The sequence below is a fragment of the Bufo bufo genome, chromosome 6, assembly GCF_905171765.1.
Source record: "Bufo bufo chromosome 6, aBufBuf1.1, whole genome shotgun sequence".
NCBI classification, from domain to species: Eukaryota; Metazoa; Chordata; class Amphibia; order Anura; family Bufonidae; genus Bufo; species Bufo bufo.
The window spans coordinates 390,006,343-391,159,775 of NC_053394.1; the positions used below are offsets into that span (position 1 = coordinate 390,006,343).

Below are 1,153,433 nucleotides of genomic sequence, written 5' to 3' on the forward strand. Positions count from 1 at the left end.
TCACCATAGTATCAAGGAAGCTCACCTTATGATTGTCACAGACTAACGTAAATTGTAACCCTTCATGTATATGGTTCAAGTGGTCGAGGAATGCCAATAGGGTCTCATGTGGCCCCGCCCATATGCAAAAAATGTCATCAATGAATCTTTTCCATAAGAGGACATTATTCTGATACCAAGTGGTATTAAATACATGTAAATCCTCAAAATCCGACATATACACTTTTGCATAGGGTGGGGCCACATTCGACCCCCATCGCGGTCCCACGCCGTTGCAGATAGAAGTTATCTTCAAACATGAAGTAATTTTCATATAACACAATTTTTTAATAGGTGTAGAAAAAAAAATCCTGTTTATTCTTAGTGTACTTACTTCTATCCAACAGGGATCTAACCGCCTGAATGCCTCCTATGTGGTCAATAGAGGTGTTACCAGAAGACTATCAGGAGGAATGGATTTCAAACTAACAATTGTATTGAGAAAGTGTTGTGTATCAGACAAAAAGGATTTAGTATCCTTGATTAAAGGCGTCAGTGCCTTCTCCAATACAATCGCTAGAGGTGATAATATTGACCCTACAGAGGCCACAATGGGTCACCCTGGGGGATCAATTAAGATCTTGTGCACCTATTGAAGGTTTTTTCACTTGTGAACCACTAATGTGATCTATTTGATAAAATGCCCTTGTGGTTTGCTGTATATCAGAGAGACAACACAAACAATTAGGGATCGCATTGGGAAGCATAAATCTACAATTAGAACAAAAAATCTAATGTTACCCATTCCGTTCCATTTTGATCAGTGCAAACATAGCATAGCCCAGCTTAGGTTCCAGGTATTGGAACAGGTTAAAAGACCTAGGAGAGGTGAAGATATAAAGAAATTATTATTACGTAGAGAGGCTTATTGGATCCATATGTTGGACACTCTGCATCCGAGGGGCCTCAAGGGGGATTATGAGATCATGCGTATTTGACATGTGACTTATTTATATACTTTATTATTTCTTTCAGACATCTAATATCCATTGAGGGATCCCACACCTGAAAATATGGTCTCTGTTATGTTTAATTGAGATATTTCCAAACTTGTATTCTGTTTGTTTGCTTCTGATGCATTATTTAACATTGGTTAATTTTGTGACACTTTGGTTGGGTGGGTGACGTCATGATGGGCGGTATTATCTCTATATATACCTGTTTCTTTGAGTATACCTTCACCTGTTGATAAAGGCATGTTTGCCGAAACGCGTCCTGGTTGTAGGACATATTGATTTGATGCAATAAAACATCACGACTATACAAGTCACGACTGCTGGGATTTATTTTGGATTTTAAGTGGAGATTGCTTCCTATCCCGTGCGGCGTGCACTGAGTGAGTGCCGGCTGATTTCTCTTTTGCTATTTTAAATAAACAGGCAGGGTGGCAGCATCAGCTGGTGCAGATATTTATCTCACTTATTACAAACTTATGAAAGGTCCTCTTTAAGTCTCGTCTTCCCTATTTGTATTTTGTTTGTTAAATCTCCCTATCTTTTGATATTAGGCCTGAGGTAGACTCCTGTTCCTTCACCTGGGAAGGCCTGAGGTAGACACCCTGTCCCTATCTTCAGGGTCCTTCAGGGTGATCTAGGGTCCGGCGGATAAACATTCCTACCTGTTGAGGTCTGTTCATTCTGACAACAGTCAGGGCTGGGATTAGGGTTTCATTAGGTGGTGACCTTTCCCCTTTCCCTAGTTTTCAGGCCTGATACCTTCTCCCTCCCTCTTGTGTTTGGTGTGGAGTTTACCTTACACACCACGCCGTGACATTCCCGTTGTCTCTCTGGTGACGCTCGTGGCACTGCTAGTATTTCTGAAAACACAACCTTGAAGGTCGTGGACTTGAGCTTCTTTCCTGGTTCCCTAAAATCATTTTTAAGGACCTTCCATCTCCCCCTGACTTTGTCGTTGGTGCCAATGTGTACCATGACCGCCAGGTGTTCCCCAGCCCCACCCAGCAATCTGTCAATCCGATCCGCAATATGCCGAACCCGAGCACCAGGAAGAAAACACGCTGTTCAGCATTCACGGTCTCGGCGACAGATGACCCTGTCTGTCTTCCTAATAATAGAGTCCCCTATTGCATTGTGGGTCATGACGGATCTGTTTTGCTACGCATACCATGATGGAAAGCAAACTGCAGCATGCTTCGGTTTCCAGTATGAGAACGCAACCAAATGAAACGGAATGCATTTTGCAGCACTCGTTTCTGTTCAGTTACTTTTTGTCCCCATTGACAATGAATGGGGACAAAACGGAAGTGTTTTTTTTTTTTTCTGGTATTGAGTCCCTATGAATGATCTTAATACCGGAAAATATTAATGCTAGTGTGAAAGTAGCCTTAGACCTGCGTTAAAGAGATCTGGCAAGGAGCAGCCTTCAGGATCTTCCATCCAGCCGCACTCTGGCAAATATGCAGAGAAGTGGACAGACAAATCCCATTGAGATCAGTGGTTTTCGTCCGGCCACTACTCTGCATGTTTGCCGGGTTGTGTCCTGATCTCTGCCGCTCCCCATTATAGTGAATGGGGCTGGTGGGTGTCTGGCAGCTTCTGGCAGTGTCATATTTTGACATCTCCGAGAGGAGAACAGCCGGAGACAGGAAATGCTACTGTGAAACAGCCGGAAAGATCCGCAGCTCCACAGCCGGAAATCAACAGATTCTTGAGAACATTAACCAGGAAGGAAACATGCAGGCTTCTGGGGCAGGACATGGCCTTAAAGATAATATAATAAAATACAATTCACAAGAGATCGCTTCAGATGTACAATGCGTTTCAAGGACGGGCCGTCCCCTTCTTCAGGTACAGGAAAAGATGTTATGGGGGTGCTGTGGATGTCTCTGTTGTGGGGGGTGGGGGGGGGGGGCGTCGGTGATGTCCCTGTTGTGGGGTCTGAGTCCGCATCTTGAACCTCCAGAAGGCTTCTGAGGCTTCTCCACCGATCAGCTGTGCAGACCCATCTCCACACCATGTAGGTATTTGCATCAAACAGCCATCTTTATTATGTGTGATGGTGAAATGACAGCTAAAGTCCAAGCAACAGAGGAGAAATCACTGTTAGAAATCGAGTCGGGAATAATTACAGGTAAAACCTGTTTTAACTTTTACTTTCAGCTGCATTCACAGTATGCCGATTTCTATCTGATATCTCCCCCTGTACTGAACATATTACTGTCATTCTGGTATTGTCTGAAAGCTGGGAATGTCAGCTTTTAAACAAGACCAGTTGCATTAAGGAGATAGCAGCATCTAAAGCATCCCCCCCCCCTCCAGTTAGCTACTTTTCCCACTGCTGGAGATGTACTGGGGCAAAGCATGGGGTTAAAAAGTGACTAATACACCGCCTTGCGTGGCGTATAGAAAGGGCAGGCGGTGGTGGAGGGCAGCCTTAAATAATCGTTGTGTAAATAGCAAATTTCTAGATCACTTCATTTATCCACCAGAAAAAGCTGTAACATCTTGCACACTGGGTTCTCACTTCCACATAAGTTGCCGTTCGCTGCCTGTTATCAGAGAAGTTCCGTCCCTAGTAACATAGACTTACAAGATGGCGAACATGAACCGGGGGGGGGGGGGGGGGGGATGGTCAAAGCTAGCTGAGATCCTAAGAAGCTGCTTCTACACTGCTTCTGAAGATCATAGGAGCCTTCTGCCCAGGGGTGTCACAAAAGGAGCCTTCTGCCCACTGGGGTCACAAAAGATTCGGGGCCCAAGCCCTAATGAATATGGCCCAATTCTCTAAGTCGACCCTCACCCGCACACCGCATTTTACTGTATTAGTTATACAGCAGCACATGCCGCTCACATCCAGGGCCTCCCAGGTGACGTCCCCTCTGATGTAGATCTTCTCATCTTCTCCAATTCTTTCAGCCGCGCCTTATCTCTGCAGAGTGTGACACACGGACATCTTAGGTTCCTCACTTTTCTATCATCCACCCAACCTAGAGCCCCAAGAGTGTTATCCTGCTGGTTGTTGTGCCCCCCAATAACCCCAAATAATATCCTGATAAAATATCAGTGCCCTCCATAGTAATAGTGCTCCTCCAAGTCCCACCAATAGTAATGCCCTCAGTAGTAATACTGCCCCCTACAGGAATAATGCTCCCCGAGAGTGCCTCCATTAGTAGAAGAGCCCTCCAGTATTAATAATGCCCTCACAGAGCCCCCAGTATATATACTGCCCCCTACTGTTAATGCTCTCCCTGAAGTGTCACCAGTATTTATACTGCCCCTACTGTTAATGCTCTCCCTGAAGTGCCCCCAGTATTTATACTGCCCCCTACTGTTAATGCTCTCCCTGAAGTGCCCCAGTATTAAAATGCTCTCCCTGAAGTGCCCCCAGTATTTATACTGCCCCCTACTGTTAATGCTCTCCCTGAAGTGCCCCCAGTATTTATACTGCCCCCTACTGTTATAATGCTCTCCTTGCAGTGCCCCCATTATTTATACTGCCCGTACTCTTATAATACCCCTGCAGTTCCCCCAGTAGTTATATTCGTCACTTTAGTGTCAACACCACCCCCTCAAAATACAATCCCATGTAAATAACCTCTTCCCCCTCAGCGTTCTGTTCCATATAAATAACATCCCTCGCTTCAGCCCTAACAAACAGTCCCAGTTAAATAACCACAACCCCCAGCATTCCTCTGGCTCTCACACTGATTCCTTCTCTTCACTTACCTCTCCTCATGTAGCAGACCTCGCCACTGCTTCTTCCTCAGGACTTCTCTTCACTGCAGAGCGCCATCCTCTCCTACACTGGTCACATGATGGTGACATCATCGCAGGTCCTCAACCTCTGCCTTCAGCACTGATCACATGGACTGTGATGTCATCACAGATCCTTCAGCTCTTCCAATGCATTAGATTCAATTGTATTGCCGTCCTGAGGATGGGAATACAGTTGTTACGCTTTACAAGACCGCGTTGATTTGGAGAAAACCTCTTTAAGTTTAAACCATCCACTACGATATATATAGGTGAGGCATCAGGTTCACAAGTATCCTCTTCCTCCAGACACCCTGTGAAATATCAGAAATCGCACTGATTGTGAAGTACTATATTTGCTGTTCCTATGCACTCGTGTGAATATACTCACAGCCACAGATGAACATGCAGGCACATCAGACAGGTGCAACCTCTTTGCTCTCTTTCTATTTTCTTTTTCTCTCTTCTATGGGCTATTCTGGGGAATATTACAATCCACTCCCATAGTGAAGTACAGTTTACAAAGTTAGCATAAAATTAATTTTATTATACTCACAAACGTCCATAAAAACAGGCACATAAATAAAAACGACCGTCCCATGATTCTGCCAGACTCGGGTTTCGCTCCAAGCTTTGTCAGGAGCGTACACCTGAAATTCTATCCTCCATCTTTAAATACCCTTACAAACCCCCTCTCCCATTTGGCTTGTTAACTCTTCATTTCGCTCATACTGAATACCTTAAAACCTTCACAAAATGACCACTACCTAATCCACTGAAAAACAACGTAAATGTATACTATTTTCATCCAATATTCTTTTTCAGTTTTTTCATACATCCTTTGTTACTCGTCTCCATTCATACATGAAAGTTTTCATTCAGAAATGCTAAGAAGTCTCACGTGGTGTCAGAACTGCCTGCCTGATTAGTCCAAGGCGATTCATGCCCCATCCTTCCCTCTGAATCGCACCTACTCCACCAAGCACGGCTTTAGATCTAGCTCCACATTCAGACCCTGCGGTTGTATGGTATCCATTTTGTATATTCATTTGACCTCACACCGATCTATCTTTGCAACCATATTGCCTCGCCAATTTTCCTTCACTAGCTCCATTCCAGCAAATTTCAATCCCTTTGAATTTTTCTGATTTGACATTTTTAAAGTGCATGGAGACACCATGTGTCTCCCAAGCCTTTTTTAATGTTTCTTATATGTTCTTGTATGCTGGCAGGCAGTACATTTGGGACCTGAGACAAAACATCTGGGGCCCAGGCCCCGAATGTTTGTTTTAATCTAGCAACTCCCCTGCCTTTCTTAAGTATGATTAAGTGTGGTCCGGAGCTGAAAACAAACATAGTGTGAAGTAAGGAAATGGTCATCACAGCAATACAGTAGTGGCAGATTTCACAGAAGTGATAAGTTCCCTGCTTCTGAGTGAAATGCATCTAGTTGTGCAGCTGAAACTGAATAATATGATAAAAAATTCATTAGGGAAACCCCAAAAAGAAGCACAGCGATTATAGAAACTTTATTGCAAACATTCTACACATGGATCTGTATTACTTTCATATTAGCATGTAATAAACATTTTTGTCTAACCACATATACATGTATCTGTATAAGCGCCACCTGCTGTTCAGGGGTGTTGGGAGTTGGACCCTTATATTGATCTTTTATTGAAGACCTATCCTGAGTACATGATGAAGAAACCCTTTACGGACCACTGTATTTACCCCTCACCCACGACAGCTCCACGAGAGAGGATGGATCCGCCCCCAAAGACAGGAAACCTGCGGCACAAAAAGGCAGAGACTCCTCTCTGCACTCAGTATGGTTTCTTGTCTTTGAGGGGAAGCCTGTGGTTCATCCTCCTCTCCCTAGGCTGCCCTGTTACCTGCGGTCCCCTGTTCTTGTGCGGCACGCTGTGCGTGGGGGAAGGGGAGGATGAGCAGAGGCGTGATGGCTCAGCGTTCCTGAGCACAGGAGGGCACGATGCTTCGGTGCGATAGCAAGCACCAGTAAGCATCCGTCGGTGCAGATGACAGAAGATCCGGCCAGGGGGAGGAGTCTTGGCTCCGCTCACATGATCCACCACTTCCAGGTTGAGATATGGCCTGGAACGCACGGATGCGCGGGCGCATCACGTGCAGAGGGGGAGTGGTCAGAAAGTCACTGGAACCTGGCGTTTGAGACACGTGAGGGCTGACAGTGTGTCTGGAGACAAGAGCTGCAGCATGGAGGAAGAAAGAAAAGAGGCTATGGAGGAACCAGCGGCCAATCTGACCTTGGTACCAGGGAGGAGTGAGAGGCTTGTGTAGCCACATGTTTTATGACCATCTTTTGATGTACAAATGTGTATGTGTCTTTGCAGGAAAAACCTAAAAAAACATTATCTAAGAGGCGTCACAAAGAATGTGCCTTATGCAAATGTTCTCGGGCTTCTGACTATAGCAAGAGGTTAAGCCAGCAATGCATAGACAAAACGGTGGCTGAGGAAACTCCATCCTTTTATAGTTGTCTGCAAAATTTTGTAAGAGCTGAGATTAACGCTTCTTTATCCTCCAAGAAGCCTGATAGTTCCAAAGAAGCTAAATCTAAGAAAAAGGAAAAAGTGTTTAAGGCGGTTTCGTCGGGCTCAGATGAGGGGGAGCCGGGGGGGAGGTCCAGTCTTTCTGTTTGGACTCTGACACTTCGTCCCTCTCTTCAGATTCCGATAATAATGAAATTAAGAGAGCTTTCCCGCGGAGGATGTGGATAAACTCTTGAAAGCAATCAAAGCAATCATGGGAATTGAAGACGTAAAAGAGGCTAAATCTGTACAGGATATTATATTTGGGGGGCTGCAGACAAAACAGTCTAGGTCTTTCCCTTTGCATAAAAATTTATCAGCCTTAATTAATGAAGAATGTCGTAAACCAAACAAGTGTTTATTTTAAAAAAATTAAAGAGGAAATATCCTTTTTCAGACGACGTAGCCGCTATCTGGAATAAAGCGCCAAAGATTGACGTAGCCATATCTAAGGAAGCTAGTAAGTCGGCTCTTACATTCGAAGACATGGGGTCCTTAAAGGATCCCTTAGATAAAAAAGCTGAGGGGTTCCTGAAAGGAGCTTGGGAGGCCTAGATGTCTTCCTTCAGACCTTCCATCGCTTCAACCTGTACTGACAGATCCCTTATGTGGTTATCAGATCTAGAGGAACAGATAAAGAACAAGAGCCCTAGAGAGGACATTTTAGCTAGTCTTCCTACTATTAAAAAGGCAGTAGATTTTTTAGCGGATGCATCTGCGGACGCTATTAGATTGTCCGCTCGTGCGGCAGGACTAGCTAACTCCGCTCACAGGGCCTTATGGCTAAAAAATTGGAAGGGTGACCTACAGTCTAAGAAAAGACTATGTGCAGTGCCTTGCGAAGGAGAGTATCTATTCGGATCAGCTCTGGATGACCTGCTAGATAAGGCTGCTGACAAAAAGAAAACATTTCCTACACAGGGCGCCTTTTTTTCCAGGGAAAGGTCCAACCGATCCTTTCGCTCCTTCCATTCCTTTCGGAATAACAGAGAAAATGCTAAAGAAGAAAAGTCTTACAAACCAAGATCCCAGAGAGAAGGAGCAAGAGGGTTTTTCTTCAACAAACAAACCAGAGGAGATAAGAAATCTGAACAGCAATGACGCCAGGGACCATGTAGAGGGAAGGTTAAAACACTTTCTTCCTGCATGGACCCAGATTTCCAGCAGCCCTTGGATTCTGGACACATTAAAAGAGGGATTAAAGCTGGAATTTCGTTTAAATCCTCCTTCAAAATTCGTGGTTACGGAAGCAGCGCAAAAAGATGGAGGGGCGATCAGGTCAGAAGTTCAGTCGTTAATAGAAAAGAAGGTCCTAGGGGCAGTTCCAAAGCATCAAGAAGGAGAGGGGTTTTATTTCGCTCTTTTTAGTAAAAAAAAGCCAGATGGTTCCTACAGAACCATAATCAATTTAAAGAAACTAAACCACTTTCTCTTAGAGAAAAAGTTCAGAATAGAGACCATCAATTCAACTATAAATCTACTCTTCCCAGGGTGCTTCATGGCGGTTCTGGACTTGAAGAACGCCTATCTTCATGTTCCAATCCATCAGGATTATCAGAAATACCTGAGATTTGCAGTTCAGATGGAAGGGGTATTGAAACACTGGCAGTTCCACGCGCTCCCATTTGGATTAGCAATGGCCCCCAGAGTCTTCACCAAAGTGATAGCGGAAATGTCAGCTCACATCCGGGAAAAGGATATTATTTATACCTTATCTCGACGATTTCTTGATTGTGGCAGAAACAGAAAAAGCTTGCGAGTAGGAAGTAATCCGCATCTTGAAGAAGCTGGGTTGGATTCTGAACGACAAGAAGTCAAGGCCAAGGCTTATTCAACGTCAGCAGTTCCTGGGCCTAATCTTGGACTCCAGACACCAGAAGTGTTTTTCGACAGAAGAGAAGATAGCCGGTATACGACGGAAGATCCAAAATTTTATAGATCATCCCTGGATCACCTTGAGAAAAGGGGAAAAAACAAAGGACATCAGGCCTCAAAGAAGACTCTGGCAAGATGGATCACGTCAGCTATTTCTCTGGCATACTCTTCCTCGGGGAGGTAACCTCCTGAGGATCTGCGTGCGCACTCCACAAGGGCTGTATCAACGTCATAGGCTGAAAGAGCGGTGGTCTCTATCGAGGACATCTGTAAAGCTGCAGTTTGGTCTACCTTCTTTAACCACTACCGGTTACAATTGAACTCTCCTTCTGATTTATTCTTTGGAGCTTTGGTGCTATCTGCTGTCTTCCCACCCTAGTTTCCTTGGCTCTCTCTCTCGTGGTGCTGTCGTGGGTGAGGGGTAAAATAAAAATTACTTACGGGTAATTGGATTTTCCTGAACTCACGACAGAACCCTTATTTTTTCCCTCCCTTCTTTCTTTTATCCTGGGTGGTGGAGTGTTTAAAAAAAAATAAGAGTAGAAAAGTAAACTTACTTATACGGCAGAATTCCTCAAATCTGTGGAAAAAAATCATACTGAGGGCAGAGATGAGTCTCTGCCTTTTTGTGCCGCAGGTTTCCTGTCTTTGGGGGCGGATCCATCCTCTCTCGTGGTGCTGTCGTGGGTTCAGGAAAATCCAATTACCCGTAAGTAATTTTCATTTTCGTCATGCTGCTTGTTAAAAATAAATCTATTAAACTATAACATCTGAGTGGTCGTGAGGACCTGTCAAAAAACAAATCCGCAAACCCAATGTCTGTCTAGATAGTAATAATAATCTTTATTTATGTATCGCCAACATATTCCGCAGCGTTTTACAATTACCTGAATAACATAGGACCTGTAGAATCCTCCACTGCTCCAGCACTGAGGCTCCTGTGGTCTTCTTCAGTCTGTTTACATAACTGCAGAGACAATATTGGTTGTAGCTCTGATGGCAGTATGTATGTCACCTGACTATTGAGGCCTATGATGGTCTACGGTGGTCACGTGCTGTTCATACTGGCATCACTGATGACGTCTTCTATTGGCTGTAGGGTCATGTGAAGGTGTGACAAACCATAAAACTGCCTTGACCTCACACATGTTTCGATCACTATAAAAAGAGAGAACACAACATCTACACTTTATTATCTCCTCCGATGTCTCCTCTTATTATCTCCAGTAATTGTATATTACATAGTCTCATCTTCTTTCCATTTAGGTTCCTACAATTTAGGATCCGCTCAGTGGATATCTTCTATATAAGATTCTTCTCCTGATTGACCCGACAAGGATGGATAGGGACAGGGACAAGATGGCGGAGAGTATAATAAATCTCACCTTAGAGATCCTCTTTCGACTTACTGGAGAGGTGAGAGATTCTGATGATGTCACATTACATCATCTTATCTATGTTACTAACAGATGAACATGACTGGAGAGGTGAGGGACTCTGGAAATGTATGAAGTAATATTTATTACTGTGTCTCTCCATAACCAGGACTACACAGTAGTGAAGAAGACCTCTAGTGAGCGCTGTCAGGCCCCTGTGTCTGAAGGATGGGGAAGAACCCTGAGCCCAATTACGGGGCCTCCACCTCACCCCCTAATATATGAGGAAATCAATACAAAGAAGATCCTAGAACTCGCCAACAAGATGATTGAGCTGCTGACTGGAGAGGTGACACTGCTCGGAGTGCTGGGACATTATACAGGAATGCTATAAAGGGATCTGGGTGATGACTGCATTATTGTGTTGTCAGGTTCCTATAAGGTGTCAGGATGTCACCGTCTATTTCTCCATGGAGGAGTGGGAATATTTAGAAGGACACAAAGATCTGTACAAGGACATCATGATGGAGGATCACCGGCCCCTCACATCACCAGGTAATAGACATGACTAAATACACACGTCTTCTCATTATCTAAATGTAAGGAATGAATTCAGTCACTGGATGTGTTTCCTACAGTTAAGGAAGAGAGAAGAACACCGGACAGATGTCCCAGTCCTCATCTTCTACAAGATGATTCAGAAGAACATCACAATGTCCCACAGGATGATCAGGTAGATGGAGATATGGTCACACAAAATGTTATTTCTGATTTGTAGAAGTCTGTGAAGATCTTGTGCTCAGTCTTGTTTTATCCACCAGTATTATATGTTTTCTCCTTGTCTATGGTCAACTGTAGTCCTGCCACCCCCACCTTACTTATTATACAATACATGTTGTCTGGTTCTTCTCACAATTTTCTGCCTGTACAGACTTATAAGATGGCCTCCTCTGTGAACTGCTGCAGATCTTTTTTGGTTGCACAAGAGTGGCACAACAGTTTTCTGAGAGGTCCTCAGCTGGGACCATGCAATAATATAAATTGTCAACCAAAGTTTTGCTCGGATTGTCAGCTTGAACAAGAACATCAGTTAATAAATGGGAGAACTTTAAATTCACATTGAGTAATTGCACTACAAAATGTATTCCTTTAGGGAACAAGTAAAAAACAGCTAAAATTAAACCTCCCATGCCCATGGCTTATAGCTACTGTAAAAAGGGCAATGAATAACAAAAAAAGGCATTTAAAAAATACAAATCTGAGGGGTCAGCTGTAGCCTTTCAAGTTTACAAAGGGCTTAATAAAATCTGTAAAAGAGATAAAATTAGCAAAAATACAAAACGATCCGCAGGTGGCAAATGAGAGCAAAGCAAATCACAAAACATTCTTTAATTATATAAATGTGCTGAAAAACCAAGGTCTGAGCAGGTAGGTCCCCTAAATAATGGGGGGTTGGTCACTAAAGATAAGGAAAAGGCAGAGTTACTAAATGTGTTTTTTTTTAGCTCTGTATATACAAAAGAAGAGAAAGGAGCTGATACCTGTGGTGCTGGGGCTATTAGTACATCCAGTAATGTACTCAATTAGCTTGCACCATATCTACAGTTAGCCAAGTTAAATAAGGTAAATGTGAACAAGGCTACAGGTCCAGATGGATTGCACCCAAGAGTGCTTAATGAGCTCAGTTCTGTCATTGCTGTGCCCCTGTTTATAATTTTTAAAGATTCTCTAAGTACTGGTAGAGTGCCAAGTGATTGGCGCAAGGCAAATGTGGTGCCCATATTCAAAAAAGGATGTAGGTTCTCCACAGGTAATTATAGACCAGTTAGTTTAACTTATGTTGTGGAAAAAATGTTTGAAGGATGTCACCGTGCAATTCACCGTGACGTGTTTGGCCTTGTAGGCTGGCTGCAGTCTTCCTGGCATACTGGCTGCAGGTCATCTCCCTGTAAATGCTGGTTGCTAGGGGCTGTGTGCTTGCTGCGGTGTCTGGTGTGAACCCTGCCCGTGTTGTGGGTACACCCTTTGACTGGTTCTGAATCTGTTTATGTTTGCCGGTTGCCATAGGCAATGTCCAGTGCTTCTGCCTGTTTCGGTTCTGTTAGGGCAGGGGTCTGCAACCTTTAAGACATAAAGAGCCACTTGGACCCGTTTCCGAAGGGAAAAAAAAACTGGGAGCCGCAAAACCATTGCGACATTTAAAACAAATATAACACTGCATATATTGTTTCTTACCTTAAGGAGGACCTTTCACCGATTCTTACCCTATGAACTAACTATACAGATATGTAGAGCGGCGCCCGGGGATCTCACTGCACTTACTATTATCCCCGGGCGCCGCTCCGTTCTCCTGCTATGCCCTCCGGTATCTCCGCTCACTAAGTTATAGTAGGCGGAGATACCAGTCCCTAAGTTATGGTAGGCGGAGTCTGCCCTAGCGCTGGCCAATCGCAGCGCAGAGCTCACAGCCTGGGAGGTTATTTTCTCCCAGGCTGTGAGCTCTGCAATGCGATTGGTCAGCGCTAGGGCAGACTCCGCCTACCATAACTTAGGGAACGGAGATACCGGAGGACATAGCAGGAGAACGGAGCGGCGCCCGGGGATAATAGTAAGTGCAGAGAGATCCCCGGGCGCCGCTCCACATGTATGTATACTTAGTTCATAGGGTAAGAATCGGTGAAAGGTCCTCTTTAATGTTATATACAGGATCGTGCAGTCAGCTGTCAATCTGAAGAAAAAAAGGACTTTTTCACTTAACAATGTAAAATATATTTTTGCAAATTAATAGCTAATTAAAATATTTAATTTACCTTTACCAGACCACCCCCAATCATGTGCCAGTAATACCAGACCCCCCCAATCATGTGCCAGTAATACCAGACCCCCCTCCAATCATGTGCCAGTAATACCAGACCCCCCAATCATGTGCCAATAATACCAGACCCCCCTCCAATCATGTGCCAGTAATACCAGACCCCCCTCCAATCATGTGCCAGTAATACCAGACCTCCCCAATCATGTGCCAGTAGTAATACCAGACCCCCCCAATCATGTGCCAGTAGTAATACCAGACCCCCCCCCAATCATGTGCCAGTAGTAATACCAGACCCCCCCCCCAATCATGTGCCAGTAGTAATACCAGACCCCCCCAATCATGTGCCAGTAATTCCAGGGGCCCCCCCAAATTCCCCAATCATGTGCCAGTATAATACCATTATGTGCCAGACTGCCAGTTAAAAAAAATAATAATTAACACTTATACTTACCTCTTTGGAGCGATGCGATGCAGGCCTCTTCCGGCCTGTGTCCCGACTCCAGCGCTGTACGGCTCAGGTGGCGCGATGAAGTCATCGCGCCGCCTACGCCGGCCTCTGATAGGCTGCCGGCCTAGTAGTGCCGGCAGCCTATCAGAGGAACAGGAAAGGGACACACCTCCCTGCCCTGCTCATCCGCACAGCCTCCTTTTGTATCGCTGTCCTGAGGACGGCGATGCAAACAGATCACTATGGAGAGTTCAACATATGGCTTGGTAAATGGTGTCAAGAGCAAGGATTTGGCTTTGTTTCTCATGATAGCTCTACTTGGAATAGAAAGGAACTGTACAAAAAAGATGGTTTGCATCTTTCTCTCAAAGGAACAAATGTACTTAGTGAACAGCTCCAAGAATTTGCGAAAGAGTATTTAAACTAGGAAGGGGGGGCAAAAGAGTGAAAATAAAAGAGTCCAATTGCCCCCCGAAACAATGCCAGAACAGGTCAGAAGCACAGAGGTTAAGAAATGATAAGCTCAGAGTCCTGTCTACAAATGCTCGCAGTTTAGGTAAAAAAATCAATGAACTTGGGTCAATAATGGCATCTGAGAATGTAGATTTAGTGGCTGTTACGGAGACATGGTTTAATGAAAGAAATGACTGGGACATAACCATACCAGGGTACTCTTTATACAGAAGAGACAGAGAAGGCAAGAAAGGAGGAGGAGTGGCCCTGTATGTGAAAGATAGCATTAAATCTAACCAAATACAAGTTGGTGAGGCCAACATAGAGTCAGTTTGGGTTACGTTGCAGTTTGCTAACCATGCAGTAACTCGTGTAGGTGTGATATATAGACCACCTGGTCAAGTTAAAGAACTAGATGATCTACTAGTTGAAGAAATAGCTAAAATGACAATGAAAGGAGAAGTTATCATTATGGGAGATTTCAATCTTCCAGATATAAACTGGAAAACCAAAATAGCTAGTTCTGCCAGGAGTACAGATATTCTAAATTCCCTACTGGGGTTATCTCTACAACAAGTGGTTGAGGAGCCAACCCGGAGGGAGGCCATTTTGGATTTGGTATTCACAAACGGGGATTCGGTATATGATGTCATTGTAGGCGAAACCTTGGGATCTAGTGATCACCAGTCAGTGTGGTTTAATATAAGAACTGTGAAAGAGTCCCACCACACAAAAACAAAAGTTTTAGATTTTAGAAAAACAGACTTTTCAAAAATGAAATTAGTCATAAATGAGTCCTTATCAGACTGGAACGGATTACATGGAGTCCAGGAGAAATGGGACTACTTAAAAGGTGCATTATTGAAGGCAACAGAAAATTGCATTAGACTCGTCAGTAAAAGCAAAAAAAGGAGGAGACCAATGTGGTACTCAGCAGAAGTGGCCCAAATCATTAAAAATAAAAAGCTAGCATTTTGTAATTATAAAAAAACCCAGAGCAATGAAGATAAGGAAATCTACAAGATTAGGCAGAGAGAGGCCAAGCAAGTTATAAGAACTTCTAAAGCGCAGGCAGAAGAAAAACTAGCTCAGTCTATGAAAAAAGGGGATAAGACATTCTTCAGATATATAAATGAAAAAAGGAAATTAAAACAAGGAATAACTAAATTAAAAACAAAGGACGGAAGGTATGTAGAAGAGAATAAAGGGCTAGCCGACTGCCTTAATGAATACTTCTGTTCAGTTTTTACAAAAGAAAAAGGAGAAGGACCTCCACTAGAAAGAATGACTATTAAATCGTTTGATGCATGTATCTTTACAGAGGAAGATGTTCTAAGTTTGCTGTCTAAGGTGAAGACAGATAAGTCACAGGGGCCTGATGAGATACACCCAAAATTATTAAAAGAGCTTAGTGGTGAGCTGGCAAAACCGTTAACAGATTTATTTAACCAATCATTAGTAACAGGAGTCGTCCCGGAAGATTGGAAATTGGCAAATGTCGTGCCCATTCACAAGAAAGGTAGTAGGGAGGAATCGAGCAACTATAGACCAGTGAGTCTGACATCAATAGTAGGCAAATTAATGGAAACCCTATTAAAGGATAGGATTGTGGAACATCTAAAATCCTATGGATTGCAAGATGAAAAACAACATGGGTTTACTTCAGGGAGATCATGTCAAACAAATCTTATAGATTTTTTTGACTGGGTGAATAAAATAATAGACGGTGGAGGTGCAGTAGACATCGCATATCTAGATTTTAGTAAGGCTTTTGACACTGTCCCACATAGAAGACTTATCAATAAACTGCAGTCATTGAGCATGGACTCCCATATTGTTGAGTGGATTAGGCAGTGGCTGAGTGACAGACAACAGAGGGTTGTAGTCAATGGAGAACATTCAAAACAAGGTCATGTTACCAGTGGGGTTCCACAGGGATCTGTACTGGGACCGATTTTGTTTAATATCTTCATAAGTGATATTGCAAAAGGCCTCGCTGGTAAGGTTTGTCTTTTTGCTGATGACACAAAGATATGTAACAGGGTTGATGTTCCTGGAGGGAAACGCCAAATGGAAAAGGATTTAGGAAAACTAGAAGAATGGTCAGAACTCTGGAAACTGAAATTTAATGTGGATAAGTGCAAGATAATGCACCTGGGGCGTAAAAACCCAAGGGCAGAATATAGAATATTTGACACAGTCCTGACCTCAGTATCTGAGGAAAGGGATTTAGGAGTAATTATTTCAGAAGACTTAAAGGTGGGAAGACAATGTAATAGAGCAGCACGAAATGCCAGCAGAATGCTTGGATGTATAGGGAGAGGTATAAGCAGTAGAAAGAGTGAAGTGCTTATGCCGCTGTACAGAACACTGGTGAGACCTCACTTGGAGTATTGTGCGCAGTACTGGAGGCTATATCTCCAGAAGGATATAGATACTCTAGAGAGAGTTCAGAGAAGAGCTACTAAACTAGTACATGGATTGCAGGATAAAACTTACCAGGAAAGGTTAAAGGACCTTAATATGTATAGCTTGGAAGAAAGAAGAGACAGAGGGGATATGATAGAAACTTTTAAATACATAAAGGGAATCAACTCGGTAAAGGAAGAGAGCATATTTAAAAGAAGAAAAACTACCACAAGAGGACACAGTTTTAAATTAGAGGGGCAAAGGTTTAAAAGTAATATAAGGAAGTATTACTTTACTGAGAGAGTAGTGGATGCATGGAATAGCCTTCCTGCAGAAGTGGTAGCTGCAAATACAGTGAAGGGGTTTAAGCATGCATGGGATAGGCATAAGGCCATCCTTCATATAAGATAGGGCCGGGGGCTATCCATAGTATTCAGTATATTGGGCAGACTAGATGGGCCAAATAGTTCTTATCTGCCGACACATTCTATGTTTCTATGTTTCTATGAGATGAGCGCTTCGCTTCCACAATGGAAGCGCTCATCTCAGTGCCTGCCCAGCCGCTGCCGCACAGTGTCTGCCCCGCCGCCGCCGCACACACACTGCTCATGCCCATGCCAGAGCCGCGGCAAAGGTTCAAAAGAGCCGCATGCGGCTCCAGAGCCGCAGGTTGCTGACCACTGTGTTAGGGTTAAAGGGAACCTGTCACCTCCAACAAACATCCCAAGCGGGCAGCAGTACCTTAGAGTAGCCAGCACAGGTTACCAAGCCCCACTCTAGACAGCAGAGACACAGAGCATTAAAGGGGTTGTCAGAGTTATATATGCTGTATATCTCACATACAAACCGGATTCCAAAAAAGTTGGGACACTATACAAATCGTGAATAAAAACTGAATGCAATGATGTGGAGGTGCCAACTTCTAATATTTTATTCAGAATAGAACATACCGTATTTTTCGCCCTATAAGACGCACCGGCCCATAAGACGCACCTAGGTTTTTGGGTAGGAAAATAAGAAAAAAATTTTTTTTAACCGATAGGTGTGCTTTTGGTGGGTTTGGAACTAATGGTGGTCTGTGGATGACGGACACTGTTATGGGGGGATCTGTGGCTGACGGACACTTATGGGAGGATCTGTGGATGACGGACACTGTTATGGGGGGGATCTGTGGATGACGGACACTGTTATGGGGGGATCTGTGGATGACGGACACTTATGGGGGGATCTGTGGATGACGGACACTTATGGGGGGGATCTGTGGATGACGGACACTTATGGGGGGATCTGTGGATGATGGACACTTATGGGGGGATCTGTGGATGACGGACACTTATGGGGGGATCTGTGGATGACGGACACTTATGGGGGGATCTGTGGATGACGGACACTTATGGGGGGATCTGTGGATGACAGACACTTATGGGGGGATCTGTGGATGACGGACACTTATGGGGGGATCTGTGGATGATGGACACTGTTACAGGGGGGGGATCTGTGGATGGCACTGTTACAGGGGGGGGATCTGTGGATGGCACTGTTATATATGTGCCATCCACAGACCCCCCAGCCCATAACAGTGCCATCCACAGTGCCCCCCCAGCCCATAACAGTGCCATCCACAGACCCCCACCCCTTAACTGTGCCATCCACAGATTTCCCCCCCCCCCCCCCCCCCCCCAGTATACAAATATAAAATGTATTATTGAATTAAAAGTTATTACACATGCCCCCTCACTCCTAATAGTACCGTATATCCAAATTTCTTCTGTATAATGCAGGCAGGCAGGCCGGGCGGCCGGCGCGTCACTCACTGACGTCACTTGTCTGCGCCGCCTGCTTCATTCATAAAGCAGGCGGCGCAGGCACGTGACATCAGGGAGTTCCGCTGCCGCCTGCCGGCATTATACAGAAGAAATTCGGATATACGGTACTATTAGGAGTGAGGGGGGCATGTTTAATAACTTTTAATTCAATAATACATTTTATATTAGAATACCGGAGCGGTGGGGCGGGGCTATAGTACAGTGACCGCACCGCCCCACCGCTATTGCCGGCCCCCAGCTCCTCCTCCCAGTCCCTCCCCCGGCCCCCGCTCCGTACATCGCATCCAGCGATGTTAAACTGACAGCATTCGCCCCATAAGACGCAGGGGCATTTTCCTCCCATTTTTGGGGAGGAAAAAGTGCGTCTTATGGGGCGAAAAATACTTAGGAGTGTACATACCAGCGAACTTGACACATGTTTTTAAGCTTAACTATTTGCCCTTGCTTAGATCCATTGAATCCAGTATCCATAAATGGACTCCGCTCCAGATCTCCTGGTTTGGGAGGATTAATGTGGTGGAAATTGACATTTTACCGCGTCTCCTATATTTGTTCCAGACGATCCCATGTAAAATTCCCTTAACCTATTTTGCCAGGATCAGGAGAATAGTTTCGGTCTTTGTATGGAAAGCGCCCAGGGCTAGACTTAGTTACAGTCTGATATCTCGTTCTAAAGCTTTAGGAGGTACGGGACTGCCAAACTTCATCTCATATTATAGAGCGACAATCATGAATTGTGTGCTTGATCTGTGTCACAACCGCTCTACTAAACTATGGGTGGAAATTGAACATGAAATGGCACCGCATTTGGCCACTGGAATCTTTTGGTTATCCCCTACTTCCTTAAACACATTGCCTAACTCGCAATCTTCGATGCTTTTCTATACTTTAGCTAGGCTTTGGACAAAATTTGCGGTCAAACTTGGCCTTATACAGTCTCCTGGTCCTCTCACAATACTCACGGGCCATGCAGATCTTCCCATAGGTTTGAACCAGCTCCCAGCCCTGGGATACCGAAACAGACATCCAACTAAATTGATGGATGTCTATAAACAGAATGGCCTACTCCCTCTTGAAGACCTCTCCCACATTATACCTTCGTGTCCTGGACGCTGGCTCCTCTATTTTCAGCTACGGAGCTTTATGAAGTCCCTGATGCCTGGATTGCAGTCATGTCCCCCCTTAACTGAATTTGAGAAAATGAGTACAGCAAGCTCTGCTCCTGACCATGCTATATCTCTACTATATGCCATGTTGAACTCTGGGGAGAAAGGGGACTCTTCCACAAGTACTCAAGGAGCTAAATCTAAATTCATGTCTGATTGGGAATCGGAACTGGGATCCACCTTCTCGGCAGACCAATGGTCTAGATCACTCCTCTTCACTCATAAGTTAACTGTGTCCTGTAATTTACAGGAACTTAACTACAAAATCCTTACCAGATGGTATAGGACCCCAGTACGATTACGCCAATTCTACCCCCAGGTGCCAGATGTATGCTGGAGGTGTCTTGCTGCAAAGGGCTCAATGACACATATCTGGTGGGACTGCCCGGGTGTAGCCCCCCTGTGGCGAGATGTCTTTATCTTATATAATTACTTATACAAGGCTACTGTTACGCCTTCACCAGCGATGGCTCTCCTATCCATGTTCCCAGGGCGGATTTCGCAGACTAAGAAGGGTGCCCTTCGCTTGTTTATCCTAGCTATGAGACAGATAATCCCCCGTCAATGGAGGTCTACGGAGAGTCTTTTGAGAGTGACCTGGTCTAACGCCCTAGACACGCTAGTTCATATGGAGGAGCTAAGTACTGTGAACACAGAGTCTGCTTCGGCTTTCTGGAGGATTTGGGACCCATGGAGCCCGTTTCGTACCTCCACGATCTTCCATGATTGGTTGACAAAGGGTATCATTCCGGGTAGCGGTTCCTGAAGTAATACCCACGGTAGGGCCCTTCCATTCTATACCCCTCCTCTCCCCTTCCTTTTGTCTATGTCATGTCTTGGTCTGTCACGTCTTGTGATGTTCGTCCTCGTCTTATGTGGTTGTTTGTCTAGGAACTAGAGAATTTATACCATATGTGCTCTTATCCTCAATTCCAGAAGTCCCCATTGGCTTGTTACTTGCCAGTCATGTTTTGTATAGCTATTTATAGACTGTACTACTACCTCTGATTCATTTGTATGGCCAGTTGTCGGCCTCTGCATTTCCTTTGTACATGTATTGGATATACTTATTCATTAATATGCTTCAATAAAATAATGATTGAACCGTAAAAAGAGAGTTCTTCGCAGCAGAGCAGGGGACAGAAAAGCTTGTTAAGAAGCTTATGACCAGATGGAGAGGTTTTATTACTAATGTGATGGAGCTCTCTGAGATTAAAGAGCTCATGGATCCATTGAAACATACATCCTGGTATCTGATGGAACAGCTGAAGGGTACTGTCGGTAAGCTAGAGCAGTAAGTTTTTTTCCGGCCCTAGTATTGAGTCGCTCACCAGGGGATTTCTCGAGATTTAGAGAGTTTTGGCACATGATCTTCTTAGATTCCTTTAAGGTTGGGGGGAAATGGGAAGGGGGGGGGAGGGGGGTAGATACTGTGGTGTTTTTAAAAAAAATACTACTGTTATACTTGTGGCACTGATACGACTTGAAAGTTGTCCATTATAACATATGACAATGTAATTAAGAAAAATGCTTTTACGATCTTGGACAAATGTGTTTTTATACCTTTCTCTGCTGAAAGACAAATTGAATAAAATATAGTTAAAAAAAAAAAAAAAGAACTTTGGCTTACCGGCTTCACAGCCCTGGGGCAGCCAGCAAGGGCAACAGGTGCACCAACAATGTAATGTTATATACACACAATGTAATGTTTGGGATGGAATATAAGGGCTACTCTCCCTGCATTGCAAACTGGTTGGAATAATGAAGCAATCAGATTGGATTTATACAGGAGACCTGCAGATATTTGGGTCAGATAACTCCTGCTGTCCGGTCATTTTTGGTCGTCTTTTCAGGTCATATAAAACCTCCCACGCGACTTCTCCAACCGTCTGATGACTTCTACAATATTTCTTTCACAGCTTGTGAATCCGGGTGAAGATCTGAACAATATTAATCCTACAGAGACATATGTGAGGGGTGATGAGCAGAGTACAGAGGACATTCCTACAGATAACCGCCCAGGTGAGTAGTGACCACTAAGTAAAGCAGAAAACGGAAGGCAGGAGCAGCACACAATAGGCTTTCCAGAGCTTTAGTCGAAGGAATGCAGCAGCTGAACTGAAGACCCCAGATCCAGGGTGGTCAAGGTGAAGGCAGTAGAAAATGTAGGCTACAGCAGCATCTCCAAACAAATTTCCTTTTTATTTAGAACTCCATGGCACAGTGTACAAAAAATGCAACGTTTCGGCTACATCTAGCCTTTGTCAAGCATACAATATAAGTGATGATACCCACATATAAATAGTTAAAAACATGCACTCCCACAAAGTTATTCACCCAATCAAAGGACAAAATTAATGAAGCAAATCTGATTGAAACCAATAATGAAAGGATCGCAATGCAGTACCTATTTAACATAATGTATATACGCCCCTCTAGCTCACCTGTATGGGCTTTCCATAATCGCGGCCATGCAGACCTCGGCGTGCCTGTCGAGTAACTGCGCATGTCCATACACGTAATTGGTCCGCGACAGAGCGAGGGCAGATCAAATCTCGCGGGCTTAGCAGTGATCCCGCCTCGCCTAGAGATCACAATAGGAATAAACCAGCGGCGCCAACAACCAATGAAAGGCGCCCGCACCGACGACATCATAGTCGACGTGCAAGTCACGTGACCGATAGTCTCGATCACATGACCGCTATTTGTATATACGCTGTTACTAGCCACGCTATGATGCGATTGCAAAATGTCACCGCCCAGGACATGCGCATCTTCACGAGAGGGACCACGGAGTATATGAAGTACTTGCCCACTAACATGAGGAGAGATGGAGAGATGATCACAATGTTATGAAAAGTAATAATAATTGGCACACTAATCCTATATTAAAAGGTGCCCCGCAATGATAGGGCATGGCAATCATTGTATGGAAATACCTCAATCAATGCTGTGATTAACCAGGGGGTGCATTTAAACATCTCATATAAAAACATATCCATACTTGTAACGGATGAAGACCTAACTGATCCCTGCAACATTGAACTCCAGATTGAGTCCATAAGGTTGCAGGGACCTTAGGGTATATATCCATTTGAGTTCTTTTTTCCTAAGAACAGCATCTCTGTCTCCACCCCTACGTAAAACACCCACACTATCAATCACCCTGAAGCGCAATTGATTGACAGAGTGTCCTGCCTCCACAAAATGTTTGCTAATGGGTTGTCCAAGTTGGCCTTGCGGATTGTACTTTTATGTTTGTTGATCCACTCACGAATCTCCATCGTAGTCTCACCAACATAGATGAGACTTCAAGGACATTGTATGACGTACACAACATCTCGGGATCTACATATGTAGTAGCCATTGATCTTATATTTCTTACCACTGTAAGGATGAGAAAAATTATCCCCTTTTAGAATGTTACCGCAATTTGTTACCTCAATATGTGGCAAACCTCTTTGTAGTATATGCCACTCTTTTCTAAGGATATGAGCAATATCTCCACTGTCCCGACCATACACAGACACAAAAGGAACTCTACTCGTGACCTTGGCTCTCGATGATTTGTGGAGTGCAGAATCTCTGTCAATCAATGTAACCCTCTTTTTTGTTCCTGGGATAACCCCGTTCAGTAAATCTGTCACACATGGCGTCCACCCTCTGTGTAAAATTAACATCATCGGATACAATCCTTCTGACTCCTAATGTCACTCCTATGTTATACATACTCCCCAAGATACATAAAAGGCTAGACAATCCGCCAGGCCGACCCATTGTATCAGGCAGAAATTCGGTCTTTAACTCTATTTCGATATTCCTTGACAGGCTTTTGCAGATCCACGTCCATTGATCATACATACAGTCTGAATGTCGTCGATGTGGCCCTGGCCGACATGGGACTCTCCCTGGGGGTGTGCCGGTTTGTCCTCCGCCTCTTGGAGGTGGTCCTGAGGAGGAATTACTTTCTCTTCGGGGACACCTTTTACCAGCAGAGGTGGGGTGTGGCCATGGGGTCCAATGTGGCCCCCACCTACGCCAACATCTTTATGGCCGAGGTGGAGGACAGATTGGTATACCAATCCCAACATTTTGGGAGGGTCCTATGTTGGTGGCGCTACATCGACGACATCTTCATGATCTGGACTGGTGCAACTGAGGAGTTGGATGATTTTCACCTACACCTGAATTCAGGTATACCTGGGTTACAGTTCACCGTCACGTCTTCTGAAAGTGAACTTCACTTCTTGGATGTGTGAGTCTATGTAGTGGGGGGTGAAATTAAAACAGACTTCCATCAGAAACCTACTGATAGGAATACCCTTCTCACAGAGGACAGTTACCACCCACGTCGGATGTTAGATTCCTTACCTTGGAGCCAACTATTAAGAGTCAGAAGGATTGTATCCGATGACGTTAATTTTACACAGAGGATGGACGCCATATGTGACAGATTTACTGAACGGGGTTATCCCAGGAAGCTCCTAGACAGGACAAAAAAGAGGGTTACATTGATTGACAGAGATTCTGCACTCCACAAATCATCGAGAGCCAAGGTCACGAGTAGAGTTCCTTTTGTGTCTGTGTATGGTCGGGACAGTGGAGATATTGCTCATATCCTTAGAAAAGAGTGGCATATACTACAAAGAGGTTTGCCAGATATTGAGGAATTGAGTGCCCCTCCATTAATGGCGTACAAGAGGAACTCTAATTTGCATGACAGGCTGGTAAAGACAGACGTTGGAGGTTCAGGTTTGGGCACAAAAGATCTTGGCCCCACGTAGAAATGGAACCTTTCCTTGCTTGTCCTGTTGCAATTGTGGTAACATTCTAAAAGGGGATCATTTTTCTCATCCTTACAGTGGTAAGAAATATAAGATCAATGGCTACAACACATGTAGATCCCGAGATGTCGTGTACGTCATACAATGTCCTTGTAGTCTCATCTATGTTGGTGAGACTACGATGGAGATTCGTGAGTGGATCAACAAACATAAAAGTACAATCCGCAAGGCCAACTTGGACAACCCATTAGCAAACATTTTGTGGAGGCAGGACACTCTGTCAATCAATTGCGCTTCAGGGTGATAGATAGTGTGGGTGTTTTACGTAGGGGTGGAGACAGAGATGCTGTTCTTAGGAAAAAAGAACTCAAATGGATATATACCCTAAGGTCCCTGCAACCTTATGGACTCAATCTGGAGTTCAATGTTGCAGGGATCAGTTAGGTCTTCATCCGTTACAAGTATGGATATGTTTTTATATGAGATGTTTAAATGCACCCCCTGGTTAATCACAGCATTGATTGAGGCATTTCCATACAATGATTGCCATGCCCTATCATTGCGGGGCACCTTTAACCACCTCAGCCCCCCTAGCTTAAACACCCTTAATGACCAGACCACTTTTTACAATTCTGCACTACACTACTTTCACGGTTTATTGCTCGGTCATGCAACTTACCACCCAAATGAATTTTACCTCCTTTTCTTCTCACTAATAGAGCTTTCATTTGGTGGTATTTCATTGCTGCTGACATTTTAACTTTTTTTTGTTATTAATCGAAATTTTACGAAAATTTTGCAAAAAAATGACATTTTTCACTTTCAGTTATAATTTTTTTTTTTAAAAACGACATCTATATATACATTTTTCTCTAAATTTATTGTTCTATATGTCTTTGATAAAAAAAAAAAAAAGTTTGGGTAAAAAAAAAAATGCTTTGGGTAAAAGTTATAGCGTTTACAAACTATGATACAAAAATGTGAATTTCCGCTTTTTGAAGCAGCTCTGACTTTCTGAGCACCTGTCATGTTTCCTGAGGTTCTACAATGCCCAGACAGTAGAAAAACCCCACAAATGACCCCATTTCGGAAAGTAGACACCCTAAGGTATTCGCTGATGGGCATAGTGAGTTCATAGAACTTTTTTATTTTTTGTCACAAGTTAGCGGAAAATTATGATTTATTTTTATTTTTTTCCCTTACAAAGTCTCATATTCCACTAACTTGTGACAAAAAATAAAAACTTCCATGAACTCACTATGCCCATCACGAAATACCTTGGGGTGTCTTCTTTCCAAAATGGGGTCACTTGTGGGGTAGTTATACTGCCATGGCATTTTAGGGGCCCTAATGTGTGGGAAGTAGTTTGAAATCAAAATGTGTAAAGAAAATGCCCTGTGAAATCCTAAAGGTGCTCTTTGGAATGTGGGCCCCTTTGCCCACCTAGGCTGCAAAAAAGTGTCACACATCTGGTATCGCCGTACTCAGGAGAAGTTGGGAAATGTGTTTTGGGGTGTCATTTTACATATACCCAAGCTGGGTGAGATAAATATCTCGGTCAAATGCCAACTTTGTATAAAAATAAAAATGTGAAAAGTTGTCTTTTGCCGAGATATTTCTCTCACCCAGCATGGGTATATGTAAAAAGACACCCCAAAACACATTGCCCTACTTCTTCTGAGTACGGCGATACCACATGTGTGACACTTTTTTGCAGCCTAGGTGGGCAAATGGGCCCACATTCCAAAGAGCACCTTTCGGATTTCACAGGGCATTTTTTACACATTTTGATTTCAAACTACTTCTCACACATTAGGGCCCCTAAAATGCCAGGGCAGTATAACTACCCCACAAGTGACCCCATTTTGGAAAGAAGACACCCCAAGGTATTCCGTGAGGGGCATGGCGAGTTCCTAGAATTTTTTATTTTTTGGCACAAGTTAGCGGAAAATGATGATTTTTTTCTTTTTTCTTTTTTTCTTACAAAGTCTCATATTCCACTAACTTGTGACAAAAAATAAAAACTTCCATGAACTCACTATGCCAATCACGAAATACCTTGGGGTGTCTTCTTTCCAAAATGGGGTCACTTGTGGGGTAGTTATACTGCCGTGGCATTTTAGGGGCCCTAATGTGTGAGAAGTAGTTTGAAATCAAAATGTGTAAAAAATGCCCTGTGAAATCCGAAAGGTGCTCTTTGGAATGTGGGCCCATTTGCCCACCTAGGCTGCAAAAAAGTGTCACACATGTGGTATCGCCGTACTCAGAAGAAGTAGGGCAATGTGTTTTGGGGTGTCTTTTTACATATACCCATGCTGGGTGAGAGAAATATCGTGGCAAAAGACAACTTTTCCCATTGTTTTATACAAAGTTGGCATTTGACCAAGATATTTATCTCACCCAGCATGGGTATATGTAAAATGACACCCCAAAACACATTCCCCAACTTCTCCTGAGTACGGCGATACCACATGTGTGACACTTTTTTGCAGCCTAGATGCGCAAAGGGGCCCAAATTCCTTTTAGGAGGGCATTTTTAGACATTTGGATCCCAGACTTCTTCTCACGCTTTAGGGCCCCTAAAATGCCAGGGCAGTATAAATACCCCACATGTGACCCTATTTTGGAAAGAAGACACCCCAAGGTATTCAATGAGGGGCATGGCGAGTTCATAGAATTTTTTTTTTTTTTTGGCACAAGTTAGCGGAAATTGATTTTTTTTTTTTTTTCTCACAAAGTCTCCCTTTCCGCTAACTTGGGACAAAAATTTCAATCTTTCATGGACTCAATATGCCCCTCAGCGAATACCTTGGGGTGTCTACTTTCCGAAATGGGGTCACATGTGGGGTATTTATACTGCCCTGGCATTTTAGGGGCCCTAAAGCGTAAGAAGAAGTCTGGAATATAAATGTCTAAAAAATTTTACGCATTTGGATTCCGTGAGGGGTATGGTGAGTTCATGTAAGATTTTATTTTTTGTCACAAGTTAGAAAATCAAATTAAAAATCAATTTCCACTAACTTGTGCCAAAAAAAATGTCTGAATGGAGCCTTACAGGGGGGTGATCAATGACAGGGGGGTGATCAGGGAGTCTATATGGGGTGATCACCCCCCTGTCATTGATCGCCCCCCTGTAAGGCTCCATTCAGACATCCGTATGTGTTTTGCGGATCCGATCCATGGATCCGTGGATCCATAAAACACATACGGACATCTGAATGGAGCCTTACAGGGGGGTGATCAATGACAGGGGGGTGATCAGGGAGTCTATATGGGGTGATCAGGGGTTAATAAGGGGTTAATAAGTGACAGGAGGGGGGTGTAGTGTAGTGTGGTGCTTGGTGCTACTTATTACAGAGCTGCCTGTGGCCTCTGGTGGTCGATCCAAGCAAAGGGGACCACCAGAGGACCAGGTAGCAGGTATATTAGACGCTGTTATCAAAACAGCGTCTAATATACCTGTTAGGGGTTAAAAAAATCGCATCTACAGCCTGCCAGCGAACGATCGCCGCTGGAAGGCTGCAGATCCACTCGCTTACCTTCGGTTCCTGTGAACGCGCGCTCCTGTGTGCGCGCGTTCACAGGAAATCTCGCGTCTCGCGAGATGACGCGTATATGCGCCTAGGAGGAATGAATCGACCGCCGCCAGGACGCATCCCTGCGTTAGGCGGTCGGTAAGCGGTTAATATAGGATTAGTGTGCCAATTATTATTACTTTTCATAACATTGTAATCATCTCTCCTCATGTTAGTAAGTACTTCATATACTCCGTGGTCCCTCTCGTGAAGATGCGCATGTCCTGGGCGGTGACATTTTGCAATCGCATCATAGCGTGGCTAGTAACAGCGTATATACAAATAGCGGTCATGTGATCGAGACTATCGGTCACGTGACTTGCACGTCGACTATGACGTTGTCGGTGCGGGCGCCTTTCATTGGCTGTTGGCGCCGCTGGTTTATTCCTATTGTGATCTCTAGGCGAGGCGGGATCACTGCTAAGCCCGCGAGATTTGATCTGCCCTCGCTCTGTCGCGGACCAATTACGTGTATGGACATGCGCAGTTACTCGACAGGCACGCCGAGGTCTGCATGGCCGCTATTATGGAAAGCCCATACAGGTGAGCTAGAGGGGCGTATATACATTATGTTAAATAGGTACTGCATTGCGATCCTTTCATTATTGGTTTCAATCAGATTTGCTTCATTAATTTTGTCCTTTGATTGGGTGAATAACTGTGGGAGTGCATGTTTTTAGCTATTTATATGTGGGTATCATCACTTATATTGTATGCTTGACAAAGGCTAGATATAGCCGAAACGTTGCATTTTTTGTACACTGTGCCATGGAGTTCTAAATAAAGAGGAAATTTGTTTGGAGATGCTGCTGTAGCCTACATTTTCTACTGAATCTAACTATTGAGCTGAGTGTGCCTTATTGTAGTTATTTAAAACATAACTTTTATTTTATCCATATTTAGAATATTGTGACACTTATATTAAAACAATGCTGGTGTTGCACTGCTTAATTGGAAGTGTGTCAGGTGTAAATAGCAGCTCTGGTCTCTTTGTTCAAGCAACAACTATATCAGAGGGGTCGCCTTCAGAACGATATTTCAGCAGATTGCTCGGCCTAGGTTCTGTCCTTACATAAACTAGTCATGGTGAGCTGGGAGAACCCTAACAGGCTGTATTCCGGGCACCCGCCCTTAAAAGGGCGACCCACAGCCGCTGGAACCTCGGATCTATTGCTGCTAAACCCTGACCATAAAATTCTTCCTCAAAAATGTCCGACGCGTTTCACCACAAAGAGTAGTGGTTCTTCAGGGACACAGAATGAAACGCCGGGGCGCCTGGTGCAGTGGCAGCGCTCCCGCACGTATATAAAGGCAGTGGCAACTAACTGATTCAAAGTGTCTCTTTTTATGGCGTCTCAACCCTGCCCACTTGGTTAATTAACCAATGGTTGCTGGGTGAGCGCTTTTGGAGCACCTCCCTCTCATGCGTCATGTCATCCAGGACAGACGCGCACATGCATTGGGCCGTTACCTTGTATCTCGCCCAGTCAGCAGCGCTCTGTCTCAAACCGGAAGTGACGTTGGTGGGTGGCGTCTCAGTTGCTACGGGGATCTATCACCGCGTCCCCGGGAGGTCCTTGCAGGGTAAAAGTAAACACACTTGGTACATGTGTCCACAGAAGCGAGCAAAGAGATCGACAATCAAAATGTACATTATGTGTAGTCTGCAGGGTGCGCACAAGCACTCACTGCCAGAACTTCCATTCAAACGATTCCAGGAAAAAACACTGTAGGCTTCAGGATGTTTAGACCATGCAAGATTTAAGGTCCTTGCAGGTCACAGGTTCCTTTTTATATATACTGGTCACTTACTGCATTTACAGTGCTCTAAAGTGCTTGAGGGATGAAATGTACTGTCAAGTGGACAGCGAGATGCCACAACTTAGCCAGCAAATATCAATTATAGCCCTTGGGGGGGCAAATTTAGATCAAGCTTCTGCCTTCAATGCACCCTGGTTTGGCAGAATGGGGTATTTGAGAGATCCAGGCACATCCTGGCAGGAACAAATAAGGAATTATGGCAGGTATTTACAAAAAAGGCTTATATGAAATGAATTCATTTAAACCTTGCGGTGTCACAGAGTTTAATCTATATGTCCATTTTGTTTCGGCTCGCAGTATCATCTTGTCCCAATCGCCACCGCTCTTAGGTTTGGGGACATGTTGTATTCCTATAAATTTAAGGCAGTTGGTGTGGCCTCCATGGTGTTGTACAATGCGGCGTGCCACTGATGTGTCTTTTTCATTCAAAACATCATTCACGTGGTCCCTTATGCGTCTCCTGAATTCCCATTTTGTCTTGCCCACATAAACTAGTGGTTAATAGCCATTTTCAACCACCAGAGAGACCAGGAAACTGGCTCTCTAGAAAGCCTATATGAACCTTTAAATGTGGCAGCTGCACAGCATGTGGCCAGATTAAAAAAACAAAAACATTCACGTGCTCCCACAATAACAAAGAATACACCATCAGAGACTTTATAAACTGTCTCACTACTGGTGTGGTGTACCTGGCCCAATGTACTTGCCCACTAGATTATGTGGGCAAGACAAAATGGGAATTCAGGAGACGCATAAGGGACCACGTGAATGATGTTTTGAATGAAAAAGACACATCAGTGGCACGCCGCATTGTACAACACCATGGAGGCCACACCAACTGCCTTAAATTTATAGGAATACAACACGTCCCCAAACCTAAGAGCGGTGGCGATTGGGACAAGATGATCCTACGAGCCGAAACAAAATGGACACATAGATTAAACTCTGTGACACCGCAAGGTTTAAATGAATTCATTTCATATAAGCCTTTTTTGTAAATACCTGCCATAATTCCTTATTTGTTCCTGCCAGGATGTGCCTGGATCTCTCAAATACCCCATTCTGCCAAACCAGGGTGCATTGAAGGCAGAAGCTTGATCTAAATTTGCCCCCCCAAGGGCTATAATTGATATTTGCTGTCTAAGTTGTGGCATCTCGCTGTCCACTTGACAGTACATTTCATCCCTCAAGCACTTTAGAGCACTGTAAATGCAGTAAGTGACCAGTATATATAAAACCTGTGACCTGCAAGGACCTTAAATCTTGCATGGTCTAAACATCCTGAAGCCTACAGTGTTTTTTCCTGGAATCGTTTGAATGGAAGTTCTGGCAGTGAGTGCTTGTGCGCACCCTGCAGACTACACATAATGTACATTTTGATTGTCGATCTCTTTGCTCGCTTCTGTGGACACATGTACCAAGTGTGTTTACTTTTACCCTGCAAGGACCTCCCGGGGACGCGGTGATAGATCCCTGTAGCAACTGAGACGCCACCCACCAACGTCACTTCCGGTTTGAGACAGAGCGCTGCTGACTGGGCGAGATACAAGGTAACGGCCCAATGCATGTGCGCGTCTGTCCTGGATGACATGACGCATGAGAGGGAGGTGCTCCAAAAGCGCTCACCCAGAAACCATTGGTTAATTAACCAAGTGGGCAGGGTTGAGACGCCATAAAAAGAGACACTTTGAATCAGTTAGTTGCCACTGCCTTTATATACGTGCGGGAGCGCTGCCACTGCACCAGGCGCCCCCGCGTTTCATTCTGTGTCCCTGAAGAACCACTACTCTTTGTGGTGAAACGCGTCAGACATTTTTGAGGAAGAATTTTATGGTCAGGGTTTAGCAGCAATAGATCCGAGGTTCCAGCGGCTGTGGGTCGCCCTTTTAAGGGCGGGTGCCCGGAATACAGCCTGTTAGGGTTCTCCCAGCTCACCATGACTAGTGTATGTAAGGACAGAACCTAGGCCGAGCAATCTGCTGAAATATCGTTCTGAAGGCGACCCCTCTGATATAGTTGTTGCTTGAACAAAGAGACCAGAGCTGCTATTTACACCTGACACACTTCCGATAAAGCAGTGCAACACCAGCATTGTTTTAATATAAGTGTCACAATATTCTAAATATGGATAAAATAAAAGTTATGTTTTAAATACCTACAATAAGGCACACTCAGCTCAATAGTTAGATTCAAAGACCCCTCGGAGTAATCATACACTGGGCCACGACCATTGATCTCCTGACCCTGAGTATTCTTTTCAATACATTTTCTACTGCCTTCACTAAGTAAAGCAGAGAGGTTTCTAAGATTCTGCTCCTTCACTGGATGATTTTGTGTAACAATTTAATGTTACATTTTTAGGTTCTGTCTTCTATCCGTTTTTTCAGCGTTATATTCACCGATTCAGCTAAAATTCTAATTAAATATGGATGGAAATGTGACAGTGTTATAGGTAATATACAGTATATATATGATACATATGATAGAAATGGCTGCAGCTCTCACCTCTGACTTTAATCCACGAAGCACGGAAGAAAGGCCAGAACTGGGCCTAATAGAATATCCAATAGAAAGCGAGAATCCAGCTTCTTGTGGAGTAAAAAATAGTTCTTTATTGGCTCATCGTTTAAAATCCACCAAAATCATAGGAAAAAGGTGTACAGTAACATGTTTCGGGCTACAGAATCCAGCCCTTCATCAAGACATAACACACATATTAAAACCATTCCTTTTTATGTAGCACAAGGTCCAACCCCCTCTAATCAGCAAAGTGTCCGCACCTGGAGCCTGAAATGGGAACCATTCAGCGGTCCAGGGGAGGAGATCCAGTATCACAGGTGATGCATACATACACATAATGAACATATCTTAGGCCACTTTCCCACCTGCGTTAGGTGCGGATCCGTCTGCCATCCGCACAGACGGATCCGCACTTATAAATGCAAACGATGGCATCCGTTCAGAACGGATCCGTCCGCATTCTATGTAGAAAAGTCTAAGTCCAATTGTTAGTTAGACGGATCCATTTCGACCCCACACCGAAAGCCAACAGGGGACGGATTCGCCTGCAATTGCACCATATTATGTCAACGCCAAACGGATCCGACCCACACTGCAAGTCAGGACGGATCCGCCTGGCTCTGCACGGCCAGGCGGACACCAAAATGCTGCAAGCAGCGCCCCGGTGTCCGCCTCCAGAGCGGAATGAAGGCGGAACGGAGTTAAACTGATGCACTCCGAACGGATCCGCATCCATCCAGAATGCATTGGGGCCAAACCGATCCACCCGGGGCTGCCCGTGAGAGCCCCGAAACGGACCTCACAGGCGGACACCGAAATGCCAGTGCGAAAGTAGCCCTAGCTGTATTGCAGAGTGACGTCATGTTTTCTATTTAACCCCTTTGGCATGCAGGTATCAAGTGAAAACATCCAAAAGGTCTCCCTGCTAAGGAGTTTTTGTCTGCGGTCCCCTCCTCTCATGGGCAATGAAACCACTTCAATCCCCTGTGCACAAAACGCAGATGCGTCACCTCTGTGAACAGTGGCGAAGTGGAAAGTCGCTGCCGATATATTGCGAGTCTGAAAATGAGGAATATCACTAAGATGTTCTCTGATACGTATTTTCAGCTCATTTTCTTTTGTATAATTGTCTTTTTATTGAAGATAAAAGTACAATAATAAAAGTGCATTTTTACAAAAAAAAATTTCCATGTAAACAATTAAATGTCAGGCATTTTAGACAACTGAAACATCAGAGTTATCAATATAGTTATAGCTTCCTAATGCTAACCTTAGCAAGCCATAATAGGACCCGGGAACCGGGCATATGAATCTCACTTTCTAAAATGATGATATATACTTACAAAAATAAATAAAAAATGGAGGAGACACGACAAGACACAAAAGGGCAAACATACAGAAAGAGGAAAAGAATATTAGTCGCTCTTATCAAAGAAAGTATCCCAAGGTTGCCAAACCTTATTAAACTTATCTACTGTGTTGTTAATAACTGCTGTCAGGTACTCCATTCTTCTAATTTCCGTAATACTAGTAATCAAATCTAGTTTAGTAGGTATGTCCTGTCTCTTCCAAAACTGGGCGATGAGGCGCTTTGTCGCTGACAGGACATGTAGCACTAAGCAAAGCACCGGTTTCTTGAGCACCATTGGAGGCATGTTCAATAGGACAATATAGGGATCTAATGAAAACTTGATATTATGAAGCTGAAATAAAAGGCACTGAGCCTCCCTCCACAAGGGGAAGATGAATGAACAGTCCCAAAAAATGTGGAATAAAGATCCAGGACCTGAATCACACCTCCAACAAGTACCTGAAACCGTAGGGTTTAAGTGTCTAAGCATCTGGGGAGTATGATACCAAAACATTAATATCTTGTAGGAATTCTCTCTGAAGGACACACAAGTGGATGACATTGCGGCCCTACGCCAGATAAGCTGCCACTCACTTGGCAAGATGTCCCGCTCAAGGTATCTCTCCCATTTAGACATATACGCATGCCGTAGGACCTGAGGTGGCTCCGGGGATGAGAGGAGGACATAAATATCTGAAATAAGACCCCTAGTAGAGGTCGAGAGTTTGCATAGTTTTTCAAACTGTGTCGGAATGGACACTTTCGTATATCTCTAAACTGAGAGCTAAGCAGATGTTTTATTTGCACATGCTGCCATCTAGAGGACTCAGGAAGACTATATCTCTCCTTGAGCAAATCAAAAGATATAATCTCCAGAGTTCTATAGTCCACTATATCAGCAAATCTAAATAGCTTATTAGAGAACCATGGCTTAAAGAGCATACCCTGCATTCCTATCGTGAACACAGGGTTGAATAAAAATGAGGTCAGAGAGGGTCTATCGGAAACCAATGGAAATTTCCGTTTACAACATTTCCGAATGGTATATGTGTGTGACATAGGGCCTAGCAACTGGACAGAGCAATCATTTGGTAGAGGAGACCACAGGAGGGCATTGGGATGAATGGGGGATAGCTAAAGCTTTTCAATCTCCATCCATCTAGAGAAAGCTGGAAGGGAGGATCACGCCGGGATCCGACGCAAATGCGTCGCCCAATAATATTTCACTACATCAGGCAGCCCTAATCCCCCCTGCGTTTTAAGAGCAGTTAGGGTGTTGCATGCAATTCTATGTCTCTTCCATTCTAGACAAATCGGAGGATAGAAGACTGCAACGCTCTCAGCTCTTTTTTAGGTATCAGGACCGGAATAGTCTCCATAGCATACAGAAGCTTAGGTAATATAGTCATTTTGACCGCAGCGATACGCCCCAACAAAGAAATAGGCAAGGACATCCACTTAATCATAAGTGTGTTAAGTTCCTGAAAAAGTGGAACAAAATTATGGGTATACAGGGTACCATATGTTTTTGGAAGTTTTACTCCTAAGTAGTTAAGGGCGATTTCATTCCATTTAAAATTATAATTATTTTGTAAGTTGTTCAAAACATCTGGAGGGAGATTTATAGGCAATGCTTCTGTTTTTGTCCTATTTATCTTTTATCCAGACAACCTCCCATATTCCTCTATAACCTGAAATAGATTTGGTAATGAGATATGCAAGTTTGTTAGCGTTAGGAGAATGTCATCTGCAAAGAGTGACAACTTAAAGTCTACTCTGTTCACATCTACCCCTTGAATGTCAGGATGGGCTCTTATTAGCGCTGCCAGCGGCTCTATGCATAATACAAAGAGTAGTGGTGATAACGGGCAGCCCTGCCTCGTGCCATTGTGTATGGGAATCCTCCCTGATTGAGCGTGTGTCATTTTTACATAAGCCGAAGGACAGGTGTAAAGGGCTCGTATAGCATTCAGGAAGGGCCCCCCTATACCAAAACACTGCAACGTAGAGAACATGAACGGCCAACTCAGGCGATCAAAGGACTTTTCTGCGTCTAGGCCTAATATTAATGCTTGCTGTTTCCTCCTATTAAGAACATCTATCAGATCTATAGTTCTCCTTGTATTGTCACCCCCTTGGCGATGTAACACAAAGCCAACCTGATCTTTGTCTATCAAACTCGGAAGTAGATTAACAAGCCTATTTGCCAATAGCTTTGTAAATATTTTTAGATCCGAATTAAGGAGGGCTATAGGACGATAGTTCGCACAATCCATATGATCTTTGTTTGGCTTGGGTATGAGAGTAATAAAAGATTGCAGCATCGTGTCAGGTATAGAGGAGCCCCCCAAGAAGGAGTTAAAGATTTTAACCATGTGTGGGATCAGAATGTCTATATATGTTTTATAGTAAAGATATGATAGACCATCCGGTCCAGGGGACTTGCGGTTTGGCAAATTATTAATCGCTTCAGTGATTTCTTCCACTGTGATTTGAGCACTAGATAATTTAGGTAGCTTACATTTTTTAAGAAAAGCAGAGAACTGATCTCGCTGCTGTATAGGATCCCTAGTTCCCTGCAATGGAAGAGAGTACAAATTTTTATAATATTCTTGGAACAGAACCATTATTTTAATGGGGTCATATGTAACTGTACCATCAGCCTGTCTCATGGCCGTCGGGGCATTCACTAAGGTGGAGTCCCGTAATTGCTTTGCTAGAAGTGTATGTGACTTATTCCCCCAGGCATAGTATCGTTGTCTGGAGTACAAGAGTAATTTGTCCGTCTTTACTAACGCCAGGTCTCTCAACTTAGCTCTCAGCAGGACTATATGTCTTAAAAGGTGACGGGAACTACGGGATCCCAATTGACCCTCTAGATTTTCCAGGTCTCTTTTAATACTGCAATATTGCAAGTTCCTGTCTCTTTTTATTTTAGAACCAATAGCTATGCAGTTGCCCCTAAAGACAGCTTTATGCGCCTCCCATAGGGTGGATACATTAGAAACTGATTGTTTATTGATACGGAAATATTCCAATAGACCCTCTCGTAACTCCTGTTTAGGTACAGGATTAGAAAGCAGGTTTTCATTCAACCGCCAATGACAGATCTTAGTGATAGGATGTTCAGTATTCAGCTTCAAAAAAATTGGTGCATGATCTGACCATGAAATAGAACCTATGTCCGCATCAATCATTAAGCGCATTGTAGGAACGTTACCTAAGAAGTAATCAATACGAGAATGCATACTATGAGGATGCGAGTAGAATGTGTATGTTTTAGCTGTAGGATAGTTTACTCTCCATAGGTCAAATAACCCAAATCGTCTCACCAAGCGTCTAAAAAGACGAGAAAGCCTAGCTTGTTCTCTAGAGGGAGGTTTTCCTGATAGTATCTGCCTGTCAAGTGTTTCAGAGAAAGAGACATTAAAGTCACCCCCCACAATGAGAGCAGCTGGTAATAACCTAGATATTTTAGTGAATACCTTAGTAATAAAAGGAATTTGCTTGGCATTGGGAGCGTAGAGGTTACATAATACTATAGGAGGGCCATACATTGTGGCCTGTAATATTACATATCGTCCTAGAGGATCAGAAATCTGGTTGGTCACCTGGAGTGGACAATTAGCAGATAGAAGGATCGCTACCCCTGCCTTTTTCTGTCCACTAGAAGCCGAGTAGGCCCTTGGGAACAATCCCATAGCAAACTTAAACGTTCCATTATTATCAAAGTGCGTCTCCTGGAGGAAGACTATATCCGCTCTCTGAGCACGACATTCCGTTAAGACCAGTCTCCGTTTTACATTGGAGTTCAGGCCTTTAACGTTTAAGGACATACACTTAACCATAGCGGAAATATTGGCTGCGCCATATACTTGCTATTTAGGCAGAAGGTGTCATTCCTCCAGGAGACCACATCCCGACCCTTCCAAGTGAGAATCTGGAATAAATCATCAGCAGTAACATTAGATAGGTTAAACAAAAAGTGTGACACATGAAACATGAGGATATAAGGGAACATACGAGACACATACATGTACAAAATAAAAACAGGAATTATCCAAACATTGGACTTTAAAGTCCAGATGAGGGTAATCAAGAAAGGCATAAAACACATATTATAGCCCATTCTCTTCTCTCCCACTCTATAGAGAGCTGAGAAAAGGAAAAGAGCCAACAACAACATTCCCCCCTGTGGTGACATGGTTGAACCCATCCGACATGGATGCTCAAACATTCTGTAAACAATACTTGGAACTATTGAACTCCTCCTGAGCTCAAAACTACCAGTTTCCTGAACAATTAGATATCAGAAATATATGAAGAACAACAACCGCCCAATATAGCGACGTAAACTGTAAGAAGCGAGCGTCATTTTATGACTCAGGACATATCTAATCAGGTCAGTTCGTCTCTTGCATTCGTTCCCCTGGATTCTTCTCTCGACGGGGACCTGCGGTTCTTGCTTCTCACTTGACTCCAAATTGGAAGGGGCGCCATCTGTGGGTCTGGGATCTCCCAGTCATCTATAGGAGGCTCCGAGAGTCCCAAGGTAGCACAAAAAGCAGGTAAATCTGCGTGAGCCCGCATTGGTACAGCTTTCCCATTTTTATTAGCAATAAGTGCAAACGGATAACCCCAGCGGTAGGGAATTTTCTTCTGCCTCATGGACTGTAACAGGGGCTGAAGGTGGCGTCTTTTTTGCAGGGTGAGCCACGATAAGTCCTGATATAGTTGCACTTGCGCCCCTTGAAAATCAATAGCCCTCAGAGCACGGGCCTTAGCCATTATAGCCTCTTTCACTTGGTAGTCCGTGACTCGGCAAATAACATCTCGAGGCTGTGCTGACATATTTTTAGGTCACAGTGCCCTGTGAGCGCGGTCCATTTTGATAATATGAGTCGCCGGAGCCTCTAAGATGGAATTAAATAATCCATTCAGGATCTCATGCAGATTTTCCTCTGATTCTGGCTCAGGCAAGCCCCTCACTCTAATATTATGTCTGCGACCCCTGTTGTCCAGGTCCTCTAAGTGCTTTGTGTTTTCTCGGACCACCATGGTACATTTCTCTACAGTAGATTGGAGATGAGCAATGTATTTGCGTGTAGTACCGTGCTCAATTTCCAGGGAGTCTACCCTGTCTGTAACTTGTTGAAAGTCCTGGTGCAGGGACGAAATCTCAGCTTTAAATGCATCCCTAACTTCAACTATTAAGTTTTTGAAGTCCTCTTTAGTAGGGAGGTGTTGCAGCGACTGCCTCAAGGAAGCTGAGGCCTGCGACAATTGTGGAGCGCTATCTTCCAAATCTTCATTTATATCTGACTGTGAGTCCCAGGGTACATCTTCCCCCATACCTTTCTCCTTGCCAATGTGACCATGGTCCTCTGAGGCTTCTGCCCAATCTCTTCTGCGCTGCGTTGGTGTAGCAGGGGGGTTATTGCGCTTTGGCGCCATTTTGGGTGGCATGTTTGCTAGAAGATTCACCCCTATACTTTCTGACTGCCTCTGCCCCCTCGGCTTATATGCAAACTCCTCCGCTAATGGAGACAGAGGAGATGGACTCACTGTGAGAGGGTCGCTTCGAGCAGTGCGCTGTGTCAGGAGCGCTTTACTACTTTCCCCTCCAGCGAAGTTTCCCGCCGCAGGTTCGCGCCACAGACCTCCCGACGCAGACGGAGCGGCAATGCGGCGATCCAGGAAGACGGTAATGTCCTGGGACTTCAAAAGGGGTGCCGGGTTTCCTCTCGCTCTTTTGGTGGCTAGCGATTTCCCCATGGGACCCGACCACTGTGCTTGAGAGGCTTCTATGTGGTGGCTGGGCAGCGGAGCTCCTCACTCACACGTCCATCTTGCCGGACGGTCAAGCCACGCCCCCATTTTCAGCTCATTTACAGTGCGTCCAACATATTGAACTTTACAGATTCTGCATGTAATAACGTACACAACAAACTCCGTATTACAGTTGATGTATTGTTTTAGAGCGTATCTGTTGTTATTCACTGTAGATGTGACCTCCTTAGTGACACACATGTATCGGCAGCAAATGCATTTCTTACTTCCACATTTATAATTGCCAGTAGTTTTTGGCCAGGAACATGCCCGGGGAATGGTATCAGTAAACAAGCTGGGGCTGAGTTTTTTTCCGACCGTAGGTGCTTTCTTGGATATGCACCTGATACCCGCAGACACCACATCTCTCCACTCCTCATCGTAATTGAGGACAGGGAGATGTTTACGGATAATTCTGCATATGTGTGGATATTCTCTACTGTAGTTAGTAATAAAAACAGTAGGTTTTTTGTCCTCCTCAGCAAGGTCTTCACCTTTTTGACTTTTTTGACATCTATAGGATTTTCAAGGTCTCAGGAAAGATCAGAGATTCCCTATCTTTCAATCTGGCAAACTCAACGCCTTTATTAATGTTCTGGAGTGTATAGCCTCTGCTCAGGAGTCTCTGTGTAATAATCTCTGTTTCTTTTAGCTCCTTAGCAGGGAGACCTTTTGGATGTTTTCACTTGATACCTGGATGCCAAAGGGGTTAAATAGAAAACATGACCTCACTCTGCAATACAGCTAGGGCTACTTTCGCACCAGCGTTTCGGCTACTGGATAGCCATACTTTTAGATTATTGCAATCAAAGCAAAAAGGGGAGAATGTTTTACAGATACCGGTCACCTGTATTTCTGTCCAGGAGTCCCATCTCCAATCTGGCTGAGTCAGAGACCTCCCGCCCTCTCTGGTGGTGCTCCCCCTACAATAAGTCTCAGAAGGCACAGCAGCAGCAGCAGCCAATTTAGTTTTCTTAATGTGATAGAAGTTTTTTTAAGTGCTGGTGCCAACCTGACACATATCAGCAAAAGGATAAGCATTGCCTGAACAACCGGGTTCAGTCGTACCTGGACTGTGCCCTTTCTTCAGCACATAGCCTGTCCTCTGACTCCATGTACTTCTGGGAGGGAGATTGGAACAGTGGCTGGAACTGGCCCAGTTTGATATGTGTACTGTCTTGTCCAGCCTCCAGTGCAGGGTATTCAGTGTGGCAGGTGGCATCGTCACACACTTCCAGCTGATGCCAAGGACTAGATCTGCCAGAGAGGCATACACAGATTGTCAGGCCAATGGGAACAGATTCAATTCTGTTCAAATGTATTTGTTCTCTCTTCTGACTGATTTCAGAATTACACCTGAAATGTATTTCAAGAAATTGGTTCCTCTCTAGTGATATACTTTTCATAATCTTTGGATGGTGTGTACAGTATATATAAGTCACAAGCACTTAAAGGAGTTGTCTCATCTGAGACAATGGGGGCACATAAGATATGCCCCTATTGTCTGATAGGTGCGCGTCCAATCTCTGTGACCCGCACCTATACCGAGAACAGAGCGGGCCAAAGTGGTGGCTGGAGGACTCTGGTCCGGCCACCACCAAGCGCTCTCCTCATATAAGTGAATGGGAGCGAACCGCGCATAACCGGCCACTGTTTCCATTCACTTCTATGGGCCTGACGGAAATAGCCGAGCCAGTGCTGCGCATGCACAGTGCACACTCCACCATTTTCGGGGCTCCGTTTAGGAGATAGGTGCAGGGCCCATTGCCAACATTGTCTCAGATGAGACAACCCCTTTAATATAAATGCATGAAAAAATGAAGATGTTATGGTGTGGGCCATGCAGTTTGTTTACTTGACAGTGACAGGACTGAGATATGGAGAGATCTCGGTGTGCACAATGTCCTAGCTGCAGTGATGATGTTCGGGTCACAGGATTAGTCTTTGGCTCTATATGTAGTTTAAGTAATCGGTAAAGGCTCAAGATAAGGCTACATTCACACAACAGTAAAAAATGGCACACAGCTGTTTATAGAATGAATTTAACTCAGTGGCGCTGTTCACGTGGCCATTTTTTTTTTAGGCTAGGTTGTGAAAAATGGGACATGTCCTATTTGTGGCCACTTTCACTGCCAGATGGACCCCATTTAAATTAATGGGACTGTTTTAATGGCCACTAGCCAGGAGTGCATCCATGTACATGTCGTTTAAAATGGGTACACTAGTGGAAAATGGCCTTTTAATAAAAATACATTGCCTTACCTGCTTGCACGCACAGAGGCAGTCATTCCTCTCTTGGTGCTGAACGACCTGAGCTACCAATGTGATGACATCATCCCGCTGAGAGTGTAGGTCCTTTAGCACCAAATGAAGCTAGACTGTCTCTGCGTGTGCAAGTGGATGATTAAATATTACTGATGGGGTCCACCCTTGGGAATATTTTTACAAACTGGTGCCACTAATGGGGGACATTATACTGTAGGGGTTGGTAATTAACCCCTTAAGGACTCGGCCCTATTTCACCTTCTGGACTTGGCCATTTTTTGCAAATCTGACCAGTTATTTTAAGTGCTGATAACTTTAAAACGCTTTGACTTATGCAGGCCATTCTGAGATTGTTTTTTCGTCACATATTGTACTTCATGACACTGGTAAAATGAAGTAAAAAAAATTCATTTTTATTTATAAAAAAATACCAAATTTACCAAAAATTTGTAAATAAAATTGCAAATTTCCAAGTTTCAATAACTTTACATTCCCCATATGTCTACTTCATGTTTGGATCATTTTGGGAATGATATTTTATTTTTTGGGGATGTTACAATGCTTAGAAGTTTAGAAAATTTTCAAAAACCCAATTTTTAGGGACCAGTTCAGGTCTGAAGTCACTTTGCGAGGCTTACATAACAGAAACCACCCAAAAATGACCCATTCTATAAACTACACCCCTCAAGGTATTCAAAACAGATTTCACAAACTTTGTTAACCCTTTAGGTGTTCCACAAGAATTAATGGAAAATAGAGATACCAATTTCAAAATTTCACTTTTTTGGCAGATTTTACATTTTAATAATTATTTTTTTCCAGTTACAAAGCAGGGTTAACAGCCAAACAAACTCAATATTTATGGCCCCTGATTCTGTAGTTTACAGAACAACCCATAAGTGGTTCGTAAACTACTGTACGGGCACACAGCAGGGCGCAGAAGGGAAAGGAAAGCCATACAGTTTTTGGAAGGCAGATTTTGCTGGACTGGTTTTTTTGACACCATGTCCCATTTGAAGCCCCCCTGATGCACCCCTAGAGTAGAAAACTCCATAAAAGTGACCGCATCTAAGAAACTACACCCTCAAGGTATTCAAAAGTGATTTTACAAACGTCGTTAACCCTTTAGGTGTTCCACAAGAATTCATGGAAAATAGAGATATAAATTCTAAATTCACTTTTTTGACAGATTTTCCATTTTAATTTTTTTTTTTAACTTTTACAAAGCAAGGGTTAACAGCCAAACAAAACTCTAGATTTATGGCCCTGATTCTGTAGTTTACAGAAACACCCCATATGTGGTCGTAAACTACTGTACGGGCACACGGCAGGGCGCAGAAGGAAAGGAATGCCATGCGGTTTTTGGAAGGCAGATTTTGCTGGACTGTTTTGTTTTTTGACACCATGTAGAAACTCAAAAAAAGTGGCCCCATTTAGAAACTACGGGATAGGGTGGCAGTATTGTTGGTACTAGTTTAGGGTACATATGATTTTTGGTTGCTCTATATTACACTTTTTGTGAGGCAAGATAACAAGAAATAGTTGTTTTGGCACCGTTTTTATTTTTTGTTATTTACAACATTCATCTGACAGGTTAGATCATGTGATATTTGTATAGACCAGGTTGTCACGGATGCGGTGATACCTAATATGTATACTTTTTTTTTATTTATGTAAGTTTTACACAATAATTAAATTTTTGAAGCAAAAAAAAAATCATGTTTTAGTGTTTCCATAGTCTGAGAGCCATAATTTTTTCAGTTTTTGGGTGATTACCTTGGGTAGGGTATGATTTTTGTGGGATGAGATGACGGTTTTATTGGCACTATTTTGGGGTGCATATGACTTTTTGATCGCTTGCTATTACACTTTTTGTGATGTAAGATGACAAAAAATTGTTTATTTACCACAGTTTTTATTTTTTATGGTGTTCATCTGAGGGGTTAGGTCATGTGATATTTTTATAGAGCCGGTCGATACGAACGCAGCGATACCAAATATGTATACTTTACTTTTTTTTTTATGCAAAAAAAATGTTTTAGTGTCTCCATATTCTGAGCCATAGTTTTCGTTTTTTTTGGGCGATTGTCTCAGGTAGGGGCTCATTTTTTGCGGGATGAGGTGACGGTTAGATTGGTACTATTTTGGTGGGCAAGCGCCTTTTTGATCGCTTGCTGTTGTACTTTTTGTGATGTGAGGTGACAAAAAAATTGTTTATTTAGCACAGTGTTCATCTGAGGGGTTAGGTCATGTGATATGTTTATAGAGCCGGTCGATATGGACGCGGCGATACCTAATATGTATACTTTTTTTTCCCCCTATCTTTTACCAATTTTTTTTAACTTTATTTGGGGAAAATGCCGTTTTTGTTTATTGTTACTTAAAACTTTTAATTTTTTTGGGGGGAAAACTTTATTTTTTAAACTTTTTTTTCACTTTATTTTTGTCCCACTTTGGGACTTGAACTTTTGGGTGTCTAATCCTTTACAATGCTTTCCAATATTTCTGTATTGGAATGCATTGGCTGTATGAGTAATACAGTGTGTATTACTCATACAGCTTCCCGGCCTGTGAGATCCAGGCTTGTCACGGAAGGGCATCGCGCTGCCTTCCATGCTATCGGGTCCCCCCACAGCCCCATGGGACCCGATGGCACCACCGCCGCCGCACCAGGTAAAAGCTGCAAACCGCAGGTCTGAATTGACCTGCGGTTTGCGGTGATCGCCGACACCCCCCCCCCCCCCCCCTCACCGCGCATTTAGCCGAGGTGCCTGCTGATTTGAGGCGACGATCGGAACAACACATCATGGGTCCTTAAGGACTCCGGAACCAGGCCGTACCGATACGTCATGGGTCCCTAAGGGGTTAAATAAAATAAAAAAATTTAAATCATGTAAAGCATCATTACATAATGTTCGTTAAAAATTAATGCAAAACGTCCAGACGACCAAGAAAATGATGCAGAAAAGGTTAAAAAATGGCCATTTGGCCATTTTTCATAGCCTTTTTTTCACTGTTGTGTGAATGTAGTCTTAAGAGGTCATACAAAAACGTCTCACCACTGAACACCAGATATTTTCTACCTGCCGGTCAATAAAGACCCCAAGATATCAGGACCCAGGTAACTGACTCTGCATATTATCAATAGTAATTGTATCTCAAGGAAAATAACATGTTTAGGAGCTCCCCAATGGTCAGTGACAGCTTACTTTGCTTCCTACTGTCCATTCTACTTTCCTCCCTCCCGCTGAGGCCAGCTGCTGTATCTGTCATCCATTATAGCCCAGGTCTCATTCCCCGGCCTGCACTCTCCCCAGCAGCAGGTGTGATACAGTGATGTCATTGTACCTGCTGGGCTAAGTGGGAGAGCGCACAGACCTGAGATAACCCCCCGGCCTGTGCGCTCTCCTCAGCTCAGCAGGAGAGCATGACTTCTGCTTGGAAGAGCATGATGTGCTCCATTTATCAGGGGAACAGAGCTAGGCATTAAATTTTTTAACATTTTATTCACACTACAGAAGTTTCACGACAGTAAGCTAAGGGGCAGCACTACTGCAGGGGGGGCACAAAGGGGACATAACTACTGTGTGGGGCCACTAAAATTCAGAATTATTCTCAGTGGGGCACTAAGGAAGCATAACTACTGTGTAGGGACACACTATTGTGTGGAGACGTCAAGGGGACATTCTACTGAGTGGGGGCACTTTTTCAGCATCAGTACTGTGAAGAAGACACTAAGGGGGAATTCCACTGTGTAAGGGACACTGAAAGGAGATAACTATTGTGTGGGAAACTAAGGGGACATTCAGCGCCTCTTCTTCAACGCTAGTGAATGTTTTATTTATATACTTTTAAATGACTGATTGGGTGGGGTGGTTGCAGAGAAGTTGCTCAAGAAGAGAGCCGACCATTTCTAGTTATGCTCCTTGATCTACTATTAGATTGTGGTCTGTTTGGCCACCACTGTTTTAGTTAATTGTACTCCAAATTTTGTGCCATGCCTTGTAATGTCTTGGATTTTTTTAATATGGAAATGTTATCAAATTACAGTACAATTTAATGGTATATTAATTTATCAATAATAAATGTGTTTATTCTTGGCAGATAACTGTACCAGGAACTTAGAGAAACATCTGGAATTTTCTGTTTTTGAAGTAGATGATTGTGGTATCACACGAGATAGAGGAGCATAGCAATATCCCAAAATATACCCTCCTCCAATCACAGCCACAATGTATCATTTGATCATTTTAAAAAGGTCCAATCTTCTGATTTATCACAACTGTAAACACAAAAATTAAGTCACCGAAGCGGGGCTAAACATCAAACAGCTCATGTAAGAGAGAAGACATTATCATGTTTAAAATGTGGAAAATGTTTTAGCTGTAAATCAAAACTTGCTAGACATGAAGAAAATGCACACAGGGGAGAAGGCCAGTTTTCATGTTCAGAAAGTAAGAAATCTTTAAATATAAATCGTCTCTTGTCACACATCAGAGAAATCACACTGGGGAGAAGCCATATTCATGTTCAGAATGTGGGAATTTTTTTTACGGAGAAATCATCTCTTGTCACACATCAGAGAATTCACACTGGAGAGAGGCCAATTTTCATGTTCAGAATAGTGGGAAATGTTTAAGGAGAAAGCTGTTCTTGTTACACATCAAGAATTCACACAGGGAAAAGCCATATTCATGTTCAGAATGTGGGAAATGTTTCTACCATAAACCACATCTTGTTACACATCAGAGAATTCACACAGGGAGAAGCCATATTCATGTCAAATGTGGGGAAATGTTTTAAGGGAGAAAGCTGTTCTTGTTACACATCAGAGAATTCACACAGGGGAGAAGCCATATTCAAGTTCAGATATGTGGGAAATGTTTTAACAATAAATCAGCTCTTGTTAGACATCAAAAACTCACACTGAAAAGAAGCCATCTTCATGCTTAGCCCATTAGTGACCGCCGTTTCGTGTTTTTTTTTTTGTTGTTTTTTTTTTGTGGTCCCTAACTGGCTTTATTTCATCAGATACTCCTTTTTACCAAGGAGATAAAACAGCACTTTGCTTTCAGTTACCAAAGGTAGCTGAGGGCTTTGAGCGATGATTGGGACCGCTGTGGAAAGCTCCCCAAAGGCACGTGGTCTCCTGTATTGAATGAATACTAGTAATCAAAGCACAGATTCAGTTAAAGTCTAAAAATATATACTTAATCACCAGTCCGCAAAAACTGCTGCAGTCCGAGAGAGTGTTGAGGGGTCGATCACACTTTCAAAGAATGTACATAAAAGGTTCGGACACGCGCGTATCATAAATATAAGGTATAAAACAGATTATTTTCTCTTCCTCCCTTCAAAAAGGTACCGAGGTCTGCAGATCTCCTACTGATGGATTTCCTGCAACTTACAAAGAAAAACAATAGGGTAGAACCGTATGGTTGTACTGCCCTGTGATGCAACAGATTGTACTTACACGGCACTCCACCAATCACAAGCGTATCACCAGATTCCTCTGCAAACTAGTTGGTTCTCCGCAGTGAAAATGCACGCTCACACTCTGGTACACAGGGCTCAAACACGGACTTGATTACAGCATACACCTGGTGAGTCTGCTGGGATTCCCACTTCTTTTGGTTCAAAATTTTCTGTGGATACAAGTAGCTCCCACCATAGTGAAGCTCCGATAACAACTAATGACCCTTCACCACGTCATCTCCGTGAGCGGAAAGGAAACGATTTATATTACGTATGGAAGGAGTTGATAGCAAACGAGCAAGAAAGAGCTGAATCCTTTGCATGTAGCTGTGACCCCCCTACTCCAGTTTCTGGACTCATCGGAATTGTTGATTTACTAGGAGCGTAATGAATTTTAGAACTTCTCTCAATGTCGATTTCCCCTCCATCCCCCTCCTTCCTTACGTCTCTTTGTTCCTCCCCATGTTTTATTTTACTAAATGGTGATATTACCAGTGAGATAAACGTATAGCCACAAGGAATATACTGAGACTTAACATGGATACAATGATGCAAGAAAGTCTATATCTGTATTCACTTTTGTTAATGTATACATTCTTTATATTTGTTATATTAATAACAACTTGCTCATTGTTACTTTATGCGCTGGACCATAATGGTTCCATTGTAATATTCTTGTACATCAGTTGTCGCTATTCATTTTTGAAACTGGTAATTCCAATAAACTCAGAGTAAACATAAACTGTATCATTGATTTCATGCGTTCTGTTTTTTTTTATAGGAGTTTATTGTGTTTTACAGGCATGTGTGCTTATTGAGCTGAGAAAGTTGCAATACATGGAAATTGTCCTCTATTGGCTTGGCTTGCTCCTTTATTTTTGGGTTTTACACATATAGCCCCACATTACTGTATAGACTTTTTAGTTCACCTGACCTGAATTCTAATAGAACAACTCCAGCTGCTGCTCCAGCCTCCAGGTTTCCTCTTGGGCTCCGCTCGGCTATCGGCTATGATGTCCTGAATCTTCTTCTGCAGGCTGCAGCTGCGCCTGCTGATCCGCTCCGCCCCCTGTGTCCTCCGAGACAAGTCCTGGCTGAGAGTCTGTGCACTGCCTGTTGTGCGGCGTGCGCAACTGTACTCACGCGCCGCACGGCGCGTACGCGCACAGAAGCTCAGCCTGGAGAGACCGCGAGAGGGCAGCAAGCAGCAGCGCTGCACAAGTCAGTATGTAAAAATTTTAAAGGAGTCGCACCGCGGAAACGAGTGGGCCCCCTAACTTACAGTGGGCCCCGGCACTTGCCGGGTTCTGACGCCGGCCCTGCCTATAAGTATTTGTAACACTAAAAAAACTGTCAGCTCTGGTCTTACTGGGCACATTTCATCAGTAATGTGCAAGTTCTCCTAAAAGTAACCCCGGCTAGGATTGCCTCGTTACATAGAAGCCATTACTCCTCTTCCTAGAGAAATATCTTCTAAGGCCGAGTTCACACGAACGTGTGTGACCCGTGCCTGTGCTGCGGCCCGCAAATAGCGGGCTGCAATGCACGATCGCCGGCCGTAGGTCAGCCGCATCGGATCGCGGACCCATTCACTTTAATGGGTCCGCGATCCGGCCGTTCCGCTAAAAGATAGGACTTGTTCTATCTTTTAGCGGAACGGAAGTACGGGACGTAACCCCACGGAGGCACTCCGTAGTGCTTCCGAGGGGTCCCGTCCCGTGCGGCCATTCCGCGATTCCGGATTTGCGGACCCATTGAAGTGAATGGGTCCGCATCCGTGATGCGGAATTCACACGGAACTGTGGCCGTGTATTGCGGCCTGCGATTTGCGGGCCGCAATACGGCCACAGATCACACATGTTCGTGTGAACTTAGCCTTACTCTGTACACCCTGACAGAAATGTACCTGTAGATAAACCCAACAAGTGGGGTCCCCGCCACCCCTGTATTTGTAGAAATCATATGGTTCACTCATCTCATATGAATTTACCAGTGGGGGAAACGTTGATTATTTTTTATTGAAAGGGTGCTTTGTCAGACCCAAAATAAGTCTATGGGATTCTGGCGTATGGACCCAAGTTAACGTGACCCTGCTTCACCATTGTAGAGCATGGTCTGAGGTCCTGTATCTGTTTGTGTGTTAATGTTTGCAGGGGGTTTTCTTCTTGTTTTTTTTTTACTTAGTAATATTAAAAGTTTAGTTTTATTATGTTACTGACCCTCCATTGATTTTCTGTGTCCCCGCCACCCCTGTATTTGTAGAAGTCATGTGGTTCACTCATCTCACATGAATTTACCAGTGGGGGAATCCTTGGTTATTTTTTATTGTATGTCCCACCAGCTCTGGATTGTTTAGTTTTATAATTGAAGACTTCAATTCATTGCATATGTTACATGTTTCATCATTTTGTTTCCTATGACTATTTCTATTCCTATTATTGTATGGTGATACGGAGATGATATGTTTTATTTGGAGGATCTCTAATAATAAGGCGGTTCCATGAGCTCCATGGACGCAGTTAGTTTTGTTTGGGTTTTTAATTGGAAGTCTTACACCTAACAATACTTCTAGAAGTAATGACAATACCTTGGGGGGTACTAGTGATCCTTTACTGTTCCTATGAATGGTTTTGGACGCTGCCCCTTAATATATTATGTCGGTGATTGCTTGTTTTGTGCACATAGTGGTTTCTACCTTGCCAGGCAGGGCCGTTATGCCACACAAGCATCACTTGCCACATGTGGATGTTAAACCACCACATGCTCTAAATGACAATAATGCGTATGTCATTAAAGGGGTTTTCCAGTAATGTGATCTCGATGGCCTGTTGTCAGGATAGGCCATAAGTATCAGATAGGTGGGGGGTCTGACACCTGGCACCCCCACCAATCAGCTAGTCTACAGTAGCTTTGGAACCAGAACTCCACAGATCCATCCATTGTGCCTTAGGGTCCATTCACACGTCCGCAAAATGGGTCCGCATCCATTCCGCAATTTTACGGAACGGGTGCAGAACCAATCATTTTCAATCGGGCCGGAATGTGCTATCCGCATTTGTGGATCCATGCTTCCATTTCCACAAAAAAATAGAACATGTCCTATTCTTGTCTGCAATTGCGGACAAGATTAGGCATTTTCTATTATAGTGCCGGTGATGTGCGGTCCGCAAATTGCGGAATGCACATTGCCAGTGTCCATGGCAATTTGTGGATCCGCAGAACACTTACGGACGTGTGAATGGACCCTTAGACAGGTGGTGACCAATCTCTTCAGTGGGAGCTGCTCAGACATAACCGGATTCATCCACTACACTATGTTGGAAAAGTTTTTAAAATTCAATTCATTTTAAGGGTTAACAAAGATATATTTTTGTGAAGACTGTTGACTTGGGTAATAAAGCACAACTGCAGAGAACATTTTTGTCAACAGTTTATAGAACATCCTGCCATATTCTATAGAAACATGCTGTTATACAGTGGGGAAAATAATTATTTGATACACTGGCAATTTTGCATGTTTTCCCACCTACAAAGAATGGAGAGGACTGTAATTTTTATCGTAGGTCGGTCTACTTTAACTGTGAGAGACAGAATAAAAGAAAAATAATCACATTGTATGATTTTTAAATAATACATTTTATCGCATGAAATAAGTATTTGATACAAAACAGAACCTAATATTTGGTACAGAAACCTTTGTTTGCAATTACAGAGGTCAGACATTTCCTGTAGTTCTTGACCAAGTTTGCACACTGCAGCAGGGATTTTTGCCCACTCCTCCATACAGATCTGCTTCAGATATGTCAGGTTTTGGGGCTGTCGCTGGGCTACATTGAGTTTCAGCTCCTTCCAAAGATTTTCAATTGGGTCCAGGTCTGGAGACTGGCTAGGCCACTCCAGGACCTTGAAATGCCTCTCACGGAGCCACTCCTAATTGCCCTGGCAGTGTGTTTGGGGTCATTGTCATGCTGGAAGACCCAGCCATGACCCATCATCAATGCTCTTACTCAGGGAAGGAGGTTGTTGGGCAAAATCTCCCGATACATGGCCCTATCCATTCTTCCAAAGTATGATGTTTCCACCCCCATGCTTCATGGTTGGGATGGGATTCTTGAGGTTGTACTCATTCTTCTTCTTCCCCAAACACGGAGAGTGGAGTTGATACCAAAAAGTTCTATTTTGGTCTTATATGACCACATGACCTTGTCCCATGCCTCCTCTGGATCATCCAGATGGTCATTGGTGAACTTCAAACGGGCCTGGACATGTGCTGGCATGAGCAGGGGGACCTTGCGTGCCCTGCAGGATTTTAATCCATGACGGCGCAGTGTGTAACTAATGGTAATCTTTGAGACTGGGCCCAGCTCTCTTTAGGTCATTGGCTAGGTCCTCCCATATAATTCTGGGATGATTCCTGACCTTTCTCAGAATCATCCTTACCTCACGAGGTGAGATCTTGCATGGATCCCCAGACCGAGTAAGATTCACAGTCATCTTGTGTTATTTTCCATTTTCTAATAATTGTGCCAACAGTTGTTGCCTTCTCACCAAGCTGCTGGCCTATTGTCCTGTAGCCCATCCCAGCCTTGTTCAGGTCGACAAATTTGTCCCTGGCGTCCTTAGACAGCTCTTTGGTCTTGGCCATAGTGGAGAGGTTGGTGTGTGATTGAGTGTGTGGACAGGTGTCTTTTATACAGTTAAGAAGTTCAAACAGGTGCAATTAATACAGGTAATGAGTGCAGAGTAGGAGGGCTTCTTAAAGAAAAACTAATAGGTCTGTGAGAGCCAGAATTTTTGCTGGTTGGTAGGTGATCAAATATTTATTTCATGCAATAAAATGTAAACAATGTGCAGCCGCAACTGAACAGGCACTTTAGTTCACAACCACCAGATCGAACATTTTGACCTGATATTAGTCAATGTGTACTCTCTACATATATTGATCCATTCTTCCATTCTAAGTATCGGCACATGTTTCACGCTGCAGGAACAATATAGGTGTACTGCAATTACTATTGAATGTTTTTAATCCATCGCTATTAATTGATTTTAAATTTATTGTGTTTGTGCCATTGATGTACTATTTTTTACACTTTTATACATTATATAATAAATTTACAATTATTTATACCTAAACCTCTCAGTGTGGTTTCAGAAGTTGAGTGCCTGTCACTCTTCATCTAGTGTTCTACACAATCCTCACCCTGATCCTCCTTCCTTCCACCATGGAGAGTCTTGGCAAACAAGGGATCCCACACTGGAATATTCTGAGCTCTTTTCAGCGCCATTCTTTCATTTGAGCCTCTCGACAAGCCCCCTTGAAGAGGGATATGATTCCTAAACTCTTGGGCATCCACAGTCACAAGAAGATGACGGTGGGGAACGGCAATTAGTGTTTCACGAGGTTGATGATGAGGATGAGACACAGTTGTCAATAACTGAGGTTGTTCTTAGGTCACCAAGACAGGAGGGAGGATGAGCAGAGTTAGGAAGTGGAAGAGGAGGTGGCAGATGATTAAGTCACGACCCAAAAGGTAGAAGGTGGGCCACACCAAACAGGCCCGCAAATGTTCCCCGGAGCACACCCTTGCGGAAATATCCCTTGCCAAGGGGTAGGTGTTCTGCAGTCTGGCGCTTTTTTGAGGAAAGTGCGGACGACAAAAGAATTGCAATTTGCAACCTGTGCCATACAAAAATTAGCAGGGGCGTGAACACTAGCAACCTCACCACCACCAGCATTATCCGCCACATGGCATCAAAGCACCGTAATCGGTGGGCCGAACGCCTGGGTCAACAATCTGTGTCTGCTGGTCACACCACTGCCTCCTCTTCCCGTGTTAAGTGCTGGCTAATCCCCTGTTGAAGGCGCAGGCCTGGATGCCTCCCGCCCTGCACCTGGACCTTTGCAAGCACTATCAGCGACCACATCCACTTCCATGTCCCAGCGCAGTGTACAAATGTCCTTACCCCAGGCATTTGAACGCAAGCGCAAATACCCATCTACCCACCCACAGGCCATAGCACTAAATGCACATCTTTCCAAATTACTGGCCCTAGAAATGTTGCCATTTAGGCTTGTAGACACTGCCTCATGTCAGCTGCCGTCCCTTGTTACGCAGTCCCCTATTTTCACTGTGTGCCGTGCACTCCTTACACCGGCATGTGTCCCGTAACATTAACCGTGCCCTGACCAATGCAATTACTGTAAGGTCCACTTAACCACTGACACATAGACAAGTGCTTGTGGCCAGGGACGCTACATTTCCCTGACGGCACACTGGATGAACGTTGTGGAGGCCGGGAGCAAGTCGTACCCTGGGATGGCACAAGTGCTACAGACGCCAAGGATTGCGGGCCCTAATTCTATCAGGTTTTCCGCCACCACCTATGTTAGTGGCTCCAACCCCCACTTCTCCGCCTCCTCCACTTCCACCTCAGAATTATCCTCTTGAAGCACCAGTCAGCCATCAGTCAGTAGCTGGAAGTAGTGTAGCACTGCAGTGGGTAAGCGTCAACAGGCCGTGCTTAAGCTGATCTGCTTAGGTGACAAACAGCACACCGCCGCAGAGCTGTGGCAGGAGATAAGAGACCAGACTGAGCTGTGGCTCTCGTCACTCATACTAGAACCAGGCATGGTTGTGTCTGATAATGGCCATAACTTGGTGGCGGCTTTGGAGCTCGGGAAGCTCACACACATCCCAGTTTCACACATCCCAGCGGTTTCTCAAAACGTACCCTAATTTGCTAGCTCACCAACTGTTGTGCGACGTTCCACATATTGGCCAGGCTTTGTGAGCAGCAAAGGGCAGTAGTGGAATACCAGCTGCAACATGGTCGTCGCCTTTCCAGTCAGCTTCCGCTTTTCACAAGCGAGGAGTGGGCATTGATGTCTTGAATGAATGTTTTAAGAAACTTTGAGGAATCAACACAGATGGTGAGCGGCAATAACGCTATTATCAGCATCATCATCCGACTTCTGTGTCTACTCAAACGCTCGTTGCTCACAATTAAGGACGACGCTTTGCATGTGGAAGAGGTGGAAATGGGGGAAGACATTACACATTGTAATAGCCAGACCACCCTCAGTTCGTCTTCTCAGCGCAAATTGGAGGAGGAGGAGCATTAGACGGTTGCCTCCGCTACAGAGGGTAGTACCCATGGAAGTTTAATTTCATCAGTTCAGTGTGGATGGGCAGAAGAGGAGGAAGAGGATGAGGAGATTGAGAGTCATCCTCCTGATGATAACAGCGTAGTCTTTCCTGTTGGGACTCATGGCTGACTTTATATTAGGCTGCCTTTCCCGTGACCCACGCGTTTTTCGCATTTTGGACTACACCAATTACTGGTTGTTCACCCTTCTCGACCCCCGTTACAAAAACAACTACTCATCTCTCATTCCTGTGGTGGAGAGGATGAGCAAAATGGTGCAATACCAGAAGGTCCTTATGGAAAAATTGCTCCAAAAATTTCCAGCTGACAACGCTGGCAGCAGAGTACGTAGTTCCTTGGGCAACCGAGGAGAGGAGACAAGGGGAACACACAGCAGTTCCAACAGAGGCGAGGCAACACTCTCCAAGGCCTGTGACAGATTCATGACACCCCGCCAGTACCCCACCCTGATGCGCGGCCTAGTGTCACAAGGAGAGAAAAGTTTTGGAAGATGGTGAAGGAGTACACAGCAGACCATGTCAGCGTACTCAATGATCCCTCAGTGCCTTACAAATACTGGGTGTCCAAGCTGGACACGTGGCACGAACTTGCGCTCTACGCCTTGGAGGTGCTGGCCTGCCCTGCCGCCAGCGTTTTGTCAGAGCGGGTATTTAGTGCTGCTCGGGGCATAATAACTGATAAGCGCATCCGCCTGTCCCTTAAAAATGCTGACAGGTTGACTCTTATCAAAATGAACAAGGCCTGGATTGCCCCTGACTTCTCGACTCCACCAGAGGAAAGCAGCTGAACATAAATGCACTTTAAATGTGTTTTTATAATCTACTGAATACACTGTATTCCCATGCACCCCTTCCACCACAAAAAAGAGTATATGGTTCAATCTTCCTTTTCTCGTCCTCCTCCTCCTCTTCCATCATGACAACATGCTTATTCATTTGCCCTCACTCCTAATGTTGTAGAGGGTCAGCTCAGCTGCAGGCCCTTGCATATAATATTTTACAGGGTCGGCACACCTGCAGGCCCGCGCATATATTGTTTTAGAGGGTCAGCTCACCAGCAGGCCCTCACCTACAATCTTTTAGAGGGTCAGCTCAGCTTCAGGCCCTTGCATATAATGTTTTAGAGGGTCAGCTCAGCTGCAGACCCTTACATATAATGTTTTAGAGGGTTAGCTCAGCTGCAGGCCCTCGCCAATAATTTTTTCAATGGTCAGCTCAGCAGCAGGCACTCACCCATAACTTTTTTGATGCTCAGATCAGCAACAGGCACTCGCCCCTAATGTTTTAGTTGGTCAGCTCAGCAGCAGGCCCTCACCCGTAATGTTTTAGAGGGTCACCAGCAGGCCCTTGCTCCTAATGTTTTTGAAGGTCACCAGCAGGCCATCAAACATAATTTTTCAAGGGTGTATGATGCCCTCCTTTATGTGTAATAAAGGGTGTATTGGAGTGTCGGTTCCTTGCATTTTTGGAAGCCCTTTCACTTAGTGCATAGGCTTTATGAGTGTAGGAGTCCGCCTACCTGAACTATTGTAACACAATGTGAATGAGGCCCTCCATTATGTGATATACAGGTTGTATCGGAGTGCCTATTTCTTGTAATTTTTGGCAGCACTTGCACTTTATATACAAGTAAATATACAGGAAAGAATGTTTCCTAACCATTTCTCTTCTAAAATCGATTTAATCTTCAGTTTGTTGCGTATTAGTGTCGGTCTGTAAAAGTGGCATACTACTCTGACAACATCGTTTCCAGCAGCGACCTGGGAGTCCAAGATGCATCCAGACATCCTCCCCATGCTGTTCCAGAACCATTTCGGTGGTTGTTAAGGGAAATATGTCTTTCAGCCAGAACCTCATCCTGATGACCACACAAATATGCCTAATAATTGGACCCAGTGGTATTCACCCATTCAGTATGTCCAGTAGCAGTGTGTCCCTTGTTAGCATATCTAAGGCAGGAAGGGCACATTGTGAAAGCAGTTGGACAACATCCTCTTGACCAAGAGATGGGGGAAGATATTTTGGTGGTCACAGGGTGGAGTCTACGGGGGGGCTGGGACACAGCAACATATAGGTGAAAGTTGGGAGTGGGACTGGGGCTTCTCTTCCTGGACACCGATGGATGAATAGAATTTCAGGAGCAAGCTAAGTTATATGTGTGCTTATGTGGGTATGTATATAAGTATAATATCCCAGTAGACTTTATATGTGTACAGTCGTGGCCAAAAGTTTTGAGAATGACTAAAATATTAGTTTTCACAAAGTTTGCTGCTAAACTGCTTTTAGATCTTTGTTTCAGTTGTTTCTGTGATGTAGTGAAATATAATTACACGCACTTCATACGTTTCAAAGGTTTTTATCGACAATTACATGACATTTATGCAAAGAGTCAGTATTTGCAGTGTTGGCCCTTCTTTTTCAGGACCTCTGCAATTCGACTGGGCATGCTCTCAATCAACTTCTGGGCCAATTCCTGACTGATAGCAACCCATTCTTTCATAATCACTTCTTGGAGTTTGTCAGAATTGGTGGGTTTTTGTTTGTCCACCCGCCTCTTGAGGATTGACCACAAGTTCTCAATGGGATTAAGATCTGGGGAGTTTCCAGGCCATGGACTTAAAATGTGAACGTTTTGGTCCCCGAGCCACTTAGTTATCACTTTTGCCTTATGGCACGGTGCTCCATCGTGCTGGAAAATGCATTGTTCTTCACCAAACTGTTGTTTGATTGTTGGAAGAAGTTGCTGTTGGAGGGTGTTTTGGTACCATTCTGTCACGGAACCATGAACCAGACGTACAACAAGAGATAAGTGAAAATAAGAAGGCTTTATTGAAAATAAAGCTGTAAAGCAAAAGTCCAAACGAATGGTGAAACCGAAGCAGAGTCTTGAGAGGCCAGAGATCAGGAACCAGAAGGGTAGTCAGACGAAGCCAGGATCAGGAACCAGCAGGGTAGTCAGACGAAGCCAGGATCAGGAACCAGCAGGGTAGTCAGACGAAGCCAGGATCAGGAACCAGAAGCAGCAGCAGTCTTAGAAGCATGTGAACACAGGAGGACCAAGCAAGGAACTGAAGCCACAGACCTCCTATATATATGAGCTAGGCATCCAGCTCCTCCCAGTGGGAAGGAGGAGCCGCAGGGTGGAAGGCTACAAGAAACCCAGAAACCAAGATGGCCGCCAGCACATGTCAAACGAAGGAGAACAGCAAGAAGGTAAGACCATGACAGTACCTCCCCCTCAAGGGCCCCTCCTCCGCGGAGCAAAAAACGGTTTCTGAGGGAAGCGTGCGTGGAAGGCTCGGAGCAAGGCAGGAGCATGGACATCTGCGGAGGGAACCCAGGAACGCTCCTCTGGACCATAACCACGCCAATGGACCAAAAACTGCACCCGACCGCGGACCAGGCGTGAGTCCAGGATATTGCTCACCTCATACTCCTCATGATTGCCCACTCGGACCGGACGAGGCCGAGGAACCGAGGAAGTGAAACGATTACACACCAGTGGCTTCAACAGGGAGACATGAAACACGTTAGAGATCCGCATGCCAGGAGGAAGCGCAAGGGCATAGGCTACCGGGTTTACCCTGCGAAGCACTCGGAAGGGAACCAACAAAGCGAGGCGCCAGCTTGGGAGTGGGCACTCGTAGGTTGAGGTTGAGGTGCGGTGGACAACCATACACGGTCTCCGACCATGATACGAAGGAGCAGGCGCTCGTCTGCGATCAGCCTGGAGTCTCTGGCCTGCCGCAGAGGCCTCAAGGGACTTCTGGATCTGTACCCAAGAAGCACGTAGGACGGAAAAGGTGATCCTCCACAGCCGGAATATCCTGGGGAGAGAATACCTCCGGTAACACGGCAGGTTGAACCCATAATTGGCCATGAAGGGAGACGTCCCCAGAGGAAGAGTTCACCGCCGTGTTCCTGGCAAACTCAGCCCAAGGCAGAAGGTCAACCCAATTGTCTTGGTGATCGGAGACATAGCAACGAAGGAATTGCTCCAAGGCCTGATTGGATCGTTCTGCGGCCCCATTGGACTGAGGGTGGTAGGCCGAGGAGAAGGAGAGATGAATCCCCAACTGGGAGCAAAAGGCGCGCCAGAACCTGGACACAAACTGACTCCCCCGATCCGACACAATCTCCTTGGGCAAACCGTGCAACCGGAAGACCTCCCTGGCAAAAATCGTGGCCAACTCTTGTGCAGAGGGTAACTTCTTGAGAGGAACACAGTGGCACATTTTGGAAAACCGATCCACAATCATGAGAATGACCATATGGCCTCGGGATGCAGGGAGGTCCACAATGAAATCCATCCCCAGGTGTGACCATGGGCGCTCCCCGGTGGCTATGGGTTGCAGAAGGCCTAACGGAAGGTGCCGAGGGGACTTACTCTGGGCACAAACGGAGCATGCCGCTACATATGCGGCGATGTCGGAACATAGGGAAGGCCACCAGAACAGACGTGAAACAGCCCAGGACAGCTGATTCTTTCCAGGATGCCCCGCGGTCTTGGAGTTATGGTAGGTTCGCAACAACCGAGTGCGCAACTCCTCAGGCACAAAACATCTGCCGTTGGGTCTCCCAGAGGGAGCACCAGATTGAGCCGCCAAAATCTGCTCACCCAGGGGAGAGGTCAGGCTGGTGCGAATGGCGGCCAGGATCTGATTCGGAGGTATGACCGAAGTCGGAATCGACTCCTCCCTGGACAGCTCGGAGTACTGCCGTGATAGGGCATCCGCCCTGATGTTCTTGGAACCGGGTAGGTAGGAGACCACGTAATTAAAACGTGACAAGAACAGAGCCCATCTGGCCTGACGTGGTGTCAATCTCTTGGCCTCAGAAAGGTAGGTCAGATTCTTATGGTCCGTCAGGATGAGAACCGGAACCACCGAACCCTCGAGCAAGTGCCTCCATTCTTTAAGGGCCTGCACGATGGCCAATAACTCCCTGTCACCAATCTGATAGTTGCACTCCGCGGAAGACAGTTTCCGGGAGTAAAACCCACAAGGAAGCAGAGGACCCTCTGGTGTTCTACGCTGAGACAGAAGGGCGCCTACTCCCGTCTCAGACGCGTCCACCTCGAGGACAAAGGGCAACCCAGGGTTGGGATGCGACAGAATCGGAGCCGACACAAAAGCGGACTTTAGGGCCTCAAAAGCTCGGATGGCCTCGAGCGGCCAGACCTGGGAATTACTGCCCTTCCTGGTCAGATCCGTGAGAGGCTTGGCCAGCATGGAAAAGTCCCTGATGAACTTCCGATAATAATTGGCGAAGCCCAAAAAGCGCTGCAGGGAACGAAGACCACTGGGCTGGGGCCACTGTAAGACAGCCGAAACCTTCTCAGGATCCATGGAGAACCCCTCAGCGGAAATGATGTAACCTAAGAAGGTTACCTGGGATCGGTGAAATTCGCATTTCTCAAGCTTACCGAACAGCTTGTTCTCTCGTAACCGTTGCAACACTCGTCTGACATCCAGAATGTGGGCCTCCATGGATTCAGAATATACCAAGATGTCATCCAAATAGACCACCACACACTGCTGCAACAGGTCACGGAAAACATCGTTGATGAATTCCTGAAAGACTGCGGGCGCATTGCACAACCCAAAGGGCATAACCAAGGATTCATAATGACCGGTCCTGGTGTTAAACGCGGTCTTCCACTCATCGCCCGCCTTGATCCTTACCAGGTTATATGCCGCCCTCAGGTCGAGTTTGGTATAGACCGTGGCCCCTTTAAGGCGATCGAACAGCTCGGAAATCAAGGGTATCGGGTAAGCGTTCTTGATCGTGATGCGATTGAGACCCCTGTAATCGATGCAAGGCCTCAACTCACCGCCCTTCTTTTTCACAAAGAAAAATCCAGCCCCTGCCGGGGACGAGGATTTGCGAATGTGTCCGCGTGAAAGCGCCTCCCTCACGTACTCCTCCATGGCCTCATTCTCCGCTACCGACAGTGGATAGACTTTGCCACGAGGAGGAACGGCACCAGGTTGTAACTCTATGGCACAATCGTATGGGCGGTGCGGAGGTAGGGCAACCGCGCGCACCTTATCGAATACATCCCGGTACTCCTCGTATTCAGGAGGCAACAGAGAGTCCGACGAAGTACACAGCAACTTGACAGGCCCATGGATGCAACTAGCCCCACACTGCGGTGACCACGAGAGGATCTCGGCCGATCTCCAATCGAAAGTCGGATTATGCTTCTGGAGCCAGGGGTACCCCAAGACCACCGAGTAGTGTGGAGACGAAATAACCTGGAGGCAGACCGACTCTCTGTGAACGGCACCAATGGCTATCCCCACTGGAAGGGTCTCATGAGTCACGTGTGACGACAGAAGGGGTCTGCCGTCTATCGCCTCAAGAGCCAGTGGGGAACCTCGAGCCTGCAGAGGAATGGAATTGGCGGCAGCGAACACACTATCAATGAACAAACCACCAGCACCAAAGTCCACCAATGCCTGGGTCGTCACCGAGCCCCCGACCCAGGAGAGGACAACAGTAATCAGTGGTTTGTCAACACGGGAAACCGGGGACGAGGAGACTCCACCCAAGATCTGCCCCCGACAGGATCTAAGGTACGAGCGTTCCCGGACGGTTCGGACATGCCAACCGAAAATGCCCACCGAGACCACAGTACATGCATCGACCCTCGCGTCTCCGGAGTACCCTCTCCCCCTCGGACAGGCGAGCAAACCCCAGCTGCATGGGTTCACCCCCAGACAAGTCATCCCCAGGAGGCGTGGGAGGAGAGGGAGGCACGGGTGGGACAGCAAACGTAGGCGCCAATCTGTTAGAAGACCTCCGCAGGCTCTCCTTAAAGGAAGGTCTCTCCCTGAGTCTGGTGTCAATCAAAATCAGGAAAGAAATAAGAGACTCGAGCTCCACTGGTAGGTCCTTAGCTGCAACCTCATCCTTCAAGGCATCCGAGAGACCATGAGAGAAAGCAGCGACCAGAGCCTCATTATTCCAGCCCACCTCTGCTGCCAGGGTACGAAACTCAATGGCGTATTCAGCTACGGATCGTGAACCCTGTCTGATGGACATAAGGAGCTTCGCAGCAGAGGCAGCACGAGCCGGCACATCGAATACCTTCCGAAGAGAAGCAACAAAACCGGAAAACTCGGCAACCACCGGATTGTTGTTCTCCCATAAAGGGCTGGCCCAGGCCAAGGCCTTGTCCGAGAGCAGCGAGATCAAGAAGCCCACCTTTGATCTCTCAGTAGGAAAGGCATGTGGCAGCAACTCGAAATAAATGCCCACCTGTTTAAGGAAACCTCGGCACTGAGTTGGCTCTCCCCCAAAGCGCTGTGGAAGAGGGGCAGAACCGGTCATACCCCGAAACACCGCAGGCGCAACAACAGGTGTCGGGGTAGACTCTGGCGCAACAACCGGAGCGGCAGTAGGAGCGACAACCGACTCATCGGCAACGGGAGCGAAATGAGCCGTGCGTTCAAGCAGGGTTTGCAACGCCACAGCGAACCGACCCAACAGGTGATCCTGCTGATCAAGTCTGGCAACCAGCATGGGTAGCGAGGATGGCCCTGTACCGTCAGAACTCATGGCTTGGTCCTAATGTCACGGAACCATGAACCAGACGTACAACAAGAGATAAGTGAAAATAAGAAGGCTTTATTGAAAATAAAGCTGTAAAGCAAAAGTCCAAACGAATGGTGAAACCGAAGCAGAGTCTTGAGAGGCCAGAGATCAGGAACCAGAAGGGTAGTCAGACGAAGCCAGGATCAGGAACCAGCAGGGTAGTCAGACGAAGCCAGGATCAGGAACCAGCAGGGTAGTCGGACGAAGCCAGGATCAGGAACCAGAAGCAGCAGCAGTCTTAGAAGCATGTGAACACAGGAGGACCAAGCAAGGAACTGAAGCCACAGACCTCCTATATATATGAGCTAGGCATCCAGCTCCTCCCAGTGGGAAGGAGGAGCCGCAGGGTGGAAGGCTACAAGAAACCCAGAAACCAAGATGGCCGCCAGCACATGTCAAACGAAGGAGAACAGCAAGAAGGTAAGACCATGACACATTCTTTATTCATGGCTGTGTTTTTGGGCAAAATTGTGAGTGAGCCCACTCCCTTGGATGAGAAGCAACCCCAGACATGAATGGTCTCAGCATGCTTTACTGTTGGCATGACACAGGACTGATGGTAGCGCTCACCTTTTCTTCTCCGGACAAGCCTTTTTCCAGATGCCCCAAACAATCGGAAAGAGGCTTCATCGGAGAATATGGCTTTGCCCCAGTCCTCAGCAGTCCATTCATCATACTTTCTGCAGAAGATCAATTTGTCCCTTATGTTTTTTTTGGAGAGAAGTGGCTTCTTTGCTGGCCTTCTTGACACCAGGCCATCTTCCAAAAGTCTTTGCTTCACTGTGCGTGCAGATGCGCTCACACCTGCCTGCTGCCATTCCTGAGCAAGCTCTGCACTGGTGGCACTCCGATCCCGCAGCTGAATACTCTTTAGGAGACGATCCTGGCGGTTGCTGGACTTTCTTGGACGCCCTGAAGCCTTCTTAACAAGAATTGAACCTCTTTCCTTGAAGTTCTTGATGATCCTATAAATTGTTGATTGAGGTGCAATCTTAGTAGCCATATCCATAGCCAATATCCTTGCCTGTGAAGTCATTTTTATGCAACGCAATGATGGCTGCACGCGTTTCTTTGCAGGTCACCATGGTTAACAATGGAAGAACAATGATTTCGAACATCACCCTCCTTTTAACATGTCAAGTCTGCCATTTTACCCAATCAGCCTGACATAATGATCTCCAGCCTTGTGCGCATCAACATTCTCACCTGAGTTAACAAGACGATTACTGAAATGATCTCAGCAGGTCCTTTAATGACAGCAATGAAATGCAGTGGAAAGGTTTTTTGGGGATTAAGTTAATTTTCATGGCAAAGAAGGACTATGCAATTCATCTGATCACTCTTCATAACATTCTGGAGTATATGCAAATTGCCATTATAAAAACTTAAGCAGCAACTTTTCCAATTTCCAATATTTATGTAATTCTCAAAACTTTTGGCCACGACTGTACATATAGATATTTGCAGTCTGTTTATGCATGAGTCTCTATATGTACATGTACTAATGGTCAGGTACTGGATGTGAGTTGGTTAGAAGAGTAGATCCAGTAGACTGTATATTGGTGGACTCTGGATATACTGTATATACATGCACATTATTAGCCACATTTGCTTAGCATCCAGGGTGCGCAGGAACGGAGGCGGCTGTGTGTGGTGGTGTCCTCTATGTATTGTGTTATCTGTATCTTTATGTATAATGTCCATTGCTTTGTCATCTCTATGTTATCAGTAAACTATTTTTATATATAAGTATCTGCGAGGGTTGTGTGTTGCTCTTGGGGAATATGAAGGACTGGAAGAGGTGTAATTATACACAGAATAATTGGGTTGTATGGGAAACAAGGGCAACATGCTAGGAATAGAATAGAAGGGATGGAAAACGGAGATATACATAAATTTCCAAATTCCAAGAAGCAAAAACACCTCATCAGTGGTGTATCCATCAATTTCTGAACTTTTCCTAAGAAATAGACCCCCATCCTCTTCAGAGCAGGGGCAGCCTGGTTTAATGCTTGGGTTCTCCCTTTTGGTGCTCGATCAACACTATTGCCTACCTTTTGATTCAGATGACTTTGTGCCTCAATTGATACATATTTAACATAAAACTAAGCAGATGGGAATATATTTCTGATAAAGATTTTGAAATATATACAGTACAGACCAAAAGTTTGGACACACCTTCTCATTCAAAGAGTTTTCTTTATTTTCATGACTATGAAAATTGTAGATTCACACTGAAGGCATCAAAACTATGAATTAACACATGTGGAATTATATACATAACAAACAAGTGTGAAACAACTGAAAATATGTCATATTCTAGGTTCTTCAAAGTAGCCACCTTTTGCTTTGATTACTGCTTTGCACACTCTTGACATTCTCTTGATGAGCTTCAAGAGGTAGACTCCTGAAATGGTTTTCACTTCACAGGAGTGCCCTGTCAGGTTTAATAAGTGGGATTTCTTGCCTTATAAATGGGGTTGGGACCATCAGTTGCGTTGAGGAGAAGTCAGGTGGATACACAGCTGATAGTCCTACTGAATAGACTGTTAGAATTTGTATTATGGCAAGAAAAAAGCAGCTAAGTAAAGAAAAACGAGAGGCCATCATTACTTTAAGAAATGAAGGTCAGTCAGTCACCCGGAAAATTGGGAAAACTTTGAAAGTAAGGGCTATTTGACCATGAAGGAGAGTGATGGGGTGCTGCGCCAGATGACCTGGCCTCCACAGTCACCGGACCTGAACCCAATCGAGATGGTTTGGGGTGAGCTGGATCGCAGAGGGAAGGCAAAAGGGCCAACAAGTGCTAAGCATCTCTGGGAACTCCTTCAAGACTGTTGGAAGACCATTTCAGGGGACTATCTCTTGAAGCTCATCAAGAGAATGCCAAGAGTGTGCAAAGCAGTAATCAAAGCAAAAGGTGGCTACTTTGAAGAACCTAGAATATGACATATTTTCAGTTGTTTCACACTTGTTTGTTATGTATATAATTCCACATGTGTTAATTCATAGTTTTGATGCCTTCAAAGTCATTAAAATAAAGAAAACTCTTTGAATGAGAAGGTGTGTCCAAACTTTTGGTCTGTACTGTATATATATATAAATATATATATATATATATATATATATACACACACACACACACAGGGTGGGCCATTTATATGGATACACCTTAATAAAATGGGAATGGTTGGTGATATTAACTTCCTGTTTGTGACACATTAGTATATGTGAGGGGGGAAACTTTTCAAGATGGGTGGTGACTATGGCGGCCATTTTGATGTTGGCCATTTTGAATCCAACTTTTGTTTTTTCTATAGGAAGAGGGTCATGTGACACATCAAACTTATTGGGAATTTCACAAGAAAAACAATGGTGTGCTTGGTTTTAACATAACTTTATTCTTTCATGAGTTATTTACAAGTTTCTGACCACTTATAAAATGTGTTCAATGTGCTGCCCATTGTGTTGGGTTGTCAATGCAACCCTCTTCTCCCACTTTTCATACACTGATAGCAACACCGCAGGATAAATGCTAGCACAGGCTTCCAGTATCCGTAGTTTCAGGTTCTGCATATCTCGTATCTTCACAGCATAGACAATTGCCTTCAGATGACCCCAAAGATAAAAGTCTAAGGGGGTCACTGGATATGCGAAATTGCTACATGATGATGTGTTTCCCTCTTTATTCACTGAAGCTGGCACACTCCCTGACTTTTCCAGCAAGATGTGCACCACCACATTATGGGTGTCAGGTCCGAGCATTCCTAGATGAACAGTTTCCTGGAAAGTGATTGGTCGTCGTGGCCAGTTGAATGGCCCCCAAGGTCTCCCGATCTGACCCCCGTAGGACTTTTATCTTTGGGGTCATCTGAAGGCAATTGTCTATGCAGTGAAGATACGAGATGTGCAGCACCTGAACGACGATACTGGAAGCCTGTGCTAGCCATTCTCCAGAGTATTGCTATCAGTGTGTGAAGAGTGGGAGAAGAGGGTTGCATTGACAATCCAACACAATGGGCAGCACATTGATCACATTTTACAAGTGGTCAGAAACTTGTAAATAACTCATGAAAGAATAAAGTTACGTTAAAACCAAGCACACCATTGTTTTTCTTGTGAAATTCCCAATAAGTTTGATGTGTCACATGACCCTCTTCCTATTGAAAAAACAAAAGTTGGATTCAAAATGGCCAACTTCAAAATGGCCGCCATGGTCACCACCCATCTTGAAAAGTTTCCCCCTCACATATACTAATGTGCCACAAACAAGAAGTTAATATCACTAACCATTCCCATTTATTAAGGTGTATCCATATAAATGGCCCACCCTGTATATTGTAAGGGATCGTCTCTTTTCAGGAGGTCGCCATCACAGATTACTTCACCAGACAAGGGTAGAATGTCCAAACTCGCGTTTTATTCCGGACGTTTCAGCAAAACAGGTTATGAAGTCGCAGCTTCAACTTATCATGTGTGATATCCACACAAAATAACAAACCCTTGCCCGGCTAGGCTCTAACTAAACACATAAGCGTATCCCTGACTCACCTAGAGAGCCCTGTTCACACATGGAACACAAATGCGGCTTTCCTCAGCCATTCAGTCCAGCAACCTCCAGGCTGTGACACTTCAATACCTTTAGTAGTCCACAGCAGGCTTTAGGGGGCCTGTTTCCCCAGCGTGCGGTTCTCAGCCCTCCAGCACGGCACAAAGCCTAAGATCCCAAAAAACAGAGACCTCTCTGCTGAGCCCAGCTGCCTATTAAGGCCAGCCAGGTGCTGCCAAAACCCGGACCGGTATTTGACCTCACCTGGCTGGAAACCGGCCCAGCCGCACATGCTGGGAGGAGAATACCTGCCTTGCCAAACACAACCCCTCACTGTGTCACATCCCTCCCCCTTTGTACAACCCTGATGGGGTGGGCACACGCCAGACAATGCACCCGGGATGGGGTATCCGCATTTCCCTGCAACTGGCCCGCTCTGTGTTCTACCGAGAACTTAAAGTTCTGCAGAGACAAAAACCAACTGGTGACCCGGGTATTCCTGTCTTTGGCCTGACTCATCCATTTGAGAGGGATGTGGTCGGTCACCAGGCGGAACTTTCTCCCCAACAAATAGTAGCGGAGAGACTCGAGTGCTCACTTGATAGCCAGGCACTCTTTCTCCACTATATTGTCCCTGGTTTTGGCTGGGGTGAGCTTGCGGCTTAGGAAGACAATGGGATATTCCTCCCCGTTGACTTCCTGAGACAGTACTGCACCAAGGCCTACTTCGGAGGCATCCGTTTGTACCATGAACTCCCTCTTGAAGTCAGGCGTCACCAAAACCGGTGACCCACACAGAGCCGACTTCAAAGCGGCAAAATCCTCTTCTGTCATCCAAGGGAACCATGACTGATTTTCGTCCTTTCAAGAGCCCTGTCAAAGGCACGGCTATAGTAGCAAAGTGGGGAACAAACCTCATGTAATAGCCCACCAATCTCAGGAATGACTTTATTTGCCTAGCTGTGACAGGTCGGGGCCAATTCCGTATCGCCTCTATTTTGTTCACTTGGAGTTTGATGACTCCGTGCCCAATGACATACCATAGGTACCTAGTCTCTTCTAACCCTATTGCACATTTTTTTGGGGTTAGCGGTTAGGCCAGCTTTCCAAAGGGAGTCCACTACAGCCTGCACTTTGGGTAGGTGACTTTTCCAGTCGGTACTGTGGATGACAAAATCATCCTGGTAAGCCGAAGCGTACCAATGATGTGGATGAAGCACAATGTCCATTAGTCGCTGAAAAGTGGCAGGGGCGCCATGCAGACCAAAGGGTAAGACCTTATATTGATACAGCCCCTCAGGCGTGATGAAGGCAGTTTTCTCTTTGGCAGCCTCCGTTAAGTGCACCTGCCAGTACCCTTTCGTGAGGTCCAAAACAGAAAAATACCGGGCTTTTCCTAACCTCTCGATGAGCTCATCCACCTGGGGCATGGGATACGCATCGAATTTGGAAACCTCGTTAAGTTTTCGAAAGTCGTTACAAAACTGCAACGTCCCGTCCGGCTTGGGTATCAATACTATAGGACTGGCCAACTCACTTTTTGACTCCTCAATGACGTCTAACTGCAACATTAGCTGCATCTCCTCGGGTACCCGATATGGTTTTAATCAGACTTTTTCCTGAGGCTCAGTGACAATGTCATGCTGGATTATGAAAGTGCGCCCAGGGAGGTCCGAGAACACATCTGTGTTCCGACTAACAAACTCCCTGGCCTTCAGAGTCTGTTTATCCACATCTCTTGCATCAGACAGAGGGGCCGGTACCTCTTTTCCTAGAAAACCCCGCCGCGGGCTGTCTTCTGTACAGGTTTCCCTATCTTTCCACGGTTTGAGTAAATTCACATGATAAACCTGCTTCGGCTTTCGCCGCCCTGGCTGGTATACCTTGTAGTTTACATCTCCATCTCTCAAGTACCTCGTAGGGCCCCTGCCACCTAGCCAGGAACTTACTGTCCATGGCCTGCCGGCACCAGAACCAAAACCCGATCACCCGGGTTAAAGATCCGGATCCGAGCCTGCCGATTATATACCCGACTATGGGCTCGCATGAGCTGCCTTCAATGCTCCTAACAAAAGGCAACACTGATCTTGAATCTGGGTAACGTACTCAATGGCCCTTTTATGTGGAGTGGGTTTGTTGTTCCTACTCCTCTTTGGCCACGTCGAAGAGACCACGAGGGTGTCTGCCATATAGCAGTTCAAAGGGCGAGAACCCAGTAGAGGCCTAGGGTACCTCTCGCACTGTAAACATGAGTTAGGGCAGAAGGAGGTCCCAGTCCTTCCCATCTTTAGCCACTACCTTTTTCAACATATTTTTTTTATGTTTGGTTAAACCGTTCTACCAGACCGTCCGTTTGCAGATGGTAAACGGGCGTCCGTAGTTGTTTTATGTGCAGCAACTTACAGAGTTTCCTCATCACCTTGGACGTAAAAGGGGTCCCTTGGTCGGTCAGAACCTCTTTAAGTAGTCCTTCTCGGGAAAACATCTCCATTAACTCCTTAGCTATGAGTTTGGCCGAGGTTTGTTGCAGTGGCACCGCCTCTGGGTACCGAGTGCCATAGTCTAGAATGACTAAAATGTGTTGATGCCCTCTGGCAGACTTCGGTACTGGGTGTGGCAGGCGCAGCACTATGAAGTGCCTTTTGCTCTGTGGCATTAGAAGAATTTTGATATCTCTGACTTTTTAGGTTAACCAGACTGTCTATTACTGTGTAATTCGTCTAGCGCCGTTCTATGGAAGTAGTAGGTTTAAAGAGCACACCAAATGCTTGAAATAACTTCTTTATTAACTTCAACTTTTCTTCATATATAACATTGCCTCCTCCGCAGCAGATAGTCCATATACAAAACACGTGTTGAATAAAATATCTATCACGTCCGGCGTGCCGATCACTTACGTGACGCAAAGGGAGGGAAAAGGAAGGCCCTGTCCAATGGAGAGGGAAAGATAGTGACCCCTAACTCACCTCCTTGAGGCTGGCACCTGACTGCCCTGACGTCCCTAGACGGGTTTCTCACCCGTATGCCAATCACGTGCCTAAACCCTGGCTTTCCCTAAGATGAGCCCTACGTAGTAAATAGGGCGGTGGGAAAACTAGTCCACACCACTAACACTAAAGGGAAACACTAGGGAGAGGACAGACAATACTGACAAAACATATAGTCCCAGGTGGGCGACAACAAACAACCAACAGGGATCCGGAGGGTAATGCTCTGGTACGACAACCAGGGATAACAGCAACTCAGCTCCAGTGGGTCAGTATAGAAGTCCAGGCAGGAAGCTCTATATCTGGCAACCAGATAAGTGGGAGAGGGGAATATAAGGAGGTTGGAAGTGCTGGACAAGGAACAGCTGAGGAGAAGGAGCTACGGATCCCTGAGTGAGACAAAAGGGATTGCAAGGCAAACCCAGAAAGCTACCATTAAGTAACACCGCTATCTTTAGACATAGAGCGCGCAGCCACCCGCTGCGACTTCTTGACCCCGGGTATAACGGAGTCAGACGTGGCTCTTGACACCCTCGTGACAATATCATAAAATGGCGGTATGCATAAGATGGTGGTTCAACTGTTCAATCTTGTCCCTTCAACATAAATGGTGGATATATTTCTCTCTTCAGTATCTGTAATCTCACTTTAAGTTATTTAAGCACTTTATGATCTCTCTGAGAGGTATATCTGAGGTTTAACCAATAGTTCTACTTGCTTTGCAGTTTGCTCTATACAATTGCTTTTATGGCTCAGTATGATCTGGTATGAGCAACTCGTTTGCAATTTGCAGTTTGTTTTGCAATTTGTTTGGTGGAACTTTAAACAAACATAAACTGGTACAGTATAGAGTTCTAAACCGCTACATTAACAATAGGAACATTATATAACTTGTTCTAAATACCTATTTTGGCCTCTTGCTTCCATAAAACACAGCTCTTAGTGGAGTGAATGTCTGTTCAGCTCCTCTCCTCTTGTGTAATGTTTCTAGCAGCTCCTGCTAGGGGAATTTCCAACACAGGCTGTGTGTGAGGCTGAGTGTGATTTGGTCAAGACTCCTGCTGTGTGTGAGGCTGGCTGTGATTGATCAAGACTCCTGGCAGTGACAACCGCTTAACCTCTATGATTTCTGGTTTTAATTCTGCTGTGTCATTGAGCTTACCTTACATCCATTTAATGAATCTTAAAGGCATATTATCTTTTCTGCTTCTGTGAACACAATATATAACTGTTATATGACATCCAAAACATGAAGTCACAGTAAATAACTCTGCTTTTGTCTTTAACATATAAACATAGGAACTGTATTAAGGTTATTGGCAGGTCTAGCTGTATAAACATATAAGCTATATTAGCAACCTAAGACAGGTCTTAGCTGGCCAGCTACACTAGGCCTATGAGGTCCATAGCTATTCAGTCAAACAGTACTTCAATAATCGGGATAGGTACTAGGAGACTACGGAAATGTGGCTGGGGGCTAGTTATCTGGCAGGTCTTCCACTTCTTTGAATATGCTGGGCCTGTAAAACCACTGTAGAATACGATCCTGTTTTCTGCAGCCCCAGGTGACCCCCAAGAATGTGTTGGTGGGCTAGATCTAACCACAAGCTTGCGCTAAAGACACTGGGTCTTGCCACAAGAGGGCTTAAAAGTCTTTCCCACGCTGCTCTATAAAAAGGTTCTCAGAGGCTACTTTTGGGTTGTGTACCTTTTGGTGAGATATCGCTGACTGCTAGACATACCTCTACAATGCACCCAGTTTACAGACTTTCAGAGGGTGCACATGATTGGACTAAGAAAAGCAGGATGCTTTTTTATTTCTTGCCAGCCATCTAGGCTGGTCCTGACCTAGGCTGTTAGGAGGTGTTGGGAGCAGTGGCTACATGAGGGCTCTGGACAACGAAGACAGACTACTAGCAGAGAGGATTGTTTGATCTGCCAATAGCATGAGGAGCTCCCACAATTGTTTTCCACCATCCAGATACAGTCGGCTCCTTCAGTACACACCCTTTTTTGCCCAAACTATTTCCGGGTGCTTAGGAGAAGTACATTTGGTGTCACAGAGCACATTAGGTGTCCTGCCATTGCCAGCCATCGTCCCCTTTGTATGCAGTGATGTCATGAATGAGAAACCTGAACTAGAACAGACTATCATCTTTAGTGACAAATCCAGGTTCAATTTGGGATCCCATGACAGTTACGCAAGAGTATGGAAGCTGTGGGAGACACTTCAATCCTGCCTTTGCTGTGCAGCAACACACTGCCCCAACTGCTGGTGTGATGATTTAGGGAGGCATCGCATGTGACAGTCGGTCACCCCTAGTAGTGACATGAGGGGCACTAACAGCTCAGCAATATGTTCAAGACCTCCGGTGGCCACATGTGTTCCTCTTATGACAGGGCTTCTAACAGGTATTTTTCATCAGGATAATGCTCGCTTACAAACAGCAAGGGTTTCTCAAGGATAAGACACAAATGCAATGGCACTCTGCAACCAGCATTCTGCCCTGCCTCTATGCTGGATGAGGCATTGGTGTATATTTTGGCCAAAGCGTAATAAGCCACTCACCATGTCAAGGTCGCCTCTATGGAGTGGTCCCTAACACTAGTTCCTACCTGTTTGTGGGCCATGACAGCCACACAAAGTCCAGGGAGCGCAGGTACAGCATGCACGCCAAGCACACTCTGCTTTTAACCCCGTCCGGTGCCATTACAGCTTTCATCGCATCCAGGGATGCAAGTACCAACATGCATGCCGAGCCCACTATATACTTCTCCTGGAGCCAAATGGCTACTGGTAGGCGCTATATATGCAGACTCAGTTTTATACTGACTTTAAAACCAGCCTCCAGGACAGATTGACTGGTCAGGTGTGCATGACTGCATGGAGATCGCCACGCCTCCAATATATACTACAAAGAAAAAATGTGGGTGATTGAGTCAGCACAACCCTATATGTAGGTGCACATCGCTATGGCAGAATGCTGGTTGTAGAGTGCTATTGCATTTGTGTATTTTCCTTGTATATGTATTTCGCCATAGTGGAAAAAACACACTACAGGCTGATCCAACTTTGATGTAATGTCCTTAAAACAAGTCAAAATGAGGCTCAGTAGTGTGTGTGGCCTCCACGTGCCTGTATGACCCCCCTACAATGCCTGTGCATGCTCCTGATGAGGTGGCGGACGGTCTCCTGAGGGATCTCCTCCAGACCTGGACTAAAGCATCTGCCAACTCCTGGACAGTCTGTGGTGCAACGTGACGTTGGTGGATAGAGCGAGACATGATGTCCCAGATGTGCTCAATTGGATTTCAGGTCTGGGGAACGGGCGGGGCCAGTCCATAGCATCAATGCCTTCGTCTTGCAGGAACTGCTGACACACTCCAGCCACATGAGGTCTAGCTATTGTCTTGCATTAGGAGGAACCCAGGCCCAACTGCACCAGCATATGGTCTCACAAGGGGTCTGAGGATCTCATCTCCGTACCTAATGGCAGTCAGGCTACCTCTGGCAAGCACATGGAGGGCTGTGCGGCCCTCCAAAGAAATGCCACCCCACACCATTACTGACCCAATGCCAAACCGGTCATGCTGGAGGATGTTGCAGGCAGCAGAACGTTCTCCACGGCGCCTCCAGACTCTGTAATGTCTGTCACATGTGCTCAGTGTGAACCTGCTTTCATCTGTGAAGAGCACAGGGCGCCAGTGGCGAATTTGCCAATCTTGGTGTTCTCTGGCAAATGCCAAACGTCCTGCACGGTGTTGGGCTGTAACCACAACCCCCCACTTGTGGACGTCGGGCCCTCATATCACCCTCATGGAGTCTGTTTCTGACCGTTTGAGCAGACACAATGCACATTTGTGGCCTGCTGGAGGTCATTTTGCAGGGCTCTGGCAGTGCTCCTCCTGTTCCTCCTTGCACAAAGGCGGAGGTAGCGGTCCTGCTGCTGGGTTGTTGCCCTCCTACGGCCTCCTCCATGTCTCCTGATGTACTGGCCTGTCTCCTGGTAGCGCCTCCATGCTCTGAACACCACGCTGACAGACACAGCAAACCTTCTTGCCACAGCTCGCATTGATGTGCCATCCTGGATAAGCTGCACTACCTGAGCCATTTGTGTGGGTTGTAGACTCCGTCTCATGCTACCACTAGAGTGAAAGCACCGCCGGCATTCAAAAGTGACCAAAACATCAGACAGGAAGCATAGGAACTGAGAAGTGGTCTGTGGTCACCACCTGCAGAACCACTCCTTTATTGGGGGTGTCTTGCTAATTGCTTATAATTTCCACCTGTTGTCTATCCCATTTGCACAACAGCATGTGAAATTGATTGTCACTCAGTGTTGCTTCCTAAGCGGACAGTTTGATTTCACAGAAGTGTGATGACTTGGAGTTACATTGTGTTGTTTAAGTGTTCCCTTTATTTTTTTAGAGGACAGGGTCAGAATATATCCAACCTTCTTACCAAAGGTTAGTTCTACGTTCCATCCTAAATCAGGAAATTATGCTGCCTACTTTTTGTGCAGATCCCAAAAATGACAGGGAAAAAAAGCTTCCACTTGTTAGATGTCAGACGTTCTCTTCTTATCTATTTAGAAGCTACCAGACGGGACTCTAATCTGTTCATACAATTTGCCGGCCAAAACAAGGGCAAGAAAACTTCAAAGACAACGTTAGCCAGGTGGATAAAATTGGCAATTAGGGACTCCTACCAGCTGAAGGGAATGTCCTGTCCTCAAGATATCAAAGCCCATTCCACCAGAGTAGTTGCAGCTTCATGGGCAGAACACGCAGAAGCTTCTATTGACCAGATTTGCAAGGCAGCTACATGGTCAAATTCTTATACCTTTTGCAAACACTATAGAATAGATATTGCAGGAAACCATGACCAGAGGTTGGGACAGAAAGTTCTCCAAGCCGTGGTCCCTCCCTAGGTCTGTAGATTAATCTGGTATTACTCCATGTGGTGCTGTCATGGAGGACGTCCTGGAAAGTAAGAATTAGTCTTACCGGTAATTGTATTTCCAGGAGTCCGACATGACAGCACCCGGAGTTCCCTCCCTATTTTTCCCCTTAATATTATTATTCTACTATTATTTCGTTTAAGGGGTTAATGTAAGATATCCATTATTGTGTGATAACTTAGCAAAACACTGTTGTGTGGGGTGGGGGGTGACTTTTAACCTCTCTGTTTCCTGTCCCAATAGTGGGCGAGGAGACATCCTCAATGTGGTGCTGTCATGTTGGACTCCTGGAAATACAATTACCGGTAAGACTAATTCTTACTTTGTCACCTTAGATCACTAGAAGTGCAACACCAAGCGATCAAAAAGGCATATGACCCCCAAAATAGTACCAATCTAACCATCACCTCATCCCCAAAAAAATGAGTCCCTTCCTAAGACAATTGCCCCAAAAATTTTAAAAATATGTCTCTCAGACTATGGAGACACTAAAACATGTTTTTTTTTTTTTCAAAATGCTTTTATTGTGTTAAATGTAAATTTGTTTTTAAAAAGTAGACATATTAGGTATCGCCACATCCGTAACAGCCTACTCTATAAAAATACCACATGACCTAACCCGTCAGGTTAGGGAACACTGTAAAAAGAATTAAAGAATTAAATAAAAATGGTGTCAAAAAAGCCTTTTTTTTGTCACCTTACATCACAAAAAGTGTAATAGCAAGCGATCAAAAAGTCATATGCACCCTAAAATAGTACCAATCAAACCGTCATCTCATCCCGCAAAATAGATACTCTACCTAAGACAATCGCCCAAAAAATAAAAATAAATATGGCTTTCAGACTATGGAGACACTAAAACATTATTTATTTACATTTATTATTTTTTGTTTAAAAAATGATATTATTGTGTAAAACAAATAAACTTAAAAAAAGTATACATATTAGTTATTGCCACGTCCATAACGACCTGTTCTATAAAAATATCACATGACCTAACCGTAACAGCCTCCTCTATAAAAATACCACATGACCTAACCCCTCAAGTGAACCTTACATCACAAAAAGTGTAATAAAAAGCGATCAAAAAGCACCCCTGTACCAATCATGGAGACACAAAAACATGATTTTTTTTGTTTCAAAAATGCTGTTACTGTGTAAAACTTAAATAAATTTAAAAAGTATACATATTAGGCATCGTCGCGTCCATAAGAACCTGCTGTATAAAAATATCACATGAAGTAATCCCTCATGTGAACACCGTAAAAAAAAAATCAAATAGAAAGAGTGTAAAAAAAGGCATTTTTTGTCACCTTACATCACTAAAAGTGTGATACCAAGCGATCAAAAGTCGTATGCACCCTAAGGCTCCATTCACACGTCCGCAAATGGGTCCGCATCCGTTCCGCAATTTTGCGGAACGGGTGCGGACCTATTCATTTTCTATGGGGACGGAATGGTTGCGGACAGCACACAGTGTGCTGTCAGCATCCGCATTTGCGGAGCGCTGCCCCAATCTTCAGGTCCGCAGCTCCGCAAAAGATAGGACATGTCCTATTCTTGTCCACAGCTTGCGGACAAGAATAGGCATTTCTATAAGGGTGCCGGGCGGGTGTGTTGCGGATCTGCAATTTGCGGGTCCGCAACACACCACGGACATGTGAATGGAGCCTAAAATAGTACCAATCAAACCGTCATACTGAAAAAAAATGAGCCCCTACATAAGACAAAAATCTGGCAAAAAAGTGAAATTCTGAAATTTCATCTCCATTTTCGGCTTCATGCACATGGCTTTGCCGTTTTTTGCGGTCCGCAAACCGCGGAGCCGCAAAAAAACGGAAGCCGTCTGTGTGCCTTCCGCAATTTGCGGAACGTAACAGGCGGCCCATTGTAGACATGCCTATTCTTGTCCGCAAAACAGACAAGAATAGGACATGCTATATTTTTTTTGCGGGGCCTCGGAACGGAGAAACAGATGCAGACAGCACACGGAGTACTGTCTGCATCTTTTGCGGCCCCATTGAAGTGAATGGGTCCCCATCCGAGCCGCAAAAACTTCGGCTCGGATGCAGAGCATAACTACAGTCGTGAGCATGTGGCCTTCCTTAAATTCCTTAAGTTTTTAATAGCTTGTTTGGTGTAGTTTCTAAAATTGGGTAATTTTTGGGTGGTTTCTATTATGTAAGCCTCACAAAGTGACTTCAGACCTGAACTGGTCCTTAAAAAGTGGGTTTTGGAAATTTTCAGAAAAATTTCAAGATTTGCTTCTAAACTTCTAAGCCTTCTAACGTCCCCAAAAAATAAAATATCATTCACAAAATGATCCAAACATGAAGTAGACATATGGGGAATGTAAAGTAAACTATTAACATTATTATAAAAGTAGAGAAATAGAAATTTGGAAATTTGCTAATTTTTCAAAATTTTTGGTAAATTGGGTATTTTTTTTATAACTAAAAATGAAATTTTTGGACTCAATTTTACCACTGTCATGAAGTACAATATGTGACGAGAAAATAATCTCAGAATAGCCTGGATAAGTAAAAGTGTTTTAAAGTTATTACTATATAAAGTGACACATGTCAGATTTGCTAAAAATGGCCTGGTTCTTAAGGGGTTAAAAGGGAGTTGTTGATAAGAATAAGCTAGATGATTATGCTCGTTAGAGATGAGCGAAGTTTTCAAAAATTCAATTTGGATGCTTCACCAAATTTTTCCCCAAAATTTGCTTAGTTCCAAATTAATTAGTCACAAAGCCTGTTAAATCAGCTATATTCCGGCGTGCAGGGAGAGTGTATCTCAGTGGATATCACTGTGCATTGCAGCAACATGCATAGCTAGTCCTTTCTGGTAGTGAAACAGTTACTGTGCATCAGTATGACAAGCAGGTGACAGGCGCAGTGGCGTACACACAATCCATGGGGCCCCGATGCAAAATTGATCCATGGGCCCCCCCCAACCCGCCGCCACACTCACCCCCACTACCGCCCCTACCATTCAGGTCATTGTTCTAAGCAGCAGGCCAGGGCCCCCTACTCAAGTAGTCAGACTCTGTAAAGCAGCTGGCCTGCTGCTGAGAACAATGACCTGCAGCAGTGGGGCCCTGGGGGGGCAGCCTGAATTTATTGATGGGATTGCCAGATTGGGGCCTGGGCTGATCTGATCATCTGAGGGGGTCTTTGAAAGCAAAGACTGTCTTTGCTTTCAAAGACCCCCTCACATGATCAGATCAGCCCAGAAAAGCCCGCAACAGGGCACACTGAGGCCCCCAGGCATCCCCCCTGGCAGGGGGTATAGGGTTTACAGTCAGACTCAGTGTGCCCTGTTGCAGGCTTTTCCTGCCAGAGACAAGTCCCGGTGACTGTAGACCCTCCCCCCTCCCACTGTCATCTGCCAGGGGGGATGCCTGGGGGCCTTAGTGTGCCCTGTTGCGGGCTTTTCCTGCCAGAGACGAGTGGCAGTGACTGTAGTCTGTAAACCCTCCCCCCCCTTCGGTCATCTGCCAGGGGGGATGCCTAGGGGGCTGGGGGCCTCAGTGTGCCCTGTTGCGGGCTTTTCCTGTCAGAGACGAGTCTCCCCCGTCATCTGCCAGGGGGGGAGGCCTGGGGGCCTCAGTGTGCCCTGTTGCTGCAGGCTTTTCCTGCCAGAGACGAGTTTCCCCCCCCCCCCCATCTGCCAGGGGGGGGATGCCTGGGGGCCTCAGTGTGCCCTGTTGCTGCGGGCTTTTCCTGCCAGAGACGAGTTCCCCCCCCCCCATCATCTGCTGGGGGGGATGCCTGGGGGGCTTGGGGCTCAGTGTGCCAGTGTGCGGGCTTTTCCTGCCAGAGACGACGACGAGTGCCAGCCTGGGACTGCCAGGGTCCGGTCCGCTCCGCTCCCCCCCCCCCCCGGGCTTTTACTTACTTACCGTCGAGTTACCGGCTGGCAGGGCCGTCTGAGTTCAAGCGCGCGCCGCGTGCGCATGTTCCCACGAGACCTGCACAGGAGTTCACACAGGTCTCGCGGGAGTTCACGGGCCCGGCGCCAGCGCTGACCGCAAGGAGGAGGGCGGGGGCAACTTAACTGGGATTGGGAATCGGATGCCAGACGCAGCTGCATGGGGTGTCGGGCCCGGTCGCAACTGCGACCCCTGCGACCCCTATATGTACGCCACTGGACAGGCGTCACTCTTAGGCTCAGTTCAAAAGTCACTTATTTGGTCAGTTACGGACCAAATACACAGAACAGGTGAAGATCTTTTTTATGATACCTTATCTGACAGTAGGATTGGCTCCTGATTTTGGCTCACCATACAGTAAGTGCTGGAATTAACTGACCAAATAACTGAAGTGTGAACTCAGCCTTACAGGTCAATGTTTGCATCAGGTATAATGTACTTAACCGTGCAGTCTACTATAGAGTGAAAGAGCAGTCTCATTTTACACCGTCTGCTGTTTCCACATAGATTGCTGGAGAACCTGTTCTGTTACAGCCGGTTCAGACCTGAGCGCTTTACAGCGCGTTCCTATGCGTTGTAAAACGCTCAACAAGCAAAAACCAATGCTTACCTATCGGCATGGTTCTCACGCCCGACGCCCCAAGAAGTACAGGAGCTTCTTTGGGGCGTCTTGTCGCGCGTTCCCATACATAGACTTCCGGGAACGCGCGACAATGGGCGTTTGCATACTTCCTGAGCCGTGTATGTGAGACGCCGGAGAATCGCGCATACAGAGCGCTCAGGTCAGTACGCTCAGGTCTGAACCGGCTGTTAGTAAATGATACAAGTAGTGATCCCATGACAGAGTGGAGAGGGTGTCAACAGTAAGGCTACTTTCACACTGGCGTTTTGAATTCCGTTTGTGAGATCCGTTTCATGGATCTCACAAACGGTTCAAAATGGATCAGTTCAGCCCCATTGCATTCTGAATGGATAAGGATCTGCTCAGAATGCATCAGTTCCGCTCTGGAGGCGGACACCAAAACGCTGCTTGCCTGGCGATGCGGAGACAAACGGATCCGTCCTGACTTACAATGTAAGTCAATGGGGACGGATCAGTTTTCACTGACACATATCCGTTTTGACTTCGACTTTTTTTAAAAAGAATAATGCAAACGGATCCGTTCTGAACGGATACAAGCGTTTGCATTATAGGTGTGGATCAGTCTGTGCAGATACAAGACTGATCCGCACAACGCAGGTGTGGAAGTAGCCTAACTTAAGTTTGTGTTGACATCACTGTTTATTTTTCCCTTTTTCTGATCCGTTAGAACAGCCCCACATAAAACAGATCCTGTGCGTTGAACATCCGCCTTCACACGGTCAGTATTTGGTCAGTAAATGATCAGTATTGATAAGGCAAAAACAGGAGTGGGTCCAAAACAGAGATAGCTTGATAGCCACAGGCAATATAAAGACCAAGTGGCCACACCCAGCCAGTTAGTTAACCCCTCAAGAACCAGACAGGGAATGAAACAGGATAAAAGGGGCAGTGCACACACATCCTGAATAAGCAACACGTTGCCACAGGCAACCAGCATGCACGGCAACCGAGTCACGGCGAACACCACCGAGACCGTGACATCAGAAGGGTAAAATCGACATTGGTCACAAGTCCAAACAGGGACACTAGTGGCCCCATCACAGAGTGGTGAGGGTGGCAACAACAAAAGGAGTCAATATAGTGGCCCAGTCACAGAATGGTGAGGGTGGCAACCGCAGGAGGAGTCAGCATAGTGTTCTGGTGGCAGTCAGAAGATTACTGCGAGAATGATCTACTCTGATGCATCAGGCACTGGTGTGTGAAAATCCTGGCTGATCCACACATGATTCATCTTTATAAAGGTTAATATCTCAACATTTTCTGATTAAAGGCGAGTTTTCTTTAGGGTAACTATGCCTAACCGCTCCCCCTTCCCTGAAAAAGGGCCCCCATTTTGGCCCGGTAGCGAGGGAACAAAATCGTGGAGAGCTAGTAGTCATCCCTCTTCCACATAGTGATAATGCAACTGTCACTACTCAAGCAACTCAGCATGCATCCGGCCATTTTCACAATGGAATTGAAGGGAATCCCAGCCTCCATCTCCACTGCATACTGCCACGGTCTGTCGGGTCATCTGCCTGGTCTTCCACACACTTCCTGTGTGTTTATGTCCTCATCCTCCTCCTTTGCCAGTTCAGCCCCCACAGGGCTCAGGTGGCCATGAAATGTAAGTACCATGTCTCCTGTTCCCTCGGGAACAATTTATGATATGGGGGCACACCAAATAAGTGAATATTATAGAGTGCCTGCCGTGGTATCAACAAGAAATCACGCACAACCACAAAAGAAAGAAATAGCACATCATAGTAAAAGATATATAATTTATTTAGACACAAAAACCAAAAATTTAAATCATTGTATACAATTACAGAACTGTCCAACACACCACTGCAACTATCAGGTTCAAGATTGGAACAAGTATATGCCGCCAAAGTGATACAAAGGTAGTGAATAAGACATCAAAAATATAATACACAATACTTATTGGATGATGTAGTAGGCGGGCATGGTATGCAGACCGCCTACTACATCATCTGATAAGTATTGTGTATTATATTTTTGATGTCTTATTCGCTACCTTTGTATCACTTTGGCGGCATATACTTGTTCCAATCTTGAACCTGATGGTTGCAGTGGTGTGTTGGACAAGATGTATAGTCCACGCACAGTTTTGTAATTGTATACAATGATTTTAATTTTTGTTTTTTGTGTCGTGTCTAAATAAATTTAATATATTTTACTATGATGTGCGGCTTTATATGTGGTATTTCTTTCTTTTGTGGTTGTGCACGTCTCCTGTCCCCTCGCCATCCAGATTTATCAGCATCTGTTCCAGGAGGTGAAGGAGTGTAATGGCATAATTCATCCCATAGTCCTGGCAACTGTCAAATAAAGTGGCCTCCTCAAAGGGCCTGAGCAAATGGCGGGGTGTCGCGCATGAGCTGTCACTGGCTAACGTCGAACTTCCACTGGAGAGTACCGCTGTCCGCTTGCATCATCATTGATGACCTTCCTCTGCTCATATAGTCAGTCCAAAATGTGGAGGGTGAAGTTCCAACGTGTGAAAAAGTCACATATGAGGCGATGTTCTGGAACATTATTCTGCCTTTGCAGCTCAAGGAGGTGTGTTTTGCACGGTAAGAGTGGCTGAAGTGCATGCACAGTTTCCTGGCCGTTTTCAAGACATCTTGCAGTTACGTGGAAGACTTCAGGAACCGGGTTACAACCAGATTAAAGATGTGCGCCATGCAGGGCGCATGGTTAATTTTCCTTGATGCAGCACCGATAGAATGTTCTTCCCGTTATCGGTGACCATGGTTGCAATCTTCAGTTGGTGAGGAGACAGCCAGGATTTGATTTCTTGGTTAATAACTTAGAGCAGATCCTCCCCAGTGTGACTCCGTTGCCAGGCTGGCCAGGTGCAGAACAGTGCGACACCGCCATGCTCTGCATAGGTGGTATGCTGGAGGACCACTTCGAACTGTGCCTACAGTGGAGGCTGAGGATAAGGTGGAAGATGAGGCGGATATTGGCGCTGAAATTACTGCTTGAGAAGAAGGAGGCGGCATTGCGATCCTCTGGCCAAGTTGTTGGTGTGTCTAGTATGAAGCCACATTTACCCAGTGGGCTGTAAAGGACATATATTGTCCTTGACCACAGTTACAGCTCCACACATCTGCGCTGCCATGAACTGTACCAGACACCAACAGGATGAAGGACTGGCCCACCTTCTGCTGTATGTACGTATGCAGGGCTGGTACAGCTTTTTTAGAGAAATAGTGATGGCTTGGGTTTTTCCACCTTGGCTCGGCACAACCCACCAGTTCTCTGAAATGTGCAGCGTTAACCACATGGAAAGGGAGGGATTGTAGTACCAACAACTTGGCCAGGAACACTTTCAGCTTCTGCGCTGTTGGTTGAACACATACTGTTGTCTTTTTGCAATCGCCTCGGTGATCAATTGCTGACGAAACGCATGACAAGGAGGAGGAGCAATCAGAGCCAGTAGACGATGGGAAGGAAACACAGCTTCCTTCTGCTGAGGTGGTGGAGCTCTGACGACCAGAGAAGGGGTGCGGACCGCTTGGAGATGTGTCAGGCTGTACCACTACATTAGCGCCATCGTTTTCCCAGGCCACTTTATGATGATGCTCCATGTGTTGACCCAGTACCGTGGTTACAACATTGGCACACTGGCCGCGCTTCACCTTCTGCCCATAGAGCCTACATATGGCCATGCTGACATCCTCCAGTGACTTGATGAAAAATTTCCGAGTATGGCATTTTACCCCCGCCACACTTGCACTATGATGGCTCAGCCGCACACTGTCACCCTGCCACTGTCTCAAGGACAAGCTGCCACCCTCACTTCCTGATGATGATGATGAAGCCCCCTCTTTGCCAGACTCCCACGTGCTATCGGCTAAATCATCATCCACTACTGTCTGCTCATCATTAATATCACACTCACCAGTCTCATGGCCGCATCCTTGATCCTGCGCAGGAGAAGGGAGAGCATCGGAGCATGAAATGAACCCAGACAACCCCTTTAAATATGCCTTGAAGTCAGGTATAGTTGTACCCGTCATATCCTTAGGTCTCTGAGAGGTTATTATACAAAGGTTGGGCCAACACTAAGAAGGTATATGCAGGCGGTACACAGATGAAATCCAAACTATTTCGGCTGCTCGAAGGCAAACTCTAAAGAATGTATGCAGCACATGCTAACAATGATTAAAAGCAGAAAAACTAGTATTAAGGCTGGTTACAGCCTGTATTTGTGGGTGGGGCTGCTGGCAATATCTGCTCACGTGACCTCACCCTGAAGACAGTCGCTTCATGCTCCTTTCGTCAGTCCGTTCCGTCACTCCCGGTTCCCTGCCTTCGTCACTTCCGGGTAAGTCACGGCTCTCCAAGCTCCCTCGGCCGGGGGCAGCGTTCGTCCGGAATGCCTGGCTGGGTTCGGCCGGTCTTCTTCCCTCCTTCAGCCCCTGGGGGAGCCTCCTCACAACGTGCGTTTTTTCTTGTCTGCGGTTTAGGGTTTGGCAGGACCAGCATCCTCGGCATTTCAGGTAGCGCTGACCGTTCTCGCTGGGCTCGGTTTGCGGCCTCAAGTATATACCACTACTGTATTATACCGCCCTCCCCTGCATATGTATATCACACCGCGGTATTATGCTGCCCTCCCGTGCCCATGTACATAACACCGCTGTCTCTGCCCGCCTGTGCATGCATATAACACCGCTGTGTTATACCGCCCTTCTGTGCATTTATTTATGGCACAGCCGTGTTACACTTCCCTTCCGTTCGCATGTGTATTGCACCACGGTATTCCACCACCCTCCTGTCCGCATGGGTTTGGCTCCCCTGTGTTGTGCCGCCCCTCTGGGCACATCAATGTAACAAAGCTGTATTTTATCGCCCTGGTGTATGGCACCGCTGTATTATACCGCCCTCCTGTGCCCATGTATATAACACAACCATGTTATACCGCCCTCCTGTGCACCTCTGTATATCTCCGCCGTGTTATACCGCCCTCCCGCGCACATGTTTATAACACCACTGTGTTGTACCGCCCCCGACACGTGTGTGTGGGGGAGGGCGGGATGTCACTTAAACGGGTCCTTCCCTTCCCAGGTGGAGATGCTGTTTGTCTGGCGTACCATTTCGGGCTCAGGGCTTACTGCATGAGCTTGTTGTCTATACCTGGGTACTGATAAATTTTTTCCAAAACGAACAGGGCTGCAGTACCGTCTGATATCCAGGCTTCCCGTTCAGCCAAGTAGCTGCTCTTCAGCTTCTGAATTTCTTCAGGTATCACGCATACGTCATTTTTTCTGTTTTCCATGTTTTTGTCTCGCTCTTACACATCATCTATAGTTCTCCCTGGATCGCCTAGGCTCGCTTTGTCGCTGTCTTCCTGGATCGCCCAGGCTCGCTTTGTCTCTGTCATCCTGGAACGCCCAGGCTTGCTCTGTCTCTGTCATCCTGGATCGCCCAGGCTCGCTCTGTCTCTGTCATCCTGGATCGCCCAGGCTCGCTCTGTCTCTGTCATCCTGGATCGCCCAGGCTCGCTCTGTCTCTGTCATCCTGGATCGCCCAGGCTCGCTCTGTCTCTGTCATCCTGGATCGCCCAGGCTCGCTCTGTCTCTGTCATCCTGGTTCATCCACTCTCGTTCAAAAAAAAAAAAAAGAGAAGTCCGTCCAGGCCTTCCTGAGCCGTTGGGTCCACTTACACGGACACTTTCTCCAATTTGTCTTCTACCTGCACCTCCAGGGTTAATTTTCAGCCTGATTCACTCGGGTATTCTTGTTGGCCAGTGTCCACCTGAATCGCTCAGGTCCACGTACTGGCTGTCTTTTCCTAAAATCACTCAGACGTCAGCCACAATCAGGGTCCATCTTAGTTTCCACCCCATACCTTTCCGGTGCCTTTCCTGAAATCTCTCAGGACATTTAACAGCCTGGCACCTGCCTGAATCGCTCAGGCCCATGTCTCCACCATATCGCTCGGGTCTTCCTTTTCTATCACGGCACGTACACGTCCAGGATCGCCCAGGGTCAGGTACTTCATACTGAGTCACTCAGGACCTCACTCGATTCACTCAGGTCCATTCGGCTTGTCACCAGATTCGTTTTAGTTCCTCTAGTCACCAAATCACCCGACCCCGTCCTCGGCACATTCCGGCCCTCTTTTCCCGGCAATCCGCATCTTCGGGTCGGGTCCTCCCTCTTGTTCATTTTTTCGCCACTCTCATCCTTCCTTGCTCCCCGTCCACGGTCCTCCGTTCCCTCATCTTCCTTCTCTTCCCGGCTCTCCTAAAGCGGTGTTTTTAAAAAAAAATAATAATAAATAAAATCTAATTGGTACAAGTACTTTCAGTACGCCTGACCTGGGGGTATCTACAACTGTAATTAGTTATAATTGCATGTATTGTTATGTATTTCATTTGTGGTCAGGACCTAAACGAGTGGAAGATGCCCAACCACCACCCCCCTACCTAATTGGCCTGAGGTGTGCCTTGGCCTCACTAGGTCGGTATGCCTGAAAAAGGGGGCAAAACCCACCAGTGAGGGAAGGATTGGCCTGAGGTGCTACTCTGCCAATGTACTGAATGCTTGGACCAGCTCCGCTTGTGGCTCCGGGATATACCGTACAAAGCACCCCGAGCGCCAGCGCCCCAAGTGTTTAATGATATGCACAGGGACTCCATGCTTGGACGCTGCGGATGCCGCACCGATGCGGAAAGAATTCCCCGAGAATTGGATTCAATCCTACACTGGTCAACAGGATGCGAATATGTTTGATGAACTGGCTGGACGTCAGTGGACCAACAGGGAATGGAAGTAATGGGTCGTGGGGCTGTGAAGACTAAGGGCCAGCAAGAGGTTGTCCAAGACTGTCACTGGACACCATGCGTTTGTGGTCTGGAAGAACTTAACTACATGGCCGGGACCTACCTGCCTTGTTTTGTTGTGAGGCAACTGCAAATGAGTTACTGCCCATCCTGACTAAATCTCCCTTGCGGAGAGCCACCGCCCCTTGTCTGGCCTGTGTCACTTCACCTGGTCTTAAAAACCTGTAAAACGCCAAGTACATCGCCGCCTTGATCACCAGGCTGGGAAGGACTCCGAATGGTGACAATGTGAGAACTTCCGACAGGCTACGAAACGTGTCCCCCTTAATAGGTCGACGGACCGACTTGACCGTGACCTGGCTTTTTTGAATGCCTCTGAGGATGGCCTTGATCGGGTGAGCTGAAAATATAGAGGGTCTGTCTGGCTCTTGAAGTGCCAAAAAATGCTGCACCCCAGCCAAATATAGCCTAATGGTGTTGTAGGATAAAGCCAATACCGAATGACAATAAGACACGAAAGCCACCATATACTTGACCTGACCTGTGTCACCTCTAGGATATGCCAACTTAAAGTTCGAAAAAACCACCCACGCTCGGCGGTACGACCGCAACGTACTGGCCGACAAAGACTTGGTAATGAGTGAACTGGCGACCACCATCAGAGAGTCTAATCCAAGACCAGCAGCCGCCAGTCCGGTACCGGGGTGCCCACTGAGTCTGCTTCTGGGTTCTGTAAGAAAAAGCGAGAAAAATCAAAACAAGATAAAGCATCAGCTGCAACGTTGCTGACCCCGTCCAAAAACAGGGCATGAAAATGAAACCCCTGTTCCAGAGCTATCCAGGTCAATCTACGCATGAAAGACATGATGAGTAACGATTTAGATCTGCCCTTGTTAATGATCTGTGCGGTCGCCATGTTGTCAGTGTGGAAAACCACCGTGTGACCCGACCACCTATGCCCCCAGACTATAGCAGCTGCTACGATAGGATAGATCTCGAACAATGCCGACATCTGAGAAAACCCCGGCAACTGTAGCACGTGTGTGGGCCATGAGCCGGCGAACCAATGTGAGCCAAATATGGCCGCGAAACCTACCGAGGCAGCCGCGTCTGAAAATACGTGTGGAGAATCAGAAGTGGCCCTCGGAATAAACATGGAAATGCCGTTCCACCCACTGAGAAATCTGTCCCACATGAACAGATCTGCTCGGGCGTTCGCATTAAGATGCACTGATGCGTCCAAATCACTGGTCTGTTGTAATAAGACTAGCAATCTTGAAATGAATGATCTACCCTGAGGAATGATCCTCATGGCAAAGTATAACATGCCCAACAGAGACTGCAATTCTCTCTTGGTGCAAACCTGAGACATGAGCAAGGAACGGACACCTGATTTGATTCTGTCGAGTTTGTCTTGTGGCAGACTGGCTGACATGGCACGTGAATCCAGAGAGATCCCCAAGAACGTGACAACCTGCGCAGGCCCTTCTGTTTTGTGTTCGGCCACTGGAATGTTTAACTCCTTGAAGACCTGCAAGTCAACAGGTGCCTGTGAGGGTTCTTCGATCAACAGAAAATCATCCAGGTAGTGAATGACATTCTGGCAACCCTGTTCCAACAAAATCCATTCCAGTGCCTGCGCTAACCTGTCAAACAGACTGGGGCTGCTCTAGGAACCAAACGTCAACTTGGTGGCAAAATAGTACGCATCTCTCCATTTGATGCCATGCCACTGCCAGAGAGATGGGCTAATGGGCAGCAGTTTGAACGCATCAGAGACATCTGCTTTGGACAGCCAAGCCCCCATGCCTGTCTGAAGAATGACCTGGATAGCCTGGTCTACGGAAGTATACTTCAAGGAAAATTCCTCGGACGGAATCAACGAGTTGAGACTAGGAACGTGGGAAGAATGTGGAGCAGACAAATCATAAATCAAACGAAATTTATTGGAATATTTTCCCTGCACCACCCCCACCGGGCTCACCCTCCAAGTGCAGAAAGGAGGGGACTGGAAAGGACCAATGATGAAACCCTTGTCCAGCTTAACTGCCAAGAGTGAATCCACCAGACCAGCATGTTTAGAAGCCGACTGCAAGTTGGGGCATTCATGAGTCTGCTGGGGCAAGGTGATGAGCCCAGTGTGAAACCCCCGTGAAAACCCTTCCACCAGGAATGTACGGAACGGCTGAACCGGATGAAGCCGCAGCAGCTGGTCTAGTGCCTCCACATTCACCCGGCTCAGTCACGCCGGCTTCAATGTGCAGACCGTGACCGGATGTGCCCTAAAACATGTGGCACAGACATGCAGGAGCCTGCACTGGCTGAAGTTGCAGATGGTGTAGACCACTGCAAACAACACAACAAACACCACAAAACAACAACAACAAAAAAAAAACAAAGAAAGAAAAAGAGAAGAGAAAAAAAACAACAACCTGTTAACCCTACGACCTGCTGCCCGTAAGCTGACAAACAAGATGACGGAATCTAAGCCCCTCCCCTCCCCCCCCTTCAGCAGCGTGAAACGATTGAACGAAAAGCCTTCGAGGCTGACAGGGAGTATGATAGTCGTTTCCACTGACGTATGAAGCGAGCCCGAGTTTGTGTGAATCTGTGACGTGGCAGATTAATTAAAAACGAATACTGCGGGCTAAAGAACCTACAGACGCGGTAGGTGATGTATGTAAGTATAGGATTTGTGGAAAACAGACCGTATGACGTATGACACTAGTCTACGAGATGAAACGGGGTGTGTATGTCGTGCGAGCGTGTAGCTGTATTGGCGGATGTACCTATGCTAGAGGTGCATGGATGAAGCTTGGTGGATAAAGTTTTTTTTTTTTTTTTAAATCCCAAAAAATTCACTTTTTTTTATTTTTTTTTTATTTGAACAACCCACACTTTTTTATTTTATTTTATTTTTTACTTTATTTAACAATCCACTTGTACCCTTTTTTTTTTTTTTTTTTTTTACTTTATTTAACAATCCACTTGTACCCTTTTTTTTTTTTTTTTTTTTTCGTCAAACTGCCTGATGTGCGAACTATGTGTCTAAGGTATGTATGTAGTGTATGTGATGAGTGTCAAACATGTGCACAAGCAGCAACCTTGTAAGTAATCAACTCAGTAATGGCACCAGGACCCAGCTGCCAGAGTTTAACCTGCTGAGCCCAGATGACTCGCAGCCCCTGTATGAACTTAGATACAGGTTATGCTGAGACAGGCAATGAGCTCCAACTATGTGACAATGCTGCCCATTGGTGCCAAAACTTGAATTGCATGTGCCTGAACGCAGTGAGGAGAAGCGATCCTCCGGCACACTTCCCCCTCTCTACACACCCTCCTACCCTCCTCCACATTGCCACGCTCCCCAAACAAACCAGTTATCTTGAGATCCGACTCGTGCAGGACGCTTGCTGATGACGTCACACCCGGAAGTAGCAGACGTCCGAATGCCGACGTGCTGCCTGGGAGAGCCAGACTGCTTAAGACAGGTACCGGCCCCCCCTGGCCTGCGGCCAGCCTTAACACTTATTTGGCAGTACATTCCAGCCGAGAAGGTGTGGTTGGCATTGGTTGTCAGGAACAGGGCTGGCCGGCCTGTTTCTCCATTCTTGGTGGGAGTGGGCTGGTCCTGCTTCTTGCTAGGGGGGGAGTTCAAGTATGGAGACAGAGAGGGGAGGAAGCACATGCCAGAGCTTCTATTCCTGGGAACAAAAGATGAGACCAAAAAAAAAAAAAAAAAAGAGCTTCAAGAAAGCAGCTGAGAGACCAGACACCGGTGTGATTAGTAAGGTGCTGCCTTGCGGACACTGCTGCGGGGGCAGGGACTGCCGCTCTGATTCCCATCACCTATACTACCACTAGCCCAGGTCAAGTTTAAGTCTGAACCTCCGGTGGACCCCTATACCCACAAGTGCCAATCAATTGCTGCACAATCGCTCTATGCCCCTTCTCGACTGGTGCCAGAAACTGTACTTTCCATTGCTGCTACTAGATGTAACTCAAGTTATCCGTGTAGCTGACTCCATGAATGTTGTCTTGGTAGTGGGGTTGGTTGCCGTGCTATTTTCCGGTTTCCTAATGTACCATTTTTGGCAATCTTTTCTTAAAACAAATAGGGCTGCGGTACTGTCTGATATTCAGTCCTCCCGATCAGCCTAGTAGCTGCTCAACAGCTTCCTGAATTCTTCAGGTATCACGCATACGTCTTTTGTCTGTCTTCCCCGCTTCTTGTCGCACTCTCACATAATCTGATGTCTCCCTGGGTCACCCAGGCCCACGCTGCCTCTATCATCCTGGATCGCCCAGGCTCACTCTGCCTCTGTCATCCTGGTTCGCCCAGGCTCGCTCTGCCTCTGTCTTCCTGGATCGCCCAGGCTCGCTCTGTTCCTGTCATCCTGGATTGCTCAGGCTCGCTCGGTCTCTATCATCCTAGATCGCCCAGGCTCGCTCTGCCTCTGTCATCCTGGATCGCCCAGGCTCGCTCTGCCTCTGTCATCCTGGATCGCCCAGGCTCGCTCTGCCTCTGTCTTCCTGGATCGCCCAGGCTCGCTCTGCTCCTGTCATCCTGGATCGCCCAGGCTCGCTCTGCTCCTGTCATCCTGGATCGCCCAGGCTCGCTCTGCTCCTGTCATCCTGGATCGCCCAGGCTCGCTCTGCTCCTGTCATCCTGGATCGCCCAGGCTCGCCCTGTCTCTGTCATCCTGGATCGCCCGGGCTCGTTCTGTCTCTATCATTCGGCATCGCCCAGGCTCACTCTGCCTCTGTCATCCTGGTTCGCCCAGGCTCGCTCTGCCTCTGTCATCCAGGATCTCCCAGGCTCACCCTACCTCAGTGATCCTGGATCGCCCAGGCTCGCTCTGCTCCTGTCATCCTGGATCGCCCAGGCTCGCTCTGCTGCTGTCATCCTGGATCGCCCAGGCTCGCTCAGCCTCTGTCATCCAGGATCTCCCAGGCTCACCCTACCTCGGTCATTCTGGATCGCCCAGGCTCGCTCTGCCTCTGTCTTCCTGGATTGCCCAGGCTTGCTCTGTTTCGGTTATTCTGGATCGCCCAGGCTCGCTCTGTCATTCTGGATCGTCCAGGCTCGCTCTGCCTCTGTCATCCTGGATCACCCAGGCTCGCCCTGCCTCAGTCATCCTGGATCGCCCAGGCCCACGTTGCCTCTCTCATCCTGGATCGCCCAGGCCCACGTTGCCTCTCTCATCCTGGATCGCCCAGGCTCGCTCTTCCTCTGTCATCCTGGACCCTCACTTTACTAATTACCCAGTGCCTTCCCGAATCGCTCAGGTCATTTAACAGCCCAGCTCCTGCCTGAATCGCTCAGGCCCTTGTTACCTCCCGTGTCGTTCGGTTCAAATAACTATTTCCCTACTAACAGTGTGGGTAGTCTTTTTGCCCACTTATTCAGGCCTATCCCGCACTGGCTCCGGGCACAGTTCAGCCAGATAGGTCATGGAGGGTGATAGGCATCCCTCCCAACTCCACGCCAATGTACACCTCAGCCCCTACCACAAATACAATATATTTTAAAAAACATCCTAAAAAATATTCTTATCGTTTCAAACTAATAGACTATTTCTGACTTATAACATGATCTCATAATACAGTGGAGGCTCCTTGAAGTGTACCTGTACTTCGCTCCCAGGGCCCAAACAGCTTCCCTGACTAAAGATCTGGGATAACGTTCCTTCTCATTAATGGCCTCAGTCTTTCTGGAAAAAAAACAAGATTCGTATAGCTGTAGTTCTTATGCAGACCTGCAGGTTGCAGGGCTCCATAAGAACATAGAGAATGTACTATTAATTGCAATGCTAATTCATTGCAATCTGTAGATAGCATATTCAAGTTCCCCAAGGAGACTTTAAAAAGTTTTAAAAAAAAAGTTTAAAAAATAAAAAATAAAAAAAAAATTCAAATTAGACCATTTTCTAAAGAAGCCACCAAGTGCCAAAACACCAGTACCATTAAAATATTTATGTATTTAACCCATACTACACTGTAAGGAGAAAAAAAAAGTCAAAATGGCTAATTTGCATCATCTCCCTAGAAAATTTTTTATAAAAAGTGATTAAAAAGTCATAAACGCTCCAAAATAGTATTAATAAAAACTACAGATCGCCCCAAAAAAATGATCCCTCACATGTGAATCAGAATGTGAAGAAAATATATATATATTTTTCAGTATTAAAACACAAGAAAAACTATATAAATGTGGTATCACTTTGCAGTGACCGGACTGCAGGTGTACTGAGTAAGTGTCAGTGCCGAATCGGTGCAGTAGTCATACCACTGGCGGATCCAGGGGGGGCAACGGGGCAATTGTCCCCCCCCCCCCCGAGCTGCTCAGAAGTGGGGGGCCGCGGCCGCAGGGCACAGGGAGATCAGCGCTTCCATTGTGGCCTCTTGTTACTGACACATTAGGGGGGCCTCTTGTTACTGACACATTAGGGGGGCCTCTTGTTACTGACACATTAGGGGGGCCTCTTGTTACTGACACATTAGGGGGGCCTCTTGTTACTGACACATTAGGGGGGCCTCTTGTTACTGACACATTAGAGGGGCCTCTTGTTACTGACACATTAGGGGGGCCTCTTGTTACTGACACATTAGGGGGGGCCTCTTGTTACTGGCACATTGGGGGGGTCTCTTGTTACTGGCACATTAGGGGGCCTCTTGTTACTGGCACGTGATGGGGGTGCTCTTGTTACTGGCACATGATATGGGGGCACATTTTACTGGTACATGATTGGGGGCACTTATTACTGACACATTATTGGGGGCACTTATTACTGACACATTATTGGTGGGCACTATAGGGGCATCTACTGAGGCCACAAAGAAGGGGTATTTTATATATGGGGTCTCTGTACAGTAGCATTTTATACTGGGACACATTATGGTGGGTACTATGGGGAAAGGGGAGAGGAGTACTATGGGGTCATCTACGAGGGGCACTAAGAAGGGGTATTTCTTACTTGCAAATTATGAGGGACACTGAGGGCATCTACTGGGGCACTATATATGGGGCATTTTATACTGGTATATTACGGGGGGGCACTAGGAGGAAGGGGGGAGAGGAGCACTATGGGGGCATTTACTGGGGCACTATATAGGGGTATTTTATACTGCCACATTATGGGGGCACTATGGGAGCATTAGCTCAACTGGGGGCATTACAAAGGGGTATTTTTTGCACTGTCTATTATAAGGAGAATTATTTCTACTGGGGGGGCATTATGGTGGGCTTTATTACTCCCCATGGTATGACCCCCTAGTAGGAGCACCAGCCTCTCCCTGCTATCCCTCTGCCCCTTCTCCAAATCCTTATTATGAAATCTTTCTCATTAGGATAAAACACATCAGCTCCGCCGAGCCCCCGGCCAAAGTGGTGAAGTGGTGTCCGAGATCCCCAAGGGCCAAGCCAAGTAGTTGTAAGTTTGCATGTGAAATATGTTTGTTATACACATATAGCCTACACTGTGCCACACAATATACAGTATACCGCTACACTGTGCCACACAATATACAGTATACCGCTACACTGTGCAGTCTTGTGATGGCAGACAGAAAATAATCTGGAAGTGCCCCTCCTGAGACCAGGCTCTGGATCCGCCACTGAGTCATACTTATGGTTTTGTGAAGCTCCCTGGGCTGGCATGCAGTGACAGGAAGGGCGCATTGGTTCTTCTCTTTGGGGCAAATGAATACAGTCTCTGAACAGGGGCGCCTTCCTGTCTATTGGTTACGGTGGGCAGTTTGTAGCTTACAGTGTTTTCACCACATGTAGAGGAGGCTATAGACAGATTAGTGGTGTTTGCCTTACTTCCTAAAGTCTGCAATCCCTTTGTGTCAGTAAACCTTCTGTATATCTTCTCCCTTCTAAGGCTGGTACATAAACTGCTTTCAGACTGTAGGGGACTTGGATCTTCCCACAGGATCTGCAGCCATAGGCTCCAGAATCTTCCTGTCTAGCCACATGGGACCTTTCACTACCTATACAACCTTATGCGAGTTGTAGTACATTGACATAATATATAAAATGCAGTGATATTAACACTTTCAGTGCTTTGCAGTGTATTTCAGGACACTGCATCTTGTCCTATTGCCCCACAGAATGAGCCTGACAGGTCAGTTTTACCACAGAGGGAACACCGTAAAATCAAAACCCATAAAACTGCAGTGAATTTTTTTTTACCTTCCCACTATATCATAAATGGTGGCATTAGAAAGTACTAAGTATCCCGCAAAAAAACTAGTGCTCATGCGCAGGGCTGTTTCATCCCGCCTCAGGCGGCAGTTTGTGGTGTTATGATAGGGCGGCATCTCTATCAGCGCAGCCGACTTGTGATCCCATCACCAGATATCGCTGTGCAGGAGGAGGGCAGAAAGCAGGATCTAGGTTGCTGCTATCAAGACTTCACTGCCGCTCTTCCTGCAAGTGAAGACCGATGCCGGTATACGGACTCCTCCTCTCCTGGCTCCTCTTCCAGCGCTAGTGGGGCAGAGCCCAACCCCCACTCACTTCAGATTGGTGCAGCCAACTTCACTAAGGAAAGCAGACCTTCTTCTGCTCAAAGCAGAGGCCGCACCCACCAGTCTCTTCTCATGTAGAACAGTGGGAAATGGCTGCTCCTGTCGGCCTGTAAGTAGTTAATGTGCTCCCTTCCCCCACTCCTGTTCCCATGGGCTGATACAAAGACTGGGGTTTCCTCCCTCCCCTGCCTCTCAGAGATAGTAGTCAGGCAGGCAGTGGAGATATTGTAACGCCCCGAGTGGCTATAACACGCCTACGCCCTGTTTCTATCTGGATATGCAATCTCAATGGCATTTTGTACATTTATTTCAGGTCCCATATATTGTGCATTTCCTGTTATGCATCTGTTTATGTTCAAATGTAATGTGCCTGGTTCACAAGCAGGTGGCAGCAAATATGGCACAGCAGTATGTAGAATAGAATGGAACCTTCCATTCCATTGTAACCACCCCTTCCCCTTCCTCCCTGTGGAGGGGTGGGCGAGTCCCAGTTCCTGCAGGAAGGGTGGGGACCAGTTAGTTCCAGTTAGTTCTAGCTCAACCCCTGCTAAGGTAGCTGGCCTGCAATTCTGCGTCCCTCCTGGACGTGTGCTGCCCACACCAGCCAGAACACCTTCAGCTCTGCTGGATCAGAGAGACCACCTCTAGAAGTCTCATTAGTCGGGAAGAAGTTGCCCTGTGCCTTACCATAGAGTCAGACAAAAAGAGAGAAGTTGCAGCAGAAAGCAAAAGGAAAAATTTCCTATTTAATCCTAAAAGATGTAGCAGAGCCGAGAGTGTTTGCCTGCCATTTTCATACTAAAACTTGCTGGAAACCAAGGCCAAGTCTGTAAACTGTTGGAAGAAACGTTTCCGCAAAGTAAAGCTGCAGTTGAACCATATACAAAGTCGGGACTCAATCTCTTTCATCATCCTCTCCATCACCTATTCACCCTATTTGCTCTGATTCGTCCGGCGACGTCTGGGATCCAAAGATATCCAGGTAGGAGCACCGTGACACGTGCATACAACACCTTCAGGGAGATTATAGGTCACTCTACATCACTCTGGCAATCCTACACCTGGGTACCAACACCACTATACTTAAGGGGTATCCGTTCCCTGTTGCTGAACTGCAACTGGCATCACGAAAAATTACATTTACCACATACTAAAAGGAACCTTATCGCGCGTTCGGATACTGCAATATCAGCACAGGAGACTGTAATAAACCTGATCTGACATGTTCTATCTTTGAACAGAACGGAAATACGGAAATGGAAGGCATACAGAGTACCTTCCGTTTTTTTTGCGGATCCATTGAAATGAATGGTTCCGTATACGGTCCATATACGGAACGCAAAAAAAGGAATTTAAACGGAAAAATAAACGTTCGTATGCGAGAGGCCTAATACATAGGCACATTTACAAATATCTGTGCCCAGCAAATATTGCCCCTGAAAGTTATAGTGCAGTAAACGTAGTGCTAAGCTGATATTGTGCCAGGGTGCCTCCCAATGTAACTGTGATTTTGAAAGATTTGAGAATGAATAAGCTTACACAGGCTGTGAATGAATATATTTCCTAAGTGAGTAAATATAATATAACACAAACAACTCACATACAGAATAATAAAAAGTAAATAAACATCACTAGCCTAAATGGAGACTCAGTCGATCAAAACTAATCAGTATTTAAAAATACCCTCCCAAACAGTCCTCCCAAAAGTCCCACCAATAGTAATAGTTCTCTGCCAGAGTGCACTATGTGGTAACAGTGCACCCAATAGTAATAATGTCCCTCATTTTGCGCCCAGAAGTAATAATGCCTCCATAGTGCCCCTAGTAGTAATAAACCCCCTTATAATGTGTGCCAGCACAAAAAATGACACCTTATAATGTTTGCTAGTAAAATAATTCCCTCTTGCAATGTGTGCCAGTACAAAAATGCTCCCAAATATGTAGCAGTACAAAAATACCCTCCTATGTGTGCCAATATAAGAAATGCTCCTTTATGAAGTATGCCAGTACAAAAAAAAAAAATTTGTGCTCCATGTATAAGAAATGTCCCCATAGTGGCCTCCTTAAAATGTGTGCCAGTACAAAAAATGCTCCCTTATAACATATGCCAGTACAAAAAATGCTCCCTTATAACATATGCCAGTACAAAAAACAACCCCCTTTTAGTGCCCACAGTACAACGAATGTTCCCATAGTGGCCCCCTTATAATGTGTGCCGGTACAAAAATGCTCCTTTTTACAGCCACAATGTCCCCATAGGGCTTTCTCCAATTACAAAATAATGACCCCCGACCCCAATGTGGCCAAAGACCATGCTGCCAAATAAAAATAATAAACTCAAATACTTACCTCCATTCTGCTGTCAGCGATGCAGTGCAAGACACGGACCTCTTCTAGTCTGTGCCCTGAGCTCTACGCAGCCCGGCTCAGGCAGCGTGATAATGATGATACCGGCCTCTGATAGGCTTTAGTCCTAGTTCCTGCCTATTAGAGAAAATGGTGGGCTAGGGAGACACTCATTGTCCATGACCATTCGACCATTCGCCCTACCTGGTGCTGCCTGAGGCGATCGCCTCACCTCGCCTCATTGGTGGTGCACCCCTGGCCACAGCTGTCACTGTCATTCAGTGGTCGTGTTTTTACCAACAATCCAGCTGTACTGGAATGGTTGACTCGGTCTTCAACATCATCTCAGGTAACAACAGATACACACAGCCAGGAATCGGTAGGTTCCTCTGACACCACATTTAGTTGTAATGGCCCAGGAACAACCTCTGTGCCCTCACCTGTCCTGCAACTACCTCTTCCTTTTGCTTCTCCTCCTGCTCGGGAAGTAATGCATGCTGCTGGCTCTGCTCCACTTTTCAGCGAGGACAAGCTTAGAGAGGACAGTCAGCAGCTACAGGCCAGCACAGACTTGTGAGGGTGCCATAAGTGGCGAACAGACATTAGTGGACGATGACGTAGCCGATTGCACGTGGGAGCCGGGTGAAGAGTGGACCTCATCATCAGCAGGGTCGGACTAGGGATAAAAACCAGCCCTGGTAAAAGTTGCACACCAGCCCCCGAGCATTGCGTCATTATTTACTTGTTTATAAAAGGGGAAAGCATTCATTTTAAAACACGTGTGTAAACACGAAAATGAACTTTGCCCCACAATAGATATTTAGAGGAATTCTGTTGATCCACTGTTAATAGGGTTGTCTGGGTTCTGACTTTGCTTCAAGGTCCCTTTTGAACCAGATTAATTTGGTGAGGTTGCCTGTAGTACTTACTGGTATGCTTAGTCCTATTGTTTCTGTATCTTCCAAGCCCTTGAACAGGTAGCTAATCTGTCATCTATAATGTATGGTGAGGCTGCTTGTAGCTAGATTGTCCTCCACCATGTGCAAAGGTGCCCATTAAGCCTTAGGTAGTGTAGCTTGGATTTCTTCCAGGGACGCAACACTATTATCTGGTTGTAGGAGGTAAGGAAACTAAGAGGATCACAGGAGGAAAACGCTCTCCTGCCCCTCATAACTTGGCTCTACCTCATTTCTGCATCAGACTTCACCCACTACTCTGTGGTGTGTAGCCTCAGCTTAACAACTGACTCTGCTCCTCTCTTCTCTCTACCCTCTTCTCTTTCCTTTTTTTTCCTTTTACACTAGGCCTGACCTAATTATTTATATAACCTAAGTGCTATCCCTATCTAGTGGTGGGATGTATAAAATGCATCTAACCAGCCTATGAACAGAAATACAACAGGTGATGTAATGCAGAATGACATGCAACACCGTAATGCAGTTTTAAAGCTATTTTACAGTTCCCACATGTCCTGAGAGGGACGCTGCACCAGTAAGTGTCCCCATTGATGCCCCCCCCCCATCATGTGCCAGTATCAAGTGCCTCTCTCCTCCCCCCCACATGTCCCAGTATCATAGTGCCACCCCCCCCCAATGTGCCAGTATCAAGTGCCTCTCTCCTTCCCACCCCCTATGTGTCAGTTACATAGTGCCAAACCCCCGCCCCATGTGCCAGTATCAAGTGCCAAACGCCACCATGTGCCAGTATCAAGTGCCTCTCTCCTCCCCCTATGTCCCAGTATCATAGGGCCATCTCGCTCCCCCCCAAAGTGCCAGCATCAAGTGCATCTCTCTCCCCCACGTGCCAGTATCATAGTGCCATCTCCCCCCCATGTGCCAGTATCAAGTGCCTCACTCCTTCACCCCCCATGTGCCAGTATCATAGTTCCAACCCCCCCATGTGACAGTATCAAGTGCCTCTCTCCTTCCCCTCCATGTGCTAGCATCATAGTGCCAACCCCCCCATGTGCCAGTATCAAGTGCCTTACTCCTTCCCCTCCATGTGCCAGCATCATAGTGCCAACCCCCCCCCATGTGCCAGTATCAGGTGCCCCCCCCCCCCCCATGTGCCAGTATCAAGTGCCTCCCGCTCCTCCCATGTGGCAGTAACAGTAGGGTATTTAAAAAACAAACAAAAAAAACCCACTTATACTTACCTCCATGTCAGCGATGCGATGCAGCCTCTTCCGGCCTGTGTCCCGCGCTGTATGTCCATATATGGAGTCCATATATGTATATTTCAGAAAAGTTCCTGCTGGGATTTGAACCCATTACCTTCTGTATCAGAGGCAAGACACTTAACCACTCAGCTATAAGAGCTGCATAGCCACTGATGGAAAAAATATGAGACTTCTACTGTAGACTCGTTTATAGCTTTGATAGCTAGTGTACATCCATCCACATGACAGCTGCCCCAGTGCACTCAGCTCTGCTATATCTTTATATATGATAGCTGCCCAAGCACACCCAGCTCTGCTACATCTATACACATAACATTTGCCCCAGCTCTGCTACATCTATACACATGACAGCTGCCCCAGTGCACTCAGCTCTGCTATATCTCTATATATGACAGCTGCCCCAGCACACCCAGCTCTGTAACATCTATACACATGACAGCTGCCCCAGGATACTCAGCTTTGTTATATCTCTATATAGCTATCCACTGTATAGTAATACTTAGAGATATATAGATATAGCAAAGCTGAGTGTGCAGGGGCAGCTGTCGTGTGTATAGATGTAGCAGAGCTGGGTGTTCTGGGGCAGCTGTCATGTGTATAGATGTACACTGTCAGTTGCTGCATAGCTCTTATAGCTGTGTGGATAAGTGCTTTGCCTCTGATACAGAAGGTCGTGGGTTTGAATCCCAGCAGACACATCTATCCCTCTCTTGCTGCCTGGGATTCGTTGGATTTGAATCTCCAACGAAATGAGAAGCATGCAAGTTGTGACACAGGCAGGGTGTCTATACAGTAGTAAGGGCGCTGCCGGGAGGTGAGAGAAGGCAGTCGTCATCCTGCATGTTGTTACAGTGTGTGGTGTTTGTGGCAGTCGCGACGCCCACCGTGCGGCAGTCAAGGCTACCGGCCCAATAGGAATTTTCCTGGTAGTCCAGTCCGGCCCTGATCATCAGGGGCTGAGGGTGGCAGCAGGCCCACAAAACAGCAGCATGGTGGAGCCAAACGCGCCCGGGGTAGACTGTCTGCTACTCAGGAGTCTACCTGTCAGGAAACAACTAGCGATGCACATGTTTATAAAGGTAGCGGCAGGAAGTCAGCAGAATGTTAGGCATAAAATGCCATACTTCGCAGTGTGGGAATTTTTTTTATCAAGTTGCTGTAGGACATTAGCATGGCACTAATGTAGTGGTACAGCCTGATGCAGCAACCGCTACATCTTCCAAAGACCCGCACCCCTTCTCCAGCAGTCAGGGCTCCTCAACCTCAGCAGAAGAAAGCTGTCGTTCCTTCCCTTTGTCCATAGCTCCTGATGCTCCTCCTCATGTGTTTCGCCAGCAATCTATCACCAAGGCAATTGCAAAGAGACAACAGTATGCGTGCACTCATCCAATGGCGCAGAAGCTGAACATGCACTTGGCCCAGTTGCTGGTAATACAGTCCCTCCTTTTCCATATCATGTATTCTGAACATTTTAGAGATCTGATGGCTTGTGCCCACCCAAGCCCAAGCGTCACTACTTCTCTAAAAAAGCTGGATCAGCCCTGAACACATATGTTGACCTGAAGGTGGGCCAGTCCTTGAGGCTGTTGGCATCTGGTACAGTTCATGCCAGCGCTGCTGTGTGGAGCTGTAACTATGGTCAAGGACAATATACTGTATGTCCTTTACAACCCACTGGGTAAATGTGGCAACTTGAGCAGGTGATGACAATGCCGCCTCCGCGTTGTAATTGTGGGATTTCTGTGCCAAATTCCTCCTCATCCTCCACTATAGGCACAGTTCAGAATGATCCTCCAGTATACCTCCTTTACAAAGCACGGTGTTGTCACGTGGTTCTGCACCTGGTCAGTCTGGGTGTACAGAGTCACACCGAGAAGGGACTCCTCCACATCATCAACCAAGTAATCGAATCCTGGCAGTCTCCTTGCCAACTAGAGATAAAAACCATGGTACCGATAACGGGAAGCACATTCTGTCCCCGTTGCATCAGGAGGGCTGACTCACGCGCCTGCACTGTGTACGCACTTCAGCCACTCTTACCGTGAAAAATAAATCCTACTTCAGCTGCAAAGGCAGAATGATGTTCCTCTACATTGCGTCATATGCAAGGTTTCCACATGTTGGAACTCCACCCTCCACATGTTGGGCCAATTATATGAGCAGAGGAAACCTATGACTGATTTCTTGATGATACAGATGGACAGGACTACTCCCGGTGTAACTTTGACAATAGACAGTGACAGCTCATGGTGGAACCTGCCATTTGCTCAGGCCCTTTCAGGAGGCCACTTTATTTGTCAGTCGCCAGGAATGTGGGATAAATGATATTATTCCACTCCTTCATGTCCTGGAGAGGATGCTGATAAATCTGACTGGTGAAGGGACAGAAGATGTGGCGCCTACATCTCATGGCCACCTGAGCCCTGTAGAGGCTAAACTGGCACAGGAGGAGGTCGAGGAGGACAGAAGTCCCAGGGATTCTAAACAGAAATAGGTGGTTTATCTGCCTAAGGCTTCATGCACACGAACGTTGTCTGTTTCCGTGTCTGTTCCGTTTTTTTTTTTTTGCGGATAGGATGCGGACCCATTCATTTCAATGGGTCCGCAAAAAATGCGGACAGCACACCATGTGCTATCCGCATGAGTATGTCCGTTCCGTAGCCCCGCCAAAAAAATAGAACAGGTCCTATTCTTGTCCGTTTTAGGCATTGTTACAATGGATCTGCAAAAAAAAACGGATGGCACACGGATGCAATTTGCGGATCGCAAAACACATACGGTCATGTGCATGTAGCCTAAGAGATAGGAGAGGAGCATGAGGAGTGAGAGGGCGACGATGCAGATGACCCTGACAGACCGTGGCAGTAGAGATGGAGGCAGGAAGTCCCTTCGAGTCCCTTGCGCAAATGGCCAGATACATGCTGAGTTGCTTGCGTAGCGACAGCCACATTATCACCATTCGGCACAGAGATGACTGCTGTCTCTCCACAATGTTAGACCCTCACTACCACTCCAAAATGGGTGCCTTTTTTTTACACTCTGAGGATTAAAAACGAAACTACCATCGAGACATTCTTTGTAGTTGGTTGGTTGCTGTCTATGTGCGCCATCGCCCATCCTCACGAAGGTCTAACCGGGAGGACCCTCAGAGCTCATGCCCTGACTGCTGGAGGGAATAGCAGCACCAGCTCTATCAGCAGCAACTTAAGTCTTGAGTCTCTGATGAGAACTTTTCTTCACCCACCTACTGAATAAACCACCCAGCAGCAGCAGAACATGGAGCAGAACCAAACCAGCACGTGGTAGCATACTTGGACTGCACCCTGTCACCCCAGATCCAAGATCCCCTGGACTACTGGGCAGCCAAACTTGAATTGTGGCTTCATCTGGTCGAATTTGCCCTGGGCAAATTTTCCTGCTCAGCCAGTAGCGGGGCATCAGAGCGGGTGTTTAGTGTGGCAGAGGGCATAGTTACCCCAAAGAGTACTCGTCTTACAACATAAAATGTTGAGAGACTAACCTTTATAAAGATGAATCAGGCCTGGATCAGCCAGGATTTCCAGACACTGGTGACTGATACAACAGACTAAGGCTACATGCAGACGACTGTGCCATTTTTTGCGGTCCGGAAACCGCGTATCTGCAAAAAACGTAAGCCGCCCGTGTGCCTTCCGCAATTTGCGGAACAGAACGGGCGGCCATTGATATTAACTGCCTATTCTTGTCCATTTTGCGGACAAGAATAGGACATATTATATTTTTTTTGCGGGGCTGCGGAACGGAGCAATGGATGCGGACAGCACACGGAGTGCTGTCCGCATCTTTTGCGGCCCCATTGAAGTGAATGGGTCCGCATCCGAGCCGCCAAAACGGCGGCTCGGATGCGGACCCAAATAACAGCCGTGTGCATGAGGCCTAAGTCATCTGACTGTAATGTGCTGCTACACTGGAACATTGTGACAAATGGCCCATTACTTCTGGCCACGTGCTTCAGCCACTCTTCTGATGCTGCCACCAGCCTGATGCCACACACCTGCTGCCTCTACTGCCATCTTCTCCTACTGTGATCTGCCACAGCTGTTGCCTCCCCTCCCCACTCTGTCCCAGGGCCACTATAGTGACTCTTGATGCTGTTGCCACCCTCACCAGTCTGTTACGGTGGGAACATTAATGTCCCTGTTTGGCTGTGTTGACATCACCGTTTATTTTTCCGTTCTTCCATCCATCCCTCTGTGCTCCCCAATACTATACTGCAGAAACAGATAAACCTCCTGAGAATATGAGCACCACACAGATAGTGCCCCCTCCAATAATTATTGGCAAACAGTGCAGAAAACAACAGCTTCGCCGAGCAAATAGAGTCCCTGACACTAATAGTGTAAACAGAATGTCCGTAGGTCCAGCAGAGAAATCTAACTCTTAAAATTACATAGTTTATTTAGTATTATTAAAAATGGGATAAAGTCCCAATGATCCATATGCAAGGGTGGCCAATAGTGTATGAATCTTATAGACCAGACATACAAACACAAATTGGGACCTCACAGGTGCATGCAGGATGAGGAATGGGGGGAGATAGGTGCGGATAAGGGGTTGGACCTAAACGGCCCTTTGCTACCCCTATCTATCCCTTTGCCCAGGGAAGACCCTGGATGGAAGGGCCCCCCTGTCCTCGTACCTAAACTATATGTGCCATGGTTGTCCCTATGCTATATTTAACTCAATAATATCCTAATTGTGCTGGTAGGGTCCCCGCCAAGTGATTCTGATGTTGGCTAACCAACACAGATAGGTAATACCTCAACGCGTTTCACCCTGTATGAAGGGCTCCTCAGGAGGTCGTGCTAATGAGTCACTAAAAAGCAACAAAAATAATGATAGATAGATTGATATCACAGAATCATGTTAGTTGTGGCAATGACAATGATGAATTCCACAACATCGCAGCAATGACAATCATGCATTGTACAGACGCCTTCCACAGATTACTCCAAATATCTAGCCCTCCATGTGCTGTCAGATGAAAGGCCCTGGTATGAACCATTCAATAATGGTTCCCCAGTATCACACTCAAATGCCCACAGAGTGTGGTTCAGAGTAGATTATGGTGTTGTCAATGAAGGATCTGCAATCAGTAAAGGACACCACGTCCTAAATTCACCACTCATCCAGAATGTGAGCTGCAGAAATGGTAATCAAGCATCCAGACGTGCCTCCTCCATAGGATACGCCAGGAACACGTATTTCCTTGTGCTTTGACAACCTATAGATAGAAACCACACCGTGACCTAGGGATTCACAAACAACAGGATACTAGTCCCCCCCTAAACATAGGCCAACACAGCCTCACATACCCATCAGATAACGGTCCTGCTCAAAATGCGGTCACCTTCCACAATATACTTCGTGTAGATGAGAAAACTGCGGTCCTAGAGATTAACCACAAAAACAACATTGATTTGCTAAACAGATATAGAATAACATCACATGGAGGTGATGCGGAAATTACCTACAGTGGAAGACGCTAGATCCAATATGTCAATTGTGCTGCTGTCCCAATCGACTAGCTAGTCTGATGCCTGTTAGCCATTTAAACAGGACGCCCGATTCCCGCCCTAAGGGTAGCTCCACCCCGCCGTCCGAGCGTCCAATTATATGCCACTCTATTGGTGGTGAATTTCCGCCCTGCTCCGGTCAGGTGATGCGTATCTCTGTCTATGGAACGCACTTCGTCCATTGCGTGTCAGCCGAGACTTCCTGCCACTGGAGCGCATGACATACATCCGCTGCGTGTCAGCGGTGCGTCCGGATCATGTGACATACCGGACGGCCCGCTCCCACTTCCTGTCTGTGGAACGCAGGCATCGGTAATAATACATATGTAAAGGGATCATATAGCCATCCCATGAGCCATCTGATGTTCGTCCTAAGCATGTCAAGAGGGGTACAGTTTGCAGATACACCTCAGAAGTCTAGTAATTAGAGACGAGACAAGGAATGCCACGCTTGGGAATGCAATCTCCTTATGTGGGGTAATCCTAAAGAAATTAAGGGGCTATGCCTCCACATTAAGGAAGCGACGAATAATAACCCCAAAGTAGTGTGCACCCCAAAAACCTCCCAATGTCATAAGGCAATAAACCTCTGGCGTCCCATAGGTGATGATGTAGGGCATGTTGGGCGTTAGTCTAGAACGGGCAAGATTTTATACATTTCTGGCAATAAATCCAACAGATAAGAAAAAGAGGAAAAATAACCTTCCCCACTACAAATAATAAATATTCGGATGCTTCTCGCATCCAGGACACAGTTCTAGGGATATGATTCACTAAAGGGAAGACAAATCAAACAAAAGACAACCAAGGTAATCAAACAGTGAACCATATTAAATCCCCGTCTTATAGAAAGCACCCAACGGTAAGCCTCTCATTCAGGCCAAGGGGGGACTGGGATCGAAAGCAATATATCCATTCGCATTGCTTTTGCAGAATTTTTCGATCCCGGTCCCCCCTCCCTAGGAGATGGGGGTACCAACTCAAGCACCGAAAATCGGAGGCATCTGGGATCACCATTGTGTGCTTCCAATACATGGGATGCCACCGGGGTGACGTTTTTCTTCAGGACATCGTTGACATGTTCGCAAATCCTTCTGCCTAACTCTCTAATTGTTTTCCCAATATAATCCATCGGGCAGGGACATTGGCAAATGTATACTGCACCATTGCTTCTACAGTTGATGAAGTCCCTGATCATCATAACCTGACCAGTTGCTGAGCCCACAATGAATTTGGACGTTGAAATGAATTCACAGGCTTTGCATGACCCACATCTGAACATACCGATTGGCCTCCGGTCTAACCATGTTCCTGCCGCACTCGGTGGTATGTAGTCACTGCGGACCAACCTGTCTCTGAGGCTTCTGCCTTTATGGTACGTTATTCGTTATACGGACCCGGAGGTATTGCCCTTTAGGTATGCCCCTTTTCTGTGGTGTAGGATGGTGACTATTCCAATGAAGGATAGAGTTGGTGGCTGTATCCTTCCGGAAAATGGTTGATCTTAAGCTATCGCCACACTTATATATCCTCACATCCAAAAAACTGATAGCCTCCTGTTGAAGCTCATAGGTAAATTTCATGCCTATTGTGTTGTTATTGAGTACCTGGACAAACTCTACAAACTCTTCCTTGGTTCCTTTCCAGACAATAAACACATTGTCTATGTAACGCATCCAGAACGTGATTTTATCCTCCCACCAGACCGGGTATCCCGGAAACACATTAGTGTCTTCCCACCAGCCCAGGAAGAGGTTGGCATAAGTTGGGGCGCAAGGGCTCCCCATAGCCATCCCCCTGAGCTGGTGGTAGAAACGTGTGTTGAAAAGGAAGAAATTGTGATTTAAAGTGAACTTCAATAAGTCAAGAACAAAGATGTTATGTCTCCCACACTGTATACCCCTTGACTTAAGATAATACGCAATTGACGTGAGTCCCTTATCATGAGGAATGGAGATATATAGTGACTCTACGTCAATGCTAGCCAGCAAACAGTGGGAGTCTATACTAATGGTCTCTATTTTATTAAGTAGATCCATGGTATCCCTAGTGTAGGATTGTAAAGATGTCACAAATGGTTGAAGCACTCTATCAAGGTATATACCACAATTTTGGATGAGGGAACCTACCCCCAAAACAATTGGACGCCCTTTTAAGGGGGATGTCCCCTTATGGACTTTAGGGAGTCCATAAAAGGTTGCTGTACAGGGATTTTTTTGGCCATAAAAAATTATACTCCGTAGAGCTAATTACTCGATTATTCAAACCATCAATGAGAATGTTCTTAAGGTCCTGAAGAAAGATATCCGTTGGATCTGAGGTTAAAACCCCGTATCCATCGCTATCCTTCAGCAATTCCATGCACATACTGTATGTTGATACTAGCATGTCCCATTACGACCAGGTTGCCACCCTTATCCGCAGGTTTAATTATTATGGACTCTCTGTCTCTAATTTTTTAAAGGCATCAACCTCAACCCTGGAAAGATTGAAATATCCAGGGCAGATTTTCCCTAGATTTTAAACATAATGTTCCCCAAAATAATGCTGCTAAGCTGATACTGTGCCAGGGTGCCCCCCACAGTACTAGTGCTCCCAAATGTCCCACCAGTAGAAATAATTATCTGCCAGAGTGCACTTAGCAGTACTAGTGCCCCCAACAGTAATAATGTCCCCATTGTGCCCCAGACATCATAATGCTCCCCTAGTATTCATGTTTCCCATAGTCTCCCAGTTTTAATAAAGCTCAGCATAATGCCCCCGGTAGTAATAATTCTCTTTGTAATGTGTGACAGTACAAAAAGTACCCCTTATAATGTGCGCCAGTACAAAAAGTACCCCTTATAATGTGTGCCAGTACAAAAATACCCACTTATAATGTGTGCCAGTACAAAAAGTACCCCTTATAATGTGTGACAGTACAAAAAGTACCCCTTATAATGTGCGCCAGTACAAAAAGTATCCCTTATAATGTGTGCCAGTACAAAAATACCCACTTATAATGTGTGACAGTACAAAAAGTACCCCTTATAATGTGTGCCAGTACAAAAAATACCCCTTATAATGTGTGCCAGTACAAAAAGTACCCCTTATAATGTGTGACAGTACAAAAAGTACCCCTTATAATGTGCGCCAGTACAAAAAGTACCCCTTATAATGTGCGCCAGTACAAAAATACCCACTTATGTGTGCCAGTACAAAAAGTACCCCTTATAATGTGTGACAGTACAAAAAGTACCCCTTATAATGTGCGCCAGTACAAAAAGTACCCCTTATAATGTGTGCCAGTACAAAAATACCCACTTATAATGTGCGCCAGTAAAAATAATGCCCCGTTGTGTGGCAGTAAATAAATGACCTCCTCTTAGTGCCTGTAGTAGAGACAATGTTCCCATAATGTGTGCCAATGCCCCCTATTATGTGCCAGTACAAAAATAAATTTCTTAGTGCCCCCAATTGAGCTAATGTCCCCATTGTGCCCCCATAATTTGTGCCAGTATAAAATGCCCCCATAGAGTGCCCCAAGTAGATATCCTCTCCCCCCTTCTCTATAGAACCAGAATAATATGTGCCAGTATAAAATGCCCCTATATAATGTCCCCCAGTAGATGCTCCCATAGTGCTCCTCTCCCACACCTCTCCATAGTGCCCCCCATGACGTATACCAGTATATAATGCCAATATATAGGCCCCCCAGTAGATGCCCCCAACCCTGCCTTCTCAAACAGCTGATCGGTGGAGGTCCTGAGTGTCGGCCCCCGCCGATCAGATGCTGATGGTCTATCCAGAGGACAGATCAGTAAAAACACCTGCAGAACCCCTTTAAGTGAAATATTCAGTGCCCCCCCCCCAGTCCATACACTAGAGCTCCCTTGTAGGAACACCGAGGTCTCGAACGCTCTGTGACTCCTCTACCGCTCTCCACTATATCTTCCCTCACGATGCAGCCGCTCTCTTCTAGAACACCACAAGCTCTCGCCCCTCTCACACACATATGAGATGAATGGAGGGCGGCCGGGCCTGCACGGTGAGCTCTGGGTTAGAGACAGCTGCGGGTCCTGGAGGTGGGTCTGACATTGGGGTGATATCCGGGCGATAGAGTTACCCCTAAACATCTCCTGAGCGCACACAGAGCCCCGATACCAGCAGATTACATCGCCGACTCTGCTACATGGACATGACAAAGACTCCCCTGTAGACTAGTACATGAACATTACACATACACAGCTCTGCTGCACACACTGATAGAACTCTTTAGAGGCATATTACACAGCTAGCTTGCAAATACATACAGCTCCGCTATACAGCCATTACACACATACAGCACTGCTACATAAACATTACACTGATACAGCTCATCCATATAAACACCACACACATACAGCACTGCTACATAAACATTACACTGATACAGCTCATCCATATAAACATCACACACATACAGCACTGCTACATAAACATTACACTGATACAGCTCATCCATATAAACATCACACACATACAGCACTGCTACATACAGACTGGAATTACAAACTGCACAGCAGAGCCCTGCATACACAGAGTAGATAAACCTGGTCATGTGATCTCCATGACTCCGCCCACACATAATCACATGATCATGACCTCATCACAGGTCCTTTACTTCCTCCTGCAGCACAGCCTAGAGCCTGACTCCTCCCACACATGATCACATGGTCATGACAGCATCACAGGTATTTACTTCCTCCTTAAGCACAACCTGGAGCCTGACTCCTCCCACACATGATCACATGGTCATGACATCATCACAGGTCCTTTACTTCCTGGAGCCTGACTCCTCCCACACATGATCACATGGTCATGACATCATCACAGGTCCTTTACTTCCTCCTTAAGCACAACCTGGAGCCTGACTCCTCCCACACATGATCACATGGTCATGACATCATCACAGGTCCTTTACTTCCTGGAGCCTGACTCCTCCCACACATGATCACATGGTCATGACATCATCACAGGTCCTTTACTTCCTCCTGCAGCACAACCTGGAGCCTGACTCCTGCACTTGGTGATAGAAATAAAAACACCCGACCGTCCATGGTGAAGGATTGTCAGAGGAAGAGGAGGACACGCGCTGCCTCAGTAAGTGGAACACTCTCCAGCTCCACACCCTTAAAGGGGTCCTCTCACTTCAGCAAGTGGCATTTGTCAGGGAGAGAAAGTTTATACAAGGCATTACTAATGTATTCTTATTATCTATATTGCCTCCCTTGCTGGCTGGATTCAGTTTTCTATCACATTATACACTGCTTGTTTCCATGGTTATGACCACCCTGCAATCCATCAGCGGTGGCCGTGCTTGCACACTATAGGAAAAAGCACCATCCTATGTGCGCTTCCATGGTCCTGGCCACCAGAAAGGACTGTGCTTTTTCCTACAGTGTGCAAGCATGACCACCACTGATGGATTACAGGCTGGTCGTAACCATGGAAACAAGCAGTGTATAATGTGATAGAAAGATGAATCCAGAAAGCAAAGGAGGCGATATGGACAATCACAATACATTAGTAAGTGTCTTGTATTAACCTTCTCTACATAATAAAGGCCATTTACTGAAGTGATGCAACCCCTTTAACCTCCTCAGGACCGCCGTACGCAGGATTGCGTCTTTGCGGCGGCCCTGCTCTTCTGGGTGGACGCGCCGGTGCGTCCTCTCGCGAGACGCGAGATTTCCTGTGAACGCGCGCACACAGGCGCGCGCGTTCACAGGATCGGAAGGTAAGCGAGTGGATCTCCAGCCTGCCAGCGGCGATCGTTCGCTGGCAGGCTGGAGATGTGATTTTTTTTTAACCCCTAACAGGTATATTAGACGCTGTTTTGATAACAGCGTCTAATATACCTGCTACCTGGTCCTCTGGTGGTCCCTTTTGTTTGGATCGACCACCAGAGGACACAGACAGCTCTGTAATATGTAGCACCAAGCACCACACTACACTACACCCCCCCTGTCACTTATTAACCCCTTATTAGCCCCTGATCACCCCATATAGACTCCCTGATCACCCCCCTGTCATTGATTACCCCCCTGTCATTGATTACCCCCCTGTCATTGATTACCCCCCTGTCATTGATCACCCCCCTGTAAAGCTCCATTCAGACGTCCGCATGATTTTTACGGATCCACTGATAGATGGATCGGATCCGCAAAACGCATCCGGACGTCTGAATGGAGCCTTACAGGGGCGTGATCAATGACTGTAGTGATCACCCCATATAGACTCCCTGATCACCCCCCTGTCATTGATCACCCCTCTGTCGTTGATCACCCCCCCCTGTCAGGCTGCATTCAGATGTCCGTATGATTTTTACGGATACATGGATCGGATCCGCAAAACACATACGGACATCTGAATGGAGCCTTATAGGGGCGTGATCAATGACAGGGGGGTGATCACCCCATATAGACTCCCTGATCACCCCCCTGTCATTGATCACCCCCCTGTCATTGATCACCCCTCTGTAAGGCTCCATTCAGACATTTTTTTGGCCCAAGTTAGCGGAAATTATTTTTTTTTTCTTACAAAGTCTCATATTCCACTAACTTGTGTCAAAAAATTAAATCTCACATGAACTCACCATACCCCTCACGGAATCCAAATGCGTAAAAATTTTTAGACATTTATATTCCAGACTTCTTCTCACGCTTTAGGGCCCCTAGAATGCCAGGGCAGTATAAATACCCCACATGTGACCCCATTTCGGAAAGAAGACACCCCCAGGTATTCCGTGAGGGGCATATTGAGTCCATGAAAGATTGAAATTTTTGTCCCAAGTTAGCGGAAAGGGAGACTTTGTGAGAAAAAAATAAATAAAATCAATTTCCGCTAACTTGTGACAAAAAAAAAAAAATTTCTATGAACTCGCCATGCCCCTCATTGAATACCTTGGGGTGTCTTCTTTCCAAAATGGGGTCACATGTGGGGTATTTATACTGCCCTGGCATTTTAGGGGCCCTAAAGCGTGAGAAGAAGTCTGGGATCCAAATGTCTAAAAATGCCCTCATAAAAGAGAAATATCTTGGCAAAAGACAACTTTTCCCATTTTTTTATACAAAGTTGGCATTTGACCAAGATATTTATCTCACCCAGCATGGGTATATGTAAAATGACACCCCAAAACACATTGCCCAACTTCTCTTGAGTACAGCGATACCACATGTGTGACACTTTTTTGCAGCCTAGGTGGGCAAAGGGGCCCATATTCCAAAGAGCACCTTTCGGATTTCACAGGTCATTTACCTACTTACCACACATTAGGGCCCCTGGAAAATGCCAGGGCAGTATAACTACCCCACAAGTGACCCCATTTTGGAAAGAAGACACCCCAAGGTATTCGCTGATGGGCATAGTGAGTTCATAGAAGTTTTTATTTTTTGTCACAAGTTAGTGGAAAATGATGATTTTTTTTTTTGATTTTTTTTTTCTTACAAAGTCTCATATTCCACTAACTTGTGACAAAAAATAAAAACTTCTATGAACTCACTATGCTCATCAGCGAATACCTTAGGGTGTCTACTTTCCGAAATGGGGTCATTTGTGGGGTTTTTCTACTGTCTGGCCATTGTAGAACCTCAGGAAACATGACAGGTGCTCAGAAAGTCAGAGCTGCTTCAAAAAGCGGAAATTCACATTTTTGTACCATAGTTTGTAAACGCTATAACTTTTACCCAAACCATTTTTTTTTTATCAAAGACATGTAGAACAATAAATTTAGAGCAAAATTTATATATGGATGTCGTTTTTTTTTGCAAAATTTTACAACTGAAAGTGAAAAATGTCATTTTTTTGCAAAAAAATCGTTCAATTTCGATTAATAACAAAAAAAAGTAAAAATGTCAGCAGCAATGAAATACCACCAAATGAAAGCTCTATTAGTGAGAAGAAAAGGAGGTAAAATTCATTTGGGTGGTAAGTTGCATGACCGAGCAATAAACGGTGAAAGTAGTGTAGTGCAGAAGTGTAAAAAGTGGCCTGGTCATTAAGGGGGTTTAAGCTAAGGGGGCTGAGGTGGTTAATGAGATCCGGCACGGAGCAGCCTTCAGGATTTTGAAGCATTCTGGTGGGATCCAGCCGCACCCTGACAAATGTGCAGAGAAGTGGTCGGACAAATCCCATTGGGATCAGCGGTTTTCGTCCGGCCGCTTCTCTGCATGTTTTCCGGGTTGTGTCCTGATCTCTGCCGCTCCCCATTATAGTGAATGGGGCTGGTGGGTGTCTGGCAGCTTCTGGCAGTGTCAGATCTGGACATCTCCGACAGGAGAACAGCCGGAGACAGGAAATGCTGCTGTGAAACAGCCTCAGGCTCCACGGGCGGAGAGATCGGCATCTCCACGGGCGGAAATCAGCAGATTCCTGAGAACATGAACCAGGAAGGAAACACGCAGGACATGATGTCCCTGTTGTGGGGGACGCTGTGGATGTCCCTGTTGTGGGGGACGCTGTGGATGTCCCTGTTGTGGGGGACGCTGTGGATGTCCCTGTTGTGGGGGACGCTGTGGATGTCCCTGTTGTGGGGGACGCTGTGGATGTCCCTGTTGTGGGGGACACTGTGGATGTCCCTATTGTGGGGGGACGCTGTGGATGTCCCTGTTGTCCCTTTTTTGTTATAATGCTCTCCCTGAAGTGCCCCCGGTATTTATACTTCCCCCTACTGTTATAATGCTCTCCCTGAAGTGCCCCCAGTATTTATACTGCCCCTACTGTTATAATGCTCTCCCTGAAGTGCCCCCAGTATTTATACTTCCCCCTACTGTTATAATGCTCTCCCTGAAATGCTTTCAATATTTATTCTGCCCCTACTGTTATAATGCTCATGTCATCACAGGTCCTTCAGCTCTTCCAGTGCATTAGATTCAATTCTATATATAAATAAAACTTACCAGGAAAGATTAAAGGACCTTAATATGTATAGCTTGGAAGAAAGACGAGACAGAGTGGATATGATAGAAACTTTTAAATACATAAAGGGAATCAACAAGGTAAAAGAGGAGAGAATATTTAAAAGAAGAAAAACTGCTACAAGAGGACATGTTTTAAATTAGAGGGGCAAAGGTTTAAAAGTAATATCAGGAAGTATTACTTTACTGAGAGAGTTGTGGATGCATGGAATAGCCTTCCTGCAGAAGTGGTAGCTGCAAATGCAGTGAAGGAGTTTAAGCATGCATGGGATTGGCATAAGGCCATCCTTCATATAAGATAGGGCCAGGGGCTATCCATAGTATTCAGTATATTGGGCAGACTAGATGGGCCAAATGGTTCTTATCTGCCGACACATATGTTTCTATATATGACACACCATGAAACTGCCTTGACCTCACACATGTTTCGATCACTATAAAAAGAGATAACACAACACTTCACTGCAGAACGCCATCCTCTCCTGCACTGGTGACATCATTGCAGGTCCTCAACTACTCCCTTCAGCACTGATCACAAGGACTGTGATGTCATCACAGGTCCTTCAGCTCTTCCATTGCATTAGATTCAATTGTATTACCATCCTGAGGACAGCAATACAGTTGTATCTATCTGGCAGTCAGTACATTTGGGACCTGAGACAAAACATCAGTGGCCCAGGCCCCGAATGTTTTAACCTAGAAATGCCTCTGCCCCTGCCTTTCTGTAAGTGTGATTTACTTCTCCTTTTCTGTAAGCTCCGGAGCTGAAAACAAACATAGTGTGAAGTAAGGAAAAAGACATTACAGCAATACAGTGATGGCAGATTTCACAGAAGTGATATGTCCCCTGCTTCTTAGTCAAATGCACCTAGCTGTGCAGCAGAAACAGGGAATATGTCCGAAAAATACAATAGGGAGGTCCAAAAAAGCACAGAAATGATACAAACTTTATTGGAAACATTGTACATTTTTCAAACCAGCACCTGGATCTGAATACTTTCATATTAGCATGTTATTAAGAATTTTGTGTAACCGTATATTTATCTGTATAAAACCTACCTGCTGATTATTCAGGGGTGTTTGGAGTTGGACCTCTACATTGAGCTCATATTGAAGACCTATCCTGAGTACATGCCGGAGAAACCCTTTAAGGACCGCTGTATTTTGTCATGCTGCTTGTTCTAAATAAATCTATTAAACTACACCATCTGTGAGGTCGTGAGGAGCTGCCAAAAACCAAATCTGCCAACACAATGTCTGTCTAGATAGTAATAATAATCTTTATTTATGTATCGCCAACATATTCCGCAGCGTTTTACAATTACCCGGATTGGACCTGTAGAATCCTCCACTGCTCCAGCACTGAGGCTCCTGTGGTCTCCTTCAGTCTGTTTATATCACTGCAGAGACAATAATGGTTGTAGCTCTGATGACGGTATGTAAGTCACCTGACCATTGAGGCCTATGATGGTCTATGGTGGTCACGTGCTGTGGCATCACTGATGACGTCTTCTATTGGCTGTAGGGTCATGTGAAGGTGTGACATACCATGAAACTGCCTTGACCTCACACATGTTTCGATCCATATAAAAAGGGAGAACACAACATCTACACTTTATTATGTCCTTCGATGTCTCCTCTTATCTCCAGTTATTATATTTTACATTGTCTCATCTTTTCTCCATTCAGGTTCCTACAATATAGGATCCGCGCAGTGAAGATCTTCTATATAAGATCCTTCTCCTGATTGACCCGACAAGGATGGACAGGGACAAGATGGCAGAGAGTATAATAAATCTCACCCTAGAGATCCTCTTCCGGCTTACTGGAGAGGTGAGAGATTCTGATGATGTCACATTACATCATCTTATCTATGTTACTAACAGATAGACATGACTGGAGAGGTGAGGGACTCTGGAGATGTATGGAGTGATATTTATTACTGTGTCTCTCCATAACCAGGACTACACAGTAGTGAAGAAGACCTCTAGTGAGCGCTGTCAGGCCCCTGTGTCTGAAGGAAGGGGAAGAACCCTGAGCCCAATCATGGAGCCTCCACCTCACCCTCTGATACATGATGAAATCAATAGAGAGAAGATCCTAGAACTCACCAACAAGATGACTGAGCTGCTGACTGGAGAGGTGACACTGCTGGGAATGCTGGGACATTATACAGGAACGCTATGAAGGGATCTGGGTGATGACTGTATCATTGTGTTGTCAGGTTCCTATAAGGTGTCAGGATGTCACCGTCTATTTCTCCATGGAGGAGTGGGAGTATTTAGAAGGACACAAAGATCTGTACAAGGGCATCATGATGGAGGATCACCGGCCCCTCACATCACCAGGTAATAGACATGACTAAATACACACGTCCTCTCATTATCTGTATGTAAGGAATGAATTCAGTCACTGGATGTGTTTCCTACTGTTAATGAAGAGAGAAGAACACCGGAGAGATGTCCCAGTCCTCTTCTTCCACAGGATGGTTCAGAAGAACATCACAGTGTACCACAGGATGATCAGGTAGATCTATGTTTTCTCCTTGTTTAATATGAAAGGTGGAGATGGCAGGATTACAGCTGACCATAGACATTACATGTTATCTGGATCTTCTCACTATTTTCTGCCTGTACAGACTTTTAAGATGGCCTCATCTGTGAACTGCTGCAGATCTTTTGTGGTTGCATAAGAGTGGCACAACAGTTTGCCCTGGGGCCCTTAGAACTCTAGTACTAAACATAAGCAGGGTGTTCTAGTGGTGATAGATAATCAGTTCTCACCTCTCCTGTGTTCTCCCCTGTCCCTTATACTAGGTACAGTATCTTCATGCCTGCAGTCATCCCAAAACTTCTAGATAGAACTGGAAGACAGCATTAAAGGGTTTGTTCAGGAATAAGTAACGTTTTACATGTGTCCGCAGCCTCTACTATGGAAAGAGTCATACGTACCTGCTACCCTTAGCTCCGGTTATGTGTGCCAGCTCGTGTGTGTCCATCTTCCAGTAAATGTTGTTTGCTCCCTCGCTGGCACAGCCATGGTCACCTGCTTTACTGCAGCCAATGACTGGCTTTAGTGGTGATGTGTTTCTTGTGGACATGTTACCCCTGAATCCAGTCATTGGCTGCAGCAGAGCAGGTGATTATGCCTATTCCTAGGAGGTAAACAAGCCATGGATCGAAAGAACTTTGGCTTACTGGCTTCACAGCCCTGGGACGGCCAGCAAGGGCAACAGGTGCACACACAATGTAATGTTATATACACACAATGTAATGTTAGGGATGGAATATACAGTCTACTCTCTCTGCATTGCAAACTGGTTGGAATAATGAAGCAATCAGATTGGATTTATACAGGAGACCTGCAGATATTTGGGTCAGATAACTCCTGCTGTCCGGTCATTTTTGGTCGTCTTTTCAGGTCATATAAAACCTTCCACGCGACTTCTCCAACCGTCTGATGACTTCTACAATATTTCTTTCACAGCTTGTGAATCCGGGTGAAGATCTGAACAATATTAATCCTACAGAGACATATGTGAGGGGCGATGAGAAGAGTACAGAGGACATTCCTACAGATAACCGCCCAGGTGAGTAGTGACCACTAAGTAAAGCAGAGAAGACTCACAGATTATACTCCTTCACTGGATGATACAATTTTATGTTACATTTTTAGGTTCTGTCTTCTGTCAGTTTTTTCAGTGTTATATTCACCGATTCAGCTAAAATTCTAATTAAATATGGATGGAAATGTGACAGCGTTATAGGTGATATACAGTATGTATATGATGTATATAGTCCATCCTCAGGAGAGGTCATTAATATCAGATCGGAGGCGGATTCAACTCCCAGCAGCCTTGTCGGTCAGATGTATGGAGAGGACACAGTGGTCTGTGCGCTCTTAGGCCTCTTCCTGGCCATGCAATGTGACGTTCATCGGTCATATGGCCTAGGCACAGATTAGTCCAATTCCAGTGAATGGGTCTGAGCTGCAATGCCAAGCACAGCTACTATTCAACAGACGGCGCTGTGCCCGGTAAGCTGTGAGGAGGCTTTGTATTCACTGGAGCTCCGGTGAGCACTGAGGCTTCCTCAGACGGTGGGGGTGCAGGGACCGGACCTCTGCTGATCTCATATTGATGACCTATGCTGAGGAAAATCTTGGAGAACCCCTTTAATGATTTGCAAATGATAAAAAATGGAAACAAAAGATGCAAAACATCTCGCTTTATTCAGTATTTAGTATAAGAGCCACAAGCATAAATACATTCACTTACAGGCCTTGGCATCCTACCAATGAGGTTACTAGTGATTGTCTGAGGAATGTTCTGCCATGCTGAATGCATTTGGGCAAGCAAATCATCAAGATCTGTTGCTGGTGCCTACAGTATCTCACATTTTTGTAAATATTTTATTCTATCTTTTCATGGAACAACTCTGAACATCTGACACTTTGATACAATGTAAAGTAGTCAGTGTACGGCTTGTATAACGGTGTAAATGTGATGTGCCCTCAAAATAACTCAACACACAGCCACTAATGTCTAAACTGCTGGTAACAAACGTGATTACACCCCTAAGTGAGAATGGCCAAATGGTTCCCAAAGTGTCAATATTTAGTGTGACCACCATTATTTTCCAGCACTGCCTTAACTCTCTTGGGCATGGAGTTCACTAGAGCTTCACAGGTTGCCACTTCAATCCTCTTCCAATCCTCCATGACGACATACGTCTATTTTGAAAAGACAACCTCTGGATATGACGCTGAGCATGTGCACTCAACTTCTTCGGCCGACCATGAAGAGGCCTGTTCTGAGTGGAACCTGTCTTGAACCACTGTATGGTCTTGGCCAACGTGCTGCAGCTCAGTTTCAGGGTGTTGGCAATCTTTTATGGCCTAGGCCAGTGTTTCCCAACCAGTGTGCCTCCAGCTGTTGCAAAACTACAACTCCCAGCATGCCTGGACAGCCTTTGGCTGTGCGGGCATGCTGGGAGTTGTAGTTTTGCAACAGCTGGAGGCACACTGGTTGGGAAACACTGGCCTAGGCCATCTTTATGTAGAGCAACAATTCTTATTTTCAGATCCTCAGAGATTTCTTTGCCATGAGGTGCTATGTTGAACTTCCAGTGACAAATACAGTCCTGTGATTAAAAGTTTAAGACCACTTGAAAAATGGCAAAAAATCATATTTAGCATGGCTGGATCTTACCAAGGTTCCAAGTAGAGCTTCAACATGCAACAAGAAGAAATGGGAGTGAGACAAAACATTTTTTGAGCATTCAATTTAATGAAAATAACGAATAAACTGAAACAGGCTGTTTTTCAGCTGATCAAAAGTTTAGGACCACACCCCCCAAAACAGAAATCCAACTTCCAAACATGAACTCAGTAAAGAGTAGCTCCACCGTTATTGTTTATCACTTCAAAAATTAGTTTCGGCATGCTTGATGCAAGTGTTTCCATGAGGTGAGTGGGAACTTTTCTCCAAGTGGTGAAGATGGCCGCACGAAGGCCATCTACTGTCTGGAACTGTTGTCCATTTTTGTAAACTTCCCTTGCCATCCATCCCCAAAGGTTCTCAATTGGATTTAGATCAGGGGAACACGCAGGATGGGCCAAAAGAGTGATGTTATTCTCCTGGAAGAAGTCCCTTGTCCTGCGGGCATTGTGTACTGTATCCTGTTGAAAAACCCAGTCATTACCACACAGACGAGGGCTTTCAGTCATGAGGAATGCTCTCTGCAACATCTGGACATAGCCAGCGGCCGTTTGACGCCCCTGCACTTCCTGAAGCTCCATTGTTCCACTGAAGGAAAAAACACCCCAGACCATTATGGCGCCCCCTCCACTGTGGCGCGTAGAAAACATCTCAGGTGGGATCTGCTTGTCATGCCAGTAATGTTGGAAACCATCAGGACCACCAAGGTTACATTTTTTCTCATCAGAGAATAAAACTTTCTTCCACCTTTGAATGTCCCATGTTTGGTGCTCTCTTGTAAAGTCCAAACGAGCAGTTCTGTGGCGTTCAAGGAGACGAGGTCTTTGAAGACGTTTTTTGTTTTTGAAGCCCTTCAGTCTCAGATGCCGTCTGATGGTTATGGGGCTGCAGTCAGCACCAGTAAGGGCCTTAATTTGGGTCGAGGATCGTCCAGTGTCTTGACGGACAGCCAATTGGATCCTCCGTCTCAGTGCTGGTGAAATTTTTTTGGGTCTTCCACTTGACTTTTTTGTTCAATAACCCTCAGGATCATTTAAGAAATTCCAAATGACTGTCTTACTGCGTCCCACCTCAGCAGCGATGGCGCGCTGTGAGAGACCCTGCTTATGCAGTTCAACAACCTGACCACGTTCAAAAAGGGAGAGTTTTTTTGCCTTTGCCATCACAACGTGTGACTACCTGACAGAAAATGACAATGAATCCACATCTTTGCACCGATTTGGCCTTTTAAAGGGATGTGGTCCTAAAATTTTAATCCGCAGAAAAACAGCCTGTTTCAGTTTAATTGTTATTTTCAATTAATTGAATGCTCAAAAATGTTTTGTCTCACTCTCATTTCTTCTTGCATGTTGAAGCTCTACTTGGAACCTTGTTAAGATCCAACTATGTAAAATATGATTTTTTTGCCATTTTTCAAGTGGTCTTAAACTTTTGTACAGGACTGTATGAGAAAGTGCGAGGCCGAGTGTGAGAGTGGAACCTGTCTTCTTAAACCACTGTATGGTCTTGGCCACCATGCTGTAGCTTGCAGTTGCTGATTATCTGGTCCCCTACACCAGGTGCTTATCCACGTCCTCCTCAATGGACATCTTCCTATCCCTAACAAAAACAGAGCAGATTGTTGCTTCTACTTCTTCTACCTCCTTTTATATGTGCAAACTGAAGCATTGCCATGTTGTCTTAAAGCTGATGAGCTTGGGCAAGAGAAGCTACATAGATCAGTTGGTAATCTGCATCAAGCAGCAAGTTTCCTTCTGGATTTCTCTCCTCCATCTACAGGGTGGGCCATTTATATGGATACACCTTAATAAAATGGGAATGGTTGGTGATATTAACTTCCTGTTTGTGACACATTAGTATATGTGAGGGGGGAAACTTTTCAAGATGGGTGGTGACCATGGCGGCCATTTTGAAGTTGGCCATTTTGAATCCAACTTTTGATTTTTCAAACTTATTGGGAATTTCACAAGAAAAACAATGCTGCACATCTCGTATCTTCACAGCATAGACAATTGCCTTCAGATGACCCCAAAGATAAAAGTCTAAGGGGGTCACTGGATATGTGAAATTGCTACATGATGATGTGTTTCCCTCTTTATGCACTGAAGCTGGCACGTTCCCTCAGTTTTTCCAACAAGATGGTGCACCACCACATTATGGGTGTCAGGTCCGAGCATTCCTAGATGAACCGTTTCCTGAAAAGTGGATTAGTCGTCGTGGGCCAGTTGAATGGCCCCCAAGGTCTCCCGATCTGACCCCCTTAGTCATCTGAAGTACATTTATGGTGCATCAATTTTTTTTTAAAATAATGTGGCTTGCAGATGGTGTTGGTCATGTCCAGGGGACTGTCCAGACATTTTTATATGGCTAAAAAGACCCTTCTGAACTTGAAGTGACAAAATGGTCTGCCTTTGTACAGTTTGAATTCCACCTTACATATGCTCCTACAATAGAATATAACGCAGTGCTACACAAGTATCAAAATATATTATTTTTATTAGTTCAAATAAATATTAAAACAGTAAATGGTGGTGGCAGACAAGTACAGACAGATAAAACACACAGTCAGCAAATAAATATCGCAACCTACTGGAATGGTTATAGCAGTAATTATACCCTGAGTCTAATGTATCCTGTATAGCATAGTAAAGTGCATAGTGCCAAACACAATAAACCCAATACTACATAAGATCAGGGAAAAGTAATACAGTTAACAGTGTCAACCAACAGACCAGCAAAAAGTAACATAAATTTATACCAACCAGTGATCATATCCCCCGACGTGCGTTTCGCATCTCGCCTCTTCAGCAGTGTAAAGAGATTAATGATTTACATGATGCATGAGACCACCACAGCAGAGCATATGTTATTTTGAGCGCCAGCGGTGGCAGCTCATCAGGGCCATGTGTAGCATACGCAGTGCTTGGCTATTTTCGGCGGCCCCATAGAGATGAATGGAGAGCAGCTGCGCATGCGCAGTGCGCCCTCTGTTCATTTCCCTGGTCCGTTCTCATTGTAGGTGCGGGTCCCAGCTGTGGGACCCACACCTATCAGACAATAGGGGCATATCCTAGCGAATTGCCCCCATTGTCTCAGATAAAACAACCCCTTTAATATAAATGCATGAAAAAAGGAAGATGTTATGGTGTGGGCCATGCAGTTTGTTTACTTGACAGTGACAGGACTGAGATTAGGACAGACCTCGGTATGCACAGTGTCCTAGCTGCAGTGATGATGTTCGGGTCACAGGATTACTCTTTGGCGCTGTATGTAGTTTGTGTAATCGGGAAAGGCTGCAGGATAAGGCCTCATGCATACGACCGTTGTGTGCATCCGTGGCCGTTGTGCCGTTTTCCGTTTTTTTTTCGCTGACCCATTGACTTTCAATGGGTCCGTGGAAAAATTGGAAAATGCACCGTTTTGCAGCCGCATCCGTGATCCGTGTTTCCTGTCCGTCAAAAAAATATGACCTGTCCTATTTTTTTGACGGACAACGGTTCACGGACCCATTCAAGTCAATGGGTCCGTGAAAAAACACGGATGCACACAAGATTGGCATCCGCGTCCGTGGTCCGTGGCCGTAGGCTACTTTCACACAGACGGATCCGCAGATCCGTCTGCATAAAAGCTTTTTCAGAGCTGAGTTTTCACTTCGTGAAAACTCAGATCAGACAGTATATTCTAACACAGAGGCGTTCCCATAGTGATGGGGACGCTTCAAGTTAGAATATATTTTGAACTGTGTACATGACTGCCCCTTGCTGCCTGGCAGCACCCGATCTCTTACAGGGGGCTGTGTTTCGCACAATTAACCCCTCAGGTGCAGCACCTGAGGGGTTAATTAATTGTGCGTATCATAGCCCCCTGTAAGAGATCATGTGCTGCCAGGCAGGAGGGGGCACCCCCCCTCCCTCCCCAGTTTTAAATTCATTGGTGGCCAGTGCGGCCGGCCCCCCCTCCCTCCCCTGTAGTTAACACGTTGGTGGCCAGTGCGGCCGGCCCCCCTCCCTCCCCTGTAGTACTGTAGATTCATTGGTGGCCAGTGGGCCCCCCCCGCTCCCTCCCCCTCCTAATTAAAATCTCCACCCCCCTAATATTGGTGGCAGCGGAGAGTACTGATCGGAGTCCTAGTTTAATCACTCCTCCTACTGGTAACTGACAGGTCTGTACTATAAGCACTGCGCCGCACAGACCTTTCACTTACTAGTAGGAGGAGCGCCTACTGGTTGCCAATGGTTACCGATCGGAGCCCCAGCGATTAAACTGGGACTCCGATCGGTACTCTCCGCTGCCACCAATGATAGGGGGGGAGATTTTAATTAGGAGGGTGAGGGAGGGGGGGCCCACTGGCCACCAATGAATCTACAGTACTACAGGGGAGGGAGGGGGCGCCGGCCGCACTGGCCACCAATGTATTAACTACAGGGGAGGGAGGGGGGGCCGGCCGCACTGGCCACTAATGTGTTAAATACAAGGGAGGGAGGGGGGCCGCACTGGCCACCAATGAGTTAAATACAAGGGAGGGAGGGGGGGCCGCACTGGCCACCAATGAGTTAAATACAAGGGAGGGAGGGGGGGCCGCACTGGCCACCAATGAGTTAAATACAGGGGAGGGAGGGGGGGCCGCACTGGCCACCAATGAGTTAAATACAGGGGGGGGTCGTCTGCCCCCTGCTGCCTGACAGCACCTGTTAGGCAGCAGGGGGCAGTCATGTACACAGTTCTTTTAGTATATTCTAACCTGAAGTGTCCCCATCACCATGGGAACGCCTCTGTGTTAGAATATACTGTCGGATCTGAGTTTCACGATCTAACTCAAATCCGATGGTATATTCTAACATAGAGGCGTTCCCATGGTGATGGGGACGCTTCAAGTTAAAATATACCATCGGATTGGAGAAAACTCTGATCCGATGGTATATTAATAGGGACTCCTGACTTTACATTGAAAGTCAATGGGGTACGGATCCGTTTGCAATTGCACCATATTGTGTCAACGTCAAACGGATCCGTCCCCATTGACTTGCATTGTAATTCAGGATGGATCCGTTTGGCTCCGCACAGCCAGGCGGACACCAAAATGACTTTTTTTTCATGTCCGTGGATCCTCCAAAAATCAAGGAAGACCCACGGACGAAAAAACAGTCAAGGATCACGGACCTACGGACCCCGTTTTTGCGGACCTTAAAAAAAAAAAACGGTCGTGTGCATGAGGCCTAAGGCTACATTCACACAACAGTGAAAAATGGCACACAGCTGATTTTAGAATGAATTGAAGTCAATAGCGCTATTCACGTGGCCAGTGAATAGTGGTTGTGAAAAATAGGACATGTCCTATTTGTGGCTTTTTTCACTGCCAGATGGACCCCATGTAAATCAATGGGACTATTTTTAATGGCCATTTAGACAGGAGAGCATCCATGTAATGGCCGTTTAAAATGGGTACACTAATGGAAAATGGCCTTTTAGGGGTTAAAATAAATATAATATAAAATAAATTGCCTTATCTGCTTGCACACACAAGGCAGTCGTTCCTCTATTGGTGCTGAAGGACCTGTGCTACCAACGTGATGACATCACCATGCTCTCCCAGCATTATTGCTTAGGAGCACATGGTGACATCATCCCACTGAGAGTGTAGGTCCTTTAGCACCAAATGAAGAGCGACTGTCTCTGCGCTTGCAAGTGGATGATTAATTATTACTGATGGGGACCACCCTGGGGAACATTATTACTAACAGCGGCCACTATGGGGGACATTATGTATACTGCAGGGGTTGGTAATTAAATACAAAAAGCAAATAAAAATAATGTAAAGCATCATCAAATAATGACCGTTAAAAATGGATGCAAAATGTCCAGATGACCAGGAAAGGGATGCAAAAATGGTTGAAAAATGGCCATGAAAAACTGTGTCCGTGTTTCGTGGCTTTTTTCACTGTTGTGTGAATGTAGCCTTAAGAGGTCATACAAAAAAGTCTCACCACTGAACACCAGATTTCCTAACAATAAAGACCCCAAGTGACTGACTCTGCATATTATCAATAGTAATTATATCTACAGGAAAAAGACATGTTGAGGAGCTCCCCAATGGTCAGTGACAGGACTGTGCTTCCTACTGTCCATTCTACTCTCCTCCCTCCGAGTCCAGCTGCTGTATCTGTCATCCATTATAGCCCAGGTCTCATTCCACGGCCTGCACTCTCCCCAGCAGCAGGTGTGATACAGTGATGTCATTGTACCTGCTGGGCTGAGAGGGAGAGCGCACAGACCTGAGATAATCCCCCGGCCTGTGCGCTCTCCTCAGCTCAGCAGGAGAGATGACGTCATCACATCACGTCTGCTGCTGGAAGGAGCATGATGTGCTCGGTATTACTTTATTAATTTTATTCATAGTACGGGAGCTTCACTAATGTAAAGGGGACACTAAGGGACAGCACTACTGCAGGGGGCGCACAAAGGGGGCATAACTACTCTGTGGGGGCACTAAAGGGGCAGCATTATTGTAAGGGGATATACAGTCAGGTCCATAAATATTGGGACATGGACACAATTCTAACATTTTTGGCTCTATACACCACCACAATGGATTTGAAATGAAACGAACAAGATGTGCTTTACCTGCAGACTGTCAGCTTTAATTTGAGGGTATTTACATCCAAATCAGGTGAACGGTGTAGGAATTACAGCAGTTTGCATATGTGCCTCCCACTTGTTAAGGGACCAAAAGTAATGGGACAATTGGCTTCTCAGCTGTTCCATGGCTAGGTGTGTGTTATTCCCTCATTATCCCAATTACAATGCAGATAAAAGGTCCAGAGTTCATTACTAGTGGGCCATTTGCAATTGGAACACTTTAAACAGAATTCTGAGCGGCACACTCCACGTCTCCCCTCTAACTTTAACCCGGAATAGCAGATCCCACATGGCTCTCCTCCCGTACCACGATCTCGGCGGTGCACGAGCCCAAACATGAGTTAGTCCAGGACAATAATCTTCTTTGTAGATAGAAAACGGGCGGCACTCACCATCGTGAAGATATAGATATTCCTTTATTGCCACATATAGCAAGACACAAGCGGCACCGGAGCTAGGAGTCACTTCCCTGCACACTGGATGCAGCGACGGCCGTTTCGCGCAGTATGCGCTTGGTCAGGCTGCTACAGGTGTATGCACCTGCACTCCACCTCTTAAAGCACTTCACGTCAAAGCATCAGCTGTGCAATCAGTGACGATCTCCTGGTGCTGATACACATTGGTTACATTAAAAGCAAACTGCTACATTCAACATATTTGTCATAGAGCATTTATGGAAGTCACCAAAAAAACACTGTAATCCAGTCTATCATTTAGAACCGTATTTCTTTTAAAAGGTGCCATACTATAAAAGATAAAATAGTGAGAAGCAGATTTGTTACTCCCCCAAACACCACTTGGCTCACTAGAAATGTCCCAGTAGGAAATATCGGGGGCTGCATGTTTATAAGGATCCAGCACAGTTTGAACAAGATCCTATATTTATGAAAGAATGGCAGCATTTGCATAATGAATTTTCCATGCGTGTGTTGGAACTGGTTCTGAAACGTAATTCTGTGGAATATGAGAAAGTGAAAGAGGACCTGGGGTGTGCAAAATCTGACTTAACACTTTGTATGGCAGAAACACAACTTGTGAACTTTGGGAAAAAGCTAAATAAAAAATTGGTGATCATTCAAGCAGAGGTGAAGGATAAAAAACGTGACAAGTTTGTAAGAGATAAATTTGATTATGACACGGGACATGTGTTTGATTGGAATATGAGTAGGAGGAGACTTCAAAGGCGGAGACCAATGAGACGCCAAAGAAGTGATTTATTGGACTAGTGAATCCGATTCAAGTCAGTCAGACGATATGAATCAAACAAAATCTCTGATCAGGATGGGACGGTATATTTCCCTTTAGACAACGGATTAGAAGAGGCTGGCGAAAGAACGCTGCCCAAAAGCGTCAGGAAATCGGGAAGAATGAGAAAACAGGTTTTGTGGAAAAATTAACTGACTCTGGTACCAATAAGACTACTCGCATGTTTGATAATTTGGTGGTGAATCTTACGGGGGACGAGTTGCCCTCGGGCTGTATAAGGGCCCTCAGTCAGGGGCTCGGATACAGCTTGACTGAGCAATTCGACCCCGTGGGATTTGAGGTAGATTTATTTTAAGCGATTAGAAAAATTTAACTTCATAAAATGTTTAAGAGGGTCCCTCAGGTTGAGACACCGTGTCTGGAAGGGAAAATACCTGTCTGTCCTGACCCTGTGGGCTTTAATGTATCCACCAGGTTTGATGAAATGGAAATGAAATGTTTAGAGTTTCTAGTGTGGATGATAACCCAGTGGAAGGAAAGAGTTCAGAATTGTTCACCGGATGTGTGAAGTCCACGTTTTGTCCCCCCATGCCCGCAGGCTGCAGCATCGATATATTTCAGCAACAAGTGATGAGAGATGTCCGTGCGATAATATATCCCGAGGCACCATTTAATATCAGTCGAGAAGAGCGTCAGGCTCTTGACTGGTTACGGATTCGGGATGACGTCGTGGTGAAGCCTGCGGACAAGGGGGGCAATGTGGTACTCATGTTAAGATCATATTATGTGGAGGAGGCGATGAGGCAGCTAACAGACCCTGAGGTCTATGAAGGAATAGAGGGTAACCCAGTGATAAGTATCCAGATGCAATTAAGGGAGCTGATTCAAGGCTTTATAGACAAAGGTTTTCTGAGGAAAAACATGCTGGAAAAATTGTTTCCTGTCTATCCTACCCAGCCTTGTTGGTACTTCCTCCCTAAAATCCACAAGTCGCTGAGCCACCCCCTGGGACGTCCTATCGTCTCGGGGGTTGGCTCAGTAACGGAGCCCCTGTCAAAATACATAGATTGGCTGCTCAGACCACTGTTACCTTGTGCTCCGGCGTACCTGAAAGACATCAATGAATTTTTGCTTGCGTTGAAGGAGATTCACTGGCAGAAAGGTGACCATTTAGTGTCCCTGGATGTAGAGAGCATCTACACCCGCATCCCTCATGATGCGGGTGTGGAGGCGATCCAATCCATACTTATGAATGTAGGAAGGAGTGAGCTTTTTTGTAGATTTGTTGGTGAGGGGTTGACATTCATACTCACTAACAATGTCTTCAAGTTTGACAATAAATGGTTCAGGAAGAAGTTAGGGACGCCCATGGGGACCCCGGTCTCCTGTACGTTTGCCAACATGTATTTGGCTAGGTTAGAAGACAGATATGTGTTTTCTCTATCCAATCCATATCTAAAATACATCAAGGTATTCCTCCGTTTCGTGGACGATGTCTTTTTGATATGGTCAGGAAGGGAAGAGATGTGTGGTGTATTTGAACAATAGTGAAATGGGAATGAAATTTACATTGACTTTTGGGGGCACGTACTTGGAATTTTTGCGTACTCTTTGCTCCACCATGGCAGCTACCATCCTAACTGGGTGAAAAAGTCCCTTCCATATGGACAGTTTATTAGATTGCGGAGAATCAATAGTCATACAAGTGGTTACCTCCGCCAAGCCACAGAGTTGAAGCAGCGTTTGGTGTCTAGAGGGTACCCGGAGCATGAGGTGAGTGCAGGAATGCATAAAGTGCTGAATGATTTTTTTTTTTCAGCATGATTTATTGAAAAAACCGAGAGGTAAAAAAACAATTGATGAGCAGGGGACATGGAAAAGAGGATGAAGAACTGGACAGGTTTACTTTTACCTTTAGGTTCAGCCCGATGGCTGAAAAAATACGGTCTGTCATTTTTCATAATTTGAATATCTTGGAGAGGGATCCATCCCTAGCAATGATCACTAACAATAAGCCCCGTATTTCTTTTAGAAGGTGCCATACCATAAAAGATAAAATAGTGAGAAGCAGATTTGTTACTCCCCCAAACACCACTTGGCTCACTAGAAATGTCCCTGTAGGAAATTTCAGATGTGGGGGCTGCTCCCTGTGTGGATGGAACTCTCAGTCCAAATTCATCAGTGTGGCTGGTTTGCTCTATAGAGTTTGCAGCTTTATGAACTGCCGCAGCACATATGTTGTGTACATGGTGACCTGCGGTTGTGGCCGATTTTATATTGGCAAGACGATTCGCTGCATGTTTGAGCGTGTGAGAGAACATTTGAGTTCCGTGAACACAGGGAAGGGATCCCCCAGACTCATTGAACACTTTAGGGAAGTGCACGCTGGAGATGTAAGTTCATTAAGATTTGCAGGGATTGAGTCTGTCCCTCCCCCTTTGAATGGAGGAGATAGACATCGCCAACTGTTGCAGTGTGAAGCGCGATGGATATTACGGACGCAGGCAGCAGGAACCTCAGGTCTAAATGATAGACTGGATTACAGTGTTTTTTTGTAACTTACATAAATGCTTTGTGACAAATATGTTGAATGTAGCAGTTTGTTTTTAATGTAACCAATGTGTATTAGCACCAGGAGATTGTCACTGATTGCACAGCTGATGCTTTGACGTGAAGTGCTTTAAGAGGTGGAGTGCAGGTGCATACACCTGTAGCAGCCTGACGAAGCGCATACTGCGCGAAACGGCCGTCGCTGCATCCAGTGTGCAGGGAAGTGACTCCTAGCTCCGGTGCCGCGTGTGTCTTGCTATATGTGGCAATAAAGGAATATCTATATCTTCACGATGGTGAGTGCCGCCCGTTTTCTATCTACAAAAAAGACTATTTGCATTCGGAATCTGTTGCTGTCAACTCTCAAGGTGAGATCCAAAGAGCTGTCACTATCAGTCAAGCAAGCCATTATTAGGCTGAAAAAACACAACAAACCCATCAGAGAGATAGCAAAAACATTAGGCGTGGCCAAAACAACTGTTTGAAACATTCTTAAAAAGAAGGAACGCATCGGTGAGCTCAGCAACACCAAAAGACCCGGAAGGCCACGGAAAACAACTGTTGTGGATGACTGAAGAATTATTTCCCTGGTGAAGAAAACACCCTTCACAACAGTTGGCCAGATCAAGAACACTCTCCAGGAGGTAGGTGTATGTGTGTCAAAGTCAACAATCAAGGGAAGACTTCACCAGAGTGAATACAGAGGGTTCACCACAAGATGTAAACCATTGGTGGGCCTCAAAAACAGGAAGACCAGATTAGAGTTTGCCAAACGACGTCTAAAAAAGCCTTCACAGTTCTGGAACAACATCCTATGGACAAATGAGACCAAGATCAACTTGTACCAGAGTGATGGGAAGAGAAGAGTATGGAGAAGGAAAGGAACTGCTCATGATCCTAAGCATACCACCTAATCAGTGAAGCATGGTGGTGGTAGTGTCACGGCGTGGGCATGTATGGCTGCCAATGGAACTGGTTTTCTTGTATTTATTGATGATGTGACTGCTGACAAAAGCGGAGGGATGAATTATGAAGTGTTTTGGGCAATATTATCTGCTCATATTCAGCCAAATGCTTCAGAACTCATTGGATGGCGCTTCACAGTGCAGATGGACAATGACCCAAAGCATGCTGCAAAAGCAACCAAAGAGTTTTTTAAGGAAAAGAAGTGGAATGTTATGCAATGGCCAAGTCAATCACTTGACCTGAATCAGATTGAGCATGCATTTCAGTTGCTGAAGACAAAACTGAAGGGAAAATGCCCCAAGAACAAGCAGGAACGGAAGACAGTTGCAGTAGAGGCCTGGCAGAGCATCACCAGGGATGAAACCCAGCGTCTGGTGATGTCTATGCGTTCTAGACTTCAGGCTGTAATTGACTGCAAAGGATTTGCAACCAAGTATTAAAAAGTGAAAGTTTGATTTATGATTAGTATTCTGTCCCATAACTTTTGGTCCCCTAACAAGTGGGAGGCGCATATGCAAACTGTTGTAATTCCTACACCGTTCACCTGATTTCGATGTAAATACCCTCAAATTAAAGCTAACAGTCTACAGTTAAAGCACCTTGTTCGTTTCATTTTAAATCCATTGTGGTGGTGTATAGAGCCAAAAATTTTACAATTGTGTCGATGTCCCAATATTTATGAACCTGACTAACTACTGTTTGGAGACATAAAGGGTACATTCTACTGAGTGGGGGCACTTGGTGAGCATCAGTTCTGTGAAAAGGGCACTGAGGGGGAATTCCACTGTGAAAGGGACACTGAGCGGAGATAACTATTGTGTGGGGCACTAAGGGGGCATTCAGCGCCTCTTGTTCAGCGCTAGGAAATGTTTTATTTATAAATAACTGATTGGGTGGGGGTTACATGGAAGTTGCTCAAGGTGGGGGCCAACCATTTCTAGTTATGCTCCTTGGTCTACTATTAGATTGTGGTCTGTTTGGCCACCACAATTTTAGTCCATTCATACTTTAATTTTACGCCATGCCTTGTTCTTTCTCTGGATTTTTTTTTATATGGAAAAGTTATAAAATTTCAATAGAATATTTTGGTATATTATTCATCAATAATAAAATGTGCTTTATTCTTGGCAGATGACTGTACCAGGAACTTAGAGAAACAACTGGTATCTTCAGATTTTGAAGTAGATGATTGTGGTATCACACGAGATACATTTAAAAGCATGCCAATATCCAAGATATACCCTCATTCAATCACAGCAACAATTTATCATTTGATTCTTTCAAACAAGTCCGATCTTCTGATTCATCAGAGACTGTAACACCGAATAAAAGTCGCAGAAGAGGTGCTAAACATCAAACAGCTCACGTAAGAGGAAGGCCATTTTCATGTTCAGAATGTGGAAAATGTTTTCGATTTAAATCGGATATTGTTAGACATGAGAAAATTCACACAGGAGAGAAGCCAGTTTCATGTTCAGAATGTAGGAAATGTTTTAGAGATAAATCAGATCTTGTCATACATCAGAGAATTCATACAGGGGAGACGCCATTTTCATGTTCAGAATGTGGGAAATGTTTTCACTATAATTCACATCTTCTTAAACATCAAAAAATTCACACAGGGGTAAAGCCATGTTCATGTTCAGAATGTGGGAAATGTTTTAGCCAAAAACCAGAACTTGTCACACATCAGAGAATTCACACAGGGGAGAAGCCATTTTCATGTTCAGAATGTGGGGAATGTTTTCACTGTAATTCATCCTTTCTTAAACATCAGAAAAATCACACAGAGGAGAAGCCGTTTTCATGTTCAGAATGTGGGAAATGTTTTAAGCATAAATCAGCTCTTGTTATACATCAGAGAATTCACACAGGGTTGAATCCATTTCCATGTTCAGAATGTGGGAAATGTTTTAAGTATAAATCAGCTCTTGTTGTACATCAGAGAATTCACACAGGGGAGAAGCCATTTTCATGTTCAGAATGTGGGAAATGTTTTCACTGTAATTCATCGCTTCTTAAACATCAGAGAATTCACACAGTAGAGAAGCCATATTCATGTTCAGAATGTGGGAAATGTTTCAACCATAAATCAGATCTTGTTGTTCATCAGAGAATTCACACAGGAGAGAAGCCATATTCATGTTCAGAATGTGGGAAATGTTTTCACTGTAATTCATCGCTTCATAAACATCAGAGAATTCACACAGGAGAGAAGCCATTTTCATGTTCAGAATGTGGGAAATGTTTTCACTGTAATTCATCGCTTCTTAAACATCAGAGAATTCACACAGTAGAGAAGCCATATTCATGTTCAGAATGTGGGAAATGTTTCAAACATAAATCAGATCTTGTTGTTCATCAGAGAATTCACACAGGAGAGAAGCCATATTCATGTTCAGAATGTGGGAAATGTTTTCACTATAATTCATCGCTTCATAAACATCAGAGAATTCACACAGGAGAGAAGCCATATTCATGTTCAGAATGTGGGAAATGTTTCAATCATAAATCAGATCTTGTTGTTCATCAGACCATTCACATAGAAGCGAAGTGATCTTCATGCTTAGCCCACTAGTGAATACCGTTACATGTCTTTTTTGGTGGTCACTGGCTTTATTCCATCAGATACTCCTTTTTACAGGGAGATAAAACAGCACCTTGCTTTCAGTTAGCTGAGGGCTTGGATTGATGATTGGGACCACTGTAAGAGCTCCCCAAACACACATGGTTTCCTGTATTGAATGAATACTGGTAATATTTTTTTATTTATCTTCTTTAAACACAAATGTTTGGTGAGAGGAAAAAAAACTAGTTTCCTAAAGGTATCAACCAGCCTGTGATCAGTATGGGGGCCCTCCATTCCTGTAAAACTACAAATACAGGGGCCTACAGGAAAGTTCAAAAAATAGAGCTGGATTCCCACAAGAGCTGGTGTCCAGACATGTGGAATAATCGTTAATTTCTAACGATAATTTGTTTTCCCTTAGTCCTAACAGTGGCACAAATGGGGTATTCTGCCCCTGTGGACTGGTTAGGACAGGTGGAAGTTTAATGAACAATAAAAAAACACTGGCATGCACACGCCCTCCCTGCCCCAATAAAGAGGGGTGTGACCCTCCAAAGCATGTGTAATTACAAGTAGACAAACATAATCACAATTAATAACATAGGGGGGGAAATTTGTGTGCCACTGTTAGGACTAAGGGAAAACAAATTATCGTTAGAAATTAACGATTCCCTTACGTCCTAACCAGTGGCACAAATGGGGATTTAGCAAGTAGAAACACTGTCCGGCCAAATGAGGAATAACTATGTATTCTGGTATCCACTCTATAGTGTGAGATAAAAGTGGAGTGAGAACTCCAAGAAGCTGACTTACAGATCACGTCCAATGGGATCGAGCTTCTCTCTGCAAAAGAAGTGGCCACTGCTCGAGTAGAGTGGGCCCTTACAAATTCAGGGGGCTCCGAGCCCTGAGACATACAAGACTCCTGAATTGCCTCTTTAATACAGCGACTGATGGAGGGCTTAGAGGCTTTCCTCCCCTTATGGGTACCGGAAAAAAGGATAAGGAGGTTTTCATCCTTCCTAAATACCTTGGAGCGTTCCAGGTAAATCCTAAGACATCTCGCAATATCGAGGGTATGGAGCCCTCTTTCCTCAGAGGAGGGGGGTGGAGCCAATGTTGGTAGGGAGATCACCTGATTGATATTGTCAAAGGAAGGAACCTTTGGGATAAAGGTAGGTAAAATTTTTAGAAGTACCTGATCCTGTAGGAACTTCGTATATGGCTCAAAGGCAGAAAAAGCCTGGAGTTCCCCAACTCGCTTTGCAGAGGTCACAGCTAACAAGAAGGTGATCTTCCAGGTCAGGAAGCTGAATCCTGCCTCCTCTAGGGGCTCAAAGGGGGGAGATGATAACCCCCTGAGCACGACCGACAAATCCCAAGCCGGGATAGGTCTGATTACTGTAGGCTTTAATCTTGAGGCTCCCTTCAGGAACCTCTTGATAAGGGGGTCTTGAGAAATAGCTCTGTTGAGACAAGCAGAGATAGCTGAAATCTGCACTTTAAGGGTAGCTGGTGATAGCCCCCTGTCCAGACCGTCCTGAAGAAATTGGAGGATCATCGGGATGGAAGCTTCAGCGGATCTTTGCTGATGTCTTGTGCACCAGGATGAAAAGATCTTCCAGATTCTGGAGTAGGCCTTATTGGTAGCTTCTGATCTGGAGTGCTCCAGGGTTCTCAAGACAGACCCCGATAGCCCTTCTATCCCTGGAAGGGACTGATCAACCTCCAGGCCGTCAGGTTGAACATTTGAAGATTTGAGGAGACCTGGGTGCCCCCCGACACCAGTACTCTCTCTGGGGGAAGCCTCAGAAATTGACCCCGACTCATCTGTAAGAGTTGGGTAAACCAAGCTCTTTTCGGCCAGTATGGGATAATGGCGATAACTGACGCTTGGTCCTGCCTGATTTTCATCAAGACCCTTGGTATCAAGGAAATTGGAGGGAAGATGTAGGCCAGCCTGAACCTCCATGGGATTGACAGTGCATCTATTGCCACTGGGTTGTCCTCCCTGTAAAGGGAGCAATACTTCTACTTCTCCACCTGGCATGCCCCACCTGAGCGTTATCTCCTTGAAGACCTCTGAATGAAGTGACCATTCTCCGGTTGGAAGACCTCGGCTCAGACGATCCGCAATCACATTGTGAACTCCGCGAATGTGAACGGCTGATAAGTGGGTGAGGTTCAGTTCTGCCCAATCCAAAATCACCCCTATCTCTCTCAGGAGACTTTGTGACCTCGTGCCTCCCTGCTTGTTGATATACAGTACAGCGGTCATGCTGTCTGACTGTACCTTCACTGCCTTCCCTCGAATGATGGGAACAAAATGAAGAAGAGCTAGTCTGATTGCTCTGATCTCCAGGAGATTCGATGACAATAACCTCTCCTGAGGTGTCCAAAGTTCCCTGGACTGTTTTGTCCTGAAGATGCGCACCCCAGCCTACTAGGGATGCGTCTGAAGTAAGTATGATCCAAGAGGGTTGGATCAGGGACTTGCCGTCCGTGAGGTGGGACCACCACCTCAGAGAGGATCGGACTTTGTAAGGCAGGGAGAGCACGGAATTGAGTCCTACCGGACTGTGATTCCACTTGGCTAATACTTCCGACTGGAGCGGACGTAGGTGCCATAATGCCCGAGGTACCGCCTCTGCGGTTGAAGACATTAGTCCCAACATCCTCATCCACGTTCGAATCGTTACCTGTTTTGGTACAGAGAGAGAACGGGCTGTCTGTTGCACGGATTGCCTTCTTTCGGGAGTGAGATGAATTGTCATCCTGATTGAATCCACCAGGAACCTTACCGAGGTGGCTGGTTGAAGTTGGGATTTGTCCCAATTGATTATCCATCCTAACTGATGTAGGAATGTAACAGCCTGTTGGATGTGTTGGGACAGGATGGCTTGGGAAGGAGCTCTGAGGAGCCAGTCGTCCAGGTATGGAACTATGCTCAGGCCCTGGAGCTTTAGTGCGGCCACCACAGAGACCACTACTTTGGTGAAAGTGTGTGGGGCTGAAGAAATCCCAAATGGGAGGGCCACAAACTGAAAATGTTTTAGGACCCCCCCCCCCCCCGATGTTTACCGCGATCCTTAAGAATCTTCTGGACCCAGGATGGATGGGAATATGGAGATAAGCATCCTTGAGGTCTAAGGTTGCCAAGAAATCTCCCGGCATAAGAAGATTGGTCACTGACTGGATAGTTTCCATACGGAACTTCTTTTGTTTTATGAAACGGTTGAAGAACCTCAGATCTATAATCATCCTCCAACCACCGGTACTCTTGGGTACCAGGACAACTGGGGAGTAGTTACCTGTTCCCCTCTCTTGGAGAGGAACCTCTTCTAAGGCCCCCTTCTGGAAGTATTCTAGCACGTAGCTTTCTAGAATCTTCTGCTTGTTGCTGGGAAGAAGCCTTGTCTGGACAAACTTGTCCAGAGGCAAACTGCTCAAGTCTACAAGGTAGCCATGAGAAATTACACGCAGGACCCAACTGTCCTGGATATGATCCTGCCAACAAGGTAGAAAGTGCTGTAGGCAGCCGCCTACGGGAATGTAGGGAGAAGGGAGCCCGAGATCTCCAGTCAGACCGGCTAAATACCAAGAGCCTCGAGGAGGCCCGCAATCAGAGCGCCGAGGACTTCTTGGGGGGTCTAGAACCCCGAGAGGATCTTCCTCCTCTACGGGAACCCCAATTCCTCTGGGGTCTGGGTTGCGGTTCCGCTCTGGAACTATACCCCTTGCCCCGACCACGAAAGGACTGCTGGGGAAGGGACTTGCCCTTCTTGTCCGACAGCCCCTCCATTATGTGGTCAAGCTCTGCACCAAAGAGTTTGCCGGGTTCATATGCCATGGCACAGAGGTTATGTTTTGAGGTCGTATCGGCCTTCCAAGGTTTCAACCAAAGCGGACGCCTGCCCGCGGTTGAAAGAGCCATGGTCTTGGATGCCAGCTTCAGTTGTTGTGGAGCTGCGTCACACAAGAAGTCAATGGCTAGGCTGGCCGTCTTACATGAGGCCAGAATGTCGTCCCTAGAGACCCCTTGGTCCAGGTCAGACTGGATTTGAGAAAATCTAGATTTTAGAAAATTCGCCACTTCGGACGAGGAAATTGCGACTGAGGCGGAAGCGGAGGCCGAGGAGTAAGCGCGCCTAAGGGCGCAGTCCGCCTTCCGGTCCATTGGGTCCAGCAAACTTGACCCGTCGTCTGAAGGGATCAGGGTCCTTCTGGATAATTTTGCTATCGCCATGTCCACTTTGGGGACAGGCCCCCAGGATGATACCTGATCCTCTTTAACCGGGAACACCGCCTTGAACCTTTTGGTCAACACTGGACCTTTCTCTGGCTTTCTCCACTCTGTTTTCATCAGAGACAGGAGAGAATCATCCGCTTTAAAGGCCCTAGGCCCCCTAGAGGCAGAGGATGAGGCTTCCCCCGGATCAACGTCCTGGTCCCCCGACCGGACGGATTTTAGTAGCCGCTGGGCCTTCTCCAGCGGAAAAAAATATGTGAATCCATCCTCATCATCCGAGGAGGAAGAGGCTGAACCCTCTCTCGCCTCCTGACCCCCCGAGACCTCCATCGCACGGTGGGGGGAGGAGGGACGATGACGTTTGGAGACCAGGGTACTTTTCAGCTCCTGTATGGAGGCGTTGACCTGGCTCATGTTGGACTCCATGTACCCCTTCACCCAATCGACCACGTCGTGGACAGATGGCTCCAGCTGGGGGAGTGTCTTGGCCCTACAGGATGGGCAGTGGGAGAAATCGTAAGAGTCCTCCAGGACGATCTGACAGTCATGGCACTGCAGGTGGCGCCTCTTGCCCGCGGACTTCCTGCTGGGCTCTCGCTCACCGTCACCGGTAGACGACATGGCTGAAAATTAAAAAGAGACATGAATTTAGCAAAATTCAAGAAAACAGAGCTTAATCGCAAGCTTCAGGATCTTTACCCAGAAGATCCTAGCAAGCTCTATATAATCAGCACAAAGAAGATTTTCAGCACAAAGAGGTAGCAACACTCTAGCACCAAACCACACTCAAGGTTAACAGCAAGCTGCGCTCTAGGAGACTGAACCTGGAGCTTCATCCAGTTTAAATAGGGTTGTTGGCGCCAAAAAGAAAGCCCCGCCCGCAAAGGGGGCGGGGTAAACCTCTGAGTTTATATCTTTAAACTAAAAGAAAAACTAAAAGAGAAAACTTTATATTCTGGACCCAGAGAGGGACCCTGAAACATTTAAAGGCCCCCCACGGCCCTATAACATGAAAATACACCTCCGGCCGACGATCCGATCGGCCGGAGCGACAACCCGGAAGTGAAGTCACCTGACGTCACTTCCGCAGGAAGGCGCTGCCACCGCCACTCCAGCTCAGTAAATGAGGTAAGCCCCACAGTAGCAGGGCTCTAACAAGGGAGGCAACAGCGGCATAAACCGGAGGACATCCTCAGCCGCATCGGCGGAGCGGCGCAGTTCCCAAGGGAACATATAAGACCCCTGAGATTTAAATAAAAAAAGGGGGAAAAAAGCACTCTCTCCACCGCAGGGATGGAGGAGTGCACCACCCGTTCCGTCCTGTCCGCAGGACAGAAAAAAACACATGCTTTGGAGGGTCACACCCCTCTTTATTGGGGCAGGGAGGGCGTGTGCATGCCAGTGTTTTTTTATTGTTCATTAAACTTCCACCTGTCCTAACCAGTCCACAGGGGCAGAATACCCCATTTGTGCCACTGGTTAGGACGTAAGGGAAGGGGCATCATTCACACTTGTAAATCGTCAGTTACTTGCAGTCAAGTGGAATGACAGATAGGATGTCTGCAGGCTATCCACTGAGCATGAGGACAGCACAGGGGTAGTAATAGAAAGAGGGGCTACCACTGATGAGAGTAAGCCTGTCTGCGTGACACATTGTAAATCTATGGAACTTGCTTGCGGATGCTTGCGATTTTCACGCATCCCCATTCTCTTCTATGGGGCCTGCGTTGCGTGGAAAACACACAAAGAGGAGCATGCTGCGATTTTCACGCAACGCACAAGTGATGCGTGAAAATCACCGCTCATCTGCACAGCCCCATAAAAATGAATGGGTCCGGATTCAGTGCGGGTGCAATACGTTCACCTCACGCATTGTACCCGTGCGGAAATCTCGCCCGTGTGAAAGGGGCCTTAATGTTTCTATGGATGGTTTTGGACGCTGCCCCTTAATATATATACTGTCGGTGATTGCTTGTTTTGTGCACATAGTGGTTTCTACATTGCCAGGCAGGGCCGTTATGCCGCACAAGCATCACTTGCCACATTTGGATGCCCCAGTTATAAAGAAAATTGCAAAATAAAAAATATGTGTAAATGTCCCACCTGCCAAAATATATTTTAAAAGTATCAAAATATATAATAAAATACAAGTGAGAATGAAATAGAAAAGCAGTCCACACATGCCAAAATCGTCAGCGTTATTGCCCTTTTTCACATGAAACAAAAAAAAAATATTAAAATGACCATAATCAAACCAATTTTAGCCATTGTTGTCAATTTGCGTATTTAAAGAATAGGCAGCTGGAGTTTGAAATAAAATGACTTTCTTCCCTCAAATAAAAGTAAAAAACATTAAAAAAAAAAAAAACATTTAAAAAAACATTAATAAAGAACCCCTATGTGACATGTAAAAATAATAGCAAAAAATTGGTGGGTTGCACAAGAAGTAAAAATGATGCTTGGACCATTAAACCACCACATGCTCTAAATGACTATAATGAGTATGTCATTAAAGGGGTTTTCCAGTAATGTGATCTCGATGGCCTGTTGTCAGGATAGGCCATAAGTATCAGATAGGTGGGGGGTCTGACACCTGGCACCCCCACCAATCAGCTGGTCTACAGTAGCTCTGGCACCAGAACTCCACAGATCCATCCATTGTGCCTTAGACAGAGGTGGTGAGAAATCTCTTCAGTGGGAGCTGCTCAGACATAACCGGTTCCATCCACTACACCATGTTGGAAAAGTTTTTGAAATTCAATTCATTTTAAGGGTTAACAAAGTGATTTTTGTAAATACTGCTGACTTGGGTATTAAAGCACAACTGCAGAGAACATCTGGGTCAACAGTTTATGACATGATATTCTATAGAAACATCCTGTTATACAGTGGGGAAAATAATGTGGTGATGTCTCTCATACAGTGGGGGAAATAATTATTTGACCCCTCACTGATTTTGTAAGTTTGTCCAATGACAAAGAAATGAAAAGTCTCAGAACAGTATCATTTCAATGGTAGATTTATTGTAACAGTGGCAGATAGCACATCAAAAGGAAAATCGAAAAAATAACTTTAAATAAAAGATAGCAACTGATTTGCATTTCATTGAGTGAAATAAGTATTTGAACCCTCTAACAAAAAAAGACTTAATACTTGGTGGAAAAACCCTTGTTTGCAAGCACAGAGGTCAAACGTTTCTTGTAATTGATGACCAAGTTTGCGCACATTTTAGGAGGAATGTTGGTCCACTCCTCTTTGCAGATCATCTCTAAATCCCTAAGGTTTCGAGGCTGTCTCTGTGCAACTCTGAGCTTGAGCTCCCTCCATAGGTTTTCGATTGGATTAAGGTCCGGAGACTGACTAGGCCACTCCATGACCTTAATGTGCTTCTTCTTGAGCCACTCCTTTGTTGCCTTTGCTGTATGTTTTGGGTCATTGTCGTGCTGGAACACCCATCCACGACCCATTTTCAGTTTCCTGGCAGAGGGAAGGAGGTTGTCGCTCAGGATTTCACGATACATGGCTCCGTCCATTTTCCCGTTTATGCGAATAAGTTGTCCTGTGCCCTTAGCAGAAAAACACCCCCAAAGCAAAATGTTTCCACCCCCATGCTTGACGGTGGGGACGGTGTTTTGGGGGTCATAGGCAGCATTTTTCTTCCTCCAAACACAGCGAGTTGAGTTAATGCCAAAGAGCTCTATTTTGGTCTCATCAGACCACAGCACCTTCTCCCAGTCACTCTCTGAATCATTCAGGTGTTCATTGGCAAACTTCAGACGGGCCTGCACATGTGCCTTCCTGAGCAGGGGGACCTTGCGAGCCCTGCAGGATTTTAATCCATTGCGGTGTAATGTGTTTCCAATGGTTTTCTTGGTGACTGTGGTCCCTGCTAATTTGAGGTCATTAACTAACTCCTCCCGTGTAGTTCTAGGATGCTTTTTCACCTTTCTCAGAACCATTGACACCCCACGAGGTGAGATCTTGCGTGGAGCCCCAGAGCGAGGTCGATTGATGGTCATTTTGTGCTCCTTCCATTTTCGAACAATCGCACCAACAGTTGTCACCTTCTCTCCCAGCTTCTTGCTAATGGTTTTGTAGCCCATTCCAGCCTTGTGCAGGTCTACAATTTTGTCTCTGACATCCTTGGACAGCTCTTTGGTCTTTCCCATGTTGGAGAGTTTGGAGTCTGCTTGATTGATTGATTCTGTGGACAGGTGTCTTTTATACAGGTGACTAGTTAAGACAGGTGTCCTTAATGAGGGTGACTAATTGAGTAGAAGTGTCTAACCACTCTGTGGGAGCCAGAACTCTTAATGGTTGGTAGGGGTTCAAATACTTATTTCACTCAATGAAATGCAAATCAGTTGCTATCTTTTATTTAAAGTTTTTTTTTTCGATTTTCCTTTTGATGTGCTATCTGCCACTGTTACAATAAACCTACCATTGAAATGATACTGTTCTGAGACTTTTCATTTCTTTGTCATTGGACAAACTTACAAAATCAGTGAGGGGTCAAATAATTATTTCCCCCACTGTATGTCAGTACAAGGTATTGAAAAAGTTAAAAAACCAATAAGAGGTGGTGACAGAAAACGGAAACTTTTAAACAGAGAATCTTACTGGATCTTCCGTTTGGAAAGCCGCCAGCCTCATGGTTTAAATAAAAGACTGGACCTTATTTTACAGTATTAACCATAAATTCATTCTCCATTTATTTCTCCTTTCTTTCTCCTCCCCGCTTTTTTCCTCTATATCTTTTTGAATGTATTGTTTTAATGAACTATATGAAATGTAACTTTGGTATGTTTTTACCTATGTGCACACTTGTAGTAGGGAGGGGTTGACTCTCAGTCTGATTACTTCAGCTGGAAGAGCTCTTCCCCTCTCCTCTATAAGAACAACTCACAGTGTATTTGAAATTGTCATGAGTAAGGGCTGAAATTGCATTGTGCCCGAAACATGTAGACTCTGCTTTCTGTACCTGGATTTTACTGATTATTGAATAAAAGCCTTCGGATTGCCACAAATACAAGCTGGACAAAATTCACTTTTTCTTCAGTGGGGAAAATAAGTATTTGATACACTTATGATTCTCCATGTTTTCTCCTTACAAAGAATGGAAAGGTCGGTCATTTTATTGTAGGTACATTTCAACTGTGAGAGACAGAATCTGGAAAAACAAATCCAGAAAATCACAGCTGGTGACCTGTCGTCCTGTAGCCCATCCCAGCCTTGTGCAGGTCTACAATTTTGTCCCTAGTGTCCTTAGATATTTGGTCGTGGCCATGGTGGAGAGTTTGGAGTGTGATTGAGGCTACTTTCACACTAGCGTTCGGGTGTCCGCTCGTGCGCTCCGTTTGAAGGGGCTCACAAGCGGCCCCGAACGCATCCGTCCAGCCCCAATGCATTCTCAGTGGAGGCGGATCCACTGAGAATGCATCCGCCTGCCAGCACTCAGCCTCCGCTCCGCTCAGTGAGCGGACACCTGAACGCTGCTTGCAGCGTTTGGGTGTCCGCCTGGCCGTGCGGAGGCGAGCGGATCCGTCCACACTTACAATGTAAGTCAATGGGGACGGATCCGCTTGAAGATGACACCATATGGCTCAATCTTCAAGCGGATCCGTTCCCCATTGACTTTCAATGTAAAGTCTGAACGGATCCGCTCAGGCTACTTTCAGACTTAGAAAATTTTCTAAGTTATAATGCAGACGGATCCGTTCTGAACGGATGCAAACGTCTGCATTATAGGAGCGGATCCGTCTGATGTGATCCGCTCCGAACGCTAGTGTAAAAGTAGCCTTATTTGAGTCTGTCGACAGGTGTCTGTTATACGGGTAACGAGTTCAAACAGGTGCACTTAATACAGGTACTGAGTGCAGAGTAAGAGGGCTTCTTAAAGAGAAACTAACAGGTCTGTGAGAGCCAGAATTCTTGCTGGTTGGTAGGTGATCAAATACTTATTTTATGCAATAAAATGCAAATTAATTATTTAAAAATAAAACAATCTGATTTTCTGGATTTTTTTTTTTCTTAGAATCTGTCTCTCTCAGTTGAAGTGTACCTACGGTATAAATGACAGACCTCTCCATTCTTTGTAGGGGGGAAAACTTGCAAAATCGCCAGTGTATCAAATACTTCTTTTCCCCACTGTATGTTCTATGCAAAGTATCGACTAAACTGCCTAGTTATAGAGATTATTATTATATAGCTTATTTCTTTTTTGCTTACATAAGGAACCTTATATAAAGCCTGGACTCCTAGTATAATCAGACAGCTGCTTAGCAGAGCTTGACAACATTGTATTGTGTGTTATTTGGTTGTCTCACTGTCGGCAGGAAATAAAGATTGCCTACCTTCTGATTCAGATGACTTCGTTCCTTAATTGATAGATATTTAACATAAAACTAAGAACATGGAAATATATTTCTGATAAAGATATATACTGACCAAAAATATAAACACAACACTTTCGGTTTTGCTCCCATTTTGCATGAGCTGAACTCAAAGATCTGAAACATTTTCTACATCCACAAAAGACCGATTACTCCTAAATATTGTTCACAAATCTGTCTAAATCTGTGTTAGTGGGTGGGGGGGGGGGGGGGGGTCAGAAAACCAGTCAGTATCTGGTGTGGCCACCATTTGCCTCACGCAGTGCAGCACATCTGTCGCATAGAGTTGATCAGGTTGTTGATTGTGGCCTGTGGGATGTTGGTCCACTCCTTCAATAGCTGTGGGAAGTTGCAGAATATTGGCAGGAACTGGAACACCCTGCCGTATACGCCGATCCAGAGCATCCCAAACATGCTCAATGGGTGACATGTCCGGTGAGTATGCTGGCCATGCAAGAACTGGGATGTTTTCAGCTTCCAGGAATTGTGTACAGATCCTTGTAATATGGGGCCGTGCATTATCATGCTGCAACATGAGGTGATGGTCGTGGATGAATGGCACAACAATGGGCCCCAGGATCTCGATGAACATAAAACATAGGATCTACATAAACATTACACACATACAGCTCAACTACATAAACATTACAGCTCTACAGCACTGCTACATACAGACTGGAATTACAAACTGCACAGCAGAGCCCTGCATACACAGAGCAGATAAACCTGGTCATGTGATTTCTGTGACCGCCCACACATAATCACATGGTCATGACATCACCACAGGTCCTTTACTTACTCTTGCAGCACAGTCTGGTGCCTGACTCCGCCCACACATGATCACATGGTCATGACATCATCACAGGTCCTTTACTTCCTCTTGCAACACAGTCTGGTGCCTGACTCCGCCCACACATGATCACATGGTCATGACATCACTACAGGTCCTGTACTTCCTCATGCAGCACAGCCTGGAGCCTGATTCCTGTACATGGTGGTAGAAAAATAAAATCCCCGGATGCTCCTGGTGAAGGATTGTCAGAGGAACAGGAGGACACGGCCCGGCCAGGTAAGAGGAGCACTCACCAGCTCCACACCAGTTCAGACCTGCGTTATAGATGCAGCACGGAGCAGCCTTCAGGACCTTTATACCTTCCCCGACCTCCCAACTGTGTAAAGCAACAAGGAGGGACAGATTGTTCAGCACGCAAAACGCGTGGCAGCAACTTTTTTTCTGCACTAGGCCACGCCTCTAACTCTGCCCAAAACATACCTGTACACTGAATCCCAACCAGTCCCCTTAATGCCCCCACATAGTAATTATTCCCCCTTTATGCCACAGTATTTATGCCCACATTGTCCCCCCCCTGTAATATGCCCACATTGTCCCCCCCCCCGTAATATGCCCACATTGTACCCCCCCGTAATATGCCCACATTGCCCCCCCCCGTAATATGCCCACATTGTCCCCCCCCCGTAATATGCCCACATTGTCCCCCCCCCGTAATATGCCCACATTGTTCCCCCCCGTAATATGCCCACATTGCCCCCCCCGTAATATGCCCACATTGTCCCCCCCCGTAATATGCCCACATTGTTCCCCTGTAATATGCCCACATTGTTCCCCCCCGTAATATGCCCGCATTGTTCCCCCGCGTAATATGCCCGCATTGTTCCCCCCCCCCTTCTTTCTAGCACAGGACATCGGCTGCTCTAGTCTGTGAAGGAGGCGGAGCTGAGGCTAACGGCCGGCCCCGCCCCCCGCACAGGCCAGAGGTGTGGAGAGCCGGGAGGGATGATGAAGCAGGGAGCCGATGCCGGCGAAGGTTCTCTGCTTCATTATGGCAACGCTTTCTATGGTTGCAGGGACAGTGTCACGACTATGCTGTGGTCGTGACTCTTAGAGTCCGCATGCAGTTGTCAGCGGTCGTTTGGTTGTTCACCGCAGCTGTGAGTGTTTTGCCTCACGTGCGGTTGCCGCTGGCAACATGGTGTTCTTGGCAGTGTAGCAGCCTGAGCTTGTTGCTGGGCTGCTCACTGTCTATGCATGTGGTTGCCTATGGCAATTTCTGTTTATATGTGTGCACTTTTCCTGTTAGGTGTGCACGGGGTATATGTGTGTCTGCACTTCCCCTTTAAGTGGCTTCACTACCCTGTTTGGTGATGGAAGGGTTAACTCCTTTCCTAGTGTGTGTGTGGGTGTGGCTGCTTGGCCTATTTAGTTCCTGCTGGAAGCCAGAGGTCTGAGGGGTACTCCAGGCATGTTGCTGGAGTCATCCTCCTGGTAGCCTTATGCCATCTCTCCAGTGAGGGCCACCCTTGCGTCATAAAGAATGTTCTGGTGATGTTATGCTTTATGTTGGTGTTATTCTTTCTGCAGCTATGGATCTGGGTTCCTGTGTGTTTAGGTGTGTGTGCTGTGTCCATTTATGTTTGGTGTGGACATCAGCTTGTGAGCACGGGATCCAGTCAGTGTGTCTGTGGCAGGTAGGTGTGGAAGTAGTTTCACTCACCTGCCATATCTATATGCTGTATCTGTTCCCCATTCCTTGCAGCTCGGTCTGTGAGACTCCTGTTCCTCCGTCTCTAGGAGGAACAGGTCGTCTTACTCTGCTCCTAGTTCAGGGCCACCCTGAGGGCTAATAGGGACCCCAGGTTCTGGAGTATAAGCCCTCCTACCATCAGGGTCGGCTCATACAGCTAGGAGTCAGGGTCAGAGTTAGGGACGCTGTAGGAGGTGACCTGCTCCCTAATTCTGTTGTGCTGGCCTAGTAGCTTCAGCTTTCCTTTAACATCGCACGGCTGAGGGTTTTCCCCATCCTCAGCCGTGACAGACAGCTGCCAGAAAGTGGGACATACCTCCCTTGTATTGGGACAGCCACTAAAATCCGGAAAAGATTTGCGTCTCCGCGGCCGGTAATCAACAGATGCCTGAGAACATCAACCAGGAAGGAAACATGCAGGCTTCTGGGGCACTTTGTGGGATCACAGTGGTTGTCACTAGGGATGAGCGAATCGACTTGTGTTGGCCCTGCCTTCCATCAATTTGGACCCAACTTCAAAACGGGGACACTTTTAGAATTCCTCCTCGTCTATGACCGCACCCTTGGATAGTGTTATATACCAACAGCGGCTGAAGACAGCCAGTATGTGTACCGCACGGCCACAAATTATATAACTCCTATAAATGCACAACACACCAGCGGTAATGTTCATACAAATCTTTATTAAACATATATGCAAACACAATAAATTATTAATACATGATTAAAACCCAGTAGGGAATTACAGAAAAGTGTGGATGAAAATACCCCCCATAGCCAATATATGTATCAGTACATTATTGTTGTAACAGGTCGCCACTGCCTATGTGGTGCACCGGAAACCGTCTCAAGTGTGCTGTGATAATCAATGTGCTCCAGAGTCAGTCACCTCAGTGGAGGTACAACCTCTCCCAGGTTAGTATTACCACCCTGGGAGGCTGAGGAGACCAAGGAGCATATGTTGAATAAAGGACAGTTAAATCACGGTGAACCCACAAGCAGTAATACAGGCATACTAAGTATATAACAATTGAATAACCAACCTGGCTGGGGAGCGGCCCGACGACCGTTTCGCTCACTGGCTTTATCACAGGGCATAATGACCTACCATATGTCCCACCCTTTATACCCAGACTCTCTCTGTGTAAACCAATCAGGTGCGGCCATCGCTTTCATAACATGCCACACCTGCGGGATGCGGACGTCTGTCCCCTTGGATAGTGTCCCCCCCCCTCTTCAGGACAGGAAACAGGAACCACAACCACTGTAAAAGGAGGGACCAACCCCCTACATGCCAGTTCTGTTTCCTGTCCTAAGGGACAGGGTTGGATAAACCACAGCTACGAAGACCCAAAGAGTTGCGTGCGCCCCGTGTATTTAATTATGAGGAGGGCTTACCTGGCGGTGTAAGTCTACCGAGGGAGCCGCTGCAGAGCCTGAACCTGTGACTCTTCCTCCCGCTCCGATCCCTTCTCGGTTGGGGAGGTGTGCATGCCTCCAGGACGCGCGGACCTCTGCGGCTCTGTCCGCATGTTCGTCTGCCGGCGTTTGAAGCACTTCCGGTTTCGCAGTAGGAGGAAGCGCGAGGCTGTAGACCGCAAGTGGGGGGAGCCGATGCGCGCCCGGCAGAGTTTAAGTTCAGCCAGCTCTTACTGCTAGCGGGAGAAGAAGCTAGCAGTCTGTTTCTCCATTTTCTGCTGCTACAGCGTGTGACCATGGAGCAGACACAACGCGCAGATCCCACTGAAACCACCAATGAATCTTCGGTACCATAGTGGGGTAAGAGGGTTGGATACCCCATAAGCTCTAAGGTTGCAATTTCTTATGGGGCTATTCTCTGTGTTTAGGTCTCCAAGGAGAGTAGAAGGGTCTCCAGATCTAAAGATAGAGGGTGTGCTATGTGTAAGGCTTTCCCCAGCCCAAGGGTAACTTTTTCTATCTGTCAAGCCTGTGTAAGCAAGTTATTAGAGGATGAGACCCCATCTCTTTTGACCAGTCTAAGACAGATGATCCGGAATGAAGTTAAGGAGTCAGTGAAGGAGTCTGTTAACAGCCACTTGGAAGGTTGCCCCAGCACCTCTGCAGTCGCCTCTATCCCCACCTCCAGCGATCAAGAATTACTGTCAGGATTGGAGGAAGATGGAGAAAGACTGTCATCGGATTAATCCTTTGATGATCATGTAGCGGGAAAACAGCTTTTTCAGCCGAGAATATTGGCTCTCTGCTCAGAGTTGTCAGAGCCACTATGGGGTTAGATGATTATAAAGCGCCACAATCTGTACGAGTCTCCATGTTTGAGGGCCTGGGTCCAAGAAAAATGAAGGGCTTTGATGTGCATGAAAATACATATTAGGTATCGCCGCATCCGTATCGACCGGCTCTATAAAAATATCACATGACCTAACCCCTCAGATGACCACCGTAAAAAAATAAAAACGGTGTAAAAAAAAGCAATTTTTTGTCATCTTACATCACAAAAAGTGTAATAGCAAGCGATCAAAAAGTCATGTGCACCCCAAAATAGTGCAAATCAAACCGTCATCTCATCCCGCAAAAAATGAGACCCTACTTAAGATAATCGCCCAAAAACTGAAAAAACTATGGCTCTTAGACTATGGAGACACTAAAACATTTTTTTTGTTTTAAAAATGAAATCATTGTGTAAAACTTACATAAATAAAAAAAATTGTATACATATTAGGTATCGCCGCGTCCGTGACAACCTGCTCTATAAAATTACCACATGATCTAGCCAGATGAATGTTGTAAATAACAAAAAAAAAACGGTGCCAAAAAATCTATTTCTTGTTACCTTGCCGCACAAAAAAGTGTAATATAGAGCAACCAAAAATCATATGTACCCTAAACTAGTACCAACAAAACTGCCACCCTATCCCGTAGTTTCTAAAATGGGGTCACTTTTTTGGAGTTTCTACTCTGGGGGTGCAGCAGGGGAGCTTCAAATGGGACATGGTGTCAAAAAAAACAGTCCAGCAAAATCTGCCTTCCAAAAACCATATGGCATTCCTTTCCTTCTGCGCCCTGCCATGTGCCCGTACAGCAGTTTACGACCACATATGGGGTGTTTCTGTAAACTACAGAATCAGGGCCATAAATAATGAGTTTTGTTTGGCTGTTAACCCTTGCTTTGTAACTGGAAAAAAAATATTAAAATGGAAAATCTGCCAAAAAAGTGAAATTTTGAAATTGTATCTCTATTTTCCATTAAATTTTGTGCAACACCTAAAGGGTTAACAAAGTTTGTAAAATCAGTTTTGAATACCTTGAGGGTGTAGTTTCTTAGATGGGGTCACTTTTATGGAGTTTCTACTCTAGGGGTGCATCAGGGGGGCTTCAAATGGGACATGGTGTCAAAAAACCAGTCCAGCAAAATCTGGCTTCCAAAAACCATACGGCGCACCTTTCCCTCTACGCCCTACTGTGTGCCCGTACAGTAGTTTACGGCCATATATGGGGTGTTTCTGTAAACGGCAGAGTCAGGGCAATAAAGATACAGTCTTGTTTGGCTGTTAACCCTTGCTTTGTTAGTGGAAAAAATGGGTTAAAATGGAAAATTAGGCAAAAAAATGAAATTCTCAAATTTCATCCCCATTTGCCAATAACTCTTGTGCAACACCTAAAGGGTTAACGAAGTTTGTAAAATCAGTTTTGAATACCTTGAGGGGTGTAGTTTATAGAATGGGGTCATTTTTGGGCGGTTTCTATTATGTAAGCCTCGCAAAGTGACTTCAGACCTGTAGTGGTCCCTAAAAATTGGGTTTTTGTAAATTTCTGAAAAATTTCAAGATTTGCTTCTAAACTTCTGAGCCTTGTAACATCCCCAAAAAATAAAATATCATTCCCAAAATGCTACAAACATGAAGTAGACATATGGGGAATGTAAAGTCATCACAATTTTTGGGGGTATTACTATGTATTACAGAAGTAGAGAAACTGAAACTTTGAAATTTGCAAATTTTTCTAAATTTTTGGTAAACTTTTTTGACCAAATTTTAGCAGTGTCATGAAGTACAATATGTGACGAAAAAAACAATCTCAGAACGGCCTGGGTAAGTCAAAGCGTTTTAAAGTTATCAGCACTTAAAGTGACACTGGTCAGATTTGCAAAAAATGGCCAAGTCCTTAAGGTGAAATAGGGCTTAAGCGGTTAAACTTAATATTTTACGGTACTTTCACACTAGCGTTTTTCATTTCCGGCACAAAGTTCCATCCTTGGGGCTCTATACCAGAAAAGAACTGATCAGGCATATCCCCATACATTCTGAATGGAGAGTAATCCGTTCAGGATGTCTTCAGTTCAGTCATTTTGACTGATCAGGCAAAAGATAAAACCGCAGCATGCTACGGTTTTATCTCCGGCGAAAAAAAACTGAAGATTTGCCTGAATGCCGGATCCGGCATTTTTCCCCAAAGGAATGTATTAGTGCCAGATCCGGCATTCAAAATACCGGAATGCACCCGCACTGAATCCGGACCCATTCACTTCTATGGGGCTGTGCACATGAGCAGTGATTTTCACGCATCACGTGTGCGTTGCTCGAAAATCGCAGCATGCTCTATGTTGTGCATTTTTCACGCAACGCAGGCCCCATAGAAGTTAATGGGGCTGCGTGAAAATCGCAAGCAAGTGCGGATGCGGTGCGATTTTCATGCATGGTTGCTAAGATGAAAGTCTATTCACTGTATTATTTTCCCTTATAACATGGTTATAAGGGAAAATAATAGCATTCTTTAATACAGAATGCTTAGTAGAAGGTCAATATAATAAACATTATATACACCTCAGTATAATAAACATTTGTGGCGCAGTGCGACCCCACCCCCAACACCCCAGTATAATAAACATTGGTGGCGCAGTGGGCAGTGCCAATGAGGGTTAAAAAATAAAAAAAGAATTAACTCGCCTCCTCCAATTTATCGCGTAGCAGCCGGTCTCCTGTTCTTTCTTCAGGACCTGTCAAAGGACCTCTGGTGACATCACTTTGCTCATCACATGATCCATCACCATGGTAATGGACCATGTGATGAGCTCAGTGAGGTCACCACAGGTCCTGAAGAAAGAACAGGAGACCGGCAGCTACGCGATCAATTGGAAGAGGTGAGTTAATATTTTTTTTCTTTTTTAAACCTCATTGACAGTTTCCACTGTGCCACCAATGTTTATTATATTGAGGAAGGGGGGGCGCACTGCGCCACCAATGTTTATTATACTGGGGGGCGCACTGTGCCACCAATGAAGATAACTGACCTGTTAATACAAATACAGGAGGCGGGTGCCGGAATCAAATAGCCGGCACCCGACCTCTATGACAGGGAGCTGCGATCCGCTGCAGTTAACCCCTCAGGTACCACACCTGAATCTAAACAAGTAAGATTTGTTTGTCCAAACAAAAAAAAAATTCCCCTGTTTGCAATTGCAGACCTGGTTCTGTGCAGGAATTGTTGTGCTTTTATTTCAGGTTCCACTCTTCAGAGGTTTGGATACTGTCTGATCTGTAGACAGCTCTCCATAATGCAACAGCAAATTACCTTTTTGAAATATGAGATTTGTAAATTAACCATTAAACAAACTCGGGCTGAGAACATTGCAATGCCACTGCCACAGAGGCCCCCTAGAAATGGAAGATGGGTTACTGTAGGTTCTGGCAGACTGAGAGTTGTGGATAGAAGACATGTCCCACAGTCTGTGGCTCTCCATAATTCATTTGCAGCACTTTCAGAGTGCAAGAGCAACATGGTGGATGGCTCAAGCACAGTGGGTGAGAAACAATCATCTCCTATGCCTAAAGTATGCAAGACTGCAGCCAAAGACAAAAAGGAGAAGGTGAGGACTGATAGTAAGCAGCTGTTGGTGGGCGATTCCATCATAAGAGGTGTGAAGTATGAGGAGAATGGTGTTGTGAGATGTCTCCCTGGTGCTACCGCTAGCAGGGATAGACGACGGATCCTTAATATTGTTAGGCAAGCAAAGCAGGAAAGGGAAGTGGATGTTATTGTCCATCTTGGGACAAACGATCTGGCTTGTAATGAGGTTTCAAAGGTGAAAGAAGCTTTTCACACACTTGGAAAGGATATACGGGAGGTTGCATCAACTGTTTCATTCTCTGCAGTTTTGCCTGTGCATAACCTTCAGCGTGGCAGGAAGATGCTGTGACAGGAATTCAATGTATGGCTTGGTGAATGGTGTCGGAACCAAGGGTTTGACTTTGTGTCTCATGTTAGGTCTTGTTGGAATGGAAAAGAACTGTACAAGAAAGATGGTTTGCATCTTTCTCTCAAAGGAACGAATGTCCTCGGTGAACAGTTCCAAGTATTTCCTAAGGAGCATTTAAACTAGGAAAGGGGGGAAAAAGAGTGATAATCCAGCAGTCTGACTGCTCCCCGGAACAATGCCAGCAGATGCCAGTAGCACAAAGGTTAAGAAATGACAAGCTCAGATTCTTATCTACAAATGCTCGCAGTTTAGGAAATAAGATCAATGAACTTGAGGCTATAATGGCATCTGAGAATATAGATGTAGTGGCTGTTACTGGGACGTGGTTCAAGGGGAATAATTACTGGGATATATCAATACCAGGGTTCTCTCTATACAGGAAAGACAGAGAAGGCAAGAAGGGGGAGGGGTGGCCCTGTATGTGAAAGCATAAAATCTAATTTGATACAAGTTAGCGAGAACAATTTAGAGTCAGTTTGGGTTACCTTGCAGCTTGATAATCATAAGGTAACTCATGTAGGTGTGATATATAGACCACCTAGCCAAGTCAAAGAATTAGATGATCTACTAGTTGAGGAAATAGCTAAAATGACATTGAAGGGGGAAGTTATCATTATGGGAGACTTCAATCTTCCAGATGTAAACTGGAAAACCAAAATAGCTAGTTCTGCCAGGAGTACAGATATTCTAAATTCCCTACTGGGATTATCTCTACAGCAAGTAGTTGAGGAGCCAACCCGGAAGGAGGCCATTTTAGATTTAGTATTCACAAATGGGAATTTGGTATATGATATTACTGTAGGGGAAAGCTTGGGATCTAGTGATCACCAGTCAGTGTGGTTTACTATAAGTACAGTGACTGAGTCACACCACACAAAAACAAAAGTTTTAGATTTTAGAAAAACTGACTTTTCTAAAATTAGATTAGTGGTATACGAGTCCCTATCAGATTGGAACAGTTTCATTGGAGTCCAGGAGAAATGGGACTACTGAAAAGAGGCACTATTGAAGGCAACAGAAAATTGCCAGTAAAAGCAAAAAAAGGAAGAGACCACTGTGGTACTCAGCAGAAGTGGCCAAAATCATTAAAAACAAAAAGATAGCATTTAGGAATTATAAAAAAAAAAAAACGAGGATGACAGGCAAATTTATAAGATTAGGCAGAGAGAGGCCAAACAAGTTATAAGAGCTTCTAAAGCACAGGCAGAAGAGAAATTAGCTCAGTCAGGGAAAAAGGCGATAAGGCATTCTTCAGATACATAAATGAAAAAAGAAAACTAAAACAAGGAATTACAAAATTAAAAACAAAAGGAAGGAAAGAAGACTAATGAATCTTTTGATGCATGTGTCTTTACAGAGGAAGAGGTTCTAAGTCAGCTGTCTAAAATCAATACAAATAAGTCACAGGGGCCTGATGGGATACACCCAAAGCTATTAAAAGAGCTCAGCGGTGAACTAGCAAAACCATTAACAGATTTATTTAACCATCACTGGCAACAGGAGTCGTCCCAGAAGATTGGAAATTAGCAAATGTTGTGCCCATTCACAAGAAAGGTAGTAGGGAGGAATCGGGCAACTATAGGCCAGTAAGCCTGACATCAATAGTGGGGAAATGAATGGAAACCATACTTAAGGAGAGGATTGTGGAACATCTAAAATCCCATGGATTGAAAGATGAAAAACAGCATGGGTTTACTTCAGGAAGATCATGTCAAACTAATCTTATTGATTTTTTTTGATGGGGTGACTAAAATAATAGATGGAGGAGGTGCAGTAGACATCGCTTATCTAGACTTCAGTAAGGCTTTTGATACTGTCCCACACAGAGGGCTTATCAATAAATTGCAGTTTTTGGGCTTGGACTCCCATATTGTTGAATGGATTAGGCAGTGGCTGAGGGACAGGCAACAGAGGGTTGTAGTCAATGCAGTATATTCAGACCAAGGTATTGTTACCAGTGGGGTACCTCAGGGATCTGTTCTGGGACCCATATTGTTTAATATCTTTATCAGCGAAATTGCAGAAGGCCTCGCTGGTAAGGTGTGTCTTTTTGCTGATGTCACAAAGATTTGTAACAGGGTTGATGTTCCTGGAGGGATACACCAAATGGAAAAGGATTTAGGAAAACTAGAGGAATGGTCAAAAATCTGGCAACTAAAATGTAATGTTGATAAGTGCAAGATAATGCACCTGGGGTGTAAAAACCCAAGAGCAGAATATAAAATCAGTGATACAGTCCTAACCTCAGTACCTGAGGAAAGGGATTTAGGGGTCATTATTTCAGAAGACTTAAAGGTAGGCAGACAATGTCCTAGAGCAGCAGGAAATGCTAGCAGAATGCTTGGGTGTATAGGGAGAGGGATTGCCAGTAGAAAGAGGGAGGTGCTCATGCCGCTCTACAGAGCACTAGTGAGACCTCATTTGGAGTATTGTGCGCAGTACTGGAGACCATATCTCCAGAAGGATATTGATACTTTGGAGAGAGTTCAGAGAAGAGCTACTAAACTAGTACATGGATTGCAGAATAAAACTTACCAGGAAAGATTAAAGGACCTTAACATGTATAGCTTGGAAGAAAGACGAGACAGAGGGGATATGATAGAAACTTTTAAATACATAAAGGGAATCAACAAGGCAAAAGAGACTCCTTCTCCACTGCGCTGCTAAGAAGAACATCGGCGGCGGGGCAGAGAACTATCAGCTCCTGTGCCCTGCCGCTGTATTCAACTGCAGAGCTGCGGCGGCGGGTCTAGTCGCAAATGGCGACAAGACTAAAGTCTTGTCGTCATTTGTAAATTCTAAGTCGCATTGGCGACCATTTTGGTCGCCATCTGGAGCCCTGCCTCTCTTCAGCCCTAACATAGAGTCCCAGATAAATAACCATAACCCCCAGCATTCATCTGGCTCTCACACTGAATCCTTCCCCTTCACTTAACTCTCCTCATGTAGCAGACCTCACCACAGCTTCTTCCCCAGGACTTCTCTTCACTGCAGAGCACCATCCTCTCCTGCACTGGTCACATGATGGTGACATCATTGCAGGTCCTTAACCACTGCCTTCAGCACTGATTACATAGACTGTCATGTCATCACAGGTCCTTCAGCTCTTCCAATACATTAGATTCAATTGTATTGCCATCCTGAGGACAGCAATACAGTTTAAACTATCTGGCATGCAGTACATTCGGAACCTGAGACAAAACATCTGGGGTCCAGGCCCTGAATGTTTTAACCTAGCAACGCCTCTTCCCCTGACTTTTTGTAAGTGTGATTTACTCCTCCTTATCTTTTCTGTGAGGTCCGGAGCTGAAAACAAACAGAGTGAAGTAAGGAAATGGACATCAGAGGAATACAGTGATAGCAGATTTCACAGAAGTCATATGTTCCCTGCTTATTAGTGAAATGCATCTAGCTGTGCAGCTGAAACAGACTAGTATGTCTGAAAAATACATTATGGTAGCCCCCAAAAAAAGCACAGCGATTATACAAACTTTATTGGAAGCATTCTACACCTGGATCTGAATACTTTCATATTACCATGTAATAAATTTTTTTTTTTTTAACCACATATACATGTATCTGTATAAGCGCCACCTGCTGATTGTTCAGGGGTGTTGGGAGTTGGACCCCTATATTGATCTTTTATTGAAGACCTATCCTGAGTACATGCCGGAGAAAACCTTTAATGACGGCTGTATTTCGTCATGCTGCTTGTTAAAAGTAAATCTTTTAAACTACAACATCTGTGAGGAGCTGCCAAAAACCAAATCTGCCAACCCAATGTCTGTCTAGATAGTAGTAATAATAATCTTTATGTATCACCAACATATTCCGCAGCGTTTTACAATTACCCGGGTAACATAGGACCTGTAGAATCCTCATGAAAAAGAAAAAAGGCTCCAGCACCAATTGTAGACGTTTTTCCGGTCCTGATCTTTATTCACCAAATTGTTTAGAATATATACAAAATACAGTGGCACTGATTACCACTCTTCCCCTGTTGATTTACGCGTTTCGAACGATGAAGTTCTTAGTCATAATCTCCTTCAATCTGTTTACATCACTGCACCGACAATATTGGTTGGAGCTCTGATGACGGTATGTATATCACCTGACCATTGAGGCCTATGATGGTCTATGGTGGTCACGTGCTATGGCATCACTGATGACGTCTTCTATTGACTGTGAAGGTGTGACATGCCATGAAAGTGCCTTTACCTTACACGTTTCGATCCATATAAAAACAGAGAACACAACATCTACACTTTATTATCTCCTCCGATGTCTCCTCTTATTATCTCCAGTAATTGTATTTTACATGGGATTTTGAAGGATTTTCTATCGTCTCATCTTCTTTCCATTCAGGTTCCTACAATATAGGGTCCGTTCAGTGGATATCTTCTATATAAGATCCTTCTCCTGATTGACACGTCAAGGATGGATAGGAACAGGGACAAGATGGCAGAGAGTATAATAAATCTCACCCTAGAGATCCTCTTCCGGCTTACTGGAGAGGTGAGAGATTCTGATGATGTCACATTACATCATCTTATCTATGTTACTAACAGATGGACATGACTGGAGAGGTGAGGGACTCTGGAGATGTATGACGTGATATTAATTACTGTGTCTCTCTCTCTCCATAACCAGGACTACACAGTAGTGAAGAACACCTTTAGTGAGCGCTGTCAGGCCCCTGTGTCTGAGGAATGGGGAAGAACCCTGAGCTCAATCATGGGGCATCCACCTCATCCCCTGATACATGAGGAAATCAATAAAGAGAAGATCCTAGAACTCGCCAACAAGATGATTCAGCTGCTGACTGGAGAGGTGATAATGCTGGGGCATTGTACAGGAACTCTAAGAAGGGATCTGGGTAATGACTGTATTATTGTGTTGTCAGGTTCCTATAAGGTGTCAGGATGTCACCGTCTATTTCTCCATGGAGGAGTGGGAGTATTTTGAAGAACACAAAGATCAGTACAAGGACATCATGATGGAGGATCACCGGCCTCTCACATCACCAGGTAATAGACATGACTAAATACACACGTCCTCTTATTATCTGTATGTAAGGGATGAATTCAGTCACTGGGTTTGTTTCCTACAGAAAAGGAGAAGAGAAGAACATTGGAGAGATGTCCCAGTCCTCTTCTTCCACAGAAAGGTTCAGAAGAGCATCACAATGTCCCACATGATGATCAGGTAGATGGAGATAAGGTCTCATGAAATATTCCCTATGATCTGTAGAAGGCTGTGAAGATCTTGTGTTCAGTTTTGTTTTATCCACCAGTATTATATGTTTTATCCTGGTATAACGAGAAAGGTGGAGATGGCAGGATTACAGCTGATATAAATCAAAAAATGCACCAAACGGATATGCCACTGACTATACTGGCTAGTCATAAATACAGATATTAAAAGCTGAGACTTTCGCCAATATATTCCTGTCAGGAAAATATCGGAGCCCTTCATGCACCACGTCACGGTCACTCAGCATGGCAAAGGGTCCTACCACTACGCTAACTATGGTGTGAACAAGGTCTGAAGGTGATGTAATCCAGCTCACAGCCAGGCTTCCACACAAACGCCTAGCAGGACAACTAGTGCAATGTGAACAAAGCCAGTCTGCAAGCCACACCCATATCAGACCCTGTGATGGAGGTCACCACCAGGTGCAAAAGAGTGTTTGAATGCCAGGTAGAGGCATATACACTACATATAAAACAAGACAAAAACACAGAAATATAGTGGCATCAGGCCGGCAGCGCACGTCACTTACTCAGTCACGCTCTGGCCCCGCACACTTCATTAATGAATGGCGAGTACTACAAAGCAGTACTGCTAGGGGCTGCTGTATACACTTTATATGTGATGGCTGCTATGACTAGGGCCCAATGTTATGGGGTCAGATACCCCCATAAAAGAGTCCTCCACAGATCTCCCCCTGTACCCCACTGCCCTTCACAGATCCTCCCCCTTTACCCCACTGCCCTCCACAGATCCTCCCCCTGTACCACTGCCCTCCACAGATCCTCCCCCTGTACCACTGCCCTCCACAGATCTCTTCCCCCCGCCCCGTAACACTGCCCTCCACAGATCTCTCCCCCCCCCCCCGTAACACCGCCCTCCACAGATCTCTCCCCCCCCCCCCGTAACACTGCCCTCCACAGATCTCCCCCCCCACCCGTAACACTGCCCTCCACAGATCTCCCCCCTCCCCCCGTAACACTGCCCTCTACAGATCTGCCATTAGTTCAAAACCGACCAAAAGCACATCATTTAGTTAAAAATATTTTATGTTCTTAATTTCCTCCTAAAAAACCTAGGTGCGTCTTCTTATCAGTTATGTCGTATAAAGCGAAAAATATGGTAATTCTAACTCCCCAGCAGTTTTCTAAAGTTGCCCACACACACACTTCCATCAGGAGGTAGATTCTGTAGGTTTGTTTGTTAGCAAGCACTATCCCTTGCCAGAGGTAGAATAGCGGTTCCCTGCCTAAAAAATATGTCCAATGAGCAAACCCTCCCTACATGTTTCACCAGGGCACTGGCTTCATCAGGGGAGTTTGGGTTGTGCTAAGGGGAAGCTCAAGGACCTGCCACATTTTATTGTAATCCTGCGGCCGCCTTTTGTTTTCACAGCCAATAGTGAAGCCCCCCAGGGCCAGGGAATCATTGGAAAAGCAGTTTAGAAATATTTTCATCAGCACAAATCAACTCAACTCACCAGCAATTTTCTAGATGCTCAGATGCATCCATACATTTTGATTATAGACACCTGGCCATGTGATCTCCAGTCTGACCACCAGTCCGAGGCTTGCTGTCCTGTCAGACAGGAGATCAGTCTGTCCTGTGTGGCTGACGTCCTGTGAACTACAAGATTACAGCATCATTTATCAGATCCCTCTGGAGAGCTCCCTCCCCACCAGCTACTCCTCCTTGTCTTCTGTATGTCCCTAAACATAGCATGCTGCTGAAGATATCATTCCTACATTATCCAATAAACTGAGAAAGCACATATTTACAGGATAAGTCCCTGAAATGATTACAAATCGGATTCAGTAAGAATTTCGCAAAAATTCGTCTGCTTAGGGGTGTAGGAAAAGAGCAAGGTGAGACTCCAGCAGTGGAGGAGATCTCTCTCCACACCTAGGTTCTGATAGGAGTATGTATGTGTGATCTGAACGTACCTACTTCTCTCTCCTTCCCCCGCTTAGTGGTGTGAGAAAGGAGTAAGGGGAGACCTCAGGAGCGGTCACTCCCCACACCTATGTATGACTGCTCACTAAAGCGAGTATTCACAAAATCGAGTGCTCCTCTGCTATTTTGGAAGAATCCAGTAGGTAACCTGCAGCCAGACCACATAGAGACCACTAGACCTGGGACATATTGGGTAATCTAGATACCTATAGATTCACCCTAAAATACTTATGGATCAACCCCCGACCAGAATTCATGTGCACTTTGAGCCAACACCTCACTCCAATATCCTATCAGATGATAGACGTGATCTGTACACCATAACATAATAGAGACAGCGGGACCCCCATAGTTTAATGGATCACACTTGTATTTCCTTTTAGCATAAATAGTAAATGTTATGTTTTATCTCCAATAAGGGTGACCCTGTACAGGGACTTTTTTGTGGGTTATCAATCCTCTCATTCAGTTTTTGTCTAGATCCCCTCTACTGTGGAGGGCGTGTCCCCTCTACGGTCACATGGTATACCTGGACTGCTTCACCTGTATCTATACCATGTGACCGCATGGAACTGGAAACATGTGACCATAGCGGGGACAAGCGCTCCATGGTAAAGCCACCAACACTAGTTTAAAAAACGTCTACAGAGTCCTTGGCGACAAAGACGAAATGTATTTGGGCACGGGCAGTGGATAACAAGTTTAGGGACTGGACCACATTATTATGGGGAGGGGGGCACCCTATCCAAAGTTTGCCCTGGGGCCCTTAGAACTCTAGTTAAGACACTGTGTCCTTATACTATAAACAGTGAGAATCAGGATGATCTAGTGATGATAGATAATCAGTTCTCACCTCTCCTGTGTTCTCCCCTGGCCTTATACTATAAACAGTGATAAACATGGCGTTCTAGTGGTGATAGATAATCAGTCCAGGCCCTCCCTCTGTTGCTAACTTTGCTAACTTCTCCTTTGCCACACACAGAAACCCAAAAAATCTTATTAATGTTTACTCCACATCCTCTCCAGTCTCTTTTTTTTTTTTTTTTTATATTGTTTATTGTTGTTATACCATAAACAATCATCATACATGAACAGAATTCCGAAACAAAAGATTACATCATATACATAATCGAAATATGGCAAACATTTTCTTTCTTTTGTTTTTCCCACCCTCCCCCTGGCTCCCCCTCCCCTAACTACCCTCCCTCACCTCTCTGAACGACTAGAATCGTCTCCATGTGTTACCAAAATCCCCTATCAGACACACATCCCTTTTAACATAGTGAGTAGAATGTCCTCAGTCTCGGGCCTTCAACTTGCCCAACCGTCCTCTCAAGTCCTCCTGTAGATACCAAGCAGTTAACTTGAACGGTTCCATCAGGTCACCATATTCTGATTCAGATTTATAAGCTAGAATAAACTTTCTCCAGGTCTTATATAGTTTTTTCCTTAGTGTTTCTTTTCTGGTGATGGCATCTCGCCATTCTAACTGAAAAATGTGTCGTAGACGTCCCAACAAATTATCTATACTGGGCACGTCAGGAGATAGCCAACTTGCCAACAGACACCTCTTGGCTTCCAACACCACTTTATGCTCTATCGTGGTCAGTTTCATTTCATCTCTACCTCCCCTAACATTAGAATCCTCCACCCTGTCAGCCTGGAGCACCACTAGCTCCTGAGTTAGCGCCAAACTTCTGCCACTACTTCGTTTCAGAAGTTCAGAGACCTTGTGCCAAAAGTCTCCAAGTTTGGGGCATTGCCAAAGACCATGAAACAGGTCCGTCTTTGGGGTACTACATTTGGGACATGCTGTAATTCTGCCTGGCCTAGCTGTCGAAGCTGATAGATTAAACCCATAAATTGCATGATGAAGAATCTTAAATTGGGTTTCCCTCATTTTTTCGTTTGAGACTGCCCTATATACACCTTGAAGGCCGGAACAGGCTACTGGCCCGATCTCCAACACTCCCAGTTGATCTCCCCACTTTTTAAATAGACTTGCAGATATTTGATCCTCCCAAGTGCTTCTGAGTGAGTCGTATAACCAGGATATGGATATTTTACCCATCCTTTTTATGAAGGCATCGAATTTATTCCGCTGCCATTCTCTGGATAAGTCCTTTACTAGACTCTTACCATAACTCCTCACCTGCATATAAGGGAACAAATTCGATCCCTGAAGATTCCACTTCTTCTCCAGTTCGCTTAGAGTCAACCAACGAGCTTCCCGCTCATGAAACAAGTCTCCTATCTTTTCAATACCTTTTACCGCCCATGATTTGAAGTATTTATCCCCATTCCCAGGGGTAAAGTTGGGATTGCCCTGCAACGGCAGGTGTTTAGAGAACTGGTGGGAGAGACCATATAATTTCCTGATGTTTTTCCAGGCGATAATTGTGTCACGCAGAATTAATGATCTCCTTGCTATACCGGGGAGTTTCGATATCCCAGTATGCAAGAGGGCCATCAAGTCCCATGGAGCAGCGAGTTGCCTTTCTATATCTAAATTGGAGTAGTAGGATTTATCATTAGCCCAATCTATTATGTGCCTACTGAGGCATGCTAAGTTGTAACCTCGTAGATCCGGGAAATTAAGTCCGCCTTGTCACTTACGTAACTTCAGTTTCTTTAAAGCGATTCTAGCCCTCCCTCCTCCCCAAAGAAAACGGACAAATTTTTTCTACAATTCCTTCACGTCAGCATGTCGCAAAAGCAACGGGATAGTTTGTAGAGGGTACATCAGCTTCGCCGCCCCCATCATTTTGATCAGATAACAACGCCCCATCAGAGAAAGGGGCAAGTTTTGCCACCTCTCTAAATCCCCCTTTATCTTTGTTATCAATGGAGGGTAATTTAGCTGATAAATAGAGTGAGGAGATCGTCCAATTTTGATCCCGAGATACGTAATTTGTGATGAGGCCCTGGCAATGCCCAATCCCAGGGATCCTACATAGCCTCCGTCATCACCCTGAGTCAGAGGCAGCAGCTCACATTTGGATATATTGATCTTATACCCAGAGTAGTTTCCAAAATCCTTCAACAGGTCCATCACTTTTCTCAGGTGCTCTTTTGGGTTGGAAAAAAATAAAATCACATCGTCTGCAAATAACGCCGCTTTCACCTGAGACTCCCCAACTCTAATTCCCTCAAAAACATTAGAGCTACACAGTACCCTTGCTAGCGGTTCTAGAGCTAAATTAAACAAAAGGGGTGAAAGGGGCAACCCTGTCTCGTCCCCTTATGGAGATTAAAGGGAGCAGATAAAAAACCTTGGGTGTAGACTCTTGCCTTCGGATTTTGGTATATCTGGGATAGGTACGCCCTAAAGGCCCCAGAAAACCCCATCTTGTCCAAAACTGCTCCCAGCCATGCCCAACGGACGTTATCAAACGCTTTCTCGGCGTCCAGGGTGAGCATGGCCGGGAACTCCCCCCTCACAGGCAAATTATAAATCCTATCCAGGACTGTCAACACTGTCCTAATATTAGTTACTGCGGACCTGCCCTGTACAAATCCCACTTGTTCCTTCCCTATCAGCTGGGGCATTAAAGTGGCTAGGCGATCCGCTACAATCTTAGCCAGAAGCTTGGCATCAACATTAATCAGGGATATGGGCCTATAAGACCCTGGAAGTAAGGGATCCTTTCCCGGCTTTGACAATAATTTTATATATGACATATTCTCGCTATCCAGTGCCATTTTCCCTTGAAAAACTCAGTTAAACAGTTCCCTAACAACTGGGGAAATCTGAGTGATTAGTGCCTTTTAATACTCCCCGGTAAATCCATCTGGCCCTGGTGCTTTAGAGTTACCTAACTGTTTAATAGCCCCCTACAATTCCTGTAAGGATATTTCTGAGTTTAATTTCTGGAGTTGTTCGTCCGTGAGTCTAGGGAGTTTAGCCTTGGCAAGGAGAGATCCCGACATATCACAATGAGTCTCGTCTTGATATAAAGATTCATAGTACAAGCCCAACATATCATTCATCTTTGCCGGGTCACAGGTTATACCACCCCTAGGCTCCCTCAAACTCGCTATATGTTGAGAAGGTCTCATCCCTTTTGCTAAATTAGCCAGAAGCTTCCCTGACTTATTTCCGTATTTGAACAATTTGGTTTCCATTTCAGTAAGCCGCAGAGCCTCCCTATCCTTCAAACAGTTCTCAAATAAGTGCCTCTCTTCAACCCATCTATTTTTGTTAATCAACGACGGGTTCTCAGTATAGACCCCATAAGCCTCTCTAACTTTGAAACTTGCCTGATTAAAGGAGACCTGAGCTTTTTTCCTGATGCCATTCACATAGCCCATTATTTTCCCCCGCATTACCGCCTTGGATGTGTTCCAAAACAGGGCCGGAGTATCAATATGAGCTTCATTATCAGTTCTATATTCCTCCCACCATATATTAAGCTTTTCCACAAACTCCTCCCTTGAGCACAAGTTGGAGGGGAATCGCCAAATATAATCTGGCCCCCTAGGATATCTATCCTGTAAAGTCAGGGAAACCGGTGCATGGTCAGAAATGACGATGTCTCCAATTTCCGCCAATTCCACCCTGTGCATCAAGGAGTGAGGCAGAAGAATATAGTCTATTCTAGACCACGAGGATTGCGGGTTTGAATAAAACGAGAAACTACGATCATCAGGGTAGAGTAGTCTCCAAGGATCTATCAGGCCCGTGTTTTTCATCAGTGGTGCCAGAACTTTGTCCTGAGGTCCGTTCTCCCCCCACCCTGTCATCTACTCGTCTCCGATCCTCCCTCCCTTTAACCACAGAGTTGAAGTCACCTCCAATAATCTTGTTTACACACGTGTCACCTAGTAAAGACTTCTCCAGGTCCCTGAAAAATACTCCATTGTTTGAGTTAGGACCGTATATGTTATAAATGCTGTATTGTATATCCTGGATCTGTAGAAGTACCTGTACCCATCTGCCCTGTGTATCCATAGATTGCTGGACAACATTACAATTCAATTGCCTATCTATCAAAATCAGAACTCCCGCCTTCCTGTTGTTCGCCGGAGAACCAATTACTGAGCCCACCCACATCTTCTTCATTCTAGCAAGATCATTCTCTCCCAGGTGGGTTTCCTGCAGGAGAGCAACATCAGGTTTGAGCTTTTTGAGATGCCTGAGTACCATCCCTCTTTTATGGGGTGATCTCAGACCCTTGACATTCCAAGATACAATCTTCATCTTGCGATTCTTATAACACACCCACTATTAAGTTGACAATCCCAGTACAATCAGAGAGGTAAAAAAAAAGGCAGTGGTAAAATACTTCCTTACTACTATGATAATCCTTCCCCTTTACCCGCCCTAAATAATTTCCCCTGAAGTTAGAGCAGCAACTAACTTCAATTTCTGGTATGTAACTTCCTTTTTTCTGGGTTACGACCCTCGCCCACCTTTTACCGTTGTATCTATAGAGCTGAGATACCCGCAACCCTACTGACATTTATAAAATAACTATAAAAACTGAACCGTAGAAACCCCTAACCTATCATCTGATAGTAGCGTTAGACCCCCCATCATTCAGGCCAGCAGGATAAAACACTCTATCAAGAAAATAACATTTGAGTCCTTCTTTAAGTGAAGAAAGAACAATCATATCTCACACTGACTTCTGCCAAACATCAAACGATCATCTCCTCGGGCCCGAGGAGTCACTTCTCCTAGGAGATCTTTTACGCCCAGTCCCAGGTCCACGTGGCTTATCTTGACTGGACTCAATTCTGCGTCGTTCCTCTTGATGCTCATCCTGACCAGGTGAATCAGCTCTCCTTGTCTGCTCCAACCGTCCTGTACGACTCCGGTTCTGCAGTGAGTCTATCATCTCCTCCGCTGCCGACGGTTCATGAAAAATGATCGTAGAGCCATCTGTATGAGTGACACGGAGTTTGGCAGGGTATAAAAGCTGAAATTTTATCTGCCTCTTATGTAGTATAGAGCAAACATGGCTGAATTCTCTCCTCCTCTCTGCCACCGCCGAAGAATAATCAGCAAATAGTAAAACGGCATATCCTAGGATCTTTAGTGGCCCCTTCCTGGTTCTGAAAGCTCTAAGGATTGCCTCTTTATCCCCATAGTCCAGGAATTTCATTATCACCTGGCGTGGCCTCTGCGCATCTCGATTTTCAGGCACAGGTCCAATCCTGTGTGCCCGCTCCACCTTGTGGCGCCCCTCCAGCCCCAACGCCCGTGGGAGGTCTAATTCGCATATTCCTTTCAGAGCCTGCGGTTTAATAGATTCAGGAAGGCCCAAGAGGCGCAAATTACTTCGCCTTGACCTGTTTTCCAAATCTTCCACCCGGTCCCACAGTATGTCATTTTGTTTGGCCTGTTCATTCACTTTATGGGCACACTTGGCATTATCTGCTTCAAGAGATAGAGTTCTCTGCTCCAACTCCTCTAGTTTTGCATCATGCTGCACAATGGCCTCCTGTATCTGTTGTAGTGAGGCCGACAGCGTTTTAGCCAGGGTCTCTCTAATGTCTGGAGCCAGCTGTATGGCCACTTCAATGGCCAGGGCTTTGTAATCAATGCTAGGGGTAGCGGGAGGCACTGGAGGCACCGAAGCCAGCACCGATGACTCACCCCTTTCCTGCGTCTCCAGCACTGGCTCCGGTGGAAGAAGGCGCGCTTCCGCCATCTTGCCCTGCACTTCTCCTGTACTGTTGGTGGAGGTAAGACTCTGGTTACTGCTCCGCAGTAGATAGCGATCCATGTAGTCACTGCGACGGTAGGTCGGGTGTTCCGGTCTCTCAGTAGCTAACCCCACCGGTAACTGTTGGGGAAATAGCAGGTACAGTATATGCAGGCGGGCGAGAGTCGGAGCTCCTTCACTCCGCTGCTCGCATCCCAGCGCCGGAACCGGAAGTCCCTCCAGTCTCTTTTAACTGCACACTCTGGAATGCATGGTCGGTTCGTAACAAACTACCCACAATCCACGATTTCTTCCTCTTACACTCTCTGAACTTGCTAGCCCTTACAGAAACCTGGCTTCAATCCACTGAAACTGCTTCCCCTGCTGCCCTATCCTATGGTGGACTTCAATTTTCCCATACCACCAGACCTGATGACAGGCGCGGTGGAGGAGTAGGCATACTACTTTCTCCAGAGTGCACGTTTCAGGTCATTCCCCCTGTACCCCCTCTCACATTCTCCTCTTTTAAGGTTCACACCATTAGACTCTTCCATCCATTCCCCTTGAGAGTTGCAGTTGTCTATCGTCCCCCAGGCTCCCCTACCAATTTCTGGATCACTTTGCAGCTTGGCTTCCTCACTTCCTATCTTTTGAATCACCAACTCGTATTATAGGTGATTTTAATATCCCCATTGATGATCTCCCCATCAGCCACTCACCTTCTTTCTTTAACCTCCTCTCTTAGCCTATCACAACTTACTTCCTCTGCCACGCATGAACAGGGCAATATACTTGATCTAGTCTTCTTCCGTCACTGCTCAGTCTCAAACTTTAGTAACTTATCCTTCCCACTTTCCGACCACAATCTTCTTTCATTTACCATAAAGACCTCTCACTTTTCTCATGGCAATCCTACTTTTCACACTTACAGAAACCTACACACCATTAACTGCCAGCAACTTATTAACACCCTACAACTAGCTCTTACCCCAATCACTTCCCTCCCCTGTCCAGACTAGGCTGCCAATCATGACAACCAGACCTTCAAAACCACCCTAGATGAAGTTGCTCCAATATCAATCCGACCCTCTCGACATAGAACACGACAACCCTGGCACACACCTGAAACACGTTTTCTCCAGCGCTGCTCCAGATCTGCAGAACGCTTATGGAGAAAATCGCAAATATCAGCAGACTTCCTCCATTATAAATTTATGCTCAAAACATACAATTCGGCTCTCAACATTGCCAAACAAAAGTACTTCACCTCTCTCATCTCCTCTCTCAAATAACCCAAAATGACTCTTTGACACTTTTTCATTCCCTTCTAAGCCCTAAAGTTCCAGAACCTGTCGCTGACCTCTGTGCGATGGCATGGCCACTTACTTCAGAGACAAGATTGGCAGTATCTGGCAGGAAATAATCTCCCAGTCCCCAAATAATTTCAATCCTCCCTGCTCCAATTCATCTACATGCTCTCTCTCCTCTTTTGACCCTATAACAGAGGAAGAAGTCTCCAGGCTTCTTTTTTCTTCACGACCTGTAGCAGTAATCCTATTCCATCACACCTCCTCCAGTCCCTCTCCCTGGCTGTCATCACTCACCTAACTACAATTTTTAATCTCTCTCTCTCTCTCTCTCTGTCTCTCTCTGTCTCTCTCTGTCTCTCATCTTTCCCTCCTCTATTATAACCCCACTACTAAAGAAACCAACTCTTGACCCGACCTGTGCTGCTAACTACCGACCTGTTTCTAACCTCCCCTTCATCTCTAAACTCCTTGAATGTCTTGTCTACTCCTGCTTAATAAGCTATCTCTCTGCAAACTCTCTTCTTGACCCCTTTCAATCTGCCTTCCGCCCTCTTCACTCTACAGAAACTGCCCTTACTAAAGTGTCTAACGATCTCCTAACAGCAAAAAGAAATGGTGACTATTCGCTACTGATTCTGCTGGATCTCTCTGCAGCGTTTGATACCGTAGACCATAAACTCCTCCTCACCATGCTCCACTCAATTGGCCTTAAGGACACTGCTCTCTCTTGGTTCTCTTCCTATCTCTCTGGCCGCTCCTTTAGCGTATCATTCGCTGGCTCTTCTTCTTCTCCTCTTCCTCTTGATGTTGGCGTTCCTCAGGGCTCGGTACTAGGTCCTCTACTCTTCTCCCTCTATATAGCCCCCATCAGACCGACTATCAGTACATTTGGCTTTCGATACCATCTCTATGCTGACGACACCCAACTATACACTTCATCCCCTGACATCACCCCTGCTTTACTCCAAAACACCAGTCATTGTCAGCTGTCTCTAACATCGTGTCCTCTCTGTATCTGTAACTGAACCTCTCAAAAACTGAACTTTTTGTCTTTTCCCCCATCTACTAACTCACCTAAACTTGATATTTCAATTTCGGTCTGCTGCACTATCATAACTCCTGTGCAACATGCCCGCTGTCTTGGGGCCACATTTGACTCTGATCTTTCTTTTGTTCCCCATATTCAATCACTTACACGCTCTTGTCGTCTGCACCTCAAGAATATCGCCAGAATCCGCCCTTTTCTTACGGTGGAAACGGCAAAACTCTTGTTGTTGCCTTTATTCATTCTCGTCTTGACTACTGCAACGCATTACTAATCGGTCTCCCTCTCACTAAACTCTCCCACCTTCAGTCTGTTCTAAATGCTGCAGCCAGGTTCATCTATCCATCCAACCGCTACACTGATGCTACTAGTCTGTGCCAGTCATTTCACTGGTTGCCCATCCACCACAGAATACAGTTCAAACTTCTCACCTTCACTCACAAAGCTCTCCACAGTGCTGCACCTCCATATATCTCCTCCCTCATCTCCATCTACCACCCTACTCCTGCTCACTGATCTGTTAGGGACCTAAGATTAATAACCTCTATAATTCGTACCTCTCACTCCCGTCTTAATGTTCTCCAGCTGCACCTACTCTCTGGAATACTCTACCTCGGAATATTAGCTCAATTCACAACTTCTCCACCTTCAAACGTGCCTTAAAAACACATCTTTTCAGGCAGGCTTATCAAGCTACCTAAAATGTCTTTTCCCCGGCTAAACCTCTCCCCCACCAACTCCTCTGGCCTAAACTCCATCCTCTTGTAGCCCCAAACCCGAAGAAAATCGTCCGGTACCACTCCTGTCAGTTCAATAATGGCTTGAATCCTATTTTTCACAATCAACTACCTTATGTGTCACCCCCAATTCCTCATAGATTGTAAGCGCTTGCGAGCAGGGCCCTGACTCCTAGTGTTTCAGTTGTATATTAGCCAGTTACTTTTGTTTTGTACATGAACCCTATGAATTTGTAAAGCGCTGCGGAATATGGTGGCACTATATAAGCAAATTTTATTATTTTATCATTCTTATTAGTTCTCGCTTCTCCTGTGTTCTCCCCTGTTCTCCCCTGTCCTTATACCATAATCAGTGATAAGCAGGGTGTTCTAGTGGTAATAATCAGTTCTCTCCTGTCCCCTATACTAGGTACAGTATCTTCATGCCTGCAGTCATCCCCAAACTGGTAGACAGAACAGGAAGACAGCATTAAAGGGTTTGTTCAGGAATAAGTAACTTTTTACATGTGTCCGCAGCCTCTACTATGGAAAGAGTCATACGTACCTGCTCCCCTTAGCACCTTTATGCACGCTGGCTCCATTATGTCCATCTTCCAGTAAATGTTGTTCGCTTCTTCGCCGGCACAGGCATGGTCACCTGCTTCCAGTCATTGGCTGCAGCAGAGCAGTTGATTATGCCCATTCCGAGGAGGTAAACAAGCCATGGATCAAAATAACTTTTTCTTACCGACTTCACAGCCCTGGGACGGGCAGCAAGGGCAACAGGTGCACAAACAATGTAATGTTATATACACACAATGTAATGTTAGGGATGGAATATAAGGACTACTCTCCCTGCATTGCAAACTGGTTGGAATAATGAAGCAATCAGATTGGATTTATACAGGAGACCTTCTGATATTTGGGTCAGATAACTCCTGCTGTCCGGTCATTTTCGGTCATATTTTCAGGCCATATAAAACCTTCTACACGACTTCTCCAACCGTCTGATGACTTCTACAATATTTCTTTCACAGCTTGTGAATCCGGGTGAAGATCTGAACAATATTAATCCTACAGAGACATATGTGAGGGGTGATGAGCAGAGTATAGAGGACATTCCTACAGATAACCACCCAGGTGAGTAGTGACCACTAAGTAAAGCAGAGAGGTCTCTAAGATTCTACTCCTTCACCGGATGATACAATTTTATGTTATATTTTTAGGTTCTCTCTTCTGTCAGTTTTTTCAGCGTTATATTCACCAATTCAGCTAAAATTAAATATGGATGGAAATGTGACAGTGTTATAGGTGATATACAGTATGTATATGATACATATAGTCCATCCTCAGGAGAGGTCATTAATATCAGATCGGCGGTGCATTCAACTCCCGGCAGCCTTGTCGGTCAGATGTATGGAGAGGACACCGTGCTCTGCGCGCTCTTAGGCCTCTTCCTGGCCATGCAATGTGACGTTCATCAGTCATATGGCCTAGGCACAGATTAGTCCCATTTGATTGAATGGGTCTGAACTGCAATGCCAAGCACAGCTACTATTCAACAGACGGCGCTGTGCCCGGTAAGCTGTGAGGAGGCTTTGTATTACCTGGAGCTCCGGTGAGCACTGAGGCTTCCTCAGACAGCTGATTGGTGGGGGTGCAGGGTGTCTGGCCCCCAGTGATCTCATATTAAAGACCTATGCTGAGGAAAATCTTGGAGAACCCCTTTTAATGATTTGCAAATGATAAAAAAACAGAAACAAAATATGCAAAACATCTTGCTTTATTCAGTATTGAGTATGAGAGACCCGTGCATAAATACATTCACTTAACCCCTCAGGTGCCGCAACTGAGGGGTTAACTGCCGCTGATCGCAGCTCCCTGTCATAGAGGTCGGGTGCCGGCATTGTGTTTTTACCGCCGGCTGTATTTGAATTAAATGTTAATTATCATTGGTTGGTGGCGCAGTGCGCCCTCCCCAGTATTAAAATCATTGTTGGCACAGTGCGCCCTCCCCTCCCCCCCAGTATTAAGTCATTGGTGGTGCAGTGCATGCCCCCCCCCCAGTATTAAAATCATTGGTGGCAGTGGCCACAGGGTCCCCTCCTCCTCATTGCTGGTGCAGTGGCAGTTGTGATCGGAGCCCCAGCAGTGTAATCCTGGGGCTCCGATCGGTTACCATGGCAGCCAGGACGCTACTGAAGCCCTGGCTCCCATAGTCAGCTCCCTGCTGCAGGGAGAGTGTGAAGTCCTATTCACTCTAACAGAGCTCTATATGGGTAAATAGGACAAGGGATTAAAAGATCCCAGGTTCTAGTCCCTAGGGGGGGGAAATAGTTATTAAATAAAAAGTAAAAAAAATAAAAATATTAAGTATAAATCAGCCCCTTTCCCAATTTTACATAAACAATAAATAAACATATTATATATTGCCACGTCCGAAAAGTCCAAACTATTTAAATATTTAAAAAATCTCCTATGTGGTGAATGCCGTAAAAGAAAAACCGCTCGATTCGGCATTTTTTTTTTTGTCACCTTGTCCCCCCCCAAAAAATAGAATAGGACTGTTCGACTATGGGCCGGACGTTCCATAAAATGCGGAATGCACACGTTTTTTTTTGGGCGGTTTTTTATTTTTTTCGCGTGGTATCGAGTATCGCAATTTTTTTTTATGGTCTTGAAACCGAATCAAAATTTTGGTATCGAAACCCTAGACCACCATTATTTTCCAGCACTGCCTTAACTCTCTTGGGCATGGAGTTCATTAGAGCTTCACAGGTTGCCACTTGAATCCTGTTCCACTCCTCTATGACGACATACGTCTATTTTGAAAAGACCACCTCTGGATATGGAGCGGAGCATGTGCACTTACCTTCTCCAATGCCAGCGTAGAGCATCACAGCCAAGGAGAAGGAGACGCCCATTGAGAAACCCTGGCGCCACCTCCTCCCTGTACGCATGCTGAGTATTAACATCCAGAGCGTAAAAACTGCAAGGGGGCACAGTGGGGAGTAGGAGCAATATTTGAAAAAAACAGAGGAGCATCAGTGGGGGGGGGGGGGGGGGGGGGGTACTCCACAAGGAAAGGTATTTATCTAAACTAAAACAAAAAAACATGAAGGGTCTTGTGTAAAGCTGATGAGCTTGGGCGAGAGAAGCTACATAGATCAGTTGGTAATCTATAAAAAGAGATGATTGATTTACATGATGCATGAGATCACCACAGCAGAGAGCATATGTTGAGCGCAGGCAGTGGCAGCTCATCAGGGACATATGTCGCATACTCAACCCCTTTGAAGAGACCACCAGAGTAGGGACCAGCATTAACATGGCATCACCCTGATATTTATATTTGTACTAATGCTCATGCTGATGCAACAAGGACTAGAGGAAGAACAACAACCTTCACAGCTTGCTGGGGATGCTGTAGCTGATAGGAACCTAGAAGGACAAAGTCACATAAAGGAGGAAGTGGAGGAGGAGAAGTTTGTGGTACAGGGAGACATGGAGTTTTCCCAGGCACAGTTAGGGAAGGAGGTTGGCGCTCGGTATGATAGATATGACGATGATGATGATGATGACGACGATGACATTGGCCATGACCAACCATTGAGAGGGGTCTTAAAGAACTGGGTCCTCAGGCATGCTAGTGAGCATGACAAACTGTTTGCTTGGTTGACTACATGCTGGCAAGCATATGGTTAGCATTAAGCAAAGTGATGACTACTGGATAGCCATACTTTTAGATCATTGCATTCAAAACAAAAAGGGGAAATTGTTTTTAATGATACCTGTCACCTGCATTTCTGTCCAGGAGTCCCATCTCCAACCTGACGCATATCAGCAAAAATTGCCTTATCCGCTTGCACGCACAGAGGCAGTCGTTCCTCTATTGGTGCTGAAGGACCTGTGCTACCAATGTGATGACATCACCATGCTCTCCCAGCATTAGTGCTTAGTAGCGCATGGTGACATCATCCCACTGAGAGTGTAGGTCCTTTAGCACCAAATGAAGAGCGACTTTTCTCTACGTGTGCAAGTGGATGAGAGGAGTAATTGTCCCCCCCCCCCCTTCCCCATTAAAAACAAAAACCTGCACATTATTAACATTATTAATTATTACTGATGGGGGCCACCCTAGGAAACATTATTACTAACTGGGGCCACTATGGGGGACATTATATATACTGCAGGGATTGGTAATGAAATAAAAATCATCTAAATCATCCTCAAAAAATGGCTGTTAAAAATGAATGCAAAACGTACAGACGACCAAGAAAGGGACAGGGCTCCAGATGGCGACCAAAATGGTCGCCAATGCGACTTAGAATTTACAAATGGCGACAAGACTTTTTAGTCTTGTCGCCATTTGCGACTAGACCCGCCACCGCAGCTCTGCAGTTGAATACAGCGGCGGGGCACAGGAGCTGATAGTTCTCTGCCCCGCCATCGATGTTCTTCTCAGCAGCGCAGTGGAGAAGGAGTCTCTCCCACGCCCCTGTGCTGCTGCCGCTGCCGCCAATTAGAAGGGAGACGGGAGGAGGAGGGCAGGGGCTGTGGCCACTGCGCCACCAATGAAGATAACTGACCTGTTAATACAAATACAGGAGGCGGGTGACGGAATCAAATAGCCGGCACCCGACCTCTATGACAGGGAGCTGCGAGCAGCGGCAGTTAACCCCTCAGGTGCGGTACCTGAGGGGTTAACCGCAGCGGATTGCAGCTCCCTGTCATAGAGGTCGGGTGCCGGCTATTTGATTCCAGCACCTGCCTCCTGTATTCGTATTAACAAGTCAGTTATCTTCATTGGTGGCGCAGTGCGCCCCCCAAACACCCCAGTATAATAAACCTTGGTGGCGCAGTGCGCCCCCCAAACACCCCAGTATAATAAACCTTGGTGGCGCAGTGCGCCCCCTGAACACCCCAGTATAAAAAATATTGGTGGCGCAGTGCGCCCCCCCCAACACCCCAGTATAATAAACCTTGGTGGCGCAGTGCGCCCGACCCCCCAAACACCCCAGTATAATAAAAATTGGTGGCGCAGTGCGCCCCCCCCCCCCCCCAGCACCCCAGTATAATAAACATTGGTGGTGCAGTGCCAATGAGGGTTCAAAAATAAAAAATAAATTCCCCCCCCCTCTCCAATTGAACGCGTAGCTGCCGGTCTCCTGTTCTTTCTTCAGGACCTGTCAAAGGACCTGTGGTGACGTCACTGAGCTCATCACATTGTCCATTACCATGGTCATGGATCATGTGATGTACCATGTGATGAGGACAGTGATGTCACCACAGGTCCTTTGACAGGTACTGAAGAAAGAACAGGAGACCGGCAGCTACGCGATCAATTGGAGGAGGTGAGTTTAATTTTTATTTTTATTTTTTTTAACCCTCAATTGACCTTCTACTAAGCATTATCTATTAAAGAATGCTATTATTTTCCCTTATAACCTTGTTATAAGGGAAAATAACACAGTGAATAGACTTTCATCCTAGCAACCATGCTTGAAAATGGCACCGCATCCGCACTTGCTTGCGGATGCTTGCGATTTTCACGCAGCCCCATTAACTTCTATGGGGCCTGTGTTGCGTGAAAAACGCACAACATAGAGCATGCTGTGATTTTCACGCAACGCACAAGTGATGAAGAAATATCGCCCATGTGAAAGGGGTCTAAGGGTGAATAGGACAAGGGTTCCAGCCCCTAAGGCCCCTTTCACACGGGCGAGTATTCCGCGCGGATGCGATGTGTGAGGTGAACGCATTGCACCCGCACTGAATACCGACCCATTCATTTCTATGGGGCTGTTCACATGAGCGGTGATTTTCACGCATCACTTGTGCGTTGCGTGAAAATCGCAGCATGCTCTTTCACGCAACGCAGGCCCCATAGAAGTGAATGGGGTTGCGTGAAAATCGCAAGCATCCGCAAGCAAGTGCGGATGCGGTGCGATTTTCACGCACGGTTGCTAGGAGACGATCGGGATGGAGACCCGATCATTATTATTTTCCCTTATAACATGGTTATAAGGAAAAATAATAGCATTCTGAATACAGAATGCATAGTAAAACATAGTAATTATTTAACTCACCTTAGTCCACTTGATCGCGTAGCGCGGCATCTCCTTCTGTCTCCTTTGTTGAATAGGACCTGTGGTGAGCATTAAATACAGGAACAGGACCTTTGATGACGTCACTCCGGTCATCACATGGTACGTCACATGATCTTTTATCATGGTGATGGATCATGTGATGACCGGAGTGACGTCATCAAAGGTCCTGTTCCTGTTATTAATGCTCACCACAGGTCCTATTCAACAAAGGAGACAGAAGGAGATGCCGGGCCGCGATCAAGTGGATTAAGGTGAGTTAAATTATTATTATTATTATTTTTATTTTTTTTAACCCCTCCAGCGCTGTATTACTATGCATTCTGTATTCAGAATGCTATTATTTTCCCTTATAACCATGTTATAAGGGAAAATAATACAATCTACAGAACACCGATCCCAAGCCCGAACTTCTGTGAAGAAGTTCGGGTTTGGGTACCAAACATGCGCGATTTTTCTCACGCGAGTGCAAAATGCATTACAATGTTTTGCACTCGCGCGGAAAAATCGCGGGTGTTCCCGCAACGCACCCGCACATTTTCCCGCAATGCCCGTGTGAACCCAGCCTAAGGCTACTTTCACACTTGCGGAAGTGTGATCCAGCAAGCAGTTCCGTCGTCGGAACTGCCTGCTGGATCTGCCGATCTGGATGGGACTGAAAGCATTTGTGAGACGCATCCGGATGCGGATCTATCTCACAAATGCATTGCAAGAACGAATCCATCTCTCCGCTTGTCATGCGGACAGACGGATCCGTCTTGTATCTTTTTACACATTTTGGACTGATCCGGCATTCAGGTATTTTGAATGCCGGATCTGGCACTAATATATTCCTATGGGGAAAAATGCCGGATCCGGCATTCAGGCAAGTCTTCCGTTTTTTTTCGCCGGAGATAAAACTGTAGCATACTACGGTTTTATATTTTGCCTGATCAGTCAAAATGACTGAACTGAAGACATCCTGATGCATCCTGAACGGATTACTCTCCATTCAGAATGCATGGGGATATGCCTGATTAGTTCTTTTCTGGTATAGAGCCCCTAGGACGGAACTCTATGCTGGAAATGAAAAACGCTAGTGTGAAAGTACCCTAAAATATTAAGTTTAAATCCCTCCATTCCCTATTTTACATATAAAATATATAAACAATAAATAAATAAACATATTACATAGCGCTGCCTGCGTCCGAAAAGTCCAAACTATTAAATTATTAAAAAATATCTCCTATGCGGTGAGCATTCGCCATTTTTTTGTCACCTTGTCACCCCAAAAAATAAGATAGGACTGTGATATAATGGGCTGAACGTTGCATAAAAAGCGAAATGCGCGCAGCTTTTTTTGGTTTGTGTGTTTTTTTGTTTTTTTTTGCGTGGTATTGAGTATTGCAATACTTTTTTATAATGACGAAAGCAAATCAAAATTTTGGTATCGAAACAACCCTACACCGATCTGATCGGCGTATACCAACATTTTGATTCGGTTTCGATTTGGCTCCTAAATTTTTCAGTTCAAGAGCCAATGGCTACTAGGTATTTTTTTTAGTTTGGAGTACTGAGGGATGCAAAAAATTATTGAAAAATGACCATGTGTCCGTTTTTTTGGGCTTTTTTTTTCACATGTCAATGTAGCCTTAAGAGGTCATACAAAAAAGTCTCACCACTGAACACCATATATTTGCCTGCTGCTGGGAGGAGCATGATGTGCTCGGTATTACTTTAACTTTATTCACAGTACAGGAGCTTCACTGATGTAAATGGGACACTAAGGAACAGCACTACTGCAGGGGGCCCACAAAGGGGGCATAACTACTGTGTGGGGGCACTTAGGGGGCATAGCTACTGTTTGGAGACATTAAGAGGACATTCTACTGAGTGGGGGCACTTAGGGAGCATCAGTACTGTGAAGAGGCCACTAAAGGGGAATTCCACTGTTGAAAGGGACACTGAATGAAGTTAACTATTGTGTGGGGCGCTAAGAGGGGATTTGTCGCCTTTTGTCCAGTGCTAGGAAATTAAATGTTTTATTTATATATCTTTTGAATGACTGATTGGGTGGGGGTTGCAGGGAAGTTGCTCAAGGTGGAAGCCAGCATTTTCTAGTTAGGCCCCTCTGTCTACTATTAGATTGTGGTCTGTTTGGCCACCACTGTTTTAGTTAATTGATACTTGAATTTTGTGCCATGCCTTGTAATTTCTGTGGATTATTTTTTTTTTTGTGGAAAAGTTATAAAACTTCAATACAATTTGAATGTTATTCATCAATAATAACGTGTTTTATTCTTGGCAGATGACTGTACCAGGAACTTAGAGAAACATCTGGTATCTTCAGATTTTGAAGTAGATGATTGTGGTATCACACGAGATACATTTGAAGAGCATGCCAATATGCAAGATATACCCTCATCCATTCACAGCAACAATGCATCATTTGATTCTTTTAAACAGGTCCGATCTTCTGATTCATCACAGACTGTAACCCAGAATAAAAGTCACAGAAGGGGTGCTAAACATCAAATAGCTCACGTAAAAGAGAAGCCATTTTCATGTTTAGAATGTGGAAAATGTTTTAGATATAAATCAGGTTTTGTTAGACATGAGATAATTCACACAGGGGAGAAGCCATTTTCATGTTCAGAATGTGGTAAATGTTTTAATCGGAAATCAGTTCTTGTTATACATCAGAGAAATCACACAGGGGAGAGGCCATTTTCATGTTCAGAATGTGGTAAATGTTTTAAGAAGAAAGGGGCTCTTGTTGAACATCAGCGAAATCACACAGGAGAGAAACCATTTTCATGTTCAGAATGTGGGAAATGTTTTACTCAGAAATCGTCTCTTGTTGTACATAAGAGAAATCACACAGGAGAGAAGCCATTTTCATGTACAGAATGTGGAAAATGTTTTAAGCAGAAATCTGCTCTTTTTGAACATCAGAGAAATCACACTGGAGAGAAGCCATTTTCATGTTCAGAATGTGAGAAATGTTTTAAGCAGAAATCAGCTCTTGTTATACATCAGAGAAATCACACAGGAGAAAAGCCATTTTCATGTACAGAATGTGGAAAATGTTTTAAGCAGACATCAGCTCTTGTTGTACATCAGAGAAATCACACAGGAGAAAAGCCATTTTCATGTACAGAATGTGGAAAATGTTTTAAGCAGAAACCAGCTCTTTTTGATCATCAGAGAAATCACACAGGGGAGAAGCCATTTTCATGTTCAGAATGTGGGAAATGTTTTAAGGATAAATCATGTCTTGTTATACATCAAAGAAATCACACAGGAGAGAAGCCATTTTCATGTTCAGAATGTGGGAAATGTTTTAAGGATAAATCAGGTCTTGTTATACATCAAAGAAATCACACAGGAGAGAAGCCATTTTCATGTTCAGAATGTGGGAAATGTTTTAAGGATAAATCAGGTCTTGTTATACATCAAAGAAATCACACAGGAGAGAAGCCATTTTCATGTTCAGGATGTGAGAAATGTTTTAACAATAAATCATCTCTATTTAAACATCAGAAAATTCACACAGGGGAGAAGCCGTTTTCATGTTCAGAATGTGATATGTGTTTCAACCGTAAATCATCTCTTGTTAAACATTTAAAAAAAAAACACCTATAAGAGAAGCCATGTTAATGCTTAGCCCATTAGTGACCTCCCTTATGTGTTTTTATGGTGGTCACTAACTGGCTTTATTCCTTCAGATATAGTGATGGATGAACACCTGCCGGGACGGTTCGCTAACACGGACATCGGCAATGTGCATTCCGCAATTTGCGGACCGCACATTGCCTGCACTATAATAGAAAATGCCTAATCTTGTCTGCAATTGCGGACAAGAATAGGATATGTTCTATTTTTTTGCAGAAACGGAAGCACGGATGCGGAAGTGCGAATCTGCAAATGCGGATGCGGACAGCACATTCCGGCCTAATTGAAAATGAATGGGTCTGCACCCGTTCCGCAAAATTTCGGAACAGATGCGGACCCATTTTGCGGACGTGTGAATGAAAAAGATATCCCTCAAAATGAAAATAAATTAAATTATTTTTCAATAAAAATAAATTTTATTTTCTACAAGCGTCAACTTTCTTATCTTCACATGTTGTTAATTTATTTTATTTTTTTATCGGATAATTTTTATTAACAATTTTCTGTAAATTGCAAAAATAAAGAGAAAGAAAATTGTCTGTACAATATACATGTAACAACCAATAAAGGTATTACCAAAGCATTACATGATCAGTCACAGTATTAATTTTGTGAATACAATATGTAACGTCCAGCATAGTAAAAGACATACATGAAATCAAGTAATATTGTTACAGAATATCCATTGTACAAACCACGTTTCCCACCTCTTTTGATTAATAAACAAAATACCATCCCTCCCTACACAACTAAACCCTATCCCCCCCCCCCCCCCCCCCCCCCTTCACCCGAGCGATGGAACGGGCCCGACCTCCTAAATCAGTTACATTATCTATACTTTCAGAGAATAGCCAATGGTGTACTTCTCTTATCTGTTTTAACAGGCCACTTCACACCCATCTTATGTCATTCTGATCCCTTTCAACCAGCACAGATCCAAAGCTAACTGGAGATAGAAAGGAGATAGAAAGCAAGGAGAAACAAGGTCTACTTCCCACCACACAACACATTTAGGAAAGGAAGCTAATCCGGACACTGTATCCTATATTTCTCCCAATTTCCCCATATTTTATTAAACTTCGTTACACATTGTCTTTTAATATATACACCTTTTTCTAAGTGCAATATATCTGACAAGGTTCCAGCATAGAGAAAAAAAAACGTAAAATCACGAATTTAATGATATACCTATATATCTGACATATACTTCACAGTGAATGGGTAGCTTATTAAGTTTAAAACATAACATTTATTAATGTATTGAGATAAAATAATGGGCCCTTCTATACTAGACACTTCTTTTTTATAACCACTAGTTACACTAATCTCCTATAAAAAATGGGCGGAGATGGGAAAGGACCATATATAGGGATAGCAAAAATTATTGAGAGACAGGGTGAAAGGTAGCCAGGTACCAAGGCAGAAAGACACAGCGCTGGGTCAAAACCCTAAATAGCCCTGCCCCTATCTATCCTCCCTCCTATCTAATGCAATATCCCTATTGTCACCCTCCCTAATTGTGGACTGCCCAGCTTTGCCCGATAGATAGAAATAGGTCCTATAGATAATGACACTAACAAAGGGGGCATAAGAACTGGCAATGAAGATGTGGTGGACAAGGTCAGGTGTAGTCACAGCATGGCTGTAAATCACCTGTAATGCCTGATCTAATTCACACACACAAAAGGATGTGTATTATCAGATGATCATGATGTCCCAAGGATGTAAATAATCAGATGATCATGAAGTCCCGACGCGTTTCCTCAGTAATACCTGATTCGTCAGGGGACAAAGTTATATCCAGAAGGCCCCTAAACTGGGGTTACTTCTCCAGCCAAAAAGAGGGATCACAGAGAACACATTAATATGCCATACCTGATAAGCTAACACAGTCCATGTTGTAATGGACAACTGTGCAGCAGTTAAAATACACAGGTGGGTTTTAATGTGGGCTCCAGCCGACCAAACGTTGTGATAATAAAGGTGTATGGCCGAATTACCCTCTAATTCACGTGGCCTGTGGTAATTCCTGGTATTTAGTCTCTAATCATATAGAGAACAAAATAGTGTAGTCAGTATTTGATATACACTATTATCCAGGTATGGGTGCCAAGACCTGGGGAATAGACCAGGAATAACCGGAGGTCACCAGTCTCAGCTGCACAAGAGGTATATTTGTCAGTGAGGCTCTAATCCAAACATAGTGAACCAATAGTGGTCAGATCATAAATGCACCACATTAGTTAAAAGTATCTATTTGGTACACCTAACCAATCATAAATGCATCACATTAGTTGAAAGTATCTATTTAGTACACATTTTAACCGACCTCCCACTAGTAATATCACTAGCAGACGTTAGAGACCAGTTCAATGCTCTGTGCTTATCAAATGCTGTAACAATATGATATGAAAGCATGTAAGCATTAACGGCTTATCTGTCCAGTTGTCGATGGTAACTGTTCCCAGATAGGAATAGGTGGAGGGTGCTCCTCAGCGTCCCGCGTGTAGCAGTGGCAATGAAGCCATGTTCGCGGGTCATTTAAAAAGCCGAGAAGCCCCACCCCCATTCAACGCCCCCTCAGTGTCATGCAGCGTTCATGCATCAGCTGTTCTGCTTATAATCACGTGACCCTACTTCTTCCTATGACGCTTAGCGTGGAGGCGTGTTCCTACTGCCAGGTAACCAAGACGGAACTCAGCCTTCGTAGTGAAACCGAGGTCCAGACATTTAAAGTGACCATGCAAAGCGCTGCCTTCACTTGTTATGTGTTAGACGGCAAACGCTCTCCACTGCGCATGTATGAAGTGGGTGTATTGTGGTGCAGAGGTGAAGTCAAAGGGCAAGTAAGCTCGACCTCTGCTCCCACTTAGATCTAAAATATTTTCCATTGGTCTGCCTGGTCTGCAGATCACCTAATGGAATATCAGAGTTTTTAAGGTGATTCCTCAGATAACTGTTGTTTCCAATCAATCGCTTCGGCGCAACTACAATTCAAAGTTCATCTTATATCAGTATCCCAACAAAATGTATAATAGTATGGCTCAGTGTATCACTCCAAAAAGTTATTATACCAATGTTTAGCATGTCTCAGGAGTGGCGGAGGGGATCGGATCATACCGCTGAGATACAGAGTGATGTATTAAGGTTCAATATAGCAACCAAATGACAATTGCTCATTTAGACCCATAGGTGCCACGGTCTGAAGGTGAAATATCCACCAAGTCTCTCTCTGCAATATCCTCCAGTCCCAATCCCCTCCCCTTTTTGGTCTTGCAACTGCCTCGATGCCCATAAATTTCAACTCCGATGCATTGCCACCATGTATCATGTTGACATGTTTGGCAATAGGTGTGTCTCTATCATTCCTAATGTCACCCAAATGTTCACCTATCCGTCGTCGCAACTCACGGGTAGTTTTCCCAATGTATTCAAGACCACATTTGCAGTTGGCCCTGTAGATCACTCCCCTGGTGCGACAATTTATGAAATGTCTAATTTGGTAACATTTGCCGGTGACATTAGCATAGAACGACCGTCCCTGTAAAATATGTCCACACGCCACACAGCCACTACAGTGAAAACAACCGATTGGACGTTGGAGCCATGTCTCTTTGGAATCACGTGTATCACTGTAGTGACTGTGTACCAGGCGATCCCTAAGACTGAGGCCCCTCCGATAAGTGACCTGTGCTGTTTCGGGGATCACCTTTCTAATGTCTGGATCAATGAGGAGGACCTCCCAATGTTTCCTTAATATCTGTTTGACCTCTTCCGAAAAATCGTCAAAAGTGCCTATAAGGCGTATCAGGCCAGTCTCCGGTTTTTTAGGTTTAGGATAAAGAAGGTTATCGCTCTTGCTCCCACATGCTCTTTTAAAGGCACTCTTAAGGACCGCATCTGGGTAGCCCCTTTCCCGAAATCGACCTCTAAGATCATCAGCCTCTGCTTTAAATGTATCCCAGGTGGAACAGTTCCTCCTGATGCGCAGGTACTGTCCCACTGGTATTCCCCTTTTCAGGGGGAAGGGATGGTGGCTACTCCAGTATAGAAGTGAGTTCGTGGAAGTGGGCTTCCTGAAGATGTCTGTTTGTATCAGGTCATCCTTGCCCCTTGAAATCAAAATGTCAAGAAAAGGCAAGGTATTTGTTTCAAAGACCGAAGTAAACTTCATGTTGATACAATTAACATTCAAATCCTTAACAAAATCAGAGAATTCTATTTCTCCCCCTTTCCAGACAACAAAGACGTCGTCTATGAATCTTGCCCAAGTAACAATGCATGGAATATGTCTACTGGGTACATCGCCAAAGACCAGTGTCCTCTCCCACCAGCCCAGGAACAAATTAGCATACGACGGGGCACAAGAACTCCCCATCGCAGTGCCCCTGAGCTGGTGGTAGAGGACACCGTCAAACAGGAAATAATTCCTTGTAAGAACAAAGTCAAGCAATCGCAAGACAAATACATTATGTGGGTAGAACTGTTGTCCCCTAGTGAAGAGGAATGATTCCACTGCCCTCATACCCAAGTGATGGGGTATAGACGAGTAGAGAGCCTCAACATCAATTGAGGCTAGGGATGTCCCCTCCTCCAAGCTGATTCCCTCAAGGCGACCAAGAAGGTCACTCGTGTCTCTCAGGTATGAGGGCAGTGTTTTGACTAATGGTGCCAAGATATGGTCCAAATAAATCCCCAAATTCTGGGTCAAACTGTTTACACCCGAAACAATCGGGCGTCCTGTAACAGGGATACCACCAGTGTGGACTTTAGGTAAGCTATAAAAAGTAGCTACAGTGGGGTGTCTTTTATACAGAAAATCAAATTCATCCCCAGAAATGAGGCTATCAGTCTTTGCCAATCGCAATATATCAATTAACTCCTTCTGGTATTTAACAGTAGGGTCACAGCTCAATTTCTCATATGTGTCCCTGTCATCGAGCAAGACATGACACATGTTTGTATAGTCATTGGTGTTCATCAAAACGATGCTACCCCCCTTGTCCGAGGGTTTGATGATTAAGTTTTTCTTTTTCTCCAAATCCAGCAATGCTTTGTACTCGCTTTTACTGCAATTGAAACCACCATGACGGGACATAAGATTAGACAAATCCCGACAAACTTGATTGACAAAAACATCAATGCACGTAGGATCCCCCAAAGGAGGCATTTTAAGGCTCTTGTTTTTAAGTGAAGTAAATAGGCCTTTACCTTCCTGAGGGATGCTGTCACTCAAACTGTATAGAAGGCGGACATCTTGAAGGATGTCGGGTGAGATACCCATCTCTTTGCTCTCTCGTTTTGCGACAAGCGCAAAATGTTTTCGCCATCTGAGTTTTCTAGCAAAGAGGTGGATATCTCTAACCCAGTTAAAGAGGCTGACATCCTGATTAGAAATTCTCCCCTAGACGGAGACTGGGGTCTAAACCAGTATCTGGCTATCAGTTTCCTAGCTTGAAATGGCAAACGCTGTACTCCCAGACAATGATGGCTGTTTTTAATGTCCAATATTCCGACCACACATGCTCTTGGCCCAGGTGGAACTGTAATATTTTATGCATTTTTTATAGAGGCCAGAACCGCGGTCCAGAAGCTCCGGAGCTCCGCACAATCCCAGAACATGTGTAACAAGGATGCAGGACCTCTACCGCATCTAGGACAATCCGCACCTGCCCGAACACCTATCCGGCATAAAAACTCTGGAGTCCTATACACCCGGTGTAATAAAAACATCTGGGACATACGTTGCCCCTCACAAATTGCGGTGTAAGCGCTAAAAGCGATTTCCATTGCTCTTCTGAAATCGGCCCGACCTCATTTTCCCATTTAGATTTAACTGCTAAAACATCTTGTTTCAGTGATTTCACATACAAGTTCCTGTAAGTGGATGATATCAGACCGCTCGAGGAACTGTTTGTGAGAAGCTGCTGAAACAGCGGGATTGTAGTACATTTCAGCGATAAGGATTTAGCCTGTGTCTGAAAGGCATGCCGTAGTTGCAGAAATTGATAAAAGGCCGTATGTGGGAGACCAAATTCATTTCTTAAATGAGCAAAGGACTTAAAGACATCAGCACTCTGTAGCTGACATAGATACCTCACTCCTTTGCGCTCACAAGGTGAGAAGCCCTCTAAATGGAACAGTTCAGGCAGGTGCGGATTTTTCCATATAGGGGAAAACTGCGTAAACCCTTGTATTGACAGCAGCGCCCGACATTTCTGCCAGACCTTATGTATCATGAAAAGTGTGGGATGCCCTGTCAGCTTGCCAGCAAGTCCACTATTTTCCAATAAAGCAACCGGAGAGTTATGACCAATAATATGTGCCACCAATCTGGCTGAAGCAACATCCCCAGGAGTCCTCCCCATCCCCTCAACTGTTGCAATTGAGACAAAATGTAGTAGAGCCATGCATTCGGGACTGAAAGCCCTTCCTCCTCTTTCCCTCTCTGCAGTGTCTAGTCTAATCCGAGCTCTTTTATGGCACCAAATCAGATCCCTAAATAATCTATCAATTTTTATAAATATCCTGCGAGGTATCCATACCGGGGAATTATGTAGAACATACATGAGTTTGGGCATGAAAATCATTTTGAGAAGGTTACTCCTCCCAATTTCAGCCAACGGCAATTTGCACCAAGCCTTAATCTTAGTCGACATTGTGATTAAGAGCAGTTTTATATTAAGTTTAATATAACTGTTAGGGTTTGCGGTTGCTAAGATCCCCAAATACTTGACCTGATGCACAATCTGTAATGGACTGGACTGTGGGAGGAGAGTCATAGCAACGGTAAGAGAGTGGACTTATCCCAGTTGATATGGAGACCAGACCTATCTCCAAACTCCCGTATAAGTGTCATGACAGGACCTAAGGACCGTTCCACATCACCCATATATATTAGCATGTCATCCACATATAAGGACACCCTCTCCTCCCAGGTCCCACAGGGAAATCCTATGATCCTATTAGATGAGCGCAACACGCAGGCAAGCGGCTCGATTGCGATAGCAAACAGAAGGGGGGATAACGGGCATCCCTGACGGGTTCCTCTGCCCAATCTAAACGACTCCGAAGTTCCCCCATTAGCCCGTATCCTAGCCGTGGGGCCATTATATAATAACTGGACCCAGGAGATAAAGGTCTTCCCAAACCCCATGACTCGCAACACCTCCCAAAGATAACTCTATTCAACACTATCAAAGGCCTTAGCCGCGTCCAGTGAAAGGATGGCTCGACCTCCGACAGGCTCAACCCTTCTCTGGATATTAAGAAAAAGTCGTCTAAGATTTACCGAAGTAGATTTGTCAGGCATGAAACCCGCCTGATCACTATGAATAATAGTGGAGATGACGGACTGTAGACGATTCGCTAAAACTTTCGCCAAGATCTTAATATCAGAGGTCAACAGTGAAATTGGTCTGTACGAGTCAGGGGATCTGGGATCCTTACCAGGTTTGGGCAGGACCACTACGATAGCCTCTTTCATAGAAGCAGGAAGGCTTCCTGATTGAAGGGAATCATTAAAAACCGACATTAGATGGGGCAACAGGACACTACTATATTTTTTTTAAAACTCTATCGGTAGTCCATCTATCCCCGGGGCTTTCTCATTGGGAAATGCTTGTAGCGCCAATTCCAACTCAGTAAGTGTTAAAGGGCCATCTAGACATGCCACACTTTCTGCCGACAATCGCGGAATCCCAATCTCTGCAAGACAAGTAGCTATATTAGGAGAGTCCACCTCTAGTTTAGTCCTATATAGGGATTCATAATAGGTGTGGAATACTGCCAAAATCTCCTTATCTGTCGTGGCAAAAGAACCATCTGTCCTCTGAATAGACAAGATTTTGGACGGGCCCTCCTGGGCTCTAATAACCCTTGCTAGTAGCTTTCCAGAACTTTCCCCTGCAATGTATGCAAGAGATGCTGCTTCAACCCCACCTGTGCTTTAAGGGAATCCTCATTTGCCCTGTCGGGTGAATTTACAAACCTTTCCTCCGCCTCCACTACTAAAGCTTGCAGCTTTTTCTGGGCGTCCCTAGTTTTGGTTTTATGTCGAATAATCTTTTGAATGTAAAGGCCTCTAACGTACGCTTTACAAGTATCCCACACCACCCCCATAGCCGCCGACCCAACATTTTGCACAAAGAACTCCTTCAATTCCTCCACCATACAATTCTCCCCATCTACCAGCTGTAGCCAGAATGGATTAAGTTTCCATGTACCAATCCCAGGGGGACGTCTAGTGCCCAATTGCATTTCTACATAAATCGAGGAATGGTCAGATAGACTTTTAGGTAAGTTTTTGATCTCAGCCACTAGCGACAGCACTTCAGGCGAACCTATAGCTAAATAAGTCCGAGACAGCGAATGGTGAGAGCTAGAGAAACATGAGAACTGACGCAAATTCGGATTCCTCACCCGCCAAATGTTATGCAGGTCCAATTCCCGCAACACACTGGCGAAATTAGAGTCCCTACTTGCTCCCGACATCCCTCCCCTATCCAATGTTGCAGAAGGACAAGTATTAAAATCTCCTACTATCACTATAGGGCATTGGGGTAGATCCTCAACATATCTCATAATTTCCTTTATCACCTCACTACTATAGGGAGGGGGAATGTACACTGCTACCAATATAAAGGACCAATGATAACAAGTACAGTGGAGACAAACATAACGTCCATTATCGTCTATGTGAGACGAATGACACATAAATGGCAATGATTTATGCACCAGAACACTTATACCCCTAGAATGTGAAGAGAACATGGAATGAAATGCATGACCAATCCACGGCCTTTGTAATACCGAGGTAGTGTTAGTAGATAAATGAGTCTCTGACAGACAGATTATAGCAGGGTGAAAGCGTTGCAGCGCCACAAACACTGCAGTACGTTTAGTCGATTCACCTAAACTCCTAACATTCCACCCTATTATCTTATGACTATTCGCCATAAGAACTTATAGTACAGTTAGTAGCCAAGCACACCACAGCAGTCATACATGTTACCTCCATGCTCCCTACATACCACAGAAGATCACGGATCCCAGTCCATCACTCAACCCACCCATTCCCAGACCCAAAAACTAACCCAATACCAGAATAGCTTCCGGCAAGGATAAGATCCCTACCCTGAAAAACCCAACAAAAAGGGCGAAAAAATTTCCCTACAGTCGGCCACATTTATGGCGGAATAACTGCCACAGGAAAACCCGTGAAAGAATACAAACATAAATCGGGTTACTTTTGCTGACCCGCTAATATGCAAGTGAATCTGCAGCGTAATGTGTATGATCGAAGTACAAAGACATATTCAAGCATCTTTAGGTGACACCCGCAACTCGTCACCAAGATAACACACGGGCCTATGGACCCTACATATAGAACACATATAAAATAAACAAAAGATCATAAGACCGTTAGACAGAAAGGAAGTACATCCTATACGTAAAGCATTAATATGCATAACATATCAGACGTGTCCCTTAGTATTTTCAACAAATCTCACGTGACCCAACACTGGGATAGGCGGGACACTCATCCCATGGATGCCGAGTTCTTGAGCGATGGTTCGTTGGCGCCAATCCACTGTGCCGCCTCTACACGAAGCTTGGCGGGATACAACATAGAGTACGGAATTTGTAGATTCCGGAGGCAGCGCTTCACATCCAGGAACTTGACTCTCTTCCGTTGGACCTCTGCGGAGAAATCCGGATAAATCGCAGTTTTATTTCCATTAATCAGTAGCTCAGGATGGTCTCTTTCTTTCCTAAGTATAGCATCCCTGTCCCTGAAGTGTAGCAACTTCATTAAAACTGGACGGGGTGGGGCCCCTGGTGGTGGAGCGCGGAATGGCACTCTGTGCGCCCTTTCAATAGCAAACATCCTGGATAGCAAGTCCTTGCCAAATTTAAGTGTAAGCTAATCTTCAAAAAAGGACACTGGGTCAGAACCTTCTGCTTCTCGGGGACCCCCACCAAACGGAGGTTGTTCCTCCTTGAGCGATTCTCTAAGTCATATGTTTTTGACATCAACAGAGTTACATTGTGAATAATCCTGCCCAGATCTCTTTTAACAGAGGGCAATTGGTCCTCCAAGGTGCTCACTCTGACTTCAACCTCAGCCATCCTATCTGTGACTTTTTTAAGGTCTTGACGGAGAAAGGACATGTTTTCTTGCAAGCTGCCCATGTTAGTAGTGAGAAGAGCAAGCGAGGTATTATATTGCTGAACCGCCTTAAAGATATCCTTAGAAGTGGGCTGGCCAGTATCATTATCAGGCTGTCCATGGGCCACTAGGTGGAACTAGAAGAACAGAGGCCGCAGCTCCAGCCATCTCCCCTGTCAGTGAGTCCTCATATTTAGGCCCCATTGCTGATGACGCCGAGGCTGTCTGACTCACAGATGTTTCCCCAGATACAACAAGGGATGGAGCAGGCACTTCAGAGGGAGGTATATTAGAGGCTGTGCGGGCATATTTACCTCCGATGCGGCGCCATATTGTTTGACCGGCATGGATGTTCCGGCTTCTCTCTGCTCCCTCTCCTTCTTACCAGTGCAGGTCATAGTGATCTTTGCTGGATCCGCACACTCCCCGGTGTCTCTCAGCGGTGCCCAGAGCAGCGGCGTTTACTGCAGATGGAGGATTCCTCAGGATAGCAGACGGCAGGTCAGGAGCTCCCCGCAAGCACGTCCGCTCACATGCCCAACCAGGCCACGCCCTCAATAAATTTAATTATTAAAGTTAAGCAAAAAGCATAGATGTGGTAGGCAATAATAAGTGCTCTGCGTCACTAAATCGGGTGCTCGGCGGCACCAAATCAGAAACCATATGTCCTACCACAATCCGGGGGGTTCCAGTGCACATCGATAAATCCCGGAGGGAATGCCAAAAACATCTATCCCTACAGAGGGGTGCTATTCTGGCCCTGATAGCCTAACCACAGACCACCCGCCCTGATAAGAGCGACCCCGTCCGGAACCTTAGCCTATATAAAATGGCCCTAGTAAGCCCCTAGGCCCCTGACTTCCAGGTGATCACTATATAGATATATGTGTTTTTGACTCATTATAAAAGTATATTATAAGTATATCGCACCCCTCTGTGTATCACACCTATTGATAGCACACCTATAATAGTCCTTAAAAGAACTTTTGTTGCCCTGTTAGCTAGCTAACAATGTAAAAGAATATGGCGGGCGCAAATATCTCCATATGTTCGTATGTTTGGCGAATGGCGAACACGCAAAGTTTACCGCAAAATGACCGCCGGGCGAACTGCATGGCCATCTCTATTTCAGATACTCCTTTTTACAGGGAGATAAAACAGAACCTTGCTTTCAGTTACCAGAGGTAGCTGAGGGCTTGGAGCGATGATTGGGACCGCTGTGAGAGCTCCCCAAACACACATGGTCTCCCGTATTGAATGAATATTGGTAATCAAAGGACAAATGTTTGGTGAGAGAGAATTTAAAAAAATAATATTTCCAAAAGGTACCACCCTGCCTGTAATCAGTATGGGGACCCTCCATTCCTGTAAAACTGCAGATACAGGGGCCTATATGTGAAAGTCCAAAAAATAGAGCTGGATTCCCACAAGAACTGGTGTCCAGACATGTGGAAAAAGGGGCGTCATTCACACTTGTAAATGGACAGTTATTTGTAGTCAAGTGGAATGACAGATAGGATGTAACATAGATTATAAGGCTGAAAAAAGCCATCTGTCCATCCAGTTACCTACAGTGGAAACCTTCAAAAGAAACCTAAAAACCCACCTCTTCAGACAAGCCTACAACCAATGACCCTGCTGCCTCTATACCGCCATGACCAGCTTCACCCTCACCTACTATGTCCTTCTCCCATACCGTGTAGATTGTAAGCCCTTACGGGCAGAGCCCTCTCTCCTTCTGTACCAGTTTATAACTTGTCTTGTTCATGCTTAGTGCAATTGTCTGTATTATGTATGTATACCCCTTTTCATCTGTACAGCGCTATGGAATGAATGGCGCTTTAATAATAAATAATAATAATTCAGTTGAGCCTGTTATCCTGCAAGTTGATCCAGAAGAAGGCAAAAAAAAGTGTGAGGTACAAGCGAATTTTCCCCACTTTAGGAGGAAAAAATTTGTTCCCGACTCCAATCAGGCAATCAGAATAACTCCCTGGATCAACGACCCCTCTCTAGTAGCTATAGCCTGTAATATTATTACGCTCCAGAAACACATCCAGGCCCCTCTTGAATTCCTTTATTGTACTCACCATCACCACCTCCTCAGGCAGAGAGTTCCATAGTCTCACTGCTCTTACCGTAAAGAATCCTTTTCTATGTTTGTGTACAAACCTTCTTTCCTCCAGATGCAGAGGGTGTCCCCTCGTCACAGTCACAGTCCTGGGAATAAATAGATCTCTGTAATGACCCCTGATATATTTATACATAGTAATCGTCTTTTTTTCTAAAGTAAATAACCCTAATTTTGATAATCTTTGAGGGTACTGTAGTCCACCCATTCCAGTTATTACTTTAGTTACCCTCCTCTGAACCCTCCTTAGCTCTGCTATGTCTGCCTTGTTCACAGGAGCACAGAACTGTACACAGTCCTCCATGTGTGGTCTGACTAGTGGCTTGTAAAGTGGCAGGACTATGTTCTCATCATGCAACCATTCTCTAATTGCCCCTGGTAGCAGCTGCCTGACACTGGTTTCTACAGCTTAGTTTGCTGTTCACTAAAATTCCTACGTCCTTTTCTATGTCAGTGTTACCTAGTGTTTTACCATTTAGTATGTACTGGTGACTTGCATTATTCCTTCCCATGTGCAAAACCTTACAATTGTCAGTGTTAAACCTCATCTGCCACTTCTCTGCCCAAGCCTCCAATCTATCCAGATCCCTCTGTAGTAGTATACTGTTCTCTTCCATTTTAATTACTTTACACAGTTTAGTGTCATCTGCAAAAATTGATATTTTACTGTGCAAGCCTTCTACAAGATCATTAATAAATATATTGAAGATAATAAGGCACAATACTGACCCCTGTGGTACCCCACTAGTGACAGTGACCCAATCTCAGTGTGTACCATTAATAGCCACCTTCTGTTTTCTATCACTGAGCCAGTTACTTACCCACTTACAGACGTTTTCTCCCAGTCCGAGCATTCTCATTTTATATACTAACCTTCTATGTAGTACAATGTCAAATGCTTTGGAGAAGTCCAGATATACGACATCCATTGATTCGCCGCTGTCAAGTCTTAAACTTACCTCATAGAAACTGATTAAATTAGTTTGACATGACCGATCCCTCATGAAGCCATGCTGATATGGCGTTATTTGCTTATTTTCATTGAGGTGCTCCAAGATAGCATCTCTTAGAAAACCTTCAAACAGTTTACCCAAGACAAATGTTAAACTTATCGGCCTATAGTTTCTGGGCTCTGTTTTTGGACCCTTTTTGAATATTGGCACCACATTTGCTTTGTGCCAATCCTGTGGAACACCTCTTGTCAGTATACAGGTGAAATTAAAAAAATTAGAATATCGTGCAAAGTTTATTTATTTCAGTAATGCAATACATGCAAAGCGAGATATTTCAAGCCTTTATTTGTTATAATTTGGATGATTATGGCTTACAGCTTATGAAAACCCCAAAGTCACAATTTCAGGTACCCTTTGCTCAGGGGGTATGGATTAATTAGCTGACTAGAGTGTGACACTTTGACCCTAGAATATTGAACCTTTTCACAAAATTCGAATTTTAAGTTGCATTACTGAATCAATGAACTTTTGTTGAATATCCGATGTTCTTGAGCAAAAAAAAAAAACTGTGATAGTTAAATCAAAGACATCCTGGTATGATAAGGTGATCACATTTTTATTTTATTTTTTTGCTCAAGAACATCGGATATTCAACTATCCATATTGATACCTGCAACATATGATGATTTTCCTGCAACTACCAGAATCTAAGAGTTATCATCGGTCCCCTAATGAACCAGGGTTTACGGACACTGGGGAAATGCGTCGGGACAAGCAATTAAGAAGGGACAAGTATTTTACCTTTACTTCCATTGGCAGGGTTCAAGTAGGTGACAGTGAGGGCTTAGCCACCGAGAGGTGGGGTCGCCCTTTTTGGGGGAGGGGTGCTCCACCTGTAGGCAGGGGTATATTGAGGGACATATTAGGGTCCCCCTGTCCTGACTTCACCTCTCGTTTATCTTTTGGCCAGGTCCACGGTCATCAAACTGTAAGTTGCCGTTATTTTCTTTATTTGATTGTACTATCCTGAATACGTCCTAAGTAAGGCTTTGTCAAAATATCTGACATTGTTTATTACTATTTACATTTATATGGGGTATTATTTTAACAATCGATAGTAAAAGTTAAGTTTTATATGAAAAGTCATTGCTCTCTGTGATATTCTGGCATTAGTATACATACAATTAAGAAGTTTATGTATATTTTTTACCCTACACCTTTCCTTTTAAACTGTTCTACTCCCTCCTTCCATTCCTCCCCAGTTCTATTACCTTGCCCCATGTCTCTATCTGCACTATCTTCCCCTCCTATAACGTAATGATCCTCCCTTTAGTCCCTAGTTTAAACACTTCTTCAACCTTCTAGCCATATTCTCCCCCAAAACAGCTGCTCCTTCCCCATTGAGGTGCAGCCCATCCCTACGATAGAGCCCGTAGCCGACAGAGAAGTCGGCCCAGTTCTCCAGGAACCCAAACCACTCCTTCCTACACCAGTTCTTGAGCCACTTGTAAACCTCCCTAATCTCCCGTTGCCTTTCTTGTGTGGCTCGTGGTAGAGGTAGTATTTTGGAAAACACTACGTTTGAGGACCTTACCCTAAGCTTGTGACCTAAATCCCTAAACTCCTTTTTAAGGACGCTCCACCTACCTTTAACTGAGCATGGGGCACAAAGGGGTAGTAATAGAGAGAGGGGCTACCACTGATCAGAGAAACCTGTCTGACACATCATAAATCTATTGGTGTAATGTATCTTTCAACCATACCTGGTGAAGCACAAAACCAGGGCCTGATATAAAAGGATAACAATCTGCCTATTCCAGCCCCAGTCTGTTCTACCCCAATAAGTATTTGTAACATTAAAAAAACTTTCATTTTTGGTCTTCCTGGACACATTTTATCAGTAATGTGCAAGTTCTCCCAAAAAGTGACCCCGGCTAGGATCGCCTAATTACATAGAAGCCATTACTTGCCCTCCTAAAGGTATACCATCTTAATATGTACACCTGACCAAAATGTACCTGTAGATAAACCCAACAAGTGGGGTCCCCGCCAACCCAGTATTTGTAGAAGTCATGTGGTTCACTTATCTCACATGAATTTACCAGTAGGGGAATCCTTGATTATTTTTTATTGTATGTCCCACCAGCTCTGGATTTTTTTAGTTTTATAATTGAAGATGTCATGATATAAAATATATTCATTGGGTATGTTGCATTTGTGAGTTGTGACCATTTTTAGTTAAGAGTTTGTGCGTTAACCTGGCTAAATCTGTACTTCTAGAAGTAATGACAATAGCTCGGATGGGAAGGGGGGGTAGTAGTGATCCTTTATTGTTTTTATGGATGGTTTTGGACGCTGCCCCTTAATATATTCTGTCTGTGATTGCTTGTTTTGTGCACATAGTGGTTTCTACATTGCCAGGCAGTGCCATTATGCCGCACAAGAATCACTTGTCACATTTTGATGCCCCAGTTATAAAGAAAATTGCTAAATAAAAAAGAAATGCGTAAATGTCCCACCTGCCAAAATGTATTTTAAAAGTATCAAAATATATCATAAAATACAAATGAGAATAAAATAAAAAAAACAGTCCACACCTGCTGAACCCGTCAGCATAGTCGGCCTTTTTACATTAAACAAACAAAAAAAACAACTTAATATGACCAAAACAGGAAACCAAATTTAACCATTTATTTTGGTGTCAATTTGCATATTTAAAGAATAAGCAGCTGGAGTTTGAAATAAAACGACTTTTCCCCTCAAATAAAACCAAATAAAGATGAAAAAAAATCTCTAAAAACAAATTAATAAAGAACCGCTATGTGACATGTAAAAACAATAGAAAATATTTGGTGGGTTGCACAAGAATTCAAGGATGCTTGGACCATTAAATCACCTTAAATCACTCTAAATTACTATAATGCATATGTCATTAAAGGGGTTTTTCCAGTAATGTGATCTCGATGGCCTGTTGTCAGGATAAGCCATAAGTATCAGATTGGTAGGGTGTCTGACACCTGGCACCCCCACCAATCAGCTGGTCTACAGTAGCTTTGGCACCAGAACTCAACAGATCCATCCATTGTGCCTTAGACAGAGGTGGTGACCAATCTCTTCAGTTAAAGCAGATCCAACATAACCGGATTCATCCACTACTAGTTTTTGAAATTCATATCATTTTAAGGGTTAACAAAGTAATGTTTGTAAAGACTGTTGACTTGGGTAATAAAGCACAACTGCAGAGAACATCTGGGTCAACAGTTTATAGACCATCCTGCCTCATCATCCTGTCATATTCTAAAGAAACATCCTGTTATATGTTCTATGCAAAGTATCAACTAACCTGCCTAGTTATAGCGATTATTATTATATAGCTTATTTCTTTATTGCTTACATAAAGAACCTTATATAAAGCCTGGACTCCTAGTATAATCAGACAGCTGCTTAGCAGAGCTTGACAACATTGTATTGTGTGTTACCTTCTGATTCAGATGACTTCGTGCCTCAATTGATAGATAATTAAAATAAAACTAAGCAGAAGGAAATATATTTCTGATGAAGATTTTGAATACATATATACAGTCAGGTCCATAAATATTGAGACATTGACACAATTCTAAAATTTTTGGCTCTATACACCACCACAATGGATTTAAAGTTAAACAAACAAGATGTGCTTTAACTGCAGACTGTCAGCTTTAATTTGAGGGTATTTACATCCAAATCAGGTGAACGGTGTAGGAATTACAACAGTTTGCATATGTGCCTCCCACTTGTTGAGGGGCCAAAAGTAATGGGACAGAATAATAATCATAAATCAAACTTTCACTTTTTAATACTTGGTTGCAAATCCTTTGCAGTCAATTACAGCCTGAAGTCTGGAACGCATAGACATCACCAGACACTGGGTTTCATCCCTGCTCTGCCAGGCCTCTACTGCAACTGTCTTCAGTTCCTGCTTGTTCTTGGGGCATTTTCCCTTCAGTTTTGTCTTCAGCAAGTGAAATGCATGCTTAATCGGATTCAGGTCAGGTGATTGACTTGGCCCTTGCATAACATTCTATCTACTTCTTTCCCTTAAAAAACTCTTTGGTTGCTTTTGCAGTATGCTTTGGGTCATTGTCCATCTGCACTGTGAAGTGCTGTCCAATGAGTTCTGAAGCATTTGGCTGAATATGAGCAGATAATATTGCCCGAAACACTTCAGATTTCATCCTGCTGCTTTTGTCAGCAGTCACATCATCAATAAATACAAGAGAACCAGTTCCATTGGCAGCCATACATGCCCACGCTGTGACACTACCACCACCATGCTTCACTGATGAGGTGGTATGCTTAGGATCATGAGCAGTTCCTTTTCTTTTCCATACTCTTCCCATCACTCTGGTACAAGTTGATCTTGGTCTCATCTGTCCATAGGATGTTGTTCCAGAACTGTGAAGGCTTTTTTAGATCTCGTTGGCAAACTCTAATCTGGCCTTCCTGTTTTTGAGGCTCACCAATGGTTTACATCTTGTGGTGAACCCTTTGTATTCACTCTGGTGAAGTCTTCTCTTGATTGTTGACTTTGACACACATACACCTACCTCCTGGAGAGTGTTCTTGATCTGGCCAACTGTTGTGAGGGGTGTTTTCTTCACCAGGGAAAGAATTCTTCGGTCATCCACCACAGTTGTTTTCCGTGGTCTTCCGGGTTTTTTGGTGTTGCTGAGCTCACCGGTGTGTTCCTTCTTTTTAAGAATGTTCCAAACAGTTGTTATGGCCACGCCTAATGTTTTTGCTATCTCTCTGATGGGTTTGTTTTGTTTTGTTCTATTCAGCCTAATGATGGCTTGCTTCACTGATAGTGACAGCTCTTTGGACCTCATCTTGAGAGTTGACAGCAACATTTTCCAAATGCAAATAGCACACTTGAAATTAACTCTGGACCTTTTATCTGCTCATTGTAATTGGGATAATGAGGGAATAACACACACCTGGCCATGGAACAGGTGAGAAACCAATTGTCCCATTACTTTTGGCCCCTTAACAATTGGGAAGCACATATGGTGTCCCAATATTTATGGACCTGACTGTATATATATGAAATATGTGGAGTTAGGATTTAATGCCTGCCTCTTTGCTCAGGCGAAGGGAATTGGCAGAGGAAACAGGCTCCAAAGGTGGTCCTGCTTCAAAGCGGTCCCTGTGTTTACATGTCACACTCGGCTCAGACAAGCTGACAGCTCAGCTCCAGTGATGGGGGGCTGAGTTGGTTAACAACTATAAAGAAACTCCCCAGACATCATGGAACCGGGAGTTTATAAGAAATGATGAACTGCCCATACATCTCATAAATACACCCTTTTTTATGTTAGCGCTCACTGTACCATCACCTGTATTTGCATAGCTGACTATTGTATATAATCTGTGTATATAGTGTTATGTCTAGTGTGCCCTTAAAGGAGTTGTCTCACTTCAGAAATGGCATTTATCATGTAGAGAAAGTTAATACAAGGCACTTACTAATGTATTAATATTATCCGTATTGCTTCCTTTGCTGGCTAGACTAATTTTTCCATCACATTTTACATGTCTCGTTTCTATGGTTACGACCACCCTTCAATCCAGTTTGCACATTATAGAATAAAGTGTTGGCCTATGTGCGTTCCTATGGTCTCGGCGACCAGAGAAGCCAGTGCTTTTTTTCTTTAGTGTGCACGCACGGCCACCGATGCTGGATTGCAGGTGTCTACTCCACTGCAGCTCGTGCTTTGCCCTTAGATGTCTGGTCATGCAGGCTGTGCTCAGGTTGAGAACGTTTATGCCTCGCTTCAGGCTCTGATTGCACAACGTTCAAACCACTCGTGTCTTGTCATCAGCACATTGTCTGAAGAACCGCCACGCCAGGGAACTCCTTGGAGCTGGCTTTGGTGTGCTCGGTCCCTTGCTGCGGTGGGCAGTAGCAGGCGTACTGTCTAGGGGACGGCCGCTCCGCTTTTGCACCCTGCTCCCTCTTCTGCTGTGCTGGTGGCTCTGTGCGGCCGACCACCGCCTCTTCCTCCAAACTACACAGGTCACTCGCATAACTTTGATTCCATGTGGGGTCGAGGACCTCATTGTCCTCCACATCATCTTCCACCCAGTCTTCACCCCTGCCCTCCTTGTCAGTCTGCACACTTTCAAAAGCCCCAGCAGTTGGCACCTGTGCTTTGTCATCATCCGAGACGTGCTGCGATGGTCCTCCCATGTACTCATCTTGAAACATAAGTGGTTGGGCATCTGTGCACTCAATCTCTTCCACTTCTGGGGCAGGGCTAGGTGGATGGCCCTGGGAAACCCTGTTAACAGAGTCATCAAAAAGCAGAAGAGACTGCTGCATGACTTGGGGCTCAGACTGCTTGGCTGATTTGCAAGGGGGTGAGGTGCAAGACTGATGGACATCGGCTGCAGGTGCCAACTTTGATCTTTCAGCAGGAGACTGGGTGGGAGATAATGTGAAGGAACTAGAGGCACTGTCAGCAACCCAATCTACTATCGCCTGCCTCACCATTCGTGGAGCCGTATTAGGCCCGACCGCTGCAGGTTCTGTCGCCTACTCGCACCTGAGGAAGGTGTTTCACTTGTGCGTGTAGCTGGCACAGATCGACCACGTCCTCTTCCTGCAACAGGAGCTCCACCTGCAACACCACGACCGGGGCCATGTCCCTTATTTGACGCTCTCCTCATATTTCTCAAATTTAGAATCTTGCCCTAAATGGGTGTTTTTCTAATAGCAGAATAGAACCACAGTATGTAAAGGATGTATCTCACATGTACAGATGCAGATTAGGACGCAATTAAAGATTTTTGCCCAAAATGGGTGTTTTTTTAATAGCAGAATAGAACCACAGTATCTAAAGGGTGTATCTCACAATGACATATGCAGCAAAGGCTGCAAAATTAATTTTTCTGTCCAAATTGGGTGTTTTTTTAATAGCAGAATAGAACCACAGTATCTAAAGGGTGTATCTCACACGTACAGATGCAGACTAGGCCACAATTAAAGATTTTTCCCCAAAATGGGTGTTTTATTAATAGCAGAATAGAGCCACATTATGTAAAGGGTGTATCTCACACGTACAGATGCAGACTAGGCCACAATTAAAGATTTTTGCCCAAAATGGGTGTTTTATTAATAGCAGAATAGAACCACATTATGTAAAGGTTATATCTCCCACGTACAGATGTAGACTAGGCCGCAATTAAAGATTTTTGCCCAAAATGGGTGGGTTTTTTTTATAGCAGAATAGAACCACAGTATCCAAAGGGTGTATCTCACAATGACATATGCAGCAAAGGCCGCAATTAAAGATTTTTGCCCAAAATGGGTGTTTTGTTAATAGCAGAATAGAACCACAGTATCTAAAGGGTGTATCTCACAATGACATATGCAGCAAAGGCTGCAAAATTTAGTTTTTTGCCCAAAATGGGTGTTTTTTTACTAACAGAATATGACAGCAGTATATAACGCTTGAATTTCACATGTGCAGATGCAGCAAGGGCTGTGAAATTGTGTTTTTCCCCCCAAAAAGTATGTTTTTAAAACCCAGAAAATTATAGCTGTATTTCTAGCTTAAATTGCACACTGACTAATGCGGCAGAGGCCCAAGATGGAGGGTATTGCTAAAAATGGGTGTTTTTTCAAAGCCAGAAAATTATTGAAATATTTCAAACCTGTTTTTAACAATCACAGATGCAACAAGGGCTACAATATTAAGTATTTTGCCCAAAATGGGTGTTTTTTTAATAACAGAATATGAAATCTGTATATAACGCTTGATTTTCACACGTGCAGATGCAGCAAGGGCTGTAAAATTGTGTATTTTGCCCAAAAATGTTGTTTTTAAAAACCCAGAAAATTATAGCTGTATTTCTAGCTTAAATTGCACACTGACTAATGCTGCAAAGGCACCAGATGTAGGATATTGCCAAAAAAGAGAGTATTTTTTAAACCCAGATTATTATTGGAGTATTTCAAGCTTGGATTTCAATGTCACAAAAGCTCAGATGCAGTGCTGGTGCACTGAGCTTGCATAAAATGGCCGCCGCCACCCACTTAACCACCTCAGCCCCTATAGCTTAAACACCCTTAATGACCAGGCCACTTTTTACACTTCTGACCTACAGTACTTTCACCGTTTATTGCTCGGTCATGCAACTTACCACCCAAATGAATTTTACCTCCTTTTCTTCTCACTAATAGAGCTTTCATTTGGTGGTATTTCATTGCTGCTGTCATTTTTTACTTTTTTTGTTATTAATCGAAATTTTATTTAATTTGAAGCAGCTCTGACTTTCTGAGCACCTGTCATGTTTCCTGAGGTTCTACAATGCCCAGACAGTACAAACCCCCCACAAATGACCCCATTTCGGAAAGTAGAGACCCTAAGGTATTCGCTGATGGGCATAGTGAGTTCATAGAACTTTTTATTTTTTGTCACAAGTTAGTGGAAAATGATGATTTTTTTTTTTTCTTACAAAGTCTCATATTCCACTAAACTTGTGACAAAAAATAAAAACTTCTATGAACTCACTATGCCCATCAGCGAATACCTTGGGGTGTCTTCTTTCCAAAATGGGGTCACTTGTGGGGTAGTTATACTGCCCTGGCATTCTAGGGGCCCAAATGTGTGGTAAGTAGTTTGAAATCAAAATGTGTAAAAAATGGCCGGTGAAATCCGAAAGGTGCTCTTTGGAATGTGGGCCCCTTTGCCCACCTAGACTGCAAAAAAGTGTCACACATGTGGTATTTCCGTACTCAGGAGAAGTTGGGCAATGTGTTTTGGGGTGTCATTTTACATATACCCATGCTGGGTGAGATAAATATCTCGGTCAAATGCCAACTTTGTATAAAAAAATGGGAAAAGTTGTCTTTTGCCAAGATATTTCTCTCACCCAGCATGGGTATATGTAAAATGACACCCCAAAACACATTGCCCAACTTCTCCTGAGTACGAGATACCAGATGTGTGACACTTTTTTGCAGCCTAGGTGGGCAAAGGGGCCCACATTCCAAAGAGCACCTTTCGGATTTCACCGGCCATTTTGTACAGATTTTGATTTCAAACCACTTCTCACGCATTCGGCCCCTAAAATGCCAGGGCAGTATAACTACCCCACAAGTGACACCATTTTGGAAAGAAAACACCCCAAGGTATTTCATGATGGGCATAGTGAGTTCATGGAAGTTTTTATTTTTTGTCACAAGTTAGTGGAATATGAGACTTTGTAAGGAAAAAAAAAAAATCATCATTTTCCGCTAACTTGTGACAGAAAATATAAAATTATAGGAACTCGCCATGCCCCTCACGGAATACCTTGGGGTGTCTTCTTTCCAAAATGGGGTCACTCGTGGGGTAGTTATACTGCCCTGGCATTCTAGGGGCCATAATGTGTGGTAAGTAGGTAAATGACCTGTGAAATCCGAAAGGTGCTCTTTGGAATGTGGGCCCCTTTGCCCACCTAGGCTGCAAAAAAGTGTCACACATGTGGTATCGCCGTATTCAGGAGAAGTTGGGCAATGTGTTTTGGGGTGTCTTTTTACATATACTCATGCTGGGTGAGAGAAATATCTCGGCAAAAGACAACTTTTCCCATTTTTTATACAAAGTTGGCATTTGACCAAGATATTTATCTCACCCAGCATGGGTATATGTAAAATGACACCCCAAAACACATTGCCCAACTTCTCCTGAGTACGGCGATACCAGATGTGTGACACTTTTTTGCAGCCTAGATGCGCAAAGGGGCCCACATTCCTTTTATGAGGGCATTTTTAGACATTTGGATCCCAGACTTCTTCTCACGCTTTAGGGCCCCTAGAATGCCAGGGCAGTATAAATACCCCACATGTGACCCCATTTTGGAAAGAAGACACCCCAAGGTATTCAATGAGGGGCATGGCGAGTTCATAGAATTTTTTTTTTTTTTTGGCACAAGTTAGCGGAAATTCTTTATTTTTTTTTTCAATCAGGGAGTCTATATGGGGTGATCACCCCCCTGTAAGGCTCCATTCAGACGCCTGTATGTGTTTTGCGGATCCGATCCATGTATCCGTGGATCCGTAAAAAACATACGGACATCTGAATGCAGCCTTACAGGGGGGTGATCAATGACAGGGGGGTAATCAATGACCGGGGGGTGATCAGGGAGTCTATATGGGGTGATCACCCCCGTCATTGATCACCCCCCTGTAAGGCTCCATTCAGACGTCCGTATGCGTTTTGCGGATCCGATCCATGTATCAGTGGATCTGTAAAAATCATATGGACATCTGAATGGAGCCTTACAGGGGGGTGATCAATGACAGGGGGGTGATCAGGGAGTCTATATGGGGTGAACAGGGGTGATCAGGGGTTCATAAGGGGTTAATAAGTGACGGGGGGGTGTAGTGTAGTGGTGTTTGGTGCTACTTTACTGAGCTGCCTGTGTCCTCTGGTGGTCGATCCAAACAAAAGGGACCACCAGAGGACCAGGTAGCAGGTATATTAGACGCTGTTATCAAAACAGCGTCTAATATACCTGTTAGGGGTTAAAAAAATCACATCTCCAGCCTGCCAGCGAACGATCGCCACTGGCAGGCTGGAGATCCACTCGCTTACCTTCCGATCCTGTGAACGCGCGCGCCTGTGTGCACGCGTTCACAGGAAATCTCGCGTCTCGCGAGATGACGCGTAGATGCGTGAATGTGCGCAGGGCTGCCGCCTCCGGAACGCGATCCTGCATTAGGCGGTCCGGAGGCGGTTAACTAACAGACGGATAAAAGTTATTTTTCTCTGTCACTGGGCTTAGGGCAGGGTAAAAATATTGTGCACTTGCAGTAAGCCGGATTGTGACTGATGCACACTGGCGCAAAATTAATGGTTTTTAGTTTGTGACGCCAATTGCAATGTGCGCAGGTTATAGTCTCAGGGCCCTTTAAGATGTTATAACTCACGTACCAGGTGAGGAATGCCAGAGGGGGATAATGTCTCTGTGTAATGTCAACGGTGTCTCCTACCTGGGTACGGCTGGACTCCTGGATCCTGGCTCACTTGCAATAAAATTGAGTGTGGTCAGTAGGGGTAATTGAGGAATGAATGAGATCCAGACAGGAAATATGATCCAACTTGTCTTTACTGAAGGGGTGCAGCATAAATCCATATGAGTACAGCAATAGTCCTTAGGTCCCAGCAGGTATTGGCAATGTATGGCAGGGGTTAATGCCTCTTCTGCTCCTATACTATATGCCTGGAGAATCTTGCCAGGTATTTATCTTCTGCTCTGTCTTGGTTTGGGCCTTACTAGCTGAGGAGGAATTTGGCTTCTCCTGGTCTCTGGATATGTACTCACAGCTTGGCTCACAGGGAATGCTTCTTCCTGGAGGCTGGAGATGGCTGCTTTTCTTGTCAACCAGCTGAGGCTGATGGCTCAGGCTGGGAAGAGTGATCTTGGCCTCAGCCGAGGCTCGATCCTGTCTTGGGATCCCTGTTTCTGGGAGCTCCTACTAACACAGCCTTCCCCTAGCCGGGGTGGCTGGTACACTGACTAGTGATGTCCGGTTCATGAACGAATCGTTCATTTGAATCGATTCAGTTCAGTGAACCGGAGGAGTCGATCACTTGAATGATCCGATCTGTTTGAAACGGCTCTTCTCAGTCACAGCAGACAGAGACCTCACGCTGGCAGCAGGTCAGGAGCCTGAGGGAGGGACTCGGGAGTGGTCAGTAATATGATCTTAGAGTGGAAGCTGCTTCTGCCAGCCCCACCCCTCCCCGCCCACCAACCAATCACCGACCAGAGCTGAGGGGGCGAGGCCAGCACAGCACACTAGCAGCTCTGACGCGAGTCCTCGGAGTAGTGCAGGGTCAGGGAGTCTAAATGAATGGAATGAGTCACAAGAATCTAAAGATCCGACTCAGTCAGTGACTCATTCGATTCATTGAGTTAGAAGAGCCGAGAGTCACTAGAACAGGTTACATTACACTGAGGCTGTCGGCTCTTGTTGCAGCAGTGATAAGATTAAGGGACAGGAGCAGAGAGATAAGAGAAGGGACAGATGACAGTTTAGATTACAGGTTGAATTAAATTAACCCTTTAGAATCAAATTGGCTTCTCAGGAGATATATATGTTAAAGGCATCTCATTCAGTAGCTATATAACTAAGGGTGGGTTCACATGAGATGCCTTTAACATATATATCTCCTGAGAAGCCAATTTGATTCTAAAGGGTTAATGTAATTCATCCTGTAATCTAAACTCTGTGTCATCTGTCCCTTCTCTTATCTCTCTGCTCCTGTCCCTTAACCTTATCACTGCTGCAACAAGAGCCGACAGCCTCAGTGTAAACTGCTCTACAGTCTGACTCCCGGCTCTTCTAACTCAATGAATGGAATGAGTCACTGACTGAGTCGGATCTTTAGATTCTTGTGACTCATTCCATTCATTTAGACTCCCTGACCCTGCACTACTCCGAGGAGTCGAGTCAGAGCTGCTACTGTGCTGTGCTGGCCTCGCCCCCTCAGCTCTGGTCGGTGATTGGTTGGTGGGCGGGGCTAGCACTTGCGAGTCAGCTCAGCAGTCTGACTCACCAAGTGAACCGAAGATCCGATTCATGAATCGGTTCATTTGAATGAGCTGATCCAAATGAACCGATTCACCTAAAAGATCCGAACTTCCCATCACTAACACTGACTAGAACTTTCTTTCCTCCCCATGAGGCAGGATGTGGGAACATTCCACACCTCCTCAAAGAGGGGGGGGGGGGGGAGTTAGATTGAAATGAACTATTCCAGTCTAGCAATACAGTCTAGCTGCCACCTGCTGGTGTACATGGAAATTACAGCATAATATGAAACAGGCATAGAAAATACATATAATGGAAAATGCAATGTTAGACTACACAAGATGACAATACATATGCACCTGACATGTTATAGCGGGGAGAAAGAGTTTAGTGACACACTCTGGGATGTTACACACTGCACCCACACAACTATATCTATGTAGATCGCTGAGTTCAATTAGAGTTCTAATAACAGATTTAGTCCTATTCTCTCCCTGAAATCACCAGCAGCATCCTCCCTACACTAGTATCAGCAGAGTGACGTGCAGCGCTATGTGACTCCAGCTTATATAGAGTCTGGGTCACATACTGCACTGGCCAATCAGATGGCTGCTAATGGCACACAGTTAAACGCTTGTTGATTGGCTGCTCTGCAGCCTTTCAAAAAGCGCTAAGAAACCCGAACTTTTACAGAAATGTTCGGGTTCGGGGTCCAAAAATCCTAAAGTTCGGTATGAACCCGAACTTTACAGTTCGTGTTCGCTCAACCCTACTTATCATAAATAGATTTCTACTGTAAAAAATAAATAAATCCCGAACTCGGGTTCGGTTCCAAGTGGTACGTACAGTAATGAAAATGACGTTTTATGCAAATCGACTTCGGAAATTTCACCCGAAGTCGATTCGCTCATCCCTAGTATTCATGTTTCCCATAGTCTCCCAGTTGTAATAAAGCTCACCATATGTGACAGTAGAAAAATGTCCCTTACAATGTGCGCCAGTACAAAAAGTAACCCTTATAATGTGCGCCAGTACAAAAATACCACTTATAATGTGTGCCAGTACTCTTAGTGCCTCTAGTAGAGACAATGTCCCCATAGTGCACCCAATAATAATGTGTGCCAATGCCCCCTACTATGTGTCAGTACAAAAAAAGCTTTCTTACTGCACCCAATTGAGCTAAGGTCCCCATTGTGCCCCCATAATTTGTGCTAGTATAAAATACTCCTATATAGTGCCCCAAGTAGATGCTCCTACCCCCATCCCCATTGTGCCCCCCATAATGTGCCAGTATAAAATGCCCCCCATAGAGTGCCCCAAGTAGATATCCTCTCCCCCTTCCCTATAGAACCCGAATAATGTGTGCCAAAATAAAATGCCCCTATATAATGTCCCCATAGTGCTTCTCTCCCACACCTCTCCATAGTGGCCCCCATAATGTATGCCAGTATATAATGCCAATATATATGGCCCCCAGTAGATGCTCCCAACTGCTGCCTTCTCAAACAGCTGATCGGTGGAGGTCCTGAGTGTCGGCCCCCGCCGATCAGATGCTGATGATCTATCCAGAGGACAGATTATCAGTAAAAAAAAAAACTTTAAGTGAAATATACAGCGCCCCCCCCCCCCCCCCCCCCCCCCCCGTCCATCCACTAGAGCTCCCTCGTAGGAACACCGACGTCTGGAACGCTCTGTGACTCCTCTACCGCTCTCCACTATATCTTCCCTCACGATGCAGCCGCTGTCTTCTAGGACACCACAAGCTCTCGCCCCTCTCTCACACATATGAGATGAATGGAGGGCGGCCGGGCCTGCACGGTGCGCTCTGGGTTAGAGACAGCTGCGGGTCCTGGAGGTGGGTCTGACAATGGGGTGATATCCGGGCGATAGAGTTACCCCTAAACATCTCCTGAGCACACACCAGGGGCGGACTGACCATTCGGGCACTCGGTCCATTGTGGAAGCGCTCTTATCTATATTCATCTGTACAGATGAACGGTGGGGGCAGGGGAGAGGCGTCTCCCTTGCCCGTTCCTCTGATAGGCTACATCAGAGGCCGATGCAGACGGCGTGATGACGACATTGCGCCGCCTGAGCTGTGCAGAGCGGGACACAGGCCGGAAGAGGCCTGCATCGCATAACTGAGAGTGTCATGGAGGTAAGTACAAGTGTTTATTGTTTTAATTATTTTTTGTATAGTATGGCAGAAGGGGGGTGGGGGCCCTATGGGGGAGGAGCACTATGGGGGAATTTATTGGGGGCCCCTATATTCAGCCACATTATGGGGGGCACTATGGGGGCATCTATTGGGGGCCCTATATACTGGCACATTATGGGGGTGCACTATGGAGATGGGGGGAAGGAGCACTATGGGGGCATCTATTGAGGGCCCCTATATACTGGCACATTATGGGGGGCACTATGGGGGCATCTATTGGGGGGCCCTATATACTGGCACATTAGGGGGGGGGGCACTATGGAGATGGGGGAAGGAGCACTATGGGGGCATCTATTGGGGGCCCATATATACTGGCACATTATGGGGGGGCACTATGGGGGCATCTATTGGGGCCCCCTATATACTGGCACATTATGGGGGTGCACTATGGAGAAGGGGGGAGGAGCACTATGGGGGCATCTATTGAGGGCCCCTATATCCTGACACATTATGGGGAGCACTATGAGGGCATCTATTGGGGGCCCCTATATACTGGCATATTATGGGGGGGGGGGGCACTATGGGGGCATCTATTGGGGGCCCCTATATACTGGCACATTATGGGGGGGGCACTATGGGGGCATCTATTGGGGGCCCCTATATACTGACACATTATGGGGGCACTATGGAGAAGGAGGGGAAGGAGCACTATCGGGGCATCTATTTGGGGCCCCTATATATTGATATATTATGGGGGGCCCTATGGAGAAGGGGCAGGGGAAGAGCACTATGAGGGCATCTATTGGGGGCCCCTATATACTGGCACATTATGGGGGTGCACTATGGAGAAGGGGGGAGGAGCACTATGGGGGCATCTATTGAGGGCCCCTATATCCTGACACATTATGGGGAGCACTATGGGGGCATCTATTGGGGGCCCCTATATACTGGCACATTATGGGGGGGGGGCACTATGGGGGCATCTATTGGGGGCCCCTATATACTGGCACATTATGGGGGGGCACTATGGGGGCATCTATTGGGGGCCCCTATATACTGACACATTATGGGGGCACTATGGAGAAGGGGGGGAAGGAGCACTATCGGGGCATCTATTTGGGGCCCCTATATATTGATATATTATGGGGGGCCCTATGGAGAAGGGGCAGGGGAAGAGCACTATGAGGGCATCTATTGGGGGCCCCTATATACTGGCACATTATGGGGGGGCACTATGGGGGCATCTATTGGGGCCCCAATATACTGGCACATTATGGGGGTGCACTATGGTGAACTGTGGGAAAGAGCACTATGGGGGCATCTATTGGGGGCCCCTATATACTGACATATTATGGTGGGCCCTATGGAGATGGGGGAGGGGAAGGAGCACTATGAGGGCATCTATTAGGGGCCCCTATATACTGGCACATTATCGGGGGCACTATGGGACATCTATTGGGGCCCCTATATACTGGCATATTATGGGGGTGCACTATGGAGAAGGGGCGGGAAAAGAGCACTATGGGGGCATCTATTGGGGACCCCTATATATTGGCACATTATGGGGGGCACTATGGGGCATCTATTTGGCCCCCTATATATTGGCACATTATGGGTGTGCACTATGGAGAAAGGGGAGGGAAAGAGCACTATGGGGGCATCCATTGAGGACCCCTATATACTATGGAGAAGGGGGGAAGGAGCACTATGGGGGCATCTAATGAGGGCATCTACTGGTGGTTCAATATATTGGCACATTATGGGGGGCACTATGGAGAAGGGGGGAAGGATCACAATGGGGGCATCTACTAGGGGCACTATATACTGGCAAATATTATGGGGGGGCACTATGGGGGCTTCTACTGGGGGCCCTATATACTGGCACACATTATGGGGGCACTATGGAGAAGTGTGGGTGAAAGGAGCACTATGGGGCATCTACTAGGGCCCTATATACTGGCACACATTATGGGGGCACTATGGAGAAGTGGAGGAGAAGAGCACTATGGGGCAGTCTATGGGGGCATTTAATACTGGCACATTATGAAGGGCACTATGGGGACGGGGGAGGAGCACTATGGGGGAATCTTCTGGGGGCACTATATAGGAGTATTTTATACTGGCACAAATTATAGGGGCACTATGGGCACCTGGGGGCACTAAGTATTTTTGTAGTGGCACACAGTACGGGTCATTTGATCACATGAGGGCACTCTGGGGACATTGGCTCTACTGGGGGCACTAAGAGGAGTTTTTTTTCTTTACTGCCACACAACAGGGCATTTTTTGTACTGGCGCACATTATAAGGGGGCTTTATTACTACTGGGGGACTATGGGAGCATTATTACTTCTGGGACACAATTACTGTTGGGAGCACTGTAGGAGCACTATTACTACTAAGTGCACTCTAGCACAGAATTATTACTATTGCTGGGGTTTTGGGGAGCAGTATTACTGTGGGGGGCACCCTGGCACAGTATCAGCTTAGCACAGTTATTTTTTGGGGACATTATGGTTACACTATTAGTGTCAGGGACACTATTTGCTCGGTGCAGTTAATTTTTAAAGCATTGTGTTCCAATAATTATTGAAGGGGGCGCTATCTGTGTGTAACTAGTATTTTCAGGGGGTTTATCTGTTTTTGCAGTATAGTTTGGGGGGCACAGCGTCTCAGTATTGGGGGTGCATGATGGGATGTGGAGAAGGTGGGAGGAAAAATAGGAAACTAAGATGTCTGTCTGTCAAACTCTGCAGAGATGAGGGGTGGCTGAAAGAAATCATCATGGCGGTCTAGTCTGAATGGAGAAGATGAAGAAAGAGAACATCTACATCAGAGGAGACGTCACTGGATGTAAGAGGTATGTGGCGCTGTATTAGGCTGCCTTCACATAGGCGTTAGTGATTCTGGCGGGCTGTTCCAGCTGAGAACAGCCTGATGGAATTTACTGCATCCGCCACTGCTGGATGCAGACAGAATGCCCGCCAGCCCCATTAACTATAATGAACTTTTATTTTAAACATAGTGAAGAGAAATTCTGTAACAAGTGTAGGTGATGTGGGCGGCGCTTAAGGGTGGGCAGGGACACAGGGGCCCCATAATCTCCTATTGCCCGGGGGCCCCATGAGTTGTCAGTCCGCCCCTGGCACACAAAGATGCCTGATACCAGCAGATTACATCGCCGGCTCTGCTACATGGACATGACAAAGACTCCGCTGTAGTAACTGAACATTACACATACACAGCTCTGCTACATGGACATGACAAAGACTCAGCTGTAGTAACTGAACATTACACATACACAGCTCTGCTGCACACACTGATAGAACTCTTTAGAGGCATATTACACAGCTAGCTTGCAAATACATACAACTCAGCTATACAGCCATTATACACATACAACACTGCTACATAAACATTACACACATACAGCTCAACTACATAAACATTACAGCTCTACAGCACTGCTACATACACACTGGAATAACAAACTGCACAGCAGAGCCCTGCATACACAGAGCAGATAAACCTGGTCATGTGATTTCTGCGACTCCGCCCACACATAATCACATGGTCATGACATCGCCACAGGTTCTTTACTTCCTCTTGCAGCGGAGCCTGGAGTCTGACTCCTCCTACACATGATCACATGGTCATGACATCATCACAGGTCCTTTACTTCCTCTTGCAACACAGCCTGGTGCCTGACTCCGCCCACACATAATCACATGGTCATGACATCATCACAGGTCCTTGACTTGCTCTTGCAACACAGCCTGGTGCCTGACTCCGCCCACACATGATCACATGGTCATGACATCACTACAGGTCCTGCAGCACAGCCTGGAGCCCGACTCCTGTACATGGTAGTAGAAAAAAAAATCCCCGGATGCTCCTGGTGAAGGCTTGTCAGAGGAAGAGGAGGACACGGCCCGGCCAGGTAAGAGGAGCGCTCACCAGCTCCGCACCTGTAAGGCCTGTTCAGACCTGCGTTATAGATGCAGCACGGAGCAGCCTTCAGGACCTTTATACGTTATTATTATTATTTATTATTAAAGCGCCATTCATTCCATAGCGCTGTACATGTGATAAGCGGTGCACATACATAATACAGACAATAAACATAAACAAGACAAGTTATAAACTGGTACAGAAGGAGAGAGGGCTCTGCCCGTGAGGGCTTACAATCTACATGGTATGGGAGAAGGACACAGTAGGTGCGGGTGAAGTTAGTCATGGTGGTATAGAGGCAGCAGGGTCACTGGTTGTAGGCTTGTCTGAAGAGGTGGGTTTTCAGGTTTCTTTTGAAGGATTCCACTGTAGGTGAGAGTCTGATATGTTGGGGTAGCGAGTTCCAGAGTGTGGGGGATGCACGGGAGAAATCTTGGAGTCTATTGTGGGACGAGGTGATAGGAGAGGAGAGAAGGAGGTCTTGTGAGGATCGGAGAGTGCGTGTGGGGATGTATCGGGAAAGTAGCTCAGAGATGTAGGGAGGGGACAGGTTATGGACGGCCTTGTATGTATTTGTTAGTACTTTGAAGTGAATTCGCTGGGCAATGGGGAGCCAGTGAAGGGATTGGCAGAGGGGAGAGGCAGACGAGTAATAGGGTGAGAGGTGGATTAGTCGGGCAGCAGAGTTGAGGATAGATTGGAGGGGTGCAAGAGTGCTAGATGGAAGGCCACAGAGGAGAATGTTGCAGTAGTCTAGGCGGGAGATGATGAGGGCATGTACAAGAATTTTCACAGATTTAAAGTTAAGGAAAGCATGGATGCGGGAGATGTTTTTGAGTTGGAGGCGGCAGGTGGTGGAAAGAGCTTGGATTTGCGGTCGGAAGGAAAGTGCAGAATCCAAGGTCACTCCAAGGCAGCAGACTTTGTTGATCAGGGAGAGTGTGCAGCCATTGATCATGATAGGTAGGTCTGTTGAGGGGGTTGAACAAGATGGGGGAAAGATTATGAATTCTGTCTTATCCATGTTAAGTTTTAGAAAGCGAGAGGCGAAGAAGGATGATATAGAATATAGACATTGTGGGATTCTTGATAGTAAGGTGGTGATGTCTGGACCAGAGAGGTAGATTTGTGTGTCGTCGGCGTAGGAGTGATACTGAAAGCCATGGGACTCTATGAGCTGTCCCAGGCCAAAAGTGTAGATGGAGAAGAGCAGGGGTCCAAGGACAGAGCCTTGCGGGACACCAACAGAGAGGGAATGAGACGAGGAGGCGGTGCGAGAGTGGGAGACGCTAAACGTCCGGTCTGTGAGGTATGATGTGATCCAGAAGAGGGCCAGGTCGGTGATGCCAAGAGATGAGAGTTTGCTACAGAAGGGAGTGGTCAACAGTGTCGAAGGCAGAGGACAGGTCAAGGAGAAGGAGGACAGAGTATTGTCATACCTCCCAACTGTGTAAACCAACAAAGAGGGACAGATTGTTCAGCACGCAAAGCGCGTGGCAGCAACTTTTTTTCTGCACTAGGCCACGCCTCTAACTCTGCCCAAAACATACCTATACACCGAATCCCAACCAGTCCCCTTAATGCCCCCACATAGTAATTATTCCCCCTTTATGCCACAGTATTTATGCCCACATTGTCCCCCCCGTAATATGCCCACATTGTACCCCCCCCGTAATATGCCCACATTGTACCCCCCCCGTAATATGCCCACATTGTCCCCCCCGTAATATGCCCACATTGTCCCCCCCGTAATATGCCCACATTGTCCCCCCCGTAATATGCCCACATTGTCCCCCCCGTAATATGCCCACATTGTCCCCCCCGTAATATGCCCACATTGTCCCCCCCCGTAATATGCCCACATTGTCCCCCCCCGTAATATGCCCACATTGTCCCCCCCTGTAATGTGCCCACATTGTCCCCCCCCTGTAATGTGCCCACATTGTCGTCGTCCCCGTAATGTGCCCACATTGTCGTCGTCCCCGTAATGTGCCCACATTGTCGTCGTCCCCGTAATGTGCCCACATTGTCGTCGTCCCCGTAATGTGCCCACATTGTCGTCGTCCCCGTAATGTGCCCACATTGTCGTCGTCCCCGTAATGTGCCCACATTGTCGTCGTCCCCGTAATGTGCCCACATTGTCGTCGTCCCCGTAATGTGCCCACATTGTCGTCGTCCCCGTAATGTGCCCACATTGTCGTCGTCCCCGTAATGTGCCCACATTGTCGTCGTCCCCGTAATGTGCCCACATTGTCGTCGTCCCCGTAATGTGCCCACATTGTCGTCGTCCCCGTAATGTGCCCACATTGTCGTCGTCCCCGTAATGTGCCCACATTGTCGTCGTCCCCGTAATGTGCCCACATTGTCGTCGTCCCCGTAATGTGCCCACATTGTCGTCGTCCCCGTAATGTGCCCACATTGTCGTCGTCCCCGTAATGTGCCCACATTGTCGTCGTCCCCGTAATGTGCCCACATTGTCGTCGTCCCCGTAATGTGCCCACATTGTCGTCGTCCCCGTAATGTGCCCACATTGTCGTCGTCCCCGTAATGTGCCCACATTGTCGTCGTCCCCGTAATGTGCCCACATTGTCGTCGTCCCCGTAATGTGCCCACATTGTCGTCGTCCCCGTAATGTGCCCACATTGTCGTCGCCCCCGTAATGTGCCCACATTGTCGTCGCCCCCGTAATGTGCCCACATTGTCGTCGCCCCCGTAATGTGCCCACATTGTCGTCGTCCCCGTAATGTGCCCACATTGTCGTCGTCCCCGTAATGTGCCCACATTGTCGTCGTCCCCGTAATGTGCCCACATTGTCGTCGTCCCCGTAATGTGCCCACATTGTCGTCGTCCCCGTAATGTGCCCACATTGTCGTCGTCCCCGTAATGTGCCCACATTGTCGTCGTCCCCGTAATGTGCCCACATTGTCCCCCCCTCCCCCCCGTAATATGCCCCTCACAGAATGTAAAAAAAATAAACCCCACATACTTACCTTCTTTCTAGCAGCAGCAGGACATCGGTTGCTATAGTCTGTGAAGGAGGCGGAGCTGAGGCTAACGGCCAGCCCCGCCCCCCGCACAGGCCAGAGGTGTGGAGAGCCGGGAGGGATGATGAAGCAGGGAGCCGATGCCGGCGATGGTTCTCTGCTTTATTATGGCAACTGTCTCTGCTTTCTATGGATGCAGGGACAGCTGCCAGAAAGTGGGACATACCTCCCCCGTATCGGGACAGCCACTAAAATCCGGAAAAGATTTGCGTCTCCACGGCCGGAAAGATCCGCAGCTCCACGGCCGGTAATCAACAGATGCCTGAGAACATCAACCAGGAAGGAAACATGCAGGCTTCTGGGGCACTTTGTGGGGGCGCCGTGGTTGTCACTAGGGATGAGCGAATCGACTTCGGATGAAACATCCGAAGGCTATTCGCATAATACTTTGTTTGAATACTGTATAGAGCGAGCGCTCCATACAGTATTAGAATGTATTGGCTCAGATGAGCCGAAGTTATTACTTCTCAAATTCTCACGAGACTTCGCATAATAAATTCAGAAATTGATCTATACAGTTCCAAGGTACCACTCCTCTGAGCCAATACATTCTAATACTGTACGTACCTCTTGGAACTGATTCAGAGTACGGGAAATGGTTTTTTACAGTAGTAATTAATTTATGAAGTTATTACCCAGTATTCAAACAAAGTATTATGCGAATCGACTTCGGATGTTTCTACCGAAGTCAATTCGGCCATCTCTAGTTGTCACTGTTGTGGGGGAACGCCGCGGATGTCACTGTTGTCCCCTTTATTATTGTAATACTCTCCCTCAAGTTCCCCCAGTATTTATACTGCCCCCTACTGTTATAATGCCCCCATTAGTTATTCCTACCTTTAGTGTCCTCAAAAATTATAATTCCTCAGCCCCTTAATTTACAGTGCAATGTAAATAACATCACTCCCTCCCCAGCCGCTTCCAACATGCAATCTCATGTAAACAACATCATCCCCTCCCCAGCCACCAGGGGCGGATTGGCCATAGACCTTACAGGGAAATTTCCCATTGGGCTGATGCCCAAGTGGCTCCCTGAGCCCTCCTCAGGCCGGACAGGGGAAGTTTTATGGGATGTGTTTTGTGCTGATGGGGGCAGTATTTTGTGAGGGACTATGGTATTTGGGTGGCATAACGTGCCATAATGTGGTATTGCCGACCCTGCCTTCCATCAATTTGGACCCAACTTCAAAATGACCGCACCCTTGGATAGTGTCTGCCCCCTCCTCAGGACAGGAAACAGGAACCACAACCACTGTAAAAGGAGGGACCAACCCCCTACACGCCAGTTCTGTTTCCTGTCCTAAGGGACAGGGTTGGATAAACCACAGCTACGACGACCCAAAGAGTTGCGTGCGCCCCGTGTATTTAATTATGAGGAGGGCTTACCTGGCGGCGTAAATCTTCTGAGGGAGGCGCTGCAGAGCCTGAACCTCTGTGCATGCCTCCAGGACGCGCGGACCTCTGCGGCTCTGTCCGCATGTTCGTCTGTCGGCGTTTTGAAGCACTTCCGGTTTCGCAGTAGGAGGAAGCGCGAGGCTGTAGACCGCAAGTGGGGGAGCCGGTGCGCGCCCGGCAGAGTTTAAGTTCAGCCAGCTCATACTGCTAGCGGGAGAAGAAGCTAGCAGTCTGTTTCTCTATTTTCTGCTGCTACAGCGTGTGACCATGGAGCAGACACAGCGCCCACTGAAACCACCAATGAATCTTCGGTACCATAGTGGGGTAAGAGGGTTGGATACCCCATAAACTCTAAGGTTGCAATTTCTTATGGGGCTATTTCTCTGTGTTTAGGTTTTCAAGGAGAGTAGAAGGGTCTCCAGATCTAAAGATAGAGGGTGTACTATGTGTAAGGCTTTCCCCAACTGGAGGGTAACTTTTTCTATCTGTCAAGCCTGTGTAAGCAAGTTATTAGAGGATGAGGCCCCATCTCTTTTGACCAGTCTAAGACAGATGATCCGGAATGAAATTAAGGAGTCAGTGAAGGAGTCTGTTAACAGCCACTTGGAGGGTTGCCCCAGCACCTCTGCAGCCGCCTCTATCCCCACCTCCAGCGATCAAGAATTACTGTCAGGATTGGAGGAAGATGGAGAAAGACTGTCATCGGATTAATCCTTTGATAATCATGTAGCGGGAAAACAGCTTTTTCAGCCGAGAATATTGGCTCTCTGCTCAGAGTTGTCAGAGCCACTATGGGGTTAGATGATTATAAAGCTCCACAATCTGTACGAGACTCCATGTTTGAGGGCCTGGGTCCAAGAAAAATGAAGGGCTTTGATGTGCATGAAAATATTGCTGCTGTTATCAATAGGGAATGGAGTAATCCAGATAGAAATTTTTTCATTCCCTCTTCCATTAAATGTAAATATTCATTTGATGAGGAAGTATCTGCTTGTTGGGATAGGGCCCCGAAACTAGATGCCCCAGTCGCCAAGATTTCCAAAAAAGCGGCTTCCCTTTGAAGGTACAGGTTCCCTAAAAGACCCCATGGATGGAAGGGTGGAAATGTATTTAAAAAAGAGCTGGGAAGCTACGGCGGGAGCTTTTAGATCTGCCATTGCAGCCACTTCTGTGGCTAGATCCCTAAAAATTTGGGTGAAAGATTTAGAGAATCATATAAAGGAGGGAACCCCTAGAGAGCAGCTGCTGTCTTCCTTTCCCACTAGTTTTAATGCCATTGATTTTCTGGCAGATGCGTTTGCAGATTTGTTAAAATTTTCTACTAGAGCTTCCGCCCTATCTAACTCAGCACGTAGAGCCATTTGGTTGAAGGATTGGAAGGGAGATTCTACCTCCAATGCCAAACTATGTGCTATTCTATGTCGGGGAGAATTTTTGTTTGGCAGGGTCTTGGATGATTTGCTTGAGAAGGCCTCAGACAGAAAGATAGGGTTCCCTTCCACTAGTCAGCAACCTCCTAAGAAACCCTTCTGTTCTCAGTCTAATAGGGTTAGTTATAGGAGAAAGGAGTCTAGGCAAACTTCAGGTTGTCACGACCGCTACCCCAGCAGCAGTCGTGTCGCACCAGACGGAGGGGAAGGGGGACCCTTATCTACGGATGGGAAATAGAATGGCCACCCCTGACTAACCCTAAGCTGGCACCTGTCTGCCCTGATACCCTAGACGGGGTGTGAACCCGTGCGGCGAGCAGGATGCCTAAACCCTCAGTCACCCTAAAGCCTAGAGTGGGGAAAGGCCGATGGGAGCACTAGTCACCATCACTCATGTCTAGGAAAACAGCAGGGGAAGACAGCAACAAACAAACTATAACAGAGATAGACTTATCCAGTCACGAGCAGAGAAGGCGATCCCAATCACGACAGTCCACGCTGGACAAGAGCTCCACAGCAACAACATCAAACGATCTCCTTCAAAGGTCAGAATAGAACTGGAAGTAAGGACTATATCTGGCAATGACTGCAAGTGAAAGTGAAACTAATATAGTAGCTGGGAGTGGCAGACAGGACTCACCTGAGAAGGATGCCTACAAACTCCCAGTCAGGACAAAAAGGTTCACAAGGCAAAACCCAGATGACATACCCTGAACCACGGAGCAAACTCACAAGCTATCGCGAGTAGCAAGTCGCTGCGACCTTCTCCTCCCAGACCTGTCTGGATCAGTCAGTCGTGACACAGGTACTACCAGAAGGTCCAAAGGATATCTTTTTTTTCCGGAGCAGAGGCCTCAAAAAAGCAGCCACAATGACGCCAGGGCCCCGGTAGGAGGTCGGCTTTCTCACTTCGCAGAACAGTGGCAAAAGATATCAAACAGCCCATGGATAATCTCCATCCTAAGAGAGGGCTACAAGATAAATTTTCAGAGGTTGCCGTTAGAAAGATTCATTATAACAGATTATCGTTCAAGTCCTCAGAAACAGGCGGCCATAGTTTCAGAGGTATCTTCCCTATTAGAAAAGAATGTTCTGTTGGAAGTCCCAGTTCAAGAAAGAACAAAGGGGTTTTATTCAACCCTCATTTTTGTAAAGAAGCCAAACAGCTTACCGTACAATAATACATTTTAAACTTCTGAACCAGTTTCTAGTGTACGAAAGATTGCGTATGGAAACGATCAAGTCAGTGATTTTAAATGTGTTTCCAAATTGTTTTAGGACATCCCTGGATCCCAGGGATGCCTACTACCATGTCCCTATACATCCCAGTCATCAAAAGTACCTATCGGTAGCAGTTCAGTTGGAGGAAAGAGTCCTGCATGTACAATTTCGGGTGCTCCCCTTCGGGTTGTCGCAGGCCCCCATTGTATTTACTAGGGCTGCACAATATATCGAAAAAATAATCAAATCGCGATAATCGCCAAATGCGATATGGCGATTTGGCTCACCCGAAAATGCTGCGATTATATATGAAGGGGCCCCCGCGCACATAACTGGCTTTGTGTGTAAAGTATTTTACTACTGTCTGAACCAAGCTCTCTCCTATTGATAAAATGGCCAGCCTCTGTACTCACTTTCACTATGAATGCACTGCAGCGACCGGCCCCGCCGGCGCGTGAATGACGTCACTTAGTCACGCTCCTGCTTCCTGAATTAAGTGGGAGGAGTGTGAGTAAGTGACGTCAGTCATGTGCCGGCCGGCCTGCTCGCTGCAGTGCATTCATAGTGAAAGTGAGTACAGAGGCTGGCCATTTTATCAATGGGAGAGAGCTTGTTTCAGACAGTAGTAAAATACTTTACACACAAAGCCAGTTATGTGCGCAGTTTAGGACACATAGGGCCATGAGGGGGACCAGCATAAGATGCTATATGTGTGTCTTATGCTGGCCCCCCTCATGGCCCTATGTGTCATAGCACACATCCCCTATAACAGCGTCATCCACAGATCCCCCATAACACTGTCCTCCACAGATCCCCCATAACACTGTCCTCCACAGATCCCCCATAACACTGTCCTCCACAGATCCCCCATAACACTGTCCTCCACAGATCCCCCATTACACTGTCCTCCACAGATCCCCCATAACACTGTCCTCCACAGATCCCCCACATAACACTGTCCTCCACAGATCCCCCACATAACAGTGCATCCTCCACAGATCCCCCACATAACAGTGCATCCTCCACAGATCCCCCACATAACAGTGCATCCTCCACAGATCCCCCACATAACAGTGCATCCTCCACAGATCCCCCACATAACAGTGCATCCTCCACAGATCCCCCACATAACAGTGCATCCTCCACAGATCCCCCACATAACAGTGCATCCTCCACAGATCCCCCACATAACAGTGCATCCTCCACAGATCCCCCACATAACAGTGCATCCTCCACAGATCCCCCACATAACAGTGCATCCTCCACAGATCCCCCACATAACAGTGCATCCTCCACAGATCCCCCACATAACAGTGCATCCTCCACAGATCCCCCACATAACAGTGCATCCTCCACAGATCCCACACATAACAGTGCATCCTCCACAGATCCCCCACATAACAGTGCATCCTCCACAGATCCCCCACATAACTGTGTCATACCCAGCCGCGTCAGCGGCTCATATGGGAAAATCCAAGCAAATAGACCTCTAGCACAATTCCCTTAATATATCGTTATCACAATTTTTAGGGCCCTAATCGCAATCGCACAAAATTCCCATATCGTGCAGCCCTAGTATTTACAAAGATTAGAGCAGAGATGATGGCCCATTTGAGAGAAAAGGATTTAGTAGTTATTCCATATTTGGACGACTTTCTCCTTCCCTCTCAGACATTCCCACAGCTAGAGGAGCAGATTTAATGGTTCAGGGAAGTATTGGACAGATTAGGATGGGATCTAAACATAGAAAAGTCCAGTTTAATTCCGAGTCAGGTGTGCACCTTTTTATTATTGATTCCACGTCACAGATGTGCCTGCTTCCCCTTCACAAAGCCTGTCTGATCAGATCCAGAGTTCAGTACCTGTTTTTCCACCAGTCCGTTTCCTTAAGACACGCCATGTCAGTTTTGGGGCTCATGACAGCTGCCATTCTGGTGGTGGAGTGGGCCCAGTTCCACTCGAGACCACTCCAACTGCAGATTCTGGAAGTCTGGGACAGGAGTCCTTTGTCTCTGGACTCAGAGATTCGTTTATCGCCCCAGACGCTCTCCTCGCTGGAGTGGAGGATGAATCTATCGAACCTGCAGGGGGGAGTTCCGTGGCAGAGACAAGATGTCTTGCGCCTGAACACAGATGCAAGTCCTTAGGCCTCTTTCACACGGGCATCGCGTGTAAGGGCCGGAGCGGATGCGGGTGCGTCGCAGGAAAATGCGTGATTTTTCCGCGCGAGTGCAAAGCGTTTTAATGCGTTTTGCACACGCGTGAGAAAATCGGCATGATTGGTACCCAGACCTGAACCCGAACTTCTTCACAGAAGTTCGGGTTTGAGTTATGTGTTGTGTAAATTTTATTATTTGCCCTTATAACATGGTTATAAGGGAAAATAGCATTCTTAATACAGAATGCAAAGTAAATTAGTGATGGAGGGGTTAAAAAATTCTGTGTGAAAGAGGCCTTACGGTTGGGGGGGCCCATATAGAATCCCTCCTTCTTCAGGGATCTTGGGATCTAGAGATTCAGTCCCAATCTCACAATTTCAGTGAGCTATACGCCATCTGGATAGCCTTGAAGGAGAGTCTCCAAGTAATAAGAGGCAGGAATGTCAAAATTTATTCAGACAACATGACTGCGGTGGCATACATCAACAGACAGGGAGGTACCAGATCCCCGAGTCTAATGTCCCTCAGTCAAAAGATCTTTTGTCTGGCAGAGGATTCTCTTTTGTCAATTTCTGCAGTACATCTGAGAGGAAGGGACAATGTGACAGCAGACTTCTTAAGTCGCCATCATCTTCATCAAGGAGAATGGTCTTTGGACCAGCAGATATTCAGCAAGATAGTTGCCTTATGGGGTCTTCCAGTGACAGACCTCTTTGCCACCAGGGTCAACAGGAAGGTAAAGAGGTTCTTCTCTCTGTTTCCACAAGACCATCCAACAGCTGTGGATGCTCTAACTCAATCATGGAGAAAGGGACTTCTTTATGCATTTCCCCTATTAAAATTATTGCCAAGAGTCCTAAAGAAGATAAGGGAGGAGAGTGCTCTAGTCATCATGATAGCTCCATTCTGGCCCAGGAGGGTTTGGTTTTCTTGGCTCCGCAGATTGTCAGTTGCCTCCCCTTGGGTTCTTCCAGTCTTCCCGGGACTTCTAGCTCAGGGTCCCATCCTTCACCCAGCGGTAGAAAATCTTCATTTGACTGCCTGGCTTTTAAAAGATTTTAAGGAAGAAAGGGTTATCAGAGGAGGTAGTCAACACTCTATTGGCAAGTCGCAAGAGAGTCAAGTCCAATATCTATTTACGTGTTTGGAGGGCCTTTTGTATATTCGCAAATAAACCAGTAAATGTACTTGAAGCGCCCGATTTACCTCTAGTGTTAGATTTTCTACAAAAAGGCTGGAAGAGGAAGCTTAGGCCTAGTACTTTAAGGGTACAGATTTCAGGCTTAAGTGCTCTTTTTGAGTTCAAGCTGGCTGAGCTCCCTTGGATAAAAAGCTTGAGTGAGATTTCGGCCTTTTCTATTGAAAAGCCGTATTTAAATATTTTGGAGGATCGGGTGATAATTTCACCAGAACCTTCATTTTTACCGAAGGTGTCTTCTTCCTATCATCGTTCTCAGGGCATCATCTTACCTTCATACTGTACCTCTCCAAAAAAATAGGAAGGAGTCAGAATTCCACTGTCTAGATGTTAGGAGGTGTCTATTACAGTACCTAGAGATCACTCAACCTTGGAGATCGTCCTCTAAGCTTCTAATTTCCTTTCAGGGCAAGAGAAATTTTGGCCACTTCCTCCCAGACTATAGCCAGGTGGATAAGACAGGCTATTCATTTAGCGTATTCCACCAAAGTTGTGAGCATTTCACATTTATCTACTGAGGAAGGAACTTTGTTCCGAAACGCGTCTAGTGTGAATTAGACCTGGCTATTGGTGCGGTTTTATAAATCCTGCAAGAAAAGGACTTTTTCTTTTTTTTCTTATCTATTGGAGTCCGATATCAACTTTAAGTGGTCTCAGCTGCAAACTATCGTCAAGGTGGACTAACCTATATTGGTACATCGAAAATAGCAAAAGAACTCTGCTAAGTAAAAACCAAACTATATACTGAGCGAACTCCGCTGCACCAGCTTCCGACATCCCGACAAACCCAAACGACTACGACATCAGCCAACGTATTACCATCTAGTTGGTCACATGGGACGCTACGCAGAACGTGGCAAGAGCTCACTCCTCAAAAGGAGAGAGTGAACTACCAGCAGTTGGAGGCGGTGTAATAATCAGCAGCAAACGGGACTTTGGATGCAGAGCTCCGTTCACCAGAGACCACAGAAAGGACATTGCTAGAACCTCTCTGGTTCCAACAACTCGTAAAACCAGCACATAATATATATACATTTGAGTTGTTTAATTGAATAAATCTTGCAGTGAGACGACAACACTGTTAGCCAAAAGGTCTTATTTAATTGCTTATTTATTTGGAGTACTCCAGTCGTATAGGTTTGTGCGTGAGCTCCGCACTCTATTTATATCTATACTTACATGTATGCTGAAATGTGGACACTAAATTAAGTTTTATCTAATTTTTAATGAGTCAATAAATTTTATATATGCAAAAATACTGTGAGCCAGCCTAAATTATTATTAATAAACAGAAAAGGCAACAAGCACTTAGCTTTGGGGTGTCTGGAGAAGCAGGAGATCCAAAACAAACAAGCTCTAGCAACTCCAACAGGAAATATAAACCGCATGGTCAGCATTATAAGGCGGACCTAAATAGAGCCTCATCATTAATAACGAGCAGAACCTGAGAGGTGCGATCCTGCCAAACAACAACATGCTAAGGGGAAAACGGAGAGACCTGTCAGATAGCCTCACATGCAGCAAGTCTATCCAATCTTCTCACCTCTGTCATGTGAGGGACCGTGACAGTACCCCTCCCTTCTATGGGTGACCCTCAGACACCCAGGATGTGACCTGTGAAAGGCCTTCACAAGGCGACTGGCATTCACGTCGGTCGCAGGAACCCACATTCTTTTCTTTGGACCTTAACCCTTCCAGTGCACGAGATACTGAAGAGATCCACGAAGAATACGCGAGTTCACTATTCTGGCAATCTGAAACTCAAGATTACCATCCATCATGACAGGAGGGGGTGGCAGGGAGGACGTTTCAGCAGGTTTGACATATATCTTTTCAGCAATGACTTGTGAAACACATTATGAATTTTCAAAGCCTGCGGAAGTTCAAGGCGAAAAGCAACCGGATTAATAATGGCAGAGATATTGTATGGCCCATAAACCTTGGCCCCAACTTCCAAGAGGGTACCTTCAACCTAATGTTTCTTGTGGACAGCAACACAGAATCACCCACTCTCAGGTCCGGACCACTCACACGTGTCTTGTCAGCCATACTTTTACACTTTTTTGCCCATTTTTTTAATTTTTTTTTAAAGTTGTTTTTGAATCTTCTGCCAAATAGATGACAATGAAGAGGAGAATCTTTCCTCTTCAGGTGTACCAGAAAATGTGCCAAACTGAGGATGGAACCCATATGCACCAAAAAGCGGGCGACTTATCAGTGGACTCTGAGAGACAAAACATCTCAAATAAGTTTCCAGATTCTGGTTAGTGCACTCCATCTGTCCATTCGAAAGAGGATGAAAGGCCGAAGAGAAGGGGAATTGGACCCCCTGGTGAGTACAGACACCACATCAGAGGGAATGCCGTGTAGTTTAACAATGTTATCGATAAACACTTGAGCAAGAGTTTTGGGATTAGATAAACCTGATAATGGTATAAAGTGCGCCATCTTGCTGAAGCGGTCAACAACCACCAGAATCACAGTTTTCCCTGAGGAGTTAGGCAAATCTGTGATAATGTCCATGGACAAATGAGTCCAGGGTCGGGATGGGATAGACAAGGGAAGTAGAGATCCTGAAGGCCGAGTATGAGTCACCTTGGCACGCGCACAAGTCTCGCAAGCTGACACATTTACATAACCCTAGCCACCAAAATCTCCGGGAAATGAGTTACACAGTGGATCTGCTCTCAGGGTGTCCCGTAAGAACAGTACCGTGATGTTCCTTAAACACCTTGTGCCGTAGTTCCGAAGGGACAAACAACTTCCCTGGAGGACAGGAATCAGGTGCCTCTCCCTGGGCCTCCAACACCTCTGCCTCAAGTTCTGAATAAAGGATGGATACAACCAGCCCATCAGCCAATATCTGACCAGGATCCTCCGGATAACCCCCCCTCCCCTCCCGGGAAAGCTACCCAACAAACCATCTGCTTTGACGTTTTTAATCCCCGGGGCGATAAGTGTCGATGAAATTAAATCTAGTAAAAAAACAACGACATCCAGGTAAGCCAGATTTTGGTGATATGTAATTATTGTAATGGGATGAATCGCTCCTTCCAACCAATGACGCCATTCCTCAAAAGCCAACTTAATGGTCAGCAACTCTCTATTACCTACATCATAATTTCTTTCGGCAGTAGAGAATTTTTTAGAGTAAAAACACAAGGGCACTAATTGCTAGGAGAAGGACCCTGCAACAAGACTGCTCCAACCCCTACCTCTGATGCATCAACTTCCACAATGCATGGTTGTGACACATCAGGTTGCATCAGACTAGGAGAAGAGGCAAAACATTCCTTTATTGCTGAAAAAGTATGTAATGCTTCTTCAGACCAGACTGAGAAATCCGCGTCTTTCTTAGTCATATCAGTTGAAGGTTTAACAACAGTTGAGTAATTCAAGATAAATTTACGGTAATAGTTGGTGAAACCCAAAAATCGCATGAGTGCCTTCAGATCTTCGGGTCGATCCCAGTCCAACACAGCACAAACTTTTTCCGGATCCATACGAAAACCGAAGAGGAGAGTAGGTACCCCAGGAATTGCACTTCCGGGACCGAAAACACACACTTCTCCATCTTGGCATACAATTTATCCTCTCTTAGGATCTGTAAGACCTGTCTCACGTGTTCCTCATGCCTCCATATCAGGGGAATAAATTAAAATATCATCCAGATAAACCACCACAAACCTGCCCACCAGATGATGAAAGATGTCATCAATGAAGTGTTGAAAAACAGCAGGAGCATTGGTCAAACCAAATGGCATGATCAGATTCTCAAAATGATCCTCAGGAGTATTAAACGTTGTTTTCCATTCGTCCCCTTCCTTGACTCTTATCAGATTATATGCCCCCCTCAAATCCAATTTAGAGAACACCTTGGCGCCAACAATCTGATTGAATAAATCTGTGATCAAAGGAAGGGGATATAGGAAACACGGACAGTGATGCGATTAAGCTCACGGAAGTTATTCTGCCACAGATGTACGTTAGAGAAAATCCCCTGATTGGTTGTGAGTGATAGCCCCTGTACAAGCAATGGTAGATAGCTGAACTCGCTAATATCTCCAGATATAGGCACCAGTTGCATGTGATAACCCAGTGAGGAGAATACAATGGTGAAGCTTTGATAATTTATTGATTTGCCTTGAAAACAAATGCAGGGAAATGAGGGTATGCTAGAGGACATTAGAGGTCAAAAAAAATTGGTCTCACCAGGTTGAAGTCTGCCACAAAGAGGAAGGACGAAGGACCTTACAGAGGATGTGATGTCACAAAAGAGGGAGGAGAGCAATGCAATGGATAATTTACATAACACACTATAAGAAGTATTATAAGAATAACCACAGGGTGGCAGCGTTACACAACATAGTAAAAGATAATGCAAACACAGCAATTAGTAGAATAGAAGAATAAAGGCTGGAACAGCACACTCCCCGTCTGAAATCCTTGGATTTCACTATATATGCAACTACAAAATGTCCATGAAATGTTGAAACCTGAAACAAAAAACAAACAAAAGGAACACACTGGAAATGGTGGACTGGAACAGTCCAACGCCTTGAGTCTTCTGGATCCCAGGAATAAAGTAAAAGAATCATTCCTCTACGGGTAAGAGGAAAACAATCTCAGATGCAGGCCTGATAAAGGATTTGGGATGGCCTTGTTTTGCGATGGTCACTTCCACCTTGCGAACTTTGCCATCTTCACTGATGAAGACTTTTGAGATGAGTCCCATGGGCCAGGAGTTTCTTTCCACCTTCTGGTCTTTCATGAGTACAAGATCTCCTATCTGTAAATTTGGCTTGACCTGTTGCCACTTTCTACGTGCTTGCAGAAGCGTTAAGTACTCTTTTTTCCACCTGCTCCAGAAACAGTTGGCCATATGTTGAACGTGCTTCCACTGTTTCAGACATATGTTACTAGAAGAAGACTCTTCAGGTGGATTAGGAACAGATCCAAACTTTTGAGTGAGAAGAGTTGCTGGAGTGAGAATGGCAGGGGATTCTGGATCCATAGATACAGGTACAAGAGGTCTTGAGTTGACAATAGCGGATACCTCAGCCAGGAAGGTAGTCAAAGTCTCATGGGTAAGCCTTGAGAAGTTTGAGTCCATCAGCATACAGTCCAATATTTTGCGGGTGATGCCTATCATTCTTTCCCATGAACCACCCATATGAGAGGAATGCATGTTAAAGATCCATGTACAACCATTATTGGCTAAGTAGTCTTGAACTGGTTTAGAGTCAATTTGCAACTCTCGACAGGCTCCTATGAAGTTGTTTCCACAGTCAGATCTTATTTGCTTTACTGGTCCTCTGATGGCGAGGAATCGTCTTAAAGCATTGATGAAGCTAGAAGCGTTCATGGATTCTATTGCTTCAATGTGTATATCACGTACACTTAAGCATGTAAACAACACTGCCCATCGTTTGCTTTCTGCATGACCACCTCTGGTCTTACGTGCAGTGACTGTCCATGGCCCAAAAACATCCAGACCAACATAAGTGAACGGTGGTTCGGTGTTTGTCCTATCAACTGGCAAATCAGACATTTGTTGATGTTGTAATTTTCCTCTCGCCTTGCGACATTTAATGCAATGGTGAATAATATGAGCAACCTGTCTTTTTGCTCCCACTATCCAAAGACCTGCGGCTCTTAAAGCGCCCTCAGTGAAATGTCAGCCTTGATGCTGGACTCTTTTATGATAATGCCGTATCAGCAGTGTAGTAACGTGGTGTTTGGCAGGAATAATGAGGGGATTCATTTCTGCAATCTCTAGCTTAGCCTTGTTTAGGCGACCACCAACTCTCAGCATGCCACGATCATCAATTACTGGTTTTAAGTTGACAATGGGGCTGCCTCTTGGTATATCTTGCTTGTCATGTATACATTTCAGTTCCATTTTAAAGGCACTCTGCTGTACGTTACGTATCACAAGCAATTCACTTAATAATGTCTTCTGCCGTTAGAGGTTTATGGCACAGGTGCCAACTGCGACAGTCATTGTTATGCTTCTCAGCATTAAAACAATGAACAATGTGGACTAACCTTGCAATGATGTGAATGAGTCTTGACCATCTAGAGAAGCGTTCAAAGCGATGACAGCCCAAGCCAGCCCTCCTTTCAGACTTGGTGACGAAGGTACTAACTTCAGGCCGAATCTCTGAAACTTCATGAGGGTCCTGGAGACTGAAGACGTCTTGGGTAGGAGTTTCTTCATTCTGGTTCAGCAGAAACTCTGGACCTGTCAACCAAGAAGAAGTTGCAGAGACTCTTCCAGATGCCGGTCTGGTAGCGCAATCTTGTGTCCTTTTGAGCAGATCTATGGCCTCCTCCGCTGTAGGGAAGGATTTAAGTGCGTCGTCCACATAGAAGTCTCTCACGACAAAGTTTCTGTCATGTTCCCCAAATTCTGACTCGCCATCTAAGGCAGCCCTACGTAGGCCATATGTAGCAACAGCAGGTGAAGGACTGTTACCAAACACGTGCACCTTCATGCGGCATTCAACCATTTCTTTGCTGGTGTCATTGTCTCTGTGCCAAAGAAACCTGAGGTAGTTTCTATGATCTTGCCACACGATAAAGCAATGGAACATTTGTTCAATGTCAGCAGTAATGGCTACTGGCTCCTTTCTGAATCTCATGAGCACTCCCACCAGATTATTGGTCAGGTTCGGACCGGTGAGAAGGACGTCGTTCAGAGATACGCTGTTAAGTTTGGCACTTGAATCGAATACCACTCTTATTTGGTTTGGCTTCCGTGGGTGATATACCCAAAGGATGGAAGGTACCAGCATTCTTCATGCTCTTGTAAGGGTGGAGCCAGCTCTGCATGATCATTGCAAAATATCTTTTCCATGAAGGCCACAAAATGACTTTTCATTTCTGGTTTGTTTTTTAACGTACGTTGCAAGGAGATGAATCTGGAGAGTGCTTGTTCCCGGTTGTCAGGGAGTCTGGCTCTTACAGCACGGAAAGGTAAAGGTGCAACCCAGTGGTCTTTGAAGAATTCATTGTCCATTATTTTAATAAACTCTTTGTCATCCATGGACAAGGCCAGTTTGTCGTCGTCTGGTGTTGTACAAAACACAGTTTTTCCTAAGTTGTCATAACTGGTAGGAATGATGTCTGGTGTCTTTAAGAGGTTAGAAAGCCTTTCCTTCACCTCATAATGATGAATACATGGCTTAAAGGGAACCTGTCACCGGGATTTTGTGTAGAGAGCTGAGGACATGGGCTGCTAGAAAAACTATTTGATACATATGCAAATTAACCTGAGATGAGTCCTGTCCCTGACTCATCTCAGGGACAGGACTCATCTCAGGTTAATTTGTATATGTATCAAATCTTTTTTTTTTTTACACAATAAAAGCACATAGAGCTATGGGGACTGGGTATTGCAGATGTGCTAGCAGTGATCTAGCAGCCCATGGCCTCAGCTCTGTACATAAAATCCTGGTGACAGGTCCCCTTTAAAATGAGATGTGCGACCATTGTTGAGCACAAAGGTTTTGAAGGAGTTCACTTGAGATGGTTTGTGGCTCTTATTTATACATACATCGCCCACAATTACCCAGCCTAAATCGAGTCTCTGTGCATATGGGGCATTATCAGGACCGTTGCATTGTTGACGCACCTTGTGGACCCTCAGAATGTCTCTCCCAAGCAGAAGAAGGATGTCAGCATTCATGTCCATAGGGGGAATCTCACTAGCTAGATGTTTCAAGTGGGAATGATGATATGCAGCTTCTGGAGTAGGAATTTCATCTCTTTCATCTGGTATTTGGTCGCATTCAATTAACGTTGGCAAGGGTATATGAACGTTCCCTTTAATGGAGGAGATAAGGTATCCAGTGGCTCTTCTGCCAGAAGTCTCTACACGACCAGAACAAGTGTTGAGGGTATATGGTGATGCTTCTTCTGCTATGCCGAAAATCTCAAAGAATTTAGGTTTTGCCAGAGACCTATTGCTTTGTTCATCAATAATTGCGTACATTCTGATGGCCCTTTCAGATTGCCCTTCTGGGTAGACGTTGACCAAACACACCTTTGCACAGCACTTAGAATCAGCTTCCTTGCCACATATCGCCATACAGGAAGAGGAAATAGTAGTTGTAGCTAATTCTTGAGCCAGTGGCTCCCCGCCATGAAGTGCGACGGTATTGATCGCAGCTTGAGATGGTGCGTTGTCTGAAGGCAAGGTAGGATGCATTGCTGTAACGTGCTTGTCACTGCTGCATTCTGCACACTTGATAATAACCTTAGTCTTTCGCCATATGATTAGATAAGGCACAACACTTGTAACACACTCCAAGCTCTTTGAGTATCTCTCTGCGTTCTTGCAAGGTCTTTGCCCTGAGCCCACGACACTCCTTTAAAGGATGAGGTCTTTTATGGATGGGGCACATGCGGTTAGGGTCCTTTTCTTTGAGGACAGGGTATTCCTTCCTAGTATTGCCGGTTGAAATGAGTGGAACATTGGTTTTCCTAACGGATACTGTCCCCCTTAAGTCTCTACGTTTATTTGTGGTGTTGTCATACCTTGAACATGAGGATGAAGCAGGTAGAGTGGATTCAGTGAAGTCAAAGCTGGGGTCATTCTTCTTTCGAGCTTGGTCACTGATGAATCTGGTAAAATAAGAGAAAGAGGGAAAAGACACATTGTGTTCTCTCTTGTATCTGGAGCCCTGGTCTGCCCATTTCTCTTGCATGCCATGTGGTAGTTTCGACACTATTGGATTGACGCCATGGGCGGTATCAAGGTAACTCAGTCCTGGCAGACGTGGGTCCATTTTTGCCAATTCAAGTTCTTTTAGTAGGTCGCTCAGATCCTGGAGTTTGCGATTGTCTTTGCCAGTTATCCTTAGGAAGGCTTGAAGTCTCCTGAATAAGGCACTTTCTATATCTTCTGGACTGCCATAGGTCTGTTCAAGTCTCTCCCATGCTGCAGCGAGACCTTCCTCTGAGTGGCCTGCATGAACCACTCTTAATGTCTTTATGTGTTCTGCAGATTCTGGGCCTAACCATTTGATGAGCAAGTCAAGTTCCTCCATGGCAGTGAGGTTTATATCACCGATTACTGGTTTAACCGCCTCTGGACCGCCTAACGCAGGATCGCGTTCCGGAGGCGGCAGCCGCAGGCAGAGTCACGCATATACGCGTCATCTCGCGAGACGCGAGATTTCCTGTGAACGCGCGCACACAGGATCGGAAGGTGAGCGAGTGGATCTACAGCCTGCCAGCGGCGATCGTTCGCTAACAGGCTGTAGATGCGTTTTTTTTTTTTTTTTAACCCCTAACAGGTATATTAGATGCTGTTTTGATAACAGCGTCTAATATACCTGCTACCTGGTCCTCTGGTGGTCCCTTTTGCTTGGATCGACCACCAGAGGACACAGGCAGCTCAGTAATAAGTAGCACCAAACACCACTACACTACACCCCCCCCTGTCACTTATTAACCCCTTATTAACCCCTGATCACCCCATATAGACTCCCTGTTCACCCCCCTGTCATTGATCACCACCTTGTAAGGCTGGCTCTATTCAGAGGTCCGTATGTGTTTTGCGGATCCACGGATCGGATCCGCAAAACACATACGGACGTCTGAATGGAGCCTTACAGGGGGGTGATCAATGACAGGGGGGTGATCACCCCATATAGACTCCCTGATCACCCCCCTGTCATTGATCACCCCCCTGTAAGGCTCCATTCAGACGTCCATATGTTTTTTACGGATCCACGGATACATGGATCAGATCCGCAAAACACATACGGACGTCTGAATGGAGCCTTACGGGGGGTGATCAATGACAGGGGGGTGATCACCCCATATAGACTCCCTGATCACCCCCCTGTCATTGATCACCCCCCTGTAAGGCTCCATTCAGACGTCCGTATGTGTTTTGTGGATCCGCAAAACACGGACACCGCGGATCCGCATAAAACATACGGACGTCTGAATGGAGCCTTACAAGGGGGTGATCAATGACAGGGGGGTGATTACCCCATATACACTCCCTGATCACCCCCCTGTCATTCATCACCCCCCTGTAAGGCTCCATTCAGACGTCCATATGTTTTTTACGGATCCACGGATACATGGATCGGATTCGCAAAACACATACGGACGTCTGAATGGAGCCTTACAGGGGGGTGATCAATGACAGGGGGGTGATCACCCCATATAGACTCCCTGATCACCCCCCTGTCACTGATCACCCCCCTGTCATTGATCACCCCCCTGTAAGGCTCCATTCAGATGTCCGTATGTGTGTTGCGGATCCGTGGATCCGCAAAACACGGACACCGCGGATCCGCATAAAACATACGGACGTCTGCATGGAGCCTTACAAGGGGGTGATTAATGACAGGGGGGTGATCAATGACAGGGGGGTGATCACCCCATATACGCTCCCTGATCACCCCCCTGTCATTGATCACCCCCCTGTAAGGCTTCATTCAGACATTTTTTTCGCCCAAGTTACAGGAAATTTTTTTTTTTTTTTTTTTTTTTCTTCTTACAAAGTCTCATATTCCACTAACTTGTGTCAAAAAATAAAATCTCATATGAACTCACCATACTCCTCACGGAATCCAAATGCATAACATTTTTTAGACATTTATATTCCAGACTTCTTCTCACGCTTTAGGGCCCCTAAAATGCCAGGGCAGTATAAATACCCCACATGTGACCCCATTTTGGAAAGAAGACACCCCAAGGTATTCCGCGAGGGGCATATTGAGTCCATGAAAGATTGAAATTTTTGTCCCAAGTTAGCGGAAAGGGAGACTTTGGGAGAAAAATAAATAAATAAATAATTTCCGCTAACTTGTGCCAAAAATAAATAAATTCTATGAACTCTCCATGCCCCTCATTGAATACCTTGGGGTGTCTTCTTTCCAAAATGAGGTCACATGTAGGGTATTTATACTGCCTTGGCACTTTAGGGGCCCTAAAGCGTGAGAAGAAGTCTGGGATCCAAATGTCTAAAAATGCCCTCCTAAAAGGAATTTGGGCCCCTTTGCGCATCTTGGCTGCAAAAAAGTGTCACATGTGGTATCTCCGTACTCAGGAGAAGTTGGGCAATGTGTTTTGGGGTGTCATTTTACATATACCCATGCTGGGTGAGATAAATATCTTGGTCAAATGCCAACTTTGTATAAAAAAATGGGAAAAGTTGTCTTTTGCCGAGATATTTCTCTCACCCAGCATGGGTACATGTAAAATGACACCCCAAAACACATTGCCCAACTTCTCCTGAGTACGGCGATACCAGATGTGTGACACTTTTTTGCAGCCTAGGTGGGCAAAGGGGCCCACATTCCAAAGAGCACCTTTAGGATTTCACAGGTCATTTTTTACACATTTTGATTTCAAACTACTTCCCACACATTAGGGCCCCTAAATTGCCAGGGCAGTATAACTACCCCACAAGTGACCCCATTTTGGAAAGAAGACACCCCAAGGTATTTCGTGAGGGGCATGGTGAGTTCCTAGAATTTTTTATTTTTTGTCACATGTTAGCGGAAAATGATAATTTTTTTTTTTCTTTCAAAGTCTCATATTCCGCTAACTTGTGACAAAAAATAAAAACTTCCATGAACTCACTATGCCCATCACGAAATACCTTGGGGTGTCTTCTTTCCAAAATGGGGTCACTTGTGGGGTAGTTATACTGCCCTGGCAATTTAGGGGCCCTAATGTGTGGGAAGTAGTTTGAAATCAAAATGTGTAAAAAATGACCTGTGAAATCCTAAAGGTGCTCTTTGGAATGTGGGCCCATTTGCCCACCTAGGCTGCAAAAAAGTGTCACACATCTGGTATCGCCGTACTCAGGAATAGTTGGGCAATGTGTTTTGGGGTGTCATTTTACATATACCCATGCTGGGTGAGAGAAATATCTCGGCAAAAGACAACTTTTCCCATTTTTTTTTATACAAAGTTGGCATTTGACCGAGATATTGCTCTCATCCAGCATGGGTATATGTAAAATGACACCCCAAAACACATTGCCCAACTTCTCCTGAGTACAGCAATACCAGATGTGGGACACTTTTTTGCTCAGAAAGTCAGAGCTGCTTCAAAAAGCGGAAATTCACATTTTTGTACCATAGTTTGTAAACGCTATAGCTTTTACCCAAACCATTTTTTTTTTTTATCCAAACATTTTTTTTTTTATCAAAGACATGTAGAACAATAAATTTAGAGAAAAATTTATATATGGATGTTGTTTTTTTTGAAAAATTTTACAACTGAAAGTGAAAAATATACAAACGGAAAATGCAAATGTGATCGCACACTACATCCAGCACTCTGCCCTCCATGCTGGATGAGACATTGGTGTACATTTTGGCCAAAGCATAATTAAGCCACTCACTGCGTCAAGGTCGTCTCACTTAAGTGGTCCCTAACTCTTGTTCCTACCTGTTTATGGGCCATGACAGCCACATAAAGTCCAGGGAATGCAGGTCAGCATGCAAGCCAAGTACACTCTGCTTTTAACCCCGTCCGGTGCCATTACAGCTTTCATCGGATCCAGGGATGCAAGTACCAACATGCATGCTGAACCCACCATATACTTCTCCTGGAGCCAAATGGCTAATGGTAGGTTCTATATAAGCAGACTCAGTTTTATACTGACTTTAAAACCAGCCTCCAGGACAGATTGACTGGTCAGGTGTGCTTGACTCAAAGGAGATCGCCACGCCTCCAATATATGCTACAAAGAAAAAATGTGGGGGGTTGAGCCCGCACAACCTGCCTGTAGGTGCAGATCACTATGGCAAAATACATATACAAACGGAAAATGGAGCATGGATGGGCAGAGTGCTGGATGTAGTGTGCGATCACATTTGGATTTTCCGTTTGTATATGTATTTCGCCATAGTGATCTGCACCTACAGGCAGGTTGTGCGGGCTCAACCCCCCACATTTTTTCTTTGAAAGTGAAAAAAGTCATTTTTTTTACAAAAAAATCAGTAAATTTCGATTAATAACAAAAAAAGTAAAAATGTCAGCAGCAATGAAATACCACCAAATGAAAGCTCTATTAGTGAGAAGAAAAGGAGGTAAAATTCATTTGGGTGGTAAGTTGCATGACCGAGCAATAAACGGTGAAAGTAGTGTAGTGCAGAAGTGTAAAAAGTAGCCTGGTCATTAAGGGTGTTTAAGCTAGGGGGGCTGAAGTGGTTAAAGGTCGATTTCCAGGCCCTGTAGTTTTCGGCACGGTCATCAAACCTTGAGAGACTAATGTTAATCAGCTCCCTGCGCATCATGTATCTGGCAAAGTCTGACATGTCTGATCTTCCATTCCATATTGCTGTATTGCATTGTGGTGTCTCTAGAGCATGTAGGGGCTCTGGCAGATAAGGTTGAGATTGATCAGGATGGAATGATGTGGCATAAGAATTAAGCTGCAGTTTAGTCTCTGGATGGTCAGCCTGCTTGGTGCTAGATATTACCTTATTACTGAGGTGTGACGATTTCTGGTACACTGTGGGTTTGCCCAGTTGGTGAGTTAGAAGTGGCGTTGGTGCATGCGATTTAGCAGGAAGAGTAGGCGATGGTTGCCTTAGCACATACCTGGCAGTGCGGTCGGCTGGGTCTTCCTCTTCTCCTGGAACGAAACAGTCTGGGCCGGTACCTTGGCCTAATGCTTGCTCGAGGACCTTTTAGTTTAGCTAAGGTAGCTGCTTCTTCCCTTTCTGTCTGGAGGATCTTTAGCTGGGCTTCTGGCTCAGCCTCCATTTCTGCTTTCTTCTTCGTAATCTCCGCCTCCTTCTTAGCAAAGGAACTTCTTACGCTAGCCTCCTCTGCTTCTGCCCGGACTTCTATAAGCTTGTCATGCAAGGCTGACCTTCCGGAACGAGAGGTTTTGGAAGATGAAAGCGTATATTTTGTATGTTTACTTGAAGTTGATCGATGGGATCTCGTCTCCTGTAAATGTGCGATGCTGAGTTCTGCCTTGCTTTTAGCATCTTGTACTAGGGCATCCTTCTCTTCAAGGAGATTCTTTCTCTCACTCAGCTCCTCTGAGGCTTCGTCAAAATCAGAGTCGCTCAGGAAAGTGATGTACTTAGCAGAGAGTCGCTGATAGCGGACATAGGAGTTAGTAAGGCGATTCAACGTTGTGGTTAACTTTGTTGGGTCGTTGTTATATCGTAAAAGAGCTGCTATATAGTGTTCAGTTCTCTGCCATAAATTGTTTAAATTGTCACTGAACTCTTCTTTGGTCGTCTCAAAGTTCTCTCTAATCTTTTGTTTTGGCTTGATAACACGTTTAGATCGTACTGCTTGTTCTTCAGTTAACATGGACTCTGCTTCCTGCATATCTGAGTTTTCGGGAGCAGGGTGACTTTCTGTATGTTCAGTTACTGAGAGATCCACTAAGCCTCTTGTGGACATGTTATTCCTGTTTAAGCGGTACTGTCTCTTTAAGAGGGTATTCCAGCTTGTGCACTGTGCTTATGAAGCCACCTGCGTGTCACGACTGTGACTGATCCAGACAGGTCTGGGAGGAGAAGGTCGCAGTGACTTGCTACTCGCGATAGCTTGTGAGTTTGCTCCGTGGTTCAGGGTATGTCATCTGGGTTTTGCCTTGTGAACCTTTTTGTCCTGACTGGGAGTTTGTAGGCATCCTTCTCAGGTGAGTCCTGTCTGCCACTCCCAGCTACTATATTAGTTTCACTTTCACTTGCAGTCATTGCCAGATATAGTCCTTACTTCCAGTTCTATTCTGACCTTTGAAGGAGATCGTTTGATGGTGTTGCTGTGGAGCTCTTGTCCGGCGTGGACTGTCGTGATTGGGATCGCCTTCTCTGCTCGTGACTGGATAAGTCTATCTCTGTTATAGTTTGTTTGTTGCTGTCTTCCCCTGCTGTTCTCCTAGACATGAGTGATGGTGACTAGTGCTCCCATCGGCCTCTCCCCACTCTAGGCTTTAGGGTGACTGAGGGTTTAGGCATCCTGCTCGCCGCACGGGTTCACACCCCGTCTAGGGTATCAGGGCAGACAGGTGCCAGCTTAGGGTTAGTCAGGGGTGGCCATTCTATTTCCCATCCGTAGATAAGGGTCCCCCTTCCCCTCTGTCTGGTGCGACATGACTGCTGCTGGGGTAGCGGTCGTGACAGTATATCTGGCCTTTAAAAAAAAAAAAAAAAAAAGTGACATTTCTTTTTTTTTTTTTTGCTTGCTGTTTTGCTTTGTATTTTTCTGTTCCACTATGGATCCGGTTACGGTTTTGGCGAAACAATTACAGGGATTATCCCTTGAAGTGGCAGGATTAAAAGCAACAGTGCTGCAGCAGCAGCCATCCTTGGGTTCCACCGTTGCTACGGGAAACCAAGGTACTCCTGAGCCAAAAGTGGCTTTACCTGATAGGTTCTCAGGAGGGAGAGACCAATTTGTAACCTTCAGAGAAGCTTGCAAATTGTTCTTCAGGTTACGCCCTAGATCCTCCGGCGGTGAGGAACAACGGGTGGGCATTGTAATTTCTCTCCTGCAAAGAGATCCGCAGGCTTGGGCTTTCTCCCTACCATCAGACTCTCTGGCCTTACGATCAGTGGAGGAGTTTTTTGAAGCCCTGGGTCTCGTATATGATGACCCGGACAGGGTCTCACTGGCTGAGTCTAAGCTACGTGGACTTCGGCAGGAGAACCGGTCTGCTGAACTATATTGTTCCGAATTCCGTATGTGGGCTACTGATACGTTATGGAACGACTCGGCCCTTAGGAGTCAGTTCTGCCAGGGGTTGTCTGAAAAATTAAAAGACGCGCTGGCGGTATACGAGGTCCCTGGGTCTCTGGATGCTGCTATGTCTCTGTCCATAAGAATAGACAGACGACTCAGGGAGAGACTATTAAATTTTACGGAGGCCTCTATAGGGCAGGGATCAGTTTGTTATGATCCAGTCGAACCAATGCAAATAGGGGGCGCCACTAGACGGGTGAATCCTCCTAAGTTCCGCTGTAGGTCAGAGGTTTGTTTTCGTTGTGGGGGGAGGGGTCATTTTGTAAAGGTTTGTCCCTCAGAACCCAAGAGACCACAAACAAAGGAGCCGCCGGGAAAACTAGAGTCCCCAGATTGTGCGGAGGATAACAGTCTGGGCGTATTCGTTTCCTCCATACGCATGTCTCAGTTTTTGTTTTCCGCTACCGTTGAGGCGGGCAATAAGACTGAGATCTGTTCCGTCTTTTTGGACAGTGGGGCGGGGGTCAACTTGGTGGATTCACGGTTTGCTCAGGCTCTGGGTTTTACTCCAGAACCGATACGCAGAACTATTCCTGTTTTTGCCATCGACTCCTCCCCTCTTACTCAGAAAGAGTTAACTCAGATCATTCATAATATCTATCTGCAGGTAGGGGACCTCCATAAAGAGCATATCTCGTGTTATGTCCTGGACGGTCTTCCGGCTCCTATGGTATTGGGGCTTCCCTGGCTGGTGACTCACAATCCAGTGGTGGATTGGCAGGCCGGGGCGATTGTGGAGTGGAGTGAACATTGTAAGGACAACTGCTTGAGTAGTAGGTGCTCTACACTCTCTGTAACATCTTTACCTGCCTTTCTGTCAGATTTTATGGATGTGTTCTCTGAGAAGGGTTGTCAGGGGTTACCACCTCATCGTCCATATGATTGCCCGATTAATCTACTACCTGGGGCCAAACTACCTAAAACCCGGTTATACAATCTTTCCGGCCCGGAGAGGAAGGCTATGAAAGATTATATTTCGGAGAGTTTGGCTAAGGGACACATCAGACCCTCTTCTTCACCTGTGGCTGCAGGGTTCTTTTTCGTTAAAAAGAAAGATGGGGGCCTACGTCCTTGCCTGGATTTCCGGGAATTAAACCGGATAACTATCCGAGATCCCTATCCTCTTCCTCTCATTCCCGACCTCTTTAATCAGGTTGCTGGTGCTAAATTGTTCTCCAAAATGGATCTCAGAGGAGCCTATAACCTGGTTCGCATCAAAGAGGGGGATGAGTGGAAGACGGCTTTTAATACTCCGGAAGGGCATTATGAAAATCTGGTCATGCCATTTGGTCTTACTAATGCGCCTGCGGTATTCCAACATTTTGTCAACGATATTTTTAGTCACCTTATCGGGAGATTTGTTGTGATATATCTTGATGACATCCTGGTCTATTCCCCGGATCTGGATACACATAAGATCCATGTGAGACAAGTGCTGCAGATATTAAGGGCCAACAAATTGTTTGCTAAGTTAGAAAAATGTGTGTTTGCCGTAAAAGAACTGCCATTTCTGGGGTATGTGTTGTCAGATTCAGGTTTCCGCATGGATCCAGAGAAAGTCCGGGCGATTATAGACTGGGATCTGCCTGAGAACCTGAAGGCATTGCAACGCTTCCTGGGGTTTGCCAATTTTTATAGAAAGTTTATAAAAAACTATTCCTTGGTGGTCAAACCACTGACGGACATGACCCGAAAGGGATCCGATTTTTCCAAATGGTCACATGCAGCCAAAACTGCCTTTGCATCTCTGAAGGAGAGATTCACCTCGGCCCCTATTCTCGTACAGCCAGATGTCTCGCTTCCTTTTATTGTAGAGGTTGACGCATCAGAGGTGGGGGTGGGAGCGGTACTATCTCAGGGCCCGTCCCCTGGTGAATGGCGTCCGTGTGCTTTCTTTTCGAAGAAATTGTCTACTGCAGAAAGGAACTATGATATTGGCAACAGGGAACTTTTGGCTATTAAGTTGGCTTTTGAGGAGTGGCGTCATTTTTTGGAGGGGGCGGTTCATCCCGTCACGGTGATTACTGATCACAAAAACTTATTATATCTGGATTTTTGCTAAACGTCTCACCCCTAGACAGGCTCGGTGGTCGTTATTTTTTACTAAGTTTAATTTTGTAATAACCTATCGCCCGGGGGCAAAAAATACTAAGGCGGATGCATTGTCTCGAAGTTTTCCTGGAGAGGGTGATGTTGAGGTACCAGAGCCCATTTTGCAAAAGGGGGTGGTGGTCTCTGCATTACACTCAGGTTTGGAGGGGAGGGTGTTGGAAGCTCAGGGGGACGCCCCGGCCTCCTGCCCCTCGGGTAAACTATTTGTGCCAGAAAATTTACGAATGGAGATACTAAAAGAACACCATAACTCCACACTGGCAGGACACCCAGGTAGTAGGGCAACCTCTGAGTTAGTGTCTCGTCGGTTCTGGTGGGCTAAATGGCGCCAGGAGGTGTTGAATTTTGTCTCTGCATGTGCTACCTGTGCTCGTTCTAAGGTAGATCATACTCGTCCGGCAGGGCGTCTTTTACCTCTGGCCATCCCCAACAGGCCTTGGATGCACCTGTCAATGGATTTCATTACGGATCTACCAGTATCAGCGGGGAAGACTGTTATCCTTGTAGTTGTTGACAGATTCAGTAAAATGGTGCACTTTATTGCTCTTGCCGCATTGCCTAATGCTAACACACTGGCTCAGGTTTTTATTGACCACATCGTGAAGCTTCACGGGGTCCCTTCCGATATTGTTTCGGATCGTGGTACCCAATTCGTTTCAAAATTTTGGAAAGCTTTTTGTTCTCGTTTAGGGGTTCATCTGTCGTTTTCTTCATCTTTCCATCCACAGTCCAACGGTCAGACTGAACGTACCAATCAAAAACTAGAGACATATTTGAGATGCTTTGTTTCCGAAAATCAGGAGGAATGGTCATCTTATTTACCGTTAGCCGAGTTTGCCATTAATAATCGTCGTCAAGAATCCACGGATAAGTCACCATTTTTTGGTGCGTATGGTTTCCATCCTCAGTTTTGTACGTTTAGTGAGGGGGGGCCCATCTGGGATTCCCGAGGAGGAACGATTTGCGTCTTCACTTTCTTCAGTGTGGCAGAGTGTGCAAGAAAGTTTGAAGAGAATTGGTGGTAGATACAAACGTGCGGCTGATAGGAAGCGTTCTGAAGGTCCGGACCTTGGGGTGAATGACTTGGTGTGGTTGTCTACCAGAAATATCAAGTTGAAGGTTCCCTCGTGGAAATTAGGTCCGAGATTTATTGGTCCTTATAGGGTAATTAAGATCATTAACCCGGTGGCTTTTCGTCTGGAGCTACCTCAGACTCTAAGGATCCATAATGTCTTCCACAGGTCTCTGCTTAAGAGATATGTAGAACCTCCTGAACCATTGCCACTACCGCCTCCACCGGTGGTTGTTGATGGCAGTCTTGAGTTTCAGGTAGAAAAGATTGTTGATTCACGATATGTACGCCGCTCTCTTCAGTACCTGGTGCACTGGAAAGGTTATGGTTCCGAAGAGAGAATGTGGGTTCCAGCATCAGAGATAAAAGCGGACAGACTCATTCGGAATTTTCATAGCTCCCATCCGGAGAGGCCTGGTCTTGAGGGTCCAGGGGCCCCTCGTAGAAAGGGGGGTACTGTCACGACTGTGACTGATCCAGACAGGTCTGGGAGGAGAAGGTCGCAGCGACTTGCTACTCGCGATAGCTTGTGAGTTTGCTCCGTGGTTCAGGGTATGTCATCTGGGTTTTGCCTTGTGAACCTTTTTGTCCTGACTGGGAGTTTGTAGGCATCCTTCTCAGGTGAGTCCTGTCTGCCACTCCCAGCTACTATATTAGTTTCACTTTCACTTGCAGTCATTGCCAGATATAGTCCTTACTTCCAGTTCTATTCTGACCTTTGAAGGAGATCGTTTGATGGTGTTGCTGTGGAGCTCTTGTCCGGCGTGGACTGTCGTGATTGGGATCGCCTTCTCTGATCGTGACTGGATAAGTCTATCTCTGTTATAGTTTGTTTGTTGCTGTCTTCCCCTGCTGTTCTCCTAGACATGAGTGATGGTGACTAGTGCTCCCATCGGCCTCTCCCCACTCTAGGCTTTAGGGTGACTGAGGGTTTAGGCATCCTGCTCGCCGCACGGGTTCACACCCCGTCTAGGGTATCGGGGCAGACAGGTGCCAGCTTAGGGTTAGTCAGGGGTGGCCATTCTATTTCCCATCCGTAGATAAGGGTCCCCCTTCCGCTCCGTCTGGTGCGACACGACTGCTGCTGGGGTAGCGGTCGTGACACTGCGTGTAAGATGGCGGACAGCTCTAAGCTCGCTGGCAGACTGTGTGTAGACATGCAAGACTGTAGATTTAAGCCTCTTTTTGACTATTCTGCCACAGATGTACGTTAGAGAAAATCCCCTGATTGGTTGTGAGTGATAGCCCCTGTACAAGCAATGGTAAATAGCTGAACTCACTAATATCTCCAGATATAGGCACCAGATGCATGTGATAATCCAGTGAGGAGAATACAATGGTGAAGCTTTGATAATTTATTGATTTGCCTTGAAAACAAATGCAGGGAAATGAGGGAATGCTAGCGGATATTAGAGGTCAAAAATAATTGCTCTCACCAGGTTGAAGTCTGCCACAAAGAGGAAGGACAAAGGACCTTACAGAGGATGTGATGTCACAAAAGAGGGAGGAGAGCAATGCAATGGATAATTTACATAACACACTATAAGAAGTATTATAAGAATAACCACAGGGTGGCAGCGTTACACAACATGGTAAAAGATAAGATAATGCAAACACAACAATTAGTAGAATAGAAGAATAAAGGCTGGAACAGCACAGAAGTCCAAACATGGCCTAAGAGTTTCATCAAGAAGAACCCTGCTTCCACTGGTGATTTGGATGGTCTAATATGACCTTTAGCCATACTCTCAGTGATATACTCTCGCATGGCTACTCTTTGGGGTTCAGAAAGATTATACAACTGAGACTTGGGCAATCTAGCTCCGGGAATAAGGTTGACGGGGCAATCGTACTCCCGATGAGGAGGCAACTCCTGCTTTCCACTCTCAGAGAATACATCAGAAAAATCTGAAAGAAAAGAAGGTAACATTTTAGTAGTTACAGCAGAAAGCGACGTGCTGAGACAGTTGTCAGTGCAGTAATCACTCCAATCGAGAATCTGTCTCGCTCGCCAATCGATGGTAGGGTTATATTTGGTTAACCATGGTAAACCTAGCACCAGAGGAGCAGGCAAGCCCTCCAGCACAAAACATGAAATGGATTCAATATGAGAATCTCCCACCTTTTAGGCGAATGTCCTGCGCCATTTGAGACAGACACTTTTGAAAGAGAGGGGCGGAATCAATCGCAAACACAGAAATATCTTTGTCTACTGCGCTTGTTGTCAAACCATGCATACGGACAAACTGACCATCCACTAGGTTAACCCCTGCGCCACTGTCAATAAATACTTTAATTTCCACAGTTTTGGAGTCTAGCGCCACCTTGGCAGGCAGGAGAAATCGGGTACTACCGGTAAATGACAAAAGTACATTCTCAGATGCCCCACCCACACTACCAAGAGTGAGAAGAGGACTAAACACATTAGACTTTTTTTTTTCCCGCTTTTCGAGTGTCTTTTTACCCAGAGTGTTAGAAGCGGCCTCTTCCCCATATGATATTATGTTCCGGGCGAGAGGAACTTTAGATTTCTCCCTCAGGCGTCTATCAATACGTACAGCTAGACACATGGCCGCCTCCAATGATTCAGGATTTTCATGAAATGCCAAGGCGTCCTTCAGGTTTTCAGACAGCTCTTGACGGAATTGACTACAGAGAGCTGGGTTATTCCACTCCCTATCAGTTGCCAACCTCCTAATTTCAGAGCAATAGGACTCTGCAGAACACTCTCCCTGCTGCAAACCACGCAACTTAGATTCGGCCAGGAAAACTCGATCTGGGTCATTGTAGATAAGCCCCAGAGCTCTGAAAAATGAATCTACAGACCGGAGGGATTGTGATCCGGTTGGCAAAGAGAAAGCCCAAGACTGAGCGTCACCTTTCAGTAATGAAATAATAATCCCCACTCTTTGACTCTCGTCCCCAGAAGAGTTAGGACGTAGACTAAAATATAATTTGCACAACTCCCTGAACCGAACAAAGTTGTCACTTCCCCCGGAAAACCTATCTGTGAGAGCGGCATTAGGTTCAAGGCAGGCCTGGTTCCCTCTGCCGAAACCCACCGCCTGTGGTCTCTGAAACTGCAACGGCCGTGCGTAGGTCAGCCACCTCCAAAGACAGCCCCTGCATACGATCGACCAGTGCAGAAACAGTATCCATAGCTGCACTGACAAAACAAAGGATAACGGTTTTTTTGGGCAGTTGATAATGTCACGGGTAATGGGGAAGGGGAAAACACCAGATATCAGTGTAGGCCTCCAAAGCTAAGGAAGAGGGATGGTGACCTCATAGTAATCCCTAGGCCTTTCCCTAACTCCTGCCAGTATGAGCAGATCCTGATGGTGGAAATGCTCATACGCTGGATACCTAGGCCCTGCTGAAACTGATGATCCCTAGGATAGGTAGCAGGAGACGAGACAGCTGGTTCTTTCCCAGATGAAGGAACCCGCATCTCCCTGAGGCCTGGAACACACCAGCGAACAATAAACAGAAAAGGCAACAAGCTCTTAGCTTTGGGATGTCTGGAGAAGCATAAGATCCAAAACAAACAAGCTCTAGCAACTCCAACAGGAAATATAAACCGCATGGTCAGCATTGTGAGGCGGACCTAAATAGAGCCTCATCATTAATAACGAGCAGAACCTGAGGTGAGGTGAGATCCTTCTAAACAACAACATGCTAAGAGGAAAACGGAGAGACCTGTCAGCCTCACATGCATCAAGTCTATTTGATCTTCTCACCTCTGTCATGGGAGGGACCGTGACAGCAGTCCCATGTAAATAACATCACCCCCTCAACATTCAGTCCCATGTAAATAGCATAACTCCACCCCTCTCCAACATGCATTCTCATGTAAATAACATCCCTCTCAGTGCTCCAGACTAAAAAAAAATACCTAGTAGCCATTGGCTCCTGAACTGAAAAATTTAGGAGCCAAATCAAATTTTTAGTCGCCAAATCGAAACCGAATCCAAATTTTGGTATCGTGACAACGCTATGCCGATCAGATCGGCGTAGGGTTGTTTCGGTACCAAAATTTGGAATCGCTTCCGTTACCATAAAAAAGTATTGCGATACTCAAAACCGCGCAAAAAAAACAAAACAAAAAAAACCCCGCGTGCATTTCACATTTTATGAAACGTTCGGCCCATAATAGAACAGTCCTATCCTATTTTTTAGGGTGACAAGGTGACAAAAAAATGGCAAATGCTCACCACATAGGAGATATTTTTTAATAATTTAATAGTTTGGAGTTTTCGGACGCAGCGCTGTGTAATATGTATGTTTATTTATTTATTGTTTATATATTTTATATGTAAAATTGGGAAAGGGGGGATTTAAACTTAATATTTTAGGGTACTTTCACACTAGCGTTTTTCATTTCCGGCATAGAGTTCCGTCCTTGGGGCTCTATACCAGAAAAGAACTGATCAGGCATATCCCCATGCATTCTGAATGCAGAGTAATCCGTTCAGGATGTCTTCAGTTCAGTCATTTTGATTGATCAGGCAAAAGATAAAACCACAGCATGCTACGGTTTAATCTCCGGCAAAAAAAACTGAAGATTTGCCTGAATGCCGGATCCGGCATTTTTCCCCAAAGTAATGTATTAGTGCCAGATCCGGCATTCAAAATACCGGAATGCACCCGCACTGAACCCGGACCCATTCACTTCTATGGGGTTGTGCACATGAGCTGTGATTTTCATGCATCACTTGTGCGTTGCGTGAAAATTGCAGCATTCTCTATGTTGTGCGTTTTTCACGCAACGCAGGCCCCATAGAAGTTAATGGGGCTGCGTGAAAATCGCAAGCATCCGCAAGCAAGTACGGATGCGGTGCGATTTTCACGCATGGTTGCTAGGATGAAAGTCTATTCACTGTATTATTTTCCCTTATAACATGGTTATAAGGGAAAATAATAGCATTCTTTAATACAGAATACTTAGAAGAAGGTCAATATAATAAACATTATATACACCCCAGTATAATAAACATTGGTGGTGCAGTGCGACCCCCCCAACACCCCAGTATAATAAACATTGCTGGCGCAGTGCCCCCCCCCCCCCCCCAACACCCCAGTATAATAAACATTGGTGGCGCAGTGTGCCCCCCCAACACCCCAGTATAATAAACATTGGTGGCGCAGTGCACCCCCCCCAACACCCCAGTATAATAAACATTGGTGGTGCAGTGCGCCCCTCCCAACACCCCAGTATAATAAACATTGGTGGTGCAGTGCGCCCCTCCCCCCAACACCCCAGTATAATAAACATTGGTGGTGCAGTGCGCCCCGCCCCCCCAACACCCCAGTATAATAAACATTGGTGGTGCAGTGCGCCCCTCCCCCCAACACCCCAGTATAATAAACATTGGTGGCGCAGTGCGCCCCCCCAACACCCCAATATAATAAACATTGGTGGCGCAGTGCGCCCCCCCCAACACCCCAGTATAATAAACATTGGTGGCGCAGTGCGCCCCTCCCCCCAACACCCCAGTATAATAAACATTGGTGGTGCAATGCGCCCCTCTTCCCAACACCCCAGTATAATAAACATTGGTGGCGCAGTGCGCCCCCCCGCCAACACCCCAGTATAATAAACATAGGTGGCGCAGTGCGCCTCCCCCCCCAAATATAATAAACATTGGTGGCGCAGTGGGCAGTGCCAATGAGGATTAAAAAATAAAAAAATAATTAACTCTCCTCCTCCAATTGATCGCGTAGCAGCCGGTCTCCTGTTCTTTCTTCAGGACCTGTCAAAGGACCTGTGGTGACATCACTGTGCTCATCACATGGTACATCACATGATCCATCACCATGGTAATGGACCATGTAATGAGCTCAGTGACGTCACCACAGGTCCTGAAGAAAGAACAGGAGACCGTCAGCTACGCGATCAATTGGAGGAGGTGAGTTAATTTTTCTTTTTTAAACCTCATTGACACTTTCCACTGCGCCACCAATGTTTATTATATTGGGGGGGGGGGCGCACTGCACCACCAATGTTTCGCCATCTGGAGCCCTGCCTCTTTTCAGCCCTAACATAGAATCCGAGTTAAATAACCATAATCCCCAGCATCCCCAGCTCTCACACTGAATCCTTCCCCTTCACTTAACTCTCCTCATGTAGCAGACCTCACCACAGCTTCTTCCCCAGGACTTCTCTTCACTGCAGAGCACCATCCTCTCCTGCACTGGTCACATGATGGTGACATCATTGCAGGTCCTTAACCACTGCCTTCAGCACTGATCACATAGACTGTGATGTCATCACAGGTCCTTCAGCTCTTCCAATACATTAGATTCAATTGTATTGCCATCCTGAGGACAGCAATACAGTTTGATCTATCTGGCATGCAGTACATTCGGAACCTGAGACAAAACATCTGGGGCCCAGGCCCCGAATGTTTTAACCTAGCAACGCCTCTGCCCCTGCCTTTTTGTAAGTGTGATTTACTACTCCTTATGTTTTCTGTGAGGTCCGGAGCTAAAAACAAACATAGAGTGAAGTAAGGAAATGGACACCAGAGGAATACAGTGATGGCAGATTTCACAGAAGTCATATGTTCCCTGCTTATTAGTGAAGTGCATCTAGCTGTGCAGCTGAAACAGAATAGTATGTCTGAAAAATACATTAGGGAAGCCCCCAAAATAGCACAGCGATTATACAAACTTTATTGGAAACATTCTACACCTGGATCTGAATACTTTCATATTACCATGTAATAAAAAAAAAATTGTAACCACATATACATGTATCTGTATAAGCGCCACCTGCTAATTGTTCAGGTGTGTTGGGAGTTGGACCCCTATATTGATCTTTTATTGAAGACCTATCCTGAGTACATGCCGGAGAAAACCTTTAATGACGGCTGTATTTCGTCATGCTGCTTGTTAAAAGTAAATCTTTTAAACTACAACATCTGTGAGGTCGTGAGGAGCTGCCAAAAACCAAATCTGCCAACCCAATGTCTGTCTAGATAGTAGTAATAATAATCTTTATGTATCACCAACATATTCCGCAGCATTTTACAATTACCCGGGTAACACAGGACCTGTAGAATCCTCCACTGCTCCAGCACTGAGGCTCCTGTGGTCTCCTTCAATCTGTTTAGATCACTGCACCGACAATATTGGTTGGAGCTCTGATGACGGTATGTATATCACCTGACCATTGAGGCCTATGATGGTCTATGGTGGTCACATGCTATGGCATCATTGATGACGTCTGTAGGGTCATGTGAAGGTGTGACATACCATGAAAGTGCCTTTTAACTTACGCGTTTCGATCCATATAAAAACAGAGAACACAACATCTACACTTTATTATCTCCTCCGATGTCTCCTCTTATTATCTCCAGTAATTGTATTTTACATGGGATTTTGAAGGATTTTCCATCGTCTCATCTTCTTTCCATTCAGGTTCCTACAATATAGGGTCCGTTCAGTGGATATCTTCTATATAAGATCCTTCTCCTGATTGACACGTCAAGGATGGATAGGGACAGGGACAAGATGGCAGAGAGTATAATAAATCTCACCCTAGAGATCCTCTTCCGGCTTACTGGAGAGGTGAGAGATTCTGATGATGTCACATTACATCATCTTATCTATGTTACTAACAGATGGACATGACTGGAGAGGTGAAGGACTCTGGAGATGTATGACGTGATATTTATTACTGTGTCTCTCTCTCCATAACCAGGACTACACAGTACTGAAAAAGACCTCTAGTGAGCGCTGTCCGGCCCCTGTGTCTGAGGAATGGGGAAGAACCCTGAGCTCAATCATGCATCCACCTCACCCCCTGATACATGAGGAAATCAATAGAGAGAAGATCCTAGAACTCACCAACAAGATGATTGAGCTGCTGACTGGAGAGGTGACACTGCTGGGAATGCTGGGGCATTATACAGGAACTCTAAGAAGGGATCTGGGTAATGACTGTATTATTGTGTTGTCAGGTTCCTATAAGGTGTCAGGATGTCACCGTTTATTTCTCCATGGAGGAGTGGGAGTATTTTGAAGAACACAAAGATCAGTACAAGGACATCATGATGGAGGATCACCGGCCTCTCACATCACCAGGTAATAGACATGACTAAATACACACGTCCTCTCATTATCTGTATGTAAGGGATGAATTCAGTCACTGGGTTTGTTTCCTACAGAAAAGGAGAAGAGAAGAACATCGGAGAGATGTCCCAGTCCTCTTCTTCCACAGGAAGGTTCAGAAGAGCATCACAATGTCCCACAGGATGATCAGGTAGATTGAGAGAAGGTCTCATGAAATATTCCCTATGATCTGTAGAAGGCTGTGAAGATCTTGTGTTCAGTTTTGTTTTATCCACCAGTATTATATGTTTTATCCTTGTATAACGAGAAAGGTGGAGATGGCAGGATTACAGCTGACCATACTATAGACATTACATGTTTTCTGGTTCTTCTCATAATTTTCTGCCTATGGAGACTATTAAGATGGCCTCCTCTGTGAACTGCTGCAGATCTTTTGTGGCTGCACAAGAGTGGCACAACAGTTTTCTGAGAGGTCTTAGGCCGGGACCATTGAATAATAATAATAATGGTCAACCATAGTTGTGCTTGGATTGTCAGCTTGAACATGAACATCAGGAGATAAATTCATCATTATCTTTAAGGGTTTTATAGTCTAGGGTGGCAGTACCAAGGTCATATCACTGATTTCATTCTAGCACATCTAGATACAAGTCACCCTTCTTACTTGCATAGAGTATAATATAATATTGGCAGTTGATTATTGGAAAAGCTATATATAATTATTTTCATCAGCACATATACCGTATTTTTTGCTTTATAAGACACACTTTCTTTCCCCCCAGAAGTTTGGGGAAAATGGCTGTGCATCTTATAAAGCGAATACATTGCAGGCCGTGCTGTGCTGCATAGGTATAGCGGCCTGCGATCTACCAGTGACATGTAAACAGGGGCGTTATCAGGGTAAGAGCAGCCATCACATATAAAGTGTATACAGCAGCCCCTAGCAGTGCTGCTTTGCTGAACTAGCAGTAATCACTTATCTGTAAGCAGTATTTGCCTTTCACACAGCGGGCAGGCCGGCAGCGCACGTCACTTACTCAGTCACGCTCCGGCCCCGCACACTTCATTACAGATAAGTGATTACTGCAACTTTAACAAAGCAGTACTGCTAGGGGCTGCTGTATACACTTTATATGTGATGGCTGCTATGACAAGGGCCCAATGTTATGGGGTCAGATACCCCCATAAAAGAGTCCTCCACAGTACCCCCTGTAACACTGCCCTCCACAGTACCCCTTGTAACACTGCCCTCCACAGTACCCCTTGTAACACTGCCCTCCACAGATCTCCCCCTGTACCACTGCCCTCCACAGATCCACCCTCCCCCTGTAACACTGCCCTCCACAGATTCACCCTCCCCCTGTAACACTGCCCTCCACAGATCCACCCTCCCCCTGTAACACTGCCCTCCACAGATCCACCATTAGTTCAAAACCCACCAAAAGCACAAAATTTAGTTAAAACTATTTTATTTTCTTAATTTCCTTCTTAAAAACATACGTGCGTCTTATCATCAGTTATGTTGTATAAAGCGAAAAATATGGTAATTCTAACTCGCCAGCAGTTTTCCCTTCACCCATGACGGCACCCCATGCGACCAGGGACCTCCCATCCGGGACAGGAAACCTGAGAAGATAAAAGGTTCACACCCCCACCAAGCACCAGTTCAGGTTTCCTGTCCTCCGGATAGGAAGTTCCTGGGAAGACTCTTAAAGAATGGTTCTCACCTGCAGCTGGGGGGAGGCCCAGGTTTTTTATCCGGTAGGTGGCCTCCCCCAGGCGGCTGAAGGCTCTCAGGGGCCGCTGCCTATAGTCTGCCTTTCCCCCGCATTCTGGCGCCGATCCCGAGGGAGCCGCTGTGGCCGTGTTCAGGCGGCTTCCCTCATAGCCTAGGCGCGTCTTTTAAAATATAAATGTGGCTGCGGGGGGAATCCAGCCAGCTGATGTAGCACACAGTGCTGTGCTGAAGAGGCTCATTTTCCAGCAAAAATGTCTGAGCCAGTAGATGGACGCGCCGAACCCCTGGAACCCTCGAGGCCTGCCAGTCCGGTACCAGTCCTGAGGAGTGGGGACAAAAGATCAGTGGTGAGGTGGATCTTTTTTTTTATTAATGGGGTGTTGTTTGTTGGTTGTTGTAGGTTGCAAAGACCCTAAAAAAGCGGCTTCAAAGACGAAACATAAGGAGTGTGCGGGATGCAAAGTGGCCCTGGCATCCTCCTATTCTAAACCGTTATGCACGCCGTGCATTGATAAATTGGTGGCGGAGGAATCTCAGAGTCTCTCCAAGAATATGAGGTCCTTAATAAGATCCGAGGTCAAGGCCTCCTTAAGGTCTTTGAATAAAGGCCGCCATAGGTCACCAGAGAAATCCCAGGAAGTTAGGGATTCTGATTTAGACCTCTCCGACATGGAGGAAAAAGAAGCGGGTCAGTTATTTTCTGACGACGCTACATCGTCAGAAAATGAGGAAGCAGGGAGCCCCTTTTTTTCACCTGAGGACACCCAAAACCTTCTTAAAGCAGTCAGAGCGACAATGGAGCTAGAGGATGTGAAACAGGCTAAGTCAACAGCAGATCTAGCTTTTCAGGGTTTAGGCCCCAGGAAGCATAGGGTTTTTACCATTCACGAAAACGTACAAGCATTAATTAGAAAGGAATGGAAAAATCCTGATAGGAAATTTTTTATTCCAAATTCAGTTAAAAGGAAATATCCCTTTGATGAGAAAGTAGCAGCTATTTGGGACAAGGCCCCTACAATAGACGCCCCGGTAGCAAAGATCGCCAAGAAGTCTGCTCTACCGTTTGATGACTTGGGTAGCCTATCTGACCCTTTAGACAAAAAAGGCAGATTTTTATTTAAAGAAGGCGTGGGAATCGTCCTCTACCAGCCTGAGACCTGCTGTTGCTGCATTATGGGTTTCAAGATCACTGCATATCTGGCTGGAACAGTTAGAACAGCATCTCAGGGAAAAAAAGCCAAGAGAAGAAGTTTTGGCCTCCCTTCCTACCTTTTTTAAGGCCGCCGACTTTTTAGCAGATGCCTCCACAGATGTGATTAGGTTTTCAGCCACATCATCCGCCATGACCAATGCGGCGAGGAGAGCGATCTGGCTGAAATCCTGGAAAGCAGATCAGGGCTCGAAGGCCAGACTGTGCTCCATCCCTTGTGAGGTTGACAGGCTTTTTGGGTCATCTCTTGACGACATACTTGAAAAAGCCTCAGACAAAAAGAAGGGCTTTCCGGTTTCTCAACGCCCCCCCTTTTTTCGTAGATACCAGAATAAAAAACAAAGTGGTAGACAGTATGACAGAAGGGAAAAAGATAGATTCCCTAAAAAATCCGGCGGCTTCCTTTTTAAGCCCCAGGACCAAAGGCCTAAGGATAAACAATGACGCCGAATCCCAAGTAGGGGGAAGATTATCTCTTTTTCTCCCAGCCTGGAAGACGGTAACCAAAAACGGGTGGATCCTGGGAGGGATCGAAGAAGGGTTCCGGTTGGAGTTTCTGACCCATTCCCGGGATTAATTTGTTCAGACAGACTGCCCCAAGGACCAAATCAAGAGACAGGCCTTAGAGTCAGAGGTGTTGCTTCTTCTACGAAAGGGGGTAGTAGTCCCGGTTCCACAGGCAGAGAGAGGCAAGGGAATTTACTCCCCTCTTTTTTTAGTAAAAAAACCCAATGGCTCCTTCCGAGTGATCCTAAACTTAAAGAAGCTAAACAGGTTCCTCAGATACAAGAAGTTTCGCATGGAGACCATAAGATAAACCATAGATCTCCTAGCAAGAGACTGCTGGATGGCGACTCTGGACTTAGAGGACGCATATTACCATGTGCCAATTCATGTGTCCTCCCCAAAAATTTTAAGGACAGCGGTCTGGGTTCAGGGAGAGTGTCTACACCTGCAGTACAAAGCCCTACCCTTTGGGGTTTCACAAGCCCCCAGAATATTTACAAAAGTGATTGCGGAGGTGGCTTCCTTTCTAAGATTGTCAGGGGTTCCATTGCTGCCATATCTAGACGACTTTCTGTTTATTTCCCAGACCAAAGAAAAGTTAATCCAGAACATCGGTGTTTCCTGCTCCCTGTTGAAAAACCTGGGCTGGAAAATAAATTGGAAAAAGTCTTGCCTGTCACCATCTCAGACTTGTGTGTTTTTAGGCATCCTGTTAGATTCCCGGGTAGAAAAAACTTTCCTCCCGTCCACCAAGATAATCTCCATCAGGGAACATGTCTGGGATCTTTTCAGGTCTTACCTCTGCTCGTTCAGAAGGGCGATGGCGGGACTGGGCCACCTGACAGCAACAATTACGGCGGTCCCATATGCGCAGGCCCATACGAGGAAGCTTCAGTCCTGCGCCAATGGGACGGCTGCAAACAGTCGTTAGACCAGTCTTTCCATTTATCCGCGGAAGCGAGGATGTCTCTTCTTTGGTGGACAGTGCCAGAGAATCTTTCAGCAGGGGTGCCCTGGTCCTTTCGGGATCCGATACTAATAACTACGGATGCCAGCCCATAGGGGTGGGGGGCTCACTCGGAGAACAAAGGCTGGCAAGGGAGGTGGGATTTGAACACCAGGAAAGCCACCTCAAACTTCAAAGAACTAAAGGCAGTGGAAATGGCGTTAAAAGCGATAGTTCCGGATATATCCCACAAGAAAGTAATTCTATACTCTGACAACTCAACAACAGTCGCATACGTCAACCATCAAGGTGGAACAAGGGTACCTTCTCTGGCAATACTCTGTCACCAGATTTTCCAGTTAGCAGAACAGAAACATCTATTCCTGTCGGCAGTTCACATAAAAGGGAAGGAGAATGTAGTGGCCGATTTTCTGAGCCGCGTCCAGCTAAGACAGGGAGATTGGTGTCTAAACCCAGAGGTATTCTCCCAGTTAACTCAGAAATTTGGCCTCCCCACAGTAGACCTGTTTGCCTCCAGGAAGAACAAGAAAGTGGAAAGATTCTTCTCCCTAAATCGTTTGGACAATCCAACAGCCCTAGACGGATTGGCACAGGACTGGTCTCAGGAGGAGGGTTATGCCTTCCCTCCTTTTTCCCTAATTCCGCAGGTCCTGAAGAAAGTCCAGAGGGAGAAAGCGATAATTACCCTAGTTGCCCCAGTATGGCCGAAAAGGTCCTGGTACTCCTGCCTCCTAGACTTAGCGATAGCCCCTCCATGGATTCTGCCTCCCTGGGAGGATCTATTGCATCAAGGCCCAATCCTGCATCCCAATCCAAAAATTTTGCACCTGGCAGTGTGGAGACTGAAAGGGGGATTTGGTTAGGTCGGGGTCTGTCCCAATCAGTAGTGACCACCATTCTGGGAAGTAGGAAAGCTACTACAGCTAGGAAATATAATAAGATCTGGGAGGTATTCTCCTCCTTCTTAGGAGGCAATCCTGACCCCTTCTCTCCTCCAAACATCTCAAGAGTCCTAGACTTTCTTCAAGCTGGTCTCGATAAAGGGCTTAGGGCTTCCACCCTGAGGGTGCATGTGGCAGCTTTAGGTTACTTTTTCGATACACAGCTGGCCCTTCATCCTTGGTTTAAGAGGTTTCTTTCAGCGGCCTCCAGGATCCACCCTTCGATAAGACCTTTGTCCCCTCCTTGGGATTTAAACCCGGTCTTGACGGCCCTGTCGCAGAAACCTTTTGAACCTCTGTCAGAAATCCCCATAGATATGCTCTCCTTTAAAATGTCCTTTTTATTGGCCATTACTTCAGCTAGAAGGATTTCAGAGATTCAAGCCTTCTCGGCTTTTCCACCGTATACCCAGATCTTAGATGACAAAGTTATTATTAGGCCTCTCCCGTCCTTCCAGCCAAAAATGGTTACGGACTTCCACAGAAGTCAAGATGTTATTTTTCCATCTTTCTGCACAAATCCTTCCAATAATTTAGAAAGGGAATATCATTGCCTGGACGTCAAAAGATGTCTGTTAGCTTATTTGGAGTCTACCTCGGCCTGGAGGTTGGACGAAAACCTCCTTATTCAGTTTTGGGGTAGAAATAAGGGGCGGAAAGTGTCCACTGCAGTCATTGCTAGATGGGTCAAAAGGGCCATTTCCGAAGCCTACCTAGCAGAGGTCTCTCGCCCCCTTCGGGATTTGGAGCTCACTCCACCCGTGCGGTGGCTACGTCCTGGGCCCAGAAGGCGGATGCCTCTCTGGCTCAAATTTGTAGAGCAGCAACGTGGAGTTCTCCACACACGTTCTTGAAGCATTACAGGCTCCAACTTCACGCTGATACCGCCTTTGGTAGGAAGGTGCTTCAGGCGGTGGTCCCTCCCTAATTTACTTATTAATAGTCTATCTCGCATGGGGTGCCGTCATGGGTGAAGGGAAAACAATATTGCTTACCGGTAATTGGTTTTCTTGATACCCATGATGGCACCCCCAAGATTTTCCCTTCCCCCCCCAAAAAATAAGATTTATAGGTATTATAGTTACCCTAATAGGTTTAGTATGGAGTAGCCTGCTACTACTCGACAGGATTCTTAGGGAAGCTCCCTAATGAGCAGTATCGTTCAGAAGAGATATAATGTACCGTATTGGATCTCTCTCTCTCTTTTCTTATATGTGTTCACCTCCAGAGTACTGTTTATTACTATCACTGGTGCTTGGTGGGGGTGTGAACCTTTTATCTTCTCAGGTTTCCTGTCCCGGATGGGAGGTCCCTGGTCGCATGGGGTGCCGTCATGGGTATCAAGAAAACCAATTACCGGTAAGCAATATTGTTTTCTAAAGTTGCCCACACACACACTTCCATCAGGAGGTAGATTACGAAGGTTTGTTTGTTAGCAAGCACTATCCCGTGCCAGAGGTAGCATAGAGGTTCCCTGCCTAAAAAAGATGCCCAGGAGCAAACCCTCCCTACATGTTTCACCAGGGCACTGGCTTCATCAGGGGAGTTTGAGTTGTGCTAAGGGGAAGCTCAAGGACCTGCCACAATTTATTGTAATCCTGCGCCCGCCTTTTTGTTTTCCCAGCCAATAGTGAAGCCCCCCAGGGCCAGGGAACCATTGGAAAAGCAGTATGGGATTATTTTCATCAGCACATATCAACTCAACTCACCAGCAATTTTCTAGATGCTCAGATGCATCCATACATTTTGATTATAGACACCTGGCCATGTGATCTCCAGTCTGACCACCAGTCCGAGGCTTTCTGTCCTGTCAGACAGTAGATCAGTCTGTCCTGTGTGGCTGACGTCCTGTGAACTACAAGATTACAGCATCATTTATCAGATCCCTCTGGAGAGCTCCCTCCCCACCAGCTACTCCTCCTTGTCTTCTCTATGTCCCTAAACATAGCATGCTGCTGAAGATATCATTCCTACATTATCCAATAAACTGAGAAAGCACATATTTAAAGGATAAGTCCCTGAAATGATTACAAATTGGATTCAGTAAGAATTTCTCAAAAATTTGTCTTCCTAGGGGTGTAGGAAAAGAGCAAGGGGAGACTCCAGCAGTGGAGGAGATCTCTCTCCACACCCAGGTTCTGATAGGAGTGTGTATGTTTGATCTGAACGTACCTACTCTCCTTCCATCGCTTAGGGGTGTAATAAAGGAGTAAGGGGAGACCTCAGGAGTGGACACTCCCCACACCTATGTATGACTGCTCACTAAAGTGAGTATTCACAAAATCGAGTGCTCCTCTGCTATTTTGGAAGAATCCAGTAGGTAGCCTGCAGCCAGACCACACAGAGACCACTAGACCTGGGACATATTGGGTAATCTAGATACCTATAGATTCACCCTAAAATACTTGTGGATCAACCCCCCACCAGAATTCATGTGCACTTTGAGCCAACACCTCACTCCAATATCCTACGAGATGATAGACGTGATCTGTACACCATAACATAATAGTGACAGCGGGACCCCCATAGTTTTAATGGATCACACTTGTATTTCCTTTTAGCATAAATAGTAAAAGTTATGTTTTATCTCAATAAGGGTGACCCTGTACAGGGACTATTTTGTGGGTTATCAATCCTCTCATTCAGTTTTTGTCTAGATCCCCTCTACCGTGGAGGGTGTGTCCCCTCTACGGACACATGGTATACCTGGACTGCTTCACCTGTATCTATACAATGTGACCGCATGGAACTGGAAACATGTGAGCATAGCGGGGACGAGCGCTCCATGGTAAAGCCACCAACACTAGTTTAAAAAACGTCTACAGAGTCCTTGGCGACAAAGACAAAATGTATTTGGGCACGGGCAGTGGATGACAAGTTTAGGGACTGGACCACATGATCTTTGTGTAGCACTTACGCAGGGAAGAGAACAGAACCTGTGAATGAAGTACATTAGTGAGTTACATGAATATATGGCCCTTCCAATAATGTGCAATTGCTCAGCATAGCAGCAGAATGCTCTTTGGGGTGCTGTGCTGGCAATAGGCCTATGTAGCAACTTGAGGATTTGAAAAAGAAAAGCTGTAAAAAAATATAAAAAAAACAGTTATAACTATGCACTTACACAGTCCATCTGAGTGAAAGAAAGTTTAGTTGCTCTATAATTGTGCCTCTGTCTTTAAATTACAGAAAACACACTTGCAATTTTGCTAGTACCGTTTAATAATCTGTGTATCAAACCCCTGACTATTCAGTTATATGTCTCATAATAAAATGTCTGGAAAATGGGAGAGTACAAAACGAAAGACCCATGCCTCGTCCTCCCAGAGTTAGAATGTGGATGGTAGTAGTGGTATCAGTACTGGCCAGGAGTAGTAGTAGTTGGCCACAGTTCTCCCTGGCTCATGAAAACTGCAAAATTATTATTGAGGACAAAGAGGATGGGATTGTGGACTGGGGGAAGTATGGGGGGTATTACTATTACTGAAGGCATTGTCAGAGGTATTTTTAATACTGGTAACACAACCAGGGCATTGTTATTGCTGGGTCCACTATAAGGGGACATTTACCTACTAGGACACCGTAGGGGGCCTTATAGGGGCTTTATAGCTATAGGGGTTTAGACGCTGTGAGTTTGTGTAGTGATCAGCGGCAGTGTACTACAACCCATTCAAACTTATTATGGGAGGGGGAACCCTAACCAAAGTTCGCCCTGGGGTCCTTAGAACTCTAGTTAACCACCTCAGCCCCCATAGCTTAAACACCCTGAAAGACCAGGCCACTTTTTACACTTCTGACCTACACTACTTTCACCGTTTATTGCTCGGTCATGCAACTTACCACCCAAATGAATTTTACCTCCTTTTCTTCTCACTAATAGAGCTTTCATTTGGTGGTATTTCATTGCTGCTGACATTTTTACTTTTTTTGTTATTAATCGAAATTTAACGATTTTTTTGCAAAAAAATGACATTTTTCACTTTCAGTTGTAAAATTTTGCAAAAAAAACAAGATCCATATATAAATTTTGCTCTAAATTTATTGTTCTACATGTCTTTGATAAAAAAAAAATGTTTGGGTAAAAAAAAAATGGTTTGGGTAAAAGTTATAGCGTTTACAAACTATGGTACAAAAATGTGAATTTCCGATTTTTGAAGCAGCTCTGACTTTCTGAGCACCTATCATGTTTCCTGAGGTTCTACAATGCCCAGACAGTACAAACACCCCACAAATGACCCCATTTCGGAAAGTAGACACCCTAAGGTATTCGCTGATAGGCATAGTGAGTTCATAGAACTTTTTATTTTTTGTCACAAGTTAGCGGAAAATGATGATTTTTTTTTTTTCTTTTTTTTTTTTTCTTACAAAGTCTCATATTCCACTAACTTGTGACAAAAAATAAAAACTTCTATGAACTCACTATGCCCATCAGCGAATACCTTGGGGTGTCTTCTTTCCAAAATTGGGTCACTTGTGGGGTAGTTATACTGCCCTGGCATTCTAGGGGCCCAAATGTGTGGTAAGGAGTTTGAAATCAAATTCTGTAATAAATGGCCGGTGAAATCCGAAAGGTGCTCTTTGGAATGTGGGCCCCTTTGCCCACCTAGGCTGCAAAAAAGTGTCACACATGTGGTATCTCCGTATTCAGGAGAAGTTGGGGAATGTGTTTTGGGGTGTCATTTTACATATACCCATGCTGGGTGAGATAAATATCTTGGTCAAATGCCAACTTTGTATAAAAAAATGGGAAAAGTTGTCTTTTGCCAAGATATTTCTCTCACCCAGCATGGGTATATGTAAAATGACACCCCAAAACACATTGCCCAACTTCTCCTGAATACGGAGATACCAGATGTGTGACACTTTTTTGCAGCCTAGGTGGGCAAAGGGGCCCATATTCCAAAGAGCACCTTTCGGATTTCACTGGTCATTTTTTACAGAATTTGATTTCAAACTCCTTACCACACATTTGGGCCCCTAGAATGCCAGGGCAGTATAACTACCCCACAAGTGACCCCATTTTGGAAAGAAGACACCCCAAGGTATTCGCTGATGGGCATAGTGAGTTCATGGAAGTTTTTATTTTTTGTCACAAGTTAGTGGAATATGAGACTTTGTATAGACTTTGTATGAAAAAAAAAATAATAATAAAAATCATCATTTTCCACTAACTTGTGACAAAAAATAAAAAATTCTAGGAACTCGCCATGCCCCTCACGGAATACCTTGGGGTGTCTTCTTTCCAAAATGGGGTCACTTGTGCGGTAGTTATACTGCCCTGGCATTCTAGGGGCCCAAATGTGTGGTAAGTAGGTAAATGACCTGTGAAATCCGAAAGGTGCTCTTTGGAATGTGGGCCCCTTTGCCCACCTAGGCTGCAAAAAAGTGTCACACATGTGGTATCTCCGTATTCAGGAGAAGTTGGGGAATGTGTTTTGGGGTGTCATTTTACATATACCCATGCTGGGTGAGATAAATATCTTGGTCAAATGCCAACTTTGTATAAAAAAATGGGAAAAGTTGTCTTTTGCCAAGATATTTCTCTCACCCAGCATGGGTATATGTAAAATGACACCCCAAAACACATTGCCCAACTTCTCCTGAATACGGAGATACCAGATGTGTGACACTTTTTTGCAGCCTAGGTGGGCAAAGGGGCCCATATTCCAAAGAGCACCTTTCGGATTTCACTGGTCATTTTTTACAGAATTTGATTTCAAACTCCTTACCACACATTTGGGCCCCTAGAATGCCAGGGCAGTATAACTACCCCACAAGTGACCCCATTTTGGAAAGAAGACACCCCAAGGTATTCGCTGATGGGCATAGTGAGTTCATGGAAGTTTTTATTTTTTGTCACAAGTTAGTGGAATATGAGACTTTGTATAGACTTTGTATGAAAAAAAAAAAAAAAAAAAAAAAAAATCATCATTTTCCACTAACTTGTGACAAAAAATAAAAAATTCTAGGAACTCGCCATGCCCCTCACGGAATACCTTGGGGTGTCTTCTTTCCAAAATGGGGTCACTTGTGGGGTAGTTATACTGCCCTGGCATTCTAGGGGCCCAAATGTGTGGTAAGTAGGTAAATAATGAATATTAAACCGCGGCACTCGAATTGAGTAGTAAATTATTTTTTAATCCATCCACAAAAATGAGACTTAAGGCCAACGTTTCGGTCTCATCCCGAGACCTTGTTCACGGCCTGGAAGCAGGAAACGTCTGGTGTGGAGGATGGCTTTTAGCGTTTCCTGCTTCCAGGCCGTGAACAAGGTCTCGGGATGAGACCGAAACGTTGGCCTTAAGTCTCATTTTTGTGGATGGATTAAAAAATAATTTACTACTCAATTCGAGTGCCGCGGTTTAATATTCATTATATACTGACTGTCTACCGCTGAGCACCGGACCACTGGTAAAGGAGTGCCGTCCAAACAACCTCTACATTGTAAGTAGGTAAATGACCTGTGAAATCCGAAAGGTGCTCTTTGGAATGTGGGCCCCTTTGCCCACCTAGGCTGCAAAAAAGTGTCACACATGTGGTATCTCCGTATTCAGGAGGAGTTGGGGAATGTGTTTTGGGGTGTCATTTTACATATACCCATGCTGGGTGAGAGAAATATCTTGGCAAAAGACAACTTTTCCCATTTTTTAATAGATATTTCTCTCACCCAGCATGGGTATATGTAAAATGACACCCCAAAACACATTCCCCAACTTCTCCTGAATACGGAGATACCACATGTGTGACACTTTTTTGCAGCCTAGGTGGGCAAAGGGGCCCAAATTCCTTTTAGGAGGGCATTTTTAGACATTTGGATACCAGACTTCTTCTCACGCTTTGGGGCCCCTAAAATGCCAGGGCAGTATAAATACCCCACATGTGACCCCATTTTGGAAAGAAGACACCCCAAGGTATTCAATGAGGGGCATGGCGAGTTCATAGAAAAAAAAATAATTTTGGCACAAGTTAGCGGAAATTGATTTTTTTGATTTTTTTTCTCACAAAGTCTCCCTTTCCGCTAACTTGGGACAAAAATTTCAATCTTTCATGGACTCAATATGCCCCTCAGCGAATACCTTGGGGTGTCTTCTTTCCAAAATGGTGTTATTTGTGGGGTGTTTGTACTGCCCTGGCATTTGAGGGTCTCCACAATCATTACATGTATGGCCAGCATTAGGAGTTTCTGCTATTAATAGAGAATAGAAACATAGAAACATGTTTCTATGTTTCTATGTTTCTATTCTCCTTATATTGAGCATACGGGTAATGAGATTTTTTTTTTTCCGTTCAGCCTCTAGGCTGAAAGAAAAAAATGAACGGCACAGATTTCTTCATTCGCATCGATCAATGTGGATGAAAAAATCTCTGCCAAAAAAAAAAAGGAGGGGAAAGGCGTCTGCCAGGACATAGGAGCTCCGCCCAACATCCATACCCACTTAGCTCGTATGCCCTGGCAAACCAGATTTCTCCATTCACATCAATCGATGTGGATGAATAAATCATTGCCGGGATTTTTTTATTTTTTTTTATATACAAAGTGTTTGACAAAGCATAGGAACACCGCCACCTCCTCAGCTCATATGCCTCGGCAAACGTATCTTTTACTGCAGAGGAGAAATCTCGTCTTGCAGCGCCTCATACACCGACTTGCGTGTAATCTGACAGCAGCGCAATGCTTCTGTCAGAATGCACATCAGTGCTGCAGCTAGTCGATCGGTTGGTCCACCTGGAAGGTAAAAAAAAACAGGCCGCAACACAATAATTTTATTGACTTTGGAAGAGAACATATAAACTTTAACTTTTTGAACTGAACATTAACCTTTTTGCTTACTGGTGTTTTTTTTTTTTGTTTTTTTTTTACCTTTATAGAACAAACCTCTCCTTCCCCATGGGTCAATGTGCAAAGCGCAAATCGCCCAAAGATGTGGCGAAGTACGTTATGCACTTTGTTCCATGTGAAAGGAGACGTTTGCAGCAGCTGTGAGTGAATGGGCCCTAATAGCCCTGTGTGCCTGTCTTGGTGAGATGTGATCCCTATGCTAGGTGTACCTGTGTGTGGTACTTCCGGAAACACTCTCCTAAGCATAGGGCAGGGTGGTCAGGACAGTCAGGACAGAAATAGTGGGTGTCACGCCTTATTCCACTCCTGCTACAGACACGACATCTTTTTCGGGGTGACGGTTGGGTTGAGGTACCAGCAACGACATTGGGGAAATGTCGCTCGTGTAGACGGCTAACTACACTGGTGGATGGGGCCACGGAACCTTCTGGATACAGGAGGTTCTCGATGATCTCTTCCTGGAATTTGAGGAAGGATCGTGTTCTCCCAGCCTTACTGTAGAGAACAAAACTATTATACAGAGCCAATTGAATCAAATATACAGACACCTTCTTATAACAGCGTCTGGTTCTGCGGGAAACTAAATACGGAGACAACATCTGGTCATTGAAGTCCACCCCTCCCATGAGCAAATTATAGTCGTGGACTGAGAGGGGCTTTTCAATGACACGGGTTGCTCGCTCAATTTGGATTGTCGTGTCTGCGTGAATGGAGGAGAGCTTGTCTCTCCATTTCACCGCGAGTAGTTCTTCGTTACACAAGGCAGCCCTCTCCCCCCTTGCAAGACGGGTGGTAACGAGCCGTTGGGGGAAGCCCCGGCGACTAGGTCGCACGGTGCCACAGGCGCAAATCCGTTCTAGAAACAAATGCCTAAAGAGGGCCACACTTGTGTAGAAATTGTCCACATAAAGATGGTACCCCTTGCCGAATAAGGGTGACACCAAGTCCCAGACTGTCTTCCCACTGCTCCCCAGGTAGTCAGGGCAACCGACCGGCTCCAGGGTCTGATCTTTTCCCTCATAGACATGAAATTTGTGGGTATAGCCTGTGGCCCTTTCACAGAGCTTATACAATTTGACCCCATACCGGGCACGCTTGCTTGGGATGTATTGTTTGAAGCCAAGGCGCCCGGTAAAATGTATTAGGGACTCGTCTATGCAGATGTTTTGCTCGGGGGTATACAAATCTGCAAATTTCTGGTTGAAATGGTCTATGAGGGGCTAAATTTTGTGGTCAAAAGCTGGGTGGCCTCTGGGACGGGAGGTGGTGTTGTCGCTAAAATGCAGAAAACGCAGGATGGTCTCAAATCGTGTCCTGGACATAGCAGCAGAGAACATGGGCATGTGATGAATTGGGTTCGTGGACCAATATGACCGCAATTCATGCTTTTTAGTTAGACCCATGTTGAGGAGAAGGCCCAGAAAAATTTTAATTTCGGAAACTTGGACTGGTTTCCACCAGAAAGGCTGGGCATAAAAGCTTCCCGGGTTTGCGGTTATAAATTGTGTGGCATACCGGTTTGTTTCTGCCACAACTAAGTCTAAGAGCTCCGCAGTCAAGAACAGCTCAAAAAATCCCAGGGCCGAACCGATATGAGCCGTCTCAACCCGAACTCCAGACTGGGCGGTGAAAGGGGGAACTAATGGTCAGCACCTCAGGGATTCTAGGGGCTCTACGGGCCTGTCTGTGCGGTGGCTGCGACGGGGTAACTACTGCACGTGCCACCGTACCAGCTTCAACTGCCCTTCTGGTGCTCGCTACTTCACCATGTTGTACGGCAGTGCTGGTACTAGGTCCAGGAAGGGCTGCGCTGCTGGTGTATGCCTCACCACGTGATCCGGCAGCGACAGCCCCACTCTGCTGCTCTTGAAGCGGATCCTGCGTAACCTGTGGTCTAGCGACACTGGGCCGGGTACGCCTGATGCTATCAGGGACCTCCACCTCCTCGTCCGAACTTTGGGTCAGAGAGCCACTGCTTTCTACAGGTTCATATTCTGACCCGCTAGATTCGTCAGATGAGGGTTCCCACTCCTCATCCGACTGGGTCAGAATCCTGTAGGCCTCTTCAGAAGAATACCCCCTGTTTGACATTTTGGACTACTAAATTTAGGGGTATTCCCTGAGACTACCCAAGAAAAAAAGCAAACCTGTCTTACAAAGGGGAGGCTAGCGAAGTACCGGAGGCCGCTGCGGTTGCTAAAAAATATCAAAACTGTTTTTTTTTATCGCCGCATCGCGTGTAAAGTGAATGTGCAGTGATCAAAAAATATATATTTTTTGTCACTGCGGCGGGGGGGCGTGGGTGAACGCACGTGTGGGCGACCGATCAGGCCTGATCGGGCAAACACTGCGTTTTGGGTGGAGGGCGAGCTAAGGTGACACTAATACAATTATAGATCTGACCGTGATCAGTTTTGATCACTTACAGATACTATAAAAGTACAAATGCTGATTAGCGATACGCTAAACAGCGAATAAGTGACTGCGGTGCGGTGGGCTGGGCGCTAACTCACGCTAAACTACCTAACCAAGGGGCCTAAACTATCCCTAAAACCTAACAGTCAATACCAGTGAAAAAAAATAAGTGACAGTTTACACTGATCACTTTTTTTCCTTTCACTAGTGATTGACAGGGGCGATCAAAGGGGTGATCAAAGGGTTAATTGGGGTGCAGGGGGGTGATCTGGGGCTACAGTGTAGTGTTGGTGCTACTCACAGTTCAGTCTGCTCCTCTGCTGGATCCAACCGACGAAAAGGACCAGCACAGGAGCAGAGAAGCCATATAACAGATCATATTTACTAATATGATCTGTTATATGGCTTGTGATTGGATTTTTTGAAAATCGCCAGCCTGCCAGCCAATGATCGTTGCTGGCAGGCTGGTGACGAACTTGTTCTTTAACTTTTGCCGACCCGCGATGCGCATGCGCAGGCCGGCTCTGACCGAAATCTCGCGTCTCGCGAGATGACGCACGGATGCGTCCAGGAGGAATGAATCAACCACCTTCCGGACGCATCCGTGCGTTAGGCGGTCGGGAGGTGGTTAAGACACTGTGTCCTTATACTATAAACAGTGATAATCAGGATGATCTAGTGGTGATAGATAATCAGTTCTCACCTCTCCTGTGTTCTCCCCTGGCCTTATACTATAAACCGTGATAAACATGGCGTTCTAGTGGTGATAGATAATAAGTCCAGGCCCTCCCTCTGTTGCTAACTTCTCCTTTGCCACACACAGAAACCCCAAAAATCTTATTAATGTTTACTCCACATCCTCTCCAGTCTCTTTTAACTGCACACTCTGGAATGCATGGTCGGTTCGTAACAAACTACCCACAATCTACAATTTCTTTCTCTCACACTCTCTGAACTTGCCAGCCCTTACAGAAACCTGGCTTCAATCCTCTGAAACTGCTTCCCCTGCTGCCCTATCCTATGGTGGACTTCAATTTTCCCATACCCCCTGACCTGATGACAGGCGCGGTGGAGGAGTAGGCAGAGATCGCGCTACATTTTTTCTGGAAGAGTAAAAAAAATTCTGGAAGAGTAAAAATACTCCATTTTTGAGGAGTATTTTCAGCCGATGAGGAGTACGAAAGTTACAGTAATTCAAATAGTTAATACGAAGGCCTGTATAACATTAAGGGGTTGCTGTTTATGCAGGGAAACCATTACTAGTACTCTAGAACTCTCTTCCATGCATAAATAGCAAATTTAGACAATTTTTAATGTAGCTGAGGTCACTGTTGGGCTGAGGGGGTCGGTACCACTAAGGACACTGTTGGGCTGAGGGGGTCGGTACCACTAAGGACACTGTTGGGCTGAGGGGGTCGGCACCACTAAGGACACTGTTGGGCTGAGGGGGTCGGCACCACTAAGGACACTGTTGGGCTGAGGGGGTCGGCACCACTGAGGTCACTGTTGCTCTGAGGGGGTCGGCACCACTAAGGACACTGTTGGGCTGAGGGGGTTGGCACCACTAAGGACACTGTTGGGCTGAGGGGGTCGGCACCACTGAGGTCACTGTTGCTCTGAGGGGGTCGGCACCACTTAGGTCACTGTTGCTCTGAGGGGGTCGGCACCACTGAGGTCACTGTTGCTCTGAGGGGGTCGGCACCACTGAGGTCACTATTGCTCTGAGGGGGTCGGCACCACTGAGGTCACTGTTGCAGTGATTTTATGAGGTTTAAAGGGTTTGTCCTAAGATCGATATTTAAAGAGGACCCCGCACCTCTCCGGATTTCTCTGTTTTGGAAACTACTTGCACCCCCCATGTTATAACAATCCTGGAGCATCTATTCTTATGACTTTATGTTGCACAATTCCTCTTATTTCTGCTATTAGTTATGAATGACTTGCTAGCAGTTTTCAGTGAAGGTCCAGATGGGGGTGTCACTGCACAGCCTGATATTCAATCAGTGCTGTCAACTGGTAACCCCCCACTGGACCTTTATTGCAGACTACTCGCAATTTTTTCATAAGTTCTAGTAGGAATAATAGAGGAATGGTACAAGAATTGATTCCCCAGAATGGTTATTGCATGGGAAACGCAAGACGTTACTAAAACAGACATGTCCCCTTCAAGTACATGATCGCTGGGGGCCCCACCCTGGTTACCATATTCTAGTGTTCTCTGGGTCAAGTATGGATAGGTAAATAAGTGTTGATCTTGGGACAATCCCTTTAATTTTTGCTACTGTTTCTGTGCCGCTGGTCTCTGGGGGGGTATGCCATCCATCACGTGGCCATTGCTGCCCTCCAAAGTTACGTCCTTGTAGATGAGCTCGGTGCCACCGGGGCTGTTGGTAGACTCTGAAGAGACCTGAGGCACTGGCGGAGCAGGACACAGGCACAATGGATGGTGGTGCATGCTGGTGCCAAGGGCACAATCGAAAGACCCGGGCCGGGCACATACCTTGCACCACCACAGTCACATGTGGATCTGGATGATGTCACTGATCTAGGGTGCAGCAACCTTTGGCACTCCAGCTCTGCTGTGAAACTACAACACCCAGCATGCACACTTGCTCAGCTGTTCTTGTAACTCCCAAAGAAGTGAAAGGAGGATACTGGGAGTTGTAGTTTCAGCACAGCTGGAGTTCCAAAGGTTGCTTATCCCTGATCTGGAGGCTGTCATTTTGTTATGCTTGATCTTGCTATAAAGGAGAGTTCGTCTTCCATGACCCTGTTGCCCTATCTCATGCCACAAAATTGCCACCACCGCTGTGGTTATTAGATTATACAATTTTATATCAAAGACTTCATGCACTTGGCAGAGGGACTGTATGTCCTGGACTGGAGGCTGTAAATGGCCACATGCAGTCTTGTTGTAGCACCATGTGCCGCCATGCGGCTCCGCATTACAGAAGAAATCCTTATAGCAAACAATATCCCTAGTTCACCGTCTGATGGAACATGTTGCAATAAATCCTTGATGGATTCATAAGCTGACAAGTGACATAGGTAGAGCAGGAGCCAGAGGTCTACAGGTGACAGGTCTCCTGTCAGTTATGGAGGTTGTATGGAGGTCTGTTGAGTTCTATAAGCAGGAGTCTGAAGCGCTCAGCCACTGAGTGAAGACGGTCCCGTAGACCTTCTATTGAGGCCGTCTTCACTTCGGTACCGCACCCAGCAGGGAGGAGAGACAGCGCTCAGCTGAGCGCTTCAGACTCATCATTAGAGAGGAAAACAAGGCGCTCAGATCCGGGACCCCCACTACACAGCAAGGCCACTTACCCCGCCACTCCGCGAGTAAGGATCGCGCGCCTCCTTCCTTCCTCCCTTCGGAGCGTGGTGTGCCATAAGCGCCGGCAGCCGCTCAAACGGACCAATAACAAAGCTCCTCACTGTAAGGAGCCTTGTTAGTGGTTGTTTCAGGCAGCAGCAGCATCGCTGTGCTGCCTGTGCCGTTCACTGCGCTCACTGCGCTGATGAATAGCAGGGAAAAGTCTAAGGCGTATCGGTACGCCTTAGACTTTTTCCAGGGAGTAAAATGGCCTGAACAGGCGTCTATGACGCTTGTACAGGCGTTATTGCGACCTCTGGGAGTAGGCATACTACTTTCTCCAGAGTGCACTTTTCAGGTCATTCCCCCTGTACTCCCTCTCACATTCTCCTCTTTTAAGGTTCACACAATTAGACTCTTCCATTCATTCCCCTTGAGAGTTGCAGTTGTCTATCGTCCCCCAGGCTCCCCTACCAATTTCTGGATCACTTTGCAGCTTGGCTTCCTCACTTCCTATCTTCTGAATCACCAGCTCGTATTATGGGTGATTTTAATATCCCCATTGATGATCCTATCTCCCCATCAGCCAATCACTTTCTTTCTTTAACCTCCTCTCTTAGCCTATCACAACTTACTTCCTCTGCCACGCATGAACAGGGCAATATACTTGATCTAGTCTTCTTCTGTCTCTGCTCAACCTCAAACTTTAGTAACTTATCCTTCCCACTTTCCGACCACAATCTTCTTTCATTTACCATAAAGACCTCTCACTTTTCTCATGGCAATCCTACTTTTCACACTTACAGAAACCTACACACCATTAACTGCCAGCAACTTATTAACACCCTACAACTAGCTCTTACCCCAATCACTTCCCTCCCCTGTCCAGACTTGGCTGCCAATCATTACAACCAGACCCTCAAAACCACCCTAGACGAGGTTCCTCCAATATCAATCCGTCCCTCCCGACACAGAACACGGCAACCCTGGCACACACCTGAAACACGTTTTCTACAGCGCTGCTTCAGATGTGCAGAACGCTTTATGGAGAAAATCGTGAATATCAGCAGACTTCCTCCATTATAAATTTATGCTCAAAACATACAATTCGGCTCTCAACATTGCCAAACAAAAGTACTTCACCTCTCTCATCTCCTCACTCTCTAATAACCCAAAACGACTTTTTGACACTTTTCACTCCCTTCTAAGCCCTAAAGTTCCAGAACCTATCACTGACCTCTGCGCTGATGGCATGGCCACTTACTTCAGAGACAAGATTGGCAGTATCCGGCAGGAAATAATCTCCCAGTCCCCAAATAATTTCAATCCTCCTCCCTCCAATTCCTCCACATGCTCTCTCTCCTCTTTTGACCCTATAACAGAGGAAGAAGTCTCCAGGCTTCTTTTTTCTTCTATATCTCTCTTTATATCTCTCTCTCTATATATATATCTCTCTCTATATATATCTCTCTCTATATATCTCTCTCTCTCTCTATATCTCTCTCTCTCTCTATATCTCTCTCTCTATATATCTCTCTCTATATATATATCTCTCTCTCTTTATCTCTCTCTATATCTCTCTCTCTCTATATATCTCTATATATCTCTTTCCCTCCTCTTTTATAACCCTACTACTAAAGAAACCATCTCTTGACCCGACCTGTGCTGCTAACTACCGACCTGTTTCTAACCTCCCCTTCATCTCTAAACTCCTTGAATGTCTTGTCTACTCTCGCTTAACCACCTCAGCTCCCCTAGCTTAAACACCCTTAATGACCAGACCACTTTTTACACTTCTGCACTACACTACTTTCACAGTTTATTGCTCGGTCATACAACTTACCACCCAAATGAATTTTACCTCCTTTTCTTCTCACTAATAGAGCTTTTATTTGGTGGTATTTCATTGCTGCTGACATTTTTACTTTTTTTGTTATTAATCGAAATTGACCGAAATTTTTGCAAAAAATGAAATTTTTCACTTTCAGTTGTAAATTTTTTCAAATAAAACTACATTTCTATATACATTTTTATCTAAAATTATTGTTCTACATGTCTTTGATAAAAAAAATGCAATAAGTGTATATTTATTGGTTTACGCAAAAGTTATAGCGTTTACAAACTATGGTACAAAAATGTGAATTTCCGCATTTTGAAGCAGCTCTGACTTTCTGAGCACCTGTCATGTTTCCTGAGGTTCTACAATGCCCAGACAGTAGAAACACCCCACAAATGACCCCATTTCGGACACCCTAAGGTATTCGCTGATGGGCATAGTGAGTTCATAGAAGTTTTTATTTTTTGTCACAAGTTAGCGGAAAATGATGATTTTTTTTTTTTTCTTACAAAGTCTCATATTCCACTAACTTGTGACAAAAACTTCCATGAACTCACTATGCCCATCACGAAATACCTTGGGGTGTCTTCTTTCCAAAATGGGGTCACTTGTGGGGTATTTATATTGCCCTGGCATTTTAGGGGACCTAAAGCGTGAGAAGAAGTCTGGAATCCCCATTTTGGAAAGAAGACACCCCAAGGTATTCCGTGAGGCGCATGGCGAGTTCCTAGAATATTTTTTTTTTGGCACAATTTAGCGGAAAATTATGATTTTTTTTTTTCTTACAAAGTCTCATATTCCACTAACTTGTGACAAAAAATACAATTTTACATGAACTCGCCATGCCCCTCACGAAATACCTTGGGGTGTCTTCTTTCCAAAATGGGGTCACATGTGGGGTATTTATACTGCCCTGGCATTTTAGGGTCCCTAAAGCGTGAGAAGAAGTCTGGAATATAAATGTCTAAAAATTTTTACGCATTTGGATTCCGTGAGGGGTATGGTGAGTTCATGTGAGATTTTATTTTTTGTCACAAGTTAGTGGAATATGAGACTTTGTAAAAAACTTGTAAAAAAAAATAAAAAATCTTCTATGAACTCGCCATGCCCCTCAAAAGTGATCTTTTTTATAGCGCCGCAGAGATTCTACGGTGTTTTTGCAGTGATCAGAAAAAAAAAATATTTCTGTCACTGCGGTGGGGCGGACTGAACGCAAGTGTGCGCACAAGATCAGGCCTGATCGGGCGAACACTGCGTTTTTTGTAGAGCCTATAGAACATTGTGGACAAGAAAAGGCATTTTGTATATAGTTCTGGCAATGTGGTTCTGGCAATGTGCGGATCCGAAAAATGCGGAAAGCAAATTGCCGGTGTCCGTGTTTTGCGGATCCGCGGTGTCCCTGTTTTCTGGATCCGCGGATCCGTAAAACACATACGGACGTCTGAATGGAGCCTTACAGGGGGTGATCAATGACAGGGGGGTGATCAGGGAGTCTATATGGGGTGATCACCCCCCTGTAAGGCTCCACTCAGACATCCGTATGTGTTTTGCGGATCCGCAAAACACATACGGATGTCTGAATGGAGCCTTACAGGGGGGTGATCAATGACAGGGGGGTGATCAGGGAGTCTATATCAGGTGATCAGAGGTTAATAAGTGACAGGGGGGGTGTGGTGTAGTGGTGTTTGGTGCTACTTTACAGAGCTGCCTGTGTCCTCTGGTGGTCGATCCAAGCAAAAGGGACCACCAGAGGACCAGGTAGCAGGTATATTAGACGCTGTTATCAAAACAGCATCTAATATACCTTTTTGGGGTTAAAAAGATCGCATCTACAGCCTGCCTGCGAATGATCACCGCTGGCAGGCTGCAGATCCACTCGTTTACCTCCGGTTCCTGTGAACGCGCGCTCCTGTGTGTGCGCGTTCACAGGAAATCACGCCTCTCGCGAGAGGACGCATCGGCGCGTCCAGGAGGAATAACAGGGCCGCCGCCAGGACGCAATCCTGCGTGCGGCGGTCCTGAGGAGGTTAATAAGCTATCTCTCTGCAAACTCTCTTCTTGACCCCTTACAATCTGCCTTCCGCCCTCTTCACTCTACAGAAACTGCCCTTACTAAAGTGTCTAACAATCTCCTAACAGCAAAAAGAAATGGTGACTATTCTCTACTGATTCTTCTGGATCTCTCTGCAGCGTTTGATACCATAGACCATAAACTGCTCCTCACTATGCTCCACTCAATTGGCCTTAAGGACACTGCTCTCTCTTGGTTCTCTTCCTATTTCTCTGGCCGCTCCTTTAGTGTATCATTTGCTGGCTCTTCTTCTTCTCCTCTTCCTCTTGATGTCGGAGTTCGTCAGGGCTCGGTACTAGGTCGTCCACTCTTCTCCCTCTATATAGCCCCCATCGGACAAACTATCAGTAGATTTGGCTTTTGATACCATCGCTATGCTGACAACACCCAACTATACACTTCATCCCCTGACATCACCCCTGCTTTACTCCAAAACACCAGTCATTGTCAGCTGTCTCTAACATCGTGTCCTCTCTGTATCTGTAACTGAACCTCTCAACTTTTTGTCTTTTCCCCCATCTACTAACTCACCTAAACTTGATATTTCAATTTCGCAGCACTATCATAACTCCTGTGCAACATGCCCGCTGTCTTGGAGCCACATTTGACTCTGATCTTTCTTTTGTTCCCCATATTCAATCACTTACACGCTCTTGTCGTCTGCACCTCAAGAATATCGCCAGAATCCACCCTTTTCTTACGGTGGAAACTGCAAAACTCTTGTTGTTGCCTTTATTCATTCTCGTCTTAACTACTGCAACGCATTACTAATCGGTCTCCCTCTCACTAAACTCTCCCCCCTTCAGTCTGTTCTAAATGCTGCAGCCAGGTTCATCTATCCATCCAACCGCTACACTGATGCTACTAGTCTGTGCCAGTCATTTCACTGGTTGCCCATCCACCACAGAATACAGTTCAAACTTCTCACCCTCACTCACAAAGCTCTCCACAGTGCTGCACCTCCATATATCTCCTCCCTCATCTCCATCTACCACCCTACTCGTGCTCACTGATCTGTTAGGGACCTAAGATTAATAACCTCTATAATTCGTACCTCTCACTCCCGTCTTAAAGTTCTCGAGCTGCACCTACTCTCTGGAATACTCTACCTCGGAATATTAGCTCAATTGACAACTTCTCCACCTTCAAACGTGCCTTAAAAACACATCTTTTCAGGCAGGCTTATCAAGCTACCTAAAATGACTTTTCCCCGGCTAAACCTTTCCCCCACCAACTCCTCTGGCCTAAACTCCATCCTCTTGTAGCCCCAAACCAGAAGAAAATCGGCCGGTACCACTCCTGTCAGTTCAATAATGGCTTGAATCCTATTTTTCACAATCAACTACCTTATGTGTCACCCCCAATTCCTCATAGATTGTAAGCGCTTGCGAGCAGGGCCCTGACTCCTAGTGTTTCAGTTGTATATTAGTCAGTTACTTTTGTTTTGTACATGAACCCTATGAATTTGTAAAGCGCTGCGGAATATGGTGGCGCTATATAAGCAAATTTTATTATTTTATCATTCTTATTAGTACTCGCTTCTGTGTTCTCCCATGTCCTTATACCATAATCAGTGATAAGCAGGGTGTTCTAGTGGTAATAATCAGTTCTCTCCTGTCCCCTATACTAGGTACAGTATCTTCATGCCTGCAGTCATCCCCAAACTGGTAGACAGAACAGGAAGACAGCATTAAAGGGTTTGTTCAGGAATAAGTAACTTTTTACATGTGTCCGCAGCCTCTACTATGGAAAGAGTCATACGTACCTGCTACCCTTAGCACCTTTATGCACGCTGGCTCCATTATGTCCATCTTCCAGTAAATGTTGTTTGCTTCCTCGTCGGCACAGGCATGGTCACCAGTTTCCAGTCATTGGCTGCAGCAGAGCAGTTGATTATGCCCATTCCGAGGAGGTAAACAAGCCATGGATCAAAAGAACTTTTTCTTACCGGCTTCACAGTCCTGGGACGGCCAGCAAGGGCAACAAGTGCACAAACAATGTAATGTTATATACACACAATGTAATGTTAGGGATGGAATATAAGGGCCACTCTCCCTGCATTGCAAACTGGTTGGAATAACAAAGCAATCAGATTGGATTTATACAGGAGACCTGCAGATATTTGGGTCAGATAACTCCTGCTGTCCGGTCATTTTTGGTCATTTTTTCAGGTCATATAAAACCTTCCACACGACTTCTCCAACCGTTTGATGACTTCTACAATATTTGTTTTACAGCTTGTGAATCCGGCTGAAGATCTGAACATTATTAATCCTACAGAGACATATGTGAGGGGCGATGAGCAGAGTACAGAGGACATTCCTGCAGATAACCGCCCAGGTGAGTAGTGACCACTAAGTAAAGCAGAGAGGTCTCTAAGATTCTACTCCTTCACTGGATGATACAATTTATGTTATATTTTTAGGTTCTGTCTTCTGTCAGTTTTTTCAGCGTTATATTCACCAATTCAGCTAAAATTAAATATGGATGTAAATGTGACAGCGTTATAGGTGATATACAGTATGTATATGATACATATAGTCCATCCTCAGGAGAGGTCATTAATATCAGATCGGCGGTGGATTCAACTCCCGGCAGCCTTGTCGGTCAGATGTATGGAGAGGACACAGTGCTCTGCGCGCTCTTAGACCTCTTCCTGGCCATGCAATGTGACGCTCATCGGTCATATGGCCTAGGCACAGATTAGTCCCATTCGACTGAATGGGTCTGAGCTACAATGCCAAGCACAGCTACTATTCAACAGACGGCGCTGTGCCCGGTAAGCTGTGAGGAGGCTTTGTATTAACTGGAGCTCCGGTGAGCACTGAAGTTTCCTCAGACAGCTGATTGGTGGGGGTGCAGGGACCGGACCCCCGCTGATCTCATATTGAAGACCTATGCTGAGGAAAATCTTGGAGAACCCCTTTTAATGATTTGCAAATGATAAAAAAACTGAAACAAAATATGCAAAACATCTCGATTTATTCAGTTTTGAGTATGAGAGACACGTGCATAAATACATTCACTTAACTTCTCAGGTGCCGCAACTGAGGGGTTAACTGCCGCTGATCGCAGCTCCCTGTCATAGAGGTCGGGTGCCGGCATTGTGTTTTTGCCGCCGACTGTATTTGAATTAAACGTTAATTATCATTGGTTGTTGGCACATTGCGCCCTCCCCTCCCCCCCAGTATTAAGTCACTGGTGGTGCAGTGCGCGCCCTCCCCCTAGTATTAAAATCATTGGTGGCAGTGGCCACAGGGTCCCCTCCTCCTCATTGGTGGTGCAGTGGCAGTTGTGATCGGAGCCCCAGCAGTGTAATCCTGGGGCTCTGATCGGTTACCATGGCAGCCAGGACGCTACTGAAGCCCTGGCTGCCATAGTCAGCTCCCAGAGCAGCATCAGCGCGGGGGGGTGGGTGGCTACTCCGCAAGGAAAGGTATTTATCATTTATCTAAACTAAAACAAAAAAACATGAAGGGTCCTGTTTAAAGCTGATGAGCTTGGGCGAGAGAAGCTACATAGATCAGTTGGTAGTCTATGAAAAGAGATGAATGATTTACATGATGCATGAGATCACCACAGCAGAGAGCATATGTTGAGCGCAGGCAGTGGCAGCTCATCAGGGACATATGTCGCATACTCAACCCCTTTGAAGAGACCACCAGAGTAGGGACCAGCATTAACATGGCATCACCCTGATATTTATATTTGTACTAATTCTCATGCTGATGCAACAAGGACTAGAGGAAGAACAACAACCTTCACAGCTTGCTGGGGATCCTGTAGCTGATAGGAACCTAGAAGGACAAAGTCGCATAAAGGAGGAAGTGGAGGAGGAGACGTTTGTGGTACAGGGAGACATGGAGTTTTCCCAGGCACAGTTAGGGAAGGAGGTTGGCGCTCGGTATGATAGATATGACAATGATGATGATGACGACGACAATGACATTGGCCATGACCAACCATTGAGTGGGGTCTTAAAGAACTTGGTCCACAGGCATGCTAGTGAGCATGACAAACTGCTTGCTTGGTTGCCTACATGCTGGCAAGCATATGGTTAGCATTAAGCAAAGTGATGACTACTGGATAGCCATACTTTTAGATCATTGCATTCAAAACAAAAAGGGGAAATTTTTTTTAATGATACCTGCCACCTGCATTTCTGTCCAGGAGTCCCATCTCCAACCTGACGCATATCAGCAAAAATTGCCTTATCCGCTTGCACGCACAGAGGCAGTCGTTCCTCTATTGGTGCTGAAGGACCTGTGCTACCAATGTGATGACATCACCATGCTCTCCCAGCATTAGTGCTTAGTAGCGCATGGTGACATCATCCCACTGAGAGTGTAGGTCCTTTAGCACCAAATGAAGAGCGACTTTTCTCTACGTGTGCAAGTGGATGAGAGGAGTAATTGTCCCCCCCTTCCCCATTAAAAACAAAACCCTGCACATTATTAACATTATTAATTATTACTGATGGGGGCCACCCTAGGAAACATTATTACTAACTGGGGCCACTATGGGGGACATTATATATACTGCAGGGATTGGTAATGAAATAAAAATCATCTAAATCATCCTCAAATAATGGCTGTTAAAAATGAATGCAAAACGTACAGACGACCAAGAAAGGGACAGGGTTCCAGATGGCGACCAAAATTGTCGCCAATGCGACTTAGAATTTACAAATGGCGACAAGACTTTTTAGTCTTGTCGCCATTTGCGACTAGACCCGCCACCGCAGCTCTGCAGTTGAATACAGCGGCGGGGCACAGGAGCTGATAGTTCTCTGCCCCGCCGTCGATGTTCTTCTCAGCAGCGCAGTGGAGAAGGAGTCTCTACCACCCCCCTGTGCTGCTGCTGCTGCTGCTGCTGCCGCTGCCGCCAATTAGAAGAGAGACGGGAGGAGGAGGGGAGGGGCTGTGGCCACTGCACCACCAATGAAGATAACTGACCTGTTAATACAAATACAGGAGGCGGGTGCCGAAATCAAATAGCCGGCACCCGACCTCTATGACACGGAGCTGCAATCAGCGGCAGTTAACCCCTCAGGTGCGGTACCTGAGGGGTTAACCGCAGCGGATTGCAGCTCCCTGTCATAGAGGTCGGGTGCCGGCTATTTGATTCCAGCACCTGCCTCCTGTATTCATATTAACAGGTCAGTTATCTTCATTGGTGGCGCAGTGCGCCCCCCCCAAACACCCCAGTATAATAAACCTTGGTGGCGCAGTGCGCCCCCCCCAAACACCCCAGTATAATAAACCTTGGTGGCGCACTGCGCCCCCCCTAAACACCCCAGTATAATAAACATTGGTGGTGCAGTGCCAATTAGGGATAAAAAATAAATTGACTCACCTCCTCCAATTGAACGCGTAGCTGCCGATCTCCTGTTCTTTCTTCAGGACCTGTCAAAGGACCTGTGGTGACGTCACTGAGCTCATCACATGGTCCATTACCATGGTCATGGATCATGTGATGTACCATGTGATGAGGACAGTGATGTCACCACAGGTCCTTTAACAGGTCCTGAAGAAAGAACAGGAGACCGGCAGCTACGCGTTCAATTGGAGGAGGTGAGTCAATTTATTTTTTTATTTATTTTTTTTAACCCTCAATTGACCTTCTACTAAGCATTATGTATTAAATATTGCTATTATTTTCCCTTATAACCATGTTATAAGGGAAAATAACACAGTGAATAGACTTTGATCCTAGCAACCATGCGTGAAAATCACACTACATCCGCACTTGCTTGCGGATGCTTGCGATTCTCACGCAGCCCCATTAACTTCTATGGGGCCTGTGTTGCGTGAAAAACGCACAACATAGAGCATGCTGTGATTTTCACGCAACGCACAAGTGATGCGTGAAAATCACTGCTCATGTGCACAGCCCCATAGAAGTGAATGGGTCCGGATTCAGTGCGGGTGCAATGCGTTCACATTGCACCCGCGCAGAAATCTCGCCCATGTGAAAGGGGCCTGAGGGTGAATTGGACAAGGGTTCCAAGCCCCTAAGGGAGCTATTAGTAAGTAAAAAAAAACACAAACACTAAGGCTACTTTCACACTTGCGGAAGTGTGATCCAGCAAGCGGTTCCGTCGTCGGAACTGCCTGCTGGATCTGCCGATCTGGATGTGACTGAAAGCATTTGTGAGACGCATCCGGATGCGGATCCATCTCACAAATGCATTGCAAGAACGAATCCATCTCTCCGCTTGTCATGCGGACAGACGGATCCGTCTTGTATCTTTTTACACATTTTTACCGGTCTTCAGTTTTTTTCGCCAGAGATAAAACTGTAGCATACTATGGTTTTATATTTTGCCTGATCAGTCAAAATGACTGAACTGAAGACCTCCTGATGCATCCTGAACGGATTACTCTCCATTCAGAATGCATGGGGATATGCCTGATCAGTTCTTTTCCGGTATAGAGCCCCTGTGACGGAACTCTATGTCGGAAATGAAAAACGCTAATGTGAAAGTACCCTAAAATATTAAGTTTAAATCCCCCTTTCCTAATTTTACACATAAAATATATAAACAATAAATAAATAAACATATTACATAGCGCTGCGTCCGAAAAGTCCAAACTATTAAATTATTAAAAAATATCTCCTATGCGGTGAGCGCCATAACAGAAATAAATAAAAACCATGCGATTCGCCATTTTTTAGTCACCTTGTCACCCTAAAAAATAGGATAGGACTGTGATATAATGGGCTGAACGTTTCATAAAATGCGAAATGCACGCAGTTTTTTTTGGTGTGTGTGTGTGGTTTTTTTTTGCGTGGTATTGAGTATCGCAATACTTTTTTATGGTGATGAAAGCGAATCAAAATTTTGGTATCCAAACAACCCTACACTGATCTGATCGGCGTAGCGTTGTCACGATACCAAAATTTTGATTCGGTTTCGTTTTGGCGACTAAAAATTTTATTTGGCTCCTAAATTTTTCAGTTCAGGAGCCAATGGCTACTAGGTATTTTTTTGGGTCTGGAATACTGAGGGATGTAAAAAATTATTGAAAAATGACCATGTGTCCGTTTTTTTTGGCCTTTTTTTTCACGTGTCAATGTAGCCTTAAGAGGTCATACAAAAGTCTCACCACTGAACACCAGATATTTGCCTGCTGCTGGGAGGAGCATGATGTGCTCGGTAATACTTTAACTTTATTCACAGTACGGGAGCTTCACAGATGTAAATGGGACACTAAGGAACAGCACTACTGCAGGGGGCCCACAAAGGGGGCATAACTACTGCGTGGGGGCACTTAGGGGGCATAGCTACTGTTTGGAGACATTAAGAGGACATTCTACTGAGTGGGGGCACTTAGGGAGCATCAGTACTGTGAAGAGGCCACTAAAGGGGAATTCCACTGTTGAAAGGGACACTGAATGAAGATAACTATTGTGTGGGGCGCTAAGAGGGGATTTGTCGCCTTTTGTCCAGCGCTAGGAAATGTTTTATTTATATATCTTTTAAATGACTGATTGGGTGGGGGTTGCAGGGGAAGTTGCTCAAGGTGGAAGCCAGCATTTTCTAGTTAGGCCCCTCTGTCTACTATTAGATTGTGGTTAATTGATACTTGAATTTTGTGCCATGCCTTGTAATTTCTGTAGATTATTTTTTTTGTGTGTGGAAAAGTTATAAAACTTCAATACAATTTTAATGTTATTCATCAATAATAACGTGTTTTATTCTTGGCAGATGACTGTACCAGGAACTTAGAGAAACATCTGGTATCTTCAGATTTTGAAGTAGATGATTGTGGTATTACACGAGATACATTTGAAGAGCATGCCAATATGCAAGATATACCCTCATCCATTCACAGCAACAATGCATCATTTGATTCTTTTAAACAGGTCCGATCTTCTGATTCATCACAGACTGTAACCCAGAATAAAAGTCACAGAAGGGGTGCTAAACATCAAATAGCTCACGTGAAAGAGAAGCCATTTCCATGTTCAGAATGTGGAAAATGTTTTAGATATAAATCAGGTATTGTTAGACATGAGAGAATTCACACAGGGGAGAAGCCATTTTCATGTTCAGAATGTGGTAAATGTTTTAATCGGAAATCAGTTCTTGTTATACATCAGAGAAATCACACAGGGGAGAAGCCATTTTCATGTTCAGAATGTGGTAAATGTTTTAAGAAGAAAGGGGCTCTTGTTGGACATCAGCGAAATCACACAGGAGAGAAACCATTTTCATGTTCAGAATGTGGGAAATGTTTTACTCAGAAATCGTCTCTTGTTGTACATAAGAGAAATCACACAGGAGAGAAGCCATTTTCATGTACAGAATGTGGAAAATGTTTTAAGCAGACATCAGCTCTTTTTGAACATCAGAGAAATCACACAGGAGAGAAGCCATTTTCATGTTCAGAATGTGAGAAATGTTTTAAGCAGAAATCGTCTCTTGTTATACATCAGAGAAATCACACAGGAGAGAAGCCATTTTCATGTACAGAATGTGGAAAATGTTTTAAGCAGACATCAGCTCTTGTTGTACATCAGAGAACTCACACAGGAGAGAAGCCATTTTCATGTACAGAATGTGGAAAATGTTTTAAGCAGAAACCAGCTCTTTTTGAACATCAGAGAAATCACACAGGGGAGAAGCCATTTTCATGTTCAGAATGTGGGAAATGTTTTAACAAAAAATCATCTCTATTTAAACATCAGAAAATTCACACAAGGGAGAAGCCATTTTCATGTTCAGAATGTGATGTGTTTCAACCGTAAATCATCTCTTGTTAAACATTTAAAAAAAAAACACCTATAAGAGAAGCCATGTTAATGCTTAGCCCATTAGTGACCTCCCTTATGTGTTTTTATGGTGGTCACTAACTGGCTTTATTCCTTCAGATATAGTGATGGATGAACACATGCCGGGACGGTTCGCTAACACGGACATCGGCAATGTGCATTCCGCAATTTGCGGACCGCACATTGCCTGCACTATAATAGAAAATGCCTAATCTTGTCTGCAATTGCGGACAAGAATAGGATATGTTCTATTTTTTTGCAGAAACGGAAGCACGGATGCGGAAGTGCGAATCCGCAAATGCGAATGCGGACAGCACATTCCGGCCTAATTGAAAATGAATGGGTCTGCACCCGTTCTGCAAAATTGCGGAACAGATGCGGACCCATTTTGCGGACGTGTGAATGGAAAAGATATCCCTCAAAATGAAAATAAATTAAATTATTTTTTAATAAAAATAAATTTTATTTTCTACAAGCGTCAACTTTCTTATCTTCACATGTACTTAAAAAATTTTTTATTAACTATTTTCTGTAAATTGCAAAAATAAAGAAAAAGAAAATTGTCTGTACAATATACATGTAACAACCAATAAAGGTATTACCAAAGCATTACGTGATCAGTCACAGTATTAATTTCGTGAATACAATATTTAACGTCCAGCATAGTAAAAGACATACATGAAATCAAGTAATATTGTTACAGAATATCCATTGTACAAACCACGTTTCCCACCTTTTTATTTATAAACAAAAGACCATCCCTCCCTACACAACTAAACCCTACCCCCCCCCCCCCCCTTCACCCGAGCGATGGAACGGGCCCGACCTCCTAAATCAGTTAAATTATCTATACTTCCAGAGAATAGCCAATGGTGTACTTCTCTTATCTGTTTTAACAGGCCACTTCTCACCCATCTTATGTCATTCTGATCCCTTTCAACCAGCACAGATCCAAAGCTAACTGGAATAAAGCAGATAGAAAGCAAGGAGAAACAAGGTCTTTGCTACTTCCCACCACACAACACATTTCACATTTAGGAAAGAAAGCTAATCCAGACACCGTATCCTATATTTCACCCAATTTTCCCATATTTTATTAAACTTCGTTACACATTGTCTTTTAATACACTGCTCAAAAAAATAAAGGGAACACTTAAACAACACAATGTAACTGCAAGTGAATCACACTTCTGTGAAATCAAACTGTCCACTTAGGAAGCAACACTGAGTGACAATCAATTTCACATGCTGTTGTGCAAATGGGATAGACAACAGGTGGAAATTATAGGCAATTAGCAAGACACCCCCAATAAAGGAGTGGTTCTGCAGGTGGTGACCACAGACCACTTCTCAGTTCCTATGCTTCCTGGCTGATGTTTTGGTCACTTTTGAATGCTGGCGCGGTGCTTTCACTCTAGTGGTAGCATGAGACGGAGTCTAAAACCCACACAAGTGGCTCAGGTAGTGCAGCTTATCCAGGATGGCACATCAATGCGAGCTGTGGCAAGAAGGTTTGCTGTGTCTGTCAGCGTAGTGTGAAATAAAGAAAATAGAAATGTCAGTCCTGTGTCCCAGAACACGGACAGTTACTTGCGCTGCTGGTTCCGATATGGTGTGGTGGGTAATTCACACTCGGGAGTCATGCAATGAAAAGGTTTGAAACCGCGCTGCTTAAGATTCAGTCGAACGCTGCACAGGTGAAAGAATCAGGGTACTAGCCTCCATCCTCCTCTCTCAAGGGGTTCAATCCTCCTCCGACCGCCGCCTCTGTAGGATTAAATGACCGGCATATAGTGAAGTACCCTCTTAGTTGTTGGTAAAAAAGGTTTTATTCTACTCACAGACAATAGTAGATAACAGGCATGTCACAATAAAATCAATTCAAACTCCTGCCCGACCCGGGTTTCGCTCTCTGGCTTCCTCAGGGGCGACAACTGCGCATGTCCACAGCTGGGCCCTTTAAATAGCCCAATCTCCCATTCTCAAGCTGTGGGAGCCATAGCCCAATCAGGACATATTAAAATACATCAGTGAAATACAATACATTTAACATATCATTAGTATGAAAAATCCTCTCCCCATAAAACAATATCAACCGTACGCCAAATATATCCAAAAGTCAATTAGATCTTTTTCAATTGTACGGTAAGCTTTTCACTATCATGTCGCCGCAGCCTTGTAGTATATACAACCTCATCTAAATATTTTGTTTTCCCTATTATCTGGACCGCATTTGTATATAAAGTATACCTTCTTTTTCAGCTTTTGTTCCACATTTTTCAGAAAACTTCTTAGTTCAAACTATTCATATCGCTCTTATACGTTTCCTCCCGCACTCACCTAAATCCCTCTCCACCCACTATTAGTCACGTTGCTCCAAACAAACTCAACCCCGCCCCTACCCATTCATCAAATTCTTATCACATGATCCGACTGTCCAATCAACAGTCACTTCGCATGACACTTCCTGGAAGGTCCTCAACACAAGGTAAAAACTTTTACTAGTTGATTCTCTGTAGACAAAACTTCTTATTTTATACTTTACACTAGACACGGCTTCAGGTCGAACTCAATATTCAGACCACTCGGTTGCAAGGTCCCCAATTGGTAGATCCATTGTACTTCTTTTCGATTGATTTGCAACAGCGAGTCACCTCCTCGCCAGTGTGGTTTAACCACTTCCACCCCAGCAAACTTCAAGCCCCGCGGGTTCTTCCCATGTATGAGTTTGAAGTGAGCTGACACGCTGTGGCTCATCAATCCTCTCTTAATGTTTCCTATATGCTCCTGGATCCTCACTTTCAATTTCCTTACTGTTCTACCTACGTATTGGAGTCCACAAGGGCACTCCAATACGTAGATAATACCCTAATTTTCAAAAGAACAGTTTCCTTTTATCCGAAACTCTCCTCCATTTTTATTGGATACAATGCAGTTAAGTGTTCTTCACTTAGTATTCCGATTTCTACACCCGGTACAGAACCCACACCATGTAAACTTCCCTCCCTCCTTGCCCCGCTTTTTATCCACTGGGGGAATGGAACTATGCACCAGCTTGGTTCTAATACTTGGAGCCCTTCTGAAGATGAATGAAGGGTTCTCAGGTATGACCTTCCCTAGTATTGGGTCATTTTTGAGTGTTCCCCAGTTCTTTCTAACTGCTTTTTTGACGGTATTCGACATCGAGCTATACCTTGTTATAAAGGAGAATCTGTAATCCTTCTCACTCTTTTTTTTCTTTCATTTTCCTCTTTTTTCTCTTTTTCTACAGTCTGGATGCACGCATCCAGGCTGTCTTCTTCATATCCCCGTTCAAGGAATCGATCTTTAAGCACCTTACACTGTAGTCTATAATCCTCCACCGTAGTGCAGTTTCGGGCCATTCTTTTAAATTGCCCTTTTGGTATATTTTTAAGCCATGGTTGATAATGGCAGCTTTTCATGTCAATATATGAATTGACATCCGTCTCTTTGAAAAAGGAGCTGGTCCTGAAGCTATTTTTTTATTTTTGTGTGATTTTGTTATCAGCACATTTAACTATGTAAAGAACAAAGTATTTCAGAAGAATATTTAATTAACTCAGATCTAGGATGTGTTATTTTTGTGTTCCCTTTATTTTTTTGAGCAGTGTATATACACCTTTTTCTAAGTGCAACATATCTGACATCCTGATTCGAAATTCTCCCCTAGATGGAGACTGGGGTCTAAGCCAGTATCTGGCTATCAGTTTCCTAGCTTGAAATAGCAAACGCTGTACTCCCAGACAATGATGGCTGTTTTTAATGTCCAATATCCCGACCACACATGCTCTTGGCCCAGGTGGAACCGTAATATTTTATGCATTTTTTATAGAGGCCAGAACCGCGGTCCAGAAGCTCCGGAGCTCTGCACAATCCCAGAACATTTGTAACAAGGATGCAGGACTTATACCACATCTAGGACAATCCGCACCTGCCTGAACACCTATCCGGCATAAAAACTCTGGAGTCCTATACACCTGGTGTAATAAAAACATCTGGGACATACGTTGCCCCTCACAAATTGCGGTGTAAGCGCTAAAAGCGATTTCCATTGCTATTCTGAAATCAGCCCGACCTCATTTTCCCATTTAGATTTAACTGCTAAAACATCTTGTTTCAGTGATTTCACATACAAGTTCCTGTAAGTGGATGATATCAGACCGCTCGAGGAACTGTTTGTGAGAAGCTGCTCAAACAGCGGGATTGTAGTACATTTCAGCGATAAGGATTTAGCCTGTGTCTGAAAGGCATGCCGTAGTTGCAGAAATTGATAAAAGGCCGTATGTGGGAGACCAAATTCATTTCTTAAATGAGCAAAGGACTTAAAGACATCAGCACTCTGTAGCTGACATAGATACCTCACTCCTTTGCGCTCCCAAGGTGAGAAGCCCTCTAAATGGAACAGTTCAGGCAGGTGCAGATTTTTCCATATAGGGGAAAACTGCGTAAACCCTTGTATTGACAGCAGCGCCCGACATTTCTGCCAGACCTTATGTATCATGAAAAGTGTGGGATGCCCTGTCAGCTTGTCAGCAAGTCCACTATTTTCCAATAAAGCAACCGGAGAGTTATGACCAATAATATGTGCCACCAATCTGGCTGAAGCAACATCCCCAGGAGTCCTCCCCATCCCCTCAACTGTTGCAATTGAGACAAAATGTAGTAGAGCCATGCATTCGGGACTAAAAGCCCTTCCTTCCTCTTTCCCTCTCTTCAGAGTGCCTAGTCTAATCCGAGCTCTTTTATGGCGCCAAATCAGATCCCTATATAATCTATCAATTTTTATAAATATCCTGCAAGGTATCCATACCGGGCAATTATGTAGAACATACATGAGTTTGGGCATGAGAATCATTTTGAGAAGGTTACTCCTCCCAATTTCAGACAACGGCAATGTGCACCAAGCCTTAATCTTAGTCGACATTCTGATCAAGAGCGGTTCTATATTAAGTTTAATATAACTGTTAGGGTTTGTGGTTACTAAGATCCCCAAATACTTGACCTGATGCGCAATCTGTAATGGACTGGACTGTGGGAGGAGAGTCATAACAGAATCATCTAACGGTAAGAGAGTGTACTTATCCCAGTTGATATGGAGACCAGACCTATCTCCAAACTCCCGTATAAGTGTCATGACAGGACCTAAGGACGGTTCCACATCACCCATATATATTAGCATGTCATCCGCATATAAGGACACCCTCTCCTCCCAGGTCCCACAGGGAAATCCTATGATCCTATTAGATGAGCGCAACACGCAGGCAAGCGGCTCGATTGCGATAGCAAACAGAAGGGGGGATAACGGGCATCCCTGACGGGTTCCTCTGCCCAATCTAAACGACTCCGAAGTTCCCCCATTAGCCCGTATCCTAGCCGTGGGGCCATTATATAATAACTGGACCCAGGAGATAAAGGTCTTCCCAAACCCCATGACTCGCAACACCTCCCAAAGATAACTCTATTCAACGCTATCAAAGGCCTTAGCCGCATCCAGTGAAAGGATGGCTCGACCTCCGACAGGCTCAACCCTTCTCTGGATATTAAGAAAAAGTCGTCTAAGATTTACCGAAGTAGATTTGTCAGGCATGAAACCCGCCTGATCACTATGAATAATAGTGGAGATGACGGACTGTAGACGATTCACTAAAACTTTCGCCAAGATCTTAATATCAGAGGTCAACAGTGAAATTGGTCTGTACGAGTCAGGGGATCTGGGATCCTTACCAGGTTTGGGCAGGACCACTACGATAGCCTCTTTCATAGAAGCAGGAAGGCTTCCTGATTGAAGGGAATCATTAAAAACCGACATTAGATGGGGCAACAGGACACTACTATATTTTAAAAAAAACTCTATCGGTAGTCCATCTATCCCCGGGGCTTTCTCATTGGGAAATGCTTGTAGCGCCAATTTCAACTCAGTAAGTCTTAAAGGGCCATCTAGACATGCCACACTTTCTGCCGACAATCGCGGAATCCCAATCTCTGCAAGACAAGTAGCTATATTAGGAGAGTCCACCTCTAGTTTAGTCCTATATAAGGATTCATAATAGGTGTGGAATACTGCCAAAATCTCCTCATCTGTCGTGGCAAGAGAACCATCTGTCCTCTGAATAGACAAGATTTTGGACGGCCCTCCTGGGCTCTAATATCCCTTGCTAGTAGCTTTCCAGAACTTTCCCCTGCAATGTATGCAAGAGAATTTGCTTCAACCCCACCTGTGCTGCTATAAGGGAATCCTCACTTGCCCTGTCGGGTGAATTTACAAACCTTTCCTCCGCCTCCACTACTAAAGCTTGCAGCTTTTTCTGGGCGTCCCTAGTTTTGGTTTTATGTCGACTAATCTTTTGAATGTAAAGGCCTCTAACGTACGCTTTACAAGTATCCCACACCACCCCCATAGCCGCCGACCCAACATTTTGCACAAAGAACTCCTTCAATTCCTCCACCATACCATTCTCCCCATCTACCAGCTGTAGCCAGAATGGATTAAGTTTCCATGTACCAATCCCAGGGGGACGTCTAGTGCCCAATTGCATTTCTACATCAATCGAGGAATTGTCAGATAGACTTCTAGGTAAGTATTTGATCTCAGCCACTAGCGACAGCACTTCAGGCGAACCTATAGCTAAATCAGTCCGAGACAGCGAATGGTGAGAGCTAGAGAAACATGAGAACTGACGCAAATTCGGATTCCTCACCCGCCAAATGTCATGTAGGTCCAATTCCCGCGACACACTGGCGAAATTGGAGTCCCTACTTGCTTCCGACATCCCTCCCCTATCCAATGTTGCAGAAGGACAAGTATTAAAATCTCCTACTATCAGTATAGGGCATTGGGGTAGATCCTCAACATATCTCATAATTTCCTTTATCACCTCACTTCTATAGGGAGGGGGAATGTACACTGCTACCAATATAAAGGACCAATGATAACAAGTACAGTGGAGACAAACATAACGTCCATTATCGTCTATGTGAGACGAATGACACATAAATGGCAATGATTTATGCACCAGAACACTTACACCCCTAGAATGTGAAGAGAACATGGAATGAAATGCATGACCAATCCACGGCCTTTGTAATACCGAGGTAGTGTTAGTAGATAAATGAGTCTCTGACAGACAGATTATAGCAGGGTGAAAGCGTTGCAGCGCCACAAACACCGCAGTACGTTTAGTCGATTCACCTAAACCCCTAACATTCCACCCTATTATCTTAAGAGTATTCGCCATAAGAACTCATAGTACAGTTAGTAGCCAAGCACACCACAGCAGTCATACATGTTACCTCCATGCTCCCTACATACCACAGAAGATCACGGATCCCAGTCCATCACTCAACCCACCCATTCCCAGACCCAAAAACTAACCCAATACCAGAACAGCTTCCAGCAAGGATAAGATCCCTACCCTGAAAAACCCAACAAAAAGGGCGAAAAAATTTCCCTACAGTCGGCCACATATATGGCGGAATAACTGCCACAGGAAAACCCGTGAAAGAATACAAACATAAATCGGGTTACTTTTGCTGACCCACCAATATGCAAGTGAATCTGCAGTGTAATGTGTATGATCAAAGTACAAAGACATATTCAAGCATCTTTAGGTGACACCCGCAACTCGTCACCAAGATAACACGGGCCTATGGACCCTACATATAGAACACATATAAAATAAACAAAAGATTATAAGAACCTTAGACAGAAAGGAAGTACATCCTATACCTAAAGCATTAATATGCATAACATATCAGACGTGTCCCTTAGTATTTTCAACAAATCTCACGTGACCCAACACTGGGATAGGCGGGACACTCATCCCACCGATGCCGAGTTCTTGAGCGATGGTTCGTTGGCGTCAATCCACTGCGCCGCCTCTAGAGGAGTGTCAAAGAAACAAGACTTCTCCGTGCGCCACTACACGAAGCTTGGCGGGATACAACATAGAGTACGGAATTTGTAGATTCCGGAGGCAGCGCTTCACATCCAGGAACTTGACTCTCTTCCGTTGGAGCTCTGCGGAGAAATCCGGCTAAATCGCAGTTTTATTTCCATTAATCAGTAGCTCAGGATGGTCTCTTGCTTTCCTAAGTATAGCATCCCTGTCCCTGAAGTGTAGCAACTTCATTAAAACTGGACAGGGTGAGGCCCCTGGTGGTGGAGCGCGGAATGGCACTCTGTGCACCCTTTCAATAGCAAACATCCTGGATAGCAAGTCCTTGCCAAATTTAAGTGTAAGCTAATCTTCAAAAAAGGACACTGGGTCAGAACCTTCTGCCTTCTCGGGGACCCCCACCAAACGGAGGTTGTTCCTCCTTGAGCGATTCTCTAAGTCATCTGTTTTTGACATCAACAGAGTTACATTGTGAATAATCCTGCCCAGATCTCTTTTAACAGGGGGCAATTGGTCCTCCAAGGTGCTCACTCTGACTTCAACCTTAGCCATCCTATCGGTGACTTTTTTAAGGTCTTGATGGAGAAAGGACATGTTTTCTTGCAAGCTGCCCATGTTAGTAGTGAGAAGAGCAAGCGAGGTATTATATTGCTGAACCGCCTTAAAGATATCCTTAGAAGTGGGCTCGCCAATATCATTATTAGGTTGTCCATGGGCCACTAGGTGGAGCTAGAGGAACAGAGCTCGCAGCTCCAGCCATCTCCCCTGTCAGTGAGTCCTCATAATTAGGCCCCATTGCTGGTGACGCCGAGGCTGTCTGACTCACAGATGTTTCCCCAGATACAACAAGGGATGGAGCAGGCACTTCAGAGGGAGGTATATTAGAGGCTGTGCGGGCATATTTACCTCCGATGCGGCGCCATCTTGTTTGACCGGCGCCATCTTGATGTTCCGGCTTCTCTCAGCTCTCTCTCCTTCTTACCAGTGCAGGTCATAGTGATCTTTGCAGGATCCACACACTCCCCGGTGTCTCTCAGCGGTGCCCAGAGCAGCGGCATTTACTGCAGATGGAGGATTCCTCAGGATAGGAGACGGCAGGTCAGGAGCTCCCCGCAAGCACGTCCGCTCACATGCCCAACCAGGCCACGCTCTCAATAAATTAAATTATTAAAGTTAAGCAAAAAGCATAGATGTGATAGGCAATAATAAGTGCTCTGCGTCACTAAATCAGGTGCTCGGCGGCACCAAATCAGAAACCATATGTCCTACCACAATCCGGGGGGGTTCCAGTGCACATCGATAAATCCCGGAGGGAATGCCAAAAACATCTATCCCTACAGGGGGGGTGCTATTCTGGCCCTGATAGCCTAACCACAGACCACCCGCCCTGATAAGAGCGACCCCGTCCGGAACCTTACCCTATATAAAATGGCCCTAATAAGCCCCTGACTTCCAGGTGATCACTATATAGATATATGTGTTTTTGACTCATTATAAAATTATATTATAAGTATATCGCACCCCTCTGTGTATCACACCTATCGATAGCACACATATAACAGTCCTTAAAAGAACTTTTGTTGCCCTGTTAGCTAGCTAACAATGTAAAAGAATATGGCGGGTGCGAATATCTCCATATGTTCGCATGTTTGGCGAATGGCGAACACGCAAAGTTCACCGCAAAATGACCGCCGGGCGAACTGCATGGCCATCTCTATTTCAGATACTCCTTTTTACAGGGAGATAAAACAGAACCTTGCTTTCAGTTACCAGAGGTAGCTGAGGGCTTGGAGCGATGATTGGGACCGCTGTGAGAGCTCCCCTAACACACATGGTCTCTCGTATTGAATGAATATTGGTAATCAAAGGACAAATGTTTGGTGAGAGAGAATTTTAAAAAATAATATTTCCAAAAGGTACCACCCTGTCTGTTATCAGTATGGGAACCCTCCTTTCCTGTAAAACTGCAGATACAGGGGCCTATATGTGAAAGTCCAAAAAATAGAGCTGGATTCCCACAAGAGCTGGTGTCCAGACATGTGGAAAATGGGGCGTCATTCACACTTGTAAATGGACAGTTATTTGTAGTCAAGTAGAATGACAGATAGGATGTAACATAGATTATAAGGCTGAAAAAAGACATCTGTCCATCCAGTTACCTACAGTGGAATCCTTCAAAAGAAACCTAAAAACCCACCTCTTCAGACAAGCCTACAACCAATGACCCTGCTGCCTCTATACCGCCATGACCAGCTTCACCCTCACCTACTATGTCCTTCTCCCATACCGTGTAGATTGTAAGCCCTTACGGGCAGAGCCCTCTCTCCTTCTGTACCAGTTTATAACTTGTCTTGTTCATGCTTAGTGCAATTGTCTGTATTATGTATGTATACCCCTTTTCATCAGTACAGCGCTATGGAATGAATGGCGCTTTAATAATAAATAATAATAATAATAATAATCCAGTTGAGCCTGTTATCCTGCAAGCTGATCCAGAAGAAGGCAAAAAAAAGTGTGAGGTACAAGCGAATTTTCCCCACTTTAGGAGGAAAAAATTTGTTCCCGACTCCAATCAGGCAATCAGAATAACTCCCTGGATCAACAACCCCTCTCTAGTAGCTATAGCCTGTAATATTATTACACTCCAGAAATACATCCAGGCCCCTCTTGAATTCCTTTATTGTACTCACCATCACCACCTCCTCAGGCAGAGAGTTCCATAGTCTCACTGCTCTTACCGTAAAGAATCCTCTTCTATGTTTGTGTACAAACCTTCTTTCCTCCAGACGCAGAGGGTGTCCCCTCATCACAGTCACAGTCCTGGGAATAAATATATCTCTGTAATGACCCCTGATATATTTATACATAGTAATCGTCTTTTTTTCTAAAGTAAATAACCCTAATTTTGATAATCTTTGAGGGTCCACCCATTCCAGTTATTACTTTAGTTACCCTCCTCTGAACCCTCTTCAGCTCTGCTATGTCTGCCTTGTTCACAGGAGCCCAGAACTGTACACAGTCCCCCATGTGTGGTCTGACTAGTGGCTTGTAAAGTGGCAGGACTATGTTCTTATCATGCAACCATTCTCTAATTGCCCTTGGCAGCAGCTGTCTGACACTGGTTTCTACAGCTTAGTTTGCTGTTCACTAAAATTCCTACGTCCTTTTCTATGTCAGTGTTACCTAGTATTTTACCATTTAGTATGTACTGGTGACTTGCATTATTCCTTCCCATGTGCATAACCTTACAATTGTCAGTGTTAAATCTCATCTGCCACTTATCTGCCCAAGCCTCCAATCTATCCAGATCCCTCTGTAGTAGTATACTGTTCTCTTCCATTTTAATTACTTTACACAGTTTAGTGTCATCTGCAAAAATTGATATTTTACTATGCAAGCCTTCTACAAGATCATTAATAAATATATTGAAGAGAATAGGGCCCAATACTGACCCCTGAGGTAAACCACTAGTGACAGTGACCCCATGAGTGTGTACCATTAATAACCACCCTGTGTTTTCTATCACTGAGCCAGTTACTTACCCACATACAGACGTTTTCTCCCGGTCCAAGCATTCTCATTTTATATACTAACCTTTTATGTGGTACAATGTCAAATGCTTTGGAGAAGTCCAGATATACGACATCCATAGATTTGCCGCTGTCAAGTCTTAAACTTACCTCCTCATAGAAACTGATTAAATTAGTTTGACATGACCGATCCCTCATGAAGCCATGCTGATATGGCGTTATTTGCTTATTTTCATTGAGGTGCTCCAAGATAGCATCTCTTAGAAAACCTTCAAACAGTTTACCCACGACAAATGTTAAACTTATCGGCCTTAATTATTATTTTTTTGCTCAAGAACATCGGATATTCAACTATCCATATTGATACCTGTGCAGTAAGCCAGATTGGGACTAATGCACACTGGCGCAATATTAATAGTTTTTAGTTCATGATGCCAATTGCAGCTTGTGCAGGTACTGTAACAGGGCCCTTTAAGATGGTATAGCTCACGTACCAGGTGAGGAATGCCAGAGGGGGATAATGTCTCTGTGTAGTAGGTATTGTGTCAACAATGTCTCCTACCTTGGTACGGCTGTACTCCTGTATCCTGGCTCACTTGCAATAAATTTAGTGTGTGGTCAGTAGGAGTAATTGAGGAACTTTGATAGCAGTAAATGAGATCCAAACAGGTTATATGATCCAACTTGTCTTTACTTAATGGGTGCAGCATAAATCCATATGATTTACAGCAATAGTCCTTTAGGTCCCAGCAGGTATTGGCAATATGGGGCAGGAATTTATATGTATTCTGCTTCTTGTCATATGCCTAATAGAACTGTCAGGTATCTATCTTCTGCTCTGTCTGTAATCTGCTTGGTTTGGGCCTGACTAGCTGAAGGAGGTATTTGGCTTCTCCTGGTCTTTGGATAAGTACTCACAGGACTGCTCGCAGGGAATGATGGCTTCTTCCTGGAGATCTTTAGTTCTGGAGATGGCTGCTTGCTTGTCAACCAGCACTGAGGTAGATGACTCAGGCTGGGAAGAGGATCTTTGGTTGGGATCCCTGTGTCTGGGAGCTCCTACCAACGCAGCCTTCCCCAAGAGGGGGGCTGGTACACACTGGATCTAACTGGTTTCTTCCCTCCCTTGCAGCAGGGCGTGGGACCAGCCCACTTCTGCAACTAGAAAAGGGGGAGCTAAACACTGGAATGAACTATTCCAGTCTAGCTATGCTAAACTGAACTAAACACATTGCTGCCACCTGCTGGTGCACATGGATATTACAGCATAATATGAAACAGGCATAGAAAATACATATAATGGAAAATGCAATGTTAGACTACACAAGATAACAATACATATGCACCTGACATGTTGTAGCAGGGAGAAAGAGTTTAGTGACATACTCCAGGATGTTACACCTGCAACAAATGATGATTTTCCTGCAACTACCAGAATCTAAGAGTTATCATCGGTCCCCTAATGAACCAGGGTTTACGGACACTGGGGAAATGCGTCGGGACAAGCAATTAAGAAGGGACAAGTACTTTACTTTACTTCCATTGGCAGGGTTCAAGTAGGTGACAGTGAGGGCTCAGCCACCGAGAGGTGGGGTCGCCCCTTTTTGGGGGGAGGGGTGCTCCACCTGTAGGCAGGGGTATATTGAGGGACATATTAGGGTCCCCCTGTCCTGACTTCACCTCTCGTTTATCCTTTGGCCAGGTCCACGGTCATCAAACTGTAAGTTGCCGTTATTTTCTTTATTTGATTGTATTATCCTGAATACGTCCTAAGTAAGGCTTTGTCAAAATATCTGACATTGTTTATTACTATTTACATTTATATGGGGTATTATTTTAACAATCGATAGTAAAAGTTAAGTTTTATATGAAAAGTCATTGCTCTCTGTGATATTCTGGCATTAGTATACATACAATTAAGAAGTTTATGTATATTTTTTACCCTACACCTTTCCTTTTAAACTGTTCTACTCCCTCCTTCCATTCCTCCCCAGTTCTATTACCTTGCCACATGTCTCTATCTGCACTATCTTCCCCTCCTATAACGTAATGATCCTCCCTTTAGTCCCTAGTCTAAACACTTCTTCAACCTTCTAGCCATATTCTCCCCCAAAACAGCTGCTCCTTCCCCATTGAGGTGCAGCCCATCCCTACGATAGAGCCCGTAGCCGACAGAGAAGTCGGCCCAGTTCTCCAGGAACCCAAACCACTCCTTCCTACACCAGTTCTTGAGCCACTTGTAAACCTCCCTAATCTCCTGCTGACTTTCTTGTGTGGCTCGTGGTACAGGTAGTATTTTGGAAAACACTACGTTTGAGGGCCTTACCCTAAGCTTGTGACCTAAATCCCTAAACTCATTTTTAAGGACGCTCCACCTACCTTTAACTGAGCATGGGGCAGCAAAGGGGTAGTAATAGAGAGAGGGGCTACCACTGATAAGAGAAACCTGTCTGACACATCATAAATCTATTGGTGTAATGTATCTTTCAACCATACCTGGTGAAGCACAAAACCAGGGCCTGATATAAAAGGATAACAATCTGCCTATTCCAGTGCCGGTCTGTTCAACCCCTATAAGTATTTGTAACATTAAAAAAACTTTCATTTTTGGTCTTCCTGGACACATTTTATCAGTAATGTGCAAGTTCTCCCAAAAAGTGACCCCGGCTAGGATCGCCTAATTACATAGAAGCCATTACTTGCCCTCCTAAAAGGTATACCATCTTAATATGTACACCTGACCAAAATGTACCTGTAGATAAACCCAACAAGTGGGGTCCCCGCCAACCCAGTATTTGTAGAAGTCATGTGGTTCACTTATCTCACATGAATTTACCAGTAGGGGAATCCTTGATTATTTTTTATTGTATGTCCCACCAGCTCTGGATTTTTTTAGTTTTATAATTGAAGACTTGATATAAAATATATTCATTGTGTATGTTGCATTTGTGACCATTTTTAGTTAAGAGTTTGTGCGTTAACCTGGCTAAATCTGTACTTCTAGAAGTAATGACAATAGCTCGGATGGGAAGGGGGGGGGGGGGTAGTAGTGATCCTTTATTATTTTTATGGATGGTTTTGGACACTGCCCCTTAATATATTCTGTCTGTGATTGCTTGTTTTGTGCACATAGTGGTTTCTACATTGCCAGGCAGGGCCATTATGCCGCACAAGCATCACTTGTCACATTTTGATGCCCCAGTTATAAAGAAAATTGCTAAATAAAAAAGAAATGCATAAATGTCCCACCTGCCAAAATGTATTTTAAAAGTATCAAAATACACTGCTCAAAAAAATAAAGGGAACACTTAAACAACACAATGTAACTCCAAGTCAATCACACTTCTGTGAAATCAAACTGTCCACTTAGGAAGCAACACTGAGTGACAATCAATTTCACATGCTGTTGTGCAAATGGGATAGACAACAGGTGGAAATTATAGGCAATTAGCAAGACACCCCTAATAAAGGAGTGGTTCTGCAGGTGGTGACCACAGACCACTTCTCAGTTCCTATGCTTCCTGGCTGATGTTTTGGTCACTTTTGAATGCTGGCGGTGCTTTCACTCTAGTGGTAGCATGAGATGGAGTCTACAACCCACACAAGTGGCTCAGGTAGTGCAGCTTATCCAGGATGGCACATCAATGCGAGCTGTGGCAAGAAGGTTTGCTGTGTCTGTCAGCATAGTGTCCAGAGCATGGAGGCGCTACCAGGAGACAGGCCAGTACATCAGGAGACGTGGAGGAGGCCGTAGGAGCGCAACAACCCAGCAGCAGGACCGCTACCACCGCTTTTGTGCAAGGAGGAACAGGAGGAGCACTGCCAGAGCCCTGCAAAATGACCTCCAGCAGGCCACAAATGTGCATGTGTCTGCTCAAACGGTCAGAAACAGACTCCATGAGGGTGATATGAGGGCCCGACGTCCACAGATGGGGGTTGTGCTTACAGCCCAACACCGTGCAGGACGTTTGGCATTTGCCAGAGAACACCAAGATTGGCAAATTCGCCACTGGCGCCCTGTGCTCTTCACAGATAAAAGCAGGTTCACACTGAGCACATGTGACAGACGTGACAGAGTCTGGAGACGCCGTGGAGAACGTTCTGCTGACTGCAACATCCTCCAGCATGACTGGTTTGGCATTGGGTCAGTAATGGTGTGGGGTGGCATTTCTTTGGAGGGCCGCACAGCCCTCCATGTGCTCGCCAGAGGTAGCCTGACTGCCATTAGGTACCGAGATGAGATACTCAGACCCCTTGTGAGACCATATGCTGGTGCGGTTGGCCCTGGGTTCCTCCTAATGCAAGACAATGCTAGACCTCATGTGGCTGGAGTGTGTCAGGAGTTCCTGCAAGACGAAGGCATTGATGCTATGGACTGGCCCGCCCGTTCCCCAGACCTGAATCCAATTGAGCACATCTGGGACATCATGTCTCGCTCTATCCACCAACGTCACGTTGCACCACAGACTGTCCAGGAGTTGGCAGATGCTTTAGTCCAGGTCTGGGAGGAGATCCCTCAGGAGACCGTCCGCCACCTCATCAGGAGCATGCACAGGCGTTGTAGGGAGGTCATACAGGCTCGTGGAGGCCACACACACTACTGAGCCTCATTTTGACTTGTTTTAAGGACATTACATCAAAGTTGGATCAGCCTGTAGTGTGTTTTTCCACTTTAATTTTGAGTGTGACTCCAAATCCAGACCTCCATGGGTTGAAAAATTTGATTTCCATTTTTTTATTTTTGTGTGATTTTGTTGTCAGCACATTCAACTATGTAAGAACAAAGTATTTCAGAAGAATATTTAATTAACTCAGATCTAGGATGTGTTTTTTTTGTGTTCCCTTTATTTTTTTGAGCAGTTTATATCATAAAATACAAATGAGAATAAAATAAAAAAACAGTCCACACCTGCCGAAAACGTCAGCATAGTCGGCCTTTTTACATTAAACAAAAAAAAACAACAACTTAATATGACCAAAACAGGGAACCAATTTTAACCATTTATTTTGGTGTAAATTTGCATATTTAAAGAATAATCAGCTGGAGTTTGAAATAAAATGACCTTTCCCCTCAAATAAAACTAAATAAAGATGAAAAAAAATCTCTAAAAACAAATTAATAAAGAACCGCTATGTGACATGTAAAAACAATAGAAAATATTTGGTGGGTTGCACAAGAATTCAAGGATGCTTGGACCATTAAATCACTTTAAATCACTCTAAATAACTATAATGCGTATGTCATTAAAGGGGGTTTTCCAGTAATGTGATCTCGATGGCCTGTTGTCAGGATAGGCCATAAGTATCAGATAGGTGTGGGGTCTGACACCTGGCACCCCCACCAATCAGCTGGTCTACAGTAGCTCTGACACCAGAACTCAACAGATCCATCCATTGTGCCTTAGACAGAGGTGGTGACCAATCTCTTCAGTTAAAGCAGCTCCAACATAACCGGATTCATTGACTACTAGTTTTTGAAATTCATATCATTTTAAGGGTTAACAAAGTGATATTTGTAAAGACTGTTGACTTTGGTAATAAAGCACAACTGCAGAGAACATCTGGGTCAACAGTTTATAGAACATCCTGCCTCATCATCCTGTCATATTCTATAGAAACATCCTGTTATATGTTCTATGCAAAGTATCGACTTGGGCTACTTTCACACTTGCGTTCAGAGCGGATCCATCTGGTGTCTGCACAGACGGATCCGCTCCTATAATGCAGACGTTTGGATCCGTTCAGAACGGATCCGTCTGCATTATAGTTTAGAAAAAATTCTAAGTGTGAAAGTAGCTTCAGACGGATCCGTCCAGACTTTACATTGAAAGTCAATGGTGGACGGATCCGTTTGAAAATTGAGCCATATTGTGTCAACTTCAAACGGATCCGTCCCCATTGACTTACATTGTAAGTCTGGACGGATCCGTTTGCCTCCGCACGGCCAGGCGGACACCCCTAACGCTGCAAGTGAAAGTAGCCTAACCTGCCTAGTTATAGCGATTATTATTATATAGCTTATTTCTTTATTGCTTACATAAAGAACCTTATATAAAGCCTGGACTCCTAGTATAATCAGACAGCTGCTTAGCAGAGCTTGACAACATTGTATCGTGTGTTATTTGGTTGTCTCACTGTCGGCAGGAAATAAAGATTGCCGACCTTCTGATTCAGATGACTTCGTGCCTCAATTGATAGATAATTAAAATAAAACTAAGCAGAAGGAAATATATTTCTGATAAAGATTTTGAATACATTTATACAGTCAGGTCCATAAATATTGGGACATGGACACAATTCTAACATTTTTGGCTCTGTACACCACCACAATGGATTTGAAATGAAACAAACAAGATGTGCTTTAACTGCAGACTTTCAGCTTTAATTCGAGGGTATTTACATCCAAATCAGGTGAACGGTGTAGGAATTACAACAGTTTGCATATGTGCCTCCCACTTGTTAAGGGGCCAAAAGTAATGGGACAGAATAATAATCATAAATTAAACTTTCCCTTTTTAATACTTGGTTGCAAATCCTTTGCAGTCAATTACAGCCTGAAGTCTGGAACGCATAGACATCACCAGACGCTGGGTTTCATCCCTGGTGATGCTCTGCCAGGCCTCTACTGCAACTGTCTTCAGTTCCTGCTTGTTCTTGGGGCATTTTCCCCTACAGTTTTGTCTTCAGAAAGTGAAATGCATTCTCAATCGGATTCAGGTCAGGTGATTGACTTGGCCATTGCATAACATTCCACTTCTTTCCCTTAAAAAAAACTTTTTGGTTGCTTTTGCAGTATGCTTTGGGTCATTGTCCATCTGCACTGTGAAGTGCCATCCAATGAGTTCTGAAGCATTTGGCTGAATATGAGCAGATAATATTGCCCGAAACACTTCAGAATTCATCCTGCTGCTTTTGTCAGCAGTCACATCAATAAATACAAGAGAACCAGTTCCATTGCCAGCCATACATGCCCACGCCATGACACTACCACCACCATGCTTCACTGATGATGGTGGTATGCTTAGGATCATGAGCAGTTCCTTTTCTTTTCCATACTCTTCTCTTCCCATCACTCTGGTACAAGTTGATCTTGGTCTCATCTGTCCATAGGATGTTGTTCCAGAACTGTAAAGGCTTTTTTAGATCTCGTTGGCAAACTCTAATCCGGCCTTCCTGTTTTTGAGGCTCACCAATGGTTTACATCTTGTGGTGAACCCTTTGTATTCACTCTGGTGAAGTCTTCTCTTGATTGTTGACTTTGACACACATACACCTACCTCCTGGAGAGTGTTCTTGATCTGGCCAACTGTTGTGAAGGGTGTTTTCTTCACCAGGAAAAGAATTCTTTGGTCATCCACCACAGTTGTTTTCCGTGGTCTTCCAGGTTTTTTGGTGTTTCTGAGCTCACCGGTGTGTTCCTTCTTTTTAAGAATGTTCCAAACAGTTTTTATGGCCACGCCTAATGTTTTTGCTATCTCTCTGATGGGTTTGTTTTGTTTTATTCAGCCTAATGATGGCTTGCTTCACTGATAGTGACAGCTCTTTGGATCTCATCTTGAGAGTTGACAGCAACAGATTCCAAATGCAAATAGCACACTTGAAATGAACTCTGGACCTTTTATCTGCTCATTGTAATTGGGATAATGAGGGAATAACACACACCTGGCCATTGACCAGGTGAGAAGCCAATTGTCCCATTACTTTTGTCCCCTTAACAATTGGGAGGCACATATGCAAACTGTTGTAATTCCTACACCGTTCACCTGATTTGGATGTAAATACCCTCAAATTAAAGCTGACAGTCTGCAGTTAAAGCACATCTTGTTTGTTTCATTTCAAATCCATTGTGGTGGTGTATGGAGCCACAAATGTTATAATTGTGTCGGTGTCCCAATATTTATGGACCTGACTGTATATATATGAAATATGTGGAGTTAGGATTTAATGCCTGCCCCTTTGCTCAGGCAAAGGGAATTGGCAGAGGAAACAGGCTCCAAAGGTGGTCCTGCTTCAAAGCGGTCCCTGCGTTTACATGTCACACTCGGCTCAGACAAGCTGACAGCTCAGCTCCACTGATGGGGGGCTGAGTTGGTTAACAACTATAAAGAAACTCCCCAGACATAATGGAAGCGGGAGTTCAGAAGAAATTATGAACTGCCCATACATCTCATAAATACAAACCGGATTCCCAAAAAGTTGGGACACTAAACAAATTGTGAATAAAAACTGAATGCAATGATGTGGAGATGGCAAATGTCAATATTTTATTTGTAATAGAACGTAGATGACAGATCAAATGTTTAATCCGAGTAAATGTATCATTTTAAAGGAAAAATACGTTGATTCCAATTTTCACGGTGTCAACAAATCCCCAAAAAGTTGGGACAAGTAGCAATAAGAGGCTGGAAAAAGTAAATTTGAGCATAACGAAGAGCTGGAAGACCAATTAACACTAATTAGATCAATTGGCAACATGATTGGGTATAAAAAGAGCTTCTCAGAGTGGCAGTGTCTCTCAGAAGCCAAGATGGGTAGAGGATCACCAATTCCCACAATGTTGCGCAGAAAGATAGTGGAGCAATATCAGAAAGGTGTTACCCAGCGAAAAATTGCAAAGACTTTGCATCTATAATCATCAACTGTGCATAACATCATCCGAAGATTCAGAGATTCTGGAACAATCTCTGTGCGTAAGGGTCAAGGCCATAAAACCATACTGGATGCCCGTGATCTCCGGGCCCTTAAACGACACTGCACCACAAACAGGAATGCTACTGTAAAGGAAATCACAGAATGGGCTCAGGAATACTTCCAGAAACCATTGTCAGTGAACACAATCCACCGTGCCATCCGCCGTTGCCAGCTGAAACTCTACAGTGCAAAGAAGAAGCCATTTCTAAGCAAGATCCACAAGCTCAGGCGTTTTCACTGGGCCAGGGATCATTTAAAATGGAGTGTGGCAAAATGGAAGACTGTTCTGTGGTCAGACGAGTCACGATTCGAAGTTCTTTTTGGAAATCTGGGATGCCATGTCATCCGGACCAAAGAGGACAAGGACAACCCAAGTTGTTATCAACGCTCAGTTCAGAAGCCTGCATCTCTGATGGTATGGGGTTGCATGAGTGCGTGTGGCATGGGCAGCTTGCATGTCTGGAAAGGCACCATCAATGCAGAAAAATATATTCAGGTTCTAGAACAACATATGCTCCCATCCAGACGTCATCTCTTTCAGGGAAGACCCTGCATTTTTCAACAAGATAATGCCAGACCACATTCTGCATCAATCACAACATCATGGCTGCGTAGGAGAAGGATCCGGGTACTGAAATGGCCAGTCTGCAGTCCAGATCTTTCACCTATAGAGAACATTTGGCGCATCATAAAGAGGAAGGTGCAACAAAGAAGGCCCAAGACGATTGAACAGTTAGAGGCCTGTATTAGACAAGAATGGGAGAGCATTCCTATTTCTAAACTTGAGAAACTGGTCTCCTCGGTCCCCAGACGTCTGTTGAGTGTTGTAAGAAGAAGGGGAGATGCCACACAGTGGTGAAAATGGCCTTGTCCCAACTTTTTTGGGATTTATTGACACCAGGAAATTCAGATTCAACATATTTTTCCCTTAAAATGGTAAATTTTCTCAGTTTAAACTTTTGTTCCGTGATTTATGTTCTATTCTGAATAAAATATTAGAAGTTGGCACCTCCACATCATTGCATTCAGTTTTTATTCACGATTTGTATAGTGTCCCAACTTTTTTGGAATCCGGTTTGTACACCGTTGACGTCTTTGAGACCCTGGGACCGAGACGGACATTCTACCGGTGTTCGTTTGCCTGTGGGACATAGGGAAGGGGAGATCTGGAGAACTCCTTCCAGTGAGGAGCTAGGATCCATAATGAGTTTTTGGATCTCTGGCTGCCAAGCCAAAAGGAGGCAGAGTGGGATCCTCCTAGAGCGCCTAAAGTTTAAGTGCCCGTGCAGGACAGAGGTTATTGTCTTCCTCTGAAAGGAGGTCACGGGCTGTCATGTTTGGAGAGACCTAGAAACTCGCTGTCCTCACTGAACATAATCCAAGAATTCTACAAGATTACAACTTTAATGGACCTCATATGTATCTAGTAACCAACTTTTTTCTGTTAACGCTCACTGTACCATCACCTGTATTTGCATAGCTGACTATTGTATATAATCTGTGTATATAGTGTTATGTCTAGTGTGCCCTTAAAGGAGTTGTCTCTCTTCAGAAATGGCATTTATCATGTAGAGAAAGTTAATACAAGGCACTTACTAATGTATTATTATTATCCGTATTGCTTCCTTTGCTGGCTAGACTAATTTTTCCATCACATTATACATGTCTCCTTTCCATGGTTACGACCACCCTTCAATCCAGTTTGCACACTATAGAATAAAGTGTTGGCCTATGTGCGTTCCTATGGTCTCGGCCACCAGAGAAGCCAGTGCTTTTTTTCTTTAGTGTGCAAGCACGGCCACCGATGCTGGATTGCAGGGTGGTCGTAACCATGGAAATGAGACGTGTATAATGTGATAGAAGAATGAGTCTAGCCACCAAAGGAAGCAATATGGACAATAACAATATATTAGTAAATAATTTGTATTAAGTTTCTATACATGTGTGAGATTGTGAAACAGCTATTTCTGCATAATGTCTGTACTTAAACATTTGGCATTCCGGGCACTAGAGGCCACTGTTTTGCAGCTACAGCAGCACACTCTGAGATTTGAATATGCAAAACAGATGATGACTGATGCTGCTGCCTGTGAGTGAACCAGGAAATGTGTTGATGTGGCATGGTGGAAGGATTGTGCTGTGAGGGACTGAATCCGATTCCATCCTGGCTTGCAGATGTCCGGCAGTTAATGGACACTCAGAAGAAGGAGAGTAGCTGTAATATCCTTTCTGTAACCAGCTCTTTTGAAAGAGAGGTTGTCCCAGGAAGACCAGTCCAGTGTGTGGACAGAAGGCCTCACTATCAAGCAAGGCCGCACGGTTGCTGAGAAGTTGGTGGCCATCTCTGGTAGGCTGCATCCTCGGGCCCAGAACGGACACAGGTCAGTACACCGGGTTACTGATTGCAATATATTGTGTGGCGCCTGAAGTTACAGAGACTAGCCTAGGCCTAGCATTAGTTAGTCAGTTAGGATTTATATCATTTTGCTAGGCTGTACTGTACTGGACTGCAGCGCAGTTCTTGACTTGCAGGCTCTGCTGTGTTTGACACCGGCTAGGGGTGTTTTCTGTAGCGTCACAGCACGACTTGCTGGCTCTGCTGTGTCCGCCATCGGCTAGGCCTGTCCATTGGGCAGGGACATTTACTGTGGGTCCGGGATATAGCGTTTCTATGCATGTTTGTATTGCTTTGGTGATGCTTATGTTATTACTTGTTGTTTAAGTTTTCTGTTCTTGCATATTAAGCTGGTGTCAGTGTCGCTTTCCTTGTCTGTGACTTCGCTGTAATCTGGGGAGCCCACCCCGGTACACGGCTTACACATTATAAATGTAATTTGCAGAAGTGAGACAACCCCTTTAAGGCAATTAAAGGGAACCTGTCACCAGTTTTATGGTGTCCTAACTAAGGGCAGCATAAATAAGTGACTGATTCTCTTAGCACAATGCTGGGTCACTTGCTTTAAATGACCCAGTCAATCTGCCAACATCTTGTATTGAAAAGCTCCAGCTGATAATGATGAGTCTGTTTCCATAGGAATCAGCAGCAGGTTGGCAGGGGAGTGGCTATAGCTCTGAATTAAATATACGCTGGACTCAATGACATCACGCCGGACTCCAATCAGCTCATTAGCATGCAGCATCTTTGTGTGTATATTATGAGATAACCATCTGTCACACCAGTAAGTGAATACATCTAAGGTACTTTTTAGTAGTTAATGATTGCATATAATTAGTTAGATTATAATCAAATATCCACATGACAGGTTCCCTTTAAATATATAATTTATTCTTGTGCTGTTCTGTTGTCTTGATCCACGAATCCACATGTCCGTGTTTTGGTATTACGTTACATGCTACCTGGGTTGGTTTCTGATCCAATATAACTCTGTTAATGGGCTTATAACTAACGAGGAACTGGTGGCAGTTTACTGGGCTAGCAGGGCTCTTTCTCACTGGGGCTGTGAAAGTGCTCTATTAGCCTGTCAGGGTTGTGAGCGAGTGTTGTACCATGCCGGAGTTAGCGTGGGCCACCCTCTCTCACTCCCTGTGCCCGTGTGGACAGGGGGTGTCTGTGTAAAACTGTGCCAAGCTGACCTTTTGTACTCCCAAGGATGGCGTAACATCAAGTCTTGGTAACCAGTGCAGAAAACATACCACGTGATCCCGACATACAGTGATGTCAAGCGGGGCTGCGATGTGCCGTACGTCACTATACATATACAGTACAGACCAAAAGTTTGGACACACCTTCTCATTCAAAGAGTTTTCTTTATTTTTATGACTATGAAAATTGTAGATTCACACTGAAGGCATCAAAACTATGAATTAACACATGTGGAATTATATACATAACAAACAAGTGTGAAACAACTGAAAATATGTCATATTCTAGGTTCTTCAAAGTAGCCACCTTTTGCTTTGATTACTGTTTTGCACACTCTTGGCATTCTCTTGATGAGCTTCAAGAGGTAGTCCCCTGAAAGGGTTTTCACTTCACAGGTGTGCCCTATCAGGTTTAATAAGTGGGATTTCTTGCCTTATAAATGGGGTTGGGACCATCAGTGGTGTTGAGGAGAAGTCAGGTAGATACACAGCTGATAGTCCTACTGAATAGACTGTTAGAATTTGTATTATGGCAAGAAAAAAGCAGCTAAGTAAAGAAAAACTAGTGGCCATCATTACTTTAAGAAATGAAGGTCAGTCAGTCAGCCGAAAAATTGGGAAAACTTTGAAAGTAAGGGCTATTTGACCATGAAGGAGAGTGATGGGGTGCTGCGCCAGATGACCTGGCCTCCACAGTCACCGGACCTGAACCCAATCGAGATGGTTTGGGGTGATCTGGACCGCAGAGTGAAGGCAAAAGGGCCAACAAGTGCTAAGCATCTCTGGGAACTCCTTCAAGACTGTTGGAAGACCATTTCAGGGGACTACCTCTTGAAGCTCATCAAGAGAATGCCAAGAGTGTGCAAAGCAGTAATCAAAGCAAAAGGTGGCTACTTTGAGGAACCTACAGTCGTGGCCAAAAGTTTTGAGAATTAGATAAATATTGGAAATTGGAAAAGTTGCTACTTAAGTTTTTATAATAGCAATTTGCATATACTCTAGAATGTTATGAAGAGTAATCAGATGAATTGCATAGTCCTTCTTTGCCATGAAAATTAACTTAATCCCAAAAAAAACTTTCCACTGCATTTCATTGCTGTCATTAAAGGGCCTGCTGAGATCATTTCAGTAATCGTCTTGTTAACTCAGGTGAGAATGTTGACGAGCACAAGGCTGGAGATCATTATGTCAGGCTGATTGGGTTAAAATGGCAGACTTGACATGTTAAAAGGAGGGTGATGCTTGAAATCATTGTTCTTCCATTGTTAACCATGGTGACCTGCAAAGAAACGCGTGCAGCCATCATTGCGTTGCATAAAAATGGCTTCACAGGCAAGGATATTGTGGCTACTAAGATTGCACCTCAATCAACAATTTATAGGATCATCAAGAACTTCAAGGAAAGAAGTTCAATTCTTGTTAAGAAGGCTTCAGGGAGTCCAAGAAAGTCCAGCAAGCGCCAGGATCGTCTCCTAAAGAGGATTCAGCTGCGGGAACAGAGTGCCACCAGTGCAGAGCTTGCTCAGGAATGGCAGCAGGCAGCTGTGAGTGCATCTGCACGCACAGTGAGGCGAAAACTTTTGGAAGATGGCCTGGTGTCAAGAAGGCCAGCAAAGAAGCCACTTCTCTACAAAAAAAACATCAGGGACAGATTGATCTTCTGCAGAAAGTATGGTGAATGGACTGCTGAGGACTGGGGCAAAGTCATATTCTCCGATGAAGCCTCTTTCCGATTGTTTGGGGCATCTGGAAAAAGCCTTGTCCGGAGAAGAAAAGGTGAGCGCTACCATCAGTCCTGTGTCATGCCAACAGTAAAGCATCCTGAAACCATTCATGTGTGGGGTTGCTTCTCATCCAAGGGAGTGGGCTCACTCACAATTTTGCCCAAAAACACAGCCATGAATAAAGAATGGTACCAAAACACCCTCCAACAGCAACTTCTTCCAACAATCCAACAACAGTTTGGTGAAGAACAATGCATTTTCCAGCACGATGGAGCACCGTGCCATAAGGTGGGTCCATGGCCTGGAAACTCCCCAGATCTTAATCCAATTGAGAACTTGTGGTCAATCCTCAAGAGGCGGGTGGACAAACAAAAACCCACTAATTCTGACAAACTCCAAGAAGTGATTATGAAAGAATAGGTTGCTATCAGTCAGGAATTGGCCCAGAAGTTGATTGAAAGCATGCCCAGTCGAATTGCAGAGGTCCTGAAAAAGAAGGGCCAACACTGAAAATACTGACTCTTTGCATAAATGTCATGTAATTGTCGATAAAAGCCTTTGAAACGTATGAAGTGCGTGTAATTATATTTCACTACATCACAAAAACAACTGAAACAAAGATCTAAAAGCAGTTTAGCAGCAAACTTTGTGAAAACTAATATTTGTGTCTTTCTCAAAACTTTTGGCCACGTCTGTAGAATATTACATATTTTCAGTTGTTTCACACTTGTTTGTTATGTACACTGCTCAAAAAAATAAAGGGAACACAAAAATAACACATCCTAGATCTGAATTAATTAAATATTCTTCTGAAATACTTTGTTCTTTACATAGTTGAATGTGCTGACAACAAAATCACACAAAAATGAAAAATGGAAATCAAATTTTTCAACTCATGGAGGTCTGGATTTGGAGTCACACTCAAAATTAAAGTGGAAAAACACACTACAGGCTGATCCAACTTTGATGTAATGTCCTTAAAACAAGTCAAAATGAGGCTCAGTAGTGTGTGTGGCCTCCACGTGCCTGTATGACCTCCCTACAACGCCTGTGCATGCTCCTGATGAGGTGGCGGACGGTCTCCTGAGGGATCTCCTCCCAGACCTGGACTAAAGCATCTGCCAACTCCTGGACAGTCTGTGGTGCAACGTGACGTTGGTGGACAGAGCGAAACATGATGTGCCAGATGTGCTCAATTGGATTCAGGTCTGGGGAACGGGCGGGCCAGTCCATAGCATCAATGCCTTCGTCTTGCAGGAACTGCTGACACACTCCAGCCACATGAGGTCTAGCATTGTCTTGCATTAGGAGGAACCCAGGGCCAACCGCACCAGCATATGGTCTCACAAGGGGTCTGAGGATCTCATATCGGTACCTAATGGCAGTCAGGCTACCTCTGGCGAGCTCATGGAGGGCTGTGCAGCCCTCCAAAGAAATGCCACCCCACACTATTACTGACCCAATGCCAAACCGGTCATGCTGGAGGATGTTGCAGGCAGCAGAACATTCTCCACGGCGTCTACAGACTGTCACGTCTGTCACATGTGCTCAGTGTGAACCTGCTTTCATCTGTAAAGAGCACAGGGCGCAAGTGGCGAATTTGCCAATCTTGGTGTTCTCTGGCAAATGCCAAACGTCCTGCACGGTGTTGGGCTGTAGGCACAACCCCCACCTGTGGACGTCGGGCCCTCATATCACCCTCATGGAGTCTGTTTCTGACCGTTTGAGCAGACACATGCACATTTGTGGCCTGCTGAGGTCATTTTGCAGGGCTCTGGCAGTGCTCCTCCTGTTCCTCCTTGCACAAAGGCGGAGGTAGCAGTCCTGCTGCTGGGTTGTTGCCCTCCTATGGCCTCCTCTACGTCTCCTGATGTACTGGCCTGTCTCCTGGTAGCACCTCCATGCTCTGGACACTACGCTGACAGACACAGCAAACCTTCTTGCCACAGCTCGCATTGATGTGCCATCCTGGATAAGCTGCACTACCTGAGCCACTTGTGTGGGTTGTAGACTCCGTCTCATGCTACCACTAGAGTGAAAGCACCGCCAGCATTCAAAGGTGACCAAAACATCAGCCAGGAAGCATAGGAACTGAGAAGTGGTCTGTGATCACCACCTGCAGAACCACTTCTTTATTGGGGGTGTCTTGCTAATTGCCTATAACTTCCACCTGTTGTCTATCCCATTTTCACAACAGCATGTGAAATTGATTGTCACTCAGTGTTGCTTGGACAGTTTGATTTCACAGAAGTGTGATTGACTTGGAGTTACATTGTGTTGTTTAAGTGTTCCCTTTATTTTTTTGAGCAGTGTATATAATTCCACATGTGTAAATTCATAGTTTTGATGTCTTCATAGTCATGAAAATAAAGAAAACTCTTTGAATGAGAAGGTGTGTCCAAACTTTTGGTCTGTACTGTATGTGAAGGAATTTCTTATAGTAGCCTACTGGCAGGCCATCTGGACCTGGGCTTTTGCCTAGAGACATCGATTTTATAATCTTAGCCACTTCATCTTCCGTGACTGGTTGCGTTAAAAATGAGCTATTTTCTAAACTGAGTGTTTTGAGCGACACCCGACCTAGAAAGTTATCAATGGCCTTACAATTTTCCCATGCTTCAGCCTCCCGGTCTCCTCTTAAGTTATAAAGCTAGACATAAAACTCCTAAAAAGCCGTGGCAATCTCATAAGTTCTCGTGACCCTGTTTCCATCAGTTTTTTTAATTGCCTGGATGTGGGTAGCGTTTTAACGTTTTTTGATGAGACGAGTCATGGGTGTAGTACCTTTATCCCCATGTGCGTAAAATTTTAATTTAGCGAATTTGTAGGCTTTGGCCGACTGGATATTAAGTAAATCCTTCAGCTGTCTCCTTAGGTGAGTCAGTTCTGTCTGTGCCCTCGTAACCCCAGACCTCTTGTGTAAAGTTTCTATTGTGCTTTTTTGAGATAGTAGAGAGTTCAGTAGTTTTTTCCTCTCCTTTTTGATTCTGCATCCTAATGCTATTAGTTCCACTCTGATGAACGCTTTGTGTGTCTGCCACACTGTTACAGTTGATGTATCTTCAGGTAAGTTTTCTTTAAAGAAGAGAGAGAGTTTCTGCTGCAGCGCCCACAACTCTTATTCTTTATCTAATAGCGTCTCATTCAGCCACCAGGTCCATATTTTTGAGGCAGAAAGCTACCCTTACAATGGAGTGATCCGAAATGGTTATTGGCTCTATAGTGGCTGACTGTAGTAATTCTATGTGTCTTTCGGTTATGAAAATTTAATTCAACCTCTGAAATGTGTTGTGCACATTGGAGAAAAAAGTATAGTGTTTGGTAGTTGGATATAGGAGGCGCCATGTATCGACTAGGCAAGCATCCTTAAGTGCTCTGTGGATTCTCCCCAAGGATACCTGGAATTGTGCTGAGGTGCCAGAGGAGGTATCAATCAACGGTAATAATGCCACATTGATATCTCCTCCCACTATTCGTATGCCCTCCGCAAAATTGTGAAATTTGGATAGTGTGTCTTTGAGTCACTGTTGTTGGCCTCTATTTGGTGCATATAATCTTGCGAGCGTAACAACGTCCACATTTTAAAGTATGTCTGCGGTAGCAATGGAATTTGCCCCACCTTAAAATGTGTTTCTTGGATGAAGCATATATCTGTTTTGGACTTACTCAGTAAACAGAACAGCTGAGATCTTTTTTTGTGGTGATGCAGTTAAAAGTAGCCATCTGGATCCTTTATTTGTGGATGACTGTTGCTGATGTTCTGGAATCTGGAGGATAGCCGCAAAGGGAAAGGGGAGGGAGGAAAGGGTAGGAGAGAGGGGTAGGTAATGGAAAACAAGAACATTTAAACAAGGTTCACGGTAATTGGTAATACATATGACTTTACATGGTGATGTGGTTTCATTTAGACATAAATATATCCCTAGCAGTGACAAAATCACGTGACATACCGTTTCACTTGCTACTAATGAGATGTTCCCATAGAAGGGGGGTATTAACTCAACATCACTTCTTCTAGACATATGAGCCTGATTAAAACTCACCAGGCCTGTACTGGTAACTATGAGCTGTTATATAATAAGACGATAGCTCACTTTGAATGTAAAAAATAAAAATAAAAACATTAGGAACAGGTAACATATCAATCTGCAGGTATGCGGTTGGAGCATGAGCAGAGATAGAACAGAAAGAAGAGAAACATCTTGAAGAGTACATTTTAACCTAACCCAAAGTCTTCCCTTTAGATTAGCAAAAAGTGACTATACTGGAAAGTCTGCTTATGTAGTTATAGTGGCTGGAGTGTGCCCGTGGTATACTTTACCACTTTATTAATAGCTGCGGCACTGCTCTCTCATTCCCCGGCTCGTGGTGCAGGCCTCCTGGGGCTGGACGCTTTCTTCTCTGCTGTTGTCCACAGGCTCAAATCTGGTAGTGCAGGTAATTGATCTTGCTGTGGATCCACACTTAACCAGGAGGGTATGTTCATTGGAGGCACTTGGAGAAGCGCCCATACTGAAGGTAGGTCAGTCGGCGTCCTGATTGTGCACCGTTTCCTGGTTCTGGTGAAGGTGAGTCCAAAAGGAAATAACCACCTGAAGGTCACATGGTTAGCTTTCAGATAGTCCGTGAGAGGACGCAACAGCCTCCTTTTGTAGAAGGTTGAAGGAGCTAGATCTTGGAATAGAAGAATCCTCTTTCCTGCAAATTGGAGGTCTGCTTTCTCTCTGGCTGTCCTTAGCAGTGTGGTCGTGCCACAGATTATGTCCCGAGGGGGATCATTTTGCTTTGGGACCAGTTTCACCTATGACCTATCCACCACTATAGACATGGCTCTGTCTTCTCCTAGCAGGTTGGTAAATATGGCCACCATTGAGACCGGAATTTGATCTTGTGAGACAGTCTCAGGGACCCCACGTATTTGGACATTTTTTCTGCCTGCTGCGATTTTCTTGATCCTCTATTAAAGCAGATGCTGCATTGAGAGAGTCAACCTGTTGAGAGCTTCTCTTACCCAGAACATTGTTATACGATATAATAGCTGCCTCAGTAGTCTCCAGGGACTCCACTCTGTGTCCCAGGTGCTTGATGTCACTTCCAGTATCTCAGCTAGTTCGCTCATGACTGGCTGTATAGCTTGAGCCAGTGCTTGTTTTAGAAACTTCTTAGAGATCTGTGGGTGCTCTGCTGTCGCACTGGCCACTCTGGAGTCATATAAGCTGTCTGATTCTGAGTCTATTGAGCGCTCCTCCCTCCCCTCAAGCGCCATTTTACACACGCAGGCTCCCGATTTGGCCGCTGGCTTGGTGAAGAATTTCTGCATGTCGGAGCTTCTGTGGTCTGGTCTCGCGGCGTGCCTCTGGTCTTTGGCTTTATCCCTGCCTATCTTGACCATTTTGAAGCGGTGTAAGCTATTTTAAAAGCTTCGGTACAGGCCCGTGTGGTGGGAGCACACTAGTGCACGCCCACCATGATCTGCCGTCAGGCCCACATTTTTCAATTTCACAAGGGGTAACAGGACAAAATGCACCCCACATTTTGTTCCCCATTTCCCCCCGAATACCCCAACACCCCATATATGCTCAAAAAATTATGTATGGGCGCATGACAGGGTCCAAAAGGGATAAAGCGCCATAGGGCTTTTGGAGGACAAATTTTGCAGGATTGGCTTTTGGGAGCTATGTCGAATATAAAGACACCCTGAGGTACCCCTAGAGTGGAAATCCCCAAAAAGTGACCATATTCTGGAAACTACACCTCTCAAGGAATATTTCAAGATGTGTAGTGAGAACTTTTACCCATCGGGTGCTTCACAGAATTAGGTCAAATTGTGGGTCATTTGGGGGGGGGGGGGGGGAGTTTGCATTATCATTATAATGTAGGAATTTCAAAATGGATTCAAACCTTGAGCGGGACATGGCCATATTGTAAATTGGAGTGTTGTACAAGTCATCCGAACTCAACTATTGTCTCATTTTATAATTTTTTTTTACTAGGCCCATATGCAGCAAGAGCCCCCAAAACGTCATAATGTCAGCTGCATTTACTGGGGTCCAACCTAGGGGTCTAGCATATGAGGATGTCGGGTTTTGAGCAATAAACTGCTGGGCGTATAAATTTGTTTGGGTCACCAAAAAATTTATAAAATCGTCAGAGAAAAAGATTAAAAAAAAAATCTATTTCTGTGAAGCCCATGCAGTCAATCTAGATTCCAGAGTTTCCCACAAACTCTGGAATTTGGAAGATCATAATCCTCAAACTGTGTGGTCCATAGGGGATCACTGGGGGGTCTACTTCATCTCTCCTGGTGCGTCTCCTTGAGGGTCCCTCATCACCGGATGACGATGAAGTAGTGGAGGAGTAGAGGAATGTGGCATCCTCTTCTCCATCACTTGCAGACTCCATTTCAGAGGCAAGGATGGCGTATGCCTCTTCAGCGGAGTACATTCTCTGGGATGAATGGGACATTTTTATTTTTATTGGTGTGTGTAAAGTGAAAAGTGTCAGGGGGTGTATGTAGTGATTTAACACGTGAGGGGGCTTGTAATGAATTCAAAATAAAATTTATGATAAAAAAAAAAAGAGAAAGAAAGCAAAGAGAAAAAGATAAGTGAAAGAATAAGATAAAAATTTTGAAAAAAAAGGCTCCAAAAAAAAAAGGAATGAAACCTAGCACTGATTTCTTTTTTTACACAAAAAAAAAAGCAGCACAGAAACCTGAGCAGACGCTGTCAGTAATTTACAGTACTGACTGAAGCTCAGCAGGTGCAGGACCCACGCACGCAGACAGCACGTGCGTGGGTTTAAAAATCTAAACTAGTACTAACTAAAATTTATATATATATATATATATATATATATATATATATATAGTTTCCAAAGATGAGGCAGCACTCCAATAGACGTAAAAAGTGGATCCTTTATTCCCCTCTGTGCAACGTTTCAACCGTCTCAATGCGGTCTTTCTCAAGCATAACAAAATGGTGTCATCAAGGGGTATATATACCCACAATACATTGCAAATAATAAATGTGACAATTATACAATCTTAAGACAATATAGCATAAACAGTACATTATATAGTGTAAAAAACCCCACATATTGTATAGCTAAGTGATCTATGTTGCATAATATTTATCATAGTACAATACAGTGTACAAACACATTTGATCATTATGATAACAATCAAATAAGTTAATTGACCAATATCCAATTCATCAAAAAAGTGTAACATCACCTGTGCATATAAATAAGTGCATATAGTTTAAAAACAAACTCACACCGGATCGTATGGGTCGGCGCGCCAAACTTCCGCGTCCTCACCGTCAAAGTGCGCATGTCCAAACTCCCTGCCACGTCACCAGAAAGACGCCCCAAGCCGAGGAGCCAGGCGTCATCACCATGGAAACGTGTAAACACATGACCAGAGCGATAGACTCGTGACTCCTCAGGAGGGCGCGCCGGGTAGAACCACGCCCACAAGGCCGGACCCGCGTCGCCAGGCAACAGTGAAACACTGCTCCCCCGGCACCAGCAGTCCCGCAATGTGCATCGCGGTCCACCCACAGGTCACATGACAGGTACAGGCACCCGGGCACAAAAACGGCAGAAGAGGGGGGAAATAACAGACGAGAGGAGAGAAAAGGGACACTGGCATCGCAACAATGAGCTATGTGGGTAGAAGGACCAAAAAAGGTCACTGTAATTTGTATATATATATAAACCAGAGTGAACGTGGCTTGCATAAAGTATATCAGCACTGGAAAGAATAACCTGTGCCATACTTCCATAATAGGACAACAGGCCGGGGACCAAAAGGTCCCGCCGTTGTCACGGCAGAAACCCCGGTCCATGGAGGGCAAGGGATCAGAGACACGTCCATGCCACAGGTCCCAAACCCAAACACCGACCCTTCAGTCCAAGATAAGATAAACAGACCACCACTCCAGGTAGACAACATGATTATAGTAAACCCACACATTACATAGCAAAGCCAATATAGATGCGTCCAGGGATCTCTCCCATCATCATAATCCCAACATGGAGAAGCAGAAGAAGGCGCATACCGTCCACAAAAACCACCAGCGGAGCACCAATGATCTAAAGAAAGAAAAAGAGTAGAATATAAGCAATAAGACAGAGAACTATACATCTGTATGTAACAAATTGGTTATATATTAAATGACACCAATATAGAATTCACATACACCAGGACATGACATAAAGAGGGACAACAGGGAATAGCAAAAGGCCCCATCCTATACTACACTCCACTTAAAATCAACATTGAGACCATGAGGTCTCAGTGTGTTGAGACGATGGATCCATCTAAGCTCGCGTTGTTTGAGAGCCAATGTCCTGTCTCCTCCCCTTCTAGACAGAGTAATGTGGTCCACTAACATAAATTTCAAATCCTTCCCCCTGTGATTGGCCTCGACAAAGTGTTTAGGCACGGGCAGATCTTTTCTTTTTTGTCTGATGGAAAAACGATGATTGTTCAAACGTGCCTTCATGTCACAAGTGGTCTCCCCAACATAGAGGAGGCCACAAGGACAGGAGAGCACGTAGATCACATATGAACTATTGCATGTCAAGAAATGTCCAATCCCATACTGGGTCCCCGTAATAGGATGAGTAAACTTCTCCCCCTTGGTCATATAAGCGCAATTGACGCAGCCAAGGCAGGGATAGGAACCTACCCTACGAGGGCCAATATTAGACTGTACTAAAGTCTTGACAGGAATGTCCGCTCGGACCAACTTGTCCCGGAAGTTGGCAGGACGTCTGTAGGAAAGCAGAGGTGGCACTGTCAAAGGCATAACATTATAAAAATTGCTCTTAAGTATTGCCCAGTGCTTACGGACAATCTGAGCAATCTGAACACTTTGTTCCGAATAGGTTGATATAAAAGGTATCCTCTCAACTTTATTTTGTGTAGCACCTAGAGATATCTGTGGATCTTTCACTTTATTAAGGTGTTTGTTGATCACCCGAGTAGGGTAACCACGTTCCCTAAACTTGTGCATCATCTGAGAGAAACGAGTCGGGAGTAAATCTGGATCCTGCACCACCCTCTTAACCCTGAGTAGTTGACTGTAGGGTACAGAATTAATGATAGATTTTGGGTGACAGCTGCCATAATGCAGCAATGTATTACAATCGGTGGGCTTCGTGAAGATGTCAGTGGATAAATGGTCACCCACTATGGTAACTGTCATGTCTAGAAATTGGACATGTGAACTCGAGTGTACAAGGGTAAACCTGATATTTGGGTCCATGCGGTTCAAAAAATCATGAAAGCTCCCGAGAGAGAGAGAGTCACCAGACCAGATGAGGAAGACGTCATCTATGTATCGCCACCACCCCAGCACATGGCTGAAGTGGTGGGACACATAGATAAGGTCCTCCTCGAGGGCCGCCATGAAGACATTGGCATAAGTCGGTGCCACATTAGACCCCATGGCGGTCCCTCGTAACTGGAGATAGAAGCTATCCATGAAAAGGAAATAGTTGTTCCTCAAAATCAAATCCAATAGCTGGACAAAAAAATCCTGACAAGATAGTGAATAGTTGCTGCCAGATAGCTGTCTCCGAACCGCAGCCAACCCCCTGTCATGGTCAATGGAGGTATATAGGCTAGTGACATCAAAGGATGCCAGGAGACAACCATCTGGCAGCACAATGTCAGAGATCCTGTCCAAAAAGTCGCCAGTGTCCCTAATGTAGGACCTGGCGCTTATCGCATAGTGTCGAAGTACTCGATCTAAGAAAATTGAGATGTTAGAAAAAATGGATCCGGTGCCCGCAACAATGGGGCGACCTGGTGGGTCCAACAATGACTTGTGAATTTTGGGAAGAACATATATAACTGGTGTGCGTGGCTGAGATACAGTTAGGAAGGAATAGAGCTCACCATCAATAATGTCCCGACTCAAAGCTGTGTCAAGGACACCCTTGATGCGTCTAACTATATCAAACCTAGGATCCCCAGTTAATACACTCGAATCGCCCAATTGTCTTCTAATCTCCTGAATGTATTTGGGGGTGTCCATGACAACAACCGCACCACCCTTATCCGCCGGTTTGATGGTGAGGCTGCTGTCATGGCACAAACCCTCCAAAGTAACCATCTCAGAAGTAGTCATGTTAGGATGTCTAAGGGGCACATTGGTAACCTTATCACGTAGGGCGGCTATATCAATGGAGACAGCCTTCCTAAATGTGTCCAATGCAGATGAATTATTATGAGGTGAAAAATCACTCCTATTAAAAAGCCCAAAAGCTTTAAGTCTCAATTCAGTGTCAAAAGATCCTACAGTCGACTGCTCCACTGGAGGGCGACCTGCAAACCATACCTTAAGTTCGATGTTCCTGTATAGGCGCTGCAGGTCGACCTCCAGGTGGAACCAGTCAACCTTGGTAGATGGACAAAATGAAAGGCCCTTGGACAGTACATTAATTTGCACATCAGATAAAGGTACAGAAGAAATATTTACCACAGTAGAAACATTACTATTCATCATAGGGCCTGATTCCCCTTTCTGCGCAGTGCCATAGGTTTGGTCACTTTTGGAGACCTGGGATTTCCGCCATCTGTGGTGTCTTCTGCCACCCCGTCTGGTTCTCTGACTGTCACAGGGCCTATCCCTAAAAAAGACTTAGTAGATACCGGATTGTTGGTGGCCACTGGCCCAGGCTGTCCCGACTGGAGGTGTTTTTTGTTATTCGGACGGTGTGGAGGAAACTGTCTCTGAGGTGTATCATTTTGCCATGTATAGATTTTGCCTTTAGCATAATCATCGGCGTCCCGCTGCCATTTCTTCCTTTTAGTTGACTCCTGATCCTTGATGAATTTGGACAAGTGTTCCATGCAGTTATCATTATATTTAAGAAATTCATCTGGTCCCAACATCGCTTCCAAAGCGATCTTAGTCTGGTCCTGCCGTGTTCTGCTGTCAGCCAGTTCCTGTTGCAAATACTCCAAATTCAAAAGAATAATATCATATGCATATTTATTTGATATTTGAGTAAATTTCTGTGCATATGAAGAGTCACTAGGAAAGAGATTTGGTTTAAGCTGTGACCGAATCCCCCTAGGAATTCTGTGCTCCTTGAAATATTGACCGAGGGTCATCATATGAAGGTCAGTGGACGCTATTTTCTTGGCATCTGCCTCGAAGTTTCTTTTCAGGTCAATTAAAGTGGGTGTAGACAGAAATGCAGGCTCACTCACCAAACCCTGTAGAATCCTCTCCTCATCAGCCCTGGTGTATGTGAAGACGTCAGGGGTATCCATAGCGTAAAAAAGGTGAACAAATGAATAACGGTGCAAGCTGGAAAAGTCCAATATAGACAGAAACCAAAAACGAAACTCAGCAGCACAAGACCAAAAACAGTGGGTGCAAGTCCTCTCAGCCGCAGGCTAAGACGGCTATGAATAAGTATAGTTTCCAAAGATGAGGCAGCACTCCAATAGACGTAAAAAGTGGATCCTTTATTCCCCTCTGTGCAACGTTTCAACCGTCTCAATGCGGTCTTTCTAAGGATCAGGAGTCAACTAAAAGGAAGAAATGGCAGCGGGACGCCGATGATTATGCTAAAGGCAAAATCTATACATGGCAAAATGATACACCTCGGAGACAGTTTCCTCCACACCGTCCGAATAACAAAAAACACCTCCAGTCGGGACAGCCTGGGCCAGTGGCCACCAACAATCCGGTATCTACTAAGTCTTTTTTAGGGATAGGCCCTGTGACAGTCAGAGAACCAGACGGGGTGGCAGAAGACACCACAGATGGCGGAAATCCCAGGTCTCCAAAAGTGACCAAACCTATGGCACTGCGCAGAAAGGGGAATCAGGCCCTATGATGAATAGTAATGTTTCTACTGTGGTAAATATTTCTTCTGTACCTTTATCTGATGTGCAAATTAATGTACTGTCCAAGGGCCTTTTATTTTGTCCATCTACCAAGGTTGACTGGTTCCACCTGGAGGTCGACCTGCAGCGCCTATACAGGAACATCGAACTTAAGGTATGGTTTGCAGGTCGCCCTCCAGTGGAGCAGTCGACTGTAGGATCTTTTGACACTGAATTGAGACTTAAAGCTTTTGGGCTTTTTAATAGGAGTGATTTTTCACCTCATAATAATTCATCTGCAATGGACACATTTAGGAAGGCTGTCTCCATTGATATAGCCGCCCTACGTGATAAGGTTACCAATGTGCCCCTTAGACATCCTAACATGACTACTTCTGAGATGGTTACTTTGGAGGGTTTGTGCCATGACAGCAGCCTCACCATCAAACCGGCGGATAAGGGTGGTGCGGTTGTTGTCATGGACACCCCCAAATACATTCAGGAGATTAGAAGACAATTGGGCGATTCGAGTGTATACAGGGTATTAACTGGGGATCCTAGGTTTGATATAGTTAGACGCATCAAGGGTGTCCTTGACACAGCTTTGAGTCGGGACATTATTGATGGTGAGCTCTATTCCTTCCTAACTGTATCTCAGCCACGCACACCAGTTATATATGTTCTTCCCAAAATTCACAAGTCATTGTTGGACCCACCAGGTCGCCCCATTGTTGCGGGCACCGGATCCATTTTTTCTAACATCTTAATTTTCTTAGATCGAGTACTTCGACACTATGCGATAAGCGCCAGGTCCTACATTAGGGACACTGGCGACTTTTTGGACAGGATCTCTGACATTGTGCTGCCAGATGGTTGTCTCCTGGCATCCTTTGATGTCACTAGCCTATATACCTCCATTGACCATGACAGGGGGTTGGCTGCGGTTCGGAGACAGCTATCTGGCAGCAACTATTCACTATCTTGTCAGGATTTTTTTGTCCAGCTATTGGATTTGATTTTGAGGAACAACTATTTCCTTTTCATGGATAGCTTCTATCTCCAGTTACGAGGGACCGCCATGGGGTCTAATGTGGCACCGACTTATGCCAATGTCTTCATGGTGGCCCTCGAGGAGGACCTTATCTATGTGTCCCACCACTTCAGCCATGTGCTGGGGTGGTGGCGATACATAGATGACGTCTTCCTCATCTGGTCTGGTGACTCTCTCTCTCTCGGGAGCTTTCATGATTTTTTGAACCGCATGGACCCAAATATCAGGTTTACCCTTGTACACTCGAGTTCACATGTCCAATTTCTAGACATGACAGTTACCATAGTGGGTGACCATTTATCCACTGACATCTTCACGAAGCCCACCGATTGTAATACATTGCTGCATTATGGCAGCTGTCACCCAAGATCTATCATTAATTCTGTACCCTACAGTCAACTACTCAGGGTTAAGAGGGTGGTGCAGGATCCAGATTTACTCCCGACTCGTTTCTCTCAGATGATGCACAAGTTTAGGGAACGTGGTTACCCTACTCGGGTGATCAACAAACACCTTAATAAAGTGAAAGATCCACAGATATCTCTAGGTGCTACACAAAATAAAGTTGAGAGGATACCTTTTATATCAACCTATTCGGAACAAAGTGTTCAGATTGCTCAGATTGTCCGTAAGCACTGGGCAATACTTAAGAGCAATTTTTATAATGTTATGCCTTTGACAGTGCCACCTCTGCTTTCCTACAGACGTCCTGCCAACTTCCGGGACAAGTTGGTCCGAGCGGACATTCCTGTCAAGACTTTAGTACAGTCTCATATTGGCCCTCGTAGGGTAGGTTCCTATCCCTGCCTTGGCTGCGTCAATTGCGCTTATATGACCAAGGGGGAGAAGTTTACTCATCCTATTACGGGGACCCAGTATGGGATTGGACATTTCTTGACATGCAATAGTTCATATGTGATCTACGTGCTCTCCTGTCCTTGTGGCCTCCTCTATGTTGGGGAGACCACTTGTGACATGAAGGCACGTTTGAACAATCATCGTTTTTCCATCAGACAAAAAAGAAAAGATCTGCCCGTGCCTAAACACTTTGTCGAGGCCAATCACAGGGGGAAGGATTTGAAATTTATGTTAGTGGACCACATTACTCTGTCTAGAAGGGGAGGAGACAGGACATTGGCTCTCAAACAACGCGAGCTTAGATGGATCCATCGTCTCAACACACTGAGACCTCATGGTCTCAATGTTGATTTTAAGTGGAGTGTAGTATAGGATGGGGCCTTTTGCTATTCCCTGTTGTCCCTCTTTATGTCATGTCCTGGTGTATGTGAATTCTATATTGGTGTCATTTAATATATAACCAATTTGTTACATACAGATGTATAGTTCTCTGTCTTATTGCTTATATTCTACTCTTTTTCTTTCTTTAGATCATTGGTGCTCCGCTGGTGGTTTTTGTGGACGGTATGCGCCTTCTTCTGCTTCTCCATGTTGGGATTATGATGATGGGAGAGATCCCTGGACGCATCTATATTGGCTTTGCTATGTAATGTGTGGGTTTACTATAATCATGTTGTCTACCTGGAGTGGTGGTCTGTTTATCTTATCTTGGACTGAAGGGTCGGTGTTTGGGTTTGGGACCTGTGGCATGGACGTGTCTCTGATCCCTTGCCCTCCATGGACCGGGGTTTCTGCCGTGACAACGGCGGGACCTTTTGGTCCCCGGCCTGTTGTCCTATTATGGAAGTATGGCACAGGTTATTCTTTCCAGTGCTGATATACTTTATGCAAGCCACGTTCACTCTGGTTTATATATATATACAAATTACAGTGACCTTTTTTGGTCCTTCTACCCACATAGCTCATTGTTGCGATGCCAGTGTCCCTTTTCTCTCCTCTCGTCTGTTATTTCCCCCTCTTCTGCCGTTTTTGTGCCCGGGTGCCTGTACCTGTCATGTGACCTGTGGGTGGACCGCGATGCACATTGCGGGACTGCTGGTGCCGGGGGAGCAGTGTTTCACTGTTGCCTGGCGACGCGGGTCCGGCCTTGTGGGCGTGGTTCTACCCGGCGCGCCCTCCTGAGGAGTCACGAGTCTATCGCTCTGGTCATGTGTTTACACGTTTCCATGGTGATGACGCCTGGCTCCTCGGCTTGGGGCGTCTTTCTGGTGACGTGGCAGGGAGTTTGGACATGCGCACTTTGACGGTGAGGACGCGGAAGTTTGGCGCGCCGACCCATACGATCTGGTGTGAGTTTGTTTTTAAACTATATGCACTTATTTATATGCACTGGTGATGTTACACTTTTTTGATGAATTGGATATTGGTCAATTAACTTATTTGATTGTTATCATAATGATCAAATGTGTTTGTACACTGTATTGTACTATGATAAATATTATGCAACATAGATCACTTAGCTATACAATATGTGGGGTTTTTTACACTATATAATGTACTGTTTATGCTATATTGTCTTAAGATTGTATAATTGTCACATTTATTATTTGCAATGTATTGTGGGTATATATACCCCTTGATGACACCATTTTGTTATGCTTGAGAAAGACCGCATTGAGACGGTTGAAACGTTGCACAGAGGGGAATAAAGGATCCACTTTTTACGTCTATTGGAGTGCTGCCTCATCTTTGGAAACTATACTTATTCATAGCCGTCTTAGCCTGCGGCTGAGAGGACTTGCACCCACTGTTTTTGGTCTTGTGCTGCTGAGTTTCGTTTTTGGTTTCTATATATATATATATATATATATATATACACACACTCACCTAAAGAAATATTAGGAACACATGTTCTATTTCTTATTAATGCAATTATCTAGTCAACCAATCACATGGCAGTTGCGTCAATGCATTTAGGGTTGTGGTCCTGGTCAAGACAATCTCCTGAACTCCAAACTGAATGTCAGAATGGGAAAGAAAGGTGATTTAAGCAATTTTGAGCGTGGCATGGTTGTTGGTGCCAGACGGGCCGGTCTGAGTATTTCACAATCTGCTCAGTTACTGGGATTTTCACGCACAACCATTTCTAGGGTTTACAAAGAATGGTGTGAAAAGGGAAAAACATCCAGTATGCGGCAGTCCTGTGGGCAAAAATGCCTTGTGGATGCTAGAGGTCAGAGGAGAATGGGCCGACTGATTCAAGCTGATAGAAGAGCAACGTTGACTGAAATAACCACTCGTTACAACCGAGGTATGCAGCAAAGCATTTGTGAAGCCACAACACGCACAACCTTGAGGCGGATGGGCTACAACAGCAGAAGACCCCACCGGGTACCACTCATCTCTACTACAAATAGAAAAAAGAGGCTACAATTTGCACGAGCTCACCAAAATTGGACTGTTGAAGACTGGAAAAATGTTGCCTGGTCTGATGAGTCTCGATTTCTGTTGAGTCCGAATTTGGCGTAAACAGAATGAGAACATGTATCCATCATGCCTTGTTACCACTGTGCAGGCTGGTGGTGGTGGTGTAATGGTGTGGGGGTTGTTTTCTGGGCACACTTTAGGCCCCCTAGTGCCAATTGGGCATCGTTTAAATGCCACGGGCTACCTGAGCATTGTTTCTGACCATGTCCATCCCTTCATGACCACCATGTACCCATCCTCTGATGGCTACTTCCAGCAGGATAATGCACCATGTCACAAAGCTCGAATCACTTCAAATTGGTTTCTTGAACATGACAATGATTTCACTGTACTAAAATGGCCCCCACAGTCACCAGATCTCAACCCAATAGAGCATCTTTGGGATGTGGTGGAACGGGAGCTTCGTGCCCTGGATGTGCATCCCTCAAATCTCCATCAACTGCAAGATGCTATCCAATCAATATGGGCCAACATTTCTAAAGAATGCTATCAGCACCTTGTGGAATCAATGCCACGTAGAATTAAGGCAGTTCTGAAGGAAAAAGGGGGTCCAACACCGTATTAGTATGGTGTTCCTAATAATTCTTTAGGCGAGTATATATATATATATATATCTAGTTCAAAATCTTATATATATATATATATATATATATATGTGTGTGTAAATATATTTCCATGCGCTTAGTTTTATTTCAAATATCTATCAATTGAGGCACGAAGTCATCTGAATCAGAAGGTAGCAATCTTTATTTCCTGCCGACAGTGAGACAACCAAATAACACACGATACAATGTTGTCAAGCTCTGCTAAACAGCTGTCTGATTATACTAGGAGTCCAGGCTTTATATACGGTTCCTTATGTTAGCAATAAAGAAGTAAGCTATATCAAAAATAATCACTGTAACTAGGCAGTTTAGTCGATACTTTGCATAGAACATACAGTGGGGAAAATAAGTATTTGATACACTGGCGATTTTGCAAGTTTTCCCACCTACAAAGAATGGAGAGGTCTGTCATTTTTACCGTAGGTACACTTCAACTGAGAGACAGAATAAATAAAAAAAATCCCAAAAACCGCATTGTATGATTTTTTTTATAATTTATGAAATTAATTCAAAGTATTTGATCTCCTACCAACCAGCAAGAATTCTGGCTCTCACAGACCTGTTAGTTTCTCTTTAAGAAGCCCTCCTACTCTGCACTCATTACCTGTATTAATTGCACCTGTTTGAACTCGTTACCTGTATAAAAGACACCTGTCCACACACTCAATCAATCACACGCCAACCTCTCCACCATGGCCACGACCAAATAGCTGTCTAAGGACACTAGGGACAAAATTATAGACCTACACAAGGGTGGGATGTGATACAGGACAATAAGCCAGCAGCTTGGTGGAAGGCAGCAACTGTTGGCACAATTATTAGAAAATGGAAGAAGCACATGATGACTGTCAATCTTCCTCGGTCTGGGGCTCCATGCAAGATCTCACCTCGTGGGGTAAGGATGATTCTGAGAAAGGTCAGGAATCAGCCAAGAACTACACAGGAGGACCTGGTCAATGACCTGAAGAGAGCTGGGACCACAGTCTCAAAGAATAATAACACACTACACCATTATGGATTAAAATCCGGCAGGGCACGGAAGGTCCCCCAACTCACGCCAGCACATGTCCAGGCCCATTCGAAGTTCGCCAATGACCATCTGGATGATCCAGAGGAGGCATGGAAGAAGGTCATGTGGTCACATGAGACCAAAATAGAACTTTTTGGTATGAACTCCACTCGCCGTCTTTGGAGGAAGAAGAAAGAGTGCAACCCCAAGAACACCATCCCAACTGTGAAGCATAGGAGTGGAAACATCTTACTTTGGGGGTGCTTTTCTGCAAAGGGGACAGGACGACTGCACCATATTGAAGGAAGGATGGATGGGGCCATGTATTGTGAGATTTTGGCAAACAACCTCCTTCCCTCAGTAAGAGCATTGAAGATGGGTAGTGGCTGGTTCTTCCAGCATCACAAAGACCCCCGAAACATACATATTGCGTGGAGCTCACCGGAATAAAGCTCGGCCAGCTATAACCACCTAGCCCTAGCTGTAATACTGAAACATTCAATCAATGGCCAGCTCGTTTGTTACAAAAGACAATGTATGCAACAACTATGCAATAAAAATATAAATTGATAAAAGAACAAAACCTATGTATAAAAGCATATGCTACATTAATATGTGTGCTCTAACAAACTATAATCGCAGTCCCCTTTTTATTTCCTGCTGCAGAGCTCTTGCAGCCTTGGAAATTATTCACACCTAGCCGTCTTATGGAGATAAAATAGTATAGTCCTCTTTCCTATCTCCATAAGACGGCTAGGTCTGAATAATTTCCAAGGCTGCAAGAGCTCTGCAGCAGGAAATACAAAGGGGACTGCGATTATAGTTTGTTAGAGCAAACATATTAATGTAGCATATGCTTTTATATATAGGTTTTGTTCTTTTATCAAGTTATATTTTTATTGCATAGTTGTTGCATACATTGTCTTTTGTAATAAATGAGAAGTATTTATAGAGGATTGCAGCTGGCCATTGATTGAAAGACCCGAAACACACAGGACAACTAAGGAGTGGGTCCGTAAGAAGCATTTCAAGGTCTTGGAGTGACCTAGCCAGTCTCCAGACCTGAACCCAATCGATAATCTTTGGAAGGAGCTGAAAGGCATTGTAGCCCAGCCACAGCCCCAAAACCTGAAAGATCTAGAGAAAATCTGTATGGAAGAGTGAGACAAAATCCCTGCTGCAGCATATGCAAACTTGGTCAAGAACTACAGGAAGCGTCTGGACTCTGTAATTGCAAATAAAGGTTTCTGTTCCAAATATTAAGTTCTGGTTTTCTATTGTATCACTTATTTTATTCAATAAAATGAAAATTAATTATTTAAAAATCATACAATGTTATTTTCTTATTTTTTTTCTGTCTCTCACAGTTGCAGTGGACCTACGATAAAAATTACAGTCCTCTCCATTCTTTGTAGGTGGGAAAACTTGCAAAATCTCCAGTGTATCAAATTCTTATTTTCCCCACTGTATACCTGTAACGGGGCGCCGAAGGCACACTCAGTCCCTCATCAGACCTGCTGAAAAACACCCTCTGGGCACAGACGTCGCACCTGGATGCGGAAATATATATTGTCCAGCAAGAAATATAGTCCAGCTCAGCTCGGGTGAAACGTTTTACTCCTTTATTCCAGCGGTTTTAAAATTTCCATATAACAAGATGTATACAGTGACGCGTTTCAGACCTCTAAGACATATGGGTCCTTCTTCATGACAAACACACTTTAATGACATACGCATTGGTTTAATGGTCCAAGCATAAATTTTACTTCTTGTGCTAGCCGCCAAATTTTTGCTATTGTGTTCCCGATTGAGGTCATGTTGAAAGGAGCGACCATGATGACAGTTTTGGCTGTTTTTCAATTTTTTTTCACTTATATTTTATCATATATTTTGATACTTTTAAAATATATTTTGGCCTATGGGACATTTACACATCACTGTAACTGGGGCATCCAGATGTGGCAAGTGATCAGTGTTCCCTCTAAGCTGCGCGGGTGGGCAGCCGCGCAGCAATTATTGTGGCCCCGCTCACAATTTTATAATGCCCGCTCACTCAGCTGTGCCGGGTGTGCCTGGGCACACCCTAATAGGTTCGTCACCTCCGTGCGCACTGCCCCCCAGCTGATTCCCCTGTCTGTTTTGCTGGCTGACGCCGCCCGCCGCACGGTCAGTTCATTTACAATACCTGGCTGTGGGCTGCCGGTGGGCGGTGGCAAGTATTCAAATAGGGGGACGGAGTCCTGGACCCGGTGGAGGCAGAGAGGGAGTGCGTGCTATGTGCGGCGCAGGCTGAGTTGACGTCACGTCACGCTGCATCTGAGTACCCTGCGCGCCTGGCCGCCTGCTAGCTGGTGAGGTGAGGGCATATAAAAAAAGAAGTATGTACCCCCCCCTGTCCCACAGTGCTACGAATCCTCTGTTGTCCCCTGTATTACCCTGATACCCCTCAGTTATATAATATATCTGAGGGGTATCAGGGTAAATTATACAGGGGGTAATATAACTAGGGGTATCAGGGTACATGAGGGGTAATATAACTGAGGAGGGCTAGGCTACTATCAGACATTATACAGGGGTAATATAACTTATCTTACCCCTCACCCCTGTATTATGTCCCTGATAGCCCTCCTCACTTATATTACCCCTGTATAATGTACCCTGATAGATACCCCTTAGTTATATTACCCCCTGTATAATGTACCCTGATACCCCTCAGTTATATAATATAACTGAGGGGTATCAGGTTAAATTATACAGGGCGGGGTAATATAACTAAGGTGTATCAGTGTACATTATTATACAGGGGTAATATAACTAAGGGGTATCAGGGGACATTATTATACTGGGGTAATATAACTAAGGGGTATCAGGGGACATTATTATACAGGGGTAATTTAACTTAGGAGGGCTATCAGGGGACATTATACAGGAGTAATATAACTTATATTACCCCTGTATAATGTCCTTGATAGCCCTACTCAGTTATATTACCCCTGTATAGTGTACCCTGATACCCCTTAGTTATATTACCCCCTGTATAATGTACCCTGATACCCCTCAGTTATATAATATAACTGAGGGGTATCAGGTTAAAATATACAGGGCGGGGTAATATAACTAAGGGTCATCAGTGTACATTATTATACAAGGGTAATATAACTAAGGGGTATCAGTGTACATTATTATACAGGGGTAATATAACTAAGGGGTATCAGGGGACATTATTATAGAGGGGTAATATAACTTAGGAGGGCTATCAGGGGACATTATACAGAGGTAATATAACTTATATTACCCCTGTATAGTGTACCCTGATACCCCTCCTAAGTTATATTACCCCTGTATAATTTACCTGATGGCCCTCAGTTATATTACCCCTGTATAATGTCCCCCATAACAGTGTGTTATCCACAGGTCCCCCATAACAGTGTGTCATCCACAGGTCCCCCATAACAGTGTGTCCTCCACAGGTCCCCCATAACAATGTGTCATCCACAGATCCCCCATAACAATGTGTCATCCACAGATCCCCCATAACAATGTGTCATCCACAGATCCCCCATAACAATGTGTCATCCACAGATCTCCCATAACAATGTGTCATCCACAGATCCCCCATAACAATGTGTCATCCACAGATCCCCCATAACAATGTGTCATCCACATATCGCCCATAACAATGTGTCATCCACATATCGCCCATAACAATGTGTCATCCACATATCCCCCATAACAATGTGTCATCCACAGATCCCCCATAACAATGTGTCATCCACAGATCCCCCATAAGTGTGTCATCCACAGATCCCCCATAAAAATGTGTCATCCACAGATCCCCATAACAATACCCAAAGGAAAAAAAAAATATTTTAAAAACCTGCTGTTTCTCTAGATGACCTTATGTTTATGGTAGTGGTAATAGAGTCTCAAGGGTCTATAAAAGCAGCTACACTATTTTTACAGACCTTTGAGACTCTATTAACACTACTATTAACTATTAACATAAGGTCATCTAGAGAAAAAGCAGGTTTTTAAAATTCTTATTTTTCCCATTTAGGTGTTAGAGCAATCTAATTAAAGTTATGTTTTAACAGCTAAAGAGAAAGAAAAAATAAATAAAAACCTACGGTTTCTCTAGATGACCTTATGTTGATAGTAGTGTTAATAGAGTTTCAATGGTTTGTAAAAATAGTGTAGCTGCTTTTATAGACCCTTGAGACTCTATTACCACTACTATCAACATAAGGTCACCTAGAGAAACAGCAGCTTTTTTTAAATTATTTTTTTCCTTTAGGTATTAAAGCAATCAAATGAAAGTTATGTTTTAACATAAGGGTCAGAAACAGGGTTTTGCTTAACCTCTTGGTTATTAGTTTTTCTATGTAAGTTCTCTGGATCAAAGATTTTTTTTTCCCCGTATGGTTTATATATGGAGAGCAATGTCCAGTGATAACAGAGAGGACTATACTGTATATTGTACGGGATGGTGCAGGGGTTATACTGTATTGTACGGGATGGTGCAGGGGTTATACTGTATTGTAAGGGATGGTGCAGGGGTTATACTGTATTGTATGGGATGATGCAGGGGTTATACTGTATATTGTACGGGATGGTGCAGGGGTTATACTGTATATTGTACGGGATGGTGCAGGGGTCATACTGTATTGTATGGGATGGTGCAGTGGTTTTTATGCTCTTTGAAGTGACAATTATCTTAGGTTTTCCTATCGCCCACCTTTGATGGCGCTGTGCCCAGCTCTGAGCCGATCCCGCTCAGCAGCTGCGAAGGCTTAGAGGGAACACTGCAAGTGATGCTTGTGCAGCATAACGGCCCTGCCTGGAAAAGTATAAACACTATGTGCACAAAACAAGGAATCACCGACATAATATATTAAAGGGCAACGTCCAAAACCATCCATAGAAGCAGTAAAGGATCACTACCCCCCCAAAGTATTGTAATTTCTTCTAGAAATATTGTCAGGTGTAAGACATTCTATTAAAAACCCAGATAAAACTGTAATTGCGTCCATGGAACAGCCTGAATATTAGAGATCCTCCAAATAAAAAATCATCTCCGTATCACCATACAATAATAGGAATGGGAATAGTCATAGGAAACAAAATGATCAAAAATGCAACATATCCAATAAATACATTTTATATCAAGTCATCTTCAATTATAAAACTTAAAAAAATCGAGAGCTGGTGGGACATACAAAGAATTGCTATCTTGTTTAAGATGTCTATTGTGGTACTTGTGGTCCGCCGCCGGCATCCTCCACTGTATGTATTTTTGCTGGGGATCGCCATTAGCAACGGGCCACAAGTGCAGGATTTGCTCCCCTGTATATATATTGTAAGCATCCAAGGGGTGGGGTTATTGATGGTAAGTATGTGTCACTGAGGCTGCTGCTCTCAGTCAGTGGCGACTCTAGGAACAATATATAGGGGGGGGGGCACAAAGATACCACAGTCAAAAATGGGGGGGGGGCAAAAACAAAATAAGTATATATAAATAAGATTACAAAATACGAGAGAATTGCGGTCTGCAGGGATACATTTATAATAAAACAATTTACTTACAAAAGAAGCTGTTCAGTCGTCTGCGGTGCCGTCCTCTTCTTGCTTCCGCGGATTCTTTCCCCTTCTTTCTGTCTCTCATCAGAGCGCAGGCGCACTGTTATGATGGATCTGTGGAAGACACTTATTATGCCTCTCATTAGCCCTCATTATGCCTCTCATCACACCCATATCAGCCCCCATGCCTCTCATTAGCCCCCATATCAGCCCTTATGCCTCATTAGCCGCCATTATAAGCCCTTATGCCTCATTAGCCCCCATTATTCCTCTTATTAGCCCCCATTATGCCTCTTATCACCCCCATATCAGCCCCCATGCCTCTCATTAGCCCCCATATCAGCCCTTATGCCTCATTAGCCCCCATTATAAGCCATTATGCCTCATTAGCCCACATTATGCCTCTTATTAGCCCCCATATGCCTCATTAGTCCCCATATGCCTAATTAGCTCCCATATGCCTCATTAGCCCCCATTATAAGCCATTATGCCTCATTAGCCCACATTATGCCTCTTATTAGCCCCCATATGCCTAATTAGCCCCCATTATGTCTCTAATTAGCCCCCATTATGCCTCTTATTAGCGCCCATATGCCTCATTAGCCCCCATATGCCTCATTAGCCCCCATATGCCTCATTAGCCCCCATATGCCTCTAATAGTCTAATTAGCCCCCATTATGCATCATTAGCCCACATATGTCTAATTAGCCCCCATTATGCATCATTAGCCCCCATATGCCTCATTAGCCCCCATATGCCTCATTAGCCCCCATATGCCTCTAATTAGCCCCCATTATGCTTCTAATTAGCCCCCATTATGCCTCTCATGATTAGCCCCTATTATGCCCCCAGCAGCCACATTTTTTATAAACACTTACCTCTCCTGCTCCTGGACGCCGCCTGCAATTTTCTCTCTCCTCAGTCGACTGTGCTCTGAACTGGCACGCACAGCGTGAGGTCACAGAGCGCCCTCACGCTGTGCACAGCCCTTCACAGCCGACAGCCGAGGACCAGGAAGTGGTAAGTACAGAGCGCTTACCACTTCCTGGTCCTTCGGTTCCTGTTGGAACAATTTGTGTTGTGTTTTTTACAATAAAACCCTTATGTTGCATCCAATCCTGCCGACTGCCTACCATTTGTACAGCTAACCTCCACAATATGCACAACTGCATGTGGGTTTGAGCATTTCCTGCCTGTTTAATACCACGCCATTCTATATATAGAGATGCCTGGAGGTGTATAAACTCCAATTTAAATGTGCCTGCTTTTCATCCACAGGCTACATATAGGTGCACCTGTGAGGTCCTGGGCCATATCAGCCAGTCTTGAGTGGGACTCGCAGACTCCTCCCTCCTCCCATTGCTAGCATGGTTACATGCTGGAGGTAACTGGTGAGTTGTTTGTGAGTCGGACCTCAAGCTCCTGTAATTTGCCCACTGGCCCCTGGTATTGCTCATATGGCACAGGTAGGTGAGTGTTAGGTCCCGAGCTACTTGAGAAACCTTGGCGCGGTGCTCGGGCTCAGACATGTCCTACACCGTAGGACATGTTGGCTAATCTCTCAATTTTAAAATCAGTTTGAGGGTTTAGTAAGACTGCAGAGTGCACCTGTCTATATTGATTATCACATTCACATAATTGCTATCTTGTGTAGGATGTCTATTGTGGTACTTGTGGTTAGCTGCGGGCACCCTCTACTGTATGCATTTTTACTGGGGATTGCCATTAGCAACGGGCCACAAGTGCAGGATTTGCTCCACTGTATATATATGCACAACTGCATATGGGTTTGAGCACTTCCTGCCTGTTTAATACCACGCCATTCTTTTCAGTTTGGACATACAAAGAAGAAAACAATCAAGGATTCACCCACTGGTAAATTCATGTGAGATGAGTGAAGCACATGACTTCTACAAATATAGCGGTGGCGGGGACCCCACTTGTTGGATTTATCTACAGGTACATTTTGGTCAGGGTGCACAGATTAAGATGGTATTCCTTTAGGAGGGCGAGTAATGGCTTCTATGTAATAAGGCAATCCTCACCTGGGTCCCTTTTTGGGAGAACTTGCACATTACTGATGAAATGTTCCCAGTAAGACCAGAGCTGCAGTGGCGTCTCTAGTTTTCAAATTTTGGGGGGGGGGGGGCCACACTGGGGGCCAGGACAAAAGTAGGGGGGGCAGCTATAACAACGATACATTTACGCAAGTATGCTTAGAAAGGCTGCGATACTTTACCCAATACCTAAAACCGCAACAGGGAAAAAAAGTCCTGCTGTCTGTGGTTAAAAAAACCAAAACAATCACTCAGATTTCAACATGTCCTAGTTGCCTGTGGATGACACTTTTATAGGGAGGGGGATCTGTGGATGACACTGCTATGGGGGGTATCTGTGGATGACACATACCGTATAGAGCATCTTATGCTATATGCGTCATCCACAGATCTACCCCATGACAGTGTCATCCCCATTTACCCCTCCATAACAGTGTCATCCACAGATCCCCCTCCCTATAACAGTGTCATCCACAGATCCCCCTCCCTATAACAGTATCATCCACAGATCCACCCCATGACAGTGTCATCCCCATTTCCCCCTCCCTATAACAGTGTCATCCACAGATCCCCCTCTCTATAACCGTGTCATCCACAGATCCCCCTCCCTATAACAGTGTCATCCACAGATCTCCCTCCCCGCCTCTCACAGGAGTGTACATTTGACATTTCTAAACTGTAATCCATATCCTGCAGTAACTTTAACTTTAAATCAGGATAAAGCGGACGCTCATCTCTACTAGTACCTTAACCTTACACCACTCGGCTAGCTTCGGTAACAGGGCCAGGCTACAGCCTACAGGCACTGCCTGTTAGTTGTTACCGAGCGAGTGCTGATTTATGCAGGTCAGAGGATACGGATTACAGTTTAGAAGAAATTTACACTCCTGTGAGCAGTCCAGACCAGTGGCGGATCCAGAGCCTGGTCTTGGGAGGGGCACTTCCAGATTAATTTCTGTCCGCCGCCACAGAACAAGGGTTCTTATAGAACAGACTACACAGTGTAGAGGTATACTGTATATTGTGTGGCACAGTGTAGAGGTATACTGTACATTGTGGGGCACAGTGTAGAGGTATACTGTACATTGTGGGGCACAGTGTAGAGGTATACTGTACATTGTGGGGCACAGTGTAGAGGTATACTGTACATTGTGGGGCACAGTGTAGAGGTATACTGTATATTGTGGGGAACAGTGTAGAGGTATACTGTATATTGTGGGGCACAGTGTAGAGATATACTGTACATTGTGGGGCACAGTGTAGAGGTATACTGTACATTGTGGGGCACAGTGTAGAGGTATACTGTACATTGTGGGGCACAGTGTAGCGGTATACTGTTTATTGTGTGGCACAGTGTATGCTATATGTGTATAACAAACATATTTCACATGAAAACTTACAGTTACTTGGATTGGCCCTTGGGGATCTCGGGCACCACTTCACCACTTTGGCTGGGGGGCTCGATAGAGCTGATGTTATGCTTTATCCTAATGAGAAAGATTTCATAATAAGGATTTGGAGAAGGGGCAGTGGGACAGCAGAGCAGGGAGAGGCTGGTGCTGTTACTAGGGGGTCATACCATGGGGGAGTAATAAAGCCCACCATAATGCCCCCCCCCAGTAGAAATAATTCTCCTTATAATGTGACAATGCAAAAAATACCCCCTTGCAATGCTTCCAGTTGAGCTAATGTCCCCATAATGTGCCAGTATAAAATACCCCTATATAGTGCCCCCAGTAAATGTCCCCATAGTGCTCCTCTCCTTCCTTCCTCCTACTGCCCCCCATAATGTACCAGTATAAAATGCCCCATATATCGTGACCCAGTAGATGCCCTCAGTGTCCCCCATAATTTGCAAGTATAAAATACCCCTTCTTAGTGCCCCCGTAGATGACTCCATAGTACTCATCTCCGCCTTCCCCATAGTACCCACCATAATGTGTCCCAGTATAAAATACTACTGTACAGAGCCCCCCATATAAAATACCCCTTCTTTGTGGCCTCAGTAGATGCCCCTATAGTGCCCACCAATAATGTGCCAGTAATAAGTCCCCCTAATAACGTGCCAGTAATAAGTGCCCCCATCACATGCCAGTAACAAGAGCCCCACAATGTGCCAGTAATAAGAGGCCAGCCCCCCATAAAGTTCCAGTAACAAGAGCCCCCCCAATGTTCCAGTAACAAGAGCCCCCATCATGTGCCAGTAATAAGCCCCCCATCATGTGCCAGTAATAAGCCCCCCATCATGTGCCAGTAATAAGCTGTCACGGCGGTATAGGATCTCAGATACACAGATAAACCAACAAACAATTACAATGCGAGCAGCTGGGAAAGGGTCACCTCCTAGCGAATCCCTGGCTTCTCTCCCTACACTGCTAAGCCCACATTCAGACCTTAATGGTAGGAATAATGTGTCCTCGTGCCTGGGCTGCAAATACCCTAGAATCCCTGAGATGGTGAAAGGGGAAATAGGGGAAGCCTGCTCCCACAGAACCTGGAGGAGACAGATGACATACAAACAATTTAGACAGCAAGCAACAAACACAGAAACCAAACTTATCTTATCTGAGCTGGAAAAGACAATCCTTCCTTCCTTGACTCCAAGGCCAGACTGATTTCTATAACCCGCCCAGAACCCTGGGATTGACTGATATTTAAACCAATGACCCCACCCAGTGCACCTGAAGGAAGGCGGAACCAGCACGACTCCAAAACAAAACAAAAAACTAAACACGTGCTGCTATTCTGGCCGACCTCCGCACATAGTCAGAGCAGGGCATGACAGTACCCCCCTTCTACAGGTGACCTCCGGGCCGTATCCCCTCCAGTGTACCAGATACTGAAGGGAACCCCGAAGAACTCTAGAGTCGAGAACCCTGGAGATCTCGAACTCCAAATTTCCATCGACCAAAACAGGAGGGGAAGGCAATGGTGATGGTTCCACCGGTTTCACGTATTTTTTCAGTAAAGACCTGTGGAACACGTCATGGATCCTCCAAGTCTGCGGAAGATCCAGCCGTAACGCCACTGGATTGATCACCGCAGATATTTTGTACGGACCAATAAATCTTGGACCCAGTTTCCAAGATGGCACACTCAATTTAATATTTTTAGTGGACAACCACACCAGATCACCCGCACACAGGTCCGTACCAGTCACACGTCTGCTGTCAGCCATACGCTTATACCTCTCACCCATCTTCTCCAAATTCCCTTGGATCCTCCGCCAGATAGAAGACAAGGCGGAAGAAAATCTCTCATCCTCTGGCATCCCAGAGGAACCAGTCCCAGAAAAGTTACCAAACTGAGGATGAAAACCGTATGCGCCACAAAATGGCGACTTACCTGTGGACTCCTGCCTACGGTTATTCAAAGCAAATTCTGCTAGGGACAAGAATGAGGACCAGTCCTCCTGATTCTCAACCATAAAGCACCTCAAGTAGGTCTCCAGGTTTTGATTAGTACGCTCTGTCTGTCCATTCGACTGCGGATGAAAAGCCGAAGAGAACAAAAGTTGAATGCCAAGTCGAGAACAGAACGCCCTCCAAAACCTGGAGACAAACTGCATGCCCCTATCAGAGACCACATCCGAAGGAATACCATGCAATCTCACAATATTATCAACAAAAATCTGCGCAAGAGTCTTGGCGTTAGGCAGACTAGTTAATGATATAAAGTGAGCCATTTTACTGAAACGATCAACTACCACCAAAATTACTGTTCTCCCGGAGGAACTCGGCAGATCCGTAATAAAATCCATAGACAAGTGCGTCCAAGGACGAGACGGAATAGACAATGGAAGCAGTGAACCAGCCGGTCGAGTATGAGCAACCTTTGACCGAGCACAGGTTTCACAAGCTTCCAAGTAAACCTCAATAGTGTTACGTAACCCTGGCCACCAGGTCACAGGTGGACTTACCACCAGGATGTCCAGCAAGGACAGTATCGTGATGTTCCTTGAATACCTTGTATCTCAGACCTTCAGGAACAAACAACCTCGCTGGGGGACAAGAACCAGGAGCCCTCTTCTGGGCTCCCAATACCTCCATCTCCAATTCGGGGTACAGAGCGGAGACCACCACCCCATCAACCAAAATCGGAGCAGGATCCTCTGAATCACCTCCCCCAGGAAAGCTGCGAGACAAGGCATCTGCCTTGACGTTCTTAATGCCCGGGCGAAAGGTAACTACATAATCGAACCTGGAAAAAAAAAGTGACCATCTGGCCTGTCTAGGGTTGAGACGCTTGGCAGATTGCAGGTAAGCCAAATTCTTATGATCTGTATATACTGTAACGGGGTGAGACGCCCCCTCCAACCAGTGACGCCATTCCTCAAAGGCCAACTTGATAGCCAGCAACTCTCTATCCCCAACATCATAATTCCTCTTGGCGACCGAGAGCTTCTTGGAGAAAAAAGCACACGGGACCCACCTGTCAGGAGATGAACCCTGCGACAGCACTGCTCCAACCCCCACCTCCGATGCATCAACCTCAACCACGAATGGCTGAGACACATCGGCCTGCACCAGAATGGGAGCAGACTTAAAACACTCCTTAATAGCCGAAAAGGCCTGCAATGCCTCTTCTGACCAGACAGAGACGTTGGCGCCCTTCTTAGTCATATCAGTGAGAGGTCTTACAACGGTAGAATAGTTCAAAATAAATTTTCTATAATAATTCGTAAACCCCAAAAACCGCATCAAAGCTTTCTGATTCTCTGGTCGGTCCCATTCCAGAACCGCCCGGACCTTTTCGGGGTCCATACGGAAAACCAGAGTCAGAAAGCATATATCCCAAAAACGGAAGCTCCTGCACCGAAAACACACATTTCTCCAATTTGGCATACAATTTATTCTCCCGAAGGATCGTCAAAACCTGTCTCAAATAATCCTGATGGGTCTTCAGATCAGGAGAGTAAACTAAAATGTCATCCAAGTAAACCACCACGAACCTCCCCACAAAATGATGGAAAATGTCATTGACTAATCGCTGAAATACCGCTGGCGCGTTCGTCAACCCAAAAGGCATCACCAGATTCTCAAAATCTCCCTTATGTGTATTGAAGGCCGTTTTCCATTCATCCCCCTCCTTGATTCTGGCCGATCAGATTGTAGGCCCCTCTCAAATCCAGCTTGGAGAACACCTTGGCACCAACAATCTGATCAAAAAGGTCAGAGATCAAAGGCAGGGGATATGGATCCCGGACCGTAATACGGTTCAATTCCCGGAAATCCAAACAAGGTCTCAGTGATCCATCCTTTTTTTTTTTACAAAGAACAAACCCACTGCCACCGGAGACTTAGATGGCCTAATATGACCTTTTGCCAAACTCTCGGCGACATACTTTCGCATGACCTCTCTTTCGGGTTGAGAAAGATTGTAAAGCCGAGACTTCGGCAACTTAGCCCCTGGAATGAGATTAACTGGGCAATCATAGTCACGATGAGGGGGAAATTCCTGAGCCCCACCCTCCGAAAAGACATCCGCAAAATCTGAGAGATACTGAGGTAAAGTCGTAGTGGACACACCAGAGATAGATGTGCCAAGACAATTATCCGAACAAAACTCACTCCAACCAATAATTTGTCTCGCTTGCCAATCTATATTTGGGTTATGTTTAATCAACCATGGTAACCCCAAAACTATAGGAGCCGGCAAATCCTTCATGACGAAACAAGACATAATCTCAACATGTGAATCACCCACCCTTAAGTGAATACCATGAGCAATATGAGTGAGACTCCTTTGAGAAAGAGGGGAAGAATCAATTGCAAAAACCGGAATCTCTCTCTCTAAAGTGCAAGTACTAAGACCCAGATTTTGAAGAAAAAGAAAGTCAATAAGGTTTACTCCAGCACCACAGTCAAGGAATACTTCAACAAAAAATTATTTTGAGTCTAGCGCCACCATAGCTGGAAGGAGAAAACGGGTATTACAGGGAGCTTGCATTCCAGCCTGCTCCACCACACCATTCACGCTACCAAGAGTCAGGAAAGTTTTTTTTTTCTTTTTCTCTTCCACCTGCGGTTTAACAAAAGGACAAGCAAAAATAAAATGACCACTTTTCCCACAGTAGTAACATAGTTTGTGCAATCTCCTAAAGTCTCTACTACCAGAACGTAAAGAAACCAGACCCAGCTGCATGGGTTCCTCCCCTACCCCAGAGCCACCTGCAACATCACCCTGGGAAGCAGTAGAGACAAAACCACTCACAGAAGGGATCCCTTGCACGGAGGGAGCCTTACACCTCTCTCTAAGGCGTCTATCCAACCGCACTGCCAAAGAATGCAATCATTCTCCAAAGAATCCGGGTAATCATGAAAAGCAAGGGCATCCTTCAATCCTTCAGACAACCCCTGACAAAACTGACTACGTAACGCGGGATCATTCCACTCTGACTCGGTAGCCCATCTCCTAAACTCAATACAGTAAGCCTCTGCAGTATGTTCACCCTGAAATAAATTACGCAATCTCGATTCCGCCATCGAGACCCGATCTGGATCATCGTAAATTAAACCCAGGGCCTTAAAAAATTCCTCCACTATCAGGGAGAGCGACTCTCGGCTCCCCACAAATTTGATCTGCACCTGATGCCAGGGCGCTCTGACACCGTATGACCGAACCACGTAGCTCCGCAACCTCTAGGGATAGCCCCTGCATGCGGTCAACTAACGCTTCAATTGATGCCATCAAAAAACTGCTGAGCAATGACAGTCAAAGTATGGCGGGCGGGTTATAATGTCACGGCGGTATAGGATCTCAGATACACAGATAAACCAACAAACAATTACAATGCGAGCAGCTGCGAAAGGGTCACCTCCTAGCGAATCCCTGGCTTCTCTCCCTACACTGCTAAGCACACTTTCAGACCTTAATGGTAGGAATAATGTATCCTCGTGCCTGGGCTGCAAATACCCTAGAATCCCTGAGATGGTGAAAGGGGAAATAGGGGAAGCCTGCTCCCACAGAACCTGGAGGAGACAGATGACATACAAACAATTTAGACAGCAAGCAACAAACACAGAAACCAAACTTATCTTATCTGAGCTGGAAAAGACAATCCTTCCTTCCTTGACTCCAAGGCCAGACTGATTTCTATAACCCGCCCAGAACCCTGGGATTGACTGATATTTAAACCAATGACCCCACCCAGTGCACCTGAAGGAAGGCGGAACCAGCACGACTCCAAAACAAAACAAAAAACTAAAAACGTGCTGCTATTCTGGCCGACCTCCGCACATAGTCAGAGCAGGGCATGACATAAGCCCCCCATCATGTGGCGGTAATAAGCCCCCCCATCATGTGGCAGTAATAAGCCCCCCCATCATGTGCCAGTAATAAGCCCCCCCATCATGTGCCAGTAATAAGCCCCCCCATCATGTGGCAGTAATAAGCCCCCCCATCATGTGGCAGTAATAAGCCCCCCCCCCCCCCAATGTGCCTGTAAAACTATTGTAAAAAAAAAAACACTTATACTTACTTCCATGTCAGCGATGCGATGCAGGCCTTTTCCGGCCTGTGTCCCGCGCTGTATGGCTCAGGCGGCGCGATGACATCATCGCGCCGCCTGCACCGGCCTCTGATAGGCTGCCGGCCTAGTGCCTGCAGCCTATCAGAGGAAGGGGAAGGGACACGCCTCTCCCTCCCCTGCCCCGCCGCAGCACAGGCAGATGACTATGGAGATGAGCGCAATGGAAGCGCTCATCTCCCTGTGCCCGGCTGCAGCCGCTCAATTGGTGGGGCATTTTAGTTGGGGGGGGGCACAAAGTGATGTAGGGGGGTCTGTGGCCCCCCCTGGCGACGCCACTGCAGAGCTGACAGTTTCCTGAGAAGCCCATATTTATTTTTAATGTTATAAATACTTATAGAGGTAGAACAGACCGGGGCTGGAATAGGTAGATCGTTATCTTTTTATATCAGGCCCTGGATTTGTGCTTTCCCAGGTATGGCTGAAAGATACACTACTCCCATAGATTTACAATGTGTCACGCAGACAGACTTACTCTTATCAGTGGTGGCCCCTCTCTCAATTACCACCCCTCTGCTGTCCTCCTGCTCAGTGGAAAGCATGCAGACACCCTTTCTATCATTCCACTTGACTGCAAATAACTGGCAATTTACAAGTGTGAATGACGCCCTTTTTCCCACATATCTGGATACCAGCTCTTGTAGGAATCCTGTTTTATGAAGATGGCCTCTCTTATGTGTGAATTCTCTGATGTGTAACAAGATGTGATTTTTGGTGAAAACATTTCCCACATTCTGAACGTGAAAATGGCTTCTCTCCTGTGTGATATCTCTGATGTGCAACAAGATGTGATTTGCGCTTAAAACATTTGTCACATTCTGAACATGAATATGGCTTCTCTCCTGTGTGAATTATTTGATGATAAAGAAGAGATGATTTATTGTTAAAACATTTACCACATTCTGAACATGAATATGGCTTCTCTCCTGTGTGATTTCGCTGATGTATAACAAGAGCTGATTTACGGTTAAAACATTTCCTACATTCTGAACATGAATATGGCTTCTCTCCTGTGTGATTTCGCTGATGTATAACAAGAGCTGATTTCTGCCTAAAACATTCACCACATTCTGAACATGAATATGTCTTCTCTCTTATGTGATTACCTCTTCTGTGACTTTTATTTTGTGTTACAGTATGTGATGAATCAGAAGATCGGACCTGTTTAAAATGATCAAATGATAAATTTTTCTTGTGAACGGATGAGGGTATATCTTGGATATTGGCATGCTTTTCAAATGTATCTCGTGTGATAAAACAATGATCTACTTCAAAATCTGAAGATATCAGATGTTTCTCTAAGTTCCTGGTACAGTCATCTGCCAAGAATAAAACACATTTTATTATTGATCATTAATATACCAAAATATTCAAAAGAAATTTTATAAAATTTCCATATAAAAAAATCCACAGAAATTACAAGGCATGGCGCAAAATTCAAGTATCAATTGACTAAAACTGTGGTGGCCAAACAGATCACAATCTAATTGTAGACCAAGAGGCATAACTATAAAAGGTTGACCCTCACCTTGAGCAACGTCCCTGCAACCCCCACCCAATCAGTCATTTAAAAGATATATAAATGAAACATTTCCTAGCGCTGGAGAAGAGGCCACGAAGGTCCTCTTAGTGCCACACACACTATTTATCTCCCCTCAGTGTCCCTTTCACAGTGGAATTCCCCCTTAGTGCCCTCTTCACAGTACTGATGTTCTCCAAGTGCCCCCACTCAGTAGAATGTCCCCTTGTTGTCTCAAAACATTAGTTCTGCCACCTTAATGCCCCTCTAGAATAACTATGGCCCCTTTGTGTGCCAGCTGCAGTAGTGCTGTCCCTTAGTGCCCCCATTGACAGCAGTGAAGCTCCTGTACTCAGGGATCTTCTGTACTAGGCTCTCCACACAACAGCCTCCCTGTGTCACAAAAGGTATATCAGCAGGGAAATAACCAAACACAGGGAAAACAAACAGAACAATAGACTAGGCCCAAAAGCTAGGGAGAAAGGGTCACCTCCTAGCGATCCCTGAAGCTTTCCCTATACTACTGTGCACATGTGCATACCCTTATGGTGGATATGCACATGCCCTCGTGCCTACGTCTATATACCCTGGGACAACCCTGAGCAGAAGGTAAAGGGGAAGAGGCGACCTGCTTCCTCAAGCAGGAGGAAGCAAGCGTCTCCCTAGAGGCCTAGACAAAAGACAACAAGGGAAGAAACAGAGGACTTATCTAGCTGAGCTGGAGCAGACAATCCACAACACATCCAAAGCCCACAGGAATGAACTATAAGCCGCACAGACCACTGGGAGAAGGAGGAATAAATAGCCTTGCTAACAATCAACCCAGTACACCTGAGGGAAGGTGGATCCAGCTCAACTCAAACCAAAACAAAGAGACAAGTCAAACATGTGCAGCCAGCCTGGCAGATCTCCGCACATTCACTCCGCATCTATCGGCATAGAACGCTAGGGCCAGATCACAGACTCCTAAGCCCAATATGGTGCCCGTTACATGTGTTTCCCCCACCCTCTACCTCCATCCGATTCACCTCACAGGCAGCTCCCCCAGTCACTGCAGGACTCTCGAAGTATCACCTGATGGAAACACCAAGCAGGTAGATATATTACTGCTACTTCTATGTAGCGCTGCTCCCTATTCTGCTCTGGTCTCCTAGAAGCCGCGCTGGTCCCCAGTGGTCTATCTTGCTCCCCCAAGTCCAGGCAGACTAGGACATGGGAGAGGTAGATTTTAAAATATGAATGGCTGGGTGAATACAGGATTTTTGCAGGATACCGCCGGAGCACGTACAATAGCTTCCTCATACCATTCAAGCTAGGCCACGCCCCCATGAATAGCGCCATTTACTTAAATTTATTCTAAAAACAGCTGTGCGCCATTGTTCACTGTTGTGTGAATGAAGCCTTATCCTGCAGCCTTTCCCAATTACACAAACTACATATAGCGCCAAAGAATAATTCTGTGACCCGATCATCATCACTGCCGCTAGGACACTGTGCACACCGAGGTCTCTCCAAATCTCAGTCCTGTCACTCTCAAGTAAACAAATTGCATCGCCCACACCATAAAATCTTCCTTTTTTCATGCATTTATATTAAAGGGGTTGTCTCATCTGAGACAATGGGGGCATTTTGCTAGTATATGCCCCTATTGTCTGGTAAGTCCGGGTCCCAGCGCACCTATCTCCTAAACAAAGCCCCGAAAGTGGTGGAGGGTACAGTGTGCATGCACAGCTGCCCTCCATTCATTTCTATGGGGCTGCCAAAAATAGACGAGTCCTGGCTCGGCTATTTCCATCAGGCCCATAAAAGAGAATAGGAGCGGAGGCCGGTCATGCGTGGTGCACTCCCATACACTTCTATGGAAAAGCTCTTGGTGATGGCCGGACCAGAGTCCTTCAGCCACCACTTTGGCCAGCTCCCTTTTTAGATATAGGTGGGGGTCCCAGCGGTTGGACCCGCACCTATCAGACAATGGGGGCATATCCTAGTGATATGCCCCCATTGTCTCAGATGAGACAACCCCTCTAAGTACTTGTGACTCATATATACTCTACACACCATCCAAAGATAATGAAAAGTATATCACTAGAGAGAGACCAATTTCTTAAAATTCAATTCAGGTGTAATTCTGAAGAATCAGTCAGAAGAGGGAACAAATAAATTTGACCAGAATTGAATCTGCTTCCATTGGCCTGATAATCTGTGTATGACTCTCTGGCAGATCTACTCCTTGGCATCAGCTGGAGGTGTGTGACGATGCCACCTGCCACACTGAATACCCTGCACTGGAGGCTGGACAAGACAGTACACATATCAAACTGGTTACAGACACTGTTCCAATCTCCCTCCCAGAAGTCCATGGAGTCAGGGGACAGGCTATGTGCAGAAGAAAGGGCACAGTCCAGGAACGACTGAACCCGGTTGTTCAGGCAATGCTTTTCCTTCTGCTGATATGCCTCAGGTTGGCATAGCACTTAAAAAAACTTCCATCCCATTAAAACTAAATTGGCTGCTGCTGCTGTGCCTTCTGAGACTTATTGTAGGGGTAGCACCACCAGAGAGGGCTGGAGGTCTCTGACTCAGCCAGGTTGGAGATGGGACTCCTAGACAGAAATGCAGGTGACCGGTATCTGTAAAACATTCTCCCCTTTTTGCTTTGATTGCAATGATCTAAAAGTATCCAGTAGTCATCACTTTGCTTGATGCTAAACCACATGCTTGCCAGCAGGTAGGCAACCAAGGATGCAGTTTGTCATGCTCACCAGCATGCCTGAGGACCCAGTACGTTAAGACTCCACTGAATATGAAACAGGGAAAGTAAAGCAGCTCTCACCCACCGTCCACCTGCCTTGAGCACGGATGGCAACCTCCGGACTTGATTGCTGTGAATATTCAAGACCAAGAAAAATCCAGCTTCCAAGATGCAAAAGGTGGAATCTTTATTGTGCGTTTATAATCCAATGCAAGACATCACAGGTTACAGTAACGCGTTTCAGACCGCAAGTAAATCAGGGTCCTTCATCATGACAAAAAACTTGTGTACAAAACTCAGTTTAAAAAGACTTGTCCACACCTGACACCCCAATCATTGAGTCACATGTCCTGATTAGATTGACTCAGAACATATGTCAACCATGAAGGGAGGGGAGGGAGGAAAGAATACACATGAAATATATAGAAAACATAATAACAATGCATAAAATTGGCAATGTATAAAAAACATCAATGGCAGGCAAACACAAAGTTAATATTGTAATATGAGATCATGTCTCTTGTTCAGACCTTCAGGATATCGCGTGGCAAGTAAAAACATCCAATAAGCCTCTCTATTAAGCAGCTTTCTCCTCAGGTCGCCACCTCTGGCTGGAATAAAGACCCTTTCTATACCTTGAGCTCTCAAATGTGTCACTTCACCACCGTGTACAACTGCGAAATGTCCACTAACTGCAGATACGTTGCGATTTCTATAATGGGGAATATCCGATATATGCTTACGGATTCGCGATTTTATTTGGTTGGAAGTGCAACCTACATATTGCAACTTGCACATTTGGCAGGTCACTAAGTAGATGGCATTTTTTGTGTTGCAATTCAAGTAGCTATTGATACTGAATTTTTTGCCATTAGCCATAGAATGAAAGAACTGGCTAACTTTAAAAAATAATCACAACAAATGCATCTACTATGCCCGCACTTATAGCTCCCCTTCTTGAGAGCCAGGTCGGTGTCACATTTCTTTTCTCTTTGTATAAACTGGGACTGATGAGACCAGCACATCTAATGCATTTTGCAGCACATCTAATGCCTCCCGCTATTATTTCCGACCACTTTTCATCAAAGCTGAGGACCGGTAGATGTTTTTTAATAATTTTACATATTTCCCTGTATTCGCCACTGTACTGAGTGACAAACGTAATGGGAGTGTGGCTATTCACTTTGCTGTTGCCCGCTGTGGCTGTAGAGTTCGTATCAGGAAAGATCAAAGATTTGCGGTCCAAACTCTGAACCGTTTTTTTTGCTGTTTAACATATGATTCCGTGAATAGGCTCTAAGAGCCAATCTATTCACAATCTTATTACTTTCCTGTTCAAAGGACGAAATGTCCGAACAGTTACGCTTGGTATGGATCAGCTCGCCTTTTGGAATATTGTATATTACATGTGGCGGATGACATGATGATGCATGCAAAATAGTATTGCCAGCTAGTTCTTTCCTAAAAGTGGAGGTGTTCACACTAGAACTAACAAAATCACCGCTCAATTTTAAATCCAAAAAGGAAACCGACCTGGTTTCAAAGTGCAACGTGAAAGAAATAGAGGGTACACATGAATTCATGTATTCGCCAAACAGTGGTATGGACGCCACATCACCAGACCATACGAACCACAGGTCATCGATGTAGCGCCCATACCACTGCAGGCGATCGCAGAAAGGGTGGGTGTCGATGAGGAGGAAGCTCCTCTCCCACCATGCCTCCAAAGACTCCACTGCAATGGTTGGTCATGGCTAGGGTTGCCACATTTTCTTCAAGCCAAACCCGAACACTTTAGCATCTTGCGGCAATTTTTTGGTAAAGTATGTACTATAACTATCAGGACGGCGGGTGGAGGATCATGACCCATCGCCTGGCTTCCTGCTTTCCCGTGAAGATGGCCTTCAAGTGAAATAACACTGGCTTCAGAGGCAACCTAGCTTCCTGACCAATCAAGAAGAGGGGTGGCGAGTCATGATTTTAATCCGCTTCGTGATTGACTAGGAAGCCGGATTCACTTTTTTGTAGGCAGCGTACCTTCCTGACTAATCAGGGGGCCAGGATGCGAGTCATGACATACTGCCCAGCTTGCTGATTGGTTAGGAAGCCAGGCTGCCTAGCAACAAGTGAAGCAGGCTTCCTAGCCAATCAGGAAGCCAGGAGGCAGATGATAACCCACCTCCCGGCTTCCTGATTGGAAAGGAAGTCGGCTATATGCTCCCTTGGCGCTGCCAGTCAGAGGGACATCTCCCTCCGACAAGAAGTTCCAATATTGGGGAAGGTATCGGAGCATTTGGGGGAGTACAAGTACTCGCCCAAATACTCTGTATCAGCAGCGATATTAGTATCGGTAGTTTGGCGGTACATCTATAGTGCAAATCCATTTTATTGATAGTTGTCATTGAAAAGACAAGCGCATTTCTGGGCCTGATGAAGGGGACCCTGCACGTTCCCAAAAGCACTTGCCGATTGGATGACAACTATCAATAAAATGGATTTTGCACTAACATGAAATTTGGATGTCTGTATTTGAACGATATGTATTATTGCACATAAAAGATGCCCCCACAAAACATGTCACTGGTTACCTGTGGCATTTTTTTATGGTGGCATGTTTTATGTGCAATACTAACAAGTGCCGTGCCCGCCCCCTCCTTCCAATTAATATTTTTTTATTAGAAAACTGTCTTCAAATGTTTTAAATACCTTTTTTACTGACTGTCTCCCGCCCAGACGAAAAGAAGAAGAAAGTACTGCTGCTGGAGTGGAGCAGCTCCACGCGCAGGCGGCTGCCGGAGAATGATTTCTCCTCTCCCACGCTCCCTCCCCCTCTGATGTCACTTCCTCTAGTACTCACTAGCAGAGAAAAGGAGAGGGAGGGAGAGGAGTGAGTGTCTGGAGAGTCTAGACAGCGCCGCCCGCCCTGCTAGCAAGCACAGCCTGTGAGCAGCAGCAGCAGCCGCATGTGAAGTTTTACGATCGTGCCCGCGGCCGCCTGATGTGATCTGAATTGATGCTCTTCCACAATCCACACTAGCTTGCAGCTCCAGCCTCCAGTGATGAGGTCACAGGCACTGAATATCCTATTCCTGCACACAGCGGCTCGCTCAGCTGATCGCTGCGCCGCCAGTTTAACAGACTCAGTCAGCTGACGTCCTCTGCTGACAGTCCTGTCCTCATCGCCAGACGCGACCGCCGACGCCGCTGTCTTAACAGTCACACGCCGGCTGCTTACTCACCGCCCGCCGCACCGCCAGCTGTCAGGTAAGGGCAGGCAAGTGTAGAAGACGTCTCTGCAGTTTGAAATGAATCTTCCTGTGCCCGGGTCTGAGAAAGGCTTGTACCCGGGCACAGGATTACAAACCCGGACTGTCCGGGTCAATCCCGTACGGGTGGCAACCCTAGTCATGGCCAATGTCGTCGACATCATCATCAGCATATCTATCATACCGAGCGCCAACCTCCTTCCCTAGCTGTGCCTGGAAAACTCCATGTCCCCCTGCACCACAAACCTCCTCCTCCACTTCCTCCTTTATGCGACTTGGTCTGTACATGTCACGAGGGTGTCAAGACCTATCACTGACCCTGTTGTGTCTGGGGTCAGAAGGTCGCAGAGGGTGGCTCTTCGCTCGGTTTCTAAAGAGATTACTCCATGACCTAGTGGTAGGAATGGATTCTGGTCCAGGTTTTCCTGCTTAGGTTTGCGATCCTTTTTGTCCCATTTAGGAATCTGTAGCTTTTCCTTTCAGCTGTTCTCTGTCAGCCACTCCCAGCTACTTTATATTCTCCCTTTCTGCTTCCCTTGTTGCCAGATATAGACCTTCCTTCCAGGTTATCTATTCTGACCTCTGGTGGAGTTGGAGTTGCTGTGGAGTTGCTGGAGCGGGTGCTGTCGGATCTCTGGTTCTCTCTTATCTGTTGTCTCCCTTCAAGGATTGTTTATTGTGTTTGTGTAGTTTGTCCATTCCCTGTTGTTACCCTAGGTGTCAGTGGTGAAGACTAGTGCTCCCACCGCCCTACTCACTACCTAGGGCTTATTTCAGGGTAAGCCAGGGACGAGGCACGTGATCGGTGTACGGGTTAGCAGCCCCTCTAGGGACGTTTGTTACCTGCCTAATCAGACGTGATAGTACAGGTCCCTACCAGATACATGATCCCCAGCAAGCTGTGGAGGTTGTTGTTCTTCCTCTAGTCCTTGTTGCATCAATGTAAGCATTAGTACAAATATAAATATCAGGGTGATGCCATGTTAATGCTGGTCCCTACTCTGGTGGCCTCTTCGAAGGGGTTGAGTATGCTACACATGGCCCTGATGAGCTGCCTGCGCTCAAAATAACATATGCTCTCTGCTGTGGTGGTCTCATACATCATGTAAATCATTAACCCCTTAAGAACCCTGACATATTTCACCTTAAGGACCAGGCCATTTTTTGAAAATCTGACATGTGTCACTTTATGTGGTGATAACTTTAAAACGCTTTTACTTATCCAGGCCATTCTGAGATTGTTTTCTCGTCACATATTGTACTTCATGACACTGGTAAAATGGAGTAAATTTTTTTTTTTTCATTTACAAAATTTACCAAAAATTTGCAAATTTCCAAATATAAATTTCTCTATTTTTATAACAGATAGTAATACCTCCAAAAATAGTTATTACTTTACATTCTCCATATGTTTACTACATGTTTGGATCATTTTGTGAATGCCATTTTATTTTTTGGGGACATTAGAAGGCTTAGAAGTTTAGAAGCAAATCTTGAAATTTTTCAAAACCCACTTTTTATGGACCAGTTCAGGTCTGAAATCACTTTGTGAGGCTTACATAATAGAAACCACCCAAAAATGACCCCATTTTAGACACTACACCACTCAAGGTATTCAAAAATGATTTTACAAACTTTGTTAACCCTTCCACAAGAATTAATAAAAAATGGAGATGAAATTTTAGAATTTCACTTTTTTGGCAGATTTTCCATTTTAATCATTTTTTTTTTCACTAACAAAGCAAGGGTTAACAGCAAAAAAAAACCTCAATATTTATTGCCCTGATTCTGTGGTTTATAGAAACACAGAAAAAAATGCACCAAACACATATGCCACTGACTATACTAGCTAGTCATACAAGCAGATATTAAAAGCTGAGACTTTTGCCAATATATTCCTGTCAGGAACAAATCGGAGCCCATCATTGCATTAGTTGTCCTGCTATGCGGTTGTGTGGAAGCTTGGTTGAGAGCTGGATTTCATCACCTTCAGACCGTGTTCAGACCATAGTTAGCGTAGTGGTAGGACCCTTGCCATGCTGAGAGACCGTGACGTGGTGCATGATGGGCGCCGATGTGTTCCTGACAGGAATATATTGGCAAAAGTCTCAGCTTTTAATATCTGCTTGTATGACTAGCTAGTATAGTCAGTGGCATATTTGTTTGGTGCATTTTTTTCCGTGATTTATACAATTATATTGTCATCCGCACAATGCTCTGTTTTGTGTAGGATGCCTTTGTGGTGCATGTGGACCGCGCCGGCATCCTCCATTGTACGCATTTTTTGCTGGGGATGGTCGTTTGCTGCGGTCCACATGCGGTGGGACTGCTCCTCCAATGAGAAACACACTACAGTGTTTGGGGTTTGAGCAGTTCCCCCATATTTGCCACTATATTTCAGTGATTTTGGTTTATAGAAACACCCTATATGTGGTCGTAAACTGCTGTACAGGCACACGGCATTGCACAGAAGGAAAGGAACGCCATATGGTTTTTGGAAAGCACATTTCACTGGGATAATTTTAAGCTGCCATGTCACATTTGAAGCCCCCCTGATGCACCAAAACAGTGGCCCCATTTTGGAAACTACGGGATAAGGTGGCAGTTTTGTTGGTACTATTTTAGGGTACATATGATTTTTGGTTACTCTATATTACACTTTTTGTGAGGCAAGGTAACAAAAAATAGCTGTTTTGGCACCGTTTTTATTCTTTGTTATTTACAACATTCATCTGACAGGTTATATCATGTGGTATTTTTTGTAGAGCAGGTTGTTACGGACGCAAAAACCAAATATCACTACTTTTTGGTTGTTTGTTTCAGTTTTACATAACAAAGCATTTTTGGAAAAAAAAAGGATTTTTTAGTGTCTGAAAGTCATAGTTTTTAGATCATGTGATATTTTTATACAGCAGGTTGTTACGGACACAGTAATACACAATAACAGCATTTCTGAGCCTTAGTTATTTTTATTTTTTGGGCGATTGTCTTAGGTAGAGGCTCATTTTTTTCAGGATTATGTGTTGGTTAGATTAGTACTATTTTGGGGGGTATACACCTTTTTTGTCGCTTGGTGTTGCACTTTTAGTGATGTAAGGTGACATAAAAATGGTTTATTTGCAGTTTTTATTGTTCATCTGAGGGGTTAGGTCATGTGACAGTTTTATAGAGCCAGTCGGTACGGACGCAGTGATATCTAATATGTCTACTTTTCTTTTTTCCCCTATTTTTTACAATTTTTTTCCCTTTATTTTGGCAAAAGGATATTTTTTTTTATTGAAACTTTGAAAGAAAAAAAATAATTTTATTTTTCTTTTTACTTTATTTTTTGTCCCACTCTGGGACTTCAACTTTTGGGGGTCTGATCCCCTTTACAATGCATTACAATGCTTCTGAATTTCATGCATTGGCTGTAAGTGTATTACACACTGTAATACAGGGGGCTGGATCTCACAGGCTCTCCCGGGAGGTAGCCACGATGCCTAAGGAAGGCATCGTGCTGCTTTCCATGCCATCGGGTCCCCATCACAGCAGTGCGGGGACCCGATGGCTGCTTTCTCCCTGCACGGACATCGCACGTGCCACGGTCAGGCTGTGCAGGGGTTAATGCTCCGGCATCGGTGCCGACACATGCAGTAGGGGTCCAGCTATCAGAGACTGCCGGACCCCTGCCGCTGATCGGGCGCAGCTCCTGCACCCGCCTGATCACTATGACGTACATGTAAGACACAGCCAGAGATGAGATACATGTACGTCATGGGTCCTTAAGGGGTTAATCTCTTTATGCTGCTCGTAGCAATGCTTTAGCATATGAAAGGTGGAATTCAAACTGTACAAAGGCAGATCATTTTGTCACTTCAAGTTCAGAAGGGCCTTTTTAGCCACATAAGAATGGCTGGACAGTCACCTGGACATGACCAACACCATCTGCAAGCCACGTTACTTTAAAAAAAAATTGATGCACCATAAATTTATGATGTGTGCCATGCAGGGAACTGTGTTATTTCCCCCAAATAAAGTGCAGCCACAATGTTCCTGCCATTGTCACCAACCATGTTGTCCAGTTGTAGATGGAGGAGAGAAATCCAGCAGGAAACTTGCTGCTTGATGCAGATTACCAACTGGTCTATGTAGCTTCTCTCGCCCAAGCTCATCAGCTTTAAAGGGGTTCTGCACTTTCATTTAACTGATGATCTATCCTCTGGATAGATCATCAGCTTCTGATCGGCGGGGGTCCGACACCTGGGACCCCCGCCGATCAGCTGTTTCAGAAGGCAGCGGCGCTCCAGCAGCGCCACGGCCTTCTCACTGTTTACCGCCGGCCCACTGACGTCACGACTAGTATCAACTAGCGTGGGTGGGGCTAAGCTGTGTTCACTTGAATGGAGCTTATCCCCGCCCACGCTAGTTGATACTAGTCGTGACGTCAGTGGGCCGGCGGTAAACAGTGAGAAGGCCGCGCCACTGCTGGAGCGCCGCTGCCTTCTCAAACAGCTGATCGGGTGTCGGACCCCCGCCGATCAGAAGCCAATGATCTATCCAGAAGATAAATCATCAGTTAAATGGAAGTGCAGAACCCCTTTAAGACAACATGGCAATGCTTCAGTTTGCACATATAAAAGGAGAAGTGGGAGAAATACTCTGCTCTGTTTTTGTTGGAGATAGAAGGATGTCCATTGAGGAGGACGTGAATAAGCACCTGGTGTAGGGTACAAGATAATCAGCAATTGCAGCTCAGTTTCAGGGTGTTGGCAATATTTTATAGCCTAGGCCATCTTTATGTAGAGCAACAATTCTTTTTTTTTCAGACCCTCAGAGATTTCTTTGCCATGAGGTGCCATGGTGAACTTCCAGTGACCAGTATCCGAGAGTGTGAGAGCGATAACACAGAATTTAACACACCTGCTCGCCATTCACACCTGAGACCTTGTAAGGGTATTTTCACACTTGCGGCAGGACGGATCCGACAGGCTGTTCACCATGTCGGATCCGTCCTGCGGCTGTTTCGCCGTGCCCCCGGGCCGCCGCTCCGTCCCCATTGACTATAATGGGGATGGGGGCGGAGCTCCGGCGCAGCACGGCGCAGCACGGCGGTGCACGGCGAACAGCCACAGGACGGATCCGACATGGTAAACAGCATGTCGGATCCGTCCTGCCGCAAGTGTGAAACTAGCCTAACACTAACGAGTCACATGACACTGGGGAGTGAAAATGGCTAATTGGGCACAATTTGGTCATTATCACTTAGGGGTGTACTCACTTTTGTTGCTAGTGGTTTAGACGTTAGTGGCTGTGTGTTGAGTTATTTTGAGGGCACACCAAATTTACAGTTATACAAACCGTACACTGACTACTTTACATTGTATCAAAGTGTCAGATCTTCAGGGTTGTCCCATGAAAAGATAGAATAAAATATTTACCCAAAGTGAGGAGTGGACTCACGTTTGTGAGATACTGTAGGTACCAGCAACAGATCTTGATGATTTGCTTGTCCAAATGCATTCAGCATGGCAGAACATTCCTCAGACAATCACTAGTAACCTCATTGGTATGATGCCAAGGCGTGTAAGTGAATGTATTTATGCACGTGGCTCTCATACTTAATACTGAATAAAGCAAGATGTTTTGCATATTTTGTTTCTGTTTTTTTATCATTTGCAAATCATTAAAGGGGCTCTCCAAGATTTTCCTCAGCATAGATCATCAATATGAGGTCAGGAGAGGTCCGGTCCCTGCACCACCACCAATCAGCTGTCTGAGGAAGCCTCAGTGCTCACCGGAGCTCCAGTTAATACAAAGCCCGCTCGATTCTCGAAACATGTTTGTTTGAATGAAGTTAACGTTGAGCTGACCTGGCTTTTCCGTTGCACGACTGAATTGGTGAGCTGGCTTTCTACTCATGTATACAAGGACTGATATTATTGACCTCTCCTGAGGATGGACTATATATATCATATACATACTGTATATCACCTATAACGCTGTCAAGTTTCCATTTATATTTAATTTGAGTTTTAGCTGAATCAGTGAATATAACGCTGAAAAAACTGACAGCAGACAGAGCCTAAAATGTAACATAAAATTGTATCATCCAGTGAAGAAGTAGAATCTGTGAGTCTTCTCTGCTTTAATTAGTGGTTACTACTCACCTGGGCGGTTATCTGTAGGAATGTCCTCTGTACTTATCACCCCTCACATATGTCTCTGTAGGATTAATATTGTTCAGATCTTCACCCGGATCCACAAGCTGTGAAACAAATATTATACAAGTCATCTGTCACTCCTGTGACAGGTCTTAGAAGGTCTGAAAGATTATCTGCACATTAGGGATTTGACAGCCTCTTTTCGTTTCACTTTGTCTGTGTGTTGCTGGTATGTCCACACCTCCTGTTCAGGTGTGGATCATGTGACCTTTACCCATCCCTATTTAGTCTGACTTTACCCATCACTCCTTGCTCTGGATAGCTTTATTTGGTTTTGGAAGAGCTGGAGGGTGGTTCATGTTGAAGTCCTGTTCATCCATCATCCTCAGAAGTTAAGTGTTCCGCTTGTTGTGTTTTGTATTCCCCCCCCTGGTTGTTTTCTAGGCCTCAGCGAGACGCTGGCTCCTTCACCAGGGAAGGAACGGGTTGTTTCTGCCCTGTCATTACCTTTAGGGCATCCGAGGGTCACCAGGGTTTTCCAGGTTCCTGTGTATGGGCATCTCTACCATCGAGAGGTCCCCAAACGGATAGGAGTTAGGGCTAGGAGCAGGGTTTTATAGGTGGTGACCCTTTTCCTTCCCTAGCGGTGAGACCTAGTGTCTTTCCCCTTCCTTCTTGCTGTCTTTTGGTGTTCTCCTCTATTACATCCGTGACATTATCCAGAGTCAATACCGCCATTTTTGTTCTGATCTGTGCAGCTATGGATACTAGGTCTGCACTGGTCGAACAGCTGCAGAATCTGACTTTGGAGGTAGCAGACCTCCGCGCGACGGTCTTGCAGATTCAGAGTCTACAGGCTGCTGGTTCCGGTGGAGGGTCCCAGGCCTCCCCTGAACCGAAGGTGGCTCTCCCGGACAGGTTTTCCTGGGGTAGTGATAATTTCATCCGGTTCAGGAAGTCATGTAAATTATACTTTAGGCTACGTCCATACTCTTCTGGGGTTAAGTGTCAACGTGTGGGTATGATTATTTCAGAAGCACAGAGGTTAAGAAATGATAAGCTCAGAGTCCTGTCTACAAATGCTCGCAGTTTAGGTAAAAAAATCAATGAACTTGGGTCAATAATGGCATCTGAGAATGTAGATTTAGTGGCTGTTACGGAGACATGGTTTAATGAAAGAAATGACTGGGACATAACCATACCAGGGTACTCTTTATACAGAAGAGACAGAGAAGGCAAGAAAGGAGGAGGAGTGGCCCTGTATGTGAAAGATAGCATTAAATCTAACCTAATACAAGTTGGTGAGGCCAACATAGAGTCAGTTTGGGTTACGTTGCAGTTTGCTAACCATGCAGTAACTCGTGTAGGTGTGATATATAGACCACCTGGTCAAGTTAAAGAACTAGATGATCTACTAGTTGAAGAAATAGCTAAAATGACAATGAAAGGAGAAGTTATCATTATGGGAGATTTCAATCTTCCAGATATAAACTGGAAAACCAAAATAGCAAGTTCTACCAGGAGTACAGATATTCTAAATTCCCTACTGGGGTTATCTCTACAACAAGTGGTTGAGGAGCCAACCCGGAGGGAGGCCATTTTGGATTTGGTATTCACAAATGGGGATTCGGTATATGATGTCATTGTAGGCGAAACCTTGGGATCTAGTGATCACCAGTCAGTGTGGTTTAATATAAGAACTGTGAAAGAGTCCCACCACACAAAAACAAAAGTTTTAGATTTTAGAAAAACAGACTTTTCAAAAATGAAATTAGTCATAAATGAGTCCTTATCAGACTGGAACGGATTACATGGAGTCCAGGAGAAATGGAACTACTTAAAAGGTGCATTATTGAAGGCAACAGAAAATTGCATTAGACTTGTCAGTAAAAGCAAAAAAAGGAAGAGACCACTGTGGTACTCAGCAGAAGTGGCCCAAATCATTAAAAATAAAAAGCTAGCATTTTGTAATTATAAAAAAAAAACAGAGCAATGAAGATAAGGAAATCTACAAGATTAGGCAGAAAGAGGCCAAGCAAGTTATAAGATCTTCTAAAGCGCAGGCAGAAGAAAAACTAGCTCAGTCTATGAAAAAAGGGGATAAGACATTCTTCAGATATATAAATGAAAAAAGGAAATTAAAACAAGGAATAACTAAATTAAAAACAAAGGACGGAAGGTATGTAGCTAGCCGACTGCCTTAATGAATACTTCTGTTCAGTTTTTACAAAAGAAAAAGGAGAAGGACCTCCACTAGAAAGGATGACTAATAAATCGTTTGATGCATGTATCTTTACAGAGGAAGATGTTCTAAGTTTGCTGTCTAAAGTGAAGACAAATAAGTCACAGGGGCCTGATGAGATACACCCAAAATTATTAAAAGAGCTTAGTGGTGAGCTGGCAAAACCGTTAACAGATTTATTTAACCAATCATTAGTAACAGGAGTCGTCCCGGAAGATTGGAAATTGGCAAATGTCGTGCCCATTCACAAGAAAGGTAGTAGGGAGGAATCGAGCAACTATAGACCAGTGAGTCTGACATCAATAGTAGGCAAATTAATGAAAACCCTATTAAAGGATAGGATTGTGGAACATCTAAAATCCCATGGATTGCAAGATGAAAAACAACATGGGTTTACTTCAGGGAGATCATGTCAAACAAATCTTATAGATTTTTTTGACTGGGTGACTAAAATAATAGACGGTGGAGGTGCAGTAGACATCGCATATCTAGATTTTAGTAAGGCTTTTGACACTGTCCCACATAAAAGACTTATCAATAAACTGCAGTCATTGAGCATGGACTCCCATATTGTTGAGTGGATTAGGCAGTGGCTGAGTGACAGACAACAGAGGGTTGTAGTCAATGGAGAACATTCAAAACAAGGTCATGTTACCAGTGGGGTTCCACAGGGATCTGTACTGGGACCAATTTTGTTTAATATCTTCATAAGTGATATTGCAAAAGGCCTCGATGGTAAGGTTTGTCTTTTTGCTGATGACACAAAGATATGTAACAGGGTTGATGTTCCTGGAGGGAAACGCCAAATGGAAAAGGATTTAGGAAAACTAGAAGAATGGTCAGAACTCTGGCAACTGAAATTTAATGTGGATAAGTGCAAGATAATGCACCTGGGGCGTAAAAACCCAAGGGCAGAATATAGAATATTTGACACAGTCCTGACCTCAGTATCTGAGGAAAGGGATTTAGGAGTAATTATTTCAGAAGACTTAAAGGTGGGAAGACAATGTAATAGAGCAGCACGAAATGCCAGCAGAATGCTTGGATGTATAGGGAGAGGTATAAGCAGTAGAAAGAGGGAAGTGCTTATGCCGCTGTACAGAACACTGGTGAGACCTCACTTGGAGTATTGTGCGCAGTACTGGAGGCCATATCTCCAGAAGGATATAGATACTCTAGAGAGAGTTCAGAGAAGAGCTACTAAACTAGTACATGGATTGCAGGATAAAACTTACCAGGAAAGGTTAAAGGACCTTAATATGTATAGCTTGGAAGAAAGAAGAGACAGAGGGGATATGATAGAAACTTTTAAATACATAAAGGGAATCAACTCGGTAAAGGAGGAGAGCATATTTAAAAGAAGAAAAACTACCACAAGAGGACACAGTTTTAAATTAGAGGGGCAAAGGTTTAAAAGTAATATAAGGAAGTATTACTTTACTGAGAGAGTAGTGGATGCATGGAATAGCCTTCCTGCAGAAGTGGTAGCTGAAAATACAGTGAAGGGGTTTAAGCATGCATGGGATAGGCATAAGGCTATCCTTCATATAAGATAGGGCCAGGGACTATTCATAGGATTCAGATATATTGGGCAGACTAGATGGGCCAAATGGTTCTTATCTGCCGACACATTCTATGTTTCTATGTTTCTATTGCTTACAGAGGACGCCCAATCTTGGGCTTTTTGTCTGCCGACCGGATCACCGTCCCTCTGGTCAGTAGATGAATTCTTTAGAGCCTTGGGTCTTATCTACGATGACCCGGATCGGATCTCTCAGGCCGAGACCAAGTTACGGGGTTTGCGGCAGGGAGAACGTTCCGCGGAAAACTATTGCTCTGAATTTAAGAGATGGGCTACCGATACAGAGTGGAACGATCCTGCTCTCCGTAGCCAATTCTGTCAGGGTCTCTTTGAGAGACTGCAGGACACATTGGCTTTTCATGAAAATCCTGAGTCATTGGAAGCAGCTATGTCCCTTGCTATACGTCTTGAAGGAGAGATCTAGGGGACCTCACCTTCAGGAAGTACTATCCAATAAGGGTACTGCTTCCTTTGACACTTATGGTGGAGAGACACTGGTGGTTGCGCCTTGCGAGGAGCCTATGCAGGTAGTTAGAGCTACTCCTGGAACTTCTGGCAAAAGTTTTGGTCATATGAAAGGAGTCTGCTTTTGTTGTGGCAAGAAGGGACATTTTGTGAATATTTGTCCGTACTTGCAGCATCAAGGTGTAAACAAAAAGGAAAAAACTTTTAATCCCCAAATTACTATTGGTGGTGTGGGTGGGGAGCAAGAAAACCTACTTTTGTCTTGTCTTTTACTGGTAGTATCTTTTTTCTCCTGTCTGCCGAGATGGCGCTAGAGTCCAAAACTGTGAAAATCAAAGCATTTATCGATAGTGGGGCAGGAGTTAACTTGATTGATGGACAGTTTGTATGCATTCACGGGTTGACTACTAATGCATTAGAGAAAAGTATTTCTGTCTTTGCAACTGACTCAACACCCTCATCCAAAAATGCCTGTCGCAGGTAGTGAATGACATTCATTTAAGAGTGGGTGATTTGCATCAGGAATCTATCTCCTGTTATGTGTTGGAGGGTCTGCCTGCTCCGTTGGTGTTGGGTTTACCATGGTTAAGCAAACATAACCCTAACATCGACTGGCAAGCGAGACAGATTCTCGATTGGAGTGATTTTTGCATGGACAACTGCCTTAATGCATCGTTCTCTGTGGCTACCACTAAAACTGTACCCTCGTTCATTTCTGAATTTTCTGATATGTTCTCTGAGAGTGGTAATCAGGAGTATGACCGGGAGTATGACTGTCTCGTCAATCTTATTCCTGGAGCTAAATTGCCCAAATCTCGGTTGTATAATCTTTCGGAACCCGAAAGAAATGCCATGTGAGAGTATATTATCCGAAAGTTTGGCAAAGGGACATATTAGACTATCCAAGTCCCCAGTGGATGCTGGATTTTTCTTTGTAAAGAAAAAGGATGATACCCTGAGACCATGTATGGACTTCCGTGAGCTCAATCGTATTACCGTCCGTGATTCTTAGCCCCTTCCTTTGATTCCAGATTTGTTTAGTCAGATTGTCGGTGCCAAGGTGTTCTCTAAATTGGATCTGAGGGGGGCATATAATCTGGTAAGGATCAAGAAGGGGGATGAGTAAGCTTGTTCTCCCAACAGGGGGGGGGGGAAAGAGGACTGATATCACAGGTGTACGCTCTTCTACTTGATAAATTCTTAGAGGGGTTTCCGCTCTCAAGAATGAAGAAATGGGAGGCTGACTTGGGGGATATATCTAAGGATAAGTGGGATGATATACTGGAAGGAGTCCCCAAGGTGTCCTTGAGTGAACAGGGCAAACTGTCCCAACTATTTATCATACATAGAGTATACAAAACACCGGTGTTCCTAAAAAAGGTTGGAGTAAGAATTGATGACAAGTGTCCAAAGTGTATGGAAGATGGTGCGGATTTGTTACATATGCTGTGGTCTTGTCCAGTAATTGGTAATTATTGGGAAGAAGTAAGGAATATGATTAATAGTAAAATGACGTTGAAAATTCAAAATGATCCCAAGGTGTGTGTATTGGGGTATGTGTCTGAGATTGGAGGGACTGAATCGGTTAAGGTTGCAGTGGCGAGGTTGATGTATGTGGCCAGGAAGCTGGTGGCTATGAGGTGGATCCAGGGGAGTCCGCCTACACTGGGAGAGTTTGAGCGGAAGGTGCATGATATGCTGATATTGGAAAAAGGGGTGTATGTGAAGATTGGAGTGATTTTTGCATGGACAACTGTCTTAATGCATCGTTCTCTGTGGCTACCACTAAAACTGTACCCTCGTTCATTTCTGAATTATCTGATATGTTCTCTGAGAGTGGTAATCAGAAGTATGACCGGGAGTATGACTGTCTCGTCAATCTTATTCCTGGAGCTAAATTGCCCAAATCTCGGTTGTATAATCTTTCGGAACTCGAAAGAAATGCCATGTGAGAGTATATTATCCGAAAGTTTGGCAAAAGGACATATTAGACCATCCAAGTCCCCAGTGGATGCTGGATTTTTCTTTGTAAAGAAAAAGGATGATACCCTGAGACCATGTATGGACTTCCGTGAGCTCAATCGTATTACCGTCCGTGATTCTTAGCCCCTTCCTTTGATTCCAGATTTGTTTAGTCAGATTGTCGGTGCCAAGGTGTTCTCTAAATTGGATCTGAGGGGGGCATATAATCTGGTAAGGATCAAGAAGGGGGATGAGTAAGCTTGTTCTCCCGACAGGGGGGGGGGGGGAGAGGACTGATATCACAGGTGTACGCTCTTCTACTTGATAAATTCTTAGAGGGGTTTCCGCTCTCAAGAATGAAGAAATGGGAGGCTGACTTGGGGGATATATCTAAGGATAAGTGGGATGATATACTGGAAGGAGTCCCCAAGGTGTCCTTGAGTGAACAGGGCAAACTGTCCCAACTATTTATCATACATAGAGTATACAAAACACCGGTGTTCCTAAAAAAGGTTGGAGTAAGAATTGATGACAAGTGTCCAAAGTGTATGGAAGATGGTGCGGATTTGTTACATATGCTGTGGTCTTGTCCAGTAATTGGTAATTATTGGGAAGAAGTAAGGAATATCATTAATAGTAAAAGGACGTTGAAAATTCAAAATGATCCCAAGGTGTGTGTATTGGGGTATGTGTCTGAGATTGGAGGGACTGAATCGGTTAAGGTTGCAGTGGCGAGGTTGATGTATGTGGCCAGGAAGCTGGTGGCTATGAGGTGGATCCAGGGGAGTCCGCCTACACTGGGAGAGTTTGAGCGGAAGGTGCATGATATGCTGATATTGGAAAAAGGGGTGTATGTGAAAAGAGGGTGTCCTCAGAAGTTTGAAAAACTGTGGAGTGATTGGCTATCTCATACTCACGTGGTTATATAGGCTCGTTAAGGTTCATGACTAGTTAACAGGGTGGGGAGGTGGTAGGGAAGGGTGGGGAGGGGGATGGGAGGGGATCTGAGATTGTTAGGACATATAGAATTCTTTGTCTCAATATTTGTTTCTACATGTGTACACGCTATGTACAGATACATGATATAAATGTGTGTTGGTATTTCACCGGATACTGCTGTACACCGATTCCACAAGGTGGATAAAGAAAGAAAAGACAATGTATTGTTTTTGTAATATCCTGCATTTATTGGTTCAATAAAAACTATTTGATTAAAAAAAAAAGAAGGGGGATGAGTGGAAGACCGCATTAAATACCCCTGAGGGTCATTTTGAAAACCTGGTCATGCACTTTGGGTTAACCAATGCTCCTGCGGTTTTTCGACACTTGTCAATGACATCTTTCATCATCTGGTGGGGAGGTTTGTCGTTGTATACCTTGATGACATACTAATTTATTTGCCTAATATGGAGACTCATCAGGATCATGTTAGACAGGTGTTACAGATCCTAAGAGAGAATAAGTTGTATGCTAAGATGGAAAAGTATGTATTTGCTGTACAGGAAGTGCAATTGCTAGGTTACCTGCTCTCATCCTCAGGTTTTCGTATGGATCCCGAGAAGGTCCGCGCCGTGTTGGACTGGGATCGACCCGAAAATCTGAAAGCGCTTATGCAGTTTTTAGGATTTACCAACTACTACCGTAAATTTATCTTGAACTATTCATCGGTGGTTAAACCTTTAACAGACATGACTAAGAAGGGTGCTGATATTTCTATCTGGTCTGGTCTGATACGGCATTATAGGCCTTTTCTGCTGTGAAAGAATGTTTTGCTTCGGCCCCTATTCTGGTGCAATCGGACGTGTCTCAGCCATTTATTGTTGAGGTTGATGCATCCGAGGTAGGAGCAATCTTGTCGCAGGGTCCTTCACCCAGTAAATGGCACCCACGTGCATTTTTCTCTAAAAAAACTCTTGACTGTTGAAAGGAATTATGGTGTGGGGAACAGGGAATTGCTAACCATTAAGTTGGCATTCGAGGAATGGCGGCATTGGTTGGAAGGAGCAATTCATCCTATTACGGTAATTACGGATCACAAGAATCTGGCCTACCTGGAGTCGGCTAAGCGACTGAACCCAAGGCAGGCCAGATGGTCATTGTTTTTCACCAGATTAAACTTTATCGTCACTTACCGCCCTGTAGTTAAGAACGTCAAGGCGGATGCTTTGTCGCGTAGCTTTCCTGGGGGGTGAGTCTAATGACCCCAGTCCCATTTTATCTAAAGGGGTAGTCATATCCGCTCTTTATCCTGATCTCGAAGCCAATGTGTTAGAGGCACAGGAGGATGCTCCGGACTCTTGTCCTCTGGGGAAATAGTTTGTTCCCTCCGAATTGCATCACAAGGTGTTCGAGGAACATCACTGTACGGTGCTTGCTGGGAACCCTGGGAGCAGATCAACTGTCGATCTCATCTCTCACAGATTCTGGTGGCCGGGGTTGCATAAGTGTGTTGAGGACTATGTGTCAGCCTGTGGTACCTGTGCACATGCTAAGGTGACACATACTCGGCCTTCCGGATCTTTGCTTCCATTGCCCATCGCGTCCAGAGCTTGGACCCATTGTCCATGAATTTTATCACAGATTTACCGAATTCTTTGGGAAAAAGCGTGATTCTGGTGGTAGTTGATCATTTTAGTAAAATGGCACACTTTATTGCATTACCTAGTCTACCTAATGCTAAAACTCTTGCACAAGTGTTTGTCGACAACATTGTGAAACTACATGGCATTCCCTCTGATGTGGTGTCCGATAGATGGACTCAGTTTGTTTCCAGATTCTGGAAAGCGTTCTGTACTCGTCTGGGTGTACAATTGTCCTTCTCTTCGGCTTTTCAACCTCAGTCGAACGGACAGAGCGCACTAATCAGAATCTGGACACTTACTTGAGATGTTTTGTTTCAGAGAATCAGGAAGAGTGGTATTCATTTTTGTCGTTGGCTGAGTTTGCTATAAATAACCGTAGACAGGAATCCACTGATAAGTCGCCGTTTTTTGGGGCATATGGGTTCCATCCACAGTTTGGTACATTTTATGGTGCTCATAATTCTGGCATTCCTGAGGAGGAACGATTTTCCTCCTCTTTGTCTTCTATTTGGTGGAAAATAACCTGGAAAAGATGGGCACAGGTATAAGCGTGCTGCTGACAGGAGACGTATGAGTGGTCCGGACCTGAGAGTGGGTGATTCTGTGTGGTTGTCTACAAGAAACATTAAACTTAAGGTACCTTCTTGGAAGTTGGGCCCAAGATTTATTGGTCCATATAAGATCACTGCCATTGTTAACCCTGTAGCCTTCCGTCTTGAACTTCCTCAGGCATTAAAAAACCATAACGTATTTCATAAATTGTTGTTAAAGAAATGTGTTGAACCTGTTGAGCCGTCTTCCTTACCTCCCGCTCCTGTCATGGTGGACGGCAATTTAGAATTTCAGATCAGAAGGATTGTGGACTCCCGAGTTCTCCGGAGATCCCTCCAGTATCTCGTACATTGGAGAGGGTACGGACCAGAGCAGAGAATGTGGGTTCCAGCGACCGATGTTAATGCTAGTCGTCTGGTGAGAGCATTCCACAGAGCTCATCCTGATAAGGTCGGTCCTGGGTGCCCGGAGGTCACCCGTAGAAGGGGGGGTACTGTCACTCCTGTGACAGGTCTTAGAAGGTCTGAAAGATTATCTGCACATTAGTGATCTGACAGCCTCTTTTCGTTTCACTTTGGGTGTTGCTGGTATGTCCACACCTCCTGTTCAGGTGTGGATCATGTGACCTTTACCTATCCATATTTAGTCTGACTTTACCCATCACTCCTTGCTCTGGATAGCTTCATTTGGTTTTGGAAGAGCTGGAGTGTGGTTCTTGTTAAAGTCCTGTTCATCCATTATCCTCAGAAGTTAAGTGTTCCGCTTGTTGTTTTGTATCCCCCCCCCCCCCCCACGGTTGTTTTCTAGGCCTCAGCGAGACGCTGGTTCCTTCACCAGGGAAGGAACAGGTTGTCTCTGCCCTGTCATTACCTTTAGGGCATCCGAGGGTCACCAGGGTTTTCTAGGTTCCTGTGTATGGGCATCTCTACCATCGAGAGGTGCCCATATGGATAGAAGTTAGGGCCAGGAGCAGGGTTTTATAGGTGGTGACCCTTTTCATTCCCTAGCGGTGAGGGCTAGTGTCTTTCCCCTTCCTTCTTGTTGTTTTTTGGTGTTCTCCCCTATTACATCCGTGACATCATCAGACGGTTGGAGAAGGTTTTATATGACCTGAAAAGACGACCAAAAATGACCGGAAAGCAGGAGTTATCTGACCCAAATATCTGCAGGTCTCCTGTATAAATCCAATCTAATTGCTTTGTTATTCCAACCAGTTTGAAATGCATGGAGAGTAGCCCTTATATTCCATCTCTAACATTACATTGTGTGTATATAACATTACATTGTTTGTGCACATGTTGCCCTTGTCTTTTGGTCCATAGCTTGTTTACCTCCTCGGAATGGGCATAATCATCTGCTCTGCTGAAGCCAATGACTGGAAGCAGGGGACCATGCCTGTTACGGCGAGGAAGCAAACAACATTTACTAGAAGATGGACATAATAGAGCCAGCGTGCATAACTGGTGCTAGGGGTAGCAGGTACATATGACTCTTTACATAGTAGAGGCTGCGGGCACATGTAAAAATTTACTTATTTCTGAACAAATCTTTTAATGCTGTCTTCCTGTTCTATCTACCTGTTTTGGGATGACTGCAGGCATGAATATACTGTACCTAATATAATGGACATTAGAGAACACAGGAGAGTTGAGAACTGATTATCTATCACCACTAGAACACCCTGCTTATCACTGATTATTGATTATTATGACTGTAGCGAGGACGAGCGCTCCACGGTAAAGAGGATCTTGACAAAAAATTATGAGGGGATTGATAACTCAAAAAATAGTCCCTGTACAGGGTCACCCTTATTTAGATAAAATGTAACTTTTACTATTTATGCTAAAAGGAAATACAAGTGTGATCCATTAAAACTATGGGGGTCCCATTGTCACTATTATGTTATGGTGTACAGATCACGTCTATCATCTGATAGGATATTGGAGTGAGGTGTTGGCTCAAAGTGCACATGAAATTCTGGTGGGGGGGGTTGATCCACAAGTATTTTGGGGTGAATCTATAGTCATCTAGGTTACCTAATATGTCCCAGGTCTAGTGGTCTCTGTGGATTCTTCCAAAATAGCAGAGGAGCACTAGATTTTGTGAATACTCGCTTTAGTCAGCAGTCGTACATAAATGTGGAGAGTGTCCACTCCTAAGGTCTCCCCTTACTCCTTTTTTACACCCCTAAGCGGGGGAAGGAGAGAGGGGGAGTAGGTACGTTCAGTTCACACATACACACTCCTATCAGAAACTAGGTGTGGGGAGAGATCTCCTCCACTGCTGGGGTCTTACTGAATCTGATTAGTTTAGACTTGATTTGCTCATCTTTATTCCGAAGGTGATCATAGGGACTTATTTAAATATATGATTTCCCAGTTTATTGGATAATGTAGAGATGATATCTTCAGCAGCATGCTATGTTTAGGGACATACAGAAGACAAGAAGGAGTAGCTGGTGGGGAGGGAGCTCTCAAGAGTGATCTGATAAATGATGCTGTAATCTTGTAGTTCACAGGAAGTCAGCCACACAGGACAGACTGACCTCCTCTCTGACAGGACAGCAAGCCTCGGACTGCTGGTCAGACTGGAGATCACATGGCCAGGTGTCCATAATCAAAGGTTCTAAAATGTATGGATGCATCTGAGCATCTAGAAAATTGCTGGTAAGTTGACATCAGTTGTGCTGATGAAAATAATCCTATACTGCTTTTCCAATAGTTCCCTGGCCCTGGGAGGCTTCACTATTGGCTGGGAAAACCCTAACTCCCCTGATGAAGCCAGTGCCCTGGTGAAACATGTAGAGAGGGTTTGCTCATGGGCATCTTTTTTAGGCAGGGAACAGCTATTCTACCTCTGGCATGGGATAGCGCTTACTAACTAACAGACCTATAGTATCTACCTCCTGATGGAAGTGTGTGTGGGGGCAACTTTAGAAAACTGCAGGTGAGTTAGAATTATATGTGTTGATGAAAATAATTCTACATAGCTTTTCCAATAATCAACTGCCAATATTATATTATACTCTATGCAAGTAAGAGTTGTATCTAGATGTTCTAGAATATAATCCGTGATATGGCCTTGGTACTGCCACCCTAGACTACAAAACCCTTAAAGATAATGATGCATTTATCTCGTGATGTTCATGTTCAAGCTGACAATCCAAGCACAACTATGGTTGACCATTTGTATTGTTGTATGGTCCCGGACGAGGACCTCTCAGAAAACTGTTGTGCCACTTTTGTGCAGCCACAAAAGATCTGCAGAAGTTCACAGAGAAGGCCATCTTAAAAATCTGTACAGGTGGAAAATTGTGAGAAGAACCAGACAACATGTAATGTCTATGGTCAGTTGTAATCCTGCCATCTCCACCTTTTTCATTACACAAGGAGAAAACATATAATACTGGTGGATAAAACAAGACTGAACACAAGATCTTCACAGCCTTATACAGATCATAGGTGACATTTTATGAGATATTATTACCATCTACCTGATCATCCTGTGGGACATTGTGATGTTCTTCTGAGCCATCCTGTGGAAGAAGAGGACTGGGACATCTCTCCGGCGTTCTTCTCTCTTCCTTAACTGTAGGAAGTACATCCAGTGACTGAATTCATTCCTTACATACAGTGGATATAAAACGTCTACACACCCCTGTTAAAATGTCAGTTTTCTGTGATATAAAAAAATTAGACAAAGATAAATAATTTCAGAACTTTTTCCACCTTTAATGTGACCTATAAACTGTACCACTCAATTGAAAAACAAACTGAAATCTTTTAGGTACAGGGAAAAATATAAAAATAAAATAATATGGTTGCATAAGTGTGCACACCCTTAAACTAATACATTGTTGAAGCACCTTTTGATTTTATTACATCACTCAGTCTTTTTGGGTATGAGTCTATCAGCATGGCACATTTTGACGGCAAGATTTACCCACTCTTCTTGGCAAAAACACTTCAAATCTGTCAGATCTCCTGTGCACAGCCCTCTTCAGATCACCCCACAGATTTTCAATTGGATTCAGGTCTGGGCTCTGGGTAGGCCATTCTAAAACTTTAATTTTCTTCTGGTGAAGCCATTCCTTTGTTGATTTGGATGTATGCTTTGGGTCGTTGTCATGCTGAAAGATCCTCTTCACGTTCAGCTTTCTAGCAGAAGCCAGAAGGTTTTGTGCCAATATTGACATATGGAACTGTTCATAATTCCCTTTAGCTTAACTAAGGCCCCAGTTCCAGCTGAAGAAAAACAGCCCCAAAGCATGATGCTGCCACCACCATGATTTACTGTGGGTATGGTGTTCTTTTGGTGATGTGCAGTGTTGCTTTTGCACCAAACATATCTTTTGGAATTATGGCCAAAAAGTTCAACCTTGGTTTCATCAGACCATAACACCTTTTCCCACATGCTTTTGGGAGACTTCAGATGTGTTTTTGCAAAATGTAGCCTGGCTTGGATGTTTTTTTTTTTGTTAGATAAGGCTTTCGTCTTGCCAAACTACCCCATAGCTCAGACATATGAAGAATACGGGAGATTGTTGTCACATGTACCACACAGCCAGTACTTGCCAGATATTCCTACAGCTCCTTTAAAGGAGTTCTGCAGTTTGTTTAAACTGATGATCTATCCTCTGGATAGATCATCAGCATCTGACCGGCGGGGGTCCGACACACGGGACCCCCGCCGATCAGCTGTTTGAGAAGGCAGCGGCGCTGGCAGTAGAGCCGCGGCCTTCTCGCTGTTTACCGCAGGCCCAGTGACGTCACGACTAGTATCAACTGGGCTGGGCTGGAGCTTAGCCCCCCACCCAGGCCAGTTAAAACTAGTCGTGACATCACTGGGCCAGCAGTAAACAGTGAGAAGGCCGCGGCGCTGCTATCCATCCTTGCGAGGTGAATCAGAAGGATGTTATATAGAAGATCTCCACTGACAGGATCCTATATTGTAAGAACCTGAATGAAAAGAAGAGGTGATGGAAAATACTTCTAAATCCCATGTAAAATACAATTACTGGAGATTATAAAAAGAGACAACGGAGGAGATAATAAAGTGTAGATGTTGTTTTCTCTCTTTTTATAGTGATCGAAACATGTGTGAGGTCAAGGCAGTTTCATGGTATGTCACACCTTCACATAACCCTACAGCCAATAGAAGACATCATCAGTGATGCCAGTATGAACAGCTCGTGACCACCATAGACCATCATAGGCCTCAATGGTCAGGTGATATATACTGCGTGCAGAATTATTAGGCAAATGAGTATTTTGACCACTTCATCCTCTTTATGCATGTTGTCTTACTCCAAGCTGTATAGGCTCGAAAGCCTACTACCAATTAAGCATATTAGGTGATGTGCATCTCTGTAATGAGAAGGGGTGTGGTCTAATGACATCAACACCCTATATTAAGTGTGCATAATTATTAGGCAACTTCCTTTCCTTTGGCAAAATGGGTCAAAAGAAGGACTTGACAGGCTCAGAAAAGTCAAAAATAGTGAGATATCTTGCAGAGGGATGCAGCACTCTTAAAATTGCAAAGCTTCTGAAGCGTGATCATCGAACAATCAAGCGTTTCATTCAAAATAGTCAACAGGGTCGCAAGAAGCGTGTGGAAAAACCAAGGCGCAAAATAACTGCCCATGAACTGAGAAAAGTCAAGCGTGCAGCTGCCAAGATGCCACTTGCCACCAGTTTGGTCATATTTCAGAGCTGCAACATCACTGGAGTGCCCAAAAGCACAAGGTGTGCAATACTCAGAGACATGGCCAAGGTAAGAAAGGCTGAAAGAAGACCACCACTGAACAAGACACACAAGCTGAAACGTCAAGACTGGGCCAAGAAATATCTCAAGACTGATTTTTCTAAGGTTTTATGGACTGATGAAATGAGAGTGAGTCTTGATGGGCCAGATGGATGGGCCCGTGGCTGGATTGGTGAAGGGCAGAGAGCTCCAGTCCGACTCAGACGCCAGCAAGGTGGAGGTGGAGTACTGGTTTGGGCTGGTATCATCAAAGATGAGCTTGTGGGGCCTTTTCGGGTTGAGGATGGAGTCGAGCTCAACTCCCAGTCCTATTGCCAGTTTCTGGAAGACACCTTCTTCAAGCAGTGGTACAGGAAGAAGTCTGCATCCTTCAAGAAAAACATGATTTTCATGCAGGACAATGCTCCATCACACGCGTCCAAGTACTCCACAGCGTGGCTGGCAAGAAAGGGTATAAAAGAAGAAAATCTAATGACATGGCCTCCTTGTTCACCTGATCTGAACCCCATTCAGAATCTGTGGTCCATCATCAAATGTGAGATTTACAAGGAGGGAAAACAGTACACCTCTCTGAACAGTGTCTGGGAGGCTGTGGTTGCTGCTGCACGCAATGTTGATGGTGAACAGATCAAAACACTGACAGAATCCATGGATGGCAGGCTTTTGAGTGTCCTTGCAAAGAAAGGTGGCTATATTGGTCACTGATTTGTTTTTGTTTTGTTTTTGAATGTCAGAAATGTATATTTGTGAATGTTGAGATGTTATATTGGTTTCACTGGTAAAAATAAATAATTTAAATGGGTATATATTTGTTTTTTGTTAAGTTGCCTAATAATTATGCACAGTAATAGTCACCTGCACACACAGATATCCCCCTAAAATAGCTAAAACTAAAAACAAACTAAAAACTACTTCCAAAAATATTCAGCTTTGATATTAATGAGTTTTTTGGGTTCATTGAGAACATGGTTGTTGTTCAATAATAAAATTAATCCTCAAAAATACAACTTGCCTAATAATTCTGCACTCCCTGTACATACAGCCATCAGAGTTCCAACCAATATTGTCATTGCAGTGATATAAACAGACTGAAGGAGACCACAGGAGCCTCAGTGCTGGAGCAGTGGAGGATTCTACAGGTCCAATCAGGGTAATTGTAAAATGCTGCAGGATATGTTGGTGATACATAAAGATTATTATTACTATCTAGACAGACATTGGGTTCGCAGATTTTGTTTTTGGCAGCTCCTTACGACCACACAGATGTTGTAGTTTAATAAATTTATTTATATCAAGCAGCATGACAAAATACAGCGGTCCTTAAAGCATTTCTCCGGCATGTTCTCAGGATAGGTCTTCAATATGAGCTCAATGTAGAGGTCCAACTCCCAACACCCCTGAACAATCATCAGGTGGTGCTTATACAGATACATATACATATATGGTTACACAAAATTTTTAATGACATTCTAATATGAAAGTATTCAGATCCAGATTCTGGTTTGAAAAATGTAGAATGTTTCCAATAAAGTTTGTATAATTTCTGTGCTTTTTTGGACCTCCCTATTGTATTTTTCAGACATATTATTCCCTGCTCCTGCTGCACAGCTAGATGCATTTCACTAAGAAGCAGGGAACATATCACTGTATTGCTGTGATGTCCATTTCCTTACTTCACACTATGTTTGTTTTCAGCTCCGGAGCTTACAGAAAAGGAGGAGTAAATCACACTTACAGAAAGGCAGGGGCAGAGGCGTTTCTAGGTTAAAACATTCGGGGCCTGTACCCCAGATGTCTTGTCTCAGGTCCCAAATATACTGCCTGTCAGATAGATACAACTGTATTGCCGTCCTCGGGACGGCAATGCAAATGAATCTTATGCATTGGAAGGGCTGAAGGACCTGTGATGACATCACAGTCCATGTGATCAGTGCTGAAGGGAGTGGTTGGGGACCTGCAATGATGTCACCATCATGTGACCACTAGTGCAAGAGAGGATGGCGTTCTACAGTGAAGAGAAGTCCTAGGGGAAAAAGCAGTGGCGAGGTCTGCTACATGAGGAGAGGTAAGTGAAGAATTCGGTGTAAGAGCCAGAGGAATGTTGGGGGTTGTGGTTATTTTACTGGAACTGTTTGTTAGGGCTGAAGGGAGGGAAGTTATTTACATAGGACTGCATGTTGGAGAGGGTTGGAGTGATGCTATTTACATGGGACTGAATGTTGGAGGTGGCTGGGGCAGGGTGATGTTATTTACATGGGTCTGTATGTTGGAGAGGGTGAGAAATTATAATTTCTGAGGACACTAAAAGGGGGAATATAACTACTGGGGGCACTGCAGGGGGCATTATAACAGTAGGGGCAGTATAAATACGGGAGGGCTATTCTTCTAATAGAGGCACTCTTAGGGAGCATTATTCCTGTAGGGGGCAGTATTACTACTGAGGGCACTCTAGAAGGGAATTACTATTGGTGGGACTTTGAGGAGCACTAATACTATGGGGGGCACTGATATTTCTTCAGGATAGTATTTGGGAGTATTGGGGGGCATAGCGAGCAGTTTCCTGTTCGCCATCTTGTGAGTCTATGTTACTAGGGACGGATCTTGTCTGATAACAAGCAGCGGACGGCAACTTATGTGGAAGTGAGAACCCAGTGTGCGAGATGTTACATCTTTTCCAGGTGGATAAATGAAGTGATCTAGAAATTTCCTATTTACACCACGATTATATGAAATTGTGTGAAAGTGCAGGGAGTATTTAAGGCTGCCCTCCACCACCACCTGCCCTTTCTATACACCAAGCACGGCGGTGCACTAGGCACTGTATAAGGAACCGCTCTGCACCTTCGTGGGTTATGGCGGTCACTAACTTTTACGGATCTCAGCCTCCTTCAGCTACAAGCATACAATGTGCACCTCGTGCTGCAAACAGCGTCAAATACAGTTCTAGTCTGAACAAGTCTGTGAGGATCGCTCAGAAATAACTGCAGCTGCAACAGACACAACCATAAAATCCCACCACTTTATCAGCGCTCCAATACAAAAACGTGTTATGTCCGTATAAACCCACGTATCTAAAGAAATGTATCTATAACATGATGGGCAGTGCACCTACCGTTATATGGTGCACCTCGCTGGATACTGCCGCCTGCTCCCGCTCAGTATAATGGGGTCCGGCAGAGATCCGGCCTCTACACAACAAATACCGCTGCACGTAGAATATTCTGTTTGGCCGATTCCTGGCATTCTCTGGTGTGAACGTGGCCTTACTCGATCCCTTGTCCCTGCACTCTGCAGTACCTCCGCCGCACTGCGCAGCCGATGGAATAAAGACTCCGCAGACAGAGGTGGAATATTAATGTGGGGAAATCTAACCGCAGTTTGTCCGTCATTTCACCATCACACATAATAAAGATGGCGGTTTGATACCTACATGGTGTAGAGATGGGTCTGCACGGCTGATCGGTGGAGAAGTCTTCTGGAGGTTTAGGATGAGGACTCGGCCCCCACAACAGGGAGATCCACGGCACCCCCCCACAACAGGGACATTCACGGCGCCTCCCCCCCACAACAGGGACATTCAAGGCGCCTCCCCACCCCCCACCCCCCAACAACAGGGACATTCACGGTGCCTCCCCCCCACAACAGGGACATCCCCGGTGCCCCCATAACAGGGGCATCATGTCCTGCATGTTTTCTTCCTGGTTCACGTTCTCAGGAATCTGTTGATTTCCGTCCGTGGAGCTGCGCATTTTTCCGGCTGGTGGAGCGGCGCATCTTTCCGGCCGTGGAGCGGCGCATCTTTCCGGCCGTGGAGCGGCGCATCTTTCCGGCCGTGGAGCGGCGCATCTTTCCGGCCGTGGAGCGGCGCATCTTTCCGGCCGTGGAGCTGAGCATCTTTCCGGCCGTGGAGCTGAGCATCTTTCCGGACTTGGAGCTGAGCATCTTTCCGGCCGTGGAGCTGAGCATCTTTCCGGCCGTGGAGCTGCCGATCTTTCCGGCCGTGGAGCTGCCGATCTTTCCGGCCGTGGAGCTGCGGATCTTTCCGGCCGTGGAGCTGCGGATCTTTCCGGCCGTGGAGATGCGGATCTTTCCGGCCGTGGAGATGCGGATCTTTCCGGCCGTGGAGCTGCGGATCTTTCCGGCCGTGGAGCTGCGGATCTTTCCGGCCGTGGAGCTGCGGATCTTTCCGGCCGTGGAGATGCGGATCTTTCCGGCCGTGGAGATGCGGATCTTTCCGGCCGTGGAGCTGCGGATCTTTCAGGCCGTGGAGCTGCGGATCTTTCCGGCCGTGGAGATGCGGATCTTTCCGGCCGTGGAGATGCGGATCTTTCCGGCCGTGGAGCTGCGGATCTTTCCGGCCGTGGAGCTGCGGATCTTTCCGGCCGTGGAGCTGCGGATCCTGAAGGCTGCTCCATGCTGCATATCTAACGCAGGTCTTAAACAGGCCTTACATGTGTGGAGCTGGTGAGTGTTTCACTTACTCAGGCAGGGCGTGTACTCCTCTTCCTCTGACAATCCTTCACCATGGAGCATCCGGGGATTTTATTTCTACCACCATGTGCAGGGTAAAGGCTAATACTATACTCCGTAAGGATCTCCTGACGTCACAATATCACGTGACATCCTTAGGTCACGTGGGTCGGCAGCCAGTGATCTCTGCAGAGTAGGAAGGTCAGGGATGGCTGCTCAGCAGCGTCTGTAGCACTGAGAGGGGAGAGAGTCTGACAGAGCTGGAGAGGGGGATGTGACTGCTGGGGAGGGGCTGAGGATTGTATGTGTAATATTGTATACTGGGGGAGGGGGCTGCTGTGTGAGATTGTATACTGGGGGAGGGGGCTGCTGTGTGAGATTGTATACTGGGGGAAGGGGCTTCTGTGTGAGATTGTATACTGGGGGAGGGGGCTGCTGTGTGAGATTGTATACTGGGGAGGGGGCTGCTGTGTGAGATTGTATACTGGGGGAGGGGGCTGCTGTGTGAGATTGTATACTGGGGGAGGGGGCTGCTGTGTGAGATTATATACTGGGGGAGGGGGCTGCTGTGTGAGATTGTATACTGGGGGAAGGGGCTTCTGTGTGAGATTGTATACTGGGGGAGGGGGCTGCTGTGTGAGATTGTATACTGGGGAGGGGGCTGCTGTGTGAGATTGTATACTGGGGGAAGGGGGCTGCTGTGTGAGATTGTATACTGGGGAGAGGGGGCTGCTGTGTGAGATTGTATACTGGGGGAGGGGGCTTCTGTGTGAGATTGTATACTGGGGGAGGGGGCTGCTGTGTGAGATTATATACTGGGGGAGGGGGCTGCTGTGTAATATTGTATACTGGGGGAAGGGGGCTGCTGTGTAATATTGTATACTGGGGGAGGGGGCTGCTGTGTGAAATTGTATACTGGGGGAAGGGGGCTGCTGTGTGAGATTGTATACTGGGGGTAGGGGGCTGCTGTGTGGGATTATATACTGGGGAGGGGGATTCTGTGTGGGATTATATACTGGGGGAGGGGGCTGCTGTGTGAGATTGTATACTGGGGGAGGGGGCTGCTGTGTGAGATTGTATACTGGGGGAGGGGGCTGCTGTGTGAGATTGTATACTGGGGGAGGGGGCTGCTGTGTGAGATTGTATACTGGGGGAGGGGGCTGCTGTGTGAGATTGTATACTGGGGAGGGGGCTGCTGTGTGAGATTGTATACTGGGGAGGGGGCTGCTGTGTGAGATTGTATACTGGGGAGGGGGCTGCTGTGTGAGATTGTATACTGGGGGAGGGGGATTCTGTGTGGGATTATATACTGGGGGAGGGGGCTGCTGTGTGAGATTGTATACTGGGGGAGGGGGCTGCTGTGTGAGATTGTATACTGGGGAGGGGGATTCTGTGTGGGATTGTATACTGGGGGAGGGGGCTGCTGTGTGAGATTGTATACTGGGGGAGGGGGCTGCTGTGTGAGATTGTATACTGGGGGAGGGGGCTGCTGTGTGAGATTGTATACTGGGGGAGGGGGCTGCTGTGTGAGATTGTATACTGGGGGAGGGGGCTGCTGTGTGAGATTATATACTGGGGGGAGGGGGCTGCTGTGTGAGATTGTATACTGGGGGAGGGGGCTGCTGTGTGAGATTATATACCGTAGCCAAAGGTTTAGTTCCTGCTCTTAGGGCATTGTTAGCCCAATTAGACCCCGGCTCTTCCCTTCCACAGCCCGCTCCCGCGGCTGCTCAGTCCAGTAAGTCCAGACCTAGCGACCATAAAGAATCCTTATTTTGTGGTTTAACGCCGTTAGGGGCCCATCTAGATGATGAAACCAAAAACAAGATATGGGCTAACCAGTACATAGACATTTGGTCCTTAATTTCTGTGGATCAGCACACCCCAACGTTGAATGGTTTATAGACCGCAGGCCAAAGGTAGCTCGCACCGCTCTCCCTACATTTTCAGATAATTTTAAATCGGCAAAGGATAATCCAGACCACTTGAGAAGCAAGTTAGCTAAAGAAGTTACTTTGGGTCGTATAATGGGCCCATTTACGTCGTCCCCCCCCCTTTAAGAACATACGTATTTCCCCTTTAGGCCTTATCCCTAAAAAAGAGCCAGGCTCATTTCGCTTGATCCATCACTTGTCCTTTCCAAAAGGTTCCTCGGTGAATGATAGTATCTCCAAGGAGGAGGCCTCGGTGTCCTATGTGTCATTTGATAGGGCAGTCGCTTTAGTTAGCCGGTCTGGAATTGGCGCTTTGCTGGCCAAATCGGACATTGAAGCGGCTTTTCGTCTACTCCCAGTACATCCCGATTGTTACCCCCCACTGGGCTGTATGGTGGACGACGCCTATTATTATGACACATGCCTACCGATGGGCTGCTCTATATCGTGCCATTATTTTGAATTGTTTAGCACCTTTTTGGAATGGGTCATACGTTTTGAAACTGGCTCACAAAATATTATTCATTACTTAGACGATTTCCTATTCGTTTCCACGGGGAATTCTACTAAATGTCAATTTCTCCTGGATACATTTCGTTTTTTCATGTCCTGTTTTGGAGTCCCCCTCTCTGATGATAAGATTATCGGTCCGGCGACGATTATCACATTTTTAGGTATCGAAATCGATACCAACTTGATGGTTTTTCGCCTACCGAGCGATAAATTACAAAAATTAACCGGCATGATTGCAGGTTTCCTCGCAGTTAAATCGGTTACTCTACGTCAAATGCAGGCTTTAATGGGCTTATTGGTATTTGCATGTCGCATCATGCCAATGGCTCACGTTTTTTTCCGTCGACTATCTCTGTCGACTTGCGGTGCGAAAAAGCCCTCACACCACATCCGGTTGACCAAGCAGCTGAAATTGGATTTACATGTCTGGAACGCTTTTTTGGCCCAGTATAATGGCCATACTTGTTACCAATCTTTGGAAATTTCTTCTCCAGATTTGTCATTATTCACGGACGCTGCTGGGTCTACCGGTTTTGGTGCCATATTTGGCTATGAGTGGTGCTCCGCAACGTGGCCGGACTCCTGGCGTGTCCTGGGCCTGTGTTCTAATATCACCCTGTTGGAGTTGTTTCCTATTATTGTGGCCATCAATTTATGGGGCGCCTGTTTCCAAAACAGACGTGTCTGTTTTTACACGGACAACATGGCTGTAGTCTGTTGTATTAATTCTTTAACATCCTCTTCCCTCCCAGTCCTCTCGCTATTGCGCCATCTTGTCCTTCGCTGCCTAGAGTTCAATGTTTGGTTCCGGGCCCGTCATGTGCCAGGAGTAGACAACTCCGTAGTTGATGCTCTATCTTGCTTTCGTTGGCAGGAATTCAGGCACCTTTTGCCGGGGGCAATCCAGGAAGGAATACCATGCCCGCCGACGCTATGGGATTTGCCGATCAACGACTGATGTCTATGGTACGAGCTTCAGTGACTCCCGCAACGTGGTCGGCACATGGTAAGGCGTGGGCGGTGGCGGTTAACTCTGCGAATTCTATTTTGCCAGCTGCGTGCTTACAGGTGACCATTTCTTATCTCTTGAGCCTGAAAACCAGTTACTGCGTTGGTTGCGCAGCGTAGAATGTGGGGAGTTGGTTTTTACCTGAAAATGCGCGGTTGGCAGGATGTGACTCAACATTTTCTAATTAGGCAAGCCATTAGGGGTTGGCGCAAGGAGCATATTCGTTGCGAATGTCGCCGCCCTGTCTCTTTTTCCTTATTGTCGCGCATATGTCAGTTACTCCCCTCTATCTGCGCATCTCCTTATGAGGTGCGTTTATTTAGGGCGGCTTTTTGTTTAGCCTTTTTCGCCGCCCTTCGTATAGGGGAGTTGGTTTCCCCTTCACTCACTCGCCCAGGAGGTTTAGGTGTTAGTGATGTATTCATCAACGACTCTGCTCTCCGAGTCTTCATCATGCGCTCCAAAACAGATGCTTTTGCGCGAGGTGCTTGGCTCCCTTTGCATAAGATTGGTGGCCCAGCTTGCCCCCATGCTGCGGTTGCTCAGTTCTTGTCTACTCTACCAATAGGTTCCCCCTTCCTGGTACATGCTGACGGCACCCCCCTTACCCGTTTCCAATTTAGGTCCATATTTCGCCGTTGCCTTCTTGCAGTTCACTTACTAGTTGCTGAATTTGGTACACACTCTTTCAGGATTGGGGCTGCCACTGAGGCGGCTCGAGCTGGGTTGTCAGAGTCCGATGTGCAGCGGATCGGAAATCTGCCTGTTTTGCTTCATATGTTCGCCCTCATTTATTTATTTTATTTTCTTTTAGATGCGGTCCAGCCTACAGTATGTTTCATCGGCCACTCGTACATCTTCTGGGCAGGCCAGAGGGCTCGGTTTTCGGAATATTCAAGTCCGTTGGCGGGGTGTCCGGGGCTTGCGCTGGTCACAGGTCCTCCCGGAAGGAGTGGAATTTAGCCATTCAGTGCGATCTCCTGTTATATTAGTGATTCATGCGGGTGGCAATGACCTTTGCCTCTTAAAAATCGCGGAGTTGATCACGTTAATACGGGCTGATTTGGAGAGACCCCCCTCTTTCTTCCACGAGGCAATTATGTGGTCAGAAATTATCCCCCGGGTTACGTGGCAAGGGGCTAGGGATTCCACAGCGATCGAACGGGCCAGGCGTACTGTCAATAACCGTATTTCTCGATTTATACGCTCCAGAGCTGGGGTGGTTGTACGTCATCGCCAGTTGGAAGGGGATAACGGGTGCCTTATGCGGCCTGACGGTGTCCATTTGAACGACATCGGTTTGGATATTTTCTTGTCTGGTTTACAGGATGGTGTGGAGCAGGCTTTGTTCTTGTTGGGTGGGGGTCGGAGCGCCGTGTAGGAGTACACTGGCTCTCAGTGGAGGTCGGTGATCAAAATCAAGATGGAGAAGAAGGCAGACTTGCCCACAGAGGGAGTCTGTGGGGCATACCGCTTCTTGAGACTCCAAGTTGTTGATGTTGGTTTTGAGATATAAAAGTTGGTTTGATAAATAAAATAATTAATAAAGCTGTGACCGACTCGCACCCAAAAAAGAGTAGTGTTCTGTCGTTTATTCCTAGCTGCTAAGTACAAGGTGGGGTTATAGGGTTACATTATAGGCAGTCATATTCTGCAGGGAAGGGGCTGCTGTGTGAGATTGTATACTAGGGGGAGGGGGCTGCTGTGTGAGATTATATACTGAGGGAGGGAGCTGTTGTGTGAGATTGTATACTGGGCGAAGGGGCTGCTGTGTGAGATTGTATACTGGGGGAGGGGGCTTCTGTGTGAGATTGTATACTGGGGGGAGGGGGCTGCTGTGTGAGATTGTATACTGGGGGAGGGGGCTGCTGTGTGAGATTGTATACTGGGGGATGGGGCTGCTGTGTGAGATTATATACTGGGGGGATGGGGCTGCTGTGTGAGATTATATACTGGGGGAGGGGGCTGCTGTGTGAGATTGTATACTGGGGGGATGGGGCTGCTGTGTGAGATTATATACTGGGGGGATGGGACTGCTGTGTGAGATTATATACTGGGGGATGGGGCTGCTGTGTGAGATTATATACTGGGGGGATGGGGCTGCTGTGTGAGATTATATACTGGGGGGATGGGGCTGCTGTGTGAGATTATATACTGGGGGGATGGGGCTGCTGTGTGAGATTATATACTGGGGGGATGGGGCTGCTGTGTGAGATTATATACTGGGGGGATGGGGCTGCTGTGTGAGATTATATACTGGGGGATGGGGCTGCTGTGTGAGATTATATACTGGGGCATCGGCGTCCGCAAGGGGGGGCAAGCTGCTCAGAAGTGGGGGGAGGGGGGCGGCGGCGGGGCACAGGGAGATGAACGCTTCCATTGTGGAAGCGTTCATCTCCATAGTCATTTGTATCGCCGTCCTCAGGACAGCGATACAGATGACTGTGCTGAGGCAGGGGAGGGAGAGGCGTGTCCCTTTCCCTTCCTCTCATAGGCTGCAGGCACTAGGCCGGCAGCCTATCAGAGGCCGGCGCAGGCGGCGCAATGACGTCATCACGCCGCCTGAGCCGTACAGCGCGGGACACAGGCCGGAAGAGGCCTGCATCGCATCGCTGCCAAGGAGGTAAGTATAAGTGTTTATTTATTTTTTGTGTACAATACTGGTGGCTACTGGCACATAATGGGGGTCTCTGGCTACTGGCACATAATGGGGGTCTCTGGCTACTGGCACATAATGGGGGGGCTGTCATTACTGGCACATAATGGGGGGCTGTCATTACTGGCACATGATGGGGGCTGTTATTACTGGCACATGATGGGGGGCTGTTATTACTGGCACATGATGGGGGGCTGTTATTACTGGCACATGATGGGGGGCTGTTATTACTGGCACATGATGGGGGGCTGTTATTACTGGCACATGATGGGGGGCTGTTATTACTGGCACATTATTGGGGGCACTATAGGGGCATCTACTGAGGCCACAAAGAAGGGGTGTTTTATATGGAGGGCTCTGTACAGTAGAATTTTATACTGGGACACATTATGGTGGGTACTATGAGGAAGGGGGGAGAGGAGTACTATGAGGTCATCTACGGGGGGCACTAAGAAAGGGTATTTTATACTTACAAATTATGGGGGACATTGAGGGCATCTACTGGGGCATTTTATACTGGTACATTATGGGGGGCACTAGGAGGAAGGGGGAGAGGAGCACTATGGAGGCATTTACTGGGGGCACTATATAGGGGCATTACAAGGGGGTATTTTTTGCACTGTCACATTATAAGGAGAATTATTTCTACTGGGGGGGCATTATGGTGGGCTTTATTACTCCCCCATGGTATGACCCCCTAGTAGCAGCACCAGCCTCTCCCTTCTCTGCTATCCCTCTGCCCCTTCTCCAAATCCTTATTATGAAATCTTTCTCATTAGGATAAAACACATCAGCTCCGCCGAGCCCCCGGCCAAAGTGTGGAAGTGGTGTCCGAGATCCCCAAGGGCCAAGCCAAGTAGTTGTAAGTTTTTATGTGAAATATGTTTATGTTATACACATATAGCCTACACTGTGCCACACAATATACAGTATACCGCTACACTGTGCCACACAATATACAGTATACCGCTACACTGTGCCACACAATATACAGTATACCGCTACACTGTGCCACACAATGTACAGTATACCGCTATACTGTGCCACACAATATACAGTATACCGCTACACTGTGTAGTCTGTTCTATAAGCACCATTGTTTTGTGGCGGCGGACAGAAAATAATCTGGAAGTGCCCCTCCCGAGACCAGGCTCTGGATCTGCCACTGCACAGCTCATGCGTTATTATACTTTGTGATAATGAATATGCCCCTCATCTTCATTACATTCTCAGAAACAAGCAGAGCATGGATGTTAATAAATTTATGCCCCCCCCCCCCCCCTGGAAAAATTCCTGTGGACGCCCATGTACTTGGGGGAGGGGGCGGCCAGTGGTGTGCGGTCCGCCCCGGCTGCTGGCCCTCAGGGGAGTGCCAGAAGCAATGAGCGCTGACGCCCGCCCCACATACTGCGGCGGGGCATGGGAGCACATAGTTCTTTGCCCCTCCGCCGATCACCGCCATAGGCTTCAGGCCTAGTAGGCCTGAGGCCTATGCGGTAGTAAAAACCCGGCGCAGGCATGCGTGATGACGTCATCGCACGTGCCTGTGCCGGGACGCAGCAGCACAGTGAAGTCTGCGCAGCTTCCTCTGCGAGCAAACGCCTGGACATAGGTGAGTATTTAGCTTTTATTTTTTATTTTATTTTATGTGCCAACTTTGGGGGACACGGGGGGGACACAGGAGGACATGTGGGGGCAAAATATTATGGTGAGATTCTATGTGGGGGCAAATTATTATGGGACGGATTACTATGTGGGGGGAAATTACTATATAGCGCAATGTGGGGGAAACTACTGTGTGGGGGCAAATTACTATGTGGGGGAAACTACTGTATGGGGGAAGTCTGGGGGAGACTACTGTTATGGGGCAGTGTGGGGTAAATTACTGTATGGGGCAATGTGGGGGAAATTACTGTATGGGGGCAGTATGGGGGAGACTACTGTATGGGGCAGTGTGGGGGAAATTACTGTATGGGGGAAATTACTGTGTGGGGGCAGTGTGGGGGAAATTACTGTATGGGGGAAATTACTGTGTGGGGGCAGTCTGGGGGAAATTACTGTGTGGGGGCAGTCTGGGGGAAATTACTGTGTGGGGGCAGTCTGGGGGAAATTACTGTGTGGGGGAAATTACTGTGTGGGGGCAGTGTGGGGGAAACTACTGTGTGGGGGCAGTGTGGGGGAAATTACTGTGTGGGGGAAATTACTGTGTGGGGGCAGTGTGGGGGAAATTACTGTATGAGGGCAGTGTGGGGGAAACTACTGTGTGGGGGCAGTGTGGGGGAAATTGCTATATGGGGGCAGCATGGGTGGTGTTGCTATTGGGGAGGCACTGTAGGGGCAATCTATTATTTCGGTGGACACTACACAGAGATTATTACCTGGAGCACAATATAGGGTGTTATTATTACTGGGGGTCTCTAGGGGATATTATAGCTGCTGTGGACACTATAGGGACATTTGGGGTAATTTATCAAACTGGTGTAAAGTAGAACTGGCTTAGTTGGCCATAGCAGCCAATCAGATTCCACCTTTCATATTTGACAGCTCTTTTGGAAATCCAGTTCTACTTTACACCAGTTTGATAAACTACCCCAATTACATCATTATTTTTTCAGCATTATAGTACCTGGGGCATTGGGGGGGGGGGGGGGGGGGACGACGACACCGGGCACAGTATTAGGAATGGCAGCAGGATGACACTGTGGGGACACCAGGATGTGGAGGTTGAGGGAAAAACTGAGAAATCTAGAGAGACATCTGTAGAGACGAGATGCGTCTGAAAGAATTTGTCATGGCGGTCTAATGGAGGAGAAGAGGAAAGAGAAGGTCTACATGACAGGAGATGTCCCTGGATATAAGAAGTACGTGGTCAAGTATTGGGGGGGGGGGGGGTCCCGCCCCGGGTGCCAAACAACCTAAGCACGCCTCTGGGGGCGGCTATGTGAGATAATATACTAAGGGGAGGGGTGCAGTGTCCCACCACGTGACCGCGGGGACCGCAAACTTGTTTTTATTATGCTTTAATGTCATGTAATATGCCTGCATTCTGTACTTCATCTCCTGTCTCAATGTGATTCTACATGTAAGCTCCTTTACACAGGCCTGGTCAGGGTGCACTACACTTGTTTCTCCACAAGATGGAGCAGTGTCAGTGTGTATATATAGCTTAGCTCAGACCTAAGTTAGGCAGTTGAGTTGAGTTTAGATCAGTTGAGCTCAGGTCCATCCAGTTGTGAGTTTAGCGCAGTCTAGTTCTCTCATGAGGTTAGTCAGAAAGCAGCAGCCATGTAGCTGAATACCTGGAGGGAGGAATATTCCTAGCATCTCTGCTCTGTCCCTGTTGCTCCACAGTCCAGGGTTAAAGCCTGCAACTATTCTACCTAGAGGTGAGCGATCCGCTCCTATAGATCGCGCTTCCAGGGTGACCAATGTCCGAACTGCATGCAGCCGAGTATCTAAGGAATTATCACGTTTTTATGCAAGACTTAATTGCCCAGTGCCCACTTACTGTATATATATATATATATATATATATATATATATATATATTATATATACATAAGATAAGCATGTTTTGGGCCCAACAAATTTATTTATTTTTCCTCATTTCATGGCTTCTCTTCTGGCCTTTAATTACCTACCATAACCATCTCTGCCCCTCCCCCTACTCTGCAAATGGAGTGAAAACAAGAGCTGCCCTGAGTGACATGTCTGCCTGCTGGGAGACTCTGCAGCATGTTGTATGTGTAGGACTACAAGTCCCAGCTGTATAATGACACTGCTAAGGGAGTGGATACAAGAGCTGCCCTGAGTGACATGTCTGCCTGCTGGGAGACTCTGCAGCATGTTGTATGTGTAGGACTACAAGTCCCAGCTGTATAATGACACTGCTAAGGGAGTGAATACAAGTGCTGCCCTGAGTGACATGTCTGCCTGCTGGGAGACTCTGCAGCATGTTGTATGTGTAGGACTACAAGTCCCAGCTGTATAATGACACTGCTAAGGGAGTGAATACAAGTGCTTCCCTGAGTGACATGTCTGCCTGCTGGGAGACTCTGCAGCTTGTTGTATGTGTAGGACTACAAGTCCCAGCTGTACAATGACACTGCTAAGCGAGTGGATACAAGAGCTGCCCTGAGTGACATGTCTGCCTGCTGGGAGACTCTGCAGCATGTTGTATGTGTAGGACTACAAGTCCCAGCTGTATAATGACACTGCTAAGGGAGTGGATACAAGTGCTTCCCTGAGTGACATGTCTGCCTGCTGGGAGACTCTGCAGCATGTTGTATGTGTAGGACTACAAGTCCCAGCTGTATAATGACACTGCTAAGGGAGTGAATACAAGTGCTGCCCTGAGTGACATGTCTGCATGCTGGGAGACTCTGCAGCATGTTGTAAGTGTAGGACTACAAGTCCCAGCTGTATAATGACACTGCTAAGGGAGTGGCTACAAGTGCTGCCCTGAGTGACATGTCTGCCTGCTGGGAGACTCTGCAGCATGTTGTATGCGTAGGACTACAAGTCCCAGCTGTATAATGACACTGCTAAGGGAGTGGATACAAGAGCTGCCCTGAGTGACATGTCTGCCTGCTGGGAGACTCTGCAGCATGTTGTATGTGTAGGACTACAAGTCCCAGCTGTATAATGACACTGCTAAGGGAGTGAATACAAGTGCTTCCCTGAGTGACATGTCTGCCTGCTGGGAGAATCAGCAGCATGTTGTATGTGTAGGACTACAAGTCCCAGCTGTATAATGACACTGCTAAGGGAGTGGATACAAGAGCTGCCCTGAGTGACATGTCTGCCTGCTGGGAGACTCTGCAGCATGTTGTATGTGTAGGACTACAAGTCCCAGCTGTATAATGACACTGCTAAGGGAGTGAATACAAGTGCTGCCCTGAGTGACATGTCTGCCTGCTGGGAGACTCTGCAGCATGTTGTATGCGTAGGACTATAAGTCCCAGCTGTATAATGACACTGCTAAAGGAGTGAATACAAGAGCTGCCCTGAGTGACATGTCTGCCTGCTGGGAGACTCAGCAGCATGTTGTATGTGTAGGACTACAAGTCCCAGCTGTATAATGACACTGCTAAGCGAGTGAATACAAGAGCTGACCTGAGTGACATGTCTGCCTGCTGGGAGACTCTGCAGCATGTTGTATGTGTAGGACTACAAGTCCCAGCTGTATAATGACACTGCTAAGCGAGTGAATACAAGAGCTGCCCTGAGTGACATGTCTGCATGCTGGGAGACTCGGCAGCATGTTGTATGTGTAGGACTACGAGTCCCAGCTGTATAATGACACTGCTAAGGGAGTGGATACAAGAGCTGCCCTGAGTGACATGTCTGCCTGCTGGGAGACTCAGCAGCATGTTGTATGTGTAGGACTACAAGTCCCAGCTGTATAATGACACTGCTAAGGGAGTGAATACAAGTGCTGCCCTGAGTGACATGTCTGCCTGCTAGGAGACTCTGCAGCTTGTTGTATGTGTAGGACTACAAGTCCCAGCTGTATAATGACACTGCTAAGGGAGTGGATACAAGAGCTGCCCTGAGTGACATGTCTGCCTGCTGGGAGACTCTGCAGCATGTTGTATGTGAAGGACTACAAGTCCCAGCTGTATAATGACACTGCTAAGCGAGTGAATACAAGAGCTGCCCTGAGTGACATGTCTGCCTGCTGGGAGACTCGGCAGCATGTTGTATGTGTAGGACTACAAGTCCCAGCTGTATGATGACACTTCTAAGGGAGTGAATACAAGTGCTGCCCTGAGTGACATGTCTGCCTGCTGGGAGACTCTGCAGCATGTTGTATGTAAAGGACTACAAGTCCCAGCTGTATAATGACACTGCTAAGGGAGTGGCTACAAGAGCTGCCCTGAGTGACATGTCTGCCTGCTGGGAGACTCTGCAGCATGTTGTATGTGTAGGACTACAAGTCCCAGCTGTATAATGACACTGCTAAGGGAGTGAATACAAGTGCTGCCCTGAGTGACATGTCTGCCTGCTGGGAGACTCTGCAGCTTGTTGTATGTGAAGGACTATAAGTCCCAGCTGTATAATGACACTGCTAAGGGAGTGAATACAAGAGCTGCCCTGAGTGACATGTCTGCCTGCTGGGAGACTCAGCAGCATGTTGTATGTGTAGGACTACAAGTCCCAGCTGTATAATGACACTGCTAAGGGAGTGAATATAAGTGCTGCCCTGAGTGACATGACTGCCTGCTGGGAGACTCAGCAGCATGTTGTATGTGTAGGACTACAAGTCCCAGCTGTATAATGACACTGCTAAGGGAGTGAATACAAGAGCTGCCCTGAGTGACATGTCTGCCTGCTGGGAGACTCAGCAGCATGTTGTATGTGTAGGACTACAAGTCCCAGCTGTATAATGACACTGCTAAGGGAGTGAATACAAGAGCTGCCCTGAGTGACATGTCTGCCTGCTGGGTGACTCAGCAGCATGTTGTATGTGTAGGACTACAAGTCCCAGCTGTATAATGACACTTCGAAGGGAGTGAATACAAGAGCTGCCCTGAGTGACATGTCTGCCTGCTGGGAGACTCTGCAGCATGTTGTATGTGTAGGACTACAAGTCCCAGCTGTATAATGACACTGCTATAGGAGTGAATACAAGAGCTGCCCTGAGTGACATGTCTGCCTGCTGGGAGACTCAGCAGCATGTTGTATGTGTAGAACTACAAGTCCCAGCTGTATAATGACACTGCTATAGGAGTGAATACAAGAGCTGCCCTGAGTGACATGTCTGCCTGCTGGGAGACTCAGCAGCATGTTGTATGTGTAGGACTACAAGTCCCAGCTGTATAATGACACTGCTAAGGGAGTGAATACAAGAGCTGTCTGAGTGACATGTCTGCCTGCTGGGAGACTCAGCAGCATGTTGTATGTGTAGGACTACAAGTCCCAGCTGTATAATGACAGTGCTAAGGGAGTGAATACAAGAGCTGCCCTGAGTGACATGTCTGCCTGCTGGGAGACTCAGCAGCATGTTGTATGTGTAGGACTACAAGTCCCAGCTGTATAATGACACTGCTAAGGGAGTGAATACAAGAGCTGCCCTGAGTGACATGTCTGCCTGCTGGGAGACTCAGCAGCATGTTGTATGTGTAGAACTACAAGTCCCATCTGTATAATGACACTTCTAAGGGAGTGAATACAAGAGCTGCCCTGAGTGACATGTCTGCCTGCTGGGAGACTCTGCAGCATGTTGTATGTGTAGGACTACAAGTCCCAGCTGTATAATGACACTGCTATAGGAGTGAATACAAGAGCTGCCCTGAGTGACATGTCTGCCTGCTGGGAGACTCTGCAGCATGTTGTATGTGTAGGACTACAAGTCCCAGCTGTATAATGACACTGCTAAGGGAATGAATACAAGTGCTGCCCTGAGTGACATGTCTGCCTGCTGGGAGACTCTGCAGCATGTTGTATGCGTAGAACTACAAGTCCCAGCTGTATAATGACACTGTTAAGGGAGTGAATACAAGTGCTGCCCTGAGTGACATGTCTGCCTGCTGGGAGACTCTGCAGCATGTTGAATGTAAAGGACTACAAGTCCCAGCTGTATAATGACACTGCTAAGGGAATGAATACAAGAGCTGCCCTGAGTGACATGTCTGCCTGCTGGGAGACTCTGCAGCATGTTGTATGCGTAGAACTACAAGTCCCAGCTGTATAATGACACTGCTAAGGGAGTGAATACAAGTGCTGCCCTGAGTGACATGTCTGCCTGCTGGGAGACTCGGCAGCATGTTGTATGTGTAGAACTAAAAGTACCAGCAGTATAATGACACTGCTAAGGGAGTGAATACAAGTGCTGCCCTAAGTGACATGTCTGCCTGCTGGGAGACTCAGAAGCATGTTGTATGTGTAGGACTACAAGTCCCAGCTGTATAATGACACTGCTAAGGGAGTGGATACAAGAGCTGCCCTGAGTGACATGTCTGCCTGCTGGGAGACTCTGCAGCATGTTGTATGTGTAGGACTACAAGTCCCAGCTGTATAATGACACTTCTAAGGGAGTGAATACAAGAGCTGCCCTGAGTGACATGTCTGCCTGCTGGGAGACTCTGCAGCATGTTGTATGTGTAGGACTACAAGTCCCAGCTGTATAATGACACTGCTATAGGAGTGAATACAAGAGCTGCCCTGAGTGACATGTCTGCCTGCTGGGAGACTCAGCAGCATGTTGTATGTGTAGGACTACAAGTCCCAGCTGTATAATGACACTTCTAAGGGAGTGAATACAAGAGCTGCCCTGAGTGACATGTCTGCCTGCTGGGAGACTCAGCAGCATGTTGTATGTGTAGGACTACAAGTCCCAGCTGTATAATGACACTTCTAAGGGAGTGAATACAAGAGCTGCCCTGAGTGACATGTCTGCCTGCTGGGAGACTCTGCAGCATGTTGTATGTGTAGAACTACAAGTCCCAGCTGTATAATGACACTGCTAAGGGAATGAATACAAGTGCTGCCCTGAGTGACATGTCTGCCTGCTGGGAGACTCTGCAGCATGTTGTATGTGTAGAACTACAAGTCCCAGCTGTATAATGACAGTGCTAAGGGAGTGAATACAAGAGCTGTCTGAGTGACATGTCTACCTGCTGGGAGACTCAGCAGCATGTTGTATGTGTAGGACTACAAGTCCCAGCTGTATAATGACAGTGCTAAGGGAGTGAATACAAGTGCTGCCCTGAGTGACATGTCTGCCTGATGGGAGAATCAGCAGCATGTTGTATGTGTAGGACTACAAGTCCCAGCTGTATAATGACACTGCTAAGGGAGTGAATACAAGTGCTTCCCTGAGTGACATGTCTGCCTACTGGGAGAATCAGCAGCATGTTGTATGTGTAGGACTACAAGTCCCAGCTGTATAATGACACTGCTAAGGGAGTGAATACAAGTGCTGCCATGAGTGACATGTCTGCCTGCTGGGAGACTCTGCAGCTTGTTGTATGTGAAGGACTACAAGTCCCAGCTGTATAATGACACTGCTAAGGGAGTGAATACAAGAGCTGCCCTGAGTGACATGTCTGCCTGCTGGGAGACTCTGCAGCATGTTGTATGTAAAGGACTACAAGTCCCAGCAGTATAATGACACTGCTAAGGGAGTGGATACAAGTGCTGCCCTGAGTGACATGTCTGCCTGCTGGGAGACTCTGCAGCATGTTGTATGTGTAGGACTACAAGTCCCAGCTGTATAATGACACTGCTAAGCGAGTGAATACAAGAGCTGCCCTGAGTGACATGTCTGCCTGCTGGGAGACTCTGCAGCATGTTGTATGTGTAGAACTACAAGTCCCAGCTGTATAATGACACTGCTAAGGGAGTGAATACAAGTGCTGCCCTGAGTGACATATCTGCCTGCTGGGTGACTCGGCAGCATGTTGTATGTGTAGGACTACAAGTCCCAGCTGTATAATGACACTGTTAAGGTATGGAATACAAGAGCTGCCCTGAGTGACATGTCTGCCTGCTGGGAGACTCAGCAGCATGTTGTATGTGTAGGACTACAAGTCCCAGCTGTATAATGACACTGCTAAGGGAGTGAATACAAGAGCTGCCCTGAGTGACATGTCTGCCTGCTGGGAGACTCAGCAGCATGTTGTATGTGTAGGACTACAAGTCCCAGCTGTATAATGACACTTCTAAGGGAGTGAATACAAGAGCTGCCCTGAGTGACATGTCTGCCTGCTGGGAGACTCTGCAGCATGTTGTATGTGTAGGACTACAAGTCCCAGCTGTATAATGACACTGCTAAGGGAATGAATACAAGTGCTGCCCTGAGTGACATGTCTGCCTGCTGGGAGACTCTGCAGCATGTTGTATGCGTAGAACTACAAGTCCCAGCTGTATAATGACACTGCTAAGGGAGTTAATACAAGTGCTGCCCTGAGTGACATGTCTGCCTGCTGGGAGACTCTGCAGCATGTTGTATGTGTAGAACTACAAGTCCCAGCTGTATAATGACAGTGCTAAGGGAGTGAATACAAGAGCTGTCTGAGTGACATGTCTGCCTGCTGGGAGACTCAGCAGCATGTTGTATGTGTAGGACTACAAGTCCCAGCTGTATAATGACAGTGCTAAGGGAGTGAATACAAGTGCTGCCCTGAGTGACATGTCTGCCTGCTGGGAGACTCTGCAGCATGTTGTGTGTGTAGAACTACAAGTCCCAGCTGTATAATGACACTGCTAAGGGAGTGAATACAAGTGCTGCCCTGAGTGACATGTCTGCCTGATGGGAGAATCAGCAGCATGTTGTATGTGTAGGACTACAAGTCCCAGCTGTATAATGACACTGCTAAGGGAGTGAATACAAGTGCTTCCCTGAGTGACATGTCTGCCTACTGGGAGAATCAGCAGCATGTTGTATGTGTAGGACTACAAGTCCCAGCTGTATAATGACACTGCTAAGGGAGTGAATACAAGTGCTGCCCTGAGTGACATGTCTGCCTGCTGGGAGACTCAGCAGCATGTTGTAAGTGTAGGACTACAAGTCCCAGCTGTATAATGACACTTCTAAGGGAGTGAATACAAGTGCTTCCCTGAGTGACATGTCTGCCTGCTGGGAGAATCAGCAGCATGTTGTATGTGTAGAACTACAAGTCCCAGCTGTATAATGACACTGCTAAGGGAGTGAATACAAGTGCTGCCCTGAGTGACATGTCTGCCTGCTGGGAGACTCAGCAGCATGTTGTAAGTGTAGGACTACAAGTCCCAGCTGTATAATGACACTTCTAAGGGAGTGAATACAAGAGCTGCCCTGAGTGACATGTCTGCCTGCTGGGAGACTCTGCAGCATGTTGTATGTGTAGAACTACAAGTCCCAGCTGTATAATGACACTGCTAAGGGAGTGAATACAAGTGCTGCCCTGAGTGACATGTCTGCCTGCTGGGAGACTCTGCAGCATGTTGTATGTGTAGAACTACAAGTCCCAGCTGTATAATGACACTGCTAAGGGAGTGAATACAAGAGCTGCCCTGAGTGACATGTCTGCCTGCTGGGAGACTCAGCAGCATGTTGTATGTGTAGGACTACAAGTCCCAGCTGTATAATGACACTGCTAAGGGAGTGAACAAGAGAGCTGCCCTGAGTGACATGTCTGCCTGCTGGGAGACTCAGCAGCATGTTGTATGTGTAGGACTACAAGTCCCAGCTGTATAATGACACTGCTAAGGTAGTGAATACAAGAGCTGCCCTGAGTGACATGTCTGCCTGCTGGGAGACTCAGCAGCATGTTGTATGTGTAGGACTACAAGTCCCAGCTGTATAATGACACTTCTAAGGGAGTGAATACAAGAGCTGCCCTGAGTGACATGTCTGCCTGCTGGGAGACTCTGCAGCATGTTGTATGTGTAGGACTACAAGTCCCAGCTGTATAATGACACTGCTATAGGAGTGAATACAAGAGCTGCCCTGAGTGACATGTCTGCCTGCTGGGAGACTCTGCAGCATGTTGTATGTGTAGGACTACAAGTCCCAGCTGTATAATGACAGTGCTAAGGGAGTGAATACAAGTGCTGCCCTGAGTGACATGTCTGCCTGCTGGGAGACTCTGCAGCATGTTGTATGTGTAGAACTACAAGTCCCAGCTGTATAATGACACTGCTAAGGGAGTGAATACAAGTGCTGCCCTGAGTGACATGTCTGCCTGATGGGAGAATCAGCAGCATGTTGTATGTGTAGGACTACAAATCCCAGCTGTATAATGACACTGCTAAGGGAGTGAATACAAGTGCTTCCCTGAGTGACATGTCTGCATGCTGGGAGACACAGCAGCTTGTTGTATGTGTAGAACTACAAGTCCCAGCTGTATAATGACACTGCTAAGGGAGTGGATACAAGAGCTGCCCTGAGTGACATGTCTGCCTACTAGGAGAATCAGCAGCATGTTGTATGTGTAGGACTACAAGTCCCAGCTGTATAATGACACTGCTAAGGGAGTGAATACAAGTGCTGCCCTGAGTGACATGTCTGCCTGCTGGGAGACTCAGCAGCATGTTGTATGTGTAGGACTACAAGTCCCAGCTGTATAATGACACTGCTAAGGGAGTGGATACAAGTGTTGCCCTGAGTGACATGTCTGCCTGCTGGGAGACTCTGCAGCATGTTGTATGTGTAGGACTACAAGTCCCAGCTGTATAATGACACTGCTATAGGAGTGAATACAAGAGCTGCCCTGAGTGACATGTCTGCCTGCTGGGAGAATCAGCAGCATGTTGTATGTGTAGGACTACAAGTCCCAGCTGTATAATGACACTGCTAAGGGAGTGGATACAAGTGCTTCCCTGAGTGACATGTCTGCCTGCTGGGAGACTCTGCAGCTTGTTGTATGCGTAGGACTACAAGTCCCAGCTGTATAATGACACTGCTAAGGGAGTGAATACAAGAGCTGCCCTGAGTGACATGTCTGCCTGCTGGGAGAATCAGCAGCATGTATGCGTAGAACTACAAGTCCCAGCTGTATAATGACAGTGCTAAGGGAGTGAATACAAGTGCTGCCCTGAGTGACATGTCTGCCTGCTGGGAGACTCTGCAGCATGTTGTATGTGTAGAACTACAAGTCCCAGCTGTATAATGACACTGCTAAGGGAGTGAATACAAGTGCTGCCCTGAGTGACATGTCTGCCTGCTGGGAGACTCTGCAGCATGTTGTATGTGTAGGACTACAAGTCCCAGCTGTATAATGACACTGCTAAGGGAGTGGCTACAAGAGCTGCCCTGATTGACATGTCTGCCTGCTGGGAGACTCTGCAGCATGTTGTATGTTTAGGACTACAAGTCCCAGCTATATAATGACACTGCTAAGGGAGTGAATACAAGAGCTGCCCTGAGTGACATGTCTGCCTGCTGGGAGACTCAGCAGCATGTTGTATGTGTAGGACTACAAGTCCCAGCTGTATAATGACACTGCTAAGGGAGTGGATACAAGTGCTGCCCTGAGTGACATGTCTGCCTGCTGGGAGACTCTGCAGCATGTTTTATGTGTAGGACTACAAGTCCCAGCTGTATAATGACACTGCTAAGGGAGTGAATACAAGAGCTGCCCTGAGTGACATGTCTGCCTGCTGGGAGACTCTGCAGCATGTTTTATGTGTAGGACTACAAGTCCCAGCTGTATAATGACACTGCTATAGGAGTGAATACAAGAGCTGCCCTGAGTGACATGTCTGCCTGCTGGGAGAATCAGCAGCATGTTGTATGTGTAGGACTACAAGTCCCAGCTGTATAATGACACTGCTAAGGGAGTGATACAAGTGCTGCCCTGAGTGACATGTCTGCCTGCTGGGAGACTCTGCAGCATGTTGTATGCGTAGGACTACAAGTCCCAGCTGTATAATGACACTGCTAAGGGAGTGAATACAAGTGCTGCCCTGAGTGACATGTCTGCCTGCTGGGAGACTCAGCAGCATGTTGTATGTGTAGGACTACAAGTCCCAGCTGTATAATGACACTGCTAAGAGAGTGAATACAAGAGCTGCCCTGAGTGACATGTCTGCCTGCTGGGAGACTCTGCAGCATGTTGTATGTGTAGGACTACAAGTCCCAGCTGTATAATGACACTGCTAAGGGAGTGAATACAGGTGCTGCCCTGAGTGACATGTTTGCATGCTGGGAGACTCAGCAGCATGTTGTATGTGTAGGACTACAAGTCCCAGCTGTATAATGACACTGCTAAGGGAGTGGATACAAGTGCTGCCCTGAGTGACATGTCTGCCTGCTGGGAGACTCTGCAGCATGTTGTATGTGTAGGACTACAAGTCTCAGCTGTAGAATGACACTGCTATAGGAGTGAATACAAGAGCTGCCCTGAGTGACATGTCTGCCTGCTGGGAGAATCAGCAGCATGTTGTATGTGTAGGACTACAAGTCCCAGCTGTATAATGACACTGCTAAGGGAGTGAATACAAGAGCTGCCCTGAGTGACATGTCTGCCTGCGGGGAGACTCGGCAGCATGTTGTATGTGTAGGACTACAAGTCCCAGCTGTATAATGACACTGCTAAGGGAGTGAATACAAGAGCTGCCCTGAGTGACATGTCTGCCTGCTGGGAGACTCTGCAGCTTGTTGTATGTGAAGGACTACAAGTCCCAGCTGTATAATGACACTGCTAAGGGAGTGGATACAAGAGCTGCCCTGAGTGACATGTCTTCCTGCTGGGAGAATTAGCAGCATGTTGTATGTGTAGGACTACAAGTCCCAGCTGTATAATGACACTGCTAAGGGAGTGAATACAAGTGCTGCCCTGAGTGACATGTCTGCCTACTGGGAGAATCAGCAGCATGTTGTATGTGTAGGACTACAAGTCCCAGCTGTATAATGACACTGCTAAGGGAGTGAATACAAGTGCTGCCATGAGTGACATGTCTGCCTGCTGGGAGACTCTGCAGCTTGTTGTATGTGAAGGACTACAAGTCCCAGCTGTATAATGACACTGCTAAGGGAGTGAATACAAGAGCTGCCCTGAGTGACATGTCTGCCTGCTGGGAGACTCTGCAGCATGTTGTATGTAAAGGACTACAAGTCCCAGCAGTATAATGACACTGCTAAGGGAGTGGATACAAGTGCTGCCCTGAGTGACATGTCTGCCTGCTGGGAGACTCTGCAGCATGTTGTATGTGTAGGACTACAAGTCCCAGCTGTATAATGACACTGCTAAGGGAGTGAATACAAGAGCTGCCCTGAGTGACATGTCTGCCTGCTGGGAGACTCAGCAGCATGTTGTATGTGTAGGACTACAAGTCCCAGCTGTATAATGACACTTCTAAGGGAGTGAATACAAGAGCTGCCCTGAGTGACATGTCTGCCTGCTGGGAGACTCTGCAGCATGTTGTATGTGTAGGACTACAAGTCCCAGCTGTATAATGACACTGCTAAGGGAATGAATACAAGTGCTGCCCTGAGTGACATGTCTGCCTGCTGGGAGACTCTGCAGCATGTTGTATGTGTAGAACTACAAGTCCCAGCTGTATAATGACACTGCTAAGGGAGTGAATACAAGTGCTGCCCTGAGTGACATGTCTGCCTGCTGGGAGACTCTGCAGCATGTTGTATGTGTAGAACTACAAGTCCCAGCTGTATAATGACAGTGCTAAGGGAGTGAATACAAGAGCTGTCTGAGTGACATGTCTGCCTGCTGGGAGACTCAGCAGCATGTTGTATGTGTAGGACTACAAGTCCCAGCTGTATAATGACAGTGCTAAGGGAGTGAATACAAGTGCTGCCCTGAGTGACATGTCTGCCTGCTGGGAGACTCTGCAGCATGTTGTGTGTGTAGAACTACAAGTCCCAGCTGTATAATGACACTGCTAAGGGAGTGAATACAAGTGCTGCCCTGAGTGACATGTCTGCCTGATGGGAGAATCAGCAGCATGTTGTATGTGTAGGACTACAAGTCCCAGCTGTATAATGACACTGCTAAGGGAGTGAATACAAGTGCTTCCCTGAGTGACATGTCTGCCTACTGGGAGAATCAGCAGCATGTTTTATGTGTAGGACTACAAGTCCCAGCTGTATAATGACACTGCTAAGGGAGTGAATACAAGTGCTGCCCTGAGTGACATGTCTGCCTGCTGGGAGACTCAGCAGCATGTTGTAAGTGTAGGACTACAAGTCCCAGCTGTATAATGACACTTCTAAGGGAGTGAATACAAGAGCTGCCCTGAGTGACATGTCTGCCTGCTGGGAGACTCTGCAGCATGTTGTATGTGTAGGACTACAAGTCCCAGCTGTATAATGACACTGCTAAGGGAGTGAATACAAGTGCTGCCCTGAGTGACATGTCTGCCTGCTGGGAGACTCTGCAGCATGTTGTATGTGTAGGACTACAAGTCCCAGCTGTATAATGACACTGCTAAGGGAGTGAATACAAGTGCTGCCCTGAGTGACATGTCTGCCTGCTGGGAGACTCAGCAGCATGTTGTATGTGTAGGACTACAAGTCCCAGCTGTATAATGACACTGCTAAGGGAGTGAATACAAGAGCTGCCCTGAGTGACATGTCTGCCTGCTGGGAGACTCTGCAGCATGTTGTATGTGTAGGACTACAAGTCCCAGCTGTATAATGACACTGCTAAGGGAGTGAATACAAGAGCTGCCCTGAGTGACATGTCTGCCTGCTGGGAGACTCAGCAGCATGTTGTATGTGTAGGACTACAAGTCCCAGCTGTATAATGACACTGCTAAGGGAGTGAATACAAGAGCTGCCCTGAGTGACATGTCTGCCTGCTGGGAGACTCAGCAGCATGTTGTATGTGTAGGACTACAAGTCCCAGCTGTATAATGACACTGCTAAGGGAGTGAATACAAGAGCTGCCCTGAGTGACATGTCTGCCTGCTGGGAGACTCAGCAGCATGTTGTATGTGTAGGACTACAAGTCCCAGCTGTATAATGACACTGCTAAGGGAGTGAATACAAGAGCTGCCCTGAGTGACATGTCTGCCTGCTGGGAGACTCTGCAGCATGTTGTATGTGTAGGACTACAAGTCCCAGCTGTATAATGACACTGCTATAGGAGTGAATACAAGAGCTGCCCTGAGTGACATGTCTGCCTGCTGGGAGACTCTGCAGCATGTTGTATGTGTAGGACTACAAGTCCCAGCTGTATAATGACAGTGCTAAGGGAGTGAATACAAGTGCTGCCCTGAGTGACATGTCTGCCTGCTGGGAGACTCTGCAGCATGTTGTATGTGTAGGACTACAAGTCCCAGCTGTATAATGACACTGCTAAGGGAGTGAATACAAGTGCTGCCCTGAGTGACATGTCTGCCTGATGGGAGAATCTGCAGCATGTTGTATGTGTAGGACTACAAGTCCCAGCTGTATAATGACACTGCTAAGGGAGTGAATACAAGTGCTGCCCTGAGTGACATGTCTGCATGCTGGGAGACTCAGCAGCTTGTTGTATGTGTAGAACTACAAGTCCCAGCTGTATAATGACACTGCTAAGGGAGTGGATACAAGAGCTGCCCTGAGTGACATGTCTGCCTACTGGGAGACTCAGCAGCATGTTGTATGTGTAGGACTACAAGTCCCAGCTGTATAATGACACTGCTAAGGGAGTGAATACAAGTGCTGCCCTGAGTGACATGTCTGCCTGCTGGGAGACTCAGCAGCATGTTGTATGTGTAGGACTACAAGTCCCAGCTGTATAATGACACTGCTAAGGGAGTGGATACAAGTGTTGCCCTGAGTGACATGTCTGCCTGCTGGGAGACTCTGCAGCATGTTGTATGTGTAGGACTACAAGTCCCAGCTGTATAATGACACTGCTATAGGAGTGAATACAAGAGCTGCCCTGAGTGACATGTCTGCCTGCTGGGAGAATCAGCAGCATGTTGTATGTGTAGGACTACAAGTCCCAGCTGTATAATGACACTGCTAAGGGAGTGAATACAAGAGCTGCCCTGAGTGACATGTCTGCCTGCTGGGAGACTCTGCAGCTTGTTGTATGCGTAGGACTACAAGTCCCAGCTGTATAATGACACTGCTAAGGGAGTGAATACAAGAGCTGCCCTGAGTGACATGTCTGCCTGCTGGGAGAATCAGCAGCATGTATGCGTAGAACTACAAGTCCCAGCTGTATAATGACAGTGCTAAGGGAGTGAATACAAGTGCTGCCCTGAGTGACATGTCTGCCTGCTGGGAGACTCTGCAGCATGTTGTATGTGTAGAACTACAAGTCCCAGCTGTATAATGACACTGCTAAGGGAGTGAATACAAGTGCTGCCCTGAGTGACATGTCTGCCTGCTGGGAGACTCTGCAGCATGTTGTATGTGTAGGACTACAAGTCCCAGCTGTATAATGACACTGCTAAGGGAGTGGCTACAAGAGCTGCCCTGATTGACATGTCTGCCTGCTGGGAGACTCAGCAGCATGTTGTATGTGTAGGACTAAAAGTCCCAGCTGTATAATGACACTGCTAAGGGAGTGGATACAAGTGCTGCACTGAGTGACATGTCTGCCTGCTGGGAGACTCTGCAGCATGTTGTATGTGTAGGACTACAAGTCCCAGCTGTATAATGACACTGCTATAGGAGTGAATACAAGAGCTGCCCTGAGTGACATGTCTGCCTGCTGGGAGACTCTGCAGCATGTTTTATGTGTAGGACTACAAGTCCCAGCTGTATAATGACACTGCTATAGGAGTGAATACAAGAGCTGCCCTGAGTGACATGTCTGCCTGCTGGGAGAATCAGCAGCATGTTGTATGTGTAGGACTACAAGTCCCAGCTGTATAATGACACTGCTAAGGGAGTGGATACAAGTGCTGCCCTGAGTGACATGTCTGCCTGCTGGGAGACTCTGCAGCTTGTTGTATGCGTAGGACTACAAGTCCCAGCTGTATAATGACACTGCTAAGGGAGTGAATACAAGTGCTGCCCTGAGTGACATGTCTGCATGCTGGGAGACTCAGCAGCATGTTGTATGTGTAGGACTACAAGTCCCAGCTGTATAATGACACTGCTAAGAGAGTGAATACAAGAGCTGCCCTGAGTGACATGTCTGCCTGCTGGGAGACTCTGCAGCATGTTGTATGTGTAGGACTACAAGTCCCAGCTGTATAATGACACTGCTAAGGGAGTGAATACAAGTGCTGCCCTGAGTGATATGTCTGCATGCTGGGAGACTCAGCAGCATGTTGTATGTGTAGGACTACAAGTCCCAGCTGTATAATGACACTGCTAAGGGAGTGGATACAAGTGCTGCCCTGAGTGACATGTCTGCCTGCTGGGAGACTCAGCAGCATGTTGTATGTGTAGGACTACAAGTCCCAGCTGTATAATGACACTGCTAAGGGAGTGAATACAAGAGCTGCCCTGAGTGACATGTCTGCCTGCTGGGAGACTCTGCAGCATGTTGTATGTGTAGGACTACAAGTCCCAGCTGTATAATGACACTGCTAAGGGAGTGAATACAAGAGCTGCCCTGAGTGACATGTCTGCCTGCTGGGAGACTCGGCAGCATGTTGTATGTGTAGGACTACAAGTCCCAGCTGTATAATGACACTGCTAAGGGAGTGAATACAAGAGCTGCCCTGAGTGACATGTCTGCCTGCTGGGAGACTCTGCAGCTTGTTGTATGTGTAGGACTACAAGTCCCAGCTGTATAATGACACTGCTAAGGGAGTGATACAAGAGCTGCCCTGAGTGACATGTCTGCCTGCTGGGAGACTCTGCAGCATGTTGTATGTGTAGGACTACAAGTCCCAGCTGTATAATGACACTGCTAAGGGAGTGAATACAAGTGCTGCCCTGAGTGACATGTCTGCCTGCTGGGAGACCAGCAGCAAGTTGTATGTGTAGGACTACAAGTCCCAGCTGTATAATGACACTGCTAAGGGAGTGAATACAAGTGCTGCCCTGAGTGACATGTCTGCCTGCTGGGAGACTCGGCAGCATGTTGTATGTGTAGAACTACAAGTCCCAGCAGTATAATGACACTGCTAAGGGAGTGAATACAAGTGCTGCCCTGAGTGACATGTCTGCCTGCTGGGAGACTCTGCAGCATGTTGTATGTGTAGGACTACAAGTCCCAGCTGTATAATGACACTGCTAAGGGAGTGGATACAAGAGCTGCCCTGAGTGACATGTCTGCCTGCTGGGAGACTCTGCAGCATGTTGTATGTGTAGGACTACAAGTCCCAGCTGTATAATGACACTGCTAAGGGAGTGAATACAAGAGCTGCCCTGAGTGACATGTCTGCCTGCTGGGAGACTCTGCAGCATGTTGTATGTGTAGAACTACAAGTCCCAGCTGTATAATGACACTGCTAAGGGAGTGAATACAAGAGCTGCCCTGAGTGACATGTCTGCCTGCTGGGAGACTCAGCAGCATGTTGTATGTGTAGGACTACAAGTCCCAGCTGTATAATGACACTGCTAAGGGAGTGAATAAGAGAGCTGCCCTGAGTGACATGTCTGCCTGCTGGGAGACTCAGCAGCATGTTGTATGTGTAGGACTACAAGTCCCAGCTGTATAATGACACTGCTAAGGTAGTGAATACAAGAGCTGCCCTGAGTGACATGTCTGCCTGCTGGGAGACTCAGCAGCATGTTGTATGTGTAGGACTACAAGTCCCAGCTGTATAATGACACTTCTAAGGGAGTGAATACAAGAGCTGCCCTGAGTGACATGTCTGCCTGCTGGGAGACTCTGCAGCATGTTGTATGTGTAGGACTACAAGTCCCAGCTGTATAATGACACTGCTATAGGAGTGAATACAAGAGCTGCCCTGAGTGACATGTCTGCCTGCTAGGAGACTCTGCAGCATGTTGTATGTGTAGGACTACAAGTCCCAGCTGTATAATGACAGTGCTAAGGGAGTGAATACAAGTGCTGCCCTGAGTGACATGTCTGCCTGCTGGGAGACTCTGCAGCATGTTGTATGTGTAGAACTACAAGTCCCAGCTGTATAATGACACTGCTAAGGGAGTGAATACAAGTGCTGCCCTGAGTGACATGTCTGCCTGATGGGAGAATCAGCAGCATGTTGTATGTGTAGGACTACAAATCCCAGCTGTATAATGACACTGCTAAGGGAGTGAATACAAGTGCTTCCCTGAGTGACATGTCTGCATGCTGGGAGACACAGCAGCTTGTTGTATGTGTAGAACTACAAGTCCCAGCTGTATAATGACACTGCTAAGGGAGTGGATACAAGAGCTGCCCTGAGTGACATGTCTGCCTACTGGGAGAATCAGCAGCATGTTGTATGTGTAGGACTACAAGTCCCAGCTGTATAATGACACTGCTAAGGGAGTGAATACAAGTGCTGCCCTGAGTGACATGTCTGCCTGCTGGGAGACTCAGCAGCATGTTGTATGTGTAGGACTACAAGTCCCAGCTGTATAATGACACTGCTAAGGGAGTGGATACAAGTGTTGCCCTGAGTGACATGTCTGCCTGCTGGGAGACTCTGCAGCATGTTGTATGTGTAGGACTACAAGTCCCAGCTGTATAATGACACTGCTATAGGAGTGAATACAAGAGCTGCCCTGAGTGACATGTCTGCCTGCTGGGAGAATCAGCAGCATGTTGTATGTGTAGGACTACAAGTCCCAGCTGTATAATGACACTGCTAAGGGAGTGAATACAAGAGCTGCCCTGAGTGACATGTCTGCCTGCTGGGAGACTCTGCAGCTTGTTGTATGCGTAGGACTACAAGTCCCAGCTGTATAATGACACTGCTAAGGGAGTGAATACAAGAGCTGCCCTGAGTGACATGTCTGCCTGCTGGGAGAATCAGCAGCATGTATGCGTAGAACTACAAGTCCCAGCTGTATAATGACAGTGCTAAGGGAGTGAATACAAGTGCTGCCCTGAGTGACATGTCTGCCTGCTGGGAGACTCTGCAGCATGTTGTATGTGTAGAACTACAAGTCCCAGCTGTATAATGACACTGCTAAGGGAGTGAATACAAGTGCTGCCCTGAGTGACATGTCTGCCTGCTGGGAGACTCTGCAGCATGTTGTATGTGTAGGACTACAAGTCCCAGCTGTATAATGACACTGCTAAGGGAGTGGCTACAAGAGCTGCCCTGATTGACATGTCTGCCTGCTGGGAGACTCAGCAGCATGTTGTATGTGTAGGACTAAAAGTCCCAGCTGTATAATGACACTGCTAAGGGAGTGGATACAAGTGCTGCACTGAGTGACATGTCTGCCTGCTGGGAGACTCTGCAGCATGTTGTATGTGTAGGACTACAAGTCCCAGCTGTATAATGACACTGCTATAGGAGTGAATACAAGAGCTGCCCTGAGTGACATGTCTGCCTGCTGGGAGACTCTGCAGCATGTTTTATGTGTAGGACTACAAGTCCCAGCTGTATAATGACACTGCTATAGGGAGTGAATACAAGAGCTGCCCTGAGTGACATGTCTGCCTGCTGGGAGAATCAGCAGCATGTTGTATGTGTAGGACTACAAGTCCCAGCTGTATAATGACACTGCTAAGGGAGTGGATACAAGTGCTGCCCTGAGTGACATGTCTGCCTGCTGGGAGACTCTGCAGCTTGTTGTATGCGTAGGACTACAAGTCCCAGCTGTATAATGACACTGCTAAGAGAGTGAATACAAGAGCTGCCCTGAGTGACATGTCTGCCTGCTGGGAGACTCAGCAGCATGTTGTATGTGTAGGACTACAAGTCCCAGCTGTATAATGACACTGCTAAGAGAGTGAATACAAGAGCTGCCCTGAGTGACATGTCTGCCTGCTGGGAGACTCTGCAGCATGTTGTATGTGTAGGACTACAAGTCCCAGCTGTATAATGACACTGCTAAGGGAGTGAATACAAGTGCTGCCCTGAGTGATATGTCTGCATGCTGGGAGACTCAGCAGCATGTTGTATGTGTAGGACTACAAGTCCCAGCTGTATAATGACACTGCTAAGGGAGTGGATACAAGTGCTGCCCTGAGTGACATGTCTGCCTGCTGGGAGACTCTGCAGCATGTTGTATGTGTAGGACTACAAGTCTCAGCTGTAGAATGACACTGCTATAGGAGTGAATACAAGAGCTGCCCTGAGTGACATGTCTGCCTGCTGGGAGAATCAGCAGCATGTTGTATGTGTAGGACTACAAGTCCCAGCTGTATAATGACACTGCTAAGGGAGTGAATACAAGAGCTGCCCTGAGTGACATGTCTGCCTGCTGGGAGACTCGGCAGCATGTTGTATGTGTAGGACTACAAGTCCCAGCTGTATAATGACACTGCTAAGGGAGTGAATACAAGTGCTGCCCTGAGTGACATGTCTGCCTGCTGGGAGACTCTGCAGCTTGTTGTATGTGAAGGACTACAAGTCCCAGCTGTATAATGACACTGCTAAGGGAGTGGATACAAGAGCTGCCCTGAGTGACATGTCTTCCTGCTGGGAGAATTAGCAGCATGTTGTATGTGTAGGACTACAAGTCCCAGCTGTATAATGACACTGCTAAGGGAGTGAATACAAGTGCTGCCCTGAGTGACATGTCTGCCTGCTGGGAGACCCAGCAGCAAGTTGTATGTGTAGGACTACAAGTCCCAGCTGTATAATGACACTGCTAAGGGAGTGAATACAAGTGCTGCCCTGAGTGACATGTCTGCCTGCTGGGAGACTCGGCAGCATGTTGTATGTGTAGAACTACAAGTCCCAGCAGTATAATGACACTGCTAAGGGAGTGAATACAAGTGCTGCCCTGAGTGACATGTCTGCCTGCTGGGAGACTCTGCAGCATGTTGTATGTGTAGGACTACAAGTCCCAGCTGTATAATGACACTGCTAAGGGAGTGGATACAAGAGCTGCCCTGAGTGACATGTCTGCCTGCTGGGAGACTCTGCAGCATGTTGTATGTGTAGGACTACAAGTCCCAGCTGTATAATGACACTGCTAAGGGAGTGAATACAAGAGCTGCCCTGAGTGACATGTCTGCCTGCTGGGAGACTCAGCAGCATGTTGTATGTGTAGGACTACAAGTCCCAGCTGTATAATGACACTTCTAAGGGAGTGAATACTAAAGCTGCCCTGAGTGACATGTCTGCCTGCTGGGAGACTCTGCAGCATGTTGTATGTGTAGGACTACAAGTCCCAGCTGTATAATGACACTTCTAAGGGAGTGAATACAAGAGCTGCCCTGAGTGACATGTCTGCCTGCTGGGAGACTCAGCAGCATGTTGTATGTGTAGGACTACAAGTCCCAGCTGTATAATGACACTTCTAAGGGAGTGAATACAAGAGCTGCCCTGAGTGACATGTCTGCCTGCTGGGAGACTCTGCAGCATGTTGTATGTGTAGAACTACAAGTCCCAGCTGTATAATGACACTGCTAAGGGAATGAATACAAGTGCTGCCCTGAGTGACATGTCTGCCTGCTGGGAGACTCTGCAGCATGTTGTATGCGTAGAACTACAAGTCCCAGCTGTATAATGACACTGCTAAGGGAGTGAATACAAGTGCTGCCCTGAGTGACATGTCTGCCTGCTGGGAGACTCTGCAGCATGTTGTATGTGTAGAACTACAAGTCCCAGCTGTATAATGACAGTGCTAAGGGAGTGAATACAAGTGCTGCCCTGAGTGACATGTCTGCCTGATGGGAGAATCAGCAGCATGTTGTATGTGTAGGACTACAAGTCCCAGCTGTATAATGACACTGCTAAGGGAGTGAATACAAGTGCTTCCCTGAGTGACATGTCTGCCTACTGGGAGAATCAGCAGCATGTTGTATGTGTAGGACTACAAGTCCCAGCTGTATAATGACACTGCTAAGGGAGTGAATACAAGTGCTGCCCTGAGTGACATGTCTGCCTGCTGGGAGACTCTGCAGCATGTTGTATGTGTAGGACTACAAGTCCCAGCTGTATAATGACACTGCTAAGCGAGTGAATACAAGAGCTGCCCTGAGTGACATGTCTGCCTGCTGGGAGACTCGGCAGCATGTTGTATGTGTAGAACTACAAGTCCCAGCTGTATAATGACACTGCTAAGGGAGTGAATACAAGTGCTGCCCTGAGTGACATGTCTGCCTGCTGGGAGACTCTGCAGCTTGTTGTATGTGAAGGACTACAAGTCCCAGCTGTATAATGACACTGCTAAGGGAGTGAATACAAGAGCTGCCCTGAGTGACATGTCTGCCTGCTGGGAGACTCTGCAGCATGTTGTATGTAAAGGACTACAAGTCCCAGCAGTATAATGACACTGCTAAGGGAGTGGATACAAGAGCTGCCCTGAGTGACATGTCTGCCTGCTGGGAGACTCTGCAGCATGTTGTATGTGTAGGACTACAAGTCCCAGCTGTATAATGACACTGCTAAGCGAGTGAATACAAGAGCTGCCCTGAGTGACATGTCTGCCTGCTGGGAGACTCGGCAGCATGTTGTATGTGTAGAACTACAAGTCCCAGCTGTATAATGACACTGCTAAGGGAGTGAATACAAGTGCTGCCCTGAGTGACATGTCTGCCTGCTGGGAGACTCGGCAGCATGTTGTATGTGTAGGACTACAAGTCCCAGCTGTATAATGACACTGTTAAGGGAGGGAATACAAGAGCTGCCCTGAGTGACATGTCTGCCTGCTGGGAGACTCAGCAGCATGTTGTATGTGTAGGACTACAAGTCCCAGCTGTATAATGACACTGCTAAGGGAGTGAATACAAGAGCTGCCCTGAGTGACATGTCTGCCTGCTGGGAGACTCAGCAGCATGTTGTATGTGTAGGACTACAAGTCCCAGCTGTATAATGACACTTCTAAGGGAGTGAATACAAGAGCTGCCCTGAGTGACATGTCTGCCTGCTGGGAGACTCAGCAGCATGTTGTATGTGTAGGACTACAAGTCCCAGCTGTATAATGACACTGCTATAGGAGTGAATACAAGAGCTGCCCTGAGTGACATGTCTGCCTGCTGGGAGACTCTGCAGCATGTTGTATGTGTAGGACTACAAGTCCCAGCTGTATAATGACACTGCTAAGGGAATGAATACAAGTGCTGCCCTGAGTGACATGTCTGCCTGCTGGGAGACTCTGCAGCATGTTGTATGCGTAGAACTACAAGTCCCAGCTGTATAATGACACTGCTAAGGGAGTGAATACAAGTGCTGCCCTGAGTGACATGTCTGCCTGCTGGGAGACTCTGCAGCATGTTGTATGTGTAGAACTACAAGTCCCAGCTGTATAATGACAGTGCTAAGGGAGTGAATACAAGAGCTGTCTGAGTGACATGTCTGCCTGCTGGGAGACTCAGCAGCATGTTGTATGTGTAGGACTACAAGTCCCAGCTGTATAATGACAGTGCTAAGGGAGTGAATACAAGTGCTGCCCTGAGTGACATGTCTGCCTGCTGGGAGACTCTGCAGCATGTTGTGTGTGTAGAACTACAAGTCCCAGCTGTATAATGACACTGCTAAGGGAGTGAATACAAGTGCTGCCCTGAGTGACATGTCTGCCTGATGGGAGAATCAGCAGCATGTTGTATGTGTAGGACTACAAGTCCCAGCTGTATAATGACACTGCTAAGGGAGTGAATACAAGTGCTGCCCTGAGTGACATGTCTGCCTGCTGGGAGAATCAGCAGCATGTTGTAAGTGTAGGACTACAAGTCCCAGCTGTATAATGACACTGCTAAGGGAGTGAATACAAGAGCTGCCCTGAGTGACATGTCTGCCTGCTGGGAGACTCTGCAGCATGTTGTATGTGTAGGACTACAAGTCCCAGCTGTATAATGACACTGCTAAGGGAGTGAATACAAGTGCTTCCCTGAGTGACATGTCTGCCTGCTGGGAGAATCAGCAGCATGTTGTTTGTGTAGGACTAGAAGTCCCAGCTGTATAATGACACTGCTAAGGGAGTGAATACAAGTGCTGCCCTGAGTGACATGTCTGCCTGCTGGGAGACTCAGCAGCATGTTGTATGTGTAGAACTACAAGTCCCAGCTGTATAATGACACTGCTAAGGGAGTGAATACAAGAGCTGCCCTGAGTGACATGTCTGCCTACTGGGAGACTCAGCAGCATGTTGTATGTGTAGGACTACAAGTCCCAGCTGTATAATGACACTGCTAAGGGAGTGGATACAAGTGCTGCCCTGAGTGACATGTCTGCCTGCTGGGAGACTCTGCAGCATGTTGTATGCGTAGGACTACAAGTCCCAGCTGTATAATGACACTGCTAAGGGAGTGAATACAAGAGCTGACCTGAGTGACATGTCTGCCTGCTAGGAGACTCTGCAGCATGTTGTATGTGTAGGACTACAAGTCCCAGCTGTATAATGACACTGCTAAGGGAGTGAATACAAGAGCTGCCCTGAGTGACATGTCTGCCTGCTGGGAGACTCTGCAGCATGTTGTATGTGTAGGACTACAAGTCCCAGCTGTATAATGACACTGCTAAGCGAGTGAATACAAGAGCTGCTCTGAGTGACATGTCTGCCTGCTGGGAGACTCAGCAGCATGTTGTATGTGTAGGACTACAAGTCCCAGCTGTATAATGACACTTCTAAGGGAGTGGATACAAGAGCTGCCCTAAGTGACATGTCTGCCTGCTGGGAGACTCGGCAGCATGTTGTATGTGTAGAACTACAAGTCCCAGCTGTATAATGACACTGCTAAGGGAGTGAATACAAGAGCTGCCCTGAGTGACATGTCTGCCTGCTGGGAGACTCGGCAGCATGTTGTATGTGTAGAACTACAAGTCCCAGCTGTATAATGACACTGCTAAGGGAGTGAATACAAGTGCTGCCCTGAGTGACATGTCTGCCTGCTGGGAGACTCAGCAGCATGTTGTATGTGTAGAACTACAAGTCCCAGCTGTATAATGACACTGCTAAGGGAGTGAATACAAGTGCTGCCCTGAGTGACATGTCTGCCTGCTGGGAGACTCTGCAGCATGTTGTATGTGTAGGACTACAAGTCCCAGCTGTATAATGACACTGCTAAGGGAGTGAATACAAGAGCTGCCCTGAGTGACATGTCTGCCTGCTGGGAGACTCAGCAGCATGTTGTATGTGTAGGACTACAAGTCCCAGCTGTATAATGACACTGCTAAGGGAGTGAATACAAGAGCTGCCCTGAGTGACATGTCTGCCTGCTGGGAGACTCAGCAGCATGTTGTATGTGTAGGACTACAAGTCCCAGCTGTATAATGACACTTCTAAGGGAGTGAATACAAGAGCTGCCCTGAGTGACATGTCTGCCTGCTGGGAGACTCTGCAGCATGTTGTATGTGTAGGACTACAAGTCCCAGCTGTATAATGACACTGCTATAGGAGTGAATACAAGAGCTGCCCTGAGTGACATGTCTGCCTGCTGGGAGACTCTGCAGCATGTTGTATGTGTAGGACTACAAGTCCCAGCTGTATAATGACACTGCTAAGGGAATGAATACAAGTGCTGCCCTGAGTGACATGTCTGCCTGCTGGGAGACTCTGCAGCATGTTGTATGCGTAGAACTATAAGTCCCAGCTGTATAATGACACTGCTAAGGGAGTGAATACAAGTGCTGCCCTGAGTGACATGTCTGCCTGCTGGGAGACTCTGCAGCATGTTGTATGTGTAGAACTACAAGTCCCAGCTGTGTAATGACAGTGCTAAGGGAGTGAATACAAGAGCTGTCTGAGTGACATGTCTGCCTGCTGGGAGACTCAGCAGCATGTTGTATGTGTAGGACTACAAGTCCCAGCTGTATAATGACAGTGCTAAGGGAGTGAATACAAGTGCTGCCCTGAGTGACATGTCTGCCTGCTGGGAGACTCTGCAGCATGTTGTATGTGTAGAACTACAAGTCCCAGCTGTATAATGACACTGCTAAGGGAGTGAATACAAGTGCTGCCCTGAGTGACATGTCTGCCTGCTGGGAGACTCTGCAGCATGTTGTATGTGTAGGACTACAAGTCCCAGCTGTATAATGACACTGCTAAGGGAGTGGATACAAGTGCTGCCCTGAGTGACATGTCTGCCTGATGGGAGAATCAGCAGCATGTTGTATCTGTAGGACTACAAATCCCAGCTGTATAATGACACTGCTAAGGGAGTGGATACAAGAGCTGCCCTGAGTGACATGTCTGCCTACTGGGAGAATCAGCAGCATGTTGTATGTGTAGGACTACAAGTCCCAGCTGTATAATGACACTGCTAAGGGAGTGAATACAAGTGCTGCCCTGAGTGACATGTCTGCCTGCTGGGAGACTCAGCAGCATGTTGTATGTGTAGGACTACAAGTCCCAGCTGTATAATGACACTGCTAAGGGAGTGGATACAAGTGTTGCCCTGAGTGACATGTCTGCCTGCTGGGAGACTCAGCAGCATGTTGTATGTGTAGGACTACAAGTCCCAGCTGTATAATGACACTGCTAAGGGAGTGGATACAAGTGCTGCCCTGAGTGACATGTCTGCCTGCTGGGAGACTCTGCAGCATGTTTTATGTGTAGGACTACAAGTCCCAGCTGTATAATGACACTGCTATAGGAGTGAATACAAGAGCTGCCCTGAGTGACATGTCTGCCTGCTGGGAGACTCTGCAGCATGTTTTATGTGTAGGACTACAAGTCCCAGCTGTATAATGACACTGCTATAGGAGTGAATACAAGAGCTGCCCTGAGTGACATGTCTGCCTGCTGGGAGACTCTGCAGCATGTTGTATGTGTAGAACTACAAGTCCCAGCTGTATAATGACAGTGCTAAGGGAGTGAATACAAGTGCTGCCCTGAGTGACATGTCTGCCTGCTGGGAGACTCTGCAGCATGTTGTATGTGTAGAACTACAAGTCCCAGCTGTGTAATGACAGTGCTAAGGGAGTGAATACAAGAGCTGTCTGAGTGACATGTCTGCCTGCTGGCAGACTCAGCAGCATGTTGTATGTGTAGGACTACAAGTCCCAGCTGTATAATGACAGTGCTAAGGGAGTGAATACAAGTGCTGCCCTGAGTGACATGTCTGCCTGCTGGGAGACTCTGCAGCATGTTGTATGTGTAGAACTACAAGTCCCAGCTGTATAATGACACTGCTAAGGGAGTGAATACAAGTGCTGCCCTGAGTGACATGTCTGCCTGCTGGGAGACACAGCAGCTTGTTGTATGTGTAGAACTACAAGTCCCAGCTGTATAATGACACTGCTAAGGGAGTGGATACAAGAGCTGCCCTGAGTGACATGTCTGCCTACTGGGAGAATCAGCAGCATGTTGTATGTGTAGGACTACAAGTCCCAGCTGTATAATGACACTGCTAAGGGAGTGAATACAAGTGCTGCCCTGAGTGACTTGTCTGCCTGCTGGGAGACTCAGCAGCATGTTGTATGTGTAGGACTACAAGTCCCAGCTGTATAATGACACTGCTAAGGGAGTGGATACAAGTGTTGCCCTGAGTGACATGTCTGCCTGCTGGGAGACTCTGCAGCATGTTGTATGTGTAGGACTACAAGTCCCAGCTGTATAATGACACTGCTATAGGAGTGAATACAAGAGCTGCCCTGAGTGACATGTCTGCCTGCTGGGAGAATCAGCAGCATGTTGTATGTGTAGGACTACAAGTCCCAGCTGTATAATGACACTGCTAAGGGAGTGGATACAAGTGCTGCCCTGAGTGACATGTCTGCCTGCTGGGAGACTCTGCAGCTTGTTGTATGCGTAGGACTACAAGTCCCAGCTGTATAATGACACTGCTAAGGGAGTGAATACAAGAGCTGCCCTGAGTGACATGTCTGCCTGCTGGGAGAATCAGCAGCATGTATGCGTAGAACTACAAGTCCCAGCTGTATAATGACAGTGCTAAGGGAGTGAATACAAGTGCTGCCCTGAGTGACATGTCTGCCTGCTGGGAGACTCTGCAGCATGTTGTATGTGTAGAACTACAAGTCCCAGCTGTATAATGACACTGCTAAGGGAGTGAATACAAGTGCTGCCCTGAGTGACATGTCTGCCTGCTGGGAGACTCTGCAGCATGTTGTATGTGTAGGACTACAAGTCCCAGCTGTATAATGACACTGCTAAGGGAGTGAATACAAGTGCTGCCCTGAGTGACATGTCTGCCTGCTGGGAGACTCTGCAGCATGTTGTATGTGTAGAACTACAAGTCCCAGCTGTATAATGACACTGCTAAGGGAGTGAATACAAGTGCTGCCCTGAGTGACATGTCTGCCTGCTGGGAGACTCTGCAGCATGTTGTATGTGTAGGACTACAAGTCCCAGCTGTATAATGACACTGCTAAGGGAGTGGCTACAAGAGCTGCCCTGATTGACATGTCTGCCTGCTGGGAGACTCTGCAGCATGTTGTATGTGTAGGACTACAAGTCCCAGCTGTATAATGACACTGCTAAGGGAGTGAATACAAGAGCTGCCCTGAGTGACATGTCTGCCTGCTGGGAGACTCTGCAGCATGTTGTATGCGTAGGACTACAAGTCCCAGCTGTATAATGACACTGCTAAGGGAGTGAATACAAGAGCTGCCGGGAGTGAATACAAGAGCTGCCCTGAGTGACATGTCTGCCTGCTGGGAGACTCAGCAGCATGTTGTATGTGTAGGACTACAAGTCCCAGCTGTATAATGACACTGCTAAGAGAGTGAATACAAGAGCTGCCCTGAGTGACATGTCTGCCTGCTGGGAGATTCTGCAGCATGTTGTATGTGTAGGACTACAAGTCCCAGCTGTATAATGACACTGCTAAGGGAGTGAATACAAGTGCTGCCCTGAGTGACATGTCTGCATGCTGGGAGACTCAGCAGCATGTTGTATGTGTAGGACTACAAGTCCCAGCTGTATAATGACACTGCTAAGGGATTGGATACAAGTGCTGCCCTGAGTGACATGTCTGCCTGCTGGGAGACTCTGCAGCATGTTGTATGTGTAGGACTACAAGTCTCAGCTGTAGAATGACACTGCTATAGGAGTGAATACAAGAGCTGCCCTGAGTGACATGTCTGCCTGCTGGGAGAATCAGCAGCATGTTGTATGTGTAGAACTACAAGTCCCAGCTGTATAATGACACTGCTAAGGGAGTGAATACAAGAGCTGCCCTGAGTGACATGTCTGCCTGCTGGGAGACTCTGCAGCATGTTGTATGTGTAGAACTACAAGTCCCAGCTGTATAATGACACTGCTAAGGGAGTGAATACAAGTGCTGCCCTGAGTGACATGTCTGCATGCTGGGAGACTCTGCAGCATGTTGTATGTGTAGGACTACAAGTCCCAGCTGTATAATGACACTGCTATAGGAGTGAATACAAGAGCTGCCCTGAGTGACATGTCTGCCTGCTGGGAGACTCGGCAGCATGTTGTATGTGTAGGACTACAAGTCCCAGCTGTATGATGACACTTCTAAGGGAGTGAATACAAGTGCTGCCCTGAGTGACATGTCTGCCTGCTGGGAGAATCAGCAGCACGTTGTATGTGTAGGACTACAAGTCCCAGCTGTATAATGACACTGCTAAGGGAGTGAATACAAGAGCTGCCCTGAGTGACATGTCTGCCTGCTAGGAGACTCGGCAGCATGTTGTATGTGTAGGACTACAAGTCCCAGCTGTATAATGACACTTCTAAGGGAGTGAATACAAGTGCTGCCCTGAGTGACATGTCTGCCTGCTGGGAGACTCTGCAGCTTGTTGTATGTGAAGGACTACAAGTCCCAGCTGTATAATGACACTGCTAAGGGAGTGGATACAAGAGCTGCCCTGAGTGACATGTCTTCCTGCGGGGAGAATTAGCAGCATGTTGTATGTGTAGGACTACAAGTCCCAGCTGTATAATGACACTTCTAAGGGAGTGAATACAAGTGCTGCCCTGAGTGACATGTCTGCCTGCTGGGAGAATCAGCAGCAAGTTGTATGTGTAGGACTACAAGTCCCAGCTGTATAATGACACTGCTAAGGGAGTGAATACAAGAGCTGCCCTGAGTGACATGTCTGCCTGCTGGGAGACTCGGCAGCATGTTGTATGTGTAGGACTACAAGTCCCAGCTGTATAATGACACTGCTAAGGGAGTGAATACAAGAGCTGCCCTAAATGACATGTCTGCCTGCTGGGAGACTCTGCAGCATGTTGTATGTGTAGGACTACAAGTCCCAGCTGTATAATGACACTGCTAAGGGAGTGAATACAAGTGCTGCCCTGAGTGACATGTCTGCCTGCTGGGAGACTCTGCAGCATGTTGTATGTGTAGGACTACAAGTCCCAGCTGTATAATGACACTGCTAAGGGAGTGAATATAAGAGCTGCCCTGAGTGACATGTCTGCCTGCTGGGAGACTCTGTAGTATATTGTATGTGTAGGACTACAAGTCCCAGCTGTATAATGACACTGCTAAGGGAGTGGATACAAGTGCTGCCCTGAGTGACATGTCTGCCTGCTGGGAGAATCAGCAGCATGTTGTATGTGTAGGACTAGAAGTCCCAGCTGTATAATGACACTGCTAAGGGAGTGGATACAAGAGCTGCCCTGAGTGACATGTCTGCATGCTGGGAGACTCAGCAGCAAGTTGTATGTGTAGGACTACAAGTCCCAGCTGTATAATGACACTGCTAAGGGATTGAATACAAGAGCTGCCCTGAGTGACATGTCTGCCTGCTGGGAGACTCAGCAGCAAGTTGTATGTGTAGGACTACAAGTCCCAGCTATATAATGACACTGCTAAGGGAGTGAATACAAGAGCTGCCCTGAGTTACATGTCTGCCTGCTGGGAGAATCAGCAGCATGTTGTATGTGTAGGACTACAAGTCCCAGCTGTATAATGACACTGCTATAGGAGTGAATACAAGAGCTGCCCTGAGTGACATGTCTGCCTGCTGGGAGACTCTGCAGCATGTTGTATGTGTAGGACTACAAGTCCCAGCTGTATAATGACACTGCTAAGGGAGTGGATACAAGAGCTGCCCTGAGTGACATGTCTGCCTGCTGGGAGACTCTGCAGCATGTTGTATGTGAAGGACTACAAGTCCCAGCTGTATAATGACACTGCTGATACACACAGGATCTTTCCCATACCTGTTCTTGTGCAATGCTCTGCAGAACTCCTCCAGTCTGGCAGCTCTGTCTGTAGGGTGAGGATGGCTGATCTTGTATCTACCTGCAGTTGCTCAGCAAAGCCGCCATCCCTGTGTGTGCTGCATAAAGGGTTAATATTCACAAAAAAATCCAGTGGGGGGCTAGACATGGGATGGCAGCAACTCGGGCAAGTGCAGCTGGCGTGGCCGGCACTGTGCCGTCTAATGTACTGACAGACCTGCTGCTCAGGCTTGTTTACGAGACCTCACATGTCATGTGACCCTTGGTGATATCTGAGAAAGGAGCCCCCGTAGGTCAAGTGTAGTCAATTAGAAATCCCTTACCTATTCTTTTTTTTTTTTAGAAACATACAAAGTAGAAAAAAAACCTCGGACAACACCTTTAAGGGTTCTGCAAAAATATTATTCTACTTTAAAATAAGAACATTATTATGAGAACATTCCATTTTCAAATGTAAAGAAGTCACCACTTGGCCGTTATATGTGCAATGTAAGTGCCTCTGTCCCTAAAACGCTCAGTCGTTGATGGACTTCCTTTAATCCCATTACAACCCTCAACATATCATTGTAAAAGGTGTATTCCGGTTGTACTAATTTAGCCTATATTTTGATTGTTGTGTTTTTGCATTTTGCATTACATCTTTGGTTAGACCACCAATATTACTAAGACCTCAGCTCCAATCAGACCCCCAGTGTCCCAGTGTTAATAAGACCCTTAATCACCTCAAAGCTTGGACCCAAATGTGAAATGTGCCTCAATGAGACCTCAGATAAGAACAACATAAAAAGACAAAAAAATTAATAAAATTGCCTCTCCTGTTCTGGACGCCGCCGCTCCTCTCCTCCACTCAGATCCTCTTACTCTTGCTATCTGCTTTGCTATGAACAGAGCGCAGTCACAGCTGACCGTCAAGGACCAGGAAATGGTGAGTACATAGCCTTCACAGCTTCCTGGTCCTCCGGTACTAGTGAGTGCTTCCATAATGGAAGTGATCATAAGTATTTAACCCATAAGACGGAAAGGCATTTCCCCCCACTTTTGGGTGAAAATAATGCATCTTATGGGGCAATACATATGGTTTAGGGCTCTTTCAGACGGCCGCATGCTGTCCGCAAAAATACTGAATGCTATCGGTTTTTTTTGCGGATCCGCAAAAAAAATGAAACATGTCCTATACTTGTCCGTGAAAATCAGGACATGGCCCCATTGAAGTCTATGGGTCCACAAAAATACTGAATGCTATCCGTTTTTTTGCAGATCCGTTTTTTTGCGGATCCGCAAAAAAACGGATAGCATTCAGTATTTTTGCGGACAGCATATGGCCGTCTGAATATCCAGATGTCAGAGCATTAAAACTCACTAACTTTTTTCAATGAATAATATATTTTTGTTTTGGGATGAATTTGACGTTCCATTTATTTGATATGCGCCTGGGAGTTCTGGCATGGAGGCCTTCATTACGCAGTGTGCGCCTTATTGTCTGAGCTGAAACTTCAGTACCCACATCTGACAAATCTTTTTTCAGTTCCTCAGCAGTCACACGGGGACTTTTCTCCACTTTGCGCTTCAGGTAGCGCACAGCAGTCGAAGTCAGCATCTTCTTTCTGCCACGACCAGGTAGCGTTTCAACAGTGCCCTTTGCCTTGAATTTGCAAATGATGCTTCCTATGGTGTCTCTTGGTATGTTTAACATCTTTGCAATCTTCTTATAGCCATTGCCCTTCCTGTGAAGAGAAATCACCTCTTCTCTTGTCTTCCTGGACCATTCTCTTGACTTCACCATGTTTGTAAACCACCAGTAAATGTCTAGAAGGAGCTGAGTATCACAGTCCTTTTAAATCTGCCTAATTGGTGCTTATTATGCTTGATTGCTGCTCCTTGACATCCACAGGTGTTTTCAATACCTGATCGAAAACACTTGAATGAACCTCTGTTCTTAAGAGTGGTAGTCTTTAAGGGGTTGAATAATTGTGTCAATGAAGAAATCACAAAAAAAACATTTAATACTGTATTACAAAAAAAATTGATGTCATTTTAGTTGCATTTGGTTCTTTAAAAAGTCCTTGTAAGATTTCATTCTGAACACAATTACAAATGTACACTAAATTCCCTAAAACCCTTTACAGCATTGGGGGTTGAATAATTTGGAACACAACTGTAGGTCCTCAACTAACTCTACTGTTCTGTATGATCCAATGATTGATTTGTGTTTATAGCCATTGCAGAGCTAATTCCTCTTTTAGCTTTTTATATTTTATGTATTTTATTAAAGCATTAGTAGCATATATAAAAATATTGTATGATCTACTCCCTATGGGCTATGCTTTAAAAAAAAAAATTGTGAAAAAACGATTAGATTTTTGGTCACATTACTACATAAAGTTTAAGATTGAATGATAAAAAAAAAATCGTATGTACCTTAAAATGGCTCCAATCAATAAATTTAACTCTTCCTGTTAAACAAAAGCACCTACACAAGACAATCATTCTAAAAATGTTATAGATGTAGCTTTTTGAAAATGGAGACAAAGAAAACATGATAAATTTTCTTTAACCCTTTCACTACCAGCGCCGTATCTGGACGACACTTGTATGCGATTTAAATATGGTGCACGCTCCGCGCGGGTGCCATAGCCGCGGTTTGAACGCATACTTTTTAAAGCAGACACCTGCGGCTCATTTCCACTACCGGCAGTAATGCCAATCGCCGAGATTTAAGCCCTCAGATGCGGTGGTCAATCCTGCATTGGAGTATATGAGAATAGCTTTCTAGTGTTTGCATGTTCCCTATGGTAACTATATAAAAGTGTAAAAAAAAAAAAAAAAAAATGTGGCAAAATCAAAATATAAAAAAAAATACACATCATGCGTGTTGCAATGTATGAAAATGCCCATAGTATAAACATATATTCCCCCATATGGCAAACAGAAAAACTGAAAAAAAATATCTAAATGGCCAATTCACCATTTGTGGTCGCTTCATTGTCTACAAAAAAAATAAAAAATCGTGCAAAAAATGAGCCCCTATACACATAATTACAAAAAAGATATAGTGGTTGAAATATGGAGACAAAAAAATAATGGATTTTTTCCCCCCTTTCTGATTATTTTATCACTAGCAAAACTCAAGAAAAACTATACATATTAGGTATTGAAGGATTCGTACTGACCTGTAGAATAAAATTACCTGGTCAGTTTTCTTATACATCAAACGTCGTAATTTTAAAAAAAACGTACTACTGTAGTGGAAATTTTTTATTTTTTTATTTCACACCATTTGGAATTTATTTGCTGCTTCCCACTATATCCTATGCATTATTAAAAGGTGGTGTCCTGCAAAAAACAAGCCTTCGTATGGTTATGTGAACAGACCAATAAAAAAAAGTTATGGCTCTGGGAAGGCAGGGAGGGCAAAACGAACACGCAAAAAAACCAAACCTCCGATTTAGATTTGTCTAAATATTTTACAATAATCTTTAATTAATCATTAATTTATTTTTAATAATGCATATATAACATGGATTATACATTATTAAAATGCTGAATAGAATGTTTGTTTATTTTGTGAAGGCTGAAAATTGAAAAGCATGTAATCAAGTTGTAATAATATGTTTAATTTTATTTTTACACAGGTATGTAGAGCTGATCGTACAAAGTTCTGAATTTTATCGGAAATACGACTCCACTATCCCAAGTTTTTTGAGAAATCGGCCAAGAGAAATAATTAGTCATATCCTAAGCCGACTGAGCAGCACACTTGACATCAATCATATTGAACATGTAAATAGTTCTATTGGTTTGTTTCATGTGAAAAGTGAAACTGAGACAGACAGAAAATATGTAGTCAATTCAGGTGAACCAACGCCAAGCTGCACATGTGATGATTTGGTTACATTTTTATTCCCATGCAAACACATGTGTTGCATTTTTTTAATGTATTGATGGCTGGGATTGATGGGACAGTGAGTAATTCATACTCAAGAAATCTGCTGTTTTCACTGGATTTGCAATGTTTTGAAGACTATGCTCAAGAAAAAGTGGAGGAATCCTGTGATGTGCATGACTTTCAACTACCATCGCCTGAACATCTACTTGACCTACCACCTAGAAGGAGAGCATTAAGAACAGTTGTAATTAGAAACTGTAATCAACTGACCAAAAAAATTTCAGATTCTTTATTTTTAATTCACGAAGTAAGCGATTTGTATGTCATACAAGAGCTAGAAGAATTACTTCGAAAATCAACATTTTTTATACCAAAAGAGGCTGGATTACCTTTGATAGAATCGCCCAAAAAACATAATCAAACAGAAAAATTTAAGCCGCTACCGATACGGAAATATGGACGACCAAAGCACCCAGCCTCCCAAAGGGTTGGCGCAAAAGCGGAGTATCTCCGAGAAGATGTTTGGGAGAGTGTGGAAGAGGACATAATAACCAGCCCAGCCAACAGATCTGACATTAGTCCCAGACAAGATAATGATACCTGGGTAGTAATACATGGTATACGTCTCACGTATGCAGAAAAGAGGATGGTAGAAAAAGATGAATGGTTAGATGACAAAATAATTCATATCTGCCAGTATCTTATGTCATTCAAGAACCCACATTTGGCTGGACTATTTGATACTCTGTTACTTGCCCATGGTCAGGTTAAGAAAGTAAAAAAGACAGACGAAATTGTACAAATACACCATGTTGGAGCGCACTGAGTAGTTTCACATTGCTGTCAGACAGTGTTAAAAATTCATGATTCAATGCAAACATGTGAACTTACGGAGAGTTTGAAAAACCAAATAATACATATGTACAGTGATTTTTTTTTATGGGTAAATACTCTTTAACCTCGAATGCTTAACATTTCGGAAACAAACCGGAACAAATGATTGTGGGCTGTTTTCTATTGCGAATGCCATTTCTTTGGCACATGGAGTGAGTATTCGCAAGATTGTATTTGATCAAAAAAGGATGAGGGAACATTTAGTTAACTGTATAGAAACACAGTCACTGTCAATGTTTCCACATAGTAAATTGAGAAAGCCACGTTCAAAATATTGGTCAATGAAATTTACACTCACAAAGTATTGCATTTGCAAGAGCCAAAAGAGCAAATGGTAGAGGGTTCTAAATGCAAAATGTGATACCACTTCAACTGTGTGTGAATGTGAGTGTGTTTAAGCAAGAAGAAAACAATACATTTGTCAACTATAAGAAAGGAGAAGTCCAGCTCAGCTCGGGTGCAAATAAGTGGCTCTTTTATTCCAGCGGTTTTAAAATTTCCATACGGCAAGGTGTGGGCAGTGACGCGTTTCAGACCTCTATAACATAATGGTCCTTCTTCATGACAAACACAAAAATGCAATGGGAGCCCCCTCTGATAAATACCTGTCCAATCGCAGATTGATGTACAGTACAGACCAAAAGTTTGGACACACCTTCTCATTCAAAGAGTTTTCTTTATTTTCATGACCTATGAAGGCATCAAAACTATGAATTAACACATGTGGAATTATATACATAACAAGTGTGAAACAACTGAAAATATGTCATATTCTAGGTTCTTCAAAGTAGCCACCTTTTGCTTTGATTACTGCTTTGCACACTCTTGGCATTCTCTTGATGAGCTTCAAGAGGTAGTCCCCTGAAATGGTCTTCCAACAGTCTTGAAGGAGTTCCCAGAGATGCTTAGCACTTGTTGGCCCTTTTGCCTTCACTCTGCAGTCCAGCTCACCCCAAACCATCTCGATTGGGTTCAGGTCCGGTGACTCTGGAGGCCAGGTCATCTGGCGCAGCACCCCATCACTCTCCTTCATGGTCAAATAGCCCTTACTTTCAAAGTTTTCCCAATTTTTCGGCTGACTGACTGACCTTCATTTCTTAAAGTAATGATGGCCACTCGTTTTTCTTTACTTAGCTGCTTTCTTCTTGCCATAATACAAATTCTAACAGTCTATTCTGTAGGACTATTAGCTGTGTATCCACCTGACTTCTCCTCAACGCCACTGATGGTCCCAACCCCATTTATAAGGCAAGAAATCACACTTATTAAACCTGACAGGGCACACCTGTGAAGTGAAAACCATTTCAGGGGACTACCTCTTGAAGCTCATCAAGAGAATGCCAAGAGTGTACAAAGCAGTAATCAAAGCAAAAGGTGGCTACTTTGAAGAACCTAGAATATGACATATTTTCAGTTGTTTCACACTTGTTTATGTATATAATTCCACATGTGTTAATTCATAGTTTTGATGCCTTCAGTGTTAATCTACAATTTTCATAGTCATGAAAATAAAGAAAACTCTTTGAATGAGAAGGTGTGTCCAAACTTTTGGTCTGTACTGTATATCACCTGGGAGAGGGAGGTATCAGGGGGAGGTCCCGCAATGTCCTCAGTTAAAAGATACAAAGTATAGCTTAGTGATTAAAATATTAATAGGGAGTAATGTGTTCATAGATATTTTAGCAAGTGAATATACATATCGATACAAGTACAAAAACAGGAACGTAGAAAATAATGAATACAGAGGGCAGAAAATAATAATAATAATATCGGCGCATTCAGTATTGCAAAATAAGATCATGACGTTTGTTGCACACACCTTGCCGTATGGAAATTTTAAAAACCGCTGGAATAAAAGAGCCACTTATTTGCACCCGAGCTGAGCTGGACTTCTCCTTTCTTCTATTTGATTTCATTCATCCCCGCATCCAGGTGCGGTGTCCGTGCCCAGAGGGTGTTGTGTAGCAGGTGAGAGCTGCCTTACGCTTAATTATTTGTCAACTATGTATTTAAAGATACATTATTGTTAAGTTAGAAGTGGCAACCCATGTACCATTGTAAAAGTTAGGAAATTTGTATGTTACAAAGTTACAGATTATATAGTATTTTTATTTATTTATAAAGTTTGTGTATTAGAATGTACAGTATTTATAATTGTATACATGTAACAAAATATCATGTTTGTTCAGTCTTAAAAAAATAAAAGTTCAAGTGATAAAAGCAGTCTATGGTACAATATGCACTAGATAGTTAACATGAGCTGTGATGATGTGACTAAGTATACATAACACCACATGGTTGAGTAATATTATAGTACCACTTCCTAAATTCAACGTCTTCATTGATTACCTTCTACAAGAAATGACGTGTTGTGAGGTGGCTAGGTGGGTATGTAAGGGCAGCTGCACATAAAATAATTGCTGCAGTCCTAGGTAAGAGGGGTGACTTGCATCAAATGTAATGATTTAAGACTCTTGAGCAGTATTTTTGAAACTAATACGTGTGAGCTGTTGTCTTGTTGATGTGTTTTGAAAGTGTATAGTGAGTGGACTTATGTCACCATTGTTCATAGGCAATATTGACACTGGAGAGCATCAGGTGACATAGATATAAGAGGTCAATATGGGGGAAAAAGTGCGCAAGGACAGACCAACACATTATAGTGTAGCAAATCCTTACCAGGATTTGAAAGCGCTAAAGGCCCCTGCTGCAAGTGATAGTCAAGAATGAAGCATTCCTTCCCAACAATCGTTTTGATTGACTATGGAAGATTCATTTAATTTATAGACAGCCATCCCTTCCAGAGCATGTGTAGAAGCAATCTCTAATGCTATTGCTAATTCCCGTTAAAGAATCATTGCTGGCAGCAAGCAGAGTGCTGTATAGATGATCTACTGACGACCAAAGACTTTATATTTCCACTGGAAGAAGGTAGTTAGAAATTAAAAAGGCTAATTCACAAGTAGTATATGTAAAATTATGATAAATAACCTCACTATTTAAAGTTTCTTATATGAAGTTTATTTAGGAATGTCAAACTCGTGGCTCGCCAGCGCTAGCAAAACTAGAACTATCATCAATCCATGAGAGCTGTAGGCAATCTGCTCTTAATGATAGTTGTATTTTGGTAAAAACTAGAGGGCCACAATTAGAGCTGTTGCTATCGACAGCATGCCGGAGTGTACCGTATTGGGTATAGCTAGATACTGCCAGTTTCCGCCGCTGCAATTAACTGTAATAGGGTCCGGCCATGTTATAGCAAACAAGCCAGGTTTTGTCAGTTTCAAAACTGAACAACGGAACGCAATCGCAGTCAAAACTGCATCGGACCTTATCCGGACACGCTCGTGCGAAAGAGGCCTAAGGCTACACAACGACATTATGTTTATAATGATAGTCTATGGTGTCACGCTTGCGACATAACAGTCACCAAAAATCCATTTGAAATTGATTTTTCTGCGGCTGTCGCATCAAGTCGCAGTGCGACACCATAGACTATCATAAGAAACATTTTCGCAAGACAAATGTTACAGTATAGTTGTGCCCTATGTGTTGCGCGATTATCCAGGTAAAAAAAAAGTGCTGCTCATCCAGGTACATGTAGTGGGCAGTACACAGCATACAGTACAGTAACAGGAGGCACTATCAGTCGGGATGTATGATATATTTGAATGGAGGTGCAGGAAGCATGCTTTACCCCAACTCTATTTAAGCTGCTCTTTCAAGCCACGGTCGTCCTTAGGAATGGGATCAGTGATAACCGCCTCTAGCTGGGTGTCGCAATCTCGCAACCAGGGCTAGGTCTGCCAGGGGCCCCAGACTACCTCCAAGCTCTCACTCCGCGCCCCCCACACACTCAGGACGCTAAGTGAGTGTAGAGCACCCCCCAAGCATGCACCGACCCCAAACACCAGCTGCCACCACCGTAAGCCGGAAACGTTGCACACTCACAAGCAATCACACAGTCACACGTTCAGGCTATGGATTCTTTAGAGCAACAAGGCGACTTATAAAAGGGATATTTTATACACATAAAAATAGTGCAGTGCTTACAAAAACAGATGTAAGATGAGACAAAGTAAGAGTAACATACAAAACAGTAAGAGTTAAATAAGAACTTACTGCCCCGGGAGAAGGGGAGGACAATGGCTAACCGTCAGCTCGGCTGTGACTCCCACACGGTGTAACACTGAAAATATATCCATGCAACAATTTTATAGAACTAGGATTGGTTTCCAGATTCCGGTCATTGACTAACCAAATCCTAGTTCTTCCACTGGGGGACAATTAATGAGGGGAGCGGAGGGCATTGAATATTGAAATCTCTTTGTTTTAGAGTTTTCAAATCTCCCTTTCAAAAAGGCGTTCGATGTGACAACTGTCCCTCTGCATCTCCTGTAGCTGGTCCCAGTCTGCCTGGCTACCCCCTGCTGGGATAGAGTAGAGGCTTCAGAGCATTTGGTGAAATCACACCTTACACAACAGACACACAATACATATACTTCTATAATAGCTACTACAATTATACCCCCCCCCCCCCTACATCATATTCATGACACTGGGAAACACCATAAGGCCTCATGCACGCGGCTATTGGGCGGCCATGGCCGTATTACGGCCCGCAAACGGCGGGTCGGCAATCCACGGCCGCCGGCCATGTTCATTCCGCATCCCTTCAATGGATCCGCAATCTGGAGCTGCGGTGCGGAACGGAGGCACGGAACCCCACTGAAGCACTGCAGAGTGCTTCCGTGATGTTTCTGTTTGTGGTCAGGACCTAAACGAGTGGAAGATGCCCAACCACCACCCCCCTACCTAATTGGCCTGAGGTGTGCCTTGGCCTCACTAGGTCGGTATGCCTGAAAAAGGGGGCATACCCTGAATGTGATGGTTGAATGACTGAATGAAGAATGGGAATAGGTGGGCAGGGGTCGTCCGAATGCCGACGTGCTGCCTGGGAGAGCCAGACTGCTTAAGACAGGTACCGGCCCCTCCCACAAATCCAGGCTAGCCTGGGGCCAGCCTTAACACTTGTGGTCAGGACCTAAACGAGTGGAAGATGCCCAACCACCACCCCCCTACCTAATTGGCCTGAGGTGTGCCTTGGCCTCACTAGGTCGGTATGCCTGAAAAAGGGGGCAAAACCCACCAGTGAGGGAAGGATTGGCCTAAGGTGCTACTCTGCCAATGTACTGAATGCTTGGACCAGCTCCGCTTGTGGCTCCGGGATATACCGTACAAAGCACCCCGAGCGCCAGCGCCCCAAGTGTTTAATGATATGCACAGGGACTCCATGCTTGGACGCTGCGGATGCCGCACCGATGCGGAAAGAATGCCCCGAGAATTGAGCCGGATTCAATCCTACACTGGTCAACAGGATGCGAATATGTTTGATGAACTGGCTGGACGTCAGTGGACCAACAGGGAATGGAAGTAATGGGTCGGTGGGGCTGTGAAGACTAAGGGCCAGCAAGAGGTTGTCCAAGACTGTCACTGGACACCATGCGTTTGTGGTCTGGAAGAACTTAACTACATGGCCGGGACCTACCTGCCTTGTTTTGTTGTGAGGCAACTGCAAATGAGTTACTGCCCATCCTGACTAAATCTCCCTTGCGGTGAGCCACCGCCCCTTGTCTGGCCTGTGTCACTTCACCTGGTCTTAAAAACCCGTAAACGCCAAGTACATCGCCGCCTTGATCACCAGGCTGGGAAGGACTCCGAATGGTGACAATGTGAGAACTTCCGACAGGCTACGAAACGTGTCCCCCTTAATAGGTCGACGGACCGACTTGACCGTGACCTGGCTTTTTTGAATGCCTCTGAGGATGGCCTTGATCGGGTGAGCTGAAAATATAGAGGGTCTGTCTGGCTCTTGAAGTGCCAAAAAATGCTGCACCCCAGCCAAATATAACCTAATGGTGTTGTAGGATAAAGCCAATACCGAATGACAATAAGACACGAAAGCCACCATATACTTGACCTGACCTGTGTCACCTCTAGGATATGCCAACTTAAAGTTTGAAAAAACCACCCACGCTCGGCGGTACGACCGCAACGTACTGGCCGACAAAGACTTGGTAATGAGTGAACTGGCGACCACCATCAAAGAGTCTAATCCAAGACCAGCAGCCGCCAGTCCGGTACCAGGGTGCCCACTGAGTCTGCTTCTGGGTTCTGTAAGAAAAAGCGAGAAAAATCAAAACGAGATAAAGCATCAGCTGCAACGTTGCTGACCCCGCCCAAAAACAGGGCATGAAAATGAAACCCCTGTTCCAGAGCTATCCTGGTCAATCTACGCATGAAAGACATGATGAGTAACGATTTAGATCTGCCCTTGTTAATGATCTCTGCGGTTGCCATGTTGTCAGTGTGGAAAACCACCGTGTGACCCAACCACCTAAGCCCCCAGACTATAGCAGCTGCTACGATAGGATAGATCTCGAACAATACCGACATCTGAGAAAACCCCGGCAACTGTAGCACGTGTGTGGGCCATGAGCCGGCGAACCAATGTGAGCCAAATATGGCCGCGAAACCTACTGAGGCAGCCGCGTCTGAAAATACGTGTGGAGAATCAGAAGTGGCCCTCGGAATAAACATGGAAATGCCGTTCCACCCACGTCTGTATGGGGTTATATGTGGACATTGACCAGCAGTAGTGTAGGTTGCTAATTTGGCAGAATTATTTAGGGAATGATTGCACATGCTCTCAGGAGCCTCGCAGGACCAGTCCAGAACAGACTCACATATGGCACAGTCAGATGAGAGATGATGGCATGGCTGTACAGTAGTGGCATACTGTATCTGCTGGTAAAAGACCTCCATCATGACACATGACAGAGGTCTTTTACCAGCAGACACAGTATGCCACTACTGTACAGCCATTCCATTCCTAAGTTCCTTCAGTAAATCGTGCCCTGCCTGCCACTGCCAGCAGTTACTGTCTCCAGCGAATTTTATAGAGGTTAGTGACTGGTGTGACGCAGCCTCTCTCTCCCTTACTTTTGTCAAGGCAGCGGGAGGATGTGGCGCAGCGTACCAGTAGGCAAGGGCAGGGGTCGGGGAGGTCACGGTCGGGAGGAGGAGGAACAAATAGGAACGCAAGTAAGCAGTAAGTCCTTCAGTATGCAAGCCATGCCGCTCGCTCGCATAGTGAACTAAGTGATGGATAGGATCGGGAGTCGGGACAGGGACCTGCCTTGGGCCACCAGGAGCAATTGGGCCCGGGGCAGCTTCCCCTTTTGCCCCATGCTAAAGACGGCCCTGTCCATAGGTAACACATAGAAAAGGTCCGTCTGGTGTATGGGAAATAGACAGTACACTGTGAGCAGGCTAAACCCCATGTCTCAAGAGGACCTCACCAGCAGGAAAACTTCTCTGTATATAACACATAGAAAAGGTCCGTCTGGTGTATGGGAAATAGACAGTTCACTGTGAGCAGGCTAAACTCCATACCTCAAGAGGACCTCACCAGCAGGAGGACCTCTGTATATAACACATAGAAAAGGTCAGTCTGCTGTATGGGAAATAGACAGTACACTGTGAGCAGGCTAAACCCCATGACTGAAGAGGACCTCACCAGCAGGAGAACCTCTCTGTATATAACACATAGAACAGGTCCGCCTGGTGTATGGGAAATAGACAGTACACTGTGAGCAGGCTAAACCCCATGACTGAAGAGGACCTCACCAGCAGGAGAACCTCTGTGTATATAACACATAGAAAAGGTCCGTCTGGTGTATGGGAAATAGACAGTTCACTGTGAGCAGGCTGAACTACATGACTGAAGAGAACCTCACCAGCAGGAGAACCTCTATGTATATAACACACAGAAAAGGTCAGTCTGGTGTATGGGAAATAGACAGTTCACTGTGAGCAGGCTAAACTCCATGTCTGAAGAGGACCTCACCAGCAGGAGAACCTCTCGATAATACATAGAAAAGGTCCGTCTGGTGTATGGGAAATAGACAGTACACTGTGAGCAGGCTAAACTCCATACCTGAAGAGGACCTCACCAGCAGGAAAACTTCTCTGTATATTACACATAGAAAAGGAAAAGAGAAGTGTAGCAGCTCTCACCTGCCCTTCCTTTAGTTGTGAGCACGGATGGCCCGTGTCAGGTGCGGGCAGCAAATGCAAAAAGAAGTTGAGAGAAATCCAGCTCCACTTGGATAAAGGAATGTGCGTTTATTCAGCTTGCAGTTAAAAACTCATCCATGAAATACAAAAATTTGCAGTCTTGTCTACGCGTTTCGGGCTACCAGAGACATTTCCGGCCCTTCTTCATGACACAGAAAGACATTAAAAGTGAGACCTTTTAAAGGGGAGGGTGCACCTGTGTTCACTGATTGTTTCCACAGGCCTGTAACCGCCCCCAGGAAAAAGGTGCCGCACCTTCAGTTAACTCTTCTCATGAAAATTAAATGAAAGAAAAAACAAAGATATAACCATATGTATGCATAGAGAAAATAAAAGTATAATAACTATGCAAAAAACTATGTCATACAAGGGTATACATATATAGAGGATACATGGGGTATGAGCCGGATATGTAGCAATGTTTTAGCAGACTATGGTGGAATGTAATGGAAGTCAGATCACCAGAGAATGAATTACTATAACATTCTGAGGAAAGGGAGAAATTCACACACCAAATTTGTTAGTATGTGGATTATTGCTGCAAAATCAGATCTAGACGTTTGTTGAGCCCCTCAGGTTGACGCAGGTTCAGTGAAAAAATCCAAAAGGATTCTCTTTTTAATACTTTTCTTCTATGGTCTCCTCCACGTTTAGGCAGGAAAACTTTTTCTATGCCTTGTACTATCATATCTGATGTGTCCCCACCATGGCAGATAGCAAAATGCAGACTAGCTGCAGACACATTGCGACTGCCATGGTGGGGCACATCAGAGATGCGTTTGCGTATTCTGGATTTAATTGCATTGATAGTACAGCCCACGTATTGCAGTTTGCATGTTGTGCAAGTGATCAAATAGACAGCGTGGGTTGTATTGCAGTTAAGATACGCTTTCATTGGAAAAACTCTGTTGTTTACAGTTGAGGAAAAAGTTTTGGATTTCATCATATGTGTGCAGCAAATACATCTGTGGTGTCCACACCTGTAACTCCCCTTGGTCCTAAGCCACACAGGTTGCGACTTTTTCCCTTCCTGGTACAGGCTGGGGCTGACATAGTTTGCAATTGTGGGCTCCCTTCTGGCTGCGCATTTAACCCCATCTGCAACTATGTCAGTCCATTCTCTGTCATAAGACAGGAAAATGTTTTTTTATAATATGACATATGTGTTGGTACTCTGTACTATATTGTGTTACAAACAGATTCCTTCTGTCCTTGTCCTTTGATAATATAGTTTGTATTTCTATTTTTGTTTTTGCTATTAGTGCCTATGTCAAGTGGTGGAACCTCCCTTTGCAAAGGATCTTGCTGTCTAGGATAAAGGAGGGATCCCCTTTCGATGGTGGAGACCTGAACTATGGCATCCTTTACATGTTTAGTGCTATAGCCTCTTTTACCCAGTCTATGGGAAATATATCCAGCCTCCTCCATAAAGCTTATTTCTTCCGTGCAATTCCTTCTTGCACGGATTATTTCCCCCCTGGGTATGTTGGCAGTTACATGTTTTGGATGACATGATGTCGCATGTAATGTGGTGTTACCTGCCATAGGTTTCCTATATGTGCAGGTGGATACCCGACTGGTGGCGGGGTCCCCCCTCAGGCGCAAATCCAATAAAGCCACCTCCAATGTGTCATGATGGACACTGAAGAAGATGGTATCCACATAGGAATTGATGTAACCACAAAAGGATGGTATGGCCGCCACATCGCCTGTCCAGATCAGGATCAGGTCATCGATGTAACGGCCATACCACCTGATGTGGTGCCAAAAAGGGTGGGTGTCGATGAAGAGAAAACACCTCTCCCACCATGCCATAAAAATATTGGCGATGGAGGGAGAGAATTTAGCCCCCATCGACACCTGCGATATCTGGAGATAACATTTATTGTTGAACATGAAGAAATTGCGCCTGAGGAGGAAGTCCACCACCATCAGGACATATTCCTGCAAGCCTGCAGTGATATTGCCATATATCTGTATGAACCAGGTTAGCGATTTAATGGCCAATTCATGCGGAATATTAGTATACAAGGACACTACGTCTGCTGTGATCCAGACATAATTTGAGGACCATTCAATATTATCAATTGTTTGCAGAACAGACGTGGTGTCCCTGAGATAACCCGGTATAAGTGGTATTAGTGGCTGAAGTATGGAATCAACCCATTGTGACATTCTCTCCGAAAAGGAGCCAATGCCCGCTACAATTGGCCTAAGGGGAGGTGGAAAAACATTTTTGTGTGTTTTTGGAAGTGCATGGAACACTGGGATAACTGGGGATATGGTATAAATATACTCTGATTCTTTATTGGTTAGGAAGCCTGATTGGATCCCTAAATCCAAGATGGCCCTAAGTTCCTTCTGAAAAGAGGAGGGTGACATAAACTGATGTGTCACTGAGCATGGATTCAATCAGGGTCCTGTATAGACCACTGTCCAGCACGACAACCCCGCCCCCCTTATCAGATTGTTTAATTACAACATCAACTCGTGTATTTCATGGATGAGTTTTTAACCGCAAGCTGAATAAACGCACATTCCTTTATCCAAGTGGAGCTGGATTTCTCTCAACTTCTTTTTGCAGACACATAGAAAAGGTCCGTCTGGTGTATGGGAAATAGACAGTTCACTGTGAGCAGGCTAAACTCCATGTCTGAAGACGACCTCATCAGCAGGAGAACTTCTCTGTATATAACACATAGAAAAGGTCCGTCTGGTGTATGGGAAATAGACAGTACACTGTGAGCAGGCTAAACTCCATGACTGAAGAGGACCTCACCAGCAGGAAAACTTCTCTGTATATTACACATAGAAAAGGTCTGTCTGGTGTATGGGAAATAGACAGTACACTGTGAGCAGGCTAAACTCCATGTCTGAAGAGGACCTCACCAGCAGGAGAACCTCTCTGTATATAACACATAGAAAAGGTCAGTCTGGTGTATGGGAAATAGACAGTTCACTGTGAGCAGGCTAAACTCCATGTCTGAAGACGACCTCATCAGCAGGAGAACTTCTCTGTATATAACACATAGAAAAGGTCCGTCTGGTGTATGGGAAATAGACATTACACTGTGAGCAGGCTAAACTCCATGTCTGAAGAGGACCTCACCAGCAGGAGAACCTCTCGATAATACATAGAAAAGGTCCGTCTGGAGTATGGGAAATAGACAGTACACTGTGAGCAGGCTAAACTCCATGACTGAAGAGGACCTCACCAGCAGGAAAACTTCTCTGTATATGGCCTCATGCACACGACCGTTGTGTGCACCCGTGGCCGTTGTGCCGTTTTCCGTTTTTTTTCGCGGACCCATTGACTTTCAATGGGTCCGTGGAAAAATCGGAAAATGCACCGTTTTGCAGCCGCATCCGTGATCCGTGTTTCCTGGCCGTGAAAAAAATATGACCTGTCCTATTTTTTTCACGGCCAACGGTTCACGGACCCATTCAAGTCAATGGGTCCGTGAAAGAACACGGATGCACACAAGATTGGCATCCGTGTCCGTGATCCGTGGCCGTAGTTTAGTTTTTATACAGACGGATCCGAAGATCCGTCTGCATAAAAGCTTTTTCAAAGCTGAGTTTTCACTTCGTGAAAACTCAGAACCGACAGTATATTCTAACACAGAAGCGTTCCCATGGTGATGGGGACGCTTCTAGTTAGAATACACTACAAACTGTGTACAAGACTGCCCCCTGCTGCCTGGCAGCACCCGATCTCTTACAGGGGGCCGTGATCAGCACAATTAACCCCTTCAGGTGCGGCACCTGAAAGGGTTAATTGTACTATCATATCCCCCTGTAAGAGATCAGGGCTGCCAGGCAGCAGGGGGCAGACCCTCCCCCCCCCCTCCCCAGTTTGAATATCATTGGTGGCCAGTGCGGCCCCCCCCCCCTCCCTCTATTGTAATAATTCGTTGGTGGCACAGTGTGCGCCCCCCCCCCTTCCTCCCTCTATTGTAATAAATCGTTGGTGGCACAGTGTGCGCCCCCCATTGCCCCCCCCCTCTATAGCATTAACAACGTTAGTGGCCAGTGTGCAGCCTCCCATCTCCCCCCCCCCCCCTCCCCCCCATCATCATTGGTGGCAGCGGAGTTCCGATCGGAGTCCCAGTTTATTCGCTGGGGCTCCGATCGGTAACCATGGCAACCAGGACGCTACTACAGTCCTCGTTGCCATGGTTACTTAGCAATAGTACAATAGTAGAAGATTAATACTTACCTGCTGCTGCGATGTTCGTGTCCGGCCGGGAGCTCCACCTACTGGTAAGTGACAGTGACAGGTCTGTGCGGCGCATTGCTAAATGAACCGTCACTTACCAGTAGGAGGAGCTCCCGGCCGGACACGAACATCACAGCTCCCAGGTAAGTATGAATCTTGTACTATTGCTAGTAACCCGCTGCCACCAATGATCGGGGGGGGGGCGCAAGATGGGTGGCCGCACACTGGCCACCAATGTTGAAAATGCTATAGAGGGAGGGGGGCCAATGATTGCCACCAACGATTTATTACAATAGAGGGAGGAAGGGGGGGGGGGGGGCGCACACTGTGCCACCAACGAATTATTACAATAGGGGGGGGAAGGGGGGGGGGGGGGGGGGGGGGGGGCACACTGTGCCACCAACGAATTATTACAATAGAGGGAGGAAGGGGGGGGCGCACACTGTGCCACCAACGATTTATTACAATGGAGGAAGGGGGGGGGGGGGGCCGCACTGGCCACCAATGATATTCAAACTGGGGAGGGGGGGGGGGGGGGTCTGCCCCCTGCTGCCTGGCAGCCCTGATCTCTTACAGGGGGATATGATAGTACAATTAACCCCTTCAGGTGCGGCACCTGAGGGGTTAATTGTGCTGATCACGGCCCCCTGTAAGAGATCGGATGCTGCTAGGCAGCAGGGGGCAGTCATGTACACAGTTTGTAGTATATTCTAACTAGAAGCGTCCCCATCACCATGGGAACGCCTCTGTGTTAGAATATACTGTCGGAAATGAGGTTTCACGATCTAACTCATATCCGACAGTATATTCTAACATAGAGGCGTTCCCATGGTGATGGGGACGCTTCAAGTTAAAATATACCATCGGATTGGAGAAAACTCCGATCTGATGGTATAAAAGGGACTCCGGACTTTACATTGAAAGTCAATGGGGACGGATCCGTTTGAAATGGCACCATATTGTGTCAACGTCAAACGGATCCGTCCCCATTGACTTGCATTGTAATTCAGGACGGATCCGTTTGGCTCCGCACGGCCAGGCGGACACCAAAATGACTTTTTTTTCATGTCCGTGGATCCGCCAAAAATCAAGGAAGACCCACGGACGAAAAAACGGTCACGGATCACGGACCTACGGACCCTGTTTTTGCGGACCGTGAAAAAAAACGTTCGTGTGCATGAGGCCTATTACACATAGAAAAGGTCTGTCTGGTGTATGGGAAATAGACAGTACACTGTGAGCAGGCTAAACTCCATGTCTGAAGAGGACCTCACCAGCAGGAGAACCTCTCTGTATATAACACATAGAAAAGGTCAGTCTGGTGTATGGGAAATAGACAGTTCACTGCGAGCAGGCTAAACCCCATGTCTGAAGAGGACCTCACCAGCAGGAAAACCTCTCTGTATATAACACATAGAAAAGGTCCATCTGGTGTATGGGAAATAGACAGTTCACTGTGTGCAGGCTAAACCCCATGTCTGAAGAGTACCTCACCAGCAGGAAAACCTCTCTGTATATAACACATAGAAAAGGTCCATCTGGTGTATGGGAAATAGACATTACACTGTGAGCAGGCTAAACCCCATGTCTGAAGAGGACCTCACCAGCAGGAAAACCTCTCTGTATATAAAACATAGAAAAGGTCCATCTGGTGTATGGGAAATAGACAGTTCACTGTGTGCAGGCTAAACTCCATGTCTGAAGAGGACCTCACCAGCAGGAGAACCTCTCTGTATATAACACATAGAAAAGGTCCGTCTGGTGTATGGGAAATAGACAGTACACTGTGAGCAGGCTAAACTCCATGTCTGAAGAGGACCTCACCAGCAGGAAAACCTCTCTGTATATAACACATAGAAAAGGTCCGTCTGGTGTATGGGAAATAGACAGTTCACTGCGAGCAGGCTAAACCCCATGTCTAAAGAGGACCTCACCAGCAGGAGAACTTCTCTGTATATAACACATAGAAAAGGTCCGTCTGGTGTATGGGAAGTAGACATTACACTGTGAGCAGGCTAAACCCCATGTCTGAAGAGGACCTCACCAGCAGGAGAACCTCTCTGTATATAACACATAGAAAAGGTCCGTCTGGTGTATGGGAAATAGACATTACACTGTGAGCAGGCTAAACCCCATGTCTGAAGAGGACCTCACCAGCAGGAGAACCTCTCTGTATATAACACATAGAAAAGGTCCGTCTGGTGTATGGGAAATAGACATTACACTGTGAGCAGGCTAAACTCCATGTCTGAAGAGGACCTCACCAGCAGGAAACCTTCTCTGTATATAACACATAGAAAAGGTCCGTCTGGTGTATGGGAAGTAGACAGTTCGCTGTGAGCAGGCTAAACTCCATGTCTGAAGAGGACCTCACCAGCAGGAAACCTTCTCTGTATATAACACATAGAAAAGGTCCGTCTGGTGTATGGGAAGTAGACAGTTCGCTGTGAGCAGGCTAAACTCCATGTCTGAAGAGGACCTCACCAGCAGGAAACCTTCTCTGTATATAACACATAGAAAAGGTCCGTCTGGTGTATGGGAAGTAGACAGTTCACTGTGAGCAGGCTAAACTCCATGACTGAAGAGGACCTCACCAGCAGGAGAACTGATGGGGCCACATGCTGAGCTTTCCTTTGACAATGATGACGGTGAAATCACAGGTTACCGCCAGAGTCTTGCAATCTGAATGTATACTTTGGTGGGAACATTTCACGGATAATTACTCTTTCTTGATGAATAGATAATTTGAGCCGATACTTTAGTTTTCTCCTACACTGGAAGGCGGACATTTCTCAGTGATCAGAGGCTCATCTGCAGCATCATCTGAGCTCAGACCCTGTTCTCACAGGACTCGGGGAGAAGTGCGTCCATGATACGGATTCATATTTGGATTCATGTTTGATGGTGATATTAAACAGGCCTCCTGCACACAAACGTTTTTTGTTTCCGTTTGGCAGAAAAACGGCATATATGGAATAATTCATTTCAATGGGTCCGCAAAAAAACGGAATGTACTCCGTATGCATTCAGTTTCCGTTTTTCATTTCAGTTTAAAGATAGAATAGGTCATATTATTGCCCGCAAATCATGTCCTGTGGCTCCATTCAAGTCAATGGGGCTGTAAAATGAACGGATACAGAATGCATCCGTATGTTTTCCGTATTTGTTCCATTTTTTGCGGAACCGTCTATTGAAAATGTTATGCCCAGCCGAATTTTAGAATGTAATTACTGTTTCCGTTCCTCAAAAAACGGAAACCAAACGGAAAAACGGAACGGAAACTGAGACAGTACTGAAACAAAAAAAAATGAAAAAAACGGATCCATTTAAAACGGACCGCAAAACCATCCGGTCTTCTGCAGGAGGCCTTATAAGGATTAAAAATAAAAACATTAATTGTAATGGATCACATACCACAAAGGGTTAAGAAAGGACCTTCTTAACCCTTTGTGGTATGTGATCCCTTACAATTAATTTTGCCAAATAAAGTTGAACAGATGAGTGGTAGAAAATCTGTTTTTTATTTTTACGGAGTATGGAGTTTAGCCAATTCACTTTGAATCAGCTAAATCCCATCATAGTTCCGTACCTGACCACCAGGGGGCTGAGAGGTCCGTACCAGGCATGGGGAATAGACAGCTCCTATAGAGTCGGCTATTCCCCATACTTAGTAAGGACCAGGTCCGCACCGTGCATGGAGTTTAGCCAAATCCATGTGACCTGGCTAAACACTAGCGCTGTTCCGGACCCGTCCACTAGGGGGCTAAGAGGTCCGTACCGTGAGAGACCTGGCTATTTCCCATACTGCAAAAGGGCCAGGTACGTTTGGTGTCTGGAGTTTAGACACAACCCATGCAGGAGTCGGGCTCCAGGCTGTGCTGCAGGAGAAGGTACAGGCCCTGTGACGATGTCATGACCATGTGATCAGGTGTGGGAGGAGTCAGGCTGTGCTGCGGGAGAAGGTACAGCCCCTGTGATGACGTCATGACCATGTGATCAGGTATGGGAGGAGTCAGGCTGTGCTGCAGGAGAAAGTACAGGCCCTGTGATGATGTCATGACCATGTGATCAGGTGTGGGAGGAGTCAGGTTAAGCTGCAAGAGAAAGTACAGGCCCTGTGACGATGTCATGACCATGTGATCAGGTGTGGGAGGAGTCAGGCTGTGCTGCAGGAGAAAGTACAGCCCCTGTGAGGACGTCATGACCATGTGATCAGGTGTGGGAGGAGTCAGGCTGTGCTGCAGGAGAAAGTACAGCCCCTGTGATGATGTCATGACCATGTGATCAGGTGTGGGAGGAGTCCTGGAGATCACATGAACAGGTTTATCAGCTCTGTGTGTGAGACTCTGCTGTGCTGTGTGGAATCCCAGTCTGTATGTAGCAGAGCTGTAAGCCTGTAATGTTTGTATAGATAAGCTGTATCTGTGTAATGTCGGTGTAGTTGAGCTGTATGTGCATACAACCAAGCTGTTTATGTGTAATATGCCTCTGAAGACTTCTATCAGTGTGTGCAGCAGAGCTGTGTATGTGTAATGTTCAGTTACTACAGCGGAGTCTTTGTCATGTCCATGTAGCAGAGCCGGCGATGTAATCTGCTGGTATCGGGGCTCTGTGTGTGCTCAGGAGATGTTTAGGGGTAACTCTATCCCTTTTCTCCATATCAGTTATTAGAAATGATGTCAGCGATACCTTATGTCGGGGCAGATGTAGGATTTCCGCTGTGGGGGAAAAGGAGGAATAAACTTCTCTTCTGTTACTCCTAGTGTTAGCACATAAATGGCCGCGCTGTGTCTTATCGCTGGGGATTTTCTTTGTAGTTGATCTGATCTTGTCTGCTGTTCCATTCCAATGGGGGAACATGGGCCCCGTTCTCATGACTGGCAGGGGCCCCCAGCGGATGGACCCCCACAATCAGTGGACAGGAGATAAGTTCCCTTGTTTCAGTCTTTTATCATTGGCTGAATTTCAAAGATGAGATTTTAGTCTTTGGAGATTAGAAAAAACGCATCCGGCGACGCTGGAGAACGGCGGAAATGTCGGACAGATTGTGATCGGAGGCAGGACAGGCTCGGAGAGGTAAAACGGTGATTAGTGTGACGGGGGATGGGGAGAAGGCGGGAAGGTTGTCCTCAGTGACAGCGGTAAAGCAGGTTATGTGGGAAGAGCAGCGAGTAGTAACGTAGAGCGGCTGAGAGGACGGCGGCTCCGAGCTTCATCTAACGCTGCCGATGGTTTAGAGACAAGAGGCATAGTCCTCAGCTGAGATGAGGGGTGTCAGACGGGGTACGGGGGGCAGAGGGAGGTAAAGGTATGAAATAATGATTTGGGGTTGTGGGACAGAGAGGACGTAATAGAAGTGAAGAAGTCCTGCTGTGAGGAGGTGAGAGCAGACATGGAGCTGCTTCTCTGTAGGCCATGAAGTCTTCCTTGGGTGGGATTTCTTCCGGCTTCGTTCTGGACTCTGGAAGCCTCAGCTTTTCTGTTTGGTTTGTGTCGGGGCTGGGGATGGATTTGTTGGGTTCTGCTCCGTGTGAGACGCAGGGGTGAGAGCTTGTGGTGTTCTAGAAGACAGCAGCTGCATCGTGAGGAGAAGATATGACCTGCGCTGATGATCTGGCCACCTACTTCAGAGACAAGATCGGTTACATCCGGCAGGAAATAATTTCCAGTCCCAACCAGTTTCGATCCTCCTCCCTCCCACACTTCCATGTGCTCGACCTCCTCTGCTGACGCTATAACAGATGAAGAAGTCTTTAGGCTTCTCTCTGCTTCTCGACCCCCCACCTGTAGCAGTGATCCTATCCCCTCACACCTTCTCCAGTCCCGCTCCCCGGCTGTCATTACCCACCTTACTACAATATATAACCTCTCTCTCTCGCTTCCCATCCTCTTTCAAACATTTTGTTATAACCCCACTACTAAAAAAAACCCATCTTGGCCGACCTGTGCCGCTCACTACCAACCTGTCTCTAACCTCCCCTTCATTACTAAACTTCTGGAACATCTCTTTTACTCTCTTCTGCCTTCAATCTGCCTTTCCCTCTCTCCACTACAGAAACTGCCTTTACTAAAATGTCTACTGATCTCCTTACAGCAAACAGGAATGGCGACTATTCTCTACTGATTCTTCTTGATCTCTCTGCAGCGTTTGATACAGTAGACCACAAACTCCTTCTCACCATGCTCCACCTCATTGGCCTTAAGGACACTGCTCTCTCCTGGTTCTCTTCCTTTCTCTGATCGCTCCTTTAATGTATCATTTGCTGGCTCTGCTTCTTCTTATCTCCCTCTCGGTGTTGGAGTTCATCAGGGTTTAGTCTTAGTTTTCAGTACAATCTCTATGATGATGACTAGGGATGAGCGAATCAACTTCGGATGAAACATCCGAAGTCGATTTGCATAAAACTTTGTTCTAATACTGTACAGGGCAGGAGCTCCGTACAGTATTAGAATGTATTGGCTCCGATGAGACTTCACGCAATAACTTCATAAATAAATTTGTACTGTAAAAAAAACATTTCCCGAACTCGAGTTCGGTTCTAAGTGGTACCTTGGAACCGAACCCGAGTTCGGGAAGTATTTTTTTTATTCGGGCACAATTTGGCCATTTTCGTCTAAGAGTGTACTCCCTTTTGTTACCAGCGGTTTAGTAATCAGTGGCTGTGCGTTGAGTTATTTTGAGGGCACACCAAATTTACACTGTGTAGGAAGGCGCAGGGGGCCTTTATTGATGGAAGGTGTGTGTCACCGAGATTCCTGGCCTCGGTGAGGTAAGAGACGGTAGTTTTAAGTGTCAGCGGCAGCTAGTGCTGGTTGACACTGTTGTTAATGTGGCTGTAAAGCCGATCCAGGCCGGCTCTTACTGGGAGTAGCCAAAGTGCTGGGTGTGTGGGTGGCTTCTCCCCACGCTCCAGGCCGGGTCTTCATTGGCCTATATAAAACCCAGCCAGCAGTCTCAGCTGTGGATTATCCTCCATCTGACAGTGGAGCGCTGTCAGGCTCTGTGTTTTGGAATTGAGAACTTGTGCCGTGCTAAACGGCTGAGAGACGCCTGCTGGGAAACAGGCCCTAAAGCCTGCTGTGGACTGCGGGTGGAAAAACTGCTGACCAGGTGAAGGATTTTGTTCTGTGGACTTTTTATGGTATAAACAAACACCAAGACTGCAAACCGTTACTTTTTGTTTTTCCCTATGTGTGAATAAAACGCTGAACTGTTTAAGTTAAAGTCTTTGTGGTTGCATCTGTACTGCGTCCACTAGCCTGTCTACCAGAGCAAAACCCCACAATTGGTGTCCGATTTGGGCAAACACAGTGAGGCAGGCCTGAAGGTTGAAAAGTTTTTTGTTTTCCCGGGCACAAGTGCATGTCCTATATTAAGCCGCCAAGGTTACGACCCGTGTCCCTTGACAAAATGCAAGCGGTCATGAAAGCCCTTGTGAAGGCTAACAAGCAGCAGCAGGAAACTTACCCACTGCTATTGCAACATTTTTATTGCGTCCCCGAACGTCCATGATGCCCGGAAAGCTGTCCATGCAGGGATCCCTAAGATGACCCCGTTGGATGACGTCGAGACCTATCTGGCGGTGTTCGAAAAGGTGACCATGAGGGAGAAGTTACCCAGAGACCAATGAGCTGGGGTCGTCGCTCCGTTCCTGGCGTCTGGACTAGAGTTGAGCGGACACCTGGATGTTCGGCATGGCAACTGTTCTGCAAACAAATGTGGATAGGGAAATGACTTAAAATAACATAAAATACAGAAAAATTTTAAAAAACAATCTGGATCTAGGAGTAGGAGGTTGATGTGGTGGTGGATGGGTGTATGTGGCAGTGTAGGTGGAAGCGGTGGTGAAGGAGGAATAGGTAGCCAACAATGATTGTGTTATTTTTTATTTTTAAATTGGGGTATCCCCCAAAATATTGGGACATATAACAAAATAAAACAAAGAATAAGTGCACTTGAGTACAAGAATGGATGGTTGAGGCTGGTATAAATGTCTATTCTGCACAAGGTACGGACAAGTCCTGTGGGATCCATGCCTGGTTCATTTTAATAAACGTAAGCTTGTCCACATTGGCTGCGGCCGGTGATAATGCTCTCTGCCGTGCTAAACACACGTTCACACTATACACTGGCTGCAGGGCACGTCAGCACCTCCAAGGCTGAAAAAGCTTTTCCACATTTTGGCCATGCTAACCCTGCCTTCTCAGGTGCTGGCGGTGCCCCAGCTGCGTTGGCGACCTCTTCCTCCTCCTCTGCCTTCACCTTGTGCTTCCACTGTGCCCCCGCTGTCAGATGAGAATGCTATCATCAGAGTGCGCTTGTAGTCGGGCATCTTCCGATCAGTAACAGATGTTTTCACTAAATTTAGTTCCCTGTCAGCAATGCAGAGCAGGGGTTCATTCACGGCAAAAGGGGGTTCATGTCACCCAGCAATACAACAGAGGATTTTGAGAGATTTAGGCCCCTGTCACCCAGGCACAGCAGGGGTTCATTCACGGCAAAAGGGGGTTCATGTCACCCAGCAATACAACAGAGGATTTTGAGAGATTTAGGCCCCTGTCACCCAGGCACAGCGCGGGTTTGTATACGCCAAAAATGGTAACATGTCACCGACAATTGAAAATAAGAATTTTTTCAATTTAGGGCACTAAAATTGGCACTTTTTTGAATTAAAATGGCTCTAAAATAGTCCTTGAAAAGGCTAGAGGGATGTAAAAGGCAGTAAAATGTGCTTAAGAGCATGGCAACTGCTCTGCAAACAAATGTGGATAGGGAAATAACCTAAAATAAAATAAAAACGAAAAATTGCAAATTATTAACCTGCAACTCAGAGAAGGAGGTGGATATGGAGTCGGAGGTTGAGGAGGCGGTGAATGTGGTGTTGTAGGTGGAGGCAGCAATGGAGGAGGAACAGGTAGCCAACAATGTTTTTTTTTAAAATTTATTGGGGTAGGTAGGTAGCCCCCAAAATATTGGGACAAATAAAAAAAAAAAAAAAACAGAATCACTGCACTTGACTCTTGAGTACAAGAATGTATGGTTGCAGGGGTGTAACTAGAAATGCCTGGGCCCCACAGCAAATTTTTGTATGGGCCCCCCGCCCAATTTTTTATATACTATTTTTACCCCCACCTGTCCTTTTTATTTTTGATAAAAATCTTTTTTATTTATATGCAAATTACCTTCCTAACGTGCCCAAAGGGCTGTCCCTCTGGCCGTTTGTGCCCAGCTGCGTCCATTATCTCCAAGCCCAGCGCCGTCCCGCTATTAATTATTCACTGCTGTCCTCTTTTTTTTTTTTTTTCTAGTCTCGCGCATGTGCCAATGTTACTCACGTGCGGGCCAGCTCGGTGTCCTGGCAGCAGCCTCAAGTAATGTAATCGCGCATGCGCCAGAAAGCTGGCGCATGCGTGATTACGCTACTTGAGGCTGCTGCCAGGACACTGCATGGGCTCGGACGTGAGTAACATCAGCGCATGCACGATACTATGACGCACTTAGAAGAAAAAAAAAGACGAGGACAGCAGTGAATAATTAACACTGGGGCGGTGGTGGGCTTGGCGATAATGGGCGCGGCTGGGCACAAACTGCCGGAGAGACAACCTCTTGGGCACGTTAGGAAGGTCATTTGCATATAAATAAAAAAGATTAAACTTGACTGACGCTGTCGGGCGCCGGGCCCCTTGTCAGCCCGGGCCCCGAAGCAGCCGCTTCCCCGGTAGTTACGCCACTGTATGTTTGATGGCGGTATAAATGTCTATTCTGCGCAAGGTACAGACAAGTCTTGTGGGATCCAAGCCTGGGATCCAAGACGTTGGCTGTGGACAGGCGGCTGCGTCTGTCTGTAATGACGCCTCCTGCCGTGCTAAATACACGTTCAGAGAGTACACTGGCTGCAGGGAAGGCCATCACCTCCAAGGCATACAGGGCAAGGTCTGGCCATGTGGACAATTTGGAGACCCAGTAGTTGAATGGGGCAGAACCATCAGTCAGTACGTGTAGTCATGTGCACAGGTACTGTTCCACCATGTTGTTCAAATGCTGCCTCCTGCTAACACGCTCCATATCAGCAGTTAGGGCTGGTTGCTGCGGCGAGGTGACAAAGCTTTTCCACATGTCGGCCATGCTAACCCTGCCTTCTGAGGTGCTGGTGCTGACACAGCTGTGTTGGCGACCTCTTCCTCCTCCCCTGCCTTCGCCTTGTGCTTCCACTTGTCCCCCGGCGTCAGTTGGGAATGCTCTCAGGAGCACGTCTACCAGCGTGCGCCTGTAGTAGCGCATATTCCGATCATGCTCCAGTGAGGAAATTAAGGACGGCACATTGTCTTTGTAATGGGGATCCAGCAGGGTGGCCACCCAGTAGTCAGCACACGTTAAAATGTGGGCAACTCTGCTGTCGCTGCGCAGGCACTGCAGCATGTAGTCGCTCATGTGTGCCAGGCTGCCCAGAGGTAAGGACAAGCTGTCCTCTGTGGGAGGCGTATCATCTGTGTCCTCTGTATCCCCCCAGCCACGCACCAATGATGGGCCCGAGCTGCATTGGATACCACCCCGCTGTGAACATGCTTCATCCTCATCCTCCTCGTCCTCCAGTAGTGGGCCCAGGCTGGACAAATTTGTACCTGGCCTCTGCTGTTGCAAAAATCCTCTTTCTGAGCCACTTCTAAAAGACTGGCCTGAAAGTGTTAGAGATGACCCCTCTTCCTCCTCCTCGTCCTGGGCCACATCCTCTTCCATCCTCGCCCTAAGTGTTTTCTCAAGGAGACATAGAAGTGGTATTGTAACGCTGATAACGGCGTCATCGCCACTGGCCATGTTGGTGGAGTACTCGAAACAGCGCAACAGGGCACACAGGTCTCGCATGGAGGCCCAGTCATTGGTGGTGAAGTGGGGCTGTTCCGCAGTGCGACTGACCCGTGCGTGCTGCAGCTGAAACTCCACTATGGCCTGCTGCTGCTCGCACAGTCTGTCCAGCATATGCAAGGTGGAGTTCCACCTGGTGGGCACGTCGCATATGAGGCGGTGAGCGGGAAGGCCGAAGTTACGCTGTAGAGCAGACAGCCGAGCAGCGCCAGGATGAGAACGCCGGAAGCGCGCACAGACGGCCCGCACTTTATGCAGCATCTCAGACATGTCGGGGTAGTTGTGAGTGAATTTCTGCACCACCAAATTCAGCACATGCACCAGGCAAGGGATGTGCGTCAAACCGGCTAGTCCCAGAGCTGCAACGAGATTTTGCCCATTATCGCACACCACCAGGCCGGGCTTGAGGCCTACTGGCAACAACCACTCGTCGGTCTGTTGTTATATACCCCGCCACAGCTCCTGCGCGGTGTGGGGCCTGTCCCCCAAACACATCAGTTTCAGAACGGCCTGCAGACGTTTACCCCTGGCTGTGCTGAAGTTGGTGGTGAAGGTCTGTCGCTGACCGGATGAGGAGGTGGTAGAAGAGGAGGAGGAAGCCCAGTAGGAAGAGGAGGCAACAGGAGGCAAAGAATGATGCCCTGCGATCCTTGGCGGCGGAAGGACGTGCGCCAAACAGCTCTCTGCCTGGGGCCCAGCTGCCACTACATTTACCCAGTGTGCAGTTAGGGAGATATAGCGTCCCTGGCCGTGCTTACTGGTCCACGTATCTGTGGTTAGGTGGACCTTGCCACAGATGGCGTTGAGCAGTGCACACTTTATTTTATCCGATACTTGGTTGTGCAGGGAGGGCACGGCTCTCCTGGAGAAGTAGTGGCAGCTGGGAACGACATGAGCTGTTTGAAGCTGTCCGTCTCCACCAGCCTGAATGACAGCATTTCAAAGGCCAGTAGTTTAGAAATGCTGGCATTCAGAGCCAGGGATCGAGGGTGGCTAGGTGGGAATTTACGCTTTCTCTCAAAGGTTTGTGAGATGGAGAGCTGAACGTTTCCGTGTGACATGGTGGAGATGCTTGGTGACGAAGGTGGTGTTGTTGGTGGCACATCCTCTGTTTGCTGGGCGGCAGGTGCCAATGTTCCTCCAGAGGTGGAGGAAGAGGCCGAGGCAGCAGCAGAAGAGGGAGCAGGAAGGGCCTGGTCATGCAGGTTGTGCTAAGGTTCAGAACGTCAATGCCTCGCTTCAGGCTCTGATGGCACAGCGTGCAAACCACTCGGGTCTTGTCATCAACTCCTTGAAGCTGCCTTTGGTGTGCTAGGTCCCTGGTGACGGTGGCCAGTAGCAGGCGAACTGTTTTGGCGACGGCTGCTCTGCTTTTGCACCCTGCTCCCACTTTTTCCACGCTGTTGGCTCGGTCTCACCACTGCCTCTTTTTTTTTTTTTTTAAAACAATTTTTATTTCGGAAAAATAAGCAAAATACAGTCAATACATCACATGTATTACTCGTGCACGCAGACATAAGCGTCAAAGGTGAAGTTAAAGCACATTGTACACATATGAAGATATTTCCAAATTTTCCATTTTCTTTTATTACATCCCCCCCAAATAATAAACATACCCACCCTCCTCCCCCCAACTGTTTCCCAACTTGCAATGTCATGACAACATATCTCAGAAGTACTCTCGGGCTATTTATTTCCAGACCCTTATATCATAAAGTCTTGACCGGTATCACATATTAACGTCCCCCACTTTTAGGCCCTAGATTACCTCTAATCCATCTAACGTCCCCTTCAATTTCCCTTCTAGGTACCATCGTGTGTGCACGAAGGGCATGACTAACTCTATTTTTTCTTCTGTTGTCAGCGAATGCTCAATAAACTTTTTCCAAGTACTGAAAAATTGTTTTGCGGACCTTTCTTTGCTATGTTCCACCTCCAGTCTGTCTAAATACATAATGTATTTCATCACCCCCATCGCCTCCTGAAATGTGGGTACCGTGGGGTGTATCCAGTGCCTGAGTATGGTCTTTGTAACTGCCAGAAGAAACAAGTGGATACCTTTAACTTGAGTTGAGTGGGATATTTCGCTTTTGTCATCTAGTGGTATGTAGTGGAAGATGCAGTGTAAAGGTGTCAACTGCGGCTTTAACCCCAAACCTGCTGGATATATTCGACAGTTTCCTCCCATAAAGACTTTAGGTTGGGGCAATGCCATAAACCATGAAGCAGGTTAGCTTTTTGCTGTAGGCATTTGGGGCACCACCTCAAGTAGTGCGCTGGTGCATCCCTATAGGTCAGATCAAAGGCATACGTTGCCTTGTGTAGTATTCTGAAGTGCATCGCTCTCCACGTTTCGCTGGCTATCGCCTGTCTCACTCTCTCCATCCCTTCTCTCAACATGGAAGTGACTGTGTCGCCCCCTAATTCCTCCTCCCACCTCTTATATACTGTCTCACCTAATGGAGTAGAAAGAATGTTCTGCATTCTCCTGTAGAGATCTGATAATGAGAAGTCCTGAGTTCCCACCAAAGCTTTAAACCAAGTTAATCTCTCAGGATCACCTAATTTCACTGATTGGGCCACACAGTAGGAATGTATTTGTTTGTATGACAAAAAATGGGAGGCAGGAATCTGGTATTTAGATTGAACAACAGGCCATGTGAGGAGTTCAGTACCTCCGTCATTCAATAGATGCTGTAATGTAAGTATTCCTTTACTTTTCCACAGCTGGAATAGGCTTGAACACCTACCCTCCTGGAATGCAGGGAGAGTCCATAATGGCATATATGAAGTAATATACATGGGTAGTTTATACAACTTTCGTATATTCCTCCATGCAGCCAGGGTATCCCTCAACACTACGTAATTCTTGAGCGGCATAGGAAGGTCTCTAACTCTAGTGTGTAATAGAGCTATTAAATCCCAAGGTGCTACCAATTCTCTTTCCAAGGGGGTATTAGAAAAATGCGAGGTTCCTGTCAACCAGTCCCTAGCGTGCCTAAACAAGGAGGCTAAATTGTATCTTCTGATGGACGGCATCTGAAGTCCCCCCTCCCATTTGGTGAGACACAGTTTATCATACGCGATTCTAGGACGCTTACCCTGCCAAAGGAAACGTACAAATGCTCGCTGGATCCTATTAACATCGATATGCGTTAACAGAAGGGGTATCGTCTGGATAGGATAGAGTAGTCTTGCAAAACTCACCATTTTCAAGAGGTGAGCTCTGCCAAAGAGTGAAAGGGGTAATTTGGCCCATTTTTCCAGCTCCCCCTCTATCTTTCTAATTAAGGGATCATAATTTAACTTATATAGAGAAGACTGACTCCGTCCAATTTTAATACCTAGGTAAGTTAAAAAATGTGGTACCACTTCAACTCCACACAAGTTTTGTTGTAATTGAGTTTGAGGTCCCCTCTTATCTAGGTATAACAATTGGCTTTTGGTAACATTTATTTAAAATCCCGTAGTCCCCCCAAAATATTCAAAAGCGTCTAGAATCTTTTGAAGGTGAAGGTGTGGGGAATCTATAAATAGAAGTATATCGTCAGCAAAGCAAATTAATTTAAGCTCTTTCCTTCCTATCCGGATCCCTTTAAAGATGTCAGATTGAATCAAGTGTTGGACTAACGGTTCCAGGGCCAGATTAAAAAGAAGGGGGGATAGAGGGCAGCCCTGCCTCGCTCCTCTGCCAAGCCGAAAAGAGCTCGACAAAAAGCCAGGTGTGCTGACCTGAGCTTGTGGAGCTTGATATATACTCTCCACCAACGTTTTAAAAGTTCCTTCTATACCAAAGGCAGTCATTGATCTCCATAGCCAGTTCCAATTTACAGTGTCAAATGCCTTTTCCGCATCGACAGACAACAAGGCAGGGCTCCCTCCAAGATATTTAGGGCTGTGATGGATATAATCCTGTGCGACCAAAACCGATCGGATATTTGTCACCGCCGCCCTACCTTTTATAAATCCTACTTGGTGCGTCCCTATAAGATGTGGCATATATAGCGCCAATCTGTTAGTTAACAGCTTGGTTAGTATTTTAAGATCCTGATTTATCAAGGAGATTGGCCGGTATGAGGTAGGTTGTTCCACATCTTTGCCTGGCTTAGGGATAAGTTTGATATGTGCTAGGTTTCCAGACGGCATGATACCCCGTCCTTCCAAGCAGTTATTGAACAATAAAGTTAGAAAGGGGGTAATTTCCTCTTTGAGTCCCTTATAGAAGTCCGCTCCAAACCCATCTGGGCCCGGGGCTTTCCCATTTGTAAGTGATTTTATAGTAGCTTTAACCTCATCTTCTGTGATCTGCGCGTTAAGATGGGTTCGCATTTCTTCTGTAAGCACGGGAGTGTGATTTTAGACAATAGTTCCTCAGCTCTGTTGCTATCATATTCTGTCTGACCATACAAGGTAGCATAGAATTGTCCAAAACAATCCACTATTCCCTTTGGGTCTGAAATCTTATTTCCTGATGTATTTACTATGCGTCTAATATTGGCGCTATATGCCCAAGGTTTAGCTAAGTTAGATAACATCTTTCCTGCTTTGTTTCCAAATTTAAATAAATGCGCCGTCCTATGGTCCATGTTCAGTCTTGAACTCTGTTCCACGTAAAAGTCATAATTGTGTTTAGCAGTGACCCATTGAGTTTTATTAAGTTCCGTTGGGTTGGCTAAGAAAGCCGTGTATTTACTCCGTACCTCCCCTGTCGCTATACCAAATTATTTAGTCAGTTTTTTTTTTTTGGGCCGCTGTGTATGATATTATTTGCCCTCTAATTACCGCTTTTGCCGTGTCCCAAAATAGGTTATGGTTGTCTTGGTGTTCACCGTTGGTAGCTAAAAAGTCCCACCACCACCCCTTTAATTGAAGGAGAAATTCCTCATCCGTGGCCAGATAGCTAGGCATGCGCCATATGTAGTCTGTACCTCTAGGTGTATTCTCTAATAGGGATAATGACACCGGAGCATGATCGGATATTAAAATATCTAGTATCTCTGCTCTCTGTACTCTCCCCGTCAGTCGGAAGAGAAATGAGTATATTCCCGCTCCGTTGGATTCAACTGCCTCCAAATATCTATCAGGGACGTGAACTGCAAAAAGGGCTCAAGCGTCAATCTCTGCACGGTTGTTCCCTGCCGCTGTAAAGTTGTAGCAACCCCCCTCCTGCAGTCCTCCTGGATATTATGGACTGCGTTCAGGTCTCCCATCAGTATCATGTTTCCCGAACCCTCCTGCATGACTTTCAATTCCAGTTCAGAAAAAAAACTGGGTTGCATAGAGTTGGGTCCGTATACATTAAACAGTGTCAGCCTGCCTACATCTGTATCCAGAACAATTTTCAGTAGCCTGCCCCTATCGTCTCTGTCAGTCGATAAAACATCACATCTAATCTTCCTGTGAATTAAGATCATCACCCCTGCTTTCCTCCCATCTGAAGGGGAACCATATATTTGTCCCACCCACATGCGTTGCATGCACCAAAAATCAGCCTCACAGGTGTGTCTCCTGAATCAGAGCTATATCCGCATGTAGTTTCTTGAGGTGGCGTAAAACCATAATCCTTTTATGAGGGGATCTCAACCCTCTTACATTCCATGAGAGCAGTTTCATAATTTAAGCTGAATAAATGATATCAGGAAAAAGGTGCCTGTGGGAGGCTGATTCTCAATAAGTGGTAATTCAGAAGGCCCGTAAGTGATATTGTAAGTCATGACATTATATAACATCGCAAACACATTCCCCCCATGAACATAAAAACATATTTTTCTCTGAGAGACTTGTGAGTGTTCAACCAGCAAGTCAACACTTCATTAGACTTCCCTTTTTTCGTCTCGACCTGAGCTGGATCGCTGCATTTCCTCTGCTCAGAATCTTTCTTCTCCAACATTATCCTCAACTAACATCCCTCCCTCCCCGGACCTGGTCATATATATTTGAAATAAACTTGACCACCTCTCCCCCCTCAACTAAACATATTCAGCACATGTAAATTATTTCTTACATAGTTCTTTCTGCACGTGAGGTGCTCACTTCATTTTAACTTTTCGCAATTTCTTTTCTCCACGATCCTCATACAAAAACCGTGCAGTTATCCCCATTCCGGGCTGGAACCAGGATCTTCTCTTCGTCTCGGAGATGCTGTAGGCAACCCTGATGACCGCTTATTCTGCCTATTCTCCAGGTGGCTTCCTCGTGGCGGCGCGTTTCTTCCCCTAGGCGACTCCATGATTAGCTCCCCTGGTGAATCACAGTTTTCCAAGGCGTCCTCTGCATCTATGGGTGTATGGAAAGTGTCCACTCTGCCATCTTTCCTGAAGATTCTCAATATCGCCGGGTAAATCAGCGCGAATTTTATCTTCTTGTGAACTAGCTGGGTACATATTTGGGAGAAAGCTCTCCTCTTCTTGGAAACTTCTATGGAATAGTCCACAAAGATTAAAATCTGATGGCCACGCAATTTAAGCGGCTGCTTTAGCCGTCTATATTTGTGCAGTATGGCCTCCTTATCCGCATATTTGAGGTACTTCACTATCGTTGTTCTGGGCCTTCTAGGCGGTTCTCCCTCCATGTTGTCTTGCGGCGGGCCAATTCTGTGTGCCCTCTCGACCGTTGCTGGGGTCTGGAGGCCCAGCGCTTGTGGCAGTTCGTCAGAGCATATACGGGCTAACTGATGTGCCGGAATATTTTCCGGCAGGCCTAGAATACGCAGGTTGCCTCTGCGGGATCTGTTCTCTAAGTCCTCGACTTTGTCCCGGAGCGCCTTATTGGAATGCAGAATTTCCCTGAGCTGGGTATGAGCTTTGTTCAGCTCGTCTTCTATAATGCCCATTCTTTGCTCCAGATCTTGTACCTGCGCTGTATGTTGGGTCACCGTGGCTTGCAGCTGCTGTAATGAAGTTGCTATGGTGGCCTCCAGGGTGGCCTTTATATCCGGCGCCAACAATTTAGACACTTCTATGGCCATTTCTTTACAGGAGGATCCCAGACCTCCAATCTGTTGTTCGCCATCCGGCTGAGTATGTGGTGCTTCTTCTATCTCTTGTGACTGGGATGGTTGAGAAGATGAATGAGTCATCCTCTTTTTAGCTTCGGCCATCTTGCTCCTCTGGAGCTCCGACAGATCACGAGGCGGGAGAGGTGAACTGGCCAGCGGGGTGCCACTGCGCACCACAAATTTCTCCATCAACCTCCCGTTAGTTTGGGAAGGTAAGTAATCAGGGTGGTGAAGCCTCAGGTCTCGGCTACACCCGCTGTTAGAGTCCGGGGAGACGGAGCTCTCTCTTCTTGCTTCCTTACATAGACGCGCCGGAACCGGAAGTCCACCACTGCCTCTTCCTCCGAACTCTGAAAGTCAGTAGTACAACCTTCATTCCATGTGGGGTCTAGGACCTCATCGTCCCCTGCATCGTCTTCCACCCAGTCTTCCTCCCTGACCTCCTTTTCGGTCTGCACACTGCAGAAAGATGCAGCAGTTGGTACCTGTGTTTTGTCATCATCAGAGACGTGCTGAGGTGGTATTCCCATGTCCTCATCAGGAAACATAAGTGGTTGTGCGTCAGTGCATTCTATGTCTTTTACCCCTGGGGAAGGGCTAGGTGGATGCCCTTGGGAAACCCTGCCAGCAGAGTCTTCAAACAGCATAAGAGACTGCTGCATGACTTGAGGCTCAGACAGGTTCCTCGATATGCACGGGGGTGATGTGAAAGACTGATGGGCATGGGTTTCAGGCGCCACCTGTGCGCTTTCTGCAGCAGACTGGGTGGGAGATAATGTGAACGTGCTGGATCCACTGTTGGCCACCCAATTGACTAGCGCCTGTACTTGCCCAGGCCTTACCATCCTTAGAACAGCATTAGGCCTGACCAAATATCGCTGTAGATTCTGGCGGCTACTGGGACCTGAGGTAGTAGGTTCAGTAGGACGTGTAGCTGTGGCAGAACGGCCACGTCCTCTCCCTACACCAGAGGTTCCACCAACACCACCACCACGACCATGACCGCGTCCCGTATGTTTGCCTCATAGTTAGCGTTCACAAAGCAAAGTAAAAAGTGGTTTAGTATGTTAAAAATAATTAACCGCCAATATAAACCCTGATGTAGGGTATTGCACTCTATATATTTTTTTTTAACTCTATATGACAGCGACATTTGTGGCCTAAATGTGACACTCACTTATGCACGTGTAATCCCAGATGTGCAGTATATCAGAGGCTTTTTTCACCCCAGTAACCAAAAAGCGGTATTTCTGGCCTAAATGTAACAGTCACTTATGCTTGTCTAATCCCAGATGTGCAGTATATTAGAGGGTTTTTTTACCCCAGTAACCAAAAAGCCGTATTTATGGCCTAAATGTGACACTCACTTATGCACGTGTAATCCCAGATGTGCAGTATATCAGAGGCTTTTTTCACCCCAGTATGCCAAAGTCATATTTATGGCCTAAATGTGACAGTCATATATGCACGTGTAATCCCAGATGTGCAGTATATCAGAGGGTTTTTTCACCCCAGTAACCAAAAAGCCGTATTTCTGTCCTAAATGTGACAGTCACTTATGCACGTGTAATCCCAGATGTGCAGTGTATGAGAGTCTTTTTCACCCCAGTATGCCAAAGCTGTATTTCTGGACTTGCAGATAGGCTATGCTGGTGCACTATCGTTGCATAAAATGGCTGCCGATCATGTATTGATATTGACTAACTGAAGAAATAAAAGTTTGTTTTCAGCAGTAGTTGGCTCAGGGCAGGCTTAAAAAAATTGTGCACTGCACCCACAAAACACATTTGCTGTAGATCGCTGAGTACATAAACCAGTTCTTGATAAGATTTCTCCCTGATCTCTCCCTACACTAATCCGAGCAGAGTGACGGGCGGCGCTACGTGACTCCAGCTTAAATAGAAGCTGGGTCACATGCTGCAGTTGGCCAATCACAGCCATGCCAATAGTATGGTGATGGCCTTTTGGGGCAAGTAGTATGACGCTTGTTAATTGGCTGGTGGATGCTTTCTGGAGGGCTTTGCCGTACCCTCTCCAGCACTGGATTGGCCAGGTGTCTCCTGGTAATGCTTTAGAGATGGTCGACCTGGTGGAGCGCTACGAGGCTACCACAAATCTGCAGGGGGGTTCTTTTGGGAGGGGGCCAGTCAAACCCCGGAAATCTCCACCCCAGACCCGGCCGCTGGTGCCACATAAACCCGCCCTGGACGTACCCCCTGCAGACCCAGCCCCGGTGGTCTGCTGGCGCTGTCACGAGCCTGGACACATAAAGGCCGACTGTCCGCATCGGGGTGAACCCATGGATACCAACTTTGGCTACTGCCATTGTATGCCAGGAAGCTGTGCGTCACAGGTACCTCCGAGACTGTAGACAAAAGCTACCTGTGCCAGGTGGAAGTGGGGGACACTCTGGTGGTGGCACTGCTGGATTCAGGGAGCCTGGTGATCCTGGTAAGAGCTGCCCTGGTGCGGCCAGTCGAGTATACTGGCCTAAATGTCGGCGTTGTGCGCATTCATGGGGACTTAAAAGACTATCCCACCGCAATGGTCTCTCTGTCAATGGTGGCCGGCAGGTTGACTCATGAGGTGGCCGTCGCCACAAAATTACCGTATGAACTAATAATTGGGAGAGACTTCCCCGGTTTCCCGGCACAGGAAAGCGCAAGGGTCCATCATTGATGGAAGGTATGTGTCATTGAGATTCCTGGCCTTGGTGAGGTAAGAGCTGGTAGTTTTAAGTGTCAGCGGCAGCTAGTGCTGGTTGACACTGTTAGTTGACAATGTTAGTGTGGCTGTGAAGCCAATCCGGGCCGGCTCTTACTTAGAGTAGCCAAAGTGCTGGGTGGGTGGCTTCTCCCCACGCTCCAGGCCGGGTCTTCATTGGCCTATATAAAACCCAAAGCAGTCTCAGCTGGGTGTGGATTATCCTCCATCTGACAGTGGAGCGCTGTCAGGCTCTGTGTGTTTTGGAACTGAGAACTGGTGCCGTGCTAAACGGCTGAGAGACGCCTGCTGGGAAACAGGCCCTAAAGCCTGCTGTGGACTGCGGGTGGAAAAACTGCTGACCAGGTGAAGGATTTTGTTCTGTGGACTTTTTATGGTGTAAACATACACCAAGACTGCAAACTGTTAATTTTTGTTTTTCCCTATGTGTAAATAAAACAATGAACTGTTTAAGTTAAAGTCTTTGTGGTTGCCTCTGTACTGCGTCCACTAGATACATAGAAACATAGAATGCATCGGCAGATAAGAACCATTTGGCCCATCTAGTCTGCCCAATATACTGAATACTATGAATAGCCCTTGGCCCTATCTTATATGAAGGATGTCCTTATGCCTATCACATGCATGCTTAAACTCCTTCACTGTATTTGCAGCTACCACTTCTGCAGGAAGGCTATTCCATGCATCCACTACTCTCTCAGTAAAGTAATACTAGCCTGTCTACCAGAGCAAATCCCCACAACTGTTATACAAGCCGTACACTGACTACTCTACATTGTATCAAAGTGTCAGGTCTTCAGCGTTGTCCCATGAAAAGATATAATAAAACATTTACAAAAATGTGAGAGGTGGACTCACTTTTGTGAGATACTGTATATATATTTATTTGCATATAAGATAGGATGTCCCTTATATATTAAGTCTACTTGGCATTGTATTGATTTTGTTATTTGCACTTTTTACTATTTTGTCTTGAATAATTGTATTTGCATCTGTTTGTTTAACTTTCTGTTTGTAGAAGAGAAGAGAAATGGGCAATATTAGCCAGAAACAAGCAATTACATTTATAAGATGTTTCTCTCTCTTGGTGCAGTTCTGGTTGTGGCTATGAATAGCTGTGTGTGAATGCGTTGTTGACTTACAGGAAAGTTGGGTACTTGTATGAAGGCAAGTAAAGCATGCGTGCATACTAACAATAAGTCATAGTAATAGCAAGGAAAAAGGGAATGTATAAATTGAGGCAGTGTCGGACTGGGGTACCTAGGGACCACCAGTAAAATTTATTTTGGGGGCCCACCGTATGGATACATTCAAATATAATAAATAATCTTAACAAGTTTTTTATATGAACATAAGCTGGTTGATGTGCTGTAAATTGAATATATGTATGTAGTGTACTAAATCTAATGTGTTATGTGCCACTTGTGCAGGGGGTGGGAGACTAGGGGCCAACCTTGCTCAGGGGCCCACCGGAGGATTCCCCTGTACCCCTGTGGGCCAGTCCGAGCCTGAATTGAGGTAGTAAATGTGTGGAGAGGAACCACTTACATTTTTATAATGTTTTATGTGTGTTATGTAATGTGCAGGGTGTCGTGTTTTTATTGGCGCTCCAAGAACTCAGATGTGTGTGTGACATGGGCCCTTTTATGTTTGCCTGTTTCTATGTCTGTGGACCGTTGATCTATGTCACTGGGACTCACATCCTCTCCTCAGGACCATAACCCTCCCAATTAACGAGGTACTGGAGAGAACCGTGGACAATACGAGAGTCTACAATCCTAGAGACCTGAAATTCAAGATCACCATCAACCACAATCGGAGGAGGAGGCAAAGAGGAGGGTACAGTGGGTTGGACATAAGGTTTTAATAGGGATTTGTGAAAAACATTATGGATCTTGCAAGTCTGAGGAAGATCAAGACGGTAGGCAACGGGATTGATGACGGACAAGATTTTGTAAGGCCCGATAAACTTAGCACCCAACTTCCAGGAGGGAACCTTCAATTTGATATTCTTAGTAGACAACCACACCAGATCACCAACATTCAGGTCCGGACCAGGCACACGTCTCTTATCCGCCACACGCTTATATCTCTCACTTATGCTCTTTAGATTATCCTAAATCTTTTGCCAAATAGATGACAAAGACGAGGAGAATCTCTCCTCATCAGGTAAACCAGAAGCCCCCTCTCCAGAGAATGTCCCAAACTGTGGATGAAACCCATATGCACCAAAAAATGGTGACTTATCAGAGGACTCCTGACGACGGTTATTTAAAGCAAACTCAGCAAGGGAGAGAAAAGAACACCAATCCTCCTGATTCTCAGCCACAAAACAGTGCAGATATGTCTCCAGATTCTGATTGATGCGCTCTGTCTGGCCATTCGACTGCGGGTGAAAAGCAGAATAGAATGACAACCTAACCCCCAAGCGAGAACAGAAAGCCTTCCAGAATCTGGAAACAAACTGCGTGCCCCTATCAGAGACTATGTCTGAAGGAATACCATGCAGTTTGACAATGTGATCAATAAATGCCTGCGCCAGCGGTTTAGCGTTGGGCAACCCAGGAAAAAGAATAAAATGCGCCATTTTGCTAAAACGGTCCACCACCACCAGAATCACAGTCTTCCCCGAGGAACGAGGCAGGTCCGCAATGAAATCCATGGACAGATGTGTCCAAGGACGGGAAGGAATGGGCAACGGAAGGAGAGGACCCGATGGCCATGAATGAGGGACCTTGGCACGAGCGCAGTTCTCGCAGGCTGCCACAAAACCCTCAACCGACCACGAAGAGCCGGCCACCAGAATCTCCGAGCAATGAGATCCACTGTGGCTCTACCCCCCGAGTGCCCAGCAAGGACAGTATCGTGGTGCTCCTTAAAAACCTTGTCGTAAAGCGAGAGGCACAAACAACCTCCCAGGAGGACAAAGATCAGGAGCCTCTGCCTGGGCTGCCTGAACCTCTGCCTCCAATTCAGGATAAAGAGCAGACACAACCACCCCTTTATCCAAAATGGGACCCGGGTCTTTAAAGTTCCCCCCTCCCGGAAAACAACGTGACAGGGCATCGGCCTTCACATTTTTAACCCCGGGGCGGAACGTGACCACAAAATTAAACCTGGAAAAGAATAAAGACCATCTGGCCTGTCTCGGGTTCAGACGCTTGGCTGACTCCAAGTAGGCCAGATTCTTATGGTCGGTAAACACGGTAATAGGGTGTCTGGCTCCCTCTAGCCAATGGCGCCATTCCTCAAAAGCTAACTTGATGGCCAACAACTCCCTATCTCCCACATCGTAATTTCTCTCTGCAGAGGAGAGTTTCTTCGAGAAAAAGGCACACGGTCGCCATTTGGCAGGAGAGGGACCCTGAGACAAGAGCGCACCGACACCCACCTCAGAAGCGTCCACCTCAACAATAAAGGGCAGAGAGATACCAGGTTGTACCAAGATGGGAGCGGAAGCAAAACTCTCTTTGATACTAGAAAAGGCCTTACGCGTCTCTACCGACCAGGAGGAAAAGTCTACCCCCTTTCTAGTCATATTAGTCAGTGGCTTAACAATAGAGGAATAATTCAAAATGAACTTCCTGTAATAATTGGCAAAACCTAAAAAGCGCATCAGCGCCTTCTGATTCTCAGGAAGCTCCCAATCAAGCACAGCGCGGACCTTCTCGGGTCCATGCGAAAACCAGAAGCGGAGAGAAGAAAACCCAGAAATTGAATTTCTGGAACCGCAAACACACATTTCCCCAGTTTAGCGTACAATTTATTCTCTCGCAGAATGAGCAAGACCTGACGTAGGTGGTCCCTATGAGTTTTGAAATCAGGAGAAAAAATCAAAATGTCATCTAGATACACTAGTACAAATTTCCCCATTAAATGATAAAAAATACTGTTCACAAAATGTTGGAAGACGGCTGGAGCATTCATCAAACCAAAAGGCATAACCAAATTCTCAAAATGGCCCTCAGGGGTATTGAAGGCAGTCTTCCATTCGTCCCCTTCTCTGACCCTGACCAGGTTGTATGCCCCTCTTAAATCCAACTTAGAAAAAACTTTAGCCCCAACAATCTGGTTAAACAGGTCCGGGATCAGAGGAAGCGGATAAGGGTCACGAATTGTGATACTGTTCAGCTCCCTGAAATCCAGACATGGTCTTAAAGAACCATCTTTTTTCTTAACAAAAAAGAAACCAGCGGCAACAGGTGACTTCGAGGGTCGTATGTGTCCCTTTCTCAGGCTCTCAGAGATATAAGAACGCATAGTGACCCTTTCAGGTTGGGAGAGATTGTATAAACGAGATTTGGGCAGCTTGGCGCCTGGGATGAGATTAATAGGGCAATCATACTCCCGGTGACGGGGCAGCTCCTGAACACCACTCTCAGAAAACACATCCGAAAATTCAGAAAGAAAAGATGGTACAGTCTTAGTAGAAACCTCTGAAAGAGACGTCGAGAGGCAATTCTCTCTGCAAAAGTCACTCCAACCATTTATTTGCCTCGCTTGCCAATCAATGGTGGGGTTATATGTTTAATGAGCCAGGGTAGCCCCCAACACTAGAGGAGTAGGTAACCCGCCTAGGACGAAACATGACACATCCTCAACATGAGCCTCACCCACAGTCAAACGGATATTGTGAACTATGCCCTTTAATGATTTTTGAGAAAGTGGAGCGGAATCAATAGCAAAAACAGGTATGTCCTTTCCCAAAGTGCATACCTGGAAACCATGTGTTATAGCAAATTGATTATCAATGAGATTGACAGCTGCTCCACTATCTACAAAAATCTCACAAACAATGTTCTTGCTCTCTAGCACCACCCTGGCAGGTAGGACAAAACGGGAACTACAAGCAAACGGAAAATCGTTAATTTCTAACGATAATTTGTTTTCTCTTAGTCCTAACAGCAGCACAGATGGGGTTAACTGCCCCTGTGGACTGGTAGGACCGGTGGAATTTTTAATGAGCCCAAGAACCAATAAACGATCTTCAGCTCCCTGAAAGGGAGGAGATCACCCCCCAGCCCACCGTGTTTTTAACAAGCAAAATGTATTTAGGGTGGGATATTTGTGTGCTGCCGTTAGGACTAAGGGAAAACAAATTATCGTTAGAAATTAACGATTCCCTTACGTCCTACCAGCAGCACAGATGGGGAGATAGCAAGAAGAATCCCCTAGGGAGGGTCCTCATGCCTGGCAGAACTAAGAACTGTCTGCCCAAAAGCCGAAAACTCTGCCATCCTAACATCTATCCTATAATGGGAGATGAAGGTTGACTCAGAGCTCCAGGAGGCCGCCTTACAGATCAACTCTAAGGGGAGAAGTCTTCTCTCCGCAACAGAGGTGGAGACAGCCCTAGTAGAATGGGCTCTCACAAACTCCGGAGGATCTAGGGATTGGGAGACGAAAGCCTCCCTAATGGCCTCCTTGATCCAGCGACTAATGGTAGCTTTAGACGCTTTACGGCCTTTAGACTTACCGGCAAACAGGATGAGGAGATTCTCATCTATCCTGAACTCTCTGGATCTATCCACATAGACCTGGAGGCACCTTGAAATATCCAGCGGGTCTCTTGCTGGAGTATCAGAGGAGGAGGCTGAAAATAAAACTGGTAAAGAGATTACCTGGTTGATATTTTGGAAGGTAGGCACCTTAGGCCTGAAGTAGGGTAAAAACTTCAGGAGTACTCTGTCCTGTAGGAAGATAATATAAGGGTGAATTGCAGAGAAGGCCTGCAATTCAGAGATTCTTTTGGCTGAAGCTACAGCCAGAAGAAAAACCATCTTTAAAGTAAAAAATCTGAATTCAACCTCCTCCAAAGGCTTGAAGGGGGGAGATGCTAGCCCCCTGAGCACTACTGAAAGATCCCACTGGGGAATAGGTTTCAGTATAGTAGGCTTTAGTCTTTCAGCTCCCTTCAGGAAGCGTTTGATGAGTGGGTCCCGAGAATGTGGCCTGTTGAGACAGGCCGAGATGGCACAAATCTGCACCTTCAAGGTAGCTGGAGAAAGACCTCTATCTAATCCATCTTGAAGGAATTGTAGTATCGCAGGAAGGGGCGGATCTGCAGACGCCACCTGTTTGGAATCACACCATGACATGAGATTCTCATGATTCTGGAGTAGGCCTTCTTCGTAGACTCTGCTCTGGAATGAGACAAAGTTCTCAGGACCGACTCGGAAAGCCCCTCTATGTTGGGAAGGGACTGATCAACCTCCAGGCTGTCAGGTTGAATCTGGGCAGAGATGAGTGTCCCACGACACCAGGGTCTGCTCCGGGGGGAGTCTCCAATATTGTCCCCGACTCATCTGAATGAGCTGGGTAAACCAGGATCTCCTGGGCCAGAACGGTATGATGGCTATTACCGAGGCCTGATCCTGACGGATTTTCATCAATACCCTCGGTATCATGGAAAACGGAGGGAAGATGTAAGCCAGCCTGAACCTCCACGGTATCGACAGAGCATCTATCGCCAGGGGGTTGTCTTCCCTGTACAGGGAACAGAACCTCAGCACCTTGGCGTTGAACCCGGTTGCCATGAGATCTACCTCTGGCATACCCCATCTGTGAACTAACTGCCTGAAGATCTCCGGATGCAGAGACCACTCCATGGTCGGTAATCCTCGACTTAAGCGGTCCGCTATCATATTGAGGGAGCCTCGAATATGAATGGCAGATAGATGGGAAAGGTTCGTCTCTGCCCACCGAAGAATTACCCCGATCTCTGACAGAAGGGGCAATGATCTTGTGCATCCCTGCTTGTTTATATAAAGAACCGCAGTCATATTGTCTGACTGGACTTTCACTGCTTTGCCCCGGATCTGAGGGGCGAACTGAAGGAGGGCTAGCCGGATAGCTCGCATCTCGTGAAGATTGGAAGAAAGACGCCGCTCCAGAGGGGACCAAGATCCCTGTACTGGGGATCCGTCCAGGTGAGCGCCCCAGCCTACAAGGGACGCGTCTGTAGTCAATATGACCCAAGCTGGTTGGGTCATAGACTTCCCTGCTGGTAGCTGAAACCACCATCTGAGGGAATTCCGGGTTTGACCGGACAGGGAGCACAGGGAATCTAGCCCCGCAGGGCTGCCGTTCCATAAGTGTAAGACCTCCGACTGAAGAGGACGGAGGTGCCATAACGCCCAAGGGACTGCGTCTGCAGCTGCTGACATGAGCCCCAGCATCTTCATGAGAGTCCGGATAGAGACTCGACGAGGGACAAAAAGGACTCTTGCTAGGTCCTGAATCCGCGCTCTCCTTTCTAGAGTCAACCGGAGGGACATCTCCACAGAGTCGACCACGAATCCTAAATAATGGATTGAAGTCGATGGGCTCACATTCGACTTCTGCCAGTTGATAATCCAGCCCAGGCGGAGAAGAAAGGAGATTGCGATCTGAAGATGGTGGGTAAGAACCGGAACTGAAGAGGCTATGAAGAGCCAATCGTCCAGATAAGGAATAATAGTCAGTCCTTGAAGTCTCAAAGCTGCCACCACCGACACCACAACCTTGGTGAAGATAAGGGGGGCGGAAGAGATTCCGAAGGGAAGTGCGGTGAACTGAAAGTGCCTGCGAACCCCTAAAATCTGGACCGCGATCCTGAGGAATTTCCGGGAAGCGGAATGGATCGGGATGTGAAGATACGCATCCTTGAGGTCCAGAGTAGCCATGACGTCCCCAGGGTTGAGGATATGGCTGACTGACCTTATGGTTTCCATGCGAAACCTGGTTTTCCTTATAAATCGATTGAGGAATCTCAAGTCGATTATCATCCGGAGATCTCCCGTCTTCTTGGGAACCAGGAACACTGGAGAATAAATCCCTAGGCCTCTCTCCCCTGCCGGCACCTCCTCTAGGGCTCCCTTGGAGATATAGTCCTGAATATAAGATTCTAGGATCTTTTGTTTGGCAGACCCGAAGTTTCGCGTGGCGATGAATCTCTCTGGGGGGAGGGAGATAAGATCTACCCGGTACCCGGCAGAAACTATGTCCTGAACCCAGGGGTCTGCGATCAACTGGGCCCAAGGGTCTTTGAAATGGGAGAGACGGCCCCCCACGGGAATCAGGGGGAGGGGTACGGGAAAGTCTAGAGGAGATACTGCAGGGGCAGAATGGCTTATCCATGAGCCTCGAGGAGGCCCATAGTCAGGAGGGTTTTGCCTCCCGGGTGGGTTTGCGGGAGCGTCTCGAAAATTTACGAGACGGCCCCCCCCAAACTCTGCGCCTAGCCTGCTGCCCTGGACGGCCTCCGCCTTTCTTCTCTTGTCTGGGGCGTCCCCGAAAGGGCTGCTGGGGGAGACTCTTCCCTTTCTTGTCGGAGAGTCCCTCCATAATCCTGTCCAATTCGGACCCGAACAGCCTAACCGGCTCGAAGGGGAGCCCACAAAGATTAAATTTGGATGCGTTGTCCGCAATCGATGGCTTCAGCCAAAGTGGTCTGCGGGCAGCTGAAACTAGGGCCATAGTTTTGGCGGCCAGCTTCAGCTGCATCTGGGTGGAATCGACCAGGAAATCCATAGCCAGATTGGCTGATTTGAAGGCTGCCAAGATGTCGTCTCTCGAAACGCTCTGGTCCATGTCCGTCTGGATCTGGTTGAGCTTGGAGAGTAGAAAGGAGGCTACTTCAGTGGCCGCAATAGAAGTTGATGCGGAGGCAGCAGCCGCCGCGTAACCCCTTCTGAGGGTGCACTCTGCCCTCCGGTCTAGAGGGTCCTGCAGACTAGACCCATCGTCTGCAGGGACCAGAGTGCGCCTGGACAACTTGGCTATAGCCATGTCCACCTTGGGAACGGAACCCCACGATTCCACCAAGGGTTTAGCCATCGGGTACATGAGCTTAAATTTCCTGGTGAGGACTGGGCCTTTTTCAGGCTTTCTCCACTCTGTACGCATTACAGAGAGGAGGGTCTCATCCGCTCTAAAGACACGCTGTGTCCGTCTGGCGGGATCGGAGGACTCCCCCATGTCAACATCCTGGTCCCCCGACCTGATGGACTTCAGCAACTTCTGCGTTTTCTCTGGAGGAAAAAAGCAAGAAGTTAATTCTTCTTCCTCAGAAGAAGACCCCACGGAACACGAGGTAGGTCTCCCGACCGATGCAACCACTTCCATGGGAGTCTGAGAGGATCCTGGTAGCCTCTCATTAAGCAGACGCACCACTCCCTTAATGGAATCATCCACGTAGGTCTTTGTCCACTGGAACATTTCTTGCATCGTGGGTTCCGTGGATGCCGTGCGACAACTCTCACACCTGGAGTAAGGACAGTTGTCGTCTAGAGGTGTGTTACACTCGTAACAGGCCAAATGCTTCCTCTTGGCCCCAGACTTCCGCTGATCCGAATCCTTAGGGGAAACCATAATTCTGTAAAGAAAGAATAAACAGGTCATAACACCTACAAACACCAGGAGGAGGTGAAACAAGACCATATGGGCGCCCACCAGCACTGAAGAAAATAGAGCTGTGGAAGAAGAAAAACAACCCAAGCCAAGCAATATACCACTAGAACACTAGAATATATCAAGGCACAGGGAACTCTGGAGCTAGCTTGTGAAAGCGATGCAACCAGAGCACTGAATGACAGGCTCTGGGCGCTTAAAAGGAGGAAGCCCCGCCCCCTGGGCGGGCCCTCGATCGAGACCAGCCCAGAGAGGTAGTAGAGCCTATACTGGCTCAGCTTGACCCTATGTGTCTCCCCAAAGCTATCCTGGAGTTCAGGATGTCCATAAGGAGACAGATTAAATAGAGTGGTGAGGTTTAGAAACCTCACCACATCGATACGAAAAACCGGAAGTGACGTAGCGCACCTGGTGCGCATCACTTCCGGAAGATGGCGGCGCCCACGGCGCCGCACACATGCGGCAATGGAGAGAACGGGACACCGCAAACCAGTGGAAGAAGAGGGGAGGGGAACACCCCCCCCCCCCCCCCGACGGTACCCTAGAGAAAAAAATCGCCACGATAAGGCCTATAATAAAGGCAATAAGAGCAAAAAAAGGGCGATCCTAGATTAAGGAACAAAAGAGCCCCTAAGCACTCTTCAGCTCCCTGAGGGGGAGCGACACGCCAGTGCACCTGTCCAAAGGACAGAAAAAAACACGATGGGCTGGGGGGTGATCTCCTCCCTTTCAGGGAGCTGAAGATCGTTTATTGGTTCTTGGGCTCATTAAAAATTCTGCCGGTCCTACCAGTCCACAGGGGCAGTTAACCCCATCTGTGCTGCTGGTAGGACGTAAGGGAACCTTCAATTTCCGCATCAACCTTGCCAATAGTAACAGATGGAACGTTTTTAGAGGACTTTTTTCTTTTTGTTTCTTTATTATTCTCTAAAAACTCCCTGAATCTCCTAGAGGGACAAAAATTTGCCAAATGATTTATACCTCCACAACAGAAACAAACCCTCCTCTGAGAGCTGAATCCTCTGTTGTTAGAGGCAAGCAAACCCAGCTGCATGGGCTCCTGCTCAAAGGGGATTGAGAGAGACTGAGACCCCTGCGGACTGAATGAGACCGCCCCACTGTCTTTGGACTGAGTATGACAGGAAGGAGTGATCTCTCCTCTCTCTCTTAGACGCCTGTCAATACGAACAGCCCGAGACATGGCAGACTCCAAGGAGGTAGGTCTCTCATGAAAGGCAAATGCATCTTTCAATCCCTCTGAAAGACCATGGCAAAATTGACTTCGGAGTGCAGCATCATTCCAACCAGTATCAGCTGCCCATCTCCGAAATTCTGAACAGTATAACTGCGGATTGTTTACCCTGGCATAAAAGACGCAGTTTATATTCAGCCAGAGCAACACGATCCGGATCATCATATATCTGACCCAGGGCTACAAAAAATTCATCCACTGATCGGAGGGGCCGTGCCCCCACCAGCAGCGAAAAGGCCCAAGACTGAGCATTATCCCTGAGCAGTGAGATGATGATCCCCACCCTCTGCTCCTCATCACCAGAGGAATGGGAAAGTAGGCGGAAATGGAGCTTGCAAGCCTCTCTAAAACGAACAAAATTCTCACTACCCCCAGAGAAGGTATCTGGAAGCGAGATCTTAGGCTCAGAACAAACTCCATGAACGCAAGCAGAACCGGTCACCTGAAACTGAGATACAGTTTTACGGAGCTCTGCAACCTCCAGTGAAAGACCCCGCATGCGGTCCGTCAAGGCTAAAACCGGATCCATGCTTAAGACGGTTTTGGCGGTTTATAATGTCAAGGATGGTGTTGCAGGAAACAATAAGTAACAGATAAAGATCCGACTGACTTGATCCCAAACAAAGGAACATAAGGGTGAGCCCTGTAAAAGCCCTAGCGCACTCCCTAAATGCTCAGCCCATGCAAAGATCTCTATGATAGATAATTGCATGCCCTCGTGCCTCGACTGTATGACACCTGAACACCCTATAATAGTGAGGGGACACGATCACCGGCTCCCTACACTTAATACGGAGGGAATCAGGGTCACCTAGGATCAAGCCAACAGGAAAACACAAATAAATGAACAGACTTATCTGTAGAGGCAGCAGTTGCAACATCTATCATGAGGACAATCCAGGAAGTTGTATAAACCGCAAAGTGATGCAGTTTGGGAGGGGATTTAAAGGAATGCAATCAGAGCAACTAGATGACAGCGGAGAGAGAGAAACGAGATGACAAAATGAAAGCAAAACAAAAGAACCTCAAGCAAGAGGTACTGAAGAACGTCTGTCAGAGCTTCTCAGATATCTGGCGGTGACACAACCTGGTACCGGCTTCTGATCTCTGGCCTGTCTCTGACCACGCTTCAGCTTCTGTCTCTGACAATCATCATCATTATCATCTGCTACCATTTCTCCAGTCCTCTCTGCAAAATACTACTTCTCACCACCGTGTCTACTATTGGACTAACTTGAGCTATTTGAGTGTTACCTGTTGTCTGACTCAGTGAGTCAGCTGTCAGCCATGTTTACTAATCCAGTAGGTAGTGGTTCAGTTTCTCTCTTGCTGAGTTCTGTCTTGTCTCCTGGGAGAGTGCTGAATAACACGCTAGGGGTTAGTGGCTGCCATCCCTAGGTTGACACAGAGAATCCACAATTTCCACGGCATCACCCTTCATGACGGCACCAAAATGGAGTTTGCTCCCCTTGTCTCTCTAGGGACAGGAAACAGAGAGGGTTAAAAGGGCCCCTCCCCTTACACACCCCAGTGTTTTCCTGTCCCTACCGGACGAGAGGAAGTATGGATGCACAGATGAAGGGGGCCGGTCGATCGGGTCCTCCTGTGGTCTCCTTCCTCCTGCCGTTAACCCCCCCAGGCCAGTACTCTCACAGTTTGGGAGTACCCCGTCTTGGGTCCTACGTCCCCAAAACAGTTCGGCTGCTCAGAGTCACGTGGCCAGCAGGGCTTGGAGCGATGTTTGCGGCTTGCTGCAGCAGCCGGCCTGAATGAAGCTAATTGCCAGGCAGGTGGGTGCAATTACAGCGGAGGGCGGTGCTGTGATAGAGGGATGCCTTTCCACACGTGGAACGCCTCTCCAGTCTGTGTTGCTCCACATTCACTCAGACTACAGGCACCATGGAAGCGGATCGTGCCGACCCATCAGAAGCCCGGAAGACGTCTGTAATAGTGAGTAAGGTGGTATACCCACCCATTCCCCTTCCCATCACTGTTTTCTTATAAGGTTCTCTCTGTCCCTTCTCTTTTTCAGGGGGTCAAGGAGGAAGGAGATAGGAGGCAGCCCAGGTTTTGTTCTATGTGCTGTATTCCCTTACCTAACTCATATAGGCGCCCTATCTGTAGCACCTGTATAAGGACAGTAGTTAGGGAGGAACGATCAGCTATGATGCAGGACATTAGGTCCATGATTAGGGAAGATATTCGCTCTTCTATGGCCGAAAAACATTCCCTTACTGAACCGTGCCCTAGCGCTGCTCCCGCTAAGCGCCCTAGAATCTCCGCTGAATCCTCCTCCGATGCTGATTACACACCTATGGCTGTCGGTGGTTCCTCAGACATAGTATGTGAGGAAGGAGAAAGGGAGGACTCTGACTCAGAATCAGTAGTGAAATACTATTTTGATTCTGTTAATATAGACTCCCTTTTGTCCGCCGTCCGTAATACCATGGACATTGAAGAGGAGGTACATCCTCACCCAATTCAGGACCAGATTTTTGGGGGTTTGAGAGCCAGGAAGCGTAAAGTTTTTCCTGTAAACCCAAATCTGAAGGAACTCATCATGGATGAGTGGGCGGACATTAATAGAAGGTTTTTGGTCCCTAGAGAATTCAGGAATAGACTTCCATTCAGTCCTGAAGATGTGAAAATCGGGGATAAAATCCCTAAAATAGATGTACAGGTTGCTAAAGTAGGCAAACGTACATCCATTCCCTTTGAGGATACCTCTCAACTTAAGAACCCCATGGACCGTAGGTCGAAGGGGTTACTTAAGAAAGAATTGGGCCATTTCCATTAAAACTAGCGTGGCAGCCACTTCTGTTGCAAGGTCAATGATTGTTTGGCTTAACAGAGTTGAGGACCATCTTAGGAAGGGTACTCCTAGGGATAAGATCTTAGATTCCTTTCCCCTCCTTAAAATGGCCACAGGTTTTCTGGCTGATGCTTCCGCAGAATCTGTGAGGTTTGCCGCCAGATCCTTATCCTTGTCTTACTCTGTCCGCCATGCACTGTGGCTTAAGCCTTGGTCGGGGGACACCTTATCAAAAAATAGACTTTGCTCAATTCCCTTTAAGGGGTCCCTGGTGTTCGGGCCAGAGTTAGACAAGATTTTGGAAGATGCTGCAGATAAAAAGAAAGGGCTTCCAGTTGAGGGAGCTCCTAGGGAAACCCAGTCCTTTCGTGGCAACAAACGTCCTTCCAGAAATTCAGCTGGAAAAGGAAAAGCAGGGCGTTGGAGTTACCCAAAAGGGGGTAAAGGGAAACATTTTATCCTCAACTCCAACTTTAGTTCTGACCCCGCCCCTGAAAAAAAAATTACAGTCAATCGTCCCTAGACAAAAAGATTCCAATTTCCTCAGTCACCAAAAGATCCCTGAATTGGTGGCAGGACAAGAGGAATCTCTCTGTAGGAATCTTCTGGTCACATTCTCCTGTAGTGACTAACTACAGATGCAAGCGGGACAGGTTGGGGAGCAGTGTCCCAATGGGGCTCAGTTCAAGGCGTCTGGACATCAGAGATAGGTCGGAGGTCCTCCAATTACAGGGAACTCAGGGCTGTTTGGGAAGCACTAAGGTCCCTTCAGGGTCAGCTAGTCTTTTGTAGTTGCAGTTTCTACAGCCCGCAGAATAGGGGAAATCCAAGCCTTTTCTATTAGAAAATCTTTTTTTAGGGTCTCAGATGAGAAGATTATTCTCAGACACCGTCCAGATTTTCTCCCTAAGGTGTCTTCTTATTTTCATAAAAGCCAAGATATTATTTTACCTTCTTTTTGTCAGAACCCCAAAAATGAGAGAGAACAGGTGTTTCACACTCTTGATGTTAGGAGAACAGTTCTCAGGTACCTAGAAGCTACAGCTGAGTGGAGGTTAGATGAGAACCTTTTTGATCAGTATGGGGGTAAGAATAGAGGCAAGAAGGCCTCAAAGGACATGGTTGGTACTGTAGGTGGATCAAGTCAGCCATCATACAGGCTTGCAAGGCAGAAGGGAAAAATTGTCCTCTTGCAATAAAACCACACTCCACAAGAGCAGTCTCTTCTTCCTGGGCCGAGAGAGCAGACGCATCTCCAGATCCAATCTGCAGGGCGGCTACATGGTCAAGCCTTCACACATTCACCCGTCATTACAGACTGGACGTGTTGGCCAACAAGGACTGTTCCTTTGGATGCAAGGTCCTTCAGGCCGTGGTCCCTCCCTATCCTTATCTGGTATGGCTCCATTTTGGTGCTGTCATGAAGGGGGATGCCATGGAGAGAGAAATTATTCCTACCGTTAATTCGGTTTCCACTAATCCTTCATGACGGCACCACCGTAACTCCCACCTATTTTGATGTTGAGTTTGTTATCTCACATCCTGGTAGTAATTTGAAAAAGCACTGGGCTGTGTAAGGGGAGGGGCCCTTTTAACCCTCTCTGTTTCCTGTCCCTAGAACGACAAGGGGAGCAACCTCCATTTTGGTGCCATCATGAAGGATTAGTGGAAACTGAAATAACGGTAGGAATAATTCCTCTATCTCTGATTTGACCAATGGTTCCCACCCACTGGTTGTAACAGTACGCTCAGGCCATGGATTCCTCTGACTCAAAACCTGACATAACCAAAGTCCTATGTGAACTGCAACAACAGCGTACCATTTAAAAGCAAGTAGCATCTTATCTTCAGCATGTGACTGCTCATCTGGATTCCTTTTCTGTGACTATTCAACCTCCACAGACTCCTATGGTCTCATCTGCCATTACTCCTGTGACTATTACTCCTAATGCTGGTCCACGTTTGTCTCCGTCTCCTCACTACAATGGAGATCCCACGTCATGCAGAGGATTCCTGAAACTGTGCATCATCCTTTTTGAACTTTTATGTTACCAATTTGCTTCTGAACGTGCTAAAGTGGTATTTATTATTTCCCATCTAGAAGGAAAGTCCTTGGCATGGGCAAATGCTATCTGGGAGAGAGCCAGTCCCATCACTAACAATATTTCTCTATTTCTGGACTAATTTCGCAAAGTGATTGAACCAGATTGTCTCTTATCTGCTTCCTTAGCTCTCCCGTGCATCTGTCAAGGTGCACGCTCTGTTGGACAATATGCCATTGAATTCCGTACCTTATCCTCTAAACTGTCCTGGAATGAAAATGCTCTCATTGCTACCTTCTAGGAAGGCCTTAATGGCAAAATCATGGATGTACTTGGAGGGAAAAGAGATTCCATCTGCTTTGGAAGCCTTAGTGACTCTGGCTACTAGAATCGACATCCGTCTGTCTAAAAGATCCCATGAATCCCTCAGAGGGTCTTCTGCCAGAACACTTAAGCCCTGGGGGGCTCCGTCTTCTGTTCCTAAACCCATGCAGGTGAATCACATTAGGCTGTTAGATGAGGAAAGACGGCACCGTCTCTCTGCTGGTCTTTGCCTATACTGTGGTGGTTCCAGCCATCATGTCCACAACTGTCCTAGGAAGTTGGGACTCCAGTGCATTGGGTCCTTAGTAAAGGTGACCCTAATTGAATATAGTTCATCTCTGAAAATCTCTGTTTTACTGTCATTTGGTAATGCTAGGTTCTCTGTGACAGCCTCCATTGACTCTGATTCAGCAGGAAACTTTCTGCACCAGGCTGTGGTGGATCAGTATCAAATCCCAGTTCAACTACTCAAGAATCCCTTGGTTGTGACGTCGGTCAACTGCTAAACCCTATCAGAATCTGTGTTATATAACACTGAGCCTCTGGATCTTCAAGTTGGAGTTCTACATTCTGAGGAGATTTCCCTGTATGTTATTCTGGAACTGTCTCACCCTGTCATGTTGAGGCTGCCCTGGCTCTGAGTCCATGAACCCATCCTGGAATAGAAATCAGGAGAGATAATCCGCTGGGAACAGTTGTGCCAGGGCAAGTGCCTGACCTCTGTAACGCCAAAGGTTTACTCCCAACCACCTGCAAATTTAGAAGGCGAACCTACCGTATACAATCATTTTGCGTATGTCTTCCATAAAACAGGAGCACAGACTCTTCCTCCTCATCGTCCATACGATTTCCCCTTTGATCTGTTGCCTGGATCTAATCCTCCTCGTGGTAGGGTGTATCTCCTCTCACTCGAATCTCAAGCGATGGCTGACTACATCAAGGAGAATCTGGAAAGAAGGTTAATTCGCAAGTCCATATATCTGGCTGGCTTCTTTTTTGTAAAAAAGAAAGATGGATCTCTTTGTCTTGCATTGATTATTGTGGACTAAACAAAATCACACTTTGTCTTTGATTTCTGAACTTTTTGTTAAATTCTGGGGTGTCAGGATAGTCTCTAAATTGGATCTGCATTGAGCCTACAATTTAATCAGTTTCCGTGAAGCCGATGAGTGGAAAACGGCCTTCAGTACCCGTTAGGCTAAGTTTACATCAGAGTTCAGCCTTTCCATTCTCCTGCTCCTTTAAAGGAGATGTGATTCAAGAACCAATGTCCTCCTCATCATCCTGTCACAACCCTTGGTAAGGTCGTGACTCTGTGTTTGCATGTGAGGCATTTTTCCTTGGTTGTGGTGTTTCCCCATTTTGGTTTACACAGGGTTAATTACTAGTGGTGTGGTGGGTGTGACCTCAGGCTTCCTTATATATTGGTGTGTTGGAGCCTGAGGTCATAGTTTGTTGGTTGTCAGTCCGTGTAGGAGCTTTGCTCCCTGGCTGAATGTGGTGTCTGTGTGAGTCACCCTTATTTATTATATTGTTTACCTTGCCCTGGCTGTGTGTCCTCTCCGGTGTGTTTCTGTTATTCCTCCTTCACCTGGTGTATGTTGTTTTGGTGTGGTCCTTGTTTGGAGGTTTGTGTTGTGGTGTGCCTGCTCTGAAGGGGGCTTGCTTTCCCGGAGGGGTTTGAGCAAAAGCAAGACTGTGGGCTTCCCAGCCTGGAGCCGTCCTTCCATCTCGGCTGTGGCAGGTAAGTGTGGATAGCATTAGTTATGTTGCTGTGTTACTTACCTGCCGTACTGTTTCACCCATAGTCTTGCACCCTGTCAGCTACTGGGCCTCTGGAGACGCCTGTCATCCGTGTCGTGGATGTACAGGTATTCTCTGCCTTGTCACCATCTGTAGGGCAATGCAGGGATTCCTAGACCTCTAGGCACATGGGTATGAGTCCTCTTACCTTTGAAGGGGGCTCATACAGCTAGGAGACTAGGGCCTGTTGAGGGAAGCTTTAGGAGGTGACCAGCTCCCTTTTCCCCGCATTGTGGCCCGTTAGCTTAGGGCATTGCGCGATGGGGGGGTTCCCCCACTCCCCGTCGTGACATTATAACAAATAGAGGCTCCGCAGTCGCGAGCCTTCGAAAGAGGGTGCAGCATGTATTGCCTGCAGTTTTCAGCATACATGCGCGTTCTCCGGAGGGAGAGCGTTATGGGGATCACCGTTAACGGCACGGTTGGTGGCTCATTCCCCGCCACCTTTTTAACCGTGTCCGTGTTGGTGACCCCTCGTCCCTCTCAAGGTTCCTTGCTCTGGTCGGCTGCTGGTAGCATTCCTTCGTATAACTGCTCGGTGCCGGTTTGGGAATGTCTGGTGGCAGCGACCTGGAGTAGGAACGTTTTCCTGAGTTGGACGCGGTGTCCAGTGTTCCTTCTCCAGACTGCTTTGGTGGCTGGCTGCCTCGGACCTAGTTGTCGGTCCAGGTAGTTAGCGGCAGTTCTGGAGGGATATACGGGCACCTTTCTGTCAGTTCCTCCAGTCTGCTTTGGTGACTGGCGAGCTGGGACCTTTGTTCGGTCCAGGTTTGTTGGCGGCAGTTCTGGAGGGAGACACTGGCGGTTATCAGGCATTGCCCCTCCCCCCTCCCTGTTGTTGGGCCCCACCAGCTTCCCATTTTTGGTTGGGGGGGCTTTGAGGGGTGGGAGTGTCACGACCCTTGGTAAGGTCGTGACTCTGTGTCTGCACGTGCGTTTTTCTTTTCCGGCACTGAGTTCCGTCAAAAGGGCTCAATGCCGGAAAATAACTGATCAGGTATATCCCCATGCATTCTGAATGGAGAGTAATCCATTCAGGATGCATCAGGATGTCTTCAGTTCAGTCATTTTGACTGATCAGGCAAAAGATAAAACCGCATGCTACAGTTTTATCTGTAGACTTGCCTGAATGCCGGATCCGTTTTGCTGGATGACACCAGAAAGATGGATCCGGCATTTCAATGCATTTTTCTGACTGATCAGGCATTTTTAAGACTGATCAGGATCCTGATCAGTCTTAGGCCTCTTTCACACTTGCGTTGTCCGGATCCGGCGTGTACTCCACTTTCCGGAATTACACGCCAGATCCGGAAAAACGCAAGTGTACTGAAAGCATTTGAAGACGGAGCCGTCTTCAAATTGCGTTCAGTGTTACTATGGCAGCCAGGACACTATTAAAGTCCTGGTTGCCATAGTAGGAGCGGGGAGCGGTATACTTACAGTCCGTGCGGCTCCCGGGGCGCTCCAGAATGACGTCAGAGCGCCCCATGCGCATGGATGACGTGATCCATGCGATCACGTGATCCATGCGCTTGGGGCGCCCTGACGTCACTCTGGAGCGCCCCGAGAGCCGCACGGACGGTAAGTATACTGCTCCCCCGCTCCCCGCTACACTTTACCATGGCTGCCAGGACTTTAGCGTCCCGGCAGCCATGGTAACCATTCAGAAAAAGCTAAATGTCGGGTCCGGCAATGCGCCGAAACGACGTTTAGCTTAAGGCCGGATCCGGATCAATGCCTTTCAATGGGCATTAATTCCGGATCCGGCCTTGCGGCAAGTCTTCAGTATTTTTGGCCGGAGCAAAAAGCGCAGCATGCTGCGGTATTTTCTCTGGCCAAAAAACGTTCCGTTCCGGAACTGAAGACATCCTGATGCATCCTGAACGGATTTCACTCCATTCAGAATGCATTAGGATAAAGCTGATCAGGATTCTTCCGGCATAGAGGCCCGGCGACGGAACTCTATGCCGGAAGAAAAGAACGCAGGTGTGAAAGAGCCCTTACAAATGCCATCAGTTGGCACACGTTTTGCCTGATCCTGCAGGCAGTTTCCGCGACGGAACTGCTTGCTGGATCACTCTGCCGCAAGTGTGAAAGTAGCCTTAGAGTACTGTCACACTTGTGTTTTTCTTTTCCGGCATAGAGTTCCGTCCTAGGGGCTCTATACCGGAATAGAACTGATCAGGTTAATCCCTATGCATTCTGAATGGAGAGTAATTCCTTCAGGATGCATCAGGCTGACTTCAGTTCAGTCTTTTTGACTGATAAGGCAAAAGATAAAACTGCAGCATGCTACAGTTTTATCTCCGGCCAAAATAACGAAAGACTTGCCTGAATGCCGGATCTGGCATTTTTTCATAGGAATGTATTAGTGCCGGATCCAGCATTCAAAATACCGGAATGCAGGATCTGTCCTTCCGATCTGCGCATGCGCAGACCGAAAACAACTTGAAAAATATAAATGCCGGATTCGTTTTGCCGGATGACACCGGAAAGACAGATCCGGCATTTCAATGCATTTTTCTGACTGATCAGGCATTTTTAAGACTGATCAGGATCCTGATCAGTCTTACAAATGGAATCAGTTGGCATACGTTTTTCAGGATCCGGCAGGCAGTTTCGGTGACAGAACTGCTTGCCGGATCACTCTGCCGCAAGTGTGAAAGTAGCCTTACTTTTACCGAACTGCATGGGTGAGTGCCGCCTTCTTTACCTTTTACTACAGTGCTCTCTTGTTTCTTTTTGGTTTGTACACCACCGCTGTGCAGGGGAGACTGAAGAGGTGCGCCTATCCCGGTTTGAGGTGCTGTTGGTATATTGACTGACTAGGCTTATAGCGGTGCCGCCTCTGTAATACCTCTTTGTTTTAGCTACAAAATATGTTAAATCAGCTATATTCCGGCATGCAGGGATAGTGAATCTCTTTGTATATCACTGTGCATTGCAGCAACATGCATAGCTAGTCCTTTCTGGTAGTGAAACAGTTACTGTGCATCAGTATGACAAGCAGGTGACAGGCGTCACTTTTAGGCCTAATATACACGACCGTTGTTTTGTTCCGTGTCCGTTGTTCCGTTTTTCGTGATTTTCGGCGGACCCATTGACTTTTAATGGGTCCGTTGAAAACTCGGCTAATGCACCGTTTGTCATCCGCGTCCATGATCCGTGGTTCCAGTCCATCAAAAAAATATAACCTGTCCTATTTTTTTTGCGGACAACGGTTCGCAGACCCATTCAAGTCAATGGGACCGCGAAAAAGCGGAAACATAACAGAAGCCATCTGTCTGTCATCCGCATCCGCGTTTTTTCGCGGATCAGTGGCCTGGCAACCTGTGGCTCAGAACTTTTGGCAATTGAAAAAAAAAATTGTACAGGAAGTTCCACCTGCCAGATTTCAAACTGTGGTGATTTCTGGACACATGCCAGAGAGAGTTGGTGCATTTTGCCAGAGAAAGAAAGCTTGATTTTGACTTCCAAAATGCCAAAGTGGGATGTTGAAAGGCTAATAACCTTGGTGCAGGAAAGGCCCGAGCTGTGGGACACACGCACCAATGTGTATCTAGATCGGGTGAAGAAGGAGGTTGCCTGGGAGAAAGTGGCACGGCGTATGAGGCGTGCCGAATGGGAAAAAGCCGATGCCAGGGGTCGTGCGGAATTAGGTAAGTGTCTTGGCCCTGTGTTGGTCTTTATGTTGTTGCTAGTACTTACATCTCTACAAATTCATGTCCCTTTTGTGGGCAGGCTTAATTCTGATGTGGTATGGACATGTTTTATGGTTTGTTAAGGCACTTTTTACCTCACAAGCACATGTTTTAATGGCTGTCCCAACTTTACCTCATGCCCACAGTAGTACTGTATACCCAGCATGCTTGTGCAGTATTTTGGTTATGCACGTGACCCTGTTTAAATTAATGGCCAAAGATATGTGTATACTTCACATATACTAAAGTTTTTAGAAAACAAAGGCCTAGAATAAATTATCTTGTCCTTACTGGATAGATAGAAACAGCTGCCCTATTGTACCATGTGCTGTATATTTGGCCCTTGCTTTGTTGTTTATTTGCCTTTTTTTGAGGAAAGGGGTTTTAACCATAATTTAAAACATGTTTTATGTTATTGTGTGCAATGACTGTTTCGTGTTTGCTGCTTTCACCGTTAAAAAAACTAAGACCCGCTGGAACAGCTGCCGCGACCAATTCCGGCGTGAGTGCAACAAAAGGGGCCGGAGAGGTGAGGGCTCATCACGAAAAAGGGCATACATCTATTCCTCCCAGCTTCGATTTCTGAGGCCGGTGATGGACTTGAGGCCGTAAGTTTTTTTTATTCAAAATTTAAAGTTAATTTAAACTGTTATATACTGTATGTGATTGCCCAATGTCAGAATATCTTTATTTTTTTCCTTTGAAATTTTTCATGTGTTTTTTTTTTATTAACATTTTGAATATAGGTTAGCTTTGAAAAATGTTTTCCTCACACTAATTTCACTTTGAAAACAATTATTATACCTTTTCACAGGGGTTGAAATGCAATTTGGGTACAATGCGTGCAGGGAAAGCATTGCACCTGCATTGTATATGTACCCTTTTAAAAAAAAAAAAGGTGCTGTACAGATATGGCGATATTTTGAGGCATCACTTGTGTGGTATGTGAAAATGCCAGCCTGCTGTAAGATTGTGCAATTTTGATGCTACACTGGCCCAGTAGAAATGATAGCTTCTGTGTAAAATCGGAACGCATAGCCAGGCAAGTGCATATACATTTGGTGTAAATGTCCTGCATGTTTGCTAGGAGATGATAGTGATGAGCAACTTTGAACCACTTTAAAATAGGCAACGTCCCGTTGCAGATGACTGTTTATCCCGCTGCCAATCTAATATTGAGCTTCTGCGTGGGCCTTTCAGCACTGCCGGGGTCACATTCATTTTTATTCATTTATGATGCTCTGTTAACCCTTGACACAATTGAAATTTCTAGTATAACCCTGGCATAATAATAATGCCAGTCTAATCCCATACATTCAAGGGGTAGCTACCTTAATAAATCTATAGAATGATATGTCACCTCGGCAGTGCTGGTAGGTCATGGCGGAAGTGGAGTTTGCAGCATCAGTAACGCTCCTTTGCAAGGGAGGTAATCAATTTTTGAAAAAAATATCCCTCTTAAAATGGTTAGCGTATAAACGCTGAGTTTTGTAGAAATGTTTAACTCTTAAAATTTTAAGAGTATTTCAGTTTTATGTAAGTATATTTTTAAAAACCAACAGTTTCAGTTGATTGGGTAGGCGGCATATTCTTCTTGCTTTTTCTTGTTGAATTTTGCAATTAACATTTTTTTGTCATAATTGTGTTCTCCACCCGGTGAGTGAAACTATTTCAACAAAGGATTTTAGTCATCTTTTTTTAATAAAAAAGTAAGATGACGATGTTGTCTGGCTCATCAAGTTTTTTTTTTCAAAAAGTATTCCCTCAATTTTCATTGTTTGCAGTTTTTAGAAATAATGCAATTAATGACCACTATCGTCATGTTAAAATGGTTTAAAATTGAAATTAAACGAAGAGAGAAACCAAACACTAACTCCATCAGTGAATAAGTCGTTTTTTTGGTGTCTGGTGCAAACCTACAGTATCTTAAAAATGCAACACAATCACAGTCCAAAATAACCTAAATTGCGTGGCCACTCACATGACTTACCACCACTGCACCTGCCATTCTTCTGGCCCCAATCCACCCAACCAGTGTGAATTGTGGAATTTTTTTAATGACAGATTGCTAAAAAAAAAAGCAAAAATTGAAAGTTCACTATTGCCTTTTGTGAAATACCACAGGGGTGCTCAACGTGCGTCCTTTCTGCAAACATGCAGCTCCCAACATGCACTTGTGTAGGCTGAAAGATGTAGCTTGTCTGGGAATGATGTGAGTAGGACTTTAGCAACAGCTTGATGGGCGCAGGTTGAGCTGCCTAAATCTACATTGGACTTGAAATCAGCATTTGGTTAGCTCCACGATGTGTCAAGGGCCAGCAGGCTTTGTTTTTTTCTATTGGATATTAGCACAGTGTCCAAAACAACAGTCCTAAAATGGTTGGTTGATGCTTGGTGTACTTACTGTTTAATGAAGGTGTAACTTTACCATTAGGCTCCCCTTTGAAATTAATGCTGCCTCACCTTATATAATAGACCTACAGCACTATGTTTGAAGATAGGATTTTGTGTGTTTGTTTATTAAATTTGACCAAAACATTAATTTTTATTTGTATTTTGTTGTATCTATATACAGTACTGTGGACAGCCTGGAAGAACCCGAGGACTCGGATGTTGGTGGAGAGGAAACTCCTCTTGTTTTTTCGCCAGAGCCAAGTCCCACACCAACCCCAGCTGAAGAGTCCACTCAACCGGCCATGGCAACAACAGTCGTGACAGAAGGGAGTCCTCAGATATCCCCACAGCGCCGGCCAAGGACAAGTGCCCGCCAGTCAACCTTTGGGCTAGTAACTCGGGAAATGATTGATGCCCGGGTTATTGAGTTCCTAGCCCAGAGGAGGAGTGAGGGCCAGGAGGAAGCCTTGCTAAGGGGTCTCGCCCACTTATTGCGTGGTGTCCCCAGAGAAAGGCACAATTTATGTGTAGCCGGTGTGGCTATAGTTTTTGAACTTTTCTCACAGGAAAATGCTGGCGATGTTCTTTCCCAATTGAATAATTTGAGGGTACAAAACATGCCCCAACAATCACACCATGTCACCAGCTACCACCCACAACCACCCCATGCCCAACCTACTTATGGGCCGAATCCTTTCCGCTGGCCAACAGTTTCAAATCCGCCAGCAGCACATCCATCTTCTGTTGGTCCTTTGCCATCAGAGGGCCAACGACCTCAGCCACAACAGGCCGTGTCCTTTTCAAACCCCGGCCCATTCAGTCGGGATTTGTTTGATTTATAATTAAGTGTATTAATCATTAATAACAAATTATGTTCTTTATTATGTGCAATAGTGTAATTCATGATTATATTGTGTTTTTTTTGTGTGGGGGGGGGGGCTTTGTTTCCACTAAAATTGACGTATTCAAAAAACTATTTGTCTGCGTTTATTTGTCAAATAAATGTATATTAAGTCAACCAAAAAATGCATAACAATATACAGCCCTCGACACACCAATCAACCTTTTTGGTTGAGAAGAATAAATAAAATGTATATAGTAAACACTAATGGGGGCCAATACAAAGATATGTTTGGACCTGGATCAATATAACATCATTTTATTTATTTTTGTAATAAAAATATAATAATAAAAAAATAAAAATAAATAACAGACTGGTCTTTACATTATCCACCTTCACCTTTGTTTGGGATATTATGTTTGAAACAAACAATATGATGTTGTAAGGATCCGTGTGAAAGACAACATTTTCAATTTGGGATGTTCTGGCTTTGAAGACACATTATAAATTTTTACATTCGTTTGATCTCATAAACACACACACACCATAATCAAAGTATTAACATTTTATTTATAAACATATCATCATTGCAAAAAAATTCTGTACTTGAGGTATTAGAAGAATTTTGGAACCATAATCCAAAAATTTAAAATATGTTTATCAAAGTGTACTTCCATAAACATATTTATTCATTACATTTTTCTTATAAAAAATTTTGGTCCCAAAATCCTCAGCCTGCAAGCCCACGTCAAGGGTCCTCATTCTCTTGCGAGTCCCTACACTCAACTACAACATAAATTCATTTAGCTATCTGACAAAATAAAATAAAAAACTAGCGAGCACAGAAGAAATTAAACACTGCCACGAATAGCGTCCATCTGCCATGGCTAGGACCCCTCTGGGCTGGAAAAGTAGTCTGCATAGAGTTCACGAACTGCAATGCCTGCAGTCCCTGGTCGTCTATGCAGGGTCCTATCCAATCCAAAAACTGTTGACGACGGAAATTCATCCATGTCAACAGAAGATGAAGCCTCGTGAATCCTGGTGAAGTTGTGTAGAACAACACAAGCTTGAATCACCAGGGTAGCATTCTCCGGATCCATCTGTATGGATGACAGAAACACCCTCCATTTGCTAGAGAGTATTCCAAAAGCGCACTCAACATACCGACGTGCACGAGTCAACCGGTAGTTGAAAATACGCCTCCTGACATCCAAACCACGCTTTGGGAAGGGCCGCATAACATGGTTAGTCAATGCAAACCCTTCATCCGCCACGATGACAAATGGAGCCGGTGGACCTGCATATCCGGGCAGTCTTCTGGACTCGGGCAGGGCAAGCTGGTTGGCATGAAGCAGCTCACCCATTCTAGAAGCACTAAAGATGCGAGCATCAGCAGTGCTTCCATAGGACCCGATATCAACCATTATAAACCGGTAGTTACTGTCAGCAACAGCCATAAGCACTACCAAAAAATATTGTTTATAATTGAAGAAACGGGTCCCTGAGTGTGGCGGCTTCTTCACACGGATGTGCTTGCCATCCATTGCCCCAATGCAGTTTGGAAACTGGGCCGAAATATTGAAACCCTCAGCAATCCGAACCCAATCATCCACCTTCGGCTGTGGCATCACCGTCTCTCGAGTTGCTGCCAGATGACCTGGCAAGTGTGACGCACAATCCGAGATCGTTGAGGTTCCCAAAAGAAACTCAAAATGCAGGGATGCAAAAGAGTTCCCAGTTGCAAGGAATCTGTAGAAGATAAAAAATTAAAAAATTAAACACCTTCAAAAAGTGAACATACAATACATGTTTCATCTAATGCTTTTAAAGACACGTGTTTCTAAAATGTCCATTCATAAATAACAACCTACACAATAGCATTTTTTGGGTTAGCTAAAAACACTAGTAGCAATTGGGGTGTGGGCACTACTTCCACAAGCTATGGTACTCCAAATGTGATAACGCCATTCCCAAGCAGAAGGTATGGCCAAATGAAAGAAGAATTTAAACAGTCTGCAGGATGATAAAGTTAAGCAAATCAAAAAGGAAATACGGTTAAAAATACATGACTACCTTTGCACTTGGCATCTTAGGTATCTGGGATTTATTACATGAAAAATTCAAACGTCACTGATACATACATATTATGGGATAAGAAAGGTAACGCAAAAAAACATTAGCACATGTGTAAGACAAGGCTAATTTGCTGACATGGTCCTCATGTCCGAAGCAGTGCACATTACTATTTCAAGTATAAAAGTACTATACTGCTTACCTCAACGTGACGATGAGCCTTTGCTCAGGAGAAATGCTGCGCCTCATATTGGTGTCCATAAAGGTAAGGACAGTACGTAGAGAGGACAGCAAACTATCAAAAGTAGACACTGACATCCGACAGAACGCAAAGAACTTCTCTGGATGCTGGCGAAGATCTTGGTAGAGGGTATGAAAGTGTCCTTTCCGGTAGCGTTGGGAAACAATAGGATGCACCCAAAATCGCCGCCTTCTAATCGGTTCCACGTCCAACAAAAGGGTGCGCTGTCCCCATCGACGAGAAATAAGCCAGTGCAGTACAAACTCTTCCTCAGAATCATCTGCCATAGTGAACCCAAGCCGCAAACTGAGAAGCAAAGATCAGCAAAGCCAACAACACTCTGTACCCTGTGAAGACTACAGAAAATGACCGCAAAGCACTCTGGTGAATAGCATTATATACCTGGATCCTGGGTGGGGATATGAAAATGACATTTTTTTTCCTTCCTTTAAAAAATGCGGATCGCTGATAGCGGTCCGTAAAAAAAAAACGGAAAACACATGGAAACACAACGGAAACAAAAACGGATCACGGAACAACAGAACCCCATTTTGCTGAACGGAACACAACGGTCGTGTGCATGAGGCCTTAGGCTCAGTTCACACTTCAACTATTTGGTCAATTACGGGTCGAAAACACAGAACAGGTGAAGATCTTTTCATGATACCTTATCTGAGAGTAGGATTGATTTTGGCTCACCATACAGTAAGTGCTGGAATTAACTGACCAAATAACTGAAGTGTGAACTCAGCCTTATAGGTCAATGTTAGCGTCAGGTATAATGTACTTAACTGTGCAGTGGCCCAAGATTCTACTATAGAGTGAAATAGCTCTCTCCTTTTACACTGTCTGCTAATTCCACATAGATTGCTAGAGAACCTGTTCTGTTACACGCTGATACAAGTAGCGGGCCCATGACAGAGTGGAGAGGGTGTTAGCAGTAAGTGTGTGTTGATGTTTATTTTTCCCTTCTTCTGATCTGTCACAAGAACAACCCCAAAATAATGGATCCTGTCTTTTGAGCATCCGCCTTCACACGGTCAGTATTTGGTCAGTATTGGTCAGTATTGGTACGGCAAAAACAGGAGTGGGTCCAAAACAGAGATGACACGTGATGGTAATATTTGCATGTCTTCTGTGTTTTGGACCCCTCCTGCTTTTGGCTTCCAACTCATGATAAAATCCTGAAGCAAAATACTGACCGTGTGATAGAGGACTTATGGATGCATCAAAGACAGGATCCGTTGTGGTTTTCATTTTTCGGTTCTGCTGACAGATAAGAAGAAGGGTCAAATACACGGTGATGACAACAAAGCCAAACACAGACACTAGTGGTGCGAGGGTGGCAAAAGCAAGATGAGGTAACATAGTGGCCCAGTCACAGAGTGGTAAGGGTGGCAACAGCAACAGGAGTTAACATAGTGGCCCGGTTCTGGTGTGGCAGCACACTGCAGTCAGAACATTACTGCCAGAATGATCTAGTCTGATGGATCAGGGATCGGTATGTGGACTTCATGGCTGATCCACACCTGATTCATCTTTACAAAGGTTAATCTCCCTATATTTTGTGTTGAAAGGAGAGTTCTCTTTGGGGTAACTATGCCCCCCACGGTCACCGCACTGAACACCCTCTCTGATGCCACCCTACTGGCCAGGCAGGAAAGCTTATCCAGAGCAAACTCATCCAGTTCTGGCCACAATTCAAGTTTCGCTGCCCAGTAGTCCAGGGGATCTGGGATTACAGGGTGCAGTCCAAGTATGCCACCAGCTGCTGGTTCCATGTCCTGTTGCTGCTGGGTGGTTTCTTCAGTAGGCGGGTGAAGAAAAGGGCTTATTAGAGGCTCAAGACTTAAAGGGGTAGACCACTTTCCGGCTACTGTTAATCAATGTGTTTTCAAAATGAGTATATGGCAATTACTAATATCCCCTGCCAATGATGAGCAAGGTCCTCTTCTGGGGACGTTATATTGATGACGTTCTCATTATTTGGCAGGGGACCGAGAAGGAGTTTGGGCTCCTCATACGTGAATTGAACAACAACAATAAAAACATCAAACTTACTTTCAAGGTGGGCTGGACATGGAATTCCTGGACGTGGTCTTTCGGGTGGATTCACAGGGCTTGTTGGGGACCGATCTGTATAGGAAGGAGACGTCTGTTAATTCCCTCCTGAGTGCACAATCGGCAACCTCATCAGGAGCTTACCAGTGGGCCAGTTCCTGCAGGCTAGGAGGGTCTGCTCCACAGACTCATCCTTTGAACTACAGGCGGAGGACCTATGACACAGATTCCAACTACGGAGTTATGGTAAGCGTTGCATAAACCAAGCATATCTGAGAGCACAGTGTGCAAAGAGATGAGATCTCCTATATAAAAAAGAGAAACAAGCATCCGGGGAAGAGATTCGACTGATTACAGGTTTTCATAAACAATGGAGAGAGGTACGGGCCGCTCTGACCAAGTACTGGGGGATATTACAGTTGGATCCTCAGTTACAAACTCTAGTTCCACAGTATCCGTGCATCACATATAGGAGAGCCAAGAACATCCGGGACCATCTAGTCCGGAGCCATTACATTCAGAAGGCTCCTGGCCTATTTGGTACAAAAGGCATCCCCTGGGGGTAGCAGAGAATGTGGCAGATGTGTGGGATGTGCTGACATGGACAGGGCCACACATTTTTGGGATTCGGGCCACATGAGAGAATACACAATAACACATCCCATCACGTGTACCACGATAGGCGTTGTCTATTGGGCATTGTGCCCATGCGACCTGATCTATGTTGGCCTAACCTCCAGGGAGCTCAGGAGAAGAGTCAGGGAACATGTCCTCTCCATTGAGGCTGCCAAGGATGAGAATGACATATCACAGTTGAAGACATTGGCAAGGCATTTTAAGGAGAGACACAACTGTGATGGATCCCTCCTAAGATTTAGGGGGATTGATCGAGTTATTGTGTTCCCGAGGGGTGGCGATTGGAAAAAGATACTAGGACAGAAAGAAACGAGGTGGATTTATACCTTGAACACCAACGCCTGCCTTGGACTTAATGAGGGGAACAGCTTTGTTCCCTTTTTGTGAACAGTTACCAGCACTTTTGTATCTGTTGCAGGCTCTTTACAGTGCTCCCTCTGATCTGGTGTCCCTCAGTACCGACCTATTTTAACAGTATAATTTGTTTTAACTCTAATTGTTGTGATTTTAACTGTTATTATCTTTATCAGTTTATTTGCTCTTCTGCCCACCCAGAGTTATTAATTATGAATTATGTTCCCTCTAGAATTGCCGGACCGTTTGATTTTCCTTAATGTTTAATTGACGACGTGTATCCTGGGATCTGTATACGGTGTCCGTGATGGGAGCTGGTTCCCCTCCCCCCCTCCTCTACCACCTTCCCCCTCTATCATTCCGTCTCCTCTTCCCACATGAGGATCCCCGGTCTACAAGGGAATGGACAAGCTCGAGTAGCTCGGTGTCTTGGACACTTTTGTTCATATATAAATTTTCTTTGGTCTGCTGCCATGCAACATGTATAATCATGGTTCCAATTGGGCCATCCATGGGCCTGCTTGGCCGTGTCTTGGCTCTCTTATATACTATTATGATCTGATACATTTATATTTTTGGATGTGTTCACGATTATTTGTTGTTGGTTACTACCCTACGGACCCCTTATGAACTGTTTTTAACATCATGTTGGTATCTTCATGTCTATATCATATTTGTTGATGGATGGATTAGAGGGTTATATATTTGTTGCTTGACAAACAATGTATTAACGGACCCCAATTACACACAGGATATGCAATATCAATCGCCCATCCTTTACACATTATTGTTATTCTATCTCACTCTCTAAGGTGTCTAAGGAGTTAATAATCTGTACTAACGGCTGCTCCTTTATGCGACCTTGTTGATAGGCCGTTTGGTATTTTGGATTTAACTTGAAATGTGTATGGGAGAGGTACTGCCACGATCTAAGATGGCGTCAGTGACCTCTCCCGGCGGATCACGTGACACGTCTACTGGTATGGGTGGGCCGGGATCATTTTTGAGGCGGCCTACCATCTTCACTGTGACGTTGGGTCATGTGACTCTCTTCCCGCCTGAGTGGCTTCCGTTGAGCCGCTGAGCGTGGTGTGCGCATGCGCCGTAGCTACGGGAACGGCCTGTGGACTCCAGCCGCGCGACTGTGTTGCACTATCGCGTGATTGTGGGCGGGATATTGTGACTTGTGGGCAGACACTCCTCCTTGCTACGATATGATTGGTTTGGACACCTAGACGTTCCGATCACCGCGCTTGGAGCAGATTGGAGCGCCGACACACAGGTGTGTGGCATTTCGATTCCGGGCTGCTTATTGGTTTTATAGGGGGGAGGGAGGTAGGGATGGGGGGTTTACCATATGTATTCACAGTGTGAGGATTGATGGTGGCTCTTTTTTGTATTTGTCACATTATCCTCCTGCATCACTACCACTATATGTAATCACATTTTTGTACCAATGATGTATTGTCCTCTTTTTAACTAATAAAGATTGAGTTATAATATATGTGTGAGATAAGAAGAAGGGTCAAATACACGGTGATGACAACAAGGCCAAACACGGACACTAGTGGTGCGAGGGTGGCAAAAGCAAGACGAGGTAACATAGTGGCCCGGTTCTGGTGTGGCAGCACACTGCAGTCAGAACATTACTGCCAGAATGATCTAGTCTGATGCATCAGGGATCGGTGTGTGGACATCATGGCTGATCCACACCTGATTCATCTTTACAAAGGTTAATCTCTCTATATTTTGTGTTGAAAGGTGAGTTCTCTTTGGGGTAACTATGCCCCCCACCGCACTGAACACCCTCTCTGATGCCACACTACTGGCTAGGCAGGAAAGCTTCTCCAGAGCAAACACGGCCAGTTCTGGCCACAATTCAAGTTTGGCTGCCCAGTAGTCCAGGGGATCTGGGATTATAGGGTGCAGTCCAAGTATGCCACCAGCTGCTGGTTCCATGCCCTGCTGCTGCTGGGTGGTTTCTTCAGTAGGCGGGTGAAGAAAAGTACTTATTAGAGGCTCAAGACTTAAAGGGGTAGGCCACTTTCCGGCTACTGTTAATCAATGAGTTTGCAAAATGAGTATATGGCAATTACTAATATAGTCTTTGCTGATATTCTGCAACATTTTCTATATTTAATAAGGTATTCTCTTTTTTTCTCCTAGTCCTTTGTGCTGCCCACACAGCAGTCTTGTCCATAAAATGGCTGCTGATGGAGGGTCATGTGACCAGGCAAATTACTCAGTACACCTGCACCAAACTCTCCAAATTTCAAGTGCAGATGGCAGATATGGTGCATTTGAGTGGAGAAGGCTGAGTAATGTGTCTGGAGTTATTTTTGCTTGGTCACATGACCCTTCATCAGCAGCCATCTTATGGACAGATCTCCTGTATGGACAGCAAAGAATATTTGCCCAACAAGAGGACACAACTTATGAAATATAGCAAACGTCACATAAAATCAACAAAGGCTATATTAGTAAGTGTCATATAATCATCTTACATGCACATTGGTCAACAATAACCAGTAAGTGGCCAACCCCTTTATGTTGCTGCTGCTGGAGCTCGTGCTCCTCCTGTCCCCCTTCCCCCCAGCAGTCATGGCAGTGGAGTGTGAGCTCAGAGGGTCCCCCAGGCAGGGCCGGTGCAAGGATTTTTGCCACCCTAGGCAAAGATCCATTTTGCCACCCCCTCATGTCACTCACTCACTGACAGACAGACACGCACTCAGACACTCACTGAATGACGTACACATACACTCACTGACAGACACACATACACTCACTGAAAGACACACATACACTCACTGACAGACACACACACACTCAGACACTCACTTAATGACGTACACAGAAACTCACTGACAAACAGACACTCACTGACAGACATACATACACTCACTGACAGACAGACACACACTCACTCACTGACAGACACTCACTGACAGACATACACCTACCCACTGAAACACACACACGGAATCTCACTGACAGACACTCACTCACTGGCAGACAAACACACACATATACTCACTGACAAACAAACAGACACTTACTGACCGACAGATATCCACACTCACTAACATACACTCACTCACTGACATACACACAAAGACACTCAATGACAGACACAAATACATTTACTGACAGAAAGACAGACATACACACACTCACTCACTGACATAAATACACAGGCAGATACTCACTCAGTCAAACACTTAAACACTCACCTCCCTGTGGTCCAGATCCTCAGTCCTCCAGCGCGCTGTTTAGTATGCCGGGGCCGGAATGACGTCATATTCCGGCATCACAGAGGGCGCACGAGGGAGGAGTGGGGAGCTGCTAGAACAGCTTCCCTTGCCGCCCCCGCCTCCTCTCCTCCGGTAATTTACTGGCAGAGCAGGCACCTGCCATCAGGGTAAGCAGATGCCTGCTCTGCCATATTTAAGAAGGACCTCCACCTCCTGGCCCCCCTGTAACGGTGCTGGGGGCGGCTCAAGAGCCGCTCGCCCTGTCGCCCAGGGCTGCAGCCCCAGTCAGGGGGAGCCCAACCACGCCTAGTTCGCCTATATGGTTGCGCCGGCCTTGCCCCCGGGTCAGACCTTTGTGAGGATAGGCAATGGGGCACATTGGCAGAGACCAACCGACTACATAGGATGTCTCAATAGTAGTTACGTTTATCATTCCTCAGCAGGTGTAAAAAGGCCTTCATTTTGGCCTGGTAGTGAGGGTCTAACATGGTGGAGAGCCAGTAGTCATCCCTCTTCTGAATGGTGATAATGCAGTTGTCACTACGCAAGCAACTCAGCATGTATCTGGCCATTTGCACAAGGGAATCGGAGGGACTGTGTGCCTCCATCTCCACTGCATACTGCCACGGTCTGTCGGGGTCATTTGCCTGGTCTTCCACATAACCCTCCAGCTCCTCATGTTCCTCTCCTGTCACTTGGGGAAATAAAGCACCTAATGTATTTCTGTATACAATTCCTCTGGCTTAAGGTCCTCCTCCTCATCCTTCTCCTCCACCAGTTCAGCCCCCATAGTGCTCAGGTGACTGTAAAATGTAAGAGCCACATCTCCTGTCCCCTCGCCAGCCATATTTATGAGCATCTGCTTCAGGATGTCAAGGAGTGGAATGGCATCATTCATCCCATAGTCCTAGTGACTGTCAAGTTAACTGGTCTCCTTAAAGGGCCTGAGCTAACGGCAAGTGTCACGCATGAGCTGCCACTGGCTAATGTCGAAGTTACACAGGGGAATACCACTGTCCGCTTGCATCATCAAGAAATTGACACGAGGGTGTCAAAAACCACGCCTGACTCCGTTATACCCGGGGTCAGGAAGTCGCAGCGGTTGGCTGCGCGCTCTATGTAAGATAGGGCTGTTTCCTTATGGTAGCTTTCTGGGTTTGCTTTGCAACCTTTTTTGGCTCACTCAGGGATCCGTAGCTCCTTCTCCTCAGCTGTTCCTTGTCCAGCACTCCTAACCTCCTTATATTCCCCTCTCACACTTCTCTGGTTGCCAGATATAGAGCTTCCTGCCTGGACATCTATTCTGACCCTCTGGAGCTGTGTTGCTGCGTTCTCTGGTTGTTGGTCCAGAACGCTACCCTCCGGATCCCTGTTGGACCTTTGTGGTCTGCTGTGGTCGCCCACCTGGGTGTATGTGTTTGTCTGTATTGTCTGTCCTCTCCCTGGTGTTTCCCTCTTAGTGTCAGTGGTGCGGACTAGCGATCCCACCGGCCCGTTCACTATCTAGGGTTCATTTTAGGGAAAGCCAGGGTTTAGGCACGTGATCGCCGCATGGGTGAGGAACCCGTCTAGGGACGTCAGGGCTTTTAGGTGCCAGCCGCAAGGTGAGTCAGGGGTCACCACCTTTCCCTCTCCCTTGGGCAGGGCTTTCCCTTTTCCCTCCCTGTGCAAGACGCCGGTCATTACAGAAATCATTGCGTGTTTTGTACTGTAAAAGTGGCTGAAGTGCATGCAGTTTCTTGGCCATTTTCAAGACATCTTGCAGTTAGGTGGAAGACTTCAGGAACAGTGTTAAAACCAGATAAAAAATGTGCGCCATGCAGGGCCCATGGGTCAGCCCTCCTTGATGCAGGACCAATAGAATGTTCTTCCCGTTATCGGTGACCATGGTTCAAATATTCAGTTGGCGAGGATTCTATTTCTTGGTTGAAGACATGCAGCAGCTCCTCCCCGATGTGACTCCACTCACCAGGCTGGCCAGGTACAGAACAGGCTGACACTGCCATGCTCTGCATAGGTGGTATGCTGAGGGACCACTCCGAACTGTGCCTACAGTGGAGGCTGAGGACAAATTGGAGGTGTCACGGCGGGGAGTGGGGAAAACCTCCCCCGTGCAATGACAGTGGCTGCAACGCCAGATAGCAGGGAACAGGGAGCAGGTCACCTCCTAATGCAACCCTGAAATCTCCAAAGACTCCTAGTGCATGAGCCGCCTCTGAAGGTAAGGGGGCTCATGCTCACCAACCTAGAACCCTAGGTATCTCTGCTATGCCCTAGGCCTGAAGACAGGGCCGAGACCACTTATTCATCCTTCACCACGGATGAATGGTGTCCCCAGAGGCCCAGTAGCTGGCAGGATGCAAGACTATGGGATAAGCAATACGGCAGGTAAGTAACACAGCAACAAAACAAATGCTATCCACACTTACCTGCCGCAGCCGAGATGGAACGAGCTCCAGGCTGGTAAGCCCACAGTCTTGCTATTGATTAAACCCCTCCGGGAAAGCAAGCCCCTTTCGGAGCAGGCACACCAACATATAAACCTCCAAACACAGACCACACCAAAACAACATACACCAGGTGGGGGAGGAATAACAGAGACACACCAGAGGGAACACACAGCCAGGGCAAGGTAAACAATATAATAAATAAGGGTGACTCACACAGACACCACATTCAGCCAGGGAGCAAAGCTCCTACACAGACTGACAACCAACAAACTATGACCTCAGGATCCAACACACCAATATATAAGAAAGCCTGAGGTCACACCCACCACACCACTAGAAAATTAACCCTGTGTAAACCAAAATGGGGAAACACCACAACCAAGGAAAAATGCCTCACATTCAAACAACGTTGCCAACGGCAAACGCACGTGCAGACACAGAGTCACGACCTTACCAAGGGTCGTGACACTCCCACCCCTCAAAGCCCCCCCAACCGAAAATGGGAAGCTGGTGGGGCAATGCCTGATAACCGCCAGTGTCTCCTTCCAGAACTGCCGCCAACAAACCTGGACCGAACAAAGGTCCCAGATCGCCAACCACCAAAGCAGACTGGAGGAAAGAACAACTGGAGGCACTGCCAGAAAGGTGGCCGTATATCCCTCCAGAACTGCCGCCAACCTACCTGGACCGACACCTAGGTCAGAGGCAGCCAGCCATCAAAGCAGTCTGGAGAAGGAACACTGGACACCGCGTCCAACTCAGGAAAACGTTCCTACTCCAGGTCGCTGCCAGCAGACATTCCCAAACCGGCACCGAGCAGGTATACAAAGGAATGCTGCCAGCAGCCGACCAGAGGAAGGAACCTTGAGAGGGACGAGGGGTCACCAACACGGACACGGTTAGCAAGGTGGCGGGGAATGAGGCACCAACCGCGCCGTTAACGGTGAACCCCATGGCGCTCTCCCTCCGGAGAACACGCATGTATGCTGAAAACTGCAGGCAATACATGCTGCACCCTCTTTCGAAGGCTCGCGACTGCGGAGCCTCTATTTGTTATAATGTCACAACGGGGAGTGGGGGAAGCCCCCCATCGCGCAATGCCCTAAGCTAACGGGCCACAATGCAGGGAAAAGGGAGCTGGTCACCTCCTAAAGCTTCCCTCAACAGGCCCTAGTCTCCTAGCTGTATGAGCCCCCTTCAAAGGTAAGAGGACTCATACCCACGTGCCTAGAGGTCTAGGAATCCCTGCATTGCCCTACAGATGGTGACAGGGCAGAGAATACCTGTACATCCACGACACGGATGACAGGCGTCTCCAGAGGCCCAGTAGCTGACAGGGTGCAAGACTATGGGTGAAACAGTACGGCAGGTAACACAGCAACATAACAAATGCTATCCACACTTACCTGCCACAGCCAAGATGGAAGGACGGCTCCAGGCTGAGAAGCCCACAGTCTTGCTTTTGCTTAAACCCTTCCGGGAAAGCAAGCCCCTTTCAGAGCAGGCACACCACAACACAAACCTTAAACAAGGACCACACCAAAACAACATACACCAGGTGAAGGAGGAATAACTGAAACACACCGAAGAGGACACACAGTCAGGGCAAGGTAAACAATATAATAAATAAGGGTGACTCACACAGACACCACATTCAGCCGGGGAGCAAAGCTCCTACACAGACTGACAACCAACAAACTATGACCTCAGGCTTCAACACACCAATATACACTCACCTAAAGAATTATTAGGAACACCATACTAATACGGTGTTGGACCCCCTTTTGCCTTCAGAACTGCCTTAATTCTACGTGGCATTGATTCAACAAGGTGCATTCTTTAGAAATGTTGGCCCATATTGATAGGATAGCATCTTGCAGTTGATGGAGATTTGAGGGATGCACATCCAGGGCACGAAGCTCCCGTTCCACCACATCCCAAATATGATCTAGGGATTTGAGGCGATTCGTTCCCAAGAAGATAAAAAACCTATCAGTCTCCCCCCTACTCTGGTGTCATTGCTGTTTGTTCTGTCTGTTTTGGGGGTCGAGGATGAAGCCTCTTCCTCTTCCCCCTTTAGGATAGCTCCATCTGCCAGTTTTTCCTTTACCCCTGTAAGATCTTTGCTGGGGCTGAAACTGACGAAAGGGCTTCTTTTTAGATTCCTTGTCTTCCGGAAACCCCTTCTTTTTATCTGCTGCTCCTTCTAGAATTTTATCTAGAGTGGGACCGAAAACAAATTCCCCGGAAAATGGGATAGAGCAGAGTTTGGCTTTGGATGCTTTGTCCCCTGACCAGGCTTTTATCCATAATGCACGCCGGGCTGCGTTAGAGAGAGTAGCGTCTTTGGCTGAAAAACGGATGGATTCCGCAGAGGCATCTGCTAAAAATGCTGTGGCGGATCGAAGGAGTGGGATAGACTCCCTGATTTCTTCTCTGGGAGTCTTGTTTTTTAGGTGTTTGTCCAGTTCCCCTAGCCATATATACATAGCCCTGGCTACGGATGTCGCTGCAATATTGGTTTTTACCCCGAACATTGCTGATTCCCAGGATCTTTTTAGGAGCCCGTCTTCTTTTCTATCCATTGGATCACCCAACTGAGAGGAGTCTTTGAAATGAAGAGCGGTTTTCTTTACCACCTTGGCAACCTGTATGTCGACTTTAGGGGTCTGATTATATATTTTACATTCTGCTGGGTCAAAGCATAGTCTGTTCCTAAACTCCTTGGGGACCCCTAGTCTCTTCTCTGGATCCGACCACTCCTCCATTATCATTTCCCGTATATTTTCGTTTATGGGGAAGACAATGGAAGTTTTAGATCTAAGGCCCCTAAACATTGCATCCTGGACAGTACGGGGTCTAGGGGTATCCTCAATTCCCATTGTGGATCTGACCGCTCTTAGTAATTCCTCCATTTCATCTGCGGAGAAAAAATATTTCTTATCTTCCTCCAGAATTTCCCCTTCTGACAAGGGATCCTCATTAGGAATTTGTCTGGATGTGACGGAAGCTTCCTCTACATCCTCGCCATCTGATGAGGAGATAATGGATAGTTTGCGTTTCTTGGAAGGGTTGGGGGTACTAGCGGGAACAGACATAGTGGCCAAAGAAGATTTGATCTCATCCACAATAAAGGTTTTTATTTCTGACAAAATATCTGGTTGCTCTTCTTTCCATATTTCTGCTGTACAAGGTTTGCAGAGCCTCTTTTTGTAATTCTCAGGGAGCCTTTTAGAGCATGCACAGCATTTTAAGAGTTTTACTTTAGATTTAGACTCTTTGCTGCCCTGGAGGAAGCAACCAGATATACCGCAATTAGTATTCAAATGAAAGAAAAAGATTTGAAATACAATTCCCCCCCCAGAGGGGACTCACGGTACTGATGGCCGAAGGGTCAGAGCCTTCCTGGCGGGGAGTAGGTGCTTCAGACATCGCGGTGCTGCAGGCAAGGGCTGACTAGAAACCGCGATTCTTTTAAATTCTTGCCCCGGCGTCTGACGTCATCAAGCGGCGCCCCGGCTGACCGCGTGAGCCTGCGCCGCACCAGCCTGCTAAAAGGTACGTGCGCCACCCAGCCCGCCTCCTAATGCGCTCCATGCGCCGCACCTACTCCCCCTGCCGGTCACATGTTGTTCGAAAGAAGAGGACGCCAAGCGCAGTGCGAGAGACTCCTCGTTAAGCCGGCACCCCAGACTGCTTCCCGGAAGAGGGAAGGGGGTCTGAAGGTAAGGAAGGACCGCAGGCCTCAGCATAAGCCAAGACGAGGGTCCTTGTTGCTCCAAGCTGGCCAGCCTTAGCCCATGCCACGGGAGGCCAGCAGGAGATTCCTGCAAAAGAATAATGTTACTACCCTCCTGGAAGGAGGGCTCTCTCCACATGTTGGCCCCTGTAGGGGCAGGAAAGCACTGAGGAGGTGGAGGGGTGGGGGGAATTTAAACTCTCTATCTGTTCCTGCACCTACAGTGGTCAAGGGTCAATCTCAATGTGGGCCGTCATGGTGGATGAAATGGAAAACTAAATTTTCTGATAGTCTGTCTGATCGGGGTGGTGTAGAGAGAGAAGAGTAGAGGACCTAGGACTGAACCCTGATGAACTCCAACAACGAGAGGGAGATAAGAAGAAGCAGAGCCAGCAAATGATACATTAAAGGAGCGATCAGAGAGAAAGGAAGAGAACCAGGAGAGAGCAGTGTCCTTAAGGCCAATGAGATGGCGCACGGTGAGAAGGAGTTTGTGGTCTACCGTATCAAACGCTGCAGAGAGATCAAGAAGAATCAGTAGAGAATAGTCGCTATTCCTGTTTGCTGTCAGGAGATCAGTAGACATTTTAGTAAAGGCAGTTTCTGTAGAGTGGAGAGAGGGAAAGGCAGAAGAGAGTAAAAGAGATGTTACAAAAGTCTAGAAATGAAGGAGAAGTTAGAAACAGGTTGGTAGTGAGCGGCACAGGTCGGGTCAAGATGTTTTTTTTAATAGTGGGGTTATAACAAAATGTTTGAAAGAGAATGGGAAGCGAGAGAGAGAGAGGTTATATATTGTAGTAAGACTTCTTCATCTGTTATAGCGTCAGCAGAGGAGGTCGAGCACATGGAAGTGTGGGAGGGAGGAGGATCGAAACTGGTTGGGGACTGGAAATGATTTCCTGCCGGATGTAACCGATCTTGTCTCTGAAGTAGGTGGCCAGGTCATCACTGCAGGTCATATCTTCTCCTCACGATGCAGCCGCTGTCTTCTAGAACACCACAAGCTCTCCCCCCTGTGTCTCACACAGAGCAGAACCCAACAAATCCATCCCCAGCCCCGACATAAACCAAACAGAAAAGCTGAGGCTTCCAGAGTCCAGAACGAAGCCGGAAGAAATCCCACCCAAGGAAGACTTCATGACCTACAGAGAAGCAGCTCCATGTCTGCTCTCACCTCCTCACAGCAGGACTTCTTCACTTCTATTACGTCCTCTCTGTCCCACAACCCCAAATAATTATTTCATACCTTCACCTCCCTCTGCCCCCCCCCGTACCCCGTCTGACACCCCTCATCTCAGCTGAGGACTATGCCTCTTATCTCTAAACCATCGGCAGCGTTAGATGAAGCTCGGAGCCGCCGTCCTCTCAGCCTCTCTACATTACTACTCGCTGCTCTTCCCACATAACCTGCTTTACCGCTGTCACTGAGGACAACCTTCCCGCCTTCTCCCCATCCCCCGTCACACTAATCACCGCTTTACCTCTCCGAGCCGGTCCTGCCCTCCGATCACAATCTGTCCGACATTTCCGCCCTTCTCCAGCGTCGCCGGATGCGTTTTTTCTAATCTCCAAAGACTAAAATCTCATCTTTGAAATTCAGCCAATGATACAAGACTGAAACAAGGGAACTTATCTCGTATCCACTGATTGTGGGGGTCCGTCCGCTGGGGGCCCCTGCCAGTCATGAGAACGGGGCCCATGTTCCCCCATTGGAGCAGCAGACGAGCTCAGATCAACTACAAAGAAAATCCCCAGCGATAAGACACAGCGCGGCCATTTATGTGCTAACACTAGGAATAACAGAAGAGAAGTTTATTCCTCCTTTTCCCCCACAGCGGAAATCCTACATCTGCCCCGACATAAGGTATCGCTGACATCATTTCTAATAACTGATATGGAGAAAAGGGACAGAGTTACCCCTAAACATCTCCTGAGCACACACAGAGCCCCGATACCAGCAGATTACATCGCCGGCTCTGCTACATGGACATGACAAAGACTCCGCTGTAGTAACTGAACATTACACATACACAGCTCTGCTGCACACACTGATACAAGTCTTTAGAGGCATATTACACATAAACAGCTTGGTTGTATGCACATACAGCTCAACTACACAGACATTACACGGATACAGCTTATCTATACAAACATTACAGGCTTACAGCTCTGCTACATACAGACTGGAATTCTACACAGCACAGCAGAGTCTCACACACGGAGCAGATAAACCTGGTCATGTGATCTCCATGACTCCGCCCACACCTGATCACATGGTCATGACATCATCACAGGTCCTGTACCGTCTCCTGCAGCACAGCCTGACTCCTCCCACACCTGATCACATGGTAATGACATCATCACAGGTCCTAAACCTTCTCCTGCAGCACAGCCTGACTCCGCCCACACCTGATCACATGGTCATGGCATCATCACAGGTCCTGTACCTTCTCCTGCAGCACAGCGTGACTCCGCCCACACCTAATCACATGGTCATGGCATCATCACAGGTCCTGTACCTTCTCCTGCAGCACAGCCTGACTCCTCCCACACCTGATCACATGGTCATGACATCATCACCTTCTCCTGGAGCCCGACTCCTGCCTGGTGGTAGAAATGACAGCCCAGGAGGCTCCATAGTGAAGGGTTGTCAGAGGAGGACACGCCTGCCCCCAGGTAAGTGGAACACTCATCACATCCACACACATAAGGCTCCACAGCCACAAAGATACACAGCTCCATCCGCCCTTAAGGCCAAGTTCACACTTCAGTTATTTCCATCAGTTATTGAGCCCAGACCAGTAGTGAAGCTACTCAGAGATCAGGTGTAATGGGAAGATCTGCACTTGTTCTGTGTTTTTCACCCACCAGGTTTTTGCTCACAATAACTGATGGAAATAACTGATCAAATAACTGAAGTGTGAACTCAGCCTAATCTACAAATTCCAGAGACCATGAAGCAGGAAGTAAAGACGCAGCTTCTGGGGCAGGACACCAGCTTAAAGATAATAACATAAAATACTAATCACAAGAGGTTGGTCCTAGTATACAATGCATTTCAAGGGCGGCCTTCCTCAGGGGCAACAAAAGCCAGGAGCAGGGGTGTAGTATAGACGACATATCCAGGAGATCTCAGAGACGTGGACTGGAGCAGGGGGCGTTATATAGAAGATATATCCAGGAGATCTCAGAGACGTGGACTGGAGGAGGGGGCGTTATATAGAAGATATATCCAGGAGATCTCAGAGACGTGGACTGGAGGAGGGGGCGTTATATAGAAGATATATCCAGGAGATCTCAGAGACGTGGACTGGAGGAGGGGTCGTTATATAGAAGACATATCCAGGAGATCTCAGAGACGTGAACTGGAGGAGGGGGCGTTATATAGAAGACATATCCAGGAGATCTCAGAGACGTGGACTGGAGCAGGGGGCGTTATATAGAAGACATATCCAGGAGATCACAGAGACGTGGACTGGAGGAGGGGGCGTTATATAGAAGACATATCCAGGAGATCTCAGAGACGTGGACTGGAGCAGGGGGCGTTATATAGAAGACATATCCAGGAGATCTCAGAGACGTGGACTGGAGCAGGGGACGTTATATAGAAGACATATCCTGGAGATCTCAGAGACGTGGACTGGAGCAGGGGGCGTTATATAGAAGACATATCCAGGAGATGTCAGAGGCGTGGACTGGAGGAGGGGACGTTATATAGAAGACATATCCAGGAGAACTCAGAGACGTGGACTGGAGGAGGAGGTGTTATATAGAAGACATATCCAGGAGATCTCAGAGACGTGGACTGGAGGAGGAGGTGTTATATAGAAAACATATCCAGGAGATATCAGAGATGTGGACTGGAGGAGGGGGCGTTATATAGAAGACATATCCAGGAGATCTCAGAGACGTGGACTGGAGCAGGGGGCGTTATATAGAAGACATATCCAGAGATCTCAGAGGCGTGGACTGGAGGAGGGGGCGTTATATAGAAGACATATCCAGGAGATCTCAGACGTGGACTGGAGGAGGGGGCATTATATAGAAGACATATCCAGGAGATCTCAGAGACGTGGACTGGAGCAGGGGGCGTTATATAGAAGACATATCCAGGAGATCTCAGAGACGTGGACTGGAGCAGGGGGCGTTATATAGAAGACATATCCAGGAGATCTCAGAGACGTGGACTGGAGCAGGGGACGTTATATAGAAGACATATCCAGGAGATCTCAGAGACGTGGACTGGAGCAGGGGGCGTTATATAGAAGACATATCCAGGAGATCTCAGAGACGTGGACTGGACCAGGGGGCGTTATATAGAAGACATATCCAGGAGATCTCAGAGACGTGGACTGGACCAGGGGGCGTTATATAGAAGACATATCCAGGAGATCTCAGAGACGTGGACTGGACCAGGGGGCGTTATATAGAAGACATATCCAGGAGATCTCAGAGACGTGGACTGGAGGAGGGGGCGTTATCTAGAAGACATATCCAGGAGATCTCAGAGACGTGGACTAGAGGAGGGGGCGTTATATGGAAGACATATCCAGGAGATCTCAGAGACGTGGACTGGAGCAGGGGACGTTATATAGAAGACATATCCAGGAGATCTCAGAGACGTGGACTGGAGGAGGGGGCATTATATAGAAGACATATCCAGGAGATCTCAGAGACGTGGACTGGAGGAGGGGGCGTTATATAGAAGACATATCCTGGAGATCTCAGAGACGTGGACTGGAGCAGGGGGCGTTATATAGAAGACATATCCAGGAGATCTCAGAGACGTGGACTGGAGGAGGGGGCGTTATATAGAAGACATATCCAGGAGATCTCAGAGACGTGGACTGGAGGAGGGGGCGTTATATAGAAGACTTATCCAGGAGATCTCAGAGACGTGAACTGGAGGAGGGGACGTTATATAGAAGACTTATCCAGGAGATCTCAGAGACGTGGACTGGAGGAGGGGGCGTTGTATGGAAGACATATCCAGGAGATCTCAGAGACGTGGACTGGAGCAGGGGGCGTTATATAGAAGATCTCAGAGACGTGGACTGGAGGAGGGGGCGTTATATAGAAGACATATCCAGGAGATCTGTCACGGCTGAGGGTGGGGGAAATCCTCAGCCGTGCGATGCCAGTTGATGTTATGGCTGCTCGGCCAGGACAACAGGATTAGGGAGCAGGTCACCTCCTACAGCGTCCCTAGCCTGACCCTAACTCCTATCTGCATGGCCGACCTTAAAGGTAGGAGGACCCATGCGCAGGAACCTAGGAGCCCTTACTTACCCTCCGTCCGGTCCCTGGGCTAAGGAGCAGGGTAAGACAACCCACTCCTCCTAGGCACGGAGGAGCAGGAGTCTCAATGGCCAAGCTGCTGGAAAAGGGGGAACATAAACAGCTCTATGGATATGGCAGGTGAACAAGGAGTTCCACGTACCTGCTACAGCCTTGCTGACTGGATCCCTGTGCTGGCAGGGTGCAGATCACAACGCATCCCCACACAGGGACCCAGATCCATAGCTGCACAAAATCACAAAAAAACATCAAATAGACATCACACATAACTAGACATAAACTCAAATGTGACATTATGGTTATGACCACAGGGGTGGCTTTCACTGGCAGGTAGAAAACACAGGCGGCGGCTGCTTCAGCTAAGCATGGCTGAAGCAACCTGCAGACCTGGGAAAACAGTGAGGCTTTATAGGCCAAGAAGCCACACCCCACAGTCGGACACACCCAGTGAAACACACACTGGGAAGGGAGTTAACCCTTCCAGCACCAAAGAAGGGAAACACACACTAAAAAGGAGAAGAGTCCAACCAACACACACACTGTCGCTGTTGCCGCAGGCAATGACATGGGTGGCACACATGTCCTGGGAGTCACCCCGAAGGCCGGGACACTGCCACCACATTTACACACAAAGACCAAACGTTGCCACGGGCAACCACAGTGAGGGGAAGATGAAAGTGCACACCACACATAACACAAAGTGTACACAGACATACATCGTGCATAACATACACACACACACACTTAACATAGAGGTTGCTAGGTGTAACCGCATGAAGATTGCCGCCAGCTGCCTAGCACCAGCTCAGGCTGCTCTACAGCAGCAATACCAAAACTACAACGTGTTGCCCGCGGCAACCACAAGTGAGGCAGCACACTGGCGGCCCTCACCTGTGGTTGAACACCAGAACCAAATCGCAGGCAACCGCATGCAGTTCAGGAGTCACGACCATGACCATGGCCGTGACAACATCTCAGAGAAGTGGACTGGAGCAGGGGGCGTTATATAGAAGACATATCCTGGAGATCTCAGAGTCGTGGACTGGAGGAGGGGGCGTTATATAGAAGACATATCCAGGAGATCTCAGAGGTGTGAACTGGAGGAGGGGACGTTATATAGAAGACATATCCAGGAGATCTCAGAGACGTGGACTGGAGCAGAGGACGTTATATAGAAGACATATCCAGGAGATCTCAGAGACGTGGACTGGAGCAGAGGACGTTATATAGAAGACATATCCAGGAGATCTCAGAGACGTGGACTGGAGGAGGGGGCGTTATATAGAAGACATATCCAGGAGATCTCAGAGACGTGGACTGGAGGAGGGGGCGTTATATAGAAAACATATCCAGGAGCTCTCAGAGACGTGGACGGGACCAGGGGGCGTTATATAGAAGACATATCCAGGAGATCTCAGAGACGTGGACTGGAGCAGGGGACGTTATATAGAAGACATTTCCAGGAGATATCAAAGACGTGGACTGGAGCAGGGGACGTTGTATAGAAGACATATCCAGGAGATCTCAGGGACGTGGACTGGAGCAGGGGGAGTTATACAGAAGACATATCCAGGAGATCTCAGAGACGTGGACTGGAGGAGGGGGTGTTATATAGAAGACATATCCAGGAGATCTCAGAGAGGTGGACTGGAACAGGGGGCGTTATATAGAAAACATATCCAGGAGATCTCAGAGACGTGGACGGGACCAGGGGGCGTTATATAGAAGACATATCCAGGAGATCTCAGAGACGTGGACTGGAGGAGGGGACGTTATATAGAAGACATATCCAGGAGATCTCAGAGATGTGGACTGGAGCAGGGGGTGTCATATAGAAGACATATCCAGGAGATCTCAGAGACGTGGACTGTAGCAGGGAGCGTTATATAGAAGACATATCCAGGAGATCTCAGGGACGTGGACTGGAGCAGGGGGCGTTATATAGAAGACATATCCAGAAGATCTCAGAGACGTGGACTGGAGGAGGGGGTGTTATATAGAAGACATATCCAGGAGATCTCAGAGAGGTGGACTGGAACAGGGGGCGTTATATAGAAGACATGTCCAGGAGATCTCAGAGACGTGGACTGGAGCAGGGAGCGTTATATAGAAGACATATCCAGGAGATCTCAGGGACGTGGACTGGAGCAGGGGGCGTTATATAGAAGACATATCCAGGAGATCTCAGAGACGTGGACTGGAGGAGGGGACGTTATATAGAAGACATATCCAGGAGATCTCAGAGATGTGGACTGGAGCAGGGGGTGTCATATAGAAGACATATCCAGGAGATCTCAGAGACGTGGACTGGAGCAGGGAGCGTTATATAGAAGACATATCCAGGAGATCTCAGGGACGTGGACTGGAGCAGGGAGCGTTATATAGAAGACATATCCAGGAGATCACAGAGACGTGGACTGTAGCAGGGAGCGTTATATAGAAGACATATCCAGGAGATCTCAGGGACGTGGACTGGAGCAGGGGGCGTTATATAGAAGACATATCCAGAAGATCTCAGAGACGTGGACTGGAGGAGGGGGTGTTATATAGAAGACATATCCAGGAGATCTCAGAGAGGTGGACTGGAACAGGGGGCGTTATATAGAAGACATGTCCAGGAGATCTCAGAGACGTGGACTGGAGGAGGGGGCGTTATATAGAAGACATATCCAGGAGATCTCAGAGACGTGGACGGGACCAGGGGGCGTTTTATAGAAGACATATCCAAGAGATCTCAGAGACGTGGACTGGAGGAGGGGACGTTATATAGAAGACATATCCAGGAGATCTCAGAGATGTGGACTGGAGCAGGGGGTGTCATATAGAAGACATATCCAGGAGATCTCAGAGACGTGGACTGGAGCAGGGAGCGTTATATTGAAGACATATCAAGGAGATCTCAGGGACGTGGACTGGAGCAGGGGGCGTTATATAGAAGACATATGCAGGAGATCTCAGAGACGTGGACTGGAGCAGGGAGCGTTATTTAGAAGACATATCCAGGAGATCACAGAGACGTGGACTGTAGCAGGGAGCGTTATATAGAAGACATATCCAGGAGATCTCAGAGACGTGGACGGGACCAGGGGGCGTTATATAGAAGACATATCCAGGAGATCTCAGAGACGTGGACTGGAGGAGGGGACGTTATATAGAAGACATATCCAGGAGATCTCAGAGATGTGGACTGGAGCAGGGGGTGTCATATAGAAGACATATCCAGGAGATCTCAGAGACGTGGACTGTAGCAGGGAGCGTTATATAGAAGACATATCCAGGAGATCTCAGGGACGTGGACTGGAGCAGGGGGCGTTATATAGAAGACATATCCAGAAGATCTCAGAGACGTGGACTGGAGGAGGGGGTGTTATATAGAAGACATATCCAGGAGATCTCAGAGAGGTGGACTGGAACAGGGGGCGTTATATAGAAGACATGTCCAGGAGATCTCAGAGACGTGGACTGGAGCAGGGAGCGTTATATAGAAGACATATCCAGGAGATCTCAGGGACGTGGACTGGAGCAGGGGGCGTTATATAGAAGACATATCCAGGAGATCTCAGAGACGTGGACTGGAGGAGGGGACGTTATATAGAAGACATATCCAGGAGATCTCAGAGATGTGGACTGGAGCAGGGGGTGTCATATAGAAGACATATCCAGGAGATCTCAGAGACGTGGACTGGAGCAGGGAGCGTTATATAGAAGACATATCCAGGAGATCTCAGGGACGTGGACTGGAGCAGGGAGCGTTATATAGAAGACATATCCAGGAGATCACAGAGACGTGGACTGTAGCAGGGAGCGTTATATAGAAGACATATCCAGGAGATCTCAGGGACGTGGACTGGAGCAGGGGGCGTTATATAGAAGACATATCCAGAAGATCTCAGAGACGTGGACTGGAGGAGGGGGTGTTATATAGAAGACATATCCAGGAGATCTCAGAGAGGTGGACTGGAACAGGGGGCGTTATATAGAAGACATGTCCAGGAGATCTCAGAGACGTGGACTGGAGGAGGGGGCGTTATATAGAAGACATATCCAGGAGATCTCAGAGACGTGGACGGGACCAGGGGGCGTTTTATAGAAGACATATCCAAGAGATCTCAGAGACGTGGACTGGAGGAGGGGACGTTATATAGAAGACATATCCAGGAGATCTCAGAGATGTGGACTGGAGCAGGGGGTGTCATATAGAAGACATATCCAGGAGATCTCAGAGACGTGGACTGGAGCAGGGAGCGTTATATTGAAGACATATCAAGGAGATCTCAGGGACGTGGACTGGAGCAGGGGGCGTTATATAGAAGACATATGCAGGAGATCTCAGAGACGTGGACTGGAGCAGGGAGCGTTATTTAGAAGACATATCCAGGAGATCACAGAGACGTGGACTGTAGCAGGGAGCGTTATATAGAAGACATATCCAGGAGATCTCAGGGACGTGGACTGGAGCAGGGGGCGTTATATAGAAGACATATCCAGAAGATCTCAGAGACGTGGACTGGAGGAGGGAACGTTATATAGAAGACATATCCAGGAGATCTCAGAGACGTGGACTGGAGGAGGGGGCGTTGTATGGAAGACATATCCAGGAGATCTCAGAGACGTGGACTGGAGCAGGGGGCGTTATATAGAATATCTCAGAGACGTGGACTGGAGGAGGGGGCGTTATATAGAAGACATATCCAGGAGATCTGTCACGGCTAAGGGTGGGGGAAATCCTCAGCCGTGCGATGCCAGTTGATGTTATGGCTGCTCGGCCAGGACAACAGGATTAGGGAGCAGGTCACCTCCTACAGCGTCCCTAACCTGACCCTAACTCCTATCTGCATGGCCGACCTTAAAGGTAGGAGGACCCATGCGCAGGAACCTAGGAGCCCTTACTTACCCTCCGTCCGGTTCCTGGGCTAAGGAGCAGGGTAAGACAACCCACTCCTCCTAGGCACGGAGGAGCAGGAGTCTCAATGGCCAAGCTGCTGGAAAAGGGGGAACATAAACAGCTCTATGGATATGGCAGGTGAACAAGGAGTTCCACGTACCTGCCACAGCCTTGCTGACTGGATCCCTGTGCTGGCAGGGTGCAGATCACAACGCATCCCCACACAGGGACCCAGATCCATAGCTGCACAAAATCACAAAGAAACATCAAATAGACATCACACATAACTAGACATAAACTCAAATGTGACATTATGGTTATGACCACAGGGGTGGCTTTCACTGGCAGGTAGAAAACACAGGCGGCGGCTGCTTCAGCTAAGCATGGCTGAAGCAACCTGCAGACCTGGGAAAACAGTGAGGCTTTATAGGCCAAGAAGCCACACCCCACAGTCGGACACACCCAGTGAAACACACACTGGGAAGGGAGTTAACCCTTCCAGCACCAAAGAAGGGAAACACACACTAAAAAGGAGAAGAGTCCAACCAACACACACACTGTCGCTGTTGCCGCAGGCAATGACATGCGTGGCACACATGTCCTGGGAGTCACCCCGAAGGCCGGGACACTGCCACCACATGTACACACAAAGACCAAACGTTGCCACGGGCAACCACAGTGAGGGGAAGATGAAAGTGCACACCACACATAACACAAAGTGTACACAGACATACATCGTGCATAACATACACACACACACACTTAACATAGAGGTTGCTAGGTGTAACCGCATGAAGATTGCCGCCAGCTGCCTAGCACCAGCTCAGGCTGCTCTACAGCAGCAATACCAAAACTACAACGTGTTGCCCGCGGCAACCACAAGTGAGGCAGCACACTAGCGGCCCTCACCTGTGGTTGAACACCAGAACCAAATCGCAGGCAACCGCATGCAGTTCAGGAGTCACGACCATGACCATGGCCGTGACAAGATCTCAGAGAAGTGGACTGGAGCAGGGGGCATTATATAGAAGACATATCCTGGAGATCTCAGAGTCGTGGACTGGAGGAGGGGGCGTTATATAGAAGACATATCCAGGAGATCTCAGAGGTGTGAACTGGAGGAGGGGACGTTATATAGAAGACATATCCAGGAGATCTCAGAGACGTGGACTGGAGCAGAGGACGTTATATAGAACACATATCCAGGAGATCTCAGAGACGTGGACTGGAGGAGGGGGCGTTATATAGAAGACATATCCAGGAGATCTCAGAGACGTGGACTGGAGGAGGGGGCGTTATATAGAAAACATATCCAGGAGATCTCAGAGACGTGGACTGGAGCAGGGGACGTTATATAGAAGACATTTCCAGGAGATATCAAAGACGTGGACTGGAGCAGGGGACGTTGTATAGAAGACATATCCAGGAGATCTCAGGGACGTGGACTGGAGCAGGGGGAGTTATACAGAAGACATATCCAGGAGATCTCAGAGACGTGGACTGGAGGAGGGGGTGTTATATAGAAGACATATCCAGGAGATCTCAGAGATGTGGACTGGAGCAGGGGGTGTCATATAGAAGACATATCCAGGAGATCTCAGAGACGTGGACTGTAGCAGGGAGCGTTATATAGAAGACATATCCAGGAGATCTCAGGGACGTGGACTGGAGCAGGGGGCGTTATATAGAAGACATATCCAGAAGATCTCAGAGACGTGGACTGGAGGAGGGGGTGTTATATAGAAGACATATCCAGGAGATCTCAGAGAGGTGGACTGGAACAGGGGGCGTTATATAGAAGACATGTCCAGGAGATCTCAGAGACGTGGACTGGAGGAGGGGGCGTTATATAGAAGACATATCCAGGAGATCTCAGAGACGTGGACTGGAGGAGGGGACGTTATATAGAAGACATATCCAGGAGATCTCAGAGACGTGGACTGGAGGAGGGGACGTTATATAGAAGACATATCCAGGAGATCTCAGAGATGTGGACTGGAGCAGGGGGTGTCATATAGAAGACATATCCAGGAGATCTCAGAGACGTGGACTGGAGCAGGGAGCGTTATATAGAAGACATATCCAGGAGATCTCAGGGACGTGGACTGGAGCAGGGGGCGTTATATAGAAGACATATGCAGGAGATCTCAGAGACGTGGACTGGAGCAGGGAGCGTTATATAGAAGACATATCCAGGAGATCTCAGGGACGTGGACTGGAGCAGGGGGCGTTATATAGAAGACATATCCAGAAGATCTCAGAGACGTGGACTGGAGGAGGGAACGTTATATAGAAGACATATCCAGAAGATCTCAGAGACGTGGACTGGAGGAGGGAACGTTATATAGAAGACATATCCAGGAGATCTCAGAGACGTGGACTGGAGCAGGGAGCGTTATATAGAAGACATATCCAGGAGATCTCAGAGATGTGGACTGGAGGAGGGGGCGTTATATAGAAGACATATGCAGGAGATCTCAGAGACGTGGACTGAAGCAGGGGGCGTTATATAGAAGACATATCCAGGGGATCTCAGAGACGTGGACTGGAGCAGGGGACTGGAACGCCCAAAACATAAGAATTCATCCTTTTCTAACAATCACTAGAATCATGACTGGATAAAATGAGTGGCACTACAAGAAGAGGATCACACCCCCAAGGATATATAAATACAGGACACGAGGCTGAAGTCTGTTTCTTATTCAGAAGTTGCAGTGAACGTCCCGAGGGGAAATCAGATGAAAGCGGCATTAAAATACAAAAAACGGGCACAAAATGGGCAGAAAAGTGTGATTTAAAGACTGAAATGGATTTGGGCACTGATCTCACACTGGTGACATACAGAGGGTGGTGCCCGCACCATATACAGGGGAGTTCAGCCCAAACTGGTTCTGGGCACAAGAACTGGCAGCAAAGTGGACAGACGGACACTGTCACTGATCTCAATAAGTAACTGGTGTTTTTAAAGGGTTAAATGAATATGTGTCGGGCTGAACTGAAATGTATATGATGTGGGGCATCACCCTCTGTGTGTTGGCAGTGTGAGATCAGTGGGCGAATTCATTTAACACTGTGGATGTCACTGTTATGGGGGGGCGCTGTGGATGTCACTATTATGGGGGGGGGCGCTGTGGATGTCACTGTTATGGGGGGGGCGCTGTGGATGTCACTGTTATGGGGGGGTGCTGTGGATGTCACTGTTATGGGGGGTCTCTGTGGATGTCACTGTTATGGGGGGTCTCTGTGGATGTCACTGTTATGGGGGGTCTCTGTGGATGTCACTGTTATGGGGGGGCTCTGTGGATGTCACTGTTATGGGGGGTCTCTGTGGATGTCACTGTTATGGGGGGTCTCTGTGGATGTCACTGTTATGGGGGGTCTCTGTGGATGTCACTGTTATGGGGGGTCTCTGTGGATGTCACTGTTTTGGGGGGGGCGCTGTGGATGTCACTGTTATGGGGGGTCTCTGTGGATGTCACTGTTATGGGGGGTCTCTGTGGATGTCACTGTTATGGGGGGTCTCTGTGGATGTCACTGTTATGGGGGGGTCTCTGTGGATGTCACTGTTATGGGGGGGTCTCTGTGGATGTCACTGTTATGGGGGGGTCTCTGTGGATGTCACTGTTATGGGGGGGTCTCTGTGGATGTCACTGTTATGGGGGGTCTCTGTGGATGTCACTGTTATGGGGGGTCTCTGTGGATGTCACTGTTATGGGGGGGTCTCTGTGGATGTCACTTATGGGGGGTCTCTGTGGATGTCACTGTTATGGGGGGGCCTCTGTGGATGTCACTGTTATGGGGGGGTCTCAGCTGCTGCCTTCATCTTGGGGTTGGTGCTGCTGTGTGTGAGAAGCCTTTTATATCCGTGTATAATATAATACTCACCACTTATTTATGTGGCGCATGCGCGTACAGGAAGGAAGGAAACCTTGTCCCCGGCACTAAGAGGACACGCAGGGGGAAATGGGACAGGAAGCGGTGGTCTCGTGTTCACCACGCCAGCACAGGGGAGGAGCAGCCAAGCAGAGTGCAGCGCATGCGCACATGATGAGGAGTATTAATGCTCCATATTGGAGAAGGGCAGAATGACCCGGGGAAACAGGGAGAGATTCTGGAATTCTTTGGATTTCTTCATTCAATCCCTCCGGTGTCAGAGTCCGCATCCTGACCCTCCAGAAGTCTTCTCCACCGATCAGCCGTGCAGACCCATCTCTGCACCATGTGGGTATCAAACCGCCATCTTTATTATGTGTGATGGTGAAATGACGGACAAACTGCGGTTAGATTTCCCTGCATTAACCCCTTGAGAAAAAAATTTGAAAAATTCCCCGTTTTCAGAATGTTAATTTCTCTGCTTTTCCGACAGAGATAGTGATACCTCGTAAACCAGTTATTACTTTACATCCCCCATATGTCTGCTTTATGTTCCTCATTCTGTAAATGTCATTTTATTTTTTTAGGACAGGCTTAGAAGTTTAGAAACAATTCTTATAATTTTTACGCTAATTCCCAAACTGCTTTTTAAAGGGGTTCTCCGGGCTTTTAATATTGATGACCTGTCCTCAAGATAGGACATCAGTATCGGATTGGCGGGGATTCGACATCCAGCACCCCCACAGGTCAGCTGTATGAGGAGAAAGCGCGCGCCGTCTCATGTTCTACTCGCCGCTGTCATGTTTATGGCAAGCAGGAAGAGAGACGGGAGGAGACAGGAGCACACAGCGTGTGCCTTCTCTTCATACAGCTGATCGACTGGGGGTGCTTGGTGTCGGACCACGCCCCCCCTCCCTGATCTGATATTGATGACCTCCGCTCACCTATGATCTTGATGCTCTGCTGGATCCTATAGTTCTCTCGTGTGCCGGCACAATTACTTGCGCGTGTGTAGTAGGGATACGGGAACGCCGACTTCTGCTGTTTCAGTGTCCGAAATAAGTTTATTCCTCTCAATAGGTTGGTGCCGCAATTACACTCGATGGATTAATACCGCAGTTACACCAGACGCATTTCGAAACTGTACGTTTTCTTCCTCAGTGGTTGCAATAGTATAAAAATGAGGGACCAATCGCTCCTTATCCGGAGCTGTGCTGATATCAGAACCTGGGCCGGACCGTGTCAGGATGTTTTTGTAGTATTCTAGTCATTCACAATGCACACCCTGCGGTTTCTTCAGTTCTATATACCAACGAATGAAACCTACAAATGATCTACAAACCGGATTCCAAAAAAGTTGGGACACTAAACAAATTGTGAATAAAAACTGAATGCAATGATGTGGAGATGGCAAATGTCAATATTTTATTTGTAATAGAACGTAGATGACAGATCAAACGTTTATTCCGAGTAAATGTATCATTTTAAAGGAAAAATACGTTGATTCCAATTTTCACGGTGTCAACAAATCCCAAAAAAGTTGGGACAAGTAGCAATAAGAGGCTGGAAAAAGTAAATTTGAGCATAACGAAGAGCTGGAAGACCAATTAACACTAATTAGGTCAATTGGCAACATGATTGGGTATAAAAAGAGCTTCTCAGAGTGGCAGTGTCTCTCAGAAGCCAAGATGGGTAGAGGATCACCAATTCCCACAATGTTGCGCAGAAAGATAGTGGAGCAATATCAGAAAGGTGTTACCCAGCGAAAAATTGCAAAGACTTTGCATCTAACATCATCAACTGTGCATAACATCATCCGAAGATTCAGAGAATCTGGAACAATCTCTGTGCGGAAGGGTCAAGGCCGTAAAACCATACTGGATGCCCGTGATCTCCGGGCCCTTAAACGACACTGCACCACAAACAGGAATGCTACTGTAAAGGAAATCACAGAATGGGCTCAGGAATACTTCCAGAAACCATTGTCAGTGAACATAATCCATCGTGCCATCCGCCGTTGCCAGCTGAAACTCTACAGTGCAAAGAAGAAGCCATTTCTAAGCAAGATCCACAAGCTCAGGCGTTTTCACTGGGCCAGGGATCATTTAAAATGGAGTGTGGCAAAATGGAAGACTGTTCTGTGGTCAGACGAGTCACGATTCGAAGTTCTTTTTGGAAATCTGGGACGCCATGTCATCCGGACCAAAGAGGACAAGGGCAACCCAAGTTGTTATCAACGCTCAGTTCAGAAGCCTGCATCTCTGATGGGGTTGCATGAGTGCGTGTGGCATGGGCAGCTTGCATGTCTGGAAAGGCACCATCAATGCAGAAAAATATATTCAGGTTCTAGAACAACATATGCTCCCATCCAGACGTCATCTCTTTCAGGGAAGACCCTGCATTTTTCAACAAGATAATGCCAGACCACATTCTTCATCAATCACAACATCATGGCTGCGTAGGAGAAGGATCCGGGTACTGAAATGGCCAGTCTGCAGTCCAGATCTTTCACCTATAAAGAACATTTGGCGCATCATAAAGAGGAAGGTGCAACAAAGAAGGCCCAAGACAATTGAACAGTTAGAGGCCTGTATTAGACAAGAATGGGAGAGCATTCCTATTTCTAAACTTGAGAAACTGGTCTCCTCGGTCCCCAGACGTCTGTTGAGTGTTGTAAGAAGAAGGGGAGATGCCACACAGTGGTGAAAATGGCCTTGTCCCAACTTTTTGGGGATTTGTTGACGCCATGAAATTCTGATTCAACATATTTTTCCCTTAAAATGGTACATTTTCTCAGTTTAAACTTTTGTTTCCGTGATTTATGTTCTATTCTGAATAAAATATTAGAAGTTGGCACCTCCACATCATTGCATTCAGTTTTTATTCACGATTTGTATAGTGTCCCGACTTTTTTGGAATCCGGTTTGGAGATTATAAAATCCAATATATAGAAAATACTAAACATCCAAGTTGATCAACAAGTCATAAAACTGGGAATAAAAAAATATAGAATAAAATAGACACATGTAGTGTAAAAGGGCTAATGTGGTCTTCATTCCGGGGTGTTAGTTCGCTCTGCAGGTCTGTCTGCATTTTTTTCTATATTTTTTATTCCCAGTTTTATGACTTGTTGATCAACTTATGTTTTGAATATTATATATATTGGATTTTATGACATATCATGAAACTGCCTTGACCTCACACATGTTTCGATCCATATAAAAAGAGAGAACACAACATCTACACTTTATTATTGCTCTCTGAGAAGCGCTGGCAGACGTTCTTCTGTACCTCTTGCATGATGTTCTTTGTTTAGGTTTCACTTTGTCATCCCTTTTTCCTTCTCCCAGCTGTCATCCATTTACACTGATTGCCTCCCTTTATATCCCCTCTCATACTGCCTCACTTTGCGGTTTATACTACTTCCTGGATTGTGCTCACTGCTAGATGCTGCAACTGTTGGTTCCTCAGATAAGTCTTTTCCTTAATTTGTGTTTCCGTGCTGGCTTGATCTAGGTGACCCTGACTCCCTCCGTATTAAGTGCAGGGAGCCGGTGGTCGTGTCCCCTCACTATTATAGGGTTTTCAGGTGTCACACAGTCTAGGTACGAGGGCATGCAATTATCTATCATAAAGATCTTTGCATGGGCTGAGCAGTCAGGGAGAGCTCTAGGGCTTTTATAGTGCTCACCCATATGTTCCTTAGTTTGGGATCAAGTCCGTCGGATGTTTAGTTATAACTTCCAGTTTTCTGCAACACCATCCGTGACAATTCTCTCCTCCGATGTGTCCTCTTATCTGCAGTTATTGTATTTTACATGGGATTTTGTAGGATTTTCCATCGTCTTATCTTCTCTCCATTCAGGTTCCTACAATATAGGATCCGCTCAGTAGAGATCTTCTATATAAGATCTTTCTCCTGATTGACCTTGCAAGGATGGACCGGAACAAGATGGCAGAGAGGATAATAAATCTCACCCTAGAGATCCTCTTCCGGCTTACTGGAGAGGTGAGAGATTCTGATGATGTCACATTACATCATTTTATCTATGTTACTAACAGATGGACATGACTGGAGAGGTGAGGGACTCTGGAGATGTATGGAGTAATATTTATTACTGTGTCTCTCCATAACCAGGACTACACAATAGTGAAGAAGACCTCTAGTGAGCGCTGTCAGGCCCCTGTGTCTGAAGGATGGGGAAGAACCCTGAGCCCAATCATGGAGCCTCCACCTCACCCCCTGATACATGAGGAAATCAATAGAGAGAAGATCCTAGAACTCGCCAACAAGATGATTGAGCTGCTGACTGGAGAGGTGACACTGCTGGGAATGCTGGGACATTATACAGGAACGCTATGAAGGGATCTGGGTGATGACTGTATCATTGTGTTGTCAGGTTCCTATAAGGTGTCAGGATGTCACCGTCTATTTCTCCATGGAGGAGTGGGAGTATTTAGAAGAACACAAAGATCTGTACAAGGACGCCATGATGGAGGATCTCCGGCCCCTCATCCCAACAGGTAATAGACATGACTAAATACACATGTCCTCTCATTATCTGTATGTAAGGGATGAATTCAGTCACTGGATGTGTTTCCTACTGTTGGAAATTGGCCGCAACAACACAAAACTTCTTGAAGCAACTTCTTCCTCAGAAGATTCATTTGTTTAAGCCTCATTCACACATCAGTGCTTTGTCAGTGATTTCCATCAGTGATTGTGAGCCAGAACCAGGATTTAAGCCTCCACAGACATAAGGTATAGGGGAAACTCTGTACCTGTTCTGTGTTTAGAGTCTCACCTGGTTTTGGCTTAAAATCTCTGATGGAAATCTGAAGAGCAGCAAGACCTCATTGAAGTCAATGTAAAATGTAGGCAGATTATGGCATAAGAGGTAAATGAACGAGTCCTTGGAGAGCAAATGCTTCTAATTGGCCCGATTCAAATGACATCATCCCGAACACATTAGTGCCCCTCATTACACATATCCCTCCTCCCCAGCCCAACCACTTTCCACATAAACACTCCTGGCATACCCCTCTGGCCCCTTCCCCCCCCCCCCCCGTCCCCATCTTACTTTCTTCCCCCCCTTCATCCTACACTCAGTGGGCTCATTTAAATGCCATCCTCAGTCCACTTATTATCCCCTTCCATACATACCCACATTAAAACCCATTCTCCCCTGTAGGATGCTTATGCCTTCACTTCCTTCCTTCCCTCCCTCCCTCCCACCCGCTGTTATCATTTCATCCTGCTTAATAAATCCATCTCCCCATCACTACCCTTTGAACCCACAGCCACAATTATTGTTTTTTAACATCAATCTTGAATTTTTTGGCATTGCGTCTTTCTGACAGTTACGCACATGCTGATCCCAGCTTCAGTTTCTATCAACGCAACTGAACTTCGTTCCCCCTCTCTGCTGCTGTCCAGCTCTCCCCCTTCTGTCTCTCCGTGCGCCGCTGGTGACTCCGCCCCTCCAGGGACGCTCCTCCAATGAAGTGTGTCAGGCCCTCCCACACAAGCCTTTTTTACCTACAGCAGCGCGCGCTACAACAGGTCAGCGTCCTCCTCGGGTCATTCGGATTCAGCGGCGGCCCCCGCTCTGCTGATCTGATCCAGGTAGGTTACACTCCGGCATCAGAGTCCATTTTCATAATTCTAGCAGTTACAACCTCAAATTTCACTGTGGTCCACCGAACATATGACTACATCTTCAGCCCCTGATTGTCAGTCCTTATGCCCACCTGAATTAATTATATATACATACATGTCCATCTATTTATTTATATTCTTCCAGCTTCTGCTCTGTTGGCAACAATACTCAGATATTTGTCGTTTTTCATCTCTACTCTGGTCTTAATAAGAAAATATATTTATTTTTTCCTTGGGGTCCATATCAGCTTTTAGAACATGATACTAATCTAGTATAGATCTGTCTAGGTTATGTGTCTAATCCTGGCATAATATAGTAGTTTCTTACTCCAGCAGCGGACAATTATTTACCACTGGTCTCTAAAACTACTATCCCCTAAATATATATGCGATAATGGTCATTAGACTAATTTTATATACATGCATTTTTTCTGTTGTTTTATTTATTTATTTATATTTATTTTTTCTCATATATATGTAGTTCATAATTTGATTTCATTTTTATTTCTTTTATTTTTTTTTTTATACATTAGTATTGATCAATTTTTATCTTCATCCTCACATGTATCCATATTTATTTATATATCCGTATATTTTTTATATAACATTTTATAATTATTATTATATTATCGTTTCTTTATATGGATGGGTACACCTGCATTGTGACTTTCCATATATGTGTCCTTTTTTTTTTACTAATCCACCTTTTAGACTTGATAAAGGGGTCCCCAGTACCCCGAAACGCGTTGTCTATGAATAAAATGAAAAATAGCTGAAACCTAACCACTGTTTATGACCGGTTGTGTCAGTGCGCCTCCTAAGGTCCATACGTTGGACGTAAAGTTCAGCGTCTCGTTTCTTCTACCGTTACCCGAGTGGCAGGGTGGCTCCTGCCCAAGGCGACCGGACGAATCTAGGCTGCACCAACCGTTGCAATTCTTTGCTTTTGGCCTTCATTGTGGTTGCGCCCAAATTGGTACAACCCCAATAGGTGAGCGAACTACCTCCTATAATACAGGGAGTGCAGAATTATTAGGCAAGTTGTATTTTTGAGGATTAATTTTATTATTGAACAACAACCATGTTCTCAATGAACCCAAAAAACTCATTAATATCAAAACTGAATATTTTTTGAAGTAGTTTTTAGTTTGTTTTTAGTTTTAGCTATTTTAGGGGGATATCTGTGTGTGCAGGTGACTATTACTGTGCATAATTATTAGGCAACTTAACAAAAAACAAATATATACCCATTTCAATTATTTATTTTTACCAGTGAAACCAATATAACATCTCAACATTCACAAATACACATTTCTGACATTCAAAAACAAAACAAAAACAAATCAGTGACCAATATAGCCACCTTTCTTTGCAAGGACACTCAAAAGCCTGCCATCCATGGATTCTGTCAGTGTTTTGATCTGTTCACCATCAACATTGCGTGCAGCAGCAACCACAGCCTCCCAGACACTGTTCAGAGAGGTGTACTGTTTTCCCTCTTTGTAAATCTCACATTTGATGATGGACCACAGGTTCTCAATGGGGTTCAGATCAGGTGAACAAGGAGGCCATGTCATTAGATTTTCTTCTTTTATACCCTTTCTTGCCAGCCACACTGTGGAGTACTTGGACGCGTGTGATGGAGCATTGTCCTGCATGAAAATCATGTTTTTCTTGAAGGATGCAGACTTCTTCCTGTACCACTGCTTGAAGAAGGTGTCTTCCAGAAACTGGCAGTAGGACTGGGAGTTGAGCTTGACTCCATCCTCAACCCGAAAAGGCCCCACAAGCTCATCTTTGATGATACCAGCCCAAACCAGTACTCCACCTCCACCTTGCTGGCGTCTGAGTCGGACTGGAGCTCTCTACCCTTTACCAATCCAGCCACGGGCCCATCCATCTGGCCCATCAAGACTCACTCTCATTTCATCAGTCCATTCTTGGCCCAGTCTTGACGTTTCAGCTTGTGTGTCTTGTTCAGTGGTGCTCGTCTTTCAGCCTTTCTTACCTTGGCCATGTCTCTGAGTATTGCACACCTTGTGCTTTTGGGCACTCCAGTGATGTTGCAGCTCTGAAATATGGCCAAACTGGTGGCAAGTGGCATCTTGGCATCTGCACGCTTGACTTTTCTCAGTTCATGGGCAGTTATTTTGCGCCTTGGTTTTTCCACACGCTTCTTGCGACCCTGTTGACTATTTTGAATGAAACGCTTGATTGTTCGATGATTACGCTTCAGAAGCTTTGCAATTTTAAGAGTGCTGCATCCCTCTGCAAGATATCTCACTATTTTTGACTTTTCTGAGCCTGTCAAGTCCTTCTTTGGACCCATTTTGCCAAAGGAAAGGAAGTTGCCTAATAATTATGCACACCTAATATAGGGTGTTGATGTCATTAGACCACACCCCTTCTCATTACAGAGATGCACATCACCTAATATGCTTAATTGGTAGTAGGCTTTCGAGCCTATACAGCTTGGAGTAAGACAACAAGCATAAAGAGGATGATGTGGTCAAAATACTCATTTGCCTAATAATTCTGCACGCAGTGTAGATGTTATCCTTTATTGAACATACTCACCCTATGAGCGCCTTTCTCTATTTTTATCGCCACAACTTGCTATAAGAGGTAAATGGAAGTAAATTAAAGCCATGGTAAAAGGCAGCGCTCTGTTATAAGTCCTGGACACCGTCCTTTATACCTCAGAGAACAAAGGAATCATTAATATTTTAATTCCAGTTTTCCGCAGTGTGTCGCTGTACGTAGACTTCAGTGTTTTACACACAGATTCCATCATTCCATCATTATCATACATTATGTCGGAATATTTATGCTGTCTCCGATTAACAGCCTATATTATTTATGTGAATAAATTTGAATCTTTAACCACTTAAGGACCACAGGTTTATACCCCCCTAGTGACCAGGCCCTTTTTTACAAATCGGCACTTCACAACTTTAACGGTTTATTGCTCGGTCATGCAACTTGGCACCCAAATGAATTTTACCTCCTTTTCTTCTCACAAATACAGCTTTCTTTTGGTGGTATTTGATTGCTGCTGACATTTTTCGTTTTTCTGATATTAATCAAAAGAATATTTTTAACTTTTTCTCATAAAATTGTTCAAATATAATTACATTTCTATACAAGTTTGTGTCAGAATTTATTGTTCTACATGTCTTTGATAAAAAAAAAAATGCAATAAGTGTATATTTATTGGTTTGCGCAAAAGTTATAGCGTTTACAAACTATGGTACAAAAATGTGAATTTCCACATTTTGAAGCAGCTCTGACTTTCTGAGCACCTGTCATGTTTCTTGAGGTGCTAGAATGCCAGGATAGTATAAATACCCCACAAGTGACCCCATTTTAGAAAGAAGACACCCCAAAGTATTCACGGAGGGGCATGGTGAGTTCATGTATGATTTAATTTTTTTTCACAAGTTAGCGGAATATGACACTTTCTGAGGAAAAAAATAAAATAATAAAATTTAAATTTCTGCTAACTTCTGGCAAAAAAAATAAAAAATCTCCCACGGACTCACTATGCCCCTCAGTGAATACCTTGGGGTGTCTACTTTCCGAAATGGGGTCATTTGTGGGGTGTGTTTACTGTTCTGGCATTTTGGGCGGGGCTAGCTTGTGAGCAACCCTGTAAAGCCTAAAGGTACTCGTTGGACCTTCGGCCCCTTTACGCACCTAGGCTGCAAAAAAGTGTCACACATGTGGTATCGCCGTACTCAGGAGAAGTAGGGCAATGTGTTTAGGGGTGTATTTTTACATATACCCATGCTTGGTGAGAGAAATATCTCTGTAAATTGACAACTTTGTATAAACAAAATGTAAAAGTTGTCATTTACAGAGATATTTCTCACCCAGCATGGGTATATGTAAAAATACACCCCAAAACACATTGCCCTACTTCGTACGGCGATACCACATGTGTGATGCTTTTTTGCAGACTAGGTGCACAAAGGGGCCCAAATTCCAATGAGTACCTTTTAGGATTTCACAGGGATTTTTACGCATTTGGATTCCAAACTACTTCTTACGCTTTAGGTCCCCTAAAATGCCAGGGCAGTATAACTACCCCACAAGTGACCCCATTTTGGAAAGAAGACACCCCAAGGTGTTCCGTGAGAGGCATGGCGAGTTCATAGAAGATTTTTTTTTTTTTTGGCACAAGTTAGCGGAAATTGATATATATATTTTTCTCTTACAAAGTCTCATATTCCACTAACTTGTGCCCAAAAAAAAATCTTAGCTATGAACTCGCCATGCCCCTCAAAAGTGATCTTTATAGCGCCGCAGTGATCAGAAAAAAAAAAAAAATTCTGTCACTGCGGTGGGGCGGACTGAACGCAAGTGTGGGCATAAGATCAGGCCTGATCGGGCGAACACTGCGTTTTTTGTAGAGCCTAAGGTGACCCTAATGTACTGATATAGATCTGATTGCGATCAGTCTTGATCACTTACAGATACTATATACACTGCTCAAAAAAATAAAGGGAACACTTAAACAACACAATGTAACTCCAAGTCAATCACACTTCTGTGAAATCAAACTGTCCACTTAGGAAGCAACACTGAGTGACAATCAATTTCACATGCTGTTGTGCAAATGGGATAGACAACAGGTGGAAATTATAGGCAATTAGCAAGACACCCCCAATAAAGGAGTGGTTCTGCAGGTGGTGACCACAGATCACTTCTCAGTTCCTATGCTTCCTGGCTGATGTTTTGGTCACTTTTGAATGCTGGCGGTGCTTTCACTCTAGTGGTAGCATGAGACAGAGTCTACAGCCCACACAAGTGGCTCAGGTAGTGCAGCTTATCCAGGATGGCACATCAATGCGAGCTGTGGCAAGAAGGTTTGCTGTGTCTGTCCGCGTAGTGTCCAGAGCATGGAGGCGCTACCAGGAGACAGGCCAGTACATCAGGAGACGTGGAGGAGGCCGTAGGAGGGCAACAACCCAGCAGCAGGACCGCTACCTCCGCCTTTGTGCAAGGAGGAACAGGAGGAGCACTGCCAGAGCCCTGCAAAATGACCTCCAGCAGGCCACAAATGTGCATGTGTCTGCTCAAACGGTCAGAAACAGACTCCATGAGGGTGATATGAGGGCCCGACGTCCACAGTTGGGGGTTGTGCTTACAGCCCAACACCGTGCAGGACGTTTGGCATTTTCCAGAGAACACCAATATTGGCAAATTCGCCACTGGCCCCCTGTGCTCTTCACAGATGAAAGCAGGTTCACACTGAGCACATGTGACAGACGTGACAGAGTCTTGAGACGCCGTGGAGAACATTCTGCTGCATGCAACATCCTCCAGCATGACCGGTTTGGCATTGGGTCAGTAATGGTGTGGGGCGGCATTTCTTTGGAGGGCCGCACAGCCCTCCATGTGCTCGCCAGAGGTAGCCTGACTGCCATTAGGTACCGAGATTAGATCCTCAGACCCCTTGTGAGACCATATGCTGGTGCGGTTGGCCCTGGGTTCCTCCTAATGCAAGACAATGCTAGACCTCATGTGGCTGGAGTGTGTCAGCAGTTCCTGCAAAACGAAGGCATTGATGCTATGGACTGGCCCGCCCGTTCCCCAGACCTGAATCCAATTGAGCACATCTGGGACATCATGTCTCGCTCTATCCACCAACGTCACGTTGCACCACAGACTGTCCAGGAGTTGGCAGATGCTTTAGTCCAGGTCTGGGAGGAGATCCCTCAGGAGACCGTCCGCCACCTCATCAGGAGCATGCACAGGCGTTGTAGGGAGGTCATACAGGCACGTGGAGGCCACACACACTACTGAGCCTCATTTTGACTTGTTTTAAGGACATTACATCAAAGTTGGATCAGCCTGTAGTGTGTTTTTCCACTTAAATTTTGAGGGTGACTCCAAATCCAGACCTCCATGGGTTGAAAAATTTGATTTCCATTTTTTTATTTTTGTGTGATTTTGTTGTCAGCACATTCAACTATGTAAAGAACAAAGTATTTCCGAAGAATATTTAATTAATTAATTCAGATCTAGGATGTGTTATTTTTGTGTTCCCTTTATTTTTTTGAGCAGTGTAGTACTGGTGCTGATTAGCGACAGCGATGACGCTAATCAGCGACTAATCAGTGACTGCGGTGCGGTGGGCGCTAACTACCTAACAAGTAGCTAACTGGTGGTGATAAGGGAACCTTAGGCCCCATTCACACGTCCGCAATTCTGTTCCGCATTTTGCGGAACGGAATTGCGGACCCATTCATTTCTATGGGGACAGACTTTGTCCTGCTCGGATCCGGAATTGCAGATCTGCACTTCCGGGTCCGCAAAAATATAGAACATGTCCTATTCTTGTCCGCAATTGCGGACAAGAAAAGGCATTTTCTATATAGTTCTGGCAATGTGCGGAAAGCACATTGCCGGTGTCCGTGTTTTGCCGGTCCGTGGATCCGCAAAACCTATACGGACGTCTGAATGGAGCCTTACAGGGGGGTGATCAATGACAGGGAGGTGATCAGGGGTTAATAAGTGACAGGGAGGGTGTAGTGTAGTGTGGTGTTTGGTGCTACTTACAGAGCTGCCTGTGTCCTCTGGTGGTCGATCCAAACAAAGGGGACCACCAGAGGACCAGGTAGCAGGTATATCAGACGCTGTTATCAAAACAGCGTCTAATATACCTTTCTGATGCGATTTTTAAAACATCTACAGCCTGCCAGCGAATGATCAGCGCTGGCAGGCTGTAGTTTAAATTCAGAACTGCGCGCCGCTGTGAACGCACGTTCACGCGAAATCTCGGGTCTCACAAGATGACGCTAATAGGCGTCAGTGAGACCTGAGAGCGCCGCCGCCCTGGCGCCTATCGGCGTTAGTGTGGCGGCAAGAGGTTAAAGGAGGAGATTCTAACCTATTCTCATAAATACCAAGCTAAAGAGAGCTCGTGATCTCCGCTAAGTTAGATGACAAAAAGAAGGCAGTGGTAAATCAAAATATATGTTTATTAAATAACAATAATACAGTGCAAACTAATATTTAAACTGTCACATTTAGACCCCAATTTCAATTTTCATATATGTAGTTACTAATAACATGATATTCCAGAATCAGTTACTATTAGACTGACTTACTCCATATTTAATAGGATTCAGCCCTTAGCAACCAGTCTGCATAAAACTGCAATTTCACTATTCAGTTAAGATGGCCGCCACTGCCCTCACCCTGAGGCTAATCCCGCCTGCCCTCACTAGCCAGTAACAATAGCCCCCCAAAAGTGTCAGTAACCAGAGCCCTCCCCCCTAAAGGGTTAATCTCCTGCAGCACAAAGGGGTCCTCTTACCACATGTTGCTTTCATTTATACACTGAGCAGATGGCAGATCTCCCTTCCCTGCTCTGCGCTGCTCCAACTCTGCATTCTCCAGCTCTGCTGAGTGAGGGAGCGTCTGCCAATCGCAGGGACAGGGAGAAGTGCACACAGCCCAGGCACTGTTATCAGCTGCTGGGGAGGACCTGGCTTTAATCATTTACCTACAGTCCCTGGCTGTCAGTAATCTGACCTTGCAGGCTGAGTGCCGTCCTTCAACACAGAGGACGCATAGCAACCTGATTTTTAAGCAGAGGTAAAAGTAGGCAGTAGAGGGAACTAAACTGTGGAATTAAGGGGTAATTGAGTCCACTGTGAAAAGTTTAAATAGGGCCACCAAGGAGATATTAATCACCACAATCCAATACTCCAAAAAAATAAATAAAATGACAGTTATCCTTTAAGAAAATCTGTGACAAATTAAATTCAATCAATGATATGCAAATTTTTAAGCAAGCCCAGGTAATCTAGAGTATATGTGTGTGTGTGTGTGTGTGTGTGTGTGTGTGTGTGTACATACAGTCAGGTCCATAAATATTGGGACATTGACACAATTCTAACATTTTTAGCTCTATACACCACCACAATGGATTTGAAATGAAACGAACAAGATGTGCTTTAACTGCAGACTGTCAGCTTTAATTTAAGGTATTTACATCCAAATTAGGTGAACAGTGTAGGAATTACAACAGTTTGCATATGTGCATCCCACTTGTTAAGAGACCAAAAGTATCAAAGTCTATATATATATATATATATATATATATGATGTATTATTTTAGATTAAAAAGTTCTAACAGTAACCATAGATCTACACAAGTTACACCGACAACAACTTCTAATTGGATAAAAGTTCCTTCTCACGATCTCTTGATGCATAAATAACTTGTTCCTGGGGCCTTCCAATAATCCTCTCCAATTCATGTACAAATCTCCATTGTTCTTTCTCGCCCATATTCATTGGGGGACACAGGACCTGTGGGTATAGCTATGTCCTCTAGGAGGCGTTGACACTAGTAAAAGCTGTTAGCCCCTCCCACGGCAGCTGTACCCCCTCGAGCCTGGAGAGAGAGCTTCAGTTATAGCTTAGTGTCAGGGAGCCAAGACCTCCCTGCCTTATGCAGGGCGGCTTACTTAGCCGATTCTTCTTTTTTATTTTTACTTTTTCCCTTTTTAGGTTTGGGAAACAGTCGCCCAGCCTCTCTGTTATCCCAGGGAGAGAGGCCGGTGTCGGAGTCCCTCACCGCTCGACCTCCCCACAGAAGCAAAAGGAGGATCCAGGGCAGCCCAGCTCCCCTGCTTCCCGCCAGCCAAGGGGTCACCTAGGTCCGCCAAGAAGAAGACCCTCCCACCATACCAGACTCCTGCCACTCCGGTGCCAGCAGCTGAGGAGGTGACCCTGCTGGAAAAGGTAAATTTGTGGTCCACTTAGGGAGGGTGAAGAGAAGAGAAGGCAGATGAGGTGAGTACACGGGACTAGGTAAGTATGGTTAACCCTCTCCCTCCCTCCCTCAATCTTTGGCAGCAGTGCAGTGGCTGGAAAGGGTCAACAGGCACAAGGCTGCCAGGGGCCTTTATTTATTGTAGCGGCAGTTTCTGTCTACACAAGGGAATCAACTCAGCCCCCAAGTCAGTCCCTCTCACTCCCCCTCTAGGCCGACGATACCGGCTCATGGGGGTTAATAACCTTGGTCTGGGGAATCAACTGAGCGAAAGAGAGGAACGCAGGCGATTCCCGCTCCCCTCTATCCACCACCATATTCCGCCCCTTTCGGGAGCAGGTGCCAAACATTTTTATTACATGGTGGACTCCGGCTGTGGGGGTGACTACCTCTGCTCGACTCCGGGTCCCGGTGGCAGTTTCTGTCTTCCTTCCGGGGTCTGCACTTCCGGCCGGTGGGGGCAATTCACACTCCGCTCCAGGTCCCTCTTCCCCGGCAGTGTTCCCGGTCGGCCGTGTATAAAACTTAGGCCCTGGCTCTGCGGCGCCTGCGCTATTAGGACACACTTCATCCCCTGGTGTGAGGGGGGGGGGGGGCGAGCTGGCGCGAATTCTTCCGCCTGGCTGTTCCCCTCCTCTAGAAGCTAGCTGAACACCGCCCTGGTCTTCTAGGCACTTAACCCTTCCTGGCCAGCCATTTCTTTTAGGCCAGCGCCGGGTTGTCAAGGGGTTAGAAGGTACTGCAGTGGCTTGATATCAAGAATTAACCCTTCATACCGCTTATCTCAGTCGTATTTAAAAAAAAAAAAAGCATTTAATACGGGCCCCGGCCCCCTCAGCACACATCATAGCCGTGCGGTAACAGACTGGGACTGTGCCCTGTTCCGGTCAGAGGAGGACCTCTCATAGTCGCAATCCGCCCTACTCGGCCGCTTGGTTGATAATTCTGTTGGCTCCTGCACAATACAGTGAAGGACCCCTGAAGGATTCCTAATACGCCCTCTGGGGCCGTTTGGCTGACAATCCTCCACCTGTGCAATCAAAAGAGGATCTCTGAAATTCCCAATCCACTGTCCTGGGTCGTTTGGTTGATAATTCTCCCTGCGTAATCCAGTGGAGTACCTCTGGAAGTCCCAATCCACCCTTCTGGGTCGTTTGATTGATAATTCTCCACCTGTGCAATTCAATAGAGGACCTCTACATTCCCAATCCACTCTCCTGGGTCGTTTGGTTGATAATGCTCCACCTCTGCAAATCAATAGAGGACATCTGGCCTTTCCAATCCACCCTTCTGGGCCGTTTGGTTGATAATTCTCCACCTGCGCAATCCAGTGCAGTACCTCTGGAAGTCTCAATCCACCCTTCTGGGTCGTATGGTCGATAATGCTCCACCTGCGCAATTCAATAGAGGACCTCCGTCCATCCCAATCCACCCTCCGGGGTTGTTTAGTTGTTAATGCACCGCCTGCGCAATCCGGTAGAGGGATCTCTAGAAGTTCCCATTCCACCCCCTGGGTAGTTTGGTTGGTAAGCCCCCACCTGCGCAGTCTCCGCAACTGCCAGGGGTGAGATTCTGAGGGGTAGACCTACGCGCAAGCGGACCACAGCAGGACATCTTAGCCTCGAATATCTCCACACCCCCACCCTTCCTCCCTGGGTCATCCGGAGAGGGTCAGCCCGAGGGGGAGGGGGAATCACTGATTCAGGCCCTGACATTATTCTGAAGCAATCACCAAAGATTATGTCTGCGGTCGTATGCATTGCCCCCTTCCATAGGCTGAGTAATTGCAATACCGTACTTGCCTTATATGTTGTCCACCGCCATAGGTGGACTAAGTACAATAACACTGGGTTCAGTGCCGGGCGTATACATCCCCCTTCTGTAGGTGGCGGAATTACATCTCCACTGGGTTCAGTACCGGCCGTATGCATTAGCCCCTTTCTTAGGTGGCACGATGACATTGTCACTGGTTACAATGTGTGCTGTATGCATTACCCCATTACTGATGTGCAATAATTGCACTCCCACAGGGTCCAGGATTTGCCATATGCACTAGTTCCCGCCGTGGGCATTAACCCCCATCATGGTGGAGTGTTCCCTACTACTGAGTTCAGTACCTGCCGTATGCATTAGCCCCTTCCATAGGTGGCGCAATGACTCCCATCATGGTGGAGTGTTCCCTACCACTGACTGACACAAGGGGGCATGGCAACAGACGTTACAGCGGTTGCCCAGTACTCTTATTCTAGTGGTATATGGGTGCCGCCAGTGGATACGGTGGCTATTCCTTCTTTTCTTTTGGCGCTGGTTTTGGACATGCTTATAACATCCTCTGTCTTCTCAAGGGGTTTGCCTAGCATCACTTATGTGTCCTAGAGAACCCCCCCATCTCCATGGGCCTCCACCGTTCCAGTCGGTCAGGATATTGTCCGCATCAATGCGTAGTGCGTACACCATTGCACATATATGGTGAGTACGTTCCAGCGAGTCGAGTGTTTCACTGACTCTGTATTCTCTATCCACCACTCCTCCTTCTCTGGAAAAGTAGTTATGCTGGCACTCTGGTTTAGCTACTACAGCGTGTTCCCCTACACAGGTGCATCCTTTTCGCTATGCTCGTGTACGTGGTCGCTGCAGTGGGGCGTCCCGCTCAGGTAGGGGTCCTACCTTGGCGCTAGCTTGGTTGTTGCTTCTGTTCAGCGCCCTTCCAGTTTTTAAGTTAACTCTACTTAACTGGGGAAGTATAGTATGTGGCTTCTACGGATAGTCTCAGGCCTCCCCCTCAGTTTGCGCTGACGGGGCAAGCGCTGGCTACTACTGTGAGAGTGGTATTTATGTTACCACTGCATACTTCAGTTCTTACTGCACAGCTCATTCGTCAGATGGTGGACTCTTCTAGCACTGAATCTGGTCGCCTCTGCGGGTGGCCCCTCCTCTGCTGCGGTATGGGGCTAGCAATACAGTCTGACTCCCCCCTCAGGCAGAGTTTTTTGCGCAGCCACTTAATCCTCGGCTACTTCTGTATAGCGCCGGTCTCAGATGGGGAATGGGCTTAGACCTAGTCTGTTCTTCTCCTGTCTTTTTCCTCCTCTGGCTCATGATTCATAATCACCCCGCAAGCCTTGGTAGCTCCTACGTTACTACCTTTCTCTCATCTGCCTTCCACGGGGTATTAGTTTTTTGCCGCTCCGGTCCCGGCTGGTGGGCTGTGGCGCCCACCACATCCCTCCTTCTCCAGGGAATCCTTCCATTGGTCCTGGGTGTGCTAGCGGTATCTACACGACAGATTCCCAACTTTCTCTCCCCAGCAAGAGATCCGGAAGCATGCGGCGTGGTCGCCCTGATATCTCCTTGACAGGAATTCTCCCTCCTTAGGTGTTTTCCCCCTTCCCCCTCCTACCCAGGGTTCTACGGAAGATCAGGATGGAGGGCATTCTGACAATCCTAATCGCTCCGGATTGGCCCCGTTACGCGTGGTACGCTGACCTCGTTCTCCTTCTAGGAGACGTCCCTCGGTCACTGCCACTCAGAGACTACCTTCTTCTCAGGGATTGGTTATCCATCAGCATTTAAGATCTCTTCGTTTGACGGCGTGGCCATTGAAACCGCCATTCTAACGCACGGAGGATTTTTGGCGGATGTCATCCGCACTATAAATCACGCCGGGAAGCCTGCGTCATTCAGGATCTTTTCCAGGACCTGGAGGTCCTTCCTGGGTTGTGTGAAGACCGAATTATTCCACCACTTTGTTTTTTCTCTCCCCACGGTCCTGTCTTTCTTCAATCAGGGTTGGACCTTGGTTTGGTCCTTAGTTCTTTGAAGGGTCAGGTTTCGGCGCTTTTCTATCCTTTTCTAGCGCCCTCTGGCCCCTTGGGGCCTGTAAGGATTTTTCTTCAGGGCGTGGCACATACGGTTCCTCCGTACCATCCTCCTTTACCGCTTTGGGATCTGAATTTAGTCCAGCGCTCCAGTCTCCCCCCTTCCCCCCCCCTTGAGCCCATGCGGCAGATTTCTCTCCGACTCCTGTCCTGGAAGTTATTTTTTTTTCTGTTCGCTATCACTTCCATCTGACAGGTGTCCAGGTTGGCGGCACTCTCTTGCAGAGAACCCTTCCTGTTTATCATAGGGACGGAGTGGTTCTCCGGCCTGTCCCTTTCTTTCATCCGAAGGTGGTCGCTTCATTCCATTTTAACGAGGAAATTGTCCTTCCCTCACTGTGTCCCTCTCCTTCACACCCTAAGGAAAAGGAGTTTCACCATTTGGAGGTTGTCAGTGCTCTGAATATCTATTTAGCAGCCTCTGGTCCCTTCCGTCGTACGGACCCCCTTTTGTCATTCCGGAGAGTCCTCGCAAGGGATTGGCGGCCTCCAAGGTGGCAATTGCATGTTGGATTCGATCTGCAATTGCGGAGGCTTACCGTGACCGGGGCACGGCTCACTCCACCAGAGCGGTGGGCGGATCTTGGGCTAGGAGGAATCGCGCTTCGGCTGCACAGTTGTGTAAGGCGGCTACTTGGTCCTCCTTACACACATTCACAAATTTTACTAGGTGCATACTTATGCATCAGTGGACGCTGCCTTGGCCTGCTTGGTCTTCAGGCGGCAGTTCTTAGATGCCTGCAGGGACGCTTGCTTCCATTGGACTGCTTTTGGACGTCCCACAGTTCCTGTGTCCCCTAATGAATATGGGCGAGAAAAGGAGATTTTTGTATAACTTACCAGTAAAATCTCTTTCTCGCTCTTCATTGGGGGACACAGCACCCACCCAGTTTTGTTGTTCGACCACAGTTGCGGTAGTGCTGGTTAGAACCCCGTGGTTGGTTCCTTGGCATTGTTGGTGTTCCACTTTTTTTCGTTGGTTAACTTGCCTCTCCTACTGCTTGTACACAAACTGAAGCTCTCTCTCCAGGCTGGAGGGGGTATAGCTGCCGTGGGAGGGGCTAACAGCTTTATCTAGTGTCAACGCCTCCTAGAGGACATAGCTATACCACGGTTACTGTGTCCCCCAATGAAGAGCGAGAAAGAGATTTTACTGGTAAGTTATACAAAAATCTCCTTTTCCAAAGAGCCCCATGGTCCATAAAACCAAGATCGTCTCTTTCATTTATCACCGGTCCAACACCGAGGATCGATCATGATCCTAAACATGCAAATGGTTAGTTTTAATAGACAAATACATTTATCTTGGCCAAGGCTTCTACTTCTAGTGCAAATATTATCCACTTTCTAAAGGTAACCATTCCATCATAACATTTTCGATTACTTAAAGGCCTCTATTTTCTCAGCAAAAGTAGTTAGTACTAAAAGTACTCAGTATTCACATTCACAAATTGTTATTAACTCTTTAGCTAAGCTCCTTTTTGAGGTGTAAACACAAAACAGTAAAACTGTCTTTTACTGTTCTGAAATAAGCCTAAATTAGACGTATTTCAGGCGCAGATGTCGGTGCAATGAGGGGCGGCAGGTCTACAATTATCGGCATGCAGTGGGCGGGGAAGGGAACAGGCCAGCATTTTCTACAAGTGTTTCAGGTGTAGAAAATGGTCTAAATGTAAGACAGCTTGGAAGATGTCTTACATTTAGAACTGGTGCTGGAAGCCCTGAAGTTATGGAGAGGCCTGCGCCTCTTCATAACTTCAGCGGAACCACCAACAGCTTAGGGCTTTAAGACCTCGATTTAAAACACCGGTCTTAATAAATGTGCCCCAAGATGTATAACTAAGACAACATGGCTGACCATCTGATCTTATCCTGATTCTGCAACACCTACAGTTAAGGAAGAGAGAACAACAACCGAGAGATGTCCTAGTCCTCTTCTTCCACAAGATAATTCAGAAGAACATCACTATGTCCCACAGGATGATCAGGTAGATGGATATAAGGGCATCATGATGGAGGATCACAAGCCCCTCATATCACCAGGTAATAGACATGACTAAATACACACACACATCCTCTCATTATCTGTATGTAAGGAATGAATTCAGTCACTGGATGTGTTTCCTACAGATAAGGAAGAGATAAGAACACCAGAGAGATGTCCCAGTCCTCTTCTTCCACAGGATGGTTCAGAAGAACATCACAATGTCCCAAAGGATGATCAGGTAGATGGAGATAAGTTCTAATGAAATATTCCCTATGATCTGTAGAGGACTGTGAAGATCTTGTTTTCAGTTTTGTTTTATCCACCAGTATTATGTTTTATCCTTGTATAAAGAGAAAGATGGAGATGGCAGGATTACAGCTGATCATAGACATTACATGTTGTCTGGATCTTCTCACTATTTTCTGCCTGTATAGACTTTTTAGATGGCCTTCTCTGTCAATTGCTGCAGATCTTTTGTGGTTGCACAAGAGTGGCACAACAGTTTTCTGAGAGGTCATAGGCCGGGACAATGCAATACTACCAATGGTCAACAAAAGTTGTGCCCGGATTGTCAGCTTGAACATGAACATTAGGAGATAAATGCATCATTATCTTAAAAGGTATTATGGTCTAGGCTGCAGTCTCCTGGTGTCTCCTAACTGTCAGAACGGCAGTACCAAGATCATACCACGGACTCTATTCTAGCACATGTAGATGCAAGTCATCCTTCTTACTTGCATAGAGTATAATATAAACGCAAAAACACAAATGCAATAGCACTCTGCAACCAGCACTCTGCCCTGCCTCTATGCTGGATGTTGAATGAGGCATTGGTGTACATTTTGGCCAAAGCGTAATAAGCCACTCACCACGTCAAGGTCGCCTCTGAGTGGTCCCTAACACTAGTTCCTACCTGTTTATGGGCCATGATAGCCACACAAAGTCCAGGGAGCGCAGGTACAGCATGCACGCCAGGCACACTCTGCTTTTAACCCCGTCCGGTGCCGTGACAGCTTTCATCGGATCCAGGGATGCAAGTACCAACATGCATGCTGAGCCCACTATATACTTCTTCTGGAGCCAAATGGCTACTGGTATGTGCTATATAAGCAGACTCAGTTTTATACTGACTTTAAAACCAGCCTCCAGGGCAGACTAACTGGTCAGGTGTGCATGACTACATGGAGATCGCCACGCCTCCAATATATACTACAAAGAAAAAATGTGGGGGATTCAGTCAGCACAACCCTGTATGCAGGTGCACATCGCTATGGCGAAATACACATACAAACGCAAAAACACAAATGCAATAGCACTCTGCAACCAGCACTCTGCCCTGCCTCTATGCTGGATGTTGAATGAGGCAGGTGAGTGGCTTATTACGCTTTGGCCAAAATTTACACCAATGCCTCATTTAACATCCAGCATAGCGGCGTTGCAGAGTGCTATTGCATTTGTGTTTTTGCGTTTGTATGTGTATTTCGCCATAGCGATGTGCACCTGCCTACAGGGTTGTGCTGACTGAATCCCCCACATTTTTTCTCCATAGAGTATAATGTAATATTGAGGGGCGTAGCTAAAGGCTCATGTGCTCTGGTGCAAGATTTCAGCTTTGACCCCCTTCCCTCAGTGCTTTGTGGCCAGGGGCAGGGAAGCACATAGCCTTCCTGCTGCTTGAGGCGAAAATTGAAACTGCACCCCCTGACCCAAGCCAAATTCTTGACCTTACTCTTTCCCTCCAGCCAGAGATGTAACTTGACCTTCATGAACTTTGTATAGTACCGGAGTCTTCTTATGTGACACAAGGATCTTTGGTCCCCCTCAGGCTCCTAGGCCCAGTAGCGACTGCACCCCTTATAGCAGGGGTGGGGAACCTTTTTTGCTGCCGAGGGCCATTTGGAAATTTGTAACATTGTTCGGGGGCCATAAACAACTCTCAACTTAAAAATTTGACAGCTATATTTGGTCAAAGATAGAACTGACTTAGGGGTAAGTTACAGAAATTGCGCTTCAATTAAAAAAATCTAGAGCGCTATACAGTCCTGATCAAAAGTTTAAGACCACTTGAAAAATGTCAAAAAATCATATTTTACATTGTTGGATCTTAACAAGGTTCCAAGTAGAGCTTCAACATGCAACAAGAAGAAATGAGAGTGAGACAAAACATTTTTTGAGCATTCAATTAATTGAAAATAACAATTAAACTGAAACAGGCTGTTTTTCAGCTGATCAAAATTTTAGGACCACATGCCTTTAAAAGGCCAAATCTGTGCAAAGATGTGGATTCATTGTCATTTTCTGTCAGGTAGTCACACGTTGTGATGGCAAATAAAACTCCCTTTTTGAACGTGGTCGGGTTGTTGAACTGCATAAGCAGGGTCTCTCACAGCGCGCCATCGCTGCCAAGGTGGGACGCAGTAAGACAGTCATTTGGAATTTCTTAAATGATCCTGAGGGTTATGGAAAAAAAAAGCCAAGTGGAAGACCCAAAAAAATTTCATCAGCACTAAGCCGGAGGATCCAATTGGCTGTCCGTCAAGACACTGGACGATCCTTGGCCCAAATTAAGGCCATTACTGGTGCTGACTGCAGCCCCAATCAGACGGCATCCGAGACTGAAGGGCTTCAAAAACAAAAAACATCTTCAAAGACCTCGTCTCCTTGAACGCCACAGAACTGCTCGTTTTGGACTTTGCAAGAGAGCACCAAACATGGGACATTCAAAGGTGGAAGTAAGTTTTATTCTCCTCATGGGAACGCTTGCATCAAGCATGCCGAAACGAGTTTTTGAAGTCACGGCGGAGCTACTCATTACTGAGTTCATGTTTGGAAGTTGGATTTCTGTTTTGGGGGGGTTTAGTTTTTTTTGGGAGGTGTGGTCCTAAACTTTTGATCAGCTGAAAAACAGCCTGTTTCAGTTTATTCGTTGTTTTCATTAAATTGAATGCTCAAAAAATGTTTTGTCTCACTCCCATTTCTTCTTGTTGCATGTTGAAGCTCTACTTGGAACCTTGTTAAGACCCAGTTATGCTAAATATGATTTTTTGCCATTTTTCAAGTGGTCTTAAACTTTTGATCAGGACTGTATATTTGCAGCACAAAATGGCGCCTGCTCTATATATTACAAGTAGGGATCGACCGATTATCGGTTTTACCGATATTATCGGCCGATATTGAGGATTTTGAACGTTATCGGTATCGGCATCTATTTTGCCGATATTCCGATAACGTATTGGGAACACAGAACGCGCTGCTGACAGCGCGTTCTGTGTTCCCTCCGCAGCACAGGGGAGAAGGAAGCAGTGTCTCCCTCCCCCTGTGCTGCCGCTGCCGCCAATGGCAGGAGAGGAGACAAGAGGAGGGGAGGGGCTGTGGCCGCTGCGCCACCAATGAAGATGAGTCTTTCATTAATTCATATACAGGAGGCGGGAGCTGGCTGCAGAGTCACATAGCCGGCTCCCGACCTCTATGAACGGCAGCTGCGGTCCGCGGTAGTTAACCCCTTAGGTGCCGCGGATCGCAGCTACCGCTCATAGAGGTCGGGAGCCGGCTATGTGACTCTGCAGCCAGCTCCCGCCTCCTGTATGTGAAAGAGAGGTATCTTCATTGGTGGCACAGTGCGCCCCCCCCCCCTCAAGCCCCCTAGTATTAATCATTGGTGGTGCAGTGTGCCCCCCACCCCCATCCCAATAGTAAAAACATTGGTGGCGCAGTGCGCCCCCCCCCCCCCCCCCCAGTATTAATCATTGGTGGCAGTGGCCACAGGATCCCCTCTCCCCTGCTCCTCCGATCGGAGCCCCAGCTGTGTAAGCCTGGGGCTCCGATCGGTTACCATGGCAGCCAGGACACTACTGAAGCCCTGGCTGCCATAGTCAGCTCCCTGCTGCTGTGTGCACAAAGCACAGAGCAGCAGGGACAGTGTGAGATCCTATTCACCCTGATAGAGCTCTATCAGGGTGAATAGGACAAGGGTTCTAGTCCCTAAGGGGGCTAAAAGTAAAAAAAAAAAAAAAAACACAAAAATATTAAGTATAAATGAAAAAGATGTACAAAAAAAATAAAATAATAATACACGTTAACAATAAACATTAATTTTCTGCATATTTGTGTATCGGTATCGGCCCTAAAAAATCTATATCGGTCGATCCCTAAAATATAGAACATTCTCAACTTAAAAATTAGACTGCTATATGTGTTCAAAATGGTGCCTGTACTACTTGTAATTAGGGATCGACCGATATTGATTTTTTAGGGCCGATACCGATACCGATAATTTGTCAACTTTCAGGCCGATAGCCGATAATTTATACCGATATTCTGGGTATTTTTATTTTTGAGGGAAAAAAAATTTTCCTACACAAATATGCAGAAAATTAATGTTTATTGTTAACGTGTATTATTATTTAATTTTTTTTGTACATCTTTTTCATTTATACTTAATATTTTTGTGTTTTGTTTTTTTTTTACTAACTTTTAGCCCCCTTAGGGACTAGAACCCTTGTCCTATTCACCCTGATAGAGCTCTATCAGGGTGAATAGGATCTCACACTGTCCCTGCTGCTCTGTGCTTTGTGCACACAGCAGCAGGGAGCTGACTATGGCAGCCAGGGCTTCAGTAGTGTCCTGGCTGCCATGGTAACCGATCGGAGCCCCAGGCTTACACAGCTGGGGCTCCGATCGGAGGAGCAGGGGAGAGGGGATCCTGTGGCCACTGCCACCAATGATTAAAACTGGGGGGGGGGGGGCGCACTGCGCCGCCAATGTTTTTACTATTGGGATGGGGGTGGGGGGCGCACTGCGCCACCAATGATTAATACTAGGGGGCTTGAGGGGGGGGGGGCGCACTGCGCCACCAATGAAGATACCTCTCTTTCACATACAGGAGGCGGGAGCTGGCTGCAGAGTCACATAGCCGGCTCCCGACCTCTATGAGCGGTAGCTGCGATCCACGGAACCTAAGGGGTTAACTACCGCGGACCGCAGCTGCCGTTCATAGAGGTCGGGAGCCGGCTATGTGACTCTGCAGCCAGCTCCCGCCTCCTGTATATGAATTAATGAAAAACTCATCTTCATTGGTGGCGCAGCGGCCACAGCCCCTCCCCTCCTCTTGTCTCCTCTCCTGCCATTGGCGGCAGCACAGGGGGAGGGAGACACTGCTTCCTTCTCCCCTGTGCTGCGGAGGGAACACAGAACGCGCTGTCAGCAGCGCGTTCTGTGTTCTCAATACGTTATCGGAATATCGGCAAAATAGATGCCGATACCGATAACGTTCAAAATCCTCAATATCGGACGATAATATCGGTAAAACCGATAATCGGTCGATCCCTACTATATTTAGTTCTTTATTTGGCATAATGGCAGCCAAGCTAAACCCAGAGGGGTCCAAAGAAGGGTTCACCCAGCTTTCGCTCTCCCTGCCACTGTCCCTGCCTCTTTCTTCACAAATGTCCCTTTCTCAGCCTCAGATCTGCCCCCCACCTCCATCAGCCTCAAATCACCCTCCTATGAGACCCCCCCAGCGTACATCAGCCTCAGATCAGACCCTCATCACGCCATTCCCAGCTTTAGATTAGATGCCCCAGCCTCAGATCAGAACCTCATCAGACCCCCAGCCTCAGATCAGAACCTCATCAGACCCCCAGCCTCAGATCGGACCATAATCAGACCTCAGATCAGACATTTAAAATTAATAAATAAATAAAATTGCCTCTCGAGCTCCGGACGGTGCTGCCACTTGGCAGATTTACTTACCCTTCCTGGTCTTCTTCCCGCCACGCTGTACTGTGACCTGACAGCGCACAGCGTCAGGTCATAGTGCGCATCTACATGCACTACGTCCTGGCACTGTACGTGTTAGGACACAGCGTGTGGCCGGAAGAAGACCGGGGAAGGTGAGTACAGGTAGCAATGCGCTGTTCTCACCTTCCTGTGCCTCCCGCATGCTAATGACCACTTCTATAATTAAAGTGGTCATTAGCATTTTCACAATATGTACTGGCAGGGGACCGGGGGCCACATGAAATGGTGGCCACACCCCTGCCTTACAGCTACGTCCCTGATAATATTGGAAGTTGATTATTGTAAAAGCTATATAGGATTATTTTCATCAGCATATATCATTCTAACTCTCCAACAATTTTATAGCTGCTCAGATGCATCCATACATTTTGAACCTTTTGATTATGGATATCTGGTCATGTGACCTCTAGTCTGACCTCCAGTCTGAGGCTTGCTGTTTCTCTCCTGTGTGGCTGACATCCTGTGAACTACAAGATTACAGCATCATTTATCAGATCCCTCTGGAGAGCTTCCTCCCCACCAGCTACTCCTCCTTGTCTTCTGTATATCCCTAAACATATCATGCTGCTGAAGATATAATCTCTACATTATCCATTACACTACAGTCTTAACCTTGTAGAGAGACATTTAATTGTGCCACTTTCTTTAACCCCTCCTACCCCGGGCCAGTTTTCGCCCTTCTGCCCAGGCCATTTTTTTGCAAATCTGACATGTCACTTTATGTGGTAATAACTTTGGAACACTTTTTTACTTATCCAAGCCATTCTGAGATTGTTTTCTCGTGACACATTGTACTTCATGATAGTCATAAATTTGAGTCAATATATTTCACCTTTTCACAATTTTTTTGTAAAAAAAAAATCACAAATTTACCAAAAATGTTGAAAAATAACCAAATTTTCAAATTTCAATGTCTCTACTTTTATAATAGATAGTGATACCTCATATGATCGTTATTATGTTACATTTCCCATATGTCTACTTTATGTTTGGATCATTTTTAAAATGACATTTTATTTTTTGGGGACGTTAGAAGGCTTAGAAGTTTAGAAGCAAATCTCTAAATTTTTCAGAAAATTTCAAAAACCCACTTTTTAAGGACCAGTTCAGGTATGAAGTCACTTTGTGAGGCTTATATAATAGAAACCATCCAAAAATTACCCCATTTTAGAAACTACACCCCTCAAGGTATTCAAAACTGATTTTACAAACTTTGTTAACCCTTTAGGTGTTCCACAAGAATTAATGGAAAATGGAGATGAAATTTCAGATTTGGCAGATTTTACATTTGAATCCATTTTTTCCAGTAACAAAACAAGGGTTAACAGCCAAACAAAACTCAATATTTCTTACTCTGATTCTGTAGTTTACAGAAACACCCCATATGTGGTCATGAACTGCTGTACGGCCACACGGCAGGGCGCAGAAGGAATGGAACGCCATATGGTTTTTTGAAGGCAGATTTAGCTGAACTGGTTTTTAGATGCCATGTCCCATTTGAAGTTACCCTGATGCACCCCTAGAGTAGAAACTCCAAAAAAGTGACCCTATTTTGGAAACTAGGGGATAAGGTGCCAGTTTTATTGGTACTATTTTGGGGTACATATGATTTTTAATTGCTCTAAATTACGTTTTTTGTGAGGCAAGGTAACCAAAAAATGGATGTTTTGCCACCGTTTTTATATTTTACAACATTCATCTGACAGGTTAGATCATGTGCTATTTTTATAGAGCAGGTTGTTACGGACGCAATGATACCAAATATGTCTACTTTCTTTGTTTGTTTCAGTTTTACATAATAATGCATTTTTGAAAAAAAATTAATTATGTTTTTGTGTCTCCATTTTCTAAACGCCCTATTTTTTATTTTATTTTTTCTGCCGATCAGTGTGCAGGGGCTCATTTTTTGCAGGAAGAGTTGATATTTTTATTGGTACCATTTGTGGGTACATATGCTTTTTTTGATCATTCATTATTACACTTTATGGGGCAAAGTGACAAAAAAAATTGTTGTTTTGGTGCAGTATTTATTTATTTTTAAAGCGTTTACTTGAGGGGTTAGGTCATGTGATATTTTTATAGAGCAGATCGTTAGACGTGGCGATACCTAATATGTTTACTTTTTCTAATTTATTTAAGTTTTACACAATAAGTATTTTTTTAAACTGAAATAATGATATTTTAGTGTCTCCATGTTCTGAGAGCTATAGTTTTTTTTTATTGTTTGAGGGATTTTCTTATGTAGGGGCTCATTTTTTGCGGGATGAGGTGACTGTTTTATTGATATAATTTTGTGGGGCATACGCCTTTTTGATTGCTTGGTATTGCACTTTTTGTGATGTAAGCTGCCAAAAATTGCTTTTTTTACACCGTTTTTATTTATTTATCTTTATGGTGTTTATCGGACAGTGTGGATCATGTGATAAATTTATAGAGCTGGTCATTACGGATTAGGTGATACCTAATATGTGTGTTTTTTTGTTTTTTTTTCTTTTTCTTTTTCTTTTTTTTTCTTATAAAATAAGGGGAAAGGGGCATTTTTTTCTTTTTTTTACTTAAAAACTATTTTTTTTAATTAAAAACACTTTCTTTTTTTACTTTTTTTCTGACTTTCACTTTTGGGGGTCTGATCCCATCTGCAATGCATTACGTTAGATCTGTATTATAATGCATTGCCTGTTAGTGGATTTCACAGAGTCATACACTAACAGGTTGCCTAGGAGACGGGCCTGAGGCTGGATCTCCTGGGCACCCGTAGAAGGCAGGTCCCGATGCCATGCGAGGCATCGGGCTGCCTTCTCACACATGAACTGCCTGCTCCCGGTGACAGCATGTGTTTCAGAGCGGCTCGCGGCACAGGTAAGGACTTACCTCTGCAGCGCCGGACTTGTGAGTGAAGATGGCAGATCGCATGTGTTCGTCGGCGAACACTGCGAACTGGCCATCACTGTCAGGGAGCGCACCGGGTGCGCACCGCTCCAGTGCCCGCCAGATCACCATGACGTACTATTATGTCAAAACGCGGGAAGTAACGTAGTAGTACGTCATTTATGTCGGGAAGGGGTTAAATTACAAAAAACACACTTGCCATTTTGCTTGTCCTGTTAAATAATCTGTCTGTACCAAACCCCTGACATTTAACTGCATTCTTCCCAAAGTAAATTGTCAATACCAGTGTGGAGTGTGTTTGTAGAAGTGGAGAGACATTTAATTGTGCCACTGTCTTTAAATAATAAAAAACACACTTGCCATTTTGCTTGTACTGTTAAATAATCGGTGTGTACCAAACCCCTGACGTTTCATTTATAGACCTCATAATAAAATGTCTGAGAAATGGAAGAGTGCAAAACGAAATTCCCATGCCTCGTCCTCCCAGAGTCAGAATGTATGTAGTATCAGCAGTATCAGTGCCTGCCAGGAGTAGTAGTAGTTGGCCACAGTTCTCCTTGGCTCCTAATATTATTGAGGATACGGAGGATGGAATTGTGGACTGGATGGCTCAGCGTTTAGACTACCATGAGCAGGAGATTCGGGGGAGGAGGGGCACCACCATGCATAGCTGTGCTTGTGGTGGTAGGAGTAGTGGCACCTGTAGCTGCACTCGTGGTGGTAGGGGCAGTGGTAGCAGCAGTGGAACTCAAGGCAAGCAGGTAATCTGGAGGGGGCTAGGAAGCCCATGATGACATATCATAGTTTTCATGGTTGGGAGGTTGAGGACTATTACAATGATTGTGTGTTGGACAGGATCTGGGAGCTAGATCAGGGTGCTGAGAAGAAGGTAACCTCAGAGGAAGAGGATGGTGGCAATGGCAGCAATACAGAGTGAAGGCAACATACAGTTAGAACCTCCCAAAACCTGCCAGGGCCAGATCTGCTTCTAGTATTGTCAGCTTGGGAACTGGTGATGCTGATGATACTATGGTCGCAGGCTGAAAACGTGCCAGACCTAAAACAAGCTCGGCTGCAGCTAGCTCTGTGTGGAGTGTGCAAGTATCTCCTGTCTGGCAAACAAAAGCAATGCCCTGTGCAAGATCTGCCAGATTACAATAAGCCATGGGAGTGACAGAGGTGTCTGCCAGCTACCACAACAAGAGATTCCTCCTTCTCCCGTCTCCTTTGTGGCAGCCAGGCGGCATCCACGTGCAGTACTGTGTCCAAGTCATCATCAGTTACTGCTTCTCCTGCTCAGACTATGCCTCCTCCTATTCTGTCCCACCATCAGCCATCCATAATGGAATGTGTGGCCAAGAAACAACTCTGCTTGCACAAGTTGCTGGTGGTGCAGTCTCTGTGGTATTACTTTGTGGATTCTGTTGCCTTTAGGGGGCTAATGGCATGTGCTCAGCCTCACTAGAAGTTATATACAGTAGCTGGTATTTTTTCAAAAAAAGCCATCCCTGCTTTGTACTCTCAAGTGGTGGTGAATGTGGGCCACTCCTTGCAATTCTAGCTGTGAAGCAAGGTGCACACAATGGACACCTGGAGCAACGGTTACGGACTGGAACAGTTCATGCCTTTCACAGCCCATTAGATGAATGTTTGTTTTTTTCAGCGAGGCAGCACTGTAACAAGAAGGCCAGGTCCTATTGACACCTCCACGTTTGTTCCGAAACCAGGCATTTATCGGCCTCCTCCATGGATATCCTCCTGTCTGTCCCAAACAGAAGCAGAGCAGAACATCGCTCCCACTCCCCCTTCTTCCTATCATGTGAAGCGGTGCCATGCGGTTTTACAGATGATCTCCCTGGGTGACAGTAGCCACATAGCCAAATACTTTCTAAAGGGCATCAAGCAGCAAATAACCGCGCTGGTTGTCTCCTCGCCTAACTCCAACTGGGCAGAGACAATTGCAGGAACATTGTGGCTGCTTTGTGTTGGGGAGAAATAACACATGCTCCCTGAATGATGCATGCGATAAATCTAGTCGTGCAGCATTTGTTAAAAAAAAGTAGTGGCTTTTGGAAGGTACTAATAATAGTAATAATAATCATATAATCGTAATCAGTTCTCACCTCTCCTGTCCTTTTACGATAAGCAGTGATAATCAGGGTGTTCTAGTGATGATAGATAATCAGTTCTCACCTCTCCTGTGTTCTCCCCTGTCCCTTATACTAGGTACAGTATCTTCATGCCTGCAGTCATCCCAAAACTTCTAGATAGAACTGAAATACAGCATTAAAGGGTTTGTTCGGGAATAAGTACCGTATCTTTCGCCCCATAAGACGCACTTTTTCTCCCCCCAAAATGGGGGAGAAATGCCCCAGCGTCTTATGGGGCGAATGCTTGCAGTTTTACATCGCAAGCTGCTTGGGGAGGGACTGGGAGGAGGAACTGGGGGCTGGCAATAGCGGCGGGGCAGTCAGTGTAGTATAGCCCCGCCCCACCGCTCCGGTATACTAATATAACTCCCTGATGTCACGTGCCTGCGCCGCCTACTTTATGAATGAAGCAGGCGGCGCAGGCAAGTGACGTCAGTGAGGGACGCGCCGGCAGCCCGGCCTGCCTGCCTGGGTTCTACTGAAGCGATTAGGATGTAAGGTACTATTAGGAGTGAGGGGGCATGTTTAATAACTATTAATTGAATAAGACATCTTATATTTGTATGCTGGAGCGGCGGGGGCGGGGGGGGGATCTGTGGATGCCACTGTTATGGGCTGGGGGGGGTCTGTGGATGGCACTATTATGGGCTGGGGGGGTCTGTGGATGGCACTATTATGGGCTGGGGGGGTCTGTGGATGGCACTATTATGGGCTGGGGGGGTCTGTGGATGGCACTGTTATGGGCTGGGGGGTGTCTGTGGATGGCACTGTTATGGGCTGGGGGTCTGTGGATGGCACATATATAACAGTGCCACCCACAGATCCCCCTGTAACAGTGCCACCCACAGATCCCCTGTAACAGTGCCAGCCACAGATCCCCCTGTAACAGTGCCAGCCACAGATCCCCCTGTAACAGTGCCAGCCACAGATCCCCCTGTAACAGTGCAAGCCACAGATCCCCCCCCCCCCCCATAACAGTGTCCATCACAGATCACCCCCCATAACAGTGTCCGTCATCCACAGATCCCCAGTAATAGTGCCATCCACAGACCACCATTAGTTCCAAACCCACCAACCACACAGCACACCTTTTGGTTAAAAATAGTTTTTTTCTTATTTTCCTCCCCAAAAACCTAGGTGCGTCTTATAGGCCGGTGCGTCTTATAGGGTGAAAAATACGGTAACTTTTCACATGTGCCCGCAGCCTCTACTATGGAAAGAGTCATACGTACCTGCTACCCTTAGCTCTGGTTATGTGTGCCAGCTCCTGTGTGTCCATCTTCCAGTAAATGTTGTTTGCTTCCTCGCCGGCACAGGCATGGTCACCTGCTTTACTGCAGCCAATGACTGGCTTTAGTGGTGATGTGTTTCTTGTGGACATCTTACCCCTGAATCCAGTCATTGGCTGCAGCAGAGCAGATGATTATGTCCATTCCTAGGAGGTAAATAAGCCATGGAGCGAAAGAACTTTGTCTTACCGACTTCACAGCCCTGGGGCGGGCAGCAAGGGCAACAGGTGCACAAACAATGTAATGTTATATACAAACAATGTAATGTTATATACACACAATGTAATGTTAGGGATGGAATATAAGGGCTGCTCTCCCTGCATTGCAAACTGGTTGGAATAATGAAGCAATCAGATCGGATTTATACAGGAGACCTGCAGATATTTGGGTCCGATAACTCCTGCTGTCCGGTCGGTCATTCTTGGTCATCTTTTCAGGTCATATAAAACCTTCCACGCGACTTCTCCAACCGTCTGATGACTTCTACAATATTTCTTTCACAGCTTGTGAATCCGGGTGAAGATCTGAAAAATATTAATCCCCCAGAGACATATGTGAGGGGTGATGAGCAGAGTACAGAGGACATTCCTACAGATAACCGCCCAGGTGAGTAGTGACCACTAAGTAAAGCAGAGAGGTCTCTAGGATTCTGCTGATACAAATAATTAAAAAAAATAGATATATTGTGCAATGTGGGAATAATGATATTACTATTATTATTATTATTGATGAGTATATATGAAAGTATAAAGGAACAAACATAAATATCACATACGGAGAGACTTGTACACAATAACAATTACTAATAATTACTACTAACAATAAAGTTACTCCCAAGACCACTTGGTAACTAAACCACAAAGTCCTATCCCTCTACAGTACAGCGTAGTTACTATACAGAGGTCTTCTCAAGTCTCTCCAGTCCCGGTCTTTGCTCTGGACCCTCCAGGTTTTTTTTTCTCTCTCTCTCCATTCTTTAGATAATTGACAACTACAGTACCTTTGATGCTAATGGCCCGTTGTCCAGATAGACAGGACTCGCTCACACTGGCTTTGAGAGGACAAGTATAGACACTAATTACCAGGAAGTTGCTGAGAACAGGATACCAATACAATATATGGCTTACATTATTTTCCCAAAAATTCTTAAAAATCTGTATTAATCTGTTTTTCTTACACGTGCATAAAAAAAATTCACCTACACGCCTTGGCATGCTATCAATGGGGTTATTAACCCCTTAGTGACCACCCATATGCCTTTTTAATGCAGTCACTAAGGGGCCTTAAGATGGGCCGCCACTTTTTACGGCGCCCAGTCTAAGCGCTGCACGGGTCCTCTTTGCAGCGGGGAGTGGAGGCCCGGCTCTAACAGCCCAGACTGGCAGGAGTGCTGATCTGGGCTGTTTAACACTTTACATGCCACGGGCAGTGGCGCCTGCCGCATGTAAAGTGCTGACAGAGGGAGCGGACTCCCTCTGTCTCCCATCGGCACCCCGTAAATGCAGATGTGTGTGAAGGCTGGCTGGGGTCTCGTGTAGGCCCCAGACCAGGCTTAAGTAGTTTCCTCTCTGGCGCAGCCTGCTGGTCAATGTCAGAATAGCACTGACATTAAAATGCATTGCACTATAGGGATAATGCATTGCATTTTAAAATCAATAAAAAAGCTGTCTGTTATAGTCCCCTTGTGGGACTATTAAGTGGTAAAAAAAAACTAATTTATTCAATAAAACAGAATTGCTAATTTATTCTTAGTTGCACCGAAAAAACTTAATAATAAGAGTTGAATCTTGGGAAGCGGCAATGCAAAAACATTTTATCTTTTTTTTTTTTTATATAAAAAAAGGTGTTTTATTGCAAAAAAGTAGTAAAATGTAAAAAAAACAATATGTATTTGGTATCACTGTAATTGTACTGACCCAGAGAATAAAGATATTATGTTATTTATACCGAAAAATGAAGGCCATAAAATTTATAATGTAAAAACACAGTGACAGTATTGCTGTTTTTCACCTCTCCCTCACAGAAAGAGTAATAAAATTTGATCAGAAAGCTATGTGTACCCCAAAATTGGCGCTATTAAAAACTACAACTTGTCCCGCAAAAGCAAGCCCTCATAAAGCTATATAGACGGAAAAATAAAAAAGTTATGGTTCTTGGAACTCGAAGATGAAAAAGGAAGAAAAAAGCTTGGTCAGTAAGGCCCAAAACAGGCTGGTCACTAAGGGGTTAAAGGAGTTGTCTCATCTGAGACAATGGGGGTCATATTACTAGGGTGATGGGACCCCCACCTATATTGAGAACAGAGCTGGCCAAAGTGGTGGCTGGAGGACTCTGGTCCGGCCACCACCAAGTGCTCTCCCCATAAAAGTGAATGGGATCGCACTGTGCATGACCGGCCACCGTTCCCATTAACTTCTATTCGCCTGATGGAAATAGCCAAGCCAATGCTGCGCATGCACAGTGCACCCTCCGCCACTTTCGGGGCTCCGCTTAGGAGATAGGTGCAGGTCCCAGCCATAGACAATAGGAGCATATCCTAGCGAACTGACCCCATTGTCTCAGATGAGACAACCCTTTTAATAAAAATGCATGAAAAAAGGAAGATGTTATGGTGTGGGCCATGCAGTTTGTTTACTTGACAGTGACAGGACTGAGTTTTGGAGAGACCTCGGTGTGCACAGTGTCCTAGCTGCAGTGATGATGTTCCGGTCACAGGATTATTCTTTGGCGCTATATGTAGTTTGTGTAATCTGTTTTTAGAATGAATTGAAGTCAATGGCGCTATTCACATGGGCATTTTTTTTTTTTAAGACCAGTGAATAGGGTTTGTGAAAAATGGGACATGTCCTGTTTGTGGCTGTTTTCACTGCCAGATGGACCTCATTTAAACCAATGTGACCGTTTTTAATGGCCAGTCTACAGGAGAGCATCCATGTAATGGCCGTTTATTATGGGTACACTAGTGGAAAATGGCCTTTTAAGGATTAAAATAAAAATAAATTGCCTTATCCGCTTGCACACACAAGGCAGTCTCTCTTCGTGCTGAAGGACCTGTGCTACCAACGTGATGACATCACCATGCTCTCCCAGTATTATTGCTTAGGAGCACATGGTGACATCATCCCACTGAGTGTAGGTCCTTTAGCACCAAATGAAGAGCGACCGTCTCTGCGCTTGCAAGTGGATGATTAATAATTATTACTGATGGGGGCCAACCTGGGGAACATTATTACTAACTGGGGCCACTATGGGGGACGTTATGTATACTGCAGGGGTTGATAATTAAATAAGAAAAGCAAATAAAAATCATCTAAACCATCTTCAAATAATGGCCGTTAAAAATGAATGCAAAATGTCCAGACGACCAGGAAAGGCATGCAAAAATGGTCAGTTTTTATGGCTTTTTTTTCACTTGTGAATGCTACATTCAGAAGTCATACAAAAAAGTCTCACCACTCAACACTAGTGTTGAGCGAACATGCTCGGCCGAATACGTGTTCAGCTCGAGCATTGCTATGCTCGGCACATGGCAGTACTCGACCGAGTACCGCATGCATGTGCTCGACCGCCATGCTGCTAAGCAGCCAATAAACGTGCAGATAAGTACTGGCATCACTGTGATTGGCTGACCGGAACGCGTCATCGGGTGCTATATAGCACCCGATGATGCGGGTTCGGCTCATTGAGAGTCAGGGAGAGCTGCGGTTAGGAAGGGACAGATAGTGTAGGGAGTTTTTTCCATCCTTAGCGATTTTTTTTTCTATAGAGGGTGTCTGCAGTGACTTGTGACATCTGTTCAGCAATACCTTCTGTGTGTCAGGGGCAGAGATAGGAAGAATATTATTGAAAACTATTATATTTCTTCCATAATTTATCCCCATTTTTCCTATAAAGGGTCCCTGCAGTGAATTGTCACATCTGTGCTGCAATAGCGTGTGTGTGTGTCAGGCCCAGATATTGGGAAAAATATTACTGACAACAAAGATATTTTTTCCATAATTTTCCTATGTACGGTCCTTTATAACATATAACATTTAATATGAAGAAAGCAAGCATTAAAAAACGGCCGTGATTCTGATGGTGCACGCAGAGGCCGTGGCCCTGGGCGCATTGAAACTGTGCCTGCTGCCAGAGCACAAGAAAAACAATCATCCAAGATACCTAGCTTCATGTCCCAGGGCGGCGCAGGAGACCACTCTTGAAGTATGCCTAGTGCGAGCAGGTGGTCAGTTGAATTGCAGCAGATGGTGCTTCCAGTCGATTAAGCACCACCCTATCTTCCACCAAGTCCAGTCTCAGTAGCCAGGAGTCTGGTCCACACAATCCCCTGATCCTCCTTCCTCCCACCATTTACAGTCTGGCCAAACAAGTGATCCCACACTCTGATATTCCGAGGATCTCTTTTCATCGCCATTAATTGATTTTGCCCTCTCGCCAAGCACGCTTGAAGAGGGACCTGAGATCTTGTGCCCCGATTCCCAACCTCTTGAGCATCCAGAGTCACAAGAACATGACGCTGGGGAACGACAATTAGTGTTTAATGAGGTGGATGATGATGAGACACAGTTGCCAATGACTCAACCGCAATTACTGTTTCAAGAGTTTGAGGAAGAGGATGACACACAGTTGTCAATCACTGATGTTGTGGTTAGGTCAACAAATCAGAGTGAGGAAGTGGAAGAGGAGGTGATGGACGACGACATCACTGACCCAACCTGGAAAGGTGGCAACAAGCCGAGCGAGGAGAGCAGTACAGAGGGGGAGGGATCTGCAGCACTGCAACAGGCTGGAAGAGGCAGTGAGGTGGCAAAAGGTAGAGGGCAGATACCACCGAACAGGCCCGCAACTGTTCCACGGAGCACCTCCTTGCGTAAATCTCCCTTGCTAAGGGGTAGGTGTTCGGCAGTATGGCGCTTTTTTGAGGAAAGTACGGACGACAAAAGAATAGTAGTTTGCAACCTGTGCCACACCAAAATGAGCCGGGGCGGAGCAACCTCACCAGCATGATCCGCCACATGTCATCAAAGCACCCTAATAGGTGGGCCGAACGCCTGGGTCCACAATCTGTGTCTGCGGGTCACACCACTGCCTCCTCTTCCCCTGTGTTACGTGCTGGCCAATCCCCTGTCAAAGACGCAGACATGGATGCCTCCCGCCCTGCACCTGGACCTTCGCAAGCACCATCAGCAACCACATCCACAAATGTCATTACCCCAGGCATTTGAACGCAAGCGCAAATACCCAGCCACCCACCCACAGTTCATAGCACTAAATGTGCAGCTTTCCAAATTACTGGCCCTGGAAATGTTGCCATTTAGGCTTGTGGACACTGAGGCCTTCCGCAGCCTGATGTCGGCAGCCGTCCCTCGTTACGCAGTCCCCAGCCGCCACCATTTTTCAAGGTGTGCCGTGCCAGCCTTGCACCAACATGTGTCCCTTAACATCACACGTGCCCTGTCCAACGCAGTTACTGGGAAGGTCCACTTAACCATGGACACATGGACAAGTGCTTTCGGCCAGGGACGCTACATTTCCCTGACGGCACACTGGGTTAATGTTGTGGAGGCCGGGAGCCACTCGTACCCCGGGATGGCACAGGTGCTACCGATGCCAAGGATTGCAGGCCCCAATTCCATCAGGGTTTCCGCCACCACCTACGTTAGTGGCTCCAACCCCCACTTCTCATTCTCCGCCTCCTCCTCCACTTCCACCTCCGAATTATCCGCGTGCAGCACCAGTCAGCCATCAGTCGGTAGCAGGAAGCAGTGTAGCACTGCAGTGGGGAAGCGGCAACAGACCGTGCTGAAGCTGATCTGCCTAGGTGACAAACAGCACACCACCGCAGAGCTGTGGCAGGGTATAAGAGACTAGACTGAGCTGTGGCTCTCGCCACTCAACCTAGAACCAGGCATGGTTGTGTCTGATAATGGCCATACCTTGGTGGCGGCTTTGGAGCTGGGCAACCTTGGACACATCCCATGCCTTGCCCTCGTATTCAACCTTGTGGTTCAGCGGTTTCTAAAAACATACCCCAATTTGCCTGAGCTTCTGGTGAAGGTGCGCCTCGGGTGTGCACATTTCCACAAGTGACCGACAGCTTCAGCCGGTCTGTCAACGCTGCAGCAGCGCTTGAAATTGCCAGCTCGCCAGCTGTTGTGCGACGTGAGCACACGCTGGAACTCCACGTTCCACATGTTGGCCAGGCTTTGTAAGCAGCAGAGGGCAGTTGTGGAATGCCAGTTGCAACATTGTCGTCCCCGTTAGAGTCAGCTTCCGCTATTCACAAGCGAGGAGTGGGCATGGATGTCTGACCTCTGTGAGGTTTTATGCAACTTTGAGGAATCAACACAGATGGTGACCGGCGATAACGCTATTATCAGCGTCACCTTCCCACTTCTGTGTCTTCTCAAATGCTCGCTGCTCACAATTAAGGACAACGCTTTGCTCCTCAGTTCGTCTTCTCAGCGCGAATTGGAGACTGAAGAGGAGGAGGAGCAGGAGACGGTTGCTTCCGCTTCAGAGGGTTGTACCCATGGAAGTTTAATTCCATCTGTTCAGCGTGGGTGGGCAGAAGAAGAGGAAGAGGATGATGAGATTGGGAGTGATTCTCCTGATGAAGACAGTGAAGTCTCGCCTGCTGGTACTCTGGCACACATGGCTGACTTCATGTTAGGCTGCCTTTTCCGCGACCCATGCGTTATACGCATTTTAAACAACATAGATTACTTTTTGTTCACCCTTCTCGACCCCCGTTACAAAGAGAACTTCTCATCTCTCATTCCTCTGGTGGAGTGGACAAGCAAAATGGTGCAATACCAGAAGATCCTTGTTGAAAAATTGCTCCACAATTTTCCATCTCACCCTTCTCGACCCCCGTTACAAAGAGAACTTCTCATCTCTCATTCCTCTGGTGGAGTGGACAAGCAAAATGGTGCAATACCAGAAGATACTTGTTGAAAAATTGCTCCACAATTTTCCATCTGACAACGCTGGCGGCAGAGTCCGTACTTCCTTGGCCAACTGAGGAGGGGAGACAAGGGCAGCACCCAGCAGTTCCAACAGAGGCATGGCAACACTCGCCAAAGCCTGGGACAGTTTCATGACACCCTGCCAGCACCCTCACCCTGATGTGCGGCCTACTGCCACAAGGAGAGAAACATTTTGGAAGATGGTGAAGGAGTACATAGCAGACCGTGTCAGCCTCCTCAATGATCCCTCAGTGCCTTACAACTACTAGGTGTCCAAGCTGGACACTTGGCACGAACTGGCGCTCTAGGCTTTGGAGGTGCTGGCTTGAGCGTGTATTTAGTTCTGCTGGTGGCATTATAACCGATAAGTGTATCCACCTGTCAACTGAAAATGCTGACAGATTGACTCAAGGCCTGGATTGACCATGACTTCTCGACTCCACCAGAGGAATGCTGATGAATATAAAGGCACTTTACATGTGTTGTTTTTAATGTAGTTAATAGACTGTATTCCCATGCACCCGTTCTACCACAAACAAGGGTATATGGTTAAGGGTACTTTCACACTTGCGGCAGGACGGATCCGACAGGCTGTTCACCATGTCGGATCCGTCCTTCCTCTATTTCGCCGGGACCGCCACTCCGTCCCCATTCACTATAATGGGGGCGGAGCTCCGGCGAAGCACGGCAGTGCACGGCGAAAGGCCGCCGGACTAAAAGTCCTGCATATCCGACTTTTTAGTCCGGCGGCTCTCACCGTGCTGCGCCGGAGCTCCGCCCCCGTCCCCATTATAGTCAATGGGGTCAGAGCGGCGGCACGGCGAAATAGCGGAAGGACTGATCCGACAGGGTGAACAGCCTGTCGGATCCGTCCTGCCGCAAGTGTGAAAGTAGCCTAAATCTTCCTTTTCTCATCCTCCACCTCCTCTTCCGTCGTATCAACATGCGTTGCTTATTCGTCACATATAATGCCCCCGCATATATGGCCTTTGAATATAATTTTTTAGAGGGTCGGTTCACCAGCAGGCCCTCACATATAATTTTTTAGAGGGTCAGCTCACCTGCAGGCCCGCAATACATATCTTTTACAGGGCCAGCTCACCTGCAGGTCCGCAACTCAATGTGAATGAGGCCCTCCTTTATGTGATATACAGGTTGTATCGGAGTGCCTCTTCCTTGTAATTTTTGGCAGAACTTGCACTTGTATACAAGTAAATATACAGGAAAGAATGTTTTCAATAAATTTTTCCTATAAAATCGTTTTTTTTTTTTACTTTGGTTTTGAGCGTAAAACCTTAATTGGATTGTGGGTCTGGTGATCAGTTTAAGGCCTTTTAAGCAGCAGCAGCATAGTGATAAAAATGAGTGGCAAGGTGACATACTGTGGAGATGGCAGCATGAGGAGGCCACATAGTGGCACAATGACTGAGTCTGCATAAAAGACTAAGGCCACAGATTGTTTAGAAAGATGCAGATGGAAACAAATCTGTGGAGCTGTATCACGGTCACCTGCAGATTAATGCAGACCAGGGGCGTAGCTATAAGGGAAGCAGGGGAAGCTGCAACTTTGGGGCCCTGACCCAGAAGGTTTCCATCCAGGATGAGGACGACTAAAGTATTTGGTCAAGGCCCCCTCAACAGTATCACACAATGAAATTATATACAGTGACAGTATAGACAGTGTATAAAACTAATGGAACAGCTGCCGGTCCTGGTCTGAGAGAGCGATCTTTACTAGCCACAGGAATGGGGGCGGCATGAAAGGAAGGGGTCGCTAAAAAATTACTGTGGGATGGAGCCCCATTCAAAAATGTGCTGTGGGGCCCAGTCATTTCTAGCTACGCCACTGATGCAGCTCACAAATGCAAGTTGAGTTTATCGATTCCAAAACCTTAATTAAATTGTGGGCCTGGTGTTCAGTTTAAGGCCTTTTTAAGCGGTATCAGCAGCAGCATGGTGATAAAAATGAGTGGCAAGGTGACATGGTGTGGAGATGGCAGCATGAGGAGGCCACATAGTGGCACAATAACAGAGTCTGGATAAAAGACTGAGGCCACAGATTGTTGAAAAAGATGCAGATGGAAACAAATCTGTAGAGCTGTATGATTAATGCAGCCATCAAAATCAAGTTGGGTTTGTCGGTTCCACTTCAGCTCACCAGCAGGCCCGCAACTCAAATCTTTTACAGGGTCAGCTCAAATGCAGGCCCTCGCATATAATGTTTTATAGGGTCAGCTTACCTGCAGGCCCGCAACTCATTCTGCCTTGCTTTGAAGTAGTAGCCATAGCTGTTTAACAGGCTCCCTCTCTGAAATCGAACAATAATTCCCCATTACCGGTGGTCACCATGTTATGCGCATAAAAGAACATCAAAAGTTGATAGGGAAGATATCAAAATGGATCGTGGACGTCATAGGGACGTGCGATCAGGCAGAAGTTATCTAGAGTCAACAAAGCGGCAGCAGGGCCTCTCCTGTATAATGTTTCCTCATCCAAAATACCTCAGTGACATTCCCTGTAATTTTTTATTACTCATTCCAATAACAGGGCATCTTAAGAGTCCTGTATTGTTATTTATCGTCACTACCTCCACAAGTCGGGAGTGTGTGATTTGCACGCCACCCGCTAGCCTTCCTTGGATGTGGTAGCCGTTTCTCAGGCTCCCTCTCCGGAATCAAACACTGATTCCCCGTTACCCGTAGTTTACAATTGTTTTGAGCTAACAATTACATCAAAAGTTGATAGGCCAGACATCCGAATGGATCGTCGCCGTCACGGGGACGTGCCATCGGCCCCAGGTTAACTAGAGTCACCAAAGCGGCAGCAGGCCACCGCCCATAATGTCTTAGATGGTCAGATCAGCAGGCCCTTGCTCCTAATGTTTTTGAGGGTCACCAGCAGGCCATCAATCATAATTTTTAAAGGGTGTGTATGATGCCCTCCTTTATGTGTAACTAAGGGTGTATCGGAGTGCCTCTTCCTTGTAATTTTTGGCAGGACTTACACTTTATATACAAGTAAATATTCAGGAAATAATGTTTTCTATCAATTTTACCTCTAAAATCGATATTTTTCTTCCCTTGGTTTTGTGCGTATTATTGTCATTATGTAATTGTGGCGTACTAAGCGGACAACATAGTTCCCAGCAGCTACCAGCAAGTCCAAAATGCATCCATACGTCCTCCCCATGCTATTACAGAACCATTTTGGTGGTGTTACCAACAATTTCTGCCATTTTCTTATGAACCAGGCACCCTCCCCTCTTCAGAGCAGGGGGTACCAGATTTAATGCTCGGGTTCTCCCATTGACTTCCATTATACTCGGGTGCTTAACTACTGTTTGGAGACCTCAAGAGGACATTCTACTGAGTGGGGGCACTTAGGGAGCATTTGTACTGTGAAGAGGGCACTAAGGGGGAATTCCACTGTGAAAGGGACACTAAACTATTATGTGGGGCACTAAGAGGGGATTCGTCGCCTCTTGTCCAGCACTAGGAAAGCTTTTATTTATATATATCTTTTAAGTGACTGATTGGGTGGGGGTTGCAGGGAAGTTGCTCAAGGTGGGAGCCAGCGTTTTTTAGTTATGCCCCTCGGTCTACTATTAGATTGTGGTATGTTTGTACTTTTTGTGGATTTTTTATATGGAAAAGTTATAAAACTTCAATACAATTTTAATGTTATTCATCAACAATAAAATGTGTTTTATTCTTGGCAGATGACTATACCAGGAACTTAGAGAAACATCTGGTATCTTCAGATTTTGAAGTAGATGATTGTGGTATCACACGAGATATATTTGAAGAGCATGCCAATATGCAAAATATACCCTCATCCAATCACAGCAACAATGCATCATTTAATTCTGTTAAACAGCTCCGATCTTCTTTTTTATCAAAGACTGTAACACAGAATAAAAGTCACAGAAGAGGTGCTAAACATCAAACAGCTCACGTAAAAGAGAAGAAATTTTTATGTTCAGAATGTGGGAAATGTTTTCACCAGAAATCATATCTTGTTATACATCAGAGAATTCACACAGGAGAGAAGCCATTTTCATGTTCAGAATGTGGGAAATGTTTTAAGATGAAATCAGAATTTGTAATGCATCAGAGAAATCACACAGGGGAGAAGCCATTTTCATGTTTAGTATGCGAAAAAAGTTTTAACCGTACGACAGATCTTGTTATCCATCAGAGAATTCACACAGGAGAGAAGCCATTTTCATGTTCAGAATGTGGGAAATGTTTTAATCAGAAATCGTCTCTTGTTGTACATCAGAGAATTCACACAGGGGAGAAGCCATTTTCATGTCCAGAATGTGGGAAATGTTTTATGCATAAATCAGCTCTTGTTGTACATCAGAGAATTCACACAGGGGAGAAGCCATTTCCATGTTCAGAATGTGGGATATGTTTTAACCGTAAACAATATCTCGTTATACATCAGAGAATTCACACAGGGGAGAAGCCATTTGCATGTTCAGAATGTGGGAAATGTTTTAACCGTAAAGAATATCTTGTTATGCATCAGAGAATTCACACAGGAGAGAAGCCATTTTCATGTTCAGAATGTGGGAAATGTTTTAAGATGAAATCAGAATTTCTCATACATCAGAGAAATCACACAGGGGAGAAGCCATTTTCTTGTTCAGAATGTGGGAAATGTTTTAACACTAAATTAGGTCTTGATATACATCAGAAAATTCACACAGGGGAGAAGCCATTTTCATGTTCAAAATGAGGGAAATGTATTAACAGTAAATCAGGTCTTGATAGACATCAGAAAATTCACAGAGGAGAAGCCATTTTCATGTTCAGAATGTGATGTGTTTCAACCATAAATAATCTCTTAATCATCAAAAAACACACATATAAGAGAAGCCATTTTTATGCTTAGCCCGTTAGTGACCTCCCTTATGTGTTTTTATGGTGGTCACTAACTGGCTTTATTCCTTCAGATACTCCTTTTTACAGGGAGATAAAACAGCGCCTTGCTTTCAGTTACCAGAGGTAGCTGAGGGCTTGGAGTGATGATTGGTACTGCTGTGGGAGCTCTCTCTTGTATTCAATGAATATTGGTAATCAAAGTACATCCAGTTTTTTTTTTTTAATGTATATCTTCTCTAAACACAAATGTCTGGAGAGAGAAAAAAAATATATATATAAAAACAGTATACCACCTGTCTGTGATCTGTATGGGGACCCTCCATTCCTGTAAAACTGCAAATACAGGGGCCTATATGTGAAAGTCCAAAAAATAGAGCTGGCTTCCCAAAAGAGCTGGGGTACAGACATGTGGAAAAAGGGGCATCATTCACAATTGTAAATGGCCAGTTATTTGCAGTCAAGTGGAATGACCGATAGGATGTAACATAGTAACATAGTTTATAAGGCTGAAAAAAGACATCTGTCCATCCAGTTGAGCTTGTTATCCTGCAAGTTGATCCAGAGGAAGGCAAAAAAAAAAAAAAACTGAGGTAGAAGCCAATTTTCCCCACTTTAGGGGGAAAACATTTGTTCCAGACTCAAATCAGGCAATCAGAATAACTCCCTGGATCAACGACCCCTCTCTAGTAGCTATAGCCTGTAATATTATTACACTCCAGAAATACATCCCGGCCCCTCTTGACCTCTTTTAATGAACTCACCATCACCACCTCCTCAGGCAGAGAGTTCCATAGTCTCACCGCTCTTAACTTAAAGAATACGCTTCTATGTTTGTGTACAAACCTTCTTTCCTCCAGATGCAGAGGATGCCCCCTAGTCACAGTCCTGGGGATAAATAGATGATGGGAGAGATCTCTGTACTGACCCCTGAGATATTTATACATAGTTATTAGTTCTCCCCTCAGTTGTCTTTTTTTTCTAAAGTGAATAACCCGAATTTTGATAATCTTTCTGGTTACTGTAGTCCACCCATTCCAGTTATTACTTTAGTTGCCCTCCTCTGAGCCCTCTTCAGCTCTGCTATGTCTGCCTTGTTCACAGGAACATAGAACTGTACACAGTCCTCTATGTGTGGTCTGACTAGTGATTTGTAAAGTGGTAGGACTATGTTATTATGGGCACTTATGCCCCTTTTGATGCAACCCATTATCTAATTGCCCTTGGCAGCAGCTGCCTGACACTGGTTGCTACAGCTTAGTTTGCTGTTCACTAAAATTCCTAGGTCCTTTTCCATGTCAGTGTTACCCAGTGTTTTACCATTTAGTATGTACTGGTGGCTTGCATTATTCCTTCCCATGTGCATAACCTTACATTTGTCAGTGTTAAACCTCATCTGCCACTTCTCTGCCAAAGCCTCCAATCTATCCAGATCCATCTGTAGCAGTATACTGCCCTCTGTAGTATACAGGTGAAACTCAAAAAATTAGAATATTTTGCAAAAGTCCATTTATTTCAGTAATGCAAAGTAAAAGGAATTGAATTAATGCAGTTTAAAATTCGAATTTTGTGAAAAGGTTCAATATTCTAGGCTCAAAGTGTCACACTCTAGTCGGCTAATTACTCCATACCACCTGAGCAAAGGGTACCTCAAAATTGTGACTTTGGTGTTTAATAAGCTATAAGCCATAATCATCCAAATTATAACAAATAAAGGCTTGAAATATCTCGCTTTGCATGTAATGAGTCTATCATATATGCTAGTTTCACCTGTTAAGTTGCATTACCGAAATAAATGAACTTTGCACGATATTCAAATTTTTCGAGTTTCACCTGTATTTACAGTATACAGTTGTGGCCAAAAGTTTTGAGAATGACACAAATATTAGTTTTCACAAAGTTTGCTGCTAAACTGCTTTTAGAGCTTTGTTTCAGTCGTTTCTGTGATGTAGTGAAATATAATTACACACACTTCATACGTTTCAACGGCTTTTATCGACAATTACATGACATTTATGCAAAGAGTCAGTATTTGCAGTGTTGGCCCTTCTTTTTCAGGACCTCTGCAATTCGACTGGGCATGCTCTCAATCAACTTCTGGGCCAATTCCTGACTGATAGCAACCAATTCTTTCATAATCACTTCTTGGAGTTTGTCAGAATTAGTGGGTTTTTGTATGTCCACCCGCCTCTTGAGGATTGACCACAAGTTCTCAATAGGATTAAGATCTGGGCCAATGTCAACGTTTTGGTCCCCGAGCCACTTAGTTATCACTTTTGCCTTATGGCACGGTGCTCCATCGTGCTGGAAAATGCATTGTTCTTCACCAAACTGTTGTTGGATTGTTGGAAGAAGTTGCTGTTGGAGGGTGTTTTGGTACCATTCTTTATTCATGGCTGTGTTTTTGGGCAAAATTGTGAGTGAGCCCACTCCCCTGGATGAGAAGCAACCCCACACATGAATGGTCTCAGGATGCTTTACTGTTGGCATGACACAGGACTGATGGTAGCGCTCACCTTTTCTTCTCCGGACAAGCCTTTTTCCAGATGCCCCAAACAATCGGAAAGAGGCTTCATCGGAGAATATGACTTTGCCCCAGTCCTCAGCAGTCCATTCACCATACTTTCTGCAGAAGATCAATCTGTCCCTGATGTTTTTTTTGGAGAGAAGTGGCTTCTTTGCTGCCCTTCTTGACACCAGGCCATCTTCCAAAAGTCTTCGCCTCACTGTGCGTGTAGATGCGCTCACACCTACCTGCCTGCTGCCATTCCTGAGCAAGCTCGACACTGGTGGCACTCCGATCCCGCAGCTGAATCCTCTTTAGGAGACGATCCTGACGCTTGCTGGACTTTCTTGGACGCCCTGAAGCCTTCTTAACAAGAATTGAACCTCTTTCCTTGAAGTTCTTGATGATCCTATAAATTGTTGATTGAGGTGCAATCTTAGTAGCCACAATATCCTTGCCTGTGAAGCCATTTTTTATGCAACGCAATGATGGCTGCACGCGTTTCTTTGCAGGTCACCATGGTTAACAATGGAAGAACAATGATTTCAAGCATCACCCTCCTTTTAACATGTCAAGTCCTGCCATTTTTAAACCAATCAGCCTGACATAATGATCTCCAGCCTTGTGCTCGTCAACATTCTCACCTGAGTTAACAAGACGATTACTGAAATGATCTCAGCAGGTCCTTTAATGACAGCAATGAAATGCAGTGGAAAGTTTTTTTTGGGATTAAGTTAATTTTCATGGCAAAGAAGGACTGTGCAATTCATCTGATCACTCTTCATAACATTCTGGAGTATATGCAAATTGCTATTATAAAAACTTAAGCAGCAACTTTTCCAATTTCCAATATTTATCTAATTCTCAAAACTTTTGGCCACGACTGTATATTCTGCATCTGAACATACGCCTATAGATCTGGCAGGTATCTGTCTTCTGCTCTGTCTTGAGTTCTGCTTGATTTGGGCCTGACTAGCTATGGAGGTACTTGTCTTCTCCTTGTATTTGGAATCTGTACTTACAGGACTGCTCGCAGGGAATGGTGGTTTCGTCCTGGAGATCTAGAAGTTCTGCAGTTGCTGCTTTCTTTGTCATCCAGCTGAGGTAAGGAACTCAGGCTGGGAAGGTTGCTTTAGGCCTCAGGTTAGGCCTGAATCCTTTGTTGGTGTCCCTGTTTCTTGGGAGCTCCTATTGACACAGCCTACCCCAACAGGGGGTGGCTGGTACACTCACTAGAACTTTCTGTCCTCCCTCCTCAGATGGGGGAAGCTAGCCTGGAATGGTCTATTCCAGTCTAGGTACACTAACTTTTCTTACAGGCTATCTGCTACATACTGCTGCCACCTGCTGGTGTACATGGAAATTCACAGCAAATATATAAAATACAGACATATATATGGCAATGCACAGTGAGATTACATCAGAAATTAACACATTCACATCTTAACATAATGAAGCTGGGTGACAGAGTTTAGTGACATACTCTGGGATGTTACAGAAGGACATTTGGTATCACATCAAGGCATGTTCTGTTTTTGAAAATGATCCCTTTATAGGCGAGAGTGATATAATGATCACCTTAGCAATACTGCTGCCATCTCGTCTCTGTTTAACTCTGTATGACCTTAATCATCTTTAGTAGAAAGTCTCCCATGCAGGATCCTTGTTTTAAGTCGCCAAATGTCTGAACCTACTTCCGTATTTGTGGTTAGTGATGAGCGGAAAGACCCATATTCAAATTCGTGATATTTGACGAATAATTCGCACCATATTCATCATATATTTAAGAATTCGCAACATTCGTCCTTTCGCATTCAATATCATAATTTTCTAATTATTATTCAAGATATATTCGAGTGCGTGTAGAATCTATTCGTTATTCGTAAATAAGCGACAACATGTTAGTATGCGCGTGCGCACATAAGGGTGTGGCTTCTGCTGCAAGGCGGATCAAACAAGTTTCTAGGCCTTGTGGATTGGAAGGAAGCCAGCAGAAACAAAAAAGATGGTTGGAAACTTCAGCGCGGCCGAGGAGGAAATCTTGATCAAAGTAAGTTATTGTTCTAACATTACGCCTACTACATTCCTGTGTGTAAATATTTACAAATGAAATGTATTTTAAACTTCGGTTTTGTTGGAATACATTTTCACACGTGCGAATATTCCCAAAATAATTATTCGCAGGACTTAGAATTTCAATTTGCACGATTGAATTATTCCATCAAAACAAAGTGTTTTAAAAAAAACACTGTTATCCTCTTAACAAACACATGTACTTTTACCCAGCATGGTTAACTTGTACTTTTAATTCCTAGGTCAATCAGTTACACTGGAATACTACTAATGTATATATTAAATATCGATTAACGGTTGTTGTTACAGCATACCATTATGTCACTACAATACGATGTATCTTTAGATGGTATCCATACATAAAAGCGGCCTACATTAAGGGCCTTATGTATAGAGAGTAGACATACAGTCAGGTCCATAAATATTGGGACATTGACACAATTCTAACATTTGTGGCTCTATACACCAGCACAATGGATTTGAAATGAAAAGAACACGACGTGCTTTAACTGCAGACTGTCAGCTTTAATTTGAGGGCATTTACATCCAAATCAGGTGAACGGTGTAGGAATTACAACAGTTTGCATATGTGCCTCCCACTTGTTAAGAGACCAAAAGTAATGGGACATAATAATAATAATCATAATTTAAACTTTTACTTTTTAATACTTGGTTGCAAATCCTTTGAAGTCAATTACAGCCTGAAGTCTGGAACGCATAGACATCACCAGACCTCTACTGCAACTGTCTTCAGTTCCTGCTTGTTCTTGGGGCATTTTCCCTTCAGTTTGTCTTCAGCAAGTGAAATGCATGCTCAATCGGATTCAGGTCAGGTGATTGACTTGGCCATTGCATAACATTCCACTTCTTTCCCTTAAAAAACTCTTTGGTTGCTTTTGCAGTATGCTTTCGGTGATTGTCCATCTGCACTGTGAAGCATCGTCCAATGAGTTCTGAAGTATTTGTCTGAATATGAGCAGATAATATTTCCCGAAACACTTCAGAATTCATCCTTCTGCTTTTGTCAGCAGTCACATCATCAATAACTACAAGAGAACCAGTTCCATTGGCAGCCATACATGCCCATGCCATGACAATACCACCACCATGATTCACTGATGAGGTGGTATGCTTAGGATCATGAGCAGTTCCTTTCCTTCTCCATACTCTTTGCTTCCCATCACTCTGGTACAAGTTGATCTTGGTCTCATCTGTCCATAGGATGTTGTTCCAGAACTGTGAAGGCATTTTTAGATGTCGTTTGGCAAACTCTAATCTGGCCTTCCTGTTTTTGAGGCTCACCAATGGTTTACATCTTGTGGTCAACCCTCTGTATTCACTCTGGTGAAGTTTTCTCTTGATTGTTGACTTTGACACACATACACCTACCTCCTGGAGAGTGTTCTTGATCTGGCCAACTGTTGTGAAGGGTGTTTTCTTCACCAGGGAAATAATTCTTCAGTCATCCACCACAGTTGTTTTCCGTGGTAACATAGTAACATAGTACATAAGGCCGAAAAAAGACATTTGTCCATCCAGTTCGGACTGTTATCCTGCAAGTTGATCCAGAGGAAGGCAAAAAAAAAACCCTGTGAGGTAGTAGCCAATTTTCCCCACTTTAGGGGAATAAAAAAAATTCCTTCCCGACTCCAATCAGGCAATAAGAATAACTCCCTGGTTCAACGACCCCTCTCTAGTAGCCATAGCCTGTAATATTATTACGCTCCAGAAATACATCCAGGCCCCTCTTGAATTCCTTTATTGTACTCACCATCACCACCTCCTCAGGCAGAGAGTTCCATAGTCTCACTTCTCTTACCGTAAAGAATCCTTTTCTATGTTTGTGTACTAACCTTCTTTCCTCTAGACGCAGAGGATGTCCCCTCGTCACAGTTCTGGGGATAAATAGATGATGGGATAGATCTCTGTACTGACCCCTGATATATTTATACATATTAATTAGATCTCCCCTCATTCGTCTTTTTCTAAAGTGAATAACCCTAATTTTGATAATCTTTCAGGGTACTGTAGTTGCCCCATTCCAGTTATTACTTTAGTTGCCCTCCTCTGGACCCTCTCCAGCTCTGCTATGTCTGCCTTATTTACAGGAGCCCAGAACTGTACACAGTACTCCATGTGTGGTCTGACTAGTGATTTGTAAAGTGGTACGACTATGTTCTTATCACGGGCATCTATGCCCCTTCTGATGCAACCCATTATCTTATTGGCCTTGGCAGCAGCTGTCTGACACTGGTTTTTGCAGCTTAGTTTGCTGTTTATTAAAATTCCTAGATCCTTTTCCATGTCAGTGTTACCGAGTGTTTTATCATTTAGTATGTACGGGTGACTTGCATTATTCCTTCCCATGTGCATAACTTTACATTTGTCAGTGTTAAACCTCATCTGCCACTTATCTGCCCAAGCCTCCAGTCTATCCAGATCGCTCTGTAGTAATATACTGTCCTCTTCAGTATATTAGTGTTTAGTGTCATCTGCGAAAATTGATACTTTACTATGCAAGCCTTCTACGAGATCATTAATAAATATATTGAAGAGAATAGGGCCCAATACTGACCCCTGAGGTACCCCACTAGTGACAGTGACCCAAACTGAGTGTGTACCGTTAACCACCTTCTGTTTTCTATCATTCAGCCAGTTACTTACCCACATACAGACGTTTTCTCCCAGTCCGAGCATTCTCATTTTATATACTAACCTTTTATGTGGTACAGTGTCAAATGCTTTGGAGAAGTCCAGATATACGATCCATTGATTCGCCGCTGTCAAGTCGAGAACTTACCTCCTCATAGAAACTGATTAAATTAGTTTGGCATGACCGATCCCTCACAAAGCCATGCTGATATGGCGTTATTTGCTTATTTCCGTTGAGATGCTCTAAGATAGCATCTCTCAGAAAACCTTCAAACAGTTTACCCACAACAGATGTTAAACTTACCGGCCTATAGTTTCCAGGCTCTGTTTTTGGACCCTTTTTGAATATTGGCACCACATTTGCAATGCGCCAATCCTGTGGAACATTCCCTGTCAGTATAGAGTCCGCAAATATCAGAAATAAGCGTCTGGCTATGACATTACTTAATTCCCTTAGGATACGGGGGTGTATGCCATCCGGTCCTGGTGATTTGTCTATTTTAATCTTCCGGGTCTTTTGGTGTTGCTGAGCTCACCGGTGCTTTCCTTTTTTAAGAATGTTCCAAACAGTTGTTTTGGCCACGCCTAATGTTTTTGCTATCTCTCTGATGGGTTTGTTTTGTCTTTTTCAGCCTAATGATGGCTTGCTTCACTGATAGTGCAGTACGCATCCCTGCAGGGTGAGTGAGTGGCAGGTCACGGTTAATAGGCAAAACGAGGGTTGCTCTTGGTACTCACAGTTCATAGGAGACCCTGGGCAGGCGTACAGCAGTGATGGAGAGGCTGGCACAGAAGTCCTCTGGGGCACTCTCAATGTATAGGGACCAGGCCAATGGTAGATGAGGTTCCCTGGGTGTTGCAGGTTTAATGTGCCGGTGGCAAGATCCCTTTAAGTTCATGACGCCAGTGCCGGTAACGGTGGCACACCGATTTATTGTGGTAATAAGTGAGGAACACAAGTTGCAGTGAACCAAAACTTTTGTTTACTGAAACAGTTAACTATTTACAGTTTTTTTGTTCAGTTCCACATGTACAAGAAGGTAAAAGGCAGGCTTTACATTCAATGGCAGGCACAATGTGCTTGCAAGATACTCAGAGGGTTAAACACTTACAGATCAGGCTGCACTTTTCCTCAGAATCCTGTCTGTCTTTATCCCAAGGCCCGTATGCCCTATTGCTGGCTTTATCCTTGGTTAGGGAAACTTCCTCAGGTATATATCTCCTTGCTTTGCATATATATCCTTCTGCCCTTCAGCTCTCTGTTTGGCTGGAACAATAGCTCTGCTCTGTACTCTTATAGGGAACTTCAGTTTCTCAGGAGGCAGGCTCTTCTCCTGGTAGCAAGCTAGAAGCCTGGGCTGTCTAGCTGCATTCAGAGGCTGGATCCAGCTACCTCTGGCTAGGGTGCACACTTGGCTTCTCAAATCCCCTCCTCTTTTCACTCCTCTCCCTGGTCTGGACCTGCTATTTATACTAGGGGGTTCCGTAGCTCCCTCTACAGTCTAGGAGGAGGAATTACACCCCTAATAGGCTGGTACTCAGGATGATCACCTTAATAAAATGACAATTATACATTAAATGACATATAAAATACAATAACCATGTTCCACAGGAGGTGGAGAACAACGTGGCCCAATTGACCCTTGTGTAGTGCCCACCTTTACCTAGTGGGACCACTACATACCCCGTTGCTTTGATGTTTCCCATCCTCGGCGCAACACAAGGGCCCGCCCAGCTGGACACTGCGACCTGAAAGACAAAAATAAAATGCAAAGCAGGCACACACATCTACATTGCAATACCAATATCAGGCAGCTCTGCTGGCAAAGGAACAAGTTCGGTGAAAAGTGGCGTCGTTCTCTTCACTCAGGATAGTATAGGAACAGGGGCGCTGACCTGGTACAGCGTATCAGGAACAACCAGGATAGTCCATAATAATAAAATGCAATAGTCCCATAAAACAGCATCTCAGAGACCCACAAGCACTGTGGTCATCTCTGGGCACATTTCTTTACAGTTTTAATATTGCACATAAAAGTCACAGCACAAAAAGTCCATATCCCAGGGACATTTTTCCCTGGCAAGTCCTGGTATATAAAAAGTGCTGTAATATCCCCTACTCAACCTGAAAAGGGGGTTAAAAGGGTAAAGTGCAAAAATAACAGGCACAACTTGGTTTGGCACTATAAAGCAGGCAGGATGTCCTGGTAGGATGGCAGTAGAGCACTTGGTATACTCAGTGGTTTTCAACTACCACTGGGCCGTGGGTAATTGGCAGCAGCTCTTTGGGCCAAAACAAAGGACTCCTGTCCTGAAACAGTTAAGCTGACTGCAAGGGTCCATCAGCAAAAACATGGCCTAGCAGGCCTACTTACAGATAGGTGTCTAGTTCACACTGGTCATCAGTGGTACATCCGTGCTCTGCTCCAAGTCTTGGCCTGAAATGGGAATCCATGCATGGCTGGGCCCACAAAATGGTATTGGCAGGCAATTGTAGCATAAATGGGCCTGTCACTGGTATAGGCCCCATGGGCCTGGGGGTTAACACTGTATGAGGGGTTAACACTGCAGGAGGCTCCACGGGTCTGGGTGTCGCTGGCTTTAAGCGGCGGACCCGACTCGTTGCATAGCAGAGTTTCTCAGGTACCTCAGCGGCAGGCACAGCTATGGAGGTCGCCGAGCTGGCGGGGACCGGAACTCTGACTGCAGGCTCGGGGACATTGGAGTTCTTTGGGGGATCACAAACGTCCGGTGGTATCGGTGCCACCCTAGACGCAATCAGTTGGCGCAGGCCATGAAGATGGATCTCTAACCTGGCGATTTGATCCTCCAGTCTCTCAGGCGCTGCTTCACTGCAGGTCTCCGGCACAGTTGCAGCAGGTTCAGGCGCTGGGTCGGAACCTTTCCCTCTCCGTAGGGTATCAAGCGCTGCATGGAATTTCTCCAGATTCTCTATCTCTGCTTGAGTCCTTTCCCGGCGAGGCAACTCAGATGAGGGGTAAGGACTCACCCATTTTTCCAGTATCGTAGGTTGCCAGAAGACATTGGGGCCGGTGAAGGAACCCCTTTCTTGGTAAGTGTTGTGCGCCGGTTCCACCGGGCGCTCGGGCTCACGTTCGGGGCTGATGGGCTCTTCGGGCTCTTCCCAATCTTCTGGTCCCGGCTTGGGATGGGCTGTAGCCGTGGCGTATGGCCCTCTCAGGCCCTCAGCGGGGGTAAACTCCACCTCTTCTCCTTCGCGGAGGTTGTGTAGATGCTCCGGCAGGTAGCTGCGCTTGACAGACCTCCGGTTTACAAAGAGGTCTCGGCCGCTGGAATAGTCCTTAATAAAGCCGAACCCCCGGCTCTTGTCAAATGCCACCACTACCCCCATCCTCCTTTCCAGGCGGGGTTGAGTGTTTGCGTGGCGCTCATAGACTGTTTTGGCAAGTTCTTCAAAATAGATTTTCTTGCGAGTAGTCTTCTGAATGGCCGCGGCCCGTATCTCGGCCATCAATGTAGTACATTGCGCACTGGGCCGGGCAAAGTCTTTCCATGAGCCAAGGCACGGCTTGGGCTGCGACCCCCATAATCGGGACAACAGGTGAAGCCATCAAATCAGAGCAATCCTCACTCTTCAGCATGCTCGATCCTACTCTGGAGAGCGACAGGGCGGCATCCAGTACAGCACACAAGACCTCCCACTGCTCCGGAAGGCCGCCCCCCAGGTACTCCAACATGGGGAGGCGGAGTCCATACTGGCAGACATGCAAATAAACTGATAAGGCGGTGGCGCGGACATCCAGTCTTTCCCGCTTTTTCAGCAGACGGCGCCAAATTCTTCCCGCCAATACAATACAGGGATGGCGCAGCAATTATTTCAGTCAGCTTAGGCGGCCATCTTTAAGTATAACGCTGTCCATTCACTGACAGCAAGCGGTGACTTTAAGAAGCGGCAAACAGTCCACAATATATCGTTTTCACACCACGATTTTTACAGTTCTTGGCCAAGCAATTTTTCAAATAAACATATAGGGCTTTATCACTTTATGGGCAATAACGGCACACAGTTTAAATTCCACAATGGCGCAGAAATGATCGCATCCTGTTCGTGACACCAAAATATGCAGTACGCAGCCCTGCAGTGTGAGTGAGTGGCAGGTCATGGTTAATAGGCAAAATGAGGGTTGCTCTTGGTACTCACAGTTTATAGGAGACCCTGGGCAGGCGTACAGAAGTTATGGAGAGGCTGGCACAGAAGTCCTCTGGGGCACTCTCAATGTATAGGGACCAGGCCGATGGTAGATGAGGTGCCCTGGGTGTTCCAGGTTTAATGTGCCGGTGGCAAGATCCCTTTACGGTCGTGACGCCAGTGCCGGTAACGGTGGCACACCGATTTATTGTGGTAATAAGTGAGGAACACAAGTTGCAGTGAACCAAAACTTTTGTTTACTGAAACAGTTAACTATTTACAGTTTTTTTGTTCAGTTCCACATGTACAAGAAGGTAAAAGGCAGGCTTTACATCCAATGGCAGGCACAATGTTATTGCAAGATACTCAGAGGGTTAAACACTTACAGATCAGGCTGCACTTTTCCTCAGAATCCTGTCTGTCTTTATCCCAAGGCCCGTATGCCCTATTGCTGGCTTTATCCTTGGTTAGGGAAACTTCCTCAGGTATATATCTCCTTGCTTTGCATATATATCCTTCTGCCCTTCAGCTCTCTGTTTGGCTGGAACAATAGCTCTGCTCTGTACTCTTATAGGAACTTCAGGTTTCTGAGGAGGCAGGCTCTTCTCCTGGTAGCAAGCTAGAAGCCTGGGCTGTCTAGCTGCATATCAGAGGCTGGATCCCAGCTACCCTCTGGCTAGGGTGCCACACTTGGCTTCTCAAAATCCACTCCTCTTTTTACTCCCTCTCCCTGGTCTGGACCTGGCTATTTATACTAGGGGGTTCCCTAGCTCCCTCTACAGTCTAGGAGGAGGAATTACACCCCTAATAGGCCTGGTACTCAGGAGATAACATTAATAAAATGACAATTATACATTAAAATGACATATAAAATACAATAACCATGTTCCACAGGAGGTGGAGAACAACGTGGCCCAATTGACCCTTGTGTAGTGCCCACCTTTACCTAGTGGGACACTACAATAGTGACAGCTCTTTGGATCTCATCTTGAGAGTTGACAGCAATAGATTTCAAATGCAAATAGCACACTTGAAATGAACTCTGGACCTTTTATCTGCTCATTGTAATTGGGATAATGAGGGAATAACACACACCTGGCCACGGAACAGCTGAGAAGCCAATTGTCCCATACTTTTGGTCCCTTAACAAGTGGGAGGCACATATGCAAACTGTTGTAATTCCTACACTGCTCACCTGATTTGGCTATAAATACCCTCAAATTAAAGCTGACAGTCTGCAGTTAAAGCACATCCTGTTCGTTTCATTTCAAATCCATTGTGGTGGTGGTGTATAGAGCCAAAAATGTTAGAATTGTGTCCATGTCCCAATATTTATGGACCTGACTGTATATATCATCCAAATTGTACATGTGATTATCCTCCTTACCCAATAGACCCACACTATATACCCACCGCTAAATACCACAGGAACCCACGTCAAACCCACAAAACCCCCGTCCCAGCCCAACCTAGCCCAAACACAACACACAGACACACAGAGACAGACACACACACATACATAGGCTATAGTAGACATTCCCAAACAGCGGCCATCCAACTGTTCTAAAACAATAACTCCCATCATGCATAAATTTATGATACACATTATAGCTTCAGCCTGAGATAGAATGATGGTAGTTTTATTTTTGCTACAGCTGGAGGGCCTCAGTTTGCTGGTGGGACACACTTTGATGATGACGACTAGTCCATACACTCTAACCAGTTTCCTTGCGGTCAGAAGTAATGTTTGACATACAGCATTTGCTGGTTCATTTAGCGTTACCCAGGGTGCACCACGGGGAGGCGAACCAGTTTTACACCCCATGATGTCCCATCACTCCTCTAGACAGGTACACCACTCCTCAGATGGCCCGTTGCCAATACTTAATAATCTAAACACATCGATGTTTGATACAATCCCAGATTTTGTTGAAACTTCAAAGTAGCCGACATGTAAAGTAGTGCATGGGGAGTACGTCTGACCATTCCAGGAAGGTGAACAGCCTGTCAGGTCCGTACTGCCGCTAGGTCACCTAACCCCCCTGAATGACGCTTTGTCCCCATTGACCACAATTTAGGTGGTGGCAGGTTTGCCGGCAGCACACGGCGAGAGACAGTTTAATTGAAAGTTCCGGTTATCATTTTGTTTTATTCCTGGTGAACCTCCCGCCGATTGCCGCCGTTCTGCTGCCTTTACTTTGCTATAGATACCATTGTTTGAACGTTATTGCAATAAATTAATTTAATAAATATGAATCTTAGAAGTAGAAATATTAGATTTAATGTTACCGTTATAAATTGGGATTATATATTTGCTCTCTTGGATTACTTTGCATGTTGCAGTGTAATATTGTATTCAAGGTTAACGTTATAACATCAGAATTTTTTTTTGCTTTGTTTATTTTTTATACAACAGCGTATGCTTCAGTGGGGGTATGACAACATCCGCTCCCACGAGATGAAGAGGCGAGTGGTTAGGCAAATTGCATGATGGCAGTCATAAAAGGTTGGCCATCCTGAAAAAGTGGTCTGATCTAAAGAGGAGGCATGCGGCGAGGATCAGACAAATACGGGACCAAAAATTTCCAGGTATAATGATAACAGAGTGTTGTTGAAAGATTCAAAAGTAATGTGAAGCATTTGTTGTAAACAGTTGTACATCTCATAATTTCAAAACTTATTTTCATTTCTCTATTTTAGATGTACCTATGCCCTCAGTGAGGCGTAGGCCTCCAGCAAGAGAGGCCTGGCATGCCTCTGATGAAGAGGATGAGGAGGCTGGGCCCTCCGGCCAGCCACCTGCCCCTATCTCCCAGGAGGAGGCTGAGACTGTGGAGGAACCTGAGGGTGGACCCGCACCCCTAACAGATTCCCCCCCACAAGAGTCAGAAGAAGCAGAAGATGAGTCCGAGCTAGCCACCACCCCCCATAAGGAGGGTAAATATGTACTATGGCTGCATCTAATCATTCAATTTTCCCACACACAAAAGTAAACAAACTCGAAAGTATAGTAGAACATAAAGATATACAGTATCATACACAACCCTAATACAAACTATATTATTTTCCTTATTTTCTAAAATCACATCTAATTATAAATGCAAAATATAATACATTAGAATTAAATTAAAGAAATATTGTAAAACCTAATAACTATGTACACGCAATAATAATATAACCAGGAAAACATATAATCAGAACCGCTATTAATCAAAAAAAAAAAAAAAGGTAAGAAAAGAAAAACATATGCAGATTGAACAACTATATGGTTAAAATAAGATTTACAAACTTCGTCTATAAATATGCCTAAGACAGCTATATGTACTGTGAGAAGGCACAAGGTGCCATAATAGATGATAGATAGATAAGTGTCACTGAGGTACCTGGCCTCAGTGAAATGAACTGGTAATGTTTTGTCAGTAACCTAGGGTTACTGACAGTTCCTAGAAGCTGATCCGGGCCGGGTTTCATTGGAGTAGTCAAAAAGCAGGGTGGGATGACTACTCCCACGTATCCAGGCCAGGTGTTGGCTGGCCTAGTTAAGCCAGGAATCCCAGGGTGTGGCTCCTAGTCTGGAAGTGTAACAGACTGGGAGTAAAGCTGTGTGGTGTGTTGCTGTGGATAAGCCTGCCGTTGCCTACTCTTTTCCGCCCTCTCCAGCGGGTGGTGGAACTCTGGAACTACAGAGGACTGTGAGTCTTACCATTTCATATGGACTGTGTTTCTTTGTGTTTACCCGCTGAAGTAAGCGAGAATTTGTTATGTCTGTGTTGAACAAAATAAAAGACTATTGTTTAAATGACACCTGAAGTCACTGTTTGAGCTGATCCCCACAAGTGGTGGAGTATGCGTGCATAAACCCGCGGTCGAATTACATGTCCAGGGTCAAAGCTGCAACACAGAGCCAACCCACACCAGCTGCCATGGAGGAAGTGATTAAGCACCCGGTGCAGGCAAACTTGCAGCAACAGAAAGCACATACGGACACCATGCAAGCCCAACAAGAGACCAACAAGCTGCTCATCCAGCAGATGGCCGTTCTGACCGACGCCGTTCGCACCCGGGAGAGTTCAACTCCTCCCACTCCGAATGATGGTCATCGTGTCAGGAGGACTGTGAGTGAAGCTTTACAAAAGATGACCCTGGAGGATGACGTTGAGGCTTTCCTCACGGTGTTCGAGCGGGTGGCTGACCGGGAAAAGCTACCACCGCAACAGTGGGCTGAAGTCCTGGCCCCGTATTTAACTGGGGAGCCCCAAAAGGCCTATTATGATCTTGCCCTGCAGGACGCTAAACAGTACCCCAAATTAAAAGCTGAGATCCTGGCACGGCTGGGTGTTACTTTGGTGGTGCGAGCCCAAAGGGTACAGTACTGGACCTATAGCCTGGACAAACCTCTGCGGTCCCAGCTATTTGACTTGCTACATCTGGTTCAAAAGTGGTTGCAGCCAGAGGTTTGCTCCCCTGCTGAAATGGTGGAGCGTGTAGTCATGGACCGGTACTGTCACGGATGATGTGGCAGATAGCTGGAAGTTATGGATAAACATCCGACTGGCTTGATCCTAAACTAAGGAGCATAAAGGTGACCCCTATAAAAACCCTAAGAGCTCACCCTGACTGCTATGCCCATGCAAAGGTCTTTATGGTAGACGATTGCATGCCCCCGTACCTTATACTATGTGACACCTGAAAACCCTATAATAGTGAGGGGACACGACCACCGGCTCCCTGCACTTAATACGGACGGAGTTAGGGTCACCTACAATTAAGCCAGCAAGGAAACACAAATAAAGGAAACAGACTTATCTGAGGAATCAGGAGAAGCAGCATCCAGCAGTGAACAACTCATCCAGGAAGAAGTATAAACCGCAAAGTGAGGCAGTATGGGAGGGAATATAAAGGGAGGCAATTAGTGTAAATAGGTGACAGCTGGGAGAAGGAAAGGAGATGACAAAGTGAAACCAAAACAAAGAACATCATGCAAGAGGTACAGAAGAACATCTGCCAGACCTTCTCAGAGTGCTCGCGGTGACAGGTACATGCACTCACTTCCTCACCCCATTCAGTGCTGGGTTACACAGGGTGACCTCCAGACAGCAGATGACTTGGTGGGACTAGTGGAGAGATTCCATGCCATGGAGAAGCCCCTGGGTGGTCCAGGGAACCTGAAATCAACATATTGGGGGGCCCGGAAGGACTCAGATAGTCAGAGACTAGGGGCCAAGTTTACTCGAGAGGGTCGTGTAAAGGCCAGGGGGATGCTCGAACCCATACCCAGAGGAATCTCCCGGGAAATTATTTGCTGGAGATGTCGGGCCCCAGGTCATATGGTAGTCCAGTGTCCCCTCACCACGGAGCCCATGGACTGTTCTGTGGGCCGGCACAGTTCCCTCTTTGCGCAGCCAGCTTGCAGCGCCGTACCCACAGGGGGGGAGGGACCTCAGATGTGTACACTAACCGTCAATGGAACTCTGGTCTCAGGACTGTTGGACTCAGGGAGCTTGGTCACCCTGATCTCGGCATCTCTTCCTCATGTGTTGGTCCCTGGGAAAAATCTGGGGGTCACGTGTATTCATGGGGACACCAGAGTTTACCCGGTGGCCCAGGTTACTCTGGAGACGGGCTGGGCTGCCCTGACCCACCATGTGGGAGTAGTGAAATGCTTACTGCATAAGGTTATTATTGGTAGTGACTGCCCCCTGTTCTGGGACCTGTGGGCAAAGATTGCTATGCCGAATCACCCCGCAGGCCCTGTGGGTGGGAGACCAGAGGCTACCCAGGAGTTTCCTCTGACTGTCCTGCTAGGAGACAATGAGGAAGAAGATACCACAGAGGAAAATGTCCCCGACTTGGAGGTATCCCGGGGAAAGTTTGGTATGGCCCAACTTCGAGATTCAACCTTAAAAGGGGCACTAGAGAATGTGGAGGTCCTTAATGGGGTCCCGCAAGAGCCCGGGGTCGACCAACGGTTTCCACACTTTGCCCTGAATCAGGACCTATTATACCGGGTGACCAAGATACGGGACGAAGTGATAAAGCAGCTACTAGTCCCGGGACCATATCGACGTATGGTTATGTACATGGCCCATTCCCATATGTTAGGTGGTCACCTGGGTGCAGACAAAACACTTGAGAGGGTCTTGCAACGATTTTATTGGCCGGGGTGTTACTGAGAAATTAGGGAATTCTGTCAATCGTGTCTAGTTTGTCAGGTCACTTTTCCGGTGGCACACTTCCATAGCCCTCTCGTCTCCTTACCAATCTTTGAGGTCCCCTTTGAAAGGATAGCAATGGACCTGGTAGGCCCATTGGTGAAGTCTGCTAGGGGGCATCAGTACATCCTCGTAATCGCTGATTACGCTACCCGGTACCCCGAGGCTGTTCCCCTACGGAACCCCACATCCAAAAATATTGCCCGGGAGTTGTTCCATGTCTTCTCCCAAACGGGTATTCCCAAAGAGATTCTTACAGATCAGGGGACCCTGTTTATTTCAAAAGTGATGAGGGAACTGTGCAAAGTTTCAAGAGTCACTCAGCTGCGAACCTCCGTATACCATCCTCAGACGGATGGTCTTGTGGAGCGTTTTAATAAGACCCTAAAGGCCATGCTGAGGAAGGTGGTAGAGAAGGATTGGCGGGACTGGGATTGTCTGTTACCATACCTGCTGTTCTCTATTAGAGAAGTGCCCCAGTCCTCCACAGGTTTTTCACCCTTTAAATGACTATATGGCAGACACCCCAGAGGTCTCTTGCATGTGGCAAAGGAAACGTGGGAAAGTGAGGCCACTCCCTACAAAAGTGTAGTAGAGCATGTAGCACAGATGCAAGAGAGGATGGCGAGGGTGATGCCCATTGTAAACGAACATATGCTTCAGGCTCAGGAGGCACAGGCCCGGGTATATAATAGGTCCGCTTGTCTAAGACAGTTTAATCCGGGAGATCGGGTGTTAGTGTTAGTCCCTACTGGCCAAATGGCAGGGTCCCTACGAGATAGTGGAAAAAGTGGGAGAGGTCAACTATAGGGTACACCATCCAGGGAAGAGAAAACCCTACCAGATATACCATGTCAATCTGATCAAACTCTGGAAGGAGAGAGACCCACCTGAAGCTTCTTGCCTGGTGGCTCAACAGGGGTCCACCATCGAAGCTGTTAAAGTTTCAGAGACCCTATCCCCCTCCCAAAAACAACAGTTTGGGGAACAGCTGCAGAGGAATACGGATCTCTTCACAGAAACCCCTGGCCGTACCAATGTGATGGTACATTAGATTCTCACAGATCCCCAAGTGAGGGTGAACTTAAAACCCTATAGGATCCCTGAAGCCCGCCGGGACATGATTTCCAAAGAGGTTAGAGGATGATGGAGCTAGGGGTGATTGAAAGGTCTAATAGTGGCTGGTCCAGCCCCATAGTGTTAGTGCCAAAACCAAACGGGGAGTGGAGATTCTGCAATGACTACCGCAAGCTTAATGAAGTGTCCACGGTTGATACTTACCCTATGCCCAGGGTAGATGAGCTGGTCGAACGGCTAGGCCCCGCAAAGTATATTAGCACCTTAGATCTCACTAAAGGATACTGGCAGATCCCACTGTTGCAAGAGGCTAAGGAGAAGACTGCGTTCTCTGCACCTGAGGGGTATTTTCAGTATGTAAGAATGGCGTTTGGCTTGCAGGGCGCCCCTGCCACCTTCCAAAGGGCTATAGACCAAGTACTACGGCCCCATAAGGAGTATGCCGCGGCGTACTTAGATGACATTGTAATTTTTAGTCGTGATTGGGAAAGCCATCTCAGAAAAGTTCAGGCCGTCCTTGATGCTCTAAGGAAGGCGGGGTTTACGATAAACCCAGCCAAATGTGCCCTAGGCATGGAGGAAACCAGATACCTGGGCTACGTAGTGGGGAGAGGGAAGATTAAACCCCAGCTTAACAAGGTAGAAGCCATTCAGAATTGGCCCCGTCCACTAACTAAGAAGCAGATCAAGGCATTTCTAGGTATTGTGGGCTACTATAGGTGGTTTGTCCCCAGGTTCGCAGAAATAGCGGTTCCCCTGACTGACCTGACAAAGGGCACAAAGTCTGCTATGGTGAGGTGGTCCCCAGAAGCGGAAAGGGCCTTTCAAGAGCTTAAACAGGCCCTGTGTAAGCAACCCGTGTTGATAGCCCCGGATTTCTCCTGTGAGTTTGTGGTCCAGACCGATGCCTCCGATGTGGGTCTGGGTGCAGTCATGTCTCAGGTAGTGAATGGAGAAGAGCACCCAGTGATATACCGGAGTAGAAAACTGTCCCCAGCAGAAAGGAATTATGCCATCGTTGAGAAGGAGTGTCTGGCCATAAAATGGTCACTAGACTCTCTTAGGTACTATTTACTAGGAAGGAGGTTTAGTTTAGTGTCAGATCATGCTCCCCTAAGGTGGATGCGAGAGAAGAGGGGGAATAATGCCTAAGTTACCCGCTGTTTCCTTGCACTTCAAGATTTCTCCTTCTCAGTAGAACACAGGCCAGGCAAGATGCAAGGGAATGCGGACTCCCTGTCAAGGGTATACAGTCTGGGGGCTAAAGATGTCCAAGCCCCCGGCTTTGGACAGAGGGGGGGGATATGTGAGAAGGCACAAGATTCCATAATAGATGATAGACACGTGTCACCGAGGTGCCTGGCCTCAGTGAAATGAACCGGTAATGTTTTGTCAGTAACCCTAGGTTACTGACAGTTGCTAGAAGTAGTTTAGCTGCTAGCTGCAGCTGATCCGGGCCGGGTTTCATTGGAGTAGTCAAAGAGCAGGGTGGGATAATTACTCCCACATATCCAGGCCAGGTGTTGACTGGCCTATTTAAGCCAGGAATCCCAGGAGAGCTGGGGGTGTGGTTCCTAGTCTGGAAGTGTAACAGACTGGGAGTAAAGCTGTGCGGTGTGTTGCTGTGGATAAGCCTGCCGTTGCCTACTCTTTTCCGCCCTCTCCAGCGGGTGGTGGAACTCTGGAACTACAGAGGACTGTGAGTTGTACCATTTCATATGGACTGTGTTTCTTTGTGTTTACCCGCTGAAGTAAGCGAGCATTTGTTAAGTCTGTGTTGAACAAAATAAAAGACTATTGTTTAAATGACACTTGAAGTCACTGTTTGAGCTGATCCCTACAGTACACTAAGATTTTATATGAAAAATACCACTGTCAAAACCGTGTTTATAAAATAGACACCCATATATGTCTCATCATGACAGTGTACCAATTTAGTCTTTTTTCCAATACGGATAATTGTCTCCAATATTATAATTGGCTGCTACCACCGTAGAAGGTTGACATTATCCTAGAATGGTGTTACTTAATTACAGAGAATTGTTATTCTATATTAGAAACAAATATTTACATACCATACGTTTTTGAAAAAATAAAAAAAGATGAAGATGTGGATAATGTTTAACAAGATGAATAAATTTCAAAAGTCATTGCACACCTGACCAGTTAATCTGTCCTTGAGGCTGGTTTTAAAGTCAGTATAAAACTGAGTCTGCTTGTATAGAACCTACCATTAGCCATTTGGCTCCAGGAGAAGTATATGGTGGGTTCAGCATGCATGTTGGTACTTGCATCCCTGGATCCGATGAAAGCTGTAATGGCACCGGACGGGGTTACAAGCAAAGTGTACTTGGCTTGCATGCTGACCTGCATTCCCTGGATTTTATGTGGCTGTCATGGCCCATGAACAGGTAGGAACAAGAGTTAGGGACCACTCATGAGACAGCCTTGACGCGGTGAGTGGCTTACTATGCTTTGGCCAAAATATAAACCAATGTCTCATCCAGCATGGAGGGCAGAGTGCTGGATGTAGTGTGCGATCACATTTGCATTTTCCGTTTGTATATGTATTTCGCCATAGCGATCTGCACCTACAGGCAGGTTGTGCTGACCCAACCCCTTATTTTTTTCTTTGTAATAACAAACTATTGTCTACTATTATTTACGAAGGTATGTAAAAGACCACAATACATGGGAACACAATAACTACTGTCAAATTTTTAACAATTCATAGAAAGCATTTCCGGCCCTATAAATGTATTGAATGTACACCAAACTGCATTCAAACCACAATGGGGGATGAAATTATTTCCAAAAGCATTGAACGATACTGTAAACGATACTAATATTATTGTTAATGACAAAACAGCGCGAAGTACATGTTAAAAAAAATATATTATTATTAGCAATTTACATTCTTTTTTTATATTTACAGGTTTTGAAAGAACTGCAGAAACAAATTTTAACTATGCAGCGAGAACACATGCGTGATGTTCCGGAGCTTCAGGAGCCGCATGCTCGTAAGTTACGCAAGCTCCAGTTTGCACATCACCTGTGCCTATTGGAAGAGAGAAACAATAAGGCCGTCGATACTCTTCTGAAACTACAAGACAAGCTTAAAGCCCTACCATAAAGGCTTATTTTGTCTGTTGTTACATGTTAAAGTGTTATTGTTTTCAATATTTATATATCTACATTTTTCTATGAGTCGGGGGTGTGCCATGTTCATTGCCCTATTCATAGCGATTGGCCTGTGAATAAATTTGAGGCACTGAATAAAAATACAGTCATTTGATGTTAAATAAATTCTCTCTATTTTACACCCAAAAAAAAAAAAAAGGGATTGACCCAAAAAAAAAATTGGCTTGAAACCCTTAATTACTGGGTACTTTGGTACTGATTACAGTTTACAATGTTTTGATTGGTACCCAATTTATAAAGTATTGATTGCTATTTACATTTGTGTCGTGTTTTTATTTTATAACAAAAAAATATATACAGGGTGGGCCATTTATATGGATACACCTTAATAAAATGGGAATGGTTGGTGATATTAGCTTCCTGTTTGTGGCACATTAGTATATGTGAAGGGGGAAACTTTTCAAGATGGGTGGTGACCATGGCGGCCATTTTGAAGTCTGCCATTTTGAAACCAACTTTTGTTTTTTCAATAGGAAGAGGGTCATGTGACACATCAAACTTATTGGGAATTTCACACGAAAAACAATGGTGCTTGGTTTTAACCACCTCAGCCCCTATAGCTTAAACACCCTTAAAGACCAGGCCACTTTTTACACTTCTGACCTACCCTACTTTCACTATTTATTGCTCGGTCATGCAACTTACCACCCAAATGAATTTTACCTTCTTTTCTTCTCACTAATAGAGCTTTCATTTGGTGGTATTTCATTGCTGCTGACATTTTTACTTTTTTTGTTATTAATCAAAATTTAACGATTTTTTTGCAAAAAAATCAAATTTTTCACTTTCAGTTGTAAAATTTTGCAAAAAAAACGACATCCATATATAAATTTTTCTCTAAATTTATTGTTCTACATGTCTTTGATAAAAAAAAAAATGTTTGGGTAAAAAAAAAAATGGTTTGGGTAAAAGTTATAGCGTTTACAAACTATGGTACAAAAATGTGAATTTCCGCTTTTTGAAGCAGCTCTGACTTTCTGAGCACCTGTCATGTTTCCTGAGGTTCTACAATGCCCAGACAGTACAAACACCCCACAAATGACCCCATTTCGGAAAGTAGACACCCTAAGGTATTCGCTGATGGGCATAGTGAGTTCATAGAACTTTTTATTTTTTGTCACAAGTTAGTGGAAAATGATGATTTTTTTTTCTTTTCTTACAAAGTGTCATATTCCACTAACTTGTGACAAAAAATATAAACTTCTATGAACTCACTATGCCCATCAGCGAATACCTTGGGGTGTCTTCTTTCCAAAATGGGGTCACTTGTGGGGTAGTTACTGCCATGGGTATATGTAAAATGACACCCCAAAACACATTGCCCAACTTCTCCTGAGTACAGCGATACCAGATGTGTGACACTTTTTTGCAGCCTAGGTGGGCAAAGGGGCCCACATTCCAAAGAGCACCTTTCGGATTTCACCGGCCATTTTTTTACAGATTTTGATTTCAAAACACTTCTCACGCATTCGGCCCCTAAAATGCCAGGGCAGTATAACTACCCCACAAGTGACCCCATTTTGGAAAGAAGACACCCCAAGGTATTTCGTGATGGGCATAGTGAGTTAATGGAAGTTTTTATTTTTTGTCACAAGTTAGTGGAATATGAGACTTTGTAAGAAAAGAAAAAAAAAATATAAAAATCATCATTTTACGCTAACTTGTGACAAAAAATATAAAATTCTAGGAACTCGCCATGCCCCTCACGGAATACCTTGGGGTGTCTTCTTTCCAAAATGGGGTCACTTGTGGGGTAGTTATACTGCCCTGGCATTTTCCAGGGGCCCTAATGTGTGGTAAGTAGGTAAATGACCTGTGAAATCCTAAAGGTGCTCTTTGGAATGTGGGCCCCTTTGCCCACCTAGGCTGCAAAAAAGTGTCACACATGTGGTATCGCCGTATTCAGGAGAAGTTGGGCAATGTGTTTTGGGGTGTCTTTTTTCATATACTCATGCTGGGTGAGAGAAATATCTCGGCAAAAGACAACTTTTCCCATTTTTTATACAAAGTTGGCATTTGACCAAGATATTTATCTCACCCAGCATGGGTATATGTAAAATGACACCCCAAAACACATTGCCCAACTTCTCCTAAGTACGGCGATACCACATGTGTGACACTTTTTTGCAGCCTAGATGCGCAAAGGGGCCCACATTCATTTTATGAGGGCATTTTTAGACATTTGGATCCCAGACTTCTTCTCACGCTTTAGGGCCCCTAGAATGCCAGGGCAGTATAAATACCCCACATGTGACCCCATTTTGGAAAGAAGACACCCCAAGGTATTCAATGAGGGGCATGGCGAGTTCATAGAATTTTTTTTTTTTTGGCACAAGTTAGCGGAAATTGATTTTTTTTTTTCTCACAAAGTCTCCCTTTCCGCTAACTTGGGACAAAAATTTCAATCTTTCATGAACTCAATATGCCCCTCACGGAATACCTTGGGGTGTCTTCTTTCCGAAATGGGGTCACATGTGGGGTATTTATACTGCCCTGGCATTCTAGGGGCCCTAAAGCGTGAGAAGAAGTCTGGAATATAAATGTCTAAAAAATTTTACGCATTTGGATTCCGTGAGGGGTATGGTGAGTTCATGTGAGATTTTATTTTTTGACACAAGTTAGTGGAATATGAGACTTTGTAAGAAAAAAATAAATAATTTACGCTAACTTGGGCCAAAAAAAATGTCTGAATGGAGCCTTACAGGGGGGTGATCAATGACAGGGGGGTGATCAGGGAGTCTATATGGGGTGATCACCCCCCTGTCATTGATCACCCCCCTATAAGGCTCCATTCAAATGTCCGTATGTGTTTTGCGGATCCGATCCATGCATCAGTGGATCCGTAAAAATCATACGGACATCTGAATGCAGCCTGACAGGGGGGTGATCAATGACAGGGGGGTGATCAGGGAGTCTATATGGGGTGATCACCCTCCTGTAAGGCTCCATTCAGATGTCCGTATGTGTTTTGCGGATCCGATCCATGCATCAGTGAATCCGTAAAAATCATACGGACATCTGAATGCAGCCTGACAGGGGGGTGATCAATGACAGGGGGGTGATCAGGGAGTCTATATGGGGTGATCACCCCCCTGTAAGGCTCCATTCAGATGTCCGTATGTGTTTTGCGGATCCGATCCATGTATCAGTGGATCCGTAAAAATCATACGGACATCTATATGGGGTGATCACCTCCGTCATTGATCACTCCCCTGTAAGGCTCCATTCAGATGTCCGTACGTGTTTTGCGGATCCGATCCATGTATCAGTGGATCCGTAAAAATCATACGGACATCTGAATGCAGCCTTACAGGGGGGTGATCAATGACAGGGGGGTGATCAATGACAGGGGGTGATCAGGGAGTCTATATGGGGTGATCACCACCGTCATTGATCACGCCCCTGTAAGGCTCCATTCAGACGTCCGTATGCGTTTTGCGGATCCGATCCATCTATCAGTGGATCCGTAAAAATCATGCGGACGTCTGAATGGAGCTTTACAGGGGGGTGATCAAGGGTGATCAAGGGTGAATAAGGGGTTAATAAGTGACAGGGGGGGTGTAGTGTAGTGGTGTTTGGTGCAACATATTACTGAGCTACCTGTGTCCTCTGGTGGTCGATCCAAACAAAGGGGACCACCAGAGGACCAGGTAGCAGGTATATTAGACGCTGTTATCAAAACAGCGTCTAATATACCTGTTAGGGGTTAAAAAAATCACATCTCCAGCCTGCCAGCGAACGATCGCCGCTGGCAGGCTGGAGATCCACTCGCTTACCTTCCGTTCCTGTGAGCGCGCGCGTTCACAGGAAATCTCGGCTCACGCGAGATGACGCATATATGCGTGACTCTGCGCAGGGCTGCCGCCTCCGGAACGCGATCCTGCGTTAGGCGGTCCAGAGGCGGTTAACGTAACTTTATTCTTTCATGAGTTATTTACAAGTTTCTCTTTGTTTACAGCCATTGACATGTCGCCGAGGTTAACACTGAGGAGCGGATAGAAATTGTGTTGATGTCTGGTGAACGCGGTAACCGGGTCATTGCAGCAGATTTCAATGCAAGACACCCTACGAGACCACCCATCTCCCATGCTGCAGTTAGCAAACTGTTTGCTAAGTTTCGTGAAACTGGTTCAGTGTTAGATTTGGCAAAATGTGGACGCATGAAATCTGTCTCTAATGAAGAAACATCAGTGGCTGTCCTAGCTTCATTCAGCAAGAGCCCATAGCGTAGCACTCGCCGCATGTCACTGGAGAGTGGCATTAGTCGAACATCCCTTCGGCGGATATTAGCTACTCACAAATGGCACCCTTACAAACTCCAGCTACTGCAGCATCTCAACGAAGATGACCCTCAGGACAAGATTTTGGAACAGGACAAGATTTTGTTCAGTGATGAGGCAAACTTTTATGTGAATGGTGAAGTTAACAAACAAAACCACCGCTATTGGTCTGACACTAACCCACATTGGATAGATCCCTCCAAGACTGTTGGAACAAAAAAATTGATGATATGGTGTGGTATATGGGGTACAAAGATAGTGGGGCCATTCTTCATCAATGGAAACCTCAAGGCCACTGGATATGCAAAATTGCTACATGATTATGTGTTTCCCTCTTTATGCACTGAAGCTGGCACGTTCCCTGAGTTTTTCCAGCAAGACGGTGCACCACCACATTATGGGTGTCAGGTCCGAGCATTCCTAGATGAACAGTTTCCTGGAAAGTGGATTGGTCATCGTGGGCCAGTTGAATGGCCCCCAAGGTCTCCCGATCTGACCCCCTTAGACTTTTATCTTTGGGGTCATCTGAAGGCAATTGTCTATGCTGTGAAGATACAAGATGTGCAGCACCTGAAACTACGGATACTGGAAGCCTGTGCTAGCATTTCTCCTGCGGTGTTGCTATCAGTGTGTGAAGAGTGGGAGAAGAGGGTTGCATTGACAATCCAACACAATGGGCAGCACATTGAACACATTTTATAAGTGGTCAGAAACTTGTAAATAACTCATGAAAGAATAAAGTTACGTTAAAACCAAGCACACCATTGTTTTTCTTGTGAAATTCCCAATAAGTTTGATGTGTCACATGACCCTCTTCCTATTGAAAAAACAAAAGTTGGATTCAAAATGTCCGATTTCAAAATGGCCGCCATGGTCACCACCCATCTTGAAAAGTTTCCCCCCTCACATATGCTAATGTAGCACAAACAGGAAGTTAATATCACCAACCATTCCCATTTTATTAAGGTGTATCCATATAAATGGCCCATAGCCATGCTATTAATTTATTAACACACTCAACCCTATTGTGGTTACATAAGGTATCACAGATATGAAAAAAAAATATTGAACACATTACTAATAACCGTATTAAAAAAAGGAAAAAGCTAATAACAAAACATTCTATTAATTGAGTTTCAAAACATATACCATTCTTTGCTGATATATTATAAAAAAAACAGATGAACATATTATATTTACAAAAAAAAATACAAATAAGATTCCTATTCCAGAATCCAACAATAAACTGAAAATTTTAGGTCAGGAATGTAACTCATATCTTCGCCAGTTATTTTCAAGCATTGATCTGACATGAAATATTACATTGACATCAAGTAATAAAAGTGCAATTCTATTGTTTTCATATCCAAAAAATGTAAAATACTGAATCCAATTCCATGTAATCTCCATTTGTTATCCTGTCCAGTTGAACATGATGTTGTCAACTTACTATTTTTTAACATTGACAACAACACATGAATATGGCAAGCTTTTCCAAATGTCCATTACATTATTGTCAATAATTATTCGCGAGTATATATATTTCTAGGCATATATAATAATTATTTACAATTAAATACGCCTTCAATCACAAAACCGGATTTCCACACGGATGAGTATAACACCAGTTACATCCAACCATGTAGAGAGGTCAACACGGAAGTCAGCCATCCCTCCCAGGACAACAGACGACACAGTGTTTGAACCTAAATCCGTATTAAAACAAAATATACAAAAATAAAATAAATAATAAAATTAAGTTGGTTAATCAAACAGTGCAGAACAGTGTTAACTGCCCTAGACCGTTTGAAAAAGGGAAGCCGATATGCGGTCCACACCTTGCTAGGGAAATGTACAACAGGCCAACCTCACACCACACTTGTCTTAAAATAATAAAGTAAGCAAAATAAGCAAACTGAAAAAAAATTGTGATTGAAGCCGAGAAAAGCATGATACTATAATAATAATACTTTCAACGTGCAACGCTTCAATGGTGAAACTTACAATTATTGACAATAATAAAGTTGCATTGCAGCGTAAATCATAGAATTACCAGATAAACAAGTTTAGAGAATTCATATGAACCGGAAAGATATTGTGAAAGTTATGAAAGAATAAGATTGCTAGTTAATTCGTCACCATTCGAATCGACCATTGAAGCCGCTCTTATTTAGTACTGTACAATGCGGTTATTTTTTTAAATTTAACAAAAAAATTAACTAAACAAACATTTTTTTTTTAAATAATAAAATTCAAGTTTTACAGTTATTAAAAAATGTGTTTTCTGTCCTAATTTTTTTTATTTGGGTGATACCTTAATTTTTAATAAACATTACTTTGAAAAAAAAATATCCCTCTAAAAACTAATAAAATTAAAATGTGTTGGTGTACAAAAATGGGTTTCAATACAATATGTTATAAGACAGAAGTACAGATTAGTGAAATTTCTAATAAAAAATTTGTTGGATTGCTAAGTACATTTTTTCAACTTCATGAACAGAGTAGCAAAGAAAATCAACCAAACGGTTTAAAATCTAAATTTTCTTTATAACAGGACAAGGGAAAGCATATGAGTTGAATAAATGATATTTTGAAAGCAATATAAGGATGGGTGCAATAGAACAAAGATTACAAAGCCTAATCATGACAGGCCGCAACACGAACGTCGTTTTTGTTTATATTACTTGTGTTTTGTTGTGCTCATTGAGATTAACATAAATAAATTATTTGCACATGAACAAATAGCACATGATGCATTAGTATTAATAACTAAAATTACCAATTTTACTCAATGAAAAACAAAAAAAGCAACAGCTTATTGGGAAAAGATTAATCTTTTATTGGGCCAAGTGCTGAACGGTGATACACCAACAAAAAGAAAACATTCAAGCTGCAGCAGGCGGATCAATTTCCATGTCAATAGGTCAAAATTCTGAACAAAAAGCACTAAACATTTAAATGTGCTATGCCACATGTGTATTTATAAGAAGACCGCGTGTTCTTTTGGTAGAGTACAGATGCATCGGCAGAAGAGTGTTAAAGAATATTATGAATGCATCGAAATGATTCTAATCTGCCATGTCCTAAATTTTAACGTGGCGTAGTCTTAGGACATTGTTTACATAGGCACAAATGAACCACTTCTCGGCTAACTGCCGCTCCAGCAAAGAAATATCGTCTTGTGTTTTTTTTGGGTTGCAAATCAAACTCTACATGATCTTAGTCAATGTAATATTTTCACGTGATAAGAGTATTAGGAAGAACTCGTGTACATAGCCCCACAATTGCGTCACCTTTTTGAGCTGCAGTAGTCATCATTAGCTGCAGCATGGAAGAAAGAATCGTTAAGGTATATAGATTACAAATAAAAATCGTCTTGACATTTTTCAGTAGTGGCCGGATGTCGTCATAATAATATTAGTTGGAACCCGTAGTGTACATAGACCCCAATCTGCAGAAACGCTGTTAGCGGCAACAGCAGCAGACGGAAGAACATTGTTCATGATGTCTATAGACTAAACATATCACTCAACATGATAATACCCTGTAGAGGCAGGTTTTGTTTGGAGGATTAGGATAAGGAACCTGTGTACAAACAAAGAGTGGCAACGTTGGTATGTACACAAGCAGGAGGAATATCTTTCATAATGTCTATGGACCCAACACATAATTCAACAAGAAAAGACTCCCTTTTTTTTTTTGGAGGAGTTGGAACAGGAACTCGTGTAGATTGCCCCCGTTCAAAAGCAACGTTATTAGCAGCAGCAGCGGCAGGAAGAGCGTTCAAAATGTCTACAGACCCAACTTTGAACTCCACATTACAACACTCAGGCTGGGTTTAGACCTGAGCGTATTTGATATGCGCGTTTAACGCGCGTTTTTGTCGCACGTTTTTTGCAATAAAAAACGCGCGTTTGACACACGTTTGTGTGATTGACTGCAGTGTCCTATGGCCACAAACGCACGTCAAAACACCCCAAAGAAGCTCAAGAACTTGTTTGAGCGTAGGGCGTTTTCAGCGCGTTCAAACGCGCTGTAAAACGCTCAAGTGAGAACCAGGGCCATAGGGAAGCATTGGTTTTCATGTGTTGAGCGTTTTACAGCGCTTTTGAACGCGCTGTAAAACGCTCAAGTGTGAACCCAGCCTCAGTAGTGCCCGGATTTTTATAGAGGAATAGTAAGAGTAACTCGTGTGGATAGCCCCCTTTTATTAGCAACGTTAATAGCAGCTGCAGCAGCAGCTTCAGCAGCATAAGGAGCAATAAATTACATAATGTCAACAGACCCAACCTATAACTCAACATGTTTATACTCTGCAGTGTCACAATTTATGAGGAGGAAAAGAATGAGGATCTCGTGTGGATGGTCCCCAATCATCATCAGCAGACACGGTGGTAGCAGCAGGAGTCAGCAGCAGCAGAAAGACCAGCATTGGTAATGTGGACAGAACCCCAATATATCTCAACATGATCATACTCTGTAGTGGCAGGATTTATAAAGAGGAGTAGTATGAGGAACTCGTGTGTATAGCCCACAATCAGCAGCAGACACGGTGGTAGCAGCAGGAGTCAGCAGCAGCAGGAGCAGAAAGACCAGCATTGGTAATGTGGACAGAACCACAATATAACTCAACATGATCATACTCGGTAGTGGCAGGATTTATAAAGAGGAGTAGTATGAGAAACTCGTGTGTATAGCCCACAATCTGCTGCAAAGGTGGTTGCAGCAGGAGTCAGCAGTTGCAGCAGCAGCTGAAGCCTCAGCAACAGGTAAAGCATTTGGAATGAGTATATATGGGAATGTAACTGAACAAGAATAAAATTGGATTGGACACGATTTCATTGGAGGAGTGTTATCATTACCATTTTGAAATAACCACAAATGTTTTGACTCAGATTATTTAGCTTTACTATACTTTTAAAACTGTTCAATTTTACATCAGTGGAGTATGTGGGCCTAGGTATGAGGTCCAAAAAACAACATCTGAAGTAGATATTAATTCCTAATTTAGGAAATATATAAAATGGAGAGACAAGTACACTGAGATTAAATAAAGATTCTTGTTAAGCAAAACTCGTGATTCTTGGAAGCACAGAGAGCTTTAATGTGAAAATACAGTGTACTTCACTGAATAAACATCAGCTGTGGCACAGACCTCAGCGGTAACGCAGCATTGCTCGACGACATTGAATTCCCCAGACACATACAGCATAAGGACCGGAAAGGTTAAGCGGCGGGTTAATTGTCCTCCATTTGTCAGTGAGGCGACACGCGAACCACCGGTCGACCCACCCAAACACGATCGGCAATGTACATTCTCAAAGCAAAGGACATGGGCACGACCACGTCTTCCTGTGATTGTCAGAGCTCGGAAGGGAGTAGAAAAGTGGTTTGCCGTGTGCCGGGTGTATTAGTCTCCCCGGATCTGTTGTAGAGGTCATTTCCTCTCACCCTGGGTCATAATTCTGTCATGTTACACATCTAGCGTTGTGGTCCTTGGCGGCTGCCTTAAAGTGCGCAGCCTGGTACGGCTATTGTAAAACATATGCCAGAATAATCAGTCAGCTGCGAGACTTGACTACAGAGAATCATTTTTGTCACACAGCCAAGGGCACACTTCTACATTTCCACAAAGGGATTGACACGCACAGTTGAGCCATTCAACTGTAATCCAGCATAGAAAATAGAACGGTTTGATAGTAAACCACCATCTGTGTTGTAGTTATTATGATGAAGTGTGGTATATTTTTATATATCTCATGAGTGTATCCTTTTTTAATATTTAGTTTGGGTGTTGCACTTTTAAAAAAATATATATATATATTAAAAAAAATAAAAAATAAAATAAAAGAAAATTGGTTAAATTAATCCAGGCCTATTTAGAGCAGATGTACAAAGGTGGAGGAATATTGCAGTCCTTCACCAACACAATAATGTAGGTAGATATAATCAAGTGTTCCACTCTGTCCAAAGATATCTACATACACCATGGTTCCAAAAGGACATTCAAACAAACAATAATATCATATTCTAGATTTGGATTACTGTAAATTCATGATCTAACTTTTTCTAAATTTTAATGTCCAGTCAACACCAAAAATAAAATAAAAAAGGAGAGGTTAGCGGGTGGAAACAGAAGTAATACATTACTGCGTCCCGCTTGGTGGTTTACAATCAAAGTGTAATTTTTACAATACTGGATAACACTACGATTGACGTGCAAAACTGTGCTAGTCTGCCCCTCCATAGTTTTGTAGAAGTCTGCCCCTGTCTGTCTGTCGAAATTACCCCTTGTGTTGTTAAGTACCTGTGCGGAATGCTTATTTGGGCACATGAACGGCAAAAGCAGAACCATGCTGCGCACCTTAGCCAGCCGATGAGGTCCACAACAGTGGACGAGGAACATGACAGAGTCATGAGTCAGTTGGAGAGGAAATAACCACTGCAGCAGAATCGGAGACACTAACACACCCGGAACAGAGCTACCAACTTCTCTACTGCCTTCTGTGCTCAGACAACCATAGGAGGACGTGATTGTGCCTGTGTCTTCAGCCCTGAGAGTATGCATAGACAATCGTGTATAGGTGGTGTGAGCGGGGGTACACATGACTCCTCACAGACAAACAGAGGACAACAGAGCTGCAGCTAAACACTGCCAGTCCTTCTGCCGTCTGGCCTGGAGAAATCAACACACTCAGAGTAATGCTGCGTTCACGCTCAGATCTGCGTTACAGTTGTGTGTGCGTGAACTTTGTATTATTCAATATTTAAAAACTGTGAAATTAACCCGACAATATTTAACATGACATGAGGTTTTGAAATAAATATTTCGAACTTCATGTTCATGTTCCAATGTTATGAAACAAATTTCGTTGATAACTTAAATTTGATTTTGTGGACAATAAGGATGAAATGTGGTGTTTTTTTTTAATAATTCACAATTAATGAGAATAATACAGTTATTCATCAAATCATAATTCATTAAAACAGAAAAAGGGAAAACTAGGAATATTAAAAATTAATTATTTTCTTATGATTTATAAATTAATTTTTTAATGTATACACATAATTTAAAAAATATGATTTAAAATCCATTTCATAAAGTCGATTAAAAAAACTAATTCTTGAACAATAGCTTAATAAATAAATAAATACAATCACATAAAAAAATCTACATATATATTTAAAAAGTATTAAAAACACGGAAATCATGGTTAAAAAAGCAGGAGGGAGAGGGAAGGACAAGGGACCCTTCAGCGCCCTGAACCGACAGCGGGGGCCAGGAAGTCGCTGCCGATCCAGGCTTGTCCGTGACCACTCCACCTGCCGTGCTGAATGCCCGCTCAGACAGTACACTGGAGGGGGGGGGCAAGACAGTAGCTCCAGTGCATACTGAGCGAGCTCGCGGCAGGTGTCCAGTCTGGCGACCCAGTACTCCATGGGGTCGTCGGTGCTCATGCTGTCGGAAGCACCGACCGACCCCACGTAGTCATCCACCATGTGGGCCAGCCGCTGGTGGTGACTGATGCTGCTGCCGCTACTGCTGCTGTTGGTACTGGGTCGCGCAGACTGGTAGAAGAGCCTCATCTCACCCAAAAGATCGCCTGCTCGGCTGGTGCCAGCCGCTTGGTGGGTGAGATGGGCGGGTGAAACTGGAGCTGGAAGCCGAGGGTTTGCCTCCTCCAGCCGGTGGATGAGACAGGCCCGCAATTTGGCAAAACGGGCCTGCCTCCGGCTGGCTGGGATGGACTGCTCCAGTTTCCCCTTACAACGCGGGTCTAAAAGGGTGGCCAACCAAAAGTCGTCCCTCTCCTTCATTTTCTTTATCCGGGGGTCCCTCCTGAGGCATCTCAGCATATGGGCAGCCCACTGTGACTCCTCTTGACTGCCCGTTCCCATGACCTCCTGGTCCTGCTGCTGCTCACGTTTTGAGATGCCCCACTCCCGGACTAACGGTGCCCCCATCACCGGCTCTCCCTCCTGAACAGGCCCAGACTCCTGGACATCCTCTGAGTCATCATCCTCCTCCTCCTGGGCCTGGTGGAGCATGGATGACTCGTCACACACAAAAGGACACACACAAAAGAATTAATAATGATAGAGTTTCACTAACACTATCCGTCTTGAAAGCGAATATTCGTATTTGCGAATATGGTGTCATGTATTCGACATATTCGCAAAATCTCGAAGTGGCGATATTCGAGATAAAAATTTGCTTTGCGAATATTCGCGCTCAACACTATTTTTGGTCTCGTATGAAACCGAAACTAGACGCATGCGCAAATAGTTTCTCTCTTCTGTTTCCCTTTAAAAGAGAGTTGTCGATAAGAATAAGCTAGATGATGATGGTGCTCCTTAGGCTACTTTCACACTTGCGTTTGGGGTTCCGCTTGTGAGATCAGTTTGAGGGCTCTCACAAGCGGCCCCGAACTGATCCGTTCATCCCCAATGCATTCTGAATGGATAAGGATCCGTTCAGAATGCATCAGTTTGGCTCCGTTCCGCCTCCATTCCGCTCTGGAGGTAAACACCAAAACGCAGCTTGCAGCGTTTTGGTGTCCGCCTGGCCGTGCGGAGCCAAACGGATCCGTCCTGACTTACAATGCAAGTCAATGGGGACGGATCCGTTTGACGTTGACACAATATGGTGCAATTGCAAACGGATCCGTCCCCCATTGACTTTCAATGTAAAGTCAGGAGACCCTATTATTATACAATCGGATCAGAGTTTTCTCCAATCCGATGGTATATTTTAACTTGAAGCGTCCCCATCACCATGGGAACGCCTCTATGTTAGAATATACCATCGGATTTGAGTTAGATCGTGAAAACTCAGATCCGACAGTATATTCTAACACAGAGGCGTTCCCATAGTGATGGGGACGCTTCAAGTTAGAATATACTGAGAACTGTGTACATAACTGCCCCCTGCTGCCTGGCAGCACCCGATATCTTACAGGGGACTGTGATCCGCACAATTAACCTCTCAGGTGCCGCACCTGAGGGGTTAATTGTGCGTATCATAGCCCCCTGTAAGAGATCAGGTGCTGCCAGGCAGCAGGGGCCAGACCCTCCTCCCTCCCCAGTATTAAATTCATTGGTGGCCAGTGCTGCCCCCCCTCCCTCCCCAGTATTAAATTCATTGGTGGCCAGTGCAGCCTCCCCTCTACCCCCCCTAATTAAAATCCCCCCCCCCCCCCCATCATTGGTGGCAGCGGAGAGTTCCGATTGGAGATCGGAGTGACAGGTCTGTGCTATAAGCAATGCGCCGCACAGACCTTTCACTTACCAGTAAGAGGAGCGACCGACCGGCCGGCCACAGACAGCGCAGGTAAGTATAATGCTTCTAAAATTGCTAAGTAACCATGGCAGCCAGGACTGCAGTAGCATCTTGGCTGCCATGGTAACCGATCGGAGCCCCAGCGATTAAACTGGGACTCCGATCGGAACTCTCCGTTGCCACCAATGATGGGGGGGGGTGATTTAATTAGGGGGGAGAGAGGGGAGGCCGCACTGGCCACCAATGAATTTAATACTGGGGAGGGAGGGGGGGGCCGCACTGGCCACCAATGAATTTAATACTGGGGAGAGGGGGGCCGCACTGGCCACCAATAAATTTAAAACTTGGAGGCACCTGATCTCTTACAGGGGGCTATGATATGCACAATTAACCCCTCAGGTGCGGCACCTGAGGGGTTAATTGTGCGGATCACAGCCCCCTGTAAGAGATCGGGTGCTGCCAGGCAGCAGGGGCCAGACCCCCCTCCCTCCCCAGTATTAAAAGCATTGGTGGCCAGTGCGGCCCCCCTCCCTCCCCAGTATTAAATTCATTGGTGGCCAGTGCGGCCCCCCCTCCCTTCCCAGTATTAAATTCATTGGTGGCCAGTGCGGCCCCACCTCCCCAGTATTAAATTCATTGGTGGCCAGTGCGGCCCCCCCTCTCCCCCCCTAATTAAAATCCCCCCCCCCATCATTGGTGGCAGCGGAGAGTTCCGATCGGAGTCCCAGTTTAATCGCTGGGGCTCCGATCGGTTTCCATGGCAGCCAGGATGCTACTGCAGTCCTGGCTGCCATGATTACTTAGCAATTTTAGTAGCATTATACTTACCTGCGCTGTCTGTGGCCGGCCGGGCGCTCCTCCTACTGGTAAGTGACAGGTCTGTGCTATAAGCAATGCGCCGCACTGGTATATTGGACTTAATGCTATCTGCCCCCGTTACCTCTGCTAACACTTTGAGGGCACCCCGGATGAAATAAAGGATTACTTTTACCGAACTGCATGGGTGAGTGCCGCCTTCTTTACCTTTTACTACAGTGCTCTCTTGTTTCTTTTTTGGCTTGTGCACCACCGCTGTGCAGGGGAGACTGAAGAGGTGCGCCTATCCCGGTTTGAGGTGCTGTTGGTATATTGACTGACTAGGCTTATAGCGGTGCCGCCTCTGTAATACCTCTTTGTTTTAGCTACAAAATATGTTAAATCAGCTATATTCTGGCGTGCAGGGATAGTGAATCTCATTGTATATCACTGTGCATTGCAGCAACATGCATAGCTAGTCCTTTCTGGTAGTGAAACAGTTACTGTGTGTCAGTATGACAAGCAGGTCACAGGCGTCACTCTTAGGCTCAGTTCACACTTCAACTATTTGGTCAATTACGGGTCGAAAACACAGAACAGGTGAAGATCTTTTCATTAGGGATCGACCGATAACCGGTGAACTTTCAGGCCAATAGCCCATAATTTATACCGATATTTTATATATCGTAATATATATTATATTAGTTTGTAGTCATTGAGGTGGTGGAAATTTGCATTTGGCACTAGTATATTATAAATGTACGGTAAATTATAAATTAATAAAGCCCTTAGATGGTAGTCAATTTCTAATTTACATTTATAATATACTAGTGCCAAATGCCAATTTCTCACTGACTTTATTAACCCCTATCAGACCTCAGATCAGACTTTATTTATCCCCTATCAGACCTCAGATGAAAAAATAAAATAACTCATCTCTCCTGCGACGCGGCTCCTCTTCATCTCATGGTCCGGTGTCACGCTCCCCTGTGTTCTCCAGCCTGCGCTGTCACCTGACAACATACAGCGTCAGGTCATAGTGCGCTCACTACATCCTGATGCTGTAGGGGGCCAGGACAGTGCGGGCCCCATCAAAGTAGACCAGGGAGGGTGAGTATCGGAAGCGCTTGCTGCATTTTTTCCCTGCTCCCGACACCCGATGCATACTAGTAATCGCTTCTAGAACGCTTCTTTATACGCATTATCGGCAAGGTTAGATGCCGATACCAATAATGTGCAAAATCCTTAATATCGGCCGATCCCTACTGTTCAAGATACCTTATCTGACAGTAGGTTTGGTTCCTGATTTTGGCTCACCATACAGTAAGTGCTGGAATTAACTGACCAAATAACTGAAGTGTAAACTCAGCCTTACAGGTCAATGTTAGTGTCAGGTATAATGTACTTAACTGTGCAGTGGCCCAAGATTCTACTGTAGAGTGAAATAGCTCTCTCCTTTTACACTGTCTGCTGATTCCACATAGATTGCTAGAGAACCTGTTCAGTTACACGCTGATACAAGTAGCGGCCCATGACAGAGTGGAGAGGGTGTTAGCAGTAAGTTTGTGTTTATGTTTATTTTTCCCTTCTTATCTGTCACAAGACCAACCCCAAAATAATGGATCCTGTCTTTTGAGCATCCGCCTTCACACGGTCAGTATTTGGTCGGTAATTGGTCAGTATTGGTAAGGCAAAAACAGGAGTGGGTCCAAAACAGAGATGACACGTGATGGGAATATTTGCAAGTCTTCTGTGTTTTGGACCCCTCCTGCTTTTGGCTTCCAACTCATGATCAAATCCCGATACAAAATACTGACCGTGTGATAGAGGCCTTATGGATGCCTCAAAGACAGGATCCGTTGTGGTTTTCATTTTTCGGTTCTGCTGACAGATAAGAAGATGTCACTACCAGAGCTTTGAGACGTTCTCACAGCTCTGTTTCTCCACCCCTGTGATGAGGTCTTTACTTTCTGTTTCCTTCCTCCCAGCTGTTCCTCCTGTGTTTGATTTCTCTGCCTTTAAATCACCCCTCCTCCTTTGTAGGGTGCGGATTATATTTCTCATTTAAATTGTAGCTCTCGCTTGAGTATCTTCAGTTGTGTGCTATCATTTCACTGGACCTGTGTTCTGCTGCAGCAAGTACTCCGGATATTGCCAGCTGTCTTTGGATCTGTCTGCTGCAGCTCCTTCAGTTAAGTGTGCAGACATTGTAGTGTTTCTGTTTGTTTTCTGACTGGACCCGAGGCGACCCCGGTTCCGTCCATATACTGAGCAGGGCACCGGTGGCCGTGCCCCTTCCACTATTGTAGGGGTTACAGTGGTCATCAGTCTTAGGTACGCGGGCATGCCTCGTTCCACCATTTGGATCCGGGCATGTGCTTAGCAGCATAGGGAGAGCTTTGAGGGTCTGACAGGGGTCACCCTTTATCCTCCCTAGTTTGGGTCCGGTCAGTAGCTCTATTTACTGTGCATGCTCTTGTTGCTCACATACAGCCGTGACATTGGTGGAGACAGCAACGGGCAGCGTGAGACAGAGGGAGGTATGGCAAAAGGCCCAGGCCTAACAACTGTATGAGGTCAGACCAACGGTCCACAGACATAGAAACAGGCGAACATAAAGGGCCCATGTCACACACACATCTGAGTTCTTATTGCGCCAATAAAAATCCCTTTAAGCGCCAATAAAAACATGACTCCCTTGCACATTGCATAACACACATAAAACATTATAAAAATGAATTATCTCGGCAAAGGAGAAGTGCTCACTAACACAGATTTAGATATATTTGTGAACAATATTTGAGAGTAATGGGTCTTTTGTGTATGTAGAAAATGTTTCAGATCTTTGAGTTCAGCTCATGCAAAATGGGAGCAAAACCGAAAGTGTTGCATTTATATTTTTGTTCAGTGTATATACAGTCAGGTCCATAAATATTGGGACATGGACACAATTTTAACATTTCTTGCTCCATACACCACCACAATGGATTTGAAATGAAACGAACAAGATGTGCTTTAACTGCAGACTTTCAGCTTTAATTTGAGGGTATTTACATCCAAATCAGGTGAACGGTGTAGGAATTACAACAGTTTGCATATGTGCCTCCCACTTGTTTAGGGACCAAAAGTAATGGGACAATTGGCTTCTCAGCTGTTCCATGGCCAGGTGTGTATTATTCCCTCATTATCCCAATTACAATGAGCAGATAAAAGGTCCAGAGTTCATTTCAAGTGTGCTATTTGCATTTGGAATCTGTTGCTGTCAACTCTCAAGATGAGATCCAAAGAGCTGTCACTATCAGTGAAGCAAGCCATCATTAGGCTGAAAAAACACAACAAACCCATCAAAGAGATAGCAAAAACATTAGGCGTGGCCAAAACAACTGTGTGGAACATTCTTAAATAGAAGGAACACACCGGTGAGCTCAGCAACACCAAAAGATCCGGAAGACCACAGAAAACAACTGTGGTGGATGACCGAATAATTATTTCCCTGGTGAAGAAAACACCCTTCCCAACAGTTGGCCAGATCAAGAACACTCTCCAGGAGGTAGGTGTATGTGTGTCAAAGTCAACAATCAAGAGAAGACTTCACCAGAGTGAATACAGAGGGTTCACCACAAGATGTAAACCATTGGTGAGCCTCAAAAACAGGAAGGCCAGATTAGAGTTTGCCAAATGACATCTAAAAAAGCCTTCACAGTTCAGGAACAACATCCTATGGACAGATGAGACCAAGATCATCTTGTACCAGAGTGATGGGAAGCGAAGAGTATGGAGAAGGAATGAACTGGTCATTATCCTAAGCATACCACCTCATCAGTGAAGCATGGTGGTGGTAGTGTCATGGCGTGGGCATGTATGGCTGCCAATAGAACTGGTTCTCTTGTATTTATTGATCATGTGACTGCTGACAAAAGCAGCAGGATGAATTCTGAATGTTCTGTCCCCACATGAAGGCGAATGAAGGTGTAACTGATAATGACTTTGTGACTGTCCTACCTTCGTATCCAAGCAGTGGAGCAGACAGGACCGGCAGATGCTCAGGTTAGATGGATCCAGACGTAGACATGAGGATGCAATCAAGCGTGGGTTTATTTGATCCAGAGCAGTGACATACGGTGATGCAATACAGGAATGCAGTAGATGCTGTCATGTGGATGTCTTTCCTGAGGCTAACTGCTGGTCAAAAACTGATGCCTTCACAAGCCGAGGTGTGTGTCTCCAGTCACAAAGGAATGCAGCACTGAAAATGGCTACAGGAAGTGACAAGGACCAAGGCTGCAAAACCACGCCCAGAGAGAAAAATTTTATTTAACAAGAACGAGGCGTGCAGCATACGAATTCCGGCCAGCAGATGGCAGCAGAGAACAATACGTTGAAACAATATGGTAAAAGGAGATAATAATGCAGTGCGGGAATAAAATTTGAAAAGAACAGCACACTGAAGTGTTTCGGGCAATATTATCTGCTCATATTCAGCCAAATGCTTCAGAACTCATTGGACGGCGCTTCACAGTGCAGATGGACAATGACCCAAAGCATACTGCAAAAGCAACCAAAGAGTTTTTTAAGGGAAAGAAGTGGAATGTTATACAATGGCCAAGTCAATCACCGGACCTGAATCCGATTGAGCATGCATTTCACTTGCTGAAGACAAAACTGAAGGGAAAATGCCCCAAGAACAAGCAGGAACTGAAGACAGTTGCAGTAGAGGCCTGGCAGAGCATCACCAGGGATGAAACCCAGCGTCTGGTGATGTCTATGCGTTCCAGACTTCAGGCTGTAATTGACTGCAAAGGATTTGCAACCAAGTATTAAAAAGTGAAAGTTTGATTTAGGATTATTATTCTGTCCCATTACTTTTGGTTTTGGTTAACAAGTGGGAGGCACATATGCAAACTGTTGTAATTCCTACACCGTTCACCTGATTTGGATGTAAATGCCCTCAAATTAAAGCTGACAGTCTGCAGTTAAAGCACATCTTGTTTGTTTCATTTCAAATCAATTGTGCTGGTGTATAGAGCCAAAAATGTTAGAATTGTGTCGATGTCCCAATATTTATGGACCTGACTGTATATATTCAGTATCTCACAAAAGTGAGTCCACCTCTCACATTTCTGTAAATATATTATTATATCTTTTCATGGGACAACCCTGAAGATCTGACACTTTGATACAATGTAAAGTAGTCAGTGTACAGATTGTATAACGGTGTAAATTTGGTGTGTCCTCAAAATAACTCAGCACACAGCCACTAATGTCTAAACTGGCAACAAAGTGAGTACACCCCTATATGAAAATGGACAAATTGCGCCCAATAAAAAAAAATATTTCCCGAACTCGGGTTCAGTTACAAGGTACCACTTGGAATCGAACCTGAGTTTCCTGAAATGTTTTTTTACAGTAGAAATTAATTTATGAAGTTATTGCGTGAAGTCTCGCAAGACCTCTCAAAGCTATAACTTCGGCTCATCGGAGCCAATACATTCTAATACTGTACTGAGCTCCTGCTCCGTACAGTATTAGAACGAAGTTTTATGCAAATTGACTTTGTTTAATCCAAAGTCGATTCGCGCATTCCTAGTCATCATAATAGAGATTGTACTGAAAACTACATTTTCTGATAGTCTGTACTCTGTCCGATCGGGGTGGTGTAGAGAGAGAAGAGTAGAGGACCTAGGACTGAACCCGGATGAACTCCAACACCGAGAGAGAGATAAGAAGAAGCAGAGCCAGCAAGTGATACATTAAAGGAGCGATCAGAGAGAAAGGAAGAGAACCAGGAGAGAGCAGTGTCCTTAAGGCCAATGAGGTGGAGAATGGTGAGGAGTTTGTGGTCTACTGTATCAAACGCTGCAGAGAGATCAAGAAGAATCAGTAGAGAATAGTCGCCATTCCTGTTTGCTGTCAGGAGATCATTAGACATTTTAGTAAAGGCAGTTTCTGTAGTGGAGAGAGGGGAAGGCAGATTGAAGGTAGAAGAGAGTAAAAGAGATGTTCCAGAAGTTTAGAAATGAAGGGGAGGTTAGAGACAGGTTGGTAGTGAGCGGCACAGGTCGGGTCAAGATGTTTTATTTAGTAGTGGGGTTATAACAAAATGTTTGAAAGAGGATGGAAAGCGAGAGAGAGAGAGAGAGGTTATATATTGTAGTAAGGCGGGTAATGACAGCCGGGGAGAGGGACTGGAGAAGGTGTGAGGGGATAGGATCACTGCTACATGTGGGGGGTCGAGAAGCAGAGAGAAGCCTAAAGACTTCTTCATCTGTTATAGCGTCAGCAGAGGAGGTCGAGCACATGGAAGTGTGGGAGGGAGGAGGATCGAAACTGGTTGGGGGCTGGGAAATGATTTCCTGCCGGATGTAACCGATCTTGTCTCTGAAGTAGGTGGCCAGATCATCAGCGCAGGTCATATCTTCTCTTCATGATGCAGCCGCTGTCTTCTAGAACACCACAAGCTCTCACCCCTGCGTCTCACACGGAGCAGAACCCAACAAATCCATCCCCAGCCCCGACACAAACCAAACAGAAAAGCTGAGGCTTCCAGAGTCCAGAACGAAGCCGGAAGAAATCCCACCCAAAGAAGACTTCATGGCCTACAGAGAAGCAGCTCCATGTCTGCTCTCACCTCCTCACAGCAGGACTTCTTCACTTCTATTACGTCCTCTCTGTCCCACAACCCCAAATAATTATTTCATACCTTTACCTCCCTCTGCCCCCCCCCCGTACCCCGTCTGACACCCCTCATCTCAGCTGAGGACTGTGCCTCTTATCTCTAAACCATCGGCAGCGTTAGATGAAGCTCGGAGCCGCCGTCCTCTCAGCCTCTCTACGTTACTACTCGCTGCTCTTCCCACATAACCTGCTTTACCGCTGTCACTGAGGACAACCTTCCCGCCTTCTCCCCATCCCCCGTCACACTAATCACCGCTTTACCTCTCCGAGCCGGTCCTGCCTCCGATCACAATCTGTCCGACATTTCCGCCGTTCTCCAGCGTCGCCGGATGCGTTTTTTCTAATCTCCAAAGACTAAAATCTCATCTTTGAAATTCAGCCAATGATAAAAGACTGAAACAAGGGAACTTATCTCCTGTCCACTGATTGTGGGGGTCCATCCGCTGGGGGCCCCTGCCAGTCAGGAGAACGGGGCCCATGTTCCCCCATTGGAGCAGCAGACAAGCTCAGATCAACTACAAAGAAAATCCCCAGCGATAAGACACAGCGCGGCCATTTATGTGCTAACACTAGGAATAACAGAAGAGAAGGTTATTCCTCCTTTTCCCCCACAGCGGAAATCCTACATCTGCCCCGACATAAGGTATCGCTGACATCATTTCTAATAACTGATATGGAGAAAAGGGACAGAGTTACCCCTAAACATCTCCTGAGCACACACAGAGCCCCGATACCAGCAGATTACATCGCCGGCTCTGCTACATGGACATGACAGAGACTCAGCTGTAGTAACTGAACATTACACATACACAGCTCTGCTACATGGACATGACAAAGACTCAGCTGTAGTAACTGAACATTACACATACACAGCTCTGCTGCACACACTGATACAAGTCTTCAGAGGCATATTACACATAAACAGCTTGGTTGTATGCACATACAACTCAACTACACAGACATTACACGGATACAGCTCATCTATACAAACATTACAGGCTTACAGCTCTGCTACATACAGACTGGAATTCCACACAGCACAACAGTGTCACACACAGAGCAGATAAACCTGGTCATGTGATCTCCATGACTCCTCCCACACCTGATCACATGGTCATGACATCATCACAGGTCCTGTACCTTCTCCTGCATCATAACCTGACTCCTCCCACACATGGTCACATGTTCATAACATCATCACAGGGCCTGTACCTTCTCCTGCAGCACAGCCTGACTCCGCCCACACCTGATCACATGGTCATGACATCATCACAGGTCCTGTACCTTCTCCTGCAGCACAGCCTGACTCCGCCCACACCTGATCACATGGTCATGACATCATCACAGGTCCTGTACCTTCTCCTGCAGCACAGCCTGGAGCCCGACTCCTGCCTGGTGGTAGAAATTACAGCCCAGGAGGCTCCATAGTGAAGGGTTGTCAGAGGAGGACACGCCTGCCCCCAGGTAAGTGGAACACTCATCACATCCACACATATAAGGCTCCACAGTCACAAAGATACACAGCTCCATCCGCCCTTAAGTCCAAGTTCACACTTCAGTTATTTCCTTCAGTTATTGAGCCCAGACCAGTAGTGAAGCTACTCAGAGATCAGGTGTAATGGGAAGATCTGCACTTGTTCTGTGTTTTTCTCCCACCAGGTTTTGGCTCACAATAACTGATGGAAATAACTGATCAAATAACTGAAGTGTGAACTCAGCCTAATCTACAAATTCCAGAGAACACGAAGCAGGAAGTAAAGACGCAGCTTCTGGGGCAGGACACCAGCTTAAAGATAATAACATAAAATACTAATCACAAGAGGTTGGTTCTAGTATACAATGCATTTCAAGGGCGGCCTTCCTCAGGTGCAACAAAAGCCGGGAGCAGGGGGCGTTATATAGAAGACATATCCAGGAGATCTCAGAGACATGGACTGGAGCAGGGGGCGTTATATAGAAGACATATCCAGGAGATCTCTGAGACGTGGACTGGAGGAGGGGGCGTTATATAGAAGACATATCCAGGAGATCTCAGAGACGTGGACTGGAGCAGGGGGTGTTATATAGAAGACATATCCAGGAGATCTCAGAGACGTGGACTGGAACAGGGGGCGTTATATAGAAGACATATCCAGGAGATCTCAGAGACGTGGACTGGAGGAGGGGGCGTTATATAGAAGACATATCCAGGAGATCTCAGAGACATGGACTGGAGGAGGGGGCGTTATATAGAAGACATATCCAGGAGATCTCAGAGACGTGGACTGGAGGAGGGGATGTTATATAGAAGACATATCCAGGAGATCTCAGCGACGTGGACTGAAGCAGGGGGCGTTATATAGAAGACATATCCAGGAGATCTCAGAGACATGGACTGGAGGAGGGGGCGTTATATAGAAGACATATCCAGGAGATCTCAGAGACGTGGCCTGGAGCAGGGGGCGTTATATAGAAGACATATCCAGGAGATCTCAGAGACGTGGACTGGAGGAGGGGGCGTTATATAGAAGACATATCCAGGAGATCTCAGAGACGTGGACTGGAGCAGGGGGTGTTATATAGAAGACATATCCAGGAGATCTCAGAGACGTGGACTGGAGGAGGGGGCGTTATATAGAAGACATATCCAGGAGATCTCAGAGACTTGGACTGGAGGAGGGGGCGTTATATAGAAGACATATCCAGGAGATATCAGAGACGTGGACTGGAGGAGGGGACGTTATATAGAAGACATATGCAGGAGATCTGAGACGTGGAATGGAGGAGGGGGCGTTATATAGAAGACATATCCAGGAGATCTCAGAGACGTGGACTGGAGGAGGGGGCGTTATATAGAAGACATATCCAGGAGATCTCAGAGACGTGGACTGGAGCAGGGGGCGTTATATAGAAGACATATCCAGGAGATCTCAGAGACATGGACTGGAGCAGGGGGCGTTATATAGAAGACATATCAAGGAGATCTCAGAGATGTGGACTGGAGGAGGGGGCGTTATATAGAAGACATATCCAGGAGATCTCAGAGACGTGGACTGGAGGAGGGGGCGTTATATAGAAGACATATCCAGGAGATCTCAGAGACGTGGACTGGACCAGAGGGCGTTATATAGAATACATATCCAGGAGATCTCAGAGACGTGGACTGGAGCAGGGGGCGTTATATAGAAGATATATCCAGGGGATCTCAGAGATGTGGACTGGAGGAGGGGGCGTTATATAGAAGACATATCCAGGAGATCTCAGAGACGTGGACTGGAGGAGGGGGCGTTATATAGAAGACATATCCAGGAGATCTCAGAGACGTGGACTGGAGGAGGGGGCGTTATATAGAAGACATATCCAGGAGATCTCAGAGATGTGGACTGGAGGAGGGGGCGTTATATAGAAGACATATCCAGGAGATCTCAGAGACGTGGACTGGAGCAGGGGGCGTTATATAGAAGACATATCCAGGAGATCTCAGAGACGGGGACTGGAGCAGGGGGCGTTATATAGAAGACATATCTAGGAGATCTCAGAGACGTGGACTGGAGGAGGGGGCGTTATATAGAAGACATATTCAGGAGATCTCAGAGATGTGGACTGGAGGAGGGGGCGTTATATAGAAGACATATCCAGGAGATCTCAGAGACGTGGACTGGAGCAGGGGGCGTTATATAGAAGACATATCCAGGAGATCTCAGAGACGTGGACTGGAGCAGGGGGCGTTATATAGAAGATATATCCAGGGGATCTCAGAGACGTGGACTGGAGGAGGGGGCGTTATATAGAAGACATATCCAGGAGATCTCAGAGATGTGGACTGGAGGAGGGGGCGTTATATAGAAGACATATCCAGGAGATCTCAGAGATGTGGACTGGAGGAGGGGGCGTTATATAGAAGACATATCCAGGAGATCTCAGAGATGTGGACTGGAGCAGGGGGCGTTATATAGAAGACATATCCAGGAGATCTCAGAGACGTGGACTGGAGCAGGGGGCGTTATATAGAAGACATATCTAGGAGATCTCAGAGACGTGGACTGGAGGAGGGGGCGTTATATAGAAGACATATCCAGGAGATCTCAGAGATGTGGACTGGAGGAGGGGGCGTTATATAGAAGACATATCCAGGAGATCTCAGAGATGTGGACTGGAGGAGGGGGCGTTATATAGAAGACATATCCAGGAGATCTCAGAGACATGGACTGGAGCAGGGGGCGTTATATAGAAGATATATCCAGGAGATCTCAGAGACGTGGACTGGAACAGGGGGCGTTATATAGAAGACATATCCAGGAGATCTCAGAGACGTGGACTGGAGCAGGGGGCGTTATATAGAAGACATATCCAGGAGATCTCAGAGACGTGGACTGGAGCAGGGGGCGTTATATAGAAGACATATCCAGGAGATCTCAGAGACATGGACTGGAGCAGGGGGCGTTATATAGAAGATATATCCAGGGGATCTCAGAGACGTGGACTGGAGGAGGGGGCGTTATATAGAAGACATATCCAGGAGATGTCAGAGACGTGGACGTTATATAGAAGACATATCCAGGAGATCTCAGAGACGTGGACTGGAGCAGGGGGCGTTATATAGAAGACATATCCAGGGGATCTCAGAGACATGGACTGGAGCAGGGGACTGGAACGCCCAAAACATAAGAATTCATCCTTTTCTAACAATCACTAGAATCATGACTGGATAAAATGAGTGGCACTACAAGAAGAGGGTCACACCCCCAAGGATATATAAATACAGGACACGAGGCTGAAGTTGGTTTCTTATTCATTAGTTGCAGTGAGTGTCCCGAGGGGAAATCGGATGAAAGTGGCATTAAAATACAAAAGACGGGCACAAAAAATGGGCAGAAAAGTGTGACATATATGGTCATAATTCAATAATTATACATTGTGGTTCATCATAAACATTATAAATTATTATAAAATATGTCACAGTGATATGGTATGTGGCTATGTTAATGATTATATACAGAAAGGAAAAGTACCATAGTGAGTAGTGACAAATTTGACAAGTAGAAAATGGGTAAAGATGAAATATAGAATATTAGTAATATTAATGTAAGAGTACAGAGATCCGGGAAAACTGCTAGCATGGGGTGAGATAGGAGAGGGAAGGGGGGAAATAGGGGGAGGGAAGGATGGGGGGGGGGTTGTAATCTCACCCATGTTTGCCTAGTCCCCATTAGGGCTGCACGATATATCGCAAAAATAATCGAATCGCGATAATCGGCAAATGCGATATGGCGATTCGGCTGACCTGAAAATGCAGCGATTATATATGAAGGGGCCCCTATTGATAAAAAGTCCTCTGTCCTATTGATAAAATGGCCAGCCTCTGTACCTAATTTCACGATGAATGCACTGCAGCGGGCGGGAGCGAGCGAGGCGGCCGGCGCGTGACTGACGTCACTTAGTCACGCTCCTGCTTCCTCAATTAAGTGGGAGGAGCGTGACAGTGACGTCAGTCACGCGCCGGCCGGTGTTCTATGAAAAAGCCTTAAGCCGTGAAAAAGCCTTAAGTCACGTGGTGTGCCGGGGGTGTGTGTGCTCATAATCAGTTATACGGTGGCCGCTCGCTCGGCAGTAATCCTTCACCAGCATATTGGGGGGCATTGCTGGCTTTGATCCGGGGGGTGGTGCAGCATATTGGGGGGCATTGCTGGCTTTGGGGGGGCATTGCAGTGTGAGACAACAAAACAAAAGATGTTCTTACACCAGAGCGCGGTTGGGCGCACGCACGCGCGGCGTCCGTGCGCGAGCGCCTGCACGAGTAAGCCAGCGCTGGCTGTAATTTTACTTTAACCTGCACGATGTTACTGCACTTGCGTGGAGGGGCCGACATACCCACTACGTCACGTGGGTTAAGGGTTTTTGCCGAGCGAGCGCTGGCTGTAATTTCTCTTTAGCAGTGCACTGCGCATGCGCGGGAGCACCCCCCCCCCCCCCCGGCACACCACGTGACTTAAGGCTTTTTCAGCGAGCGCTGGCTGTAATTTCTCTTTAGCAGTGCACTGCGCATGCGCGGGAGCACACACACCCCCCCGGCACACTACGTGACTTAAGGCTTTTTCATAGAACACCGGCTCGCTCGCTGCCGCTCTCTGCAGTGCATTCATAGTGAAAGTACAGAGGCTGGCCATTTTATGAATAGTAGAGTTATGTGTGCAGTTTAGGGCACATGAGGGGGACACGTAGGGCCATGAGGGGGACCAGCATAAGATGCTATATGTGTGTCTTATGCTGGCCCCCCTCGTGGCCCCATGTTTCATAGCACACATCCCCTATAACAGCGCCATCCACAGGTCCCCCACATAACAGTATCCTCCACAGATCCCCCATAACAGCGTCATCCACAGATCCCCCACTTAACAGCGCCATCCACAGATCCCCCACTTAACAGCGCCATCCACAGATCCCCCACATAACAGCGCCATCCACAGATCCCCCACAAAACAGCGCCATCCACAGATCCCCCACAAAAGAGCGCCATCCACAGATCCCCCACATAACAGCGCCATCCACAGATCCCCCACATAACAGCGCCATCCACAGATCCCCCACATAACATCGCCATCCACAGATCCCCCACATAACAGCGTCCTCCCCAGATCCCCCACATAACAGCGTCCTCCCCAGATCCCCCACATAACAGCGCCATCCACAGATCCCCCACATAACAGCGTCCTCCACAGATCCCCCACATAACAGCGTCCTCCCCAGATCCCCCACATAACAGCGCCATCCACAGATCCCCCACATACCAGCGCCATCCACAGATCCCCCACATAACAGCGCCATCCACAGATCCCCCACATAACAGCGCCATCCACAGATCCCCCACATACCAGCGCCATCCACAGATCCCCCACATAACAGCGCCATCCACAGATCCCCCACATAACAGCGCCATCCACAGATCCCCCATAACTATGTCACACCCAGCCGTGTCAGCGGCTCATATGGGAAAATCCAAGCAAATAGACCTCTAGCACAATTCCCTTAATATATCGCATCGCACATCGTTATCGCAATTTTTAGGGCCCTAATCGCACAAAATTCCCATATCGTGCAGCCCTAGTCCCCATCAACGATTCTAGAACAAAGAAATGAAGAATAAATTATCATCATGATAATATACGAAAATCACATTCCCTATTGAGACCTTTCGGTTCGAGTGTGTCCAGTTTGTGAATCCAGTATGATTCCCTTTGTTGTAGAAGTGCAATCCTGTTGCCCCCGCGTCTTGGTTGGTGGACCTGTTCGATGACCTGGAACCGGAGTTGTGCGATTTCATGTTTATGTTTTTCAAAGTGTGCCGGTATCGGTAAAAGGAGTTGCTTGGTCCGTATTGTGGATTTGTGTTTACATATACGATCGCGGATGTGTTGGGTAGTTTCCCCGACGTAGACGAGTCCGCACGGACATTTGATCATATAAACAACAAAGGATGAGTCACATGTAAAGTAATCCTTGATATGGAACTGTTTACCTGTTCGTGGATGGAAAGGTTCCATATTTAGGATTTTGCAAAAAATGTTGTTTCGGGATCTTCTGGATCCCACCGAAGTCCGCCCGGATTAGTTTGTCTCTTATGTTGGGTCCTCTTTTGTAGCACGTCTGTGGGGTTTTTTCGAATTCTTTGACCGATGGGTATGCGTTTTGTAGGATCAACCAATTCTGGCGCACTATACTATGTATTTTAGGCATGAGGGGGTGGTATGTGGTGACACAGGGGATACGAGGTGCGTCTATCCTTGGCATAGTGGGTGGTCTTTGACTTTTTTGTTTAGTTAGATCAGATGGGTATCTCCTGTTGGTGAATTTTGTACTCATTTCGGTGACCCTCTGCGACCGTGTTGCTGGGTCTGAGACTATTCGTTCGACCCTTGTAATTTGGGATAGTGGGATTGCTCTCTTGGTGGTATGGGGATGGCAGCTTGAATAGTGGAGTAAACTGTTCCTGTCGGTGGGTTTTGTGTATAAGTCGAATTGGAGTTGGTTATTAATATCTTTTTTTACTAATGTATCCAAAAAACTGACCTCTTTATTGTCGATGTGTATCGTGAAACCTAGTTCCGGATAATATGTTGTTAAGGTAATTGTAGAATGATTCTAGATGGGTTTTGGGTCCGTCCCATATGATGAAAATGTCATCTATAAAGCGTAACCATACTTTCGCATGATGTTGGTAAAGGGAATAAGTGTATACAAACTTGTTTTCAAAGTCAGTCATGTAGGTATTTGCCGTCCACGGCCTAAAAAACGAGGTGGTTTCGTTGATCTGTCACTAGGGTCGAACGAATAGTCTCAGACCCAGCAACACGTTCGCAGAGGGTCACCGAAATGAGTACAAAATTCCTAAATATGGAACCTTTCCATGCCTGCATTGTGGTCAATGCTCCAACATTTTGAAAGGGGATTTGATCACACATCCACGAACAGGTAAACAGTTCCATATCAAGGATTACTTTACATGTGACTCATCCTTTGTTGTTTATATGATCAAATGTCCGTGCGGACTCGTCTACGTCGGGGAAACTACCCAACACATCCGCGATCGTATATGTAAACACAAATCCACAATACGGACCAAGCAACTCCTTTTACCGATACCGGCACACTTTGAAAAACATAAACATGAAATCGCACAACTCCGGTTCCAGGTCATCGAACAGGTCCACCAACCAAGACGCGGGGGCAACAGGATTGCACTTCTACAACAAAGGGAATCATACTGGATTCACAAACTGGACACACTCGAACCGAAAGGTCTCAATAGGGAATGTGATTTTCGTATATTATCATGATGATAATTTATTCTTCATTTCTTTGTTCTAGACTCGTTGATGGGGACTAGGCGAACATGGGTGAGATTACACCTTTACCCTGGTATCATAGAAATCGCATCTCCCACTCCAGTGTAAGCTGGGGATCTCGCTTTTTAACCCTCACCCTGTGTTTTTTTCACACCCCCTGTCTCTTTAGATTTACTGCAAACAGGAAATAGTAGCAGCACACCACTATATGCACTAAGATTGAGTAAACAGGTGAATATGTGAACAGGGTCAAATACATGACGCCACAAAGTATAGTAGTATATAGTCACTGCAAAGGCAGTGGAGAAGTTCTTAGCGCATATTATTGATCAAAAATATGTCGGGCCCACCTACCAGACGGCAAGGTAGCTTCTCATCAGGTGGGGACCTACTCTAACATGGAGGGTCCAGCTCCATTGTTTCTCTGATTAAAAGCACCAAGGGGTGGGGGATGGGCGAGGAGTGCAAAGTTCCACAGAGGATGCCCAGTCCTCTATATTATATATAAACCAAGCAATAGAACAGCACCTCCTAAGTTTAGATTTACTATTAGGACAAAAAAAAAACTCTGAAATACGCTGCTTTTCTAATTTTTTTTCTTAGATTATAACAGTATGTCCGTTATACTCAAGAAACCTGTATGATTACATTATATGCATGTTATATATCTCTTTAGACCCCGCTGAAGAAGGTCGTACAGACCGAAACGTTCTGGATTTTTCTATCTGATATGGCATAAATACTTACTATATGTAAATGAATTTGCACTGGATGTTTATTAACAGCATTCTGTTTACTAAGAATTAAATGAGATTATTTATCTTGCAAAAAACTTGCGCTGTGGATGTCACTGTTATGGGGGGGCGCTGTGGATGTCACTGTTATGGGGGTCTCTGTAGATGTCCCTGTTATGTGGGGGGCGCTGTGGATGTCACTGTTATGGGGGCACTGTGGATGTCACTGTTATGGGGGGGCGCTGTGGATGTCACTGTTATGGGGGTCTCTGTAGATGTCCCTGTTATGTGGGGGGCGCTGTGGATGTCACTGTTATGGGGGCACTGTGGATGTCACTGTTATGGGGGGGCGCTGTGGATGTCACTGTTATGGGGGTCTCTGTAGATGTCCCTGTTATGTGGGGGGCGCTGTGGATGTCACTGTTATGGGGGGCGCTGTGGATGTCACTGTTATGGGGGGGGGGCGCTGTGGATGTCACTGTTATGGGGGCACTGTGGATGTCACTGTTATGGGGGGGGGCGCTGTGGATGTCACTGTTATGGGGGCACTGTGGATGTCACTGTTATGGGGGGGGCGCTGTGGATGTCAGTTATGGGGGGGCGCTGTGGATGACACTGTTATGGGGGTGCACTGTGGATGACACTGTTATGGGGGTGCACTGTGGATGACACTGTTATGGGGGTGCACTGTGGATGACACTGTTATGGGGGTGCGCTGTGGATGACACTGTTATGGGGGGGGGCGCTGTGGATGTCACTGTTATGGGGGGGGCGCTGTGGATGTCACTGTTATGGGGGGCGCTGTGGATGTCACTGTTATGTGGGGGCGCTGTGGATGTCACTGTTATGGGGGGGGGCGCTGTGGATGTCACTGTTATGGGGGGGGCGCTGTGGATGTCACTGTTATGGGGGGGGCGCTGTGGATGTCACTGTTATGGGGGGGGCGCTGTGGATGTCACTGTTATGGGGGGGGCGCTGTGGATGTCACTGTTATGGGGGGGGGCGCTGTGGATGTCACTGTTATGGGCGGGGGCGCTGTGGATGTCACTGTTATGGGCGGGGGCGCTGTGGATGTCACTGTTATGGGCGGGGGCGCTGTGGATGTCACTGTTATGGGCGGGGGCGCTGTGGATGTCACTGTTATGGGCGGGGGCGCTGTGGATGTCACTGTTATGGGCGGGGGCGCTGTGGATGTCACTGTTATGGGCGGGGGCGCTGTGGATGTCACTGTTATGGGCGGGGGCGCTGTGGATGTCACTGTTATGGGGGTCTCTGTGGATGTCACTGTTATGGGGGTCTCTGTGGATGACACCGTTATGGGGGGCGGGCGCTGTGGATGACACCGTTATGGGGGGGGGGGGGGCGCTGTGGATGTCACTGTTATGGGGGGGGCGCTGTGGATGTCACTGTTATGGGGGGGGCGCTGTGGATGTCACTGTTATGGGGGGGGCGCTGTGGATGTCACTGTTATGGGGGTCTCTGTGGATGTCACTGTTATGGGGGGCGCTGTGGATGTCACTGTTATTGGGGGTCTCTGTGGATGTCACTGTTATGGGGGTCTCTGTGGATGACACCGTTATGGGGGGCGGGCGCTCTGGATGACACTGTTATGGGGGGGGGGGGCGCTGTGGATGTCACTGTTATGGGGGGGCGCTGTGGATGTCACTGTTATGGGGGTCTCTGTGGATGTCACTGTTATGGGGGGCGCTGTGGATGTCACTGTTATGGGGGTCTCTGTGGATGACTCTGTTATGGGGGCGCTGTGGATGACTCTGTTATGGGGGTCTCTGTGGATGACTCTGTTATGGGGTCGGTGTGAAGCCGGTAATTCTGCTCGTAGATGATAAATATGATATAACGGCTCCAAAAAGATATAAATAAATAAATAGAGAATTACTAATAACGGAGAAGAAGTGCGCAGGTCTCCAGTGTGAGGCGCTGACGAGACAGAAATCATAGAACGGAGAAAGGAAATTCACAAGTAAAGTGACTGAAATAAACAATAGTAAAATCACCAACCGATATGACAGACATCTGTAGGGGATGTGTCCTCCCCGACGCGTGTTTCAGCTGCTGCCTTCATCTTGGGGTTGGTGCTGCTGTGTGTGAGAAGCCTTTTATATCCGTGTATAATATAATACTCACCACTTATTTATGTGGCGCATGCGCGTACAGGAAGGAAGGAAACCTTGTCCCCGGCACTAAGAGGACACGCAGGGGGAAGTGGGACAGGAAGCAGTGGTCTCGTGCTCACCATGCCAGCACAGGGGAGGAGGAGCCAAGCAGAGTGCAGCGCATGCGCACATGAGGAGGAGTATTAATGCTCCATATTGGAGAAGGGCAGAATGACTCGTGGAAACAGGGAGAGATTCTGGAATTCCTTGGATTTCTTCATTCAATCCCTCCGGTGTCAGAGTCCGCATCCTGACCCTCCAGAAGTCTTCTCCACCGATCAGCCGTGCAGACCCATCTCTGCACCATGTGGGTATCAAACCGCCATCTTTATTATGTGTGATGGTGAAATGACGGACAAACTGCGGTTAGATTTCCCTGCATTAACCCCTTCAGAAAAATTCCCAGTTTTCAAAATGTTAATTTCTCATCTTTTCCGGCAGATAGTGATACCTCGTAAACCAGTTATTACTTTACATCCCCCATATGTCTACTTTATGTTCCTCATTCTGTAAGGGTCATTTAATTTTTTTTTAGAACAGGCTTAGAAGTTTAGAAACAATTCTTAGAATTTTTACGCAAATTTTAATATTGATGACCTGTCCTTAAGATAGGTCATCAGTATCGGATTGGCGGGGATTCGACATCCGGCACCCCCACAGCTCAGCTGTATGAGAAGAAGGCGCGCGCCGTCTCCTGTCCTGCTCGCCGCTGTCATGTCTATGGCAACCAGGAAGAGAGACGGGAGACGGCAGGAGCGCACAGCGTGTACCTTCTCTTCATACAGCTCATCGACTGGGGGTGCTGGGTGTCGGACCCCCCCCCCCCCCCCCCCCCCCCCGATCTGATATTGATGACCTCCGCTCACCTATGATCTCGATGCTCTGCTGGATCCTATAGTTCTCTCGTGTGCCGGCACACTTACTTGCGCGTGTGTAGTAGGGATACGGGAACGCCGACTTCTGCTGTTTCAGTGTCCTGAATAAGTTTATTCCTCTCAATAGGTTGGTGCCGCAATTACACTTGATGGATTAATACCGCAGTTACACCAGACGCATTTCCAAACTGTACATTTTCTTCCTCAGTGGTTGCAATAGTATAAAAATGAAGGACCAATCGCTCCTTATCCGGAGCTGTGCTGATATCAGAACCTGGGCCGGACTGTGTCAGGATGTTTTTGTAGTATTCTAGTCATTCACAATGCACACCCTGCGGTTTCTTCAGTTGTTCTATAAACCAACAAATGAAACATAGAAATGATGTAGATTATAAAATCCAATATATAGAAAATACTAAACATCCAAGTTGATCAACAAGTCATAAAACTGGGAGTAAAGAAATCTAGAATAAAATAGACACATGTAGTGTAAAAGGGCTAATGTGGTCTTCATTCCGGGGTGTTAGTTCGCTCTGCAGGTCTGTCTGCATTTTATTCTATATTTTTTATTCCCAGTTTTATGACTTGTTGATCAACTTATGTTTAGTATTTTCTATATATTGGATTTTATGACATATCATGAAACTGCCTTGACCTCACACATGTTTCGATCCATATAAAAAGAGAGAACACAACATCTACACTTTATTATCTCCTCCGATGTCTCCTCTTATCTCCAGTAATTGTATTTTACATGGGATTTTGTAGGATTTTTCATCGTCTCATCTTCTTTCCATTCAGGTTCCCACAATATAGGATCCGCTCAGTGGAGATCTTCTATATAAGATCCTTCTCCTGATTGACCCCACAAGAATGGACAGGGACAAGATGGCGGAGAGGATAATAAATCTCACCCTAGAGATCCTCTTCCGGCTTACTGGAGAGGTGAGAGATTCTGATGATGTCACATTACATCATCTTCTCTATGTTACTAACAGATGGACATGACTGGAGAGGTGAGGGACTCTGGAGATGTATGGAGTGATAGTTATTACTGTGTCTCTCCATAACCAGGACTACACAGTAGTGAAGAAGACCTCTAGTGAGCGCTGTCAGGACCCTGTGTCTGAAGGATGGGGAAGAACCCTGAGCCCAATCATGGGGCCTCCACCTCACCCGCTGATACATGAGGAAATCAATAGAGAGAAGATCCTAGAACTCACCAACAAGATGATTGAGCTGCTGACTGGAGAGGTGACACTGCTGGGAATGCTGGGACATTATACAGGAACGCTATGAAGGGATCTGGGTGATAACTGTATCATTGTGTTGTCAGGTTCCTATAAGGTGTCAGGATGTCACCATCTATTTCTCCATGGAGGAGTGGGAGTATTTAGAAGGACACAAAGATCTGTACAAGGACGTCATGATGGAGGATCACCGGCCCCTCACATCACCAGGTAATAGACATGACTAAATACACATGTCCTCTCATTATCTGTATGTAAGGGTTGAATTTAGTCACTGGATGTGTTTCCTACTGTTGGAAATTGTCCACAACAACACAAAACTTCTTGAAGCAACTTCTTCTTCAGAAGATTCTTTTGTTTAAGCCTCATTCACACATCAGTGTTTTGTCAGTGATTTCCATCAGTATATTTACAATCTCCCTGGATTGGAGCACGGTTTAGAATGATACTGCAGGGTCACCCCAGCCGTATTCCAAAACAGATACTATACACAAAGTAGGGTTAATAAAAAAAAAAATATATATATAATATATTCTATTAAATCTCCTACAAATCTTATAGATTTTTTTGACTGGGTGACTAAAATAATAGACGGTGGAGGTGCAGTAGACATCGCATATCTAGATTTTAGTAAGGCTTTTGACACTGTCCCACATAGAAGACTTATCAATAAACTGCAGTCATTGAGCATGGACTCCCATATTGTTGAGTGGATTAGGCAGTGGCTGAGTGACAGACAACAGAGGGTTGTAGTCAATGGAGAACATTCAAAACAAGGTCATGTTACCAGTGGGGTACCTCAGGGATCTGTACTGGGACCGATTTTGTTTAATATCTTCATAAGTGATATTGCAAAAGGCCTCGCTGGTAAGTTTTGTCTTTTTGCTGATGACACAAAGATATGTAACAGGGTTGATGTTCCTGGAGGGAAACGCCAAATGGAAAAGGATTTAGGAAAACTAGAAGAATGGTCAGAACTCTGGAAACTGAAATTTAATGTGGATAAGTGCAAGATAATGCACCTGGGGCGTAAAAACCCAAGGGCAGAATATAGAATATTGACACAGTCCTGACCTCAGTATCTGAGGAAAGGGATTTAGGAGTAATTATTTCAGAAGACTTAAAGGTGGGAAGACAATGTAATAGAGCAGCACGAAATGCCAGCAGAATGCTTGGATGTATAGGGAGAGGTATAAGCAGTAGAAAGAGTGAAGTGCTTATGCCGCTGTACAGAACACACTTGGAGACCTCACTTGGAGTATTGTGCGCAGTACTGGAGGCCATATCTCCAGAAGGATATAGATACTCTAGAGAGAGTTCGGAGAAGAGCTACTAAACTAGTACATGGATTGCAGGATAAAACTTACCAGGAAAGATTAAAGGACCTTAACATGTATAGCTTGGAAGAAAGAAGAGACAGAGGGGATATGATAGAAACTTTTAAATACATAAAGGGAATCAACAAGGTAAAAGAGGAGAGAATATTTAAAAGAAGAAAAACTACCACAAGAGGACACAGTTTTAAATTAGGGGGCAAAGGTTTAAAAGTAATATCAGGAAGTATTACTTTACTGAGAGAGTAGTGGATGCATGGAATAGCCTTCCTGCAGAAGTGGTAGCTGCAAATACAGTGAAGGGGTTTAAGCGTGCATGGGATAGGCATAAGGCCTATCCTTCATATAAGATAGGGGCCAGGGGCTATTCATAGTATTCAGTATATTGGGCAGACTAGATGGGCCAAATGGTTCTTATCTGCCGACACATTCTATGTTTCTAACTATAGGCAAATTAATACTATACCAGTGTATCGGCTAGTAGAAATCAGTTTCAAGGTATATTTTCTGTATATTTCCCTATTAATTTAAAGAAGGGATAAACTTTAACTAAGGCCTCTTTCACACTTGCGTTGTCCGGATCCGGCGTGTACTCCACTTGCCGGAATTACACTCCGGATCCGGAAAAACGCAAGTGTACTGAAACCATTTGAAGACGGAACCGTCTTCCAAATGCTTTCAGTGTTACTATGGCACCCAGGACGCTATTAAAGTCCTGGTTGCCATAGTAGTAGTGGGGAGCGGGGGAGCGGTATACTTACAGTCCGTGCGGCTCCCCGGGCGCTCCAGAATGACGTCAGAGCGCCCCATGCGCATGGATGACGAGATCCATGTGATCACATGATCCATGAGCTTGGGGCGCCCTGACGTCACTCTGGAGCGCCCGGGGAGCCGCACGGACGGTAAGTATACTGCTCCCCCGCTCCCCACTACACTTACCATGGCTGCCAGGACTTTAGCGTCCCGGCAGCCATGGTAACCACTCTGAAAAAGCTAAATGTCGGCTCCGGCAATGCGCCGAAACGACGTTTAGCTTAAGGCCGGATCCGGATCAATGCCTTCCAATGGGCATTAATTCCGGATCCGGCCTTGCGGCAAGTGTTCCGGATTTTTGGCCGGAGCAAAAAGCGCAGCATGCTGCGGTATTTTCTCCGGCCAACAAACGTTCCGTACCGGAACTGAAGACATCCTGATGCATCCTGAACGGATTTCTCTCCATTCAGAATGCATTAGGATAATCCTGATCAGGATTCTTCCGGCATAGAGCCCCGACGACGGAACTCTATGCCGGAAGACAATAACGCAGGTGTGAAAGAGCCCTAAGATTCCAGACAGAACCTTGAAGAGATCTGAAAGAGACAATGAAGTTTATCTTTTGTCAAATACGGATGGTGTAGAGTTAACACTCCTGATTTCTGAGTTGTGTTATCTAATATAAGCAAACACCTTCAATTGCTTTTCAATGGCTTTTGTCTCAAGATAACACGATGAGTTAAGAAATTTGAGTTAAGAGCTGGAGTGCTAACCCTGCTCCATCTGTATCTAGTCTCTTTCTAAATCTCTGACTAAACCTAATTAATTCCCTACACACACTACGACACTCTTGGTCATTGTTTGGTAAAGATACAAGGTTTGTTTATGATCACCTGTATCCACAATTCCACAATTCTCCTTCAAGAAATCTTCTAAGAAAGAGATCATTAACACCAGTCTCTGACATAGTACTCTTAAAGGGAACCTCTCATCAACCTTATGCTGCCCATACTAACGACAGAATAAAGTAGAGACAGGTGAGTTGATTTCAGCGATCTGTCATTTATAAGTAAAAAGTAAGTGGTTGCCGAGAACCAACATCACAATCATTGCAGACTGGGCCTGGAAAAGAGTCCCGGCCACCGGAGAAGAGTCATGGTTATACATGAATTCTTGCTCTCCCTGCCCACCTGCTGATGACTGACAGTCTTCTACCTAGTTCCCTTTCTCTCTAGGAGAGAACTTCCAATCATCAGCAGATGGTTGAGAGAGCAGGAGATTATGAATAACCAGGACTCTTCTCAGGTAGATTTGACTCTTTCCAAGTCCTGGGCTGCAATGATTATGATGCTGGTTCTCGGCAACCACTTACTTTTAGCTTATGAGTGACACACCGCTGAAATCAGCATTTCTGTCACTAATTTATGCTGCCGTCAGTGATGTCCGCATAAAGCTGATGACAGGTTCCCTTTAAACTTCCTAGGAATTTCCACCTCAATTCTAACATTAAATGAATATATCTGTAATTACCATACTCTTAGTTATATAAAACACATATTTAAACCAATGATCTAAAAACCAAAAATGCTTGTATGGGATTATTCAAATAAACCTTACAATATGTGGTAAAATTATATTCTTTTTACTCACTGGGAATAAATCAAAACTCAGCATATTCCCTTATCTGAGTAAATGCCTCTTACAGAATCTGTCTAAATCTTCTTACAAGACCAGACTCTGTCAACACTTCTGTACAGATTGTTAATCTGAAGTTAGGGATTCTAAGTCCGAAGGATACTGAACTCAAATAAGACAAGGAAAGATGGCTGACATTCATCACAGATATCAGGAGATCAAAGTCTATATAAATATATATGATGTATTCTTTTATATTCAAAAGTTCTAACAGTAACCATAGATCTACACAAGTTACACCGACAACAACTTCTAATTGGATAAAAGTTCTTTCTCACGATCTCTTTTTGCATAAATAACTTGTTCCTGGGGCCTTCCATTAATCCTCTCCAATTCATGTACCAATCTCCATTGTTCTTTCTCGCCCATATTCATTGGGGGACACAGGACCTGTGGGTATAGCTATGTCCTCTAGGAGGCGTTGACACTAGTAAAAGCTGTTAGCCCCTCCCCCGGCAGCTGTACCCCCTCCAGCCTGGAGAGAGAGCTTCAGTTATAGCTTAGTGTCAAGGAGGCAAGACCTCCCTGCCTTATGCACGGCGGCTTACTTAGCCGATTCTTCTTTTTTATTTTTACTTTTTCCCTTTTAGGTTTGGGAAACAGAGTCGCCCAGCCTCTCTGTTATCCCAGGGAGAGAGGCCGGTGTCAGAGTCCCTCACCGCTCGACCTCCCCACAGAAGCAAAAGGAGGATCCAGGGCAGCCCAGCTCCCCTGCTTCCCGCCAGCCAAGGGGTCACCTAGGTCCGCCAAGAAGAAGACCCTCCCACCATACCAGACTCCTGCCACTCCGGTGCCAGCAGCTGAGGAGGTGACCCTGCTGGAAAAGGTGAACTTGTGGTCCACTTAGGGAGGGTGAAGAGAAGAGGAGGCAGATGAGGTGAGTACACGGGACTAGGTAAGTATGGTTAACCCTCTCCCTCCCTCCATCTTTGGCAGCAGTGCAGTGGCTGCCAGAGGCCTTTATTTATTGTAGCGGCAGTTTCTGTCTACACAAGGGAATCAACTCGGCCCCCAAGTCAGTCCCTCTCACTCCCCCTCTAGGCCGACGATTCCGGCTCATAGGGGGGTTAATAACCTTGGTCTGGGGAATCAACTGAGCGAAAGAGAGGAACGCAGGTGATTCCCGTTCCCCTCTATCCACCACCATATTCCGCCCCTTTCGGGAGCAGGCGCCAAGCGCGCCACTCCGGAAGGGTTAATGCCACCACCGACGCCATCGCGGTCGCCTCGTGTGCCACGGAACATTTTTATTACATGGGGGACTCCGGCTGCGGGGTGGGTACCTCTGCCCGACTCAGAAACTGCCATTGGGACCTTCCGGAGGCGGGCACCTCTGGCCGGTCGGGGCAATTCACGCACTGCTCCAGGTCCCGCTTCCCCGGCTGTCCGGCAGTGTTCCCGGTTGGCCGTGTATAAAACTTAGGCCCTGGCTCTGCGGCGCCTGCGCTAGGACTCACTTCATCCCCTGGTGTGGGGGCGGTGGCGAGCTGGCGCAAATTCTCCCGCCTGGCTGTTCCCCTCCCCCAGAAGCTAGCTGAACACCGCCCTGGTCTTCTAGGCACTTAACCCTTCCTGGCCAGCCATTTCTTTTAGGCCGGCGCGTGGTTGTCAAGGGGTTAGAAGGCAGTGCAGTGGCTTGATATCAAGAATTAACCCTTCATACCGCTTATCTCAGTCGTATTTAAAAAAATAAAAGCATTTAATACGGGCCCCGGCCCCCTCAGCACATATCATAGCCGTGCGGTAACAGACTGGGCCCGTGCCCTGTTCCGGTCAGAGGAGGACCTCTCATAGTCGCAATCCGCCCTACTCGGCCGCTTGGTTGATAATTCTGTATGCTCCTGCGCAATACAGTGAAGGACCCCTGAAGGATTCCTAATACGCCCTCTGGGGCCGTTCGGCTGACAATCCTCCACCTGCGCAATCAAAGGAGGATCTCTGACATTCCCAATCCACTCTCCTGGGTCGTTTGGTTGATAATTCTCCCTGCGTAATCCAGTGGAGTACCTCTGGAAGTCCCAATCCACCCTTCTGGGTCGTATGGTCGATAATGCTCAACCTGCGCAATTCAATAGAGGACCCCCGTCCATCCCAATCCACCCTCCAGGGTCGTTTAGTTGTTAATGCACCGCCTGCGCAATCCGGTAGAGGGATCTCTAGAAGTTCCCATTCCAACCCCTGGGTAGTTTGGTTGGTAAGCCTCCACCAGCGCAGTCTCCGCAACTGCCAGGGGCGAGATTCTGAGGGGTAGACCTACGCGCAAGCAGGCCACAGCAGGACATCTTTACGCCTCAAATATCTCCGCACCCCCACCCTTCCTCCCTTGGTCATCCGGAGAGGGTCAGCCCGAGGGGAGGGGGAATCACTGATTCAGGCCCTGACATGAATCCGAAGCAATCACCAAAGATTATGTCTGTGGTCGTATGCATTGCCCCCTTCCATAGGCGGAGTAATTGCAATACCGTACTTGCCTTATACGTTGTCCCCTGCCATAGGTGGACTAAGTACAATAACACTGGGTTCAGTGCCGGGCGTATACATCCCCCTTCCGTAGGTGGCGGAATTACATCTCCACTGGGTTCAGTACCTGCCGTATGCATTAGCCCCTTTCTTAGGTGGCACGATGACATTGTCACTGGTTACAATGTGTGCTGTATGCATTACCCCATTACTGAGGTGCAATAATTGCACTCCCACGGGGTCCAGGATTTGCCATATGCACTAGTTCCCGCCGTGGGCATTAACCCCCATCATGGTGGATTGTTCCCTACCACTGGGTTCATTACCACAACTCTTCTTCTTCATGCTCATCTACGGCCTGATCCAGCACTCTTCGCAGGGCACGCTCCAGAAAAAACGCATATGGGATGAGGTCGATGATGTTGCCTTGGGTTTGACTGACCAGGTTTGTCACCTCCGCAAAAGGACGCATGAGCCTACAGCCATTGTTCATGAGCGTTCAGTAACGCGGCCAAAAAATACCCAGCTCCGCAGAGGCTGTTTTCCTTTTTTTTTTTTTTTATTAAAAAAATCTGTTCTTACCAGTTTAATCTCTGTTTTGTCCCCTATCAGGGGCCAGTGTGGTGTATGGAATAGATTTTAGGAACCGGGAGATGGAAAAAGATGCTTGGTCGGTCCTCTTACTTCCAACTTGGGGCACTGCGCGTGCGCCGTGTAATGTACTGCGCAATCCCAATATGAGTGGTATGTTAAGTAGTACTATTCCTATCAGGGGACGTGTATGGAATAGATTTTAGACAACCGCAAAGAGTTGTCAATAGTTGACACACTCACGACATAAATTTTATTCCTCTATGCGTCAATCTTGGTGTAGTGATGACTGTACTCGTGCGCACGTTTGGGAGATTGCAGGCGATGGCGGTTTTTCAAAGCATATGGTCGTGCTGAGGTAGTTCAATGACAGTTAAGTGACCCAGAAAACAATGATTCTGCAGTGTGGGCCCATTGTTGGCCTAGTAGGCTTTAATGATCACCTTAGATGATCACAAAGAAAATTTAATGTTTTTTCTATGCAAAATTATCCAGCCGATCGCTTTTGGTCTGTTCACAATGAAGCAACGACCTTATCATCTGGGGTGTGCCAACATTGCCATTGCCACATAGAGGTGGTTGCTTCATTGTGATACGCAAGCCCCTTCACTACAACAAGTTAACGATCACGAAGGGGAATTGACACATGTATGTGCCTTTTTTTTAGTTTTGTTTTTGCAGCCACAGTGCAGCACCAGAGGCCAGAGAAATTAGGCATGTACACATGCCAGAAAAATTAGGTACTGTTGCAGCCCCTGCTGTTACAGCGGGCAGAAAAATTTATGTTTTCCATGCAGCAAGTGCACTAAAACATTGCGGCTTGAACCCTAGTTGGTGGCTGATAAGTCATCCGGCATGCAGAGATAAAATACAACAGCGTGTGGATCATTTTTAGCCCAAGGCAGCTCATCTCATCACTAGGCTTTTTTTTAGTCAAATGTATCGCCCACTGTCGGTCCCTTCGGGATCCATGCCTCATTCATCTTAATAAAGGTGAGGTAATCTAGACTTTTTTGACCTAGGCGACTTCTCTTCTCAGTGACAATGCCTCCTGCTGCACTGAAGGTCCTTTCTGACAGGACACTTGAAGCGGGGCAGGCCAGAAGTTCTATCGCAAATTGGGATAGCTCAGGCCACAGGTCAAGCCTGCACACCCAGTAGTCAAGGGGTTCATCGCTCCTCAGAGTGTCGATATCTGCAGTTAAGGCGAGGTAGTATGCTACCTGTAGGTCGAGTCGTTCTCTGAGGGTGGACCCCGAAGGGCTGTGGCGATGCGTAGGACTTAAAAAGCTCTGCATGTCCTCCATCAACAACACGTCTGTAAAGCGTCCTGTCCTTGCCGGCGTGGTCGTGGTAGGAGGAGGATTACTTTCACCTCTTCCCCTGTTAGATTCCCGTTGTGCTGTGACATCACTCTTATACGCTGTGTAAAGCATACTTTCCATAGCATCATCACGACGGCATACAAGGAGATTGACCCCTGACCTCTGTAGGGGCAGGAACAGAGAAAGGTTAAATACCCTCCTCCCACCACCAACACCAGTGTTTCCTGTCCCTACAGAGGACAGGGCAGAGAAAGGTCTCCCTGTATGCAGGGAGATGAAGCTAAGGAAATGGAACCTGTTTATTTTTTATTTTTCCGTTACCTTTGGGAAACGCCGGCATCCAGCATGGTGTCCCCCTGCCCTCCCGCGGTCCAAGACTAACGCTGGGCAGGGGGTTCAGGGCCTATCTCGTCCTGGTTATTCCGGGGCCTGTTCCCTGGCGCAGACTCCCTCCTAGCCTACTTGGGCGATAGCTGGGTGCGCGCCGGCGCATGGAGCGCATGTTTATGACGTCACGGCCGGCGACCCGGAAGTGACGTCGCGGCGGCAGCGTGGAGCCCAGTTTAAAACCGAGGCATAAACGCTGGTTACCGCCCGTGTCAAAACGCTCCCAGGATCGGTACCCACTGGTGCGGAACCCTTGCCTGCAGAGAGGACGATGTCGGCATCTGAGCGATCCCCCAGAGCTGAGCCACCGACGCTGCTACCAACTGTGAGTCCCCTTCGGGGGTATTGTTTGTGCAGGTCAGGGAGTCTGTTGATCCCCCTCTCCTGCTGTAATAGGTGGAAGGGGGAAAAAAGAGAGAGAGGAAGTTATTTCCAGGGGCAGCTAGCTCGCAATAGACCTACAAGACGCTTATTACCACATTCCCATTCACACCGACTCACAGAAGTTTCTCCGGTTTGCAATCCAGGATATATCAGGGAACGTCCATCACTACCAGTTCAGGGCCCTTCCCTTCGGGATTTCATCTGCGCCAAGAATATTTACCAAAGTAGTGGTAGAGATGGTCGCCTTTGCCCGAAGACAGGGACTTATGATAATCCCTTATTTGGACGATTTCCTTCTAGTCAGCGAAAGTCTCAGCCAAATCAGTTCGAACCTGAAGCTTTTTCTCTCCATCCTAGACGATCTGGGGTGGATCGTGAACAAAGGAAAGTCCGTCCTCACCCCCTCAAGGGAAGTTCGTTTCTTAGGGATGATCCTAGACTCCCGAAGGCAAGCGGTATTCCTACCTCGAGACAAAATATCAGTTCTCCAACAAAAGATCAGGTCCTTTCAAAAAAGAAGATCCTGTTCTATCAGAGAGGCGATGAGTCTGCTGGGCCTGCTAACATCCTGTATTCAGGCAGTTCCCTGGTGTCAAATACACTTCAGACCCCTACAGTCCTGGATCCTGAGTGTCTGGAACAGGTGCCAATCCTCTCTAGATCATCAAGTAAGTCCACCAACTCAGATTCTGCAGTCCCTAAATTGGTGGAAAGACCACGGAAACTTATCACGGGGAAATCCGTGGCAGAAGACTCCCCAGGTCCAGGTAATAACAGACGCAAGTCTGTCCGGCTGGGGTGCAAAGGTGGGGGATCGTATGTTCCAGGGCACTTGGCCAGATTCGATCAGATCCCAGTCATCGAACTTCAGGGAACTGAGAGCAGTCTGGGAGGTGTTAAAGGTAGCAGAGGAGATGTTGTGTCATCATCACATAAAAGTGCTGTCGGACAACACTACGGCCATTGCCTACCTTTCCCATCAAGGGGGAACGCGGTCCGTAACCCTACAAGCACTGTCAACAAAAATCTTTGCTTGGGCAGAACAGAATGTGGCCTTGATATCGGCAGTTCATCTGAAGGGAATACTAAATCAGGAAGCGGATTTTCTCAGTCGCCACAGAATCGACCATACAGAATGGTCTCTAAGTCCAGAAATATTCGGGCTAGTAGTAAGGAAATGGGGGATGCCCGACGTGGATCTATTTGCCACCAGGGCAAACTCAAAGGTGGAAACATTCTGTTCCCTAAACCCCAGGGACAGACCTCATGCCTTAGACGCCTTCGCCATTCGTTGGCATTGGAATCTGTGCTATGCCTTCCCTCCACTTCCTCTAATTCCGAAGGTGGTACAAAAAATTCTTCAAGACAAGGCCACGGTGATTGTGATCGCTCCCCTATGGCCAAAGAGAAGCTGGTTCTCATCCCTCCAAAAATTTTCCCTACAAGATCCATGGCTCCTTCCTGTGCGGGGGGATCTACTCCAGCAGGGTCCAGTTCTACACCCAAACCCGCAGTTTCTGAAATTGGCGGCTTGGATCCTGAGTCCCAAACCCTGAAGCTTCAGGGCCTGTCAGACGAAGTTATTTCTACTTTGAAAGCCTCCAGAAAGAAGGTAACGTCAGCAATTTACCTTAAGATCTGGAAACGTTTTTGTTCCTGGAGTGGGGACGAATCGCCACATTTGCGTAAACCCAACATCCAAAGAATACTGGATTTCCTACAGCAAGGTCTGGACCTGGGACTTAGACCCTCTACCTTGAAGGTCCAAATCTCAGCCCTAGGTTGTTTCTTTGACCAAGATATAGCCGGCCATCGTTGGATCAAAAGATTCATTAAGGCGGCGACGAGGCTCCGCCCAACGATCACCGCCCGTGTCCCTTCCTGGGATCTAAACGTCGTTCTTACAGGCCTTACTTTACCACCCTTTGAACCCATGTCTGACTGTCCAATAAAATTATGGTCCTTGAAAACGGCCTTCTTAATTGCGATAACTTCGGCCCGCAGAGTAGGGGAATTACAAGCCCTATCAATCAGGGAACCCTACCTCCGTATTCTAGATGATAGAATTATTCTCCGTTTGGATCCTGGATTTCTCCCCAAAGTCGTATCCAATTTTCATCGGAGCCAGGAGGTTACCCTACCTTCTTTTTGCCAGCACTCCTCTAATAATAAAGAATCAGCGTTTCACTCTCTGGACGTTAGACGGGCAGTCCTAAACTATATCACGGTGACGGGGAAGTTTAGGAAATCTGACAATCTTCTAGTCCTGTTTGGAGGAAGATTTAAGGGCCAAAAAGCCTCCCGGTCCTTTATAGCTAGATGGCTCAAAGAAGCCATTAGTCTTTGTTACCAAATACAAAACCTTACATGTCCAGTCAACATTAGGGCCCATTCCACTCGGGCCATGTCTTCCTCTCAGGCGGAGAGAGCTGGGGCTTCTCTGGAGGAAATCTGTCGTGCTGCCACTTGGTCCAGCATTCATACATTTATAAAGCACTATCGCCTGGATCTTTCCAGATCTTCTGATCTGTCCTTCGGGCGGAAAGTCCTCCAGGCTGTAGCCCCCCCTTAACTGATATATTTTTTATATCTCCTTGTATGCCGTCGTGATGATGCTATGGAAAAACCGGAATTAGTCTTACCGGTAATTCTGTTTCCATGAGATCATCACGACGGCACGTTATTCCCTCCCTATGATTTAAATCGTTTTTGACCTAGTAGGTCTCTAGAAGGTATGAAGTAATACCTTTTGTTTCACTATTTTCCACCACCGGGTTGCTCTGTGTGATTTTGGAAACACTGGTGTTGGTGGTGGGAGGAGGGTATTTAACCTTTCTCTGTTCCTGCCCCTACAGAGGTCAGGGGTCAATCTCCTTGTATGCCGTCGTGATGATCTCATGGAAACAGAATTACCGGTAAGACTAATTCCGGTTTTTTTAATTTATTTTGGAACTGCTGCATCCTTTCCGACTTCTGGTAATTCGGTAACATTACAGGCACTTTCTGCTTATACCGGGGGTCTAGTAGCGTGGGCCACCCAGTACAGGTCGTTCTCCTTCAGCCTTTTTATACGAGGGGCCCTCAACTGGCACGACAGCATGAAAGACCCCATTTGCACAAGGTTGGATGCCGAGCTACTCATGTCCCGTTCCTCGTCCTCACTGATCTCACTGAAGGTCTGTTCTCCCCCCCCCCCCCAGCCACTTACAACACCATGGGTACCAGATAGGTGACAACGAGCACCCTGGGATGCCTGCTGTGGTTGGTCTTCCTCCTCCTCCTCAAAGCCACATTCCTCCTCTGACTCCTCTTCCTTAGACTCCTCTTCCAGCGTTGCCGCAGGTCCAGCAAGCGATGCTGATACGGCTGTTTCTGGTGGTGATGGTGACCACAACTCTTCCTCTTCACGCTCATCTACGGCCTGATCCAGCACTCTTCGCAGGGCACGCTCCAGGAAGTAAACAAATGGGATGATGTCGCTGATGGTGCCTTCAGTGCGACTGACTAAATTGTCACCTCCTCAAAAGGACGCATGAGCCTACAGGCATTGCGCATGAGTGTCCAGTAACGTGGCAAAAAAATTCCCAGCTCCGCAGAGGCTGTCCTAGCACCCCTGTCATACAAATACTCGTTGACGGCTTTTTTTTTGTTGGAGCAGGCGGTCGAACATTAGGAGTGTTGAATTCCAACGTGTCGGGCTGTCGCAAATCAAGCGCCTCACTGGCATCTTGTTTCGCCGCTGGATATCTGAAAAGTGCGCCATGGCCATGTAGGGACTCCTGAAATGGCCACACACCTTCCTGGCCTGCTTGAGGACGTCCTGTAAGCCTGGGTACTTATGCACAAAGTGTTGTACGATCAGATTCAACACATGTGCCATGCACGGCACATGTGTCAACTTGCCCAAATTCAATGCCGCCAACAAATTGCTTCCATTGTCACACACCACTTTGCCGATCTCCAGTTGGTGCGGAGTCAGCCACTGATCCACCTGTGCGTTCAGGGCGGACAGGAGTGCTGGTCCGGTGTGACTCTCTGCTTTCAGGCAAGTCAACCCCAAGACGGCGTGACACTGTCGTATCCGGCATGTGGAATAGCCCCTGGGGAGCTGGGGGGGTGCAGTTGATGTGGAGCAAGACGCAGCAGCAGAAGAGGACTCAGCCGAAGAGGTTATCGAAGAGGATGGAGTAGGAGGAGCAGAGGAGGTGGCAGCAGGCCTGCCTGCAAGTCGTGGCGGTGTCACCAACTCCTCTGCAGAGCCACACATTACATGCTTGCCAGCCGTCAGCAGGTTTACCCAATGCGCAGTGTAGGTGATATACCTGCCCTGACCGTGCTTTGCAGACCAGGTATCAGTGGTCAGATAGACCCTTGCCCCAACACTGTGTGCCAGACATGCCATGACTTCCTTTTGCACAATCGAGTACAGGTTGGGGATTGCCTTTTGTGCAAAGAAATTGCGGCCGGGTACCTTCCACTGCGGTGTCCCAATAGCTACAAATTTTTTGAAGGCCTCAGACTCCACCAGCTTGTATGGTAAAAGCTGGCGGGCTAAGAGTTCTGACAAGCCAGCTGTCAGACGCCGGGCAACTGGGTGACTTTGTGACATTGGCTTCTTACGCTCAAACATGTCCTTGACAGACACCTGACTGTGGGCAGATGAGCAGGAACTGCGAGAGACGGAGTGGTGGATGGTTGAGAGGGGGCAAGGAGGACAGCAGTGGTTGACGTGGCTGAAGATGCTGGACCAGGAGGAGGATGGCGGCTTTGAGTTTGTGTGCTGCTTGTACTCATGTGTTGATCCCATAGGCATTTGTGATTTGAGATCATGTGCCTTCGCAAAGCAGTTGTACCTAGGTGGGTGTTGGACTTCCCACGACTCCGTTTCTTTTGGCACAGGTTGCAAATGGCATCGCTGTTGTCAGAGGCTGACACACAAAAAAAATGCCACACTGCTGAGCTCTGCAATGACTGCATTCTGGTGGTGGCGACAGCATGCGTTGATTGGCGTGATGTCTGGCTGACCCTAGGTGCCGATGCATGCTGTCTGACTGTGCCACTAGCTCCTTGCGACGACCTCCCCCTGCTTCCAACTCGTCTCCTCCTCCTCTCTGTCTTCCCATCTGAACTTTCCCCCTGTTCTTCTTCTCTTCGAGCGGGCACCCACGTGACATCCACGGACACATCGTCATCATCAACCGCTTCACTTGTATCTGACAACTCGGCAAAGGAAGCAGCAGCGGGTACAACATCATCATCACCACACCGTACGTCCATATGTGTAATGCTGCCTGACTGAGACATATCCCTGTTATCTACATCCTCTGGCATTAATGGTTGCGCATCACTCATTTCTTCCAACTGATGTGTAAATAACTCCTCTGACAGACCAAGTGAAGCAGCTGTGGTGCTAGTGTTGGTGGTGGCGGCAGGCGGGCGAGTGGTAACTTGAGAGGTCCCCGAAGCTGAGCTGGAGGAGGATGGTGCGTCAAGGTTCCGAGCGGAAGCTGTAGAAGATTGGGTGTCCTGTGTTAGCCAGTCAACTATGTCCTCAGAATTTTTCGAGTTCAGGGTACGTGGCCTCTGAACACTGGGCATTATTCTAGGGCCAAAGAGAATCACAGCACCACGACCACGACGGCCCCTGCGGGGTGGCCTGCCTTTTGCCTGTCATTTTTTTTAAATTAGTTTAGTTGTACTATGCGTGCAAGCTACTGTGACCCTAGATATGAGTGGCACTGTGCACTGGCAGAAGTTGGCAGAGTAGACGCTGTAGGCCTGACACACACGCTTGCAGACAACTAACTGCTATTCAATCTATTACAGTCAAAATTGTTGTTGTTTTTTTTAATGTAATCTACTGTGACACCAAATAGGAGTTGCGCTGGTGATACTATGCACTTGCCGGGCCTGAAACACACAGGCGTGCAGGCAACTGACTGCTATTATTTCACAGTCAAAATATATATATTTTTTTTTTATGTAATCTACTGTGACACCAGATATGAGTTGCACTGGTGACACTGTGCACTTGCAGGGCATGAAACTCACACGCATGCAGGCAACTGACTGCTATTATTTTACAGTCCAAAAAGTTTTTTTTGTTTTTTTTAATTGCAAGCTATTGTGACACCAGATATGAGTGGTGGCACTGGGCAAGTGGGCACAGTATACGCTGTGAGCCTGACACACACGCTGGCAGGCAACTGCAATTAGATTACACAGGGGGGAAAAAGCAAACTGATGTACTAGCCCTAAAAAGGGCTTTTTGGGATGCTGTCAGGACGCTGTCCTTACAGCAGAGATCAGATGAGTCTTTCAGGACTGGAGTGGACACTGAATACACTAGCCTAGCTATCGATTTCCCTATTAAATCAGCAGCAGCTACACTGTCCCTCCTCTCACTAAGAATGCAGCTTCCATATGAATCTAAAATGGATGCTGTCCAGGAGGTGGGAGGTTCTGGGAGGGAGGGTATGCTGTTGATTGGCTGGAATGTGTCTGCTGACTGTGAGGTACAGGGTCAAAGTTTACTCAATGATGACGAATAGGGGGCGGACCGAACATCGCATATGTTCGCCCACCGCGGCGAACGCGAACTAGCGTTGGGAACTGTTCGCTGGCGAATAGTTCAAGACATCTCTAGTTACTACCTTTCTCTCATCTGCCTTGCACGGGGTATTTGTTTTTTGGCGCTCCGGTCCCGACTGGTGGGCTGTGGTGCCCACCACATCCCTCCTTCTCCAGGGAATCCTTCCATTGGTCCTGGATGTGCTAGCGGTATCTACACGACAGATTCCCAACTTTCTCTCCCGAGCAAGAGATCCGGAAGCATGCGGCGTGGTCGCCCTGATATCTCCTTGACAGGAATTCTCCCTCCTTACGTGTTTTCTCCCTTCCCCCTCCTACCCAGGGTTCTAAGGAAGATCAGGATGGAGGGCATTCCGACAATCCTAATCGCTCCGGATTGGCCCCGTCACGCGTGGTACGCTGACCTCGTTCTCCTTCTAGGAGACGTCCCTCGGTCACTGCCACTCAGAGACTACCTTCTTCTCAGGGACCGGTCATCCATCAGCATTTAAGATCTCTTAGTTTGACGGCGTGGCCATTGAAACCGCCATTCTAACTTGCGGAGGATTTTCGACGGATGTCATCCACACTATGAATCAGGCCGGGAAGCATGCGTCGTTCAGGATCTTTTCCAGGACCTGGAGGTCCTTCCTGGGTTGTGTGAAGACCGAATTATTCCAACACTTTGTTTTTTCTCTCCCCACGGTCTTGTTTTTCTTCAATCAGGGTTGGACCTTGGTTTGGTCCTTAGTTCTTTGAAGGGTCAGGTTTCGGCGCTTTTCTATCCTTTTCCAGCGCCCTCTGGCCCCTTGGGGCCTGTAAGTATTTTTCTTCAGGGTGTGGCACATACGGTTCCTCCGTACCGTCCTCCTTTACCGCTTTGGGATCTGAATTTAGTCTAGCGCTCCAGGCTTCCCCCCCCCCCCCCCCCTTGAGCCCATGCGGGAGGTTTCTCTCCGACTCCTGTCCTGGAAGTTATTTTTTTTTCTGGTCGCTATCACTTCCATCAGACGGGTGTCCAGGTTGGCGGCGCTCTCTTGCAGAGAACCCTTCTTGTTTATCATAGGGACGGAGTGGTTCTCCGGCCTTTCCCTTTCTTTCATCCGAAGGTGGTCGCTTCATTCCATTTTTTTTATTTTTATTTATTTTATTAATTTTTGTCAATGAAAAAGTAATACAGATACAATGTCACATTGCATATCAGTGCGAAGCAATACAAGTACAATGTCATATTGCATAACATCAATATCAAAAATATGCATTGGTATACAAAACATCTATTTTGCATCAGTAGCCAATAGGCACATTGAGAGCTGATACAACGAAATAACATAAGACAATTACAACGACACGACACATAAGGGTAACTAAAAAAGGGGGAAAAAAGATAAACTGATGTTCAGAGATCCCTTATTGTAAGTGGTCAAAAGCGTCATCCCATGTCTGCCAGATCTTTGTAAATCTATCAACTGAGTTAGTAATGCATGCAGTTAAATATTCAATTTTCCTAACTTCCCCCACACTGTCCTCAACCAAAACCCCGCAATTAGGCGCCTAGCCGCCGTTAACACCTGAAGAACTAGAAGTAGGAATTGTTTCTTTAATGTCATTTTTGGCATATTCAATAACTTGTTTTATTGAAGTTTAACAACAAGCATGGTTCATCACATTCCAGAGCAGTGGCAGCCCGCGCAGGGGAGCCCCTAGCCCCACACAATACAGTCATGGTGCATAGTGCGTCGGGTAGTTATCGGCAATATTTCCACAACTTGGCATCAAAAGGTACTGCATATCTACGTTCTAGTATTCAGACACCCAGCGCAGTGGGATCGTCCGACACGGAGTGCAAATGCATAGATTGTAAGGAATGAGTTGAAGAGCACCATCCCCCCCCCACTTTCTGAAATTTCCTTGGGCACTTTCTATGTATATATACCACTTTTTCCATATTCATTGCATGATTCATCAAGGTCTTCCATTGGCCCACCGTAGGGAGTCTTTCCGCCATCCACCTCAGCGCTAGAGCCTTCCTGGCCAAGAATAGAGCCTCTCCCAAAAATACTCTCTGATAATGTGTCCACTGTTCCTCCTCTAATATCCCCAGGATACATATTTTAGGGCAGACTTCTATCGAAACAGGCACCATTGTGGAGAGAATGTCTACAACTTTACCCCAAAAAACTTGTAAATATCTGCATCCCCACATCAAATGCCAGAAATCAGCATTCTCCTCTTGACATCTATGACACCTGCTGCTGGGCAATCTCCCCATCTTATACAACCTAAGAGGGGACAAATAGCTCCTATGTAATATGAACAATTGTATCAATTTATTATTTACCGATGGGGAAACCTTAGTGGGTACCAACATAGCCTCCTCCCAGTCTTCAGCATCAAGAGTTGGAATATTAGCCTTCCATTTCGCTTCTACCTCCAATGGTTGAAGAATCATGCGATCACCCAGTAAATATGTATACAGTATAGAAATAATGCCCTTAGGTCCCTGTGATCTCAACACCCCTATCAAAGGATATTTAGAAATACTGCGACTCGTCCCCCTAAACTGAGCATTCAGGGCGTGCCGTAATTGAAGGTACCTATAAAACAAAGAATGGGGAATCTCAAATTTCTACTGTAGTTGCTGCAAAGTCCGCAGTACACCCCCATCATACAGCTCAGCCAGTGTCAGCACCCCGCATCCTTTCCATGTCTCTGCACCCTCCAAGGTTATCAAGTGCGGCAACATGGGATTATCCCAGAGCGGAGTTGCATCTGGTAAGTCTACATACGAGTTGAATTTGGCTGCTTTCCATACTTGGTTAGCCAATCTATGAGCAGGAAGTAACCTCCTCGGGACTAAACCCGGAGACTCCAGCACAGGCCATAGAGTAGAAAGATTAAGATATTCCCTCAACCAATATTCCGGCCCAGGTAGTTCTCCCTGTTTAACCCATGCCGCTACATACTTCAGCTGACCGGCCAAATAATATAGAAAAAAATCAGGTAAAGCCGCCCCTCCCCTTGTCTTAGACCTCTGTAGTACTTTCTGTGAAAGCTTCCTCCTAGCCTTGCCCCACACACCAGGGAATGCAGCCTATCAAAAAAGGCCTTTGGTACCGGGGCGCATGCGTGCGACAGTAGATATAGACCCTTGGGGAGCAAAATCATTTTAACTAAATTCAGTCTCCCCATCACCGAAATCGGCAATGCCTTCCATGTTTTAAATTTATCAATAAATAGGGACTCTATCGGTTCTATATTTCTCGCCACAGACACGCAAGGGTCTTTTGTGATCACAATGCCAAGATACTTAAACTGGTCTACTACCGGTAAATTATGTATACACTCCGGCCATCCATGATCCCAAAGAGGCATAATAGCTGATTTCGTCCAGTTTATGAGCAAGCCCGAGTATGTGCCAAATTTCTCTATTACCTCAATTGCACTGGGGAGGGTCCGCTCAGGCTCGTCCATAAACAGAAGGAGATCATCTGCGTACAGACCTATCTTCTCCTCTCTATCTCCCTTAGAGATCCCCATGAAGGACCCATCCTGTCTGACCCGCAATGCTAAATGCTCGATTACCACCGCAAACAAGAGGGGGGAAAGGGAGCAGCCCTGTCTGGTGCCTCTATGCAAAGTAAATGAATCCGATAGGGTACCATTCACTAGTATGTTTGCCTTAGGTCTCTGGTACAAAATCTCAACCCACCGTATGAACCCCGGACCAAACCCAAATTCCTTCAGGATCCGCAACAGGAAAGGCCACTCTACAGAGTCAAAGGCCTTGGCCGTGTCAAGTGACGCCATGGCCCATTCACGACCCTCCGCTACTCCTATCTGAGCAATGACCTGGGCTCTCCTGATATTGTCAGAGGTGGTCCTCCCCGGCATGAACCCTGCCTGATCCTGATGTACTATGGATGTAATTACTTTATTTAAACGGGAGACTAACAGCCTAGTCAGAATTTTGTAGTCTAAATTAAGCAATGAAATCGGCCTGTAAGAGCCACACACAGTTGGATCCTTATCCGGCTTTAAAATAACAACAATAGTAGCATCATATAAGATCTCAGGTAGCTGGTGGCGCTGGAATGATGCTGAGTACAGCTTAAAGAGTTGGGGACTAAGAATTTCACTGTACCTGGAGTAAACTTCGATCGGGATCCCATCCGGGCCCGGTGCCTTCCCAGTTGGTATATCATGAATGGCTAACTGGATTTCTTCCAGGGTTATGTCCTTATCCAGGAGGGCCATTTCCGCCGCGCTTAGCCTAGGGTGTTCCACCTCTGAAATATAGTCATTCAGTTCCCTCTCCGTATAGTGAGCTGTTGAACTGTACAATGATTGGTAGAACCGTTTGAATCCATCAAGTATTCCTTCACCGGATTCCACCAATTGTCCCTCCGGGTTCAAAATTCGTAGTACCGGGGGGGGGGGACTGGTTGGCTCTAACAATCTGAGCTAAAAGCTTACCCGCTCTATCACCAATTCAAATGACTGCTGCTTCATGAGAACATTTTACGTTCACTTTTCTCTTAAGATAACATCATAACGCCCTACCTCTAGTCATCCACTCTATCCTATTCTCTTCTGTGGGGCAGAACAAAAGATGCCTCAGCCTCCCTACATTTAGTGCTGCAGTTCCAGTCCTGGCAAGACGCGTCCCCTTTTTACATAGGATATTGAGGACTCAAACATCCCCTCAGGTAGGCCTTTAGGGTATCCCACAATAACAAACCCTCCCGTTCATCTCCCTGCACGTCTAAGAAACTCTCAACTGATCGGGAATCCTATCATTTTGTGTCAATAGGGAAAGCCAAAGGGATGGATTCTCATTTCCCCCTCTAGATGCAACCCCGGGAATGTCAAAACGTGCCCACAACCGCAGCATGAATCTGAGGGACCCTGCGGCCTCATACGGTAATTGCTACCAAATCCGTATAAATAGCAGCATTTCCCAGGACATAGTAGATTCTCGAAAGTGCCCCTCTAGCGGGAGTAAAACAGGAATATTCCCTCAGCTGCGGGTTCCTAAGTCTCCACAAATCCACCCATCCCATTTCTGCAGCAATTCTAAACAGAGTGGTTGTCGAGTGGACCCCAACCCCCCTCCCTTCAGGTGGTCGAAATCTGTCTAACTCCTCCTGCATGACCATATTAAAGTCTCCCATGCAAATCAGCCGGGCCGAGGGATATTGCGCTGCGAACCCCAGAATAACGTGAAGAAGTGAAAGACTAGCCGGGGGGGTGGGGTTATATATGTTAATTATAACATACGGGGTGTGGTCAATAAAGCCATAGTAGGTATTGTCCCTCTGGGTCAGCAACTGACTGCTGCGGTTCCCACAGGAGTCCCTTGCGCACTAATATGGCCGTACCTCTAGAATTTGATGTACCATATGACTGAAGTGACCACTGCACCCATTGTTTAACAATTCTGTGCCCAGTGTCAGCCGTCAGATGAGTCTCTTGAAGTCCCAGGACGTGAGGGCAATAGCGTCGCACATGCGAAAATACCGCTATCCTTTTGTTCGGATCTCCCAAGCCTCTCATGTTCCAGGACATCACCACTAGAGATCCCATAATTCAAGCATAGGGTTATCCCTCCAGTAGTACAGGATGCCATCCGGCAAGTGAGGTGAAACCTCACTCAGTTTAATAGTTCGCCTCCCAACCACACTCCTATTGAGCAATTGATGTGATCATGCTTTCAAAACCTTAATAAACATATAACATAACAGGTAAACTACTAATACCTCTGAGCAAACATCCAATGTATGCATCATAGTGTTAACAACGTGACAATGTATATTCGGGGACCAGTGCGGGAAGAAGATGTTATGCCCGCACAGGTAGCCGATCACTCCCCGGTCAATGTAAATATTGCAGCTGCAGGTGCAACTAAGCCTCAGTAGGTGCATATACGCATATCCAGCCCACCTATAAATCAATATCAGCAACAGAACTATATCTATGAACACAATGATCTGGTATCTAAGAGAACATCACATTGCATGCAGGTAAGGCTAAATATTACACCGTATAGTAAGGATAAATAACTCAGTGACAAGGCCTCCATATCATGCCTTTCAAGAACCCAACAATACTTGCAACTCAGTCCCGGTGTTTCAGGTCAGTGCAGCCTTGGACGTCTAGCAACCCAGTCCTCAGCTTCCTTCGGATCGGTGAGGCCGATCGCCATCTACTACACGTAGTCGCGCCGGGTAAGCCATCGAGTACTGCAAATTCAATTCCCTGAGGCGCCTCTTGACCAAAACGAAGGTGGCCCTCTTCTTCTGCAGATCTGCAGAAAAGTCAGGGAAAAGCGACACATTGGCGTTTTCGTGCGTCAATGCACCCTTGCTCCTCGCTTGGCTAAGAATTAAATCCCGATCCTTCCAATTTAATAGACGGGCGAGCAGGGGCCTCGTGGTGCGTCTGGAGGCGGTGGTCTGGCCAGGACTCTGTGCGCCCTTTCCACTGCATAGGCCGCAGAGAAACTGGGCCTTGAACCACAATTCCAGAAAGCTGGCAGGATCTCTCCCCTCCGCTCTCTGGCATCCCAAGAATTCTTACGTTGTTGCGTCGGGCCCGATTCTCCAGGTCGTCGCACTTCTGCCGCCATAATCCAACAGCTCTTTCCACCTCCGTCAGCCTCGAATCCAGCGGCCTGGTGTAGTCCTCCAGCTCCGACACCCGGTCTTCAGTTTGCTTAACTCTCTCCCTCAACTGTTGCACGTCCTGTCTCAGCAGACCCAGGTCGACACGCACCTCCTCTATCTTGCAGGTAAGGGAGGATTGGCAGGAGGATATCGCTGTAAGGAGCTGCTCAGAGACCGCTTTCAGCGTTATCTCCGGTTCCCCAGCATCTTCGGTCTCTATCTGCTGTGCGGCCTGCCCACGCGTCACCGCTGCACGTGGAGTAGCGGGAGCCGCGGCGCCATGTTGGTTTTCCTGGCGGGCATATTCTTTAAGTTTGTCGGCCGCGGACTGCGCCTTACTGGGACCCATATCGTGGTGTCTGGGTTTCCTCCTTCTCCTCTGCACTTGCCACTCTGAGTTTGAGGAATGCAGCTTGGCAGGATTAGTCAGGATAGATTCCAGGGACCGGAGCCGCTCTCAAGTGCGTGCGGTCATGCCGGCAGTTAGCCACGACCCCTCGCTTCATTCCATTTTAACGAGGAAATTGTCCTTCCCTCACTGTGTCCCTCTCCTTCACACCCTAAGGAAAAGGAGTTTCACCATTTGGAGGTTGTCAGCGCTCTGAATACCTATTTAGCAGCCTCTGGTCCCTTCCGTCGTACGGACCCCATTTTGTCATTCCGGAGGGTCCTCGCAAGGGATTGGCGGTCTCCAAGGAGGCAATCGCATGTTGGATTCGATCTGCAATTGCGGAGGCTTACCGTGACCGGGGCACGGCTCACTCCACCAGAGCGGTGGGCGCATCTTGGGCTCGGAGGAATCGCGCTTCGGCTGCACAGTTGTGTAAGGCTGCTACTTGGTCCTCCTTACACACATTCACAAATTTTACCAGGTGCATACTTATGCATCAGTGGACGCTGCCTTGGCCCGCTGGTTTTCAGGCGGCAGTTCTTAAATGCCTGCAGGGACGCTTGCTTTCATTGGTCTGTGGTTTTACCCTCCCTGTGGACTGCTTTTGGACGTCCCATGGTTCCTGTGTCCCTCAATGAATATGGGCGAGAAAAGGAGATTTTTGTATAACTTACCAGTAAAATCTCTTTCTCGCTCTTCATTGGGGGACACAGCACCCACCCAGTATTGTTGTTCGACCACAATTGCGGCAGTGCTGGTTAGAACCCTGTGGTTGGTTCCTTGGCATTGTTGGTGTTCCACTTTTTTTCGTTGGTTAACTTGCCTCTCCTACTGCTTGTACACAAACTGAAGCTCTCTCTCCAGGCTGGATGGGGTATAGCTGCCGTGGGAGGGGCTAACAGCTTTATCTAGTGTCAACGCCTCCTAGAGGACATAGCTATACCACGGTTCCTGTGTCCCCCAATGAAGAGCGAGAAAGAGATTTTACTGGTAAGTTATACAAAAATCTCCTTTTCCAAAGAGCCCCATGGTCCATAAAACCAAGATCGTCTCTTTCATTTATCACCAGTCTATCACCAAGGATCGATCATGATCTTAAACATGCAAATGATTAGTTTTAATAGACAAATACATTTATCTTAGCCAAGGCTTCCACTTCTAGTGCAAATATTATCTACTTTCTAAAGGTAACCATTCCATCATAACATTTTTGATTACTTAAAGGCAACTATTTTCTCAGCAAAAGTAGTTAGTACTAAAAGTACTCAGTATTCACTTCAAAATGGTTATTAACTCTTTAGCTAAGCTCTTTTTTGAGGTGTAAACACAAAACAGTAAAAACTGTCTTTTACTGTTCTGAAATAAGCCTAAATTAGACGTATTTCAGGCGCAGATGTCGGTGCAATGAGGGGCGGCAGGTCTACAATTGTCAACACAAAAGGGGGGGGGGGTCAGCTCATCCCAATACGCAGGTGCACGTTGCTTGTGGCTGCAAATATACATCTGACAAACACAAGGTGCAACAGCACACTACAAACCATAAGTAGAGTACAAAAGTATATTACATTGCAAATACTATGCTAATAACTTAGAGATGCTTAGCAAATACATTTTGTACAAAATCATTTGAGCCCGTCTGCCGAACGCCAAGGCGACCTCTATAAGACGGGTCCTAACACGAAAACTCACCTGTTGGATGCCATAACTGCGACCATGGATCCAGAGAGTGCAGGTCCCACATGCATGCTGGGCCCCCTTGATTTACGTCTATGTGGAGCCAAAATGGCCTTCATTGAATCCAGGGGCTACAAGTATCAGCATGCCTGCTGAGCAGACTATATACTCAGTCTAATTAAAATCAGCCTGCGAGGCAGGGGAGGGGCAGGAGGGAGTGCACGACCCAGCATATAGGAGTCAGCCACTACTACTCATATATAACACTAGAAACACAAAAGGGGGGGGGTCAGCTCATCCCAATACGCTGGTGCACGTTGCTTGTGGCGGCAAATAAACATCTGACAAACACAAGGTGCAACAGCACACTACAAACCAAAAGTAGAGTACAAAAGTATATTACATTGCAAATACTATGCTAATAACTTAGAGATGCTTAGCAAATACATTTTGTACAAAATCATTTGAGCCCGTCTGCCGAACGCCAAGGCGACCTCTATAAGACGGGTCCTAACACTAAAACTCACCTGTTGGGTGCCATAACTGCGACCATGGATCCAGAGAGTGCAGGTCCCACATGCATGCTGGGCCCCCTTGATTTAAGTCTATGTGGAGCCAAAATGGCCTTCATTGAATCCAGGGGCTACAAGTACCAGCATGCATGCTGAGCAGACTATATACTCAGTCTAATTAAAATCAGCCTGCGAGGCAGGGGAGGGGCAGGAGGGAGTGCCCAGCATGCATGTGGGACCTGCACTCTCTGGATCCATGGTCGCAGTTATGGCACCCAACAGGTGAGTTTTAGTGTTAGGACCCGTCTTCTAGAGGTCGCCTTGGCGTTCGGCAGACGGGCTCAAATGATTTTGTACAAAATGTATTTGCTAAGCATCTCTAAGTTATTAGCATAGTATTTGCAATGTAATATACTTTTGTACTCTACTTTTGGTTTGTAGTGTGCTGTTGCACCTTGTGTTTGTCAGGTCTACAATTGTCGGCATGCAGTGGGCGGGGAAGGGAACAGGCCGGCATTTTCTACAAATGTTTCAGGTGTAGAAAATGTTCTAAATGTAAGACAGCTTGGAAGTTGTCTTACATTTAGAACTGGTGCTGGAAGCCCTGAAGTTATGGAGAGGCCTGCGCCTCTTCATAACTTCAGCGGAACCACCACCAGCTTAGGGCTTTAAGACCTCCATTTAAAACACCGGTCTTAATAAATGTGCCCCAAGATGTATAACTAAGACAACATGGCTGACCATCTGATCTAATCCTGATTCTGCAACACCTACAGTTAAGGAAGAGAGAACAACACCTGAGACATGTCCCAGTCCTCTTCTTCCACAGGATAATTCAGAAGAACATCACTATGTCCCACAGGATGATCAGGTAGATGGATATAAGAGCATCATGATGGAGGATCACAAGCCCCTCATATCACCAGGTAATAGACATGACTAAATACACACATCCTCTCATTATCTGTATGTAAGGAATGAATTCAGTCACTGGATGTGTTTCCTACAGATAAGGAAGAGATAAGAACACCAGAGAGATGTCCCAGTCCTCTTCTTCCACAGGATGGTTCAGAAGAACATCACAATGTCCTACAGGATGATCAGGTAGATGGAGATAAGTTCTAATTAAATATTCCCTATGATCTGTAGAAGACTGTGAAGATCTTGTTTTCAGTATTGTTTTATCCACCAGTATTAATGAGAAAGATGGAGATGGCAGGATTACAGCTGACCATAGACATTACATGTTGTCTGGATCTTCTCACTATTTTCTGCCTGTATAGACTTTTTAGATGGCCTTCTCTGTCAATTGCTGCAGATCTTTTGTGGTTGCACAAGAGTGGCACAACAGTTTTCTGAGAGGTCATAGGCCGGGACAATGCAATACTACAAATGGTCAACCAAAGTTGTGCCCGGATTGTCAGCTTGGACATGAACATTAGGAGATAAATGCATCATTATCTTCAATGGTATTATAGTCTAGGCTGGTGTCTCCTAACTGTCAGAATGGCAGTACCAAGATCATACCACGGATTCTATTCTAGCACATGTAGATGCAAGTCATCCTTTTTACTTGCATAGAGTATAATATAATATTGAGGGGCGTAGCTAAAGGCTTATGTGCCCTGGTGCAAGAGTTCAGCTTTGACCCCCTTCCCTCAGTGCTTTGTGGCCAGGGGCAGGGAAGCACATAGCCTTTCTGCTGCTTGAGGCGAAAATTTTAACTGCATCCCCTGCCCCAAGCCAAATTCTTGACCTTACTCCTTCCCTCCAGCCAGAGATGTAACTTGACCTTCATGAACTTTGTATAGTACGGTGTCTTCTTATGTGGCACAAGGGTCTTTGGTCCCCCTCCGGCTCCTAGGCCCAGTAGCGATTGCACCCCTTATAGCAGGGGTGGGGAACCTTTTTGCTGCCGAAGGCCATTTGGATATTTGTAACATTGTTCGGGGGCCATAAACAATTCTCAACTTAAAAATTTGACAGCTATATTTGGTCAAAGATAGAACTGACTTAGGGGTAAGTTACAGAAATTGAGCTTCAATTAAAAAAATCTAGAGCGCTATACAGTCCTGATCAAAAGTTTAAGACCATTTGAAAAATGGCAAAAAATCATATTTTACATTGTTGGATCTTAACAAGGTTCCAAGTAGAGCTTCAACATGCAACAAGAAGAAATGAGAGTGAGACAAAACATTTTTTGAGCATTCAATTAATTGAAAATAACGATTAAACTGAAACAGGCTGTTTTTCAGCTGATCAAAATTTTAGGACCACATGCCTTTAAAAGGCCAAATCTGTGCAAAGATGTGGATTCATTGTCATTTTCTGTCAGGTAGTCACACGTTGTGATGGCAAAAAAACTCTCCCTTTTTGAACGTGGTCGGGTTGTTGAACTGCATAAGCAGGGTCTCTCACAGCGCGCCATCGCTGCTGAGGTGGGACGCAGTAAGACAGTCATTTGGAATTTCTTAAATGATCCTGAGGGTTATGGAACAAAAAAGTCAAGTGGAAGACCCAAAAAAAATTCATCAGCACTGAGCCGGAGGATCCAATTGGCTGTCCGTCAAGACACTGGACGATCCTCGACCCAAATTAAGGCCCGTACTGGTGCTGACTGCAGCCCCATAACCATCAGACAGCATCTGAGACTGAAGGGCTTAAAAAACAAAAAAAGTCTTCAAAGACCTCATCTCCTTGAACGCCACAGAACTGCTCGTTTGGACTTTGCAAGAGGGCACCAAACATGGGACATTCAAAGGTGGAAGAAAGTTTTATTCTCTGATGAGAAAACATTTAACCTTGATGGTCCTGATGGTTTCCAACGCTACTGGCATGACAAGCAGATCCCACCTGAGATGTTTTCTACGCGCCACAGTGGAGGAGGCACCATAATGGTCTGGGGTGTTTTTTCCTTCAGTGGAACAATGGAGCTTCAGGAAGTGCAGGGGCGTCAAACGGCCGTTGGCTATGTCCAGATGTTGCAGAGAGCATTCCTCATGACTAAGGGCCCTCGTCTGTGTGGTAACGACTGGGTTTTTCAACAGGACAACGCTACAGTACACAATGCCCACAGGACAAGGGACTTCTTCCAGGAGAATAATATCACTCTTTTGGCCCATCCTGCGTGTTCCCCTGATCTAAATCCAATTGAGAACCTTTGGGGATGGATGGCAAGGGAAGTTTACAAAAATGGACAACAGTTCCAGACAGTAGATGGCCTTCGTGCGGCCGTCTTCACCACTTGGAGAAAAGTTCCCACTCACCTCATGGAAACGCGTGCATCAAGCATGCCGAAACAAGTTTTTGAAGTGATAAACAATAACGGCGGAGCTACTCATTACTGAGTTCATGTTTGGAAGTTGGATTTCTGTTTTGGGGGGGTTTAGTTTTTTTTGGGAGGTGTGATCCTAAACTTTTGATCAGCTGAAAATCAGCCTGTTTCAGTTTATTCGTTGTTTATATTAAATTGAATGCTCAAAAAATGTTTTGTCTCACTCCCATTTCTTCTTCTTGCATGTTGAAGCTCTACTTGGAACCTTGTTAAGATCCAGCCATGCTAAATATGATTTTTTGCCATTTTTCAAGTGGTCTTAAACTTTTGATCAGGACTGTATATTTGCAGCACAAAATGGCGCCTGCTCTATATATTACAAGTAGTACAGGCACCATTTTGACCACATATAGCAGTCTAATATTTAAGTTGAGAATGTTCTATATTTAGTTCCTTATTTGGCATAATGGCAGCCAAGCTAAACCCAGAGGGGTCCAAAGAAGGGTTCACCCAGCTTTCACTCTCCCTGCCACTGTCCCTGCCTCTTTCTTCGCAAATGTCCCTTTCTCAGCCTCAGATCTGCCCCCCACCTCCATCAGCCTCAAATCACCCTCCTATCAGACCCCCCCAGCCAACATCAGCCTCATATCAGACCCTCATCAGGCCATTCCCAGCTTTAGATTAGACACCCCAGCCTCAGATCAGACCCTCATCAGACCCCCAGTTTCAGATCAGACCCCCAGCCTCAGATCAGACCCTCATCAGACCCCCAGCTTCAGATCAGACCCTAATCAGACGTCAGATCAGACATTTAAAATAAATAAAAAAATAAAATTGCCTCTCGAGCTCCGGACGGCACTGCCACTTGGCAGATTCACTTACCCTCCCTGGTCTTCTTCCCGCCACGCTCTACCGTGACCTGACAGCGCACAGCGTCAGGTCACAGTGCGCATCTACATGCACTACGTCCTGGCACTGTACGTGTCAGGACACAGCGTGGGGCCGGAAGAAGACCAGGGAAGGTGAGTACAGGTAGCAATGCGCTGTTCTCACCTTCCTGTACCTCCTGCATGCTAATGACCGCTTCCATAATGAAAGTGGTCATTAGCATTTTCACAATATGTACTGGCCGGGGGCCACATGAAATGGTCCTGTGGGCCAGAGGTTCCCCACCCCTGCCTTACAGCTACACCCCTGATAATATTGGAGGTTGATTATTGGAAAAGCTATATAGGATTATTTTTATCAGCACATATAATTCTAACTCGCCAACAATTTTCTAGCTGCTCAGATGCATCCATCCATTTTGAACCTTTGATTATGGATACCTGGTCATGTGATCTCTAGTCTGACCTCCAGTCTGAGGCTTGCTGTCTCTCTCCTGTGTGGCCGACATCCTGTGAACTACAAGATTACAGCATCATTTATCAGATCCCTCTGGAGAGCTCCCCCCCCACCAGCTACTCCTCCTTGTCTTCTGTATATCCCTAAACATATCATGCTTCTGAAGATCTCTACATTATCTATTAAACTAGAGTCTAAACCTTGTAGAAGTGGAGAGACATTTAATTGTGCCACTTTCTTTAACCCCTTCTACTCCGGGCCAGTTTTCGCCCTTCTGCCCAGACCATTTTTTGCAAATCTGACATGTCACTTTATGTGGTAATAACTTTGGAACACTTTTACTTATCCAAGCCATTCTGAGATTGTTTTCTCGTGACACATTGTACTTCATGATAGTCATAAATTTGAGTCAATATATTTCACCTTTTCACCATTTATTTGTGAAAAAATCCCAAATTTACCAAAAATGTTGAGAATTTAAAAATTTTTCGAATTTCACTGTCTCTACTTTTATAATAGATAGTGGTACCTCATGTGATAGTTATTACTTTACATTCCCCATATGTCTACTTTATGTTTGGATCATTTTAAAAATGACATTTTATTTTTTGGGGACGTTAGAAGGCTCAGAAGTTTAGAAGCAAATCTCTAAATTTTTCAGAAAATTTCCAAAACCCACTTTGTGATGCTTATATAATAGAAACCACCCAAAAATTACCCCATTTTAGAAACTACGCCCCTCAAGGTATTCAAAACTGATTTTACAAACTTTGTTAACCCTTTAGGTGTTCCACAAGAATTAATGGAAAATGGAGATGAAATTTCAGATTTGGCAGATTTTACATTTGAATCAATTTTTTCCAGTAACAAAACAAGGGTTAACAGCCAAACAAAACTCAATATTTCTTACTCTGATTCTGTAGTTTACAGAAACACCCCATATGTGGTCATGAACTGCTGTACGGCCACACGGCAGGGCGCAGAAGGAATGGAACGCCATATGGTTTTTGGAAGGCAGATTTAGCTGAACTGGTTTTTAGATGCCATGTCCCATTTGAAGCCACCCTGATGCACCCCTAGAGTAGAAACTCCAAAAAAGTTACCCCATTTTGGAAACTAGGGGATAAGGTGCCAGTCTTATTGGTACTATTTTGGGGTAGATATGATTTTTAATTGCTCTATATTACATTTTTTTGTGAGGCAAGTTAACCAAAAAATGGATGTTTTGGCACCGTTTTTATATTTTACAACATTCATCTGACAGGTTAGATCATGTGCTATTTTTATTGAGCAGGTTGTTACGGACGCAATGATATCAAATATGTCTACTTTCTTTGTTTCAGTTTTACATAATAATGCCTTTTTGAAAATAAATAAATTATGTTTTTGTGTGTCCATTTTCTAAACGCCCTATTTTTATTTTTTTCTGCCGATCCTCTCATTTTTTGCAGGAAGAGTTGATAATTTTATTGGTACCATTCTTGGGTACATATGATTTTTTTGATCATTCATTATTACACTTTATGGGGCAACGTGACAAAAAAATTTGTTGTTTTGGTGCAGTTTTTATTTATAAATTTTTAAATCGTTTACTTGAGGGGTTAGGTCATGTGATATTTTTATAGAGCAGATCGTTACAGACGTGGCGATACCTAATATGTTTACTTTTTCTAATTGTTTTAAGTTTTACACAATAAGTATTTTTGAAACTGAAATAATGATGTTTTAGTGTCTCCATGTTCTGAGAGCTATAGTTTTTTTTATTGTTTGAGGGATTTTCTTATGTAGGGGCTCATCTTTTGCGGTATGAGGTGACTGTTTTATTGATATAATTTTGTGGGACATACGCCTTTTTGATGGCTTGGTATTGCACTTTTTGTGATGTAAGGTGACAAAAATGGCTTTTTTTACACCGTTTTTATTTATTTATTTATTTTTATGGTGTTTATCGGACAGGGTGGATCATGTGATATATTTATAGAGCCGGTCATTACGGATTCGGTGATACCTAATATGTGTGGGTTTTTTTTTTTTTTTTCTTATAAAATAAGGGGAAAGGGGCATTTTTTTCTTTTTTTACTTAAAAACTATTTTTTTTAATTAAAAACACTTTCTTTTTTTACTTTTTTTTTCTTTACTTTTTTTCTGACTTTCACTTTTGGGGGTCTGATCCCCTCTGCAATGCATTACAATAGATCTGTATTGTAATGCATTGCCTGTTAGTGGATTTCACAGAGTCATACACTAACAGGTTGCCTAGGAGACGGGTCTGAGGCTGGATCTCCTGGGCACCCGTAGAAGGCAGGTCCCGATGCCGTGCAAGGCATCGGGCTGCCTTCTCACACATGAACTGCCTGCTCCCGGTGACAGCATGTGTTTCAGAGCGGCTCGCGGCGCAGGCACAGGTAAGGACTTACCTCTGCAGCGCCGGACTTGTGAGTGAAGATGGCAGATCGCATGTGTTCGTCGGCGAACACTGAGAACTGGCCATCACTGTCAGGGAGCGCATCGGGTGCGCACCGCTCCAGTGCCCACCAGATCACCATGACGTACTATTATGTCAAAATGCGGGAAGTCAAGTGGTAGTACGTCATTTATGTCGGGAAGGGGTTAAATTACAAAAAACACACTTGCCATTTTGCTTGTCCTGTTAAATAATCTGTCTGTACCAAACCCCTGACATTTCACTGCATTCTTCCCAAAGTAAATTGTCAATACCAGTGTGGAGTGTGTTTGTAGAAGTGGAGAGACCTTTTAATTGTGCCACTGTCTTTAAATTACAAAAACACACTTGCCAATTTTCTTGTACTGTTAAATAATCGGTGTGTACCAAACCCCTGACTTTTCATTTATAGGCCTCATAATAAAATGTCTGAGAAATGGAAGAGTGCAAAACGAAATTCCCATGCCTCGTCCTCCCAGAGTCAGAATGTATGTAGTATCAGCAGTATCAGTGCCTGCCAGGAGTAGTAGTAGTTTGGCCACAGTTCTCCTTGGCTCCTAATATTATTGATGACACGGAGGATGGAATTGTGGACTGCATGACTCAGTGTTTAGACTACCATGAGCAGGAGATTCGGGGGAGGAGGGACACCCCATGCATAGCTGTGCTTGTGGTGGTAGGAGTAGTGGCACCTGTAGCTGCACTCGTGGTAGGGGCAGTGGTAGCAGCAGTGGAACTCAAGGCAAGTATAAAGCAGGTAATCTGGAGGGGGCTAGGCAGCCCATGATGACATATCATAGTTTTCATGGTTGGGAGGTTGAGGACTATTACAATGATTGTGTGTTGGACAGGATCTGGGTGCTGAGAAGAAGGTAACATCAGAGGAAGAGGATGGTGGCAGTGGCAGCAATACAGAGTGAAGGCAACATACAGTTAGAACCTGCCAGGGCCAGATCTGCTTCTAGTATTGTCAGCTTGGGAACTGGTGATGCTGATGATACTGTGGTCGCAGGCTGAAAACGTGCCAGACCTAAAACCAGCTCGGCTGCAGCTAGCTCTGTGTGGAGTGTGCAAGTATCTCCTGTCTGGCAGGTTTTCTCCACGGTGCTGGAAACAAAAGCAATGCCCTGTGCGAGATCTGTCAGATTAAAATAAACCATGGGGGTGACAGAGGTGTCTGCCAGCTACCACAACAAGAGATTCCTCCTTCTCCCGGTCTCCTTTGTGGCAGCCAGGCGGCATCCACGTGCAGTACTGTGTCCAAGTCATCATCAGTTACTGCTTCTCCTGCTCAGACTATGCCTCCTCCTATTCTGTCCAACCATCAGCCATCAATAATGGAATGTGAGGCCAAGAAACAACTCTGCTTGCACAAGTTGCTGGTGGTGAAGTCTCTGTGGTATCACTTTGTGGACTCTGTTGCCATTAGGGGGCTAATAGCATGTGCTCAGCCTCACTAGAAGTTATCTAGCTGGTATTTTTTTTTTAAAAAGCCATCCCTGCTTTGTACTCTCAAGTGGCGGTGAATGTAGGCCACTCCTTGCAATTCTAGCTGTGCAGCAAGGTGCACACAATGGACACCTGGAGCAACGGTTACGGACTGGAACAGTTCATGCCTTTCACAGCCCAATGTTTTTTGCAGCGAGGCAGCACTGTAGAAAGAAGGCCAGGTCCTATTGACACCTCCACGTTTGTTCCAACACCAGGCACTTATCGGCCTCCTCCATGGATATCCTCCTGTCCCAAACAGAAGCAGGGCAGAACATCGCTCCCACTCCCCCTTCTTCCTATCATGTGAAGCGTTGCCATGCTGTTTTAGAGCTGATCTCCATGGGTGATAGTAGCCACATAGCCAAATACTTTCTAAAGTGCATCAAGCGGCAAACAACTGCGCTGGCTGTCTCCTCACCTAACTCCAACTGGGCAAGGTGGTCAGAGACAATTGCAGGAACATTGTGGCTACTTTGTGTTTGGGAGAAAAAACACATGCTCCCTGAATGATGCATGCGATAAGTCTAGTCGAGCAGCGTTTGTTAAAAAAAAAGTACAATGGCTTTTGGAAGGTGCAAATAATAGTAATAATAATCATATAATATAATCGTAATCAGTTCTCACCTCTCCTGTCCTTTTTACTCTAAACAGTGATAAGCAGGGTGTTCTAGTGGTGATAGATAATCAGTTCTCACCTCTCCTGTGTTCTCCCCTGTCCCTTATACTAGGTACAGTATCTTCATGCCTGCAGACATCCCAAAACTTCTAGATAGAACAGGAAGACAGCATTAAAGGGTTTGTTCAGGAATAAGTAACTTTTCACATGTGCCCGCAGCCTCTACTATGGAAAGAGTCATACGTACCTGCTACCCTTAGCTCTGGTTATGTGTGCCAGCTCCTGTGTGTCCATCTTCCAGTAAATGTTGTTTGCTCCCTCGCCGGCACAGGCATGGTCACCTTCTTTACTGCAGCCAATGACTGGCTTTAGTGGTAATGTGTTTCTTGTGGACATGTTACCCCTGAATCCAGTGATTGGCTGCAGCAGAGCAGTTGATTATGCCCATTCCTAGGAGGTAAACAAGCCATGGATCGAAAGAACTTTGTCTTACCGACTTCACAGCCCTGGGACGGGCAGCAAGGGCAACAGGTGCACAAACAATGTAATGTTATATACACACAATGTAATGTTAGGGATGTAATATAAGGGCTGCTATCCCTGCATTGTGAACTGGTTGGAATAATGAAGCAATCAGATTGGATTTATACAGGAGACCTGCAGATATTTGGGTCAGATAAGTCCTGCTGTCCGGGCGTTTTTGGTCATCATTCTGATTCCTGATCTTTTCAGGTCATATAAAACCTTCTACACGACTTCTCCAACCGTCTGATGAATTCTACAATATTTCTTTCACAGCTTGTGGATCCGGGTAAAGATCTGAACAATATTAATCCCCCAGAGACATATGTGAGGGGTGATGAGCAGAGTACAGAGGACATTCCTACAGATAACCGCCCAGGTGAGTAGTGACCACTAAGTAAAGCAGAGAGGTCTCTAAGATTCTTCTTCTACAAATAATAAAAAAATAGACATATTGTGCAATGTGGGAATAATGATATTATTATTATAATAATAATAATAATTATTATTATTATTGATGAGTATATATGAAAGTATAAAGGAACAAACATAAATCTCACATACGGAGAGACTTGTACACAATAACAATTACTAATAATTACTACTAATAATAAAGTTACTCCCAAGACCATTTGGTAACTAAACCACAAATTGCTATCCCTCTACAGTACAGTGCAGTTACTATACAGAGGTCTTCTCATGTCTCTCCAGTCCCGGTCTTTGCTCTGGACCCTCCAGGTTTTTTTTTCTCTCTTTCTCCATTCTTTAGATAATTGACAACTACAGTACCTTTGATGCTAATGTCCCGTTGTCCGGATAGACAGTACTTGCTCACACTGGCTTTGAGAGGACAAGTATAGGCACTAATTACCAGGAAGTTGCTGAGAACAGGATACCAATACAATATATGGCTTACATTATTTTCCAATTTTTTTAAAAAAAAATCTGTATTTCTTACACCTGCATTAAAAAATTCACCTACACGCCTTGGCATGCTATCAATGGGGTTATTAACCCCTTAGTGACCACCCATATGCTTTTTTTAATGCAGTCACTAAGGGGCCTTAAGATGGGCCGCCACTTTTTACGGCGCCCAGTCTAAGCGCTGCACAGGTCCTCTTTGCAGCGGGGAGTGGAGGCCCGGCTCTAACAGCCCGGACTGGCAGGAGTGCTGATCTGGGCTGTTTAACACTTTATATGCCACGGGCAGTGGTGCCTGCCGCATGTAAAGTGCTGACAGAGGGAGCGGACTCCCTCTGTCTCCCATCGGCACCCCGTAAATGCCGATGTGTGTGAAGGCTGGCTGGGGTCTCGTGTAGGCCCCAGACCAGGCTTAAGTAATTTCCTCTCTGGTGCAGCCTGCTGGTCAATGTCAGAATAGCACTGACATTAAAATGCATTGCACTATAGGGATAATGCATTGCATTTTAAAATCAATAAAAAAGCTGTCTGTTATAGTCCCCTTGTGGGACTATTAAGTGGTAAAAAAAAAAACTCATTTATTCAATAAAACAGAATTGCTCATTTATTCTTAGTTGCACCGAAAAAACTTAATAACAAGCGATGGATCTTGGGAAGCGGCAATGCAAAAACATTTTTTTCTGTTTTTTATATTTAAAGAAAGGTGTTTTATTGCAAAATACTAGTAAAACGTAAAAAAAAAACTATATGTATTTGGTATCACTGTAATTGTACTGACCCAGAGAATAAAGATATTATGTTATTTATACCGAAAAATGAAGGCCATAAAATTTATAATGTAAAAACACAGTGGCAGTATTGCTGTTTTTCACCTCTCCCTCACAGAAAGAGTAATAAAATTTGATCAGGAAGCTATGTGTACCCCAAAAATGGCGCTATTAAAAACTACAACTTGTCCTGTAAAAAACAAGCCCTCATAAAGCTATATAGACGGAAAAATAAAAGAGCTATAGCTCTTGGAACGCGATGATGAAAAAAGGAAGAAAAACGCTTCATCAGTAAGGCCCAAAACAGGCTGGTCACTAAGGGGTTAAAGGAGTTGGCTCATCTGAGACAATGGGGTCATATCACTAGGGTGATGGGACCCCCACCTATATTGAGAACAGAGCGGGCCAAAGTGGTGGCTGGAGGACTCTGGTCCGGCCACCACCAAGCTCTCTCCCCATAAAAGTGAATGGGATCGCACTGTGCATGACCGGCCACTGTTCCCATTCACTTCTATGCGCCTGACGGAAATGGCCAAGCCAATGCTGCGCATGCACAGTGCACCCTCCGCCACTTTCGGGGCTCCGCTTAGGAGATAGGTGCAGGTCCCAGCCATGGGTCCCACACCTACCAGACAATAGGGGCATATCCTAGCGAACTGACCCCATTGTCTCAGATGAGACAACCCTTTTAATAAAAATGCATGAAAAAAGGTGTTATGGTGTGGGCCATGCAGTTTGTTTACTTGACAGTGACAGGACTGAGATTTGGAGAGACCTCGGTGTGCACAGTGTCCTAGCTGCAGTGATGTTTGGGTCACAGGATTAGTCTTTGGCGCTATATGTAGTTTGTGTAATCGGGAAAGGCTGCAGGATAAGGCTACATTCACACAACAGTGAAAATGGCACACAGCTGTTTTTAGAATGAAATAAAGTCAATGGCGCTATTCACATGGCCATTTATTTTTTATTTTTTTTAAGGCCAGTGAATAGTGTTTGTGAAAAATGGGGCATAAAAGTGAATGGGATCGCACTGTGCATGACCGGCCACTGTTCCCATTCACTTCTATATGCCTGACGGAAATGGCCAAGCCAATACTGCACATGCACAGTGAATGAAATAAAGTCAATGGCGCTATTCACATGGCCATTTTTTTTTTATTTTTTTTTAAGGCCAGGTGTTTGTGAAAAATGGGGCATGTCCTATTTGTGGCCCTTTTCATTGCCAGATGGACCTCATTTAAACCAATGTGACCGTTTTTAATGGCCACTCTACAGGAGAGCATCCATGTAATGGCCGTTTATTATGGGTACACTAGTGGAAAATGGCCTTTTAGGGAATAAAAATAAATTGCCTTATCCGCTTGCACACACAAGGCAGTCTCTCTTCGTGCTGAAGGATCTGTTCTACCAACGTGATGACATCACCATGCTCTCCCAGTATTATTGCTTAGGAGCACATAGTGACATCATCCCACTGAGAGTGTAGGTCCTTTAGCACCAAATAAAGAGCGACTGTCTCTGTGTGTGCAAGTGGATGATTAATAATTATCACTGATGGGGGCCGACCTGGGGAACATTATTACTAACTGGCGCCACTATGGGGGACGTTATGTATACTGCAGGGGTTGGTAATTAAATAAGAAAAGCAAATAAAAATCATCTAAACCATCTTCAAATAATGGCCATTAAAAATGAATGCGAAACGTCCAGACGACCAGGAAAGGGATGCAAAAATGGTTGAAAAATATAAATTCAAAACTGAGTGTGTCCGTTTTTATGTCCTTTTTTTCACTTGTGAATGTAGCCTTAAGAGGTCATACAAAAAAAGTCTCAGCACTGAACACTAGTGTTGAACGAACATGCTCGGCCGAATACCTGTTCGGCTCAAGCATTGCTATGCTCGGCACATGGCGGTACTCGGCCAAGTACCGCATGTGCTCGAGCGCCATGCTCGAGTCTCCTCCTCGCACGTTTTGAGGCTGCTAAGCAGCCAATAAACGTGCAGGTAAGTACTGCCATCACTGTAATGCCAGTAGCCATGTCGGCTACTGGCATTACTGTGATTGGCTGGCCTGAACGCGTCATCGGGTGCTATATAGCACCCGATGACGTGGGTTCGGCTCACTGCGAGTCAGGGAGAGCTTCGGTTAGGAAGGGACAGATAGTGTAGGGAGTTTGTGATCACAATTTATTAAATGTTTCAAAGACCCAAATGTCCTTTTAAGGACTATTAAATGTGGTGGCAGCAATTTAATCTTGCAAAGTAGTCAGATTTTTTTCAATAATTTATCCACATTTTTCCTATGTACGGTCCCTTATAACATATAACATTTAATATGAAGAAAGCGAGCATTAAGGGACGGGGAAGTGGCCGTGATTCTGATGGTGCACGCAGAGGCCGTGGCCCTGGGCGCATTGAAACTGTGCCTGCTGCCAGAGCACAAGAAAAACAATCATCCAAGATACCTAGCTTCATGTCCCAGTTTGCAGGAGACCACTCTTGAAGTATGCCAAGTGCGAGCAGGTGGTCGGTTGGATTGCAGCAGATGGTGCTTCCAGTTGGTTAAGCACCACCCTGTCTTCCACCAAGTCCAGTCTCAGTAGCCAGGAGTCTGGTCCACACAATCCTCACCCTGATCCTCCTTCCTCCCACCATTTACAGTCTGGCCAAACAAGTGATCCCACACTCTGATATTCCGAGGACCTCTTTTCATCGCTATTAATTGATTTGGCCCTCTCGCCAAGCACGCTTGAAGAGGGACCTGAGATCTTGTGCCCCGATTCCCAACCTCTTGAGCATCCAGAGTCACAAGAACTTGATGCTTGGGAACGACAATTAGTGTTTAATGAGGTGGATGTTGATAAGACACAGTTGCCAATGACTCAACCGCAATTACTATTTCAAGAGTTTGAGGAAGAGGATGACACACAGTTGTCAATCACTGAGGTTGTGGTTAGGTCAACAAATCAGGAGGATGATCAGAGTGAGAAAGTAGAAGAGGAGGTGCTGAACGACGAGGTCACTGACCCAACCTGGAAAGGTGGCAACAAGCCGAGCGAGGAGAGCAGTACAGAGGGGGAGGGATCTGCAGCACTGCAACAGGCTGGAAGAGGCAGTGAGGTGGCAAAAGGTAGAAGGCGGGCACCACCGAACAGACCCACAACTGTTCTATGGAGCACCTCCTTGCGTAAATCTCCCTTGCTAAGGGGTAGGTGTTCGGCAGTATGGCGCTTTTTTGAGGAAAGTACGGACGACAAAAGAATAGTAGTTTGCAACCTGTGCCACACCAAAATGAGCCAGGGCGTGAACACTAGCAACCTCACCAGCATGATCCACCACATGTCATCAAAGCACCCTAATAGATGGGCCAAACGCCTGGGTCCACAATCTGTGTCTGCGGGTCCCACCACTGCCTCCTCTTCCCCTGTGTTACGTGCTGGTAGCAGGAAGCAGTGTAGCACTGCTGTGGAGAAGTGGCAACAGGCCCGGCTGAAGCTGATCTGCCTAGGTGACAAAAAGCACACCGCTGCAGAGCTATAGAAGAATATAGGAGACCAGACTGAGCTGTGGCTCTCGCTTTCAACCTAGAACCAGGCATGGTTGTGTCTGATAATGGCCATAACTTGGTGGCGGCTTTGGAGCTGGACAACCTTAGACACATCCCATGCCTTGCCCACGTATTCAACCTTGTGGTTCAGTGGTTTCTAAAAACATACCCCAATTTTCCTGAGCTTCTGGTGAAGGTGTGCCTCGGGTGTGCACATTTCCGCAAGTGACCGACAGCTTCAGCCGGTCTGTCAACGCTGCAGCAGCGCTTGAAATTGCCAGATCACCAGCTGTTGTGCGACGTGAGCGCGTGCTGGAACTCCACGTTCCACATGTTGGCCAGGCTTTGTGAGCAGCAGAGGGCATTTGTGGAATACCATTTACAACATGGTCGTCGCCTTTCCAGTCAGCTTCCGCTATTCATAAGCGAGGAGTGGGCATGGATGTCTGACCTCTGTGAGGTTTTATGCAACTTTGAGGAATCAACACAGATGGTGAGCGGCGATAACGCTATTATCAGCGTCACCTTCCCACTGTGTCTTCTCAAATGCTCGCTGCTCACAATTAAGGACGACGCTTTGCTTGTGGAAGAGGTGGAAAAGGGGGAAGACGTTACACAGGTTGATAATAGCCAGACCACCCTCAGTTCGTCTTCTCAGCGCAAATTGGAGACTGAAGAGAAGGAGGAGGAGCAGGAGACTGTTGCTTCCGCTCCAGTGGGTTGTACCCATGAAAGTTTAATTCCATCTGTTCAGCGTGGGTGGGCAGAAGAAGAGGATGAGGAGATTTGGGAGTGATTCTCCTGATGAAGACAGTGAAGTCTCGCCTGCTGGTACTCTGGCACACATGGCTGACTTCATGTTAGGCTGCCTTTCCCGTGACCCGCGCGTTATACGCATTTTAAACAACATAGATTACTTTTTGTTCACCCTTCTCGACCCCTGTTACAAAGAGAACTTCTCATCTCTCATTCCTCTGGTGGAGTGGACAAGCAAAATGGTGCAATACCAGAAGATCCTTGTTAAAAAATTGCTCCACAATTTTCCATCTGACAACGCTGGCGGCAGAGTCCGTACTTCCTTGGCCAACCGAGGAGGGGAGACAAGGGGAACACCCAGCAGTTCCAACAGAGGCAGGGCAACACTCTCCAAAGCCTGGGACAGTTTCATGACACCCTGCCAGCACCCTCACCCTGATGTGCTGCCTACTGCCACAAGGAGAGAAAAATTTTGGAAGATGGTGAAGGAGTACATAGCAGACTGTGTCAGCGTCCTCAATGATCCCTCAGTGCATTACAACTACTAGGTGTCCAAGCTGGACACTTGGCACGAACTGGCGCTCTACGCTTTGGAGGTGCTGGCCTGCCCTGCCCGCCAGCATTTTGTCTGAGCGTGTATTTAGTTCTGCTGGTGGCAGCGTATCCGCCTGTCAACTGAAAATGCTGACAGGTTGTCTCATATAAATGAACAAGGCCTGGATTGACCATGACTTCTCGACTCCACCAGAGGAATGCTGATGAACATAAAGGCACTTTACATGTGTTGTTTTTAATGTAGTTAATAGACTGTATTCCCATGCACCCGTTCTACCACAAACAAGGGTATATGGTTAAATCTTCCTTTTCTCATCCTCCACCTCCTCTTCCGCCATATCAACATGCATTGCTTATTCGTCACATATAATGCCCTCGCATATATGGCCTTTGAATATAATTTTTTAGAGGGTCCTCTCACCAGCAGGCCCTCACATATTATTTTTTAGAGGGTCTGCTCACCTGCAGGCCCACAACTCAATGTGAATGAGGCCCTCCTTTATGTGATATACAGGTTGCATCGGAGTGCCTCTTCCTTGTAATTTTCGGCAGCACTTGCACTTTATATACAAGTAAATATACAGGAAAGAATGTTTTCAATCAACTTTTCCTATAAAATCAACTTTAGTTTTGTGCGTAAAACCTTAATTATATTGTGGGCCTGATGATCAGTTTAAGGCCTTTTAAGCAGCAGCAGCATGATGATAAAAATGAGGGGCAAGGTGACATACTGTGGATATGGCAGCATGAGGAGGCCACATAGTGGCACAATGACGGAGTCTGGATAAAAGACTAAAGCCACAGATTATTTAGAAAGATGCATATGGAAACAAATCTGTGGAGCTGTATCACGGTCACCTGCAGATTAATGCAGACCAGGGGCGTAGCTATAAGGGAAGCAAGGGAAGCTGCAGCTTTGGGGCCCTGACCCAGAAGGGGCCCATCCAAAAGGAGGAGGACTAAAGGATTTGGTCAGGGCCCCCTCAACAGTATTACACAATGAAATTATATACAGTGACAGTATAGACAGTGTATAAAATGAATGGAACAGCTGCCGGCCCTGGTCTGAGAGAGCGATCTTTACTAGTCACAGGAATGCGGGCGGCATGAAAGGAAGGGGTCACTAAAAAATTACTGTGGGATGGAGCCCCATTCAAAAATTTGCTGTGGGGCCCAATCATTTCTAGCTACGCCACTGATGCAGCCCACGAAAGCAAGTTGAGTTTATCGATTCCAAAACCTTAATTAAATTGTGGGCCTGGTGATCAGTTTAAGGCCTTTTAAGCAGTATCAGCAGCAGCATGGTGATAAAAATGAGTGGCAAGGTGACATGGTGTGGAGATGGCAGCATGAGGAGGCCACATAGTGGCACAATGACTGTCACGGTGGGGAGTGGGGAAAACCTCCCACCGTGAGATGTCAAAGGGTAAAAGGGATCAGTCTGGCCCAAAAGGAGTAATAAGGGAGCAGGTCACCTCCTACAGCGTCCCTAATCCTCTCCCTGACTCCTCACCGTATTAGCGGACCCCGATGGTAGGACGACTCATACTCAGGATTCCTAGAGACCCTAAGTCGCCCTGGTAATCCCTCACCAAGGAGCAGGGAAGAGACGACCTGTTCATCCCAGTCATGGAGGAACAGAAGTCTCTGACTGGAACCCGTGCGCTAGTGCTGTTGTCCACACCAACATTAAAGGACACAGCACAGACCACAAACCACACAGGAACCCAGGACACCCATAGCTGCAATAAACATGAGACAGGGGAATGTCTAGCAAAACATGCTGGACACCAAACACCACCAGACATGTAACACCAAACTAGACATACAAACACCCTGAACATAACCCACTCCATACAAATAGGGACAGGAAGGGAAGGAGACACCGGGATGACATTAATGACCACAAGGTGTCACAAATATTTAGACCGCACTCCTTAAGTGGTGATAATTAATGATTTTATTTCATGTTATTTTAGCTGGAATAGGTGGTATGTCAGTTGCAACGTTTCAGGCTTAATAATCGCCCTTCATCAGGCACTCTGAGGACCACACTGAGTGTACAGCCGGCGCTTGCACTTTATATACAAGTAAATATTCAGGAAAGAATGTTTTCTATCAATTTTACCTCTAAAATCGATTTTTTTTTTCTCCTTGGTTTTGTGCGTATTATTGTCATTATGTAAAAGTGGCGTACTATTCGGACAACATAGTTCCCAGCAGCGACCATCGAGTCCAAGATGCATCCATACATCCTCCCTATGCTATTACAGAACCATTTCAGTGGTGTTACCAAAAATTTCTGACATTTTCTTATGAACCAGGCACCCTCCCCTCTTCAGAGCAGGGGGTACCTGGTTTAATGCTCGGGTTCTCCCATTGACTTCCATTATACTCGGGTGCTCAGTCGAGCACCCGAATATCACAATGTGTTCGGCCCGAGCACTACGGTGCTCGATCAACACTACTGAGCACCGGATATTTGCCTGCTGCTGGGAAGAGCATGATGTGCTCGGTATTACTTTAACTTTATGTAAAGGGACACTGAGGGGAGATAACTATTGTGTGGGGCACTAAGAGGGGATTCGTCGCCTCTTGTCCAGCACTAGGAAAGCTTTTATTTATATATCTTTTAAATAACTGATTGGGTGGGGGTTGCAGGGAAGTTGCTCAAGGTGGGAACCAGCGTTTTCTAGTTATGCCCCTCGGTCTACTATTAGATTGTGGTCTGTTTGGCCACCACTGTTTTAGTCAATTGATATTCTAATTGTGTGTCATGTCTTGTACTTTTTGTGGATTTTTTATATGGAAAAATATATATAAAACTTCAATACAATTTTAATGTTATTCATCAATAATAAAATGTGTTTTATTCTTGGCAGATGACTGTACCAGGAACTTAGAGAAACATCTGGCATCTTCAGATTTTGAAGTAGATGATTGTGGTATCACACGAGATACATTTGAAGAGCATGCCAATATGCAAGATATACTCTCATCCAATCACAGCAACAATGCATTATTTAATTCTTTTAAACAGCTCCGATCGTCTTATTTATCAAACACTGTAACACAGAATAAAAGTCACAGAAGAGGTGCTAAACATCAAACAGCTCACGTAAAAGAGAAGACATTTTCATGTTCAAAATGTGGGAAATGTTTTAATCAGAAATCGGCTCTTGTTGTACATCAGAGAATTCACATAGGAGAAAAATCATTTTCATGTTCAGAATGTGGTAAATGTTTTGAGTATAATTCATCTCTTCTTATACATCAGATAAGTCACACAGGAGAGAAGCCATTTTCATGTTCAGAATGTGGGAAATGTTTTAACCGTGAAAAATATCTTGTTATACATCAGAGAATTCACACAGGGAAAAAGCCATTTGTATGTGCAGAATGTGGGAAATGTTTTAACAGTAAACAATATCTTGTTATACATCAGAGAATTCACACAGGGGAAAAGCCATTTTCATGTTCAGAATGTGGGAAAAGTTTTAACACTAAACAATATCTTGTTATGCATCAGAGAATTCACACAGGAGAGAAGCCATTTTCATGTTCAGAATGTGGAAAATGTTTTAACCATAAATCAGATCTTGTTAGACATCAGAGAATTCACACAGGGGAAAAGCCATTTTTATGTGCAGAATGTGGGAAATGTTTTAACCGTAAACCATATCTTGTTGTACATCAGAGAATTCACACAGGGGAGAAGCCATTTTCATGTTCAGAATGTGGGAAATGTTTTAACAGTAAATCAGATCTTTTTATACATCAGAGAATTCACACAGGGGAGAAGCCATTTTCATGTTCAAAATGTGGGAAATGTTTTAACAGTAAATCAGGTCTTGATAGACATCAGAAAATTCACACAGAGGAGAAGCTATTTTCATGTTCAGAATGTGATATGTGTTTCAACCATAAATCATCTCTTGTTAATCATCAAAAAATCCACATATAAGAGAAGCCATCTTTATGCTTAGCCCGTTTAGTGACCTCCCTTATGTGTTTTTATGGTGGTCACTAACTGGCTTTATTCCTTCAGATACTCCTTTTTACAGGAAGATAAAACAGCACCTTGTTTTCAGTTACCAGAGGTAGCTGAGGGCTTGGAGCGATGATTGGGACCGCTGTGGGAGCTCCCCAAACAAACATAGTCTATTGTATTGAATGAATATTGGTAATCAAAGGACAGATCTAGTTAAAAGTAAAACTAAGTTTTTTTTTATATATATATATCCTCTAAACACGTTGTCATGCCCCGCCGTGACTATGTGCGGAGGTCGGCCAGAATAGCAGCACGAGTTTAGTGTTTTGTTTTGGAGCCGTGCTGGATCCGCCTCTCATTAGGTGCACTGGGTGGGGTCATTAGTTTAAATAGCACTCCATCCCAGTGCTCTGAGCGGATTATAGGAATCACTTTGGTCTTGGAAGCTAGGAAGGAAGGAAGGTTGTCTGTTCCAGCTCAGAAAGATAAGTGTGGTTTCAAGTTTGGTTGTTTTGTGTCATCTCTCCCATCCAGGTTCTGTGCAAGCAGGCTGCTCCTATTTCCCCTCTTCACCATCTCAGGGAATTTTAGGGTGTTTCAGCCCAGGCACGGGGACACATCATACCTACCACCAAGGTCTGCATGTGGGCTGAGCAGTGCAGGGAGAGAGGTCAGGGATTAGCTAGGAGGTGACCCTTCCCCTGCCTCTCGCCTAGAGCCTGGTTGGTGGTTTATCTGTTAGTCTGAGTGCACGTCCGCCATGACACATGTTTGGTGAGAGAAAAAAATAAAAACAGTATTCCACCCTGTCTGTGATCTGTATGGGGACCCTCCATTCCTGTAAAACTGCAAATACAGGGGCCTATATCTGAAAGTCCAAAAAATAGAGCTGGATTCCCAAAAGAGCTGGGGTCCAGACATGTGGAAAAAGGGGCGTCATTCACACTTGTAAATGGCCAGTTCTTTGCAGTCAAGTGGAATGACCGATAGGATGTAACATAGTTTATAAGGCTGAAAAAAGACATCTGTCCATCCAGTTGAGCCTGTTATCCTGCAAGTTGATCCAGAGGAAGGCAAAAAATAAAAAATGTGAGGTAGAAGCTTATTTTCCCCACTTTAGAGGGAAAACGTTTGTTCCAGACTCCAATCAGACAATCGGAATAACTCCCTGGATCAACGACCCCTCTCTAATAGCTATAGCCTGTAATATTATTACACTCCAGAAATACATCCAGGCCCCTCTTGAACTCTTTTAGTGAACTCACCATCACCACCTCCTCAGGCAGAGAGTTCCATAGTCTCACCGCTCTTACCTTAAAGAATCCTCTTCTATGTTTGTGTACAAACCTTCTTTCCTCCAGATGCATGTCCCCTAGTCACAGTCTTTGGGATAAAAAGATGATGGGAGAGATCTCTGTACTGACCCCTGATATATTTATACATAGTTATTAGATCTCCCCTCAGTCGTCTTTTTTTCTAAAGTGAATAACCCTAATTTTTATCTTTCTGGTTACTGTAGTCCACCCATTCCAGTTATTACTTTAGTTGCCCTTCTCTGAGCACTCTGCAGCTCTGCTATGTCTGCCTTGTTCACAGAAACGCAGAACCGCAGAAAAGTCCTCCATGTGTGGTCTGACTAGTGACTTGTAAAGTGGCAGGACTATGTTCTTATGGGCACTTATGCCTCTTTTGATGCAACCCATTCTCTAATTGCCCTTGGCAGCAGCTGCCTGACACTGGTTTCTACAGGTTAGTTTGCTGTTCACTTAAATCCCTAGGTCCTTTTCCATGTCAGTGTTACCCAGTGTTTTACCATTTAGTATGTACTGCTGACTTGCATTATTCCTCATCTGCCACTTCTCTGCCCAAGCCTCCAATCTATCCATATCCCTCTGTAGTAGTATACTGTCCTCTTTCATTTTAATTACATTACACAGTTTAGTGTCATCTGCAAAAATTGAAATTTTACTTTGCAAGCCTTCTACAAGATCATTAATAAATATATTGAAGATAATAGGGCACAATACTGACCCCTGAGGTACTCCACTAGTGACAGTGACCCAATCTGAGTGTGTACCATTAATAACCACCCTCTGTTTTCTATCACTGAGCCAGTTGCCCACATGCAGACATTTTCTCCCAGTCCAAGCATTCTCATTTTATATACTAACCTTTAATGCAGTACAGTGTCAAATGCTTTGGAGAAGTCCAGATATACAACATCCATTGATTCGCCACTGTCAAGTCTGGAACTTACTTCCTCATAGAAACTGATTAAATTAGTTTGACATGACTGATCCCTCATGAAGCCATGCTGATATGGCATTATTTTCTTATTTTCATTGAGGTACTCCAAGATAGTGCAGATAGAGACCTACATGCTATCTTCCCCTCCTATAACGTAATTATCCAGGTCCCCCCCCCCCTCCGTCCCTAGTTTAAACACTCCTCCAACCTTCTAGCTATCAGCTGCCCCTTCCCTATTGAGGTGCAGCCCATTCCTACGATAGAGCCTGTAGCCGACAGAGAAGTCGGCCCTGTTCTCCAGGGACCCAAACCCCGCCTTCCTATACCAGTTCTTGAGCTACTTGTTAACCTCCCTAATCTCCCACTGCCTTTCTTGTGTGACTCGTGGTACAGGTAGTAGTTTGGAAAACACTACGTTTGAGGTCCTTGCCCTAAGCTTGTGACCTAAAGCCCTAAAATCATATTTAAGGACGCTCCACCTACCTCTAACTGAGCATGGCACAGCCCACGGGTAGTAATAGAGAGAGGGGCTACCACTGATAAGAGTAAGCCTGCTTGACACATCATAAATCTATGGGAGTAGTGTATCTTTCAACCATACCTGGTGAAGCACAAAATCAGGGCCTGATATAAAAGTATAACAATCTGCCTATTCCAGTCCCGGTCGGTTCTACCCCTATAAGTATTTGTAACATTACAAAAACTGTCAGCTCTGGTCTTACTGGGCACATTTCATCAGTAATGTGCAAGTTCCCCCAAAAAGTGACCAGGCTAGGATTGCCTAATTACATAGAAGCCATTACTCATCTTCCACGAGAAATATCATCTTAATCTGCACATCCTGACCAAAATGTACCTGTAGATAAATCCAAGTGGGGTCCCTGCCACCCCTGTATTTGTAGAAGTCATGTGGTTCACTCATCTCACATGAATTTAACAGTGGGGGAATCCTTGATTATTTTTTATTGTATGTCCCACCAGCTCTGGATTGTTTAGTTTTATAATTGAAGATTACATGATATAAAATATATTCATTGGATATGTTGCATTTGTGACCATTTTGAGTTAAGAAATTTGAGTTAAGTGTTTGTGTGTTAACCCTGCTACATCTGTACTTCTAGAAGTAATGACAATAGCTCGGATGGGGAGGGGTGGTAGTGATCCTTTACTGTTCTTATGGATGGTGATTGCTTGTTTTGTGCACATAGTGGTTTCTACATTGCCAGGCAGGGCCATTATGCTGCAGAAGCGTGACTTGTCACATTTGGATGCCCCAGTTATAAAGAAAATTTCTTTTGGTGTCAATTTGCATATTGAAATAATAAGCAGCTGGAGTTTGAAATTTTTTTCCCCAAATAAAACTAAATAAAGATTAAAAAAAAAATCTCTAAAAACATTAATAAAGAACCCCTATGTGACATGTAAAAACAATATCAAAAATTTGTTGGGTTGCACAAGAAGTAAAAATGATGCTTGGACCATTAAACCGCCACATGCTTTAAATGACTATAATGAGTATGTCATTAAAGGGGTTTTCCAGTAATGTGATCTCGATGGCCTGTTGTCAGGATAGGCCATAAGTATCAGATAGGTGGGGGGGTCTGACACCTGGCGCCCCCACCAATCAGTTGGTCTACAGTAGCTCTGGCACCAGAACTCCACAGATCCATTCTTTGTGCCTTAGACAGAGGTGGTGACCAATCTCTTCAGTTAAAGCAGCTCCGACATAACCGGATTCATCCACTACACCATGTTGGAAAAGTTTTTGAAATTCATATCATTTTAAGGATTAACAAAGTAATTTTTGTAAAGACTGTTTGAAAGGATTTGGACCTTTCTGGACCTCTACGACAACCTTGGTTTGAGTCACTGACGTCAGGAGAGATGTTTCTCAGTTGGCAATAATAGACACACACACACATCACTGAGAAACACTCTAATTTTATTATGCTATAGCTTGGCCTTATATAGGCAGTAGAAAAGTTTACATAACAACAGCGTTAAACCAATCATAAAAGATAAAAATTGGTGCTCACACAGATACTACCGGAACATCCTTTTATGGTATGTAATACGTCACATATAAGAATGTACGCAGTTGTGCCGAATGACCCTGAATGAGACAGAACATTTGTTCTAGTTCTGGGAGATTCCCAGAATCTGTCCGGAGACAGATAAGTGAACCTAACTCACAGCGGGGGAGGATGTGAAGTGCGTGGGTGAGATATTATAACAATTCTGTACATGTAAAAGAAGGCAAGATGGAGTGACATTTCTCTTCACTGTTGACTTGGGTAATAAAGCACAACTGCAGCGAACATCTGGGTCAACAGTTTATAGAACATCCTGCCTCATCATCCTGTCATATTCTATAGAAACATCCTGTTATATATTCTATGCAAAATATCGACTAACCTGCCTAGTTATAGCAATTATTATTATATAGCTTATTTCTTTATTGCTTACATAAGGAACCTTATATAAAGCCTGGACTCCTAGTATAATCAGACAGCTGCTTAGCAGAGCTTGACAACATTGTATTGTGTGTTATTTAGTTGTCTCACTGTCGGCAGGAAATAAAGATTGCCGACCTTCTGATTCAGATTTCTTCATTCCTTAATTGATAGATATTTAACATAAAACTAAGCAGATGGAAATATATTTCTGATAAAGATTTTGAATATATATATGGAATATGTGGAGTTAGGATTTAATGTCTGCCCATTTGCTCAGGTGAAGGTAATTGGCAGAGGAAACAGGCTCAAAAGGTGGCCCTGCTTCAAAGCAGACCAAGTTTACATGTCGCACTCTGCTCAGACAAGCTGGCAGCTCAGCTCCCCTGATGGGGGCTGAGTTGGTCAACAACTATAAAGAAACTCCCCAGACATCATGGAACCAGGAGTTCATAAGACATTGCCCATACATCTCATAAATACACCGTTGACGTCTTTGAGACCCTGGGTTTGAGACGGACTTTCTCCTGGTCTTCGTTTGCTTCTGGGACATAGGGAAGGGGAGATATGGAGAACTCCTTCCGGTGAGGAGCTAGGATCCATAATGGGTTTTTGGATCTCTGGCTGCCAAGCCAAAAGGAGGGAGAGCTAGAAACTCGCTGTCCTAACTGCCTCCCATGTGACATAATCCAAGAATTCTACAAGATTACAACTTTAATGGACCACATATGTATCTGGTAGCTGACTTTTATCTGTTAACTCTCACTGTACCATCACCTGTATTTGCATAGATGACCATTGTATATAATTTGTGTATATAGTGTTATGTCTAGTGCGCCCTTAAAGGGGTTGTCTCACTTCAGAAATGGCATTTATTATGTAGAGAAAGTGAATACAAAGCACTTACTAATGTATTATTATTATCCGTATTGCTTCCTTTGCTGGCTCGACTAATTTTTCCATCACATTATACTCTGTGTCTCTTTTCCATGGTTATGATCACCCTTCAATCCAGGATTGGTGGCCATGTTTGCACACTATAGGAAAAAGTGCTGGCCTATGTGTGTTCCTATGGTCCCGGCCACCAGAGAAGCCAGTGCTTTTTTCTTTAGTGTGCAAGCACGGCCACCGATGCTGGATTGCAGAGTGGTCGTAACCATGGAAAAGACATGTATAATGTGATGGTAGAATGTGTCTAGCCACCAAAGGAAGCAATATGGACAATAACAATATATTAATAAATTCTTTGTATTAACTTTCTGTACACGATAAATGTCATTTGCAGAAGTGAGACAACCCCTTTAAGGCAATTTAAATATATAATTTAATCTTGCGCTGTTCTGTTGTCTCGATCCACAAATCCACACGTCTGTGGCTCGGTATTATGTTACATGCTACCTTGGTTGGTTTCTGACCCAATATAACTCTGTTAATGGACCGGGCTTATATCTAACGAGGAACTGGTGGCAGTCTACTGGGCTAGCAGGGCTCACTGGGGCAGTGAAAGGGTTCTCTTAGCCTGTCAGGGTTACGGTACGTCATATATATATATATATATACACATATATACAATCAGGTCCATAAATATTGGGACATCGACACAATTCTATCATTTTTGTCTCTATACAACACCACAATGGATTTGAAATGAAACAAACAAAATGTGCTTTAACTGCAGACTGTCTGCTTTAATTTGAGGGTATTTACATCCGAATCAGGTGAACGGTGTAGGAATTACAACAGTTTGCATATGTGCCTCCCACTTGTTAAGTGACCAAAAGTAATGGGACGATTGGCTTCTCAGCTGTTCCATGGCCAGGTGTGTGTTATTCCCTCATTATCCCAATTATAATGAGCAGATAAAAGATCCAGAGTTAATTTCAAGTGTGCTATTTGCATTTGGAATCTGTTGCTGTCACCTCTCAAGATGAGATCCAAAGAGCTGTCACTATCAGTGAAGCAAGCCATCCTTAGGATGAAAAAACAAAACAAACCCATCAGAGACATAGCAAACATTAGGCGTGGCCAAAACAACTGTTTGGAACATTCTTAAAAAGAAGGAACGCACCGGTGAGCTCAGCAACACCAAAAGACCCGGAAGACCACGGAAAACCACTGTTGTGGATGACCGAAGAATTCTTTCCCTGTTGAAGAAAACACCCTTCACAACAGTTGGCCAGATCAAGAATACTCTCCAGGAGGTAGGTGTATGTGTGTCAAAGTCAACAATCAAGAGAAGACTTCCCCAGAGTGAATACAGAGGGTTTACCACAAGATGTAAACCATTGGTGAGCCTCAAAAACAGGAAGGCCAGATTACAGTTTGCCAAACGACATCTAAAAAAGCCTTCACAGTTCTGGAACAACATCCTATGAACAGATGAGACTAAGATCAACTTGTACCAGAGTCATGGGAAGAGAAGAGTATGGAGAAGGAAAGGAACTGCTCATGATCCTAAGCATACCACCTCATCAGTGAAGCATGGAGGTGGTAGTGTCATGGTGTGGGCATGTATGGATGCCAATGTAACTGATTCTCTTGTTTTTATTGATGATGTGACTGCTGACAAAAGCAGCAGGATGAATTCTGAAGTGTTTCGGGCAATATTATCTGCTCATATTCAGCCAAATGCTTCGGAACTCATTGGACGGCTGTAACGGATCTCCTAGCACTTAGAGAGGGTACCTCCATTGATAGGTTCTCCTAGTGCTTCCTGAGGTCTCCAAGCACTCCACTTGACACTGTAAGCGCTGCAGACCCCACGAACCGCCGAAGCTTGGTTGAGGCCTCACCGTCTACTACCCACCCTGGACCTACGACAAGGCTCCAGGCTCCAGTGGGTGAACCTCTCCTACATCCAGAGAGCAGGAACAGCTCTTACAAGAGCTAGTAGTTATGCCAGGGGAGTATAGCAAATCTTCAGTGTATAGCAATCCCCCAGTGTTGATCAGTTACCCAAACACCAGCCTCAACATGATGAAGGGTAAAAACAGGAACTCTTTATTGAGGGCTACCCGCCCGTGTTTATGCAGGTCCCCATCTGGTGGACACTCCGCTAGGGGACCAGATGGAAGACTGTGACACAGGACAGATATGCAGCAATTCAGGATGCACAGACACAATACATCCCCACAATGCATCATGGTTTCCTCCTCTCTGCCCTGGAGACACCCGAGGAGTAATTCAATTATCTCTCAGGACAAAGGGAAATCGCCAATACACATGTGGGGACAACAGGACAGAAATCACCATTTAAACATACAATGTCACAACCCTTACAGTAAACACAGACATTTAACATATCCCCAGATAGCTCAAGTCTGAGTGCATATTATTAGGTGAATGGCACTCAGACTACACGAATACAATAAAATGAGCTATCTGGGTACCCTCACATAACATACAATACAAGTCCAAAGACAGATGGTTCTGTCACACACTTCAAAACCCCACATATCCCCATAATGTATACATCCATGGATAGCTCTGATCTGGGTGAACAACATATCCAAAAATCACCCAGATCCGAGCAGGGGTTCCCGAATTCCATGGAAGTCACATTTGGCCGACCGCAAGCATGGCTTTCCTGCCCAAAACAGTTCCACAGATTTAAGCTGTGCAGCTGGTCTGTCTTCTCCTTCAAAGTTAGTATGGGCCATAATTCTGGGGCAATAGGCTGGCAACCAGGCCCCTCCAAAACCCAGTGGCGAGGTTGGTTTCGCCACACATCTCCCCCTCCCAGGGAAGACTAACCAGATACCTGACCTCACGCAGGTCGGTACCTGAGTTAGTCTGGCAGTCCACCCACAACCCAATACTGGACCTGTTGAATTTTGGGGACTGGCTTTGTTCTGTATGTCCCCAGCTGTTGAGTGGGCATCTGCTACTCCTTGCTTCATTGTTGTTCTCTAGCTTGGAGCTGTAGGTACTTGGTGGGCAGAGGCCGACTGCGCTCTGTCCAGATGCCAGCTCTTCCGCTGGGGAAGCTGGTGTGGACTCAGCCTCTGGAGAAGAGAATAGAGGAGGACAGAGGCCAACTGCGCTCTGCCCAGATGCCAGCTCTTCCGCTGGGGTAGCCTGTGGGAAGTCCGGCTCTGAAGAAGGGGATAGGGGAGGGCAGAGGCCAACTGTGTTCTGCCCCGATGCCAGCTCTTCCGCTGGGGAAGTCGGTGTGGATTCAGCCTCTGGAGAAGAGGATAGAGCAGGGCAGAGGCCAACTGTGTTCTGCCCAGAAGCCAGCTCTTTCGCTGGGGAAGCCGGTGTGGAGTCAGCCTCTGGAGAAGAGGATAGAGGAGGGCAGAGGCCAACTGCGCTCTGACCAGATGCCAGCTCTTCCGCTGGGATGGGGTCAGGGAATCCTACCCCCAGGTCCTTGTTGCGGATCAGCTGTGGAGAGGAGGGATCGCTTACCTCCTCCTCCTGGCATTCCTGTGGGGTTGGTGGGGAATCTGTACCGGCTGTTCAGCATCCCGGTAGGCCTGGTGCAGAGACTGCGGTCCCATCTGCACCATTGGAGTTAGGGGTGCTGTCCCCCTATGGTTGGGGAGAGAGACCGGTTGTCTCCTCTCCCTTCAAAGTACACTGCCACTGGGGAATGGAGACGATGCTCTCCTCTCCCTGCAAAACATACTGCCGCTGGGGAGCAGGACCAACTGTCCCTACTCCCTGAAACTCCGGCTGCCGTTGGGGATCTGGGCCGACTGCCCAGCATCCCTGTAGGGCCGGTGGAGAGATCTCGGTCCCATCTCCACCTGCCATATGGGTTTCCCCCCAGGACCAGTCTATGAGGTCCCCTACCTCTGTAGCTGGTACTGAAGCAGGGGATACTTCAGTCGGGTCTTCCCAGTACACCTCCACAATATCCTCCCAGCTGAAGGGCTCTGGACCTGGGTCTTACACTCTGCTCTCTCGCTGAGCCCTCTCATTGGAGTGGAAGAGATCTCGGTAGTCCTGCTCCAGTTCCCACTCCAGGGTTGCTAGGTGAGCCAGGTCTTTCTCTACCTTGTGGGGGTCATCCCAATCCAGCCTAGCCTCCCTCTCGTAGAAAATGTTCTGAAGTCTGGACTGTGCAGGGCTCCCGAAGTCAGGCTCTGCAAAGGACTCCCATAATAAGCCAGGACCACCAAACGCCTCTCCCTCTGGCTTGTCATGCTCAGCTGTCCAGGGTATATACTGTGCCATATACCACCAGAGCGCCTGGTAGGCCTCCTCCAAACATAGCTCCTGCCATACCCGGAGCTCTAGTTCCTTCACCCATTCCGCCAGGGGCTGCTCTCCCAGAAAGGGCATCTGCAGGGCCACTTGCTTCTGCAATCGCTGCTCTCCACTGGGGAGACTGTCACCTCGCTGGTATTGTACATTACCCAGGGCCTGGTACCAGATGCCTTTCCTTAATGCATCCCGGCCATCCAGGTCTTCCTCATCGTATGCCACTGCTGGTTCCATCCTGCTGCTGTAGCCAGGGGCGCTGTACGGATACTAGCGTTGCCCTCAATATACTCCACGAACGGTGTCTCCGAGCTGCTTATCCTCACACTAGGAAACCATACCACTGCTTGCCACCAATGTAACGGATCTCCTAGCACCCCGACCGGGTACCTCCATCAAATGATGCTCCTAGTGCTTCCCGAGGTCTCCAAGCACTCCACTTGACACCGTAAGCGCTGCAGACCCCACGAACCGCCGAAGCTTGGTTGAGGCCTCACCGTCTCCTACCCACCCTGGACCTACGACAAGGCTCCAGGCTCCAGTGGGTGAACCTCTCCTACATCCAGAGAGCAGGAACAGCTCTTACAAGAGCTAGTAGTTATGCCAGGGGAGTATAGCGAATCTTCAGCGTATAGCAATCCCCCAGTGTTGATCAGTTACCCAAACACCAGCCTCAACATGATGAAGGGTAAAAACAGGAACTCTTTATTGAGGGCTACCCGCCCCTTTTTATGCAGGTCCCCATCTGGTGGACACTCCCCTAGGGGACCAGATGGAAGACTGTGACACAGGACAGATATGCAGCAATTCAGGATACACAGACACAATACATCCCCACAATGCATCATGGTTTCCTCCTCTCTGCCCTGGAGACACGCGAGGAGTAATTCAATTATCTCTCAGGACAAAGGGAAATCGCCAATACACATGTGGGAACAACAGGACAGAAATCACCATTTAAACATACAATGTCACAACCCTTACAGTAAACACAGACATTTAACATATCCCCAGATAGCTCAAGTCTGAGTGTATATTATTAGGTGAATGGCACTCAGACTACACGAATACAATAAAATTAGCTATCTGGGTACCCTCACATAACATACAATACAATTCCAAAGACAGATGGTTCTGTCACACACATCAAAACCCCACATATCCCCATAATGTATACATCCATGGATAGCTCTGATCTGGGTGAACAACATATACAAAAATCATCCAGATCCGAGCAGGGGTTCCCGAATTCCATGGAAGTCACATTTGGCCGACCGCAAGCATGGCTTTCCTGCCCAAAACAGTTCCACAGATTTAAGCTGTGCGGCCGGTTTGTTTTCTCCTTCAAAGTTAGTATGGGCCATAATCCTGGGGCAAGAGGCTGGCAACCAGGCCCCTCCAAAACCCAGAAGCGAGGTTGGTTTTGCCACAGCGGCTCTTCACAGTGCAGATGGATAATGACCCAAAGCATACTGCAAAAGCAACCAAAGAGTTTTTTAAGGGAAATAAGTGGAATGTTATGCAATGGCCAAGTCAATCACCTGACCTGAATCCGATTGAGTATGCATTTCACTTGCTGAAGACAAAACTGAAGGGAAAATGCCCCGAGAACAAGCAGGAACTGAATACATTTGCAGTAGAGGACTGGCAGAGTATCACCAGGGATGAAACCCAGCATCTGGTGATGTCTATGCATTCCAGACTTCAGGCTGTAATTGACTGCAAAGGATTTGCAAACAAGTATTAAAAAGTGAAAGTTTGATATATGATTATTATTATTATTATGTCCCATTACTTTTGGCCCCTTAGTAAGTTGGAGGCACATATGCAAACTGTTGTAATTCCTACACCGTTCACCTGATTTGGATGTAAATACACTCAAATTAAAGCTGACAGTCTGCAGTTAAAGCACATCTTGTTTGTTTCATTTCAAATCCATTGTGGTGGTATATAGAGACAAAAATGTTAGAATTGTGTCGATGTCCCAATATTTATGGACCTGACTGTGTGTGTATATATATATATATATATATATATATATATATATATATATATAGTCCTGATCAAAAGTTTAAGACCACTTGAAAAATGGCAAAAAAATTCTATTTAGCATGGCTGGATCTTAACAAGGTTCCAAGTAGAGCTTCAACATGCAACAAGAAGAAATGGGAGTGAGACTAAACAATTTTTGAGCATTCAATTTAATGAAAACAACGAATAAACTGAAACAGGCTGTTTTTCAGCTGATCAAAAGTTTAGGACCACACCTCCAAAAAAAACGATCCAACTTCCAAACATGAACTCAGTAATGAGTAGCTCCGCCGTTATTGTTTATCACTTCAAAAATTTGTTTCGGCATGCTTGATGCAAGCGTTTCCATGAAGTGAGTGGGAACATTTCTCCAAGTGGTGAAGACGGCCGCACGAAGGCCATCTACTGTCTGGAACTGTTGTCCATTTTTGTAAACTTCCTTTGCCATCCATCCCCAAAGGTTCTCAATTTGATTTAGATCAGGGGAACACGCAGGATGGGCCAAAAGAGTGATGTTATTCTCCTGGAAGAAGTCCCTTGTACTGCGGGCATTGTGTACTGTAGCGTTGACCTGTTGAAAAACCCAGTCGTTACCACACAGACTAGGGCCCTCAGTCATGAGGAATGCTCTCTGCAACATCTGGACATAGCCAGCGGGCGTTTGACGCCCCTGCATTTCCTGAAGCTCCATTGTTCCACTGAAGGAAAAAGCACCCCAGACCATTATGGCGCCCCCTCCACTGTGGCGCGTAGAGAACATCTCAGGTGGGATCTGCTTGTCATGCCAGTAACGTTGGAAACCATCAGGACCATCAAGGTTAAATAAAACTTTCTTCCACCTTTGAATGTCCCATGTTTGGTGCTCTCTTGCAAAGTCCAAACCGGAGACGAGGTCTTTGAAGACGTTTTTTGTTTTTGAAACCCTTCAGTCTCAGATGCCGTCTGATTGGGGCTGCAGTCAGCACCAGTAAGGGCCTTAATTTGGGTCGAGGATCGTCCAGTGTCTTGACGGACAGCCAATTGGATCCTCCGGCTTAGTGCTGATGAAATTTTTTTGGGTCTTCCACTTGGCTTTTTTGTCCCATAACCCTCAGGATCATTTAAGAAATTCCAAATGACTGTCTTACTGCGTCCCACCTCAGCAGCGATGGCGCGCTGTGAGAGACCCTGCATATGCACTCAACAACCCGACCACGTTCAAAAAGAGAGTTTTTTTGCCTTTTTCCATCACAACGTGTGACTACCTGACAGAAAATGACAATGAATCCACATCTTTGCACAGATTTGGCCTTTTAAAGGCATGTGGTCCTAAACTTTTGATCAGCTGAAAAACAGCCTGTTTCAGTTTAATCTTTATTTTCAATTAATTGAATGCTCAAAAAATGTTTTGTCTCACTCTCTCATTTCTTCTTGTTGCATGTTGAAGCTCTACTTGGAACCTTGTTAAGATCCAACAATGTAAAATATGATTTTTTGCCATTTTCCAAGTGGTCTTAAACTTTTGATCAGGACTGTATATATATATATATACAGTGGGGGAAATAATTATTTGACCCCTCACTGATTTTGTAAGTTTGTCCAATGACAAAGAAATGAAAAGTCTCAGAACAGTATCATTTCAATGGTAGGTTTATTGTAACAGTGGCAGATAGCACATCAAAAGGAAAATCGAAAAAATAACTTTAAATAAAAGATAGCAACTGATTTGCATTTCATTGAGTGAAATAAGTATTTGAACCCTCTAACAAAAAAAGACTTAATACTTGGTGGAAAAACCCTTGTTTGCAAGCACAGAGGTCAAACGTTTCTTGTAATTGATGACCAAGTTTGCGCACATTTTAGGAGGAATGTTGGTCCACTCCTCCTTTGCAGATCATCTCTAAATCCCTAAGGTTTCGAGGCTGTCTCTGTGCAACTCTGAGCTTGAGCTCCCTCCATAGGTTTTCGATTGGATTAAGGTCCGGAGACTGACTAGGCCACTCCATGACCTTAATGTGCTTCTTCTTGAGCCACTCCTTTGTTGCCTTTGCTGTATGTTTTGGGTCATTGTCGTGCTGGAACACCCATCCACGACCCATTTTCAGTTTCCTGGCAGAGGGAAGGAGGTTGTCGCTCAGGATTTCACGATACATGGCTCCGTCCATTTTCCCGTTTATGCGAATAAGTTGTCCTGTGCCCTTAGCAGAAAAACACCCCCAAAGCAAAATGTTTCCACCCCCATGCTTGACGGTGGGGACGGTGTTTTGGGGGTCATAGGCAGCATTTTTCTTCCTCCAAACACAGCGAGTTGAGTTAATGCCAAAGAGCTCTATTTTGGTCTCATCAGACCACAGCACCTTCTCCCAGTCACTCTCTGAATCATTCAGGTGTTCATTGGCAAACTTCAGACGGGCCTGCACATGTGCCTTCCTGAGCAGGGGGACCTTGCGAGCCCTGCAGGATTTTAATCCATTGCGGTGTAATGTGTTTCCAATGGTTTTCTTGGTGACTGTGGTCCCTGCTAATTTGAGGTCATTAACTAACTCCTCCCGTGTAGTTCTAGGATGCTTTTTCACCTTTCTCAGAACCATTGACACCCCACGAGGTGAGATCTTGCGTGGAGCCCCAGAGCGAGGTCGATTGATGGTCATTTTGTGCTCCTTCCATTTTCGAACAATCGCACCAACAGTTGTCACCTTCTCTCCCAGCTTCTTGCTAATGGTTTTGTAGCCCATTCCAGCCTTGTGCAGGTCTACAATTTTGTCTCTGACATCCTTGGACAGCTCTTTGGTCTTTCCCATGTTGGAGAGTTTGGAGTCTGCTTGATTGATTGATTCTGTGGACAGGTGTCTTTTATACAGGTGACTAGTTAAGACAGGTGTCCTTAATGAGGGTGACTAATTGAGTAGAAGTGTCTAACCACTCTGTGGGAGCCAGAACTCTTAATGGTTGGTAGGGGTTCAAATACTTATTTCACTCAATGAAATGCAAATCAGTTGCTATCTTTTATTTAAAGTTTTTTTTTCGATTTTCCTTTTGATGTGCTATCTGCCACTGTTACAATAAACCTACCATTGAAATGATACTGTTCTGAGACTTTTCATTTCTTTGTCATTGGACAAACTTACAAAATCAGTGAGGGGTCAAATAATTATTTCCCCCACTGTATATAAAATTTAAAAAAATTTATTCATAAGGGATTGCTCTCTCAGGGGGGTTGAAATCACAGACTTCTCCTCTGACAACGGGGTTCAAGTCCAAAAGGTGCTTTATTTCGGCACTTCAGCACCATCACACACATAAACATAGAAAATAAACACCTGCCCATCTGGGCTCCACCTAATACATGTGTTGTCTCTACCTCACCTATAGAGCGCCGTTCACACACTGAATTAGATCTGGCTTCCTCAGCCATATACGGTCCAGCAGCCTCCAGGCTGTGACCACACCAGCACCCTTGGTGGAAGAGATGATCCAGAAGTCCTTCCTACTCTGACCATGCGACCCTCTTTCCTGAGGCATCTCTGGGCCCCCCAAACGTCAGGCTTTACAAAGGCTTGTGGCCCCTCAGTGCTCCTGGCTGAGACCACACAGAGCCTCTCAGGCTCCCCTCTCTCTCTCAGGCTTCCTTAGCCTTTCTCCCTCCAAGTCATACACAGAGGGTTGTTTTATTCCCTCTTGATTACATTAGCAGGCATCACCTGCGATCACTTCTGGCAAAAGACAATACATGTAGGGGAAGGGTGTGGACTGGCAGATCCCACTACCAAACCTATACCCCAGTCCACATAAAATCCAGCCCAGAACAACATCTAGACAAAACTGTCTCGGCAAACTACACACTTCTGAAACCACTGCAGCTTTCAGGATTTCAGTTATCTCACCCAGCTGAGGTATCTGGGTGGGATATACATGCCTCCCAGCACTTATACTTTACACATCACCACTATATATCATATAAAACTTGTATGACAAAACTGTATAGAAAGGTTATTGAATATTATGTTAGGACAATCAGAAAACTTTTTGTCACCCTAATGATATTGATCTATGTGCACAAGTCCACCCAAGCCAGCCAACAAATCTGAAGTAACTTTGAGGCTTACTGGCTCTCAGTCAGATGAGAGCTGGTTTGGAATGTCTCATAGTGCACAAGGTTACCATTATGCTGACTCAGCCTGTCATCTGTCTCATGGATAGATTGATGGCTTGCACCTACCTGGCTTTTGGCATAAAGCCTTTGTGTGGTTGTCTATTGTATGTCTTAGATAATAGGAGTCCAAGACCCATCTAGCTATTCTCTTAATGCTGTTTCCAAACCATTTTGGTGGGGTTTCCATCAATTTCTAACCTTTTTTCGTGAACCAGATATCTTCTTCTCTTCCGAGCAGTGGGTGCCTTTGGTTCTCCTATTGACTTCCATTGTGCTCGGGTGTTTGGTAGAGCACACAAGCATACCGATATGTTCAGCCAGAGCACACAAGCACTTTGGTGCTCGATCAACACTAGTAGTGTGGGTTTTGGTCCCATCACAGACACCGGACCTCTTAACTAGTAATGTCACTGTTATTACATGTGAAACGCTAGGGGCTGGGGAACATTCACATTAGAACAGAGAACACAATCATCACTAACCCTTTCTGGACATTCATTTTGTGGATACTACAACCAGTGGATTATGTCCCTCCCTAGAAAGACAGATAGTACACTCATTGACAAAACAAAATAACACAACCAGATAGAAATGTCAAATTGCTGCTAAACTTTGCATTCAGTTATGTCTCTGGCAGATATGTAAATGATTACAGTTGCGGTCTGATTAGACACTGGGTCTTGTCACAAGAGGGCATAAAAGTGCTTCCCAAACTGATCTATAGAAAGGTTCTCAGAGGCTAATTTTGGGTAGTGTACCTTTTGGTGAGATATCAGTGACTGCTAGACATGCCTCTACGATATACCCGGTTGATAGACTTTCAGAGGATGTACATCATTGGACTGAGAAGCAGGATGGTCATTTTGACGAATTGCCAGCCATCTAGGCTTGTCTGACCTAGCTGTTTGGAGGTGTTGGGAGTGTTTTGGATATCATTGTGGCCGGACTTGAGTCTGCTAAAGTGTTTCAGGGCACAGCCAATACAGTATTGTCTGTTTCCTAATCTTGATCTAACTTTTCCTCCTCACATGTCTTTGTATCGTCCTCACTGCCTCCCCAGCAATCTCTAAAAACATGGGTGTCTGTGGGGACAGTGATCCGGGCACAGTCAACACAGACCAGGACTATTAGAGGGTGGCAGACTCACTTTTTTTCTTTCTCTGTTGGGGAGATGGTTTAACATTATCATGATAACATTCATAATAGTACTTCCCACTTCTTCTGTCTCTCTCCACCTCCTCTATATACTTCCCTCGCTACTCGCAGACGGACTTCTGCCTGTCCTGTGAGCTTGTTAGCTTTTAGCCACCCTTTGCTTTCACTACATGCTTTTTCCCACTACTCTGGATTCAGTTTACCACAAGGGAGGGGGGGGGGGCATGTCTACACCTTTCATTAGCTGGCTGAAGTTCTTCACTGCCTGTCTTCTCTCTTCCTTACTACTTCTGCAGCTGGGATCCCTGTCGGTCCCTTTCTACATACCTTGGGTGTTGCCTAACTCTAAATTAGCTTTGTCTCCATAGGCCCCAGTGGGGACTCATACCGTTCACTAGGGGGCCAGAAACCTGTAGTTCTCCTGACTACCGCAAAAACCATTGGCCTCAGCGTGGACGCAAACCAAACGCTTGCTGCTCACTATTTCTCTTGAACATACGTTCAGTACACTAATACAACTGGCAAACGAACAAAAACAAACACAATGCAAACAGCCCACAGATGGAAACAAGATCCATACACAATCCCCTCCTTTTGTGATTTTAGCAGACGGGCAGGACCCCCAGGGTCCTGTACTTCACTTGACTTTGTATTAAATAGAGGACTTAACCTAATATCTTCACCCAATTCTCCTTGACCTGGAGTCCTGAACATCTGCACCCACCACAACAACCTGTTATGAATCAAGATGAAGTTGCCTCCAAGTGCTGACTTAATCCTAGCAAAGGAACAAACATACAAGTTAAGGCATTTCATATAATTAAACAATACTACAAGTAATAACTAATTATAGGAAAATGTGTATCCTTCACTTACTGAGTTGAGTACTCTATGTGGTGCTACTTAGATCTATGTGTATTGTTTTGTGCTTGTAGCCGTATCAGGAAAAATACCAGTAACTAAGATGGCCTCTGGGCAGGGAGTAAAGTTACCTCAGTTAAGATGCCTGCCGGGGAGAAAATGGGATTAGTTAAGATGGCTGCCGGAGAGTCAGTGGGATTAGTTAAGATGGCTGCCGGAGCGGAAGCTGGTACATAAGGTGTGCCATCCTGTGCGATAACCGGGTACAAGGAGGTGGGCCTGGGGCTTGGTTTTGCCGCTCCACAGCTGTAACAGACATTCCTCCCTGTGGGTTTTTGTCAATGACATACTCCACAGATCCACCCCTCCGGAGACTGAGGGGGCTGATAATATGGTGGGGGTCGTGCCTGCTGAAGCATGGCAGAGTTCTCCGGTGCCATTTTAGGGGCTGTGTTGGCAGCATGTAAAGGTAATCATTTGTCTTTTCATCATACATTTCTGTCCAGCCTAATTTCTTCATGTCTCTGGCTGTTCTATACCATGCTTCTGCATCCTTCAGTACGTTGTTATCTTGAAGCATTCCTTTCTTATGTCAGCACTTTCTCCTCATAAATTCCTGTGATCTTAATGAATTTCTCTCCTTCTCTCTGAGACAATCAGGTGGTCGGTGTAACTGCCAGATGCTAAGTTCTCTGCCTCCATTTTCTTCTCTTCTTTTTAAGTCTTCATTATACTGAATACTGTACACGGCTCCCAGCCGGAAGGCTTCTAATGCCGCCCGCACTGTCAATCTCTCTAAGTTATCTTTGCATGTACATTCAATCTGAACACTTTCCTAACTCCCTGAAGCTACAGGACAGCTACCGATAACCTGTTCTCTCCTTCTGGAGAGGCACTTCAGTTATACTCAATGACATGCCAGCCCGTGTTTTATACCTCTGGCATATACGTCATATGAGCCCTTCCTCATTTTCCAAGGATATCCGTTACAACAACCTACAGTATACTCCATCCACTAATATAATTCTCTTTTTTTTACATTAACTGCAAGACATCTATCGGTGTGACAGATACGTGACACCAATAGGAACACGTCTACCAACGTGACAATAGTCTACTGCTGGTAGGACGAGTATATATTTTTAATCATCAACTGTCTAAAGTTGGAACACATGTAGCTATGTACATATGTATATTTCCTTTGAAGTCCCTGTTGAACCACAGACAGTAGATAATACACTTTGACCACATTCTTAGGACAAGGGCTTATGTGGACTGGTGTCCATATGGAGAGCCGTCCCACCCACTGCACAGAGCAGAGGCACAGAAGGGATATCAGGTTAGGATAACTAGTTTTCTTATCTTTCGCTGAACTGCGCAGTCTCCTCCCTTGTCTGTGTCCGACCCACCTGTGGATATTTCAGAACAATTTCACCTTTGTCCCACGTTGTGCGCCAACTATTTTGAATGCACACAAACTGTGCTATCTTATCAACTGTCTGCTCCAAACTGCAAGTTGTTAGTACGTGCACGACGGAGAAAAACCATACTGACACCTCTCAAGATCAAAGCAAAATTCTAATTTATTAGAGAAAGTTAAGCAGTATATATGCACATCAGAGGGGTCATCTTCCCTGAGGCTCGTGGCAGTGTTCCATTGGTCATTATACAAAAATAAATTTTCACTTCTGCACAATTAGCATAGCTAAGGAATGTAAACTATAGATAAGTGGGGAGCGATCCCGGAGGCCAGCGCCATCTTGTAATGGCTTCAGATCTTTCAGTCTCATATCCACAACAGGAGCAGTGGTTACATGAGGGATCTTGACATCCAAGACAGACTACTAAGGCTACTTTCACACTCACGTTTTGTCTTTCAGTTTGTGAGATCCATTCAGGGCTCTCACAAGCGGTCCAAAACTGACCAGTTTTTCCCTAATGCATTCTAAATGGAAAAGGATCCGCTCAGAATGCAGTTTGCCTCTGTTCAGTCACCATAAAACTTTAGAGGCGCTGTTTGCAGCAATTTGGTGTCCGTCTGACGAAACTGAGCCAAACAGATCTAACCTGGCACAAAATGTAAGTCGATGGGGACTGATCTGTTTTCTCTGACACAATAGAAAATGGATCCGTCCCCCACTGACTTTCAATGGAGTTCATGAAGGATCCGTCTTGGCTATGTTAAAGATAATACAACCAGATCCGTTCAGAACGGATGCAGACGGTTGTATTATCTGAACGGAAGCGTTTTTGCAGATCCATGACGGATCTGCACAAAACGCAAGTGTGAAAGTAGCCTAAGGCCTCCTTTACACGAAAGTTGTTCTTTTTCCATTTACATTCTGTTTTTTGCGTTCCGTATACAGACCGTATATGGAACCATTCATTTCAATGGATCCGCCAAAAAAAGGAAGGTACTCCGTATACCTTCTGTTTCCGTATTTCCGTTCCGTTCAAGGATAGTACTGTTCTATCAGGGGCCAGCTGTTCAGTTCCGCTAAAAATGGAATGCACACGGACGTCATCCGTATTTGTTGCGGATCCGTTTTTTGCGGATGGCAAAATACTGAAAATACCATACGGTCGTGTGCAAGAGGCCTAACAGAGAGGATTGTTTGATCCACTGATAAGCATGAGCAGCTCCCACAATTTTGTTGTCCACCATCCAGATACAGTCGGCTCTTTTAGTACAAACCCGTTTCTGCCCAAACTACTTCTGGGATCTTAGAAGGACATTTGGTGTCACATCAAGGCATGATATAATGACCACCTTAGCAATACTGCTGCCATCTTGTCTCTGTTTAACTCTGTATGACCCTAATCATCTCTAGTAGAAAGTCTCCCATGCAGGATCCTTGTTTAAAGTCCACAAATTTCTAAACCTACTTCCGTATTTGTGGTCTTGTCTGAAACTAGACGTATGCGCAAATTGTTTCTCTCTTCTGTTTCCCTTTAAAAGGGAGTTGTTGATAAGAATAAGCTAGATGATGATTGTGCTCCTTACAGATGAGCAAAGTTTTCAAAAGTTCGATGTGGATGCATCGCCAAATTTTCCCCCAAAATTTGCTTAGCTCCAAATTAAGTAGTCACAAAATATGTTATGGGACGTCAGGGACCTGAGGAAGCGCGATCCTGCGTGAAACGCCCGTCGCCGCTATGTGTGGACTTAATGGTATCTGCCCCCGTTACCTCTGCTAACACTTTGAGGGCACCCCGGATGAAATAAAGGATTACTTTTACCGAACTGCATGGGTGAGTGCCGCCTTCTTTACCTTTTACTACAGTGCTCTCTTGTTTCTTTTTGGTTTGTGCACCACCGCTGTGCAGGGGAGACTGAAGAGGTGCGCCTATCCCGGTTTGAGGTGCTGTTGGTTTATTGATTGACTAGGCTTATAGCGGTGCCGCCTCTGTAATACCTCTTTGTTTTAGCTACAAAATATGTTAAATCAGCTATATTCCGGCCTGCAGGGATAGTGTATCTCGGTGGATATCACTGTGCATTGCAGCAACATACATAGCTAGTCCTTTCTGGTAGTGAAACAGTTACTGTGCGTCAGTATGACAAGCAGGTCACAGGCGTCACTCTTAGGCTCAGTTCACACTTCAACTATTTGGTCAATTACGGGTCGAAAACACAGAACAGGTGAAGATATTTTCATTAGGGATCGACTGATATTGATTTTTTAGAGCAGATACCGAAAACCGGTGAACTTTCAGGCCAATAATTATGTTGGCTTGTAAAAGCCAACATATTGTTATTCGATAGTCAAAAAGCGTTTCAGCTTATTATTATTCTTAGCCGCGTTTTCTATCCGCTACTCCTCCTACAGTTTTGGGGCTACTTACCCCAAACTTTCTACACTTCTTCGACCTATAGCGACTCGAGTTGCTTGTGCTTTTATAAGCGATCCCACCCCCGGGGCCCCCGTGGCGGGCCCCGGAAGCCCCCTTTTTTCCCATAGACTTTGACAGGGTACATTTTCAAATCGCTCCCACTCGCCAGGCTTTGACGCTAAAGTCACCAAACTTGGGTCACTTAGTCATGGGGTCAACCCGAAAATTTTTGGCACATTTCGGGGACCCCAAAAAGTGGGCGGGGCCACACAGAACCAATCAAAATCTCCCCATTGATGGTAATGAGACGTTCAAATTGCTACTCCTCCCGCATTTTTAGGAGAACAAATTCCAAACTTTGCAGACTTGGTCGGCACCCACCCTAGTACCTTGTTTGTGCTTTGTTAACCGATCCCACCCTCCGGGCCCCTGGGGCGGGCCCCCAAAATCCAAGTTTTTCCCATTGACTTTGACAGGGAAAATTTTCAAATCGCTCCCAGTCGCACAGATTTGAAACTAAAGTCACCAAACTTGGGTCACTTAGTCATGGGGTCAACGCGCAATTTGTTAGAACATTTCGGAGACCCTAAAATGTGGGCGGGGCCACACAGAACCAATCAAATTCTCCCCATTGACTATAATGAGATGTTCAAATTGCTACTCCTCCCACAGATTTAGGAGTATAAATACCGAACTTTGCACTCTTGGTCGGCACATACCCGAGTATCTTGCTTGTGCTTTGTTAACCGATCCCACCCTCTGGGCCCCTGGGGCGGGCCCCCGAAAACCTCTCTTTTTCCCATAGTGTTTTATTGGAAAAATGCAAACGTTTGTCACTCATACAGCTTCGGAGTGAAACTCACCAAACTTGGGTCACTTAGTCATGGGGTCAACCTGAAAATTTATGTCACATTTTGGGGACATTAAAAAGTGGGCGGAGCTACAAACAACCAATCAGATTTTCCCTATTGACTTCAATGAGAAACCTTTAAAAAGCTGTCATTCTCACAGTATTTAAGCCACAGCACCCAAACTTGGCAGGGTGGGTCAGTGTGTGACAAAGGTTAAAATTTATAAAAAGTGGGCGGAGTCTACAACGGCCTATCAAATTTTAGTCAGCTGTTTTAATAGGAAAATTTAAAACTGCCGCTGCTGTTAGACTTTTATTGGCACAGTCTTCAAACTTGGCACATTTGGTCACTGGAGGACTGGGATTCAAATTCAAAAAAGTGGGTGGAGCCACTCCGACCATTAGGTGCACCCACTCCGACCCTTAGGTGCACTCACCCTAGTCATTAGGTGCACCCACCCCAACGATTAGGTGCACCCACCCCGACCCTTAGGTGCAACCACCCCGACCCTTAGGTGCACCCACTCCGACCCTTAGGTGCAACCACCCCAACGATTAGGTACACCCACCCCGACCCTTAGGTGCAACCACCCCGACTTTTAGGTGCAACCACCCCGACCCTTAGGTGCACCCACTCCGACCCTTAGGTGCAACCACCCCAACGATTAGGTGCACCCACCCCAACCCTTAGGTGCAACCACCCAGACTTTTAGGTGCAACCACCCCGACCCTTAGGTGCACCCACCCCGACCCTTAGGTGCACCCACCCCGACCCTTAGGTGCAACCACCCCGACTTTTAGGTGCAACCACCCCGACCCTTAGGTGCAACCACCCCGACCCTTAGGTGCAACCACCCCGACCCTTAGGTGCAACCACCCGACCCTTAGGTGCAACCACCCCGATCCTTAGGTGCACCCACCCCGACCCTTAGGTGCAACCACCCCGACCCTTAGGTGCAACCACCCCGACGCTTAGGTGCAACCACCCCGACCCTTAGGTGCAACCACCCCAACGATTAGGTGCACCCACCCCGACCCTTAGGCGCAACCACCCCAATGATTAGGTGCACCCACTCCGACCCTTAGGTGCACCCACCCCGACCCTTAGGTGCAACCACCCCGACTTTTAGCTGCAACCACCCCGACCCTTAGGTGCACCCACTCCGACCCTTAGGTGCAACCACCCAAACGATTAGGTGCACCCACCCCGACCCTTAGGTGCAACCACCCCGACTTTAAGGTGCACCCACTCCGACCTTTGGGTGGAGCCACCAACAGCCAATCAGATTTCAAGCCAACATCCTGTGGTTTCTTCAGAAACGACACCTTCTAGTTTATACTGATATTTTATATATTATAATATATATTATATTAGTTTGTAGTCATTGAGGTGGTGGAAATTTGCATTTGGCACTAGTATATTATAAATGTATGGTAAATTATAAATGAATAAAGCCCTTAGTTGGTAGTCAATTTATAATTTACATTTATAAAATACTAGTGCCAAATGCCAATTTCTCACTGACTTTATTAACCCCTATCAGACCTCAGATCAGACTTTAAAGAGGATCTTTCACTTATTATGACACTGTGAACTAACTATACAGACATGGAGAGCGGCGCCCGGGGATCTCACTGCACTTACTATTATCCCTGGGCGCCGCTCCATTCTCCCGTTATGCCCTCCGGTATCTCCGCTCACTAAGTTATAGTAGGCAGAGATTTCAGTCACTAAGTTACGGTAGGTGGAGTCTGCCCTTGTTCTGCTGTAGCGCTGGCCAATCGCAGCGCAGAGCTCACAGCCTGGGAGGTTATTTTCTCCCAGGCTATGAACTCTGCAATGCGATTGGCCAGCGCTACAGCAGAACAAGGGCAGACTCCGCCTACCATAACTTAGTGACTGAAATCTCCGCCTACTATAACTTAGTGACTGAAATCTCTGCCTACCATAACTTTGTGACCGGAGATACCGGAGGGCATAACGGGAGAACGGAGCGGCGCCCAGGAAAAATAGTAAGTGCAGTGAGATCCCCGGGCGCCGCTCTCCATGTCTGTATAGTTAGTTCACAGTGTCATAATAGGTGAAAGGTCCTCTTTAACTAACCCCTATCAGACCTCAGATTAGACTTTATTTAACCCCTATCAGACCTCAGATTAGACTTTATTTAACCCCTATCAGACCTCAGATCCGACTTTATTTATCCCCTATCAGACCTCAGATGAATAAAATAAAATAACTCCTCATCTCTCCTGCGCCGCGGTTTCTCTTCATCTCATGGTCCGGTGTCGCGCTCCCCTGTGTTCTCCGGCATGCGCTGCACTGTTACCTGACAGCGTGCAGCATCAGGTCATAGTGCGCACACTACGTCCTGACGCTGTAGGGGGTCAGGACAGTGCAGCGTGGGCCCCATCAAAGAAGACCAGGGAGGGTGAGAATCAGAAGCGCTTGCTGCGCTTCTTCCCTGCTCCGGGCACCCGATGCATACTAGTAATCGCTTCCATAAGCGCTCAGTAGTATTCACTTTATACGCATTATCTGCATATCGGCAAGGTTAGATGCCGATACCGATAATGTGCAAAATCCTTAATATCTGCCGATAATATCGGTACTTCCGATAATCGGTCAATCCCTACTTTTCAAGATACCTTATCTGACAGTAGGTTTGGTTCCTGATTTTGGCTCACCATACAGTAAGTGCTGAAATTAACTGACCAAATAACTGAAGTGTGAACTCAGCCTTACAGGTCAATGTTAGCATCAGGTATAATGTGCAGTGACCCAAGATTCTACTATAGAGTGAACTAGCTCTCTTCTTTTACACAGTCTGCTGATTCCACATAGATTGCTAGAAAACCTGTTCAGTTACACGCTAATACAAGTAACGGGCCCATGACAGAGTGGAGAGGGTGTTAGCAGTAAGTTTGTGTTGGTTTTTATTTTTCCCTTCTTCTGTCACAAGAACAACCTCAAAATAATGGATCCTGTCTTTTGAGCATCCGCCTTCACACGGTCAGTATTTGGTCGGTAATTGGTCAGTATTGGTAAGGCAAAAACAGGAGTGGGTCCAAAACAGAGATGACATGTGATGGGAATATTTGCATGTCTTCTGTGTTTTGGACCCCTCCTGCTTTTGGCTTCCAACTCATGATCAAATCCTGATACAAAATACTGACCGTGTGATAGAGGTCTTATGGATGCATCAAAGACAGGATCCGTTGTGGTTTTCATTTTTCGGTTCTGCTAACAGATAAGAAGAAGGTTCAAATACATGGTGATGACAACAAGGCCAAACTCGGACACTAGTGGTGCGAGGGTGGCAAAAGCAAGACGAGGTAACATAGTGGCCCAGTCACAGAGTGGTGATGGGGGCAACAGCAAGAGGAGTTAACATAGTGGCCCTGTTCTGGTGTGGCAGCACACTGCAGTCAGAACATTACTGCCAGAATGATCTAGTCTGATGCATCGGGGATCGGTGTGTGGACATCATGGCTAATCCACACCTGATTCATCTTTACAAAGGTTAATCTCTCTATATTTTGTGTTGAAAGGAGAGTTCTCTTTGGGGTAACTATGCCCCCCGCCGCACTGAACACCCTCTCTGATGCCACACTACTGGCTAGGCAGGAAAGCTTCGCCAGAGCAAACACGGCCAGTTGCGGCCACAATTCAAGTTTGGCTGTCCAGTAGTCCAGGGGATCTGGGATTACAGGGCGCAGTCCAAGTATGCCACCAGCTGCTGGTTCCATGCCCTGCTGCTGCTGGGTGGTTTCTTCAGTAGGCGGGTGAAGAAAAGTGCTTATTAGTGGCTCAAGATTTAAAGGGGTAGGCCACTTTCCGGCTACTGTTAATTAATGTGTTTGCAAAATGAGTATATGGCAATTACTAATATAGTCTTTGCTGATATTCTGCAACATTTTCTATATTTAATAAGGTATTCTCTTTTTTTGTCCAAGTCCTTTGTGCTGCCCACACAGCAGTCTTGTCCATAAAATGGCTACTGATGAAGCGTCATGTGACCAGGCAAATTACTTACTACACCTGCCATAATCTATCAAAATTTCAAGTGCAGATGGCAGATATGGTGCATTTGAGTGGAGAAGGCTGAGTGATGTGTCTGGAGTTATTTTTGCTTGGTCACATGACCCTCCATCAGCGGCCGTCTTAGGGACAGATCTCCTGTGTGGACAGCACAGAAGATTTGCACAACAAGGGGACACAACTTGAAAAAATGAAATATAGCAAATGTCACATAAAATCAACAAAGGCTAAATTATTAAGTGTCATATAATCATTTACATGCACATTGGTCAACAATAACCAGAAAGTGTCCAACCCCTTTATGTTGCTGCTGATGGAGCTGGTGCTCCTCCTGTCCCCCTTCCCCCAGCAATAATAGCAGTGGAGTGTGAGCTCAGAGGGTCCCCCGGGTCAGACCTTTGTGAGGATGGGCAATGGGGCACATAGGCAGTGACCAACCAACTACATAGGATGTCTCGATAGTAGATACGTTTATCATTCCTCAGCAGGTGTAAAAAGGCCTTCATTTTGGCCTGGTAGTAAGGGTCTAACATGGTGGAGAGCCAGTAGTCATCCCTCTTCTGAATGGTGATAATGCAGTTGTCACTACGCAAGCAACTCAGCATGTATCTGGCCATTTGCACAAGGGAATCGGAGGGACTCCCTGCCTCCATCTCCACTGCATACTGCCACGGTCTGTCTGGGTCATCTGCCTGGTCTTCCACATCACCCTCCAGCTCCTCATGCTCCTCTTCTGTCATTTGGGGAGATAAAGATGTGCGCCATGCAGGGTGCATGGGTCAGCCCTCCTTGATGCAGGACCAATAGAATGTTCTTCCTGTTATCGGTGACCATGGTTCCGAAATTCAGTTGGCGAGGATCCGATTTCTTGGTTGATAACATGCAGCAGTTCCTACCCGACGTTACTTTGTTCGCCAGGCTGGCCAGGTGCAGAGCAGCCTGACACCACCATGCTCTGTATAGGTGGTATGCTGAAGGACCACTCCAAACTGTGCCTAGGAGGACATTGGTGCCGGAATCACAGCTTGAGAACGCGGAGGCGGCATTGCGATCACCTGGCCAAGTTGTTGGTGTATCTAGGCTGGAACCACATTTATCCAGTGGGATGTAAAGGATGTACAGTCGTGGCCAAAAGTTTTAAGAATGACAAAAATATTAGTTTTCACAAAGTTTGCTGCTAAACTGCTTTTAGATCTTTGTTTCAGTTGTTTCTGTGATGTAGTGAAATATAATTACACGCACTTCATACGTTTCAAAGGATTTTATCGACAATTACATGACATTTATGCAAAGAGTCAGTATTTACAGTGTTGGCCCTTCTTTTTCAGGACCTCTGCAATTCGACTGGGCATGCTCTCAATCAACTTCTGGGCCAATTCCTGACTGATAGCAACCCAGTCTTTCATAATCACTTCTTGGAGTTTGTCAGAATTAGTGGGTTTTTGTTTGTCCACCCGCCTCTTGAGGATTGACCACAAGTTCTCAATGGGATTAAGATCTGGGGAGTTTCCAGGCCATGGACCCAAAATGTCAACGTTTTGGTCCCCGAGCCACTTAGTTATCACTTTTGCCTTATGGCACGGTGCTCCATCATGCTGGAAAATGCATTGTTCTTCACCAAACTGTTGTTGGATTGTTGGAAGAAGTTGCTGTTGGAGGGTGTTTTGGTACCATTCTTTATTCATGGCTGTGTTTTTGGGCAAAATTGTGAGTGAGCCCACTCCCTTGGATGAGAAGCAACCCCACACATGAATGGTCTCAGGATGCTTTACTGTTGGCATGACACAGGACTGATGGTAGCGCTCACCTTTTCTTCTCTGGACAAGGCTTTTTCCAGATGCCCCAAACAATCGGAAAGAGGCTTCATCGGAGAATATGACTTTGCCCCAGTCCTCAGCAGTCCATTCACCATACTTTCTGCAGAAGATCAATCTGTCCCTGATGGTTTTTTTTGGAGAGAAGTGGCTTCTTTGCTGCCCTTCTTGACAGCAGGCCATCTTCCAAAAGTCTTCGCCTCACTGTGCGTGCAGATGCGCTCACACCTGCCTGCTGCCATTCCTGAGCAAGCTCTGCACTGGTGGCACTCCGATCCCGCAGCTGAATCCTCTTTAGGATACGATCCTGGCACTTGCTGGACTTTCTTGGACGCCCTGAAGCCTTCTTAACAAGAATTGAACCTCTTTACTTGAAGTTCTTGATGATCCTATAAATTGTTGATTGAGGTGCAATCTTAGTAGCCACAATATCCTTGCCTGTGAAGCCATTTTTATGCAACGCAATGATGGCTGCACGCGTTTCTTTCCAGGTCACCATGGTTAACAATGGAAGAACAATGATTTCAAGCATCACCATCCTTTTAACATGTCAAGTCTGCCATTTTAACCCAATCAGCCTGACATAATGATCTCCAGCCTTGTGCTCGTCAACATTCTCACCTGAGTTAACAAGACGATTACTGAAATGATCTCAGCAGGTCCTTTAATGACAGCAATGAAATGCAGTGGGAAGGTTTTTTTGGGATTAAGTTAATTTTCATGGCAAAGAAGGACTATGCAATTCATCTGATCACTCTTCATAACATTCTGGATTATATGCAAATTGCTATTATAAAAACTTAAGCAGCAACTTTTCCAATTTCCAATATTTATGTAATTCTCAAAACTTTTGGCCACGACTGTATATTGTCCTTGACCATAGTTACAGCATCACACATCAGCGCTGCCATGAACTGTACAAGATACGACAGGCTCAAGGACTGGGCCACCTTATGCTGTATGTACGTATGCAGGGCTGCTACAGCTTTTTTTTTAGAAATTGTGATGGCATGGGACTCTTCACCTTGGCTTGGCACAAGCCGTCAGTTCTTTAAAATGTGCTGAGTCAACCACATGGAAAGGGAGGGACTGTAGTACAAGCAACTTGGCTAGGAGCCCATTCAGTTTCTGTGCTGTTGGATGAGTGCACGCATACTTTTGTCTTTTTGCAATTGCTTCGGTGATCAATTGCTGGCGAAACGCGTGACTCAGAGCATCAGGACCAGTAGACGATTGGAAGGAAACACTGTTCCCTTCTGCTGAGGTGGTGGACCCCTGACTGCTGGAGAAGGTGTAGGGTCTGCTGGGAGATGCATCAGGCTGTACCACTACATTAGCACCATGGTTTTTCCAGGCCCATGGTTTTTAGTGACGCTCCATGTGTCGACGCAGGGCTGAGGTGACAACATTGGCACCCTGGCCGAGCTTCACCTTCTGCCCACAGATCCTACATATGGCTATGCTGACGTCCTCTGGTGACCTACCCTGAGCACGTTTGGCTCCAGATCTCACACTGCTGCCACCCTGCTGGGTCAAGGCCACGCTTGCAGCCTGCTAGCTCAGCCGCATGCCGCCACCCTGCCACTGTGTCAAGGACACGGTGGCATTCTCACTCCCTGATGATGCTGCCCCCTCTTCACCTGGCTCCCATGTGCGATTGGCTACATCATCCACTACTTTCTGCTCATTACTTATGTCACCCTCACCAGTCTCATGGCCGCATCCTTGACCGCTCGCAACATCTGCTCCCACTCAACTGTCATCGTCACTACTTGCATGCCTACAGGAGGAAACAGCGAACCTCTCCTCCAAATCTGGACTGGGCAGTACCTGCTGACTGTCCTCAGTAATATCTTCCTCGCTAAAAAGCGGAGCAGAGCCGCGGCATACATTGCTTGTCTGGCAGAAGGAGCAGCAAAAGAAAGAGGCAGGTTCAGGACAGGTGAGGGCACAGAGCTTGTACCTGGGTCATGCCACCTAAGTGTGGTGTAAGAAGAACCCACCCTCTCCTGGCTGTGGGTATATGATGTCAGTTGAGATGATGTTGAAGACTGAGTCAACCATTCCAGGACAGCGGGAATGATCGTCAAAACGCAACTGCTGGATGACTGTGGCAGCTCTCGCCTGTTGCTGTGGTTGCTGCTACCACCCCCCATTCTTCTTCTGCTGTTACTTTTGACGTCTCCAGCAACATTTTTGCCACTGCCCTTCCTTTGGAGGGCCCTGGCACCTCGTTTTTGGACATTCCTAAAAAACGGGAGGTGCGTTGCACAGACCAAACGGCATTACTAGATACTCATAATGTCCATTAGGCTGAGTTCACATCAGTGTTCAGCCTTTCTGTTCTCCTACTCCATTTAGGAGCAGGAGAACGAAAAGGACAGATTCGGCACATAACTGAGCTGAACGGAGCCTACGGACCCCATAAACTATATTGGGGTCCATTAGGTTTCTGCTCAGAAGATGATTTTGGAGCAGAGACAAAAGTTGTGCGCGCAGGACTTCTGTCTCCGCTTCAAAAATCTTCCTCTGAGCGGAAACCATAGGCTTCCTCTGAGCGGGGTCCATAGGCTCCGTTCGGCTCAGTTTGTGCCGAATCCATCCTTTCCGTTCTCCTGCTCCTATAACGGAGCAAGAGAACGGAAAGGCTGAACGCGGATGTGAACTTAGCCTAACTATTACTGAAGGCCGTTTTCCACTCATCGCCTTCACGGATACGGATTAAATTGTAGGCTCCATGCAGATCCAATTAAGAGAATATCCTGGCACCCCAGAATAAAAAGTTCAGAAATCAAAGACAAAGTGTGATTTTGTTTATTCCACATTAATCAATGCAAGGAAAAAGAGATCCATCTTTCTTTTTTTACAAAAAAGAAGCCAGCCCCAGCCAGATATATGGACTTGCGATTTAACCTTCTTGCCAGATTCTCCTTGATGTAGTCATCCATTGCTTGAGATTCAGGTGAGAGGAGATACACCCTACCATGAGGAGCCAGGCAACAGATCAAAGGAGAAATCGTATGGACGATGAGGGGGAAGAGTCTCTACTCCTTTTTTATAGAAAACATACTGAAACCAATTGTATACAATAGGTAGGCCTTCTAAAGGTGGTTGGGAGTGAACTTTTGGCTGTACAGAGGTCAGGCACTTGCCCTGGCACAACTGTTCCCAGCGGATTATCTCTCCTGATTTCCATTCCAGGATGGGTTCATGGACACAGTGTCAAGGCAGCCCCAACATGACAGGGTGAGACAGTTCCAAAAGTACATACAGGGAAATCTCCCCAGAATGTAGAACTCCAACTTGAAGATCCAGAGACTCAGTGTCATATAACACAGATTCGGATAGGGTTTTGCAGTTGAACGACGTCACAACCAAGGGATCCTTGAGTAGTTGAACTGGGATTCGATAATGATCCACCACAGCCTGGTGCAGAATGTTTTCTGCTGAACCAGAGTCAATAGAGGCTGTCACAGAGAACCTAGCATTACCAAATTACAGTAAAACAGAGGTTTTCAGAGATAAACTATCTTCAATTAGGGTCACCTCTACTTATGACCCAATGCACTGGAGTCCCGACTTCCTAGGACAGTTGTGGACATGATGGCTTCAACCACTAGAGTATAGGCATAGACCAGCAGAGACGGTGCTGTCTTTCCTCATCTGACAGCCTAATATGATTCACCTGCATGGGTTTAGGAACAGCAGACACAGAAGACAGAACCACCCAGGGCTTAAGTGTTCTGGCAGAAGACTCTCTGAGGGATTCATGGGATCTTACAGACGCATGTCAATTCTAGTAGCCAGAGTCACTAAGGCTTCCAAAGCAGATGGAATCTCTTTTCCCTCCAAGTACATCCTTGATTTTGCCATTAAGGCATCCCCAGAAGGTAGCAATGAGAGAATTTTCATTCCAGGACAGTTAGAGGATAAGGTACGGAATTCAATAGCATATTGTCCAACAGAGCGTGCACCTTGACCAGATGCACGGGAGAGCTGAGGAAGCAGATAAGAGACAATCTGGTTCAATCACTTTGCGAAATGAGTCCAGAAATAGAGAAATATTGTTAGTGATGGGACTGGCTCTCTCCCAGATAGGATTTGCCCATGCCAAGGACTTTCCTTCTACAGGGAGTGCAGAATTATTAGGCAAGTTGTATTTTTGAGGATTAATTTTATTATTGAACAACAACCATGTTCTCAATGAACCCAAAAAACTCATTAATATCAAAGCTGAATATTTTTGGAAGTAGTTTTTAGTTAAAAAACTAATATATACCCATTTCAATTATTTATTTTTACCAGTGAAACCAATATAACATCTCAACATTCACAAATATACATTTCTGACATTTAAAAACAAAACAAAAACAAATCAGTGACCAATATAGCCACCTTTCTTTGCAAGGACACTCAAAAGCCTGCCATCAACATTGCGTGCAGCAGCAACCACAGCCTCCCAGACACTGTTCAGAGAGGTGTACTGTTTTCCCTCCTTGTAAATCTCACATTTAATGATGGACCACAGGTTCTCAATGGGGTTCAGATCAGGTGAACAAGGAGGCCATGTCATTAGATTTTCTTCTTTTATACCCTTTCTTGCCAGCCACGCTGTGGAGTACTTGGACGCGTGTGATGGAGCATTGTCCTGCATGAAAATCATGTTTTTCTTGAAGGATGCAGACATCTTCCTGTACCACTGCTTGAAGAAGGTGTCTTCCAGAAACTGGCAGTAGGACTGGGAGTTGAGCTTGACTCCATCCTCAACCCGAAAAGGCCCCACAAGCTCATCTTTGATGATACCAGCCCAAACCAGTACTCCACCTCCACCTTGCTGGTGTCTGAGTCGGACTGGAGCTCTCCGCCCTTTACCAATCCAGCCACGGGCCCATCCATCTGGGCCATCAAGACTCACTCTCATTTCATCAGTCCATAAAACCTTAGAAAAATCAGTCTTGAGATATTTCTTGGCCCAGTCTTGACGTTTCAGCTTGTGTGTCTTGTTCAGTGGTGGTCGTCTTTCAGCCTTTCTTACCTTGGCCATGTCTCTGAGTATTGCACACCTTGTGCTTTTGGGCACTCCAGTGATGTTGCAGCTCTGAAATATGGCCAAACTGGTGGCAAGTGGCATCTTGGCAGCTGCACGCTTGACTTTTCTCAGTTCATGGGCAGTTATTTTGCGCCTTGGTTTTTTCCACACGCTTCTTGCGACCCTGTTGACTATTTTGAATGAAACGCTTGATTGTTCGATGATCATGCTTCAGAAGCTTTGCAATTTTAAGAGTGCTGCATCCCTCTGCAAGATATCTCACTATTTTTGACTTTTCTGAGCTTGTCAAGTCCTTCTTTTGACCCATTTTGCCAAAGGAAAGGAAGTTGCCTAATAATTATGCACACCTGATATAGGGTGTTGATGTCATTAGACCACACCCCTTCTCATTACAGAGATGCACATCACCTAATATGCTTAATTGGTAGTAGGCTTTCGAGCCCATACAGCTTGGAGTAAGACAACATGCATAAAGAGGATGATGTGGTCAAAATACTCATTTGCCTAATAATTATGCACTCCTTGTAGATGGGAAATAATAAATACCACTTTAGTTCAAAAAGGATGATGCACAGTTTCAGGAATCCTCTGCAAGACGTGGGATCTCCATTGTAGTGAGAAGATGGAGACAAATGTGGACCAGCATTAGGATAAGCAGTAATAGTGACAGGAGTATTGGCAGATGAGACCATAGGAGTCTGCGGAGGTTGAATAGTCGCAGAAAAGGAATCCAGATGAGCAGTCACATGCTGAAGATAAGATGTTACTTGCTTTTGAATGGTATGCTGTTGTTGCAGTTCACATAGGACTTTGGCCATGTCAGGTTATGAGTCAGCGGAATCCATGGCCTGAGCGTACTGTTACAACCAGTGGGTGGGACCCGATGGTCAAACCAGAGATATTGTGGATTCTCTGTGTCAACCTAGGGATGGCAGCCACTAACCCCTAGGGTGTTATTCAGCACTCTCCCAGGAGACAAGACAGAACTCAGCAAGAGAGAAACTGAACCACTACCTACAGGATTAGTAAACATGGCTGACAGCTGACTCACTGAGTCAGACAACAGGTAACACTCAAATTGCTCAAGTTGCGGTTAGAACCGCAATTAGTGTGAACTGAGTCCAATAGCAGACACGGTGGTGAGAAGTGGTATTCTGCAGAGAGGACTGGAGTAATGGTAGCAGATGATAATGATGATGGTTGTCAGAGACAGAAGATGAAGCGTGGTCAGAGACAAGCCAGAGAAGCCGGTACCAGGTAGGAGTGCGGTGCAGAGGATCAGACAGGTTCAGGGTCAGACAGGTCCGGTATTCGATGCAGGCAGAGGGCAAACAGAATGGTCAAACAGGCTGGGTCAAACACAGACGATCAGAACAGAACACATTCGCTATTATTGGTAGTTTCTCAATGCTCAGGTAACTTCCTAGGAGAGGAAGCTGCTATTTAAACTTGTAACCCCACCCAGGGGCTGTGCTGGGAGGCAGGAAGCATGCACCCCTGGTATCATAAATGACAGGAAGCTGTGGGCGCGCACCCCTATGGACGCTAGCATGGGATGGAGCACAGAGGCAGCATGGCCGAAGGATTCGTCTGGTAGGCACGCGCCTGACCTATCTGGTGGAGACAGCAACGGGCAGCGAGGCAGGAGATGCTGGGATATGACAGGTGAGACAGAGGGAGGTATGGCAAAAGGCCCAGGCCTAACAACTGTATGAGGTCAGACCAACGGTCCACAGACATAGAAACAGGTGAACATAAAGGGCCCATGTCACACGCACATCTGAGTTCTTATTGCGCCAATAAAAATCCCTGAAGACTGACATTTTAAGTGTGGGTTCAGCGCCGACATTAGTGACGGGGGACTTCAACAGAGTACATAATGAACAGGAGGATAGAAAACGAGGGACCCCCGCCTCTGGTAAAAAGAATGAGAGAACCCAGACGTTACACCCCTTATTGCAGGCCACTGGACTAATTGATACGTGGTGATATCATCACCCAATGGACCGCAAATTTACCCATTTCTCACATGCTCGGGGGTCATGGTCGAGGATTGACTATTTGTTGTCGTCACCGGAGTTATTAACGAGAGTGAAACAGGTGGAGATTTCAGACTTGGTGATTTCCGACCATGCCCCAGTGATCATGGAGATAATGGACAGTGTTCCCAGGGGACAAGACTTTATCTGGAGGGTTCCTCAGCACTTGTCAGCAGACAAGGAATTTATTGATAAATTGAGGGGTTGGTGGTGGGAATTCGCGCAGGACAATGCGGAACATGTGAACAATCAATCTTTGTTTTGGGATACAGCCAAGGCACTATTGAGAGGCCGAATAATGGCCTATACTGTAGGGAAAAAAGGGAAACCAGGAAAAAGTATGAGGAGGCCACTGCGTTGGTGCGGAATGCATATACAAATTTTATACAGAATCCCACAGAATATAACAAAGTGCTCTGGGTAACGGCAAAGCACAACTTTGATTACTGTCTTGAGAGGCAGGAGAGATGGTTTGGAGACTATCAGAGGGCCAAACTATTTTGCCATGGAAACAAGGCGGGTAGGTTGTTAGCCAACTTAACACATCCTTATGCCAGACAAATACATTTTCATCCTCTGAAAGACAAGGCAGGAAAGTTGTGTACACAGCCGAAAGAGATAATTGCGATCTTAGGGGAATTCTTTCAGGCACTGTATACGCGGGATCCTTTTGATAATCAGAGAGCATATGAGCTCCTGGGAAAGGTCAAATTGCCTCAGCTTTCGGCTGAGGTATTAGAGACGCTTAATAGAGACATATCTGAAGAAGAACTGGTAGCAACAAAAAAAAACCTCCCTAACAGCAAAGCACCGGGACCCGATGGGTTTCCCGCAGAGTTTTACAAGGCACTGACACACGAGTTGTCACCGACGCTATCCAACCTATTCAATACTATTATGAAAGGGGGAGGGGGTATACCAGCGTCGAGTAAAGTAGCTTATATTAAAATACTTCCAAAGCCAGGGAAAGATTTGACTCATCCGGGTTCGTATAGGCCGATATCTCTATACAACCAGGACATAAAAATTTTGTCAAAGATCCTAGCTAATAGGCTGACACTTTGTCTACCGAACCTGATAGGCTCCCACCAGGTGGGATTTATGCAAGGTCGATCGGCGGTAACTAACATTAGAAAGGTTTTGGCGGTGTTAGATAAAGGGGGTAATTGAGATAAGGGATGCAATATGGCTTTATTAGCAATCGACGCCGAGAAGGCCTTTGACAATGTTAGTTGGCAATGGCTAGATAAGGTGCTTGACACCGTAAATATCAAAAGGTAACTTCCGTAATTATTTAGGGGCGATATATGAGGATCCTCAGGCGAGGGTATATATACCGGGCTTTTTGTCTCAAACAATTGTACTCAGCAAGGGCACAAGGCAAGGGTGCCCCTTGTCACCCTTACTCTTCAATCTAGCAGTGGAACCCCTGTCCCGGATGTTGATCAATTCTGATACTTTTAAGGGAATTAGGGTAGGTAAAAGGGAGTTGAAGGTGACCTGTTATGCGGATGACATCCTGATATATATGGATTCTCCGGATTTTTACCTAAATAAAGCTTTGGAGACATTGATTTTCTATTAGGGGGGGGGGGGGGGGTTACGGGATATAGAATCAATGTAGGTAAGAGCATGCTTCTACTTCTGGGACAGGGGTCATCTCGGGTTAATCAGAGCCGATATAAGGTAGAGATTCGTAAGGACTACCTGACCTATCTGGGGATAAAAATAGGTTGCACACCTAAATCGGTATATACATTGAATTATCCTCCCCTTTTTTTAAAAATAGAGAGGGAACTGGAAAAATGGAAGGATTTACGTTTGTCGCTGTGCGGGAGGGCACACTTGCTAAAGATGGTCAGCTTCCCAAAGCTGCTGTACCTGTTACAAACGATCCCACTACTACTGAAGCACAAAAGACACTTCACGTGCGCAGAAGGCTTTTAATGCCTTCCTGTGGAAATCGAAAAGGCCTCGTATAGCCTATGCAAAATTAACGATGTTGAGATGGGAGGGGGGGATTGCAAATGCCAAATATTTATCATTACAATTTGGCAGCTCTATTCCGTCATGCAAGGGACTGGACATGGGGGACGGGACACCACTCTGCGATATAGATAGAGCAAGAACTGGCCCTGCCGTGGAGTTTGAGTGCCTTATTGCACACAAAACTGAGGGAAATTCCCACATCCGCCAAACAATCCATCCTCTTGAAAGATACCATCATGGCATGGAAGGCTGTTAGGAAGATTTATGGACTTCCTTTTTATATATCTCCCCAGATGCCGCTGTGGACGCTACCCTCTTTCCCTCAGGGTAGAGAAAACAGACTGTTCCAGGAGTGGAGGAGTAAAGGTGTAACTAGACTGCGAGATAAATTGGATGTCTCTAGGCAGGGTTTGTTATCATGGGAACAGGTGAAGGAGAGATATCGCTTTTCGGATGCACATTATCTTCCCTTTCACCAAATTAAGAGTTACTATAAAGGCACAGGTAGGGACACTGGGGGATGCTGAAAGACTCACATGGTTCGCGGCCATTTTGGGCACGGAAGGTACCTTTCTTTCTTTATCGGAGCTATACCGTAAGATCCATAATACACAGACAATAGGCTTGGTGAAGGGAGCTTTCAAAATATGGGAAAGGGAACTTAATGATAAGAACCTAGCCCAAAAAAATTTAGATGGTCTCGAGTTAGTTAGACAAGCTATGTATAATGAGCAATGGAGAGAGACACAGCTAAGGATAATGCATAGGGGGACTTACGCCTTTAATTTATCATACCGTTATGCCCCAGCTCATTACCTGAGGCACTGCCCTAAATTTGACCTTTCTAAGGCAGGTCTCTTACATGCTTTGTGGGATTGCCCGAGGGTACAACCTCTGTGGCAACGGGCGGTGGAAACCGTTGAAGAGATATGGGATGAAACTCTGGCACTAACACCACAGCAGTGCATCTTCCATTTCATACCGAAAAACCAAGAGGAGGAATTGGGGACGGTGGTATCGATGGGGGGGATACATATCCTACTTATGTCAGTCAAGAAGTCACTCCTACGGCGCTGGTTGCAAACGGAGGCACCGACTTGGGAAGAGGTTATGGGGACTATGAAAAATGTGTTATACCTAGAAAGACTGGAAATAGAACGGGACAAAGAAAGGTTGATAGAGAAATACATCAAGAAATGGAGGGCATTTATTGAGACTAATTTATCAAAAGATGAAATCCGGGAACTTATGGCCCCTTTCAAAGCAACGAAATGGTATCTTGAGTCGCAAATTGCGAACAAACTGGGGAAATTGGCAGGATGAAAAAGTAAGGGGTGAGGGTTATGGTGAAGGGATGGTGTACTGTACTGCACGGGGGAGAAAAGGTCACTTTCGAAGAGGGGATTGGTGTTCACGCTGTTATGATGGAGTTGGGAGGTGGGAAGAGTTTGATTGTTATTGGGGTGGATAAAACTTAAAATTGGAATTGAGAGTTTTGTACAATGATCAAATGGATTAATGTATGTCGATATTATTGAAAGCATTGATATTGTATATTGCTCCATGTGTAATATGTATTCTATGTGCGATGGAATCTCAATTCAATAAAAATAATTTAAAAAAAATAATCCCTTTGAGCGCAAATAAAAACATGACTCCCTTGCACATTGCATAACAAACATAAAACATTATAAAAAAGGATTATCTCGGCAAAGGAGAAGTGCTCACTAACACAGATTTAGACAGATTTGTGAACAATATTTGAGAGTAATGGGTCTTTTGTGTATGTAGAAAATGTTTCAGATCTTTGAGTTCAGCTCATGCAAAATGGGAGCAAAACCGAAAGTGTTGCATTTATATTTTTGTTCAGTGTATATACAGTCAGGTCCATAAATATTGGGACATGGACACAATTCTAACATTTTTGGCTCTATACACCACCACAATGGATTTGAAATTAAACGGACAAGATGTACTTTAACTGCAGACTGTCAGCTTTAATTTGAGGGTATTTACATCCAAATCAGGTGAACGGTGTAGGAATTACAACAGTTTGCATATGTGCCTCCCACTTGTTAAGGGACCAAAAGTAATGGGACAATTGGCTTCTCAGCTGTTCCATGGCCAGGTGCGTGTAATTCCCTCATTATCCCAATTACAATGAGCAGATACAATGTCCAGAGTTCATTTTAAGTGTGCTATTTGCATTTGGAATCTATTGCTGTCAACTCTCAAGATGTGATCCAAAAAGCTGTCACTATCAGTGAAGCAAGCCATCATTAGGCTGAAAAAAACAAAACAAACCCATCAGAGAGATAGCAAAAACATTAGGCGTGGCCAAAACAGCAACACCAAAAGACCCGGAAAAATGGTATTACTTACCGGTAATTTGATTTTACAGAGCCCATGACAGCACCACCGGAGAGAGGAGGATCCGCCCCACAGAGACAGGAAACCTGCAGAATAAAACGGGCGGGCATACTCCTCCTCGTCAGTGAGTTTTCCAAGTATCGGAGGAAGGCCGCCACATGAATTAGACATGCATTTTGTATACAGGGAACATATATTATATATATTTTTTTTTTTTTTTTTTTTATAAAATTATTATTTTTTTTTTTTTTTTTTCTCTGCACACCCGTGTAATAAAGAAGAACCATCAGGGAGGGAAACCCAGGGTGCTGTCATGGGCTCTGTAAAATCAAATTACCGGTAAGTAATACCATTTTTTCCTATCGCCCATGACAGCACCACCGGAGATTTACTAGAGTAATCCATAAGGGTGGGAAGTAGAAAGAAGAACCCCTTTACCAAAGGAAGGATCACCAGAAGAGTTCAAGTCCAACCTATAGTGCCTAAAAAAGGTCAAAGGGGAAGACCAGGTCGCTGCCTCACAAATTTTCTCCATTGGAACAGAAGACCTCTCAGCCCAGGAGGCAGCCACTGCCCTGGTTGAGTGGGCCCTTAGGCCCCCCGGGGGAGACAACCCAGATGAAAGGTAGGATAAGGAGATGGCTGACACGACCCACCGAGATATAGAACTCTTTGAGGCAGCAGAACCTTTGTTTCTCCCTTGAAACTGTAAGAAGAGTGAGGAAGATTTTCGCCAGGAAGAGGTAGAGGACAGATAGGCCAAAAGGGCTCTCTTAACATCCAGACAGTGGAGAGATTCTTCTTCCTCAGAGGAAGGATTTTGACAGAGAGTGGGAAGAACAATCTCCTGAGAGCGGTGGAATTTGGAGGCGACTTTTGGAAGAAAAGCCGGGTCAGGACGGATGATAACTTTGTCCTCTAAAATCAAGGTATACGGAGGGTTGATGGAGATGGCCTGGATCTCCCCAATCCTCCGAGCAGAAGTCAAGGCTATCAGAACGGATAGCTTTAGGGTAAGGTGCTTAATCGAAATAGAATCAATGGGCTCAAAGGGAGGCCCAGACAAAGCTTTTAATACCACCTCTAGACTCCAGGGGGGGGCTTTTGGAACTACCACCAGGGAAGACCTCTCCGCAGCCCTAAAAAACCTGGCAACCCAAGGGCTACCAGCTATGTTCTGATTAAACAGAATCGACAGGGCAGAGACCTGAACTCTCAGGGCACTGACTGATAGACCCATTTCTAAACCTTTCTGGAGAAACTCAAGAATAGGAAGCAAGGGAGCAACCCTAGGTAGGCTCCTTAACTGGATCTGGGCAAAATTTAAGAATTTATGCCAAACTCTGCTATAGATCTTTATAGTAACCTCCTTTTTACTTTTTAGCAGGGTAGAAACCAAGGCATTAGAGAACCCTTCCTTCTCTAATAACCACCTTTCAAAATCCAGGCCGTTAAATGTAGGCTGTCTACAGCTGGATGTCTCACTGGTCCCTGGCTCAGAAGGCCCCGGACCGTCGGAAGCACCCAGGGATCGGCGATAGACATGGTTCGGAGTCCCGTGAACCAGGACCTCCTGGGCCAGAAGGGCGCGATCAGGATTACTGTGGCCCGCTCTTCCCTGATTTTCCGTAAAACTCGGGGAATCAGGGGAAGAGGGGGAAAGGCATAAGCCAGGCGGAAATTCCACTCCTGTGTCAGGGCGTCTATCCCACAGGGGGATCCCGCTCTGCTTAGGGAATAGAACCTGGCCACCTTCTTGTTTGAATACGTGGCAAACAAGTCGATTTCGGGAACTCCCCAGAGATCTACTATCTTCTGGAAAACAATGGGGTCTAGGGACCACTCCCCCTGGGACAGGGTATGGCGGCTCAGAAAATCTGCCTGTTTGTTCTCTACCCCTCTGATGTGGACTGCTGAAATCGAGGTGCATATTCTTTCTGCTAGACTCAGAGTGACGTAGGCTTCCTCCATAAGAGCCCTGCATCTTGTCCCTCCCTGCCTGTTCAAATAGGAGACTACAGTCCTGTTGTCCGAAAGGATCCTTAGGTCCTTCCCTTTTATCTTCGGAAGGGAGGCCCTCATCGCAAGGCCGACTGCCATTAATTCTTTCAGGTTGGAGGACTCTACTTTTTGTAGGGGGTCCCAACGACCCTGGAAGGAGGTTCCTTGAATGTGGGCACCCCACCCCCACGGGCTTGCATCTGTAGTCAGGCACACCAATCTTCCTGTTTTCCACGGGATCCCCTGGACGAGATTTTCCGTATCCAGCCACCATGATAGTTTCTGTAAGGTCTGGACTGAGATCTCCATTTTCGCATTCAAGGACCGGCTTTCCTTCCAAGCAGACAGGATTTCCCACTGTAAGGCTCTGGAGTGCAGCTGAGCCCACCTTACTCCCGGAATACAGGATGTGAGGGAGCCGAGGACCGACATTGCTGTTCTTACTGAAGTAACCGGTCTCCGGGTTAGATCCTGGATCTTGTCCTGGATAACTACTACCTTGCTTGTAGGTAAAAGGGTTTTTTGGAGAGAAGAGTCCAGTATTAGGCCTAAAAAGGTCTGCCTCCTCGATGGACGGGGTCTTGACTTCTCCTCGTTTATTATCCACCCTAACCTGTTCAGGATAACCCGGATCTCTGATACTGCCCAGATGCATGCTTCTTCTGTCTGACCTACAATTAAGAAGTCGTCCAGGTAAGGGACGAAGAGAATGTCCTTTTCCCTTATGTGGGCTGCTACTTCCGCCACTAGTTTTGTAAACACCCTTGGGGCCATGGAAAGGCCAAAGGGTAGAGCCTGGAATTGGAAATGCTCCAGTTGACCTTTCAACTGGATGGCCACCCTTAAAAACCTCTGGTGTTCTATTGAAATGGGGACGTGGTAGTATGCGTCTTTTAAATCGAGAACGGCCATGAAGCACAATGGATAAAGAAGATTGATTGTTGATCGTATTGTTTCCATTTTGAATCTTTTGGGCTGAATGAACTGATTTAATCTTTTCAGATTTATAATGGTCCTGAAAGAACCGTCTGGTTTTTTTACCAAAAAAAGTGGAGAGTAGAATCCTCTGCCTACTTCTTCCTTTAATACTGGGATCAAGACCGATTTCTCTATTAAATTCAGCACTTCTGCCTGTATCACTGATTTCCCTAGGACTGAAGGGGGGACTATGGTTGGAAGGAATCGGGCCGGAGGGGACTGAAGGAATTCCAACTTTAACCCTTGGCTGACTGTATCTAAAACCCACGGACTTAGGGAAATTTTCTTCCACTCCGTTAAGAAGCCCTTCAGCCTGCCCCCAACCGGAATCCTGGCGTCATTGTTGTTCAGGCTTTCTCTTGTCTGCGGAGGACTGGTTAAAGAAAAAATTTCTATTTTTCCTCTGACCTCTGAATCGGTCCTCCCTAGTTCTCCTATCCTGTTCCTGGCTACCCCTAAAGGGACGAAAGGACAGACTAAACCTATTTCTGCTAGAAAAGGATCCTTGAAACCCCGGAAACTTTTTCTTCCTGTCTGCCGCTTTATCTAGCAGGTCGTCCAGACTTGGACCGAAAAGGTATTCCCCTTCACATGGAACACCACAAAGCTTGGATTTAGAAGACATGTCTCCAGACCAGCCCTTCAGCCAAAGAGATCTCCGTGCAGAATTTGACAAAGCCGCTGATCTGGCCGCCAATCTAACTGAGTCGGCTGAGGCATCTGCCAGAAAGTCTGCTGCCTTCCTAATTGTAGGGAGGGAGGCTAATATCTCTTCACGGGGGCATTTATTTTTTAATTGGGATTCAAGCTCATCCAACCATACAATAAGAGACCGGGCCGTGCAGGTGGAGGCTATACTAGGCCTAAAGGAAGAGGTAGATGCCTCCCAGGCCCCTTTCAGAAAGGCATCCGCCTTTTTATCCAGCGGGTCTTTCAAGATTCCCGTGTCGTCAAATGGTAGGGCCGTTTTCCTGGAAACTTTGGATATAGCCACATCTATCCTAGGTGCCTTATCCCAAGACGCAGAATCTTCCTCTTTAAAAGGATATTTACGCTTGAGACTCCTGGAAATAAATACCCTCCTATTGGGTTTTTTCCATTCTCCTTTAATCAGAGCTGATACATTCCTATGCACTGGAAAGGTACCATGCTGCCGGGACTCCAACCCCCCGAACATAATATCCTGAACTGAGCGGGGCTCCCGAATTTCTTCTATGCCCATAGTCGAGCGAATAGCCTTAAGGAGTTTCTCGGTGTCCTCAACCGGAAAACAGGGTCTCCCCCCTATTTCTTCTTCCCCTGACGAGTCCTGTGACGAGATATCAGAAGGACCACATACTGAAGAAGGGATCTCACCCTCGTCTGACGATGGGGGTTCTCTGGAAGGTGCTCTGGTTTTAGGTTTCTGCCATTTCTGGGCTACCTGGGATGCATTAATCTCAGAGCGCACCAACGTCTGCAAACACTTATAAAATGAGGGAGACTCTTCAGCCACCGTCCTATCTATACAGGGCTGGCACATCTTCTTATCCCTGGGAAATGAATTACACAGGTTTGCAGGTCAAAATGTAATTACCCAGTGATACTCCGTCTAAGCTATAACAACAGTTATGTTTAGACATTTTCCATCTTACCATTCAGATGGCAAGCCCTTGCTGCATAACGCACATTCTTTATTCTTCTTCTTTGCCCCCACTTTCTTGGGCTTAGCTGGGGCAGGAACTGTGGGATCCTCAGATCGCTTCTGAAGGCTTTCATCCTCCATGCTCTAGCCGGAAAAGACGCCGGGCCGACAACTCGTGCACCTCTCATAGGCGCCTGCAGATGACGTCACAGCCGGCGTCATGTGACTTTAGGAGCGCTCCACGGCCTACTCACAGCCGGAGCCGCTCCTCTTCCTCCCCCTGGTGGTCAGCGTTCTTCCTCCGGCGCCACACATGCCGCCGTCTCCCCGCACACTGCCGCCCCCTCCGGAGCTCAGATGTGCCTCTGCTGCAGCTTCCAGGATCGCAGGTAAGTGGGGGACCCACCGGAGGGAAGGATCCAGCATGTCGCTCTGCAGGCTTCCCATCAGAGACAGGAAACCACACTGACGAGGAGGAGTATGTCCGCCCGTTTTATTCTGCAGGTTTCCTGTCTCTGTGGGGCGGATCCTCCTCTCTCCGGTGGTGCTGTCATGGGCGATAGGAAAAACAACTGTGGTGGGTGACCAAATAATTCTTTCCCTGGTGAAGGAAACACCCTTCACAACAGTTGGCCAGATCAAGAACACTCTCCAGGAGGTAGGTGTATGTGTGTCAAAGTCAACAATCAAGAGAAGACTTCACCAGAGTGAATACAGAAGGTTCACCACAAGATGTAAACCATTGGTAAGCCTCAAAAACAGGTAGGCCAGATTAGAGTTTGCCAAATGACATCTAAAAAAGCCTTCACAGTTCTGGAACAACATTCTATGGACAGATGAGACCAAGATCAACTTGTACCAGAGTGATGGGAAGAGAAGAGTATGGAGAAGGAAAGGAACTGCTCATGATCTTAAGCATACCACCTCATCAGTGAAGCATGGTGGTGGTAGTGTCACGGCGTGGGCATGTATGGCTGCCAATGGAACTGGTTCTCTTGCATTTATTGATCATGTGACTGCTGACAAAAGCAACAGGATGAATTCTGAAGTGTTTCGGGCAATATTATCTGCTCATATTCAGTCAAATGCTTCAGAACTCATTGGATGGCGCTTCACAGTGCAGATGGACAATGACCCAAAGCATGCTGCAAAAGCAACCAAAGAGTTTTTTAAGGGAAAGAAGTGGAATGTTATGCAATGGCCAAGTCAATCACCTGACCTGAATCCGATTGAGCATGCATTTCACTTGCTGAAGGCAAAACTGAAGGGAAAATTCCCCAAGAACAAGCAGGAACTGAAGACAGTTGCAGTAGAGGCCTGGCAACATCTTGTTTGTTTCATTTCAAATCCATTGTGGTGGTGTATGGAGCCAAAAATGTTAGAATTGTGTCGATGTCCCAATATTAATGGACCTGACTGTATATATACAGTATCTCACAAAAGTGAGTCCACCTTTCACATTTTTGTAAATATTTTATTCTCTTTTCATGGGACAACCCTGAAGATCTGACACTTTGATACAATGTAAAGTAGTCAGTGTACGGCTTGTATAATGGTGTAAATTTGGTGTGCCCTCAAAATAACTCAACACACAGCCACTAATGTCTAAACTGGCAACAAAGTGAGTACACCCCTATATGAAAATGGACAAATTGCGCCCAATAGAAAAAAATATTTCCCGAACTCGGGTTCGGTTCCAAGGTACCACTTGGAATCGAACCCGAGTTCGGGAAATGTTTTTTTACAGTAGAAATTAATTTATGAAGTTATTGCGTGAAGTCTCGCAAGACCTCTCAAAGCTATAACTTCGGCTCATCAGAGCTAATACATTCTAATACTGTACTGAGCTCCTGCTCTGTACAGTATTAGAACAAATTTTTATGAAAATCGACTTTGGATGTTTAATCCGAAGTCGATTCGCGCATTCCTAGTCATCATAATAGAGATTGTACTGAAAACTACATTTTCTGATAGTCTGTCTGATCGGGGTGGTGTAGAGAGAGAAGAGTAGAGGACCTAGGACTGAGCCCTGATGAACTCCAACACCGAGAGGGAGAGGCTACTTTCACACTTGCGGCAGAGTGATCCGGCAAGCAGTTCCGTCCCCGGAATTGCATACCGGATCCGTCAAAGTCAACAATACCGGATATTTTTCATGCAACGGATCCGTCGTTCCGTCTAGAGTAATTAATGCCGGATCCGTCATTCCGTTGCATACGGTATACACTTTTCGACGGATCCGTCTGCCGGATCCGTCGTAATAGCGGATCCGTCTGTTCCGTTTCCTTGCGTTTGTAAACAGAAAGACGGATCCGTTATTCAAATTTCAGAGATAAAAAGATGCAATCTGTTAAGCAAATACTACAAGTGACTATAAAAGAAAACCGAAGGTCACTTACCACTCAGAAGTTACTTCTGCAGAGTGCAAAGATGATGCCGGACCATATTCGTTTTGGATTTCAGGCTCTTATTCTGGTTTCGCGCTGGAGAAGACGTCTTCGAGACAGACAGCGTACAAAGCGTCGCTATTGGGTGCATCCAATAACCTCTGCAAGAATAAGAAGGGGAGTTTTTGAAACTCTGTTTCCCGAATTGAGGAATTATCCTGAATTTTTTTTTAACTACTTACCGATGACTGTAGAAAGTTTTGATGATCTTTTACAACGGGTGTCACCTCACATTCAAAGACAAGACACCACTTTCCGCCGCAGTGTTTCCCCAGCAGAACGCCTGTTGTTGACCATAAGGTAAAGTTGATAAATAGTATATATAGTACCAATTCATTTCTGTCTAAATTTTTTAAAGCTGCTCTTTTGTAGTGTTAAACTATTTTCCTGTGATCATTGTACAAAGTGCATAGGCCACAAGTGATGATCAGCATTAATATTTTTAATTCTGCATCTTTTAAAGTTTCAATCCATATACTGGTCAAACGATGTCGAATGAACTGTGATCAATATCGGTCACCATGGAGAAGAAACCTTTATCCTTTTTTTTTTATTATTGTCTACATAATAAATCTTGATAAATATTAATAAAACGCCCCATAGAATTGTGTCTGATTGATATACCTTGTATATTATATATATTTTTTAAATACCTTTAATTATATTTTTTTTTTGGGTTTCTTGCAAGTGGAGAAAGTTTTAGCTCACTCCATTTCCAATTTCGCCTTAGCATATCGACTGTTTCCATTATTGTGAAGGAGACATGCCGTGTTTTGAGGGATCAACTTCATGATGAATTTATTCCAAATCCAACTAGACAGCATTGGACAGAAATTGCTGAAAAATATTGGGACATTTGTCAGTTTCCCAACTGCATAAGTGCAGTAGACGGGAAACATATAAGAATAATCAAACCCCAAGGAACCGGATCAGAGTTTTACAACTATAAGAAATATTTTTCAATAATTCTAATGGCCATCGCTGATGCAGAATATCGTTTTGTTACAGTCGACGTAGGGGCCTATGGACGCACCAACGATTCCATGGTATTTAAAAAATTCTTATATGGGCCGTAGTCTATATAACAGACAATTTGATTTCCCTCAGCCTCAACCACTGCCAGGTACTGATGGCCCACCCATGCCGTTTGTATTGGTTGGTGATGAGGCCTTCCAAATGTGTGGAAATCTTCTGAAACCTTATTCAAGCCGCGGATTAAATTTAACAAAACGGACATACAACTACCGCTTGAAAAGGGCTCGAAGAATGGTTGAATGTACATTTGGAATTTTGGTTGCAAAATGGCGGATTTTTACCAAACCAATTCATATGAAGGTGGAATCGGTGGACGAGGTTGTAAAGTCTGCTGTTGTGTTACACAACTACCTCCTTAAAAAGGAGCCACTCAATTTGGAACAGATACCGGAGGACAGCGAGATGCCAAGCATTGAAAGTTTTGGACCACGGTCAAGTGTTGCGGTTTCACGGATGAGAGACTGTTTTGCGGATTATTTTTGCTCGGCAGCAGGAAGGGTGGACTGGCAGGACCGATTTGTATAAACATTTTGCTCTTAATTTGGAATTACTGTTAATTTCTGTTTATTTGGTGGTAGACAGATTTTTGTATTAGTTTTCAATTGGATTTGTGGTTCAATAAATATTGTTTTTCAAAGTACTTGAAATTTTAATTATATATTATTTTTACCACAATAGAAGAGAAACACATTCTTGCTTTGCTACACTGATGTTATATTATTGTGTTTTTAGATACTCATTTTCAATCTTCTAACGCTAGAGGAGCGACACATCTTTGTGTCGCTCCGCTGGCGCAGGTCGATTTTATCAGGCCTGTTATTGTGTAGTAATCTGCCCAACGCTGGAGGAGCGACACATACTTGTGTCGCTCCACTCGCGATTGGACATTTTTAAAGACCTTTTGTACATACACTAAAGTAATCTCCCATCGCTGGTGGAGCAAACCAAGTATAGTTCACTTCAAAAGCGATGTGAGATGTTCACTTTAATTAAATTTTTTTTTAAATAAATACAAAACAAATAAAATTTTGAAACACTAAAATTTTTATTTTAAAAAAAAATATTTTTAAATAATATAAATAACTTTTTTGAATAAAAAAACGTAAAAAAAAGGGCTACAAATGCCTGTAAGTAGGACCGGTGGGAGTGGAAGGTTGGGTGGTGGAGGTTTGAACACTGGTTGGTCCCCCTCGTTCCTGTTCCTGTGCCCCTGTGGACATAAAAGTGTGTGTTGTGGCAAGCACAACAGAGGGAGTATTCAATCTGGATGGGGGAGCAGGAGAAGGAGTTGACCGAGCAAGAGTAGAAGGAGTGTTGAAACTGGTAGCAGGAAAATATTGAGGAGGAGAAGGAGAAAAGTGGTGAGAAAAGTGCTCGGTGGAATGGGGAGGCTGGGATGGGGGCTGAGGAGGTAGGAAAGGGGGGTAGGTAGTTTGGGTAGGGGGTTGTTGAGGTTGTGATGGGGGATAGGGCATGGATTGGGGATAGGATGTGGGGCGGTGCTGAACTTGCCACAAGACACTGTCCACCTGTCTTCGGGCCTCCAACAACTGGTCGGGCGTAAATCGTTCCATCACGGGGAGCAACGAATACCAATAGTGATGCACAGGACCCAATTGCGACGTATGCACCGCCCCCCTCCTGCAGACGTCGCACTTGGTCCTCCAAAGCGGCAATTCTATTGGTATATCCCATCAAGGACTCGTAAACGAGCCTTGTGAGATCCTCGTAGTCCGCCTGACGGCTCCTACCGGTCCTCTGGCGACGCATCAATGCCTCAAAAAGTGGTGCCATTGTTGAGTCGCCAGAGGGCACAGGTAGGGGAACATTGAGGTCCCGACCAGCTGTTGGAGTAGGACGTGAGGGACCCGCGGTGGGCGGCTCTTCGGGGACCGCCTCTTGTGCTCCGGCCTCTGGAAGGACTTCACGAGGAGCTTGGTTCGCCCGAGTACTGCTAGATGTGCTCTAAAAAGGAAAAAAAAAAATTAATGGACAAATAGGGAACTATATGTGAATGTCCCAGACAGAGTGTCAAATGACAGTCTGCCTAGGCCACACACATAGATTGGAGATTAACCTTCAGAATTACTATAAACATTAGAGCTTACCTTCGCAGCTGGAGGGTTCTACGTAGAAAACCTAATGCGGCCATATACCGGTACGGACGCTTTTGGCTTGCTCTTGAACCACTCGGGCGCTTGACCTCCTCGTTGTAGTCCTTCTTATAGCGGTCCCTCATTGACCGCCACCGCACCAGTATTGTAGTCCCTGTCTGCAAGAAAAAAATAAAATATTAATATTATAATAATTTATTTCAGACATCAAAAATGGTTTAGTATTTGTTTGAACCTGCTACAACAACAACAACAATAAAAAAATTATTGATGCTCACTATAGGTAGCAGTGACCAACTTCAACCAGACACAAAACCAATTTTTAATGAAAAGTACACATGTGCATTATACTAGAGTATACTTACGGCACTCCTCCCGTTGACTCTCATTGAGGTCGTCCCAATTAGGCACTAACACTTCGGCTATCTCAAGCCAGAGGAGCCGGGTAGCATGATGGTCAGCATGGCGGCGGTGCGTGTGGTCCCACAGTGGTGGTCTGTCCTCCACCATCTGGATGAGGAGTTCATTGTCAATAATACAACTGCCAAATTCCTCCTCATCCGTTCTGGTGGAGCGTCTGGAACCCTAAAAATATAAAAATAAAAAATTAATTTATTATAATCTCATGTTTAAAGGGATTCTAACACCAGGTTTGGGGCTATAGAGATAGGACATGCACGGCTAGATCGCCGCTAGCATGTCTGCAATATATGTGTCCTATAGGGCTGTGTGGTTTTAATAAAATAAAAAAAAATGATTTTATAGATATGTAAATGAGTGTTGAATGTGTCGCGCATGCGCAGTTCTTTCCATGAAGCTGATGTCAGGACAGGAAAGGAACACTATATCGGCACTGCGCCTGCACGAGCTAGCACATCGCGAGTTTAAGGCTATCGTTGATGAAAGGAGGAGACATAGGCAGTGCTGAGCTCCTTCATAAAAAAAACAAAAAAAAACTAACTTTCTAATCACCTAGAATGGCGTCCTCCCTTCTCCCTCGCAGGCAGGATCGAAGAGAGACAGGAAGTTGACGGCGCCCACAGCTCCTCCTATTCGATTGCGCAAGCGCAGAAAGAAGAGCCGGATCCGTCGATCAGGCAAACAACTGAAATCTTTGTGACGGATCCGGCTCTAATACATTCCTATTGAGAAAAACGCCGGATCCGTCATTCCGGCAAGTCTTCAGTATTTATCACCGGAAAAAAAAACGTAGCATGCTACGGTTTTCTCTTTTGCCTGATCAGTCAAAATGACTGAACTGAAGACATCCTGATGCATCCTGAACGGATTACTCTCCATTCAGAATGCATGGGGATATGACGGATCAGTCGTTTTCCGGCATAGAGCACTTTTGACGGAACTCTATGCCGGAAAACAAAAACGCAAGTGTGAAAGTACCCAAGAAGCAGAGCCAGAGTTGATTCGCTCATCCCTAGTCATCATCATAGAGATTGTACTGAAAACTAGGACTGAACCCTGATGAACTCCAACACTGAGAGGGAGATAAGAAGCAGAGCCAGCAAGTGATACATTAAAGGAGCGATCAGAGAAAGGAAGAGAACCAGGAGAGAGCAGTGTCCTTAAGGCCAATGAGGTGGAGCATGGTGAGAAGGAGTTTGTGGTCTACCGTATCAAACGCTGCAGAGAGATCAAGAAGAATCAGTAGAGAATAGTCGCCATTCCTGTTTGCTGTCAGGAGATCAGTAGACATTTTAGTAAAGGCAGTTTCTGTAGTGGACAGAGGAAAAGGCAGAAGAGAGTAAAAGAGAGTAAAAGAGATGTTCCAGAAGTTTAGAAATGAAGGGGAGGTTAGAGACAGGTTGGTAGTGAGCGGCACAGGTCGGGTCAAGATGTTTTTTTTAGTAGTGGGGTTATAACAAAATGTTTGAAAGAGGATGGGAAGCTAGAGAGAGAGAGGTTATATATTGTAGTAAGGCGGGTAATGACAGCCGGGGAGAGGGACTGGAGAAGGTGTGAGGGGATAGGATCACTGCTACAGGTGGGGGGTCGAGAAGCAGAGAGAAGCCTAAAGACTTCTTCATCTGTTATAGCGTCAGCAGAGCAGAGAGAGCACATGGAAGTGTGGGAGGGAGGAGGATCGAAACTGGTTGGGGCTGGGAAATTATTTCCTGCCGGATGTAACCGATCTTGTCTCTGAAGTAGGTGGCCAGATCATCAGCGCAGGTCATATCTTCTCTTCATGATGCGGCCGCTATCTTCTAGAACACCACAAGCTCTCACCCCTGCGTCTCACACAGAGCAGAACCCAACAAATCCATCCCCAGCCCTGACACAAACCAAACAGAAAAGCTGAGGCTTCCAGAGTCCAGAACGAAGCCGGAAGAAATCCCACCCAAGGAAGACTTCATGACCTACAGAGAAGCAGCTTCATGTCTGCTCTCACCTCCTCACAGCAGGACTTCTTCACTTCTATTACGTCCTCTCTGTCCCACAACCCCAAATAATTATTTCATACCTTTACCTCCCTCTGCCCCCCCCGTACCCCGTCTGACACCCCTCATCTCAGCTGAGGACTATGCCTCTTATCTCTAAACCATCGGCAGCGTTAGATGAAGCTCGGAGCCGCCGTCCTCTCAGCCGCTCTACGTTACTACTCGCTGCTCTTCCCACATAACCTGCTTTACCGCTGTCACTGAGGACAACCTTCCCGCCCTTCTCCCCATCCCCCGTCACACTAATCACCGCTTTACCTCTCCGAGCCTGTCCTGCCTCCGATCACAATCTGTCTGACATTTCCGCCGTTCTCCAGCGTCGCCGGATGCGTTTTTTCTAATCTCCAAAGACTAAAATCTCATCTTTGAAATTCAGCCAATGATACAAGACTGAAACAAGGGAACTTATCTCCCGTCCACTGATTGTGGGGTCCATCCGCTGGGGGCCCCTGCCAGTCATGAGAACGGGGCCCATGTTCTCCCATTGGAGCAGCAGACGAGCTCAGATCAACTACAAAGAAAATCCCCAGCGATAAGACACAGCGCGGCCATTTATGTGCTAGCACTAGGAATAACAGAAGAGAAGGTTATTCCTCCTTTTCCCCCACAGCGGAAATCCTACATCTGCCCCGACATAAGATATCGCTGACATCATTTCTAATAACTGATATGGAGAAAAGGGACAGAGTTACCCCTAAACATCTCCTGAGCACACACAGAGCCCTGATACCAGCAGATTACATCGCCGGCTCTGCTACATGGACATGACAAAGACTCCGCTGTAGTAACTGAACATTACACATACACAGCTCTGCTACATGGACATGACAAAGACTCAGCTGTAGTAACTGAACATTACACATACACAGCTCTGCTGCACACACTGATACAAGTCTTTAGAGGCATATTACACATATACAGCTTGGTTGTATGCACATACAGCTCACCTACACAGACATTACACGGATACAGCTCATCTATACAAACATTACAGGCTTACAGCTCTGCTACATACAGACTGGAATTCCACACAGCACAGCAGAGTCTCACACACAGAGCGGCTAAACCTGGTCATGTGATCTCCATGACTCCTCCCACACCTGATCACATGGTTATGACATCATCACAGGTCCTGTACATTCTCCTGCAGCATAACCTGACTCCTCCCACACATGATCACATGGTCATGACATCATCACAGGTCCTGTACCTTCTCCTGCAGCACGGCCTGACTCCTCCCACACCTGATCACATGGTTATGACATCATCACAGGGCCTGTACCTTCTCCTGGAGCCCGACTCCTGCCTGGTGGTAGAAATTACAGCCCAGGAGGCTCCATAGTGAAGGGTTGTCAGAGGAGGACACGCCTGCCCCCAGGTAAGTGGAACACTCATCACATCCACACATATAAGGCTCCACAGCCACAGAGATACACAGCTCCATCCGCCCTTAAAGCGAACCTTTCACCAGGATTTCACCTAATAAACTATTACCAGTACCTTATAGATTATGCTCATTCTGTTTAAATGCATTCTTGTCCCGCTTTCCTGGGATGTATATTGATGAAAAAAACGACTTATAAAGTCCTTGTCTCCAGCTCCTGCAGTCACGGTGGAAGTCAAGGGGGTAGCCCTTCCCTCACTCCGGGCTGTACCTCCCCTGCCCTAACCCCTCCTCTAACTAGTGAAACTGACACCCGGCTCAGTCGCCGGGACCGCGCTTGTACTGGCGGCGCATGCGCCGTTGGTCTCAGTAGCAGCGCTATCCCGTCTAGGCGCGGACTGAAGCGCGATCCTGTGAGTGAATTGCGCATGCGCCGTCCGTCCCCGATGCCCCCCTGTCTTCTATTCAGGCGTGCGCCTGAAGAACAGAAGACAGGGAGGCATCGGGGACGGACGGCGCATGCTGGTAATAGTTTATTAGGTGAAATCCTGGTGAAAGGTTCGCTTTAAGGCCATGTTCACACTGCAGTTATTTCCTTCAGTTATTTAGCCCAGACCAGTAGTGAAGCCGACTCAGAGATAAGGTGTAATGGGAAGATCTGCACTTGTTCTGTGTTTTTCTCCCACACCAGGTTTTGGCTCACAATAACTGATGGAAATAACTGATCAAATAACTGAAGTGTGAACTCAGCCTAATCTACAAATTCCAGAGAACGTGAAGCAGGAAGTAAAGACGCAGCTTCTGGGGCAGGACACCAGCTTAAAGATAATAACATAAAATACTAATCACAAGAGGTTGGTTCTAGTATACAATGCATTTCAAGGGCGGCCTTCCTCAGGTGTAACAAAAGCCAGGAGCAGGGGGCGTTATATAGAAGACATATCCAGGAGATCTCAGAGACGTGGACTGGAGGAGGGGACGTTATATAGAAGACATATCCAGGAGATCTCAGAGACGTGGACTGGAGGAGGGGGCGTTATATAGAAGATATATCCAGGAGATCTCAGAGACGTGGACTGGAGCAGGGGGCGTTATATAGAAGACATATCCAGGAGATCTCAGAGACGTGGACTGGAGGAGGGGACGTTATATAGAAGACATATCCAGGAGATCTCAGAGACATGGACTGGAGGAGGGGGCGTTATATAGAAGACATATCCAGGAGATCTCAGAGACGTGGACTGGAGCAGGGGGCGTTATATAGAAGACATATCAGGAGATCTCAGAGACGTGGACTGGAGCAGGGGACATTATATAGAAGACATATCCAGAAGATCTCAGAGACGTGGACTGGAGCAGGGGGCGTTATATAGAAGACATATCCAGGAGATCTCAGAGACTTGGACTGGAGCAGGGGGCGTTATATAGAAGACATATCCAGGATATCTCAGAGACGTGGACTGGAGGAGGGGGCGTTATATAGAAGACATATCCAGGAGATCTCAGAGATGTGGACTGGAGCAGGGGGCGTTATATAGAAGACATATCCAGGAGATCTCAGACGTGGACTGGAGCAGGGGGCGTTATATAGAAGACATATCCAGGAGATCTCAGAGACGTGGACTGGAGCAGGGGGCGTTATATAGAAGACATATCCAGGAGATCTCAGAGACGTGGACTGGAGCAGGGGGCGTTATATAGAAGACCTATCCAGGAGATCTCAGAGACGTGGACTGGAGCAGGGGGTGTTATATAGAAGACATATCCAGGAGATCTCAGAGATGTGGACTGGAGCAGGGGGCGTTATATAGAAGACATATCCAGGAGATCTCAGAGATGTGGACTGGAGCAGGGGGCGTTATATAGAAGACATATCCAGGAGATCTCAGAGACGTGGACTGGAGGAGGCGGCGTTATATAGAAGACATATCCAGGAGATCTCAGAGACGTGGACTGGAGGAGGGGGCGTTATATAAAAGACATATCCAGGAGATCTCAGAGACGTGGACTGGAACAGGGGGCGTTATATAGAAGCCATATCCAGGAGATCTCAGAGACGTGGACTGGAGCAGGGGGCGTTATATAGAAGACATATCCAGGAGATCTCAGAGACGTGGACTGGAGGAGGGGGCGTTATATAGAAGACATATCCAGTAGATCTCAGAGGTGTGGACTGGAGGAGGGGGCGTTATATAGAAGACATATCCAAGAGATGTCAGAGACGTGGACTGTAGGAGGGGGCGTTATATAGAAGACATATCCAGGAGATCTCAGAGACGTGGACTGGAGGAGGCGGCGTTATATAGAAGACATATCCAGGAGATCTCAGAGACGTGGACTGGAGGAGGGGGCGTTATATAAAAGACATATCCAGGAGATCTCAGAGACGTGGACTGGAACAGGGGGCGTTATATAGAAGCCATATCCAGGAGATCTCAGAGACGTGGACTGGAGCAGGGGGCGTTATATAGAAGACATATCCAGGAGATCTCAGAGACGTGGACTGGAGGAGGGGGCGTTATATAGAAGACATATCCAGGAGATCTCAGAGACGTGGACTGGAGGAGGGGGCGTTATATAGAAGACATATCCAGGAGATCTCAGAGACTTGGACTGGAGCAGGGGACGTTATATAGAAGACATATCCAGGAGATCTCAGAGACTTGGACTGGAGCAGGGGACGTTATATAGAAGACATATCCAGGGGATCTCAGAGACGTGGACGGGAGGAGGGGACTGGAACGCCCAAAACATAAGAATTCATCCTTTTCTAACAATCACTAGAATCATGACTGGATAAAATGAGTGGCTCTACAAGAAGAGGATCACACCCCCAAGGATATATAAATACAGGACACGAGGCTGAAGTTGGTTTCTTATTCAGAAGTTGCAGTGAGCGTCTCGAGGGGAAATCAGATGAAAGCGGCATTAAAATACAAAAAACGGGCACAAAATGGGCAGAAAAGTGTGATTTAAAGACTGAAATGGATTTGGGCACTGATCTCACACTGGTGACATACAGAGGGTGGTGCCCGCACCATATACAGGGGAGTTCAGCCCAAACTGGTTCTGGGCACAAGAACTGGCAGCAAAGTGGACAGACGGACACTGTCACTGATTTCAATAAGTAACTGGTGTTCTTAAAGGGTTAAATGAATATGGGCCGGGCTGAACTGAAATGTATATGATGTGGGGCATCACCCTCTGTGTGTTGGCAGTGTGAGATCAGTGGGCGAATTTATCGTAGATGATAAATATGATATAACGGCTCCAAAAAGATATAAATAAATAGAGAATTACTAATAACGGAGAAGAAGTGCGCAGGTCTCCAGTGTGAGGCGCTGACGAGACAGAAATCATAGAACGGAGAAAGGAAATTCACAAGTAAAGTGACTGAAATAAACAATAGTAAAATCACCAACCGATATGACAGACATCTGTAGGGGATGTGTCCTCCCCGACGCGTGTTTCAGCTGCTGCCTTCATCTTGGGGTTGGTGCTGCTGTGTGTGAGAAGCCTTTTATATCCGTGTATAATATAATACCACTTAATTATGTGGCGCATGCGCGTACAGGAAGGAAGGAAACCCTGTCCCCGGCGACAAGAGGACACGCAGGAAGCAGGGAGGGAAGTGGGACAGGAAGCGGTGGTCTCGTGCTCACAACGCCAGCACAGGGGAGGAGGAGCCAAGCAGAGTGCAGCGCATGCGCACATGATGAGGAGTATTAATGCTCCACATTGGAGAAGGGCAGAATGACCCGGGGAAACAGGGAGAGATTCTGGAATTCCTTGGATTTCTTCATTCAATCCATCTGGTGTCAGAGTCCGCATCCTGACCCTCCAGAAGTCTTCTCCACCGATCAGCCGTGCAGCCCCATCTCTGCACCATGTAGGTATCAAACCGCCATCTTTATTATGTGTGATGGTGAAATGATGGACAAACTGCAGTTAGATTTCCCTGCATTAACCCCTTCAGAAAAAATTTGGAGAAATTCACAGTTTTCAGAATGTTAATTTCTCTGCTTTTCCGGCAGATAGTGATACCTCGTAAACCAGTTATTACTTTACATCCCCGATATGTCTGCTTTATGTTCCTCCTTCTGTAAATGTCATTTTATTTTTTAGAACAGGCTTAGAAGTTTAGAAACAATTCTTATAATTTTTACGCAAATTTCCCAAACCTGCTTTTTAAAGGGGTTCTCCGGGCTTTTAATATTGATGACCTGTCCTCAAGATAGGACATCAGTATCGGATTGGCGGGCATTCGACAGCCGGCACCCCCACAGGTCAGCTGTATGAGGAGAAAGCGCGCGCCGTCTCATGTCCTGCTCGCCGCTGTCTTGTCTATGGCAACCAGGAAGAGAGACTGGAGACGGCAGGAGCGCACAGCGTGTGCCTTATCTTCATACAGCTGATCGACTGGGGGTGCCGTGTGTCAGACCCCCCGATCTGATATTGATGACCTCCGCTGACCTATGATCTCGATGCTCTGCTGGATCCTATAGTTCTCTCGTGTGCCGGCACAATTACTTGCTCGTGTGTAGTAGGGATACGGGAACGCCGACTTCTGCTGTTTCAGTGTCCGGAATGGTATGAAGGATAAGTTTATTCCTCTCAATAGGTTGGTGCCGCAATTACACTCGATGGATTAATACCGCAGTTACACCAGACGCATTTCCAAACTGTACGTTTTCTTCCTCAGTGGTTGCAGTAGTATAAAAATGAGGGACCAATCGCTCCGTATCCGGAGCTGTGCTGATATCAGAACCTGGGCCGGACCGTGTCAGGATGTTTTTGTAGTATTCTAGTCATTCACAATGCACACCCTGCGGTTTCTTCAGTTGTTCTATAAACCAACAAATGAAACCTACAAATGATGTAGATTATAAAATCCAATATATAGAAAATACTAAACATCCAAGTTGATCAACAAGTCATAAAACTGGGAATAAAAAGAAATATAGAATAAAATAGACACATGTAGTGTAAAAGGGTTAATGTGATCTTTATTCCGGGGTGTTAGTTCGCTCTGCAGGTCTGTCTGCATTTTGTTCTATATTTTGTTTTATTCCCAGTTTTATGACTTGTTGATCAACTTATGTTTTGAATATTATATATATTGGATTCTATGACCTATCATGAAACTGCCTTGACCACATGTTTCGATCCATATAAAAAGAGAGAACACAACATCTACACTTTATTATTGCTCTCTGAGAAGCTCTGGCAGACGTTCTTCTGTACCTCTTGCATGATGTTCTTTGTTTAGGTTTTACTTTGTCATCTCTTTTCCTTCTCCCAGCTGTCATCTATTTACACTGATTGCCTCCCTTTATATTCCCTCTCATACTGCCTCACTTTGCGGTTTATACTACTTCCTGGATTGTGTTCACTGCTAGATGCTGCAACTGCTGGTTCCTCAGATAAGTCTTTTCCTTAATTTGTGTTTCCGTGCTGGCTTGATCTAGGCGACCCTGACTCCCTCCGTATTAAGTGCAGGGAGCCGGTGGTCGTGTCCCCTCACTATTATAGGGTTTTCAGGTGTCACACAGTCTAGGTACGAGGGCATGCAATTATCTATCATAAAGATCTTTGCATGGGCTGAGCAGTCAGGGAGAGCTCTAGGGCTTTTATAGGGCTCACCCATATGTTCCTTAGTTTAGGATCAAGTCCGTCGGATGTTTAGTTATAACTTCCAGTTTTCTGCAACACCATCCGTGACAATTATCTCCTCCGATGTCTCCTCTTATCTCCAGTTATTGTATTTTACATGGGATTTTGTAGGATTTTCCATCGTCTTATCTTCTCTCCATTCAGGTTCCTACAATATAGGATCCGCTCAGTAGAGATCTTCTATATAAGATCCTTCTCCTGATTGACCTCGCAAGGATGGACCGGAACAAGATGGCAGAGAGGATAATAAATCTCACCCTAGAGATCCTCTTCCGGCTTACTGGAGAGGTGAGAGATTCTGATGCTGTCACATTACATCATTTTATCTATGTTACTAACAGATGGACATGACTGGAGAGGTGAGGGACTCTGGAGATGTATGGAGTGATATTTATTACTGTGTCTCTCCATAACCAGGACTACACAGTAGTGAAGAAGACCTCTAGTGAGCGCTGTCAGGCCCCTGTGTCTGAAGGATGGGGAAGAACCCTGAGCCCAATTATAGGGCCTCCACCTCACCCCCTGATACATGAGGAAATCGATAGAGAGAAGATCCTAGAACTCGCCAACAAGATGACTGAGCTGCTGACTGGAGAGGTGACACTGCTGGGAATGCTGGGACATTATACAGGAACGCTATGAAGGGATCTGGGTGATGACTGTATCATTGTGTTGTCAGGTTCCTATAAGGTGTCAGGATGTCGCCATCTATTTCTCGATGGAGGAGTGGGAGTATTTAGAAGGACACAAAGATCAGTACAAGAACGTCATGATGGAGGATCACCGGCCTCTCACATCACCAGGTAATAGACATGACTAAATACACACGTCCTCTCATTATCTGTATGTAAGGGATGAATTCAGTCACTGGATGTGTTTCCTACTGTTAGAAATTGGCCACAACAACACAAAACTTCTTGAAGAAACTTCTTCCTCAGAAGATTCTTTTGTTTAAGCCTCATTCACACATCAGTGTTTTGTCAGTGATTTCCATCAGTGATTGTGAGCCAGAACCAGGATTTGAGCCTCCACAGACATAAGGTATAGGGGAAACTCTGTACCTGTTCTGTGTTTAGAGTCTCACCTGGTTTTGGCTTAAAATCTCTGATGGAAATCTGAAGAGCAGCAAGACATCATTGAAGTCAATGTAAAATGTAGGCAGATTATGGCATAAGAGGTAAATGGAAGTGAATTACAGCCGTGGTAAAAGGCAGCGCTCTGTTATAAGTCCTGGACACCGTCCTTTATACCTCAGAGAACAAAGGAATAATTCATATTTTAATTCCAGTTTTCCGCAGTGTGTCGCTGTACGTAGACTTCAGTGTTTTACACACAGATTCCATCATTATCATACGTTATGTCGGAATATTTATGCTGTCTCCGATTAACAGCCTATATTATTTATGTGAATAAATTAGAATCTTTAACCACTTAAGGACCACAGGTTTATACCCCCCTAGTGACCAGGGCCTTTTTTACAAATCGGCACTTCACAACTTTAGCGGTTTATTGCTCGGTCATGCAACTTGGCACCCAAATGAATTTTACCTCCTTTTCTTCTCACAAATACAGTTTGGTGGTATTTGATTGCTGCTGACATTTTTTGTTTTTCTGATATTAATCAAAATAGACCGCAATTTTCTCCAAAAAAAAGTATATTTTTAACTTTTTAAAAATTTTGTGTCAGAATTTATTGTGCTACATGTCCTTGATAAAAAAAAATGCAATAAGTGTATATTTATTGGTTTGCGCAAAAGTTATAGCGTTTAAACTATGGTACAAAAATGTGAATTTCCGCACTTTGAAGCAGCTCTGACTTTGTGAGCATCTGTCATGTTTCTTGAGGTGCTAGAATGCCAGGATAGTATAAATACCCCCCAAATGACCCCATTTTAGAAAGAAGACACCCCAAAGTATTCACGGAGGGGCATGGTGAGTTCATGTATGATTTAATTTTTTTTCACAAGTTAGCGGAAAATGACACTTTCTGAGGAAAAAAATAAAATAATAAAGTTTCAATTTCTGCTAACTTCTGGCAAAAAATAAAAAATCTCCCACGGACTCACTATGCCCCTCAGTGAATACCTTGGGGTGTCTACTTTCCGAAATGGGGTCATTTGTGGGGTGTGTTTACTGTTCTGGCATTTTGGGTGAGGCTAAATTGTGAGCAACCCTGTAAAGCCTAAAGGTACTCGTTGGACTTTCGGCCCCTTTACGCACCTAGGCTGCAAAAAAGTGTCACACATGTGGTATCGCCGTACTCAGGAGAAGTAGGGCAATGTGTTTTGGGGTGTATTTTTACATATACCCATGCTGGGTGAGAGAAATATCTCTGTAAATTGACAACTTTGTATAAACAAAATGTAAAAGTTGTCATTTACAGAGATATTTCTCACACACATTTGGGGTGTATTTTTACATATACCCATAAACACATTGCCCTACTTCTTCTGAGTACAGCGATACCACATGTGTGACACTTTTTTGCAGACTAGGTGCTCAAAGGGGCCCAAATTCCAATGAGTACCTTTAGGATTTCACAGGGCATTTTTACGCATTTGGATTCCAAACTACTTCTTACGCTTTAGGTCCCCTAAAATGCCAGGGCAGTATAACTACCCCACAAGTGACCCCATTTTGGAAAGAAGACACCCCAAGGTGTTCCGTGAGAGGCATGGCGAGTTCATGGAAGATTTTTTTTTTTTGTTGGCACAAGTTAGCAGAAATTGATATATATATATATATATATATATATATTTTTTTTTTTTTTCTTACAAAATCTCATATTCCACTAACTTGTGCCAAAAAAAAATATCTTCTATGAACTCGCCATGCCCCTCAAAAGTGAACTTTATAGCGCCGCAGTGATCAGAAAAAGAAAAAAAAATGTCACTGCGGTGGGGCGGACTGAACGCAAGTGTGGGCATAAGATCAGGCCTGATCGGGCGAACACTGCGTTTTTTGTAGAGCCTAAGGTGATCCTAATGTACTGATATAGATCAGATTGCGATCAGTCTTGATCACTTACAGATACTATATAGTACTAGTGCTGATTAGCGACAGCGATGACGCTTATCAGCGACTAATCAGTGACTGCGGTGGGCTGGGCGCTAACTACCTAACAAGTAGCTAACTAACTGGCGGTGATAAGGGAACCTAAGGCCCCATTCACACGTCCGCAATTCTGTTCCGCATTTTGCGGAACGGAATTGCGGACCCATTCATTTCTATGGGGATAGACTTTGTCCCGCTCGGATCCGGAATTGCGGATCTGCACTTCCGGGTCCGCACTGCCGTTCCGCAAAAATATAGAACATGTCCTATTCTTGTCCGCAATTGCGGACAAGAAAAGGCATTTTCTATATAGTTCTGGCAATGTGCGGATCCACAAAATGCGGAAAGCACATTGCTGGTGTCCTTGTTTTGCGGATCCGTGGATCCGCAAAACACATACGGACATCTGAATGGAGCCTTACAGGGGGGTGATCAATGACAGGGAGGTGATCAGGGGTTAATAAGGGGTTAATAAGTGACAGGGAGGGGGGGTGTAGTGTGCTTGGTGCTACTTACAGAGCTGCCTGTGTCCTCTGGTGGTCGATCCAAGCAAAAGGGACCACCAGAGGACCAGGTAGCAGGTATATCAGATGCTGTTAACAAAACAGCGTCTAATATACCTTTCTGATGCGATTTTTAAAACATCTACAGCCTGCCAGCGAATGGTTGAAATTCAGAACTGCGCGCCGCTGTGAACGCACGTTCACGCGAAATCTTGGGTCTCACGAGATGACGCTAATAGGCGTCAGTGAGACCTGAGAGCGCCGCCGTCCTGACGCCTATCAGCGTTAGTGTGGCGGCAAGAGGTTAAAGGAGGAGATTCTAACCTATTCTCATAAATACCAAGCTAAAGAGAGCTCGTGATCTCCGCTAAGTTAGATGACAAAAAGAAGGCAGTGGTAAATCAAAATATATGTTTATTAAATAACAATAATACAGTGGAAACTAATATTTAAGAAAATGAAATTCAATCAATGATATGCAAATTTTTAAGCCAGCCCAGGTAATCTAGAGTATATATGTGTGTGTGTGTGTATGTATGTATGTATATATATACTCACCTAAAGAATTATTAGGAACACCTGTTCTATTTCTCATTAATGCAATTATCTAGTCAACCAATCACATGGCAGTTGCTTCAATGCATTTAGGGGGGTGGTCCTGGTCAAGACAATCTCCTGAACTCCAAACTGAATGTCAGAATGGGAAAGAAAGGTGATTTAAGCAATTTTGAGCGTGGCATGGTTGTTGGTGCCAGACGGGCCGGTCTGAGTATTTCACAATCTGCTCAGTTACTGGGATTTTCACGCACAACCATTTCTAGGGTTTACAAAGAATGGTGTGAAAAGGGAAAAACATCCAGTATGCGGCAGTCCTGTGGGCAAAAATGCCTTGTGGATGCTAGAGGTCAGAGGAGAATGGGCCGACTGATTCAAGCTGATAGAAGAGCAACGTTGACTGAAATAACCACTCGTTACAACCGAGGTATGCAGCAAAGCATTTGTGAAGCCACAACACGCACAACCTTGAGGCGGATGGGCTACAACAGCAGAAGACCCCACCGGGTACCACTCATCTCCACTACAAATAGGAAAAAGAGGCTACAATTTGCACAAGCTCACCAAAATTGGACTGTTGAAGATTGGTTGCCTGGTCTGATAAGTCTCGATTTCTGTTGAGACATTCAAATGGTAGAGTCCGGATTTGGCGTAAACAGAATGAGAACATGTATCCATCCTCTGATGGCTACTTCCAGCAGGATAATGCACCATGTCACAAAGCTCGAATCATTTCAAATTGGTTTCTTGAACATGACAATGAGTTCACTGTACTAAAATGGCCCCCACAGTCACCAGATCTCAACCCAATAGAGCATCTTTGGGATGTGGTGGAACGGGAGCTTCGTGCCCTGGATGTGCATCCCTCAAATCTCCATCAACTGCAAGATGCTATCCTATCAATATGGGCCAACATTTCTAAAGAATGCTATCAGCACCTTGTTGAATCAATGCCACGTAGAATTAAGGCAGTTCTGAAGGAAAAAGGGGGTGCAACACCGTATTAGTATGGTGTTCCTAATAATTCTTTAGGTGAGCGTATATGTATGTGTGTGTGTGTGTGTGTGTGTGTGTGTGTGTATATATATATATATATATTATACAGTCAGGTCCATAAATATTGGGACTTCAACACAATTCTAAAATTTTTGGCTCTATACACCACCACAATGGATTTGAAATAAAACGAACAAGATGTGCTTTACCTGCAGACTGTCAGCTTTAATTTGAGGGTATTTACATCCATATCAGGTGAACGGTGTAGGAATTACAACAGTTTGCATATGTGCCTCCCACTTGTTAAGAGACCAAAAGTATCAAAGTATATATATATATATATATATATATGATGTATTATTTTAGATTAAAAAGTTCTAACAGTAACCATAGATCTACACAAGTTACACCGACAACAACTTCTTCTAATTGGATAAAAGTTCCTTCTCACAATCTCTTGATGCATAAATAACTTGTTCCTGGGGCCTTCCAATAATCCTCTCCAATTCATCTAACAATCTCCATTGTTCTTTCTCGCCTATATTCATTGGGGACACAGGACCTGTGGGTATAGCTATGTCCTCTAGGAGGCGTTGACACTAGTAAAAGCTGTTAGCCCCTCCCACGGCAGCTGTACCCCCTCGAGCCCGGAGAGAGAGCTTCAGTTATAGCTTAGTGTCAAGGAGGCAAGACCTCCCTGCCTTATGCAGGGAGGCTTACTTAGCCGATTCTTCTTTTTTACTTTTTCCCTTTTTAGGTTTGGGAAACAGTCGCCCAGCCTCTCTGTTATCCCAGGGAGAGAGGCCGGTGTCGGAGTCCCTCACCGCTCGACCTCCCCACAGAAGCAAAAGGAGGATCCAGGGCAGCCCAGCTCCCCTGCTTCCCACCAGCCAAGGGGTCACCTAGGTCCGCCAAGAAGAAGACCCTCCCACCATACCAGACTCCTGCCACTCCGGTGCCAGCAGCTGAGGAGGTGACCCTGCTGGAAAAGGTGAATTTGTGGTCCACTTAGGGAGGGTGAAGAGAAGAGGAGGCAGATGAGGTGAGTACACGGGACTAGGTAAGTATGGTTAACCCTCTCCCTCCCTCCATCTTTGGCAGCAGTGCAGTGGCTGCCAGGGGCCTTTATTTATTGTAGCGGCAGTTTCTGTCTACACAAGGGAATCAGCTCAGCCCCCAAGTCAGTCCCTCTCACTCCCCCTCTAGGCCGACGATACCGGCTCATAGGGGGCTAATAACCTTGGTCTGGGGAATCAACTCGGTGAAAGAGAGGAACGCAGGCGATTCCCGCTCCCCTCTATCCACCACCATATTCCGCCCCTTTCGGGAGCAGGCGCCAAACATTTTTATTACATGGGGGACTCTGGCTGCGGGGGTGGCTACCTCTGCCCGACTCCGGGTCCCGGTGGCAGTTTCTGTCTTCCTTCCGGGGGCGGGCACTTCCGGCTGGTGGGGGCAATTCACGCTCCGCTCCAGGTCCCTCTTCCCCGGCTGTCCGGCAGTGTTCCCGGTCGGCCGTGTATAAAACTTAGGCCCTGGCTCTGCGGCGCCTGCGCTATTAGGACACACTTCATCCCCTGGTGTGAGGGGGGGGGCGAGCTGGTGTGAATTCTTCCACCTGGCTGTTCCCCTCCCCTAGAAGCTAGCTGAACACCGCCCTGGTCTTCTAGGCACTTAACCCTTACTGGCCAGCCATTTCTTTTAGGCCGGCGCCGGGTTGTCAAGGGGTTAGAAGGCAAGAATAAACCCTTCATACCGCTTATCTCAGTCGTATTAAAAAAAAAAAAAAAGCATTTAATACGGGCCCCGGCCCCCTCAGCACACATCATAGCCGTGCGGTAACAGACTGGGACTGTGCCCTGTTCCGGTCAGAGGAGGACCTCTCAGTCGCAATCCGCCCTACTCTGCCGCTTGGTTGATAATTCTGTTTGCTCCTGCGCAATACAGTGAAGGACCCCTGAAGGATTCCTAATACGCCGTCCGGGGCCGTTTGGCTGACAATCCTCCACCTGTGCAATCAAAGGAGGATCTCTGACATTCCCAATCCACTCTCCTGGGTCGTTTGGTTGATATTTCTCCCTGCGTAATCCAGTGGAGTACCTCTGGAAGTCCCAATCCACCCTTCTGGGTCGTATGGTCGATAATGCTCCACCTGCGCAATTCAATAGAGGACCTCTGTCCATCCCAATCCACCCTCCGGGGTCGTTTAGTTGTTATTGCACCGCCTGCGCAATCCGGTAGAGGGTCTCTAGAAGTTCCGATTCCACCCCCTGGGTAGTTTGGTTGGTAAGCCTCCACCTGTGCAGTCTCCGCAACTGCCAGGGGCGAGATTCTGAGGGGTAGACCTACGCGCAAGCGGACCACATCAGGACATCTTTTCGCCTCGAATATCTCCGCACCCCCACCCTTCCTCCCTGGGTCATCCGGAGAGGGTCAGCCCGAGGGGGAGGGGGAATCACTGATTCAGGCCCTGACATGAATCCGAAGCAATCACCAAAGATTATGTCTGGGGTCGTATGCATTGCCCCCTTCCATAGGCGGAGTAATTGCAATACCGTACTTGCTTTATACGTTGTCCACCGCCATAGGTGGACTAAGTACAATAACACTGGGTTCAGTGCCGGGCGTATACATCCCCCTTCCGTAGGTGGCAGAATTACATCTCCACTGGGTTCAGTACCTGCCGTATGCATTAGCCCCTTTGTTAGGTGGCACGATGACATTGTCACTGGTTACAATGTGTGCTGTATGCATTGCCCCATTACTGATGTGCAATAATTGCACTCCCACAGGGTCCAGGATTTGCCATATACACTAGTTCCCGCCGTGGGCATTAACCCCCATCATGGTGGAGTGTTCCCTACTACTGAGTTCAGTACCTGCCGTATGCATTAGCCACTTCCATAGGTGGCGCAATGACTCCCATCATGGTGGAGTGTTCCCTACTACTGACTGACACAAGGGGGCATGGCAACAGACGTTACAGCGGTTGCCCGGTACTCTTACTCTAGTGGTATATGGGTGCCGCCAGTGGATACGGTGGCTATTCCTTCTTTTCTTTTGGCGCTGGTTTTGGACATGCTTATAACATCCTCTGTCTTCTCAAGGGGTTTGCCTAGCATCACTTATGTGTCCTAGAGAACCCCCAATCTCCATGGGCCTCCACCGTTCCAGTCGGTCAGGATACTGTCCGCATCAATGCGTAGTGCGTACGCCATTGCACATATATGGTGAGTACGTTCCAGCGAGTCGAGTGTTTCACTGACTCTGTATTCTCTATCCACCACTCCTCCTTCTCTGGAAAAGTAGTTATGCTGGCACTCTGGTTTAGCTACTGCTCGTGTACGTGGTCGCTGCAGTGGGGCGTCCCGCTCAGGTAGAGGTCCGACCTTGGCGCTAGCTTGGTTGTTGCTCCTGTTCAGCGCCCTTCCAGATAGAGTTTTTAAGTTAACTCTACTTAACTGGGGCAGTATAGTACGTGGCTTCTACGGATAGTCTCAGGCCTCCCCCTCAGTTTGCGCTGACGGGGCAAGCGCTGGCTACTACTGTGAGAGTGGTATTTATGTTACCACTGCATACTTCAGTTCTTACTGCACAGCTCATTCGTCAGATGGTGGACTCTTCTAGCACTGAATCTGGTGGCCTCTGCGGGTGGCCCCTCCTCTGCTGCGGTATGGGGCTATCAATACAGTGTGACTCCCCCCTCAGGCAGAGTTTTTTGCGCAGCCACTTAATCCTCGGCTACTTCTGTATAGCGCCGGTCTCAGATGGGGAATGGGCTTAGACCTAGTCTGTTCTCCTGTCTTTTTTCTCCTCTGGCTTATTGTTCATAATCACCCCGCAAGCCTTGGTAGCTCCTACGTTACTACCTTTCTCTCATCTGCCTTCTACGGGGTATTAGTTTTTTGCCGCTCCGGTCCCGGCTGGTGGGCTGTGGCGCCCACCACATCCCTCCTTCTCCAGGGAATCCTTCCATTGGTCCTGGGTGTGCTCGCGGTATCTACACGACAGATTCCCAACTTTCTCTCCCCAGCAAGAGATCCGGAAGCATGCGGCGTGGTCGCCCTGATATCTCCTTGACAGGAATTCTCCCTCCTTAGGTGTTTTCCCCCTTCCCCCTCCTACCCAGGGTTCTACGGAAGATCAGGATGGAGGGCATTCCGACAATCCTAATCGCTCCGGATTGGCCCCGTTACGCGTGGTACGCTGACCTTGTTCTCCTTCTAGGAGACGTCCCTCGGTCACTGCCACTCGGAGACTACCTTCTTCTCAGGGACCGGTTATCCATCAGCATTTAAGATCTCTTCGCTTGACGGCGTGGCCATTGAAACCGCCATTCTAATGCGCAAAGGATTTTCGGCGGATGTCATCCACACTATAAATCAGGTCGGGAAGCCTGCGTCGTTCAGGATCTTTTCCAGGACCTGGAGGTCCTTCCTGGGTTGTGTGAAGACCGAATTATTCCACCACTTTGTTTTTTCTCTCCCCACGGTCCTGTCTTTCTTCAATCAGGGTTGGACCTTGGTTTGGTCCTTTAGTTCTTTGAAGGGTCAGGTTTCGGCGCTTTTCTATCCTTTTCCAGCGCCCTCTGGCCCCTTGGAGCCTGTAAGGATTTTTATTCAGGGCGTGGCACATACGGTTCCTCCATACCATCCTCCTTTACCGCTTTGGGATCTGAATTTAGTCCAGCGCTCTAGGCTCCCCCCCATTCCTTGAGCCCATGCCGGAGATTTCTCTCCGACTCCTGTCCTGGAAGTTTTTTTTTTTTCTGGTCGCTATCACTTCCATCTGACGGGTGTCCAGGTTGGCGGCACTCTCTTGCAGAGAACCCTTACTGTTTATCATAGGGACGGAGTGGTTCTCCGGCCTGTCCCTTTCTTTCATCCGAAGGTGGTCGCTTCATTCCATTTTAACGAGGAAATTGTCCTTCCCTCACTGTGTCCCTCTCCTTCACACCCTAAGGAAAAGGAGTTTCACCATTTGGAGGTTGTCAGTGCTCTGAATATCTATTTAGCAGCCTCCGGTCCCTTCCGCCGTACGGACCCCCTTTTGTCATTCCGGAGAGTCCTCGCAAGGGATTGGCGGCCTCCAAGGTGGCAATCGCATGACCGGGGCACGGCTCACTCCACCAGAGCGGTGGGCGCATCTTGGGCTAGGAGGAATCGCGCTTCGGCTGCACAGTTGTGTAAGGCGCTACTTGGTCCTCACACACATTCACAAATTTTACCAGGTGCATACTTATGCATCAGTGGACGCTGCCTTGGCCCGCTTGGTCTTCAGGCGGCAGTTCTTAGATGCCTGCAGGGACGCTTGCTTCCATTGGACTGCTTTTGGACGTCCCACAGTTCCTGTGTCCCCTAATGAATATGGGCGAGAAAAGGATATTTTTGTATAACTTACCAGTAAAATCTCTTTCTCGCTCTTCATTGGGGGACACAGCACCCACCCAGTTTTGTTGTTGGACCACAGTTGCGGTAGTGCTGGTTAGAACCCTGTGGTTGGTTCCTTGGCATTGTTGGTGTTCCACTTTTTTTTGTTGGTTAACTTGACTCTCCTACTGCTTCTGCACAAACTGAAGCTCTCTCTCCAGGCTGGAGGGGGTATAGCTGGTGTGGAAGGGGCTCACAGCTTTATCTAGTGTCGACGCCTCCTAGAGAACATAGCTATTCCACGGTTCCTGTGTCCCCCAATGAAGAGCGAGAAAGAGATTTTACTGGTAAGTTATACAAAAATCTCCTTTTCCAAAGAGCCCCATGGTCCATAAAACCAAGATCGTCTTTCATTTATCACCGGTCCAACACCGAGGATCGATCATGATCCTAAACATGCAAATGGTTAGTTTTAATAGACAAATACATTTATTTTGGCCAAGGCTTCCACTTCTAGTGCAAATATTATCTACTTTCTAAAGGTAACCATTCCATCATAACATTTTCGATTACTTAAAGGCCTCTATTTTCTAAAAGTACTTAGTATTCACTTCAAAATGGTTATTAACTCTTTAGCTAAGCTCCTTTTTGAGGTGTAAACACAAAACAATAAAACTGTCTTTTACTGTTCTGAAATAAGCCTAAATTAGACGTATTTCAGGCGCAGATGTCGGTGCAATGAGGGGCGGCAGGTCTATAATTATCGGCATGCAGTGGGCGGGGAAGGGAATAGGCCGGCATTTTCTACAAATGTTTCAGGTGTAGAAAATGGTCTAAATGTAAGACAGCTTGGAAGATGTCTTACATTTAGAACTGGTGCTGGAAGCCCTGAAGTTATGGAGAGGCCTGCGCCTCTTCATAACTTCAGCGGAACCACCACCAGCTTAGGGCTTTAAGACCTCCATTTAAAACACTGGTCTTAATAAATGTGCCCCAAGATGTATAACTAAGACAACATGGCTGACCATCTGATCTTATCCTGATTCTGCAACACCTACAGTTAAGGAAGAGAGAACAACAACCGAGAGATGTCCTAGTCCTCTTCTTCCACAAGATAATTCAGAAGAACATCACTATGTCCCAAAGGATGATCAGGTAGATGGATATAAGGGCATCATGATGGAGGATCACAAGCCCCTCATATCACCAGGTAATAGACATGACTAAATACACACGTCCTCTCATTATCTGTATGTAAGGAATGAATTCAGTCACTGGATGTGTTTCCTACAGATAAGGAAGAGATAAGAACACCAGAGAGATGTTCCAGTCCTCTTCTTCCACAGGATGGTTCAGAAGAACATCACAATGTCCCACAGGATGATCAGGTAGATGGAGATAAGTTCTAATGAAATATTCCCTATGATCTGTAGAGGACTGTGAAGATCTTGTTTTCAGTCTTGTTTTATCCACCAGTATTATGTTTTATCCTTGTATAAAGAGAAAGATGGAGATGGCAGGATTACAGCTGACCATAGACATTACATGTTGTCTGGATCTTCTCACTATTTTCTGCCTGTATAGACTTTTTAGATGGCCTTCTCTGTCAATTGCTGCAGATCTTTTGTGGTTGCACAAGAGTGGCACAACAGTTTTCTGAGAGGTCATAGGCCGGGACAATGCAATACTACAAATGGTCAACCAAAGTTGTGCCCGGATTGTCAGCTTGAACATGAACATTAGGAGATAAATGCATCATTATCTTCAAAGGTATTATGGTCTAGGCTGCAGTCTCCTGGTGTCTCCTAACTGTCAGAACGGCAGTACCAAGATCATACCACGGATTCTATTCTAGCACATGTAGATGCAAGTCATCCTTCTTACTTGCATAGAGTATAATATAAACGCAGTAGCACTCTGCAACCAGCACTCTGCCCTGCCTCTATGCTGGATGTTGAATGAGGCATTGGTGTACATTTTGACCAAAGCGTAATAAGCCACTCACCACGTCAAGGTCGCCTCTGAGTGGTCCCTAACACTAGTTCCTACCTGTTTATGGGCCATGATAGCCACACAAAGTCCAGAGAGCGCAGGTAAAGCATGCACGCCAGGCACACTCTGCTTTTAACCCCGCCCGGTGCCGTGACAGCTTTCATCGGATCCAGGGATGCAAGTACCAACATGCATGCTGAGCCCACTATATACTTCTCCTGGAGCCAAATGGCTACTGGTATGTGCTATATAAGCAGACTCAGTTTTATACTGACTTTAAAACCAGCCTCCAGGGCAGACTAACTGGTCAGGTGTGCTTGACTCAAAGGAGATCGCCACGCCTCCAATACATACTACAAAGAAAAAATGTGGGGGATTCAGTCAGCACAACCCTGTATGCAGGTGCACATCGCTATGGCGAAATACACATACAAGCGCAAAAACACAAATGCAATAGCACTCTGCAACCAGCACTCTGCCCTGCCAGGCTGCCTCTATGCTGGATGTTGAAAAAGGGTGTCTTCTTATGTGGCACAAGGATCTTTGGTCCCCCTCAGGCTCCTAGGCCCAGTAGCGATTGCACCCCTTATAGCAGGGGTGGGGAACCTTTTTTGCTGCCGAGGGCCATTTGGAAATTTGTAACATTGTTCGGGGGCCATAAACAATTCTCAACTTAAAAATTTGACATCTATATTTGGTCAAAGATAGAACTGACTTAGGGGTAAGTTACAGAAATTGCGCTTCAATTAAAAAAATCTAGAGCGCTATACAGTCCTGATCAAAAGTTTAAGACCACTTGAAAAATGGCAAAAAATCATATTTTACATTGTTGGATCTTAACAAGGTTCCAAGTAGAGCTTCAACATGCAACAAGAAGAAATGAGAGTGAGACAAAATATTTTTTGAGCATTCAATTAATTGAAAATAACAATTAAACTGAAACAGGCTGTTTTTCAGCTGATCAAAATTTTAGGACCACATGCCTTTAACCACTTCCCGCAACTGTAACGCCGAAAGGCGTCATTGCGGCGGCTCCCCCAGGCTACGGTTAACGCCAATTGGCGTCATCTCGCGTGAGCCGAGATTTCCTGTGAACGCACGCGCACACAGGCGCGCGCGCTCACAGGAACGGAAGGTAAGAGAGTTGATCTCCAGCCTGCCAGCGGCGATCGTTCGCTGGCAGGCTGGAGATGTGATTTTTTTTTTAACCCCTAACAGGTATATTAGACGCTGTTTTGATAACAGCGTCTAATATACCTGCTACCTGGTCCTCTGGTGGTCCCCTTTGTTTGGATCGACCACCAGAGGACACAGGTAGCTCAGTAAAGTAGCACCAAGCACCACTACACTACACTACACCCCCCCCCCCCCCGTCACTTATTAACCCCTTATTAGCCCCTGATCACCCCATATAGACTCCCTGATCACCCCCCTGTCATTGATTACCCCCCTGTCATTGATCACACCCCTGTAAAGCTCCATTCAGACGTCCGCATGATTTTTACGGATCCACTGATAGATGGATCGGATCCGCAAAACGCATACGAACGTCTGAATGGAGCCTTACAGGGGCATGATCAATGACTGTGGTGATCACCCCATATAGACTCCCTCATCACCCCCCTGTCATTGATCACACCCCTGTAAAGCTCCATTCAGACGTCCGCATGATTTTTACGGATCCACTGATAGATGGATCGGATCCGCAAAACACATACGGACATCTGAATGGAGCCTTACAGGGGCATGATCAATGACTGTGGTGATCACCCCATGTAGACTCCCTGATCACCCCCCTGTCATTGATCACCCCCCCTGTCATTGATCACCCCCCCCTGTCATTGATCACCCCCCCCTGTCATTGATCACCCCCCCCTGTCATTGATCACCCCCCCCTGTCATTGATCACCCCCCCCTGTCATTGATCACCCCCCCTGTCATTGATCACCCCCCCCTGTCATTGATCACCCCCCCCTGTCATTGATCACCCCCCCCTGTCATTGATCACCCCCCCCTGTCATTGATCACCCCCCCTGTCATTGATCACCCCCCCTGTCATTGATCACCCCTCTGTAAGGCTCCATTCAGACATTTTTTTGGCCCAAGTTAGCGGAAGTTATTATTATTTTCTTACAAAGTCTCATATTCCACTAACTTGTGTCAAAAAATTAAATCTCACATGAACTCACCATACCCCTCACGGAATCCAAATGCGTAAAATTTTTTAGACATTTATATTCCAGACTTCTTCTCACGCTTTAGGGTCCCTAGAATGCCAGGGCAGTATAAATACCCCACATGTGACCCCATTTCGGAAAAAAGACACCCCCAGGTATTCCGTGAGGGGCATATTGAGTCCATGAAAGATTGAAATTTTTGTCCCAAGTTAGCGGAAAGGGAGACTTTGTGAGAAAAAAATAAAAAATATCAATTTCCGCTAACTTGTGCCAAAAAAAAAAAAATTCTATGAACTCGCCATGCCCCTCATTGAATACCTTGGGGTGTCTTCTTTCCAAAATGGGGTCACATGTGGGGTATTTATACTGCCCTGGCATTCTAGGGGCCCCAAAGCGTGAGAAGAAGTCTGGTATCCAAATGTCTAAAAATGCCCTCCTAAAAGGAATTTGGGCACCTTTGCGCATCTAGGCTGCAAAAAAAGTGTCACACATCTGGTATCGCCGTACTCAGGAGAAGTTGGGGAATGTGTTTTGGGGTGTCATTTTACATATACCCATGCTGGGTGAGAGAAATATCTTGGTCAAATGCCAACTTTGTATAAAAAAATGGGAAAAGTTGTCTTTTGCCAAGATATTTCTCTCACCCAGCATGGGTATATGTAAAATGACACCCCAAAACACATTCCCCAACTTCTCCTGAATACGGCGATACCACATGTGTGACACTTTTTTGCAGCCTAGGTGGGCAAAGGGGCCCATATTCCAAAGAGCACCTTTAGGATTTCACAGGTCATTTGCCTACTTACCACAAATTAGGGCCCCTGGAAAATGCCAGGGCAGTATAACTACCCCACAAGTGACCCCATTTTGGAAAGAAGACACCCCAAGGTATTCCGTGAGGGGCATGGCGAGTTCCTAGAATTTTTTATTTTTTGTCACAAGTTAGTGGAAAATGATGAGTTTTTTTTTTTTTTTTTTTTTTTTTTCTTACAAAGTCTCATATTCCACTAACTTGTGACAAAAAAAAAAAACTTCCATGAACTCACTATGCCCATCAGCGAATACCTTGGGGTGTCTTCTTTCCAAAATGGGGTCACTTGTGGGGTAGTTATACTGCCCTGGCATTCTAGGGGCCCAAATGTGTGGTAAGGAGTTTGAAATCAAATTCTGTAAAAAATGACCAGTGAAATCCGAAAGGTGCTCTTTGGAATATGGGCCCCTTTGCCCACCTAGGCTGCAAAAAAGTGTCACACATGTGGTATCTCCGTATTCAGGAGAAGTTGGGGAATGTGTTTTGGGGTGTCATTTTACATATACCCATGCTGGGTGAGAGAAATATCTTGGCAAAAGACAACTTTTACCATTTTTTTTATACAAAGTTGTCTTTTGCCAAGATATTTCTCTCACCCAGCATGGGTATATGTAAAATGACACCCCAAAACACATTCCCCAACTTCTCCTGAATACGGAGATACCAGATGTGTGACACTTTTTTGCAGCCTAGGTGGGCAAAGGGGCCCACATTCCAAAGAGCACCTTTCGGATTTCACCAGCCATTTTTTACAGAATTTGATTTCAAACTCCTTACCACACATTTGGGCCCCTAGAATGCCAGGGCAGTATAACTACCCCACAAGTGACCCCATTTTGGAAAGAAGACATCCCAAGGTATTCGCTGATGGGCATAGTGAGTTCATGGAAGCTTTTATTTTTTGTCACAAGTTAGTGGAATATGAGACTTTGTAAGAAAAAAAAATAAAAAATCATCATTTTCCGCTAACTTGTGACAAAAAATAAAAAGTTCTATGAACTCACTATGCCCATCAGCGAATACCTTAGGGTGTGTACTTTCCGAAATGGGGAGTGCCGATTTGTAAAAAAGGGCCTGGTCTTTAGGGGGGTATAAACCTGTGGTCCTTAAGTGGTTAAAAGGCCAAATCTGTGCAAAGATGTGGATTCATTGTCATTTTCTGTCAGGTAGTCACACGTTGTGATGGCAAAAAAAACTCCCTTTTTGAACGTGGTCGGGTTGTTGAACTGCATAAGCAGGGTCCCTCACAGCGCGCCATCGCTGCTAAGGTGGGACGCAGTAAGACAGTCATTTGGAATTTCTTAAATGATCTTGAGGGTTATGGAACAAAAAAGCCAAGTGGAAGACCCAAAAAAATTGGCCGGAGGATCCAATTGGCTGTCCATCAAGACACTGGACGATCCTCGACCCAAATTAAGGCCCTTACTGGGGCTGACTGCAGCCCCAATCAGACGGCATCTGAGACTGAAGGGCTTCAAAAACAAAAAACGTCTTCAAAGACCTCGTCTCCTTGAACACCACAGAACTGCTCGTTTGGACTTTGCAAGAGAGCACCAAACATGGGACATTCAAAGGTGGAAGAAAGTTTTATTCTCTGATGAGAAAACATTTAACCTTGATGGTCCTGATGGTTTCCAACGTTACTGGCATGACAAGCAGATCCCCCTTAGATGTTTTCTACGCGCCACAGTGGAGGAGGCGCCATAATGGTCTGGTTTGTTTTTTCCTTCAGTGGAACAATGGAGCTTCAGGAAGTGTAGGGGCGTCAAACGGCCGCTGGCTATGTCCAGATGTTGCAGAGAGCATTCCTCATGACTGAGGGCCCTCGTCTGTGTGGTAACGACTGGGTTTTTCAACAGGACAACGCTACAGTACACAATGCCCGCAGGACAAGGGACTTCTTCCAGGAGAATAACATCACTCTTTTGGCCCATCCTGCGTTCTCCCCTGATCTAAATCCAATTGAGAACCTTTGGGGATGGATGGCAAGGGAAGTTTACAAAAATGGACAACAGTTCCAGACAGTAGATGGCCTTCGTGCGGCCGTCTTCACCACTTGGAGAAACGTTCCCACTCACCTCATGGAAACGCTTGCATCAAGCATGCCGAAACGAGTTTTTGAAGTGATAAACAATAACGGCGGGGCTACTCATTACTGAGTTCATGTTGGGAGGTGTGGTCCTAAACTTTTGATCAGCTGAAAAACAGCCTGTTTCAGTTTATTCGTTGTTTTCATTAAATTGAATGCTCAAAAAATGTTTTGTCTCACTCCCATTTCTTCTTGTTGCATGTTGAAGCTCTACTTGGAACCTTGTTAAGACGCAGCCATGCCAAATATGATTTTTTTGCCATTTTTCAAGTGGTCTTAAACTTTTGATCAGGACTGTATATTTGCAACACAAAATGGCGCCTGCTCTATATATTACAAGTAGTACAGGCACCATTTTGAACACATATAGCAGTCTAATTTTTAAGTTGAGAATGTTCTATATTTAGTTCTTTATTTGGCATAATGGCAGCCAAGCTAAACCCAGAGGGGTCCAAAGAAGGGTTCACCCAGCTTTCGCTCTCCCTGCCACTGTCCCTGCCTCTTTCTTCGCAAATGTCCCTTTCTCAGCCTCAGATCTGCCCCCACCTCCATCTGCCTCAAATCACCCTCCTATGAGACCCCCCCAGCGTACATCAGCCTCAGATCAGACCCTCATCAGGCCATTCCCAGCTTTAGATTAGATGCCCCAGCCTCAGATCAGACCCTCATCAGACCCCCAGCCTCAGATCAGACCCTCATCAGACCCCCAGCCTCAGATCAGAACCTCATCAGACCCCCAGCCTCAGATCAGAACCTCATCAGACCCCCAGCCTCAGATCAGAACCTCATCAGACCCCCAGCCTCAGATCGGACCATAATCAGACTTCAGATCAGACATTTAAAATAAATAAATAAATAAAATTGCCTCTCGAGCTCCGGACGGCGCTGCCACTTGGCAGATTCACTTACCCTTCCTGGTCGTCTTCCCGCCACGCTGTACTGTGACCTGACAGCGCACAGCGTCTGGTCATAGTGCGCATCTACATGCACTACGTCCTGGCACTGTACGTGTTAGGACACAGCGTGTGGCCGGAAGAAGACCGGGGAAGGTGAGTACAGGTAGCAATGCGCTGTTCTCACCTTCCTGTGCCTCCCGCATGCTAATGACCACTTCTATAATGAAAGTGGTCATTAGCATTTTCACAATATGTACTGGCAGGGGACCAGGGGCCACATGAAATGGTCCTGTGGGCCAGAGGTTCCCCACCCCTGCCTTACAGCTACGTCCCTGATAATATTGGAAGTTGATTATTGTAAAAGCTATATAGGATTATTTTCATCAGCATATATCATTCTAACTCTCCAACAATTTTATAGCTGCTCAGATGCATCCATACATTTTGAACCTTTTGATTATGGATATCTGGTCATGTGACCTCTAGTCTGACCTCCAGTCTGAGGCTTGTTGTCTCTCTCCTGTGTGGCCGACATCCTGTGAACTACAAGATTACAGCATCATTTATCAGATCCCTCTGGAGAGCTCCCTCCGCACCAGCTACTCCTCCTTGTCTTCTGTATGTTCCTAAACATAGCATGCTGCTGAAGATCTCATCATCTCTACATTATCCATTACACTAGAGTCTAAACCTTGTAGAAGTAGAGAGACATTTAATTGTGCCACTTTCTTTAACCCCTTCTACCCCGGGCCAGTTTTCGCCCTTCTGCCCAGACCATTTTTTGCAAATCTGACATGTCACTTTATGTGGTAATAACTTTGGAACACTTTTACTTATCCAAGCCATTCTGAGATTGTTTTCTCGTGACACATTGTACTTCATGATAGTCATAAATTTGAGTCAATATATTTCACCTTTTCACCATTTTATTTGTAAAAAAAAATTCCCAAATTTACCAAAAATGTTGAAAAATAAACAAATTTTCAAATTTCAATGTCTCTACTTTTATAATAGACAGTGATACCTCATATGATCGTTATTATGTTACATTTCCCATATGTCTACTTTATGTTTGGATCATTTTAAAAATGACATTTTATTTTTTGGGGACGTTAGAAGGCTTAGAAGTTTAGAAGCAAATCTCTCTAAATTTTTCAGAAAATTTACAAAACCCACTTTTTAAGGACCAGTTCAGGTCTGAAGTCACTTTGTGATGCTTATATAATAGAAACCATCCAAAAATTACCCCATTTTAGAAACGACGCCCCTCAAGGTATTCAAAACTGATTTTACAAACTTTGTTAACCCTTTAGGTGTTCCACAAGAATTAATGGAAAATGGAGATGAAATTTCAGATTTGGCAGATTTTACATTTGAATCCATTTTTTCCAGTAACAAAACAAGCCAAACAAAACTCAATATTTCTTACTCTGATTCTTTAGTTTACGGAAACACCCCATATATGGTCATAAACTGCTGTATAGCCACATGGCAGGGCGCAGAAGGAAAGGAACGCCATATGGTTTTTGGAAGGCAGATTTAGCTGAACTGGTTTTTAGATGCCATGTCCCATTTGAAGCCACCCTGATGCACCCCTAGAGTAGAAACTCCAAAAAAGTGACCCCATTTTGGAAACTAGGGGATAAGGTGCCAGTTTTATTGGTACTATTTTGGGGTACATATGATTTTTAATTGCTCTATATTACGTTTTTTGTGAGGCAAGGTAACCAAAAAATTGATGTTTTGGCACCGTTTTTTATATTTTACAACATTCATCTGACAGGTTAGATCATGTGCTATTTATATAGAGCAGGTTGTTACGGACGCAATGATACCAAATATGTCTACTTTCTTTGTTTGTTTCAGTTTTACATAATAATGCATTTTTGAAAGAAAAAAAATTATGTTTTTGTGTCTCCATTTTCTAAGGGCCCTATTTTTTTTAAATTTTTCTGCCGATCGTCTTGTGCAGGGGCTCATTTTTTTCAGGAAGAGTTGATATATTTATTGGTACTATTTTTGGGTACATATGATTTTTTTGATCATTCATTATTACACTTTATGGGGCAAGGTGACAAAAAAAATTGTTGTTTTGGTGCAGTTTTTATTTATTTATTTTTAAAGCGTTTACTTGAGGGGTTAGGTCATGTGATATTTTTATAGAGCAGATCGTTACAGATGTGGCGATGCCTAATATGTTTACTTTTTCTAATTTATTTAAGTTTTACACAATAAGTATTTTTGAAACTGAAATAATGATGTTTTAGTGTCTCCATGTTCTGAGAGCTATAGTTTTTTTTATTGTTTGAGGGATTTTCTTATGTAGGGGCTCATTTTTTGCGGGATGAGGTGACTGTTTTATTGATATAATTTTGTGGGACATACGCCTTTTTGATTGCTTGGTATTGCACTTTTTGTGATGTAAGGTGACAAAAATGGCTCTTTTTACACCGTTTTTATTTATTTATCTTTATGGTGTTTATCGGACAGGGTGGATCATGTGATATATTTATAGAGCCGGTCATTACGGATTAGGTGATACCTAATATGTGTGGTTTTTTTTTTCTTTCTTTATTTTTTTTTTTCCTGTTTTTTATTCTTATAAAATAAGGGGAAAGGGGCATTTTTTTTTACTTAAAAACTTTTTTTTATTAAAAACACTTTCTTTTTTTTACTTTTTTTCTGACTTTCACTTTTGGGGGTCTGATCCCCTCTGCAATGCATTACAATAGATCTGTATTATAATGCATTGCCTGTTAGTGGATTTCACAGAGTCATACACTAACAGGTTGCCTAGGAGACGGGCCTGAGGCTGGATCTCCTGGGCACCCGTAGAAGGCAGGTCCCGATGCCATGCAAGGCATCGGGCTGCCTTCTCACACATGAACTGCCTGCTCCCGGTGACAGCATGTGTTTCAGAGCGGCTCGCGGCGCAGGCACAGGTAAGGACTTACCTCTGCAGCGCCGGACTTGTGAGTGAAGATGGCAGATCGCATGTGTTCGTCGGCGAACACTGCGAAATGGCCATCACTGTCAGGGAGCGCATCGGGTGCGCACCGCTCCAGTGCCCGCCAGATCACCATGACGTACTATTATGTCAAAATGCGGGAAGTCACGTAGTAGTACGTCATTTATGTCGGGAAGGGGTTAAATTACTAAAAACACACTTGCCATTTTGCTTGTCCTGTTAAATAATCTGTCTGTACCAAACCCCTGACATTTCACTGCATTCTTCCCAAAGTAAATTGTCAATACCAGTGTGGAGTGTGTTTGTAGAAGTGGAGAGACATTTAATTGTGCCACTGTCTTTAAATAATAAAAAACACACTTGCCATTTTGCTTGTACTGTTAAATAATCGGTGTGTACCAAACCCTTGACGTTTCATTTATAGGCCTGAGAAATGGAAGAGTGCAAAACGAAATTCCCATGCCTCGTCCTCCCAGAGTCAGAATGTATGTAGTATCAGCAGTATCAGTACCTGCCAGGAGTAGTAGTAGTTGGCCACAGTTCTCCTTGGCTCCTAATATTATTGAGGACACGGAGGATGGAATTGTGGACTGCGTGGCTCAGCGTTTAGACTACCATGAGCAGGAGATTCGGAGGAGGAGGGGCACCCCATGCAAAGCTGTGCTTGTGGTGGTAGGAGTAGTGGCACCTGTAGCTGCACTCGTGGTGGTAGGGGCAGTGGTAGCAGAAGTGGAACTCAAGGTAGGTATAAAGCAGGTAATCTGGAGAGGGCTAGGCAGCCCATGATGACATATCATAGTTTTCATGGTTGGGAGGTTGAGGACTATTACAATGATTGTGTGTTGGACAGGATCTGGGAGCTAGATCAGGGTGCTGAGAAGAAGGTAACATCAGAGGAAGAGGATGGTGGCAATGGCAGCAATACAGAGTGAAGGCAACATACAGTTAGAACCTGCCAGGGCCAGATCTGCTTCTAGTATTGTCAGCTTAGGAACTGGTGATGCTGATGATACTATGGTCGCAGGCTGAAAACGTGCCAGACCTAAAACAAGCTCGGCTGCAGCTAGCTCTGTGTGGAGTGTGCAAGTATCTCCTGTCTGGCATTTTTTTCTCCACGGTGCTGGAAAACAAAAGCAATGCCCTGTGCAAGATCTGCCAGATTACAATAAGCCATGGGAGTGACAGAGGTGTCTGCCAGCTACCACAACAAGAGATTCCTCCTTCTCCCAGTCTCCTTTGTGGCAGCCAGACGGCATCTACGTGCAGTACTGTGTCCAAGTCATCATCAGTTACTGCTTCTCCTGCTCAGACTATGCCTCCTCCTATTCTGTCCCACCATCAGCCATCCATAATGGAATGTGTGGCCAAGAAACAACTCTGCTTGCACAAGTTGCTGGTGGTGCAGTCTCTGTGGTATCACTTTGTGGATTCTGTTGCCTTTAGGGGGCTAATGGCACGTGCTCAGCCTCACTAGAAGTTATATACAGTAGCTGGTATTTTTTCAAAAAAAGCCATCCCTGCTTTGTACTCTCAGGTGGCGGTGAATGTAGGCCACTCCTTGCAATTCTAGCTGTGCAGCAAGGTGCACACAATGGACACCTGGAGCAATGGTTACGGACTGGAACAGTTCATGCCTTTCACAGCCCATTAGATCAATGTTTTTTTCAGCGAGGCAGCACTGTAGCAAGAAGGCCAGGTCCTATTGACACCTCCACGTTTGTTCCGACACCAGGCACTTATCGGCCTCCTCCATGGATATCCTCCTGTCTGTCCCAAACAGAAGCAGGGCAGAACATCGCTCCCACTCCCCCTTCTTCCTATCATGTGAAGCGTTGCCATGCCGTTTTAGAGCTGATCTCCCTGGGTGATAGTAGCCACATAGCCAAATACTTTCTAAAGGGCATCAAGCAGCAAACAACCATGCTGGCTGTCTCCTCACCTAACTCCAACTGGGCAAGGTGGTCAGAGACAATTGCAGAAACATTGTGGCTGCTTTGTGTTTGGGAGAAATAACACATGCCCCCCCGAATGATGCATGCGATAAATCTAGTCGTGCAGCGTTTGTTAAAAAAAAAGTACAGTGGCTTTTGGAAGGTACTAATAATAGTAATAATAATCATTTAATATAATCGTAATCAGTTCTCACCTCTCCTGTCCTTTTACTATAAGCAGTGATAAGCAGGGTGTTCTAGTGGTGATAGATAATCAGTTCTCACCTCTCCTGTGTTCTCCCCTGTCCCTTATACTAGGTACAGTATCTTCATGCCTGCAGTCATCCCAAAACTTCTAGATAGAACTGAAATACAGCATTAAAGGGTTTGTTTAGGAATAAGTACCGTATTTTTCGCCCCATAAGACGCACTTTTTCTCCCCCCAAAATGGGGGAGAAATGCCCCTGCGTCTTATGGGGCGAATGCTTGCAGTTTTACATCGCAAGCTGCGATGTAGGAGCGAGCGGGGACTCGGGGAGGGACTGGGAGGAGGAGCTGGGGGCCGGCAATAGCGGCGGGGCAGTCAGTGTAGTATAGCCCCACCGCTCCGGTATACTAATAAAAGATGTCTTATTCAATTAATTGAATTATTAAACATGTCCCCCAACTCCTAATAGTACCTTACATCCTAACAGCTTCAGTAGAATGCCGGCAGGCCGGGCGGGCGGCAGCGCAACTCCCTGATGTCACATGCCTGCGCCGCCTACTTTATGAATGAAGCAAACGGCGCAGGCAAGTGACGTCAGTGAGGGACACGCTGGCCGCCCGGCCTGCCTGCCTGGGTTCTACTGAAGCGATTCGGATGTAAGGTACTATTAGGAGTGAGGGGGCATGTTTAATAACTATTAATTGAATAAGACATCTTATATTTGTATACTGGAGCGGCGGCGGGGGGATCTGTGGATGGCACTGTTATGGGCTGGGGGGGGTCTGTGGATGGCACTATTATGGGCTGGGGGGTCTGTGGATGGCACTGTTATGGGCTGGGGGGGTCTGTGGATGGCACATATATAACAGTGCCATCCACAGATCCCCCCCTGTAACAGTGCCATCCACAGATCCCCCCCTGTAACAGTGCCATCCACAGATCCCCCCCTGTAACAGTGCCATCCACAGACCCCCCCCCCCCCCTGTAACAGTGCCATCCACAGATTTCCCCCCCCCCCCCCCTGTAACAGTGCCATCCACAGACCCCCCCCCCCTGTAACAGTGCCATCCACAGATCCCCCCCCTGTAACAGTGCTAACAGTGCCAGCCACAGATCCCCCCCTGTAACAGTGCCAGCCACAGATCCCCCCCCCTGTAACAGTGCCAGCCACAGATCCCCCCCCTGTAACAGTGCCAGCCACAGATCCCCCCCTGTAACAGTGCCAGCCACAGATCCCCCCCTGTAACAGTGCCAGCCACAGATCCCCCTCCTGTAACAGTGCCAGCCACAGATCCCCCTCCTGTAACAGTGCCAGCAACAGATCCCCCTCCTGTAACAGTGCCAGCCACAGATCCCCCTCCTGTAACAGTGCCAGCCACAGATCCCCCTCCTGTAACAGTGCCAGCCACAGATCCCCCTCCTGTAACAGTGCCAGCCACAGATCCCCCTCCTGTAACAGTGCCAGCCACAGATCCCCCTCCTGTAACAGTGCCAGCCACAGATCCCCCTCCTGTAACAGTGCCAGCCACAGATCCCCCTCCTGTAACAGTGCCAGCCACAGATCCCCCTCCTGTAACAGTGCCAGCCACAGATCCCCCTCCTGTAACAGTGCCAGCCACAGATCCCCCTCCTGTAACAGTGCCAGCCACAGATCCCCCTCCTGTAACAGTGCCAGCCACAGATCCCCCTCCTGTAACAGTGCCAGCCACAGATCCCCCTCCTGTAACAGTGCCAGCCACAGATCCCCCTCCTGTAACAGTGCCAGCCACAGATCCCCCTCCTGTAACAGTGCCAGCCACAGATCCCCCTCCTGTAACAGTGCCAGCCACAGATCCCCCTCCTGTAACAGTGCCAGCCACAGATCCCCCTCCTGTAACAGTGCCAGCCACAGATCCCCCTCCTGTAACAGTGCCAGCCACAGATCCCCCTCCTGTAACAGTGCCAGCCACAGATCCCCCTCCTGTAACAGTGCCAGCCACAGATCCCCCTCCTGTAACAGTGCCAGCCACAGATCCCCCTCCTGTAACAGTGCCAGCCACAGATCCCCCTCCTGTAACAGTGCCAGCCACAGATCCCCCTCCTGTAACAGTGCCAGCCACAGATCCCCCTCCTGTAACAGAGCCAGCCACAGATCCCCCTCCTGTAACAGTGCCAGCCACAGATCCCCCTCCTGTAACAGTGCCAGCCACAGATCCCCCTCCTGTAACAGTGCCAGCCACAGATTCCCCCCCCCGTAACAGTGCCAGCCACAGATCCCCCTCCTGTAACAGTGCCAGCCACAGATCCCCCTCCTGTAACAGTGCCAGCCACAGATCCCCCTCCTGTAACAGTGCCAGCCACAGATCCCCCTCCTGTAACAGTGCCAGCCACAGATCCCCCTCCTGTAACAGTGCCAGCCACAGATCCCCCTCCTGTAACAGTGCCAGCCACAGATCCCCCTCCTGTAACAGTGCCAGCCACAGATCCCCCTCCTGTAACAGTGCCAGCCACAGATCCCCCTCCTGTAACAGTGCCAGCCACAGATCCCCCTCCTGTAACAGTGCCAGCCACAGATCCCCCTCCTGTAACAGTGCCAGCCACAGATCCCCCTCCTGTAACAGAGCCAGCCACAGATCCCCTCCTGTAACAGTGCCAGCCACAGATCCCCCTCCTGTAACAGTGCCAGCCACAGATTCCCCCCCCCCGTAACAGTGCCAGCCACAGATCCCCCTCCTGTAACAGTGCCAGCCACAGATCCCCCTCCTGTAACAGTGCCAGCCACAGATTCCCCCCCCCCGTAACAGTGTCAGTCATCCACAGATCCCCCCCCGTAACAGTGTCAGTCATCCACAGATCCCCCCCCGTAACAGTGTCAGTCATCCACAGATCCCCCCCCGTAACAGTGTCAGTCATCCACAGATCCCCCCCCCGTAACAGTGTCCGTCATCCACAGATCCCCCCCCCCATAACAGTGTCCGTCATCCACAGATCCCCCCCCCCATAACAGTGTCCGTCATCCACAGATCCCCCCCCCATAACAGTGTCCGTCATCCACAGATCCCCCCCCCATAACAGTGTCCGTCATCCACAGATCCCCCCCCCATAACAGTGTCCGTCATCCACAGATCCCCCCCCATAACAGTGTCCGTCATCCACAGATCCCCCCCCCATAACAGTGTCCGTCATCCACAGATCCCCAGTAATAGTGCCATCCACAGACCACCATTAGTTCCAAACCCACCAAACACACAGCACACCTTTTGGTTAAAAATAGTTTTTTTTCTTATTTTCCTCCCCAAAAACCTAGGTGCGTCTTATAGGGCGAAAAATACGGTAACTTTTCACATGTGCCCGAAGCCTCTACTATGGAAAGAGTCATACGTACCTGCTACCCTTAGCTCTGGTGATGTGTGCCAGCTCCTGTGTGTCCATCTTCCAGTAAATGTTGTTTGCTTCCTCGCCGGCACAGGCATGTTCACCTGCTTTACTGCAGCCAATGACTGGCTTTAGTGGTGATGTGTCTCTTGTGGACATGTTACCCCTGAATCCAGTCATTGGCTGCAGCAGAGCAGATGATTATGCCCATTCCTAGGAGGTAAACAAGCCACGGACCGAAAGAACTTTGGCTTACCGGCTTCACAGTCCTGGGGCGGCCAGCAAGGGCAACAGGTTCACAAATAATGTAATGTTATATACACACAATGTAATGTTATATACCCACAATGTAAGGTTAGGGATGGAATATAAGGACTACTCTCCCTGCATTGGAAACTGGTTGGAATAATTAAGCAATCAGATTGGATTTATACAGGAGACCTGCAGATATTTGGGTCAGATAACTCCTGCTGTCCGGTCATTTTTGGTCATCTTTTCAGGTCATATAAAACCTTCCACACGACTTCTCCAACCGTCTGATGACTTCTACAATATTTCTTTCACAGCTTGTGAATCCGGGGGAAGATCTGAACAATATTAATCCTACAGAGACATATGTGAGGGGTGATGAGCAGAGTACAGAGGACATTCCTGCAGATAACCGCCCAGGTGAGTAGTGACCACTAAGTAAAGCAGAGAGGTCTCTAAGATTCTGCTTATACAAATAAAAAATAGATATATTGTGCAATGTGGGAATAATGATATTATTATTATTGATGAGTATATATGAAAGTATAAAGGAACAAACATAAATATAACATACGGAGAGACTTGTACACAATAACAATTACTAATAATTACTACTAATAATAAAGTTACTCCCAAGACCATTTGGTAACTAAACCACAAATTCCTATCCCTCTACAGTACAGTGTAGTTACTATACAGAGGTCTTCTCATGTCTCTCCAGTCCCGGTCTTTGCTCTGGACCCTCCAGGTTTTTTTCTCTCTTTCTCCATTCTTTAGATAATTGACAACTACAGTACCTTTGATGCTAATGTCCCGTTGTCCCAATAGACATTACTCGCTCACACTGGCTTTGAGAGGACAAATATAGGCACTAATTACCAGGAAGTTGCTGAGAACAGGATACCAATACAATATTTGTGGTAGGGGCTGAGGTGTACGTCAGCTTGGGGGGATGCCTACCACCCTCCAAGATCTATTTGGCTGAACTGTACCCGGAGCCAGTGCGGGTAGGCCTGAATATGTGGGCCACCCAAGAGAGTGGAATGAAAGAAAGAAGGGTCGGGAGGGTGGGGCATGAAGCGACCGTCCTAGAGGTGAGGTCGCGTGGGAATATATAGCCGGCAGCCCCGCCCACAAATGCAGGCTGTAACCAGCCTTAATACTTGTGGTAGGGGCTGAGGTGTACGTCAGCTTGGAGTTGGGGGGGATGCCTACCACCCTCCAAGATCTATTTGGCTGAACTGTGCCCGGAGCCAGTGCGGGGTAGGCCTGAATATGTGGGCAAGAAGATTACCAATGCGTTAGGAGTGAAAATGTTTATTGAACGAACGGGACAAATTACAAAGCCAATGAACCAAAAGCCCTGGCAATCTCGACCTGCGGGTTGGGTATATACCTGGCAAAGCATGAAGATCGTTAGCGCCCCATCTTGCGGATAACATGCGCGGGAACCTGGTGTTTAGAGGCAGAGGAGGCGACTCCTATGCGGAAAGAATGCCCTGAAATCGTATCTGGGTTATGCCCTAGTCCTGCCGCTAATGTGCGAACGTGGGACACGAACTGGGGCGCGGTGAGAGGCCTGCCCTGGAGGGGAAGTAGCGGATCCTCCGGCGCAAGAGGAAGGAGAAACTCTGCAAGGGCCCCAGTACCTTGACGGGGCACCAGGAGTTTGATGTGGGAAAGAACCTGATCTCGACGGGGGGACCTGCTTGACTAGTCTTGGAAGAAGGGAGAAATAAGGAAAACTGGTCACCTTGACGAACGAGATGGCGTTTAAGGAGGGTGGAGTGTGTCAAGGCACTAGAAGTAAATTCCCCTGGTCTTAGGAAATCGTAAAACTCGAAATATATTGCAGCCTTGATGATAAGGCTTTCTGGGTGCCCAAAGGGGGAATCGTCTAGGGCTAGTGACAGACCTCGAAATATCTCCCCAGAAACTGGCTGTCTCCGCGCCACTGGGCCTGTACTGTTTGTTTTTTTTGTATGCCCCTAAGGGTTGCCTTCACAGCCTGGTTGGCCAAGATTGATTGGCAGGAGGGATCGGCAAGCAGTCTGTAGTGCTGGACCCCCGCTAGATACCCCTTGATAGAGTTGTAAGTGAGGTGCAAGTGGAGATTGCAGTGGGCGATGAATGCCATGACAAAGGTCACATTGTCCTGGCCGTTCTGCGGGTGGCTGAGCATGAAGCGCCGGAACGCCTCGTAGCCCGTGAGATAGTTCCTGGCGGTGTTCTTAGCTAAAGATCCTTGGACCAACTTCTTTGGGGATGCCACCAGCTGTCCTAGTCCATGGTCAGGAGGTTGAGGGGGGAATGGGCGTACCCACCGGATCTGCGTCTGGCATTGCCTGGAAGAAGATGGTGTAGTTAAATCGGGACAAGGCGTCCGCCGCCACATTCTCAGCCCCCGCAATGTGGGAAGGGAATATATGAAAGTTGTGCCGTAGGGAAAGCCAAACCAACCTGCGGAGGAGGGACATGATCCTTGGTGATTTGGCCCTGCCTTTGGAGAGAACCTCTACCAGGATTAGGCTATCCGTAATGAAAGCTACGGGTTTGTTGGCCCAGAGGGGGCCCCAGACCTGGGCAGCCGTCACCAGCGGGTATAGTTCAGGAGAGGGGAAGATTTGAGGGACTCGCCATCGAGGGAGAATTCCGCCGGCCAATTGCCAACCAGCCAGTGTGGGCGAAAAATGGCCGCAAACCCGCGAGAGGCGGCGGCGTCGGACTGGATCCTCGGGGAAAAGGCATCCAAGGAGGGCACAAAAAGGGAAATGCCGTTCCAGGAAGTGAGGAAAGAGTGCCACATGAGGAGATCCGCAACCGCTTGGTTGTCAAGATGGACGACGGAATCCTGGTCCTGTGCCGAGGGGAGAAGAGTGAGGAGCCTAGACACGAAGGATCTTCCCTGGGGCATGATCCGGGAGGCGAAATTAAGAGAACCCAGGAGAGACTGCAACTCCAGCTTGGTAAGAACCCGGGAGGAAGCCGCGGTGGAGACTGCAGACCTGATCTTAGATAATTTCGCCTCCGGCAGACTTGCTTCCATGGTGACGGAATCTAACACGATACCCAGGAAGGTGACCCTTGTGCTAGGGCCCTCAGTCTTGGAAGTAGCGACTGGAACCTGGAGACTGGAAAACAGCTGGAGGAGGACGTCCAGCCCGGAGGGTTCACCCCCTGGGTCTTGGATGATTAAGTAGTCGTCGAGATAGTGAATGACCATATCCAGACTCCCGTGGTGACCCAAGATCCAGTGCAGGGCGCCCGCGAACTGGTCAAATAACCAAGGGCTGCTCTTGGAGCCAAAGGTGAGTCTATTGGCAAAATAATACTTATGATCCCACTTGATGCCATAAAATTCCCAGAGGTGAGGTGCAATGGGAAGCAGCTTAAAGGCGTCTGCTATATCTGCTTTAGCAAGTAGGGCCCCTCTTCCTGACTGCAAAATGAATTTGATCGCTTCCCCTATGGTGGAATAGGACATGGTGAACTCTTCTGACGGAATCAGGGAATTCAAGCTGGGTGTGGAGGACATATGGGGCGCAGACAGGTCGTAAATTAACCTTTTTTTATTTGAAGACTGCTTGGAGACTAATCCAATCGGGCTAATCCTCCAGATATCAAATGGGATTGAGTCGAATGGGCCCAGCAGGAACCCTTTATGGACCTCCGCCAACAACAGACTGTCGACTGCGCCCGGATCGTGCATGGCCGACTGCAGGTTTTTCCCCTCCCAGGACTCAAGAGGGAGGGCAATCAACCCAGTGTGAAAACCCCTCCTGAATCCTGAAAGGAGGAACTGGACCGATTGCTGATCGGGGTGTTCCTGTAAGAGGACAGCCAACAATTCGATGTTGATGTTGGCTAGTCATGGCTTTGAGGATTTTTTAGGACAGGAAGAACGGGGGTGAGCCCTAAAGCACAGGGAGCAGACGTGCAAGGCTCTACCTAACCAAAACCGCACCCTCCTGCATTAAAATTGTTACAAACCTGGCTCTGCCCAAGGAACACGATGGGCCTGCCCAACTTGTCCACGGACGGCTGGCTTCTTTGGCCAGAAGGGCCCGGTCAAGACCCGGAGTGGCCAACAAGGGGCACCAGTCGGCCGTGTGCGAGATGGACTGACATGTCGTGCAGGTGGGAGCTCTCAGCCCGGTGAAGTGTCGGAAAAAGAGCTCCATGTCTAAGATAGCCCAGTTGGTAACAAACTGAAACTGGACTAGGGCTGCCGCGGCCTTGGCGGAAAACGAACGATGATAATCGTAGAAGTTGGAGCCGCCATATTTGTATCCCAGATCCGTCAGACGGTAAAGATACGTATCCACTTCCTCCCGCCTGAGCGGATGGGCTGAGCAGACTACATCGCGATAAAGGCTAAATGCCAGCACAAACTCCGGAATAGAAAGTTTTCTATTCAGGCGGGCATCCTTGGCCCTGAGTAGTACTGCAACCTCCCCACAATTGATGACTCTATTTTCGGCCACATCTTGGGAATCTATCAGGATGGACGCCAATTTGACATCCTTCCCAGCTAAAATGTCCTTCTTGATAGCCTCAGGGACAAAGTGGGCTGGGGCCACAACTGGACTAGCGCTGAGCGTACCCAACACTGGTTCTTGGAAGGTCGAGGGACTGATCGCCGTGATTGCGGCCGGGGAATCCTCTGGGCCACGTGACTCTAGCTCTGCCACTCTGGATTGGACGTCCGCCAAAGAACCGACGAGGCCGCTGATGGTGGCTTGCAGCTGGTTCAGTGACAGCTGGATGGATGAGAGGGAGGACTGCGAATTGCCGCTCCCTGACTCTGTCCTCAGGAGGCGATAGAGCTCCGCCTTTCGTTCTGAAGCTGGATGGGGAATACCCTTCTTATTCAACTCAGCAATGAGTTTAGGGACAGTCCAACGCCTGAGTGATGGGCTACCAGCGTGCCCTGAAACTGATGAGCCGGGACCCGAGAAGGAGTCCTCAATATCAGACGGTTGGGACATCTTGAACCTGTTAAAGAAAAGTCAAAAACAAACAGAAAAAATAATATATTTTTTTTAATAAAACAAAGAACCGGCATGAAATGAGGAGAGAGGCATGAAGGAAACGTCATCCTACCCGAATCGTGCAGAACTGGAACTTGCTACAGGAGAGTACTGGAGAGAGTACGGGAAAAAATTACCTGTGAACATAAGAAAAAAGATAGGCACAAATAAACACCGCTTTAGAGAGCCGGCGAGAGAAGGAAGAAGAAAAAAGGAGGACCATGGCCGGGAGCAAGGATGGGAGAGGACAATGAACAAGAGAGAGGAACCAAGCCGAGAATATGGAGTGCTGGGAAAAAGGCTGAAAAGTGGCGGGGGCGGGTGAACAGGTGACAAGAGGAACTGAACGCCTCTGGTGCCAGCTGGAAGGAACTGGGTGAGTAGGGTGAAAATCCTAGGATGTGAACGTGCCGTGACCGAAAGGTGACCCGAGCGACGTTGGGAAAAGGACAGCGAGAGAAAGGACCTGGCGATCCAGGTGGACACCGACCGGAACGGATGCCTGTGCAAAGCAGGAAGGAAATTGACCCTGGCAGCAGGAGTCAAACTGGAGAAGCGTCTAACTAGGTGGACCTGACGTGCTCAGGAGGGCCTATAAGGAACGTGAATGGAGAAATCAAGGACGACAGGGACAGAGCGAGCCTGGGCGATCCAGGACGACAGGGACAGAGCGAGCCTGGGCGATCCAGGACGACAGGGACAGAGCGAGCCTGGGCGATCCAGGACGACAGGGACAGAGCGAGCCTGGGCGATCCAGGACGACAGGGACAGAGCGAGCCTGGGCGATCCAGGACGACAGGGACAGAGCGAGCCTGGGCGATCCAGGACGACAGGGACAGAGCGAGCCTGGGCGATCCAGGACGACAGGGACAGAGCGAGCCTGGGCGATCCAGGACGACAGGGACAGAGCGAGCCTGGGCGATCCAGGACGACAGGGACAGAGCGAGCCTGGGCGATCCAGGACGACAGGGACAGAGCGAGCCTGGGCGATCCAGGACGACAGGGACAGAGCGAGCCTGGGCGATCCAGGACGACAGGGACAGAGCGAGCCTGGGCGATCCAGGGCGACAGGGACAGAGCGAGCCTGGGCGACAGGGACAGAGCGAGCCTGGGCGACGGACAGAGCGATCCAGGGCGACAGGGACAGAGCGATCCAGGGCGACAGGGACAGAGCGATCCAGGGCGACAGGGACAGAGCGATCCAGGGCGACAGGGACAGAGCGATCCAGGGCGACAGGGACAGAGCGAGCCTGGGCGATCCAGGGCGACAGGGACAGAGCGATCCAGGGCGACAGGGACAGAGCGATCCAGGGCGACAGGGACAGAGCGAGCCTGGGCGATCCAGGGCGACAGGGACAGAGCGATCCAGGGCGACAGGGACAGAGCAATCCAGGGCGACAGGGACAGAGCGATCCAGGGCGACAGGGACAGAGCGATCCAGGGCGACAGGGACAGAGCGAGCCTGGGCGATCCAGGGCGACAGGGACAGAGCGAGCCTGGGCGATCCAGGGCGACAGGGACAGAGCGAGCCTGGGCGACAGGGACAGAGCGAGCCTGGGCGACAGGGACAGAGCGAGCCCGGGCGACAGGGACAGAGCGAGCCTGGGCGACAGGGACAGAGCGAGCCTGGGCGACAGGGACAGAGCGAGCCTGGGCGATCCAGGACGACAGGGACAGATCGAGCCTGGGCGATCCAGGACGACAGGGACAGAGCGAGCCTGGGCGATCCAGGACGACAGGGACAGAGCGAGCCTGGGCGATCCAGGACGACAGGGACAGAGCGAGCCTGGGCGATCCAGGACGACAGGGACAGAGCGAGCCTGGGCGATCCAGGACGACAGGGACAGAGAGAGCCTGGGCGATCCAGGACGACAGGGACAGAGAGAGCCTGGGCGATCCAGGACGACAGGGACAGAGCGAGCCTGGGCGATCCAGGACGACAGGGACAGAGCGAGCCTGGGCGATCCAGGACGACAGGGACAGAGCGAGCCTGGGCGATCCAGGACGACAGGGACAGAGCGAGCCTGGGCGATCCAGGACGACAGGGACAGAGCGAGCCTGGGCGATCCAGGACGACAGGGACAGAGCGAGCCTGGGCGATCCAGGACGACAGGGACAGAGCGAGCCTGGGCGATCCAGGACGACAGGGACAGAGCGAGCCTGGGCGATCCAGGACGACAGGGACAGAGCGAGCCTGGGCGATCCAGGACGACAGGGACAGAGCGAGCCTGGGCGATCCAGGACGACAGGGACAGAGCGAGCCTGGGCGATCCAGGACGACAGGGACAGAGCGAGCCTGGGCGATCCAGGACGACAGGGACAGAGCGAGCCTGGGCGATCCAGGACGACAGGGACAGAGCGAGCCTGGGCGATCCAGGACGACAGGGACAGAGCGAGCCTGGGCGATCCAGGACGACAGGGACAGAGCGAGCCTGGGCGATCCAGGACGACAGGGACAGAGCGAGCCTGGGCGATCCAGGACGACAGGGACAGAGCGAGCCTGGGCGATCCAGGACGACAGGGACAGAGCGAGCCTGGGCGATCCAGGACGACAGGGACAGAGCGAGCCTGGGCGATCCAGGACGACAGGGACAGAGCGAGCCTGGGCGATCCGGGACAGAGCGAGCCTGGGCGACAGGGACAGAGCGAGCCTGGGCGATCCGGGACAGAGCGAGCCTGGGCGACAGGGACAGAGCGATCCAGGACGACAGGGACAGAGCGAGCCTGGGCGACAGGGACAGAGCGATCCAGGGCGACAGGGACAGAGCGATCCAGGGCGACAGGGACAGAGCGATCCAGGGCGACAGGGACAGAGCGATCCAGGGCGACAGGGACAGAGCGATCCAGGGCGATCCAGGACGACAGGGACAGAGCGAGCCCGGGCGATCCAGGACGACAGGGACAGAGCGAGCCCGGGCGATCCAGGACGACAGGGACAGAGCGAGCCCGGGCGATCCAGGACGACAGGGACAGAGCGAGCCCGGGCGATCCAGGACGACAGGGACAGAGCGAGCCTGGGCGATCCAGGACGACAGGGACAGAGCGAGCCTGGGCGATCCAGGACGACAGGGACAGAGCGAGCCTGGGCGATCCAGGACGACAGGGACAGAGCGAGCCTGGGCGATCCAGGACGACAGGGACAGAGCGAGCCTGGGCGATCCAGGACGACAGGGACAGAGCGAGCCTGGGCGATCCGGGACAGAGCGAGCCTGGGCGACAGGGACAGAGCGAGCCTGGGCGATCCGGGACAGAGCGAGCCTGGGCGACAGGGACAGAGCGATCCAGGACGACAGGGACAGAGCGAGCCTGGGCGACAGGGACAGAGCGATCCAGGGCGACAGGGACAGAGCGATCCAGGGCGACAGGGACAGAGCGATCCAGGGCGACAGGGACAGAGCGATCCAGGGCGACAGGGACAGAGCGATCCAGGGCGACAGGGACAGAGCGATCCAGGGCGACAGGGACAGAGCGATCCAGGGCGATCCAGGACGACAGGGACAGAGCGAGCCCGGGCGATCCAGGACGACAGGGACAGAGCGAGCCCGGGCGATCCAGGACGACAGGGACAGAGCGAGCCCGGGCGATCCAGGACGACAGGGACAGAGCGAGCCCGGGCGATCCAGGACGACAGGGACAGAGCGAGCCCGGGCGATCCAGGACGACAGGGACAGAGCGAGCCCGGGCGATCCAGGACGACAGGGACAGAGCGAGCCCGGGCGATCCAGGACGACAGGGACAGAGTTAGCCCGGGCGATCCAGGACGACAGGGACAGAGCGAGCCCGGGCGATCCAGGACGACAGGGACAGAACGAGCCCGGGCGATCCCGGACGACAGGGACAGAGCGAGCCTGGGCGATCCGGGACAGAGCGAGCCTGGGCGATCCAGGACGACAGGGACAGAGCGAGCCTGGGCGACAGGGACAGAGCGATCCAGGGCGACAGGGACAGAGCGATCCAGGGCGACAGGGACAGAGCGATCCAGGGCGACAGGGACAGAGCGATCCAGGGCGACAGGGACAGAGCGATCCAGGGCGACAGGGACAGAGCGATCCAGGGCGATCCAGGACGACAGGGACAGAGCGAGCATGGGCGACAGGGACAGAGCGAGCCTGGGCGACAGGGACAGAGCGATCCAGGGCGACAGGGACAGAGCGATCCAGGGCGACAGGGACAGAGCGATCCAGGGCGACAGGGACAGAGCGATCCAGGGCGACAGGGACAGAGCGATCCAGGGCGACAGGGACAGAGCGATCCAGGGCGACAGGGACAGAGCGATCCAGGGCGACAGGGACAGAGCGATCCAGGGCGACAGGGACAGAGCGATCCAGGGCGACAGGGACAGAGCGATCCAGGGCGACAGGGACAGAGCGATCCAGGGCGACAGGGACAGAGCGATCCAGGGCGACAGGGACAGAGCGATCCAGGGCGATCCAGGACGACAGGGACAGAGCGAGCCCGGGCGATCCAGGACGACAGGGACAGAGCGAGCCCGGGCGATCCAGGACGACAGGGACAGAGCGAGCCCGGGCGATCCAGGACGACAGGGACAGAGCGAGCCCGGGCGATCCAGGACGACAGGGACAGAGCGAGCCCGGGCGATCCAGGACGACAGGGACAGAGCGAGCCCGGGCGATCAAGGACGACAGGGACAGAGCGAGCCCGGGCGATCCAGGACGACAGGGACAGAGCGAGCCCGGGCGATCCAGGACGACAGGGACAGAGCGAGCCCGGGCGATCCCGGACGACAGGGACAGAGCGAGCCTGGGCGATCCGGGACAGAGCGAGCCTGGGCGATCCAGGACGACAGGGACAGAGCGAGCCTGGGCGATCCAGGACGACAGGGACAGAGCGAGCCTGGGCGACAGGGACAGAGCGAGCCTGGGCGATCCAGGACGACAGGGACAGAGCGAGCATGGGCGATCCAGGACGACAGGGACAGAGCGAGCCTGGACGACAGGGACAGAGCGATCCAGGGCGACAGGGACAGAGCGATCCAGGGCGACAGGGACAGAGCGATCCAGGGCGACAGGGACAGAGCGATCCAGGGCGACAGGGACAGAGCGATCCAGGGCGACAGGGACAGAGCGATCCAGGGCGACAGGGACAGAGCGATCCAGGGCGACAGGGACAGAGCGATCCAGGGCGACAGGGACAGAGCGAGCCTGGGCGATCCAGGACGACAGGGACAGAGCGAGCCTGGGCGATCCAGGACGACAGGGACAGAGCGAGCCTGGGCGATCCAGGACGACAGGGACAGAGCGAGCCTGGGCGATCCAGGACGACAGGGACAGAGCGAGCCTGGGCGATCCAGGACGACAGGGACAGAGCGAGCCTGGGCGATCCAGGACGACAGGGACAGAGCGAGCCTGGGCGATCCAGGACGACAGGGACAGAGCGAGCCTGGGCGATCCAGGACGACAGGGACAGAGCGAGCCTGGGCGATCCAGGACGACAGGGACAGAGCGAGCCTGGGCGATCCAGGACGACAGGGACAGAGCGAGCCTGGGCGATCCAGGACGACAGGGACAGAGCGAGCCTGGGCGATCCAGGACGACAGGGACAGAGCGAGCCTGGGCGATCCAGGACGACAGACAAAAAAAAATGAGCCTGGGCGATCCAGGAAACAGGGAAAACGAGCCTGGGCGAACCAGGAAACAGGGAAAACGAGCCTGGGCGATCCAGGAAGACGGCAACAAAATGAGCCTGGGCGGTCCAGGTAGACTACCTATGGCGTGTGAGAGCAAGATGACAACGTGGAAATAGTAAAATAACATATGCGAGATACCTGAAGAACTCAGAAACTTGATGAGCAGCTACCTGGCTGAAAGGGAAGTCTGGATATAAGCGGATACCGCAGTCCTGTTCATGTTGGGAAAAAACTTATCAGCACCCAGGTATGACAACGAGTTCATAAAGAAAACCCTGAGCCCGACATGGCACATGACAACCGGAAAAACAGCATCTCGACCAAGAAGGGAAGGCCCGTCTAAGAGTTATGCCGCCCTCCTCCACACATGCACCAGGCCGGTATAAGCCGGCAGAGCCACACGCATGTGCACAAAGGGGTGGCACGACAGCCATGCCAGGAACCCGAGCACGGAGGGCAGCACCACACCACTAAGCCATGTAATGTGCCCAGGAGGGTGGCACAAAAAGTGGAGCTGACCACGCGTGCACGAGAGGGCGACATCACACCCCTGCGCCACAACGAGTGTACCGGAGGGTGGCATGGGATGCGGTGGTGCACATGTGCACAGGAGGGCGGCACAACAGGTGTCATGGACATGGCAGTTGGAGTATTGTGCATGGGAATAGCATTGTGGTACATATCTACATGTTGATAGGGAACCATATTATAGTTGTGGAACCTGCTGGTAAACACTAATTGATACAGAGGCAGGAGAGCTGGGCGTACGTTTTTTTTTTCTTTGGTTAACATCTCCAGCTCTGCTAACCCGCTAAGGAACTTGAGGCGCAGGGGGAGCCCAGCGGAACAGTCCGCCCCCACCTGAAGTGCCGTGGACGCCGGTCCCGCTGAACCCTGCTGCGGACAAAACACACCTGTAACGAGGAGGCTCCCCCGGAGCTGGAGGGAAGAGGAAGACCGGCCGGGCGGCGGACGAACGCTGCCCCCAGCTGAGGAAGCCTAGCGAGCCGAGACTTACCCGGAAGTGACGTGGCAGCGAACCGGAAGTGACGGAACGGATCGAGGAAAGCCTGCATGAAGCGACCGTCCTGGAGGTGAGGTCGCGTGGGAATATATAGCCGGCAGCCCCGCCCACAAATGCAGGCTGTAACCAGCCTTAATACATGGCTTACATTATTTTCCCAAAAATTCTTAAAAATCGGTATTAATCTGTTTTTCTTACACGTGCATAAAAAAAATTCACCTACACGCCTTGGCATGCTATCAATGGGGTTATTAACCCCTTAGTGACCACCCATATACCTTTTTAATGCAGTCACTAAGGGGCCTTAAGATGGGCCGCCACTTTTTACGGCGCCCAGTCTAAGCGCTGCACGGGTCCTCTTTGCAGCGGGGAGTGGAGGCCCGGCTCTAACAGCCCAGACTGGCAGGAGTGCTGATCTGGGCTGTTTAACACTTTATATGCCACGGGCAGTGGCGCCTGCGGCATGTAAAGTGCTGACAGAGGGAGCGGACTCCCTCTGTCTCCCATCGGCACCCCGTAAATGCAGATGTGTGTGAAGGCTGGCTGGGGTCTCGTGTAGGCCCCAGACCAGGCTTAAGTAATTTCCTCTCTGGTGCAGCCTGCTGGTCAATGTCAGAATAGCACTGATATTAAAATGCAATGCACTATAGGGATAATGCATTGTATTTTAAAATCCATCAAAAAGCTGTCTGTTATAGTCCCCTTGTGGGACTATTAAGTGGTAAAAAAAAAAACTCATTTATTCAATAAAACAGAATTGCTAATTTATTCTTAGTTGCCACCGAAAAAACCTAATAATAAGAGTTGAATCTTGGGAAGCGGCAATGCAAAAACATTTTTTCTTTTTCTTTTTAAATAAAAAAAAAAAAGATTTTATTGCAAAAAAGTAGTAAAATGTAAAAAAAACTATATGTATTTGGTATCACTGTAATTGTACTGACCCAAAGAATAAAGATATTATGTTATTTATACCGAAAAATGAAGGCCATAAAATTTATAATGTAAAAACACAGTGGCAGTATTGCTGTTTTTCACATCTCCCTCACAGAAAGAGTAATAAAATTTGATCAGAAAGCTATGTGTACCCCAAAAATGGCGCTATTAAAAACTACAACTTGTCCCACAAAAACAAGCCCTCATAAAGCTATATAGACGGAAAAATAAAAAAGTTATAGTTCTTGGAACTCGAAGATGAAAAAGGAAGAAAAATGCTTGGTCAGTAAGGCCCAAAACAGGCTGGTCACTAAGGGGTTAAAGGAGTTGTCTCATCTGAGACAATGGGGTCATATCACTAGAGTGATGGGACCCCCCACCTATATTGAGAACAGAGCTGGCCAAAGTGGTGGCTGGAGGACTCTGTTCCGGCCACCACCAAGCTCTCTCCCCATAAAAGTGAATGGGATCGCACTGTGCATGACCGGCCACTGTTCCCATTCACTTCTATTCGCCTGATGGAAATGGCCAAGCCAATGCTGCGCATGCACAGTGCACCCTCCGCCACTTTCGGGGCTCCGCTTAGGAGATAGGTGCAGGTCCCAGCCATGGGTCCCACACCTACCAGACAATAGGGGCATATCCTAGCGAACTGACCCCATTGTCTCAGATGAGACAACCCTTTTAATAAAAATGCATGAAAAAAGGAAGATGTTATGGTGTGGGCCATGCAGTTTGTTTACTTGACAGTGACAGGACTGAGTTTTGAAGAGACCTCGGTGTGCACAGTGTCCTAGCTGCAGTGATGATGTTCCGGTCACAGGATTATTCTTTGGAGCTATATGTAGTTTGTGTAATCTGTTTTTAGAATGAATTGAAGTCAATGGCGCTATTCACATTGAATAGTGTTTGTGAAAAATGGGACATGTCCTATTTGTGGCTGTTTTCACTGCCAGATGGACCTCATTTAAACCAATGTGACCGTTTTTAATGGCCACTCTACAGGAGAGCATCCATGTAATGGCCGTTTATTATGGGTACACTAGTGGAAAATGGCCTTTTAGGGATTAAAATAAAAATAAATTGCCTTATCCGCTTGCACACACAAAGCAGTCTCTCTTCGTGCTGAAGGATCTGTTCTACCAACGTGATGACATCACCATGCTCTCCCAGTATTATTGCTTAGGAGCACATAGTGACATCATCCCACTGAGAGTGTAGGTCCTTTAGCACCAAATGAAGAGCAACTGTCTCTGCGCTTGCAAGTGGATGATTAATAATTATTACTGATGGGGGCCGACCTGGGGAACATTATTACTAACTGGGGCCACTATGGGGGACGTTATGTATACTGCAGGGGTTGGTAATTAAATAAGAAAAGCAAATAAAAATCATCTAAACCATCTTCAAATAATGGCCGTTAAAAATGAATGCAAAACGTCCAGACGACCAGGAAAGGGATGCAAAAATGGTCCGTTTTTATGGCCTTTTTTTCACTTGTGAATGCTACATTCAGAGGTCATACAAAAAAGTCTCACCACTCAACACTAGTGTTGAGCAAACATGCTCGGCCGAATACGTGTTCAGCTCGAGCATCGCTATGCTCTGCACATGGCGGTACTCGACCGAGTACCGCATGCATGTGCTCGAGCGCCATGCTTGAGTCTCCTTCTCGCACGTTTTGCGGCTGCTAAGCAGCCAATAAACGTGCAGGTAAGTACTGCCATCACTGTAATGCCAGTAAGCCATGTTGGCTACTGGCATTACTGTGATTGGCTGACCGGAACGCGTCATCGGGTGCTATATAGCACCCGATGACGCGGGTTCGGCTCATTGCGAGTCAGGGAGAGCTTCGGTTAGGAAGGGACAGATAGTGTAGGGAGTTTGTGATCACAATTTATTAAATGTTTCAAAGACCCAAATGTCCTTTTAAGGACTATTATATGTGGTGGCAGCAATTTAATCTTGCAAAGTAGTCAGATTTTTTTTTCTTCTTTCCCATACTTAGCGATTTTATTTCTATAGAGGGTGTCTGCAGTGACTTGTGACATCTGTTCAGCAATACCTTATGTGTGTCAGGGGCAGAGATAGGAAGAATATTATTGAAAACTATTATATTTCTTCCATAATTTATCCCCATTTTTCCTATAAAGGGTCCCTGCAGTGAATTGTCACATCTGTGCTGCAATAGCGTGTGTGTGTGTCAGGCCCAGATATTGGGAAAAATATTACTGACAACAAAGATATATTTTTTTCCATAATTTTCCTATGTACGGTCCCTTATAACATATAACATTTAATATAAAGAAAGCGAGCATTAAGAAACGGGGAAGTGGCCGTGATTCTGATGGTGCACGCAGAGGCCGTGGCCCTGGGCGCATTGAAACTGTGCCTGCTGCCATGTCCCAGTTTGCAGGGCGGCGCAGGAGACCACTCTTGAAGTATGCCCAGTGCGAGCAGGTGGTCGGTTGGATTGCAGCAGATGGTGCTTCCAGTTGGTTAAGCACCACCCTGTCTTCCACCAAGTCCAGTCTCAGTAGCCAGGAGTCTGGTCCACACAATCCCCTGATCCTCCTTCCTCCCACCATTTACAGTCTAGCCAAACAAGTGATCCCACACTCTGATATTCCGAGGATCTCTTTTCATCGCCATTAATTGATTTGGCCCTCTTGCCAAGCACGCTTGAAGAGGGACCTGAGATTTTGTGCCCCGATTCCCAACCTCTTGAGCATCCAGAGTCACAAGAACGTGACACTGGGGAACGACAATTAGTGTTTAATGAGGTGGATGATGATGAGACACAGTTGCCAATGACTCAACCACAATTACTGTTTCAAGAGTTTGAGGAAGAGGATGACACACAGTTGTCAATCACTGAGGTTGTGGTTAGGTCAACAAATCAGGAGGATCAGAGTGAGGAAGTGGAAGAGGAGGTGATGGAAGATGACATCACTGACCCAACCTGGAAAGGTGGCAACAAGCCGAGCGAGGAGAGCAGTACAGAGGGGGAGGGATCTGCAGCACTGCAACAGACTGGAAGAGGCAGTGAGGTGGCAAAAGGTAAGAAAGCAGACACCACCGAACAGGCCCGCAACTGTTCCACGGAGCACCTCCTTGCGTAAATCTCCCTTGCTAAGGGGTAGATGTTCGGCAGTATGGCGCTTTTTTGAGGAAAGTACGGACGACAAAAGAATAGTAGTTTGCAACCTGTGCCACACCAAAATGAGCCGGGGCGTGAACACTAGCAACCTCACCAGCATGATCCGCCACATGTCATCAAAGCACCCTAATAGGTCGGCCTGGGTCCACAATCTGTGTCTGCGGGTCACACCACTGCCTCCTCTTCCCCTGTGTTACGTGCTGGCCAATCCCCTGTCAAAGACGCAGACATGGATGCCTCCCGCCCTGCACCTGGCCCTTTGCAAGCACCATCAGCAACCACATCCACAAATGTCATTACTCCAGGCATTTGAACGCAAGCGCAAATACCCAGCCACCCACCCACAGTCCATAGCACTAAATGTGCAGCTTTCCAAATTACTGGCCCTGGAAATGTTGCCATTTAGGCTTGTGGACACTGAGGCCTTCCGCAGCCTGATGTCGGCAGCCGTCCCTCGTTACGCAGTCCCCAGCCGCCACCATTTTTCAAGGTGTGCTGTGCCAGCCTTGCACCAACATGTGTCCCTTAACATCACACGTGCCCTGACCAACGCAGTTACTGGGAAGGACCACTTAACCATGGACACATAGACAAGTGCTTTCGGCCAGGGACGCTACATTTCCCTGACGGCACACTGGGTTAATGTTGTGGAGGCCGGGAGCCACTCGTATCCCGGGATGGCACAGGTGCTACCGATGCCAAGGATTGCAGGCCCCAATTCCATCAGGGTTTCCGCCACCTCCTACGTTAGTGGCTCCAACCCCCACTTCTCATTCTCCGCCTTCTCCTCCACTTCCATTTCCGAATTATCCACGTGCAGCACCAGTCAGCCATCAGTCGGTAGCAGGAAGCAGTGTAGCACTGCAGTGGGGAAGCGGCAACAGGCCGTGCTGAAGCTGATCTGCCTAGGTGACAAACAGCACACCACCGCAGAGCTGTGGCAGGGTATAAGAGACTAGACTGAGCTGTGGCTCTTGCCACTCAACCTAGAACCAGGCATGGTTGTGTCTAATAATGGCCATGCCTTGGTGGCGGCTTTGGAGCTGGGCAACCTTGGACACATCCCATGCCTTGCCCACGTATTCAATCTTGTGGTTCAGCGGTTTCTAAAAACATACCCCAATTTGCCTGAGCTTCTGGTGAAGGTGCGCCTCGGGTGTGCACATTTCCGCAAGTGACCGACAGCTTCAGCCGGTCTGTCAACGCTGCAGCAGCGCTTGAAATTGCCAGCTCACCAGCTGTTGTGCGACGTGAGCACATGCTGGAACTCCACGTTCCACATGTTGGCCAGGCTTTGTGAGCAGCAGAGGGCAGTTGTGGAATACCAGTTGCAACATTGTCGTCCCCTTTAGAGTCAGCTTCCGCTATTCACAAGCGAGGAGTGGGCATGGATGTCTGACCTCTGTGAGGTGTTATGCAACTTTGAGGAATCAACACAGATGGTGAGCGGCGATAACGCTATTATCAGCGTCACCTTCCCACTTCTGTGTCTTCTTCTCAAATGCTCGCTGCTCACATTTGAGAAGAAGGCTGAATTGGAGGCTGAAGAGGAGGAGGAGCAGGAGATGGTTGCTTCTGCTACAGAGGGTAGTACCCATGGAAGTTTAATTCCATCTGTTCAGCATGGGTGGGCAGAAGAGGAGGAAGAGGATGAGGAGATTGGGAGTGATTCTCCTGATAAAGACAGCGAAGTCTCGCCTGTTGGTACTCTGGCACACATGGCTGACTTCATGTTAGGCTGCTTTTCCCGCAACCTGCACGTTATACGCATTTTAAACATAGATTACTGGTTGTTCACCCTTCTCGACCCCCGCTACAAAGAGAACTTCTCATCTCTCATTCCTCTGGTGGAGTGGACAAGCAAAATGGTGCAATACCAGAAGATCCTTGTTGAAAAATTGCTCCACAATTTTCCATCTGACAACGCTGGCGGCAGAGTCCGTACTTCCTTGGCCAACTGAGGAGGGGAGACAAGGGCAACACCCAGCAGTTCCAACAGAGGCATGGCAACATTCGCCAAAGCCTGGGACAGTTTCATGACACCCTGCCAGCACCCTCACCCTGATGTGCGGCCTACTGCCACAAGGAGAGAAACATTTTGGAAGATGGTGAAGGAGTACATAGCAGACCGTGTCAGCCTCCTCAATGATCCCTCAGTGCCTTACAACTATTAGGTGTCCAAGCTGGACACTTGGCACGAACTGGCGCTCTACACTTTGGAGGTGCTGGCTTGAGCGTGTATTTAGTTCTGCTGGTGGCATTATAACCGATAAGTGTATCCACCTGTCAACTGAAAATGCTGACAGATTGACTCAAGGCCTGGATTGACCATGACTTCTCGACTCCACCAGAGGAATGCTGATGAATATAAAGGCACTTTACATGTGTTGTTTTTAATGTAGTTAATAGACTGTATTCCCATGCACCCGTTCTACCACAAACAAGGGTATATGGTTAAGGGTACTTTCACACTTGCGGCAGGACGGATCCGACAGGCTGTTCACCATGTCGGATCCGTCCTTCCTCTATTTCGCCGGACCGCCGCTCCGTCCCCATTGACTATAATGGGGACGGGGGCGGAGCTCCGGCGAAGCACGGCAGTGCACGGCGAAAGGCCGCCGGACTAAAAGTCCTGCATGTCTGACTTTTTAGTCCGGCCTCTCTCGCCGTGCACTGCCGTGCTGCGCCGGAGCTCCGCCCCCGTCCCCATTATAGTCAATGGGGTCGGAGCGGCGGTCCGGCGGCACGGCGAAATAGCAGAAGGACGGATCCGACAGGGCGAACAGCCTGTCGGATCCGTCCTGCCGCAAGTGTGAAAGTAGCCTAAATCTTCCTTTTCTCATCCTCCACCTCCTCTTCCGTCGTATCAACATGCGTTGCTTATTCGTCACATATAATGCCCTCGCATATATGGCCTTTGAATATAATTTTTTAGAGGGTCGGCTCACCAGCAGGCCCTCACATATAATTTTTTAGAGGGTCAGCTCACCTGCAGGCCCGCAATACAAATCTTTTACAGGGTCAGCTCACCTGCAGGACCGCAAACCAAATCTTTTACAGGGTCAGCTCACCTGCAGGTCCGCAACTCAATGTGAATGAGGCCCTCCTTTATGTGATATACAGGTTGTATCGGAGTGCCTGTTCCTTGTAATTTTTGGCAGAACGTGCACTTTATATACAAGTAAATATACAGGAACGAATGTTTTCAATCAATTTTTCCTATAAAATAGATATTTTTTTTAAACTTTGGTTTTGAGCGTAAAACCTTAATTAGATTGTGGGCCTGGTGATCAGTTTAAGGCCTTTTAAGAAGCAGCAGCATAGTGATAAAAATGAGTGGCAAGGTGACATACTGTGGAGATGGCAGCATGAGGAGGCCACATAGTGGCACAATGACTCAGTCTGGATAAAAGACTAAGGCCACAGATTGTTTAGAAAGATGCAGATGGAAACAAATCTGTGGAGCTGTATCACGGTCACCTGCAGATTAATGCAGACCAGGGGCATAGCTATAAGGGAAGCAGGGGAAGCTGCAACTTTGGGGCCCTGACCCAGAAGGGTTCCATCCAGGATGAGGACGACTAAAGGATTTGGTCAAGGCCCCCTCAACAGTATCACACAATGAAATTATATACAGTGACAGTATAGACCGTGTATAAAACTGATGGAACAGCTGCCGGCCCTGGTCTGAGAGAGCGATCTTTACTAGCCACAGGAATGGGGGCGGCATGAAAGGAAGGGGTCGCTAAAAAATTACTGTGGGATGGAGCCCCATTGAAAAATTTGCTGTGGGGCCCAGTCATTTCTAGCTACGCCCACTGATGCAGCCCACAAAAGCAAGTTGAGTTTATCGATTCCAAAACCTTAATTAAATAGTGGGCCTGGTGTTCAGTTTAAGGCCTTTTAAGCAGTATCAGCAGCAGCATGGTGATAAAAATGAGTGGCAAGGTGACATGGTGTGGAGATGGCAGCATGAGGAGGCCACATAGTGGCACAATAACAGAGTCTGGATAAAAGACTGAGGCCACAGATTGTTGAGAAAGATGCAGATGGAAACAAATCTGTAGAGCTGTATGACTGTCACCTGCAGATTAATGCAGCCATCAAAATCAAGTTGGGTTTGTCGGTTCCACTTCAGCTCACCAGCAGGCCCGCAACTCAAATCTTTTACAGGGTCAGCTCAAATGCAGGCCCTCGCATATAATGTTTTATAGGGTCAGCTTACCTGCAGGCCCGCAACTCATTCTGCCTTGCTTTGAAGTAGTAGCCATAGCTGTTTAACAGGCTCCCTCTCTGAAATCGAACAATAATTCCCCATTACCGGTGGTCACCATGTTATGCGCATAAAAGAACATCAAAAGTTCATAGGGAAGATATCAAAATGGATCGTGGACGTCATAGGGACGTGCGATCAGGCAGAAGTTATCTAGAGTCAACAAAGCGGCAGCAGGGCCTCTCCTGTATAATGTTTCCTCATCCAAAATACCTCAGTGACATTCCCTGTAATTTTTTATTACTCATTCCAATAACAGGGCATCTTAAGAGTCCTGTATTGTTATTTATCGTCACTACCTCCACAAGTCGGGAGTGTGTGATTTGCACGCCACCCGCTTGCCTTCCTTGGATGTGGTAGCCGTTTCTCAGGCTCCCTCTCCGGAATCAATCACTGATTCCCCGTTACCCGTAGTTTACAATTGTTTTGAGCTGACAATTACATCAAAAGTTGATATGCCAGACATCCGAATGGATCGTTGCCGTCACGGGTACGTGCCATCGGCCCCAGGTTAACTAGAGTCACCAAAGCGGCAGCAGGCCACCGCTCCATAATGTCTTAGATGGTCAGATCAGCAGGCCCTTGCTCCTAATGTTTTTGAGGGTCACCAGCAGGCCATCAATCATAATTTTTAAAGGGTGTGTATGATGCCCTCCTTTATGTGTAACTAAGGGTGTATCGGAGTGCCTCTTCCTTGTAATTTTTGGCAGGACTTACACTTTATATACAAGTAAATATTCAGGAAAGAATGTTTTCTATCAATTTTACCTCTAAAATCGATATTTTTCTTCCCTTGGTTTTGTGCGTATTATTGTCATTATGAAAATGTGGCGTACTAAGCGGACAACATAGTTCCCAGCAGCGACCAGCAAGTCCAAAATGCATCCATACGTCCTCCCCATGCTATTACAGAACCATTTTGGTGGTGTTACCAACAATTTCTGACATTTTCTTATGAACCAGGCACCCTCCCCTCTTCAGAGCAGGGGGTACCTGATTTAATGCTCGGGTTCTCCTATTGACTTCCATTATACTCGGGTGCTTAACTACTGTTTGGAGACCTCAAGAGGACATTCTACTGAGTGGGGGCACTTAGGGAGCATTTGTACTGTGAAGAGGGCACAAAGGGGGAATTCCACTGTGAAAGGGACACTGAACTATTATGTGGGGCACTAAGAGGGGATTCGTCGCCTCTTGTCCAGCACTAGGAAAGCTTTTATATATATATATATATATATATATATATATATAAGTGACTGATTGGGTGGGGGTTGCAGGGAAGTTGCTCAAGGTGGGAGCCAGCGTTTTTTAGTTATGCCCCTTGGTCTACTATTAGATTGTGGTATGTTTGGCCACCACTGTTTTAGTCAATTTATATTCTAATTGTGTGCCATGTACTTTCTGTGGATTTTTTATATGGAAAAGTTATAAAACTTCAATACAATTTTAATGTTATTCATCAACAATAAAATGTGTTTTATTCTTGGCAGATGACTGTACAAGGAACTTAGAGAAACATCTGGTATCTTCAGATTTTGAAGTAGATGATTGTGGTATCACACGAGATATATTTGAAAAGCATGCCAATATGCAAGATATACCCTCATCCAATCACAGCAACAATGCATCATTTAATTCTGTTAAACAGCTCCGATCTTCTTTATCAAAGACTGTAACACAGAATAAAAGTCACAGAAGAGGTGCTAAGCATCATACAGCTCACGTAAAAGAGAAGACCTTTTTATGTTCAGAATGTGGGAAATGTTTTCACCAGAAATCATATCTTGTTATACATCAGAGAATTCACACAGGAGAGAAGCCATTTTCATGTTCAGAATGTGGGAAATGTTTTAAGATGAAATCAGAATTTGTAATGCATCAGAGAAATCACACAGGAGAGAAGCCATTTTCATGTTTAGTATGCGGAAAATGTTTTAACCGTACGTCAGATCTTGTTATCCATCAGAGAATTCACACAGGAGAGAAGCCATTTTCATGTTCAGAATGTGGGAAATGTTTTAATCAGAAATCGTCTCTTGTTGTACATCAGAGAATTCACACAGGGGAGAAGCCATTTTCATGTCCAGAATGTGGGAAATGTTTTATGCATAAATCAGCTCTTGTTGTACATCAGAGAATTCACACAGGGGAGAAGCCATTTTCATGTTCAGAATGTGGGATATGTTTTAAGCGTAAACAATATCTCGTTATACATCAGAGAATTCACACAGGGGAGAAGCCATTTCCATGTTCAGAATGTGGGAAATGTTTTAGCTCTAAACAATATCTTGCTTTGCATCAGAGAATTCACACAGGACAGAAGCCATTTTCATGTTCAGAATGTGGGAAATGTTTTAAGATGAAATTAGAATTTCTCATACATCAGAAAAATCACACAGGGGAGAAGCCATTTTCTTGTTCAGAATGTGGGAAATGATTTAACAGTAAATCAGGTCTTGATAGACATCAGAAAATCCACAGAGGAGAAGCCATTTTCATGTTCAGAATGTGATGTGTTTCAACCATAAATCATCTCTTGTTAATCATCAAAAAACCCACATATAAGAGAAGCCATCTTTATGCTTATCCCGTTAGTGACCTCCCTTATGTGTTTTTATGGTGGTCACTAACTGGCTTTATTCCTTCAGATACTCCTTTTTATAGGGAGATAAAACAGCGCCTTGCTTTCAGTTACCAGAGGTAGCTGAGGGCTTGGAGTGATGATTGTGACCGCTGTGGGAGCTCTCTCTTGTATTGAATGAATATTGGTAATCAAAGGACAGATCCAGTTAAAAGTAAAACTAAGTATATATATATATATATATAATCTCCTCTAAACACAAATGTCTGGTGAGAGAAAAAAAATAATAATATAAAAACAGTACACCACCTGTCTGTGCTCTGTATGGGGACCCTCCATTCCTGTAAAACTGCAAATACAGGGGCCTATATGTGAAAGTCCAAAAAATAGAGCTGGCTTCCCAAAAGAGCTGGGGTCCAGACATGTGGAAAAAGGGGCGTCATTCACAATTGTAAATGGCCAGTTATTTGCAGTCAAGTGGAATGACCGATAGGATGTAACATAGTAACATAGTTTATAAGGCTGAAAAGACATCTGTCCATCCAGTTGAGCTTGTTATCCTGCAAGTTGATCCAGAGGGAGGCAAAAAAAAAAAAAAACGGAGGTAGAAGCCAATTTTCCCCACTTTAGGGGGAAAACATTTGTTCCAGACTCAAATCAGGCAATCAGAATAACTCCCTGGATCAACGACCCCTCTCTAGTAGCTATAGCCTGTAATATTATTACACTCCAGAAATACATCCAGGGCCCTCTTGAATTCCTTTATTGTACTACTCACCATCACCACCTCCTCAGGCAGAGAGTTCCATAGTCTCACCGCTCTTAACTTAAAGAATCCTCTTCTATGTTTGTGTACAAACCTTCTTTCCTCCAGATGCAGAGGATGCCCCCTAGTCACAGTCCTGGGAATAAATAGATGATGGGAGAGATCTCTGTACTGACCCCTGAGATATTTATACATCGTTATTAGTTCTCCCCTCAGTCGTCTTTTTTTCTAAAGCGAATAATCCGAATTTTGATAATCTTTCTGGTTACTGTAGTCCACCCATTCCAGTTATTACTTTAGTTGCCCTCCTCTGAGCCCTCTTCAGCTCTGCTATGTCTGCCTTGTTCACAGGAACATAGAACTGTACACAGTCCTCTATGTGTGGTCTGACTACTGATCTGTAAAGTGGTAGGACTATGTTCTTATGGGCACTTATGCCCCTTTTGATGCAACCCATTATCTAATTGCCCTTGGCAGCAGCTGCCTGACACTGGTTGCTACAGCTTAGTTTGCTGTTCACTAAAATTCCTAGGTCCTTTTCCATGTCAGTGTTACCCAGTGTTTTACCATTTAGTATGTACTGGTGGCTTGCATTATTCCTTCCCATGTGCATAACCTTACATTTGTCAGTGTTAAACCTCATCTGCCACTTCTCTGCCAAAGCCTCCAATCTATCCAGATCCATCTGTAGCAGTATACTGTCCTCTGTAGTATACAGGTGAAACTCGAAAAATTAGAATATTTTGCAAAAGTCCATTTATTTCAGTAATGCAAAGTAAAAGGAATTGAATTAATGCAGCTTAAAATTAGAATTTTGTGAAAAGGTTCAATATTCTAGGCTCAAAGTGTCACACTCTAGTCAGCTAATTACTCCATACCACCTGAGCAAAGGGTACCTCAAAATTGTGACTTTGGGGTTTCATAAGCTATAAGCCATAATCATCCAAATTATAACAAATAAAGGCTTGAAATATCTCGCTTTGCATGTAATGAGTCTATCATATATGCTAGTTTCACCTGTTAAGTTGCATTACCGAAATAAATTAACTTTGCACGATATTCGAATTTTTCGAGTTTCACCTGTATATACAGTATACAGTCGTGGCCAAAAGTTTTGAGTGACACAAATATTAGTTTTCACAAAGTTTGCTGCTAAACTGCTTTTAGATCTTTGTTTCAGTTGTTTCTGTGATGTAGTGAAATATAATTACACACACTTCATACGTTTCAAAGGCTATTATCGACAATTACATGACATTTATGCAAAGAGTCAGTATTTGCAGTGTTGGCCCTTCTTTTTCAGGGCCTCTGCAATTCGACTGGGCATGCTCTCAATCAACTTCTGGGCCAATTCCTGACTGATAGCAACCCATTCTTTCATAATCACTTCTTGGAGTTTGTCAGAATTAGTGGGTTTTTGTTTGTCCACCCACCTCTTGAGGATTGACCACAAGTTCTCAATGGGATTAAGATCTGGGGAGTTTCCAGGCCATGGACCCAAAATGTCAACGTTTTGGTCCCCGAGCCACTTAGTTATCACTTTTGCCCTATGGCACGGTGCTCCATCGTGCTGGAAAATGCATTGTTCTTCACCAAACTGTTGTTGGATTGTTGGAAGAAGTTGCTGTTGGAGGGTGTTTTGGTACCATTCTTTATTCATGGCTGTATTTTTGGGCAAAATTGTGAGTGAGCCCACTCCCTTGGATGAGAAGCAACCCCACACATGAATGGTCTCAGGATGCTTTACTGTTGGCATGACACAGGACTGATGGTAGCGCTCACCTTTTCTTCTCCGGACAAGCCTTTTTCCAGATGCCCCAAACAATCGGAAAGAGGCTTCACCTGAGAATATGACTTTGCCCCAGTCCATAGCAGTCCATTCACCATACTTTCTGTAGAAGATCAAGCTGTCCCTGATGTTTTTTTTGGAGAGAAGTGGCTTCTTTACTGGCCTTCTTGACACCAGGCCATCTTCCAAAATTCTTCGCCTCACTGTGCGTGCAGATGCGCTCACACCTGCCTGCTGCCATTCCTGAACAAGCTCTGCACTGGTGGCACTCCGATCCCGCAGCTGAATCCTCTTTAGGAGACGATCCTGGAGCTTGCTGGACTTTCTTGGACGCCCTGAAGCCTTCTTTACAAGAATTGAACCTCTTTCCTTGAAGTTCTTGATGATCCTATAAATTGTTGATTGAGGTGCAATCTTAGTAGCCACAATATCCTTGCCTGTAAAGCCATTGTTATGCAATGCAATGATGGCTGCACGCGTTTCTTTGCAGGTCACCATGGTTAACAATGGAAGAACACTGATTTCAAGCATCACCCTCCTTTTAACATGTCAAGTCTGCCATAATGATCTCCAGCCTTGTGCTCGTCAACATTCTCACCTGAGTTAACAAGACGATTACTGAAATGATCTCAGCAGGTCTTTTAATGACAGCAATGAAATGCAGGGGAACGGTTTTTTTTTTGGATTAAAGGGACACTGACAGGCCTTCTGAGCATAATTAGCTCTTTATATGCCCCCCCTAGGTCTTATAATAAGTTCCCAATTCATATAAGTATTATCCCTGTGCGCATTATAAAACGTTAAAAATAATCTTTATAATCACCTCTCCTTTCTGCCCAAGGGGCGTTCTTTGTGGCGCATTTGTGCCCAGCCGCGTCCCAACAGCCGGATCCTTAGCTGTCAGCTCTGGTCTTACTGGGCACATTTCATCAGTAATGTGCAAGTTCTCCCAAAACGTGACCCCGGCTACGATTGCCTAATTACATAGAAGCCATTACTCATCTTCCACGAGAAATATCTTCTTAATCTGCACACCCTGACCAAAATGTACCTGTAGAATCCAACAAAAAACAACTTTTTTTTCCCCCAAATAAAAAGAAATAAAGATTAAAAAAAATCTCTAAAAACATATTAATAAAGAACCCCTATGTGACATGTAAAAACAATAGCAAAAATTTGTTGGGTTGCACAAGAAGTAAAAATGATGCTTGGACCATTAAACCGCCACATGCTTTAAATGACTATAATGCGTATGTCATTAAACGGGTTTTCCAGTAATGTGATCTCGATGGCCTGTTGTCAGGATAGGCCATAAGTATCAGATAGGTGGGGGATCTGACATCTGGCACCCCCACCAATCAGTTGGTCTACAGTAGCTCTGGCACCAGAACTCCACCGATCCATCCATTGTTCCTTAGACAGAGGTGGTGACCAATCTCTTCAGTTAAAGCAGCTCCGACATAACCGGATTCATCCACTACACCATGTTGGAAAAGTTTTTGAAATTCATATCATTTTAAGGGTTAACAAAGTGATTTTTGTAAAGACTGTTGACTTGGGTAATAAAGCACAACTGCAGAGAACATCTGGGTCAACAGTTTATAGACCATCCTGCCTCGTCACCCTGTCATATTCTATAGAAACATCCTGTTATATGTTCTATGCAAAGTATCGACTAACCTGCCTAGTTATAGCGATTATTATTATATAGCTTATTTCTTTATTACTTACATAAGGAACCTTATATAAAGCCTGGACTCCTAGTATAATCAGACAGCTGCTTAGCAGAGCTTGACAACATTGTATCGTGTGTTATTTGGTTGTCTCACTATCGGCAGGAAATAAAGATTGCCTACCTTCTGATTCAGATGACTTTGTTCCTTAATTGATAGATATTTAACATAAAACTAAGCAGATGGGAATATATTTCTGATAAAGATTTTGAATATATATATTGAATATGTGGAGTTAGGATTTAATGTATGCCCATTTGATCAGGTGAAGGGAATGCTTTAAAGCAGACCCTGTGGTTACATGTCACATGCGACTCAGACAAGCTGGCAGCTCGGCTCCACTGATGGGGGGGCTGAGTTGGTCAACAACTATAAAGAAACTCCCCAGACATCATGGAACCAGGAGTTCATAAGACATTGCCCATACACCGTTGACGTCTTTGGGACCGAGACGGACATTCTCCTCATCTTCGTTTTGCCTGTGGGACAAAGAGAAGGGGAGATATGGAGGGGGGGAGGGGTGTGACCGCCTAAAGTTTAAGTGCCCATGCAGGACAAAGGTGATTGTCTTTCTCTGAAGGGAGGTCACGGGGTGTCATGTTTGGAGAGAGCTAGAAACTCGCTGTCCTCACTGCCCCCCATGTGACATAATCCAAGAATTCTACAAGATTACAACTTTAATGTACCACATATGTACCTGGTAGCTGACTTTTATCTGTTAACTCTCACTGTACCATCACCTGTATTTGCATAGCTGACCATTGTATATAATTTGTGTATATAGTGTTATGTCTAGTGCACCCTTTAAAGGGGTTGTCTCACTTCAGAAATGGCATTTATCATTTAGAGAAATGGAATACAAAGCACTTACTAATGTATTATTATTATTATCCGTATTGCTTCCTTTGCTGGCTCGACTAATTTTTCCATCACATTATACATGTCTCGTTTCCATGGTTATAATCACCCTTCAATCCAGGATTGGTGGCCATGTTTGCACACTATAGGAAAAAATGCTGGCCTATGTGCGTTCCTATGGTCCCGGCCACCAGAGAAGCCAGTGCTTTTTTCTTTAGTGTGCAAGCGCGGCCACCGATGCTGGATTGCAGGGTGGTCGTAACCATTGAAACGAGACATGTATAATGTGATGGAAGAATGTGTCTAGCCACCAAAGGAAGCAATATGGACAATAACAATATATTAGTACATTCTTTGTATTAACTTTCTCTACACGATAAATGTCATTTGCAGAAGTGAGACAACCCCTTTAAGGCAATTAAATATATAACTTAATCTTGTGCTGTTCTGTTGTCTCGATCCACAAATCCACACGTCCGTGGCTCGGTATTATGTTACATGCTACCTTGGTCAGTTTCTGACCCGATAAAACTCTGTTAATGGACCGGGCTTATATCTAACGAGGAACTGGTGGCAGTCTACTGGGCTAGCAGGGCTATGTCTCACTGGGGCATTGAAAGGGCTCTCTTAGCCTGTTAGGGTTACGGTACGTTATATATATATATATATATATATATATATATATATATATATATATACACTGCTCAAAAAAATAAAGGGAACACTTAAACAACACAATGTAACTCCAAGTCAATCACACTTCTGTGAAATCAAACTGTCTACTTAGGAAGCAACACTGAGTGACAATCAATTTCACATGCTGTTGTGCAAATGAGATAGACAACAGGTGGAAATTATAGGCAATTAGCAAGACCCCCCCCCCCCCCCCCTAATAAAGGGGTGGTTCTGCAGGTGGTGACTACAGACCACTTCTCAGTTCCTATGCTTCCTGGCTGATGTTTTGGTCACTTTTGAATGCTGGCGGTGCTTTCACTCTAGTGGTAGCATGAGACGGAGTCTACAACCCACACAAGTGGCTCAGGTAGTGCAGCTTATCCAGGATGGCACATCAATGCGAGCTGTGGCAAGAAGGTTTGCTGTGTCTGTCAGCGTAGTGTCCAGAGCATGGAGGCACTACCAGGAGACAGGCCAGTACATCAGGAGATGTGGAGGAGGCCGTAGGAGGGCAACAACCCAGCAGCAGGACCGCTACCTCCGCCTTTGTGCAAGGAGGAAAAGAAGGAGCACTGCCAGAGCCCTGCAAAATGACCTACAGCAGGCCACAAATGTGCATGTGTCTGCTCAAACGGTCAGAAACAGACTCTATGAGGGCCCGACGTCCACAGGTGGGGGTTGTGCTTACAGCCCAACACCGTACAGGACGTTTGGCATTTGCCAGAGAACACCAAGATTGGCAAATTCGCCACTGGCGCCCTGTGCTCTTCACAGATGAAAGCAGGTTCACACTGAGCACGTGACAGACGTGACAGAGTCTTGAGACGCTGTGGAGAACGTTCTGCTGCCTGCAACATCCTCCAGCATGACCGGTTTGGCATTGGGTCAGTAATGATGTGGGGTGGCATTTCTTTGGAGGGCCGCACAGCCCTCCATGTGCTCGCCAGAGGTAGCCTGACTGCCATTAGGTACCGAGATGAGATCCTCAGACCCCTAGTGAGACCATATTCTGGTGCGGTTGGCCCTGGGTTCCTCCTAATGCAAGACAATGCTGGACCTCATGTGGCTGGAGTGTGTCAGCAGTTCCTGCAAGACGAAGGCATTGATGCTATGGACTGGCCCGCCCGTTCCCCAGACCTAAATCCAATTGAGCACATCTGGGACATCATGTCTCGCTCTATCCACCAACGTCACGTTGCACCACAGACTGTCCAGGAGTTGGCAGATGCTTTAGTCCAGGTCTGGGAGGAGATCCCTCAGGAGACCGTCCGCCACCTCATCAGGAGCATGCACAGGCGTTGTAGGGAGGTCATACAGGCACGTGGAGGCCACACACACTACTGAGCCTTATTTTGACTTGTTTTAAGGACATTACATCAAAGTTGGATCAGCCTGTAGCGTGTTTTTCCACTTTAATTTTGAGTGTGACTCCAAATCCAGACCTCCATGGGTTAAAAAATTTGATTTCCATTTTTTTATTTTTGTGTGATTTTGTTGTCAGCACATTAAACTATGTAAAGAACAAAGTATTTCAGAAGAATATTTAATTAATTCAGATAGGATATGTTATTTTTGTGTTCCCTTTATTTTTTTGAGCAGTGTATATATATATATATATATATATATTTGTGGTCCTGGCTACGACGCGAAGCCTGGCATGGGAGTCTGAACCTAATCTAACTAGGTAGGCTAGTGGTGTGCCCTTAGCCACGTGACGAGGGTAGGCCAAATAAAGGGGGCATACCCTGAAGGAGATGTATGAAGAAGGGCCGGGAGGGTGGGGCGAAAGAGGACGTGCACCATGTGTGCTGGGCGGCGGGGCTTAAGAAGCCCCTACGCCCCTCCCACAAAAGCAGGCTGAATTTCAGCCTGCTAGATTTGTGGTCTTGGCTACGGCGCAAAGCCTGGCATGCGAGTCTGAACCTAATCTAACTAGGTAGGCAAGTGGTGTGCCCTTAGCCACGTGACGAGGGTAGGCCAAATAAAGGGGGCATACCCTGAAGGAGATGTATGAAGAAGGGCCGGGAGGGTGGGTGAGAGAGGACGTGCACCATGTGTGCTGGGCGGCGGGGCTTAAGAAGCCCCCTACGCCACTCCCACAAAAGCAGGCTGAATTTCAGCCTGCTAGATTTGTGGTCCTGGCTACGGCGCAAAGCCTGGCATGCGAGTCTGAACCTAATCTAACTAGGTAGGATAGTGGTGTGCCCTTAGCCACGTGACGAGGGTAGGCCAAATAAAGGGGGCAAAAATGCGAGTAGGAAATGGTTTATGATACAACCCTTTTATTGTTGATGGTAGCATTACAGTACCAAGTCGGAGAAAGCTCTGGCGATCTCGGCTTTTGGATGCGGGATGTACCGTGAGAAACAAGATGACTTCCATCGACCCATTTTGCGTATTATGTGAGCCGGGACCCCGTGTTTGGATGCGGCGGAGGCGGCTCTGATCCGGAATGAATGGCCTGATATGGCCCGGGGGTTGAACCCTAAACCTGATGCGAGGCTGCGCATGTGTTCGGTGAACTTTGAGGACGAAAGTGTCCGTGAAGGGAAAGGAAGGAGAGGGCTGGCCGGAGCCCGGTCACCTAGGGTGGTTAATAAACTGTTGAGGACGGTCACAGGGCACCAAGGGTTGGTAGTAGGGAAATATTCAATGCATACAGGGGGCCCTAGTTGCGAGGTTTTGGAAATGGGTAAGTTGAAGATGAAATGCTCGTGTCTGCGGGTGAGTTGGCTTAGTACGGGGCCTGCATTATGAGGGGAGGTGCTGGTGAATTCCCCGGGCCGGAGAAAGCCGTAGAAACTTAAATAGAGGGCAGCTTTGAGAATGCTGCTTCTGAATGGGCCAAAAGGACTGCCGTCTAGGGAGGTTGAGATTTTTCTGAACAAGTCCCCTGAGACGGGTTGCCTGGTGGGTTCGGACTTGTTTGAGCTCTTCTGAATGCCCCGCAATATGGCTTTGCTGTCCGGGTAACGGATCATGAGGTGATGCTGGACCCCCGACAAGTATAAGCAAGATATTGCTGCATTTGTGGGAGGGGAGGCTGATTACAAGGCTATTCATACGTACCTGTGGGCCCAGGCTGGCTGATTACTAGGCTATTTATAGGCACCTGTGGGCCCAGGCTGACGCCGATTCAGCTGATTTCACTTCCTCTGTGTCAGCTCTAGGATACAGCAGCATGGTGTGGAGGCTCCTTACGGCTGGGCGACGGCAGAATGTCTCAGGAGGGCGCTGGTATTCATGGTAGGATCGAAGTTGTTTGCACGGGACCCACGCTGCGGTCCGCGACATGTAGCGCTCTGGGATGAAGCAGAGTTTGGGCGCTAATGGTCGAACCATGGTTGTTTGTCTGGCCGTTCAGAGGCCTGGTGGGGCCATTGCATACAGTTAATGGGGTAGCATGTGCTTAGAGTAAGCATGGTTGTATGTTTTCTGATACCTGGTTTACATGCGGGACGCGTGTCTGCAGTTGGCTCAAGCTATGCATGCTGTGTTTAAGTGATGGTAAGTGAGGAGTGCGGCGTATCTGGAGATCCTGGGGTCGGCAAGGGTAAGAAGCTGCTTCTCCGCAGCATGCAGTATTAGATTCCGGCCGGTGGGGGGGGGGCCCCTAGGTGAGGGGGGGCACCCCGGCATCAGAGCACAATGCCAGGGAGCACGCGGTATGGGTGCCCAGCCGGCGGGGGGTCGGCCCCCTAGGCGAGGGGGGGCACCCCCGCACTGGTGCACTCTGCCAGGGAGCTGTGCGGCTCCCCACGCGGCACACGATTCAAACCGGCGGGGGGCTGGGCACTTGGCAAAGGAAGGGCTCCCCCTGCCCCGGTGCACATTGCCAGGGAGCTGCGCTGCTCCCCACGCGGTACGAGTGTCCAGCCGGCGGTGGGTCGGCCCCTGGCTGAAGGGGGGCTACACCGCACTGGTGCACTCTGCCAGGGAGCTGTGCGGCTCCCCACGCGGCACACGATTCAAACCGGCGGGGGGCGGGGCCCGTGGTAAAGGAAGGGCTCCCCCTGCCCCGGTGCACAGTGCCAGGGAGCTGCGCTGCTCCCCACGCGGTACGAGTGTCCAGCCGGCGGTGGGTCGGCCCCTGGCTGAAGGGGGGCTCCCCCGCACTGGTGCACTCTGCCAGGGAGCTGTGCGGCTCCCCACGCGGCACACGATTCCAACCGGCAGGGGGTGGGGCCCATGGTGATGGAAGGGCTCCCCCCGCCCCGGTGCACATTGCCAGGGAGCTGCGCTGCTCCCCACGCGGTACGGGTGTCCAGCCGGCGGTGGGTCGGCCCCTGGCTGAGGGGGGGGCTCCCCCGCACTGGTGCACTCTGCCAGGGAGCAGCGTGAGCTCCCCACGCGGCTATGTGTAAAGGTACAGGGGACACCGTGTCCCCGCTCCTCATCTTCAATAAAGTCTGGCACGGGCCGCCGTGCCGTTAGTTAGGCAGTGATCAGGGGTGGGAGTACTAGGCTCGGTCAGGAGGAGCAGATCATAGGCGGTGGATTCCTTCTGCCGGCCATACATAAGGTTTCCAAGGGGGTTATTTAGGCACAGGGTGTTAGTTAGTCCATGCAGGTGATCTGCTTTATACCATGCTCATACTCAGAGCTGTGCCCATACCATGTTTTTAGGCACCACTCGCATCCAGAGCTGCATTCACCCACTTGTTCTTACATTATGTGTTATACTCTGCTTCCACTTAAAGCTGCATTTCTTTCATTATGGTTACTCAGAATTCTTAGCAGGGCAACCAGCACACCGCTCTGATACTGCTCTTCCTATAAACATAGCTGCTTTCTTTTCAGGCTTACGTTTCTTTCCTCAGTGGTTTGTTACATTTCATAGGTCTATCTTTTCTGTTCACTTCGAAAAGAAGAAGAAAAAAATATAAATTTGTGGTGTTCTTTAGTCCTGCTATGCATTCACTTAGACTGGTCTCCTTTACTTCTGGTTCGCATTCACTCAGATTGGTCCCCTGCCCCAGTTAACCAAATAGCTCCCTAGCGGTCAGTGGGCCAATAGGAGTAAGTTCCTACTATGTTATCACAGTTGTTCATTCGTTTGTCACGACAAGGGTCTTCTCTTAGCGAACTGCAATGCTTTTGGCTCTTGTTTTTCTCTCATCTGTTTCAATTTCACGGTCGGTTTAATGTTTCGTTTATGCACGTGGTTCAGATCACTAATGTCTATGCATTTTCCTTTAGGTCTGGCTCACGTTGTAATTACTTATCGTCACTGTAAGGTCATCCAGTTCAGTCTCTTGGCTTCGGGGGGGCCTCATGCCTTCGGGGGCCCGATGACCATTCTTCATGTTCGTTAGGTGTACAATATGGTTGTAGGCTGGTTAGCGTCCTAGGTTATTGTCAGAGAGGGTCATGGTTATGCAAGTCCACAAGTCATACTGGTGCTGCATAAGTGGTTTATATTTAAAAAAATATATAAAAAAAATAATAATAATAATAATAATAATCCGCCATTAGAGTAAAAAAAAAAAAAAAAAAAGTCTCTCACGTAGGACTCCGCCATTAGTCTCTCACGTAGGACTCCGCCATTAGTCTCTCACGTAGGACTCCGCCATTAGGGTCCCTCACGCATGACTCCGCCGTTTTAGTTTTACACATATGACTCCGCCATTAGAGTCTCTTGCGCTCGGCTCCGCCATTAGAGTTTCTCACGCATGGCTTCAAAGTTTTAGGTTTACACATATGACTCCGCCATTAGAGTCTCTCACGCATGGCTCCACCATTAGAGTCTCTCACGCATGGCTTCTCCGTTTTAGGTTTACACATATGACTCCGCCATTAGTCTCACATATGACTCCGTCATTAGGGTCTCTCACGCATGGCTTCTCTGTTTTAGTTTCACACATATGACTCCGCCATTAGACTCTCTCACGCATGGCTCCGCCATTAGAGTCTCTCACGCATGGCTCCGCCATTAGAGTCTCTCACGCATGGCTCCGCCATTAGAGTCTCTCACCCATGGCTCCGCCATTAGAGTCTCTCACGCATGGCTCCGCCATTAGAGTCTCTCACGCATGGCTTCTCCGTTTTAGTTTTACACATATGACTCCACCATTAGTCTCTCATGCATGGACACATATGACTCCGCCATTAGAGTCCCTCACGCATGGCTCAGCCATTAGAGTCTCCCGCGCATGGCTTCTCCGTTTAAATTTTACACACATAAACTCCGCCATTCGGGGCCGGCTGCGTGGTCCCACCACAAGTAGGTTCCATGTCTTTTTCTGCCTTCAGACCCGCTCACATGGCTCTGTCATCTGTGGCTCGCAATACAATTTTTCTTGTGGTGGCTCGTGCCATTAGAGCCTCACTCACATTATTGTTTTCTCTAACGTTTTAATTTTCTAGGTTGTTGGGTCTAAAAGGAAAATCTTTCTTTTCTTCATAAGCCGTCATCCCGAGCCTGTCTTTGCGGACATCACCTTCTCCCAGGCATGCTTACTTCATCTACAAACTCGGGCTGAGGGTGTTGGTGTCCGGCCTAAGTCCTGGGTATCGGTCTGTCTTCCAGTAGGAGGTATGGTGTGTACGTTCGGTCCTTATTACAGGCAACATTAGCTCGTTAATCGAAATAAGCATGTATTCCTGTTTATGGTTCCCCAGGCCTGGTGAGTTTACATATTTCACTTAATCTACTACTAGAGTAAGACGGCATACGCCATGTTCTAACTTTTGGGTTCTTTATAAAAAATAAAATAAAAAGTGTGGCCTGGGGAATAAGTAGTGGTGAAGTATTTTGCCACCAGGAACGGTTGGTGTCCTATCAGGGCCCTTGGCGAATAGTTGGAGTTCATTTAGGCCTGTCCAACAGATTCACCATTGTTTGTTTGTCTGCAGCTCTCAGGATTCAGACCTTCTCGTTATATGGTCATATGTTAGTCAACATAGGAGTAAATCGTTTCTGGTTACCGGCCACTCTTTCAATCGCATCAGCATTAACCATCTCCAAGAACGATGTGGCGGTGCACAAGACAAAGAGGTAAGGTAGATGGAAGTCACTGTGTTATATACGGTATATTCCGCACCTTCATCGTGAAAGGTCTTTTCGTTCAAAAGTGGGTGTCGTAACGGTATGTATATATTTACTCTAAACTAAGGTCTGCTCTTTTTGGCCTCTTTAGGCTGCCCTACCATGGCAGTCATGGCATAACTCTACTGCTTGTTGTAGATAGGGTTAGATAGGTTAGGTTCACCTTTCTGATAGCCGATCCGACCACAAATACAACCTGATGGTACTGTACGAAAGGTGCAGGTCTTTGTGGCAGTATGCCAGGAAAGCCATGATGAACGTGACTTCGCTCGTGTTGCCCCTCGGATGAAGGTGAGAATAAACCTTAAATGCCTTCCATCCTGACAGGTAGTTCCTGGTGGAGTTCTCGGACAGGGACTTGCGGATGAGAGACTGTGCCACTGATATGTGTCTGTCTAGTCCAAGATCAGGGAACCGAAATCCGGGGGGGTTATCCCGACTCTTTTGGCTTGTGGCATGACCTGGAAAAAAGGTTTAGATTTAAGCGAGACAAGGCGTCTGCTGCAACGTTCTTGATGCCCTGGATGTGGGCACAAGAGATGTGGAAATTATGTTTTAGAGCTAGCCAAGTGAGTTTGCATAGGAAGCGCATAACATTGGGTAAGCTGGACCTGCCTTTGGTGAGGATGTCAACTACCGTGTTGGTTGTCAGTGATGAAGGATACCGGCATGTTGCTCCATTCTTTGCCCCAGACTTGCGCGGCCGCCGCGATGGGATATAATTCTAGGAGAGGGGAGGACTGAATGGCCTGAGGGTCCGAGTGGATTTGGGACGGCCAGGAGTCCGCGAACCATTGGTGGCCAAATAAGGCACCGAACCCGATGGATGCGGCCGCATCGGAATACACGGTCGGACAGGTGGGACTCCAGTGCGGGACGAACAGGGAGATGCCATTCCATTCTGATAGGAAGACCCTCCACATAGCCATGTCGGCCAGGGCTTCTCGGTCCAGCTGAATAAGTGAGTCTTGCGTAGTGGCTGTAGGTAACAATTGGAGGAGTCTTGCCGTGAAGGATCGACCCTGTGGCATGATGCGGGTGGCGAAATTGAGAGAGCCCAACGACTGTAGGTCGCCCTTTGACATGGTCGTGGATCACACGTGCGTGGAAATGGACGTTTGGAGCCTGACTAATTTATCCTCTGGGAGTCTGGCCTTCATTCTGAGGGTGTCTAAAGAGATGCCTAAGAAAGTGATGACCGTGGAAGGGCCATCGACCTTTGATGGAGCCACTGGGACCCGTAATTCGTCGAAAATGCTGAGTAGACTTTCCAACCTGTCGGGCACATGGTTGGGGTTCTCGACCAGTAAGAAGTCGTCCAAGTAATGGATTACTCTGGGACAATTGCCGTGGTTTACCAGAATCCAATGGAGTGCCTGGGCGAACTGATCAAAGAGCCAGGGGCTGCTCTTTGACCCAAACGTGAGGCGGGTGGCAAAATAGTACTGGTCCCTCCATTTGATTCCGTGAAACCTCCAAAGGTGAGGTTGGACTGGCAACAACTTGAAGGCGTCCGAGATGTCCGCCTTCGAAAGCCAAGCGCCTGCCCCCACTTGTAAGATCAGTTGTATGGCTTCATGCAGGGAAGAGTAATGCATTGAATACTCTACGGACGGGATCAAAGAGTTGAGACTTGGAACACTGGATGCATGAGGTGCTGACAAATCGTAAATCAAACGCTTTTTATTGGCGTTTCTTTTGCTGACCAGACCGATGGGGCTTCCTCTCTAGACCTGTAAAGGAGGTTGGGAAAAGGGGCCTATGATGAATCTTTTCTGCAGTTCGGCCTGCAGAAGAGAATCCACCGAGGCCGGGTCCTCCATGGCTGACACGAGGTTAGGTGCTTCCTATGAACCCTGGGGCAAGGTGACGAGATCGGTATGGAAGCCTACGGAAAACCCGGACTGCAGGAATTTGACGAAGCCCGGGTTATGGTGGGTTTTTAGGAGGGAGACAAGAAGGGGGACATTGATGTCGGCTAGTCAGCTTTTTGCAGCGCGCTGGGAGCAGGAGGATTGAGGATGGGCTCGAAAGCAGGTGGAACAAATGTGGAGCGCCTTAAACTTGTTAAACTTGTTGGTTAAAAATATTTTTTTTCTTATTTTCCTCTTCAAAAACCTAGGTGCGTCTTATGGGCCGGTGCGTCTTAGGTTACCGTATTTTTCGCCCTATAATATTTTCAACATATTTCCCTTTACCTGGAGTCCTGAACATCTGCACCCACCACAACAACCTGTTATGAATCGAGATGAAGTTGCCTCAAAGTGCTGACTTAATCCTAACAAAGGAAAAAACATACAAGTTAAGGCATTTCATAATGACAAATTATTGGTAAATGTGTATCCTTCACTTACTGAGTTGAGGACTCTGTGTGGTGCTACTTAGATCTATGTGTATTGTTTCGTGCTTGTAGCCGTATCAGGAAAAATACCAGTAACTAAGATGGCCTCTGGGCAGGGAGTGAAGTTACCTCAGTTAAGATGGCTGCCGGGGAGAAAATGGGATTAGTTAAGATGGCTGCCGGAGAGTCAGTGGGATTAGTTAAGATGGATGCCAGAGCGGAAGCTGGTACATAAGGTGTGCCATCCTGTATGATAACCGGGTACAAGGAGGTGGGCCTGGGGCGTGGTTTTGCCGCTCCACAGCTGTAACAGACATTCCTCCCTGTGGTTTTTTGTCAATGACATACTCCACAGATCCACCCCTCCAGAGACTGAGGGGGCTGATAATATGGTGGGGGTCGTGCCTGCTGAAGTATGAGTTCTCCAGTGCCATTTTAGGGGCTATGTTGGCGGAATGTAAAGGTAATCATTTGTCTTTTCATCATACATTTCTGTCCAGCCTAATTTCTTCATGTCTCTGGCTGTTCTATACCATGCTTCTGCATTCTTCAGTACGTTGTTATCTTGAAGCATTCCTTTCTTATGTCAGCACTTTCTCCTCATAAATTCCTGTGATCTTAATGAATTTCTCTCCTTCTCCCTGAGACAATCAGGTGGTCGGTGTAACTGCCAGATGCTCAGTTCTCTGCCTCCATTTTCTTCTCTTCTTCTTAAGTCTTCATTATACTGAATCCTGGACACTGCTCCCAGCCGGAAGGCTTCTAATGCCGCCCGCACTGTCAATCTCTCTAAGTTATCTTTGCATGTACATTCAATCTGAACACTTTCCTAACTCCCTGAAGCTAGAAGACAGCTACCGATAACCTGTTCTCTCCTTCTGAAGAGGGACTTCAGTTATACTCAATGACATGACAGACCGTGTTTTATACCTCTGGCATATACGTCATATGAGCCCTTCCTCATTTTCCGAGGATATCCGTTACAACAACCTATACTCCATCCACTAATATAATTCTCTTTTTCATATTAACTGCAAGACATCTATTGGTGTGACAGATACGTGACACCAATAGGAACACGTCTACCAACGTGACAATAGTCTACTGCTGGTAGGACGAGTATATATTTTTAATCATCAACTGTCTAAAGTTGGAACACATGTAACTATAAACATATGTATATTTCCTTTGAAGTCCCTGTTGAACCACAGACAGTAGATAATACACTTTGACCACGTTCTTAGGACAACGGCTTATGTGGACTGGTGTCCATATGGAGAGCCGTCCCACCCACTGCCCAGAGCGGAGGCACAGAAGGGATATCAGGTAGGATAACTAGTTTTCTTATCTTTTGCTGAGCTGTGCAGTCTCCTCCCTTGTCTGCGTCCGACCCACCAGTGGATATTTCATGCGGCTGCTCAGTCAGAACAATTTCACCCTTGTCCCACGCTGGGCGCCAACTATTTTGAATGCACACAAGCTGTGCTATCTTATCAACTGTCTGCTCCAAACTGCAAGTTGTTAGTACGTGCACGACGGAGAAAAACTACACTGACACCTCTCAAAGATCAAAGCAAAATTCTCATTTATTAGAGGAAGTTAATCAGTATATATGCACATGAGAGGGGCCATCCCCCCTGAGGCTCGTAATATTGTTCCATTGGTTATTATGCAAAAATAAATTTTCACTTCTGCGCCTTTAGCATAGCTAAGGAATGTAAACTATAGATAAAAGGGGAGTGATCCCGGATGCCAGCGCCATCTTGTAATGGCTTCAGATCTTTCAGTCTCATATCCACAACAGGAGCAGTGGTTACATGAGGGATCTTGACATCCAAGACAGACTACTAAGGCTACTTTCACACTCATGTTTTGTCTTTCAATTTGTGAGATCCATTCAGGGCTCTCACAAGCGGTCCAAAACTGATCAGTTTTTTCCTAATGCATTCTGAATGGAAAAGGATCTGTCTGTCTGATGAAACTGAGCCAAACGGATCCATCCTGGCACACAATGTAAGTCGATGGGGACGGATCTGTTTTCTCTGACACAATAGAAAATGGATCCGTCCCCCATTGACTTTCAATGGAGTTCATGACAGATCCGTCATGGCTATGTTAAAGATAATACAACCAGATCCCTTCAGAACGGATGCAGACGGTTGTATTATCTGAACGGAAGCGTTTTTGCAGATCCATGACGAATCCGCACAAAACGCAAGTGTGAAAGTAGCCTAAGGCCTCCTGCACACAAAAGGTTTTTTTTCCATTTACATTCCGTTTTTTGCGTTCTGTATACAGACTGTATACGGAACCATTCATTTCAATGAATTTGCCCAAAAAATGGAAGGTACTCCGTATGCCTTCTGTTTCCGTATTTCCGTTCCATTCAAAGATAGAACATGTCCTATTATTGTCCGCATAATGGACAAGGATAGTACTGTTCTATCAGGGGCCAGCTGTTCCATTCCGCAAAAACTGGAATGCACACGGACGTCATCCGTATTTGTTGTGGACCGCAAAATACTGAAAATACCATACGGTCATGTGCAAGAGGCCTAACAGAGAGGATTGTTTGATCCACTGATAAGCATGAGCAGCTCCCACAATTTTGTTGTCCACCATTCAGATACAGTTGGCTCCTTCAGTACACACCCGTTTCTGCCCAAACTACTTCTGGGATCTTAGAAGGACATTTGGTATCACATCAAGGCATGTTCTGTTTTTGAAAATGATCCCTTTATAGGCGAGAGTGATATAATGACCACCTTAGCAATACTGCTGCCATCTCGTCTCTGTTTAAGGCCTTATGCACACGACCGTATTTTTTCACGGTTCGCAAAACGGGGTTCCGTAGGTCCGTGATCCGTGACCGTTTTTTCGTCCGTGGGTCTTCCTTGATTTTTGGAGGATCCACGGACATAAAAAAAAGTCGTTTTGGTGTCCGCCTGGCCGTGCGGAGCCAAACGGACCTGTCCTGAATTACAATGCAAGTCAATGGGGACGGATCCGTTTGACGTTGACACAATATGGTGCAATTTCAAACGGATCCGTCCCCCATTGACTTTCAATGTAAAGTCAGGAGTTAATATACCATAGGATCGGAGTTTTCTCCAATCCGATGGAATATTTTAACTTGAAGCGTCCCCATCACCATGGGAACGCCTCTATGTTAGAATATACCATCGGATTTGAGTTACATCTGAAACTCATATCTGACAGTATATTCTAACACAGATGCGTTCCCATAGTGATTGGGACGCTTCTAGTTAGAATATACTACGAACTGTGTACATGACTGCCCCCTGCTGCCTGGCAGCACCCGATCTTTTACAGGGGACTGTGATCAGCACAATTAACCCTTCAGGTGCCGCACCTGAAGGGGTAAATTGTGCGTATCATAGCCCCCTGTAAGAGATCAGGGGCTGCCAGGCAGCAGGGGGCAGACCCCCCTCCCTCCCCAGTTTGAATATCATTGGTGGCCAGTGTGCGGACCCCCCCCCGCCCCCCCTCTATCGTAATATCATTGGTGGCCAGTGTGCGGCCCCCCTCCGGCCCCCCCTCCCTCCCTCTATTGTAATATCATTGGTGGCCAGTGTGCGGCCCCCCCCGCCCCCCCTCTATTGTAATATCATTGGTGGCCAGTGTGCGGCCTCCGTCGGCCCCCCTCCCCCCCTCTATTGTAATTTCATTGGTGGCCAGTGTGCGGCCTCCCCTCTCCCCCCCCCTCCCCTGCCCGATCATTGGTGGCAGCGGAGAGTTCCGATCGGAGTCCCAGTTTAATCGCTCTGGGGCTCCGATCGGTAACCATGGCAACCAGGACGCTACTGCAGGCCTGGTTTCCATGGTTACTTAGCAATATTACAATATTAGAAGCATCATACTTACCTGCTGCGCTGTCTCTGATGCTTCTAATATTGTAATATTGCTAAGTAACCATGGCAACCAGGCCTGCAGTAGCATCCTGGTTGCCATGGTTACCGATCGGAGCCCCAGAGCGATTAAACTGGGACTCCGATCGGAACTCTCCGCTGCCACCAATGATCGGGGGGGAAGGGGGGAGGGGAGGCCGCACACTGGCCACCAATGATATTAATACAATAGAGGGGGGGCCGGGGGGGACGCACACTGGCCACCAATGATATTACAATAGAGGGAGTGGGGGTGGCCGGGGGAGGCCGCACACTGGCCACCAAAGATATTACAATAGAGGGAGGGGGGTGGCCGGGGGAGGCCGCACACTGGCCACCAATGATATTACAATAGGGGGGGGGGCAGGGGGGCCGCACACTGGCCACCAATGATATTACAATAGAGAGAGGGGGGGGCCGGGGGATGCCGCACACTGGTCACCAATGATATTACATTAGGGGGGGGCGGGGGAGCGCACACTGGCCACCTATGATATTCAAACTGGGGAGGGAGGGGGGGTCTGCCCCCTGCTGCCTGGCAGCCCCTGATCTCTTATAGGGGGCTATGATATGCACAATTAACCCCTCAGGTGCAGCACCTGAGGGGTTAATTGTGCGGATCACAGCCCCCTGTAAGAGATTGGGTGCTGCCAGGCAGCAGGGGGCAGTCATGTACACAGTTCAAAGTATATTCTAACTAGAAGCGTCCCCATCACTATGGGAACGCCTCTGTGTTAGAATATACTGTCGGATATGAGTTTTCATGAAGTGAAAACTCATCTCTGAAAAAGTTTTTATGCAGACTGATCTTCAGATCCGTCTGTATGAAAGTAACCTACGGCCACGTATCACGGACGCGGATGCCATTCTTGTGTGCATCCGTGTTCTTTCACGGACCCATTGACTTGAATGGGTCCGTGAACTGTTGTCCATCAAAAAAATAGGACAGGTCCTATTTTTTTGACGGACAGGAAACACGGATTACGGATGCGGCTGCAAAACGGTGGATTTTCCGATTTTTCCACGGACCCATTGAAAGTCAATGGGTCCGCGAAAAAAAATGGAAAACGGCACAACGGCCACGGATGCACACAACGGTCGTGTGCATGAGGCCTAACTCTGTATGACCTTAATCATCTTTAGTAGAAAGTCTCCCATGCAGGATCCTTGTTTTAAGTCGCCAAATGTCTGAACCTACTTCCGTATTTGTGGTTAGTGATGAGCGGAAAGACCCATATTCAAATTCGTGATATTTGACGAATAATTCGCACCATATTCGTCATATATTCGAGAATTCGCAACATTCGTCATTTTGCATTCAATATCATAAATTGCTAATTATTATTCAAGATATATTCGCGTGCGTATATAATCTATTCGTTATTCGTAAATAAGCGACAACATGTTAGTATGCGCGTGCGCACATAAGGGTGTGGCTTCTGCTGCAAGGTGGATCGAACAAGTTTCTAGACCTTGTGGATTGGAAGGAAGCCAGCAGAAACAAAAAAGATGGTTGGAAACTTCAGCGCGGCCGAGGAGGAAATCTTGATCAAAGTAAGTTATTGTTCTAACATTACGCCTACTACATTCCTGTGTGTAAATATTTACAAATGAAATGTATTTTAAACTTTGGTTTTGTTGGAATACATTTTCGCACGTGCGAATATTCCCAAAATAATTATTCGCAGGAATTATAATTTCAATTTGCACGATTAAATTATTCCATCAAAACAAAGTGTTTTAAAAAAAAACACTGTTATCCTCTTAACAAACACATGTACTTTTACCCAGCATGGTTAACTTGTACCTTTAATTCCTAGGTCAATCAGTTACACTGGAATACTACTAATGTATATATTAAATATTGATTAACGGTTGTTGTTACAGCATACCATTATGTCACTACAATACGATGTATCTTTAGATAGTATCCATACATAAAAGCGGCCTACATTAAGGGCCTTATGTATAGAGAGTAGACATACAGTCAGGTCCATAAATATTGGGACATTGACACAATTCTAACATTTGTGGCTCTATACACCAGCACAATGGATTTGAAATGAAACGAACAAGATGTGCTTTAACTGCAGACTGTCAGCTTTAATTTGAGGGCATTTACATTCAAATCAGGTGAACGGTGTAGGAATTACAACAGTTTGCATATGTGCCTCCCACTTGTTAAGGGACCAAAAGCAATGGGACAGAATAATAATCATAAATCAAACTTTTACTTTTTAATACTTGGTTGCAAATCCTTTGCAGTCAATTACAGCCTGAAGTCTGGAACGCATAGACATCACCAGACGCTGGGTTTCATCCCTGGTGATGCTCTGCCAGGCCTCTACTGCAACTGTCTTCAGTTCCTGCTTGTTCTTGGGGCATTTTCCCTTCAGTTTGTCTTCAGCAAGTGAAATGCAAGCTCAATCGGATTCAGGTCAGGTGATTGACTTGGCCATTGCATAACATTCCACTTCTTTCCCTTAAAAAACTCTTTGGTTGCTTTTGCAGTATGTTTTCGGTGATTGTCCATCTGCACTGTGAAGCGTCGTCCAATGAGTTCTGAAGTATTTGGCCGAATATGAGCAGATAATATTTCCCAAAACACTTCAGAATTCATCCTTCTGCTTTTGTCAGCAGTCACATCATCAATAACTACAAGAGAACCAGTTCCATTGGCAGCCATACATGCCTACGCCATGACACTACCACCACCATGCTTCACTGATGAGGTGGTATGCTTAGGATCATGAGCAGTTCCTTTCCTTCTCCATACTCTTCTCTTCCCATCACTCTGGTACAAGTTGATCTTGGTCTCATCTGTCCATAGGATGTTGTTCCAGAACTGCGAAGGCATTTTTAGATGTTGTTTGGCAAACTCTAATCTGGTCTTCCTGTTTTTGAGGCTCACCAATGGTTTACATCTTGTGGTCAACCCTCTGTATTCACTCTGGTGAAGTCTTCTCTTGATTGTTGACTTTGACACACATACACCTACCTAGAATATCTCCCTGGATCAACGACCCCTCTCTAGTAGCTATAGCCTGTAACATTACTACACTCCAGAAATACATCCAGGCCCCTCTTGAATTCCTTTATTGTACTCACCATCACCACCTCCTCAGGCAGAGAGCTCCATAGTCTCACTGCTCTTACCGTAAAGAATCCTTTTCTATGTTTGTGTACAAACCTTCTTTCCTCCAGACGCAGAGGATGTCCCCTCGTCACAGTCACAGTCCTGGGGATAAATAGATGATGGGATAGATCTCTGTACTGACCCCTGATATATTTATACATAGTAATTAGATCTCCCCTCAGTCGTCTTTTTTCTAACGTGAATAACCCTAATTTTGATAATCTTTCAGGGTACTGTAGTTGCCCCATTCCAGTTATTACTTTAGTTGCCCTCCTCTGGACCCTCTCCAGCTCTGCTATGTCTGCCTTGTTCACTGGAGCCCAGAACTGTACACAGTACTCCATGTGTGGTCTGACTCATGATTTGTAAAGTAGTAGGAATATGTTCTCATCACGGGCATCTATGCCCCTTTTGATGCAACCCATTATCTTATTGGCCTTGGCAGCAGCTGCCTGACACTGGTTTTTGCAGCTTAGTTTGCTGTTTATTAAAATTCCTAGATCCTTTTCCATGTCAGTGTTACCGAGTGTTTTATCATTTAGTATGTACGGGTGACTTGCATTATTCCTTCCAATGTGCATAACTTTACATTTGTCAGTGTTAAACCTCATCTGCCACTTATCTGCCCAAGCCTCCAGCAGGGCCGGACTGGCCTGCCGGGATACCGAGAAATTTCCCGGTAGGCCGGCAAGCCTGAGTGCCGCAAGGCCGCGGCCCTGGTGACAAGTGGGTGCGGCCGCGGCCGGCGGCAGGGCAGAGCAGGAGATGAGCGCCTCCATTGTGGAAGCGCTCATCTCCATAGTCATCTGTATTGCCGTCCTCAGGACGGCAATACAGATGCCTGTGCTGCGGCAGAGGAGGGAGAGGTGTGTCCCCTCCTGTTCCTCTGATAGGCTGCCGGCCTAGTGCTGGCAGCCTATCAGAGGCCGGTGCAGGCGGCGCGATGATGTCATCGCGTCGCCTGAGCCGTATAGCGAGGGACACAGACGGAAGAGGCGGCCTGAATCGCATCACATCGCTGGGGGTAAGTATAAGTGTATTCTTTTTTTTATTTTTTATATATAGGTACAATACTGGGCAGGCACATGATAATGGGGGGACTACTGGGCTGGTCTGGCACATGATAAGGGGGGCTACTGGGCTGGCACATGATAATGGGGGGACTACTGGGCTGGGCTGGCACATGATAAGGGGGGCTACTGGGCTGGCACATGATAAGGGGGACTACTGGCCCATAAGGGGGACTACTGGCCCATAAGGGGGCTACTGGCACATAAGGGGGACTACTGGCACATAAGGGGGCTATTGGCCCATAAGGGGGGCTACTGGCCCATAAAGGGGGCTACTGGCCCATAAGGGGGGCTACTGGACCATAAGGGGGCTATTGGTACATAAGGGGGGCTACTGGCACATGATATGGGGGGGCTACTGGCACATGATATGGGGGCACTCTGGCTACTGGCACATGATATGGGGGGGCTACTGGCACATGATATGGGGGCACTCTGGCTACTGGCACATGATATGGGGGCACTCTGGCTACTGGCACATGATATGGGGGGCTCTGGCTACTGGCACATGATGGTGGGGGGGCTCTTATTTCTGGCACATGATTGGGGGCACTCTGGCTACTGGCACATGATATGGGGGGCTCTGGCTACTGACACATGATATGGGGGGGCTCTGGCTACTGGCACATGATGGTGGGGGGGCTCTTATTACTGGCACATGATTGGGGGCATCTATGGGGGCACAGCTTACTGCAGATTATTGGGGGGCACTATAGGGGCATCTACTGAGGCTAAAAAGAAGATATTTTATATGGGGGCTCTGTATAGGGGCATTTTATACTGGGACACATTATGGTGGGTACTATGGGGAAGGGGGGGGAGCACTATGGGGGTCATCTACGGGGGCACTGAGAAGGGGTATTTTATATTGGCACATTATGGGAACATTAGCTCAACTGGGGGCATTACAAAGGGGTATGTTTTGTATATTATAAGGAGAATTATTACTACTGGGAGGGCATTATGGTGGGCTTTATTACTCCCCCATGGTATGAGCCTCCTAGTAGCAGCACCAGCCTCTCCCTGCTCTGCTATCCCTCTGCCCTTTCTCCAAATCCTTATTATGAAATCTTTCTCATTAGGATAAAGCACAACATCAGCTCTGCTGAGCCCCCGGCCAAAGTGTTGAAGTGGCGTCCGAGATCCCCAAGGGCCAAGTCAAGTAACTGTAAGTTTTTATGGGGGTTCTACAAAAGAGCTATCGTGGGGCAAAGTTCATATTCGTGTTTACACACGTGTTTTAAAATGAATGCTTTCTCCTATTATAAACAAGTAAATAATGACGCAATGCTGTGGGGCTGGTGTGCAACTTTTTCCAGGGCTGTTTTTTATCCCCAGTCCGGCCCTGGCCTCCAGTCTATCCAGATCGCTCTGTAGTAGTATACTGTCCTCTTCCGTGTAAATTTCTTTACACAGTTTAGTGTCATCTGCGAAAATTTATACTTTACTATGCAAGCCTTCTACGAGATCATTAATAAATATATTGAAGAGAATAGGGCCCAATACTGACCCCTGAGGTACCCCACTAGGGACAGTGACCCAATCTGAGTGTGTACCATTAATAACCACCCTCTGTTTTCTATCATTGAGCCAGTTACTTACCCAAATACAGACATTTTCTCCCAGTCCGAGCATTCTCATTTTATATACTAACCTTTTATGTGGTACAGTGTCAAATGCTTTGGAGAAGTCCAGATATACGACATCCATTGATTCGCCGCTGTCAAGTCTAGAACTTACCTCCTCATAGAAACGGATTAAATTAGTTTGGCATGACCGATCCCTCACAAAGCCATGCTGATATGGCGTTATTTGCTTATTTCCGTTGAGATGCTCTAAGATAGCAGCTCTCAGAAAACCTTCAAACAGTTTACCCACAACAGATGTTAAACTTACCGGCCTATAGTTTCCAGGCTCTGTTTTTGGACCCTTTTTGAATATTGGCACCACATTTGCCATGCGCCAATCCTGTGGAACATTCCCTGTCAGTATAGAGTCCGCAAATATCAGAAATAAGGGTCTGGCTATGACATTACTTAATTCCCTTAGGATACGGGGGTGTATGCCATCCGGTCCTGGCGATTTGTCTATTTTAATCTTCCGGGTCTTTTGGTGTTGCTGAGCTCACCGGTGCTTTCCTTTTTTAAGAATGTTCCAAACAGATGTTTTGGCCATGCCTAATGTTTTTGCTATCTCTCTGATGGGTTTGTTTTGTCTTTTTCAGCCTAATGATGGCTTGCTTCACTGATAGTGCAGTACGCAGCCCTGCAGGGTGAGTGAGTGGCAGGTCACGGTTAATAGGCAAAACGAGGGTTGCTCTTGCTACTCACAGTTCATAGGAGACCCTGGGCAGGCGTACAGCAGTGATGGAGAGGCTGGCACAGAAGTCCTCTGTGGCACTCTCAATGTATAGGGACCAGGCCGATGGTAGATGAGGTTCCCTGGGTGTTGCAGGTTTAATGTGCTGGTGGCAAGATCCCTTTAAGTTCGTGACACCAGTGCTGGTAACGGTGGCACACCGATTTATTGTGGTAATAAGTGAGGAACACAAGTTGCAGTGAACCAAAACTTTTGTTTACTGAAACAGTTAACTATTTACAGTTTTTTTGTTCAGTTCCACATGTACAAGAAGGTAACAGGCAGGCTTTACATTCAATGGCAGGCACAATGTGCTTGCAAGATACTCAGAGGGTTAAACACTTACAGATCAGGCTGCACTTTTCCTCAGAATCCTGTCTGTCTTTATCCCAAGGCCCGTATGCCCTATTGCTGGCTTTATCCTTGGTTAGGGAAACTTCCTCAGGTATATATCTCCTTGCTTTGCATATATATCCTTCTGCCCTTCAGCTCTCTGTTTGGCTGGAACAATAGCTCTGCTCTGTACTCTTATAGGAACTTCAGGTTTCTCAGGAGGCAGGCTCTTCTCCTGGTAGCAAGTTAGAAGCCTGGGCTGTCTAGCTGCATATCAGAGGCTGGATCCCAGCTACCCTCTGGCTAGGGTGCCACACTTGGCTTCTTAAAATCCACTCCTCTTTTCACTCCCTCTCCCTGGTCTGGACCTGGCTATTTATACAAGGGGGTTCCCTAGCTCCCTCTACAGTCTAGGAGGAGGAATTACACCCCTAATAGGCCGGGTACTCATGAGATAACATTGATAAAATGACAATTATACATTAAATTGACATATAAAATACAATAACCATGTTCCACAGGAGGTGGAGAACAACGTGGCCCAATTGACCCTTGTGTAGTGCCCACCTTTACCTAGTGGGACACTACAATAGTGACAGCTCTTTGGATATCATCTTAAAAGTTGACAGCAATAGATTCCAAATGCAAATAGCACACTTGAAATGAACTCTGGACCTTTTATCTGCTCATTGTAATTGGGATAATGAGGGAATAACACACACCTAGCCACGGAACAGCTGAGAAGCCAATTGTCCCATTACTTTTGGTCCCTTAACAAGTGGGAGGCACATATGCAAACTGTTGTAATTCCTACACCGTTCACCTGATTTGGATGTAAATGCCCTCAAATTAAAGCTGACAGTCTGCAGTTAAAGCACATCCTGTTCGTTTTATTTCAAATCCATTGTGGTGGTGTATAGAGCCAAAAATGTTAGAATTGTGTCCATGTCCCAATATTTATGGATCTGACTGTATATATCATCCAAATTGTACATGTGATTATCCTCCTTACCCAATAGACCCACACTATATACCCACCGCTAAATACCACAGGAACCCACGTCAAACCCACACCCCCCTCCCCGCCCAACCTAGCTCAAACACAACACACAGACACACAGAGACAGACACACACACATGCATAGGCTATAGTAGACATTCCCAAACAGCAGCCATCCAACTGTTCTAAAACAATAACTCCCATCATGCATAAATTTATGATACACATTATAGCTTCAGCCAGCATTTGCTGGTTCATTTAGCGTTACCCAGGGTGCACCACGGGGAGGCGAACCAGTTTTACACCACCACTCCTCAGATGGCCCGTTGCCAATACTTAATAATCTATAAACATCGATGTTTGATACAATCCCAGATTTTGTTGAAACTTCAAAGTAGCCGACATGTAAAGTAGTGCATGGGGAGTACGTCTGACCATTCCAGGAAGGTGAACAGCCTGTCAGCTCCGTACTGCCGCTAGGTCACCTAACCCCCTGAATGACGCTTTGTCCCCATTGACCACAATTTAGGTGGTGGCAGGTTTGCCGCCAGCAGCACGGCAGCACACGGCGAGAGACAGTTTAATTGAAAGTTCCGGTTATCATTTTGTTTTATTCCTGGTGAACCTCCCGCCGATTGCCGCAGTTCTGCTGCCTTTACTTTGCTATAGATACCATTGTTTGAACGTTATTGCAATAAATTTATTTAATAAATATGAATCTTAGAAGTAGAAATATTAGATTTAATGTTACCGTTATAAGATGGGATTATATATTTGCTCTCTTGGATTACTTTGCATGTTGCAGTGTAATATTGTATTCAAGGTTAATGTTATAACATCAGAATTTTTTTTTGTTTTGTTTATTTTTTATACAACAGCATATGCTTCAGTGGGGGTATGACAACATCCGCTCCCACGAGATGAAGAGGCGAGTGGTTAGGCAAATTGCATGATGGCAGTCCTAAAAGGTTGGCCAACCTGAAAAAGTGGTCTGATCTAAAGAGGAGGCATGCGGCGAGGATCAGATAAATACGGGACCAAAAATTTCCAGGTATAATGATAACAGAGTGTTGTTGAAAGATTCAAAAGTAATGTGAAGCATTTGTTGTAAACAGTTGTAGATCTCATAATTTCAAAACTTATTTTCATTTCTCTATTTTAGATGTACCTATGCCCTCAGTGAGGCGTAGGCCTCCAGCAAGCGAGGCGTGGCATGCCAACAAGCTGCTCATCCAGCAGATGGCCGTTCTGACCGACGCCGTTCGCACCCAGGAGAGTTCAACTCCTCCCACTCTGAATGATGGTCATTGTGTCAGGAGGATGGTGAGTGAAGCTTTACAAAAGATGACCCTGGAGGATGACGTCGAGGCCTTCCTCACGGTGTTCGAACGGGTGGCTGACCGGGAAAAGCTACCACCGCAACAGTGGGCTGAAGTCCTGGCCCTGTATTTAACTGGGGAGCCCCAAAAGGCCTATTATGATCTTGCCCTGCAAGACGCTAAACAGTACCCCAAATTAAAATCCGAGATCCTGGCACAGCTGGGTGTTACTTTGGCGGTGCGAGCCCAAAGGGTACAGTACTGGACCTATAGCCTGGACAAACCCCCGCGGTCCCAGCTATTTGACTTGCTACATCTGGTTCAAAAGTGATTGCAGCCAGAGGTTTGCTACCCTGCTGAAATGGTGGAGCGTGTAGTCATGGACCGGTACTGTCACGGATGATGTGGCAGATAGCTGGAAGTTATGGATAAACATCCGACTGGCTTGATCCCAAACTAAGGAGCATAAAGGTGACCCCTATAAAACCCTAAGAGCTCACCCTGACTGCTATGCCCATGCAAAGGTCTTTATGGTAGACGATTGCATGCCCCCGTACCTTATACTATGTGACACCTGAAAACCCTATAATAGTGAGGGGACACGACCACAGGCTCCCTGAACTTATTACGGATGGAGTCAGGGTCACCTACAATCAAGCCAGCAAGGAAACACAAATAAAGGAAACAGACTTATCTGAGGAATCAGGAGAAGCAGCATCCAGCAGTGAACAACTCATCCAGGAAGAAGTATAAACCGCAAAGTGAGGCAGTATGGGAGGGAATATAAAGGGAGGCAATTAGTGTAAATAGGTGACAGCTGGGAGAAGGAAAGGAGATGACAAAGTGAAACCAAAACAAAGAACATCATGCAAGAGGTACAGAAGAACGTCTGCCAGACCTTCTCAGAGAGCTGGCGGTGACAGGTACATGCACTCACTTCCTCAGCCCATTCAGTGCTGGGTTACACAGGGTGACCCCCAGACAGCAGATGACTTGGTGGGACTAGTGGAGAGATTCCATGCCATGGAGAAGTCCCTGGGCGGTCCAGGGAACCTGAAATCAACATATTGGGGGGCCCGGAAGGACTCAGATAGTCAGAGACTAGGGGCCAAGTTTACTCGAGAGGGTCGTGTAAAGGCCAGGGGGATGCTCAAACCCATACCCAGAGGAATCTCCTGGTAAATCATTTGCTGGAGATGTCGGGCCCCAGGTCATATGGTAGCCCAGTGTCCCCTCACCACGGAGCCCATGGACTGTTCTGTGGGCCGGCGCAGTTCCCACTTTGCGCAGCCAGCTTGCAGCGCCGTACCCACAGGGGGGGAGGGACCCCAGATGTGTACACTAACCGTCAATGGAACTCTGGTCTCAGGACTGTTGGACTCAGGGAGCTTGGTCACCCTGATCTCGGCATCTCTTCCTCATGTGTTGGTCCCTGGGAAAAATCTGGGGGTCACGTGTATTCATGTGGACACCAGAGTTTACCCGGTGGCCCAGGTTACTCTGGAGACGGGCTGGGCTGCCCTGACCCACCATGTGGAAGTAGTGAAATGCTTACTGCATAAGGTTATTATTGGTCGTGACTGCCCCCTGTTCTGGGACCTGTGGGCAAAGATTGCTATGCCGAATCACCCCGCAGGCCCATGCAACCCTGTGGGTGGGAGACCAGAGGCGACCCAGGAGTTTCCTCTGACTGTCCTGCTAGGAGACAATGAGGAAGAAGATACCACAGAGGAAAATGTCCCCGACTTGGAGGTATCCCGGGGAAAGTTTGGTATGGCCCAACTTCGAGATTCAACCTTAAAAGGGGCACTAGAGAATGTGGAGGTCCTTAATGGGGTCCCGCAAGAGCCCGGGGTCGACCAACGGTTTCCACACTTTGCCCTGAATCAGGACCTATTATACCGGGTGACCAAGATACAGGACAAAGTGGTAGAGCAGCTACTAGTCCCGGGACCATATCGACGTATGGTTATGGACATGGCCCATTCCCATATGTTAGGTGGTCACCTGGGTGCAGACAAAACACTTGAGAGGGTCTTGCAATGATTTTATTGGCCGGGGTGTTACCGAGAAATTAGGGAATTCTGTCAATCGTGTCCAGTTTGTCAGGTCACTTTCCCGGTGGCACACTTCCATTGCCCTCTCGTTCCCCTTACCAATCTTTGAGGTCCCCTTTGAAAGGATAGCAATGGACCTGGTAGGCCCATTGGTGAAGTCCGCTAGGGGGCATCAGTACATCCTCGTAATCGCTGATTACGCTACCCGGTACCCCGAGGCTGTTCCCCTACGGAACCCCACATCCAAAAATATTGCCCGGGAGTTGTTCCATGTCTTCTCCCGAACGGGTATTCCCAAAGAGATTCTTACAGATCAGGGGACCCTGTTTATTTCAAAAGTGATGAGGGAACTGTGCAAAGTTTTAAGAGTCACTCAGCTGCGAACCTCCGTATACCATTCTCAGACGGATGGCCTTGTGGAGCATTTTAATAAGACCCTAAAGGTCATGCTGAGGAAGGTGGTATAGAAGGATTGGCGGGACTGGGATTGTCTGTTACCATACCTGCTGTTCTCTATTAGAGAAGTGCCGCAGTCCTCCACTGGTTTTTCACCCTTTAAATTACTATATGGCAGACACCCCAGAGGTCTCTTGCATGTGGCAAAGGAAACGTGGGAAAGTGAGGCCACTCCCTACAAAAGTGTAGTAGAGCATGTAGCACAGATGCAAGAGAGGATGGTGAGGGTGATGCCCATTGTAAAGGAACATATGCTTCAGGCTCAGGAGGCACAGGCCCGGGTATATAATAGGTCCGCTTGTCTAAGGAGATCGGGTGTTAGTGTTAGTCCCTACTGTTGAAAGCAAATTCCTAGCCAAATGGCAGGGTCCCTACGAGATAGTGGAAAAAGTGGGAGAGGTCAACTATAGGGTACACCAGCCAGGGAAGAGAAAGCCCTACCAGATATACCATGTCAATCTGATCAAACTCTGGAAGGAGAGAGACCCACCTGAAGCTTCTTGCCTGGTGGCTCAACAGGGGTCCACCATCGAAGCTGTTAAAGTTTCAGAGACCCTATCCCTCTCCCAAAAACAACAGTTTGGGGAACAGCTGCAGAGGAATACGGATCTCTTCACAGAAACCCCTGGCTGTACCAATGTGATCCCCAAGTGAGGGTGAACTTTAAACCCTATAGGATCCCTGAAGCCCGCCGAGACATGATTTCCAAAGAGGTTAGAGGATGATGGAGCTAGGGGTGATTGAAAGGTCTAAAAGTGGCTGGTCCAGCCCCATAGTGTTAGTGCCAAAACCAAACGGGGAGTGGAGATTCTGCAATGACTACTGCAAGCTTAATGAAGTGTCCATGGTTGATACTTACCCTATGCCCAGGGTAGATGAGCTGGTCGAACTGCTAGGCCCCGCAAGGTATATTAGCACCTTAGCTCTCACTAAAGGATACTGGCAGATCCCACTGTTGCAAGAGGCTAAGGAGAAGACTGCGTTCTCTACACCTGAGGGGTATTTTCAGTATGTAAGAATGGCGTTTGGCTTGCAGGGCGCCCCTGCCACCTTCCAAAGGGCTATGGACCAAGTACTACGGCCCCATAAAGAGTATGCCACGGCGTACTTAGATGACATTGTCATTTTTAGTCGCGATTGGGAAAGCCATCTCAGAAAAGTTCAGGCCGTCCTTGATGCTCTAAGGAAGGAGGGGTTTACTATAAACCCAGCCAAATGTGCCCTAGGCATGGAGGAAACCAGATACCTGGGCTACGTAGTGGGGAGAGGGAAGATTAAACCCCAGCTTAACAAGGTAGAAGCCATTCAGAATTGGCCCCGTCCACTAACTAAGAAGCAGATCAAGGCATTTCTGGGTATTGTGGGCTACTATAGGCGGTTTGTCCCCAGGTTCGCAGAAATAGCGGTTCCCCTGACTGACCTGACAAAGGGCACAAAGTCTGCTATGGTGAGGTGGTCCCCAGAAGCGGAAAGGGCCTTTCAAGAGCCTAAACAGGCCCTGTGTAAGCAACCCGTGTTGATAGCCCCGGATTTCTCCTGTGAGTTTGTGGTCCAGACCGATGCCTCCGATGTGGGTCTGGGTGCAGTCATGTCTCAGGTAGTGAATGGAGAAGAGCACCCAGTGATATACCGGAGTAGAAAACTGTCCCCAGCAGAAAGGAATTATGCCATCGTTGAGAAGGAGTGTCTGGTCATAAAATGGTCACTAGACTCTCTTAGGTACTATTTACTAGGAAGGAGGTTTAGCTTAGTGTCAGATCATGCTCCCCTAAGGTGGATGCGAGAGAAGAGGGGGAATAATGCCTGAGTTACCCGCTGGTTCCTTGCACTTCAAGATTTCTCCTTCTCAGTAGAACACAGGCCAGGCAAGATGCAAGGCAATGCGGACGCCCTGTCAAGGGTATACAGTCTGGGGGCTAAAGATGTCCAAGCCCCCGGCTTTGGACAGAGGGGGGGGGGGGGGGGGGGGATATGTGAGAAGGCACAAGATTCCTTAATAGATGATAGATACGTGTCACCGAGGTGCCTGGCCTCAGTGAAATGAACCGGTAATATTTTGTCAGTAACCCTAGGTTACTGACAGTTGCTAGAAGTAGTTTAGCTGCTAGCTGCAGCTGATCCGGGCCGGGTTTCATTGGAGTAGTCAAAGAGCAGGGTGGGATGATTACTCCCACGTATCCAGGCCAGGTGTTGACTGGCCTATTTAAGCCAGGAATCCCAGGAGAGCTGGGGGTGTGGTTCCTAGTCTGGAAGTGTAACAGACTGGGAGTAAAGCTGTGTGGTGTGTTGCTGTGGATAAGCCTGCCGTTGCCTACTCTTTTCTGCCCTCTCCAGCGGGTGGTGGAACTCTGGAAATACAGAGGACTGTGAGTTGTACCATTTCATATGGACTGTGTTTCTTTGTGTTTACCCGCTGAAGTAAGCGAGCATTTGTTAAGTCTGTGTTGAACAAAATAAAAGACTATTGTTTAAATGACACCTGAAGTCACTGTTTGAGCTGATCTCTACAGTACACTAAGATTTTATATAAAAAATACCACTGTCAAAACCGTGTTTATAAAATAGACACCCATATACACTCACCTAAAGAATTATTAGGAACACCTGTTCTATTTCTCATTAATGCAATTATCTAGTCAACCAATCACATAGCAGTTGCTTCAATGCATTTAGGGGGGTGGTCCTGGTCAAGACAATCTCCTGAACTCCAAACTGAATGTCAGAATGGGAAAGAAAGGTGATTTAAGCAATTTTGAGCGTGGCATGGTTGTTGGTGCCAGACGGGCCGGTTTTCCCTTTTCAAACCATTTCTAGGGTTTACAAAGAATGGTGTGAAAAGGGAAAAACATCCAGTATGTGGCAGTCCTGTCGGCGAAAATGCCTTGTGGATGCTAGAGGTCAGAGGAGCATGGGCCGACTGATTCAAGCTGCTAGAAGAGCAACGTTGACTGAAATAACCACTCGTTACAACCGAGGTATGCAGCAAAGCATTTGTGAAGCCACAACACGCACAACCTTGAGGCGGATGGGCTACAACAGCAAAAGACCCCACCGGGTACCACTCATCTCCACTACAAATAGGAAAAAGAGGCTACAATTTGCACAAGCTCACCAAAATTGGACTGTTGAAGACTGGAAAAATGTTGCCTGGTCTGATGAGTCTCGATTTCTGTTGAGACATTCAAATAGTAGAGTCCGAATTTGGCGTAAACAGAATGAGAACATGTATCCATCCTCTGATGGCTACTTCCAGCAGGATAATGCACCATGTCACAAAGCTCGAATCATTTCAAATTGGTTTCTTGAACATGACAATGAGTTCACTGTACTAAAATGGCCCCCACAGTCACCAGATCTCAACCCAATAGAGCATCTTTGGGATGTGGTGGAACGGGAGCTTCGTGCCCTGGATGTGCATCCCTCAAATCTCCATCAACTGCAAGATGCTATCCTATCAATATGGGCAAACATTTCTAAAGAATGCTATCAGCACCTTGTTGAATCAATGCCACGTAGAATTAAGGCAGTTCTGAAGGCAAAAGGGGGTCCAACACCGTATTAGTATGGTGTTCCTAATAATTCTTTAGGTGAGTGTATGTCTCATCATGACAGTGTACCAATTTAGTCTTTTTTCCAATACGGATAATTGTCTCCAATATTATAATTGGCTGCTACCACCGTAGAAGGTTGACATTATCCTAGGATGATGTTACTTAATTACAGAGAATTGTTATATTAGAAACAAATATTTACATACCACTATGTGGTTTTTGAAAAAATAAAAAAAGATGAAGATGTGGATAATGTTTAACAAGATGAATAAATTTCAAATTTTCGTTCATGAATAACAAACTATTGTCTACTATTATTTACGAAGGTATGTAAAAGACCACAATACATGGGAACACAATAACTACTGTCAAATTTTTAACAATTCATAGAAAGCATTTCCGGCCCTATAAATGTATTGAATGTACACCAAACTGCATTCAAACCACAATGGGGGATGAAATTATTTCCAAAAGCATTGAACGATGAACAAACCTCACAAGAAATGCTTTTCCGATTGTAAACGATACTAATATTATTGTTAATGACAAAACAGCGCGAAGTACATGTTAAAAAAATATATTATTTTTAGCAATTTACATTCTTTTTTTATATTTACAGTTTTGAAAGAACTGAAGAAACAAATTTTAACTATGCAGCGAGAACACATGCATGATGTTCCGGAGCTTCAGGAGCCGCATGCTCGTAAGTTACGCAAGCTCCAGTTTGCACATCACCTGTGCCTATTGGAAGAGAGAAACAATAAGGCCGTTGATACTCTTCTGAAACTACAAGACAAGCTTAAAGCCCTACCATAAAGGCTTATTTTGTCTGTTGTTACATGTTAAAGTGTTATTGTTTTCAATATTTATATATCTATATTTATAGATTGTTCTTACTGTTATTTAAATATTTTATTACATTTTTCTATGAGTCGGGGGTGTGCCATGTTCAGTGCCCTATTCATAGCGATTGGCCTGTGAATAAATTTGAGGCACTGAATAAAAATACAGTTATTTGATGTTAAATAAATTCTCTCTATTTTACACCCAAAAAAAAAATTGGCTTGAAACCCTTAATTACTGGGTACGTTGGTACTGATTACAGTTTACAATGTTTTGATTGGTACCCAATTTATAAAGTATTGATTGCTATTTACATTTGTGTCGTGTTTTTATTTTATAGCAAAAAAATATATACAGGGTGGGCCATTTATATGGATACACCTTAATAAAATGGGAATGGTGGCCATTTTGAAGTCGGCCATTTTGAAACCAACTTTTGTTTTTTCAATAGGAAGAGGGTCATGTGACACATCAAACTTATTGGGAATTTCACACGAAAAACAATGGTGTGCTTGTTTTTAACGTAACTTTATTCTTTCATGAGTTATTTACAAGTTTCTCTTTGTTTACAGCCATTGACATGTCGCCGAGGTTAACACGTGAGGAGCGGATAGAAATTGTGTTGATGTCTGGTGAACGCATTAACCAGGTCATTGCAGCAGATTTCAATGCAAGACACCCTACGAGACCACCCATCTCCCATGCTACAGTTAGCAAACTGCTTGCTAAGTTTCGTGAAACTGGTTCAGTGTTGGATTTGCCAAAATGTGGACGCATGAAATCTGTCTCTAATAAAGAAACATCAGTGGCTGTCCTAGCTTCATTCAGCAAGAGCCCACAGCGTAGCACTCGCTGCATGTCACTGGAGAGTGGCATTAGTCGAACATCCCTTCGGCGGATATTAGCTACTCACAAATGGCACCCTTACAAACTCCAGCTACTGCAGCATCTCAACGAGGATGACCCAGATCGGCGCACTGAATTTGCAGAATGAGCAAAACAAAAATTGGAACAGGACTCTCAGTTTACGCAGAAGATTTTGTTCAGTGATGAGGCAAACTTTTATGTGAATGGTGAAGTTAACAAACAAAACCACCGCTATTGGTCTGACACTAACCCACATTGGATAGATCCCTCCAAGACTGTTGGAACAAAAAAATTGATGGTATGGTGTGGTATATGGGGTACAAAGATAGTGGGGCCATTCTTCATCAATGGAAACCTCAAGGCCACTGGATATGCGAAATTGCTACATGATTATGTGTTTCCCTCTTTATGCACTGAAGCTGGCACGTTCCCTAAGTTTTTCCAGCAAGATGGTGCACCACCACATTATGGGTGTCAGGTCCAAGCATTCCTAGATGAACAGTTTCCTGGAAAGTGGATTGGTCGTTGTGGGACAGTTGAATGGCCCCCAAGGTCTCGCGATCTGACCCCCTTAGACTTTTATCTTTGGGGTCATCTGAAGGCAATTGTCTATGCTGTGAAGATACGAGATGTGCAGCACCTGAAACTACGGATACTGGAAGCCTGTGCTAGCATTTTTCCTGCTGTGCGGCTATCAGTGTGTGAAGAGTGGGAGAAGAGGGTTGCATTAACAATCCAACACAATGAGCAGCACATTGAACACATTTTATAAGTGGTCAGAAACTTGTAAATAACTCATGAAAGAATAAAGTTACGTTAAAACCAAGCACACCATAGTTTTTCTTGTGAAATTCCCAATAAGTTTGATGTGTCACATGACCCTCTTCCTATTGAAAAAACAAAAGTTGGATTCAAAATGGCCGACTTCAAAATGGCCGCCATGGTCACCACCCATCTTGAAAAGTTTCCCCCCTCACATATGCTAATGTGCCACAAACAGGAAGTTAATATCACCAACCATTCCCATTTTATTAAGGTGTATCCATATAAATGGCCCACCCTGTATATTGGTAAACTATATAGCCATGCTATTAGTTTATTAACACACTCAACCCTATTGTGGTTACATAAGGTATCACAGATATGAAAAAATATATTGAACACATTACTAATAACCGTATTAAAAAAAGGAAAAAGCTAATAACAAAACTTTCTATTAATTGAGTTTCAAAACATATACCATTCTTTGCTGATATATTATAAAAAAACAGATGAACATATCATATTACAAAAAATAATACAAATAAGATTCCTATTCCAGAATCCAACAATAAACTGAAAATTTTAGGTCAGGAATGTAACTCATATCTTCGCCAGTTATTTTCAAGCATTGATCTGACATGAAATATTACAATGACATCAAGTAATAAAAGTGCAATTCTATTGTTTTCATATCCAAAAAATGTAAAATACTGAATCCGATTCCATGTAATCTCTATTTGTTATCCCGTCCAGTTGAACATGATGTTGTCAACTTACTATTTTTTAACATTGACAACAACACATGAATATGGCAAGCTTTTCCAAATGTCCATTACATTATTGTCAATAATTATTCGCGAGTATACCGTATTTTTCGCCCTATAAGACGCACCGGCCCATAAGACGCACCTAGGTTTTTGGGGAGGAAAATAAGAAAAAAAAAATTTTTAACCAAAAGGTGTGCTTTTGGTGGGTTTGGAACTAATGGTGGTCTGTGGATGATGGACACTGTTATGGGGGGGATTTGTGGATGACGGACACTGTTATGGGGGGATCTGTGGATGACGGACACTGTTATGGGGGGACCTGTGGATGACGGACACTGTTATGGGGGGATCTGTGGATGACGGACACTGTTATGGGGGGGATCTGTGGAGCACGGACACTTATGGGGGGATCTGTGGATGACGGACACTGTTATGGGGGGATCTGTGGATGACGGACACTGTTATGGGGGGACCTGTGGATGACGGACACTGTTATGGGGGGACCTGTGGATGACGGACACTGTTATGGGGGGATCTGTGGATGACGGACACTGTTATGGGGGGATCTGTGGATGACGGACACTGTTATGGGGGGATCTGTGGATGACGGACACTTATGGGGGGATCTGTGGATGACGGAAACTTATGGGGGGATCTGTGGATGACGGACACTTATGGGGGATCTGTGGATGACGGACACTTATGGGGGGATCTGTGGATGACGGACACTTATGGGGGGATCTGTGGATGACAGACACTTATGGGGGGATCTGTGGATGACAGACACTGTTACAGGGGGGGATCTGTGGCTGGCACTGTTACAGGGGGGGATCTGTGGATGGCACTGTTACAGGGGGGGGATCTGTGGATGGCAGTGTTATATATGTGGCATCCACAGACCCCCCACCCCATAACAGTGCCATCCACAGACCCCCACCCCTTAACTGTGCCATCCACAGATTCTGTGTGCCCCCCTCCCCGCCGCCGCCACCCCAGTATACAAATATAAAATGTATTATTGAATTAAAAGTTATTAAACATGCCCCCCTCACTCCTAATAGTACCGTATATCCTAATTGCTTCTGTATAATGCCGTCAATCACTGACGTCACTTGCCTGCGCCGCCTGCTTCATTCATAAAGGAGGCGGTGCAGGCACGTGACATCAGGGAGTTACGCTGCCGCCCGCCCGGCCCGCCTGCCGGCATTATACAGAAGCAATTAGGATATACGGTACTATTAGGAGTGAGGGGGGCATGTTTAATAACTTTTATTTCAATAATACATTTTATATTAGAATACCGGAGCGGTGGGGCGGGGCTATAGTACAGTGACCGCACCGCTCCACCGCTATTGCCGGCCCCCAGCTCCTCCTCCCAGTCCCTCCCCCGGCCCCCGCTCCGTACATCGCATCCAGCGATGTAAAACTGCCAGCATTCGCCCCATAAGATGCAGGGGCATTTTCCTCCCATTTTTGGGGAGGGAAAAGTGCGTCTTATGGGGCGAAAAATACGGTATATATTTCTAGGCATATATAATAATAATTTACAATTAAATACGCCTTCAATCACAAAACCGTATTTCCACACGGATGAGTATAACGCCAGTTACATCCAACCATGTAGAGAGGTCAACACGGAAGTCAGCCATCCCTCCCAGGACAACAGACGACACTGTGTTCGAACCTAAATCCGTATTAAAACAAAATATACAAAAATAAAATAAATAATAAAAAATTAAGTTGGTTAATCAAACAGTGCAGAACAGTGTTAACTGCCCTAGACCGTTTGAAAAAGGGAAGCCGATATGCGGTCCACACCTTGCTAGGGAAATGTACAACAGGCCAACCTCACACCACACTTGTCTTAAAATAATAAAGTAAGCAAAATAAGCAAACTGAAAAAAATTTGTGATTGAAGCCGAGAAAAGCATGATACTATAATAATAATACTTTCAACGTGCAACGCTTCAATGGTGAAACTTACAATTATTGACAATAATAAAGTTGCATTGCAGCGTAAATCATAGAATTACCAGATAAACAAGTTTAGAAAATTCATATGAACCGGAAAGATATTGTGAAAGCTATGAAAGAATAAGATTGCTAGTTAATTCGTCAATCGACCTTCAAATCATATGATATAATCTCAATAGTGTTTAAAAGTTTTTAAAAAAACACTGTACTGTACAATGCGGTTATTTTTTTTAGTTTAACCAAAAAAATGTACTAAACAAAAAGAAAAAAAAAATACAAAATTTTAGTTATTAAAAAATGTGTTTTTGTGTCATAATTCTTTTTATTTGGGTGATACCTTAATTTTTAGTAAACATTACTTTGAAAAAAAATATCCCTCTGAAAACTAATAAAATTTAAATGTGTTGGTGTACAAAAATGGGTTTCAATACAATATGTTATAAGACAGAAGTACAGATTAGTGACATTTCTAATAAAAAATTTGTTGGATTGCTAAGTAAATTTTTTAAACTTCATGAACAGAGTAGCAAAGAAAATCAACCAAACGGTTAAAAATCAAAACTTTCTTTATAACAGGACAAGGGAAAGCATATGAGTTGAATAAATAATATTTTGAAAGCAATACAAGGATGGGTGCAATAGAACAAAGATTACAAAGCCTAATCATGACAGGCTGCAACACGAACGTCGTTTTTGTTTATATTACTTGTGTTTTGTTGTGCTCATTGAGATTAACATAAAATAATTATTTACACATGAACAAATAGCACAAGATGCATTAGTATTAATAACTAAAATTACCAATTTCACTCAATGAAAAACAAAAAAAGCAACAGCTTATTGGGAAAAGATTAATCTTTTATTGGGCCAAGTGCTGAACGGTGATACACCAACAAAAAGAAAACATTCAAGCTGCAGCAGGCGGATCAATTTCCATGTCAATAGGTCAAAATTCTAAACAAAAAGCACTAAACATTTAAATGTGCTATGCCACATGTGTATTTGTAAGAAGACCGCGTGTTCTTTTGGTAGAGTACAGATGCACCGGCAAGAGAGTGTTAAAGAATATTATGAATGCATTGAAGTGAACATGATTCTAATCTGCCATGTCCTAAATTTTAACGTGGCGTAGTCTTAGGACATTGTTTACATAGGCACAAATGAACCACTGCTCGGCTAACCGCCGCTCCAGCAAAGAAATATCGTCTGGTGTTTTTTTTGGGTTGCAAATCGAACTCTACATGATCTTAGTCAATGTAATATTTTCACGTGATAAGAGGAGTAGTAGGAAGAACTCGTGTACATAGCACCACAATTTCATCACTTTTTTGAGCTGCAGTAGTCATCATTAGCTGCAGCTTGGAAGAAAGGATCGTTAAGGTACAGTACAGACCAGAAGTTTGGACACACCTTCTCATTAAAAGAGTTTTCTTTATTTTCATGACTATGAAGGCATCAAAACTATGAATTAACACACGTGGAATTATATACATAACAAACAAGTGTGAAACAACTGAAAATATGTCATATTCTAGGTTCTTCAAAGTAGCCACCTTTTGCTTTGATTAGTGCTTTGCACACTCTTGGCATTCTCTTGATGAGCTTCAAGAGGTAGTCCCCTAAAATGGTTTTCCAACAGTCTTGAAGGAGTTTCCACAGATGCTTAGCACTTGTTGGCCCTTTTGCCTTCACTCTGCGGTACAGCTCACCCCAAACCATCTCGATTGGGTTCAGGTCCGGTGACTGTGGAGGCCAGGTCATCTAGCGCAGCACCCCATCACTCTCCTTCATGGTCAAATAGCCCTTACTTTTAAAGTTTTCCCAATTTTTCGGCTGACTGACTGACCTTCATTTCTTAAAGTAATGATGGCCACTCGTTTTTCTTTACTTAGCTGCTTTTTTCTTGCCATAATACAAATTCTAACAGTCTATTCAGTAGTACTATCAGCTGTGTATCCACCTGACTTCTCCTCGCCACTGATGGTCCCAACCCCATTTATAAGGCAAGAAATCCCACTTATTAAACCTGACAGGGCACACCTGTGAAGTGAAAACCATTTCAGGGGACTACCTCTTGAAGCTCATCAAGAGAATGCCAAGAGTGTGCAAAGCAGTAATCAAAGAAAAAGGTGGCTACTTTGAAGAACCTAGAATATGACATATTTTCAGTTGTTTCACACTTGTTTGTTATGTATATAATTCCACATGTGTTAATTCATAGTTTTGATGCCTTCAGTGTGAATCTACAATTTTCATAGTCATGAAAATAAAGAAAACTCTTTGAATGAGAAGGTGTGTCCAAACTTTTGGTCTGTACTGTATATAGATTACAAATAAAAATCGTCTTGACATTTTTCAGTAGTGGCCGGATGTCGTCATAATAATATTAGTTGGAACCCGTAGTGTACATAGACCCCAATCTGCAGAAACGCTGTTAGCGGCAACAGCAGCAGACGGAAGAACATTGTTCATGATGTCTATAGACTAAACATATCTTTCAACATGATAATACCCTGTAGAGGCAGGTTTTGTTTGGAGGATTAGGATAAGGAACCCGTGTACAAACAAAGAGTGGCAACGTTGGTATGTACACAAGCAGGAGGAATATCTTTCATAATGTCTATGGACCCAACACATAATTCAAAAAGAAAAGACTCCCTTTTTTTTTTTGGAGGAGTTGGAACAGGAACGCGTGTAGATTTCCCCCATTCAAAAGCAACGTTATTAGCAGCAGCAGCGACAGGAAGAGCGTTCAAAATGTCTACAGACCCAACTTTGAACTCCACATTGCAACACTCAGTAGTGCCCGGATTTTTATAGAGGAATAGTAAGAGTAACTCGTGTGGATAGCCCCCTTTTATTAGCAACGTTAATAGCAGCTGCAGCAGCAGCTTCAGCAGCATAAGGAGCAATAAATTACATAATGTCAACCGGCCCAACCTATAACTCAACATGTTTATACTCTGCAGTGTCACAATTTATGAGGAGGAAAAGAATGAGGATCTCGTGTGGATGGTCCCCAATCATCATCAGCAGACACGGTGGTAGCAGCAGGAGTCAGCAGCAGCAGAAAGACCAGCATTGGTAATGTGGACAGAACCACAATATATCTCAACATGATCATACTCGGTAGTGGCAGGATTTATAAAGAGGAGTAGTATGAGGAACTCGTGTGTATAGCCCACAATCTGCAGCAGACACGGTGGTAGCAGCAGGAGTCAGCAGCAGCAGCAGAAAGACCAGCATTGGTAATGTGGACAGAACCAAAATATAACTCAACGTGATCAAACTCGGTAGTGCCAGGATTTATAAAGAGGAGTAGTAAGAGGAACTCTTGTGGACAGCCCCCAATCTGCAGCAGACACGGTGGTAGCAGCAGGAGTCAGCAGCAGAAAGACCAGCATTGGTAATGTGGACAGAACCACAATATAACTCAACATGATCATACTCGGTAGTGCCAGGATTTATAAAGAGGAGTAGTATGAGAAACTCGTGTGTATAGCCCACAATCTGCTGCAAAGGTGGTTGCAGCAGGAGTCAGCAGTTGCTGAAGCCTCAGCAACAGGTAAAGCATTCGGAATGAGTATATATGGGAATGTAACTGAACAAGAATAAAATTAGATTGGACACGATTTCATTGGAGGAGTGTTATCATTAACATTTTGAAATAACCACAAATGTTTTGACTCAGATTATTTAGCTTTACTATACTTTTAAAACTGTTAATTTTTTTTGAAATATTTAATTACAAATAGCAAAATATAGTTACACATGGTATATTAGCGATGAGGAGTAAACATCAGTGGAGTATGTGGGCCTCGGTATGAGGTCCAAAAAACAACATCTTGTTCAGCAAAACTCGTGATTCTTGGAAGCACAGAGAGCTTTAATGTGAAAATACAGTGTACTTCACTGAATAAACATCAGCTGTGGCACAGACCTCAGCGGTAACGCAGCATTGCTCGACGACATTGGATTCCCCAGACACATACAGCATAAGGACCGGAAAGGTTAAGCGGCGGGTCAATTGTCCTCCATTTGTGTGTGAGGCGACACGCGAACCACCGGTCGACCCACCCAAACACGATCGGCAATGTACATTCTTAAAGCAAAGGACATGGGCACGACCACGTCTTCCTGAGATTGTCAGAGCTCGGAAGGGAGTAGAAAAGTGGTTTGCCGTGTGTCAGGTGTATTAGTCTCCCCGGGTCTGTTGTAGAGGTAATTTCCTCTCACCCTGGGTCATAATTCTGTCATGTTACACATCTAGCGTTGTGGTCCTTGGCGGCTGCCTTAAAGTGCGCAGCCTGGTACGGCTATTGTAAAACATATGCCAGAATAATCAGTCAGCTGCGAGACTTGACTACAGAGGATCATTTTTGTCACACAGCCAAGGGCACACTTCTACATTTCCACAAAGGGATTGACACGCACAGTTGAGCCATTCAACTGTAATCCAGCATAGAAAATAGAACGGTTTGATAGTAAACCACCATCTGTGTTGTAGTTATTATGATGAAGTGTGGTATATTTTTATATATCTCATGAGTGTATCCTTTTTTAATATTTATTTTGGGTGTTGCACTTTTAAAAAAAAAATATATATTTATATATAAAAATTGGTTACAGTAATCCAGGCCTATTTAGAGCAGATGTGCAGTCCTTCACCAACACGATAATGTAGGTAGATATAATCAAGTGTTCCACTCTGTCCAAAGATATCTACATACACCATCGTTCCAAATTTGAAAGTTTAAAGGGACATTCAAACAAACAATAATATCATATTCTAGATTTGGATTACTGTAAGTTCATGATCTAACTTTTTCGAAATTTTAATGTCCAGTCAACACCAAAAATAAATAAAAAAGGAGAGAAGGTTAGCGGGTGGAAACAGAAGTAATACATTACTGCGTCCCGCTTGGTGGTTTACAATCAAAGTGTAATTTTTACAATACTGGATAACACTACAATTGACGTGCAAAACTGTGCTAGTCTGCCCCTCCATAGTTTTGTAGAAGTCTGCCCCTGGCTGTCTGTCGAAATTACCCCTTGTGTTGTTAAGTACCGGTGCGGAATGCTTATTTGGGCACATGAACGGCAAAAGCAGAACCATGCTGCGCACCTTAGCCAGCCGATGAGGTCCACAACAGTGGACGAGGAACATGACAGAGTCATGAGTCAGTTGGAGAGGAAATAACCACTGCAGCAGAATCGGAGACACTAACACACCCGGAACAGAGCTACCAACTTCTCTACTGCCTTCTGTGCTCAGACAACCATAGGAGGACGTGATTGTGCCTGTGTCTTCAGCCCTGAGAGTATGCATAGACAATCATTTAAGGGTGGTGCGAGCGGGGGTACACATGACTCCTCACAGACAAATGGAGGACAACAGAGCCGCAGCTAAACACTGCCAGTCCTTCTGCCGTCTGGCCTGGAGAAATCAACACACTCAGAGTAATGCTGCGTTCACGCTCAGATCTGCGTTACAGTTGTGTGTGCGTGAACTTTGTATTATTCAATACTTAAAAACTGTGAAATTAACCTGACAATATTTAACATGACATGAGGTTTTGAAAGAAATATTTCGAACTTCATGTTCCAATGTTATGAAACAAATTTCGTTGATAACTTAAATTAGATTTTGTGGACAATAAGGATGAAATGTGGTGTTTTTTTTTTTTAATAATTCACAATTAGTGAGAATAATACAGTTATTCATCAAATCATAATAATTCATTAAAACAGAAAACTGGAAAACTAGGAATATTAAAAATTAATTATTTTCTTATGATTTATAAATTCATTTTTTAATGTACAGTCGTGGCCAAAAGTTTTGAGAATGACACAAATATTAGTTTTCACAAAGTTTGCTGCTAAACTGCTTTTAGATCTTTGTTTCAGTTGTTTCTGTGATGTAGTGAAATATAATTACACGCACTTCATACGTTTCAAAGGCTTTTATCGACAATTACATGACATTTATGCAAAGAGTCAGTGTTTGCAGTGTTGGCCCTTCTTTTTCAGGACCTCTGCAATTCGACTTGGCATGCTCTCAATCAACTTCTGGGCCAATTCCTGACTGATAGCAACCCATTATTTCATAATCACTTCTTGGAGTTTGTCAGAATTAGTGGGTTTTTGTTTGTCCACCCGCTTCTTGCGGATTGACCACAAGTTCTCAATGGGATTAAGATCTGGGGAGTTTCCAGACCATGGACCCAAAATGTCAACGTTTTGGTCCCCGAGCCACTTAGTTATCACTTTTGCCTTATGGCACGGTGCTCCATCGTGCTGGAAAATGCATTGTTCTTCACCAAACTGTTGTTGGATTGTTGGAAGAAGTTGCTGTTGGAGGGTGTTTTGGTACCATTCTTTATTCATGGCTGTGTTTTTGGGCAAAATTGTGAGTGAGCCCACTCCCTTGGATGAGAAGCAACCCCACACATGAATGGTTTCAGAATGCTTTACTGTTGGCATGACACAGGACTGATGGTAGCGCTCACCTTTCTTCTCTGGACAAGCCTTTTTCCAGATGCCCCAAACAATCGGAAAGAGGCTTCATCGGAGAATATGACTTTGCCCAGTCCTCAGCAGTCCATTCACCATACTTTCTGCAGAAGATCAATCTGTCCCTGATGTTTATTTTGGAGAGAAGTGGCTTCTTTGCTACCCTTCTTGACACCAGGCCATCTTCCAAAAGTCTTCGCCTCACTGTGCGTGCAGATGCGCTCACACCTGCCTGCTGCCATTCCTGAATAAGCTCTGCACTGGTGGCACTCCGATCCCACAGCTGAATCCTCTGTAGGAGACGAACCTGGCGCTTGCTGGACTGTTTTGGAGGCCCTGAAGCCTTCTTAACAAGAATTGAACCTCTTTCCTTGAAGTTCTTGATGATCCTATAAATTGTTGATTGAGGTGCAATCTTAGTAGCCACAATATCCTTGCCTGTGAAGCCATTTTTATGCAACGCAATGATGGCTGCACGCGTTTCTTTGCAGGTCACCATGGTTAACAATGGAAGAACAATGATTTCAAGCATCACCCTCCTTTTAACATGTCAAGTCTGCCATTTTAACCCAATCAGCCTGACATAATGATCTCCAGCCTTGTGCTCGTCAACATAACAAGACGATTACTGAAATGATCTCAGCAGGTCCTTTAATGACAGCAATGAAATGCAGTGGAAAGTTTTTTTTGGGATTAAGTTAATTTTCATGGCAAAGAAGGACTATGCAATTCATCTGATCACTCTTCATAACATTCTGGAGTATATGCAAATTGCTATTATAAAAACTTAAGCAGCAACTTTTCCAATTTCCAATATTTATCTAATTCTCAAAACTTTTGGCCACGACTGTATACACATAATTTTAAAAATATGATTTAAAATCCATTTCATAAAGTTGATTAAAAAAACTAAATTCTTGAACAATAGCTTAATAAATAAATAAACACAATCACATAAAAAAGAATATATATTTAAAAAGTATTAAAAACACGGAAATCATGGTTAAAAAACAACGGTTTTTTAGGAGGGAGAGCAGAGAGGGATGGACAAGGGACCCTTCAGCGCCCTGAACCGACATCGGGGGCCAGGAAGTCGCTGCCGATCCATGCTTGTCCGTGACCACCCCACCTGCCGTGCTGAATGCCCGCTCAGACAGTACACTGGAGGGGGGGGGCAAGACAGTAGCTCCAGTGCATACTGAGCGAGCTCGCGGCAGGTGTCCAGTCTGGCGACCCAGTACTCCATGGGGTCGTCGGTGCTCATGCTGTCGGAAGCACCGACCGACCCCACGTAGTCATCCACCATGCGGGCCAGCCGCTGGTGGTGACTGATGCTGCTGCCGCTACTGCTGGTGGTACTGGGTCGCACAGACTGGTAGAAGAGCCTCATCTCACCCAAAAGATCGCCTGCTCGGCTGGTGCTGCTGGTGCCAGCCGCTTGGTGGGTGAGATGGGCGGGTGAAACTGGAGCTGGAAGCCGAGGGTTTGCCTCCTCCAGCCGGTGGATAAGACAGCCCCGCAATTTGGCAATACGGGCCTGCCTCCGGCTGGCTGGGATGGACTGCTCCAGTTTCCCCTTACAACGCGGGTCTAAAAGGGTGGCCAACCAAAAGTCGTCCCTCTCCTTCATTTTCTTTATCCGGGGGTCCCTCCTGAGGCATCTCAGCATATGGGCAGCCCACTGTGACTCCTCTTGACTGCCCGTTCCCATGACCTCCTGGTCCTCCTGCTGCTGCTCACGTTTTGAGATGCCCCACTCCCGGACTAACGGTGCCCCCATCATCGGCTCTCCCTCCTGACCAGGCCCAGACTCCTGGACGTCCTCTGAGTCATCATCCTCCTCCTCATCCTCCTCGTCCTGGGCCTGGTGGAGCATGGATGACTCGTCACACACAAAAGGACACACACAAAAGAATTAATAATGATAGAGTTTCACTAACATAATCCGCCTTGAAAGCGAATATTCGTATTTGCGAATATGGGGTCATGTATTCGACATATTCGCAAAATCTCGAAGTGGCGATATTCGAGATAAAAATTTGCTTTGCGAATATTCGCGCTCAACACTATTTTTGGTCTCGTATGAAACAGAAACTAGACGCGTGCGCAAATTGTTTCTCTCTTCTGTTTCCCTTTAAAAGAGAGTTGTTGATAAGAATAAGCTAGATGATGATGGTGCTCCTTAGGCTACTTTCACACTTGCGTTTGGGGTTCCGCTTGTGAGATCCGTTTAAGGGCTCTCACAAGCGGCCCGAACTGATCCGTTCATCCCCAATGCATTCTGAATGGATAAGGATCCGTTCAGAATGCATCAGTTTGGCTCCGTTCCGCCTCCATTCCGCTCTGGAGGCGGACACCAAAACGCAGCTTGCAGCGTTTTGGTGTCCGCCTGGCCGTGCGGAGCCAAACGGATCCGTCCTGACTTACAATGCAAGTCAATGGGGACGGATCCGTTTGACGTTGACACAATATGGTGCAATTGCAAACGGATCCGTCCCCCATTGATTTTCAATGTAAAGTCAGGAGTCCCTATTAATAACCCATCGGATCAGAGTTTTCTCCAATCCGATGGTATATTTAAACTTGAAGCGTCCCCATCACCATGGAACACCTCTATGTTAGAATATACCATCGGATTTGAGTTAGATCGTGAAAACTCAGATCCGACAGTATATTCTAACACAGAGGCGTTCCCATAGTGATGGGGACGCTTCAAGTTAGAATATACTGAGAACTGTGTACATAACTGCCCCCTGCTGCCTGGCAGCACCCGATATCTTACAGGGGGCTGTGATCCGCACAATTAACCCCTCAGGTGCCGCACCAGATCCCCCTCCCTCCCCAGTATTAAATTCATTGGTGGCCAGTGCGGCCCCCCCTCCCTCCCCAGTATTAAATTCATTAGTGGCCAGTGCGGCCTCCCCTCTCCCCCCCTAATTAAAATCATCCCCCCCCCCATCATTGGTGGCAGCGGAGAGTTCCGATCGGAGATCGGAGTGACAGGTCTGTGCTATAAGCAATGCGCCGCACAGACCTTTCACTTACCAGTAAGAGGAGCGACCGGCCGGCCACAGACAGCGCAGGTAAATATAATGCTTCTAAAATTGGTAAGTAACCATGGCAGCCAGGACTGCAGTAGCGTCTTGGCTGCCATGGTAACCGATTGGAGCCCCAGCGATTAAACTGGGACTCCGATTGGAACTCTCCGCTGCCACCAATGATGAAGGGGGGGGGTGATTTTAATTAAGGGGGGGAAAGGAGAGGCCGCATTGGCCACCAATGAATTTAATACTGGGGAGGGAGGGGGGCCGCACTGGCCAAGAATGAATTTAATACTGGGGAGGGAAGGGGGGCCGCACTGGCCACCAATTAATTTAATACTGGGGAGGGAGGGGGGCCGCACTGGCCACCAATGAATTTAAAACTGGTAGGCACCTGATCTCTTACAGGGGGCTATGATACGCACAATTAACCCCTCAGGTGCGGCACCTGAGGGGTTAATTGTGCGGATCACAGCCCCCTGTAAGAGATCAGGTGCTGCCAGGCAGCAGGGGCCAGACCCCCCTCCCTCCCCAGTATTAAAAGCATTGGTGGCCATTGCGGCCCCCCTCCCTCCCCAGAATTAAATTCATTGGTGGCCAGTGCGCCCCCCCCTCCCTCCCCAGTATTAAATTCATTGGTGGCCAGTGCGGCCCCACCTCCTCAGTATTAAATTCATTGGTGGCCAGTGCGGCCTCCCCTCTCCCCCCCCTAATTAAAATCACCCCCCCCCATCATTGGTGGCAGCGGAGAGTTCCGATCGGAGTCCCAGTTTAATCGCTGGGGCTCCGATCGGTTACCATGGCAGCCAGGACGCTACAGCAGTCCTGGCTGCCATGGTTACTTACCAATTTTAGAAGCATTATCCTTGCCTGCGCTGTCTGTGGCCGGCCGGGCGCTCCTCCTACTGGTAAGTGACAGGTCTTTGCTATAAGCAATGCCTCGCACAGACCTTTTACTTACCAGTAAGAGGAGCGACCGGCCGGCCACAGACAGCGCAGGTAAGTATAATGCTACTAAAATTGCTAAGTAACCATGGCAGCCAGGACTGCAGTAGCGTCTTGGCTGCCATGGTAACCGACCGGAGCCCCAGCGATTAAACTGGGACTCCGATCGGAACTCTCCGCTGCCATTAATGATGGGGGGTGATTTTAATTAGGGGGGGAGAGGGGAGGCCGCACCGGCCACCAATTAATTTAATACTGGGGAGGGAAGGGGGGCTGCACTGGCCACCAATTTAATTTAATACTGGGGAGGGAGGGGGGGCCGCACTGGCCACCAATGAATTTAAAACTGGGGAGGGAGGGAGGGGGGTCTGGCCCTGAGGGGTTAATTGTGTGGATCACAGCCCCCTGTAAGAGATCGGGTGCTGCCAGGCAGCAGGGGGCAGTTATGTACACAGTTCTTAGTATATTCTAACTTGAAGCGTCACGATGTGAAAACTCAGATCTGAAAAAGCTGTTATGCAGACGGATCCGTTCTGAACGGATGCAAGCATTTGCATTATAGGTGCGGATCCGTCTGTGCAGATACCAGACGGATCCGCACCGAACGCAAGTGTGAAAGTAGCCTTACAGATGAGCAAAGTTTTCAAAAGTTCGATGTGGATGCATCGCCAAATTTTCCCCCAAAATTTGCTTAGCTCCAAATTAAGTAGTCACAAAATATGCTATGGGACGTCAGTGACCTGAGGAAGCGCGGTCCTGCGCGAAACGCCCGTCGCCGCTATGTGTGGACTTAATGCTATCTGCCCCTGTTACCTCTGCTAACACTTTGAGTGCACCCCGGATGAAATAAAGGATTACTTTTACCGAACTGCATGGGTGAGTGCCGCGTTCTTTACCTTTTACTACAGTGCTTTATTTTTGGTTTGTGCACCACTGCTGTGCAGGGGAGACTGAAGAGGTGCGCCTATCCCGGTTTGAGGTGCTGTTGGTATATTGACTGACTAGGCTTATAGCGGTGCCCTCTCTGTTAGGGTCCATTCACACGTCCGTTTTTTCTTTCCTGATCTGTTCCGTTTTTTGCGGAACAGATCTGGACCAGATCTGGACCCATTAATTTTCAATGGGTCCTGTAAAAAATCGGACAGCACAATGTGTGCTGTCCGTTTCCGTTGTTCCGTTCCGCATGTCCGTTTAAATATAAAACATGTCCTATTCTTTTCCGCAAAATTCGGATCCTGGTACAATACAAAGTCAATGGATCCGCAAAAAACGGAAGACATTCGGATGTCATTACGTATGTCATCCGTTTTATGCGGATTCCGTTCCTGGAAATTACATTTTAATTTTTAATTTTTATTTTTTTTCAAAGAAATCCAAACAACTTTATTTGCTTATTGAAATTTATACATGTTTCCGTTTTTTGCGGATCCGCAAAAAACGGATGACATACGGATGACATACGGAAACATTTTCAGGAACAACGGATCCGCAAAAAACGGACCGAAAATCGGAATATAGAAAAATACTGACGTGTGAATGTAGCCTAATACATGTTTGTTTTAGCTACAAAATATGTTAAATCAGCTATATTCCGGCGTGCAGGGATAGTGAATCTGAATCTCGTATATAACTGTGCATTGCAGCAACATGCATAGCTAGTCCTTTCTGGTAGTGAAACAGTTACTGTGCGTCAGTATGACAAGCAGGTGACAGGCGTCACTCTTAGGCCCCTTTCACACGGGCGAGTATTCCGCGCGGGTGCGATGCGTGAGGTGAACGCATTGCACCCGCACTGAATACCGACCCATTCATTTATATGGGGCTGTTCACATGAGCAGTGATTTTCACGCATCACTTATGCGTTGCGTGAAAATCGCAGCATGCTCTATATTCTGCGTTTTTCACGCAACGCAGGCCCCATACAAGTGCGGATGCGGTGCGATTTTCACGCATGGTTGCTAGGTGACAGTCTATTCACTGTATTATTTTCCCTCATAACATGGTTATAATGGAAAATAATAGCATTCTGAATACAGAATGCAAAGTAAAACAGCGCTGGAGGGGTTAAAAAAATTTTTAAAAAAAATTGACTCACCTTAATCCACTTGATCGCGATGTCGGCATCTCCTTCTGTCCCCTTTACTGAATAGGACCTGTGGTGAGCATTAATTATAGTTCAAGGACCTTTGATGACGTCACTCCGGTCATCACATGGTACGTCACATGATCTTTTACCATGGTGAATCACCATGGTAAAAGATCATGTGACGTACCATTTGATGACCGGAATGACGTCACCACAGGTCCTGTTGCTGCACAGAGATCAGATGAAGCCAGAAGGAGATGCCGGGCCGTGAACAAGTGGACTAAGGTGAGTTAAAAAAAAAAATAATTAAATTTTAATTTTTTTTTACTATGCATTCTGTATTTAGAATGCTATTATTTTCCCTTATAACCATGTTATAAGGGAAAATAATACTATTTACAGAACACCGATCCGAAGCCCGAACTTCTGTGAAGAAGTTCGGGTTTGGGTACCAAACACGCGCGATTATTCTCACGCGAGTGCAAAATGCATTACAATGTTTTGCACTCGCGCGGAAAAATTGCGGGTGTTCCCGTAACGCACCTGAACCTGCACATTTTCCCGCAACGCCCGTGTGAAAGAGGCCTTAGGCTCAGATCACACTTCAATTATTTGGTCAATTACGGGTCGAAAACACAGAACAAGTGAAGATCTTTTCATTAGGAATCGACCGATACCGATAACCGGTGAACTTTCAGGCCGATAGCCAATAATTTATACCGATATTTTATATATCGTAATATGTACAAGCAGGATATTGCTGCATTTGTGGGAGGGGAGACTGATTACAAGGCTATTCATACGTACCTGTGGGCCAGGCTGGCTGATTACTAGGCTATTTATAGGCACCTGTGAGTCCAGACTGACGCTGATTCAGCTGATTTCACTACCTCTGAGTCAGCTCTAGGATACAGCAGCATGGTGTGGAGGCTCCTTACGGCTGGGCGACGGCAGAATGTCTCAGGAGGGCGCTAGTAATCATGGTAGGATCGGAGTTGTTTGCACAGGACCCACGCTGCGGTCCGCGACATGTAGCGCTCTGGGATGAAGCAGAGTTTGGGCGCTAATGGTCAAACGATGGTTGTTAGTATTGTTTTGTCTGGCTATTCAGAGGCCTGGTGGGGCCATTGCATACAGTTATTGGGGTAGCATGTGCTTAGAGTAGGCATGGTTGTATGTTTTCCGATACCTAGTTTACATGCAGGGCGCATGTCTGCAGTGGGCTCAAGCTATGCACACTGTGTTAAGTAATGGTAAATATGGATCAATGGTCGATAAAAAAAAACAAAAAAAAAACCTGCAGCATTGTATGGCAGCTCGTTCACATCTGAGTAACAGCAATAGGTGCCATGTGAATGCTGGCGCTCACGGTAGCATCGACCTTGCTGCACAGGACTCGCACTGCGGTCTGCGATTTGCAGTGTTCTGGGACGAAGGGGGTTTTGCGCTAATGGTCGAATGATTGTGGTTAGGGTTGGCACCTTTAAAACTACGTCTGTGTGTCTGCATTACATTTTGTCCTATACACCATTCACTACTAGAGCTGCGTTCATACGTCCGCTGTTGCGTTACGTTAATACTCTGCTCACTTCAGATTGCTTTCATACGGCTGCTTTGTACCATGCTCTTCATGCTCGTACTCAGAGCTGTGCCCATACCATGTTTTAGACACCACTCACATCCAGAGCTGCGTTCACCCACTTGTTCTTACATTACGTGTTATACTCTGCTTCCGCTTGAAGCTGCATTTCTTTTCATTTCTACATCATGGTTACTCACTATTCTTACTAGGGCAAAAAGCACACCGCTCTGATACTACTCTTCCGATAAACATAGCCGCTTTCTTTTCAGGCTTACGTTTCTTTCCTTGGTGGTTTGTTACATTCCATAGGTCTACTTTTTCTGTTCACTTAAAAAAAAAAAAAAAAAATTTGTGGTGTTCTTTAGTCCTGGTTTGCATTCACTAAGACTGGTCTCCTTGACTTCTGGTTCGTATTCACTCAGATTGGTATCCTGCCCCAGTTAACCAAATGGCTCCCCAGCGGTCAGTGAGCCAATAGGAGTAAGGCCCTACTATATTTTCACAGTAGTTCATTCGTTTTGTCACGATAAGGGTCTTCTCTTAGCGAACTGCAATGCCTCTGGCTCTTGTTTTTCTCCCATCTGTTTCAGTATTGCGGTTGGTTTAATGTTTCGTTTATACGCGTGGTTCGGATCACTAATGTCTATGCATTTTTCTTTAGGTCTGGGTCACGTTTTAATTACTTGTCACTGTAAGGTCATTCAGTTCAGTCTCTGGGCTTCGGGGGGCTTCATGGCCTCGGGGGCCCGATGACCGTTCTTCATGTTTGTTAGGTGTACAATATGGTTGTAGGCTGGTGAGCGTCCTAGGTTTATTATCGGAGAGGGTCATTGGTTATGTGAGTCCACAAGCCATACTGGTGCTGCATAAGTGGTTTATATTTTATTTTAAAAAAAATTAAAAAAGGGGAATCCGCCATTATAGTCTCACGCATGGCTTCTCCGTTTTTAGTCTCACGCATGTCTCCGCCATTAGTCTCTCACGGATGACTCCGCCATTAGTCTCTCACGGATGACTCCGCCATTAGTCGCTCACGGATGGCTTCTCAGTTTTAGTTTACACATATGGCTTCACCATTAGAGTCTCCCACGCATGGCTTCTCCGTTTTAGGTTTACACATATGACTACGCCATTAGAGTCTCTCGCGCATGGCTTTGCCATTAGAGTCTCTCGCGCATGGCTTTGCCATTAGAGTCTCTCGCGCATGGCTTTGCCATTAGAGTCTCTCGCGCATGGCTTTGCCATTAGAGTCTCTCGCGCATGGCTTTGCCATTAGAGTCTCTCGCGCATGGCTTTGCCATTAGAGTCTCTCGCGCATGGCTTTGCCATTAGAGTCTCTCGCGCATGGCTTCTCTGGTTTAGTTACACGTATGACTCCGCCATTAGTCTCTTACGGATGACTCCGCCATTAGTCTCTCACGGATGACTCCATTAGTCTCTCACGCATGGCTTCTCCGCTGTAGTTACACGGATGACTCCGCCATTAGTCTCTCACGCATGGCTTCTCCGTTTTAGGTAACACTTATGTCTCCGCCATTAGAGTCCCTCACGCATGGCTCAGCCATTAGAGTCTGCCACGCATGGCTTCTCCGTTTAGATTTTACACACATAAACTCCTCCATTCGAGGCCGGCTGCGTGGTCCCACCACAAGTAGGTTCCATGTCTTTTCTGCCTTCAGACCCGCTCGCATGGCTCTGTCATCTGTGGCTCGCAAAACAATTTCTTGTGGTGGCTCGTGTCATTAGAGCCTCACTCACATTATTGTTTTCTCTAACTTTTAATTTCTAGGTTGTTGGGTACAAAAGGAAATCGTTGTTTTCTTTATAAGCCGTCATCCCGAGCCTGCCTTTGCAGACATCACCTTCTCCTAGGCAGACTTACTTCATCTACAAACTCGGGCTGAGGGTGTTGGTGTCCGGCCTAAGTCCTGGGTATCGGTCTGTGTTCCAGTAGGAGGTACAGTAATAAGGTGCAAATTACGAAGTCTACCACGTCTACAGACACGACAAAGCATATCACGACTACAGGCACAGTATACAGTCGTGGCCAAAAGTTTTGAGAATGACACAAATATTAGTTTTCACAAAGTTTGCTGCTAAGCTGCTTTTAGATCTTTGTTTCAGTTGTTTCTGTGATGTAGTGAAATATAATTACACGCACTTCATACGTTTCAAAGGCTTTTATCGACAATTACATGACATTTATGCAAAGAGTCAGTATTTGCAGTGTTGGCCCTTCTTTTTCAGGACCTCTGCAATTCGACTGGGCATGCTCTCAATCAACTTCTGAGCCAATTCCTGACTGATAGCAACCCATTCTTTCATAATCACTTCTTGAAGTTTGTCAGAATTAGTGGGTTTTTGTTTGTCCACCCGCCTCTTGAGGATTGACCACAAGTTCTCAATGGGATTAAGATCTGGGGAGTTTCCAGACCATGGACCCAAAATGTCAACGTTTTGGTCCCCGAGCTACTTAGTTATCACTTTTGCCTTATGGCACGGTGCTCCATCATGCTGGAAAATGCATTGTTTTTCACCAAACTGTTGTTGGATTGTTGGAAGAAGTTACTGTTGGAGGGTGTTTTGGTACCATTCTTTATTCATGGCTGTGTTTTTGGGCAAAATTGTGAGTGAGCCCACTCCCTTGGATGAGAAGCAACCCCACACATGAATGATCTCAGGATGCTTTACTGTTAGCATGACACAGAACTGATGGTAGCGCTCACCTTTTCTTCTTCGGACAAGCCTTTTTCCAGATGCCCCAAACAATCGGAAAGAGGCTTCATCGGAGAATATGCCTTCTTAACAAGAATTGAACCTCTTTCCTTGAAGTACTTGATGATCCTATAAATTGTTAATTGAGGTGCAATCTTAGTAGCCACAATATCCTTGCCTGTGAAGCCATTTTTATGCAACGCAATGATGGCTGCACGCGTTTCTTTGCAGGTCACCATGGTTAACAATGGAAGAACAATGATTTCAAGCATCACCCTCCTTTTAACATGTCAAGTCTGCCATTTTAACCCAATCAGCCTGACATAATGATCTCCAGCCTTGTGCTCGTCAACATTCTCACCTGAGTTAACAAGACGATTACTGAAATGATCTCAGCAGGTCCTTTAATGACAGCAATGAAATGCAGTTTTTTTGGGATTAAGTTAATTTTCATGGCAAAGAAGGACTATGCAATTCATCTGATCACTCTTCATAACATTCTGGAGTATATGCAAATTGCCATTATAAAAACTTAAGCAGCAACTTTTCCAATTTCAAATATTTATGTAATTCTCAAAACTTTTGGCCACGACTGTACATAGTTTATCACGACCTTAAGCTTATTTTCTGTTACAACCGCAGGTATGGTGTACGTCTGTCCTTATTACAGGCAACATTAGCTCGTTAATCGAAATAGGCATGTATTCCTGTTTGTGGTTCCCCAGGCCTGGTGAGTTTACACATTTCAATTAATCTACTACTAGAGTAAGACGGCGTACGTCGTGTTCTAATTTTTGGCTCCTTTATAAAAAATAATAAAATAAGAATAAAAGTGTGGCCTGGGGAATAAGTAGCGGTGAAGTATTTTGCCACCAGGAACAGTTGGTGTCCTGTCAGGGCCCTTGGCGAATGTTGGAGTTAATTTAGGCCCTTCCAACAGATTCACCATTGTTTGTTTCAGTCTGCAGCTCTCAGGATTCAGTCCTTCTCGTTGTATGGTCACGTGTTAGTGTACATAGGAGTAAATCATTTCTGGTTACCGGCCACTCGTTCAATCACATCAGCATTAACCATCTCCAAGAACGATGTGCCGATGCACAAGACAAAGAGGTAAGGTAGATGGTAGTCACTGTGTTTTATACGGTCTATTCCGCACCTTCATCGTGAAAGGTCTTTTCGTTCAAAGTGGGTGTCGTAACGGTATGTATATATTTACTCTAAACTAAGGTCTGCTCTTTTTGGCCACTTTAGGCTGCCCTACCACGGCAGTCATGGCATAACTCTACTGCTTGTTGTAGATAGGGTTAGATAGGTTAGGTTCACCTTTCTGATAGCCGATCCGACCACAAGTATAAGCAGGATATTGCTGCATTTGTGGGAGGGGAGGCTGATTACAATGCTATTCATACGTACCTGTGGGCCAGGCTGGCTGATTACTAGGCTATTTATAGGCACCTGTGGGTCCAGGCTGACGCCGATTCAGCTGATTTCACCCACCCACCCACACCATCTTACAGTCACTTCACATTAGGGTGGCCCACTTTAGGCTGCCCTTCCACAGCAGTTATGGCATAATTCTACTGCTCGTTGTAGAGAGGGTTAGATAGGTTAGGTTCACCTTTCTGATAGCCGATCCGACCACAAATATTATATTAGTTTGTAGTCATTGAGGTGGTGGAAATTTGCCTTTGGCACTAGTATATTATAAATGTACGGTAAATTATAAATTAATAAAGCCCTTAGTTGGTAGTCAATTTATAATTTATATTTATAACATACTAGTGCCAAATGCCAATTTCTCAATGACTTTATTAACCTCTATCAGACCTCAGATCAGACTTTATTTATCCCCTATCAGACCTCAGATGAAAAAATAAAATAACTCCTCATCTCTCCTGCGACGCGGCTCCTCTTCATCTCATGGTCCGGTGTCACGCTCCCCTGTGTTCTCCGGCTTGCGCTGCACTGTTACCTGACAACATGCAGCGTCGGGTCATAGTGCGCTCACTACGTCCTGACGCTGTAGGGGGCCAGGACAGTGCAGCGCGGGCCCCATCAAAGTAGACCAGGGAGGGTGAGTATCGGAAGCGCTTGCTGCGCTTTTTCCCTGCTTCCGGCACCCGATGCATACTAGTAATCGCTTCTATAAGCGCTCACTTAGTATTCGCTTTATACGCAATATCGGCAAGGTTAGATGCCGATACCAATAATGTGCAAAATCCTTAATATCAGCCGATCCCTACTGTTCAAGATACCTTATCTGACAGTAGGTTTGGTTCCTGATTTTGGCTCACTATACAGTAAGTGCTGGAATTAACTGACCAAATAACTGAAGTGTGAACTCAGCCTTACAGGTCAATGTTAGCGTCAGGTATAATGTACTTAACTGTGCAGTGGCCTAAGATTCTACTATAGAGTGAAATAGCTCTCTTCTTTTACACTGTCTGCTGATTCCACATAGATTGCTAGAGAACCTGTTGCGTTTATTTTTCCCTTCTTCTGATCTGTCACAAGAACAACCCCAAAATAATGGATCCTGTCTTTTGAGCATCCGCCTTCACACGGTCAGTATTTGGTCGGTAATTGGTCAGTATTGGTAAGGGAAAAACAGGAGTGGGTCCAAGACAGAGATGACACGTGATGGGAATATTTGCATGTCTTCTGTGTTTTGGACCCCTCCTGCTTTTGGCTTCCAACTCATGATCAAATCCTGATACAAAATACTGACCGTGTGATAGAGGCCTTATGGATGCATCAAAGACAGGATCCGTTGTCGTTTTCATTTTTCGGTTCTGCTGACAGATAAGAAGAAGGTTCAAATACATGGTGATGACAACAAGGCCAAACACGGACACTGGTGGTGCAAGGGTGGCAAAAGCAAGACGAGGTAACATAGTGGCCCAGTCACAGAGTGGTGAGGGGGGCAACAGCAAGAGGAGTTAACATAGTGGCCCTGTTCTGGTGTGGCAGCACACTGCAGTCAGAACATTACTGCCAGAATGATCTAGTCTGATGCATCAGGGATCGGTGTGTGGACATCATGGCTGATCCACACCTGATTCATCTTTACAAATGTTAATCTCTCTATATTTTGTGTTGAAAGGAGAGTTCTCTTTGGGGTAACTATGCCCCCCGCCGCACTGAACACCCTCTCTGATGCCACACTACTGGCCAGGCAGGAAAGCTTGTCCAGAGCAAACACGGCCAGTTGTGGCCACAATTCAAGTTTGGCTGTCCAGTAGTCCAGGGGATCTGGGATTACAGGGTGCAGTCCAAGTATGCCACCAGCTGCTAGTTCCATGTCCTGCTGCTGCTGGGTGGTTTCTTCAGTAGGTGGGTAAAGAAAAGTGCTTATTAGAGGCTCAGGCCACTTTCCGGCTACTGTTAATCAATGTGTTTGCAAAATTAGTATATGGCAATTACTAATATAGTCTTTGCTGATATTCTGCAACATTTTCTATATTTAATAAGGTATTCTCTTTTTTTCTAAGTCCTTTGTGCTCTCCACACAGCAGTTCTGTCGATAAAATGGCTGCTGATGGAGGGTCATGTGACCAGGCAAATTACTTACTACACCTGCCATAATCTATCAAAATTTCAAGTGCAGATGGCAGATATGGTGCATTTGAGTGGAGAAGGCTGAGTGATGTGTCTGGAGTTATTTTTGCTTGGTCACGTGACCCTCCATCAGTGGCCGTCTTAGGGACAGATCTCCTGTATGGACAGCACAGAAGATTTGCTCAACAAGGGGACACAACTTATGAAATATAGCAAATGTCACATAAAATCAACAAAGGCTATATTAGTAAGTGTCATATAATCATCTTACATGCACATTGGTCAACAATAACCGGTAAGTGGCCAACCCCTTTATGTTGCTGCTGATGGAGCTGGTGCTCCTCCTGTCCCCCTTCCCCCCAGCAGTCATGGCAGTGGAGTGTGAGCTCAGAGGGTCCCCCGGGTCAGACCTTTCTGAGGATGGACAATGGGGCACATAGGCAGCGACCAACCGACTACATAGGATGTCTCAATAGTAGATACATTTATCATTCCTCAGCAGGTGTAAAAAGGCCTCCATTTTGGCCTGGTGTGAGGGTGGAGAGCCAGTAGTCATCCCTCTTCTGAATGGTGATAATGCAGTTGTCACTACGCAAGCAACTCAGCATGTATCTGACCATTTGCACAAGGGAATCAGAGGGACTCCCTGCCTCCATCTCCACTGCATACTGCCACGGTCTGTTGGGGTCATTTGCCTGGTCTTCCACATCACCCTCCAGCTCCTCTTCTGTCACTTGGGGAGATAAACAATCTACTGTATTTCTGTATACAATTCCTGTGCCTTAATGTCCTTCTCATTGTCCTTCTCCTCCACCAGTTTAGCCCCCACAGGGCTCAGGTGACCGTAAAATGTAAGCGCCACATCTCCTGTCCCCTCGCAAGCCAGATTTATGAGCATCTGCTTCAGGATGTCAAGGAGTGGAATGGCATCATTCATCCCATAGTCCTGGAGACTATCAAATAAAGTGGTCTCCTCAAAGAGCCTGAGCAAACGGCAAGTGTCACGCATGAGCTGCCACTGGCTAACGTCGAAGTTACACAGGGGAGTACCCCTGTCTGCTTGCATCATGAAGAAATCATTGACACCCTTTCTCTACTCGTTTAGTCAGTCCAACATGTGGAGGGTGGAGTTCCAACATGTGGAAAAGTTGCATATGAGGCGATGTTGGGAAACACTATTCTGCCTTTGCAGCTCAAGGAGGGCGTGTTTTGTACTGTAAAAGTGCCTGAAGTGCATGCAGTTTCTTGGCCGTTTTCAAGACGTCTTGCAGTTAGGTGGAAGACTTCAGGAATCGTGTGACAACCAGATTAAAGATGTGCGCCATGCAGGGTGCATGGGTCAGCCCTCCTTGATGCAGGACCAATAGAATATTCTTCCTGTTATCGGTGACCATGGTTCCAATATTCAGATGGCCAGGATCCGATTTCTTGGTTGATAACATGCAGCAGTTCCTCCCCGACGTCACTCCGTTTGCCAGGCTGGCCAGGTGCAGAGCAGCCTGACACCGCCATGCTCTGCATAGGTTGTATGCTGAAGGACCACTCCAAACTGTGCCTAGGAGGACATTGGTGCCGGAATCACAGCTTGAGAATGCGGAGGCGGCATTGTGATCACCTGGCTAAGTTGTTGGTGTATCTAGGCTGGAACCACATTTATCCAGTGGGCTGTAAAGGATGTATATTGTCCTTGACCATAGTTACAGCATCACACATCAGCGCTGCCATAAACTGTACCAGACAGGACAGGCTCAAAGACTGGCCCACCTTATGCTGTATGTACGTATGCAGGGCTGCTACAGCTTTTTTTTGAGAAATTGTGATGGCATGGGACTCTTCACCTTGGCTTGGCACAAGCCGTCAGTTCTTTAAAATGTGCTGAGTCAACCACATGGAAAGGGAGGGACTGTAGTACAAGCCACTTGGCTAGGAGCACGTTCAGCTCCTGTGCTGTTGGATGAGTGCACGCATACTGTTGTCTTTTTGCAATTGCCTCGGTGATCAATTGCTGGCGGAACGCGTAACTCGGAGCATCAGGACCAGTAGACGATTGGAAGGAAAGACTGTTACTTTGTGCTGAGGTGGTGGACCCCTGACTGCTGGAGAAGGTGTACGGGCTGCTGGGAGATGCATCAGGCTGTACCACTACATAAGCACCATGGTTTTCCCAGGCCCATGGTTTTTAGTGACGCTCCATGTGTCGACGCAGGGCTGTGGTGACAATATTGGCACCCTGGCCGAGCTTCACCTTCTGCCCACAGATCCTACATATGGCTACGCTGATGTCCTCTGGTGACTTATTGAAAAATTCCCACACCGGCGAGTTTGGCGTTTTACCCCCACCACTGTGTGCTGACTGACTGCTGCTGCCTCTATGAAGCCAAGCACCGCTAGTTGTTTCCGGAGAGTTAGGCCAGTCAGGTCCATAAATATTGGGACATGGACACAATTCTAACTTTTTTGGCTCCATACACCACCACATTGGATTTGAAATGAAACAAACAAGATGTGCTTTAACTGCAGACTGTCAGCTTTAATTTGAGGGTATTTACATCCAAATCAGGTGAACGGTGTAGGAATTACAACAGTTTGCATATGTGCCTCCCACTTGTTAAGGGACCAAAAGTAATGGGACAATTGGCTTCTCAGCTGTTCCATGGCCAGGTGCGTGTAATTCCCTCATTATCCCAATTACAATGAGCAGATACAATGTCCAGAGTTCATTTCAAGTGTGCTATTTGCATTTGGAATCTGTTGCTGTCAACTCTCAAGATGTGATCCAAAGAGCTGTCACTATCAGTGAAGCAAGCCATCATTAGGCTGAAAAAACAAAACAAACCCATCAGAGAGATAGCAAAGACATTAGGCATGGTCAAAACAACTGTTTAGGACATTATTAAAAAGAAGGAACGCACCGGTGAGCTCAACACCAAAAGACCCGGAAGACCACGGAAAACAACTGTGGTGGATGACCGAAGAATTCTTTCCCTGGTGAAGAAAACACCCTTCACAACAGTTGGCCAGATCAAGAACACTCTCCAGGAGGTACAGTACAGACCAAAAGTTTGGACACACCTTCTCATTCAAAGAGTTTTCTTTATTTTCATGACTATGAAAATTGGAGATTCACACTGAAGGCATCAAAACTATGAATTAACACATGTGGAATTATATACATAACAAACAAGTTTGAAACAACTGAAAATATGTCATATTCTAGGTTCTTCAAAGTAGCCACCTTTTGCTTTGATTACTGCTTTGCACACTCTTGGCATTTGTAAAGGGGGAATATTAATCACTAATATTATGCAAATATCAATAATTAATATTCATAAATGGGAGGAGCTGTCTATTGATGACTCCGCCCATTTATACCTTTTATATAACAATAACAACACAATACTTTCGCTATGCTTTACACTAATCACTACGCTAGCTGCATGCGCCTTACTAACTCGCTACCACTAACAAGTACACGCTATACAAAGGGTACAAATATAACTGTATTTATTAAAACCTAATACACTAAGCACGCAATACACTAACAATACACAGCACTACAAATATACAATCCTAAACTACACTACACGTTCCCAATTCCACCCATAAACTATACAGTTCACACATACAAGTATTAACAGCCCACCCTACCTTCACTAATTCTATCCCTAAGAGAACGACGAAGGGTTAACCGGTGGCACTGCAGGAGAGTATGCAGTCCACAGACACTAATACAATAATAGGGGTGAGATACAGTGGGGGTCATCAGGGCTATACAGTAATGCAAGGGTTAACACCTTGCAAGTGTACCAAGGGGATCAGGGACACGACAATTATATCAGGGGAGTAGGGGGTTTGGAACCAGGGGTGTGGGGGTTAATCAGGGGAGGTGGTGTAGGGATAGGGGTTTGGACTCAGGGGTTACCAGGGGTAGGTGGTATATCGTTGGTGGGATAGGGGTAGGGATCGTTGGTGGGATCAGAGGTTATAGGGTTAGCAGGGGGTCAGGGAAATAAGGGGGTGATACTTATGTTATATCGCTCGCATCCAGGGGTCTGCTCGTTCGTCCAGGGGGGGTCCTCGCCAGCCAGGGGGCCGCTCTGTTCAGAGCGCCGAACGCGCTCTCCTCCTTCTGGGGGGTAGGGGCGGCAGGGGTCCGGTCAGGCTGAGCGCAGGATGCGCTGCCCTTTCAGGTGGGGGGGGTCCCGATCCTCTCTCCAAGTGGGGGCCCCTGACCCTAACTACTTGAGTGCCGGATATTTATCCCCGGCGGCCCGCACTTCCGCGCCGCGCACGCCCATCATCCACGTGGGCCGGCGCAGTGATATGATGTCACTGCGCCGGCCCACACATCGGGGACGCGCTGCACACCAACAGGCGGGAGAAGCCTTTGATCTCCCGCCTGTGGCACTCTGCATTCCGGCCAGCGAGATGTTAATTTCGCTGCCGGAATGCGCATAATAGAAGGAGGGGAGGCTTCTCCCCTTCTTCTATCATGTATAATTGTCTCCAGCGGCGCTGGCGACAATTATATCAAAGGGCTCCGATTCTGTGGAATCCGAGTCCTTTGTAGTTATCAGGATGACCGGACCTTAGTCCGGTCATTCTGATGCAATCAACCAGATTGCATCTGTGTGAATGCTTGGGGGACATTCACACCGATGCTTCTGGTTTCAGGTGTATGGAGGGGGGGAATATTGTATAATATATATATATGTGTATGGATGCATAGGGCACATCCATACACATGTATACACCAATATAAGGGACATTCATATATAAATATATATATACACATCAGGGGGACATCCTAATATGTATACACATGTACACAAGGGTCCACAACCCTTACAAGGGGATATATACACTAAAGGGGGCACATATTTCCCACAGGGGCCACTATGAGCCCCTGGGGATCACCATGGGCAGACGTGCGCAGATGCTGGGCACATCTGCGCACATCGTCCCATGATGCTGTGGTTAATGTATGCACATATACCATACATGCCCGCACGTGTTTGCAGGCATGCATGGATATATATGCATACGTCTCAACCCTTCCTCAACAGCATTCTCTTGATGAGCTTCAAGAGGTAGTCCCCTGAAATGGTTTTCACTTCACAGGTGTGCCCTGTCAGGTTTAATAAGTGGGATTTCTTGCCTTATAAATGGGGTTGGGACCATCAGTTGCGTTGAGTAGAAGTCAGGTGGATACACAGCTGATAGTCCTACTGAATAGACTGTTAGAATTTGTATTACCGTATGGCAAGAAAAAAGCAGCTAAGTAAAGAAAAACGAGTGGCCATCATTACTTTAAGAAATGAAGGTCAGTCAGTCAGCCGAAAAATTGGGAAAACTTTGAAAGTAAGGGCTATTTGACCATGAAGGAGAGTGATGGGGTGCTGCGCCAGATGACCTGGCCTCCACAGTCACCGGACCTGAACCCAATCGAGATGGTTTGGGGTGAGCTGGACCACAGAGTGAAGGCAAAAGGGCCAACAAGTGCTAAGCATCTCAGGGAACTCCTTCAAGACTGTTGGAAGACCATTTCAGGTGACTACCTCTTGAAGCTCATCAAGAGAATGCCAAGAGTGTGCAAAGCAGTAATCAAAGCAAAAGGTGGCTACTTTGAAGAACCTAGAATATGACATATTTTCAGTTGTTTCACACTTGTTTGTTATGTATATAATTCCACATGTGTTAATTCATAGTTTTGATGCCTTCATAGTCATGAAAATAAAGAAAACTCTTTGAATGATAAGGGGTGTCAAAACTTTTGGTCTGTACTGTAGGTGTGTGTCAAAGTCAACAATCAAGAGAAGACTTCACCAGAGTGAATACAGAAGGTTTACAACAAGATGTAAACCATTGGTGAGCCTCAAAAACAGGAAGGCCAGATTAGAGTTTGCCAAACGACATCTAAAAAAGCCTTCACAGTTCTGAAACAACATCCTATGGACAGATGAGACCAAGATCAACTTGTACCAGAGTGATGGGAAGAGAAGAGTATGGAGACGGAATGAACTGCTCATGATCCTAAGCATACCACCTCATCAGTGAAGCATGGTGGTGGTAGTGTCATGGCGTGGCCATGTATGGCTGCCAATGGAACTGGTTCTCTTGTATTTATTGATGATGTGACTGCTGACAAAAGCAGCAGGATGAATTCTGAAGTGTTTCGGGCAATATCATCTGCTCATATTCAGCCAAATGCTTCAGAACTCATTGGACGGCGCTTCACAGTGCAGATGGACAATGACCCAAAGCATACTGCAAAAGCAACCAAAGAGTTTTTTAAGAGAAAGAAGTGGAATGTTATGGAATGGCCAAGTCAATCACCGGACCTGAATCCGATTGAGCATTTCACTTGCTGAAGACAAAACTGAAGGGAAAATGCCCCAAGAACAAGCAGGAACTGAAGACAGTTGCAGTAGAGGCCTGGCAGAGCATCACCAGGGATGAAACCCAGCGTCTGGTGATGTCTATGCGTTCCAGACTTCAGGCTGTAATTGACTGCAAAGGATTTGCAACCAAGTATTAAAAAGTGAAAGTTTGATTTATGATTAATATTCTGTCCCATTACTTTTGGTCCCTTAACAAGTGGGAGGCACATATGCAAACTGTTGTAATTCCTACACCGTTCACCTGATTTGGATGTAAATACCCTCGAATTAAAGCTGAAAGTCTGCAGTTAAAGCACATCTTGTTTGTTTCATTTCAAATCCATTGTGGTGGTGTATAGAGCCAAAAATGTTAGAATTGTGTCCATGTCCCAATATTTATGGACCTGACTGTATATATTCAGTATCTCACAAAAGTGAGTCCACCTCTCACATTTTTGGAAAATATTTTATTCTATCTTTTCATGGGATAACCCTGAAGACCTGACACTTTGATACAATGTAAAGTAGTCAGTGTACGGCTTGTATAACAGTGTAAAGTTGTTGTGCCCTCAAAATAACTCAGCACACAGTCACTAATGTCTAAACCGCTGGCAACAAAGTGAGTACACCCCTATATGAAAATGGACAAATTGCGCCCAATAGAAAAAATATATTTCCCGAACGCGGGTTTGGTTACAAGGTACCACTTGGAATCGAACCTGAGTTTCCTGAAATGTTTTTTTTACAGTCCAAATTAATTTATGAAGTTATTGCGTGAAGTCTCGCAAGACTTCTCAAAGCTATAACTTTGGCTCATCGGAGCCAATACATTCTAATACTGTACTGAGCTCCTGCTCCGTACAGTATTAGAACAAAGTTTTATGCAAATTGTCCTTAAGGCCAATGAGGTGGAGCATGGTGAGGAGTTTGTGGTCTACTGCATCAAACGCTGCAGAGAGATCAAGAAGAATCAGTAGAGAATAGTCGCCATTCCTGTTTGCTGTCAGGAGATCAGTAGACATTTTAGTAAAGGCAGTTTCTGTAGTGGAGAGAGGGAAAGGCAGATTGAAGGTAGAAGAGAGTAAAAGAGATGTTCCAGAGGTTTAGAAATGAAGGGGAGGTTAGAGACAGGTTGGTAGTGAGCGGCACAGGTCGGGTCAAGATGTTTTATTTAGTAGTGGGGTTATAACAAAATGTTTGAAAGAGGATGGGAAGCGAGAGAGAGAGGTTATATATTGTAGTAAGGCGGGTAATGACAGCCGGGGAGAGGGACTGGAGAAGGTGTGAGGGGATAGGATCACTGCTACATGTGGGGGGGTCGAGAAGCAGAGAGAAGCCTAAAGACTTCTTCATCTGTTATAGCGTCAACAGAGCAGAGAGAGCACATGGAAGTGTGGGAGGGAGGAGGATCGAAACTGGTTGGGGCTGGGAAATTATTTCCTGCCAGATGTAACCGATCTTGTCTATGAAGTAGGTGGCCAGATCATCAGCGCAGGTCATATCTTCTCTTCATGATGCAGCCGCTGTCTTCTAGAACACCACAAGCTCTCACCCCTGCGTCTCCCACAGAGCAGAACCCAACAAATCCATCCCCAGCCCCGACACAAACCAAACAGAAAAGCTGAGGCTTCCAGAGTCCAGAACGAAGCCGGAAGAAATCCCACCCAAAGAAGACTTCATGGCCTACAGAGAAGCAGCTTCATGTCTGCTCTCACCTCCTCACAGCAGGACTTCTTCACTTCTATTACGTCCTCTCTGTCCCACAACCCCAAATAATTATTTCATACCTTCACCTCCCTCTGCCCCCCGTACCCCGTCTGACACCCCTCATCTCAGCTGAGGACTATGCCTCTTATCTCTAAACCATCGGCAGCGTTAGATGAAGCTCGGAGCCGCCGTCCTCTCAGCCTCTCTACGTTACTACTCGCTGCTCTTCCCACATAACCTGCTTTACCGCTGTCACTGAGGACAACCTTCCCGCCTTCTCCCCATCCCCCGTCACACTTATCACCGCTTTACCTCTCCGAGCCTGTCCTGCCTCCGATCACAATCTGTCCGACATTTCCGCCGTTCTCCAGCGTCGCCGGATGCGTTTTTTCTAATCTCCAAAGACTAAAATCTCATCTTTGAAATTCAGCCAATGATACAAGACTGAAACAAGGGAACTTATCTCCCGTCCACTGATTGTGGGGTCCATCCGCTGGGGGCCCCTGCCAGTCATGAGAATGGGGCCCATGTTCCCCCATTGGAGCAGCAGACAAGCTCAGATCAACTACAAAGAAAATCCCCAGCGATAAGACACAGCGCGGCCATTTATGTGCTAACACTAGGGCCCCCGTCTTGCGCGGGGGCCCTAGCCGGCGTCCATACATCAGCCAACAAAACACTGCTCTGCTGAACACATCAGTCTCCCCCGGACCACAGCCCAGTGCTTAGCACATGGACCATTGGCAGACGGAGACCTCTGCGTCCAGCACCTGTGACAGGACATACACGGGAAGATATCCACTCCAATGGTTTACCCTGACACTGAGAGACATGGTGGCAATACACAATATATTAGAAACACATCCTAATAAAATTTCCACAACATCCTTATCCCCCACAGCGGAAATCCTACATCTGCCCCGACATAAGATATCGCTGACATCATTTCTAATAACTGATATGGAGAAAAGGGACAGAGTTACCCCTAAACATCTCCTGAGCACACACAGAGCCCCGATACCAGCAGATTACATCGCCGGCTCTGCTACATGGACATGACAAAGACTCAGCTGTAGTAACTGAACATTACACATACACAGCTCTGCTACATGGACATGACAAAGACTCCGCTGTAGTAACTGAACATTACACATACACAGCTCTGCTGCACACACTGATACAAATCTTTAGAGGCATATTACACATAAACAGCTTGGTTGTATGCACATACAGCTCAACTACATTGACATTACACGGATACAGCTTATCTATACAAACATTACAGGCTTACAGCTCTGCTACATACAGACTGGAATTCCAAACAGCACTGCAGTCTCACACACACAGAGCAGATAACCCTGGTCATGTGATCTCCATGACTCCTCCCACACCTGATCACATGGTCAAGACATCATCACAGGTCCTGTACCTTCTACTGCAGCACAGCTTGACTCCGCCCACACCTGATCACATGGTCATGACATCATCACAGGTCCTGTACCTTCTCCTGCAGCACAGCCTGACTCCTCCCACACCTGATCACATGGTCATGACATCATCACAGGTCCTGTACCTTCTCCTGTAGCACAGCCGGACTCCTCCCACACCTGATCACATGGTCATGACATCATCACAGGGCCTGTACCTTCTCCTGGAGCCCGACTCCTGCATGGTGGTAGAAATGACAGCCCAGGAGGCTCCATAGTGAAGGGTTGTCAGAGGAGGACACGCCTGCCCCCAGGTAAGTGGAACACTCATCACATCCACACATATAAGGCTCCACAGCCACAGAGATACACAGCTCCATCCGCCCTTAAGGCCAAGTTCACACTTCAGTTATTTCCTTCAGTTATTGAGCCCAGACCAGTAGTGAAGCTACTCAGAGATCAGGTGTAATGGGAAGATCTGCACTTGTTCTGTGTTTTTCTCCCACACCAGGTTTTGGCTCACAATAACTGATGGAAATAACTGATCAAATAACTGAAGTGTGAACTCAGCCTAAGCTACAAACTCCAGAGAACATGAAGCAGGAAGTAAAGACGCAGCTTCTGGGGCAGGACACCAGCTTAAAGATAATAACATAAAATACTAATCACAAGAGGTTGGTTCTAGTATAAAATGCATTTCAAGGGCGGCCTTCCTCAGGTGCAACAAAAGCCAGGAGCAGGGGGCGTTATATAGAAGACATATCCAGGAGATCTCAGAGACGTGGACTGGAGCAGGGGGCGTTATATAGAAGACATATCCAGGAGATCTCAGAGACGTGGACTGGAGCAGGGGGCGTTATATAGAAGACATATCCAGGAGATCTCAGAGATGTGGACTGGAGGAGGGGGCGTTATATAGAAGACATATCCAGGAGATCTCAGAGACGTGGACTGGAGCAGGGGGCGTTATATAGAAGACATATCCAGGAGATCTCAGAGACGTGGACTGGAGCAGGGGGCGTTATATAGAAGACCTATCCAGGAGATCTCAGAGACGTGGACTGGAGCAGGGGGCGTTATATAGAAGACATATCCAGGAGATCTCAGAGACGTGGACTGGAGCAGGGGGCGTTATATAGAAGACATATCCAGGAGATCTCAGAGACGTTGTCTGGAGCAGGGGGTGTTATATAGAAGCCATATCCAGGAGATCAGAGACATGGACTGGAGCAGGGGGCGTTATATAGAAGACATATCCAGGAGATCTCAGAGACGTGGACTGGAGCAGGGGGCGTTATATAGAAGACATATCCAGGAGATCTCAGAGACGTGGACTGGAGGAGGGGACGTTATATAGAAGACATATCCAGGAGATCTCAGAGACGTGGAATGGAGCAGGGGACGTTATATAGAAGACATATCCAGGAGATCTCAGAGACGTGGACTGGAGTAGGGGGCGTTATATAGAAGACATATTCAGGAGATCTCAGAGACGTGGACTGGAGCAGGGGGCGTTATATATAAGACATATCCAGGAAATCTCAGAGACGTGGACTGGAGCAGGGAGCGTTATATAGAAGACATATCCAGGAGATCTCAGAGACGTGGACTGGAGTAGGGGGCGTTATATAGAAGACATATCCAGGAGATCTCAGAGACGTGGACTGTAGGAGGGGGCGTTATATAGAAGACATATCCAGGAGATCTCAGAGACGTGGACTGGAGGAGGGGGCGTTATATAGAAGACATATCCAGGAGATCTCAGAGACGTGGACTGGAGGAGGGGGCGTTATATAGAAGACATATCCAGGAGATCTCAGAGACGTGGACTGGAGCAGGGGGCGTTATATAGAAGACATATCCAGGAGATCTCAGAGACGTGGACTGGAGGAGGGGACGTTATATAGAAGACATATCCAGGAGATCTCAGAGACGTGGAATGGAGCAGGGGACGTTATATAGAAGACATATCCAGGAGATCTCAGAGACGTGGACTGGAGTAGGGGGCGTTATATAGAAGACATATTCAGGAGATCTCAGAGACGTGGACTGGAGCAGGGGGCGTTATATATAAGACATATCCAGGAGATCTCAGAGACGTGGACTGGAGGAGGGGGCGTTATATAGAAGACATATCCAGGAGATCTCAGAGACGTGGACTGGAGGAGGGGACGTTATATAGAAGACGTATCCAGGAGATCTCAGAGACGTGGACTGGAGCAGGGGGCGTTATATAGAAGACATATCCAGGAGATCTCAGAGGTGTGGACTGGAGCAGGGGGCGTTATATAGAAGACATATCCAGGAGATCTCAGAGACGTGGACTGGAGCAGGGGGCGTTATATAGAAGACATATCCAGGAGATCGCAGAGACGTGGACTGGAGCAGCAATGAAAGACGATAGTCACAGCAGCACATCCAGTGCGTCTATTATTGGAAGCCTTGAGTGCACACACAAACAAAGTGCGACGTTTCGGCTTCGCAGTCGCCTTTGTCAAGTATACGAAAGGTAAAAACTAGCAATGTTAAATACAAATATGTGACCTCTCCCACCACATGTTGGAGCCAATCATTAGGAGGCTCAACCCACTCAATGCATCAATGCAATTAAAAGCAGCCTCTTCAGTAATCAGGCCGCCTGAAACATATAATGATATAAATGTGTACCTGAAACATATAAGACATTGTCCAATAACGCTAGACATATTCCCATCCACCGCAGTGCGCATGTCCATGACGTCATCACGATATCACCGTGATGCGCTGCCGTCAGTCACGTGCATAATGTGTCATCAAGTCACATGATGGTCACGTGTTGGGCGCAAGGTCCTTTGCACACATGAAGATGCAATCAACTGGAAGGTCCTGTCAACAGACCTCACCGCTCGGCCTGTGTGTGTCAATGGGGACAAGATCATGTCTCACACACAGACAACAACACAGGGGCAAAGCGATATATCCACTTTATATAAATAGATATTCCATGAGGTCGGACACATGAAGAACATGGTCATCTAACGTTTAATGGATATGGGAAAAAAGGCTTAACTCCAACCGAACCGGACGAAACAATGTATCAGATACACAACACAGATATATATTGTGAATAGACATGTGAACTTAGCGATCGAACTAAATAATCCAAATAAACCATAATCTACCCTTAGAAAACATTGTCTATCCTGAGTCAGACATGAGTAGAACACTACCTATCTATCTATACTGAGTCAGACATGAGTAGAACACTACCTATCTACACTGAATCAGACATAAGTAGAACACTACCTATCTATCTATACTGAGTCAGACATGAGTAGAACACTATCTATCTATACTGAGTCAGACATGAGTAGAACACTACCTATCTATCTACACTGAATCAGACATAAGTAGAACACTACCTATCTATCTATACTGAGTCAGACATGAGTAGAACACTACCTATCTATCTACACTGTTTACAATAAATCCAATGTTGAGTCCCTGGGGTTGTAACGATTGTAATGTAAAGATCCATTTCAGCTCTTTTTTTCTCAACATGCGTTCCCTATCTCCAACCCTCTTGGGGACGTCAACAGAGTCAATGACCCTAAATCTCAATTGGCTGACAGTGTCCACAGTCAATGAAGTGCTTAGCCACCGGTTTGTCCACCATTCTTTTCCTAATGGTGCTTTTGTGTTTGTTAATACGCTCCCTACTTTCCATGGTTGTTTCTCCCACATAGATCAAACTGCAGGGACAAACAATCATATAGATTACAAACTTGGACCGACATGTATAATATCCTGCAATGTTGTATTTCTTGCCACTGTAAGGCCTCTTTCACACGGTCGTTGCGGGAACATGCACGATTTTTCCGTGCGAGTGCAAAACATTGTAATGCGTTTTGCACTCGCGGGAGAAAAATCGGATGTTTGGTTTGTCAGGTTTGGGTTAGGTGTTCTGTAGACTGTATTATTTTCCCTTATAACATGGCTATAAGGGAAAATAATAGCATTCTGAATACAGAATGTATAGTACAATAGCGCTGGAGGGGTTAAAAAAATAATAATTTAACTCCCCTTAATCCACTTGATCGCGCAGCCGGCATCTCTTCTGTCTTCTTTCTTTGCTGTGTGCAGGAACAGGACCTGTGGTGACGTCACTCCGGTCATCACATGATCCATCACCATGGTAAAAGATCATGTGACGGACCATGTGATGACCGGAGTGACGTCACCACAGGTCCTTTTCCTGCACACATCAAAAAAGGAGACAGAAGAGATGCCGGCTGCGTGAGCAAGTGGTTTAAGGTGAGTTTAATTTTTTATTATTATTTTTTTAACCCCTCCAGCGCTATTTTACTATGCATTCTGTATTCAGAATGCTATTATTTTCCCTTATAACCATGTGATAAGGGAAAATAATAATGATCGGGTCTCCATCCCGATCGTCTCCTAGCAACCGTGCGTGAAAATCGCACCGCATCCGCACTTGCTTGCGGATGCTTGCGGTTTTCACGCAACCCCATTCATTTCTATGGGGTCTGCGTTACGTGAAAAACGCACAATATAGAGCATGCTGCGATTTTCACGCAACGCACAAGTGAAGCGTGAAAATCACCGCTCATGTGAACAGCCCCATAGAAATGAATGGGTCGGGATTCAGTGCGGGTGCAATGCGTTCAACTCGCGCATCGCATCCGCGCGGAATACTCGCCCGTGTGAAAGCGGCTTAAGGATGTACAAAGGTGTTCCCCTTTAACATATTCCCACAGTTGCAGCAGCCCAGACATGGGAAGTTCCCCATTTTTCTGGGTTTAAGTCAAGTTTGACCCCCCTTTAATAACACCTCCTGTGTCAGCCTTAATCAGCTTGTCACGGAAATTGGTGCCCCGTTTGTATGCCATCAATGGCGGACTGTCAAATTCGTGTATAGTCGGAAAACCCCTGTGAAGGATATGCCACTCTTTCCTTAAAATGTGTTATCTCAGCACTGTGGTTGCCATAAGTGGAAACAAACGGGATACGCGCCGTATCCCTGCTAGTAGGAGAAGACTGAAATGTGGACACTCTGTCAACCAAGGAGACCCTGGCCCTAGACCTGTGCAATAACCCACCAGGATACCTCCTCTGAGAGAATTTATTACACATCTCGTTAATCCAATGGCTGAATACATGATCATCAGATACTACTCGTCTAACACGCAGCATCTGACTCCAAGGTAGGGAATCTAACATACGGCGTGGATGACAACTGTCATATCTCAGGAGGTTATTCCTGTCCGTAGGCTTCTTGTACAAGTCTGTTTTCAACTGGCCCTCTTCAATGTAAACCGTGATGAGTAGGTCACAGTAAATTGAAGACCGGGTACCCCATTGTTAAGATGTAGATGGAAATCATTCAAAGAGTCAATAGAACCACTCCAAATCATAAAAATGTTGTCGATGTAGCGCCACCAGCACAGGACCCACTGATAAAAAGGTGATGCATATACCAGTCTGTCCTCAACCTCCGCCATAAAAATATTGGCATAAGTTGGTGCCACGTTGGACCCCATGGCCACACCGCGTGACTGTAGGTAAAAGGTGTTGCCAAAGAGGAAATAATTCCTCTTCAGGACCAACTCTAGGAGGTTGAGGACAAACTGGCGGGCATCAGGAGCGAGTCCTGTGCCGGCCAGGGCCACATCGACGACATTTAATCCATAATCGTGTGAAATAGACGTATACAGTGACACAACATCAAAACTGACTAAATAAAAATGAGCCGGAAGAGTAATCTCACTCAATTTAGTCAGAAAATGCCCGGTGTCTCTGACATAGGAGGGCGCTGAGGTTGTATGGACACGGAGCCGTCTGTCCAGAAAGATGGCAATGGTGCTAAAGATAGAACCCCTGCCGACACAATGGGTCTGCCAGGAGGATCAATCAGACATTTGTGTATCTTGGGGAGCACATAAATCAGCGGGGTGACGGGATGCGGAACCTTGAGACACTGGCATAAGTCATCTATAATACCCCGTGCACAGGCCGTGTCCACTAAATCAGCGATCACCCTTGCAATCTTCCCATTTGGGATCCTGTCTCAAAGTTTCATATACCTCCCCGTCACCCAACTGCCTACGTATCTCTCCCAAATATTTTTCCGTGTCCATAACAACCACAGCGCCCCCCTTGTCGGCAGGCTTGATGGTAATGTCACTGTTACGTGTCAGCTCTTTAAGAGCTTCTCTCTCATCATGTGTAATATTAGACCTGCAATGCAACTGTCTACTCTGTTGTTGGAGCATTCTAATCTGTTTAGTGACTAGCTGAATGTATGATTCTACAATGTGATTGTTATGAGGGGGCAAAAAATGGCTCCTATTACGTAACTCATATTTGGCTAGAGATAATTCAGCAACATCACTATTGGACACACCCCTAAAAAGCCTTCAATCTGAGACGCCTAAAGAAGCGTTGTAGGTCAAGTTCGGTCTCAAACCAATCCGTCTCTGCCGTAGGGCAGAAGGATAGTCCATGTCCCAAGACATTAACTTGACACTCAATTCAATCGATGATATATTTACCACCAGCTGATTTACTTCTTGTAAGTGCGCCTCGTCACTCTCTCCCGTGCTCCCTGATTGTAGCCCGGGTGTATAGGTGGATGTTGGTCTTTTCTGGACCCTGTGATGTTTTCTGCCGCCACGTCGGAGTTTCCTCCCGCTGCATTTGGTGGTCTTCCTAAAAAAGATGACTTGGTTGATTCTGAATCACAAGATGTAAAGCCAAAGTGACTCTGCTCAAATCTTCTCCTCTTGCCCCTTCGTCTAGGGGGTCTGTTATGTGGTTGTTGATTCTGTCAGTTGTATACTCGTCCAGACTGGTAGTCTTCCAGATCACGGTGCCACTTATCCTTTTTGGTCTTTTCAACCTCAGATTTATGTCGTTGCACATGTTGGGTTTTTTCTAAGGGTAGATTATGGTTTATTTGGATTATTTTGTTCGATCACTAAGTTCACATGTCTATTCACAATATATATCTGTGTTGTGTATCTGATACATTGTTTCGTCCGGTTCGGTTGGAGTTAAGCCTTTTTTTCCCATATCCATTAAACGTTAGATGGCCATGTTCTTCATGTGTCCGACCTCATGGAATATCTATTTATATAAAGTGGATATATCGCTTTGCCCCTGTGTTGTTGTCTGTGTGTGAGACATGATCTTGTCCCCATTGACACACACAGGCCGAGCGGTGAGGTCTGTTGACAGGACCTTCCAGTTGGTTGTATCTTCATGTGTGCAAAGGACCTTGCGCCCAACACGTGACCATCATGTGACTTGATGACACATTATGCACGTGACTGACGGCAGCGCATCACGGTGATATCGTGATGACGTCATGGACATGCGCACTGCGGTGGATGGGAATATGTCTAGCGTTATTGGACAATGTCTTATATGTTTCAGGTACACATTTATATCATTATATGTTTCAGGCGGCCTGATTACTGAAGAGGTTGCTTTTAATTGCATTGATGCATTGAGTGGGTTGAGCCTCCTAATGATTGGCTCCAACATGTGGTGGGAGAGGTCACATATTTGTATTTAACATTGCTAGTTTTTACCTTTTCGTATACTTGACAAAGGCGACTGCGTAGCCGAAACGTCGCACTTTGTTTGTGTGTGCACTCAAGGCTTCCAATAATAGACGCACTGGATGTGCTGCTGTGACTATCGTCTTTCATTGCTGTTCCTGGACTGCTGTGGATCTGCGGTCCCATCGCGGCTGTTGTGCTGCTCTTCCATCTTTGTTTGTGGTGGACTGGAGCAGGAGACTGGAACACCCAAAACATAAAAATTTCATCCTTTTCTAAAAATCACTAAAATCATGACTGGATACAAATTAGTGGCACTACAAGAAGAGGATCACACCCCCAAGGGCACAAAATGGGGAGAAAAGTGTGATTTAAAGACTGAAATGAATTCGGGCACTGATCTCACACTGGTGACATACAGAGGGTGGTGCCCGCACCATATACAGGGGAATTCAGCCCAGACAGGTTCTGGGCACAAGAACTGGCAGCAAAGTGGACAGACGGACACTGTCACTGATATCAATAAGTAACTGGTGTTTTTGAAGGGTTAAATGAATATGGGCCGGGCTGAACTGAAATGTATATGATGTGGGGCATCACCCTCTGCCACTGTTATGGGGGCCTCTGCGGAGGACACTGTTATGGGGGCCTCTGCGGAGGACACTGTTATGGGGGCCTCTGCGGAGGACACTGTTATGGGGGCCTCTGCGGAGGACACTGTTATGGGGGCCTCTGCGGAGGACACTGTTATGGGGGCCTCTGCGGAGGACACTGTTATGGGGGCCTCTGCGGAGGACACTGTTATGGGGCCTCTGCGGAGGACACTGTTATAGGGGCCCCTGCGGAGGACACTGTTATGGGGGCCCCTGCGGAGGACACTGTTATGGGGGCCCCTGCGGAGGACACTGTTATGGGGGCCCCTGCGGAGGACACTGTTATGGGGGCCCCTGCGGAGGACTCTGTTATGGGGGCCCCTGCGGAGGACTCTGTTATGGGGGGCTCTGTGGATGACTGTTATGGGGGGCTCTGTGGATGACTCTGTTATGGGGGGCGCTGTGGATGACTGTTAGGGTGTGCGCTGTGGATGACTCTGTTATGGGGGGCGCTGTGGATGACTCTGTTATGGGGGGCGCTGTGGATGACTCTGTTATGGGGGCGCTGTGGATGACTCTGTTATGGGGGGCGCTGTGGATGACTCTGTTATGGGGGGCGCTGTGGATGACTCTGTTATGGGGGGCGCTGTGGATGACTCTGTTATGGGGGGCGCTGTGGATGTCACTGTTATGAGGGTCTCTGTGGATGTCACTGTTATGAGGGTCTCTGTGGATGACTCTGTTATGGGGGGCGCTGTGGATGTCACTGTTATGGGGGTCGGTGTGAAGCCGGTAATTCTGCTTATAGATGATAAATATGATATAACGGGCTCCAAAAATATATAAATAAATAGAGAATTACTAATAACGGAGAAGAAGTGCGCAGGTCTCCAGTGTGAGGCGCTGACGAGACAGAAATCATAGAACGGCGAAAAGGAAATTCACAAGTAAAGTGACTGAAATAAACAATAGTAAAATCACCAACCCATATGACAGACATCTGTAGGGGATGTGTCCTCCCCGACGCGCGTTTCAGCTGCTGCCTTCATCTTGGGGTTGGTGCTGCTGTGTGTGAGAAGTCTTTTTTATCCGTGTATAATATAATACCACTTATTTATGTGGCGCATGCACATACAGGAAGGAAGGAAACCCTGTCCCCGGCACTAAGAGGACACGCAGGAAGCAGGGAGGGAAGTGGGACAGGAAGCGGTGGTCTCGTGCTCACCACGCCAGCACAGGGGAGGAGGAGCCAAGCAGAGTGCAGCGCATGCGCACATGAGGAGGAGTATTAATGCTCCACATTGGAGAAGGGCAGAATGACCCGGGGAAACAGGGAGAGATTCTGGAATTCCTTGGATTTCTTCATTCAATCCCTCCGGTGTCAGAGTCCGCATCCTGACCCTCCAGAAGTCTTCTCCACCGATCAGCCGTGCAGACCCATCTCTACACCATGTGGGTATCAAACCGCCATCTTTATTATGTGTGATGGTGAAATGACGGACAAACTGCGGTTTGATTTCCCTGCATTAACCCCTTCAGAAAAAATTGGAAAAATTCACCGTTTTCAAACTGTAAATTTCTCAGCTTTTCCGGCAGATAGTGATACCTCGTAAACCAGTTATTACTTTACATCCCCCATATGTCTGCTTTATGTTCCTCATTCTGTAAATGTCATTTTATTTCTTTAGAAGTTTAGAAACAATTCTTAACATTTTTAGGCAAATTTCCCAAACCTGCTTTTCAGTGGGGTTCTCCGGGCTTCTAATATTGATGATCTAAATCAAGGCAACACGCAGTCATCTAATAGTGACATCTCAGAGTCAGATATCTCAGGGCCAGAGGACGCTACACCCAGGCCTTATTCTAATAAACAACCAGGCTTCAGACAGAAAAATAAATACCGGCCTCCTCTCCCACAAAGAAAAACATCGGCACCTCAAGTAGCATCACAAGCAGGTAGTGAAAACTCAGGATGGGCGAATCAATTAAGGAATGGAGAGGAAAACCCTGTATGCCCAGTACAGGCAGGGCAAATGCTGCAGTCAGCAAATACTATAATGACAGGGGCAGCGGTGGGACCCTTACCCCCCTCTGTCTCCTTATCTGCATCCTCTGCCTTAGGGACTCTGTCAGTCCGTACGGTAAACCCAATGACACCTTCTTTTTTAGCCCAGGGTGTCCTGTTGAGGGACAGGGAGAAATGGGCCTACAATCCCAGAACCTGAACAGGACAGATAGTTTTCAGATTGTAAACCTTTCAGACTTCCAACTTGAGGAGAGACATCTAAAATTACTTAGGAGAGGTTTCTCCTTTACCCCAACACCTAACTTTGAATGTTTTAATTTGGTAAAAGATGTGAACCTATTTGCCAGGAAACTGGCTTTACATAAGACACACAAACAGTAGGAGAGAGACTGTCGAGTATTAAAAGAAAGGGAAAAGACAGCTATAGAGATCTTGGAATCCCTTGATAGTGACAACCAAACCGATATGGAAAGTATTGATCCTCCCTTTTCAACGCTCAAACCGCGCTCCAAGTTTACCCCCCCTTTTTCCCAATATGGGAACATTGAAACTTTTGTCAATCTAGTGACCAAGGATCTACAAGATATCCAAACATCAAGGTCACTTAGTAATGACAATTTAGAACCGGATGAAAAATTAGCCCTATGAGAATTGATGGGAAATTCAGAGCTAGTACTTAAGCCTTCTGATAAGGGGGGAAACATTGTGGTGATGGGGACAAATATGTATGAAAGTATGGTGATGGACCTGCTGAAGGACACACGGACATATAAAAAACTAGACTCCAACCCCACAGCACAGTATGTGGAGGAATTGAGGGTGTTGCTAGGGGCGGCAAAATGTGACAATCTCATCTCCAAGGATGAGCACAAATATCTTCTAAACCTGCGATCGACCATAGCAACTATATATGCCATCCCCAAGATCCATAAGCAGAGATACCCCATACCAGGGCGACCGATCATTTCGGGTAATAATAGTTTTATGGAGAATATCAGCGAATATGTTGATAAGTTTATTTCACTGTTCGTCCCCTCTCTACCATATTATGTTAGAGACACGAAGGATGCGGTCGCCAGATTACAAGAAATTCAGGTCACAGAACATACCCAACTCGCTAGCTTGGATATTGAAGCTCTATACACTAACATCAAGCATGATTTGGGAATCAATGCAGTAGCATCGTTTCTCTCTACCAAAGGCACACAATTTCACGCTCACAATAAGTTAGTACTTACACTCTTACGTTTCCTCCTTACACACAATTCTTTTTTGTTTAATGGGCACTTTTATTTACAGTTAGTTGGGACAGCTATGGGGAGTAAATGCGCACCAAATTTCGCAAACCTTTTTTTAGGTTGGTGGGAGGACACTATAGTTTTCACAGATGAGTTTTCACGGTAAACCAAGCACATTATGTTTTGGGGTCGTTATATCGACGATGTTTTGATTTTGTGGGATGGCTCAACAGCACTGTTTCACAACTTTGTTGCCAGCCTAAACCAAAATAACGTAGGTATGAAATTCACCTCAGAAATACATCAACAAACGCTCACTTTCCTTGACCTGCAAATTTCTTTGTAATCTGGCGGCCGCATCAGAACAGAGGTCTATCGAAAACCAACCTCAACTAACACCCTGTTACATTGGCAGAGCTATCGCCCTCTGCCATTGAAAAGAGGAATCCCTACGGGTCAATATTTACGCGCTCGTCGGAATTGTTCTGATGACTTAGGGTTCACTCGCGAATGTAACACCCTATTGCATCGTTTTCACCAACGGGAATACCCTAAAAAGACCCTACATAAAGCCTTTCATAGGGCTAAGAGCACTAATCGAGTAGACCTCCTAGTAAATAAACAAATGACCATGGAGATATCACCAATAAGATGCATTGATGCACAACACCGGAAGGTGTTTCCAATATTACAAAAGCACTGGCATGTACTAAGTACGGACAATGACCTGAAGGGGGTTGTATCATCTAAACCTAAGATTACATATCGGAGGGGCAAAAATCTAAAGGACTTTCTAGTGCATAGTTTTCATAGCACAGATCCACCAAAAACCACCTGGTTGAAGTCCAACACAGTAGGAACCTACCCATGTGGTAGGTGTAGTTTTTGTCCATATATACAAAAACTAAAGATGTTTACAAACCCCCTGGATAATAGAAAATATGAGATCAGGGAATTCATAAACTGCCAAACAATGGGCATTGTCTACATTGCACTCTGTCCGTGTCCCAAACTGTATCTTGGGCAAAACATCTCAAGAATTCCGACGACGAATCTGCCAACACATAAGCAGTATTAATACGAAGTCGGACACAACAATAGCAAGACATGTCAGAGTTTTTCACAATGGTCATCCGAAATCCCTTAAGTTTTGGGGGGTGTGCAAGAAGACCTTGGGGGCACGGAGAGGGGATTTAGACAAAATCCTGCTACAAGAGGAGACAAGGTGTATCTACCGCCTGAATAGCCTTAGCCCTAATGGGCTAAATGAGGGCTTTACCTATACATCATTTCTGAAAAATGAAGACAGCACAATATATGCAGAAGAAAAATAGTTTTAATGTGAGCAGATACATAAGCTGGTCATAGGGTAACATTTCCTGATAGGATTAATATTTCCTCAAATTCATGCTGACAGCAATTATGTCAACTAGAATAATTATCTGTAACATTCTCCTTATGAGGAGTGTAAACAAATATAATGGTAGGGTCGACCAACTATGGACACTTATGATTATATCAGTAACATAGGGGCATTAATACTCAGTATAAAGGGATGTACTTTCACCTCTTTGGAGGTTTATAATAAGCCTAACAGTGATCGATTGGCTCTGCGCAACTAAGTATAGGAGCAGCCGCATCACCTTACCTAGCCTGCTTCTCTGCTAAGTCCGGGCGCATGCGCAGGGGTAACTAGAGGGAGGGAATAGTGTTTGTGGCGATCCCCATAGCGAAACTGGGCTTTTGTGTCTAAGTCCCGGCGCATGCGCAGTTGGAAACAGCAGGCGGCAATAGAGGACAAGTGTCTACAGCGATCGGTAGTATGCAGAGGACCCGTTTTTTCGAGTAAGTCCCAGCACATGCGCACTACAAGGGAACAGGCACGCAAGGAGGGTAAGTGTGTGCGGCGGCTCCCTGTGCGCACCCTGTCATCCCGCACCTCCCCTTTCTGATTGATGTCATTTACCTGTCATGGTAATAACACTAGCAATGATAGGTCAGAAGTGTCCAGCTAGATCCATACCTCTCTTGGGTTGGAGCTCCCTCTTGCAGGAAGTGAGAGACCAGAGTACAAATTTCCCCACCAGCGTTAGGTATTCAAGTCTGCCCGATACCCCTGATGAAGCCAGAATAGCTGGCGAAACATGTTGGGGGGCGGAACTTAGGTTTTAATCTGCTGGACCCCATTGAGTAAACGCTGCAGTCAGTGTGCCTAAAGTGTAAATACGCATTGCCATCAGGCTCACTCGCTATTTGTGCTTACACCCCACATTCGGGGGCCAAGTAGTCTTTAGGCACAGTCTAGTAACAATTGGGATGGTAGGTGTGTGACTGAGCGGTGATGTGCACTCCCGCCTAGTAATATACCGCACCGACCCCTTATTCACAGCACCATCCATGGGGCTCAGTGTCTTTTAACTTTATAGGTAGCTCACAATTTATTCCTTCATCACTTTTAAGGTCAAAAGTAAAAGTTATGTTTTATTTAATCTGGGACAAGAGTGGTCAGTAGCCGTGTAGGCATTAGTGTTTGAGTATAAATAAACCCTTCCCAGACAGGGTCCTATATAGAAAGTAGCTATCCTCAAGATAGGACATCAGTATCGGATTGGCGGGGATTTGACATCCGACACCCCCACAAGTCAGCTGTATGAGGAGAAGACGCGCGCCGTCTCCTGTCCTGCTCGTCACTGTAATGTCTATGGCAAGCCGAAAGAGAGACAGGAGACGTCAGGCGTGCACAGCTTGTACCTTATCTTCATACAGCTGATTGACTGGGGGTGTCGGACCCCCCCCCCCCCCCCGATCTGATATTGATGACCTCCGCTCACCTATGATCTAGATGCGCTGCTAAATCCTATAGTTCTCTCGTGTGCCGGCACAATTACTTGCGCGTGTGTAGTAGGGATACGGGAACGCCGACTTCTGCTGTTTCAGTGTCCGGAATGGTATGAAGGATAAGTTTATTCCTCTCAATAGGTTGGTGCCGCAATTACACTCGATGGATTAATACCGCAGTTACACCAGACGCATTTCCAAACTGTACGTTTTCTTCCTCAGTGGTTGCAATAGTATAAAAATGAAGGACCAATCGCTCCTTATCCGGAGCTGTGCTGATATCAGAACCTGGGCCGGACCGTGTCAGGATGTTTTTGTAGTATTCTAGTCATTCACAATGCACACCCTGCGGTTTCTTCAGAAATGATGTAGATTATAAAATCCAATATATAGTAAATACAAAACATCCAAGTTGATCAACAAGTCATAAAACTGGGAATAAATAAATCTAGAATAAAATAGACACATGTAGTGTAAAAGGGCTAATGTGATCTTCATTCCGGGGTGTTAGTTCGCTCTGCAGGTCTGTCTGCATTTTATTCTATATATTTTTATTCCCAGTTTTATGACTTGTTGATCAACTTATGTTTTGTATATTATATATATTGGCTTTTATGACATATCATGAAACTGCCTTGACCTCAGACAGGACTCCAGATGGCGACCAAAACGGTCGCCAATGCGCCTTAAAATTTGCAGATGGCGACAAGACTTTTTAGTCTTGTCGCCATTTGCGACTGTACCGCCGCGATCCTGCGCAGCCTAAGTTCTCTTCACTAGCACACTGCACAGTGAAGAAGGAAGGAGTCCCTCCCTCTCCACTGTGATGCGGCCGCCACTACCACCAATGGGGAGATAGCAGGGAGGAGGAGGGGAGGAGCTGTCGCCACCGCGCCACCAATGAATGTAAAACATAAATATAGGCAGTGGTATCACAGACCCAGCACCCGGCCTCAATAACAGGGCATGCGATCCGCGGCCATTAACCCCTCAGGTGCCCCAGATCGCATGCCCTGTTATTGAGGCCGGGTGCTGGGTCTGTGATACTGCTGCAGACAATTGTAGGACCTTTCGTGGGTCCAAAGAATATGAACTTAGTAGCAGGCTACATAGAGCGGCGCCCAGGGATCTAAGTGCACTTGCTATTATTCCTGGGCGCCGCTCCGTTCACCCGCTGTGGCCCCCGGTATTTTCAACATTCAGGGCAAGGAGGAGGAGACGCCAGTGTCTCTCCGTCTCCATGACAGCAGCGCTGTCCAATCAAAGCGCAGAACTCAGAGCCAGGGAATTTTTTTTCTCCCTGGCTCTGCGCTGTGATTGGACAGCGCTGCTGTCATGGAGACGGAGAGACACTGGTGTCTCCTCCTCCTTGCCCTGAATGTTGAAAATACCGGGGGCCACAGCGGGTGAACGGAGCGGCGCCCAGGAATAATAGTAAGTGCACTTAGATCCCTGGGCGCTGCTCTATGTAGCCTGCTACTAAGTTCATATTCTGTGGACCCACGAAAGGTCCTCTTTAATTACATTCATTGGTGGTGCAGTGCGCCCCCCAAAGCCTCCCCCCCCCCCATTATCACTGGCCACAAGTCCTCCCCCCCCCATTATCACTGGCCACAAGTCCGTCCGTCCGTCCCCCATTGTTATATGGTGGCCACAGGGTCCCATCCCCTTCATTGGTGGCAGTGGCAGATTACACTGCTGGGGCTCAGATCGTTACCATGGCAGCCAGGACACTACTGAAGCCCTGGCTGCCATGTTCAGCTCCCTGCTGCTGTGTGCACAGAGCCCAGGGCAGCAGGGAGATGTGTGAGATCCTATTCACCCTGATACAGCTCTATCAGGGTGAATAGCACAAGGGATGAAAAGATCCAGGTTCTAGTCCCTAAGGGAAGAAATGATTATTAAATAAATAAAGTAAAAAAAAACACCAAAATACTAAAAGTATAAATGGCCCCCTTCCCAGTTTTACATATAAAATTTACAAACAATAAAGAATAAACATATTACATATCGCCACGTCCCAAAAAGTGTGAGCTATTAAAATATAAAAAAATATTTCCGCTCGGTGAAGGCCGTAACAGAAAAAAAACCCTCTAAACCACGCAATTCGCCATTTTTAGTCACCTTGTCCCCCAGAAGATGTCCCTGGATGTGAGAGGTATCTTGTGCTGTTTTCTCCTATATGTAGTGCTGGCTCACTACTGTGACCTGCCTCTCATCTTCTCCAAGTCCTTTTTTTAAATGATATGCATTTTAAATTTGGCGACTAAAAAATGTAATTTGGCTCCTAAATTTTTTAGTTTAGGAGCCAATGGCTCCTGGTCATTTTTTTTTGTCTGGAGCACTGCCTCACACATGTTTCGATCCATATAAAAAGAGAGAACACAACATCTACACTTTATTATCTCCTCCGATGTCTCCTCTTATCTCCAGTTATTGTATTTTACATGAGATTTTGTAGGATTTTACATCTTCTCATCTTCTTTCCATTCAGGTTCCTACAATATAGGATCCGCTCAGTGGAGATCTTCTATATAAGATCCTTCTCCTGATTGACCCAACAAAAATGGACAAGGACAAGATGGTGGAGAGTATAATAAATCTCACCCTAGAGATCCTCTTCCGGCTTACTGGAGAGGTGAGAGATTCTGATGATGTCACATTACATCATCTTATCTATGTTACTAACAGATGGACATGACTGGAGAGGTGAGGAACTCTGGAGATGTATGGAGTGATAGTTATTACTGTGTCTCTCCATAACCAGGACTACACAGTAGTGAAGAAGACCTCTAGTGAGCGCTGTCAGGACCCTGTGTCTGAAGGATGGGGAAGAACCCTGAGTTCAATCATGGGGCCTCCACCTCACCCCCTGATCCATGAGGAAATCAATGGAGAGAAGATCCTAGAACTCACCAACAAGATGATTGAGCTGCTGACTGGAGAGGTGACACTGCTGGGAATGCTGGGACATTATACAGGAACACTATGAAGGGATCTGTGTGATGACTGTATCATTATGTTGTCAGGTTCCTATACGGTGTCAGGATGTCACTGTCTATTTCTCGATGGAGGAGTGGGAGTATTTAGAAGGACACAAAGATCTGTACAAGGACGTCATGATGGAGGATCACCGTCTCCTCACATCACCAGGTAATAGACATGACTAAATACACACGACCTCTCATTATCTGTATGTAAGGGATGAATTCAGTCACTGGATGTGTTTCCTACTGTTGGAAATTGGCCACAACAACACAAAACTTCTTGAAGCAACTTCTTCTTCAGAAGATTCTTTTGTTTAAGCCTCATTCACACATCAGTGTTTTGTCAGTGATTGTGAGCCAGAACCAGGATTTGAGCCTCCACAGACATAAGGTATAGGGGAAACTCTGTTCCTGTTCTGTGTTTAGAGTCTCTCCTGGTTTTGGCTTAAAATCTCTGATGGAAATCTGAAGAGCAGCAAGACATCATTGAAGTCAATGTAAAATGTACGTAGATTATGGCATAAGAGGAAAAGTCCTGACACCTGGACATTCCATCATTAACATACATTATGTCGGAATATTTATGCTGTCTATGATTAACAGCCTATATTATTTATTTGAATAAATTAGAATCGGTAAAGGAGGAGATTCTAACCTATTCTCATAAATACCAAGCTAAAGAGAGCTTGTGATCTCCTCTAAGTTAGATGACAAAAAGAAGGCAGTGGTAAATCAAAATATATATTTATTAAATAACAATAATACAGTGGAAACTAATATATAAGAAAATCTGTGACAAATGAAATTCAATCAATGATATGCAAATTTTTAAGCCAGCCCAGGTAATCTAGAGTGTATATATATATATACAGTACAGACCAAAAGTTTGGACACACCTTCTCATTCAAAGAGTTTTCTTTATTTTCATGACTATGAAGGCATCAAAACTATGAATTAACACATGTGGAATTATATACATAACAAACAAGTGTGAAACAACTGAAAATGTCATATTCTAGGTTCTTCAAAGTAGCCACCTTTTGCTTTGATTACTGCTTTGCACACTCTTGGCATTCTCTTGATGAGCTTCAAGAGGTAGTCCCCTGAAATGGTCTTCCAACAGTCTTGAAGGAGTTCCCAGAGATGCTTAGCACTTGTTGGCCCTTTTGCCTTCACTCTGCGGTCCAGCTCACCCCAAACCATCTCGATTGGGTTCAGGTCCGGTGACTGTGGAGGGCAGGTCGGTCATCTGGCGCAGCACCCCATCACTCTACTTCATGGTCAAATAGCCCTTACTTTCAAAGTTTTCCCAATTTTTCGGCTGACTGACTGACCTTCATTTATTAAAGTAATGATGGCCACTCGTTTTTCTTTACTTAGCTGCTTTTTTCTTGCCATAATACAAATTCTAACAGTCTATTCAGGAGGACTATCAGCTGTGTATCCACCTGACTTCTTCTCAACGCCACTGATGGTCCCAACCCCATTTATAAGGCAAGAAATCCCACTTATTAAACCTGACAGGGCACACCTGTGAAGTGAAAACCATTTCAGGGGACTACCTCTTGAAGCTCATCAAGAGAATGCCAAGAGTGTGCAAAGCAGTAATCAAAGCAAAAAGTGGCTACTTTGAAGAACCTAGAATATGACATATTTTCAGTTGTTTCACACTTGCTTGTTATGTATATAATTCCACATGTGTTAATTCATAGTTTTGATGCCTTCAGTGTGAATCTACAATTTTCATAGTCATGAAAATAAAGAAAACTCTTTGAATGAGAAGGTGTGTCCAAACTTTTGGTCTGTATATATATGTATGTATATATATATATATATATATATATATATATATATATATACACTGCTCAAAAAAATAAAGGGAACACAAAAATAGCACATCCTAGATCTGAATTAATTAAATATTCTTCTGAAATACTTTGTTCTTTACATAGTTGAATGTGCTGACAACAAAATCGCACAAAAATAAAAAAATGGAAATCAAATTTCTCAACCCATGGAGGTCTGGATTTGGAGTCACACTCAAAATTAAAGTGGAAAAACACACTACAGGCTGATCCAACTTTGATGTAATGTCCTTAAAACAAGTCAAAATGAGGCTCAGTAGTGTGTGTGGCCTCCACGAGCCTGTATGACCTCCCTACAACGCCTGTGCATGCTCCTGATGGGGTGGCGGACGGTCTCCTGAGGGATCTCCTCCCAGACCTGGACTAAAGCATCTGCTAACTCCTGGACAGTCTGTGGTGCAACGTGACGTTGGTGGATAGAGCGAGACATGATGTCCCAGATGTGCTCAATTAGATTCAGGTCTGGGGAACCAGTGGGGCCAGTCCATAGCATCAATGCCTTCGTCTTGCAGGAACTGCTGACACACTCCAGCCACATGAGGTCTAGCATTGTCTTGCATAAGGAGGAACCCAGGGCCAACCGCACCAGCATATGGTCTCACAAGGGGTCTGAGGATCTCATCTTGGTACCTAATGGCAGTCAGGCTACCTCTGGCGAGCACATGGAGGGCTGTGCGGCCCTCCAAAGAAATGCCACCCCACACCATTACTGACCCAATGCCAAAGCGGTCATGCTGGAGGATGTTGCAGGCAGCAGAACGTTCTCCGCGGCATCTCCAGACTCTGTCACATCTGTCACATATGCTCAGTGTGAACCTGCTTTCATCTGTGAAGAGCACAGGGCGCCAGTGGCGAATTTGCCAATCTTGGTGTTCTCTGGCAAATGCCAAACGTCCTGCACGGTGTTGGGCTGTAAGCACAACCCTCACCTGTGGACGTCGGGCCCTCATATCACCCTCATGGAGTCTGTTTCTGACCGTTTGAGCAGACACATGCACATTTGTGGCCTGCTGGAGGTAATTTTGCAGGGCTCTGGCAGTGCTCCTCCTGTTCCTCCTTGCACAAAGGCGGAGGTAGCGGTCCTGCTGCTGGGTTGTTGCCCTCCTACGGCCTCCTCCACGTCTCCTGATGTACTGGCCTGTCTCCTGGTAGCGCCTCCATGCTCTGGACACTACGCTGACAGACACAGCAAACCTTCTTGCCACAGCTCGCATTGATGTGCCATTCTGGATAAGCTGCACTACCTGAGCCACTTGTGTGGGTTGTAGACTCCGTCTCATGCTACCACTAGAGTGAAAGCACCGCCAGCATTCAAAAGTGACCAAAACATCAGCCAGGACGCATAGGAACTGAGAAGTGGTCTGTGATCACCACTTGCAGAACCACTCCTTTATTGGGGGTGTCTTGCTAATTGCCTATAATTTCCACCTGTTGTCTATCCCATTTGCACAACAGCATGTGAAATTGATTGTCACTCAGTGTTGCTTCCTAAGTGGACAGTTTGATTTCACAGAAGTGTGATTGACTTGGAGTTACATTGTGTTGTTTAAGTGTTCCCTTTATTTTTTTGAGCAGTGTATATATCCACTACAATGCCTTATTATGACAATACCTCCAATTATATTTAAAGCAATTTGATACCTGATTTTTCTTAGCCGACAGATATCATATTAACCCAAATCTGATTTATACCATATTTCATCTTTTATCTATACAAATATATACATAATCAACCATACCGGCCTAGAACTGAACTCAGTTCTTTGGAGATGATACCGTGTTCTCACCAGTATATTTACAATTTCCCTGGATTGGAGCACGGTTTAGAATGATACTGCAGGTACACCCCAGCCGTATTCCAAAACAGATACTATACACAAAGTAGGGTTAATTGAATATATATTTATATTATATTAAATCTCCTACAAACTATAGGCAAATTAATACTATACCAGTGTATCGGCTAGTAGAAATCAGTTTCAAGGTGCAGGTCTATAATTCCATAAGTCCTATCTTCTATCACAGTGTGGTTTCAAGATGGCTGCCACCAATAGCTGGATAGGTAGTCAATCTGATGGATGGTTGGATGGATGATCCTCTCATGTAAGTGGATCAGATGGAGATTAGGAAGATTATTCTCAGAGAACTCCCCCTCAAAGAGCTGATGCCCCCTTTTTATCTCATTCAAAAACTGGATTGGTCTAGTTTTATCATTAACTAGTGACAACAACTTATCACTAAAAGCACTCCCCCAGTGATTTTGCAATCTAGGTCTTAATTTTACTCTAACACTAGATGGCACTAAGGCTCCATGTAAAAAGTAATTATAGCTATTTTCTGTATTTTTCCCTATTAATTTAAAGAAGGGATAAACTTTAACTAAGATTCCAGACAGAACTTTGAAGAGATCTGAAAGAGACAATGAAGTTTATCTTTTGTCAAATATCTAGTCTCTTTCTAAATCTCTGACTAAACCTAATTAATTCCCTACACACACTACGGCACTCTTGGTCATTGTTTGGTAAAGATACAAGGTTTGTTTATGATCACCTGTATCCACAATTCTACAATTCTCCTTCAAGAAATCTTCTAAGAAAGAGATCATTAACTTACACCAGTCTCTGACATAGTACTCTAAGGCTGCGTTCACACCTGAGCGTTTTACAGCGCGTTCCTACGCGCTGTAAAACGCTCAACAGGCAAGAGCCAATGTTTCCCTATGGGAATGGTTCTCACCTGAGCGTTTTACAGCGCGTACGATCGCGCTGTAAAACGCCCGACGCCCCAAGAAGTACAGGAGCTTCTTTGGGGCGTCTTGTCGCGCATTCCCGTACATAGACTTCCGGGAACGCGCGACAATGGGCGTTCGCTTGTTCCGGAGCCGCGTCTGTAAACGCGCATACAATCGCGCATACAGAGCGCTCCATCCCATACGCTCAGGTCTGAACGCAGCGTTAAAGGGAACCTCTCATCAACCTTATGCTGCCCATACTAACGACAGAATAAAGTAGAGACAGGTGAGTTGATTTCAGCGGTCTGTCATTTATAAGTAAAAAGTAAGTGGTTGCCGAGAACCAACATCACAATCATTGCAGACTGGGCCTAGTAAAGAGTCACGGCCACCGGAGAAGAGTCATGGTTATTCATGAAGTCCTGCCCACCTGATGATGACTGACAGTCTTCTACCTAGTTTTCTCCCTTTCTCTCTAGGAGAGAACTTCCAATCATCAGCAGATGGGTGAGACAGCAGGAGATTATGAATAACCATGACTCTTCTCAGGTAGATTTGACTCTTTTCCAGGCCTGTGCTGCAATGATTATGATGCTGGTTTTCAGAAACCACTTACTTTTAGCTCATGAGTGACACACCGCTGCTGCTCTCAGTGAGGTCAGCATAAAGTTGATAACAGGTTCCCTTTAACCCCTTAAAGGGAATCTGTCACTAGCAATTTACCCAATTTTTTTTTCATGATTCCATGTTTAACAGAGTACCTTTTTTCCATCTGTCTTATTCTTTTGATTGTCCGTCTTGTCATTTCTTCAAAAAATCGATTCTTATGATATGTAAATGACGCTGTAAGGAGCCCAGAGGGGCGTTCTTCTTTCTCCACGGTGCCCAGGAACGCCCCTCTGAAGTGCCGTGCCCGGCTAAATTTGAAAACTAATAACGCCTCCAAGTTCATCTAAATCGCCTCCCAGAGGCGCGGCTAAGTGCTCAACACCCCCCCTCCTCAGCGCCGCGCTCTGCGGCAAACACCCCGATCCTCCTCTCGCCGGCATCCCAAATCCCGCGCAGGCGCAGTGCCGGCGATTGCCTGCGCTATGATAAGATGACTGTCGGCACTGCGCCTGCGCGGGATTTGGAATGCCGGCGAGAGGAGGATGGGGGTGTTTGCCGCAGAGCGCGGCGCTGAGGAGGGGGGGTGTTGAGCACTTAGCCGCGCCTCTGGGAGGCGATTTAGATGAACTTGGAGGCGTTATTAGTTTTCAAATTTAGCCGGGCACGGCACTTCAGAGGGGCGTTCCTGGGCACCGTGGAGAAAGAAGAACGCCCCTCTGGGCTCCTTACAGCGTCATTTACATATCATAAGAATCGATTTTTTGAAGAAATGACAAGACGGACAATCAAAAGAATAAGACAGATGGAAAAAAGGTACTCTGTTAAACATGGATTCATGAAAAAATTTTTGGGGTAAATTGCTAGTGACAGATTCCCTTTAAAGGGTTTCTATCACTTCGTTTCACCTATTTAGCTTTCAGACACTAGCGATCCGCTAGTGTCTGCTTTATCTAACCATCCTAATATAAGAGCTTATTGTCCTGCCGTTTAGCTAAAAAAATAACTTATATAGATATGCAAATGAGCCTCTAGGTGCTATGGGGGCGTGATTAGCACCTAGAGGCTCCGTCTACCTTAACAAACTGCCGCCGCCCAGCGCGTCCCTCCAGCCCGCCCATCTCCTCCGGAATGCGATGCTCCTCGTATTCGGCGCATGCGCAGTGAATGTCTGATCGCTTCCCTGCTCAGACATCTCCACTGCGCCTGTTCCTCGGAGCACTATGACGTCATCGGTGCAGGCGCAGTGGAGATGTCTGAGCAGGGAAGCGATCAGACATTCACTGCGCATGCGCCGAATACGAGGAGCATCGCATTTCGGAGGAGATGGGCAGGCTGGAGGGACGCGCTGGGCGGCGGCAGTTTGTTAAGGTAGACGGAGCCTCTAGGTGCTAATCACGCCCCCATAGCACCTAGAGGCTCATTTGCATATCTATATAAGTTATTTTTTTAGCTAAACGGCAGGACAATAAGCTCTTATATTAGGATGGTTAGATAAAGCAGACACTAGCGGATCGCTAGTGTCTGAAAGCTAAATAGGTGAAACGAAGTGATAGAAACCCTTTAAGGACTCAGTTATTGGCAAATGGAGATGAAATTTGAGAATTTCAATTTTTTGGCAAATTTTCAATTTTAATCCATTTTTTCCAGTAACAAAGCAAGGGTTAACAGCCAAACAAAATGCTATATTTATTGCCCCGATTCTGTAGTTTGCAGAAACACATCATATGTGGCCGTAAACTACTGTACGGGCACACAGTAGGGCGTAGAGGGAAAGGTGCGCTGTATGGTTTTTGGAAGGCAGATTTTGCTGGACTGTTTTTTCTGACACCATGTCCCATTTGAAGCCCCCCTGATGCACCCCTAGAGTAGAAACTCCATAAAAGTGACCCCATTAAAAAACTACACCCCTCAAGGCATTCAAAACTGATTTTACTAACTTTGTTAACCCTTTAGGTGTTGCACAAGATTTAATGGAAAATAGAGATACAATTTCAAAATTTCACTTTTTTGCCAGATTTTCCATTTTAATATTTTTTTTTACTTTCACAAAGCAAGGGTTAACAGTCAAACCAAACTCAATATTTATGGCCCTGATTCTGTAGTTTACAGAAACACCCCATATGTGGTCGTAAACTGCTGTACGGGCACACGGCAGGGCGCAGAAGGAAAGGAATGCCATACGGTTTTTGGAAGGCAGATTTTGCTGGACTGTTTTTTTTTTGGACACCATGTCCCATTTGAAGCCCCCCTGATGCACCCCTAGAGTAGAAACTCCATAAAAGTGACCCCATTTTAGAAACTACGGGATAGGGTGGAAGTTTTTTTGGTACTAGTTTAGGGTACATATGATTTTTGGTTGCTCTATATTACACTTTATATGAGGCAAGGTAACAAGAAATAGCTTTTTTTGCACCGTTTTTTTTTTTGTTATTTACAACATTCATCTGACAGATCGTGTGGTATTTTTATGTGGTCCTCTTACCACATGTTGCTTTCATTTATACACTGAGCAGATGGCAGATCTCCCTTCCCTGGTCTGCGCTGCTCCCACTCTGCATTCTCCAGCTCTGCTGAGTGAGGGAGCGTCTGCCAAGCGCAGGGACAGGGAGAAGTACACACAGCCCAGGCACTGTTATCAGCTGCTGGGTAGGACCTGGCTTTAATCATTTACTTACAGTCCCTGGCTGTCAGTAATGTGAGCCTGCACGCTGCGTGCTCCGTCTATCAACAGATAGACGGACCATGCCTAGCAACCCTATTTTAAGCACAGGTAAAAGTAGGCAGTACAGGGAACAAAAATGTGGAATTAAGGGGTAATTGAATACACAGTGAAAAGTTGAAATAGGGCCACCAAGGTGATATTATTCACCACAATCCAATACTCCAAAAAAAAAAAATACGACAGTTATACTTTAAACTACCTATGAATTTCCACCTCAATTTTAACATTAAATGAATATATCTGTAATTACCATACTCTTAGTTATATAAAACACATATTTAAAGGGCTTCTGTTACCCCACTAAAGTGATATTTTTTTTTGGGCTAGTTAAATTAGTTATATTGCGATATATGAAAATCTAATGGTGTTACTTACTTTGATCCAGCAGTTTCTTCAGAAAACAAAGTTTTATAATATGTAAATTCGGTCTCTACCAGCAAGTAGGGCGGCTACTTGCTGGTAGCTGCTGCAGAAAACCTGTCAGTATTTCAAAAATCGCGCGCCTGTGTTGATTCGGTGCAGGCGCTCTGAGATGAGGAGGCTCGTCTCCTCAGAACTCCCTCAGTGCGCCTGCGCCGATGACATCACCGAAATAGAAGACGTCATCGGCGCAGGCGCACTGAGGGAGTGCTGAGGAGACGAGCCTCCTCATCTCAGAGCGCCTGCGCCGAATCAACACAGGCGCGCGATTTTTGAAATACTGACAGGGCCGGCCGGAGGAGGAGATCCTGGCTGGCCCTGTCAATCAACACGACGAGGGGGCGGTTTTCTGCAGCGGCTACCAGCAAGTAGCCGCCCTACTTGCTGGTAGAGACCTAATTTACATATTATAAAACTTCGTTTTCTGAAGAAACTGCTGGATCAAAGTAAGTAACACCATTATATTTTCATATATCGCAATATAACTAATTTAACTAGCCCAAAAAAAAAAAATCACTTTAGTGGGGTGACAGAAGCCCTTTAAACCAATGATATAAAAACCAAAAATGCTTGTATGTGATTATTCAAATAAACCTTACAATATGTGGTAAAATTATATTATTTTTACTCACTGGGAAATTATCTGAGTAAATGTCTCTTACAGAATCTGTCTAAATCTTCTTACAAGACCAGACTGTGTCAACACTTCTATTACAGATCGTTAATCTGAAGTTAGGGATTCTAAGTCCAAAGGATACTGAACTCCCCTTGCCCTTTCAAATAAGACAAGGAAAGATGGCTGACATTCATCACAGATATCAGGATATCAAAGTCTATAAATATATTGTCACGGCTGAGGATGGGGAAAACCCTCAGCCGTGCGATGCCAGGAGATGGTAGGTCGCTACTTGGCCAGGACCACAGAATTAGGGAGCAGGTCACCTCCTATCGCATCCCTAATCTGACCCTGACTCCTAGCTGCATGAGCCGACCTTGAAGGTAGGAGGGCTCATGCTCCGGAACCTCGGATCCCTACTAACCCTCCGCAGATCCCTGAGCTGGGTAGACAGCCTGTTCCTCCTGGACGCGGAGAAACAGGAGTCTAAAGTGGCCAAGCTGCAAGGGGATAGGAACAAGAACAGCCTATGGATATGGCAGGAGAACTACACTAGTTCAGACCTACCTGCCACAGCCTTGCTGACTGGATCCCGTGCTCACAGCTAATGTCCACACTATAAATAAATGGACACAGCAAACACACATACACACACACAGGAACCCAGATCCATAGCTGCGTTAAACATGAAAGGAAAACCACATCAACTTAACATCACATATAAATATTTACTATGACTACAAGGGTGGCCCTCACTGGCAGATGGTATAAAGTAGGAGGATGACTCCAGCAGACCATGGCTGAAGTACCCCTCTGACTACTGCTCTCAGCAGAGGCTATATAGGCCCAAGTAGCCACACCCACACAGATACACCCAGTGTTCACACACACAGAAGGGAGTTAACCCTTCCTACAGCAGGCAAGGGAAAACAGCCACATACAGGGGAAGTGTAAAAACACTTATCACACTGCAGCTGTTACCGCAGGCAACGACATGCGTGGCAACCGTGTCCTGGGAGTCATCCAGAAGGCCGAGAAACGGCCACCACATGTACACAATAACACGTTGCCTCGGGCAGCCACAAGTGAAGGGAAAATGTCAGTGCACACACACAAACCTTGTGCACACCAAACCTATAAAAAGGCACACCTACAAAGACAGGTTGCCAGGTGCAACCGCATGCAGATTGCAGCAAGCTGCCAAGCAACAGCTCAGACTGCTATGCTGCCAAGTACATCATAAGAACATGTTGCCAACGGCAACCACAAGTGAGGCAACATACAAGCGGCCCTCACCTGTGGTTGAAACAACCACACGAGACCGCAGGCAACAGCATGCGGTTTAGGAGTCACGACCATGACCATGGTCGTGACATATATATGATGAATTCTTTTATATTCAAAAGTTCTGACAGTAACCATAGATCTACACAAGTTACACCAACAACAACCTCTAATTGGATAAAAGTTCCTTATCACGATCTTTTGTTGCATAAATAATTTGTTCCTGGGGCCTTCCATTAATCCTCTCCAATTCAAGTACCAATCTCCATTGTTCTTTCCAAAGAGCCCCATGGTCCATAAAGCCAAGATCGGCTCTTTCATTTATCACCAGTCCAACACCGAGGATCGATCATGTGTCACAGATGATGTTGCAGATAGCTGGAAGTTATGGATAAACATCCGACTGGCTTGATCCCAAACTAAGGAGCATAAAGGTGACCCCTATAAAACCCTAAGAGCTCACCCTGACTGCTAAGCACATACAAGGGTCTCAGAGGTAGACTATTGCATGCCCTCGTACCTAGACTGTGTGACATCTGAAAACCCTATAATAGTGAGGGGACACAACCACCGGCTCCCTGCACTTAATACGGAGGGAGTCAGGGTCTCCTAGAATCAAGCCAGCAAGGAAACACAATACATGAAAGGACTTATCTGAACAAGCAGCAACAGAAGTCTCCAGCAGTGAACACTTCAATCCAGGAAGTAGTATATACCGCAAAGTGAGGCAGTATGGGAGGGAATATACACTGCGTGCAGAATTATTAGGCAAATGAGTATTTTGACCACATCATCCTCTTTATGCATGTTGTCTTACTCCAAGCTGTATAGGCTCGAAAGCCTACTACCAATTAAGCATATTAGGTGATGTGCATCTCTGTAATGAGAAGGGGTGTGGTCTAATGACATCAACACCCTATATTAGGTGTGCATAATTATTAGGCAACTTCCTTTCCTTTGGCAAAATGGGTCAAAAGAAGGACTTGACAGGCTCAGAAAAGTCAAAAATAGTGAGATATCTTGCAGAGGGATGCAGCACTCTTAAAATTGCAAAGCTTCTGAAGCGTGATCATCGAACAATCAAGCGTTTCATTCAAAATAGTCAACAGGGTCGCAAGAAGCGTGTGGAAAAACCAAGGCGCAAAATAACTGCCCATGAACTGAGAAAAGTCAAGCGTGCAGCTGCCAAGATGCCACTTGCCACCAGTTTGGCCATATTTCAGAGCTGCAACATCACTGGAGTGCCCAAAAGCACAAGGTGTGCAATACTCAGAGACATGGCCAAGGTAAGAAAGGCTGAAAGACGACCACCACTGAACAAGACACACAAGCTGAAATGTCAAGACTGGGCAAAGAAATATCTCAAGACTGATTTTTCTAAGGTTTTATGGACTGATGAAATGAGAGTGAGTCTTGATGGGCCAGATGGATGGGCCCGTGGCTGGATTGGTAAAGGGCAGAGAGCTCCAGTCCGACTCAGACGCCAGCAAGGTGGAGGTGGAGTACTGGTTTGGGCTGGTATCATCAAAGATGAGCTTGTGGGGCCTTTTCGGGTTGAGGATGGAGTCAAGCTCAACTCCCAGTCCTACTGCCAGTTTCTGGAAGACACCTTCTTCAAGCAGTGGTACAGGAAGAAGTCTGCATCCTTCAAGAAAAACATGATTTTCATTCAGGACAATGCTCCATCACACGCGTCCAAGTACTCCACAGCGTGGCTGGCAAGAAAGGGTATAAAAGAAGAAAATCTAATGACATGGCCTCCTTGTTCACCTGATTTGAACCCCATTGAGAACCTGTGGTCCATCATCAAATGTGAGATTTACAAGGAGGGAAAACAGTACACCTCTCTGAACAGTGTCTGGGAGGCTGTGGTTGCTGCTGCACGCAATGTTGATGGTGAACAGATCAAAACACTGACAGAATCCATGGATGGCAGGCTTTTGAGTGTCCTTGCAAAGAAAGGTGGCTATATTGGTCACTGATTTGTTTTTGTTTTGTTTTTGAATGTCAGAAATGTATATTTGTGAATGTTGAGATGTTATATTGGTTTCATTGGTAAAAATAAATAATTGAAATGGGTATATATTTTTTGTTAAGTTGCCTAATAATTATGCACAGTAATAGTCACCTGCACACACAGATATCCCCCTAAAATAGCTAAAACTAAAAACAAACTAAAAACTACTTCCAAAAATATTCAGCTTTGATATTAATGAGTTTTTTGGGTTCATTGAGAACATGGTTGTTGTTCAATAATAAAATTAATCCTCAAAAATACAACTTGCCTAATAATTCTGCACTCCCTGTAAAGGAAAGAGGATTAGTCTAAATAGGTGACACATGGGAGAAGGAAATGAGATGACAAAGTGAAACCAAAACAAAGAACATCATGCAAGAGGTAGAAAAGGACGTCTGTCAGACTTTCTCACAGAAGTGGCGGTGACAGTACCCCTCCCTCTACGGGTGGACTCCGGACACTCAGAACCCACCTTCTCAGGATGAGACCTATGGAAAGCCTTGATGAGACGAGTGGCCTTAATGTCCGCCACTGGGACCCACATCCTCTCCTCAGGACCATAACCCTCCCATTGAACAAAGTATTGCAGAGAACCGCGGATAATGCGAGAATCTACAATCCTAGAGACCTGGAATTCAAGATTACCATCAACAACAATCGGAGGAGGAGGCAAAGAGGAGGGTACAGTGGGTTGGACATAAGGTTTTAATAGGGACCTATGAAAAACATTATGGATCTTCACAGTCTGAGGACGATCAAGACGGAAGGCAACGGGATTGATGATGGACAAGATCTTGTAAGGCCCAATAAATGTAGGACCCAACTTCCAGGAGGGAACCTTCAGTTTGATATTCTTTGTAGAAAACCACACCAGATCACCCACATTCAGGTCCGGACCAGGCACACGTCTCTTATCCGCCACACGCTTATATCTCTCACTCATCCTCTTCAGATTACCCTGAATCTTTTGCCAAATAAATCACAAAGACGAGGAAAATCTCTCCTCATCAGGTAAACCAAAAGACCCCTCTCCAGAGAATGTCCCAAACTGTGGATGAAACCCATATGCACCAAAAAATGCTGACTTATCAGAGGACTCCTGGCAACGGTTATTTAAATCAAACTCAGCAAGGGACAAAAAAGAATACCAATCCTCCTGATTCTCCGCCACAAAACAGCGCAGATATGTCTCCAGATTCTGATTGATGCGTTCGGTCTGACCATTCGACTGCGGGTGAAAAGCAGAAGAAAATGACAACTGAATCCCCAAGCGAGAACAGAAGGCCTTCCAGAATCTGGAAACAAATAGCGTGCCCCTATCAGAAACAATGTCTGAAGGAATGCCATGCAATCTAACAATGTGATCAACAAACGCTTGCGCCAACGTCTTAGCATTGGGTAACCCAGGAAAGGTAATGAAATGCGCCATTTTGCTAAAACGGTCGACTACCACCAGAATCACAGTCTTCCCCGAGGAACGAGGTAGGTCCGTAATGAAGTCCATGTACAGATGCGTCCAAGGACGGGAAGGAATGGGTAACTGGAGGAGAGAACCCGATGGCCGTGAATGAGGGACCTTGGCACGAGCGCAGGTCTCGCAGGCTGCCACAAAACCCTCAACCGTCTTACGAAGAGCCGGCCACCAGAATCTCCGAGCAATGAGATCTACTGTGGCTCTACTCCCCGGGTGCCCAGCAAGGACAGTATCGTGGTGCTCCTTAAAAACCTTGTGTCATAAAGCGAGAGGCACAAACAACCTCCCAGGAGGACAAAGATCAGGAGCCTCTGCCTCCAAATCAGGATAAAGAGCAGAGACGACCACCCCTTCAGCCAAAATGGGACCCGGGTCTTCAAAGTTCCCCCCTCCTGGAAAACAGCGTGACAGGGCATCCGCCTTCACGTTTTTAACCCCAGGGCGGAACGTGACAACAAAATTTAAACCTAGAAAAGAATAAAGACCATCTGGCCTGTCTCGGGTTCAGACTCTTGGCTGATTCCAAGTAGGCCAGATTCTTATGGTCGGTAAACACGGTAATAGGGTGTCTGGCTCCCTCTAGCCAATGGCGCCATTCCTCAAAAGCTAATTTGATGGCCAACAACTCCCTATCTCCCACATCGTAATTTCTCTCTGCGGAGGAGAGTTTCCTTGAGAAAAAGGCACACAGTCGCCATTTGGCAGGAGAGGGACCCTGAGATAAGACCGCACCCACACCCACCTCAGAAGCGTCGACCTCAACAATAAAAGGTAGAGAGACATCAGGTTGTACCAAAATGGGAGCGGAAGCAAAACTCTCTTTGATACTAGAAAAGGCCTTAAGCGCATCTACCGACCAGGAGGAAAAATCTACCCCCTTTTAAGTCATATCAGTGAGTGGCTTAACAACAGGGGGATAATTCAAAATGAACTTTCTGTAATAATTGGCAAAACCCAAAAACCGCATCAGCGCCTTCTGATTCTCAGGAAGCTCCCAATCCAGCACAGCACGGACCTTCCCAGGGTCGATGCGAAAACCAGAAGCGGAGAGAAGAAAACCAAGAAATTGAATCTCCGGAACCGCAAACACACATTTTTCCAGTTTAGCGTACAATTTATTCATTCCCGCAGAGTGAGCAAGACCTGACGTAGGTTGTCCCTATGAGTTTTGAAATCAGGAGAAAAAAAATCAAAATGTCATCTAGATACACCAGTACAAATTTCCCCATTAAATGATAAAAAATGCTGTTCACAAAATGTTGGAAGATGGCCGGAGCATTCATCAAACCAAAGGGCATAACCAAATTCTCGAAATGGGGTATTGAAGACTTTCAGGTTGGGAGAGATTGTATAAACGTGACTTTGGCAGCTTGGCGTCTGGGATGAGATTAATAGGGCAATCGTACTCCCGGTGAGGGGTCAGCTCCTGGACACCACTCTCGGAAAACACATCCGAAAATTCAGAGAGAAAAGATGGTACAGTCTTGGTAGAAACCTCTGAAAGAGACGCCGTGAGGCAATTCTCTCTGCAAAAGTCACTCCAACCATTTATTTGCCTTGCTTGCCAATCAATGGTAGGGTTATGTTTAGTGAGCCAGGGTAGCCCCAACACTAGAGGAGTAGGTAATCCGCTTAGGACGAAACATGACATATCCTCAACATGAGCATCACCCACAGTCAAACAGATATTGTGAACTATGCCCTTTAACGATTTATGAGAAAGTGGAGCGGAATCGATAGCAAAAACAGGTATATCCTTTTCCAAAGTGCATACCTGGAAGCCATGTGTTATAGCAAATTGATTATCAATGAGATTGACAGCTGCTCCACTATCTACAAAAATCTCACAATGTTCTTGCTATCTAGCGCCACCCTGGCAGGTAGGAGTAAACGGGAACTACAAGCAAACGGCAAACCTTCAATTTCTGCATCAACCTTGCCAATAGTAGCAAATGGAATGTTTTTAGAGGTTTTTTTCTTTTTGTTTCTATTTTACCCTCAGAAAACTCCCTGAATCTCCTAGAGGGGCAAACAGCCAAATGATTTATACCCCACAACAGAAACAAACCCTCCTCTGAGAGCTGAATCCTCTACTATCAGAGGCAATCAAACCCAGCTGCATGGCCTCCTGCTCAGAGGGGATTGAGAGAGACTGAGGCCCCTGCGCACTGAATGAGACCGCCCCACTGTCCTTGGACTGAATATGACAGGAAGGAGTTGTCTCTCCTCTCTCTCTAAGACGCCTGTCAATACGAACAGCTAGAGACATGGCAGACTCCAACGAGGCAGGTCTCTCATGAAAAGCAAATGCATCTTTCAATCCCTCCGAAAGACCATGGCAAAATTGACTTCGGAGTGCAGCATCGTTCCAACCAGTATCAGCTGCCCATCTCCGAAATTCAGAACAATATATCTCTGCGGACTGTCTACCCTGGCATAAAAGACGCAGTTTAGATTCAGCCAGAGCAATACGATCCGGGTCATCATATATCTGCCCCAGGGCTACAAAAAATGTATCTCCACCAATCGGAGGGGCCGTGCCCCCACCGGCAGCGAATAGGCCCAAGACTGAGCGTTATCCCTGAGCAGCGGGATGATGATCCCCACCCTCTGCTCCTCATCACCAGAGGAATCGGGAAGTAGGCGAAAATGATGTTTGCAAGCCTCTCTAAAGCAAACAAAATTCTCACTACCCCCGGAGAACATATCCGGAAGCGAGATCTTAGGCTCGGAACAAACTCCATGAACGCAAGCAGAACCGGTCACCTGAAACTGAGACACAGTTTTACGGAGATCTGCTACCTCCAGTGAAAGACCTTGCATGCGGTCAATCAAGGCTGAAACCGGATCCATGCTTAAGACGGTAATGGCGGTTTATAATGTCATGGATGATGTTGCAGATAGCTGGAAGTTATGGATAAACATCCGACTGGCTTGATCCCAAACTAAGGAACATAAAGGTGACCCTTATAAAACCCTAAGAGCTCACCCTGACTGCTAAGCACCTACAAGGGTCTCAGAGGTAGACGATTGCATGCCCTCGTACCTAGACTGTGTGACACCTGAAAACCCTATAATAGTGAGGGGACACAACCACCGGCTCCCTGCACTTAATATGGAGAAAGTCAGGGTCACCTAGAATCAAGCCAACAAGGAAACACAATACATGAAAGGACTTATATGAACAAGCAGCAACAGAAGTCTCGAGCAGTGAACACTTCAATCCAGGAAGTAGTATAAACCGCAAAGTGAGGCAGTATGGGAGGGAATATACACTGCGTGCAGAATTATTAGGCAAATGAGTATTTTGACCACATCATCCTCTTTATGCATGTTGTCTTACTCCAAGCTGTATAGGCTCGAAAGCCTACTACCAATTAAGCATATTAGGTGATGTGCATCTCTGTAATGAGAAGGGGTGTGGTCTAATGACATCAACACCCTATATCAGGTGTGCATAATTATTAGGCAACTTCCTTTCCTTTGGCAAAATGGGTCAAAAGAAGGACTTGACAGGCTCAGAAAAGTCAAAAATAGTGAGATATCTTGCAGAGGGATGCAGCACTCTTAAAATTGCAAAGCTTCTGAAGCGTGATCATCGAACAATCAAGCGTTTCATTCAAAATGGTCAACAGGGTCGCAAGAAGCGTGTGGAGAAACCAAGGCGCAAAATAACTGCCCATGAACTGAGAAAAGTCAAGCGTGCAGCTGCCAAGATGCCACTTGCCACCAGTTTGGCCATATTTCAGAGCTGCAACATCACTGGAGTGCCCAAAAGCACAAGGTGTGCAATACTCAGAGACATGGCCAAGGTAAGAAAGGCTGAAAGACGACCACCACTGAACAAGACACACAAGCTGAAACGTCAAGACTGGGCCAAGAAATATCTCAAGACTGATTTTTCTAAGGTTTTATGGACTGATGAAAGGAGAGTGAGTCTTGATGGGCCAGATGGATGGGCCCGTGGCTGGATTGGTAAAGGGCAGAGAGCTCCAGTCCGACTCAGACGCCAGCAAGGTGGAGGTGGAGTACTGGTTTGGGCTGGTATCATCAAAGATGAGCTTGTGGGGCCTTTTCGGGTTGAGGATGGAGTCAAGCTCAACTCCCAGTCCTACTGCCAGTTTCTGGAAGACACCTTCTTCAAGCAGTGGTACAGGAAGAAGTCTGCATCCTTCAAGAAAAACATGATTTTCATGCAGGACAATGCTCCATCACACGCGTCCAAGTACTCCACAGCGTGGCTGGCAAGAAAGGGTATAAAAGAGGAAAATCTAATGACATGGCCTCCTTGTTCACCTGATCTGAACCCCATTGAGAACCTGTGGTCCATCATCAAATGTGAGATTTACAAGGAGGGAAAACAGTACACCTCTCTGAACAGTGTCTGGGAGGCTGTGGTTGCTGCTGCACGCAATGTTGATGGTGAACAGATCAAAACACTGACAGAATCCATGGATGGCAGGCTTTTGAGTGTCCTTGCAAAGAAAGGTGGCTATATTGGTCACTGATTTGTTTTTGTTTTGTTTTTGAATGTCAGAAATGTATATTTGTGAATGTTGAGATGTTATATTGGTTTCACTGGTAAAAATAAATAATTGAAATGGGTATATATTAGTTTTTTGTTAAGTTGCCTAATAATTATGCACAGTAATAGTCACCTGCACACACAGATATCCCCCTAAAATAGCTAAAACTAAAAACAAACTAAAAACTACTTCCAAAAATATTCAGCTTTGATATTAATGAGTTTTTTGGGTTCATTGAGAACATGGTTGTTGTTCAATAATAAAATTAATCCTCAAAAATACAACTTGCCTAATAATTCTGCACTCCCTGTAAAGGAAAGAGGATTAGTCTAAATAGTTGACACCTGGGAGAAGGAAATGAGATGACAAAGTGAAAACAAAACAAAGAACATCATGCAAGAGGTAGAAAAGGACGTCTGTCAGACCTTCTCACAGAAGTGGCGGTGACATCATGATCATAAACATGCAAATGGTTAGTTTTAATAGACAAATACAGTAGTGGCCAAAAGTTTTGAGAATTACATAAATATTGGAAATTGGAAAAGTTGCTGCTCAAGTTTTTATAATAGCAATTTGCATATACTCCAGAATGTTATGAAGAGTGATCAGATGAATTGCATAGTCCTTCTTTGCCCTGAAAATTAACTTAATCCCAAAAAAACCTTTCCACTGCATTTCAGTGCTGTCATTAAAGGACCTCCTGAGATCATTTCAGTAATCGTCTTGTTAACTCAGATGAGAATGTTGACGAGCACAAGGCTGGAGATCATTATGTCAGGCTGATTGGGTTAAAATGGCAGACTTGACATGTTAAAAGGAGGGTGATGCTTGAAATCATTGTTCTTCCATTGTTAACCATGGTGACCTGCAAAGAAACGCGTGCAGCCATCATTGCGTTGCATAAAAATGGCTTCACAGGCAAGGATATTGTGGCTACTAAGATTGCACCTCATCAACAATTTATAGGATCATTGAGAACTTCAAGGAAAGAGGTTCAATTCTTGTTAAGAAGGCTTCAGGACGTCCAAGAAAGTCCAGCAAGCGTCAGGATCGTCTCCTAAAGAGGATTCAGCTGCGGGATCGGTGTCCTACCAGTGCGGAGCTTGCTCAGGAATGGCAGCCGGCAGGTGTGAGCGCATCTTCACGCACATTGAGGCGAAGACTTTTGGAAGATGGCCTGGTGTCAAGAAGGGCAGCAAAGAAGCCACTTCTATCCAAAAAAAACATCAGGGACAGATTGATCTTCTGCAGAAAGTATGGGGAATGGACTGCTGAGGACTGGGGCAAAGTCATATTCTCCGATGAAGCCTTTTTCCGATTGTTTGGGGCATCTGGAAAAAGGCTTGTCCAGAGAAGAAAACGTGAGCGCTACCATCAGTCCTGTGTCATGCCAACAGTAAAGCATCCTGAGACCATTCATGTGTGGGGTTGCTTCTCATCCAAGGGAGTGGGCTCAGTCACAATTTTGCCCAAAAACACAGCCATGAATAAAGAATGGTACCAAAACACCCTCCAACAGCAACTTCTTCCAACAATCCAACAACAGTTTGGCGAAGAACAATGCATTTTCAGATGGAGCGCCGTGCCATAAGGCAAAAGTGATAACTAAGTGGCTCGGGGACCAAAACGTTGACATTTTGGGTCCATGGCCTGGAAACTCCCCAGATCTTAATCCCATTGAGAACTTGTGGTCAATCCTCAAGAGGCGGGTGGACAAACAAAAACCCACTAATTCTGACAAACTCCAAGAAGTGAATATGAAAGAATGGGTTGCTATTAGGGATGAGCGAACCCGAACTGTATAGTTCGGGTTCGTACCGAATTTTGGGGTGTCCGTGACACGAACCCGAACATTTTCGTAAAATTCCGGGTTCGGGTTCGGTGTTCGGCGCTTTCTTGGCGTTTTTTGAAAGGCTGCAAAGCAGCCAATCAACAAGCGTCATACTACTTGCCCCAAGAGGCCATCACAGCCATGCCTACTATTGGCATGGCTGTGATTGGCCAGTGCAGCATGTGACCCAGCCTCTATATAAGCTTGGGTCACGTAGCGCTGCACGTCACTCTGCTGTTACAAGTGTAGGGAGAGGTTGCAGCTGCGACGTTAGGGCGAGATTAGGCAGTGATTAACTCCTCCAAAACACTTAAGACAGTGATCGATCTACAGCTGTGGATCATTGAACTGCTGCTATTCAATTGCTCACTGTTTTTAGGCTGCCCAGAGCGTTTTTCAGGCACTTTTTTTCTGGGGTGATCGGCGGCCATTTTGTGGCTTATGGTGCGCCAGCACAAGCTGCCACCAAGTCCATTTAACCATCAATAGTGTGGTTATTTTTTGCTATATCCTACATCAAGGGCAAGCTGCCACCAAGTCCATTTAACCATCAATAGTGTGGTTATTTTTTGGCTATATCCTACATCAGGGGCAAGCTGCCACCAAGTCCATTTAACCATCAATACTGTGGTTATTTAAATCTATCCCTAAAAGGGTATATTAGATTCAAGGTGCTGATAGGGTCATTCTCAATAACTTCACACACACGCTACTGTGCATATCCAAGTCTAATTCTGTCCGTAAACGTATACCTGTCACCCAGCGCCTAAATAATAGGCCTCAAATTTATATTCAGCTAAATCTGTGGCTATTGCTGTAGCTGCTCAAGTTATTTTGTGTCCGTCAAAGCACAGTTTTTGTTCTGGGTTTAAATACAATTCCTAACCTAGCAATTTTCTAAATTAGTGGTTACTGCTGTATCAGGCCTACTTTAAATCTATCCCTAAAAGGGTATATTAGATTCAAGGTGCTGATAGGGTCATTCTCAATAACTTCACACACACGCTACTGTGCATATCCAAGTCTAATTCTGTCCGTAAACGTATTCCTGTCACCCAGCGCCTAAATACTAGGCCTACAATTTATATTCAGCTAAATCTGTCGTTACTGTTGTGCCTGTATTAGTGTAATACGGTACCTAAATAGATAGCCAGATAGTGTTAGGTGCCTGTAAAAAAAAAAAAAAAAGGCCTAAATTTGAATTCAATACATTGGGCCAAATAATTTTTTTCTTATTGTGGTGAACGGTAACAATGAGGAAAACATCTAGTAAGGGACGCGGACATGGTCGTGGTGGTGTTAGTGGACCCTCTAGTGCTGGGAGAGTACGTGGCCGTTCTGCCACAGCCACACGTCCTAGTGAACCAACTACCTCAGGTCCCAGTAGCCAGCCAGAATTTACAGCAATATTTCGTGGGGCCCAATGCCGTTCTAAGGATGGTAAGGCCTGAGCAGGTACAGGCATTAGTCAATTGGGTGGCCGACAGTGGATCCAGCACGTTCCCATTATCTCCCACCCAGTCTTCTGCAGAAAGCGCACAGATGGCGCATGAAAACCAAGCCCATCAGTCTGTCACATCACCCCCATGCATATCAGGGAAACTGTCTGAGCCTCAAGTTATGCAGCAGTCTTTTATGCTGTTTGAAGACTCTGCTGGCAGGGTTTCCCAAGGGCATCCACCTAGCCCTTCCCCAGGGGTGGAAGAGATAGAATGCACTAACGCACAACCACTTATGTTTCCTAATGATGAGGACATGGGAATACCACCTCAGCACGTCTCTGATGATGACAAAACACAGGTGCCAACTGCTGCGTCTTTCAGCAGTGTGCAGACTGAACAGGAGGTCAGGGAGGAAGACTGGGTGGAAGACGATGCAGGGGACGATGAGGTCCTAGACCCCACATGGAATGAAGGTCGTGCCACTGACTTTCAGAATTCGGAGGAAGAGGCAGTGGTGAGACCAAGCCAACAGCGTAGCAAAAGAGGGAGCAGTGGGCAAAAGCAGAACACCCGCCGCCAAGAGAGTCCGTCTGCTACTGGCCACCGCCATCTGGGACCGAGCACCCCAAAGGCAGCTTCAAGGAGTTCCCTGGCGTGGCAGTTCTTCAAACAATGTGCTGACGACAAGACCCGAGTGGTTTTCACGCTGTGCCATCAGAGCCTGAAGCGAGGCATTAACGTTCTGAACCTTAGCACAACCTGCATGACCAGGCACCTGCATGCAAAGCATGAACTGCAGTGGAGTAAACACCTTAAAAACAAGGAACTCACTCAGGCTCCCCCTGCTACCTCTTCTGCTGCTGCCACCTCGGCCTCTTCCTCCGCCTCTGGAGGAACGTTGGCACCTGCCGCCCAGCAAACGGAGGATGTACCACCAACACCACCACCACCTCCGTCACCAAGCATCTCAACCATGTCACACGGCAGCGTTCAGCTCTCCATCTCACAAACATTTGAGAGAAAGCGTAAATTCCCACCTAGCCACCCTCGATCCCTGGCCCTGAATGCCAGCATTTCTAAACTACTGGCCTATGAAATGCTGTCATTCAGGCTGGTGGACACAGACAGCTTCAAACAGCTCATGTCGCTTGCTGTCCCACAGTATGTTGTTCCCAGCCGGCACTACTTCTCCAAGAGAGCCGTGCCTTCCCTGCACAACCAAGTATCCGATAAAATCAAGTGTGCACTGCGCAAGCCATCTGTGGCAAGGTCCACTTAACCACAGATACGTGGACCAGTAAGCACGGCCAGGGACGCTATATCTCCCTAACTGCACACTGGGTAAATGTAGTGGCGGCTGGGCCCCAGGCAAAGAGCTGTTTGGCGCACGTCCTTCCGCCGCCAAGGATCGCAGGGCAACATTCTTTGCCTCCTGTCGCCTCCTCCTCCAACTCGGCTTCCTCCTCCTCTTCTTCCACCTGCTCATCCAGTCAGCCACACACCTTCACCACCCACTTCAGCACAGCCCGGGGTAAACGTCAGCAGGCCATTCTGAAACTCATATGTTTGGGGGACAGGCCCCACACCGCACAGGAGTTGTGGCGGGGTATAGAACAACAGACCGATGAGTGGTTGCTGCCGGTGAGCCTCAAGCCCGGCCTGGTGGTGTGCAATAATGGGCGAAATCTCGTTGCAGCTCTGGGACTAGCCGGTTTGACGCAGATCCCTTGCCTGGCGCATGTGCTGAATTTGGTGGTGCAGAAGTTCATTCACAACTACCCCGACATGTCAGAGCTGCTGCATAAAGTGCGGGCCGTCTGTTCGCGCTTCCGGCGTTCACATCCTGCCGCTGCTCGCCTGTCTGCGCTACAGCGTAACTTCGGCCTTCCCGCTCACTGCCTCATATGCGACGTGCCCACCAGGTGGAACTCCACCTTGCACATGCTGGACAGACTGCGAGCAGCAGCAGGCCATAGTGGAGTTTCAGCTGCAGCACGCACGGGTCAGTCGCACTGCGGAACAGCCCCACTTCACCACCAATGACTGGGCCTCCATGCGAGACCTGTGTGCCCTGTTGCGCTGTTTCGAGTACTCCACCAACATGGCCAGTGGCGATGACGCCGTTATCAGCGTTACAATACCACTTCTATGTCTCCTTGAGAAAACACTTAGGGCGATGATGGAAGAGATGGTGGCCCAGGAGGAGGAGGAGGAGGAGGAGGAGGAAGAGGAGGAAGAGGGGTCATTTTTAGCACTTTCAGGCCAGTCTCTTCGAAGTGACTCAGAGGGAGGTTTTTTGCAACAGCAGAGGCCAGGTACAAATGTGGCCAGACAGGGCCCACTACTGGATGACGAGGAGGACGAGGATGAGGAGGTGGAGGAGGATGAGGATGAAGCATGTTCACAGCGGGGTGGCACCCAACGCAGCTTGGGCCCATCACTGGTGCGTGGCTGGGGGGAAACGCAGAACGATGACGATACGCCTCCCACAGAGGACAGCTTGTCCTTACCTCTGGGCAGCCTGGCACACATGAGCGACTACATGCTGCAGTGCCTGCGCAACGACAGCAGAGTTGCCCACATTTTAACGTGTGCGGACTACTGGGTTGCCACCCTGCTGGATCCACGGTACAAAGACAATGTGCCCACCTTACTTCCTGCACTGGAGCGTGATAGGAAGATGCGCGAGTACAAGCGCATGTTGGTAGACGCCCTACTGAGAGCATTCCCAAATGTCACAGGGGAACAAGTGGAAGCCCAAGGCGAAGGCAGAGGAGGAGCAAGAGGTCGCCAACGCAGCTGTGTCACGGCCAGCTCCTCTGAGGGCAGGGTTAGCATGGCAGAGATGTGGAAAAATTTTGTCACCACGCCACAGCTAACTGCACCACCACCTGATACGGAACGTGTTAGCAGGAGGCAACATTTCACTAACATGGTGGAACAGTACGTGTGCACACCCCTCCACGTACTGACTGATGGTTCGGCCCCATTCAACTTCTGGGTCTCCAAATTGTCCACGTGGCCAGAGCTAGCCTTTTATGCCTTGGAGGTGCTGGCCTGCCCGGCGGCCAGCGTTTTGTCTGAACGTGTATTCAGCATGGCAGGGGGCGTCATTACAGACAAACGCAGCCGCCTGTCTACAGCCAATGTGGACAAGCTGACGTTCATAAAAATGAACCAGGCATGGATCCCACAGGACCTGTCCATCCCTTGTGCAGATTAGACATTAACTACCTCCCCTTAACCATATATTATTGTACTCCAGGGCACTTCCTCATTCAATCCTATTTTTATTTTCATTTTACCATTATATTGCGGGGCAACCCAAAGTTGAATGAACCTCTCCTCTGTCTGGGTGCCGGGGCCTAAAAATATCTGACAGTGGCCTGTTCCATTCTCTGCTATGACATGAAGCCTGATTCTCTGCTATGACATGAAGACTGATTCTCTGCTGAGTCGCTGACATGAAGCCTGAATCTCTGTTATGGGACCTCTCTCCTCTGTCTGGGTGCCGGGGCCTAAATTATATGACAATGGACTGTTCCAATGTTGGGTGACGTGAAGCATGATTCTCTGCTATGACATGAAGACTGATTCTCTGCTGACATGAAGCCAGATTCTATGTTATGGGACCTCTCTCCTCTGTCTGGGTGCCGGGGCCTAAATTATATGACAATGGACTGTTCCAATGTTGGGTGACGTGAAGCATGATTCTCTGCTATGACATGAAGACTGATTATCTGCTGAGTCGCTGACATGAAGCCAGATTCTATGTTATGGGACCTCTCTCCTCTGTCTGGGTGCCTGGGCCTAAATTATATGACAATGGACTGTTCCAGTGGTGGGTGACATGAAGCCTGATTCTCTGCTATGACATGAAGACTGATTCTCTGCTGAGTCGCTGACATGAAGCCAGATTCTATGTTATGGGACCTCTCTCCTCTGTCTGGGTGCCTGGGCCTAAATTATATGACAATGGACTGTTCCAATGTTGGGTGACGTGAAGCATGATTCTCTGCTATGACATGAAGACTGATTATCTGCTGACATGAAGCCAGATTCTCTGCTATGGGACCTCTCTCCAATTGATATTGGTTAATTTTTATTTATTTTATTTTTATTTTTATTCATTTCCCTATCCACATTTGTTTGCAGGGGATTTAACTACATTTTGCTGCCTTTTGCAGCCCTCTAGCCCTTTCCTGGGCTGTTTTACAGCGTTTTTAGTGCCGAAAAGTTCGGGTCCCCATTGACCTCAATGGGGTTCGGGTTTGGGACGAAGTTCGGGTCGGGTTCGGATCCCGAACCCGAACATTTCCGGGAAGTTCGGCCGAACTTTTCAAACCCGAACATCCAGGTGTTCGCTCAACTCTAGTTGCTATCAGTCAGGAATTGGCCCAGAAGTTGATTGAGAGCATGGCCAGTCGAATTGCAGAGGTCCTGAAAAAAAAGGGCCAACACTGCAAATACTGACTCTTTTCATAAATGTCATGTAATTGTCGATAAAAGCCTTTGAAAGGTATGAAGTGCGTGTAATTATATTTCACTACATCACAGAAACAACTGAAACAAAGATCTAAAAGCAGTTTAGCAGCAAACTTTGTGAAAACTAATATTTGTGTCATTCTCAAAACTTTTGGCCACGACTGTACATTTATCTTGGCCAAGGCTTCCACTTCTAGTAAAAAATATTATCTACTTTCTAAAGGTAACCATTCCATCCTAACATTTTCGATTACTTAACGGCCCCTATTTTCTCAGCAAAAGTAGTTAGTACTAAAAGTACTCAGTATTCACTTCAAAATGGTGATTAACTCTTTTTAGCTAAGCTCCTTTTTGAGGTGTAAACACAAGGGGGGTCTTTTACTGTTCTGAAATGAGCCCAAATTAGACGTATTTCAGGCGCAGATGTCGGTGCAATGAGGGGCGGCAGGTCTACAATTGTCAGGATGCAGTGGGCGGGGAAGGGAACAGGCCAGCATTTTCTACAAGTGTTTCAGGTGTAGAAAAGGGTCTAAATGTAAGACAGCTTGGAAGATGTCTTACATTTAGAACTGGTGCTGGAAGCCCTGAAGTTATGGCGAGGCCTGCGCCTTTTCATAACTTCGGCGGAACCACCACCAGCTTAGGGTTTTAAGACCTCCCATTTAAAACACCGGTCTTAATAAATGTGCCCTAAGATGTATACCTAAGACAACATGGCTGACCATCCGATCTAATCCTGATTCTGCAACACCTACAGTTAAGGAAGAGAGAACAACAACCGAGAGATGTCCCAGTCCTCTTCTTCCACAGGATAATTCAGAAGAACATCACTATGTCCCACAGGATGATAAGGTAGAGGGATATAAGGGCATCACGATGGAGGATCACAAGCCCCTCATATCACCAGGTAATAGACATGACTAAATACAAATGTCCTCTCATTATCTGTATGTAAGGCATGAATTCAGTCACTGGATGTGTTTCCTACAGATGAGGAAGAGATAAGAACACCAGAGAGATGTCCCAGTCCTCTTCTTCTACAGGATGGGTCAGAAGAACATCACAATGTCCCACAGGATGATCAGGTAGATGGAGAGAAGTTCTCATGAAATGTCTCCTATGATCTGTAGAAGGCTGTGAAGATCTTGTCTTCAGTCTTGTTTTATCCACCAGTATTATATGATTTATCCTTGTATAATGAGAAAGATGGAGATGGCAGGATTACAGCTGACCATAGACGTTACATGTTGTCTGGATCTTCTCACTATTTTCTGCCTGTATAGACTTTTAGGCCTCTTTCACATGGGCGTTGCGGAAAAATGTGCGGGTGCGTTGCGGGAACACCCGCGATTTTTCCGCGTGAGTGCAAAACATTGTAATGCGTTTTGCACTCGCGTGAGAAAAATCGCGCGTGTTTGGTACCCAAATCCACCTTAATCCAATTGTTCGCGGCCCGGCATCTCCTTCTGGCTTCATCTGATCTCTGTGCAGCAACAGGACCTGTGGTGACGTCATTCTGGTCATCACATGGTACGTCACTTGATCTTTTACCATGGTGATTCACCATGGTAAAAGATCATGTGACGTACCATGTGATGACCGGAGTGACGTCATCAAAGGTCCTTGATCCTATAATTAATGCTCACCACAGGTCCTATTCAGTAAAGGGGACAGAAGGAGATGCCGACATCGCGATCAAGTGGATTAAGGTGAGTTAAATGAGTTTTTATATTTTTTTAACCCCTCCAGCGCTGTTTTACTTTGCATTCTGTACTCAGAATGCTATTATTTTCCCTTATAACCATGTTATAAGGGATAATAATAATGATCGGGTCTCCATCCCGATCGTCTCCTAGCAACCATGCGTGAAAAACGCACCGCATCCGCACTTGCTTGCGGATGCTTGCGATTTTCACGCAACCCCATTAATTTGCTTGCGTTACGTGAAAAACGCACAAAGAGGAGCATGCTGCGATTTTCACGCAACGCACAAGTGATGCGTGAAAATCACCGCTCATGTGAACAGCCCCATAGAAATGAATGGGTCAGGATTCCGTGCGGATGCAATGCGTTCACCTCCCGCAACGCATCCGCGCGGAAAACTCGCTCGTGTGAAAGGGGCCTTAAGGTGGCCTTCTCTGTCAACTGCTGCAGATCTTTTGTGGTTGGACAAGAGTGGCACAACAGTTTTCTGAGAGGTCTTAGGCCGGGACCATGCAATACTACAAATGGTCAACCAAAGTTATGCCCGGATTGTCAGCTTGAACATAAACATTAGGAGATAAATGCATCATTATCTTCAAAGGTTTTGTAGTCTAGGCTGCAGTCTCCTGGTGTCTCCTTACTGTCAGATTGGCAGTACCAAGATCATACCACAGATTCTATTCTAGCACATGTAGATGCAAGTCATCCTTCTTACTTGCATAGAGTATAATATAATATTCAGGGGCGTAGCTAAAGGCTCATGTGCCCTGGTGGAAGAGTTCAGCTTGGTCCCCTTCCCTTAGTGTTTTGTGGCCAGGGGCAGTGAAGCACATAGCCTTCGTGCTGCCTGAGGCAAAAATTGAAACTGCATCCCCTGCCCCAAACCAAATTCTTGACCTTACCCCTTCCCTCCAGCCAGAGATGTAACTTGACCTGCATGAATGTTGTATAGTACCGGTGTCTTCTTTTGTGGCACAAGGGTCTTTGGGCCCCCTCAGGCTCCTAGGCCTAGTAGTGACTGCACCTCTTACAGCAGGGGTGGGGAACCTTTTTGCTGCCGAGGGCCATTTGGATATTTGTAACCTCGTTCGGGGTCCATACAAAATTCTCAACTTAAAAATTTGACAGCTATATTTGGTCAAATATATAACTGACTCAGGCAAGTTACAGAAACTGCACTTCAATTAAAAAAATCTAGAGCGCTATATATTTGCACCACAAAATGGCGCCTGCGTTATATATTACAAATAGTACAGGCGCCATTTTGACCACATATAGCAGTCTAATTTTTACGTTGAGAATGTTTTATATATTTAGATCTTTATTTGGCATTAATGGCAGCCAAGCTAAACCCAGAGGGGTCCAAAGAAGGGTTCACCCAGCTTTCACTCTCCCTGCCACTGTCCCTGCCTCTTTCTTCGCAAATGTCCCTGCCTATGTCCCTTTCTCCGCCTTATATCTGCCCCCCACCTCTATCAGCCTCAAATCACCCTCCTATCAGACCCCCCAGCCTACATCAGCCTCAGATCAGACCCTCATCAGGCCATTCCCAGCATTAGATCAGACCCCTCCCCCCAGCCTCAGATCAGGCCCTCATCAGATTCCCCCCCAGCCTCAGATCAGACCCTAATCAGACCTCAGATCATACATTTAAAATAAATTTAAAAAAAATAATTGCCTCTCGAGCTCCGGATGGCAGATTCACTTACCCTCCCTGGTCTTCTTCCCGCCACGCTGTACTGTGACCTGACAGCACACAGCGTCAGGTCATAGTGCACATCTACATGCTCTACATCCTGACACTGTACGTGTCAGGACACAGCGTGGGGCCGGAAAAAGACCAGGGAAGGTGAGTACAGCTAGCAATGCGCTGTTCTCACCTTTCTGTGCCTCCCACATGCTAATGACCGCTTCCATAATGGAAGCGGTCATTAGCATTTTCACAATATGTACTGGCAGGGGGCTAGGGGCCACATGAAATGGTCCTGTGGGCCAGAGATTCCCCACCCCTGCCTTACAGCCAACTTCCAATTTTATCAGGGAGGTAATTATTGGAAAAGCTATATAGGATTATTTTCATCAGCACATATCATTCTAACTCGCCAACAATTTTCTAGCTGCTCAGATGCATCCATACATTTTGATCCTTTAATTATGGACACCTGGTCATGTGATCTCTAGTCTGACCTCCAGTCTGAGGCTTGCTGTCTCTCTCCTGTGTGGCTGACATCCTGTGAACTACAAGATTACAGCATCATTTATCAGATCCCTCTGGAGAGCTCCCTCCCCACCAGCTACTCCTCCTTGTCTCCTGTATGTCCCTAAACATATCATGCTGCTGAAGATATCATCTCTACATTATCCATTACACTAGAGTCTAAACCTTGTAGAAGTGGAGAGACATTTAATTGTGCCACTTTCTTTAACCCCTTCTACCCCGGGCCAGTTTTCGCCCTTCTGCCCAGGCCATTTTTTGCAAATCTGACGTGTCACTTTATGTGGTAATAGCTTTGGAACACTTTTACTTATCCAAGCCGTTCTGAGACACATTGTTTTCTCGTGACACATTGTACTTCATGATAGTCATAAATTTGAGTCAATATATTTCACCTTTTCACCGTTTTTTTGTAAATAAAATATCCCAAATTTACCAAAAATGTTGAAAAATAAACAAATTTTCAAATTTCAATGTCTCTACTTTTATAATAGATAGTGATACCTCATATGATCGTTATTACTTTACATTTCCCATATGTTTACTTTATGTTTGGATCATTTTGAAAATGACATTTATTTTTTGGGGACGTTAGAAGGCTTAGAAGTTTAGAAGCAAATCTTGCCATTTTTCTGAAAATTTCCAAAACCTACTTTTTAAAGACCAGTTCAGGTCTGAAGTCACTTTGTCAGGCTTTTATAATATAAACCACCAAAAAATTACCCCATTTTAGAAACAACACCCCTCAAGGTATTCAAAACTGATTTTACAAACTTTGCTAACCCTTTAGGTGTTCCACAAGAATTAATGGAAAATGGAGATGAAATTTCAGAATTGGCAGATTTTACATTTGAATCCATTTTTTCCAGTAACAAAACAAGGGTTAACAGCCAAACAAAACTCAATCTTTATTTCCAGGACGTCCTCCATGACAGCACTACATGGAGGTTGTCTCCCCCGCCCACTATTGGGACAGGAAACAGAGAGAGGTTAAAAACTCCCCCCCCCCCCCCCCCCCACCTTCACCAGTGTTTTTCCTGTCCCAATAATGGACGGGGCAGAAAGAAGGTCTCTCTTTGGACCTTTTAAAAAAAAAATCTTTTTCTTGCTTATTTTTTCGCCTGTCTAAAACCCTTAAGCTGGGGTCCCTTAGCCTCCCAGCCCCTCCAGTGCCTGTGGGTCATGCGGCTCACTGCTGGGGATCCTAGGGGCTGGGGGACGGTAGCCGCAACCCCGCTGGGGCTCTGGGCTGCAGGATGCCTCCTCCAGGGGAGATCGCGGGAGTCGGAGCGTCTTCTGTCACTTCCGGCCTTCTGCGCTGAGCCGGAAGTGATGTAGAGACGCCGGGAAGGGAGTGTGCATGCGCGTAACCTCCGAACCCGGATCCAGCATGGCGGCGCCCTACGATCAATCCCCACGGCGAGGGACGCTGGAGGCCTGGCATTCCGGCCTCGCGTCCCTTCCGGATTTCCTAGGAAGGACCGGAAAAGGAATGGGAGGAGCATCCATGACAGGTGGGGTAAGTGCCAGTGGCATTTAAAGTCTGGTTGGGCTAAGTGGGAGTCCCTCAGTTATGGATTCATCCAGTATGAGAGAGCAGTCCCCAGACCCTCCTGCCCAAGGACATGTGAGTACCCAGCACTACAATGGGGGTTTAAGGATAGGTGTAGCAATGCATTATAGCCTGCCCTTTTATCATCATGTCTCTTAGGGAGAAAAAGATTCTACCCTCAAAGTGGAAAGTAAAAAGAATGGATTGGTCACTCTTATATGGAAATATAGGATGTTTTATTTGTTATATACATTAAAATTGATAAAAATGAATAAATAAAAATACATATAATATTCTTTATATAAAAAAATATTATCTACATAAAAAACTTTTGTGAGTATATTCAATACACTATCCTGTATCTGCTCTCTACTTGGCTATCAAATATTACTGAAATAGTAACAGCCCCAGGATAAGTACTGACAGTGTCAAATATCTCTCTCTGCTTCCAACCAGACTGGTTCAGTCTTGGATGTGCTGTAAGCAGATTAAATTAGAGGGATGAATTGCCACAAACAGTATCCATCTGATGTATTTGACACAAAATCAATTGCTAAAATAACACAACATCCAATGTTTAAAATATGAAACAACCATACGATGGGTCAAAACGTCTTCTTTTGTCTTGTAAATATGTCCAAAGTCTGTATTTAACACAGAAAAATTTCCGACTTTTGTGGATAAATAGTAGGGTATATTAACTCTCCACTACTGTGTTTCCCAGCAGCTTAGCATATAGCCAAAGTGACCAGTGCAATTCTTTTGTGTCCCAAACAGACGATATCAGAAGAAGCACTTTGGCCGCCACAAACTGATAATATGTTGCATCCAACTGCTATGATTGTGGCCGCAATGCAGACTGATACTTCAGTAGAGAAAGCGATTCATTCAGTTGTTATTTTTAAACGGTAATTTTGGTTGTGATACCCACTTGTTTGTGGGCTTACCTTTATTTGCACCGTCGAGTGAGTCAGGACTTGAGTTCGAGCTCTTACTCCGATGCAGCAGCCGGCGTCCCGGCTATGGAGCCGCTCGCGTCCCACGTGTCTTCCGCAGATGATTTGAATTAGATATGAAGATCACGAACTTCTCTCCGTCGGCGCTGGTGGATGACGTGTTTGTAGCAGTTTAACACTGAATCCAAAGAGTTTCTTTTCTTTATAGTGCACTTCATGAAAGATGGGGTATTTGTCCAAGGGTATGACGCCAGACGCGTTTCGGGGAGACGTTTTCCCTTTCTCAGTGCCACTGAGTCGGAAATTTTTCTGTGTTAAATACAGACTTTGGACATATTTACAAGACAAAAGAAGACGTTTTGACCCATCGTATGGTTGTTTCATATTTTAAACATTGGATGTTGTGTTATTTTAGCAATTGATTTTGTGTCAAATACATCAGATGGATACTGTTTGTGCCAATTCATCCCTCTAATTTAATCTGCTCACAGCACATCCAAGACTGAACCAGTCTGGTTGGAAGCAGAGAGAGATATTTGACACTGTCAGTACTTATCCTGGGGCTGTTACTATTTCAGTAATATTTGATAGCCAAGTAGAGAGCAGATACAGGATAGTGTATTGAATATACTCACAAAAGTTTTTTATGTAGATAATATTTTTTTATATAAAGAATATTATATGTTTTTTTATTTATTCATTTTTATCTATTTTAATGTATATAACAAATAAAACATCCTATATTTCCATATAAGAGTGACCAATCTATTCTTTTTACATATTTATCCGAAAACCTTTGAGGGGTGACTCAAATTTTGAATTGGAGCACCTGTCCTGAGGGAGATAGAGGTGAGCGGATCCCTTTTTGTTTTAGAAAGTAAAAAGAAGCCTAAAAGATGTGCTATCTGCAGCAAGAGGCTTCAGGACTCATATACAAAAAAGCTTTGTGCAGACTATATTGGTAAATTGTTGAAAGAGGAACAGCCGTCCCTATTAACAGACCTGAGGGCCATCATTAAAGAAGAAGTTAAAGCTTCAGTTTCCTCTCTGATAACGCCTAAGGTGGCTGAGCAAACCACCTGGATAAAAAGACCTAGAGAAGTCTTAGAGTCAGACCCGGAGGTTATAGAGGGTGAATATTCAGAAGAAGAGGTAGAGGAAGAGTCCTTGCCTTCCTCATCTCACGAGCGTAAATATTGTTTCTCAACTGAGGACATGGATTCCCTCCTGACTGCTGTTAGGCAGACCATGGATATCTCGGACGAACCGACAAAGAGATCCATTCAGGAGGAAATGTTTGCTGGCCTAATAACAAAGAAGAGAAAGGTTTTTCCCTTGAATTTCAGTCTAAAGCAAATGATCTTGGATGAGTGGGAAGATGTAGAGAAGAGGCTTTTTATTCCTAGGGAATTTAAAAGTCGCTTATCCTTTGATAAGGAGGATACAAAATTATGGGAAGAAATCCCTAAAATAGACGCCCCAGTCGCCAGGGTAGCTAAAATAAAAACGATCCCATTTGAGGACTCTTCCCAGCTGAAAGACCACATGGACCGCAAGGCTGATGGTCTTCTGAGAAAATCTTGGGAGGCTTCTGCGGCGCTGATTTCAACCGTGGCAGCCACATCAGTGGCTAGATCCCTATTAATGTGGTTATCTCAGCTGGAGAACCATCTGTCAATGGGAACCCCCAGGGAAGACATTTTGGAGACTATCCCGCTCCTAAAAATGGCAACTGCCTTTACAGCGGACGCCTCTGCTGAGTCAGTCAGGTTCGCAGCTAAAAGTGGGGCCCTTCTGAACACCGCAAGGAGAGCTCTGTGGTTGAAAAACTGGTCTGGCGATCTTACTTCAAAAAATAAATTATGTGCAATTCCATTTTCAGGATCATATGTGTTTGGGCCTAGCCTGGATAAAATCCTTGAGAAAGCCTCTGATAAGAAAATAGGGTTTCCAGAGACCAAAACTAGAAAGGCACATTTTTTTCGTAAAAAATTCCAGCCAAAGAACCAAACGTATAAAGATAAAGGAAAGTCGGGAAGATGGTCCTATCCAAAGGGGGGTAAGGGCAGAGGATTTCTGCTTAACCCCAACGCTTCCCAAGACAAACAATGATGCCAGGCCAGTCGGGGGGAGATTAAAATCTTTTCTCCCAGCATGGAGCCAAATAACGCAAAACCCATGGGTGCTCCAGATTATTCAAGAAGGATACAAGATAGAATTTATATCAGCTCCGCAACAAAAATTTGTGCTGACAGGGTACGGAGAAGGTACGTCACAAGAAAACCTCTTAAAAGACGTTGCGAAATGAAGGAACCTAGGAGCAGTGACCCGCGTCCCGGTAGATCAGGAAGGCAGGGGCTACTATTCAAGATTATTCCTGGTCAAAAAACCAGATGGTTCTTTCAGAACCATAATCAACCTAAAACCCCTAAACGTCTTTATAAAGTATTGCCGCTTCAAGATGGAATCAGTAAGATCAACGACACCCCTCATTTCTCAGGGAGCGGTAATGTGCACCTTGGACTTAAAAGATGCTTACTACCATGTGCCATTACATCCAGACCCCCAAAAGTTCCTAAGGTTCGCAGTAAGAGAAGGGGGGGAAAATAAATCATTATCAGTTTCAATGCCTGCCCTTTGGGATATCAACAGCCCCTCGGGTATTTACAAAGCTGGTAATAGAGATAGTAGCCTTCCTCAGACTAAAGGGAATAAAGATTGTACCTTATTTAGACGACCTCCTCCTTACCGCGGATTCGGCGATAGTACTAACGGAGAAAACACAGACGACAATTTCCCTCCTACAGGACCTAGGCTGGATCATAAATTGGGAAAAATCAGACCTAGTACCAGAAACCAGAAAGATTTTTCTTGGAACGATGCTAGATTCAAATCTACAGAGGTCTTTTCTTCCAGTTCAGAAACAGCAGAACCTTGTCAAAAAACTGAAAGCATTTCAGAAGAAATCCGTGTGCACCATCAGAGAGGCCATGAGCATTCTGGGCCTAATGACATCTTGTATATTCATGGTACCGTGGAGTGAACATCACACAAGAATCCTACAGAAAATGATTCTAGCGGTCTGGGATGGAGACCATCGTTCCATAGATCGGAAAATCCCTATAAAAGAGAATGCATGGAGATCTCTGGATTGGTGGCAAATTTCAAGCAATCTATCAGGAGGAGTCGCCTGGGATCTAAGCCCATACACTGTGGTGACGACAGATGCCAGCCAACAAGGATGGGGTGCAAAGGTTGGAATCTACTACTTCCAGGGAACCTGGAACCAGATCATAAAAAACAGATCTTCAAATTTCAGAGAGCTTCAGGCCGTGTGGGAGACACTCAGACAAAGTCAAGATCTTCTGAGCGGACAGAATATAAGAATTCTATTAGACAATATGACAGTGGTCTCCTTCCTCAAACATCAAGGGGGAACAAGATATCCTCTCCTTCAGAATCTGACAAACAAGATCTTCTCCTGGGCAGAGGAGAATGTGCTGTCAATCTCAGCGGTACACCTACAGGGTTCAAGAAACCAGTCGGCCGATTTCCTCAGCAGACATTTTATAGATCCAAACGAATGGACTCTAAACAGACAGGTGTTTCTAGAGCTGACCTCAACTTGGGGGTACCCAGAGATAGATCTCTTTGCATCAAGGGAGAATGCTCAAACAGCCTCCTTCTTCTCCCGAAATCAAGCCGATCATCCCATAGCAGTAGACGCCTTATCCCAGCCCTGGGACATGAAGCTAGCCTATGCGTTTCCTCCTTTCCCTCTGATCTCAATAGCTCTGAGGAAGATCAGCAGGGAATCATCCAGAGTGATCTTCATAGCTCCCTTTTGGCCAAAACAAGCCTGGTTCCCGGTTCTGTCCTCGCTAAGTCAGGAGAAACCGATCCCTCTCCCTCTCAGGCCAGACCTGTTGCATCAGGGTCCAATCTGGAATCCGGAAGTATCCAGGCTGAAACTAACAGCGTGGCTTCGGAAAGGGACTTGTTAAAATGACAGGGATTCTCAGACGGAGTAATATCCACCATTCAGAGAAGCCATAAACAGGTGACATCAGCAATTTATAATAAAATCTGGAAAAGATTCTGCTCCTGGATGACACTGAGAGAGAAAAATCCTCTACTCCCGAGTCCAGGAGATATTCTTGATTTCCTCCAGGAAGGGTTCAACATGGGCCTTAAACCCAGTACCCTTAAGGTTCAGACTGCAGACTTAAGTTGGTTTTTAAATTACTCCCTTTCAGAAAATCGATGGGTAAACAGTTTTTTAAAGGCAACTACACGGATTAGACCAACATTAAGATCCCCGGTCCCACCTTGGGATCTGTCGCTAGTTCTTAATGCCCTAACAAAACCGCCCTTTGAACCCTTACATGAAAGCAGCTTAAGAAGCGTAACCCTAAAGATGATGTTTCTAGTAGCTATCACATCAGCCCGTAGGCGAGGAGAAATCCAAGCCCTTACTATCCGTGAGCCATACCTTACGATTTGCGAGGATAGTCATACTAAGGTTAGACCCATCCTTTATACCTAAGGTGGTTTCTTCCTTTCACCGTAATCAGGAGATAGTACTACCAACCTTCTATACAGATCCGAAGACCGAAAGGGAGAAGGAGTTCCATCTTCTAGACGTTAGACGTTCTCTCCTTTCCTACCTAGAAGTTACTAGTACCTTCAGATTGGACTCAAATCTTTTTATTCAGTTTTCAGGCTGCAACAAGGGCAAGAAGGCTTCTAAAGCGACATTAGCAAGATGGATTAAAACGCTCATTAAAGAGGCCTATCAGGGCCAAGGACTTCCCTGTCCTCAAGAGGTTAGGGCTCATTCAACGAGAGCAGTCTCGGCTTCATGGGCCGAACATGCAAATGCTTCTATTGACCAGATATGTAAGGCAGCCACCTGGGCAAGTTCCCAGACCTTTTGTAAGCATTACAGATTAAATGTGTCTGGGAATAATGACCAGTCATTTGGATGTAAAGTTCTTCAGGCTGCGGTCCCTCCCTAGTTTTGGATTAATTTGGTATTCCTACTCCATGTAGTGCTGTCATGGAGGACGTCCTGGAAAGTAAGAATTAGTCTTACCGGTAATGATATTTACAGTCCAACATGACAGCACTGGTAGTTCCCTCCCTAATGTTTAGAGTATTTTTCTTTTGTATTACGATACCCATTATTGTGTGATAATCTATAAAACACTGGTGAAGGTGTGTGGGGGGGGGAGCTTTTAACCTCTCTCTGTTTCCTGTCCCAATAGTGGGCGGGGGAGACAACCTCCATGTAGTGCTGTCATGTCGGACTCCTGGAAATATCATTACCGGTAAGACTAATTCTTACTTTCCCAGATTCTGTAGTTTACAGAAACACCCCATATGTGGTCATAAACTGCTCTACAGCCACAAGGCAAGGCACAGAAGGAAAGGAACGCCATATGGTTTTTGGAAGGCAGATTTTTAGATGCCATGTTCCATTTGAAGCCACCCTGATGCACCCCTAGAGTAGAAACTCCAAAAAAGTGACCCCATTTTGGAAACTAGGGGATAAGGTGCCAGTTTTATTGGTACTATTTTGGGTACATATGATTTTTAATTGCTCTATATTATGTTTTTTGTGAGGCAAGGTAACCAAAAAATTGATGTTTTGGCACTGTTTTTATTTTTTACAACATTCATCTGACAGGTTAGATCATGTGCTATTTTTATAGAGCAGGTTGTTACGGACGCAATGATATCAAATATGTCTACTTTTTTTGTTTGTTTGTTTCAGTTTTACATAATAAAGCATAAAAAAATATATATAAAAAAAAAGAAAAAGGGAAAAAAGAAAAAAATGGCAGCACCGTCATAAATGGAAAAAATGGATGAAGGGTGCACAAGCACAATGTGGATATAAGCCAATCCAGATGAATACAAAATGTAAAAACGGGCAGCACTCCAGCGGATAAAAATGAAAATAACTTTATTTACCCATAAGGCTGATGCGACGTTTCGGCTCTACACTGGAGCCTTCCTCAAGCTTGAGGAAGGCTCCTGTGTAGAGCCGAAACGTCGCATCAGCCTTATGGGTAAATAAAGTTATTTTCTTTTTTATCCGCTGGAGTGCTGCCCGTTTTTACATTTTATATAATTTTTCTGCCAATCGTCTTGTGCAGGGGCTAGTTTTTTGCAGGAAGAGTTGACATTTTTATTGGTACCATTTTTGGGTACATATGATTTTTTGATCATTCATTATTACACTTTATGGGACAAGGTGACAAAAAAATTGGTTGTTTTAGTGCAGTTTTTATTTATTTTTAAATCATTTACCTGAGGGGTTAGGTCATGTGACATTTTTATAGAGCAGGTTGTTACAGACGTGGCGATACCTAATATGTTTACTTTCTCACCCATTTTCCTTGGGGGACACAGGAGACCTTTGGTATAGCTCAGCTCCTTAGGAGGTGTGACACTAAGTGAAAACTGTTAAGCCCCTCCTCCAGCAGCTATACCCCCAGCCTGGAGAGAGAGACTGCCAGTTTTTACTTAGTGTCCAAGGAGGCAAGACACTCCCTGCTCTGCAGGGCTGTTTTTTTCCTCTCCTTTTTAAATTTTTTTATTTTATTTTTTCTCTGGTTTTCTTCTTCTCTTCAGGGACAACATCATCCGCACTGCTGCCTCCCCCACAGAAGGCAAGGTGGACCAGGGCAGCCTAGCTCCCCTGCATCCCGCCAGCGTAAGGGTCGCCCGCACGCCAAGTCCCTCTTCCAGCGTTCTGCCACTACGGTGCCAGTAGCTGAAGGGGCGACCCTGCTGGAACGGACCGAGGGTGAAGACCGCTGATGGTGAGAGGTGGCTGCTCCAGCCCAACGCCCCTTCCCCTACCCGGTCTCCTGCGTGACTGACCCCCATAACCCCCATTCTCGGGCAGGCTGGCTCCTGTCCTACAATCATCCTCTCCCCTGAAATGGCTGATAACAGGGGGCATACTCGGGCAGGCTGGCTCCTGGGGTGTCTCCTGTCCTACAATCATCCTCTCCCCTGAAATGGCTGATAACAGGGGGGCATACTCGGGAAGGCTGGCACCTGGGGTGTCGCAAGGGCTGCAATCCATGCTCCCAGCTCCCTGCCCCCTACCTCCATGGGACATTGGCGGTCACCTCGCCGCTCCTCCGCGGCAGCCATGGTATAGCCGCTCTGCCTCTTTTCCCTGCGGCAGGGCCGGGAGGCCCGCACCAAGCTGCCCCAGACCCTCCTCTGCCCGCCCTTGCTATGGGGACTCACGGGCTCCCGGTCGCCTGACTCTTCCGGCCGCGGGGTGAGCTCCCGCGGCCGGCATGTACATGCAGGTGCCTTCGCGCCGCAAATATAGGCCCCGGCTTCACGGCCTAATAGGCCGCAATTCCGGCCCTTTTTCTCCGGGCCCCTGACTCTTCCGGCCCGCAGGGTGGGCACCCGCGGCTTGCATGTACATGCGGACGCTGGATTCGCTGCCGGCACTCTCGCTGGATTCGCTGCCGGCCATGTGCATGCCTCCTTTCCTTAGGCGGCATAATGCGCTCTCAATGCCTGTGGTTGTTCTCTCGCCGGTACGTTGCTGGCTATGTGCATGACCCCCTTCCATCGGCGGGGTGCTTGCACTCTCACTGGATGTGGTGCTGGCCACGTGCATGACCCCCTTCCTTAGGCGGAATACTGCACTCTCACCGGATACGTTGCTGGCCATGTGCATGACCCCCTTCCCTGGGTGGAATACTTGCACTCCCACTGGATGCGGTGCTGATCACTTAATGCAATGGTATCCACGTGCATGTCCCCCTTCCCTAGGCGGACTTCCTGCGTTCCTACTGGACTCAGTGCGGCCATGTGCATGACCCTCTTCTGGGCGGAATATGGTATGCCCTACTTCTCTGAAGTCGGTACTGGTCTTGGGCATCACCCCCTTCTTAGGCGGGCCTTTACACTCTTACCGAATGCAGTGTTTGCCAAGTGCATATCCCCCTTTTCTAGGGGGACTGCTTGCGTTCCATCGCATACTGTATTAGTCTTGTGCATGACTCCCTTCCAGGCGGCATATGGCACTTCTGTAGATACTGCGGGGCTCTGTCGATGGGCCCCTTCCCAGAGTGAATATTTACAGTGGGTGAACATTCATGCGCGCTCTGTGCATTGTATGGGCCATATATGCCTTCTCCTCCTGTAGGTGGGTTGGCATTCTCACTGCTTACGGGGCTGACCGTACGTATGTCCCCCTTCCTCCCGCGACAATAGTGTTTCTCTTGGGATACGATGCTAGCCGCACGCCTTACACTCTTCTCCGAAGAAATCATTCTGCTTCCACCTGGTCCGGACGTTGTCTACTTGCTCTCTGCCTGCACCGAGCTAGGCGGTGCTCATTCTCGGTTTTGGACAGTATTTTGTGGTTCCGCTTGTGGCAGCACATGCTCGTTGGCCCTTCCACCCGTGGAGTGTTCATGGCTCCTGGATGCGTACCCATTTCGTCCTCCTGCTGCTTTGCTTCCCTGCACAAGCGGTCTCGTGGACGACAGGGCTGTCTGCAGCGCCCTTCGAAATCTACGTTGGCTCTGGCAGGACTACGGTTCCCTCACCTACTACCATTCCCTCCTCTTCGGATGTGGTGTGGCATGAGTCCTTCCTCTGGGCGCCCTCTGCACCTTAGTGCCGCTCTGCTGCCAGGTTCGGGCCGCTCTCCTTTGGAGGGTCACCCAACTTCTCTTGGGTGCTTCGGTTATGCCAGGTCTGGGGGACCTCCACCTTGGGTTCTTCAGGGTGTTTGCCTTCTGCGAGGCGGTGAGCCGTGCAACACACAGAGTATCGGGTGTTCTGCCCTTGAGCTGTCCTACTCTGACTACCCTGTTACCCACTCCTCCTTTCGGTTGGAGGGGTTATGCCGGCGTCTGCCTCGACTGCTTCTTCTCGCCGGCTCTGTTTTCGCTCCTGCTCAGGGCATATCCCTCCGATGTGGCTTCTGCCCTGGTCAGGCTTCAGAGGCTGTTCCTTCACAGCCCTCTCCTCGGGAGAGTATGGTTGTTGACTTGGATGGTACCGGAGTTCCTGTTGTGACCTCGGACCGTCTCCCTCGTTCACACTAGCTGTACTGGACGTGTGCCCACTTACCGTGCCTACTGTGTTCTGTCCTCACGCTTAGGTGACAGATTGCGTTTTTCCGTTCTAGGCGGGGGTCCTGCTGTAAACTTACCTTCTTGGTAAGTTGACCCCCAGGCTTGAATCTGGGTCTCTACAGTGGTAACGGTAGTGCTTCCGGCACTTACCTTCTATTCCTTGCCATATTGGCCCTTAACTGGTAGGCCGTAGCCTCTCACTCCCTGTACTGGTAATCCGTTTGCTCGGGTCTGAGGTAGTGATGGTGCCCTAAATTATACCTCATCCATCTCGAGGTTAGTTGTCTCTGCCATACCTGCCTTTTTTTTTTTTTTTTCGCGACTACTATCTTCCTGTTGTACTGGGGGTAGCTGAATTGCGATCTACAGCAAGGCCATCTTCATCCCTTCCTGCTGTTGTCCCTGCTTGAGGACTACTCTTCGGTCAATGATTATCCTTAAATCTTCCTCACAGGAATGGTAGAACCCCTTCCTCCGGTGGCACCATCGATATGGACTTTAGCCTGACTTGTCCTGGCATCTGTCGGCTACTGGACGGACCCCTTCGGTTCCTTCCATCCGCTCTTCTGCTCCCCCACTCCGAGTCGCTACGGGACGAAGTTGCTCGTGGGCCGATGGTCCAGCTTTGCCGGACTCTTCCCTCAGTGCTACTGGTCTGCGCCTGATCACGTCGTTTTTTTTTTCTCGCTTGCCTAGGCGGTTTCCAGCGGGCACGCTGGTTTTCGCTCTCGGCTGTGCTTCGTCCAGGATCTATTATCGGACTTGGGGATCTTACCTGCGGTTCTTTGGGAAGCTGGGCGTTCCCCCACTCTGCCTTTCTCTCCCCACGGTTGGGTCCTTTCTCCAGTCCGGCCTGGGACTGGGACTCTGTTCCTTGAAGGGTCAAGTGTCGACGCTATCATCCTCCTCCGGCGTCCCCTGGTCCCTCTCGGGCCTGTCAAGACTTTCATCCACGGGGTGGCTCATTGGTTCCTCTGTACCGTCCCCCGCTACCGCCCTGGGAACTATATACTGTACTCTCGGCGCTCCAAGCTTCCCCCTTCGAGCCGTTACAGAAGATCTCTCTACGCCTTCTGTCCTGTAGCCTTCTTTCCTGTAGGTCCTGTTCCTTGTGGCCATCATGTCTCTCAGACGGGTGTTTGAATTAGCGGCCTTTTTTCTTGTTCCGAGCCTTTCTGTCCTTCCCAACGACAAGGCTGTTCTCCATCCTGTCCCTTCCTTTCTTCTGACTGTTCTTCTGACGGTGGTATCTGCCTTTCTTCTCGACGAGGCCATCGTCCTCCCCTTCCCACCCCTGGGGACGGACACTGCGCTGCTTGGACGTTGTTCGGGCCTTGAAGATTTACTTGGAGATCACCGCCTCCTTTCGGCGCTCGGACTCTTTTTGTGGTAACGGAAGGTCTGCGCATAGGGTTGCTGGCCACCAAGGTGGCTTTCGCCCGTTTTATCAATTGGCTATTGCTGAGGTTACCGCACCAGGGGCAAGGTTCCGCCTTTCAGTGTCGCCGCTCATTCCACCAGAGCGGTCGGTGCCTCTTGGGCCCAGAGACATCGGGCTTCGGCCGAACATTTGTGCACGGCAGCCACTGTTCTTTATTGCATGCCTTTACCAAGTTCTACAGGGTGCATACTCATGCATCGGCAGATGCTGCCTTGGGCCGCCTGGTTTTTGCAGGCGGCGGTTCCTTGATGGCTACGGGTGCTTTGCCTTGGAGCTGTGGTCCCTCTCCTCTTGGACTGCTCTCGGATGTCCCAAGGTCTCCTGTGTCCCCCAAGGAAAATGGGCGAGAAAACAAGATTTTTGTATAACTTACCAGTAAAATCTCTTTCTCGCTCTTCCTTGGGGGACACAGCACCCACCCATTCATTTGTTTTTTTTCTACACTGTTACAGACTCGGTTTACCCCGTTGGGTAGTTGGCTGGTTGGTTCCACATTGTTGGTCATTGCCTTTTCTCACTACTTGGATACGCAACTGGCAGTCTCTCTCTCCAGGCTGAGGGTATAGCTGCTGGAGGAGGGGCTTAACAGTTTTTACTTAGTGTCACGCCACCTAGGGAGCTGAGCTATACCAAAGGTCTCCTGTGTCCCCCAAGGAAGAGCGAGAAAGAGATTTTACTGGTAAGTTGTACAAAAATCTAATTTTTTTCTTATTTATTTAAGTTTTACACAATAAGTATTTTTGAAACTGAAATAATGATGTTTTAGTCTCTCCATGTTGTGAGAGCTATAGTTTTTTTTTATTGTTTGAGGGATTTTCTTATGTGGGGGCTCATTTTTTGCGGGATGAGGTTTTATTGATATAATTTTGTGGGACATAAGCCTTTTTGATTGCTTGGTATTGCACTTTTTGTGATGTAAGGTGACAAAAATTGCTTTTTTTTACACCGTTTTTACTTATTTTTCTCGTGCATGGCATTGGGGGACACAGCACCATGGTATATGTCCAACTACCACTAGGAGGCACTAGACACAAAAAGTGTTGGCTCCTCCCCGTTGGGCTATACCCTCTCCACAGGCACAAGGCTATTCAGTTTTTGTCTAGTGTCCGTAGGAGGCAGACCTGTCCTGCTTTTTTGCAGGTCCTGCTGTTTATTTTTTATTTTATTTTTTATTCTTTTTTTCTCTCTTCTGCAGGTCTCGGTGATCTCCACCGTTATACCTGCTGCAGGCTGGGGCTCCATCGTGTTCCACTTTAGTTGCCCCCCCCCTGCGGGCGCGTACTTCTGTACCATCGCCGGTCACCCAGTCCCCACAGACTGCATCCGCAGTGGCTTGCCGGCATTCCCACGGTTCCCGTGTTGAGTCTGCCGAAGGGGTGACCCTGCGGCGCCCGAAGACATCAGATGGTGAGTATAGTGAGTATATTCCTCCTGTCCCTGCCCCAGGGTTAGGTTCCCTCCTGTGGCCAGGGGGGTGGGATCCACCTTAGCTGGGGGTCCTGGGAAGCTTCCATCTTCCTCCACCTTTCTCTTCCCCCTTGGTTGGTTTTTTCTCTCCTCCCTGGCCACACAGTCCAGGCGTCGCTTCTCCTGGGCCTTCCCCGCTACTTTAGTCCCCGGCTTTTGCAGGGACTAGGCCTCATCTTCCATGGCCCGTTCCCGGCTCCCAGGTGCTCTGTTTGCCCTGTTCCGCCCACCCCCAGGCGTCGCTCCCCCCCCCCCACCCTCCTCACCTAGTTTTGTGGGTCCGGAGGCCCCTCGGTCGGCCGCGATTCGTCCCGCCCCCCTCGCTCCATTCCCGGCCGCCTCATAAATCGAGGCCCCGGCTTTTGGGCCTGCTAGGCCGCGATCTTCCCGGCCCCTCCTCCTTGCTTCCCGGGCTTTTTCTGACCCCGCCCGGCCCTCAGGAGGGGCTATCTCCTCCACCCTTTACTGGTCTAACGTGGGTTATCTATCCAGTGGATAGATCCTCATTTTTAAAAGAACTGCAGACCCCCTTTAGGTCATTGTCCTATGTACTGTGTGAAGGCAGCTAATGCTGTACATAGGGATCACTCAAGTCGTTCCCCCCCACCCCTCCTCAATTGCTTCATTTCTCCTGCAGCCTCTATAGCTGCTGCAGCACCTCTTTGGGGAACATGGCATCCGGGTCCAGATATGACAGCCTCTGCTGGCTGCTCTATGAGGGTCTCCTCTCCCAGCCTCTCCTCGGATCGCCACGTCTTTTCACGTGCGTCCGCTGTCTACGAAGGCTGCCATGCGGTCGGCCTGTCCCTGCTTGTGTGCAGTACCTCTTTCCAGACCCCATTGTGTCCCCTGACCAAATCCTTTTGTGTAGGTCCCTTCTGAATGGTCTCCCTCTTTGTCAAAGTCATGGGAACCTTGTCCGACTCTCCCAATCCCTGGCGGAGTTGCTGGACCGCTACCTATCCAATTGCGGCCACCTATGCCCTCCCAGGGTCCTCCCTGCAGATGAGGCATGCTCAGATACCGGGTCCGGCAAGGGGTAGCTCACAGTACAACCTTGGGTGGTCTCAACAGGATTCCACCCCTCCTCGGCATCCTCGGGTCCTCCCCAGGACAGGCCTGAGGCTGGTGACGAATCCTTTCCCGTCACCCCATCCGTTGCCTCGGGGGACACCTCTGCACCGATTCCCTCGGAACAGAGCATCAGGCGGTCTTCCTCCATACAGAAGCCTCTGTGAGGTCAAGACTAACGTGCACGGAGGAACCTCTCCTACCCAGGGTTGGTATCCCCTCTAGTGGATTTTCGGATGGCGCTCCCCTGACTGCACAGGTATTCAACCGCACAGGTAAGGCAGCCGTCCCCGTATTTAGCATAATGAGTCACCTACTTGGTGTCTCTGGTACGTACGCCTTCTCCTTAACAGGGGGGTACCTGCACCACTGCTATAGGCTGTACCTGACAAGCCTTCCTGGTTCCCCTATACCAGGGGCTATGCTCTACACATTTGAGAGTGTTTCCACCGGGTCCCCATCCTGGTGCTGGTGTTCGCCACTCTACCTCATAACAGGGGGTCCCTGTTCTTGGCAAGCGCCTCCTGTTGGTTGGTAAGGAAAAGCAATTATATATGGCTGTTTCCATCCGCCTTGCTCTTTTTCATAGGTAGAGTACCTACTCCTACTCCAGATGCTGAAGCCATTACTCCTGGCTGGCTCTATGGTGTTCCATGCGGCACTATTTCTCCCTTCCGGGCGAGATACACAGGCCGCCTTCAATTGCCTTGGCAATTGCACCTGTCTGTTCCCAGCCACTTTGCTCCTTTCATAGGTAGAGTACCTACACCATCTCCTGATGCTGAAGCCATTACTCCTGGCTGGCTCTATGGTGTTCCATGCGGCACCATTTTTCCCTTCCGGGCGGGATATACAGGCCGCCTTCAATTGCCGTTGCAATTGCTCCTGTCTGTTCCCAGACTTTTTTGCTCCCTTTCATAGGTAGAGTACCTACACCATCTCCGATGCTGTAGCTAATACCCCTGGCGGGCTCTATTGTGTTCCATGCGGCAACATTTCTCCCTACGGGCGAGATATAGAGGCCACTTTCAATTGCCGTAGAATTGCCTCTGTCTGGTTCTAGTCGGCACCAAGCTGCCACCTTGGTCCCTTCATAGGTAGAGTACCTGCACCATTTCCTGATGGTGTAGCTGTTGCTCCTGTCTGGCTTTATGGTGTACCATGTGGCATTTTCTCTCCCTTGCCGGACGAGATATTGAGGCCTCCTCCAATTGCTGTGGTCATTGCACCTACCTCATCATAGTGTGCACCAAACGGCCATCTTACTCCCTTCATAGGTAGAGTTCCTGCACCGTCTCTGATGCTGCAGCCGTTACACCTGTCTGGCTCTATGGTGTACTATGCGGCCCTGTTTCCCTTTTTTTCTGGCGAAATAGAGGGCCTCCTTCAGTTGCCATTTCACCTACCTGATTGTAGTGTGCACCTGTCTTGTTCTTTGTGGTACCGTGCGGCCCTATTTTCCCCTTCCCGGGCGGAATATAGGTACCATTGCTAATGCGGTAGCTGTTGCACCTCTCTGGTTCTAGGGTGCACCATGTGGCCACATTGCTCCGATCTTAAAGGTAGTACCTCTACCATCTCCAGATGCTGTACCCATTACACCTTTCTGGTCGTTTTCTGCACTACGCAGCCATATTTCTACTTTACAGGTTGAGTACCTGTACCCTCCAAATGCAGTAGCATTCCCAGATTCTGTGGCTATGTTTCCACTCTCCTTAGACATGCAGCCACTTTACCTATATTTTAGGCGTGTGGTTGTATTACTCAAGGTGCTGGGCCCTATGGTGCAATCTGTGGCCCATACAGTTTCTGTATTACTGGGTGCTTTCTGCCCCCAGGTTCTAATCTGTGCTGCGGATGTTGGTTTCACCCTTTTGGTTCTTCCATACATCTCCACTCCGTTTCTGTCGTGCTCAATGGTCTCCTTGTACTTCTCAGGGCACTGTCTACAACAGGCCATCCTGGTTCTGCATGTGCATGGTTTCCATATCTGGCAGGGGTGGGCCAGCCCAACCCCCACCTTGTCGGTCTAGTGCTACTTATTGTAGCTCCAGTATATGGCTGATCTGTTCTGATCTGGCGGGTGGTCCACATACAACCATGCTCCCTACACCATGGCCAGGTGGTTGTTGGCCTTTGTGCTAGGGTTGCTCTTGCCATCTCTATAAGGTACTACGGTTTGCTGCGCTTCGCGTTACCCCATGTTATAGAGGAGTACTCGCGTTGTTTCCTATTACAGAATGGCCTATTCCTGGTGGAGTACAGGGATCGCCACTGGATCTTCTACCATTGTTGGGGCACGTAGCTGGTGAGCATCGGCCGCTGCAGCAGTTTTCGGTCATCGCTGGATGTCCTCTGCCACATGGAATCCTTCTGGGGTCATCAGCATTTTTCATCGCTGGACGTCCTCCCTGACGGGTCAGGGACAGGACCACTGAGCGCCACACACCTGCCTGGTAGGTAATTTTTCAGCTGGTTGCTCTGGCATCGGACAGGGTCCCGTAGTTCCTTCTGGGTCCAGGTGTTCTCGGTATTCCCTTATATTCTCTGCTTAGTTGTACTACATGACAGAGGGGCAGTCCCCTTGGACCTTGCCGTCGTTTGCACCTGTCAGGTACTTTCTCCCCCCTGGGAGTTTTCAGTACGCCGGTCGCGGCTGGTTTCTACATTTCTGTGTAGTCTCACCCGGCTTTTTCATGGCGACTTTCTGCATTCCTTATGCATATGGATGTCTGTCAATTTAGTGGTACATCCCGAGCTGCTGTACTTGTCCTCTCTGGGACAATGTATACAGTTTGCTAGTCACTGTTCTTGGAATGGGTAGTTGTCCATGGCCAATGTCCCTTCCCCTATGGTAGTTTCATCTCTCCTTTCCTGGATATTCTGGCTTGCGTTGTGTTCTGGTGGTTCAGCTCCTGGTTCCTTGTGAGCCCTTCCCGGGTACTCCTTCTGGAGTCCCTGGTCCCCGTTTATTTGACCACTCAGGTTCTGCATGGCAATCGTTTTTTTTTGGGGGGATCGGGGCCTGGGTTGATTGTTCCCTTTTTGGGTTCCAATAACCTTGTGGTCTTCTTGGGATTCGTGTCTCTTTTCCCATCCTCCCACGTCAAGTACCTGGTATTGAGTGGCTTAGCACAGCGGTTTGCAATTCCGCCGTATGGTCTCCTTCGGGAGGGACCTCCTCCTGTTGTAGAACCTTTCCTCCTTAGGCGGTTGGAGTACTCTCCTTCTACTTCCATGTCTTTCAGTCCAGTGTGTCCTGCTGAGATTTCCTGGGCCTGTATCTGGTTCCTTTTTTCCCTGATGCTTCACATGCCCAGAGTTTCCTCTGGTCTTACGCTTCACAGTGATATCTTGTTTTCCGAGGCTCGGGCCTCATCTCCTGTTTTTGGGACGCAGGTCTTACTCTTTTTTTCCTGGCTTTTACCTACAACCCCCTCCTTCTCCAAGGGTTGGCGGTTTCCTCTAGCAGCCTTGGGTTTTCGCCTTTTAAATAGGGCGCATAACTTCATCATCTGCCTTGCGGTGAGGGGAGACCTGCTCCCTTCACATGTGAGCCTTGCTACGGCTTCACTCACTCGTTTGGCTTCCAGTAATTCCTTGTTTCCTTTCTCCCCTGGCCTGTCAGGGGTTGGCCACAGGTTTTTTCGCTCTTTGGGTCTGAGACAATTTAGAGCGTTAGGTAGTCCCAACACGCGGTGCTGTCCTAATTTTTTCTCCAGCCCTTGGCTGAGCTCGGTGTTCCCTTTTGCCGCCTTCTTGCATTTGGGATTTTCTTCCAGGCATTTTTCCTGGGGTGCTGACAGTCTTCTCTGATTCTTCCTTGAGGTTTCTTCCTTGTTATGGAACCTCTTGCCCATTCCGTGTTTTCTCCTGTTGGGTCACATGGTTCTCCTGCACCTGTATACCCAACCGGTGGCATGGCTGTTCTTTTCCCACCCTCGGGGACTGCTTTGGGACGTCCCATGGTGCTGTGTCCCCCAATGCCATGCACGAGAAAATTGGATTTTTTGTACTCACCGTAAAATCCTTTTCTCGTAGTAGGCATTGGGGGACACAGATCCCACCCTATGTTTTTACTTCCGATTTTCCGGGCTGGTCTCTTGATCTTTCCCGGTACGGGAGTTGTTGGTTCCTTGCTTTTTTTCTCTCTCCTACTGCTTTTTGTACAAACTGAATAGCCTTGTGCCTGTGGAGAGGGTATAGCCCAACGGGGAGGAGCCAACACTTTTTGTGTCTAGTGCCTCCTAGTGGTAGTTGGACATATACCATGGTGCTGTGTCCCCCAATGCCTACTACGAGAAAAGGATTTTACGGTGAGTACAAAAAATCCAATTATCTTTACGGTGTTTATCGGACAGGGTGGATCATGTGATATATTTATAGAGCCGGTCATTACGGATGCGGTGATACCTAATATGTGTTTTTTTTAAATTATAAAATAAGGGGAAAGGGGCTTTTTTTTTTCTTTTTTTACTTAAAAACCTTTGTTTTTATGAAAACCCCCTTTTTTTTACTTTATTTTATTTCTGACTTTCACTTTTGGGGTCTGATCCCCTCTGCAATGCATTACAATACATCTGTATTGTAATGCATTGCCTGTTAGTGGATTTCACTAAGGCTTCCTGCACACGACTGTTGTGTACATCCGCGTCCGTGGTTCCGTTTTCCATTTTTGACTTTCAATGGGTCCGTGGAAAAATCGGAAAATGCACTGTTTGGCACCCGCATCCGTGATCGTGTTTCCTGGCCGTGAAAAAAATATTACCTGTCCTATTTTTTTCACGGTCAATGGTTCGCGGACCCATTCAAGTCAATGGGTCCGTGAAAAATCACGGATGCACACAAGATTGTCATCCCCGTCCGTGATCCATGTCCGTTTTTTCCTATCATTTCAATGGCAAGCTTGACTTAGATTTTTTTTTCATTTTTCATGTCCGTGGATCCTCCAAAAATCAAGGAAGACCCACGGACGAAAAAACGGTCACGGATCACGGACCAACGGAACCCCGTTTTGCGGACCGTGAAAAAATACTGTCGTATGCAGGAGGCCTAACAGGTTGCCTAGGAAACGGGCCTGAGGCTGGATCTCCTGGGCACCCGTAGAAGGCAAGTCCTGATGCCGTGCAAGGCATCGGGCTGCCTTCTCACACATCGGGTCCTCGCCACAGCAGTGCGGGGACTCGATGTGCTCCCTCACCTAACACAAACCCCTTCTAAGTCGCGGTCAGCGTGGACCATGGCATAGAAGGGGTTAATCCGCCTGCATCACCTTTTACAGCGATGCTGGCAGATACAGCAGGGGCCCGGCTATCAGGGACTGCCGAACCTCTGCAGTGATCGGGCGTGCACTGCTCCGGTGCATGCCAGATCATCATGACATACTATTACGTCAAAATGCGAGAAGTCACTGACTTTCATGACGTAATAGTACGTCACATGTCGAGAAGGGGTTAAATTACAAAAAACACACTTGCCATTTTGCTTGTACTGTTAAATAATCTGTGTGTACCAAATCCCTGACTTTTCACTTATAGACCTCCATAATAAAATGTCTGAGAAATGGAAGAGCGCAAAACGAAAGACCCATGCCTCGCCCTCCCAGAGTCAGAATGTATGTAGTACCAGCAGTACCAGTACCTGCAAGTATCTCCTGTCTGGCAGTTTTACTCCACGGTGCTGGAAAACAAAAGCAATGCCCTGTGCAAGATCTGCCAGATTACAATAAGCCATGGGAGTGACAGAGGTGTCTGCCAACTACTACAACAAGAGATTCCTCCTTCTCCCAGTCTCCTTTGTGGCAGCCTGGCGGCATCCACGTGCAGTACTGTGTCCAAGTCATCATCAGTTACTGCTTCTCCTGCTAAGACTATGCCTGCTCCTATTCTGTCCCATCAGCCATCGATAATGGAATGTGTGGCAAAGAAACAACTCTGCTTGCACAAGTTGCTGGTGGTACAGTCTCTGTTGCCTTTAGGGGGCTAATGGCATGTGCTCAGCCTCACTAGACGTTATCTACAGTAGCTGGCTTTGTACTCTCAAGTGGTGGTGAATGTAGGCCACTCCTTGCATTTCTAGCTGTGCAGCAAGGTGCACACAATGGACACCTGGAGCAACGGTTACGGACTAGAACAGTTCATGCCTTTCACAGCCCATTAGATCAATGGTTTTTGCAGCGAGGCAGCACTGTAGCAAGAGGGCCAGGTCCTATTGACACCTCCACGTTTGTTCCGACACCAGGCACTTATCGGCCTTCTCCTTGGATATCCTCCTGTCCCAAACAGAAGCAGGGCAGAACATCGCTCCCACTCCCCCTTCTTTCTATTATGTGAAGCGTTGCCGTGCTGTTTTAGAGCTGATCTCCCTGGGTGATAGTAGAGACATAGCCAAATACTTTCTAAAGGGCATCAAGCAGCAAAAAACTGCGCTGGCTGTCTCCTCGCCTAACTCCAACTGGGCAAGGTGGTCAGAGACAATTGCAGGAACATTGTGGCTGCTTTGTGTTTAGGAGAAATAACACATGCTCCCTGAATGATGAATGCGATAAGTCTAGTCGTGCAGCATTTGTTAAAAAAAAGTACAGTGGCTTTTGGAAGGTACTAATGATGGTAATAATAATCATATAATATAATCAGTTCGCACCTCTCCTGTCCTTATACTATAATCAGTGATAATCAGGATGATCTAGTGGTGATAGATAATCAGTTCTCACCTTTCCTGTGTTCTCCCCTGTCCCTTATACTAGGTACAGAATCTTCATGCCTGCAGTCATCCCAAAACTTCTAGATAGAACAGGAAGACAGCATTAAAGGGTTTGTTCAGGAATAAGTAACTTTTTACATGTGTCCGCAGCCTCTACTATGGAAAGATTCATACGTACCTGCTACCCTTAGCTCCGGTTATGTGTGCCAGCTCCTGTGTGTCCATCTTCCAGTAAATGTTGTTTGCTTCCTCGCCGGCACAGGCATGGTCACCTGCTTTACTGCAGCCAATGACTGGCTTCAGAGATGATGTGTCTCTTGTGGACATGTTACCCCTGAATCCAGTCATTGGCTGCAGCAGAGCAGATGATTATGCCCATTCCTAGGAGGTAAACAAGCCATGGACTCAAAGAACTTTGTCTTACCGGCTTCACAGCCCTGGGGCGGCCAGCAAGGGCAACAGGTGCACAAACAATGTAATGTTGTATACACACAATGTAATGTTAGGGATGGAATATAAGGGCTACTCTCCCTGCATTGTAAACTGGTTGGAATAATGAAGCAATCAGATTGGATTTATACAGGAGACCTGCAGATATTTGGGTCAGATAACTCCTGCTGTCCGGTCATTTTTGGTCATCTTTTCAGGTCATATAAAACCTTCCACACGACTTCTCCAACCGTCTGATGACTTCTACAATATTTATTTCACAGCTTGTGAATCCGGGTGAGGATCTGAACAATATTAATCCCCCAGAGACATATGTGAGGGGAGATGAGCAGAGTATAGAGGACATTCCTACAGATAACCGCCCAGGTGAGTAGTGACCACTAAGTAAAGCAGAGAGGTCTCTAAGATTCTGCTTATACAAATAAAAAATAGATATATTGTGCAATGTGGGAATAATGATATTACAATTATTATTGATGAGTATATATGAAAGTATAAAGGAACAAAAATAATATCACATACGGAGAGACTTGTACACAATAACAATTACTAATAATTACTACTAACAATAATGTTACTCCCAAGACCATTTAGTAACTAAACCACAAATTCCTATCCCTCTACAGTACAGTGTAGTTACTATACAGAGGTCTTCTCATGTCTCTCCAGTCCCGGTCTTTGCTCTGGACCCTCCAGGTTTTTTTTTCTCTCTTTCTCCATTCTTTAGATAATTGACAACTACAGTACCTTTGATGCTAATGTCCCGTTGTCCGGATAGACAGTACTTGCTCACACTGGCTTTGAGAGGACAAGTATAGGCACTAATTACCAGGAAGTTGCTGAGAACAGGATACCAATACAATATATGGCTTACATTATTTTCCTATAAATTCTTAAAAATCTGTATTTCTTACACGTGCATTAAAAAATTCACCTACACGCCTTGACATGCTATCAATGGGGTTATTAACCCCTTAGTGACCACCTATATGCCTTTTTAATGCAGTCACTAAGGGGCCTTAGGATGGGCCGCCACTTTTTACGGCGCCCAGTCTAAGCGCTGCACGGGTCCCCTTTGCAGCGGGGAGTGGATGCCCAGACTGGCAGGAGTGCTGATCTGGGCTGTTTAACACTTTACATACCACGTGCAGTGGCGCCTGCCGCATGTAAAGTGCTGACAGAGGGAGCGGAATCCCTCTGTCTCCCATCGGCACCCCGTAAATGCCGATGTGTGTGAAGGCTGGCTGGGGTCTCGTGTAGGCCCCAGACCAGGCTTAAGTAATTTCCTCTCTGGCGCAGCCTTCTGGTCAATGTCAAAATAGCACTGACATTAAAATGCAAGGTACTAGAGCAGGGCTGGCCAACCTGTGGCTCTCCAGCTGTTGTAAAACTACAATTCCCACCATGCCCTGCTGTAGGCTGATAGTTGTAGGCTGTCTGGGCATGCTGGGAGTTGTAGTTTTGCAACAGCTGGAGAGCCGCAGGTTGGCCAGCCCTGCACTATAGGGATAATGCATTGCATTTTAAAATCAATAAAAAAAAGCTGTCAGTTATTGTCCCCTTGTGGGACTATTAAGTGGTAAAAAAAAAAAGTAAAAAAAAAACTCATTTATTCAATAAAACAGAATTGCTAATTTATTCTTAGTTGCCACCGAAAAAAACTTAATAACAAGTGATGGATCTTGGGAAGTGGCAATGCAAAAACATTTATTTCTTTTTTTTATAAAAAAAGGTGTTTTATTGCAAAAAAGTAGTTAAACGTAAAAAAAATATATATGTATTTGGTATCGCTGTAATTGTACTGACCCAGAAAATAAAGATATTATGTTATTTATACTGAAAAATGAACGCCAGAAAATTTATAATGTAAAAATGCAGTGCCAGTATTGCTGTTTTTCCTATCTCTCTCACAGAAAGAGTAATAAAATTTGATCAAAAAGTTGTGTACCCCAAAAATGGCGCTATTAAAAACTACAACTTGTCCCGCAAAAAATATGCCCTCATAAAGCTATATAGACGGAAAAATAAAAGAGCTATAGCTCTTGGAACGCGATGATGAAAAAACGAAGAAAAACGCTTGATCAGTAAGGCCCAAAACAGGCTGGTCACTGAGGCTACTTTCACACTTGCGGCAGGACGGATCCGACATGCTGTTCACCATTAAGTCACGTCTGCTGGGATTTTCCATTCAACTACACGTGGAACCGGTCCTATCCCGTGCGGCGTGCATCTCAGCGTGTGCTGGCCGACTCATCTCCAGGGCTTCAATAGCGTCCTGGCTGCCATGGTAACCGATCGAAGCCCTAGGGTTACACTGCTGGGGCTTCGATCGGAGGAGGAGGGGAGAGGGGACCCTGTGGCCACTGCCACCAATGATTAATACTGGGGGGCTTCGGTGGGGGGGCGCACTGTGCCACCAATGTTTTTAATACTGGGGTGGGGGGCGCACTGCTCCACCAATATTTTTAATACTTGGGTGGGTGGCCCACTGCGCCACCAATGATTAATACTGGGGGGCTTGGGGGGGTGCACTGCGCCACCAATGAAGATAAATCTCTCATGAATTCATATACAGGAGGCGGGAGCTGGCTGCAGAATCACATAGCCGGCCCCCGACCTCCATTAGCGTTAGCTGCGATCCGCGGCACCTGAGGGGTTAACTACCGCAAATCGCAGCTACCGCTCATAGAGGTCGGGAGCCGGCTATGTGATTCTGCAGCCAGCTTTCACCTCCTGTATATGAATGAATGAGACCGTTATCTTCATTGGTGGCGCAGTGGCTATAGCCCCGCCCCTCCTCTTGTCCCCTGTCCTCTCATTGGTGGCAGCAGCACAGGGGGAGGGAGACACTGCTTCTTTCTCCCCTGTGCTGCTTAGGGAACACGGAGAGCGCTGACAGCAGCGCGATCTGTGTTCCCCACACGTTATCGGAATATCGGCAAAATAGATACCGATAACAGTCAAAATCCTCAATATCGGCCGATAATATCGGTAAAACTGATAATCGGTCGATCCCTACCGGCCACCATTCCCATTCACTTCTATGCGCCTGACGGAAATAGCCGAGCCAGTGCTGCACATGCACAGTGCACCCTCCACCACTTTCGGGGCTCCGTTTAGGAGATAGGTGCAGGTACCTATATGTAGTTTAAGTAATCGGGAAAGGCTGCAGGATAAGGCTACATTCACACAACAGTGAAAAATGGCACACAGCTGTTTTTAGAATGAATTGAAGTCAATGGTGCTATTCACATGGCCATTTTTTATTTATTTATTTTTTAAGGCCAGTGAATAGTGTTTGTGAAAAATGGGACATGTCCTATTTGTGGCCGTTTTTACTGCCAGATGGACCCCATGTAGATCAATGGGACTGTTTTTAATGGGCATTTAGACAGGAGTGCATCCATGTAATGGCCGTTTAAAATGGGTACGCTAGTAGCAAATGGCCTTTTAGGGATTAAAATAAAAATAAATTGCCTTATCCGCTTGCACACACAAGGCAGTCTCTCTTCGTGCTGAAAGATCTGTGCTACCAACGTGATGACATCACCATGTTCTCCCAGTATTATTGCTTAGGAGCTCATGGTGACATCATCCTACTGAGTGTAGGTCCTTTAGCACCAAATGAAGAGCAACTGTCTCTGCACTTGCAAGTGGATGATTAATAATTATTACTGATGGGGACCACCCTGGGGAACATTATTACTAACTGGCGCCACTATGGGGGACGTTATGTATACTGCAGGGGTTGGTAATTAAATAAGAAAAGCAAATAAATATCATGTAAACCATCTTCAAATAATGGCCGTTAAAAATGAATGCAAAACATCCTGACGACCAGGAAAGGGATGCAAAAATGGTTGAAAAATAGTCATGAAAGCCGGAATTAGACTTGCCCGAAATTCAGTTTCCACGAAATCACCACGACTGCCACGAGGAGATTGACCCCTGACCTCTGTAGGGGCAGGAACAGAGAGAGGGTTTAAATCCCCCCCTCCCACCACCAGCACCAGTGTGTCCAAAATTACAGAGACAGAAACAAAGGTGGTGAGAAAAAAAAAAAATAATAAGTCAAGAGGATATTACTTCATAACCTCCAAGCTCAGGACCAAATTTAGGGTAGGGAATATATGTGCCGTCGTGGTGATTTCGTGGAAACTGAATTACCGGTAAGTCTAATTCCGGCTTTCCACCTCATCGCCACGAGGAGATATAAAAAATTATAAACTAGGGGGGGGGGGGCGACCGCCTGAAGGACTTTACGTCCAAAAGACAAGTCTGAACTACTATAAAGGTGTGAATGCTGGACCATGTGGCAGCTTTACAGATGTCCTCTAGAGAAGCTCCGGCCCGCTCGGCCTGGGAAGAGGATATAGCTCGGGTAGAGTGGGCTCTTAGGTTTGAGGGGCAAGGAATGCCCTGGATTTCATAACAAAGAGAAATAGAATCTCTAATCCATCATGCTAGAGAAGACTTGGAGGCTTTTAGACCCTTATTCTTACCTGAGAATAAGACTAACAGGTTATTGGTTTTACGGAATTCTTTTGTAACCTCAAGGTACCGTAAAACCGAGCGTCCAGGGATTGTCTCATGGATTTAGGGAACAGAACGTTGGTACCTTTGTGTTGTTCTTTGAGGCAAACAAGTCTATTTGAGGGGTGCCCCATCTGTCTATTAGCATCTGGAACACGTCCTGGTTTAGAGACCATTCGGTGTGATCTATTAGCTGTCAATTGAGATATTCTGCTTCCACGTTTAGTGCTCCCTTCAGGTGAATCACAGAGATGGATCTTACGTGGGACTCCGTCCAATTGAAGATCTTCCCTGCCACGAACATCAGCTTTCCTGATCTCATCCCTCCTTGGTGAGAGAGGTACGCTACTGTTGTAGTGTTGTCGGAAAGGACCTTCACATGCAGGCCCTCGAGTAGGTCCTCTGCTGCTTTTAATGTTTTCCAAACCGCTTTCAGCTCTCTGAAGTTGGAGGATTGAGAGCGAGTTGTTGGCAGCCAGGCACCCTGAAAATAATGATCTCCCACTTTCGCTCCCCATCCTTTTTCGCTGGCGTCTGTTAGGACTTGGATGTAGGGAGTCTTTTCCCAAGGAACTCCTAAGGACAGGTTGTTTGCGCTCGTCCACCAGTCTAGGGAGGCTTTTACTGTTGGAGGGATAAGCACCTTGTGATTTAAAGAACCCTGCTGCCTGTTCCAGATTCTGAGAATCCACGACTGGAGAGATCGGAAGTGCGATTGACTCCAGGGGACAGAAGGGATGCAGGACGAGAGGAGATCCAGAAGGCTCATGGCTTCCCTTATGGGACAAGACCTCCTGTTCTGAAACCGTCTGATCTTTAACTGAAGGTTTCTGATCTTGTCTGGTGGGAGAAATGTACGTTGAACCCGTGAATCTAGGATGACCCCTAGAAACTGGATTGTGCTGGAAGGTAGAAAATTTGATTTCTTCTCATTCACCAACCACCCTAGATCCTGAATGAGAGACAGGAAGGTTACTAGGTCCGTTTTGAGCTGGCTCTCTGAGTTTCTAATCAGGAGAAAGTCGTCCAGGTATGGTACGATCACCAGGCCCTTGTGTCTCAGGAAGGCCACCATCTCGACCACCAGTTTTGTGAAGACTCTGGGAGCAGATGATATCCCAAAGGGAAGGGCCGTAAACTGGAAGTGAAGGGTTACTCCCGTGTGATCTTGAATGGCGAATCTTAAAAACTTCTGAAAATCCGGATGGATTGGGACGTGATAGTAAGCATCCCGTAGGTCTACTGTACACATCAGAGCGTCTCTCTGATGGTATCTCTATTAATGGTATCAGGGATTTTAGGGATTCCATCCTGAATTTCCAATATACTATAAACCTGTTCAGGGTCTTTAGATTTATGATGGTGCGAAATGAACCTTGTTTCTTTTCTACCGGGAAGAGATTCGAGTAGAACCCCTGTCCCATCTGTGTTCATGGTACCTGGATTACCACATCCATATCTAGAAGGTTCCGAACTCCCTGCAGGATCTTCTTGCGTACATTGAAAGAGCTCGGGTTGGTTACAATGAAGCGGTCTGTGGGAGATGAAGAAAATTCGATCTGGTATCCGAATTTTATGATGTCCCAGACCCAAGGGTTTGGAGTAATGGACTCCCAAGGAGCCAGAAAATTCTTCAATCACCCCCCGAATTTGGCGTCATTGTTTGTCAGAAGATTTGTTCTGGGAAGAGAGAGGGGTGCCTCTTCCCCTGCCCCCTTTAGGGTAGCTCCAACTCCCCGACTTTCCTTTATCCCTATAGGACTTATTCTGGCTGGTGGGGGCACGAAAGGGATATTTTCTTTTATAGGGTCGTTCCTCCGGGAAGCCCTTTTTCTTATCCGCTGCTTTCTCTAAGATACGGTCTAATACAGGGCCGAAGACGTACTCCCCCCAAGAACGGGATGGAGCATAACTTCATCTTTGAGGTGTTATCTCCTGACCAACATTTCATCCACAGAGCCCGGCGGGCCGCGTTGGAGAGGCCGGCGTCTTTAGCAGCGAATCTGACGGATTCTGCCGAGGCATCTGCCATGAATGCCGTGGCAGATTTTAGGAAGGGACCTTAAGATTTCTTCTCTAGGGGTGTTGTCCCTAATATGAGACTCCAAGTCGTTCAACCACAACCCCATGGACCTTGCCACCGGGGTGGCAGCAATATTAGCTTTTAGGTTAAACATAGCGGCCTCCCAAGATTTTTTTAACCGACTATCCGCCTTCCTGTCCATGGGGTCACGTAACTGGGAGGCGTCCTCAAAGGGCAAGGCAGTCTTTTTATTAACTTTTGTCACTTGTACTGTCATATATCTTCTATATAAAAGAATCTTCATATAAAAGAGAGGATTAAAAAAAAACTATAAAATTATATTTAGGGATGAGCGAACCCGAACTGTATAGTTCGGGTTCGTACCGAATTTTGGGGTGTCCGTGACACGGACCCGAACATTTTCGTAAAAGTCCGTGTTCGGTGTTCGGCGCTTTCTTGGCGCTTTTTGAAAGGCTGCAAAGCAGCCAATCAACAAGCGTCATACTACTTGCCCCAAGAGGCCATCACAGCCTTGCCTACTATTGGCATGGCTGTGATTGGCCAGTGCAGCATGTGACCCAGCCTCTATATAAGCTTGGGTCACGTAGCGCTGCACGTCACTCTGCTGATTCAAGCATAGGGAGAGGTTGCAGCTGCGATGTTAGGGCGAGATTAGGCAGATTAACTCCTCCAAAAGACTTCATTCTGTGATCGATCTGCAGCTGTGGATCATTGAAGTGCTAATATGGACGTTGGCGTTTTTAGATCACTTTTTTTCTGGGGTGATCGGCGGCCATTTTGTGACTTGTGGTGCGCCAGCACAAGCTATCACCAAGTGTATTTAACCATCAATAGTGTGGTTATTTTGTGCTATATCCTACATCAGCTGCAGGCTGAGCCTGTGTCACCGAAGTGCATTTAACCATCAACAGTCTGGTTATTTTTTGGCCATATACTACATCAGCTGCAGGCTGAGCCTGTGTCACCGAAGTGCATTTAACCATCAACAGTTTGATTATTTTTTGGCCATATACTACATCTGGTGCAGGCTGAGCCTGTGTCACCCAAGTGCATTTAACCATCAACAGTGTGGTTATTTTTTGGCCATATACTACATCAGGGGCAAGTTGAGCCTGTCACCCAGCGCCTAAAAAATAGACCTGACATTTCTATTCAACCAAATCTGTACTGTTTTAGCTGGTCAAGTTATTTGTAGTGACCGTAAAAGCACACTTTTTTTTCTGGGTTGAAAAACTATTCCCAAATTTGCCATTCTCAAAATAACTAGTTTCTGGTATTTGAGGCCTACTTGAAATCTATCCCAAAAAGGATATCTTACATTGAAGGTACTGATAGTGTCATTCAGAAAAACCTAAGACACACGCTAGCGTGCAGATAGAAGTCTGATTCTGTGATTAAACCTATACCTGTCACACAGCGCAAAAAAAAACAGGCCTCACATCTCTATTCAACCAAATCTGTACTGTTTTAGCTGGTCAAGTTATTTGTAGTGACCGTAAAAGCACACTTTTTTTTCTGGGTTGAAAAACTATTCCCAAATTTGCCATTCTCAAAATAACTAGTTTCTGGTATTTGAGGCCTACTTGAAATCTATCCCAAAAAGGATATCTTACATTAAAGGTACTGATAGTGTCATTCAGAAAAACCTAAGACACACGCTAGCGTGCAGATAGAAGTCTGATTCTGTGATTAAACCTATACCTGTCACACAGCGCAAAAAATAACAGGCCTCACATCTCTATTCAACCAAATCTGTACTGTTTTAGCTGGTCAAGTTATTTGTAGTGACCGTAAAAGCACACTTTTTGTTCTGGGTTGAAAAACTATTCCCAAATTTGCCATTCTCAAAATAACTAGTTTCTGGTATTTGAGGCCTACTTGAAATCTATCCCAAAAAGGATATCTTACATTGAAGGTGCTGATAGTGTCATTCAGAAAAACCTAAGACACATGCTACCGTGCAGATAGAAGTCTGATTCTGTGATTAAACCTATACCTGTCACACAGCGCACAAAAAACCAGGCCTGACATTTCTATTCAACCAAATCTGTACTGTTTTATCTGGTCAAGTTATTTGTAGTGACCGTAAAAGCACATTTTTTGTTCTGGGTTGAAAAACTATTCCCAAATTTGCCATTCTCAAAATTGTGGTGAACGGGAACAATGAGGAAAACATCTAATAAGGGACGCGGACGTGGACATGGTCGTGGTGGTGTTAGTGGACCCTCTGCTGCTGGGAGAGGACGTGGCCGTTCTGCCACAGCCACAGCCACACGTCCTAGTGAACCAACTACCTCAGGTCCCAGTAGCCAGCAGAATTTACAGCGATATTTTGTGGGGCCCAATGCCGTTCTAAGGATGGTAAGGCCTGAGCAGGTACAGGCATTAGTCAATTGGGTGGCCGACAGTGGATCCAGCACGTTCACATTATCTCCCACCCATTCTTCTGCAGAAAGCGCACAGATGGCGCATGAAAACCAAGCCCATCGGTCTGTCACATCACCCCCATGCATATCAGGGAAACTGTCTGAGCCTCAAGTTATGCAGCAGTCTCTTATGCTGTTTGAAGACTCTGCTGCCAGGGTTTCCCAAGGGCATCCACCTAGCCCTTCCCCAGGGGTGGAAGAGATAGAATGCACTAACGCACAACCACTTATTTTTCCTGATGATGAGGACATGGGAATAGCACCTCAGCACGTCTCTGATGATGACGAAACACAGGTGCCAACTGCTGCGTCTTTCTGCAGTGTGCAGACTGAACAGGAGGTCAGGGATCAAGACTGGGTGGAAGACGATGCAGGGGACGATGAGGTCCTAGACCCCACATGGAATGAAGGTCGTGCCACTGACTTTCAGATTTCGGAGGAAGAGGCAGTGGTGAGACCGAGTCAACAGCGTAGCAAAAGAGGGAGCAGTGGGCAAAATCAGAACACCCGCCGCCAAGAGAATCCGCCTGCTACTGACCACCGCCATCTGGGACCGAGCACCCCAAAGGCAGCTTCAAGGAGTTCCCTGGCATGGCACTTCTTCAAACAATGTGCTGACGACAAGACCCGAGTGGTTTGCACGCTGTGCCATCAGAGCCTGAAGCGAGGCATTAACGTTCTGAACCTTAGCACAACCTGCATGACCAGGCACCTGCATGCAAAGCATGAACTGCAGTGGAGTAAACACCTTAAAAACAAGGAAGTCACTCAGGCTCCCCCTGCTACCTCTTCTGCTGCTGCCGCCTCGGCCTCTTCTGCTGCTGCCGCCGCCTCGGCCTCTTCTGCTGCTGCTGCCGCCGCCCCGGCCTCTTCTGCTGCTGCTGCCGCCGCCTCGGCCTCTTCCTCTGCCTCTGGAGGAACGTTGGCACCTGCCGCCCAGCAAACATGGGATGTACCACCAACACCACCACCTGCGTCACCAAGCATCTCAACCATGTCACACGGCAGCGTTCAGCTCTCCATCTCACAAACATTTGAGAGAAAGCGTAAATTCCCACCTAGCCACCCTCGATCCCTGGCCCTGAATGCCAGCATTTCTAAACTACTGGCCTATGAAATGCTGTCATTTAAGCTGGTGGACACACACAGCTTCAAACAGCTCATGTCACTTGCTGTCCCACAGTATGTTGTTCCCAGCCGCCACTACTTCTCCAAGAGAGCCGTGCCTTCCCTGCACAAACAAGTGTCCGATAAAATCAAGTGTGCACTGCGCAACGCCATCTGTGGCAAGGTCCACCTAACCACAGATACGTGGACCAGTAAGCACGGCCAGGGACGCTATATCTCCCTAACTGCACACTGGGTAAATGTAGTGGCGGCTGGGCCCCAGGCATAGAGCTGTTTGGCGCACGTCCTTCCGCCACCAAGGATCGCAGGGCAACATTCTTTGCCTCCTGTCTCCTCCTCCTCCTACTCAGCTTCCTCCTCCTCTTCTTCCACCTGCTCATCCAGTCAGCCACACACCTTCACCACCAACTTCAGCACAGCACGGGGTAAACGTCAGCAGGCCATTCTGAAACTCATATGTTTGGGGGACAGGCCCCACACCGCACAGGAGTTGTGGCGGGGTATAGAACAACAGACCGACGAGTGGTTGCTGCCGGTGAGCCTCAAGCCCGGCCTGGTGGTGTGCGATAATGGGCGAAATCTCGTTGCAGCTCTGGGACTAGCCGGTTTGACGCACATCCCTTGCCTGGCGCATGTGCTGAATTTGGTGGTGCAGAAGTGCATTCGCAACTACCCCGACATGTCAGAGCTGCTGCATAAAGTGCGGGCCGTCTGTTCGCGCTTCCGGCGTTCACACCCTGCCGCTGCTCGCCTGTCTGCGCTACAGCGTAACTTCGGCCTTCCCGCTCACCGCCTCATATGCGACGTACCCACCAGGTGGAACTCCACCTTGCATTTGCTGGACAGACTGTGCGAGCAGCAGCAGACCATAGTGGAGTTTCAGCTGCAGCACGCACGGGTCAGTCGCACTGTGGATCAGACACACTTCACCACCAATGACTGGGCCTCCATGCGAGACCTGTGTGCCCTGTTGCGCTGTTTCGAGTACTCCACCAACATGGCCAGTGGCGATGACGCCGTTATCAGCGTTACAATACCACTTCTATGTCTCCTTGAGAAAACACTTAGGGCGATGATGGAAGAGGAGGTGGCCCAGGAGGAAGAGGAGGAAGAGGGGTCATTTTTAGCACTTTCAGGCCAGTCTCTTCGAAGTGACTCAGAGGGAGGTTTTTTGCAACACCAGAGGCCAGGTACAAATGTGGCCAGACAGGGCCCACTACTGGAGGACGAGGATGAGGAGGAGGTGGAGGAGGATGAGGATGAAGCATGTTCACAGCGGGGTGGCACCCAAAGCAGCTCGGGCCCATCACTGGTGCGTGGCTGGGGGGAAACACAGGACGATGACGATACGCCTCCCACAGAGGACAGCTTGTCCTTACCTCTGGGCAGCCTGGCACACATGAGCGACTACATGCTGCAGTGTCTGCGCAACGACAGCAGAGTTGCCCACATTTTAACGTGTGCGGACTACTGGGTTGCCACCCTGCTGGATCCCCGGTACAAAGACAATGTGCCCACCTTACTTCCTACACTGGAGCGTGATAGGAAGATGCGCGAGTACAAGCGCACGTTGGTAGACGCGCTACTGAGAGCATTCCCAAATGTCACAGGGGAACCAGTGGAAGCCCAAGGCGAAGGCAGAGGAGGAGCAAGAGGTCGCCAATGCAGCTGTGTCATGCCCAGCTCCTCTGAGGGCAGGGTTAGCATGGCAGAGATGTGGAAAAGTTTTGTCAACACGCCACAGCTAAGTGCACCACCACCTGATACGGAACGTGTTAGCAGGAGGCAACATTTCACTAACATGGTGGAACAGTACCTGTGCACACCCCTCCACGTACTGACTGATGGTTCGGCCCCATTCAACTTCTGGGTCTCCAAATTGTCCATGTGGCCAGAGCTAGCCTTTTATGCCTTGGAGGTGCTGGCCTGCCCGGCGGCCAGCGTTTTGTCTGAACGTGTATTCAGCACGGCAGGGGGCGTCATTACAGACAAACGCAGCCGCCTGTCTACAGCCAATGTGGACAAGCTGACGTTCATAAAAATGAACCAGGCATGGATCCCACAGGACCTGTCCATCCCTTGTGCAGATTAGATATTAACTACCTCCCCTTAACAATATATTATTCTACTCCAGGGCACTTCCTCATTCAATACTATTTTTAATTTCATTTTACCATTATATTGCGGGGCAACCCAAAGTTGAATGAACCTCTCCTCTGTCTGGGTGCCGGGGCCTAAATGTGTGACAGTGGCCTGTTCCAGTGGTGGGTGACGTGATGCCTGATTCTCTGCTATGACATAAAGACAGATTCTGTGCTGACATAAGGCCAGATTCTCTGTTACAGGACCTCTCTCCTCTGTCTGGGTGCCTGGGCCTAAATGTGTGACAGTGGCCTGTTGCAGTGGTGGGTGACGTGAAGCCTGATTCTCTGCTATGACATGAAGACAGATTCTGCGCTGACATCAGGCCAGATTCTCTGTTACGGGACCTCTCTCCTCTGCCTGGGTGCCTGGGCCTAAATGTGTGACAGTGGCCTGTTCCAGTGGTGGGTGACGTGAAGCCTGATTCTCTGCTATGACATGAAGACTGATTCTGCGCTGACATAAGGCCAGATTCTCTGTTACGGGACCTCTCTCCTCTGCCTGGGTGCCTGGGCCTAAATGTGTGACAGTGGCCTGTTCCAGTGGTGGGTGACGTGAAGCCTGATTCTCTGCTATGACATGAAGACTGATTCTGCGCTGACATAAGGCCAGATTCTCTGTTACGGGACCTCTCTCCTCTGCCTGGGTGCCTGGGCCTAAATGTGTGACAGTGGCCTGTTCCAGTGGTGGGTGACGTGAAGCCTGATTCTCTGCTATGACATGAAGACTGATTCTGTGCTGACATGAAGCCAGATTCTCTGCTATGGCATGAAGAGACTGATTCTGTGCTGACATGAAGCCAGATTCTCTGCTATGGCATGAAGAGACTGATTCTGTGCTGACATGAAGCCAGATTCTTTGCTATGGCATGAAGAGACTGATTCTCTGCTGACGTGAAGCCAGATTCTCTGCTATGGGACCTCTGTCCAATTGATATTGGGTCATTTTTATTTTTTTTATTTTTATTTTAATTCATTTCCCTATCCACATTTGTTTGCAGAGGATTTACCTACATGTTGCTGCCTTTTGCAGCCCTCTAGCTCTTTCCTGGGCTGTTTTACAGCCATTTTAGTGCCCAAAAGTTCGGGTCCCCATTGACTTCAATGGGGTTCGGGTTCGGGACGAAGTTCGGTTCGGGTTCGGATCCCGAACCCGGACATTTCCGTGAAGTTCGGCCGAACTTCTCGAACCCGAACATCCAGGTGTTCGCTCAGCTCTAATTATATTATCCTTCAGGTGGACATAAACACGCCTCTAAGTTCTTTTTATCAAGTATCTTAATTTGATTTGTGCAAGCAGTGAAACAAAGGGACAATTGTATATGCAAAAATATATATTGTTTATTATAAAAACATAGAATATAAAATCAATACAATTGCAAAACAAATGATGAAGTTACAAAATAATACCCAAAATGTACCAAACGGTGGTGTTAACACACCCCTATCTGATCAGCACCGTATGATTTGGTGATTTATGACAACCAGTGTCAAACTTTAACAAACAGACTCGTATACCAAGAGAAACTTAGGATCTTCTGTATATCAAACAGGTTATAACAATAAAACAAGGATTATACAGGAAAATAACTGTTATCCCTTGACTCTGTTTTCCTATGACCAATCAAAACTATATGATATTAATATGATAAAATATTCAGCTCTGCAATCAGACTAAGGAAAATAACTTTCCAAGGGTTTTAGTCCTCTTTTCAAATAATGTCAGATCTTCCATTAACAATATGCATCTTTGCTAAGAGAATAATCAGCATTATGGAGGCACCTAACACTATATATTCCCACAGTATGGGAACTCTTGGCTATATACCGAGAGAAATATCTTATTAATATCATGAGTAGTAAACAAAATATACGTTACCGGGTCAAAGGTAGACAGAGTTCAGATGGCACCAGTTCTGAAGAACTTTCCTAGTAATATAAAAAATATATCCAAGTTTCTTCTGGTAAAGTTTTTCTTTTTGATTGAATGAATGGATGGATGGATCTATATGGATTTTCTGGATCTTTGGATCTATGTGGATCTCCTTTGCTACTCCGCACACGAGTAATTATTCCCCCCTTATCTAAGAATCATCCCCTTTAGATTAAGGATTACTAATCAGGTAAGGTGGGTGTATTCGCATGCTAATAACACCATGATGTTATCTCAACTCAATAAATGTTCTTCTCTGGGTTGAGAACCTTTAGCGAGTCCGGGAAACCAAGCAGACTGGTATCTATGATAGTAGAGAATCAAAGGGGGAGTAATAATATAACCGGAATTAGGACTGAGGCGGGAACCATTCTACGAGATCCCGACGATATTCTAAGGGAGTTTACCCGATATTTCTCAATGCTATACAAAGCCGGGCCCCAAAACCAGGGAGAAAAAAATAGATCAATATTTAGATAACATCAAGATCCCTGAATTCGATCAACAAGATATTGACTGGCTGAACAGACCTATTCAACTGAATGAGTTACAAACCACGTTGCAAACCATTAAGGGTAATACCTCCCCAGGGATGGACGGTTTTCCATTTGAAATATACCGAAAACACGGGGGAATGATCTTTCCCCAAATGTTGGAGGTATTAAATCAATCCTGGACAATGGGTTCTCTTCCCCCCTCATGGATGGAAGCAACCATCACATTGATCCCTAAAAAAGGGAAAGACCCGCTGTCAGTCACATCTTATCGCCCCATCTCTCTGTTAAACACAGATTATAAAATCCTGGCCAAACTGTTAGCGAACAGATTAAAAACAGTTATCCACAAAGTCGTCCACGCGGATCAAACCGGGTTTATTCCGAAAAGGAATATACAGGATAATGTAAGGAGGGCCTTTCTGAATGTTCAGATGGGGGATGGGGAGGACTGCTCCATCCTGTCCTTGGATGCTGCTAAGGCCTTCGACAGGGTGGAGTGGTCCTTCCTTTGGAGAGTAATGTCACGGGTTAAAATAGGCGAATACTTCTCTAAATGGGTTCGCATTTTGTATCAAAACCCAGTATCTAGGGTCCGAATTAATGGCGCGCACTCTGCCCCTTTCCCCTTGACACGCGGAACACGCCAGGGCTGTCCCCTTTCCCCCTTGCTCTTCTCGCTGTTTCTGGAGCCAATGGCGTGTAAGATTCGAGCAGATGGGGAAATACCCGGTTTTGGGTGTGAGGGAGAGGACGATAAAATCAGTCTCTATGCGGACGACATGTTACTATTCCTGGGGAGAGGATACATGAATTTGCCCAGGGTTATGGATAGTCTTGATGAATTTGGGTACCTATCAGGATATGAGATAAATTGGGAGAAATCAAAATTCCTGCCATTAAAACGTCCGGTTCCGCCCGGTCACAATCTCCGAGTTAGTATACTGACCCCAGCAGATTCTCTATTATATCTGGGTATCCAGATAGGGACCAAATTGGAAAATTATACGAAACTGAACATACTTCTAATAATAGATAGAGTTAAGGAAAAAATTAGAACATGGCTTAAACTCCCCCTGTCACAAATTAATCGCATAGCACTTATAAAAATGACGTTGCATCCAATGTTGTTATATGTATTCAATGCTAGCCCAATAACGATAGAAGACAAATTTTTCAATAAGTTAGAGTCCCTCTTCAACGAACTAATATGGGGGCGCAAACGAGTCAGAATTAAGATACATTATCTATACAAAGAAGAGGGCGGACTCTCCGTTCCTTTTCTAAAGGGATACTATATAGCCGCCCAATTGAGATGGTGTGTGAGGAATCGAAAGAATAAATGCATTCGGCTTATTTATGGGGAGCACTGTAGACCCTGGGAGGATCTCTTTCACATTCTCGAAACGGGCACCATGGAGAAGAAAATAATAATGAACCCGTTCGGTAGGATGCTCGGGTACATTTGGCAACAACTTAGATATATGGTTGGAGTAACCCAGGCAGTTCATTACACCCCACTGTGGGGGAATGCACATTTATCACAAGTTATGTTAATGGGTGATGTTGAATATTGGGAAAAATATGGGATATGCCTTATTGCACAAGTTTTTCATAAAGGACAGCTTAAGCCTTTAAATAAAATCCTACCTGATATTAAATTAGGATTTATTGATAAATTCAGATATGAACAATTACGGCACGCTATTCACTACACGGAGAATAAGAATTACTTAAATATTGTAAGGAACACCTTTTTAGATTTCTGTTATGATATGACCTCTAACACTTCTATATCACACATTTATGCAAAATTAAAATATGAATACACTAAAACAATTATATTTAGAAGTGAGGCTAAATGGGAAAAGGACCTGCAGAATGGGGAACCTATCCCGTGGAACGCGGTGTATAGAAATATTAAAAGATCGACGGTCTCCGCGGCCCATGCATGGATCCTTTTGAAAATTATACTCCGTCTCTATTATACACCAGCCTTTTTACATACCATCTACAACGATAGGAAACAGAACTGTTATAAATGTAATAAAGATAGAGGAGACTATATACATGTACTTTGGGAATGCCCAGGGATAAAAGAGTACTGGACTAAAATATTTTGGAAATTGCGGGACAGTTCCCCCATGAAATATGAGGCTTCCATTAACTATGCTATCCTGGGTGTATTCCCAGAGATAGACCAAAATAAAACTGAGCAGACACTCTGGCTCCGGGGTATTGCGTTGGCCAAAATATTAATTGTAAAGTATTGGGGCACTTCGGAATACCCTAATTTTCAGGAGTGGATGGAACGGATGAACAGGGTTAAGCAATATGAATGCATCCTTGCCCAAACAGCAGGAAAAAAGGCAACTTGGATGCGGATATGGGGCAACCTGAAATGACCAAACTAGGTGTAAAGACAGTAGCCCCGCGGAAAAAAGGGGGGGGGTTGGAGGGAGGGAAGGGGCGGGGTTAAAAGATTTGGTATATGATGACACTAAGTATTACTGTATAACTACATGTATTAATGTTTTGTGACACCAAAATGGAATACTGTAGATCTACTACTTGCAAAATAAAATATATTTAATAAAAAAATAAATAAAATAACACCATGATGTCATATCAACTCCTAATATGGTATAGAACAAATAATAAAATAATATAATATTGTCCATCTGCCTCCAGATGGTACTGCAGATGAACATCACAACTTTTAAGTATTAAAATTAAATATCTAATAATACGTTCTCATGACCTCGTTGACCTTTTAACATACATCATTGAGGAAGGTCTTTTCCTGACACTTTTAATTACCTATATCCTGGACTCGTTGGAGTTGGCTGTCTTCTCCTATCTTTTTGAAATATAGGTTGACTTGATGAAAATTTTATATAACGGCTTTGATGCTTGGCATCGGAACTTGTACATTTCACTTATCTACATCAATGAATAACTATTGTTTTGAAATAACATTTACTTTTTTTCAGAAATCCAATTAACATAAACTTACTCCAATGTTTCTGTACCTTCTACAATACCTTCTAAATGATAAATACATGGTATAACATATATATAAATCGATACATTGTTACACATAGATAACACATTATATGAATTATTGATTAACATATGTTGTAAACTAAATATACCATACAGAGATATATATAATATAATTATGAATATATAAATTGAACCTCACACAGCAGGTGTGCCTCAAGGATATGCATCCTATCAAGTCATTGCTTATCCATGAATAACCTTGTTCCCTCCAGACAGACATGTCTTAGGAAGTTGGTTTACTCCTTTCAGATAGTCCCATATCTTTAGTAATAACTTTTAAATACAATGTCCGTTTATGTTCACAATTATTTTTATATAAACTGAACTTGCCATGAACTCCTCTTGGCTTCCTCAGCCACATAATAGAACTTTGGTTCAGGCTGATTTTATTCTTAAAGGCAATGAGATGAGCATTCATTTTGATTATAATGTCATTAGATAATATTGTATACGTATGAAAATGCACAACAGTACATCAATTTTTAGTGTTTCATTGAAAATTTTACATTCATTTGGATCGAACAACAGACGATTCCTGAAGGACTTGGACACCCCCACGCTATTCTCTGGATTTGACCACTCATCGAGCACCATGTCGAGTATATTTTCATTGATCGGGAAAACCCGGGTCTTCTTAACACGAAGTCTCCCGAACATCTCGTCCTGCACAGAATGAGCTTTTGGAGCTTCTTCTACCCCCATAGTGGCTCGGACTGCCCTTAGTAGGTCTGGCATCTCGTCCGAGGAAAAACAAAATCTTCTATCTGATTCGGAGATTTCTATATCGGAGGAAGCCTCCTCGTCCTCCCAGGGTCTGGAGGATGAAGCGTTTTCCGCAACCTCTTCCGAATCCGAGGAAGAAAAAGACTGCCTACTCTGTCTTTTAGATGGAGGCAGGTCCCTGGGTAAGGAGGAGAGCTGGGATAAGGAGGATTTTACTTCCACGTGTATCATAGATCTAAGCTCCTCAATTAAGGAAGGCTGTTCTTCACGTATAACGCTAGAGATACAATCTTTGCATAATCTCTTGCGGTAATCGTCCGGAAGTCGTTTAAAACAGGATACACATTTAGCAGGCTTCCTGACTTTCTTCTGAACCTCCTTAGGGACCTGGGGGAAAATAGCCCCAATCAGGCTAGCTGAACACATACAAAAATACAAAAGCATGTAAGCCCCAAGCCTGAAGAGTGGAGGAGGATGAATGGCAGGTAACCTGAAAACAGTGCAGACACAGTAACAGGGCAAAAGCGCTTTCCCCACAGGGGAACTTACGGCAGGCGGCACGGAGGGGTCTCCTGGGGAGCGGGGTTCTGCAGACATGTCGGCACATACAACAGCTTGTTGCTTGGCACTTCCATGTACTGTGCCGATATTTTAAAGGAGATGCATCCTAAAGACGTCACTTCCTCCGTCCACCGGAAGTGACGTCTGCCGCATACCTGAAGCGCTATGGTGCGCAGCCCGGCTACAGCCCCGAAGGCCCGGCGGGAGATCGCGACCGAGGAGCAGGCTCACGTATAGTAACGGAGCGAGGCCTCCCACATCACCCCCTGCCCAGCATTAGTATGGAGACCGCAGGAGGGCAGGGGAACACCAGGTAACCAGAGTTGTTTTTCGGAATGGCATCAACTTCATCTCCCTGGGCAGGGAGACTCTCTCTGCCCCTGTCCTCTGTAGGGACAGGAAACACTGGTGGTGGGAGGGGGGAATTTAAACCCTCTCTCTGTTCCTATCCCTACAGAGGTCAGGGGTCAATCTCCTCGTGGACGTCGTGGTGATGAGGTGGAAAAACTGAGTGTGTCCGTTTTTATGGCCTTTTTTTCACTTGTGAATGTAGCCTTAAGAGGTCATACAAAAAAGTCTTAGCACTGAACACTAGTGTTGAGCGAGCATGCTCGGCCGAATACCTGTTCAGCTCAAGCATCGCTATGCTCGGCACATGACTGTACTCAGCCGAGTACCGCATGTGCTCGAGCGCCATGCTCGAGTCTCCTCCTCGCACTTTTCGCGGCTGCTAAGCAGCCAATAAACGTGCAGGTAAGTACTGCCATCACTGTAATGCCAGTAGCCATGTTGGCAATATAAACACCCGATGACTTGGGTTCGGCTCATTGCGAGTCAGGGAGAGCTGCGTTTAGGAAGGGACAGATAGTGTAGGGAGTTTGTGATCACAATTTATTAAACGTTTCAAAGACCTGTCACCACCAGACATCTGAGAAGCTCTGACAGACGTTCTTCAGAACCTCCCACTTGAGGTTTCTTTTGTTTTGCTTTAGTTTCCTCATCTCGTTAGCCTCTCTCAGCTGTCATGTAGTTGCACTGATTGCATCCCTTTAAATCCCTTCCCATACTGCATCACTTTGCGGTTTATACAACTTCCTGGAGTGTATGCATGCTGGATGCTACTACTGAGTCTTCTACAGATAAGTTTTGTTCATTCATTTGTATTTTCCTGTTTGCTGGATCCCAGGTGACCCTGACTCCCTCCGTATCAAGTGTAGGGAGCCGGTGGTCGTGTCCCCTCACTATTATAGGGTGTTCAGGTGTTATACAGTCGAGGTACGAGGATATGCGTTCTTCTACCATTGAGAATTTTGCATAGGCTGAGCAGTTAGGGAGAGAGCCAGGTCTGTTGCAGGGCTATACCTTTGGTTCCTTAGTTTTGGATCCAGTCAGTCAGATCTTCCTTTTGTGTCTTCTAGTTTGCTGTACACCTTCCGTGACTAGACCCAAAAGTACTTTTAAGGACTATTGTGTGTTGTGGCAGCAATTTAATCTTGCAAAGTAGTCAGATTTTTTTTCCCCATACTTTTGCTATTTATTTTTTATTTTTTTTTCTATAGAGGGTGTCTGCAGTGACTTGTGACATCTGTTCAGCAATACCTTCTGTGTGTCAGGGGCAGAGATAGGAAGAATATTATTGAAAACAATTATATTTTTTTCCATAATTTATCCACATTTTTCCTATAAAGGGTCCCTGCAGTGAATTGTCACATCTGTGCTGCAATAGCGTGTGTGTGTGTGTGTGTGTGTGTGTGTGTGTGTGAGGCAGTGAGGTGGCAAAAGGTAGAAGGCAGACACCACTGAACAGGCCCGCAACTGTTCCACAGAGCACTTCCTTGCGTAAATCTCCCTTGCTAAGGGGTAGGTGTTCGGCAGTATGGAGCTTTTTTGAGGAAAGTACGGACGACAAAAGAATAGTAGTTTGCAACCTGTGCCACACGAAAATGAGCCGCGGCGTGAACACTAGCAACCTCACCAGCAAGATCCGCCACATGTCATCAAAGCACCCTAATAGGTGGGCCGAACGCCTGGGTCCACAATCTGTGTCTGCGGGTCACACCACTGTCTCCTCTTCCCCTGTGTTACGTGCTGGCCAATCACCTGTCAAAGACGCAGGCCCGGATGTCTCCCTCCCTGCACCTGGACCTTTGCAAGCACCATCAGCGACCACATCCACAAATGTCATTATCCCAGGCATTTGAACGCAAGCGCAAATACCCAGCCACCCACCCACAGGCCATAGCACTAAATGCGCAGCTTTCCAAATTACTGGCCCTGGAAATGTTGCCATTTAGGCTTGTGGACACTGAGGCCTTCCGCAGCCTGATGTCGGCGGCCGTCCCTCGTTACGCAGTCCCCAGCCGCCACTATTTTTCAAGGTGTACCATGCCAGCCTTGCACCAACATGTGTCCCTTAACATCACACGTGCCCTGACCAACGCAGTTACTGGGAAGGTCCACTTAACTATGGACACATGGACAAGTGCTTTCGGCCAGGGACGCTACATTTCCCTGACTGCACACTGGGTGAATGTTGTGGAGGCCGGGAGCCACTCTTACCCTGGGATGGCACAGGTACTACCGATGCCAAGGATTGCGGGTCCCAATTCCATCAGGGTTTCCGCCACCACCTACGTTAGTGGCTCCAACCCCCACTTCTCATCCTCCTCCACTTCCACCTCCGAATTATCCGCGTGCAGCACCAGTCAGCCATCAGTCGGTAGCAGGAAGCAGTGTAGCACTGCAGTGGGGAAGCGGCAACAGGCCGTGCTGAAGCTGATCTGCCTAGGTGACAAACAGCACACCGTCGCAGAGCTGTGGCAGGGTATAAGTGACCAGACTGAGCTGTGGCTGTCGCCACTCAACCTAGAACCAGGCATGGTTGTGTCTGATAATGGCCATAACTTGGTGGCGGCTTTGGAGCTGGACAACCTTAGACACATCCCATGCCTTGCCCACAAATTCAACCTTGTTGTTCAGCGGTTTCTAAAAACATACCCCAATTTGCCTGAGCTTCTGGTGCAGGTGCGCCTCGGGTGTGCACATTTCCGCAAGTGACCGAAAGCTTCAGCCGGTCTGTCAACGCTGCAGCAGTGCTTGAAATTGCCAGCTCACCAGCTGTTGTGCGACGTGAGCACGTGCTGGAACTCCACGTTCCACATGTTGGCCAGGCTTTGTGAGCAGCAGAGGGCAGTTGTGGAATACTAGTTGCAACATGGTCATCGCCTTTCCAGTCAGCTTCCGCTATTCACAAGCAAGGAGTGGGCATGGATGTCTGACCTCTGTGAGGTTTTATGCAACTTTGAGGAATCCACACAGATGGTGAGCGGCGATAATGCTATTATCAAATGCTCGCTGCTCACAATTAAGAACGACGCTTTGCGTGTGGAAGAGGTGGAAAAGGGGGAAGACATTACACAGGTTGATGATAGCCAAGACCTCAGTTTGTCTTCTCAGCCCGAATTGGAGGCTGAAGAGGAGGAGGAGCAGGAGACGGTTGCTTCTGCTACAGAGGGTAGTACCCATGGAAGTTTAATTTCATCTGTTCAGCGTGGGTGGGCAGAAGAAGAGGATGAGGAGATTGAGAGTGATCATCCTGATGAAGACAGCGAAGTCTCATCTATAGGTACTCTGAAACACATGGCTGACTACATGTTAGGCTGCCTTTCCCGTGACCCGCGCGTTATACGCATTTTAAACAACATGCATTACTGGTTGTTCACCCTTCTTGACCCCCACTACAAAGAGAACTTCTCATCTCTTATTCCTCTGGTGGAGTGGACAAGCAAAATGGTGCAAAACCAGAAGATTCTTGTTGAAAAATTGCTCCACAATTTTCAATCTGACAACGCTGGCGGCAGAGTCCGTACTTCCTTGGCCAACCAAGGAGGGGAGACAAGGGGAACACACAGCAGTTCCAACAGAGGCAGGGCAACACTCTCCAAAGCCTGGGACAGTTTCATGACACCCCGTCAGCACCCTCACCCTGATGTGTGGCCTACTTCCACAAGGAGAGAAACATTTAGCAAGATGGTGAAGGAGTACATAGCAGACGGTGTCAGCGTCCTCAATGATCCCTCAGTGCCTTACAACTACTAGGTGTCCAAGCTGGACACTTGGCATGAACTGGTGCTCTACGCTTTGGAGGTGCTGGCCTGCCCTGCCGCCAGCATTTTGTCTGAGCGTGTATTTAGTTCTGGTGGCATTATAACCAATAAGCGTATCCACCTGTCAACTGAAAATGCTGACAGGTTGACTCATATATAAATGAACAAGGCCTGGATTGACCATGACTTCTCGACTCCACCAGAGGAATCCTGATGAAAATAAAGGCACTTTACATGTGTTGTCTTTAATGTAGTTAATAGACTGTATTCCCATGCACCCGTTCTACCACAAACAAGGGTATATGGTTAAATCTTCCTTTTCTCATCCTCCTCCTCCTCTTCCATCATATCAACATGCATTTCTTATTCGTCACATATAATGCCCTCGCAATGTGAATGTGGCCCTCCTTTATGTGATATACAGGTTGTATCGGAGTGCCTCTTCCTTGTAATTTTTGGCAGCATTTGCACTTTATATACAGGAAAGAATGTTTTCAATAAATTTTTCCTATAAAATCGATTTTATTTTACTTTGGTTTTGTGCGTAAAACCTTAATTAGATTGTGGGCCTGGTGATCAGTTTAAGGCCTTTTAAGCAGCAGCAGCATGGTGATAAAAATGAGTGGCAAGGTGACATACTGTGGAGATGGCAGCATGAGGAGGCCACATGGCACAATGACGGTGTCTGGATAAAAGACTAAGGCCACAGATTGTTTAGAAAGATGCAGATGGGAACAAATCTGTGGAGCTGTATCACGGTCACCTGCAGATTAATGCAGACCAGGGGCGTAGCTATAAGGGAAGCAGGGGAAGCTGCAGCTTTGGGGCCCTGACCCAGAAGGGGCCCATCCAGGAGAAGGAGGACTAAAGGATTTGGTCAGGGTCCCCTCAACAGTATTAAACAATGAAATTATATACAGTGATAGTATAGACAGTGTATAAAACGAATGGAACAGCTGCCGGTCCTGGTCTGAGAGAGCGATCTTTACTAGCCACAGGAATGGAGGTTGCATGAAAGGAAGGGGTCGCTAAAAATTTACTGTGGGATGGAGCCCCATTCAAAAATTTGCTGTGGGGCCCAGTCATTTCTAGCTACGCCACTGATGCAGCTCACGAAAGCAAGTTGGGTTTATCGATTCCAAAACCTTAATTAAATTGTGGGCCTGGTGATCAGTTTAAGGCTTTTTAAGCAGTATCAGCAGCAGCATAGTGATAAAAATGAGTGGCAAGGGGACATAGTGTGGAGATGGCAGCATGAGGAGGCCACATAGTGGCACAATGACAGAGTCTGGATAAAAGACTGAGGCCACAGATTGTTCAGAAAGATGCAGATGGAAACAAATCTGTAGAGCTGTATGATGGTCACCTGCAGATTAATGCAGCCATCAAAATCAAGTTGGGTTTGTCGGTTCCACCTCAGCTCACCAGCAGGCCCACAACTCAAATCTTTTACAGGGTCAGCTCACCTGCAGGCCCGCAACACATGCTGCCTTGCTTTGAAGTAGTAGCCGTTTATCAGGTTCTCTCTCCGAAATCGAACAATGATTCCCTGTTACCGGTGGTCACCATGTTATGCACAGAAAAGAACATTGAAAGTTGATAGAGAAGATATCAAAATGGATCGTGGACGTCACAGGGACGTGCGATCAGGCAGAAGTTATCTAGAGTCAACAAAGCGGCAGCAGGGCCTCTCCTGTATAATGTTTCCTCATCCAAAATACCTCAGTGACATTCCCTGTAATTTTTTATTACTCATTCCAATAACGGCATCTTAAGAGTCCTGTATTGTTATTTATTGTCACTACTTCCACGAGTCGGGAGTGTGTGATTTGCGTGCCACCCACTTGCCTTCCTTGGATGTGGTAGCCGTTTCTCAGGCTTCCTCTCCGGAATCAAACACTGATTCCCCGTTACCCATAGTTTACAATGGTTTTAAGCTGACCATTACATTGAAAGTTGATGGGCCAGACATCCGAATGGATCGTCGCCGTCACGGGGACGTGCCATCGGCCTCAGGTTAACTAGAGTCACCAAAGCGGCAGCAGGCCACCGCCCATAATGTTTTAGATGGTCAGATGAGCAGGCCCTTGCTCCTAATGTTTTTGAGGGTCACCAGCAGGCCATCAATCATAATTTTTAAAGGGTTTGTATGATGCCCTCCTTTATGTGTAACTAAGGGTGTATCTGAGTGCCTCTTCCTTGTAATTTTTGGCAGCACTTGCACTTTATATACAAATAAATATTCAGGAAAGAATGTTTTCTATCAATTTTTCCTCTAAAATCGTTTTTTTTTTCTTGCTTTTGTGCGTATTATTGTCATTATGTAAAAGTGGCGTACTATTCGGACAACATAGTTCCCAGCAGCGACCAGCGAGTCCAAGATGCATCCATACATCCTCCCCATGCTGTTACAGAACCATTTCGGTGGTGTTACCAAAAATTTTTGACATTTTCTTATGAACCAGGCACCCTCCCATCTTCAGAGCAGGTGGTACCTGGTTTATTACTCGGGTTCTCCCATTGACTTGCATTATACTCGGGTGCTCAGTCGAGGACCCGAATATCACGATGTGTTCGGCCCGAGCACCTGAGCACTACGGTGCTCGATCAACACTACTGAGCACCAGATATTTGCCTGCTGCTGGGAAGAGCATGATGTGCTCGGTATTACTTTAACTTTATTCACAGTACAGGAGCTTCACTGATGTAAAGGGGACACTAAGGGACAGCACTACTGCAGGGGGTGCACAAAGTGGGCATAACTACTGTTTGGAAACCTAAAGAGGACATTCTACTGAGCGGGGGCACTTAGGGAGCATCAGTACTGTGAAGAGGGCACTAAGGGGGAATTCCACTGTGAAAGAGATACTGAGGGGAGATAACTATTGTGTGGGGCACTAAGAGGGTATTCGTCGCCTCTTGTCCAGCGCTAGGAAAGCTTTTATTTATATATCTTTTAAATTACTGATTGGGTGGGGGTTGCAGAGAAGTTGCTCAAGGTGGGAGCCAGCGTTTTCTAGTTATGCACCTCGGTCTACTATTAGATTGTGGTCTGTTTGGCCACCACTGTTTTAGTCAATTGATATTCGAATTGTGTCTTGTACTTTCTGTGGATTTTTTATATGGAAAAGTTATAAAACTTCAATATAATTTTAATGTTATTCATCAATAATAAAATGTGTTTTATTCTTGGCAGATTTTGAAATAGATGATTGTGGTATCACACGAGATACATTTGAAGAGCATGCCAATATGCAAGATTTACCCTCATCCAATCACAGCAACAATGCATCATTTAATTCTTTCAAACAGCTCCGATCGTCTTACTTATCAAAGACTGTAACACAGAATAAAAGTCACAGAAGAGGTGCTAAACATCAAACAGCTCACGTAAAAGAGAAGACATTTTCATGTCCAGAATGTGGGAAATGTTTTAATCAGAAATCATATCTTGTTGTACATCAGAGAATTCACACAGGAGAGAAGCCATTTTCATGTCCAGAATGTGGAAAATGTTTTAACCAGAAATCATATCTTGTTATACATCAGAGATTTCATACAGGAGAGAAGCCATTTTCATGTTCAGAATGTGGGAAATGTTTTAATCGTAAATCAAATCTTGTTATACATCAGAGATTTCACACAGGAGAGAAGCCATTTTCATGTTCAGAATGTGGGAAATGTTTTAAGATTAAATCAGAATTTGTTAAACATCAGAGAAATCACACAGGGGAGAAGCCATTTTCATGTTCAGAATGTGGGAAATGTTTTAACCGTATATCAGATCTTGTTATCCATCAGAGAATTCACACAGGAGAGAAGCCATTTTCATGTTCAGAATGTGGGAAATGTTTTAAGAGTAAATCGGAATTTGTTATACATCATAAAATTCACACAGGGGAGAAGCCATTTTCATGTTCAGAATGTGGGAAATGTTTTAACCAGAAATCAGGTCTTGATAAACATTATAAAATTCACACAGGGGAGAAGCCATTTTCATGTTCAGAATGTGGGAAATGTTTTAACAGTAAATCAGATCTTGTTATACATCAGAGAATTCACACAGGGGAGAAGCCATTTTCATGTTCAGAATGTGGGAAATGTTTTAACAGTAAATCAGGTCTTGATAAACATCATAAAATTCACATAGGGGAGAAGCCATTTTCATGTTCAGAATGTGGGAAATGTTTTAACACTAAATCACATGTTGTTATACATCAGAGAATTCACACAGGGGAGAAGCCATTTTCATGTTCAGAATGTGGGAAATGTTTTAACAGTAAATCACATCTTAATAAACATCAGAGAATTCACACAGGGGAGAAGCCATTTTCATGTTCAGAATGTGGGAAATGTTTTAACAGTAAATCAGGTCTTGATAGACATCATAAAATTCACACAGGGGAGAAGCCATTTTCATGTTCAGAATGTGGGAAATGGTTTAACAGTAAATCAGATGTTGTTATACATCAGAGAATTCACACAGGGGAGAAGCCATTTTCATGTTCAGAATGTGGGAAATGTTTTAACTGTAAATCACATCTTAATAAACATCAGAGAACTCACACAGGGGAGAAGCCATTTTCATGTTCAGAATGTGGGAAATGTTTTAACCAGAAATCAGGTCTTAATAGACATCATAAAATTCACACAGGGGAGTAGCCATTTTCATGTTCAGAATGTGGGAAATGTTATAACAGTAAATCAGATCTTGTTATACATCAGAGAATTCACACAGGGGAGAAGCCATTTTCATGTTCAGAATGTATGAAATGTTTTAACTGTAAATCACATCTTATTAATCATTAAAAAAAACACATATAAGAGAAGCCATCTTTATGCTTAGCCCGTTGGTGACCTCCCTTATGCGTTTTTATGGTGGTCACTAACTGGCTTTATTCCTGGCTTTATTCCTCCTTTTTACAAGGAGCTAAAACAGCGCCTTGCTTTCAGTTACCAGAGGTAGCTGAGGGCTTGGAGCAATGATTGGGACCGCTGTGGGAGCTCCTCAAACAAACATAGTCTCTTGTATTGAATGAATATTGGTAAACAAAGGACAGATCCAGTTAAAAGTAAAACTAAGTTGTTTTTTTATATATGTCCTCTAAACACAAATGTTTGGTGAAAGAAAAAATAAAATAAATAAAAACAGTATTCCACCCTGTCTGTGATCTGTATGGGGACCCTCCATTCCTGTAAAACTGCAAATTCAGGGGCCTATATGTGAAAGTCCAAAAAATAGAGCTGGATTCCCAAAAGAACTGGGGTCCAGACATGTGGAAAAATTCACACTTGTAAATGGCCTGTTATTTGCAGTCAAGTGGAATGACCGATAGGATGTAATAAAGTACTATAGTTTATAAGGCTGAAAAAAGACATCTGTCCATCCAATTGAGCCTGTTATCCTGCAAGTTGATCCAGAGGAAGGCAAAAAAAAACAACCTGTGAGGTAGAAGCCAATTTTCCTCACTTTAGGGGGAAAACATTTGTTCCAGACTCCAATCAGGCCATCAGAATAACTCCCTGGATCAACGACCCCTCTCTAGTAGCTATAGCCTATAATATTATTACACTCCAGAAATACATCCAGGCCCCTCTTGAACTCTTTTAGTGAACTCACCATCACCACCTCCTCAGGCAGAGAGTTCCATAGTCTCACCGCTCTTACCTTAAAGAATCCTCTTCTATGTTTGTGTACAAACCTTCTTTCCTCCAGATGCAGAGGATGTCCCCCAGTCACAGTCCTGGGGATAAATAGATGATGAGAGAGATCTCTGTACTGACCCCTGATATATTTATACATGGTTATTAGATCTCCCCTCAGTCGTCTTTTTCCTAAAGTGAATAACCCTCATTTTGATCATCTTTCTGGTTACTGTAGTCCACCCATTCCAGTTATTATTTTAGTTGCCCTCTTCAGCTCTATGTCTGCCTTGTTCACAGGAACACAGAACTGTACACAGTCCTCCATGTGTGGTTTGACTAGTGACTTGTAAAGTGGCAGGACTAAGTTCTTATTATGGGCACTTATGCCCGTTTTGATGCAACCCATTATCTTATTGCCCTTGGCAGCAGCTGCCTGACACTGGTTTCTACAGCTTAGTTTGCTGTTCACTAAAATCCCTAGGTCCTTTACCATGTCAGTGTTACCCAGTGTTTTACCATTTAGTATGTACGGGTGACTTGCATTATTCCTTCCCATGTGCATAACCTTACATTTGTCAGTGTTAAATCTTATCTGCCACTTCTCTGCCCAAGCCTCTAATCTATCCAGATCCATCTGTAGCATTATACTGTCCTCTGTAGTATTTATACACTATACTGTCCTCTGTAGTGTATATATACAGTATACTGTCCTCCTCCATTTTAATTACTTTACACAGTTTAGTGTCATCTGCAAAAATGTATATTTTACTGTGCAAGCCTTCTACAAGATCATTAATAAGTATATTAAAGAGAATAGGGCCCAATACTGACCCCTGAGGTATTCCACTAGTGACAGTGACCCAATCTGAGTGTGTACCATTAATAACTACCCTTTGTTTTCTATCACTGAGCCAGTTACCCACATGCAGACATTTTCTCCCAGTCCAAGCATTCTCATTTTATATACTAACCTTTTATGTGGTACAGTGTCAAATGCTTTGGAGAAGTCCAGATATACGACATCCATTGATTCGCCACTGTGAAGTCTAGAACTTACTTCCTCATAGAAACTGATTAAATGAGTTTGACATGACCGATCCCTCATGAAGCCATGCTGATATGGCATTATTTGCTTATTTTCATTGAGCTCCTCCAAGATAGTGCAGATAGAGACCTAGATGCTATCTTCCCCTCCTATAACGTAATTATCCTCCCCCCTGTCCCTACAGGGAGTGCAGAATTATTAGGCAAGTTGTATTTTTGAGGATTAATTTTATTATTGAACAACAACCATGTTCTCAATGAACCCAAAAAACTCATTAATATCAAAGCTGAACATTTTTGGAAGTAGCTTTTAGTTTGTTTTTAGTTTTAGCTATTTTAGGGGGATATCTGTGTGTGCAGGTGACTATTACTGTGCATAATTATTAGGCAACTTAACAAAAAACAAATATATACCCATTTCAATTATTTATTTTTACCAGTGAAACCAATATAACATCTCAACATTCACAAATATACATTTCTAACATTCAAAAACAAAACAAAAACAAATCAGTGACCAATATAGCCACCTTTCTTTGCAAGGACACTCAAAAGCCTGCCATCCATGGATTCTGTCAGTGTTTTGATCTGTTCACCATCAACATTGCGTGCAGCAGCAACCACAGCCTCCCAGACACTGTTCAGAGAGGTGTTCTGTTTTCCCTCCTTGTAAATCTCACATTTGATGATGGACCACAGGTTCTCAATGGGGTTCAGATCAGGTGAACAAGGAGGCCATGTCATTAGATTTTCTTCTTTTATACCCTTTCTTGCCAGCCACGCTGTGGAGTACTTGGACGCGTGTGATGGAGCATTGTCCTGCATGAAAATCATGTTTTTCTTGAAGGATGCAGACTTCTTCCTGTACCACTGCTTGAAGAAGGTGTCTTCCAGAAACTGGCAGTAGGACTGGGAGTTGAGCTTGACTCCATCCTTAACCCGAAAAGGCCCCACAAGCTCATCTTTGATAATACCAGCCCAAACCAGTACTCTACCTCCACCTTGCTAGCGTCTGAGTCGGACTGGAGCTCTCTGCCCTTTACCAATACAGCCACGGGCCCATCCATCTGGCCCATCAAGACTCACTTTCATTTCATCAGTCCATAAAACCTTAGAAAAATCAGTCTTGAGATATTTCTTGGCCCAGTCTTGACGTTTCAGCTTGTGTGTCTTGTTCAGTGGTGGTCGTCTTTCAGCCTTTCTTACCTTGGCCCTGTCTCTGAGTATTGCACACCTTGTTCTTTTGGGCACTCCAGTGATGTTGCAGCTCTGAAATATGGCCAAACTGGTGGCAAGTGGCATCTTGGCAGCTGCACGCTTGACTTTTCTCAGTTCATGGGCAGTTATTTTGCGCCTTGGTTTTTCCACACGCTTCTTGCGACTCTGTTGACTATTTTGAATGAAACGCTTGATTGTTCGATGATCACGCTTCAGAAGCTTTGCAATTTTAAGAGTGCTGCATCCCTCTGCAAGATATCTCACTATTTTTGACTTTTCTGAGCCTGTCAAGTCCTTCTTTTGACCCATTTTGCCAAAGGAAAGGAAGTTGCCTAATAATTATGCACACCTAATATAGGGTGTTGATGTCATTAGACCACACCCCTTCTCATTACAGAGATGCACATCACCTAATATGCTTAATTGGTAGTAGGCTTTCCAGCCTATACAGCTTGGAGTAAGACAACATGCATAAAGAGGATGATGTGGTCAAAATACTCATTTGCCTAATAATTCTGCACGCAGTGTAGTTTAAACACTCCTCCAACCTTCTATCTTCTACCCCAAAACAGCTTCCCCTTCCCCATGGAGGTGCAGCTCATCCCTACGATAGAGGAGAAGTCAGCCCAGTTCTCTAGGAACCCAAACCCTGCCTTCCTATACCAGTTCTTGAGCAACTTGTTAACCTCCCAAATCTCCTACTGCCTTTCTTGTGTGACTCATGGTACAGGTAGTATTTTGGAAAACACTACGTTTGAAGTCCTTGCCCTAAGCTTATGACCTAAATCCCTAAAATCATTTTTAAGAACGCTCCACCTACCTCTTAACTGAGCATGGGACAGCCCAGGGGTAGTAATAGAGAGAGGGGCTACCACTGATAAGAGTAAGCCTGCTTGACACATCATAAATCTATGAGAATAGTGTATCTTTCAACCATACCTGGTGAAGCACAAAACCAGGGCCTGATATAAAAGTATAACAATCTGCCTATTCCAGCCCGGTCTGTTCTACCCCTATAAGTATTTGTAACATTTAAAAAACTGTCAGCTCTGGTCTTACTGGACACATTTAATCAGTAATGTGCACGTTCTCCCAAAAAGTGACCCAGGCTAGGATTGCCTAATTACATAGAAGCCATTACTCGTCTTCCACGAGATATATCTTCTTAATCTGCACATCTGTCACGAGGGTGTCAAGAGCCACGCCTGACTCCATTATACCCGGGGTCAGAAAGTCGCAGTGGGTGGCTGTGCGCTCTATGTATAAAGATAGTGCTGTTTCTTAATGGTAGCTTTTTGGGTTTGCCTTGCAACCCTTTTTGGCTCACTCAGGGATCCGTAGCTTCTTCTCCTCAGCTGTTTCTTAACCAAATTTATTTTTATTCAAAGAATAAAGTACATCTTACAATCACATACCATCGTAGTATTGATGAAAAGGTATTATTACAAACCTTCTATGGAAGTGACAATTATTACATATCAGTGCATCATATGGTGTCTAAGATGAAGCCAAAAATGTAACAGACAATAAAAGTATGAAACAAAGGGGAGGAAAGGAGGGGTGGGGAGGAAAGGAGGGGTAGGGAGGGGACGGGGGGGGGGATGTTAAGAGTTTTTCCAACTCCGTCAAGTAAACCTTCTATAATTCTTCCAAGGTGACCAGATTTTAAGAAAGCGGGAACGTGTGTAGGATTCCCAATGGGCCAGTTCTTCAAATCTATAGATCTGATCCACCTCGTCTCTCCACATCGAAACAGTAGGAGGTTCAGTCTCTTTCCAAAGCAGCGGAATCAGCAGTCTCGCTGCCGTAATAAGCATAGTGGGAAGATCAGATCTACAGGGAGACAGCGAATCATTGGGGCACCAAAGTAAGATCAGTTTGGGATCTAGCTTAACCTGCGTAACACATACCACATTGATCAATGCTTCTATGTTTGACCAGAAAGCCTTGATCCTCTCACAATGCCACCAAATGTGTGACAGGGAGCCTGTATCCTTTTTACACCTCCAACACTCACTTGGAATGTCTGCATTAAGCCTATGCAGAAACTCTGGGGATTTGTACCATCTTGTAAGCAGCTTATATGAGTTCTCTTGTATCCTAATACAGCGGCTAAAGCTGTGGGAGTGTGAGAGGACAAAAGCCCTTTCCGGTTCTGAAAGGCGGATGGACAGTTCCCTTTCCTACGAATTGAGAAAGTGTAGCTCAGGAGGGGAGGATGAGAGTAATTCTTTATATATGGTAGACAGTGGTTTGGGGATCCTACGGGTGTCTGATAGCCTTTTATCCAACCAAGAGGGAGGGCTAGAGGTAGTTGGGGGTGGTAGTTTGATCAACTTAATATCCTTCTGCAGGGCAAATCCCTGGAGGAAAGGGGCATTTTTGATTTTGGGGTCATTCAAGACTAGGGTCCAATCCAGGTTCCCATTTGGGGTCCGGATCTCACTTAAAGGAATCTCAGCTAAGAGAGGCCAAATGCCTGAAGGCTTCTTAGCTACCGGGTGGATGTTAAACTGCAAGGAGGAGAGTGGAGTGCCTGGTATTGGAAATGTAAGCACCTTGGCTTTAAATTGCTTGGCCCATTCAACCAATAGGCTCTTCCAAAGGGGTGATAAGGAGGAACTACCTGGAGAACAGGGGGAAAGCCCCCAAAGGATCCGCTTCATTTTGGTGGAAAGCAGAGAGCGCTCTAGACGCACATATGGAGCACTATAGGCGTTATTGAGGAGAGATAGACCTCAGAATAATTGAAAGGCCGCATAGTAGGAGCGCATGTCAGGCAGACCAAAACCGCCAAACCTCTTCTCTCTGGTCAACACCGAATATGCAATTCTGGAGGGTTTATTACCCCACAAAAAGAGAGAGAAAACTCGGTGAATGTCGACAAAAAATGAGTGCGGCAGCCAAATAGGCAAAACCTGAAGTAGGTACAGAAATTTAGGGGCTATAAAAGTCTTGAGGTAGTTCCTCTTTCCACACCAAGAGATGAACGGAAGTTTAATAGAATGCAACTGTTTCCTAACTGATGAGAGTAAGGGGGCATAATTAAGAGCAAACAAGTCCTTTGCTTGAGCCGGGACATGTACTCCTAGAAATACTATGTCTTTTGTGGCCCAGTGAACGGGGGTAGTTCTCTGAAGGGTGACTCCTCAGCTGTTTCTTGTCCAGCACTCCCAACCTCCTTATATTCCCCTCTCCCACTTCTCTGGTTGCCAGATATAGAGCTTCCTGCCTGGACTTCTATACTGACCCACTGGAGCTGTGTAGCTGAGATTCCTGGTTGTTGTTCCAGAGCGTTACCCTCCGGATCCCTGTTGGGCTTTTGTTGTCTGCTGTTGTCGCCCACCTGGGATTATACACTGCTCAAAAAAATAAAGGGAACACAAAAATAACACATCCTAGATCTGAGTTAATTAAATATTCTTCTGAAATACTTTGTTCTTTACATAGTTGAATGTGCTGACAACAAAATCACACAAAAATAAAAAAATGGAAATCAAATTTTTCAACCCATGGAGGTCTGGATTTGGAGTCATCCTCAAAATTAAAGTGGAAAAACACACTACAGGCTGGTCCAACTTTGATGTAATGTCCTTAAAACAAGTCAAAATGAGGCTCAGTAGTGTGTGTGGCCTCCACGTGCCTGTATGACCTCCCTACAACGCCTGTGCATGCTCCTGATGAGGTGGCGGACGGTCTCCTGAGGGATCTCCTCCCAGACCTGGACTAAAGCATCTGCCAACTCCTGGACAGTCTGTGGTGCAACGTGACGTTGGTGGACAGAGCGAGACATGATGTCCCAGATGTGCTCAATTGGATTCAGGTCTGGGGAACGGGCAGGCCAGTCCATAGCATCAATGCCTTCGTCTTGCAGGAACTGCTGATACACTCCAGCCACATGAGGTCTAGCATTGTCTTGCATTAGGAGGAACCCAGGGCCAACCGCACCAGCATATGGTCTCACAAGGGGTCTGAGGATCTCATCTCGGTACCTAATGGCAGTCAGGCTACCTCTGGCGAGCACATGGAGGGCTGTGCGGCCCTCCAAAGAAATGCCACCCCACACCATTACTGACCCAATGCCAAACCGGTCATGCTGGAGGATATTGCAGGCAGCAGAACGTTCTTCACGGCGTCTCCAGACTCTGTCATGTCTGTCACATGTGCTCATCTGTGAAGAGCACAGGGCGCCAGTGGCGAATTTGCCAATCTTGGTGTTTTCTGGCAAATGCCAAACGTCCTGCACGGTGTTGGGCTGTAAGCACAACCCCCACCTGTGGACGTCGGGCCCTCATATAGAGTGAAAGCACCGCCAGCATTCAAAAGTGACCAAAACAGCCAGGAAGCATAGGAACTGAGAAGTGGTCTATGGTTACCACCTGCAGAACCACTCCTTTATTGGGGGTGTTTTGCTAATTGCCTATAATTTCCACCTGTTGTCTATCCCATTTGCACAACAGCATGTGAAATTGATTGTCACTCAGTGTTGCTTCCTAAGTGGACAGTTTGATTTCACAGAAGTGTGATTGACTTGGAGTTACATTGTGTTGTTTAAGTGTTCCCTTTATTTTTTTGAGCAGTGTATGTTTTGTCTGTATTGTCTGTCCTCTCCTTGGTGTTTTCCTTTAGTGTTAGTGGTGCAGACTAGTGTTCCCACCGCCCTATTCACTACGTAGGGCTCATCTTAGGGAAAGCCAGGGTTTAGGCACGTGATCGGCGTACGGGTGAGGGACGTCAGGGCAGTCAGGTGCCAGCCTCAAGGTGAGTTAGGGGTCACCACCTTTCCCTCTCCCTTGGACAGGGCCTTCCCTTTTCCCTCCCCTTGCGTCACATATGTGATCGGCACGCCGGTCATGACATTATATCTGGCCCTTATTTTGTGTAGGTATAAAGAAAAAAAAAAAGAAATTTACTTTTTCTTTCTGTCTATCTAGAATCCAGCATGGATCCTATTGCTGCTTTGACAAAACAACTTCAAGGCCTGTCTTTGGAGGTGGCAGGATTGAGGGTGTCGGTCCTCCAGCAACAGCAGACATTTGCAGCAGACCGCAAGCCCAGCGGTTGCTATGGGTAACCAGGTTGCTGCGGAACCCAAGGTTGTTCTTCCTGACAGATTTTCTGGGGGAAGGGACAAATTTGTGACGTTCCGTGAGGCCTGTAAGTTATATTTTAAGCTGTGCCCGCACTCCTCTGGTAATAAGGAACAGCGGGTGGGGATTGTTACTTCCCTGCTTCAGGGGGACCCGCAATCCTGGGCGTTCTCTTTACCCACTGATTCCCAGGCTCTCCGGTCAGTGGATGAATTTTTTGGGGCCTTGGGTCTCATATATGATGACCCTGATCGAGTCACCCTGGCTGAGTCGAAATTACGGAGACTACTACAGGGAGAACGGCCAGCAGAGGAGTATTGCTCTGAGTTTCGTAGGTGGGCTACGGATACCCAGTGGAACGACCCGGCTCTCAGGAGTCAGTTCTGCTCTGGGTTATCCGAAAGGGTTAAGAATGCGCTTGCGCTGTATGAGACCCCCTTTTCCCTTGATGCTGTTATGTCGCTTTCTATCAGAATAGATAGACGTCTTAGGGACAGATTGAAAAATCCTGAGCAATTGGTAACCCCTCCGAAGCAGCAGTTAGTCTGTACGGACCTAGAAGAGCCTATGCAGCTAGGAGGAACTACTCTTCAGGTCCGTCCTCCTGAGGCTCGCCGTAGGCGTGTGGTTTGTTCTTTCTGTGGGGGGAGGGGTCATTTCATTAATGTCTGTCCTTCCTTTCTAAAAAACAAAAGACCATCGGAACTACTAACCCCAGGCTGTGTGGAGGATGTCAGCCGGGGGGTATACGTTTCCTCCATTCGTACATCTCAATTTGTGTTGCCAGCAGCTGTTGTTTTTGGTGTTAAGAAGGAGACTATTTCTTTCTTTCTAGACAGTGGAGCAGGGGTAAATTTGATAGATGCTCATTTTGCCCGCACTATGGGTTTGTCTCTCTGTCCGCTACAGAGACCTATTCCCATATTCGCTATTGATTCTGCTCCTCTGTCTTAGAGAAACCTCACTCACATTGTCCATAACTTACACTTTCGGGTAGGGGACCACCATAACGAGTGTCTTTCATGTTATGTTCTGGAGGGGCTTCCCACTCCTGTGGTATTGGGTCTTCCCTGGTTGGTAGCGCACAATCCAGTGGTGGATTGGCAGGCCAGGGAGATATTGGAGTGGAGTGAGCTTTGCAGAGAAAATTGCTTAAATAGCAATTGCTTAGTCACTTCCATAGCTACCCTACCTACATTTGTTTCAGACTTTGAGGACGTTTTTTCTGAAAAGGGTTGCCAGAAGTTACCACCTCACCGTCCTTATGATTGCCCGGTTAACCTGATTCACGGTGCAAAATTACCCAAGACCAGGTTATATAATCTTTCGGGTCCCGAGAGACAAGCCATGAAAGATTATATCTCCGAGAGCTTGGCTAAGGGACACATCAGACCCTTTTCTTCACCCGTGGCTGCAGGGTTTTTCTTCGTTAAAAAGAAAGATGGGGGCCTGCGTCCTTGCCTAGATTTCCGCGAACTAAACCGGATAACCATCCGAGACCCATACCCTCTTCCTCTCATTCCTGACCTGTTTAATCAGATTGCGGGTGCTAGGTGGTTCTCCAAACTTGATCTTAGGGGGGCCTACAATCTGATTCGTATCAAGGAAGGGGATGAGTGGAAGACAGCTTTTAACACCCCTGAGGGGCATTATGAAAATCTAGTCATGCCTTTCGGTCTGACCAATGCTCCTGCTGTCTTCCAACATTTCGTTAATGACATTTTTAGTCATCTTATCGGCAGGTTTGTGGTGATATACCTAGATGATATTTTAATTTATTAGTCTGATCTGAAAACACATGAGGTGCATGTCAGACAGGTACTGCAGGTCCTACGGACGAATAAATTATATGCGAAAATTGAAAAGTGTGTCTTCGCCGTTCAGGAAATACAGTTCCTAGGTTATTTATTATCTGCTTCAGGTTTCCGTATGGATCCTGGGAAGGTCCAGGCAATTTTAGATTGGGATCTTCCTGAGAACCTCAAAGCACTGCAACGGTTCTTGGGCTTCGCAAATTTCTATAGAAAGTTCATTAAAAATTATTCGGTGATTGTCAAACCCCTTACTGACATGACTAGGAAGGGGACTGATTTTTCTAAATGGTCTGACGCCGCTAAAATTGCTTTTTCCTCTCTAAAAGAGAGGTTTACCTCGGCACCTGTACTAATCCAACCTGATGTCTCCCAGCCTTTTATTGTTGAAGTAGATGCGTCAGAGGTGGGAGTGGGGGCTGTACTGTCTCGGGGTCCGTCTCCTGGCAAATGGCATCCCTGTGCTTTCTTTTCTAAAAAACTATCTGCAGCGGAGAAGAACTATGATATTGGCAATAGGGAACTATTAACTATTAAACTAGCGTTTGAAGAATGGCGTCACTTTTTAGAGGGGGCAGTCCACCCCGTCACGGTTCAGAAATAAAATAGATATAGTCTCTGTAAAAAATACTTGTTCTCTCAGGCGCTGCAAATCCAAAAGACAATGTGGGAGAAGTCCGCTATATGAGAAAATGTATAAAAGGATTGCGCTGCAGGAGAGAAATCTTTTCTGTGAATAAAAGTTCCCTTTTTTTAAGTCTTCAAATGATGGGATCACATGCCAACCTCACAAACCAACACTGGTATGGAAACCTGTAATGTGAAGAAAAACGCACTATGGTGTAGCGAGTTCAGGCACCTACCGCCCCATGTGAATAAGGTATACTCACAGGATTCCAGATAAGTAAACGCACGTAGAAAACTAGATGGTATCTCCAATAGAGCTCTGCTGAAAGAAGAGAACTATAGTGTAGTATGTCGAAGCACTATGCACGCCTGCAAACAGATTGTACTCACAGAACTTCACTGGTAAGCTGCATGAAAAGGATCCTTAACGAAATCTTCACAGACAGCTGGGCGGATAGAACAGACGGGGATCGCAAAGTCTCTGGGTGAGTGATCTCAAACACAGATCCAGCTGATTGAATACCTCCACACCTGGATGGCAACGAACCGCAGCTTCCAAAGGTCTCAGAAAAGGATACGCAGGTGTATTACACACCAAAGGCTCAGATAAAAATTATTTAATAAAACAAAAATTACAGCTAAAAACCATATTAAAATATCTCTATAAAGCCCGACCCGGGTTTCGCCGTGATGCTTCGTCTGGGGCGTTGATAGGTAATGGAATGCCGCTGGGTTTAAATTGGCAGGAGAACCTCCCCTATTCCACGTCATAAGCAAATTCAAAAATAAGGCTTAGGACAGACACATACGAACAGACTAAAATTGAACAAAATGCAGATGCGGTAAAAGGGCAAAGCTGAACTAAATAAGCTAGTGGCGAATATATATTAAAATAGACAAGCATTAACGTCACACTCAATATTTAACCCTTGAGGCTGAATGGTGCCCAGAAGGAACATCCATTCCACCTCTTTTTTATTTATTAAGGCAATAAAGTCCCCTCCTCGGGTAGGGGTGTGAACTAGTTCTAATCCAAAAAACCGCAGACCTCTAGGATTTTTATTGTGATTGATCTTAAAATGTAACGAGACACTATGGGTCTCGAGACCCTTTTTAATGTTACGAATGTGCTCCTGCACCCGAGTCTTCAGACTCCGTGTGGTCCTACCAACATATTGAAGGCCACAAGGGTATTCTAAAAGATAAATTACACCAACATTGTTGCAGGAAAAACAACCTCTGATTTTCAGAGTAGTATCTTTTGTTTTCTTGATTATGATCGTGTCTACAAACCTTTCTCGGTCTTTTAGAATACGGTTCTTACACGGTAAGCAAAAGCCGCACCATGTGAACCTGCCTTTATTGGTACTGACATGTTTTTTACTAGTGGCGAGACTGGCACTACGAACCAATTTGTTGGTGAGATTGTCGGCTCTTTTAAAAACTACAGGAGGCCTCACCGGCAGATCTTTACCAAGTACAGGATCATTCTGAAGAATATGCCAATTTTTTTGGATCATATTTTTAATACAGCCCATTTTGCTGTTGTATTGGGTCAAGAATGTATATCTAAAATCCTTCTTGAGTTGTTTTTTATTGCTAGTGGTCTGTGGTTTAATATCAGTGCGTCTTTGTTCTATTTCATCCTCACAGTGATCTAAAAATTCTTTTTCATATCCTTTTTCTAGAAATCTGTTTTTGACCATCTGTCCCTGTTCTCTATAGTCCTCTATCTTACTACAGTTTTTTGAGATACGCTGGAATTGGCTTTTAGGAATGTTTTTGAGCCATGATGGATGGTGGCAACTATTGAGCTCGATGTACGTATTCACATCCACGCTTTTGAAGAATGTCTTGGTCTTGAGTCTACCGTCTTCCACAAAAATAGCCAAATCGAGGAATTCTACGGTAGTGGCACTAATATGGCTAGTGAATTTTAGATTGAAGTTATTTACGTTAATGCCCGCTATAAAGGCATCAAGACCCTCCCTCTCACCTAGCCAGATGAGAAGGCAGTCGTCTATATACCTTCGCCACACTAATAGGTGTCCCCCCTCTAAATCTTTTTTGAGGATCTGGTCGATATTCTCCCTCTCCCACATAGTCATAAAAAGGTTGGCGAGGCTTGGGGCGAATTTCGCCCCCATCGCCACGCCAGAGTGCTGGAGATAAAAAGTGTCTTTATAAAGAAAATAATTATGAGTAAGACAAAAAGCTAGACACTCTAAAATAAAACTTTTTTGTTCTGACCCCATGTCTGGATCATTATTTAATGCTTCCTTGACCCCTCTAATGCCCAAATTCTGGGGGATGCAGGTATAGAGAGACGAGACGTCAACTGTGGCTAGCCACAGGGATCCATGAATTTCACCAATGTCATCAATTAAATCAATGACACTCGTGGAATTTTTAAGATAGGAGGGAGCCACTGCTACATATTTCTGTAAAAAGAAATCGATATATTCCGAGACTCTACTGTTCAGGGAATTAATCCCTGAAACAATAGGTCTCCCTGGTGGATTGATGGGATCCTTATGGATTTTTGGCAAAAAATAAATAACAGGAGTAACAGGGCATTTTAGAAAAAGATAATCGAATTCTTTTTTGTTCAGCACTTCTTTCTCCAAACCCTTCTTTAAAATAACCTCCAGTTGTCCCTTGAACAGAACAAGTGGGTTATTCTTCAAAACTGAATAGGTTTCACCATCAGAAAGCAGTCTATCCATTTCCATAGTATATTGATCAACGTCCATTATAACAACCCCTCCCCCCTTGTCAGCCGGTTTTATCACTAACATATCATTTTTTTCCAACTGTTTTAATGCCTCTTTTTCTCCCTTAGAGAGATTCTGTTTTTTAGATTTATTATCCATCTTCTCTAATTCATTTAGGAGGCTACGTTTGAAAGCATCAATGCACTCATTATTTTTATTTTTTGGGCAGAATTTGGATCTATTACGTAGGTCAGTATGTAAGACCCCCGTAGTGGTCGGAATATTCACCGGCGGGGATGGTTGTATGTTCAAATGGTACTTAGCTATATTCAGTTTTCTAATGTATCTGTGTATATCAAGAAATAAACTAAATTTATTGATGCCATTACTGGGTGCAAATTTAAGTCCCTTATGTAAGACCAATTTTTCTTCTTTGGATAACGGATGTCTGCTTAGATTGAAAATTCCTATTGGCTCCCCTTGCTTTTTTTCCCCCCCGGAATGGGATTTCCGTCCCCCACCTCTATGTCCTCGATGTAGCTTCTTTTTTGGGGTGTTCTGGTTGTCTCTTGGATAGTCCTCTCCTGGGGGGGGTCCCTCTGTACCCCCCGCATGCTCTGATGGGGAAAATTCTGACTCAGATCTCTCTCGTGTGTGTCTACTGTAATCAATACCTTGTCCTTGCCATCCTCCGTCCCCATTGGTTCAAGGGTATTCTGCTGTAAACTATCTTGGGGACATGAAACCCGCCAGGGATATCCTGGCCGTGGGATTAGAGTATATCTGTGCTAGGATGGTATGAAAGTTACCCCTAAATCCCAAGACATCTAACACCTGATTAAACCAGCGCCAACTAATACTGTGGAACGCTTTCTCAGTATCAAGCGTGACTTTGGCCAGTGTTTTTTCTTTGTATTTAAGTGTTTTCGCCACAGAAAGGGCCAACAATACTTTCCTAATGTTAGTCACCACAGATCTCCCCTTAACAAATCCCACCTGTAGCGGTAAGACCAGTGAAGGGAGGATCCCCGCCATTCTATTCGTCAGGATCTTAGAAAGTCCTTGCCCTTTTTATATATGAGGGAAATAACGCCGTGTTCATTTGATCTGGGATCCCCTGGCCCTCCATAATAGAAGAATATAGTGTAGTCAATGTCGGCGTTACTTGTTGGCTTAAAATTTTATAAAAATCAGTTGTGTAACCGTCCGGGCCTGGAGACTTTCTTGTGGGGAAAGATTTGATGGTAGTTTGAATCTCCACCGCAGAGATTGGCGCATTAAGCTCACTCAGTTGTTCCTCCGATAATTTTGGTAGAGACAGGGTCAGAACAAAAAAGTTTTATTTTAGAGTGTCTAGCTTTTTGTCTTACTCATAATTATTTTCTTTATAAAGACACTTTTTATCTCCAGCACTCTGGCGTGGCGATGGGGGCGAAATTCGCCCTAAGCCTCGCCAACCTTTTTATGACTATGTGGGAGAGGGAGAATATCGACCAGATCCTCAAAAAAGATTTAGAGGGGGGACACCTATTAGTGTGGCGAAGGTATATAGACGACTGCCTTCTCATCTGGCTAGGTGAGAGGGAGGGTCTTGATGCCTTTATAGCGGGCATTAACGTAAATAACTTCAATCTAAAATTCACTAGCCATATTAGTGCCACTACCGTAGAATTCCTCGATTTGGCTATTTTTGTGGAAGACGGTAGACTCAAGACCAAGACATTCTTCAAAAGCGTGGATGTGAATACGTACATCGAGCTCAATAGTTGCCACCATCCATCATGGCTCAAAAACATTCCTAAAAGCCAATTCCAGCGTATCTCAAAAAACTGTAGTAAGATAGAGGACTATAGAGAACAGGGACAGATGGTCACAAACAGATTTCTAGAAAAAGGATATGAAAAAGAATTTTTAGATCACTGTGAGGATGAAATAGAACAAAGATGCACTGATATTAAACCACAGACCACTAGCAATAAAAAACAACTCAAGAAGGATTTTAGATATACATTCTTGACCCAATACAACAGCAAAATGGGCTGTATTAAAAATATGATCCAAAAAAATTGGCATATTCTTCAGAATGATCCTGTACTTGGTAAAGATCTGCCGGTGAGGCCTCCTGTAGTTTTTAAAAGAGCCGACAATCTCACCAACAAATTGGTTCGTAGTGCCAGTCTCGCCACTAGTAAAAAACATGTCAGTACCAATAAAGGCAGGTTCACATGGTGCGGCTTTTGCTTACCGTGTAAGAACCGTATTCTAAAAGACCGAGAAAGGTTTGTAGACACGATCATAATCAAGAAAACAAAAGATACTACTCTGAAAATCAGAGGTTGTTTTTCCTGCAACAATGTTGGTGTAATTTATCTTTTAGAATGCCCTTGTGGCCTTCAATATGTTGGTAGGACCACACGGAGTCTGAAGACTCGGGTGCAGGAGCACATTCGTAACATTAAAAAGGGTCTCGAGACCCATAGTGTCTCGTTACATTTTAAGATCAATCACAATAAAAATCCTAGAGGTCTGCGGTTTTTTGGATTAGAACTAGTTCACACCCCTACCCGAGGAGGGGACTTTATTGCCTTAATAAATAAAAAAGAGGTGGAATGGATGTTCCTTCTGGGCACCATTCAGCCTCAAGGGTTAAATATTGAGTGTGACGTTAATGCTTGTCTATTTTAATATATATTCGCCACTAGCTTATTTAGTTCAGCTTTGCCCTTTTACCGCATATGCATTTTGTTCAATTTTAGTCTGTTCGTATGTGTCTGTCCTAAGCCTTATTTTTGAATTTGCTTATGACGTGGAATAGGGGAGGTTCTCCTGCCAATTTAAACCCAGCGGCATTCCATTACCTATCAACGCCCCAGACGAAGCATCACGGCGAAACCCGGGTCGGGCTTTATAGAGATATTTTAATATGGTTTTTAGCTGTAATTTTTGTTTTATTAAATAATTTTTATCTGAGCCTTTGGTGTGTAATACACCTGCGTATCCTTTTCTGAGACCTTTGGAAGCTGCGGTTCGTTGCCATCCAGGTGTGGAGGTATTCAATCAGCTGGATCTGTGTTTGAGATCACTCACCCAGAGACTTTGCGATCCCCGCCTGTTCTATCCGCCCAGCTGTCTGTGAAGATTTCGTTAAGGATCCTTTTCATGCAGCTTACCAGTGAAGTTCTGTGAGTACAATCTGTTTGCAGGCGTGCATAGTGCTTCGACATACTACACTATAGTTCTCTTCTTTCAGCAGAGCTCTATTGGAGATACCATCTAGTTTTCTACGTGCGTTTACTTATCTGGAATCCTGTGAGTATACCTTATTCACATGGGGCGGTAGGTGCCTGAACTCGCTACACCATAGTGCGTTTTTCTTCACATTACAGGTTTCCATACCAGTGTTGGTTTGTGAGGTTGGCATGTGATCCCATCATTTGAAGACTTAAAAAAAGGGAACTTTTATTCACAGAAAAGATTTCTCTCCTGCAGCGCAATCCTTTTATACACCCCGTCACGGTGATTACAGACCACAAAAACCTTCTGTACCTCGATCCAGCTAAGCGTCTCACCCCTAGACAAGCTAGGTGGTCGCTATTTTTTACCAGGTTTAACTTTTTTATTACCTATCATCCTGGGGCAAAAAATACTAAGGCGGATGCATTATCTCGTAGTTTCCCTGGAGGGGGTAATGTGAGTGATCCGGTACCCATTCTACAAAGAGGAGTGGTTGTCTCTGCTGTACACTCTGTTCTGGAGGGGAAGGTGTTAGAGGCCCAGGGGGACGCCCCGGTCTCTTGCCCCTCAGAGAAATTGTTTGTACCGTTAAACCTGCGTCTCGAATTATTAAAGGAACATCATAATTCGGCACTTGCTGGGCACCCAGGTAGTAAAGCAACCTTGGAGCTATTGTCTCGTTGTTTTTGGTGGCCAAGGTTGCGTCAGGATGTAATGGATTTTGTGTCTACTTGTTCTACTTGTGCACGCGCGAAAGTCTCTCATACACATCCTGCAGGGTCTTTATTGCCACTTGTCATTCCCAATAGGCCATGGACACATCTGTCAATGGATTTTATCACTGACTTACCTTTGTCTGCGGGTAAAACAGTTATCTTGGTAGTAGTAGACAGGTTTAGCAAAATGGTACACTTCATTGCGTTACCCGCACTACCTAATGCTAAGACTCTTGCTCAGGTACTCATCAGTGAAATCGTGAAGCTTCACGGGGTCCCTTCCGATGTTGTTTCGGATCGGGGAACCCAGTTTATTTCTAAGTTTTGGAAAGCTTTTTGTTCCCATTTGGGGGTACACTTGTCCTTTTCCTCGGCTTTCCATCCTCAGTCGAATGGACAGACTGAGCGTACCAACCAAAACCTTGAGACATATTTAAGGTGTTGTCACGAGGGTGTCAAGAGCCACGCCTGACTCCGTTGTACCCGGGGTCAGGAGGTCGCAGCGGTTGGCTGTGCGCTCTATGTAAGATAGGGCTGTTTCCTTATGGTAGCTTTCTGGGTTTGCTTTGCAAACCCTTTTGGCTCACTCAGGGATCCGTAGCTCCTTCTCCTCAGCTGTTCCTTGTCCAGCACTCCCAAACCTCCTTATATTCCCCTCTCACACTTCTCTGGTTGCCAGATATAGAGCTTCCTGCCTGGACATCTATTCTGACCCTCTGGAGCTGTGTTGCTGCATTCTCTGGTTGTTTATCCAGAAACGCTACCCTCCAGATCCCTGTTGGACCTTTGTGGACTGCTGTGGTCGGCCACCTGGGTGTATGTGTTTGTCTGTATTGTCTGTCCTCTCCCTGGTGTTTCCCTCTTAGTTCAGTGGTGCGGACTAGCGATCCCACCGGCCCGTTCACTATCTAGGGCTCACTTCAGGGAAAGCCAGGGTTTAGGCACGTAATCGCCGCACGGGTGAGGAACCCGTTTAGGGACGTCAGGGCAGTCAGGTGCCAGCTGCAAGGTGAGTCAGGGGTCACCACCTTACCCTCTCCCTTGGGCAGGGCTTTCCCTTTTCCCTCCCTGTGCGTGACGCCGGTCATTACATTATATCTGGCCCTTATTTTTGTGTAGGTAAAAAAATAAATTTTACCTACTTAGAATCCAGTATGGATCAAATTGCTGCTCTGTCCAAAAATTTCATGGCCTGTCTTTGGAGGTGGCAGGATTGAAGGCGTCGGTCCTCCAGCAACAGCAGCAATTACAACAGACCGCAAGCCCAGCGGTTGCTACTGGTAACCAGGTTGTTGCGGAACCCAAGGTCCCTCTCCCTGACAGATTTTCTGGGGGAAGGGACAAGTTTTTGACATTCTGTGAGGCCTGTAAATTATACTTTAAACTGCGCCCTTACTCCTCTGGTAATGAAGAAAAGCGGGTGGGGGTTGTTATTTCCCTGCTGCAGGGGGACCCGCAGTCCTGGGCGTTCTCTTTACCTATTGATTCCCAGGCGCTTCGGTCAGTGGATGAGTTTTTCGGGGCCTTGGGTCTCATATATGACGACCCTGACCGAGTCGCACTGGCTGAATCAAGATTACGGAGACTCCTACAAGGAGAGCGGCCGGTAGAGGAATATTGCTCTGACTTCCGTAGGTGGGGTACGGATACCCAATGGAACAACCCGGCTCTCAGGAGTCAGTTCTGCTCTGGGTTATCCGAAAGGGTTAAGGATGCGCTTGCATTATATGAGACCCCCTTTTCCCTTGATGCGGTTATGTCCCTTTCTATCCGAATAGATAGACGCCTTAGGGACAGGTTGAAAAAACCGGAGCCATTGGTAGCCCCTCCCAAGCAGCAGTTAGTCTGTACGGACTTAGACGAGCCTATGCAGCTAGGAGGAACTACTCGTCAGGTCCGTCCTCCTGTGGCTTGCCGTAGGCGTGGGGTTTGTTTTTTTTGTGGGGAGAGGGGTCATTTCATTAATGTCTGTCCTTCTTTCCTCAGAAACAAAAGACCGTCGGAAAACTACTAGCCCCAGGCTGTGTGGAGGATGTCAGCCGGGGGGTATACTTTCCTCCATACGTACATCACAATTTGTGTTGCCAGCGGTTATTGTTTTTGGTGATAAGACAGAGACTATTTCTTTCTTTCTAGACAGTGGAGCAGGGGTGAATTTGATAGATGCCCATTTTGCCCGCACTATGGGTTTGTCTCTCTGTACGCTACAGAGACCTATTCCCATATTTGCTATTGATTCTGCTCCTCTGTCTCAGAAAAACCTCACCCACATTGTTCATAATTTACACCTTTGGGTAGGGGACCACCATAACGAGATGCTTTCATGTTATGTTCTGGAGGGGCTTCCCACTCCGGTAGTGCTGGGTTTTCCCTGGTTGGTAACGCACAATCCAGTGGTGGATTGGCAGGCCAGGGAGATATTGGAGTGGAGTGAGCAGTGCAGAGAAAATTGCTTAAATAGCTTCCATAACTACCCTACCTACATTTATTTCGGATTTTGAGGATGTTTTTTCTGAAAAGGGTTGTCAGAAGTTACTACCTCATCGTCCTTATGATTGCCCGGTTAACCTTATTCCCGGCGCAAAATTACCCAAGACCAGGTTATATAATCTTTCAGGTCCAGAGAGACAAGCCATGAAAGATTATATCTCCGAGAGCTTGGCTAAGGGACACATCAGACCCTCTTCTTCACCCGTGGCTGCAGGGTTTTTCTTCGTTAAAAATAAAGATGGGGGCCTGCGTCCTTGCCTAGATTTTCGCAAATTAAATCGGATAACCATCCGAGACCCATACCCTCTTCCTCTCATTCCTGACCTGTTTAACCAGATTGCGGGTGCTAGGTGGTTCTCCAAACTTGATCTTAGGGGGGCCTACAATCTGATTCGTATTAAGGAGGGGGATGAGTGGAAGACAGCTTTTAACACCCCTGAGGGGCATTATGAAAATCGAGTTATGCCTTTCGGTCTGACCAATGCTCCTGCCGTCTTTCAACATTTCGTTAATGACATTTTTAGTCATCTAATCGGCAGGTTTGTGGTAATATACCTAGACGATATTTTAATTTATTCGTCTGATATGAGAACACATGAGGTGCATGTCAGACAAGTACTGCAGGTCCTACTGATGAATAAATTATATGCTAAAATTGAAAAATGTTCGCCGTTCAGGAGATACAATTCCTAGGTTATTTTTTATCTGCTTCAGGTTTCCGTATGGATCCTAGGAAGGTCCAGGCAATTTTGGATTGGGATCTTCCTGAGAACCTCAAAGCACTACAACGGTTCTTGGGCTTCGCGAATTTCTATAGGAAATTCATTAAAAATTATTCACTTATTGTAAAACCCCTTACTGACATGACTAGGAAGAGGACTGATTTTTCTAAATGGTCTGACGCCGCTATGGCGTCCTTGTGCTTTCTTTTCTAAAAAACTATCTGCAGCAGAAAAGAACTACGATATTGGCAATAGGGAACTGTTGGGTTGGTAGCCCTGCACCTTAGGAGCTACACCCTGCAAGCTCGTCCCACATCGGGAGTGCATGTCAGTTATACCCAATGTGGTTTGGGGTCACTATCTCTGATGTCGTTCTGTGAGTATCTTCATAATTCATCAGGCTGTGCTTTTGGCGCTCTCTGTGACTCCAGGTATTTGATCATCTATTTATGTATCTATTTGTCAAACTCAGTACTGGACTTGTATTTCTAAGACTCATTTTTATGACGTATGTATTGTTTCATCTATGTCCTTCTTTTTAGAGACGAGTATCTTGCACTTACTGAACTTACCTGATCGCCTACCTCACCACCAGTGACTGTATGTATTCAGTCTTTTAGTTCCATCTTTTCGATGTTTATCTCTATTTACATTATTCCTGGGTCTGGTGTCTTTATGGAATCTTCCTAACGCAATTACTAATTACGCATCTCCACGGGGCCCACTATATATCCATTGGGCTTCCTATATGCAGTACGTGGCCCAACGTATCTAATTGTTGGGCTCCCTATATCTACTTTGCCTATATCTATCTTGCTATATCTGCTTATATCTACCTTGTATTACCCCCTGATGATCCCACTTTGTGGGTGAAACGCGTCGGGGTCGTTTCTGTAACTTTTGTACATCATATTAGCATCTTATTAGTGTTTTTTGTGCGTATGTTTCGTTTGCGTATTTTTAATCTCTAGGTGGACCCTGTACCTCCTGGCAATCGGTCACGAGGGATGTATACAGTGGACACCTCTGTGTCTCTATTTTCTTTTTTGTGCTAGTCACCTATCGGGGGGCCAATTGTGGTACCAGTATCACTCTACCTGTCACCCTAATAGGGCCAGACAGGAGATTGAGGCTAGGTACGAGGACAGGGAGTCCCCACCATCAGGAGACGTCCCTGGGCATAGGACTAGTTCAGGGCAGTAGTGGCAGGGACACTTTCCCTCCCTTCTACCCACCATGCCATATCTGGCTGTGGCCCACCCCATTTTGACTATATAGGTTTGGTTTTTCTCATTAAATTTAGTCATTGTATCATGTACTAGGGTACTGTTGCTGGACTTGTTTTTTCTATTTTTACCCGTATTTTATTTAATATCGATATCGTTTCTTGCTGGACTTTTTCTAGCAATAGGGAACTGTTAGCTATTAAACTTGCGTTTGAGGAGTGGCATCACTTTTTAGAAGGGGCAGTCCACCCCGTCACTGTGATTACGGACCACAAAAATCTTCTGTACCTCGAATCAGCTTAGCGTCTCACCCCTAGACAGGCTAGGTGGTCGCTATTTTTTACCAGGTTTAACATTGTGATTACCTATCGTCCTGGGGCAAAGAATGCCAAGGCTGATGCACTGTCTCGTTGTTTCCCTGGAGGGGGTAATGTGAGTGATCCAGTGCCCATTCTTCAAAGAGGAGTGGTTGTTTCTGCGGTACACTCTGTTCTGGAGGGAAAGGTGTTGGAGGCCCAGGGGGACGCCCCGGTCTCTTGCCCCTCAGGGAAATTGTTTGTACCGTTGAACCTACGTTTCGAATTATTAAAGAAACATCATAATTCGGCACTTGCTGGGCACCCGGGTAGTAAAGCAACCTTGGAGCTATTGTCTCGTCGTTTTTGGTGGCCAAGGTTGCGTCAGGATGTATTGGATTTTGTGTCTTCTTGTTCTACCTGTGCGCGCGCAAAAGTTTCACATACACGTCCTGCAGGGTCTCTATTACCACTCGTCCCAATAGACCATGGACACATCTGTCAATGGATTTTATCAATGACTTACCCTTGTCTGCGGGTAAAACAGTTATTTTGGTAGTAGTGGACAGGTTTAGCAAAATGGTACACTTCATTGCGTTACCCGCACTACCTAATGCTAAAACTCTTGCTCAGGTATTCGTCAGTGAGATCATGAAGCTTCACGGGGTCCCCTCCGATGTTGTTTCGGATCGGGGTACCCAGTTTATTTCTAAATTTTGGAAAGCTTTTTGTTCCCGTTTGGGGGTACACTTGTCCTTTTCCTCAGCTTTCCATCCTCAGTCGAATGGACAGACTGAGCGTACCAACCAAAACCTGGAGACATATCTAAGATGTTTTGTGTCTGAAAACCAAGAGTTGTGGTCATCATATTTACCGTTAGCTGAGTTTGCCAGTAAATAATCGCCGTCAGGAATCCACTGGCAAGTCACCATTTCTTGGTGCATATGGTTTTCATCCCCAATTCTGTACTTTCAAAGAGGGGGTTTCCGAAGAGGAACGGTTTTCGTCATCTCTTTCATCGGTATGGCAGAAGGTGCAAACTAACTTGAAAAATATGGGAGGTAAATATAAATGCATGGCTGATAAGAAACGGTCGCCAGGTCCGGACCTAGGAGTGAATCACTATGTGTGGTTGTCTACTAGGAATATTAAATTAAAGGTTCCCTCTTGGAAACTGGGTCCTAGGTTCATTGGCCCTTACAAAATAGTAGCCATCATTAACCCCGTGGCTTTTCGCCTGGAGCTACCTCAGACTTTTAAAATCCATAACGTCTTCCATAAGTCGTTACTCAAGAAGTATGTTCCACCTCTAGAACCGTCACTGCTGCCACCCCCTCCTGTTGTTGTGGATGGTAATCTAGAGTTTCAAATATCCAAAATTGTTGATTCTCGTCGGGTCCGCAGCTCTCTTCAATATCTGGTGCATTGGATGGGTTACGGTCCCGAGGAAAGAATGTGGGTTCCAGCGTCTTAGGTAAACGCCGACAGGTTAGTTCGGGCTTTTCATGCCTCTCATCCTGAGAGACCTAGTCCTGAGTGTCCGGAGGCCCCTCGTAGAGAGGGGGGTACTGTCACGAGGGTGTCAAGAGCCACGCCTGACTCCGTTATACACGGGGTCAGGAAGTCGCAGCAGGTGGCTGCGCGCTCTATGTTTAAAGATAGTGCTGTTTCTTAATGGTAGCTTTCTGGGTTTGCCTTGCAACCCTTTTTGGCTCACTCAGGGATCCGTAGCTTCTTCTCACTCAGGGATCCTTTTTACACCTCCAACACTCACTTGGAATGTCTGCATTAAGCCTATGCAGAAACTCTGGGGATTTGTACCATCTTGTAAGCAGCTTATATGAGTTCTCTTGTATCCTAATACAGCGGCTAAAGCCATGGGAGTGTGAGGACAAAAGCCCTTTCCGGTTCTGAAAGGCGGATGGACAGTTCCCTTTCCCACGAATTGAGAAAGTGTAGCTCAGGAGGGGAGGATGAGAGTAATTCTTTATATATGGTAGACAGTGGTTTGGGGATCCTATGGGTGTCTGATAGCCTTTTATCCAACCAAGAGGGAGGGCTAGAGGTAGTTGGGGGTGGTAGTTTGATCAACTTAATATCCTTCTGCAGGGCAAATCCCTGGAGGAAAGGGGCATTTTTGATTCAAGACTAGGGTCCAATCCAGGTTCCCATCTGGGGTACGGATCTCACTTAAAGGAATCTCAGCTAAGAGAGGCCAAATGCCTGAAGGCTTCTTAGCTACCGGGTGGATGTTAAACTGCAAGGAGGAGAGTGGAGTGCCTGGTATTGGAAATGTAAGCACCTTGACTTTAAATTGCTTAGCCCATTCAACCAATAGGCTCTTCCAAAGGGGTGATAAGGAGGAACTACCTGGAGAACAGGGGAAAAGCCCCCAAAGGATCCGCTTCATTTTGTTGGAAAGCAGAGAGCGCTCTAGACGCACATATGGAGCACTATAGGCGTTATTGAGGAGAGATAGACCTCGGAATAATTGAAAGACCGCATAGTAGGAGCGCATGTCAGGCAGACCAAAACCGCCAAACCTCTTCTCTCTGGTCAACACCGAATATGCAATTCTGGAGGGTTTATTACCCCACAAAAAGAGAGAATACTCGGCGAATGTTGACAAAAAATGAGTGCGGCAGCCAAATAGGCAAAACCTGAAGTAGGTACAGAAATTTAGGGGCTATAAAAGTCTTGAGGTAGTTCCTCTTTCCACACCAAGGGATGAACGGAAGTTTAATAGAATGCAACTGTTTCCTAACTGATGAGAGTAAGGGGGCATAATTAAGAGCAAACAAGTCCTTTGCTTGAGCCGGGACATGTACTCCTAGAAATACTATGTCTTTTGTGGCCCAGTGAAAGGGGGTAGTTCTCTGAAGGGTCTCTTTCACTGAGTCCGGACAGGTGACTCCTTAGCTGTTTCTTGGCAAGCAATCCCAACCTCCTTATATTCCCCTCTCCCACTTCTCTGGTTGCCAGATATAGAGCTTCCTGCCTGGACTTCTATACTGACCCACTGGAGCTGTGTAGCTGAGATTCCTGGTTGTTGTTCCAGAGCGTTACCCTCCGGATCCCTGTTGGTCTTTTGTTGTCTGCTGTTGTCGCCCACCTGGGTTTATATATTTTGTCTGTATTGTCTGTCCTCTCCTTGGTGTTTTCCTTTAGTGTTGCGGACTAGTGTTCCCACCGCCCTATTCACTATGTAGGGCTCATCTTAGGGAAAGCCAGGGTTTAGGCACGTGATCGGCGTACGGGTGAGGAACCTGTTATCACGGTCGGCGTGACTATCACATACGTGACACAGAGGGAGGGAACAAGGAAGGCCCTGACCAAGTGAGAGGGAAGGTGGTGACCCCTGACTCACCTAGCGGCTGGCACCTGGCTGCCCTGACGTCCCTAGACGGGTTCCTCACCCGTACGCCGATCACGTGCCTAAAGCCCTGGCTTTCCCTAAGCTGAGCCCTAGATAGTGAACAGGTCGGTGGGAACACTAGTCCGCACCACTAGCTCTAAAGGAAAACACCAAGGGAAGGACAGACAATACAAACTCAACATATAATCCCAGGTGGGCGACAACAGGAGACAACAAGAAGCCCAACAGGGATCCGGAGGGTAGCACTCTGGAACGACAACCAGGATTCACAACTCCAGTGGGTCAGTATAGATGTCCAGGCAGGAAGCTCTATAACTGGCAACTAGAGAAGTGTGAGGGGAGAATATAAGGAGGTTGGGAGTGGCAGACAAGAAACAGCTGAGGAGGGGAAGCTACGGATCCCTGATTGAGACAAAAAGGATAGCAAGGCAAACACAGAAAACAATCACTAAGAAACAACGTGATCTTTAGATATAGAGCGCGCAGCCACCCGCTGCGACCTCCTGACCCCGGGTATAACGGAGTCAGACGTGGCTCTAGATACCCTCGTGACAGTACCCCCCCCCTTTCACGAGGGGCCTCCGGACACTCAGGACCAGGTCTCTCCGGATGAGAGGTATGGAAAGCCTGAATTAACCTGTTGGCGTTTACCTCTGACGCTGGAACCCACATTCTTTCCTCGGGACCGTAACCCCTCCAATGCACCAGATACTGAAGAGAGTGGCGGACCCGACGAGAATCAACAATTCTGGCTATTTGAAACTCCAGATTACCATCCACAATAACAGGAGGAGGTGGCAGCGGTGATGGTTCTAGAGGTGGAACATACTTCTTGAGTAACGATTTATGGAAGACGTTATGGATCTTAAAAGTCTGAGGTAGCTCCAGGCGAAAAGCCACAGGGTTAATGACGGCTACTATTTTATAAGGACCAATGAACCTAGGGCCCAGTTTCCAAGAGGGAACCTTCAACTTAATATTCCTAGTAGACAACCACACATAGTCATTCACCCCTAGGTCCGGACCTGGCGACCGTTTCTTATCGGCCCTTGCATTTATATTTACCACTCATCTTTTTCAAGTTAACTTGCACCTTCTGCCATACCGAAGAAAGAGATTAAGAAAACCTTTCCTCTTCGGGAACCCCAGAAGACCCCCCCTCTTTGAAAGTACAAAATTGGGGATGAAAACCGTATGCACCAAGGAATGGTGACTTGCCAGTTGACTCCTGATAATGATTATTTATGGCAAACTCAGCTAACGGTAAATATGATGACCACAACTCTTGGTTTTCAGACACAAAACACCTTAAATATGTTTCTAGGTTTTGGTTGGTACGCTCAGTCTGTCCATTCGACTGAGGATGGAAAGCTGAGGAAAAGGACAAGTGTACCCCCAAACGGGAACAAAAAGCTTTCCAAAACTTAGAAATAAACTGGGTTCCCCGATCCGAAACCACATCGGAAGGGACCCCGTGAAGCTTCACGATTTCAATGATAAACACCTGAGCAAGAGTTTTAGCATTAGGAAGTGCGGGTAGCGCAATAAAGTGTACCATTTTGCTAAACCTGTCTACTACTACCAAAATAACTGTTTTACCCGCAGACAACGGTAAGTCAGTGATGAAATCCATTGACAGATGTGTCCATGGCCTATTGGGGATAAAAAGAGGCAATAAAGACCCTGCTGGACGTGTATGAGAGACTTTCGCGCGTGCACAAGTAGAGCAAGTAGACACGAAATCCATTACATCCTGACGCAACCTTGGCCACCAAAAACGACGAGATAATAGCTCCAAAGTTGCTTTACTACCCGGGTGCCCAGCAAGTGCCGAATTATGATGTTCTTTTAATAATTCAAGACGCAGGTTTAACGGTACAAACAATTTCTCTGAGGGGCAAGAGGCCGGGGCGTCCCCCTGGGCCTCTAACACCTTTCCCTCTAGAACAGAGTGTACAGCAGAGACAACCACTCCTCTTTGTAAAATAGGTACCGGATCACTAGCATTACCACCTCCAGGGAAACTACGAGATAACGCGTCTGCCTTGGTATTTTTTGCCCCAGGACGATAGGTGATTACAAAGTTAAATCTGGTAAAGAATAGCGACCACCTAGCTTGTCTAGGGGTGAGACGCTTAGCCGATTCTAGGTACAGAAGGTTTTTGTGATCCGTAATCACCGTGACGGGGTGGATTGCTCCCTCTAAGAAGTGACGCCACTCTTCAAGCGCCAGCTTAATCACCAACAGTTCCCTATTTCCAACATCATAGTTCTTCTCTGCAGAAGATAATTTTTTGGAAAAGAAAGCGCAAGGGCGCCATTTGCCAGGAGACGGACCCTGAGACAATACAGCCCCCACTCCCACCTCTAACGCATCTACCTCAACAATAAAAGGCTGGGAGACATCAGGTTGAATTAGAACAGGTGCCGAGGTAAACCTCTCTTTTAGAGAGGAAAATGCATTTTTAGCGGCGTCAGACCATTTAGAAAAATCAGTCCCCTTCCTAGTCATGTCGGTAAGGGGTTTAACGATCACTGAATAATTTTTAATGAACTTTCTATAGAAATTAGCGAAACCCAAAAACCGTTGTAGGGCTTTAAGGTTCTCAGGAAGATCCCAATCTAAAATTGCCTGGACCTTCCCAGGATCCATACGGAAACCTGAAGCAGATAATAGATATCCCAGGAACTGTATTTCTGAACGGCGAAGACACATTTTTCAATTTTCGCATATAATTTATTCGTCCGTAGGACCTGCAGTACTTGCCTGACATGCACCTCATGTGTTTTCAGATCAGCCGAATAAATTAAGATATCATCTAGGTATATGACAACAAACCTGCCGATGAGATGACTAAAAATATCATTAACGAAATGTTGGAAGACAGCGGGGGCATTGGTCAGACCGAAAGGCATAACTAGATTTTCATAATGCCCCTCAGGGGTGTTGAAAGCTGTCTTCCACTCATCCCCTTCCCTGATACGAATCAGATTGTAGGCCCCCCTAAGATCAAGTTTGGAGAACCACCTAGCACCCGCAATCTGATTAAAAAGGTCAGGAATGAGAGGAAGAGGGTATGGTCTCGATGGTTATCTGGTTTAGCTCACGAAAATCTAGGCAAGGACGCAGGCCGATAAATTTTGTAAACTGGGACTAATTAAAACGTAACCTTTACTAGGTCATTTAAAATATTGTTTCACACTTAGTGGGAGACGACAGTAACAGTAAATTACCTCCACTATATCACATTAAGACAGAAACATGGCATGTAGGGCATTGTAATTAGGGCTTTATAGAACACTAGACCCATACCCCAGGGATAGGTTCGTGTGGGTCGCCCCTGTCGGGGCGGGTGCTCCATGTGTGGTAGGCAGGTCCATTTTACAGCCCCCTACCCCTAGACAGGCAGGAAAGCCATTATAGGCGTGGCGTAGGAGTGGATGTAATGCCAATACAACACAAGCACCCTGGTCACACCGGTCATAGGCACCACTAACTGCCAGGACCTACCTCCACGGATGTGGATCCAGCTCGGACGAGGTGAGATCTACCCTTTTTGCATTTTTTCTATCACCATATATAATGTGATATAGTGGAGGTAATTTACTGTTACTGTCGTCTCCCACTAAGTGTGAAACAATATTTTAAATGACCTAGTAAAGGTTACGTTTTAATTAGTCCCAGTTTACAAAATTTATCAGCTATATTTGGGTGTAATCACATACCACTGCATATACACCAATAGCGGTGGTATAATTAATTTTATTATTTCAAAGGACGCAGGCCCCCATCTTTCTTTTTAACAAAGAAAAACCCTGCAGCCACGGGTGAAGAAGAGGGTCTGATGTGTCCCTTAGCCAGACTCTCGGAGATATAATCTTTCATGGCTTGTCTCTCGGGACCCGAAAGATTATACAACCTGGACTTGGGTAATTTTGCACCGGGAATCAGGTTAACCGGGCAATCATAAGGACGATGAGGTGGTAGCTTCTGACAACCCTTTTCAGAAAAAACGTCCTCAAAGTCCGAAATAAATGTAGGTAGGGAAGCTATGGAGGCGATTAAGCAATTGTTATTTAAGCAATTCTCTCTGCAATGCTCACTCCACTCCAATATCTCCCTGGCCTACCAATCCACCACTGGATTGTGCGCTACCAACCAGGGAAGACCCAATACCACAGGAGAGGGAAGGCCCTCCAGAACGTAACATGAAAGACACTCATTATGGTGGTCCCCTACCCCGAAGGTGTAAATTATGAACAATGTGGGTGAGGTTTCTCTTGAGACAGAGGAGCCGAATCTATAGCGAATACGGGAATAGGTCTCTGCAGCGTACAGAGAGACAAACCCATAGTGCGGGCAAAATGGGCATCAATCAAATTTACCCCTGCTCCACTGTCTAGAAAAAAAGAAATAGACTCAGTCTTAACACCAAAAACAATAACCGCTGGTAACACAAATTGAGATGTTCGTATGGAGGAAACGTATACCCCCCGGCTGACATCCTCCGCACAGCCTGGGGTTAGTAGTTTTCCGACGGTCTTTTGTTTTTGAGAAAGGAGGGACAGACATTAATGAAATGACGCTTCCCCCCACAGAAAAAACAAGCGCCCCCCCTACGGCGAACCTCAGGAGGACGGACCTGACGAGAAGTTCCGCCTAGCTGCATAGGCTCATCTAAGTCAGTACAGACTAATTGTTGCTTGGGAGAGGTAACCAATTGCTCAGGAATTTTCGATCTCTCCCTAAGACGCCTATCTATTCTGATAGAGAGGGACATAACAGCATCAAGGGAAAGGGGGGTCTCATACAGCGCCAGTGCATCCTTAACCCTTTCAGATAACCCAGAGCAGAACTGACTCCTGAGAGCCGGGTCGTTCCACTGAGTATCCGTAGCCCACCTACGGAACTCTGAGCAATATTCCTCTGCTGACCGATCTCCCTCTAGGAGTCTCCGTAACTTCGACTCAGCCAGGGCGACTCGGTCAGGGTCATCATATATGAGACCCAAAGCCCCAAAAAATCCCTCCACTGACCGGAGAGCCTGGGAACCAGGGGGTAACGAGAACGCCCAGGATTGTGGGTCCCCCTGAAGCAGGGAAATGACAATCCCAACCTGCTGTTCTTTATTACCTGAGGAGTAAGGGCGCAACTTAAAGTATAATTTGCAGGCCTCACGAAACGTTGCAAATTTGTCCCTTCCCCCAGAAAATCTGTCAGGAAGAACAACCTTGGGTTCTGTAACAACCTGGTTACCCATAGCACCGCTGGGGTGCGGTCTGCTGCATTTGCTGCTGTTGTTGGAGGACAGACGCCTTCAATCCTGCCACCTCCAAAGACAGGCCTTGAAGCTGTTTTGCCAAGGCAGCAATAGGATCCATATTGGATTCTAAGTAGAGAAAAAAAAACAACAAAAAGAAAATTTTTATTTATTTTTTCTCAAAAAGTAAAGGCCAGTTATAATATCACGGTCGGCGTGACTATCACATACGTGACACAGAGGGAGGGAACAAGGAAGGCCCTGACCAAGTGAGAGGGAAGGTGGTGACCCCTGACTCACCTAGAGGCTGGCACCTGGCTGCCCCGACGTCCCTAGACGGGTTCCTCACCCGTACGCCCATCACGTGCCTAAAGCCCTGGCTTTCCCTAAGCTGAGCCCTAGATAGTGAACAGGGCGGTGGGAACACTAGTCCGCACCACTAGCTCTAAAGGAAAACACCAAGGGAAGGACAGACAATACAAACTCAACATATAATCCCAGGTGGGCGACAACAGGAGACAACAAGAAGCCCAACAGGGATCCGGAGGGTAGCACTCTGGAACGACAACCAGGATTCACAACTCCAGTGGGTCAGTATAGATGTCCAGGCAGGAAGCTCTATAACTGGCAACTAGAGAAGTGTGAGGGGAGAATATAAGGAGGTTGGGAGTGGCAGACAAGAAACAGCTGAGGAGGGGAAGCTACGGATCCCTGATTGAGACAAAAAGGATAGCAAGGCAAACACAGAAAACAATCACTAAGAAACAACGTGATCTTTAGATATAGAGCGCGCAGCCACCCGCTGCGACCTCCTGACCCCGGGTATAACGGAGTCAGACGTGGCTCTAGATACCCTCATGACACCCGTCTAGGGACGTCAGTGCAGTCAGGTGCCAGCCTCAAGGTGAGTTAGGGGTCACCACCTTTCCCTCTCCCTTGGACAGAAACATAGAAACATAGAAACATAGAATGTGTCGGCAGATAAGAACCATTTGGCCCATCTAGTCTGCCCAATATACTAAATACTATGGATAGCCCCTGGCCCTATCTTATATGAAGGATGGTCTTATGCCTATCCCATGCATGCTTAAACTCCTCCACTGTATTTGCAGCTACCACTTTTGCAGGAAGGCTATTCCATGCATCCACTACTCTCTCAGTAAAGTAATACTTCCTGATATTACTTTTAAACCTTTGCCCCTCTAATTTAAAACTATGTCCTCTTGTAGCAGTTTTTCTTCTTTTAAATATTCTCTCCTCTTTTACCTTGTTGATTCCCTTTATGTATTTAGCAGTTTCTATCATATCCCCTCTGTCTCGTCTTCTTCCAAGCTATACATGTTAAGGTCCTTTAATCTTTCCTGGTAAGTTTTATCCTGCAATCAGGGCCTTCCCTTTTCCCTCCCCTTGCGTCACGTATGTGATCGGCACGCCGGTCATGACAACACCCTGACCAAAATGTACCTGTAGATAAATTCAACAAGTGGGGTCCCCGCCACCCCTGTATTTGTAGAAGTCATGTGGTTCAGTCATCTCACATGAATTTACCAGTGGGTGAATCCTTGGTTATTTTTTATTGTATGTCCCACCAGCTCTGGATTGTTTAGTTTTATAATTGAAGATGACATGATATAGAAATTTGGAGTTAAGAGTTTGTGTGTTAACCCTGCTACATCTGTACTTCTATAAGTAATGACAATAGCTCGGATGGGGGAGGGGTGGTAGTGATCCTTTACTGTTCTTATGGATGGTGATTGCTTGTTTTGTGCACATAGTGGTTTCTACATTGCCAGGCAGGGCCAATATGCCGCACAAGCATCACTTGCCACATTCGGATGCCCCAGTTATAAAGAAAATTGCAAAAGAAAGTATGTGTAAATGTCCCAACATCCAAAATGTATTTTAAAAGTATCAAAATATATCATCAAATACAAGTGAGAATAAAATAGAAAAATAGTCTACACCTGCTGAAACCTTCAGCATAGTCGGCCTTTTTTAACATGAAACAAAAAAAACAAAAAACGATTAAAATGACCAAAACAGGGAACCAATTTTAACTATTTCTTTTGGTGTCAATTTGCATATTTAAATAATAAGCAGCTGGAGTTTGAAATAAACTTTTTTCCCCACATAAAACTAAATAAAGATTTAAAAATAATCTCTAAAAACATATTAATAAAGAACCCCTTTGTGACATGTAAAAACAATAGCAAAAATATGTTGGGTTGCACAAGAAGTAAAAATGATGCTTGGACCATTAAACCGACCCATGCTTTAAATGACTATAATGGGTATATCATTAAAGGGGTTTTCCAGTAATGTGATCTCGATGGCCTGTTGTCAGGATAGGCCATAAGTATCAGATAGGTGGGGGGTCTGACACCCCCACCAATCAGTTGGTCTACAGTAGCTCTGCACCAGAACTCCACAGATCATCCATTGTGCCTTAGACAAAGGTGGTGACCAATCTCTTCAGTTGAAGCAGCTCAGACATAACCAGATTCATCCACTACACCATGGTGGAAAAAGTATTTGAAATTCATATTTTAAGGGTTAACAAAGTGATTTTTGTAAATACTGTTGACTTGGGTAATAAAGCACAACTGCAAGAACATCTGGGTCAACAGTTTTATAGAATATCCTGCTCATCATCCTGTCATATTCTAATCGAAACATCCTGTTATATGTTCTATGGAAAGTATCAACTAAGGCTACTTTCACACTAGCGTTCGTAGCGGGTCCGTCTGATGTTTCATCAGAACGGATCCGCTCCTATAATGCAAACGCCTTGCATCCGTTCAGAACGGATCCTTTGCATAACTGTTTAATTTCAGATCTGATTTTCACTTCGGAAAACTCAGATCCGACAGTATATTCTAAACACAGAAGCGTTCCCATGGTGATGGGGGACGCTTCAAGTTAGAATATACTGAGAACTGGTGTACATGACTGCCCCCTGCTGCCTGGCAGATGCTGCCAGGCAGCAGGGGGCAGACCCCCCCCCCTCCTGTATTCAACTTATTGGTGGCCAGTGCGCCCCCCCTCCCCAGTATTAATTGTAACCAGTGCGGCCCCCCTCCCTCTATATTCATCGGGGCCAGTGCGGATATTAAATATGACCAGTGCGGTCTCCCCCTCCCTTCCTCCCCAGTATTAAATATGAGCAGTGCGGTCTCCCCCTCCCTCCCTCCCCAGTATTAAATATGAGCAGTGCGGCCTCCCCCTCCCTCTATTCATTGGTGGCCAGTGCGGATTCCAAAGTATTGTGATCAGTGCGGCCTCTCCTCTCCCCCCCCCCATCATTGGTGGCAGCGGAGAGTACCGATCGGAGTCCCAGTTTAAATCGCTGGGGCTCCGATCGGTTACCATGGCAGCCAAGACGCTATTGCAGTCTTGGCTGCCATGGGTTACTTAGCAACAAATAGAATCATTATACTTACCTGAAGAGCTGCGATCTATGTGACCGCGCCGGGGAGCTCCTCCTACTGGTAAAGTGACAGTCTGTGCGGCGCATTGCCTATAGACCTGTCACTTACCAGTAGGAGGAGCTCCCTGCCGGTCACATAGATCGCAGCTCTTCAGGTAAGTATAATACTTCTATTTATTGCTAAGTAACCATGGCAGCCAAGACTGCAATAGCGTCTTGGCTGCCATGGTAACCGAGTCGGAGCCCCAGCGATTTAAACTGGGACTCCGATCGGTACTCTCCGCTGCCACCAATGATGGGGGGGGGGTCGAGAGGAGAGGCCGCACTGATCACAATACTTTGAATCCGCACTGGCCACCAATGAATAGAGGGAGGGGGAGGCCGCACTGCTAATATTTAATACTGGGGAGGGAGGGAGGGGGAGACCGCACTGCTCATATTTAATACTGGGAGGGAGGGAGGGGGAGACCGCACTGGTCATATTTAATATCCACACTGGCCACCGATGAATATAGAGGGAGGGGGGCCGCACTGCTTACAATTAATACTGGGGAGGGAGGGGGGGCCCGCACTGGCCAGGCAGCAGGGGGCAGTCATGTACACAGTTCTCAGTATATTCTAACTTGAAGCGTCCCCATCACCATGGGAACCCCTCTGTGTTAGAATATACTGTCGGATTTGAGTTTCACGATGTAACTCAAATCCGATGGTATATTCTAACATAGAGGCGTTCCCCATGGTGATGGGGACGCTTCAAGTTAAAATATACCATCGGATTGGAGAAAACTCCGATCTGATGGTATAATCCTGACTTTACATTGAAAAGTCAATGGGGGACGGATCCGTTTTGAAAATTGCACCATATTGTGTCAATGTCAAACGGATCCGTCCCATTGACTTGCATTGTAAGTCTTGACGGATCCGTTTGGCTCCGCACGGCCAGGCGGACACGAAAACGCTGCAAGCTGCGTTCGGGTGTCCGCCTGCTGAGCGGAGCGGAGGCCAAACGGTGCCAAACTGATGCATTCTGAGCGGATCCGCATCCACTCAGAATGCATTGGGGCAGTACGGATCCGTTCGGGGCCGCTTGTGAGAGCCTTCAAACGGAACTCACAAGCGGAGCCCCGAACGCTAGTGTGAAAGTAGCCTAACCTGCCTAGTTATAGCGATTATTATTATATAGCTTATTTCTTTATTGCTCATATAAGGAACCTTTATATAAAGCCTGGACTCCTAGTATAATCAGACAGCTGCTTAGCAGAGCTTGACAACATTGTATCGTGTGTTATTTGGTTGTCTCACTGTCGGCAGGAAATAAAGATTGCCTACCTTCTGATTCAGATAACTTCAAGTTCCTTAATAGATAGATATTTAACATAAAACTAAGCAGATGGGAATATATTTCTGATAAAGATTTGAATATATATATGGAATATGTGAGTTAGGATTTAATGCCTGCCCATTTGTTCAGGTGAAGGGAATTCGCAGAGGAAACAGGCTTCAAAGGTGGTCCTGCTTCAAAGAGTCCTCCTGCGTTTACATGTCACACTCGGCTCAGACAAGCTGGCAGCTCAGCTCCACTGATGGGGGACTGAGTTGGTCAACAACTATAAAGAAACTCCCCAGACATCATGGAACCAGGAGTTCATAAGACATTGCCCATACATCTCATAATTACACAGTTGATGTCTTTGAGACCTGGGGACCAAGATGGACGTTTCTCCCGGTCTTTGTTTGCCTGTGGGACATAGGGAAGGGGAATATGGAGAACCCTTCCGGTGAGGAGCTAGGATCCATAATGGGTTTTTGGATCTCTGGCTGCCAAGCCAAAAGGAGGGAGAATGGGATCCTCCCTGGGGTGGGGGGGGGTGACCGCCTAGAGTTTAAAGTGCCCGTGCAGACAGAGGTGATTGTCTTACTCTGGACAGGGTGTCATATTTGGAGAGAGCTAGAAACTCGCTGTCCTAACTGCCTCCCATGTGACATAATCCAAGAATTCTACAAGATTACAACTTTAATGGACCTCATATGTATCTGGTAGCTGACTTTTATCTGTTAACTCTCACTGTACCATCACCTGTATTTGCATAGCTGACCATTGTATATAATTTGTGTATACAGTGTTATGTCTAGTGCGCCCTTAAAGGGGTTGTCTCACTTCAGAAATGGCATTTATCATGTAGAGAAAGTAAATACAAAGCACTTACTAATGTATTATTATTATCCGTATTGCTTCCTTTTCTGGCTGGACTAATTTTTCCATCACATTATATATGTCTCTTTTCCATGGTTATGATCACCCTTCAATCCAGGATTGGTGGCCATGTTTGCACACTATAGGAAAAAGTGCTGGCCTATGTGCGTTCCTATGGACCCGGCCACCCACTGCTTTTTTCTTTAGTGTGCAAGCACGGCCACCAATGCTGGATTGCAGGGTGGTCGTAACCATGGAAACAAGACATGTACAGTATAATGTGATGGAAGAATGTTTCTAGCCACCAAAGGAAGCAATATGGACAATAACAATATATTAGTAAATTCTTTGTATTAACTTTCTCTACACAATAAATGTAATTTGCAGAAGTGAGACAACACTTTTAAGGCAATTAAATATATAATTTAATCTTGTGCTGTTCTGTTGTCTCGATCCACAAATCCACACGTCCGTGGCTCGTTATTATGTTACATGCTACCTTGGTTGCTTTCTGACCTGATATAACTCTGTTAATGGATCGGTCTTATATCTAATGAGGAACTGGTGGAAGTCTACTGGGCTAGCAGGGCTATGTCTCACTGGGGCAGTGAAAGGGCTCTCTTAGCCTGTCTGGGTTACGGTACGTCATATATATATATATTGTACAGGACACCGGGGGTGGGTCCTGGACGGGTGCTATACGGCACCACTGTTTGGACTATGGTCCATTTAAATAGAGGTAGAAGGTTCAGGGGGTCACCCAAAAAGTGGGTGAAAAGTTCCAGGCAGGCGCTAATTCAGAGAGGACTGGCTCACAGTCTTCTCTATCTTAGTAAAGTAGTTTGGGGCCTGGAATTTTGGAGGCTCCAAAGTGTTATTTGGGTGGGATGAAGCCTCCACTCCTAAACCCTGGAAGCCAGCGCACAAGGGGTTAAGATCTCACAGACAACCACCCATTAAAGCAGGAAGTGATGCTGGAGGGAGTGAGTGAGTTGGGAGAGTGCACCTGTGAGGACAAGATGGAAGTCTGCTAGCTGCTCAGAGAGGACTTTTGAGTAGTTTGGAAGTGAAGCTGTGTCTGCAGGGAAGGTCTGGAGGACTTCTACTAAAAACGTATGTGTCTTTCTTTTGGTTGTTTTTCTGAAGAAAGACTTTTTCCTAATTTATGCTGGAAACAAGCAGGACTTTTGTTGTGACGTTTTGGATGCTGAAGAAAAGCTTTATTTTGTTTTGTTTGGTCACCATAAAAGACCGCTTAGCTTTTACTGACACGGTTTTACGCACTTGTCTCGGCGGAGCTTAAAGACACCCCCAAAGTTTACAACCTGTTGGAGGATGCAGGCAAAGTGCATTTGCAGGCGCATAAAACTGTTTTAAAACTGACATTTAAAGAGACAGTATACTTATTGGCATGGCTTGGGTGAAGTCAGCCCAGGCGTTAGCCAACAGCAGACAAAGGCATGGAGGAGTCGTTAGAGGCTTTGGCACAAAGCCCATCTGTGACCCAGCAGCAAGCCACTGTGGCACAGCAGCAAGCGTCAGCAGAGTCAAAAACCGCGCCATGTAGGAAGGCGATGGCTCAGCAGCAGCAGGCCCTGGCACAGGCTATAGCTGCGCAGCAGGAAAAATACACGGCTTGCTATCCGCCCAGTTTTACGGCCCAGCAGGAGTCCACTCAAGCACAGGTGGACTGCCTTGCAGGAGGCCGTACAGCAGCTGGCTCAGGGACAAGCGCAAGCGGTCGTTGCCGTTAGCAACCCAGTATCTGTTAGAGCCAGCCATTTTTTGCAGAAACTAACACCCAGCGATGACGTGGAAGCCTTTCTTACCACCTTTGAAAGGATAGCAGAGAGAGAAGCGTGGCCCCGGGACCAATGGGCCGGCATTATATCGCCTTTTCTCACTGGTGACCCGCAAAAGGCCTATTTTGACCTCCCAGCTGAGCACATCAAAGACTATGAACGTCTAAAAGCTGAAATCCTGGCCCGCCTGGGAGTGACCACAGCTGTCCGGGCTCAGAGGGTGCATCGCTGGCGGTACAAATCGGACCAACCACCCAGGTCCCAGATGCATGAACTAATTCAGTTAGTTAAAAAATGGCTGCAGCCAGAAAAGTTGTCAGGTCCACAAATGGTGGAACGAGTAGTGATGGACCGGTACCTACGGTCCCTACAAGATGACCTACAGCGCTGGGTAAGCCATGGAAACCCTACTAATGCTGACCAGCTGATCGAGCTGGTTGAACGGTATACCGTGGTGGAGGACCTGCTTGGGCCTGCCAAGCGTCGAGAACCCACGCCAAGGACACCCAGACCAGCCACCAACCTGAGGAGAGAAGCCTTGCCAGATGTGGGCGTCCGCAGGTTTACACCATCTGCCCTAGAACCACGGAGGTCGGTTCCTGTACCAAAGATGGGAGACATACAATGTTGGCGATGTCGGTCCTGGGGGCATACCCGGGCACAATGCCCACTGCAGGAGGAGCCTATGGAGTGCGGAACTGGTCGGAGAAGCTCCTTCTATGTGCGAAGTGTGTGTACCACTCATCTTGACCTGGCTGCAGGACGGTTTGAGTGTGAAGTGTGGGTGAACCACCTTCCTGCCAGGGCCCTACTGGACTCCGGTAGCATGGTAACATTAGTACATGCCAGGGTACTTGGGAGGCTTAGACCAGTGACTAAAACTCTTCGGGTGGTATGCATTCATGGGGATACCAAGGAGTACCCCTTGGTTCCGGTGACTGTCTCTTATGGCCATGCCTCAGTTACACAGGAGGTCGGGGTGGTAAACAGTTTAATTCATGACATCATAGTGGGGCGGGACTGTCCACTATTTCTGGAACTATGGAACGAGGTGCAAATGGCACCACCAGGGGAACTGGGGGCACTGGGCCTGGAAGGGACAGGGTCCGAGGGGTCCGGAGCTGAAATACACCCCTCTGATATAGAAATACCTACCATTGATAATGAAGTCGCAGGGAATGCTAATGTGGAGGATAATGCCCCTGACCCAGGTCTTAAACCCGGGTTGATCTCTGAGGTGGGGGAGGTCTTCCCATTACAAGTCATGCTGGGGGAGGATGACGAGGAGCTCTCCCCAGTTGAGGAAGATGAAGGGGAAACATCCTCAAGGCCAGTACATCCAGATCTAGACGTGTCCAGAGGTGCATTTGGTACCGCCCAATTACGGGACCCTGCCTTGGTCAATGCTCGAGAGCAGGTTTCTGTTGTTGATGGGGTCCCACAAATGCCAGATGCAGACCAGAGGTTCCCTCACTTTGCGTTGAAGGGGGACTTACTGTATCGAGTGGCTGAGAGCCGAGGGGAAACTATAGAGCAGTTGCTGGTTCCCCAACCGTATAGGCAGATGCTCCTCGATCTAGCCCACAACGATGCACTGGGAGGACACCTGGGGGCGGAGAAAACAGAGGCCAGGATAAACGACCGGTTTTACTGGCCAGGGTTGAAGGCCGAGGTTAAAAGATACTGTGCGTCTTGTCCCATTTGCCAGTTAACCGCCCCAGTGCCACACTATAGAAACCCTCTGGTGCCCTTGCCGATTATCGAAGTCCCGTTTGAACGGATCGCTATGGATCTGGTGGGACCCCTGGTAAAGTCGGCACGGGGCCACCAATACATATTGGTCATCCTAGACTACGCAACTAGGTATCCAGAAGCTGTTCCTTTGAGGAAAGCCTCCTCTAAGGCCATCGCCAGGGAGTTGTTTCAAATGTTCTCACGAACTGGGTTCCCCAAAGAGATCCTGACAGACCAGGGTACCCCTTTTATGTCAAAGGTAATGGCGGACTTGTGCAAATTGTTTCAAATTAAGCAGTTGCGGACGTCTGTCTACCACCCACAGACCGATGGCCCAGTCGAAAGATTCAATAAAACCTTAAAATCCATGTTGAGAAGAGTAGTCCAGAAAGATGGGAAGGATTGGGATATGTTACTCCCTGCCCTGTTATTTGCTATCCGGGAGGTCCCGCAAGCATCCACAGGTTTTTCGCCATTTGAATTAGTGTATGGACGAAGGCCCCGGGGGTTACTCGATCTGGTAAAGGAGACATGGGAAAGTGAGTCCTCACCACACAAAACGGTGGTAGAGCATATCTCTCAAATGCGAGAGAGGGTGGCTAAGGTGATGCCACTGGTGAAGGAGCATATGCAGAAGGCCCAGGATGCCCAAAGAAGAGTGTATAACAGGTCGGCTAAAGTTAGACAGTTCCAAGTAGGAGACCGGGTGGCTGTTCTAATACCCACGGTAGAGAGCAAATTCTTGGCCAAATGGCAGGGCCTATTTGAGGTAGTAGAGAAATTCGGTGAGGTGGACTACAAGGTACACCAGCCAGGGAAAAGAAAACCATACCAGATCTATCACATCAATTTGTTGAAACCCTGGAGAGACAGAGAACAAGTGTCAGCGGTAGTAGGGGTACAGTCAGGGGACCATGCAGGGATCGACTTGGTGCAGGTTGCTTCTACCCTGACTAGACCTCAAACCCAGCAAACAAAAGAGTTTCTACAAAAAAATAGAGATATGTTTTCAGAGTTGCCCGGTCGCACCAACGTCATCGAGCATGACATTGTGACCGAGCCCAATGTAAAAGTCAGGTTAAAGCCTTACCGTATCCCAGAAGCTCATAGGGTGGCAGTGTCCGAAGAGGTTAAAAGAATGTTTGAGCTTGGAGTCATTGAAGAGTCGCAGAGCGAATGGTCAAGTCCAATTGTGTTGGTACCCAAGCCCAACGGCACCCTCCGCTTCTGCAACGACTTCAGAAAGCTTAATGAAGTCTCCAAGTTCGACGCATATCCCATGCCACGAGTAGATGAGCTAATTGAAAGGTTGGGGCCTGCCAGGTACATTACCACGCTAGACCTCACAAAAGGGTACTGGCAGATTCCCCTGACTAAGGAAGCCAGGGAGAAGACAGCCTTCTCTACCCCAGAAGGCCACTTCCAATATAAGAGAATGCCATTTGGTCTACACTCAGCCCCGGCCACGTTCCAAAGGGCCATGGACAAAACTCTGCGTCCACACCAACGGTACGCTTCTGTCTACCTAGATGACATAGTCATCTTCAGCACTGATTGGGAGTCCCACCTTCCCCGGGTTCAGGCAGTCGTAGACTCCTTAAGAAGAGCAGGGTTCACCATCAACCCCGAGAAGTGTGCCATTGGGATGGAGGAAGTAAAATACCTAGGGTATATTGTGGGTAGAGGGCTGGTAAAGCCCCAAATGAGTAAGGTGGAGGCCATACAGGACTGGCCCCGTCCCCTAACCAAGAAGCAGGTCAGAGCGTTTTTGGGCATAGTTGGCTATTATAGGAGGTTTGTCCCCAACTTTGCCACTGTTGCTGCACCACTGACCGACCTGACCAGAGGCAGAAAGTCAGTGATGATAAAGTGGAACGCCGAGGCCGAGACGGCTTTTCAAATGCTTAAGACAGCTTTGTGCCAAGATCCGGTGCTTGTAGCTCCAGATTTTACAAAAGATTTTGTAGTACAGACAGATGCTTCAAGCGAAGGGTTAGGAGCGGTCCTGTCTCAGGAAATCAATGGGGAGGAGCACCCTGTTGTCTTTCTTAGTAGGAAGCTGACGGCAGCTGAAAGAAACTATGCGGTGGTGGAGCGGGAGTGTCTGGCCATCAAGTGGGCTCTAGACTCCCTGCGATATTTCCTCCTGGGCAGAAAGTTCCGCTTGGTGTAAGACCATGCTCCGCTTACCTGGATGAGACAGAATAAACACACCAATGCCAGGGTAACAAGGTGGTTCCTTTCTCTCCAGGAGTTCAATTTCATGGTAGAGCACAGACCCGGGAGACAGCATCAGAATGCCGATGCCCTCTCCCGAGTCCATTGTATGGTGTCTACTGTTGCCTCCAACACCTCCGCGTTGAGGCAGAGGGGGGGGATATGTACAGGACACCGGGGGTGGGTCCTGGACGGGTGCTATACGGCACCACTGTTTGGACTATGGTCCATTTAAATAGAGGTAGAAGGTTCAGGGGGTCACCCAAAAAGTGGGTGAAAAGTTCCAGGCAGGCGCTAATTCAGAGAGGACTGGCTCACAGTCTTCTCTATCTTAGTAAAGTAGTTTGGGGCCTGGAATTTTGGAGGCTCCAAAGTGTTATTTGGGTGGGATGAAGCCTCCACTCCTAAACCCTGGAAGCCAGCGCACAAGGGGTTAAGATCTCACAGACAACCACCCATTAAAGCAGGAAGTGATGCTGGAGGGAGTGAGTGAGTTGGGAGAGTGCACCTGTGAGGACAAGATGGAAGTCTGCTAGCTGCTCAGAGAGGACTTTTGAGTAGTTTGGAAGTGAAGCTGTGTCTGCAGGGAAGGTCTGGAGGACTTCTACTAAAAACGTATGTGTCTTTCTTTTGGTTGTTTTTCTGAAGAAAGACTTTTTCCTAATTTATGCTGGAAACAAGCAGGACTTTTTGGATGCTGAAGAAAAGCTTTATTTTGTTTTGTTTGGTCACCAATAAAGACCCTTTGCTTTACTGACACGGTTTTACGCACTTGTCTCGCGGAGCTTAAAGACCCCCAAAGTTTACAATATATATATATATATAATTTTTTCTTGGTAAGGAATTGCTCTCTCAGGGAGTTGCAATCACAGACTTCTCTGACAACGGGGTTCAAGTCCAAAAGGTGCTTTATTTCGGCACTTCAGCACCATCACACACATAAACATAGAAAATAAACACCTGCCCGTCTGGGCTCCACCTAATACATGTGCTGTCTTTACCTCACCTATAGAGCGCCGTTCACACACTGACTTAGATCTGGCTTCCTCAGCCATATACGGTCCAGCAGCCTCCAGGCTGTGACCACACCAGCACCCTTGGGGGGGAGATGATCCAGAAGTCCTTCCGACTCTGACCATGCGACCCTCTTTCCTTAGGCGTAGCTGGGCCCCACAAACATCAGGCTTTACAAAGGCTCATTGCCCCTCATCCCTCCTGCTGAGACCACACAGAGCCTCTCAGGCTTCCTTAGCCTTTCTCCTCCAAATTATACACAGAGGGTTGTTTTATCCATCTTGATACATTAGCAGGCCTCACCTGCGATCACCTCCGGCAAAAGACAATACATGTAGGAGAAGGGTGTGGACTGGCAAATCCCACTACCAAACATAAAAAACAAACCTATACCCCAGTCCACATAAAAATCCAGCCCAGAACAACATCTAGACAAAAACTGTCTCAGCAAACTACACTCTGCTGAAACCACTGCAGCTTTCAGGATTTCAGTTATCTTACCCAGCTGAGGTATCTGGGTGGGATATACACGCCACCAGCACTTATACTTTACACATCACCACTATATATCATATCAAACCTGTATGACAAAACTGTATAGAAAGGTTATTGAATATTATGTTAGGACAATCAAAAATGAATATTGATCTAGGTGCGCAGGTCCACCCAAGCCAGCCAACAGATCTGAAGTAACTTTGAGGCTTACTGGCTCTCAGTCAGATGAGAGCTGGTTTGAAATGTCTCATAGTGCACAAGGCTGCCATTATGCTGACTCAGCCTGTCATCTGTCTCATGGATAGATTGATGGCTTGCACATACATGGCTTTTGGCATTATAGCCTTTGTGTGGTTGTCGATTGTATGTCTTAAATAATAGGAGTCCAAGACCCATCCAGCTATCCTCTTAATGCTGTTTCCAAACCCATTTTGATGGGGTTTCCATCAATTTCTAACCTTTTTTTGTGAACCAGATACCCTCTTCTCTTCCGAGCAGGGGGTGCCTGCGGTTCTCCTATTGACTTCCATTGTGCTCGGGTGCTTGGTAGAGCACACAAGCATTACCGATGTGTTCGGCCAGAGCACACAAGCACTTTGGTGCTCGATCAACACTAGTAGTGTGGGGTTGTCACAACCAGACAGCTGAGAAGCTCTGACAGGAGCCTTCCAGATCCTCTCCTTGAGTTTCTTTGTTTTGGTTTCAGTTCCTCATCTCGTTAGTCTATCTCAGCTGTCATGCAGTTGGACTGATTGCTTCCCTTAAGTTCATCCCCATAATGCAGTAGTGTGCGGCTTATACAACTTCCTGGAGTGTGTGTGCATGCTGTTCCTATTTCCCAGTCCTCTGCAAGATAAGTACTGTTCCTTTATTTGTGATTTTCTGTCTGCTGGATTTCAGGAGACCCTGACTCCCTCCGTGTCTAGTGTAGGGAGCCGGTGGTCATGTCCCCTCACTATTGTAGGGTCTTCAGGTATTAGATAGCCGAGGTACGTGGATATGCGCCCATCCACCTTTGGGGTGTCGCATAGGCTGAGCAGTCAGGGAGAGTGGCAGGTCTCATGCAGGGGTCTCCCTTTTGGTTCCTTAGTTGTGGATCCAGTGAGTCATTGATGTATTGCATTGTCTTGTTTCCTGTTACACCATCCGTGACAGTGGGTTTTGGTCCCTCATAGACACCGGACCTCTTAACCAGTAATGTCACTGTATTACATGTGAAACGCTAGGGGCTGGGAACATTCACATTAGAACAGAGAAACACAATCATCAATAACCCTTTCTGGAAATTCATTTTGTGGATACTACAACCAGTGGATTATGTCCCTCTCTAGAAAGACAGATAGTACACTCATTGACAAAACAAAATAACACAACCAGATAGAAATGTCAGATTGCTGCTAAACTTTGCATTCAGTTATGTCTCGGGCAGATATGTAAAATGATTACAGTTGTGGTCTGATTAGACACTGGGTATTGTCACAAGAGGGCATAAAGTGCTTCCCAGACTGATCTATCGAAAGGTTCTCAGAGGCAAATTTTGGGTAGTGTAACCTTTTGGTACAGATATCAGTGACTGCTAGAGATGCCTCTATGATATACCCAGTTGATAGACTTTCAGAGGTACATCATTGGACTAAGAGACACGCCAAGGATGGTCATTTTAACGAAATTGCCAGCCATCTAGGCTTGTATGACCTAGCTGTTCGGAGGTGTTGGGAGATGTTTTGTATATCATTGGGGCCACCAGACTTGAATCTGCTAAAGTGTTTCGGGGCACAGCCAATACTGGATTGTCTGTTTCCTAATCTTGGTCTAACTTTTCCTCCTCATCTGTCTTTCTGTCGTCCTCACTGCCTCCCCAGCTATCTCTAAAAACATGGGTGTCTGTGGGGACAGTGATCCGGGCACAGTCAGCACAGACCAGGACTATTAGAGGGTGGCAGACTTACTTTTTTATTTCTCTGTTGGGGAGATGGTTTAACATTATCATGATAACATTCATAATAGCACTTCCCACTTCTTCTGTCTCTCCACCTCCTCTATATACTTCCCTCTCTACTCGCAGCTGGACTTCTGCCTGTTCTGTGAGCTTGTTAGCTTTTAGCCACCCTTTGCTTTCCCTACATGCTTTTTCCCACTACTCTGGATTCAGTTTACCACCGAGCATGGGGGGGTGGGGATATGTCTACACCTTTCATTAGCTGGTTGATGTTCTTCACTGCCTGTCTTCTCTCTTCCTTACTACTTCTGCAGATGGGATCCCTGTCGGTCCCTTTCTACATACCTTGGGTGTTGCCTATCTCTAAATTAGCTTTGTCTTCATAGGCCCCAGTGGGGACTCCTACTATTCACTAGGCAGCCAGAAAACTGTAGTTCTCCTGACTACTGCAAAAACCATCGGCCTCAGCGTGGACGCAAACCAAACGCTTGCTGCACACTACTTCTCTTGAACATACGTTCAGTACACTAATACAACTGGCAAACGAACAAAAACACAATGCAAACAGCTCACAGATGGAAACATACACTCAGTAAAAAAAAGTACCCAGACTTTTTCTTCACACCACCGGTGTGAAGAAAAAGTTCTTTGTCACCATTAACTGGACTGAGCTACGCAGAAACTAGGCTTATAGCACTAGCGAACTCTTAGTGGACATTACCTGGGATGATGGTCGCATGGAAAAGAAGGAACAGAGGGCAATGTAATCTTACAGGTAATGGACAAAACTAGTAATTTGATTAGTTATTCATATAAGTCTATACTTCCAGACCAAAATAACAGCATTTTAGTAGTTAGGCTTCTGCAGAATCTTATCTCAAGGTTAGCCTTCTTTAGCAACATCATATGAAAGACAGAAAGAACAGTCTGGCCTTAAAGCTACAGTTTACCACAGTTGAGACCATTCCCATCACAATCCCCTCCTTTTGTGATTTTAGCAGATGGGCAGGACCCCCCAGGGCCCAGTACTTTACTTGACTTTGTATCAAATGCAGGACTTAATCTAATATTTTCTTCCGATTCCCCTTGACCTGAAGTCCTGAACATCTGCACCCACCACAACCACCTGTTATGAATCGAGATGAAGTTACCTCCAAGTGCTGACTTAATCCTAGCAAAGGAAAAAACATAGAAGTTAAGGCATTTCATCTAATTAAACAATACTACAAGTAATAACTAATTATAGGTAAATGTGTATCCTTCACTTACTGAGTTGAGTACTCTATGTGGTGCTACTTAGATCTATGTGTATTGTTTCATGCTTGTAGCCGTATCAGGAAAAATACGAATAACTAAGATGGCCGCTGGGCAGGGAGTAAAGTTACCTCAGTTAAGATGGCTGCCGGGGAGAAAATGGAATTAGTTAAGATGGCTGACGGAGCGGAAGCTGGTACATAAGGTGTGCCATCCTATGTGATAACCGGGTACAAGGAGGTGGGCCTGGGGCGTGGTTTTGCCGCTCCACAGCTGTAACAGACATTCCTCCCTGTGGGATATTGGCAATGACATACTCCACAGATCCACCCTTCCAGAGACTGAGGGGCAGATAATATGGTGGGGGTGGTGCCTGCTGAAGCATGGCAGAGTTCTCCGGTGCCATTTTAGGGGCTACGTTGGCGGCAGGTAAAGATAATAACTTGTCTTTTCATCATACATTTCTGTCCAGCCTAATTTCTTCATCTCTCTGGCTGTTCTATACCATGCTTCTGCATCCTTTACTACGTTGTTATCTTGAAGCATTCCTTTCTTATTTGTCAGCACTTTCTCCTCATAAATTCCTGTGATCTTAATGAATTTCTCTTCTCTCTGAGACAATCAGATGAGCGGCGTAACTGCCAGATGCTAAGTTGTCTGCCCCCATTTTCTTCTCTTCTTTTTAAGTCTTCATTATACTAAAAACTGTACACTGCTCCCAGCCGGAAGGCTTCTAATGCCGCCCGCACTGTCAATCTTGCTAAGTTATCTTTGCATGTACATTCAATCTGAACACTTTCCTAACTCCCTGAAGCTACAGGACAGCTACCGATAACCTGTTCTCTCCTTCTGGAGAGGGACTTCAGTTATACTCAATGACATGCCAGCCCATGTTTTATACCTCTGGCATATACATCATATGAGCCCTTCCTCATTTTCCGAGGATATCCGTTACAACAACCTATACTCCATCCACTAATACGATTCTCTTTTTCATATTAACTGCAATACATCTATCGGTGTGACAGATACGTGGACACCAATAGGAAAACGCCTACCAACGTGACAATAGTCTACTGCTGGTAGGACGAGTATATATTTTTAATCATCAACTGTCTAAAGTTGGAACACATGTAACTATATACATATGTATATTTCCTCTGAAGTCCCTGTCGAACCACAGACAGTTGATAATACACTTTGACCACATTCTTAGTACAAGGGCCTTTGTGGTCTGGTGTCCTGATGGACAGCCGTCCCACGCACTACACAAAGCGGAGGCACAGAAGGGATATCAGGTAAGATAACTAGTTTTCTTATCTTTCACTGAGCTGTGCAGTCTCCTCCCTTGTCTGCGTCCGACCCACCAGTGGATATTATATGCAGCTGCTCAGTCAGCACAATTTCACCCTTGTCCCACGTTGGGCGCCAACTATTTTGAATACACACAATCTGTGCTATCTTATCAACTGTCTGCTCCAAACTGCAAGTTGTTAGTATGTGCATGATGAAGAAAAACCATACTGACAATTTTACATTTATAAGAGGAAGTTAAGCAGTATATATGCACATCAGAGGGGACATCCCCCTGAGGTTCGTGGCAGTGTTCCATTGGTCATTATACAAAAATAAATTTTCACTTCTGCACAATTAGCATAGCTAAGGAATGTAAACTATAGATAAGTGGGGAGTGATCCCGGATGCCAGCGCCATCTTGTAATGGCTTCAGATCTTTCAGTCTCATATCCACAACAGGAGCAGTGGTTACATGAGGGATCTTGACATCCAAGACAGACTACTGAGGCTACTTTCACACTCATGTTTTGTCTTTCAGTTTGTGAGATCCGTTCAGGGCTCTCGCAAGCGGTCCAAAACGGATCAGTTTTGCCCTAATGCATTCTGAATGGAAAAGGATCCACTCAGAATGCATCAGTTTGCCTCTGTTCAGTCACCATAACGCTTTAGAGGCACTGCTTGCAGCAATTTGGTGTCTGTCTGACGAAACTGAGTGAAACGGATCCATCCTGGCACACAATGTAAGTCGATGGGGACGGATCTGTTTTCTCTGACACAATCTGGCACAATAGAAAACGGATCCGTCCCCCATTGACTTTTAATGGAGTTCATGACGAATCCGTCTTGGCTATGTTTAAAGATGATACAACCAGATCCGTTCAGAAAGAATGCAGACGGTTGTATTATCTGAACAGAAGAGTTTTTGCAGATCCATGACGAATCCGCACAAAACGCAAGTGTGAAAGTAGCCTAAGGCCTCCTTTTTTTTCCATTTATGTTCCGTTTTTTTGCGTTCCGTATAGAACAGGTGAAGATCTTTTCATTAGGGATCGACCGATACTGATAACCGGTGAACTTTCAGGCCGATAATTTATACCGATATTTTATATTTCATAATATATATTATATTAGTTGGTGAGTCATTGAGGTGGTGGAAATTTGCATTTGGCACTAGTATATTATAACTGTACGGTAAATTATAAATTAATAAATCCCTTAGTTGGTAGTCAATTTATAATTTACCTTTATAATATCTTAGTGCCAAATGCCAATTTCTCACTGACTTTATTAACCCCTATCAGACCTCAGATCAGACTTAACCCCTTAAGGACGCAGGGCGTATCGGTACGCCCTATTTCCCGAGTCCTTAAGGACTCAGGGCGTACCGGTACGTCCTAACTTGAAATCGGCATTCCGGCGCCCCAGGGGTTAATCGGAACGGGATTTCGTCTGAAATCATTCAGCCGGCATCCCGTAACAATGCAGGGGGGGGGGGGGGGGGGTCATTTCCGGTCCATTCGGGTGTCCTGTGACCCGATGAACAGGAAAAAGACTGCGATCGGTGGCGTAATTATACACCACCTATCGCAGTCCGAGGATTTGGAGGGGCGGTGCTGGCCCTGGTGCTGAACGCCGCTGTCCAGGGTGCTGATTGGTGCAGGGGAGAGAGGCGCGAGATTCAAACTTCCTGCGCTCCTCTCTCCCCTCCTCTTCCTGTCCAGCACCCTGACTGTGCAGCACCGTCCAGAACGAGCTCCTGTGTCCCCCTAATCGGCATTTATCACCCTCCTGCACCCATCGCCACCCAGGTAGGTTTGGGTCAGTGAGGGAGAGGCACCGTTAGGCAGGGAAAGAAGGGAAAAGTTAGTTAGGAAAAAAAAAAAAAAACACTTTTATTTCCAAACTTTCTTTGATCCATCCATCAGACCCCAGATCCCCCCCTGCCACTTGCCCCCCCCCCCACCAGACCCCCCCACCACCAGACCCCCACCCCACCCCCCTTCGCCACCACAAGCCCCCCCCCCTTCCCTGACCACCAGCCCCCTTACCACCATTTTTTTTTTCTGCGTGCGCTGACTGGCCGGCACTTTTTAGCGTCCGTCCAGTGTTAGCGCATCGCCCGCCCCACCACCCCACCGACCGCTGATCAGCGTTGTACCGCTGATCAGCAAGTTTGAACTTTTTTTTCCTAACACTTGCCCTTTCTTTTTTTGCCTTTTTTAGTACGCGAACACCCGTTGCCCCCACACACACACACATATAATAAAGGCTTCCACACACGCACACATACACGCACACACACCCATGGCCCGCCGGATGTTCTCGGCCGAGGAGGCATACGCCCAGATTGCCTCCGACTCTGAGAGCCCCAGTGAGGATGAGGATGACCCCACATTCCTTTTATCATCCGCATCCTCCTCATCATCATCTGATGACGATGAGCCACCAAGGCGGCGGAGACGCCGCCAGGCGGAGCCAGGGGCCCCACAAGTCCACCGGAGCCCCCTGCCGATGAACTTAGCTGGTGTTCCCCAGTGGACTTTGAGCCTGAGATTCCGGATTTTGCTGGCAATCCTGGAATCCAGATTCCCACAGTGGGGTTTACTGAAATAGACTATTTTAGGTTTTTTTTCAGTAACCCACTGGTGAATCTGATGGTGGAGCAGACGAATCTGTACGCCCAACAGTTCATCGCTCAAAACCCAGGCTCATTTTTGGCTAGACCCGGTGGCTGGACGCCGGTCAGTGCAGCCGAGATGAGGACATTTTGGGGCCTCGTGCTGCATATGGGTCTAGTCCAAAAACCCAGTGTCAGGCAATACTGGAGTGGGGACGTCCTATACCAGACCCAAATGTACAGTATGGTCATGACACGCCCCCGGTTTGAGGCCATCCGGAAATGTCTGCATTATTCCGATAATGCAGCATGTCCACCCCAAGGTGATCCTGCCTATGACCGGCTGTATAAGATAAGGCCGGTCATCGATCACTTTGGGGCCACATTTCAGCAGGCCTACGTACCTGGAAGGGAGGTCGCGGTTGATGAGTCTCTCGTTGCGTTCAAGGGGAGACTCAGTTTCCGCCAATATATTCCCACAAAGCGGGCGAGGTATGGCGTGAAGCTATACAAAATTTGTGAGAGTACCTCAGGGTACACTTACAAATTTTGTGTGTACGAGGGGCGAGATTCCCGGATTCAACCCCCAGAATGTCCCCCCACTCTGGGTGTTACCGGGAAACTCGTGTGGGACCTTATGTACCCACTGCTGGATAAGGGTTACCACTTGTACGTGGACAACTTTTATACCAGCATTCCCTTGTTCAGGTCCCTTGCCGCCAGATCCACGTTCGCTTGTGGGACCGTGCGGAAAAATCAACGCGGCCTCCCTGCCTACCCCCTCCAGGTACCTATCCCCAGGGGTGAGACCCGTGCACTTACCAGTGGAAACCTGTTGCTGGTCAGGTATAAGGACAAGAGGGATGTCCTTATGCTGTCCACAATCCACGGTAACGGCATCACCCCTGTCCCTGTGCGAGGTACCGCGGCAACGGTCCTCAAGCCCGATTGTATCGTCGACTACAATCGGTATATGGGAGGAGTTGATCTCTCTGATCAAGTCCTCACGCCATATAACGCCATGCGCAAAACCCGGGCATGGTACAAAAAAGTTGCGGTCTACTTGGTGCAGGTTGCCATGTACAACTCTTTTGTACTATCCCGAAGCGCTGGCAGCGCAGGGACATTCCTCCAATTCTATGAGGCAGTCCTCAAGGACCTGATCTTTTCGGACCGGGAAAGAGCAGGCCGGAGTACCTCGGGAATTGGAGGCGCCCGGATCGTCCCTGGCCAACACTTTCCAGGTGTGGTCCCCCATACTGGAAAGAAGGGACGAACCCAAAAAAAGTGCAGAGTGTGTCGCAGGAGGGGGATACGGAAGGACACCACCACTCAGTGCGACACTTGCCCCGATCATCCGGGCCTCTGCGTTATCGATTGCTTCAGGGCGTATCACACTTCCATGGAGTACTAAATTTTTATAATCCCCAACAGTCCACTAGAGAACATAAAAAACTATGGCTCTCAGACTTGAGACACGGAAAAAAAAAAATTTCCCAAAAAAATATTAGTTTTAGTGCAGGCATCCTCAAACTGCGGCCCTCCAGATGTTGTAAAACTATAACTCCCAGCATGCCCAGACAACCTACAGCCATCAGCAGGGCATGGTGGGAATTGTAGTTTTACAACATCTGGAGGGCCGCAGTTTTTAGGATGCCTGCTTAGTGTCTCCAAAGTCTGAGAACCATACATATTGGGCATCGTCGCGTGCGTAAAAGTCGTCGCTATAAAAATAACTTTTGCCGAAACGCCTCGGATGAACGGTGTTAAAAATATAAAATAAAAACGGTGCCAAAACAACCATTTTTGGGCAAAATTTCCATTTGAATCCTTTTTGCCGGTAATAAAGCAAGGGTTAACCGCCAAACAAAACTCTATATTTATGGCCCTGATTCTGTAGTTTGCAGAAACACCCCATATGTGGTCGTAAATGGCTATATAGCCGCACGGCAGGGCATAGAACGAAGGGAACTCCATATGGTTTCTAGAAGGCAGATTTTGATGGACAGTTTTTTTTTTGACACCATGTCCCATTAGAAGCCCCCCCTGATGTAGCCTAGACTAGAAACTCCAAAAAAGTGACCCCATCTAAGAAACTACACCCCTCAAGGTATTCAAAAGTTACTTTACAAACTATGTTAACCCTTTAGGTGTTCCACAAAACTAAATAGCGAATGTAGAAACAATTTTAGAATTTTTTTTTGTTACATTGCCTCAAAAAAGAGTAATATAGAGCAACCAAAAATCATATTTACCCCTAAAATAGTCCCAAAACAACAACCACCTTATCCCGTAGTTTCCTAGATGGGGTCACTTTTGTGGAGTTTCTACTCTAGGGGTGCATCAGGGGGCTTGAAAGGGTACATGGTGTAAATAAACCAGTCCAGCAAAATCTGCCTTCCAAAAACCATATGACGTTCCCCTTCTTCTATGTCCTGCCGTTTAGCCAAATAGTAGTTTACGACCACATATGGGGTGTTTCTGCAAACTACAGAATTGGGGAAACCCATTTTGAGTTTTGTTTGGCAGTTAACCCTTGTTTTACTCCTGGAAAAAATTGATTATATTGGAAAATTTTCCAAAAAATTGAAATTTCAAAATTGTTTCTCCATCTGCCATCAACTCTTGTGGAACACCTAAAGGGTTAACAAAGTTTGTAAACCCAGTTTTGAATGCCTTGAGGGGTGTACTTTCTTAGATCGAGTCACTTTTTTGAAATTTCTATTCTAGGGGTGCAACAGGGGGCTTCAAATGGGACATGGTATAAACAAAACCAGTCCTGCAAAATCTGCCTTCCAAAACCCATATGGTGTTCCCCTCCTTCTATGTGCTCCCGTTCGGCCAAACAGTAGTTTACAACCACATATGGGGTGTTTCTGCAAACTACAGAATCGGGGCAACCCATTTTGAGTTTTGTTTGGCAGTTAACCCTTGTTTTACTACTGGAAAAAATTGATTATATTGGAAAATTTTCCAAAAAATAGAAATTTCAAAATTGTTTCTCCATCTGCCATTAACTCTTGTGGAAGACCTAAAGGGTTAATAAAGTTTGAAAAAACAGTTTTGAATACCTTGAGGGGTGTAGTTTCTAGAATGGGGTCATTTTTGGGAGGTTTCTATTATCTAAGCCTCACAATATGACTTCAAACCTGAACTGGTCCATAAAAAGTGGGATTTTGAAGATTTCTGAAAATTTCAAAATTTGCTTCTAAACTTCTAAGCCTTGTAACATCCCCAAAAAATAAAATATCATTCCCAAAATGCTACAAACATGAAGTAGACATATGGGGAATGTAAAGTCATCACAATTTTTGGGGGTATTACTATGTATTACAGATGTAGAGAAACTGAAACTTTGAAATTTGCTAATTTTTCTAAATTTTCGGTAAAAATTGTATTTTTTTATGCAAAAAAATTTACTTTTTTGACCCAATTTTAGCAGTGTCATGAAGTACAATATGTGACGAAAAAACAATCTCAGAACGGCCTGGGTAAGTCAAAGCGTTTTAAAGTTATGAGCACTTAAAGTGACACTGGTCAGATTTGCAAAAAATGGCCAAGTCCTTAAGGTGAAATAGGGCTGAGTCCTTAAGGGGTTAAATTAATCCCTATCAGACCTCAGATCAGACTTTATTTATCCCCTATCAGACCTCAGATCAGACTTTATTTAACCCCTATCAGACCTCAGATCAGACTTTAACCCCTATCAGACCTCAGATCAGACTTTATTTAACACCTATCAGACCTCAGATGAAAAAATAAAATAACTCCTCATCTCTCCTGCGACGCGCCTTCTCTTCATCTCATGGTCCGGTGTCGCGCTCCCCTGTGTTCTCCGGCCTGCGCTGCACTGTCACCTGACATCATGCAGCGTCAGGTCATAGTGCGCGCACTACGTCCTGACGCTGTAGGGGGTCAGGACAGTGCAGCTCGGGCCCCATCAAAGTAGACCAGGGAGGGTGAGTATCGGAAGCGCTTGCTGCGCTTCTTCCTTGCTCCCGGCACCCGATGCATACTAGTAATCGCTTCCATAAGCGCTCACTTAGTATTCGCTTTATACGCATTATCTGCATATCGGCAAGGTTAGATGCCAATACCAATAACGTGCAAAATCCTTAATATCGGCCGATAATATCGGTACTTCCGATAATCGGTCGATCCCTACTGTTCAAGATACCTTATCTGACAGTAGGTTTGGTTCCTGATTTTGGCTCACCATACAGTACATGCTGGAATTAACTGACCAAATAACTGAAGTGTGAACTCAGCCTTACAGGTCAATGTTAACGTCAGGTATAATGTACTTAACCGTACAGTGACCCAAGATTCTACTATAGAGTGAAATAGCTCTCTTTTTTACACCGTCTGCTGATTCCACATAGATTGCTAGAGAACCTGTTCTGTTACACGCTGATACAAGCAGTGGGCCCATGACAGAGTGGAGAGGGTGTTAGCAGTAAATTTGTGTTGACGTTTATTTTTCCCTTCTTCTGATCTGTCAGAAGAACAACCCCAAAATAATGGATCCTGTCTTTTGAGCATCCGCCTTCACGCGGTCATAATTTGGTTGGTAATTGGTCAGTGTGAGGTCCAATTGATGTAATTGGTCAGAGTGGGTCCAAAACAGAGATGACATGTGATGGGAATATTTGCAAATCTTCTGTGTTTTGGACCCCTCCTGCTTTTGGCTTCCAACTCATGATCAAATCCTGATACAAAATACTGACTGTGTGATAGAGGACTTATGGATGCATCAAAGACAGGATCTGTTGTGGTTTTCATTTTTCAGTTCTGCTGACAGATAAGAAGGTTCAAATACATGGTGATGACAACAAGGGCAAACTCGGACACTAGTGGTGCGAGGGTGGCAAAAGCAAGACGAGGTAACATAGTGGCCCAGTCACAGAGTGGTGAGGGTGGCAACAGCAAGAGGAGTTAACATAGTTGCCCTGTTCTGGTGTGTCAGCACAGTGCAGTCAGAACATTACTGCCAGAATGATCTAGTCTGATGCATCGGGGATCTGTGTGTGGACATGATGGCTGATCCAAACCTGATTCATCTTTACAAAGGTTAATCTCTCTATATTTTGTGTTGAAAGGTGAGTTCTCTTTGGGGTAACTATGCCCTCTGCCACACTGAACACCCTCTCTGATGCCACACTACTGGCTAGTCAGGAAAGCTTGTCCAGAGCAAACACGGCCAGTTGCGGCCACAATTCAAGTTTGGCTGCTGGTTCCATATCCTGCTGCTGCTGGGTGGTTTCTTCAGTAGGCGGGTGAAGAAAAGAAAAGACTTAAAGGGGTAGGCCACTATCTGGCTACTGTTAATCAATGTGTTTGTAAAATGAGTATATGGCAATTACTAATATAGTCTTTGCTGATATTCTGCAACATTTTCTATATTTAATAAGGTATTCTCATTTTTTTGTCCAAGTCCTTTGTGATCTCCACACAGCAGTTCTGTCCATAAAATGGCTGCTGATGGAGGGTCATGTGACCAGGCAAATTACTCACTACACCTGCCATAATCTATGAAAATTTCAAGTGCAGATGGCAGATATGGTGCATTTGAGTGGAGAAGGCTAAGTGATGTGTCTGGAGATATTTTTGCTTGGTCACATGACCCTCCATCAGCGGCCGTCTTAGGGACAGATCTCCTGTATGGACAGCACAGAAGATTTGCCCAACAAGGGGACACAACTTATGAAATATAGCAAATGTTACATAATCAACAATCCCAATCAACAAAGGCTATATTAGTAAGTGTCATATAATCATCGTACATGCACATTGATCAACAATAACCAGAAAGTGGCCAACCCCTTTATGTTGCTGCTGATGGAGCTGGTGCTCCTCCTGTCCCCCTTCGCCCCAGCATTCATGGCCCAGCCCTCCTTGATGCAGGACCAATAGAATGTTCTTCCTGTTATCGGTGACCATGGTTCTGATATTCAGTTGGCGATGATCCGATTTCTTGGTTGATGACATGCAGCAGTTCCTCCCCAACGTCACTTCGTTCTCCAGGCTGGCCAGGTGCAGAGCAGCCTGACACCGTCATGCTCTTCATAGGTGGTATGCTGAAGGATCACTGCGAACTGTGCCTACAGTGGCGGATGAGGACAAAGTGGAGGATGAGGAGGACATTGGTGCCGGAATCAGAGCTTGAGAACGCGGAGGCGGCATTGCGATCACCTGAAGTTGTTGGTGTATCTATGCTGGAACCACATTTATCCAGTGGGCTGTAAAGGATGTATATTGTCCTTGACCATAGTTACAGCATCACACATCGGCGCTGCCATGAACTGTACCAGACACCGACAGGCTCAAGGACTGGCCCACCTTATGCTGTATGTATGTATGCAGGGCTGGTACAGCTTTTTTAGAGAAATAGTGATGGCATGGGACTCTTCACCTTGGCTTGGCACAAGCCGTCAGTTCTTTAAAATGTGCTGAGTCAACCTGTCACGAGTTGGAGGTCCCAGGAGAGACCACCGCGTCGTCAAGTAATAAACAAACAGAAATCAGGTACAGACACACAAGAGTTTATTGCACAAACAAAAACCAGGGAAGGCAGCACAGACAAAACATGAGCTCTATGTACCCCCACTGCGCCACTGTCTAGTAATACTCCAGAGGGGCGTGACTAAGTAACTCCTGGTATTCACTAGGGCCCCAGAAGGTAGGGTTAGGCTTTGCCGCAGGAAGTTGCCAGGGTCCACTCTGGAGCGTGAACTAGACAGTGACAGCAGGAACGAATGGACAACAGGTACCAGAAGGTACCGACGGCACATAGGCAAACATAACAGACAGGCAAATACAAAACAGGGCAACTAATAACACAAGCAGAAATACATAGCAAGGAAACAGGAGTGACAATGAGCAGAGAAGGACTTGCTCCACCAGTGGTATACTGCGTGGCCTTGCGCATGCCACTCTGCTGCAAAGAAAGGTGCAGCAAGGGCTTGCTGAACACAGACATATGAATAAACACAAAGTAACTAAAACATAACTGGCAGAACAGATAACAGAAAGACGGGAAAGAGGACGTCAATGAACAAGTAGGGAAACCCACAGAGCACAGACAGACAGACACGGATCCCATGGGTCAGCAGCATGGGAGAGAGAGTACAAACCAGGAGCAGGACAAGACAACACACACCAGGAGAGCTGACACAGAACTAAGGAAACCTCAGCCTTAAATACAGGTTCCATGGGTGCAGCAGAGAGACCACACCCATGGAGCAGACAGAGAGGATTAACTCCTAATAGGAACACAGGGGAGTTAACCCATACAGAACCACAAATAGCACACAGAAACAAAACTTCAGCGAGGAGCGCCGAACGAGCAAGGACGGAAGGTCACAGCCAGAGGTAACGACTGTGACACAACCACATGGAAAGGGAGGTACTGTAGTACAAGCAACTTGGCCAGGAGCGCGTTCAGCTTCTGTGTTGTTGGATGAGTGCATGCTGTAACAGACCGTTTCAGCAGACAAGGGGTTAAAATCCGTTTAGGCGATATGCCCCTTTCTGAGAGACAGGCACAGCTACTGCAGAACACCAAACTCCCAACTGGATACAAAATAGCACTCCAAACTGGAACCTCACGAATAGCTGCTAGCAGACGAACAGAAATCAGCTTACACTCCTGGCAATCAGTCTCTAACGGCATACAGTGGATCCCCCCAATAACGAGACAAGGCTCCGTGTTGAAGGTCAAGCAGTGGTCTGAGGTGCTGGCACACCCAGCCTGGTTTTTATTACAGTTGTTGCAAATACAGGTCCGCCCACAGGGAGGTATAAAACAACCAAGCCCATCTGGTGTACACGCCCCTAGGGGACCAAAAGGAAGACTGTGACACAGGACAGACATGCAGCACTGCGGGACACACAGAGACAATACATGCCCACAATGCATCATGGTTTCCTCCTCTCTGCCCTGGAGACACCCGAGCAGTAATCCAATTATCTCTCAAGACAAAGAGAAATCACCAATACACATGTGGGGACAACAGAACAGAAATCACCATTTAAACATACAATGTCACAACCCTTTTCAATACACAGACATTTAACATCCCAAAATGTCACGAATTGGACCAGGAGTTCAAGTTAGTTCAAGTCCTTTGTGAACAAATGAGGCCTGGCTGATGATAGGGCCCATAATCCTGGGGCAAGAGGCCAGCAGCCAGGCCCCTCCAAAACCGAGTGGCGAGGTTGGTTTCGCCACACACGCATATTGTTGTCTTTTTGCAATTGCCTCGGTGAGCAATTGCTGGCGAAACGTGTGACTCGGAGCATCAGAACCAGTAGACGATGGGAAGGAAACACTGTTCCCTTCTGCTGAGGTGGTGGACCCCTGACTGCTGGAGAAGGTGTACGGGCTGCTGGGAGATGCATCAGGCTGTACCACTACATTAGCACCATGGTTTTCCCAGGCCCATGGTTTTTGGTGACGCTCCATGTGTCGATGCAGGGCTGTAGTGACAACATTGGCACCCTGGCCGCGCTTCACCTTCTGCCCACAGATCCTACATATGGCCACGCTGACGTCCTCTGGTGACTTGTTGAAAAATTCCCACACCGATGAGTTTAGCATTTACCCCCACCACTGACTGACTGCCACAGCCTCTATGAAGACTTGCATCGCTAGTTGTTTCCGGAGAGGTAGGCTCCTGAGTAGCAGACGGTCTACCCTGAGCATGATTGGCTCCAGATCTCACACTTCTGCCACTCTGCTGGCTCAAGTCCACACTTGCAACCTGCTGGCTCAGCCGCATGCTGCCACCCTGCCGCTGTCTCAAGGACACGCTGGCATTCTCACTCCCTGATGATGCCCCCTCTTCACCTGGCTCCCATGTGCGATTGGCTACATCATCCACTACTTCCTGCTCATTACTTATGTCACCCTCACCAGTCTCATGGCCGCATCCTTGACCGCTCGCAACATCTGCTCCCACTCAACTGTCATCGTCACTACTTGCATGCCTACAGGAGGAAACAGCGGACCTCTCCTCCAAATCTGGACTGGGCAGTAGCTGCTGACTGTCCTCAGTAATATCTTCCTCCCTAAAAAGCGGAGCAGAGCCAGCGGCATACATTGCTTGCCTGGCAGAAGGAGCAGCAAAAGAAAGAGGCAGGTTCAGGACAGGTGAGGGCACAGAGCTTGTTCCTGAGCCATGCCACCTAAGTGTGGTGTCAGAAGAACCCACCCCTCCTGGCAGTGGGTATCTGATGTCAGTTGAGATGATGTTGAAGACTGAGTCAACCATTCCAGGAGAGCGGGAATGGTCGTCAAAACGCGACTGCTGGATTACTGTGGCAGCTCTCGCCTGTTGCTGCGGTTGCTGCTACCACCCCCATTCTTCTTCTGCTGTTACTTTTGCCGGCTCCAGCAAAATTTTTGCCACTGCCCTTCCTTTGGAGGGCCCTGGCACCTCTTTTTTGGACATTCCTAAAAAACGGGAGGTGGGTTGCACAGACCAAACGGCATTACTAGATACCCATAATGTCCGTTAGGCTGAGTTCACATCAGCGATCAGAATTTCTGTTCTCCTACTCCATTTAGGAGCAGGAGAACGAAAAAGGATGGATTCGGCACATACAGTGGGATGCGAAAGTTTGGGCAACCTTGTTAATCGTCATGATTTTCCTGTATAAATCTTTGGTTCTTACGATATAAAATGTCAGTTAAATATATCATATAGGAGACACACACAGTGATATTTGAGAAGTGAAATGAAGTTTATTGGATTTACAGAAAGTGTGCTATAATTGTTTAAACAAAATTAGGCAGGTGCATAAATTTGGGCACTGTTGTCATTATATTGATTCCAAAACCTTTAGAACTAATTATTGGAACTCAAATTGGCTTGGTAAGCTCAGTGACCCCTGACCTACATACACAGGTGAATCCAATTATGAGAAAGAGTATTTAAGGGGGTCAATTGTAAGTTTCCCTCCTCTTTTAATTTTCTCTGAAGAGTAGCAACATGGGGGTCTCAAAACAACTCTCAAATGACCTGAAGACAAAGATTGTTCACCATCATGGTTTAGGGGAAGGATACAAAAAGCTGTCTCAGAGATTTCAGCTGTCTGTTTCCACAGTTAGGAACATATTGAGGAAATGGAAGACCACAGGTTCAGTTCAAGTTAAGGCTCGAAGTGGCAGACCAAGAAAAATCTCGGATAGACAAAAGCGACGAATGGTGAGAACAGTCAGAGACAACCCACAGACCAGCACCAAAGACCTACAACATCATCTTGCTGCAGAAGGAGTCACTGTGCATCGTTCAACCATTCGGCGCACTTTACACAAGGAGATGCTGTATGCGAGAGTGATGCAGAGGAAGCCTTTTCTCCGCCCACAGCACAAAAAGTGCCGCTTGAGGTGGGCTAAAGAACATTTGGACAAGCCAGCTTCATTTTGGAATAAGGTGCTATTTGGCCATAACAAGGGGCGTTATGCATGGAGGAAAAAGAACACAGCATTCCAAGAAAAACACCTGCTACCTACAGTAAACTATGGTGGTGGTTCCATCATGCTGTGGGGCTGTGTGGCCAGTGCAGGGACTGGGAATCTTGTCAAAGTTGAGGGACGCATGGATTCCACTCAGTATCAGCAGATTCTGGAAACCAATGTCCAGGAATCAGTGACAAAGCTGACGCTGCGCCGGGGCTTGATCTTTCAACAAGACAACGACCCTAAACACTGTCAAAATTCACTAAGGCATTTATGCAGAGGAATAAGTACAACGTTCTGGAATGGCCATCTCAGTCCCCAGACCTGAATATAATTGAAAATCTGTGGTGTGACTTAAAGAGAGCTGTCCATGCTCGGAAGCCATCAAACCTGAATGAACTAAAGATGTTTTGTAAAGAGGAATGGTCCAAAATACCTTCAACCAGAATCCAGACTCTCATTGGAACCTACAGGAAGCAATTAGAGGCTGTCATTTCTGCAAAAGGAGGATCTACTAAATATTGATTTCATTTCTTTTTTGTGGTGCCCAAATTTATGCACCCGCCTAATTTTGTTTAAACAATTATAGCACACTTTCTGTAAATCCAATAAACTTAATTTCACTTCTCAAATATCACTGTATGTGTCTCCTATATAATATATTTAACTGACATTTTTTATCGTAAGAACCAATGATTTATACAGGAAAATCATGACGATTTACAAGGTTGCCCAAACTTTTGCATCCCACTGTAACTGAGCTGAATGGAGCCTACAGACCCCATAGACCATATTGGGGTCCGTTAGGTTTCCGCCCAGACAAAAGTTGTGCGTGCAGGACTTCTGTCTTCGCTTCAAAAATTTTCCTCTGAGCGGAAACCTAACAGACCCCATTATAGTCTATGGGGTCCGTAGGCTCCGTTCGGCTTAATTTGTGCCGAATCCGTCCTTTCCTTTCTCCTGCTCCTTTAATGGAGCAGGAGAATGGAAAGGCTGAACGCGGATGTGAACTTAGCCTAACGGGTACTGAAGGCCGTTTTCCACTCATCGCCTTCACGGATACGGATTAAATTGTAGGCTCCATGCAGATACAATTTTGAGAATATCCTGGCACCCCAGAATTTAACAAAAAGTTCAGAAATCAAAGACAAAGTGTGATTTTGTTTAGTCCACGATAATTAATGCAAGGACAAAGGGATCCATCTTTCTATTTTACAAAAAAGATGCCAGCCCCAGCCAGATATATGGACTTGTGAATTAACCTTCTTTCCAGATTCTCCTTGATGTAGTCAGCCATCGCTTGAGATTCAGGTGAGAGGAGATACACCCTAACACGTGGAGTAGTAGATCCAGGCAACAGATCAAAGGGGAAATCTTATGGACGATGAGGAGGAAGAGTCTCTGCTACTTTTTTATTGAAGACATACGCAAACCGATTGTATACTGTAGGTAGGTGTCACAGATAATGTTGCAGATAGCTGGAAGTTATGGATAAACATCTGACTGGCTTGATCCTGTCACGGGGTTCCGAAGGTGCACTCGGTCCCCCATTGCCCTCAGACCTGTTGCTTAGCTTTGGGAATGAGGATCTGTGTTTGACCTCATTCCCAGGGCGGCTTTACTAGCTGGGTGGCTCCCTGCTCCTAAGTCTGCCTTGAGCGCCGAGCTGATCACTCGGTGCTCAACTGGTTGGTCTGTCGGTCATGTGACGCTGGCCACGTCACATGACCCTCACTCCCCACTATAAATACAGGCAGCCTGCTGGCTACAGGTTGCCTGTTAATTTCTAGGTTCCTGGCTATTTGTTGGACTGCTGAATACTTACCTGATCCTGTTCCTTGACCATCCTTTTGCCTGATCCTCCTGTACTGCGCATCCGTCCTGGTATTGTGACCTCGGCTCCCACCTGACTACTCTCTTAGGACTCCTCTTGTACTTCTCTGCTCTCCTGGTATTTGACCCCGGCTTCTCCTGACCATTCTTTGCTTAATCCTTTGTACTTTGTAGCTTTCCTGGTATTGACTCGGTCCGTTCACATCCTGTTGTTTGTCTGTCTGTCATCCCTGCACTTATTCCAAGTTAGGGATTGCCGTCCAGTTGTCCCCTGTCATTAGGACTCGCGAGGCAAGTAGGCAGGGCCAGGGGTAAGGGTGGAGCGCAGTGGTCACTTCCCTCCCCCCCTGTGTGTGTGTGTACGCGACCGTTACAGATTAACAGGCCCAATAACCACTGTATTATGAATCCTCTGGTGACCCTGACTGACTATGTCTCTAATCTGACGCAGATGGTGCAGGAGTTAGGGGAAAAACTCAGCTCTTTTGAGTTAGGGCAAGGCTCTTCCACTCCTCTGGCCTCCAGTCCGCATTTTGAGCCCCAGATTAAGCTCCCAGAAACCTTTTCTGGAGACCAGAAGAAGTTTCTCTCTTTTAAGGAGAGTTGCAAACTTTACTTCCGTTTGCGCCCCGTGTCCTCTGGGCCCGAGAGTCAATGCGTGGGCATTATCATTTCCCGATTACAGGGTGATCCCCCGGATTGGGCGTTCTCTTTACCTGCTGGCGCCAGTTGTTTATATTCTGTGGAGGGGTTCTTTCAGGCCCTAGGTACCCTCTATGATGAACCAGACAGGGCTCTAGTAGCCGAGACGGCTCTAAAGGCACTGGTTCAGGGCAATTTACCAGCGGAGGATTATTGCACCCAATTCAGAAGGTGGTGTGTCCCCTCAGGATGAAACGAACCAGCCCTGAAGAGTCAGTTCAGGTCAGGTCTGTCTGATAAATTAAAGAATCTTCTGGTCAGTTATCAACTTCCAGAGACCTTAGAGGAGATGATGACCCTTGTTGTCCGACTTGACCGAGAGAGAGACGACAGGAACAACAGTTCTCTTCCCAGATGGTGGTCCAGCCAGAGGCCTATCCCAGAGACAATGCTGAGGTCTCCACCGAGGAACCCATGCAGGTTGGCATGACCCAAGGGAATCTTCGCCGCAGACGTGGAGAATGCTTTTACTGTGGAGATTCTGACCATTGGATCAACCAGTGTCCTAAGAAGGTCCTCTCTGTCAAGTCTCCTAAGGCAAGGCAACCTAAAGACCAGGTACACCCTGAATTTTCTAACTGTAAGCTTTCGGTACCCATTACGATTTCTCTGGGAGTAGATAAATGGCCGGGTAAGGCCTTTATTGATTCTGGCTCAGCGGCTAGCTTTATTGACTCTGAGTATGCTGTAAGATTGGGTATTCCTATGTTTGCCTTACCAACTCCTATCCATGTCATGGCTATTGATGCTACTCCTCTTATTGGTGGTACGGTGAGCTTATGTACCTCGGAGATTTCTCTAACCGTGGGTGCGTGCCACTCAGAGAGATGTTCGCTTCTAGTCCTGGAGAACCTACCTGCTGAGGTGGTACTAGGGTTGCCTTGGCTCGGACTACATAACCCCACTATAGATTGGTCCAATGGGGAGTTGGTGAGATGGGGGCCTAAGTGTGACTCGTGCCTGTCCGTGGTACAGGCTGGGGTCTCAGTAAAGTCTGATACTTTACCCTCTGTTGTTAGAGAATATTCTGATGTATTCTCATCACCAACCCCGGAGGTTCTACCCCCCCATAGACCTTATGATTGTACCATAGAGCTAGTAGAGGGGGCCAAGTTTCCTAAAGGACGAATTTATAATCTTTCTATGCCTGAACGCAAGGCCATGGAAGATTATATTAAGGAGAGCCTTGGTAAAGGGCATATTAGACCTTCTGTCTCTCCTATGGGGGCGGGGTTTTTTTTTCGTTAAGAAAAAAGATGGTGGTCTTAGGCCATGTATCGATTACCGGAGATTAAATAAAATCACTGTCCAGAATAGATACTCCCTCCCATTGATTCCGGATTTATTTAACCAGGTCCTGGGGGCAACCTGGTTTTCCAAAATTGACCTGAAAGGGGCATACAATCTAATCCGAATCAAGGAGGGAGACGAATGGAAGACGGCGTTCAATACTCCGGTAGGACACTTTGAATTTTAGGTGATGCCTTTTGGACTCAGCAATGCCCCAGCTGTGTTCCAAAACTTCATGAATGACATTCTTAGGGAGTTCTTAGGTAAATTTGTTATTGTCTATCTTGACGACATTTTGATATTCTCTCCTGACTTCGAATCCCATGTGTCTCATGTTAAAAAAGTATTAGAGGTGTTGAGGGAGAATCAGCTATCCGCTAAACAAGAGAAATGTGTCTTTGGTGTGCAGGAGATTCTGTTTCTAGGGCATGTTCTGACTCCTCACGCCTTCAAGATGGATCCTGGTAAGGTACTAGCAATTAAGGAATGGGTAAGACCTTCATCCTTAAAGGCCTTACAACGGTTCTTAGGTTTCGCCAATTACTATCGTAAATTTATTATGAATTTTTCCGTAATTGCTAAACCGTTGACCGACCTTACTAAGAAAGGGGCGGATTTGGAGAATTGGTCTACTGAGGCCATTTCTTCATTTGAAAAATAAAAAAAGGCATTCAGTAGCGCTCCCATTCTGATCCAGCCTGATCAGGAGAAACCTTTTATTGTGGAGGTGGATGCGTCCGAGGACGGCGCAGGAGCAGTTCTTTCACAAGGTCCTGCTAGCCTCACTAATCTGAGACCATGTGCCTTCTTCTCCAGGAAATTCTCTCCCACGGAGAGAAACTACGACATAGGGAATAGGGAGCTGCTGGCCATTAAATGGGCATTTGAGGAGTGGAGGCATTTTCTGGAGGGGGCAAGGCATTGTGTAACTGTTGTCACTGACCATAAAAACCTTATGTTTCTCGAGTCTGCTAAGAGGTTGAATCCCCGTCAAGCCAGATGGGCTCTGTTTTTTACTCGTTTTGATTTCTCCATCACGTTCAGGCCGGGAAGTAAAAATGTGAAGGCGGACGCATTATCTCGGAGCTTCCAGGCTTTTCAACCTACTGAGGTACCACCTGAACCCATCCTACCAGCAAAAATCTTCTTAGCAGCTCTTACCCAGGATATCTCGGCTCGCATTAGGTCGGAACAACATCTGGCACCGGTATCCACCCCAACAGATAAGTTGTTTGTTCCCGTACAATTTCGTCTCCAGCCGTTGGGTGAGTGTCACGATTCTGCCTTTTGTGGACATCTGGGTGTTGAGGGCACTAAGGATCTGGTTTCTAGATCTTATTGGTGGCCCACTCTAACTAGGGATGTCAAGTCCTATGTGTCAGCCTGTGAGGTTTGTGCCAGGTCCAAGACACCTAGGACTCGCCCTGCTGGTAACCTACGACCCCTACCCATTCCCAGTAGACCCTGGTCCCATATCTCGATGGACTTTATAACTGACCTACCGCCGGCGGAGGGTAAGACTGTAGTGTGGGTAGTGGTGGATAGGTTTAGCAAGATGGTCCATTTCATTCCCCTGTCTAAACTCCCGAATGCCAAAACCCTGGCGTCTATTTTTGTGAAAGAAATTGTTCGATTGCATGGTATCCCGGAAAATATTGTTTCTGACAGGGGTGTGCAGTTTGTGTCCAAATTCTGAAGGGCCTTCTGTCAAAAATGTAAAATTTCATTGTCTTTTTCCTCTGCCTACCACCCTGAGAGTAATGGGCAGACTGAACGCCTTAATCAGTCTGTCGAACAATTCTTGAGGTCGTATGTTGCTGATGACCAGCAATTATGGGTGAAATTTCTTCCATTGGCTGAATTTGCTTTGAATAACCGTGTCAATTCTTCCGCTGGGGTCTCCCCTTTCTTTTGTAACCATGGTTTTCATCCCCGTTTTCATTCTGGGTCGTCCGTCTCCTCTTCTAACCCTGAAGCGGATAAACTCTCCTCCGAACTGTGCACAGTTTGGGCCAGGGTTCAATCGAACCTAGAAAAGGCTCAATGTTCTCAGAAACTCAAGGCCGATAGGAGACGTTCAAGGGGGGTAAACTTTCAGGTTGGGGATAAAGTATGGTTGTCCTCCAAGAATCTATCTCTCAAGGTAACTTCTAAAAAATTTGCTCCTCGTTTTATTGGACCATATAAGATCACGGAAGTGATTAACCCGGTATCTTTTAGGTTGGAGCTGCCCGAGTCATTCGACATTCATAATGTGTTCCATAAATCTCTGCTTAAAAAATATTTTGAACCGGTAGTACCATCAAAAGCCTCGCCTCCGCCGATTCTTGTTAATGATGCTGTCGAGTATGTGGTGTCTAAAATAGTGGATGTCCGGAAGGCGCGTAATTCCTTGCAGTACCTGATTCACTGGAAGGGGTATGGACCTGAAGAGAGATCTTGGGTACCTGCCAGGGAGGTTCATGCTCCTAGACTTGTTCGTAAATTTCATTTAGAACACCCTGAAAAGCCATCGCCTGAAGTCTTGGGTCCGGTGGCCCCTCGTAATAAGGGGGGGTACTGTCACGGGGTTCCGAAGGTGCACTCGGTCCCCCATCACCCTCAGACCTGTTGCTTAGCTTTGGGAATGAGGATCTGTGTTTGACCTCATTCCCAGGGCGGCTTTACTAGCTGGGTGGCTCCCTGTTCCTAAGTCTGCCTTGAGCGCCGAGCTGATCACTCGGTGCTCGACTGGTTGGTCTGTCAGTCATGTGACGCTGGCCACGTCACATGACCCTCACTCCCCACTATAAATACAGGCAGCCTGCTAGCTACAGGTTGCCTGTTAATTTCTAGGTTCCTGGCTATTTGTTGGACTGCTGAATACTTACCTGATCCTGTTCCTTGACCATCCTTTTGCCTGATCCTCCTGTACTGCGCATCCGTCCTGGTATTGTGACCTCGGCTCCCACCTGACTACTCTCTTAGGACTCCTCTTGTACTTCTCTGCTCTCCTGGTATTTGACCCCGGCTTCTCCTGACCATTCTTTGCTTAATCCTTTGTACTTTGTAGCTTTCCTGGTATTGACTCGGTCCGTTCACGTCCTGTTGTTTGTCTGTCTGTCATCCCTGCACTTATTCCAAGTTAGGGATTGCCGTCCAGTTGTCCCCTGTCATTAGGACTCGCGAGGCAAGTAGGCAGGGCCAGGGGTAAGGGTGGAGCGCAGTGGTCACTTCCCTCCCCCCCTGTGTGTGTGTGTACACGACCGTTACAGATCCCAAACTAAGTAGCATAAAGGTGACCCCTATAAAACCATAAGAGCTCACCCTGACTGCTAAGAACATACAAGGGTCTCAGAGGTAGACGATTGCATGCCCTCGTACCTAGACTGTGTGACACCTGAAAACCCTATAATAGTGAGGGAACACGACCACCGGCTCCCTGCACTTAATACAGAGGGAGTCAGGGTCACCTAGAATCAAGCCAGCAAGGAAACACAATACATGAAAGGACTTATCTGAACAAGCAGCAACAGAAGTCTCAAGCAGTGAACACTTCAATCCAGGAAGTAGTATAAACCGCAAAGTGAGGCAGTATGGGAGGGAATATAAAGAAAAGAGGATTAGTCTAAATGAGATGACAAAGTGAAACCAAAACAAAGAACATCATGCAAGAGGTAGAAAAGGACGTCTGTCAGACCTTCTCACAGAAGTGGCGGTGACAGTAGGCCTTTTAAATTTGCAGGTGGTTGGGAGTGAACTTCTGGCTGTACAGAGGTCAGGCACTTGCCCTGGCACAATTGTTCGCAGCAGATTATCTCTCCTGATTTCCATTCCAGGATGGGTTAATGGACACAGAGCCAGGGCAGCCCCAACATGACTGCTGAACCAGAGTCAATGGAGGCTGTCACAGAGAACCTAGCATTACCAAATGACAGTAAAACAGAGGTTTTCAGAGATAAACTATCTTCAATTAGGGTCACCTCTACTAAGGACCCAATGCACTGGAGTCCCGACTTCCTAGGACAGTTGTGGACATGATGGCCTCAACCACCAGAGTTTAGGCAAAGACCAGCAGAGACGGTGACATCTTTCCTCATCTGACAGCCTAATGTGATTCACCTGCATGGGTTTAGGAACAGCAGACACAGAAGACGGAGCCACCCAGGGCTTAAGACTCTCTGAGGGATTCATGGGATCTTTCAGACAGACAGATGTCGATTCTAGTAGCCAGAGTCACTAAGGCTTCCAAAGCAGATGGAATCTCTTTTCCCTCCAAATACATCCTTGATTTTGTCATTAAGGCCTTCCCAGAAGGTAGCAATGAGAGCATTTTCATTCCAGGACAGTTTAGAGGATAAGGTACGCAATTCAATAGTATATTGTCCAACAGAGCGTGCACCTTGACAGATGCACAGGAGAGCTGAGGAAGCAGATAAGAGACAATCTGGTTCAATCACTTTGCGAAATGAGTCCAGAAATATAGCAATATTGTTAATGATGGGACTGGCTCTCTCCAAGATACGATTTGCCCATGCCAAGGGCTTTCCTTCTAGATGGGAAATGATAAATACCACTTTAGCACATTCAGAAGGAAATTTGTAACATAAAAGTTCAAAAAGGATGATGCAAAGTTTCAGGAATCCTCTGCATGACTTGGGCTATCTATTGTAGTGAGGAGACGGAGACAAACGTGGACCAGCATTATGATGAGCTGTAATAGTCACAGGAGTAGTGGCAGATGAGACCATAGGAGTCTGTGAAGGTTGAATAGTCGCAGAAAATGAATCCAGATGAGCAGTCACATGCTGAAGATAAGATGTTACTTGCTTTTGAATGGTACGCTGTTGTTGCAGTTCACATAGGACTTTGGCTATGACAGGTTATGAGTCAGCGGAATCCATGGCCTGAACGTACTGTTACGACCAGTGGGTGGGACCCGATGGTTAAACCAGAGATATTGTGGATTCTCTGTGTCAACTTAGGGATTGTAGCCACTAACCCCTAGGGTATTATTCAGCACTCTCCCAGGAGAGAAGACAGAACTGAGCAAGACAGAAACTGAACCACTACCTACAGGATTAGTAAACATGGCTGACAGCTGACTCACATAGCCAGACAACAGGTAACTCTCAAATAGCTCAAGTTATGGTTAGAACCGCAGTTAGTGTGAACTGAGTCCAATAGCAGACACAGTGGTGAGAAGTGGTATTCTGCAGAGAGGACTGGAGTAATGGTAGCAGATGATAATGATGATGGTTGTCAGAGACAGAAGATGAAGCGTGGTCAGAGACAAGCCAGAGAAGCCGGTACCAGGTAGGAGTGCGGTACAGAGGATCAGACAGGTTCAGTGTCAGACAGGTCCGGTATTCGATGCAGGCAGCAGGCAAACAGAATGGTCAAACAGGCTGGGTCAAACACAGAAGATCAGAACAGAACACATTCTCTATTATTGTTAGTTTCTCAATGCCCAGGTGTCACGGCGGACGTGCACTCAGACTAACAGTGAAACCACCAACCAGGCTCTAGGCAAGAGGCAGCGGAAGGGTCACCTCCTAACTTATCCCTGACCTCTCTCCCTGCACTGCTCAGCCCACATGCATACCTTTGTGGTAGGTATGAAGTGTCCCCGTGCCTGGACTGAAACACCCTAAATTCCCTGAGATGGTGAAGAGGGGAAATAGGAGCAGCCTGCTCGCACAGGACCTGGATGGGGAAGATGACACCAAACAATCAAACAAGAAACCACACTTATCTCTCTGCGCTGGAACAGACAACCTTCCTTTCCAGCTTCCAAGACCAAAGTGATTAATATAATCCGCTCAGAGCACTGGGGTGGAGTGCTATTTAAACTCATAACCCCACCCAGTGCACCTGATGGGAGGCGGATCCAGCACGGCTCCAAAACAAAACACTAAACTCGTGCTGCTATTCTGGCCGACCTCCGCACACCGTCAGGACGGGGCATGACAGTACCCCCCCTTCTACGAGTGACCTCCGGACACCCCGGACCAACCTTATCCGGATGGGACCTATGAAAAGCCCTCACCAGTCGGCTGGCGTTGACATCTAGCACCGGAACCCACGTCCTCTCCTCAGGGCCGTAGCCCCTCTAGTGCACCAGGTACTGAAGGGAACCCCGAAGAATTCTAGAGTCGAGAATCCTGGAGATCTCGAACTCCAAGTTTCCCTCGACCAGAAGAGGAGGAGGAGGCAATGGCGATGGTTCCACTGGTTTCACATATTTTTTTAGTAACGACCTGTGGAACACATCATGGATCCTCCAAGTCTGTGGAAGATCCAGCCGAAACGCTACAGGATTGATCACCGCAGAAATTTTATACGGACCAATAAATCTTGGACCCAGTTATCAAGATGGCACCCTCAACTTGATATTCTTAGTGGACAACCATACCAGATCACCCACACACAGGTCCGGACCAGTCACACGTCTCTTGTCAGCCATTCGTTTATACCTCTCACCCATCTTCTTCAAATTCCCTTGAATCCTCCGCCAGATGGAGGATAAGGCAGAAGAGAATCTCTCCTCCTCTGGCATCCCAGAGAAACCAGTCCCAGAAAAGGTACCAAACTGAGGATGGAAACCGTATGCGCCAAAAAATGGCGACTTACCCGTGGACTCCTGCCTACGGTTATTCAACGCAAATTCTGCTAAGGACAAGAATGAGGACCAGTCCTCCTGATTCTCAGCCACAAAACACCTCAAGTAGGTCTCCAGGTTTTGATTAGTACGCTCCGTCTGACCATTCGACTGCGGATGAAAAGCCGAAGAGAAAGAAAGTTGAATGCCAAGCTGAGAGCAGAACGCCCTCCAAAACCTGGAGACAAACTGCGAGCCCCTATCAGAGACCACATCCGAAGGAATACCATGCAATTTCACAATATTATCCACAAAAATCTGCGCCAGAGTCTTAGCGTTAGGCAGACTAGTTAGTGATATAAAGTGAGCCATTTTACTGAAACGGTCAACCACCACCAAAATCACTGGAACTCGGCAGATCCGTAATGAAATCCATAGACAAATGCGTCCAAGGACGAGACGGAATAGACAATGGAAGAAGTGAACCAGCCGGTCGAGTATGAGCAACCTTTGACCGAGCGCAGGTTTCACAAGCTGTCACGTAATTCTCAATGCTCTTACGTAACCCTGGCCACCAGAACCTCCGGGACACCAGATCACAGGTGGACTTACCACCAGGATGTCCAGCAAGGACAGTATCGTTATGTTCCTTGAACACCTTGTATTGCAGGCCCTCAGAAACAAAGAACCTCCCTGGGGGACAAGAACCAGGAGCCCCCTCCTGGGCTCCCAACACCTCAATCTCCAATTCAGGGTATAGAGCGGAGACCACCACCCCATCCGCTAAAATCGGCGCAGGATCCTCTGAATCACCTCCCCCAGGAAAGCTGCGAGACAAGGCATCTGCCATGATGTTCTTGACCCCTGGGCGAAAGGTAACCACAAAATTAAACCTGGTAAAAAACAGTGACCATCTGGCTTGCCTAGAGTTCAGACGCTTGGCAGATTGCAGGTATGCCAAATTCTTATGGTCTGTATATACCGTAACGGGGTGAACTGCCCCCTCCAACCAGTGGCGCCATTCCTCAAAGGCCAACTTGATAGTCAACAACTCTCTATCTCCAACATCATAATTCCTCTCGGCAACCGAAAGCTACTTGGAGAAAAAGGCACACGGGACCCACTTGCCCGGGGATGAACCCTGTGACAGTACCACTCCAACCCCCACCTCTGATGCATCAACCTCCACTACAAATGGCTGACATACATCCGGCTGCACCAGAATGGGAGCGGACGCAAAACGCTCCTTAATAGCCGAAAAGGCCTGCAATGCCTCTTCCGACCAGACAGAGACGTCGGCGCCCTTCTTGGTCATATCAGTGAGAGATTTTACTATGGTAGAATAGTTTGAAATAAATTTTCTATAATAATTCGTAAACCCCAAGAACCGCATCAAGGCTTTCTGATTCTCTGGTCGGTCCCATTCCAGAACCGCCCGGACCTTCTCGGGGTCCATACGAAAACCAGAATCAGAAAGCAGGTATCCCAAGAACGGAAGCTCTTGCACCGCAAACAAACATTTCTCCAATTTAGCATATCATTTATTCTCCCGAAGGATCGTCAAAACCTGTCTCACATGATCCTGATGGGTCTTCAGATCAGGAGAATAAATTAAAATATCATCCAGGTAAACTACTACGAACCTCCCCACCAAATGATTAAAAAATGTCATTGATGAATCGCTGAAATACTGCTGGCGCGTTCGTCAACCCAAAAGGCATAGCCAGGTTCTCAAAATGACCCTCGTGCGTATTGAAGGCCGTTTTCCACTCATCCCCCTCCTTGATTCTGATCAGATTGTAGGCCCCTCTCAAATCCAATTTGGAGAACACCTTGGCTCCAACAATCTGATCAAAAAGGTCAGAGATCAAAGGCAGGAGATATGGATCCCGGACTGTAATACGGTTCAATTCCCGGAAATCCAAACACGGTCTCAGTGATCCATCCTTTTTCTTCACAAAGAACAACCCCACTGCCACTGGAGACTTAGATGGTCTAATATGCCCTTTTGCCAAACTCTCGGCTATATACTTTCGCATGACCTCTCTTTCGTGTTGAGAAAGGTTATAAAGCCGAGACTTTGGCAACTTAGCCCCTGGGACGAGATTGACTGGACAATCATAGTCACGATGAGGGGGCAATTCCTGAGCCATACCCTCCGAAAAGACATCAGCAAAATCTGAGAGATACGGAGGTAAAGTGGACACACCAGAGATAGATGTGCCAAGACAATTATCCGAACAAAACTCACTCCAACCGATGATTTGTCTCGCTTGCCAGTCTATAATTGGGTTATGTTTAGTCAACCATGGCAACCCCAAAACTATAGGAGCTGGCAAATCCTTCAAGACAAAACAAGAAATAATTTCACCCATTCTTAAGTGAATACCATGAACAATGTGAGTAAGGCTTCTTTGAGAAAGAGGGGAAGAATCAATTGCAAAAACACGAATCTCGTTCTCTAAAGTGCAAGTACTTAGTCCTAAATCTTGAAGGAAAAGAAAGTCAATCAGGTTTACACCAGCACCACAATCAAGGAACACCTCTAAAAAAAACATTTCTTGACTCCAGCACCACCTTAGCTGGAAGGAGAAAACGGGAACTGCAGGGAGCTTGCATACCTGCCTGCTCCACCACACCATTCATGCTACCAAGTGTCAGGGAAGTTTTTTTTTCTTTTTCTCTACCACCTGTGGTTTAACATAAGGATAAGCAAAAACAAAATGACCACTCTTTCCACAATAGTAACATAGTTTGTGCGATTTCCTAAAGTCTCTACTATCCGAATGGAAAGAAATCTGACCCAATTGCATGGGTTCCTCCGCTACCCCCGCGTTACCTGTAACATCACGCGGGGAGGCAGTAGAGACAAAACCACTCACAGAAGGGATACCTCGTGCAGGAGAAGCCCTATACCTTTCTCTGATACGTCTGTCTAGCTGTACTGCTAACCACACGGCATTCTCCAAAGAGTCTGGGTATTCATGAAAAGCAAGGGCATCCTTCAGTCTTTCAGATAACCCCTGACAAAACTGGCTACGTAACGCAGGATCATTCCACTCTGATTCAGTAGCCCATCTCCTGAATTCAACACAATAAGCCTCTGCAGTATGTTCCCCCTGAAATAAATTACGTAATCTCGACTCTGCCATCGAGACACGATCTGGGTCATCGTAGATCAATCCCAGAGCCTTAAAAAATTCCTCCATTGACCGGAGGGCCCGAGAAGCAGGCGGCAGAGAAAAGGCCCAGGATTGCGCGTCCCCTTTAACCTCTTAAGGACATAGGGCGTACAGGTATGCCCTTGTGCCCTGGTACTTAAGGACACAGGGCGTACATGTACGCCCTGTGTATTTCCGATCACTGCCGTGCGGCTGGCAGTGATCGGAACCCGGTGCCTGCTCAAATCATTGAGCAGGCACCTAGGCTAAATGCGCGTGGGGGGTCAATTCAGACCTGCGGTTTGCTGCGATTTCTGCAGTTTCTGATCCGCAGGGATCAGAAACTTTAGTATTCCTAAAATATGTCTGTATCCCCCCCCCTGCACCCCTGAGTGATTTTAGCCCGGTGGGAGGTGCGGGGGCAGGGGTGCGGGCGGTGGGGGAGGCGGGCGGTGCGGCAGGCGGGATCGCGATCCCCCGCCCGCCTCCCCTTGAATAATCGTTGGTGGTTAGTGGGTATACCAGGGTGCCAGCACATTGCTGACACCCTGGTATAAACGGCTGACATCTCCGATGCGATGTCAGCCATTTAACCCTTTCCATACCGCGGTCCGTACGGACCGCTGTATGGAAAAGGTTAACAGCTCAGGGAGCTCCCTCCCTCTCCCATCGGGGGGCAGCAGCCCCCCGATGGAGAGGGAGAGAGCCCCCAGTCAGCCCCCCGACAGCCCCATCCTTACCCTTCCCCGTCTGCGCAGTTCTGGCCACTACTGAGCAGACGGGGAAGGTTCCCATGGCAACAGGACGCCTTCTCAGGCGTCCTGCTGTCCATGGTGCTGAACAGATCTGTGCTAAAGGCAGAGATCTGTTCAGACAAAGTGTAAAATACAGTACAAAACACTATATAGTGTACTGTACTGTATTATACAGACATCAGACTCACTGGATCTTCAAGAACCATGTGGGTCTGGGTCAAAAAAATTTAAAAATGTAAAAAAAAGTGAAAAAAGTTAAGATAAAAAAAACACATTTATCACTGAATAAAAATTAAAAAAATAAAATACACTACACATATTAGCTATCGCCGCGTCCGTAACGACCTGATCTATAAAACGGTCATGTTACTTTACCCGAACGGTGAACGCCATAAAAATAAAAAATAAAAAACTTTGATGAAATTTATCAAAAAAGTCGCATGTACGCCAAAATCATACCCTACCCAAGATAATCGCCCAAAAACTGAAAAAACTATGGCTCTTAGACTATGGAAACACTAAAACATGAGATTTTTTTTTGTTTCAAAAATGAAATCATTATGTAAAACTTACATAAATAAAAAAAAAGTATACATATAGGTATTGTCGCGTCCGTATCGACCGGCTTTATAAAAATATCACATGATCTAACCCCTCAGATGACCACCGTAAAAAAAAAAAAAAAAAAAACGGTGTAAAAAAAGCCATTTTTTGTCATCTTACATCACAAAAAGTGTAATAGCAAGCAATCAAAAAGTCTTATGCACCCCAAAATAGTGCCAATCAAACCGTCATCTCATCCCGCAAAAAATTAGACCATACTTAAGATAATCGCCCAAAAACTGAAAAAACTATGGCTCTTAGACTATGGAGACACTAAAACATTTTTTTTGTTTTAAAAATGAAATCATTGTGTAAAACTTACATAAATAAAATATATTGTATACATATTAGGTATCGCCGCGTCCGTGAAAACCTGCTCTATAACATTACCACATGATCTAACCTGTCAGATGAATGTTGTAAATAACAAAAAAAAAATGGTGCCAAAAAAGCTATTTCTTGTTACCTTGCCGCACAAAAAGTGTAATATAGAGCAACCAAAAATCGTATGTACCCTAAACTAGTACCAACAAAACTGCCACCCTATCCTGTAGTTTCTAAAATGGGGTCACTTTTTTGGAGTTTCTACTCTAAGGGTGCATCAGGGGGTCTTCAAATGGGACATGGTGTAAAAAAAAACAGTCCAGCAAAACCTGCCTTCCAAAAACCGTATGGCATTCCTTTCCTTCTGTGCCCTGCCGTGTGCCCGTACAGCGGTTTACGACCACATATGGGGTGTTTCTGTAAACTACAGAATCAGGGCCATAAATAATGAGTTTTTTTTGGCTGTTAACCCTTGCTTTGTAACTGGAAAAAAAATATTAAAATGGAAAATCTCCCAAAAAAGTGAAATTTTGAAATTGTATCTCTATTTTCCATTAAATCTTGTGCAACACCTAAAGAGTCAACAAAGTTTGTAAAATTAGTTTTGAATACCTTGAGGGGTGTAGTTTCTTAGATGGGGTCACTTTTATGGAGTTTATAATCTAGGGGTACATCAGGGGGGCTTCAAATGGGACATGGTGTCAATAAAACAGTCCAGCAAAATCAGCCCTCCAAAAACCAAACGGCGCACCTTTCACTCTACGCCCCGCTGTGTGGCCGTACAGTAGTTTACGGCCACATATGGGGTGTTTCTGTAAACGACAAAATCAGGGCCATAAATAATGAGTTTTTTTTGGCTGTTAACCCTTGCTTTGTAACTGGAAAAAAAATATTAAAATGGAAAATCTGCCAAAAAAGTGAAATTTTGAAATTGTATCTCTATTTTCCATTATATCTTGTGCAACACCTAAAGGGTTAACAAAGTTTGTAAAAATCTGTTTTGAATACCTTGAGGGGTGTAGTTTCTTAGATAGGGTCACTTTTATGGAGTTTCTACTCTAGGGGTGCATCAGGGGGGCTTCAAATGGGACATGGTGTCAAAAAAACAGTCCAGCAAAATCAGCCCTCCAAAAACCAAATGGCGCACCTTTCACTCTATGCCCCGCTGTGTGGCCGTACAGTAGTTTACGGCCACATATTGGGTGTTTCTCTGAACGGCAGAGTCAGGGCAATAAAGATACAGTCTTGTTTGGCTGTTAACCCTTGCTTTGTTAGTGGAAAAAATGGGTTAAAATGAAAAATTAGGCAAAAAAATGAAATTCTCAAATTTCATTGCCATTTGCCAATAACTCTTGTGCAACACCTAAAGGGTTAACAACGTATGTAAAATCAGTTTTGAATACCTTGATGGGTGTAGTTTCTTAGATGGGGTCACTTTTAGGGAGGTTCTACTCTAGGGGTGCATCACGGGGCTTCAAATGGGACATGGTGTAAATAAACCAGTCCATAAAAATCAGCCCTCCAAAAACCAAACGGCACACCTTTCACTCTACGCCCCGCTGTGTGGCCGTACAGTAGTTTACGGCCACATATTGGGTGTTTCTGTAAACGGCAGAGTCAGGGCAATAAAGATACAGTCTCGTTTGGCTGTTAACCCTTGCTTTGTTAGTGGAAAAAATGGGTTAAAATGAAAAATTAGACAAAAAAATGAAATTCTCAAATTTCCTCCCCATTTGCCAATAACTCTTGTGCAACACCTAAAGGGTTAACAACGTATGCAAATTCAGTTTTGAATACCTTGAGGGGTGTAGTTTCTTGGATGGGGTCATTTTTGGGTGGTTTCTATTATGTAAGCCTCGCAAAGTGACTTGAGACCTGAACTGGTCCCTAAAAATTGAGTTTTTGTAAATTTCTGAAAAATTTCAAGATTTGCTTCTAAACTTCTAAGCCTTATAACATCCCCAAAAATTTTTATATCATTCCCAAAATAATTCAAACATGAAGTAGACATATGGGGAATATAAAGTCATCAAAATTTTTGGGCGTATTACTATGTATTACAGAAGTAGAGAAACTGAAACTTTGAAATTTGCAAATTTTTCCAAATTTTTGGTAAATTAGGTATTTTTTTGTGCAAAAAAAATTTTTTTTTTTACTTGATTTTACCAGTGTCATGAAGTACACTATGTGATGAAAAAACAATCTCAGAATGGCCTGGATAAGTCAAAGCGTTTTAAAGTTATTTGCACTTAAAGTGACACTGGTCAGATTTGCAAAAAATGGCCTGGTCCTAAGGTGAAAAAAGGCCGTGTCCTTAAGGGGTTAAGCAGAGAAATAATTATTCCTATCCTCTGACCCTCATCACCTGATGAAGATGGACGCAGCCGAAAGTACAATTTGCAGGACTCTCTAAAACGGACAAAGTCATCCGTACCCCCTGAAAATCGATCAGGAAGAGCCACTTTACGCTCCACACAAACTTGACCTCCTCCTGATGCCAGAGCACTCTGACACCGTGTGACCGAACCACGCAGCTCCGCAACCTCTAGGGATAGCCCCTGCATGCGTTCAACTAATGCCTCAATTGACGCCATTACAAAACCGCTGAGCAATGACAGTCAAAGTTTTTGGCGGATTATAATGTCACGGCGGACGTGCACTCTGACTAACAGTGAAACCACCAACCAGGCTCTAGGCGAGAGGCAGGGGAAGGGTCACCTCCTAACTTATCTCTGACCTCTCTCCCTGCACTGCTCAGCCCACATGCATACCTTTGTGGTAGGTATGAAGTGTCCCCGTGCCTGGACTGAAACACCCCAAATTCCCTGAGATGGTGAAGAGGGGAAATAGGAGCAGCCTGCTCGCACAGAACCTGGATGGGGAAAATGACACCAAACAATCAAACAAGAAACCACACTTATCTCTCTGCGCTGGAACAGACAACCTTCCTTTCCAGCTTCCAAGACCAAAGTGATTCCTATAATCCGCTCAGAGCACTGGGATGGAGTGCTATTTAAACTCATAACCCCACCCAGTGCACCTGATGGGAGGCGGATCCAGCACGGCTCCAAAACAAAACACTAAACTCGTGCTGCTATTCTGGCCGACCTCCGCACACCGTCAGGACGGGGCATGACATCAGGAGAGGAAGCTGCTATTTAAACTTGTAACCCCACCCAGGGGCTGTGCTGGGAGGCAGGAAGCACGCACCCCTGGAATCATAAATGACAGGAAGCTGCGGGCGCGCACCCCTATGGAACGCTAGCATGGGATGGAGCACAGGGGCAGCATGGCCGAAGGATTCGTCTGGTAGGCACAAGCCTGCTCTATCTGGTGGAGACAGCAACGGGCAGCGAGGCAGGAGATGCTGGGATATGACAGGTGAGACAGAGGGAGGTATGGTAAAAGGCCCAGGCCTAACAACTGTATGAGGTCAGACCAACGGTCCACAGACATAGAAACAGGCGAACATAAAGGGCCCATGTCACACGCACATCTGAGTTCTTGGAGCGCCAATAAAAACATGACACCCTGCACATTACATAACACACATATAACATTATAAAAATGTAAGTGGTTCCTCTACACACATTTACTACCTCAATTTATACATTTCCTTTTTACTTGCTATTAATATGACTTATTGTTAGTATGCACGCATGCTTTACTTGCCTTCATACAAGTACCCAACTTTCCTGTAACTCAACAACACATTCACACACAGCTATTCATAGCCACAACCAGAACTGCAACAAAAGAGAGAAACATCTTATAAATGTAATTGCTTGTTTCTGGCTAATATTGCCCATTTCTCTTCTCTTCTACAAACAGAAAGGTAAACAAACAGATGCAAATCCAATTATTCAGGACAAAATTGTAAAAAGTGCAAATAACAGAACAAAATCAATACAATGCCATGTAGACTTAATATATAAGGGACATCCTATCTTATATGCAAATAATCATTAAAATTGTTTATTATTTAAATACACTGAACTAAAATATAAACGCAACACTTTCGGTTTTGCTCCCATTTTGCATGAGCTGAACTCAAAGATCTGAAACATTTTCTACATATACAAAAGACCCATTACTCTCAAATATTGTTCACAAATCTGTATAAATCTGTGTCAGTGAGCACTTCTCCTTTACCGAGATAATCCATCCCACCTCACAGGTGTGGCATATCAAGGTGCTGATTAGACAGCATGAATATTGGGGGGAGGGGGGGGGGTTCAGAAAACCAGTCAGTATCTGGTGTGGCCCCCATTTGCCTAGAGTTGATCAGGTTGTTGATTGTGGCCTGTGGGATGTTGGTCCACTCCTCTTTAATAGCTGTGCGAAGTTGCAGAATATTGGCAGGAACTGGAACACCCTGCCGTATACGCCGATCCAGAGCATCCCAAACATGCTCAATGGGTGACATGTCCGGTGAGTATGCTGGCCATGCAAGAACTGGGATGTTTTCAGCTTCCAGGAATTGTGTACAGATCCTCGTAATATGGGGCCGTGCATTATCATGCTGCAACATGAGGTGATGGTCGTGGATGAATGGCACAACAATGGGCCTCAGGTCTTGTCACGGTATCTCTGTGCATTCAAAATGTCATCAATAAAATGCACCTGTGTTCGCTGTCCATAACATACGCCTGCCCATACCATAACCCCACCGCCATCATGGGCCACTCGATCCACAACATTGACTTCAGAAAGCCGCTCACCTACACGACGCCCCACACACTGTCTGCCATCTGCCCTGAACAGTGAAAACTGGGACTCATCCGTGAACAGAACGCCTCTCCAACGTGCCAGACACTATCGAATGTGAGCATTTGCCCACTTAAGTTGGTTACGACGACGAACTGCAGTCAGGTCCAGACCCCGATGAGGACGACGAGCATGCAGACGAGCTTCCCTGAGACGGTTTCTGACAGTTTGTGCAGAAATTCTTTGGTTATGCAAACCGATTGTTGCTGCAGCTGTCTGGGTGGCTGGTCTCACACGATCATGGAGGTGAACATGCTGGATGTGGAGGTCCTGGGCTGGTCTAGTTACACGTGGTTACACATGGTTGTGAGGCCGGTTGGCTGTACTGCCAAATTCTCTGAAATGCCTTTGGAGGCGGCTTATGGTAGAGAAATGAACATTCATTGCACAGGAAACTGCTCTGGTAGACATTCCTGCAGTCAGGATGAAAATTGCACGCTCCCTCAAATGTTGAGACATCTGTGGCATTGTGCTGTGTGATCAAACTGCACATTTCAGAGTGGCCTTTTATTAACATAGAAACATAGAATGTGTCGGCAAATAAGAACCATTTGGCCCATCTAGTCTGCCCAATATACTGAATACTATGAATAGCCCCTGGCCCTATCTTATATGAAGGATGGCCTTATGCCTATCCCATGCATGCTTAAACTCCTTCACTGTATTTGCAGCTACCACTTCTGCAGGAAGGCTATTCCATGCATCCACTACTCTCTCAGTAATACTTCCTGATATTACTTTTAAACCTTTGCCCCTCTAATTTGAAACTATGTCCTCTTGTAGCAGTTTTTCTTCTTTTAAATATTCTCATCTCTTACCTTGTTGATTCCCTTTATGTATTTAAAAGTTTCTATCATATCCCCTCTGTCTCGTCTTTCTTCCAAGCTATACATGTTAAGGTCCTTTAATCTTTCCTGGTAAGTTTTATCCTGCAATCCATGTACCAGTTTAGTAGCTCTTCTCTGAACTGTCTCCAAAGTATCAATATCCTTCTGGAGATATGGTCTCCAGTACTGCGCACAATACTCCAAATGAGGTCTCACTAGTGCTCTGTAGAGCGGCATGAGCGCCTCCCTCTTTCTACTGGTAATGTCTCTCTCTATACACCCAAGCATTCTGCTAGCATTTCCTGCTGCTCTATAACATTGTCTGCCTACCTTTAAGTCTTCTGAAATAATGACCCCTAAATCCCTTTCCTCAGATACTGAGATTAGGACTGTATCACTGATTTTATATTCTGCTCTTGGGTTTTTACGCCCCAGGTGCATTAAATTTTAATTGCCAGATTTTTGACCATTCCTCTAGTTTTCCTAAATTCTTTTCCATTTGGTGTATCCCTCCAGGAACATCAACCCTGTTACAAATCTTTGTGTCATCAGCAAAAAGACACACCTTACCATCGAGGCCTTCTGCAATTTCGCTGATAAAGATATTAAACAATATGGGTCCCAGAACAGATCCCTGAAGTACCCCACTGGTAACAAGACCATGGTCTGAATATACTCCATTGACTACAACCCTCTGTTGTCTGTCCCTCAGCCACTGCCTAATCCATTCAACAATATGGGAGTCCAAGCCCAAAGACTGCAATTTATTGATAAGCCTTCTATGTGGGACAGTATCAAAAGCCTGACTATCCTAAGTCTAGATAAGCGATGTCTACTGCACCTCCGCCATCTATTATTTTAGTCACCCAATCAAAAAAATCAATAAGATTAGTTTGACATGATCTCCCTGAAGTAAACCCATGCTGTTTTTCATCTTTCAATCCATGGGATTTTAGATGTTCCACAATCCTCTCCTTAAGAGCTGACTTAGAACCTCTTCCTCTGTAAAGACACATGCATCAAAAGATTCATTAGTCTTTTTTCCTAACTGAGGTCCTTTTCCTTCATTTTCTTTTGTAAAAACTGAACAGAAGTATTCATTGAGTCAGTCAGCTAGATCTTTATCTTCTTCCATATACCTTCCTTCTTTTGTTTTTAATTTGGCATTTGCCATTATAGCCTCAAGTTCATTGATCTTATTCCCTAAACTGCGAGCATTTGTAGACAAGAATCTGAGCTTGTCATTTCTTAACCTATGTGCTACTGGCATCTTCTGGCATTGTTCCGGGGGGCAGTTGGACTGCTGGATTATCACTCTTTTGTCCCCCTTTCCTAGTTTAAATGCTCCTTAGCATATACTTGGAACTGCTCACCGAGGACATTCGTTCCCTTGAGAGAAAGATGCAAACGATCTTTCTTGTACAGTTCTTTTCCTGTCCAACAAGAGCTAACATGAGACACATAGCCAAACCCTTGGTTCAGACACCATTCACCAAGCCATACATTGAATTCCTTAATGCACATATTCCTGTCATGCTGAAGGTTATGCACAGGCAAAACTGCAGAGAATGAAACAGTTGATGCAACCTCCCGTATATCCTTTCCAAGTGTGTGAAAAGCTTATTTCACCTCTGAAACCTCATTGCAAGCCAGATAATTTGTCCCAAGATGGACAATAACATCCACCTCCCTTTCCTGCTTTGCTTGCCTAACAATATTAAGGATCTGTCGTCTATCCCTGCTAGCAGTAGCACCAGGGAGACATCTCACAACACCATTCTCCTCTAACTTCACACCTCTTATGATGGAATCGCCCACCAACAGCTGCTTACTATCAGTCCTCACCGTCTCCTTTTTGTCTTTCGCTGCAGTCTTGTATACTTTAGGCATGGGAGATGATTGTTCCTCACCCACTGTGCTTGAGCCATCCTCCATGTTGCTCTTGCACTCTGAAAGTGCTGCAAATGAATTATGGAGAGCCACAGACTGTGGAACATGTCTTCTATCAACAACTCTCAGTCTACCAGAACCTGCAGTAACCCATCTTCTGTTTCTAGGGGGCCTCTGTGGCAGTGGCATTGCAATGTTCTCAGCCTGAGTTTGTTTAACGGTTAATTTACAAATCTCATATTTCAAAAAGGTGGGTTCCTGCTGCATTATGGAGAGCTGTCTACAGATCAGACAGTATCCAGACCTCTGAAGAGTGGAACCTGAAATAAAAGCACAACAATTCCTGCACAGAACCAGGTCTGCCATTGTAAAGAGGGGAAAAATTTTAAACAAACAAATGTTACTTGTTTAGATTGTATCCACCTCCAGATTACCTCCTGAATATCTCAGATGCACTTATAAATGCAGCACTTGGAAAAGCAGCAAGCTATAATTATGCAAGCTAATACTATGTTGCTATATATATACACTCCCACAAAGGCTCCCTCCCCAACAGAAATTTAACACCTTACTCGCCTATGTTCATTTGCAATCAGACAATAGTGATACCCTGTCTTATTGTGGGCAGTCTAAGGCACACCTGTGCAATATTCATGCCGTCTAATCAGCACCTTGATATGCCACATCTGTGAGGTGGGATGGATTATCTCTGCAAAGGAGAAGTGCTCACTAACACAGATTTAGACAGATTTGTGAACAATATTTGAGAGAAATGGGTCTTTTGTGTATGTAGAAAATGTTTCAGATCTTTGAGTTCAGCTCATGCAAAATGGGAGCAAAACCAAAAGTGCTGCGTTTATATTTTCGCTTAGTGTAATATATATATATATATATATATATATACACACACACAGTATCTCACAAAAGTGAGTCCACCCCTCACATTTTTGTAAATATTTTATTCTATCTTTTCATGGGACAACCCTGAAGATCTGACACTTTGATACAATGTAAAGAAGTCAGTGTACAGCTTGTATAACGGTGTAAATTTGGTGTGCCCTCAAAATAACTCAACACACAGTCACTAATGTCAAAACCGCTGGCAACAAAAGTGAGTACACCCCTATATGAAAATGGACAAATGGCGCCCAATAGAAAAAAATATTTCCCGAACTGAGGTTCGGTTCCAAGGTACCACTTGGAATCGAACCCGAGTTCAGGAAATGTTTTTTTACAGTAGAAATTAATTTATGAAGTTATTGCGTGAAGTCTCGAAAGACTTCTCAAAGCTATAACTTCGGCTCATCGGAGCCAATACATTCTAATACTGTACGGAGCTCCTGTTCTGTACAGTATTAGAACGAAGTTTTATGCAAATCGACTTTGGATATTTCATCTGAAGTCGATTCGCGCATTCCTAGTCATCATCATAGAGATTGTACTGAAAACTAAATTTTTTGATAGTCTGTCTGATCGGGGTGGTGTAGAGAGAGAAGAGTAGAGGACCTAGGACTGAACCCTGATGAACTCCAACACAGAGAGAGAGATAAGATGAAGCAGAGCCAGCAAGTGATACATTAAAGGAGCGATCAGAGAGAAAGGAAGAGAACCAGGAGAGAGCAGTGTCCTTAAAGCCAATTAAGTGGTGCATGGTAAGAAGGAGTATGTGGTCTACTGTATCAAACGCTGCAGAGAGATCAAGAAGAATCAGTAGAGAATAGTCGCCATTACTGTTTGCTGTCAGGAGATCATTAGACATTTTAGTAAAGGCAGTTTCTGTAGAGTGGAGAGATGGAAAGGCAGATTGAAATGGTAGAAGAGAGTAAAAGAGATGTTCCATAAGTTTAGAAATGAAGGGGAGGTTAGAAACAGGTTGGTAGTGAGCGGCACAGGTCGGGTCAAGATGTTTTTTTTAGTAGTGGGGTTATAACAAATTGTTTGAAAGAGGATGGGAAGCTAGAGAGAGGTTATACACTGCTCAAAAAAATAAAGGGAACACTTAAACAACACAATGTAACTCCAAGTCAATCACACTTCTGTGAAACCAAACTGTCCACTTAGGAAGCAACACTGAGTGACAATCAATTTCACATGCTGTTGTGCAAATGGGATAGACAACAGGTGGAAATTATAGGCAATTAGCAAGACACCCCCAATAAAGGAGTGGTTCTGCAGGTGGTGACCTGACCACTTCTCAGTTCCTATGCTTCCTGGCTGATGTTTTGGTCACTTTTGAATGCTGCCAGTGCTTTCACTCTAGTGGTAGCATGAGACGGAGTCTACAACCCACACAAGTGGATCAGGTAGTGCAGCTTATCCAGGATGGCACATCAATGCGAGCTGTGGCAAGAAGGTTTGCTGTGTCTGTCAGCGTAGTGTCCAGAGCATGGAGGCGCTACCAGGAGACAGGCCAGTACATTAGGAGACGTGGAGGAGGGCGTAGGAGGGCAACAACCCAGCAGCAGGACGGCTACCTCCGCATTTGTGCAAGGAGGAACAGGAGGAGCACTGCCAGAGCCCTGCAAAATGACCTCCAGCAGGCCACAAATGTGCATGTGTCTGCTCAAACGGTCAGAAACAGACTCCATGAGGGTGATATGAGGGCCCGACGTCCACAAGTAGGGGTTGTGCTTACAGTCCAACACCGTGCAGGACATTTGGCATTTGCCAGAAAACACCAAGATTGGCAAATTCGCCACTGGCGCCCTGTGCTCTTCACAGATGAAAGCAGGTTCACACTGAGCACATGTGACAGACGTGACAGAGTCTGGAGACGCCGTGGAGAACGTTCTGCTGCCTGCAACATCCTGCAGCATGACCGGTTTGGCATTGGGTCAGTAATGGTGTGCGGTGGCATTTCTTTGGAGGGCCGCACAGCCCTCTATGTGCTCTCCAGAGGTAGCCTGACTGCCATTAGGTACCGAGATGAGATCCTCAGACCCCTTGTGAGACCATATGCTGGTGCGGTTGGCCCTGGGTTCCTCCTAATACAAGACAATGCTAGACCTCATGTGGCTGGAGTGTGTCAGCAGTTCCTGCAAGACGAAGGCATTGATGCTATGGACTGGCCCGCCCGTTCCCCAGACCTGAATCCAATTGAGCACATCTGGGACATCACGTCTCGCTCTATCCACCAACGTCACGTTGCACCACAGACTGTCCAGGAGTTGGCAGATGCTTTAGTCCAGGTCTGGGAGGAGATCCCTCAGCAGACCATCCGCCACCTCATCAGGAGCATGCACAGGCATTGTAGGGAGGTCATACAGGCACGTGGAGGCCACACACACTACTGAGCCTCATTTTGACTTGTTTTAAGGACATTACATCAAAGTTGGATCAGCCTGTAGTGTGTTTTTCCACTTTAATTTTGAGGGTGACTCCAAATCCAGACCTCCATGGGTTAAAAAATTTGATTTCCAAATATTTTTTTTTGTGTGATTTTGTTGTCAGCACATTCAACTATGTAAAGAACAAAGTATTTCAGAAGAATATTTAATTAATTCAGATCTAGGATGTGTTATTTTTGTGTTCCCTTTATTTTTTTGAGCAGTGTATATTGTAGTAAGGCGGGTAATGACAGCCGGGGAGAGGGACTGGAGAAGGTGTGAGGGGATAGGATCACTGCTACAGGTGGTGGGTAGAGAAGCAGAGAGAAGCCTAAAGACTTCTTCATATGTTATAGCGTCAACAGAGCAGAGAGAGCACATGGAAGTGTGGGAGGGAGGAGGATCGAAACTGGTTGGGGACTGGGAAATTATTTCCTGCCGGATGTAACCGATCTTGTCTCTGAAGTAGGTGGCCAGATCATCAGCGCAGGTCATATCTTCTCTTCATGATGCAGCCGCTGTCTTCTAGAACACCACAAGCTCTCACCCCTGCATCTCACACGGAGCAGAACCCAACAAATCCATCCCCAGCCCCGACACAAACCAAACAGAAAAGCTGAGGCTTCCAGAGTCCAGAACGAAGCCAGAAGAAATACCACCCAAGGAAGACTTCATGACCTACAGAGAAGCAGCTTCATGTCTGCTCTCACCTCCTCACAGCAGGACTTCTTCACTTCTATTACGTCGTCTCTGTCCCACAACCCCAAATAATTATTTCATACCTTTACCTCCCTCTGCCCCCCCCCCGTACCCCGTCTGACACCCCTCATCTCAGCTGAGGACTATGCCTCTTGTCTCTAAACCATCGGCAGCGTTAGATGAAGCTCGGAGCCACCGTCCTCTCAGCCTCTCTACGTTACTACTCGCTGCTCTTCCCACATAACCTGCTTTACCTCTGTCACTGAAGATAACCTTCCCGCCTTCTCTCCATTCCCCGTCACACTAATCACCACTTTACCTCTCCGAGCCTGTCCTGCCTCCGATCACAATCTGTCCGACATTTCCGCGGTTCTCCCGCATCGGCGGATGCGTTTTTTCTAATCTCCAAAGACTAAAATCTCATCTTTGAAATTCAGCCAATGATACAAGACTGAAACAAGGGAACTTATCTCCTGTCCACTGATTGTGGGGGTCCATCCGCTGGGGGCCCCTGCCAGTCATGAGAACGGGGCCCATGTTCCCCCATTGGAGCAGCAGACAAGCTCAAATCAACTACAAAGAAAATCCCCAGCGATAAGACACAGCGCGGCCATTTATGTGCTAACACTAGGAAATAACAGAAGATAAGTTTATTCCTCCTTTTCCCCCCTAGTGATGTTGCGAACATAAAATTTTCCGTTCGCGAACGCCGAACGCGAATTTCTGCAAATGTTCACGAACGGGCGAACCGCAATAGACTTCATTAGGCAGGCGAATTTTAAAACCCACAGGGACTCTTTCTAGCCACAGTAGTGATGGAAAAGTTGTTTCAAGGGGACTAACACCTGGACTGTGGCATGCCGGAGGGGGATCCATGGCAAAACTCCCATGGAAAATTATGTAGTTGACCCAGAGTTGGATTTTAAAAAAGGGCATAAATCACCTAACAATCCAAATTTTTTTTGAACAACGTGGTTTAAAACATCCAGTTTGTGTATACGATCAGGTATGATGTTGTATCGATCAGGTAGTGTAAGGGTTACGCCCGCTTCACAGACATTGACAGACCAAACTCCCCTTTTAATGCACCGCAAACAGTCCATTTGCCCAACCGCAAACTCCCCATTTGTTCAAGGTTGGATACCAAGCTAGCCATGTCCCGTTGATGTCATTGAAGGTTTCTTCCTCCACCAGCCACGTACAACACCAAGGGTCCCCGAAAGGTGAATTTAATTGATTTTTCGAACGGGGAGATGGTTAAAAAAAACGCTGCCTCCCTCCCCTATGTTTGAATCCACGGTCACTGCGTCTGTGCCGTGCAATTTACTGCCCCACCCGATATGAGTGGTATTTTCTGTAGTTCTCTCTTCTCATCAGTTTAATCCTTGTTACGTCCCCAATCTGGGGTCAATTTATTAAATAGATTTTTCGAACGGGGAGATGGTTAAAAAAAATGCTGGCTCCCTCCCTTTTGTTTGAATCCACGCCACGGTCACTGCGTCCGCGCCGTGCAATTTACTGCTCCACCTGATATGAGTGGTATTTTCTGTAGTACTATTCTCATCAGTTTAATCCCTGTTACGTCCCCAATCTGGGGTCAATTTATTAAATAGATTTTTCGAACGGGGAGATGGTTAAAAAAATGCTGGCTCCCTCCCCTTTGTTTGAATCCACGCCACGGTCACTGCGTCTGCACCGTGCAATTTACTGCCCCACCGGATATGAGTGGTATTTTCTGTATTACTATTCTCATCAGTTTAATCCCTGTTACGTCCCCAATCTGGGGCCAAATTATTAAATAGATTTTTCGAACGGGGAGATGGTTAAAAAAAATGCTGGCTCCCTCCCCTTTATTTGAATCCACGCCACGGTCACTGCGTCTGCACCGTGCAATTTACTGCCCCACCCGATATGAGTGGTATTTTCTGTAGTTCTCTCTTCTCATCAGTTTAATCCTTGTTACGTCCCCAATCTGGGGTCAATTTATTAAATAGATTTTTCGAATGGGGAGATGGTTAAAAAAATGCTGGCTCCCTCCCCTTTGTTTGAATCCACGCCACGGTCACTGCGTCTGCACCGTGCGATTTACTGCCCCACCGGATATGAGTGGTATTTTCTGTAGTACTATTCTCATCAGTTTAATCCCTATTACGTCCCCAATCTGGGGTCAATTTATTAAATAGATTTTTCGAACGGGGAGATGGTTAAAAAAATGCTGGCTCCCTCCTCTTTGTTTGAATCCACGCCACAGTCACTGCGTCTGCGCCATGCAATTTACTGTCACACCCGATATGAGTGCTATTTTCTATAGTACTATTCTCATCAGTTTAATCCCTGTTACGTCCCATATCAGGGTGGGATTGCCTGTTGTGAAAAAAAATTTAGGCCGGGTACCTTCGACTGCCTTCACAGTGACAGACCAAACTCTGATACACCAAAATGAATTGATTTTAGGAACCGGGAGATGGAAAAAGCAGCTTGGTCGGTCCTCTTACTCAGTCCCAAGTTGGGGCACTGCGCGTGCACGGAGCAATGTGCTGTGACACCCTATATGAGTGGTGTCTTAACTAGTACTATTCCTATCAGTTTAATCCCTGTTACGTCCCCTATTCGGGGACGTATGTCGAATTGATTAACCATTGTCGAATTAACGAACCATTACGACATCCTGTAATAATTTAGTTCTGCCCTTTGTACTTGCTTTGTATTGGAATTGATGGGGATTTTTTAAATTGTCTGCATTATTTCTAATAAACTATTAAGAGACTTTATTATGATTTTTTTATTTTATGTATTAAAAACCCACCCATACAACTTAAAAAAAATATATAAAAAAAATTATGTTTTTTCTATGAAAAATTATCCAGCCGATCGCTTTTGGTCTGATCATAATGAAGCAACAGCCTTATCATCTGGGGTGTGGCAACATTGCCAAAACACTCATAGAGGTGATGATCGCTTCATTGTGATATGCAAGCCCATTCACCACAACAAGGTAACGATCACGAAGGGGAATTGACACTTGTATGTGCCTTTTTTGTTTTGTTTTTGCAGCCACAGTGCAGCACCAGAGGCCAGAAAAATTAGGCATGTACACATGCTTGAAAAATAATGTTATTGCTGCAGCGCTGTTGTAGCAGCGGCCGGAAAAATTGATGTTTTCGAAGGCAGAAAGGTGACTAAAACATTGCGGCTTGAACCCTAGTTGGTGGCGGAGAATTCATGAAAGTCATCCGGTATGCAGACATTAACCACCTCAGCCCCCTAGCTTAAACACCCTTAATGACCAGGCCACTTTTTACACTTCTGACCTACACTAATTTCACAGTTTATTGCTCGGTCATGCAACTTACCACCTAAATGAATTTTACCTCCTTTTCTTCTCACTAATAGAGCTTTCATTTGGTGGTATTTCATTGCTGCTGACATTTTTACTTTTTTTGTTATTAATTCGAAATTTAACGATTTTTTTGCAAAAAAATGACATTTTTCACTTTCAGTTGTAAAATTTTGCAAAAAAAACGACATCCATATATGAATTTTTCTCTAAATTTATTGTTCTACATGTCTTTGATAAAAAAAAATGTTTCGGTAAAAAAAAAAAAATGGTTTGGGTAAAAGTTAGTGTTTACAAACTATGGTACAAAAATGTGAATTTCCGCTTTTTGAAGCAGCTCTGACTTTCTGAGCACCTGTCATGTTTCCTGAGGTTCTACAATGGCCAGACAGTACAAACACCCCACAAATGACCCCATTTCGGAAAGTAGACACCCTAAGGTATTCGCTGATGGGCATAGTGAGTTCATAGAACTTTTTATTTTTTGTCACAAGTTAGCGGAAAATGATGATTTTTTTTTCTTTTCTTTTTTTTCTTACAAAGTCTCATATTCCACTAACTTGTGACAAAAAATAAAAACTTCTATGAACTCACTATGCCCATCAGCGAATACCTTGGGGTGTCTTTCCAAAATGGGGTCACTTGTGGGGTAGTTATACTGCCCTGGAATTCTAGGGGCCCAAATGTGTGGTAAGTAGTTTGAAATCAAAATGTGTAAAAAATGGCCGGTGAAATCCGAAAGGTGCTCTTTGGAATGTGGGCCCCTTTGGCCACCTAGGCTGCAAAAAAGTGCCACACATGTGGTATCGACGTACTCAGGAGAAGTTGGGGAATGTGTTCTGGGGTGTCATTTTACATATACCCATGCTGGGTGAGATAAATATCTTGGTCAAATGCCAACTTTGTATAAAGAAATGGGAAAAGTTGTCTTTTGCCGAGATATTTCTCTCACCCAGCATGGGTATATGTAAAATGACACCCCAAAACACATTCCCCAACTTCTCCTGAGTACGGAGATACCACATGTGTGACACTTTTTTGCAGCCTAGGTGGGCAAAGGGGCCCACATTCCAAAGAGCACCTTTCGGATTTCACCGGTCATTTTTTACACATTTTGATTTCAAACTTCTTACCACACATTTGGGCCCCTAGAATGCCAGGGCAGTATAACTACCCCACAAGTGACCCCATTTTGGAAAGAAGACACCCCAAGGTATTCGCTGATGGGCATGGCAAGTTCCTAGAATTTTTTATTTTTTGTCACAAGTTAGCGGAAAATGCTTTTTTTTTTTTTTTCTTACAAAGTCTCATATTCCACTAACTTGTGACAAAAAATAAAAACTTCCATGAACTCACTATGCCCATCAGCGAATACCTTGGGGTGTCTTCTTTCCAAAATGGGGTCACTTGTGGGGTAGTTATACTGCCCTGGCATTCTAGGGGCCCAAATGTGTGGTAAGAAGTTTGAAATTAAAATGTGTAAAAAATGACCGGTGAAATCCGAAAGGTGCTCTTTGGAATGTGGGCCCCTTTGCCCACCTAGGCTGCAAAAAAGTGTCACACATGTGGTATCTCCGTACTCAGGAGAAGTTGGGGAATGTGTTTTGGGGTGTCATTTTACATATACCCATGCTGGGTGAGAGAAATATCTTGGTCAAATGCCAACTTTGTATAAAAAAATTGGAAAAGTTGTCTTTTGCCAAGATATTTCTCTCACCCAGCATGGGTATATGTAAAATGACACCCCAAAACACATTGCCCAACTTCTCCTGAGTACGGCGATACCACATGTATGACACTTTTTTGCAGCCTAGGTGGGCAAAGGGGCCCACATTCCAAAGAGCACCTTTCGGATTTCACCGGTCATTTTTTACACATTTTGATTTCAAACTTCTTACCACACATTTGGGCCCCTAGAATGCCAGGGCAGTATAACTACCCCACAAGTGACCCCATTTTGGAAAGAAGACACCCCAAGGTATTCGCTGATGGGCATGGCAAGTTCCTAGAATTTTTTATTTTTTGTCACAAGTTAGCGGAAAATGTTTTTTTTTTTTTTTCTTACAAAGTCTCATATTCCACTAACTTGTGACAAAAAATAAAAACTTCCATGAACTCACTATGCCCATCAGCGAATACCTTGGGGTGTCTTCTTTCCAAAATGGTGTCACTTGTGGGGTAGTTATACTGCCCTGGCATTTTCCAGGGGCCCTAATGTGTGGTAAGTAGGTAAGTGACCTGTGAAATCCGAAAGGTGCTCTTTGGAATGTGGGCCCCTTTGCCCTTCTAGGCTGCAAAAAAGTGTCACACATGTGGTATCGCCGTATTCAGAAGAAGTTGGGCAATGTGTTTTGAGGTTTCTTTTTACATATACTCATGCTGGGTGAGAGAAATATCTCGGCAAAAGACAACTTTTCCAATTTTTTATACAAAGTTGGCATTTGACCAAGATATTTCTCTCACCCAGCATGGGTATATGTAAAATGACACCCCAAAACACATTTCCCAACTTCTCCTGAATACGGCGATACCAGATGTGTGACACTTTTTTGCAGCCTAGATGCGCATGGGGGCCCACATTCCTTTTATGAGGGCATTTTTAGACATTTGGATCCCAGACTTCTTCTCACGCTTTAGGGCCCCTAGAATGCCAGGGCAGTATAAATACCCCACATGTGACCCCATTTTGGAAAGAAGACACCCCAAGGTATTCATTAAGGGGCATGGCGAGTTCATAGAATTTTATTTTTTTTTGGCACAAGTTAGCGGAAATTGATATTTTTTTTTTTCTCACAAAGTCTCCCTTTCCGCTAACTTGGGACAAAAATTTCAATCTTTCATGGACTCAATATGCCCCTCACGGAATACCTTGGGGTGTCTTCTTTCCGAAATGGGGTCACATGTGGGGTATTTATACTGCCCTGGCATTCTAGGGGCCCTAAAGCGTGAGAAGAAGTCTGGAATATAAATGTCTAAAAATTTTTACGCATTTGGATTCCGTGAGGGGTATGGTGAGTTCATGTGAGATTTATTTTTTTGACACAAGAGTGGAATATGAGACTTTGTAAGAAAAAAAATAAAAATTTCCGCTAACTTGGGCCAAAAAAATGTCTGAATGGAGCCTTACAGGGGGGTGATCAATGACAGGGGGGTGATCAATGACAGGGGGGTGATCAGGGAGTCTATATGGGGTGATCACCCCCCTGTCATTGATCACCCCCTATAAGGCTCCATTCAGATGTCCGTATGTGTTTTGCGGATCCGATCCATGTATCAGTGGATCTGTAAAAATCATACGGACATCTGAATGCAGCCTTACAGGGGGGTGATCAATGACAGGGGGGTGATCAATGACAAGGGGGTGATCAATGACAGGGGGGTGATCAGGGAGTCTATATGGGGTGATCACCCCCATCATTGATCACTCCCCTGTAAGGCTCCATTCGACGTCCGTATGCGTTTTGCGGATCCGATCCATCTATCAGTGGATCCGTAAAAATCATACGGACATCTGAATAGAGCCTTACAGGGGGGTGATCAATGACAGGGGGGTGATCAGGGAGTCTATATGGGGTGATCAGGGGTGATCAAGGGTGAATAAGGGGTTAATAAGTGACAGGGGGGGGTGTAGTGTAGTGGTGCTTGGTGCAACATATTACTGAGCTACCTGTGTCCTCTGGTGGTCGATCCAAACAAAGGGGACCACCAGAGGACCAGGTAGCAGGTACATTAGACGCTGTTATCAAAACAGCGTCTAATATACCTGTTAGGGGTTAAAAAAATCACATCTCCAGCCTGCCAGCGAACGATCGCCGCTGGCAGGCTGGAGATCCACTCTCTTACCTTCCGTTCCTGTGAGCGCGCGCGCCTGTGTGCGCGCGTTCACAGGAAATCTCGCGTCTCGCGAGAGGACGCGCCGGCGCGTCCAGGAGGAATGAATCAACCACCTCCAGGACGCGTCGCTGCGTTCGGCGGTCCGGAGGTGGTTAAATACAGCAGCGTGGGGACCATTTTGAGGCCAAGGCATGTCATCAGGCCCTTTGTTAGTCAAACGTATCCCCCACTGTCAGTCCCTTCGGGATCCATGCCTCATTCATCTTAATGAAGGTGAGGTAATCAACACTTTTTTGACCGAGGCGACTTCTTTTGTCAGTGACAATGCCTCCTGAAGCACTGAAGGTCCTTTCTGACAGGACACTTGAAGCGGGGCAGGCCAGAAGTTCTATCACAAACTGGGATAGCTCAGGCCACAGGTCAAGCCTGCACACACAGTAGTCAAGGGGTTCATCGCTCCTCAGAGTGTCGATATCTGCAGTTAAGGCGAGGTAGTCTGCTACCTGTCGGTCGAGTCGTTCTCTAAGGCTGGATCCCGAAGGGCTGTGGCGATGTGGAGGACTGAAAAAGCTCTGCATGTCCTCCATCAACAACACATCTGTAAAGCGTCCTGTCCTTGCCGCCGTGGTCGTGGTAGGAGGAGAATTACTTTCACCTCTTCCCCTGTTAGATTCCCATTGTGCTGTGACATCCCCCTTACAAGCTGTGTAAAGCATATTTTTTAGTTTTGTTTTGAACTGCTGCATCCTTTCTGACTTTCGGTAAGTTGGTAACATTTCCGCCACTTTCTGCTTATACCGGGGGTCTAGTAGCGTGGCCACCCAGTACAGGTCGTTCTCCTTCATCCTTTTTATACGAGGGTCCCTCAACAGACATGACAGCATGAAAGACCCCATTTGCACAAGGTTGGATGCCGAGCTACTCATTTCCCGTTCCTCGTCCTCACTGATGTCATTGACGGTCTGTTCTTCACCCCAGCCACGTACAACACCACGGGTCCCAGATAGGTGAGAACAACGAGCACCCTGGGATGCCTGCTGTTCCTCCTCCTCAAAGCCACATTCCTCCTCTGACTCCTCTTCCTCACACTCGTCTTCCAGCGTTGCCGCAGGTACAGCAAGCGATGATGACAAGGCTGTTTCTGGTAGTGATGGTGACCACAACTCTTCCTCTTCACGCTCATCTACAGCCTGATCCAGCACTCTTCGCAGGGCACGCTCCAGGAAGAAAACAAATGGGATGAGGTCGCTGATGGTGCCTTCGGTGCGACTGACTAGGTTTGTCACCTCCTCAAAAGGACGCATGAGCCTACAGGCATTGCGCATGAGCGTCCAGTAACGTGGCAAAAAAATTCCCAGCTCCGCAGAGGCTGTCCTAGCACCCCTGTCATACAAATACTCGTTGACGGCTTTTTCTTGTTGGAGCAGGCGGTCGAACATTAGGAGTGTTGAATTCCAACGTGTCGGGCTGTCGCAAATCAAGTGCCTCACTGGCATGTTGTTTCGGCGCTGAATGTCTGAAAAGTGCGCCATGGCCATGTAGGAACGCCTGAAATGGCCACACACCTTCCTGGCCTGCTTGAGGACGTCCTGTAAGCCTGGGTACTTAGACACAAAGCGTTGTACGATGAGATTCAACATGTGTGCCATGCACAGCACATGTGACAACTTGCCCAAATTCAATGCCGCCAACAAATGGCTTCCATTGTCACACACCACTTTGCCCATCTTCAGTTGGTGGGGGGTCAGCCTCTGATCCACCTGTACGTTCAGGGCGGACAGGAGTGCTGGTCCGGTGTGGCTCTCTGCTTTCAAGCAAGTCAACCCCAAGACAGCGTGACACTGTCGTATCCGGGATGTGGAATAGCCCCTGGGGAGCTGGGGGGATTCAGTTGATGTGCAGCCAGACGCCGCAGCAGAAGAGGACTCAGCCGAGGAGGTTATGGAAGAGGATGGAGTAGGAGGAGTAGAGGAAGTGGCAGTAGGCCTGCCTGCAAGTCGTGGTGGTGTCAGCAACTCCGCTGCAGAGACACGCATTCCATGCTTGTCAGCCGTCAGCAGGTTGACCCCATGCGCAGTGTAGGTGATATACCTGCCCTGAACGTGCTTTGAAGACCAGGTATCAGTGGTCAGATGGACCCTTACCCCAACACTGTATGCCAGAGATGCCATGACTTCCTTTTCAATCACTGAGTAGAGGTTTGGGATTGAATTTTTTTTAAAAAAAAACTTGTACGGGTACCTTCCACTGTGGTGTCCCAATAGCGACAAATTTTTTGAAGGCCTCAGACTCCACCAGCTGGTATGGTAAAAGCTGGCGGGCTAAGAGTTCCGTCAAGCCAGCTGTCAGACGCCGGGCAAGGGGGTGACTCTGGGACATTGACTTCCTACGCTCAAACATTTCCTTTACAGACACCTGACTGTGGGCAGATGAGATGGAACTGCTGAAGGTGAGAGGCGGAGTGGCTGGTGGTTGAGAGGGGGCAAGGAGGACAGCAGTGGTTGACGTGGCTGAAGATGCTGGACCAGGAGGAGGATGGTGGCTTTGAGGTTGTGTGCTGCTTCTACTCGTCATCATGTGTTGATCCCATAGGCGTTTGTGATGTGCGATCATGTGCCTTCGCAAAGCAGTTGTACCTAGGTGGGTGTTGGATTTCCCACAACTCAGTTTCTTTTGGCACAGGTTGCAAATGGCATCTGTCACGAGGGTGTCAAGAACCACGCCTGACTCCGCTATACCCGGGGTCAGGAAGTCGCAGCGGTTGGCTGCGCGCTCTATGTAAGATAGGGCTGTTTCCTTATGGTAGCTTTCTGGGTTTGCTTTGCAACCCTTTTGGCTCACTCAGGGATCCGTAGCTCTTTCTCCTCAGCTGTTCCTTGTCCAGCACTCCCAACCTCCTTATATTCCCCTCTCACACTTCTCTGGTTGCCAGATATAGAGCTTCCTGTCTGGACATCTATTCTGACCCTCTGGAGCTGTGTTGCTGCGTTCTCTGGTTGTTGGTCCAGAACGCTACCCTCCAGATCCCTGTTGGACCTTTGTGGACTGCTGTGGTCGCCCACCTGGGTGTATGTGTTTGTCTGTATTGTCTGTCCTCTCCCTGGGGTTTCCCTCTTAGTGTCAGTGGTGCGGACTAGCGATCCCACCGGCCCGTTCACTATCTAGGGCTCATTGTAGGGAAAGCCAGGGTTTAGGCACGTGATCGCCGCACGGGTGAGGAACCCGTCTAGGGACGTCAGGGCAGTCAGGTGCCAGCCGCAAGGTGAGTCAGGGGTCACCACCTTTCCCTCTCCCTTGGGCAGGGCTTTCCCTTTTCCCTCCCTGTGCGTGACGCCAGTCATAACATTATATCTGGCCCTTATTTTGTGTAGGTAAAAAAATAAATAAAAAAAAAATATTTTTTTTACCTACTTAGAATCCAGTATGGATCAAATTGCTGCTCTGACCAAACAATTTCATGGCCTGTCTTTGGAGGGGTCAGGATTGAAGGCGTCGGTCCTCCAGCAACAGCAGCAATTACAACCAACAGACCGCAAGCCCAGCGGTTGCTACTGGTAACCAGGTTGTTGCGGAACCCAAGGTCCCTCTCCCTGACAGATTTTCTGGGGGAAGGGACAAGTTTTTGACATTCCGTGAGGCCTGTAAATTATATTTTAAACTGCGCCCTTACTCCTCTGGTAATGAAGAACAGCGGGTGGGGGTTGTTATTTCCCTGCTGCAGGGGGACCCGCAGTCCTGGGCGTTCTCTTTACCTACTGATTCCCAGGCTCTTCGGTCAGTGGATGAGTTTTTCGGGGCCTTGGGTCTCATATATGACGACACTGACCGAGTCGCACTGGCTGAATCAAGATTACGGAGTATCCTACAAGGAGAGCGGCCGGTAGAGGAGTATTGCTCTGACTTCCGTAGGTGGGCTACGGATACCCAATGGAACGACCCGGCTCTCAGGAGTCAGTTCTGCTCTGAGTTATCCGAAAGGGTTAAGGATGCGCTTGCATTATATGAGACCCCTTTTTCCCTTGATGCGGTTGTGTCCCTTTCTATCCGAATAGATAGACGCCCTAGGGACAGGTTGAAAAAACCGGAGCAATTGGTAACCCCTCCCAAGCAGCAGTTAGTCTGTACGGACTTAGACGAGCCTATGCAGCTAGGAGGAACTACTCGTCAGGTCCATCCTCCTGAGGCTCGCCGTAGGCGTGGGGTTTGTTTTTTTTGTGGGGAGAGGGGTCATTTCATTAATGTCTGTCCTTCTTTCCTCAGAAACAAAAGACCGTCGGAAAACTACTAACCCCAGGCTGTGTGGAGGATGTCAGCCGGGGGGTATACGTTTCCTCCATACGTACATCGCAATTTGTGTTGCCAGCGGTTATTGTTTTTGGTGATAAGACGGAGACTATTTCTTTCTTTCTAGACAGTGGAGCAGGGGTAAATTTGATAGATGCCCATTTTGCCCGCACTATGGGTTTGTCTCTCTGTACGCTTCAGAGACCTATTCCCATATTCGCTATTGATTCTGCTCCTCTGTCTCAGAGAAACCTCACCCACATTGTTCATAATTTACACCTTCGAGTAGGGGACCACCATAACGAGATGCATTCATGTTATGTTCTGGAGGGGCTTCCCACTCAGGTAGTGCTGGGTCTTCCCTGGTTGGTAGGGCACAATCCAGTGGTGGATTGGCAGGCCAGGGAGATATTGGAGTGGAGTGAGCAGTGCAGAGAAAATTGCTTAAATAGCAATTGCTTAGTCGCCTCCATAGCTACCCTACCTACATTTATTTCGGATTTTGAGGACGTTTTTTTCTGAAAAGGGTTGTTAGAAGTTACCACCTCATCGTCCTTATGATTGCCCGGTTAGCCTTATTCCCGGCGCAAAATTACCCAAGACCAGGTTATATAATCTTTCAGGTCCAGAGAGACAAGCCATGAAAGATTATATCTCCGAGAGCTTGGCTAAGGGACACATCAGACCCTCTTCTTCACCCGTGGCTGCAGGGTTTTTCTTCGTTAAAAAGAAAGATGGGGGCCTGCGACCTTGCCTAGATTTTCGCGAATTAAATCGGATAACCATCCGAGACCCATACCCTCTTCCTCTCATTCCTGACCTGTTTAACCAGATTGCGGGTGCTAGGTGGTTCTCCAAACTTGATCTTAGGGGGGCCTACAATCTGATTCGTATTAAGGAGGGGGATGAGTGGAAGACAGCTTTTAACACCCCTGAGGGGCATTATGAAAATCTAGTTATGCCTTTCGGTCTGACCAATGCTCCTGCCGTCCTTCAACATTTCGTTAATGACATTTTTAGTCATCTAATCGGCAGGTTTGTGGTAATTTACCTAGATGATATTTTAATTTATTTGTCTGATCTGAGAACACATGAGGTGCATGTCAGACAAGTACTGCAGGTCCTACGGACGAATAAATTATATGCTAAAATTGAAAAATGTGTCTTCGCCGTTCAGGAGATACAATTCCTAGGTTATTTTTTATCTGCTTCAGGTTTCCGTATGGATCCTAGGAAGGTCCAGGCAATTTTAGATTGGGATCTTCCTGAGAACCTCAAAGCACTGCAACGGTTTTTGGGCTTCGCAAATTTCTATAGGAAATTCATTAAAAATTATTCACTTATTGTAAAACCCCTTACTGACATGACTAGGAAGAGGACTGATTTTTCTAAATGGTCTGACGCCGCTAAAGTTGCTTTTTCCTCTCTAAAAGAGAGGTTTACCTCAGCACCTGTACTAGTCTCTCAGCCTTTTATTGTTGAAGTCGATGCGTCAGAGGTGGGAGTGGGGGCGGTGCTGTCTCAGGGTCCGTCTCCTGGCAAATGGCGTCCTTGTGCTTTCTTTTCTAAAAAACTATCTGCAGCAGAAAAGAACTACGATATTGGCAATAGGGAACTATTAGCTATTAAACTAGCGTTTGAAGAATGGCGTCACTTCTTAGAGGGGGCAGTCCACCCCCAAGTCTTCGATTACGGACCACAAAAATCTTCTGTACCTCGAATCAGCTAAGCGTCTCACCTCTAGACAAGCTAGGTGGTCGCTATTTTTTACCAGGTTTAACTTTGTGATTACCTATCGTCCTGGGGCAAAGAATACCAAGGCTGATGCACTATCTCGTTGTTTCCCTGGAGGGGGTAATGTGAGTGATCCGGTGCCCATTCTTCAAAGAGGAGTGGTTGTTTCTGCGGTACACTCTGTTCTGGAGGGGAAGGTGTTAGAGGCGCCCCGGTCTCTTGCCCCTCAGAGAAATTGTTTGCACCTGCGTTTCGAATTATTAAAGGAACATCATAGTTCGGCACTTGCTGGGCACCCGGGTAGTAAAGCAACCTTGGAGCTATTGTCTCGTCATTTTTGGTGGCCAAGGTTGCGTCAGGATGTATTGGATTTTGTGTCTTCTTGTTCTGACTCCGTTATACCCGGGGTCAGGAAGTCGCAGCGGTTGGCTGCGCGCTCTATGTAAGATAGGGCTGTTTCCTTATGGTAGCTTTCTGGGTTTGCTTTGCAACTGTCGGGATTCGAACCCGTGACCAGCCACATCCCAGGCGGTAGCCCTGCTTACTAGGCTACTGTCCTCTCTGGACATTCCTCCCTGAAGCCTATTAGTTAACCTCAGTCTTGCCAAGCCTTGCTCATTACCCTTGATTCCCCACACCTGGTACTTCCCTATATAAGTCCAGCCCCTTGCACTCCAGTTTGCTGATTATTGAGCTCCTGAGCCTTGATCAAGCTTCTCCTCATCTGCTGCTCTTGCTACTGCTGGAAGTCCACTGCTGACCAGGAATTGCCTACCGACTACTCTTCTGCTTTGTCCCTACCTACTGAACTGCTACCACCGTTGCCATCCGGATTGTCTGACCACGCTTACTGCCGCCTGCCCTGACCCCCCGCCTGCCTGCGGTCCTTGCCACTGGGCTCCACTCCTACCTCCAGCAAGCGGTCCTCTGACTCAGGTGAGCCTGTAGGACTGTTACAGAATAATCAGCCACACTATGGAGTCCGCAATGGCCACTCTGCGTAAGCAGGTCTCCGAACTTCAAGAATTTGGTACTACATATCAGGAGAAATTTGCCCAGCTCCAAGGCGTAGTCCAAAGCCAGCAAAGGGAGATTATTGAACTACAGAGGCAACACCTGGACGTCCGCGGCGCGGCTGCAGACACCCGCATGCCACTCCCATCAAGATTCGGCAGCGACAGACGCCAGTATCGGGGGTTTCTAAACCAATGCCGCATCTATTTTCAGATGTACACGGCCCCCTTCACCACCGAGAAAAAGAAGGTGCTATTCATGGTCAATCTCCTGACGGAAGAAGCATTAGCATGGGCATCACCTTACGTGGAGACTAACAGTCAGCTCCTGGACAACCTAAACAACTTCATCACCGCCATGAGCCAAGTCTTCGACGACCCCAACCGCTGTGCGACAGCTGAGGCGCGACTACATGGTCTGCGGCAAGGGAGACGCTCAGTCGCCGAATACACCGCCGAGTTTCGCCGTTGGGTCACGGACACCACCTGGAACCCAGCGGCACAGAGGAGCCAATTCCGGCGAGGCCTGTCAGAATTAATAAAGGACGAACTCGCCAGAGTTGAGGCAACGGACGATCTGGATGACTTCATTCAGTTATGCTTACGGATAGATCAAAGACTCTCCGAGAGGAAGAAAGAAAGACTCTGGTCCTCGGACCACAGACCCACTTACTCCTTCTCTTCCAATGCCCAGCGCGACCCCCAATCAGCAACTGAACCTATGCAGGTCGACGCTCTACGTAGGTCTCTATCTACAGCTGAGACGGAGAGACGGCTGGCCGAAAACCTCTGCCTCTACTGTGGGGAGCCGGGTCATTTTGCCATCAAATGTCCTCATAAGATCCGAAAGACTATTGACGTCACGGAACTAAAGGAGCAACCACAGACTCCAACCCCGCCAGCAGCCCCGGAAAATAACAACACAGCGGCTCATGGATCCCACTTCATCGTTCCCATCCTCATCGACATTGAGGGGCGACAACTCCCCTGTTCAGCGATGATAGACTCCGGGGCGGGAGGCAACTTCATGGACCTAACCTTCGCCCGCGAAAAGAACATTCCACTGACAATCAAGGCAGCCCCCGTTGACCTGGAAACCGTCGACGGATCCCTACTCTCCTCGGGGCCGGCCACTCACGAGACCACCGAACTACAACTCCTCATAGAACCCGATCACCGCGAAAAGATCCACTTCTCGCTGATCGCTTCCCCGAAGTTCCCGGTGATCTTGGGCATCCCTTGGTTGGCCACCCACAACCCCTCGGTGGACTGGGAAACCCGCTGCATACGATTCCCGTCCGAGTTATGCTCGCTAAATTGCTCCCACAAACCCGTCCTTCTACCCGAAGACACCACCATCTCAAAACTATTCGTCAAGGATCTGCTACCCCCTCAATACAGCGAGTTCCAGGATGTCTGCGACAAGAAAAACGCAGACAAGCTGCCACCACACCGACCCTACGACTGCCCTATAGAACTGTTGCCCGGGGCCGAAATACCCTTTGGCAGTATCTACCCCCTCTCAGAGCCTGAACTCAAGGCTCTGAAAGAGTACCTGGACGAGGACCTGAGGAAGGGGTTCATCCGGCCCTCTACCTCCCTAGCGGGAGCCCCCTTTTTCTTCGTAGAGAAAAAAAGACTCCTCCCTGCGTCCCTGCATAGACTACAGAAAGCTTAACAACATAACCGTAAAAAACCGGTACCCACTCCCACTAATTTCAGAACTTCTCGAGAGACTCCGGGCAGCGAAGATCTTCACTAAACTCGACCTTCGAGGGGCCTACAACCTCGTCCGAATCCGCCCTGTGGACGAATGGAAGACCGCCTTCCGGACACATTATGGTCATTTCGAGTACCTGGTCATGCCTTTCGGACTCTGCAATGCTCCCGCCACCTTCCAGCACTTCATTAACGACGTCCTCAGGGACATGCTGGATCTGTTTGTAGTCGTTTACCTGGACGACATCTTGATCTTCTCTGAAGACCTCGAGCAGCACCGCGAACACGTCCGCAGGGTACTGCAGAGACTCCAACAGAACTCTCTCTATATCAAGCTAGAGAAATGCGAGTTTGAGCGAACCACCACTCAGTTCCTCGGATACATCATCTCCCCTGAGGGCCTAAGTATGGATCCGGGGAAGGTCCAAGCTGTGATGAACTGGCCCGTTCCGAGAAACGAGAAGGAGATACAAAGATTCATTGGCTTCGCCAACTTCTATCGGAAGTTTATCCGGAACTTCTCCAAGGTCATAGCACCAATCACCCAACTCACCAAGAAGGCAGTCCCCTTCTCCTGGACACTCAAGGCCCAGGAGGCCTTCACCAAGTTGAAACTCCTCTTCACTTCTGCTCCAATCCTAATCCACCCGAACCCCGAGCTGCCATTTACAGTCGAAGTGGATGCATCAGACTCCGCGGTGGGGGCAGTTTTGTCACAACGGACAGGGGAGAGGATGCTATTACACCCGTGCGCATATTTCTCCCGCCAGATGTCCCCCTCCGAGAAGAACTATGACATCGGGAACAAAGAACTACTGGCGATCAAGGATGCCTTCTCCGAGTGGAGACACCTGCTGGAGGGAGCCACCAACCCCATAATCGTACTAACTGCCAGATGGAGCCTATTCTTTTCCCGCTTCAACTTTCTCATTACCTATCGCCCCGGATCAAAAAACAGCAAGGCTGACACCCTCTCCAGAATGTTTTCTGAGCCCTCACAGAGTAACAAGGGCCAAAATAACATCCTACCCGAGAGAAGGGTCGTAGGAGCCACCTACTCTAAAGAACTCCTGGGCACAATCAAAGAAGGATATGAAAATGACCCCTTCCTCTCCCACCCCACAGGGAATGTCAGCCTTACGTTTAAGAACGGTCATTGGTTTCATCAGGACCTACAACTATATGTACCAGAAATCGCACGCTCGAAGTGCTCAAACTCAACCATGACTCCAAGGTGGCTGGCCATTTTGGCACAAGAAAGACCCAGGAGCTTCTCTCCCGCTCCTTCTGGTGGCCAACATACAAGGAGGACATCAAGAGGTACATCTCCTCGTGCACGGTCTGTGCCCGCAATAAGACTCCTCGTTCCTCTCCCGTGGGTCTGTTACAACCCCTCCCGATTCCCTCCTGCCCCTGGGGCTCAATCTCCATGGACTTTGTGGTAGACCTTCCTCCTTCAAAAGGGATGAACACCATCCTGGTCTTGGTCGACCATCTCACCAAGATGGCCCATTTCATCCCCTACAAAGGCTATACCCACAGCCAAACAGACGGCCGATCTTATTCTCAGAGAGGTCTTCAGGCTGCATGGGATCCCGGACGACGTGGTCTCCGACCGAGGCGTACAATTTGCCTCAAAGTTCTGGAAGAACTTCTGCCCGGCGCTCGGGGTTAAAGTGAACCTGTCCTCTGCTTTCCACCCTCAGTCAAACGGGCAGACGGAGAGAACTAATCAGACCCTAGAGCAATACCTACGCTGTTTCAGCTCCCACCTGCAGGATGACTGGCTTGATCATCTTCCCACGGCCGAGTTCGCCTACAACAATGCTGAGCACAGCTCAACTAAGCACAGCCCCTTCTTTGCTAACACAGGCTCGCACCCGGTGTTCATTCCCCACCTACCCGTCGCCTCCACCCTCCCAGCAGTGGCCGAACGCCTAACAACCCTACAGGAGGCACAAAAGAACATTATAGACAACCTCCAGCTTGCCCAGAGGCGCTTTAAACAGGGAGCAGACAGACGTCGCAAACCCACCCCGGGCTTCCATGTGGGAGACAAGGTGTGGCTGTCCACCAGGAACCTCAGATTGAAGGTCCCCTCCAAAAAATTTGCCCAAAGATACATGGGTCCGTTCCGGATCACCGCACAAATCAACGAGGTCACGTTCCGGCTCGACCTTCCGGACTCCATTAGGGTGCACCCTGCTCTCTCCTCAAGCCATATACGTGGAGAACACCTTCACAGGCCGCCACTCGCCCCCTCCACCACCCGTGAGGGTACAGGGTGAAGAAGAATACGTTGTCGCAAAGATTCTCGACTCCAGGATCCACCGGGGAAGACTACAATACCTAATTGGGTGGGAGGGTTACCCTCCCGAGGATAACTCCTGGGAGCGAGAAGAAAATGTCCACACCCCCAGACTGGTAAAAGAGTTCCACCAACGGCACCCCGGTAAGCCTGCCCCTGCGGTGCCCGGAGGTCACCTTGGAAGGGGGGGGGGGGGGGGGGAGTACTGTCGGGATTCGAACCCGTGACCAGCCACATCCCAGGCGGTAGCCCTGCTTACTAGGCTACCGTCCTCTCTGGACATTCCTCCCTGAAGCCTATTAGTTAACCTCAGTCTTGCCAAGCCTTGCTCATTACCCTTGATTCCCCACACCTGGTACTTCCCTATATAAGTCCAGCCCCTTGCACTCCAGTTTGCTGATTATTGAGCTCCTGAGCCTTGATCAAGCTTCTCCTCATCTGCTGCTCTTGCTACTGCTGGAAGTCCACTGCTGACCAGGAATTGCCTACCGACTACTCTTCTGCTTTGTCCCTACCTACTGAACTGCTACCACCGTTGCCATCCGGATTGTCTGACCACGCTTACTGCCGCCTGCCCTGACCCCCCGCCTGCCTGCGGTCCTTGCCACTGGGCTCCACTCCTACCTCCAGCAAGCGGTCCTCTGACTCAGGTGAGCCTGTAGAACTGTTACAGATACCCTCCGGATCCCTGTTGGACCTTTGTGGACTGCTGTGGTCACCCACCTGGGTGTATGTGTTTGTCTGTATTGTCTGTCCTCTCCCTGGTGTTTCCCTCTTAGTGTCAGTGGTGCGGAGTAGCGATCCCACCGGCCCGTTCACTATCTAGGGCTCATTGTAGGGAAAGCCAGGGTTTAGGCACGTGATCGCCGCACGGGTGAGGAACCCGTCTAGGGACGTCAGGGCAGTCAGGTGCCAGCCGCAAGGTGAGTCAGGGGTCACCACCTTTCCCTCTCCCTTGGGCAGGGCTTTCCCTTTTCCCTCCCTGTGCGTGACGCCGGTCATTACAGCATCGCTGTTGTCAGAGGCAGACACACAAAAAAAATGCCACACTGCTGAGCTTTGCAATGACGGCATTCTGGTGGTGGCAGCAGCATGTGTTGATTGGCGTGCTGTCTGGCTGACCCCGGGTGCCGATACATGCTGTCTGACTGTGCCACTAGCTCCTTGCGACGACCTCCCCCTGCTTCCAACTCGTCTCCTCCTTCTCTCTGTCTCCCCTTCTGAACTTTCCCCCTCTTCTTCTCTTCGAGCAGGCACCCACGTGGCATCCACGGACACATCGTCATCATCAACCACTTCACTTGTATCTGACACCTCAGCAAAGGAAGCAGCAGCGGGTACAACATCATCATCACACTGTACATCCATGTGTGTAATGCTGCCTGACTGAGACATATCCCTGTTATCTCCATCCTCTGGCAATAATGGTTGCGCATCACTAATTTCATCCAAATGATGTGTAAATAACTCCTCTGAGGGATCAAGTGAAGCGGCTGTGGTGGTAGTGGTGGTGGTGGTGGCGGCGGGCGGGAGAGTGGTAACTTGAGAGCAGGTGACCAAAGCTGAGCTAAAGGAGGATAGTGTGTCAAGGTTCTTAGCGGAAGCTGTTGAAGATTGGGTGTCCTGTGTAAGCCAGTCAACTATTTTCTCAGAATTTTTTGGGTTCAGGGTACGTGGCCTCTGAACACTGGACATTATTCCAGGGCCAGTGGAAATCACAGCACCATGAACACGACGGCCCCTGCGGCGTGGCCTGCCTCTGCCTGTCATTTTTTATTAGATAAGTGTTACTATGCGAGCAAGGTACTGTGCCACCCTATATAAGTGGTGGGCAGTGGGCACAGTACAGTCTGTGTGGGCCTGACACACACTGGCTTGCAACTGTGATTATATCACAGAAAAAAATGAAATTGAATTTTTATTTATCTGCGAGGTATTTGTGAGTGAATGACACCCTGTAACGGTATAAGTGGAAGTCTAGCCACTAGCCAGCGGACACAATACAGTCTGTGTGGGCCTGACACACACGGGCTTGCAAATGGGATTAGATCACAGAAAAAAATTAAATAGAATTTTTATTTATCTGCGAGGTATTTTCTGTCACACCCTGTATGAATGGTGTGCACACAGTACTGTCTGTGACTGAGCCTGCAGCCTCTCACACACGGGCAGGCAACTGCAATATATGTATATATAAAATAAAATAAAAAAAGCAGACTGATGTACCAGCCCTGAAAAGGGCTTTTTGGGATGCTGTCCTTACAGCAGATGAGTCTGTGGACACAGAACAATGCCCTAGCTAACGCTTTCCCTATTGAATCAGCAGCAGCAGCACTGTCCCTCCTCTCACTGAGAAAGCAGATTCCGAATGAATCTAAAATGGATGCTGTCCGGGAGGTGGGAGGGTCTGCTGCTGATTGGCTGGAATGTGTCTGCTGACTGTGAGGTACAGGGTCAAAGTTTACTCAATGATGATGTATAGGGGGCGGACCGAACATCGCATATGTTCGCCCGCCGCGGCGAACGCGAACAAGCTATGTTCGCCGGGAACTATTCACCGGCAAACTATTCGGGCCATCTCTATCCCCCACAGTGGAAATCCTACATCTGCCCCGAGTCAGTGGCGTACCTACCATATAGGCAGACCACGCAGCTGCTATGAGGCCCATGGCATGGGGGGGGCCCGGAGCGCATGGAAGGCCCCGCCCCCTACATCTGAAGACAGTTTATCGGGCATTGAGGAAGCACGCCCACTTGTCCTCCGTTCAGTCCTGGCCGGGCCCTGCTTGCTTCCTCTATGCTCAGGGCCCCCCTCCGAACCTCCCCCATCCCCCCCATTCTGTACACAATAGAGCACACTCTGCTGATGTCCCGACCCTCCGTGTCAGACTCAAGCAGACAGAACTTCACCGGCCACGCCCACATCCATTAAGCCACGCCCAGTCCGTGAAGCCCCCACCGCATGTCACGAAAAAAATATTGCAGCAGTAAAGAATGTGAGGTTGGACACTAGCTGCCTGCCACCTCCCTCTATCCTGCTGTTACCTATTATCTCCCTCCTGGCCCCCACAGAACCTCTCTTGTATGCCCATCTACTACTCTCCCCACAGAATAGCTGCAAGCCTGCATCCATCTGTGGCCTCCAGCCACTATTATCTCCTATGTTCCCTGAAGTCCCCAGAGACTCCTTGCTACCTTCTGTGACCAAAATAACCTGTACCAGTTTCTGTGCCCCCTTCTCATAACAGAGCCCCTGCCACCTTTTGTATTCCTTGTCACCACCACCCACTCACAAAGCCCATGGAACCCTCTGTCCTCCTCCAATCTCTTTCTGTCCATCCATCAGTAACTGAGCCCCTATCACCTATTGGACTTGATGTGCCCAATCCCTTAGCACAAAGCCCTTGTCAACTTCTGCCCCCTGATCTATCAGAGTCCATGCCACCTGCTTCTATCCCCTTTCACATAAAAGAGCCCATGCCAGCTGCTGCTCCCCTCCCTCTAATAACAGATCTTCTCCATCACCTTTTGTTTTTTATGTTCACTCTGTTCTGTCAGAATACTATTCCTTATCAGAATGCTATACCCTTGTCACTTCCGGTGACGTGGCCGCACCAGAAGTGACGAGAATCAGCTGGAGGAGGGGGTGTGCGGCGCTGCGCAAGCGCAGATCCGCGGTTAAGTCAAAATTATAGCAGCGCCGCGGGAGAAGCACCCACTTAATGCACATGCGCGAAACCAACCAGGACACCCTGCACCTGGAGCCACGGCTGGATAGGAGATGGTGCGCACGTGCGGCTATAAACTCCGGTCTAAATCTACCTAACCCTGAATACGCAAGCGTGCTATAATCCTGATGTGTGTGGCCGACGGGAGTATATAGCCGCACGTGCACACCCTCTCCTACCCAGCCGTGGCTCCGAGCGCAGGAGCAGTGTGTCCTGGCCGGTTTCACGCATGCGCATTAAGTGGTACCTGATAAGGTATAGTATTCTGACAGAACACACTCCCCTCATAGAGCCTCTAGCAGCTTCTAATCTCCCACCCACTGCAGTGTCCCCGACATCTGCCACCTCTAACAGTGCGTAGTGGCACTGACTCTGTGGCAACTATGGGACAAAAAATTGCTAATAGCTGCCCTGTCCCACTGTGTGCAGGATATGATGGCTTTATCTGTGCACATTGTATAAGGGTCCATTCAGACGTCTGTTGAATGGGTCCGCATCCGTTTCGCAATTATGCGGAACGGGTGCAGACCCATTAATTTTCAATTGGGCTGGAAAAGATGCGGACAGCACACAGTGTGCTGTCCGCATCCGCATTTCCTGTCCGCTGCCCCGAACTTCCGGTCCGGGGTTCCGGAAAAAAATAGAGCATGTCCTATTCTTGCCCGCAGCTGCGGACAAGAATAGGAATGATCTATTAAGTGCCGGTCATGTGCGGCGTCAGTGTTTTGCGGTCCGCAATTTGCAGACCGCAGAACACTATGGACGTCTGAATGGACCCTTAGCAGGATTATTTATCTGTATAGCATATTATGTTATTATTTGGGCATAGTGTATGGGAGAAGCACTATATGGTGGAGTTACTGGTGTGTGCAAGGTTTAACAACATTATTGGTGTGTAACGTGTAATATATCATATTTTTAGTGTATAACGTATGGTGTTCACGCTTTTATTTCTTGCACGTTATGACAGCAACATCAACTTATACTCAAGTCATTATTCATGATAAATGGCTATTTTTTCTCATGGTAAATCAAGCATCAGCAGGAAGGAGTTAAAGGGGTTATTCAAACCCTATAATGCACCCCCAAAATGCCAGGGCACCTCATACAGGTAATACTTTGCCCGCTCCCGACACCCGCGTCACTGATGCCCACATGGCCACCACCAGGGCCGGATTAACGTAGGGGCTGATGGAGCTGCAGCTCCAGGCCCCTACCATAAAATAGGCCCATCCGCCAGCCAAAAGGCCGTCGGGAGCGGCCGGCGCTAAAAGTCCTCTGTTAGATTTGTACACAGCGCACGGCATGGTGCAGGAGGGATAACCGCGGGCGCACTGAGGTCATATCCGGCGGGCCGCGGCATTACAGGAACAGCACCAGCTGCTCTGACGTCCTGCCGCCGGATATACGTCACAGGATATCCGGAGGCAGGACGTCGGAGTAGCTGGTGCGGTTCCTGTAATGCCGGCCCGCCAGATATGTTTCGACCAGGCCAGAACACGGACGGTGACGGCCCACAGCGCTCGGCCACACGGAGACAGCAGGCAGCAGCAGGAGCTTCTGGAGGCAGGCTGCAGGTATGAGATAAACGCATCTAGTTGGAAGGGAGGGCATCAGGGCAATCATAGTGTTGTTATGATTTATGGACACAGCTCTCAGCATGCTCAGAAACAGCCTGTGGACTGTGACTCTCAAGAAGCACAGCCCGATAGAAGGCTGGCTAAGCATGCTGAGAGCTGTGTCCATAAATTATAACAGCACTATGAAAATTACTGACTGGCTAAGCATGCTGAGAGCTCAGTCTCTATAACATAACACATTAAAGAAATTACTGTTTCTAGCTGCTAGTCCACAGTCCACAGTCCACAGCAGCTAGAAACAGTAATTTCTTTAAAGGGATTCTGTCACCAGGTTTCACCCCTCAGCTAAAAATATGCTGATGTTCAGGGCGTCTTCACGATTCTTAATGTGGGCTTATAAATGTCATCTGTGGGCTTATTTAGCTAAAAAACAGCTTTTACTAACCTGTCAGTCAAACAAATAAGGTGCCCAAGGGGATGTTAATGGATGCAAGGTGCCGTCTGCACCCGCCGCCGTTCGTGCCCAGCGCCGCCTTTCCAGACTTCTACGCCGCCTCCTAATCCTCTGTGCCGCCACTCGCCCTCCCTCCCTCCCTCCCCCCTCCTTCTGCTGTAAGATTTTGCGCACAGGGCTCTGCCTGATGCGCCGTGCGGACTTCTCCATTTGGCTTCTTACAGCGAAGTGCTCATGAGCCGTCACTTCGCTCAACCCCTGTATGCACGATATCTTACAGCAGGAGGAGGGGGGAGGGAGGGAGAGCGAGAGGCAGCACAGAGGATTAGGAGGCGGCGCAGAAGTCTGGAAAGGCGGCGCTGGGCACGAACGGTGGCGGGTGCAGACGGCACCTTGCATCCATTAACATCCCCTTGGGCACCTTATTTGTTTGACTGACAGGTTAGTAAAAGCTGTTTTTTAGCTAAATAAGCCCACAGATGACATTTATAAGCCCACATTAGGAATCGTGAAGACGCCCTGAACATCAGCATATTTTTAGCTGACAGGGGTGAAACCTGGTGACAGAATCCCTTTAATGTGTTATGTTATTTAGACACAGCTCCCAGCCTTCTATCTGACTGGCTAAGCATGCTGAGTGCTGTGTCCATAAATCATAACACAGCTCTATGAAAATTACTGTTTCTAGCTGCTGTTGTCCACAGTCCACAGCAGCTAGAAAACAGTAATCTTCATGTTAAATGATCACTATAGTGTCAGGAAAACAAAGCCGTTTTCCTGACACTATAGTGCCCTGAGGGTGCCCCCACCCTCAGGGTCCCCCTCCCGTGGTCCCCCTCCATGTTGCCAAGATAGACGCCAAATGAAGGGGTAGTTGCAGGAACAAAATACTTTAATGGTATCGATAAAATACATATGTAATTAAGACACTGAGTGCAGTTGGCTTTTATTTGGAGATTCAGTATATGCTGTGTGTGTGTATATATATATATATATATATATATATATATATATATATATATATATATATACACACAGCATATACTGAATCTCCAAATAAAAGCCAACTGCACTCAGTGTCTTAATTACATATGTATTTTTTTATCAATACCATTAAAGTATTTTGTTCCTGCAACTACCCCTTCATTTGGCGTCTATCTTGGCAACACAAAGGGAAGTAGTGATTCTTCAGCGAACACTTACATCTGGTTTCCAGCATTTGATCTCCAAAACATATATTGGTAAATGCACTTATGGTCTGAGCCACTTTCTAACGGCTCAGCACCACGTGAGTGGGACATTTTCTTCTCGTATAATTTATTTACATTATATACAGGCTATACTATGTATTGTGTTTTATACTTTTAGGAAGTACCCAGATACATGGTAAATTGCATGTTTTATACACTACTTTATATGCTCTCATCATACTATCTATTTCATTTTATTTGTTGCACTCTGTCTGGTTTTGAGTGACACACCTGGTGATTTGAGCATTTCTCTTCGATATTTCCTTTTTTGTATATTGCTTTGCACATAAATTAGAATGACTACAAATTTCAACTATGTTTGATGTGTGATGTAAAAGAGGTAGATAACTAAGGCTAAGGTACAGAGGTCTAACCCTAAGTTCACACCTGAGCGTTTTACAGCGCGTTCCTACGCGCTGTAAAACGCTCAACAAGGAGAAACCAATGCTTCCCTATGGGAATGGTTCTCACCTGGGCGTTTTACAGCGCGTACGATCGCGCTGTAAAACGCCCGACGCTCAAACAAGTTCTTGAGCTTTTTTGGGGCGTTTTGTCGCACGTTCCCGTACATAGATATTCGGGAACGCGCGACAATGGGTGTTCGCCTGTCTCTGTATGCGCGATTGTAAACGCCGGTACAATCGCGCATACAGAGTGCTCCTTTCAGAACGCTCAGGTGTGAACCCAGGGTTAGGGTTTTGGAAAAGCACTACCTACATGAAAGTTGTAGACGTATGAATTAATTGGCAGCTATATGGTGGGAGAATTTGTTATATTGCTATGTGTGAAAATGTTTCTCTCTTTTTTTTTTTTTTATGAATGGAGGTTTACAACCCTGAAAAGTAAGGAGATTTTGTCATATGAAGTGCACCCACACTTATTATATATTATTTTGTTCATGAGAAAAAGAGCTTTCATCTCACAAACTTACAAGTTCAGATATAGGGCTTGTCCATTTCAGTTTTTACACATTAAAAGTTGCCAGATTGGCCAACTGGGCCTTTGTTGTCTTTCAGACTGTATGGCAGCCCAGGAATGAGAATACCCCCCCTGATGGCATACCATTTGCATAATTAGACAACCTAAGGTATTCAAAATTGAGTATGTCCAGTCTATTTTAGTAGCCAGTTAGTCGCAAACCCTTGCCAAAATTAGTGTTCATGATTTTTGGTTGCATTTTTCACACACAAACTGCCTTTCACCAATGATGTCATATTCATTCTACTGCTCTAGAACACTTCTATTTGGGTTGAGCAATGCCATGTACAGGTTTTATAGGGTTTTGAAAACCTTTGGGCCTCTTTCACACGGGCGTCATATTTTTGGCCCGGATAAGAGGCGGGTGCGTTGCTGGAAAATGCGCAATTTTTCTGCGCGAGTGCAAAACATTGTAATGCGTTTTGTTCTGTCCCCACATGAAGGCGAATGAAGGTGTAACTGATAATGACTTTGTGACTGTCCTACCTTCGTATCCAAGCAGTGGAGCAGACCGGCAGATGCTCAGGTTAGATGGATCCAGACGTAGACATGAGGATGCAATCAAACGTGGGTTTATTTGATCCAGAGCAGTGACATACAGTGATGGAATACAGGAATGCAGTAGATGCTGTCATGTGGATGTCTTTCCTGAGGCTAACTGCTGAGGCAACTGCTGGTCAAAAACTGATGCCTTCACAAGCCAAGGTGTGTGTCTCCAGTCACAAAGGATGCAGCACTGAAAAAGGCTACAGGAAGTGACCAGGCCCAAGGCTGCAAACCACGCCCAGAGAAAACTTTATAGACAACGAACGAGGCGTGCAGCATACAAATTCCGGCCAGCAGATGGCAGCAGAGAACAATGGATAGAAACAACATAGGTAAAACAAGAAATAATACAGTGCAGAAATTCAATTTGACAAGAACAGCACACTCCCCGTCTGAAATTCACTTAGGGGATTTCACTATGACGAATGTCCATAAAATATAAACAACCTGTAAAAAGAACATGTTAGAATGCAAAACATAGATTAGTCCTATTTTCCAACTTGGAATGGAGAAGATCTGCGAAGCTTGATACAGTCCTGTTCACCCATCAGGGACATTCTCGATGGGTCTCATCCAACTGGAGAAACGTTCAAAGCGCTGACAACTGAAGCTGGCGGTTTGCTTTGTTCCAGTGACTAATGCACTAACTTCAGCGCGGATTTCTGGATCATTATCCGGATCCTGGATGCTGAAAACTTCCTGTACACATTCGTCCGCCTCTTCAGGCAGAAACTCTGGACATGTAAGCCAAGTAGAGTTAATAAAGGAACCTATAGACATAGGCCTAGTGGCGTGATCTGCTGGATTAAGTTCGGATGGTACATAGTGCCATTGTTCAGGTTTGGAGGACCTCCTGATTCTCTCTATGCGGTTACTAACGTACACATAAAATCGCTTGGTCCGATTGTGGATGTAACCTAAAACGACCTTACTGTCGGTGTAATACTGGACTTCAGCTATGTCGACACCCAGTTCTTGTTGTATGAAATCCGCAATCTCCACTGCCAACACGGTCCCACAGAGTTCCAGTCTGGGAATAGTATAATCGGGCTTGGGGGCTAACTTAGCCTTACCAAAGACGAATCCAACGTGATTTTGGTTGTTGGGTTCTGTCACCTTCAGATAGGCGACCGCTGCGATGGCCTCCGTGGAGGCGTCCGAGAACATGTGGAGTTCTTTCTTTATGCTAGAGGAAAGTGAGGTTTTAATATAACATCTCGGGATGTGGATCTCATCCAAGGCACACAAAGATCGCTTCCAGGCTTCCCATTTTTGCTCTTTCTCGGAGGGAAGTGGGGTATCCCAATCCTTGACTGTTTCAGAAAACTGTCTCAATAGAGATTTACCTTGTATGGTGATGGGTGCTACAAATCCCAGCGGATCAAATAGGATGTTTACCACTGATAGGACGCCTCATTTTGTGAATGGCTTGTCTGCACAACTTATCTGAAAACCGAAGGAGTCGGCCGAGAGATCCCATCTGAGGCCCAAGCTCCTCTGCACAGGTGGACTGTCCAGTCCCAAGTTAATGTCCTTGAATCCTGGTGCATGATCGCCTGATTCGAAGGCCCTCATAACGGCCAGGCTGTTTGAAGCAATTTTGTGTAGTCTAAGTTTAGCTTGGTACAACATACTTTGAGTCCTTTTGAGCAGATCGATAGCCGCTTCTTCAGTCGGTAGTGATTTGAGTCCATCGTCTACGTAGAAGTCCTTTTCTACAAAGTCTCTGGCGTCTTTACCGTACTCGGATTCTCCCTCTAATGCAGTTCGCCGAAGGCCGTAAGTTGCCACGGCAGGTTAAGGGCTGTTTCCAAATACGTGTACCCTCATACGATATTCTGCCATCTCTGCGTTGGTGTCGTTATTCTTGTACCACAGAAACCTGAGGAAATTCCGGTGGTCCTCTCTGACTACGAAACAGTGGAACATCTGTTCAATGTCAGCGGTGATGGCAACGAGCTCTTTTCTGAACCTCATCAGCACTCCAACTAGGTTATTGTCAGATTAGGACCTGTGAGAAGGACATCATTAAGAGATACACCTTGATGTTTGGCACTTGAGTCGAAAACAACCCTAATTTGATTAGGTTTCCGTGGGTGATACACTCCAAATGAAGGCAAGTACCAGCACTCGTCGTTCTTCCCTAAGGAAGGAGCTGGTTCTGCATGGTTGTTGCGAAATATTTTGTCGATAAAGGCAACGATGTGTTCTCTCATCTCAGGCTTGCTGTTCATGGTACGCTGAAGAGAGTTAAATCTAGACAGAGCTTGTTCCCTATTGTTCGGGAGTCTCACCCTGGTAGCTCGGAAGGGTAATGGAGAAACCCAGTGATTGGTTTCGTCTTTAAGGAACTCATTGTCCATTATCTTGATAAATTCTCTGTCCTCTACTGACAAAGCTACTTTATCATCGTCCATGCTTGTGTGAAAGACTAATCTTCCCAAGTTGTCAGCAAAGTAGGGAGGAATGTCGTCAGGTGGTTGTATGAGGTCTGGAGGCTTCTCTTTCACCTCAAAGTGATGAGGGCAAGGCTTAATGCAAGTTGTGCGTCCATCTCCACGCACGTACATTTTGGAAGAACGGATTCTTGGTTGATCCAAGCATACATTTCCTATGACCACCCATCCCAAGTCCAGTCTCTGGGCGTATGGTGCATAGTCGGGACCATTACACTGTTAACGCACCTTGTGTACCCTTAGATTGTCTCTGCCAAGCAGGAGTAGAATCTCGGCGTTGTAGTCCATAGGTGGGATAACGTTGGCCAGGTGCCTTAGGTGTGGATGGTGAAATGCAGCTTCCAGGGTAGGAATTTCATCCCTATGGTTGGGTATTTGATCGCATTCGATCAGCGTCGGTAGAGGTATTTCTGTATTTCCACTGACGGAACAAGCAATGAATCCTTGTGCCCTCCTGCCGCTAGTCTCTATGCGACCCGAGCAGGTGTTTAAGATGTGGGGTTCTGACGGTCCCTTTATTCCAAAGGCTTCAAAGAATTTAGGTCCTGCTAGGGAGCGGTTGCTTTGGTCGTCAATGATGGCATACATTTTTACTGCCTTTTCTGGTAGCCCCTCCGGGTAGACCTTGATTAGGCATATGCGGGCACAACATTTCTCACTCTGGCCCTCCCCACATACGTCCAAGCATGAGCAGGAAACAGCAGTGGCTGTGTTAGCGTTGTTCTGGGGCTCCCCGCCATGACTTTGAGCAGGACTGGTAGTGACAGCAGCCGGTGAATCCCTTGTGAGTGGAGTTGGGTGCATAGCTGAGGCATGTCTTTCACTATGACACTCTTCACACTTGATAATGGATTTACAGTCCTTAGCCATGTGCTCCAATGAAGCGCAGCACCTAAAGCATACCCCAAGCTCGGTGAGGACTTTCTTGCGCTCCTGTATGGTTTTGGATCTAAATCCTCTGCATTTGTTCAGTGAGTGTGGTTTTTTATGAATGGGACATTCACGATTGAAGGCCTTGTCCCCTGATGAGGTAGTGTACTGTCTACCAGTGGGTACTGCAGATGATGGTAGGTTAGTCTTTCTAACACTCACGTTGCTCTTAAAGTCTCTGTGTTTATGTACAATACTTTCATACCTTGATGATGGTGTCACTGAGGCTGTAGTATTGAACTCCAGGAAGTCGAGGCTGGGGTCATTCCTCATCTGGGACTGTTCATCGATGAATCTACAGAAATGAATAAATGGGGGAAAAGTGACGTCGTGCACTCTTTTGTACCTTGAGACTGATGCCGCCCACTTCTCTTGCAGGCTGTATGGTAACTTCACGACAATTGGGTTCACCCCATGGGCTGTATCTAGGTAGCACAGCCCGGACAGACGAGGGTCTCTTTTGGCAAGCTCCAGTTCCATGAGCAAATCACTTAAATCCTGAAGCTTATGGACATCCTTGAGACTGATCTTGGGGACGTTCTGCAGTCTCCTGAATAGTGCCTTCTCTATTGCTTCTGCACTGCCAAAGGTGCGTTCGAGTCTCTGCCAGGCTGCAGCGAGACCTGCTTCTGCTTGTCCCACATAGACAGTTCTAAGGCTCTTGATGCGATTTGTGGAGCCTGGGCCCAGCCATTTGATCAAGAGGTCGAGCTCCTGCTCTGCGGTTAGGTTGAGGTTGGCGATGGCAGCTTTGAAGGTTGCCTTCCAGGCTCTGTAGCTCTCCGCACAGTCATCAAATTTTGAGAGACTGGTGTTAATTAGCTCTCTGCTCACCATAAACCTGGCAAACTCAGACATATCTGATTTCTCACTGCTTGTTGCCATGACAACTTGTGATTCCCCTGGGGCGTATAGGCTGCGTGGCGTGAAAGGGTGAGATGCTTCCGGGTAGAATGATGTTGCTGCAGGGTTGAGCTGTGGTCTAGCCTCTGTAGATTCTGATGACTGCTGCTTGAGCTGTGGAGGTAGGCCAGGAAACACCTGGTAGCCATCTTGCTGTAATAACTGCCCTTGAGAGAGCGCGTCTGGGCAACTGTTATTGGATTGCTCGGGTGCTGTGGGTGTCATTGCCACTGCAGGTAGAGTTAACTTGGAGGTTTCAGTGTTGTTGGCTTGGACAGTACTGCACACTGGGGGTGGTGCAGATAACTGTTTCAGTACGTAGTCGCTGGTGCGATCAGCTGGATCGTCTATCTCCTCTGGTGGTAAGCAGACTGAATCAAGGCCTTGGCTCAATGCTTGCTCAAGTAGTCTTACTTTTGCTAATGCAATTTCCTCTTCCCTCTCTGATTCAAGGATCTTTATTCGAGCCTCTGCTTCTGCCCTCTTGGCTTCTGCTTCTGCTTCTGCCCTCTTGGCTACCGCCTCCGCTTCTGCCCTCTTGGCCGCCATCTGTGCTTCTGCCCTCGCAAGGACTTCTTTTTCGGTGAAGGAACGCCTCACTTTGGATTGCTCTACATTTATGCGGGCCTCTAGTAATCTGTCGCTCAGGGCGGAGCTTCTAGAGCATGATGATCTGTAGGACCGCGAGGAATGTTTGGATGAATGCGATCTGTGTGATCTAGTTTCTTGCAAATGAGAGATGCGGAGTTCCACTTTATCTTTAGCGTCCAGCACCATGGAGTCTCTTTGTCTGTCTATTGATTCTGCCTTGCACAATTCTGACGGGGCATCTTCAATATTAGAGTCTTTTAGAAAGGTTATATACCTTGTGGACAGTCTCTTGTATCTTTCATGGGCTGCGTTCAGCCGCCCGACGGCAACTTGTAAACTGGTAGTGTCGCCTGAGGAGGACTTAAGTCCTGATATGAGGGAGGAAACTCGTCCCCATAGCTCTACCAGGTTGTCACATAGCTCATCTTTCATGGTGTGATAGTTTTCTGTGATCTTTATAGTTGGTTTGAGAGAGCGCCTTGGTCGCGTGACTTGGTCTGCTGGAAGTGTGGGTTCTACCTCCAGCTCTTCATAATGATCAGTATCAGGTTGCATTTGCTTTGTTTCATCACTGGGGAACTGTACGAGGTCCTTTTCGGCCATTTTGATTTAAGGTGCGCTGTCTCTTTAACCACCTCCGGACCGCCTAACGCAGATTCGCGTTCCGGAGGTGGCAGCGCTGCGCACAATCACGCATATACGCGTCATCTTGCGAGACGCGAGATTTCCTGTGTACGCGCGCACACAGGCGCGCGCGCTCACAGGAACGGAAGGTAAGAGAGTTGATCTCCAGCCTGCCAGCGGCGATCGTTCGCTGGCAGGCTGGAGATGTGTTTTTTTTAACCCCTAACAGGTATATTAGACGCTGTTTTGATAACAGCGTCTAATATACCTGCTACCTGGTCCTCTGGTGGTCCCCTTTGTTTGGATCGACCACCAGAGGACACAGGTAGCTCAGTAATATGTTGCACCAAGCACCACTACACTACACCCCCCCCCTGTCACTTATTAACCCCTTATTCACCCTTGATCACCCCTGATCACCCCTGATCACCCCTGATCACCCCATATAGACTCCCTGATCACCCCCCTGTCATTGATAACCCCCTGTAAGGCTGCATTCAGAGGTCCGTATGAATTTTACGGATCCACTGATAGATGGATCGGATCCGCAAAACACATACGGACGTCTGAATGCAGCCTTACAGGGGAGTGATCAATGACGGAGGTGATCACCCCATATAGACTCCCTGATCACCCCCCTGTCATTGATAACCCCCTGTAAAGCTCCATTCAGATGTCCGCATGATTTTTACGGATCCACTGATAGATGGATCGGATCCGCAAAACGCATACGGACGTCTGAATGGAGCCTTACAGGGGCGTGATCAATGACTGTGGTGATCACCCCATATATACTCCCTGATCACCCCCCTGTCATTGATTACCCCCCTGTCATTGATCAACCCCCTGTAAAGCTCCATTCAGATGTCCGCATGATTTTTACAGATCCACTGATAGATGGATCGGATCCGCAAAACGCATACGGACGTCTGAATGGAGCCTTACAGCGGCGTGATCAATGACTGTGGTGATCACCCCATATAGACTCCCTGATCTGAATTTTACGGATCCACTGATAGATGGATCGGATCCGCAAAACACATACAGGCGTCTCCCTGGAGCCTTCCAGGGGGGGTGATCACCCCATATAGACTCTCTGATCACCCCCCTGTCATTGATTACCCCCCTGTCATTGATCACCCCCCTGTCAGGCTGCATTCAGATGTCCGTATGATTTTTACGGATCCACGGATACATGGATCGGATCCGCAAAACACATACGGACATCTGAATGGAGCCTTACAGGGGGGTGATCACCCCATATAGACTCCCTGATCACCCCCCTGTCATTGATCACCCCCCCTGTCATTGATCACCCCCCCTGTCATTGATCACCCCCCCTGTCATTGATCACCCCTCTGTAAGGCTCCATTCAGACATTTTTTTGGCCCAAGTTAGCGGAATTATTTTTTTTTTTCTTACAAAGTCTCATATTCCACTAACTTGTGTCAAAAAATAAAATCTCACATGAACTCACCATACCCCTCACGGAATCCAAATGCGTAAAAATTTTTAGACATTTATATTCCAGACTTCTTCTCACGCTTTAGGGCCCCTAGAATGCCAGGGCAGTATAAATACCCCACATGTGACCCCATTTCGGAAAGAAGACACCCCCAGGTATTCCGTGAGGGGCATATTGAGTCCATGAAAGATTGAAAATTTTTGTCCCAAGTTAGCGGAAAGGGAGACTTTGTGAGAAAAAATAAATAAATATCAATTTCCGCTAACTTGTGCCAAAAAAAAAAAAATTCTATGAACTCGCCATGCCCCACATTGAATACCTTGGGGTGTCTTCTTTCCAAATTGGGGTCACATGTGGGGTATTTATACTGCCCTGGCATTCTAGGGGCCCCAAAGCGTGAGAAGAAGTCTGGTATCCAAATGTCTAAAAATGCCCCCCTAAAAGGAATTTGGGCCCCTTTGCGCATCTAGGCTGCAAAAAAGTGTCACACATCTGGTATCGCCGTACTCAGGAGAAGTTGGGGAATGTGTTTTGGGGTGTCATTTTACATATACCCATGCTGGGTGAGAGAAATATCTTGGTCAAATGCCAACTTTGTATAAAAAAAAATGGGAAAAGTTGTCTTTTGCCAAGATATTTCTCTCACCCAGCATGGGTATATGTAAAATGACACCCCAAAACACATTCCCCAACTTCTCCTGAATACGGCGATACCACATGTGTGACACTTTTTTGCAGCCTAGGTGGGCAAAGGGGCCCATATTCCAAAGAGCACCTTTAGGATTTCACTGGTCATTTACCTACTTACCACACATTAGGGCCCCTGGAAAATGCCAGAGCAGTATAACTACCCCACAAGTGACCCCATTTTGGAAAGAAGACACCCCAAGGTATTCCGTGAGGGGCATGGCGAGTTCCTAGAATTTTTTATTTTTTGTCACAAGTTAGTGGAATATGAGACTTTGTAAGAAAAGAAAAAAAAAAAATCATAATTTTCCGCTAACTTGTGACAAAAAATAAAAAGTTCTATGAACTCACTATGCCCATCAGCGAATACCTTAGGGTGTCTACTTTCCGAAATGGGGTCATTTGTGGGGTGTTTGTACTGTCTGGGCATTGTAGAACCTCAGGAAACATGACAGGTGCTCAGAAAGTCAGAGCTGCTGCAAAAAGCGGAAATTCACATTTTTGTACCATAGTTTGTAAACGCTATAACTTTTACCCAAACCATTTTTTTTTTACCCAAACATTTTTTTTATCAAAGACATGTAGAACAATAAATTTAGAGCAAAATTTATATATGGATCTCGTTTTTTTTGCAAAATTTTACAACTGAAAGTGAAAAATGTCATTTTTTTGCAAAAAAATCGTTAAATTTCGATTAATAACAAAAAAAGTTAAAATGTCAGCAGCAATGAAATACCACCAAATGAAAGCTCTATTAGTGAGAAGAAAAGGAGGTAAAATTCATTTGGGTGGTAAGTTGCATGACCGAGCAATAAACGGTGAAAGTAGTGTAGGTCAGAAGTGTAAAAAGTGGCCTGGTCTTTCAGGGTGTTTAAGCACTGGGGGCTGAGGTGGTTAAGAAATCGAACTTTTGAATTGGGGGCTGAAAATTGCAGTGCGGCTCAGATGAGGCACCCCGATGAGTTTCCCAAGGTGTTTTGAGTGAATTGCGGGGTTTTGGTATAAGGGAGGCCCTGCGTGCGTGAACAGTTCTTATATCATGCGAGCAAGGGTTAACATCGGATGTAGAAAGTGGCTTGGCGAGTAGTGGAGGACTTCCAGGCGAGAGTATATCTACTGCGGACACGCCGTGCTTCCCCTTGGGCTTATGGGACGTGCACTGTTGCTGGGCAGATTTGCTGCGAGTGGGCCTGTTGCAGGGGAGGTTCCTGAGTGTGGCACTGGGCTCTGAGGGAACCTGCAGCCGGGCATTGGACATTCAGACGGATATTTACTGGGGTATAAGGCTTTAAGGCAGTTTTTGACTGTTCTGTCCCCACATGAAGGCGAATGAAGGTGTAACTGATAATGACTTTGTGACTGTCCTACCTTCGTATCCAAGCAGTGGAGCAGACCGGACCGGCAGATGCTCAGGTTAGATGGATCCAGACGTAGACATGAGGATGCAATCAAACGTGGGTTTATTTGATCCAGAGCAGTGACATACAGTGATACAATACAGGAATGCAGTAGATGCTGTCATGTGGATGTCTTTGCTGAGGCTACTGCTGGTCAAAAACTGATGCCTTCACAAGCCGAGGTGTGTGTCTCCAGTCACAAAGGATGCAGCACTGAAAAAGGCTACAGGAAGTGACCAGGCCCAAGGCTGCAAACCACGCCCAGAGAAAACTTTATAGACAACGAACGAGGCGTGCAGCATACAAATTCCGGCCAGCAGATGGCAGCAGAGAACAATGGATAGAAACAACATAGGTAAAACAAAAAATAATACAGTGCAGAAATTCAATTTGACAAGAACAGCACACGTTTTGCACTCGCGTGAGAAAAATCGCGCATGTTTGGCATCCTTTAGCCCACAGCTCATCATTCAAGAAGTAAAGAGACCGGGAACTACGCGATCAAGAGAAGAAGGTGAGTTAACTTTTTTTTTTTTTTTTTAACCCCTCCAGCCCTATTGTATTATGCATTCTGTATTCAGAATGCTATTATTTTCCCTTATAACCATGTTATAAGGGAAAATAATACAGTGAATAGACTGTCACCTAGCAACCATGCGTGAAAATCGCACTGCATCCGCACTTGCTTGCGGATGCTATGCGATTTTCACGCACCTCATTCCCTTCTATGGGGCCTGCGTCGCGTGAAAATCGCACAATATAGAGCATGCTGCGATTTTCACTCAACGCACAAGTGATGCGTGAAAATCACAGCTCATGTGAACAGCCCCATAGAAATGAATGGGTCCGGATTCAGTGCGGGTGCAATGCGTTCAACTCGCGCATCGCACCCGCACGGAAAACTCGCCCGTGTGAAAGGGGCCTTGGAGTTATGCTGTCCCAGACACTGTGACTGGATCATTGTATAATGATGGGAGTCATACCTTACCACAGTCGGTGTCTGGATCGTACCACAGTCGGTGTCTGGATCGTACCACAGTCGGTGTCTGGATCGTACCACAGTCGGTGTCTGGATCGTACCACAGTCGGTGTCTGGATCGTACCACAGTCGGTGTCTGGATCGTACCACAGTCGGTGTCTGGATCGTACCACAGTAGATCAATGTGTCCTGTGCGTGGGCCTAGGAGAACTCAAGATAATTGCACTAATAAACGAGCTGTTAAAAAAAAAAACTCCTAAAGAAAGTACTGTATTTGACCATCCTCTTTTTTTTTTTTTTACACCCAAGGATGAAAAAACAACGTAGTGGTTGGGAGAAGCTGAAAGCTAGAAAAGAGGAAGAAAAACAAATGCAAAAAATCTTGTCTAAAACTAAAAAAATTACAGATTTTTGTGGAAAAAGAACATCTGGAACAAGCAGTGTAACTGATATACATGCTTCCGCTTCAAGTTCAACCAGTACAATTGCGGTCAGTATATCTAGTGCAACAAGTGGATCCACTGACTATGAAAATATAACAAAACGGCAAGAAGAAATATATTCAAATGACATTGGAGATTGGAATATTTGTGATGCCTTGAGAGAATATTTCTGTGAAAATGGGGTTACCAACTGTCAACATACGGACAGTGATTTTCGTGCCTCAGAAAAGATATGTCCAGGTGAAACTTTTACAAGGCACTGTACAAAATCTTTGTTTTTCCGAGAACAGTTGAATGGCGAAAAAGTTAGGCGTGACTGGCTGTGTTATTCTCCGAAAACTGGCAAGGTTTTTTGTGCTCTTTGCAAACTCTTTTCGAAAGACGAAACAACACATTTGACTTCAACTGGTTATTCAGATTGGCGACATGCCACAAGAGATTTAAGCAGGCATGAAAATAGTGCTTCTCATGGAAAAGCAATTGAAGCCCTTATCAGGAGAAATACTTCTGGACAACGCATAGACAAAGATCTTGTCAACCAGTTTGAGAATCAGAAAAAATATTGGCACAAAATACTTTGCCTGCCGTATCCTGAGCGTTATAAAGCTCCTTTCTTCACGAGGTCTGTCTTTTCGAGGAAGTAATGAAGTTATTGGCTCAGTACACAACGGGAATTATTTGGGCTGTCTTGAGCTGTTAGCGGAATATGATCCATTCCTTTCTGAACATATTCAAAAGCATGGCAACAAGGGAAGAGGTCACATATCGTACCTGTCATCAACAATATGTGATGAGTTTATTGAGTTGATTGGTCAGCAATTGCTACAGCAGATTGTAAATGAAATAAAACAAGCCAAATATTATTCAATTTCTGTTGATTCCACCCCTGACATTGCACATTCTGATCAACTGACCATTATATTTCGATATGTACTTGCCAGTGGTCCAGTGGAGCGTTTTACTAAATTTATCCCAATATCTGGACATACTGGTATGGAACTAGCAAACACGGTTCTTCAATTTCTGGAAGAAAAGGGTATTTCCATCAAAGACTGCAGGGGCCAGTCATATGATAATGCATCGAATATGAGTGGCAAATATAATGGTATGCAGGCCTTAATTCGGGAAAAATCCACTGGCTGAATACATTCCTTGTTGTGCACATTCACTAAACCTTGTAGGACAAAATGCAGTAAACAGCTGTCCAGTTGCAGTTTCATTCTTTAAATTTGTTCAGCAATTATATTGTTTTTTTTCTGCATCAACTCATCGGTGGAATCTTCTAACAAACCGTTTCAAAACATGTGGTATACCAACATTAAAAAGGTTAGCTGATACGCGTTGGTCTGCTCATCATGATGCTGTGAATGCCTTACAAAAAGGGTATACTACTATCAAAGAAGTCCTTGCAAATATTTTGAATGATGAGAACACAAAGGGAGAGGTCTGTTTACAAGCAAAGGGCCTAAGCAGTGTTATGGATCAGCTGGAAACGGGAATATTGATTGAAATATGGTCTGTAATTTTACCCAGGTTTCACAGAACCAGTCAGAGTCTCCAAGATGGAAAATTAGACTTGCATACAGCAACAGGCATGCTGAACTCTCTGAAGGATTTTGTTCAGTCTCTGCGTTCTAAATTCTCTGAATTTGAACAGCAGGGCAAAGATATTACCTGCTGTGATGAGTACCAGCTACAACGTGGGAGGAAAATTAAAATAAATAAGAAGTGGGACTATGGTGATGCAGAAGATGCTGATGCTGATATTATCAAAAGACCACGGCACTCTGTAAATATTTTTAGTTGCTTATTTTATTTCATATCTTTTGTATACAGGGAGTGCAGAATTATTAGGCAAGTTGTATTTTTGAGGATTAATTTTATTATTGAACAACCATGTTCTCAATGAACCCAAAAAACTCATTAATATCAAAGCTGAATATTTTTGGAAGTAGTTTTTAGTTTGTTTTTAGTTTTAGCTATTTTAGGGGGATATCTGTGTGTGCAGGTGACTATTACTGTGCATAATTATTAGGCAATTAAACAAAAAACAAATATATACCCATTTCAATTATTTATTTTTACCAGTGAAACCAATATAACATCTCAACATTCACAAATATACATTTCTGACATTCAAAAACAAAACAAAAACAAATCAGTGACCAATATAGCCACCTTTCTTTGCAAGGACACTCAAAAGCCTGCCATACATGGATTCTGTCAGTGTTTTGATCTGTTCACCATCAACATTGCGTGCAGCAGCAACCACAGCCTCCCAGACACTGTTCAGAGAGGTGTACTGTTTTCCCTCCTTGTAAATCTCACATTTGATGATGGACCACAGGTTCTCAATGGGGTTCAGATCAGGTGAACAAGGAGGCCATGTCATTAGATTTTCTTCTTTTATACCCTTTCTTGCCAGCCACGCTGTGGAGTACTTGGACGCGTGTGATGGAGCATTGTCCTGCATGAAAATCATGTTTTTCTTGAAGGATGCAGACTTCTTCCTGTACCACTGCTTGAAGAAGGTGTCTGCCAGAAACTGGCAGTAGGACTGGGAGTTGAGCTTGACTCCATCCTCAACCCGAAAAGGCCCCACAAGCTCATCTTTGATGATACCAGCCCAAACCAGTACTCCACCTCCACCTTGCTGGCGTCTGAGTCGGACTGGAGCTCTCTGCCCTTTACCAATCCAGCCACGGGCCCATCCATCTGGCCCATCAAGACTCACTCTCATTTCATCAGTCCATAAAACCTTAGAAAAATCAGTCTTGAGATATTTCTTGGCCCAGTCTTGACGTTTCAGCTTGTGTGTCTTGTTCAGTGGTGGTCGTCTTTCAGCCTTTCTTACCTTGGCCATGTCTCTGAGTATTGCACACCTTGTGCTTTTGGGCACTCCAGTGATGTTGCAGCTCTGAAATATGGCCAAACTGGTGGCAAGTGGCATCTTGGCAGCTGCACGCTTGACTTTTCTCAGTTCATGGGCAGTTATTTTGCGCCTTGGTTTTTCCACACGCTTCTTGCGACCCTGTTGACTATTTTGAATGAAACGCTTGATTGTTCGATGATCACGCTTCAGAAGCTTTGCAATTTTAAGAGTGCTGCATCCCTCTGCAAGATATCTCACTATTTTTGACTTTTCTGAGCCTGTCAAGTCCTTCTTTTGACCCATTTTGCCAAAGGAAAGGAAGTTGCCTAATAATTATGCACACCTAATATAGGGTGTTGATGTCATTAGACCACACCCCTTCTCATTACAGAGATGCACATCACCTAATATGCTTAATTGGTAGTAGGCTTTCGAGCCTATACAGCTTGGAGTAAGACAACATGCATAAAGAGGATGATGTGGTCAAAATACTCATTTGCCTAATAATTCTGCACTCCCTGTATATATTTTTCTTTTGTATATCCATCCAAAAGTAATAGCCACTGGCCAACGTTTCGGTCATTTTGCTACTGTTATTTTTCTATTTCTATTTCCAATTACATGCTATAAGTCCAATATCCGTTTGTGTACAAAATGGATGGGTCCGGTTCGTTTTGTATTCCCATTATGTATTCTCATCTATGATAGACGTATTTTTCTCCCCTTATCAATGTTATATCTCATTAAACATTGTCCATTTGATATCATGATATGCATTTAATAACCTTTTGCCTGATCAGTATATATATATATATATATATATATATATATATATATAAATGTAATTATGTACTTATTTATATAATAGGCCGTGAACAAGGTCTAACATTAGACCGAAATGTTGGCCAGTGGCTATTACTTTTGGATGGATATACAAAAGAAAAATATATATACAAAAGATATTAAATAAAATAAGCAACTAAAAATATTTACAGAGTGCCGTGGTCTTTTGATAATATTTGCACGTACCCCTACCACTGAGCACCTCCCAACCTTCAACAAGGAGTGCCGCTGAACCCCCCATTTTCTCAACGCTGATGCTGATATGACACCATCTGAAAAGCTTAAAGTGAACACCTTTTATCTTATTATTGACCAACTGACAGAATCACTGAGGCACAGACAAGCAGCATACAGCGTCATTCAGGAAAGATTTGGCTTGCTGTTAGAAATGTGCACTCTAGCAACAGATGGTCTATGCTCCAAAGCCAGAACACTAGTGACACAATATCCTGAAGATCTTGACCCCTTGTTTGCAGATGAAATTGTACAGTTTGCCTCTCTTTTCAAAATTTACCAGTCTTCCTCTGCAAAAAAAGTCATTAATGAAAGTCAAGAACTACAAATGTACAAGTTTCTGATCACACAATCCCTAGTCGGTGCATTTCCAAACACACATGTGACCCTCCGCATGTATTTGTGTTTAATGGTCAGCAACTGCAGTGGTGAGCGTTCGTTTTCAACATTAAAACGTGTGAAAAATGAACTGAGATCTTCAATGGGTCAGGAGCGTTTAAATGCACTCTCTCTATTATGCATTGAAAATGGGTTGCTGAATGAGCTGAATCTTGATACTACAATTGAAGAATTTGCAAGCAAGAAGGCAAGAAAAGCAAATGTGTAGTTTAATTATAATCTGGCTGTTTGATTCGTTTTAGGTTAAAATGGAGTTTAGGATTGAGTGAATAACCCTGTTTTTGTGTTTTACTCTCTGCACTGTTATCATACAATTATATTTAATTTGTTTATATGGTTTACATTCTATTTATAAAAAATGGTTGTTTTGAATGTTGTATTTATTATGGCTTTATTTAATTAACTGGTTTCCTACTGTTTACAAAAAAAAAGAAACCTTTTAGATCCATTTCTATTATGGCACTTTAATGGTAATAAAAAAATTTAATTTGTCTTAATACAAATGCTTTGCGTTTTGATTTTATATATTATGTATATATTTCCATAAAAAGGCCCAGCAAAATTCTCAGCACCAGGCCCATGATGCTCTTAATCCGGCCCTGCATGTGGACAGGAGTCTGATGCCAAAGAAGACATCAAAACGTAACAAAGAAATAAATGAATGGGTGAGAAACAAAGATATGTGATGATGCCAACTCTAGCTTGCCTGGAACTTTTTTAGGAACACGTGGTGTCACGGGAGACGCCCCACAAGAAGGGGAGGTCTTAGACACAGAAGAGCTGGGAAAAACCAGAGCACAAAGATTAATGAGGACCAACAATTCCAGACAGATGAATGTGACAAAGGAGAAATAGAGTCAAATGTAGTGGTAAACATCTCATCGTATACATTGACTGAGCATGAATTAAAGGTATTGAATAAAGGACTGTCCTTTTGTCCACAGGCTAAGCCTGATTGGTTCTAGTTGGAACTGAACTTGAACCGCCTCTTCAGGAATCTCAAACTGAGGGTGTGGTTCGACTCTGGTTCCTCTGTAACCATGAGTACTAATGAGGTCAACACATCAGATGTTGGGTTAACTTTGAAACAATTTGGTTTGCACTTAAAAAGTGATTTTTTTTTCCCATTGTAAATTCACATGCCCTAGAGTGTTTTATCGAGGCGGTTAAGAGAGATGTAGCTTTGTTCAGACAAAAAACTAAATCTGATGTATTTGTAAAACCAAACATTACGGCACAGGAAATGTCTTCTTTGGAGAGTTTGTCTAGGAACCCCGATCTCACCATCAAGACTGCGGACAAGGGTGGTGGGATCGTGGTTATGGACACCTCTCAGTATATAAAAGAGATACATAGACAATTAGGAGAACCTGGTGTCTATGAACCATTGGTCAAGGACCCCAGATTCGATATTGCTAGGAAAATTGATACACAGTTGACTATAGCGGAACAGAATGGTGTCATTCATAAACAACTCAAAGAGTTCTTGGTGGTGAAATCTCTAGTCACACCAACCATATATGTATTACCCAAAATACATAAGAGGCTGATTGACCCTCCGGGACGGCCAATAATTTCAGGCAGGAATTCGATTTTCTCGAATATTAATGTTTTCCTTGATAAAATTTTGAGGGAATATGCTATGGGTGCTAAATCATACATTAGGGACACTGGAGATTTCATCAGCAAGATTAAAGGGACGCAGATACCGAAAGGGGCGATCCTGGCGTCCTTCGACATTGTGTCATTATACACCTCGATTAATCACGAAAAGGGCCTGTCGGCTGTAGCGGAGATGCTGCGACATTCAGATTACTCCGCTCCAGTTCGCCAGTTTGTATTGACACTGTTGGAGTTGTCTTTGAGGAACAATTATTTTGTGTTCCAGGGACAGTTCTATTTGCAGGTGATGGGCGCGGCAATGGGGTCCAATGCCGCACCCACCTATGCAAATATATTTGTGCGGTCATTTGAGGAGCGTCTTGTCTATGTATCTCCCCACTTCAACCAGGTTTTGACGTGGTGGAGATACATAGACAACATGTTCCTCATTTGGACTGGCACCATGGAGCGACTGATGGACTTTCACGTATTTTTGAACTCCCTTGACCGGGAGATCCAATTTACGTTAACGGCATTGGTCGACCGGGTGCAGTATTTGGATACTCAGGTATACATTGAGGATGACCAAATACATATGGATTTGAATATTAAACCCACTGATAAGAACACATTATTGCATTTTGCTTGTGGACACCCAAGGAGGATGGTAAATTCTTTGCCGTTCAGCCAAATGCTTAGAGTACGGAGAATAGGGGATAAGGATGAGAATATGAATTTGGCATTAAGTAACATGGAACAATCCTTCATAAATAGGGGTTACCCTAGAAGATTGGTGAAAAAACTTGCCGACAGAGCAAGAGAAATCCCTCGAGAGGAATTGTTAACTTCAAAACAAAGACAGGCCAGTGATAGATTACCTTTTGTGTCATCATATAATGAGTTGAGCCCAAATATTGAAAGGATAGTGAGGCGTCATTGGGGGCTGCTTAGTAGTGGTCACCCCAGTATAGCTGCTTTCAAAAATCCGCCTATGATGGCATATAAAAGAGCAGGTAACATTAGGGGATAAGGTGGTACACTCTAGACTTCCTGAAAAGGGTCAACTAAGACAGACGTTTTTGAAGACAAGGCATACAGGATCTTTCCCGTGTCTGGGATGTGTGAACTGTAAACTGATGCATAAAGGATCGGTGTTCGCACATCCAGACATGGGAGAAACTTTTAACATAAAATATTACCTTACATGTGATTCATCATGGGTGATATATGTGCTATGGTGTCCTTGCAAAATGCTCTATGTGGGCGAAACCACATGCGACATGAAAACTAGGTTAAATAACCACAGACAATCCATCAGGAATAAAAGAGATTTGCCGGTGTCAAAATCATAAGGAAAATGACCTGAGATTTATGATCTTGGATCATGTAAAACCATTAGAGAGAGGAGGTGATTGATTAATCATTCTAAAGAAAACTGAGCTTAGGTGGATCTTTCGATTGGATACTCTGAAACCCAAAGGGTTAAATGTCGAATTTAGGGTGACAGGAGGGATGGTTAGTTAATACACCCCCCCTTCCCCCGTAGTGCCTATGCCTTGATGTATCTAACATGCTGTATGGGGTGGACCCTATGGAAGTTATATGGATTTATCCACGTCATAATGTGATGTGGTTTCATAATTGTATTGTTTGAATGTTCAATTCAGGCGTTTACCTTAGTTGGGTGATAATTTTGGTAATAGGGAATAGAAGGAGAAATAGAGGCGTAAGGTATTGCCCAAATGAATGCCCTAATGTAAAATGGCGGAATAGACCTGTGACGTGGCGCGGGTGACTGATGCAGCACACTGGCGCGCGTATGATGCGCGCGGTGTGTGCTGACGCAGTTGATCGGACGTCATGACGGTGGGTCTCCGCCTACGGGTGACGCAAGGAAGTTATGTGCTGCGTCGTAAGGGGGGAAGGACTGACACATGCGCACTGAGGAGGAATAGATAGTGGCGTGCCTCCATAGAAGTAAAGACGCCATCTCCTTCTGTTCCATTACATAAATTCCCAGCAAGGTATTATAGAATTTAGGATTTATATTGCACTTTGCACTTTAGTATATGCACTTTTACACACCTATCATGATAATGAATAATCACTATCGATATTGAAAGTATGAGGAAACACATTGAGCCGTTTGTATTCATGTTAACATGTGGAGTTAATGAATGAATTGTAACTTATCCTAGAAGGGGAGTGCACTGTTGTGGTATTGGTTGATGAATTAATTGGTAACAATGTGATGATGTATTTATACATGTACGTATGCACTTTATGTTCACCTGACTTGAGAAAGGTTCTGTGAGAGAACCGAAACGTTGTCAAATTTCGACTGAATAAACTACACATTCTTTATACTTCAAGGAGTGCTGCGGACTTTCTTTGTTATATATATATATATATATATATATATAGATGTCCTCTAAACACAAATGTTTGGTGAGAGAAAAAAATATATATATATAAAAACAGTACACCACCCTGTCTGTGATCTGTATGGGGACCCTCCATTCCTGTAAAACTGCAAATACAGGGGCCTATATGTGAAAGTCCAAAAAATAGAGCTGGCTTCCCAAAAGAGCTGGGGTCCAGACATGTGGAAAAAGGGCATCATTCACACTGGTAAATGGACAGTTATTTGTAGTCAAGTGGAATGACCGATAGGATGTAACATAGTTTATAAGGCTGAAAAAAGACATCTGTGCATCCAGTTGAGCCTGTTATCCTGCAAGTTGATCCAGAGGAAGGCAAAAAAAAAAAAACTACATCCAGGCCCCTCTTGAACTCTTTTAGTGAACTCACCATCACCACCTCCTCAGGCAGAGAGCTACATAGTCTCACCGCTCTTACCTTAAAGAATCCTCTTCTATGTTTGTGTACAAACCTTCTTTCCTCCAGATGCAGAGGATGTCCCCTAGTCACAGTCCTGGGGATAAATAGATGATGGGATAGATCTCTGTACTGACCCCTGAGATATTTATACATAGTTATTAGATCTCCCCTCAGTCGTCTTTTTTTCTAAAGTGAATAACCCTAATTTTGATAATCTTCCTGGTTACTGTAGTCCACCCATTCCAGTTATTACTTTAGTTACCCTCCTCTGAGCACTCTTCAGCTCTGCTATGTCTGCCTTGTTCACAGGAACATAGACCTGTACACAGTCCTCTATGTGTGGTCTGACTAATGATTTGTAAAGTGGTAGGACTATGTTCTTATTATGGGCACTTATGCCCCTTTTGATGCAACCTATTCTCTAATTGCCCTTGGCAGCAGCTGCCTGACACTGGTTTCTACAGCTTAGTTTGCTGGTCACCAAAATTCCTAGGTCCTTTTCCATGTCAGTGTTACCCAGTGTTTTACCATTTAGTATGTACTGGTGACCTGCATTATTCCTTCCCATGTGCATAACCTTACATTTTTCAGTGTTAAACCTCATCTGCCACTTCTCTGCCCAAGCCTCCAATGTATCCAGATCCATCTGTAGCAGTATACTGTCCTCTGTAGTATACAGGTGAAACTCGAAAAATTAGAATATCGTGCAAAAGTCCATTTATTTCAGTAATGCAAAGTAAAAGGAATTGAATTAATGCAGCTTAAAATTTGAACTTTGTGAAAAGGTTCAATATTCTAGACTCAAAGTGTCACACTCTAGTTAGCTAATTAATCCATACCCCCTGAGCAAAGGGTACCTCAAAATTGTGACTTTGGGGTTTCATAAGCTATAAGCCATAATAATCTAAATTATAACAAATAAAGGCTTGAAATATCTCGCTTTGCATGTAATGAGTCTATCATATATGCTAGTTTCACCTTTTAAGTTGCATTACTGAAATAAATGAACTTTGCATGATATTCGAATTTTTCGAGTTTCACCTGTATATACAGTATACTAAAAATAGTGGTAGGTTGTGGTGGCTCACTAGCAAGTAGTTAAGGTATGGTGCTGCAAGCTCATATAGAGGGAATCACCCCACCCTCACTTAAAAGGCAAATGTAGTAATAGGAAAATGAGCGAGCACTCATACACTTGGCAACCAGATTGACATGTGCAGAAAATATTTATTAAATCCCCATAAAATACAAGTAATAAAATTTATAAGAACAATGTAGCAATAATATACAACATTACAGTCACATATATTGTGATAGATATGATCGACACTAAATTCATATGACTCAATAGTGTCGATAAATTCAATAATATATATCACACCAAAAACTTCAAGTATATGCTGTTATTTGGGAAGAGGGGGTATTATCTTCTAGCGCTCTATCCCAATTTGGGAAACTGAATGTCACTGAAAATGTTGTAGGTGTATTCACTGGGAGCGCAACATGTTCATAAAGTGTCCACAGGAATCCTGATAATGTGAAAAGTCTCTTATAGCATATCATTTTAAGGTCGATATGAGCTTTGAATTGAAGAAAACTTTAAATCGATATTTGGCTTACCGTCTAGCGTCTGCTGTCTCCCTATTGCTTCAATGGAGCTTTAAATATTTGCCGGCTTATTCAGTCAATTTGCATATTTAAATAGTAAGCAGCTGGAGTTTGAAATAAAACAACTTTTTTTCCCCAAATAAAACTAAATAAAGATTAAAAAAAATCCCTAAAAACATATTAATAAAGAACCCCTATGTGACATGTAAAAACAATAGCAAAAATGTGTTGGGTTGCACAAGAAGTAAAAATGATGCTTGGACCATTAAACCGCCACATGATTTATGATTTATCGTTTTTATTGGTTTTGCATAGCATATGTATACAGACAGTGTATATTATGCAAAGTATTATTATATAAAGAACAATTGGTATAACACCAATAACATTGTGAAACAATACAGTTGAGGGTGAGGCACAAACCCTCTATTTGCCTCATAGTAATGACAAAGTCAGGAACAATACAAGTAGTAAAATTGTCACTGAGTTTGAGATCATTTGACAGAAGAACTGAGTTTTGAGTGCTTCACTTTAGCAAGAAAATAAAAATAAAATAAAATTAATAACTATAACATTTAAGGTCTCTTGAGCAATGCGGCAGCCAATCCAGTAATTAATATATGATTCAAGGTGAGTAGTGGGAGCTCAACCTCCAGGGGGACCAGGTCTTTGTCTTTACAGTCTGGTTTAACATTGAGTCTGGGAGAAGACTCTCATGTCTACATGTAGTATTTATAGTTTGGATTACTTCAGAGATAACTGGTGGAGTTACTGCTTTCCAGTGTCTAGTGATGACCAATTTGGCACTAAGCAGGATATGTCCTATTATATGTCTATCATCAAACGGTAGATCTTCTATGTTGAGAAATAGAAGAGCTAACGTCGGAGAAGGAAGCAATCGTATACCTATGATATGAGCTATTAGATCAAATGTCGTGCTCCAAAAGGGAGTCAGTTTTGGACACGCCCAAAGAATGTGTAGGAGAGAACCGGTGTTACCACATTCACGCCAGCAACAAGCCGAAGTACCAGGATAAATGATGCTTAGACGATGAGGCGTATAGTACCACCTTAGGAGGGTTTTTATCCCGGCTTCATAATGAGTAACACACTTAAACGTAGATCCAATAAAACGGATAGCCGCAGCCCATTTCTCCTCAGAGAAAGATAACTTTAGTTCTCTTTCCCATTTCAATACGGGAGGAGATTTACTAAAATTAGCTTTATCGTTTAATATATTGTATAAGTGATGAATGGTATGATACCTAAATAAAGAAGGTGCCTTGAAAATTCTCATCACTTCTGTGTGTGATCTAGGCGGGGAGAGAAGGAAATTGCTAAGGCAGTGTTCTATTCTCATATAGGAGAGAAATTGGGAGGAAGGTAAGCAATATAATTGGCGTAATTTGTCAAAGGAGATCATGGCAGAATTTTCCACCAGTTGGGCAGCGGATAAAATGCCAGCCGTGGTCCAGGTTGAAAGATCAATATTATTTATGCATAAACTTAGGGTATTCATCGATACATGCGGTAAAATGTTGAGATTAGCTGAACCTTGCGATAAATGGAACTTGGACCATAGTGTAATAGCTTGTTTTACCATAATCAGGGGGTGATCTATCTGTTTAGGTTTTAATAGAGATAGATAGAGTAAATCCCTCAACGATCCATTAGGGGTGAGAGATGATTCAATCTCAACCCATGGTTTAGTTGAAAGAGGATTCCACCACTCTCTAGTAAAAGAAAGATTGATAGATAGAAAATAATCCTTAATAGAGGGAAGGCCTAGCCCACCCACTTGTCTCCTTCTAAACATAATAGATTGAGCCACTCTAGGACGACTAGATTTCCATATATAACTGTTTATAATCTTTTGAGCATCCTTAAAAAAGGATTCAGGAATTGGAACAGGTAGAGCTCTGAAAATATAAATGAGTTTGGGTAGAGTCATCATTTGGAAAGACGCTATCCTGCCAACCCAGGAAATCTTGCATGCTAAATGAAGCGAAATCCTTAGTCAAAGTGGAGAGTAATGGAGCGTAATTGTATTGGTATGCAAGCGAACAAAGATATGACAATTTGATTCCCAGGTATGGGAGATGTGATGTTTGCCAATCCAACGGAAACATGTTTTTTAGGATTCTCAGTTCTGGTAGTGGAATGTTAATAGGGAGTACCTGAGATTTGGAGTTATTATTTTTATAATACGAAAGACCTCCATAATGGGAGATAATGGAAAATGCATGAGTTAGTGATTGGGTGGGATTCGTCATTGTCAGAATAATATCATCAGCATATAGTGATATCACATGGGATTTTGAACCTATTTTCAGACCGTGTATGTCGGGCGAAAGGTGAATGTGTTGGGCAAGGGGTTCTAGGGCTAGGATAAATAAAAGGGGGGAAAGAGGACAACCCTGTCGGGAACCATTAGTGATATGAAAACTTTGTGAAAGAACTCCGTTGACAAAAATCTTCGCTATAGGGTCTGAGTATAAACCACGGATTGCATGGATAATGGGACCAGTAAAACACATGGAATCAAGAACAGAAAAAGCATAATGCCAATGGAGGCGGTCAAACGCCTTTTCTGCGTTCAGGGTGACCGCAACCATTGGAGTATTACGTGATTCTGCAACATTAATAATGTTGAATAAGCGTCTAGTGTTGTCAGATGCCTGTCTGCCTTTTACAAAGCCTGATTGATCATCACCTATTAATTTGGGAAGGATTGTGGCAAGCCTGGAAGCAATTCGTTTAGCGAAGATTTTTATATCAGAGTTTAGAAGGGATATTGGCCTAAAGTTTTGGGGCGAGTCTGGGGTTTTACCAGGTTTGGGTAAAGTGACAATTAATGCCATTAGCATGTCCGAGGGGAAGGAGGAGCCCGACATCGTTTTTTGAAACAGTGGGAGAAGGAAAGGGGCTAGAGTAGGGTAAAATTGTTTGTAATATTCATTTGATAGCCCGTCTGGGCCTGGAGATTTTCCCAGAGGGAGGGAGGAGACTAACTTACTTAATTCAAAGTCAGTAATTGGGGTGTTTAGTTGTGATAAGTGAGATTGGGATAATTTAGGTAATTTAGCCTTCTCTATAAAGTCCTGAACAAGTGATTCATAGTCAGTTGGAAGGGATAAGCTATCCTTAAGATTATATAAGTTTTTGTAGTAAAGGCGAAACTGCTCTGCTATATCTCTAGGGTCAATAATTTTTGATTTAGTTGTGGTGTGCAAGAGGAAGGGGATTCTAGATTTTGTTTGCTGATGTTTAAGTTTTGAGGCTAGAAGTTTCCCCGCTTTGTTTCCCTGGGCGTAGTATCTGGCTTTAGTGCGCATGAGGGATTTAGTAAAGTCATTATTGAGGAGACACATTAATCTATCCCTTTCACCACGCAGGTCGGCGGTTATCTCTACCGTTGGAAGTTGCTTATTTCTAGATTCTAAAGATGAGATCCGTGCTAGAGTATCTATTAATTCTTTTTCCTTTTTTTTCCTTTCAATGTGGTTTATTTGTATCAAGATACCTCTTATAAATGCTTTATGCGCCTGCCATACTATATATGGGTCAGGAACTGAGTTCGCATTCAAATGGAAGTATTCCTGTAGGGATTTTGTAATTTCAAGTTTGTGCTTGGGATGAGAAAGGATAAATGAATTATTCCTCCATATTGGAGGGGGAGATGATTGGAACTGTTCCGCCAATTGGAGTAGAATAGGGGCGTGGTCAGACCATTTAATAATACCGATGGATGAGTTTAAGGTATGGAAAAAGGACGTTTGGTCTATCAGAAACATATCTATCCTAGAGTAAGAGAGGTGCGAGGAGGATAAAAAAGTGTAGTCTCTTTCTTGGCCATGCTGAGCCCTCCAGACGTCTATAAGGCCTTCGGAGTGAAGAAAAGCTGCTAAGCCTATAGGAGAACGTCTAGAAGGATTAGTTGAGTCAAGAGAGGGATCCACTATTGAGTTGAAATCCCCACAAATGATTAGTTTACCTTGCTTGATTTTGTGGACTTTCTTCATAACTCTATGTAGGACGGAAATTTGGTGTTCGTTTGGCGCATAAATATTCACCAGTGTATATTTGATATTGTTCACCATACATACCAAGACAACGTATCTGCCCCAAGGATCTATCACCTGTGAGAGTAGAGAAAAGGACACTGAGTTTTTAACAGCGATAAATACTCCTCTGTTTTTCTGTGTATTATGAGAATGAATTATAATTGGAAACAAGCGGTGTCTAATCCTGTATGCATCCTTCTGTAAAAGGTGAGATTCCTGAATACACAGTACATCAGCTTTACCAGACATCGCCTCTTTCCAAAGATAAGCTCTCTTCTGTGGACAGTTTAGTCCCCTGGAGTTGAGGGAAAGAATTGTCAGTCCCATGGTTTTAATCCATGGCGCCTAAGATGACCACCACACTGCTCAAAAGGACCTGAAGGAGACATAAACAAAATTAAAAACAATGCAAGGTGAAGCATTAATGCAAAATTTCTGAGTAAATTAAAAGAAAATAACGGAAAAAACAGAAGTAGACATAGCATTGTGTCTACAAGTAGGGGCAAAATTTCCATGTTGAAACTAAGAATAGGTATCTATTCAGCCTTGGAGAGGTATATCATAACCTAGGATGCACCTATGGTAGGTATAAGTACGTATTTGGCTGAAAAACGCAATATACCACCTGTGGTAGAGAATTAAAACATAAAACAAACATTTGGTAGAGAACAAACACTTGACGGATCCGTTGAAGAAAAAGAGTGAGGTGTCTGTAACTTCTCTTTAGGAATCTTCGAGGCTTGCCCACGAAGAGTCAACGGTTTTCTTTCCACCACGAGGGTAGATTAAGTGACTGTCACTTGTGGTAGTATAGCAGGAAATGTCTTTGAAGAGACAACAGAGTAGATCATTTTTGATATTGAGGAGTATATGAGTTGTTGTGAATCGGGGTAGAGATGGTAATTTGCCACCCTTTTAGTAAGGTTTTCCCTTCCTCAAGGGATCGGACCAAGTGAGAGCGTCCATCATTTGAAATAAGTAATTTCATAGGGTATCCCCACTTGTAAGCAATTTCATGTTTACGCAGAGAAAGTGTAATAGGTAAAAGCTCACGGCGTTGTTTCAAGGTGGCTGCTGAGAGATCTGTATACAATCTAACAGATTAGAAAAGAGCTGGGAGAGTGCCTATTTTCCTGGCTGCATACATCACCGCTTCTTTTGTTGAGAAAAAATGGATGTGTGCTAGAGCGTCTCTTGGTATATCTGGACCCAGGTGTTTCGGTTTTGGGACCCTGTGGGCTCGGTCTACAATTAAATCATGAGAGGAGAGCTTAGGGATAAGGGACACAAAAAGCTTCTGAATATAGGAAGGCAGCTCTGTATTAGATATATCTTCTGGGATGCCGCGAAACTTAATGTTGTTCCGTCGCGAGCGATCCTCTAAGTCTGCCATTTTCAATTTTATGCTTTCCATTTCGTCCGCCATTTCATTATGCACGTCGATTACTTCATTTTGGGATGTAGCAAAGTCCGACATCTTTGACTCAATATGTGTCACCCTTTGTTCAACGCTATGTAGTGTAGCAGACATGGGAGCAATTAAAGCTGCTAAATCTTGCTGCATTGCAGATTTTAAAGCTAACAGCATTCGTTTTAGAGAGTCTTCTGACACTGGTTTGTCAGAGACAGGGTAATTAGTAAAAAGTTCAGTCTCCTGGGGAGAGGAAACCGGACTAACCTGGATGTCCTCCGGTAGTTCTACCCTCGGTCTCCTCTTCTGTGGGCTTGAGGAAGGAGAGCTGGGAGTGCCTGTGACGCCATCTTAAGTGTCCCTGTATCCCGGTCCTGCCGCTCTGATGTCCTCAGGCGTAGCGGGGAACTGAGGAGTATTGAGGTGAGAGGGGTCCGGTACGATAGGGGATAATGCAGAGGGGACATTTTCTGGCGTCTGCGATGGAGACGGAGCACTCAGCGGTGGTGAGGCGGGAGCAGATGCGGCATCAGGGCTCCGGGCGCCATCTTGGATTTTCCCTCTTTCAAAATATCTCTCCAGATTTTCGCTATTCAGCCTTGGGAGTAGCCTTTTATTCTTCCCCATCGTATGCTGGTCTGAATAATCCTCTTTTCTGCTTAGTTCAGGTGGAATTGCGGGTATAATGCTTGCTCTGTGTCGCTATGGTGCAGGAGCTGCTGAGCTAAACGTCCATCAGACTCGGCAGCCAAGCCACGCCCCCCGCCACATGCTTTAAATGACTATAATGCGTATGTCATTAAAGGGGTTTTCCAGTAATGTGATCTCGATGGCCTGTTGTCAGGATAGGCCATAAGTATCAGATAGGTGTGGGGTCTGACACCTGGCACCCCCACCAATCAGTTGGTCTACAGTAGCTCTGGCACCAGAACTCCACAGATCCATCCATTGTGCCTTAGACAGAGGTGGTGACCAATCTCTTCAGTTAAAGCAGCTCCAACATAACCGGATTCATCCACTACACCATGTTGGAAAAGTTTTTGAAATTCATATCATTTTAAGGGTTAACAAAGTGATATTTGTAAAGACTGTTGACTTGGGTAATAAAGCACAACTGCAGAGAACATCTGGGTCAACAGTTTATAGAACATCCTGCCTCATCATCCTGTCATATTCTATAGAAACATCCTGTTATATGTTCTATGCAAAGTATCGACTAAACTGCCTAGTTATCGCGATTATTATTATATAGCTTATTTCTTTATTGCTTACATAAGGAACCTTTATATAAAGCCTGGACTCCTAGTATAATCAGACAGCTGCTTAGCAGAGCTTGACAACATTGTATCGTGTGTTATTTGGTTATCTCACTGTCGGCAGGAAATAAAGATTGCCTACCTTCTGATTCAGATGACTTCGTTCCTTAATTGATAGATATTTAACAACACTACACAACAGATGGGAATATATTTCTGATAAAGATTTTGAAAATATATATGGAATATGTGGAGTTAGGATTTAATGTCTGCCCATTTGCTCAGGTGAAGGGAATTGGGAGAGAATACAGGCTCCAAAGGTGGTCCTGCTTCAAAGCAGACCCTGTGGTTACATGTCACACGCGACTCGGACAAGCTGGCAGCTCGGCTCCACTGATGGGGGGCTGAGTTAATCAACAACTATAAAGAAACTCCCCAGACATCATGGAACCAGGAGTTCATAAGACATTGCCCATACATCTCATTAATACACCGTTGACGTCTTTGAGACCCTGGGACCGAGACGGACATTCTCCTTGTCTTCGTTTGCCTGTAGGACATAGGGAAGGGGAGATATGGAGGGGGGAGGGGTGTGACCGCCTAAAGTTTAAGTGCCCGTGCAGGACAGAGGTGATTGTCTTTCTCTGAAGGGAGGTCACGGGGTGTCATGTTTGGAGAGAGCTAGAAACTCGCTGTCCTCACTGCCCCCCATGTGACATAATCCAAGAATTCTACAAGATTACAACTTTAATGGACCTCATATGTATCTGGTAGCTGACTTTTATCTGTTAACTCTCACTGTACCATCACCTGTATTTGCATAGCTGACCATTGTATATAATTTGTGTATATAGTGTTATGTCTGGTGCGCCCTTAAAGGGGTTGTCTCACTTCAGAAATGGCATTTATCATGTAGAGAAAGTGAATACAAAGCACTTACTAATGTATTATTATTATCCGTATTGCTTCCTTTGCTGGCTCGACTAATTTTTCCATCACATTATACATGTCTCATTTCCATGGTTATGATCACCCTTCAATCCAGGATTGGTGGCCATGTTTGCACACTATAGGAAAAAGTGCTGGCCTATGTGCGTTCCTATGGTCCCGACCACCAGAGAAGCCAGTGCTTTTTTCTTTAGTGTGCAAGCACGGCCACCGATGCTGGATTGCAGGGTGGTCATAACCATGGAAACGAGACATGTATAATGTGATGGAAGAATGTGTCTAGCCACCAAAGGAAGCAATATGGACTATAACAATATATTAGTAAATTCTTTGTATTAACTTTCTCTACACAATAAATGTAATTTGCAGAAGTGAGACAACCCCTTTAAGGCAATTAAATATATAATTTTATCTTGTGCTGTTGTGTTGTCTCGATCCACAAATCCACACGTCCGTGGCTCGGTATTATGTTACATGCTACCTTGGTTGGTTTCTGACCCGATATAACTCTGTTAATGGACCGGGCTTATATCTAACGAGGAACTGGTGGCAGTCTACTGGGCTAGCAGGGCTATGTCTCACTGGGGCAGTGAAATGGGTCTCTTAGCCTGTCAGGGTTACAGTACGTTATATATATATATATATATATATATATATATACAGTACAGACCAAAAGTTTGGACACACCTTCTCATTCAAAGAGTTTTCTTTATTTTCATGACTATGAAAATTGTAGATTCACACTGAAGGCATCAAAACTATGAATTAACACATGTGGAATTATATACATAACAAACAAATGTGAAACAACTGAAAATATGTCATATTCTAGGTTCTTCAAAGTAGCCACCTTTTGCTTTGATTACTGCTTTGCACACTCTTGGCATTCTCTTGATGAGCTTCAAGAGGTAGTCCCCTGAAATGGTCTTCCAACAGTCTTGAAGGAGTTCCCAGAGATGCTTAGCACAATCTCGATTGGGTTAAGGTCCTACAACATTTTTAGTGACATTCAGTTTCCCAAATTGGGATAGAGTGCTAGAAGATAATACCCCCTCTTTCCCAACTAACCGCATATATTTGAAGTTTTTTGGTGAGATATATATTATTGAATTTATCTACACTATTGAGTCATATGAATATAGTGTCGATCATATCTACCACAATATATGTGACTGTAATGTTGTATATTATTGCTACATTGTTCTTATAAATTTTATTACTTGTATTTTATGGGGATTTAATAATCCTTTTCTGCACATGTCAATTTGGTTGCCAAGTGTATGAGTGCTCGCTCATTTTCCTATTAATACTACAAGTAATAACTAATTATAGGTAAATGTGTATCCTTCACTTACTGAGTTGAGTACTCTATGTGGTGCTACTTAGATCTATGTGTATTGTTTCGTGCTTGTAGTCATATCAGGAAAAATACGAGTAACTAAGATGGCCTCTGGGCAGGGAGTAAAGTTACCTCAGTTAAGATGGCTGCTGGGGAGAAAATGGGATTAGTTAAGATGGCTGCCGGAGAGTCAGTGGGATTAGTTAAGATGGCTGCCAGAGCGGAAGCTGGTACATAAGGTGTGCCATCCTGTGTGATAACCGGGTACAAGGAGGTGGGCCTGGGGCGTGGCTTTGGACATTCCTCCCTGTGGGTTTTTGTCAATGACATACTCCACAGATCCACCCCTCCAGAGACTGAGGGGGCTGATAATATGGTGGGGGTGGTGCCTGCTAAAGCATGGTGGAGTCCTCCGGCACCATTTTAGGGGCTGTGTTGGCAGCATGTAAAGGTAATCATTTGTCTTTTCATCATAAATTTCTGTCCAGCCTAATTTCTTCATTTCTCTGGCTGTTCTATACCATGCTTCTGCATCCGTCAGTACATTGTTATCTTGAAGCATTCCTTTCTTATGTCAGCACTTTCTCCTCATAAATTCCTGTGATCTTAATGCATTTCTCTCCTTCTCTCTGAGACAATCAGGTGGTCGGTGTAACTGCCAGATGCTAAGTTCTCTGCCCCCATTTTCTTCTCTTCTTTTTAAGTCTTCATTATACTGAATGCTGTACACTGCTCCCAGCCGGAAGGCTTCTAATGCCACCCGCACTGTCAATCTCTCTAAGTTATCTTTGCATGTACATTCAATCTGAACACTTTCCTAACTCCCTGAAGCTAGAGGACAGTTACCGATGACCTGTTCTCTCCTTCTGGAGAGGCACTTCAGTTATACTCAATGACATGCCAGCCCGTGTTTTATACCTCTGGCATATACGTTATATGAGCCCTTCCTCATTTTCCGAGGATATCCGTTACAACAACCTATACTCCAGCCACTAATATAATTCTCTTTTTCATAATAACTGCAAGACATCTATCGGTGTGACAGATACGTGACACCAATAGGAACACGTCTACCAACGTGACAATAGTCTACTGCTGGTAGGACGAGTATATATTTTTAATCATCAACTGTCTAAAGTTGGAACACATATAACTATATACATATGTGTATTTCCTTTGAAGTCCCTGTCGATCCACAGACAGTAGATAATACACTTTGACCACGTTCTTAGGACAAGGGCTTATGTGGTCTGGTGTCCATATGGACAGCAGTCCCACCCACTGCACAGAGCGGAGGCACAGAAGGGATATCAGGTAGGATAACAACTAGTTTTCTTATCTTTCTCTGAGCTGCGCAGTCTCCTCCCTTGTCTGCGTTCGACCCACCAGTGGATATTTCATGCGACTGCTCAGTCAGAACAATTTCACCTTTGTGCCACGTTGTACCACCTTTGTACATAGCTTGCTGCTTTTTCAAGGCTGCTAATCAAGTGCTGGTCTAATCAAGTGCTGGTCTGCAAGTGCATTTGAGATATTCAGGAGACAAACTTAATCTAACTCAGAGTTTTTCCACTGTAGCAGAACTTCAGTGGTGTTTCGGGTGGATACTCAGACACTGTGTTTCAAAAGAAGCTGCTAATCAAGTGCTGGTCTAATCAAGTGCTGGTCTGCAAGTGCATTGGAGATATTCAGGAGATTCTCAGGAGGTAATCTGGAGGTGGATACAATCTAAACAAGTAAAATTTGTTTGTCTAAAAAATGTTCCCCTCTTTGCAATGGCAGACCTGGTTCTGTGCAGGAATTGTTGTGCTTTTATTTCAGGTTCCACTCTTAAGAGGTTGGGATACTGTCTGATCTGTAGACAGCTCTCCATAATGCGACAGGAAATTACCTTTTTGAAATATGAGATTTGTAAATTAACCATTAAACAAACTCAGGCTGAGAACATTGCAATGCCACTGCCATAGAGGCCCCCTAGAAATGGAAGATGGGTTACTGTAGGTTCTGGTGGACTGAGAGTTGTGGATAGAAGACATGTCCCACAGTCTGTGGCTCTCCATAATTCATTTGCAGCACTTTCAGAGTGCAAGAGCAACATGGCGGATGGCTCAAGCACAGTGGGGGAGAAACAATCATCTCCCATGCCTAAAGTATGCAAGACTGCAGCCAAAGACAAAAAGGAGAAGGTGAGGACTGATAGTAAGCAGCTGTTGGTGGGCGATTCCATCATAAGAGATGTGAAGTTTGAGGAGAATGGTGTTGTGAGATGTCTCCCTGGTGCTACCGCTAGCACGGATAGACGACGGATCCTTAATATTGTTAGGCAAGCAAAGCAGGAAAGGGAAGTGGATGTTATTGTCCATCTTGGGACAAACGATCTGGCTTGCAATGAGGTTTCAAAGGTGAAAGAAGCTTTTCACACACTTGGAAAGGATATACGGGAGGTTGCATCAACTGTTTCATTCTCTGCAGATTTGCCTGTGTGTCACGGGGTTCCGAAGGTGCAATCGGTCCCCCATCGCCCGCAGACCTGTTGCTTAGCTTTGGGAATGAGGATTTGTGCTTGACCTCATTCCCAGGGCGGCTTTGCTGACTGGGTGGCTCCCTGCTCCTAGTCTCCCTTGAGTGCCGAGCTGATCACTCGGTGCTCGACTGGTTGGCCCTTCGGTCATGTGACGCTGGCCACGTCACATGACCCTCACTCCCCACTATAAATACAGGCAGCCTGCTGGCCACAGGTTGCCTGTTAATTTCTAGGTTCCTGGCTATTTGTTGGACTACTGAATATTTACCTGATCCTGTTCCCTGACGATCCTCTGCCTGCTCCTCCTGTACTGTGCATACATCCTGGTATTGTGACCTCGGCTCCCACCTGACTACTCTCTTAGGACTCCTCTTGTACTTCGCTACTCTCCTGGTATTTGACCCCGGTTTTTCCTGACCATTCTTTGCTTAATCCGTTGTACTGCGTAGCTCTCTTGGTTCTGACCCGGTCCGTTCATGTTCCGTATTTTATCTTGTCTGTCTTCCCTGCACATATCCTAAGTTAGGGACTGCCGTCCAGTTGTCCCCTGTCATCAGGACTCGTGAGGCAAGTAGGCAGGGCCAGGGGTGAGGGTGGAGCGCAGTGGTCACTACCCTTCCCCCTGTGTGTGTGTGGACGTGACCGTTACACTGTGCATAACCTTCAGCATGACAGGAAGATGCGCATTAAGGAATTCAATGTATGGCTTGGTGAATGGTGTCGGAACCAAGGGTTTGGCTTTGTGTCTCATGTTAGCTCTTGTTGGAATGGAAAAGAACTTTAAAGATGGTTTGCATCTTTCTCTCAAAGGAACGAATGTCCTCGGGGAACAGTTCCAAGTATTTGCTAAGGAGCATTTAAACTAGGAAAGGGGGGCAAAAGAGTGATAATCCAGCAGTCCGACTGCCCCCCGGAACAATGCCAGAAGATACCAGTAGCACAAAGGTTAAGAAATGACAGGCTCAGATTCTTATCTTCAAATGCTCGCAGTTTAGGGAATAATATCAATGAACTTGAGGCTATAATGGCATCTGAGAATATAGATGTAGTGGCTGTTACTGAGACGTGGTTCAAGGGGAGTGTGGCGAAACCAACCTCGCCACTGGGTTTTAGAGGGGCCTGGTTGCCAGCCTCTTGCCCCAGGATTATGGCCCATACTAACTTTGAAGGAGAAGACAGACCATGTAACTTCCATGGAATTCGCGAACCCCTGCTCGGATCTGGGTGATTTTTGGATATGTTGTTCACCCAGATCAGAGCTATCCATGGATGTATACATTATGGGGATATGTGGGGTTTCGAGGTGTGTGACAGAACCATCTGTCTTTGGAATTGTATTGTATGTTATGTGAGGGTACCCAGATGGCTAATTTTATTGTATTCGTGTAGTCTGAGTGCTGTTCACCTAATAATATGCACTCAGCCTTGAGCTATCTGGGGATATGTTAAATGTCTGTGTTTACTGTAAGGGTTGTGACATTGTATGTTTAAATGGTGATTTCTGTCCTGTTGTCCCCACATGTGTATTGGCGATTTCCCTTTGTCCTGAGAGATATTTGAATTACTCCTCGGTTGTCTCCAGGGCAGAGAGGAGGAAACCATGATGCATTGTGGGGATGTATTGTGTCTGTGTATCCTGAATTGCTGCATATCTGTCCCGTGTCATAGTCTTCCATCTGGTCCCCTAGGGGAGTGTCCACCAGATGGGGACCTGCATAAATACGGGCGGGTAGCCCTCAATAAAGAGTTCCTGTTTTATCCTTCATCATGTTGAGGCTGGTGTTTGGGTAACTGATCGACACTGGGGGATTGCTATACGCTGAAGATTTGCTATACTCCCCTGGCTAATACTATTAGCTCTTGTAAGAGCTGTTCCTGCTCTCTGGATGTAGGAGAGGTTCACCCACTGGAGCCTGGAGCCTTGTCGTAGGTCGAGGGTGGGTAGGAGACGGCGAGACCTCAACCAAGCTTCGGCGGTTCGTGGGGTCTGCAGCGCTTACGGTGTCAAGTGGAGTGCTTGGAGTCCTCGGGAAGCACTAGGAGCACCTATCAACGGAGGTCCCGGTCGGGGTGCTAGGAGATCCGTTACATTGGTGGCAGCAGTGGGATGGCGTCCTAGTGCGAGGAGAAGCAGCTCAGAGACACCGGTAACGTGTGGAGTTACAAATTGAGGGCAACGCTAGCACTCGTGCGGCGCCCGTGGGAGCAGAGGTATCCGGCGACTTGGAGCAGACAAGTATGGAAGGCTCTGAAGATGACTGGCTGGCCGAGGTGAGTGTCACGACTGTGACTGATCCAGACAGGTCTGGGAGGAGAAGGTCGCAGCGACTTGCTACTCGCGATAGCTTGTGAGTTTGCTCCGTGGTTCAGGGTATGTCATCTGGGTTTTGCCTTGTGAACCTTTTTGTCCTGACTGGGAGTTTGTAGGCATCCTTCTCAGGTGAGTCCTGTCTGCCACTCCCAGCTACTATATTAGTTTCAGTTTCACTTGCAGTCATTGCCAGATATAGTCCTTACTTCCAGTGCTACTTTGACCTTGGAAGGAGATCGATTGATGGTGTTGCTGTGGAGCTCTTGTCCGGCGTGGACTGTCGTGTTTGGGATCACCTTCTCTGCTCGTGACTGGATAAGTCTATCTGCTGTAGATTGTTTGTTGTTGTCTTCCCCTGTTGTACTCCTAGACGTGAGTGATGGTGACTAGCGCTCCCATCGGCCTTTCCCCAGTCCAGTGTTAGGGCGACTGAGGGTTTAGGCATCCAGCTCGCCGCACGGGTTCACACCCCGTCTAGGGTATCAGGGCAGACAGGTGCCAGCTTAGGGTTACTCAGGGGTGGCCATTCTATTTCCCATCCGTAGATAAGGGTCCCCCTTCCCCTCCGTCTGGTGCGACACGACTGCTGCTGGGATAGCGGTCGTGACAGTATATCTGGCCTTTTAAAAAAAAAGAAAAAAAAAAGTGACATTTCATTTTTTTTTTCTTTTTTGCTTGCTGTTTTGCTTTGTATTTTGTCTGTTCCACTATGGATCCGGTTTCGGTTTTGGCGAAACAATTACAGGGGTTATCCCTTGAAGTGGCAGGATTAAAAGCAACAGTGCTGCAGCAGCAATCCTTGGGTTCCACCGTTGCTACGGGAAACCAAGGTACTCCTGAGCCAAAAGTGGCTTTACCTGATAGGTTCTCAGGAGGGAGAGACCAATTTGTAACCTTCAGAGAAGCTTGCAAGTTGTTCTTCAGGTTACGCCCTAGATCCTCCGGCGGTGAGGAACAACGGGTGGGCATTGTAATTTCTCTCCTGCAAGGAGATCCGCAGGCTTGGGCTTTCTCCCTACCATCAGACTCTCCGGCCTTACGATCAGTGGAGGAGTTTTTTGAAGCCCTGGGTCTCGTATATGATGACCCGGACAGGGTCTCACTGGCTGAGTCTAAGCTACGTAGACTTTGGCAAGAGAACCGGTCTGCTGAACTATATTTTTCCGAATTCCGTAGGTGGGCTACTGATACGTTATGGAACGACTCGGCCCTTAGGTGTCAGTTCTGCCAGGGGTTGTCTGAAAAATTAAAAGATGCGCTGGCGATATACGAGGTCCCTGGGTCTCTTGAGGCTGCTATGTCTCTGTCCATAAGAATCGACAGACGACTCAGGGAGAGACTATTAAATTTTACGGAGGCCTCTATAGGGCAGGGATCGGTCTGTTATGGTCCAGCCGAACCAATGCAAATAGGGGGCGCCACTAGACGGGTGAATCCTCCTAAATTCCGCCGTAGGTCAGAGGTTTGTTTTCGTTGTGGGGGGAGGGGTCATTTTGTAAAGGTTTGTCCCTCAGAACCCAAGAGACCACAAACAAAGGAGCCGCCGGAAAACTACGGAGTCCCCAGACTGTGCGGAGGAGAACAGTCTGGGCGTATTCGTTTCCTCCATACGCATGTCTCAGTTTTTGTTGTCCGCTACCGTTGAGGCGGGCAATAAAACTGAGATCTGTTCCGTCTTTTTGGACAGTGGGGCGGGGGTCAACTTGGTGGATTCACGGTTTGCTCAGGCTCTGGGTTTTACTCCGGAACCGGTATGCAGAACTATTCCTGTTTTTGCCATCGACTCCTCCCCTCTTACTCAGAGAGAGTTAACTCAGATCATCCATAATATCCATCTGCAGGTAGGGGACCTCCATAAAGAGCATATCTCTTGTTATGTCCTGGACGGTCTTCCGGCTCCTATAGTATTGGGGCTTCCCTGGCTGGTGACTCACAATCCAGTGGTGGATTGGCAGGCCGGGGAGATTGTGGAGTGGAGTGAACGTTGTAAGGACAACTGCTTGAGTAGTAGGTGCTCTACACTCTCTGTAACATCTTTACCTGCCTTTCTGTCAGATTTTATGGATGTGTTCTCTGAGAAGGGTTGTCAGGGGTTACCACCTCATCGTCCATATGATTGCCCGATTAATCTATTACCTGGGGAAAAACTACCTAAAACCCGGTTATACAATCTTTCCGGCCCGGAGAGGAAGGCTATGAAAGATTATATTTCGGAGAGTTTGGCTAAGGGACACATCAGACCCTCTTCTTCACCTGTGGCTGCAGGGTTCTTTTTCGTTAAAAAGAAAGATGGGGGCCTACGTCCTTGCCTGGATTTCTGGGAATTAAACCGGATAACTATCCGAGATCCCTATCCTCTTCCTCTCATTCCCGACCTCTTTAATCAGGTTGCTGGTGCTAAATGGTTCTCCAAAATTGATCTCAGAGGAGCCTATAACCTGGTTCGCATCAAAGAGGGGGATGAGTGGAAGACGGCTTTTAATACTCCGGAAGGGCATTATGAAAATCTGGTCATGCCATTTGGTCTTACTAATGCGCCTGCGGTATTCCAACATTTTGTCAACGATATTTTTGGTCACCTTATCGGGAGATTTGTTGTGATATATCTTGATGACATCCTGGTCTATTCCCCGGATCTGGATACACATAAGATCCATGTGAGACAAGTGCTGCAGATATTAAGGGCCAACAAATTGTTTGCTAAGTTAGAAAAATGTGTGTTCGCCGTAAAAGAACTGCCATTTCTGGGGTATGTGTTGTCAGATTCAGGTTTCCGCATGGATCCAGAGAAAGTCCGGGCGATTATAGACTGGGATCTGCCTGAGAACCTGAAGGCATTGCAACGCTTCCTGGGGTTTGCCAATTTTTATAGAAAGTTTATAAAGAACTATTCCTTGGTGGTCAAACCACTGACGGACATGACCCGAAAGGGATCCGATTTTTCCAAATGGTCACATGCAGCCAAAACTGCCTTTGCGTCTCTGAAGGAGAGGTTCACCTTGGCCCCTATTCTCGTACAGCCAGATGTCTCGCTTCCTTTTATTGTAGAGGTTGACGCATCAGAGGTGGGGGTGGGAGCGGTACTATCTCAGGGCCCGTCCCCTGGTGAATGGCGTCCGTGTGCTTTCTTTTCGAAGAAATTGTCTACTGCAGAAAGGAACTATGATATTGGCAACAGGGAACTTTTGGCTATTAAGTTGGCCTTTGAGGAGTGGCGTCATTTTTTGAAGGGGGCGGTTCATCCCGTCACGGTGATTACTGATCACAAAAACTTATTATATCTGGAGTCTGCTAAACGTCTTACCCCTAGACAGGCTCGGTGGTCGTTATTTTTTACTAGGTTTAATTTTGTAATAACCTATCGCCCGGGGGCAAAAAATACTAAGGCGGATGCATTGTCTCGTAGTTTTCCTGGAGGGGGTGATGTTGAGGTACCTGAGCCCATTTTGCAAAAGGGGGTGGTGGTCTCTGCATTACACTCAGGTTTGGAGGGGAGGGTGTTGGAATCCCAGGGGGACGCCCCGGCCTCCTGCCCCTCGGGTAAACTGTTTGTGCCAGAAAATTTACGACTGGAGATACTAAAAGAACACCATAACTCCACACTGGCAGGACACCCAGGTAGTAGGGCAACCGCTGAGTTAGTGTCTCGTCGGTTCTGGTGGCCTAAATGGCGCCAGGAGGTGTTGAATTTTGTGTCTGCATGTGCTACCTGTGCTCGTTCTAAGGTAGATCATACTCGTTCGGCAGGGCGTCTTTTACCTCTGGCCATCCCCAACAGGCCTTGGACGCACCTGTCAATGGATTTCATTACGGATCTACCAGTATCAGCGGGGAAGACTGTTATTCTGGTAGTTGTTGACAGATTCAGTAAAATGGTGCACTTTATTGCTCTTGCCGCATTGCCTAATGCTAACACACTGGCTCAGGTTTTTATTGACCACATCGTGAAGCTTCACGGGGTCCCTTCCGATATTGTTTCGGATCGTGGTACCCAATTCGTTTCCAAATTTTGGAAAGCTTTTTGTTCTCGTTTAGGGGTTCATCTGTCGTTTTCTTCATCTTTCCATCCACAGTCCAACGGTCAGACTGAACGTACCAATCAAAACCTAGAGACATATTTGAGATGCTTTGTTTCCGAAAATCAGGAGGAATGGTCATCTTATTTACCGTTAGCTGAGTTTGCCATTAATAATCGTTGTCAAGAATCCACTGATAAGTCACCATTTTTTGGTGCGTATGGTTTCCATCCTCAGTTTTGTACGTTTAGTGAGGGGGGGCCGTCTGGGATTCCCGAGGAGGAACGACTTGCGTCTTCACTTTCTTCAGTGTGGCAGAGTGTGCAAAAAAGTTTGAAGAGAATTGGTGGTAGATACAAACGTGCGGCTGATAGGAAGCGCTCTGAAGCTCCGGACCTTGGGGTGAATGACTTGGTGTGGTTGTCTACCAGAAATATCAAGTTGAAGGTTCCCTCGTGGAAATTCGGTCCGAGTTTTTTTGGTCCTTATAGGGTAATTAAGATCATTAACCCGGTGGCTTTTCGTCTGGAGCTACCTCAGACTCTAAGGATCCATAATGTCTTCCACAGATCTCTGCTTAAGAGATATGTAGAACCTCCTGAACCATTGCCACTACCGCCTCCACCGGTGGTTGTTGATGGCAGTCTTGAGTATCAGGTAGAAAAGATTGTTGATTCACGATATGTTCGCCGCTCTCTTCAGTACCTGGTGCACTGGAAAGGTTATGGTTCCGAAGAGAGAATGTGGGTTCCAGCATCAGAGATAAAAGCGGACAGACTCATTCGGGCTTTTCATAGCTCCCATCCGGAGAGGCCTGGTCTTGAGGGTCCAGGGGCCCCTCGTAGAAAGGGGGGTACTGTCACGACTGTGAATGATCCAGACAGGTCTGGGAGGAGAAGGTCGCAGCGACTTGCTACTCGCGATAGCTTGTGAGTTTGCTCCGTGGTTCAGGGTATGTCATCTGGGTTTTGCCTTGTGAACCTTTTTGTCCTGACTGGGAGTTTGTAGGCATCCTTCTCAGGTGAGTCCTGTCTGCCACTCCCAGCTACTATATTAGTTTCAGTTTCACTTGCAGTCATTGCCAGATATAGTCCTTACTTCCAGTGCTACTTTGACCTTGGAAGGAGATCGATTGATGGTGTTGCTGTGGAGCTCTTGTCCGGCGTGGACTGTCGTGTTTGGGATCGCCTTCTCTGCTCGTGACTGGATAAGTCTATCTGCTGTAGATTGTTTGTTGTTGTCTTCCCCTGTTGTACTCCTAGACGTGAGTGATGGTGACTAGCGCTCCCATCGGCCTTTCCCCAGTCCAGTGTTAGGGCGACTGAGGGTTTAGGCATCCAGCTCGCCGCATGGGTTCACACCCCGTCTAGGGTATCAGGGCCGACAGGTGCCAGCTTAGGGTTACTCAGGGGTGGCCATTCAATTTCCCATCCGTAGATAAGGGTCCCCCTTCCCCTCCGTCTGGTGCGACACGACTGCTGCTGGGATAGCGGTCGTGACAGTGAGGCAGCGAGTGGCCCAGTATGGAGATAATGTGTCCATGGATATATTTCAGGCCATCTGGAACCAGGTCACAGCCAAGCGACATGCAAGGATGGAACGAGAATTCCGACTGGCGAAAGAGAGAGAAATTGCCCAGCGGAACGAGTGTTACAGCAGCCGAGCAGAGGCTGCATCCGAGGAGGTAAGCAGTTTCCCCCTGAGGCGGCCAGAGGAACCCAAAGTAGGGGTCCTCATAGAGTGGTCCTGTGAGGAACCACAACAGGCAGGTGGAGACGGGACCGAGGTCTCTCCACCGGGATGCTGGGCAGCTGGCCCAGACCCTCAGCAGCAGCCAGGGTGGCCAGGTGTGGACGCAGGTGGTCCTTACTCGCAAATGTTGAGGGACCTCACAGACTGGTCCTGGGAAGACCCACAGATGGCAGGTGGAGATGGGACCGAGATCTCTCCACCGGCCCTACAGGGATGCTGGGCAGCCGGCCCAGATCTCCAACTCCAGATGGGGGTAATACAGGGAGAGAAGTGTGTCGTCCTCCCTCCCCAGCGGCAGTGTACTTTGAAGGGAGAGGAGACAACCGGTCTCTCTCCCCAACCACAGGGGGACAGCACCCCTAACTCCAATGATGCAGATGGGACCGCAGTCTCTGCACCAGGCCTACCGGGATGCTGGACGGCCGGTACAGAGTCCCCACCAACCCCACAGGAATGCCAGGAGGAGGAGGTAAGCGATCCCTCCTGTCCACAGCTGATACGCAACAAGGTCCTGGGGGTAGGATTCCCTGACCCCATCCCAGTGGAAGAGCTGGCATCTGGGCAGAGCGCAGTTGGCCTCTGCCCTCCTCTATCCTCTTCTCCAGAGGCTGACTCCACACAGGCTTCCCCAGCGGAAGAGCTGGCATCGGGGCAGAACACAGTTGGCCTCTGCCCTCCCCTATCCTCTTCTCCAGAGCCGGACTTCCCACAGGCTACCCCAGCGGAAGAGCTGGCATCTGGGCAGAGCGCAGTCGACCTCTGCCCACCAAGTACCTACAGCTCCAAGCTAGAGAACCACAAGGAAGCAAGGAGTAGCAGATGCCCACTCAACAGCTGGGGACATACAGAACAGAGCCAGGCCCTAAAATTCAACAGGTCCAGTATTGGGTTGTGGGTGGACTGCCAGACTAACTCAGGTACCGACCAGCATGAGGTCAGGTATCTGGTTAGTCTTCCTTGGCAGGGGGAGATGTGTGGTGAAACCAACCTCGCCACTGGGTTTTGGAGGGGCCTAGTTGCCAGCCTATTGCCCCAGGATTATGGCCCATACTAACTTTGAAGGAGAAGACAGACCGGCCGCACAGCTTAAATCTGTGGAACTGTTTTGGGCAGGAAATCCATGCTTGCGGCCGGCCAAATGTGACTTCCATGGAATTCGGGAACCCCTGCTCAGATCTGGGTGATTTTTGGATATGTTGTTCACCCAGATCCGAGCTATCCATGGATGTATACATTATAGAGATATGTGGGGTTTTGAGGTGTGTGACAGAACCATCTGTCTTTGGAATTGTATTGTATGTTATGTTAGGGTACCCAGATAGCTAATTTTATTGTATTCGTGTAGTCTGAGTGCCATTCACCTAATAATATGCACTCAGACTTGAGCTATCTGGGGATATGTTAAATGTCTGTGTTTACTGTAAGGGTTGTCACATTGCATGTTTAAATGGTGATTTCTGTCCTGTTGTCCCCACATGTGTATTGGCGATTTCCCTTTGTCCTGAGAGATAATTGAATTACTCCTCGGTTGTCTCCAGGGCAGAGAGGAGGAAACAATGATGCATTGTGGGGATGTATTGTGTCTGTGTATCCTAAATTGCTGCATATCTGTCCTGTGTCACAGTCTTCCATCTGGTCCCCTAGGGAAGTGTCCACCAGATGGGGACCTGCATAAATATGGGCGGGTAGCCCTCAATAAAGAGTTCCTGTTTTATCCTTCATCATGTTGAGGCTGGTGTTTGGGTAACTGATTGACACTGGGGGATTGCTATACGCTGAAGATTTGCTATACTCCCCTGGCTAATACTATTAGCTCTTGTAAGAGCTGTTCCTGCTCTCTGGATGTAGGAGAGGTTCACCCACTGGAGCCTGGAGCCTTGTCGTAGGTCCAGGGTGGGTAGGAGACGGCGAGACCTCAACCAAGCTTCGGCGGTTTGTGGGGTCTGCAGCACTTACGGTGTCAAGTGGAGTGCTTGGAGTCCTCGGGAAGCACTAGGAGCACCTATCGACGGAGGTACCCGGTCGGGGTGCTAGGAGATCCGTTACATTGGGAGTAATGACTGGGATATATCAATACCAGGGTTCTCTCTATACAGGAAAGACAGAGAAGGCAAGAAGGGGAGAGGGGTTGCCCTGTATGTGAAAGACAGCATAAAATCTAATTTGATACAAGTTAGCGAGAACAATTTAGAGTCAGTTTGGGTTACCTTGCAGCTTGATAATCATAAGGTAACTCGTGTAGGTGTGATATATAGACCACCTAGCCAAGTCAAAGAATTAGATGATCTACTAGTTGAGGAAATAGCTAAAATGACATTGAAGGGGGAAGTTATCATTATGGGAGACTTCAATCTTCCAGATGTAAACTGGAAAACCAAAATAGCTAGTTCTGCCAGGAGTACAGATATTCTAAATTCCCTACTGGGATTATCTCTATAGCAAGTAGTGGAGGAGCCAACCCGGAAGGAGGCCATTTTAGATTTAGTATTCACAAATGGGAATTTGGTATATGATATTACTGTAGGGGAAAGCTTGGGATCTAGTGATCACCAGTCAGTGTGGTTTACTATAAGTACAGTGACTGAGTCACACCACACAAAAACAAAAGTTTTAGATTTTAGAAAAACGGACTTTTCTAAAATTAGATTAGTGGTATACGAGTCCCTATCAGATTGGAACAGTTTCATTGGAGTCCAGGAGAAATGGGACTACTTAAAAGAGGCACCATTGAAGGCAACAGAAAATTGCATTAGGCTTGTCAGTAAAAGCAAAAAAAGGAAGAGACTACTGTGGTACTCAGCAGAAGGGGCCAAAATCATTAAAAACAAAAAGATAGCATTTAGGAATTATAAAAAGAAACAAAACGAGGATGACAGGCAAATTTATAAGATTAGGCAGAGAGAGGCTAAACAAGTTATAAGAGCTTCTAAAGCACAGGCAGAAGAGAAATTAGCTCAGTCAGGGGAAAAAGGCGATAAGGCATTCTTCAGATACATAAATGAAAAAAGGAAACTAAAACAAGGAATTACAAAATTAAAAACAAAAGAAGGAAGGTATATGGAAGAAGATAAAGAACTAGCTGACTGCCTCAATGAATACTTCTGTTCAGTCTTTACAAAGGAAAATGAAGGAAAAGGACCTCAGTTAGGAAAGAAGACTAATGAATCTTTTGATGCATGTGTCTTTACAGAGGAAGAGGTTCTAAGTCAGCTGTCTAAAATCAATACAAATAAGTCACAGGGGCCTGATGGGATACACCCAAAGCTATTAAAAGAGCTCAGCGGTGAACTAGCAAAACCATTAACAGATTTATTTAACCAATCACTGGCAACAGGAGTCGTCGCAGAAGATTGGAAATTAGCAAATGTTGTGCCCATTCACAAGAAAGGTAGTAGGGAGGAATCGGGCAACTATAGGCCAGTAAGCCTGACATCAATAGTGGGGAAATTCATGGAAACCATACTTAACCGCTTTACGTCCGCCCATAGGATATAAACGTCCTATGGGTGGACGTCTATTTCTGAAAGCACGTTTTAAAACGTCCTTTCAGAAATAGCAGCTGAACGCTAATCGTGCAGCTGCTGATCGGGTTGCCCGCTGTCAGTGACAGCAGTGCAACCCTAAGACAAGGCAGGGACAGTGCCCAGGTGCCCCTGCCTTCCGGATCGCTGCAGACACAGCGCTCACCGAGCGCTGTGTGTGCAGAGCAGGAAGCGCTATGTTCCGGCCCGGCGGTCATGTGACCGCCGGGACCGGAGAGTGCAGGAGCTGTGTGAGGTCTTTCACAGACCTCGATCAGCCCTGCTCTGAGGCTGTACAGCGCTGGATTGCTGCTGTACAGCCTCTCAAGGGGTGTATTTGTCCTGTAACTGGGGCTACTATGTCAGCCCCAATTACAGGAGAAATCCACAGTGAAAAAAAAAAAAAAAAAAGTGAAGCAAATGTCCCCCAGAGGTCTTGTATGACCTTATGGGGGACGAAAAGTGTAAAATAAAAAAAATTGAAATAAAAGGTTGAAAATAAAAAAATAAAAAAAAGTTTCACATGTAAAAAAAAAAAGTCCCCAAGTAAGGAATGAAAAAAAAAAGTTAAAAATAGAAAAAATAAAAAAAAGTATACATATTAGGTATTGCCGCGTCCGTAAAAACCAGCTCTATAAAAATATCACATGACCTAACCCCTCAGGTGAACACCGTAAAAAAAAAAAAAAAAACAACTGTGTCAAAACAAGCAATTTTTGTCACCTTGCATCACAAAAGGTGCAACACCAAGTGATCAAAAACGCGTATGTCCCACAAAATAGTACCAATAAAATCGTCACCTCATCCCGCAAAAAATGAGCCCCTACATAAGAAAATCTCTCAAAAAATAAAAAAAACTATAGCTCTCAGAACATGGACACATTAAAACATTTTTTTTTTGTTTCAAAAATGCTATTATTGTGTAAAACTTTAATAAATGAGAAAAAGTATACATATTAGGTATCGGCACGTCCGTAACAATCTGCTCTATAAAAATGTCACTTGACTGAACCCCTCATGTGAACGCTGTAAAAATAAATAAATAGAAACTGTGCTAAAACAACCAATTTTTTGGTCACCTTGCCCCATAAAGTGTTATAATGAATGATCAAAAAATCATATGTACCCAAAAATAGTACTAATAAAACTGGCACCTTATCCCCTAGTTTCCAAAATGGGGTCACTTCTTGGGAGTTTCTACTGTAAGGGTGCATCAGGGGGCTTCAAATGGGACATGGCATCTAAAAACCATGTGGAGTTCCTTTTCTTCTGCGCCCTGCCGTATGCCCATACAGCAGTTTATGACCACATGTGGGGTGTTTCTGTAAACTGCAGAATCTGGGTAATAAATATTGAGTTTTGTTTGGCTGTTAACCATCGATGTGTTAAAGAAAATGGAAAATCTGCCAAAAAAGTGACCCCATGGAAAGAAAATGGAAAATCTGCCAAAAAAGTGAAATTTAAAAATTTGATCTCCATTTTCCTTTAATTCTTGTGGAACGCCTAAAGGGTTAACAAAGTTTGTAAAATCGGTTTTGAATACCTTGAGGGGTGTAGTTTCTACAATGGGGTCATTTATGGGGGTATCCACTATGTAGGCCCCACAAAGTGACTTCATACCTGAACTGGTCCTTAAAAAGTGGGTTTTGGCAATTTTCTTAAAAATTTGAAGAATTGCTTCTAAACTTCTAAGCCTTCTAACGTCCTAAAAAAATAAAATGACATTTCCAAAATGATGCCAACATAAAGTAGACATATGGGGAATGTTAAATAATAAATATTTTATGAGGTATCACTTTCTGTTTTAAAAGCAGAGAAATAGAAATTTAGAAAATTGCAAATTTTTCAAATTTTTGGGTAAATTTGGGATTTTTTCATAAAGGTGAAATATTTTGACTCAAGTTTATGACTATCATGAAGTACAATGTGTCACGAGAAAACAATCTCTGAATGACTTGGATAAATAAAGGCGTTCCAAAGTTATTACCACATAAAGTGAGATATGTCAGTTTTGCAAAATTTGGCCTGGTCAGGAAGGGGGCAAATGGCCCAGATGGCAAGTGGTTAAGGAGAGGATTGTGGAACATCTAAAATCCCATGGATTGAAAGATGAAAAACAGCATGGGTTTACTTCAGGGAGATCATGTCAAACTAATCTTATTGATTTTTTTGATTGTGTGACTAAAATAATAGATGGAGGAGGTGCAGTAGACATCGCTTATCTAGACTTCAGTAAGGCTTTTGATACTGTCCCACACAGAAGGCTTATCAATAAATTGCAGTCTTTGGGCTTAGACTCCCATATTGTTGAATGGATTAGGCAGTGGCTGAGGGACAGGCAACAGAGGGTTGTAGTCAATGGAGTATATTCAGACCAAGGTCTTGTTACCAGTGGGGTACATCAGGGATCTGTTCTGGGACCCATATTGTTTAATATCTTTATCAGCAAAATTACAGAAGGCCTCGATGGTAAGGTGTGTCTTTTTGCTGATGACACAAAGATTTGTAACAGGGTTGATGTTCCTGGAGGGATACACCAAATGGAAAAGGATTTAGGAAAACTAGAGGAATGGTCAAGAAATCTGGCAACTAAAATCTAATGTTGATAAGTGCAAGATAATGCACCTGGGGCATAAAAACCCAAGAGCAGAATATAAAATCAGTGATACAGTCCTAACCTCAGTATCTGAGGAAAGGGATTTAGGGGTCATTATTTCAGAAGACTTAAAGGTAGGCAGACAATGTCATAGAGCAGCAGGAAATGCTAGCAGAATGCTTGGGTGTATAGGGAGAGGAATTACCAGTAGAAAGAGGGAGGTGCTCATGCCGCTCTACAGAGCACTAGTGAGACCTCATTTGGAGTATTGTGCTCAGTACTGGAGACCATATCTCCAGAAGGATATTGATACTTTGGAGAGAGTTCAGAGAAGAGCTACTAAACTGGTACATGGATTGCAGGATAAAACTTACCAGGAAAGATTAAAGGACCTTAACATGTATAGCTTGGAAGAAAGACGAGACAGAGGTGATATGATAGAAACTTTTAAATACATAAAGTGAATCAACAAGGTAAAAGAGGAGAGAATATTTAAAAGAAGAAAAACTGCTACAAGACGACATAGTTTTAAATTAGAGGGGCAAAGGTTTAAAAGTAATATCAGGAAGTATTACTTTACTGAGAGAGTAGTGGATGCATGGAATAGCCTTCCTGCAGAAGTGGTAGCTGCAAATACAGTGAAGGAGTTTAAGAATGCATGGGATAGGCATAAGGCCATCCTTCATATAAGATAGGGCCAGGGGCAATTAACAGTATTCAGTATATTGGGCAGACTAGATGGGCCAAATGGTTCATATCTGCCGACACATTCTATGTTGTGCACCAACTATTTTGAATACACACAAGCTGTGCTATCTTATCAACTGTCTGCTCCAAACTGCAAGTTGTTAGTACGTGCACGATGGAGAAAAACTACACTGACACCTCTCAAAGATCAAAGCAAAATTCTCATTTATTAGGGGAAGTTAAGCAGTATACACTCGCCTAAAGAATTATTAGGAACACCTGTTCAATTTCTCATTAATGCAATTATCTAGTCAACCAATCACATGGCAGTTGCTTAAATGCATTTAGGGGTGTGGTCCTGGTCAAGACAATCTCCTGAACTCCAAACTGAATGTCAGAATGGGAAAGAAAGGTGATTTAAGCAATTTTGAGCGTGGCATGGTTGTTGGTGCCAGACGGGCCGGTCTGAGTATTTCACAATCTGCTCAGTTACTGGGATTTTCACGCAAGAACCATTTCTAGGGTTTACAAATAATGGTGTGAAAAGGGAAAAACATCCAGTATGCGGCAGTCCTGTGGGCAAAAATGCCTTGTGGATGCTAGAGGTCAGAGGAGAATGGGCCGACTGATTCAAGCTGATAGAAGAGCAACGTTGACTGAAATAACCACTCGTTACAACCGAGGTATGCAGCAAAGCATTTGTGAAGCCACAACACGCACAACCTTGAGGCGGATGGGCTACAACAGCAGAAGACCCCACCGGGTACCACTCATCTCCACTACAAATAGGAAAAAGAGGCTACAATTTGCACGAGCTCACCAAAATTGGACTGTTGAAGACTGGAAAAATGTTGCCTGGTCTGATGAGTCTCGATTTCTGTTGAGACATTCAAATAGTAGAGTCCAAATTTGGCGTAAACAGAATGAGAACATGTATCCATCCTCTGATAGCTACTTCCAGCAGGATAATGCACCATGTCACAAAGCTCGAATCATTTCAAATTGGTTTCTTGAACATGACAATGAGTTCACTGTACTAAAATGGCCCCCACAGTCACCAGATCTCAACCCAATAGAGCATCTTTGGGATGTGGTGGAACGGGAGGTTCGTGCCCTGGATGTGCATCCCTCAAATCTCCATCAACTGCAAGATGCTATCCTATCAATATGGGCCAACATTTCTAAAGAATGCTATCAGCACCTTGTTGAATCAATGCCATGTAGAATTAAGGCAGTTCTGAAGGCAAAAGGGGGTCCAACACCGTATTAGTATGGTGTTCCTAAAAATTCTTTAGGTGAGTGTATATGCACATGAGAGGGGGCATCCCCCCTGAGGCGCGTGGCATTGTTCCGTTGGTCATTATACAAAAATAAATTTTCACTTCTGCGCAATTAGCATAGCTAAGGAATGTAAACTATAGATAAAAGGGGAGTGATCCCTGATGCCAGCGCCATCTTTTAATGGCTTCAGATCTTTCAGTCTCCTATTCACAACAGGAGCAGTGGTTACATGAGGGATCTTGACATCCAAGACAGACTACTAAGGCTACTTTCACACTCATGTTTTGTCTTTCAGTTTGTGAGATCCGTTCAGGGCTTTCACAAGCGGTCCAAAACGGACCAGTTTTGTCCTAATGCATTCTGAATGGAAAAGGATCTGTCCGTCTGACGAAACTGAGCCAAACTGTGCCAAAATCCTGGCACACAATGTAATTCGATGGGGACGGATCTGTTTTCTCTGACACAATAGAAAATGGATCTGTCCCCCATTGACTTTCAATGGAGTTCATGACAGATCCGTCTTGGCTATGTTAAAGATAATTCAACCAGATCCGTTCAGAACGGATGCAGACGGTTATATTATCTGAACAGAAGCATTTTTGCAGATTCATGATGAATCCGCACAAAACGCAAGTGTGAAAGTAGCCTAAGGCCTCCTGCACACTAAAGTTTTTTTTTCCATTTACATTCCGTTTTTTGCGTTCCGTATACGGAACCATTCATTTCAATGGATTTGCCCAAAAAATTGAAGGTACTCCGTATGCCTTCCGTTTCCGTATTTCCGTTCCATTCAAAGATAGAACATGTCCTTTTATTGTCCGCCTAACGGACAAGGATAGTACTGTTCTATCAGGGGCCAGCTGTTCCATTACGCAAAAAACGGAATGCCCACGGACGTCATCCGTATTTGTTGCGGATCCATTTTTTGCGGACTGCAAAATACTGAAAATACCATACGGTCGTGTGCAAGAGGCCTAACAGAGAGGATTGTTTGATCCACTGATAAGCATGAGCAGCTCCCACAATTTTGTTGTCCACCATCCAGATACAGTCGGCTCCTTCAGTACACACCCGTTTCTGCCCAAACTACTTCTGGGATCTTAGAAGGACATTTGGTATCACATCAAGGCATGTTCTGTTTTTGAAAATGCTCCCTTTTATAGGCGAGAGTCATATAATGACCACCTTAGCAATACTGCTGCCATCTCGTCTCTGTTTAACTCTGTATGACCCTAATCATCTTTAGTAGAAAGTCTCCCATGCAGGATCCTTGTTTTAAGTCCCCAAATGTCTGAACCTACTTCCGAATTTGTGGTTAGTGATGAGCGGAAAGACCCATATTCAAATTTGTGATATTTGACAAATAATTCGCACCATATTCGTCATATATTCGAGAATTCGCAACATTCATCATTTCGCATTCAATATCATAATTTGCGAATAATTATTCAAGATATATTCGCGTGCGCATAGAATCTATTCGTTATTCGTAAATAAGCGACAACATGTTCGTATGCGCGTGCGCACATAAGGGTGTGGCTTCTGCTTCAAGGCGGATCTAACAAGTTTCTAGGCCTTGTGGATTGGAAGGAAGCCAGCAGAAACAGCGCGGCCGAGGAGGAAATCTTGATCAAAGTAAGTTATTGTTCTAACATTACGCCTACTACATTCCTGTGTGTAAATATTTACAAATGAAATGTATTTTAAACTTCGGTTTTGTTGGAATACATTTTCGCACGTGCGAATATTCCCAAAATAATTATTCGCAGGACTTATAATTTCAATTTGCACGATTAAATTATTCCATCAAAACAAAGGTGTTTTAAAAAAAACACTGTTATCCTCTTAACAAACACATGTACTTTTACCCAGCATGGTTAACTTGTACTTTTAATTCCTAGGTCAATCAGTTACACTGGAATACTACTAATGTATATATTTTTAAATATCGATTAACGGTTGTTGTTATAGCATACCACTATGTCACTACAATACGATGTATCTTTAGATGGTATCCATACATAAAAGCGGCCTACATTAAGGGCCTTATGTATAGAGAGTAGACATACAGTCAGGTCCATAAATATTGGGACATGGACACAGTTCTAACATTTTGGGCTCTATACACCACCACAATGGATTTGAAATGAAACAAACAAGATGTGCTTTAACTGCAGACTGTCAGCTTTAATTTGAGGGCATTTACATCCAAATCAGGTGAACGGTGTAGGAATTACAACAGTTTGCATATGTGCCTCCCACTTGTTAAGGGACCAAAAGTAATGGGACAGAATAATAATCATAAATCAAACTTTCACTTTTTAATACTTGTTTGCAAATCCTTTGCAGTCAATTACAGCCTGAAGTCCGGAACATATAGACATCACCAGACGCTGGGTTTCATCCCTGGTGATGCTCTGCCAGGCCTCTACTGCAACTGTCTTCAGTTCCTGCTTGTTCTTGGGGCATTTTTCCTTCAGTTTTGTCTTCAGCAAGTGAATTGCATGTTCAATTGGATTCAGGTCAGGTGATTGACTTGGCTATTGCATAACATTCCACTTCTTTCCCTTAAAAAACTCTTTGGTTGCTTTTGCAGTATGCTTTGGGCCATTGTCCATCTGCACTGTGAAGCGCCGTCCAATGAGTTCTAAAGCATTTGGCTGAATATGAGCAGATAATATTGCCCGAAAAACTTCTGAATTCATCCTGCTGCTTTTGTCAGCAGTCACATCATCAATAAATACAAGAGAACCAGTTCCATTGGCAGCCATACATGCCCACGCCTTGACACTACCACCACCATGCTTCACTGATGAGGTGGTATGCTTAGGATCATGAGCAGTTCCTTTCCTTCTCCATACTCTTCTCTTCCCATCACTCTGGTACAAGTTGATCTTGGTCTCATCTGTCCATAGGATGTTGTTCCAGAACTGTGAAGGCTTTTTTAGATGTCGTTTGGCAAACTATAATCTGGCCTTCCTGTTTTTGAGGCTCACCAATGGTTTACATCTTGTGGTGAACCCTCTGTATTCACTCTGGTGAAGTCTTCTCTTGATTGTTGACTTTGACACACATACACCTACCTCCTGGAGAGTGTTCTTGATCTGGCCAACTGTTGTGAAGGGTGTTTTCTTCACCAGGGAAATAATTCTTCAGTCATCCACCACAGTTGTTTTCCGTGGTCTGCCTGGTCTTTTGGTGTTGCTGAACCCACCGGTGCGTTCCTTCTTTTTAAGAATGTTCCAAACAGTTGTTTTTGCCACACCAAATGTTTTTGCTATCTCTCTGATTGGTTTGTTTTGTTTTTTTCAGCCTAATGATGGCCTGCTTCACTGATAGTGACAGCTCTTTGGATATCATCTTAAAAGTTGACAGCAATAGATTCCAAATGCAAATAGCACACTTGAAATGAACTCTGGACCTTTTATCTGCTCATTGTAATTGGGATAATGAGGGAATAACAAACACCCGGCCATGGGACAGCTGAGAAGCCAATTATCCCATTACTTTTGGTCCCTTAACAAGTGGCAGGCACATATGCAAACTGTTGTAATTCCTACACCGTTCACCTGATTTGGATGTAAATACTCTCAAATTAAAGCTGAAAGTCTGCAGTTAAAGCACATCTTGTTCGTTTCATTTTAAATCCATTGTGGTGGTGTATAGAGCCAAAAATGTTAGAATTGTGTCCATTTCCCAATATTTATGGACCTGACTGTATATATCATCCAAATTGTACATGTGATTATCCTCCTTACTCAATAGACCCACACTATATACCCACCTCTAAATACCACAGGAACCCACGTCAAACCCACACCCCCCTCCCCCCCCCAACCCAGCCCAAACACAACACACAGACACACAGAGACAGACACACACACGTACATAGGCTATAGTACAGTCGTGGCCAAAAGTTTTGAGAATGACACAAATATTAGTTTTCACAAAGTTTGCTGCTAAACTGCTTTTAGATCTTTGCTTCAGTTGTTTCTGTGATGTAGTGAAATATAATTACACGCACTTCATACGTTTCAAAGGCTTTTATCGACAATTACATGACATTTATGCAAAGAGTCAGTATTTGCAGTGTTGGCCCTTTTTCAGGACCTCTGCAATTCGACTGGGCATGCTCTCAATCAACTTCTGGGCCAATTCCTGACTGATAGCAACCCATTCTATAATAATCACTTCTTGGAGTTTGTCAGAATTAGTGGGTTTTTGTTTGTCCACCCGCCTCTTGAGGATTGACCACAAGTTCTCAATGGCATTATGATCTGGGGAGTTTCCAGGCCATGGACCCAAAATGTCAACGTTTTGGTCCCCAAGCCACTTAGTTATCACTTTTGCCTTATGGCACGGTGCTCCATCGTGCTGGAAAATGCATTGTTCTTCAACAAACTGTTGTTGGATTGTTGGAAGAAGTTGCTGTTGGAGGGTGTTTTGGTACCATTCTTTATTCATGGCTGTGTTTTTGGGCAAAATTGTAAGTGAGCCCACTCCCTTGGATGAGAAGCAACCCCACACATGAATGATCTCAGGATGCTTTACTGTTGGCATGACACAGGACTGATGGTAGCGCTCAGCTTTTCTTCTCCGGACAAGCCTTTTTCCAGATGCCCCAAACAATCGGAAAGAGGCTTCATCGGAGAATATGACTTTGCCCCAGTCCTCAGCAGTCCATTCACCATACTTTCTGCAGAACATCAATCTGTCACTGATGTTTTTTTTTGGAGAGAAGTGGCTTCTTTGCTGCCCTTCTTGACACCAGGCCATCTTCCAAAAGTCTTCGCCTCACTGTGCGTGCAGATGCGCTCACACCTGCCTGCTGCCATTCCTGAGCAAGCTCTGCACTGGTGGCACTCCGATCCCGCAGTTGAATCCTCTTTAGGAGACAATCCTGGCGCTTGCTGGACTTTCTTGGACGCCCTGAAGCCTTCTTAACAAGAATTGAACCTCTTTCCTTGAAGTTCTTGATGATCCTATAAATTGTTGATTGAGGTGCAATCTTAGTAGCCACAATATCCTTGCCTGTGAAGCCATTTTTATGCAACGCAATGATGGCTGCACGCGTTTCTTTGCAGGTCACCATGGTTAACAATGGAAGAACAATGATTTCAAGCATCACCCTCCTTTTAACCTCCTCAGGACCGCCGTACGCAGGATTGCGTCCTGGCAGCGGCCCTGCTCTTCTGGGTGGACGCATATACACGAGACGCGAGATTTCCTGTGAACGCGCGCACACAGGCGCGCGCGCTCACAGGATCGGAAGGTAAGCGAGTGGATCTCCAGCCTGCCAGCGGCGATCGTTCGCTGGCAGGCTGGAGATGCGATTTTTTTAACCCCTAACAGGTATATTAGAGCTGTTTTGATAACAGCGTCTAATATACCTGCTACCTGGTCCTCTGGTGGTCCCCTTTGCTTGGATCGACCACCAGAGGACACAGGCAGCTCAGTAATATGTTGCACCAAGCACCACTACACTACACCCCCCCCTGTCACTTATTAACCCCTTATTCACCCTTGATCACCCCTGATCACCCTATATAGACTCCCTGATCACCCCCCTGTCATTGATCACCCCACTGTCATTGATCACCCCCCTGTAAGGCTCCATTCAGAGGTCCATATGAATTTTACGGATCCACTGATAGATGGATCGGATCCGCAAAACACATACGGACGTCTGAATGGAGCCTTACAGGGGAGTGATCAATGACGGAGGTGATCACCCCATATAGACTCCCTGATCACCCCCCTGTCATTGATCACCCCCCTGTCATTGATCACCCCCATGTAAGGCTCCATTCAGACGTCCGTATGAATTTTACGGATCCACTGATAGATGGATCGGATCCGCAAAACACATACGGACGTCTGAATGGAGCCTTACAGGGGAGTGATCAATGACGGAGGTGATCACCCCATATAGACTCCCTGATCACCCCCCTGTCATTGATCACCCCCCTGTCATTGATCACCCCCCTGTAAGGCTCCATTCAGACGTCCGTATGATTTTTACGGATCCACTGATAGATGGATCAGATCTGCAAAACACATACGGACGTCTGAATGGAGCCTTACAGGGGAGTGATCACCCCATATAGACTCCCTGATCACCCCCCTGTCATTGATCACCCCCCTGTAAGGCTGCATTCTGATGTCCGTATGATTTTTACGGATCCACTGATACATGGATCGGATCCGCAAAACACATACGGACATCTAAATGGAGCCTTATAGGGGGGTGATCAATGACAGGGGGGTGATCACCCCATATAGACTCCCTGATCACCCCCCTGTCATTGATCACCCCCCTGTCATTGATCACCCCCCTGTAAGGCTGCATTCTGATGTCCGTATGATTTTTACGGATCCACTGATACATGGATCGGATCCGCAAAACACATACGGACATTTGAATGGAGCCTTATAGGGGGGTGATCAATGACAGGGGGGTGATCACCCCATATAGACTCCCTGATCACCCCCCTGTCATTGATCACCCCCCTGTCATTGATCACCCCCCTGTAAGGCTCCATTCAGACATTTTTTTGGCCCAAGTTAGCGGAAATTATTATTTTTTTTCTTACAAAGTCTTATAGTCCACTAACTTGTGTCAAAAAATTAAATCTCACATGAACTCACTATACCCCTCACGGAATCCAAATGCGTAAAAATTTTTAGACATTTATATTCCAGACTTCTTCTCACGCTTTAGGGCCCCTAGAATGCCAGGGCAGTATAAATACCCCACATGTGACCCCATTTCGGAAATAAGACACCCCAAGGTATTCCGTTTTGAGTCCATGAAAGATTGAAATTTTTGTCCCAAGTTAGCGGAAAGGGAGACTTTGTGAGAAAAAAAATAAAAATATCAATTTCCGCTAACTTGTGCCAAAAAAAAAAAAATTCTATGAACTCGCCATGCCCCTCATTGAATACCTTGGGGTGTCTTCTTTCCAAAATGGGGTCACATGTGGGGTATTTATACTGCCCTGGCATTCTAGGGGCCCTAAAGCGTGAGAAGAAGTCTGGGATCCAAATGTCTAAAAATGCCCTCATAAAATGAATGTGGGCCCCTTTGCGCATCTAGGCTGCAAAAAAGTGTCACACATGTGGTATCGCCGTACTCAGGAGAAGTTGGGCAATGTGTTTTGGGGTGTCATTTTACATATACCCATGCTGGGTGAGATAAATATCTTGGTCAAATGCCAACTTTGTATAAAAAAATGGGAAAAGTTGTCTTTTGCCGAGATATTTCTCTCACCCAGCATGAGTATATGTAAAAAGACACCCCAAAACACATTGCCCAACTTCTCCTGAATACGGCGATACCACATGTGTGACACTTTTTTGCAGCCTAGGTGGGCAAAGGGGCCCACATTCCAAAGAGCACCTTTAGGATTTCACAGGTCATTTACCTACTTACCACACATTAGGGCCCCTGGAAAATTCCAGGGCAGTATAACTACCCCACAAGTGACCCTATTTTGGAAAGAAGACACCCCAAGGTATTCCGTGAGGGGCATGATGAGTTCCTAGAATTTTATATTTTTTGTCACAAGTTAGCGGAAAATTATGTTGTTTTTTTTTTGGTTTTTTTTCCTTACAAAGTCTCATATTCCACTAACTTGTGGCAAAAAATAAAAACTTCCATGAACTCACTATGCCCATCACGAAATACCTTAGGGTGTCTTCTTTCCAAAATGGGGTCACTTGTGGGGTAGTTATACTGCCCTGGCATTTTAGGGGCCGAATGCGTGAGAAGTGGTTTGAAATCAAAATCTGAAAAAAATGGCCGGTGAAATCTGAAAGGTGCTCTTTGGAATGTGGGCCCCTTTGCCCACCTAGGCTGCAAAAAAGTGTCACACATGTGGTATCGCTGTACTCAGGAGAAGTTGGGCAATGTGTTTTGGGGTGTCATTTTACATATACCCATGCTGGGTGAGAGAAATATCTTGGCAAAAGACAACTTTTCCAATTTTTTTATACAAAGTTGGCATTTGACCAAGATATTTATCTCACCCAGCATGGGTATATGTAAAATGACACCCCAAAACACATTGCCCAACTTCTCCTGAGTACGGAGATACCACATGTGTGACACTTTTTTGCAGCCTAGGGGGGCAAAGGGGCCCACATTCCAAAGAGCACCTTTAGGATTTCACAGGTCATTTACCTACTTGCCACACATTAGGGCCCCTGGAAAATGCCAGGGCAGTATAACTACCCCACAAGTGACACCATTTTGGAAAGAAGACACCCCAAGGTATTCCGTGAGGGGCATGGCAAGTTCCTAGAATTTTATATTTTTTGTCACAAGTTAGCGGAAAATGATGACTTTTTTTATTTTTTTTTCCTTACAAAGTCTCATATTCCACTAACTTGTGACAAAAAATAAAAACTTCCATTAACTCACTATGCGCATCATGAAATACCTTGGGGTGTCTTCTTTCCAAAATGGGGTCACTTGTGGGGTAGTTATACTGCCCTGGCATTTTAGGGGCCGAATGCGTGAGAAGTGGTTTGAAATCAAAATCTGTAAAAAATGGCCGGTGAAATCCGAAAGGTGCTCTTTGGAATGTGGGCCCCTTTGCCCACCTAGGCTGCAAAAAAGTGTCACACATCTGGTATCCCCGTACTCAGGAAACGTTGGGCAATGTGTTTTGGGGTGTCATTTTACATATACCCATGCTGGGTGAGAGAAATATCTCGGCAAAAGACAACTTTTCCCATTTTTTTATACAAAGTTGTCTTTTGCCGAGATATTTCTCTCACCCAGCATGAGTATATGTAAAATGACACCCCAAAACACATTGCCCAACTTCTCCTGAGTACGGAGATACCACATGTGTGACACTTTTTTGCAGCCTAGGTGGGCAAAGGGGCCTACATTCCAAAGAGCACCTTTCGGATTTCACAGGTCATTTACCTACTTACCACACATTAGGGCCCCTAGAATGCCAGGGCAGTATAACTACCCCACAAGTGACCCCATTTTGGAAAGAAGACACCCCAAGGTATTCGCTGATGGGCATAGTGAGTTCATAGAAGTTTTTATTTTTTGTCACAAGTTAGTAGAATATGAGACTTTGTAAGAAAAAAATAAATAAATAAATAAATCATCATTTTCCGCTGACTTGTGACAAAAAATAAAAAGTTCTATGAACTCACTATGCCCATCAGCGAATACCTTAGGGTGTCTACTTTCCGAAATGGGGTCATTTGTGGGGTGTTTGTACTGTCTGGCCATTGTAGAACCTCAGGAAACATGACAGGTGCTCAGAAAGTCAGAGCTGCTTCAAAAAGCGGAAATTCACATTTTTGTACCATAGTTTGTAAACGCTATAACTTTTACCCAAACCATTTTTTTTTTACCCAAACATTTTTTTTTTATCAAAGACATGTAGAACAATAAATTTAGAGCAAAATTTATATATGGATGTCGTTTTTTTTGCAAAATTTTACAACTGAAAGTGAAAAATGTCATTTTTTTGCAAAAAAATCGTTACATTTAGATTAATAACAAAAAAAGTAAAAATGTCAGCAGCAATGAAATACCACCAAATGAAAGCTCTATTAGTGAGAAGAAAAGGAGGTAAAATTCATTTGGGTGGTAAGTTGCATGACCGAGCAATAAACGGTGAAAGTAGGGTAGGTCAGAAGTGTAAAAAGTGGCCTGGTCATTAAGGGTGTTTAAGCTATAGGGGCTGAGGTGGTTAACATGTCAAGTCTGCCATTTTAACCCAATCAGCCTGACATAATGATCTCCAGCCTTGTGCTCGACAACATTCTCACCTGAGTTAACAAGACGATTACTGAAATGATCTCAGCAGGTCCTTTAATGACAGCAATGAAATGCAGTGGAAAGGTTTTTTTGGGATTAAGTTAATTTTCATGGCAAAGAAGGACAATGCAATTCATCTGATCACTCTTCATAACATTCTGGAGTATATGCAATTTGCTATTATAAAAACTTAAGCAGCAACTTTTCCAATTTCCAATATTTATGTAATTCTCAAAACTTTTGGCCACGACTGTAGGCATTCCCAAAGAGCGGCCCTCCAACTGTTCTAAAACAATAACTCCCATCATGCATAAATTTATGATACACATTATAGCTACAGCCTGAGATAGAATGATGGTAGTTTTATTTTTGCTACAGCTGTAGGGCCTCAGTTTGCTGGTGGGACACACTTTGATGATGACTAGTCCATACATTCTAACCAGTTTCCTTGCGGTCAGAAGTAATGTTTGACATACAGCATTTGCTGGTTCATTTAGCGTTACTCAGGGTGCACCACGGGGAGGCGAACCAGTTTTACACCCCATGACGTCCCGTCACTCCTCTAGACAGGTACACCACTCCTCAGATGGCCCGTTGCCAATAATTAATAATCTAAACACATCGATGTTTGATACAATCCCAGATTTTGTTGAAACTCCAAAGTAGCCGACATGTAAAGTAGTGCATGGGGAGTACGTCTGACCATTCCAGGAAGGTAAACAGCCTGTCAGCTCCGTACTGCCGCTAGGTCACCTAACCCCCCCTGAAAGACGCTTTGTCCCCATTGACCACAATTTAGGTGGTGGCAGGTTTGCCGGCAGCACACGGCGAGAGACAGTTTAATTAAAAGTTCTGGTTATCATTTTGTTTTATTCCTGGTGAACCTCCCACTGATTGCCGCCGTTCTGCTGCCTTTACTTTGCTATAGATACCATTGTTTGAACGTTATTGCAATAAATTAATTTAATAAATATGAATCTTAGAAGTAGAAATATTAGATTTAATGTTACCGTTATAAGATAGGATTATATATTTGTTCTCTTGGATTACTTTGCATGTTGCAGTGGAATATTGTATTCAAGGTTAACGTTATAACACCAGAATTAGTATTTTTTTTTTATTTTTTATACAACAGCGTATGCTTCAGCGGGGGTATGACAGCATCTGCTCCCACGAGATGAAGAGGCGAGTGGTTCGGCAAATTGCCTATGAACTATGGCGGGAGCATGATGGCCGTCATAAAAGGTTGGCCATCCTGAAAAAGTGGTCTGATCTAAAGAGGAGGCATGCGGCGAGGATCAGACAAATACGGGACCAGGAATTTCCAGGTATAATGATAACAGAGTATTGTTGAAAGATACAAAAGTAATGTGAAGCATTTGTTGTAAACAGTTGTACATCTCATAATTTCAAAACTTATTTTCATTTCTCTATTTTAGATGTACCTATGCCCTCGGTGAGGCGTAGGCCTCCAGCAAGAGAGGCGTGGCATGCCTCTGATGAAGAGGATGAGGAGGCTGGGCCCTCCGGTCAGCCACCTGCCCCTATCTCCCAGGAGGAGGCTGAGGCTGTGGAGGAACCTGAGGGTGGACCCGCATCCCCAACAGATTTCCCCCACAAGAGTCAGAAGAAGAGGAAGATGAGGCCGAGCTAGCCACCACCCCCCATAAGGAGGGTAAATATGTACTATGGCTGCATCTAATCATTCAATTTTCCTAATAACTATGTACACGCGATAATAATATAACCAGGAAAACATATACTCAGAACTGCTATTAATCAAAAAAAAAAAAGGCTAAGAAAACTTATGCACATTGAACAACTACCGGTATATGCTTAAAATAAGATTTACAAACGTTGTCTATAAATATGCCTAAGAAAGCTATATGTACACTAAGATTTTATATGAAAAATACCACTGTCAAAACTGTGTTTACAAAATAGACACCCATATACAGTATGTCTCATCATGCCAGTGTACCAATTTTGGCCTTTTTCCAATACGGATAATTGTCTCCAATATTATAATTGGCTGCTACCACCGTAGAAGGTTGACATTATCCTAGAATGGTGTTACTTAATTACAGAGAATTGTTATATTAGAAACAAATCTTTACATACCACTATGTGGTTTTTGAAAAAAATAAAAAAGATGAAGATGTGGATAATGTTTAACAAGATGAATAATCAAATTTTCGTTCATGAATAACAAACTATTGTCTACTATTATTTACGAAGGTATGTAAAAGACCACAATACATGGGAACACAATAACTACTGTCAAATTTTTAACAATTCATAGAAAGCATTTCCGGCCCTATAAATGTATCGAATGTACACCAAACTGCATTCAAACCACAATGGGGGATGAAATTATTTCCAAAAGCATTGAACAATGAACAAATCTCCCAAGAAATGCTTTTCCAATTGTAAACGATACTAATATTATTGTTAATGACAAAACAGTGGCACATGTTAAAAAAAAAATATTATTATTAGCAATTTACATTATTTTTTTATATTTACAGTTTTGAAAGAACTGAAGAAACAAATTTTAACTATGCAGCGAGAACACATGCATGATGTTCCGGAGCTTCGGGAGCCGCATGCTCGTAAGTTACGCGAGCTCCAGTTTGCACATCACCTGTGCCTACTGGAAGAGAGAAACAATAAGGCCGTCGATACTCTTCTGAAACTACAAGACAAGCTTAAAGCCCTACCATAAAGGCTTATTTTGTCTGTGGTTATATGTTAAAGTGTTATTGTTTTCAATATTTATATATCTATATTTATAGATTGTTCTTACTGTTATTTAAATATTTTATTACATTTTTGTATTATAAAAAAAAGGGATTGACCCCCCAAAAAATTGGCTTGAAACCCTTAATTACTGGGTACTTTGGTACTTATTACAGTTTACAATGTTTTGATTGGTACCCAATTTATAAAGTATTGATTGCTATTTACATTTGTGTCGTGTTTATATTTTATAACCCAATGAAAAATAAAAAAAATATTGGTAAACTATACAGCCATGCTATTAGTTTATTAACACACTTAACCCTATTGTGGTTACATAAGGTATCACAGATATGAAAAAAATATATTGAACACATTACTAATAACCGTATTAAAAAAAGGAAAAAGCTAATAACAAAACATTCTATTAATTGAGTTTCAAAACATATACCATTCTTTGCTGATATATTATAAAAAACAGATGAACATATTATATTTACAAAAAAAAATACAAATAAGATTCCTTTTCCAGAATCCAACAATAAACTGAAAATTTTAGGTCAGGAATGTAACTCATATCTTCGCCAGTTATTTTCAAGCATTGATCTGACATGAAATATTACAATGACATCAAGTAATAAAAGTGCAATTCTATTGTTTTCATATCCAAAAAATGTAAAATACTGAATCCAATTCCATGTAATCTCCATTTGTTATCCTGTCCAGTTGAACATGATGTTGTCAACTTACTATTTTTTAACATTGACAACAACACATGAATACGTGCAAGCTTTTCCAAATGTCCATTACATTATTGTCAATAATTATTCGTGAGTATATATATTTCTAGGCATATATAATAATTATTTACAATTAAATACGCCTTCCATCACAAAACCGGATTTCCACACGGATGAGTATAACGCCAGTTACATCCAACCATGTAGAGAGGTCAACACGGAAGTCAGCCATCCCTCCCAGGACAACAGACGACACAGTGTTTGAACCTAAATCCGTATTAAAACAAAATATACAAAAATAAAATAAATAATAAAAAATTAAGTTGGTTAATCAAACAGTGCAGAACAGTGTTAACTGCCCTAGACCGTTTGAAAAAGGGAAGCCGATATGCGGTCCACACCTTGCTAGGGCAATGTACCACAACAGGCCAACCTCACACCACACTTGTCTTAAAATAATAAAGTAAGCAAAATAAGCAAACTGAAAAAAAAAATGGTGATTGAAGCCGAGAAAAGCATGATACTATAATAATAATACTTTCAACGTGCAACGCTTCAATGGTGAAACTTACAATTATTGACAATAATAAAGTTGCATTGCAGCGTAAATCATAGAATTACCAGATAAACAAGTTTAGAGAATTCATATGAACCGGAAAGATATTGTGAAAGTTATGAAAGAATAAGATTGCTAGTTAATTCGTCACCATTCGAATCGACCATTGAAGCCGCTCTTATTTAGTGCTCATTTGGAATCATATGATATAATCTCAATAGTGTTTAAAAGTAAAAAAAAAAAAAACACTGTACTGTACAATGCGGTTATTTTTTTAAATTTAACAAAAAAATTAACTAAACAAACATTTTTTCTTTAAATAATAAAATTCAAGTTTTACAGTTATCAAAAAATGTGTTTTCTGTCCTAATTTTTTTTATTTGGGTGATACCTTAATTTTTAATAAACATTACTTTGAAAAAAAAATATCCCTCTAAAAACTAATAAAATTAAAATGTGTTGGTGTACAAAAATGGGTTTCAATACAATATGTTATAAGACAGAAGTACAGATTAGTGAAATTTCTAATAAAAAATTTGTTGGATTGCTAAGTACATTTTTTCAACTTCATGAACAGAGTAGCAAAGAAAATCAACCAAACGGTTTAAAATCTAAATTTTCTTTATAACAGGACAAGGGAAAGCATATGAGTTGAATAAATGATATTTTGAAAGCAATATAAGGATGGGTGCAATAGAACAAAGATTACAAAGCCTAATCATGACAGGCCGCAACACGAACGTCGTTTTTGTTTATATTACTTGTGTTTTGTTGTGCTCATTGAGATTAACATAAATAAATTATTTGCACATGAACAAATAGCACAAGATGCATTAGTATTAATAACTAAAATTACCAATTTCACTCAATGAAAAACCAAAAAAGCAACAAACAGCTTATTGGGAAAAGATTAATCTTTTATTGGGCCAAGTGCTGAACGGTGATACACCAACAAAAAGAAAACATTCAAGCTGCAGCAGGCGGATCAATTTCCATGTCAATAGGTCGAAATTCTAAACAAAAAGCACTAAACATTTAAATGTGCTATGCCACATGTGTATTTGTAAGAAGACCGCGTGTTCTTTTGCTAGAGTACAGATGCATCGGCAGGAGAGTGTTAAAGAATATTATGAATGCATCGAAATGATTCTAATCTGCCATGTCCTAAATTTTAACGTGGCGTAGTCTTAGGACATTGTTTACATAGGCACAAATGAACCACTTCTCGGCTAACTGCCGCTCCAGCAAAGAAAAATCGTCTTGTGTTTTTTTTGGGTTGCAAATCGAACTCTACATGATCTTAGTCAATGTAATATTTTCACGTGATAAGAGGAGTAGTAGGAAGAACTCGTGTACATAGCCCCACAATTGCGTCACTTTTTTGAGCTGCAGTAGTCATCATTAGCTGCAGCATGGAAGAAAGTATCGTTAAGGTATATAGATTACAAATAAAAATCGTCTTGACATTTTTCAGTAGTGGCCGGATGTCGTCATAATAATATTAGTTGGAACCCGTAGTGTACATAGACCCCAATCTGCAGAAACGCTGTTAGCGGCAACAGCAGCAGACGGAAGAACTTTGTTCATGATGTCTATAGACTAAACATATCACTCAACATGATAATACCCTGTAGAGGCAGGTTTTGTTTGGAGGATTAGGATAAGGAACCTGTGTACAAACAAAGAGTGGCAACGTTGGTATGTACACAAGCAGGAGGAATATCTTTCATAATGTCTATGGACCCAACACATAATTCAACAAGAAAAGACTCCCTTTTTTTTTTTTGGAGGAGTTGGAACAGGAACGCGTGTAGATTGCCCTCATTCAGAAGCAACATTATTAGCAGCAGCAACGGCAGGAAGAGTGTTCAAAATGTCTACAGACCCAACTTTGAACTCCACATTGCAATACTCAGTAGTGCCCAGATTTTTATAGAGGAATAGTAAGAGTATCTCGTGTGGATAGCCCCCTTTTATTAGCAATGTTAATAGCAGCTGCAGCAGCAGCTTCAGCAGCATAAGGAGCAATAAATTACATAATGTCAACCGGCCCAACCTATAACTCAACATGTTTATATGAGGATCTCGTGTGGATGGCCCCTAATCATCAACAGCAGACACGGTGGTAGCAGCAGGAGTCAGCAGCAGCAGAAAGACCAGCATTGGTAATGTGGACATAGAAACATAGAATGTGTCGGCAGATAAGAACCATTTGGCCCATCTAGTCTGCCCAATATACTGAGTACTATGGATAGCCCTTGGCCCTATCTTATATGAAGGATGGCCTTATGCCTATCCCATGCATGCTTAAACCCCTTCACTGTATTTGCAGCTACCACTTCTGCAGGAATGCTATTCCATGCATCCACTACTCTCTCAGTAAAGTATCACTTCCTGATATTACCTTTAAACCTTTGCCCCTCTAATTTAAAACTATGTCCTCGTTCTTGTAGCAGTTTTTCTTCTTTTAAATATTCTCTCCTTTTTTACCTTGTTGATTCCCTTTATGTATTTAAAAGTTTCTATCATATCCCCTCTGTCTCGTCTTTCTTCCAAGCTATACATGTTAAGGTCCTTTAATCTTTCCTGGTAAGTTTTATCCTGCAATCCATGTACCAGTTTAGTAGCTCTTCTCTGAACTCTCTCCAAAGTATCAATATCCTTCTGGAGATATGGTCTCCAGTACTGAGCACAATACTCCAAATGAGGTCTCACTAGTGCTCTGTAGAGCGGCATGAGCACCTCCCTCTTTCTACTGGTAATTCCTCTCCCTATACACCCAAGCATTCTGCTAGCATTTCCTGCTGCTCTATGACATTGTCTGCCTACCTTTAAGTCTTCTGAAATAATGACCCCTAAATCCCTTTCCTCAGATACTGAGGTTAGGACTGTATCACTGATTTTATATTCTGCTCTTGGGTTTTTACGCCCCAGGTGCATTATCTTGCATTTCACAACATTAGATTTTAGTTGCCAGATTTCTTGACCATTCCTCTAGTTTTCCTAAATCCTTTTCCATTTGGTGTATCCCTCCAGGAACATCAACCCTGTTACAAATCTTTGTGTCATCAGCAAAAAGACACACCTTACCATCGAGGCCTTCTGTAATTTCGCTGATAAAGATATTAAACAATATGTGTCCCAGAACAGATCCCTGAGGTACCCCACTGGTAACAAGACCTTGGTCTGAATATACTCCATTGACTACAACCCTTTGTTGCCTGTCCCTCAGCCACTGCCTAATCCATTCAACAATATGGGAGTCCAAGCCCAAAGACTGCAATTTATTGATAACCCTTCTGTGTGGGACAGTATCAAAAGCCTTACTGAAGTATAGATAAGCGATGTCTACTGCACCTCCTCCATCTATTATTTTAGTCACACAATCAAAAAAATCAATAAGATTAGTTTGACATGATCTCCCTGAAGTAAACCCATGCTGTTTTTCATCTTTCAATCCATGGGATTTTAGATGTTCCACAATCCTCTCCTTAAGTATGGTTTCCATGAATTTCCCCACTATTGATGTCAGGCTTACTGGCCTATAGTTGCCCGATTCCTCCGTACTACCTTTCTTGTGATTGGGCACAACATTTGCTAATTTCCAATCTTCTGGGATGACTCCTGTTGCCAGTGATTGATTAAATAAATCTGTTAATGGTTTTGCTAGTTCACCGCTGAGCTCTTTTAATAGCTTTGGGTGTATCCCATCAGGCCCCTGTGACTTTTTTGTATTAATTTTAGACAGCTGACTTAGAACCTCTTCCTCTGTAAAGACACATGCATCAAAAGATTCATTAGTCTTCTTTCCTAACGGAGGTCCTTTTCCTTCATTTTCCTTTGTAAAGACTGAACAGAAGTATTCATTGAGGCAGTCAGCTAGTTCTTTATCTTCTTCCATATCTTCTTTTGTTTTTAATTTTGTAATTCCTTGTTTTAGTTTCCTTTTTTCATTTATGTATCTGAAGAATGCCTTATCGCCTTTTTCCCCTGACTGAGCTAATTTCTCTTCTGCCTGTGCTTTAGAAGCTCTTATAACTTGTTTGGCCTCTCTCTGCCTAATCTTATAAATTGCCTGTCATCCTCGTTTTTTTTTTTTTTTTATAATTCCTAAATGCTATCTTCTTGTTTTTAATGATTTTGGCCACTTCTGCTGAGTACCACAGTGGTCTCTTCCTTTTTTTTGCTTTTGCTGACAAGCCTAATGCAATTTTCTGTTGCCTTCAATGGTGCCTCTTTTAAGTAGTCCCATTTCTCCTGGACTCCAATGAAACTGTTCCAATCTAATAGGGACTCGTATACCACTAATCTAATTTTAGAAAAGTCGGTTTTTCTAAAATCTAAAACTTTTGTTTTTGTGTGGTGTGACTCAGTCACTGTACTTATAGTAAACCAAACTGACTGGTGATCACTAGATCCCAAGCTTTCCCCTACAGTAATATCATATACCAAATTCCCATTTGTGAATACTAAATCTAAAATGGCCTCCTTCCGGGTTGGCTCCTCAACTACTTGCTGTAGGCAGAACCACAATATATATAAGTATTACCGCATCATTTAAACATCTGAACCGCATCTATAAAGATCATGTTCGATGCTGGTGGGAGGTTCAGACGCTGGATACTTATATAAAAAATAATATAGTTCCAAGAGGTCTTAGAAGCCCTATCCTCCCTACAGCACGTGTACGCTCAAATGAGTTCCTCAAAAAGTGGGAGCAAGAATCCATTGCAGGCTCCCTTCGCTTAATGCGGTTACTTTTAGATGAGGAGAGACGACTACTATCAGTGAGCGAGACAGAATTAAAGGAGAGCATTGTACAGGCAAAGAAATTTAGCGAACATAGTGACTTTAACAAAAAAGAAACACTCTTACAGCAAAATATAGAGCGTTTTACTGCTCAAATCAAAGAGAGAAAACATTTCCTATACAATAGGGATACTAATGACTTTAAAGAAGGGCGAGTACTTGAATTTGGCCCAAAACGCCAAGTCATTTCTGAGATAGACACGGATTTGTCCTCCTCTGAATGTGATACAGACGGTGAATGAGTTATTTTACCACCTCGTGGACGAGCTAACACCAATAGAAGACCTCAGGGATCACGGGGACCTAGACAGGGTGGTAGAGGAGGAAAAGGCTCACGTGGAGGTTTTTTAGATCAGACCCCACCGGTATCCGACTACCTTCTACGTTACAGGAGACCCCCAGTAGACCCAAAGTAGATGCACTACAGGTTGTTAATTTGTCCAAACTGGAGTTATCCCCATTACAATTAGAGGTCCTTCAAAAAGGTTTATCGTTTGTACCCCTCCAGAAGTTTAATTTGTTTTATTGGATCAAGGATCTGCAGTTATATGCACGCAAACTGAAGTGGAAAAAATTCTTTTCATTACACAATAGACGACAGTGTCTGGAATTGGGTATCAATATGGAAGATTTGCAGGATGTAAATCTTCTGGTGGGTTTGTCTGAGGAGGGGGATAGGAATATAGGGGATGGTCCTTATACGGACTTGAAGAATCCGTCCAAGATATTTCCACCCCTCAATGACAATTCCCCAATTGATACCTTTATAAATGTGGTGATTCGGGACCTTCAGAAACTTGATGGGTTAAACCTTGGGCATGACAACTTGAAGCCTGAGGAAAGAGTGGCACTGGAACGGCTGGAAAATGACAACAGTGTTGTCTTCAAGCCCTCTGATAAGGGCGGCAACATTGTTGTCATGGACCAAGAAAATTACCGTTCAATGTGCCTGAGACTTTTGGAGGATAAAAAAACTTATAATATCTTGAGTTCCGACCCCACACTGACATTCAAGGCCCAATTGGCAGGGATACTGCAGGAGGCTTTGCAAGAGAGATTAATTAGCAGGACAGAATATGAATTTTTACTACCTAAATTCCCTGTTCTTGCTACATTCTACAGCTTGCCTAAGCTACATAAACAGGGTCCCTCTCTGAAGGGCAGACCGATCGTCTCGGGCATGGGCAGCCTCACTGCAAATATAAGTACTTATGTGGATACCATTCTGCGTCCTTTTGTGGTGAGTCTGCCTTCGTATGCCCGTGACACTATGGACGTGCTGCAGAGACTGGATGGGATATACTGTGATTCGGACATATGGTTGGCTAGTCTGGATGTCGAAGCCCTTTACACCTCTATAATACATGAATTGGGGTGTAAAGCGGTAGAGACTTTCCTCCAGCAGAGGGGGGACCAGTGTCGCCGCCATAATGCCCTTATCATGCAATTGTTGGATTTCATCCTGACACGGAATATCTTCCTCTTCGACCAACATATCTACCACCAGCTCAGGGGGGTGGCGATGGGTAGTCCTTGTGCCCCTACCTTCGCAAACCTTTTCCTGGGCTGGTGGGAGAAGGAGGTTGTGTTTGGGGAATCTATGGATTCATACACATCTTGTATCCAATTGTGGATTCGATATCTGGATGATATTTTGATTTTGTGGAATGGTACCAGAGAGAGTTTTCTTGAATTTGTGGAGCACCTAAACACTAACGTCATTGACCTCTTTTTTACATCGGAGATACAGGAGTCCCAGATTACCTTTCTGGACCTCAGTATCTCAATAGGCGCTGATAGACGCATCACCACGAAGTTGTTTAGGAAACAAACCGCGACCAACAGTCTCCTACATTGGGAGAGCGGACATCCCCTGGCCCTGAGAAGAGGTATCCCTAAGGGACAGTACCTCAGGGCTAGGAGAAATTGTTCGGAGCTTGGTGAGTTCAAGGCTGCAGCATTGGACCTGTAATACAGGTTTACCAACAGGGGATACCCAGAATATACCCTGAAAAAGGCGTACCATCATGCCATGAGCACCAATCGTAGCCAGTTATTGACCCCTAGAAATAGGGAGAATGTGGATATGACACCACGTATCCTGGCTAATTTCGATAAGGCCCACTGCCAAGTTCAGGAAATACTCCAGAACCACTGGTCCATTCTACAATCGGACCCGGACATTGGATCGTCACTATCTTGTCGCCCATTGGTCACGTACAGACGTGGCTCCAATTTACGTGACCGATTGGTTCATAGCCTCTATACTCGGCCCACGACTGAAACTTGGCTCAAAAGTTCGGCCAAAGGCAATTTCCCTTGTGGTTCATGCATTATATGCAAATTTATCACTAAGGGAGACTCGTTCACCAGTACCACTAGTGGAATAAGATATGAGATTCGGTCTTTTATTAGATGTACCTCAGTGGGTCTAATATATCTTATTACCTGCAATTGTGGCCTTCAGTATGTGGGAAAGACAAAGCGTGAACTGAGGAGGAGGATAGGAGAACATCTATCAAACATCCGGAACTCGAGAGACACTACGGTGTCTCGCCATGTACGGGATGTACATGCTGGGAATCCGGATGTGCTGAGGGTCCAGGGCATTGTGATGCCCAAAAAATCCATACGCGGTGGAGATATAGATACTCTACTGCTCCAAAAAGAAGCGATGTGGATTTTTAGATTACAAACTATGCACCCTAGTGGGTTAAATGAGGCAATTTCATATTCATGCTTCATTTGAGCCTAAGGGACCACAATATGGATATTTTTTGCTGTGTCTTTTGCGTGCATCTACTGTATATGGTTAAATAACTTTGACCATATTCTATGGACTTTCTGTCCATTTCTCTAACCTTATTGCCCCCTGTGCCTTCATGATGCTCTCCACATGTATATACTGGATTTATGGAGGCGGGGCCTGCTTCTTGATTCATGTCACTATGTCTGCTATTTTTCTTCTATTGATGCCTGCTGGATACGGTTCTTTCTCGCTTTTTTGTACATGCACATATACTTACCGTGATGTCACCAACTTGCGGTCTCTCGATTTAGTCGACATTAGTGCCAGGCATGTAGGTGACATATTCCCAGCCGCGACTTTCGATTCCCCTTATTTACATGGGCATTTGTTATGCTAGTATGGAGGTGTGTGATGTGATGCGGGCGCTGGGCGGATCGGGGGTGCATGTCAGATGACGCGCCTTTCTTTGATTTGACCGAGCGCTTACACACGCCCCCTTTGTAGGCGGGGTTTACTCGATATCTTTTCGGCGTTCAAACGGCCGCGTACGGCCACCATAGCGCCGAATACCTCTACACACAACAGTGTGAGGTGATTCTGCCGCACAGGCATACTTTATTATAACAGAGATTCTCGCTTCGCTCCTGATGAAATGTGGCTCATATGGCCATAGCGAAACGCGTTGAGCCGGTGATCCTCTGGTTTTCTTACACGGCTCTCCAGGCAGGGTGTTACTCTGATTGAGCAGCGCTACTGCTGACTCGAGTATTTAGGGTCTGTGATCTATATTATACCTCAGGCTTATTAGGTTGACTGAGATAGCTGAGTGAGCATCCACATACATCTTGGTGGGTGTTTTACCCTGTAGGGGTTTTAGTCACTCGCCAGCTGTCTCATATCACCTAGCCAAGTAGATTCACTACAAACACACCTGAACCTGGTTCAACCCCTTGAGCCGTGTTTTGATCCCCTGCCAGCTTATATTAGCACCGATGTGCTAGCTGGATGGGATTTTAGTCCGGACTCTCTTACAGTGGTTAGGATTTAATCTCTCTCCTACATCACTGTACTCAAGTCTGGAAGCCTGACAGTCACAGACGTGATATTCAGTTTCCCGTTTAATATTTAATAAACTATTTATTATTTTTCCCTCATACGTCTCTTCAGGCAGATAATTTTAGAACCACAATATAGCTCAACATGATCAAACTCGGTAGTGGCAGGATTTATAAAGAGGAGTAGTATGAGGAACTCTTGTGGACAGCCCCCAATCATCATCAGCAGACACGGTGGTAGCAGCAGGAGTCAGCAGCAGCAGCAGAAGCAGAAAGACCAGCATTGGTAATGTGGACAGAACCACAATATAACTCAACATGATCTTACTCGGTAGTGGCAGGATTTATAAAGAGGAGTAGTATGAGGAACTCTTGTGTATAGCCCCCAATCAGCAGCAGACACGGTGGTAGCAGCAGGAGTCAGCAGCAGCAGCAGAAAGACCAGCATTGGTAATGTGGAGAGAACCACAATATAACTCAACATGATCATACTCGGTAGTGCCAGGATTTATAAAGAGGAGTAGTATGAGGAACTCGTGTGTATAGCCCACAATCTGCTGCAAAGGTGATTGCAGCAGGAGTCAGCAGTTGCAGCAGCAGCTGAAGCCTCAGCAACAGGTAAAGCATTCGGAATGAGTATATATGGGAAGGTAACTGAACAAGAATAAAATTGGATTGGACACGATTTCATTGGAGGAGTGTTATCATTAACATTTTGAAATAACCACAAATGTTTTGACTCAGATTATTTAGCTTTACTATACTTTTAATACTGTTCAATTTTTTGGAAATATTTAATTACAAATAGCAAAATAAAGTTACACATGGTATATTAGTGGTGAGGAGTAAACATCAGTGGAGTATGTGGGCCTCGGTATGAAGTAGATATTAATTCCTAATTTAGGAAATATATAAAATGGAGAGACAAGTACACTGAGATTAAATAAAGATTCTTGTTCAGCAAAACTCGTGATTCTTGGAAGCACAGAGAGCTTTAATGTGAAAATACAGTGTACTTCACTGAATAAACATCAGCTGTGGCACAGACCTCAGCGGTAACGCAGCATTGCTCGACGACATTGGATTCTCCAGACACATACAGCAGAAGGACCGGAAAGGTTAAGCGGCGGGTCAATTGTCCTCCATTTGTCTGTGAGGCAACATGTGAATCACCGGTCGACCCACCCAAACACGATCGGCAATGTACATTCTCAAAGCAAAGGACATGGGCACGACCACGTCTTCCTGAGATTGTCAGAGCTCGGAAGGGAGTAGAAAAGTGGTTTGCCGTGTGTCAGGTGTATTAGTCTCCCCGGGTCTGTTGTAGAGGTAATTTCCTCTCACCCTGGGTCATAATTCTGTCATGTTACACATGTAGCGTTGTGGTCCTTGGCGGCTGCCTTAAAGTGCGCAGCCTGGTACGGCTATTGTAAAACATATGCCAGAATAATCAGTCAGCTGCGAGACTTGACTACAGAGGATCATTTTTGTCACACAGCCAAGGGCACACTTCTACATTTCCACAAAGGGATTGACACGCACAGTTGAGCCATTCAACTGTAATCCAGCATAGAAAATAGAACGGTTTGATAGTAAACCACCATCTGTGTTGTAGTTATTATGATGAAGTGTGGTATATTTTTATATATCTCATTAGTGTATCCTTTTTTAATATTTATTTTGGGTGTTGCACTTTAAAAAAAATATATATATTAAATAAAATAAAAATAAAAATTGGTTACAGTAATCGAGGCCTATTTAAAGCAGATGTACAAAGGTGCAGGAATATTGCAGTCCTTCACCAACACGATAATCAGGGCCAGCGCAACCATATAGGTGAACTAGGCGTTCGCCTAGGGCGCCGGCCTGCTGGGGGCGCCCTGGTGGGCTCCCCCTGACTGGGGCTGCAGCCCTGGGCGACAGGGCGAGAGGCTCTTGAGCCGCCCCCAGCGCCGTTACAGGGGGGCCAGGAGGTGGAGGTCCTTCTTAAATATGGCAGAGCAGGCATCTGCTTACCCTGATGGCAGGTGCCTGCTCTGCCAGTAAATTACCGGAGGAGAGGAGGCGGGCGGCAAGGGAGGCTGTTCTAGCAGCTCCCCACTCCTCCCTCGTGCGCCCTCTGTGATGCCGGAATATGACGTCATTCCGGCCCCGGCATACTAAACGGCGCGCTGGAGGACTGAGGAGCTGCACCACACTGGACCCCAGAGAGGTGAGTGTTTAAGTGTTTGATTGAGTGAGTGTCTGCCTGTGTATTTATGTCAGTGAGTAAGTGTGTGTATGTCTGTCTTTCTGTCAGTAAATGTATGTGTGTCTGTCATTGAGTGTCTTTGTGTGTATGTCAGTGAGTGAGTGTATGTCAGTGAGTGTGGATGTCTGTCGGTCAGTAAGTGTCTGTGTGTTTGTCAGTGAGTATATGTGTGTGTTTGTCTGCCAGTGAGTGAGTGTCTGTCAGTGAGATTCCGTGTGTGTGTTTCAGTGGGTAGGTGTATGTCTGTCAGTGAGTGTCTGTCAGTGAGTGAGTGTGTGTCTGTCTGTCAGAGAGTGTATTTATGTCTGTCAGTGAGTGTCTGTCAGTCTATCAGTGAGTGTATGTTTGTCTGTCAGTGAGTATGTCCGTCAGTGAGTTTCTGTGTACGTCATTCAGTGAGTGTCTGAGTGCGTGTCTGTCTGTCAGTGAGAGAGTGACATGAGGGGGTGGCAAAATGAATCTTTGCCTAGGGCGGAAAAAATCCTTGCACCGGCCCTGCCTGGGGGACCCTCTGAGCTCACACTCCACTGCCATGACTGCTGGGGGGAAGGGGGGCAGGAGGAGCACCAGCTCCATCAGCAGCAACATAAATGGGTTGGCCACTTTCTGGTTATTGTTGACCAATGTGCATGTAAGATGATTATATGACACTTACTAATATAGCCTTTGTTTTTATGTGACGTTTGCCATATTTCATAAGTTGTGTCCTCTTGTTGGGCAAATCTTCTTTGCTGTCCATACAGGAGATCTGTCCATAAGATGGCTGCTGATGAAGGGTCATGTGACCAAGCAAAAATAACTCCAGACACATCACTCAGCCTTCTCCACTCAAATGCACCATATCTGCCATCTGCACTTGAAATTTGTAGAGTTTAGTGCAGGTGTACTGAGTAATTTGCCTGGTCACATGACCCTCCATCATCAGCCATTTTATGGACAGGACTGCTGTGTGGGCAGCACAAAGGACTAGGACAAAAAAGAGAATACCTTATTAAATATAGAAAATGTTGCAGAATATCAGCAAAGACTATATTAGTAATTGCCATATACTAATTTTGCAGACACATTGATTAACAGTAGCCGGAAAGTGGTCTACCCCTTTAAGTCTTGAGCCTCTAATAAGCCCTTTTCTTCACCCACCTACTGAAGAAACCACCCAGCAGCAGCAGGACATGGAACCAGCAGCTGGTGGCATACTTGGACTGCGCCCTGTAATCCCAGATCCCCTGGACTACTGGACAGCCAAACTTGAATTGTGGCCGCAACTGGCCGTGTTTGCTCTGGAGAAGCTTTCCTGCCTAGCCAGTAGTGTGGCATCAGAGAGGGTGTTCAGTGCGGCGGGGGGCATAGTTACCCCAAAGAGAACTCTCCTTTCAACACAAAATATAGAGAGATTAACATTTGTAAAGATGAATCAGGTGTGGATTAGCCATGATGTCCACACACCGATCCCCGATGCATCAGACTAGATCATTCTGGCAGTAATGTTCTGACTGCAGTGTGCTGCCACACCAGAACCGGGCCACTATGGTACCTCGTCTTGCTGTTGCCACCATCACCACTCTGTGACTGGGCCACTATGTTACCTCGTCTTGCTTTTGCCACCCTCGCACCACCAGTGTCCATGTTTGGCCTTGTTGTCATCACCATGTATTTGAACCTTCTTCTTATCTGTCAGCAGAACCGAAAAATGAAAACCACAACGGATCCTGTCTTTGATGCATCCATAAGACCTCTATCACACGGTCAGTATTTTGTATCGGGATTTGATCATGAGTTGGAAGCCAAAAGCAGGAGGGGTCCAAAACACAGAAGACATGCAAATATTCCCATCACGTGTCATCTCTGTTTTGGACCCACTCCTGTTTTTCCCTTACCAATACTGACCAATTACCGACCAAATACTGACCGTGTGAAGGCGGATGCTCAAAAGACAGAATCCATTATTTTGGGGTTGTTCTTGTGACAGATCAGAAGAAGGGAAAAATAAACGTCAACACAAACTTACAGCTAACACCCTCTCCACTCTGTCATGGGCCGCTACTTGTATCAGCGTGTAACAGAACAGGTTCTCTAGCAATCTATGTGGAATCAGCAGATGGTGTAAAAGAAGAGAGCTATTTCACTCTATAGTAGAATCTTGGGTCACTGCACATTATACCTGACGCTAACATTGACCTATAAGGCTGAGTTCACACTTCAGTTATTTGGTCAGTTAATTTCAGCACTTACTGTATGGTGAGCCAAAATCAGGAACCAAACCTACTGTCAGATAAGGCAGTGTTTCCCAACCAGCGTGCCTCCAGCTGTTGCAAAACTACAACTCCCAGCATGTCCAGACAGTTGTAGTTTTGCAACACCTGGAGGCACGCTGGTTGGAAAACACTGAGATAAGGTATCATGAAAAGATCTTCACCTGTTCTGTGTTTTCGACCCATAATTGAAGTGTGAACTGAGCCTAAGAGTGACGCCTGTCACCTGCTTGTCATACTGACGCACAGTAACTATTTCACTACCAGAAAGGACTAGCTATGTATGTTGCTGCAATGCACAGTGATATACAAAGAGATTCACTATCCCTGCAGGCCGGAATATAGCTGATTAAACATATTTTGTAGCTAAAACAAAGAGGTATTACAGAGGCGGCGCCGCTATAAGCCTAGTCAGTCAATATACCAACAGCACCTCAAACCGGGATAGGCGCACCTCTTCAGTCTCCCCTGCACAGCGGTGGTGCACAAACCAAAAAGAAACAAGAGAGCACTGTAGTAAAAGGTAAAGAAGGCGGCACTCACCCATGCAGTTCGGTAAAAGTAAGGCTACTTTCACACTTGCAGCAGAGTGATCCAGCAAGCAGTTCTGTCACCGAAACTGCCTGCCGGATGCGGAAAAACATATGCCAACTGATTGCATTTGTAAGACTGATCAGGATCCTGATCAGTCTTAACAATGCCTGATCAGTCAGAAAAATGCATTGAAATGCCGGATCCGTCTTTCCGGTGTCATCCGGCAAAACGAATCCGGCATTTATTTTTTTCAACTTGTTTTCGGTCTGCGCAAGGACGGATCCTGCATTCCGGTATTTTGAATGCTGGATCCGACACTAATACATTCCTATGAAAAAATGCCGGATCCGGCATTCAGGCAAGTCTTCAGTTTTTTTGGGCGGAGATAAAACCGTAGCATGCTGCAGTTTTATCTTTTGCCTTATCAGTCAAAAAGACTGAACTGAAGTCAGCCTGATGCATCCTGAAGGAATTACTCTCCATTCAGAATGCATAGGGATTAAACTGATCATTTATTTTTCGGTATAGAGCCTCTAGGACGGAACTCTATGCCGGAAAAGAAAAACGCAAGTGTGAAAGTACCCTAAGGCTACTTTCACACTTGCGGCAGAGTGATCCAGCAAGCAGTTCTGTCGCCGGAACTGCCTGCCTGCCTTCCGGCAAAACGTGTGCCAACTGATGGCATTTGTAAGACTGATCAGGATCCTGATCAGTCTTAAAAATGCCTGATCAGTCAGAAAAATGCATTGAAATGCCGGATCCATCTTTCTGGTATCATCCAGCAAAACGGATCAGGAACGCATTCAGGCAAGCCTTCAAGTTTTTTTCGCTGGAGATAAAACTGTAGCATGCGGTTTTATCTTTTGCCTGATCAGTCAAAATGACTGAACTGAAGACATCCTGATGCATCCTGAACGGATTACTCTCCATTCAGAAAGCATGGAGATATGCCTGATCAGTTATTTTCCGGCATTGAGCCCTTTTGACGGAACTCAGTGCCGGAAAAGAAAAACGCTAGTGTGAAGGACCCTTATCCTTTATTTCATCCGGGGTACACTCAAAATGTTAGCAGAGGTAACAGGGGCAGATAGCATTAAGTCCACACATAGCGGCAAAGGCCGTTTCACGCAGGATCGCGCTTCCTCAGGCCACTGACGTCCCATAACATATTTTGTGACTAATTAATTTGGAACTAAGCTAATTTTTTGGGAAAATTTGGCGATGCATCCAAATCGAACTTTTTAAAATTTTGCTCATCTGTAAGGAGCACCATCATCATCTAGCTTATTCTTATCAACAACTCTCTTTTAAAGGGAAACAGAAGAGAGAAACAATTTGCGCATACGTCTAGTTTCGGTTTCAGACGAGACCAAAAATACGGAAGTAGGTTCAGAAATTTGGGGACTTAAAATAAGGATCCTGCATGGGAGACTTTCTACTAAAGATGATTAGGGTCATACAGAGTTAAACATAGACAAGATGTCAGCAGTATTGCTAAGGTGGTCATTATATCACTCTCACCGATAAAGGGATAATTTTCAAAAACAGAACATGCCTTGATGTGACACCAAATGTCCTTCTAAGATCCCAGAAGTAGTTTGGACAGAAACGGGTTTGTACTGAAGATGCCGACTGTATCTGGATGGTGGACAACAAAATTGTGGGAGCTGCTCATGCTTATCAGTGGATCAAACAATCCTCTCTGTTAGGCCTCTTGCACACGACCGTATGGTATTTTCAGTATTTTGCGGTCCACAAAAACGGTTCCGCAACAAATACGGATGACATCCATGCACATTCCGTTTTTTGTAGAACAAATAGAACAGTACTATCAGCTGGCCCCTGATAGAACAGTACTATCCTTGTCCGTTATGCAGACAATAATAGGACATGTTCTATCTTTGAACGGAGAAACGGAAATACATAAACGAAAGGCATACGGTGTATCTTCCGTTTTTTTGTGGATCCATCGAAATGAATGGTTCCGTATACGGTCTTTATACGGAACGCAAAAAACGGAACGTAAACACTTTCGTGTGCAGGAGGCCTTAGGCTACTTTCACACTTGCGTTTTGTGCGGATCCGTCACGGATCTTCAAAAACGCATCCGTTCAGATAATACAACCGTCTGCATCCGTTCTGAATAGATCTGGTTGTATTATCTTTAACATAGTCAAGACGGATCCGTCATGAACTCCATTGAAAGTCAATGGGGGACGGATCAGTTTTCTATTGTGCCAGATTGTGTCAGAGAAAACAGATCCGTCCCCATCGACTTACATTGTGTGCCAGGATGGATCCGTTTGGCTCAGTTTCGTCAGAAAGACACCAAATTGCTGCAAGCAGCGCCTCTAAAGTGTTATGGTGACTGAACGGAGGCAAACTGATGCATTCTGAGCGGATCCTTTTCCATTCAGAATGCATTAGGGCAAAACTGATCCGTTTTGGACCGCTTGTGAAAGCCCTGAATGGATCTCACAAACTGAAAGACAAAACGTGAGTGTGAAAGTAGCCTTAGTAGTCTGTCTTGGATGTCAAGATCCCTCATGTAACCACTGCTCCTGTTGTGGATATGAGACTGAAAGATCTGAAGCCATTACAAGATGGGGCTGGTGAAAGGGATTTTTCATAATCTTACTTTTGATACATCACAGATTAGACATCATAGATTATAGAAGCCTCATCTCTTGTGGAATGCAGTACCTCAAATTAACATATCTCACAACCTCTGCGAGTTGCTGGACACAATATCAGCCTCCCTTAGCAAAAGGCTATTTAACATCTCACCTCACATACAATGACAGCAACTTATTCAACTTATTAGCATGTAGAGTAAACCTGTTCAATGTAAGATAACCCTTTCATGTATTGTATATAGCAGATACCAGTATTGTTTAACAAAGTTTCAACTGCATCTTGACAAACATGTTCCCCAAGGCCTGCTAAGAACTACCAGGATTGTTCCAATTGGATCTTGAGAGACAATATGCACCCACCCCCAAATAAGCCCTATAAGTATGTGCTGGGAAATAAAGATTTCAGATATTTGACAATCTGAGTTGAGTCTGGGCTGTCATATCTCCTGATCAGAAGCAAATGGGATATTCGTTGCATAGGGAAATATTCACGGGTTGGAGGTCTGATGCCTCATCATATAACCATCATAAACCTGCCTGAGAAAAAACGCTAACAGCTGGCATCCGGGATCACTCCCCACTTATCTATAGTTTACATTCCTTAGCTATGCTAATTGCGCAGAAGTGAAAATTTATTTTTGTATAATGACCAATGGAACAATGTTACGAGCCTCAGGCGGGATGCCCCCTCTCATGTGCATATATACTGCTTAACTTTCTCTAATAAATTTGAATTTTGTTTGATCTTTGAGAGGTGTCAGTATGTTTTTTCTCCGTCGTGCACGTACTAACAACTTGCAGTTTGGAGCAGACAGTTGATAAGATAGCACAGCTTGTGTGCATTCAAAATAGTTGGCGCACAACGTGGGACAAAGGTGAAATTGTTCTGACTGAGCAGCCGCATGAAATATCCACTGGTGGGTCAGACGCAGACAAGGGAGGAGACTGCGCAGCTAAGCGAAAGATAAGAAAACTAGTTATCCTACCTGATATCCCTTCTGTGCCTCCGCTTTGTGTAGTGCGTGGGACGGCTGGACACCAGATCACATAAGCCCTTGTACTAAGAACGTGGTCAAAGTGTATTATCTACTGTCTGTGGTTCGACAGGGACTTCAGAGGAAATATACATATGTTTATAGTTACATGTGTTCTAACTTTAGACAGTTGATGATTAAAAATATATACTCGTCCTACCAGCAGTAGACTATTGTCACGTTGGTAGACGTGTTCCTATTGCTGTCATGTATCTGTCACACCGATAGATGTCTTTCAGTTAATATGAAAAAGAGAATTATATTAGTGGGTGGAGTATAGGTTGTTGTAACGGATATCCTCGGAAAATGAGGAAGGGCTCATATGACGTATATGCCAGAGGTATAAAACACGGGCTGGCATGTCATTGAGTATAACTGAAGTCCCTCTCCAGAAGGAGAGAACAGGTTATCGGTAGCTGTCCTGTAGCTTCAGGGAATTAGGAAAGTGCTCAGATTGAATGTACATGCAAAGATAACTTAGCAAGATTGACAGTGCGGGCGGCATTAGAAGCCTTCCGGCTGGGAGCACTGTACAGTATTCAGTATAATGAAGACTTAAAAAGAAGAGAAGAAAATGGGGGCAGAGAACTTAGCATCTGGCAGTTACACCCAGGGCCGGTGCAAGGATTTTTGCCGCCCTAGGCAAGATAAAAATTGCCGCTCCCCCCCCTTTTATCAGATGATCTGCCCATATCATGACATCACATATGTTCCACTCCTTTCTCAGCATTTAAATTAAAATAACTGCTATGTTTCTCTTAGGGTTAATCCAGCTTCTTGTAGCTGTCTCCCTGACAGCCGCTAGAGGTGCTTCCGCGATTCTCTCTGTGAAAATTACAGTGGGAAGACGCGGAACATAGTTTTGAATGCGTGTACATGCGCATTCGCAGCTGAGAGGAGGATCGGGGAGAAGAGTTCCCAGTGCCGGCGCTGGAGAAAGGTAAGTGGCTGAATGGGTTTTAACCTCTTCAGCCCAGTGGGAGGGGGAGACGAGGGTGCCCCACTCCTAACAACTATATAGTGCCAGGAAAATGAGTTTGTTTTCTCCTTTACCACCAGTACTGCACAGTGTCTGTTCTCTGCAGGAACAGGCTATAGACACCAGTACCACTACATTAAACTGTACTGGTTCTGGGACTATAGTGTCTTTTTAATGTGAGGTAAATTAGTTTCCAATGTAGTATTAATAACTAAACAAATAATAAACATATTGCATTGTCTACTTACCACCAGGACAATAAGATGATCTGGTCTCTGGCTGCAGTCTGGCTCTTGGTCTGGCTCTGGGGACTCCCTTGTCACTATCTTCTCCCCCCCCCTCCCTTGTCACTCTCTTCTCCCCCCCCCTCCCTTGTCACTCTCTTCTCCCCCCCTCCCTTGTCACTCTCTTCTCCCCCCTCCCTTGTCACTCTCTTCTCCCCCTCCCTCCCTTGTCACTCTCTTCTCCCCCCTCCCTCCCTTGTCACTCTCTTCTCCCCCCTCCCTCCCTTGTCACTCTCTTCTCCCCCCTCCCTCCCTTGTCACTCTCTTCTCCCCCCTCCCTCCCTTGTCACTCTCATCCCCCCTCCCATGTCACTCTCTTACCCCCTCCCTTGTCACTTTCATCCCCCCTCCCTTGTCACTCACATTCCCCATTCCCTTGTCACTCTCATTCCCCCCTCCCTTGTCACTCTCATTCCCCCCTCCCTTGTCACTCTCATTCCCCCCCACTCCCTTGTAACTCTCATTCCCCCCCCACTCCCTTGTCACTCTCATTCCCCCCCTCCCTTGTCACTCTCATTTCTCCCCCACTCCCTTGTCACTTTCATTCCCCCCCCCCTTGTCACTTTCATCCCCCCCCTTGTCACTCTCACCCCCCTCCCTTGTCACTCTCATTCCCCCCCACTCCCTTGTCACTCTCATCATTTCCTCCCCCCTCCCTTGTCACTCTCATTTCCCCCCCACTCCCTTGTCACTCTCATCATTTCCTCCCCCCCCTCCCTTGTCACTCTCATTCCATTTCCCCCCCCCCCCCCACCTCTAGTGTAGCATTGCCGAGCTCTGTTCGGTCCGCGGTACAGGAGCATTTGTTTCCTGTACCCGGCCGGACTGAAAGGAAGTGCACACTAAGTGAGCACTTCCTGTCAGTCCGGCCGGGTTCAGGAAACAAAAGCTCCTGTACTGCGGACCGAACAGAGCTCGGACACGCTAGATTAGAGGCACTTAGTATGGTCTGGAAGTATTGCCTTATATTAATAACTAATCAAATTAATAGTTTTGTCCATTACCTGTAAGACTGTATGTTTGATTCTTACATTGCCCTCTGTTCCTTCTTTCCCAATGCGACCCTCATCCCAGGTAATGTCCACTAAGAGTTCGCTAGTGCTATAAGCCTAGTTTCTGTGTAGCTCAGTCCAGCTTATGGTGACAGAACTCTAGGGGTCTCCCAGCACCGGTGGTGTGAAGAAAAAGTCTGGGTACTTTGTGTGTATGGATCTTGTTTCCCTCTGTGGGCTGTTTGCATTGTGTTTGTTGGTTTGCCTGTTGTATTAGTGTACTGAACGTATGTTCAAGAGAAGTAGTGTGCAGCAAGCGTTTGGTTTGCGTCCGCGCTGAGGCCGATGGTTTTTGCGGTAGTCAGGAGAACTACAGGTTTCTGGCCCCCTTGTGAATGGTAGGAGTCCCCACTGGGGCCTATGAAGACAAAGCTAATTTAGAGATGGGCAAAACCCAAGGTATGTAGAATGGGACCGACAGGGATCCCAGCTGCAGAAGAAGTAAGGAAGAGAGAAGACAAGTAGTGAAGAACATCAGCCAGCTAATGAAAGGTGTAGACATGCCCCCCCACCACCACCACCTTTCCTCCCTGGTGGTAAACTGAATCCAGAGTAGTGGGAAAAAGCATGTAGGGAAAGCAAAGGGTGGCTAAAAGCTAATAAGCTCACAGAACAGGCAGAAGTCCGTCTGCGAGTAGCGAGGGAACTATATAGAGGAGGTGGAGAGAGACAGAAGAAGTGGGAAGTGCTATTATGAATGTTATCATGATAATGTTAAACCATCTCCCCAACAGAGAAAGAAAAAAGTAAGTCTGCCACCCTCTAATGGTCCTGGGGAATGGACCTGCAGAGTCTGCGGGACCCAGAACCCAGATTGGAGAGAGAGTTGTGCTGTGTGTGGTGCTCCTCGTCCACACCACACGAGAGGATTGTATTCTGTACTGACCGTGCCCGGATCACTGTCCCCACAGACATCCATGTTCTTAGGGAGGGCCGGGGAGGCAGTGAGGACGACACAAAGACAGGTGAGGAGGAAAAGTTAGACCAAGATTAGGAAACAGACAATCCAGTATTGGCTGTGACCTGAAACACTTTAGCAGATTCAAGTCTGGCCCCAATGATATCCAAAACACTCCCAACACCTCCGAACAGCTAGGTCAGACAAGCCTAGATGGCTGGCAATGCGTCAAAATGACCCTCCTGCTGCTTTTAGTGCGTAGAGGCATGTCTAGCAGTCACCGATATCTCACCAAAAGGTACACTACCCAAAATTAGCCTCTGAGAACCTTTCTATAGATCAGTTTGGGAAGCACTTTTATGCCCTCTTGTGGCAAGACCCGGTGTCTAATCAGACCTCACCTGTAATCATTTACATATCTGCCCGAGACATAACTGAATGCAAAGTTTAGCAGCAATATGACATTTCTATCTGGTGGTGTTATATTGTTTTGTCAATGAGTGTACTATCTGTCTTTCTAGAGAGGAAGATAATCCACTGGTTGTAGTATCCACAAAATGAATGTCCAGAAATGGTTAGTGATGATTGTGTTCTCTGTTCTAATGTGAATGTGCCCCAGCCCCTAGTGTGTCCCATGTAATAACAGTGACATCACTGGTTAAGAGGTCCGGTGTCTGTGATGGGACCAAAACCCACACTACACATTTCAGTAAACATTTACAGTTTCTTTCCTCTGTTATTTTTTATGTGATCATCACTGCCTCTATACACTTTTATGGTGACACAGGTAAAGCAGACTTCTTTGAAGAAGCCATTTTATGTGAGGCCCAATGTAATCTGTCATGTGTCACTTTAGCAGAGAATAACTAAACTCTAATACACTGCCTGTCCAAGAAAAAAGTCGCCACCTGGATGTAACTAAGCAAATAGTTATGAGCCTCCTATTGGATAATTACTGCATGGGCGATTATCTTTCAGCTGGCAATAAGTTATTTAACCCCAACTGGTGCAATGAGTTGCTTCTCATTAAACAACCATGTCGAAAGACACATCTCGTGGTCGTGGACAAAATGTTAGTATGTTTGAGAAGGGTCAAATCATTGGCATGCATCAAGCAAAGAAAACATCTAAGGAGATTGCAGAAACTACTAAAATTGGGTTAAGAACTGTCCAACGCATTATTAAAAACTGGAAGGATAGTGGGGACCCATAGTATTCGAGGAAGAACTGTGGCGGGAAAAAATCCTGAATGATCGTGAACGGCGATCACTTAAACATTTGGTGAAATCAAATTGAAGAAATACAACAGTAGAACTCAGGGCTATGTCTAATAGTGAAAGTAAGAGCATTTCCACACGCACAATGTGAAAGGAACTCAAGGGATTGGAACTGAACAGCTACGTAGCCGTAATAAAACCCACTAATCAGTGAGGCAAACCAGAACAAAAAGGCCTAAATTTGCTAGGGAGCATAAAGATTGGTCTGATGAGTCCAGATTTACCCTGTTCCAGAGTGATGGGCGCATCAGGGTAAGAAGAGAGGCAGATGAAGTGATGCATCATGCTTAGTGCCTACTGTAGAAGCCTGTGGGGGCAGTGCTATGATCTGGGGTTGCTGCAGTTGGTCAGGTCTAGATTACATTGAACTGCTCTGAATAGATATTACTTGAACTGCTCTGAATAGATAGAAGACTAACTATAATATGTGACTATGATGCTGTTATGTTTTACTTCCTTTTTAATAGCTGATCTTTATATATAGATTTTTAATGGTTTTATATTTATCATATACTTTTTACATATTTTATAATGGAATGCAACTGAGTAGGGACCTGTCCTTTACCACCAGTATTAATTATGGTATTATGAAGAAAAATATAGAAAAACGCATGTGTTGCGCAAAAACCGCATGCAAAACGCATCAAAATCGCAACACATAAAAAAGTTACTCCAGTCCAGATTTTGTAGAGTACCTATGGAGATATAAAAGGAGATGACGTACTAGCAGAGATATGGCCACTGAGGAAGGGGAGAGAAGTCCCCGAAACGCGTCTGGCGTTATATCTCTGCTTAATGAAAGAATCCAGATATGATCAAGACTACATAAAACATTTTTTTAATTTGGAGCGCTCCATTTTTTCTATTCAATGTGAGTACCTCTCACAGGAACACCGGAACTAAGCTACCAAGTCCCGTGATACCTCTGGAGAGCACGTGACAAACACCAGGGAGCGAGGACGCCGGAAGTAACCTCGAGTGGTGCGGTGAGCTGGATAACGGGATTGCCGGGGACTTACATATACCGGTAAGCGAGTCTTTTTCCCACAGCATTGAGCACCAGAGGTTCCGGAATGCTTTCAAATACCAGGTAAAAGGTCCACCGCCACACCGATTATATTGTGGAACTTAATGGACCTAATGACATTCACTCTTATTTAAAGAGACAGTACTCCTAGTAGCAGTCATTTGGATTTTACATCATTTAAAGGACATTTTCACCACTTGCCACAAATAGAATTGCAAAAGTGAACTTTGGGCAAATTATCCTAGTTACATACCAGACTGCGCTTCATATAGAGGATTACTCTTCTACTCAGGATCCTATTACCAGTGCACCGCACTTTCTATATATTATATATTATATATTTTATATTTTTAGGGGTATTTTTAATGTGAATATAATATTGTGTTGTTTTTATTATATGCTGTATAATTTCTGCTGCCCACACTCCATTGTTGAGCTGGCGGCCATTAAATGCTGTTGATGTGATCCATATAGCGAGTGCCAGCCACTTTTTTTATCCAGGTCTAGATTCAGCAACAGTATGTGCTCCAAGAATGAGGTCAGCTGACTACCTGAACATACTAAATGACCAGGTTATGACCAGGTTATTCCATCAATGGATTTTTTCTTCCCTGGTGGCACGGGCATATTGTCACGGCTGTATGTGAGCAACTAGAGCATACACAGAAAATAGAGCCACTGACCGGACCCAAACTAGGGAGGATAAAGGGTGACCCCTGTCAGACCCTCAAAGCTTTCCCTACGCTGCTAAGCACATACCCGGATCCTAAAGGTGGAACGAGGCATGCCCGCGTACCTAAGACTGATGACCACTGTAACCCCTACAATAGTGGAAGGGGCACGGCCACCGGTGCCCTGCTCAGTATATGGAGGGAACCGTGGTCGCCTCGGATCCGGTCAGAAAACAAACAGATACACTACAATGTCTGCACACTTAGCTGAAGGGGCTGCAGCAGCAGAGAAGACGGATCCAAAGACAGGTGGCAATATCCGGAGTACTTGCAGCAGCAGAACACAGGTCCAGTGAAATGATAGCATACAAGTGAAGATACTCAAGCAAGAGCTACAACTCAAATGAGAAATATAATCCACACTCTACAAAAGGAGGAGGGGTGATTTAAAAGCAGAGAAATCAAACATAGGAGAAACAGCTGAGAGGAAGGAAACAGAAAGTAATGACCTCATCCCAGGGGCGGAGAAACAGAGCAGTGAGAACTCCTCCAAGCTCAGGTAGTGACATCATCACAGGGGTGGAGAAACAGAGCTGTGAGAACGTCTCAGAGCTCTGGTAGTGACACATATTCCAAGATGACAATGCCAGAATTCATCGGGCTCAAATTGTGAAAGAGTGGTTCAGGGAGCATGAGACATCTTTTTCACACATGGATTGGCCACCACAGAGTCCAGACCTTTACCCCATTGAGAATCTTTGGGATGTGCTGGAGAAGGCTTTGCGCAGCAGTCAGACTCTACCATCATCAATGCAAGATCTTGGTGAAAAATGAATGCGACACTGGATGAAAAATAAATCTTGTGACATTGCAAAAGCTTAATAAAACAATAAGATAAGATAAGATGCCTTTATTGTCACTGTACAATACAATGTAATACAATGTACAATACAATGAAATGTTGTAGATGCCATGGACAGAGGAACAAGAACTGACATTTAAACTAAAGCCTTACACTAGAAAAAAACAAACATTGCACTAGAAAGCATTACTATTCACAGTTCACAGCATATATATAGCAAGAGCAAAGTAGGAAGTGCTTATGAGTATATATACACACTGATTCAGACACCACTGCAGACAAGAGATCATCATGGGTTCATGAATGCAGCAGTCACTTTCAGTCTGTGGTAGTTTCTATCCTAGGAAGGGGCAATAATCTCTGAGTATTTAGGAGACTGATTGTTTTGAGGTAAAAGCTGTTCTTCAGCCTAGTGGTGCGGGCATGTAGGGCTCTAAGACGCCTACCAGAGGGTAGGGGAATGAAAAGGCTGTGGCCGGGGTGAGTTGGATCCCCACAGATAATTTTTGCCCTGTTGCTGCAGTGAGCAGTGAAGATGTCATCCAGTGATGGTAGCTGAGTACCAGTGATTCTGCCAGCCATTCTGATGATGCGCTTGGGGGTCTTCTTGTCCTCAGAAGAGCAGCCGGAGTACCACACTGTAATGCAGTATGTGATAACAGATTCTATGGTGCACCTGTAAAAATTGACTAGCAGCTGTTTTGGGAGTTGTGCTTTCTTCAGACTCCTCAGAAAATAAAGCCTCTGAAGGCCTTTTTTGGTAATTTCTGTTGTGTTTTTTATCCATGACAGGTCCTGACTAATATGAACTCCCAAGAATCTGAAACTTTGAACTATCTCCACTTTTCCACTATTAATGCTAATGGGATGGTGTCCATTTCGTTTCTTCTTCCTAAAATCCAGAATTAGCTCCTTTGTTTTCTTGGTATTGAGTATGAGGTTGTTGTTCTTACTCCATCTCTCTAGGTTCTCAACCTCTTTCCTATAGGCTGTTTCATCATTGTTGGAGATTAGGCCTATCACGGTCGTGTCATCTGCAAATTTTATAATGGTATTGGTATTGTGAATAGGTTTACAGTCATTTGTGAAGAGGGAGTAAAAGAGAGGGCTCAACACACAGCCTTGCGGTACCCCAGTGTTTAGTGTTAAAGGGTTTCTACCACTTCGTTTTCACATAATTAGCTGTCAGACACTAGCGATCCGCTAGTGTCTGCTCTACCAAACCATCCTAATATAATAGCTTTTGGGGCAGCCGTTTCGCTAAAAAAAGAACTTATATTGATATGCTAATGAGCCTCTAGGTGCTATGGGGGCGTCATTAGCACCTAGAGGCTCTGTCTACCTTCACAAAATGCCGCCACCCAGCGCGTCCCTCCTGCCCACCCATCTCCTCCGGAATGCGATCCTCCCTGTGAGCGTATGTATTCGGCGCATGCTCAGACATCTCCACTGCGCCTGCGCCGATGACGTCATAGTGCTCCGAGGAACAGGCGCAGTGGAGATGTCTGAGCAGGGAAGCGGTCAGACATTCACTGCGCATGCGCCGAATACATACGCTCACAGGGAGGATGTGCCTCTTCATGTGCCTGAGGACAAGTTGTTCAAAACACTTCATAGCAATAGGAGTGAGAGCCACCGGGCGATAATCAATGCCACAACGAATGCGTGCCGTAATCAAAGCTAAAGGCTTTTTTTTGGTGGCGACTTTTTTTTAGGACAGGCAATTCTGAATTTTTTTTTTTGTCAAATATTGTATTTCATTATACTGAAACGAATTGCTTAACTTAATTAAAAATGATATATAGTGGTGATGTGTACAGTATAAGTGCTGGGAGGCGTGTATATCCCACCCAGATACCTCAGCTGGGTGAGATAACTGAAATCCTGAAAGCTACAGTGGTTTCAGCAGAGTGTAGTTTGCTGAGACAGTTTTGTCTAGATGTTGTTCTGGGCTGGATTTCATGTGGACTGGGGTATAGGTTTGGTAGTGGGATCTGCCAGTCCACATACTTCCCCTACATGTATTGTCTTTTGCTGGAGGTGATCGCAGGTGAGGCCTGCTAATGTAATCAAGGAGGGATAAAATAACCCTCTGTGTATGACTTGAAGGGAGAAAGGCTAAGGAAGCCTGTGTGGTCTCAGCCAGGAGGGCTGAGGGACCACAAGGCTTTGTAAAGCCTGAAGTTTGGGGGCCCCAGCGACGCCTAAGGAAAGAGGGTCACACGGTCAGAGTCAGGAGGACTTCTGGATCATCTCCCCCAAGGGTGCTGGTGTGGTCACAGCCTGGAGGCTACTGGACCGTATATGGCTGAGGAAGCCGTATCTAATCCAGTGTGTGAACGGCGCTCTATAGGTGAGGTACAGACAACACGTGTATTAGGTAGAGCCCAGACAGGTAGGTGTTTATTTTCTATGTTTATGTGTGTGATGGGGCTGAAGTGCTGAAATAAAGCTCCTTTTGGACTTGAAACCCGTTGTCAGAGGAGAAGTCTGTGATTGCGACCCCCTTACTAAAAAATAAAAATAAAAAATATATAGTGACGTACTGTACCTCGCAGCCCCGCCTGACCTCACTGTACATCGGGATCACGCAATATGGTTTCGGTACTGGTTACCAAGACATGTTACGCCCTCCCTAGGAGTACGTAAGGTCAGCTTGGAACTGTTTTACACAGACACCCCCTGTTCACACTCCCTGTGAGAGAGGGTGGCCCACGCTACCTCTGGCATGGCACAACACTCGCTCACAACCCTGACAGACTAAGAGAGCCCTTCCACTGCCCCAGTGAGACAGAGCCCTGCTAGCCCAATAGACTGCCACCAGTACCTCGTTAGATACAGTTGTGTTCAAAATAATAGCAGAGTGTTTAAAAAAGTGAATAAAGCTCAAAATCCTTCTAATAGCTTTTATTTCCATACACACAAATGCATTGGGAATACTACACATTCTATTCCAAATCAAAACATGAAGAAAGATATATCAAATTTGTGTTGTTCCTCTAAAAAAATTGAAGGAAAGTGAATATTAGACTGTTCAAAAAAATAGCAGTTTGTATCCTTTTTTACAAGTCAAACATTCACTATATAAACTGAAAAATGTTTGAAGATTTTGCTTTTCTTTGACTCACTTAACTAATATTTAGTTGTATAACCACTGTTTCTGAGAACTGCTGTACATCTGTGTTGCATGGAGTCAACCACCTTCTGGCCCTGTGAACAGGTATTCCAACCCAGGATGATTAGACTACATTCCACAGTTCTTCTCTATTTCTTGGTTTTGCCTCAGAAACTGCATTTTTGATGTCACCCCACAAGTTTTCTATTGGATTAAGATTCGGGAATTGGGCTGAACACTCCATAACGTCAATCTTGTTGGTCTGGAACCAAGATGTTGCACGTTTACTGGTGTGTTTGGAGTCGTTGTCTTGTTGGAACACCCATTTCAAGGGCATTTCCTATTCAGCATAAGGCAGCATGACCTCTTCAAGTATTCTGATGTATTCAAACTAATCCATGATCCCTGGTATGAGATAAATAGGCCCAACACCGTAGTATGAGAAACATCCCCATATCATGATGCTTGTGCAACCATGCTTCACTGTCTTCACAGTGTACTGTGGCTTGAATTCAGTATTTGGGGGTCATCTGACAAACTGTCTCCGGCCACTAGACCTAAAAAGAACAATTTTACTTTCATCAGTCCACAAAATGTCTCTTTAGGCCGTCAATGTGTTCTTTGGCAAATTGTAACCTCTTCAGCACATGTCTTTTTTTCAACAATGGGACTTTGCGGGGGCTTCTTGCAGATAGCTTGGCTTCACATAGGCGTCTTCTAATTGTAACAGTACTCGCAGGTAACTTTATACCTTTTTTGATCTTCCTGGAGCTGAAAGTTACCTGCGAGTACTGTTACAATTAGAAGACGCCTATGTGAAGCCAAGCTATCTGCAAGAAGCCCCCGCAAAGTCCCATTGTTGAAAAAAAGACATGTGCTTGATCAGGTTAGTGAAGTCTGACTGTTATTATTTTGAACACAACTGTATAAGTCTGGTCCATTAACAGAGTTATATCGGGTCAGAAACCAACCAAGGTAGCATGTAACATAATACCGAGACATGGACGTGTGAATTCGTGTATCGAGACAACAGAACAGCACAAGAATAAATTATATATTTAATTGCCTTAAAGGGGTTGTCTAACTTCAGCAAATTACATTTATCATGTAGAGAAAGTTAATACAAAGAATTTACTAATATATTGTTATTGTCCATATTGCTTCCTTTGGTGGCTAGACACATTCTTCCATCACATTATACATGTCTCGTTTCCATGGTTACAACCACCCTGCAATCCAGCATCGGTGGCCGTGCTTGCACACTAAAGAAAAAAGCACTGGCTTCTCTGGTGGCCGGGACCATGTGTGGTGTGCAAACATGGCCACCAATCCTGGATTGAAAGGTGATCATAACCATGGAAACGAGACATGTATAATGTGATGGAAAAGTTAGTCTAGCCAGCAAAGGAAGCAATTCGGATAATAATAATACATTAGTAAGTGCCTTGTATTAACTTTCTCTACATGATAAATGCCATTTCTGAAGTGAGACAACCCCTTTAAGGGCGCACTAGACATAACACTATATACACAGATTATATACAATAGTCAGCAATGCAAATACAGGTGATGGTGCAGTGAGAGTTAACAGATAAAAGTCAGCTACCAGATACATATGTGGTCCATTAAAGTTGTAATCTTGTAGAATTCTTGGATTATGTCACATGGGGGGCAGTGAGGACAGCGAGTTTCTAGCTCTCTCCAAATATGACACCACGTGACCTCCCTTCAGAGAAAGACAATCACCTCTGTCCTGCACGGGCACTTAAACTTCAATCACCTTTGTCCTGCACGATGCAGAAGAAGAAAGAAACTGAACCTTTAGGATGGCGCTGTCAGCAGGAGTCGGATACAGGTAGGTATTGATAACACAATACTTTTTATTTTCGGTCTACGCGTTTCAGGGGCGGAGAGCCCCCTTCATCAGGACAATATACAGCATAAAGCGGCATTCACATGTAGCGATTATTTAAACTCAAAAATGGCGCGTAAGAAACAGCAGAGGTGGAGAGAGGGGAGGGGGCGGGGGGTTGGCGTGTGTACCAGACAATGGAGAACACGTCATCAGGTGTTTCATTCCTTACGGACCTATTTGGTAGTAAAATTTTGTTACTTTTTTATATAAAAAAAAGTGTGTGGTTATATTCTAGTATACATTGGAATATGGCAGGGCTGGAGTGGTCAGGATGACCGCATTTTCGGATGTTTGCGGGTGGATGGATCTTATACTATTGCTTTTTGCCAGGGATCGGCAGCGGGTAGTGTAAAGCATGGTGGTTACATTGGTTTATTCTATTCTATATTCAGAATAGTACAGGGGATTGAAAAGAGGGATAATAAATAATTAACAACTAGTACATAATGAATAATAGATGATCAAAAAAACTAATAAAATAGGGATAAAAATAAATAAAACCAAAAAATAGGGAATAAGAGTGTATATATCTATACAGTGTAGAATTACTGTGTACTATCTATATTAGGTGTGTTCCTTGCCTAATTGCACATCTGTGGGGTACACCAAGGTATCAGATGCAGTTGGAGTTTAAAGATGTTATTTGATTCTATAGTTTCTCATATTGGTAAGGGATGGGGGTAGAGGGGAAACCCAGGACAAATATCCTCCTGAGATCCAAAAGGTAGTAAGTATCCATATAATGTGGTGGTGTGTTGTTTATTTTTTGAAACTGTATCCATTATTATCATGGACACAGTTTCATGTGTGTAACTAACAAAGTTATTTGAGCAGTAATGTCGACCTGCCAACATATGTTACATGAAGATAGTATTGGTACTTGCACCATAGAAAAAAGAGCATGAAGAAAAATACATGAGTTGGGTTTTCAAAGAAATTGTCTAAATTATTATAAAATATTCCTATGTATAGGGTCATTGTGTAGAAATAAAAAGTTAAAAATTATTGATAAAATCCCATTTTTGTGGATAAATTAATTGCGTAAAAATTAAAAGTTATTGGTAGAATCCCATCTTTGTGGGGTATTTCTAGGTGTTGGTTATTTTGAAAAAATGTTCAATGGAGAAATGTTTTTTGGGGCAAAAAGTTAAAAAAGAAAAAAAAAAAGAAAAAGGGGTTTAGCTAAAAGATGGTCTCATTTATTTTGTTTAATCCTTGTGGCGCAAAGGTATCTAATTGGTACATCCAGTAGACTTCTCGTCGCTGCAGGGTACTAAACCGATTGTATGGGTTTTCTAGTATGTAGTCGATTGGTGTAATCTTGATTGGGTGTTTTTCCCCCTCTGGTGTGGAGGCACAATGTCTGGAGAGGCAATGTTTTTGGTAAAGTTTTTGGATATTGTGCCTGTGCTGGTTTAGCCTACAGTGTAGCTCCTGAGTTGTGCGGCCTACATATTGAAGCCCGCAGCTACACTTGATTAAATAGATTACGTAGCTGGATTGGCACGTTAGGTGATGCTTTATCGCAAAGGTAGTCCCATTTTTATTTGACGAGAAATGTGTGCATTTATTGGTTATGACCTTACAACATAGGCACCGACTTTTCCCACATTTGTAACTGCCTGTTTTTTTAAAAGGTATGGGTGGGCCAGCCGAAATAGCTTTTTTGTGTTGTTTTGGCTTGCTAGGGGCGAGAAGGTTCTTAATCGTCGGGGCTCTCCTATAAATCATTCTAGGCTTGGGGGGTAGATGTTTGGCGAGGTATAGATCCTGTAGTAAGATATGCCAATATTTTGAAAAAATTGGACGTATATTATTGTTGGATGTATTAAACTGTGTGACAAAGTTTATATTCATTTCTGTATGTGTCCCTTGTCTTTTTGTGGGCTGTAGGCAGGTTTCCTGCGTGTCCGTAATGGTTTTACCATAGGCGTTTTTTATAAGCTTCCTCGGGTAGCCTTTTTCAATAAACCTTTTTTCCAGAATTTTTGCCTGATTTTTAAAATCGCTATCCAGAGTGCAGTTTCGTCGGATCCGTTTATATTGGCTATATGGGATGTTTTCCAACCATTTTTTGTTATGAAAACTTGAAAAATTAATATAGCTATTTGTATCTATGGATTTAAAATATGTTTTGGTGGCCAATTGGTTATTTTCGGTGGAGATAATGATATCTGCTGTATTTTGCGGTAAAATTGATTCCCCAACCTGTGTTACTCATAGTGTTGCAGAATTGTAAAGCGGTGTTTTCGTCGCCATCCCATATGATAAAGATGTCATCAATATACCTTTTGTAGTAGATGAGTTGTTGGATAGGGGGTGCGGTGTTTTGGATGTGTAGCCTTTCAAATTCCCCCATAAAAAGGTTTGCAAAGGACGGCGCCACTTTCGTCCCCATTGCTGTACCCCTGCATTGATGGTATATTACGCCATTGTAGATAAAGAAGTTGTTCTCCAAAACAAAGCGTAGGCCCTCTAGAAGAAAATTTACTTGGGGTGGTTTCAGGGTGGGATCTCCCTCTAGGACGGTTTTTACACACTGTATGCCCAAATTATGTTGAATGTTAGAATATAGGGCTGTGACGTCCATGGTGAACAATGCATATGAGTCTTTCCAAGTGATGTCCTTTAATTCACGAATTAGTTGGCTAGAATCGTGGAGGTAACTGGGTAATGTGCGTACATAGGGTTGCAAAAATAGATCCAGGTAGTGTGAAAGGTTACTTGTGGCGCATTTTGTGTTTGATACAATTGGTCTACCAGGCGGATGTGTTCCATTTTTGTGTATTTTTGGGAGGTGGTAGAAGTAGGGGGTGCAGGGGGCTCTAGGCATTAAGAAGTTTTTTTCTTTTTTATTTATGTAATTTCTATCATGGGCGTCCTTTATTATTTTTGTGCGAGATCTTTGTTTATACCTGCACGAGCACTTAAACTTTAGGAGGTCACCCCCCCCCCCCCCCCCCCATCCCCGGGAGGATCCCACTCTCCCTTCTTTTGGCTTGGCAGACAGAGATCTAAAAACCCATTATGGATCCTAGCTCCTCACCGGAAGGAGTTCTCCATATCTCCCCTTCCTTATGTCCCACAGGCAAACGAATGACATACACATTATTGTCATTTAGAGCATGGGGCGGTTTAATGGTTCAAGCATCATTTTTACTTCTTGTGCAACCCAACAAATTTTTGCTATTGTTTATAGGGGTTCTTTATTAATATGTTTTTAGAGATTTTTTTTAAAATCTATATTTAGTTTTATTTGGGGGAAAAGTCATTTTATTTCAAACTCCAGATGCTTATTCTTTAAATATGCAAATTGACACAAAAGAAATGGTTAAAATTGGTTCCCTGTCTTGATCATATTAATAGTTTTTTTTGTTTCATGTGAAAAAGCAGACTATGCTGATGGTTTCCGAAGGTGTGGACAGTTTTTTTATTTTTTTTCTCATTTGTATTTTATGATATTTATATGATATACTAATACATTTTTTTCATATTTTTTTTATAGTATTTATTGAGGGTAGCGCCTCTTTTAGACTGAGCAAACACCCATCTGCCTGGGGCTTCTGAGCAAAGTATAAATGTAGCTGGTTCCTACACTGCCCTGAAAATGTGGACTTGGATAAGTCCAAGAGAGGTGGTATGTTAGTGATAGGGACCCATCTGCGGAACCCACCTTGACTCCTGGTAGATGGGACCGACACAAGTTTGATCAAAATGTGCGCCAAGAGCTTCCATTGATCCATTTATAGTAGGTATAATACCACTTGAATTTAGAATGATCCCCATTTTCAGCTTTATTGTTTATATGTGTGTGCAGCCATTATTATTTTTTATTAACCATATTTGCTTTATGGATATGCACCTATGACTATGAATAAGAATGTGCTAGTCTAAATAATTTTTTGTAGTATTTATTGAGGGTAGTGCCTCTTTTAGACTGAGCAAACACCCATCTACCTGGGGCTTCTAAGCAAAGTACAAATGAAGCTGGTTCCTACACTGCTCTAAAAATGTGGACTTAGATAAGTCCAAGAGAGGCGGTATGTTAGTGATGGGCCCGACACAAGTTTGATCAAAATGTGCGCTACGAGCTTTCATTGATCCATTTATAGTAGGTATAATACCACTTGAATATAGAATGATCCCCATTTTCAGCTTTATTGTTTATATGTGTGTGCAGCCATTATTATTTATTATCATACTGATACATTTTGGCAGGTGGGACATTTAATTTTTATTTTTTTATTTAGCAATTTTCTTTATAACTGGGGCATCCAAATGTGGCAAGTGATGCTTGAGCGGCATAACGACCCTGCCTGGCAAGGTAGAAACCACTATGTGTACAAAACAGGCAATAACCGACAGAATATATAAAGAGCAGCGTCCAAAACCATCCATAAGAACAGTAAAGGATCACTACCCCCCCTCACCATCCGAGCTATTGTCATTACTTCTAGAAATACAGATGTAGCAAGGTTAACACACAAACTCTTAACTCAAATTTCTTAGCTCAAAATGGTCACAAATGCAACATATCCAAATAATATATTTTATATCAAGTCTTCATTTATGAAACTAAAAAAATCCAGAGCTGGTGGGACATACAATAAAAAATAATCAAGGATTCCCCCACTGGTAAATTCATGTGAGATAAGTGAACCACATGACGTCTACAAATACAGGGGTGGCGGGGACCCCACTTGTTGGATTTATCTACAGGTACATTTTGGTCAGGGTGTACAGATTAAGGCCTCATGCACACGACCGTATTTTTTTGCGGTCCGCAAAAACGGGTTCCGTTTTGCCGTGATCCGTGACCGTTTTTTCGTCCGTGGGTCTTCCTTGATTTTTGGAGGATCCACGGACATGAAAAAAAAGTCGTTTTGGTGTCCGCCTGGCCGTGCGGAGCCAAACGGATCCGTCCTGAATTACAATGCAAGTCAATGGGGACGGATCCGTTTGACGTTGACACAATATGGTGCAATTTCAAACGGATCCGTCCCCATTGACTTTCAATGTAAAGTCAGGAGTTAATATACCATAGGATCGGAGTTTTCTCCAATCCGATGGTATATTTTAACTTGAAGCGTCCTCATCACCATGGGAACGCCTCTATGTTAGAATATACCGTCGGATTTGAGTTACATCGTGAAACTCAAATCCGACAGTATATTCTAACACAGAGGCGTTCCCATTGTGATGGGGACGCTTCAGGTTAGAATATACTAAAAGAACTGGGTACATGACTGCCCCCTGCTCGAGTGGTAGTAAGTCCGTTTTGAAAGGTTTTGTCAAAACCCCATTAATTCACATAGAAGGCTCACACTTCCTTCCTCCCACTCTGAGTCATCTAAGTCCACCCCTTTTAGTCGGACGCTGTGGTCCCCCTTTTGTCCGTCAGTAATGTGGCAGCTATCCATAAGAACAGAGCTCTGATGTTTAGCACAACACTTAACATGTAACACGTAACTTCAAACATTGAAACAAACAGATCTGACAATACAGACATGAACACACAAAGGGCCCATAAAAACTTTTCATTGACTTCAATAAAAAAATCTACAGCTTGAGCAATGCTGTTGGCACCAATAAAAACCAAAAACTTCCAAAAAATAAATAAAAATAAAATTCTCAATGCGCATATTATACAAATATCGTATTCCATACACATTCACATACATTTTCATGTACTTAAAACAGCTCATAATCAGTCTTCACACATATTCGCCTCAATTACAACTCAGAGCCACACCCATTCACATTCCACTGAATCATTTATGTCTTCCAACCCACATTGTTTCATCCCGAAACTTGCAGCACAGACAAACACAGCTTTCCTGGAAACAGATAGCCACACCACACCCAGAATTGCTGATGGTCTGTCGCTGTAAGACAAAATACATGTTTTAATCATACAGTCATTTTGTTAAAAGCTGGATTCCCACATTACACTGCTTGGGGAAGAAAATGACTGAACAATTCTTCATCTTGTATAATATATTACACATTACTTACTCTGCATGATTCCCTGGCCGCTTCCCTTATCTCAGGAATGTGTTTGTGTGAAGGCGGGGGAAGTGGATTTCTGTAGCTAGATACATACAATACTTATCCATTAACTGATGCTGTCTGAAGTCCACGTGGAGACGTTCCATTTTATGGTAAGCATTAGTCTATCAGATTGTTAATAAATGTGGAAATAATTAGACTGTCATTCTGGAGAACCAGTAGCCCTGCCTCCAATTTCCAGCAATCCACAAATCTCCAGAAATCAATAACGCTTTCTGAGGGTTTTTTGCTTACATGCAACGGCTACTGGGAGTGAAGACTTTTGTTTAAATACCTCTATCATGTGTTTTTCTATCTCCTTTCTGCATATAATCGATATCTCATGAAGGGTCAGGTTCAAAATACGGTCAGGCGGCAGTGTCGCCTAAGCATAGACCCTTGACCATGTCCATGTGATATATGCTATTGTCTCCTTCCCTGGGAAAGGGGTCTATCGCTTCCATTGCCTCTGTCCACCCTGCCAAATCATCTACCCATGGGTTAACAAGGTAATACTTTGCAGGACTGACTCGGGCAACATATTGTTTACATGTTTCTCCTGGTTCTGGTTTAGGGTATTCTATCTTAGATTTTTGACTACCCATTATTAAAACTTATTTTCTTACAAAAAGAATTCAAAACACAGAATGTTAGTCTTGGGACGACAGCTGTACACTTACGACCCAGCTTGTCACTTCCTCTTATACAGTATAACTATTAGACAAAACAAGTTATCATGCAAAACTTCTACAATTATCAAACAACTTATCATGCAAAACTTCTACAATTATCTTATTAAGAATCAAATCAAGCTGTTAAACCTTCTGTTCCCTGAACAGATCTTTTACGGGACTCCCTGAGCCCTCTGAAGTGCACTTTCCTGGTTACTGGATTCCCTGAATCCTTTCTGTTCCCGGAACAGATTTTTTACGGGGCTCCCTGAGCCCTCTGAAGTGCACTTGTCTTGTTACTGGATTCCCTGAATCCTAAGGCAAAAACTCCCTGAGTTATGCTTACTGTATCCCTGACACAGTACTTCGAAGTCTATCTAAGGGTCCCTTATGTACTTACTTGAATCGAGATGTGGTCAGTGACCCCGGAATGGCCTAAAGGACAAAAATCAGTGTCTCTTCTTACCAAACATCAGGGATGACCTTCCCAATTCCGGACGAAAGCCCCCAAATTGTAAGGAAATATCCTTATCTTCCCCTTATTATGTACCCCAGGTACAAGACTTCGGTATTCAGCTTGATTTGATTCTTTCTGACGTCAGAGAGAGTGATAATGAAGCAAGACAGACTTCTGTGTAGTTTCAAAATGACTCTGAGAATTTTATTAACCTCTTAGACATATATATAGTACTCAATGACATGTTTAAGTTAAACAGTAACACATGTTTTTAGCCAGCTAGTTATCTTATCTTCTACCAGAGTCCAAGGCTATCTATAACATGCGAGAAAAACCTCTTAGTAGTAGTTTTTATATGGACTTTTGACCTGCTACGTGTCCCTGTAAATGTATAGTTCATGATAAAATATAAGCTTATATAAAAAATAGGCTTTGGACTGTAATAGAATCCTTCAGTCACCATCAGGGCAGTAACTGAGCACTGTCAGGGACCCTGCTGGCTGCTGCAAAGAGGCAAAATAGGGGCCACTCCCAGCTGCCCCCATCCGGCAGCCCATATTAAAGTTTACTGACCCCAAGAGAAGGCAGCTCCCCCTCCTCTCTGCAGTGTGATAGTCCGTGTGAGGAGGGGACGGGGACTCCTCCCAGACCTTCAGTGGCTGCAGGAAAAGATGAGAGCTGGCCTGCAGAGACTCTGAGGCTTCACCTCAGGTAACGTTAGTGTGCCTCATGTGTGGTACTGTGGTGCTGGAAGTTCAAGTATGAAGTCCCCTCACTGGCCCCTGCTTCCTTCTTACATACAGCAGCAGGGGGGTAAGTTACTATAGGGGGCGGTCAGTCCTGAAGGTGCTGCCTATCACCTGTGTTCAAGTCCAATTCTGTGCCCCCCTGACCTTACAGAGCCCCTGCAACTCTAGTGTTCCCCTGTGTCCCTTGCCCCATCACAGATCCCTGCCCACCAACCATCTCACTTTCTGACATCACCCCCTGCCCTCTTAGTGCTGGAGCGATATAAGAGGAGCATCTGATATCGGTCACATAGGATGTAATGTCTCTGGAAGTTATATCAGTACTGGAGCGTTATAAGAGGAGCGGCTGATATCGGTCACATATGATGTAATGTCTCTGGAGGTTATATCAGCAGTCGAGCGTTATAAGAGGAGCGGCTGATATCAGTCATAGAAACATAGAAACATAGAATGTGCCGGCAGATAAGAACCATTTGGCCCATCTAGTCTGTCCAATATATGATGTAATGTCTCTGGAGGTTATATCAGTACTGGAGCGTTATAAGAGGAGCGGCTGATATCAGTCACATGTGATGTAATGTCTCTGGAGGTTATATCAGTACTGGAGCGTTATAAGAGGAGCGGCTGATATCAGTCACATGTGATGTAATGTCTCTGGAGGTTATATCAGCGCTGGAGCGTTATAAGAGGAGCGGCTGATATCAGTCACATATGATGTAATGTCTCTGAAGGTATTTTTTCCCTGGCTGTGACGCTCTGGCTGTGATTGGACATGGCTACAGCCAGGGAGAAGGAGACGCAAATTGAGAAACCCTGGCATCTGCTCCCTGTTCCGATGCTAGTAATTTGCATACCAGGTGCGATAATTAAACAGGGGCACAGCTGGCGAACGGAGCCGCGCCCAGGAATAATAGTAAGCTCTATTAGATCCCTGTTTGATGCCCTACCTAACGTGCCACTTATTTTATAATGTCTGGACCCATAAAAGGTCCTCTTTAAATGGGTTAAATGGTTTGTCTCACTTCAGTAAATGGCATTTATCATGCAGTTAATAAAAGGCACTTACTAATGTATTGTGATACTCCATATTGCCTCCTTTCCATCACATTATACACAGCACGTATCCGTGGTTATTACCATCATGTAATCAATCAGCGGTGGCCATGCTTACACACTATAGAGAAAGGCTGGAAGTGCTCATAGGCGAACACCTTTACCTATAGTGTGCAAGCACGGCCACCGCTGCTGGATTACACAGTGGTAATAACCACGAATACGTGCTGTGTATAATGTGATGGAAAAGACATACAGACACAGAATGCACACTGAGTCTTTATTTTTTATTTTTTTTCAGCCCCATTGAAGTGAATTGAACTGTACATCAGGGAAAAAAATAAGTTAGTGTTCAGGAGCCCTAAGGTGGGCCCCAAGAATCAGTTACACTGGTGGGCCATAAGTACCCCAGTCCGACACTGCACAGAGGCACTGCAACGCTAGGGTGACCCGAGCCCCGGTCTCCTTCCTGAACTGCAGAGCGGTGCCCACTTCCAGCCCTGAACCCAGCTGCCCAGAGCACTGATCCGGAGCCTGCTGGAGTCTTCAGAACTGTAAGTATGTACAGTAATTCACTGTAAGCTATATTATATATATTACTTGGATTATGTGAGTAAGGGTGCTGGGTGGTTGGAGATGGTGGGTGGAGGACTCAGCCGAGGAGGATATGGAAGAGGATGGAGTAGGAGGAGTAGAGGAGGTGGCAGTAGGCCTGCCTGCAAGTCATGGCGGTGTCACCAACTCCGCTGCAGAGCCACGCATTCCAGTCGTCAGCAGGTTGACCCAATGCGCAGTGTAGGTGATATACCTTCCCTGACCGCTCTTTGCAGACCAGGTATCAGTGGTCAGATGGACCCTTGCCCCAACACTGTATGCCAGAGAGGCCATGACTTCCTTTTCAATCACTGAGTAGAGGTTTGGGATTGCCTTTTTTGAAAAAAAAATGTGTCCGGGGACCTTCCACTGTGGTGTCCCAATAGCGACAAATTTTTTGAAGGCCTCAGACTCCACCAGCTGGTATGGTAAAAGCTGGCGGGCTAAGAGTTCCGTCAAGCCAGCTGTCAGACACCGGGCAAGGGGGTGACTCTGTGACATTGGCTTCCTACGCTCAAACATTTCCTTTACAGACACCTGACTGTGGGCAGATGAGATGGAACTGCTGAAGGTGAGAGGCGGAGTAGCGGGTGGTTGAGAGGGGGCAAGGAGGACAGCAGTGGTTGACGTGGCTGAAGATGCTGGACCAGGAGGAGGATGGTGGCTTTGAGCTTGTGTGCTGCTTCTACTCGTCATCATGTGTTGATCCCATAGGCGTTTGTGATGTGCGATCATGTGCCTTCGCAAAGCAGTTGTACCTAGGTGGGTGTTGGATTTCCCACGACTCAGTTTCTTTTGGCACAGGTTGCAAATGGCATCGCTGTTGTCAGAGGCAGACACAAAAAAATGCCACACTGCTGAGCTTTGCAATGATGGCATTCTGGTGGTGGCAACAGCATGTGTTGATTGGCGTGCTGTCTGGCTGACCCCGGGTGTCGATACATGCTGTCTGACTGTGACACTAGCTCCTTGCGACGACCTCCCCCTGCTTCCAACTCGTCTCCTCCTTCTCTCTGTCTCCCCTTCTGAACTTTCCCCCTCTTCTTCTTCTCTTCGAGCAGGCACCCACGTGGCATCCACGGACACATCGTCATCATCAACCACTTCACTTGTATCTGACACCTCAGCAAAGGAAGCAGCAGCGGGTACAACATCATCATCATCATCACACTGTACGTCCATGTGTGTAATGCTGCTTGACTGAGACATATCCCTGTTATTTCCATCCTCTGGCAATAATGGTTGCGCATCACTAATTTCATCCAACTGATGTGTAAATAACTCCTCTGAGGGATCAAGTGAAGCAGCTGTGATGGCTGTGGTGGTAGTGGTGGTGGCGGCGGGCGGGAGAGTGGTAACTTGAGAGCAGGTGACTAAAGCTGAGCTGGAGGAGGATGGTGCGTTAAGGTTCTTAGCGGAAGCTGTTGAAGATTGGGTGTCCTGTGTAAGCCAGTCAACTATTTTCTCCGAATTTTTTGGGTTCAGGGTACATGGCCTCTGAACACTGGGCATTATTCCAGGGCCAGTGGAAATCACAGCACCACGAACATGACGGCCCCTGCGGCGTGGCCTGCCTCTGCCTGTCATTTTTTATTAGATAAGTGTTACTATGCGTGCAAGGTACTGTGCCACCCTATATAAGTGGTGGGCAGTGGGTACAGTCTGTGTGGGCCTGACACACACTGGCTTGCAACTGTGATTATATCACAGAAAAATATTAAATATAATTTTTTTTTATCTGCGAGGTATTTGTGAGTGAGTGACACCCTGTAACGGTATAAGTGGAGGCCTAGCCACTAGCCACTGGACACAATACAGTCTGTGTGGGCCTGACACACACGCGCTTGCAAATGGGATTAGATCACAGAAAAATATTAAATAGAATTTTGTCTGCGAGGTATTTTCTGTCACACCCTGTATGAATGGTGTGCACACAGTACTGTCTGTGACTGAGCCTGCAGCCTCTCACACACACACATATATATATATAAAAATTAAAAAAAAGCTGACTGATGTACCAGCCCTGAAAAGGGCTTTTTGGGGTGCTGTCAGGACGCTGTCCTTACAGCAGATGAGTCTGTGGACACAGAACACTGCCCTAGCTAACGCTTTCCCTATTGATTCAGCAGTAGCACTGTCCCTCCTCTCACTGAAAATGCAGATTCCGAATGAATCTAAAATGGATGCTGTCCAGGAGGTGGGAGGGTCTGGGAGGGAGGGCCTGCTGCTGATTGGCTGGAATGTGTCTGCTGACTGTGAGGTACAGGGTCAAAGTTTACTCAATGATGATGTATACGGGGCGGACCGAACATTGCATATGTTCGCCCGCCGCGGCGAACGCGAACAAGCTATGTTCGCCGGGAACTATTCGCTGGCGAACTATTCGGGCCATCTCTACTGAGAAATAGTGACTATAAAGTAATAACCTTCTAATTGTCATTCAAAAAGGTGTTTCTTCAGGGAGGAACAAAAATACCAAACTTTAAAAAAAGCTAAATTTAGCCAACTAAGAGAGGTCATAGGCCTAACTAACTAGGACAAAGTCCTCAACAATAAAAATACAGCCACAAAATGGGATATTTTTAAAAGCATCCTAAAATCTAATTGTGAGACGTACATACCTTATGGGAAGAAAAGGTTAAGGAACAAGAAAAAACCAAATGTGGATAAATAGAAATGTAAAGAAAGCAATACATGACAAAAAGAAAGCATTTAAATCACTAAAACAGGAGGGTAAGCACGGAAGCATTAAAAAACTACAAGGAAAAAAAATTGAATATGTAAAAGACAAATAAAAGCAGCCAAACTAGACAGAGAGATTCATTGCCAAAGACAGTAAAAGTAAGGCTACTTTCACACCTGCGTTTGGTGCGGATCCGTCTGGTATCTGCACGGACGGATCCGCACCTATAATGCAAACGCTTGGATCCGTTCAGAACGGATCCGTTTGCATTACCATGAACAAAAAAAAAAAAAAAATTTTTTTTTTTTTTTTTTTTGTTTCATGATAATGCAAACGGATCCGTTTTGACTTTACATTGAAAGTCAATGGGGGACAGATCCGTTTGAAAATTGAGCCATACTGTGTCATCTTCAAACGGATCCGTCCCCATTGACTTCCATTATAAGTCTGGACGGATCCGTTCGCCTCCGCACGGCCAGGCGGACACCCGAACGCTGCAAGCAGCGTTCAGGTGTCCGCTCACTGAGCGGAGCGGAGGCTGAGCGCTGGCAGGCGGATGCATTCTCAGTGGATCCGCCTCCATTGAGAATGCATCAGGGCTGGACGGCTGCGTTCGGGACCGCTCGTGAGCCCCTTCAAACGGAGCTCACAAGCGGACACCTGAACGCAGGTGTGAAAGTAGCCTAACCCTAAAATTTTCTTCAATTATATAAATGGTAAAAAGTATAAATCTGAATGTGTCGGCCCTTTACAAAGTAATGAGGGGGGAGTTGCAATGAACGATGAGGAGAAAGCAAAGCTATTAAATATTTTCTTCTCCACTGTATTCACTGAAGAATATAAACTCTCAGATAAAACGAGGAATATAAAAGTAAATTCCCCATTAAAAGTGCCCTGTCTGACCCAGGAAAAAGTACAGCGGGATCTTAACCATCTCCCGACCGCCTAACGCAGGGATGTGTCCTGCGGGCGGTCGGTTTGTTCCTCCTTGACGCTTCGGCGAGTCATCTCGCGAGACGCGAGATTTCCTGTGAACGCGCGCACACAGGATCGGAAGGTAAACGAACTGATCTACAGCCTGCCAGCGGCGATCATTTGCTGGCAGGCTGTAGATGCGATTTTTTTAACCCCTGAAGGGTATATCAAACGCTGTTTTGTTAACAGCGTCTGATATACCTGCTACCTGGTCCTCTGGTAGTCCCTTTTGCTTGGATCGACCACCAGAGGACACAGGCAGCTCTGTAAGTAGCACCAATCACCACACTACACCCCCCCTGTCACTTATTAACCCCTTATTAACCCCTGATCACCCCCCTGTCATTAATCACCCCCCTGTAAGGCTCCATTCAGACGTCTGTATGTGTTTTGCGGATCTGCTTTCCGCATTTTGTGGATCCGCACATTGCCAGAACTATATAGAAAATGCCTTTTCTTGTCCGCAATTGCAGACAAGAATAGGACATGTTCTATAGGCTCTCCAAAAAACGCAGTGTTCGCCCGATCAAGCCTAATCTTGTGCGCACACTTGCGTTCAGTCTGCCCCACCGCAGTGACAGAATAATTTTATTTTTCTGATCACTGCAAAAACACAGTAAAATCGCTGCGGCGCTATAAAGATCACTTTTGAGGGGCATGGCGAAAAAATCATTTTCCGCTAATTTGTGACAAAAAATAAAAACTTCCATGAACTCACTATGCCCATCAGCGAATACCTTAGGGTGTCTACTTTCCAAAATGGGGTCATTTGTGGGGTGTTTGTACTGTCTGGGCATTGTAGAACCTCAGGAAACATGACAGGTGCTCAGAAAGTCAAAGTGCGTAAATTCACATTTTTGCACCATAGTTTGTAAACGCAATAACTTTTACCCAAACCAATAAATATACACTTATTGCATTTTTTTTTATCAAAGACATGTAGAAGAATAAATTTAGAGAAAAATGTATATAGAAATGTAGTTATATTTGAAAAATTTTACAACAGAAAGTGAAAAATTTAATTTTTTTGCAAAAATTTCGGTCAGTTTTGATTAATATCAAAAAAAGTAAAAATGTCAGCAGCAATGAAATACCACCAAATGAAAGCTCTATTAGTGAGAAGAAAAGGAGGTAAAATTAATTTGGGTGGTAAGTTGTATGACCGAGCAATAAACCGTGAAAGTAGTGTAGTGCAGAATTGTAAAAAGTGGTCTGGTCATTAAGGGGGTTTAAGCTAGGGGAGCTGAGGTGGTTAAAAAGATTAAAATAGACAAATTGCTGGGACCAGATGTCATACACCACTGTACCCTAAAAGAATTAAGTAACGTCATAGCCAGACCCTTATTTCTGATATGTAAGGACTCTATACTGACAGGGGGTGTTCTACAGGATTGGCACAAAGCAAATGTGGTGCCAATATTCAAAAAGGGTCCAAAAACAGGACACAGAAACTATAGGCTGGTAAGTTTAACATCTGTCATGGGTAAACTGAAGATTTTCTAAGAGATGTTATCTTGGAGAACCTCTATAAAAATAAGCAAATAATGCCATATCAGCATGGCTTCATGAGGGACCGGTCATCTCAAATTATTTAATCAGTTTCTATGAGGAGGTAAGTTCTAGACTTGACAGCGGCGAATCGATGGATGTCGTATATCTGGACTTCTCCAAAGCAATTGACACTGTACCACATAAAAGGTTGGTATATAAAATGAGAATGCTTGGACTGGGAGAAAATGTCTGCATGTAGGTAAGTAACTGGCTCAGTAATAGAAAACAGAGGGTGGTTATTAATGGTACACACTCAGATTGGGTCACTGTCACTAGTACCTCAGGGGTCTGTATTGGGCCCTATTCTCTTCAATATATTTATTAATGATCTTGTAGAAGGCTTGCACAGTAAAATATAAATTTTTGCAGATGACACTAAACTGTGTAAAGTAATTAAAATGGAAGAGGACAGTATACTGCTACAGATGGATCTGGATAGATTGGAGGCTTGGGCAGAGAAGTGGCAGATGAGGTTTAACACTGACAAATGTGAGGTTATGCACATGGGAAGGAATAATGCAAGTCACCAGTACATACTAAATGGTAAAACACTGGGTAACACTGACATGGAACAGGACCTAGGAATTTTATTGAACAGCAAACTAAGGGTACTTTCACACTAGCGTGTTTTTGGCATAGGAGTTCTGTCCTAGGGGCTCTATACCTGAAAAGAACTGATCAGTTTTATCCCCATGCATTCTGAATGGAGAGTAATTCCTTCAGGATGCATCAGGATGTCTTCAGTTCAGTCTTTTTGACTGATCAGGCAAAATATAAAACCGCAGCATGCTACGGTTTTATCTCCGGCCCAAAAAACTGAAGACTTGCCTGAATTTTTTTCATAGGAATGTATTAGTGCCAGATCCGGCATTCAAAATACCGGAATGCCGGATCCGTCCTTCCAGTGAAAAAAATAAATGCCGGATCCGTTTTGCCGGATGACACCGGAAAGACTGAACCGGCATTTCAATGCATTTTTCTGACTCACCGGGCATTTTTCAGACTGATCAGGATCCTGATCAGTCTTACAAATGCCATCAGTTGGCACACGTTTTGCCGGATCCGGCAGGCAGTTCCAGCGACGGGATTGCCTGCCGGATCACTCTGCCGCAAGTGTGAAAGTAGCTTAAACTGTAGAAACCAGTGTCAGGCAGCTGCTGCCGGGGGCAATTAGATAATGGATTGCATCAAAAGGAGCATAGATGCCCATGATGAGAACATAGTCCTGCCACGTTACAAGTCACTAGTCAGACTACACATGGAGGACTGTGTACAGTTCCAGGCTCCTGTGAACAAGGCAAACATAGCAGAGCTGAAGAGGGTTCAGAGGAGGGCAACTAAAGTAATAACTGGAATGGGTGGACTACAGTAACCAGAAAGAATATCCAAATTAGGGTTATTCAATTTAAAAAAAAGACGACTGAGGGGAGATTTAATAACTATGTATAAATATATCAGGTGTCAGTACAGAGATCTCTCCCATCATCTATTTATCCCCAGGACTGTGACGAGGGGACATTCACTGCGTCTGGAGGAAAGGTTTGTACACAAACATAGAAGAGGATTCTTTACGGTAAGAGCAGTGAGACTATGGAACTCTCTGCCTGAGGAGGTGGTGATGGTGAGTTCACTAAAAGAGTTCAAGATGGGCCTGGATGTATTTCTGGAGTGTAATAATATTACAGGCTATAGCTACTAGAGAGGGGTCGTTGATCCAGGGAGTTATTCTGATTGCCTGATTGGAGTCGGGAACATATTTTTTCCCCCTAAAGTGGGGAAAATTGGCTTCTATCTCACAGTTTTTTTTTTGCCTTCCTCTGGATCAACTTGCAGGATAACAGGCCGCACTGGATGCACAGATGTCTTTTTTCAGCCTTATAAACTATGTTACATCCTATCGGTCATTCCACTTGACTGCAAATAACTCTCCATTTACAAGTGTGAATGACGCCCCTTTTTCTACATGTCTGGACACCAGTTCTTTTGGGAATCCAGCTCTATTTTTGGGACTTTCACATATAGGCCCTTATATTTGCAGTTTTTATAGGAATGGAGGGTCCCTATACCTATCACAGGCAGGGTCAGGGCTCCAGATGTCGACCAAAAGGGTCGCCAATGCGACTTAGAATTTACAAATGGCAATGTTCTTCTCAGCAGCGCAGTGGAGAAGGAGTCTCTCCCTCCCCCCTGTGCTGCTGCCGCCAGTGAGAAGAGAGATGGGAGGAGGAGGGGCTGTGGCCACTGCGCCACCAATGAAGATAACTGACCTGTTAATACAAATACAGGAGGCGGGTGACGGAATCAAATAGCCGGCACCCGACCTCTATGACAGGGAGCTGCGATCCGCTGCAGTTAACCCCTCAGGTGTGGCTCCTGAGGAGTTAACTGCAGCGTATCACAGTTCCCTGTCATAGAGGTCAGGTGCCGGCTATTTGATTCCGGCACCCGTCTCCTGTATTTGTATTAACAGGTCAGTTATCTTCATTGGTGGCGCAGTGCCCCCCACCCCCCAGTATAATAAACATTGGTGGCACAGTGCGCCCCCCCAACCCCTCAGTATTAAAGTCATTAGTGGTTCAGTGGCAGTTCCGATCGGAGCCCCAGCAGTGTAATCGCAGGGCTCTGATCGGTTACCATGGCAGCCAGGACGCTACTGAAGCCCTGGCTGCTATAGTAAGCTCCCTGCTGCCATGTGCACAAAGCTCAGGGCAGCAGGGAAAGTGTGAGGTCCTATTCACCCTGATAGAGCCCTATATGGGTGAATAGGACAAGGGATCCAGCCCCTAAGTGGGTTAATAGTAAGTAAAAAATTAAAATTAAAAACACAAACACTAAAATATTAAGTTTAAATCCCCCCTTTCCAATTTTACATATAAAATATATAAACAATAAATAAATAAACATATTACATAGCGCTGCGTCCGAAAAGTCCAAACTATTAAAAAATATCTCCTATGTGGTGAGCGCCCTAACAGAAATAAATAAATAAAAACCATGCGATTCGCCATTTTTTAGTCACGTTGTCACCCCAAAAAATAGGATAGGACTGTTCTATTATGTGCCGAACGTTTCATAAAATGCAGAATGCACACAGCTTTGTTTGGTGTTTTTTTTTTTCCGGGTGGTATTGAGTATCGCAATACTTTTTTATGGTGTCGAAAGTGAATCAAAATTTTGGTATCGAAACAACCTTACGCCAATCTGATAGGCGTAGCGTTGTCACGATACCAAAATTTGTATTCAGTTTCGATTTGGCTCCTAAAATTTTTATTTGGCTCCTAAATTTTTCAGTTCAGGAGCCAATGGCTACTAGGTATTTTTTTCAGTCTGGAGCACTGAGGGTGGAATAGTTTTTTTTTATTTAGTTTTTTCTCTCACCAAACATTTGTGTTTAGAGGAGATATATATATAAAAAAAATCACCTTAGTTTCACTTTTAACTGGATCTGTCCTTTGATTGCCAATATTCATTTAATACAGGAGACCATGTTTGTTTGGGGAGCTCTGACATCGCTCCCAATTAGGGTTGAGCGAACCTGAACTGTAAAGTTCGGGTTCGTATCGAACTTTAGGATTTTTGGACCCCGAACATTTCAGTAAAAGTTCAGGTTCAGTGTTCGGCGCTTTTTGAAAGGCTGCAGAGCAGCCAATCAACAAGCGTTTAACTCTGTGCCCTTAGAAGCCATCACAGCCATGCCTACTAATGGCATGGCTGTGATTGGCCAGTGCAGCATGTGACCCAGACTCTATATAAGCTGGAGTCACGTAACGCTGCACGTCACTCTGCTGTGCTTAGTGTAGGGAGAGGATGCTGCTGGACTGATGATTTCAGGGAGAGAATCTTTGGTTCAGAATGTGAATCTAACTCAGCAATCGACATACATTTAGTTGTGTGGGTGCAGGGCACACCAGCACTGCATCTGAGCTGTTGTGACATTGAAATCCAATCTTGGAAAACTGCACTAATAATCTGGTTGTAAAAAAAAAATCACCCTTTTTTGGCAATATACAACATCTGGTGCATTTGCAGGATTAGTCAGTGTGCAATTTAAGGTAGAAATATAGCCATAATTTTCAGTTTATTTTAAAACACCCTTTTTGTGCAAAATACATTATTTTACATCCCTAGCTGCATCTGGACGTGTGAAATTAAAATGTTATATACAGCTTTCATATTCTGTTAGTAAAAAAAAACACACTTTTTTTGGCAATATAAAACATCTGGATTAGTCAGTGTGCAATTTAAGCTAGAAATACAGCCATAATTTTCTGGGTTTTTAAAAACACACATTTTTTTTTGCCAAAATCCACTATTTTACAGATCTGCAAGTGTGAAATTCAAGTTTAATATATACAGCTTTCATATTCTGTTAGTAAAAAAACACTTTTTTGGCAATATACAACATCTGGATTAGTCAATGTGCAATTTAAGCTAGAAATACAGCCATAATTTTCTGGGTTTTTAAAAACACACTTTTTTGCCAAAATACACCATTTTACAGCCCTTGCAGCATTAGCACGTGTGAAATTCAAGGGTTATATACAGCTTTCATATTCAGTTATTAAACAAACACACGTTTGGGGAAAAAAAGTTTATTTTTCAGCCTTTGCTGCATATGTCATTGTGAGATACACCCTTCAGATACTGTGGTTCTATTCAGGTATTTGAAATATAGCATTTTGGGCATAAATCTTTAATTGCGGCCTAGTGTGAGATACACCCTTTATATACAGGGGTTATATTCTTCTATTAATAAAACACAATTTTTTGGGCAAAATACACACTTTTTCCTCCATTGCAGCATCAAGACGTTTGAAATTCCAGGGTTATATACTGCTGTCATATTCAGTTATTAAACAAACATCCGTTTGGGCAAAAAAAATATATTTGGCAGCCTTTGCTGCAGATGTCATTGCGAGATACACCTTTTATATACAGGAGTTATATTCAGTTATTTAAAATACAGCCATTTTGGGCACAAATCTTTAATTGCGGCCTAGTGTGGGTCAGGGCGTGTGACATACACCCTTTATATACAGGGGTTATATTCAGTTATTTGAAATACAGCCATTTTGGGCAAAACAAATGTAATTGAGGCCTAGGCTGGATCAGGGCATGTGAGATACACCCTTTATATACAGGGGTTATATTCAGTTATTTGAAATACAGGGTGGGCCATTTATATGGATACACCTTAATAAAATGAGAATGGTTGGTGATATTAACTTCCTGTTTGTGGCACATTAGTATATGTGAGGGGGGAAACTTTTCAAGATGGGTGGTGACCATGGTGGCCATTTTGAATCCAACTTTTGTTTTTTCAATAGGAAGAGGGTCATGTGACACATCAAACTTATTGGGAATTTCACAAGAAAAACAATGGTGTCCTTGGTTTTAATGTAACTTTATTCTTTCATGAGTTATTTACAAGTTTCTGACCACTTATAAAATGTGTTCAATGTGCTGCCCATTGTGTTAGATTGTCAATGCAACCCTCTTCTCCCACTCTTCACACACTGATAGCAACACCGCAGGAGAAATGCTAGCACAGGCTTCCAGTATCCGTAGTTTCAGGTGCTACATATCTCGTATCATCTGAAGGCAATCGTCTATGCTGTGAAGATATGAGATGTGCAGCACCTGAAACTACGGATACTGGAAGCCTGTGCTAGCATTTCTCCTGCAGTGTTGCTATCAGTGTGTGAAGAGTGGGAGAAGAGGGTTGCATTGACAATCCAACACAATGGACAGCACATTGAACACATTTTATAAGTGGTCAGAAACTTGTAAATAACTCATGAAAGAATAAAGTTACGTTAAAACCAAGCACACCATTGTTTTTCTTGTGAAATTCCCAATAAGTTTGATGTGTCACATGACCCTCTTCCTATTGAAAAAACAAAAGTTGGATTCAAAATGGCCGCCATGGTCACCACCCATCTTGAAAAGTTTCCCCTCTCACATATACTAATGTGCCACAAACAGGAAGTTAATATCACCAACCATTCCCATTTTATTAAGGTGTATCCATATAAATGGCCCACCCTGTACATCCATTTTGGGCATAAATCTTTAATTGCGGCCTAGTGTGGGTCAGGGCGTGTGAGATACACCCTTTATATACAGGGGTTATATTCTTCTATTATTTCCCGCCACCCGTGATCACCATGGTAGGAGCATAAAAGAACATCGAAAGTTGATAGAGCAGATATTAAATTGGATTGTGAACATCACGGAGACGTGCACACGCCTACACGAACTGACTGACAGGGGTCAGCCCCTGCAACTTCTGGGTCTCCAAATAGGGCACATGGCCTGAGCTTGCCCTTTACCCCTTGGAGGTTGCTGGCCTGCCCTGCAGCCAGTGTATTGTCTAAACGTGTGTTTAGCACAGCAGGGGGCGTTATCACAGGTTATATTTCCCAATGTTTTGGGGTGTACCCCAATTAAAAAAATAAATTTAAAACCAAAAAGCAGTGTAGGCTACCTCCTCCCCCGCCGCTTCCACATCCACCGCCTCCTCAACCTCCTACTTCATATGGACCTCGTCCTCCTAGATCAAGATTATTATTTTTTTATTTTTACGTATTTTGTTATTTAAAGGGAGTTCCCTATCCACATTTGTTTGCAGAGCACTTGCCATGCTCTTAACCACATTTCGATGCCATTTGCAGCCCTTTAGCACTTTCCATTACATTTTTACAGCCATTTTAGTGCTCAAAAGTTCAGGTCCCCAATGACTTCAATGGGGTTCGGGTTAGGGGTCAAGTTCGGGTCCCGAACTCGAACTTTTTTGTGAAGTTCGGCCGAACTCGTCGAACCCGAACATCC

General features: G+C 45.7%; 3 protein-coding genes, 4 long non-coding RNA genes and 1 pseudogene across 7 annotated transcripts in view; 6 read left to right on the top strand and 2 right to left on the bottom strand.

Annotated features, from left to right (window-relative positions):
* Positions 1-115,285: 115,285 nt before the first annotated feature.
* Positions 115,286-115,783, top strand: LOC121003561. The gene is made up of 3 exons (XR_005779502.1): positions 115,286-115,334; positions 115,464-115,643; positions 115,726-115,783. It is a non-coding gene; the product is annotated as an uncharacterized LOC121003561 (long non-coding RNA).
* Positions 115,784-127,149: 11,366 nt separating this feature from the next.
* On the top strand, positions 127,150-132,792 carry LOC121005752 (gastrula zinc finger protein XlCGF26.1-like). The gene is made up of 2 exons (XM_040438520.1): positions 127,150-127,783; positions 131,388-132,792. Exons 1-2 carry the CDS (start codon positions 127,150-127,152, stop codon positions 132,632-132,634), a joined length of 1,881 nt encoding a protein of 626 aa, XP_040294454.1. The 3' UTR covers positions 132,635-132,792.
* Positions 132,793-134,268: 1,476 nt separating this feature from the next.
* On the top strand, positions 134,269-925,396 carry LOC121003523 (annotated as a pseudogene).
* Positions 273,693-546,740, top strand: LOC121004240 (gastrula zinc finger protein XlCGF26.1-like). The gene is made up of 5 exons (XM_040436398.1): positions 273,693-273,750; positions 274,710-274,976; positions 278,947-279,612; positions 442,644-442,649; positions 545,670-546,740. Exons 1-5 carry the CDS (start codon positions 273,693-273,695, stop codon positions 546,428-546,430), a joined length of 1,758 nt encoding a protein of 585 aa, XP_040292332.1. The 3' UTR covers positions 546,431-546,740.
* Positions 506,552-522,770, top strand: LOC121003615. Its single transcript, XR_005779557.1, has 3 exons — positions 506,552-506,595; positions 506,678-506,801; positions 522,736-522,770. It is a non-coding gene; the product is annotated as an uncharacterized LOC121003615 (long non-coding RNA).
* On the bottom strand, positions 650,757-657,731 carry LOC121003616. Its single transcript, XR_005779558.1, has 3 exons — positions 657,721-657,731; positions 655,550-655,554; positions 650,757-650,977 (listed from the first exon to the last, which is right to left on the bottom strand). It is a non-coding gene; the product is annotated as an uncharacterized LOC121003616 (long non-coding RNA).
* Positions 702,331-708,564, top strand: LOC121003619. Its single transcript, XR_005779560.1, has 3 exons — positions 702,331-702,421; positions 708,245-708,388; positions 708,518-708,564. It is a non-coding gene; the product is annotated as an uncharacterized LOC121003619 (long non-coding RNA).
* Positions 925,397-1,153,360: 227,964 nt separating the features above from the next.
* The window catches only part of LOC121003516 (zinc finger protein 208-like), a 2,651,670-nt gene continuing 2,651,597 nt past the window's right edge, over positions 1,153,361-1,153,433 (bottom strand). The window contains exon 12 of the mRNA XM_040435418.1: positions 1,153,361-1,153,433. This exon is cut by the window's right edge and continues 1,371 nt beyond it. The gene's annotated coding sequence lies outside the window, so the exon portion shown is untranslated.

Coding starts and splice junctions, on each gene's coding strand:
- LOC121005752 (XM_040438520.1), top strand. CDS start 127,150: ATGCCCGCAGGCTGCAGCATCGATATATTTCAGCAACAAGTGATGAGA. Junction 127,784..131,387: donor CCGCATCCCTCATGATGCGG/GTGTGGAGGCGA, acceptor CTGATTCATCAG/AGACTGTAACACCGAATAAA.
- LOC121004240 (XM_040436398.1), top strand. CDS start 273,693: ATGGGTCTGAGCTACAATGCCAAGCACAGCTACTATTCAACAGACGGC. Junction 273,751..274,709: donor AACAGACGGCGCTGTGCCCG/GTAAGCTGTGAG, acceptor TGATGCAACAAG/GACTAGAGGAAGAACAACAA. Junction 274,977..278,946: donor CTTGGTCCACAGGCATGCTA/GTGAGCATGACA, acceptor TTCCATGTTCAG/AATGTGGAAAATGTTTTAGA.